This window comes from Schistocerca cancellata, chromosome 1 (assembly GCF_023864275.1).
Source record: "Schistocerca cancellata isolate TAMUIC-IGC-003103 chromosome 1, iqSchCanc2.1, whole genome shotgun sequence".
NCBI lineage: Eukaryota > Metazoa > Arthropoda > Insecta > Orthoptera > Acrididae > Schistocerca > Schistocerca cancellata.
In genome coordinates, this window is record NC_064626.1 from 671245003 (window position 1) to 672159883 (window position 914881).

General features: G+C 41.4%; 3 protein-coding genes across 8 annotated transcripts; 2 read left to right on the plus strand and 1 right to left on the minus strand.

Annotated features, from left to right (window-relative positions):
• Positions 1 to 222: 222 nt before the first annotated feature.
• LOC126183888 (uncharacterized) lies at positions 223 to 86452 on the minus strand. Its single transcript, XM_049926206.1, has 7 exons — positions 86324 to 86452; positions 85438 to 85631; positions 68897 to 69125; positions 46916 to 47114; positions 19712 to 19924; positions 17887 to 18009; positions 223 to 533 (listed from the first exon to the last, which is right to left on the minus strand). Exons 1-7 carry the CDS (start codon positions 86397 to 86399, stop codon positions 377 to 379), a joined length of 1191 nt encoding a protein of 396 aa, XP_049782163.1. The 5' UTR covers positions 86400 to 86452; the 3' UTR covers positions 223 to 376.
• A 165799-nt stretch (positions 86453 to 252251) lies between these two features.
• On the plus strand, positions 252252 to 367777 carry LOC126183893 (uncharacterized). Of its 3 annotated transcripts, none has more exons than XM_049926219.1 (7): positions 252252 to 252370; positions 252452 to 252514; positions 264344 to 264506; positions 311746 to 315006; positions 332760 to 332937; positions 354299 to 354365; positions 367583 to 367777. In XM_049926219.1, the coding sequence occupies exons 1-7, from the start codon at positions 252297 to 252299 to the stop codon at positions 367683 to 367685; spliced, it is 3909 nt and encodes a 1302-aa protein (XP_049782176.1). In that variant the 5' UTR covers positions 252252 to 252296; the 3' UTR covers positions 367686 to 367777. The 3 variants fall into 3 exon arrangements, with proteins under 3 accessions (XP_049782176.1, XP_049782185.1, XP_049782196.1); XM_049926228.1 differs by having other exon boundaries at positions 367586 to 367777; XM_049926239.1 differs by having other exon boundaries at positions 354311 to 354365; positions 367586 to 367777.
• A 9427-nt stretch (positions 367778 to 377204) lies between these two features.
• LOC126183905 (AMP deaminase 2) lies at positions 377205 to 827726 on the plus strand. 4 transcript variants are annotated; one of them, XM_049926251.1, is made up of 15 exons: positions 377205 to 377464; positions 591761 to 591971; positions 650329 to 650467; positions 666429 to 666618; positions 683923 to 684133; positions 696771 to 696900; positions 704724 to 704918; positions 721688 to 721819; positions 740429 to 740592; positions 757476 to 757602; positions 776173 to 776336; positions 791804 to 791924; positions 804179 to 804352; positions 817949 to 818059; positions 825829 to 827726. In XM_049926251.1, exons 1-15 carry the CDS (start codon positions 377353 to 377355, stop codon positions 825991 to 825993), a joined length of 2346 nt encoding a protein of 781 aa, XP_049782208.1. In that variant the 5' UTR covers positions 377205 to 377352; the 3' UTR covers positions 825994 to 827726. The 4 variants fall into 4 exon arrangements, with proteins under 4 accessions (XP_049782208.1, XP_049782215.1, XP_049782222.1 ...); XM_049926258.1 differs by lacking the exon at positions 377205 to 377464 and adding an exon at positions 495510 to 495579; XM_049926265.1 differs by lacking the exon at positions 377205 to 377464 and adding an exon at positions 534882 to 534958.
• Positions 827727 to 914881: the final 87155 nt, after the last annotated feature.

The window sequence follows — 914881 nt, forward strand, 5'->3', positions numbered from 1 at the left end:
TGGGAATAGTTAATTATATCCCAGAACAAATTTTGCACTTTTTCAACCAAATATGGCTGAGAAAAAAAATGTATTGCATTACTTATTGAATGCCCCTCATATACAAAATGAATTTGGGGGCAGGAGGAGTTGTATTATATTTAAAAATATATTGAGAAGTAAAACAATTTTTTTTTGGACATCAAATAAAGGATAAATACAATGTTGAAATCATCAACCAAAGATAATTATCTGAACTTTAATCAGATATTAATTTACAATATATTCATTCAAGAAATTTTTCAGTACAATATGAAAAATATTCAGAGAGAATATAACAACAGAGATGACATTTTACTTTTCTTGCAGCACAAAATAAACATTTGCAATTGGCTTACTACTGCTGACGTCCTCCTCTTCCCGTGCGACGATTTCTGCCAGCACCACCACCACCACCAACAGATGTTAATGGAGGTAATGGTGCCTTCAAAACTACAATATTTTTATTTGACACACTTGGCACTGCTCCCATTGCACGACACAACTGCTGCAATCTGAAGGGAAAAAAATTGTTTTCAAATGTGCATAGAGCTCAAGAAACAAGTCTAACAATATTTTACATGAAACAAGATGCAGTTACTTACTACCTCATAACAGTGACATATGCTACTCTACACCACTGAAAAGATGTACATCCACAGTCTAATTCCCCAATATGAGTAGCCGCATTTTGTCATCTACCTCAATTTCCTTCCAGAATGCTCCTCTGATATCTTTGTAATATTCCAAATAAACTAAGATGCTGAGGTAGCAATAAATACAGGTTCTTTAGTGCACAATTTTTCATGTAATTGTGATGACAAGACCTTGGTAGTTATGACCTACAGTTTGAAGCAATTTCACAAGCATTATATTTTAGTCTACATGCTAATTTATTCTTTAATCACTTCTAAAGGCTTTTTAAGTGATATTCAAACATGGAATTTACTAATCTCATTATAAAGTAAGAAGCCATCTTGATTCTTAACTGGCAGTTCACATTTCCAAACATCATGTTTGTGCCTATAAATGGTGCAAACATCTATATGGTACTTGCAGCCTCCAACATTTATCACCTACCTCTCACTGCAGCTGTGAATATCAATGCAGATTTGACTGATTTATTCAGACACTATCACTACACCACGTGATTATCACAACACAACAACAAGACCCACACTTCTATTAATTCTATTTGCTTTCACATTTCTTCCAGGTTATCAAATTTTATATGAAATAAGCTTACTCTCATAATGCTGTTACAAGAATTACAACAACCAAGTCTCCTTAATACCCTGTCTAGAATTCATTATTAATTGGATTTGTCTGTGTGGTGGCATATTTGGCAACAAAAGATATTTTTCCTTGTGGAGTGTTTATACAATCTTTTCACTCTAAAGGCATTATGTCATCAATCAATTTATACCACATGTTTCCTCAAAAACCTTGGTTCTTCCCATAGTAGGGTGGCTTGCATGCCTCAGTGATACAATATTTTAGATTTTGAGACAACACAGAAAGGGTATCTGAAGTGGCCAAACTAACAATGATCCTTGAAGAGGAGTATCAGTCTTTTCAGTAGGTGCAGAAGTGAAAGAGTCTGGACGATTCACTGACTTGGCCATGTAATATTATCCAACAAGGCCTTCCTACACTGGCAGGGATGCCAAGTTTTGAAAGCAGCTATCAATAATGGGACAAGAGAACTGGGGAGTAGGGTCTGGGGGCCCTTCCCCATAGTTATTTTTAGAAATTGACAGTAAAAGTCTCGAGTTGAAGCCTTGTTGTAACGCTTGACAAGTAAAACCTTATGCCTTTAACCCCTAGTAAGAAATTTAAAAATAAGATCTGAAAGTTAGGTTTTCCAAAATATAAAACACAAATGTTATTTTAAAGTAAAATGTTAGTCGAGTGTGAAGTAAGACCAATTTTCAAAGGACAAAACAGTTAAAAACAATGAATAAATGGTAAGCACAGTGAAAGAAGTTTTCGAAGAAGTAAAAACAGAACTGAAATCACAACTCTTGCATTAATCAAACATACCTTCAGAACTGTTAATTACACAAAGAATTTCTAAGCCATGTTTTAAAAAAAAGTGTAACAGGCAAAACAAACAAAAATATACAGTGACACTTCAAACACAATCACACACTGGCAGGGAAAAAAATTGCAACACAAAGAATAATTAATGTAGAGTAACGAAATCTCAGGAATACATTTGTCTAGGTAACATATTTAAGTGGTTAACATTGCAAGATCGCATGTCAATGTAAGTGTGAGACAAGCCATTGCAAATATGAAACGCTGGTACATTAATAACCAGATTAACCACCAGAGTGTTGAATTGCAAGCATGCAAATGTCCAGGCATAGTGTTGTGCATGTGCCAGACATCAGTTTGTGGGATGGAGTTGCTTAGCCTGTTGCACTTGGTCACTCAGTACAGGGATGGTTAAGGCTGTTTGCAGTTGACGCTGGAGTAGTAGTCCGATGATGTCCAATTTGTACTCAATTGGAGACAGATCTGGTGATCCAGCAGGGCAAGGCAACATGTCAACACGCTGTAGAGCATGTTGCATTACAATAGTGGTATGTGGGGGAGCGCTACCCTATTGGACAACACGCCCTAGATTGCTGTTCATGAATACCAGCACAACAGGTTCAACCATCAGACTGGATACAATTTTGCAGTCAGGGTGCATGGGATAAGCACGAAAGAGCTCCTGCTGTTATATGAAATTGCACCCCAGACCACAACTCCAGGCATAGGTCCAGTGCGTCTAGCATGCAGACAGGCTGGTTGTAGGCCTTCAACTGATCTCCTCCTAGTCAACACACGCCCATCATTGGCACATAACCAGAACTAAATTTCATCATAAAACACAACAAACCTCCATCCTCCCCTCCAATGAGCTCTAGCTTGACACCACTGAAGTCACAAACGGCATTGGTTTGGGGGTTAGAGGAATGCACACTACAGGGCATCTGGCTCTGAGTGTCCTTGAATTATCTAATTTTTAACAGTTTGCTGTGTCACTGTGGTGCCTAGTGCTGCTCAAATTGCTGCTGCACATGCAGTATGATGTGCCAGTGCCATACACCAAACACAATGGCCTTCTCTCTCGGCAATGCCACCTGGCCATCCAGAGTCCAGCCTTCTTGTGACTGTAAATTCTCGTGACCACTGCTGCCAAGTCTTTCTGCAATATCACAGAAGGAACATCCAGCTTCTTGTAGCCCTATTACATGACGTCACTGAAACTCAGTGAGGTGCTGACAATGGCGTCTTGGTTCTTAATGGTATTCTTGACCAACATCAACTCACCATGTCCAACTTCAAAGGTAACTGACACTCATGACCATTACAGTGTGTATTTAAAGAAAAACCTGATTTCGGATCCTCACAGTGGAGTTACTAGCACCATTCTTATGCAACTGCCACGAAATTTTAATAGTCATCATGTTTCAGACATAGAAACACACCTACCACATTTCGTTTATGTTGCATAACTCCTTAACACCTTGGTGCTGCGATTTTTTTTTTTCTGTCGGTGTTTTAACAAAAAAGACAGTCTTATGAGACGGCACTGCAGTTCTTCCAAGGAATGTCCTTTTCTCTTAATTCTGTATTTAAAAAATTAAAAATACCTTCACCTGTGTTCACTGTAGACTCTTTTACAGATAGTATCACTAAGCTTATTTTGCTAATTTCCACAGTGAAATAAGACACAACTGGATAGAGTTTTGTTTCATTCATACTGGTACTATCAGCGTTCAAAGCAAGTGGGATATTTTTGACAACACCTGCAATGTTGTCACTTTGTACTGATGCAGCTAAGCATCGCAGTATTGCATCAATTTTCATTCTGGAGCATTATTTCTTTGATACTGCTGAACATGAACACATTTTACAAAAGAGAGGGCCTGCATGATCAGAACATGCTAGTGGTAGATTATTTTCTATCAGAAATTTGGTAAAAAGTTACTCAGCATTATTTATGTAGTTTCCACTGTTCACAGATCTTACAAATATTTTTATGGAAGACTTACTTTGCTGATATTTTTCATTGTTTATATGAAGCTGGCTATTTATATGACACAGACAGTCACTAGACCCACGTGTGAAATAATAATATCGTGTGATCAAGTACCATTCACTACTTGTATTGTACAATATTGTAGGGGAAAAAATGTTGACTGTAACTGAGAGATGATCAGATCTCCAGAGAGGTTTCTAAATAGCTTTAATACTCTTAAAGAAAAGTGTTGCATGGAGGCAGAACTTAGTCGAATGAGCTGTTGATTATGGTGGGAATTGGGGGGGGGGGGGGTAAAGTGGAAATATGATCTGAATAAAAAAGGGCTCTAGTTTGTGTGTGTGTGTGTGTGTGTGTGTGTGTGTGCACGTACAACCAAGTTTTGCATCACAACAATGGCAGCAAAGCTTTCCTTTACGGGAAGTGTTATTCTGTGATCTCTCCAGGGAGCTGATCATTTCTCACTTTCAGTTAACTAAAAGTTATAATTAAATAAGTAAATGGTTGGAGACAATATGATGTATCTTGAAATGAATTTAAATTTCCAGGTGCAATACATCACTATCAGCTCCCCATACCACCCTTTCATGGTCCTTGGATCTTGCCACATTGGAGATGTTTATGTTCCTCATTAGCATAAGCATAGGTGCAACAATGTTGGAAGGATATCTCTGGAACAGCCAAACTAACATTTGCTTGCTCAAGAGCACAGGACTTTTTCATAGCTTTATTTTGATCTCCAGACAGGGACTAGCCAGGTGTACAAATTAGAAGGAAAAACAAATCTGCCATTTTATAGGGCAGGGTATGGAATGTTAGAGCCCTTAATTGTGTTGGTTATGTTAGAGAAGTGGAAAAGAGAAATGGATAGGTTAAAGTTCAATATAAAGGGAAGGAGAGACTGATACATATGGCAAAATAAATTATTCAGTTCATTCATGAAAATTTAAGTCAAAAGAATGGTAGAAAAACATGGACAGACAAAGGGTTGGGACAGGGGGCGGGAGATTAAACAGGCAGCTACTTGGTAGAATTTTGAATAGACCACTATTTAACCAAGAATAATAAAAGAAAGCTGTACTTGTGGAATAGATAATGGAAGATTTCACATAGATTATATAATGGTAAATACTTTAAGGCGGGAAGGTAACAACTCACTGAATAGTGGACGCACTGAGTTGTTAATAGGCAGATAAACAAGTCTGAACACTTTGCTAGCATTCGGAGGAATCCTTCTTCAGAGCTATAGAGCACACACACAACACACATGTGCATGTGCAGGTGCAATCACCTCCCCCCCCCCCCCCCCATTCCTACACAATACACACACACATACTTGTAGAGTATATTGTCTTGTCCAAGCTGACTACATTCTGCCAGCACTCCAACTTGACTGGTGTTGTGTCAGGAGGAGTGGGTGAGGTGAAAAAGGAGGCAGGAGGAAGTGTTTGGGAAGGGTGGCTGACAGCTGGGAAGAATGGGCACCAGGTGCCAAGGATAGAAATATGGAACCAGTATGCTCATTTTGGTTGCAGGCAGAGGGAGTTGTGTATAGCATATGATGATGCAGTGGAGTGCATTAGAAGGGAGAAGTAGAACAAGAGGAAGACAAAGAGGAAGACAAAGAGGGAGACTATAGAGAAAATGATGTGACTGCAGGATGAATGAAGGGTCATGGGGCAGGGTCTACCAGAGATGGGGCAGGATCTACCAGAGATGGGGGCAGGGTCTACCAGAGATGGGGCAGGGTCTACCAGAGATGGGGCGAGGTCTACCAGAGATGAGACAGGGTCTATCAGAGATGGGGCAGGGTCTACCAGAGATGGGGCAGGGTCGACCAGTGATAGAGGCCAGAAGTATTACAAGGTCGAAGAATGTGTTGCAAGGACAACTCCATGTACATTATTCAGAGAATCTGGTGTTGGCGGGGGAGGAGAAAATGTATGGAGGACCCAGATGGCAAGGGTTGTGAAGGAGCAATTTAGGTTGAGCAAGATGTGGTAAACAGCATTATCTGCTAGTGGGTTTTCAACTCCATTCTCACCCACAGTTTGGTGATGGCAGTGTGCATTTAGCTGGTTGATCGCCATGCCCATGTAACACGTGTTGTTGAAATTACAGCAGAGCTGCTACCAGGCATGCCTTTTCACAGGTGGCTCTGCCTCTAATAGTTTAGAATACACCTGTGGCAGGACTGGAGTAGGATGTGCAAGGTGGATGTATTGGACAGGTAATTCATCTGGGTCTTCTACAGGGGTATGATTCATATGGCAAGTGGTTGGAGTTGGTGTGACATAAAAATAGAACAGGGTACTGCACATAAAAGGTGGGTGATGGAATACCATTTTGGAAGTTGCAGGTAGGATGCTCCTCATTTCCAGGCAAGGTGATAAGAATCTGAAGCCCAGTCACTCCTTGACATTATTGTGTGCTACACATAACTCCCATTGCCTACAGCTGAAATAAGCTTGCCTGTACCACATTCCTGTCCTATGCATCTGCTGTCTCTCTCCCCCAGCCACCTGTCACCCTTTTCAACCCAAACTCCTATTCCCACCTCATTTCTCCCTTCTCCCCTCAACCACTCCTCTCAATAGAACACATAACTGCAGTCAAGCTGCAGTGCCAGCCAGTGCTGGCATGTGTGTGGACCTAAGAGCTCTCAAGAAGGATTCATAAGAATACTAGCGAAGTTCTCAGTTTTATTCATGCAACTATTGATGAGTTAGTGTTTTCACTATTCATGGAGTTTTTACCTTTACAACTCAACAAATTGAAGAAAGGGAGATGGGTCTTCGATAAGGATGCCCCATTGTGGCTGATTACTGTGACCTCACAAAGAGAATCTCTGCTCTTGTGGGCCAAAGTCTTCAGCCTATGACCTGTAATCTACCCTCCTAAATAAAAGACACCAACCATTTTCCTAACCCACTCTCCACTGTTCCTGTTCCTTAACTGCATGGTGACCTGCTAACTACTGCTGATGCCATCTTTCTCTACATTAACATTCCAAATGCCCACAGTCTTGCCATTACTGAACTCTACCTTTCCAATGCCCAATGCCCAACTGATTCCTAACCTCCTGGTCACCATGATCAATTATATCCTCACCCACAATTACTTCTCCTTGAAGTTATCACCTACAAACAAATCCATGGTACAGCAATGGGCACTTGCATGGCACAATCCTATGCAACTTATTCACAGGCTATCTAGAGGCATTCTTCCTAACCACCCATAATCCGATACCCCTCAACTGGTTCAAATTCACTGAAGACACCTTCATGATCTGGACTGAGGGTGAGGGTGAGGACATCCTATCCACATTTCTCAAGAATCTCAACACTTTTTCTCCCATTTGCTTCACATGGTACTCCTCAACCCAACAAGCCACCTTCCTTGGCGTTGACTTCCATCTCAAGGATGGCTACATCAGTACCGCTGCCCACATCAAATCTACTGGCCACCAGCAAAACCTCCAATCTGACAGCTGCCCATCATTCCATACTCAGAAAATGGACTATACTGGCCATGTGTGGATGAGTGGCATGTGTGCGACTTTGTGTGTGTGTGTTTCTTCATCTGATGAAGACTTTGATAGCCAACAATCTACTTTTAAATGTGCCTGTCCATCACTCATCACCACCTCTGTGTGGTTGAGGAGCAATCTATTCAAATGTAATTTATCATGCATTATCCAAGAATTTTTACATGAGCCTTTTCTTTTTGCTTAGTTGTTTCTCTGTTACAGTCACTGTTTCATGCCTCATGCTCCCTTGAAACTCTTAACAGTCTCTATATATTTCAACAATATGAAGATAGATTGCTGCTCACCTTATAGAGGAGAGGTTGAGTTGCAGACAGGCACAACAAAAAGACTGCCACACATTTTAGTTTTTGGCTGAAAGGCCTTCTTTTGGAGTAAAGAACACACATTCACACAAGAACAACTCACACACACATAACCACTGTCTATGGTCATTGTGGCCAAACTGAGTCATAACTGTGCCTGATGGCAACAAAAATCCGGTGCTGGTTGTAAGAAGGTGGCATGGAGTGGAGAGGTGGGGGGGGGGGGGGTGTATTGTGCTGCTTTTGTGAGTGTGCATTGACATGATGGGGGCAGGGTAGTTTGGAGGTTTTTTCAGGGGGGGGGGGGGGGGGAGAGAAATAGAGAAGAAGAAAAGGACCAGTGGGTGTGTTGGTGGAACAGAAGGTGCGGATAGTGCTGGAGTGGGAGAACAGGGAAGGAGTGGAAGACAGGGACTATCCAAGGTTGAGGCCACGGTAAGTTACAGGAACAAACAATGTGCTGCAGTGAGAGTTCCTACCTGCGCCATTGAGAAAAGCTGATGTTGGTAAGAAGGATCCAGGTGGTGCAGGCTGTCAAGCAGTCATTGAAGTGAAGCACATTGTGTTGGGCAGCAACTGGGTGGTCCAGCTGTCTCTTACCACAGTTCGTTGGTGGCCATTCATGCAGACAGCCAGCTTGATGATTGTCATGCCTATGTAGGAAGCAGTACGGTGGTTCCAGCCTAGTGTGTATATCACGTGACTGTATTTACAGGTAGCCTTGCCTCTGATGAGATAGGTGATGCTTGTGATCGGTCTGGAGTGGATGTATGGGAGAGGTCTTGTTGGAAAGATATGAGTCATGTAACAACGGGCTGGTGGCAGAGGTGGAATAAGGATGGACAAGTGTACCTCTAGTTTTGGTGGGTGGCAGAATACCACTGAAGGAGAGGTGGGAAGGATAGCGGGTAGGATATTCTTCATTTCAGGGTATGACGAGAGATAGTCAAAAACCTGGCAGAGAATGTGATTCACTTGCTTGAGTCCTGGATGATGCCGAGTCACAAGGGACTGCTCTTTGTGGCCGAATGGTGGGTATGTGGGAGATGGTAGGTGACTGGACAGAAAAGGTTTGGAGATCTGCATATGTACGAAGTTGGCAGGGTAATTTCAGTCTGTGAAGGCATAGGTGAGACCCTTAGTATATTTGAAGAGCGACTGCTTGTCACTGCAGATGCAATGACCATGAGTGGCTAGGCTGTATGGAAAGGACTTCTGGGTATGCATAACGCATGATAAATTACATTTGAATAGATTGCTCCTCAACCACACAGAGGTGGTGATGAGTGATGGACAGGCACATTTAAAAGTAGATTGTTGGCTATCAAAGTCCTTCATCAGATGAAGAAACACACACACAAAGTCACACACATGCCACTCATCCACACATGGCCAGTATAGTCCATTTTCTCAAATTCTGCTGAACATTGTCTCTAATTCTTAATAATACTCTGCATTTGTTTCCTTTAAGTATCTCCTTAACATTTTCATATTATTTAAAATGAAAATGTATCATACCCATTTTTCTTTTTAATTACAATTATTCAGCAAATAACAATCTGTTGGCCAAAGGGAAGTCTTGGATCCAAAACTGTTAAGATTCCAAATAATATTTATACTTCTCATACAAGAATATCATGTTCAGGGAAACATTGCACTGTAATTCAAATACGGTTGATTCAGAGATGTGCCAGCACTTCATCCTTACTTTTTAGGACTAAACCTCAGAACACATACAGCCAGCACAGTGAAGCACAGAAACAGGTAACTCTCATAATTCCCTCTCATAATTCCCAACTTTCTTCAGTTTGGCAGAAAACTCATTTCAAATAAAACATTTGCCCTTTAACAAGTTTCCTTTACTTTACAGCATTTCCAGGTATAGCTAATCTTTCCCCGTAGTACAGAAGCTTGATGCGGAGTCTACCCTAACCTTCTCTCATCATCCTAAAAAATGTGGTTGGTTCATCCCTCCTTTGGGTCTAGCCTAACCTGATGTAGGTTCCCATCTGTGGAGTAACGTACCCTGTAAACCTTCCTTCTTTCTCTCTTCACAATGTGCATCACATCACACAACTACCAATATGAGTACTGAAGTATCCTAATCCTTTTATTGTTCTTTGACCTTCTTGCCACACTTCCTGCAGCCTCCCTATTAGACTTTTCGAGTTCCTGTTTGCTTCACTGTACACCTTGTTTGTGCATTTCTTTTGGTACACATCATCATCTTAACTTCCCTAAGGCACATTTCCTTCATGTCTCCCCACTTTTGTTGTGACTGGATTCCCTAGCATTTCAGTTTTAGCTTGTCATCTACTTCTTTATCTCCATAGGAAGATCCCAAACTGTGACCCCCCCCCCCCCCCCCCCAAAAAAAAAGTCAACAAATCATCCAATGTGGACTATCCCCTGTACAAAATCTCCTTTCGTATATAAGGTAACCTCCCAAACAAAACCTTTGTGTGATGAATCTCCTCTACCAGATTATCTACATATTTTGATCATGTTACATGCCATTCAATGTTTTTAACTGCCCCAGGAACTGATACAATATTTGGAATCTAAAAGTTCTAATCTTAACTTAGCCAGTATTTTTTCCTTAAATCTTTTCTGAAAATCAACCCAGGATGCAAACTACTCAGAATGGATTGTACTCCATTCTGTTGCATCAACTACCAAATAACTTAGTGCAAAATCTATTGTTTTTGTGTCTTCCCATTTTTGCGTCAAAGATCTTGAAAATACTCTCAGGAAGTGTGTTGGGTGCACATCCCCATCTTGCTTGAACTCAGGTAAACCTTAGACAAATTCATGGCACTTCCTAACTGCAACTCTTCTAATAGATTTAGATTTGGGATTCTATTCCCTTATTCTCCCAATTTTAGTGCCTGTCGAGTTTTAGCAATTTTGTCCTATAATTTTTTAAATTCCACCCTTTGTCTAGTAGTATCATCCCACACAAGTTAATGCTACTTGAATTTTTGGCCTTTTCTTGAAACTTCTGGTCTACTAAAGCCTCTATCTTTTCCTCCAAACTAGTTGTAGATACATTTGACACAAAAGTGTAATTGGTCTCACTATGATGTTCCAACATCTCAATAAGTGTACATGCATCTAAGATTTGTTCATTTACATTTTTACTTAATGTTCTGCAAATTCTCTGACCTCCACATTTCTATGACACTCCTTAACATATTCAACTACTTCCTTCTGCACTAACAAGGAGAGACCATGACATTTGGAATGCGTATATACTGGAAACTTCGTATACTTGTAGTACTCCATGAGGACAACAAAATGTGTAAGCAGTAGCACGTACTTCACAAGCATTATTGAGAAAATCACAAGATAATTTCAGTTGTCAAATATACACCTGTGCGTGGCCATTTCTACCATGAAGCGATGGCAGCCGAGTGGTTAGTGCTCAAGCCCCGTAATCGCGGGATCGAGTCCTGTTCATCAGGTTTTTTTTTTTTATTTCTAACACATTTTCTTCACTATTTATATTACAATTGATATACGAGGTGCATTCAAGTTCTAAGGCCTCCGATTTTTTTTCTAATTAACTACTCACCCGAAATCGATTAAACTGGCGTTACTTCTCGACGTAATCGCCTTGCAGACGTACACATTTTTCACAACGCTGACGCCATGATTCCATGGCAGCGGCGAAGGCTTCTTTAGGAGTCTGTTTTGGCAACTGGAAAATCACTGAGGCAATAGCAGCACAGCTGGTGATTGTGCGGCCAAGGAGAGTGTCTTTCATTGTTAAAAAAAGCCAAAAGTCACTAGGAGCCAGGTCAGGTGAGTAGGGAGCATGAGGAATCACTTCAAAGTTCTCATCACGAAGAAACTGTTGTGTAACGTTAGCTCGATGTGCGGGTGCGTTGTCTTGGTGAAACAGCACACGCGCAGCCCTTCCCGGACGTTTTTGTTGCAGTGCAGGAAGGAACTTGTTCTTCAAAACATTTTCGTAGGATGCACCTGTTACTGTAGTGCCCTTTGGAACGCAATGGGTAAGGATTACGCCCTCACTGTCCCAGAACATGGACACCATCATTTTTTCAGCACTGGCGGTTACCCGAAATTTTTTTGGTGGCGGTGAATCTGTGTGCTTCCATTGAGCCGACTGGCACTTTGTTCCTGGATTGAAAAATGGCATCCACGTCTCATCCATTGTCACAACCGACGAAAAGAAAGTCCCATTCATGCTGTCGTTGCACGTCAACATTGCTTGGCAACATGCCACACGGGCAGCCATGTGGTCGTCCGTCAGCATTTGTGGCACCCACCTGGATGACACTTTTCGCATTTTCAGGTCGTCATGCAGGATTGTGTGCACAGAACCCACAGAAATGCCAACTCTGGAGGCGATCTGTTCAACAGTCATTCGGCGATCCCCCAAAACAATTCTCTCCACTTTCTCGATCATGTCGTCAGACCGGCTTGTGCGAACCCGAGGTTGTTTCGGTTTGTTGTCACACGATGTTCTGCCTTCATTAAACTGTCGCACCCACGAACGCACTTTCGACACATCCATAACTCCATCACTGTCGATGAATTTCAATTGGTTTCACACCACGCAAATTCAGAAAACGAATGATTGCACGCTGTTCAAGTAAGGAAAACGTCGCCATTTTAAGTATTTCAAACAGTTCTCATTCTCGCCGCTGGTGGTAAAATTTCATCTGCCGTACGGTGCTGCCATCTCTGGGACGTGTTGACAATGAACACGGCCTCATTTTAAAACAATGCGCATGTTTCTATCTATTTCCAGTCCGGAGAAAAAAAATCGGAGGCCTTAGAACTTGAATGCACCTCGTAATGGGAAAAATATGTGTAAGATGAACTTTTATTAAATTTACAATGTTATTTGGCAGTCTACAAATTTTTAGTATCACAAATAATGTAATATTCATAACTATCAACTAGTAAACGACGAAACACATAAAGTGATACTGAAAATGTATGCTTGTCTGTATCTTCACAATTGTTTGTATTTAATCGAAAGAGAACGAGAAATTGCTTCTCATAAATATGCTATTAAAATACACTCGATACTGCATGACCAATTATTATCAGCGCCGATATTTAAGGAAATGCTGTGTTATGCGTGGTTTGCTTCCAAATTATTGGCTGAAAGAGAGGTTTTTGAAAATGTAACGAGGTTTTTTTTCTCCACAGAAAACCTCAAAAGACCTTGTGTATGTGTAAACATAGAATTTATTCGATGCAGCTGGTGCAGTTTAACTTTATTTTTCCCACGTTTTAACGAAAAATAGCATCCTGCAACTTGTACTCATAATGTCGAAAGCGATGATTAATTGTACATCGTTCGAAAGCCGTCTGTGCTGGTCAAAACTTGGAGGTAAAAAGTCGGTTCGGGCTCCTTCCAGGTATAAGGAATTTCTCAAATGGCCACGCACAGGTATATATTTGACGACCGAAATTATCTTGCAATTTTCTTAATACGTTTGAGAAGCACATGCTACTGCTTACACATTTTGTTGTCCTCATGGAGTACTACGAATGGACAAAGTTCGCAGTAAATCAGCGTTCTAAACGTCGTGGCCTCCTCTTTTAAGTCGAACTATAATGAAATCTCTCTATATATTTCTTAAGAAATACCCTGCTCCTCCATGACTTTGGTAACCTCTTCTTATGTAGACTAAAACTTTTACATAAAGATTTCCTCACTTAACTCAGTTTTTACATTTTCATTATTTCTTTTCATTTCTTTGATGATACGTTGGAAGTGTTGTGACAGATTTTCATCCCTCTTTCTAGCCTCTTCCTTATCTCTCATCCTAGCCTCTTTGTCTCTTTTTCTAGCCTCTCCCCGAAAGATGCAGAACCACTAGGGAATTTCAGATGCCATTTTCCTCCTAATCATAGGCATACACTAAGTCACCAGTTGAATAACAACTCGAATGCTTTTATGACATCTTTCACAAAATACATTCTTAAACAATACTGTGCTCCACAAAGATATGCTATTCCAAACAAATGCCAGTATGAAAATTGCTCACCCAGAGTGGTGAGAGGAAACCGCGTTGCAGTGTAAATGACCCACGTCCAGGATCTGTTGGTTGAACAGCATGGTGCAGGCAGCAGCATTATACCTAGCTTCTCGCGTCACCATGCAACAGTTCGCTACACCCAAGCTTGGCTTGTGGACAGCATCAACACTGTTGCAGTGTTGTCAGCAACCCATGTCCCTCATAACTGAGCATGCTGTCTTTCCGCACAGCCTTCTAATACTTGCAGCCACCACTCTTCTTCATAATTTTAAACGTCAAAAACACCTTAACTCTCACTTCTGCGAGTGACTTCTTATTTGGTAAGCAAAAACCACTGTTTATGGTTTGCTAGCCTCTTGTTATTTCGTAACTACTATAAGTTGACAATGTCATCTCTCTTCAAACCTTCCCCTTAAAACCATTTAAATTCCTCAAAAATCCCCTCTTCTGCTCTCATTCACATACTGCTCTCTGTCCTGGCCATAACAGTCAACATATGCAGTGTTTATTATTTTCCCTAGTGCTGCTATGGTTCACCATACTTGACACCAAGTGTAATGCTGCCTTCTCTTTAGCTGGCTGAATGTACAATGTGTTAACACAAGATTGATGGTCACCTTTAATACTAGTTATGAGCTGGACCTGCTAGTCAGCTCCAACTTGACTTCTTGGTGTGATCAGTGACTTTTTCTGAAGTGTGAGTGCTTCACTGAAAGAGAGAAGGGTTTCAGCTATCTTTAGCTATGTAAATTATTTTTGACAGTGACTTTATTTTAAATACCATATTTCCTTCAATAAACTTACACAATTACCACATAACAATACCTTTTAATCTGGAATTTCATCCAAAATCAACCAGTCTCTTTCATGTCTTTATTAGTGTTAACATTCTTGGAATAGTCTGCTCGAATATTTTGTGGTGGCCCCTCCAAAGCACCTTTAACTGTGGGCAGCATGGAATAGTGCACTCCATCAGCAAGTTAGACACCTGCTCACCCCTCAGGCTGCACACACATGTACTGCCTTATCTCGCTTGACTCTGTACAAAGAGACTCCTCTTGTCGGTATACTATTTTTACAAAGTTCATCTAAGCTATATTTATTTTTTGTATTTTGTTCATGCAGCTATCTTCCATACTTTGGAGATCGTAACAGTGTTGCATGGCCTTTCCCATGGAAATGATATAAGACACCACAAAGGGAAAAGAGAAGAATATTGTGAAAAGAAATTTAAACTGTCAGTAGGGAGGGCTACACTGACCAACTACCATAATATGGCACATGGAGGAAGACAACACACACAATGGAAACAACTAGTGCCACCGCACACCTAGCGGTGGTCAGCGTCACCTAGGATGATCAGAGTCATGATTTACTGATGGTGAATATTATATACCTATGCATTAGCAAGTAACATTAACTCTGTCCCTCTGTAATTTGACTCAGGAGAGAGCTGGAGTCCAACTGAATTTAAGCAAAAGCTTCCATCTCTGTCACTTGCTAATTTAATCTCAACTGCTTCCTTAGTAGTACTGTCCCAATAGCTGGGAGTGCATGGAAGAAAGTCTGTGTTGTTATTCTCCACACAGTGATAAGTACTAAGACAATTTCCTGCAACAGCAGAGTTGCTTGGCTGTTGTAAGCTAGCTGGCCTGACCATTGTGTGACATGCCACAACTGCATGGGATAAGTGGATACCCACTTCCCACAAAGTGGTCAGAAAGCACACTTCACACAGTGTTTCTGCAGATTGCAGTCAATTCTTTTGCAAATGCTACCTGGTAAGGCAGAATGGCCTTATACAGACATAGACTCATATGATTTTTATCTGCTCCTAAAAATAAAGCAAATTTTACAGAGCTATTGTTCTACAATCACAGGTGAGATTAAAAACCCACCAGAGAGAGCTAAAAGCTGGACTGGAAAAAGTGTTGGCTCAATGGAGACTACTTTGAAGGGGATAACATTGATGTGGACAAATAAACAAAATTCTTTAAAAAAAAAACGCATCGTCTTCTGAAATGGAAATGAGCGTTTGGCATAACTGGCCGGGAGGCCCCTTATGGCGCAAGTCCAGCTGCCTTGGTGCAGGTCTTATTACATTCGACGCCACATTGGGCAACCTGCGCTCCGGATGGGGATGAAATGATGATGAAGTGGAGAAATTCTCCTGAGTGGAGAAAATCCCCGACCCAGCTGAGAATCGAACTCGGGCCCGAAGGATGGCAATCAGTCACGCTGACCACTCAGCTATCGGGGTGGACACATCATCTTCTGAACACATGCCATTGATAGGTAGATGAAAGGCTAACCTATATACACTGAATTTAGAGATTTTGGATAAAGTTCTTGACAATACTGAGTGGAAAACATTCACTGATATCCCGAAGTTATCATGGATGAAATACAGAGAGCATACAGTTATCTACTGCTTGTAAAGGACCCAGTCAACAGTTTTAGGAGTTAAGGAAGACGAAGGTGAGGCAGTAGTTGAGAAGATTGTGTGACAGGATTGTAGCCTGTCCCTCACGTAATCTGATCTATATGTAGAGAAAGCAACACAGAAAACAAAGGCAAAAGTTTGAAAGCATATTAAAGTTCAGGAAGAAGAAGTAAGAACTTATCAATGACATTGCGGCTATATTTGAAATGACACAGGATTTGGAAGATTAGGTTAGCAGATCTTGAGAGGATGCTGTACTACAAACATCAATTAAAGTAAAAACAAGGAAATTAAAAGCAGTAGATGCAGTTTTCTACGTGGGTATAAAATAACTGACAAAATAAATATGGTATAAAATTCAAACTGGTGCTAGCAAGAGAAGTGTTTTCAGAAAGATGAATTTCTTAACACTGAACATACATTTCAGAGGGAGTGTTTTCTGAAAACACCCTGGTGTGAAAAACTGAAAAATGAAAGTACCTATTGCAGAAAAATTGTTGATGGTTGGGCATTCCATTCCTGAATCAGCACAGTTGTCAACTGCTGGATAGTCTTTGGTGCATGTGGACATGCTACAATAAGCCTCACTATACAAGCCATACATGCTCAATGGTATTTATGTCAGGGGAATGGGTATTCCCATTCCATTCACAGAATATTCTCTCTTTCTAAAAGCTCCTCCTACTGCACTGTTCAATGCAGTCATGCACTGTCTTCCATAACAATAAATTTGGGCCAAATCCACCCTTGAAAATATGCCCATTGGGAAGGATGTAACAATAACATACACTGGCAAGTGTACCACATTCAAAGATTTGGAGGCCAGTATGCCTATGCAACATTATGCCATCCAGCACCATAACACCTAAAGCATCAAAATGATCATGTTCGACAATGTTTCTGAGTGCACCACATGTTCCAACCTCTTGTCATGTGGGTATGTCCAGAATCATTACTCAGACTGAATCTGCTCTAATCCAAGAAGAGTACATGACCCCACTCCTCATTGGTCAGATCACTATGCCCCTGGCATCATCGCAAACTGTGCTGCAATTGGACGGGTGTCAACAGAACACAATGGGTCATAGGACAGAGAGACCATCCCCAAACAGTTGTGATTCCATTGTGGAATGTGAGACTACATGACTTGCAGTTCCGTTTAATGTGATTGTAATTGCATCACTGTTTGACGTGGATTCCTTCCTGCCTACTGCACAATCTTTTGTGTTAACTGTGTTCATGTCAAACCATTTTTACTGTATGTGGATTATGTGGATTCACCTTCACCACCACCACCAACTTCCATTCCTGCAAACCAGGCTGGTTGTAGATAAGCCGCCTGTAATTTTTTTTTTCTTTTCAAAATTGTTGCTCCAGTTACAGAAAATCAGACTGCTCTTTTTACCCACTTACCTTTTCATCCACATTTTTCTTTCTGTCAGATGATTATCAGTGTTTGATACATACCTGAAGTGTCACAGTCTACAGATAGAGAAAAGGAAGTCTAGAAATCATACCTAGTTGCTCCAATCTTGATAGATGCAAGCAAAGGTTCAACATTCAACTTGAATTTATTGGCCAATAATCCAAGTACTATGACATGACAAATTGCCTTATCTCTCACATGCAGTGGCCTTGTCCTGAAATGAGCAAAAAAAGGTATTCTAAGCACAAGTGTCTGGAAGCTATAAGAGGAAACTTCAGTGACAACGAATGTTTGAGCCAGTCCTGGAGGAATGCTGAGATAGCCTAATGGCTAAGGCAGCTACTTGCAACAGGCAGGAAATTCCAATTCAAGTCCCAGTCTGGCACTAATTTTCAATTGTCACTGCATATTCCTTTCATGTAGGTTCAGCATACCTGAATGGCAGCATTGGTAACATTTAATACTTTTCATATTATGAATAACATAACCTTGATGAAAATTAATCCTGGTTTCATCCACACTGTCTGTTGTACTTCAGTGCTGCTTGAAGTTGTGTTACATAAAATGTGAATTTCCTTGGTATGTGGATACAAAAATACTCTCAAATTAGCACTCAGTGAAGCCTGACTATTGGTTACAGTATCCAATAATGATGGCTTAAGCATATCTTCAGTGCTACACGTTTTCCAGTATTAAGGTTGGCAAGAGAGTATTTACTCCAGTATTAGGTCATGACCAATTAGTCCTAAAAAGTTGCACCTGGCATGGTCCCTCAAAGTGTTAAATCTTAGAGGCAACTGCTGGCATCAATTTCAAAGATAGGGAAATACAAGTGATTGTACAAAATGAGTAATTTGTGTTCTTTACACAATCATGACTTTTCACAGATAGGAACTTCTCTGCCCCAAGAAAACAATGGCCCATTTTTAGAAGTCAAATTTATAAACACACTGGCAACTTTGCATGGTTATTACTTCTAAGAAATCAAATCCAAATCTAACTAATGAAGTCTCTTCCAGTAGTTATTCTATTTGTATCTCAAGTTTGTCACTTGTCTACTTAAGATATTTGATAGTTTTCAAGTTTTACTGTTATTGGTTTGTAGTGGCAAACACTACAGTCAAGTTTTGAACAGATACAGGCAATGAAAATAAAGAATACCCATATTTAGCCACAGAAAGAAGAAACAGTTGCCATCATCTGATTTAAACAATGGCGTAAAACATTTATGTCTTGATGATTCTGAGTCAGCTGAAACATGTTAGCTTCAGTAACAAACCCATGCAAAAGACTATTGCTGACACATTCATCAAAAGATAATTCAGCAACAGTGTTGATACATTTTAAAAAAATACTTTTTTTTCTGTCTCCGTTCCACATTATTTACAGTACGACTAATTTTTATCACACTTGCCATACTGTAAAAAGATGTGCAACTGAGAAAGAAAAATAAACAATATAAAAAATTTCAAACAAAGTAAAAGAGTTACAAGAATGAAAATTCTTGTTGTGTAATATAGCTAAAAGTCACATAACATGACTGTAACAGACCTACACTATAGCGTTGGTGTTAAGTATTTTACATAAATAAGCAGAAAAGAAAGCCTGGGCTACATGCAAAGATAAAGACTCAGAAGTAATGTCATCCACAAAACTAGAGTCTTGTGTGCTTCATATATTAATTAAAGTAGCCCACAGAACAAAACTTTTTCTCTCTCACCTTTTTTACATGGAAATACGGCAAAGAGATGGATTGAAAAATAGTCACGAACTTAGAGAAACTGAGAGACTAAAAGACAGTGATAAAGAATCTCTATAAAGACCACAAACAGCAAAATATGCTGAATCAAGTTTTAAAAAAACAAAGTTCAGAAAAGAATCAATTCAGAAAAGACATTGCAGAGTGACTAACTAACCTTCCACTGTCAGAAGCAACTGTGAAGTTATTAAGTATCCGGGTAGTGATACTTTCTGACTGAGGGCACACACTTACATTCTTCGCTCTTAGATCCTTGTATGTCAAAGAGACAAAACGTATAAGACATTCTGCATATAGGAGAATCTTTATGCTTTGTACTCGTGTTTCTGCTGGAACCTCTTTGAAGCAACTGTTGAAGAATGGTGAATAACTGTAACAAAATAAAGAACCTTAAGGATTCAATACATTCGAAGAAATTTGGCACTCAAAATAAAATTTTGAAATTGGAAAAGCAAAATGGTTAAATGCATTATCCATATTTTTACCAATTAAAATACAAAATTTTCACAAAATGATGAAATATTCTAACTAGATGGAACTTAATTGAGGAAACAGAATACAAAACTAGTTCTAAGTGAAAGAAATCTGAAAATGAAATATTTACATAATATCACGAACTCTCAGATGTTCAGTTATACCAGACAGAAAATGTAAAGAAAGAAAAATATGCCAGGACACACTGATGCTTAAGGCAAATAAAATGTTAATGGATTCATCTGTGCATCTTAGAACAACTTCCTAATTATACTAGAAAAGCACAAACACATGAATGACCTACAATATTAATTTAGTTAGGTTTTGGCTTACAAGGCCAAGGAGATGAGAGAGGTAAGGTGACAGGAGTGGGGGGAGGGGGTGGGGGGCAGGGGACCCATGGGGACAGGGGAACCAAGAGGGGCAGCAAGGGAACCGAAGGGGAGTGAAACAAGAGGAGGGACTCAAGAATGGAAGGGGAACAAAGGGAGGAGAGCTGCCAAGGAGGGAAAATGGCACCAATGGAAGAAAGTGGTGCCAAGGGGTAATAATGGCACCAAGGGGGGAAAGGATGCAAAGAAAAAAAAGAGGCATCAAAGGAAGAAAGGCGCACGAAAGAAAAGATGATGACCCAAGGGGGGAAAAGGGTACCCAAAGGGGGGAAAAGGTATCACGAGGGGGAAGGTGCACCAACGGGGAAAAAATCATGCCAATGTGGGAGGGGGCCATGGGGAGAAAGGGTGCCAAGGGGGAGAAAGGGAGCCAAGAGGTAGAAAGGGAGCCAAGAGGTAGAAAGGGAGCCAAGAGGTAGGAAGAGAGCAAATGGGGAGAAAGGGAGCCATAGGGGGAGAAAGAGAGCCATAGGGGGGAGGGGAGCCATAGAGGGGAAAGGGAGACATAGGGGGGGGGGAAGGGAGCCACAGGGGGGAAAGGGAGCCACGGGGGGAAAGGGAGCCAAGGGAAAAAGGAAGACAAGGGGGAAGGGGAGCCAAGGGGGGAAGGGGAGACATGGGGGAAAGGGAAACAAGGGAGGAAAGTAGCTAAGGGGGGAAGGGGAGACAAGGGGGGAAGGGAGTTGGGAGTTAAGGGGGGAAGGGACTTAAGGGGGGAACGGAGTTAAGGGGGGAAGGGAAGACTAGGGGAGAAGGGAGCTAAGGGGGGAAGTTAGATAAGGGGGGAATGGAACCAAGGGAGAAGGGAGCCAAGGAGGGAAAGGGAACCAAGGGGCTGAAAGAGGGGAGAAAGGTAACAGAGGGTGGGAAATGGAACAAAGGGGTGGAGAGGCGACCACGAGGGAGAGCAGCAAATTAAGGGGACAAGTGTATAGGGCCAAGGGAGCAATGGCGGTATGAGGAAAGATCTTCCAGGGTGAAAGGATGGTCAGAGGGGAGGTGGGTCAGGAAAAGGGCTGCAGGGGGGGGGGGGGGGAAGCAGGCTATGTGGGGAGGCAGGTCAGGTGGAAAAGAGAGCCAGGAAAAAAGGGGGCCAGGTGGGAAGGGGGCCAGATGGAAGGGGGAGGGCAGCTGGAAACGGGGGCCAGATGGAAGGGGGAGGGCAGCTGGAAAAGGGGGCCAGGCGGAAAGGGGGGCCAGGCGGAAAGGGGGGCCAGGCGGAAAGGGGGGCCAGGCGGAAAGGGGGGCCAGGCGGAAAGGGGGGCCATGTGGAAAGGGGAGTCCAGGAGGCCACAGGGAATGGGTCGGGGGGAAAGGGGGGGTGAGAAAGGTGTCCAGGAGGATAAGTTGAGCCCAGTAGAAAGTGGGGCCACAGGCGACAGGGTAAAAGAGAGGGGGGGGGGGGGAAAAGGGGGCCAAGGGGAAATTGTGGCCAGGTGGTAAATTGCGGCCAGGGAGGAAAGGGGGGCCAGGGGAGGAAGGGGGAGCCATGAGGGAAAATGGGACCGGGGGAAATAAGGGGCCAGGGAGAAAGTGGAGCCAGGCTGCCACAGAGGAAAGGAGAACAAGAGGTAAAGGAGACTGGGGGATAGGAGTCATGGGGGGAAGGGCGCGGTTGAGGGGTGAAACACTCAAGGGGGAAGGGGATGAGTGGGTGAGACTGGGGAAAGGGATGTGGGAGGCAGGGGCATAAGGAACCCGAGGGGGAGGGGGGCCACAAGGGGGGGCAGGGTGTGTCAAATGGCAGAGGGCAGTGAGGGACAGCGAGGGCAGGGGGCTGCAAGGGGGCAACGGGACAGGGGGTAGTAAGAGGCTGGAGGGCAGTGAGGCGACAAGAAGAGTGGCGAGGCGGCTGGGGTGGCGAGGGGCAGGGATGTGACAAGGTGCCACTAGGGGGGGGGGGGGGACAAGGGGCACAGGTGGGACAAGGGAGTATGGAGGGAGAGGAACAGCAGGCAGAGGGGGAAGGGGGCAGAGGGGGACAGGGAGCAGAGGGGGACAGGGAGCAGAGGGGGAAGGGGGCAGAGGGGGACAGGGAGCAGATGGAGGTCAGGAGGCCAGGGGGGACAAGGGGTAGATGGAGACAGGGCAGAGGGGGGTGGGGCAGAGAGAGGGACGGAGATAGAATGTTGGGAGGGAGCAGATGGTTGTGAGAGCAGAGGTTTGGCGAGGGCAGAGGGCTGGTGAGGGCGCAGAAAGCTGGCGAGGGCGCAGATGGCTGGCGAGGGCGCAGATGGCTGGCGAGGGCGCAGAGGGCTGGTGAGGGCGCAGAGGGCTGGCGAGGGCGCAGAGGGCTGGCGAGTGGGCAGAGGGCTGGCGAGGGGGTAGAAGGGTGACAATGTGGGGAAAGTGGCTAGAGGGCAAAAGGTTGACAATTGGCGACGGTGGGAAAGGGAGCGAGGGTGGGAAAGGTGGTGAAGGTGGGAATGGGGGTGGGGGTGGGGGTGGGAAAGGGGGTGAGGGTGGGAAAGGTTGCGAGGGCAGGAACGGGGGTGAGGGCCGGAAAGGGGTGAGGGTGGGAAAGGGGGAGAAGGGTGGGAAGGAGCGAGAGCAGGAAATGGGGCACGAGGTGGGATTGGGCAATGGATGGGAAGATGCAAGCCGTGAAAAGGTGCAAGAGGTGGGAAGGGGCTGAGAGAGTGACAGGCCGAGAGGGGAAGGGCCCAGGGAGGGTGGGATCAAGGAGGAAAGGGTGCTGAAGGGGATGGGGGAAAAGTTGGGTAGGGGGAAATATGGTGTGGGAAAGGAAGGGAATAGGAGGAAAGAGGGAGAGGGCAAGAGAGTGTTACTCAATATGAGATTCTATAGCTTCAAAATATAATTACTGAAGGAAATAAATACTTATTTAAGTTCATTACTGACTTTATAGTTATTCCAAGATTTTTGTACGTGACAGAAGAGGGGTACATATTCTGCAGTTTCTTACACCATGTGAATGTTTAACCCACATGTTTAAAAGACAATTACAGTCTTTTGATTTTACATGCATTATCTATAATACACACTAAATGTAATCTATATGGGCATGTATTACATACTGTTACATTGGATATTTTGCTCTTCTACTACACTCTTAGTGATTAGAATGTAAATTTATGGTTGGTGTAGACTATCATTTCAGTCAGTACACAATCAGAAATAAAGTGCACAAGCAAACAATCACAAACACACAAACTTTCATGTTAGTAAAAATTTCGAATTTCTGATGACACCACTGCCAGACTGTGGGGTATGTACTGCTTGCACACAGATCACAATTGGCTAATAGCAGTACTACCACATTAAGGAAAAACTACAGTCTGATTAGTTATGCACTGAAGTTTTACTTTTGAAACATTTTTCACAACTGATCAATGTGTGACTGTCAAATAAAAAGCATTTTATAAGAAGTTCGGACTTGGTCAATATGTTCCTGTGCTCAGGCACAAGCCTTCTGGTGCAATATTAGAACTACAACCACTTGGCCCATCTCATAGTGTCATAAAGTGCGAAAATCTTCAAATGGTGACTATCAACAGACAAGTCTACAAGGCATTCCTGCATGAGAAATTCCTGTCTTCAATTTCTCATCAACATATGAGGAGCGCTGCAACAAGATCTTTAGGCTGAATCCTTACAAAATATTGTTCCTGCAACAAGATTTTGGGCTGCATCCTTACAAAATATTGTTATCTCCTAAAGAAGGCAAGTGAATCTGCGAAAAGAGTAAGGCTCTCTTTTTCAGAAGCTGCAACAACATATCTGCTGCACAGCAGTTGTGGTTTTCAATATAGTAAATTGTGTGGCATTACAAATAAACAAATCTTTGTTGTTAGACCTAATGTAGTCCTAGTACACACCCAAAGCAAGCCCAGGTTTTTTTCCAATTTTCATGGTCCAAAAATATGATTGTGGCTTAGATTCAAAGGCAAAATTGTAAGCAAATACCGAAAACTGTCGCTAGATGCTGCTGGAAGAAGTCATTTTGCCACAGAAGCCATTGTATTGGTGTTTTGAGTACTGAATGTTATCATGGGGGAAATTCAAATTAAATACCTCTCAGCTATGAATTTAGCAATTTTCAAATATTTGTAGCAATAAAAATAAATCTCTTTACATGTTGTTGTTGTTGTTGTTGTTGTTGTGGTCTTCAGTCCTGAGACTGGTTTGATGCAGCTCTCCAAGCTTCTTCATCTCCCAGTACTTACTGCAACCTACATCCTTCTGAATCTGCTTAGTGTATTCATCTCTTGCTCTTCCTCTACGATTTTTACCCTCCACACTGCCCTCCAATGCTAAACTTGTGATCCCCTGATGCCTCAGAACATGCCCAACCAACTGGTCCCTTCTTCTTGTCAAGTTGTGCCACGAACTCCTCTTTTCCCCAATCCTATTCAATACCTCCTCATTAGTTATGTGATCTACCCATCTAATCTTCAGCATTCTTCTGTAGCACCACATTTCGAAAGCTTCCATTCTCTTCTTGTCTAAACTATTTATCGTCCATGTTTCACTCCATACGTGGCTACACTCCATACGAATACTTTCATAAACGACTTCCTGACACTTAAACCTATACTCGATGTTAACAAATTTCTCTTCTTCAGAAACACTATCCATGCCATTGCCAGTCTACATTTTATATCCTCTCTACTTCGACCATCATCAGTTATTTTGCTCCCCAAATAGCAAAACTCCTTTACTACTTTAAGCATCTCATTTCCTAATCTATACCCTCAGCAACACCCGATTTAATTAGACTACATTCCATTATCCTCATTTTTCTTTTGTCGATGTTTATCTTATATCCTCCTTTCAAGATACTGTCCATTTCTTTCAGCTGCTTTTCCAGGTCCTTTGCTGTCTCTGACAGAATTACAATGCCATCAGCGAACCTCAAAGTTTTTATTTCTTCTCCATGGATTTTAATACCTACTCCGAATTTTTCTTTCGTTTCCTTTACTGCTTGCTCAATATACAGATTGAATAACATCGGAGAGAGGCTACAACCCTGTCTCACTCCCTTCCCAACCACTGCTCCCTTTCATGTCCCTCGACTCTTATAACTGCCATCTGGTTTCTGTACAAATTGTAAATAGCCTTTCGCTCCCTGTATTTTACCTCTGCCACCTTTAGAATTTGAAAGAGAGTATTCCAGTCAATATTGTCAAAAGCTTTCTCTAAGTCTACAAATGCTAGAAACGTAGGTTTGCCTTTCCTTAATCTTTCTTCTAAGATAAGTTGTAAAGTCAGTATTGCCTCACGTGTTCCGACATTTCTACGGGATCCAAACTGATCTTCCCCGAGGTCGACTTCTACCAGATTTTCCATTCGTCTGTAAAGAATACGCGTTAGTATTTTGCAGCCGTTGCTTATTAAACTGATAGTTCAGTAATTTTCATATTTGTCAACACCTGCTTTCTTTGGGATTGGAATTGTTATATTCTTCTTGAAGTCTGAGGGTATTTCGCCTGTCTCATACATCTTGCTCACCAGATGGTAGAGTTTTGTCAGGACTGGCTCTCCCAAGGCCATCAGTAGTTTTAATGGAATGTTGTCTACTCCCGGGGCCTTGTTTCGACTCAGGTGTTTCAGTGCTCCGTCAAACTCTTCACGCAGTATCGTATCTCCCATTTCATCTTCATCTACACCTACATCCTCTTCCATTTCTACAACATTGCCCTCAAATACATCGCCCTTGTATAGACCCTCTATATACTCCTTCCACCTTTCTGCTTTTCCTTCTTTGCTTAGAACTGGGTTTCCATCTGAGCTCTTGATATTCATACAAGTGGCTCTCTTTTCTCCAAAGGTCTCTTTAATTTTCCTGTAGGCAGTATCTATCTTGCCCCTAGCGAGATAAGCCTCTACATCCTTACATTTGTCCTCTAGCCATCCCTGCTTAGCCATTTTTGCACTTCCTGTCGATCTCATTTTTGAGACGATTGTATTTCTTTTTGGCTCCTTCATTTACTGCATTTTTATATTTTCTCCTTTTGTCAGTTAAATTCAATATTTCTTCTGTTACCCAAGGATTTCTACCAGCCCTCGTCTTTTTACCTACTTGATCCTCTGCTGCCTTCACTACTTCATCCCTCAGAGCTACTCATTCTTCTTCTACTGTATTTCTTTCCCCCATTCCTGTCAATTGTTCCCTTATGATCTCCCTGAAACTCTGTACAACCTCTGGTTTAGTCAGTTTATCCAGGTCCCATCTCGTTAAATTCCCACCTTTTTGCAGTTTCTTCAGTTTTAATCTACAGTTCATAATCAATAGATTGTGGTCAGAGTCCACATCTGCCCCTGAAAATGTCTTACAATTTAAATCCTGGTTCCTAAATCTCTGTCTTACCATTATATAATCTATCTGATGCCTACTAGTATCTCCAGGATTCTTCCATGTATACATCCTTCTTTTATGATTCTTGAACCAAGTGTTAGCTATGATTAAGTTATGATCTGTGCAAAATTCTACCAGACGGCTTCCTCTTTCATTTCTTAACCCCAATCCATATTCACCTATTATGTTTCTTTCTCTCCCTTTTCCTACTCTCGAATTCCAGTCACCCATGACTATTAAATTTTCGTTTCCCTTCACTACCTGAATAATTTCTTTTGCCTCATCATACATTTCATCAATTTCTTCATCCTCTGCAGAGCTAGTAGGCATATAAACTTGTACTACTGTAGTAGGCATGGGCTTCGTGTCTAAGATAGACACAATAATGCGTTCACTATGCTGTTTGTAGTAGCTTACCCGCACTCCTATTTTTTTATTCATTATTAAACCTACTCCTGCATTACCCTTATTTGATTTTGTATTTATAACCCTGTATTCACCTGACCAAAAGTCTTGTTGCTCTTGCCACCGAACTTCACTAATTCCCACTATATCTAACTTTAACCTATCCATTTCCCTTTTTAAATTTTCTAACCTACCTGCCCGATTAAGGGATCTGACATTCCACGCTCCGATCCATAGAACGCCAGTTTTCTTTCTCCTGATAACGACGTCCTCTTGAGAAGTCCTCACCCGGAGATCCAATTGGGGGACTATTTTACCTCCGGAATATTTTACCCAAGAGGACCCCATCATCATTTAACCATACAGTAAAGCTCCATGCCCTCGGGAAAAATTACAGCTGTCACCCTCAAAATGAACATTTTTAAGAAACCTGCAGAGGCTGGCATGCATGGTAAGTATTTCTACAGCTCCAACTCTATGTGGAAGTTGTTGGTGCACATCAATGTACATCAAGCCCTTCTCAATGCTGCCAATATTCACAACGTAATAATTATAAGTGTTTCACTGCCATTACATAGTCATGAGTACAAATAAGTTCCACATCTGGACATGAGCATCTTTATTGATTAGCTTTTATGAAATTTTTTTTTTTTTACTTCCATGAGAGATTTCTACCACAGCACATGATCAATACAAATCATATTTACCTATGCTGCACGTAATGTGTGAAACTTTCCCACTGCATGCACCCTACCCCTTCCCCTAACTTCATTTGTGTTTCTTCCACCGACTCCTTAGTCAAAGAGAGCAGTGCCTGCTACAAAGTTTGCAGACAGTACATTCGGATTTCACCCTTTGTTTCTGTCTATTTTAGTACTTTTGTGAAGGGCCAAGTTTTAGTCTACCAAGATGAAGCATGTCCACTGCACTGTGAAGATGAAAAGAGAAGTGATTTCTCTCACTGAAACATAAAATTGTGCTGGAGGTCAGCAATAAGGGATAAACGAGAGTAACATGAGCTAGTGGAGGCAACAAAAGGAACAACTTTTAACTTGTTCCAGCAACAGAAATTTTTTTTTTTTGTTTGAGCAAAACTTGGCCACTGTTATACGTTACAAGTTATGCTGAATAATTTTGTCAGGGAGCCGTGACAGAAGTGCTCACCCGTGAGTGTAGATATTATCCAAGCTAAAGCACATGAAGTTACATTGGAAATTTTCTCTTCATAGACACACTTCAAATGCACACAAACTACCAGAAAACTATGAGGAAAAACTCACTGAATTTCAGCATTTCATAATCAGACAACACACCAAACATAGTTATCTTCTTGGTCACGTTGGTAAAGTGGACCAAACTCCATTGTATATTGGTATGCCAACAAATTATACGATCAAATCAAAAGGGAACAAAGATGCAAGGTACTGTCTGCAAGAGGTGAAAAGCAGCGCATCTCTGTCATATTTGTTTGTGTAGCTATAGGCCGTGAACTGCCACCATTCATTGCTTTTGATGGCAAGAAGTTAGCTACATCAGAGATACTTCCAAAAAGCATTATTTTACTTGCTAATTAAAGTGACTGGTTTGCAGAGGACATAGCATTAGAACGGATTAAACTGGTATGGCAACACTGTCCTGGTATCTTGCTAGGTTTGCCAGACTTGCTTGTACTGGATTTCTATCAAGTCATTATACACTGGCTATAAACAGAAAAGTAGTAGAAGGCAGAATGGGATTGGATGTAATTCCGGGAGGGATTACATAAATTCTAATCCATTATATGTTTGTTTCAACAAACCATTTAAAGACAAGCTTAAAAATATGTATATGCAATGGTTAACAAAATAAGATAGGGTATCAATGCCTACAGGATGTGTTCAGCATGTAACCTTGTCTCAAGTGAGTGGACTTACCAATATTGGAAATGTAAAATGAATGAAACTGTCCATCATGCATTTAAAAAATGCTGTGTTTTAAATGCACTTGATGGCACAGAGGATGACACTCTCTACAGAGAGACTGGAAACAAGGAATCAAGTGATGATGACTTAGAATCACCTGAGTAATGACTAGAAACAGTATGTATACATTATGGTAGTTCAATAAAATTTCTGGTTTGTACTTTCATCTTCATTTACAATTCATTTTCTTTGTGGATATGCAACAGTATTCAGTCAGTTGGTGAGCCTATCATTAATGAGAAGATATGACGTGTGTTTCTTCTGTGCGTGTTAATGTTATAATTATTTACATCTTTTTGTTCTATTATGTGTTGCACATTTGTATTTTTGTTTGCCACATTACTGGGGGTTTTGCTGTAGCACAGGTCTCTTTGGTCTACATTAAGTCTCTGTGAGGTTCTTCTCCCTGTGCCCCCTAGATGGTGAAAAAGACTGGTGTCCTTAGGAGGCCTTATACCAGTATTTCACTGACCATATGGTCATGAAAAATCCCAACTGTCTTCAGGTATGCAGTGCAACAAAACCTGCCTGTGGTGTCACCATTCACAGTTCGTCTGCATTTAGCTCCTAATCATGGCCACCTGTATTCTACATGGCCGTGCCCTAAGTTGCCTGTCAAAAGACACTGACAGACATAGGAGATGCTGCATGACATCTATTTCCCACACTGTTGACAATACTTACAGTTCGCACTTTGTATGGATCACTTGTGCTGGAAATGATCCTGTATAGACAAATTATATTGTTTAGAATGTTAAGAAATTAATCTAATAAGGTACCCTGTCTAACCTTTATCGTGGATGATACAAATCACCTTTACTAGAGACAATACAAATCAGTGACTTTAATACACAGATTGCTCTTCACAAAATTTATATCCTTTAAATCAAGGGTGATACTCTGTAAAGTCAAAATGTAACTTTCTTGGATGAAAATACCATATTTCAATGTAAGGAAAAAATACTTCAGATGACATTCATATGATATGTAAAGATTGATGTAAGGCTCAAACACAAGCTGCGGTACAGTCTGGAAAAGTCTCAGAGGCCCCATCTGCCCAAGTTTTCCTCAGAATATTTAGATAGATATCATGAATTCTCACTGCTGTCAATCTTTGTTTGTGATGTAAAAGTAATTTTAAGTGCCCAACAGGCTAAATTTAATTCCATACGAATTACTGTAGATTAGTCCTACTCCCCACATATCCCAGAGAGGCAGGGTCACTCTATACCTTATCCACAATATGATGAGCCATATTTTTTATTTATTTTTTATTTTAAGTTTGGCTTGGAAAGAGAGAATTCCCCCCTCCCCCTCGAGTCTTTGTCTCTGGGGTGTGTCTTGCTTTCAAGGTTGGCTTAAATTTCGATAAATATGGTAATCACATCTCCTGTCAATGTCAGACGTGAGCTAATGCCAAATTTGCCAAGTACTTTGAAGAAAAGTGTTGTAACCTGTTGTGACTGCAAAGTGCGGTGGGACCAAACGGAGAGCGGCCCATGAACAAACAAACGAACGGAAAGGACAGACACAAAACAACAACGGATGATGGAGAGAGACCTTACGACGACAACACACAAGAAGCAACGGAGTGACAGAGACAACCAAACGAATCCAAGGCGTCCACTTGGTCAAGGCGATGTGTCGAGACTCATGCAACGATTAGACTCGCTGGCTGAGCAAGAGGCAGGCGCTTAAATACTCTATCGGGGACACCGCTATTGGCTGCTGGAACCACGTGTTCCACTGTGGCGCCCTCACACTAAATGCAGGCCAGGACGTGTACACCGCCACAGCTTACGGCGCAATGGTGCAGAGACCTTTAGGGGTCTTCGACGTCGATGACGTCTGGTGGGGATTCAAATTCCGTGGCGTGTGGTACCAGAAAAAGGATGTAAACACTAGCCCCTGTGAGTCGCGAAATACTACATAATATTGTGGTCTATAATAAATGACCTTTTAAGTGCAAATGTGGTTTTAACTATACATAAATTACAGACCACAATTATCATTTACTAATCATTTTTATTGCCTTCAAGTACAGGAATTATTTGCATCACACTGTTTATAATGAAAGGAGCAAATAAATTAACAAATCAATTTCAGGTAGTAAAATAATGAATTTAAAAATAGGAAAAGTAGGCAATATTGGCACTTTTGAACATCTTAAGATCCTAACTTACAATCTAGGAGGACCGCTGTATAAAATTTTCAGGAGCACTACACCTATCACAGCAATGGCTATCATACTGTCAAGGTAACTATTACAATGTCCAGTAACATTAATATGAGCAATGCCTATGTTCAATGTCAACATGTTATAGCCTCTCATAGACAGGAGGTGGCAGCACTAGCAGTGGACTGTATATAAAGCGTGCCCAGGGAACATGCGAAACAGTGCAGTAGGTGTCGTAATGTGGAAACAGAGCGATTTATCTGACATCCAAATGGGCTTGGTCATTGATTTTCAGGTCAAGAGTGGAAGCATTTCCAAAACGACAAAGCTTGTAAACTGTCTGTGTGTCACGATGGTTAAAGTCTACTCTGCACGGCAAAATAGTCTATCCAAAACCTGTGCCGACGTAACTGTGGTGCACCCTGTGCCATAGATGACAGGGGTGAACAATGGCTGCAGAGATGTGTACAGGCAAACACACATGCAACTGTTGAGCAACTGAGTGCCCAGATAAAGCAAGAGTGTCTCCTCAAAGACCGTTCAGTGAATGTTGCTGCTTATGGGCCTCTGCAGCAAGCACATGGTTCATGAACCCACACTGACTGCTGTCACCAGTGAAGAAGGCTGGAATTTGCACATCAGTACCATAGCTGGATGTCCACTGAGTGGCGACAGGTGGCCTTTTCATATGAATTATGTTTTATGCTCAATCAGACAGATGGCCATTGGCATGTACAGCGTGAAACATCTGAAAGCAAATATCTGCAACAATCGTCAGAAGGTTCCAGCCTGGAGGAGGGAGCGTTATGGTTTGGGAAATGGTTTTGTGGCATTCCCTGACTGATCTTGTCATTCTGAAAGATACAATGAATCAACATGTGAGTGGATCTATCCTTGGGAACCATGTCCACCCCTACATGCTGTTTGTGTTTTCTCAGCACCAACAGGATAATGCAACAAATCACACAGCTCACAGTGTACGCGTGTGGTTTGAAGAGCACCGCGGTGAGTTTACTGTACTCCCCTGGCCACCCAAGTCCCTGGATTTAAACCCAATTGTGGGACACCTGAATAGGGCTCCTTGCACCTTGGGTCCTCAATCAAGAAACCCAACACACCCAACTGGCCATGGCACTGGAGTCAGCGTGGCTCCACATCCCTGGCAGGTACAGAACCTCACTGACATTCTTCCAGTATGTCTTGCAGGCTTTTGACATGTGGTCGCTGGACTGTGTAATTATGGATTTCATATAAAAATATAATATGAAAGTTCTTAAGTGGCTTATTGTTCTGCAACTAAATAATCATAGGTATTTCTCTGTAATTACTAAAAACCTATGAATCAGAGGACAATGTGTAGCACAGAGATGGTGAGAGTGTGCAGAAATTTTGAGACTTAAAATCCTGAAATACACGCAAATGTGCTCCCTTGATAACATATATGAAGCAGTAAGCATGTCGATTTATAGCATTCTTTCTGGTTTTGATTCATGTTATATGATGTTATTCTGTGAACTCCTGTTTCACTTACGTATTGAAGGTATTTGTCTCTCTTTAGTTTTAAGCATCCTCTGTATGAGGTATTTGTAGGGCTACAGGCAGTGTTGGGGCACAGAAGCCACTGTTGTGACATCAATGCAAACTTCATCACCAATTGTAGCTCCAAGGACTACACCAGACAGAAGATTCCTTGAACCCTAATGAACAATGCTGACAAAGAGAACACTGGGTCGTGGTGTAAATTATAGCAGTTTCTTGTCTGAAGTCTCTAGATGGACCTCCCTTATGAAAGCATCACAAGAGACATCTTTAAATAACGGTTTGAGAACTGTATGGGAGTACTGCATGATCATCACAGTCACAGTTTAATGTGGTATCACTAACAAATGTGTCTGTCATCCCTGCAACAGGCCAATAAAGAGTTAATCCCATCTCAGCTACTGGAAGGAGAGACTTCATAGTGCAGTCTCTGATACTACTAACCATAACCTGTCACTTTTTTTCCAGATGACCTTCTCTCAACAATAGTAGGCTGATTCAGTACCCAATCTGAATACTGATTTGGAGCAAAAGTCAAGAGATACACTCCGCAGCACAACTGCAGCTTGTTTCCAAGGAGGGCGCTGCCAAAGCAAGCACGACCTATGGGCCAGCCCACTGACGTGAGAGTACCAACAAATACTGTGGCCCTGCACTTGGTCCTCCGATTCCTCACTATTCTATAAAGCCTTCAGTACACACCACTGACAGAGCAATTTATCCTGCCTGTCTTTATGTTTTCAATTTAGATCACTCCCTGGACTGTTTTGCACATGCTTATGATGAGTTTTCTATTTCCAACTACCTGGGTCATGTCGTAAGGTCTCCATGATATTACAGCAAACTGACTTGTTGCCATCTTCAGATGGTTCTGTGACAGAGGCTCAGTTTGGGTCAGCATCCTATTTACACTGGCTGTTACCTCATCCATCACTCTGCTCCCATCACAGTGCTTAGATGGATTTCTTCAGCACCTCAACTTGCTTCACTATACAGTGTCCTCCCATTTCTTTAGGTCCTAATGAAACACAAACCAAATGGCAAACTGTGACACAGTGTGTACAAAAAATCTACACACACAGATCTATATCTACACATCTCCAGTAGTCACCACAACTTCCAGTGTGAAGGTGTTTTATGCACATTTGTTCACAGTGCACAGTGCATCTGTAATCAGGACAGCCTTCCAACTGAGATGAACCACCTGGAGAAAACATTCTGAAGGAATACGTACACCAACAAGCAGAGAAGGTGTGTGTTTAGACACATTCCATATAGGCAACAGCAAGAAGAAAATGAGGAGTGCAAATCACAAGCATGCATCCAGTTTTTCAGCAATACCTCTAGAAAAGTCAGCAGAATGTTGGTGTGACACAATATCAAATGTTTATTTTGCCAACCCCCTATGACCTTGACACTACGAAGTTCAGTAAAGGATTAGGGAAACTGTATGCAAGATAGCAGAGAGGTGCCGTGAACATAGAGGCCACACTGAATTACATCAGACCATGGAAACATCATGTTTGAACACAAAATAAAAACTAGCCATAGTGTAAATTACAAAAAATCCAATAGATCTAGGCAATCTTCCTCCTCCTGGATGGCACAATTAAAGAAGTCACTGAAATTCGCTTCAAATATGGTCTACTTAACAAAGACAAAGTCAGCCGCGGAATCTTGCAATGATCCAAGAAAAAGCAAAGTTTTCCCTTACAGTCAGGTTCGTACCCAGCGGCAATAACATGGAGACTTGGGGCTATAGTTCACTGTCCAACACCGCCACCCTCCACTGTACTGGCTTCAGTCAGGGTGAATTGGGAGGGTAATGGCCAACGGGTATAGGACACCAGGCCCTGCAGAGAAGCAGCAATCGGGAACGACCTGAAGATGTTAACAAGTCCTTTTGCTGAAATACCACGGATAACTTATGATGGGATCAGGCAGACACCGAGAATTTACATGTAAGAAATGTGCTGGGAAAAAGTTCCACTGGCCTCTGCACCATCGCCAGTGCAAGAGATCATAAACTCTACATTGAATAGGACAGAAAAGCCACAATAACAACAAAGTGGCTAACTGTGTGGGAAATGCATAGCAGGTCGTGCAACGTTCAACACAAAGGATCCAAATCTCCATAACACCACATTTCACTAATATGTAAATATATATATGCATCTACAAGGAATAGTCCTAAAATTTTAATTATCTCTTCAAAAAAATGAAGATATGTAGATAACTTTTGTTTGTAGGTACATGTCTGCAGTACTGGTAGACACAGGAATCCTTGTTCTACAGTGCCACAGTGCCACAGCTAGAGGAGCCAAAAGAAATAATGCAGACCATTGATAATGTGGAGTACTGCATAATAATTTTATTTCTGCATTTGAAAGGAAACAATGCTGCAACAATCCTGCTAAGTTGATGAAAGTGCGTAGCAATAACGAGTTGTCATATGATACAGTGGTTAGCACCAAAGATGTTTTCCAGTCTGGACAAATAAGTCTGAATGGCGATGAATGAAATGTCAGACCAACTCTCTTTGAAGGACTAGGAATAGCACAAGATGTGGAGAGCCTGGTGCTTAAAGACCAACATAATGAAAAAAGTGTAAATGAGTCATGGATCAATTTTCTACATTTAGCACAACATTTTGAACAAAATAATTGATGCTGCCCGCTGGGTCCCACAACTGCTCCCAACTATTTGGGAAGCCCATCAAACCAAGGCAACACAGGATATATTGCAGCTGCGTCAGACCAATCCTGATTACTTCTTCAACCATATTATCATCTTGTATAAGTGCTGGCTGTATATGATGCCATGACAAAGCAGCAAAGCAAGAAATGAAAATATACAGATTCATCAACATCAAAAAAAGTAAAGTATCAACCATCATCAGGCTTTTTGGGATTGCCAACAGATTAGGTATGTAGGGAGAAAGCCATAAGAGCAGCATACTACCAAAATCTCCTGATGAGGTCACAAGAGTTTCTCAACATGAAGTGTGATGGGATGCTGACCGAGGAGGTGTTTTCTGCTCCACAACACAGGACACAATCACATATGCTACTTATATGGGCTATCAAATTCGTCCCTCCACCATATTCCCCCGTCACGGCAACCACTGACTTCTCTGTTTCCCTCTGGTGAGAAACCATTGTGTGGCAGGCATTTCCATAGTGACAACCTGCTTTTCAAGGTGGAACATTTGCTGAACAGTCAAAACGAAGACCTCTACAATCAAACCTCTGCCATGTCATCCATTGTTGAGAAAAAGTGACACACAGAAGGGTGAATAGTAGAAAAAGATTAACATCGTCACAGAGCCTCATAGCCACAGCTTGATTACCTCAAGTTGATAATTAAAACCTCATGAGTACTCAGTATACGTATGTATAAAAAGAGAAAAGTTATGATAATTTTGTACACTGGGTATATTCAATGGATAGATTAGAGGCATTGGAGCAGCCCTTGAACTACCTAAATTCATGTCATCTCGTAAAACCTCAAGGAGACCATTTAAACGACATTTAAAACAGGCAACTGTGTTTCAACAAATAGAATACAAACTAGAAAAATGACTTCTCTATAAATGATGCCATTTGTCTAGGTTTGGGAGCTGGGTTTTGTACTTTTGTGTTCACTTCTTCAACAAACACATCTCTAACAAAACAAGAAATAGAGAACCCCTGTAAATTCGAAAGAAGTCCATTCTTAGAGGCAAAGGGGCACAAGCACAACCGCCCAATTTCTACTTCACACTTTATTTGTAATTCCCATACATTGGTTCATTTGTGGAACAAGGGCACCAGACATACTCCAGTCCACTGTTGATTTAGACAATATTAAATGAACATTCCACCTTTTTTACAATGCCAAATCAGCCGTGGGCTGGAACATGACTGACGTCCTTCATTCACAAATGAAGCAGTCTGTGGATATTAGAAAAATGATTTTAAGTTGAAATTGTGACGATTGGACTTGTACCCATTATCTCTAAAGGGCAGAATTACTAACACACCTCAGTAGCAACTACTCACACATATTACATTCAATGACTGAAAATTTCTGTTTACTGTACAAAAAGGAGTACTCATTAAAAGAATGCCTGCATTCTTGTGGCAATTAGATAACAGTTGTTATATTATAAATATAAAGGAGGCCATGTAGATATAGCAGAGCACACAGATTTTAAGCAAGAAATGGGAGATAGGCATCAGCTATTTGATGCAACTGAGTAAGGACTAGGTTTCTTCTTCTTCTTCTTCTTCTCCTCCTCCTCCTCCTCCTCCTCCACAGCAGCAACATTCCAGTTAATTTACCTATATTAAATTTAGATCTAATAGGCACAAATACTGAGTTACAATTCTAATACTGTTCCATATTAATGCAGTTTCTAACAGCAGCTTTGCTTTGTTAATACCTGTCTTGGCTCATTATGCATCTCTGAATGGTCTCCTTGTGTTTTAAACAATATTATGAATGAATAGTGGTAAATATAAAACTCTCACTTGACCCATTCTTGAATACTGTGTTGTAACCCAACAAGCAGTGTACCGAAAAAAATGCCTGCCAGACAGACACACAAATAGAGGCCAAATAGACTGTATCTGTTGTGACAGTGCCACAAGATTTAAAAGTGCCGCTACGTCAGTACGCAAACACGGCGATAGAGGTGCTCTGCAGCTCGGCTGAGCGCGGGAGCGCCACCTAGCTAAGAACGGCGCCGGCCGCATGTCACAGCTCGGCAGTGGAGTGACAGATACGGAGTTGGTAGCATGAAACCCACTATTGTTTCTACGTTTGTATATCCACGCATTTTATTAGTGAATTAAAGGTTATAACACTTTTTGGCGACGAGGTCGGATATTTTTTTTCCAGCATTGGAGTATTGTGCGTTCGTGTCTGGGCAGACATGGAACAGCTTCTGCAAGCGCTCATTGAACAACAAACACAGCTGACGGCTGCTATTCAGGCGTTGTCGACGTCGCTTACTCATCGTCTGTCGTCCTCTTCTCCGCCTCCGTTCCCTCCTTACGACGAGGCCGCTGAAGACTGGGAGGATTATGAGAAGCGTTTGCGGCAACACTTCTTGGCTTTCGGCGTTGTCCACGCTCCGATGTGTAAGTCGTTATTTCTATCTTGGATTTCCCCACGGATCTATCAGCTGCTATCTCAGTTAGCCCCTCTGCGGGAACCTGCCTCTCTGTCCTTCCAAGAAATGTGTGACTTATTGTCTAACTATTACTGAAAAAAACACCCACGTCGTTGCCGCCCGCGTGGAGTTCTACCGGTGTCGTAAACAGCCCCATCAATCTTACTGGGCTTGGGCGGCGGAACTACACGGTCTGAGTCGGAAATGTCAATTTGTCACGGACACTCATCATGAGTCTTATGCTGATTCAATGGTTAGGGATGTTATCCTACGGCTTGCTCCTGATAAAGAAGTTCGGCAACGTGCCCTACAACTGCCAAACCCGTCGTTGTCGGAAGTTCTAAGCATCACTCAATCCTTTGAAGTGTCTCACGCTGCTGGCGCGCAAATAGACGCGTGGTGTGATGTCGCCGCTGTACAGTCAACTTTCGACACGGACCATTTGCCTGTTTCCCAGGAGAACGAAGAAGTGGCGGCGGTTCACTCGCGTAAACAACGTCGCGTTGGTCCGCAACGCTCGCAGCGTAAACAGCAACCACAGAAACAGGTTCGTTCCGCCCTTCCTTCTTGTCCACGTTGTTTCGTACAGCATGACAGGGCCGCGTGTCCAAAACGTTGGGCCACTTGTAATTCATGTAGGAAAAAAGGCCACATTGCTTCTGTGTGTCAGTCCCCTAAAGTTCCTGTCGACGAGGACGAGGCATCGGACATGGATGTTAACTGTGTGCTTCCTCAAACAAATAAGTTGTTTGTTACTGTTCATGTTCTGGATAAAGACATTTGCATGCAAGTGGACACTGGCTCTGCAGTAACTCTCATTAATTCTCGCACGTATTTGGAGTTGGGCTCCCCTCCCTTGTCTCCAGTTACGCGACATCTGAGAACTTATAATAAACAGAAAATTCCTATTGTTGGCCAGTTTGATGCTTGCACTGCCTACAAGTCTGTTGTTCGGCCCCTCACGTTTTATTTGGTGGATCATGCGGGCACTGAAAATCTGTTCGGTTATGATGCTTTCCAGTTGTTTGGGTTCTCCATTGATGATGATGTGCACCTCATATCTGAGGATATTCCGTATCAACAGCTGGATGGATTGTGTTCTGAATTCTCGTCCGTGTTCTCTGCTGGTCTGGGTCGTGCCAAGGATTTTGCAGCCCACATTACTCTTAAACCTACAGCTCGCCCTAAGTTTTTCCGGGCACGCCCTATTCCGATGGCGTTGCGTGCACCTGTCAAGGCTGAGATAGACAGGTTAACAGCTTCAGGGATTCTCCTTCCTGTTACCTCCAGCGAATGGGCATCGCCAATCATGGTGGTTTCTAAACCAAACAGGAGTCTGCGATTGTGTGGCGATTTTAAAGCCACTGTCAACGCTCAGAGCCTCATTGACACTTATCCTCTTCCCCTTCCTGAGGAGTTATTTACCAAGCTCGCTGGGGGCCAGTTCTTTTCCAAGCTTGACTTATCGGAGGCGTACCATCAGTTGCCATTGGATGCGTCTTCCAAGGAATTTCTCGTCATCAACACTCCTTGTGGGTTGTATCAGTACCAGTGGTTACCATTTGGTGTCGCTAGCGCGCCGGCCATTTTTCAGCGGTTTTTGGAACAGCTCACGGCTTCTGTTCCTGGCTAAATCAACTACCTGGATGAAACTGTTGTCACGGGGGCCTCCACTGAGGAGCACCTTTGCAATTTGCGTTCATTATTTCGGGTTCTGCATTCGGCTGGGTTGAAGTGCAATCTGGACAAGTCACAGTTCTTCCAACCCTCCATTGTGTATCTTGGTTTCCACTTGTCCCGTGAAGGTATACGTCCTCTACGTCAGCACGTTGCGGCCATTACCGCTCTCCCCCGGTCATCTACGGTCAAAGAACTTCAGGCGTTTCTAGGCAAGATTGCTTATTATCACAAATTCATTCCATCCGCGGCGGCGGTGGCTCATCCTCTGCATCAGCTGTTACGCAAAAACGTTCCTTTCTATTGGTCCGACGAGTGTGAGCAGGCTTTTGTCCGCCTGAAGGCTCATTTGCAGTCGGCACCTTGTCTTGCCACATTCCGTCCAGGTCAGCACTTGGTTCTGGCGACTGATGCGTCACAGTATGGCCTAGGGGCTGTTCTCGCCCATCGGTATGAGGATGGGTCGGAACGACCCATCGCCTATGCTTCCAAGACCTTCAACGATGTCCAACAGCGTGGCGTCGCTTCCGGATAAGGCAGCTCACCGCCTGCAACGTTGGGCCTTATACTTGTCTCGTTTCCACTATGAGATTCACTATCGCCCCACGGCCCAGCACGCCAACGCTGACGCGTTGTCGCGTTTGCCGATGGGCCCCGACCCGGTTTTCGATCGAGATGAACTACTCTGTTTCCACATTGATGAGGAAGAACGTCGTGCGGTTGCGGGTTTTCCGCTTACAGGTTCGCAGGTCGCGTCAGCTACTGCGCGGGACCCGGTCCTGCGTCAGGTGATCGGTTTTGTTCAACAGGGTTGGCCGGACAGGACCAAGGGACGGGCATCGGATCCTCTTCGCAACTACCATGCCTTGCGCTTTCGTCTGTCTGTTCGTGAGGGTGTTGTTCTTCTGGCCACGGATGGCGCATCTCCACGGGTCGTGGTGCCAGCTTCTCTTCGCAAAGATGTTCTCAAACTATTGCATGAAGGCCATTGGGGGATTTCTCGGACGAAGTCCCTGGCCCGCAGGCATGTTTATTGGCCCGGTATCGATTCGGACATCTCCCACATGGTCGCTGCGTGTGGTCAGTGTGCTCAACATCTGGCTGCGCCCCATACAATGCCCTCTCCGTGGCCTGATCCGGCGCAGCCATGGGAACGGGTGCACGCTGACTTTGCCGGCCCCTTCCTCGGCACTTATTGGCTACTGTTGATTGACGCCTTCTCGAAGTTTCCGTTTGTGGTTCGATGTCCGTCACCCACCACTGTGGCGACGACGCTGGCTTTGTCCAAACTCTTTGCGCTAGAAGGTCTTCCATCCACAATTGTCATGGACAACGGCCCTCAGTTCTCTTCGCAGGCCTTCCGTGATTTTTGTACTGGACAAGGGATTCATCAAGTTACAGCACCGCCCTTCCATCCCCAATCGAATGGGGAGGTCGAGCGCCTTGTCCGCACTTTCAAAAGCCAGATGAAAAAATTCCTTACTGATTTTTCTACCGATGACGCTCTGTTGCAATTTCTGAGTTCTTATCGCTTCACGCCTCTGGGTGATTGCAGCCCTGCTGAACTCTTGCATGGCCGCCAACTGCGCACTCTACTGCACCTGTTTCACCCTGTCAGGCCTAGTACTGTGTCCCCTAGTGCGGGAAAATACTCGGTGGGCGCCGACGTGTGGGCACGAGGGTATGGATCTCGCCCTAAATGGATTCCAGGGGTGGTCAAGGCTCTTCGCGGCCGCCGGCTTTGTGAAATACGTACGGACGACGGCATGGTTGTTCGCCATTACGACCAGATGCGCCCACGAGTGGTGGCCATGCCGGTGCCACCGCCCCTTCTTTCGCATCCACCAGCCCGAGAAGCCAGTCCTGTCGCTGCTGCCGATCTCCCGTGCGTGTCGCTGCAGCCAACATCGCTGCCGCTTCCGAGTACGCCGGAACCGGCCCCAGTCGCGACGCCGCCTTCTCCGGGACCCATCTCGCTGGAGCACACCCTCAGGTCCACGACACCTATGGATGCTGCTCTGGAGTTTTCACCCATCATCTCGTCCAGGAGGCACGTTCCACGCACAAGCTTCCGTCCTGGACATTTTCGACCATATTCTCGTGTTTCTCCGCGAGATCTTCTCAGGGTCTCCCAAGAGGCCATGGATGTCTCCGCACTGTCCGTGTCTCCAAGGAAGTGAGTGTCTTTTTTTTTCAAGGGGGGAAAAGTGTTGTGACAGTGCCACGAGATTTAAAAGTGCCGCTACGTCAGTACGCAAACACGGCGATAGAGGCGCTCCGCAGCTCGGCTGAGTGCGGGAGCGCCACCTAGCTATGAACGGCGCCGGCCGCATGTCACGGCACGTCAGTGGAGTGACAGATACGGAGTTGGCAGCATGAAACCCACTATTGTTTCTACGTTTGTATATCCACGCAATTTATTAGTGAATTAAAGGTTATAACAGTATCATGGTTGGGAGCAGTGCGCAATATATAAACCATATGCCAGCAAAGACTGTCATATGCTGGACAGACTCATCATCGGAAGGGTCTCTATAAGACCATGAGTTAACAGTTCACACATCTGCGAAGTCCTCTGTTATGCACAACAGTAATAATGTGTTGACCTTGCTCTGCTGTTGGAGCCTAATTGAAATAATTTAGACTCCCGGGATTTCTCTCGCGGTGAGTGGCTTTCGTGATTTTTTAAAAAAAAAAAAAAAAAAAAAAAAAAAAAAAAAAAAAAAAAAAGGGGGGGGGGGGGGGAATCCAGGCCCCAGCATAGATATAGCTTGTTTCCTCTTACTACGTATTGACACATTAAAATGGTACCCTCGGTATGGATGCCATTTGTAGCTCCTACTGCACTGTGCACAACGGTTTGCAAAGTACAAATTCAGAATCAAACAATGGAAAATCAAGGATGGAATATAACACTATATGAGAAGGAAAGTTGCTACTCACCTTACAGCGCAGATGCTGAGTCGCAGATAGGCACAACAAAAAGACTCTCACAATTAGATCTTTCGGTCATTATGGCCTTTGTCAACAACAGATACACATAAGCGTGTACATGCACGTGTGCGCACGCGCCCACACACACACACACACACACACACAAACATGACTCACACACATGACTGCTGTCTCAGTCCCACATATTGTTCTTGCATTGCCGCTTGGCTCATAGAATCCCCCCTAATGGCCTTACCATCAAATTATCCATCTCTGGCTGCCAACCCTCCTTCCACAATGATTTCCTCCTGCTCAGATTCTGCCGATCCTTAGCCCTCACCAACATAGTCTTGCAAAACCATATCAACCAAAGCCCATACCTCCTTGCAGTACCTTCTCTTCATCTGCAAAATTCTCCTGCTATGCAATCCCAAATTTCTGGAACCCATAACACACATTGAAACTATTGCCTGCAAGAACTTGAGCAACATGCACAACACCACCTCGAAAAGCTCTCCATCCTGCTCACTTCCTACTCCCGCCTTGGAGTACCACTGTCCACCACCTCTACAACCACCTCAAACCTGCCCCATGTCCCCTCATAGCTGACAAACAATGTCTTGCAGACCTACTACATTTACCCCACCCTCCAAAACTCACTCCCACCATCGCACAGAATCCAGAACCTAAACAGACCCGAAACACAGTCATGAACCTTTCCTCCAGGAGCCTTAGCCCCACAGAAATATCAGTCCTTTCCAAAGGTCTCACTTTCGCCCCACTCCCAAATTCAATCATGCAGGATTTGTTCAAGACCTGCTCTCATCCTCCTGGTCCCTACCGTCGAAACGCTTTTTTGCCACCAACTCTACCAATCAGACTCAACCAAAGACCACTATTAAACTTCTTAACATCAAACCTTGCCTCACCATCATTCCCCAAATCCCTCAACATGCAAACTAACCTTACATTTCTAGAATGAGATTTTCACTCTGCAGCGGACTGTGTGCTGATATGAAACTTCCTGGCAGATGAAAACTGTGTGCTGAACCAAGACTCGAACTCGGGACCTTTGCCTTTCGCGGGCAAGTGCTCTACCAACTGAGCTACCCAAGCACGACTCACGCCCCGTCCTCACAGCTTTACTTCTGCCAGTACCTCGTCTCCTACCTTCCAAACTTAACAGAAGCTCTCCTGCGAACCTTGCAGAACTAGCACTCCTGAAAGAAAGGTCCCGAGTTCAAGTCTCGGTCCGGCACACAGTTTTAATCTGCCAGGAAGTTTCATAACCTTACATTTGCAGAAAGAACTGCAGTCTACCATCTAAAATCTGAACCCGACTCCATAACCCTACCTGCAGACAAAGGTTCCACCACTGTTGTTTCGAACCACAACGATTAACTGGCAGAAGGACTCTGCCAGCTGTCACATATTTCCACCTACTAACTTTGCCACAGTGACTCCATTCCAGTAATCCAGCAGGATCTCCAGTCACTACTCAAATCCATAGGCCCGTCCCAGAATCTCTCCCTGGAGTCCATCTCTCTACTCACCCTTACCACTCTCCACACTCCTACTTTCTACATGATTTGTAAAGTCCATAAACCTAACCACCTTGGACACCCCATTGTGGCTGGTTACTGTGTCCCCACAGAGAGAATCTCTGCTCCTGTAGACCAACACCTTCAACCTGTTACCCGGAACCTGACCTCCTATACAAAAGATACCAACCATTTCCTCAACTGACTCTCCTGTCCCTTTACCACACTGTGCACTGCTCGTCACTATTGATGCCACCTCCCTGTACACTAACATTCCTAATGCCCATGGCCTTACTGCTATTGAACACTACCTTTTCCGAAGTCCGACGGATTCCAAACCAAGAACCTCCTTCCTAGTCATCATGACCAATTATATCCTCACCCAGAATTACTTCTCCTTTGAATGCATTGCCTACAAACAAATCCAAGGTTCGTCCATGGGCACTCACATGGCACCATCATATGCCAACCTATTCATGGGTCATCTAGAGGAATTCTTCCTAAGCCCCAGAATCCTAAATCTCTCACCTGGTGCAGATTCAATGACGACATCTTTGCTAACTGGCTCAAAGGTGAAGACATCCTATCCACATTCCTCCAAAACCTCAACAACTTCTCTCCATTTCGTCCACCTGGTCCTACTCAACCCAACAAGCCACCTTCCTAGATATTAACCTCCACCTCAAAGATGGCTACATCAGTACCTCTGTCCATATCAAACGTACTAACAACCACAAATACCTCCACTTCGACAGATGCCACCCATTCCATGCCAAGATGTCCCTTCCGTACAACCTAGCCACCTGTGATGATCACATCTGCAGTGACAAGCAGTCCCTCATGAAATATACAGAGGGTCTCATTGAAGCCTTCACTGACCATAATTATCCTTCCAAACTTGTACAAAAACAAATATGTTGTGCCTTATCTTTCCAGTCTTCCACCACCTCCGAAAGTCCCACTGTCTGGCCACAGAGGAGCATTCCCCTTGTAACTCAGTACCACCCAGGACTGGAGCAACTGAATTACATTCTCCGCCAGAGTTTTGATTACCTCTTGTCATGCCCTGAAATGAGAAATGTCCTAACCACTATCCTTCCCACCCCTCCCACAGTGGTATTCCACTGTCTACCGAACCTACACAACACACTCGTCCATCCTTACACAACCCCTGCACCCAATCCCTTACCTCATGGCTCATATCCCTGTAATAGACCTAGATGCAAGACCTGTCCTATACATCATCCCACCACCAACTACTCCAGTCCGATCACTAACTCACCTATCCCATCAAATCCAGGGCTACCTGTGAAACCAGTCATGTAGTCTACAAGCTAAGCTGTGACTACTGTGCTGCATTCAATGTATGCATGACACCCAGAAATGTGTCTGTCCGTATGAATTGCCACCAACAAACTATGGGTAAGAAACAAGTGGACCACCCTGTTGCTGAACACGCTGCTAAACAATATATCCTTCATTTCACGACTGCTTCACAGCCTGTGCCTTGTGGATCCTTCCCACCAACACCAGCTTTTCTGAATTGCGCAGATGGGAACTTTCCCTGCAACACATCCTACGTTCCCATAACCCTCCTGGTCTCAGCCTTCGTTAGTGACTGTCCTCACCCATCCAGACCCTTCCCTGTTCCCATTCCAGCACTTCACAGCCATCATTCCACCACCACACCCAGTCTTTTTATTTCTTTCCTTTTCCCAATACTACCCCCTCCCCCCCCCCCCGCCGTCCCCACCTCTCCTCTGCCCTCAGTCTAACCTACAGCACTTCACTGTCCACCACCCCCACCACACTATCCCTCCCCTCCCCACCCAGCCTCCTCCTTACCCCCACCCATTTGCCACTCCCATCATGCACTTGTGCTGCGGCTCACAGTGTGGTTTCAGTTGCCTGAGACTGCAGTCATGTGTGTAAATTCAGAACTGAATTTACATGCTACATCATTACATAGATGATTTTGATACTTCTTTACAGCACCAATGCCTCAACCTTTGTAGGATGAAACATACTTTACAGTTTGTGCCCTCTTACTGGCATCTGCCACCTGCTATTAACTTACACTTTATTCCTGCCTGCTTTTATTTCTCTTACGCAGTTCTCTTCAATGGTCCAACATTCATGTCAAGCTGCATCAAATTTACTTATGTAAATTGTGCACCTCTTGTTTAATTTTCAGCTCTGGTCTCTTTTACTACTATATTTTTCTTCTTCCCTTTCCACTCATTTTCATATTTTCAAATAATCTCTCTTGCTGTTACATATTAATTTTGCTAATCTTTGGAAAGTCATTTCCTGCACTCTCTTCCTCCCTTTTGCTAGATAACCTTTGTTCTAAAAGTTAATCTCATTAATTCTTTAACAATATAATTATCATCAGTTGTCTTTTTATGTTCATTTCTCTCATTTCAAATGCTTGCACTAGGCTCATATCACAATAACTTTACCTTTTCTGTTCCACTTCTGTGTATGTTGGCCAATCAACTGCTGATCTCAAATCTGATTCCTAGTCAATTTTAATAAAGCTTTTTTGCTCTCTAGTCTTATAATTTTTATAACTTTTTCCAGCCTAATCACTCCTTCCTTCCTAACTAAAATAAAAAACATCATTCAACACAACACAGATCATTTGTGTTATGGCCTTTTTAATGAAGCAGCATAGTTTGTAAAAGAGGAAATACTTGACCGAATGTAGCTGTTATGAAAAATAAAAGGGAATACACAATGAATGAAAGAAAGAATGAATGCAAGAAAGAAAAGATAGAATTCATACCTCACAGAAGATGCACCTCCAGAAATAAGTGTCTCAGCTTCCTCCGAAAAACTGTTTAGTTCATCTTCACTGACCAGATCATGGAGATCATAAATTTTATCGGGCGTTGTAGCTGTTCGGTCACAAGGAACCACTTCATCACCAACTGTGGCAGGTGATGAAACATTTCGGGTTTCCTCAGGCAATGGAGAAGCAGTTGCTGAAATTGAACCAAAAACCTGTGCTCTTACAAGAAAATATTAGTGGACTATTAATACAATACGTGGAAGGAGTAAATGTAGCTGCTCACATTATAATTGAGGCAATGAGCGGTTGAAAGGTACTTAAAAACAAGACTGGAAATTACTGAAGTTTGGACAATGACATTTTAAAGAGTAGTACTGATTAACACACACTCACCCCCCCCCCCCCCCCAAACACACACTCCGCTCTGTCATATGGATTGGGCGAGAGGAGCAAGTATGGTAGGGAAGGGGTGTAGAGGGTAGGGGTTGGGAAGAGGAAGGGAGGGGATGGGTGGAGAGGAGAGCAGAGGGGGACAAGGGCAGGACAGGAGGGTAACAAGGGAACTGGATAGAGATGTGGTACAGATAATCCTATCTTACTGCAGATGGGGAATTTTCTTGTGGCAAATGAAAGGGGTGAGGTAGGTTGGGGTGGGTAGCCTCCTGGAAGATTGTAGGATTAAAAGATGTTGTAAAGGCAATTCCCTATTATGTAATTCAGAGAAGCTGTTATTTGGGAGGGGCAGTTCCAGGTGGGACAATTTGTAAAGTAGCCATGAAGTGAAGCTTCTGCTCAGTATACATTCTTCCATTAGATGGTTAGCTCTCTTCTAAACAGAGGGGGGAAAAAAGTAGGTGGACAGAGGGAGCAGGAGCAGATGGACAGAGAAAGGGTAGAGCAGCAGGTGGACAGAGAGGCAGGAAGAGCAGGTGGACAGTAAAAGGTTGGAGGAGCTGATGGACAGACAAGGGAGGAGCAGTTAGACAGATAGGGGGGTAGGGGGGGACAGGAGAAGGACCAGATGGACAGAGAGTAGACACTGGAGAAAGTGATAAACGACAGCTAGCTCTAGATGTAGAAAAATGTAAGTCAATGCAGATGAATTGGAGCATTATGTTCAGATACAGCATTAGCAGTGTCCTGCTTGACACAGCCACATCATTTAAATATCTGGACATAATGTAGCAAAGTGAAGGACTGTGGTACAGAAGGAGAATGGTTGACTTCAGTTTATTGGGAGAATTTTGGGAAAGTGTGGTTCATCTGCAAAGGAGATCACATATAGAATGCTCGTGTGACCTATTCTTTAGTATTGCTCGAGTGTTTGGGATTTGTACTAGGTCTGATTAAGGGACTACATCGAAGCAATTCAGAGGTTGGCTGTAAGGTTTGTTACCAGTAGGTTCGAACAACATGCAAGTGTTAGGGAGATGCTTCAGAAATTCAAATGGGAATCCCTGGAGGGAAGGCAAAGTTCTTTTCTGAGAAGCCTACTGAGGAAATTTAGAGAACTGGTATTTGAAGCTCACTGCAGAACGATTCTGCTGTTGTCACCATACATTTTGCATAAGGACCACAAAGATAAGATATGAGAAATCACGGCTCATATGGAGGCATACAGACAGTTGTTTTTCCCTTGCTCTATCTACAATTGGAACAGGAAAGGAAATGATTAGTTGTGGCACAGGGTACCCTCTCCCACACACTGAACAGCAGCTTACGGAGTATGTACATAGATTTAGATGTACACAGAGAGAGGGGGAGAAGGAGATGAGCAGAGAGAAGGGAAGGAGTATATGGACTAATAGAATTGCAATAAATACATACCCGGGCAATGCCGGGTACTCAACTAGTTGTTTATAAGACATGAGCCCCTTACATTTCATTAACGATTCATCTATGGTGATGTTCTGTTTCACAATATATACTTTTTGAACTTTTTATTAAAATACTTTATCCATCTCATCAGTAATATCACCATTTGCAAAATGTAAAAACCTAGCGATTTCCAAAAATATTTGCAGTGGTATCATTTTCCTGACTATCAGTGTTTTAATGATGCCGTTTGACCCCCCCCCCCCCTTTTTCTATTTGTGCCATTATTAAGCATAGTTCAAAATACACATAATTTTATTACAAATGACAGGAATCCAATCCATGTCTCTTAAATTTTATTTCTTGTATTTTCATTGACCATTGCTTGTTCTGTTACCAATTCATTTCTGTGACAATATTATCTTAAAACCCATTGAACATTATATAAAAAAGTGTCCAATGCCTTTGTAGTTCCACAAAACCATTCTAAAATTGTTGCTTTTATGCCATGACTCTGCATATACCGCCAGAATTTTGGCTTATTATTTTCTTATTTCTAAAGCTGTTGCTCCAATGATTGATATTGTCTTCATCGGTGATTAATGTTCTTGGATGCTTTCATACAGGAAAAATAATACCACAACCATTACTATCATCATTGCAACAAGGAGATACACATAACTGAAGTAAGAGAGGATCAAGAATTGTTGACCAACATGTGTGACTTGTATTGTTGTCGTCTGTCCCAAATGATGTACCACGAGCCAAGCTCATCTTGTTTACATGTCTTCCACATGAAGTATCGCAAGGCAGGCTTGTGTTTATTTATAATTTATGGCCCACCTTCCTTAGCACGAGAGATTGCTCATTGAGTCACTACACATTGAAATGCAATCCAGGGACGACCGTTTAATTAAACAGAGGGCTCTGTTAATAGTCCTCAGCTCTCCGATAAAAGCATTACATGTTCCTGGAAATGAATGGTGTTCCTGAGTAGCAAAAAGTAAAAGCATTATGCTTCCTATCCACCGTTTTAGAGCCATCAGTGTAAAATACGATAGCACCCAGACACTCCAGAAGAACTGAAAGAAACAGATATCAAAAGGTCATGGGAGTGAAAGATTCTGGGTCCTTGAAATAGACTGGTCCTAATTTGTGGCTTGAGCACCAACCCAGGAGGGTGGGGTGTGTGAAAACTTGGGGAGCACTTTTTAAGAAGGATAGGTGAAAGTCCTGGCATGGGGATACGAGGCACATATCAACTGGTAATCTCACCCACGGGAGGGTCTCCGGGAGTCGATGTCTCTAGTATGCAAAAAGAGAAGAATATGTTGAATGATCAGGTAATAGTTGAATGGTGATTGCATAGGTACACAAAACTTGGTACCATCAGAACTGAGAGAGAAGAGCCCTGCTTCAGAAAAGAGGCTGTCTACGAGACAAGTCCTGCAGGCACCAACAGCCAATTGAACATCATAATGATAAACTGGATCTAATAATTTCAAATCTGAAGGTGCTGCCAAGCCATAAATCTGGCAACCACAGTCCAACAGGGACTGAACCAGAGCCTGTAGATACAAAAGAGAGCAGCGTGATCTGCATCCAAGAGGAGTTGGCGAGGAACCAGAGTGTGTTAAACTTTTGCATGCAGTTGGTTTTTAGTTGGCAAAAATGGGGCAGCCAAATCAGCTACTTGTCACAGAGGAGTCCGAAAAAGCAGGACTGTGAAACTATGTGATGTGTAACCAAATAGAGTTCTGGGTCAGTATGGACCTTAGTGCAACGACAAAAACACATTATCTGCTTTTTGCAGGAGTGAATTGGAAACCATAGGAAAGAGTCCAAGCAGAGGCCAATAAGAGGGCACTTTGGTGCTAGAGTTTAGCCAAAGCTACACAGTGGAAGCTCTACAACAGGCAAAAGTTGTCAACATACAGGGCAAGGGTGACCAGTGGCCTGACAGAGATCTACATCTACATCTACATCCATACTCCACAAGCCACCAGACGGTGTGTGGTGGAGGGTACTTTGAGTACCTCAATCGGTTCCCTCTTCTATTTCAGTCTTGTATTGTTCGTGGAAAGAAAGATTGTCAGTAGGCCTCTGTGTGGGCTCAAATCTCTCTGATTTTATCCTCATAGTCTCTTTGTGAGATATATGTAGGAGGGAACAATATACTGCTTGACTCCTCGGTGAAGGTATGTTCTCGAAACTTCAACAAAAGCCCGTACTGAGCTACTGAGCGCCTCTCTTGCAGAGTCTTCCACTGGAGTTTATCTATCATCTCTGTAACGCTTTCGCGATTACTAAATGATCCTATAATGAAGCGTGCTGCTCTCCATTGGATCTTCTCTATCTCTTCTATCAACCCTATCTGGTACGGATCCCACACCGCTGAGCAGTATTCAAGCAGTGGGTGAACAAGTGTACTGTAACCTACTTTCTTTGTTATCAGATTGCATTTCCTTAGGATTCTTCCAATGAATCTCAGTCTGGCATCTGCTTTACTGATGATTAATTTTATATGGTCATTCCATTTTAAATTACTCCTAACGTCTACTCCCAGATATTTATGGAATTAACTGCTTCCAGTTGCTGACCTGCTATATTGTAGCTAAATGATAAAAGGATCTTTCTTTATGTGTATTCACAGCACATTACACTTGTCTACATTGAGATTCAATTGCCATTCCCTGCACCATGAATCAATTCAATGCAAATCCTCCTGCATTTAAGTACAATTTTTCATTGTTACAACCTCTCGATGTACTACAGCATCATCCGCAGAAAGCCTCAGTGAACTTCCAATGTTATCCACAAGGTCATTTATGTATATTGTAAATAGCAATGATCCTACGACACTCCCCTGCGGCACACCTGAAATCACTCTTACTTTGGAAGACTTCTCTCCATTGAGAATGACATGATGCGTTCTGTTATCTGGGAATTCTTCAATTCAATCACACAATTGATCTGATAGTCCATATGCTCTTACTTTGTTCATTAAACGACCGTGGGGAACTGTATCAAACACCTTGCAGAAGTCAAGAAACACGGCATCTACCTGGGAACTCGTGTCTATGGCTTTCTGAGTCTCGTGGATGAATAGCGCGAGCTGGGTTTCACACGATCGTCTTTTTCAAAACCCATGCTAATTCCTACAGAGTAGATTTCTAGTCTCCAGAAAAGTCATTATACTCGAACATAATATGTGTTCCAAAATTCTACAACTGATTGACATTAGAGATATAGGTCTATAGCTCTGCACATCTGTTCGATGTCCCTTCTTGAAAATGGGGATGACCTGGGCCCTTTTCCAACATTGGGTGATATCTTCATCTTGTTATTTCTGTATTAGAAATGTAGCCAGGCATGAAGATGATGTCAACACTGTCGCAAAGTGGTACACAAGATGTTCAGCAAGTACCAATACATTGATACATCGGCCACCCTGAAGGTTGAGATCAGCAGCAGTTGTTGATCTGCAGCAGCCCAAAGACTAAGGAACTTGAACCACACTTGGGAGGAAGAGGCATCTGTTCCCAAGGAGGAGACATAGTGCTCTCAAAATCAGATTGAGAGCCACAGTGTGGAGTCCCTTAAAAATGAGGATGTTGCTTGAGACACTGAAAAGCCCTACGATGATTCTGGAAAGTTGTTGCAGGCCCCCTTGGAATTGGTTGGAGACACAGTGTGCCTGTAGAATGACGAATAATGCTTCTAATGGCACAAGTGATTGTGTCAGAGATTCCTCACACAATCTTGCTGATGCAATTAGTATGTTCTCTACCCATCTAAACTTCAGCATTCTTCTGTAGCACCGTATTTCAAAAGCCTCTATTCTCTTCTTGTCTACACTGTTTGTCATCTACATTTCATTTCCATGCATGACTACACTTCAGACAAATACCTTCAGGAAAGACTTTCTAACTGTTAATCAGTATTCAATGTTAACAAATTTCTCTTCTTCAAAAACACTTTTCTTTTCATTGCCAGACTATGTTTGACATCCTTTCTCCTTCAGCCATCACCAGTTATTTTGATACCCAAATAGCAGAACCTATCTACTACTTTCAGTATCTTGTTTCCTGATCTAACTCCCTCAGCAGTGGCTGATTTAAAGTGATTACATTCCATTACCCTTGCTTTGATTTTGCTTATGTTCGTTTCATGTCCTCCTTTCAAGATGCTGTAGAATCTGTTCAATTGCTCTTCCAAGGCCTTTGCTGTCTCTGACAGGATTAAGATGTCACTGGCAAACTTCAACTGTTTTATTTCTTCTGCTTCTCTCCCTCTCTCCCTCTCTCTCTCTCTCTCTCTCTCTCTCTCTCTCTCTCTCTCTCTCCATGTCTTGCTAGTTATGGACAACACTCCTTCCCATTCTCCAGACCTACAAGACCACCTCCTTGAAGAATTTCAGTTCCTCAAGACCCAATTTCTGCCTCCCAACACCACACTGTTACTCCAGCCTATGTATCAGCATATTATTTCTAACTTTTACAATGCCTATATTAAAGCTCTTCTTGAGCATTGCTTTGAGTTGACCGAAGCTACTTATCTCATTCCTGGAGAGTTTTGGAAAGAACACTTCAACATTGTTGCCTGCATCAAGGTGACCGAAAAAACATGGGAAGGGGTTACCAAGAGAACTCTCAATTCTGCTTGTTTGAAGCATTGGCTGGAGTGCATTGCCGAATGTGATACTGAGGCATTTCAGTCAGTACCTGTGGAGCCTGTAGTCAATGATATTGTGTTTTTGGTCAAAAACATGGGACTAGAAGTGGATAACAATGATATTGATGAGCCTGTGGAAGATCACAGCCAAGAAATGACACCGGAGAGCTTGTGGAGTTGCAGTGTGTTTCACAGCACGAAGTTGTGGAGAAGAGTTCTTCAAAAGAGGAGGAGGAGGAGGAGGAGGAGGAGGAGAAGGCAGTAACAGCAAAGCAGCAATCTTCTGGCGAAAAATGAGAAATGCTGAAAGTATGAGAATCGGTTGCATCGTACACTGAAAATCATCACTCCGATAAAGCAGTCGCTACGTGCACTACAAATTTATTTGACGATAATGCTGTATCGCATTTTCGCCAAGCGTTGTAGCTGCAGCAAAAACAAATTACTATAGATAGCTTCCTAGTCAAAAAGAAATAGCTATGTATCATGAATAATTAATACGTAATACTGTATGTATAATTTTCTTTGAATAAATGGCATGAATAAGATAAAACTTTTAGTATTTTTTCTGCATGGAATGCATCATCGTACTTAACATTAATTTATATGGGATAAACTGTTTTGTTTAATGAGTGTTTTACACTACGAGTAAGATTCTGGAAGGAATTATGCTCACTATGCGATGTTCCACTGTACCATAAATGTAGGTCTGCCTTTCCTTAATCTCTCCCCTAAGAGAAGTTTTAGGACCAGTATTGCCCTGTGCATTCCTACATTTCTTCGGAATCCAAACTGATCTTCTTTGAGGTCAGCTTCTGCCAGTTTTTCCATTCTTCTGTAAGAAATTTGTGTTGGTATTTTGCAACCATGACTTATTAAACTGATAGTTCTGTAATGTTCACACCCGTCAAGCACCTGCTTTCTCAGGAATTATTACACTGGAATTATTACATTCTTTGTGAAGTCTGAGGGTATGTTGTCTGTCTCACACATCTTGCGCACCAAACAGAAGAATTTTGTCATGGCTGCCTCTCCCAAGGCTATCAGTAGTTCTGACAGAATATTATCTACTCTCGTGCCTTGTTCTGACGTACATTTTTGTGGTTTGACAAATATTTTTCTCACTGTATTATATCTCCCATCACATCTTCATCTCCTTTCTCTTCCCTTTCTATAATATTGGCTTCAAGTTCATTTCCTTAGTATAGCCCTTCTGTATATACTCTCAACCTTCTAGATTTCCCCTCCTTGCTTAGTGCTGGTTTTCCATGTGAGCTCTTTATATTGGTTTTCCATATGAGCTCTTTATATTTATGCAGCTGCTTCTCCTTCTTTTTTTTTCGCAATGGTCTCTTTAATTTTCCTATAGGTGGTATATATTTTCCCCGAATTATAACCACATGCTTCCACAGACTTGCATTCCCGCTTAGCCATTTCACAATTTTTGTCAATCTCATTTTTTGACGTTTTTATTCCCTTTCACCTGCTTCATTTCTGTTTTTCTAATTTCATCAATTGAATTCAATATCTCCTGTGATACGCAGGAGTATCTACTAGGCCTTGTCTTTTTACCTGTTCAGTCCTCAGATGCCTTAAATATTTCATCTCTCAAAGCTATCCATTCGTCTTCTACCACATTTCTTCACCTGTTCTAGACATTTGTTGACTAATGCTGGATCTGAAATTCTCAATAACCTCTTCTTCTTTCAACTTTTCCAGTTCCTACCTCCTTAATTTACTACCTTTTTGCACTCTCTTTAGTTTTACTCTACAGTTCATAAACAATAAATTGCAGTCAGAGGCCACACCTGCTGCCGGAAATGTCTTACAATTTAAAATCTGGGTCCAAAATCTCTGTATACCCTTATATAATCAACCTGAAACCCCCTCATGTCTCCAGATCTCTTCCAGACATACAATCTTATTTCATGATTCTTAAACCAACTAGTGTTATCGATTATTAAATTTTGCTTTGTGGCAAAATTCTACCAGGTGGCTTCTTACTTTTCCTACTGTTGAACTCCAGTCCACCATCACTATTAGATTTTCATCTCCCTTAACTATCTGAATAATTTCTCTTATCTCATCATATATTTCTTCAATCTCTCTAACATCTGTGGAGCTAGATGGCATATAAACCTGTAATACTGTGGTGGGTATGGGCTCAGTGTCTTGAGTATGATGATGTTTTCATTATTCTGTTGATAGTATCTTGCCCATATTTCTATTTCGTTATTTATTATTAAACCTACTTCTGCATTACCCCTATTTGATTTTGTATTTATAACCATGTATTCACTTGGCCAAAATTCCTATTCCTCCTGCCACCAAATTTCACTAATTCCCACTATATCTAACTTCAAGCTATCCATTTCCCATTTTAATGATAATATTATGAGAAGGATAGATGGCTACCCACCATATATTGGAGATGTCGAGTCGCAGAGAGGAACAACAAAAAGACTACTAAACATGGAAGCTCTTGAGCAGAAAACCTTCTTTTGAAGTAGAGACCACAACCCCCCCCCCCTTTCCCACTCACACACACACAAAAAGGAGGTGGTCAAAGACGGTGGCCAGGTATGCATGAGTTGTGTTTGCATGAATAAGTGTGTGTGTGTGTGTGTGTGTGTGAATTGTTGTTGTAAATGACTGCGACTCTACATCTCCATTGCATGGCGAGTAGCAATCTACCCTTTTCATAATTTTACATTATTATGGAAAAGTAATATTGTCATTATTCCAGCCTGTTTCATTTAACTTTTTAAATTTTCTAACTTATCTGTGCAATTAAGGGAGCTAACATTTCACACACCAACACACAGAATGCCTGTTTTGTTTCTCCTGACGACAAAATAGCCTGCTAAGTAGTCTCTACCCGGATACCTACTTTACCTTCAGTATATTTTACCCAAGAGGATGCCATCATCATTTAACGATACAGTAGAGCTGCATGCCCTTGGGAGAAATTATGGCTGTAGTTTCCCCTTGCTTTCAGCCATTCGCAGTACCAGCACATCAAAGCCATAGCAGTACCAGCACACAAAAGCCAAATTGGCTAACGTTACAAGGTCACATCAGTAAACCATCCAGACAGTTGCCCCTGTAACCACTGAAAACGCTGCTGCCCTCTTCAGGAACCACATGTTGTCTGACCTCTCGACAATTATCCCCCCTCCCCTTTTCCTCAATAGTGGTTGCACCTATGAAACTGCTATCTTTATCACTGAGGCACACAAACCAACCCACCAAGGGCAAGGTTTGTGGTTCATAAGAAAGGTCACACTACAACTGTATAACTCTCGATTGGCTTCTACTGTGCTTCTCACATCTCAATCGTGTTGTCGGCCACGCATGTGAAGACATTGCCTCTGTTTCTAACAAACTGTTCATCAATGTGTGTATTAATGGGATCCCTTTGCAGTTTCAAGTGGATATGGGCACAGCAGCCTGGTTTCTCAATTCTGATACTTATTGACATCTTCATTCTCTCTCTGTTGTTGGTTACATGATGCCGTCTTGTCTATTACAAAAGCAGATTCCAATACTTGGCTGGTTTACAGAATGAACAGGGTAACAGCTTATAAGGCGATGATTTAGCAAGTGAGATTTCTGGTAGCGGACAGTGTGTTTACAAAAATTTGTTCTGTTTGGACACTTTCTGAGCATTTGGATTTATGGTCCCCAAGTCCATTCATTGAGATTCAGATCTTGTGTCTTATCAAGAGTTGAATGATTTGTGCGATTAATATTTTGTCCTTTTTCGTCAGGACTCAGCAAAGCTAGTGATTATATTGTGAATACCAGACATAAACAGTAATGAAATCCTAAACTCAGATTGGAATGTATACCGTAGAGACAGGCTGAACAGTGAAGGGGGAGGCGTGTTTATAGTGATAAGAAATGCAATAGTATCGAAGGAAATTGACGGAGATCCGAAATGTGAAATGATTTGGGTGAAGGTCACTGTTAAAGCAGGCTCAGACATGGTAATTGGATGTCTCTATAGGCCCCCTGGCTCAACAGCTGTTGTGGCTGAGCACCTGAAGGATAATTTGGAAAATATTTCGAGTAGATTTCCCCACCATGTTATAGTTCTGGGTGGAGATTTTAATTTGCCAGATATAGACTGGGAGACCCAAACGTTCATAATGGGTGGCAGGGACAAAGAATCCTGTGAAATTTTTTTAAGTGCTTTATCTGAAAACTACCTTGAGCAGTTAAACAGAGAACCGACTCGTGGGGATAACATATTAGACCTTCTGGTGACAAACAGACCCGAACTATTTGAAAAAGTTAACGCAGAACAGGGAATCAGTGATCATAAAGCGGTTACGGCATCGATGATTTCAGCCGTAAATAGGAATATTAAAAAGGGTAGGAAGATTTTTCTGTTTAGAAAAAGTGACAAAAAGCAGATTTCAGAGTACCTGTTGGCTCAACACAAAAGTTTTGTCTCAAGTACAGATAGTGTTGAGGATCAGTGGACAAAGTTCAAAACCGTCGTACATTATGCGTTAGATGAGTATGTGCCAAGCAAGATCGTAAGAGATGGAAAAGAGCCACAGTGGTACAACAACCGAGTTAGAAAACTGCTGCGGAAGCAAAGGGAACTTCACAGCAAATATAAACATAGCCAAAGCCTTGCAGACAAACAAAAATTACGCGAAGCGAAATGTAGTATGAGGAGGGCTATGCGAGAGGCGTTCAATGAATTCGAAAGTAAAGTTCTATGTACTGACTTGGCAGAAAATCCTAAGAAATTTTGGTCTTATGTCAAAGAGGTAGGTGGATCAAAACAAAATGTCCAGACACTCTGTGACCAAAATGGTACTGAAACAGAGGATGACAGAATAAAGGCCGAAATACTAGATGTCTTTTTCCAAGGTTGTTTCACAGAGGAAGATTGCACTGTAGTTCCTCCTCTAGATTGTCGCACAGATGACAAAATGGTAGATATCGAAATAGACGACAGAGGGATAGAGAAACAATTAAAATCGCTCAAAAGAGGAAAGGCCTCTGGACCTGATGGGATACCAGTTCAATTTTACACAGAGTACGCGAAGGAACTTGCCCCCCTTCTTGCAGCGGTGTACTGTAGGTCTCTAGAAGAGCGTAGCGTTCCAAAGGATTGGAAAAGGGCACAGGTCATCCCCGTTTTCAAGAAGGGACGTCGAACAGATGTGCAGAACTATAGACCTATATCTCTAATGTCGATCAGTTGCAGAATTTTGGAACACGTATTGTGTTCGAGTATAATGACTTTTCTGGAGACTAGAAATCTACTCTGTAGGAATCAGCATGGGTTTCGAAAAAGACGGTCATGTGAAACCCAGCTCGCGCTATTCGTCCACGAGACTCAGAGGGCCATAGACACGGGTTCACAGGTAGATGCCGTGTTTCTTGACTTCCGCAAGGCGTTCGATACAGTTCCCCACAGTCGTTTAATGAACAAAGTAAGAGCATATGGACTGTCAGACCAATTGTGTGATTGGATTGAGGAGTTCCTAGATAACAGGACGCAGCATGTTATTCTCAATGGAGAGAAGTCTTCCGAAGTAAGAGTGATTTCAGGTGTGCCGCAGGGGAGTGTCATAGGACCGTTGCTATTCACAATATACATAAATGACCTTGTGGATGACATCGGAAGTTCACTGAGGCTTTTTGCAGATGATGCTGTGGTGTACCGAGAGGTTGTAACAATGGAAAATTGTACTGAAATGCAGGAGGATCTGCAGCGAATTGACGCATGGTGCAGGGAATGGCAATTGAATCTCAATGTAGACAAGTGTAATGTGCTGCGAATATACAGAAAGATAGATCCTTTATCATTTAGCTACAAAATAGCAGGTCAGCAACTGGAAGCAGTTAATACCATAAATTATCTGGGAGTACGCATTAGGAGTGATTAAAATGGAATGATCATATAATGTTGATCGTCGGTAAAGCAGATGCCAGACTGAGATTCATTGGAAGAATCCTAAGGAAATGCAATCCGAAAACAAAGGAAGTAGGTTACAGTACGATTGTTCGCCCACTGCTTGAATACTGCTCAGCAGTGTGGGATCCGTACCAGATAAGGTTGATAGAAGAGATAGAGAAGATCCAACGGAGAGCAGCGCGCTTCGTTACAGGATCATTTAGTAATCGCGAAAGCGTTACGGAGATGATAGATAAACTCCAGTGGAAGACTCTGCAGGAGAGACGCTCAGTAGCTCGGTACGGGCTTTTATTGAAGTTTCGAGAACATACCTTCACCGAAGAGTCAAGCAGTATATTGCTCCCTCCTACGTATATCTCGCGAAGAGACCATGAGGATAAAATCAGAGAGATTAGAGCCCACACAGAGGCATACCGACAATCCTTCTTTCCACGAACAATATGAGACTGGAATAGAAGGGAGAACCGATAGAGGTACTGAAGGTACCCTCCGCCACACACCGTCAGGTGGCTTGCGGAGTATGGATGTAGATGTAGATGTAGATGTACCACTCTCAAACCTACAGCACAACCCCATTTTTCCATAGTTGGCCTGTATCGCTCGCACTTTGTTCTCAACTGAAGGAAGAATTACACAGATTGACAGCTTTAAGTGTCATGGAGCCCATCTCATACAATCAATGGGCAACACTGTTAGTCATTATCAAGAGGCCAAAGGAAAAAAAACCCTCTCTGTGGTGGCGGATAATTAACAGTCCATGGTCGATATATGCCCCATCCCTTGCCTGGATGAACTTATAATGAAACTGGCGGGTGAACAATATTTTCCGAAACTAGATCTGTCAAAAGGACATTTTCAGCTGCCACTTGATGAAGACTCACATTAGCTTCTTGTTGTTAATACATCGTATGCCCTCCACAGGTACAACCGACTGATTTTTGCCATGGCTATTTTCCAACACTATTTGGGGCAATTTATCCAATGTAGGCCTTGTTGTATCAATTACCTAATTGACACTGTTGTTATTGGTCCAATCATCGACAATCGTCTTCGCAACCTTCATCTTTCGTTTCAGTTCTTGTGTGATGGGGATCTCAAGTGTAATTTGGAAAAGTCATATGTCTTCCAACCCTCTATATTAAAGATGGGACATGTTATTTCTCATTAGAACATTCAGCAAACTGTCAGTCATATAGCAGCTACTGCAGCCCTTCTGCACCCTATGAATGTGAAGGAGTATCAAGCATTATTAGGCAAAGTCGTGTACTACCACAATTCCTTCTGCAGGCTGCTTCAGTTTCCTATCTTCTAAATCAACTCCTAAGAAATATGCAGCATTTGAGTGGATGCTTGCTTGTCATTATGCACTCAAGGCACTGAAAAATGGCTTGCGTTCCACCCCATGCTTGGACGCCTATCAGCCAAGGCTCCAGCATGTGGTTGCAACAGACGCACCACAGTTTGGTGTGGGGGCAGTGTTGTCTCAACATCAAGCTGATGGTTCAGAACAGCCCACTGTTTACCTATCAATCTTCAAACACAAAAAATCACAAGATCCAGTTTTAAATATTGGGAGGAACAAATGACCTGTTATCTGCCTCGTGCCTGCATGCACCATGCACCAGTCTGCCACAGGCAAGTGGCTGCCCCTCCCTTATTTCATGTAGCAGAATAGATTATGTAAATAAGCATTCTGCATTTATCACCCCACCACTTTCCCTTTAACACTTAATTCCAGCTTTATTGGTATTCACACACACACCATTTTTCTTGGTCTTTTTTTGTTTTCAAGTTTTGGAACATCATTTTTTTTTATCCCCCCCCCCCCCCCCCCCCCAGCAGGTGACATTCAAATGTCAAATCGGCAAAGTGTACAACACGGAAACAACAAATCTTACCTAAACTTGGTAATGCACAGAAACTGTTCCAAATATTGCTTCAAGAAAACAGTGTTATACTTTTTTGCCGTGATGATAAGCGAAACACCAAATCAAATGATGGATAAGATACATTTGAAATAACAGCTTACACAAAAATAAAGCCTTTTAGGAATTCAGGAAACCATATAACACTCTTACTCATCCACTCCAAAGATGTATACTGATTATAAAACATTGAATTCTGAAATTATCAAGTAGGAGAGAAGAAGGAGAGAGCTGTTGGATTAATGTGGTCATCTCAAGGGAAGTAAGTGTCCTGTTCGAAGGTAAATAAATGTTACAAATGGTGATTTTTGCAGTGGTCTGCACTCACACTGCTATTACTTCCTATGTGGTTTGGAGGGGAATCCATTCACTGATGACGTCTGTATGAACCAATGTACTGATCCCTCCAAATGCCCTCCTGCAACCATTATGATTCTGACAGAATGCATGGTAATCATGAAACATTGGGGAATGGTCATCAGTGAAGTGAATTTCTTGGAGGGTGATACAGACTGCAGAATAAGAGGAAATTAGTTCCATCATGTGACAGTAGCATTTATTACATCTGCTCTGGATCATCACGCTGAGGGACAAGAATTAGATCGCATAAGGGGATCAGGTACCTTCAAGGGTCACCTGAGTAGCCTTCTCCCAATTCTCCTTCTTTTCCTCTTTCGCAGCTCTGATCACAGAGATTCTTGCGAGGGCTTATCCGCCGTATGCGTGGGGATCGATGATGAGTGAGCAATCTTAGGACACAGACTATGGCTCTTTCAGCCTCTGGCTGGTGTCGGGCCTCCGATCTGTGGGTTTCTAGGGAGAAGAGTCCCAAGAGGAAGTCCTATCACTGGTAGACTCTGGAGGGAGAAGCTCCTTCTCTATGTGGGAACAGTTTCTGGAGGTGCTCTCACAGCAAACACGAAAGTGGAGGGGGTTGGTAGATCTGGTAGGATGACGTTCAGTACAACTGATGTGCAAAACCAGTTGTTCACAAGGACAGCCTTTGTGGAGTAATTGTCAGCCATTTGGGCATTTTAGGTCTGCCGTCCAGTGGGATGACATATTAGTAAAGCATAAACATCGGAAACTCCTCATGGGCAGTGGAACACAAGGTTTCAATTTACATAACCATAACTTCTTTGAGGAGGATGTTTTCTTTGAAGGCTAATATGAAACTGCCTGTATCTGTTTGGTTATCCTTGCGACATTTTTTTAAGTGCTGGACAAAAGTAAACCTTGCTATTCAGCATTAGCTCGTACCTTCTTGTCTGTTTGCAGTGGAAGATAACTCCTTATATCATATTCAAAATTTTATACAAGGCAATAGTCACTAGTATGTCACCCAGCCATTCACATGCCTGAAGAGCTTGAGACTGTGCAGAAAGGGAGGCTTTAATTAATAGCGATCAATTGCTCATTTTTTATGCGTGTTGAAAAAAAAGAAAAGAAAAAAAGGTTTTTGTCACTGTAAAAGTATCTCCATTTGTTCTAGTACACAGCAGGTACTGAATAATTGTTTTGGTCTCAGTCTCAGTCTCCGGGCTTGTCCCTCTTCCAATGGGGTATCAGGGTACAGAAAGCAGGAGAATTGTAACTGTTGAGACTGAAATACATAAATCTGTCTCTTGAGATGGCTGAATCAGATTGGTCATTGTGTTGGTTCAATCTGATATGTATTACGTACAAAACATCTACTCTAATGGCACCTATTCTGATGAAGGGCTGCAGTAAAGGTCATCTGGCACGACAGCCATTGCCAGGTTTCCTAACACCCCAGTAAGTTGGGCTTCTACTCCTTCACATACTTGGGGAGCTAGCAGCTCAGGCATTGGAAGTGTTATACCAGTCCTGTCAGGGGGCTTTAACGAAATGCTGCATGACCCCAACATATTGGATTGTCAATCACATTAGCTTTTAAGAGCATGTAAGAGTCTATGTAGTTATTGTGCACAGAGAGTCATCAACAGTCCAGGCAGTAGGTGCTACTTACGGTGTTTTTCAACAGTTGGTTCATATTACAGAAAAAATTGGAAAATGAAGGTCAAACCCAGCAGGGGATCAAAATTACTCCAGCCAAAAAGCGCTCCAAGGAAAATGAATGAAGATACTGACAAAAGATAAGAAATAGCCAGGTCAACATCAAAGGCTATCACCACGATAAAGGGAAAAAGAAGATAGTTGGGGATGGAAGGTCGAGCACAAGAAAGGAAGTAGGTGCTGCAATAGCTTCAGACACCATGCTCACAACAGACACACACTCACGAAAGAGTCATGAGGGCCTTGAGGGGAACTAGGAGGGTATTACATAGCACGTATTACTAACAAGAACATTAATAATGAAAATAATCAATTATTGTCAATATAATGTAAATGGATAGGTAAAAAATCTATTTCATCATGTGGCGGCAGGAAAACACACACACAAAGAAGGGTTTAACTTTTACAAGCTTTCGGAGCCAGTGGATCCTTCTTCTGGCAGAAGAGTTGAAAGGGAAGGAAGAGGGATGAAGGATAAGGAATGGGGAGGTTTAGAGAAAAGGGTACAGCTCCGAAAAGTCGCTCAGATCCCCGGTAAGGGGAGACTTACCGGACGGGATGAGAAGCAAAGACTGATTATTGGGCACTGCACCAGACAGGTTTGGGAAATTTGAAAGCTTAAAGGTGGAAGATAGAGTAATATGCAAGACAGAGGTTACCATTAAAACATTGTGCACAAGTTAATAGGAGTGAAAAAGCTAAGTGCACTGTATGAAACAGAGGTGGGAGGGAGGACGGTGAAAAATAGAAAAATGTCCCACCTGTGGAGTTCAGAGAAACTGGTGTCTGGGGGATTGGTTGGTTGATTTGGGGGAGAGGACCAAACAGTGAGGTCATTGGTCCCATCAGATTAGGGAAGGATGGGGGAGGAAGTTGGCCATGCCCTTTCAAAGGAACTATCCCAGCATTTGCATGAAGCAATTTAGGGAAACCATGGAAAACCTAAATCAAGATGGCTGGACACAGGTTTAAACTGTCGTCCTCCCAAATGCGAGTCACATGTGCTAACCACTGCGCCACCTCCCTTGTTGTGTCTGGGGGAAGACTCCAGATGGCATGTGTAGCGAAAAAGGCACCAAGGTCATGACTGTCACATTTTAGAGGCTGCTCTGCAGTAGGGTATTGCGTGTTGCCTGTATACACCCTCTACCTATGCCCATTCATCCTGTCTGATAACTGGGTGGTAGGCATGCCGATGTATAGGACCGAACAGTTTTTACATAACAGCTGATATATGGCATGTGTTGTTTCACAGGCAGCTCTCCCTTTGATAGCATTTGTTTTGCCCATTACATGGGTGAAATAGGTGGTGGTAGGAGGCTGCATAGAGCAAGTCTTGCAGCGGGGATAGTCACGGAGTAGGAGCCATAGGGTAGGGAGATGGGTGCAGAAGGAGCATAGAGTCTGACAAGCATATTAGGGAGATTGGGAGGGTGACGAAAAGCTATTCCAGGTGTGGTGTGCAAAATCTCAGACAGAATGGATCTCATTTCATGGCCTTGTCGAAGTAGCTGGCCAGGATAACACTGTGTGACAAGTGGTGTACTCCGAAGTTGTTTTTTGGAGGGATCAGCAGTGCCAGGTTTGGATGTGAGACCCGGGACATCTGCTTCTGAACTAGGCTGTTGGGACAGTTACAGCCAGTGAAGGCTGAGGTGAGAGTGATGGTGTATTGTTGTAAAGAGTCTGCATCTGAACACACACATTCGCCTCAAATGCAAAGATTGTATGGATGGGAACATTTGACATGGAAAGGATGGCAACTTTCAAAATGTAAGTACTGTTGTTAGTTAGTAGGTTTAGGTTTAATGTGGACGGAAGGGTGTAGCTGGCCTTTGGTAAGGATCAGATCAACTTCAAGAAAATTGGCATGGCATTTGGACAAGGCCAATGTGAAATTTAATTGGGAGAAGGTATTTAGAGATTTGAGGAATTTTTAAAAGGCTACCCTCATTATGAGTCCCTATAGCAAAGATGCCATCAATATATCCAAACCAAACCGGGGGCTGAAGGCTTATGGATCCCAGAAAAGCCCCCTCCAAGCGACCCCTGAAATGGTTGGCATAGTAAGGAGATGTCCTGGTTCCCATGGCTGTACCCCTGATCTGTTTGTATGTCTTCCCCTCAAATGTGAAGCAATTGTTGGTAAGTATAAAGTTGATTAAGGTGAGCAAGGAGGATGTCATAGGTCTGGAATCAGTTGGGTGTTGACTGAGGAAATGTTAAGCAGCAGGTGCGGGGGATGTTGGTATAGAGAGAGATGGCATCAATGGTGACAAGCAAGGTGTGTGGTGGGAATGGCACAGGCACGGATTTCAGGTGATCTAGGAAATGGTTTGTATCTATAATATAGGAAGGAAGTCTTTGTGCTACAGGTTGCAGGTGTTGGTCATCTAAGGTAAGTATACTTTCAGTGGGTGCTTTGAAGCCTTCCTCCCAAAAGTGCACCTATTGTCAGGCTAGTCCCTATGCACAATGCCAGACAGCACTGTTCTCTCCCCCCCCCCCCCCACCATTCCCACCAGCCTGTACCATGCTAACCCTTCCCCACCCCTTACAGATTGCTGCTTCCAGTTCAGCTGCCAGAGAAGTTTAGTAGTAGTTTATCCTGTAGTGAAGTAGAAGTGGATAGTTCCTGTGAATTATTATGGGTGGAGGTTACACTCAACAACCGAGCTAGGTTAATAATTGGCTCCTTTTACCGACCCCCCGACTCAGCAGCATTAGTGGCAGAACAACTGAGAGAAAATTTGGAATACATTTCACATAACTTTTCTCGGCATGTTATGGTCTTAGGTGGAGATTTCAATTTACCAGATATAGACTGGGACACTCAGATGTTTAGGACGGGTGGTAGGGACAGAGCATCGAGTGACATTATACTGAGTGCACTATCCGAAAATTACCTCGAGCAATTAAACAGAGAACCGACTCGTGGAGATAACATCTTGGACCTACTGATAACAAACAGACCCGAACTTTTCGACTCTGTAAGAGCAGAACAGGGAATCAGTGATCATAAGGCCATTGCAGCATCCCTGAATATGGAAGTTAATAGGAATATAAAAAAAGGGAGGAAGGTTTATCTGTTTAGCAAGAGTAATAGAAGGCAGATTTCAGACTACCTAACAGATCAAAACGAAAATTTCTGTTCAGACACTGACAATGTTGAGTGTTTATGGAAAAAGTTCAAGGCAATCGTAAAATGCGTTTTAGACAGGTATGTGCCGAGCAAAACTGTGAGGGACGGGAAAAACCCACCGTGGTACAACAACAAAGTTAGGAAACTACTGCGAAAGCAAAGAGAGCTTCACTCCAAGTTTAAACGCAGCCAAAACCTCTCAGACAAACAGAAGCTAAACGATGTCAAAGTTAGCGTAAGGAGGGCTATGCGTGAAGCGTTCAGTGAATTCGAAAGTAAAATACTAGGTACGGACTTGACAGAAAATCCTAGGAAGTTTTGGTCTTACGTTAAATCAGTAAGTGGCTCGAAACATCATGTCCAGACACTCCGGGATGATGATGGCATTGAAACAGAGGATGACAAGCGTAAAGCTGAAATACTAAACACCTTTTTCCAAAGCTGTTTCACAGAGGAAGACCGCACTGCAGTTCCTTCTCTAAATCCTCGCACCAACGAAAAAATGGCTGACATTGAAATAAGTGTCCAAGGAATAGAAAAGCAACTGGAATCACTCAACAGAGGAAAGTCCACTGGACCTGACGGGATACCAATTCGATTCTACACAGAGTACGCGAAAGAACTTGCCCCCCTTCTAACAGCCGTGTACCGCAAGTCTCTAGAGGAACGGAAGGTTCCAAATGATTGGAAAAGAGCACAGGTAGTCCCAGTCTTCAAGAAGGGTCGTCGAGCAGATGCGCAAAACTATAGACCTATCTCTCTGACGTCGATCTGTTGTAGAATTTTAGAACATGTCTTTTGCTCGAGTATCATGTCGTTTTTGGAAACTCAGAATCTACTATGTAGGAATCAACATGGATTCCGGAAACAGCGATCGTGTGAAACCCAACTCGCTTTATTTGTTCATGAGACCCAGAAAATATTAGATACAGGCTCCCAGGTAGATGCCATTTTCCTTGACTTCCGGAAGGCGTTCGATACAGTTCCGCACTGTCGCCTGATAAACAAAGTAAGAGCCTACGGAATATCAGACCAGCTGTGTGGCTGGATTGAAGAGTTTTTAGCAAACAGAACACAGCATGTTGTTCTCAATGGAGAGACATCTACAGACGTTAAAGTAACCTCTGGCGTGCCACAGGGGAGTGTTATGGGACCATTGCTTTTCACAATATATATAAATGACCTAGTAGATAGTGTCGGAAGTTCCATGCGGCTTTTCGCGGATGATGCTGTAGTATACAGAGAAGTTGCAGCATTAGAAAATTGTAGCGAAATGCAGGAAGATCTGCAGCGGATAGGCACTTGGTGCAGGGAGTGGCAACTGACCCTTAACATAGACAAATGTAATGTATTGCGATTACATAGAAAGAAGGATCCTTTATTGTATGATTATATGATAGCGGAACAAACACTGGTAGCAGTTACTTCTGTAAAATATCTGGGAGTATGCGTGCGGAACGATTTGAAGTGGAATGATCATATAAAATTAATTGTTGGTAAGGCGGGTACCAGGTTGAGATTCATTGGGAGAGTCCTTAGAAAATGTAGTCCATCAACAAAGGAGGTGGCTTACAAAACACTCGTTCGACCTATACTTGAGTATTGCTCATCAGTGTGGGATCCGTACCAGATCGGGTTGACGGAGGAGATAGAGAAGATCCAAAGAAGAGCGGCGCGTTTCGTCACAGGGTTATTTGGTAACCGTGATAGCGTTACGGAGATGTTTAACAAACTCAAGTGGCAGACTCTGCAAGAGAGGCGCTCTGCATCGCGGTGTAGCTTGCTCGCCAGGTTTCGAGAGGATGCGTTTCTGGATGAGGTATCGAATATATTGCTTCCCCCTACTTATACCTCCCGAGGAGATCACGAATGTAAAATTAGAGAGATTAGAGGGCGCACAGAGGCTTTCAGACAGTCGTTCTTCCCGCGAACCATACGCGACTGGAACAGGAAAGGGAGATAATGACAGTGGCACGTAAAGTGCCCTCCGCCACACACCGTTGGGTGGCTTGCGGAGTATAAATGTAGATGTAGATGTAGATGGTGCTTGAGGTGTGCTTGCTTGTGTGGATGAATGTGTGTATATTTCCTTTTCTGAAAAAAGTTATGACTGAAAGCTAATGTGTGCATTTTCGTTGTGCCTATCCATGACTTAATGGGTCATCTTTATGGTAAGAAGCAATTTATCTTTCCCTTATTTTGTTGATATTCCAACTTGGAGTTTCCATTGTTTGATTCGACAATCAAATAATATTAGGCAACTGGTTTTTGAGACCTAAAATACAATAAACTGACTTTATTACATCATTAGTTTTATGTTAGAGGACTAGATCATGACTAGCAGTTAATACGAGAAGTTAGATATATCTATTTAATGGAATCGTATATGAACTGTAACAGGATAAATGTTATAACCTTATGTAAATTCAAAAGTAACAAACCCTTCTTTGCCAATGCTGTTGTGCTGAGTGCTTGTGACAACTGATGCTCCATGTGTTCAACTTCAAGCTGCATAGCCTCTCGCTGCTCCACACTGCGCTTTGCTCTTTTAGAGCCAAAAGTTCTACTTAACTTTGTATAAGCTTGGAGATTCTGCATTTCTTTCGCAGCTGGTTTCTCTGAATGGACTATCGGCGAAAGGTTTACACTCTCCACTTCCACGAGGCGAACCTACAAGTTCAATTTATAGTCAGATATTGAAGCAATGAAAGTATATATAGTGAAACTGCCACAAGTTGAACAATTTAACACAAACAGAATTAGTTAGACACAAAACAAAGTTCAATAAAAGATTTCTTGAAAGTCAGTTAAACAGCATAGGAAGTTCAAACAAATAAATAATATCATAAATTAGTTTATTAACTCATTTATACCATGAAAAGCTCTGACGTGATGATTTTTTATATTCCACTTAAGTTGTAATACCATGGCTAAAAGTGGTCTTCTAGACCTTACACAATGAAATACATGGAAATGTTTCATATACTCTCCAAAAACTTAGAGAAAATAAATAATTACTGTACTCTTATGGCAATACTAGCATTTATCTCTGGAATAAAAAGTGGAATTATTACAGTTATCAAACTTCTTCTCATATACTTTAGCTTCCATAAAACAGATGCATTTATTTCATGAAATTTACTCACAAAATACTCAGTTTATGCAGAAAGTTCACTACAGTTCCAGTTGTCAGATTAAAAGAGGAAGGAGAATGTACGTACTATAAGAAAGTTAGTAACTAAGCAGTCCCTGACAGTTTAAGGTGCATGGTTTCAAATTCTTACACCTGTGCAGTTCAAGTAAATTATATTACTACAAATAGCTGTGGGATTTACACAAGACGGAGACATCAAAGATATTGAATCCATTTCATGTGAGGTACTTCACAAGAACAAAGACTCATTTGACTGTCAGAGATGCTGTCACAAAGTTTCACATCTGAGTACACACCACTGTTGAGTGAGAGAGACATCTTGCAGAACAAGCTGCAAAGGAGAATATAGCGTGATGGGGAAGGAAGAGGACATTTCGTTGTCTTTTCTCTATGGAAAGGTATATAAGACCCGCACACATACACTTTCTAAGATACCCAAGGAATATTTTTACTTACATGCAGCATGCTACTAAATTTAGCTCTTTAAATATATACCTAATACAGAAACGTATTTATGTATGTGTGTGAGAATGTTCCACATGTCCTCCTAAACAGCTGGACCAATGGTACACATATCCCTTACTGTCAGGCAATAATTGCTGTGAGGTAAGAACCATCTACCTACCACAATTCAGGAGATACAACATCATACACAATAAGATGTGTGAAAAACTTCTGCATCATGTGTGACCTCTAAATTTATTACTTCTGTGCAACATATGCCATTAAATGTACTTAAAAAATTGTATCACGGTACAACATACAGTTCATGAGGTATTACGTACACTGAGATACGCAAAAAAATGCCGCATGATGCACAAAATTTTAATAAATTTATTCTTTAATATTAAAGCACCCCTACAGCTGAGTCAATAAATAGAAATCCCTGACACCTAGTGGCACTTTGGACAGCTTTCAACTGTGAAGTGCAAGCTGCTGTAGATGAAAGTTAAGATCGGTTCTCTTTGTGATTAATGTAAAATAGTCATGCCTTGCCAGATGCCCTTGAACTTTATACAGAAACACTTACTACTTCACAGACCGCTTTCCAACTTTATTTAACTACCTCAGTCAGTGTATTTTGCATGTTTTCTTTCCAGACAAGTTTACACTATGAAGTAAAAAGCACGCATCCTTAAGATTTTGCCAAAAAGTCTGTTATTAGAATATATACCGTGTTTACTCGAATCTAAGCCGCACTCGAATCTAAGCCGCACCTGAAAAATGAGACTCGAAATAAAGGAAAAAAAAAATTTCCCGAATCTAAGCCGTACCTGAAATTTGAGACTCGAAATTCAAGGGGGAGAGAAAAGTTTTAGGTCGCACCTCCAAATCGAAACAAAGTTGGTCCATTGTAATATGAGACACAATTTAGGTCGAATGAATGACGATACAGCTACAGTAATTTGGTTCGAGTCATAAGCTTAGCAGTTAAGCTTTACCAGGTAGCTATTGCTATGCGTCAGGCGCTCCGTCCGTATTTATACGGGTACCCTTCCTTTTTCACGTGATTCGTCTGGTTTGAATAGTTTGCTTATTTTGCTTTGATCTGATAAGTGCCGTTTTCTTTGTTATAGGTGTTTACGTCGCTCTAAGCTGAAAATGCATTACTGTACAGTGTCATGCATTGTTTGTCGCATTCTGACAGTGCGTGTTTACGGCCTGTTGCCGCTCGCGGCATGGCTTGCTTTTGTGCGCGCTACCGCCGCTTACAATTAAAAAAAAAGAGAGGAAAAGTCTCATTAGCGAAACAATGGCAAGAGACTGCTATTTGTTGTTACTTACACTGCTGCTTTCTTTGATAATGACCAACAAGAACCAAATAATAGACTGCGTATGATAGAACATGTTCTGAACGAGAGTTAGGCGAAAATTTTTCTCCGTTTGAAAATCTTTGCGCCCGCTTCTTTAGTACATCAAATTCTGCACAGAAATTAGTCATCTTAGATTTAAAAATTTAGTCAGTTGCCGTGCTTCATTTCTGACTGTATCACTATTAGGCATAAGAATAATACGAATATAAACCTGACACAATACGTATATTCTTCCGCGTTTGCTATTGTCTCACTCTAATTTCGTAGTTTATTAGGCAGACAGGATTTAAATGAGATAGCAGCAAACACGAAAGAATACATGCCAAAATGTTTATATTCGTATTATTCTTATGGTGAAGAGAATACTGTATGTGATCCACATTTCATCAGTTTCCTATTAGCAGCCATCTCTTCTCACAGGTAGGAAAAAATTCAGAACGTAGAGTTGGCCATATTGACAAACATCCCAAACAGTCTTGCCAGTCGGATTTTTGTAGTACATTGAAATTCTGCTACATTCAAAGATGAACAATACGGAATTTGTATTTACTTCGTTGGATAATGTATGAAAATACAGTGGTCGAAACTCGGGTTGGAGAAAAAAACTCGTCTTCCACCTTTTTTTTTTAAATTTATTTACTGACGCAGGGGTTTTGGTGCCAGTATTTATCTTTGTGCCTACAAAGCATGTCTGTGTAGCGCTACATATATTCGACGGCAGAAGTTAGTTGTGGCGGCACCTACCAACGTTTTTCAGAACTCCCACTTGCTTTGCACTCGATTCTAAGCCGCAGGAGGTTTTTTGGATTACAAAAACCGGAAAAAAGTGCGGCTTAGATTCGAGTAAATACGGTACAGTATTTCTTTCTTGTATAGGAACTACTGTGCATTACCTACTACATTCTGAATGGCTGTAACTTTAGAATGTACCTGTCTGTATACTGTAACATTAGAATGTACCTGTGTATATACCTTCAATGTGTAGCCCTATAAACCAGCATTCCACTTCCACACTTCAGAATTCTTTGTCAAATATGTTTAGTAACCTCTTATTATTATTATTATTATTTTGCACCAGTTAAATATTTATTTAAGTAGTGTGTCTTATTGAAGACAATAAGTGTGTATCTTTCTTTGATCTTGAACTCTGTGTCATGCCCCATAAAAAAAGTACAACACAATCTATGCTGCTATGGTCAGTTCATATACACAATGGATTCTTAGGTTGAATCAGCAGTCAAAGATAAAATCTTTGAATTGAGCACAGATTTGAGTACCAAACTTCTTGGTTACTAATCTAAAAAGCCAGTGCTATGCACAATTAAACACTAGGCCAGAACTGTCTCTCTGAAGTACAAATTTATGAATGTAAGTATTATTAAAAGTATTACATTCTTCCATGAAAGAGTAATCAACAGTTTAATTACTCTTTCTTGGAAGAATGTACACCTCTGCTTCCAATGTTAGGCAATGCCAGGAAATTTTTACTGACAAACTGGACCATTCACAGAATACATTTTGTGTATATAACTCTAATTTGTCTAAAAATAAAGATGATGAGACTTACCAAACAAAAGCGCTGGCAGGTCGATAGACACACAAACAAACACAAACATACACACAAAATTCTAGCTTTCACAACAAACGGTTGCTTCATCAGGAAAGAGGGAAAAAGAGGGAAAGACGAAAGGATGTGGGTTTTAAGGGAGAGGGTAAGGAGTCATTCTAATCCCGGGAGCGGAAAGACTTGCCTTAGGGGGAAAAAAGGACAGGTATACACTCGCACACACACACACACACACACACACACACACACACATATCCATCCGCAGATACACAGACACAAGCAGACGTACCACAGAGGTACTGAATGCTCATTGTACTCACAGCAGCAATGAAGAGAATAACTTTGTTGGAAATAACATTTCCATATTACAGCTCCTTGTATGTTGTTTAGTTTTCAACACAGCAGACTTTTTGATCAGAAATTGTAATGACTATTGTATACTGATATACAGAATGCGGTTGAAAGTTCTTTTGTTGCTTGGCACATTCATGAGTTTCTGGAAAGCTGACAAAAGTAAATTTTGATCCAAGAGTAAAGAAATGTTTAAGGCTTGGTTATTGTGTTAATGTACACCATGGGGGGGGGGGGGGGGGGGGGGGGGGAACTAGTGTGATCGGGATGTTATGCTGTATTGGTACACAATGTAGAAATGTATGTTGACATCCACAATATAGTGATGTTTACAGCACATCAGATGAGGAATGGATAAGTACAGTACCAAAAAGGGGTAAAAGTAACTGATGACTTGGATAATTTGTGAACTACCTAGAAACAAGAAAGCTACAGGCACTCATCAGGTTTTCAAAGTAAAGCTTGATGATCTGTAGTTATACACCTAGGCTAGCTGTTGATTATGAGACCATCCAAAAAAACATCCATTAACACCAAAACATATACTCCTGTAGTGAGAATAACAACTACGTGAAATCAATTATACGAGTAATGAAAATTTTACTGGAAAAAGTTAAAACATAAAAGGTGTTTATCACCATGGAAATTCTATGTAAGATGCCTCTGGAATTTAATATAGTGTAGGTCAATTTCAAAGCAGGCACTGAGACCTATGGAATTTCAGATTTTGCAGTTTTTATTTCATTCCTTAAGATCATGCATTCATACAAAGCAATGTTGATGTTAGTACACCTTCAAGAGCTAGAACACTTAAGTTTATATTCTATTTGCTACTGAATGTAAATGATATCATCACATGATACGCTAAAGCTAAAATTAAAGAATTCAAATTAGCTTGGGAAAGAAATTTTACACAGAGGGTCTGGGAATCTGAAACTGGTACTGGGAATTATCACAGAAAAATGACAGGATGCAATAATTTTAAATTAAAATTTTTATTTAAAGACTTTTTGAAAATATTATTTGTAAGAGGTGCTGGTCATTCTTGTTTTTAAGAAAGGTTATCTGATGTATGCAGATTTAATTATAGGCCTGTATTGCTGTCATAAATCTGTTGTACAACTGTGTAACTTGTTTTATGCTCAGATATTACATTCTTTTCATAAAATAAATCTCCACTATAGTAGCCACATGAGTTCTGTAAACTGAGATACCCAATTTGCTCTGTTCGTCCATGACATCGAGAGTTCAGTTAAAGTTATGTATGGATCCTCCTTGTATTTTTCAATATGGCATGGATATAAACATTAGCCTTTGCTACTGGTCAACTTGTTACCACAACCAGATGTTCTGTTTTCACATTTGTTGGCTGCACCAACCCACAACCAGACTGTTACCTTCCAATCTAACAAAGACATCGGGCTGCACTGCAGGACACTCTGTCACCACATCCAAGATTTCAGGGCAGTCCAATATGTAACTTTAGCCAAGAGTGCCATATATAACATGCCCCGGATTCCACCTTGTGCATTGACTTCTAGAGCAGATCGATACAGTTCTGAACTGTCAGTTAGTAAACACAATACATGCTTTTGGAATACTGGGCTAACTATCGATGTTATTAGATGCTGTTGTATACAGGATTGCTGCAACACCAGAAAACTATCCCAAAACGCTGGAACACCAAGAGGATTGATGCGTTTTGTAGGCACTAACAGTTGACCCTCAATGTACATAAAAATAATATACTGTGCATAAACAGATGAAAATAAATGTATTGCTCATAAATATCTGTCATTATTTCATTATGTTACTGCCAATACAGCAATGGAAACAGTGACAACTGCAAAATGTGTGGGAGTAACTGCCCAGACTGACAAAGTGGAATGATCACATTAAACTAGTTATGGCAAAGACCAAGCTGAGACTCACTGGAAGAATTGAAAGAAAATTTAACTTAGCCAGTAAAGAAGTTCAATTTATTCTTAAGTACTGCTTAACAATATGAGACCCTAACAAGGTAGGATTAACAGAGTAGAAAAGATCCAAAGAAGAGCAGCATGTCATATCATGGGTTCAGTTAGCAGGTGTGACAGCAACATAGAAATGCTTATCAAACCCATGATGCAGATGCTGTAAGAAGGCACTGTGCTTCATGAAAAGCATAACTTAAAACTGATAATGTATATTCTTGGAAAAGTGAGGCAATACATTACTTCCTCCTTCATATACCTCATAAACTGACCATACAGGAAAATCACATAAGATAGTACCCTTAAGAATGCTTAATACAGTTGATTTTCTGGTGTACCATTTATGAACAGAACAGGAAAAGACAGAAATGACAGTATTTGCAGACATATCATCTGCCACATACTGCAAGGTGGCATGTGGAATATATAAGTAGATGTAGATGTAATATGCAAGGGAATTCAGAGAGGAAGTGCCTTAAAGCAATTTCACAGGATGTTTGACCTATGTTACTCAAACTACACACCAGACAATGGTTTCATTTATAGAATTACAAGAGAGAATGGCGGGCCAGAACTTACCTTCAACATGTGAAATTCTTAGTACTGTCAACTCATACAGATAAAAGTACAGCAAACTACTCTAGATTTTTGAACTATTAGTTCCTTCCTTAGGGAGGAAAGGGGCTAAGTCAGAGAAGATAAAAAACAATGGGCAGTTCTCTGTTGATTCTCACATCAGGTGAGTCCCTCTCATCCTGGAATATGAACGACTTGTCCTTTTTTTAAACATTCCCCAACCTTGCCTTATTTCCTCCATGAGAATGCTTCGATAACTTCTTGCATCATTAAATGTGTCTGTCTGCAGTACTAATGATTTTACCTCTTGAAGGTATGTCGTTGCCGACTTTTCTCATAATTTTACATTTGCTTCCAATAAACTTTCTTTTCTTACAATTATAATTTTGTTTATTTTATCTGTTGTCAGAATGGTCCAAAGGAATCATTGGAAAGTTTAACCCTTTCAGCTCCTCTGGCTACAATTGTGTACATTAGCTTTTACTGAATCTTTATCTGCAACAAAAATATTTTTTTCCGAATGGAAACCTGAGGTACATATTTATGAATGTTCAACCTTTTCATTGTGTGTAATTGCTGCCAATTGTTGGATATCACTAAGAAAATATCACCAAGTCAATGTAGTAGTGCGCAGCAGGTCGTGACCATGAAATACACAAATGTGGTTGGTTCACTATATTCCACTGCATAATTAGTTATTTTAGTCCATAAAGTAAAACCAAGTGTACAAAGTATGTTTTGAAAATGGGTACATATTTTTATATAAATCTTGCATTTAAAATCATTAAAAAATCATGTAAAAGCATTACTACATGAAGAAAAATTTCCTTCCTCCAGAAAAAATAGGTCTGAAAGGGTTAAAAAACTTATTGTGTTGTATAAAAGGATTGTTAGCTGTTGAAATGTATTTAAAAAATGAGAAAGTACTGAGACTGTGTCAGTATATGATTGGGCTAACAGTTCAAACAAAAAAGTCAAAAGTCAGGTTATACATTTACACTGTTTGGTAATCGGGCATTCCAAAATGAAATCAACCAATAAAAATTTAAAAAAAAAATTGAACCCTGCTGATTTAGAATTTTATAATTTTTTTGTCATTTTTATTCTACCTATAACTGAAAATGATCGTACCTCAAAAGGTATTTGAAGTACAGGCCTCAAATGTATACCATTTTATTCATCTTATTATAGGCTTTAAAAATATGTGCTGCTTCACCAAATGATTAAAATGCAAAATTTACCTGAACCGAAACTTTTTAACATTTTGAAAATTTCATAACTGGATTTTTTTTTTAAATGTACACTCCTGGAAATGGAAAAAAGAACACATTGACACCGGTGTGTCAGACCCACCATACTTGCTCCGGACACTGCGAGAGGGCTGTACAAGCAATGATCACACGCACGGCACAGCGGACACACCAGGAACCGCGGTGTTGGCCGTCGAATGGCGCTAGCTGCGCAGCATTTGTGCACCGCCGCCGTCAGTGTCAGCCAGTTTGCCGCGGCATACGGAGCTCCATCGCAGTCTTTAACACTGGTAGCATGCCGCGACAGCGTGGACGTGAACCGTATGTGCAGCTGACGGACTTTGAGTGAGGGCGTATAGTGGGCATGCGGGAGGCCGGGTGGACGTACCGCCGAATTGCTCAACACGTGGGGTGTGAGGTCTCCACGGTACATCGATGTTGTCGCCAGTGGTCGGCGGAAGGTGCACGTGCCCGTCGACCTGGGACCGGACCGCAGCGACGCACGGATGCACGCCAAGACTGTAGGATCCTACGCAGTGCCATAGGGGACCGCACCGCCACTTCCCAGCAAATTAGGGACACTGTTGCTCCTGGGGTATCGGCGAGGACCATTCGCAACCGTCTCCATGAAGCTGGGCTACGGTCCCGCACACCGTTAGGCCGTCTTCCGCTCACGCCCCAACATCGTGCAGGCCGCCTCCAGTGGTGTCGCGACAGGCGTGAATGGAGGGACGAATGGAGACGTGTCGTCTTCAGCGATGAGAGTCGCTTCTGCCTTGGTGCCAATGATGGTCGTATGCGTGTTTGGCGCCGTGCAGGTGAGCGCCACAATCAGGACTGCATACGACCGAGGCACACAGGGCCAACACCCGGCATCATGGTGTGGGGAGCGATCTCCTACACTGGCCGTACACCACTGGTGATCGTCGAGGGGACACTGAATAGTGCACGGTACATCCAAACCGTCATCGAACCCATCGTTCTACCATTCCTAGACCGGCAAGGGAACTTGCTGTTCCAACAGGACAATGCACGTCCGCATGTATCCCGTGCCACCCAACGTGCTCTAGAAGGTGTAAGTCAACTACCCTGGCCAGCAAGATCTCCGGATCTGTCCCCCATTGAGCATGTTTGGGACTGGATGAAGCGTCGTCTCACGCGGTCTGCACGTCCAGCACGAACGCTGGTCCAACTGAGGCGCCAGGTGGAAATGGCATGGCAAGCCGTTCCACAGGACTACATCCAGCATCTCTACGATCGTCTCCATGGGAGAATAGCAGCCTGCATTGCTGCGAAAGGTGGATATACACTGTACTAGTGCCGACATTGTGCATGCTCTGTTGCCTGTGTCTATGTGCCTGTGGTTCTGTCAGTGTGATCATGTGATGTATCTGACCCCAGGAATGTGTCAATAAAGTTTCCCCTTCCTGGGAAAATGAATTCACGGTGTTCTTATTTCAATTTCCAGGATTGTATATTAATGGTATACTGCTTGTGAATGTGTATATTCCTAAGGGAAAATATTTGTATTGCCAGCTGTATCTTAGCGGTACTTCGTTTAAAAACTGGAAACTATTGTTAAAATGAAATTACTGAGTACTAATGAAGCACATTTCACTTTACTATTTTATAATTGCACTACATTATGCCATATAACAGTTAACATAAATAATATAAGGCTTAGTATGAATTTTCCATTTTAAATGACTTTTAATTTAGAGTAGTTTAGCTTGTATTTGTAGAACAACAGTGTGTGTGTGTGTGTGTGTGTGTGTGTGCGAAAGAGGATCAGGTAGCTGTGTGCATGTGTAACTCATTAAGCACATGTGGTCAGGGGATCAGGTGGCAGGAAAGTGTCAGTGTCATGATTTAAAATGCTTAATCATTCAATAAAACGTTGTAAGGCACATGTTGGAATACAAATACCAAGTACAGCCAACAAAGTGGAGTACTGCACTTGTAATATTCCAACAAGTGGAGTTCTACATTTTATTGGGAAATTAAGACTGTTAAATCATGACACTGGCACATTTGTGCCACTTTGTAATCCAAGGATGTTCATAAAGAATGAAATCAATGGCTAAATAAATGCACTAACATAAAAGTCAAAGTGGTTTTCTTAACATCCATATTCATCAGTTGTGGAAGCACAACATGATCAAATATTACCTCCCTTCCATTTGTTTCAGTGGGGTGAAACACGTATGCCATCAGTCAGTTTTTCTATGTGATATACTATGAGGAGTATGCAGTATAAAAGTGGAGCTTTGCTTTAAAAAAAAAAAAAAATCTTATTTTGCAAACTGAATCCTTCAATTTCCATTGGAAGAACATACAGGCTATCAGATGAAGAACTGTGAAAAGCCTCAGATTATATTGTAAAAGAATGTGTTGCTACATCAATAATCTGTCATTATTGCTTGGGAGAACTAGGTTATGTCATTTGAAAGGAAACTGTAATACATAACAGTAGACTCTAATAAGATTGTTAGTGGATCACCAAATATTTATTTTACTCAAATGTTTAATTAATAATACTGATTAACATTAATGAACCATAGACCTTGCCATTGGTAGGGAGACTTGCGTGCCTCAGCGATACAGGTAGCCGTACTGTAGGTGCAACCACAACTGAGTGGTATCTGTTGAGAGGCCAGACAAACGTATAGTTCCTGAAGAGGGGCAACAGCCTTTTCAGTAGTTGCAGGGGCAACAGTCTGGATGATTGACTGATCTGGCCTTGTAACACTAACCAAAACGGTCTTGCTGTGCTGGTACTGCGAACAGCTAAAAGCAAGGGGAAACTACGGCCGTAATTTTTCCCGAGGGCATGCAGCTTTACTGTATGGATAAATGATGATGGCGTCCTCTTGGGTAAAATAGTCCCCCATTTGGATCTCCGAGCAGGGACTACTCAGGAGGACGTCATTATCAGGAGAAAGAAAACTGGCATTCTACGGATCGGAGCGTGGAATGTCAGATCCCTTAATCGGTAAGGTAGGTTAGAAAATTTAAAAAGGGAAATGGATAGGTTAAAGTTAGATATAGTGGGAATTAGTGAAGTTCGGTGGCAGGAGGAACAAGACTTTTGGTCAGGTGAATACAGGGTTATAAATACAAAATCAAATAAGGGTAATGCAGGAGTAGGTTTAATAATGAATAAAAAAAATAGGAGTGCGGGTAAGCTACTACAAACAGCATAGTGAACACATTATTGTGTCTATCTTAAGACACGAAGCCCATGCCTACTACAGTAGTACAAGTTTATATGCCTACTAGCTCTGCAGAGGATGAAGAAATTGATGAAATGTATGATGAGGCAAAAGAAATTATTCAGGTAGTGAAGGGAAACGAAAATTTAATAGTCATGGGTGACTGGAATTCGAGAGTAGGAAAAGGGAGAGAAAGAAACATAGTAGGTGAATATGGATTGGGGTTAAGAAATGAAAGAGGAAGCCGTCTGGTAGAATTTTGCACAGATCATAACTTAATCATAGCTAACACTTGGTTCAAGAATCATAAAAGAAGGATGTATACATGGAAGAATCCTGGAGATACTAGTAGACATCAGATAGATTATATAATGGTAAGACAGAGATTTAGGAACCAGGTTTTAAATTGTAAGACATTTCCAGGGGCAGATGTGGACTCTGACCACAATCCATTGGTTATGAACTGTAGATTAAAACTGAAGAAACTGCAAAAAGGTGGGAATTTAAGGAGATGGGACCTGGATAAACTGACTAAACCAGAGGTTGTACAGTGTTTCAGGGAGATCATAAGAGAACAATTGACAGGACTGGGGGAAAGAAATATAGTGGAAGAAGAATGGGTAGCTCTGAGGGATGAAGTAGTGAAGGCAGCAGAGGATCAAGTAGGTAAAAAGACGAGGGCTGGTAGAAATCCTTGGATAACAGAAGAAATATTGAATTTAATTGACAAAAGGAGAAAATATAAAAATGCAGTAAATGAAGCAGGCAAAAAGGAATACAAATGTCTCAAAAATGATATTGACAGGAAGTGCAAAATGGCTAAGCAGGTATGGCTAGAGGACAAATGTAAGGACGTAGAGGCTTATCTCACTAGGGGTAAGATAGATACTGCCTACAGGAAAATTAAAGAGACCTTTGGAGAAAAGAGAACCACTTGTATGAATATCAAAAGCTCAGATGGAAACCCAGTTCTAAGCAAAGAAGGGGAAGCAAAAAGGTGGAAGGAGTATATAGAGGGTATGTACAAGGGCGATGTACTTGAGGGCAATGTTATAGAAATGGAAGAGGATGTAGATGAAGATGAAATGGGAGATATGATACTCCGTGAAGAGTTTGACAGAGCACTGAAAGACCTGAGTCGAAACAAGGCCCTGGGAGTACACTACATTCCATTAGAACTACTGACAGCCTTGGGAGAGCCAGTCCTAACAAAACTCTACCATCTGGTGAGCAAAATGTATGAGACAGGTGAAATACCCTCAGACTTCAAGAAGAATATAATCACTGCAATCCCAAAGAAAGCAGGTGTTGGCAGATGTGAAAATTACCGAACTCTCAGTTTAATAAGTCACGGCTTCAAAATAGTAACGCGAATTCTTTACAGACGAATGGAAAAACTGGTAGAAGCTGACCTTGGGGAAGATCAGTTTGGATTCTGTAGAAATATGGGAACACTTGAGGCAATACTGACCCTACGACTTATTTTAGAAGCTAGATTAAGAAAAGGCAGACCTACGTTTCTAGCATTTGTAGACTTAGAGAAAGCTTTTGACAATGTTGACTGGAATACTCTCTTTCAAATTCTAAAGGTGGCAAGTGTAAAATACAGGGAGCGAAAAGCTATTTACAATTTGTACAGAAACCAGGTGGCATTATAAGAGTCGAGGGACATGAAAGGGAAGCAGTGGTTGGGAAGGGAGTGAGACAGGGTTGTAGCCTCTCCCCAATGTTGTTCAATCTGTATATTGAGCAAGCAGTAAAAGAAATAAAAGAAAAATTCGGAGTAGGTATTAAAATCCATGGAGAAGAAATAAAAACTTTAAGGTTCGCCGATGACATTGTAATTCTGTCAGAGACAGCAAAGGACTTGGAAGAGCAGTTGAACGGAATGGACAGTGTCTTGAAAGGAGGATATAAGATGAAAATCAACAAAAGGAAAACGAGGATAATGGAATGTAGTCGAATTAAGTCGGGTGATGCTGAGGGAATTAGATTGGGAAATGAGACACTTAAAGTAGTAACGGAGTCTTGCTATTTGGGGAGCAAAATAACTGATGATGGTCAAAGTAGAGAGGATATAAAATGTAGACTGGCTATGGCAAGGAAAGCATTTCTGAAGAAGAGAAATTTGTTAACATAGAGTATAGATTTAAGTGTCAGGAAGTCGTTTCTGAAAGTATTTGTATGGAATGTGGCCATGTATGGAACTGAAATGAGGACGATAAATAGTTTGGACAAGATGAGAATAGAAGCTTTTGAAATGTGGTGTTACAGAAGAATTCTGAAGACTAGATGGGTAGATCACATAACTAATGAGGAAGTATTGAATAGGATTGGGGAGAAGAGATGTTTGTGGCACAATTTGACTAGAAGAAGGGATCGGTTAGTAGGACATGTTCTGAGGCATCAAGGAATCACCAATTTAGTATTGCAGGACAACGTGGAGGGTGAAAATCATGGAGGGAGACCAAGAGATGAATACACTAAGTGGATTCAGAAGGATGTAGGTTGCAGTAGGTACTGGGAGATGAAGAAGCTTGCACCGGATAGAGTAGCATGGAGAGCTGCACCAAACCAGTCTCTGGACTGAAGACCACAACAACAACAAAAATCCAAGATGAAAGTAATCAAGAATTCCAAAGCCAAAGATCCCCCATGGCTTCATCACTCATCAGTCTAAACAGTCAACTGACTCCAATCCTTTTGTCACTGGCAGATGCAATGATGTCAGACAATGGTATAAATTGGCTGACGGTAACACAAAAGAAGTTACAACCTCACAAAGAGAACAAAACATAGGAGTCTGCCATTTGACCTTAATTTAAGAAGCTAATAAATATGAAATGGGTCTTTAAAACAAAGAAAGATTTTAAAGTCCACAATTTATGCTATAAAGAGTATACAGTAAGAAAAGATTGTCCTCAGTTGCATTGGCTGGAATTTGACAAAACATACACACCAGTTGTACGATATAACTCATTACAGTATTTATTTTCTATGGCTGCTAAACATGATCTTGACACTCATCAACTGGAGTTGTCACGGCTTTCTTAGAAAGTGACTTGTATGAATGGATGTATGTAAAGGTTCTAGAAGTAGATTCATTTATGAAGACATTAAAAGATACTGGTGTTGCAGAACTGAAAAAGGCATTATATGGATCAGAGCAAGGTGGTCACTGCAGGAACTTGAAATTAGGCAATAAGTTGTTGAATCTAAACCTTGAAAGGTCAACAGCTGACCATTGGGTCTATTACAAAAATTATTGTCATACATTTCTGTAGTTGCTATTTATGTGGATTTTCAGTAACAATCCCAGGGAGAAAGAGATTTTCAAATGAAAACTAAGAGAAGAACTCAAGCTGAAACATCTTGGTGAAGCTACTAACTATTTATGTATACTAATTAAGTATCAGGAACTACAAAGAAGGTTGTTTATTGAAAGACCAGACAAACTATGTGGAACAATTCTCCTCAACAGAGTCATCTTGGAAGAGCGTAATCTGATATCTACAAAACTGGACAATTGCTAAGCACTCACTCGTGGTACAAGTTTGCAAGTAGAACAAGTGCAAGAAGCTATGAAGAACATAACCTATCATTAAGCACTGCAAGCTTCATGTAGGCTCGGTTAGGTACAAGGCTGGACTAGCTTATTCAATAGGAATTGCCAGTTGTTTTCATAAACATCTAGGCATACCGCAATGGCAGGTAGTCAAAAGGATTTTTTTATATCTAAAAGGTATGAAGGATTTGAAGCTACTGTTTTCTAAAGCACGACAATGTAATAGATTACTGCGATGCAGACTGAGCTGAGATTCCGAACACTAGCCGACATCTGGCTATTTGTTTACATTTCAAGGAGCAATGATATCCTGGTAGATTGAGAAACAGTTCACTGTAGCTTTTTCCACAACTACAGCAGAATATATGGCTCTGACCTCAGCATGTCAGGAGGCTATATGCGACTTCAAAGGCTAAGCCCAAGAAGGATGCTTTCAAGCTTCTCTGTGACAACGAAGAAGCAACTAACTTGTCTAAGACTAATAGCTACAGGAGTCTAATCAAATGTATAGCCACAAAGACAACTATTTATAAGAGAGAAACAAGTCAGCACAAGTTACTGTGAAGCACTTAGCCTACTTTCAGACCAAATGTTGGCAGAAAAGATTACAAAACCACTGGCAAAGCCTCATCATCATCTGCTGCTTCAAGATTTAGGGCTGAAAAAATAGTTTTTTCTGATTTTTGCAGGCATGATTCTAGATGGAGATAAAAGTTACATATTTGATCCCCCTTGCATTTTTCAATATGCCTTGGAAGCAAACATTAGACTTCACTAATGGTCCTTTTGATACCACAATCAGATTATCTGCTTTCACATCCGTTGACTTCACCAACTGACAAGCAAATTGTTACCTCTCAACCTAACCTAGACCTCGGGCTGCTATATGGATCTGTAGCCACTACGTAGCTCCATTATATTAATGGTAGACTCGTTCCTATTCTTAATGTTCAACTTTATTCTGAAGCAATGAGCCAGACATTAACATGGAACATCTAAGACAAAAAAAAACAAAAAGCAAAGAGTAAATGATTATGTGCACACTAGAGTCTTTGCCACTGCCCCTGTACTGTGCACACGCGACTATTCGTCTGCGTGCTCCCAAAGATCACTCTGTCACAACAACCAAGATTTCAAGGGGGGGGGGGGGGGGGATTCCAATACATAACTTCAGCCTTAGTGGGACTGTGAGAACTGAGAATGCCTCACTTGTTACAAGTATCTTATGCATTGCTACGGTTTAACTATGAATGCTCTATTCCATTATTCTGTGTAATATAATGACAAGAATTCATGCTACAGTGTCGTTTTGTTAATGTGTGTACATTCACACAGAGGCTTACCAACAGTTGTTCTCCTCACACACATTCATCGTAAACAAAAAAGTGATGATTGTGCAGAAAGTGCTATCCATCACATTCTGTATACTGATTCACAAAGTACTGCAGTAGCTACTACATTAGAAATTGCTCATTGGCCACAGCTGCTGATCATGATATAACAAAATTAACGTAGATTACCTTATTGGTCTGTTTGTTACGTATAGCTAGGAGAGTGCGGCACAATTTGCTTGAAGCAGAAGCCGGTGATCCGAAATACACTCTGGACTCAGAGGCAACTGCAACAATGCGTTCTCCAGTTTTCTTGTCACGATAAACTCCACATTTCAGCCTCTCCACAGCATCTGGCAAGAGCTCACCATTTTGAAATGTAACTGCAAACAGTGTATATTTGATATTAATTTACAATTACATGTGCAGCAGGAGCTGCATATGAAGTAGGTACTTGGGCCCCAAAATTACACAGCAAAAATTCAGTTACTGTTTACATGACTTTTGCGACTATTAAGATTAAGAAGATGACATTTTATATCGGCCTCTGATATGAAAAACTAGTGCAATACTTAAATGAAAATAGCGAGGAAAATGAAAGCTACTTATTAAAATTATGACGCTATGGTCCTGTGTGTGATAGTGTCCCCATTGGAGCTCTAACAAATGGGTGTTCAATGCAAGTTTTATAGTGCAAAGTCCACTTTTTCTATTTAAAATTTTCACAGTGGTCAATATCATTGTTCGGATCGACACAATATTTATGCCAACACATGGAGTTCGATCTAGCACGTCTACAAAAACGCCCGCACTACAGCGAACGGTACTAAATTGGTTGTTATGAATAAAGTGCAATAACACACGCAAATAAAACTCTATCACAATAAATAACGCTGGGAACTAAAATAATTGGTTGGCTTGATTAGCATCAAACAAACGTAGCATTACAGTAACTACTAACATAAATAATTTGTCTATTAATACAGCTCAACATTTATGAGATGTCAAAGACAGGATTCGGCGATTGCGGAGAAATGTCTAAAGTTCGGTGAAATGTAATACTGCGTCTGATTACCTACGATAGGATGCCGCTTCTTGGAGAAAAACTGTACATCAGTTATCTCGCATGTTTCTCCTTGCTCACCACCCATGTTTACTGTTTGTGTTTATTACGAAGCATGCCCTGGTGTATACAAATACAAAGATGTTCATAAAGATATCCTACATTCAATGCCGCGCAGCCAAACATGTTCGTATAGAGATAACCCATACTCAAAGTTGATAAAACAAAAACCCCATGCCAGTTGCCACTCATACTGATAATAATAATAATAATAATAATAATATTTATTCAACATCGAATAATCAAATACAACCCCTAGAAATAATACAGTTTCAGGACATCATACAGATTATTCTTCTGAATACGTCAGTTTATAAATTACAAACTAAAGATTTATTTGTATTAATACATTTTACATTTTGATGGATTTTACATTTGGTAGTATACAATCACGATATTACAAATATTGTTTTTATCAACATTATATTAGTTGTAGGTTAATTAAAACTATGAGCTTGACATACTTATGAAGCACTTTTCATACGGATATAATACTCGTCTAGGGAATAAAAAGGGTTTTCAATTAGAATTCTTTTTAGCTGACCTTTTAATTTGTTAGTGGGAAGGGCTGTGAGACTTTTTGCTAGGGCATTGGCTAGCTTCAGCCCAGCATGAAGTGCATTTTTTCATATAAAGCTGTTCTGTGGCTATTTACATGGTATCTGAACTTTTGCCTTGTATCATACTGGTGCAGGTCACAGTTGAAATTTGGATTTATTGTTCTCACAAGCAATATAACTTTCAATATGTATACACCTATAATGGTAAGCACACCTAATTTTGGGAACAGATTCCGACATGATTCTCGAGGTTTGGCACCACAAATATTTCTGATAACTGTTTTCTGTAGTATTAATAATGTACTTAGGTTGGCTTGATTTGTTGCACCCCATATTTCTACAGCATAGTTTAAGTTTGATGAGAATAGGGCATGATAAGCAGTTTTTAGTACACACATGTCCGTACAATATTTGCTAATCATATTTATAGCAAACACATTCTTCGACAGCTTACATGCTAAGGAATCAATATGCATGTCCCATTTGAGGCTGTCCTGGATTGTAATTCCCAAGAACTTTGTCCATTTTTCCTTTTTTACAATGTCATTTCCTATGGATAATTTCATGACAAATTCTATTTGTTTCCTTGTGTTAAATTCCATCATTGCAGTCTTTGAAGCACTTACATTTAGATGGCTTTCATTAAAATACTTGACTATTTCATTAGTTACACTGTTGCACTGTACCTCCAGACTCTCATAGTCTTTGTGTTTACACACTGTTGATGTGTCATATGCATACAATATTTTTGTACAGTTAGGAGAACAATACTGTATATTATATACTATAAATCAAGAAAAGAAGGGGTCCCAAGACAGAACCTTGAGGCACTCCATATTTGATATCAGTAATTTTAGATATGTAGGACCCACTATTTGTTTTAAGCAAGACAAATTGTTTTCTATTGCTCATATACGATTTTATTAGCTCATAGCCAGTTCCTCTGATACCCAGGTTCCACAGCTTGTCAAGTAATATGGTGATGTTGACACAATCAAAAGCTTTTTCTAGATCAAGGTACACTCCAGTTACATACTCCTTGTTCTCTATGGCCATTATTATTTTGTCTGTTAATTGTGCTGCTGCTACTGATGTTGACTTGTTTTTCATAAAGCCATTCTGATTTTCAAATATTAAATTGTGTTGACTCAGGAATGTCATTAGTCTAGTATAAATAACTTTCTCAACTACCTTAGAAAATGCAGGTAAGATTGAGATGGGGCGGTAGTTTTCAATTTTAGATTTATCACCTTTCTTGTGAATCAAGGTTACTTGTGCTGTCTTTAGACTATCTGGGAAACAACCTGATGCAATTACATCATTTACTACTGTCGCCATGGCATCAGATATGTTGTCTATGCATCTTTTCAGTGTACTGATAGACAATCCATCATAGCCTGCTCATTTTGTATTTTTTAATGACATTACTATGTTTTTGACTTCATTGTTATTGGTTGGGGCCAAGTATATGGTTTGTTTGATTGGAATGCCCCTATATCTATGCTGAAGATTCTTATTACTTTCCAAACAGCTAAACCTGTGTTAGTAGAGTTTCTTAACATTGTGGCTACATATTTACTTTTAGTTTCTAGCAGAAGATCTTTATAGTAATCCTGATAGTTCTTAAATTCTACCTTTAGTCTATTATTATTGTTATTATTTATCGTTGCATATTGCAAAAGTCTAAGTTTCTCTCTTGCTGTTTTTACTTCTTGATTTATCCAGTTTTTTTTTTGTATCTTTTTGCAGTCATTTACTGTAAAGGTCATTTCTGGACATGAGACATTGAAGCAATAATAAAAATCTGATGAAAACTCACTGAAAGTAATGCTGTTTTTTTTCACCCCATTGTAGGCTTTTTAGCAAACTGTTGAAATCTTTAACATTGTCATCATTGGTCATTCTTTTTGTCACTTATTGTTTCTCTTTTCTATTGACATGAAGATTTTCAGCTTCTATCAATACCTGTACTGCATGGTGGTCAGAAATGGCAAGCTTCAGAACTGATGCACTGCATGTAAAGTGGGACATGTTTGTTATAATGTTGTCAATGCATGATTTTACACTATTGTCCTCTCTAGTGGGATCGTTTATCAGAAATGCTAAGTTAAATTGAGCTAGTATTAGCATTAGTCTTTTGGACACAGAGTCACTGGACAGCAAGTCAATGTTTATATCTCCAGTTAGTATTATGTTAACCCAGCCATTTTTATTGCAGTGTTTACTGTCAATGTCAACAAGCAGGTCATTAAGAACATCAAAGAAACTATCTAGGCTACCAGATGGAGGTCTGTATAGGCCTATAATAATTAAGTTCTCTTTCCCCCACTTATAATTAATTGCTGCTAGTTCTATTACACCCTCAATGCTGAAAGCACTTAAATCTATTACACTATAATTACTACCACTGGCTGCAAAGATAGCTACCCCACCACCACATTTCTCTTTCCTACTGAAGGCAGAGCAAAAGATCATGGAAAGTGGCTTACATACACTAATTAGCTCATCTGTGTACCAGTGTTCGCTTATAACTAAAACATCAGTGTTATCAATTGCTGCAATGGTATCCAACTCTTTGTGCTTATTGCCAAGACTTTGAAAGTTCTGCTGAATTAATTTGAAAGTGAGCTTGGACTGTTGAACGCTTGATGGACGTGTCACCCTACCAGAACCACTTATACATTTATCCCTAAAAAAGAAATATCAGTTGACAGAGTGGGTTTGATATTTTTCACTATCCATTGATTCAAGTTGGTCTGTTTCCATGTACTGGGAGCCTGGGAAGAATCAGCTTTACCTGGTGTTTTCAGCAGCCATTTGTCCAATGTCGTCTGTCTAAATCCATTGCTGCAGTCTTCTTGTGTTGTGGAGCACTCATTCTTCGAATGTGTGTGTTTTGAGTATACGTTGTTCCTAGCATTTACGACGATTTCACAAATAATGGACGCTAAGTGACTTTTTCCGCACCGATTGAGGTGAAGGCCGTGAGTGGTGTAAAGATCTCTACTAAAATTTTGCACGTTAACCATTTGTATATTTGCGTAACGGTTGCAAATTTCTGCATATTGACTGTTTGTATATGCTACTGCCCTGTTTACACACGAGAATTGAGGCAAGTCATACCTGTGTGGAATATTGAGAACAATGACGTTTGAGTCATTTAGATGGTTTAGAGCAGATTTTAGGGCATCAACAGCATGCAAACCATTGTGGTATGCGACGTCATTTCAACCACCACATATTACAATGAAGTCGTCCTTCATTGTCTTTAGATAGATATTGTTTATAGTTGAAAGCACTTGGTTAAGACGAGCGCCAGTTTTAATAAAACCTGAAGCATTCACTTCACTGTTTACGCTTTTTATTTCGTGTGCAAGGCCTCTAAGATGACTGTCACCCATTAAACATACGTTTATTCTTCTTGCTGCATTTGTGGTGTTAGCTAAATTAACTGTCGTCACGAATGTTGAATTTACCTTGCTTCTGTTTACGAGTGACGGTTTTGGCTGGCGAGGTTCCAAGGCTTTTCTTCAGATGGTGCACGATTTGATCTTTTGTAGGTAGGCCTACCGTTTTTTGGAGTACGGCAGGAGAATTTATTACTAAAGACGACGAAATGATTGCACTATGGTTAGCGTTACCGGTACACACAGAAGGTGTTGGAAAACTTGAAATGGCCACGGAATCTTCGGTCACTGTGATAGGCTCATGGGTGTGCTACGCTCGAATTCGGATGATTTTTGGCTAAAATGGGTCTTACACTGTCAATAATGTTGCTCAATATTTCGACAGTGCAACCATAGTCTAACATAAAAGTCGCGACACTCACTGCTGTAAAAGTTGTTATCGTTCGACAGATGGAGCCACACTAGCGCTCCAAGCGGCGTGTAAGGTGAACGTCAGATACGTCATAAGCATAACGTTTGTTTTGCAACCATTTCCTACGTAATTTACGAAACATTTAGGTTATTTTCTTGCCTCCAAGGGTTTGTGTAGTATCAGAAGGCATACATGTTTCTAAAAATGATTCTAAAATAAGTGCAAGTATGGACAAAAACCGCGAATCGAGGGGCAAGCTACAACACATGTGCAGAAACATTTGTGAGGTTGGATAGAACTGCAGCTTACCACGTTGATATCAAAAGTACATAAACACACAGATTCACACGGCAGAAGCACAGACATGTTCCTCTACATGCAAAAGCGATCGACAGCTCATTTATCGTTCTGTAGGCCTACTGTTTGTCAGCCTGTGGATAACACCTGCTATTAGAGTATCTAGTCAAACACTAAAACCCATCAGTCAACTCAAAAAAGACAACAAATATGAACACTTCAGAGATTTTGTTAACACATATAAGAAAATTTATAGGAAGGTGATCAAAAAAGCCAAGACAATGCACAATGGCAGTGTAATTGCTGGGTCAGCAAACAAATCGAAAGCTGTATGGAATGTAGTAAAAAAAGAAATAGGGGTTAGAAATCTAAATGACTTTGTTTTAAAGATGATCAAGGTGTGCTAGTCAGAAATCTTACTTTAGCAAATTACATTAATTACTACTTCATAAATAGTCCAATCAATTTGAGTAAAAATTGTTCTAGGATTAGTAGAACATCAATCCCAGGAGAACAAAGTGTTAATTCAATATTGCTACCTCCCACGAACAAATTGGAAGTCAATCGAATAATAAAAACAATGAAGAATAAAATGTCCTTAGGGATTGACGAGGTACCTTGTTCAGTCATGATGAGATGTGCTAGCGTCATATCAGTCCCACTCTCACACGTCATAAACACATCATTGACAGAAGGAGTCTTTCCACAACGATTAAAAATTTCAATAGTAAAACCATCGCATAAAAAGGGCAACATCCATGAAGTGGGAAACTGTAGACCAATAGCTTTATTATCGGTATTTTCAAAAGTAATAGAGACAGTCATGAAAAACAGAATTACAAATTACCTCGAGAAATTCGATCTATTGTCTGTAAACCAACACGGCTTTCGCAAAAGAATGAGTACAGAGTCACCCATCACTCAATTCATTGAAAATATTGTAATGGGGCTAGATAGGAACAACAGTGCAATAGGAATAAACTTGGACTTATCAAAGGCATTTGATACTGTCCGACATGATATCCTGCTAGACAAATTAGAATATGTCGGTATATGAGGAGTGGCAAAAAAGTGGTTTCAGTCATATCTCCACAATAGGAAACAGGTAGTAGAAATTGCAACAACAAACAGTAAAAACTAAAGTATTGTTTACAGATCGGATATTCAGACTGTGCCGATTGGGGTACCACAGGGGAGTGTTCTAGGACCTCTCCTATTTCTTCTTTACATAAATGATATCAAGATTCCAGTAAATGGTACTCACATAACCCTGTTTTTGGATGACATTAACATTGTAGTAACTGACAAAACCGGGTATGGCCAACATCTGCAACCAGAGTTATAGGATATTTGCAAAATTGGTTTGAAATGAACAAATTAACTACAAATATCTATAAAACTAATTATATCCATTACAGGAACACGAAGTCACACTCTGATCTGGATCTTAGAATACAAAATAAAGAAATTGTGAGAGTTGCCACCACAAAATTCTTAGGTGTACATATAGACGAAAATTTAGACTGGAAATCACACATTCTGTATCTCTCTCTTAAGTTAAGTTCTGCTTGCTTTGCATTACGTGTTATTAGCTTTGTATGTAGCAGGGGATGTAGCAGAACTGTTTACTTTGCTTATATACATTCTGCTAGTACCTATGGTCTCACCTTCTGGGGTCATAGTGAAACCATCTTCACTCTACAAATACGAGCTGTTAGAATAATTACCAAAGTTAAATATTCTACCCCTACCATTCCTGTATATACAAAAAAGTGTAATTAATGTAAAAATAAATATTGACAATTTCCAATTCAATCTACATATTTACAACACAAGAATGTGCAATGACATTCATATTAAAAGATTTAGCAAGGAAGATTTACAAGGAAGTAGATTATATAACAAACTACCAGTAAAGATAAAAGAAATTAAAAAATTGTCTTCATTTAAAGAAGCAGTATTCAAATTTTTAATGACCAACTGCTATTATAGTGTAAACGAATACTTGGAATAGCTTCATACAAAACAATTAGATTTTTGTACTCTGTGCCAATAGTAATTTTTATCTTACTGTTGCTATGATCTAAATAAATAAAATGTACAAAAGTGTTAGAATTATTGTGTGTTATATGTAAATATCAACTGTGTAGTCCATGTAAAAAGACTTTCTCATACATTAATGTAATTAATCAAACTTGTACATGCTATTTTTTCAATGCAGTCTGATGTTGTGTAGTCTACTATACACATTTGTAATGTGTAGAGTATTGTTCACCCTTTATACATACATACATACATACATACATACATACATATATATATATATATATATATATATATATATATATATATATATATATGTGTGTGTGTGTGTGTGTGTGTGTGTGTGTGTGTGTATGAATTTTTTAATGAAATCCATGCAGTGTACATTGTCTTTGGATGAATAAACTACTACTGCTACTACTACTATTGTACTACTACTATTGTACGAACTTCTTATTATTCTAAGTAGGACAAGTAACTGCCAAATAGCAGGAGAAATATGTTGAAAACATTATAATGAGCTTATTACATTACATTTCACGCAAAACCAAATATTTGAATAACTTTAAAACGATCTGTCAGTGAAAAAGGTGCTAACAAAATAATGTCATCACACGAAGGACGCAAGAGAAATTAAGTGACTAACAACAGAAGTGAACGAAATACATACCAAACATTACGCTTTTGTAAGACAAGAATAACTGCACTTAAGCTAACCACTTCATTGTCAAAGCAGGTCTGTGTTGACAATTCACATAAATCTGGCACTGATACATGGAGAGTTGAACTGACTGCTTCTGTGTCATAAGACTGTTTTACAGCTTTAGATGGACTGTCGAATCTTTGTGGTAGTTTCCTCTTCATTGTCAATTGAGGTGGCTTATTTGGGATGTCAAACAGTGTGGGTACTGCATTCCTCACAGGTAGGAGACGAGGTACTGGCAGAAGTAGAGCTGTGAGGACGGGGCGTGAGTCGTGCTTGGGTAGCTCAGTTGGTAAAGCACTTGCCCACAAGAGGCAAAAGTCCCGAGTTCGAGTCTCGGTCCGGCACACAGTTTTAATCTGCCAGGAAATGGGTCTTTTTTCATAAGGTCTTCTCGTCTGCTATTAACTAGCCATCTTCTGCTCCTAAAACGAAAAGTTAATCATCAATACACATGTAGTTTGGGAGTGAATCCGGATGATACAGTATAGTAACATGATGATATATATACCTCTCAGGATCCTTAGGAAACCTAAAAAAAGACATCTGTTGTGTCTTCTTCCTGTTGTTGCTGCATTTATCGCGCTACAAACGCTCCCACTTTTAAAAACTATTGTAGAAATAAACAACCACTATTCGCTTTTACGATCGCACCGAACTCACAGTTTAAGTTACTGGCTACTTGGGGCGCTGCTGGGGCGGTAGGTAATAACTGTTATGTTAGACTGTGGTGCAACAGTATAGACCGTTCATAGATAAGAATGAATGTTGTGCAATATATTGTACAATATATTCATGGGTCTAATGAAATTAGATTTTTATTGCGCTAACTGATTAGACTATATGGTTTGTGGCTAGTATTGTAAACCTTTGTCTGTTCAATCCTTAACAATAAACATGTAGGCATAGGGTATCGGTAGTGAGATAAAGACACATGTACACTCTGTAATACATACGATTTATTCCATCATTTGATACAAGTGTCCACTCACATCAAGGTCAGAGACCAACCAAAAAGTCAGCCATGCTGCTTCTATATGTCTCTGCTACAGAGAAGTTAGTGTTGCTATATGGCAGAGTCGCTACTGATAACCTCCAACCTCCCCCCCCCCTCCCCCCCGCCAACTCTCATGACAGTGTGGAGCTTGTAAAGTGCTGAGTGTAGGATTGGGTAATATCACACAGATGATAGTACTGAGAGCGATCCGATCGACGTTGTGGTCGACCAAACTTGACATTGTTGTGGCACGTGTTGTTGCAGCATTGCTGGTGAAGGGCTCAATGGCCGTGCACTGTTGCCATCCAGTGAGCATGAGTCAGCTTCCAGTAGTATCGACGTTGTGGCAGTGAGATGCAAACTGAAAATGGAGAGGACGCCTTTGATTCTGAGAATCGAAGTGACAGATGATTTGTCGACTTCAGGAGGGCTTCTGACACGGTGAAACTGAGGAGATAGGGCTGTTGGACATTGGTGCATTCAGTATGACACTGCCTTGATCAGATGAGATGGAGTCTGACTGGGTCTCGTGTTCTTCCAAGTCAGTCGTAATGTTCCATGGAGGGTCAGTTTACGAAGATTACACATTTTTCTCTGAGTCACCCTGCAGTATGATCATGAGATACATTAGCTGGTTTGAGCCAATTAATAGAAACAGTGACAGAGTTGTTCTAGTAGAGGATTTTGTAGATGTTATCCCCCTGTCAAACATTGGAATGGGCTAGTATTGGGTGGGGCGTGGGGGGTGGGGGTGGGGATGGGGAGGAGAGGGCGCTGGTCAGAGAGTGTCATCAGATAACATTTCGTACTGGCATGTATCTGTATCCTTATGGATAAAGTTATGGGAGACAGAGTGCAAATGTGGTAGGGGTGTACATGACCATGAGATGTGCTGGCTGTCATTGCCTACTAGTGTAGGCATGTCTGCAGCTGAGACAATTGGTGCGTTTTCGAAATATTCAGCTGGCAGGTGGATGGGTCCACCACACATGAGCTTGGATAATGAGGCATTTAGGTCCTTCTTAAACACCATGTGGATGCATAGCAAAACCCATGGGAGAATGTTCCTCCCCTCTCTGGTGTAGCACATGTGTGTGGCTTTCGGTGTGTGTGATGCCAGCACTCCACTAAACCATTTCTTTTGGAGGTGGTAGGCGATGGTGAGGAAATTCTGTACACCACACATTTCTGCTATAATGTCACTAACAGTCATGATCCCCTGCCATCTTGTAACCCGGTCAATGGGTCAATGATGGAAAATATGTCATCGAACCATGGGGATTCACATTGGGTTCCCTTGTCCCACAAAGTCTGCATGCGGGGCGGGGGGCGTGGCATCCAATCTTGTCATCTTGGCATGGGACACACAACTGGACCAACATTTTAAATTTTTGTATGACCCCAGGTCAGATGAATAGTTGGTGGGAAGTTTGATTGTTGTGCATATACCTACATGTGAAAGGCCATGTAACTAGTCAAACACCAGGCATTGTAAAACATGGGGGACAGAGGTCGTGTACTACGATAGAGGCATCGCAGAGAAGATAATTATTGGTGCCATGCATGCAGTTGTTGACGCAATATATTAAGATTAGAAATCGGGTCCGAGATGAGAATTTCCAGTTGTGGATCATAGAGTTGGGCCTATGACTCACGACAAAGTGAAGGTCGTTGACGATCACTGACACTCTAGACAGGTAGTCAGTGGCAAGGTGATCAGCACTGTTCACATGGCAGATGTTGGTGGCGAAATGAGAAATAAATCGTAAATGCCTGAACCTCAGTGTCGAGCAATTGAAGCAGCAGCAGAAGGTGATTGGTGAATGAGGTTAGTTGTCGTCCTTCTATGTCTTTCTGGAAGAATTTGACAGCCTTGCAGACTGCCAGGACCTCCCGGGTATAGGCTATCACTCCTTCTGAGAAACTGAAAGTTTTCTGAAGGAGGAATGAAGGGGTGGAGGTCTCTGTCAACTTGTTGCTGGGGAACAGCTCTGACGGCAGTGACACTCATGACAGATGTTATAATAAGGAGGTCTGAGGATCCAGTGGTACGAGAGTGACAGCTTCTTGGAAGCACAAATAATCAAAAGTGTGCAGAATGTAGGGTATCCATTGGACAACCTTTTTCCTACATTTTTCTTTGCCAGTGAAGGCTGAAGTTAGTGGAAGCTGAATGTCAGCAGCATGTGATAGTATTTACCACCCCCAAGAACTCACAGAGTTTTTGGTATGTTTGAGGAGGTAGCAGTGAACCGATAAGAGCAGTGCAGTAATTAGTTGACTTGTAACCGTCGTTACTGAATAAGTGTTTGAGGAAAGAAACAGTACATTTTTGTAGTTGACACTTCTCTTCATTAACAATTACTCCTGCCTCATGTGGAACATCGAAAACTCCTCTAATGTGTAGTTCATGTTTGTCTGCGGAATCTGAAAATTCGAGTATGTCATCCAAGAAGGCGTAACATTGATCAATATCATGAATTATACTGTCGATTGTCCGCCTCTCGTGGTCTCGCGGTAGCGTTCTCGCTTCCCGAGCACGGGGTCCCGGGTTCGATTCCCGGCGGGGTCAGGGATTTTTCCTGTCCCGAGATGACTGGGTGTTGTTGTGTCGTCTTCATCATCATCATTCATCCCCATTACGGTCGGAGGAAGGCAACGGCAAACCACCTCCATTAGGACCTTGCCTAGTAAGGCGGTGCGGGTCTCCCGCATCGTTCCCCTACGCTCTGTAAAGAAGCATGGGACTTCATTTCATTTTTTTTTTTTCATACTGTCGATGAGTTTCTGACATGTCTAAGCAGTGTTTTATAAACCATACAGTGTTTGTAAACATTCAAAGTGAAAGACCAGTGTAATTATACAGTCTTTGTGACATCTTCATGGTGCATCGATATCTGTAGGTATGCCACCTCGCAGTCTATTATACTAAAGGCTGTGGCACCTGCCAGGAGCTGCCAGAAGTCTTGGATATTTGGAACTGGGTAAGAGTCTGGAATGGTCTGTACACTTAGGCGCCTGGAATTACCTGCACAGCCAGAAAGTAACATCCATTTTACATATGAGAAAGTTTGTAGATACCCAGGAACTGTCAGACGGGCAGACTATTTGAGCAGCTAACATTTGATTCGTCGTCTCTCTGGTAGCCCTAAGGCAATTAGGAGCCAAGAGGTGCACATTCTGCCATTCAGGTGGTCCAGGAGTGGTTATGATACGGTGAAGTGTATCGTTATTAATAGCAAAGTGGTACAGGCTCGAAGGAGGTGGAACATCACATGAAACCAGTACAGAGGTACCCACTGAACTTAACACTATGCTAACCTCTGTGTGAGCGAGCGGAGGTGCGAATATAGCAAAAAAATGGCTCTGAGCACTATGCGACTTAACTTCTGAGGTCATCAGTCGCCTAGAACTTAGAACTACTTAAACCTAACTAACCTAAGGACATCACACACATCCATGCCCGAGGCAGGATTCGAACCTGCGACCGGAGCGGTCACGCGGTTCCAGACTGAAGCGCCTTTAACCGCACGGCCACACCGGCCGGCGCGAATATAGCAGTGTGAGTGCAGTTGTAGCTTGCAATGACGTCATATGCAGTGACGAGTAGGGCTTCCACCATGGCTACACAGATACACAAGGTGTTATTCTCTTGTTGCAATTGAACAGTGTCAGCCAGGTTGTCCATACTTAATTGATCCAAGTGTCAAAACTGGAACAATAAATCCACGGGTTTGACTGATGTATGAAGTCGTGAAGAAAGTGAGTCCACTGCAAGATCCCTAGGTAATGAAACAAAAGGTGATGTTTCAGCACCTGTAGTGGGCAGAAATCACTGGATAATTAATCTGGTGGAAAAATGCATGCCAGTGCATCAGGAGAGGTTAGGAACCAACTTGTTGCAAGCCATGAGGTGAGCCTCAATGACCGGTTCAGTGACTATGGCGCAAAAGAAAGTCACAATGAAGCTCCAGACTGGGTGCCAAGTCAATAGTGGCAGTAATAGATCCGTGAACTTTGATGGGGAAATTATTAGCAGTTAATAAGACAGTCATCAGTGTGTCAAAAAATGGAGATGCCAGTGCATGAGTGGGCACACTCACTTGTAAACTTGTGTCCACGATATAGACTCCCTGTTGTGAAAACCTTACCATATAACGTGCGTAAGGCAGATAGGTGTGTCACGTTCATGGCAGTGGCACAAAGCATGGAGATCGGGTGGTTCAGTATGTCGCAACAGTCTAGTATGACCTCAAGAGTCCAGAATGTCAGTTGCTTAATTTCGTGGTGGCTTGCAGTTCCAAGCTTGTGTCGAAATATGTATGAAACCAGCAATGACGTGCAGGTGATGAGGCTCTTGTTGTGCTGTCAGTTGGTCTGCTGTGCACATCACTGTCAAGCATGGCAGTCTGCCACTTGGAGGTCTGCCAGGCTGGAGGTTTGCTGTGGATGAAAGCTGGTTGTGCCTCTGTGCCATTGATAGCCATGTGTTGGTTAGCAGGAGCAGAGCTTAGTGATTGCAAACAACTTGTCTGCATGCTAGAAACACTGGGCCTGCACTCTCGTGGTTATCCCATGCATTCTGACAGCACATTTGTACACAAGTCTTGTGATTCGAATCTCTCTCCAATCGAGCACATATGAGACATCATCTGACTACAACTCCAGCATCATACACAACCAACGTTAACTGTCTCTGTGTTGACTGACCAAGTTCAACAGGCATGGAACTCAATCACATAAACTGACATCCGGCTCTGCACAACACAGTGCATGCATGTTTGTATGCTTCCATTCAACATTCCAGTGGTTACACTGATTATTAATGTACCAGCATTTCACATTTGCAATGGCTTATCTCACAATTACATTAACCCATGATATTTCAATGTTAATCACTTAAATATTTTACCTAGACAAAAATATTACTCTTCATTATCTTGTCATGAAATTTTTTTCCCATCAGTGTAAACTCAATTAACTGTAAAACTGGCTGAACCCAAGCCAACACACTATGATAACTTCATACAAGCTATTGAGGAAGCCTCTGTCCAGACTATCCCAATGGGATGCAGGATGGAGTATATACCTGATATAACAGAAGGAAACAAGTTTGCATTCAAAGGTTATTGTGATCCCTATGCTAAGAATCTCCTCGCCAAAGAAACAATTGAGCCTGGAGAGGAATGACTAGCAGCTTTAAGTGAGCAAAGGCATCATACCTGGATAAAGACTGTTGAGGGCATGGACATGACTCACAGTTGTAGGAAAGCATGTGGACTTGTTAGAAAACTATCAAATGACCCCACCATAAGAACTCTGCATTTAAATGTAACACTTAACAAAACAGCCAGGCAGCTTTTATTAAATGGCCCAGCTGACTGAAAAAAAACAGATAGGTCAGCTGAAAGTAAAGAAGGCAAAGAAAATAACATATGTAACGAATGTAGATTTTTCAATGGAAGAACTAAAAGAGGCCATAAACAATTTAAAAACAGGAAAAACTATTGGTGTAAAGTGCAACAAGCCGTTTGGGCCATGTATATTCTCAAATTTATGTACTATCCTTTTTTTTATCTTATTTGAAATGTTTTAAACTCCGATTGTATAGTAGCATATGTCGACTAACACAATTAACTCCTGTGATTAAAAGCCAAATTTCATAAAATTACTGTACTATGAAAAGATATATTTTTGTTTATGCGAATATAGGTTATCATAATTGTTCTATTCTGCTGTTGAGTGAATTTCATTTTGTGTAAATTATTTTTGATTTAATGTTCTATGTTTTCATGTTACAAGAGGAAGGCCTCAAACCCGGCCAACTGATTCGGCTCAAATTTGGCAGGTCGCTTGTTTACAACCTAAAATGAAGGAATCTAAAACATTTTGGGCCGACACCCCCGCGTTTTTGAGAAAATCACCCCTAAGGGTTATGACCAGCAATCGACTCAAAATTGCGGGATCGATAGATAATTGTAAATAGAGCATTTTTCATCATCAGGTATGGGATCCGAAAACGAATACTTTTCCAGAAATCGAGATAAGAAACTTTTACAACTGCCGCTTCTGTACCCACATGGTAAATGCTTTTTGCCGATAGCACCAGTTTTCGTGTGGTTCTCGAGAAATTTTGAAAAATATAGATAATTTAGTGTCTGTTCACCTACAAATTAGTGTTGCCGTGCGTCTGCGGTGTCAACACATTCCTGAGGAGCGCCAAGTCGTGCTTCGGTGGGCGAGCTGTGCGGACGGACGGGCCTTGTTTACGTCCTCGCTGCGGCCGTCCGCATTCTGACAAGTAAGTGGGCGCTCTTGCGGCTTACATGCCAACTATATAATTGAAAACGAATCGAACATGAATATGATGCAACCGCTTCGAAAAGCTACTCTAAAGTTCACGTTCGATGAACGCTTTGCACAACCCAGATCATTCGAAGTAGAACAGTTCTTGCGCGATGTAGTAAAGCTCAGTTTCACTGATATAATTGGGATCCACTTATCGATCGTGAATAGCACAGTTTATGTAAAGATGGTGAATGCTAAATACTGTGATAAGGTTATTGAAGGATGTGGCGTATCTTTCAAATTTAATCGCTGAGATGGAAACGTCGGTGATGTCAAAGTAGATCATGCAGGTTTCGGGATTATAACGGTCCGTGTTTGTGAATTTTCCTTTGAAATAACTACGTAACAGATTAATTGCGTCCTCAAAGCATACGGGAATGTCATTAGTAATGATGCGGAGAAGTGGACCACCTTTCACACGTTTCCAGTTTTAAATGGTGTCAGGCAAATAAAAACAGATCTTCAGCAGCTCATTCCCTCGTATGTTTACGTATGCGGTTATAGAGCTGTTGTGATGTATGATGGACAACCGCGTATTTGCTCCGGCTGTGGACGGACTGGACACGTACGTCCCGAATGTGTACAGAGGAGAGTGACGCAGGTACTGGCGGGGGAAGCAGTACCTCCCATGACGATGACGACCTTACCAGTGACATATGCTGCGGCCACCCGTGGCCACACTGCTACACATCGAGTTTCGCTGTGTAATATCTCTTTATATTCGATGAATTGTTGTTGTTGTTGTGGTCTTCAGTCCTGAGACTGGTTTGTTGCAGCTCTCCATGCTACCCTATCCTGCGCAAACTTCTTCATCTCCCAGTACTTACTGCAACCCACATCCTTCTGAATCTGCTTAGTGTATTCATCTCTTGGTCTCTCTCTACGATTTTTATCCTCCACGCTGCCCTCCAATGCTAAATTGGTGATCCCTTGATGCCTCAGAACATGTCCTACTAACCGATCCCTTCTTCTAGTCAAGTTGTGCCACAAACTTCTCTTCTCCCCAGTCCTATTCAATACTTCCTCATTAGTTATGTGATCTACCCATCTGATCTTCAGCATTCTTCTGTAGCACCACATTTCAAAAGCTTCTATTTTCTTCTTGTCTAAACTATTTATCGTCCATGTTTCACTTCCATACATCGCTACACTCCACACAAATACTTTCAGAAACGACTTCCTGACACTTAAATCTATACTCGATGTTAACAAATTTCTCTTCTTCAGAAACGCTTACCTTGCCATTGCCAGTCTACATTTTATATCCTCTCTACTTCGACCATCATCAGTTATTTTGCTCCCCAGATAGCAAAACTCCTTTACTACTTTAAGTGTCTCATTTCCTAATCTAATTCCCTCAGCATCACTCGACTTAATTCGACTACATTCCATTATCCTCGTTTTGCTTTTGTTGATGTTCATCTTATAACCTCCTTTCAAGACACTATCCATTCCGTTCAACTGCTCTTCCAAGTCCTTTGCTGTCTCTGACAGAATTACAGTGTCATCGGCGAACCTCAAAGTTTTAATTTCTTCCCCGTGGATTTTAATATCTACTCCGAATTTTTCTTTTGTTTCCTTCTCTCTGGTGGTTGTTAGAAAAATAGCTTCCGAGATTGTCTTCGTGCCGATAAGCCTGAGCATTGTTTGAAGGAATGTAATCTGAATATTGAGATTTATGACAAAAGATAACTGATACGAAATTATATATATATATATATATATATATATATATATATATATATATATATATATATATATATCCGCTTGATCTGAGGTTTCCCGACTGATTATACAACGCTCCCAACAATACGATGCATTTTATTTGTACAGATTAGCAGACTGCCGCAATGCACGAGCCTGCAGAGAAGAAGAATCATCGCCTGATTTCATTCTTACAAGTAAAACTTCTGAATCATTTTGAGTGACTGAGTTATGACTGTGTTTCCTATTATGAATGATTGCTCGAACGAATTGAGAACTACATAATTACATAGATAGGAGGAAAAATTACAACTGTGGTGAGCGGTGGTGACAGGAAAGACGATGACCAAAACTTGTCAGTGACCATTAGATCTACTGAAGTAACGACTGTCGTTCACTTGCCTGAAGCGGCGTCCATGACAGAAGCAGGATGTCTTTCCAAAAATGACGGAACTATTGAGCAAGATGTACAGTGAGACGAGAACGAGGATGCTGCACAAGATCCCAGCACGGCTTCCGAGACTGAGGAGTGACATAAATCCGGATCTCTTCCCAAAAAGCATAAAAAACGGAGGATAGCTCCACCTGGCGCTCCTCAAAAGGTGCGTGAAAAGGCACAACAAATCGGTCGCAAAATCAGTGGTATGACATCTGTCAATTTTGACGTAGACCCACAGATCCCGCACACAGCGGGAAAAGACGACTTTCGAAAAGTGAAAACGGAGACGCAACAGGATGGCGAAACGAAACGGTCCACAAGTAAGGAAACGAAGAATAGGACTCCATGTCAACGTGAGCCAGAGTTGTCTCAATGCAATGATACGAGAAACTGGGCAGATGACATTGAAGAATTTCCCGCAGATGAGGAAATGAAGGAAGTATCACACCGACCAGGAGGAAAGATTCCAGTGGAGAAGGACAAGGAAATGAGGGACGAGACATCGTCTCGTCCACTACATGGAAAACCTTAGGCTTCGTCGACAGTGGGTCATAACGACTTGTATACTTAATTAATCACGGTTTCATTACAAGCTTATAGAGTTGGGACGTTGAATTTAAACAAGAGGGTTGGGTTGGGTTGTTTGGGGAAGGAGACCAGACAGGGAGGTCATCGGTCTCATCGGATTAGGGAAGGATGGGGAAGGAAGTCGGCCGTGACCTTTCAGAGAAACCATCCCGGCATTTGCCTGGAGTGATTTAGGGAAATCACGGAAAACCTAAAACAGGATGGCCGGAAGCGGGATTGAACCGTCGCCCTCCCGAATGCGAGTCCAATGTCTAACCACTGCGCCACCTCGCTCGGTAATCTAAACAAGATCCATAGCGAATTAAACTTTAAGAACTTTCAAGATATGCTCTATGCCGCCGATATTGATGTTATTATATTGCAAGAAGTAGCAGATCCTAGACTGGATGCCATCACAGGTTACAATGCAGTCGTAAATCCAGGGAACGACCGTGACCTCTGAACGGCGATACTCACCAAAGAAGGAATCATCAACAAAGTGTTCGAGAAACTGGCAAACGCCAGAGGTCTAGCAGTCACCATTCACAGTACGCGTTTTATAAATATCTATGCACCATCTGGCACCGGGAACAGGAGGCGAAGAACTGGATTTTATAAAGATGATATAGTTCCCCTTTTTGGTAGCAGCTACGAGCATATCATTTTTGGAGGTGACTATAATTGTGTGCTCTCTCCAAAAGACCAGACGCCGCATTTTAATAACAGTGCAGAATCGGAGCCGTAATTAAAGAACTCCGCTTAGTTGATACCTGGGAGCTCAAGAAAGGTGCATTGCCTGGTTTCACTCATATTACGAATCATTTCGCTAGTCGCATCGCCAGGATCTATGCAACAGTCGACCTGGAAACGCACGTCCACCAAACAGAGTCACGGCCCACTATCTTTTCGGATCACGCTGCATACATATCTACCATGAACTTAAAAGGCAAGAAACGTACAGGGGGCGAGGCTTGTGGAAGCTGAACATGGAACACCTAAAAGACTCTGAATACCATGAAATATTCAATAACTTATAAACGCTTGCGACAGCAAATTCATTTCATATACCTCGGTACTGACATGGTGGATGAAATGTGTGAAACCCGCGATAAGAAAATCGCTGATGAATTACTCCCGTGAGAAAAATGTTTGGCAACAACGGACGGTAGAATATTTCTTCCAAGTCCTTGGTGGCCTGTACCAATCTGATGTCTCAGTAATCGCCAGCTACGTGGAAATAAAATGAATTCAGGCTAAAGCTCTCGGACTGAAGCGGAAGCAGCTGGATGGTCATCAAGTAAGAGCAAGACTTCACGATGCTGTAAAAGGAGAACAAACATCTATATATCATGTGATTAATGAGAGGAAGTGGCAACGTAGGAAAATAATAATCGAACAAAAATCTTCTGACGGCAGATTGCTGACGCAGCAAAGTAACATCAAAAACGAAATTCACAAGTACTTCACAGAGTTATTAGGCAGTGCGAAACGGATACCCCGGCGGACAATGACTTCATGACGAGATTAACACGTAGGCTCGACCCGGTAGAAGCAAACAACCTGTCAACTCAAATTACAGAAGAAGTCGCAGACGCTATAATACGAAGCCCGAAACATAAGTCTCCTGGGCCTGACGGCACCCGGCGGAGTTTTATCAAACGTTCAGAAGGCAGTTGATTCCCAAATTAACGTGTATCTGTAACGAACTAATGAATCCCGCCAGTGGTGTCCCACACGACTTCCTAGAAGGAACCATAGTTCTAATCCCAAAACATTCTGCAGGAAACTCGGTAACAAATTTCAGGCCTATCACTCTCCTAAATTCTGACTATAAAATATTTGCCCATATCATAAATGGCTGCTTTTGGCCACTTCGTCAGCCGCGGCCACATCTTCAAAGTCAAGTACCAAACGTTGACTCTACCGACTGAGAACGGTGGATTGAATCTTACAGACGTGTACAACAAAGCACAAGCACTATACGTCTGTAAAACAGATAAACTGTGGAAGCGGTCAGTCAATAGTGTTGCCACATTTCTGTTAAATGAAATAGCACCAGCCAACCAGGACGCCCCAATAGACGTTCACCACGTCCCAAATGAACTTTACCACCTCGAATATTTATTCGTAGAATATAGCAACAATAGGGAACACCCGAGAAAGATGTCACCAAAGTCAAGAAAATATACCAAAACTTAATGAACTTTCAGACCAAGAACATCATAGAATAAAAATACGTCGGTCACTCTAGACATGATATCTGGAGGAACATACACCACCCGCATTTACCAACAAAAGCGCGGTCATTGTGATATTATTTTGTGAATAGGAAATTTCCAGCGAACTCCAGACTACATTCCATTCATCTGGCTGATTCCCCTTTGTGTACCACTTGCGACCTGATTGACACAGATGAACATCAATTTGTGGAAATGCAAATAATATATGGTTGACAATCAGAAAAAAATTAGCTACTATGCAGAGAAAACCTCCGTATTTGATAACGCCAACGTGCCTTTTATACCCGGAAGAAAAACTATAACCCACTTCGAAGAAAAATGCCGTCAACAGGTTGAAGGGACACGCGGTATTTTACCTACTGTCCAGTAAAGAAAGGAGCGAAGGAGATTTTTGGACGTACATCTACGACCAGCATCATAACCTACTACGCAGGAATAATTACTATGATACATACGCCAACTTGCTCAGAAGAACCGTCATGTGAACTCCATTTCCGATTATGTGATTCTGAACATAGAGAAACGAGAGATAATTTGATCAAATAACGAACATCAAGCTCTGGTCTAGACTTGGATTTCTTCTAAAATGTCAAGGAACCTGTAATTAATTTTAGTTTGTTTTATTACTTTTAAATGTCAGTTTAAAATTATGTAATGCTGTAGAATGTTATGAGCAATTAAAAAAAATTAAATAGCGCAACGGCCAAGGTAACTGGCTGGGAATCGGAGAAACCTAGCGGATGTTCTTCTTTTCGTTTGTACCTTTCCATATCTCAATTGATAGGGATAGGAGGGTTAATAAGGTAAGTAAGAAATGATAATAATAAGGTAGGCAAACAAATTTCTCAAACCTCTTGGGATAATAAACACTTAAAATGTTACTCCAGGTCACTTTACAATGGCTCTTCCAGTCGCTGTTACGTGTCTCCACTTTTCTTCGAACAACTAAATGGATGGTACTTGTCATATAAACATTCGAAACAAATATACTCAAAGCACCAAGAACATCTAATGAATGCAAGCTTTCGACAGCTGCACTGTTCCTTCCGAAGCGTCGGCGGATAACAAACTTGGTTTACATTTTAAAATATGTCTTCTGGAATTAATTTTGACGCGTACCACGCATACGATATCATTGCCTGAAAAATCGGTGCTGAAAATTGGTTATGAATTATGCTGTGAATAGTTATTGCATCCGTGCGGTAGTGCAATTCCCGCTGGGTTTCCAGAAGCACACTGCAATTCTGAAGCCTGGAAATGAAGTTTTTAACCTGGTGATAGAAATAAACATCACACGGCTGGCACACAGGTGTGCAGTTTGGCGGTATTACTTTTACTGGCCCTCGCCATCTATAAACATTGTGTCATATATAGCAGTATTAATTTGTCCACTCCAGGAATCCAATATTAGACAAAACTTGTTATCAGAAACGTATGGTTTAAAAACATTCTCAAGAAATTTTCTGTAAATCGCATTCATCAGTTTCCCGGATTTGAAGCATTTAATGTAAACATTTTTCAACGAGTCGGTTAAACGATTGACTTATAACCCCAGGACCAAATGTAACATTCGTTTCTTGTAAACACAGGAAAACCTTAGGCAACACTTTGCCAGAGGCTGTGATGGCATATTGCGCCGTGTACGAATGTGTTAGTTTGTTTTTACTACCAACTGCGACAAGGGTTCGTTTTTTCCCTTATGCGATAACGTGCGTTGAATGTTCACCCGATACTCGCATCCTGTTTTATCGGTGTCGATCACGTAATCGTGATTAAAACCCGTCATAAGTGACGCCATTTGCGTGCAGGAAAGAGCAGCAACTTTCTGTATATCTTCTATATTTTGTACCTCCTTATGAGAAACGTATTTAGTGACGTGCCATTGCGAATTTTATACTACGATTTGAAATTTATTGCCCAAGATAATGATGCAGCAAACGTAAAATCCTTGTTGGCCGTATATTGAAGCGCTGCACCTGCAGCCCACGCCTGAAGTCTTCTCGTTGTTACAATCTCGTTACGACAACGAGATGCTACAAATCGGTCGTATGTCCACTTATTTATCGCCTGGTATTTGTCGTATCGTGTCCCTCCTTTAACGATATCACTTTCCCACAATTTCAAGTCCTTCTTCCTTTTCAGGGCTGTTGTTGCTCCCTTCTCTTGTAAGTTCCAATTTGGATGATTCCTGGCTACCGCTACCGCCTTTACTTTTACTTCAAGGGGTATAGCGCCGTAGTTCAATCGTTTAGTAACAAGTTCGTAATACTCATCGGGAACAGATAAAGCACATATTCCCAGTGACATGGAGATTTCCAAAATGTTATAACCATTTTGCGATTCACTAGTCGGGATATCTTCCACTGAATCACCTTCTGCTTCGTCTTCATGGTATAGTACTTCAGTATCAATATTTCGTTCGTCAGCTCCAAAAATCACTAGACCACAGCCGCTCATTCAATCTGGAACACCGAGAAACATAACTGCCTGTTTCCGATAGTGCACTGATAATGCATCTGTCTTGGATCACTTTTACAAACCAAAACGCAGCGTCGGTAACTTCCCGCTTGCCATCGTCTGTGACAGGCTCCCAACTATATATCACAGCGCTAGTCGAAGGGTGAACTAGCTCTATTATTCAGATTATGCTTCTGAAAGACATGACACAACAAACAATAACTATAGTTCAATTCTTTTATCTTGGCGGTTGGCGCATGCCCGCCCAGACGCGGGAGATTGCTGCGTTGCCAGTTGTACGCGCCAAGAGAAGCAGCGCCATAGTATAGTTCGCAAACTTACTTTTGGAGGGGGGGGGGGGGGGGAGCGCACAGTTTATGAAGTAAAGCCGCCACGACCGCATTAATCCTTTCGCTGCTACAGAGACGTGCTCCCCGCATTCTGCGATGTGCGCGATTTTGTCATCATTGCACTGCTCGCCTGTGCAGACAATTGGTGTTTCGACTGCTTTGACACACTTTATCATTCGATTTCACAAAAACTATTTGGCCTAAAAATTTGATTTTTACACATCTTCTTGACTGATACCTTCCCCCCATAAATGACTTAATTTTGTTTCGGTGTTCACCGCAGTTATTGTGCAGCATTAGATGTAGTAAACCATTACACGAACTTTTGAAGAGTTTGCAGAGGTAAAAGTCCATAGCGTATACTTTCTGTATGGTCGATTTTAGTTGCCACTAGATATTTCAAAAAATTACATTCAAACGAATAAATTTCATGAAGTAAGACACTTCAATATTGTTTTTAAATAAAGAAAATATTAAGCACCAATCTAGGTTTGAACTCAGGACCTTTCACTAAGCAGCCATATACTTTAAACATTATGCTAACGCAGCTCGTCGTTCAATATATCTCCTGGAGTAATTTAAATATCACGCAAAATACCGACAAACACTGTTGGTATGATTATGAATTACTCACGTTTAATCGAAGTACAATAGGAAATAATCAATTACAGCTGTTCTTTATTGCGAAAAAGCGGTTAGTGAGAATGATACAAACACCTTTCCTTGCTCTCGCACTGCAGTCTAGCTCTGGCAACGTCGTTCTCTTTTCATTGGCTGACTGTGTTTTGTGATGTCAGATGCGCAGAACGAACCTAAACTCGGCCGCCGTCATAAATGACGCGCACTTTAGTTACTACGGCATAAACAGATAAGCTAATTACTACAAACTACATACAGTACTCGTCATATGTTACTTACGGAAGAACACTGTATTCATACACAAAACGTATTTCATTCGGCGCATTAACGACAGAAAAATCACTACATGCATCCGCGAGGTTCACGGCAGCCTAATAACGGAAAACAACTCTCTCCGATTGACTTCTATAAGGCTCGTGCTGGGCACCTTCACTCTTCCAGGTTTTCAACTATGATATGACCAAGAGGCAACTGGAACAACATAACTCTCCCCACGTGCATTCTGTCCCGTGCCTCGCTGTAAACAAACGTCACGCGGTTGGCTATCTGTGATCCCTCATGAGGAATTCGCAGCACTCTTACCCAGAGTTTGGGAAATTAGTTTGTCTACCTTATTATTATCATTCCTTATTGATTTACTTACCTTATTAACCCTCCTAACCCTACCAATTGAGCTATGGAAAAATACAAACTAAAAGAATAACATCCACTAGCATGTTGATCCTTCCACTCCTTTTTTTATTACAGAGGCCAACGAGCTCTCTGACCAAACAAGCTGAGCTACCGTGCTGGCTCCTTGGCCGTTGCGCTATCTGCGCTGTCGGCGAAAAGCGTTTACCATGTGGGTACAAAAGCAGCAGTTGTAAAAGTTTCTTTCTTCGATTTCTTGAAAAGTTTGCGTTTGTGGACCCCATACCTGATGATGAAAAATGCTCTATTTACAATTATCTATCGATCCCTACAATTTTGAGTCGATTGCTCGTCATAATCTTTAGGGGTGTTTTTCTCAAAATTGTGGGGGTGTTGACCCAAAATATATCTTCGTTTTAGGTTGTACACAAGCGACCTGCCAAATCTGAGCTGAATTGGTTGGCCGTGTCTGAGGCCTTCCCCTTGTTAGTATGTCTATATCACTACTGATGTACTTTGGTACAATGTTAACGGGGTGGGGGTTTCGTTGTATGTTGTCTGGTGGGAAGGAAGGAAGGAGAGATGTAAAGTTTTTCTGGAGTTGCGTACAAATGGAATGTATTTCGCTGAGTGAACATTGTAATTGACAGCAGCAAGGTATCTAGGATTATTAAAAATGAAAATGACATACAAATCAGTTTATCGTCTATGTTATTTCAAGAAACACATCAACCTAAAGGGTTTCAGTTTCAGAACCTACAAGAAAATCTTGGTTCCAGGCAGAAGAAATTCAAGCAATGGATTGAAGGAAATCTTCAAAAACAAGATGAGAATTTTTTGTTTAAAACTATCACTAGACCCAGCCAACAATACTTTTACTCCATGAATATTTATTCCGATTAATGGTCATCTAATTGTGCATAACAAAGAAGGTCGTTAAACTTATGCCATTGTGACAAGGATACTTGTATGTTTGGATTTTTGACTCTGTGTTTCAGTTGTCCAAAAAGCACATAATTGTGTTTCAAAGTGGAATGATTTTAAATAGAATGTAGTTTTATGTAGTACATGTGGAGACGTGTTGGAATGATTCAACACTATGGTTGAAGCATTATTACTAAAGTTGATGCCACCTAGCCAATACAGGGCAATAGTAAGATAAGTATCAGTTAAAACATTTATTTTTGTATTTTCTCAGTGCAGTGTAGTGTGAACATTTTGACCAGTTTTCTTCTTGTAATGCCAATTTAAGAACAAATTTACAAAAAATAGGTTGTGATCAGAACAATGAGCCCGCCGCGGTGGCCAAGCGGTTCTAGGCGCTTCAGTTCGGAACCGCGCGACTGCTATGGTCGCAGGTTCGATCCTCTTCGGGCCTGGATATGTGTGATGTCTTTAGGTTAGTTAGGTTTAAGTAGTTCTAAGTTCTAGGGGACTGATGACCTCAGATGTTAAGTCCCATAGTGCTCAGAGCCATTTGAACCATTTTTATCAGAACAATGAAATTAATATGCTGAACCTACCATCTTCAACTAATGAATTTAAACAGGACAAAGACGGTACAGACATATTTCAGAATGTATTAGACAATGGTTAACCAAAACAGTTAAATGCAATCTGCACAGACTCAGGATTTTTAGACAGTGTGATGAAGCAAGGTTGGATATTTTTGCTTCCCCTCTTGTTTTGCCATCTGCTTCTGTAAATTAGTTTTTTTCATTTTTGGCTAATTACTATTAACATAAGTGAGTATGATCTGCATTTCCATAACAGAGAAAGGCTGGCCCTCAGTTTTAAAGAATATAACACCATATCTAATTTTGTGCTTTGCTTTATGTATGTAATTGATTTTCTAATTTACTTCTGTTATGCCTAGTTAGTATCTTTTGCTGTAGGGTGAAATCAGTAATTATTTAGTAACTTAATTCTACTGTTGACTTACAAACAAATATAAATACTGTATTAATTATAAACATTTGGGAGAACAACTAATAGCATTCGTAAAGTATCTATTTAGCTCTATTCAGAAACATGTTACCAAAGCCAGCCCTTAATTAATTCCAAAGTAATAAACAATTTTGTCCAAAGTATTGTTTGTGTAATGATATTTGTTAATTTCACCAATTAAACAAATGATTTGGCCTAACTCTTATGGTAGAAGAAACTGCTCAAAAGACAGAAGTTTTTGATGTATTCAGTTAATTTAATGAGTTAAGTTTTAATTGTAAGCCTTGTAAATTAAAATTTGAACAGTGTGTAATTTCAACACCTATTATTGTGAGGATATATAAGTGCCCCAATTTTGGTCCTGAGACAGTCATTCCATGGCCGAGTTTCAGACGAGAAACCTGTGTTGGTTAGAACAACAACAATGCTTAAACTTAACTGTGAAATAAGTGTTAAACAATTAGCTCATGTGTTAAAACAATGACAGCGTCTGCTTCCATATGTACCTTTTTGTTCTTCAAGAAATGTGAACTATGTGGTCTGGCTTTTACTGCTCAGAGATGTTCAACAGTAAACTATCATAGCAGTATGTGCATGTTTGCCTGAAACCTATTAATGAGGCTTATGGAAAGTTAAACAGTAGTGCACTGGCCAAATGACTGTGTATGTTGGGTGATGATGTGAACAGTGAAAGTAAACAACTGTGAAATGCAAGTGTGCATCTGTCAGCTACATAATTTAAAGTAGTCTGTGTTTGACTTCCACACACACACACCCCCCCCCCATTTTTCAGCCAGTATAGCAACGCTGTATATCAACACCAAGGACAACAAATGAAAAAAAATTGGAAGAACCATCACAACAGTAGTGTCGTAGATTCGAGTCCAGACTGTGAGAAACAAGAACATTCGCACGTAAGTGAAACACTGCTGAACGAAAAACCCAAACAGTTAAATTTACAAGATATGTTTACTGAATTAATGTCATCAATGGAAAAAAATAGTGAAAAATGTGAAAAAATAGTGAAAAACTTTAAAAAACTGTCATCAATGGAAAAAAAATAGTGAAAAACTTGAAAAGTCAATAGTCTCAGAATGTAATCTCATTAGAGCAGAGCTTAATGCACAAATTTCTAATGTTAAAAAAGACTTAGTTGGAGCGTGTTTTCAAGTGAGTGCCTTTTCAATCTAACTGTTTCACAAGGCAGCCTACATGTCAGGAGCATGAATACTTTTTCTAACCCCTGATATGTAGGCTGCCCTACATAACAGGGGTGTTGTGTTGGAGTAGCATCAGCCAGCTTTTCTGATGTGTTTTTCAGGGTCTACATGAGTAGATGGGCATAGCCGCAAGAAAGTTGGGATGTATAGAGGAGATGGAAAGAGAGTGGAGGCAGGAGGGGATTAACAGGAAGAGAGGGGCTAGGAGGTATATAAGTAATTGTGTTCAGGATGTGGGTAAGGTGCATAGTGTTCCAGAGCAACTCTCCCAAATGGTTCAAATGGCTCTGAGCACTATGGGACTTAACATCTGAGGTCATCAGTCCCATAGAGCTTAGAACTACTTAAACCTAACTAATCTAAGGATATCACACATGTCCATGCCTGAGGCAGGATTCGAACCTGCAACCGTAGCTGTCATGCGGTTACAGACTGAAGCACCTAGAACCGCTTGGCCACACCGGCTGGCAACTCTCCCAAATGGAACCATTAAGGGAAAGGCTAATTCAATAGCAGCTCCAAGCTATTGACCCCATCAGGAGAGGTTCAAAGAGAAGCGATTGAATGATCAAGGGAGGATCAGGGGGAATGTTGAATGTTTTTCAGAAAGCTATCAAATTCATTATGATTTGCGGTCCAGCAGATTGAGAAATTACCAGTAGATACCAGCCAGCAGATAATTAATATTTTGTGGTTTTCGGTACATTTAGAGGAGCTGTTAAGACCCTTACAAGTGAAAAATCCCATAGTTCCTCAAGTTGTTTACCCTTTAGTGTAAAGGTCACTACTTTGGATTATTAGTGATGGGCTTGATAAAGGGGACTCCTTGATCACATTTTACAAAGCCTTATTAAGCGTCCCTTCTAGCAGGGTGCTCAGTGAGCTGATTAACTGGCAGTGTTATTGTGTGCAAGTTTCTAATGAGTAGTATATTGAAGCTATTAGGGTAGCAATGTTGGCCCTGTGCCTTGGACTGGCAGAAGCAGAGATAGTGGAGAATATTCTAAAAGGCTTGCACCCAGAAGACTGGTTGTGCCTTCTGTTTCTTGAAAGATCAGAAAGTTTTTCTGACCTGAATAATGTGGTAGTTCAAATAGAAAATGTCCATTTCTGTGATGGAAGGCGTCTAGCTAGTCCATGTAAACTTGAGGCTCCAAAAGTAGAGGGTGTTCTGCAACAAGGAAAGGGTAGACCAAGGGCATATTGGTAAATGGTATGTTATAGGTCCCATTCAGAGGGTCATTTAGTATGTGACTGTCCACTGTCATGGGACCAGATGAAAACGATTTGAAGCCAGATGAGGAGAGATAAATTTAAGAACATGAGTGGCCTCTTTAAAATCTGTAGTAAGTTTAAAGCCATGTCTCACCTCCTGCTTGTCTGCTATCCATGTGTTCAAAATGGTTCAAATGGCTCTGAGCACTATGGGACTTAACATCTATGGTCATCAGTCCCCTAGAACTTAGAACTACTTAAACCTAACTAACCTAAGGACATCACACAACACCCAGTCATCACGAGGCAGAGAAAATCCCTGACCCCGCCGGGAATCGAACCTGGGAACCCGGGCGTGGGAAGCGAGAATGCTACCGCATGACCACGAGCTGCGGACAATCCATGTGTCTGACAATTAACCATAAACCGAGCTCTCTTTTATTGGACTCTGATAGTAATGTGTCTCTAATTGATTTTAACTAGCATAATAAGTTTCTGTAATTAGATTTGGTGCAATATTTGGAAGCGCACAAGGTACAGCCAGGTGCGGGCCAGATTGCAGTAATATACGCTGACCAGCGGTTGCAAAATGGAATGGAGGCCATGGGGGCCATCGAACCGTTGAAAAGAGTAAATGCAGCGGTTCGAATGTCGCAAGCTATAGGAAGAAGGGGCCCACTGGTGCATCCATGGTGTGGGGCGTACGTGACTTGGAGCGATGCATTAGTGAAACATAGCCACGAAGCCAAGTGTAAATAGGTGTGGTTTTCTAACGAGATTCATTCAAGTGTGGCAGCTCTCCTGGATGTCAGGGCGTGTCACACTACCGGCGACACACGGCAACAGATGGGGTGACAGTGTCCCAGTCCTATCGGGTCGTTGGTTCGACCCTCTGAGGCCGACACGGGGACTGCAGCCAGCCAGGGTGGGCCACTCTTTGGCTTGCTACCGTGGGCAGTCGTCTCGTCTCCCGACACATGCCGGACACTTACAAGGCGAGGGCCGCAGGTTCGGATGCTGGAACGGGAGTTGTCATTGCTGCCATATTCCCAGCTATGCCAACTGAGGAAGAAGCAGCAGCGTGGCTGGCCCATGGCTCCCGGTGGAGCAGTGCGGAGTCAACGGGGATGGTGGCCACTGAGTCAGCTGCTAGCGCAGCCATGCTGATATAACTGGAACTCTGCAGCTGGCGTACAAGGCTGGATCGACACAGTGCGTTGCACAAACCGCTGGGGCGCTACCTCAACACTGTGGGGCCTGTGACACAGATTGAGGTAAACGAAGCTCTGTAGCGAAAAAAATAAATCATTTGAAAAGCTCGGATGAGTTTTAATATGGCATCTCTTGGCACCAGACTACATTTGGTGTTAGAATAGCGGACGTCGTCTGTCCAGTACGGCGTTTGAGCCCACCGCCTGCAGTACTGTCACAAGATGTGGTGAGTGCTGTCAAAATTGTTCTTTTGAGTGTTGGACGTTTTTCTTTCTTTCTGGTCTTTTGAGTATGGCTTGCCAGAAGCCACATATTATATGTTTTGCGTATGCATATTATTTATTTTGTCCGAATAAGTGTTAGTGTATTTGGGACAGTAAGATTTGTTTTCAGTGGCATTTGATTACTTTGTATTGGTTTATGATGTTACTGAGTATGATGATACGGAGTTGTAGGAAGTCAGACTATTCTTTTACTTAGTCCCGAAACAAAACACTAACTGGGAACGAAAGCAACACAATGGCAGAGTCAAGGACGTGAGTTATGTCGGAACCAGAAGCGGTACGGATTTTAATGGAAAAGATAGCACAATTGACAGTGGACAATATGCAGCTGAGAAATGAATTAACATGTAGAAGTGAGCGGGAAACCGCATCTGATCAGTCGTCATTGCCTAGGTTGCAGGGGATTGATCCAGCCGCCGTGAGTTTGATTATTCCGTTTCCTGGCAAGGCATCTGAGGATATGCGTTCCTTTGTGGAGGACTTTCAGCTGCGATGAATGGTTGGTCTGATGAGCAGTTGTTACATGTAGCCAAGATTAGACTAATGGGTGAAGCGAAAACATATGTGCCGGCCGGTGTGGCCGTGCGGTTCTACGCGCTTCAGTCTGGAACCGCGTGACCGCTACGGTCGCAAGTTCGAATCCTGCCTCAGCATGGATGTGTGTGATGTCCTTAGGTTAGTTAGGTTTAAATAGTTCTAAGTTCTGGGGGACTGATGACCATAGATGTTAAGTCCCATAGTGCTCAGAGCCATTTGAACCATTTTTTTGAAAACATATGTAAGGTGTTCTGGGGCCTTAAGGAAGACAGGGCAGTTTAAGCAGGTAAAGGAAGGGCTTTTCCAAAGGTACAAGAAACAGAATAGCGCTCGGTACTTTAGCGAGAGGTTAAGTACAATGACGAAGAGACAGGGGGAGACGGTGGAGAAATTTGCGGACAGGATAAGGGATATTAATGAGTACACTTACGAGTTGGGTCAGAGCGATGAAGCGAATAGTGTTCTGTTGCGGGAGATCGAGCAAAGGGCACTTGATGTATTTTTGAGAGGGTTACCGGCGCATATGTCACGGAAAGTGTGTGAAGGAACTCCGAAAGATTTGTATGCGGCCATTCAGCTAGCAATTCAGTGTGAGGTAATAGATGTGGTAACAGGAGTAAGCAAGAGGCAAACAGAATTTACAGCGGGTATAAAATGTTATAAGTGTGGTCGTATGGGACATGTGCAGAGGCAATGTACCCAGTCACCGAGGAATAGAGGAAGGGGTGGAAATCAGCAGCACGGAGGATGGAAAAATTGAGATAGGAGAGGTGGACTAGTGTTAAACGACAGAGGAGGCCCAAGACCCACCTAAAGGAGTTCCCGTTTAATTTCAATGCTACGAATACATATGCAGAGGTGGAATGTTCAGTGGTTGGATCCATAGGAACTAAAAAGTTTAAGATTTTGTTGGACACAGGGGCGCAAGTGTCAGTGGCTACTAAGAATATAATGGGACGAAGGAAGTTAGACCCACCACGTTATAGGTTGCGTGGAGTGGGAGATAAGGAGGTCACGCCGTTGGGGTCAGTGACAGTTGACCTTCGCATAAAGAAAGTCCGATTTAATGCATGCATGGAGGTCGTACCATGGGTGAGCGAGGGCTACGACATGATCCGAGGAGTAGATTTCTTGCATCAACATCATGCCAAAATTGACCTTGGACAACGAACTGTGGAACTTGGTGGAATGTTATTTCTGTTAGGTGAAACTGTTGTCAATGAAGAGCTGTCACGAGGGGCATTCAACGTAATGAACAAACCAAATGAACCACGTACATTAGCATTAAGGCTTAATTCGCATGAGTGTGTGTCTAGTGGCACTGGGAAGTCGCTTTGGGTAAGTGTGGAGTCGAAGCTACCTGACGGGTACAGTATGTGTTATTGAACCATTGAAGGATAATGAAGATTTGGGTTCACTGGGGTGTCCTGTGAAACATAGTGTTGTACGCGTACAGGAGAGGAACGAACGATGGGCGAGTATTTCCCGTGAACGTGGATAATTTTAGCGCTGCAGACGTGAATTTGAGGAAAGGAGTTTTAGTAGCAAATTTGGATGTTCCAGATGACGAAGACTGGTGTTCGAGAGGTAGGCGGAGCGATCAAGCACTAACTGCCGATGAAACTGCATTGCGTGACAAAATTAAGCATTTGAAAGGAGAAGAAAGAGAGCAGAAGGAAGAATTATTGTGGGACTTTATGGATTTGTTTTTTCCACAAGGGCCGTTACCAGCAACTCCATTACTTCAGCATAGGATGCCAGCAGGGAATGAAGCACTGGTTTACTGAAAACCATACAGAATACCGAGGTATTTGCAGGCGATTGTGGGGGATTTCATTGATCAGCAGCTTGCAAACGGTATTATAGAGCATAGTAATAGTTCCTGGGGAGCAGGCATTGTCGTTGTGCCTAAAAAATCTGTGGATGGAAGTAAGAAATACAGGTTCTGTTGTGACTACCGATACCTCAATAATAAGACAGTAACGGACGCATACCCCATTCCAAACATATCGGAGACTTTGGATCACTTAGGACAGTGCCAGTACTTTTCTATGATGGATTTGACAAATGGTTAACATCAGTTAGAGGTGGCCACAGAGGATCGTCCAAAAACTGCTTTCTCTACACCTGGAGGCCATTACCAGTACTTTAGAATGCCATTCGGCTCCGGCAACGTTTTAGAGGTTGGTAGGCAGTGTATTGAGGGGTTTGAAACCACGACAGTGTCTTGTCTATTTGTATGACATAATAGTGTTTTCAAGTAGTATGGAGCAACATAGACAGTGGTTAAGGGAAGTCTGTATGAGGTTAAGAGCAGTTCGTTTGGCGTTGAGCATGGATAAGTGTCATTTCACGTTAGAAGAAGTAAAATATTTGGGTCATATTATCAGTAAGGATGGAGTGCGAACAGATCCGAGGTTGGTACAGGCTGTAAGGGATTTTCGGGAACCGAAAACAGTTAAGGAAGTGCAGTCATTCATCGGAATTTGCAATTTCTATCGAAAGTTCGTCAAGGGTTTTGCAGATTTAGCACAGCCGTTGACGCGATTGTTACGGAAGGGTGTGAAATTTGAGTGGACAGAAGAATGTCAGAATGCGTTTGACAAACTGAAAGAAGTGTTAACATCAAGTCCGGGTCTTGTGTTTCCAGATTTTGAAAAGGAGGTTGTACTAGCATGCGATGCATCGAATGAAGCATTAGGGTTTGTTCTCAGTCAGGAAATTGATGGAAAAGAACATCCTGTAGCCTACACTTCTAGGAGTTGAATACAACAGAGAAGAATTACTCAAAAACAGAGAGGGAGATGCTTAGCGTAATCTATGGAATCACATATTTTAAATATTATTTATATGGGAGAAGATTTCGGGTAGTGATAGAACATGCTACGTTGAAGTGGTTGTTGGGGTTGAAGTATCCGTCTACTAGACTCACTCGATGGGCTGTGAGGCTTAGTGAATTCGACTACGAAGTGGTGCACAAGCCTGGGAAGAAGCACGATAATGCGGATGCACTAAATAGGAAGGTGGCAAAAGTAGAAGTCATAGGTTATGACCTAGCAATACGGCAAAAATTACAGGACGCGGACAACGATTATAATTTGTATCGGACAGAGCCACAGTTTAATGTTTACGACGGTCTTCTGTGCAAGGAAATGAAGTTAGGGCCAAGAGTAGTAGTGCCAGCGAAACTGAGAGACGAGGTTTTAAAGAAAGTACATGATCACGTGTTATCCGGTCATGGAGAGTGTAGAGCGACGAATAGGAGAGTGGCGGAGAGGTATGGTGGAGAGGTAGGAAGGGAGATGTGGATCAGTATGTCAATAATTGTATACCATGTGCACAGAGAGCAGATTTGAGTCGGAAACAGATACTGCTACAACGATTACTGGAAGCAACATGTCCATTCTCTTTGCTGGGGATTGATGTCTTAGGACGTTTTAGGAGGACACCATCTGGGAACAGATTCGTTCTGACAATAATAGACCATTTTTCCAGGTATGTGGAGATGGCGGCTATGCCAAATCAACAGCCAGCAATGGTCATGCAAGCGTTAGTAAATAATTGGATTTTAAAGTTTGATGTAGCAGGAACAATAATTACTGACCAAGGGACCAACGTCGGATTTAATGAAGGAACTGTGTAAATTGTTGAACGTAAAGAAGTCGAGGACGAGCGCTTTGCATCCACAGGCCAACGGAAGGACAGAACGGGTACACAGAACAATCGGGAAGATGTTGAGTTTTTATGTGGATTCTCATCACCATCAGTGGGATGAGTATTTGAAGCATATTGTATGCGCATACAATGCAAAAGTCCATACAAATACCGGTTTGTCTCCATATAAGGTAGTGTACGGATGAAAAATGTCGTCACCGTTTGATTCAGTGAAGCTACAGAGAGGAAGGACTGGTGAATCTGTACATCAATTCGCGAGAACAATTCGGGATGTTTGGAAACGAGTGCAAAAGGCGAATACAAAGACTTTGGAAAGACAGGAAGACGCAGTAAAGCGGAAAGGAAGTTTACCGCAGTACAGGGTGGGGCAATGGGTAATGCTGTCCAACCCCTATAAGCAAAAAGGGAAAACGAAGAAGTTCCTCACGAGGTATCAAGGGACATACCAAGTTGTTGAAACCACATCTCCCGTTAATGTTAAGCTTCATCTGCCAACTAGAACGACGATAGTACACGTTGGGCGATTACGGCCATTTAAGGGTTGCCCGGATGTGATTACAGGCGTGTCACAGGAAGGAAAGAGGAAGAAAGAGAGAGTCAAGAGAGGTGCTAAGCCCAGAGAAAACAAGGAAGATAGAGTACAGCATGAAGTACCATATACTTTGCGTTCTAGAAAGTAGTACAGTATTTGTAGTTTTTTTTGTTTTCGTGACATGTATACATTGGGTTTGTGTAGACCAATTAGACATTGTATTTTATATGTGTTTTCGAGTTTTGTGAGCCTGCTACGGGCAGCAGTCTTTTTGAAGAGGGAGGAAAGGGTGATGGTGATCCCTGTCCTCAGATCACAGAAAGGGAAGTGTAGCGTCTGACGAATGGGGCGTGTTGTTGGAGGACAGATCAAACGCAGTTCTGGAGAGATAAATGCGTCAGCGTAAATTTTTCGGCAAAGCCGTAATAAATGTGTGTTGGACGATGTCAGAGTCGAACAATTTCCTGTTTAAAATTTTAGTTATCAACAGTGCTGGATCAGAAAAGTGGTGTTTATTACACCAGTTCATATAATGCAAATTTAAGGATGAAAGTAGTCATACAATCGGTGTTGAGTTTGGATCTTCTCCAATTACGAGAAACTGGTAACAGTGGCAAGTTGTTTTGAGCAAGGAGTGTTTACGGAAGTTAAACGTGTAGAGCTCGAGGGGAGCGGGATTTTAATCAATGACACTAAGTGTAACTTAATAGGACCAACCTTCCATCTGCCAGCGTCAATTTCAGGAGTCACACAATTGAATGTTACGCAACCACAGCTGTACTGGCCAGAAACCACTTTAGAGTTTTTTCCAAGGCAGAATCTGACCTTGTTAAATCAAACTCTCTAGCCAGGTCTGTTGAGATCCGTAAACCAGTTCGTTATAGAGCAAGAGGGTCGCACATCAGCCGAACAGCTTGTTCAACATGTCGCGCAGTATAGGGAAAGTCAACGGAAAATAACGATCATTTTGAGCACCTCTGTGCCAAGTGTCATCGCAGCCTTAAATTTGTTATGTCTTGTTTTCTTTCTGATCACTCAGAGAGCCAATTCCCAGAGGGAAAGAAGGGTAGTCCAAGTCCCAGAGGATTGGATACCGAGGGCGTGAGACGAGTAGGTAAGGGGTTGATCAACCAGTGGTCGTTCATTAAGGAATTTTTACGTTTTGTTTTAAGTCATGGTTTTAAGGGGGCACTAGACCGCATTTAAGTTTTCTAGTAGTAAGTAAGCATGTCGTAAGTGCCAATCCAAACAAGTTTAAGAGTTAGTTAAAGGACGACCCAGGGACCGGTTCTTTCCGAAGAGGGGAATAATGTAGCGGCACCACAGTTTAAGATAGGGAAGTTAGATTTGGTGCAATATTTGGGAGCGCACAAGTTACAGCCAGGTGCAGGCCGGATTGCAGTAAGATGCGCTGACCAGCGGTTGCAAAATGGAATGAGGGCCACAGGGGCCATCAAACCGTTGAAAAGAGTAAACGCAGTGGTTTGCATGTCGCAAGCTATAGGAAGAAGGGGCCCACTGGTGCAACCGTGGTGTGGGGCGTACGTGACTCGGAGCAATGCGTTTACGAAACAGAGCCGTGGAGCCGCTTATAAATAGGTGTGGTTTTCTAACGAGATTCATTCAAGTGTGGCAGCTCTCCTGGACGGCGGGGCGTGTCACAATACCGGTGACACACGGCAACAGATGGGGCGACAGAGTCCCAGTCCACGGCGGGTCGTTGGTTCGACCCTCTGAGACCGACAGGGGGTCAGCAGCCAGCCAGGGTGGACCACTCTTTGGCTCACTACCGCGGGCAGTCGTCTCGTCTCCCGACTCACGCCAGAGACTTACAAGGCGGGGGCCGCAGGTTCGGACGCCTTACGGGATTGGTCATTACTGCCGCATGCCCAACTACGCCAGCTGAGAAAGAAGCAGCAGTGCGGCTGACCTATGGCTCCCGGCGGAGCAGTGCAGAGTCAACGGGGATGGTGGTCGCTGAATCGGCTGCTAGCGCAGCCATCCTGACATAATTGGAATTCTGCTGCTGGTGTACAAGGCCGGCTCGACACAGTGCATTACACAATCCACTCGGGTGCTACCTGAGCAGCGTGTGGCCTGTGATGCGGACTGAGGTCAACGAAGCTCTGTAGTGAAAAAAATAAATCATTTGAAAAGCTCAAATGAGTTTTAATACGGCACCTCTTGGCACCCATCCACTACATTTATTAATATTTGTAAATTACCTCAGCTGACCAAGGCCAATACGTTCTACCATTCTTTCAATAGAGAGAGGTTAGCAGTAATGGGGAAAGTTTGGATCAGTGTAGGATTTCAGTTGTTGGGATGGCCCGCTGAACTCATTTCGGTGAAATGTTTGTCTACCTGTATGCCACTAGGTTACAATTTTCTGCTGAAAATGCAATGTATTTTGGATTATGGTAGTAAATTTTCCGTTTTAAATTTTTGCCAAACAAAAGGTTTGAATTATGCAAATATGATGCACTTGAATGTGTCTAGAGAGGGAGCAGGCAGGTATAATTTTAGAAGAGTTAAATGAAGTAATTGATGTCCTTTTTAATACCCTGGGAATAACCAGTAAGATTGAGCGTAAGATCCAGCTAACAGACCAAATCCTGGAATGGTGATACAGACTTTCACCACCGAAAATGAAAGAGTTGCAGAAGATAGTTGATCAGCAGTTGAAAGATGGAGTGATAAGGCCTCCCATGTCACTGTACATGTCTCCAGTGTTTTTGGTGAAAAAGCCTAGTGGCATGGTAGTTGACTACCTGTAGTTGAATCAGAAGGTTGTGTTAGCATCTGTTCCTTTACTTGACTTACACAACTGTTTCACTTGGTTTTTGGACACCCAGTATTTTACCGCTTTTTGTGTAAGCCAGGCCCACAACCAGGTACCATTGGCCAAGGGATATGGAGCTCTTATGGGCTTTACCACTGACTGGAACCTATTTGATTATAATCTTGTGCCATTTGGCTTAGCCACTGGTGCTGATGTATTGTATAGGCTATTGGTTTCTGTATGGGGAAATCTAAAGTACAAATGTATGTATAATTACTTTGATCATGTAGTGATTTACATTAAAACATTTGAAGAAGATGAAAGTCATGTGTGCCAGATTTTGTGTAAGTTCTGTGAAGCTGGACTAATGGTAAAACGATCTAAGGTTAACATAGCCCTCCACAAAATTTCTTCCCTTAGACACATAGACTCTTCCAGGGGAATAAAAGTAGACCAGAATGAACCGAGAGCATTTATCAGTTTCCACCCCCTAGGGATAAGAAAAAAAATTGCTAATTTTGTGGTAATGATTAATTTTTTCACAGATTTGTGATTGGCCCCTTGAAAAAGCTGTGTCAGAAAGCAGGTCTTCCATGGGCAGCAGGCAGCATTTGATGCTCTGAAGCATGCCTTGGTAAGTTCCCCAGTGTTGGCAGTGACTAATTTTAAGCACAACAGACAGATGCATCCAGTTCCAGGATCTCGATGGCTTTGTTGCATGAGTACAATGGGAAAAGAAGATTGATCACCTATGCTTGAAGGTTGTTAACTGAGGCCAAACTGAAGTACTCCATTTATGAGCTGAAGAGTTTAGAAATTTTGTATGGACTGGAAAAATTTCGGTTTTACTTAGAGCATGAAGAGTTCAGACTTGATACAGATAACCAGCAAAGCTCTTTCGTAGGTCTTGGTGCACTCCGAGAAAACTGGTAGGGTCACCCACTGGGCCATAAGACTCTTGGCTTTTTGATTCCAGGTTTAACATATTAGTGAGGCATACAGTCAAGTCTCAGATGCCCTCAGTTGAATGTTTCAAGAAAAGTCTGACACTCTAGAGAGGATGCGGAGGAACAGGTTTGGGTGTCTGTCGTCCTTGGGCAAATCCCAGCCCTTTTTGGCAATTTGGGCGAGAAAGAAGAGGTAGATCTGAGGACTGCAAATTTTAAACTATGACTGAGGGAAGGTATTGACGTTGAAGGGTACTCTCTTCAGAGGGGTCTTCTATATTACAAGACTTGAAAATAAAAATAAAACCTGTCTCCTAATGAATTGCTGCATCCTGCCCACCTATATAGTGAGAAATGGTCATAACTATACAATAGAGAAATCAGAGCTTGCATGGAAAGCTTTAAGCATTCGTTTTTCCCAGGTGCTATTCAAGATTGGAACAGTAGAGATGTAGCTTAAATTGGTCCAATGAACCGTCTGCCATGTGAATTGCAGAGTAATTATGCAGATGTAGATATGTTCATGAGTCAGTGTATGGTGGCCGCTTTGTTGTCTGTAAGATGATAATTATGTGGTTGAGGCTTTATGAAGACGTTGGTGCAGGGAAGTCAAGACTGTAAGATGATTAAACCAAGATAAAGCACCCACGTCAGAGAACTTCAGAGTAGTTGATGGAATACCTGATGGATAAGATGTTTATAGATTACTTGGGTCTTTTACCCTGCACGAAGCAAGGTAACTGTTATCTTCCTGTAGCGTTTGATGTCTTTTCCAGGTTTGTGCGATTACTCGGTAGTAGGCGTGCAAACACTGAGGTCATACTCAAATTGGGATACTGATGTATCTGAGGTACCGAACATTCTTATGAGTGACAACCCTTTCACCCTTGTGTCTAGAGACTGTGCAAATTACCACAATATTGTAATATCTTTGACCATTGTTTCTGAAGTGAGTAATAGGAAATAGTTGGCTTTAATAATGTAGCATGAAGACAAAGTGGACTAAATCTATTTCCTGGATTAACGTTGCCTTTAATATGGCAGTTCACGAGAGGCCTAGAGCACCTCTGGCTAAATTAATGTTTACCTTCTAGATTAATTCACTGTTGTAAAATCTTTGGTTTCTAAATGATTTGCTTTCACAAAATAACCATCTGGATGTTATTACAAAGAAATGGGAGAATGCTAGGAAAAATATGCAACTAACACACCATAGGAGACCTGACCATCACAATAAGAACACTGAAGATAGTTGATGATTTATTCCTAAAGTATATTTGGGTCCAGAGTAAAAGAAGCCATAAAATTGCAGTTAGGTTGCTTCCAAGGTTTCTGGGGCCTTATGATGGGGTGAAAGCATTTTCCCCAGTAAACTGTGTTATCCAGGACTGCAGAACTAATGTAAGAGGCAAGTAAGTGCCCACCTTAGTCAGTTAAAGGTAGGTTCTGGTAACCAGAATGGAGGACGTATGCTGGTTACTTGGTGTTCCTGAGGCTCCCCCTCCCTCCCCCGCCTCCCCCCTCCATGTTTTAATGAGGGGAGAATTAAGCTGTGGAGTGCTCTGATGATCTTCTGTCAGTGAGTGGCAGGTTGGTTGTGCTGTGGTCCTCACCAGAGTGGAGACCTGTGAGGTCAGGTCAGGTTGAAGATTGGGCACATCTGTGCAGGAAGTGGAGAGAAAGAAGAGAACTGCTGTGTTCAGTGGGACAGAACGGCTGTGTGTGTGGAGTTGGCTCAGTGATGGAGAGTGAGTATAGGGAAGTATTTCTATGACTGCAGAGAGAGAGAGAGAGGGGGGGGGGGGGAGAGAGCAAAGTTTTTTGCAGCCTTAGTGAGGAAGGTGGGTTTCACTGATCATTTGAAAGCAATATTGATTCCAAATCCCTGAGAAAGACACAAAGGTGCATAGAGGGTTTGCTTCAGCAAGTAAGTGGACACATTGACTTTGGGTATGGTGTCTAGGGAGAAGTCATTTCTGTTCCTTGTATGGGGATGTGACCATGTACTGAAGTCCACACTGATTACCATATAAATCCACTATAGATGTGGTGGACACAGTGTGGATTTATTTAATTTGGTGAGCACTTATGTTTTGCTAGTTAGATGTTAAGTAGTGAACTTGGTCTACAAATGGAAAACTGTTGCTCACAACCATCCTGGTTTCCAGTGGTAAATTTCGTATTTGATCATTCCACACCTTATGTTGGCACTGTGTATTGTGTGGCCTAATCTAAAGTTCACACTCATGTTACTTAAAACAGTGTACAAAGTTGATGGTATGTTTTCCTTAGAAATATAATTATCTCTCAAAGTTGCTTTCAGTGAGATAGGACCCAAGAAGTGAACTGGCGCATAGTAGATTTTCTAACAGTTGTAGGGCAGGAACTGGTTGTCATTGGCAAGTTTAGCTACTTGTAAATCATTGTGCTGTTAAGATGTTATCAAATGATGATTATTCATTTCCAATACTGCTCTGGTTTTAATATTTTGTGTTGCCAAAATTGTGATCATAGACAAATCATATGTTTTAATCTACTGTGCCATTAAGGTGACTGTAAGTGACGATAATTAATCTTAAGGCTTCTTGAGATTGTCCGTTAATAGTAAAATTTACTGCTTGTTTTTGAATTAAGATTTTATTCAACTAGGAGGCAGTTTACTTCATCATCTTCTTATTATTATTTCATTTTAACCATCTTAGGACCATGTTAATTCGCTTCAGCTTAGTTTCTTCTGCTCTTCCTTCTTTCCCAATATTCTTTCATTCTCATACTTTGCATCCGTCTTCATTCTTCTGCACAAGATGATTTTGTTATCGGTCTCGTTCTGTCCTTGAAAGCTTTGAAGGCCTGAATTTTTTGTTTAAAAATCACCCTGTTGTATATCTCTGGTTTCTCTATTGTCATTTCTTCCTCTCTCATTGTATCTCTTCCTCTATTTACTTCATGTTTTAGTCATTAAGGAATTATTGTGAGTAGCAGATACCCTTACTGTGTTTTGATGATTTTTACTATTGAGTTGACGGTGTGAGGAGACCATGGTTATGCAGGGGCATGGCTAGTTGGCAAATGACTGTCCAGCTGGGCCTTCACTTGATAATGTAGATTGTGTCTGGGTTGTGTAGCACTGATGTTTAATTACTTCAATTATTTAAATTTTTCATCTTTGGAAGGCTTTTATATGTGACTGTATTATGGCATTTATCTTGTGAAAGCTGATAATAATTTTTTAAGCGTTTCATTCATTTTAAATCACTTTTAATTTGTTTTACTAGGACGTTTAATATTTCTTTTATTAAAAAAGTGTAAAAGATAAATGACTCTTCACTGAATTATTTTTTGAGGGAGCTTCTTAGGAAATATCAAATGGCACTCCATATTTAATTGAAAGTATTACATGTTACTTAATCTCAGGACCTTTCCTATGCCTGAAGCCTAGCTATTCTTACCATCGTAAATAAATAAACTATTTTACTTAAAGAAAGATTTGATTGTTTCAATCATATCAACGAGTCATGTATGGAAAACCAAGAAATCTTGTCCGACTCTTCCTGTTAAGTACTCTATCGAAATCTCAATAGTAAACCTCTCTGTGATGCACAATGCCTCTCTTGTAGCACCTGTGACTGGAATTTGTTGAGCATTCTGTAATGCTCTCGCACCAACCAAAAGACCTTGAATGAAATTCGCTGCTCTTTGTTGGATCTTCTCTATCCCTTTGTGATGTTACAAAATAAAAGTGATGTTGTTATTCAATGGAAAGTTGGAAATTGAGATTTAACTAACTGTTTTATCAATCACAATTGGCGTAAGAATCATGGATTGACCATTGTCATAAAATATTGCATTATGAGATGTGAATAGTTTTTACTTGCAGTTTCGCGTGGCTTGAGGCAGTCACAACTAGCGTGCTATTGATTAAGAAATCGCATTATCATCTTTCTAATTACTTCATGATCGTAGATACGATCATACCCGGTTGTGAAGTTATTGTTACGGCAAAACAATTTTCTAAGGGACCAGAAAGTTCTTAAGGGCGCAAAAACAACTGTAACATCACACAAAAGGGAAATTCAATATTAAAGTTGATGCAAGAAGACGATAAAACAGTTTTCTTTTTATCAATGTAACACGCACATTGGACTGCTGATCTTGGTGTCTGTAATATTAGCAAAATGGATAATTAAAATGAAAATAATACTGAGGAGATAATAGAAATGAGCACTGCTAAATGATTCAGTATTCCCAGAACAAATATTTATTATAACTAAAACATATATCGTGCCTTAAGCTTAATACTACAATGACAGTTGATTTTTATGTCCATATCATGTCCATTGAGAGCTCTTTTATATAGCCATTGTCCTTTTGAGTCACCCATGCGTCGTCACGATAAGTTTTAACAGTTCTTCTTACACTTCACTCAAACTTAGACATAACACGTTTTTATTTATTTAGTAAAAAAAATTAGTTCAGACCGCCACAAATCTGCGTCCGTCTTACTTAAGAAAAAAAACAGTAAAAGTCTTTTTAGCGCTCAAGGCTTCATTTGTTCTCCAGCGAACAAAATAGTGAAGGATCGCATATCCATCAGTATTTTTCTGTTGATATTGCCGCCCAAAGACGACGAATTACATTATTTAGAAAATTCCACCGTCGCCATGCGACGCCTCATTATACATTAATCATTATTTATAAACAAGTATTTGCCTTCTGGCTGAAAGTATTAACTACTCGTATTTGTTGTTTTAATTAAGTCAAAAATAGCGAATATCACACCTTCTATCAGTCCTACCATGTAAGGATCCCAGATTGATAACAATATTTAAGAATCGGTCGAACAAGCACCGTGTAAGCCGCTTCCTTCATGGAGGACTTACATTTCCTTAAGTTTCTTCCTAAGAAGTTAGTTAGTTAGTTAGTTAAGTTACTTATGTGTTCCACTGCTCAATCTCATGATAACCGGAAAAACACCTTAAAATTTTTGTTACCTATCCTATGCTCTTAAATGGCACAAAATACATATATTGTACCTACAGATTTAGTTATTCTTATTCAAAAATTCATCTATGGTTTAGGATGAATTGTCAAGGAGATATGATTTCCATTTATTTTTAAAACTGTTACTGCTATTTGTCAGACATTTTATTTCATCTGATACTTTATTGAAAAGTTTTACTGCAGCATATTTTACCCCTTTCTGAGACAAAGATAGGTTAAGTAGACAATAGTTTAAGTCTTTCTTTCTTCTGGTATTATAATCATGAAAGTCACTGTTGTTTGTAAACTGGTCCATGTTGTTGAGAACTAATTTCTTTACTGAGTAAACACACGGTGAGGCTGTTGTAAGAATTCCTAATCTTTTAAAGAGATGCCTACAAGATATGCGAGTATGAGCCCCACACATTATTCTAACCACTTTCTTTGGAGCAGTGAATACTTTTGGCCTAAGTGTTGAATTACCCCAAAATATTATTCTGTATGACATCAGAGAGTGAAAATATGCCAAGTATGTTAGCTTGCTAATTTCTATATCCTCAAAATTAACAATTATTCTGATTGCACAGTTGCTGAACCTAATCACTTTAGGAGATCCAAAATATGAATTTTCCAATTAAGATTCTCATCTATATGCACACTCAAAAACGTAGTATGCTCTACCCTGGCTACTGATTGATGTGTTATGTTTATTGAAGGTATTATACTTTTTGTAATAGAAAATTGGATGTATTGTGTTTTTTCAAAGTTCAGAGCAAGCCCATTCGCAGAAAACCAAGTAATAACTTTTCCAAAGACCTTATTTGTATCATTTTCTATTGGACTTTCTTTTACTGAATTAATAATTATGCTTGTATCATCAGCAATTAATGTCAGTTCAGCATCTTGTTTCACATAAGAAGGGAGGTCATTCACGTATATCAAGAACAGGAGGGGACCCATGACCGAACCTTGTGGAACACCTAATGTAATTTCACCCCAGTTAGATGAAGTGGCAAACTCCTTTGCATTACTTGAAGCATATAAAGAGAATTTTTGCTTCCTGTTCTGTAGATATGACTTAAACCACTCATATGCTGTCCTATTTATACCATAGAATTGTAATTACTCTAACATAACATCATGGTTCACACAATCAGATGTTTTGGATAAGTCACAGAATATTCCTACTGGCGACAATTTACTATTTAAAGACTCTATTAGGTGGACAGTGAAATTTTATATTGCTGTCTCAGTGGAACAGCATTTCTGAAGTTCAAACTGTGATTTACTAAGTATTCCATTACTGTTGAGATGGCTAACCACTCTTGAGTATCTTACTTTCTCGACAATTTTTGAAAATGCTGTGAGCAAGGATACTGGCTGGTAATTATTGACATCTGTGGTGTCCCCTTTTTTGCAGAGAGGCTAGACAATGGCATATTTTAACCTATCTGGGAAAATAACTTGAGTTAGTGATAGATTAGTGTGACTCGTCTGCAGCTCGTGGTGTAGTGCCTAGCATTGCTGCCTCTGGATCATGGGGTCCCTGATTCCATTTCCGGCCAGGTTTGGGATTTTTCTCTGCCTGGGGACTGGGTGTTTGTGTTGCATTCATCACTTCATCATCATCATCATCATTCATGACAGTGACTAGATTGGACTGAGGTAAAAATTTGGAATTTGTACAGGCGCTGATGGCCGTGCAGTTGAGCACCCCACAAAACCAAACATCAACAGATGTGACTCAGAACATCAGCTGTAACTGCTCCACATTGTTTTAATATTTGTTAGAGATGTCATCTACTCCAGCAGAAAATTTATTTTTCAAAGATTTAATGATTATTCTTATTTCACAAGAGACTGTTGGATGAAAATTGATCTGAGTAGGATTTCTCAAAACTGACTCTTCCATGTATTGCATGGCTTTTTCTTTTGAACTATTCTCACATATTTTTTCGCCTAAACTTAAGAAATGGTTGCTAAATACATTAGATAGTTGTGTACTCTTAGTTAAGATGGTTTAATTCTTTTTAAAAGTAATACTATCTAGCCCAGTGGTTACTTTTCCTGTCTTTTTTCTAACAACATTCCATACTGATTTGATTTTATGTCTGAGTTGTTATTTTCATCTCTAATATACATATTTTTTGATTTTCTAATAACTTTTCTCAGCATGTTACAATAGTTTTTACAGAGTAAATTTACTTCTGGGTCTTTACTAATTCTTGCTGCCACATACAATTTTCTTTTACTTTCTGAAGACACTTTGATATCTGTAGTGATCGAAGGTTTCTTTGAATACCGTTTGGTACTACATTTAGTAATTTTTTTGGGGCAACAGTATTCAAAAAATGATATAAATTTCTCAAGAAATGTGTTGCATTTATCATTGGCACTTGGTTCATTATATACATCTCCCCAATTAATATTAGTTAATCTTTCTCTGAAGTGCTCTATAGATACCGGTTTGACCAGTCTTACACTTTTACTTAATGGTTTCTGAACTGTACACCCTGTTAAGCTTTCTAAGCTAATCAGTTGTGCGTCATGGTCTGATAATCCATTTATCACAGGGAAAGCATGTGCTACTTTAAAATCCTCTTCCTGCACAAATACATTATCTATTAGAGTGCTATTGTCTTGAACTATAAATGTAGGGAAATTGATCACTGATTTTAAGTTATATGTCATTAATAACACTTCTAGCTCACTTTTCCTATAAGAATTGCATATAAAGTTTACATTGAAATCACCAGAGTAGTAACTTACGAGCAACTCCCAATCTCCTAATGGGGACCTGTACCCAATTGCTAATATCAACACTACATTATCTAGCGGTAGTTCACATGCAAAAACCTCAAGTGCTGATCAACACAAAATTTTCTTACTTCTACACTATTGTACTCATACCCTTGTTTTGCATAAATGGCAATTCCTCCTTTAACCATGCTAGATCTGCAAGTGTAACACGCTAAATTATTCCCATTTATACTGACATTTTCCATCCCCACAGTTACAGCTCCATCTGGCATATGATTCCTACTGTTTGTTTTATGTGGTAATTCCACTTAATGTAGTTACTCCTCGATATTTTACGATAGATACCGTTTCCACCAATTTGACATCAATACTGTTGTTGTACAGTAGTGGATTCTTTTCTTATGTATGCGCAATATGTTACATTTATTTACATTCAAGGTCAACAACCAGAGCCTGCATCATTCATCGGTCCTCCGTAGGTCTTTCTGCATTTCATTACTGTCTTCTGCCGTTACTACTTTCTTACAGGCAACTGCATCATCTACAAACAGTATTAAATAGCTTCTGCACTGTCTAGTAGATCATTTATAAACTCTGTAAACAGTAACGGTCCTATCACACTTCCTTGGGGTACTCCGTAAACTACCTTTACATTTGACGATTTTGTTTCGTTTGGAGTGAAGTGTTGAGTTCTATGTGCAAAGAAGTCTTGAATCCAGGCCCAAATCTGGTTGGATACTCGGAAAGCTCACACTTACTTTCTTTTTTTTTTTTTTCCTAAACGGCATCTCGGGAACGTGCTAAATCCTTCCTGAAGCCTGATGTTTAGGAACACGGCATCAATCTGAGCACCACTGTCTACTGATCTTATGTAGGAACAGAGCATTCTGAGTTTCGCAAGATCTGTTTGTGAATGGGAATGACCTACGCTTTTTTCCAGTCGCTAGGTACCCTTCGTTGGCCCAGCAAACTACGCTAAACTACTGCTAAAAAGGGAGCAAGTTCTTTCGCATATCTTTGTAGAATCTTACTAGTATCTCATGAGGTCCTGATGCCTACAATTGCTGAGCGATTGTAGCTGCTTTTCTATTCCGCAGTCGGTTATCTCAAGAACTGTCATTTCAACGTTCATGTGATGATTGATAGGAGGGACCGTGTCACGAATTTCCATAGTGAAACAACTTCAGAAGACCAAATTCACTATTTCAGCCTTCTCTCTTTTATCTTCCGTCTCTGTACCAGTATCGTCACTAAGTGAATGAGTATATTATTTCGAACCGTTTAATGATTTTACATAAACCCAAAACCTTTAGGGTTTTTGGTCAGATTGTTTGACAAAATTTTACTTTCAAATTCATAGAACGCTTGTCTCATTGCTCACCTTATGCTCATTTTCGCTTCATTCATCTTTTGTTTGTCAGCTAGATTATGACTTCTCTTGAATCAGTGATGAAGCTCTCTTTGCTTAAATAGTAGTTTTCTAACATGCCTTTAAAACAACGGTGTGTCTTTCCCATCTCTTAAGACCTAGCTCGGAACATACTTGTCTAATGCATACTGCACAATGCTTTTGAATTTTTTCCATTTGTGCTCCACATCTTCGTGCTCATCACTGAATACTTTATGTTGATTGCTCAGATACTCTGCAGTTTGTGTCCTCTCACTCTTGCTAAGCAAAAATACTTTCCTACTTTTCTTAGCATATCTTGTGATAATCATAGTTGCCATCACAGCCATATTATCGCTGATACCTTCCCCTACATTAACTGATTCGATAAGTTCAGATCTGTTTGTTGCTAGGAAATCTAATATGATACCTTCATGAACAGGTTCTTTATTTATCTGCTCGAAGTAATTTTCGGACAAGACGTTCAGAATACTGTCACACGAATCCCTGTCTCTGGTCCCAATTATCTTGGCGTAGCTTTCCCAATCTATACCTGGCACTGGCAAATTGAAGTCACCCCCTATTATAACAGCAAGATCAGGAAAATCATTGACATTATTTTGTAAGTTCTCTCTGAAAGGCTCTACCACTACAATAAGTGACTCAGGCAGTCTATAAAAGCATCTCTTTACCATTTTTGACCGTCCTCTGAAGCTTAACTTCACCCAATTTAATGCACATTCGGAATCCGAGATAATCTCACTAGATATTGTCGTATTCTATACTGCAATAAATACGCCGCCACCATTGGCGACTAATCTATCCTTGCGATAAATTTTCCCATGTGAACTTAGGATGGTCGTTGCTATTCACTTCTGGTTTCAACCAATTTTCTTTGCCTGATTTTATCTGGGCAATATAATCTTTAACAAGCGATACTGACTAAGCGAGGTGACGTAGTGGTCAGCACACTGGACTCACATTCGGGAGGTCGACAGCTCAATCCTGCATCCGTCGATCCTGATTTGGGTTTTCCGTGATTTACCTAAATTGCCTCAGGCAAACGCCGGGATGGTTAATTTAGAAGGGCATGGTCGACATCCTTCCTCATCCTTCCCTAATCTGATGAGACCGATGTCCTCAATGTTTGGTCTCTTCCACCAGATCAACCCAACTCCAAGCGATATTGATTCTGGGACGTTTCCTTGGATGCTCCTGCAGTTTGATAACGTCATATTAATCTTTTCAATATCTGATTTACGAGGACGACCGTTCTCTGAGAACACTGACGCTGATGTATCTTCGATTTTGGCAGACAATTCGTCTCTGATCATGCAAAAGGAAAATAAAAGAACAATACTCTTAGGCCAACAAAAATATCTTTGATATACTTGCGCTACAGATTAATCTCAGAACAGCTACGTCGGTATCTACACTCCTGGAAATTGAAATAAGAACACCGTGAATTCATTGTCCCAGGAAGGGGAAACTTTATTGACACATTCCTGGGGTCAGATACATCACATGATCACACTGACAGAACCACAGGCACATAGACACAGGCAACAGAGCATGCACAATGTCGGCACTAGTACAGTGTATATCCACCTTTCGCAGCAATGCAGGCTGCTATTCTCCCATGGAGACGATCGTAGAGATGCTGGATGTAGTCCTGTGGAACGGCTTGCCATGCCATTTCCACCTGGCGCCTCAGCTGGACCAGCGTTCGTGCTGGACGTGCAGACCGCGTGAGACGACGCTTCATCCAGTCCCAAACATGCTCAATGGGGGACAGATCCGGAGATCTTGCTGGCCAGGGTAGTTGACTTACACCTTCTAGAGCACGTTGGGTGGCACGGGATACATGCAGACGTGCATTGTCCTGTTGGAACAGCAAGTTCCCTTGCCGGTCTAGGAATGGTAGAACGATGGGTTCGATGACGGTTTGGATGTACCGTGCACTATTCAGTGTCCCCTCGACGATCTCCAGTGGTGTACGGCCAGTGTAGGAGATCGCTCCCCACGCCATGATGCTGGGTGTTGGCCCTGTGTGCCTCGGTCGTATGCAGTCCTGATTGTGGCGCTCACCTGCACGGCGCCAAACACGCATACGACCATCATTGGCACCAAGGCAGAAGCGACTCTCATCGCTGAAGACGACACGTCTCCATTCGTCCCTCCATTCACGCCTGTTGCGACACCACTGGAGGCGGGCTGCACGATGTTGGGGCGTGAGCGGAAGACGGCCTAACGGTGTGCGGGACCGTAGCCCAGCTTCATGGAGACGGTTGCGAATGGTCCTCGCCGATACCCCAGGAGCAATAGTGTCCCTAATTTGCTGGGAAGTGGCGGTGCGGTCCCCTACGGCACTGCGTAGGATCCTACGGTCTTGGCGTGCATCCGTGCGTCGCTGCGGTCCGGTCCCAGGTCGACGGGCACGTGCACCTTCCGCCGACCACTGGCGACAACATCGATGTACTGTGGAGACCTCATGCCCCACGTGTTGAGCAATTCGGCGGTACGTCCACCCGGCCTCCCGCATGCCCACTATACGCCCTCGCTCAAAGTCCGTCAACTGCACATACGGTTCACGTCCACGCTGTCGCGGCATGCTACCAGTGTTAAAGACTGCGGTGGAGCTCCGTATGCCACGGCAAACTGGCTGACACTGACGGCGGCGGTGCACAAATGCTGCGCAGCTAGCGCCATTCGACGGCCAACACCGCGGTTCCTGGTGTGTCCGCTGTGCCGTGCGTGTGATCATTGCTTGTACAGCCCTCTCGCAGTGTCCGGAGCAAGTATGGTGGGTCTGACACACCGGTGTCAATGTGTTCTTTTTTCGATTTCCAGGAGTTTATTTTGCAAACTGTACTGTAACCTGTTTTATAACAGAATATGCAGATCCCAATGGTCAGTAATGCCAAATCACTAACACTGCACGAATACTGCAAGCAGTGCCAATGATTGCATTTCTAATTATTTCTGTATCTCCGTTCCTCTTGGTACGGTGAAGGAGTCCTGTTATTTTGGCAGCCGTAGAGTTTTAGCTGGCCCTGAGGGAGTTCACTTAGGGACACAAAATAATCAGAAAGTTGTTTTCTGCTGTATGGTGTTCTACTTGTAGGTGAATATCAGAGAAGGAAAAGCTGGCATCCCAGCCCAGCAGGAGCGTCGAGGAGGCTGAGCTGCATGCCATAAAACTGCTTTGTGCAAGAAGCATAAGGAATCTTTTCAGTTGAGATAACAATCTGAAAGGCAGGAAGAGACATGAGCCCACGAGTGTGAAAGGAGTATAGGTGTGACCTCCTGGAATGTGTTTTCAGATTTTAGTAACTGGTTTTCTGGTTGGCTCATAGTAATTATTTTGGGAATGGCAGCGAGTCCCATGCGTGTGTACATGTACGCTTTTTGGTTGGCCAGGACCGAAAATCTGCAATGTAATGGAAGAGATTTGATGTATTATTTGTCAGCCACGACAAAATCCGCAAGAATGGAAAACAGTTAAACTTGCAAGGTCTGCCGCAGTTGGCATCCAAGATTCTGATGCTGTCAGAACCAGCTAGATTTCATAAAGTTTGAAAGCACTTGCTTCAGGAACCCCATCCAGAACACACACGGTTTGAGGCAGCTGTAGAACACACTTGCTCCAAGTCGTTGCAGAGAGCTGCAGAGAGAGATGTCTCCTACTTAGTAGAGAGTTCAGAGGCTGAGCTGGACTTAAAATTTTCAGCAACTACTGCAGCTGCTTCTACCTTCGCACAGCTTAATAGTGACAAGCACGCGCCATCGTTGCAACCACCAAAGCGAGGCAAGTGCGAAGTCAGTTAATTTGCGTCAGGGCTTCACTTCACAGATCTACTCTCGCAGCCAGGTAGTCGCACCCATCACGCACTTCAGCGAGAGTACAATCATGTGCCTACAGTTTCACTCTCGCACATCGTGCGGGAAATCTAAAGGCTCCATTCTGTCGGAGCTCTAATTTCTCTTATTGTATTCTAGTGATCATTTCTCCTTATGTAGGTGAGCGCCAACAAAATATTTTCACACACTTAAGAGAAAGTTGGTGAATGAAATTTCATGAGAAGGTCCTGCCACAGAGAGAAACTTCCTTGTTTTAATGATGTCCACTACAAATCCTGTGTCATGTCCGTGGCACTCTCTCCCCTATTTCGCGACAATACAAAAAGTGGTGCCCTTCATTGATCTTTGTCGATGCCCGCCGTCAATCCTACCTGATGCAGATCTCAAACAGCATAGCAGTACTCCAGAAAAGGACGGACAAGCGTAATGTAAACAGTCTCTTTAGTAGACATGTTACATTTTATAAGTGTTCTCCCAAAAAATCGCAGTCTTTTGTTTGCCTTCCCCCTAACATTTTCTACGTGATTTCTCCAATTTAAGTTATTCATAATTGTAATCCCTAAGACTAAGAAAACTGCTCAGATTGTTTCCAAATCGTTTACGTAGATCAGAAACAACAGAGGGCCTGTTACACTTCATTGGAGAACGTGAGATATTACTTCTGCTTTACTCGATGACTTTCCGTCAGTTATTATAAACTGTGACCTTTCTGATAGGGAATCACGAATCCAGACACACAACTGACTCGATACTCCATAGTCTCACTATTTAATTAGAAGTCGCTTGTGAGGAACGGCCTTAAAATCCTTCTGGAAATCTAAAAATATGGTGTCAATTTGACGTTCCGTGTAGATGCCAGTCGTTAATCTTGAGAATAAAGAGCTAGTTGTGTTTCACAACAGCGATATTTTCTGAATCCGTGTTGGCTATTTGTTAATAAATCGTTTTCGTCCAGATGATTCTTGATGCTCGAGCATAGTGATATGGGTCTGTAATTCAGCAGATTACTCCTGCTACCTTTTTTGGGTATTAGTGAGACTTGTACAACTAGCCAATCCTTGAGTACGGATCTTTCTACGAGTGAGCAGTATGGGGTTATTATATCAGCATATTCTGAAAGGAACCTGATTGGTATACAATCTGGGCGAGAAGCCTTGCCTTTATTAAGTGAAGCTGTTTCGCTGCACAAGGATATCTACTTTCATGTTACTCATGTTAGCCGTAGTTATTGATTCAAACTCTGAAATATTCACTTCGTCTTCTTTTGTGAAGAAATTTGGGAAAACCGTGTTTAATAACTCTGCTTTAGTGGCGCTGTCATAAATGACACTACCACTGTTATCGCACAGTGAAGGTATTGATTGCATCTTGCCGCTGGCGTACCTTACGTACCATCAGAATCTCTTTGGGTTGTCTTCCAGATTTCGAGACACAGTTTCGTTGTGGAACGTACTAAAAGCATCACGCATTGATGTTCGCGCTAAATTTCGAGCTTCTGTAAAACCGCCAATCTCGGGGATTTTGCGTTCTTTTAAAATTGGCATGCTTTTACATCTACAACTAGCCAATCATTTTAATTCCGGGACCTGGGGCTGAATTGATGATGTTACCTGGGTGACCGCCGATGCTGTACATAAGAAGGCCTCAGGACGTCAGATATCTAAATTTTCTCGTCTCTCTGACAAACCATCGCTGGAGGCCCCACGCAAGACGGTCATCAATCTCACAGACATTGAGCTGACTGGTGATGCAGTCTCTGTTCTGGAGAAGGGATTTAATTTTGCGCCCACACCTAGGTTCACGCCGGTAGCGGACATCGTCAGTGCAGTTGAACAGGTTGCTGCGCGACTACCACCTGAAGCAGCTGGAAATGTGCGCCGGGAAACCTGCCGTGCTCTGACGAGAACTAAACCGATCAAGTCGAATATTGCCAGCAGGGAGAGGGCAGCCATTCGACACTTGAGACAGAGCCCTGAGATTGTTGTTTTAGCAGCTGACAAAGGCAATGCTACAGTTGTCATTTCCCATAAGGACTACATTGAGAAGATGCAGAGCCTGCTAAGTGACGAATCTTACAGGAAGATCAACGCTGACCCCACAAAGAAGGTGGTGAACAAGACTAGGGCTCTTCTCAAGGACGCGGATTTACCGGAGGGTGTCGCCAAGAAATTGACACCTCAAGGACCTGTACCGCCAAGACATTATGGACTCCCTAAAGTCCACAAAGAAGGGGTGTCGTTACGCCCAATTGTCAGCAACATTAGGGCACCTACATATTTGCTGGCCAAATACCTGGCAGAACTACTAACCCCATACGTGGGTAAATGCCCTCATCACGTTCGCAATTCTATGGATTTGGTAAAACGTCTCGAGAACTTTAAGCTGAAAGACTTAGATATCCTGGTGAGTTTTGACGTTGTCTCGTTATTCACCAGGGTGCCTCTTCGAGAGTCAGTTGAGCTCATTGCACAGAAATTTGACGAGAAGACGACCGACCTTTTCAGGCACGTTCTGACCTCAACGTATTTTCTGTTTAATAGAGGATACTATGAGCAAACAGAAGGAGTCGCAATGGGGAGCCCACTTTCGCCTGTGGTCGCGAATTTCTATATGGAGTATTTCGAAGAGGAAGCTTTGGCGTCATCCAAATGGAAACCTACTTGTTTTCTACGTTATGTTGATTCACGTTCGTGATATGGCCCCATGGAAGGGACAAGCTCCTAGACTTCCTTACACACCTGAACTCCATACTTCCGAACATCAAATTCACTATGGAGACCGAAGCAGAAGGAAGTTTACCATTCCTGGACGTCATGGTCAAAAGAAGAGCGGATGGTACCTTCAGCCATGGGGTGTACTGGAAGAAAAAACGCACACCGACCTGTATTTGCATGCAAATAGCTGCCACCACCCTTCACAGAGGAATGGGGTACTAAAAACACTGGTGCACAGGGCGCGCACCATCTAGGAGTCTGCCCCATGAGCTGGAACACCTCAAAACTGTATTTCGGAAAAACGGGTACTCGGAATGGCAGATCAGACGCGCTCTCCCCCCCACCTCTACAGTACAGCGTGTGGAAATGGACGAAGTCACGGAGGGAGAGATAGCCACCACCTATATACCGTATACTGGCGCACTATCGGGGAAAATAGGACGAATATTGAGGAAATACCGAGTAGGAACTGTCTTTTGCCCACCCAATAAAACACGAGCATTATTGCGAAGTGTCAAAGATGATCTCGGTTTACGGAAGGCCGGCATATACCAGATTCCTTGTGAGTGTGGGAAGACTTACATTGGACAGACAGTGCGCACCATCGAAGATCGTTGCCGAGCACATCAGAGGCACACTCGACTTATGTACCCCAAGTCGGCAGTCGCAGAGCACTGTTTGTCCGAAAATCACGAAATGGACTACCAACATACCAGTGTCTTGGCACAGACATCTAAATACTGGGACAGAGTCGTTAGAGAGGCTATCGAAATTCGTACCCGGGACGGACTCATCAACAGAGATTGCGGCTACAACCTCAGTAAGGCATGGGAACCAGCACTGAGTCTAATTAAAAAGAGGCTCAGCAAAGAAAACGAACGAGCGACCAGGGCGGACGAGGCAGTTACACCGATGCCTCCACAGACGCCGACGCCAGCGTCTCGGCGACCGCTGACGCGCGGCCGCGGGCGCGGACCGCGGAGAGAACGCATCGCAGGGGAAGGGGATTTAGGACGGCCGCCCGCCCCCAGAAGCTCAGTTCGTCAGCGGACCTGACGATGGCGACATGTCTGATCGCCGAAATATTGTGCCCATTGGACACTATGGACCTGCAGTACACCCGTGGACTGTTCGAGCAGTTATTAAGTTATTCCGGTTGTCAAGTATAACCTCTATCTATACTAACTCACAGCAACTCTATATTCTCCATGCTTTTCTGGGACCTTTTTCAAATCACTAACCTTTTCTTCAGTCATTTAACCATATTTGCAACACGGTTTTATATCGTTCTTCTATGTATCCACTCACCTGCACCAAAGCTATAGTTCATATCTGCAAAACCTTGTCCACCTGTTAAACGTTTGAATTCTTGATTCAGTGGGTAAATCATTTATGGACTCTATTGGCAATAAACCAGACTGTTACACTGACCATCAGTTTCCTTTCATACTTTGGGGCATCTCTTCATTGATATGTCCGTGTACGGTGTAGTACCCATATGCTTAGTTGGCACACCCCAATAATTTTCACTAAATAATACATTATCCGTTGCGCATCATTGATTTTTTTAATTTTTTAATTTGCGTGACCTTATGGGGAGCAAAAACTGCCAGTCGACCCTAAATAACGAAAAGTATGAGATCATACAAATGAATGTTAAGAGTTCGTTAAACTTCGGTTACACGATAAATCAGTCAAATATTAAGCCCATGAATTCAACTAAATACCTAGGAATCATAATTAAAAACAACTTAAATTGGAACAAACACATTGAAAATGTTGTGAGGAATGTTAAACAAAGACTTCGTTTTATTGGCTGGACACTTAGAAAATGCGGCAGATCTACAAAAGAGACTGCATATACTACTTACACTACACTTGCACGTCCTCTTGAAGAATACTGCTGCATGATGTGGGAACCTTACCAGATAGTATTGACGGAGTACATCGAGAGAGTTCAAAAAAGGCAGCACGTTTTCTATTAACACGAAATAGGGGAGAGAGTGTCCCTCAAATTATACAGGAATTGGGATGGACATCATTAAAACAAAGGCGTTTTTTGTTGGAGCAGAATCTTCTCAGGAAATTTCAATCACCAATTTTCTCCTCTGAATGCGAAAATATTTTGTTGACCCCGACCTACATAGGGAGAAACGATGATCATAATAAAATAAGGGAAATCAGAGCTCGCACGGAAAGACACAGGTGTTGGTTTTTTTCCCCGCGCGCTGTTCATATTGGAATAATAGAAAATTATTGTGAAGGTGGTTCGATGAACCCTCTGCCTTGCATTTGAATGTGATTTGCAGATTATCCACGTAGATATAGATGTAGATTAGAATAAAAATCCACTTCACTTGCCAATAATTTCTTATTTATTTCGCGACCAGTTTCGAATCCTAAAGCTACATCTTCAGGTGCCACCAAATGACTATGGAAACATAAATGTGTGGCGGTCTGACCAGTCAGTCACTGGGCTTACACCACGTCTAAGAAACACATGAGAGTGTAGAACTAGCAACTGCAGCTCCCGCCCCAACAGCCACTCGTAGTGCTGTAATGGCGGGTGCCAAATTTGGTGGCACCTGAAGGTCTTTAGGCCTCGAAAGTGGTCGTGCAAAAACTAAAAAATTACTGGTAACTTAAGCGGACTTTTATTCCACTAACATTTATGTAAGTTACTGAAACCCTCTAGCTCACCCAAAGACACGACGCCTTAGTGTGCCGCTGCCTCATGGAGCATAGCCAAACAACTCCAAAGTCTATGCACAATGGTTGAGACGACGGCCAAGCAGTTTCAGGCCCTACAGATACCGACTCGCCCAAAAAAAGTTTGCATCCACAAAATCGCTACCAATTCCAAGCTAGCTCTGCTGACCACTGCTAGTATCACAGACGTTGCAGATCCCAAGCAGCAAAGTGCACAATCCGTGTACCCACCCAAACATCAAGGCGATCTGGGTTAGGCTAGATCGATTGCAGCCCCTACAAACACATACACAAGGAGTATTGCTCAACCGTTCACTAACACCAGTACAGTGGCAAATATGTTATCGATAGCAGTACATCACCTGCTCAAAAGACTCAGTCACTAGTACCTCCGGCATTGTGGTGTAGGGTGTATAATAATTATATGTTATTTATAGTTGTTCAGAGCAGAAATATACGTAAAGACTTATTGCAGGTTAAGTGAACATTTTAGAGATTTTGGCACGTCAAGCCTCAATGTTCAGAAACGGCTGCAGTTGAACAAGGAAAGCCGGCATGTGTGTCAACATTGGTCACATTTCTGCCCAGCGCACGAAAGCCGATGACAACGCAGTTTGGGCAGCAGCAGTTAGCCCTTTGACAGATCAACGACCGAGCAGATGGTCAATGCTTCCGAGGAGAACAATGACCAGTGCAGTTCGCACATCAGCGGTCCTTGCTCCAAAAACTGTCAGCATACTGAACTCAGGAGTATGACATCACGCGATGTGGAGGAGGACGACAGGGCAATGCCTGATCACGTCAGCATACAGGTAAAACAATGGAAAGCCGGCACGTGTGTCGATATTGGTCACGTTTCTGCCCAACGTCAGAAGCATAGCTCAATGACCAAAGAGTCAATCGTCGCCGTAGAAACTTCGCAACATTGGCGAAAACACCATATAAATACTTCTTACAAATGGGCATGATGAGGGGTCCTTTGAAGATGTCCTTCGAGGGAGAGAAGGGAGATACAAGAAACGTCACCTGGATAGATGCACCGATGATTAGCCAGTGGACGTCATCCTTTGCTACAACGAATTAGTCTCTACGCTACTCAACAGAAGAAGATGTTGGTACCGCGCCAATAAGTCAACACAGAATATCTCATCTCAGCATGTTACTAGAAAGAAGTTCGTGTGGTACTTATCCAGGTGGCTGGTGAGGACGAAGGCACTGCGCCCTCGCCAAATGGGTCACTTGTGAGCCTAGAGGTTGATGAACTCCGCCAGAAAACGCCGAACTTGAGGGTCGCTGGTTCGTTTCCGGGATGGAGCACTTCGCGCCACGCCGTAGTGAAGTGAAACAAATGCTGTATCGTTTGTGAGATACAGAGACGAGCTAGTGTGCCAGGACTTACCCCAATTCACTGCTAGTAGCGCCAAGTCACCTTAATACGTCTGCGCGTAGAGCACAAGTATTGTGCCATAATTAAGTATAAAATTAAAAGTCAAAATTTCCTTTTCAAACTTTATCAACATATACTTTAATGTAATAACGCGTTAAATGTCAAGTCTTAAAGTACTTAAATCAATAGTCTTCATAAAAACACCGTTTTAAGAAAAAAATAAGTCTTCATAAAATAAGTCTTCATAAGTCTTCATAAAAACACCGTTTTAAGAAAAAAACAAGTGGCGCTAAATAATAAAGCTAGAAAGCCAGAATTTGGTCATAATGTGCCAATGTATTTCAAAAATAAATGGTGCAAGTTTCAACTAGATAGTATAAAATTATACTCAGAATCCACGATTTTAAGAAAAATTGAAGGCGCTAAATATTAGACTTAGAAACGTAAAAATTTGTATCATGCGTCAGTTCAACTTAAAAATAATAACTAAGAGACTACGTTAAGCTACCTCTAATAGTTTCTGAGTATTTTAATGAAAACCAAATTTGTAACTAAAACATACTTAAATTTTAATGCTAGAAAATTTGGGTTACAGCACACGAGAAAACTTATTAAATAATAGAGCTATAACAAATTTTAGGACCGAAATGCTAATAACAACCCATACAAGGTATTTTAAAGTTATAGTTCAGAGGTACGATCTACCATGGGTTCCACTCTACAAATTCTAGAAGGCAAAGTTTTTACTCAAGCGAGCTGAAACTTTTTCTGTGATTTCAACCAACTTACCAGAATGCATGTAAAAATTAAGAAGAATCTAAATTAATCCATAATTTTGTTATTAAAGATTATGTGTCCGATTAAGTGGACGTTCAGGGATTGTTGCCATGTACATAAGGCAGATGACAGCTGGTGTTCCCTTTGCCGTCCGCTGCAGCACTTATATAAATACAGCCCGAGAGGCAAGAGACAGGTTCACTTCACATTCAGCCACTGTTAATATCCGCGTCTGTTAAATGATGGATTGTGCCCTGCCTGGAATGACGTCAGAGACCGACTGTGACAAAACGCATATTTTATGTAATAACTGATAGTGAACTCGCGAGGACTGTACACCATCCTGGATCACTTAGATTTTGCTAAAGTATTTCTTAGTTTACTGTCCGTGATAATTACAAACCCACGTGGCAAGTTGTGACTGTTATTTCCACTTTCGTGCTGGGGAATTTATTTTGAACATTTATTTGAGTATTAGTAGTCAGGGCGAAAGACAATATGGTAGGAATGTACTGTAGAGGTCGCCTCTGAACTGATAATAGTTCTGTTTGGGATAGAAATATTTACTGTCAATTGAACACGGTGACTTTCAAATTGTTGTGTGTGAGATACTTTATTAAATATATGTATGAACTAGAACTCTATGTCTTCTTATAATCATAGTCCTGATCCCGCTAAACAGAAAGAGAATAGAAACATTTCTTTCAGTAAGCTGGACAAGAATGTGGATGTGCAGACTGGAAACTATGGTCAGTATGTTCTCCATCACTTTCTGGCTGACCACAAGAATAGTTGCCTACAAACGCTAAGTACATAAACTAACAACAACACTAAAAATTAGATAAATTATACCCGCCGCCCCACATATTGTACGTACTAGCTGGGAAAGAAAATTGAATAGTGAAAATGATTGATAGAAAACTACGAACTTGGTATGCACTAACAGGATACTGAAGTGAAAGAGGCAGACACCAATGTGAGAACAGTGCTATGATTTACTCGCGAGTGTGTTGAATAAACAGTGGATGTCAGTCACAGTAACCTGGATCGTGATGTAAGGAGGGAAGAAGATGACACTGGGCCACAGCTGCCACCAGCCATCCTCACCGCCACACCTGCTGCTACCTGCATTGCGTCACATCACGTTTGCTGGTACACCGTGCCGGCACCATTTGTTGAGGTCAAACAATTAAGTCAGTAATATTTCAAATATTTGTTCCTTGCTGCTAACAGGCTACTATAAATGGATAACTATGTAAACGTTAAGAAGGAACCAGTCTCTGATAATGAATCCTCAGAATCAGAAACCGAATTTAATGAGCATGGTTCTGTCAAAGCAATAAATATAAACTCGGAGTGTGATTTGTCGAAAGTAGAATCTAATTTGAATTTCAATTATATTGACAGGTTAGAACTTTTTTCTGATGAAGTGTTTGAAATAGAGGTCAAAAAGGAGAAGATTGGATTAATAACCTTATCAAATAATGACACGGAGCTCAATATGTTACAAACTCGGCCAGGTCAGAAAGTGCAAGATACTCCATTAAAATAGGTGGAAATGCCAAGTGGCCATGTAGAGGCTCCAAATTGGATGCAATTACTGTTTGCCAAACTCGAACTGCATCATAAAGAAATAAACAGTAAGACTGAATCTAGTGGTAAAACTGAGTAGTTTAAAGTATAAAATTGATGCTATCCACCATGAGCTACATGTCAAAGTAGGGCAACAGTTAAATAAAATGCATAGTATATTCAAATGAGAAATTGACAAAGTTCGCAAAGATTTCCAAGATGCAGATGAACTTTTGGAAGGGAGGTTATCAGAAAGAATAGGCAGTGAATCCAAACTTTGCTCAAGGCAAATAGAGGAAGTAAATATTAAGGTAGATATCTGTAAGAAAGATATTAACAAAATGAAAGAAAATTGTAAAGAACTCCTTGAAGATGTGGACAAAATACATTCTGACAGGGTGGACGCAGTAGAATTAGAAGTAGAAGTCACTGCCAACCTAGAAAATAGGGTAACCTCTGGTAGTTCTAGTAATACTACTCTACAGCATGTGACTCCTGTTGATGCAGCTTTCATCACATGTGGACAAGTTCTACGTTTCGATCCAGACACACAAATGCATCCGTTAGAGTTCTGGAATGATTTTGAAGATGTTGTGCCTAATGCATGGTTAGAATATGGACGAAGATGAGGCAAAAGCTTACATCTTCAACAATGATGGCAATCTAAAAACAAAAGTTGCGGTACCAGAAGTAGAGGCAGTGTTGCAAAGTTTTAAAGAGGAGGAATTGATGAATGAAGGCGGTATCAGTAGTAATGAGGTCAAGGAACCTAATAGCTGTATTGACTTGCCACAAATGGTAAAAGATGACGGCAATATTATAAGCAGCAATGTTGTGCAGGGACGCAGTTGCTCCAAGTTAGTGGATAGTTCGGCTGATGTGCAGCAAAGAGAAGTAGAGGGAGTCATCAGGTGCTCCGATTTGAAATTAGTGGACAAATTGGAATTGTGAATGTACTTGCAACTGATCAAAACTACTTTAGTAGAAAACAGGTTGAAAGTGATTTATTGGAAGATGTCTGTGAGGAATCTGTTCAGATTAAATTAACTCACCCTATTATAGAAACTGACAGCTCTAAAATATCACAGCATTGTATTCTTGACAGTGGTATTGAAGTAAGTCCTGTGTCCCAAGTAATCTTTGAAGCTATAGAGAATAAACTAGGTGACATGAAAGTATGTGGTTTAAGAGTAGTAGGTGCTCCTGGAAAATTTTCTAGCCCAGTACAGACGTTAATACCAGTTGATATAAATAAAGTAACAATACAACAGGTTCCATATAAGCAAAGAGGCAGCAATAATAAGGCATGGGAACTGCCTAGTATAGTAATGAGGAATAACAGATATCTGCAGATGGATACTGAAGTTGGTAGAAAAGTGCCAGATGCTAGTGCAAAAAGGGAAAAGAAAAAAAAAGACACTATGCAAAAGCTTTTCCTACTAGTTTTAGCATTAATAAGTTAGAATCAGTAAAAACTAACGAAATATCTAAAACCAAGAAGTTTATGCAAGGGCATAAAGGACCATTCAGGATGATAGCAAAGCGATTTGAAAATAACAGTAACTAGTTACTGTAGGGAGTCTGCCGCTCATTGGCGGATACACGGTTTGGCGAACTGTGCAGACCCAACTGGGTGAAACTTTTATTCTCCTCTTCTGTTCTGTCTGTGCTAGTTACTGTAGGGAGTCTGCCATTCTTTGGTGGATACAACATTTGGCGTACCGTGCAGGTATTTCCATTTTGAGTTTCATTCCCTTCTTCTGCTCTATCATAGTAAGTAAGAATCATATATGTCTTCTTGTTGTATATATTCTATAAGGTTATAAGGTCTTCCTAGTATGTCAGAGATTGCAGGCCACTCTCACTTCTGATTCGGTGTTATGCCTCTTCATGTTCTTAGGGAAGATGATCTTTATTATAATTACTTCCTACATCATGATGAAATGGTGGGAAGTAGTTAATGCTCTTGCGTGCATGCTCTGGGGAAGGAATAACAGTAAGCTTTACCTGCGTTCAAAGGAATAGGGTGCGGATTTAAATAACTGCTGTAAAAGAGAACGGCGACTCTGGGCCGAGGGAAGCGCGTTTTTTTGTGCAGAACCTGGGTGGAAACATTTCCGGACAGCCGAGTTTTGCGATGTCATTGTGCTGACACGTTGGATGGCGCCGGTCGGTCGGCATCGACGTCCAGGTAGACTGACTAGCGCCAAGAAGTCGATGCTGTAATGGCCAGCGCATTGTAGACCGGCAATGAAGCAGAGGATGGGCCCTTGTTAGGTAAGAATCCGACGAGACAACTGTGAGCGTTCCGCAAATTTCCGTGGGACAGGTTTCTGGGGCCCAGACGTCCAGACTCTGTTACAAACCATATTTGTGAAAGCACGAGGCTTTTAGTGTTCTTTGGAAACTTCGAAATGGACGCAGCAGGGGAGATAACAAGCTTTTTATGGAGGGCTGTGGTTCCATCTTGGTCATGTTGTTAGCAAAAGACACAGCGTAAACACATGGGAAAGAGGCTGCGAAGCTGAATCTTTTTTCCTTTTCTCCCAATTAACTTTAAAGTCTCTGATTGGTCAAATCGGCGCATGCAGAGCAAGGGGCGCTCTCCAAGCTTTGAATGCCGCGCTCCAGCTCGTGATTGGCTTGTGCAAAAGTGGGGGAAGTCTTAGATGTAAATGGGCTTTTGCTACCGAGCTGAGGAGGAAAGCGGACAGAAAGATAAGATCACTCTTGTACTGGCGCTTCGCTAGTAAAGAAGTGCAGGTCTCTACCTAAACAATGAGACTTGTGTCCTTTCCTAGTGTGCCACTTAGAGCCGGTGCCAGTCACCTTCTGAACCATCAGAGGTACTGGTTCTAGCATCACGCACGCAATGAGTGATGCATGGGTGTACTTATTTGTCTTGAGTTGGCCGTCTAAACATTTGACATATTCCACCATGCATAGTCATGACACGGAGTCAAATTGGTTTGGCAGACCAGCAAACGGGTCCACCTGCACATTGAAACCCACTGGGGTTTCAGAGGCTCATAGGGAAGTACCTTCGTTCTGAATTAACCGAACGCGAGACCACGTACTTGCATTTTTCATTCGTGCGCCATTAATAACAGATTGCAGCCATCCATGACTTCAGTCGCCGAACGCATCGTGGTGTGCCGCCCTGACCAGCAGTAGCGCAAAGTGTTCGCTGCTATGGCATAGGGCTCCAACATGTGCTTCTCAGCACCCTGTTCTTTCGAACCATATTTTCCTTTTTTTGGAATAGTAGAGTATAGATGCTTGATGGTGGCATGGTTTTTGTGCCATAACCCAGATTCACGTGTATGAAGCCAGATTAAGAGATTAGTTTTCTGGCTAGTGTTGTATGTCCATCCCCAGCTGATCACTTTGTCCACCATAGAACCCATGTTAGTGAAAGCGCTTGTCAAATAAAAATGTTTGTGTAACATTCCTTTAGTCCTTTTTGTTGCCTTGTGATGTTAAGGATGAATAAATCTGTTGTCATTTAGATCACAACTTCTCCCTGCGTTCTGGTTAACAGTACCTTGCCATTTTTATTGAAGTCCAGATTCTAAAAGAAAGTAGATAGCTTGCAATTGGCGAACTGCTGCCAGGAGCTATGTCCTTGGCACTTCTGTGATGCTGTCAGTTTGTGTACTTGCCGAGTACGTCCACATTATTATGAAATAAAAAGAAGGATAAATATGGTTCATTAGTACATTGTAGATTAATTCGCTGATTGTGTTGTTTATGTGTTTATTTGTTTTATTTATAGTGCATTTGTGTCAGTGACTTCTGTGTCATTTGTCAACCATTTTCCCTTCGTTGCTAACGGCGTGGTCGTATTATTTTTGTGGTGTTCACTATTGTATTTGCTTTTATTTGGTTGTTTTTGATTCTGAATTTCATGTGCTATTGTCATAGTCTCAGACTACATACGGCTTTGCTAATTTTTTTGAAGTCAGTGTATTGTACTGCGTATATCTTGTGAGTTAGATAATACGTGTTGCACGGATATTTAAAGTTCATTGTTGATAGAGTATTTGAATGGTAACGAGAAGCAGGGCTAGACAAGTAGACTGCGAGCGGGAAAATAAAGCATACGTTATGGAGGAAGAGCGCAATGAAACGGTTGAGGCACAGTTTGAACGTAGGGAGGCGTTGCTGTTCAACAGTGTTAGCAACAAGGAAATCATATGTCTTTTCTTGAGGGGACAGACAGTGTCAGATCGAGTGTGACAAAAGATGTGTGCGTAGCACAACATATCGATGCAGATGTGCTTATTAGAAATCTGGACAGAGAAGACAGGGCAGTGTCAGAATGCAGTAGTATTGGGACAAAGGGATATGAGCCCACTCTGCATTGTTGCCAGATGTATTCAAGATGGCGGCGAAGACGCCATCCAAGATGGCAGCACATAGACTTGGCAACAGTGCATGACATCATCTACGGTGGCGGCCATGACGTCATTCAAGATCGTGGATTTTGGTGGGAAAGGGCCATGCCCCCCCCTGGTGGGAAGTCAAATTCCATCAGGACAATGAAACCCCTACTAACCAAAGAAAATGGCGGGAAGGTAGGTCACTTGGGCTACCTCCACTAACCTAAGTCACCTGACTGCCACCTCCTCCTCCTAGGAAATGGCATGGGGGAGGACTCGACCAGTGCTGGTCATAAGTATTTATTTAAACAATTACATACAGTACAGCCATCCAGTGTGTTCGCCATGAGGTCTGGACTCCAACTGACCTAGTACACAGTTACGCCACCAGAGGGCACTCTCATCCACGATGTGATCCAAGATGGCAGTCATGACATCAGCCAATTACAAGTTCTGTTATCCAAGATGGCAGGAAACTGTGTGTTCGCCACAAGGTCCAAGTGGCATAGTACACAGTAACACCACAAGAGGGCACTGTCGTCTGTTCTGTGGTGTAATCCAAGATGTCGTTCTGGGATGGGGGAAAATGGCAGAACCAATAGGAGCCCTTAACTTCGTCATGTGTTAGATTTCAGCCAGTAGGATGGCAGTATCTGATGACGTCATTGGAGGGGGTATAGGGGAGACTCGGCAGCTCAGGGACCTCCCTCTTGCTCGGTCAGTCAGCAGTAGCAGCAGCAGAAGAGGAAGAAGAAGAAGAAGAAGAAGGACCATGAAGCGTCAACAGCAGTTGCAATCCAACACAGCCCTGCGGAACAGGAGGAAACGGAAAAGTAAGTATCCTATATCACATCTCTCTCTGTGGTTAGCATTATTATTATTATTATTATTCATTGTTTCCTCATCTTTGTCCAGCAGTAGCCATCGACGTGTCCAAGCCAGCAGGTTCGAGTGCTAACATGCCAATCTCTGCCACGTCTGGACCTGTAGCAACCTTGGCTACCATCCTGTAGAGACCTGCAGCGACATCTAGACCTATGGTGGTAACAACCTCCAGCACATCTGAACCTGTAGCAGCCACGTGGGATCCTGTAGCGCACTTAGCCCTCTAGCTGGAGCGGGACAAGGCGCTGCTGTTGTCCGTCCCACTCATCGATTTGTGTGATTAGGACACACGATGTACCCCTGACACATCAAACTGAACCGTTGGCTGCCTAGCATAGACTTTGCATACAATGAATTTGTAAACTCCCTATGTGTGTATAGTGTACATGTTGATGATCTAAAGCAGCACCTTTGTTTGCACATGAACGCTGAACCTAAAGAGAAACAGATTAAATGTGTGTGTGAAAAATCTGATTACTGTGAGGCATCTATTGGCTTGAGTGAGATACATGCTGAATTTATTGCATGTCAAAAAGCTTTATTTGGCAAATACTGTACAGGCGTGAAGAAGAAGATGCATACAGATTGTAATGATATTCCTGAAATGCTACACCCTATGTATGATATTTAAATAAAGAAATAATTTATGTACATATAATCTCAAACTGCGTTTGTGTTTTATTTCATACCTCTCTAATTGTAGTCAAAGTATAACAATTATTCATTTTTTTCAATGCCATACCAGTTATTGAGATAGTGATTGATCAAGCTACTCTTCATGGGTAAAATATATAGCTGTTTTCTCTGTGTAGTCAATATAGCCCAGTCGGTTAAGTGATGGAACTATAGTGGCTACACATACTATTATTATCCTTTCCAATGTATCTTTCTATATATGTCAACTACTTGTCGGCACCCCACGTAATTTGCATCGTGGCAGGGTGGGTGAAACATCCTCATCACAAGGGCTTTGTTGTTGGTGACTGGTACTGTGAAGATGCGAAAGAAGACCTGAAGAAGAACAAGAAGAGCGGAATTCTCCTTCCTGATAATATACGAGCAATTATTCTAGGCCCATCCAATTGTGGAAGACTGATGTCCTCATGACGCTGCCAACACATATAGATGGAGTCAGATTTGAGCATGTTTGTGTATTCACAAAAACACTGTTTCAAACCCAGTATCAGCTATTGCAGGAGATATTGCGCGGTGTAGATGGTGTTACATACACGACATTCAGCGAAAGCGGTGATATCCCTCCATCTGAGAAATCAAAACCAAACACTGTCTTCATATTTGACCATGTTGCTGTGGAAAACCAAGATCAAATACGAAAATATTTCTGTTTCGGTCGTCATATGGATGCTGATGTATTTTATCTATGCCAATCATATTCCAGAAGTGCGAAACAGTTGGTTAGGGATAATGCAAACCTCATTATAGCTTTCAAACAAGACAATCCGAATTTAAAATACATTTACCAGGCACATGTTGGAACTGACATGTCGTTCAATGATTTTGTAAAGATATGTGTTGATTGCTTGAATCTTCCATAGTATGGGTTTCTCATTATTGATAAAACAAGAAAACTCAGTGATTGTAGGTACAGGCGAAACTTTCAAGAGTTTTTACATATACAGCACGGTAAGAGAGCTTAGTATACCTACGCTACACCATGGACAAATTCGCGCTTGTGTCTACCTCTCAACCCGAGAGAATGGGTGTACACAGACAGACATTCGACTGTACATGGATAGGAAAATTCAGACTATTGTGCATAAAGTTGGAGGTATGCGCAGGGAACTAGACACATATTACCAACTCTTCTGAGAATGGTGAATGCGTTAAATGAGTTAGTTAATGAAGTCGGTAACAAAGTAGCCAACTTAACTGAAAAGGTCGAGGCTATCGAGGGGAACATAGATGTAGAGTTCCTTGTTGTTGAGAAGGGGGAGCAGGTACATAGTGAGAGGAAGAAGAAAATGACCGAATATACGAGGGTGAGTCAAATGAAAACCTTAAATTTGTAATAACAAATCGAAATTTCGCGCCATTATCCTGTAAGTTGGTAAGCGTGCTACAAATAGCGTGCAGAATGGCCTGTAGGTGGCAGCACAGTGCAGATGCACACATACCATCGCAGTAACAGTATAAAGATGGCCGCCCCGCTTGCGACTTGCACCAGAGAAGAATAGCGTTCGGTTTTTGCGTAGTGAAGGTGTGAAACCTATTGAAATTCATCGACCAATAAAGGTTCAGTACGGTGATGCATGTTTGTCACAGCAGTAAGTCTACGAATGGAGTAGGAAGTTCGCAAATGGTATGACTTCAGTGGAAGATGGCTTCCTTGCAAGAATCATTACTGGGGACGAAACCTGAGTTCACTTCCACCAACCGGAAACGAAGAGAGCGAGCAAGGAATGGCGCCATTCCTCATCACCAAAACCAAAGAATTTTTGAACAGAACCATCAGCAGGGAAGGTTATGCTGACTCTCTTTTGGGACGGAAAAGGCGTCATTTTGGAGCATTACAGGCCTAGAGGGACCACTGCGCCACCAGTGCATCATACACAGATCTAAAAAATCATCTGCGGCCTGCAATCAAATCAAAGCGACGTGGATTGCTGTCAGCAGGTGTCCTTTTGCAACATGACAATGCAAGGCCCCTCACTGCCTGTAGAACAGTTGCAACAATCACAGACCTGCATTTTGAGTGTCTTCCTCATCCACCATACTTATTAGACCTTGCCCCAAGTGATTTGCATATGGCCCCTCACTGCCTGTAGAATTGTTGCAACAATCACAGACCTGCATTTTGAGTGTCCTCCTCATCCACCATACTTATTAGACCTTGCCCCAAGTGATTTCCATATGTCTGGACCACTCAAAGACGCAGTGGGAGGAAAGAAGTTCCGTTCTGATAAAGAGGTACGCCACGCAGTGCATAAGTGGTTGTGTGAACTGCCAAAAGAATTTTTTCTAAAGGAATTTATGCACTTTGTAAGCGCTGGAGGAATTGCATTGAGCGTGGGGGAGATTATGTTGAAAAGTGATACAGCTTTGTACCACTTCTGCACAACAAATAATATTTTAAAAAATATTTAAGGTTTTCAGTTGACTCACCCTCGTATAAAGTCTCACGCTGCGGAGATGTCTGATTCGTATGCACCAAGATGTCAATGAAACAGAAAGTGATTCAAGCGCGGAAAGCAGTTCGTGAAAAATTATGGTTGCTGAGGTTAGGGCATATGGATCGACAGCAAACAATAAGAGAGACCTTTAAGCCAGTTATTGAATCTCTCTGACAGCTCTCAACAAAAACAAACACATATGATAAAGAGGGTGTTGCCATTGATGAATTCATTATCCGTCACACCCCCGGTCAGAGAGATAGAACATACGGCGTTAGCAGGGGAAGACGGTACGTGTTGGATATGCATCCTATAACTGTAACTGATGACACAATACAGATTGGTGATAGACGGTTTGAGAGAACAGCCGGCTTGATGAATCTTATTTTCCTAAGACCTACCAAAAACCTATAAATTATTCAGTTAATGATAGGGAAACGTACCGTGAAATACTGCACATGACTGGTGTACATAAGATGACGAAAAGCCTGACCAACAAGAAATATAAAACCATTACAAAACCAATATTTGAAGGCGAAAACAACAACCCAGCAGCAGCAGCGGTGATGGTATTGACATGAGAATAAAGCAGTGAACAATCGAATCCCGCAGTATATACATTATGACGAACCCAACGAGCTAATAGATCGACAACGGCTGCTCATGGATCAGCTACTGCATGCAATAAAACTCATTCGAATGAAGTTACTTCAGTAATCTCGGAGCTTAGAGAGAGAAATATCATCGAATAAGTATGGAGACAGTAGTTCGAGAACTGCAAAAACCAGCACGTAAAACATACCCTCGTAGGCATGTTATGGTTAGAGGGTTGGATGACTTATGGCAAGCTGATTTTGTAGATATGAGGGACAATTCACATGAGAATAGTGCATTCAAATATATTTTAATTATTATTGATACATACTTCAAATCTGCCTGGGCATTACCTGCCAAAACAAAAACGGTTAGAAATGTTGCGCATGTTTTTGAGTTTTTGCTACCGATGGAGACGAATCAATGCCAAGACAGCCACCAAACTGATCATGGTGGGGAGTTCTACAATAGGTATTTCAAGACTGTGATGCAACGGTACGGAATACATCACTACTCAACATTCACTCACCTGAAGGCAAGTATCGTGGAGCGTCTGAACAGAACAATAAAAGGTCGAATGTAGATGCGTTTTAACCTTTGCGGCTCATTCAAATCGACAGATATCCTCCCAGAAATAATTGCTCAGTATAATCGAACCAAACATACCACAATAAAAATGAGACCAATCGATGTTCGTGATAATGGACTCATGGATACGGTGTTCAATCGCATTAAAATGCTTGATCCAGGCAGACAGAAATTTAAAGTAGGTGATTTGGTGTGTATCTCAAAACACAAGATGGCATTTGAGAAATCATACCTACAGCACTGGCCAACTGAGATATTTACAATTTAAAAGGTGTGGAGAACCAATCCTAGAAGTTATATATTGAAGGATAGTAAAGGTGAACAAATTGCAGGCTGCTTCTACACCGAGGAGTTACAGAAAAACTCAGAACCGCATGTTTTTCTGGTGGAGAGAGTCATAAGATGTCGCGGAAATAAACCTCTAGTCAAAGGCTTGGTTTTCCTGCTACACAAAGCAGCTGGATTGATGCCGACGATTTGTTATTTAATGGGGGCGCATAGTCCACAACCACCATAGAAGATGGGTGCTCTACAATTATCTACGCTATCAGGACTTTAATACACACCTCTGTGGACATCTATGTATCATGCTTCTCTTGACGTTCACAAAGAAGAAGAAGAAGCATAAGGAGGAGCTTTAAAAATTCCTTCATCAGTTGAGGTTCAGGTGCAATACCGTACACTTTGACGTTAAAAGAACGATTATCTGTATTGCGTGCAAATTACTTCCCACCAATTGATTTGGGCGTTGGTGAATGGAGTATTACATTGATTGGACGGGAGATGTACAACAGCATCCCAAATGTCACTGAGACTAACAACAAACTGCATCTGGATATTAATGGATATTCTGGAAATAGAACCAGGTGCATACAATAACGACGATGTAAACGAAGTTTTAAAACAGTCTGGAAAAGGTATTGAACTACATGCAAACATCAGTACACTTAAATCTGAAATAGGACTGTAAATGCAACGATTGACTTTAACCAGAAAGGTTCAGTAGGGCGCCTGCTGGTTTCACAAAAGGGCAAGTTTTGAAGAAGGTTCATGTAAATTTTACAAGTCAGGTCAGACTGTGTACATACTTCCTGTCAGCACAATACGAGTCGAGTGTAACATTGCAACGAACTCCTATCTCAACGATAGTCATATTCACACTATTTACGGATTCTTTCCGACTGTTGCAGCGCGGTATAAGATTGTTGAGATGGCAGCCAATGCAATAGACCTTCCAGTGGCAGCTCAGACATTGGACTATTTGGAGCTGCGTATTGTGGAGCAGAACAATCAACTTGTTGACTTTCGTGATGAGGAACTCATTGTACGATTACATCTAAGGCAGGATGGGTGTACAGTATAAAACAAGTGCACACAATCCACAGCAAGCCACCTCGTTACCAAACAGCAAAGGGATAACACGTGCGAACTACTAGTTTCTTAAATCAGTTGGCCTGAAACTTTGCAATGACGTCCTCACTCAATATGACCAGTCCAGTAGAGTATGATGAGAGAATTGTAAGTCAGGAATACTTCTCTCATAAACCTTACACTTCAACAACATTTAACAAGAACGATGGAATCAGGATTGTCATCCAGCACCAAGACGCACTCACACTTCCATGCAAGAGTTTCATGTATCTAGGGGGGTCATTCAAGAAACCGACAGCAGCGATACAGTGGGATCCAAGCTTACTCATAACGCTTTAGCAAGAGATATGCTATGAACTCAATGGGTCTGAGATCGACCGTACACGCAGTGTCAGCATAACATCAACCCTTAAAACATACATCTCTGCATCACCCGCAGATTTGCGTAGTTTAGAAAATGCGGGATGGTTCATAGACTATCCAGATGATAGAGCAGTTGCAGAGTACAAGCGATTTACTGCATGGATACCTCTAAAAATGCCTATGGGATACTTTAAGGACAAGAGACAGATTATTATGAACGCTAAACAGGAACTCATTCTGGTGCAGAGTGCAACGGACAATAACTCATATATTCAAGGAACTCAAGAGGAGAATATGATCACAATCAGCAAGATAATATGGAAAATGCCTCATGTTAGTGTATCAGACAAGGAGCGTTTGAAGCTTTTAAAAGTCCTGAATTCAGGTACATTTCTGCCACTGACATTTCACTCATGGGCGGTTTTCAAGTACCCAGTGTTACCGATTGCGAGCAGACAAACATGGGCTATTAAAACCTCCTCCCATCTAGAGACATCCAGATTCATCATACTTGCGTTTCAGATTGATAGAAGAGGTAATATAGCAAATGCTTCTACCGTGTTCGACGACTGCAAGTTAACTAATGCCAAAGTCTACCTCAATTCAGAATTCTACCCATATGACACTTTACATCTGCTGTGAAATCAAAATATATAGAGTCTAGCGTATGACATGTACACAAGGTTTCGTGCTTATTACTATGAAATAGCCGAAGGAGAGGTTGGAACGTGTCTACTCAGTCCACGTAAGTTCAAGGAGCTTTCCCCGATCATTGTAATAGACTGCTTGAAACAGAATGAGATAATTTAGTCTGGACCTATAGATGTGCAAATTGAATTTGAATCATTGACAAATTTCCCAAAACGCACTGCCGCATATGCTCTGGTTGTACATGACTGTGTGATCAGCTACTGTCCACTCACAGGTGTCAGCGTAGAGAGTTCGTATTTAAAGATGTTGAGTTTATAGCTTACACACAAGATGCTGGAATGATAGAGATATTCTCAGCAAACATTGCATCACCAAGGTCTTTCAAGTATGTGAAGTGTGCTAAGACAAGAAAGAGTGCAAAGTGGTTAACACATTTCGACCATGGAATTCACTGGGATGATCCTGGCATACCCTATAAAGATATGGTGACTGAACTTAAATTATTCGATCACTCAGATACCATCATCATCGTGAAGGGGAAGGAGAAGATCTCATGGATGCATCAAATCTTTAAGTTTGCTGCTATTCCAGACCTGGAATTCTATGGGTGTCCTTCTCTCTATCAACACAAGAATATGTATCAAAAAAGTTTTCCTGTACCTGCGTATGAAAATGTAAAATTACTTTTAAGTTGGATGAGAAATAAATGAATTTTTTTCCTAACAGTCCGTCTATTCTTTTTTTTTAGACCTACGTCCTTAGCATGTAAGTTTAACCCTGATACTATCCCTGTTTTCATCTATTCCTACAGTCCACTGGAAGTGGGCGACCTACTTACCTCACCCTTGTGCCCTGTCAACAAGGGACTAGTGCTACCTGTGCTATTAATAGGTAGGCTTCCGCATTCCTATGCGCTTGCCTGTAGTGAATTCTCTGACATTGTGGGTTAAAGGTGCTATGTCTTGTAGATGTGCGCATGCACTGCAGATGTGCCTGCAGAATGTTGACAGATATGTTTTAGCAAAAAAAATTAGGTTTTTAAAAAATAATAGCAACAGTGATGTAGGGTAACGATTTTTTTTCCTTTATTCAATACAATTCAATTCTTGAGATTACAATTTAATTAGTGGTGTACAATATATATATAGTTCTTGAGATACGGTTCAGTTCAGCGCAGAGATACTTTTAACTTATTACTAGAATCAAACACATGTTGGAGATTGCTCGAAGGGAATTTTTTTCCCCTTATAGAGCTATACTTAAAACTAAAGCAGAGGTATAAACTAACCGACACTCTAAATACAATTACTAACGAAATTCCATCCAAACAGACTATATTGAGCTGATATGCACTATGAATTACTGTTCTCCTACTTAACTAGATAGTACTAAATACTTTTTTTTAACTAGACATTTTTCATGAAATACTTAATTAATTGGTTGTTCCAGCTTAATGAGACAAGTTCTATATACTGTATATGTGTTTGAAATATACATTTATCATGAAATAATTTAATAACAACATTTAATTGGATGGTTCCAACTTAACTGATAAGCTCTATATATTTTTCAACTGGGTGGCTCTAGACATTTTCCACCACAGATAGCTGAAATACTTTAACAACAATTAATGGGCTGGCTCTAAAACGTCCAACCCAAACATCTGTACTAAAAAATGATCTGGATGAAATTCAAATTACTATGACTGGAAGGCTAGTGGTAGGTGATGCTTAAACACTACTCTATTTACACACCCACACCCACACACACCCACACCCACACACACACACACACACACACACACACACACACGCAGAGAGAGAGAGAGAGAGAGAGAGAGAGAGAGATGAATCATGAAAGAGAGAGAATAATATTTTTATTTTTTGAATCACATTGTGCTTATATATATATACAGGGTGTTTCAAAAATGACCAGTATATTTGAAACGGCAATAAAAACTAAACGAGCAGCGATAGAAATACACCGTTTGTTGCAATATGCTTGGGACAACAGTACATTTTCAGGCAGACAAACTTTCGAAATTATAGTAGTTACAATTTTCAACAACAGATGGCGCTGCGGTCTGGGAAACTCTATAGTACGATATTTTCCACATATCCACCATGCGTAGCAATAATATGGCGTAGTCTCTGAATGAAATTACCCGAAACCTTTGACACCGTGTCTGGCGGAATGGCTTCACATGCAGATGAGATGTACTGCTTCAGCTGTTCAATAGTTTCTGGATTCTGGCGGTACACCTGGTCTTTCAAGTGTCCCCACAGAAAGAAGTCACAGGGGTTCATGTCTGGCAAATAGGGAGACCAATCCATGCCGCCTCCTGTATGTTTCTGATAGCCCAAAGCAATCACACGATCATCGAAATAGTCATTCAGGAAATTAAAGACGTTGGGCGTGCGATGTGGCCGGGCACCATCTTGCATAAACCACGAGGTGTTCGCAGTGTCGTCTAAGGCAGTTTGTACCGCCACAAATTCACGAAGAATGTCTAGATAGCGTGATGCAGTAATCGTTTCGGATCTGAAAAATGGGCCAATGATTCCTTTGGAAGAAATGGCGGCCCAGACCAGTACTTTTTGAGGATGCAGGGACGATGGGACTGCAACATGGGGCTTTTCGGTTCCCCATATGCGCCAGTTCTGTTTATTGACGAAGCCGTCCAGGTAAAAATAAGCTTCGTCAGTAAAGCAAATGCTGCCCACATGCATATCGCCATCATCAATCCTGTGCACTATATTGTTAGCGATTGTCTCGTGTGCAGCAATGGTAGCGGTGCTGAGGGGTTGCCGCGTTTGAATTTTGTATGGATAGAGGTGTAAACTCTGGCGCATGAGGCGATACGTAGACGTTGGCGTCATTTGGACCGCAGCTGAAAAACGGCGAACGGAAACCCGAGGCCACTGTTGGATCACCTGCTGCACTAGCTGCGCGTTGCCCTCTGTGGTTGCCGTACGCGGTCGCCCTACCTTTCCAGCACGTTCATCCGTCACGTTCCCAGTCCGTTGAAATTTTTCAAACAGATCCTTTATTGTATCGCTTTTCGGTCCTTTGGTTACATTAAACCTCCGTTGAAAACTTCGTCTTGTTGCAACAACACTGTGTTCTAGGCAGTGGAATTCCAACACCAGAAAAATCCTCTGTTCTAACGAATAAACCATGTTGTCTACAGCACACTTGCACGTTGTGAACAGCACACGCTTACAGCAGAAAGACGACGTACAGAATGGCGCACCCACAGACTGCGTTATCTTCTATATCTTTCACATCACTTGCAGCGCCATCTGTTGTTGAAAATTGTAACTACTGTAATTTCGAAAGTTTGTCCGCCTGAAAATGTACTGTTGTCCCAAGCATATTGCAACAAACGGTGTATTTCTATCGCTGCTCGTTTAGTTTTTATTGCCGTTTCAAATATACCGGTCATTTTTGAAACACCCTGTATATATATATATATATATATATATATATATATATATATATATATATATATATATATATAAAAAATCAGAATAATTTTTTCCCAGCACATGGTGGGAAATAATTTTTCTATTTATTTTTTTTCAGTGCATGGTGCTTATATAAAATTTATGTATTGACACACACATTCATACATATTTTTGCACTCACACATACGCACAGACTCACACCATACATCACACACAAACAGTAGTTACACTATGATAAAAGAGCCATACTATTTGATGGAGAAATCCCCATCCCATTCACTCACTCATTCTCTCTCTATCTATCAATCAGAGACCCCCAGCCCTACTTTCGCTTCAAGTAAATAGTGTGAAGATGGGAGGGTTTCCAACCCATCCTCACAAATGACTGTTTTATCATCATGAGAAGACAATTCGACTTTAGATTGCAGTACAGTGTACACCTCCTGACATTGTAATCGAATACTAGTTTCCCGAACAATGTGCGGAGGAGCGCCTTGAACGCTGCGACCATATAGGCACTGCAAGTAGTCTTCCACTGTGAGGGTGCGAGATGCCCCATGTCGAACACCCTTTGCTGACCTCCGGGTGCCCCGTCTATTGTACAATTTGCATACATTGTGGACCTCAATCCCACAAACTCTACAATCAGTAAACCATTCACCTCGTCCTTCATAAGACCAATACCTTCTTGTTCTTAGGAACAATACCATAAGGATTATCGACATCATAAAAAGATGTGTCGAATTCTTTATCATGGCACCTAATTACTTCAAAATGATCACAGTTCTTTATCCAGTAGATAAAGCGGTCTGTATCTATAAAAAGTAATTTAGGAGCTGCTAAATGAGGTCTCGCAAAATCGTAGTGGAAGCAGTACATGCAGAATTTTGGAGATATCCAGTATGCACATCCTCAAAGAAATAGACTTCATAAACTCTACAGCAGTTTTCGACATCTCCACAGCAACAAAATTTTCATTGAAGATGGTGGCACGCTTAAAATTTGGCCTGGCAATACACTTTCTCAGGTTATAACGCCCTTCCCATGCGGTTCTAATCAAAATATCGTGTTCATTTCTTACATTCTGCATAGTATTTCCGAAAATGAATTTGTTCATTAATTTATAAAACTTTTTTCACGATCATTACTTGCACTCACACCCTTTTCGGTATTTAGTTCAATACACACCTTCAACCATGTGGATTGCTTCAAGGAGATAGCCTGGGTGATTCTAACAAGCTTCATCCCTAAGCTGAGGCACTGCTGGAGATAACGATAATGAATAATATACCTCCGCTTATATCCAGCAGTAGCCATCAGTTTAGGGATGGTGCTTCCTCGCGCAATTTGTTGCTCCGGACATAACAGCAAGTCGCTTGTCTTTCCATGCAAATTATTAGTATATGTGATGTCTGCCTCAAGCACATACGCTACATCAGAATCGGCCGCAAGACCCATTATTTTTCCACCTAACCCCTTCAGTTCGTCTTCGGGCACCCATCAAAACCCACCAACCCGCAGTGGTTGTGTCATGTCATGCCCATATAAGTTTTTCACATCTAAGTACGTAATCAAACTCGAATCAAGGCATGCGTTAAACCCAACACCCATCTGTGGGTTATTTGCCTTGGCATGCCTGTGGACGCATCGGCAAAGTCCCCCACAGATCCCGCAGTCAAAAAATAGAAGCAATGCAGCATCAGTCAAAAGTTCAATGCTGCGCCTCATTTTTTTGAGCATAGCGTCCCAGGACAACCCAGGTGCCATGTAATAAAAGGCAGGGTCCAGAGAGTACATGGCCATACATACACACCGGAACTTTTCGAAAACATCTGCAAGCTAACGCACTTCGTGTCCATGTATAGTCTTGCATATTCTCCCAAATTGGATATGTTGAATTCCTGCCAGACATTCACGTCATGCTCATAATCTGCTGTAATTACGGCATCGCCTGTGGGAGTACTGGTAAATGCATATATGTTGGGAAGTCTGGTTGCATTGAGTTTTGCATACTATCAACATACTCGTATGGGAAAACTACTTTCCCAGTCACAAGTTGGAGCTTTTCATCATCAGAAAATGCAGATCGAGTGATATACACCACTGGCCATTAAATTTGCTACGCCACGAAGATGACGTGCTACAGACGCGAAATTTACCCGACAGGAAGAAGATGCTGTGATATGCAAATGATTAGCTTTTCAGAGCATTCATACAAGGTTGGCGCCGGTGGCGAAACCTACAAAGTGCTGATATGAGGAATGTTTCCAGTCAATTTCTCATACACAAACAGCAGTTGACCGGCGTTGCCTGGTGAAACGTCGTTGTGATGCCGCGTTTAAGGAGGAGAAATGTGTACCATCACGTTTCCGACTTTGATAAAGGTCGGATTGTAGTCTATAGCGATTGCGGTTTATCGTATCGCGACATTGCTGCTCGTGTTGGTCGAGATCCAATGACTGTTAGAATATGGAATTGGTGGGTTCAGGAGGGTAATATGGAATGCCGTGCTGGATCCCAACGGCCTCGAATCACTAGCAGTCAAGATGACAGGCATCTTATCTGCATGGCTGTAACGGATCGTGCAGCCACGTCTCGATCCCTGAGTCAACAGATGGGGACGTTTGCAAGACACGAACAGTTCGACGACGTTTGCAGCAGCATGGACTATCAGCTCGGAGACCATGGCTGCGGTTACACTTGACGCTGCATCACAGACAGGAGTGCCTGCGATGGTGTACTCAACGACGAACCAGGGTTCACGAATGGCAAAACGTCATTTTTTCGAATGAATCCAGGTTCTGTTTATAGCATCATGATGGTCGCATCCGTGTTTGGTGGCACTGCGGTGAACGCACATTGGAAGTGTGTATTCGTTATCGCCATACTGGCGTATCACCCGGCGTGATGGTATGGGGTGCCATTGGTTACACGTCTCGGTCACCTCTTGTTCACATTGACGGCACTTTGAACAGTGGACGTTACTTTCAGATGTGTTAAGACCCGTGGCTCTACCCTTCATTCGATCCCTGCAAAACCCTACATTTCAGAAGGATACTTCATGACCGCATTTTGCAGGTCCTGTGCGGGTCTTTCCAGATACAGAAAATGTTCGACTCTTGCCCTGTCCAGTGCATTCTCCAGATCTCTCACCAACTGAAAACGTCTGATCAATGGTGGCCGAGCAACTGGTTCGCCACAATACGCCAGTCACTACTCTTGATGGACTGTGGTATCGTGTTAAAGCTGCATGGGGAGCTGTACCTGTACACGCCATCCAAGCTCTGTTTGACTCAATGCCCAGGCGTATCAAGGCCGTTATTACGGCCAGAGGTGGTTGTTCTGGGTACTGATTTCTCAGGATCTATGCACCCAAATTGCGTGAAAATGTAATCACAAGTCAGTTCTAGTATAATATATTTGTCTAATGAACATCCGTTTATCATCTGCATTTCTTCTTGGTGTAGCAATTTTAATGGCCAGTAGTGTACATATCATTCTGAGGTAGAGTTCCAACAAGTTTCTGAAGTCTGCATTAAGCGTAAAGAGTCAAGAAGTGGAGCGTAATTTTTGGCGTCATTCGTTTTGAGAAAGAGATGTACTTCTCAACACTTTCAGGCAGGACACTGATCTGATCTTTCTTCATATCGAAATTAGCCAAGTGATCAACCAGAAAATGAGCGTCGTACCCACTCAAATTATGGGAAAAGACAGGTACGTGCCATGGTAGCTTCACATTGCATGCATTGTGAGCTGCACCGCCGAACTTTCCTGTAAGATGGCAATGACCTCTACTGCGAGTTTCTGCCTTTCTATCTAACGGCAGCCTTCAAATATGACAATTCACCACATACAATTCATCATCTTCCTTTGATTTGGTCATGGGAATGTTGGTACTGTAGAGCTTATCAACTTCCCATGAAAGTTTTTTCAAGCTCAGTGAGAAGCCAAACCGCAGGATCGTCCCCGACATAAGACTCGTAGTGGTTAAGTTTAGAATCATATCCACATACAACTTGGAACGCTGCCACGTAAGGTACGGGTTTTTTATGAAGGTTGTATGTGAGGGTAAGGGGGTTCCCTTCACAGTGAGTAATGGTAGCCAGCAGACATTCACAGTAGGCGTACCCAACAAACGCACATTATTGCTGGTGGTGAGCATTTTGAAATTTAATGAAGTTATTTTCCTCAGTGGACATAATAACACGTACTGGGTCCTAGGAATCACAATCTAATGGATGTAACGCTAATAACTTGTCTGGTGAAAAGTAATTCAGACACCTGAAACAAATACGCTTTTTACACCATTTGTTACTTAACTGTGAAACGTCCCCTTAGAAAAATTATTGAATTACTGTGCTGATAAATCTCTTACATTATTTGATTTTCAAACAGCTGAGCAAAACTGAACGTACTCAGACATTTCGCTCTTTACCTATTCTGATCAACACTAAACTGACACACAATATTTTTTTAGCACAACGCAATCTGACTTTCAATAATCCTTACAAAAGAATGGTCCTGACTAACATTAACCTATGCCTTTCACAAATCACTTATCTCACAAAAATCTTCGTTACTCGAACTACTGCAATACAGCGAGCGCCACTACTGCCAGCTAAATAAAAGATTCAAACTACTGAAGGCACTAACTACTGATAGGCGAATGAAAGATTTCGATAGAGAACAAACGATGATTTACCTTAATAGTGTTCAAAAGTCATAATATATAGCAGTTCATGACATCCATTCTTACAAATGTACTGTTGCTGATGGACACACGTCCAGATCATCCGCTCTCAAAAATCCGCCATCTCACTTCTTCACATCCACCACTGCTGGCGGCTCACCTCCAATTGCGCAATGCTACGCGCTGTTAACAGCCAACTGCCCAACACTACAATAGCGAATATTACAACAATGCCACCCAGCCACAGACTGCACACAGCACAGCCAGTGATTGGCGTTACCAATATAAAAACCTAAACAGCCTACTTACATAGCCCCCACGCTACCCACAAAAAATTTTACAAATTGTTTTGGGCGGTGGCCAATACAGATTTGAAAAAAAAATTTCATAATTACAATAACAAAGAAATCAAATGCACACATTTATTGATACAATGTTGGTCCAAAGCTAAAATTTTCTCACAGTCCATAAAGACAGTCATGATCATTCAACACAGTATTAATTACAATTTTATGCACAAAGTCTGAGCAGTAAAAGAAAATGCACACAGAAGTAGTGGATTTCCATGCAGTCTTGAAGAAGTAGTGTTGTCCTTCCATCAGAAAGATAATGCTGACTCTTGACATGCAGACAGGTAATGGGCCACAACAGAGCAAACCCACAGCAGAGTCAGTCGAAGTTTTGAAAAATATTGGTAAGTAGGTCATCACATAGCAGACCCACTGTAGTCCTGGTAGAGATTATGGTATTGGTGGGCCACCAGAGGTGCAGACCCACTGTAGACCTTGTAGAAATAATGGTATTGGTGAGTCATCAAAGGTGTAAACCCACTGTAGTCTTTGTAGAGATGGCTAGCAGCCATTCATTGCGACAGTGCAGGTGCACAATCACCATCGAAGAGTCTTGCGGAGAATATAGCAACTCCATAAACCACCACTTGTGCACTCACAAAGTTTTTTTTTAATTGTCCTTAGAACCAGCAATGCTGTTAACCAGTCCCTTGCTGAATTATTAACACATGTGCAAACACTATCAGTCCCTACTTCTCACATATTGTCCATATACTATGACCAACAGAAACGTGTGCAGTGAAATGTAACTTACAAGTTACTTAATTTGATGAACTGGTGACAATTACAATTTTATAACATAAGAATACAATTACAAAGGTACAAAATACATCATCAAAGAACATAATAGTACAGATAACATTTGTAGTAATACAGGCTTTACAAAAGAATAAAAATAGACATATACATCAGTGTTACAGTAATTATGATGTAAGTAAATAAATAAAATAATGAGAATAGTTTTGAAACATTAATTTCACACATGAGAACTGAAACAGAACAGAATTAATAACGTGTAAACATCCTTACAAAGAAAATGACGTACTATTAATGCAAATTATATTTGAGGATAACAGTATTCCTCATCATAGTGAATGTAACTGAGTATTAGAAAAATTCTACAACATAAGTCTTATCAGATAAACACATAAAGACAGTAAGAACACAAATACATAAGGGTACACAAACAAACAGCGGAATGATACAAAAGGACAGGACAGGGTTTGTTTTCAGTGTGACATTTGGTACTGCAGTCCAACCCCAAACTTATCTTACCTCATCATTTATTTCCAAGAAAATCCTACCTAAACCTGTTGTCCCTAAACCCTACTTTTTTGTTCATATCCTCTTTCAAAATCCTTTTTTGGCCACACCATTTTCTTATAGCTTCTCAATGCATTTCTTACAATTCATCAGAACTCTTTCTCTTATATAGCCTACACCATCTTAAGCTAACTTAGATCTACTGAGCTCAGATGCATAAACTAAGGGACGAGGCAATGCAGCAGCACAAAACAATTAACACAAACAGCAATGGCAAAAAATGCAAATTGGCAAAGCAAGCAGCAATATATATATAAATTAGCAAAGCAAATGCAACATTACAACTAATATGAGCCAATGTGCAGCAACAAGAAAAATTCAGTAGCACTATGCCTGACAAACAGCAACAGCAAATGCAATAACTAATATCTAAACATGGCAAAGCTCAAGCAGAAAAAAAGTACACTAAAGACAACAATGCAGATAAGGGAAATGTCTATTCACATCTTAATGTCTATGTAATTACATGGTGCACAACAACTTATTCTACAAAAGAAATTACAAAGTACGTGAAAAGAAAATTGTGTATACAGTTACTGTTATTAGTCCCTTCTTATTGTTCTTTCCTTTCCAAGTGCTCCTTTTTCGAAGAATGTGGATCATAAAATTATTATTTAATAGATCTGTTGAGAGAAAGTTTTCACATTAGCAAATGCATTTAATTTTACTTTATAAAACCAATGCTGTAACACAGCTGGAAACTAGATATAAAATGAATTAAGCAACTATCTAAAGCGAAGCATAGAAATATCATTCAATAGTCATGTGGCATTTCATAAGTTAGTAGAAATTCTCTCAATTCTCGTAGAAAGACACTTGTCATAATCAGGTGTGCAAATGTAAGAATATTTCCCATCAGTTCATAAGCATTTCAGTAAGTAGCACTAAGTACAATATGTTTCCAAGTAATGAGCGTGTCGTATTTGTGATGCTTTCTACAAAGGAATTTCAATAGTGAGGATAATGGCCTCTTTTTTTTCTCCACCTGTGCCTCTGAAAGGCACACACTAATGGCTTTTTTCCAGGCGACTGTCACACAGCTGGGTGCTTACAGTGCATTATGTCAAGGTGACCTACCTTCCTTACCGAAATATTTACAACAGTTTCCGCTACAGTAACAGTTTGATACAAATAAGATTTCACAGGTCGAAATATTTGCGTTACAAATCTGTAGAAACAAAATCTTATAAATATAACAGTGTCAAAAAAATTTTCGCCGGCATTGTGATACATTCACGCATTTACACACATTTTATAAGTCTTAAAGTACGATTCTTGGTTTCCAACATCCTTTTTCACAAGTCAGAGTCCCTAACCACTACTCATTATTCCTTACCTTATTACACATATACATATTCGTCGACACTTCTTCAATATTTCATCATGATAAATACATAGCATAATCAAATTCCTCATATAGCATCAGCTTATTGATCATAAACATACCTCAACAGCGTTATACACATTGTCATCATAATAATAACATCATAAAAACTCTGCCAAATCTCAAAAACGTCGTAGCTTTCTGCAATAATTTCAAAACCTATAGAAAATTCTCTGCTCATTTCAATAGTGTCATCTACCTCAAATGTACTATAAAAATCATGATCCCATACCAAATACATCATTCAAAGCTCTCATAGTATCAAATGGTTCTGAAAAAACATGAACAGCTCACAAAGTATAGACAAAATACAGTTTCATAAGTGTGAAGTTATCCAACTGTGTAATTGTGTAAACATGTGTCACTGATGTAATTAAAAAAAATGTTTGTCTCTCAGTTAAATTATCAGATAGCTGTGTAATTTATGTGTTAGAGAAATATGGTACCGATGTGTAAAGTTGTATAAGCAAATACCATATTAGCTAGGGCTCCTTGTGCTTGCCAGACACATAGTACACAATGTAGGCGTGTACCTCATGAGGATTAATGTAATTATACCCTCAGGTGTTACAGATTACTGCAATCGGATGAAATATATCACCAAAAACTTTCTTTGTATCTTCGTGATTCAAAAATCTTTAAAAATAAATGTTTTAAGTACAAAATTAATCACTCAAATGCGTGTCCTGTAGCGCTAAATGTGCGTCTTGCTGTAAGATAATTCTGTGGAAGTGTCGTAGTTATCGTCCTCTGTAAGCAAAGTTCTGCTGAAGTCAATGTACTCACCTCATCATAAACAAAAGTGAAATGCTTTGCGTATAGATATCGTAGTTATTATGCTTATTGCCATGATGAAGAAAGTACTGTACTGTAACGTATTTTTGTGCTATGGAAAAGGCTGCCTCATTGTAGCTATACCACAAAAGTTACTACTAAAACATGTTTTACTTTCCAGAATAATACATAAAAACTGTGCAGATATAAAACAGATACACCGCAAAAGCAACAATGTAAATTGTGTCACACATTAGTAGCGTCGTTATATAATCGTGTAGCTGTCAAAAAATCCAAATACTAAGTCATGTTTAATCTCACAGAAAGTACTTCAAATAAAGAATATCTTTTCAACTAATCGAAAATGTTGCATTAAAATCTCATTAACAGTACTGTTATACACTCCTGGAAATTGAAATAAGAACACCGTGAATTCATTGTCCCAGGAAGGGAAAACTTTATTGACACATTCCTGGGGTCAGATACATCACATGATCACACTGACAGAACCACAGGCACATAGACACAGGCAACAGAGCATGCACAATGTCGGCACTAGTACAGTGTATATCCACCTTTCGCAGCAATGCAGGCTGCTATTCTCCCATGGAGACGATCGTAGAGATGCTGGATGTAGTCCTGTGGAATGGATTGCCATGCCATTTCCATCTGGCGCCTCAGTTGGACCAGCGTTCGTGCTGGACGTGTAGACCGCGTGAGACGACGCTTCATCCAGTCCCAAACATGCTCAAGTTCCCTTGCCGGTCTAGGAATGGTAGAACGATGGGTTCGATGACGGTTTGGATGTACCGTGCACTATTCAGTGTCCCCTCGACGATCACCAGTGGTGTACGGCCAGTGTAGGAGATCGCTCCCCACACCATGATGCCGGGTGTTGGCCCTGTGTGCCTCGGTCGTATGCAGTCCTGATTGTGGCGCTCACCTGCACGGCGCCAAACACGCATACGACCATCATTGGCACCAAGGCAGAAGCGACTCTCATCGCTGAAGACGACACGTCTCCATTCGTCCCTCCATTCACGCCAGTCGCGACACCACTGGAGGCGGGCTGCACGATGTTGGGGCGTGAGCAGAAGACGGCCTAACGGTGTGCGGGACCGTAGCCCAGCTTCATGGAGACGGTTGCGAATGGTCCTCGCCGATACCCCAGGAGCAACAGTGTCCCTAATTTGCTGGGAAGTAGCGGTGCGGTCCCCTACGGCACTGCGTAGGATCCTACGGTCTTGGCGTGCATCCGTGCGTTGCTGCGGTCCGGTCCCAGGTCGACGGGCACGTGCACCTTCCGCCGACCACTGGCGACAACATCGATGTACTGTGGAGACCTCACGCCCCACGTGTTGAGCGATTCGGCGGTACGTCCACCCGGCCTCCCGCATGCACACTATATGCCCTCGCTCAAAGTCCGTCAACTGCACATACGGTTCACGTCCACGCTGTCGCGGCATGCTACCAGTGTTAAAGACTGCGATGGAGCTCCGTATGCCACGGCAAACTGGCTGACACTGACGGCGGTGGTGCACAAATGCTGCGCAGCTAACGCCATTCGACGGCCAACACCGCGGTTCCTGGTGTGTCCGCTGTGCCGTGCGTGTGATCATTGCTTGTACAGCCCTCTCGCAGTGTCCGGAGCAAGTATGGTGGGTCTGACACACCGGTGTCAATGTCTTCTTTTTTCCATTTCCAGGAGTGTATGTTCTAAGTATGTAAGCCTGATAGTCATTAGGTAATCGTGCAATTAACAAGCAAAAATGTACACACACAATAACACCATGTCCTCTGTTCACTATAACAATGCATTCGTAATTTCTGTTTAAATAAGTTCTCTTGGTTCTTGACTGGATATTTAACTTCAAACATTGTTGCATGTTAACAGATTCTAAGTCTGACAAAGCATACTAGTAATGTAAAGTGAAAAATTTTATAGCAAAGACTAAGTTAAAAAAAACAGATTATCTCTCAATAAACGGTTTTACATGTGAAGTGTGGTGCAAGCCTTTACTCTTCCTAGTACGCAGAGTTTCAACTTCAACGCAATTATCATGCGGTATACATCGGTAAAAAATACAGGAATTTTTCTCAAGGTTAGCGTCTATGTTATTTTTCTCTGAGCCAGCCAGCGCACGCGGCTGCCTGCGGTGCGAGTCATTGTCTGTCTCTTTGTTGGTGCGCATCATTATTAGGATTAGGGACCTAACTTCTACAAATTAACCTTGTCGAGAGGGCCCAACCGTGTTTGAATCTCGCCAGTTCTGATGAAATTCAGGTCTATCGTAATGATTATATCGTCTGTCGTCATGTCGGTAATTATTGTAATTAATTTCTTGTCGGTCACGTGGTGGACAAATTCTCCCTGAGTCGTTACTGTGTGGAGGACCGTTGTGTCTGAAGTTATTCTGTCTCCCTTGATAATAATTGTTTTGGTTTCCATATTGTCTGTTTCTATGGTTGTCTCTGCCACATTCATTACTATGGAAATGCGATCTTTCTCTGTAACTATTAATACTCTGCCAGTGGTTGTCATATGGGTGGTGTCTGTTTTGGTTACGATTTGTGTTGTAAGAATAGCCTTGTCGTGTCCATTTATTATTTCTGTTATCGTGGAATTGTGACGGGTGAGACCTGTAATTGTTGTGTTCTTGTTTTCGCGTCCCGCGATTGTCAGTGTCAATTTCCAATTCTTGTAAGAGTCCCTGAAAAGCTTCAATGTCGTCTTTGCAACGTCCTGCCAAAATAATATGTCGTAAATGTTCAGGCAATTTGATTAAGCAAATGCAGATGAGTTCTGTGGGGCTGTAAGGGTTTGACAGGTACTGATTCTTGTGCAACATCTCTTCAAAATATTTCACAAGACTGGAAAATTCAGATTGTTTGAAATGTTTCATCATTATGATGCTATGTTTTACGAGATGCATTCAAGTTCTAAGCCCTCCGATTTTTTTCTAATTAACTACTCACCCGAAATCGATGAAACTGGCGTTACTTCTCGACGTAATCGCCCTGCAGACGTACACATTTTTCACAACGCTGACGCCATGATTCCATGGCAGCGGCGAAGGCTTCTTTAGGAGTCTGTTTTGACCACTGGAAAATCGCTGAGGCAATAGCAGCACGGCTGGTGAATGTGCGGCCACAGAGAGCGTCTTTCATTGTTGGAAAAAGCCAAAAGTCACTAGGAGCCAGGTCAGGTGAGTAGGGAGCATGAGGAATCACTTCAAAGTTGTTATCACGAAGAAACTGTTGCATAACGTTAGCTCGATGTGCGGGTGCGTTGTCTTGGTGAAACAGCACACGCGCAGCCCTTCCCGGACGTTTTTGTTGCAGTGCAGGAAGGAATTTGTTCTTCAAAACATTTTCGTAGGATGCACCTGTTACCGTAGTGCCCTTTGGAACGCAATGTGTAAGGATTACGCCCTCGCTGTCCCAGAACATGGACACCATCATTTTTTCAGCACTGGCGGTTACCCGAAATTTTATTGGTGGCGGTGAATCTGTGTGCTTCCATTGAGCTGACTGGCGCTTTGTTTCTGGATTGAAAAATGGCATCCACGTCTCATCCATTGTCACAACCGACGAAAAGAAAGTCCCATTCATGTTCTCGTTGCGCGTCAACATTGCCTGGCAACATGCCACACGGGCAGCCATGTGGTCGTCCATCAGCATTCGTGGCACCCACCTGGATGACACTTTTCGCATTTTCAGGTCGTCATACAGGATTGTGTGCACAGAACCCACAGAAATGCCAACTCTGGAGGCGATCTGTTCAACAGTCATTCGGCGATCCCCCAAAACAATTCTCTCCACTTTCTCGATCATGTCGTCAGACCGGCTTGTGCGAGCCCGAGGTTGTTTCGGTTTGTTGTCACACGATGTTCTGCCTTCATTAAACTGTTGCACCCACGAATGCACTTTCGACACATCCATAACTCCATCACCACATGTCTCCTTCAACTGTCGATGAATTTCAATTGGTTTCACACCACGCAAATTCAGAAAACGAATGATTACACGCTGTTCAAGTAAGGAAAATTCCATCTGCCATATGGTGCTGTCATCTCTGGGACGTATTGACAATGAACGTGCCCTCATTTTAAAGGAATGCGCATATTTCTATCTCTTTCCCGTCCGGAGAAAAAAATCGAGGGAGGCATGGTAAAATTCTCCTTCACTGTGGGAATCATGAATGACCGATCGCATTCTTACAGTTGGTTCATTCTCTAAGTAGCCACACATAAATTCTAATCTGTGCTCTAATGACGAGTTGAGAGGAAAACAATGAGAGAATTGATGAAGCCACGCTTGTGGATGAATGTCGTTGCCGGAATTCTTAAATATTTTGAATTTACGTGTAGTAATAAACAGCTTATAGTCAAAATCATCATGTCGGCGATTCGCACATCAGCCATTGTTACTTCTTTTCGGCGGTTCTATTTCAAAATTCGGTGTACCTTGCCAATTTCTTTCATAACTTCCGAAGTGTCCATTATTTTGTGGGTGTTCCGTATTTCTATGTCCCTCTTCCCGTATTGTAGCGCGAGTGTCCTCTGAGATATGTAATTCTTGTAGTACCTGTGTCAACTGATCTTGTACTTCCCGGATTTCTCTTTGGTGTTGCGTATTAATTTGATTCTGATTTTGTTTGAATTTCTTAATTTGTTCGTATTCTTCTCTGTCAGTGAAGGCTACAGGTCTTGTGTCACTCAGATCATCATCCACTTTTGTAGATAAGTTAGTGAACTGATCCGAAAGTTCGGCTGCTTTCTTCAATAGTGAACTTATTTCCTCAGTGTGTTTTTGACGAACCAAGTTTCAGACTGTCAATTTGTGTTGAAATCGTATCTACTGTGTCCTTTAAGTTTCCCTGACTTTTTGCAAGTTGCGTAACCGAATCGGTAGATGCAACTGAGTCAATCTTAGCTTGGAAGGTCTCATGATTTTCATGAACAATAGCTTGCAGTTCTTTTATGGCTGCTTCGTGATTCTGTAACATATTTTCATACCGCGAAAAAATGGGTTGGAAATGCTCACAAATTTGTGTTTTTACATCATTACAGACTTTTTGACATTTCGATTCGATTTTATGTAACTCAGTAGTTAAATCTTCACATGTTTGTTCAAGCGTGGTGTCTAACCTTTGAAGATTTTCCAGAATGAAATTTTCACTCTGCAGCAGAGTGTGCGCTGATATGAAACTTCCTGGCAGATTAAAACTTTGTGCTCGACCGAGACTCGAACTCGGGACCTTTGCCTTTCGCAGGCAAGTGCTCTGCCATCTGAGCTACCGAAGCACGACTCTCGCCCGGTACTCACAGCTTTACTTCTGCCAGTATCTCGTCTCAAACCTTCCAAACTTTACAGAAGCTCTGCCGTGAAACTTGCAGAACTAGCACTCCTGAAAGAAAGGATATTGCGGAGACATGGCTTAGCCACAGCCTGGGGGATGTTTCCAGAATGAAATTTTCACTCTGCAGCGGAGTGTGCGCTGATATGAAACTTTCTGGCAGATTAAAACTGTGTGTCCGACCGAGAATCGAACTCGGGACCTTTGCCTTTCGCGGGCAAGTGCTCTGCACACAGTTTTAATCTGCCAGGAAGTTTCATATCAGCGCACACTCCGCTGCAGAGTGAAAATTTCATTCTGGAAACATCCCCCAGGCTGTGGCTAAGCCATGTCTCAGCAATATCCTTTCCTTCAGGAGTGCTAGTTCTGCAAGTTTCGCGGGAGAGCTTCTGGAAAGTTTGGAAGGTAGGAGACGAGATACTGGCAGAAGTAAAGCTGTGAGTACCGGACGTCAGTCGTGCTTCGGTAGCTCCGATGGCGGAGCACTTGCCTGCGAAAAGCAAAGGTCCCGAGTTCGAATCTCGGTCGGGTACACAGTTTTAATCTGCCAGGAAGTTTCACTTTGAAGATTTTGTTCCATTGTGTCTAACTTTTGAAGATTTTGTTCCATTGTGTCTAACTTTTGAAGATTTTGTTCTATTGGGTTTATCTTTTGAAGATTTTGTTCTATTGAGGCCAACTTTCGAAGATTTTGTTCCATTGAGTCTAACTTTTGAAGCTTTTGCTGTATTTGTCCCATTTGTTGTATTAATTGTAACAACAATGCAGTGGTGTGTGAAAAATGTTCCTCAGTGCTTTTCGGCAGTGAATTTGCACCGGCAACATTCTCATTTTGAGAAGCAGAAAATGTGTCTTGACTTATTTGAGAAAATGGTGAGGACCCAAAACCTGAATCTACAGTATTTGCGAGATTGTGTCCTGTCATTTCGGGTTCCTGAGGCGAACTGTTGCCGACCGATCGATCGATAATGCTTCCCTGTTCACTAATTGTTTCACTGTCAACGCCGTTATTTGCCGCCCGCTCCATTTCCCTATGCACAACTACCAAATTACCACTTTGAATGTCTGTTAATTCATTACACAGTGGTGCTGATAAGCTACGCTCGTCGTCACTATTATTTCTCAGTTTACTTTGGAGCCTAGTGTTAAGTTTTTCACACGCCATTATTGTCACAATATTTCACACGATAACACAGAAAAGCACAATTTGAGGAGCAAAATAAGAAAACACATTAACATAGCACTGAAAATAATATCTAGTTAATTGCAAGCGTAGCTGCGAAATGCTTGGTGCAAATGCATTCCACAACTGTTTTACTGTACGACAATGAAAAAGTACAACTACAAAGGAAATTAACTCTATGATTACACGCTAGCAATAAACAATAGCTACACTAATTACACAAACTACAAGAAAAAAATCAGAAGATTCCAGTGAGGTATCCTCAGCTAAGGGCCGACATATGAAACGTCCACTTAGAAAAATTATTAAATTACTGTGCTGATAAATCTCTTACATTATTTGATTTACAAACAGCTGAGCAAAACTGAACGTACTCAGACATTTCGCTCTTTACCTATTCTGATCAACACTAAACTGACACACAATATATTTTGGCGCAATGCAATCTGACTTTCAATAATCCCTACAAAAGAATGGCCCTGACTAACATTAACCTATACCTTTCACAGATCACTTACCTCACAAAAATCTTCGTTACTCGAACTACTGCAATACAGCGAGCGCCACTACTGCCAGCTAAATAAAAGATTCAGACTTCTGAAGGCACTAACTACTGATAGGCATAGTTAGCAAATGAAAGATTTCGGTAGAGAACAAACGATGATTTACCTTAATAGTGTTCAAAAGTCATAATATATAGCAGTTCATGACATCCATTCTTACAAATGTACTGTTTCTGATGGGCACACGTCCAGATCATCCGCTCTCAAAAATCCGCCATCTCACTTCCCCACATCCACAACTGCTGGCGGCTCACCTCCAACTGCGCAACGCTACGCGCTGTTAACAGCCAACTGCCCAACACTACAATAGCGAATATTACAACAATGCCACCCAGCCACAGACTGCACACAGCGCAGCCAGTGATTATCATACAGTGACGTGGCGTTACCCATATAAAAACCTAAACAGCCTACTTACAACTGGGAAGAAAGGAAGCGGGACATGTCTTTGATCCAAACATAGTGATAATTATCACCTTCAGAGAAGAGCAGCATGTTTACATGCAGCTCAGACTCACTTGCAAATTTTGATAAATGAAGGGGGCTGACGACGATGTGCTTGTCTTGCTCATCTGACTTGCGTTTCTTCTCTAGGCCATAAACGCGAACCAATTGTAGTGGTTAATAAAAAAAGAAAAAAGAGAAGAGAAGAAAAGAAAGAGATTGAAAATGTGGGAAGAAATGATGAATAAAATGGGGGTTTTAAAATCGTTAATGACCGTGAAAAGTGAAAGAATGAAATGCAAATCGGACTTCGAATTACAGATAAGCTATCGGACTTCGTGATTCTGAAAAGCTATTGTTGGAGTGGTCCTTGTGGCGTTTCTGAGCAAAATTCAAACCAAATTCCACTGCAAAAATTATTTGAAAGAGAACAGAGAATAACAAATGTGATTAACAGGGGGAAATGGCGTAGATAAGAGTTCATCCTTTACCATGTTAACATGTCTTCTCTCGTGCGGCGTCCAGGTCTTATTCTCCATAAATCTCCTGCTTTATTTATGCGTGAAAAGTCGTAGCTGCTCCGAAATCTTGCAATAAATTTCATTGTCCAGGAATTACTAACGTATACAAATTAAAACCGTTTTGATATTGAATGCAACGTATTTTACGTTGCTGCTTCCATCCCCCGAATTTCATACAAACCTCCACAATACGTCTGCACATCAATGAGTTTTTTTCGTCTTAATCCGACCAAGACTAGCTAATAAGTTTTTACGTCTGAATTAAGCTTCCGCTCTCAAGAGACAAAAGACGGATAGATAACAAAACAAGTTGACAATATGCAAAGTTTTAACACATATACAAATACATACAAATTTACGAGAATATGCATGTGAAATATTTACACTAAAATATTATACCAAGTCCCATTGGCTTTCTTTTATTGGGGTATACGGTCATTTTGAGTTTCTTTATTCAGGTTTGGGCGTGCCAAGGGATATCACACTTAATATTTAAAGCATGGGCTTTCCTTCATTTATTATTTATTACTTTCTTTTGATTCCATATCTTGGCTGGTGGTTGACCAGGCTTGTAATGCAATCAATATTCCCTTTTCAAAAGACTTAATTTTCGTCACGTATTTTTATTCATATCTGAAAATTTACTGTCACACAACATACTTTTACATTCCATAAACAAATAATACCCAGCTGCAGGAGGTGGTAGGATAATGGAGAAAGAAAGAAAGATAGAATGGAAGAAACTATTCATTACCTACAAACTACCAAATCCAACAGCTACTACATAAAAAGAGAGCATAATACATTATAACGTTTGCATCACCTTCAAAGGGTGTGTGAAACTAGGTGCTTACCATTTACCAAATCATGGGTAAATGTAAGTGTCCTTACGTCAAGTCTGTGTAGTGTAACATCATGACAGATTCTCTGTTTCTGTTCTGACTGTTCATATGACTAAGTGTATTATACCTTAACAAATCCTTGCATGAGTAAATCACATATGTGCTCAGTACTTCCTTGATATCTCCACTCCTTGTGGATACCGTCTACACAAATGGAAAATATATCTCACAGAGATTGTCTCTCCCCAATTCTATTCAATACCTCCTCTTTAGTTATGTGATCTACCCATCTAATCTTCAGCATTCTTCTGTAGCACCACATTTCGAAAGCTTCTATTCTCTTCTTGTCTAAACTATTTATCGTCCACGTTTCTCATACATGGCTACACTCCATACAAATACTTTCAGAAACGACTTCCTGACATTTAAATCTATACTCGATGTTAACAAATTTCTCTTCTTCAGAAACTCTTTCCTTGCCATTGCCAGTCTACATTTTATATCCTCTCTACTTCGACCATCATAAGTTATTTTGCTCCCCAAATAGCAAAACTCCTTTACTACTTTAAGTGTGTCATTCCCTAATCTAATTCCCTCAGCATCACCCGTCATAATTCGACTACATTCCATTATCCTCGTTTTGCTTTTGTTGATGCTCATCTTATATTCTCGTTTCAAGACACTGTCCATTCCGTTCAACTGCTCTTCCAAGTCCTTTACTGTCTCTGACAGAATTACAATGCCATCGGCGAACCTCAAAGTTTTAATTTCTTCTCCATGGATTTTAATACCTACTCCGAATTTTTCTTTTGTTTCCATCATTGCTTGCTCAATATACAGATTGAATAACATCGGGGATAAGTTACAATCCTGTCTCACTCCCTTCCCAACTACTGCTTCCCTTTCATATCCCTTGACTCTTATAACTGCCATCTGCTTTCTGTACAAATTGTAAATAGCCTTTCGATCTCTGTATTTTACCCCTGCCACCTTCAGAATTTGAAAGAGAGTATTCCAGTCAACATTGTCAAAAGCTTTCTCTAAGTCTACAAATGCTACAAATGTATGTTTGCCTTTCCTTAATCTTTCTTCTAAGATAAGTCGTAGGGTCAGTATTGCCTCATGTGTTCCAACATTTCTACGGAATCCAAACTGATCTTCCCCGAAGTCGGCTTCTATCAGTTTTTCCATTGGTCTGTAAAGAATTCGCGTTAGTATTTTGCAGCTGCGATTTATTAAACTGATAGTTTGGTAATTTTCACATCTGTCAACACCTGCTTTCTTTGGGATTGGAATTATTATATTTTTCTTGAAGTCTGACGGTATTTCTCCTGTCTCATACATCTTGCTCACCAGATGGTACAGTTTTGTCAGGACTGGCTCTCCCAAGGCTGTCAGTAGTTCTGATGGTATGTTGGCTACTCCCGGGGCCTTGTTTCGACTCAGGTCTTTCAGTGCTCTGTCAAACTCTTCCCGCAGTATTATATCTCCCATTTCATCTTCATCTACATCCTCTTCCATTTCCATAATATTGTCCTCGAATACATCGCCCTTGTATAGACCCTCTATATACTCCTTCCACCTTTCTGCCTTCCCTTCTTTGCTTAGAACTGGGTTTCCATCTGAGCTCTTGATATTCATGCACGTGGACCTCTTTTCTCCAAAGGTCTCTTTAATTTTCCTGTAGGCAGTATCTATCTTACCCCTAGTGAGATAAGCCTCTACATCCTTACATTTGTCCTCTAGCCATCCCTGCTTAGCCATTTTGCACTTCCTGTCTATCTCATTTCTGAGACGTTTGTATACCTTTTTGCCTGCTTTATTTACTGCATTTTTATATTTTCTCCTTTCATCACTTGAATTCAATATTTCTTCTGTTACACAAGGGTTTCTACTAGCCCTCGTCTTTTTACCTCTTTGATCCTCTGCTGCCTTCACTATTTCATCCCTCAAAGCTACCCATTCTTCTTCTACTGTATTTCTTTCCCCCATTCCTATCAATTGTTCCCTTATGCTCTCCCTGAATCTCTGTACAACCTCTGGTTTAGTCAGTTTATCCAGGTCCCATCTCTTTCAATTCCCACCTTCTTGCAGTTTCTTCAGTTTTAATCTACAGTTCATAACCAATAGATTGTGGTCAGAGTCCACATCTGCCCCTGGAAATGTCTTGCAATTTAAAACCTGGTTCCTAAATCTCTGTCTTACCATTATATAATCTATCTGAAACCTGTCAGTATCTCCAGGCTTCTTCCATGTATACAACCTTCTTTTATGATTCCTGAACCAAGTGTTAGCTATGATTAAGTTATGCTCTGTGCAAAATTCTACCAGGCGGCTTCCTCTTTCATTTCTTAGCCCCAATCCATATTCACCTACTATGTTTCCTTCTCTCTCTTTTCCTACTCTTGAATTCCAGTCACCCAAACTATTAAATTTTCGTCTCCCCTCACTACCTGAATAATTTCTTTTATCTCATCATACATTTCATCAATTTCTTAATCCTCTGCAGAGCTAGTAGGCATATAAACTTGTACTATTGTAGTAGGCATGGGCTTCGTGTCTAAGATAGACACAATAAAGCGTTCACTATGCTGTTTGTAGTAGCTTACCCGCACTCCTATTTTTTTATTCATTATTAAACCTACTCCTGCATTACCCCTATTTGATTTTGTATTTATAACCCTGTATTCACCTGACCAAAAGTCTTGTTCCTCCTGCCACCGAACTTCACTAATTCCCATTATATCTAACTTTAACCCATCCATTTCCCTTTTTATTCTGTCAGAGACAGCAAAGGACTTGGAAGAGCAGTTGAACGGAATGGACAGTGTCTTGAAGGGAGGATATAAGATGAACATCAACAAAAGCAAAACGAGGAAAATGGAATGTAGTCGAATTAAGTCGGGTGATGTTGAGGGTATTAGATTAGGAAATGAGACGACCAGAAGAAGGGATCGGTTGGTAGGACATGTTCTGAGGCATCAAGGGATCACCAATTTAGTATTGGAGGGCTGCGTGGAGGGTAAAAATCGTAGGGGGAGACCAAGAGATGAATACACTAAGCAGATTCAGAAGGATGTAGGCTGCAGTAGGTACTGGGAGATGAAGAAGCTTGCACAGGATAGTGTAGCATGGAGAGCTGCATCAAACCAGTCTCAGGACTGAAGACCACAATAACAACCTGCCCGATTAAGTGATCTGACATTCCACGCTCCGATCCGTAGAACGCATGTTTTCTTTCTCCTGATAACAACTTCCCCCTGAGTAGTCCCCGCCCGGAGATCCGAATGGGGGACTATTTTACCTCCGGAATATTTTACCCAAGAGGACGTCATCATCATTTATCCATACAGTAAAGCTGCATGCCCTCGGGAAAAATTACGGCCGTAGTTTCCCCTTGCTTTCAGCCGTTCGCAGTACCAGAACAGCAAGGCCATTTTGGTTAGTGTTACAAGGCCAGATCAGTCAATCATCCAGACTGTTGCTGCAACTACTGAAAAGGCTGCTGCCACTCTTCAGGAACCACACGTTTGTCTGGCCTCTCAACACATACCCCTCCGTTGTGGTTGCACCTACGGTACGGCTATCTGTATCGTTGAGGCACGCAAGCCTCCCCACCAACGGCAAGGTCCATGGTTCATGGGGGGGGGGGGGGGGGGGAGGTCTCTCTCATAATGTGTATTATGTCTCTCTCATAATGTGTATTATATAATAACGTATCAAATTTCCTCTCACGAGTTCAACCACGAACTTCCTTCTACTTTAGTAAAGGTTAAACATCATATATGTGTGTATATATATCATTTCTTTTTATAAAACATAAATAAAGAACATAGTATTATAATTGACAGTAAAATATCTCTTTCTCAGCGTCCGCTACTCGACGTCGGCTGTACGGGTGGTCACTGCTCCTTTGCATGTACCTTGCATAGCCTGAAAAGTCAAATGTTGTCTTCAACGTAGACGTAATTTTGTCATCTGCTCGCTGAAGTGGAGGTGTTGTACGAGTCGCAAAACGGCCTTAATAACTCTCCTATCTTTTGCTTCCTCAGGGTTTTCTGTTGTGTGTAAGTATAATAACGGCTGACATGGCACTAAATTTCACTTTCGTATACACAAATGTACTCACATGAGGGATGTGTAAAAACTATATTTCAACTTAAGTTCCTTAAAATATCATTCTCCTGTCTGAACACGAACTATAAATGTTGTCTTCCACACAATGGCTTAACAAAACTTAACGAAAGGCTACTAAGTTACACTTCTGAAATAAATTAAAGCTAATTTGTTTCCAAGTTACATTCTTATTACACTTCTTTCAACAGCTGTAATCATCATTATGTTCACTCTGTTTTTCTTGCATTCGTTCATTTTCAAGGGCACTGAAAACAGAATCACATTTAATGTCTTGTACTCACGTGTTCGAACTCATCACAAATGTTTCCTTTCAAACTGAAATTCTTATGTAATCTTAAAGATGTAGACTGTTTACTCACTTCTCTATGTAGCACAATATTACTAAAACATTCTCACTCATTCCTTAGTCACATATTCATCATAATATATACACTCCTGGAAATTGAAATAAGAACACCGTGAATTCATTGTCCCAGGAAGGGGAAACTTTATTGACACATTCCTGGGGTCAGATACATCACATGATCACACTGACAGAACCACAGGCACATTGACACAGGCAACAGAGCATGCACAATGTCGGCACTAGTACAGTGTATATCCACCTTTCGCAGCAATGCAGGCTGCTATTCTCCCATGGAGACGATCGTAGAGATGCTGGATGTAGTCCTGTGGAACGGCTTGCCATGCCATTTCCACCTGGCGCCTCAGTTGGACCAGCGTTCGTGCTGGACGTGCAGACCGCGTGAGACGACGCTTCATCCAGTCCCAAACATGCTCAATGGGGGACAGATCCGGAGATCTTGCTGGCCAGGGTAGTTGACTTACACCTTCTAGAGCACGTTGGGTGGCACGGGATACATGCGGACGTGCATTGTCCTGTTGGAACAGCAAGTTCCCTTGCCGGTCTAGGAATGGTAGAACGATGGGTTCGATGACGGTTTGGATGTACCGTGCACTATTCAGTGTCCCCTCGACGATCACCAGTGGTGTACGGCCAGTGTAGGAGATCGCTCCCCACACCATGATGCCGGGTGTTGGCCCTGTGTGCCTCGGTCGTATGCAGTCCTGATTGTGGCGCTCACCTGCACGGCGCAAAACACGCATACGACCATCATTGGCACCAAGGCAGAAGCGACTCTCATCGCTGAAGACGACACTTCTCCATTCGTCCCTCCATTCACGCCTGTCGCGACACCACTGGAGGCGGGCTTCACGATGTTGGGGCGTGAGCGGAAGACGGCCTAACGGTGTGCGGGACCGTAGCCCAGCTTCATGGAGACGGTTGCGAATGGTCCTCGCCGATACCCCAGGAGCAACAGTGTCCCTAATTTGCTGGGAAGTGGCGGTGCGGTCCCCTACGGCACTGCGTAGGATCCTACGGTCTTGGCGTGCATCCGTGCGTTGCTGCGGTCCGGTCCCAGGTCGACGGGCACGTGCACCTTCCGCCGACCACTGGCGACAACATCGATGTACTGTGGAGACCTCACGCCCCACGTGTTGAGCAATTCGGCGGTACGTCCACCCGGCCTCCCGCATGCCCACTATACGCCCTCGCTCAAAGTCCGTCAACTGCACATACGGTTCACGTCCACGCTGTCGCGACATGCTACCAGTGTTAAAGACTGCGATGGAGCTCCGTATGCCACGGCAAACTGGCTGACACTGACGGCGGCGGTGCACAAATGCTGCGCAGCTAGCGCCATTCGACGGCCAACACCGCGGTTCCTGGTGTGGCCGCTTTGCCGTGCGTGTGATCATTGCTTGTACAGCCCTCTCGCAGTGTCCGAAGCAAGTATGGTGGGTCTGACACACCGGTGTCAATGTGTTCTTTTTTCCATTTCCAGGAGTGTATATCCTTATACATTAAACATTCTCTCATCAAACATTAATATATCACATACGTGGGGCCATCTGGCACTTCCATTCTCATAAAACTAAAATAATATCTTCCTCAAATAATCTCTTGTCTCCATCAACTACTTCACAGTAACTCACCTTCTTATATTAACCTAAATATTAACTCATTCATACTGATCATTCATTCTTACATCCTCATTCATTCTGCTACATACCTATGTCATTACAGATCTCAATAGCTATTATCTCCTGTCATTGAAGTGCCTTGAAATAACTAACTAGTTGTTGATTCACCTTATAATTTACAATTAACAACAAATGTAAGCTGCGTAGATCTCATTCCTATATGAATATCTTTTCTCATTCAGTAAGTGTACTTACCTGGGTTTACATTCCCTTCATAATTATGTGTACAAGTGTAACTGCAGTATATAATTTCCATAAATTAACGTTTGTGTTCTTAGGCTGTGTAACTTAATGTTCGTGTATTCAGTACAAATATTTACGATCTCGTTTTCACAGCGACTTGCTCATGTTCAAATTAGTTTTCATTATATTATGTTGTTTTAGTGCACAAAGGGTTTCAAATGTCTATGGGGATGCAGCCCCCTCGGCTTGTGATATAACGGGTATTCTAGGGAGTAACAACCTGGGTGAGGTATGCTTGCTATTTTGAAAGGACGTGAATATAATAGCTGCCATTTTCTGTTCAGTTGTTTTAATTTTGTAGACTTGGGATTTGAACGTAAAAGAACAAGGACATCAACCTGATAGGTTTGTGTATTTGTAATATGTTTGTCATACTTCTCTTTCCTGATCTTGGCTTTATTGCACAACGTAGTGTATGCCTGTCTTACTTTCTCTTCCAAAGGTATATGTGTTGTGGATACGGTTAGCTTTGGAATGGGCATAGCCCACTTGTTCTGTTCAGGTTTATTTAATAATAATTCCTGTTCTGCTGTCATTTTGTCGTCGTACCTGAGGAAACGAACCGTCTCAGCCGTTGCGCTCTTACACCTCACGACCGAAGCACGAGCGCTTAGCTGTTTTCGGTCGTCTGCTGTGTTTGGCTGGGTTCATTGACCAGCTCCACTATGTTTACATTCCGGCCGGTTGGCGCCCACGCGTCAGCTGATGGCGCGTCGCAATTGTTATTGCTACTTCGTGGCAGGGAGTGCATAACTGTACTGGTGAACGGCGGCGGATTCCGTGGAGGGTTATGATTTGTCATACGTGAATTTTGTGTGTTCCACATATTCTGCCGGTGATTGTTGGGATTCTTGTTGTTTTGGTGGTAATTATGTCTGTTATGTGAAACGTTCCTGTCAAAGTAGCCCGGGTTGTGCCGGTTGTTCTCACGTCTCCTATTGCGGTTGTTTTTGTACTGTCTGTGATTTTCATTTTGCATGTAGTTACCATTTTGATATGGATGATAATTATTGTTGTTATTATTATTCCACGAATTCCTGCGGTTGTTCCTACCGTCATACACGTTTCCATTTGAATATGTTTCGCGCGCAGGTATCGTATTGTGTCGCGGCGCGGACGGATGGTTCCACCAACCACCGTCACTACGGTTCCTTTGGGGTGGGTGCTGATTTTGGTTACTAATATGAGTAAAATTTGAATGGCGTGAATCGCCTCTGTAAACTACGTCCATTTGATCTAAGAAGTTTAAGAAAGTCTTAATGTCATTCTCCGGTACTCCTATTAATCTGTCTCGGTATGGAAAGGGTAAGTGGCTCTTTGATGTGTCAATTATCGCTGGCAAGTCGGCTTGTTTGGACCAGTACAGTGTCTTGTCTAGGTACCTCTCAAAGTATTGTCTTAATGTCTCTTTTTTAGGGTCATAGGTCTCGGGGTTGCACACTTCTCTCCATAGACTCTGTTGCTCATTCTCGGACCAGAATTCGTCCAGCAAGGCTTGTTCGAACTGTTCAAACGTAAGACACCGCCGTTTCATAGCGGCACCCCACTTAGCTGCTCGTCCTCTCATGAGATTGGTGACATATCTGATTTTATCAACTTCTGACCAACTACGTGGAAAAACACCGTCAAATGATCTGATAAACACAATAGGGTGGACTTTGTGCTTGTCCTCACTGGAAAACGTCTGGAAATACCCATGCCTTACAAACGTGTCATCGGCCATGCCGGTTGGCATAACTGTATTGATGTGGTTTGTGTGACTTGCTACTCTAGTTGTTGTTCCGTAATATTGCTCGTTCGGTGGAAAAGAAAGCGGCACCTTGTAATTTTGATTGGAAATGGGTGATTCCACAATAGGTGTTCTGTCTGTGTCATTAGCCGTGGTTTTAGCTGTTCTGTCGTTCCCTGACGATGCGTTTGCACCAATCGCCAAACACGGCACAACATTATCTCGTAATTTTGTCACTTCGTGTTCTATGTGTTTTGTCTCGTCCTTAACATGTGTCTTTGTTTCTGAAAGTATGTCCTGTATAATTGTTTCAAGTTTTTTGTCCAGATAGTCGTCACACAATTTACATTCATGTACAATTCTTTCGGCCATGTTGGTGTCGTTTAGTGACGCGAGGTCCGCTCGGTCTTCTAATTTTTCTATCTTTTCTTTGAGGTGGGTTTGTTCAAGAACTACCATTGTGAGCTGTTGTGTAATATTTCCCACTTCTTCAGTCAGCTTTTCTTGGGTGGAGCTGGCTGAAGTGTGGGCCTGAGTTAACTCTTCCACACGGGTGTTCACATCCTGCTGCACATTAACTATTTGAGTTAACTGATTCTCACATCGGGTTTTCTGTTTCATGTGTGAATCTAACCAAAGTTTCTTCCTGTTTAGTGACTCGGTCGGACAATGTCTCAAATCGCTGGCTGAGTTGTTGAGTGGTGGTATTTAATTCTGTCATCTGTTTTGTCGTTCGTTCCAAGTTTTCGGTCATAGTATGGTTTAATACGTCAATTTTCTGACTAACGTCTCGTTTCATGTCTGCAAATAACTCTAATAGTCGGTCCAGTTTGTCAGTCTCCTGTGTCCGATTTGTGTCACGTTGCTGAATTTGTCTCATATTCGGTTCTGACATTGATGTTAACAATGGCGCTGATGGTATAGTCTCGCGTCCATTCCACATTTCGTCATTTAAAGTCGCTATATGTGTATTATCGCAAATGTTGCGAGTTTGAGGCAAAATCATTGCATTGATCTGTGAACTCGTCCTTGGAGGGAAACGCGGACTTTCTTGTTGGTTGAACGATGAATCTAGTTCACTTAACTCACCTGCCGAAACTATCTCGACATTACCGCGTTCCATTGTAATAGGATGTATAATCGTAAGTCAAAAAGGGAATAATATAAGTCTGATTAATAAAATTCGACTCAAATTCAGGTTGAAATATTTTCTCGTCAATGTAAATGATTGCTCTATTGCAACAATGGTTTGAAAAAGATGCAGCAGGGCGGGCAAAATTCTTCGTAACCAATGACTGGTTGGCGGTCAAATTCACGATCTTCATATGCTGCAACAATACTATAATTACCACAAACTACAACAGAGATAGATAATTTTGGAAAAATCTAGAAGAAAACTACAGGATGTGTGGAAAGGGAAAAATGGATTCTGCAGTTGGCTATTGAATGCTTGAATGAAATATAATTGTGTGACTCACCATTAAATTTTCTGTCCTGCAGCGGCTGGTCAATCACTTCTGCGTAAATCGTATTCGTCAAAATATGGATTTTCTTAACACATCTCCATCGGATAATCACCAAAAGGTCTCAAAATAACAGTTTTGCAGCAATATATGCCATGCAAAGAAAAACAGATTGAATTAGTTTCAAAAATTCTTTACAATATTGTTGTATAGCCATTTGCTTAGGTACAATAAAGTTGGTCTTTCAGTTACCATTTAAACTTCAGGATTTTTGGTTATTTTCTGTAGGGAAAAAATACAAATTAAAGTTTCAAATTTGCTCAAAAACGACACATCCGAAAATTGCGTCCTGTCACGGTCGCCAGTTGTAGTGGTTAATAAAAAAAGAAAAAAGAGAAGATAAGAAAAGAAAGAGATTGAAAATGTGGGAAGAAAAGGGGGTTTTAAAATCGTTAATGACTGTGAAAAGGGAAAGAATGAAATGCAAATCGGACTTCGAATTACAGATAAGCTATCGGACTTCGTGATTCGGAAAAGCTATTGTTGGGGTGGTCCTTGTGGCGTTTCTGAGCCAAAGTCAAACCAATTTCCACTACAAAAACTATTTGAAAGAGAACAGAGAATAACAAATGTGATTAACAGGGGAAAATGGCGTAGATAAGAGTTCATCCTTTACCATGTTAACATGTCTTCTCTCGTGTGGCGTCCAGGTCTTGTTCTCCAAAAACCTCCTACTTCATTTATGGGTGAAAAGTCGTAGCTGCTCCGAAATCTTGCAATAAATTTCATTGTCCAGGAATTACTAACGTATACAAATTAAAACCGTTTTGATATTGAATGCAATATATTTTACGTTGCTGCTTCCATCCTCCGAATTTCATACAAACTTCCACAATACATCTGCACATCAATGAATTTTTTTCGTCTTAATCCGACCAAGACTAGCTAATAAGTTTTTACGTCTGAATTAAGCATCCGCTCTCAAGAGACAAAAGACGGTTAGATAACAAAAAGAGTTACAATTTTAGTACCTTCATTTTCTTATATATTTTCTCTGCCGTCGAGCGCTCATACCGCTGCGACGGTATAATTTATATCTGAGGGAACGAGTGTAGCGCGGCGAAATTCAAAGTCCCGCTACACAACATGCTGGTATTCTGCGCCTCAAATTTATGTATGTCCTGGAACTTGATAGGGAACTCTATACCACTGAAGTTATAATATGTCTTAATGTCACAGACTTTGTAACTGTTCGGACGCTGTGCATGTTTTGTATAATTTATCTGCAATTTCTCTCACAAACTAGGACTGACCACGCAAAACAAGCTTGATCCTTTCTATTTTCGACATTAATGCATGCCCTCTTCTTCTTAATATCCTCAGGGAGATCAATATAACTGGACCCTCCATTTACCAGATCATAGACATATATATGGATGTCAATGTGTGGTGTATGGCTGAGCACTTTAGCGAACCCTCTTACTTCCATCTCAGAAAACTGGGCAATAATAGCACTCAAGACGGATTCATGATACCATTCAGCAGTGGATGTGCTCTGAGAAATAACGCCATTATCACCCTATATAAAGTGCATAGTTGTAGCCTCTGCATCACCAGCATGTTTGGGGGGGGGGGGGGGTGATTCAGCTCGCAGCAGAGTACTGTGCTGCATTTAATGGCATTAAATCTTGGATCGTCTAGGACTTTGAGGAGCTCAGTCTCCAAGACAGGGAGGCACACTTCTAAAAACCCAACAGGGTCGCGATACCTCTCTCTCAGATTCTCAATATTTGTGAATGAGATACACCCCTCAAAAGCCCTAGCAACTGCTGAGTATTCTAGAGGGGGCATTATACCGTTACTCTGATGTCCTCCATTATCAATAGGATGGGGGAGACCACTACCGCTAGCCACAGAATAATCAATATTATAACTACAACTACAAATACAACTAGGAGTCCATCCAGTCGATGACGGAACTGGTGAGGGTGCATCTGCTGTAGGGAGGGGTATGCACCTTGGTACACACATCTTTCGCTGACGGCAGGGGCGAACTGTCCGAGGAGGTGGAGACAGTGATGGGCGGTGGGAAAAACTGGGCTGCAGCGATTTTTCCCGGGGTCTGATGTCCCCATTACCGACCTGGAAGTTGAGAGACAAATGCTCTTCTTCTTCTTCTTCTTCTTCTGCTGGCTGAGTTGCCCATGGGCGCCTGAGGGCTTTTGGCAGTGCGCTGGCGGGTGCTGCAGCCACAACTGCTGCCTCTCATGCGGCCGTGAGCGGCACTATACATGGCACTGCGCATCTCTGCCGAGTGTGGCCAATTGCCCCCCCCCCCCCCCCTCAACCACCGCTCTGGAGACACAATGTACTTTGTGTCTGTATCTTACAAAAAAAATAAGTTTAATGATCTAGATTTTAAAAAAATAATAACAGTTAATGATGGTAATTATTGCTATAATGATAAAGTTCGAAAATATTCACCTTATCCACTCTGGCTCCATGGCTTGAGCAACTCAACAGCACATTCACTGAGATCTTCCACTCTGGTATCTCCTCTGCCTCATCTAAAAGACTCAGATGGTCGCGCCTTTCGGATTCTTCTTCCTTCACAGCGGCTGCCATCTGATTAACCCATTAAGGAATTTCACCCCTGTCTTAGTCTGAGTGCATAACACCATCAGCGACTCCCTCCCTATCCATAGAATCATCTAGAAAGAAAAGAAAATGTCTCACACAACTCAATGTATGCAGTTAGAACACTCCTATATATTACACGAAATTATTTTATCTAACAACTATATTTTACAAATGTACTTACATTCTCGATGTGTTTCAGCCTTATCAACCTCTAGCTGATGGGCCAGCTCTGCCAGCATGCGAGGGATGAATTCTACAAAGACGGAAAAGACTGAAACTTCCTGGCAGATTAAAACTATGTGCCCGACCGAGACTCGAACTCGGGACCTTTGCCTTTCGCGGGCAAGTGCTCTACCATCTGAGCTACCGAAGCACGATTCACGCCCGGTCCTCACAGCTTTACTTCTGCCAGTACCTCGTCTCCTACCATCCAAACTTTACAGAAGCTCTTCTGCGAACCTTGCAGAACTAGCACTCCTGAAAGAAAGGATACTGCGGAGAGATGGCTTAACCACAGCCTGGGGGATGTTTCCAGAATGAGATTTTCACTTCGCAGCGGAGTGTACGCTGATATGAAACTTCCTGGCAGATTAAAACTGTGTGCCCGACCGAGACACGAACTCGGGACCTTTGCCTTTCACGGGCAAGTGCTCCACCATCTGAGCTACCAAAGCACGATTCACGCCCGCTCCTCACAGCTTTACTTCTGCCAGTACCTCGTCTCCTACCTTCCAAACTTTACAGAAGCTCTTCTGCGAACCTTGCAGAACTAGCACTCCTGAAAGAAAGGATACTGCGGAGACATGGCTTAACCACAGCTTGGGGGATGTTTCCAGAACGAGGTTTTCACTCTGCAGCGGAGTGTACGCTGATATGAAACTTCCTGGCAGATTAAAACTGTGTGCCCGACCGAGACTCGAACTCGGGACCTTTGCCTTTCACGGGCAAGTGCTCTACCATCTGAGCTACCAAAACACGATTCACGCCCGCTCCTCACAGCTTTACTTCTGCCAGTACCTCGTCTCCTACCTTCCAAACTTTACAGAAGCTCTTCTGCGAACCTTGCAGAACTAGCACTCCTGAAAGAAAGGATACTGCGGAGACATGGCTTAACCACAGCTTGGGGGATGTTTCCAGAACGAGGTTTTCACTCTGCAGCGGAGTGTACGCTGATATGAAACTTCCTGGCAGATTAAAACTGTGTGCCCGACCGAGACTCGAACTCGGGACCTTTGCCTTTCGCGGGCAAGTACTCTGCCATCTGAGCTACCGAAGCACGACTCACGCCCGGTCCTCACAGCTTTACTTCTACCAGAACCTCGTCTCCTACCTTCCAAACTTTTCAGAAGCTCTTCTGCGAACCTTGCAGAACTAGCACTGCTGCAAGAAAGAATACTGCGGAGAGATGGCTTAACCACAGCCTGGGGGATGTTTCCAGAATGAGATTTTCACTCTGCAGCGGAGTGTACGCTGATATGAAACTTCCTGGCAGATTAAAACTGTGTGCCCGACCGAGACTCGAACTCGGGACCTTTGCCTTTCACGGGCAAGTGCTCTACCATCTGAGCTACCGAAGCACGACTCAACCCCGGTCCTCACAGCTTTACTTCTGCCAGTACCTCGTCTCCTATCTTCCAAACTTTACAGAAGCTCTTCTGCGAACCTTGCAGAACTAGCACTCCTGAAAGAAAGAATACTGCGGAGAGATGGCTTAACCACAGCCTGGGGGATGTTTCCAGAATGAGATTTTCACTCTGCAGCGGAGTGTACGCTGATATGAAACTTCCTGGCAGATTAAAACTGTGTGCCCGACCGAGACTCGAACTCGGGACCTTTGCCTTTCACGGGCAAGTGCTCTACCATCTGAGCTACCGAAGCACGATTCACGCCCGCTCCTCACAGCTTTACTTCTGCCAGTACCTCGTCTCCTATCTTCCAAACTTTACAGAAGCTCTTCTGCGAACCTTGCAGAACTAGCACTCCTGAAAGAAAGGATACTGCGGAGACATGGCTTAACCACAGCTTGGGGGATGTTTCCAGAACGAGATTTTCACTCTGCAGCGGAGTGTGTGCTGATATGAAACTTCCTGGCAGATTAAACTGTGTGCCCGACCGAGACTCGAACTCGGGACCTTTGCCTTTCGCGGGCAAGTGCTCTACATCTGAGGTACCGAAGCACGACTCACGCCCGGTCCTCACAGCTTTACTTCTGCCAGAACCTCGTCTCCTACTTTCCAAACTTTACAGAAGCTCTTCTGCTGTTTAAATAAAGACTGGTGTATGATTTTGAGAGTTGACGATTAGCAAGCATGTTTGCAGAGTCTTTTAGATGGATTATTATTTAGCGGATTTTTGAGTTGTTTGGGTGTCTGGACATAAATGTATTTAATTACTTTATGAGTGGTTTGCATGTCTGTAGGCTGTGCAATGCATTATTTTGGGTGTTTACAATTAGCAAGCATGTGTGCAGCACATTATACATGAGTTATTTAGGAGTAGTTTGCAGGTCTGTATGCTGTGTGGTGTGACCCAAGCATATCAGAGTGTATGTTCTGTATCACTGTGGTAAATATACTACATGCCTAAATAAATTGCTTTGAAATAAATAAAGTACAATCCTTCCTCTCTCCAACAGCCCAGCACAGGTTGAGTCCTCCTCCACGCCATTTCCAAGAAGATGGTGGTCGGGTGACTTAGGTTAGTGGAGGTAGTCCAAGTGCCCTTTCTATCCCACCATTTTCATAGGTTAGTAGAGATACCTCCGTTGACATATCTTCCCACCAAAATTCAAACTTCCCACCAGTTCATAGGATGAGGCAGCAGTCGGATGACTTAGGTTAGTGGAGGTAGCCCAAGTGACCTATCTTCCCGCCATTTTCTTAGGTTACTCGAGGCAACCGTGGTGTGATGCATTATCTTGATGGAATTTGAACTTTGCACCAATCCTTAGGAAGAGGTGGCGATCAGATGACTTAGGTTAGTGGAGGTAGCTGAAGTGCCTTTTCTTTCCCACCATTTTCTTAGGTTAGTATAGATAACCCAATTGACCTATCTTCCCTCCAAAATTCAAACTTCCCACCAATTCCTAGGAAGAAGTGGGGGTCGGGTGACTTAGGTAAGTGGAGGTAGCTTCAAATGGTTCAAATGGCTCTGAGCACTATGGGACTTAACTTCTCAGGTCATCAGTCCCCTAGAACTTAGAACGACTTAAACCTAACTAACCTAAGGACATCACACACATCCATGCCCGAGGCAGGATTCGAACCTGCGACCGTAACATTCACGCGGTTTCAGACTGTAGCGCCTAGAAGCACTTGGCAACCCCGACTGGCTAGCGGATGGAGGTAGCCTAAGTGACCTATCTTCCAGCCATTTTCTTAGGGTAGTAGAGGTTGCAATGTCCTGATGGAATTTGAACTTCCCACCAGGGGGCATGGCACTTTCCTGCCAAAAGCCGCCATCTTGAATGACGGCATGGCCGCCACCATGGATGATGTCATGCACTGTTTCCAAGTCTACATGCTGCCATCTTGTATGAATCATTGCCGCCATCTTGGATACATCTTGCAACAATGCAGAGTGGGCTCATACTCCCCTTGTCCCAATACTTGAAATGATGTGGATACAACACCACAGAAATCATGCATGAGTTTGGTCGATACGATACTGAGGAAAAGGAGGAAGACTTCAATCTGGTGGCATTTTTTAATGGGAAGGGAGAAGAAACTCGATAGACAAATGGGAATGGAGGCTGGAGTTAAAGTAATGGAAGAAATGATTAATGGTCTAAAAGGGATGGAGGAGAAAATTAATGAGATGAGGACTGACATAAAAAATATCAGTGCTGGACCCACAGGTAAAAAAGGCTATTCATCACTGGCTAGCCATGGTGGCTAGGTAAACACGTTTTTCAACAGGAATTTCTCAGGTGTCAAGTATGAAACGGGTGCCACTGCCTCATGCTTTTGGGACCCTTGCACGTGGCTTGGCAGTAGACGGCCATCTCATCGCTTTGTGGGGTCCGCCGGTGCACCCTGACTATTGGCAGTGTGTGTGGTGGCGTACTGTGTGGTCCACAACTATTCGCAGTGTGTGCAGTGGCGTGGCATGCTTTGGGATAAAAAGACTTTTACCAGTGTAATTATGTGTGATAGTTGTTTCATGATGGAATTTCTTACACTATCAGAATGAAAAAAATAAAGCGATCGATTTAATTAGTTCTTACAAGACCTGCATCTTCCCAAACAGCAGAGAATGATGAGCAAGAGAAATCCAACCCCTGCAAAGTTATTTTCGTTATAAATAGATAATATACCCTTGAATTTCCTGTCATGAGATCCTTTCTCTCCACCACAGAGCCACCAATTTCCAAGTAGGGAATGGGGTAGGGAGAGGGGTTAATTAATTGATGATCACTGTAATTAAGTAGTCATTCAAACTGATAAGAGTGAGAGGGGGCTATTCGAATAACTCAGACCTGAAAGTGTATCTGTATCAGCGAGGGTGAGGGAGGGGTGGGGAGTCGGGATCTATTACCTGAAAAATTCTTTAAATAAATAAATAAACTATATTTCATACACTGCCTTGAATACAATGAATTGTTTAAATAAACAATATTCCACACATTGTCTAAATTGTATAAACAATATTCCATACACTGCAATCGTTTCTCGAGAAATTCGTTAACCACATAAATAAACTATAATCCATGCACTGATATAAATAATCAAACAGTATTCGATACATAGTCTAAATTCTTTAAACAATATTCCATACACTGCAGTCGAATGTCCTCCATATCATCAATCAACTGAGTCTTCTTCCGGCCAATTTCCGGGAGAGGGAGGGGAAGGAGGGTTGGGGGGTTTCTCAGAGAGCGGATTTAATTAATTGCTTGATTTAATTAATTAGTCAATCAAATCGATATCAAAAGTGTGCTTGTATCGGCGAGGGGGATGGTGGGAGTGTTGGAGGTTTCCTGAGGGATTTGAGGGGAGCAGGAGGAGAGGATAGGGGTGGGGGAACAATAGGTTAACGACCTGTCAATCAAAAGCAGGGATCCTTATAGCAGAATTTTGGTTAATGACCTATCAGTCAAAGGAGAGCAATAGGTTTGCTCCTGAGTGCATTCCTGCATCTGGTGTAGACAACCGACACTAATAAAATGCTTTATGGTGTTATTGCCCACTACTAACGCTCAGACGCCCACCACTGTCCACACTTGGGGCCACACCTACAACTGCACTGGTGAAACATTACCATCCACACAAGAGCCGCACTTTAGGGGAGGGCGGGGGGGGGGGGAAGTGGAGGGAGGGATGTTCTCTGTAGGATAAACGATCTGTCAAACAAGTTTTATGTATTTCTTTAAAAGTGTTGATTGATTTCTGTCTAATTTTTTGTTTGCTTCGTTTGACGTCTCTAGAGAATCTCTCAATACAAAGTGTTTATTATCACGTGTGGGTATTAATTTCTACCACAGGCTTGAGGTAGTCTTTGATAAACCAGGAATGGCTAACTTGACTATTTTAAAAATCCTTCTAATAAACTGTCGTTATAGATGTACACTGCGCAACATTATTAGAAACCCCGTAATTGTCTGCCACTCCGATGCATAAATTTGACATTTGGCTCAAAGGTGCCTGTAACCTTCTTCTGTAATGGTGCAAAGGCGTGGCGCCCTACGATGTCACCATCTGGATCGGCGACGCTTCGAACAGCAAAGTGTCTACAAAAACCCAACAAACAAAAATTTTAAAAAAAGAAATAAAAAAGACCACAGCTCAGATGTTCATTTGAGCTCTAAGGTGGATTAATGATGTCACATTGGCACCGAATTTCACCGCAATTGTGCTCCACGCCCCCATGGATGTGTCACACGATGCGAAGGCCGTCGCACCCCCTCTTACTCACACTTCAGCCCTTCTTTTGCCGCCTCTGGGATGGAGATCACAACCGCGACACCCAGCGTTGAAATCACGCAGTTTTCTTATGGGTGTCCGAGGGAAATATTTCGGGCACACAGCCGCTCACAACCTACACGGAAAAGCTGCAGGGAGTAGCATAATAGGCGTCAATGAAACCACCACTTCCGTTGGGGCGTTGATTCCCACACATTTCGCCGTTAAAAAGGTAGTTTGATGTGCGATAAGTAACACGACGACATTCTTGACAACGTTTGACACTACTGCGATCCCCTGGGGTTTTAAACCCTTCTCTAAGGACATCGTTGGGCTGAATCCTCATGAGGTGAACTGACCCATTTGGAATGTAGTGCGACCGCCATTTTTGCTCTGGTATAAGGGTAGAACCACTACGGACCATTCAAAACCGTTTGACGAAATTTAAACGTGATCTGAAGGACCAAAGCATTTTTATGCTTTTTCAGTGCTTATGTTTCGCGTTCTGCTCTGGTGATCACGGAGAGCAGTGGGGGAATGCCACATTATCATGTGCGTGAACGAAACGCCAAATAGTCCTTCTAAGATCGCCAATTCGGTAACACCCTCGGTGCCACTCACGCACCTTGGTTGAGTAGTTTAAAAATGCACCTGCCGGAAAATTCGGTTTCATTGTAGTCTCACAACTGCACTAGCGCCTGAAGATAGGCAAACGTTTACCTGAGAGGTGTCGGAGGTGTTACCTTACGTAGGAGCAGCCACGAGGCTGAATCGGTGTCGAACTTTCTGACAGGTATTTTGTATGGAGCCCAACGAAGGCTCGTGAGTGGCACCGAGGGTGCTGCCCAACTGGGGGTCTTGGACAAGCTCTTTGCCATTTTATTCATACGTATGTTATTGTAGCGCTGCCCCGCGATCACACCACTAGAGCGTGCCAAACAGAAGCACTGAAAGAGCTAAAACCCCTTTACTGCTTCGGATCACGTTCAAATTTCGTCGAATGGCTTTGGACGGTCCCTAGTGGTTCACCCTCTATACCAGACCAAAATTGCGGTCATACTATACTCCAAAGGGGCTAGATCACCTCAATGGGTTTTCAGCCCCACGATGTCCTTAGAGAAGGGTTGAAACACCCAGATGGTGGCAGCAGTCTCGAACATTGTCAAGAACGTCGTTTAAATGCTCATTGCACTGGAAACTGTCGTTTTCAATGGCGAGACGTGTGGGAATCAACCGGAAGAGGTGGTTTCATTGACGCCATTTAAACCACCCTCTGAGGCCTTTTCGTGTCACTTGTAAACGGCGGTGTGTCCGAAACCTTTCCCTCGTCCACCCATAAGCAAACAGCGTGATTTCAACATTGGGTATCGCGATTCTGACCTCTATCCTAGAGGTTGCAGAAGAAGGTTGGTTGGTTAATTTGGGGGAGGGGACCAAACAGCAAGGTCATCGGCCCCATCGACTAGGGAAGGATGGGGAAAAAAATCGGGCATTTGCTGATGCGACTAAGGAAAATCACGAAAAACCTAATTCAGGGCGGCCGGACGCGGGTTTGAACCGTCATCCTCCCGAATGTGAATTTTGTGTGCTAACCACTGCGCCACTTCGCTCGGTGGCAAAAAAGGGGATGGAGTGTGGGTAAGAGGGGATGCGACGACCTTCCCATCGTGTGACACATTCACGGTGGCATTGAGCAGAATTGCAGAAAAATTTGGCGTCAATGTGACATCATTATCCCACCTTCAAGCTCAAATGAACTTCTAAGCTGGCTTTTTTTTTCCCACATGTCGACACCTTTCTGCTTGAAGCGTCGCTGAGCCAGAGGGTGACGCTAGGGTGACGTCGCAGGGTGCCGTTTTCCACAATTACAGAGGAAGGTAAGGTTGTAGGTACTTGTGAGCCAAATGTCAAACTTATGCATCAGGGTGGGAGACAATTACGGGCTTCCGAAAAGCTGATCCTTTAATGTCTCTCTGTGTCTGTCGTGCGGCGGCTCGGCGCGTGCCGCCGGGTCTGAGTCTTTTTCTACATCTACATCTACATGGTTACTCTGTGATTCACACTTAAGTGCCTGGCAGAGGGTTCATCGAATCATTTTCATACTACTTCTCTACTATTCCACTCTCGAATGGCGTTGGGAAAAAGGAACACGTAAATCTTTCCGTTCGAGCTCTGATTTCTCTTATTTTATTATGATGATCATTTCTCCCTATGTAGGTGGGTGTCAACAAAATATTTTCGCATTCGGAAGAGAAAGTTGGTGATTGAAATTTCGTAAATAGATCTCGCCGCAAACAACACCGCCTTTGTTTTCAGTGACTGCCAACCAAACTCGCGTATCATATCAGTGACACTCTCACGCCTGTTGCGCGATAACACGAAACGGGCTGCCCTTCTTTGCACTTTTTCGATGTCCTCCGTCAATACTATCTGGTAAGGATCCCACACCGCGCAGCAATATGCCAGCAGAGGACGGGCAAGTGTAATGTAGGCTGTCTCTTTAGTGGGTTTGTCGCATCTTCTAAGTGTTCTACTAACAAAGCGCAGTCTTTGTTTCGCCTTCCCCAAAATATTATCTATGTGGTTTTTCCATTTTTAGTTGCTCGTAATTGTAGTTCCTAGGTATTTAGTCGAATTGACAGCCCTTAGATTTGTGCAATTTATCGTATACCCAAAATTTATCGGATTTCTTTTAGTACCCACGTGGATGACCTCGCACTTTTCTTTGTTTAGTGGCAATTGCCACTTCTCGCACCATACAGAATTTCTCTCTAGATCATTTTGTAATTGGAATTGATCGTCTGATGATTTTACTAGACGGTAAATTACAGCATCATCTGCAAACAATCTAAGGGGGCTGCTCAGATTATCACCTAGATCATTTATGTAAATCAGGAACAGCAGTGGGCCTATGTCACTACCTTGCGGAACGTCAGATATCACATTTTACCGTCTATCACTACGAACTGTGACCATTCAGTTTATTTCATCACATGAAAACTCAAAATTTGTACTAGGTTATCATGGATGATATCCATACTTGCATATGCGTGTGTAGGTGCGCGCTTTCTTGTGTGTACGAAGAAAAGGAAATAAAAATTTCATAAGAGAGAGAGAGGAAGAGCGATGACGTGTAAGGAGCACAGTGTTTCACATAAACATTTTTTAAAAAAATGAAGCATTAAATACAGAGGTGTGTGTGTGTGTGTGTGTGTGTGTGTGTGTGTGTGAGAGAGAGAGAGAGAGAGAGAGAGAGAGAGATAGAGAGAGGGGGGGGAGGGAGGGAGGGAGAGAAAGAAGGAGAAAGAGTGAGAGAGAAAGGGGGGGGGGGAGCGGAAGGTGAACAGCGCCTAATTCAGGTGAAGAAGTTTAAATAATTTTTCAAACTACTGTAGCACTGACAACATCTTTTTTGAATATGCCATTAATTTTTGCTCCTCAGGAGACCGTTACCTATTTTTCGATCCAGTTTTACTGTAATTTTGGCAATGCCGTTTTTTGAATATGGCACCTTTTTACGCAACTGAGGCGACGATTGCATATTTACAAAAAAGTGCTACAAGTCGTTTTGACAATATGATGGATACATGCTGGTTGCCCGTTTCGCCAGAATTTTTCTTGATTTCCCAGCAATGTGACGTCACGGAAAGTGGATTTGGCTTGTGACGTCTTGGGTAAGGATGATGACGTCATTGATCTGAAGAAGAGGGGTGGTTTCCGACGTTGTGCGCACCATCGCCAGGGTTCAAGTTCAGTCACACCGCACCAAAAAACTGGTAGCTATACTACTCATCTTTCCTTTACACAGCACAGTCGATGCACAAGCGTTCGTCAGCTTCCAACACATCATGTCTGTCACTGTGACACTTATCGAAATAAAGTGGAATGAGGTAGCTCTCTTTGTTTCGTGTATTTATTCAATCAGTGTCAAGTATTTTATAAATTAATATTTCGTAAATAATTTTTTTAAGTTTTACTTCACTTGAAAATATTCTACTAAACTGTTTAATATCTCTTTTAATATCCTTCCGTTAATAACTGTAAAGTCTTTAATTCCGGTCACATCTCAGAGGCGACAATCATGATACGATCGGTATGGGAACACCCGAGATGCATTAGCTTCATGCACTGACCGATTAATGGGAATGCAGTCCATACGGAGCCGTTTGATGAGAAGACCGTGTGCAGATGAACATCGTGAAGAAATGAACCAAGGCTATGTGTACAGTGCAGTGCATTCCAACCACTGTCAACGCCGTTAGCATCGGTACGTACAGAAGACGCACAGAAGCAGAATTTAATTTCTTAAATATATTTTGTAAGCACTCTGTAGTAGTCTGCCAGAGAGTAAGTGCAGTTTGTTCCTAGTACAGTTTCTGAACGTGTATCAGATTACGCATATGAAATTATTCAAGAGTAGCTGTTACTGCAGGAGGCGAATTAAATAAGTTGAATGTGACTGAGTCACCAAAGCTACCAGTGATTCTAGGAATTCTGCTGAATGTCAACAAGTGTTGTACCGGCCGATAGTCTTAGTTGCATGTGGCTCAGTACGGTAATAAGTTAAATGACTAAGGGCTTCTTTTGTGCTGTTGTCACCACATTCTTAAATAAAAAGTTGCTAGTGACAAGGACACATATAAGGAAATAGAAGCATGGAGAAACCATATCTTTTTACAACAATTCGGATGAAGCGATTCAATCCCAGTTTCAAACATAGCAGTACAGTCTTAAAATTCCGTACTTGTTGTTAAAACAAGTTCTATTTCATATGAGGGGTTAATTAATTATTGGCTTTAAGTAACTAAGTGAACTATGACAAGCTATTGAATAAAGGATAGTTCCTAGCTTACTTTCGTATGTTTCATGAATTATTTAAGATCCATATTACTTTCTGCGGAGGTTTCTTGTGATGCAAACTCACGTGGACAGATATTTATTATATTCTGGTAACTTACGACAGGACACTGGCATCATTAGTTCCATGGGATCTGTTAGCAGAGTTTCAGTATTTTTGTAGCTGAAGAACGCGCGGAGCACTACTGGCTGTTGCTTCGAACGCTATTGACTGCGGCAGAGACAGTGTCAAGCGAATGCTCTCTTGGTTCAGGAATTTACTCGTGTAATGCTTCACGTAATTTATTAAAACAATATGCAGGAAACAAATGTCACTGCAAACCAATTTTTATTTGCATGTCCCACATTACATTTCGTTTCAATAATCAGAAAAGGAACCATTCTGTTTCGTTCCCACTTTGATAAATAAATAAAAATTCGAGTGACCTTGACTGTTAAGAAGGGAAGCTACAGTCATTCTGAAGTTCACAAGATGTGGAGTATGTGAAAGAGAACATCAAGACGATGACGGAGTCAATTGTTCGAGTGTTTCACGATGTGCCATCAAGGGATCCAGTGAAAACAATCATTCAGTGGCCTAGCAGAAGATAGACCGCATGGCTTTTGCAGAAAATGCATATACTGTGACTATAGCAGTCCCTCCACCTTCTTTCTCTAACACTGCTCGTTGGCCTTGCAAAGCGAATAATGCTAAATGTCTCAATTGCATAGCATTTTCCAATCCTTTTTTCAATTTTCGTCCAGACGTCGTTACCACTGGCAGGTCTACGTCGCGACATCCACATGTGTGTTTCTACTTTCTTGTGCCATTCTTTATGTTTCCATTCATGGAAATGGAAATCGGAAAGTCTGTCTGTGTTTCCGTTGCACGCGCAGTGTACATCATTCACTCGGTTAATCACACACATTTTCCGTGGAAGCACATGCTTTATAACTGCCAGCAGCGTTACATCATAATCAGTTCCGCGTATCACAGGCCATCGCCGCGACGCGAAGGGTGGATATAGGTGTCAACTGAGTGGCGGTGGCAGCCGCCGCCGCCGCTGCGTCAAGGGTTGACGCCGGACCACCGAGTCTGCAGAGGTGGGTAGCCAGCCACCAACTCTGCAGCAAAAACATATCTGACGGAAGGACTATTACCGGCGTGTTAGGATGTGAAATAAATTTTGACCGTGTAGCCGACAGATTCATACTTCCAAAATATGCACTTTAAGACAAAAAAAAAAGTAGATGTGATGTACATATATAGACAAACTAGTGATTACAGTTTCAGAAAAATTAGATGATTTATTCAAGAGAAAGACCTTCACAAATTCAGGAAGTCATGTTGTTCCACCTCTGGCCCCTATGAAAGCAGTTTCGGCTTGGCGCTGTTTGACAGAGACTGTCGCCCGCCCACTGTCTTCCTGTCATTAGGAGTGCCAAATGACGTCCAATTGGCGCTTTAAATCGCCAAAATCGTGAGATGATTTGAGGGCCCTGCCCATAATGCTCTCAAGTTAGGAGAGATCTGGTGTTCTTGTTGGACAAGGCTGGGTTTGGCAAGCACGAAGGCAAGCAGTAGAGACTCTCGTCTTGGAAGGAAGGGCATTATCTTGCTGAAATATAAGTCCAGAATAGCTTGCCACGGAGGGCAACAAAACGGTGCGTAGAGTATCGTCGACGTACCACTGTGCTGTAAGGGTGCACCCCAGACCATCTCTCCTGGTTGCCGTAAGTCGGGAGGCAGTCAGGCTGGTGTCCCACCACTGTGTGGGGCGTCTCCAGACACGTTTTCGTTGGTCAGCAGGACTCAGTTCCAAGAGGGCTCATCACTGAAGACAATTCTGCTCCAGTCAATGAGATTCCAGGCCGAAGCCGTGTCTGGAGACGTTCTGGACAGCAGTGAGACCGACCTCACTGTCGTCCATCATATGGCCTGACAACCAGGGGTGATAGTATGGGTTGCCATTTCTTTTCACTGCAGGACCTTTTTGGCTGCCATCCGCGGCACCCTTGCAGCACGGCAGTACGTCGACGATATTCTACGCCCCGTTTTGTTGCCCTTCTTGGTAAGCCACCCTAGGCTTACATTTCAAAACGATAATCCCGGCGCACACTCGAAGAGAGATCTGCTGCTTTCGTTCGTGCTTGCCCAACCCTACCTTGGCCGGCCGGGGTGGCCGAGCGGTTCTAGGCCCTACAGTCTGGAACCGCGCGATCGCTGCGGTCGAGGTTCGAATCCTGCCTCGGGCATGGATGTGTGTGATGTCCTTAGGTTAGTTAGGTTTAAGGCGTTCTAAGTTCTAGGGGACTGATGACCTCAGAAGTTAAGTCCCATAGTGCTCAGAACCATTTGAACCAACCCTACCTTGTCCTGCAATGTCGCCAGATCTCTCCTATCTTGGGAACGGTTGGAGCATTAGGAGCAGGGCCCCCCAACCATCTCGCGATTTTGAAGATCTAAAACGCCAGTTGGACAGAATCTGTCACGATATCGCTGAGAAGGAGATCCAATTACTCCATCAATCAATGCTAAGCCGAATAACTGCTTGCTTAAGGCTCAGAGGTGGATAAATGCGTTATAGACTTTCCCAATTCGTGAAGCTCTTTCTCTTGAATAAATCATCCAATTTTTCTGAAAATGTGATCAGTTGTTGGTCTGAACACGTACATCACATCTACCGATTTCCGTCCCATTTTGATAATTCCTTTGTGGCACGTAGTTTTTTGTTTTGTTTTTTCTTTTCTTTTCTTTTCTTTGCGTGTAAACGAAATGCTGTACGAAAGAATTGATGAGTGACTGCCTTCTAATGCTGCACTTGGCGTTTGGATTACACTGCAGAATGACATATACATCAAAATTATAGCAGATATGGAATGAGCTACCATAGATTGCGTAACACTTGGCAACAAATCTCTTTGTTTAGATTCTTAGAATCGAGAAAAGGCATCTAAATCAGAGTATTTTCAGAATATGGTGCGGACAACGTGGTACTCCATAACGATTTTCCAGTTAGATACCTCGGAAAACTTTGTTATCACCTTTACAATCGCAAGCACAAAAATGATGACACGAAGAAGAAGATAGGAAGGACATGTCATTTAGGTAAAGATAAGAACAGAAAAAGAGAAGTTCATTGTTTGGAGTCTCATCAGTTTTACGCGCTGGATATTTTTCTCACATCTGTGATGATCATACGAGATTCTCTGCTGGTCGGGAGAAAGCGCCCCACTTGTTTTGTGCACCGTCAGAATGACAAATGGCAGGGGCGCTATCGATTGGAGTTGTACAGGAGCATGTGCCACGAGGAATGCACTCGCTCGATATTCGCGACACGCGACTGCTGGCCCACATTTAGCGGTCTCAAGGCACGTGGACGCCGCTCAGCTCGAGGAAGCAGGAAGTAGCAGTCGCCACACGAGTCCATTTCGTAGATTATTTTCATATCTGCGAGGTAGCAGAAACGAAAAAAAATGCTAAAAAAATTCACTTTCAGATGTGATGAAGGAACGGATACGATATTTGTTTGGGAGTTATTTCATGACAACCCATACGTAAGTACAATATTGTGGAACCGATCTAATTGGCGCAGCAGTAAACGGTAAGACACTGGACTCTAACTTAGAGAGACGGCGATCTTAGCATCCAAATGTAGGTTTTCCATGTTTTCCTCAAATAGCTTCAAGCAAACACCACAATGGTTCCTTTGAAAGTGAACGGTCTGTTTCGCCCCCCATCCTTCCCCAGTGTTTACTTGCTCCCCGTCTCTGATAGTCTCACCGTCGAAATGAAATTAAACCTCAATATTCCTTCCACCCTTTTAGAATAACTTGGGACTTCGTCATAAATCTGAAAATTTGAATTTTGGGATTTTATTATAAGTTTGAAAATTTGAATTTGTTTGTTCCGTCAGCCTGCTACGTTAATGAATTAATGTATGTTATTTTCTTCTCCAAAGCACGTGCGAAGTATATTGCAAAAAGTTGTCGTTGTAGCGTTGCTAATATCCTGCGAGAGACAGCTACATGTTGCTTCAAGCAAGCATACTGGCTACATCTTTCTCCTTCAGCTCACGTGAACATTGCAAGACATACATACTGCCCAATAAATTAGACATTTCAACTCACGAAATCATGTAACAATTACGGCGTCCACCGTAGGAAACATACTTCGGAGAAGATATACAAGCTACCTCATGATATGAATACAACTGTTTGCGAAACTGAGATTTAGAAGTACTTTGCCAGGTCCCAGGTCCCAAACTCATTAATCAGTTCGTAAGGGACATTAGGAAAGAGGTGAACAGAATTCGTAGGCTTCGTCCGGAAATCGGAATACTGTAACAAGATCTGCGCGAGATGTTTGGTGTCTTCTTTCACTCCATTATACACTACGAATAGCTTTCGATAATTATTAGAGTACATTGATGCACAAAATGAAGATCAGTAGCTGTTCCGCACCATACATCCTCCGTTTTCGTCAGCCAAATTTAAGAGATAGATGTTGTTTGATCATTAAGTGTGTTAGCGATTTCAGCTAAGGAGGGACTCTTAAGCTGCTGTCAGACAGTGCGTTGGAATGATCCACCAAATCTCCTTTACGTATCCGATGGATAACTATTCCTTGCGGTGGGAAGTTGGACTTCTAGACAAATGGAGACAGAGTTCTATGAAGACCCTTGCAAACGTCAGCATAAACTCTACGTAGCTTACACAATGAAAGGTCAACCGCATCGTTCTTTCTGTACAAAAGACTTATTTGTAAGCGTAGGACCAACGGGAGAAGAAGCTCAGTGTGACTGTGAAATACGTGCACCCGGATGGGGGAAATTATATGAAGGGCACCCATCTCAGCCATTACTTAGGAGTTCGAAATTGCGTCAGAGCCAAATAACAGACCACAATTGTCATCGTAGGGATGGAGAAGATAAATGAGACCACTGCATTAAGCACACAAAAGCCTGTCCACAGGTCATGCAGTATCAGAAGCTATGTCTCCACTCGCGTCTGTTATTGCAACACATCGTGTGGGAAAAAAGATTCCTGACGAGTCATTTTTCCCGAACACGGGCTGATTCTCTGACAGAAGCTTCTTTCCCTCTAGGAGTGTCATAACTGTTCCTTCTTTTCTGATACCTGACGATAAACACATTTTTTGTTTTGTTTTTAGGAAACCAGTTTCGTCTGTGACCGATCTACTGCCATACAGAGATCAGTGCTGCAGCATAAGAGGCTTAGTAACACAGAAGGTGCATACGCTGTATCATACTGCCTAACGGAATGCATATAGTAAGGTATCCTGATTCCCCCAAGTCTCTAACAGAACAGAATTGCTTCTAAGTGTTATTCTCCAAGGCTCCAGCCGAACAGATGTGTTCCACAAAAGTGTTTTACCGTACATGTTCCTATTTTCCACCGTTTAGTCCCTTTGGTTCGCCCGCTGAAAGTTTTCAGCCAGTGGAGTGTGACATTCGGAACTTTTGGCTTTCACTAAGCCCTCTTGGTGCCACTTTGTGCATCCGTAAAACAGATCTTCACAGAAAAATGTCATGATCGAAATTTTCGTGTCTGGCTGCCTGGTGCTTCTGGCCATGGGAAAACTCCTTCGACGGCCAAGTTCCCACCGGTCTTCTATTTTCCATCCGTTCCCCAGTACGGAAGTTTCCCGTGTCATAGCCGGGAGCTGGGGTTCAGGAGAGGCATACCAAGCCGGCTGCCGACTAATAACATCCAGGAACACCTGCCCGGGAGTTAGCGGTATGGTTTACTTTCTCGGATATTGCTGTTGTGAAACTGAATCGTATATAGTACCTACCCAATGTTTTGAATCAACTCACAAGCTGAATACGATCACCCGCACATCAGATCACTTCAACTGTTAAAGTTCCCGACTATACAGGGTAGTCCATTGATCGTGACCGGGCCAAATATCTCACGAAATAGGCGTCAAACGAAAAAACTACAAAGAACGAAACTTGTCTAGCTTCAAGGAGGAAACCAGATGGCGTTATGGTTGGCCCGCTAGATGGGGCTGCCATAGGTCAAACGGAAATCAAATGCGTTTTTTTAAAATAGGAACCCCCATTTTTATTACATATTCGTGTAGTACGTAAAGAAACATGAATGTTTTAGTTGGACCACTTTTTTCGCTTTGTGATAGATGGCGCTGTAGTAGTCACAAACATATGGCTCACAATTTTAGGCGAGCAGTTGGTAACAGGTAGGTTTTTTAAATTAAAATACAGAACGTAGGTTTGTTTGAACATTTTATTTCGGTTGTTCCAATGTGATACATGTACCTTTGTGAACTTATCATTTCTGAGAACGTATGCTGATACAGAGTGATTACCTGTAAATACCACATTAATGCAATAAATGCTCAAAATGATGTCCGTCAGCCTCAATGCATTTGGCAATACGTGTAACGACATTCCTCTCAACAGCGAGTAGTTCGCATTCCGTAATATTCGCACATGCATTGACAATGCGCTGACGCATGTTGTCAGGCGTTGTCGGTGGATCACGATAGCAAATATCCTTCAACTTTCCCCACAGAAAGAAACCCGGGGACGTCAGATCAGGTGAACGTGCGGGCCATGGGATGTTGCTTCGACGACCAATCCAGCTGTCATGAAATATGCTATTCAATGCCGCTTCAACCGCACGCGATCTATATGCCGGACATCCATTATGTTGGAAGTACATCGCCATTCTGTCATGCAGTGAAACATCTTGTAGTAACGTCGGTAGAACATTACGTAGGAAATCAGCATACATTGCACCATTTAGATTGCCATCGCCGCACGGGATTAGGCGAACGGTCTAAGGCACTGCAGTCATGGACTGTGCGGCTGGTCCCGGCGGAGGTTCGAGTCCTCCCTCGGGCATGGGTGTGTGTGTTCGCCCTTAAGATAATTTAGGTTAAGTAGTGTGTAAGCTTAGGGACTGATGACCTTGGCAGTTAAGTCCCATTAGATTTCACACAAATTTGAATTTGAATAAAATTTAGATTGCCATCGATAAAATGGGGGCCAATTATTCTTCCTCCCATAATGCCGCACCATATACTAACCCGCCAAGGTCACTGATGTTCCACTTGTCGTAGCCATCGTAGGTTTTCCGTTGCCCAATAGTGTTTATTATGTCGGTTTACGTTACCGCTGTTGGTGAATGACGCTTCGTCGCTAAATAGAACGCGTGCAAAAAAAGTCATCGTCCCGTAATTTCTCTTCTGCCCAGTGGCAGAACTGTACACGACGTTCAAAGTCGTCACCATGCAATTCCTGGTGCACAGAAATATGGTACGGGTGCAATCGATGTTGATAAAGAATTCTCAACACCGACGTTTTTGAGATTCCCGATTCTCGTGCTATTTGTCTGCTACTGATGTGCGGATTAGCCGCGACAGCAGCTAAAACACCTACTTGAGCATCATCATTTGTTGCAGGTCGTGGTTGATGTTTCACATGTGGCTGAACACTTCCTGTTTCCTTAAATAACGTAACTATCCGACTAACGGTCCGGACACTTGGATGATGTCGTCCAGGATACCGAGCAGCATACACAGCACACGCCCGTTGGGCATTTTGATCACAATAGCCGTACATCAACACGATATCGACCTTTTCCACAATTGGTAAACGGTCCATTTTAACACGGGTAACGTATCACGAAGCAAATACCGTCCGCACTGGCGGAATGTTACGTGACACCACGTACTTATACGTTTGTGACTATTACAGCGCCATCTATCACAAAGCGAAAAAAGTGGTCAAACTAATACTTACGTACTACACGAATATAAAAATCGGGATTCCTATTTTAAAAAACGCAGTTGATATCCGTTTGACCTAAGGCAGCGCCATCTAGCGGGCCAACCATAGCGCCATCTGCTTTCCTCCTTCAAGCTAGACGAGTTTCGTTCTTTGTAGTTTTTTCGTTTGATGCTTATTTCGTGAGACATTTGGCCCGGTTACTATCAGTGGACCACGCTGTATACACATTTCTTTCGCAGGAGCACAGAATTGCTACAGAATGACGCTACTGACGCGCAAAATATTGGCAACACTTATTTAGCTTAGATCTTTGTGCCTTCTGAGATAAATATGTAGCAATATTGTGTAGATGGTATTCATGATAGCTTTACGTATGGTGGGTTAGACTTCCTCGACAATTTTCATGGTGCCTCACAGTTTCAGAGGCAGAACCCAATCATCGCCGTTCAGTGTCTGTGATTTGGAAAAAACTTAGTCACACAAATACATTGTTGCGTGAGATCTCATTGGATTTCCTTTGAAAACTGCGCCTTTGTGCAGATGTAGATACAGGCAGGGCAGCAAATGAGCTGCTACGATCAGTCGTCAGCAAGATCGTCAGGTATAGATGCCGACGTCACAAGCACAAGATGAAAAGCTGTCCTGGTTATATGAGTATACTGAACAGCTAATTCAACTTCTAAGGAGAGATGATTATCTAATAACCATGGGGGACTGGAACGCAGTAGTAGAGAAGGAATTGAACCGAAAGTTCCCGAAAAATATGGGTTTGGCAGTAGAAATGAGAGAGGAGAAAGGCTAACTGATTTCTGCAATAAATTTCAGCTATTACACGGTACAAAAATCACAAGAGGGGTGAGTCTACCCACAAAACGCCTGGAGACAATGGAAGATTCCGGTAGAATTTCATCAAGGTGAAACAAAGATTCCTAACTCAGATATTGTATTGTAAGGAGCAGATATCGATTCAGATCCTAATTTAGTAGTGATGAAGACTAGACTGCAATTTAAGAGAATCGTTCAGAAGAACCAGCGTGGAAGGAAGTAGGATACTGACGTACTCTTAGGCTCTAAGTACAGCGATAACGTTGAGCTACGACTCAGTCTGGCGAGGCAGCAGACTTCTGTGACTGTCTTAGCAAAAAGACGTCATAGTGAGGGTGGCACAAGAAACCTCAAAAACAGGTGTTCTTTCTTAAGAAGATGTACTCAGTGCGCTGACATTGCAGAGCTTGCCGCCTGGGACTTCTGAAAGAAGTTGCCGCACCATTACTGCACCATCCGGGCTATGAAATTGTTGACACGACGAGAAAGCTTGCTCACAGGTCGCGCCTTGCAGCTCGATATTGTTATGGCTCTTCAGAAACAGTAGTGAACCAGGCTTGCATATATAATGTGTTTCAAAATACTTTTACAAACTTGGCGGACAGGTTCCTTTCACAAAAACAAGAAAAAAGCTTAAACAAACATAAATCCCAAAATCCTTTGCTTTTGCGATAATAGTGAAAGTTTACAATTTAGGTGATTGGAGCTCATCAACACATAAACTCACAACAAATGCTCGAAATGTCCTCCTGTTGCTTCTAAACACGCGTACACTCATCAAATCATGGATTGTCACACCGTTTCAAATACTCCCTAGCGGTTTCGAATGGTTTCACAGGGTCCCATAACGCATCAATGAAGAGTTTCAGCATCTGTGTGGGCTGCTCCATAGACTAGTTATTTAGAGTGCCACCACAGATAATAATCCCGAGTAGTTCTAGGCGCTACAGTTCGGAACCGCGCGACCGCTAAGGTCCGAGGTTCGAATCCTGCCGCGGGTATGGATGTGTGTGATGTCCTTAGGTTAGTTAGGTTTAAGTAGTTCTAAGTTCTAGGCGACTGATGACCTCAGAAGTTAAGTCCCATAGTGCTCAGAGCCATTCTTGAACAGATAATAATCCAAAGGACTGAGGTCGGGGGGGGGGGGGGGTGGAATGGAATGTGCAGGCCATGGAACTGGTCCTTCTCTATCATCTATCTATCTGTTATAGTAGATACCAACCTTCTGCTAGGTCTTGGATGGCGTTCTGAATCGAGTCCATGAGTAAGATGTGATGGGAGAGCATACGGCTCTACCAGACAGTCATTTACAATTGTAGCCCACACATTAATCTTAAACTGATGCTAGCCTGTATTGTAGCATGATGACTGTGATGGCCTATTTGTGCTGGCTGGAGAAATTTGTTATTCCACCTCTTTCAAACGTTGGCTAGTCTGTAAAAAAAAACTAAATAGAGCAAACAACTGTTTATCAATTTGTGCAACAAACTATCGGCAATAGTTCTCCCATGGTGGATGATCGTCTGGTGTAACGCCCCACACACCTTGAAAACGATACAGATACATGATTTGCCGGTGAAATCACCTCACTGCTGAACTTGGAGATTTACCACATCCCAGGGCCACTTGTCTTGCGCGGATACCTGGCTCTTTTTCGATAGCCTACAGAATGTGCTCTTCCCGGTCAAACATATTACAAAATGTGATTTTTCTCGGTCAGTAGTCTGTTGTGCTACAGATACTGTCTCGACGATGCGACTGTGCGTAGCACCAAAGGTTGGAAGACAGTCTTCTTCACTCTGTAAACGCCAACTGATACAGCTGTGCAGCCTCGTGTCCATTGCCACTTGAGTGCCCGCACATAAAAATCTTGTCTGCCTGCTCACAAAATGAATATCCTACAATGTCTGAATGGAGCACTTTCACTTCACTCACTACCTGTAGTACATGTACACAATGGACACGAAGACAGACGAATGACGAATGTAAGCAAATCACCCTGTCATTTGACGTCGTCTGTGATACAACGAGTCAAACGAGTGCACGGATAAGTGTAACTGCTGAACGTCAGCTTTCATTAATAACTCGAAAATGAAGGGTTTTTGGACATGTGTTTATGTGAGCTTTTTTTGGTATAAAGGACCTCTACAGAAAATTTGTAAAAGTATTTATGGAACACCCTGTATACCGCATGATCTAGACTAGCACGATGCAGTCATCACCAGGAGCCAGCTACGACGGGATGTGCGACCAAGTCCACGATTCGAAATCGACTCAGAGTTGCGCTGTCAAACTCTGCCTTCATTTACTGCAGGCCTGCTGTTTGCACTAATTGTAAGTCTGGATGCTGCTGACCTGATATCTTCTGACTGGCAGCCATTTACTGTCTAACTTCCCTCTGCGGTCGGCCCCGATTCCAGAGGACCACAATGAGCTTGGGCCATCTAGCTGTGCTGCCACCATCACCTGTGTGGGCAAACCTTGTCGCTGATCACCGCACGAGAGGGAAAATGCTGTAGCAGTTCGCCAACACCTGAACGGGCAACTGTCACTGCTGTGAGCTGCCACCATCTGCACTTTGTCCATTGCCCGATTCTGCACGCTTTGGCATGCAGCGCCCAGAGCTATGTATCCATGTCTAGCCTGCACAGGTGCCATCGCGGGCTGCCACTCAATACCCCTGAGTCAGCACCTCTGCGACTGTGCTAAGTGCATTTCTTTGCTGGACGCTGCACGCTGCCCAAGACAACAGGCCTTTGCTGAACCAAACACACTGTCACCGGTTCAGCTTTTTCTGTGCTTGGGAGCATTGGTCGCCTTTGGGACCATCGTGTTCTTAATAGTACAGTTTTCATGACAGAACGTCAGACAGCAAACTGAAGTCTACCCACGAGACCACTGTAACCACTGTGGTGAACTAGTCTATCCTGACTATTAGCAGCTCAACTCCACTACTTATTGAAGAGGTCATCCAACTCCGACCTCTCCAGTAATGAAGACGATAGTAAGCAATTCAGTTGAAGAGGAACTGACATCTCTATAAAGAGCGATCACAGAAGTTGAACATACAAATACAGACATAAGCGAGATAATGGTGAAGAAAAACTCCCACTTGTGGGGCGGCGGGTAAAATTATAAATTGTGTTACACGCCGTCTTTCTCACGCAAGCCTGGCAACCATTTTTGAGGTCAGCCAGAAAGCGATGGAGAACATACTGACCATAGTTTCCAGTCTGAAAGAAATGTGTTCTCTGCTCTCTTTCTACTTAGCTGGATCAGGACTATGATTATAAGAAGGTATAGAGTTCCAGTTCATACATATGTTTAGTAAAGTATCTCACACACAACAACTTGAAAGTCACTATGTTCAATTGATAGTAAATCTTTCTATCGTAAACAGCACTATTATCAGTTCAGAGACGACCTCTACTGTATGTTCCTACCAAATAGTCTTTCGCCCTGACTACTATTACTCAAATAAATGTTGGAAATAAATGCTCGCCACAAAAGTGAAAATAATCGTAAACACTTGCCACGCAGATTTGTAATTATCACGGACGACACACTAACAGGTACTTTAGCAAAATCTAAGCAATCCTGGACGGTGTAGAGTTCTCGCGAGTTCACAAACAGTTATTACAGAAAATACTCGTTTTGTTAGTCTCTCTGACGTCATCAGAGGCAGAGCGCAATCCGGTGTTTAACAGATGCGGATATTACAGTGGCTCAGGGCGAAGTGAAACTTCTTCCTGTTTTTTTTTTTTTTTTTTCCTTTATTGAATTTCAATTCCCCCCGAAGGGGGCGGGCTGGCAGCAGCTTAGGACGCCGCTCTGCAGCCTACAGATTTTCTGACAAAGAGCAGGAGAATAAATAATAATAAAAAACAGGCGATAAAATCGGGGACTTAGTGGGTAACAAGGTGAAAAGAAAATGGGGAAATTAAAACAAACAACAGAGGGATGATGAAGCGAATAAAAATACATACGGAGCAGACAGGGGAAACCATAGACAATTAAAAAAACACGGCGACAGTCTGGATTCTGCTTTTTTTTTTTTTTTTTTTTTCGTTCTTCCTGCCTCTCGGGCTATATTTATATGTGCCGCAGCGGACGGCTAAGGGAACACCAGCTGTCATCTGCCTTATGCACACGGCAGCAGTACCTGAACGACCGCTTTCTCGGACACATAATCTTTAATAACGAAGTTATGAAATAATTTAGAATTTTCTTAATTTTTACCTGCATTCAGGTAAGTTGGTTGAAATCACAGAAAAAGTATCAGCTCGCTTGAGTAAAAATTTTGCCTTCTAGAATTTGTAGAGTGGAACTGATGGTAATCGTTACCTATGAACTACAGCCTTAAAAGACCTTGTATTGGTTGTTAATAATATTTTGGTCCTAAAATTTGTTATAGCTCTATTATTTAGTAAGTTTTCTCAAGTGCTGTTACCAAAATTTTCTAGCATTAAAATTACAGGTACTTAATTTACTACAAATGGGTATGTTTTGGTTACAAATTTGGTTTTCATTAAATTACTCGAAAATTATTAGAGGTAGCTTAACGTGGTCTCTTAGTTATTATTTTGTGTTGAACTGAAGTATCATACAAATTTTTACATTTCTAAGTCTATTACTTAGCGCTTTCAGTTTTTCTTAAAAACATGGACTCTGACGATAATTTTTATTCTATCCTGTTGAAACTTGAACCATTAATTTTTTACATGCATTGGCACATTATGACCAAATTCTAGCTTTCTAGCTTTATTATTTAGCGTCACTTTTTTAAAAACTTTTTTTATGAAAACTATTGATTTAATTACTTTAAGACTTGACATTTAAAAAGTTATTACATTAAAGTATATGTTGACAAAGTATGGAAAGGAAATTTTGGCTTTTAATTTTATACATAATTATGGTACAGTATTTGTGCGCTACTCTCAGACGCGTTCACCAAGGTGACGTGGGGCTACTAGTAGTGAATTCGGGTAAGTCGCTGCACACTCGCTCGCCTCTGTATCTCACAAACGATACAGCGCTTGTTTCGCTTCAAACTGATCGACGAAAGGAGGAAAAAATATATTTGGGGGGGGGGGGGGGGGTCAGAAAAAAACAACAGTATTAGCCACTTAGAAATGAAATAGGTACAAAGTATAGGGAAGCCGAGGCGAAATATCTACAGGAAAAATGTGAAGAAATCGAAAAAGAAATGGATGTCGGAGGGTCTGAATCAGTATGTATAGAAGTCAAAGAAAGTTTTCGAGAAATTAAAGCAAAGGTGGCAACATTAAGGGCGCAAGGTGAATTCAATTCCACTAATAAACGCAGAGGAGAGCAGATAGGCGGAAAGAGTACACTGTCGACGTCTAGAATGATGGGGAAGTGTCTTAATTACGGGATAAATAGACAAATAGGAGTCGATATGGAAGAGATAGGGAATTCATTATTAGTGTTGGGTTTAACATGGAGCTGGAAGGCTCGCAAAAATAAGGCAAAAGGGATGGATAATATTCCTTAGGAATTTCTGACATCACTGGGAGGGGGAAGGGGGCGGGGAGGAGCAACCAAACGACTATTCAAGTTGTTATGTACAGGTTGCCACAAAGTCTGGGTACATATGGAATTCTAATAACTATTCTATATTCTGTAAGCCGGCCAGAGTGGCCGAGCGGTTAAAGGCGCTACAGTCTGGAACCGCACGACCGCTACGGTCGCAGAGTCGAATCCTGCCTCGGGCATGGATGTGTGTGATGTCCTTAGGTTAGTTAGGTTTAAGTAGTTCTAAGTTCTAGGGGACTTATGACCACAGCAGTTGAGTCCCATAGTGCTCAGAGCCATTTGAACCATTTATATTCTGCGAATATTAATAAATAAATAAATAATAATGAAATAAATTCTAATAATTAAAATTAATTTTGTTTTTCCAGAGTGAATGATGTCTCTGTTAAAGAAGAACGAGTGTAGTTAATACTCTTAAGTGGACGAAAAGGTTGATCGTATTGTAAAACTGCGGAAGAATTTAAGCTTCGGCACCCTCATCGTCAACCTGTTTGTTTTACTGCCGTCAGGTAATTAATCACCAAGCTTAAAAAAAAAAACAGTCAGTGTATTGGTCAAACCCCTTTCCGGACGACCAGAGACTTCAGACGTAACGAAAGAGACTGTCTTGGCCAAGGTTCATGCTAGCCCAAAAAAATCACTTCGTGAGACACCCATGGAGTTGGGTGTTCCAAGGTCAACCATCCACAAAGTACTGGCAGGAGAGAGGCTTCATCTGTACAAGTTACAGATATTGCATCATGTAAATGAAGATGAACCCGATAGACACATGCAGATGTGTGAATGGTTTGCAGGTAAATCGGATGAAAATATCGATTTTACTAAAAACATTGTGTTGTTCAATGATGAAGCTGTGTTTTGTGTCAGTGGTGTAGTGAACAGACGAAACTTCGATACTGTTCTCAAGGCAATCAAAATTGGATGAGTCCATCTAAACAGCAGGACTGCCAAAAGATGATGGTGTTGCGTGGATCATGGAAAGTTCATCTGCTAGGATCTTTCTTCTTTGATGAACATGTAACGTGTGAGACTTATATGAACACGCTGATAGACAAATTTATGCCTCTAATTGAGCGTTTGGGTGAGGGAATTCCGCCGGCCGATGTGGCCGTGCGGTTAAAGGCGCTTCAGTCTGGAGCCGCGTGACCGCTCCGGTCGCAGGTTCGAATCCTGCCTCGGGCATGGATGTGTGTGATGTCCTTAGGTTAGTTAGGCTTAATTAGTTCTAAGTTCTAGGCGACTGATGACCTCAGAAGTTAAGTCGCATAGTGCTCAGAGCCATTTGGTGAGGGAATTCCAGACTGGTTTCAGCAAATGGAACCCTTGCCCATTTTGCTGCAGCTGTTAGTGATTGGTTGAATGACAATTCTCCTGCCTGGATTTGGAGAAGAGATCATGTGGAGTGACCCCCTCGTTCGCCAGACGTTTCCCCTTTCAGCTGCCCGACACAGAGCACACCAGGGATGCTGCGTACCTGAGACACACAGCTGCCACAAGCCAGTCGGACATCTCCGCGATCTAAGAAAAAATTACAGATTAGCAAAATGTAAACCGCTAGCAGTGAAGTATTGGGTATTTTCAACAGGCGCTTAACCTCCTATTGTAATTACCCATAATTTAAGCTGATTTACACAAATATCCTCTGTCTGAATATGGGATTAAGCAATTACTACAGTGCTATAAACAAACTATGGATATGAGGCAGCATAACCATGCTTTTTTAGTGTATAGAATCATTATGAGATTACCACCTAATTGAGAAGCAAAGCTTAAACAAAATGGCGGTAAATCATAAGAGGTATGGTACTTCAACATTGCTCTCAATCTGTGTGTGTGTGTGTGTGTGTGTGTGTGTGTGTGTGTCAGAGTGCTATCCCATCCAGCGGTCAACAGAGTAAGTTACACCGACGGGCCCCCAGGCACCATTGATGTGTAAGTGTTGTTTACATAGTTCCGCGTAGTCAGCGCGTGCACAACTTTCCCACTAGAGCGCGCCCCGCTCAGCACAACAGCGCAGACGCAGCGCTCGTCCGTCTCCACACTACGAGATGGCGCTGTCTTAAGAGACGGACCAAATTCTGCTTCCGCCGATCCGCGTATTAATATGTAACGCAGCCAATGAGATTGCTGCTAACGTAGAACCTTCTCTCCTCGCGGATCACACTCGCGCAGTGATACATGAACGCGCGATGTATTATAACGAGTAGTGATGGGCTAAACTGCGATTTTCCGATATCAGTGATTTCTGTGAATGCTACTTTTCAGTATCTGTTATTCTTAACTGTGATTTGTCGCAGTTAAGAGTCGCAGTTAAGGAACCTAAGTCGCGTATCCCTCCGCCACTGCTATTTCTGCTACTTCCGCGATTTCTGCGACTTCTGCTACTTCTGCGATTTCTGTGACTTCTGCTACTTCTGCGATTTCTGTGACTCCTGCGATTTCTGCGACGTACCACCGTATGAAAAAGTTACATCTGTCCACACAGAAAATTGCATCTCAACAAACCTGTCATTGGTAAGTATGTTTTACGTTTATTCTTCCGCTGGCTTTAATTTTGTATTAAAGAAACAACTGTGAAAATATTAATAGTGTAATTAATATATAAGTAGCCGCACAGTACCGTAATAGTTCGTGTTTAGAAAATGAATTCTAACATATTGTTATGTTCATAGGTACCTGAACTACATTTCAGTCACTCAGTAAAGTGATAATTCAAAATATCATTGTCAACAGAGCTGAAGAAATTGCCAGTCTTTAGACCGTTTTCGTCAGACGAGAGGTTAGTTTCTAAGCGTTTTGATGGACTTAATTACTTCAGTGAGATCGTTCTTGCGAATTTGATATAGCAAATATTAGCAAATGTGATATAGCAAATATTAGCAATCTACTCTGTCAATTATATTGCTAGTAAAGTGACAGCAAAAATTGTTTAATAATCCTTGTGTTTTTGCAGACACAGTTCTGACTGATTACTGGTTGCTGTACATATTTATCCACATAAAGGCTGTTGAGAGAGACTCGTGAAGATTCAAGACAGCTCTTAGAGGATTTGCAGTTTAAAAGTGAAATAATTATTAAATAAGTGTGTGACTGATTAAAGTGTTTTATTGAAGTTGTTGTGCGATTTTAAAGGAATAATAAATGTTAAATACATTGAGTGAATAATAAAAATCTCATTTTCCACATGTTAAGCCGTCCTATACCCGTAATTTTCCGCCACTTATTTACTGGTAAACACTTGTTGGATACTGAGGTGCCGCCCCCCTCCCCCTCCCCCTTTCTCCACAATCTTGGTGTGACACTGACCTGTAACATATCCCGAAGTCTACACTATGCATTTTGAGGCTGTTGATATGAAAGTTGGGAAGTACAGATCTTCCAGTTAAATCAGGAATAGCTTAAGTGCATTACTTGAAAGTGACACAGGAAAAGCTTACTTATGTAGGTGGTAGTAGTGTCGGTAAAAAGTTCTTGTGTGTGAAGTTGCCATGTAGAACACCAGGTGTAAAACTTTTCTCCCGAGTCTTGAACTGTGTCGGAACAAAAGTGAGGCATTCATATGACTGTTTTCATTTCTCTACACTTATACATATGTCTGAGTTCTGCTGTGTTAACATTGCAAAGTCCTGTAGGCATGTGGAGTATTAACCGAAACTGTCATATTGGAAGCAGAATCAAACACATTTGTTACATTACTTGATATTTTCAGGAGAAAAAGGCAATGTTGCTTCTTATTAATATAATACATTCAGAGTCACAGCAGTATTTGACCAACCATAACTGATGCTGAATGTGCATGTCGTCATATAATATGAAGGGCTTATTTCAATAGTGGTACAAGTCCATTACCTACACTTTTCTGTCTATAATGCTTCTGAAATTAGTGATCCAAACAAACATAAATAAAGGTTCATCTCTAGCAAGAAGCCATATGCTTGAATATTTCTGGTATCTCAACTGCAGATTTTTCAGCACTCATTTAACTTTACGACTCTATATCTCAAAATTAACAAAAATGGACTTGTACCACTATTGAAATAAGCCCTTCATATGCACACACAGCACATCGATCTCGTGAGGCACAAGGCTCTCATAACGAAGTACGTACGTCGGTCAACAGATGACACTAAGAAAAGTATGTTAACTGCGCTTTTTAGTTGCTACTTGCGACTCTTAGTTGCGATTTGTCACAGAAATCGCAGTTTGACTCGGTAGCGAATAGCGTAGTATGAACTTTGCTCAACAGATAGCAGTGCTAACTGCGCTTTTTAGTTGCTACTTGCGACTCTTAGTTGCGACTTGTCACGGAAATCGCAGTTAGACTCCATAGCGTACCGCAGAGATGGGCGTAGTACGAACTTTGACCCACAGATGGCACTGTTAACCGCGCTTTCTAGTTGCTACTTGCGACTCTTAGTTGCGACTTGTCACGGAAATCGCAGTTAGACTCCATAGCGTACCGCAGAGATGAACGTAGTACGAACTTTGGCCAACAGATGCCACTGTTAACCGTGCTTTTTAGTTGCTACTTGCGACTCTTAGTTGCGACTTGTCACGGAAATCGCAGTTAGACTCCATAGCGTACCGCAGAGATGGACGTAGTACGAACTTCGGCCAACAGATGCCACTGTTAACCGCGCTTTTTAGTTGCTACTTGCGACTCTTAGTTGCGACTTGTCACTGAAATCGCAGAAAGCAGTGCTAAATTCGACCAATAGATGGCTCACGTCTTTGAATGTGAAATACTACTTGCGACTGCTAACTGTGACTGAAATCGCAGTTAGATTCTGTAAAGTTGCTACTGTGATATCTGTGACTTCTCAGTCACTGCGATTTCTAACAGATACGCGATTTCCTGCCCACCACTAATAACGAGTGTACAGACCTCCGATTAGTCAGTCTGCATTAGTATGTAGTAAAGTTTCAGTCTGCGCCTAAGAAGATTATCATATTCCTGTACATAGCCATGAAGAGAAATATATAGGCACTTTGTCAAGTATCAGAGATATGTGAGAATAAGATTAACGTACCAAAACCAAAGGAACTTCAGATTGTCAATTGTAAATAGCATCCAGAATCAAGTTAAGTAAGGTTTATGATTTTTATTATTTTAATAAATGTGTGTGAAAATTAATCAAGTTCTGTTTAAAATTGGTCACGTCAATCTGCTACTCTAAGCGTGCAAGTGGCATTTCTATCGTCTGACCTAACGGCAGAAGATAAACACGCCACGATAAGACCACGAGACATATTGCTGACACTCGCCTACTTCGCTAGAGCGACAAGTCAAATAATCTGTTGGTGTGTGTACTGAAGGTCTTACAGTACGTACACCACAGTAAGCTTGTCGCCCCACGCTTCGAGCAATTTTAATTTCTACAGTTCAGTTGCGTGCGCGCTGTCATTTACCATCTGTACGTCCGTCCAGACCTCATGTGTTCAATTGAGAAGATGTATACGTTAGCAGAGCTACCGGAGCAGGATTTGTGTGTATCCTGCGAACCACTACTATTTGAGCTATCAGATCATCAGCAAGCGTCCACAGCCCATCAGAGCTCTGATTTAACACTGACAGAGCTGCTGAATCAGGACATGGATGTGTTCCGCAGCATAGTATTATTGCCTGAAGCATCGCAGACACAGCAGACATCTGCAACGCAAGGGTGCGAAACGGACGAAACTTTAAGGACAAAATTTCTGGAGAAATTTGACTGCAGATGTTTATGGGACACGTCGTGCGAGGAGTATAGCAATATACATGCAAGAAAAGAAGCACTTTTCCATTTTTTTAGCGAAACTATAATGGTTTCGTATGGCACCTAGAATAAAAGTCCGTCAACCTTCTGTATGTCTGGTTTTAGACTGTATTTCCGACAAACTGTTTATCGCCCATGTTTCGCTTCCATACATGGCTACATTCTAGACAAATACCTTCAGAAAAGACTTTCTAACACCTAATTATATATTCCATGTTAACAAATTTTTCTTCTTGAGAAACTCTTCTCTCGCCATTGCCAATCTACATTTCATATCCTCTCTACGTCGGCCATCGTTAGTTATTTTGCTGCCCAAGTAGAACAACTCGTCTACTGCTTTAAGCGTCTCGTTTACTAATCTAATTCCGTCAGCATCACCTGATTTAATTCGAGTACATTCCATTATCCTTACGTTGCTTTTGTTGGTGTTCATCTCATACCATTCTTTTAAGACACTGTCCATTCCGTTCAACTGGTCTTCCAAGTCCTTTGCTGTCCCTGACAGACTTACTGTCATCGGCAAACTTCAAGCTTTTTATTTCTCCTCGCTGAAGTTCAATTCCTGCTCCAAATTTTTCTTCGGTTTCTTTTACTGCTTGCTCAGTGCACAAGTGGAATAACATCGGGGATAGGCTACAACCCTGACTCACTCTCCTCTCAACCACTGCCTCCTTTTCATGACCTTCGACTCTTATAACTGCTGTCTGCTTCTGTGCAAGATGGAAATAGTCTTTCGCTCCCTGTATTTTACCCTTGCGACCTTCAGAACTTCAAAGAGAGTGTTCCAGTTAACATTGTCAAAAGCTTTCTTTAAGTCTGCAAGCTCTTAAAGCGTGGCTTTGCCTTTCCTTAGCCTACATTATGTGATCAAAGGTATCCGGACACCTGGCTGAAAAAGACTTACAAGTTCGAGGCGCCCTCTATTGGTAACGCTGGAATTCAGTGTGGTGTTGGCCCACCCTTAGCCTTGATGACAGCTTCCACTCTCCCAGGTATACGTTCTGTCAGGTGCTGTAAAGTTACCTGCAGAATGGCAGCCCATTCTTCAGGAGTGCTGCACTGAGGAAAGGTATCGATGTCGATCAGTGAGGCCTGGCACGAAGTCGGAGTTCCAAAAAATCCCAAAGGTGTTCTGTAGGATTCAGGTCAGGACTCTGTGCAAGCCAGTCCTTTATAGGGATGTTATTGTCGTGTAACCACTCCGCCACAGCTCGTGAATTATGAACAGGTGCTCGATCGTGTTGAAAGATGCAGTCACCATCCCCGAATTGCTCTTCAACGGTGGGAAGCAAGAAGGTGCTTAAAACATCGATGTAGGCCTGTGCTGTGATAGTGCCACGCAAAACAACACAGGGCGCAAGCCTCCTCCATGAAAAACACGACCACACCATAACACCACCCCCTCCGAATTTTATTGTTGGCACTACACACGCTAGCAGGTGACATTCACCATACCCACACTGCTCCATAGGATCGCCATATTGTGTACCGTGATGCGTCATTCCGCACAACGCTTTTCGACGTTTCAATCGTCCAATGTTTACGCTCCTTACACCAAGCGAGGCTTCGTTTACCGGCTTGATGTGTGGCTTATGAGCAGCCGCTCGTCCATGAAATCCAAGTTTTCTCACCTCCCGCCTAACTGTCATAGTACTTGCAGTGGAACCTGATGCAGTTTGGAATTCCTTTGTGATGGTCTGGATAGATGTCTGCCTATTACACATTACGACCCTCTTCAACTGTCGGCGGTCTCTGTCAGTCAACAGTCGAGGTCGGCCTGTAAGCTTTTGTGCTGTTCGTGTCTCTTCACGTTTCCACTTCACTATCACATCGGAAACAGTGGACCTAGGGATATTTAGAAGTGTGGAAATCTCGCGTACAGACGTATGACACAAGTGACACCCAATCACCTGACCATGTGCGAAGTCCGTGAGTTCCGCGGAGCGCCCCATGGTGTTCTCCCACGATGTCTAATGACTACTGACGTCGCTGATATGGAGTACCTGGCAGTAGGTGGCAGCACAATGCATCTAATATGAAAAACGAATGTTTTTGGGGGTGTCCGGATACTTTTGATTACATAGTGAATCTTCTAATACAAGTCGTAGAGTCAGTATTGCCTGGCGTGTTCCCACATTTCTCCGGAATCCAAACTGATCTTCCCCGAAGTCAGCTTCTACCAGTTTTTCCACTTTTTGTAAAGAATTCCTGTTAGTATTTTTCAACCATAACCTAAGAAATCGGAATTACTACATTATTCTTGAAATATAAGGACATTCACGTGTCTCTTACATCTTGCACAACAGATGGAAAAGTTTTGTCTCTGCTGGCTTGCCCCTGGCTGTCAGTAGTTCTGCCCGCCGCATGTCGTCTACTACCGGGACTCTGTTTCGACTTAGGTCATTCACTGCTCTGTCAAATTCTTCACGCGGTATCATACCACCCATCTCATCTGCATCTACGTCCTCTTCCTATTCTATATATGGTCTTCAAGTTCATCTTCTTTGTACAGACCTTCTATATCCTCCTTCCACTTTTCTGCTTTCTGCTTCTCTTAGGACTGGTTTTCCATCTGAGCTGTTGATATTCATGGAACTGGTTCTCTTTCCTCCAAAGGCCTCTTTAATTTTCCGGTAGGCGGTATCTGTCTTTCACCTAGTGAATCATGCTTCTAAATGATTACATTTGTCTTCTAGCCATTCCTGCTTAGCCAGTTTGCACTTGCTGTCAATCTCATTTTTTAGACGTTTGTATTCCTCTTCATCTGCTTCATTTGCTGCATTTTTATGCTTTCTCCTTTCATAAATTAAATTCAGTATCTCTTGTGTTATTCAAGGGTTTCCACTAAGTCTTGTCTTTTTACCTATTTGATCCTCTGCTGCCTTCATTATTTCATCTCTTAAAGCAACCCATCCATCTTTTACTGTATTTCTTTCCCCTGTTCCAATTAATTTTTGTCTAATGCTCCCTCTGAAATTCTCAGCAACCTCTGGATCTTTCAACTTATCCAGGCCCGTCTCCTTAATTTCCTACCTTTTTACAATTTCTTCAGTTTCAATCTACACTTCATAACGAATAAATCGTGATCAGAATCCACTTATGCCCCTGGAAATGTTTTCCATTTTAAAATCTTGTTCCGAAATCTCTGTCTTACTATTATATAATCAATTTTAGACCTTCTGGTGTCTCCAGGTCTCTTCTTTCATGGTTTTAGAGATGATTAAATTATGATCTGTGCCAAATTCTACCAGGCGGCTTTCTCTTTCATTGCTTTCCCCCAGTACATAAACACTTACTATTTTTTCTTCTCTTCCTTTTCCTACTATCGAATTCCAGTCCACCATCATAACTAAATTTTCGTCTCCCTTAAATATATGAATGATTTCTTTTATCTCATCATACATTTCTTCAATCTCTTCATCATCTGCAGAGCTGGTTGGCATATAAACTTATACTGCTGTGGTTAAGTTTGGGCTTCGTGTCTGTCTTGGCTATGATAATGCGTTCACTATTCTGTTCATAGAAGTTTACCCGCATTCCTAATTTCTTACTGGTGATTAAACCCATCCCTGCATTACCCCTATTCGACTTTGTATTTATAACCCTGTATTCACCCGACCAGAAGTCCTGTTCCTCCTGCCACTGAACTTCACTAATTCCCACTGTATTTAACTTCAACCTAAACATTTCTCCTTTTAAATTTTCTAACTTACTTACCCGATTAATGGATCTAACATTCGACGCTCGGATCCGTAGAACTACAATTTTGTTTCTCCTTATGATGACATCCTCCTGGGTAGTCCCCACCCGGAGATCTGATTGGGGGACTATTTTACCTCCGAAATAGTTTACCCAAGAGACGCCACCATCATTTTAACCATACAGTAGAGCTGCATGTCCTCGGGAAGAATTACGGCTGTAGTTTTCCATTGCTTTCAACCTTTCGCAGTACCAGCACAGCAAGGCCGTTCTGGCTGATGTTACAGTACCAGAACAGTCAATCATGCAGACTGTTTCCCCTGCAACTACCGAGAAGGCTGCTGCCCCTCTTCAAGGACCACACATTTGTGTGGCCTCTCAATAGATTCCCCTACACTGGTTGCACCTGCGGTACGGTTTTTTGTATCGCTTTTGCTGAGGTATGCAAGCACAACGACAGACAGCAAGACATTGTTAAGGGTTGAGGGGGGGGGGGGAGGAAGGAGGAGGCTCATGGAAATAAGTGTTGAAAAAGTCTAGCCACTGTCCGAGATCTCTGCTATGAATAGCCGAGTGAGGAATGTTTTTTACAGTTCTAACTGTTGCTGAATGCTTTATTTCTTATGTGTCTGTTGTATTTATTAGATGATGTGCGGCACCACCATATCTAGTCTATCTTCTTCGAATTTGAAATGAGTATCTTAGACTTACAGGTCATTTTCTAAGCAACCTCCATAAATAAATAAATAACGTTTACATGAACGTCTTTTGTTTTATTTACTTTGCTTTACCATGACGTATTTCCTCAGTCAACTAGAAATCGTGCTGCAGGATTTAGGAATAATTTTAGTTAATAATTGTGGGGATACAACAGCAATGAATATAAGGTCCTAATAACTTCTGCCAGTGGCTAGAATTGTAATATAGCTAACACTCTCTCCTCACAGCTTACAGCCTTACTATATTCTTTTTCGTCAAGAATGTTTTGATGCCATTCAGTCAGCAGCTCCGAAATGCACACTTCATCCATTCTTAGATAATTACAAATATTATCGGCTCTCAGCTGCTTCAGCGACAGAATGTAGGTGAATTTCTTTCTTTGCATTAGCCACTTCTTTGTCCACAGCTTTCTCTCAGCTTTCTGGCTTTGTCACATCTAAAACAGCCAAAAATTCGTTTTTGTTTCTGCGTAAAACCAAGCGGGATCTCGTAGAACATTAACTCAATCACCTTATCGGCCACAATACAGATCTCCTGGTCGGTTGGCCTATAAATTGGTGCGTATGTAGGGCCTTTACAGCCACAACTTCGTATGTCCTGAACTACACTGAAGCGGCAAGGAAGCTGGTATAGCATACGTATTCAAATACAAAGATCTGTTGAAACGTCCCCTTAGAACAATTTATACACGACTATGCTTAACCTGGCACACAATAATTTTAGCGCAACGCAATCTGACTATCAAAAATCCCTGCAAAAGAATGGCCCTGAGTAACATTAAACTATACCTTTCAGAAATCACTTACCTCACAAAAATCTTCGTTACTCGAACTACTGCAATACAGCGAGCGCCACTACTGCCAGCTAAATAAAAGATTCAAACCACAGAAGGCACTAACTACTGATAGGGATAGTTAGCAAATGAAAGATATTAATAGAGAACAAACAATGTATTTACCTTAATTTTCATAATTGACATCCAGTATTACAAATTATCAAAACTCCGCCATCTCTCTCCCCACATCCACCACTGCTGGCGGCTCACCTCCAACTGCCCAACGCTACGCGCTGTTCACATCCAGCTGTAGCAGTTCATGACAACAATGGCAGACAACAATGCAAACTAGCCACATACTGCACACAGCACAGCCAGTGATTTTCATATAGAGCGCTACGTGGCATTACCCATATAAAAATCTAAACAGCCTACTTACATAGCCCCCATGCTCCCCACAAAAAATTTTACAAAATATTTTTGGGCAGTGGCCAATAAAGATTTGATAAAATTTTTCATAATTACAATAACAAAGGTATCAAATGCACACACTTATTGATACAATGTTGGTCAACAGCTAAAATTTTTTCACAGTCAATAAAGACAGTCCTGATCATTCATCATAAGAGTAAACCTGCAGTTTGTTTGCTCAAAGTCTGAGCAGTAGAATACAATGCACACAGAAGTAGTGGATTTCCATGCAGTCTTGAAGAAGTAGTATTGTCCTTCCAACAGTAAGACAGTGCTGACTCTTGACATGCTGACAGGTAATGGGCCACAACAGAGCAAACCCACAGCAGAGTCAGTCGACGTTTCGAAGAATATTGGTAGGTAGGTCATCACAGAGTAGACCCACTGTAGTCCTGGTAGAGATTGTGGTATTGGTGGACCACCAGAGGTGCAGACCCACTGTTGTCCTTGTAGAAATTGTGGACAGGCCCACTGTAGTCCTGGTAGAGAGTATGGTATTGGTGGGCCACCAGAGGTGCAGACCCACAGTAGTCCTTGTAGAGATGGCCAGCAGCCATCTGTTGCGACTGTGCAGGTGCACAATCACCATTGAAGAGTCTTGCGGATAATAGAGCAAGTCCATAACCACCACTTGTGCACTCACAAAGTTTTTGGAATTGTCCTTAGAACCAGCAATGCTGTTATCCAGTCCCTTGCTGAATTATTAACACACGTGCAAACACTAACAGTCCCTACTTCTCACATATTGTCCATATACTATGACCAACAGAAACGTGTGCAGTGAAATGGAACTTACAAGTTACTTGATGAACTGCTGTCAATTAAAATTTTATAACATAAGAATACGATTACAAAGGTACAAAATACATCATTAAAAACATAACAATACAGATAACATTTGTAGTACAGGCTTTACAACAGAATAGAAATAAACATATACATCAGTGTTACAGGAATGATGACATGAGTACAAAAATAAAAGATCAGAATCACTTTTAAAACGTCAACTTCACACATGAGCATTAAAACAAAACAGAATACATAATGTCTAAACATCTTTACAAAGAAAATACCATATTATTAATGCAAAATATATTTGAGGATAACAGTATTCCTCATCATAGTGAATGTAGCTTAATATTAACAGAAGAAAAAATTCTATGAAACTACACAGAGACAGGAAGAAAGCAAATACACAAGGGTACACAAACACATAGTGGGATAACACAAAAGGAAAGGACAGGGTTTGTTTTACTGCAGTATTTTGCATGGAGATCTCCCTTCGTTCATCATTATTCCCAAAAGTCCTATCTAAGCCTGCTTTCTGTATTCTGTTCACCTCCTCTGTCAAAAATAGTTTTTCTCCACTGTACAGTATCCTTTTTTTTTTTTTTTTGGCCAAACCATTTTCTTATAGCTTCTTAATGCATTATGCATTTCGTCCAATTCATCATAGTTAGTTTCTTATATAGTCTACCCCCTCTTAAGCTAACTTAAATCTACTGAGCTCAGATATATATACCAAGGGACGAGGCAATGCAGCATCACATAACACAGTTAATATAAACAGCAATGAAAAAAAATGCAGATTTGCGAAGCAAGCAGCATTAAGAAATTAGCAAAAGTCAAATTCAATAACACTATGCCTGGCAAACAGCAGCAACTTATACCTAAACATGACATAGCGCAAGCAGAAAAAATATTACAGTAAAGACAACAATGCAGAAAAGGGAAATGTCTATTCACATCTTAATAGCTATGTAATTAAAGTGGTCATCTTAATGTCTATGTAATTAAAGTGGTGCACCACAACAACTTATTGTAAAAAAATATTACCATGTACTTGAAAAGAAAATTATGTGTTACTGTTACTAGTTCCTTCTTGTTGTTCTTTCCTTTCCAAGTGCTCCTTTTTTAAAGAATGTGGATCATAAAATAATTATTTAATAGATCTGTTGACAGAAAGAGTTCACATTAGCAAATGCATCTAAGTTTATTTTATAAAACTAATGCTGCAACACAGCTGGAAACCAGATATTAAATGAAATAAGCAACTATGAAAAGCAAAGCATAAAAATATCATTCAATAGTCATGTGACATTTCATAAGTCAGTAGCTCTCAACTCTCGTACAAAGACACTTGTCATAATCAGGTCTGCAGATGTAAAAATATTTCTTGTCATTTTATTAGGCATTTCAGTAAATATCATAAATTACGAGCTCCACAGTATGCTTTCAACAAGGAGATGTCAGTAGCGCGGACAATGGCCTTCCCTTTCTTTTTTTTTTCTACCTGTGCTTCTGACGAGGCACTCACACTAATGGCTTGTTCTCCAGGTGTTTGACACAGCTGTGTCCCGACGACGCACGTGCAGGTGGTCAATTAACTTTCTTACGGAAATATTTACGACAGCAGTTTCCGCTACAGTGACAGTCTCATATAAAAATATTTCACAGGTCAAGAATGTGCGTTGCAAATGTGTAGAAACAAAATCCTATGAACATAACCGTGTTCAAAAAATTTTCGCCGGCATTGTGATACATTCACGCATTTACACACCTTTCATAACTCTTAAAGTACGATTCTTGGTTTCCAACATCCTTTTTCACAAGTTCGCGTCCCTAACCACTATTCATTACTCCTTACCTTATTCGTCGACACTTCTTCAATATTGCATCATAACAGATAAGTAGCATAATCAAATAACTCATATAGCATCAGCCTATTAATCATAAACATACCTCAGCAGCATAATACTCATCGTCATCGTAATAATAACATCATAACACCTCAGTCAAATCTCAAAAAAGTCGTAGCTTCCTCCAATAATTTCAAAACCTAACAAAATTCTCTGCTCATCTCAAAAGTGTCATCTACCTCAAACGTACTTTAAAATCGTGCTCCCTTACCAAATACATCATTCAAAGCTCTCATTGTATCACAATGGTTCCGAAAAAATATGAACAGTTCACACAGTACAGACAAAATACAATTTCGTAAGTGTGAAGTTATCCAACTCTGTAATTGCGTAAACATATGTCACTGACGTAATAAAAAAGTTTGTCTCACTCAGTTAAATGATCAGATAGCTGTGTAATTTATGTGTTAGAGAGATATGGTACCGATGTGTAAAGTTGTATAAGCAAATACCATATTAGCTAGGGCTCCTTGTGCTTGCCAAACACATGGTACACAAAGTAAACGTGTACCCCGCTGAGGTTTATTGTAATTATACCCTCAGGTGTTACAGATTACAGCAATGGAATGAAATGTATCACAAAAAACTTTCTGTGTAATTCAAAACTCTTTAAAAATAAATGTTTTAAGTACAAAATTAATCACTCAAATACTGTAGCGCTAAATATGCGTCTTGCTGTTAGATAATCTCTGGGAAGTGTCGTAGTTATTGTCCTCCGAAAGCTAAGTTCTGCAGAAGTCAATGTACTTACCTCATGATACACAAAAGTGAAATGCTTTGGATATAGATAACTTAGTTATTACGCTTATTGCCGTGATGAGGAAAGTACTGTGCTGTAACGTATTGTTGTCCTACGGAAAAGGCTGTCTCCTTGTAGCAATACCACAAAAGTTACTACTAAAACATGTTTTGCTTTCCATAAGGATTCAGAAAAAACTGTGCAGATATAAAACAGATACACCGCAAAAGCAACATTGTAAATTGTCACTCATTAGTAACGTCGTGATATAATCGTAAAGGTGTCACACAAACCAACCACTGTGTCATCTGGCATTTCACAGAAAGCACCTCAAATCCAGAATCCACTCTCAAGCAAACCAAAATGTTGCATGAAAATTTCATTAGCAGTACCAGATATGTTCTAAGTATGTGAGCCTTATATTCGTTACGTAATCGTGCAACTAACAAGGAGGAATGTATAAATAACAACACTGTGTCGTCTGTTCGCAATAACAATGCATTCGCAATTACTTGTCTAAGTTACCTATGTTCTTGACTGGATGGTTAGTTAGCTTTAAAACATAGTTGCATGTTAACAGTTTCTCAGTGTGACAAATTGTACAAGTGGTGTGAAGTGAAAATTGTAAAGACTAAGTTAAAAAGCAGATTATCTGTCAATAAATGGTTTTACATGAGAAATGTGGTGTAAACCTTTTGCTCTTCTCAGTACGCAGAGTTTCAAATTGAATGCAATTATCATGCGGTATTCGTCCGTAAAGAATACGGGAATTTTGCTCAAGGTTAGCGTCAATGTCATTTTTCTCGGAGCCAGCCGGCGCACGCAGCTGCCTGCGGTGCGAGTCATTGTCTGTTTCTTTGTTGGCGCGCGCCGTTACTGGGATTAGGAGGCCTAACTTCCACAAATTCGCCTTGCCGAGAGGGCCCGGCTCTGTTTAAAACTCGCCAGTTCTGATGCAGTTCAGGTCTGTCGTTACGATCATATCGACTGTCGTCATGTCGGTAGTTTACATAGTTTCTTGTTTGTCGGTCATGTGGTAGAGAATTTCTCCCGGAATCGTAACTGCGTGCTGAACTGTCGCGTCTGAAGTTATTCTGTCTCCCTTGATAATAATTGTTTTGGTTTCCATATTGTCTGTTTCTATGGTAATCTCTGTCATATTCATTACTACGGAAATGCGATCTTTTTCTGTAACTATTACTCTGCCAGTGGTCGTCATACGGGTGGTGTCTCTTTTGGTCACGATTTGCGTTGTAAGAATAGCCTTGTCGTGTCCAGTTATCGTTTCTGTCGTCACGGAATTGTGACGGATGTGACCTGTAGTGATTGTTTTCCTGTTTTCGCATCCCGCGACTGTCTGTGTCAATTTCTAATTCTTGTAACAGTCCCTGAAAAGCTTCAATGTCGTCTTTGCAACGTCCTGCTAAAATAATATGTCGTAAATGTTCAGGCAGTTTGATTAAGCAAATGCGGATGAGTTCTGAGGGGCTGTATGGGTTTGACAGGTACTGATTCTTGTGCAACATGTCTTCAAAATATTTGACAAGACTGGAAAATTCAGATTGTTCAAAGTGTTTCATCATCATGATGCTATGTTTTACGCGATCTTGTGTAGCTTGTGACCAATATGCTGAGAGGAACGCATGGTAAAATTCTCCTTCACTGTGACAATCGTGAATGACAGATCGCATTCTTACAGCTGGTTCATTCTCCAAGTAGCCACACATAAATTCTAATCTGTGTTCTAATGACCAGTTGGGAGGAAAACAATGAGAGAATTGATGGAGCCACGCTTGTGGATGAATGTCATTGGCAGAATTCTTGAATGTTTTGAATTTACGTGTAGTAATGAACAGCTTATAGTCAAAGTCATCGTGTCGGCGAGTAGCATATCGGTCATTGTTACGTCGTGCCGGCGGTTCCATCTCAAAATTCGGTGTACCTTGCCAATTTCTTTCATAATTACCGAAATGCCCTGTGTTATTATTTTGTGGCTTTTCCGTATTTCTAAGTTCCTCTTCCCGTGTTGGAGCGCGAGTGTCCTCTGAAATATGTAATTCTTGTATCACCTGTGTCAACTGATCTTGTACTTCCCGGATTTCTCTTTTGTACTGTGTATTGATTTGATTTTGATTTTGTCTGAATTTTCTAATTTGTTCATACTCTTCTGTGTCAGTGAAGGCTACGGGTCTTGTCATTCAGATCATCATCTACCTTTGTAGATAAGTTAGTGACCTGATCCGAAAGTTCAGCTACTTTCTCCGATAGTGAACACATTTCCTCAGCGTGTTTTTCTGAACCAAGTTTCAGAGTGTCCATTTGTGTTGAAATCGAATCTACTGTGTTCTTTAAGTTTTCCTGAGTTTTTGCCAGTTGCGTAACCGAATCGGTAGATGCAACTGAGTCAATTTTAGCCCACAAGGTCTCATGATTTTCATGAACAATGGTTTGCAGCTCTTTTATGGCTGCTTCGTGATTCTGTAATGCATTTTCATGCCGCGAAAAAATAGGCTGAAAATGCTCACAAATTTGTGTTTTTACGTCATTACAGACCTTTTGACATTTCGATTCAATGTTATGTAACTCAGCAGTTAAATCTTCACGTGTTTGTTCGAGAGTTTGTTCCAATGAGTCTAACTTTTGAAGATTTTGTTCCATCGTGTCTAACTTTTTAAGATTTTGTTCCACTGCGTCTAACTGTTGCTGTGTTTGTCTCTGGTGTTGTTCCATTGTGTCTAACTTCTGAAGCTTTTCTCCCATTTGTTGCATTAATTGTAATAACAATGCACTGGTGTCTGAAACATTTTCCTCAGTGCTTTTCGGCAGTGAATTTGCACCGGCAACATTCACATTTTGACAAGCTGAAAATGTGTCTTGACTTACTTGAGAAAACGGTGAGGACGCAAAACCTGAATCTACAGTATTTGCAAAATTGTGTCCTATCATTTCGGATTCCTGAGGCGAGCTGTTGCCGACCGATCGATCGATAATGCTTCCCTGTTCACTACCTGTTTCACTGCCTACGCCATTGTTTGACGCCCGCTCCATTTCCCTATGCACAGTTACCAAATTACTACTTTGAACATTAGTAAATTCATTACTCGGCGGCGCTGATAAGCTACGCTCGTCGTCACTATTATTTCTCAATTTAGCTTGGAGCCTAGTGTTACGTTTTTCACACGCCATTATTGTCACAATATTTCACACGATAACACAGAAAAGCACAATTTGAATAGCAAAAATAAGAGAACACATTAACATAGCACTGAAAATAATATCTAGTTAATTGCAAGCGTAGCTGCGAAATACACTCCTGGAAATTGAAATAAGAACACTGTGAATTCATTGTCCCAGGAAGGGGAAACTTTATTGACACATTCCTGGGGTCAGATACATCACATGATCACACTGACAGAACCACAGGCACATAGACACAGGCAACAGAGCATGCACAATGTCGGCACTAGTACAGTGTATATCCACCTTTCGCAGCAATGCAGGCTGCTATTCTCCCATGGAGACGATCGTAGAGATGCTGGATGTAGTCCTGTGGAACGGCTTGCCATGCCATTTCCACCTGGCGCCTCAGTTGGACCAGCGTTCGTGCTGGACGTGCAGACCGCGTGAGACGACGCTTCATCCAGTCCCAAACATGCTCAATGGGGGACAGATCCGGAGATCTTGTTGGCCAGGGTAGTTGACTTACACCTTCTAGAGCACGTTGGGTGGCACGGGATACATGCGGACGTGCATTGTCCTGTTGGAACAGCAAGTTCCCTTGCCGGTCTAGGAATGGTAGAACGATGGGTTCGATGACGGTTTGGATGTACCGTGCACTATTCAGTGTCCCCTCGACGATCACCAGTGGTGTACGGCCAGTGTAGGAGATCGCTCCCCACACCATGATGCCGGGTGTTGGCCCTGTGTGGCTCGGTCGTATGCAGTCCTGATTGTGGCGCTCACCTGCACGGCGCCAAACACGCATACGACCATCATTGGCACCAAGGCAGAAGCGACTCTCATCGCTGAAGACGACACGTCTCCATTCGTCCCTCCATTCACGCCTGTCGCGACACCACTGGAGGCGGGCTGCACGATGTTGGGGCGTGAGCGGAAGACGGCCTAACGGTGTGCGGGACCGTAGCCCAGCTTCATGGAGACGGTTGCGAATGGTCCTCGCCGATACCCCAGGAGCAACAGTGTCCCTCATTTGCTGGGAAGTGGCGGTGCGGTCCCCTACGGCACTGCGTAGGATCCTACGGTCTTGGCGTGCATCCGTGCGTCGCTGCGGTCCGGTCCCAGGTCGACGGGCACGTGCACCTTCCGCCGAGCACTGGCGACAACATCGATGTACTGTGGAGACCTCACGCCCCACGTGTTGATCAATTCGGCGGTACGTCCACCCGGCCTCCCGCATGCCCACTATACGCCCTCGCTCAAAGTCCGTCAACTGCACATACGGTTCACGTCCACGCTGTCGCGGCATGCTACCAGTGTTAAAGACTGCGATGGAGCTCCGTATGCCACGGCAAACTGGCTGACACTGACGGCGGCGGTGCACAAATGCTGCGCAGCTAGCGCCATTCGACGGCCAACACCGCGGTTCCTGGTGTGTCCGCTGTGCCGTGCGTGTGATCATTGCTTGTACAGCCCTCTCGCAGTGTCCGGAGCAAGTATGGTGGGTCTGACACACCGGTGTCAATGTGTTCTTTTTTCCATTTCCAGGAGTGTACTTGGTGCAAATCTATATGCATGCCACAACTGTTTTACTGTACAACAATGAAAGACTGCAACTACCAAGGAGATTCTCTCTACAATTACGCGCTAAAGCTACACTAAATACACAAACTACAAGAAAAAATAAGAAGATTCCAGTGAGGTATCCTAGGCTAAGGGTCGACATATGAAACGTCCCCTTAGAACAATTTATACACGACTATGCTTAACCTGGCACACAATAATTTTAGCGCAACGCAATCTGACTATCAAAAATCCCTGCAAAAGAATGGCCCTGAGTAACATTAAACTATACCTTTCAGAAATCACTTACCTCACAAAAATCTTCGTTACTCGAACTACTGCAATACAGCGAGCGCCACTACTGCCAGCTAAATAAAAGATTCAAACCACAGAAGGCACTAACTACTGATAGGGATAGTTAGCAAATGAAAGATATTAATAGAGAACAAACAATGTATTTACCTTAATTTTCATAATTGACATCCAGTATTACAAATTATCAAAACTCCGCCATCTCTCTCCCCACATCCACCACTGCTGGCGGCTCACCTCCAACTGCCCAACGCTACGCGCTGTTCACATCCAGCTGTAGCAGTTCATGACAACAATGGCAGACAACAATGCAAACTAGCCACATACTGCACACAGCACAGCCAGTGATTTTCATATAGAGCGCTACGTGGCATTACCCATATAAAAATCTAAACAGCCTACTTACACTGTAACCAGGCAGAATACGGCGCTGCAGCCGTCAACTCCTATATAAGACAAGTGTCTGGCACAGTTGTTAGATCGGTTACTGTTGCTACAATGGCAGGTTATGAGGATTTAAGTAAGTTTGGACGTGGTGTTATAGTCGGCGCACGAGCGATGGTAATAGCATCTCCGAGGTAGTGATGAAGTGGGGATTTTCCCGTACGACCATTTCACGAGCGTACCGTGAATATGTGGAATCCGGTAAAACATCAAATCTCCGACATCGCCGCAGCCGGAAAAAGATCCTGCAAGAATGAGACCAACGACGACTGAAGAGAATCGTTCAACGTGACAGAAGTGCAACCCTTCCGCAAAGTGCTCCCAGATTTCAATGCCGGGCCGTCAACAAGTGTCAGCGTGCGAACCATTCAACGGAACATCATTGATATGGGCTTACGGAGCGGAAGGTTCACTCGTGTACGCTTGACGACCGCATGACACAAAGCTTTACGCCTCACTTGGACCCGTCAACGCCGACATTCGACTGTTGGTGCCTGGGAACATGTTGCCCTGTCGGACGAATCTCGTTTCAAATTGTATCGAGCGGATGGACGTATACGGGTATGGAGACAACCTCATGAATCTATGGATCCTGCATGTCAGCAGGGGATTGTTCAAGCTGCTGGAGACTTTGTAATGGTGTGGGGCGTGTACAGTTGGAGCGGTTCGGGATCCCTGATACGTCTAGATACGAATCGGACCGGTGACACGTACGTAAGCATCCTGTCTGATCACCTTCATCCATTCTTGTCCATTGTGCATTCCGACTGACTTGAACAATTCCAGCATAACAATGCGACATCCCACATGTCCATAATTGCTGCAGAGGAACACTACTCTGAGTTTAAACACTTCCGCTGACCACCAAATTCTCCGGACATGAACATTATTGAGCATATCTGGGATCCCCTGCAACGTGCTGTTCAGAAGAGAGATATCCACCCCCTCGTACTCTACGGATTTGTGGACAGTACTCTACTTCAAACATTAGTCTAGTCCGTGCCACGTCGTACAACGGCACTTCTCTTTGCTCGCGGGGACTCTACACGATATTAGGCAGGTGTACTAGTTTCTATGGTTCTTCAGTGTGTCACACAGTGACATAATTTTCCAGGTAAATGAAGTGGTATATGTAGATATTGTATGCAAAGTGAGTTACGAATAGAGTTATTAGTAAAAAAGTAATAAATTAAATCGTCGTTGCTGGTGTAGAAGTTTTATTGCAAGCCATTTTAAGCAAAAGCTAGTTGTCAGGCATCTAAATGTTTACGAAGTCACATCTCCTCAACTATGCGTCGTACAATGATATAATTTTTTGCAGATAAATTTTGTGATACATATGGATACTGTCTGCAAACTTCGTTATAGACTCAGTAGTACAGAAATATTAAATTAAAAGTCATGCCTGATGCTGAAGTTTGTATGAACAGCAAAAACGAAGTAAGCCATAAACTTTTTTCCTGTCATCATTTTGTGGGGATGTCAGTGAAAAGAAATGTCATGAAGGTTTGTAATTAAGTGTAATCTTTGTTGGAAATCGCTAAGTGTTTTCAATCTCAAATACAGGGTAGATGAAGTCCGTGTATTTGCGAGTTGTCAGTTACGTTGCCTCACGACAACACACAGTTTCTAACAATAATTCTTGTCTTATTGTGTTAAACTTGTAGGGTACTGCGGCGCTACGGCAAGCATAGTGGCCGTGTTAAGTATTCAATGAGACTCATAATTCTATGTGATATTCTTTGATCTTTTGATTTAGGTTTAGTAATCTATGCTCCATGTATTAGAGAGTACAACGCACTGATACATGCGAGTATTAATGCAATATATGTGGGAATTAACGATCGATTATCAAGAGATGAAACCACATATTTGGTGACCGCAGCCGTCGCATTACGTCAGTACCAACCACGTCGGTTCCGACACATCTTATTGCATCCGAGGCCCCGACTGCGTCACAACACACACCGGCTTGTTCCTTCCGCGCCAGCCGCGTCGCGCTTACTTTCGCGTTGTTAATGACAGACTAGCCAGAACCGGCTGCAGGCAACGGGATCAGCAGGATCACGATCAGACCCACACCGTTCTGGCAACATAACCCGGTGCTAGGGTTGGCGTAGTTGGAAAGCCAATTCGTGTTAGCACAAATATCGTCAGATGTAGCCAAATATAGCTATGTCGTCGAAGCACTAAATTGACGACTTATCTGCAGAAGTGCAAGACATCCTCGCCGCACAGCCGAACATCGGAGCAACATGCGTGTATCATAAACGCTCTAATGACACGCCTATCCCAATCAGAGGCGAAGCGATTGGAAAAACTTTTACGAACGGTCGCACCCCATAGCAGCTTCTATGACGTCTATGGAAGTGACGCCATTAGTGACGACGTCTACGAAACATCTGGTTGTCTCGCGTACCTCCCGAAAGTTTCAGTGGTTTGCGCCGATTACCTGAACACGCTAGCACAGACAGCAGACAAAGTTGTGGAAATGTAACCGTCTGCGAGTGTGTCCGCACTAAGACACGAAGGAATTACAGAAGTTGGCTGCGAGTGGGCATTGATTGAAATCTATGGGAAAAATTGAAAACTTGTGCTAGACTGAGATTCGAACCCGGGTCTCCGGCTTACTAGGCAGATGCACTAACTACTAACCCATCCTGACACAGTGGTCATTGCAACTGCAAGGATTATCCTAGCACGCCTCCCGTCAGACCCAAATTCTCAACTAATCCACGCACAACAAATGTGACCCTTCCCCATGATCCTCATTACTCGCTGCATTTCGGCGATTCCTTGTGTGCATCTGCATTGAAGAGATCGTTGGCCGTCTCTCTTTAATTATATATGTACCTTAATTATATATGCGATTGCAGGATATATATATATATATATATATATATATATGTGTGTGTGTGTGTGTGTGTGTGTGTGTGTGTGGTCTCTGTTCTGTCAGACATGTCCGGAAGAACAGACACAACACATATGTGTGTCAACATTAGTTTCGCAAGACAATGTGCCCTCAGGAAGTCTCTCATAACTGGACTCGCAGTCAGCTGAGCTGACCACCCAAATCGCTGCACTGCAAACGACGCACACTCGGCGACGGCTACGTCGCGTCGTCAATCATTGCGAACCAGTAATCGATCACCTGTTAAGTCGAATACCTGCTGGTATCCTAAGAAATTCGCCGACGGCGCCCGGAAATGTACGCTACCGTGCAAGTGGAAGCATGACACCGAGTCCGTTTGGTAGACACAGGTGCGAAAGTGTCAGTGTAACTGTCAATCCAACTACCACGCCGCAGCTGCAATGATTACTATCTATTTGTCATCAACGACTCCAAGATCAGGACATATGGGCGCGTGACACTATTACTCAATCTCGGATTACGTTACAGATTGGCCGGCCAGAGTGGCCGAGCGCTTCTAGGCGCTTCAATCTGGAACTGTGCTACTGCTACGGTCGCAGGTTCGAATCCTGCCTCGGGCATGGAAGTGTGTGATGTCCTTAGGTTAGTTAGGTTTAAGTAGTTCTAAGTTCTAGGGGACTGATGACCTCCACTGTTAAGTCCAATAGTGCTCAGAGCCATTTGAACCATTTGTTACAGATTGGAACGGCAGTTCACGGTGTCAGCTGTATCACAACCCATTCTTTTTAGGGCCTGGTCTCCTATCTACAACATCAGCGACTGATAGGTTCTCTTACTAACCTGGATAGCCGAAGAAAGGTATGGGGTGTCATTCCGATGACAATGCACGTGATTTCGGGTGATACACTCTATATACTCCTGTTACGGAAGTTCCACCAGGTCACAAAACCAATTGCACAACCTAGCACCAGTGAAGCACACCACAGTAGGTGACATCTTATCCTTACCACAGCAGGAGCACCAACCTACACACATACTTGGCGTCTAACGCCAGGAAAATTAGGAATTCTGTGGCGTGCTGACAAAAGGTATTTGTCAAGCCTCCAGTGTCAGTTGGGCAGCCCCGTTACACGTGATGCCACAGAACAATAAAGGATGGCGCTCATGTGGCGATTACCGCCAACTCAATGTCAGGATCATCACTGATCAGTATCCAGTGCCACACACACAAGAATCTGCTTACACGGTAAGAAAATATTTTTTACTATTGACTTAGCCTGGGCGTTCTAACAAATTCCTCATACACAAGGAAACATACATAAGGTGGTTGTAACAATGCGCTTTGGTCTTACTGAGTTTGTGAGAATGCCTTCCGGACTCAGTAATGCGGCGCCCACATTTCAACGCTTTGTGGACGAAATAAAAAAAGATCTGGATACCTGTTATATCTACACTCCTGGAAATTGAAATAAGAACACCGTGAATTCATTGTCCCAGGAAGGGGAAACTTTATTGACACATTCCTGGGGTCAGATACATCACATGATCACACTGACAGAACCACAGGCACATAGACACAGGCAACAGAGCATGTACAATGTCGGCACTAGTACAGTGTATATCCACCTTTCGCAGCAATGCAGGCTGCTATTCTCCCATGGAGACGATCGTAGAGATGCTGGATGTAGTCCTGTGGAACGGCTTGTCATGCCATTTCCACCTGGCGCCTCAGTTGGACCAGCGTTCGTGCTGGACGTGCAGACCGCGTGAGACGACGCTTCATCCAGTCCCAAACATGCTCAATGGGGGACAGATCCGGAGATCTTGCTGGCCAGGGTAGTTGACTTACACCTTCTAGAGCACGTTGGGTGGCACGGGATACATGCGGACGTGCATTGTCCTGTTGGAACAGCAAGTTCCCTTGCCGGTCTAGGAATGGTAGAACGATGGGTTCGATGACGGTTTGGATGTACCGTGCACTATTCAGTGTCCCCTCGACGATCACCAGTGGTGTACGGCCAGTGTAGGAGATCGCTCCCCACACCATGATGCCGGGTGTTGGCCCTGTGTGCCTCGGTCGTATGCAGTCCTGATTGTGGCGCTCACCTGCACGGCACCAAACACGCATACGACCATCATTGGCACCAAGGCAGAAGCGACTCTCATCGCTGAAGACGACACGTCTCCATTCGTCCCTCCATTCACGCCTGTCGCGACACCACTGGAGGCGGGCTGCACGATGTTGGGGCGTGAGCGGAAGACGGCCTAACAGTGTGCGGGACCGTAGCCCAGCTTCATGGAGACGGTTGCGAATGGTCCTCGCCGATACCCCAGGAGCAACAGTGTCCCTAATTTGCTGGGAAGTGGCGGTGCGGTCCCCTACGGCACTGCGTAGGATCCTACGGTCTTGGCGTGCATCCGTGCGTCGCTGCGGTCCGGTCCCAGGTCGACGGGCACGTGCACCTTCCGCCGACCACTGGCGACAACATCGATGTACTGTGGAGACCTCACGCCCCACGTGTTGAGCAATTCGGCGGTACGTCCACCCGGCCTCCCGCATGCCCACTATACGCCCTCACTCAAAGTCCGTCAACTGCACATACGGTTCACGTCCACGCTGTCGCGGCATGCTACCAGTGTTAAAGACTGCGATGGAGCTCCGTATGCCACGGCAAACTGGCTGACACTGACGGCGGCGGTGCACAAATGCTGCGCAGCTAGCGCCATTCGACGGCCAACACCGCGGTTCCTGGTGTGTCCGCTGTGCCGTGCGTGTGATCATTGCTTGTACAGCCCTCTCGCAGTGTCCGGAGCAAGTATGGTGGGTCTGACACACCAGTGTCAATGTGTTCTTTTTTCCATTTCCAGGAGTGTATATACACGACATTTTAGTGACGTCTGCGTCAAAAGCGGAACATCTACAACATTTAATCAAGGTATTTGATAGTTTGTGTATGCAAGGCCTAGTTATTAACCCTGCAAAGTGTACGTTTGGGGCAACAGAGGTCCAGTTTCTTGAGTACGCAGTCGATGCCCATGACACCTGATCTCCTAAAGACAAGTTGGAAGCAAAAGTCAAGTACTCCCGCCCATTACAATTAGGGAGCTACATCGTTTTCTCGGCATCATTAATTTTCATCATGGCTTCATATGCAGTCATACACTGATAACAGACCCACTGATTGAGCTCCTGAAGGGTGCACCGAAGCCGAATACCAGGGGGCAATGGACAAACGAAACAAATACTGCTTTTCAAGCTGTAAAAACAACAATAGCAGAGGCTACACAATTAGCTCCACTTGCGCTCATGGTAGATGCATGCTCTACCGCTATTCGCGCTGTACTTGAGCAACAAGTTGAGCGTAGTTGGCAGCCAGTCACATTCTTTAGTCTGAAACTGTCACCATCAGAACTACACTAGGCAGCATACAACCGACAACTGCACGCCGCAAGTGCTGCGGTTAGGAAATTCCGACACCCGTTAGTAGGTCGACAGTTTACGATGTACACGGACCATAAATCGCTTTCAAAATGAAACCAGAGAAAGCATCACGAAGACAACGTCGACATTTGGACTGTATCAGTAAGCGTACGACTCACAAAATCTATGAGCGAGAAAAGTTGAATGTTCCAGCAGATGCCCTCTCACGAGCTGAAGCTATGAGCACTGCAATTGATTATGAGGTCATTGCTCAGTCCCAGCAGCACAGTGATGAATTATACACTTGATTGGATAGCGTAGCTTGGTTAAAGTTACAATGCATGACTGTACCAGTAAAAAATGCCATAGTGTACTGTGTCGTGTCTGGAGCAAAAGAACGACCATTCATAGATCACCAGTTTCTGTCACAAGTATTTGCCTCAGCGCACAAACTACATTTCCTGGGGTCGGAGGTACAGAGAAATTAGTCAAACAGAGTTTCATATGGCCAGAAATGAATGCCGACTGTAACACATCTGTCACGCACACAGACACTGTGGGCCCCCTTCCAGTGTCATAAGGCTACAGCTACTACCTTACGATAGTGGATGGATTTTCAAGATGGCCTATGGGAGACATTACAGCCGAGACGGTAGCACAAACGTTTTTCCGCGGATGGTTGGCCCGATTTTGCGTACTGATTCACATTACAACAAATCGAGGACGTCAGTTCGAGGTATTCGAGGTATTCAAAGCATTGGCCGGCTTGTTGAGCGCTAAGCACATTCGCACTATTGTTTATCATCCGGCAGCCGTGAGAATAGTAGAACGCCAACAAGGTGGCCGTTGAGTGTCACGTTAGACAAAATTGGATGAAGAAATTATCCATTGCGCTCATTTGTCTCCATACGTCATTTAAGAGCGACCTAAAGGCTAAAGCAGCTGAATTAGTGTACAGACAAATACTGCGCTTACCAGAGGAATTCATGCGTAATGTGACGGATGATACGGTTAATGCGTCAGTTTGTGACCAAATTGCTATCGCACATCCGACAGCTCCGGCCAGTGCCACATCGAAAACAAAGTGAACGACACCCGTTCTTATTTGAAGACCTCTCAAGCTGCAACCATGTATTCATACTAAACGACACGGTGCACAAGCCACTGCATCGCCTTATTAAGGGCCATATACGGTACTTGGTAGAAAGAACAATAACATTTTTACGATAGATATCAGGGGTGTGCCTACCACCGTATCCATCGACAGACTCAAACCTGCCTTCTACAATGCACAAGATGTAACGGAGACGGCCGGCCCCGCGGCCGCTGAAGATAAATATGCAGTACCTAAAAATACACATGCCCAACATGATGCAAACAAGATACGACAACCAACGGGCGCCGTGATGAAGAAAGTGACACCGATGATGATGATTTATGGAGGAGGGCGCTAAACAAAAAAGTGACACCGAGTACAGTTCCCCTACAACACGGTTGTACCACCGAGTCCAGCAATAAGCTACCTAGTTTCCATAAAAACAGTGACAACGCGTGCAGAACGTCATGTCCGATTCAGATTCAGATACTGCTGAGACTGGGAGGGGAGTCGTGTAGGGTATAACAACGTGACGTAAGCACAGTAGCAGCGTACATACATATTCCCAGGTCAGAATATATGGCGTACGAGAAGGCATTAATACCATTCTAGATATGAGATGCATACAGGTTAAGGGTGTCATGAATGCAGCTATCGCCCGCCGTTGTGACCGAGTGGTTGTAGGCGCTTCAGTCTGGAACCGCGCGACCGCTACAGTCGCAGGTTTGAATCCTGCCTCGGGCATGGGTGTGTGTGATGTCCTTAGGTTAGTTAGGTTTAAGTAGTTCTAAATTCTAGGGGACTGATGACTTCAGGTGTTAAGTCCCATAATGCTTAGAGCCATTTGAACCAATGCAGCTATCTTGTTATAAGGTAGTTTGGTCACGTTGCGTGGCAGTGGGTGAATGTGGTGGGCAAAAATCCGCGAAATACGGAGCAATGAAAACTCTTGTGTAAAACTAAACAGTATATGATTTACGAACTTTATCGTATATGCGAAAATGTTTTTATTATTTCATTAACGATGCTATATAATGGTGTTTGTGTCCTCAATGTGTTTCATCCATACTGTGGTGGGTGGAAGTGGGTGATATACTCGTGTACACAATCCTCACCTTGTTCTATCCATACTGGCATTAACATTACGTTACGTAGTCGTATTTAACTGTGGGAAACATGATGAGGCCAATGCTGGTTTAGTAACAGTGTCTTATAATAGTATGTAAATGAAGCTGGAAAGGCATGAATGTTACTTTATTTAATTAGGAATTTACTGTTCATTGTATATGCATAAGTGTAATTACTTGTTTTCACAATTCCGCGCTTATGTACTATATTTGCAGTGATTGACGAAAACGCGCTAAATTATGAAACCGATTATACTCACGAAGAATAAGCGAAATGTTTATCTAAAATCACTGTAGTGTACCGTTCGATTTTTCATTAGTTAATTACTAGTATTTTCATCTTTGAGTCTGCGTTTTTTCTTTGTGTCTGTTGATTGTCCGTGAAGTGTGATTGACGAAAACGAGCCGAGAGATTACAAACTGATCTTTTTGATATCATACGTCATAAAAATCTGAATGATGAAACCACGCAAGCATCGTATTATGTCGGACGAACCAAACAATAAATGAATTTTTACATGTGCAGTGAAGTTCGTTAAGTGGCAGAGTACGTAGCTTTTCCTGAGAGTATTTATTGCTCCATATTTCGCAGATCTTTACTCGCCACACTCACCCACTACCAGGTACCGCGATTAAATTCGATTACTAACAGCATGAGAGCAGGGCTATCTGCCACCACAACCACGAGTGGGTGGCAGTCGGTGGTCATGGAGAAAAACATTTCAACACGTACAGTCGAAACAAAGCCCCGGGAGTAGACAACATTCCATTGGAACTACTGACGGCCTTGGGAGAGCCAGTCCTGACAAAACTCTACCATCTGGTGAGCAAGATGTATGAAACAGGCGAAATACCCTCAGACTTCAAGAAGAATATAATAATTCCCATCCGAAAGAAAGCAGGTGTTGACTGATGTGAAAATTACCGAACTACCAGTTTAATAAGTCACAGCTGCAAAATACTAACACGAATTATTTACAGACGAATGGAAAAACTGGTAGAAGCCGACCTCGGGGAAGATCAGTTTGGATTCCGTAGAAATGTTGGAACACGTGAGGCAATGCTGACCTTACGACTTATCTTAGAAGAAAGATTAAGGAAAGGTGAACCTACGTTTCTAGCATTTGTAGACTTAGAGAAAGCTTTTGACAATATTGACTGGAATACTCTCTTTCAAATTCTAAAGGTGGCAAGGGTAAAATACAGGGAGCGAAAGGCTATTTACAATTTGTACAGAAACCAGATAGCAGTTATAAGAGTCGAGGGGCATGAGAGGGGAGCAGTGGTTGTCTGTATATTGAGAAAGCAGTAAAGGAAACAAATGAAAAATTTGAATTAGGTATTAAAACCCAGGAAGAAGAAATAAAAACTTTGAGGTTCGCCGATGACATTGTTATTCTGTCAGACACAGCAAAGGACTTGGAAGAGCAGTTGAACGGAATGGACAGTGTCTTGAAAGGAGGATATAAGATGAACATCAACAAAAGCAAAACGAGGATAATGGAATGTAGTCGAATTAAGTCTGGTGATGCTGAGGGAATTAGATTAGAAAATGAGACACTTAAAGTAGTAAAGGAGTTTTGCTATTTGAGGAACAAAATAACTGATGATGTTCGAAATAGAGAGGATATAAAATGTAGACTGGCTATGGAAAGGAAAGCGTTTCTGAAGAAGAGAAATTTGTTAACATCGAGTATAGATTTAAGTGTCAGGAAGCCGTTTCTGAAAGTATTTGTATGGAGTGTAGTCATGTATGGAAGTGAAACATGGACAATAAATAGTTTGGACAAGAAGAGAATAGAAGCTTTCGAAATGTGGTGCTACAGAAGAATGTTGAAGATTAGGTGGGTAGATCACGTAACTAATGAGGAGGTATTGAATAGGATTGGGGAGAAGAGAAGTTTGTGGCACAACTTGACTAGAAGAAGGGATCGGTTGGTAGGACATGTCCTGAGGCATCAAGGGATCACAAATTTAGCATTGGAGGGCAGCGTGGAGGGTAAAAATCGTAGAGGGAGACCAAGAGTTGAATACACTAAGCAGATTCAGAAGGATGTAGGTTGCAGTAGGTACTGGGAGATGAAGGAGCTTGCACAGGATAGATTAGCATGGAGAGCTGCATCAAACCAGTCTCAGGACTGAAGACCACAACAACAACAACAACAACATACACAAGCTCTTTTTAAATAGATATGGAATATAGATATAGATTACACCTCTTACTGGGCACATTATGAAAGCATCTCAGATTTTTAAATTCGCCAACAATTACGTGAAATACTGAAAATCGAATTTTCGTTTCCTCTACACCGCAACCGGTAGCGGGTCCCGGAATAGCGTTTTAGTAATATTGTTACGTAGAAGAAGGTGTAATTAGATGAATGACGAACACTACCTTCACTTAACGAAGGTTTATTCAGCACTTGCACATACAAGAGCGCGGAGCGAGCTGCCTCCAGCCAGAACACATACAGTATATTACAGCTACAGAACATTGCGGTAGAATGATTCTTGACGTTTGTGAATACTTCTAGAATGTACTCGAACAGAATATAGAAATTAAATTAACTCACAACCCTCCATGCAGCAGTTCAGTATCATAGCCACTGCACCACAGTGCTACTCAGCTTCTTCTGCGACAATATAGGCTACATGGGCGAAGATGTACCACAAGCAAACCCAGAATAAGTTGTCAAATACAATAGAAGGCCCAATTTCCTGTATGGCATGAAACTGTACGAATCGAATTCATGGCCACAGATATGAAGTTTCTGAATAGAGTACAAAGGTTGCGGCAGATTGAATCACATCCACAACCATGACAGAAGAATATAATATACAAACTCGAACACTACCAAATATGGTGTAACCATGTCTTTCAAATTCGCAATGAGCCACTAGAAAATCAAGCTATTCAGCTCAAGTTTAACGGGAATTCCAAGGAAGAGGAGTACTGATGGACCGGATCACACACGAAAGCCTATTACATTATACTGATAATGATGTTCACTATTAGCAAGCAATAATAAGAGCTTCTGCTGCCGAGTAACAGTGCATATCAATGTTCAGTTGTGGCGTCTTATGTTTTGAAGACTTAAAACAGAACGTTTTGCCGTTTCTCTGTAGTAATTTCTAATGGTGATTCACGAGAAACTTGAAATGTCGTAATAACCGAGAAACAGACGGAATGTACCCATCGTAGAGTCATCAGTATTGCCGAGTGTGCGTGGCTATTAATCATCCGAAGTGCATTCAATAAGTAATGCAACACCTTTTTTTCTCGGCCAATTTCGGTTGATAAAATGCGGAATTTGTTGTGGGACATAGTGGAATATACTAGCTTCAGCCCCGATAGTTTCTTGAAGTTCCGACAGGTACCTGTGCTATACTTAGTCTTCAAACTGGCGTTTGTAACTGAAGTTCGCTCCCAAGGAGGTTAGACTAGGGGAGATGCCCTTACGCCGAAAAAGTCAAGCCATCGCCGCCATATTGGTGTGTTCATAACATTTGGTTTCGAGTGCGTATTCACACTGCATTGCAGTGATACTTCATGCTGTATTAAAATGCATACTCATAAATGACTGCCAATCAGTCATAAACTGTCACACAGTACTTTAACCGAGAAACTCACTTCCTGGGCTCAGCAACACGGTGAACCTGGCGGCAGTCGATGGCTGTGCTCGGTGTAGGTAGTGCCATCTCCCCCAATTGTAACCTTATTTTTCGTTCTACACAGAAAGCTCTCATTGAGTTTCTTTTGCGGGAAAACAATAGCATCGCAGATATTCATAGGCGCTTGCTGATTGTAAATGAACAAAAGCGTGGTGAGGCGTCTGTCATCATAGTTACAAGGTCGCGCATACCTGTCTGATCTCCCACACGTCGGCCGGCCACACACAACTGACACTCCTGCAATATTGAAAGATACAGACACTTTCATTCGCGTTGATGGATGGGTTACAATCAGACACCTCACTGTACAACTGGTCATCTTTGTTAGTACTACGACACACACCTCCACCGACTGCGGTACTCAAAGATGTGTCCCCGGTGGATTCCTCGCCGCCTAGCAAAAGACCACAAAGAGCAATGAAGGACCATCTGCGCGGAATTGCTTGCGCGTTATGAGGCTGGTCATGACAATTTTTTATCGAATATTGTCACAGGCGATGAAACATGGGTTCATCACTTCGATCCCGAAACGAAACAGCAATCCTCCAATGGCAACGATCTCCTGGAACACTGAAGGGGCTATTCTGTTTGATGTCGTCGTCCCCCCCCCCCCCCCCCTCGTGGTGCAACGATCAACTCTGAAGTGTATTGTTCTATCCTCAGGAAGTTGAAGAAACGCCTTCAGCATGTTCGTCACCACAAAAATGCAAGCAAATTTCTCCTTCTCCATGACAACGCAAGGCCTCAAAGAAATCTGCGCATCCGAAAGGAGCTTGCAAAACTTCATTGAACTTCCTTCATTCACCTTATAGTCCGGTTCTTGCACCTTCCGACTTCCATCTGTTTGGCCCAATGAAGAATGCACTCCGTGGGAAGCAGTACGTACATGATGAGTAGGTTATTGTTGCAGACAGATGTTGGCTTCGATGTCGACCAGTGGAGTGGTATCACCCAGGTATACAGGACCTTCCATTAAAGTGGCGTAAGGCCGTCAATTTGAACCGAGATTATGTTGACAAATAGGATTTTGTAGCCAAAAGAGTAGGGAATAATGCGATTTTTATTAGAATCCTGACTAAAACCAACCTGTTTTCAAAAGAAGAATATGTTGCATTACTTAATGGATATCCTTTGTACTAAGTTGTATTGTGTAGTGGTGCAGAAATTCACGTACTACAGCTAGCAAGACACGCACGGCCAAAAATTAAGAGTACGACACACCCACTATAAAGAAATACGACTTGAATTACTTATTTCGACAAGAGCTCATTAAGCTGTGATTGGTATATGTCGCCTTTTTCCTATACGCTTCTGTGCAGTAAATATACGAAGACACCAATACATATTGTGGTTATCCTCTGAAAAAGGCAAACAACGGGTTTCATCTCATTAAGAGAATTTTGTGACATTTAATTTCATCTGCGAATGAGGATACCGTGGTGCATTCCTAATCGCATCACGAAATAACAAACACAGAAGAAATACCGTATTTTCTGTGTCTTCTCCGCTGGTCGTTTGCTCGATTACGAAGAAGCATATGCGCCGATTTATTTCCCAATAAAAATTATAATCATAAACTCTTGTAAAAACAAGCGATGTGGCGCTATTAAACGTGGGATTTGTATTCGAGAAGAGCAAAAGCTTAAGTTTCAGATTCCCATTCACTAAGTGGGAGCCGTGCGGTTCTAGGCGATTCAGTCTGGAACCGCGTGACTGCTAAGGTCGCAGGTTCGGATCCTGCCTCGGGCATGGATGTGCGTGATGTCCTTAGGTTAGTTAGGTTTAAGTAGTTCTAAGTTCTAGGGGACTGATGACCACAGATGTTAAGTCCCATAGTGCTCAGAGCCATTTGAACCATTTGAACTAAGTGGGAATCAAGATTTCTATCAAGTTTTCATTACTAACAACAGGCGACGGCCAGGCTGATTTCTTCAGTGTGACATTTTATTTCTTCTGTCCATTTCCAAATAACTGGTACCCCACTTCCAAATCAAGAATCAATGGAATTTATCCATTGGCAAAATGTTTCTAAAATGAAGCCCACGTTATTTTGTAATTATTTGCGGAACGAAATATTCCTTTCACATAATCCTAAGACATTGGGTTTTGTACTATGATAACTAAGCTAGCCACAACCCAAAATCCAAAGGAGCTCGCAAAAGAAAACGTTAAAATTTATGCATGAGACATTCTTTATTTGACAGCTTCGCGTATTGTGGCACATTTTACTTCCGCGTCCGATTAGAGTTGCGTTTTCGTAGTCGTAGCAAAAGAAAGGACGTAGGCCTACATACTTATTCTTTTCATAACATCGAATGTACTTTCAGAGGGAAAAGATGTTACCGGTACGATATGCAAAGAAATGGTGCAAATATCAGTTTTAAAAATTTCTGACTGTAATTTTCCATTACTCAGTGTGCTATCTTTGGACTGTTCTTATGTTTGCGTGGCTGACATCAGTTTATTGTCAGCTGTTTTTCTTTTACTGCATGAGAGGAAAGGTACAGTGCATCGATTCCTTACGTGACAGAAGAAAATTGCAAGCAATTGATCAACGTCTTTCCCGCACCGAGTCACGCAATGCCTCCCAAATGACACTTAAAGTGCCTGCTGCTGTTGCACATCTAATTTCGGCGAAAGCTCATTGTGCTATACGATAACACCTCTTCCACGTACAAAACGAAAAGCTACAGAAACTCCTGGCCTTCGTAATCACGCGAACGCAGAAGCTGCAACCCATGCGGGTATTACGTCTGCCGCCGCACTCTACTGCCGCCAAACACGCTATGACTTGATTGCTTTACACGGTTGAATTAATTAATTACAGTCTTTCGTGAATTCCCATGACCACTGTTAATTACATTCTGTAATTCTGAACATTGTTAAGAGTGCAGGGAGTTTTCTGTCCTACGTCAGAGCTGAAACAGTGTCGAATGCTGAGAGCACCGGCGCAGTTGGCAGTCCCTGCCCGTTCATCGCATGTTATTGGTTTTTGTTTTGAAACGCCAGTTTCAAGCGTCAACGCGCGGTTTGTGTACGGTGTAGTTTGTATGTAGTACGTATTTGTTTTGAAATGATGTCCGACGCTGATCACAATTCTGTTTATCATCGCAAAATGGCATTGCTGCAAGAGAAACTGCGGAAAAGGTACTTTCGTGCTGCCAATATCCATACTTAAACATCAATTAATAACACAAACCAATAATATTCGTACATATCAATTTTCAGTGAAGAAGAAAGATTGAAGTTGGAAGAAAAATTCTCAGTTATGATGAAAGAGTGCAAGGAAGAGTGAGTGTCATTATATTGATACCTTAACGATTTAAATATCCAATGCAGTGACGTTATTTTATTCTTATTTTACGGTTTTGTTGTTAGATCTTTTTGACAGTGAGTCGCCTAAGTTATATATTCACGAACTGACATTTATGTAGACTTCTAGACTCACTCGCGCCGCATTGAAAGAAATTTAACAAAGAGTTATGCTTCACAGACAATTAGAACTTGAAACCTGATTTAGAATTTTGATATGCGGTACGTCTTAAATTTGATTTTCATGGAAATATTCTCCCTCTCTGTCTCTCTCTCTCTCTCTCTCTCTCTCTCTCTCTCTCTCTCTCTCTCTCTATCTCTATCTCTAAAAGGAATGTTTTCTGTCGTATTACATTAATTATTCCATCACCATTACTACTGTCACTGCACAGAATTGTACATATTTATTGCATGCATAGTGGTTATTTTCTTTGTGACTTGCTTCCACTAGAGCTAGCATTTTTCCCACTACAAGAATAATTGAGCTTGTCATCTGAAAACTTATTCCTGTAAAACAACCGGCACAGAATTTCTTACATCAGAAACATTTCCCTACTACTAAAACTACGTGATAAAAATGTGCAGCCTCTTTTAAACCTGTAATAAAATGTTACTTGCCCATCAGTTTTATTCAGTCATTTAGTCACTCATCATGTTGTATAGCTCCCATCCTGAAGAACAACCACCATGGATGTGGAGCAAGCCAAGGGAAGGTACACAGTAAAAGAGAGAAGTAGTTGACAGAAACTAATTTTTACACTGGATAAATTCTCATGTATCATTAAACTGGTATATTATATATGTGTATGTGGGCTATAAATGAACATAATAAAATTAACAGTAACTCTGTTTCTTAAAAAAAGAAGCTGCTTACTCATTCATGATATAGATGCTCCTTATCTACTACTTCTGCTTGCTTACTGTTAACTGATTACAGTGATGATTTTCAGAGGTTATAACTTCTGTATTTGCTGTATGAACAGGTGGCTGTTTGCAATGAGCATTGACATTTATCTGCAGGAATGGATAGCTATTTGCAGTGAACATTGTTATTTGTGATGCTGCTAGCAGGAATTTTTATTTACTGATTTTAAATAGTCAGAACATATTTAGAAGTACATAATGCAATAGGTTTTTTTAAATTTTCATCTGAATTTGCTGAGATTTTTAATTTTTGTGTCCAGTGTTGGCAGGGATTTTGTTTAAGATCTGTACGCCAGAATACGTAAACCCAATCAAACCTCCAGACAAGTGGGGAAGGACTTCTTAGAAATTATTTTTGTGTTACTTTAAACCGTAATTCATCTGAAACTTGAGGAATTATTTTTGTGTTTTATTTTGTGTTTCCGTAAATGGTAGTTCATCTGAAACTTGCTTTTATTGTTGAGAACAAATGTCATTAATTAATAAATGTGCTGTTTAGTGAGTAAGAATTCAAAGATATTTGAATAGAACTCTGCAACACGTGCCCTATGTGGTTAGCTGCTTGAAACAATATTCCTATTGTTCACTTTTTCTCAACAGATACTTTTCAGTCACATTGTTTTGTTTCGCAGGAGCATAGAGATTGGACATATACAAAACAAGCAGTGCCCTTCCCTAAACATTAAAACAATTAAAAATACCTCCAGATGAAAAATATGCTGAACTGGGCATTTTAATTAGTTTGTGTTTACTCCATTTCAGTTTGTTTTGTAGTTAGGCACAAAGGAATTTTAACCATAGTGTTTGACCATTACTATCAATTCATGTTACCAGAAGGAAAACTTTTTATTCATTTGAAATTGCAGACTTTATGTTAGGACAATTTTTTGTTGCGTAACATTTACAGGACTGTACAGCTGTCATCTGGTCCATGTCCAGTATGGTGAAGCTTGTAACAACTCAGTAAACATGCCATAACATAATTTCAAAGTTCTTCAATATTGCTGGAAGTCATTTATGTAGGTTAGGTATAGGAATGTAACCCTTATGGCAGACATTGTAGCAATTTAACAAAGCTTCTCCATTGCTGTCTGGTGTTAAATTGTATTTTCATTACATGCTTTAGCATAATCTTGAACATTTGCAATAAGAGAACATAATATTTAGGCCTACTTAAATGTATTTGAATTTGTGTTGCATAATCATTTACTATGAATCTTCTTGCACTCTCCTGTGATATAGCTACAGGGTGTTTCAAAAATGACCGGTATATTTGAAACGGCAATAAAAACTAAACGATCAGCGATAGAAATACACCGTTTGTTGCAATATGCTTGGGACAACAGCACATTTTCAGGCAGACAAATTTTCGAAATTACAGTAGTTACAATTTTCAACAACAGATGGCGCTGCGGTCTGGGAAACTCTATAGTACGATATTTTCCACATATCCACCATGCGTAGCAATAATATGGCGTAGTCTCTGAATGAAATTACCCGAAACCTTTGACAATGTGTCTGGCGGAATGGCTTCACATGCAGATGAGATGTACTGCTTCAGCTGTTCAATTGTTTCTGGATTCTGGCGGTACACCTGGTCTTTCAAGTGTCCCCACAGAAAGAAGTCACAGGGGTCCATGTCTGGCGAATAGGGAGGCCAATCCACACCGCCTCCTGTATGTTTCGGATAGCCCAAAGCAATCACACGATCATCGAAATATTCATTCAGGAAATTAAAGACGTCGGCAGTGCGATGTGGCCGGGCACCATCGTGCATAAACCACGAGGTGTTCGCAGTGTCGTCTAAGGCAGTTTGTACCGCCACAAATTCACGAAGAATGTCCAGATAGCGTGATGCAGTAATCGTTTCGGATCTGAAAAATGGGCCAATGATTCCTTTGGAAGAAATGGCGGCCCAGACCAGTACTTTTTGAGGATGCAGGGACGATGGGACTGCAACATGGGGCTTTTCGGTTCCCCATATGCGCCAGTTCTGTTTATTGACGAAGCCGTCCAGGTAAAAATAAGCTTCGTCAGTAAACCAAATGCTGCCCACATGCATATCGCCGTCATCAATCCTGTGCACTATATCGTTAGCGAATGTCTCTCGTGCAGCAATGGTAGCGGTGCTGAGGGGTTGCCGCGTTTGAATTTTGTATGGATAGAGGTGTAAACTCTGGTGCATGAGACGATACGTGGACGTTGGCGTCATTTGGACCGCAGCTGCAACACGGCGAACGGAAACTTGAGGCCGCTGTTGGATCACCTGCTGCACTAGCTGTGCATTGCCCTCTGTGGTTGCCGTATGCGGTCGCCCTACCTTTCCAGCACGTTCATCCGTCACGTTCCCAGTCCGTTGAAATTTTTCAAACAGATCCTTTATTGTATCGCTTTTTGGTCCTTTGGTTACATTAAACCTCCGTTGAAAACTTCGTCTTGTTGCAACAACACTGTGTTCTAGGCGGTGGAATTCCAACACCAGAAAAATCCTCTGTTCTAAGGAATAAACCATGTTGTCTACAGCACACTTGCACGTTGTGAACAGCACACGCTTACAGTAGAAAGACGACGTACAGAATGGCGCACCCACAGACTGCGTTGTCTTCTATATCTTTCGCATGACTTGCAGCGCCATCTGTTGTTGAAAATTGTAACTACTGTAATTTCGAAAGTTTGTCCGCCTGAAAATGTACTGTTGTCCAAGCATATTGCAACAAACGGTGTATTTCTATCGCTGCTCGTTTAGTTTTTATTGCCGTTTCAAATATACCGATCATTTTTGAAACACCCTGTAAAAGTATTTTGCTTAGTGCTTCTATTTTGGATTTCAGTAACTTTTGGAAGTACAGTTTATTGTTTAGTTCCAAGCAAGGTGGCACAGTGGTTACGCACTGAACCTGCATTTGGAAACAGGGTTGCTCTTCCGTCTGTCAAGCCATCCAGGTTTAGGTTTTACTTGATCTCTGTAAATCAGTTAACCCAAATACCTGGACAGTTTGTACAAAAATGTTATGGCCAATTCTCTTCTCCACAATGTCTGAAATTAGGCTCCATCTTTAATGACATTGTTGTTGCTGGTAAATAAAACTCCACTCTACCTTCACTTTTGTACTGTTTCATGCTAGGGAGAGATCCAGTTCAGAGACTCAGATTTATAAATGAGAATAGGATACAATGTTTTAAGAGTACCATAAGTTAAGAAATGGTATAGAATGAGGTACTTGTAGAAAGAGATGCTAATGTTAAATTCAATTTATTTCATGGTAAATTTGTGTCAATATTTGAAAGTTTCTTTCCTAAAAAGTTATTCAGAAAACTAAGGGAAACAAAGTCTCTTGTGTGAGGAAAAGCGAAGTTTATATAATGGCCAGAATAATTAAAGCTTCAACATTATTTGCATACTAAAAAAAATATTTAATATTTTATTACCCAGTTTCCTCACTGACATCTCTTTCCAAAATATTCGAAAAAGTAAAGTTCTCGACAGTAGTCTCACATTTAAGTACAGACAATTTATTTAGCATATGACAGTTTGGTTTCCAGAAGGGTTTCTCGACTGAGAATGCTTTCCAAGATGTTTGATTGCACAGATAATCTTACACTCTTAGAAAAACTCAAGTTTTATGGGCCTGATGGCTTTACACACAATTAATTTGAATCATACCTAGAAAACAGAATGCAAAAAATTGTGCTGACTAATTCAAGGCTAGAAAGTTTTAGGGACTGGAGAGAAATCACAAGAGGAGTCCACAGGATTCAGTTTGTGTCCATTCCTATTCCTATACAGGGAAGTGCAGATATTTTTGTACGTGGTAGCTTAATATGTTCACACACCAGTGTGCTGGATGTTTTTTCTGTGGGTTGAACAGTCTTCTCACAGACACATCATAACCTTGATGACCTGATGTTTTCTGCACCACTATGTGAGCTAAACCAGTCAGAATTGACTAGAACCGTTTTGTATCCACACAACTACACTTCAACATCTGACCTGCTGCACAGTCGAAAATAAGCATAATGTACTTGGAGGTACTACCCAACCTAAAAACATATGACTTGTAATAGCTGTAATTATTAGTCTGAAAATTAAGTAAATACTAATGTAATGTTGTTCAGTACACCATCCTCAATCAGCGTAGACATGTGTGTGCTTATACCTGTGACACCCTGTGTATGTGATTGGCCTTCTGTTAATGTTCAACAAGCAGAATTGGTATGTTCTGCAGATTATACTAGTATTATAATAAGCTCTATTAGAGATAAAACCACAGAAGAGATTGTTAATGGTTTTTTCAGAGACTTAATTAAGTAGTTTTCTGATTATCCCTAAATGTTTGGAAAGCACACTATACTAAGTTCTGTACAACAAATAGTCTTATTGATGTAGCATATAAACAGGAGTTAGTAAATAGGATGGAATGCTACAATTTTTTGGGTTTACATATTGATAAAAACTTAAACTGGTGCCAAAAAGGGTCCCTTACCTTGCTACTATCAGAAACTCTGTTGCTCATCAAACAGAAAAGGGAAAATGAGGAAGACAAAAAATGTCATTACTGATGTTCTCATCATATTCCAGTGTAACAAAAATAAGTTGAGGATTTTTGAGGGGGGACTGTGTCACAATGTCCTCTGGAAACACATTTCAAAGGTGCTGATGTTCTTGTGCTAAGAAAGTGCAACCTCAGAGGGAGGGAAAATTAATACCACAACTCCCACTCAGTATCATATTATAATAAAAGTAGTAATGCGTGTGCTGAGTTGAGTGACAATATGCTCTCTTTTCTACCCCTACCCTTCCCCCTCATATCCAAAAAATCTCTGGAAAATAGGCTTTCTCTCATTGTACTGTGCTGCTGATCTTAATTCTTTTTGTCAGCACATAATGTGCATTACCACATACACCAGGTGTTGAGCTGTTAAGAGCTTCATCTCTTCAGAAATGTAGACCAGAACCTGAAGTTCAGCACTGACAAGGAACCATTCTCCACTAGTAAATCTTTCTGTGTGCTCTCCCACTTTCACTCACACTGCTCAGTAGAAGTAGTTTTCCGTTTGTACTCCATGACCAATTTTTGATCTTGATACATTTATCATATTCAACAATGCACCCCAGGGGGCTGCAGCTCTTTTGTGGGTAAATGTCTGGTGTGCACAGGTCCCTGACCTATTGCAGCCTTTTTTCTCTTCCAGGCTGCAGTCCCTTCCCCGTATCCACTCCTTCCCATTCTAGCTCTTAACCCTCCTGCTCCACTCTTTGTAAACTAAAATGAACATGTTCATCACACTTCTATGCTCTTCAATGCCTCAGTAACACCAGCTGGGATGCAGACTGCTCTATTCTGGGTTCCACCATTACAGGTTCTGCACCAACAGTGCTTGACTGCTTACACATGAATGAACCTCCTGCTACTGTGGCCCAAGTCTGGGGTTATAATTGCTATCAGCATCTGGCCCCTTGTTTCTGAACTCCAGCTTTCCCCTCTACCACATTTTCTCTCAGCCCTCACATAAATGTCAGTGATGCGTCCCCCATCCACAGCTTTGTCTTGACCTATCACATATACCGAAAGACTCAGCTCATCCTGAGGCCCTCCTCTCGGAGCGTTTCAGGATTCAGAAGTAGCCTGTACTAATGCCTTGATGGTTGCTGGTCATGCTGACTTTGTTTATGTTCATGCAGAATTTAATGAACTCCACTTGTTGCCTAATAGCTGTATAGTTTTCACTGACGAGATTGTAGCCATCTCTCATGCTCTTGAGCACACATCGGTTTCTGCACAGTTGAATCCTCCCTCTTCTTAGTGACTCTTTGAGCAGTTCCCAAGATCTTGACCAGTGTTACCCTCACTATCCCATGGTACTGATTATCCAAGATTCCCTTTTTGTCCTTGAACAAAGTGGACACTTGGTGGTCTTTGTGTGGAAACCAGATCACATTGGCATTCCTGGGAATGAACTCTCTAACAGGCTGGCCAGATTGAGTGCTGCAAGCCACTTCTTGAGATCAGTATTCCAGAATCGGATCACCTATTGGTATTATGCTGTTAAGTTCTAAGGATTTGGAATACACAGTGGCATAGTCCATCTTCACTGAACAAAGTAGGGGCAATAAAGGAGACTACAAATTTGTGGATGTCTTCCTTGCAGTCCTCTCACCAAGACTCTATCTTCCTTTGCTGGCTCTGCATCGGCCATACTTGGGTGACTCATGATCATTTCCTCCATTGTGAGGATCCGTCCCACTGTTGTTGTGGTGCCTGTTTGACAGTGGTCCACATTTTTCTGGACTGTCCTACCCTAGTTGCCCTGCATTGGACTCTCAAACTTTCTGACTTACTATTCCTGGTGTTAGTGGAGGATGCCCCAAGAACTGACCCGGTCTTACAGCATGTTTGTGAAGGGGGTTCTTACCACTCTCTCTAAGGAAAGCCACCTAAGCCTTCTCAGCCCATTGAGGGGTTAGCAGGATGCCATGCCGGTCCTCTGTCCAAAATGGGCAGTGGCTGTCTGTGTTTGACTTGGTGTTCTTACTCTGTTTTCCTATGCTTCTCTCATCCTCTATGTGTGACCAGTCTTTTTTTAGTATTGTTGGATGGGGTGCTGGCTGTTCCCTGGATGGGGCACCTCACTCGCCTTTCTTTCTTTCCCCCGTTTCCTTATTCCTTGTTTGTTTCTCTGGGCGTTGTTGACCTTCGGTAGACCTTGGGGTTTTCTTTCCTTGGGTGTGCAGTTTTGTTGACTTGCCTATTCCAGGTAGAAGGCTTGATGACCTCAGAGTTTGGTCCCTTTAATCATTAAGCCAACCAACCAAATTCAACAATGGATAGTTCCTGAAAGGAAACTATTGAAATGCATGCTAAAATAGGCTAACTTCATGCTGTACAGCAAATGGCTATGTGTAAACATTATGACACATCCAGAACTGGACAGACCACATTATGCTTATTGTCCACCAAATTGTTAATGCATTCATTCCAAAATGTTCAGGCCACCTACCAAGCCTGCAGTCCACTGGTGGAGTGAGAAGTGCTGTTCTTCAGTCATGAGTAATTATGTAGTTCTGGAGAGTCACAAATGTTAAGGAACTGTTGGAGATCTCACTGCCTTTTTGGTAGTGAGATCTCCAACAGTTCCTGAACATTTGTATTCCTGAATTATTAAGGAGAGTAACAAGATATCATAGTATGAGTTCCCGGATTCCATAAACTGTTCCGCAAAGTCTCAATGGTATGGGAGACTGCTACGAGGATTTCTGTGTGGGTTGGAAACACCCAGTAGGTGATGTACTGCAGGATGATGGTCTCATGAACCACAAGAGAGACTGGGAACACAATGGTGGATATTTCTCTAAAGCACTCACCACTGCCCTCTGTGTTCCTGCCTTCTTAACTACACAAACTGTAGTCAAGAAAGGCAGTTGGGGCAGTAGTTTCAGCAGTTAAGAACATTGCAGACATCACTGTTCCATTGAGAACTGGATTCAGATGTGCTGGTCACAAGGGATGGTGAAAACCTGGGACACAGCCTGTATCGAAAACTGACACACATGGACCGATACCTGTACAAACCATCAAACCACCGCCCAAGCCAGAAAAGAGGCATAATTAATACGCTTGTAATGCGATCAAGACGAGTAAGCACCTCAGATTCAAGATGCAACACCTAGAAAGTGTTTTGAGGAGCAATGGGTACTCCACAAGTTATATTAGAAGTGTAACACATCCAAACACCCAGTGAAGTGACAAATCAGAAAAAGAAATGTCGGATACGGTCTTTCTGCCATACATTTCCAGAGTGATAGACAAAATCAGCATAAAGACTATTTTCAAACTGACAAAGAAGCTCAAAGAGTGGCTTAGACCAGCAAAGGGGAAAAGGGACCCACTTGAAATGTTGGGAATGTATCGCATACCAAGCATATGCGGAAAACTTTTTGTTGGAATGACTGGACGATCAATCAACACCGTGATCACAGAACATAAGCAACATTGCAGGTTGGGGCAGATGAAGAAATCGGCTGTGGCAGAGCATGTGCTGTGGGAGTCTGACCACATAGTAAAATTTGCCGACTTGGAAGTTCTGACTGGAGAGAAAAACTATCACAGCCACTTGTCCAGAGAAACTATAGAAATATATGAACTCAAGAACAGCTTCAACAAGAAAGAAGAAAGCCTCAAGGTAAACGAATCTTGGCTTCTCATGCTGCAGCAAACGACCATCGCAAGTAGCAAGAGAACCGCACCGGAAATGACTACAGAGAAGCCCTTGGATGTTGGTGTGCCAGATACATATAGTCTGCAGCTGCAAGCTCGACTCCACTCCACCACCAGCAATGGAGGGTGAAACATAGACAATTTCAGCCACTCGTGCTGCTAAAAGGTCAAAAAAATCAACAGATGAATGTCAGCCAATGAACCTGAGACAGAAGCCAACAGGCAGTTAGTCAACAAGTGGCCACGAAATGCTTAACAAGTTTGGGTTCAGATTAGTTTGTGGCTCTTTTCACAGCACCTGGCTGCAGTAAAGTTCATCACATAATGTGACACCTCACAGTCACCCTGTTCAGCTGAACCAGGAAACAAGGTAATTCCCTGTTTCATGGAATGGTCCCAATTAATTTACATTTTTAAACCTAGGAAGGAACGTACGTACATATCCTAGTAATTACCATAATATTTCCCTGACAAGCTGTGTAGAAAAGATCTTGAAACAAATGGTGAACCATCATCTCATATCTTTTCAATCCAGATAGCTCTGTAATTGCTTCCAGTGTGAGTTCAGGAAGTATCGTTGCAACATTGATAACATGCGTGAACATAGCAACATAACACCTTGCACGTGTATTTTCTTTTTTTCCTTTAGAAGACCTATAATACTTCAAGGCATAATAGCATCAGAAAGCATTTCATCTCATTGCCCAACCAAATATACATACAGTTTTCATTAATATCCCATGTCCTACTAAGCCATTTGGAATCTGCATGAAACAAGGCCTTGCAACACTTGGTGTACACCAGATTCCAGTGCTAGATGTGGGACAATACCATCTGCCATCCTGTATGTTCAAGTGGCTCATAATTAATTTAGAGGCTGTGCAGTAAAAGAGGAACAGTATTTCAGATTTCATTTATAACATATTTATCATTTTACACAGATGTATATAATCACAGGAACAGTGTTGGCTGTTCCTTGCTTGGCCATATTAGTGCCTCTGGAATATGCGTAGTGAACAAATGCAGTCTGCAATGTCAAAGTACATATGTGCACTACAACAGGTGAGACATATTATAGCTACAAAAAGAAAGGAAGATCAATGCTGAAGTCATTGGAGGTGAAATGCAAGCTCAGGTTGCTCAGAGTTGATTAGGAAATCAGATGTGTCAATATTTAAGGAACCTTTTGGACTTTTATCTTGAGAATGATTTAGGGATACTCTAGAAAGCCTAAATCTTTGTTGCCAGATCCGAATTTGAAACCCCTTTTCCTGAGTGAGTGTCTAGTACCTTAACCAGTGTGCCATCTGAATCAGTACTTCAGCTAGAAAACACTTCCTCTGTTAAACTCTCTGCATATACTTAAAAATATTCAGTATGTGTACCCACCAGAAAAACTAACGCAGTCCAACCACGGGATCACCTCTTCTCCCACTTTGTGTAGAGCACCAAGGTGAATGAGAATTGGGTGCAATGAACTGCCAAATGCAATAGCCAAGGATGTATGCACAATACTGACACCGGAAAAACTGAAAACTACCTTTTACAAACAATGACCTCAGTGCTGAAGTGTAGGACCATCTGTGGTGACTGTGTGTGAGAGATAAAAAGCTACAAACAGTGAAACAGACAATTTAGTTGTAGCATAACACCTTCCAGTCACAGAGGTCTCCCAAATAAGACACTAGGCTCCTCAATGTGGATTCATTCAATAATGAAGAGGACCCACCAGGACGTGATGCTAGTATCATATCAACTATCATTGCAACACACTTTGGAGGGGTGTACACGATTTGCTAATAAGAAGGCAAGCCATAATTTGGCAGGTGGCATGCCCCCATTTTTGGGTGATAACACATTGAATGTCAAACACTAGTTTGTCTTACCCTACTTTCTAGATTGCTGAAACGCATTACTTGTTAACCAATTGGTTTTGACAAACCAAACACAACCCATAAGAATGTGTTTTGTGAAGGTGGCACTTCAGTTTGCAAATATGGAGGAAACATCATAGTCCCTCTGCCAAGAATTACTAGCAAATACTTCTTTATTACAGCCAGTTTCAGTTCTCGAATCATCCTCAATTATCTTAAAGTTATCTAAAACAGCTTCCCAGACAATATTAAACCTATGGCATAAAATCCATCTTTAGTTGCTGTTGCCAAGAAATTTGGTACATTTTATTATTAACAGTGTAATGTATTTTACTATTTGATAACGGTGACTGAGGATGGGTTTTATGTATTGGACACCACAGGTTTAACATTTCCTCATAACTTGTTTCAAATGACTTCAAGATGCCTGAGAATGATTGGGGAATTGAAGCCAGTTGCAATAAAGAAGTATCTATTAGCAGTTTCTAGCAGTGGCCATATATATGTCTTTCAGAACTATGTGTTGCTGTTTTTGCACTTTAATTCTTGCATTTTGTAAATTCATTTCTGTTTCTCTTTTCATAAATGTAATATAAGCATATATTAATTTACTGTGGCCACTGACAATGATATCCTGTACCCCTTGTCCCAAATAATAACAACAATAACAAAAAATGGACTTATAATCCATAAGAGTTTTTGTGTGCCCCATTTTTAATTGGATTTTCTTTATTTAACTACATTTTGTTTGTGAGATGTCTAAGAGCTCTAACATTGCTACTTCTGTTTGACAGAGAAGAAGAAAGACTGAGCCACTTAAAGTTGCAGTATGAAAGCTTTCTAGAAGAAGACAGGAAAAGACGAGACAGAAATGACAGGATCATGAGGTCACTAGACAGAATAGAAAATAGAGCTGCAACACTCAATGCAAAATCAAAAAGATTAAAGCTGTTAAGGGTAAATATACACTATTAATTATGAAATCAATTGTAAGTGTGGTGTTGGTATTTGTTGCTATAGAGTAACTCTTGATATATGTTTGTGAAGTTGGGTATAATATCACACATTTGTCTGGAATATATAAACATTATTATTTAAAAGAGGACTGCTATTTATCTTTATAACATTCATATATTTAGTTTATTTATTGGTCCTTCATCTTATGTTGGATGTTGTCCAATGTCTCCCAGAAAGAAAGGTCAATATAGAGATATCAAAACTGGTAAATTGGAACAGAAATGTTTAATGCACGCCCTGGTCCAGTTCGTATGTAAGACAGAACTTAAGTATGTATTGATTGTTTTGCTAGTAGTGCGTGGTTTATACCGTACCCCCTTATGTTCTGTGTTCCAAATGTCTGTGCTCTGAATATCTTGACTTCCCTGAAACTACACAATCAAATTTGCACTTTACTGTTGTTTGCTGCAGCTTTATGAGCATAACTGCACCAGAATTAAATTTCTGGTAACCATTTAATTGTAGAGATGACCATTAAAATTGTTACGTTTTTACTAATGTGAAATATAATGATATTGTGTGTGTTTATGACTTCTGTGATTGCTGAGGTCCTGCTGTTATTGAAGAACACTGCCAGAATTTTCAAACTTATCAAATCCAGGCTTTTTGCATTTTTCCAGATTTTATACTGTATGATGTGGAAATGGTAGGCTTCACAGCGTGCATATTTGATCTAAATAAAAAGTCCAACAGGACATACAGAACAATACATTGTTAACTTCTTCAGTACAGTTCTACAAGGAACATGGTTACGAATTGTTGCATATCTTAATGTTCCATGAATATGTCTGTGCCAAAAATGACAGGCAGAAAACTTTTACACATTTTCCTTAAAGCGTTTTCAGCATCTTTGTATTTCAGATATTTCCTGTAATACAAACTGCCTATTGGCTTCCGTCTCGGGTTCTTCGGCCGACGTTCATCTAATGATTTTTCTTGTTCTGTTCTGTTCTGTTCAGAAAAATCATTAGATGAACGTCGGCCGAAGAACCCGAGACGGAAGCCAATAGGCAGTTTGTCAACAAGTGGCCACGAAAGCCTCAACAATTTTGTTTCCTGTAATAGCTTTACATTATTGGACATTGTAATTTTTTGTGTGTTTACAACAGTGACACCATGCCATACATACAATGAATATGTACAAAGTTTAGTCCATTAGATAATACTGCTACTAATATAATTGTCTTGAGAACATACAGGGAGTACACAGTCAGTAAATAATACTTGATGAAACAGTCCCTTATGCTTATTTATTTTAGTTATAATTCTAACTGCTCTCTTCTGAAGCCCAAATATCCTATCTGTGTAGGCTTCAATCCCATGTTGCAAATGTGAGAAGCTTAATCTGTAGATGATTTATTTTACGAGAGGAGGACTTATTATATTTACTTTGTGTGTCAGTACGTATATGTAGTTACAGTTCCTCTTTTTACAGCTGTAGCTGGTATGTTTTTCCAGTCAAGATGTTCATCCATCAAAGTGCCTAGGAATTTATGTTTATCAGATGTTTCAACTTTGGACATTGATTTAATGCTTACCATTTGTCCACTTAAGACTGATTATAATTTAACAAGACTTCCATCACAACGATCTTATCTATATTTAGTTCCAGTTTATTCAGTTTTGTGATCACACCAAAGGTCTCTTTACTGTTTTGAACTGATGGCTGTTTGGTACAGCTCCAGTTAATTAATTATGTATCATAAGCAAATTCCACTAACTTCAAGTTTCATGGCTGTGTTAGTTCATTAAGAGACACAAGAAACAAAAAAAGGCTCAAAAATACTTCACTGTGGGACTACGCAATTGAGAATATTACACTTTGATGTTAATGTTAAGATCTTCCTTTATTGTAAATTTAGTCCATTGTATCCTATCAAAGAGATAAGAATTCGACAATAAAAATCATAAATTTTTGACAATATTATGTGATTGGAGCTAAAGAAGAAATAGGTTGACTGGTACTGAATGATTTCTGATAGCTATCAGCTGTAGCTAGCAGATGACAAAGAATTCAATGAGTCTAAAAATTCAGTACATAATTGTGGTGTGCGTACTGTAAGACCTTCGGTACACACACCCTCAGATTAGTTGACTTGTCGCTCTAACGAAGTAGGCGAGTGTCAGCAGTATGTCTCGTGGTCTTATCGTGGCGTGTTTATCTTCTCCCGTTAGGTCAGACGATAGAAATGCCACTTGCACGCTTAGAGTAGCAGATTGACGGTGACCAACTTTAAACAGAACTTGATTAATTTTCACACACATTTATTAAAATAATAAAAATCATAAACCTTACTTAACTTGATTCTGGATGCTATTTACAATTGACAATCTGAAGTTCCTTTGGTTTTTGTACGTTAATCTTATTCTCACATATCTCTGATACTTGACAAAGTGTGTATACATTTCTCGTCATGGCTATGTACAGGAATATGATAACCTTATTCGGCGCAGACTGAAACTTGGCTATAGACTAATGCAGACTAATGCAAACTGGTACGGACTAATGCAAACTGACTAATCGGAGGTCTGTACACTCGTTATAATACCTCGAGCATTCAGATATCACTGCGCGAGTGTGATCCGCGAGGAGAAAAGGTTCATTGGCTGCGTTACATATTAATACGCGGATCGGCGGAAGCAGAATTTGGTCCGTCTCTAAGACAGCGCCATCTCTTAGTGCGGAGATGGACGAGTGCTGCATCTGCGCTGTTGTGCTTAGCGGGGCGTGCTCTATTGGGAAAGTTGTGTACGCGCTGACTACGCAGAACTATGTACACAACAATAATAAATGATCCCTAACTCAATTACACATAACATTTCAGTATCACTAACTGTGTGTATTGCTCCTGGTTTTATAGTTGTAGATGCCCTAAAGACAGTGTGTTCTGCTAGTTAATGTTGTCAACAATCAGAAATCAATCAAAACTGACCAAAGTCATTTGATTTCAATCTATTTAACTACTCCAATCAACCACCATACTGATTGCCTAACTGGTGTGCATGAATAGTAGCAACAAATTCAAGCTGTAAAGAAGTAAGGAGTGAGATGGGTGTGATGGTAGGAGAAAAGATGAGAGAAGAAATCAAGTGAAGATGGATTCAAATAAGCATCAGAATGAAGTGGTGAATGCATATAAAAGACAAAAAGTTAAGTTAGGCATATACACCAAAGGAAGGAATGTAAATTTGGTATAGCAGAACCAGAGATATGTGTAATAATAAGCAGTAGAAGATTTGGATGGCTGTGACTAAAGGCCCAGTTTTCATGAATTCTTAGAGTATGATGGCTTGGGTGGCATATATATTCAATCGCAAAACGTATTTCATGCACCACCACTTTTTGGTCGAGCACTGCTCAAAAGTCAATTTTTGAATGACCCTTACAAAGAGTGAAGGTTAATTAACTGTCACAAAATATATTGCCAGTCCACATCACTCTGCTGCAAGGCAGGTCCTGCTGTGCTGAGAAATAGTTCTGGATACTACTTTCATAAAGGCAGCAGTTTGGTCCCCCAGTTAACTACTGATGAACTTTTAAAGAATTTCATAGACAAAAAATAATGCTTCAGCATCTTTGTCTTTGTCTCAGCCATGTAGTTGTAGTGAACTACTTGGCCATTATTGTAATATAGAAAAAATTGTGAACTATGAAATCTATTGCAGTCCCATTTCAGTGCCTTTAATTCTGAGGTCTTGTAAATTGCCACATAAAAACAAACAAATAAAAGATCAGACTCCCCACATTATAATAGAATCTTTTTGTACAGTAATAGCACAATTTACTTTTTTACAACCTTCAAAAATGTTTGTCAATTTTACCATTTGTCATTACAAGTAATGTAGTTTATATGCATTCTAAAAAATTCCTAACAAATATCTTCTCAAATTCCAATATAATTTTGTAAAACTAAAAGCTTAAAATTATTGTTAATTCAGCTTTTCTTCTCCATGTGAGTGACAAGCCAACAGCTAGAAGCTATGTCAGTTGCATTGGAGTGGCAAAGTCATCTCCCATTATGAAGCGGATCTTCCCAGCTACTCTTTCTGCCACTGTAGTCCATGGAGAACCCTGGTCAGGCATCGGGCCATCATCTGATAGCAGCTAGTGAGACATGTCCACATCTGGAACTGTTTCACAAGGAAGGTTGTATGTAGCTAATGGCTGGAAGACTAGCCCTGTACTTCTAACAAGGAGATTTGAGGCATTGCCTCCTTGCTGATAATGAGAAAGGGCTGGCAGACCTTGACACTCCTGCTCATCCATCATCTCTCCCCTGTTGCTATCACAACACAGCTGTTAGTGATAGGAAGTTCCAATATTAGATGCTTGGTGACCCCTTTTAGAGAAATATTGCCATGTGAGGAAAATCATCCAAGTGTGCACTAGTTGTGTAACCTGGGAGGAATTGTCCAGAGGCCATCCTGAGAGCAACTGAGAGTATAGGTTGCAGTTTCCCACAGGGACTCCCCATTTGTTTGCTGGTACAGGCTTGGCAATCCCAGAGTTCCTGAGCTGGAAACTGGCAAGCGTCGCCAGTCTCCTATCACTGTAAGCTCCGGGCATGCTTCAGCGTCCACCTGTGTCACAGGGAATGGGGGATCTTGGTTTGACCATGTAGATTGTAAAGATGGTGAAAAACCTTTATAACCCCCCCCCCCCCCCATCACCTCCTGTAGTGTCAGGGGCTAGAATAGATCACAGCCCTTCCTAGTCTGTCATAAGAATTGACTAAAAAGAGTCTTTCATTGGGTCAAGTTTTTACGTTGATCTTGTGACTGTATTAGGTCTTTTGAAGGTTTTTGCTCCTTTCCCTTTTTTATTTTTAAGCTTTTTCCCCCTCACAGTTTTTGGCTTTTTTACTTCTGGTCCCCATTTTGGGTTTGACCTGCACTTTCCAAATTTTACCAAGGTGTGTGCCATTTGGGGAAGGATGTCTTACTGTTGTGCACTACCTATCTACTGTGTGCTGTTACCTTTCACACCTACCAATCAAGTGGATCTACTTCTGCACCAGAAATTGAGTGCGGTAGCCAGCCTGTCGTGGAGAGGTTGTCATGTACCCTCTAGGTGGTAGTCCCCTGACAATGCCGGGATCACACTACTGATGCCTGAGCTGTGACCTCCCCGTGTCAACCAAGGAGTGGGTACCTGTTCACTTTGGCGTACAGGTACTCCAGGCAAGGCTACTGTGCCAGAAGACCTTTGCCTTGGTGGTGTGACACCCACAGAGAGAGCCTCACATTGGAGTGAATGGCATTGGGGCAGATGACCAGCAATCAAACAGATCAGACTTGATGGTGGCCATTACAACACAGTCGTCTCATCAGTAAGGGAATAGTGATTTTAATGCAGAAGTTTACAATCCTACAGCATTTCCGTAACTGACCGTCCCTCAATGCGAAAGTCAGGCAAAGAGAAATGGAAGTGGACAGTTTGCTTCATTCTTGGTTTGTTTCTGCACTGTTGGTGGCTCTTTCGCTTCAATGAAGCCAATACTTTTCGTTGAAAATATTGAAGATTGGTTTGGTGAGGTCGCGGCAATAGAGAAGATGAGAAATGGATCTTTCCTGATCAAAACATTACACGCCAACAAATCATGGGCACTTCAAACCTGTGTCAAGTTATGTGATATACCAGCCACTATTTCTTCTCATTACAAGCTCAATAAAATTCAAGATGTTACCTTCCATTGGGACATGACACTTCCCATTGATGAAGTGCTGCATACTAATCTGGCGCAGCATGGAGCCCATTTTGTTCACTGCATCCAGAAGGAACCCAAGGATAAAAGAGTGGACACTGGAGCTTTTATCCTAGCCTTTGACAGCAACATTTTGCTTGAGAAGGTGAAGGTCATAGTTTATGGGTGTGATGTTAGGTCTTGCTTTCCTCCTCCAATGAGATGTTCTAGGTGCCAAAAGTTGGGATACATGTCATCCTGCTGTTCTAATGAGGCTATCCATTGGACATGTGGGTAGGTGTCCCACGGTGTATTCAAATTCAGATAGCCAGAAAAGATAAAGTCAAAGCAACAGTGGTGTAAATTTTTGATATTACACGCATGCCCTCTTTGGGAGAGTGGGGATGATACTGGAAGAGGATACAGGATCCCAAAAGGATTTGTGGTATTACAATACCTGCCTGAAGAGGTTTGACTATTACAGAGAGACAAATCTCTTCTAAATATCGGGCTAAAATGAAGGGAATATAATTATGACTTGACAAAACAGACAAGAAGTCCCAAATCATGACATCACAATGGAAAAATAGATCAAATCGATATAGTAAGCAAAATTACATGAAACTAGAATTTGGCATGAGATACGTCAAACCAAACTGAAAATGTTAAAGGCCTATGTTTGCGACAATTGGACCGACCTCAAAAATCCAAACTGCCAGGCACTGGTTAACTCATCAAATATGGGAAAGCTTCCAGATAAGTAAAATTATTCGTGTTCATACTGTAATAAAACATGGCAAAATGATTTTGTAGGCAATGTTCAGTCACTGTCTAATTATTTCAAACCACATTTTAATACTAATGGTTATTTGTCACCCTTGGACAACAGCAAGCAAAATACACGTAAATCATATTAATCAAAAGCTTTCAAAGAGAACAGCAGATTTACTGCAGAGCAATGGGATTGATTATAGCCAAGATAAAGTAATAATAATAAGTAAATCTTTGAAATCCATAGAATCTGTGTCATATATAAACTTCAAATAACTAAGTGCATGCAATGTAAGTTATGTCGATTGTCACTAAAAGTCTCCATAATAATCATGCTGAACATTCAGTCATATATGTACGAAGTATTTCAGATTCACATGATGTTGAATAATCATAAAATCGTAAAGATGTGAAATAATATCAAATGTTATACAAGTGACCAGATTATACCATAGTTCCTGCTGATCAACTAGAGTAGACAAATGCATTTGTATTATCCATTTGGCTATATTTCTCTTCAAAATTCATATTGTTGTCAGTTCCTGTCAGTATAGATTAGATAAGATACTATTTTCAAATCAGTGAAGCACTTCGTATACCAAGAATTGATTTAAACACGTGGCTAGAAACTAAGTGTAAATGGTGTAAATAAGAAATGTAGTACTGAAGTATAAAGGTGTTGAAGCAGATACTACATTAGATGGAGCCCTTGTGCTTTCCAGATATATGGTACACACAGGAAGTGTACCTCCCTGAGGGTTGGTCATATTAAACATCAGCAAATATAATCAAAGTAGAGTATTAGGCAAAGTATTGTATCTCACATCATCAAACACCAATATCATAAATCAAAACAGATAATCAAAGAGCATAAATCCAAAGGTTGGAAGTGTGTATGAATATGTGTGTGAATGTAGTGCTGATGTGTAATGGTGTTCAAGCAGATACTACATTAGCCTGGGCTTTTGTGCTTGCCAGGCACATGGTACACACAGAGATTGTACCCCCTCCTGAGGATTGATCATATTAATTACACATGTAATCTTTTACCCTGTTTGGCTTATCACTGAAAATGCTATTACATTCCCACAGGAATCCCTCCAAGTCACTCTTTTCATCGCTACTTAAATTGTGTGCTGAGTTAACTTTATCCAATACTAATTGAGAAAAATCTTCACTAACCACCTGATTATCAAATTGCTCATTATCTTCATCTAAATAATTTCTGTCTTCAAATACTTATACTCCTCTTAAATTATTGCTACAATTCTCATCGAACGTTATGTATAATTTAGTTTCACCATGATTTTGGATCAATAAAATCTAACTTCATATTTAACCAAACAAACCTACCATTAACTTTCAGTATCCAATCCATCCCTAACAACATGTGTTCATTCAGGTCCGCTATTACCAGACATCCTTGATCAAGTACAACGTCACTGACAGTAAGTGAAATGCTTGCCTACTGATAATTTACTAGGTTTACCAGTGGCTCCTTTTCTTTTAACACCAGAAATTGGAAATTCAGTATACTGTTCAGTGTTCTTTAATCTATCTCTTAAATTACCAACACACCACTTACCGGCTACCAGTGTCCAATATACAAACTCCCTTCCAGTTGCCTGTAGATATTTCAATGTAGGGACTACTGAGTATTTCATGCTTATTACTTCCAGCCTCTTCTGACAATAAATAATTTTCAGTATCCCTACAATTTAAATCAGCATTTACTTGAACCTCATTTCCTAACTTAGGTCGTAAAGTACTTAAAGGTAGCTTACAACTAGAGTGTGTGTGTTTAATACTATCACAGTAATCACCTTTTCCTACAAATTCCTCATTACCTTCCAATACTTTCAGTACCTTGTCACTAATTAGCTTATCTTGATCCTAATTACTGTAACAACTATGTAATATCTTACTGACCTCAAAGGGTATCGATCGATTTTCATGTAATGGTTTTTCCGAGCCCAAATCATCACATCCTACCATTCTATTACTCATATCATTGTCTAGTACTTCCAAATAAACTATACCATCTAATTCATAGTAAAATACATCATCAGCATCAATAGTCTCAAAATATTCATTGGCATCATCATCTGCTCCTACATGAACCTCAACTTCAACTACGTATGCCTCCACAATCACTATCAAAAGTACTGGAACTTGTGTCAGCAAGCACATAAACATAATTCAACTTAGATATATGATCCTTGCTTTCCACCACGTCTTTCTCAGATGATATTGAAAATTCATCATCACAAAATAAGCTAACTGAATTATACTGATCAGCATCATCATAAATGTTAATATTACTAAACACACAACTCTCAGCAAATAAGTTAGTCAAACCATCCATACTAGGATTAAATTTATTTTTTACTTTACTAGTATCTTCACTCATTTCCATCAGCCTGAGATTCCAAAATGCTTTAACATAATCAACTCTGTTTGTTTAGTAATTATTGTGTCTATTGTGGTGTCTCACCTGAATTTTGCCTTCCTCTTGTACCTCTAACCTGATTTCTGTAACTGTTGTTGTTGTTGTTGTTGTTGTTGTTGTTGTTGTTGTGCTGGTGGTGTTGCGATGAGCCCCCCCCCCCCCCCCCCCCAATTCTGAAAATTGTTCTCCCAAGCAAGATTTAATTTATCTATGTATTTCAGGAATTCCTCAATAGTATCATCTGGTCTGTAAACAAGACTCCACTGAACATGGCCAGCTAAATGTAGTTTCAGTGCGTCAGTTTGGATTAATTCATCAAGTGTGCTTAAGTCCTAAGCTACGTTTCACAAAATTCTCACATTCTCATCTCTCCTTTGCGAAATCTGCTTCCATTCAAAAATTCTGATTTTATTCGCACCTGCTTACTTTCTGACCAAAATTTGTTTAAAAATAATTTTTCAAACTCTGCAAATGTCATTTCTGGGTTAACACACAGGTTAGCCCAGGATATAGCTTCTCCATCTAAATACCGTTTAGCAGATTTCACTTTCATATGTTCTGGTATGCCCGATGCAAAGCTGTCCTTCCACTGGTACAAGTAATCGACAGGGTGTAGTTTAAAATCACCCGGAAAAGCTTTCATAATATCATTATTGCAATTTTTTTGAAACATGTTATTACCACTATATGTACTACTAAACATATTCATCTCTTGATTTACAGCTTTAGAGGTGATTGTTTGGAGATTATTTGATACTTCATTCAGTTTGCTGTTTAGTGAAGAAATTTGATCTGAAACAAGTATGGAAGCTATAATTCAGTAACAGCAAATTTTTTCAAACAATCCACTTCAGATTCTACGCTGTCTACCCTCTCTCTCTCTCTCTCTCTCTCTCTCTCTCTCTCTCTCTCTCTCTCATATATCTAAAAACAAAGATGATGTGACTTACCGAACAAAAGTGCTGGCAGGTCGATAGACACACAAACATACACACAAAATTCAAGCTTTTCCAACCAACGGTTGCTTCGTCAGGAAAGAGGGAAAGAGAAGGAAAGACGAAAGGGTGTGGGTTTTAATGGAGAGGGTAAGGAGTCATTCCAATCCCGGGAGCGGAAAGACTTACCTTAAGGAGAAAAAGGACAGGTATACACTCGTGCACACACACACACACACACACACACACACACACACACACACACACACACACACACACACATATCCATCCGCACATAGACACAAGCAGACATTTGTAAAATTTACAACTTGAAATTAACGGAGGTTGAGGCCTGGCGGATAACGAGAAGAGAGGATATACTGAAGGGCAAGTTCCCATCTCCGGAGTTCTGACGGGTTGGTGTTAGTGGGAAGTATCCAGATAACCCGGACGGTGTAACACTGTGCCAAGATGTGCTGGCCGTGCACCAAGGCATGTTTAGCCACAGGGTGATCCTCATTACCAACGAACACAGTCTGCCTGTGTCTATTCATGCGAATGGACAGTTTGTTGCTGGTCATTCCCACATAGAAGGCTTCACAGTGTAGGCAGGTCATTTGGTAAATCACGTGGGTGCTTTCACACGTGGCTCTGCCTTTGATCGTGTACACCTTCCAGGTTACAGGACTGGAGTAGGTGGTGGTGGGAGGGTGCATGGGACAGGTTTTACACCGGGGGCGGTTACAAGGGTAGGAGTCAGAGGGTAGGGAAGGTGGTTTGGGGATTTCATAGGGATGAACTAAGAGGTTACGAAGGTTAGGTGGACGGCGGAAAGACACTCTTGGTGGAGTGGGAAGGATTTCATGAAGGATGGATCTCATTTCGGGGCAGGATTTGAGGAAGTCGTATCCCTGCTGGAGAGCCACATTCAGAGTCTGATCCAGTCCCGGAAAGTATCCTGTCACAAGTGGGGCACTTTTGGGGTTCTTCTGTGGGAGGTTCTGGGTTTGAAGGGATGAGGAAGTGGCTCTGGTTATTTGCTTCTGTACCATGTCGGGAGGGTAGTTGCGAGATGCGAAAGCTGTTTTCAGGTTGTTGGTGTAATGGTTCAGGGATTCCGGACTGGAGCAGATTCGTTTGCCACGAAGACCTAGGCTGTAGGGAAGGGACCGTTTGATGTGGAATGGGTGCAGCTGTCGTAATGGAGGTACTGTTGCTTGTTGGTGGGTTTGATGTGGACGGACGTGTGAAGCTGGCCATTGGACAGATGGAGGTCAACGTCAAGGAAAGTGGCATGGGATTTAGAGTAGGGCCGGGTGAATCTGATGGAACCAAAGGAGTTGAGGTTGGAGAGGAAATTCTGGAGTTCTTCACTGTGAGTCCAGATCATGAAGATGTCATCAATAAATCTGTACCAAACTTTGGGTTTGCGGGCCTGGGTAACCAAGAAGGCTTCTTCTAAGCAACCCATGAATAGGTTGGCGTACGAGGGGGCCATCCTGGTACCCATGGCTGTTCCCTTTAATTGTTGGTAGGTCTGGCCTTCAAAAGTGAAAAAGTTATGGGTCAGGATGAAGCTGGCTAAGGTAATGAGGAAAGAGGTTTTAGGTAGGGTGGCAGGTGATTGGCGTGAAAGGAAGTGCTCCATCGCAGCGAGGCCCTGGATGTGCAGAATATTTGTGTATAAGGAAGTGGCATCAATGGTTACAAGGATGGTTTCCGGGGGTAACAGACTGGGTAAGGATTCTAATAGATTTTCGGATTGTGGAAACCCTAGCAAAGGTGAAATTGTACCATTTGATGAATTCTCATGACTTTGAGTGTTTAGATTTGGCGTCGCTGCATGTAGCTGCCGACCAGATCTTGTTGTGATTCCATCTTGGTCACGTACAGAAAATTATTGCTTCTTTCTACTCATTTTGACTAATTTTGTGCAACTTGATGAGTTGATTTAAAAAAAAAACACTTTCAAAAACGATCTTTCCTATAATATTTTCAAAGTATGTCACATGCAATTATTTTTGCCTGACTTAAGCATGCAATTTCACTTCCTAACAGTTCACTGTTTCACTACTCTGGCACATAAATACTGTTTTGGTACTCATCTGACAATCCATGCTGCTGGCTGCTGGCTATTGGTGTTGGTGTTGGTCCATTGACACTCATGACCACTTTTTCCATACAGGTCTTTGTTTCCATTCACATCCCAATACTGATATGTGGCACAGTGTATTGTAAACAAGTATTTCACCTGAAACTTAATAACTATTAGCATACAATGCAGTTTTATACACATCCCAGCTGCTCCACCATGTTGTAATATAATGTGGCACAAATGTTTTTGTAGATGAAGCCTGGGATGTGTATCTTTGCTTAACACAAGAAAAACAATATACCATGTCATATTATGGATATCCTCCACCAAATAAATAATATGTATCTTGAGTAATCCAGGGTTTTGCTTCTTAATGCTGTGGTAGGTTCATCTTGATGTTACTGCATTGCCACAAGGGATTCATGCAATGGTAGAAATAAGTTTCAATATTTCTTGTTCACACACTGTTCTTGTTTGCACACTATATGTTCGGCGGCGAACTACATGCGTAAAACTGAATTAAGACTGCCTCATGACTGATGTAAGGCTGACATCAGACTGTCTGATGGCGGCGTACAAATTGCCTCTGTTCATATGATTTTAAACAATTAGTGCCATTGTGACATATTAAATTTTTGGATTTACACAATTAAAATTTTTACATACATCTTCCCAAATTACATAGAAATTTACATGAAATAAAAGTGAATAATTTCATACAAAGACAGAAAAGAATCTGTTTCTATTAAAACTATAAATTACATGTTTTATCATTGCAACAATACATTTCGTTAATTTGCACACATTATTTTTCTTACTTAAAGGCTAATCGCCCCTTAATTTTCAGGTAAACAGAGGGATTAGTTTTATTGAGTGAAAGGCCTAGATTCAATTAATTAAATTTTGTATGAGTAAAATTTTACATTCTTATATAGTCGTAATTACAGTTCTGTTAACTAACACCAATTAAAACATGAGTATGCTTAATTCTGACTGAAAAATCATGTCATATTTCTATTAGGGATACAATTAGTTTTTTGACTTAACAAAGCATAAATGTAGCTGTCTCTTGATGACTAGAAATATCGGAACTTTAATCGTTACATACTCCATAATTACAATAGCAGTTTTATTCCTACCATGTGCCTGTAGTGTGTATTATATGCAAATTGTGATGGTACATTAGGTTTCAATCCAACATGTTTCCTTCACTTTACATACTTGTGAGGCCCAATGTAAACAATGTCAAAACAATAGCTTAAATTAGTACAAATTACTAATTTGCTGCACAAAAGATCTTCAGTGTATTCAAATCCAGATACCCAGAAAAGACAAAGTCAAAGCAGCAGTTTAAATTGGTTTAAATTACTGATATTACATATATGCCCTCTTTGGAAGAGTGGGGATGAGGCTGGAACAGGGTACAGAATCCCAAAAGGAGTTGTGGTATTACAGTGCACATGCACATGGACGACGGATCACACAATCAGGTGGACTGCGACCTGGTAGCAAAGTAAACACACCCATATTTTTCATTTTCCACTTTCTGAGACCTGACACCAATGCTCCTTCAGTGGAACTGTAACTGCTACTATTGCCATCTCATGGCTACTTATTCCGTAATTGGCATAGCACTTCAGGAAACACAGTTTATGGCAACAAACCACCCTGCTCTGAAAAACTACCATCCCTATTGTACCAATCACATTAATGTTGAGAGATTGTCTGGTGGAGTCTGTACCTCCATACATTCTGATCGTTTTCTGTGAGCAGATGCTCCTTGCCACTACACTAGCAGTTGTTAGTGTCTGTCAGTTCGGATGACAATATGTAATGTTTATCTACCCACAAATGGACCTTTACATTATCACCAGCTTTTAGAATTAGTAGCACAGCTCCCTGCCCCCTTTCTCTTATTGGGGGACTTTAATGCCTATAATCCTCTGTGGGGTGGCGACACTATGTCTCACAGAGGCTGAGTACTGGAGCACCTCCTTTCAGAATTGGCTAATCAACACTAGAGCTGCAACCCATTTCAGTGTGGCCCACATAACATTTTCACCTATTGATCTCACAGCTTGCAGCCTGATTCAGTGGCATGCCCATAGCGATCTTTGTGACAGCGACTGTTTTCCTATTGTTCTCTCCCTCTCCACTCACAGACATCTAGAACACGTTGGTCGCTTCAGAAAGCTGATTGGCAGGCTTTCTCCTCTGCAGCCACTTTTGCAGCTAGTCGTGTAATAGATATAGACAAACTGGTATAGGATGCTATTGATACTAATATAATAGAGGGAAACATTCCACGTGGGAAAAATATATCTAAAAACAAAGATGATGTCACTTACCAAACGAAAGCGTTGGTATGTTGATAGAGACACAAACACACACACAAAATTCGAGCTTTCGCAACCCATGGTTGCTTCATCAGGAAAGAGAGAAGGAGAGGGAAAGACGAAAGGATGTGGGTTTTAAGGGAGAGGGTAAGAAGTCATTCCAATCCCGGGAGCGGAAACACTTACCTTAGGGGGAAAAAGGGACAGGTATACACTCGCGCGCGCGCCCACACACACACACACACACACACACACACACACACACACACACATAAGCAGACATATGTAAAGGTAAAGAGTTTGGGCAGAGATGTCAGTCGAGGCGGAAGTACAGAGGCAAAGATGTTGTTGAATGACAGGTGAGGTATGAATGGCGGCAACTTGAAATTAGTGGAGGTTGAGGCCTGGTGAGTAATGGGAAGAGAGGATATATTGAAGGGCAAGTTCCCATCTCCGGAGTTCTGATAGGTTGGTGTTAGTGGGAAGTATCCAGATAACCCTGACAGTGTAACACTGTGCCAAGACGTGCTGGCCGTGCACCAAGGCATGTTTAGCCACAGGGTGATCCTCATTACCAACCAACACTGTCTGCCTGTGTCCGTTCATGCAAATGGACAGTTTGTTGCTGGTCATTCCCACATAGAAAGCTTCACAGTGTAGGCAGGTCAGTTGGTAAATCATGTGGGTGCTTTCACACATGGCTCTGCCTTTGATCGTGTACACCTTCCGGTTTACAGGACTGGAGTAGGTGGTGGTGGGAGGGTGCATGGGACAGGTTTTGCACCGGGGGCGGTTACAAGGTTAGGAGCCAGAGGGTAGGGAAGGTGGTTTGGGGATTTTATAGGGATGAACCGTGTTTGTTGGTCTAACCTATAATACTCTTCCACATCCAGTGTGCAGGCTAATTGTGGGGGCGAGAGCCTTCCCCTGTGGCAGGTACCCACCAAGCAGTCACAGATTCCTTTCTTCCCCTCTCACCTTGTCGTACTTTTAGCCCCTCTTCTGCAAGATGCTGCCTGGTTTGTCTCTCTTCTTTTACCTGCTGTGGTACAACTACTGTTATGCCCTTTTAAATTCTCTGACTTGCTTATATAGTTTGAGAAGCTAGTCCCATTGTTTTTGCTTTTTACTTTTTGACATGTTTCTCTCATGATAAGGAGGGACTGATGAACCTGTTGTTTAGTCCCTTAAATGCTTAATAATCACCATCATCATCTCTATAGAAATATCCTACATCTCAGGATGTGTTGCATGTCAATGAGATGCACACCTGTTGAGGTGGAGCAGTTGTTAATGGACAACTTCTGGGGAACCTGCTTCATCCCGGTTGTATAACGCTTATCTAGGCACGGAGAACTCTGTCCAGCTGGACCTTTATTTCCCTCCCTGCTTGTGGGACTGGGATGTAACCCTCGAAATTCTGTTCTCCTCCTCCCAGTGGAAAGGATGGGCACTGCCAGGTACCAACACCCAATCAAACAAGAGGCTCATGTAGTCAATTCTCCTGATTTGTTAGTTAATTCAAAAAGTTTTGGGTTTAATAATGGAATCCTTGCTGGTCATCAAAATGTATTTTTAATGGTGAAAAAGAAAGAGGTCAGCTTCAAGAAAGTTTTGCCTCTCTATATTCAAAAAGGCTTAGCGAACATTGCTGACACTTTAAAATAAGGTAAGCAATTGCATAATGGGACACGACAGAATCATCTAGTTCCCAACAAGTTAAGAAGCTGCAGATAGCTCAGTACCTTGGGGAATATGCCATCGAAACTGAACTGCACAGCACCTTGAATTACTGCAAAGGTGTTGTGCCATGAAGGGACATGGTGGACATTACCAAGGAGGAACTGAAAGCTGAGTGGGCTCCAGATGATATAGTCAACATGCTAAACATCATAAAGAGGGTGGGTGGGGATCTTGTAAAATGCAACTCCTTTATCCTGCCATTTAATAACATGAAACATCCTGTGCACATTAATTCAGGTTTCCTCCGACTAAGCATGTGGCATTATGTCCCCAACCCAATGCTCTATTTCAAATGCCAGCACTTTGGGCATACTACTCTTGGGTGTAAGGGAGAAGCCACTTGCAAATGTGATAAGGCCGCTCATGAAGGAGTCGCTTGTTCATCAAAGGCAAAGCGTCCACCACTGATGGAGTCACGAAGTAAATAGTCCGACATTGTCAATGTCATCCTTCCTGATGTCTCTCTCGATTCTTCTTTAAAGGCGATGAACCTTGATGGCAGACTGGGGCAATCGTCTCACACCAAGACTGAGCTCCACCCATTATGGGCTCTCCTCTCCAGCAGAAAGTCAGGATGAAAGTGCCACCTCCGTGCTAAATTGCTCCCATCCTACAATGGTTCATTAATGGTTCAGGACAAATGTGGAGGAACTCAAACTGCTAGCACAGGACTGCTACTTGTGCTTGTGTGTACAGGAAATGCTTTTTAAAACATCTGATTGTCATGTTCTTGTCCTATGGGGCTATACACTCTATCGCAAGGATGACCTGACTGAGAAAAGGGGCAAGGAGGGGTCGCTTTGTTTGTAAGTAATGCACGCCACTCCTCTGTTCTCCCCCTAGCTACTGAACTGCAAGTGGTTGCAGTTGCAGTTCATGTATGTCAGTAGATCATGGTTTGTTTGCTATTTTACCTCCACGCATTGCGACTGACTCTGAGGCTCCAAAGGATCTTATAGAACAACTCCCCATTTCTCCTTCTGGGAGAGTTCAATGTCCATTATAAATTGTGGGGTTCAACCTCTACTTGCCCTTGGGGTTGGGTTTCGGAGAGCCTCATGATGTCTCACGAGCTGTTTATTCTCAACACAGGCACTCCCACTTGTTTCTTTGTTGGTACTGGGTCACTCTCAGCATGGACCTCTCTTTAATTTGCTCTCCAGCCCTTGTGGACTCTGTTCAGTGGGACGTCACTGATTATCTTTATTCCAGTGTCCATTTACCACTGTGGATCCACCTACTGAATGGATGATACTTGTAGAAAAGCCACCAAAATGGATGGTCAGCAGGACTAATTGGATGCTATTCAGCCAGCTGGCTGTGTTTGAACAATGCAACAGCGTCCAAGAATGCATGAGTCACAGCACATGAGTGATCCATCGTGCTGCTTGCTTATCGATCCCAAAGTCCTCAGGTCATCTTAGGAGGCAACCTGCTCCTTGATGGACCAGTGAGTGCTGCTCAGCGATCTGGGATAGGCATCTGGTGCTAACCAGTATCCGGCATTTCGCTGTTACCATGCAACTGCAGAGAGGGGCAAGTTGGACTTCAGATTCCACAATTCTGAGTCGTACAACTGCCCATACTCCATGAGGGAGCCAGAACTGGCACTGTCCAAGACTCATGATCCTGCATCCAGTCATGACCAAATCTGATACTGCAAGCTTAGCCAGCAGTGTCAGAGGAAATCCTCCTTGAATATTTTAATTTTATGTGGCAAGCAGACAACTTTCACAACTCATGGAGAGAGGTAATTCTGATACCTCTCCTCAAACCAAGAAAGGACCACACTTGTTCCAGTAGTTCTCGGAGCATTGTCTTAATGAGCTATGTAGGATATAGTGTGGAGCAAATTGTTAACCATCATCTAGTCTGGTTGTTAGAGACCAAGCAACTCATTACTTGCTTGTAATGTTTATTCTGGAGATTATGGTCCACTGTCAACAGCCTGACCCTACTAGATGTTGCTGTTCATCAGACTTTCCTATGTAAACAACACTGTCTTGCCATATTATTTGTTATCAGTAAGCCATACACAGTACTTGAAACACAGTATTCTCGTGCAACTCCATCAATAAGGCTTTCGTGGCCACCTCCCCATCTTCATAGAGTCCTTTCTGTCTGAAGAGTTTTTTAGGTCCTGATTTGATGATGCGCTGTTGGATCAATTTGAGCAGGAGAATGGTGTTCCTCAGGGCAGTGTTTTAAGTGTTACTCTCTTTGCCATAGCCGTAAGTAGTATTGCATCTACGGTAAGGAGTCCTCCATAGTGCTTCTTATTTGTGTTTGTCGACTCAATGAGGTCCCTGGGCCACATTGTTGTCTCCAGACTGTTGGGTTATACTACACCTGAAAGCTGGAACCTTGAAGGGAGATGGGAGGACAAGTGGCTGTTAGTGACAGACAATAAGCTCTGTCTTGTAAAGCCCACAATGTAGCTGTAGCATATCTCTCTCCAGCCATGTCAATGGGATGAGGTCCTCCTTACTTGTCTTATGTAGACCATAGCCCCATGACAAGTGGCTTCCTGCTCCAGTGAGAGGACCATCCAATGTGTGGTGCTTGTGGCGTAAAGATCTCTGTACACCACATTTTGTGACTGGAGGGCAGCAGCAAATATGCCAATAGATATTTCCTCTATTTTAAGTAATGTTCAAATGAACGTGCTGAGAGTTTGAAGTTTGTGTGGTGTGTCCAACTTGAATCCAATAATTTTAGTACAATGTTCATAATGTGTTAACAAGATGACTGGCTCACACAATTTTTTTTTTGTAAGTGCTCACCCAGTCACATTTCCCGTGCCTTTCTTTTAGCCCTTATGTTTTTTTTTTAAATCCCGGGTATAGCACCTTTCGCAATTTCTCCATTACCTTAAGGCATGTGAGATAGAGTGATTGTGTAGGTCTATGCAATTGATGTCAGGGTGAGTGGGTGACAGTCATTTTATGTGTTTCCTCCTCACTGTATGACAACAGTTTTAGTCACTTTCTCCATATTCATATATTTTAATATTTGTAAGTTTGCTGATAACCTCAATGTTGAATGTTTGTAAACTCCAAACAAACAAACACACACACACACACACACACACACACACACACACACACACACACACACACACACACACACACGCGTTGCAGTTAGCTGCAAATGGCCACTCATTTCAGTACTGGTGACATCTATCACCTGCATTCTGAGACCATTATTAGTTTTTTTGTGGATGCTGGTGGAAGTGCTGAAGAGAGCTAGCCTCACTCGTAAGCAGTGTATTTGTGGCATTGTGGTCTGGAGCGAGAGGAGGGTGTAAAACAGAGGTTTCGCCAATTCTTTGATGAGATAAGCTGTAGATTCTGCTGTGCTGCGCACAGCCACACAAACGCAACGGTCAGCTATCGCGGCAGAGTTAAGCGGCGCCTGCAACTTAGTACCGGAGCGTTCCGCCAGCCGGCGCTAGAGGCGTTCCCGCCAAACATTCAATCAGCCGTGAACTACGGATGCGCACGAGCCTTTTGCCGGCGTGGATGGTCACACTATGATATCACCATCCGCCAATCAGGGATCGCCAATGGCCGCCAATCATCACTCCAGAATCAGCGGAGGAAGGCTGGAGACGCCATGTTAAATAACTGGAAGAAAGGAAAGCAGGTGTCTTTCGACCCGCTATGGACTGCCGCCTGGAAGAGACTTCGACGCAGCTGGAACGTCCAGGTGCCACATCTTCGCTACGCCGGCCAACAACACCGAACTCTGCGCCCATCTACTTCCTCGGCATCCACCGGAAAGCGTCGAGAGAAAACCCAACAAAGGAACATAAATTCAGTTCAGTTGCTAATATTTCAGTTCAGTAAGGTGGCATAATTCTTTGACTTGTTATAAAATTTTGGTAGGAGAAGAAGCTTTTTGTTTTCAAACGAAGTTTATCTTTTTGTAAAATTAAGCGGTGGCCTTACTCCATCTAATAAAAATTTTTTGTTCCAAAATGTGTGTTAATCTGTGGATATAACAGATTCCTTGACCAATGGTATGCTTTGGAAACAGTTGCCATGGAGAGATCATGTGTTGAAGTGTGCGAGAACATCTGTGCTTTAACTTTGTATTGTGCTGTTGTGTGTTCATTCTTTGGACTTGGGGCTTAATTCAGTGTAGCATTCAATGGAGTATCAGCTGTTCTTAATAGGTTTTATACATGCAAACCTGTGATCTATAGGTGCATGCTATATATTGGAAATGGCCACTCATGTGACAAACTATATGGATGATTTCACAGCTTCTGCTAATGGTGCCCAGCTAACTGACTTGATGAACATCATAAAATTACCTTTATGGAAATTGGACTAAAAATTCTTTATTGTTGTGTCAGCTGTGACAAAATCGAGATTCATCACTTATGATAGAAATGCCTGCCCTCAGAATCCATCAGCAGACTGATTGTGGTACACTTTACACTCCCACTGACAATGTCTTAAAAGACAACAAAACATCACGTCCTTCAGATCACCTCATGACTGTATTATCCTCTTGGACTGTATTCTCCTGTTACTGTCCAGTTCAGATTACTGTTTCAAGGAACATGGATCTCACGCATTGCACAGCATGAGACATTGACTTTAGACATCATACATTGCTTGTCATTCTCGTGTCCTCATTTTGAAGTTCTGCATGAGATACACACCCCTCAATGATAGGAGTCACCAATCTGTGATCTAACAATTACTGTCTGCGTGTCTCCTTTGACACTTCAGGTAGGGTGTAGTGTTGCCATGTATTTTCAATCAGAAACCTGTGATACTGTCACCATTCATCTAGTATGCAGCAAACTGAGTCTTGTTCCAGTCAAAAGGGTTACTCTACTATGCCTAGAACTGTTGGCAGTTGTAAGTAAAAGATTGTTATGTTATTTCTGACAAGCTACAAATCATTGCTTTGGGTTGCATATAATGTGAGCCAAACCACTGGAAAGCCTTTGCCAGAAACTGACTGACCGAAGTCACAGACAGCTTATCTGTGTCTCAATGTTCTACTGTCCTAGTCAAAACAACCCTGCACTTCTACTGATGCTGGACCTGTCCATAGAGGACCTGGTTAATCTTCCTTATAGTGACAAGGAGCTTGGTGACACATGGGTCCTCCTCATGTTTGGTCTTATAAGTCAGTACCATTCTTGACACTCCCAGAGATTCAGAACACACATCACCAGATGCTTGCTGTAAGAACCAAGGAACCTGCTCTTGACTTAACAAAGTACAGCTCTTATTGGAAAATACTACTCATTACAGGACGGATTCTATATTTTATGGCAAATTTGAGATGCAAAAATGTCATCAGCAGTGACGTAACAGAAACCAAACTGCAACATTCTTATTTTATCTGCATCTGTCAGATTCAACAGTAAAAGCTTTCATTGGAATATATTTCACATAAGGAGGCCAAAGTTCAAACCAGTTCAAAAATCAGTCCATTTATCAGGACAATCTTATCAAAATTGCAGGACGTCAGTATTTCACTGAACTTTTAGGCGCATACATCACCCAAAATTGCTTGATGGCAAACACTACTTGTACACATTCCCATAATGCACTCAAACGTTTGACTTCACCACTTAGATGTTCACATCATCATGTCTGTATGGAGAGAGGAAATTATGAACAGTGCGTGCTCATCAAACAGTCGAGGAAGTTCTATAAGAATAACAATCTTTGTTAGCCATTCAGTATTTTCTTGTACAATGGGCTTCGTCAGTAAGCTCAATTACAGTATAAAGATGGTTATATTCTCATAACAATGTATATATAAATCATATGAATGTTAGTGTAGTACAATAGCACACATTTATAATTTTACATATTGTTAATTTTACAATAAAAAAGAAAACATTATGCAAATTTATATTAAGCGGGGAGTATTCATGTTGATGACATTATGTCATTATCATATACATGTTGATAACACTATGTCATTATCCTAATATATTGATACAAATATAGAGCACTCGAAATAGGTCTATTATGCCTATGTTAGATATTGTTTTTCCAAATTTAGGTCCTTCTACAGGCAGAGGTACCTTTCTCTATGTTAAAACAGCAAATCTGCCATATTACAATCTTTATATTCATCAACTGAGTAAAATGCTTTACCTTTGAGCCATTGACCCAATGTTGTCTTAAATTTATTTTTAGATACTGTTTGTACAATTTTAGGGAGCATATTAAACAGTTCAAGGCCTACATATTTATAACTATTATGTATCTTGGACAATCTAGAGTATGGCAGATCAATTGTGTGGTTTTGTCTTGTATTATGGGTGTGGACAGATGACCTAAGGGGATATTGAGCTATGTTTTCTTTTACATGTAATAAGTAATAATAGATGTACAAACAAGGAACTGTCATGATGTTAAGTTTTTTGAAATGTTCCCTGCATGTATCCCTAGGAGATAAAGCCACTATACATTGAAGAGCTTTTTTTTTTTGCCGTCTGAAAGTTGATACTAAGTTGGGAGAATTTCCCCAGAGAAGAATACCATATGAAAGATGGGAGTGGATATAAGAAAAATATGAATGCAGCAATAAGTTTTGGCTGACATTATTCCTAAGCTTATATAGTAGGAACATAACACGTGCAAGTTTAGAACAGACATGTGTGATATGTTTATCCCAGCTAATTTTCTGGTCAATCATCATTCCTAACAGTGTAACAGACTTATTTCCTTTGGTTGATACCTTCAAATTAAAGAATATTTCTTCAGTTTTTGTTTCATTTATGTATAGGGAGTTCGCACTAAACCAATGAACCGATTTTTCAAATATTATATTTTTTTCTCGTACAGATTCAAGGGTCTGTCCTGAATTGATAAAAGTTGTATCGTGCGCATAGAGGACTGTTTTACAGGGTAAATACTGTGGCATATCATTAACATACGCTACAAACAGGAAGGGCCCAAGTATGGAGCCCTGTGGCACACATCTTTTTATTGTTTGTGGGTTTGACAACTGCCCATTTACACTAACAAATTGTACTCTGTTGCTTAATTAGGATTCTAATAATTTCTGGGTGTCCTCTTCCATGCCGTAGTGTCTTAATTTCATGATCAAAGTACTATGAGATACAGCGTCAAATGCTTTACTCAGGTCTAGGAGAGTAGTGTAAGAGATTAAATTATTTTCAAAGCCATCATATATATGTCACTAACAATATTTTCAGCTGCTTTAACTGTGGGTAGTTTAGACCTGAATCCATACTGTGATTACATAACAAGTTATTCCTCTCAAAATAGTGATTCATTTGTTGGTGAACACAGTCTTCGATTATTTTAGATATTATTGGGATTAATGAGATAGGGTGATAGTTACTTGGATTTGATTTATCTCCTTTCTTAAATATGCTATTTTCAAACAGTCGGGGAAAATCCCTTGCTGTAATATACGGTTAATGAGAGTGGTTAGAGGGGACAGAAGGTCACTTGATATCTTCTTTATGACAAAGTTTGACAGACCATAGAAGTCCTCTGCTCTGGAACTACTTAGTTTGCCTATTGCTTTGCTAACATCATGTTCAGTTACTGTTGCCCAACAGAATTTATGAACTATATTCTTATTTGAACCTAAAAGAGTTTTAGCATCAAGCATGGTGTTGGGGAGAGACAAATCTTGTTGTAAACTGAAGTTAACAAAGTGTGAGTTTAAGATATCTGGGGCTATGGGTATAGCTAGTTGAGTTGTTGGTCTATTTATTTCACTTTTCATTACTTCCCAGGCAGCTTTACAGCTATATGTGGTGTGTGACAAAAAAAAAAAAAGTCAAGTACTCAAAAGACATGCTTGGATGTCAATGTAACTTCATACAAGTACAGAACATTGACAGGTAATTAAATAATTCGAATAAGGAATCTATTTGACTGGGAGAACAGTCACCATAATACATAAGTGATGTTCACGTTTGGTGTTGTTATCAGGCCTTGTTGGGTATATAAGGGTCATGAGCAGTGTCAGCTGTTGAATTATCACTGTGAAGGACACAAAGATGCTGTGTAAGCATGTGAGACAGCATTATCAGCAGCTGACAGTTTGAAAGTGGGCCTCATTGTGGATCTCCATGTGCCTGGCTGTCTGGTCGAATTGTGCACTATCCAGATTTGTAGTGGCACAATGTTGGATTGCATGGGAATACGAGAGCAGGCATACTCATTGTCAAGGTTCCAGTCAGCTGCGTCCGACCACGACAAGAGAGGACCACCATATTGTGCAAGAAGCACATAGTAATAGCTTTACATCTGCACCTGCAATCTGGGAACAAGAAATAGACTCCATGAGTATTCTGTGTCATCCTGCACCATTTGTCATAGACTTGCAGCAGCTGAACTAGGGAATTACTGTCCTTTGTACTGGCTGCTGTTAACACAACAACACAAACATCCATCTTTGGAGTGGTGCCGTGACAGAGAAGCATGGACTGCTAGTGAACAGCATTATGAATTGCATTTCTCCCCCACCCCGAATGACCATTGTTGGCAAGTAGCACATTGACTGGGGAGAGGTTCCATTTTCCCAATATTGTGGAGAAATACAACAGTGCACCATGGTGTGAAGAACCGTCATTTACATCAAGTCATGGCTGGTAGTGATTGAGAGAACTTTGATGGAATAATGTTATATCAGAGACATCCTATACATATTACCTTTCATTGATGGTATTGTGGTATCATTTTTCAACAGGACAATGCTCACTCTGTCTATAATTTTTTTGTGATATTGAGGCACTCCTGTGGCCAGCAAGATCCTCGTTAACTGTCCCTGATACAATGTGGACATCGAACCCCTTTTCCAATTAGTATCCAGGGTATCAAGGACCAGTTACAACAGTTGTGGGTCAGCTTGCATCAAGAGAAGATGTAATGGCTTTATAACACCTTTCCAACAGAATTAGTGCATGCATGTAAGCCAGAGCAGTGCAGTGTCATACTGATAAGTGTGCTCATGCTGCTGGTTCTTCATAAACTTGTCGTAATTGAATAGCATCACATACCCTGTCAACTTGTAATGTTTCAGTTCATTCCCACTTTCTCTCCTAGGTGCTTCATTTTTTGTCAGGCAGTGTATATGCCTACCATGTAAGCTTGCGAAAATACAGCTTGCCAACAAATAAAATCCTCATTCACCGCAGATCATTTATGACCATGGAAACCTTTCGTAGTAACAGGGATAGATTTCGCAGGCCCATTATTCACCATGAATGGATACACTGTCAACAAATGGTACATCACTCTTTTCATCGCCCCCAGGGGCTCAGCATTCATTTGCTGGGTACGGGCTTGGCGACCCCGGGGTTCCTGAGCTGGGGACTGGTAAGCGCCACCAGTCCCCTGTCACCGTAAGCTCTGAGCATACTTCAGCGACCACCGTGCGGCGTGGCGGTGGAACGTTGTGTGTCTCAGGGAATGGGGATCTTGGCTTGACCGCCCGGATCGCGAGGATGGAATAAACCTCTATAAAAAAACCCTCAATCTCAAGGTGTGCTGCGCGCTGATGAGATGCATGGCTGTTGAGGTGGAACAGTCGATAGCGGGCAACCTCTGGGGAACCTGCCGCACCTCAGTTGTATACGGCTTACCTAGGCACGCGGGGCTCTGTCTAGGTGGACTTCTAGTTCCCTAGCTGCTCGTGGGACCGAGATGGATCCTTCGAAATCCTCTTTTCTTCCTCCCAGCGGAAAGGGTGGGCCGCTGGAAGGTTCTAACACCCAGTCTCTTAAGAGGGCCCGTGCAGTCAGTCCCCCTGACTCCGGCGCTTCTATGAACAGTCCAGTCTTAGGTAACAGAATGCATTCTGGTAATCCGAATGTGTTTCTCATTGTGAAACGGAAGGAGGGTAGTTTCGAGAAGGTTTCACCCTTCTATATACAAAAGGGATTGGAGGGAATCTGTGGCTCCTTAAAATCGGTGAAGCGCTTACGTAATGGGACCTTGCTAGTGGAAACTTCCACTTCCCAGCAAGCAACTAACCTCCAATCTGCTAAAAGCCTTGGAGAGTATGCCATAGACACTGAACTGCACAGCACCTTGAACTACAGCAAAGGTGTTGTGACATGCCGAGATCTAGTTGACATTCCCAAGGAAGAACTGCAACGTGAGTGGGCTCCAGAAGGTATTGTTGATGTCCAACACATAATGAAGAGGGTTGATGGCACTCTTGTCAAATCCGACTCCTTTATTCTGACCTTCAGTAGCACAAAGCTTCCTGAACATGTTAAAGCTGGCTTCCTTCGCCTTAGTGTGAGGCCTTATTTCCCGACCCCAATGCGCTGTTTCAAATGCCAGTGTTTTGGTCATACCACCTTAGGCTGTAAAGGCGAAGCGACTTGTGGAAACTGTGGTCAGGCTGCTCATGAAGGAGTTGGTTGCTCGTCTCCAGCTAAATGTATTAATTGCTCTGGGAACCACCCTGTTTGGAGTAGGGACTGCCGAATATTTTTAGAGGAACGCAAGGTCCAGGAAATAAAAACAACCAAGCGTATCCCTTATGGTGAGGCCAAGAAGATCTATAAGTCGATGCAACCTCCCACATTTGCTACATCTTTTGCATCCCTGGTTCAGAAGCCTACTCCAAAAGTCGATGCCTCAACGCAGACTGAGGTGGTGAGTGTTGGCACTAACACCTGCAGCTGTCAGTGCACTTGCAACGCAGCCAGTGTTTCAGAGCCAGTAGCCCCTACTTGAACGGCAGACAAAGGTACAGTGGCGAACTTGGGCCAGGCCCTGGCACCTCCAACAGGTGCTGCTGTTCCCAAGCCCAGTGCGCCAATTACCACACCCACATCGGCTCCCCCAAAATCCACCAAACCACAGAAAGCTATTGTACAGCAGCAACAGCGCGTCAAATCCCGTGGTAAACCATCTGACCATGCGGATGTTGTTTTAAGTGAGGCTTCATCTGACTCTTCCCCAGAGTTGATGGAGTACGATGTATGTGTGGGGCAATCATCTCGTCCCACGCCTGCCCCTCCACCTGCTGCGGTCTCCCCGCCCCGTCGGAGAGACAGGATGAAGGTGCTACCCCCAACATAGATGGCTTCCATACTCCAGTGGAACTTGCAAGGGTTCAGGACGCATGTGGAGGAACTTCGTCTACTCTCTCAGGGTAGACCACTGTGTCTCTGTCTCCAGGAGACGTATTTCCATCCATCATACTCCCCTGAGATACGAGGCTACACACTCCACAAAAAGGACGACCTGCGTGGAGAGAGAGCTAGAGGAGGCGTAGGTATTTTCGTCAGGACGGACTACCACTCCTCGCCTCTCTCACTTACGACGACTTTACAGGCCGTCGCTGTGTCCGTGCACGTGCATCATCCATTGACTGTATGTTCACTTTACTTGCCCCCAAATGATGCTCTTGATGAAGCGGCCCTCACTGACCTTCTTACCCAGCTCCCCAGCCATTCATTATTTGTGGTGATTTTAATGCCCACAATGTGCTTTGGGGCTCTGCAATTACCTGCCCCAGGGGTAGAGCAATTGAAAGGCTTCTCCTGTCATCCTGTGCCTACTTGCTTAATGGAGGACAGAGTACTCATTTCTCCACAGCGACTGGGTCGTTCTCTGCCATTGATCTCTCGCTTTGCTCTCCAGCTCTTGCCGCCAGTGCTCACTGGGAAGTGGTCGCTGACTTGCACGGCAGTGATCATTTCCCAATCTGGATTCACCTGCCAGATGACGTGGGCCCCGAAAGGAGACCACCACGATGGGTGCTCAGTGGAGCTGACTGGACACTTTATAGCCAATTGGCCCAATTCGAACACTGTGCGAATGTTGAGGTGTGGGTGGATCACATCACCAAAATGGTCCACCACGCCGCTGCAGCATCCATTCCACAGTCCACAGGCCACCGGAAGAGGCCACCTGTGCCTTGGTGGAGTGCCGAATGCCGCTCTGCAATCAGGACGAGGCGTGCAGCTCTGCGTCGGTTCAAGTGTCGGCCGACTGCTGAGAATCTTGCAGCCTTTCGGGTGGCGAGGGCAAGATGTCGCCGCGTTATTTCTTGAGAGCAAGAAGAGGTCATGGCAACAGTTCCTGAACACCATTAATCGTTCCACCAAAAGTCCCATTGTGTGGGACACCATCAGGAGAATTTCTGGCAGAGGAGGGAGGTGTCCCATAGCTGCTGTAATGAATAATGGCACTCTCCATACGGATCCGCGAGACATTGCCCAGACTATGGCAGCGTATTTCACCACAGTTACTGCAACAACCAGTCAGGATCCAGGTTTCCAGCGCCATAGAGCCGTTGCTGAGAGATGTAGTCTGGACTTCCATTCCACCTCTCATGAAGTTTACAACTACAAATTTTCTATGTGGGAGCTGGATTCTGCGTTGTCTGGAGCTCGTGACACATCCCCTGGCCACGACAGGATCCATTACAGTATGCTATGGCACCTCACATTGCACAACAAAGAAATCCTCCTCGCACTTTTTAATGCCATTTGGGCGTCGGGTCACTTTCCTGACGCGTGGCGTGAGGCAGTTTTAATCCCTTTTTTAAAACCTGGGAAAGACCGCACAAGCCCAAGTAGCTACCGTAGTATTGCCTTCACTAGTTGCATAGGGAAGACCTTGGAGCGGATGGTCAACCGCTGCCTTGTCTGGATGTTAGAATCCCGGCAACTCCTTAGTCGCTTTCAGTGTGGGTTCAGGAGGTTTCGTTCCACCTTCGATAACCTTGCCCTCCTGGAGGCGGCTATACAACAGGCTTTCCTATGCCGTCACCACCTTCTAGGTGTATTTTTCGACATCGAGAAGGCCTACGATACTACTTGGAGGCGTCTCATCCTGGAGCAGCTTCACGAATGGGGTTTTCGTGGTTGTCTTCCTCTTTTTATTCAGTCTTTCCTCTCGCCACGATATTTTAGATACCGGATTGGTGACGTCCTGTCTGATCGCTTTGAGCAGGAGAACGGTGTCCCTCAGGGTAGCGTTTTAAGTGTGACTCTCTTTGCCATTGCTATTAATAGCATTACGTCCATAGTGAAAAGTACTGTCCAGTGTTCTTTGTTTGTGGACGATTTCTCTTTGTTTTGCTCTTCTTCAAGCCTTGCAACGACAACTCGTCAGTTGCAACTTACGATTAGGCGTTTGGATGACTGGGCGCAGAAGAGTGGTTTTAAGTTTTCCACCGAGAAGTCTGTATGTATTCTTTTTAACCGTTCTCGTTCGATTTCAACCTTTCCTGAGTTGAGGATGAGGGACACTATACTTACTTTTAAAGACACGGTGAGATTTCTGGGGCTCATTTTTGACTCGAAGCTCACGTGGTTACCTCATCTGAAAGACCTGAAACGGCGGTCACTTAAGGCTGTAAGTATTTTAAAATGTCTTAGCCACAGTACATGGGGAGCTGACAGGACTTGTCTGCTCCAGTTTTACAGGGCGTTTGTGCGATCTCGGCTCGATTATGGATGCACGGTGTATGGGTCTGCGAGGCCTTCTTACTTAAAGTTGTTGGATGTTGTGCACCATGAAGGGCTTCGGTTGGCCACTGGGGCATTCCGAACTAGCCCCATACCAAGCCTCTGTGCAGAGGCTGGTGAACCGCCACTTCATATGCGGCGACGGCTACTTACAGTGCGCCAGGCGTATAAAACTTTGTCCACACCATACACCCCTGCATACCATACCGTTGCTCAGCCTCCTCTGGCACGATTGTTTCATAACCGGCAACGTGCGACGCAGCCCTATGGGATTCGCGCACAGGATTGCCTCGGTGCGATGTCTATGGCTGGTCTTCATGTTTTACGTCGCGGTTGGAGCAGATCTCCACCTTGGCTCCTCCGGAGACCCAAACTTATTTTAGATTTGACTAATTTTAAGAAAGCTGGCACACCAAATTTTACGTTTCAATCTCTGTTTTTTAACATTTTAGATGTGCATCATGGTTTCACTGTCGTTTATACTGATGGCTCCAAACAGGAGACTTTCCTTGGCTGTTCTGTGGTGTTCCCTGATCGTGTTACCCGGATTCGCCTCCCTGCTGAATATACCGTTTTCGCAGCGGAGCTCCACGCGATCCTGAAGGCACTGGAGCAGATGCATCGTGTTCGGGGCGATCGATTTCTTCTCTGCTGCGATTCTCTTAGTGCCTTACAGTCACTGCAGAACCTGTACCCGACTGAAGAGATGGTCCAGCTGATACATGACCAACTGTACTTGCTCCAACGGCGGGGTAAAGAGGTATCCTTCTGCTGGGTGCCTGGTCATGTCGGCATATGGGGCAATGAACAAGCTGATCGGGCTGCCAAGGAGGCCTGCAGAGAGCAGGATGTGGTCCAGTGTCCTATCCCCTTGCAGTCAGTCATCGCTGCACTCCACAGGAAGTGCATGGAGTTGTGGGAGGACGAATGGCTGGCGGTGACGGCCAATAAACTGCGGTCGGTAAAGTCGACCACTCGGCCGTGGCGTTCCTCCTGTCGGCTGCTCAGGCGGGAAGAGGTGGCGCTCACACGTCTTCGGATCGGGCACTGTCCTCTGACACATAGCTATTTATTACGGCGGGAGGATCCTCCGTTTTGTGATGCTTGTGGTGTGCACATCGCTGTCCGGCACATTTTGACAGACTGCATTTTATACCGTGATGCAAGGGCAGAAGCACAAGTTGATGGGGATCTGCCCTATGTTTTAGCTAACGATGAGACGTGTGTGTCTAGGGTTTTTAAGTTTTGTGATGTGTCTGGACTCTGGCCTAAACTTTTAGGCTGGAGGTGTTAGTGTATTGCAGAGTGGCTGACTCCTCCCTTTTTTCCTTGCGGTCAGCTAGCCACTTCCATCTGCTACATTGTTTTAGCACCCTCTACCTTTTCCTTCCTGTGTTGTCCATGTTTTACTGTTGACGCCCTGCTTCATCCCACGCTTCGGTGTGGGTGAGCACATGTTTTTCAATGATTGTTCCCCGTGTTTTCTGTTCCGTTATATGTAAATGTTCTGAGTTTTTTTCTTGACACCCGTCACACTATGATACTGAACGGACGCTGAAGACCTTGCTGTCGTGCGCCCACACAACCCTTCTACTACTACTATACTACTACTCTTTTCATTTGCATTATTACCTGCATGTCCACCTAGATTGTGCTTGGGTACAACAACAAACAAATTTCTATAGGCATTTGAGCAGTTCATGGAAGGAGGGTGCAGATACAGAATACATACACAGACAATTCTCCCATGTTTCATGCAGCCAACAAACACACGGCCGAACTGTGGACCAGACTCCTTGCCATTCACACATACAGATCCCTCGCCCAGAACAATATTAGATGGAAGATTGTCATTCTGAGGCCAGCACGTAGTGGAAGATGGTCTACTGATCAGTAGACCTAGGAGGAGGAACCATGGCCAAAATGTTGGTTTTTCCAGTATCTCTCTCTCTCTCTCTCTCTCTCTCTCTCTCTCTCTCTCTCTCTCTCTCGTGACACAATACTCAAAAAACTTCTACGTCAACTGACTCTGCACACTGAAGCATATGAAGTTAGATCTGTTATATGATAAATTAGATCTGTTACATGATAATCAGTTGGACATTATGAAGGGTAAAGGCACCAGTGAGGCAATTCTGGCACTGCACTCAATAATGGAAGCAAGACTTAAGAAAAGTCAAGACACATTCATAGAATTTGTTGATCTAGAAAACGTTTTTGATGCTTTAAAATGGTGTTAGGTCTTCAAAAATCAGAGAATGGAAGACTAATAACAAAGTGCTCAGATTAAAAAGGGTGGTGAACATGAAGAAGAATTATAGAGCTTGTTGAGTGGAATGAACACCATAATAACTGCACAATACTGAATAAGGGTAAACTGAAGAAAGATGAACGTAATGAGGAGTAGCAGAAATGAGATTAGAAAAATACTTAACATCAAAATTGGTGTCCAAGAAGTAGATGAAATGAAGGAATTCTGTTACCTTGGAAGCAAAATAATTTATGACAGATGAAGCAAGGACAACATAAAAAGCAGAGTAGCACATGCAGAGAGAGCATTTCTGCCCAAAAATTTTACTGATAAATCAGCCTTAATTTGAGGTAGAAATGTTTGAAAGTGTACATTTGGAGCACAGCATTGTATTTGAAAAGAATCAGGGACTTTGGGAAAATCAAAAAGAAGAGATTCGGAGCATTTGAGATTTGGTGCTATAGAAAGATGTTGAAAATTAGGTTGACTGATAAGGTAACAAATGAGATGATTCCCTGTGTGATTGATGTGTTCCAGTGACATGAAGAAGGGACAGCCTGATGGGACATGTGTAACACATCAGGAAGTAACTTTCATGGTACCAGAGGGAGCTTTAGAGGGTGAAACTATAGGGGAAGGCAAAGGTTGGAATGCATCCAACAAGTGATTGAGGGTGTTGTGTGCAAGTGCTACTCTGAGATGAAGAGGTTGGCGTAAGATAGGAAGTTGTGGTGAGCCATATCAAACCAGTCAGACGACTTATAACAAATTCAATATAAGTTGACTGGCATTTAAAACATAGTTTTTTGAATAAAAATAATGGCATTTTTATTTTGAATTACTGATCACCTAAAATGTAAATATTGATAAAAGTTAAAAATTTGTAAAATAAGGCAAAATGTGTTGTTGTTAAATGAAAATAATATCTACATCAATAATACTGTTTTTTAATATCATGTTTGTAGCTATTCATAATCTCTATTAAAAAGTTATTTTAATTTCTGTGTTAAATTTCATATTTTTGTACCAAATTTTAATATCTTATGGATACTATCAAACAGTGTGATTTCAGACAATTTTGAAGTTAATTTAACCATAACTTGCATAGGTGATGCTGGATTGCATTGTTTGCTACAGAGGTGGTGGGGTATTTGTATAACGAATAAAAGATCTTAAAAACAGAAAGTCTATGTGTACCTATATTTGTCTGAGACTGATAAATAAAGTGTTTTTTAAATATCTGTACAAAGTTAGAAAGTAAATGTTGGACTTTTGTTAAATCCTACATTCTTCCTATTCAATTTTAGTAACTTTTAACACATTTTAAGGTTGTCCTTCATTACATATAAGTGATAAGGATTGAGGTAAAGAATTCTATGTATTAAAGTTCACTTCTTATTTTGTAACAAATTAAACTACAAATTTTTAAAGTTCTGAATCAAAATATCAAAAATAGAAAGAAAACAAAGAAATTCTACTAAAAGATCAAATCTACCAAAAGATCAAAATCAGTTTTCCTATGGCACATTCTTCTTCTGGTAAACTGTTAGAAAATTTCTTCTGTTTTCAGCAAAATTTATCAAGGTAGGAGGCTGCTAGAAGTCCATGCCTCAGCATTGTTTTGCCAGCACTCCTTATCATCAGGCTGTTTCCATAAGACATGATGTAGATCAAATGGGATTAGGCCTGTGGCGTGAAATCCACACTTCATGTTTTCAATAGAGTTTGCCGAAATGCTTGTCAGTGTCTACTTCTGAAGGGATTGAAAAACATCCTTGGAAATGGTACATAATTTTACCGTATTTACTCGAATCTAAGCCGCACTTTTTTTCCGGTTTTTGTAATCCAAAAAACTGCCTGCGGCTTAGAATCGAGTGCAAAGCAAGCGGAAGTTCTTAAAAATGTCGGTGGGTGCCGCCACAACTTAGTTCTGCCGTCGAATATATGTAGCGCTACACAGGCATGCTTTGTAGGCACAAAGATAAATACTGGCGCCAAAACCTCTGCGTCAGTAAATAAATTTTTTTTAAAAAAGGTGGAAGACAAGCTTTTTTCCTCCGCGCCGAGTTACGACCACTGCATTTTCATACATTATCCAATGAAGTAAATACAAATTCCATATTGTTCATTTTCGAATGTAGCAGCATTTCAATGTACTACAAAAACCCGTCTGGCAAGAATGTTTAGGATGTTTGTCAATATGGCCAACTCTACGTTCTGAATTTTTTCCTACCTGTGAGAAGAGATGGTTGCTAAAAGGAACTTTTATAAATTGTGAATCACATGCAGTATTCTCGTCACCATAAGAATAATACGAATATAAACATTTTGCCATGTATTTTTTCGTGTTTGCTGCTATCTCATTTAAATCCTGTCTGCGTAATAAACCACAAAACTAGAGTGAGACAACAGCAAACGCGGAAGAATATACATATCATGTCATGTTTATATTTGTATTATTCTTATGCTAAACAGTGATACAGTCAGAAATGAAGCGAGGCAATTGACTAGATTTTTAAATCTAAGATGACTCTAATTTCTGTGCAGAATGTAATGTACTAAAGAGGCACCTGCAAAGATTTTCAACCGGAGAAAAATTTTCGCTAAACTCTCGTTCAGAACATAATCTATCATACGCAGTCTATTATTTGGTTCTTGTTGATCAATATCAAAGAAAGCAGCAGTGTAAGTAACAACAAGTAGCAGTCTGTTGCCATTGTTTCGCTAATGAGACGATTCCTCTCTCTCTTTTTTTTTTTAATTTTTATTTGTAAGCGGCGGTATCGCGCACAAAAGCAAGCCATGCTGCGATCGGCGACAGGCCGTAAACACGCAGTATCAGAGTACGACAAACAAAGCATGACACAGTACAGTAATGCATATTCAGCGTAGAGTGACGTGAACACCTATAACAAAGAAAACTGCGCTTATCAGATCAAATAAAAATAAGCAATCAATTCAGACCAGACGAAGCACGTGAAAAAGGTAGGGTACCCGTATAAATACGGATGGAGCGCCTGACGCATAGCAATGGCTACCTGGTAAAGCTTAACTGCTAAGCTTACGACTCGAAGCAAACTACTGTAGCTGTATCGTCATTCATTCGACCTAAATTGTCTCATATTACAGTGGACCAACTTTGTTTCGATTTGGAGATGCGGCCTAAAACTTTTCTCTCCCCTTTAATTTCGAGTCTCAAATTTCAGGTGCGGCTTAGATTCGGGAAATTTTATTCCCTTGATTTCGAGTCTCATTTTTCAGGTGCGGCTTAGATTCGAGTGCGGCTTAGACTCGAGTAAATATGGTAGACCTATTTCTATGCCATCAGTGTTTGCAAAAGTTATCGAAAAGGCTGTGTATGTAAGGTTAATTGATCATTTTATATCACACGATTTGCTATCAAGTGTACAGTTCAGCTTTAGAAGTCGTTTGACAGCTGAAAATGCTATATTCTCTTTTTTCTGTGAGGTACTGGATGGACTAAACAAAAAGTTTCGAACACTTGGCGTATTTTTTGGTTTAACAAAGGCATTTGACTGTGTTGATATCACAATATTGCTCCAGAAGTTGGACCATTACGGAATTAGGGGAGTAGCTCACAATTGGTTCACCTCTTACTTTAGCAACAGGCAGCAAAAGGTCATTATTCACAATGTTGATCATGGCTGTGATGTGGGATCTGAGTGGGGTACTGTCAAGTGGGGGGTGCCCCAGGGATCAGTGTTGGGGCCGCTCCTGTTACTTATTTATATAAATGATATGCCCTCTAGTATTATGGGTAACTCTAAAATATTTCTGTTTGCTGATGACACTAGCTTGGTAGTAAAGGATGTTGTGTGCAACATTGACTTGGTTTCAAGTAGTGCAGTACATGACCTCAGTTCATGGCTTGTAGAAAATAAACTAACGTTAAATCACAGTAAGACTCAGTTTTTACAGTTTCTAACACACAATTCAACAAAACCTGACGTTTTAATCTCACAGAACGGGCATATGATTAGTGAAACTGAACAGTTCAAATTCCTGGGTGTTCAGATAGATAGTAAGCTGTCGTGGAAAGCCCACATTCAGGATCTTGTTCAAAGACTTAATACTGCCATTTTCACTATTCGAACGGTGTCGAAAGCGAATGTTACTTCGACACGTAAATTAGTCTACTTTGCTTCTTTTCATTCACTTATGTTGTATGGTATTATGTTTTGGGGTAACTCTTCCCATTCTAGAAGGATATTTTTGGCTCAGAAACGAGCGGTTCGGGCAATAAGTGGTGTGAGTTCACGAACCTCTTGTCGACCTCTGTTCACGAGTCTGGGTATTTTGACATTGACCTCTCAATATGTATATTCCTTATTGTCGTTTCTTGTTACCAATATTAGTTTATTTCCAACAATAAGCAGCTTTCACTCAGTTAATACTCGGCAGAAATCAAACCTCCATTTGGATCGGACTTCCTTAACTCTTGTGCAAAAAGGTGTGAAGTATACTGCTGCATCCATTTTCAGTACGCTGCCACTCGAATTCAAAAAATCTTAGCAGTAATCCACGCGCTTTTAAACCGAAACTGAAGAGTTTCCTCATGGGTCACTCCTTCTATTCTGTCGGAGTTCCTTGAAAAATTATGATTCTCATTGTATTGCTGATAGCGTTTGCTTAAACTTATGGACTGATTTTCTTTCAGGTTCATGAACATTTATTTTTATCTGTTATTACTTTTATGTTGTAAGTTCATGTACTGACACGTTCCATGACCTTGGAGATTTGCTCCTAATTTGGTCCCACGGAACTTGACATGTAAATAAAATAAATAAATGATCTGATTTTATTTTATTTTGTTTCGTATTCCATAGGTCCAACTGTGTTGGGCTCACAAGGACGTGGAACGAGTCAGTTTTTTACAAATACAATATGATAATCTTATAGAATACACAGGCATTTGAGTACATAGTTATATAAAAATTTATACAGTAAATTCTTAGAGCAGCAATATAGGAAAAAGCCTATACATATTTTCTTAGAATCATTAAAGCACCACAGAATAATAGATATAGAGCACAAATGGATTCAGAGCGCAAGTTAAATAACATTCTTAGTGGTATTATGTAAGTTTGTATTATATAATATTAAAATTTTATAATTTATTTATTTAAAAATTCATCTAGACTGTAAAAAGCTTTTTTCCAGCAGAAATATTTTTAGTGCTTTCTTAAACTTAATCTTGTTATGAATCTCTGTCTTTATTTCAGGAGGAAGAGCATTGAAGAGTTTTGTTCCAGTATAGTGGACACCCTTTTGCGCCCAGCTCAAATTTCTATGCTCGCTGTGTATGTCATTCTGCCTCTGTGTGTTATGCTCATGATAAATACTGTTTGGTTGAAATGGGTCAGGGATTTTCTCTGCCTCATGATGACTGGGTGTTGTGTGTCTTTCATCATCATCGTCATCATCATCATCATCATTTACTCGCAAGTCGCCGAAGTGTCATCAACTAAAAAGGACTTGCAATACGGTGACCGAACTTCCCCGCATGGGGCCTCACGGCCAACAATGCCATACGATCATTTCATTTCATCTGTATACTTTTATAGACAAAACACTTGAGAGAAAAAATGTATTGGCATGTAGTTGTGTATATTTTTAGTTTCCAAAAGTTATTTCTACATGAGTCCCTTGAGTGCAATCACTTTTAACTCTTAAAGCTCGCATCTGAGCAATGAACGCTTTCCTTGCTAATGGCTGGTTGCCCCAAAAAAATTATGCCGTATTCAATGAATGGGTGAAGATGCCACTTTTGCAATGTTAGGTTCAACACATGTAGTGACAACCCTTAAAGCATACGTAGCAGAGCTAAGCCTCTTACAGAGATCTATAACATGCGAAGACCAGTACATTTTCTTGTCAATGTGCACTCCAAGAACTTTTGTTGTTCCCATTCTTTCTATTGGCTGCTTACCACATGTCACACTTATCTCTCTCTCTTTTTCTGTTTTTGTGCAGGACTGAATGAAGCTGGTCTTACTGGAATTTAATGAGAGACCATTCACCTCGAACCAATTAACCACATCTGAGCATGTGATTAATGCATTCCTCAAGATTACTATCTGTTCGACTACTCATAAAAATTATGGTATCATCAGCCAATAAATGTAAATTTACATGGCAGGCTTGTACATGATGGGAGATCATTTATAAAAATCAAGAATAATAGTGGCCCAAGAATTGAGTCCTGAGGCACTCAACATGTAATGGAACTCCATTCAGAATGTGAGGAAACATCACATACTCCATCTGTGCTATTCAAGACAACTTTTTGTTTTCTGTTGTGGAGATACGACTGTAGCCAATTGCCTGCAACACCACTTATTCCTACTAATTTTGCTTTTTGCAAGAGAATGTGGTGATCAACGCAGTCAAACACTTTAGACAAATGTTAGCATATTCTCATTAAGGGTTTCTAGGACTTCATTTGCAAGTGCATAGATTGCGTCTTCTGTTGAACGGCCCTTTTGAAAGTCAAGTTGGCTCTTGCTGAGAACTTCATTCTTCATGAGGTGATTAGTAATTCTTACATCTTTTAGGTTTTCTAGAATTTTAGAGAAAGCTGTCAGCAAAGAGAGAGATCAATAGTTAATTCAGTTTTAATCGCCCTTTTTGTACAGGGGTTTCACAATGGCATACTTAAGTCTACTGGGAGCAACACCTTTCTGAAGGGACGCATTGAAAATATGACAGACAATGTCCCTTATCCACACACAAGAATGTTTCAGTAAATTACTAGAAATATTATCGACCCCTGCAGAGTTCTTATTTTTTAGAGACATGAGGATTTTTTGAATTTCATCTACAGTGACAGTATTAAGGTGCATTTCTGGAATTGTGTTTGAATATACAGCTTAACGAAGAGTTACAGTTTCATCATCATTGGGCTTGCAACCAATCTGTCAGTTACTGACAAGATGTGTTTATTAAAAATACTTGTTCCATTCAGTTAATATGACTCACCACACTGCTTTCATTGGTCTGAAGAAGACATCCAGCGGCTGTAGGAGGTGGGTGCCGTTAGGGGGAAGGAGAATGAATGAAATATTGTTCCGATCACTCTCTTTGGTAATGTGTAAAGACAAGTGACTGAATAAGGTGTCCCCAGTCACGATTGTTGACCTATTTTGCTTCTGCAAATAGGGGAAAGCAGTTGTAAAGAACCAGTCTTCAAGTATCGGTAGATCAAACCATCTACCCTTATTCCTAATAAAATGGATTCCTTGTGGGCTGCTTTCCTTGCCACATGTCCCACAAATACTGAGATCTATAAAGGACACCAGGGAGAAGCAGTTTACCATTGGCTCTTGCTGCCATAACTAGTAAAGCACTAGATTCCGATGAATCCATCACTTGTTCAGCATGTTTACTAGCTCATTTTGTGAATATCTGCTGCTTTCCTGCATCATCTGACATTTTAGTTTCATCATAGTTGATTATATTGCTAGGCAGGAGATTTTCCAGCATTGCCTTTACATTGGAGAAATACATTTTAACTGTTGCTTTGTTCACTCCCGCACAAGCTCTTTTAATATTTTCACATAGGTGAATGTGCCTTGAGGAAAAAATGTGTCCATTCTTCTGCTGGTAAATTGTTAGAAAATTTCTTCTCTTTTTGGCCAGATTTACCAAGGTAGCCTTTCACCAAATATCTAATATCCAATTTAGTAAAAGGAAATCCCCAATGTGCAACCCTCAAGGTACCCTGCTTCAACATATCTTCTCCTTCATTTAGTATTGGTTGCCCCCCCTCCCATTTTATGTGCATATCCTGCACTTTATTTTGTAGGGTTGATCTAGATATACCATACGGATCACACACTTTTCTGTATTATAATTTGCCATGAAGAACAGCTTTATCCAAAAGTATTGGGTCATAATTATGCCAGACTTTAGCATCTTTCTTGCTTTTATTCATTGTTGGCATTATCCGAAATCACCCCACGCAGTACTCAGTTTTGTAAAAACCATAATTATTTTGTAACTGTACACAAAAAAAATGACAAACTCATACAGCTATTGTCTCAATGCCATAAGGTACTGATCTCATTGGCACATTGACAACTGCATTTATAATACTTCTCTGCCACTCACAATAATAGAAAGTTCTCACTTGATGATACTGCCTGAACTTTCACAATGAGACTGTTCATTAGATATTTTCCTAGGTAAACATTGGACCCAAAATAAAAGTTACAGAATGCAAGAAATAAAATTTTGTGCCTAAAATAATTGGCAGGAGGAGAAGAAAATTAGCAGCAGTTCATTGCTATGCGACAGGGAAGAGAAAATAAACAACCAGGATGTATACGACCCGGGACAACCGGGAGATCCGGGAATTTTTCATCCGGGAAAAACCCGGGATATTTTTAGAATTCCGGGAAATTGTCGTTGTTTTAGTTTTTAGTTAAATTTTTGTAATTTTGACTGGTAAGAATCGATACTCTAACAAAGAATATTACTGTATCCCGCTACTGCAGAATAATACTTCAACAATAAAACATAAACGAGAGAAAAAAACGAAAATAACTTAAATTGCAAAGGAAATGCGCCATATACAACAACGACAAACGTTGCTCATGCAAGCATCTGCCAATTGAAAATGTGTCAAAGGCTTAAGGAGTACTATGCAGTGCTTCATAACAACAAATTGCCTCCAATGAGCGTGAAGTCGCAACTTTTTACATTCGATTTGTTTTAGCAGTTACGCACGGACTCATGCGCATGCGCAGTTGAGTCACGTTTGAGTAGTAGATTCTCTCGCTTCTGGCAACAGGAATGTGGCTGTTGGCTGTGCAAGCAGTCGCAGCAAGCAGCTATAGATGCTACCGGGAAAAGGGGGCGACAAATTCATATTCTTGAGGAAAAAAACTTGTTTCACAAAGCACCTAGCATCCAGCGCAAGTTTGCCTATTGATTATTCATATGATTTTTAAACGCTTCCCTGTTGGTTTTTGAACATTTTTGAACACATTTTGATTTCTGAAAGAATCATAAGTTGACTTTTGAAAGCATGCATAATGTACGTGATGTCTCTGTCAAGAGAATCCTCGTCGCATCTAGAAATAAACTTTCCGAAGACAAAAAAGGGGACGGGGCAATACGAACTGAGGGAGTAAAGCCGAACGTATGAATGCAAATTGCTGTCTGATTATGTGGTTGATTAGGTTTGCGAAAGATCAGCATCCATAGATTCAGACTACCAAAATGGAAATAAGCGACTGACAGGAATAACAGGTGAAAAAGATTACGTATTATCTTCTCAGTGTATCCAAGAAAATGAAATTTTGACAGAAAGTTTTTGGCCAGATCGCTACGATAGTAAGGACCAGTAGTACAGTCCCCAGCTAGCAGTCGCTAAGTTCTGTTCTGAAAGTAACTTGTTGTACGAACATGTGACAACGCCTAACTGGAGAATAATCGTGGGATAACTAAACCTGTGATTCTGGCAGGGTTAGTGAAGTTAATCGGTGAACAAATTTTGACAGTGGCAGAAATAGCTACAGAATTGGTGATGACAAGATTGTTTGTTAGAACGAGGAAGGAGAAGAAACGGGGACATCACACAAATTATGGAAAAATTTATATAAAAATTTCGTAATACTACTGTTCGATCTCATACTTGAGAACCTGGTGCGTATGAATGAAATGTGAAACTATTCCCTATCATAAAGCTTTTTGCTTGTAGTAGGCCTAATAGGCATTTGATATTGGTAATTATTGAATTATTGTCTGTCGTTTTATGAAAATGACCATTTGTGCAAAAACAGTCTCGTTTATTTGGTGTGTTACAAAATTGCTGCCGTATTAGAAAGGCCTATTTTGTTGTATCTACCAGACAGTGACAAAATAGACAGCTCGAGAAACCACACCGGTCTTGGGTATTATTTGTATTAACAGATTTTTCAGTATCAGATAACGACATTTCGATTTTTCATGTAGCAAAACGTTTGACGAACTTTGATGATGTAATAGATTCTTTCGCAGAAAGGAAAGCACGCCATGTAAAGTTGTAGCAAGATTAGAGAGAAAAAAAATGCTAGGAGCTAAGGTTTGAAGAAATGTGTAATTTCTTGCTTATCTCTTGTCAGTACTGGTTTTATATATCCTATATTTAATTTTATGTCACACAAAACAGCAAGTTATTAACTAATAGGCAATAAAGAGTTCAGGTTTTCTGAAGACTTCTTGCTCTCTCGATTACAGATAATCCCATCCGCACCGGCCGTGGTGGCCGAGCGGTTCTAGGCGCTTCAGTCCGGAACCGCGCGACTGCTATGGTCGCAGGTTCGAATCCTGCCTCGGGCATGGATGTGTGTGATGTCCTTAGGTTAGTTAGGTTTAACTAGTTCTAAGTTGTAGGGGACTAATGACCTCAGCAGTTGAGTCCCATAGTGCTCAGAGCCATTTCGAATCCTGCCTCGGGCGTGGATGTGTGTGAAGCCCTTAGGTTAGTTAGGTTTAAGTAGTTCTAGGGGACTGATGACCTCAGATGTTAAGTCCCATAGTGCTTAGAGCCATTTGAACCGATTGAATCCCATCTGCTATTAATTGCGAGATTTTTTTTAAAGAGGGGTAGGCTGTCAAGCCGGCCAACTGGGAGCAGGAGAGGCACCACAGGACATTTCAGTGTCCACTCTCCTGAATATAGTTTGGACGTGGGGTAGAAAAATGCTTTAGGAAGAGGCGTGGCACTGCACTTTGGCATACTTAAGCCTAAATAAATGTCTTACATTTCCTCGAATGTGTATGTTTTATGTTTCAGACTTTTCAGAAATATGTGCGCTACGAGGTAAACATATTTTGAAAATTCGATTTTTTTAGTATTGACCCGGTTCGCAAATGTCATAGATCCGGGGCTGATGCGCAGAGCAGTCTGAGTTATAGTGGGTAGTCTCCACGTGAGCCGTGTTTACATTTTGTGATTTTACTGTTTCTCCTTCTTTTACTCTCACGTCAAATGAAAACAAAACGGATATCTGTGGCCACGAGCTATGAATTAAAACACATAAACATATTTACGGAAGGCTGAAATATGTCATTAGTTTCAGATTTTATTTTATTTCCGCCTTTCTGACAGTCAAGCATTAAATCGCCTTGCGGAACAATGAAGTTATTTTTGTCTGTTTGGCTAAAGAAATTTGACTTTTGTTAACCTTTTCGGCAGAGGCAGTCAATGTATTTGAAACGAAACGTTTAAATCCACAGTACTAGCTAGTTTCAACTGTTCGCTGTATTTCAAGTGCACGTTTTCATTTTCTAGCACATACGGCATTATGCTATAATAAAGAACCAAACATGATATAATACAGTACTGGTGCTCCAAGAAAATTTACATCCCGAAAACCACACTGAAAAGCTTAATATCAGGTAGAGTTCTACTTCATTGGGTATCTGGACATACGAATGTGCCCTTTAAGTATGCACTTTAAATGTGCACATTTTAATATGGTTCACAAAATTCCGATGCTCTTGCAGCTTCCTCTGATGTCTTGTTTCTTTTATGACATAATGTATGATCTTTCAATGTTTTACACGTACGTAAATACGGGCTTCCTACGTCATTGTAGCTGCGGAAGCGCGCGGTGTCGCCTGTGATCTGCGCGCTCTGGCAACTGCTGAAACGAACCTATTTCTAACAGGTCGCGCGAAAATATTGCAAATAGTGGTTTGAAAAGCGTTACTTTCAAAGTAAATATCCTTTTACGTAAGTTGAGTTATGTGCAAGAATGTACCATGAATTTATTAAATCACAGAGCGTTTGACTCTCGATTAAAAATCAATTCTTTGATGACAAGCCATTTAGAAGACTTTCGAACCCTGAAGATCAGACATTTATGTTATTATTAAAAATTTTACTGGCACATTTGTGTGATATATCTTAAGGTGTAACACGCGTAAAAAAGATCAACAGTATATGCGAAAGCCTAGCTTCTCTTGCAGCTTGAGAACAATATTATAAGTGAAAACTTTGCTTTTCTTGTAGTAACACTATGTATATTAATTGAAACTATTAACTTTCCCTGTTTGTGTGTTCATGCTACTTAACAGTGATGTTGCTCTTGGCTGACTATATCATGTGTCCTACGCTCCGAATATCCGCTGTCATCGGCTGGCGAGATCACGTGACATGAGCTACGAACGGCTTACAAAAGCGCATCGAAATCACGATTTCAATGATTTGGAAAGTAACATGCGGTGTTTGGTGGAATTCCAATGTATGCTTTCGTAATACGAAAATACGCAGCGTACAAGTTTCTGCACATCAAAGATATTTCCAAAACATGTCTTTTTACCTGAGTTTTGTTTTCTAAAGTGCTGGGAAATTGTACGCCCGTGTATAAAACCATAACCATTCAAAGGATTGGTAAGGGAAAATATACTGTCATCCGGGAGAAAGTGTATTTTTAACCGGGAAATCCGGGTAAAATCCGGGATTTTTTTTTTCCTTGTCCACGTATACACCCTGACAACACTATCCAAAATCTCCCGTGTCCAAAATCACTCCGTTTGACAGTGCTCGTATTTTCATGCAATTAGTAACTAAAAACAAAAGATGTTATTTTTATTAGAAAATTATTATTCAGTATTTGTTATACAACATTTGAATTTAACAATAAAAATAAAAAAATCCTAATTTGCATTTACCAAGACTTGAACCTGTGATCTTGGGAATTTATACTTCATCAAATTACCTTCCATTGGGAAAGTACTCAGAAATCTTTATACATTTTTGTTTTGTTTTAGCTGCCTCATAGTACTTTAGGAAACTGGTGCCCAACTACTAACCTTTAACTCCAGTAGGTGTGATTGGCTAAAATCAAAGAGGGCCGATCCATAAGATCTTGTTGAATTAATAATCTGATGTTTCTGCCAACCACCACATTCAGACAAGTTAGTCACACAAAGATAGCCTAAACTCAATAGCATGAAAATACCTCAAGTGTAAGGTAGCAATAGGCGATGACTTGAACCTGCTCAGTATCAACTGGGAAAAATACACATACATCATTGGTAGTAAAGAGAAACATTCTGGTAAAATAAAAAATTTAGTTCAGATCTGGTGAATGCAGAATAATTGTGTTCAAAGTTGAAAGATGCTATAAACATAGGTGTGTAGAAATAAATTCCAAGTAAAGTAATAAGAGACGGCAAAGACCTGGCTTGGTTTACTATATAGTCCAGAGAATGTTTCAAAACAGTGACTACTAAAGTCTTGCTACAAAAAAGACTTAATAGTAAATCTTGCATCTGTAAGAAGGTCCAAGCATAAAACCTATAATAATTTTCACTGTCAGATTCTCATGAGAGATGTATCAGAAAAACCGAACAATTCCTAATAAAGTTAATGAAAGCATCCAAACCTTCCATTTAATCTATCATGGATCCACCTGTTGTTGAAACTGATGGCAACAGACAGGAAGCAAATATATTACATTACTCACTTAAAAATGTATTCATGCCTGAGACTATTAAATTACCAAAGTTTGACCATCACATGCACTCACAAATATTAGTTCCCCAGGTACTGAAAAACAATTAAGATGGCTTAAGGCGAACAGGGTAACAGGCCCTGAAGGAATTCCATTTATATTTTACATTGAATATGGTGTGGAAACAGCTCCTCTCCTAGCTCATTTTTGTCAAAAATGTCTGTGCAGTAAATAATCCTGTATGACTGTATAAGAGCGCAAGTCACATCTGTTCACAAAAATGTGAAAAGACTGGATGCACAAAATTACAGACCAATGTTGCTGACTTTGAACTAGAGCTCAGACATTATGGTATTCCTGGAGGAAAACTAGCTTATCTCAAAGTCTCATCTTGGATTCAGGAGAAGCAATTTGCCTGAAAAACAGCTTGCTTTAATCATACTGCTTGTTCATCAATACCTTAACATCACTTTGCAAACAGTAGATGTAGGTGAAAAGGTGGATTCTGTCTTCCTAGATTTGCAAAAGGTGTTCATTTTTATCTCTTTCAGTGTTTGAATGGATAATGAAAGAAAATGTATTCCCTGCCATGCACTGTTAAGTGCCTTTCAGTGTATATTGGTGCAAGCTCTACTGCATACCGTGTGGTGTAGTGGTTAGCATCACTGTCTGGTGGGCTAGGGGTCACCAGTTCAAACCTTGGACACCAGCAATTATTTGTTATTTCATACTTGTCATTTCAGGAAGGTTCATGAAGTACCTTATGTTTGTATATCTGGAATATTCAGTGATTGAACCAGGATGTTGGATGCTGTGATGTTGTGCTGAATTGCATCGGGCTCATGCAATGCTGCAGTATTAGGGTAGCTTCTGCCTTGGACTGGCGCCATGTTGGTAGACCCATGCTGGCTGTTGTGCTGACTTCAGCACAGGATGCTGATGTCATTATCCATGGCTATGGATTGCTGATCTCCTCATGATGCAGCAAGTGTAAGAACAACACTAGAACAATCACACACAAAATTTTACTATACTGTAACCAGAGAATCAAGTGTGAATCACATGATCGCCACCAATCCTATTGATAAAGTATTCTAAGCTAGTTGGAGTGGAATACTTATGTCATCGAAGAGGGGCTCTGCTCTATGATGACATTCATAATGATCAAATCAGCTCTGCTCCTCTTGAGTTGTCAGTGTTTTTTGGTTCCACTACATTAGCTTAACAAATTTGCTACAGTGTCTTTACTGCTTAGTTGCTAGGTATACTTGCATCCTACCTAGTGTTTCTTACGTAATGTTACAAAAGTAAAGAATGCAGTTCAGTCTTATCTTCTAACCATTTTCTGCTGAACTAGCTCGCAGTTGCACACAAGTGTTTTGATGTGCTGACTCCCTGATTGAGTAACGGTGTTGGAATGTTTACACTTTCTGGCTGGTAGCTGTTGACACTTGCACATGATTGAGTAATGCTGGCTGTTCGGGCTTAGAAAATTTTACTCTCCCTTTTTGTCAATAATTTTTTGCGTAACATTTCCCTCCACTTTGTACCAGTGTTTATAGGTGTGGGATTAGAACGAAATATACATGGTAATCCCCATGGTTGCACTACTAGCAAGTGCAGTAAGAGTCGGTAAACAGAAAATATTGAAGTTACTTGTAATAAAAAATTATCAATGGGTATCTACACCTAGATTAGGAGATAAACTTGTAAAATACAAAGCATTCTATTTGTGGACATATGAAAAAGACCAAGTATACACACGTAGTTTGTTCAAACCTCATTAGTGGCGATAGTAACAGTTGCTATTATCATTATATTGCTTAACATTTTGTGTGTTGTGTGTTTATTAGCTTGACTTCATCTGTGATTGTTATTTTACTCACTAAATATACAAATTGCAAAATTATGTTTTTGTCAAGACAGTTTGTGTCATTTATTTTGATTAATTTTGTAATGTTCTGCATTTTTGTTGTTGATGTTTTAGGAACATTATGAAGCTTACCTGAAGCGTGTATATCCAACATGGAAGAATAAGAGTCCAGGTATCGCATCTGCTAGAAGTAATCACACAGGGCATAGCCCAGTTTGTTTTGATCAGCACATTGAATCATCATATGCTGAAAGCTTTACAACTCCATTCACAGCCAATCGTAGAAATTCTGTTTCCTTCTCAGATAATCTAACATCATCTCCAAGATTAATGGATATTTCATACTCACCAAGAAACTTTGACGATACTATGAGCCCTAATGGTTTTCCTAGATATCAGCAACGCACTCTAGATAGAGAGGTCACTGGAGGTAAATCAAAGTTTCCAACAAATGCGTATGACAAAGTTGCAATAAAAAAAGGATTGGAATATGATCATGGTCCTGACAATTATATCAGAGGAATGAAAACAGAGTTTAACAATACAGGCACATTACATGACAGCCCAAATATCATAAATGGATACTTGGGATTTACAGGGCAGTCAACTGTTTCGAACTCAGACATTTACTTCAGTTCTGACACTCAGAAGTTCCCTTCCACATTTGAGAACAGAATGCAAAATTTGAATGATAGCAAGACAGAAATTCATGGTCCACGGGACAGACTTCAGTTCTTACATGAAAATAACATTATGGGCAATATGGAAAGATCTGCAAGTGTAATGAATTCTGTGAAGGGGGATTTAAGTCCTGTGTACAAAAAAGAAAGTAAGGATCTGGCTGCTGGTATGTCAGCAGACATAGAATGGGAGCAGAATACCAGTCGTGATCTTCTCAATATGTCCCTGACAGATGATGGAAAGGTTTCAAATGGTCCACGGAAAGCAGAACAACTAATGAAACATCAGCAAAATTTACATGTACTTAAAATGCAGATGGAGGATGTAAAAACCCCAGTGACAGAAGATAGTTATGCTGAGAACCATGATGACAGCAAAGATTTTCTTGAGGAGAATATTCAAACACATGTTAAAGGAGATTTGTCTTCAGATTATAACAAACAGGAAGAAATTGGAACTGTTTCTCCACATAAGACTTATGTCCAAGAAAGCCACAGTGAAAAAGATGAACTGGATGGTATAAACTCTGCAGATAATTCTACTGATGATATTTCTATTGAAATTGGTAGAAAAATCGAAAGAGCTCTGTCTTCTGAAAGAGAAACAGTAAAACCATCAGGTTCTCCAGAAAGACAGAGAAATCTTGACATAATAATGGAAGAAACCAACAATACTGAAGAGACTCATTCACAAACTAAGTCAATGCCAGAAAAAACTAATGACTTTTCTGTGAATGACACTGAATTGTTAAGTGGCGCCATACTGACAGAAGATGACGAGCTGCAGTATAGTTTGAGTAATGACACTGGACATAAAGAGACCAATGAGCAGCAGATAATTTTAGAAGAGAAAGCTGTGCACAGGACTGCTTTGCCTGTACAAGGTGAACAAATAACATCTGACATCAAGTCCCAAAGTAGAGACTTTTCAAGGGGAGACAACCACACAAATTTTGAAGGAAATGGCAGTGAAGCAAATCAGGGAACTTATGAGAGTAATATCCAAAATGTAAATGATAATGTGATGTATCTTCAGCAGCCACAGAATGTTTATGAAACTGCTCCAGCTTATACCGAGGACACCAGGCAAACTGTGTATGGTGATTATAATAATGGGATGGTAAATGCTCAGGATGGTGAACAATATTTGCAAGAGGCTCCTAATCCAGAAGTTCTTGCTGAAACATATGATGTGCCAGCTGCAAACTTTGACAGTGGGCTTCAACCAATACAAACTGGAGGTGGCGACATGAATGTATCTGGAGTTATATTTGACAGTACCCAGGATCAAAATTATATTTATGATACTGTACAGAACGTACAAGACAATTATAATCCTGGTGGAGGATTAAGTGAAAATTTTTATGTGGAGACCTATGAGTCATCAGATCCTAATTTTGGACAGCAGTTGCAGCCAAACGATGTTGTTCCTGATCAGAACTGGGAACCACATAATGAGATGGCATTTCAAGGTGACAGTGGTCAAGATGAAGTTCAGTCTACTTATCAGAACTTTGAAATACAACAAGATGTGGACACCCAGAACTTGCAGCCTGGAGAATTCATATATACTCAGGAAGTCCCTGGCAATGACCCTCAGTTCTACACAAACAATTTAGAGCAACAGGGAGCATATAATCAGCAACCGGGTGAGGACCAGTATTTCTATGGTGATGGTGTGCAGACTGGCAGTGTTCAAGAAGATGTAAGTGGCAACCAGCTTGATTACGTAACCAATGATGCTGTATTAGAACAACAAATGTACCAACAACCTGATGAAGGGGATGGAGGTTGTAGTCCACAGCCTGATGATGAGCCTAACTGTGTAATGGACAGGGCTGATGATGGGGTTGCAATTTCTTCCAGTCAGGTATTTGACAAAAGCCAACTTCCTGATATTCATGTACAGCAAAAGTCAGGACAGTACACTGAAAATTTGCATGCAGTGGCAAGTGAATCATGTGAGAGATCTAGCAATAATTCTGAAATGCAGAGAGAAATGTTAGAAGAACAAAATGCTTGCAATAGTGAATCTGTTCCCAATACTGTGCGAGACTCAACAAATTTATCTGACAACCTGGAGACAGAAAACACAAGAGTCAAGGGAGAATTTTGTCAAGATCCTAGTGATATCAAAACAGTACTGGCTCCTAGTGAAACTACTGACAATAAAAGTGATGGTGGGATAGGCATTGAACAGTCTCCTAGTACAACAAAGATTGCAGCAAAAAAGGCAAGTAATGATGTGCAGGGTGATGGGAGTCGCATTGACTTACTTAACACTATATCAGAAGAAGTGAAAGATGAAACAGCTAATACAAATGGCAGCAATTCATTGAAAGATGCTCCAAGAAACGATCAGCACAAAGATATCATAAGTGGACATCAAGAGGTTGTAGAAAGCAATATTATTACTAAATCAGATGAGAAAGTGTCAAACAGTGGGAACAAGAGAGAGGAGATGAACACTTATTCAAACAAAGAGCCATCTGATTTAGAATCCGCAAAGTCAGTAATATCAGGGGATGAGGAATTTACCGAGTCATTTGATGGAGGGAAATATCATGAACCAACAGTGGGTTATGAACGTGGTATCCCTGGCTACAATAATGCTGCTGACAGTAGCACAACTGAAGACTCATCAGAACGCTGGACAACAATGCCGAAGAAGACAAGGCAACAAATGACTCTCAAGGTATTGCTAATGACACATGCCTATGAATGAGCTCTAATAATGTGTAGATATTATAAAGCCATTATTGATGCAATTTTAAATGGTTTGCTATATTTTTTATACATAAAAAAGATTTTAAAAAAATGTGGCAGAAAGTAGCAACATATCAGAGTGTCGAGTTGAAATTCTAAATTTTTTAATGTTTACAAATGAATGGTGATAAATTAATGTACTGTGTTTTATTTTGTTACTGTTTGCCTCGAAAACTTGAAATGAGTGAAAACAATGGTCTGCATATTTGATTTTTTTTTTTTAAACTGTGTATTGTTGTTGTTGTGGTCTTCAGTCCTGAGACTGGTTTGATGCAGCTCTCCATGCTACTCTATCCTGTGCAAGCTTCTTCATCTCCCAGTACCTACTGCAACCTACATCCTTCTGAATCTGCTTGGTGTATTCATCTCTTGGCCTCCCTCTACGATTTTTACCCTCCATGCTGCCCTCCAATACTAAATTGGTGATCCCTTGATGCCTCAGAACATGTCCTACCAACTGATCCCTTCTTCTGGTCAAGTTGTGTTACAAACTTCTCTTCTCCCCAATCCTATTCAACACCTCCTCATTAGTTATGTGATCTACCCATCTGATCTTCAGCATTCTTCTATAGCACCACATTTCGAAAGCTTCTTTTCTCTTCTTGTCTAAACTATTTATCGTCCATGTTTCACTTCCATACATGACTACACTCCATACAAATACTTTCAGAAATGACTTACTGACACTTAATTCTATACTCAATGTTAACAAATTTCTCTTCTTCAGAAACGCTTTCCTTGCCATAGCCAGTCTACATTTTACATCCTCTCTACTGCGACCATCATCAGTTATTTTGCTCCCCAAATAGCAAAACTCCTTTACTACTTTAAGTGTCTCATTTCCTAATCTAATTCCCTCAGCATCACCCGACTTAATTCGACTACATTCCATTATCCTCATTTTGCTTTTGTTGATGTTCATCTTATATCCTCCTTTCAAGACACTGTCCATTCCGTTCAACTGCTCTTCCAAGTCCTTTGCTGTCTCTGACAGAATTACAATGTCATCGGCGAACCTCAAAGTTTTTTTTTCTTCTCCATGGATTTTAGTACCTACTCCGAAATTTTCTTTTGTTTCCTTCACTTCTCGCTCAATATACAGATTGAATAACATCGGGGATAGGCTACAACCCTGTCTCACTCCCTTCCCAATTGCTGCTTCCCTTTCATGTCCCTCAACTCTTATAACTGCCATTTGGTTTCTATACAAATTGTAAATAGCCTTTCGCTCCCTATATTTTACCCCTGCCACCTTCAGAATTTGAAAGAGAGTATTCCAGTCAACATTGTCAAAAGCTTTCTCTAAGTCTACAAATGCTAGAAACGTAGGTTTGCCTTTCCTTAATCTTTCTTCTAAGATAAGTCATAAAGTCAGTATTGCCTCATGTGTTCCAACATTTCTACGGAATCCAAATTGATCTTACCTGAGGTCGGCTTCTACTAGTTTTCCCATTCGTCTGTAAAGAATTCACATTAGTATTTTGCAGCTGTGACTTATTAAACTGATAGTTTGGTAATTTTCACATCTGTCAACACCTGCTTTCTTTGGGATTGGAATTATTATATTCTTCTTGAAGTCTGAGGGTATTTCACCTGTCTCATACATCTCTACTCATGGTAGAGTTTTGTCAGGACTGGCTCTCCGAATGCCGTCAGTAGTTCTAATGGGATGTTGTCTACTCCCGGGGCCTTATTTCGACTCGGGTCTTTCAGTGCTCTGTCAAACTCTTCATGAAATATCATATCTCCCATTTCATCTTCATCTACATCGTCTTTCATTTCCATAATATTGTCCTCAAGTGCATCGCCCTTGTATAGACCCTCTATATACTCCTTCCACCTTTCTGCTTTCCCTTCTTTGCTTAGAACAGGGTTTCCATCTGAGCTCTTGAGATTCATACAAGTGGTTCTCTTTTCTCCAAAGGTCTCTTTAATTTGCCTGTAGGCAGTATCTATCTTACCCCTAGTGAGATAAGCCTCTACATCCTTACATTTATCCTCTAGCCATCCCTCCTTAGCCATTTTGCACTTCCTGTCAATCTCTTTTTTGAGATGTTTGTATTCCTTTTTGCCTGCTTCATTTACTGCATTTTTATATTTTCTCCTTTCATCAATTAAATTCAATATATCTTCTGTTACCCAAGGATTTCTACTAGCCCTAGTCTTTTTACCTACTTGATCCTCTGCTGCCTTCACTACTTCATTTCTCAAAGCTACCCATTCTTCTTCTACTGTATTTCTTTCCCCCATTCCTGCCATTTGTTCCCTTACGCTCTCCCTGAAACTCTGTAAAACCTCTGGTTTAGTCAGTTTATCCAGGTCCCTTCTCCATAAAATTCCCACCTTTTTGCAGTTTCTTCAGTTTTAATCTACAGGTCATAACCAATAGATTGTGGTCAGAGTCCACATCTGCCCCTGGAAATGTCTTACAATTTGAAACCTGGTTCCTAAATCTCTGTCTTACCATTATATAATCTATCTGAAATGTGTCAGTATCTCCAGGCTTCTTCCATGTATACAACCTTCTTTTATGATTCTTGAACCAAGTGTTAGCTATGATTAAGTTGTGCTCTGTGCATAATTCTACCAGGCGACTTCCTCTTTCATTTCTTACCCCCAATCCATATTCACCTACTACGTTTCCTTCTCTCCCTTTTCCTACTACCGAATTCCAGTCACCCATGACTATTAAATTTTCGTTTCCCTTCACTATCTGAATAATTTCTTTTATTTCATCATACATTTCTTCAATTTCTTCGTCATCTGCAGAGCTAGTTGGCATATAAACTTGTACTACTGTAGTGGGCATGGGCTTCTTGTCTATCTTGGCCACAATAATGCGTTCACTATGCTGTTGGTAGTAGCTTACCCGCACTCCTATTTTTTTTATTCATTATTAAACCCACTCCTGCATTACCCCTATTTGATTTTGTATTTATAACCCCGTATTCACGTGACCAAAAATCTTGTTCCTCCTGCCACCGAACTTCACTAATTCCCACTATATCTATCTTGCCATTGGAGGGGAGGCTTGCGTGCCTCAGCGATACAGAAGAATTGTATAAACTTACGGGAAGGAAGTAGCAACATTCATTTTCGGTGGAATTATTTGGTTTTTATCAGAAATAACTTGTTCATTATGGGAAATTCAGTTTGCGAAATCTGCAGCTCTTCCAGCAATGTATGAACATCTGTGAAAATGCAACACACATAAGGAATTGTTTAAATGAATTCAGACTTACAAGATATATTAAACAGGGTAACACCAGCCAGTGATTAAATTTTCAGAGAGATAGCATGCAGTTAGACCTAACTGCACTCTCTTCTGAACGAAAGGAAAGACCAATTTTACACAGTCCGTAAAGAAACATAAATTTATATGTAAATGTGAAAGCAAGTGACAATATGTCTTGTTACAAATAGCATAATATAAGTGTGCAAGTGATTTTAAATGATGAATACTGATGGTCATTCTGGAAATGGGTTTATCATACTACTAGATTGTACTCATAGTAAACACGCTACTGTAATAATAAGGCATGTTAAAATTAGTGGATGAAAGAGGGCCACACAAAGTGACGAATGGCCCTTGAAATGTGACCACTATGTGGGATGACTGCTATCCTGTTCACGTGATTGTAATGGATTTGTTGGAGTGCTGAGACAGGTCTGAGTTGAATCAGACGTAGCCTATAGTGCACTAAACTGATCTGCATGCTGCTGTGTAGGCTTCCATTATCCAAAATCACAAATGTTTCAGACTGCAATGGGCATGCGAATGCTATCTCTGGCATGCTTTATGACAAAATGTACAGTTTTCAATCTTGTCTCACGTAACCTGCTCTGCACTCCTGAGAAAGAACAATATTATACCAAGTATAGCCTATGAAGTACCATAAAACTAAATTTAAATGTGGAAGCATATGGCTGTATGCCTGGTTGCAAATAGCAAAGTATCAGCATGTAAGTGACTTGAAACAACAAAATCTGGTGGTCATTCTGGAAAAGGGTTTACCAAACTATGACATTTGATAGGCATGCTGCTGTAATAATGAGGCATGTTAAAACCTTCGTCAAGAGACCACAAATGCTCCAGACTGCAATGGACATGTGAACAATGTCGCTGGCATGCTGAGTGACAAAAATGTACAGTTTTCAGACTAGTAACACTTTAACCTGCAGGCCACTCTAAGCCATAAGTTTAAGATACTATTTTGTAGCCAGATTCTGGAAGACTGCATTTTTTCAGTAACATAGCTGACAAACATTTAATATAATAGTTTAAAGCACCATTTGACACAAAATTAAATCTCAGCTCTTACCTACTGAAGGCAGCCTGAATGACAAACACTGTGTCATGTATGTTGGGGGTTGCAAAATAGTCCCCCTTTCTCACATGCTGTGTTTAGGAGTACAGTGCATGGTAACATGTGCATAAGAATGTACAGAACTTCTCAAATAATGGCAGGTAGCACAGCTCCCCTGGCTTTTACTTTCAACTGACAGTTCACTGGTAGGCAACTTGCACTTCTGCTCTGAAGCTCAGTCAAGCCCATATTTTATTTATGGGAGGAAGGGTGTATCAGAACAATAAAACTCGCAAGAATGTTGGTAGGCACACAGAATCATTGCACTCATTTTCTAGGACATTTGAAAGTTAATAGTACTTATTGCTTATAATAAAAATAGTACAAAATTATCTACTAAATATATGCCATAAATGAGGTCATCAAAACTTTCATGTGAAATTCATTGCTTTTTCCAAGGTTCTGATATTTTTATAACAAGCACTTTTAGGTGTTAGTTTGTTTACATATTATTTGCAATGAATACTTTGTGCCTAAGTGAAGAGTTACCTCAAAAAAGTCTCCTGTAGGACACCAGTAAATAAAAATACACAAAATTTTTAAACTTACTGATTTTCATGCACAAAATTACCTTTAGTGTTGAGGCACAAAATGTGTAAACTTAGTGATTTTTGTGAATCCATATTATTAATTTTCTAGTTTCAACTCTTATTGTCCATTTTGGATATTGTTGACAAGTTAAATTGTCTGCTTCTCTAGTCTCCAGCGTGCTATTGAAGAATTTATGCCTGACCTCTGCATGTTCCTTGAGCACTATTGATAAGTTAACTTGGACATCCCTGCCTTTCCCCAAGCACTAATAACGGGTATAGTCGCACCAGCATTCAGGTCCCTGCATGCTGTTGATCAGTTTAAGTGTGCAGCAGATTTTTTGCCCCAAGTCTCAGTAGCTTTCAATGGTTCTGGCTGCTGAGCTGTGTGCAGCTATTTTGTATGTTGGCATCTCTTTTTGCTGCATTCTACTTTACTTTATGTCTTACTGTTTATGAGGACTGGCATCATAATATTTTTGTTATCAGTTATTCTCTTGAGGAAGAGATCATGGAGATACCGTGAGGACTAATTATTCATTGTCAATGAATGTGAAACTTGCCCAGAGATTCTGAAAGTAACAGTCTTAAGTCATCTATGTCAGCAGGTGTAACATTACAATCTTACACTTCAACAAGAGATATAATCGATAGTTCATCCAAATCTGAAGAATCTGAAAGTGATAGTGAAACACTTAGAAGCAAGCACAGTTTAGTAACAAATTTGATTGGAAATAATATGATTGTCTTCACTTAATCACACATTTGATGATTCCTTTTTGGGGCTCAACTGTCGGCCTCATGTTAGGTTTGATGAAGATACTGTGCTGATAGATATATTGACTGGAAGTTTGAAGTGCTGTGATGTCTATTTCATTTCAGAAGTATACATAAGTAAAAATACAGCATGCACTGTATCAGATAGACAAAAATGATCTTTTATTTATGATATTAAACATTTCATATATCAACATAAAATATTTTTAAGTTTCTCTTGATGGGACATCCTGAGATGATGAGAAAATGATCATACACCTTGATTTCCATTGCCCTGAAGATTTTATTGGAAAAGTGCACACAATATCTGCTGTTTTCATGCATTTCCGTAAACTTTTTAGGAGCATGCACATCTTTTCCATTGTTGCTGTCTATGAACAAAATGTTGTTTCAGAAAATACACAGGGTAAGCTGAACATTTTGGATTATGTACACCTCATTTCAAAAGTTACATTAAATTTATGGAATATTACTAACTGAGTGACAGATAACTTTTTCCATTCTAAATGGACAAGAAATAATAAGAAGTTTAAGAAACACATTGCCAACACTTTTAACTGAATGAGAACTTTTCCATTAATGTACTAGATACATAGTGTGCTGTTATAGATAGGCAACCTGTCAGCCTCAGTGATGAAGCACTAAATTAATCTAGTGAAAAATCATTCATGAAACTACCAAATAAATCTCATGATATAATAAAAGTGAAGTTCAAAAGGTTTTAATGGGGTGACAACAAATCCCAATACTCAAAAACACTGTTACAGATGATCAATATATGTTGTTCACCATAACACAGCAATAGAATACTTTTGACTACAAAAATATCGTAAAGGAAAATGGTATCATTGATGATATTCATCCCTCGCACTCAACAAAACAGTACAATCTAAACATGAACAGAAAGTAACTGACAGTGTATGATCCAAAACTATCTGCTTAACTAAAATAAAATTTGTTTCTTAAAAGACATCATAGTCGCCGTTGACTGTATAAAATATTTATTGTTACTATTACAATTTTCAAGTAACACTGCAAAGTTACATTCTGTGAGAATATAAAACTATCTGACATGAGTACATGTTATATTCTGACAGAATGTAACTTTGCAGTGTTACTAGAAAATGGCTGTAAGGCCGAAATTGCAATAGTAACAATAAATATTTTATACAGTTAACGGCGACTATGATGTCTTTTAAGAAATACTATATGACTGTGAATCCCAACCATGAGAAGTTAATTAAAATTTGTTTATTTCTGTACTTAGTATATTGATGAATGCATGCAGTACAGTAGGTATTATCAACATGAGATGTTAACGAACACTGAATTACTGTTGTGTTCAGAAATCGACACACTATTGGAGTGGGTTACCAAAATCAGATCAGGAACTATTGAAGTATCTTTATATCTCTGAGTATTTCATTTGTTCATAGACAACACACAAAATCAGGAACTAATTTTTACACCTACAGTAAAGGTCCTCTCGGCAGTGACAAATTTTAGAGTGACTGAAGGAGACTTCGCAGAAAGCAATTCAGAAATATTCAGCACAGGGTGAGACAGACTGCTCAGGCAGGCCCACCATACATAAAAGCTGGACACAGGCTGTTTAGGGCAGGTAAATGCATTAGGCAATAACTGGACCATAAGATCTTGGATTTCCAGTTACATCAAGTGATTAAAAGTACGTAGGCTTTCAGCCAAGCACTCATTAGCCATTACCAAGTGGTACAACTACCAGTGGGCTGCTGGTATGCCCGTTAGTATAAAAGCTGTTGGTTGTGATGTCACTGGTGCTCACAGCATTGCCGTGTATGGGCAGACATTGACTAGGCGTTTGATGTCCCTGCTTCAGCCGAGTAATCACTGGATCCCTCACCATGCTCGCTGAGCTGCAGGCCACCATCTCTATTAAGGATGTTTTCAGTGATTTTTATTTCAATGGCTTCCATAATTACACAGTCTGAAAAATCCTTAGTATCAACCACAACAGAGGGTTAGTCAAATTTGATAAGATGACATCAAAAGTGACCACCCCCCACCACCACCACCACCCACCAAACTGGGTTAAATCGACTGAGCTTTTACTATGATATTCACAGTGTCCCACCTGTGGAGCAAGGAGAGTGCCCAAGTACTTCAGCAGCTTGTATGCTGGTGAACCAGTGGTGGGTATGATGGGAAGAATGACATCCCAGTCTTGTGGATCTTCGGTAAATAATGAGAAGTGGTTTAGGTTTCTTGACAAAACTGCCTTCCACTGATGAGTGCTTGAGAAACTCAAATGCTTTTCTACTATCCTCAATGTTGGGTCACTTGGAAGCTTCCAGTAAGTATATTTGTCCAGTAGCAAACAGGTCTTCATATTGTAGTCTGTGTATTCCATAAGCACAGCTGCATTGCCCCTGCTAGCAGAAAGGACCACAATCCTTTCATTATCAAGTACTGCACACAGGCCATTGTGCTCAGCCCTGGTCATACTGGGTGCTGGTAGCTTTGCTTTAGTGAGAATACAGCTCATTTCACACTGTGTTTATCTGCTGCCTCACCTGGTAGCTTGTGAACTGCCTCTTGTGCACCACATATTATTTTACAGACAGGGCTGTCCCACAGCAAAGGTCTGAAGTTAAGTCCTTTCTTAAGTGCCAACATTGCGTCCATGCCTATATCTCGCACCCTCAATATCAGTGATCCAACACTGTATTGTCATTGTGAAAGATGACTGAACCTTTTTCCTTCTCTGTAATTCATTTCTGTGATGAAATTTGTTGGGAAACTGTAGCTGCGAGAAAGCATTGTTCTTCCTTGATGTCCTTGTCCACTGGAAACAAAATGGGTGCCTTCATCGCAGCAGCTATAGAAAATATACTTGCACCGATATGTACTCGCATGTGTCTGGCACACAAGTGTACTGTGTTACAAACGTTGGTGCATTGTGATGCAAGAATGATATCAGATACTGATAACTTGCCCTATGAGCTGAGCCACCAATGCAAAGTCTTCAGAAACAATAGCTACAATGTTTGTGAAATGAAATGATTTCGGGCAAGAATCACCATAAAATAATCAATGAGAAGCAGGAAAAGCAACTTGCTTTCTTACCCTACTGTGGCTCTATATCAGGCGAGATAAGCCACCTGCTGAAAAGACATAAGATCAAATCAATCTTCAGGCCTCTGACAATTATTGAAACCAGTTAGAGATGCAGCAAGTCTCAGAACTCCTGGGATCTACAGGATATCTTGCGAGTGTGGCCAGTCTTACATCGGACAAATGGTATGCACTGTTGAGCAACACAAGAATGAACATGAGGGATTTGATCACGTATGCTATCCCAAGAAATCTGCTTTAACTGAGCATGCTTTAGAGTATGGTCACCACACAAAATTTGACAAAACCTCTGTTGTGGCTTGCACTAACAGCTTCTGGGACTGTGTAATTAAAGAAGCCATTGAAATAAAATTCACCTGTAAACCCATAATAAAGATTGGCCTGCAGCTCACCACAGTGTGGGTTCCAGCATTCATGTGTTTGGATCTGGCACATTGAATACTGAGGCAACACATGCCCATATTTGGAGTTGATGTGAGCACTAGCGACGCCAGAGCCGGCAGCTAGTGTACATAAAGGCAAACTGACATTCTACTGCCAGTGATACCACTTGATAATGGCCAAGGAGTGCTTGGCTGAAAGCTCGTTTAATTTTAATCACTTGGAAACCCAAAAACTTTCTATTCAGTATCACCTGCTGCAAGACTCCACATTCTTACATTAGGCAATAACGATGCAGCGCTCAGCTCGTCATATAGCAAGAATGTCTGCAGCAAACAAAGAGTTAATAAATACCCCCAAAAGCTTAGAATCTTGTTCTTTGTGTACTATTTCCTAATGCAGTACTACATTAATGTCTACAAATACAGTTTTACTCAAACTCTCTATATGTTATGTGGCAGAGGGTACCCCATCGCCCACCCCCTCCCTCTCCCTCTCCCTGTCCATTTCCTACTTCAGGACTGTCGGTACTAATCAGTATGCACTGAAAAATATAAGTTTGAAGAAGTAATACAGGGTGCCCAGATTAATCATGTAATAATTTAAGATGTAATAGATTGAGAAGTAATTGAGATATTTATTGATGGTATTTTTCTATAAGTATTGTAACTCAAAACGTTTTTTACACACCTAATTCACCTCAATATGTGCACCATGAGTGATGCGACAGACATCTAATCTGTATTCCATTTATCTTCAAGTGTTTTGAAATATTGTAACTCTAACATTTGCAGCAGCACAAATGTAATGGCACAGGTCCAATAGATCACAAACTGGTGTCTGGTACACTTGATTCTTGTTGAACACCCACAGAAAAAAATCAAGTGGCTTAATTTATGGGGTTCTAGGTAGCCAAGCAATTGATGGACTACCTCTCCCAATCTAGTGATTGGATGAAGTGACTTTAGCTCCATAAGAGAAAGCAAAAAGAACACCTTCTGCTGTGGAGTCCCCATGGCTGGTGACTTACGTTTAGATGTATAAAGGAGTACACACATGGTCAAACAGCATTTTCCGCAAGCAAACACAGAAAACATTTTGATTTACCACATGTGTGGAACCAAACTATCACAAGAAATCTCAGGTACATCTCAAGTTATTACGTTTTATGTTATTACATGTTTAACCTGGACGCTCTATATGTTTCTTGACTCGTATTGGAATATGAGCGATCGGAATTTTGAGAGTGAGGCTCTCTCTGGTGCACATTGCCTTTCTGGTAGCATCTTTTACTGGGGTTTGTTGACACTTTCAAACTGCCTAACCTGTGACAAAATGTGCAGCTCTTCTTTAAATGTTTTCTATTTCTTCTATTAAGCCAACTTAATAAGGGTGCCTTCTTCTTAGGTCTTCAAGCATCAGATTGGTTAGCAGCTGCTTCCATGCATTTCTGTCTTCACCCTTCCTCTTCAGAATAATATAGGTGGTGCATCTAGTATCCTCCATAATCGGGTTGATGTATTTTAGTCTCAGTTCGCCTCTTGCGCTCTTTGCTTCTACTGTCCCTTCAGTCATACTTTTAATAATGATACCATAATGTCTCAGCAGATGGCCAGCCCTGTGTTCCATCTGTGTTGGAGCACTTCTTCATTTGATATTGTGTCTACCCAAGAACCCTTGACCATTCTGTGGTAACACTATGTTTCAAAGGCTGTTATTTCTGTTTTTCTGCTTCTCCGAGTGTCCATGTTTTATTTCCATACAGCAGCACACTCGAACAAACAAATGTCTTTATGAGGTCTTTGCTGTTATGTTTGCCTATGCAGCTGGATGTGACAAGGTTTCTTCTCATGTTAAACACAGCTTCTGCATGGTAGATTTACCTTACAATATCTTTCCTTGATTTCCATCAGATGTAATAATGGATTTGACCATCTCCAACCTCTCATTGTTAAGTGAGCATTGGGCAATGGTGTTTTGTCCGATCACCACTAAGTTTCTCATTTTACCTTTATTAATTTTCATGTTACTTGTATAAGAAGAGCTGAGGATGGTTTCCATTTTGTCCAGAATCACTTCTAATTGTTCCGCATCTTCACTTAACACTGCGATATCATCAGGAAATCTGAAAATGTCTATTTTGTTAGCATGAATTTTAATTCCTCTCATAGCTCCTAGTTTCTCCATAACTTCATCTTTTGCCCTCTGAATATATCCATTGAACAAGACAGTAAAAATGAGCAGCCCTGTCTTACACTCTGTGTAATTGTAGCTCCTTCTTTATGTTCTCCACATCTTATCACAGCTGCTTCTTCTCTATACAGTCTCTGTCGTACTCTTCTGTCCATATACTTTATGCAACTCACTCTCAGCATTTCAAAACTGGGGAGCTTCCATCTCATACAAACAAGGATGCTATGTGATTGAATAAAACACGAATTTTGTGGGTGAATTTAAATTCCTTAGGATTATTCTGATAAATAACTGTGTGGTAGCCAACTGTACTATGGCTAGAATTATGCATTCATTCTACCTTAAGTTGCTCCAAACATATACTCCTAGGTTCTTTATGGTTGTGACTCATTTCTGTTACTGATCATCAATCATGCCACACATTAGATTACGTTTATTGGTGTTGTGGATCCTTACACCAAATTCAATTCATCTTCAAGTCTTCCAGCATTTTGTAATAATTTTCTAGTCGTATGACATTCCTGTTTACAGCCAAGCAAACAGCCACAAAGAACATAAATTTTTCTCTGCCATTCATTTACATAAACTGTGAAAAGTAACAATCCTACCACCCCGTTCCTTGAGGTGTCTTTTATGCTACTATTGGTTATGATGTCACTCCATCAATAATAATATGTAGGGTTCTATTCATAAGAAAGCTTTCCATCCAGGTATATGCCTGTTTCAGTATTCCATAAATATGAATTTTGTTTATAATGGTGCTTAATTGTACCCTAGGCTTTCTGAATATTGTGGAACATGTAATCAATTTTCTCTGCTAGTCAAGGGGTAGCCTAATTAAATTTTTAATGACACTTTTTGTTTCCCACTGGGACCCTCACAGTGTAAAAATTACAAGTGTTACAGTGCCTACCCCCCCCCCCCCCTCCCCCATGAACCATGGACCTTGCCGTTGGTGGGGAGGCTTGAATGCCTCAGCGATACAGTTGGCCGTACCGTAGTTGCAACCACAACGGAGGGGTATCTGTTGAGAGGCCAGACAAACATGTGGTTCCTGAAGAGGGGCAGCAGCCTTTTCAGTAGTTGTAGGGGCAACATGATTGACTGATTTGGCATTGTTACACTTACCAAAACAGCCTTGCTGTGCTGGTACTGCGAACGGCTGAAAGCAAGGGGAAACTACAGCCGTGATTTTTCCCAAGGGCATGCAGCTTTACTGTATGGTTAAATAATGATGGCGTCCTCTTGGGTAAAATATTCCGGAGGTAAAATAGTCCCTCATTCGGATCTCCGGGCGGGGACTACTCAAGAGGACGTCATTATCAGGAGAAAGAAAACTGGTGTTCTACGGATCGGAGTGTGGAATGTCAGATCCCTTAACCAGGCAGGTAGGTTAGAAAATTTAAAAAGGGAAATGGATAGGTTAAAGTTAGATATAGTGGGAATTAGTGAAGTTCGGTGGCAGGAGGAACAAGAATTTTGGTTTGAATACAGGGTTGTAAATACAAAATCAAATAGGGTAATGCAGGAGTGGGTTTAATAATGAATAAAAAAATAGGAGTGCGGGTAAGCTACTACAAACAGCATAGTGAACACATTATTGTGGCCAAGATAGACACGAAGGCCATGCCTACTACAGTAGTACAAGTTTATATGCCAACTAGCTCTGCAGATGACGAAGAAATTGAAGAAATGTATGATGAAATAAAAGAAATTATTCAGATAGTGAAGGGAGACGAAAATTTAATAGTCATGGGTGACTGGAATTCGAGTGTAGGAAAAGGGAGAGAAGGAAACGTAGTAGGTGAATATGGATTGGGGCTAAGAAATGAAAGAGGAAGCCGCCTGGTAGAATTTTGCACAGAGCACAACTTAATCATAGCTAACACTTGGTTTACGAATCATGATAGAAGGTTGTATACATGGAAGAACCCTGGAGATACTAAAAGGTATCAGATAGATTATATAATGGTAAGACAGAGATTTAGGAACCAGGTTTTAAATTGTAAGACATTTCCAGGGGCAGATGTGGACTCTGACCACAATCTATTGGTTATGAACTGTAGATTAAAACTGAAGAAACTGCAAGAAGGTGGGAATTTAAGGAGATGGAACCTGGATAAACTGACTAAACCAGAGTTTAAGGGAGAGCATAAGGGAACAATTGTCAGGAATGGGGGAAAGAAATACAGTAGAAGAAGAATGGGTAGCTTTGAGGGATGAAGTAGTGAAGGCAGCAGAGGATCAAGTAGGTAAAATGACGAGGGCTAGTAGAAATCCTTGGGTAACAGAAGATATATTGAATTTAAGTGATGAAAGGAGAAAATATAAAAATGCAGTAAATGAAGCAGACAAAAAGGAATACAAACATCTCAAAAATGAGATCGACAGGAAGTGCAAAATGGTTAAGCAGGGATGGCTAGAGGACAAATGTAAGGATGTAGAGTATTATCTCACTAGGGGTAAGATAGATACTGCCTACAGGAAAATTAAAGAGACCTTTGGAGAAAAGAGAACCACTTGTATGAATATCAAGAGCTCAGATGGAAACCCAGTTCTAAGCAAAGAAGGGAAAGCAGAAAGGTGGAAGGAGTATATAGAGGATCTATACAAGGGCGATGTGCTTGAGGACAATATTATGGAAATGGAAGAGAATGTAGATGAAGATGAAGATGAAATGGGAGATATGATATTGCATGAAGAGTTTGACAGAGCACTGAAAGACCTGAGTCGAAATAAGGACCCGGGAGCCGACCTCAGGGAAGATCAATTTGGATTCCGTAGAAATGTTGGAACACGTGAGGCAATACTGACTTTACGACTGATCTTAGAAGAAAGATTAAGGAAAGGCAAACCTACGTTTCTAGCATTTGTAGACTTAGAGAAAGCTTTTGACAATGTTGACTGGAATACTCTCTTTCAAATTCTGAAGGTGGCAGGGGTAAAATATAGGGAGCGAAAGGCTATTTACAATTTGTATAGAAACCAAATGGCAGGGACGTGAAAGGGAAGCAGCAATTGGGAAGGGAGTGAGACAGGGTTGTAGCTTATCCCCGATGTTATTCAATCTGTATATTAAGCAAGCAGTAAAGGAAACAAAAGAAAAATTTGGAGTAGGTATTAAAATCCATGGAGAAGAAATAAAAACTTTGAGGTTCGCCGATGACATTGTAATTCTGTCAGAGACGGCAAAGGACTTGGAAAAGCAGTTGAACAGAATGGACAGTGTCTTGAAAGGAGGATATAAAATGAACATCAACAAAAGCAAAACGAGGATAATGGAATGTAGTCGAATTAAGTCGGGTGATGCTGAGGGAATTAGATTAGGAAATGAGACACTTAAAGTAGTGAAGGAGTTTTGCTATTTGGGGAGCAAAATAACTGATGATGGTCGAAGTAGAGAGGACATAAAATGTAGACTGGCTATGGCAAGGAAAGCGTTTCTGAAGAAGAGAAATTTGTTAACATTGAGTATAGATTTAAGTGTCAGGAAGTCATTTCTGAAAATATTTTGTATGGAGTGTAGTCATGTATGGAAGTGAAACATGCACGATAAATAGTTTGGACAAGAAGAGAATAGAAGCTTTTGAAATGTGGTGCTACAGAAGAATGCTGTAGATTAGGTGGTAGATCACATAACTAATGAGGTGGTATTGAATAGAATTGGGGAGAAGAGGAGTTTGTGGCACAACTTGACAAGAAGAGGGGACTGGTTGGTATGACATGTTCTGAGGCATCCAGGGGTCATAAATTTAGCATTGGCGGGCAGCATGGAGGGTAAAAATCGTAGAGGGAGACCAAGAGATGAATACACTAAGCAGATTCAGAAGGATGTAGGTTGCAGTAAGTACTGGGAGATGAAGAAGCTTGCACAGGATAGAGTAGCATGGAGAGCTGCATCAAACCAGTCTCAGGACTGAAGCCCACAACAACTACAACATTGTCTAATATTAACACACAAGTAAACACTTCTTAGTGATAATTTATGCATTTTCTCCTGGTATCTGTAATTTTTTAATGTTTTAAAAATTGTGCTCATTTGTCGTGAATGCAACAGCTTTCTGTTATCCATATAGGAGCCAAATGAATACATAACTTACTTACAACCAATTATAGAAATGTGGAATAAGTCAGTGGATATATTCATAAAATTAAAAGCCATAAAAATTGATTTTTGTGGTAGAGTAATGACTAATTAGCTTTAATAATAGTTTTGCATACACCATTATATTCAATGTCACAGCTATAAGTAGAGATATTGGGAAAATAAAGAATCTGATACAAGGATGTTCATAATGTTGTATTTTGTAAAACATGGAATTAATGTTATTGAATAGCTTAGAAGTATTTGATGGTAGGTCTCAAGCAGAGAGGTAGATTGGTAATATAAACACAAAGGACGTAGAGGACATAAATTGTATGTCAAGTAATATGTTGAGCATATCACGTACGTAATTGAGCTCAAATATTTTCCCAACAGGTCAGGTGTAGAAGGAAAGACAGATAGCAATCATCATCCCATTTTAGTCAGTCTGCATGACATGAGAAAGAGTAAAGTGTCTCCTTTAGTTCCATTCAATAACATTTAATTGCAATCTGTCATGAAAAAAATATTTCACTCTTCAGCAGTCTGTACTCTAACATGAACTTCTGTGATATATTAAAACTTCACCTTCCGATCAAAAGGATCTGGACACACAATAGCATTGAGGGAGGGAAGTTTGTCCACCCTGTGCCTCAACACTTTGCTGACAACACTTTCAGTAAGGTGTCTGAATGTACATGGAGGAATGGTAACCGATTCTTGCTCAGTAACTAAACAATAGAAGATAGTGATGTTGGATGCTGGGGTCTGGTAAAACATCTACATTATAAGTCGTTCTGAAGGTTTTCTATGGGGATCAGGTTGGGACTTGGGGCAGGCCTATCCATTTCAAGAATGTTATGCTCCACAAATCATTGTTTCACATGCTGCTCTATGACAGAGTGTACTGTCATGGTGATACAATCAATCATCATCTCCGAGCTTTCCCTATACTGTACACTGTAATCAGTGCTGTAAAATGTATTCATATTCTTCCACATATAGTGTTTTCTCAACTCCAGTAACCAAGAAAACCACTGCCATACCAAATGTAACACCTCCACTGTACTTCACTGTTGGTGCTATGTATGATGACAGGTAACGTTCACCAGGTGTTTCCCAAACCCAAACCCTTCCATCAGATCCATGGGCTATAGCATTATTCACCACCCCCAGTGACTGATTTCCTGTCATCCACTGTCCAGTTGTCACTTTTTCACCACCTGAAGCATCACTTAGCATTGACTATAAAATGTCTAGTTTCTGATTAACTATTCAACCATTGTACCTCATTCTTTTTAACCCCCTGTGCACATTCATTGTGCTAGCTGAACTTGTTGCAGCACTTTGGAACTCAGGAATTATTCCTTCTGCTGATTTGATGCAATTTTTTACCAGCCTCTACAATGCTCGATCGACTCTCGCAATCAGCACATGATGTGTGCCTTGTCTTGGGTTAGCCATGATTGCTACTACGCATGCCCATTTCACAATCACATCATCAGCAGTCAGTTTGGAAATCTTTAGAATGGTTGAAATGTCCCTTATGAATTTGTTATTTATGTGATCTAATGATTAGTTGACATCTGAAATCACTGAGCTGTCCTGACTGCCCTAATTTTCTGTTACTGCTTTCTACTGACAACACAATACTCCTCACTTCCTTCTGTACTGGCAGGTCTGCCTCTCGTGACACCTAGCGATCAATCCGTGTCACATAGGAATGCCTGGACATTTTTTATCAGATAGTGTACGTGGCTGATATAGATGAGCCTTTAGAATTGTATGTGAATTTAATTTTATTTAAACAATATTATGAAAAGAATAGTTGTTACTCACCATATAGCAGAGATACTGAATCCCAGATAGGCACAACAAAAAGCTTTTGTCCAACAAGATGTTCATCGGAGATGTGCGGTCAGGGTGTGTGTGTGTGTGTGTGTGTGTGTGTGTGTGTGTGTGTGTGTGTGTGTGTGTGTATGTATGTGTATATTTTCTATCTCTGACAAAGGCCATCTTGGCCAAAAGCTCATTTTCTGACAGTATTTTAGTTGTGCCTATCTGTGACGCAGCATCTCCACTATATGGTCAGTAGCAACTATCCTTTTCATAATACTGTACATTCCATCCTGGATTTTCCATTGTTTAATTTTATTTAAAGGTTTATTTCTGGAATAAATTAGTTTACAGTCAGTGACTTCAGGAATTTACACTTTAATTTTCATTTAAATTTCAGGTACAAAATAAGAAGGCAGAAACTACATTGCCACCCGACGAGGATAGTTCTGATGAGTCAGAACAAATACAACCTGTGTTACATGCACCAAGAGTGACTTCTCACGCTGACACCTCAGATGAGTCAGAGCAGCTAGATAACAGGATGGCAACTGAAACTCAGAATAGGACACTTCGGGGTATGGATCTTCATTTAAGCTTAAGTAGTCATGCAGACACTTGAGTGCTTGTTTATTTATATTCCTGAAATCAGTTGATTCGACCCATGAAATATCACTAATTCTGGAATGATTACATTCACATAATTAATAAAAAAGTTTATGCCAACCATTACAGTAACCAAGTTAATACTCTGAATGTTAATCTGTAGACTCTGTGTAATCTATATGTAATCAGCCGTAAAAAATGATTTTCTGCTCTAGCTTAGTTGGTAGCCACACCTTTCAAACATTTGTGTGACATGTTATGAAATTCTGTATTTCCATATTAATAGAGAACATTACCTGCTACAGATATGGTTAGTCACGGTCTCCAATTCTGACAGTGACTCTTTAGGTACCAGTATGTTATTTCAGGGCACAAGTAACAATAAACTGTTGACTGAAACTTTACTTTGTCACGCAGTCCTTAAAACTATGATGATAAGAACAGATATTGTGGTTATATTTTATGAATCAAAGAGAATATCTTTACCTTCCTGCATAGTAAAGTTCTGAATTTAATTATTGTCTTTATATTCTACATGTACATCTATACTCTCCCAACTACTGTGAAGTGTATGGCTGAGGGTACATCCCATTGTACTAGTTATTAAGGTTTCATATTGTTCCAATAATATAGTCTAGTCTTCTTTTCCTACCCACTCAGTTGTTGTACCATGTCTGTTATATCTTCTCAGAAAGCTAGCTCCAGATTTGAAACTTCAGGTGTATATTATCTTGGTTGAATGGTATTTTTGCTGCTACAGTCATTATTTCATTTTCCCAATATTACAAATTAGTAAGTGTATATTCATTATCACTGTTTTGTATAATATAATGTAGATATGAGGGGCGTCATTCTTCCAATCCATGTTTCTTGAAGCAATAGGGTGGTGAACAAAACCACACTCAGTGAGAGAGAGTTATGGATATAAATTTACAGGGAACTTGATTTATTTGTATTATTGTATATTTAACTTACAATATGCAAATATTGCCATTTTCGTTGGCGATGGGTGATAACCACTCAAAGTGCTGCTATCATTTTGTGATCTACCCCTCCCTCATTTATTGTCACTACTGTCTACGATTTAGAAGTCTTTTCATAAGATTTGAGAGGAGTAACATTTACAACAAATGTTGATGGTGTTGAGACAGGAACCAGCCACAAATTTATTTTAGGTTCCTTTATTCAAAAAGTACCGTTACCGGTTTCGAATCATTACAATTCATTGTCAAACGGCTTTCATGCTTTCATTAGAACATGTGGTGCATTATTTATTGATTAGTTGTCCTAAAATATAAATAATACCTAATTATAGGCACGCCACACAGATGGTTGCATTACAGATTTGCATCGGGATGTGACTTATGTGAAATGTCTGTTTGGAGTATTTGTTTTTATAGTTTTCGTCCAACAGATGATGTTCGTAGTTTCTGCCACATTATTATCATTGCATGCATAAATTTGTATAATTGAGCACTTTAGATTTGTCACTGAATACATTTCCACGACATTTTTATTGTTGCACATGTAAATTTGTGTCGCTGAGCACTTTAGATTTATCAAAGAATACATTTCTAACATGCACAACATGTTTTGATAGATACAAAGTGTTTACAAAGATATCAGTGTTAAAGAAACTATGATATATTGTAACATTATAAAGATGTCCCATGTTTGGAAAAGGATCATATATTCACTTATGCAACTGAAACGCCTTTTACACAAGTACAGAGAGACAGTGATTTTGTGAATATTAGAGTGAATACTGTTACATTAATTATATAGATGTTCCATGTCAAAGTTTTTTGGGTAAGTCAGTACATTATTTATTTACATTTAGCATCCTGTCAATTGTAGTAACATATAAATTTGCTACTTGATCTGCAGATAGGTTTAGGAATATTATTTGCTCTGGAGGGTGGAAAATAATTTTTGGAAATTTTTCAGGAAAGGGGTGTTAGCTAACTGAGTTTGTACATTAAGGATATAGTCTGGAGCACTTTTTTTATTTTATTTCTATTTCTTCTAATATATTCATAGTGGCTCCTTTTTCTGCTAGATGTAAAATTTTTGAAGTTGTTCTCAATGTTTCTCACTGAATGGTTTTCTTCAGCAATATGGGCTGCAACTGCAGATTTGTTAAAGTTGCTAAGCCTTGAAGCATCAATGTGTTCTGTGTATTTAACTTCAAAACTTCTGCCTGTCTGTCCAATGTAGAATTTTGGGCATGTATCACATTTGAGCTTGTATATTCCTGATTTACTGTAGGGACTCTCGGAGGTATTTACATCATGGATTACTTTTTGTTGTAATTTATTATTTGTGGGAAAGCTGATTGTGGTATTTTTCTTTTTAAATAAGTTTGCTATTTGGTATGATAGTGGGCCAATGTATGGGAGAGAAGCATATTTAGGTTTGGCTTCTGTGGCGCACTGATTTGGTTTGGAGCGCATGTTGTTTGGATTACTGTTAAGTGGATCTGTGGTTTTTGTTTGCTTTTTGTTGTGAAGTTTATCTGTTATTATGGGTTTATATCCATCATCACGAGCAACTGCTTTAATTATTTTGGTTTCATTTTGTTGGTCTGTGTCACTTATTGGTACTTTTTTAAAGTGCTCAGTGTTACAAATTTACATATGCAACAATAAGAATGTGTTGGAAATGTATTCAGTGACAAATCTAAAGTGCTCAATTATACAAATTTATGTGTGCAATGATAAGAATGTGGCAGAAACTATGAACATCATCTGTTGGATGAAAACTATAAAAACAAATACTCCAAACTGACATTTCACGTAAGTCATATCCCAATGCAAATCTGTAACACAACCCATCTGTGTGGCATGTTTATAATTATGTATTATTTATATTTTAGGACAACTGATCAATAAAAAACTCACCACATGTTCTAATGAAACCATGAAAGCCATCTGACGATGAATTGTAATGATTCGAAACCGGTAACAGTACCTTTTCAGTAAAGGGACTTAAAATAAATTTGTGGCTAGTTGCTGTCTCAACACCATCAACATTTGTCTTCAAATAACATCCACGGTCTCCACCCATGTCATCATATGCCAAATTTGCATTTACAATAAACTTTTTACTTACCTTTTCTCGTGTAGTTGGCTCCATTTCTTCATGCCTAGGATAATAACAATATACCAAATGGTTTACAATTTTTCTTGACATATGAATTTGTGTATTTTTTTACAGTGGTTTTGACCAACTAGGATCACGTTAACAACTTCAGTTCCTCTTCTTCCTTTGTTGTTGTTTCCTATTTTTCCAGTATTCCCTCATTTTCTCCCCATGAAGTCTCTTCCTTTCTTCTGTCCATGTTGTTCACGATTTTTTATTTCTTCTGCTTTGAAAGCCTTCCAAATTTAGTATTTTGTTTTTAAAATGGTTTCTTTCTGCTACTTCTGATTCTTTGATGTTGTTTCTTTCAAGATCTTTTCTTACTTCTGTAATCCATGGTATTGTCGATTTCTTCTGCCAGAAATATAGGAGTATTTGTTTTGTTAGTCTATTTCCATCCATTCAGTAGAGATGTCCAAAAAAGGTTAATCTTCGTTTGGCCATTACTTCAGATATTTTCTCTATATTTTTGTAGATCTCCTCATTACTTCTTATTTTCCAACCATCTGCAGTTTTCATTGCACCCATTATTTTTCTAATAATCCTTCTTTCCAGTACCTCTAGTTTGTCCATCTTATAGTTCATCGTTAGGCATTCAGATCCATATAAACATTCTGGTCATACCACTGTGGTGTAGTGTTTTAGTTTTGTTTTTCTAGATATTCTTGTTGTAAATATTTCTGGCCAAACCATATGCTCTTTCCATTTTGTTAATTCTTACATCTATTGCAGGTTTTTCCAGTCAATTCTGTTGTATAGTTTCTCCAAGATGTTTACATTTATTTACTCGCTCTATTTTTACCTATTTGTGTTTCTATGTATTTTGGTGCATTTTTTATATCTGTCATGAATTTTGTTTTTTTCAGCTGAAATTTTGAGACCAGTTCTGTTTGCTAATTTTTCCAGAATGTTTATTTGAGTAACTGCTTCTGTCAGGTTTTCTGAAAGTGTAGTTTATTATTATGTTATAAATGAATCCAGAAACAAACATAATAAACAATACTAGAATGTATAATTAATAATGAAATCTAAATCTTAAATATTTAGCACCCTTAAGATTTTCATTATTAATTATGCATTCTAGTATTGTTTATTATGTTTATTTCTGGATTCATTTATAACATAATAATAATAATAAAGTACACAAATTCACATGTCAAGGAAAAAAGTTTCTAAAAAATAAAAAAATAAAATAAATTTAACTGTGCATTCAAACCTAGTACATGTCGATTGTAACAACAAAAATAAAGTAATTCTTTTTCATAGATTTTAGCTTGAATTACAACATATTGTGTATAAAATTAAATGAAATTTTTCAGAAAAACAACTGAGGTAATATTGATCTGTCCAAAATTCAGAAAACATTCCTGGTGTCGACTACTTCTTCTGAGGAAAAGTATGCTAGAAGAGGATGTCCCTTTACAATGTCCCCCTCACACAATTTGAAACAATGTGTTTACAATATTTTGGTTCCTATTATAAGATTTACCAAATGGTGTACAAAATTATGCCAAAAGATAGAATACAGATGTATAGAACTATCTGATACATAACATTTTACAGAAAACATAAGAAAAAAATCTACTATACAAGCCATAATCTGTACATATATAAGGACATGACAGTCATATTTCCAGATCTGTGGAACATCCTGTCGCAATACAAATGATAAAAAGTCAAAATTATAACATTACAGCACTAAATTTTAGAAATAAGTGCAGAGACAATGTAAATTACTAGGATTACAAATTGCAAGTTTACATCTATAAAGTCACACCTCCAACATCTTCAAAAGAGAAGGAAAAAACATTCAGAGCCTAAGGGTATGATGAGTGAGCCGACTCGAAAAACTCATGACGACAGGTACAGACCAGAAGAATATATTCAGTCATGAGGAGGAATATAACACAAAATCAATCAACCACTTAAACCAGAGTATGTAAGGATATGTTGACTGATGAAAGGAGAAAATAATGAAAAAATATTAGGGACTAAGCTTACGATGTGGGGACCGACCCATGAATCCAAGCCACACCAGCAAAAAATGTTTCAACACAACAAAATAAATAAAGTTCATAATCATATATCAATAAGTTCAATCATATGTAAAGAATAGTTATAGGAAGCATCTTGCCTCAATCAACAGTTGCACACTCTCCTTGAGTACACACACATAGTCGCAATGACCAGGGGTACCCAAAACAGAGTTAAGCGTGAGTTTGCCCACAACTCAGGTTCAAATGACATACAATAATGCAGTACTCAGGATAAATACACATAATCAGACTCATAAATAGGTTTGAATGATGACATAATTGAGCAGCTTGAGGACCAAAATCAGTGTGTGAAATCAGAAATATATACAGCTTGTTATACTGTCTGTGCTCGTAAATGTCTTCTACACTATTTGCTAATGGTACATACAAACTGTCCTATGTACATAGAATCCTAGATGATTCATTTACAATTGATAAGAAAATTCATTGAAATGTATGACTATTAACCTAACAGCGCCTAATTTTATCAGATTCTGATAATTATTTACAACATGATTCATAGAATGAACTCTTTAACTTTTTAAGTTTTCACATTTCTGTGTTGAAAGTAACAAATCATCAGTCATAGAACATCAATCTCCCACAGCATTATTTAAAGTTACATAATATATTGGGAAGTTAATACCCCTACTCGAAAAAATATACATTTATGTAAAATGACACTGTCTATGGCAGTGACTGCCTTTCTAAACAAATAGTTCCATGAATTCTTCATATAGGATAATTTCTTGGCTAGAATTTACAAATTTCAGTCACAACACTGATGTAGTTGACAGATGCTTGAGTATATTACCCAGCACCTGTGATTTCTTGTAAGTCGACTGGACCAGCAAGGGTGCAGCCACACAGGAGTGTGGGAGTGGATCCACCTAAATCTTTCAGTTTCCTCCCTAGATTTCTCATCACACACTCCAGTGGATAGGTTACTTTCTGTCTAGTTTTCACATCAAATTCCGAAACATTGTTTTGTGTACTGAGTGTGCTGTTCAATACCTCCCTCACATCACACGGCGTATGCTCTACCCATTTGTATTGAAAAAGCACATATACATGGTTTACGTCAGAATGGATTAAAAAGTGTTCACATATGAAACATTAATAAACAGTGCTAAATGCAGTGAAAAAATGAACTAGTGAGGTGATATACACAGATATACTGTTCCTAATTTGTAAAGAACATATGTATAAAATGAGCCTTCACTCAATTTACTAGAACACCCAGACTTTATCCAAAAGAGTTCTTGACAAATTTCTTTATTCTCTGCAGAGTACGTAGGAATATTAACAATATATAACCATAATAGTATTCGAAGCTAAGAAAATTTATTACTAGATATTTAATGGCATTGTCCCATTTCAACATTGTAAAAGGATCTACTCATTTAGTCTCATAACATATATGCATCAAATTATAGAGCACAAATCTATCACAAAATTATAATTATAGAGTTGTATGAACCTGTAAATATAGTGTGGCATAGATTTAAACTCAGTCAATTGATAAGACAGAACTTTATAAATCACATCATCTTACATACTACATTCCTGACAAACAAAACAGCATTATATAGTCATATGAATCTGCAAAAATAGTGTATATTTTCTTCAAGACTACGGATCATTATGCATCCGTGTTCAAGGGTCTCATCTTCCTACAGAAGGAACACAAAACACATTATTGTCAAAATTACACTTCCTGCGTAGATCCTCTTTCACCTCATTCCACCAATCTGAATACAAATTCTGACTAACAATAGCTAACTTATTCCAGAACACATATTTATCTATGTTATCATCCATTTGGCCCCAAAAAACCTCAAAAAGTTTTTGCCTCTATCTCTCGGCTCACAGATAACTCACCTTTACTGTTTGGATCATTACTCTGCATGACATTAATGAAAAACTGTTTTTACTGGACTGGTATTCCATGACTGTCACTTACATTATCACATACGTCCTAACCTTACCTGTATTGTCAACATCATTTACAAATAACTCTGAATCTACATTATTCTGAAACTCCACAAATACCTGATACCCATCATCGTCATATTCTACCAAAATTACTTCATCATCATCACTGACAATACAAGTCTCATCTCGATCAAAGTTACTTACCTCACTTACATTAATTTGCAACAAGCCACCAGTCTCATACTTACCAACCTCAGTGAATGACGTGTCAACCGAATGAATCCAAGAGTTGCAGTATTGTGGTGCTTGTCTGGGGACTTGTATTTTCTTGCAAGAAGTAAACTCTCTTCATCAGCATTCCCCTTCTGTCTTCTGTTCTTCTCTATAATCCTCCATAGTTTTCTAGGGTTTCACGTACCATGCAGCATTAATTCTTCCCCCTGGGGCAGAAATTCAATGAAGCCAATCCCTTTACCATTCCATAAGACAAAGTCGATGATTATTTAAAGCTGAAACAAGAATTCCAAATTTTTTATTGATGGTGAGGAGGGTTGTTGTATGGTATATGAGCTGTATATGAGCTGTTTTGGCATGTAGCTCACACGCAGTTTTTGAAAACTGAGTGTTTCAGTAATGACTTCACGCAACATTGTGTTCATCTTATCCAAAGTCATTTCATGGTCACAACTAATCATTTATTTGAAGTTGTACACCGTCTTATCAGTCACAATTGAGGGATTCCCATTCCATTGTTCATCAGTTCTGGCAACTTTAAACTAACAAGAAGTCTTGTACACATTAGTTATGGTTCATCACAATATCCTCATAAACTGTTTTGATTTCATCAAAAATCTGGAACAGAACATTTCCTTTTGTAAAGAGAAACCATATTGTGCTCCTTACCTTGCAGGTGATTTGGAATTCAGATATTCATTTCAAAATGCCGTTAAAACAAGAGTTTTCAGCCAACTTTGACAAACTATTGTGAATTCTACTGCCAACACCTTGTTCTGGAACACAGTGCTGCAAACATTGTTAGGAAAGAACACTTTTGAACATCAGAGGCTCAGTACTCTTACTTTTGGACATGCATCACATTTTCTGTCCTTAACATATTCTCGCAGAAGGGAATAAAGTGAAAATGGACATGGCAAGGACAATATGGAACTGAAAATTAAAGTGACTACATTTTATCAAATAGTCTTACAGGATGTGACACTCCTAAACCACAATTGATCATAGACTTGTAAGATGTGAGAGTTTATGCAAGAATAGATAGTGCATAATTGTATGTGATACCCCAAGTTCATTGTCGTGGAAAATGTAGGTTATACAAATATAGACAAAGCAATTATAACAGAAGTACTTACGCAAACAACAGAAAAAAAGATTCAGATAGAACAATGGAAAAATATTATTTAAACTAAGAGTAATAGGAACATAATAGTTTGACTTTCGTAAAAAAACACAGATAGCCAATAATAAAGTGAATGACATTCCAGAAGTAATGGCAGGTGTGAGGTATGTGAAGTTATTCAGAGTCTGAAGAAAAGGAAGGCACCAAGAGCTTGTGATATTTCAGTAGACATGATTAGAGATCAAGGTGGTGTAATCCAGAAACTACTAGCAAAATTATTTAAAGAATAGTTGTGAAAGAAGATGGCTCCCCAAAACTAGAAAAATTCTATCATTACTCACCTTCACAAGGAAAGATACAGAGAAGAAAAGCTGTAGACATGTCAGCAGCCTATCTATAATGTACAATATGTTTACACTTGAATGAGACAAACCAGCGAGCTGGCTTTAGTAGTGAATAGAACACAATGGGCCATTTGGAAGTAATGAAGGAAATTATACGACTGAGCAGTGAGGAAGAACTATCATTTTATCTGGTGGTATTTATAGATTAGGAAAAATCTTTTGGTTTAGTACCCAGCTGTTCTAGTAGCTCTTGAGAAACAAGACAATGTTTCATTGTATATTAGTACACTGAATAGTATAGACATCAGTTGGTAGCAGACTCATTTTAGTGAAACACTCAACATTGAAAAAGGAATCGGGCAGGGAAATTCCACATCACTGAAAGTATTCTCAGCAGTCATAGAGGAAGTTTTGAGATCTTTAGTCTGTGAAAACAGAAAATGAACACAGGCTAATGGAACATATTTGTGAATCACTTTTTTTGTGAAAGAAATTGAACTGTTCATGTCCAGTGCAGTTAAACTTTATCAGTGAGTGGAAGAACTTAATAAAGGATGTTTGAAAGTGGTTTAAAAGTATCTTGCAATAAAACTACAATAATTCATAAGCAACATATCCAAAAGATAAAAGTACAAATTAACAATAAAGTTGTGGAACCAGTTGATGGTTTTTGTGTATATTGTGTTGTTGTGGTCTTCAGTCCTGAGACTGGTTTGATGCAGCTCTCCATGCTACTCTACCCTGTGCAAGCTTCTTCATCTCCCAGTACCTACTGCAACCTACATCCTTCTGAATTTGCTTAGTGTATTCATCTCTTAGTCTCCCCCTACGATTTTTACCCTCCATGCTGCCCTCCAATACTAAACTGGTGATCCCTTGATGCCTCAGAACATGTCCTACCAACTGATCCCTTCTTCTGGTCAAGCTGTGCCACAAACTTCTCTTCTCCCCAATCCTATTCAATACTTCCTCATTAGTTATGTGATCTACCCATCTAATCTTCAGCATTCTTCTGTAGCACCACATTTCGAAAGCTTCTATTCTCTTCTTGTGCAAACTATTTACCGTCCATGTTTCACTTCCATACATGGCTACACTCCATACAAATACTTCCAGAAATGACTTCCTGACACTTAAATCTATACTCGATGTTAACAAATTTCTCTTCTTCAGAAACGCTTTCCTTGCCATTGCCAGTCTACATTTTATATCCTCTCTACTTCGACCATCATCAGTTATTTTGCTCCTCAGATAGCAGAACTTCTTTACTACTTTAAATGTCTCATTCCCTAATCTAATACCCTCAACATCACCCGACTGAATTCGACTACATTCCATTATCCTCATTTTGTTTTTGTTAATGTTCATCTTATATCCTCCCTTCAAGACACCATCCATTCCGTTCAACTGCTCTTCCAAGTCCTTTGCTGTCTCTGACAGAATTACAATGTCATCGGCGAACCTCAAAGTTTTTATTTCTTCTCCATGGATTTTAATACCTACTCCGAATTTTTCTTTTGTTTCCTTTACTGCTTGCTCAATATACAGATTGAATAACATCAGGTAGAGGCTACAACCCTGTCTCACTCCCTTCCCAACCACTGCTTCCCTTTCATGTTCCTCGACTCATATAACTGCCATCTGTTTTCTGTACAAATTGTAAATAGCCTTTCGCTCCCTGTATTTTACCCCTGCCACCTTTAGAATTTGAAAGAGAGTATTCCAGTCAACATTGTCAAAAGCTTTCTCTAAGTCTACAAATGCTAGAAACGTAGGTTTGCCTTTCCTTAATCTTTCTTCTAAGATACGTCGTAAGGTCAGTATTGCCTCACGTGTTCCAGTATTTCTACGGAATCCAAACTGATCTTCCCCAAGGTCGGCTTCTGCTAGTTTTTCCATTCGTCTGTAAAGAATTTGTGTTAGTATTTTGCAGCTGTGGCTTGGTAGTTTGGTAATTTTCACATCTGTCAACACCTGCTTTCTTTGGGATTGGAATTATTATATTCTTCTTGAAGTCTGAGGGTATTTCGCCTGTTTATTTATTTTTATTTATTTATTTATTTATTGTTCCGTGGGACCACATTAAGGAGAAGTCTCCATGGTCATGGAACGAGTCAATACATGAAATTATAACACGATTGTAGAAACAGGTAAAATGAAATATAAGAAACATATTCAGGCGACACGTCATTAGTTTAAATAAAGAAAATCAAGAATGTAACACTGGAATTTGCTTAATTTTTTAGCTCTTCCAGGAGCTCCTCGACAGAATAGAAGGAGTGAGCCATGAGGAAACTCTTCAGTTTAGACTTAAAAGCGTTTGGGCTACTGCTAAGATTTTTGAGTTCTTGTGGTAGCTTATTGAAAATGGATGCAGCAGAATACTTCACTCCTTTCTGCACAAGAGTCAAGGAAGTGCATTCCACATGCAGATTTGATTTCTGCCTAGTATTAACTGCTAACTCTTGGGAATAAGCTAATATTGCTAACAGCAAACGACATTAAAGAAAATATATACTGTGAGGGCAATGTCAGAATTCCCAGACTATTGAATAGGGGTCGACAAGAGGTTCTAGAACTTACACCACACATAGCTCGAACAGCCCGTTTTTGAGCCAAAAATACCCTTTTTGAATCAGAAGAATTACCCCAAAAAATAATACCATATGACATAAGCGTATGAAAATATGCGAAGTAGACTACTTTTCGTGTTGAACTGTCACTTATTTCAGATACTGTTCTAATGGTAAATAAAGCGGCATTTAGTTTCTGAACAAGATCCTGAACATGGGCTTTCCACAACAGCTTACTATCTATCCGAACGCCTAGGAACTTGAACTGTTCCGTCTCGCTTATAACATGCCCATTCTGTCTGATTAAAATATCAGTTCTCGTTGAATTGTGAGTTAGAAACTGTAAAAACTGAGTCTTACTGTGATTTAGCATCAAATTATTTTCCACAAGCCACGAATTTATTTCATGAACTACATTATTTGATAATGTTTCAATATTACACACAAGATCCTTCACTACCAAGCTGGTGTCATCAGCAAACAGAAATATTTTTGAATCACCTGTAATACTAGAAGGCATATCATTTATATAAATAAGAAACAGCAGTGGCCCCAGCACCGATCCTTGGGGAACGCCCCATTTAACAGTGCCCCATTGGGACTGAACATCATTACCACTCTCAATATTGCGGAGAATTACCTTCTGCTTTCTGTTCTTAAAGTAACAGGTGAACCAATTGTAAGCTACTCCCCTTACTCCATAATGTTCCAACTTCTGCAGTAATATTTTGTGGTCAACACAGTTGAAAGCCTTCGTTAAATCAAAGAAAATACCTAACGTCCGCAACCTTTTATTTAATCCGTCCAAAACCTCACAGAGAAAAGAGACTATAGCATTTTCAGTTGTTAAGCCATTTCTAAAACCAAACTGTACTTTTGACAGCAAATTATGTGAATGTAAATGCTGCAGTAACCTTGTATATACAACCCTCTCGACAACTTTAGCAAACACTGATGGCATAGAAATAGGTCTATAATTATCAACATTATCCCTGTCTCCCTTTTTATAAAGTGGCTTCACTACCGAGTACTTTAATCGGTCAGGAAACCGACCACTCCTAAAGGAAAAGTTACAGATATGGCTAAGTACTGGGCTAACATACATGGAACAATACTTCAGTATTCTGCTAGATACCCCGTCATATCCATGAGAGTTCTTGGTCTTTAGTGATTTAATTATTAACTCAATCTCCCTCTTGTCAGTATCATGGAGGAGCATTTCAGGTAACAGTCTCGGAACACTTTTTTCTACGAGCGCTATATGATTCCCTGTTGGGACTAGGTTTCTATTTAGTTCACCTGCAATATTCAGAAAGTGATTATTAAATACTGTACATATATGCGACTTATCAGTAACACGGACATTCCCACTACGCACTGATTCTATATCCTCGACCTGTCTCTGCAGACCAGCCACTTCCTTTACGACTGACCATATGGTTTTAATTTTATCCTGAGACTTAGCTATTCTATCTGTATACCACATACTTTTTGCCTTCCTAATAACTTTTTTAAGCACCTTACAATACTGTTTGTAATGGGCTACTGCATTTAGATTGTGACTGTTTCTAACTTTTTGATATAATTGCCACTTTGTTCTACAAGATATTCTTATACCTTTAGTCAGCCACCCAGGCTGGCTGTTTGTGCTAGCACCCTGTTTTGAACGTTCTTACAGAAAGCAACTTTCAAAGAGCACGAGAAAAGTCTTGAGGAAAGCATTATATTTATCGTCTACTGTATCAGCACTATAAACATCTTGCCACTCTTGTTCCTTGATAAGGTTTACAAAAGTCTCTGCAGCAACTGGATCAGCTTTCCTAAAACGTTGGTAACTATATTTAACCTGCGTTGCAGCACAAAAATCTTTTAGACTTAAAATTTGTGCATCATGATCTGAAAGGCCATTCACCATTCTGCTAACAGAATGCCCTTCTAGTAATGACGAATGAACAAAAATATTGTCTATGGTTGTTCTACTGTTCCCTTGCACTCTCATTGGAAAGAATACGGTTTGCATAAGATTATATGAATTAAGGAGGTCTATCAGCATCCTTTTCCTTGCACAATCACTTATACAATTTATATTGAAGTCACCACATATAACTAACTTTTTGTATTTCCTATAAAGTAAACCAAGAACCTCCTCTAGCTTTAGCAAAAACGTTGTGAAATCAGAGTCTGGGGATCTATAAATAACAACAGTAAGAAGTTTAGCTCCAGTAAATTTAACCACACCTGCACAACATTCAAACACCTTTTCAGTGCAGTACTTTGAAACATCAATTGACTCAAATGGGATACCGTTTTTCACATACATGGCTACTCCCCCACACCGCAAAGAGCTCCTAGAAAAGCTGCCAGCCAACCTGTATCCTGGTAAAGGAAGCCTCTGAATTATCTCCTTATTTAAGAAGTGTTCAGATATACCAATAATTTCAGAGTCAACATCTATAAGTAATTCACTAACTTTATCTCTAATGCCTTGTAAGTTTTGATGAAATATACTAATTCCCTCATTAATCGGATACCTAAGCTTTGTCGAAAGTGGTTTCTTTGTTAGAGAGACTTCCCTTAAGCAGGAATACCTGTCAGCTGACTTCAATCTAAAAAAGGTACAGCTCTAACACCCACAACTACCGGAATTTTCCCATGAGTGATCCCACCACCCCCACCTATGCTGTCACCTATAAGCTTTGCCAACCTCCCCTTTCCATACCTGTTGAGGTGCAGGCCATGTCGAGTGAAACCCGACACCACTGAAATGTGACTCATGCCTTCTGTCATTAGTGCACCCCCAAGTCTCATGTTATTACGCCTGACGGCTGTATTAAGATGAGGCCGATCGTGACGCTGAAACAGTTCCATGAAATGCACATTCGTGTTGCCAGTCGGAGTGGCTATTTTTTCCAGGTCACCATCTATGTCGTACTCCCCATCCCTATCAATACTATTACCAGCCCCACCCACAATCACTACCTGATCCTCTTTTGTAAAATCCCCACATAACCCCCCTATGTTAAAAGTCACCTGAGCCAATCCTGCATTAGGCTTCACAATGCTGGTGACCTGGTACTCACTCCCCAAAACTTCCTGCAACTGCTGGCCTACACCTCTACCATGAGAACTACCTAACAGCAGAACCTCCTTCTTTCTCTTAGACTTTGCAACTGCCCTAGTCGCCGTAACTGCTGAGATCTGCTGCATACTTCCTACATTTACAGCTACTAGAGATTCCTCTCCACTAGACTCTGACAGTTGATCAAATCTATTACAAACAGCAATAGTAAAACTATCTGCAAATCTCCTTCTCCTAGCAGATCTCTTGCCAACAGCCAGCTCCCATTCCCCAACCCCCTTCTCCCTCCTCATCCTATCTAGCTCCTCCTGTGCGTTTTTCAACTGCACCTGAAGGGCACAGATCTTACGCTCCTGCTCCTCTATCAACTTACTCTTGCTACATAACCTGCAGTTCCAGGAGAGGATCTCAACAGAATGCCCACTGGCTTCCCCACTGCATTCCCCCCAGTGAAAATACTTCGAACAAGTCTCACACCGCAATCCACTGCTCACGAACGTACGGCAAAGCCCACACTTCTCACTCATGGTAAAATTTTACAGTTATTGAAACAAGAAAACAACTTTATCTAAGTTCCGCTACTACAATAAGAAGATGTTAAAAACTGATTACAATAATCACAAACTTGCTCCACAAGGAAAGTAACTACTATTATTGACAATATTAATCAACAACAAATGAGAATATAACAAATACTAACACAGAAAGAAAATCAAACGTCTAATGACAGTAACGAAACTGAAAGCAGTTCGCAAAAATTTCATACATCTTGCTCACCAGATGGTAGAGTTTTGTCAGGACTGGCTCTCCCAAGGCTGTCAGTAGTTCCAATGGAATGTTGTTTACTCCGGGGGCCTTGTTTCGACTCAGGTCTTCCAGTGCTCTGTCAAACTCTTCACACAGTATAGTATCTCCCATTTCATCTTCATCTACACCCTCTTCCATTTCCATAATATTGTCCTCAAGTGCATCGCCCTTGTATAGACCCTCTATATACTCCTTCCACCTTTCTGCTTTCCCTTCTTTGCTTAGAACTGGGTTTCCATCTGAGCTCTTGATGTTCATACAAGTAGTTCTCTTTTCTCCAAAGGTCTCTTTAATTTTCCTGTAGGCAGTATCTATCTTACCCCTAGTGAGATAATACTCTACATCCTTACATTTGTCCTCTAGCCATCCCTGCTTAGCCATTTTGCACTGCCTGTCGATCTCATTTTGAGACGTTTGTATTCCTTTTTGCCTGCTTCATTTACTGCATTTTTATATTTTCTCCTTTCATCACTTAAATTCAATATATGTTCTGTTAACCAAGGATTTCTACTAGCCCTCGTCTTTTTACCTACTTGATCCTCTGCTGCCTTCACTACTTCATCCCTCAAAGCTACCCATTCTTCTTCTACTGTATTTCTTTCCCCCATTCCTGTCAATTGTTCCCTTATGCTGTCCCTGAAACTCAGTACAACCTCTGGTTCTTTCAGTTTATCCAGGTCCCATCTCCTTAAATTCCCACCTTTTTGCAGTTTCTTCAGTTTTAATCTACAGGTCATAACCAATAGATTGTGGTCAGAGTCCACATCTGCCCCTGGAAATGTCTTACAATTTAAAACCTGGTTCCTAAATCTCTGTCTTACCATTATATAATCTATCTGATACCTTTTAGTATCTCCAGGGTTCTTCCATGTATACAACCTTCTATCATGATTCGTAAACCAAGTGTTAGCTATGATTAAGTTGTGCTCTGTGCAAAATTCTACCAGGCGGCTTCCTCTTTCATTTCTTAGCCCCAATCCATATTCACCTACTACGTTTCCTTCTCTCCCTTTTCCTACACTCGAATTCCAGTCACCCATGACTATTAAATTTTCGTCTCCCTTCACTATCTGAATAATTTCTTTTATTTCATCATACATTTCTTCAATTTCTTCACCATCTGCAGAGCTAGTTGGCATATAAACTTGTACTACTGTAGCAGGTGTGGGCTTCGTATCTATCTTGGTCACAATAATGCGTTCACTATGCTGTTTGTAGTAGCTTACCCGCATTCCTATTTTCCTATTCATTATTAAACCTACTCCTGCATTACCCCTATTTGACTTTGTGTTTATAACCCTGTAGTCACCTGACCAGAAGTCTTGTTCCTCCTGCCACCGAACTTCACTAATTCCCACTATATCTAACTTTAACCTATCCATTTCCCTTTTTAAATTTTCTAACCTACCTGCCCGATTAAGGGATCTGACATTCCACGCTCCGATCCGTAGAACGCCAGTTTTCTTTCTCCTGATAACGACATCCTCTTGAGTAGTCCCCGCCCGGAGATCCGAATGGGGGACTGTTTTACCTCAGGAATATTTTACCCAAGAGGACGCCATCATCATTTAATCATACAGTAAAGCTGCATGCCCTCGGGAAAAATCACGGCCGTAGTTTCTCCTTGCTTTCAGCCGTTTGCAGTACCAGCACAGCAAGGCCGTTTTGGTTATCGTTACAAGGCCAGATCAGTCAATCATCCAGACTCTTGCCCTTGCAATTACTGAAAAGGCTGCTGCCCCTCTTCAGGAACCACATGTTTGTCTGGCCTCTCAACAGATACCCCTCCGTTGTGGTTGTACCTACGGTACGGCTATCTGTATCGCTGAGGCACGCAAGCCTCCCCACCAACGGCAAGGTCCCTGGTTCGTGGGGGGGCAGCTGGATATCACAACTAAATGAAAAGCAAAATAAATTCGTAGAGTGTATAAAAAGTGGCTGGGAGGCTTATGGAAAACTAAATAAAGTTTTCCAAATTAAGTCCAAATGTATCAGAAACAGGAAGTCTAGAAGAGACTTTTATCCAGTAGTGTATGTTAAATGCTTGCAGCTTGGCACGAGAAACAAGGGTGGGACAAGGACAGATCCTGGAAGAATCTTATACATTTCAAAATACTGTGAACTGCATGGCATTGTACCACTTATTACAACTTCTTCCCATTCCATTCCCATATTGGGCATGGGAAGAAGCATTGCAGTTGATACCTATGGAGTTGTAGAATATTCACAGATTCCTCACTTAATGCAGGTTCTTGAAACTGTAGAAGCAGGCTTTTGAAGAACAGTTGGTGTCTCTTTTGAAGCATCAGCCAGTTCAGGTTTTTCATTATCTCTATTATAAACCTCTGACCATTTAAACTGCCCTTCTTTGTATACATTCAATATGCTCTGGTAGTCCTATTTGTACTGATGTCACACTCACATGATCAGTGTTGTAGGGTAAGTGACATGAGCATTTTGTAACCAGTTTACTTTGTAAATTGATTTGAATTTTCCCAGTATCTTACCAATGAGTCAAAGTCTGCTACTTGCTTTAGCTATAACAGAATCTATCTGATCATTCCATTTCATATCTGCAAACTGTTACACTCAGGTATTTAAATGAGTTGCCTGATCTCTGTTGTGATTCATTGGTATAGTTTTCTTAGGATACTTTGCTTTTTTTTTATTTTGTGAAGTGCTGAATTTTACATTCATTAACTTTTAAAGGAATTTGTCAGTCTTTGCACCACTTTGTAACTGTATCAAGTTTGTTGAGCATTTGTGCAGTTTTTTCAGACAGTACTTCATTATAGATGAGTTTATCAGTTGTGAAAGGCTGATGTTACAACTAATATTGTCTGCCAAGTCATCACTGTACAATATGAACAGCAAGGGTCCCAACATACTTCCTTGAGGTACACCGGAAGTTACTTCTGTGTCTGTCGAGAATTTTCCATCCAAGATAAAATGCTGCATCCTCCTTACCAACAGATCCTCATTCCAGATAGAAATATTTTTTGGTACCCCATGTGATTACACTTTCGAGAATAAGCATAGGTGCTGGTTCAAATGCTTTTTCGAAGTCAGGAAATACGGCATCTACTGGAGACCTTGATCAAAGGCTTTCATTATGTCATGTGAGTAAAGCACAAGTTGTTTTTACATGATGTGTTTTTGAAAACCATGCTGATGTCTTTTGCCAGAAAGTAATTTGTAATGATTCAGATTATGAATGACACAGTTTCAGCTTTTCCAAACACATCAATTAGGATTAATAATATTAAATATTTTGTAAGCTCTGGAATACGTATCAGCTGGTAACACTATAGTTTTTAAGGATTCCACTAAACATTTGAGGATAAGAATATTGGTTCATTAGTGAATGTACCTTTTAAAAATTGAAATTCTCTTATGGCAGCAAGATGTGTAACAGTTTTGACATCCAGTACTTTCTCAGTGATGTTATAGAATATTTTCATAAGAGAAATAGGACAGTATTATGTAACTTGTGTTTATCTCCTTTCTTCTAAAGCAGTTTTGTAATTGAAAGATTCATTTTGTCTGGGAAGAAACCTTGACTGTCACAACCATTGAATACAGCTAAAATGTTACTTAATTGATCTGGGCAGAACTTGCAAAGCTCACTGAAATTATTATATCCCGCTGAGAATCGCCTACTATTAAAGAAACAGTGATTTTCTGTACTTCAATTCCAGTTCTGGGGAGATGCTCATACCTGTTTAAAATTGGTTGTTGTAGATTTTTGCAGTTATATCTTTATTTCTTTGTGTGTTACATATCACATTTAAAACTATGTATGATTCTATTGAGAGCAGAAAGAGATGTAGAAAGACAGAGGGAGGGGGAGGAGGAAGAGAGAAAGGTAAAGATGAAGAGGCATAAAGGGAGGGGGGAGAGAAGGGAGATGGGTTGAAAAAACGGGTGGAGGGGGAGAGACTCACATCTGCATAGTTCAGAGAAATTTGTGCTGGAGGTGAGTATCCAAATGTCCCACATACAGAAGCAGCTGTTAAGTCATTTTTGTTGTGGTGTATAACACGTTCAGCAATTGGGTGGTCAAGTTTGCAGTTTGCCACAGTTTTGCAGTGGCTATTTATGCGAGTAGACAGTTGATTATTTGTCATGCTCACACAGAATGGCTATACAGTAATTGCAGCATAGCTGGTATACAAAATAGCTGCTTTCACATGTGGCCTTGCCCTTTATTGGTCAGGAAATGACTGTGACAGGACTGTGGTAAGATATGGTAGGTTGGTGTATGTGACAGGTGTTGCACTTGGACTTGACCACAAGAGAATGATCTGTGGGGAGCAGGATAGGGATTAGGGTTAGAATAAGTATAGACAAGGATATTCTGTAGGTTGGGTGGGCGGTTGAACTGTACCTGGGGGGGGGGGGGGGGGGGGGCTGTGAGTAGGATATCCCTCATCACAGGATACAGTGAGAGGTAGTTGAAGCCCTGGTGGAGGATGTGGTTAACCTCTTAAAGACCAGGGTAATGCTAGGCGATCAGAAGTGTGCTAGTCAGTGGCTGTTAGTAATACAGCACACATTCAACCTAAAATCAAATCTTTCCCGCACTTTAGTTAACATGTACAAAGTAATGGAAGTAATACCTTGTAGTGAAATTACAGATTCACTCTTAGCAAACTGAAGAACACAAAACACTCAGGAGTCACCATTTTGTGTGTGTGGCACTGCAAGCGGGAAGATGACAGGCAGTACTTGCACCGCACTGATCTAATTTTGACCTTGAACCAACAGTCGACAACACTTACAGTTGCTACCATGAATAATTTATGTGTAGGGCATCATTTTATGGAACCTTTTATAAACTTTTAAATTTCTCAATTACCATCATGTTCTGCAGTCTTTTTGCCTATATTTTATTTAGACAGGGTTGCCTAAATTTTTTGATGTGATATGCCAGTCCACTTTTGTTTGCAAGATATCTTTATCCTAATGGTAATTCCTGTTTTTTTTTGTATTATTTGTATTTATTCTTATATTTTTTTGTAAAACCACCTTCTTTATTGTTGTAATTTCATTGTAACAAATTTTCTTTGAATTGACACATTTTTTACTGTAGATGTGACCCCAGTCTACACCTCAGAGACATGGTTTGAAGGCCTTAATCATTTCCTTTGTTTACCAATCTAACCTTTTTTCTTGATGGGGGGTCAGTTCAATTCTGATAAATAGTAACATCAAGTCTCTGACATTACTTGAATTTGGGAAAATTGGCTTCGGAAACAAGATTGTAGGTGTATACATAATTTTCCAAGTATGTGTTGCCAATAGGGTGTGTGAGAAAATTTTCTGTTTAGTCTCAAAGCACTAAACTACCGCTTTTACGTCCATTAAACTTGGTCAATAGAAAAGAGTCCAGTTGCTTCAGTAAAAGACAAAGGAAATTCACTGAAGGTACCCTATATATGCTACAGTTAACGATTGTAGTTATTTACAAGCATTTCAGTGTTACATGTTTCAGAATGTTGGTCCAAACAGAAATTCTGTACATCAATTGGTTACACATTTAGTACTTAACAGAGAGAGCAGCACTTCATTTTTCTCTCTATTCCCTGAAGTATGTAACCTTCATTTTATAATCATTTATTAGAAATTTTTCTAGACTTGAGAAGACTAGAAGTTTACTTAGCTTACGACACAAGTCTCTAAAATTCTAGTGTAAAATCACCTCTTTTTATTTTCAGAAATAGTTACACTACTTTGTCTTTACATAACTACTGTAACTGAGTTGACGAAAGTATCTTTAATTTGTGATTTCACTTTTTTTACAATATTTATTTAGCATTTAAAAATATCATAAAACAACAGAAAACAAACACATTTGAAAAACAATTATGTATATTTAATGTAGCCCCTATATTGGACGTTTAATTTAATTTGAAATGGCTTAGTTGATATACTCAGTTTTATTCTTCTTACTTATTTTTCACCTTAGCTAGTGCATGTATTTGTGACAGTTACTTTACTCTAAATAAAATTAACACTTTCTTGTCTTCACAATTATAGTTTCAGAACTACATTTTTTCAGGTAACCAAAAAGAACCATTAAATACTGGAGAAAATACTTCTATGCAAGGAGAAGTTAAACTGGGCAGGTAAAGTAAACAAAACTTTCCTACAGTTTTGAGTATTTTGTGTTTGGAGTTCATAAAGCTGTGTTCATTAATTGTTGATAAATGTGGTATACTTACATTGATTTTTTTCTCATTTGTGTCACTTGTTACATTACCATCTACGAATCCAACTTCTGTTGATGGAGTATCATTTGCCATAGTGCTGTACATAATGTTTTCACAAGGTATAAAGTCTCATTAAAATTCAGAAAAAGTGTTATAAAAGTGCTTCTCATCATTCTCATGTTTTGTGCTGTGGCTCACTGACAAAACAAACCCCAAAGGTGAGAATTTAAGAGGAAAGCATTCTTATATTACTATTAGTCATGAGTCCCATGCAATTGGCATCTTTATCAAGCAGAGGAAATGAGACAGAAACTATACCAGAAAGATCCAAGGCAGCATGCACAATAGCCAAACCCTAAGCCATTTTTGTGACAGCAGTGTGTCTTAGATTTGATGACTTTGAGACATTATAGCTAACATCAGAATATAAGATGAGGCTGTGGAGCTATTTGTCAACTATGTTCCAAATTGTTGAAACATAATTGTTCAAATTTAGATATTATGAAGAGAGAGCAAGATTTCAGATACATTCAGGAGAAAGAAATGGCAACAGTTGGATCTCCTACTTTTCCATTGGGTGAAAAGTAAATTTTGTATGTTATTTAATCGTTAACTACTACCGATGCTGGCAGGAACACAGTTACTATGGGAGGGTCTCTCAGGCCGCCTTTTTTTAAAGTTGATAGTTAGCTCTCTGCTCACTCACAGATTATCATCAGGAAGATAATATTACAGATTTGCAACACAACTAGTTGGAAAAGCACACTTCGTTTATGAGAAATTTTATGGAATATCAGCTTTCAGTTTACTGCTCATCATTTCAATGTAGAGTGACTATTACACTCCATAACTCAATGAAGGGAGAAACTTTCCCACATTTTACTTTTAAAAGAAAAAATATAAACTAATTATGTAATCTTGTGAGGCCCTGCATCATATTTCAACCTGCATGCATTTGAGGCACTTGTTTTTCATTTTTTGGACTGTTCATTTGGTGTCATCCCATTTCACCCCTTAGGAGTGGAATTTCAGACAATCCCTTCATAAATAATGCCTACAGTAAGAGATCTACACACTCTCCAGACTTCACGTTTCTATCCTTAGAAGTTAGGGCTGGACAATGATGAATCTGTGAATTTGTGTGACCCTGTTTCACCCCCACAGGGGTTGAACTTCCAGAAACAGTGAAACATGATTTTTCCCCTAACGTAGAAGCCAGATTTAAATTTTCATAAATTTAGTTTTAAAAATGCTTTCATAATAAAATATTTTCATAAAAATCTCATCCCCTATTTCATTCCTGTAGGGGTTCAGTTTCCAAAAGCACAGAAACCAGTATTTTTATTATTTGTAACCTAGACGTCAAATACCAATGTTCATAGATGTAAATGCAAAGCTACTTTAGTAGTTCTTAAGCTACTTTAGTAGTTCTTTAATAATTATTTTTGAAAATAGCCTTCACCCGCTACTTCACCCCCATAGAGATAAATTTCCAAAAACTGACTGAGAAACCAAATATTACTTTTCATAGGTCTAGCTTCAAAATTGCCTTAACAGCAACATTTTTCAAAAATGCTCTTCATTCTGTGTTTCATCCCCTTAGTGTTGGAATTTCGAAAAATTGCTTCTTAAACAGTGCTTATATAGTTAAGATCCCTACCTTCTCCAAATTTCAAGTTTCTATCCTTCGTGATTTGGGCTAGGCGGTGATCAGTCAGTCAGGGTCAGTCAGTCGGTCAGTACATTGCCTTCTATATATAGAGATGTTAATCTGAGGTTTTTCTGACTCATGATCATTGTTCACTGCATGGTGCATAGAAGAGATCCGCATTGCAGCTTTGGACTTCCTGGGTACAAAGGAAAACAGTGTCATGTCTTCTGTAAAACCATTAACAGTTGCCTTCACATCTCATTTTTTATTAGGTAGAAACTGCTGTCGTATCTTGTTTTTATTTCTTTTCAGCATACCAGTGTATGTGAGGCCTTTTGTCAAAGGTTCATTGACTAGCTCTACTGATGAGTACCAGTTGTCACCTGTAATACTTCACCCTGTGTTTTCAATAGGTTTCACCACTCGGAGAACAGCCTGTGTGGGAACACTGTGACCTTTCTCATAGTACGAAAGGATATCACCATCACTTCCTTTTCTGGAATAAATGTACATATTATACAAGTGATTTATATGAATATCAGTGAGGCACTGAGTTTTCAAGCCATATTTTTCCAGTTTATTTGGCATATACATTCTAAACTCACACTTTCCACAGGTAGGTACAAGCATTTCCTCTACACACACTGTTGCACCTACAGTGTAGTAAAGTTAATGTTTTCAATTAACTGCCAAAGATCTGTGAAATTGTTGTTGACTTTCTGGTTTCTTCCTCTCCTCCCGATCATCTGGGTTATCAAATTGCAATGCAGATAATGAATACAGAAATCTTTCTATAGTAACAGGTATCTGAAAACACCTCTGCCTTTCCTGTTGTTTGCAAATAAGCTATAAACCAATTCATTCCCAAATTTCAAAACTGCTGAAAGCTTAGATAAGTTCAGATTTGTCCATGGAATGATTTCATCTAAAATGTCTTGGGTAAAAGACAGGTTCAATACCCCTAAAGGAACAGTGTTTGCTCTGAGACTTTTTGTTCTTACATTAGCTGGTGGCTGCTGTTTTCTCCAGTGAAAACATTTGTTCTGACCAAAGTAGTAAGCCTCTCCATTGTCATCAGCTCTCACATCTTCATCATTGTCAGTTTTGTACTCTGAATTAGTGTTGTGATCATTAAATATCTCAAAGTCAGGGTCATTATCACTGTCACCAAATTCTTAATTTGAGGGTAATTTGTCTTATGTAAAACATGTCACATGGAAGGTCCAGCTTCCTCCACTATGGAGAAATGGTAGCATTCAACAGAACAATGACATGCAAACACTATCGTACATACTGTGAGACCTCTAAAGACCCATAAATAAGGAACAAAGAGCAACAACAGTGCAAGAGTTCTGGCATGTGTAGCTTGCCTCCAGTATGAAGATAGACAGAAGAGTCCATTTCACATTGCAGGGTTGTGTGAAATATCATGAGACGAAAAACTGTAGCAGTCTGAGAGACAATCCATAGTAATTAAGGGTTAAGTGAAGATTTTATGGGAAATAACTAAAGTGAATCTGAATAACTCATAAGTTGTGCTGCCAGGAACAATTTCACAATAGATGTATTTCTCATTGCTGTTCTGTAAGCTTTAGGCTCATAGTGCAGGGATATTTATAATTCTCTGTTTAAGACCAGTCTTTCATACTAGCACAGTATGACATGAGTCCATATCTGCTCTTCAGTATGTTCTGTCAGAAAAGGAAAATTCAAGTCAGAAAACTATGAAACTATGAGGAGAGAGAAAAGCTATCTACTACTTACCTTCAGAAGGCAACATTCTAAGTGCTGCCAGTATGCAGGCAAAAGTGCAAAAAACTTATTCTGATTTTGGGAACAGTTATTTCCTACCTCTGGGAGAAAAGTAACACCAAAGGAATATTTAAAATTATTTACAGAATGCTTGCAAAGGGGGACAATTCCTCAAAACTGCAATGCTGTCATTACTCTCATTAACAGAAAAGCGGACATACAAGATAATGAGCTACAGACTTGTAAGTCACTATCCATAACATATAAAATATTCACTGAAATTATCACTGCAACACAGAAAAAAATTACATTTTAATGAGATAAAGAAAAAAGCTGATTTTAGAATTGGATACAAAAGTAGTGTAAAGCTTAGCTTAAGAATTTCATGAAATCATTTACATTGCATATGATTATATCTGATAACATCCTTCTTTCACTTCTTTTTCATGCAGTTACTTTGTAAAAGATACATAAGATAGTGTAGTCGCAATTTCGTTTAATGTGGAACACCATACTGTGATCAGAGCATCTCTTGTTTCGTTCATACTGCTGTAGTGATTGTTTGTATGTTCATACAAATTTATTGTTACTCTATTGTTGACAGGAATGTTTTTGGAATTATTTTATATGGATTGGCAAAGTGTAAACATGTGATACTCAGTAGAACAAGAAATCGAGGTAAAATACGCTGCAGGAAAAAAGGATTAGTACACCTAGAATGACAACTTTGATTTTGATCTGATGATGGAATATGCCACTTGAGGGATAGTAGATGTACTGATAATGGTTTCAATGTCATCCACCAACAGATAGTGTAGCAGCTAGAGTGCCATCTGTGACTATCCCCTACTAGGGAATACTCACAGCCAGAAGGCTCTGTGTAGTGCAGACCTGTGAAGCAAGCAGCAACTATGCTGTAGAGGTGCACTCCGCTCCCTACAGCCAACTGAGCATGTTTGAAAGGAGTCAAGTTGTGGTCTCCCTATTGTCGGGATGATCCTTTCGGAGAATTGCTAGAGAAGTTGGACCTGCAGCATCAGTTTAACAAAGATGCTGGTAACAGTGGTCATGTGAACATTCTCACACCAGTAGATGAGATTCTGGACATTCACTCAGCACAGATGCCTGCCAGGATCATCATATCATAAGGACAGCAGTGGCAGATCGTACGGCTACCACAGTGCAGTTAAGAGGGCTTGTGAGCCCAGATGTGTCAACACAAACCATTGTGAACTGGTTATTAGCAGTGGAGCTGTGGGTACACACACCACATACCCGTCTTCCATACATGCCACAACATCAATGTGCATGGCTCAACTGTGCCATCAGAGGATCACTTGGAAGATGGAATGGCATGTCATGGTCTTCTGTGTGAAAGCAGATTCTGCCTGCCGGCAAGTGATGACTGCTTGTACGTACAACATAGATATGTAAGCACTGTCTCATTGGGTGCATTTGTCCAAGACACACTGGTCCCATCCTAGGCATTATGGTCTGGGGTGCAATAAGCTACAACTCTAATTCACGTTTGATGATTCTGGGAGGGAGGGGGAAAGAGGGAGGGTAACCAGCTCTCGGTACTTGCAGAAAGTTGTTAGAGCCACTCTTTTGCCATTCATGCAGTGGCAAAGTGGTGTGTTTTTCCAACAGGATAATGCTCACCCACGCACTGCCTGTGAAACCCAACATGTTCTACATGATGTGCAGCAACTTCCCAGGCCAGCATGATTCTCGAACTTGTCTCTAATTGAGCATGTGTGGGATATGGCGGGGCAAGAAGTGACTCATGCGACTCATCAGCCAACAACGTGTACAAAACTATGGGAACAGGTAGAACGGGCATCGCATATTGTATCCCAGAACAGTATTCACCATCTGTATGGTCAACTGAATGCCAGAGTCAGTGCCTGCACTGTCATCCATGGAGGCTGCACCACATACTAATGTGGGTGTTTCAGCATGGGTTGATACCTGATACCTCAGAACCACTTGTGCTGTTATGTGTAAATGTAATTATTTCATGTACTCCATATCCACTGTTGCAACCATGAATCTTGAGTGAATCAGAAGCCTCTAAAAGGACGTACTTCTTTTTTTGGCAATATATGACATTTAAATCATGTGATATTTGAAAGTGATGTAGTTGGAATTGAAGCAGCTGTGTAATGTACTGTATAGATGAATATCTTAACAGCGACTGTTAGAAAAGCTTAAGTAAAAATGTCTGTTAGATTTCAGTTTTGATGGCACTTGATCACAGCAGTCAAGATTAGGTATTTGTGTATGATAAATTTATTAAAAGTGCATAACTATGTTTCATTGTGGTAGAATGTAACAATATTGTGAAAAGAAAAGTTGCTACTCAACTTATAGTGGAGATACTGATTGGCAGATAGGCACAACGAAAAAACTGTCGCAATATCAGCTTTCAGCCAACAAGGCCTTTATTGAAAATAGATGATACACACTCACATACAAACACTTAACTCTCACACACGACTGCAGCCTCTTGCAGCTGAAGCCATACTGCGAGCAACGGCAACAGTGCATGATGAGAAGGGCAACTTGGGTGGATGCTGGGGCAGGGAGGGGGAAGGATAGCAGGGTAAGGGTGGGGGACAGTGAAGTGCTGCTGGGGATTATGCAAGGACAAGGTGGAGAGAGGGTAGGCAGCTAGGTGCAGTCGGGAGGTTAGATGGAGGACAGGGGAGGGGGTAGGAGAGTTAGCAGAAAAGGAGAGAAGTAAAAAGACTGGGTGCATTGATAGAATGAGGGCTGTGTGGTGCTGGAATGGGAACAGGGAAGGGGCAGGGTGGGTGAGAAAAATGACTAACAAAAGTTGGTTCCAGCTTAGCTTTTAGATTACGTGACTGGTTTCACAGGCAGCCCTACCTTTGATGGAATAGGCGATGTTTGTGAACAGGCTGGAGTAGGTGGTGGTGCAAGAAGGCATGAGACAGGTATTTCGTCTAGGTCTATTACAGGGATATGAGCCACGAGGTAAGGCAGGGAGCAGGGATTGCATTGTGATGGACGAGTATATGATGTAGGTTTAGTGGATGGCAGAAGACCAGTGTGGGAGGGGTGGGAAGGATAGCGGGCAGGACATTTCTCATTTCTGTGCATGACGAGAGGTAGTCTTTTCGACTCCGTGAATGTAGAAGAGGGTATCAGTGATCATAAGTCAGTGGTTGCATCAATGACTACAAGTGTAATAAGAAATGCCAAGAAATGAAGGAAAATATATTTGCTTAACAAGAGTGATAGGGCACAAATCGCAGAATATCTGAGTGACCACCATCAAACATTCATTTCTGAGGAAGAGGATGTGGAACAAAAATGGAAAAAATTCAGAAACATCGTCCAGTATGCCTTAGATAAGTTCGTACCGACTAAGGTCCAAAGCGAGGGGAAAGATCCACCGTGGTATAACAATCATGTACGAAAGGTACTACGGAAACAAAGAAAGCTTCATCATAGGTTTAAGAGTAGTCGAATCATAGCTGATAAGGAAAAGCTGAACGAAGCGAAAAAGAGCGTAAAGAGAGCAATGAGAGAAGCATTCAACGAATTCGAACATAAAACATTGGCAAACAACCTAACAAGAACCCTAAAAAGTTTTGGTCATATGTAAAATCGGTAAGCGGATCTAAATCCCCTATTCAGTCACTCGTTGACCACGATGGCACCGAAACAGAGGACGACCGAAGAAAGGCAGAAATACTGAATTCAGTGTTCCGAAACTGTTTCACTGCGGAAAATCGTAACACGGTCCCTGACTTCAGCCGTCGCACGGACGCCAAAATGGAAAATATTGAAATAAACGATATCGGAATTGAAAAACAACTGCTATCACTTAGTAGCGGAAAAGCATCCGGACCAGACGAGATACCCTTAAGATTCTACAGTGATTATGCTAAAGAACTTGCCCCCTTTCTATCAGCAATTTATCGTAGATCGCTGGAAGAACGTAAAGTACCTAGCGACTGGAAGAAAGCGCAGGTCGTTCCCATTTTCAAGAAGGGTCATAAATCAGATGCGAATAATTATAGGCCTATTTCGCTTACGTCAATCTGTTGTAGAATAATGGAACATGTTTTGTGTTCTCGTATTATGACGTTCTTAGATAATACAAATCTCCTTCATCATAACCAACATGGATTCCGCAAACAGAGATCATGTGAAACTCAGCTCGCCCTATTTGCCCAAGAAATTCACAGTGCCGTAGACACTGGCGAGCAGATTGATGCCGTATTCCTGGACTTCAGGAAGGCATTTGATACGGTTCCGCACTTACGTTTAGTGAAAAAAATACGAGCTTACGGAATATCGGACCAGGTTTGTGATTGGATTCAGGATTTCCTACAAGAAAGAACACAACATGTCATTCTTAACGGTTCAAAATCTGCAGATGTAGAGGTAATTTCGGGAGTACCGCAAGGAAGCGTGATAGGACCTTTATTGTTTACAATATACATAAATGACTTAGTTGACAACATCGGTAGCTCCGTGAGGCTATTTGCAGATGACACGGTTGTCTACAAGAAAGTAGCAACATCAGAAGACTCGTACGTACTCCAGGAAGACCTGCAGAGGATTAATGCATGGTGCGACAGCTGGCAGCTTTCCCTAAACGTAGATAAATGTAATATAATGCGCATACATAGGGGCAGAAATCCATTCCAGTACGATTATACCATAGGTGGTAAATCATTGGAAGCGGTAACGACCGTAAAATACTTAGGAGTTACTATCCGGAGCGATCTGAAGTGGAATGATCACATAAAACAAATAGTGGGAAAAGCAGGCGCCAGGTTGAGATTCATAGGAAGAATTCTAAGAAAATGTGACTCATCGACGAAAGAAGTAGCTTACAAAACGCTTGTTAGTCCGATTCTTGAGTATTGCTCATCAGTATGGGACCCTTACCAGGTTGGATTAATAGAAGAGATAGACATGATCCAGCGAAAAGCAGCGTGATTCGTCATGGGGACATTTAGTCAGCGCGAGAGCGTTACGGAGATGCTGAACAAGCTCCAGTGGCGGACACTTCAAGAAAGGCGTTACGCAATACGGAGAGGTTTATTATCGAAATTACGAGAGAGCACATTCCGGGAAGAGATGGGCAACATATTACTACCGCCCACGTATATCTCGCGTAATGATCACAACGAAAAGATCCGAGAAATTAGAGCAAATACGGAGACTTACAAGGAGTCGTTCTTCCCACGCACAATTCGTGAATGGAACAGGGAAGGGGGGATCAGATAGTGGTACAATAAGTACCCTCCGTATAGATGTAGATGTAGATGTAGATGTAGATGTAGTTGAAACCCTGGCGGAGAATGAGATTCAGTTGCTCCAGTCCTGGGTGGTACTGAGTTCTGAAGACAATGCTCCTCTGTGGCTGAATGGTGAGACTTTGAGAGGCTGTGGGAAACTGGAAAGATATGGCATGGGAGATTTGTTTTTGTACGAGGTTGGGAGGGTAGTTAAGGTTTTTGAAGGCCATAGTGAGACCCTCGGTGTATTTCGAGAGAGACCGCTGGTCACTGAAGATGTGATGACCATGGATGGCCAAGCTGTATAGAAGGGACTCCTTGGTATGGAATGGGTGGCATCTGTCGAAGTGGATGTATTGCATGTCCTTAGTAGGTTTGCTATGGACAGAGGTACTGATGTAGCCATCTTTGAAGTGGAGGTCAACATCTAGGAAGGTGGTTTGTTGGGTTGAGTAGGACCAGGTGAAGCAAATGGGGGAGAAGCTGTTGAGGATCTGGACAAAAGTTGATAGGGTGTCCTCACCCTCAATCCAAATCTCAAAGATGTCATCAATAAATCTGAATCAGGTGAGGGGTTTAGGATTCTGGGTGTTTAGGAAGGATTCCTCTAGATGACCCATGAATAGGTTGGCCTAGGATGGTGCCATGCGAGTGCTCATGACTGTACCCCAGTTTTGTTGGAATGTAATGCCTTCAAAGGAGACGTAATTGTGGGTGAGGATATAGTTGGTCTTGGCAACTAGGAAGGGGGTTGTTGGTTTGGAATCCGTCAAGCGTTGGGAAATGTAGTGTTCAGTAGCAGTAAGGACATGGGCATTAGGGATGTTAGTGTAAAGGGAGGTAGCATCAATAGTGACGAGCAGGGCATCGTGTGGTAAAGGGACAGGAACTGTGGAGAGTCAGTCGGTGGGGGAAATGGTTGGTATCTTGTCTATAAGAGGGTAGGTTTTTTATCTATCTACATCCATATTCCGCAAGCCACCTGACGGTGTGTGGTGGAGGGTTCCGGGTAATAGGCTGAAGGTGTTGGTCTACGAGAGCAGAGATTCTCTCAGTGGGGGCACAGTAATTGGCCACAATGGTGCGCCCTGGTTGGTTGGGGTAATGGACTTTACGAAGCATGTAAAAGGTAGTAGTGCAGGGAGTTATAGAGGTGAGCAGAGAGATGGACTCCAGGGAGAGGTTCTGGGGTGGGCCTAAGGATTTGAGTAGTGACTGGAGATCCTGCTGGATTTCTGGAATGAGGTCACTGTGGCAAGGTTTGTAGGTGGATGTATCTGTCTGCTGGTTGAGTCCTTCTGCCAGGAATCCTTGCAGATCAAATCAACATTGGTGGAGCCTTTGTCTGCAAGTAGAATCATAAGGTCAGGATAAGTTTTTAGATGGTGGACTGTGGTTCTTTCTGCGAATGTAAGTTTAGTTTACATGTTGAGGGATTTGGGGACTGATGGTGAGGCAAGGTTTGAGGTTAAGAAATTCTGGAAAGTTTAACAGGGTGATTTGGAGCAGTGCAGGTGGATCACAATTGGATGGAGGATGAACTGAGTCAGGCAGGGTTCAACATTGGTCTTTGGTTGAGTCTGATTGGTAGGTTGGTGGCAAAAAGTTTTCCACTGTAGGGAGCGGGAGAAGGAGAGAAGGTCTTTAACAAGTCCTGCATGATTGAATTTTGGAGTGGGGCAAAAGGTCCTTTTGAAAGGACTGGTATTTCTGTGGGACTAAGGCTTCTGGAGGAAAGGTTCATAATTGTGATTTGGGTCTGTTTAGGTTGTGGATTCTATGAGGTGGTGGGAGGGAGTTTTGGAGGAGTAGCAGGTCTGCGAGACAAGGTTTGTCAGCTATGAGGGGACATAGGGAAGGTTTGGAGGTCATTGTAGAGGTGGTGGACAGTAGCACTCCAAAGTGGGAGTAGTAAGTGAGCAGGGTGAAGGGTTTGTTGAGATCGTTGTGCATGTTGCTCTAGTTCCTGGAGGGCAAGAGTTTCAGTGTGTGTTATGGGTTCCAGGAATTTTGGATTGCATAGCAGGAAAATTTTATGGATGGAGAGAAGGTATTGCAAGAAGGTTTGGGCTTGGTTGATATGGTTTTGCTGGATCATGCTGGCGAGGGCTAAGAAATGGCAGAATCTGAACAGATGGAGATCATTATGGAAAAAGGGATGGCAGCCAGAGATGGATAATTTGATGGTATGGCCATTTGGGGGAATTCCATGAGCCAAGCAACAAAGTAGGAACAGTAAGTGGTACTGTGTTCTGGCTAGGGATAAGGAAACTTTTCTTTATTGGCACAGATTAAAGGAGCAAGGCTCCAAGGTGGTGGGAAAAATGCAAAAAAATATATAAATAACATAGGATTACATCCAAATAAATTCTCAAAAATACACCCAAATATGTGAGAAGGAAGAAACAGACAAAAATGGGGGAAACAAGATGAAATGTGAAGGAGTCAATGATAGCAAAAGGCGAACACTCACTAAAATTGGCGTGAATTCACAGTAAGATCAAAGATAAGATACAAACAATAATAATAATAAAAATAATAATAATAGTAAAATATTTGACTGTGCGTAGCAGATCGGAGGGTGGATAAGCATGAAGAAGGGGGGCGGCAGATTTGACTGGATGAGGTGAAATTAGTGGGAGCGGACTAGGATAGAATGGAGGAAGAGTGGGGGGCAGAGAGGGGTTTGTAGGATGAGAGACAAGATCATGTGGCACCAAAAAGTTGCAGGAAATAACATGTGAAGATACAGGAGAGTGACGCAGGGAGAGTGATTAATTTGAAGGTATAGAATTAATTATATTGGTGGGAGTAATGTGGGACATGAAATGCTGCACCAACAATCAGCATGGTCTTTTGGTCTTTTAGCTGTGTGGTTTGTAATGCGACAAGAGAAACATAGGAAAGAAGAGAAAAAAGGGCAGAAATTGCTCGTAGTAATGCATTAGAAAATAGTAACAAAGGAAAACACCAGTGGGTTAGGATTGAAGAAAAGCTGTCAGGCAAAAATCAAATAACGGAAAATCCTGGATCGAATGTAACAATATTATGAAAATAAAGCTGTTACCTACACAATATACTTGTCCATCCTTACACAATCTCTTCTCTCAACCCCTTACCTCATGGTTAATATGCCTGTAATAGACCCAGATGCAAGACCTGTCCCACACATCCTTCCAGCACCACCATCTACTCCTGTCTGGTCACAAACATCGCCTATCCCATCAAAGGCAGGGCTACTTGTGAAACCAGTCACATAATCTGCAAGCTAAGATGGAACAACTGTGCTGCTTTCTATGTGGGCACGAGTACCAACAAGTTGTATGTCTGCATGAAGCGCCTTCGACAAACTGTGGCAAAGAAGCAAGTGGATGACATGTTGCTGAGCACACTGTCCAGTACGACATCCTTCCTTTCAATGACTGCTTCATAGCCAGTGCCATATGGTTGCTTCCCACCAACACCAGCTTTTCTGGATTGTGCAGGTGGGAATTCCCCCTGAAATATATTCTACGTTCCCATAACCTTCTTGGCCTCAACTTATGTTAATTATTTTTCTCATCTATCCAACCCCTTCCCTGTTCCCATTCCAGCACTACACTGCCCTCATTCCACCAACGCACCCAGTCTTTTCACTTCTCTCCTTTTCGGGTACCCCCACCATCCAGCCCCACCTCTGCACTGCCCTCCGCCAAACCTCCTGTCAGCACCTAGCTTTTCTACACTCTCTCACCTCGTCCTTGCATGCTCCCCAGCAGCACTTCACTGTCCCCCACTCCTACCCTGCTATCCTTCCCCCTCCCTGCCCCAGCCTCCTCCTTACTCCCACCCAGTTGCCACACCCATCATGCCCTGCTGCTGTTGCTCACCCTTGTTGGCCGAAAGCTTTCATTGTGACAGTCTTTTTGTTGTGCCTATGTGCAACTCAGCATCTCTGCTATACTGTTTCGTTCTGATACAGCATTAATTTTGTACATATTAGCAGGTCCTGTTTACTGTAATTAATTTACCTGTTTTGACAATCTTCTGACAGATGATCAAGGCAGTGAGTATTATATTCTGTTGTTTTATGTTTTTTATGTTATGCTTTCTGATGTATTCTACACCCACAAGAATTATTTCATTTTTGGGTCTATGGAATGAAAACTGAATATAATCTAATCTAAGGAATCACCACAGCATTCACTAATAGAGCTCTAGAAAACCTGTATCAGATGGCTGAGCACAGCTCTCAGTGCTTCACCCCTTGCCAGTATGAGACTGATATTTGTAGTTTGATTCTACATTGTTGATATATACACATAATGATATTTCTATTTAGGTAGAGTATATCAAAACCATCTGTGGCCAGTGTGTTAATTTCATGTAGTACTATACTGATAAATAAAGTAATTATTTTTACTTTGATATTTTAAATTTGTGTGTGAATGCAGTTTTTTTCTGTACAACAGGTTACCTGCCAGATCATCATCGAAGCTCCCTGTGATCTCAACTGTGTTGGACTCTGATAATGAATCATTACACCTTGGCAGTGAATCAAGCATGACCTAAAAATATTGTGTCAATAACACACAGTCTGCAGAAACCAAAATACTTTAGTTGGTTTTAGTGACTAGGTCAATTGTATTACAGGGAGAGAGAGACTGGGGTAGATGGGGGGAAGGGGGGAGGGAGTAATAAGCACATTTGCATTTGTAACTCCCAACATACTAGGATGATTCAGTACAATTCTTGCAAAATAAAATAACTGTGCACTGACAGCTGATTTGTTTTAGAAACACAATGATATCTTTCTTTTATGTAATTCATAAAAATAGTGCACAATGATGTCACCAGTTGCCATGAGCAAAACCTTTTATTGTGTGTTTTCTTTCTGTGACACTTCTCTATTCTTTTCTCATTTTATTTATTTATTTATTTATTTATTTTGTCAGTCTTAACAAAGAGAAGTATTTGGAGAAATGTTGGGGTAATTGTTGTTGTCATTTTAGCAAATTAAGGAAATTTGGGGTGCCCATAAAAGTGTACCAATAATAAATTTTAATATAATCAGCTGTAAGCATTGTAGAGTGTTCACTAATAAGTCACAATTAAAGAGTAACTCAGACAGTTATAGATAAGCACATGTGCAAGTACTGCTTTGTTGTTTTCCCATGTACATTACCACATACGCAAACTTCCTGAGCATAAAGCATTTTGTGTTCTGCAGTTTGCTAAGAGTGAGTATGTAATTTTAGTTCAAAGTGCATTTCATTTAAAGTTAAATTGTGGTCTCTCATATGTCAAAAACATCCACCGATGTTGTAGTCAATTAAAATGGCAGGATGGGCATGTAAAAGGAAAAGTGATGAGACCACTTCTCATGTAAGTAGGAAGGTAAATAGCAACAGTGTTCATATCTGGGGGTCAGAACATCCTCATTAACCTGTAAAAAATCAAAGAGACTCCCCGAAACTAAACATTTTCTGCACTTTGTCCTGACGTCACGTCAATTAATAAATTTCTCTTCTTCAGAAACGCTTTCCTTGCCATTGCCAGCCTACATTTTATATTCTCTCTACTTCAACCATCATCAGTTATTTTGCTGCCCAAATAGCAAAACTCAACTACTACTTTAAGTGTCTCATTTCCTAATCCAATTTCCTCAGCATCACCTGATTTAATTCGACTACATTCAAATATCCTCGTTTGGCTGTTGTTGTTGATCATCTTGTATTCTCCTTTCAAGACACAGTCCATTCCATTCTACTGCTCTTCCAAGTCCTTTGCTCTTCCAAGTCCTATGCTTCTCTGATAGAATTACAATGTCGTTGGCAAATCTCAAGGTTTTTATTTCTTCTCCCTGGATTTTAATTCCTACTCTAAATTTTTCTTTTGTTTCCTTTACTTCTTGCTCAATATACAGATTGAATAACATCGGGGATAGGCTACAACTACTACTGAAAGGGCTACTGCCCATCTTCAGGAACCACACCTTTGTCTGGCCTCTCAACAGATACTTCTCCATTGTGGTTGCACCTACATCCATACAATATTTATTGTCAACGGATGGATAAATAAAATATGGTACAGCTATCTGTGTCACTGAGGTATGCAAGGCTCTCCACCAATGGCAAGGTCCATGATTCCTGGGGGGGATTCTCATATACCTCTTATGTGCCATCCTGTATTTTACTCCACCAGAGGCCCATACATTAATAGTAACAGTATTTGTGAATGGGTCTCTTCAGTAAGATATTGTTTCCAAAATTAACCCATACGAAACAAACTGCCTTTCTCGACATCAGTAGATGTTCAGATCCAGTTTTAAATGATTGTTCCTATTCCTTTTTGCTGCAGATATGTAGTTCCTTAACATTGATGTGAGTGATGTAAAACAAGAATCAGAAGAGGAAATCAAAGAAATTATTGATACATATAAATTAATACTGAGATGAGTAATAAGCTTCAGCTACAAATCCAGCTCTTTACAAAACTGGAACTTTTGTTCTTATAACATTTAGCATTAAAAATTCAAAGTTCATTTGCAATAATTTGAACTTTTATCCACATTAATTATAACTACTTCCAAGAACCAAAATATGTAATGAAATAATTATTAAGGAGTTCAACGAAATATTTATGAATAGGAAGACACCAAAGCACTACTTACTTGTTGTTTTGTATTTATTACAAATTTTGAATTCTATCCGTAGTATGTACAAACTTCCTGATTCTCTTGCCCCACTGCCCTTCTTTACCCCCTTTTTAAAACCAACAACTTTTGTGAAATTAAAAGTGATGAAGGTGCAGTTGCTTCTTTCATTTGGTAGTGTGTAATTGCTGTAATTAGTTTTTGTAATGAATAATTTCATTGTTATCGATGTTGAAAGTAATTGTGCTACTAATGACTATGCTGTTAGAATGACCCTAAATCAGACTAATTTTGCAAGTCTGTGGACAAATAAAAATTCTGACAATAACTTATGTTTCAAAATATGCAGCAGAACCTCACATTTAAAGAATACAGTAAATTATTTAGATATAGTGGCTGTTTTTCTGTGTACATTACATGTAAAACAGCTTGTAAATAGTTCCTCCCCACCCAATAGAATGCTGGCATGGCCCACTTTTGTAACTAGTCATTATGTTCTCTTTTATTTTTCAAAGAAGATGACTTGTATTGAATGATAGAGAACAAAGCATTTTTCCCACATTCATCTGTGAATGTACTACAAAATCCAACAAAACTCAGTATGTCTGTGAAAACACATGTAATGTAAAGTGTTTTTTCAAGTTTAATGACTATTAAGATAATTATATGTTTGTTGACTGAATGAAGAAGAGTATTAGAAATCTGTTGTAAATGATAAGTTTATGTAGTTATGCTTAACTTAATTTTATCCACAAAATATTCACTGTATTTTTATAGAGTTAGAGTATTTTCGAAATAAATATTAGCAAAATTATTTAAGTGAAATATTATTTATTTTATGTTCTAAAAGCTGATTATTTTTATAAATGTCTTACTGTAACCTTTAAGTGGCATCTTAATAAACTTTCATTTGAAAGTTAACTATTTGAAATTTATGCTCAGTTTGGTTTTTGTGCTATATCCTTTTAAGAAAACCTTTCATGTATCATATGTGAATCACAGAAATGTGAGTCAGTGGTGCTGTCTGGTTAACACAAATAATAGGTCTTTGTCTTATTTAGTTTGTCTTAAGCTAATTTTACTGTGTTGGAATGCTAGATTGAGCCTAGATTTATGAGATACATCTAGGCTATAACTCAGTAATGCCTACTGTGACTTCTTTTGCACTGCACATACTACATTATATCGATCATCCATTCAGTGTGTTTCATTTAGTGTAACAGAATGGGAAAAACAACACTGCATAGTAAGTACAGACTCTGATAAAGTAGATATTCAAGATAAACCACTGCATTGTGATCAGATCCACATGTATCTTACAGCATCAAAAGAAATCAGATACATATTAATGGACATTAATATGGAGTGTATTCACTCTTTGCCTTCATGACAGCTTGAATTTTGCTGAGAATACTTTACTGAGGTGTCTGAATTTCTGTGGAGGATTGGCAGCTCATTCTTTCATAAGAGCTGAAACCAGGGAATGTACCGACATTGGACATTAAGCCTGGAGTGAAGTCTACATTCTAACTTATCCAAAAGCTGTTCCATTGAGTTCAGGTCTCAACTCAGGGCCATCCACTCCATTTCAAGAATGTTATTGCCAGCTATTGTCTGACAGATGCTGCTTTATGACAGGGTCCATTGCCATTGTCATGTCTGAACTGTTCCTCTACTGTACACAGTACTCAACGCTGTAAAATGTGTTCATATCTTTCTGTATTTAGTGTTTTGTTAAGTGTAACAACAAGGGGACCACATCCTAACCACGAAAAACACGCCCCCCCTCCCCTCCCACTATAACATTACGTCCTCTGTACTTCACTGTTTGCACTACACAATGGCAGTTAGCATTTTCCGAGCATTTGCTACACCCAAACCCTTCCATCAGATCGCCACAGGGTATAATGTGATTCATCACTTGTTTCTAGATCCACTTGTAATGATTTTCCATTGATGATTATAATTGATTTATATACTTTTCTTGTCTGCGGAGTAGCACTGGTCCCAAAATATACATTTATGCTGCAAGGATTTCTACTGATAAATTATGAACAGCCAGTTTGGGTGGAACTCACAATTTATTCACGTTTATCAACTTTTCCTCTTACAAACACTTCAGAATACACATTTGCTGCCAATACTGTTCGCCATAAATTAACTATATAAAATCGTGCTTGCTACCTAGTTGTTTAAAACTTAGCTTAGCTTGATCATAGTCAGAGAATAATAATTATTGATATGCTTGAAGATCAGAGTCTACTTGCAGTGAATGTTACTGTTTGTCATGCTTCTGACAATGATTTCCTAATCAAGGTAGATCATCAGTAAAACTTGTTGATTATTTTTTTGTATTGCTGCTAACAAGGGTTTTCAGATCTAGATAGATCATTTGTAGCAATGATTGACAATATATATTTTTAATTTTGTTCTGTATTCTCAACAAATATCAGTTATTTTCCTGATGTTTTTTGATAACAAGCTAAAGAGATTTTCTCCAGGACACAGAAAGTCAGTCAGACCCCAAGACAAGGAAGCAAAATCAAAAAATAATTTAATTTTTATCTATATTTTTAGTGTAAGTCCTAATTAGTTTAAAATGGAAAAGAAAAGTATAAGCTTCAATTCACCATCAACAGTGAGGTCATTAGAGACAGAACACATTGGGGAAGGAAATCAGCCATGTTCTTTTGCAATGAGTCTTCTGGGTGATTCAGGGAAACCACAGAAGATTCAAATTTGAATTGCCATATGGGTTATTGTTGGTCCTCTTGAATACGAATCCAATGTTTCATCACTGCACCATTTCATCCAGTCATTCAAAACTGTTTTTGTTTTTTTACTATCACAGATAACATTAAAAGGTAAGTTTGCTGGAATACGGATGCAAGAATGACAAGATCTTTGAAAAGCCCTCTCCAAATACACAGTTGTCTGCTTTAACAGTTTCCTTGTGTTTTCTGTCAATTCATTAACTTCTTTTTTTTTACATAAGCTAATCGAAAGACAAATGGCTCCGTTTATCAGATTTTGGACTTCGATATCACTCAGTGCATCTTGAGACAAGAGTACTAATTAATTTTGTGTACTTTCATTCCCAATTTTCTTGTGCAACTAACTTCTGGGGTATTGTAGATAAGAAAAATACTTATACATCACAAATTTTAGAAAAATGGGAGGAAGATAGGGATTTAACCCCCTGTTAACAATGAGGACATTAGAGAACACATTCGGTAAGAAGTGAGCAAAAGAATATTGTATGAAGGAGAAAACTGCCCATTTAGTATAGACCTCTTCAAAGACCTTAGGATTCTCTCACTCACATTCCAGTATAGTGGCATCTTACAGGAGTTTGCGGCTAATAATAAAATCAGTTTCAGGCAAACTGCAATTTACACAACTAAAATACATGTCAAAAAATGATTTTCTATAGGCTTAACGACCTTGGGTAGGATTCAAAGTGGGGTTCTAAATCTCGTGCACTAGTCTTTTAGTAAGCACCAGTACAGAAGAGGGGAAAAAATGGGAGGGAGGCCTCTGGGGACTCAAAAGGAGATTCAAAAATGTGCCTGTATGCAAAAAATTCACACTATGTAAACAATTATTCTCACATACATAGCTAGGTTGGAGTAGTTAATCTGGGACACCCAAGGACAAGGCAGATCTTGGGATACAAATGAAAGAAAAGCAAAAGAATTAAAATGGAAAGGAAGAGTGAAAAATGTAACATCAAATATATCTCAGTTTATGTTAAAAATGTCCATAACTAGTTGGTGGCATATAGCTGTGTTCTTGAAAAAGTACTTTGAATGTGAGTGAAATGGATTGTGGTCAATTGAACTGAGTTAATAGCTCACCGAAAATTGACAGCTATATGGTGAACTTTAGCAATGCTCCAGCTTCGTGTTTTTATCTCTACTCACTGTATATAACATCAACAAAACTTCTGTAAATATATTTTTCACTGTGTGTATAATATTTCTAGATTCACTATCATTTGTTGAGAATACAAATACACTTGGTCACATTGTTTTGCTATTCCTGCTACTGATGTATTCTCTATTCATGTGGAGCAGTTCTGTAACTATTTGGGGGGAGGTGCCTGGAACAGAATCATTACACCATTGTAGAATTGCTAACAAGCCACAAGCCTAGGCATTATGTTGAGTAACAAAAGGAATAAGAAAGTGTTCCCATGGGGAACAGTTTACGAATTATTCATTTTTGCTTTCGGGGGGAAGGGGGGGGGGGGGGGGGGTCAGGAATTACCAACCACTAATGCACAGTTCACAATCTAACAATGAAAAATTAAAACTAATACGTGAGGAAATGGAGACATTATGAAAATATTCATGAGGAGAATAGGTATGATAGTCTTAAATGATTGGAATGCCATTATAGAATATAGAAGGAAGATAGAATTATTGGAGAAGGTGGACTGAAAAAAAGTCAAAAGAAAGGCATCGGGTTTTCTACAACTAATTTCAGCTTGTGCCAAACGTCATTGCCAAAAATCATGAGAAGACAGAACAAATTTCAAATGGATTTCATCACACTTCAAAACCAAATACTAAATTTTATTTGTTTGTTTAGTGTTCCATAGCTCCAGGTAGTTAGTGAATTGCAAGGATATGGAATGTGTCAAATTGTACAGAGGTCAAATATAGCTCACATATATGAAGATATATTATACACAGGAGATAATGTAAATAAGGAATCAACTAAAGAACATGTATGCAATTACAGTAAAAATGCTTCTCACTGTGGAAGGACGAATAATATACATACAGTAAGCAAAGATATGCTAAGTATTAATCAATAAATACATGAATATGAAAACCAAATTTTCACAGGTGTATGATAGTGCCCAAAATAATGTGTGTGTGGTAAAAGTTCAAACTTAATGTGTACTTAAGACAGCAAAAAAGGTGAAAAATATGATACAGACATTGTAGTTTACACTGTTTTCAAGCAGTGCATCACAGTCATTTTAAATATAGAATTCCTGACATAAAATTAATTAAAACTAGTTCTGAAACAATTGTAAGTTTGACAGTGATTAGAAATTCATCAACTATATAAAAAAGATTTCTCTATGAGGTATTCTTTGAGAGTTAGTTTGAATTTGGGAAACTGTTTATGAAAACATTTAGTATATGGTGCGAGTACATTATACAGCTTAATGCTAGAGTAATAAAGTCTCTTATGAACCAGATTAAGAGTTTTTTAATTCAATCGACAGACTGTTTTAGGTTCTTGTGTTGTTGTCTTACTTGCTGTTGGCTTTCAAGAGAGAGAATTTATTACAGACGAAACTCAGCAAGGAAAAAATATACTGTGAGATGGTTATGAAAGTACTCCCAATCTTTTAATTTAGGTACCTGCAAGATGCCAGTGATGGAGGCTACTCATTATTCTCCTGAGAAGTTGCCTCTCCCAAAATCTATTGTATGACATTAAAGACTGAAAGTAGCCAAAATACGAAGCCTTCATGATATTTGCCTAAGGCACTGAAGCAATAACCTTCAGTTGACAGTTTCTGAGCTAAGTCAAAAAGATGAAGCAAGTGACCAGTTACATTTGTTGCTTTTACAAACATCCAGGAATTTTGTAGCCTCAACTTTCTGTTTATTTCTTTGTGATGTATGGAACCTCATATAATGAGTGGGTTTTATATGTACTGAGTGAACGACCATTTTGAGAAAACCAGTTTAAAATTTCAGTGAAAAATTTTACTTCCAGTTTGTTCAAGATCGTTATTTGACAGTTAATCAATGAGAATTGTAGTATCCGAACAAAATGGCAGAGCATTGATGAAAAAAGAAGTAGCAATGGACCTAAAACAGAGCCTTGTGGCCCACTATAAATTACACTGGCCCACTCAGATGAGTCAGGTTTTCCAGATGAGCCATTCAGCATTACAGTCTGCTTTGATTTCTTTAGATATGACTTAAGCCATGAACTGACAGTACCACCTAAACCATAATGTTATGTCTTTTTCAAAACAGTTTAATAGTTTACACAATCAAAGGCATTCAATACATCGCAAAAGAAACCTACTGAAGAACTTTTTTAGTTAATGGCTTCCAAAATTTGACTGTTCAGTAGTAAGAGGTGTACTTATCACCTCAACGTATTGTCAGTCTACCAAAATTTATTTACATTCATCATATTCTTTAGATCCTGTCAAGGAGACCCTTCAGAGATATGGAATGAGTCAATGTATACAGCATGATACATAAGTGCATAATCTATCCATTCAAAAACAGTGTCATTACTCTACACTGGTCAAGTGACTAATCAATATTTTGCCTGTAGGTATCGGCAACAGTATTAAGGATATCTATAGGGTTTTACTGCGAACAGCTTTCTGTAGAAGAGATGTTGCTTCATCCACAGATTCCATAAAGCCTTCCTTCTCAATTGGTGTCAAAAAATACTTTTTCAAGATTTCTGCAACCATTTCAGTTTTCTTTACAATATTTCTAACTTCTTTATTTCTATGTATGTCACATTACCTGGGTTTTTTTCCTGCCAAATTTCCTCTTTATCACATTCCACGTGGTTTTAGTTTTGTTTCTGAATCCTCAATTTCAGATTTTATGTATGTAGTCTTATATTCATTTATTACATTCTCCAGGGTGCTACAGTGAAGTTTGTATGAGTGATGTTCTTTGCGTCATTACAATTTTTCAAAGAACTATCTTTGGTCTGCAGAGTGTGTTTATTCCTTCAATGGGTCTTTTTTTTCAGTACCTGCTGAGCATACTGCTGAAAATAAGAACAACAACAAAGGAGAATGAAAGCGATGTCGTAGTATGAAATTCGAAGGAATAAAGAGAGATAAGAGTGGGTTTTTTAATTATTTTTCGATAGGCACACGGCAACTACAGTTTGCACCAAGTCTCGGTGTAATTTCTGTAACTTCTTTATCAGCAATCTGTGCCATATCATGGAAATAGTAGCAGCCGTGCAGGGCTCTGAATTTTTTCTTTGTGTTACGTGGATAAGAAAATTTCGTAGCCACGCAACGCGCTCGTAAACATTACACAGTTTTTTAGGTACTCTGAAATTCTTCTGCATATTGTACTGAAAAGTAATATGTCGCTACTCAACTACTTGTTTTCTGCGCTGGGGTGACATGTGACTAGGCTTCGTCAACTCCATTTTCCAATCACGTCTTTGATCCAATACATTTTTCATTAACAACGAACCTGGCAGGCAATTAATATTCCTTCGCTGTAGGTCAGCTTCTGCACCGAAAATGTGCGAAATTAGTCGAAGGCTGGGTATTCTGCCGGTGGTGGGGATCGTGCCAGAAGGAGAGTGGAGTATTTTGGTTACTTGGGTGGATGACATTTTCCGGAATCCCAGGAATCGGAAGCAGCAGGGCGCCTCCAGCGTCGTGGAGCCAGTACGGGTCGAAGCGCGGAGCAGTTCAAACGCCCAGTCGATTCAGCTCGCCACGACGAGCAAATCGCAGGCGCGAGCGCACATTGCTCGCGGCGGATAGGCGGTGGGTGTGTCGCTACGCCGGTTGTGCTGTCAGCTGTGGCTGCTCCGCTGACAAAGACGCTTTAAAAAATGGAGGACGCGGGAGTGACTTGTGGCGAGGGTCCCCGCGACTATCAGCTGCCGTTTGACGTTGACGGCGACGGCGACAGCTGTGCGAGCCAGCCCCTCGGCGATAGAAACGGTGAGTTTTCCAGTCATGCCGCCTCCTAACCTAAGCCTGTCGGAAGCGTATCGATCAATGCAGCTCCGTGAAGTCTAAACGCACTCTTGTTGACAATTTTGTGACAGCACTACGCGGGAGAAAACATGTGCACTTTGCTGTGGGTGTAAATTACTGATAATACAACGTACTAACGGACGTTAATTATTTCAGTATACGTGTTAGTTTCTGCCATCACTTCTGTACCTACTCCCTGACAACTTTTCGTGCCTATCATTGTCAATATTGAAAATATTACACGAATAATTTTAAAATATTTTAGGTTAAAGTCGTGTTATGTACGTTCATTCGAAAACTGTAAAAAAAATCTCCGTCTTTATACGAATGAACAGGTGTAGTCCTTTTATTAATGAACATATGAATAAAACTCGTGGTTTCCGTAAAATGATTATAGTATTAACACGTTAGCGGAAAAGAACTTAGCTCAACTTAATATTACAGTACCACATATAGAATAAAACAAGCAACAAGAGCCTTCTGTATTCGTATCACTAACAGGAATGCCATTAATTTTCAAACTAACAGTACTTTTTTATGTAATATGTGTATTGTTTAAATTGCCATAAAACTCATATGATTACAAGACTGGCAGAGTGGAACTACTGATGGCTTAGCAGTAATTTACCGGCGGCTATTTACAAGCTGTTTGTGAAAGTTAGACATTATGCATGCACATGCAATGAAAAGAAGCTTGCGGATAATAGAGTTTTTGACAATACAAAAATGTGCGCAGGATTCTATTCAAGTCGCAAGTTCGCAAGTTTTTTTTTCCATTGATACTGTAGGCAAACTGTCGACGTTAACACATCCCTGACTGTACGCTTGCGTTGACAGGTTTCCGCTGTCTGTGTTGTTGACACGTGCTATCCGGTATGGGTTACTTGTTTATTCAGAAACGGTCCTCAGTTTTTCGTTGCCAAGAACACGACAGTGTTATCTCACGTGGCCTCATGCCTAAATTCTGTAAGCTACTGTACGTCAGTTTTATCACACGACAAAATATCAAAAATATTTCATAATGTGCACTGTAAGCAAGGAATGGTTACATCCATCCTGAAGTTCTCACGTCGTTTATAATTGCAAATTCGTCTCGATTGTCTGCTGTGGACCTGTTAAGCACATTGACACAGAATGTCACACTATATCTCACCTATGATATTGCTTCAAATGAATAACAAAACATATGGCAAATCTTCATTGGGCAGACAGCATCCTAACTTTAATACCTTAGGCGTACATAGGCCTTCATGACTCTGAAACCGCACGAAAGCTCTGATGGCGTAGATGGAGGCGACAATTTAGTTCTGAACTACGCTTCTTTTGTACAGTTCATCAAAGATGCCATCTAGTTATATCCAAGGATAATATTGGCCACCCACACGGGTATGACATTGCCGGAGCACACAGGTACCGTAATCTGCATTCGCGTGTAATACTAAAGAAACAAAAAATTCAGTTACTGGCCGTCCCAGAAGTGCTCCAAGTTTGCCGAGCCCGTATTAGCCGTAATGTGGATATGAACGAAAGCCTATATTTAGGAGTGGAGAATGTAATGACTTGATTTGTATTCTAAGCGTGTGGAACCTATGAAGATGAAGTTAATGGGCGTAAACTGTAGCACGGTGTAAGTTTTTATTCATTTACGTGTTTACTTATTTAATTATAGTTATTCACCTATAATTTAAACGCTGGCTATGTTCATTCAAACTCAAGATTGTTACTCTCAACTGTCTTTTATTTTCTTATCATCGACCTCTAATGACACAAAAACACTATAAAATCGAACAAAATTCTGCTTCCTATCACGATAACTTCATCTGCTATTAATGAAGACGACACCTACTGTCTGATAACAATATACCACTACTATTGTCCTACTACATGCTTTCCTTGGGTCTGCCAGTAGTTGGCACTGTAACTAATTGAAATAGATTGTGAACAGTAACGAAACAAGAGTATTTTTTGTCTGCCACATTCCACAATGCACTCAGTAGCTTGCCTGCCAGTTCCGTGGGCGCTGCGATGGAATTTGCCTACTGCGTTGTCTGCCGGCTCCCTGGTATATAGCAACGTTTCGAAGGATAATCGTTGTTGCCGGCGAGGAGCGCAGTCACGTCCGCCCCGTTCTTGGGTGGCGAAACACTGTCTACAACTGCTCTTCCACCCTACTGGTTACAATCGCCGTACATGCAGCCAGTTGCTGTACGCATGCCACAACTGTTGACCTCAGCTGTCTTCCTTGCGTTGCTTCTCGATCTTCCGTCGCGACCACCCTTAGTACAGCGGACGACGGTCGAGTGATAAGTGACGCGCTCATGATGATCTTTCTTTAGCCAATACATTGCCGTTCTTTCCGTATCTGGAGATCTAGTGGACATGTTCCAGTTATTAACTGCAACGCCTCAACTTACCCAGCACCAAAAGCTCCCGTCAATCAAAGAAGTATTCCTCGTTGGACCCTGTGAAGTTCTCACGCCGGTGTTACAAACAAGAGGTCTATTCGCCCAAGCACTCCCACAATATATTGTAGATACCCCATGATCGCTGTTATGTGTTATGATTCTTTCTTATTGTTTCCATTGGTAATTTGTAATCGAATCTGGCTAGACATAATAAAATTATTCATTATGTTCCTACCTCTCTTTCTCGTTTCTTTATAATATATGCACTATAATTCTGTCACTCGTCCAAAAAGACACCAAGGTATGCGGTGATGGACTTCCTCTTTAAGGCGCATGATCGATCCCCTTGAAAAGTTTCCTTTTAATAAGATGTACGTGGTCTTTTTCACCGCAACAGACAATTTAACCCCTAGGGATCACTGATGGAATTCTTGACGTATTTCTACACTCTTACTCCAGGTTACTTCTGGCGCTTTCCGTCACAAGGATCATCGTGTCCTCGGCATTAGCCACTGCTATTAGGACCGCTTCGGTGTCTTGCAGCCTTCCGAATACCGGATCGAGTACCAAATCCCGCAACACACAGCTGCTTATGGATCCCTGTGGGCAGCCTTTAGAAATTTCTTTTTTAAGGGTCTCTCCTGAGTACGGTGCAATTGCTTGTCTGTTTTGGCAATAGTTCTTAAAAAATTGTATAACGCTTGTGGGCAGTAAGTCATTCAGGCAGTTAAAAAGTACTGATAGCCGTTAAGTGATCAAATGGCCCGGCTACAACACATTCACGGAAAGCGTTTTTTGCAACCCTTGTGTCCTCATTTACAGAGTCTTCTATTGATTTCCCACTTCTGAACCCATATTGTTTGGAGTTCTTCCAGGAAGTCTTTTCTCCTCTAGGCTACCACACAGCGGCTTCTCCAGCACTTTGCCTAGGCAAATTGATTTGTAGGTTTTTGGAGCCAGGGGGTAATTGCTTCATCCTTTTTTGACATAATTACGTTTGCTTTCTTCCAAATATCCGGATTCTTCTCCACAATAAACGTGCTGTATAGAGTTGGCACAAATATAAACTAATTAAGTATGAAGGATATGTAGAACTTCAGCAGGGATGCCCTCAGGATCTGGTGATTTACTGCTTTTCTGGTTTAGCACGTATGTCCTCACCTCCTCTTTTGAAAATCGAAAAGCTATTCCGTCTCCACCTTATGCTTATCTACTTTTGTTCCGCAGTTCTAGGGGTTCATCAAATCCGTCCTCCTCAATGCCTTCTGGAAAGTGTGTGTCCATCAGTAACAGTGCATATTGCTGGCAGTTTTCTATCATGCTGCCATCTGCTCGTTGAGAATTGATAACATTGTCAGAGATATAATATCTCACACAGGCGATTTTATACGGCGTACCCAATGGGTCAAGATGTAGATTCTGTGCCACGAATCGGCTCCAGCTCTCCGCGCTTGCCTGTCGCAGGCGGTATTTAAATTGTTGCTTAACGTTCCTGTATCTGCCCAATCTGCGACGTTTTTCTTCCGCAGTGTGGCCTTTCTGGTAGAATCTTCTTGCCCTTCCGAGTCCCGTTCTAGCTTCCGAAATCCCTCGTTCCGTGGTACTTGTGCACTCCAGCCCGTTGATCTTATGTCTGGTATTGGACCTTTAGGGCCTCTTGTGTTACAATGACCAGTCCGTGAGGTCCGGAAAGCGGAAAATTCTCCTCAGATGGTTCCATTCTGCTTTCCTTACGTTGTATCGCGTCTTTAAAGTGTTTAATGCTTTACCTCTTCAGTTCATTTCTACAGCAGACAACAGTGAAGATTATAACAGTGTGGTCACTCGTGATGAGATCTCTTTCAAGTTTCCAGGTTCTGGTCATCTTGACTGCAGGTTCGTTAATTACTGGGACGTCTGTATTCCACTTCCACAAGCAATTACATTACGGCTTCCTTGTAGTACTACGCCTCTTTCATCCTGCACTGAACTAAACCATAAAAGTGACTACGCCTTTTCGTACGTGGTCTAGATTAGTGGCTTCCTTTGGTCAAGGTGACTGAAGTCTTTAAATTGCTCAATGTACCTATCTGTGGTATCGATGAACCGTAAATCCATTAAGACAAAAATCAAACCGCCCGTGTCTATCAAAATCGCCACACACGTCAGGAGTTCATTACAGCAGTCTGTTTTTTTTAGCTGAGGTGTTTTTATTAAAAATGACAGTGGCTCTCATCCGTTTTTGACCGTGTGCGACGAGCTGATCTGAGACTAGCATTCCAGGGATATTTTCACCTTCATTGTACGGGCCTTGTAAACACAGATTGTCGAACTTTATGTCCTCAGTTATTTTGCGAATTTCATGCATGACGTCATGATTTCTGATAAAATTTAGCCGGGCAGTTTTTAAACACCTTGTGTCCATGCAAGGGTAATATATTACGTGAAAGTTGTAATCACCGCCGTTGCCGAAGGTCGAATGGTGTTCTATGATGCGATGTAACCAACTGCTTGTACAGCTCCTCAGTATCATAAGTTATATTTCTTCTGTGAAAAACTATAAGTAGTAAGTGCTCCAAAAGCTGAGGGTACGCAGCTAGGTCTTTCAACCCCAGTTGAATATAAGTCACGGTATAAGGTGGAGGAAACGTTATAGATTTTCCTTTTGGTGTTTGGTTCTTGTATACATTCTCGGCACTGTTAGCTGATTCGATGCCGCCTCTAGTCTGGCAAAGCTGATCGCGTCTTTAAATCCTTCGTAGATTTGTTGTCGGTTTATATTTTGTCCGTGGTATGTTTTCCTCCTGTTACTTAGTAGGTTGACATCCGTTCTTTTAGTGCACCTTTTCCCTCAGTTAAAGTTGTACAGTGCTTTCTATCTTTTCTCGATGTTCATGCTAGTAATTCTTTATTGTGCTGACACACTGGACATCTTTTCTGTTGAACATGGTATTTCGTTTTAGGGTAGCTCTCACAGTAGAAGTAGCGCAATGCAGGAACTTCCAGAGCGCTTGGAGCAAAATCGTTTACATACGCTACACTGGTATTAATGCTCAAGACTACCTCAAGCGATCAAGATTACTCTCGAACGTCTATGTGAAATATACTGTTAGGGCGGACAAAAGTGCATTAACGTGGGCAAATATTGAGGATAAGGCATGAAGTATTACTAAAGAAGCATTTTCCTCTTACACTGAGGTGGAATTAAACCTTAATGGAGAAGTTAAGAAATGATGACATAAAACAAAAATGGAAGTAGACTCAACATTGGTACAGTGGATAGAAAGGAACTAGAATAATAGATCATAAGAGATGCACATATGGTGACAGAATACCTCAAAAATATAACAGATAGACATCTAAGGAGGACTGGAATTCCAGGATTTTTCAGGACCTGCAAGAATGATAGCTGACAAAAGATACTTGGATAGGTAATGAGGGATTGAGATAAGGCTGTGGTGGACAGCATAGGATGCGGGACAAATCTTCCACTCCGCCTGGTGTTGGAACTGAAGACAGCAGACAGGATGCAGAAATATTAAATACTGTATTTAAAAATTTACAGGTGAGGATATTAACGAACAAGTGTTTGGCCTCCACCCAGGCCCACAAATGATATTCACTGAGGCAACAAAAGTTGTGGGATACCTCCTAATATCGTATCGGACCCCCTTTTTTTCGAGCGTAGTGCAGCAGCTCGATGTGACAGATTCAACAAGTCGTTAGAAGTGCCCCCGCAGAAATATTGAGCCATGCTGTCTCCATAGCCGTCCATAATTGCGAAAGTGTTGCCGGTAAAGGATTTCGTACATGAACTGACCCCGCTATATGTCCCATAAATGCTCGATGGGATTCATATCCGGCAATCGGGGTGGCCAAATCATTCGCTCGAGTTGTCCAGAATGTTATTCAAACCAGTCGCGAACAATTGCAGCCTGGTGACATGACATCATTGCTTAGAAAACGTGGAGTACATTAATAGCTGCAAATGGTCTCCGAACACAACCATATCCAGCGAATGATCGGTTCAGTTGGGCCAGAGGACCTAGCCCATTCCATTTAAACACAGCCCACACCATTATTGAGCCACCACCGGCTTGCACAGTGCCTTGTTGATGACTTGGGTCTATGGCTTCGTGGTGTCTGCGTAACAACTCACTCATCTGACCAGGCCACAGGGTCCAACTGATATGGTCACGAGCCCAGAAGACTGCACACGATGTCGTGCTGTAAGCCAAAGGCACTCGCGTTAGTCGGGTTCTGTCATAGCCTATTAAGGCTACATTTCGCCGCACTGTCCTAACGGATACGTTCCCACATTCTGCGGTTGTGTCATGCAGTGTTGCTTGTCTGTTAGCACCGACAACTCTACTCAAACACCGCTGCTCTCGGTCTTTAAGTGAAGGCCGTTGGCCACTGCGTTGTCCATGGTAGGAGGTAATGCCTGAAATTTGGAACCGATATGGTAAACTCATTCAAACTCGTGATAGCTGAGTGACTGGAATTGTAGCATGAGTGTGTTCAGAACAAGTAGAGACGTAATATTTGAATTTAAAATAGAATAAATGAACTGTGTCGTACAAAAGAGTTCACATATTAAAACTCATTATTATTTGAATATTCTGGAAGGGAATGAATTATAGAAAAGTGTAGGCTCACCTGGTCAAAACTTTAGTTATCGGCGCACATACCTTGGGAGTGAGTTCGCCCTCTAAAACTGGCTTCTTATAAATCTCCGATGCCTGTTTTCCCAATTAAACAACTACAGCAAGTAGTAATCAACCATAAATCAATAAATAGTACTGGGGTTGGGTGGAGGGGAGTATAGCCTTCTTAAAGCAAACAGTGCTTTTGGCCCCGACGGAATTCTGCTTCGATTTTACATTAAATACGCTGCAGTGTAATTTCTTCTTTAACTCATACTGAGGATAAACTGTTGAGTGGCAAGTAGTACTGCGTGGCAGGAAGGGAGCGCAGGTCCCTGCTGTTTACAAAATCGATAAAACATCGGTCGCATAGAATTGCAGGCCAATGTTGCTGAACTGTTGGAGGAACCGAGAGCTTATTCAAACGTCAGACATTATGAAGTTCTCAGAGGAAAACAAGCTTATCTTAAAGAAATCAGAAAGATTTTGTGAAAGACCGCTCGTGTGGAACACGTCTTGCAAACAATAGATACAGGTGACCAGGCAGTTGGTTCCCCCAGATTTCCGGAAGACGTTCGACACTACTACACCGACTCCTAAGATACCATTGTAGAAGTTCTTCGCTGTTATGTGACTGGCTTGAGGATTATTTGAGGAATAGACAGCAGTACGCTATACTGAATGGCGAATGTTCTACAGGAATAGTGGTGAACATAATGAGCACGTCAGATCGTGTAGGTAATTATTTAGAGGCAGTACTAAGAAGCGATATAATAAACACTTATCTTAACTGAGTGGAGATGTTCTTATGTGGGTTGTCTGCAACCACTATCTGCAGTTCTGGGAGTTTACATAACCTGACAAATAAAACCAGGCCTCATCTGACATGAAGTAAAGCAAGGAATCCAAGTAACTGTTACCAATTGATGGCTAGTTACAATAATGGACTGTTTTTTCCCGATCCTCAAATTTCAACTCTTTCAATATACACGATAGGCTTTTAATTTCACATTTTTAGTACGATGTAGGAGACACAACGAACTGCTGCGATAACATTACTGACTTGCGGGGACTTCTCGTCATGTTAATGCGAATTCTGGCCTCGCTGTCGGCCGCCTATTCCTCTGCACATTGTGAACAGATCCTAGAGCCCTCCATTTCTTGTACACATCTTGAATAGCGCTGGTCGTGGGGAGTTTCTACCAGGACAATTGGCTTGAAGCATTTTCCTTACAAGCCTTGATGAAGACCGTCTTTATGTAACATTCCACAATATCAGTTCGCTTTTTAATGCAAACTGCCTCATCTCTGAAACAATAACACGAGCTTCTCACAACAACTGACGCACGAACACACAGATGCTTTCCGATTATATGCAGTGCAGACATTTTTCGAAACAGTGTTGCCACTGAAGCGCCAACGAAACTGGTATAGACATGCGTATTCAAAGAGCTACGTAATCAGGCAGAATACGGTGCTGCGGTCGGCAACGCCTATATAAGACAACAAGTGTTTGATGCAGTTGTTAAATCTTGATAACCTGTCATTGTAGCAGCAGTAACCGATCTGAGTGAGTTTGAACGTGGTGTTATAGTTGGCACACAAAGCGATGGGACACAGCATCTCCGAGGTAGCGATGAAGTGGGGATTTTCCCATACGACCATTTCACGAGTGTACCGTCAATATCATGAATCCGGCAAAACATCAAATCTCCGACATCGCTGCGGCCGTAAAATGATCATGCAAGAACGGGACCGAAGACGACTGAAGGGAACCGGGCAACGTGACAGAAGTGCAACCCTTCCGCAAATTGCTGCATATAACAATGCCGGGCCATCAACAAGTGTCAGCGCGCGAACCATTCAACGAACAATCATCGATATGGGCTTTCGGAGAAGAAGGCCCTCTCGTGTACCCTTGAATACTGCACGACACAAAGCTTTACGCCTTGCCTGGGCCCGTCAACACCGACATGGGATTGTTGATGACCGGAAACATGTTACCTGGTCAGACGAGTCTCGTTTCAAATTGTATCGAGCGGATGGACATGTACGGGTATGGAGACAGCCTCATGAATCCATGGACCCTGCATATCATCAAGGGACTGTTCAAGGTGGTGGAGGCTCTGTAATGGTGTGGGGGTCTGCAGTTGGAGTAATATGGGACCCCTATTACGTCTAGATACGACTGAGAGATGACACGTACTTAAGCATCCTGTCTGATCACTTGCATCCTTTCTTGTCTACTGTGCATTCCGACGGACTTGGGCAGTTCCAGCAGGATAATGCGACATCCCAAACGTCCAGAATTGCGACAGAGTGGCTCCAGAAACACTCTTCTGAATTTAAACACTTTCGCTGCCCACCAAACTCCCTAGACATAAACATTAATGAGCATATCCGGGATGCCTTGCAATGTGCTGTTCAGAAGAGATCTCCGCCCACTCGTACTCTTACGGATTTATGGACAGCCCTGCAGGATTCATGGTATCAGTTCCCTCCAGCAGTACAGTACCTCAGACATTATTCAAGTTTATACCACGTCGTGTATGCGGAACTTCTGCGTGTTCGCGGGGACGCTATGCGATGTTAAGCAGGTGTACCAGTTTCTTTGGCTCTTCATTGTATTATTTTGTAGGAGATATGATCATCATTGTGACACACAGTCTCAAAATAAAGGCTTTTCAGTTAAGGTTCGCGAGCTTCCAAAGTCTTACCGAACGTGAAAAAACAAAGTAGTCCGTCCGTTTGCGTCGTAGATAGCCATGTTACTTTGTTTCGTAGTGGACGATAGCCGTATGGCTGTCATAGCTTATGATGATCACTGACGACACCGGTCTGGCTTCTTATTTCCTTGTCACGCCATTAAGTGTGCAGAAGCATGAGCGTGCACACGTTTTTAGTACATACTTGGGTAAACAAACCGTTCAGTGTGTTCGGAAAAGTTATAAGGAAAGAAAAAGATTTCGTGGATCCTGCAGCTGCTGAATATCATTAGAAGAAGAAGTTCCTATCCCTTTCCTATCCCGAAGAAATGAAACATCTGGGGGTAACATAGTGTAAAGTGGGGGCAAAAGGTTGAGTATAAGTGGTGTTACCGTAGTGCTAATATTTTGTCAAGTTGAAGTGCACATTCGTTCCTTTGGGCAGACACTCGACCCCACGTGGGCAGCTGCTCTGTGGAGGTCACTGTCTGCTGTGCCGAAAATAATCGGCCTCGTCACGTCCTCGTATCGCACTTTCAGAGGCAGAAATCCCCGTGAGTAGCGCCAAAACGTACCGCACGTTCTTTGTGAAGCGTCGCCTGCCCGTTTTCTAGAAATAGTCTGCGCTCGGCCGTCCAACAGCATCCCGCGTCTGTGGTTGCCAGTTGGCTCTACTAGTGTTCATTCACACCAGAACGCGTATTTCATCAACCATCGATGTCAGTAGGTTCAACTGTCGCCATTGCCTGAACGTTAAACGGTGCCCAGAATAAGATTAAGCGATACGGTATTAGTAACAACCGCAGGTTTTGGGCACACTCACGAATCTTTTCATGTAAAAATAAGAAAAAACAGTACATTCTCAATTATGTTCTACCATAAAACAAAAAAGGTTGGAAAGCAGTCTCTAGATCGAGCCCGAGGGACGGTCGCTTGTAGCAGCACTTAAGAGTGATAGAAGCGCTGCCGTCGAATACTTCGCTGTCAAAAATAAAATTTATACCCCAATACACTTTGGAAAAAATATTAATGAACGGTAACGCCCGCGAAAAGTCGAACATTAACTCTCTCCATCATATACCTTTGTTCGTCGGATCACTTTCACTGGCCATAGTATTGGAAATTGCTTTTGAAACTTCCCAGATCATCTTTTAGAATGAGCAAAGCGTATTATTTTCCCGAACCTGGTTATGGCCTAATGCTCACAACGATAAAAGAAATAAAATTCAGTTTCTACAGATTGTGTAAATCTTCCATTCCACGTAGCATCCTCAAATGAAGCGACTAACTAGTGTTGGCTCTGAGCACTATGGGACTTAACTTCTGAGGTCATCAGTCCCCTAGAACTTAGAACTGCTTAAACCTAACTAACGACATCGCACACATCGATGCCCGAGGCAGGATTCGAACCTGCAATCGTAGCAGTCGCGCAGTTCCAGACTGTAGCGCCTAGAACCTTTCGGCCACTCAGGCCGGCCGAGGAACTAGGGAAAAACAATTCTGGTACAATGTGTATAGTCTGCAATCGTGGCGTGTGGAGTGAAGCTGTGAATGTAGGTACCGTTCAGGAACGATGTTGTGGGAACAATGGCGCAGCGTTTGGCATAGACCGGTCGGAGAACAGTTGCAGCGTTGTGGTTTTTGACTGAGCATTCATGAAGCAGGATTGTTCCCCATCACTTTCGGTGTCTGAAGAGTCCGTGTCACAACGCGACGCAACCGTCAAAAGGGCGATACCGGGTTGTACATGCTACTAGGGACGTGTCTAATTCAACTGAAATAAGTATAGCTTCTCATTACAGACGTTTGTCGGAGGAGATCTAATTTATACGTAGTGACATAAGCAAAATTTTCTGACGTTGAAACTCCTATTATTTATCGATAATAAAAGTTTTCGCCCTGTTCTCATTGGCGAACGTAAGCGATAAAAGTGAGTGTTGATGTTTATGGGACTTATTATTGAATGTTTAGGTGGCGGTCTACTGCAAGACTCATGACCATCTGCACTCCTTTATTTGACGCAGTCTGTGATCTTCACAGAGGAGCAGGTGTGGTAACTGCGATTTAATCGAACCACTTGTCGTCCTGAAAGCATCAGCCTTCAACTGACATCACTGACGAAAGAACGTCTAGTTTGAACTAAGTCGTAAGAAACGCCTCAAAAGGCTTCTAGTACACTACTGCCATTAAAATTGCTACACCAAGAAGAAATGCAGATGATAAACGGGTATTCATTGGACAAATATATTATACTAAAACTGACATGTGATTAAATTTTCACGCAATTTGGATGCATAGATCCTGAGAAATCAGTACCCAGAACAACCACCTCTGGCGGTAATAACGGCCTTGATACGCCTGGGCATTGAGTCAAACAGAACTTGGATGGCGTGTACAGGTACAGCTCTCCATACAGCTTCAACGCGATATCACAGTTCATCAAGAGTAGTAACTGGGGTGTTGTGACGAGCCAGTTGCTCGGCCACCACTGACCCGACGTTCTCAATTGGTGAGAGATCTGGAGAATGTGCTGGCCAGGACAGCAGTCGAACATTTTCTGTATCCATAAAGGCCCGTACAGGACCTGCAACATGCGGTCGTGCATTATCCTGCTGAAATGTAGGGTTTCGCAGGGATCGAATGAAGGGCAGAGCCACGGGTCGTAACACATCTGAAATGTAACGTCCACTGTTCAAAGTGCCGTCAATGCAAACAAGAGGTGACCCAGACGTGTAACCAATAGCACCCCATACCATCACGCCGGGTGATACGCCAGTATGGCGATGACGAATACGCGCTTCCAACGTGCGTTCACCGCAATGTAGCCAAACAGGGATGCGACCATCATGATGCTGTAAACAGAACCTGTATACATCCGAAACAATGACTTTTTGCCATTCGTACACCCAGGTTCCTCGTTGAGTTCACCATCGCAGGCGCTCCTGTCTGTGATGCAGCGTCAAGGGTAACCGCAGCCATGGTCTCCGAGCTGATAGTCCGTGCTGCTGCAAAAGTCTTCGAACTGTTCGTGCAGATGGATGTAGTCTTGCAAACGTCCCCATCTGTTGACTCAGGGATCGAGACGTGGCTGCACGATCCGTTACAGCCATGCGGATAAGATACCTGTCATCTCGACTGCTAGTGATACGAGGCCGTTGGGATCCAGCACGGCGTTCCGTATTACCCTCCTGAACCCACCGATTTTATATTTTGCTGACAGTCATTGGATATTTGACCAACGCGAGCAGCAATGTCGCGATACGATAAACCGCAATCGCGATGGGCTACAATCCGACCTTTATCAAAGTCGTAAACGTGATGGTACGCATTTCTCCTCCTTACACGAGGCATCACAACAACGTTTCACCAGGCAACGGTGGGCAACTGCTGTTTGTGCATGAGAAATCGGTTGGAAACTTTCCTCATGTCAGCACGTTGTAGGTGTCGCCACCGGCGCCAACCTTGTGTGACTGCCCTGAAAAGCTTATCATTTGCATATCACAGCATCTTCTTCCTGTCGGTTAAATTTCACGTCTGTAGCACGTCATCTTCGTGGTGTAGCAATTTTTATGGCCAGTAGTGTACTTATAACAGCTTCTGTGCAGGTAATAATCTCACGGATAATTAACGTCTAAAAATAAATCAGTCCCCTTCTCCACACCCTCTATAAGTAAAATTAATCCTCTGTTTATGTGAGGAATAAATGACACCGAGGAAATATGAATATAACACTCGTATTGTACAAAACCTCAACAACAAAATCAAAACACAATTAAATAAAATGATTACAAGCAAAGAACACAAAACCTCTCAAACAACACATTTGCAGTACACACACAAACACAAAAAATCAAGTCATGTAATGACCAACATAAAGAAGTGGCACACTTTAACACACAAATACAAATGAAAGCACACAATAGCAAGTATACTGGTGAAACAAGGTTTAAACATTGCTAACAGAACAGAACAGTCGCACTCACAAACACCAACAGACAAGCCAGTCGCATACCAAGGAGCTGCTCTATACCAGTTAGAAAGTCAAGAAAGGAAATATTGTATCTGGGAATAACTTAGACGCAAAGGACACATAAGAAGATGGAAATATCTTTCATATACACACATCAAAAAAGTTTTGCATCACCCCAGTTCCCAGAACTCTTGAAGATAGATATTTTATCACAGACAGTCCGTTTGATTGTTCAGAGATGTCACTAAACCCACCCAAAGACGTAGACAACCATGCATGAGCAGCATCTATTAGACGGTGGGGGTCCGACATCTGATCAGTTCCAGCCATTCCACAAGGAAGGAGGTACATGGCTCGTGTTGTCTGTAGTTAAACCATGCCTAGACAGTCAATACCGCGGTTTGATCGCGAGCGCATGTTACTTTGTGCCAGAAATGGCTCTGAACAAGGGAAGTGTCCAGGCGCCTCGGAGTGGACCAAAGCGATATTGTGTGACACGGAGGAGATACAGAGAGACAGGAACTGTCGATAACATGCCTCGCTCAGGCCGCCCAACGGCTACTACTGCAGCGGATGACCGCTACCTACGGATTATGGCTCGGATGAACCCTGACAGCAACGCCACCTTGTTGAATAATGTTTTTCGTGCAGCAACAGGATGTCGTGTTAAGACTCAAACTGTGCTCAATAGGCTGCATGATGCACAATTTCACTTCATGGCGAGGTCCAGCTTTGCAAACCACGGTACCATGAAGAGTTGTCCAGATGGGCCCAACATCATGCCGAATAGATCGCACAGGATTGGCATCACGTTCTCTTCACCGATGAGTGTCGCATATGCCTTCAACCAGACAACCATCGGAGACGTGTTTGGAGGCAACCCGGTCAGGCTGAACGCCTATAGACACCCTGTCCAGCGAGTGCAGCAGGGCGGAGGTTCCCTGCTGTTTTGGGTGGCATTATGTGGGGCCGACGTACGCCGCTGGTGGTCATGGAAGGCGCTGTAACGGCTGTACGGTACGTGAATGCCATCCTCCGACTGGTAGTGCAACCATATCGGCAGCATATTGGCGACGCATTCGTCTTCATGGGCAACAGTTCGCGTCCCCATCGTGCACATCTTGTGGATGACTTCCTTCAAGATAACATCACTCCATTAGAGTGGCCATTATGTTCTTCAGACATGAACCCTATCGAACATGCCTGGGATAGATTGAAAAGGGCTGTTTATGGACGACGCGACCCACCAACCACTTTGAGGGATACGCCGAATCACCGTTGAGGAGTGGGACAATCTGGACCAACAGTGCTTGATGAACTTGTGAATAGCATGCCACGACGAATACAGGAATGCATCAACGCAAGAGGACGTGCTACTGGGTATTAGAGGTATCAGTGTGTACAGCAGTCTGGTCCACCACCTCTGAAGGTTTCGCTGTATGGTGGTACAACTTGCAATGTATGGTTTTCATGAGCAATAAAAAGGGTGGAAATGATGTTTATGTTGATCTCTATGCAATTTTCTGTACGGGTTCCGGAACCGAGGTGATGCAAAACATTTTCTGATGTATGTACAAAGAGCTCTTGCAGTGAAGACAAAGCGTAATAACTGACCAAATCAATATAAGCAACCACTCGCTGATCATGTTACCCACTAAAAAAAAAAAAAAAAATAGATGTAGAAGATGACCAGACTAAATGGCAATCACACACAGAATAACTTACTCACACGCACATAGCAAACAAGCAAATATCAAGCTACATATAGAATCACAATCGGGACTCCGGTAGTGCGGATACATTACACAGGTACCACCTACGTCATCAGTTCAGTCTATCATCTCACTGTCGAAGTCCAGAGATAACGTTGAAGACCTTAAATACGATGGCTGGACAATATAAACGCAGATTTAAGGTAAAGAAGCTTAAATTCTCAGGAAGCATTAGACCGTAAGAAATGGCAGCATTGACCCAAAAAGCAAAGGCCGCTTCAACGGGAAGGCGCTAATAATAACAATAATAATAATAATAATAATAAACAGACACCATAACAGAAACAAAAGACCAATGACAAACACACAGCGTCAGTTGGCAACATACACAGTGAGAATCAGAAATGTACATATAACACGCAGAAAACCTGTCTTGTGGAATATCCAGACCACCACCTAAATACGACTCCAGGACAACACACATGGAATGGATTAATAACTTAAAAAATAGCAAGTAACACCAAATGGTAATCTAATTTCACGAAACTTGTGCTGAAAACATTGTTTCTCTCCTAAAATACAAGATAAAAATGCAATGTATGTCTGTAACTAGTAAATATCGCAGTTACCAAATACATAAAACAAACATTTATTCCAAGCACCGGAGATCTTTCACAAATAAAAGAAGCGAAACGCATATGGTACAAAACAAATTGCCTTTCATGTAGTTGCAAAACTCGTTCGTATCAATGAAGATCGTGCAACTAAGGTATGACGGAAGACGTATAAAATGATGCACATATTTTTTTCTTTTCTTTTGCATGGAATGAATCTTCGGCAAAGTCATTGTATGTGGCGCTCTGAAGTTCTAATATATTCTATGATTACAATCTTCGTTGCTTTATTTTCCAGTCAGATAAAGATGAGTGGTGTACGTGGAATTCGTCCATTGATGACCATAGATATGTACCAGAGATGTACAAATTCTCCGTCGAAGTGCCTGCCCGCCCCTATCTCCTCCTCAGCCATTAAAGCAGCTCATCCTACCGCAACGGAGACACAAAAGTGCATGTGTACTGACGCTCAGTGGTTAAAGCAGGCCAACATGTGTGTTTCCGCAAGCTTGCCATGCTTCACGGAACGCGTTCAGCCTGCTGCGCCTTTCAACGGGTTGCGCTGCCAATCCGTCATGACTACATAATAGCCAGGTACGAGGTCTGTTCAAAAAATTCCGTAACTTTGCCCACAAAAATTTTCTACGCTTAGCTTTTACTTCTTGTGCATCATTTCCTTCGAATTACTCTCCTCCATAATTGATACACCGCTCTCAACGCAGTTTCAACTTCCGGAACCAGGCATGGGACACCTCTTGCCGGATCGCGCGAAGCGCTATCTACGACTTTTCTTGTATCTCGTCTATTGTGGCAAATCTGCGTCCTTTCAGTGGGTTTTCAGCTTTAAAAATAAAGATAGATCCGCAGGGGCCCAGTCTGGAGAGTAAGGAGGATGAGGCCGCGTAGTGATTTCGTTTTTTTGTGCAATAGTCACACACCAGTAGGAATGAATATGGTTCAAATGGCTCTGAGCACTATGGGACTTAACTGCCGTGGTCATCAGTTCCCTAGAACTTAGAACTACTTAAACCTAACTAACCTAAGGACATCACACACATCCATGCCCGAGGCAGGATTCGAACCTGCGACCGTAGCGGTCACGCGGTTCCAGACTGTAGCGCCTTTAACCGCTTGGCCACCACGGCCGGCCACGGGAATGAATATGTGCGTGCGTTACCGTGATACAAGAGCCATGAATTGTCCCAGCACATTTCAGGTTGTTTCCTTCTCACATTTTCACGTAGGTGTCGCAACACGTCCAAATAGTACCATCGATTAACAATTTGTTTCTGTGGCGCGAATTCATGACGAACTAATCCTTCAGAGTCAAAGGAAACTATTAGCATAGCTTTGTCATTTGACCTGACCTGACGAGCTTTTTTTGCTCGTGGAGAACATTTCCCAACCGACCGAGAAGATCGAACCTTGGTCACTGCATCAGAACCACAGACAAACGTCTCACCACCAGTTACGATTCTCTTACGGGACATCTCGTTCTCATTTGCGCGATCCAAAAGCTCTTCACAGATTGCGAGACGGCCTTTATGGTCTTGACTCATGAGCTGTGGGACGAAGTTCGCGGCAACACTGTGCGTTCCAAGAAGCTGTGACGGGATTTCATTAAATGATCCAACTGAAATGTTACGTTCTTCTGCAATCTCTCGGACACTCTGTCTTCGATTGGCACGCACAATTTCGTTGATGCTATTGAAATGATCGTTGTCAGTAGACGTCGAACGGCGTCCTGAAGGAAGGTCAGCTTTACCTTCAGTCCGGCCATTTTTGAACCTTGTAAACAGTTCGTAACAGCGAGTATGGCTTAAGTACTCCTCATTGTAGGTTTCCTACATCATTTGGTCTGTCTGTAAAGGTTTTCCTGAGTTTCACGCAAAATTTAATGCAGACGCGTTGCTCCTGTAACTCTGCCATCTTTAAATTCGCAAACTGTGCGACACAACGTTCTGCTCAGTGCAGCATTGAACAATAACAACAGAGATACAACAATCAAATTTCCGACAGTTACACATTAAACACAGGCGTGTGCGAGTATGTCAACAGTACTTCGCTCCAACACACATTGGCGCGAAATTACGAATGATCCTGAACTTTTTGAACTGACCTCGTAAGTGTATGCGTAGTTAGTTTCACTGCACCCCAGCAATCTTAACGGTGGCAGCAGCAGCAAACCAAACTTAAAGGAAACTGAGAAGAAATTAAGAACTGGGGAGTATATACCAGTTATGAAACAGCCCAAGTTTAGCCTGGAAAAAATTTCCTTGTGTTTCTGAGGCAGCCTCAGATAAATCGCTAGGTGTCTCGCAATACATATTGCACAAAACACTCATTCGGGACCCTCGAGTATGTTATGACTTGTTCGTAAATTTGACCAGCAGTTTTCCTCTGTCTATAACTCTTTAAAATGAGATCAAAGACTTAGTAGCAGACAAATGTGTGGAAGTGAGTGCTACGGTCTTGAGGCCATTTAGCAGCATATACAATTTCTAAATTTATGGCGAACATTTATTGAAATGGGAAAATATATTGCTCATTGAATATTAAAAACTGCATTCTGGTGCTATACAAAGTAGTGTGAAGAAAACTTAATATGAAAGAAAAGCTTCTTTTTCAGATTTTTTAGATTAACATAATATGAGAAACGAACTTCTTTTGCTAAAATGCATTTGAGGAATTTAGAATGAACTATTTTGGCCACAGCCGGCCGGAGTGGCCGAGTGGTTCTAGGCGCTTCAGTCTGGAACCGCGCGACCGCTACGGTCGCAGGTTCGAATCCTGCCTCGGGCATGGATGTGTGTGATGTCCTTAGGTTGGTTAAGTTTAATTAGTTCTAAGTTCTAGGGGACTGATGACCACAGATGTTAAGTCCCATAGAGCTCAGAGCCATTTGACCATTTATTTTGGCCACTTAGGATGAATTCAGCGAACCCGAGACACACATCCGGGAAAAGTAAAGAAAACTGAATATGTATGTATACTGGGCCTCTTCTTGAGAGCCCTACTCATAATACTACAGTGAAAGCGTAAAGAATAAACTATTACGTAGCGTAGTACCGTGGGAAGACGGGGAGACAGGCAAGGCTCTCGTAGCCTGCGTGGGTTGGCCGTAGCTTGGCTTGGATGGAAGTACAGCAGTCTGCCTGTTCCACTGATAAGATGCGGCATCATGCCTGCGTGGCTAACAGGCAAGCACGTTAGTTAGTCAGTCAGTTAAATGTTCCATAGATCATTGGAACTTTTATTTATGGAAACGATTTGGAATGAGTCAGTTAAGACAGGTTAAAATCAGAATGTTATGACCACCGCCCACCGCGAGGCCGGTTGCCGCCGTGACGCGGCAAGGAGAGTATATTAAGCGAAGCAGAGCATACTGGGGAGTCATTCTAGGGACGACACGGGCCACAGAATAGGAAATCTGACAAAGAGCAGATAGTTATGGCCTGGCACATGGGAACGAGCCTCTCGGAAAGACGAAACGGATCGGCTGTTCGCGTGCCAACGTCGTGAACATCAATGGAAAGTGGTCGAAGAACAGTGAAACCACTAATCGGCTAAAAGGTTGTAATGGTCGCCTGGTCGTAGATATTGCTAATTGCTATAATCGCACTATTTCACTCCCATTTACGGAGCTTGTTAGCACTTGATGTTAGGTTGGCGCCATTACAATGCATTGTAGTAATCACTGCTGCTTGCTGGATCGCTGCTGTGTCTCGATGTTGATGCTGGCTCTAAATCTGGTTGTCTAGGGTTAAAACATGAGGTCCCGTGTTTTTTATGTGCTTTCGATGATAAAAAATGAACGAAACCAACAAATATGTAAACTTCAAATATTTATTTCTCTGGTGGCCATCTTAATTCCACTGCCCACCAAAGACTATGACACAACACAACTTCCTTTACATGTTCTTTGCATTGTTTATCCACCTCAAACAATAACACACTAACACACTGTACCAAAGTGACATTCCGACTGCCTCTCGACCCTTCTTGCTGCTCGTATTTATAACATTGTCAAAGAACTACTAAAAAGAGATATAGTTTACAAGTCACATGTACATCTGTTATCATAATTTGTGCAGAAAAGTTATTAATTTGCATCGAGTGACATAATTTAACATGTTATTAAAATGACAGACAGATTTGTTGACTTGACAGAATAATTCTTTGTTACAAAAAGTCCGTTTTTTAGAAGTTTGTCAATTGACTTCTCTAATTTGCATAAATAAGTAATTAACATGAATTATTAAGAAATACATTGGTTTTCGTCTAAAACAGGATTGATTTCGTGAATACTAAGTGAAACCGCTCCTAGTGAACAAATAGGTTTCACTGGGTGATTTTTATTTAAGGAGATCCAAAATACCTAAGTTGTACACTATTTTTCGTACTTCATATTAATTATTTAAGATGAACTCAGTGTTTTTACATGATGACATTTGCTGTATCAGTGATCAAGTGATATTAACTTTTGTGTGGGTTAGTTATTCAGTATGATTTAATTGGTTGACTGTTTATGGAGACATGTTACGCAATCATTGTTAACATACACAATAACTTTTCTATAATCATAAATACTCGTTAAACTGGTTGAATTTGGAGGGTATCACATACTTCGGTACAGTAAAGCCTTTAATATGTTCCGTTACAAGGTGTTGGACATCGTGGAACATTCTCAGAAGCTAACTCGCTCTGCAAAGGATGTAGGCGGCGATCTCTAACGTACCACTGAGTACAATCTCCATACAATCCGGGCACATGGGAAGAGTGTTTCAGAGTATACAGTTCAGCTCACATTGTTGGGGCTCTGCAGCAGACGACCTCTCCGTGTTCAGGTGTTGGCGCGACGACATTGCCAATTAAGATTGCAATGAGTACAGGATCGTAGACCGTGGATCAATGGAAACGTATCGCCCGATGGAATGAATCGCGCCTCTTTTACACTAGGTCGATGGTAGTGTGTTCGTTTCGCCGGCCTGAGTGGCCAAGCGGTTCTAGGCGCTTCAGTCTGGAACTGCGCGACCGCTACGGTCGCAGGTTCGAATCCTACCTCTGGCATGGATGTGTGTGATGTCCTTAGCTTAGTTAGGTTTAATTAGTTCTAAGTTCTAGGCGACTGATGACCTCAGAAGTTAAGTCCCATAGTGCTCAGAGCCATTTTTGAGCCAAATTGCTTAGACTTTCATTTCTGAAACTGGGAATGATCGAAGACAATTAATTTGTGCACACGTTATACAGTTTAAAGATTGTAATAATCATTTAGTTTCACATAGAAGAAGTCACTCTGTCGTGACTGTAAGAGTAAAAAATTACAACTATTAAAAAGTCCATTGTGTGGATAGGAGATTCCTTCAGGATGATGGACAAGCCGTTTCTCTCTCCGTTGGAAAGCATTATGTAGGCCTCGTACTCACTCGTGAAGTTCCTCGAAACCTGTTTTTCGGCAACCTCCTGCCGGTAACAGAGGAGCGGCAGCTCCTCTTACGTAGTGCTAGCGCTGCTGCCAGCCGCCAGATCCTTCCCAGAAACGACAGTCTCTTTGTTTTTTTTTTTTTTGTAGAGTGCACATGTACGGTGGAAACCAGTTCTGCGACGGCTTTGTCCCTCTGCGTATGGGTTGTGCACCAGCGACTCCACCCCACCCTTCCCCAGCACAAAGCACACGCGCCCATATGGTGCGTCAAACCAGTCTTGTGTGATGGAACGTGCGTGCGCCGTGCGTTACTGAACAGCTGTTTGCAGGTACAGGCTATCAGTCACGAAAGAGAAACATAGTCACACTGTACGTTCAATTTCGCAGACTGTACACACACCATATGTTAGCAGCCGTTCTTATACAATTGCTGATTCTATTATGTTCATTTTCTTCATAAGAATTACTGCTAATCATCTTCTGCAATTGAATGTCTGTGTCTCAAAACTAGATTCATGCTACAGTGAGATCATGGCTATCAAATTCGCATTATCTGAACCTGTTGAAAGACACTTGGGACGCTATCAGGTGCCACTTCTGCGCCAACAAACCAGCGACCCGTAATTTTCGGGAATAGCGTGGACTGTGCGTAGTCTTCTGAGGCTACATACCTCAGCAAACCTACCAAGCACTTGTCGAATCCATGCCACGCAGAATTGCTGCTATATCACGTTCCAGAGGTGGACCAACACGTTATTGAGGAGGTGGTCTTAACGTCCTGGCCTCTCAGTGCGTTACAGACTGTTGAGGCTTGCCTAATCATTGTGCCACACTGGTGAATTTCAGTAGTATATTCTCATGTTGCAGACGACATGCTGTAAGAGGAAATACTATATTAACAATGTTTTACGACATTACTGCCAGACAAAATAAGTGAAACACTCAGACGGGGAGGAGAAAACGAAATAAGAGGGTATGTGATGTTATTTTGGTGATAACAAAATCGAGTCAAATATACAAAGAACTTAGTAGTATGAACCTACTTACAGTACTACGTTGTATTCTATCTGGCCTGGATGTTTGCACCGATTTGGTTGGCAATGGGCCGCAAAGCCGTTTTGTCCCCTTTATAGAGGCAAGCTGGCGCAGAACTGTTGAAACTAGTCTTTGGTGTCCAGTCTATTGGCACTTGGGACTGTGTTTACATCCGACCTGGTCACAAGCATGTTCCACCAGGTCTGGAGCTCTCGCTGGCCAAGGGAGTACCTCTGCATCACAGACAGTTGATACACACACGTGCCATGTGTGGTAGAGCGTTGTCCTGCTGAAAAATGGTGCCACGATATTTGAAACAGCAGGGAGCACGGGAGTGTGCAATGGAACGTTTCTTCTTTATTTCTCAAATTTTCTCTTTATTTCTTTGCTCTTTTCTCAAATTCCATCAACAGTTCCCCAGGTCCGGCGTCTATTTGAAACGGCCGACTTCCCTTAAGTGAGCCAGGGGCCAAACGTTAGGACCTGTACTGGCAGGACCAGCGTGGCATCTGCGGTAACGACTGCCGGGAGAGCAAGGATTGTGGAAAGCAGAATTCTACTGCTCTGCAACAGAAATCTGAATAAGCAACCAGTCTCATTCTTAGCGACAACACCGCTGTCCGACGACATTTAAAGCCAGACAAAAAATAACATTTCCTTGAGCTTTACCATAAAAAAATCAGAAACCATTAATGAGGTTCTGACCTCTATAAACATCAAACAAAGAACAGGCACAGTCGATAAGAATCTAGCATTCGCCTCGAATTCTGGATACAGTTAGCATCTTGCAATGTTTCCATACAGTACCAAAGTTACCAAACATTAGTAGACCGAGTAGCTGCCGCTCTAATTACTCCCAAACTACTTCAACTAGAGCGCTCGCATTTAGTTAACTTTAACCGGCTTAGCGTCACTTGTAACTGTGTAACAGGGTCCTAACGACAAACTGTTACTACGCAGATCGGCACTAGCCATAGCTTAAACTAGATCTTCAGTTAGAGAGGACCTAACCCCTATATAACTAAACGGACTCCAGACAGACTAATAGTAAAACCCGCACTACAGTGGTAGCCATCGTAATAAGCAACGCCTTAGTCTAATTAATCACTACAGGATGAGAACAACACTTTGTCTATGACTTAGCAGCCTAAGACATTAAGACCGCCACTGAAAAAGTGGACCACTGCGGCAACCAACACACGCTCCGTTATGCCTAACGTATTACACGGACTCAGCGAATCCGGGCACATCCGTAAAATAAGTTACACAGGTAAATACAGAATATGTTCACGCAACGACCCACCAAGGAACTCGTTTCTTAAAACCACTCGAAATGCATAAGGGCAGTCCTGAGCCACACGCTCATCGCCGGACAAGTAGTACAGAAATCATAATGGGAACACTCAAGACAAAAACGGAGGAAGACAAGGCGGCGACAAAAGTAAGAGAGCCGAGGTTAGTCCAACAACAAAAAAACATCTTAACAGATTAATAAAATACTTTCAGTCAAATTTAATGTTCTGTAACATGGCTCTCGCTAACCACAAGCCGTCGAACAATCCAACAAACTAACCATCCGACGCACAGTGGGGCCTCCAGTCCGAATTCAGTCAGTCCAGATTGGGCACAGAAAAACACTCGAGACTTTTGTGTCGTCCTCTCGTATGACATGGTAATCGTACTTGCTGGTCAATAAACACTAATCGTATCGTACCACTGTGATAAGGAATCAATCAGACTTCGAAAGAATGTAAGAGCTCTCAACACAATAGCTAACACCAGACGCCAGATAGACCAGCTAGAAGCCACTGAACTTTCACATAGTCGGATTGGCAGAACACTCGACACATGTGTGCTTAATCACGGATCACACGTCGCAGAAGAACCACTCACAATAGAACTGTAACCGACGCCCAGCGGAACGACTCACAATGGAGCTATAAACGACTACCGAACACGTGATCCATGACAGACCAGTAACACATTCCCCAACCAAACTTACTACAAACCCACACTGATAATAGCTTGTTTGTGTCTGCCACAGGAAACAAACTCTAACCCGGTGTAATAGAACATGATCGATGCTGTCCAGTACTTTCGCATATCAAATAAGTTACCAAGTAACATGACAGCGGGAGAAACAATCCAGGCGCGAACTGCATACCATCAACTCGGTGCAGGTTTCGTTGCCGATGACCAACTCGCTACACCAAAGGTGCAATCACTATTATAGGAACCGAACACAAGATGTCTGTCGGATTGCACAAACCAGATGCCAATGTCGCACTGACAGTACCAAGCGTCGGGAACAAACTTTCGACGTCCGAATCCCAGACATTTCACACAATGTCAGACGTTAATATCCCATTATGAATGGCACGTTACGCTGGAAACCCTGCAAAGCGATCAAACTGATGTCACTTGTCGTGGTGTCTAAACCCACCGGCAACACACACGCTCGCCGGTGCAAGACATCAGGCCGACAAATGTCAATGACTATCGGTACTCGTAGCCCGCACACAAGACAAACACAACTCGTATTCCCAATTGCAAACCACGCTCCGTTCGCTAAACCACTCAGAGCCAGTGCTTTGAAACCGCGTGATTTATCGTCGTTAGAAGCACAGTGACACATTACACTGACTGCAAAACCACAGAGACGTCAGCCTGCCGATCCCTACAAAACAAACCGGTCATTTGACCATCTTCTTCTGTGCGGATGCACAAACAGTGCTCGAACTCTTACGGGAATCTGCAAAAATCCGAGAGTAATGAGTATAATGGGCAGGAGCACTATGAATATAGTGCGGGACAATAAGTTGGGAATGTGGGTCTCACGGGCGGCGTGCCAAAGATATGTCCCTGCAGTCGCATTATCCTCTGTGTCCTCGGTGGCGCAGATGGATAGAGCGTCTGCCATGTAAGCAGGAGATCCCGGGTTAGAGTCCCGGTCGGGGCACACTTTTCAACTGTTCCCGTTGACTATATCAACGTCTGTATGCAGCTAGGAGTATTCACTTCATTGTAATTTTATTCTAACGAGGTGGATGGTCACCGATGGTATCTGTCCTTTCGGACATGTCCGCTCACTGGCCATTTGACCATCGGACGTGACCGAAAGAAAAGATACCATCTTTATATATATACAAAGTTATTAACATCCGATCGTTTCTTCTGGGTGCTTCACTTTCTTTGTCATGTTGTGTGTAAGAGATAGAAAAGGTATATTGAAATATAACAGCACAACATCGTTTAAAATGAATCAGATTTCGTTACGTAGAAATCAGTATTTCATGAGCTTTCAACAACAAACCTATTGATAACAGAGAAATTCTAGCCGAAGCAAGTTTGAGAATGACATTATTCACATCGAGGGCTACCCACGAATCTTATCGTTTTCCTGCAGGCACGGACCAATGAGAAGAAAAGATGAAGTGTACAATATTTCACAGTCATGCCTCTGGCTTTCAAACTGGCGGTTTAACGCATATGAAAAAGTTGGACACAAGTTGAGAATCCTACGAGAGTTGTTAGCAGAAATGTGACGTTATTTTTGCGAACCCCTATTTAGCAAATAACAGGACCGTTATTTTAAGATACTTCGGGAAAAATGTACAGCATTATATTTCTCCTAACTACCAGAGCTGGAAGGGAGTTCATAGCGTATACGGAGACAGTCGTTTGACATTATTCTAGAGTGAAGCAGTAATGGACCAGTTGACAGTGGTGCCAAGCAGCGTCACCCTACACCATGTGGTGGCGTTCCGGGTGTACTGTGATCTTTCCCTTAACAGATGTGTGGTCAGAAAAAAGATGGATTGGTAGATTGCATTGTGCCTCATAATACTAATTGATCTGAGGTGGGAAAATCACAAAAGCTGCAGAGGGAGTAAAAATGATTTTGCTTGGTCGCTAAATAAGATATGATTTGAACAAACTCCGATGAAACCAGGCGCAGAGATTGCTGTAGGAGAGCGACAAGTTTCGAGAAGGTTGACTAGGTTAAAATGCAGTACAATGCGATGAAATATGTCACAGTGCATAGCAATCGGACTTCATATAACAAACAATTTAGACTGCGGGTTCTAAGAGAACGTGCGCCGGTATGCGTATGATAGCGCGGTGTGGCACGTAAACATCACATCTCGGAACTTGACGATTTCCAAGGAATGAAGCTGCTGAAACATATAACAAACATGTACAGACAATTAATGATACTTAAGTATGTCTGCAATAAATAGTAAGTCAATTTAACTCAATATCAAAGTTATTACTCATAATTAACTTAGACATAAATTTGGCGTTCTAACAAGAATCAGAGAGAAGAAAGATAGGTAAGAAAATTGGATTCTAAGGAACTTCGTTTGTTTCATATAAAATAAGAACGAAATTAATCCATCGACTCTAATATAGCGAGGCCAATGATCTCAGAATGGTACTTAATTAAACCATAGCAGTTAATTTATTACAGTACTTGGGGCAGTATGCTGGATTGGATGGTGAAGCCGTACACGTGGGTACCAGCGGGTTTCTTCCTTCTCTAAACGCAGTACGTATACAACAATGTACTTGCAGGGAATATTTTGACAACCCACTCTTCCGGGAGCTCAGTACGTGTAAATCAGGAGTCTACAAAAGTTATTCGATACTTTCACATTTTTTGCTAAGCATTCTTGGTGCGTCGGCAGCTTTCATCGCTTTTTTCCGTGACAATTCCGTTTCGCAACACTTGAACCATATTACGCGGTACTGAATTTACTGAGATGTTAATTTAGTTGCACTGTCAAAACAAATTGCAATTATATGTTAATACTGGAATAAAATATTTCGCATTTTACTAAAGAAATAAATATTTTAGCTTTGTGATTGCGGTTTATGTAACATCGCGTGATACCCTTACAGAATTGCGCAACTAAGCAATGTTACGGAAACATAACCATCCAGCAGTGAAAAATGAAACTCTTCGAAACGAGTTTAACGATTTCTAATATTGTTCAGAGTGAATGCAACAGACATAATGGAAAATCCTATTTGCTGAGAAAGTGGCACAGTAGCCGTGTTAGAAAGATTTTACGAAAGCAAGGAGAGGTTCATCACAGATAGAGAGAAATCAAAACCTTAGCTAAAAGATACAAAATAGGCGCAAAGAAAGGAATGCGAGAAATGCCTACTGATCTGCTGCAAACTTTTAAGGAAACGAATTAAAATCATATATTTTAACGTTCAGAGATCGCACTGGTATCGAACCGAAGGATGACAGAGAATGTTGAAAAACTGAGTTCGATGGTCTTGTTTTACTGCAGAACTCCCTTATATTGTTTCCCATTTCAATGATCACATGAACGCCAAAATGTCAGCCATAGAGACAAATGGTAGCAAAATCGAAACTAATTTAAATTTCTTAATCGTGGGAGGGCATTTGCACCTAATGAGATAACTGTAAGATTTAGAACAGACCATGCAAAGGAATTCCCCCCCTTACACAGTTACTGACTTTTATCGGATGCCGCTGAAGCAATAAAAAATTCCCAGCGACTGGAAAAAGGAGCAGGCCATTCTCGGGTTCAGTAAGGGTTGTTGGATAGATGCTCATATTATGACTGTTTCGATTGCGTCATTTTGTTATAGAATTACGGAATACGCTTGATGCTCCTGTATTATTCTGTAGAACGAAAATCTGAGATATAAGCATTAACATGGATCCTGCAAAGAGAACTTGTTAAACTCAACTCAATACATTTTTCGGCGAGATTCAGAGGACAGTAGGTAACACCACACAGGTCAGTACTGTGTTCCTTCTTATCCCAAAGGCAGTCGATACAGTTTCGCACTTTCGCTTGATGAACCAAACACGACCTTACATGACTTCGGACTAGATTTAATCTCCTACATAAACAATTCTAGACGTCGTTCTTATCGCGGCGAAATATACAGCGTAAAAAAAAGAGCGTAGCTGAAGTAAGTTCATAGCGGGGTTAGTGTTCTTAATAGCTCAAGGAAGTGTTACTGCGCCGTTAGCTGTCATGAGACCTGCTGAGAAGTGACAATATAGGAACTGTCACTTGACACTAGATGTAAATAAATAGCCGCGCTTCGGTCTGGAAGCGCGTGACCACTACGGTCGCAGGTTCGAATACTGCCTCGGGCATGGATGTGTGTGATGTCCTTAGGTTAGTTAGGTTTAAGTAGTTCTAGGTGACTGATGACCTCAGATGTTAAGTCCCACAGTACTCAGAGCCATTTGAACCATTTTTGTAAATAAATGTAACGCACTGAAAATGGGTAGGGAGGAAACTGTTTTATCGTTAGTTTACATTATTGAACATTAATCACTGCAAACACTACAATAGTAGAATACGTATGAGTAACCATATGGGGGCGATCTTACCCGAAAGATCATGTAAAATTAATTGTACCAAAACTAGATCTCGTGCTAAAATTAATTGAAAGATGACTAAGGAAATCGACCACAAATGAAGTAGTTTACAAAATACTTCATTCAACCGATTCTGGAGTATTGCTTGTCATTCTGAGACCATTAGCATGTAGGATTAATAGGAGAGATAACGAATATCCAAACACAAGCGACTCGATACGTCACGCGTTCACATAGTTAAGCGTGAGAGCTTTGCTCAGGTAGCCATCGAAATACATCTCCTCCTAATCTACATCTATACTTCGCAGACCACCATTCGGTGCGTAGCAGAGGGCTTTTCTGACATAACTGCAGCTTCTTCCTTTTCAATACAACTATGGTCACAACGTTTCTGGACAGATGGCTTTGATCAGTTTATTGATTTAACACAACACTAAAACTTTTTAGGTTTTTCTGGCAGATCAGCAAGTAAAATTTTACGTTCGAAGTCATCGAAAGCTTCACGTATGGCGCTCCTTACGCTAATTTTGGCTGCTTACAGTTTTTGTCTTTGAGGCTTTGATTACATTTAAATCTGAAGTGAAGCTCTTTGCTTTCGGAGCAGCTTTCCAACAAAGCTATAGAACCCATCCGCGAAAAACTACTGTGGCAGATACAGCAACAGGTCGTATGCATCGCGGAGATATTTACTGCTACTCCGGAAGGGTTCGTTCCATGAAGAGCTAGGGGCCATGTAGAAAATTCCTGATGGCATTAGGACCCACCTGAAGGTAAGGAAGAGTCTGTCTGCTGAAATATCGCGGAGAACTTACATCATCTGGCGGACACGCGAGTCTTCTACTAGAAACATTAACTTGTCTCATGTGCGTTACACGAAACGACAGAAATCAGAAATAATGCTGAGGCTTACTAACAGGCATTTCTCCAACACACAATTTACGAGTAAAACAAGAAAAATAGCCGCTGGTATTAATGGTAGTACAACCCTCTGCCGTAAAGTAGTTTGCGAAGTATAGCTGTATACAATGGAAGCCAGAAAAAACAATTTTGAGACTAAAACTTCTTGATGGATTAAAACCATAATCATGATATGGAGTCGATCTTGGGTCGGATTTTAAGCTAAAATGATTTTTCGTTATAGCACACACTCGGCTGCAGTGGAAGAGATTGATTTTAACCAAGCACATTAATTTCTCTCCGACTTTCTTTTTGAAATTTGATCAGAATATCAACGTTCCTTACAAGTTTAAAGTATTGCAACAGTGTAGGTGCTTCTACACCAACTTTAGTAGTACTCACAGTTTTCTCTATATTTGAACATATGTCGACTATTCGGCCAGCTAATGCAAAATAGTCAAAATAGACTTTATTTAGCTGCAGTCAGGTTTTCCCTGCTGATGGTGTCACAGTGGTGATAAAGCCTGTGAAAGACTACACAATGTAAAATCTTTCCAGGGTAAAATAAGTCTCCTTAGCACCGGTAAAAGAAAAAAAAAGAAAAAAAAACTTTGTCCACCGTTGATATAATACCACACATATGTTGCGAGAGGGCAGTGAAGCTATATTCAGTTCAGATAAGAGGAGACAGTCGCCAACATAATGGGCGGATTTCTTGTGGTAGTTCTCTTTGTGCTTCATCCTCTGGGGAGAAATTGAGTGGCCGGAGTAGCGGCGACCTCAAAAGAAAGGACCGCCGCCATCTGACGTCACGGCCTCTATAAGCTGTATTGATTCGGGCACCGCCTTCAGCGTCGACAAAGGGTGTATCCTTATCAGATATTTTTCGCCTAACCCTGAGAAGACGCGCCAGGGAACCAGTGCAGTCCTGTTGCGGGATCTGTAGCCGGCGTGGAAGATGATAAAGCTGTGAATTAGTGTTGTCGAGATGCGCTCTGGTTTATGATTTGGGACTCTCGTAGCTACGTTTTCCCTATATTTCCTCATGTCTCCTCAGCTGAATGACGGTACTGTTCCTATATAGAGGACGCGTCGAAGTTCATCCCCATTCTTGCTTAGCTAATTCACTGTATATGGTGACTCCGACAATGTGCGTCATTCCTTCCCAAATGACAAAGGAACAAATTTGGTACTCGCCTTTTATTTCCACGAAACAGGGTTGTGACATGCATTCGACCGCCGTTTAGTGTCTCCCTAAGCTAATCCATACAATTTAAATAGTTGTTTCCTTAACAACATTATCACGGTTGACTTCGCACATCCTTGACAAAACTCAAATATTTCGCGTTTTATAGCGACATCGAGGTAAAAGAGAGAGAAAAAAAATATTTAATTACTCCTTTGTGGAACAAAACTCTTTTTGAGTACGATCAAGTGAAACAGGACAGAACAAGACTGGCAGGCCATGATTGTGTAATAAATAGCATACGTTATAGTGCTAACATGATGTAGGCCTTCTCCGACGCAATCATGCCATCGACTCTTCTGGAAATACTTTTCGGTCAAATCAAGCTAGGCGTGTGCAGTTAACTTTAGTTCCTCCTACAAGGCTGACGGTTGTAGAGAACTTAATTTTCTTTTGAGCAATAAAATCACGAAATGATAACAAATGGCTCTGAGCACTATGGGACTCAACATCTTAGGTCATAAGTCCGAAATGACAACAGCACGTTGATAAACTTGTTTTTCCTGGATCAAGCCAGGAGGATGTGTGTCGTATAGTCGCTTGTGTTCCTCTTCACCATCTGGAGATTATGCTGATGACACACGGAACGTCGCTTACGTTACACCCGTGCAAGTGTCCTCCGCCACGCGGCCGTTATAACATGCGAGCGGGTGCGCTACAGGTCGTTTCCTGACTAGTCTCAATGTGCTGGCATTGTCCTGCGAACCTTTATATTTTAATGTGGGAAACTACGCTTTCAATAACGTTGAAGTAAAACTTAAGATTATATTGTGAATAAAATCATTTTGCGAACTAGGTCGCGTCATTATGAAACACTAAAACTGCTATACAGTCGACGTTTCGACCTTGTTTGCAGCGGTCCTCTTCGGGGCGACTAACCTGCAGGACTGCTGCAAACACGGTCAAAATGTTGGTTGTATCGAATAGTAGTTTTAACACCAAAAATTACTTTGTTCAATTCGACTGTGTGCATGGAATCATATGAATTTCTCTCAAGATTACAATTCCCCCCCCCCCATCCCCCCTCTCCCCAGACATTGCATCGTACTAGGTACGGAAGCCACGGTAGCGGCGTTCTTCTTGATACCTACTTTGACTATATTCTAGTTATTACGGAACATAAAAAACAAATTTAACGTGGCTGATGCATATTCTCTCCTACATTAGAACTGGATTATGCAGTTATGTTGCGCACGATCTTGTTTCCTTCCATACCTGTCTTGACGAAAAGCACGAACTACGTCATTGCCTTCACATTGCATGTGTTCCATATTAATCGTGACTATCTGCTAAAGTGAAATACAAAGTGTAGTTACTGTAATATGTTAACTGTCGCCGTGACCTAGCATTCTGAAAAAAGTCCAGAACTGCTAAGACATTTTACATTCTGTTATCGCTTTTCTTTTTATGGAGCCTACTTTTATCAGCGAGGTCATTAAAGACTTGTCAGTAGTTTAGTTTTCACGAGAACAGGGAAACAAGAGGACAGTGCCAACCTCGCCTGCGTGGATCCGTGTTAAGCGACGATAAATTTACACAACTGCGCAAAAAATTGCGAATGAATCTTCGGGAAAGAAACTCACATCACTTAATACCATTGGTGATATGCTGTAGTCTGGAATGAGAATTACTCACTTAAGACTTACTACTACGAATGCTAGAAAGAGAGTGAGTGAATCTGGTTCCGTCGAATAAGCGTATCTGGACAGATACAAATGACACGCATTGTCAAAGATACCGAAATTTAGTACGTGAGCGAATCATCAAATAAGCTCTAGCATTTTTAACTGGATAAAGCTGTTGAGAGTATTATGCGGTTCATTGGATGTGTACTAAAACGACCAAAGCAGCAGTGAAACATGGGATACAGTGGATTCACATTCACATAACTGTAACATCATCAGAGACATCCTTTGTTGTGACTGCTAGTCTATCTTTCCAGTCTGTTAATATATGTTCACAGTTCAATACCCTAAGATTTCTTATGAGGAAAAACTTTATTCTCACTAAGAATTTTGCTGATGTTCTGCAAGGGCAGAATTATGCCTTTAAGCTGACACCACCACCACCACCACCACCACCACCACCTAGATTCAAACTGTACCTGACATCAGCTTCTCAGCATATCCCGTGTTACTGAAGGGACGCAAACTCTGGATTTTTGATGATCACGGTTTGTGAGATCGCCTATATTTTTTAAAGAGACGCCACTGGGAATTTCACATTGTCTCATATTTCTCGCTGAGTTTATGGTTCCAAGAGTGAAAAATGTTTGGGGGACGCTAATGATTTGGGCAGCCGTATCACGGTAACCGACGGGTCCCATGGTTAAGCTGCAAGGGCTCATACTGTCTACGACTATGCGACCATTTTGGCTGATCAGGCTCACCCCATGGTAAAATGTTCGTTGTTTAACGACGATGCCGCGTTCCAAGACGAACGGCGACACTGTTCACACAGCACGCAGCACCCAGAACTGGTTTCGTGATCACGAGGATGAACTGTCGCATCTAACCTGGCCGCCACAGTCACCAGATCTCAGTGTTATTAAGTCCATGTGATCGATTTTGGAGAGAAGGATACATGATGGCTATCAACCCCCCCCCCCCCCCCCCCCACCCCAAAAAAATATCTCGTTACCTGAAGTTCCCACTATTCTACCATGGGACTAGGCCTCTACCGAAGTGGGATGAAATTACAGGTGGTGGATAAATACATGAAAAACTAAACTCCGCCCCATGAAGGTCCAATTGTACAGACCGGCCACCGTGTCATCCTCAGCGCACAGGCGTCACTGGATGCAGATAAGGAGGGGCATGTGGTGAGCACATCACTCTTTCGGCCATATGCCAGTTTTCGAGACCGGAGCCGCTACTTCTCAGTCAGGTAGCTCCTCGGTTTTCCTCACAAGCGCTGAGTACAACCCGCTTGCCAACAGCGCTCGGCAGATCGGATGATCACCCAAGTGCTAGCCCAGCCTGACAGCGCTAAACTTCGGTGGTCTGACGGGAACCGGTATTACCACTGCGGCAAGACATGGAAACACCAAAAACCTATTACAATGCCTAATATGGTGTAGGAAACCTGATGGAATGCAAAAGAGCTTCCAGTCGCCTCGGAACGGATAACAATAGCCTCCGCATGATTTTCAACGGAATATTATACCAAATTCCAGAAAAATAGTGGGAACTTCAGGTAACGAGATATTTTTTTTTTTTTTGGGGGGGGGGGGGGGTTGATAGCCATCATGTATCCTTCTCTCCAAAATCGATCACATGGACTTAATAACACTGAGATCTGGTGACTGTGGCGGCCAGGTTAGATGCGACAGTTCATCCTCGTGTTCACGAAACCAGTCCTGGGTGCTGCGTGCTGCGTGCTGTGTGAACAGTGTCGCCGTTCGTCTTGGAACGCGGCATCGCCGTTAAACAACAAACATTTTACCATGGGGTGAGCCTGATTAGCCAAAATGGTCGCATAGTCGTAGACAGTATGAGCCCTTGCAGCTTAACCATGGGACCCGTCGGTTACCGTGATACGGCTGCCCAAATCATTAGCGTCCCCCAAACATTTTTCACTCTTGGAACCATAAACTCAGCGAGAAGTATGAGACAATGTGAAATAAGACTCAAACAACGACCTGACTCTTTCACTGCCGTATTTTATGACACTGGCACCACATTTTCCTGTTACGCGCATGTGCATAACTGCCGAATGCTTTTGGAATTACTGTTTGCCCTGCTATTCCCGCTTATGGAGTTGCCTTCCTAGTTTTCGGTGCTGACGGAGTTCCCAAGTGCGACTTTCAGTTGTGCAGTAACTCTCGCAGTTGGCAACCCCTTGTTTCTCGCCAAAATCCTCTTCAATGACAGTCTGTCACGATCACTCAGCACACATTTTCGTCCGCGGTGTGACTTACTGGATGGTGATTTTCTGTTTTCATAGTATACGGTATAAACCATCGCCACCTTATGCGGCTTGTAACAAGAGCCACATCGGTTACCTCGGTTACGGAAGTACGCACCGTACGAGCACCAAGACTTCACCCAGTTTCGAATTCACTTAGCTCCGACGTAATGCACTCACGGCGACACAGAACACTGTTTTGGACAAGGCTGGCATTTTCAACGCGTTGAGGATATTGTAGAGTTGTCATGTGGTGTTAAATCCAATAGCACAACCTACATGATTGGCTAGCATCTGCATTTATAATTTTAACCAGCATGGTCGGGAGGTAAGTGATCTTTTGTGGTAGATGATCGATTACAAAAACATTCAAGATCGCAGAATATCTCATTTATTAAAATGACCGGTTGCGTGACGTTTAAACGGCCATCTTCAGAGTATGAGTACTGTGAGGATATGAAAGTGCTTATTAATTAGGGAAGTCAATGCTGCATTCATGTTCAAGCGTGCATATCTCGCGGTGTTCCCATATTTTTGTGCAGCCACTGTATGTTCCTCAGAGCTGTCACACACACTACCTTTGTTTCAGAACTTCAAGATATATACAGGGTGTTACAAAACGGTACGGCCAAACTTTCAGGAAACATTCCTCACATACAAAGAAAGAAAATATGTTATGTGGACATGTGTCCGGAAATGCTTACTTTCCATGTTAGAGCTCATTTTATTACTTCTCTTCAAATCATATTAATCATGGAATGGAAACACACAGCAACAGAACGTACCAGCGTGACATCAAACACTTTGTTACAGGAAATGTTCAAAATGTCCTCCGTTAGCGAAGATACATGCAACCACCCTCCGTCGCATGGAATCCCTGATGCGCTGATGCAGCCCTGGAGAATGGCGTATTGTATCACAGCCGTCCACAATACGAGCACGAAGAGTCTCTACATTTGGTACCGGGGTTGCGTAGACAAGAGCTTTCAAATGTCCCCATAAATGAAAGTCAAGAGGGTTGAGGTCAGGAGAGCGTGGAGGCCATGGAATTGGTCCGCCTCTACCAATCCATCGGTCACCGAATCTGTTGTTGAGAAGCGTACGAACACTTCGACTGAAATGTGCAGGAGCTCCATCGTGCATGAACCACATGTTGTGTCGTTCTTGTAAAGGCACCGAAGTCAACATTACCTTCCTTCAATTGGGCCATCTGGCGGTGAATCGAGGAAGTACAGTAAATACTGATGAAACTAAAATGAGCTCTAACATGGAAATCAAGCGTTTCCGGACACATGTCCACATAACATCTTTTCTTTATTTGTGTGTGAGGAATGTTTCCTGAAAGTTTGGCCGTACCTTTTTGTAACACCCTGTATATACAGGTCTCTTACATTTCCAGACTAACTAACATTTCTTACAGTACTTAGCAGTACACTGATCTGGCTGTTTTCCTTTTTTTCCATTTTTACAAAAGGCGCTTTTGAAGATCACAGTAGCAAAAACCGCCCCCTTCCCTCTGTGTTCTACAGATTTGAATTTTTAGATCCAGAGAAGTTCTCGCAAATTGTTTAGTTTGAGCTTTCAGCCAATCTGCAATAATGCTATAGGTTCTTTGGCCTTTGCATGTGTGATGGGCTTGCCCATTGGTCTTTTCTCCTGTTCTGCTTAATGTTATCGTCTCCCAAGTTCTGCTTCCGGGCATAGCCTCTCTTTACTACGCTCTCTCTACTAACACTGTTTTTGTTTCCACTGCCTTCAACAAGACCCCCTGGATATTCAGAAGCGCTTGCTACAGTATTCTGCAAGATATGAGACAAAGGAAACATTCCTGCTCCCAAGCTGAGCAGATGCATCGTGTTCGAAAGTCTACCGATCACCTGCCACTCATCTCCTTACCAAGAAATTAGGTACCTGCAGCGGAAAGCCAACACACAGGATGTCCTTTATTAGAAATGCAGACATAAACCGTAACCGGCACCCCGTAAAGAAACACGGAAGTTACAGGTACACTGTTCTTACTGTCGCACTGTATGGCTGCTCTAACAGCACACCGCGTGATTAGCGGCTACCACAGACGAGCTCCGCACAGACTGGCATTGGCGAGACCTCACGCCGTGGCCGCTGACTGCGCCAATCTTTGTGGAAAGGCGCCTTGTCGCTCTCATTAGCACCCTCTCCTCGGGTCACTGACACACCTGAAAGAGACTCGCGGTCGATGGGGTTCGGGCGACGCACTGGCAATGGCTAACGGGAATTCCTGACACGTCGTGTGTCTGAATGTGAAACGTTAAAGGGAAACATATTAATAAAACAACATCAAAACGGATCATCTTTTCATTACCAGATGCTTTCGCGTAATGCCTAAATGATTTTCTTCGCTCTTCTTCATTGCTGCGGTTCTGACTTATGGATACTGAAGGGAGAGCGTAATTTATATGGATACTGAAGGGAGAGCGTAATTTAGAGTACTGTAAATCTTCATTGTGACTGCATTCTCTGCTTCTGTTCTGTCAGCATCACTAACGAAGATCACAATTCAGTTTTAAAGTTGCAGTGAAGAGACTGAAAATTAACGTCCGAGAATAAGCGACGTTTTATGACTCGTTTAGCTTCTGGTTTTTATTTGCTGACAAGTCACTGGTTTTGCGCGCTGATTAAATGAGTAACGGGTGTAGCCTTTAGCAATGTAGATAACTCTTTCTCTGTCCCTCCTGTAACACTTCATACTTATACTACACTGTCTATTAACATTAACGTGACCACTGTCTGTGCAGCAACCACTCACAGACGGCAGGTGGCAGGACTGTCCAAACGGCATCTTCATATCTATTCCGGTTGGGAAATACGACGGGTGCTATGACATAGCTGTCTCACTATATATATATATATATATATATATATATATATATATATATTCCTGCCACCTGCCGTCTGTGAGTTGGGTGAGACAACTATGTCACAACACCCCTTGTATCTCCCCAACCGGAATAGATACAAAGATGCCGTTTGGACAGTGAATTGCAAGGACAGGGGCTACTTGAATAAATCACATTTCATGTTTTAGAGAACACTGTGTTAAAGGTTTGAAATAAATAGAGCAAGGATACCAGTTCTAAGATTGGTGGAAGAGTGTTCCTTTCACTGAAATTGAGTTACACGAAAACTATTACGTTGAATGGTCTGGCTACGTTTTGCTAAATCTGGAATAAAGACAAATCCAAAATCTGGAGCAAAGACGGAAAAAGCTATGCGTTACATTATATCCCGAGAAAGATGGCAGTAACGGCAAAATGCTGAAGGCGGAAGAGGATTTTATCGGCGATTCAAAAGCTTCTGTAATCCAGCAAGGCACTAATGCAAGATCAAGGTGGGCAGTGGAGCGACTGGAAAAAGTAGGAACTGGAAGAATTTAAAATCAGGTGCTACAGATGGACCGTAACAATAATATGGTCGGCTGAAGAAGTAAACGGAGACAAATAGAGACGTCTGTGGTAAACCCTTACCAAGAACGGCAGTACATTGGTACGGCGAGTTCTAACTGTAATAGATACGAGAAGTTTGATACTGTAAAGAGCAGGACACTAAGAAATACCAAAGGCACTGTGAGAAGTGCAACAGACTGCCAACCTTTGAGGCTTGCTGTATCCTAAAGTGACGATCGAGTTTTGTTAGTCTCTCCTCGGACATGGGTTGTGGCTATTAAATGTGTCGTTGCTTTATGTGTAATCTCGCTAGTTCGCTGAAACAATATCAGAAACAATCATATACGTGCTGTAAATGTGGAACGACTGATTCTTACAGTACAAAAAGTGGTACTGACTAATGGGGGTGAAAGAAGATTTCAAAAGGGGAAGAAAGTTAACATATATTCGGGTAGACAGAATCTCATGTACTTGGATCTATGCATATGTGGTATCATAGGCTCAAATGGATATGGAATCTGGTTGGCAGCATAGAGGTGGATCCTTGTCTATCAGTAAATGCAGATAACTAATCCTATTAGCTTACATGAAACAGGAGCGTACCTTAGATAAATAACACACTGTAATCAACTTACATATCAAATCATATTTAAACTGAAGCCCGTTGAAGCTGCTTATGTAAAGACGGAGCGCAAATCAAATGTGTGCAATCGTTGCAATGAACGAAAAGTGTCTGATGGGCTATTATTTTACTCGAGCAACAACTGGAAGTGGTACTGTCACCTTAGATCTTTGACCGACGACAGCAGCAGTTTTCGTTTAATAATGCGAATCCAGAAAGAGAGAAAATAAATTTCGATGTTTATTCACACATGTGTACAGAAAGCGTTCTGTCTCCGCCAGGACTTCTGTGACATTACAGGGACTGGTACAGGGCCTTTCATTTAAGAATTCGAAAGTTTAGCGACTTAATGCCTCTGGATTTAATGCCTCAAATCGATCTATTATTTCGTTACTTCACATAAATAACAAGTGTGATCCTTTTCGCTGCAACTGTAGTACTGCATTTCTACCACCGGGACTGAGCAAGATAGTGAATGCCTAAGCCACGGATGATGGTTGTTCTGCCACCTAGGGAGTGCTCAGTAGGCGTTCCAGATAATCACGGCCCTCAGCGCAGCAGACGCGCGAAACAGAGGTGGACTCTGCTTGCGGACCATGTTGAGCGTGGGCGCCGCGCCAGAATAATTTGCTGCACTGCACCACTGCTTCTGCCTGCGTGCCAGATAGCGTACGCCGCGCCCCGCTGCATACACGACCGCTGTGCGCCTTTAGTTCGAGCAGCCCACGTCGAAACTAAAAAAGGCGCAGGTTCTAAAAGGGCAAGACATTGTCATGGAAACTGCTTGCTTATGAACCGGCAGTTTCCCAGTTTATATGCAGATGGGCTACACAGTTGAACAGTCAAATGACCCAAATGCAATAATATTTTGACTGTGCGTATTTCAATACGCTCCCAGGTAAGAGGTTTCAGGACCTATCTCCATAACGTGTTTTTCCGAACTGCGTATTTTTGGAGGTGTCTGTTTCCAAAAAATAACAACGTGGCTTTTATGTGCTTGCATCTCAATCTAAATTTGTGCTGTGCTCTCACGCTGGCTGACCAAAATTACGAAAAATCGTACAGTTCTTTGGATTTGCCCCCTTCTCTCTTTCTCTCTCTAGCCGGAACCACAATCTCGTCCAAATCCGAAAGCATACAGGACAAAACGCTAACGGCATGGAGCACATCTACTTCGTAGAAACAGCGACCTTCTGTCTCAGAAGTTCTCATTGGAGCCGATTACAGCATCCTAGATGAAGAGCTTGTCTGCAGTTCTACGTATGGCGGCTCTGAAGGATCTATTGGAGGAGTTACAAATGGTTCAAATGGCTCTGAGCACTATGGGACTTAACTGCTGAAGTCATCAGTCCCCTAGAACTTAGAACTACTTAAACTTAACTAACCTAAGGACACCACGCATCCATGCCCGAGGCCGGATTCGAACCTGCAACCGTAGCGGTCGCGCGATTCCAGACTGTAACGCTTAGAACAGCTCGGCCACTCCAGCCGGCGAGGAGTTACAGTTTATATCTTTACTGACATCTACATTTATACCCCACAAGCCACCCAACGGTGTGTGGCGGAGGGCACTTTACGTGCCACTGTCATTACCTCCCTTTCCTGTTCCAGTCGCGTATGGTTCGCGGGAAGAACGACTGGCGGAAAGCCTCCGTGCGCGCTCGAATCTATCTGATTTTACATTCGTGATCTCCTCGGGAGGTATAAGTAGGGGGAAGCAATATATTCAATACCTCATCCAGAAACGCACCCTCTCGAAACCTGGACACCGCGATGCAGAGCGCCTCTCTTGCAGAGTCTGCCACTTGAATTTGCTAAACATCTCCGTAACGCTATCACGCTTACCAAATAACCCTGTGACGAAACGCGCCGCTCTTCTTTGGATCTTCTCTATCTCCTCCGTCAACCCGACCTGGTACGGATCCCACCCTGATGAGCAATACTAAAGTATAGGTCGAACGAGTGTTTTATAAGCCACCTCCTTTGTTGATGGACTTCATTTTCTAAGGACTTACCAACAATTAATTTTATATGATCATTCCACTTCAAATCGTTCCGCACGCATACTCCCAGATATTTTACAGAAGTAACTGCTGCCAGTGTTTGTTCCGCTATCATATAATCATACACTAAAGGCACATGAAGTTATAAATGTTTGACCTGTTGTGAATGTTCTACCTTTCATTAAATGCGGCAACGTCATGTCACAGCTGAACTGATATTTCAAACGTTGTGACATCATGTAAATTGCAAGAAATTTTATTCGTGTTACACAGTAGTGACAGGTATCTGACTGTTAGAAATAGCGTAATTTTCTCTGCCAAACAATTACTGTTAACTTTCGGAATAATTAACCTAGTCCTGATGTACTTTGCTGTTGACGATATTGAAATACTACTACTAAGTTTCTGTACAAACACACATCGTTCCTGGCTGAATTACACCTGCCAGTAGTTTCACTGGTTGTAACATGTCAAGTATCTGTGTGTTCACGATCGTACTCCAGGAAACAAACAGCCAAATATTTGTGACATGGAAGAATGTTCCTACCTAACCACACACTCCGAAATCGTCACACATTTAGAAACAAACAGCCAAATATTTATTTTATCTTTTGTTTTCTAATTACGCGGAAATTTAAATAACATCAAATACAAGCAATTGCGAATACATTTCATGCATTTCATAACGGCTATAGTAGCCACAGTACCTGTCCCGTCGGACATGCATGCATGTCTAAAGGAGCAGTGCATCGATCTTCTTAACAGCACAGGCACTGCAATATCGTATTTATCGTTCTTTCGGGACACTGTTTATTCGGTTCCACAGCTCTTCCAAGTTCTTTGCTGCCTCTGAACGAATTGAAATGTCATCGGCAACTTCAACGTTTTCGCTTCTTTTCGCCGAACTTTAATTCGTTCTCCAAATTTTTCTTTCGTTTCCTTTGCTGCATGCTCAATGCACAGATTCAGAAATACAGGAGATAGGATACAACACTGTCTCACTCCCGTTTCAACTACTGCTTACCTTTCATGCCCCTCGACTCTTATATCGGCCGTCTGGTTTTTGAACAAGTTGTAAATAGCAATTTTGCTCGCTGTATTTTAACCCTGTTTCCTTCAGAATCACTGTGTGTACTCCAATCAACAATACCATGTTATAATGTGTCTGTGTAATTAAGGAAGAAGTGAAACGGGTACCGAAACATACCGCTTCTCTCATAACAAATCAAAGAATCCTCGAGCTTGAGATCTCCAGAGTCATGTTTGAGAGTTCACGTCTCGCATAAATCATTCGAGTGGGTGTTAGTATCCTGGTCACTGAACAGCGGAGTGGACATCATAGCAAACTGTGTATCGGACATAGCTCAATCTGCGATGCTGGAGAATGAGGTAGGAAGTCGACTTTGCCCTTGTAGAAGGGACCGTCCCAGGTTTAGGAAAATACAGAACAGGATCACCGGACGGGATATTCCCACCATGCACCATGCATGGCTTGAGGAGTATCTATGTACATGTAGTTGTGAAACTGAAACTTGGTCCATCTTCTTAACCACAGCGCCACCTCTTTTGGTTGCGTATCATGACGGTAGCCATAATTTACGTAACTAGTCCATCACCACTTCATCTACGTTGATAATTACAGGAACACCTGTTTACTCTACGCGTTGATGACTAATTGTTTAGTTGTTTCACCTAAGACGTTTCAAATGTAACTGAAATACAATCGCTCACAAATGCTTTGCCTACGACATCTGTCTCTACTTTCGCCATTATTTTTGCGAATTTTCCCCGCTTTCTTGATTGCTTTCTCACTAGGCTTGACGGAAATTTGAGGGGGAGGGGCAGGGGAAGGGGACAGCACGATGCGAGAAAGCAGTATCTTAGAGCTATCTTTTTTAATAAGTGTTTCTTAATTCTCCATTTAAATTTTGTCGCTTGACGCTTTCGCTTAAAAGCTTCTCTCTCTCTCTCTCTCTCTCTCTCTCTCTCTCTCTCTCTCTCTCTCTCTCTGTCTGTCTGTCTCTCTGTGATCCTAGCCTGTTCTTTTATGGGCTACAAAGAGAACTAAAAAGCGGTTGCTGTTACATAAGCTTAACAGCCATATTAAAGAGTTATGAGTAATTATATATTCACGGTAAGAGCTTTTTTTATCGGTTTCGTAACATTTATATTCATGCCTACAAAAGTAACACCTGTAGTTAACCGTTATAGTGAAACAATTTCAAAACTATTTGGTTCGGTGCTACCAAAGTTCATTACTGTTGCTGCCATCTGCAGGCAAAATATTGATTAGTCAGTTGACTAGTGTAGAGTACTGACACTATGGAAGGAATGAATATGCTTTTATATTTCTTTCTAAACTCACAACTCAAGATTATGTTGGTGTTAGGTATCTATATTCGTAAATATAGAAGGTGTGGTCGAATAATAATTCACTCCACTAACGTAAGCAGTTGTATGTATAGGTTAGCTGAAAACTCGCTACTTTCTGTTGTAATTTAGAATAGGAGATAATAAATTTAGCGGGCCTACGTGTAATGCTTAACTGAAAGATGCAGATGGATCCGTTTTTGGTAGGAGTGATGTTCAGACCCTGGCCCAGCCATCCAGATTAAGGTTTTCCGTGGTTTCCGTAAAACAAACGATGCGAATAACGTGATGATTCCTTTAAAAAGGATCGACCGATTTCCTTCTCACCTCTGTTCATTACGAACTGAAACTGGCCGTCGATAGTAAACTTTAATCTGCCTTATTTTTGAAAGATGGAGTTTTTTAATGACTGTGTTAAAGGCCTGATGATGGAAGGCCGTCAGTGAAGGGTGGAATTTAATCATTTAATAAATCTAAATTGCAATGTGGCGGGAATGCGGCACGTTAAAAATGGCACACAGTATCGCGTGCAGTACAGTTCGGTTTATGAATAATCTAACATAGTGCCCAAGATTTTTAAATGTTGCTGTTGTTTTTGCCTAGTTATCGAAATTTTTTGCTATCCTAACTTAGGTTTCTAGCTCTTGTCATGCCGTCAGAGACCACTATGCGGTTAACACTACACCCGTAAACGGAGGGAAGCCATTATGATACTGAGATCGTGTTCTACACACTCAGGCTTCAATGCCCGTCCGGCCGACCTGATTTAAGTTTTCGGTTGTTTCTGTAAACCATTTTGGACGAATGCTGGAATGGTTCCTTCAAAAATACCTCAGCCTGTTTTTACCCGTCCTTGTTCAACTGTGAATGATGTCCTCTGTACCAATAAGGTATCCAATATTTCTTCCATTCTGGTCGGAATTCAATAGAGTACACACGAATAGGAAACACTTGCGTGAAATGCTTTTCTACGGTTATCTCTCAACGAAATTGTGTGTATCTCTAGTGGCGAGGGTTGTCACATTATTACGACACTCCCACATTTACTGTTCACAGCACGTAGGCGGTGAAGCAATCCATAAAGCGTGATGTATTTACAAAGAGTGCGTCTAAGTTCTCCGTACGTACGTTTTGCAGTTAGTTAATCGTGAGTGTGCATTTGGCGGTGCTGGGAAATTGCAGAAAACTTCCTATAGCTTAAGCTAAGGGTGATCTTTGGCGACAAAGGTGCCTTAGAATAACAGATGGCTTGCTACGCAAGTATGTGCTTCACTTAAAGACACTTGAAATTTTGGCGTATTACATCCATAGAAAACGGTAGAGTCACCGAATGTATACAGACTAAGGGGATCGGGCTGTGTGCTAAATTTGATAAAATATTATTGGAAATAATAATCGTCGACCGGTGGGTAAGCTGCCTTCTGCAGTGAGTTCCCTTTGCTGCCTCATCAGAAACGTACAGTAGGGCGCAAGCGAAAAACAGAGCACGGCGAGCATTTTTTTTTTTTCTTTGTGTAATTCTCTTCCTGTTTGATGTGTCGCATGACCTCGTTTTCATTTGAAGCTTCAGAGTTGTATTCATAATGGCCGCCATATTGGTAACAAGCTTCACAGGTGTACACCCCCCCCCCCCTCCTCCTCCCGACCCATCACCTCGTACTACTTGAATTTAAATTTCTGCTCACTCACCCGTTGTTAGAAGGGTGGTTCAACACCTATCGGACCACAGCATGCATCTACAATAGTAACAGTCTTTCTTAATTTTTAATTAACGGGCAGGGTCAAGCAAATTTCAGGCCAATAAATATCTAAAGGTGCTCGCATTGTTAGAGTGAAACGGGTAATGCTCCAGCTACATCTACATGATTAATCTGCAATTCAGAATTATGCGAGTGACAGAGGGTTCATCGAACTACTCATAAGCTACTTCTCTGGCTTTTCAGTCTCGAACAGAGCGCGGGAAAGACGAACATCTTCTCATGTGGTGTCTGATTCCTCTTATTTTATTAAGATGACCATTTCTCCCTATGTAGGTGGGCGCCAACAAAATATTTTCTCGCTCTGGGGAGAACGTTATTGATTGAAATTTCGTGAGAAGATTCCGCCGCAACGAAAAACACCTTGATTTTAATGACTGCCAACCCATTTCCTGTGTCATATCTGTGGCACACACTCCCGTATTTCGCGATAATACAAAACGAGCTGCCCTTCTCTGAACTTTTTCGATGTCCTCCGTCAATCCTATCTGACGCGGATCCCACACCGCACAACAATACTCCAGAAGAGAGCGGACAAGCGTAGTGTAAACAGTCTCTTTAGTAGACCTGTTATATGTTAGAAATATTGTACCAGTAAATCGCAGTCTGATTTACCTTCCTGACAACATTATCTATGCGATCGTTTCAATTTAAGTTATTCGTAATTGTAATCGCTCTCTACTTAGTTGATTCTACAGCTTCTGATTTGTGTGATTTAACGTGTAACTGAAATTTAGCGAATGCCTTGTAGCACTCGTGTGGATGACTTCACACTTTTCATGATTTAGTGTCAATTGCCGCTTTTTGCACTATATAGATATCTTGCCTAAATCATTTTGCAATTCGTTTCGATCATGTTATGACTTCATATAACAGTAAATGACAGCATTGTCTGCAAACAATCTGAGGACTGCTCAGATGGTCTCCAAAATCGTTTATGTAAGTCAGGAAGAGCAGAAGGTGAATGCCAGGTATTACTTCTATTTTACCTGATGACTTTCCCGCAGTTATTACGAACTGTGACTTTTCTAACAGGAAAGTACTAATCCAGTCACACCACTGAGACGATACTACAGAGGCACGTAATTTGATTAGAAGTCGTATGTGCGGTTCGGTTTCAAAAGCCTTCCGGAAATCTAAAACTTTGGAATCAATTTGACGTCCCCCGTCAGTAGCACTCATTACTTCGTGAGAATAAAGAGCTAGTTGTGCTTCATAAGAACGATATTTTCTGAATCCGTGTAGGCTGTTGTCAATAAATGGTTTTCTTCGAGATAATTCATAATGTTCGAGCTCAGAATACGTTCCAAAATCCTGATGCAAATCGACGTTAGTGATATGGATATCTAATTCAGGGAAATACTCCTATTTCATTTCTTTGGTATTAGTATGAGGTGTGCAACTTTCCAATCTTCGGGTACGGATGTTTCGAACGAGCGGTCATTTGTATATGATCGCTAAATACGGAACTATTGCATCAGCATACTCTGAGAGGAACCTGACTGGTATACAGTCTGGACAGGAGGCCTATGGCGGTTTGCCTGTACTTTAGTTGCTAAGGGTCGCTGTGTTCCCTGCAGGTGACGGCTGCATTCGGTAAGTAATCATTGCTATCACCACGTACGCTCCGTGGCACGCTCGCAAATATTGTCGTAGATCAACAATATCGGCTTACCGTGCTCATCGATTAACTTTTTATAATTCCACACATATGCGGGAACATTTTGTGAACTTGTCTGTACGGTTTTTCTTAATAACTGTGGGGATGATGATGATTGTGGTGGTGGTGGTGGTGGTGGTGGTGGTGGTGGTGGTGGTGGTGGTGGTGGTGGTGATATGATGATAAAGATAGCGATTGTTGTGATTATTACTATTATTGTTATAATAATAATAATATTACTACCACCACCACCACCACCACCACCACCAGTACTTGAGAATGTGCTGTGTTCAGTTCAGTGAGTGTTAGCTCAAAAAAGGAATTTTAACACTTACTTATGGAAACACTGACAGCCATGATTTACGCCATTGTGTTTGCTTAGCCTGACACAAGTTGAAAGATGTTAATGTTTTAAGTTCTCAAAGAGTTATTCATTGTAGCGGCTGTACTAGTTATTGTCTCTGAATTTCTTCCACTTGCAGAAATGCGCCCGTAACATATTGCATGTTTGTACGGCAATATGTCCAAGCGATTTAGTACTAAAACTGTTGACATTTGCGCAACTTGGATAGAACTGTCTGTCACACAGAGACGACACCGCGTACAAACTTCTAACAGCAGCACTTTCCTGAGCCTGAATTTCAGATAGTCAAAATGTATCACTTGTTCGAACTGGACTTCTGAAGACATGTTCACCACAACGCATATACTTTTACTGATATTTATTTGTACACTGTACTGAATGTCGGTATGTCATTATTAATGGGGAGATGACTCTCGTCGCGTGCCAGGCATAGGATAGTCCGCATCAGTCCCCTGAGTTGCGCTAAATGTCAATCGCCCCCAAGGAACTCGGGTAGTCTTGGCTGCCGAATCTAGGGTTCCCAAGCTGGAGGTTGGTGAGTGCCGAAGTTGAGGCCACGCTTCCTCCACCACTATGGAAGCTGTTCCAGTGCAGTGTTGCACGTATTAGGAACGGGGATCTTGGCGTAATCGACGTGGTCAGAAGAATGGTATAAACCTATATTAAAAAATTCAACCTACAGGAGAGCTACGCGACGTTGGAGTCGACAGCTATTGAGCCGAAGTAATCCGTAACAGGCACCACATGCTGTGGTGTCCAGTTGTATTAGAAGTATTCCTAAGCAGCCAAGACTCTTTGTGGACGGCTATTTCCCCAGCCTTTTGTAATATGAAGGTGGATAATATCTCTCTCACAGTACAGTGGGTCGGATGGACCACTGGTTGGAACTACTAACTGATCGCGTAAGAGTGCTTGAAAGGTTAGTCCTCTGGGGCAATCATGTCTAACGTTAGAGTAGTAAATAGTGGCAGATACATTTGTATCAAAATCGTTTTTAAATGAAAATGCAAGGAAGGTGTTTAACGCGGTTTCATATTTCTATAGCCTAAAAGTATAAGAATCCGTAACAACCAAGAAGCAGTGAAACGATTTCAAATTGGGTCTTCACTTAGAGAGATAACTGTTAAAGAACGTGAACACACCCTAGGATGGAAAACTTTGGGAGAATACCCAGTAGTGGTAAAAACATAGTTCCCTTATTCATGAAGCAGTTTGTTCCCTTGCAGCACCACAACGAATGTTGATACGTAAGCATTGTAGAAGGAATGGTCTGACGAAACATGATGGCTGTAAGAAATATTACGAAGTGAATCAAAGGTAAACTTGGAGGAGGAGGAGGAAGAAGAAGAAGAAGAAGAAGAAGCAGGAGGAGGAGGAGGAGGAGGAGGAGGAGGAGGGAAAAAAAACCTCGCTTTTGAATGATGACTCCCAAACTTCGAAGTAAATTAGAGGAGGTTCAGTTTGAAAGTACAGCTACATGTATCAAACTCATTGAGATGTATTACGTTTGAACGCTGTCGCGTGGTACGGCCAGATAACGCATGGGGGAGTGCAGAAAAGTGACCCTTAGGCAGGAGGCACTTGCTCGCTCCCAGAATTCATCTCAGGCGATCTCTAGACGTACAGCTAAAGCTTCCCATTATTTCATGAGGAAACAGTGCAACAGATAAAGTTCACCAAGTGACTGCCTTAGACCAGGTTTTTCCAAACTGTGTTCCGCTAGGAACAACTATTAACAACATGGCGTTTTTCGACATTTTGACGATACTAATTATTTTTTAAAAAAGATTACTGTAATTTCTGTGTTATTATTATTTAAAATTGAAGTAATCACTGCAAAACAAGTTTTCTCATTTAAAAATTTTTTATTAACCTTCAAAATAAACAAGATGCTACATCAAAGTACCAAGATTCTCAAAATGTTCCATCATAGGAAAAATTTTGGAGCCTCTGCCTTAAACTGAGGCGAAGAAGATACACAAAAGACTGAAGACAGCCACACTCACTTCCGGACTTGCAATTTCGGTCGCCAAAGTATGCCCAATCAGACGAAGACCAGCAGCATTAACACTAGCACTCCATAAAATGAGCTTGTCAGGTAAGCACCAGTTCTGCTCCAATAGTAACTGACCAGTGGCACGAAGTGCTACAACTAACACACCAAGAATAACATAAATCCATTACGCAGTATTCCAAAAGACCATTACAGCCAGTGTCAATACAGAAAGAAAACAATAAGTGATTGCAAAGATGAAACGTGAATGCAAGCAATGCCTTAAGAAATCTGCTGCAGATAGATGGTGCCAAATAGTCCTGTCTCTTTACAGCTAGCTGCCACGCAGCTTTACATACTGCAGCGGAATGTAAATAGATGCAGAAGACGAGAATAGGAACTAAATTACTTGGCTCCACGAAAGTTTCGACGCATACTACAGAGAATATTACGATGTTACGGACCGCGAGGTCATGGCTCAAGAAGATGCTTTAGCGAGTGTTCCTGCAGTAAGAAATTAGTACAAGAGTAAAAATCCATCAGAAGAATGTTGCCACCTCTGCCATAATAACGCGATAAAATTGGTAACATTTATCCATGCCCAAGTACTGGGCTGTCTAAGACATAAGATAATTTAAACGTCAAAGAATCTGATGGAAAAATATTTTCACTCTTTCACGACGGAAGATTTCCCCCGAATGCTACCGTACAGCACTGATACGATGACACAAGAAAAGGTCAGTGTCAGAACGACCACAGAGTCCATATGATCCATCCGTCAAGCATCCGCGTGCTGGCAGTGAACAAATGCGCTCTTATCGTTCGTCGTTCCGATTACGTGCTCGACTGTCACACCGACGGCCTGTACATGCTATGACAACATCCCTGTCACGTGACATGCCTGTAAAATCCATTTTATATGGCAATACAAACACTTCCTCTGTAGGACAGCATCTATAAGTAAATTGCGGATGAATTTGTATCGTGGATAGTAAAGCCCGTTTCATACGAGCGACTTTTTGGTCAAAATCGACTACTCTAAATGCGTGCGCCTTTCGTGTCTGTGCGTAAATCTGCAAACAACCACTAGATGAGTGTGTCTGTGGCGTCAGTGATATAAATTGTTACGAGTGTGGAGTTCTGAATTTTCAAGTGCTGCACACTGCGCATGCCCAGGAATGAGGGGCTTATGTCGGCGTCTGCTAACATCAGAAGTTAACCTATTTTATCCGAGCTCACACCGAGCGAGGTGGCGCAGTGGTTAGCACACTGGACTCGCATTCGGGAGGACGACGGTTCAATCCCGTCTCCAGCCATCCTGATTTAGGTTTTCCGTGATTTCCCTAAATCGCTTCAGGCAAATGCCGGGATGGTTCCTTTGAAAGGGCACGGCCGATTTCCTTCCCCATCCTTCCCTAACCCGAGCTTGTGCTCCGTCTCTAATGACCTCGTTGTCGACGGGACGTTAAACAACACTCACCTCACCTTCGAGCTCACTCCTATTCTAGAGATCTATTTTGTGCCTTATGTCATGTTTGCGTGACACACTGGAAAGTTACACAAAGTCCTGGGTTTTCTTCCTGCTAGTATTTTTCTACAAGAGAGATGAAACATCTGAAGGCGAAAAGATATTTACGTTTTACAGAGAAAAAGGCTACACTTCTCGTAAATAAGAACGTAAATAGATAAACGTGTTTTAATGAAAATTATTTAAACAGTGTAAAAGTCAATAATTTGATGGGAAAGATAACTTTCGACTTTGACACTTAGCAAGAAAGAAGAAACAAAACATAAAGTAAAAAGTCGCTATCCTATTATTTCAGCTCTCAGAAGTGTAAAGAATTCACCACACAACCTTGACAAGTACTTACACTATGAATTCTGTGTTGATCATTAATAAACTCTATTACCATTGCTTCTTTCTACATTTTGTTGCTGTATTTCTATTTCTTCATGAAAGATGGTCTCTCATAACTTCACTTTCACCGTTCAGATGCCAAATTGCACAGCAGACAGCTTTCACAACACGAAATTTTGACGCTGACGTGTAAACGAAAATGACCGCTCGAAGCAAACGAGGCTCAGTACCAATTGAGACAGTCGATTGTGTATAAGGAGCTTTACGGGGTTGTGATACTTCCTTAAAGTCCAGTTGATTACTTTCGCTTTTGACACTGTCTCCCCTTGAATGACGACGTGCTGGGTTGTGCTTTCTAGGACGTCTTTGAGACTCTCGGCGGTTCAAAAATGGTTCAAATGGCTCTGAGCACTATGGGACTTAACTTCTGAGGTCATGAGTCCCCTAGAACTTAGAACTACTTAAACCTAACTAACCTAAGGACATCACACACATCCATGCCCGAGGCAGGATTCGAACCTGCGACCGTAGCGGTCACGCGGTTCCAAACTGACGCGCTTAGAACCGTACGGCCACACCGGCCGGCTCTCGGCGGTTCAGTTATACCTAATTTGTTTACTTGACGACAGTAAGGGGACGTTCATTAATTGCTCGAGGCTTTTTTTTCTAGTGAGATTTGTTGGAATACCTCCCCTCCCTCCAACTTACGTGATGTTTACCATATCATTTTTAAATAATGAATTTTATTTGATATTTTCATGTTTTTGCTTCATACCACTAAAAATACTTAAAACATATATTTTTTGTTCTACATGTTTTTCTGTGAGATTAGATGTGAAAATAACTTCATTTAAGGTGCGCTATAACAAGTTCAATTAAATTGTCTTGAAAGCTGCCGAATGGGTCTCTAAGTATCTTAGTTTTTGCGTATAATGTTGACAAATAAGTAGATGGAAAATAGGCTGCGACACCACATTCTCCAATTCTTCACTCATATCCATGGCTTGTGGGGTATAAATGTAGATGTCAGTAAAGATGTAACTCCTCGCCGGCTGGAGTGGCCGAGCGGTTCTAGGCGCTACAGTCTGGAACCACGCGACCGCTACGGTCGCAGGTTCGAATCCTGCCTCGGGCGTAGATGTGTGTGATGTCCTTAGGTTAGTTAGGTTTAAGTAGTTCTAAGTCTAGGAGACTGATGATCTCAGATGTTAAGTCCCATAGTGCTCAGAGCCATTTGAACCATATCTATGCGCAGTCTAGTGCTTCGTCTAATGCGATGACTGGACACAAGACGTCCTTGACTTTTGGCAGTACAGGAAGACAGTAATCGCACGTATCTACTTCCTCCTCGTGTAGCTGCTCCAACCCATCGTCCACGGCCCACAAGCAGCTTCTCAGTCTGACGGGTGACCACAGGCGTTGGTATAACCCCGACCACAGGTACTCGCGGGGTTGTATGTAGCGCCGACCTGTGTTCCTGCAGCTTCGCACACGAAGCAACGCAGATGCCGCCAAGTCTTGCTGCATCTGCTAAGGATATTTTCATCATTCTTCAAACGAGACGATCAGTAGTAATCGTACAGCATTTGGGGACAGCCCGTATGTTTGGCATACACCGCGAGAGATTGCCGAAGCAGGAACAGTGTTAGAGTTCCCCAAACTCCGGAACACTCGGTTCTCCGCTCACTCGAAGGATCGGACAAGATGGAAGCATGAAACGTCCGCGAACCACAATATGCGGTGCACTCCTCAGTGACCGGCAGCAGTCGCTATTTTCACGACAAATCAGCTCCAAATACAAATTAAAACTTGAGTACGAATTCCAGGTTTATGGAAGCGCATTTAACAGCCGTTTTAGAAAAAGTATTATATATAATATTTGCAGCAAGTACTTGGTTTCTCCGACATGGTCTGCATGCCATTGTTCATTGGATAAAAAGGCTCTGCGAAAATAGTGTTAACCATTTTGACTGATACCTAAAAATCTACCCTTTTATTGCCAAATTATACACCTTAAATGTCACTGAACCACTACTTACTTTGCAGATGAAAGACAACATTGTTTGTACATTCCTTTAACAGTATGATTGTGAGCTTTTCAGTCTCTTCATTTATATAATCACTAAGAGAATTCTCGTCGGTGAACTTCAGACCACCTTCCTTTCACAAACGATTAACTTCTTGCTGGCACGTTTGTTTCGACTTGCCAGCATGCCTCTTAATACACACGTTTCAAAAGTTCCGACATAAATTCATGTTGAACACATTGTAACGCTGGCGTTATGTGCGTTGCAGAATATGCGACTGACTCGCTGATTAACATGCAGTATTTCGACCGCCGCAGCAGGGAACTCCCCGAGTGAAATTTGACACTTGTGCAGCACTTGCTTCAGTTTCAAATCGGGGAATCCCAGGCATACACGCCTTTGAAGCGTTCAGTTCAGAGAGGCCATAAAGAATGGTGGACACTTTAATAATGTCCTTGCTCGGTAGTAATTGTGTTATCCCTTATAAGAATCTATATTATCTGAATTAAAAAGTTAATGTGAAATTTTTATTGCCCCTTTGCTCCCTGAGGAGGCGGATGTATGTAAAACTGATGAAAAATGTTTAAGTTTTTTGCCACCAGGTAGTTCTGTAGCTTGTTAGAAATACTGTCTCCAATTTTAAGAGTTTAATTCGCACTACAAATGATGTAAAAGCCATCTTGTTTCAACCAATACGCAGTGCCATGCCTTATTTTCTACATGCGACTGTCCTTGGTTGCGGTACTTTATTATTTCCTGCAACCAGAGAAGACATATGTGCAGTGTAGAAGGCTGTGAGCCCATTTACGACACGATTAATAACAATTATTAAGGAAATGCACTCATGGTGGAACACGAAACCCGAACGAAAGCTTTAATAACCTCAGTTAGAAGAGACGAAACACGACATTTCGCTTATCTATTGTTAAAATTTCCCTGTATGATATTTGGTGTTCAATTATGTTAACAACGGAAGAATCAGGACCGTTGCCAGACGAGGATTTGATGCACTTTGCTTCATTGAAATCCTACTGAAGAATATTGGTGAAGTGCATATTACCAGTTCTGAAATGTCAGTAAAGGATATTGCCAAGAGGGTGCACAAGAAAGGTCAGACTAGGAAAAAAAAGCTACACGAAGAACAAAACGATCAATTGTATGGTTATGCTAACATTAAGGTACTTGTTCCTGGCATTAATCCTAATAAAATCTTTTTTCTCCATTTCCCGCAGCTCTCATTTTTCAAGGTATAAGGGACATTTTCTGCTGAACCATCGTAGATAAAAAGGTGAAATTTCCTACAGACTTCGTACAAACTGTAAGACAACTTCCTATAGTACAAAATTTTCCACAGTGCATTACTGCCAGATTTATTTAAATTTATGAGGAAGAAAAATATTATGAATCGTACACACAAATTTAACAACTTGTTGCGAGAGTTCAAGACTGATTAAGAAACGGGTTATACAGATTTGTTTATGTAATTATTTTTTGAAAGTGATAAGTAACCTTTGAGAAAATGTTCCTCACGCGGTAGTACGCGTTCTAAAAGAATCTATCAACATCCTGATAGAATGTCCATTTTGATTTGCAGCTCCTTGTATTGGCCGTGTTTGCAGTTAAAATTGTTGGATGTGAGGTCCGCCAGTAATGCAAAACACCGTTTTTCTCAGTACCCAAACATGTTTCGGCAACACTGTGCCATCATCAGTGGGTTTTCGTTTTTATTTATTCTTTATATTTGGTATGCATGAATTTTCTGGATCACTTGTGAGTTAATTACTACATATAGCTTCTCATGTTTTCGTGTGGCAAGTACTTCCATTCTCCGCATAATGCTGAGGTGTTGTGATGCACGCGTGACTATAACAAGTATTTCTCACAAATAACATAGTAAAACACTTTTCACTTCACCAGAATACAGTGTGATTTGTGGTGAAGTGAAAAGTGTTTTACTACGTTATTTGTGAGAAATACTTGTTATAGTTACGCGTGCATCACAACACCTCAGCATTATGCGGAGAGTGAAGTACTTGCCACACGAAAACATGACAAGCTATCTGTAGTAATTAACATACAAGTGATCCAGAAAATTCATGCACCCCAAATGTAAAGAATAAATAAACACTAAAACCCACTGATGATGGCACACTGGTGCCGAAACATGTTTGGGTACTGAGAAAAACGGTGTTTTGCATAACTGGCGGACCTCACATCCAACAATCCTGATAGAATATTTGACAAAAATGGAAAAAGCCTAGATTATAGCCAATAACATAATGACAACATGTGCTAAATTTGGTTCAATTATCTCTCAAACAGTAATAAGTTAATTAGCTTGTATGCATCTGTGTATCTATCGTTGCACCTTTAAATGAGATTTTACCAGACCCGTTCCCGCCCCCGCCTCCTCTCCCTCCTCTCCCCCCCTCTCACCCACTCCTCTCCTCTCCCCCCCCCCCGCCCCACTCTCTCATTCTTAGCTCGCGTAATTAACGGACGTCCCCTAAGGAATGTATTGGAGACTTTGAGTACACCATTGGCACTGTCCTTACGCTGTGTGTATTTTGCGGAAGTCGTGGCTTCGCTGCAGCAGCCGCCAAAGCGCCACGTGGCCGGCGCGCTGACTCACTGCCGGCCACGCCGCTGCCTGCTGGACGAGGCGCCCGCGGCCGGCTAAGAATAGCCGCGGCTGAGCGCCTGCGACCTACTCACGGCAGTAGAAGCCGTGGCCGCCTGCGGTCAGTGACGGCGAAGGCGCTGGCGTCCGTCGTAGAAAGTGGGCTCCACCGAGGAAGACGTTCACTCCACATCAAAGGGCACTTGAAGTACGGTTCGGTGGCTCAGATACAGTTTCCAAGTCTCGGGTTCGATCCCCGGTTGGTCCTACGATTTTTATGTTACTTTTCACCTCATTTAGATATCCAAGTTAAACTGTACGTCCCGTTTAAGTGGTTGGGTAATTCAGTTCAAAGATCGGAGGAACGGCATACTACCACTAAAAGGGCCACGCCTAGTAAAACACTGTACTGTGCAAATCAGCATTCGGGTTGACCACAGATTTACCTCAAGAACAGTTTCAGCCGCATTTCATATAACTTGTTGACGTCATTGGTCTAAACAGAGCACAGATTGTGGAGAAGCTGAATTCAAATCGTGCCCAGTCTTCCACCCTCAGTCGCTAATAATCAACCTTGCTGTTGCGCCACTGCGCCTTGAGCGCAATATATAATTTGGACTCACCTAATATTCCATAAATGGTTCAAAGCACCTGTCATTTACATCTGTACTTGACAAGCCACGGCATGTCGTGTGGCTTGCCTATTTATTTCGCTGTTGGTGTTGATTAGCATCCCTGTAAGAATGACTCTCTAATTTCATCTTCATTATTATAATGCGGTGTTTGGGAAGGAAGTAATGGAATAGTATGTTTCTTGACCCGTCTTGGAATGTATGATCTTAAAATTTGAGAGGAATCCATTACCTGTTCCAGGACGTATTGCTGTATCTCTCAGCGTGGAATATACATTGTGAGATCAAAAGTATGCGGATACCCCCCAAAAACATACGGTTGTCATATTAGGTGCCTTGTGCAGCCACCTGCTGCCAGGTACTCCATATCAGCGACCTCAGTAGTCATTAGACATCGTGAAACAGCAGAGTGGGGCGCTCCGCGGAATTCACGGGCTTCGAACGTGCTCAGGTGATTGAGTGTCACTTGTGTCATCCGTCTGTACGCGAGATTTCCACACTCCTAAACATCCCTAGATCCACGTTTTCCTATGTGATAGTGAAGTGGAAACGTGAAGGGACACGTATAGCACAAAAGTGTACAGGCCAACCTCGACTGATGACTAACAGAGACCGCCGGCAGTTGAAGAGGGTCTAGTGTGTAATAGGCAGACATCTATCCATAACATCACACAGAAATTCGAGACTGCGTCAGGACCCACTGCAAGTACTTTGACAGTTTGGCGGGAGGTGAGAAAACTTGGATTTCATGGTCGAGCGGCTGCTCATAAGCCACACATCACGCCAGTAAACGCCAAAAGACTCCACGCTTGGCGTAAGGAGCGTGAACTTTGGAGGATTGAACAGTGGAAAAACGTTGTGTGGAAAAACGAATCACGGTACACAATGTGGCGATCCGATGGCAGGGTGTGGGTATGGCGAATGCCTGCTGAACGTCATCTGCCAGCGTGTGTAGTACCAACAGCAAAATTCGGAGGCGGTGGTGTTATGGTGTGGTCGTCTTTTTCGTGGAGGGAGCTTGCACCCCTTCTTGTTTTGCGTGGCACTATCACAGCACAGGCCTACGTTGATGTTTTCAGCACCTTCTTGCTTCCCGCTGTTGAAGAGGGATGGCGATCGCATCTTTCAACACGATGGAGCACCTGTTCATAATGCACGGCCTGTGGCGGAGTGGTTTCACGACAATAACATCCCTGTAATGGACTGGCTTGCACAGAGTCCTGACTTGAATACTATAGAACACGTTTGCCAAGTTCTGGAACGCCGACTTCGTGCCAGGCCTCACCGACTGACATAGACACCTCTCCTCAGTGCAGCACTCCGTGAAGAATGGACAGCCGTTCCCCAAAAAACCTTCCAGCACCTGATTGAACCTATGCCTGCGAGAGTGGAAGCTGTCATTAAGGCTAAGGGTGGACCAACAACATATTGAATTCCAGTATTACCGATGGAGGGCGCGACGAACTTGTAAGTCGTTTTCAGCCAGGTGTCCGAATAGTTTTGATCATATAGTGTACATCTAGTACCATTATAATTTCACCCCTTTCCTGTTTCGTTTGATTGTGGTGCATGGGAAGAAAGATATTCGCTAAACCTCTGTGTGAGCTCTAATTTATCTGGGTTTTCTCGTCGCAGTCCATCTCTCTCTCTCTCTCTCTCTCTCCTTCTCCCTCTCCCTCCCTCCCCTCCCTCTCCTCTGTTAATTCCCTACTCGGCAAGGGTTCCAGACCGACGAGAAGTATCCAAAAATCTGTCAACAAGGTATATTGTAAGACAGAATTTTTTGAGTGAATTATTATATTTCCTTACTATCTCCCCAGTAAAATAAATCTTACTACATCTGCACTTCATAAATTTTGTTTTATGTGGTCATTTCACTGTAGGTCGCTCCCGATTCTTATTCCTCTAGAAGAGCGTATCGTTCCAAAGGATATGAAAAGGGCACAGGCCATCCTCGTTTTCAAGAAGGGACGTCGAACAGATGTGCAGAACTATAGACCTATATCTCTAACGTCGATCAGTTTTAGAATTTTGGAACACGTATTATGTTAGAGTATAATGACTTTCCTGGAGACTAGAAATCTACTCTGTAGGGATCAGCATGGGTTTCGAAAAAGACGATCGTGTGAAACCCAGATCGCGCTATTCGTCCACGAGGCTCAGAGGGCCATAGACACGGGTTCACAGGTAGATGCCGTGTTTCTTGACTTCCGCAAGGCGTTCGATACAGTTCCCCACAGTCGTTTAATGAACAAAGTAAGAGCATATGGACTATCAGACCAATTGTGTGATTAGATTGAGGAGTTCCTAGATAACAGGACGCAGCATGTCATTCTCAATGGAGAGAAGTCTTCCGAAGTAAGAGTGATTTCAGGTATGCCGCAGGGGAGTGTCATAGGACCGTTTCTATTCACAATATACATAAATGACCTTGTGGATAACATCGGAAGTTCACTGAGGCTTTTTGCGGATGATTCTCTAGTATATCGAGAGGTTGTAACAATGGAAAATTGTACTGAAATGCAGGAGGATCTGCAACGAATTGATGCATGGTGCAGGGAATGGCAATTGAATCTCAGTGTACACAAGCTGCGAATACATAGAAAGAAAGATCCTTTATCATTTAGCTACAATGTAGCAGGTCAGCTACTGGAAGCAGTTAATTCCATAAATTATCTGGGAGTAGGCATTAGGAGTGATTTAAAATGGAATGACCATATAAAATTAATCGTCAGTAAAGCAGATGCCAGACTGGGATTCATTGGAAGAATCCTAAGGAAATGCAATCCGAAAACTAAGGAAGTAGGTTACAGTACACTTGTTCACCTACTGCTTGAATATTGCTCAGCAGTGTGGGATCCGTACCAGATAGGGTTGATACAAGACATAGAGAAGATCCAACGGAGAGCAGCGCACTTCGTTACAGGATTATTTAGTAATCGCGAAAGCGTTACGGAGATGATAGATAAACTCCAGTGGAAGACTTTGCGGGAGAGACGCTCAGTAGCTCGGTACTGGCTTTTGTGGAAGTTTCGATAACATACCTTCACCAAGGAGTCAAGCAGTATATTGTTCCCTCCTACGTATATCTCGCGAAGAGACCATGAGGATAAAATCAGAGAGATTAGAGCCCACACAGAGGCATACCGACAATCTTTATTTCCACGAACAATACGAGACTGGAATAGAAGGGAAAAGCAATAGAGGTAGTAAAAGTACCCTCCGCCACACACCGTCAGGTGGCTTGCGGAGTATGGATGTAGATGTACATGTACATGTACACGGAGGTCACTATTACAAGTGATTCGTAGCCAGTAGTGGAATTGAACACTAACTGACCTCTTCGCTGCTCCTTTCCTATGTTGTCACCCCCTAACCTCAATTATTCTAGAGTATGCAAATAGTACAAACATAAGAAGTTTCGGGGACTTTACGTAAATCTTAAATACCGAATAACAAATCTTTGTTGGTGATAGGATTTGAACTGGCGACGCTAGCGGCTACGCGACACTGCGTACAGCGCGTCTCGCGGCAGTGTGCTACATTTGTTTACGGCCAGCATCAGCTGCCAGCCTCTGAACCACTAGCCGATCCTCCGCAGGTCTCGCTACATTTTGCTAGGGTCCTCTGGCGTCGCACAGATAACAGCATCGTCCGCGAATAGCCTCAATAACGCGACCTCTCACTATATACATTTGTCATCCGCGAACTGTATCGTCTACTTACGTCGTGTGCCACGTGTGTAATGAGCGGTAACGACCTTGTCAGAAGTATCTGCTGTACGTCCGACGCCACTTCAGCTTCTTATGCTCTGTCCTCAGTAATAACTACGTTACATAGCGCTGTAGACAACGGCGCTTAGGTTAATGCCGTGTTCCACGACTTCAGGGAGACATTTGGCACCGTCCTACACTGCCACTGACTGAAAAAAAATAGTTACCGAGTATCGGACCAGATTTGCGATTGGATTCAAGACCTCTTTGCAGATAGAACTCAACACACCACCCTTGACGGAACAAAATCGACAGATGTAAATATGATTTCCGAGTACTCCAAGTGAGAGTGATGGGACCGTCAGTGTTTACTATGCATATGAATGATCTACTAGAAAGCGTCGGAAGCTTTTTAGAACTGTTTGCAGGCGATGCTGTTGTCTACAGCAAAGTAGCAACGCCAGAAGACAGTGTCAATTTGCTAAATGACCTGTGAGGATTGATGAATGGTTGACCGTGAACGTAAATAAATGTAAAATATTGCGCACCGATATGGAAAGAAGTTCAGTACTGCACAACTATACTGTTAACGACAAATTGCTGGAAACTATCTACCGTAAAATATCTAGAAGTAACTATCCAGAGCGACCTTAAGTGGAGTAACCATCTAAAACAAAACAGTAGGAAAAGCAGATGTCAGACTAAGATTCGTTGGAAGACTCGTAAGAAAATGTAACCCATCCACGAAGGAATGGTTTACAAGGCGCTTGTTCGACCGATTGTTGAGTATTTTTCATCAGTCTGGGTCTCTTACCAGGAAGAACCGACAGAAGACACAGAGAAGATCCGACGAAGAGCGGCGCGTTTCGTCGTGGGGTCGTCTAATCGGCGTGAGAGTTAGAGGCATGCACAACAAACTTAAGTGGCAGACAGACGTTGTATATCACGGCGGGTTTACTACTGAAATTTTGAGAGAATACTTTCCAGAAACAGTCGGAGAACATATTCATATTATCTCCTCCCACCTACATCTTGCGGAATGATCTCGTCAAGAAAATTCTAAAAAATAGAGCTAAAACAGAGGCTTACCGACAACCATCAACCATTCTTTCCTTGTGCAAGGGGAGATCGTTTTGTGGTATCAGAGTACCCTCCGCATGGTTTGTGGAATGTGATGTGGATGTTCTGGTTCCTGTTTTGTTACTAGATTTGAATAGTTTGTGTGTGTTTGTGTGTGTGTGTGTGTGTGTGTGTGTGTGTGTGTGTGTGTGTACGTACGAAGAAACAATGGTAATCTATAGAGATTATGTGAGTCAAGAAACATCAATTTGCGCCTCCATGTACGGAACAAGAAGAAGAAAAAAGAGTAAGCGACGTCTCACACCACTTTAATTTTTGCAATAGAATTCTCGAGTCTCCAAAAAAGACGCACAATTTCACTAAAAATTACTGTGAGTGACTGTTGGCTAAGGGTTCCTGCAAGGAAACCGCCCTCCATGTTTTTCTGACCGTAGATCAAAGACGAGACACTCTAGGATGAGGCGACAGTATGTCGATGATTTTCTATTGCTGGGGCATATCGTAGAAACTAAGTGTGTTCAGTTCCTGTGAGCTCAAAAATGAACATCCTCGGTAGAGGGGGGAAAAGGTGATAGAAATGTTTGGTATAGCGGCCACGATCAAATACTTTGGTAGCATTTTCGTAAAAGTGATATTTTTGAGGAAGATCTCGTCTCTACAGTTAAATCCAGCTGAGCAGAGCTTAGTAACGTCTGTGAGAAGTTCGATCGAGAATGGTATATGACGTCTACTAAGGGACTGTGAAGCTAAAACATAAATAACGACCTCAGCCAGCTGAGAGGAGATTGTTGCACTATTGTATTGGAGTTAATCTGAGCGATAGGTGAAGGTATAAAGATTAGCAGGGGGGGGGGGGGGGGGAGTCGAATGTTGCCAACATCAAAAGTAAAAAAAATGGTTCAAATTGCTCTGAGCACTATGGGACTTAAAATCTGTGGTCATCAGTCCCCTAGGACTTAGAACTACTTAAACCTAACTAACCTAAGGACATCACACACATCCATGCCCGAAGCAGGATTCGAACCTGCGACCGAAAAAAATGAAGCGCCTAGAACCGCACGGCCACATCGGCCGGCTATCAAAAATAAGGCTCGGCTGTCTGCAGAGGAGCAGCGACGGTAACCTGCTAAAAAGAACGGGCCAGTTATCCGTCGCCGGTCTAAGCCCTCTGGGAAGGCCAGAATTGATTCGGCAGTGGGAGTCGCAGGCCTCGCAGCTGCATGAGAGGTGCCTTGTCGCCGAACTCACTGAGGGATCCGGCGCTGAACGCTGGCGGAAGTAAAATATAGAGAGACTACACTGTTATGTGGGTATCGCTCAAAACCGAACATGCTACGATATGAAAGTTTGTAAGTAGAACGATGTGATTTTTCTGAAAGCATACGGTATGTCTCGCCATGAGAAGAAAAATCATGGGATGTCCGGTAATCTGTACAGTGAAGCACTCCAGAAAAGTTACTGTGAACGTGAAGTTCAACATTTTACATTTCCGGAGCCGAAAATACACTTACGGGAAAAATTCGCAACACCAAATGATAATTAATGTGGGGTAATGAAATTTCGGAAGTACGTTTGTCTAGATAACATATCTAAGCGATTAACATCGCAAGATCACAGATTATTGTGCACTCGAGATAAGCCACTGCAAATGTGAAATGCTGGTACATTAATAACTGGTGTAACCGCTAGTATATTGAGTGCAAGCACAAGTGCCGGATATCAGTTTGTGGTGTGTTCTGAGCCTGTGGCATTTGGTCGGTCAATACAGAGAAGGATAATGCTGGTTGTGGATGATGCTGGAGTTGTCGTTTGATGAAGTCCCATATGCGCTCTATTGGAGAGGGATCTGGTGATCGAGTGGCCCAAGATAACATGTCGACACTCTGAGTGTGCCAGGTTAGAACAGGAGTATGTGAGCGACCGTTCTCCTGTTGGAAAACACCCCTTGGAAAGCTGTTTATGAATGGCAGCACAAAAAATCGAATCATCAGACTGACGTACAGTCTTGCAGTCAGGGTGCGTGGGATAACCACGAGAGTGCTCCTGCTGTCATACGAAATCGCACGTCAGACCATAATTCCAGGTGCAGGTCTAGTGTGTCTATCACCCTGAACCGACTTCCATCAGAAAACGCAACAGACCGCCACCCGGCCCTCCAACTAGCTCTCGCTTGACACCACTGAAGTCGCAAATGGCGGTGGTTTGGGGTCAGTGAATGCACGCTAAAGGGCGTCTGGCTCGGAGCTATCTAAGAAGTAACAGATTTTTAACAGTTTGTTGTTTCGGTATGGTGCCAACTGCTGCTCGTATTGCTGCTGCAGATACAGTACGATGTATCAGGGCCATACGCCGAACACGATGGTCTCTCCTATCGGTAGTGCCACGTGGTCGTCCGTAACCTGCTCTTTTTTGCGACCGTACATTCCCGCGACCACCATGAACATCCAGCTTCTCGTAGCCGTATTACCCGACCTCGTCCGAACTCAGTGAGATGTTGATAATGGCGTCTTTGTCGTCTTAAAGGCATTCTTGACGAACATCAACTCGCTACGTCCTTTCTCAAAGGTAACTAATGCTCACAACCGTCACAACGTGTATTTAAAGCAAATCTTATTTGCATCCTCATAGTGACACTATTAGCTCCACTCTCATGCGCCTGGCGCGAAATCTGAATAGACACAATCTTTCAGATGTAGAACATTCCTAACAACTTTCGTTTATCTCGCACAACTCCTCCTTGGCGTTGCGTTTTTTTTCCCTCAGAGGATATGGAGAAAGCTTTCTTGTTTGCGATGTTATGCAGGACCTCGAGTGCTCCTATCTACACGTGCGAGTTATCTACACTTTCATTGGTGCTGAACACACGATTGTTTATTACAAATCAAATGACACAATTTCAGAGACTTTACTGGTCTCGTACAGATATGATTTAAGGTATATAGACTGAAGCGGCGAGTGAAAATTTATACCAAGGCCGGGAATCGAACCTGGGTCTCCTGCTTAGTAGTTAGGTGCACTACCCACTAACAATGAGCCACCGTGGCACAGCGGTTTGCACGTCTGCACGCATTACCCTCCTCGATCCAATTTCTCACTGTCGCCCCAGTCTACTTTAAATTCCCCCTTACGCACTGGCAGCATTACCGAGGCTCTCCATGTTCTGGAATAGCCCCTCAGCATCGAATGTAAATTGGGGATCCAGCGTGAAACCCAAGTGCAGGTACTTATACTTTTCAGTCTGGACCCTCATTTGCATTCGATGCTGAGGTGCTATTCCAGAACATGGAGAGCCTTGGCAATTCTGTTCGTGTGTAAGCAGGAATTTAAAGTAGACTGGGATAGCAGTGAGAATTTGGATCGAGGAGTAAGGCGTGACAGGGTAATCCGTGCAGTTGTGCGAACCGCTGTGCCAACGTGGCTCATTGTTAGTGGGTAGTGCACCTAACTACTAAGCAGAAGACCCAGGTTCGATTCCCGGCTTGGTACAAGTTTTCACTCGTAGCTTCAGTTTATGTACATAAGATCGTTTATTAATGTCCACTCTATTTTGCTGTGTGGAATTCCGTTCTGGGATAATCCTGAGTTTCAGATGTAGTTTCTCCCCAAAAAGCGCTAAAGCAAATTGGCTGTAGATGGTTAAGTGAAACGTAATGTGAAGTTTTAGTTTTCAGGCAGTAGTCGTAGAATATTACCCAATATTTCTGGATAGTTGAGAGGTGTTACTCCTCTCTCCGTATGTTCTTAAGCTGTGGGAATTTTCGGAATTTTCTCCGTTGTGTACATGCAACACTCTTTGTTTCTTGTACAATCCGCGTCATCTATTCTAATGCTAGTCCACTACTACAACCACACGTCAATGAGGCTCTTTTCAGTGCAAAATTAAATATTTCTATATCTGTCTCTTCTTTCGGTAACGGTTAAGAGCACACCTCTTTTCCATGTTTTGTATCCAGTGCTCGACATTTCATAGCAGCCGTCTGCCATATAGTGCTGGATAAAGGCCCCTAACTATTCCCACGCACTAATGCTTTCAACTGTACGCTTCCACGTTGTTTGCGCACGCTTTCCGCTGTCACCTACACACCTTTCATTAGCTCGTCGTCTCGGTCTGTTCTTATCTTCTGGAAAGAACTGCAGAGAACTTACTCTGCCCAGCTAATACCAATTCACCGGGCTACATGTTGTGCCCTGTTAGATGTCATTTTCGTTGCAGTCATTATTATGTTTCCGAATTCCTTGCCTGATCCAGTCGTTTCTTTTCACTAACTCTCGTAATAATTCCCAACATGCAACTCTTCGTTTCGTGCCGAGAAACGTTTACCTTCTTAATTGTTTTCGCATTACAATCCCTGTTTTACTATCATAAAAACCTGTAATGCAGAACGACTGTAGGTTTTTAATTTGTAGACGTCTATCGTTCGGTTTTGAAAAAAACGTCTTTCATTCAAAACCAGTTTTACTCTTCCAGAATGAGATTTTCACTCTGCATCGGAGTGTGCGCTGATATGAAACTTCCTGGCAGATTAAAACTGTGTGCCAGACCGAAACTCGAACTCGGGATCTTTGCCTTTCGCGGGCAAGTGCTCTACCATCTCAGCTACCCAAGTACGACTCACGCCCCGTCCTCACAGCTTTACTTCTGTCAGTACCTCGTCTCCTACCTTCCAAACTCCACAGAAGCTCTCCTGCGAACCTTACAGAACGAGCACTCCTGGATGGTAGAGTACTTGCCCGCAAGAGGCAAAGGTTCAGAGTTCGAGTCTCGGTCCGGCACACAGTTTTAATGTGCCAGGAAGTTTCATATCAGCACACACTCCGCTGCAGAGTGCAAATCTCATTCTGGAAACATCCCCCAGGCTGTGGCTAAGCCCTGTGTCCGCCATATCCTGCTTCCAGGAGTACTAGTTCTGCAATGTTCGCAGGAGAGCTTCTGTGGAGTTTGGAAGGTAGGAGACGAGGTACTAGCAGAAGTAAAGCTGTGAGGACGCTGCGTGAGTCGTGCTTGGGTAGCTCAGATGGTAGAGCACTTGCTCGCGAAAGGCAAGTGTCCCGAGTTCGAGTCTCGGTCCGGCGCACAGTTTTAATCTGCCAGGAAATTTCAGTTTTACTCTTACTTACTTTACTGTCCATATAGTGGTGGTCTGTATCTGACACAAAAAAAAAATTCATCTGGTTCTATGATTTGTTTGCTCATTTATACGATTTCCTTTTTAATATGATGCAAAATTGTACCTCTTATTGTAACAGACTTTAGGATTTCTTTCGAAAGTATTTTATTAATTTTTTCGTATTGTTGGCAACAGCTTGTATAAATATGAAGTGACGTTTTTTTCCTATACTTGGCTGTAACATAATAAAAGTCTATATATCTCCCACAGTTAGGTCTTTTCCGTCTGTCAATTTTAAGTGATCAGTACATAGAGATAACTCAGAAAGATGCATGAAAGTCAAAATACATCGCATCTGTACAGAAAGATATCAACTGGCCGCACACGCACTGAAACTGATTTAGCAGTAATGCAGTTTCGTACCCAATAACTAATACTAACGGGCATTTGAACGACGACCCGTAAGCATGGGTTAACGAGATTGAATACTGAATTGCAATGCATACTGCTAAATTAGTTTGAGAACGTGTGCGGTCAGCTAACATTTTTGTACAGATACGATGTAATTTGAACTTTACATACATTCTTCTGAGTGGTCTTTACGTCTGTACGTATCGATCACTTTAAAATGGCCATAGTGGGAGAAATGAGATGATTGTGGGTGATGTATACACTTAATCAAATGGTATTGTAGCGAATCCATACATACTATGAAAATGTATGTGCACTGAGTTCACAAAAGTCATGGGATAGCGGTATGCAAATTTTTTTTCTTCAGATGGAGGTGGTGTCGCGTACACAATGTATAAAAGGGCAGTACACTGATGTCATTTGTACTCAGGTGATTTATGTGAAAAGCTTTCCGACATGGTTATTGCCGCACGGGAATTAAGACTTTGAACGCGGAATGGTAGTTGAAGAACATTCCATTTCGGAAATCGTTAGGGAATTCAGTATTCTGAGATCCACAGTGTCAAGAGCGTGCCGAGAATACCAAATTTCAGGCATTACATCTCGCATTGGCCGACGGCCCTCACGTAACGACCGAGAGCAGCGGCGTTTGCGTAGAGTTGTCAGTTTTAACAGACAAGCAACACTGTGTGAAATAACAGCAGAAGTCAATGTGCGTCATACGACGTACGTATCCATTAGGACAATGCGGCGAAATTTGGCGTTAATGAGCTATGGCAGCAGACGACTGACGCGAGTGCCTTTGGTAACAGCACATCGCCTGCAGCGCCTCTCCTGGGGTCATGACCGTATGACCCCTGGAGTTGACGTTAGGGTTAGAGTTTGGCACAGACCTCATGAAACTAGCGCGCGCGCGATGTGTGTGTGTGTGTGTGTGTGTGTGTGTGTGTGTGTGTGTGTGTGTGTGTGTGTGTCGCGCACATCTCCACCTAAACCAGTGGAGTAATTTTAACCAAACTTGGTAAATATATCCCTTATTGTTAGGTAATAATTGCTGTAGACCTAAACACCACCTATTTATCATAGTTCAGGGAGATATGACGTCATACACAATGAGCTGCGTGGGAAACTACCGCATCATGCATGACGTTTAAATTTATTACTTCTTTGCTACTAATTCTATTCGCAACATAGTTCCCAGATGGTATCTACATATAGCGTTGAATGCAACTACACCAATATAGCATTGTACGACACAGTTCAAGAGACATAACGCTATAAACACTGAGGCGCGTATGAAGATGCTGTATCAAGCATGAAGTTTTAGTACGTTTATTCTTTACTACTGAGACACTCAGCTTAAGAAAATCTCTGATTCCTGGCAGCGCTTTTGACAGCTTTCAGTCGCGAAGCGCGAAAAGCTTTGGACGAAAACAGTTGTCGTCTGGAGAGCTATGAAGGGGCGTTGCCATAGAAACGTTTACAAAATCGTGTTGTAGACACGCTAAGTTGCTGCGCTCAGTTTACAGAAACTGTCAGATCTTAGTACGAGTGTTTCACGAATACATGAAAATGAATTTTTTTGATATTTCACAACAAATGCAGTTCTATTTTCGTTTCAATTCTAATAACAAATGGCAAAAGGAATACCCAGGCATTGCCGGGTTTATCAGGCACTAAAGCATAAACGGCGTCGCTTAATAGCTTCTGATCGTTTTTTTTTAGTTTATCTACACTGGAATCAAACAGCACGATATCACCAGTAAAACGGAGATGGTTTGGATATGTTCCTTTATATGCAACAGGTATTCGTTTTCGCGACTTAAGAGAATCAAAACTCCGTCCAGGACACTGAGAATACTTAAGGTGAAGTGGACTCTGCTTCCCTCACCCCCTCATTCAATTCTGCAGTTATTATTGCGATAGAAGCTACAATATTCACCACATCATCTTCGGTATTATAACAGAAATTGAATGAATGTCTTGCTTTTAGGCTATACGTGATTTGGCTGAACCTATAAATAGATTTCTCAAAATCTATGCGGCTCAAAGGGATAATTCATGCTCATTGCTTAGTTATTGCAATCAGGACTTAAATAGTCCAAGGTGCTATGTCCTTGTCAACTCGTTGTTTTCGTGATTGAAATCTATTTTTTGATGTTTGGTCAGTGACGGGCTGGGTCAATGTCTTGTTACAAGGGAGATGACATTGATAGATGTGTGTATACGGTTTTTTTCTTAATTTTTTATTGACTGACCCTTTTCTTCTGAAACGAAAGAATTACATCAGTGTTCCAGGTTTGGGAAAATCTGTTGCCGCGCGGGATTAGCCGAGCGGCCTCAGGCGCTACAGTCATGGACTGTGTGTGTGTGTGTGTGTGTGTGTGTGTGTGTGTGTGTGTGTGTGTGTGTTTGTCCTTAGGATAATTTAGATTATGTAGTGTGTAAGCTTAGGGACTGATGACCTTAGCAGTTAAGTCCCATAAGATTTCACACACATTTGAACATTTTTATGAAAATCTGTTAATAGGTATGATGTATAAGGCCATGTCGGCCTGGTGTATATAACCATGGATGTTTGACACAGGAAAGACATGGATATGTTTGTTTCAGTAGAAACGGCTGAAATTGAAGACAAAGTAATGCAAAAGGAACTTTCATAGTTACTTACAGAATGTTATAGGAAGAGATGTCGCAAAACTGGAACAATGCTGTGATTGTGCTGCTTCTGTAATGTCATTATTTCCATTAGTAACAGACTGTGTATAAAATTCACTTCTTGAACTTCATAAACATTCAACATTTTGCCGCTTTCTCTCGTTTTAAATTGACACTTGAGTCTACCCAACATCACATTCTATTTTGTTTTCTTCATAGTCATATTGAATTCGATTATTTCTAATAAATGAAAAGCACCAGTTTGATTTTGTTCTACAATTGTAGAACAAAAGGAAACTGGTGCTTTTCATTTATTATAATGTTGTTCTACCAAGAACTGACGGAAGATTCTGTTAACTCGATTATTCCTCTTATCAGATTTAATTGTACCCTCAAAGATATTTCCAAATAATTCAGTGTATTTCATTATGTGGTTCGTTGGTTCGAAAGTCACAGGTTCTCTTCAATACATTTCTCAAAAGAATTAGGTGATCATGACTTTGGATGTTTGCCATACTCCACTTACAATAATCGAGAACTGGGCATGTAACCAAAATATACCAACATCTTTTAAGAATTAAGTACTCAACAAAACATCATTATATCCTCGATCGTTTACATAAAAAAATTGGAACGTCGGACAGGTGTCGAAAACAAAGTGGAAACAATCATTCCTCCGTCATCCTCAGTGCTTTTCAATAGATTTTGAGAGCTTCAGTAACATGTATGCTCTCCGTGAGCGTTTACCACTGCCTAACATCCACGCTGCATAATACTTATGACTCAGTGGAACTCACTCTGTGGTATCCGCTCCTATTCTTGAATGAGAGTTCATAATAGTGACTGGAGAGTCTGTGGTGGAACAGGACGACCACGGATACATCTGTCAAGCATGTCCCACATTTATGCCATGGGATTAGGTCGGGACACACCGCCTGTCATTCCATTACTTCAGTGACTAGTCTTCGCAAGACATCCCTGCTGACGCCTGCCACATAGGCCCTGGCATCGTAAGGAATTCAGCGCCACCACCGTACGCAGCAGCCACCACATGATCCAGTGGGATCTGTTCGGTGTACTGTCTGGTGTTACGGAGTCCATGCAAAACAAGACTAGTGTGTCTGCCAACAATGAAGCCTCGCCACGTCATCTCAGAGCCTTGGAAGTCCGTCGAGTTCCTGGACAACATTTGGCAGGTACCGCTTACCAGGGCTCTTCGCAGACGAACACCACCATCACCTTCCGGTGGCAGATATCTGAACTCGTCTGTGCATAACACCTTTCGCCAATGACGAAGTTGCCAGTTGACGTGGGAACGGCAGAACTGAAGGCAAATTGCCAGATGGTGTTGCGCCAAACAGGGTACTCGAACAGGACGTTTGGATCGTGCGGTCCTTTCTCGTAACCTGTTCATTGGTCTGGTCGGACACAGCGGCTCCAGTGGCTCTTCTGAGATCATCTTGCAGTTCGCTGGCGGTATTCGTACCACTACGACGCCGCAACGCAGAGACGGCCAGATGTCTGTCTTCATATGGGGTTGTAATGCATCGGTGATATTTTTCAACTCGCCTTGTATACTGACCTGTCTCACTGTAACGTGTCCATTACATGTAGAAGACACGTGGAGAGGCATTGGCGCCTGCAGCAATACCAAGAAGCCCATCGTTTTTGAATCAGACCAACCGCCCTTGCAAACTGCACTCCGTTAAGATGCCGCATTCCGTGTGTTTGGTTGAACACAACGTCCACAAATGACAACTGCCATCTGTGTACCTCACTAGAAAACACTGGGACAACGGCACTAACTTAACGTGGCAGTAGGGCTTCCAGCTACCCTACCTACAGTACAGTAACCTCCTAGGGCCGCAAACGTTTTCTGAGACTCATAGTGTCGAACCTCGTCAGAAACGAGCTTAAAGCGGTCTCAGATCTAGTCTCTGTTGTTCTATGTCTCAGATCATGGGAGGAAGTTGGTCACTCGAAGTGTCAACAACATCCTAGATCCAGTATTATTTAGCAGTCAACCAATCGGACATTGTGCGACTTAAATCACAGTTTTCGAGAGTGTGTGTACTCAGCCATTCAAGAATATCAGTGAAATCCTAGAGGCGATCCCAGCAGAAGGGTCGAAACGTCGAGCAGTGAAGAAGTTTGAAGAGAAATGTGACGTAGCCCAACGACTCAGTAGAAATCATCATTTCATCCTATCTGTTCATAGGGAGTGTTACCTTGTGGGTATTAACAGCCACACCGTGTGAACCACTGGATTGGATACTGATTTTAAAAAAACTGGGGTAATGGATCTCAGACTGTTGCCGATTGATGGGAGAATGCCAGCAAGTGGGAATAAAATCGTTTTCTTTCATAATTTTGAAATTGATATGTTAGTGGGGAATAAAGAAACATACGTAACTGGAGCGTTACAATTCATTGGCTCGTTTAATCCTCCCTACAGTGTAATTACATTTATATCTCATGAAAGGTGACACACATTGAAGCAGTTAGTGGATCGTATGGTGTTTATTAATCTTATCATAACTAATAAGACCGCGGTGCATGACCTGATATTGCGAGACCTCTAGTAGCAATTGTGAAATCTTTACGCTGCGAGCAGCTACAATTTTTTGTAGATGGTGATATACAACACGGTTTTCGAATGTAGACGTAGATTTCACTCAAGAAAAGCAGAGCACCAGTGGAATTTTATGCAGTCAGTCTGCTAGTGGTAATATTCATGTTCAAATTTAGTATTTGACGTTCAAATTGATTTCTTCCGAACCCGCTAAGGGCATCGGCTGTCGCCGAGCTTGCGCGAAACACTGTTTAGACGGTTTACGCCTTGCGCGGCAGCGATACAGACTCCGCGAGCGGCGGTCGTGTTTGTCCCGCCGCAGCGCGTGTCAGCAGCCGTGTTATCGCCCTGAGAGCTGGCAGCCGCAGCTGATGTGGCGCGGCCTTGGCGGCGAGCCCTTTTAGCGTCTTCTTACTCAGGCACGTTTTCGCCACTTACAGTTGCTTCTGGATTTGCGGCTCGTGTATGATATAGGAAGTTCGCTCACTTCAAGTATCTATGTCGAAAAATGTCTACTATAGGATATGGAGACGAAAATGACAACAGTAGTAGTTTAAAGTGATCCAGTCAGTGGAAAAACAAACGTGGGATAACACGACTGAATATTGGAGGCAGGGTAAACATTAAGTAAGAATATAGAAAGCTGTACTTCGGCATTAAATCCAGTCGTAGGGGAAGATGTTCCATGAATGGCCAAAACATTCAGGTAATTACAGACCATGCTGTAATGTTTGTTTACTGACTGGTTGTCATGATTCTCTAGAGATTTGAAACAGTATATTGTAATTTCAAAGCTTAAAGTACGCATCGCCAAAGGATCGAAAGTTAAATACAATAAAAAACAAATCATTGCAGTGAAAACAGTTTTTAATTGTTAGATCGATTCTAGACAAAGTAAAAGCTGACATTTCGAGCTCCCTCCGCCGTCTTGGTAAATTCATGACCAGTCGCCAGGCTTGAGTGGCCGAGCGGTTCTAGGCGCTACAGTCTGGAACCGCGCTGCCGCTACGGTCGCAGGTTCGAATCCTGCCTCGGGCATGGATGTGTGCGATGTCCTTAGATTAGTTAGGTTTAAGCAGTTCTAAGTTCTAAGGGACCGATGATCTCAGCAGTTAAGTCCCATAGTGCTCAGAGCCATTTTGAACCATGACCAGTCAATGAGATATCGGTTTTCCACGATTTTTCAGAGTACTTCGTGCGAATGGAAGCCCGCCGAAGATTTCCTATCCCATCTTTGTTCCACTAGAGTCTCTACCCAGCCTCTAACAATCTCGATGTCGAAGTGCTGTTTAATCCTCATCTTTGTTTCCTGCCGCCGACTTGGAATAGCGTCGCTGTTCCGTAAAAATCGAGATGGTACGATTAAGTTTCTCCTCGAACAGATGAAAGTTTCAAATTTGTCGCTATGGAGTGTTCTTCAGAGATGTGTGCATTGCGAACATGTTACGAGACAAGTAATATGTACTCAATAAGAGATAGTAAATCCAATGTGAGGATGTAATATCCAAAGGCGTGCTGGCTGTATAACAGAAATTGGCAAAATCCAAATTTTAAAATTGTTCCTGTTCGATTTCACTGTTGAATAACGTAATTTTTGCGTAAAGGAAAATACTCAGTCTTGTAGATTTTGGAGCACTGATTTTCGGAACTGACAATCTTTGTTTCCTAACTCCAGTTTTCGTGCTATATGACGCTTATTATTAAGTCTGTGTCTGTTTTTCAGATCTCGTTTTGTTGTTGTATGAGGAACGCCACTAAAATCACACGTCAGTGCTGTGTTTCACGCAATTTATTATACACATTGTAATGTGAGACGACGGCCTTGACCGCATCCTCAGTTACATCGATCGTTGAACACGTGCTCCACGTGATATTACGTCAGTGTTTGCTTTCTAGCTATGGCCCGCATATGGGGGTCTAACCCCAACAATTTTGGTTACGTATGTTGAGATGCAATTTTTGGACAAAGGAAGCGAACATTGTCAGAAGCAGAGAAAGAAGCTTATTTCTTGTATTTCGGGGACAATGTAGGTGATCAGTCAAAAGCATGGGCTCCTCGTCTTTGGTGTACGACATGTTCATAAACTCTAAATGAATGGACCCTACTGTACCCTAATATACTAAGTGTGATTCCACCGGTGCCTCATGCAGTGGGTCTTCCAATTCCAGATCCTCCAGTAGCCACAACAATAAGCCTTTGTAGTGACAGTGTCATTCTTCCACGCCTAATGATCCCACCTTTACACCATCATCATATAATAAAATGCGCAAATCTCGCAAAGTGAACTCAGTGATATTGTTAGAGACTTGGAACTTACAAAACACAAAGACAAACCATTAGTTTCTACCGGAAGATACAGCTCGAATATGTACTTTAAGCCAGAATCAAAAGCCACTCGAAAGGTATTTCAACACAACAAACAAACGCTATGACATACTGCACGGATGTCGTAGGTGTGATGCAAGAACTCCGTATCTTATACAAACAGACTTTTCGGAAGATGGTTCGACAACTAGTTTGAAATCCGTGCTATTACATAATGGTGACGTGCTTCCTTCCATCCCAGTGGGATATGCAGCCCCAGCAAAGGAAAGTTACATAGCGATGAGAGAGATTTTACGCAGCACAGACTATAACATGCATCAATGGCTCATATCTGTTGATTTAAAAGTGATCAGTACGCTTATGGGCATACAAAGTGGGTAGACTAAGTTCTGTTGCTACGTTTGTGAGAGGGATAGTCGTGCTAAGGACTTACATTACAAAACAGAAGGACTGGCCGCGACGAAAATCTTTATTGCCTGGCAAAAAAAAAAAAAAAAAAAATGTCTCATGGGAGCTGCTTGTAAATCTCAGTGAAGTCCTGTTACCACCACTACATGTGACGCTAGGGTTGAAGAAGTCATTTCCAAAAGCAGTGAATTAGAGCATTTAAGTACTTGCGTGGAAAATTCCCTGGACTGATTGCTAAGAGAAGATCAAGCAGTGAACGCTTATTGGTCCACAAATTCGTAAGTTATTTGGAGACCAGCAATTAGAGTGTATTCTCAGTCCTGATGAGCTAAACGAGTGGCAATGCTTTTAGAAAATTGCTTCATTGTTCTTGGGCAATAGAAAGGCTGAAAATTATATTGATCTTGTGAATGACCTTGTATGTGCCTATGAGAAACTGAAATGTAACATGTCACTTAAATGCTCTTCATCCACTCATCTATCGACGTTTTACCCGAAATTTATGGGCCGTTTAGAGATGAACGTGGTGAGAGGTTTCACTGACAAAACTCTGTAATGGAACATTGATACCAAGGAAGCCTCACAAGGGGAGGCCACGAGGTTTGGAACGCGGGTTTAATAGAGTCTTCACGAGTAGCAGTTTCTCGTTCACTTTCGATTAAATACGAACAATTTTGAAGACACGGACAAGCTTACATTTTCAGTATCACTTTATGCGTTTGGCCGTTTAATAGTCGGTAGTTATGAATATTATATTATTTGTGATAATAAAAATTTGTAGACTGCCAAGTAACATTGTAAATTTAACAAAAGTTCATCCGATTACATGTATTTTTCCCATTACATCAACTGTAATATAAATAGTAAAGAAAATGACTGTGTTAGAAATAAAAAAAAAAAAAAAACTGGCGAGTGGGACTCGATCCAGCGACGCAGCGATTACGGGGCTTTAACGCTACCCACTCCGCTGCCAGCGCTTCATGGTAAAAATGGCCACGCACAGGTGTATATATTTGACCACCGAAATTATCTTGCGATTTTATCAATAACGCTTGAGAAGTACGCGCTACTGCTTACACATTTTGTTGTCCTAATGGAGTACTACGAATGTACGAAGTTTGCAGTAAATCTGCGTCGCCGGCCGCGGTGGTCTAGCGGTTCTGGCGCTGCGGTCCGGAACCGCGGGACTGCCGCGGTCGCAGGTTCGAATCCTGCCTCGGGCATGGGTGTGTGTGGTGTCCTTAGGTTAGTTAGGCTCTGAGCACTATGGGACTCAACTGCTGTGGTCATAAGTCCCCTAGAACTTAGAACTACTTAAACCTAACTAACCTAAGGACAGCACACAACACCCAGCCATCACGAGGCAGAGAAAATCCCTGACCCCGCCGGGAATCGAACCCGGGAACCCGGGCGTGGGAAGCGAGAACGCTACCGCACGACCACGAGATGCGGGCAGGTTAGTTAGGTATAAGTAGTTCTAAGTTCTAGGGGACTTATGACCTAAGATGTTGAGTCCCATAGTGCTCAGAGCCATTTGAACCATTTGAACCAAATCCGCGTTCCAAACGCGTTCAGAGTTGGCAGATTTCTGCTGTACGTTGCAGATTGACTCGCATCTTCCCCATAAGCAGATGACGAAGAGAAAACGCAGGTTGTAAACAAAGCAACTTTTAATAGTGTCTTTATTGAACAGAATTGATTGGAGCTTTTCATGTACTTAGACTAAAGCAGTTTGATGTATTATTCCACATTGTGAATAGATTAGACTTAACGATTTTACGTTGCTCATATAGTTCAGTGCCACAGCCTACCAAACGTAAAAGAAGTACTAGAACCTATCTGACAAAAATGATGTAATAAATGCATTCAGCGCCCCCTTAAATTGTATTAAAAAAAACTAGAGAGATTCTAGAAAAACGGACTCCATATTTGTGATCACTGAATCGCATTAACCACAAAACCACTGTCAAATTTTTGGTAAGTAAACGTGTGTTGGGCAGCGCTACGCTTGTTAGACTGTGGCCCATTATGATACGAGAACATGTGAAGAACATAAAAGTTTCAAAAATTTTAAAACCTGAGCTAATCTAGATTTCTAATCGTCATTTTCAACTTCAAGACACTTAAATCCAATAAATCAACTATTCTGGCCTTTGTTAAAAACAAAAAGTTAAAATTTGCTATCTAGTGATTTTCACCGTGGTTCCATAATAAATATTTCCGCAGCAGCTTGACAGTGTATTCAGTTCTTTAGCACTGTAGTCGACTCATGAGAAAGATGCGTGCGAGACCTCCGTCTGCCCCTTATCACTTCGATAGCGCTATTCATTCGCTCATTGGTGCTGATTTATGAAATCGTTCAGTGCATTAACTTAATCCACTAAGTCAGAGTTTTAGTAATTTATGAGAGCTGATAAGCGACTGGAGAGGCTTCTGCGCTTACTCTTTCATTTTTGTTGCTGTTTGATACGCTGTGGAGAGCGATGTCAGTAAAGATTTACTGAGCTTACGCAAATGCCAAGGGAGTACCCAGCCGTTGCCTGGCGCAGTAGAGCCTATAGCAGCCGTCACGTGAATTGAAGTGATTCAGGGAAGCCTGGCAGTAACCCAGTAATCAAGACGAGCCACGTGTAACGCGGTCAGTGAAAAATTATTCATATCCGAGAGAACAGGCCACCACGAATCTTGTCTGGGATCCATTTCATAAAGTTCTCGGATATTTTGCCTGCAGAAGAGTCGTATTGCATAGCTGATTGGTAAACTTGAGAAGTTATTCAGTCATCGAATTAAAAAGATTTTATTACTTTTCAGTTTGTGCCACATGCTCTTACTTCGTGAGACGTTGCGCATTGGGCTAGAATTTAACTCATGACAGTAATGTATCGTCTGATGTTAAATAACTAAAGGTTGCTTACGGCGGAGAAAACCCGGGAGAAGATGGGAGGGTAACCCTCACTCAACAAGTAATCGAACGGACTCTTCTCTCTCCCTCCCCCCAGCTAGGTCTAGCATTATGACATTAGCAAACACGGCTATGTAGACTGTTACCGGCGTATGGCAGACGATTTGCTTGGAAGACAAGAAGAGAGGAGGAGCCTCAAAGCATTAACATAAAGCACGATGTCAACAGGACATACTTTGCAACATTTGCAGAAAGATAGCTATAAAGTCAGAAGTATTAGTAATTCATATGTTAATTATAAGACATAGAGCACAAGAGACCATGACAACAAATATCAGGAGTAAGTGAAGTATAAATACATCCCTCACCCATTTACAAACGAAAAGGCAGGTATTACGATATGATCACATAAACAGGTTATCTGTTGAATGACTATCACACGAATAGCTTAACACTGTGATTCTGGACTCGAAGAAGAAAAGAAGACATGCGAAGGAAAGAATTGACACTGAGAATAAAGACTTGTTTATAAAACCATGTCTCACAAATTGTTGGCATGCAACTCATAACATGATCTGTCATTTTATTTGATTGGTTTGATTTCTGGATTTAGGGCTAGCTTAGAGACTAGCATATTTAATAATGTGTACAGTGATGTGTCATGACATATTTTCTTTGGACAAATGTCATATCGCTTCATTTCCCATGTGCAATTTTAGTTACATGTGTTTCTGAAGAAGACAGGTCTACACCCGTCAAAACTGGGGTCAAAGGTAAAATAAACCACTTTTTTCTTTTTTTAAATTGATTGGCTGCTTTGGATTGATTTACTGCTGGATAAATGTCTCTGTCAGTCTTCTCTGCATAGAAATACCTCACTCCTTTGTGTTACACATGTATAACCTGCTTGTTTCCTTTTGTGTTATTCGTCTTCCAAGAGATAAGCGTCTAGCTTCTTATTAATAACAATTAAATACAGAATTTTACTGCTCACATTCCGTCACTTTTTGTGGCTGTAGGTCATCACTACTCCCTTTATTTCATAACAAACAGTAAATCTTCTTTCTCACCCTCTTATTCGCCTTCATGTCCGTTCTTCATCATGTTCAGGACGTATCTCATACTGCTGCTCTTTGGATAACTTTGCTTGTTTAATTTGTATCTCACTGTCGCAGGTTGGAATTGGTTGCAAAATCAGGTTTTAAACTACCACACTGGAAATTTATCTCTGAGCACGAAATTCAGTTATCCAAAGCAGTTGCGAGGTGTTTTATTTCCCTTTTCCATTTCAGTCAGTGCAACTGGTTTGATAGTTAATTCCTTCTTGTCGCGCACCATATCATGAATAGATTCATTGAAAGACGGAACAGTTTCCACTCAACTGGAATAAGCGTTTTATTTTACACTTCTAATTCGTTTGGACCGTATATCATTAACATGTGCCTCTATAACATAGCAGCAGCTGCTGCTGTTTTGTTAAAGATCCAGTGGACAACGAGAGAATCGAAGCTGATCAGTAGTGAAAAATAAAACGTTTACGCGTATAGAACTGTCTCTAGTGGAAATTGATTTCCCTTTCTTTCGTTCTCTTCCTTTCAGCTTTATAGTTACACGTAAATTTGGTCGTCTTGCTGTTAATTCTGAATCCGGCTTTCATACTTCCTCTATTAACCCATTATTGAAGTTCTTACGTAGGCTAAGCGATCTAGCAATGTCAAAATTCGCTGATTCGTTCTCTACCTTGATAACTTGTCACTGATTAAACAGAATATCTTCTAAGAAACACTGCCCCCCCCCCACACACACACACATACACACACACACACACACACACACACACACACACACACACACACACACACACACACACACGCACGCACAAAGGCAAACAGGCGGAGAGAGAGAGAGAGAGAGAGAGAGACATATGGAGACGTGTTGCACAAACCTATTTTCAGTTCTTCCTTTTCCATTCTTTATGTAATGGAAGGTTAATATATTGATTCACGTAAATTTAAGTGGTGCTGGCATATATATTGCCGAGAAGTGGATTGCTTCTTGGAACTTGGTAAATCCCAGTCAGCATGATAGCTCGTTTTCTTGATTATTTATGTAACTTCGTTTACTGCTTGCATGTGGTCCATCGTGGAATATCAAATTTCAAACCCAGCTGATTCTATGATGTGGTTCGTTATCGTGTTTTTCAGTTTAGTAAAAATTCTGATAAACTTTAAGTACGCCAGCTCCAAATGACTAATGGCTTCATAATTATTTAATTTTTTTAAATTTGTCAGATTGTTTTACAAACTTCCTTGTGCTATATTTTAAACACGCGTTCGTTATCGTACATTATACCTATATTTCCATTTTAGTGGTGTAACTGTTCAGTGTTTCAGCAGGGTGTCCCACCTAAGAGTCTTCAGGCTCATTTTATCTGGTGCTTTGGTGGGTACTTGCACTTTCGTTTTTGTATTGTGGAGATGGACAGAGAGAAATATGGGAGCAGGATGACATGGATAGACAGAAACGGCGAGCAGAAGAAGATGGACAGAGAGAAAGAGGAGAGGAGGAGAAGGTGGACAGAGAGAGAGAGAGAGAGAGAGACGGTAGAGGAGGAGAAGGTGGGCAGAGAGAAAGGGAGACAAAGATATGGATAGGGAGAGTAAAGAGGTGGAGGTGGAAAGATAGGAGGGGAGGGAGAGATGTGTGCAATATATGTGACATGCGACTGGACCGATTTCATCTAAATTTGACACACATACTACTTGATATCTGGGAATCAGCACTATGGGAGTGAAACCTCCTAGATGTCATAGGAGCGGAGACACGGTTGAAAGGAGTTTCCCAACCGCTGACAACGAGGCCCTGCACAACAGGTATGTTGTGGAGGTAGCATCAGCATGCGTCGCAGGGGCAGATGAGCATGACTGAGCAGACAGGAGGGATAGGAGGAGATGGATAGCGAGAGGAGGAGGAGGAGGAGGAGGAGGAGGAGGAGGAGGAGGAGGAGGATGACAAAATGGACAGAGGAAGAGGGAGGGAGGGGGAGGGAGAGAGAGAGAGAGAGAGAGAGAGAGAGAGAGAGAGAGAGAGAGAGATTGTGGGGAGGAGGAGGGGGAGATATTTACAATATCTGTGTTGACTGCATATGCAGGCGGGGCAAAGGCTCGGGTATGTGAATATACATTGGCGTGCAAAGCTTAAGAATGAAAGTAACTTTTGCGTGATGTGTCACTGCCAAGCAACGTAGCTCGATGAAACATTGACCATATATAGAAACAATGCTACAGTATAGTGCAGAAGGTAACTGAAAGAAATATGCAATGAGATGAACAGATATGAGACTTTTATTCAAAGACAATAATTACACTGTGATTACGAAGGCTTTCCTGGCGTACTAACTGATAATATTCTTCTCGGTTGTGCAGCCTGATCATAACGTCATCTTGATACAATATTTCAGCGGTCCAACTGGCCGCCATCTTCAGGTGAGAGTGCTGGTACACGATCTCGCCGGAACTGACTTCTCAGCGCAAGCGGTGGCCCCTATATAGGCGTTATGATCCGGCTGCACACCCGAGAAGAATATTATCAACTATTACACTGAAGTCACTGCAGTTTATGATGGTGCCCTGGACATTACAATAGTGGATCATGATTATTAATAGGGTGTGTGACCACCACGGACGGCATTGCATGCTCTGCAATGTACTCCCATGATTGACTGATAAGGAGTTCTTGTGGTAGGACGTTTAGGACGTTTCGTTCCTCCACCAGAACTGTCGACCGCTGCTGGGTGCTCGTTGGTGCAAGTGAAACTGCTGTAATACATCTCCCCACAGCAAATCATACGTGTTTAATGGGATTCGAGTCGCAGGAACAGGCAGATCATTCCATTCGCAGAATATCCTCTCGTTTCAAGAGCTACTCCACATGCACTGTTCTATATGGTCGCGCACTGCCATCCACAAAAAATGAAGTCAGGCCGAAAGTACCCCTGAAAAGAGGCACCCGGGAAAGGAATATAGTGTCACTACGACATTGAGTGTACAGTGTTCAAAGATTTGGAGGTCAGTACACCCATGGAAGATTATGACTCCCCACACCATGACACTGGACCACCAAAACTGAATGTATAACAATGCTGGACATATCGTAATGTGACGAGAGGTGAGAGTAAACAATGTAACTAGCAACACAGTGCTGATCCAGCTGAGTCATTAAGTGATGTGTGCTGTGCGTCTCACCTGCCTGCAGGATGATAAGAAGTGTTTGATGTTATTTAACGTTGATGCCCGATACCAAATTAGTTCGTATCGGCGAGCTCTAGTACCACAGTAGCGCCTCCTGTTGCCTGAGAATAAATATTTCTTTATTATAACACTCGCATGTCCGTCAGTGAATACTTGGCACTGGCAATGATACTTTGCCACACTTGGCGGTGCTGATACAGCTGCCACTGGAGGCGGCGGAGGTCGCGCGCTGGTCGATAGCGGGGCGGCGCCGGCGTTTGCGCCTTCCTGGCACCGCTCCAGGCGCTTCCACGATCGGCCGCGCCGCTACCACACCCCTGCCTACAGTACTTGTTAAAGATGGCGTGTGGCGTGGGCAGCGGGAAAATGCGAGACGATCGTAATAGATGAAGCGTAATTCACCTCACCTCTCCTTGGAGCAGTATACTCGATACCTTTGTCGCCACAGTCCAGAAGCGACGACTGTGCTGTTTTTAAAGGGGCTGTGATCTTTGACAATCAGGGATTTTCCAGCCAAACATCAGGCGGGCTAGTGGTGGGGCAGAGGTCCCAATTGGGAACGATTAGGAGGAGACTTTCAGTTGCAGCATTTGTCTTACAACCGAGGGAAAATCTCACTCACACCTTTGTCAGCACCAGTGAGAAGCTAAGGGCATTGTGTCGCACTCTGCATTGTTGTCGGATTTCGGATAATACCATTGACGAGTCATTCACTAATGCCATATTTCTCCCCCACTACTCCGCCCCAGATCTCTGATAACACAGTGGACCTGTCCCATTTGCTCTGAGTATAAAATGGAGGGAAATTAAAAAATCCAAGATGGAAATTGTTCTATTGATGGGCAGTTCAAAAAAATTCAAGATGGCGAACCCCTAGGACAGCCTCCAAGACATCAGAATCCAAGCTGGTGATGAGAGACGGTGTTCCTAGCCCAGTTGTCCAGAAATATAAAATCCAAGATGGCGGACCTGAATATATGACGGCAGCCTGCATGGTTGTCAGCTTTCCTGGGTTTTCCCCAGCCCTATGACTTCACAATCAAAGACGACGGACCTGAGGTTACAGGCGCAGCCTGACAGATCTCCGAAGACGACAGAATCCGACATGACGTTCCAAGAAGGTGGTCCTGAGCATACTAGTGCAGTTAGCATGGTTGCCACATTTCCTCGTTTTCACGATCCCTCTGCTGTCAGAATGCAAGATGGCGGGTCTGGGGGAATACGGGTAGGGGCTATGTAATTACCAAGTCTGAGTGCTGAGAACTCATTCGCCATAAGTTTAAAATGACCGAAAATTTTTTTTAAAAAACGCAGGGTTTCCCAAAGCCAAACGGTTTTAAATCCAAAATGGTGTCACGTTAAACATTTATGGTTTTATGGGCACTTAAATCATACATGTAAGCAACATGCCTCGACTGTCTGGTGTGAAGTGTCGACTTAGTGATCTTCCGCACCACTGCAGAGAATACCTACCTTAAGTTAAAATTTAAAACTCCTAGATATCAGTTCCGATTTCTGTCAGTATTATGTTATTTTCGATGGCCCTGCGATCACCCCACGACTCCTCTGTATCATAATCTGTGTCCTAATTTGAAATAGCAGGGAAATTTGAAAATGCAAGAAACACACTTGTGGTTTAGCCTACACTGCAAAAGATTATAAATTCAGAATTATCCAGAGTTTAATATAGCCATTGTTTCACACTTAAATCCAGCTTTACAACGTTACTTCAACTGTCCTGGTAAATAATTCGAAAATTCAAGCACACTTGTCTTCTGGGAGAATGTTCAAGTACCATGTTTTCTAAATTTCCCATTTAGTTATTAAACAACCCACCTTTATTCTTAGCCAAGCCTCAGTTTCGCTAAAAATTCCTTGACATTGTAAACTTACAACTTGTGTTCAACACATTTTGGAACGAAACACGTTTATACTAGTTTTCGACATGTTACAGAAGTAATGGTCTGTAACATAGTTGTAGTCCGCATTTCGAGACGTAGAACTATCAGCAGTTATATTAGCAAGATTTCAACGCTTCCTAGCAGCCAAGACCTGGCCTCTGAGGTATGGAGAGCCACCGATGGGATAGCAATGACTAGCCCTGTCCGATGTGCGTCACAACAACTCATTCCAATTCAAGCCTCAAGCACTGTCGGTGGCGCTGCGATTTGGCGGCAGGCGGTCTTAACGTGCGCATACCAAGATGTTATTATTTGTACTTGCACGAATGTATATACCTGCTGTACATGCTTTTTCCCTTAATACATCTAGAAGTCTATATTAGCTACGACCCTGGTATAATTTGGAAAGGGGTGCAGTGATACAATGCTTTTTACAGCGAAAGTTCTATTAAAAAAGCGGAAAATGACGGAAGTGCGACTTTCAATACAAACGTTTCTAGATCTCCTACCATGTAAATACAAACATCAAAAAAAGTTTTGCATCACCCCGGCTTCCAGACCTCCTGAAGATAGACATTGACTATGGATATTGCATCACAGACGAAGTCCCTTTGACTGTTCGGAGACGTCACTAAACCCGCCCAAAGAAGTAAACAACCATGCTTGAGCAGCGCCTATTAGAGGGAGGCGGTCTGGCAGCCGATCACTTAGTCATTCCACCAGGCAGGAGGTACACGGCTCGTGTTGTCTGTAGTTCAAACGTGCCTAGACTGTCAATACCGCGATTCGATCGCGTCCGCATTGTTACTTTCTGCCAGGAAGGGCTCTCAACAGGGGAAGTGTCCAGGCGTCTCGGAGTGAACCAAAGAGATGTTGTTCGGACATGGAGGAGATACATAGATACAGGAAGTGTCGATGAACTCCCGACGTCCATGGCGAGGTCCGTCTTTGCAACCACGACACCATACAGCGCGGTACACATGGGCCCAACAACATGCGGAATGGACCGCTCAGGATTTGCATCACGTTCTCGTTACCGATGAGTGTCGCTTATGCCTTCAACCAGACAATCGTCGGAGACGTGTTTGGAGGCAACCCGCTCAGGCTGAACGCCAGCGAGTGCAGCAATGTGGATGTTCCCTGCTGTTTTGGGGTGGTCGCGCCCGCATCGTGCACACCTTGTGAATGACTTCCTTCAGGATAACGACAAGAGTGGCCAGCATGTTCTCCAGACATGAACCCTATCGAACAAGCCTAGGGTTGACTGAAAAGGGCTGTTGATGGACGAAGTGCCCCACCAACCACTCTGAGGGAACTACGCCGAATCGCCGTTGAGGAGTGGGACAATCTGGACCAACAGTGCCTTGATGAACTTGTGGATAGTATGCCACGACGAATACAGGCATGCATCAGTGCAAGAGGACGTGCTACTGGGTATTAGAGGTATCGGTGTGTACAGCAATATGGACCACCATCTCTGAAGGTTTCGCTGTATGATGGTACAACATGCAGTGTGTGGTTTTCATGAGCAATAAAAAGGGTGGAAATGATGTTTATGTTGATCTCTATTCCGATTTTCTATACAGGTTCCGGAAATCTCGGAACCGAGGTGATGCAAAACTTTTTTTAATGTGTGTATAACGTGATGACTTTCTAACTAGGCACTAGGACGAAAGGAAGATATAGAAGCAATCCAGAAGCATGCACTCATTTTTTTCGCAAAACATTGTTGAGAAAGGTAATAGAACTGATAATGGCTTATGCAGAAGCACATAGCCCTTTTCACTTTGCTTTATCAACGAATATTGTGCCGAAATCAATTAATTCTGTATCTAAATCAGCGAATTTTGCGTTGAACATACTTCCCTGCCGTTGAGCCTGTACATCGAAGAACCAAATACAGCTATCCACTCGGTTTCACACCATGTGATTGCTATCTGACAGCAAATACATCACAACGCATCTTCATATATAAGTGCGATTCAGGCATCGGATGTTACCACAGATACCTAAATCATTTCTGACGAATACGGCTGTTGTTCCTTCAACAGTGGCACTTCTGCGGGAAGTCTTTTGCTAACCAACGTTTCGTACGGTCTTGATAGCGGATGGTTGTAATTAAATTAGAGCCACTCTCAGAGGTCCATTGTGGACTGTAATTATCGTCTGGCAGCGAATCTTGGTAGATATACTAATGCGTTAATGTAGAACCGATTTACGCTGAAAAAAATTAGTTCCGAATTCGGCCACTGTGGATGCAAGAGAGACGTATAGGCCGGCCGGAGTGCCCGATAGGTTCTAGGCGCTACAGTCTGGAACCGCGCGACCGCTACGGCCGCAGGTTCGAATCCTGCCTCGGGCATGGATGTGTGTGATACTCTTAGCTTAGTTAGGTTTAAGTAGTTCTAAGTTCTAGGTGACTGATGACCTCAGAAGTTAAGTCCCATAGTGCTCAGAGCCATTTGAACCATTTTTTATTACGTATAGAAATGTTTCCATATGTAATAGATTGTGAACGGGACGTTGGCAGAAAAGATCAAACAATTGAGAAAGTCATAATATTGATTTGATTATTGCCCGCTGCTTACACAATTTGTACAGTATGAGCGTCCGTAAAACGACATGAGCAACAGTTGGTCGCAGCTTTCTGGTGAAATCTGAGCAGCGTGTTCCTGCATACTGGCCTTCAGATCGGATAGAGACCAAACGTGTCCTTGTTTTAGATATCTCCAGAGGCAAAAAATCACATGGATTCAGATCAGGTGATAGCGCAGACCGTGCCTCTTTAAAACCTTTGGAGATAACGCGTTCGTAGAAGGATAAGTTATGCAGATCTTTCACTGGACGAGCGATATGAGGTGCTGGCCTGTCTTGGACGAAAACAGTTGTTTCCACACAGTTGCGCTTTTCCAGAGCAGAAATCAGAAGCTGTACAAGGAGGTCTCGATATCGTGCAGACGTCACCTGCCGGCCCTCTGGGTGTATCCTCTTCAAAGAAGAACGGACCGAGAATAAAGGTGCTTGTGAATCTGCACCACACTGTCACATACGGCGAATGCAGTGTCTCTTCGTGCGCAACATACGCTTTAACAGTATCTCAAATTTGGCAGTTCTGTGTATTCACTGTACCCTATAGCGTAAAATGTGCGTCTTCACTCCGCAGAATATTGCCCGACATGTCGTCAACTTCGATCTGTGCTAGAAACCGAAGAGCAAATTCAGAACACTGCTGCAGGTGACGACTTTTCAGTTGCTGCACTGTCCGGGTCTTGTACAGTTACCAGTGTAAAATAGACCGCAAAACTTTCCGTACTGTTGATCATGGGATAGGCTGTTCTAGTACTAGCACTACCGGGGGCACGTGCTGCATGGTCAGTTGCGGCAACAGCAACCGGGCCTCTCCTCAGATCTTTCTGTCGGCGGTACAATATCAGTGTAGCACTGTAATTGCTACAGTTCACATAAAACAATTTCACTAACAGCGCACTCTGTCTTCTCGATAGCCATACTGTTCACTCACGTTATGGCTCGTCAAATGACAGTGTGGATTCATACCGCCATACATAGTGTACAGCGCCAGATTTCCACCTCGTGGCCACAATTGGAACTAATTTGTTTTCCAGCGTAAATCGGTTTCGCATTAACGCATTAGAATAACTACCGAGTTTCTTTGCCATACAGCCCACACTGGACATCCTTGAGCAGCGGCACTTCAATTATAACCACCCAGTACCTAGGGCAAGCCATTATGACCGACACTACACTCCACTTGACGGCTTAGAACTGTTGGTAGACCGTGCATGCTGCAGTGGATTCTTTCTGGTTTCTGGAGGTATCTGGCATCATATGATTACGTAATTCACGTAAATTGTGAGTGTGGCGTCCTAGATGCGTTAAGATCATGCGAATTTGGTTGGCTAAGAAATGAACGTGAGTATTCGTCAAAACATTGTAGCATGATTTGAGCATTATGCCACAGACTGTTCTCCTGACAAATGACATCAAGCATGAATGGTTGTGAACATTTCAAATAGACTGTGTTCACCTATTTCGTTGCTAATGTGCCTTTCAGACCTCCAACTGTCACAGGTTTGTCATCTAAGATCATTGTTGGTGCAATGCACCCGTTCGGAAATATCACAGATGATGTGCAGTGAGTCTGAAACATTTCCAATAGCCTCTCGAGGCCAGATTAATTTCTGCTATGAATCTAACAGTTGTGTTGATGCCGAACACGACAAAAGTACATCGGCCAACTCTGAGAGAATAAGCAATGAGAAATCCTAATTAACAATGTACTCTCGGACACAACTCTTTTACAGTAGGGAGCAGTTTACAGGGGTTTGGGGCACTATATTGGTATTGACCTGCCTTGTCAGTTTTGCGTCCTTGCAGGCCCGCCGCTCTTCATCAGTCTGTCAGACTTAGCTGACTTTACCTCCAGTGCAGTTATCAGCACGCTGCGCTCCAGAAATTTGACTGCTGCCTAATGAAGTTTTCAAAGGAATCCCAGTTGGAGAACTACGAATGAAGGGAAACTAATTATGGCAGAAGTGAACTATATTGTGGAGGCCCAGTGCTCTCAAAATAGCTGATTGTACATGCGCAATTACATCAAAAGAAAATCGAAGATGGCACGTATCAGAATTCGCAGACCCCGCAAATATTGTTACTTAAACATTAAGAAGCTATTAATTATTCGATAATTTCTGTACTGTCGACATTATCGGTAGTCTGCCTTAAATATTGATAGTCATATCGTTTATAATATGATTACCCTATAATGGGTGTGCAAAACTTGTCCAAATCTAATTACTTCCATGGAATGCCGGTTGCAGAGGGAATGTAGTGCCAGGGAGGGTATGTGAGAGAGGGAATTTTCTTGTTCGTCCTTAGTGGTGTCAACTCACAGGCGTGCATGTCTCGTAGCGATCAGCTCCTATGGTAAAAAAATTACACACACAAATAAAATGGCTTCATGAATCTGCATTATACAGACCATCATATTCAAATATGTAAGCTACTTGTTTGTAGCAAGGAACGTAAATGTAAATAAGGCATTGCTGTAAGACACAGTTAAAAAAAAACGCCGTCCGAACAGGCTGTGAAGGTCCAGTACTGACTGTGCGCCGCGTCATCCTCAGTTCTTAGGCATCACAGGGTGCGGATACAGAGAGGCATGTGGTCAGCACACTGCTCTTCCAGCCGTTGTCAGTTTTCGTGACTGGTGTCTCTACTACTCCATCAAGTAGCTTCAAAAGGGCTGAGTGCACCCCGCTTGCCAACAGCACTTAACAGGCTGGACGGTGACCCATCCAAGTGCTAACCAAGCCCGACAGCACTTAACTTCGGTGATCTGACAGGAAGCGGTGTTACCACTGCGGCAAGGCCGTTGACTGTTCTTTTTGACTCCCGGAGGAGTTCGCAAAAGTTGCCGAAGTGGACAGTATTTCACGTCCACTAGACGTTCGTGGTTTATTGCCTAATTATGCATTTTTAAACAAGATGGTTCTCAATTAAGCACACCCACTACTATCCTCTTTTGCTTCTGAGTCCTCATTGTACCTACAAGTGTTTTCAGTTGTAGATGTTAGTTTATAAGGTGATTCGAAAACACAAAATATCAACACGATTCTAACGCCCTTATGTCACATCCCCTTTTGTAGAAGTACAGATCTCGTGCGAATGTTGGTTGCCTGCGTTGAGTTCAAATGGCGGAGCTTGTTCCCTCACGGACACATCAGTTCCCGCAAAACTGAATATGGTAAAAGCGCATGATTCCACTACCTACCTAGTGACAAGTTTTCTTAATTGTATAGCGGCTGGACATAATCATTAAAATACACATCTCAGTTTACGTGCTGTCTGCTTTCACAGTATTGCAACGCACATTCAAAAGTAATTTAGAGAGAATGTGAATGTTTCGATGGATATAAGACAAAACTAACCTCTTCTTGCCAGGAGTTGATGGTGAATGCCCGGGAATGTTTTTGCTAAAACTTCTAATACTGTAGACAGTTCTTAAGTTCCCTTGACTCTTTCACAGTGACAAACTGCACAGGGTTCAGAAAACAGCAAATAAAGAAGAACTGAAACATATACAAGTAGTATCCACTCATTGGTAATGCTCATAGTACAGGATCAAAATGATTTTGGAAGTACGAAGTGAGCTTGTGATTATTATGAATGAAAGTTCAAAAGCAACACCTTCCCTTAAGCAGCGAATTTCATAGCTGTGCAGGAGATGATAGGTATTCTTGAACCTTTTGAAGTAACAACAGTAATCTCCGGGTAGTCGTGTATCATTGCTTCCTTAATTATACCAGTTATACGAGGTATTTCTGTGAAGTTACTGAACTTGGAAAGCGCATTAAGGGGACATGCTCGTGAAAATGACCAAAAATTTGAAAAAAAATTCTTGGTCTATAGAAAATAGCATTTCATGCTGATTTCAATAATGTATAGTTTATGGGCATTATCATTTTCCGTTCGTTCTAAAACAGAGGTTAAACGTAATGATGCACAGGGGCCATGCCTATCTGTCAGTTTGAAGTGCACGAGAATACATGAGGCATTATTTTGTTCTTCGGTTTTTTCCGTTAGTTATGGATCGTTAACAAAGGTGTATTCTAGAAGGCACTGACTCCCGGAACCAAAGTACAGGCATGTCTAGAAGGCTGTGGTTCTAATGTAAACAAAGATCTTAGAATATATGATTTTGGAATTGTAGTTATTGTGTGTTGTTTTGTGTGTGTGTGTGTGTGTGTGTGTGTGTGTGTGTGTGTGTGTGTGTGTGTGTGTGCTACAAATGCCGAGAGTAAAGAAGTTTAGTCCCAAACGAAAGTTTCGCGGCAACCAGTTCCAAACACAACTGAATAATACACATCAGGTGCTTCAAAAGTCGCTCTCGGAAACTGTGTCTAGACAGTGCTTCTAGACGTAAACTTTCGCTTCCTGAATGTAATAAGAACAAGTCTAGTAGTATTGTGAGCAGCAATAATGACGGAAATGTTATTGTGAACCTAAATATGCTGTCAAGACTTTTGAAGAGTGCTGTGAAATGCAAGTACTGCAATTGTGAAGATAGTATTGACGTTTCCCATGACATTTCAGCAATGATGGACTTTCAAGTCGGTTAGTGATTGCCTGTAACTCGAGTAAGATGCGCAATGATACTACGACATCGCCAGTAACAGATAGTCGACATTACAGTGTAAATATTCAGCTTGCTTACACAATGCGGTGTATTGGAAGGGGAAGGAGAGCTGCCCAGACTTTTTGTGCAGTGATGGATTTGCCTCCACCTCCACTGAGGTTTGATAGATACAATAAATTAATACATAATGCTTTATGTGGTGTAAGTGAACATTCAATGAAAAGAACAGCAGAAGAAGCAGTAGCCTTGTCTGAGAATTCAGACATTGTAGCAGCATTTGATTTATTGAAACTGGTAAGCTACTAGACTGTGAATGTCTAACAAAGCACTGCCAGGGTTTTTCAAGTAAATTTATTGGCACCCATGTTTGTGTAAAGAACTCTGATTGCCCAAGTGGAAACATGGAAACGAAAGGAGTTCTAAATATTTCTAGAAGATCAGAGGTCAGTTGTGGTGTGAGGTACGTAGGCTACCTGGGGGATGGATACTGTAAAGGACACACTATTGTTGTTAATGACAGACCATATGGGGACACTCTGATAGAAAAGCTTGAATGTGTTGGGCATGTATAAAATGGGAGCTCGACTGAGAAAATTATGTAAAGACTTCAATAGAAAAAAAACTGTCAGACGGAAAACACATAGGTGGTCTAGGTAGTCTTACAAAAAGTGAAACTGATTCTTTGGCTCAATATTATTGACTAGCAATGAGGAGAAATGTAGGAGATTTGGAAAACATGAGACGAGCTATTAGGGCAACATGGTTTTACAGTGTCTCAACAGATGAAACCTCACAGCGTGGCTTGTGTACAAAAGGGGAAGATTCGTGGTGCAAGTACTGGTTGAGCAAAGTTACAGGCATACAGTATACCCACAAGCATTCCTTACCACTTACTGTAATGGAGGCAATTAAGCATATATATATATATATATATATATATATATATATATGACTCGGGCAAATAAAAATCTACTTAGGAAATGTGTGCATGGTCTCTCTCAGAATGCAAATGAAAGCTTCAACAGCTGTATATGGGAGAGAATACCCAAAGCTGTATATGCTGGACTGACAGTGCTGAAGATTGGTGTAATGGATGTAATAATAACATTCAATGATGGTGCAATTTCAAGGATCAATATTATGAAGAAATTGAACATCCAGACGGGAAGGAACATGGTTTCAGCTCTAACTGCTATTGATAAGCGGCGGGTAACCGAAGCAGACACAGTTGCAGAAGCTGCTACCAAGGAATCAAGGATAAAGTAAAGAATGAAGAGAAAGGGTACGGAGGATAAGGAAACAGGAGGACAACTGGAGTATGCAGCTGGAATGTTCTAAACGAGCATAGTGGTAAGTTAATAATCTGTATATCTTCTTTTGTGATTTACCAAAAACTTGAATTTTCATCATTCAGGTACACTTTTCTCCTAAATGGCCGAAGTTAAGTTCACAAAAATGGGTACAGATATTTAGAATGACCTCCTATACCTCTCTTGCCTACTATTTCCTAAAAAAAATTATAACATCGTGACAGTGTCGGTGATATTTGAGCTACGTTTTTAAATATTTTTGTTGTAGTAAAATAAATTACTTGTCTTTTTCGCAGATCAGCATCAGGGAAGAAAATTGGAGGCATAAAACACTTACGTGAATGCTGTCTGTACTCTGACTCTCTTCCCAATCTGTGCAGTCAGTGGTTCAAATAAAATGGAATCACAGTGAAATAATGTTCCGTTTTTTATACTATTATAAATATTGTTGTCATACCAAAATATAATAAATGTATCAATGATTTTTGGTGAAATGCTTTGACTAATGACCATAATTGTGTGTAAGAATTTTGAGCTACCTCTCATTTATAGATCAGATACACTATAAGAGTGAAGATAACGCTAAAAATGCAGCCCGTTCCAAAGCGTGTCCCCTTAAGTAATGAACCACGAAGAATGCTGGATTCCTTGGTTATATCAGACAGTGAAAACTTGAAACCATTTAATACAAGGACTGTTAATATGCTTGCGGCATTCTTACATCCTAGGTTTAAAAAACTTTGTTTCCGGACTTTTCAAGGGGCAGACAGCATTGCACGATTATGAAACTTCCTGGCAGTTATCCACTCGCGGACAAGTACTTTTGCCTTTCGCGGGTAAGTGCTCTACTGACTGAGCTACCCAAGCACCACTCACAACCGTTCTCACAACTTTACTTCCATCAGTACCTTGTCTCCCTACCTTCCAAACTTCGCAGAAGTTCTACTACGAACTAGCACTCTTGGAAGAAAGGATATTGCAGAGGCATGGCTTAGCCACAGCCCGGAGCTGTGAGGATGAGTTGAGTCGTGCTTGGGCAGCCGGTAGAGCACTTGCCCGTTTTAAGCTGCCAGGAAGTTTCATATCAGTGCACACTCTGCTACAGAGTGAAAATTTCATGATTACATAATTACTACTGAAAGAGTATGCTGCTATCAACGCATCGATACCAAGAATAATACCTGATTGTGAAGAATCCGTGAATAGTCGTAGTACATCTGCTGACACGTCTACCCACAGAACACCAAAATTTCAAAAGTGTAAGGCCCATGTCACGATACGGAAACAGACACCCATAGTAGCGCTCTTAGTGGCCTGGCAGTGATCTCCGATTTCGGGAAAATATTAGGGGATAACCTGTATTCTAGCTTTGCGAAATACGAGTGATAGATGATGATATTTTTCATTTATACTTTATGGATGGGTTTGATAATTTGGTGGTAAAGTGTACTTATTTGTAAAACCCAATATTGCAGTTTCGACCATGTGGCTTTTATCAAGTGGAAATTGTTCCTGATTACGACCTTCCTGTGTGTATTGCACTCCTTTAACTGAATTGTAAATATGTTTCTCACATTCTGCTTAATTTTTGCTGTCATCCGTAATATTGGTTGGAGTAAATGATTCCACATTTGTTTTTGTTTCATATGAAACAGAAGCTGGTTTCGTTGCATCGTATTCGGCTGACTCATTTTTATTTGTTATTGTTTACGAATCTGCATGTGCACTGGTCGATTGAAATGCATTTTAAGTATATAGCTCGTATTCTACGTTATTTTTGTTGCTATCCGTTTTTCGTACTCTCTCATTTAATGGAGGCCACCGAAATTTTCATTGACTTCTGCTAAAATGTACTGTTAGTAATACTTTTTAATTAACTGAAAACAACTAATGTTGCATTTTGAGTAATTGCAAGGAATAATGTCCTAGTCACCAAGACTACAAAGCATACTCGTCTACATCTACATCAATACTCTGCAAGTACCTGTGAAATGCATAGCATTCAGTAGCGAGGAGCAATACCATTCAAAGCAGAATTACATGCTCATTCCATGACAAGATATAATAAAGTTGAATACCAATACTGTCAAAACCTACTAACATGGACTTCTCCTTTAAATGCGAGAAAGTACGGAAAACAGATGCAAACAGAAACGGCGTAAGATAAAAGCAATGCACTTAACACGCATTTAAATTGCACAGATTCGTTAAATAATAACGAATATGCAAAAGTGCACACAACAGAATGGACGAAACCAGCTTCTGTTTTATAAGAAACAAACTGAAATATGGAATCATTTACCCCACCCAACATTAGGGACGCGAGCACAACGCAATCAGAATACTAACAACATATTTACTACGCAGTTCAAAGCGTGCAATACACAAGAGAAGTCGTAACTTCTGGCGCCTGGCAGCGAACCAAGGTTGTGACCTGACGTACCTATGCTTCGTACCTCTTGCTTCTACCAGTTTGAAATCGGATGATCTACTTTTTTTGCCCAATCAGCGACAGCGCAACGTCGACGTTGCTCACCGGTCAGTGATGCTGCAACTGACCTACATTATTAATTGGAAGAGCTTGTAATAGACCAGCATGCTTGTGTATTAGAATTTTTGGCAAAATCTAATAGTAATTTGCATGTAATGGACAATAAATGTTTGTGCTGTCCAGCGACATCAGTTCCTGCAGGGGTGATTTTCTTCAAGCCAGGAGAAATAATTATCGAAAACCGCATCAGAGTAAAGAACAAGACTATAAATACCTTTTTACAAAACAAAATTTATATATCTTATAATGAAACTTATTATTTTATACAACAAAAATTATTGTAAAGTTATTTTATAAAACCGGTGACTTACTCGACATTTACAGCCTTCTTATAACGATATCACTCGCCAGCAATACACAGTCTATAATAAACGTAGCCTCCCTCGCTTTGACATGCGAGACAGTGTTAATTCAACTCTACGTCTGCAATACTGAAGTCAGCTTTGACTATAGGTGAAATTCACTCAGAAAACCCCAGCATTTAATCACTGAACCATAAAATGCCTCCACTTAGTTGCCAAATGGCATGAACTAAAATATTTGTGAACCTCATGGAAGAGACTTTTCAGGACAGTAGAGAAAAGAACAGAAGAGATACTTCTTCCGACAGTTGTAGCGCAGATACAGTAGGTTTCCGTGATACAATCCAGTTTTGTTTACGTAATCTAACGTCGCCAGTTCACTTTCTTTGACCAAAGCTTTCTCCATCTTTTACAACCTAACACAAACGTGCCTCGTATAGCCCTGTACACTTCGCCTAAAAACTACTAATCCCAACACAGACCCACTTCATTTTTAAAACAACTACTTAGGTTATACAGATCAGAAAAATATGGCGGAAACTTATTTCCGTGTTGTTAATCGCTCAATGAAAATGATATATCATCTTTGACGTATTTCGCCTTGAAGTTAAAGATTGACAACAAAAATGAGTAACTTGTGAGATACGTTGTCTTGATGGTAGTTTTGTGTTATTTTAAGATTTAACATTTGTGTTACGTGGTGGCCACCAAACTCGTCTACAATGAAAAGTCTGTTTCTCATAAACGAGATTTTAGATATAAAAACGGTTATATGACCTTTTGGAACAGTAATCTTTGCTGTTTTGTTAATCTGACAATCTTGGCACTGGAACCCACATGTGCAACTTTGTGCAAGGCTTGGGACTGCCTTGGCAGCAGCACGTTATGTGTAGGACGGAGAAGCTTCAGTAAACGGGTGGCGTGTTCTCCCCTACTACCAAGAGCCATTCCTCTCCTCTCACGATCTCCCGAGCTCTTTGGATGAGACGTGATTACCACCAGAAGTCGGCTGAACGTCTGCCAGCTGCATCGTTATTTTCGTACGCATCGCAATTGATGTAGAAGAATGGCTGAGCTTGTCTGGTATTTATATCCGAACGTGTGCGTTACCTGGCGAGGAGGTTGCTGTTTAGCGTAATACAAATAAGCGTCAGGCGGTGAACATTAGTTCACAGGTGAAGCGATTTACTACTCCGGTACGAATGTACACTGAACACAGATTACTGTTAAACGATCATTCCCATCATTGACAGAGAACCATAAATTCCATAAGTGATTTTTCTGTTTATTCTTTTCAGCATCCCTACCACTACGAAAAAATATACTCGTGAGAACAGTTCTAACGGAGTACGATATACAACTGTTTCCAAAAATTTCTATGTATCTTTTACCCAAAATTTAAGCTTTGTCGAATTAGATACAGTCAGAATCACTAGATTTATGAGAACTAAATTCCGAGAAGAGTGCACATCGTGAATACTGAGGTAATACACAAGTTTATCTTAAGACATTTTCCTTGTAGGCACACACAGCCGAGAGGACAAATCTGCTGTCGGCTGTGTATCGTTGATTAGCTTGTCTGATGTACATAAGTTTCTACCATTGAAAGAGCTAACATAGTTTTTTTTTTTTTACTTTCGCCACGCACACGCACAGCGAGAGGTGTGAAATAAACATCTGAATCGCTTGATGGGAGAAATAACACTGCTTCTTTGTCGTTGCGCGCAGTCAGAATTAGAGTGACTGTCAGCTAGAAAATAAACATTGGTTTCAATAACTGAGCTACTACTGTATTATTATGTTCGATGTATTACTTTTAATGCAGTCGTGCGAAGTTAGCTATATTAATTCAATGGTTATAGTTTTAATTCTCCGGGAGGTAAAAGGGCAACGAAATTTAGAAAAATGTGTGTAAAGTTTTTTAATAGTATATACGTTTTATGAATGCGAGTATTAATTTTTATTCGGCGAATTCCCCGTTACGTTACACAGTGTGACATTTAACTCACTGTTCACGCCAGACTGCTAGGCAAGGTATCGGTCTGATATGAAGCACTTCCCTTGCCGACGATTCGTATGTGGAAATGGTTTTGTGCTGCTACTGTCCGCTTGCTTCGCCGAATAGTAATGTGCTTGCCTACCATACAGCAGGCACGGGTTCGATTCCCGGCCGGGTTGATATTCTCCGCTACAGAACTTCCCCGGTTGGGGCCTCCCGGCCAACAATGCCACACGATCATTTCGTTTCATTGTGTTTTTAAAACAGACTTACCTCTGGAACAAAATATAACGTATTTTCGCATATTTTTTCGTGCAACTAACAGCTATACAGCTCTTAACGATTACATTAAAAATTTCTTGATTGAAAACACTACAGTAAAGAAAATTTAACATTTACTCCATTAAGTCACTTGGAGTCGGTACCCAGCCGTACTCCCTATCTGATCTGTGACAGAATGCTCTGAGATCACTAATGCTACTAGAAAATACTAACGCAGGGAAAGGTGACTGTTCCGCTGTATTCTTTCGAACGGCAGGCTGACCAGAAAGTTGAATTCTGCTTTACTTCGCTCATTCATTATTTTGTCGTGAGAAACCATATAGTGAGATATAGTGCAATTCAGTTCTTTAGATATTGTGTTATCCACATCATATTGCACGAGAAATTTTTAAAATTAAATGTCCTCTACACTGTTCCTACGCCTGTTCAATAAAGTTCACACTTTTTACTCTGATATTGCACTAATGTTATTCCTGAAGCCAGTGTTTATCTCTGATTGTGTAACTGCACAAGTACGCAAAGAAGAAACAGGTATTACACCGAAATATATTAAGAGGAACTAATATTAACCTCACTTCAAAGAGAGATTCTCTGCCCCTGACAAAAGACGTAAATGTCTGTTGTTTGCTGTTCCAATTGTGTTAAAGGACAACAGTCAGAAGCAATAACATGAAAAGAATTATGCAGAAATGATTAGTAAGAGAACATTATAAGGTTGATAACAAGACATCATGAAAACACCCCTTTAAGGGCACCGAAAGTAATCCACCCACACTGATGTTATCACTTGTTACTGACAGCACTGGATAATGACAGCACTGGATGATAATTGAAAAAGGACAGATGAACAAATACATTTGCACCTGTAATTTAGGTAGATAAACAACCGCTCAAACAGTGGATGGTCAAATAGATTTTATTATCCCACAGATTCGTGCATTTAAAATCCGAACAAGAAATCAGCATTTTTTATTATTAATAATCAAAATATGTGGCGATGGAAGATTTCTGCTTAACTTTGCAGATAGCAGGAATCCACAGACGCGCAGAAGCTCCATGCTCCTTGACCAAAGATGGTTCCTGTAATATCTTTGCCACGATGAACATCACCGCAGAAATTCTACTCTTTTGTTTGTTTATTTTGTGTTTTTTAGAATGTTAGTGTCATCGTCAGAGCATAAAGAGGAGCCGACATGTAAGTTTCGATTGCATACAAACGGTTTCTTATCTTCTTTGTAGCTGGCCCGGTGTTGGCTAACAATTTGTTTCTTCACTGTAGCAAATTTTTAGTGCTTATGTCTGCTCTTTACGTTACACATTCACAAGTACTGATTCTGCGATGACAGTACAAGGCAGGAAAAATTACCAAAAAGGAATGTAATAACTTGTCACAAAACTCGTCTTAACCGCAAGTACTTATTTTATTACTTTTAATTCGCGCGCGTTTCGCCATTACGTCATTTTCAAAGGACGAAAATCCTACTGATATCGAGTACTGCGACCAACATAATAGTATTACTTATATGTATACTTAGGTCGAAACACGCAAGGATGAAAGAAATTAAGTAAATAGTTGTGGTCAATATGAGAGTTTTATTATAAATGCAGAATACGACCTCCACGTCTCACCTCATAAAGCTTTTATGCAATATGTTTCTGGAATCTACTTAGTCAATAACTTTTCTTTGTTCTGACCTTAACATTAAGCGACTGTTTCCTTTTCCTTGAGTAATATTTATATCAGCTGAGTTCGGAACGACGAGATTACAGACGGGCAAAATGTGTTCTGAGCATCTCTGCATGTCCTCACAAACGACGGTGATAATTGTCATGGCATTCTTTTATACTTCCTTTATTACACGCTTGTATAGATAGTACATTCATAAACCAGTTGCTGAGACACACTAAACTGACGTGACAGTATTTAGTACAGAGTGTAAACTGGATGTAGTCAGACGATAAGCTGAAAACGACTCTACACCAAAATCGCAGATCAGTAATCAGATATAAAATAAGTAGCCTAGAAACGCCTTCAGAGTTGTTCGTTTAGCTGTACTCGCTGGATCGACACTGTGTAACCGAAGGATCGCGGCTTAAAGGACTAAGACACTCCTGTCGGCATGCGTAAGAAAATTATATATATATATATATATAATCTCTCTCTCGTGTACATGACAAGCATGTGTCTTTTACTTTTTGTTCCGCTATTTTAAACATCGATGACATCCATCACATGACGCGTAAGGCATTTAAGCGTTGTTAGTGAAGTCATCTAAAGTTTTTAAACGCGAATAGTTTCTAGAAAACTATCTCAAAACATATTTATTAAAAGATGTATTTGGTTGAGCTTCTAGCTGTAGGTATTAATTTTGTGAGAAGATGCTATCTCCACCAAATGCTGCCAAGTGAATAAATATATTTGAGAATCTGCTCATGTTGACATTAATATTTAAAGACAGATGCTCCTTCGCAGCCAAGGTTTTAACACACACAGGTTCGGTGGCGCTTGACTTGCAGATAGCCTATTCGTATCCTTCTAGCGAAAGAAATTATCATCAGTAGAATTTGGACGGTAAGGGTGGTTCCTGGCCGCCAGGCTGTGACCACTGGTTTGGGACATAATTGGTGACACTGGTGCAGTCTCCTACAGAATGATGCCATGAACTATGTTAGTGACGGTCCATCTTCGGTTGTCTCCTTCGTTCTGTTCGTTAGAAGTAGGCTGTGCGCCACACTCTCCCATACACACACACCTCGCAAGAAGGCAACGGCGGAACACAAGAAACAATTTTCCTAGAATGTCATTACCAGATTCCTGTTCTGCTCCCCACGAGGACTGCTTCAGTATGAGGATGCCTTTGAACTTTTTCTCTGTTTAACGGCGACGTTCAAAGTTTTAAGATGTTAAGTGAAAACTCAAGAATAATTTAGTTCCTTTGAAAAAAATCAGTGTAATGAATTTGTAATACGTTTTATCGCAGTGAGTGGGAAGTCATCCGGTTTAAAAGAATATAGAGAATTTGAGCGTTGTTACATTATGTTAACAAAAGTTTTTAAATACACTTCTACATCATATGTCCGATGTGGTTTCATATAGCAGAACAAACTAAAAGTAAAGACGTCATCAACTCGAAGGTTGATTTAAACACAGCAGCGCTTCACTCGGCATGGCCCTATTGGAGGTTGAATGCTATTGTATTCCTCCTATCTTCGAGCTGAATTATCCAGACAATTATGGTAGGACCTGTTGTTTGACGGGGAGTTCCGAACTACGGTGCAATTCGTGGGTTTTTTACAAAAACAAATCATTGCCAGAGCTGAAAAAAATGGTGATAGGAGAGAAATTCTAGGATCGACAGTGAGTCGACCCCTGAACCTGTGGATTTGATTTGGGTACTTACCCACTGAGTCATATGTCCCACAGAACAGTGATACTCTGCACTTTTTGGGTGCATATTAAGACATGAGCAGCAGGTTTCGGCAAGCATGGTGTATCATGATTAGCAGCGAAGACTGACACAAGTGACTGTATACAATAATAGAAGCAAAAACGTTCTGGTAAATATTGATCCGTAGAAAAACAGTTTGCGAGGAAATTGTCAAATTAGCTACGTGCCGACACTGTATTGAATTCAGTGTGAAACATGGTCGTATTTAGTACAAATTTAAACGTTTGGGTTAAGCCCCGATCTGTTTCAGCTCAAATTTGACGATGGAAACATGTATGAAACAACAAATGGTTAATTTAGAAACAAGACACAAAAAATAACAGGAGTAAAGCTATGTAAAGTAATAACCGTACGTATACACAGCTACTGAAGTCATTTACAAATGACTAGAAAGTAAGACCCAGGTAGCTGAAATAACATTTCTTAGGGCTGTGAAAGCATGTTCTTGAGTAGCCAGATTAAGAAAGAGCGGTATTAGGAAGGAATGAACCATATTTAAAATACGAAGCAATTTTGAAGACAACAAAAGGACACTTGAGTGAACAATTCGACGAAATGAATTGCGACAGAGAGTACCTTCCAAAGTCGGAAATTAGAATCTGGTAAGGCGAAGAAGTTCGTGAAGGTCTAGGAATAGATGACCACCATGTCAGGCAGAGATCTAACACTTAAAGTGCAGAAGTAGAAGAAGAACAAGAAAAATTTCGCTCATGGGCTACCGTAATGAGAAATACTACTGCAGCTCGTTACATGTTACAATATACTAAACACTTGTACCTGTTACAGGCGCCGTTCTTGCAGTGAATTCAATACATCACCCGTACCTGCAGATAGTTAGCTTGACAAGACTCTTCAGTTTGTCACTCCAGTTCTTCAACCATATCTACAGGAGTGCTGTTCAATTCACTTTCCAGGTGGACCTAAACAGAAAACTCTAGAAAATTGACGTCAGGTAAGTTTGGAGGCGAAGATACGGGTCCTCCTCGAACTTTGCGTCTTGGACGATGCTAACTCGTTAAATGTCGTCTTGCATCAGCAGCAAAATACGCCGGTGCCCAGTCATGCTGTTATCGTATTCTCCAACCATGGGCCATGAGTGAAATTTTATCTGATTTAGCTGATTTAGATGGGGGTCGTTTGCGTAGCATTGTTTACGAGAAAGCTTTTTGGCCGCTATTATCTATATTATCACCCCTGTAATTTTTCTTTATCCATTATGAAACAGTTTGTATGCTTTGACTGAAGTACCGAAAGTATTTTCGTCTCGAAAGTGTATTTTGCCACATGGGTATTTTATGAATGACTGTACGACGATTACAACACATCATGCAACACTACCAGTTTAGGAATAGGTCCTCTGAAACCCTTTTTCCTAATAATCTGAATGCTGTTTTAAGTAAGTAGGTGCTTTCTGCGAAAATACAGATGTGGTATTTTGAGACTTGTTGTCAGCTGCAACCAATTGAAGTGATTCGCCAAACAGATCTCAGCAATTCGGACGCCGTAAAGAAATTGCGATAGCTTGTGTACTCAACGTAAAAGTTGATTTCGTGTCGTTAGACTTGCTTCTCCCCTGTATCACAGGATGTCAGCTTTGCTCAGAGCCATTGTTTTATGACCACCATACTTGCCAAAGCACTCTGAAAGGATTTCCAAGAATAGAACGGAACCAAGGAAAGTGTTTCGTAACGTGGCGTTGGGACGCCAGAGACCTCGCGATAAACAACTGTTTAAGCAATTCTATTTAATACTTAGTGTTGCTTGGTGCTTGCAGAATTGTCTCACTACAAACTCGTAGAAGTTTTGATCAATCGCTCATCTTTTCTGTGCAAAACATGAATCTCACCTATGGCAATGTCTCTTTTTAATGGAAAACAACGTTTCATCGTAAGTCTAGTTTCACATGAAACTGTACGTCCCTAGATAATTGAGTAGTTGTACCGAACCAGACTGGAGAAGGGCAAGGACACACTGCTGCTATATACCTAGGCCCATTAAAGCGTTGAGGTATTGACACTGTATATCAGGTTGATAATACCTTCAGTGATTTTTTCTCTAGATTAGTGCAGAAGGTATGAAATATGGTATTTTCGTAAAGAAAATCAGTTATGAATCTGACTGAGGAGTGTGCTGCATAATTAAAGTACCAAGACACAAGGAGATTAACACATTAGCTACCAGTGGGCACTCATTATATCATAGGAAAAGTTGAAAATTTGCGCCAGACAGGGATTCGAACCCGGGTCTCCTGCTTATCACTACTTCAACCAGATACAGTGACCACCACAACCACACGAACTATCCTCGAATGCTACCCGTCAGATCCAAATTCTCAACTTACACGACATCCTACCGCTGCTTATTTCTCTTATTGGCTAAATGGTTCAAATTGCTCTGAGCACTATGGGACTCAACTGCTGTGGTCATAATCCCCTAGAACTTAGAACTACTTAAACCTAACTAACCTAAGGACATCACACACATCCATGCCCGAGGCAGGATTCGAACCTGCGACCGTAGCGGTCGTGCGGTTCCAGACTGTAGCGCCTTTAACCTCTCGGCCACTCCGGCCGGCTTTCTCTTATTACTCGTGGCGTCTGCACTGAAGGAATCATTGCCCTTCATTGCCTTCATTATATAAATAAGGTGCATTTTCTTTTGGACATGTCCGAAGGAACAGACACCACATATAAACTATCGGAAAAAAAACTAGTACGCCTGGAAAGACGAGGTTGATTTTGATCCGATGACGGCATATGCCACATGGGGGACAGCAGCTGTAGTGATAATGGTTTCATCGTATTCCGTCAACAGATATCATAGTGACAATGCTACCAGAGCCACACGCATCTACCTGTTAGTAGGGAATAATCACAGCCAGAAGGCTCACTGTGGTGCAAACGTATTAAGCAAGCACGCAACCATGTTGCTTCCTACAGCCAACTGAGCGAATTTGAAAGGGGTCAGATTGGGGTCTTCCCAGTTGCAAGATGGTACTTTCGGAGAATTGCCTCACAAGTTCGACGTGCTGCATCAGTTGTGCAACGATACTGGTATCAATAGTCATGCGAACTTGCTCACACCCGTAGACGAGGTTCAGGACGTCCACGCAGCACACACGTCCACCAGGATACTCGTAACGTAATGGAAGCATTGGCTGATTGGCTCAAATGGCTCTGAGCACTATGGGACTTAACTTCTGAGGTCATCAGTCCCCTAGAACTTAGAACTACTTAAACCTAACTAACCTAAGGACATCACACACATCCATGCCCGAGGCAGGATTCGAACCTGCGACCGTAGCGGTCGCGCGGTTCCAGACTGTAGCGCCTAGAACCGCTCGGCCACACCGGCCGGCCCATTGGCAGATTGCTATTACTGCATAAATAAGAGGGGTTGTGAACACCAACGTGTCGATACGAACTGCTGCGAACTGGTTATTAGCAGTGGGACTATGGGCGAGCACACCTCTATGCCATCTGCCACTTTCGCCACAGCATCGACGTACACGGCTCAACTGGTGCCGTTACAGGCTAATTTGGAAAATGGAATGGCGCGTCGTTGTCTTCAGCGATGGAAGCAAATTCTGTCTGCACCCAAGTGATAAGCGTTTTCGCATACAACCTAGACCCGCTGAACATTGTCCAGCGGAGTGCATTCATACAAGACACACTGGCCCCATCCAAGGCGTTATGGTCTGGTTTGCGATAATGGATAACTCTCGTTCACCTTTGGTATCCCATGACAGCATTCACCATCTGTACGATCGACTGGCCTACAGAGTCAGCGCCTCCATTGCCGCCCGTGGACGCTACCCCACGTGTTAATATGGTTGTTTCAGCGTGAGTCGCACCTGGTACCTCAGAACCACTTCTACTATTGATCTGCAAGTGTAATCGTTTAATGTACTCCATATGCACTGTTGTAACAAAGAATTTCGAGTGAATTCGAAACCTCTAAAAGGGTGTCCTAATTTCTTTCCCACGGTATATATACACTGAAGTGCCAAAGAAACTTCTATAGGCATGAGTAGTCAAATGCATACCTATGTAAACAAGCAGAATACGGCGCTGCGGTCGGCAACAGCTATATGAGACAAGTGTCTGGTGCAGTTGTTAGATCGGTTACTGCTGCTACAATAGCAGGTTATCAAGATTTAAGTGAGCTTGAACTTGGTGTTAAAGTGGCGCACGAGCCATGGGACACAGCATCTCAGAGGTAACGATGAAGTGAGGATTTTCCCGTACGACGATTTCACGACTGTACCTTGAATATCAGGAATTCGGTAAAACATCAAATATCCTACATTGGTGTGGCCGGAAAAATATCTTGCAAGAACGGGACCAATAACGACTGAAGAGAATCGTTAAAAGTGACAGAAGTGCAACACTCCCGCAAATTGCTGCAGATTTCAATGCTGGGCCATCAACAAGTGTCAGCATGCGAACCATTCAACGAAACCTCATCGATATGAGCTTTCGGAGCTTAAGGCCCACTCGTGTACCCTTGATAACTGCACGACACAAAACTTAACGCCTCGCCCAGGCCCGTCAACATCGATATAGGACTGTTGATGACTGGAAATATGTTGCCTGGTCGGGCGAGTCTAGTTTCAAATTTTATCGAGGGGATGGACTTGTACGGGTATGAAGACAACTGCATGAATCCATGGACCCTGCATGTCAGCAGGGGACTGTTCAAGCTGGTGGAGGCTCTGTAATGGTGTGGGGCGTGTACAGTTGGAGTGAATGGGACCCCTGATACATCCAGATACGACTCTGACAGATGACACGTACGTAAGCATCCTGTCGGATCACCCGCATCCATTTATATCCATTGTGCATTCCGACGGACTTGGGAAATTCCAGCAGGACAATGCGACACCCCACACCTCCAGAATTGCGACAGAGTGGCTCTAGGAACACACTTCTGAGGGGTTTAAACACTTCCGCTTGCCACCAAACTCCCCAGCTATGAACATTATTGGGCATATCTGGGATTCCTTGAAACGTGCTGTTCAGAAGAGATCTCCACCCCGTCGTACTCTTATGGATTTATGGACAGCCCTGCAGGACTCGTAGTGTCACTTCCCTCCAGCACTACAGACATTAGTCGAGTCCATGCCACTTCATGTTGCGGCACTTCTGTGTGCCCGCGGGGGGCGTACACGATATTAGGCAGGTGTAAGAGTTTCTTTGGCTCTTCATTATACATGTTATAGTGGGAGAGGAAGTTTCAGAGAAAGTATATCATCGCTGGTGATAGGGCACCTTCACTGGCCCATTTAATGAAAGTGGATTACTGATTCCAGTTCTGTCAAAAGATACATATTGATTAGAGGTAATCACTAGTGAATGTATACCTTCACTGCCAAGAGGTAAGGGATTTGAACCATAGCTGTAATAACAAAACAGTCGTACTTCGAAAGTTGCATTTATCACCTGTACTTTCAAAACATAGTCATATTATGTAAAATTCAATTATTGCAGCAGGGACATGCACGATGGCAGTTGCATTTGAAGAATCCCTGGCCGCTTCCCATCGACTGAGACGTTGCAACTGTCCTTAGAGTAACAGTTTTCTCTGCCGGAGCTTCCTCCTCGGAGATTATTCTTAAGGGGAAGTACTAAATGGTTCAAATGGCTCTGAGCACTATGGGACTTAACATCTTAGGTCATCAGTCCCCTAGAACTTAGAACTACTTGAACCTAACTAACCTAAGGACATCACACACAGCCATGCCCGAGGTAGGATTCGAACCTGCGACCGTAGCAGACCCGCGGTTCCGGACGGCAGTGCCTAGAACCGCACGGCCACCGCGGCCGGCAGGGGAAGTACTGAACTGGAACCTGAAACAAAATGTTGTAGTTGTAGCTGCAGTGGCATATCGTATCGTCACTTCCATAATTATTAAAAAAAAAAAACAAAAAAAATTTATTACTGTGCGTTGACTCGTCTAAATCAGTCAGGCAGTAGTCATTATTGTCAGGAATACTTTCTTTCTCTCTGTTCTCTACCTCTGTTCCTGTTGGTATGTTATCCTCTTGATATGGAGATTTACTGTGATTATCATCTTGCAATATTTCAGTCCCTGTCTCACTGCTAACAATCACTTGATTAATTATAGTTTCTACGTCATCCTCAGAGTGAGCGTTCATTAGTGCTTCAGCAAGTAAACTTGTTGAAGACAAAGCATGTTTAGGAGGGCAGCCAAACATCGCTTCATACGAAGATCTTTTAATTCCAAAATGTACAGCGCTATTCCTCACTAACTGCACAAATCTTAATGCATGCCTCCACTCCGGTGTGTTGCGCTCCCGCATCCATGTAGTTAGCATATTTTCTGTGCCTTGATTTGCTCGCTCTACACGGCCTTGGCTCTGACTGTGTCTAGGTTTACCGTGGACAACCTTAAAATTGGGCCATAGTTCAGTTAAGCTGCTCATTATTTTGCTAATGAACTCTCTACCATTGTCAGACTGCAACACTGAGGGAGCTCCTAACAACGCAAAAATGTTATCGCATACCTCTTCAGCTGTTTTGGACTTTAGTGGCCTGAGAACAACGAACTTAGTGAGGTGGTCCTGATAAACCATTTGTAATCTCCATCTGGTTGCCACTGGTAGTCGATAAGATCAACTTGACATCTAGAATTTAGCTCCTTGAACAGCATTGGCTTCACTTCTATTCCTTTTTTCTCACCTTTTTGCTTTTATAAATAAGGCTCTCACAAACTAAGATAAATTTGGACATCTCTGCATGTTATAACAGAAGTTTGACTTCAAGCATATCATCATTCGGTCGCGTCCACCGTGGCCAGTCATCACATCATGCAGAATATCATACAGTTCTTCATCGTAAACGTAGACTTTAATCTTACTTTCTTCAGTTACAGGTTGTATTAATTTGGTTACACCATTCACTTTCAGCATTTCATATCTCTTCAAAACTTGTAGTCTTTGCCGTTCCTCTTTCGTCCAGATTTTAGTGATTTTAGCCTTGCTGATAAGTGACACGTACTTTCCTCTGTCCATGAAGACAGAATTATAACTGAGATCTCCGCGTTCCACTCTAAGATGTTCGTAGAATTTCACTGATTCAACCATAGCTGCACCGATGTGAACCGTAACTGCGCTACTGTCAATCACAACTGCACTGCTATATAACAACAATAACGAACTGATGACAATTACATTCATGCTGATGCGTGGTAGCATTGTTGGACGCACCTTTGATAACGTGGGAACCATGGACCTTGCCGTTGGTGGGGAGGCTTGCGTGCCTCAGCGATACAGATAGCCGTACCGTAGGTGCAACCACAACGGAGAGGTATCTGTTGAGAGGCCAGACAAACGTGTGGTTCCTGAAGAGGGGCAGCAGCCTTTTCAGTAGTTGCAGGGGCAACAGTCTGGATGATTGACTGATCTGGCCTTGTAACAATAATCAAAACGGCCTTGCTGTGCTGGTACTGCGAACGGCTGAAAGCAAGGGGAAACTACGGCCGTAATTTTTCCCGAGGGCATGCAGCTCTACTGTATGATTAAATGATGATGGCGTCCACTTGGGTAAAATATTCCTGAGGTAAAATAGTCCCCCATTCGGATCTCCGACCTGGGACTACTCAAGAGGATGTCGTTATCAGGAGAAAGAAAACTGGCGTTCTACGGATCGGAGCGTGGAATGTCAGATCCCTTAATCGGGCAGGTAGGTTAGAAAATTTAAAAAGGGAAATGGATAGGTTAAAGTTAGATATAGTGGGAATTAGTGAAGTTCGGTGGCAGGAGGAACAAGACTTCTGGTCAGGTGACTACAGGGTTATAAACACAAAGTCAAATAGGGGTAATGCAGGAGTAGGTTTAATAATGAATAGGAAAATAGGAATGCGGGTAAGCTACTACAAACAGCATAGTGAACGCATTATTGTGGCCAAGATAGATACGAAGCCCACACCTACTACAGTAGTACAAGTTTATATGCCAACTAGCTCTGCAGATGACGAAGAAATTGAAGAAATGTATGATGAAATAAAAGAAATTATTCAGATAGTGAATGGAGACGAAAATTTAATAGTCATGGGTGACTGGAATTCGAGTGTAGGAAAAGGGAGAGAATGAAACGTAGTAGGTGAATATTAATTGGGGCTAAGAAATGAAAGAGGAAGCCGTTTGAATTATGCACAGAGCACAACTTAATCATAGCTAACACTTGGTTTAAGAATCATGATAGAAGGTTGTATACATGGAAGAACCCTGGAGATACTAAAAGGTATGAGATAGATTATATAATGGTAAGACAGAGATTTAGGAACCAGGTTTTAAATTGTAAGACATTTCCAGGGGCAGATGTGGACTCTGACAAACAGTCTATTGGTTATGACCTGTAGATTAAAACTGAAGAAACTGCAAAAAGGTGGGAATTTAAGGTGATGGGACCTGGATAAACTGAAAGAACCATAGGTTGTAGAGAGTTTCAGGGAGAGCATAAGGGAACAATTGACAGGAATGGGGGAATGAAATACAGTAGAAGAAGAATGGGTAGCTTTGAGGGATGAAGTAGTGAAGGCAGCAGAGGATCAAGTAGGTAAAAAGACGAGGGCTAGTAGAAATCCTTGGGTAACAGAAGAAATATTGAATTTAATTGATGAAAGGAGAAAATATAAAAATGCAGTAAATGAAGCAGGCAAAAAGGAATACAAACGTCTCAAAAATGAGATCGACAGGAAGTGCAGAATGGCTAAGCAGGGATGGCTAGAGGACAAATGTAAGGATGTAGAGGCTTATCTCACTAGGGGTAAGATAGATACTGCCTACAGGAAAATTAAAGAGACCTTTTGAGAAAAGAGAACCTCTTGTATGAATACTAAGAGCTCAGATGGAAACCCAGTTCTAAGCAAAGAAGGGAAAGCAGAAAGGTGGAAGGAGTATATAGAGGGTCTATACAAGGGCGATGTACTTGAGGACAATATTATGGAAATGGAAGAGGATGCAGATGAAGATGAAATGGGAGATACGATACTGCGTGAAGAGTTTGACAGAGCACTGAAAGACCTGAGTCGAAACAAGGCCCCCGGAGTAGACAACATTCCAGTAGAACTACTGACGGCCTTGGGAGAGCCAGTCCTGACAAAACTCTACCATCTGGTGAGCAAGATGTATGAAACAGGCGAAATACCCTCAGACTTCAAGAAGAATATAATAATTCCAATCCCAAAGAAAGCAGGTGTTGACAGATGTGAAAATTACCGAACAATCAGTTTAATAAGCCGCAGCTGCAAACTACTAACACGAATTCTTTACAGACGAATGGAAAAACTAGTAGAAGCCGACCTCGGGGAAGATCAGTTTGGATTCCGTAGAAATACTGGAACACGTGAGGCAATACTGACCTTACGACTTATCTTAGAAGAAAGATTAAGGAAAGGCAAACCTACGTTTCTAGCATTTGTAGACTTAGAGAAAGCTTTTGACAATGTTGACTAGAATACTCTCTTTCAAATTCTAAAGGTGGCAGGGGTAAAATACAGGGAGCGAAAGGCTATTTACAATTTGTACAGAAACCAGATGGCAGTTATGAGAGTCGAGGGGCATGAGAGGGAAGCAGCGGTTGGGAAGGGAGTGAGACAGGGTTGCAGCCTCTCCCCAATGTTATTCAATCTGTATATTGAGCAAGCAGTAAAGGAAACAAAAGAAAAATTTGGAGTAGGTATTAAAATCCATGGAGAAGAAATAAAAACTTTGAGGTTCGCCGATGACATTGTAATTCTGTCAGAGACAGGAAAGGACTTGGAAGAGCAGTTGAACGGAATGGATGGTGTCTTGAAGGGAGGATATAAGATGAACATCAACAAAAGCAAAACGAGGATAATGGAATGTAGTCGAATTAAGTCAGGTGATACTGAAGGAATTAGATTAGGAAATGAGACACTTAAAGTAGTAAAGGAGTTTTGCTATTTGGGGAGCAAAATAACTGATGATGGTCGAAGTAGAGAGGATATAAAATGTAGACTGGCAATGGTAAGGAAAGCGTTTCTGAAGAAGAGAAATTTGTTAACATCGAGTATAGATTTAAGTGTCAGGAAGTCATTTCTGAAAGTATTTGTATGGAGTGTAGCCATGTATGGAAGTGAAACATTGATGGTAAATAGTTTGGACAAGAAGAGAATAGAAGCTTCTGAAATGTGGTGCTACAGAAGAATGCTGAAGATTAGATGGCTAGATCACATAACTAATGAGGAAGTATTGAATAGGATTGGGGAGAAGAGAAGTTTGTGGCACAACTTGACCAGAAGAAGGGATCGGTTGGTAGGACATGTTCTGAGGCATCAAGGGATCACCAATTTAGTATTGGAAGGCAGCGTGGAGGGTAAAAATCGTAGGGGGAGACCAAGAGATGAATACACTAAGCAGATTCAGAAGGATGTAGGTTGCAGTAGGTACTGGGAGATGAAGAAGCTTGCACAGGATAGAATAGCATGGAGAGCTGCATCAAACCAGTCTCAGGACTGAAGACAACAACAAACAGCGAGGGTACACCTTCACTGGTGGATAATATGTTACCGAACACTTTCCCTAGCCGAGTGCACTTCCACTATATAAAGTTACAGTTTCAAACCGCTGTGGAAAGAGAACTAGTGCTGAGGATGACGTAAAATTTGAACAACATACCATTGACGTAGAAGGAAACCTCATGAAACAAAAAAAGCAAAAAAAAAAAGAAAATTTGACCAATAGACGGGGATATAAACGTCGGAATACGCACATTGACTGACGCGCGTCACACTGCAGTTCCTCAGTTTGCGTCCGAGACGCCCAACCTATCTCGGTGAAGGATCGCGCGCTGCTAATAAAGCTCTTTTAAAAGATTGGTGACTGTGCGCTAAGTAACCCTGCAGTAGTTCTGGACACGAAAGAGTATGAAAAACGGCATTGGTTCGATGTCTGCTAAGGGCGTGGAGAAAATGATTACAAAATTCAAAAAGACAGGTTCTTTTGAAGTGCAGTGTGACAGATGGAGGAAGGCAGTTAATGCGACGACTGTCGAAGATGGGGTTACAGCATTGCAGGAGGGCCGAGCGTTGGTGTGCAAACATGCAGTGCATTGCCCGAATGTTGGACATGCATGAGTGTATGTGCATAAAACGTGATTAAACATCCTGCGTTTCTATCCATACAAAATCACCCATGTTCAGTAATTGCTTCCTGCTGACCTAACAGCAAGACAAACGTTCGTTATGAAATTTCTTGCTCGCATGGCCATGGTACGTTTTGTGTACAGACAAAGCCCATTTCCAAGTATATGTCAATACGCAGAATTGCAGAAGATGGGCAACGGAAAATCTGCACGCTCATCAACTAATACTTCTTGATTCTGCAAAGGTGACTGTGAGGTGCCGGTTGACGGCATCGTTTCTCACACTGCCTTATTTTTTCGAGGAGATGAGTGCGCCGGGTCCCGTTACGTGTACCATCGCGTGTAATCGATAGGAGTCTTTTTGCGCACCAACTTCATTCCAACCCTTCAACAGCGTGGATGGGATCATTTTTATATAAGGCGACGTGCTTTCGCACACTGCACAGACAGTGAAGTGGCTGCTTTAGAGGCATTTCGAAAAAGTTAGAATTATCAGTCATTTCCCTATACGTGGCCCTCCAGGTTACCTGATCTTCATTCGTGTGACTTCTTGCTGTGGCTTACTGAAAGATGTGTTCAGTGCTGCTGTTACGAACGTAGCTGAATTTAAGGCAAGCATTGCGCCATGCACTCTGAACGTGACCTTGAGATACTCCGATCTGTTGTGGAACATGCTGTTAATCGATTTCAACATGTGGCACAAAACGGTGGGCAGCGTATTGAGCATGTCTTGCGCCAGTCGTACGACAATTAGAAATCGATGTCAGTTAGCTCTTTATGCGGTTTTTGATTCCAGGTCAATTGAAAACCGATGTCATTTTTCCTTTTATACTGTTATTAGTCTCGGGACAATTAAAAACCTATTTTTCCTATCCGAAGAATTGGCTTACATAACTAACAGTCTGTTGACTGCCGAACTTGGGCAGTCATGCACATTGAACAGTACGGGTGGTGTAATACGCAACTGGCAGTCATGCACATTGAACAGTACGGGTGGTGTAATACGCAACTCAGACCAATAGCCGCCGTATTGCGATATCTGTGATTTGTACCCGATCCTACTTACGTTAAGACGCTTACAGCGCCTTCCATTAGCGAAATTTTCGTTAATTTTATTTTTCCGTAACGTAACGGAAGTCACGCAGACTGATGTAATTCAACTGACGTGAACAATATATTTTCGTTGTTAATTAAGATTTTTAACGTAGTACCAAAATTATTCTTGCTGTCTTTTCTTGTCATTTCTTTAAAGTTCCCCAGCTCAGTGTGGTATTTATATTCCTCGAAGCCACGTAATCCTCCTTGGCGGATAACGTACCTTACAAAATTACCGTTAGCCATTAAATATTACTTTTTTGCAAATAAATTACATCCAAAGCGTTAATTTCTGTCGTTGCTTCTAAGAAAACTGAGTGATCGCTTACCTGAGTCAATCTATCACTATACCTTTTGAAAGGAAAAAGATTAGTTATGGTATCAGATAATCGACATATGGTACACCCTTTCGTACCATTCATTCTCATTCTATTTAGTCTGCGATACTTCCTACAATATTATTTACCATAATACGCCGTACCACGTGCACCTTACAGCGGTTTTTTTAACACTTTGTTGCTAGCGTTCTCCTTAGTCGTTGGCGGGATTATTAGCCTCTGATCTGTTACTCTTGTTTTTCCTTTTCAGTAGATCACGGACGGAGATCTTTGAGTAGATAATGCACTTTGTTAGTTTTACCTTCTTTGTTATGTCCAGACCGGATCTCTCTTTTACGTGTATTTCTGAGCTCCTGCTTCCAGTTTGTTGCAGCTATATTGACTAGCTATTTACAAAAATTATTAATGTGCGTGATTTATTTTGGACTGTAACGTTCGCTACCTCTTCAGTTTTTCCAAAACCATGAAAATCATTTAATGAAAGTTCCTTTATTTTACCGCCCGAAGCATTGTAGTAATGTTGGATTCCACTCTTCAGCTTGAAAATGACACTATCACTCCTCATTGTAGCGCCTAAGTCAGCTTTGGCAGCCAGTCTTGCAGAAACGTTCGTACTCCCATCCAATCAATTCACTGTTCAGTTTTTAGTAAATGGTTCAATAATTGTAACATGCAGCTGCATGTAGAGTTAGTAAATTTGTGGGAGCTCCTTAGACTTTAGGTGTCTCTTGTGAATTGTCCATTGGCGATTACTGGACCTCTATTCCCTATGATCATAACCTAATCTTTCGCCATTGCCCTCCCCCTCGCCCCTTTTCCATTACGTAAAAAAAGGTATCTGCAGCTAATTATATTAAACGCCATATCGACTATATCAAACGCCATACGAAAATCGATTAACACGTAAGGACCCTTTAACGTCGGTCGCTGTTTTAATTTTAATCACGTATGTACCGATAGTTCTGAGAATACTTCAACCAGGAAGACCTGTATGGCCACAACCAGTCACCTCGCACATTGTCGTCGCGAAACGGATTTTGAAAACTCACCCAGCAAAGTTTAACATGTTGAACGTTTCTCTGGTGTCGGCCGATGTAGCCGAGCGATTCTAGACGCTTCAGCCCGGAACGACGCTGCTGCTACGATCGCAGGTTCGAATCCTGCCTCGGGCATGGATGTGTGTGATGTCCTTAGGTTAGTCAGGTTTAAGTAGTTCTAAGTCTAGGGGACTGATGACCTCAGATGTTAAGTCCCATAGTGCTTAGGGCCATTTGAACCATTTGTTTCTCTGGTGGTATACAAATACCGACTATAAAACTGTACTGATATTGCATCTCGCCTGGATACGTCTTACCGAGCGGACGATTTTATAAATTCAGCAGGTCTTCAGTAGAAAATGTCATTCGTAACTGTCTTTCGTGGACCTCTATGACCAACCACCAGTACCTTCTACATGAATTCGGATATGTTGTGGTACCAATGAGGCTGTCCGGTCTAGAGCAGGTAGCGAATGAAATCTTCCCTGTCCGTATTAGAATAAGCACAAAAGGCACATTTGAAAAGGGAGTCGGAATTAAATGGAACGTCAGCATAGCTACACATTACCATACTCGTTACTTGCCAATGCCTGCACCCCTTCCCTAAGCGTTGCGAGCCGAGGCTAAAGTGTAACTAGAATGTTACATTTTCGGTATTAAAAACTGAAAATGAAAAATTTTAACGTGTTGTTGATACCAAATAGATAATCACCTATATTTAAAAGCGCCGGAAGAGCAACCAGGTTTTAATTTCGCAGAGAGGGATAACCGTAAACATATTTTTGTGCTGTGAACTGCAAGAAAGCTGCAACGATGTTGATGGTTTTACTCGGAAAGATACTGCTGTGTTCTTTTATTCAGTTTATGCATTTTCTGAGTGGTTTTACGTTCTACAGGCATGAAGCGAGATGTAGACAGAACAGTCTCTAACAAATGGAAGATAAAATAGATCTGACAAAAAAAATCGGTACGCATGTTAGTAAGACAATAAATACAAAACACGAGATTAAAACACATTTCATGAAATGCAGTTTTAGTGCATTAAGAGCCCACATTACTTACGTCGCAGTGACAGTAAAACAACAGTCTTGCAGTCAACAGGTAGAAAGTCAATACGTGGAGTTGTGCACCTGGTACAACGATTGTGCCTCCTAATCTCGAGAGCTCGTATTTCTTGAGATGTCCTGCTTCGCGTCTTCAGACATCATCACGACTTCTACTGAGGCTTGTGTAGCCATGCTATCGGGAATCAGAACCTGAAGCCGACCTCACCTCTGAATCTGCCTTGGCTTGAAATGAATGTAAATTTAATTAACTATTAAGCTTAAGTCCGAAGAATTGTTTTCGGCAACCTCGACCCATTCTCTTCCTTCCGCAAAGTGAAGTGGTCGGTATATTGGATACCACCCCCCCCCCTCCCCCCTCTGGCTGTTCATATATTCGGTTTCCATGTTTCACAAAATAATTTTAGGCCATTTCCGGGTTGTTCCCTTCAAATAGACCACGGCCAATTTGCTTCCTCATTCTTGTTCAGTCAGAGGTCGCGCGCAGTTTCACTTTAGTCGTCTGTGAAACATTAAACACTACTGTCCACTTCCGTTGATCCCATTTTAAGCTCGTGTGCGTCTGCCTTTTCTTAACCGTATGATTCCTCGCTTTGGTTTCCTTTCCATGGTCAACGGAAGACTATGACTGCGATTAATCTGAGAGTTCCTTCCGTTACTACGGGCTGCGGTGAAGATCGTTCTTTGCCTTCCTGCTGCCTGTGAAGTGACCTATCAAAATACACTACTGGCCATTAAAATTGCTATACCATGAAGAAATGCAGATGATAAACGGGTATTCATTGGACAAATATATTATACTAGAACTGACGTGTGATCACATTTACACGCAATTTGGGTTCATAGTTCCTGAGAAATCAGTACCCAGAACAACCACTTCTGGCCGTAATAATGGTCTTGATACGCCTGGGCATTGAGTCAGACAGATCTTGGATGGCGTGTACAGGTACAGCTGACCATGCAGCTTCAACACGATACCACAGTTCATCAAGAGTAGTGACTGGCGTATTGTACGAGCCAGTTGCTCGGCCACCATTGACCAGACGTTTTCAGTTGGTGAGAGATCTGGAGAATGTGCTGGCCAGGGCAACAGTCTAACATTTTCTGTATCCAGAAAGGCCCGTACAGGACCTGCAACATGCGGTCGTGCATTATCCTGCTGAAATGTAGGGTTTCGAAGGTATCAAATGAAGGGTAGAGCCACGGTTCGTAACACATCTGAAATGTAACGTCCACTGTTCAAAGTGCCGTCAATGCGAAAAAGAGGTGACAGAGACGTGTAACCAATGGCACCCCATACCATCACGCCGGGTTACGCCATTATGGCGATGACGAATACACGCTTCCAATGTGCGTTCACCGCGATATCGCCAAACACGGTTGCGACCATCATGATGCTGTAAAAAGAATCTGGATTCATCCGAAAAACTGACGTTTTGCCATTCGTGTACCCAGGTTCGTCGTTGAGTACACCATCGTAGGCGCTCCTGTCTGTGATGCAGCGTCAAGGGTAACCGCAGCCATGGTCTCAGAGCTGATAGTCCATGCTGCTGTTCGTGCAGATGGTTGTTGTCTTGTAAACGTCCCCCCCCCCTCCCCCCCATCTGTTGACTCAGGGATCGAGACGTGGCTGCACGATCCATTACAGCCATGCGGATAAGATGCCTGTCATCTCGACTGCTAGTGATACGAGGCCGTTGGGATCCATTACAGCGTTCCACATTACCCTCCTGAACCCCACCGATTCCATATTCTGCTAACAGTCATTGGATCTTGACCAACGCGAGCAGCAATGTCGCGATACGATAAACCGCAATTGCGATAGGCTACAATCCGACCTTTATGAAAGTCGGAAACGTGATGGTACGCATTTCTCCTCCTTACACGAGGCATCACAACAACGTTTCACCAACAACGTTTCACCAGGCAACGCCGGTCAACTGCTGTTTGTGTATGAGAAATAGGTTCTAAACTTTTCTCATGTCAGCACGTTGTAGGTGTCGCCACCGGCGCCAAGCTTGTGTGAATGCTCTGAAAAGCTAATCATTTGCATATCACAGCGCCTTCTTCCTGTCGGTTAAATTTCGCGTCTGTAGCATGTCATCTTCGTGGTGTAGCAATTTTAATGGCCAGTAATGTATTTACTGAAGAAGCTACAGATATTCAAACCACTGTGGCACTTGGCTCTTTACATTACATAAATGAAACGCATTGTCAGTAGTGAAAATCTTATAAATACGTAAAGAAAGTCCTATGTTTAATTTGTTTACTCACTGCTCTATGCAGTGAAGCATCGTACTCCTCTTCGTTCGTGTGCTTTTACGATCACTTGTTAACTTCATGGGTCTGGGAGGTGGGCGGCGGGGAGTGTAGATGGGTGGGGAGGACGGGTGGTACAGGTAACCTTGTTAGTTTTCGGTAGATAATACTCTGTTCTGCACATTGTGTCTAGAAATAGAAATTATTGATTTCTCTTCTACTGCGAGGGCAGAGTGGGGCGTGTGCGACCGTAGGATGTTTTGCGTGCGTGGCAGTGACGGTGGCTTCGTGACTCGCCGGGCGTCCACGTCGAAAGTGAGAGGTGCGACTACGAAGTTTGGCCGGCGTACCTCGGAAGTCCGCAGCGGGCGTTCGGCCAGCGGCCATTGTCAGCTAAGAATAGTCAGCCACACGTAGCCGATGAGCGCCGCTTGCGCCGCCGGCGCGGCCAGTGGGAGTGCAGCCTCCGCCCAGACATGTGTTCGCGCGGCGTTCTCAGCATGGCCGACTTCACGGACGACGCCGACAACGGAGGTGAGTCCAGCGCCCTGGAGCGCTCCAGCGGCCGGCCGGCGCCCCAGGCGGGGGTCGATCCGCTGTCAGCCTCCAGTCTGGTTCCGTTGGCTATCTGGACCAATAAACAATCACGGCCCCTGCAGCAGCGAAATGTCAACGCAAGGAAACACACACACACACACACACACACACACACTCACACACACACACACACACACACACACACACGATTATTAGTTTTTGAAACTTCATCCGACGACGGCTCGAACCTCCTTGTCCACTCCCCTACAACCTCTTCGTTGGAACTTGTTTCCTTCCTCGTACTTCTGCCTTCATCGTATGTTTATCACTGAAATGATTTATTTGATAACCAGTTTGTATTGGCTTTTAACCTACATTCTCGAGGACTACATATAGATATACTTCATTTTTACCAGCACTTACGCATTTTTACGCCCTGCCCTGGGTGAAACCGAGCGAGATGTCGCAGTGGTTAGCACACTGGACTCGCATTCGGGAGGACGACGGTTCAATCCCGCGTCCGGCCATCCTGATTTAGGTTTTCTGTGATTTCCCTAAATCGCTCCAGGCAAATGCCGGGATGGTTCCTTTGAAAGGGCACGGCCGCCTTCCTTTCCCATCCTTCCCTAATCCGATGAGACCAGTGACCTCGCTGTTTGGTCTCTTCCCCCCAAACAACCAAAAACCAACCCTGGGTGAAACAAGACATTTATTAATTTAACGAGAATGCGATTCAAATAAAATTAAGAACAAAAAAAGTTATCATTATCGATTTCCGATGGTTACGTTCTTTTCAGCCAGTGAATGTTGCCCTTTTTCAGTAGTGAAAAAGCTGTGCCTCATGAATTGTTTAAGTATCGCATCAGTTGAACACCTAAAAACCACAGTTGCTAGACTACTGGCCATTAAAATTGCTACACCACGAAGATGACGTGCTACAGACGCGAAATTTAACCGACAGGAAGAAGATGCTGTGATATGCAAATGATCAGCTTTTCAGAGCATTCACACAAGGTTGGCGCCAGTGGCGACACCTACAACTTGCTGACATGAGGAAAGTTTCCAACCGATTTCTCATACACAAACAGCAGTTGACCAGCGTTGCCTGGTGAAACGTTGTGATGCCTCGTGTAAGGAGGAGAATGCGTACCATCACGTTTCCGACTTTGATAAAGGTCGGATTGTAGCCTATCGCGATTGCGATTTATCGTATCGCAACACTGCTGCTCGCGTTGGTCGAGATCCAATGACTATTAGCAGAATATGGAATCGGTGGGTTCAAGAGGGTGATACGGAACGCCGTGCTGGATCCCAACGACCTCGTATCACTAGCAATCGAGATGATAGGCATCTTATCCGCATGGCTGTAACGGATCGTGCAACCACGTCTTGATACCCGATTGAACAAATGGGGACGTTTGCAAGACAACCACCATCTGCACGAACAGTTCGACGACGTTTGCAGCAGCATGGACTATCAGCTCGGAGAACATGGTTGCGGTTACTCTTGACGCTGCATCACAGACAGGAGCGCCTACGATGGTGTACTCAACGACGAACCTGGGTACACGAATGGCAAAACGTCAGTTTTTCGGATGAATCCAGGTTCTTTTTACAGCATCATGATGGTCGCAACCGTGTTTGGCGACATCGCGGTGAACGCACATTGGAAGGGTGTATTCGTCATCGCCATACCGGCGTATCACCCGGCGTGATGGTATGGGGTGCCATTAGTTACACGTCTCTGTCACCTCTTTTTCGCATTGACGGCACTTTGAACAGTGGACGTTACATTTCAGATGTGTTACGCCCCATGGCTCTACCCTTCATTCGATCCTGCGAAACCCTACATTTCAGCAGGATAATGCACGACCGCATGTTGCAGGTCCTGTACGGGCCTTTTGGATACAGAAAATGTTAGACTGCTGCCCTGGCCAGCACATTCTCCAGATATCTCACCAATTGAAAACGTCTGGTCAATGGTGGCCGAGCAACTGGCTCGTCACAATACGCCAGTCACTACTCTTGATGAACTGTGGTATCGTGTTGAAGCTTCATGGGCAGCTGTACCTGTACACGCCATCCAAGCTCTGTTTGACTCAATGCCCAGACGTATCAAGACCGTTATTACGGCCAGAGGTTGTTGTTCTGTGTACTGATTTCTCAGGATTTATGCACCCAAATAGCGTGAAAATAGAATCACATGTCAGTTCTAGTATAATTTATTTGTCCAATGAATACCCGTTTATCATCTGCATTTCTTCTTGGTGTATCAATTTTAATGGCCAGTAGTGTAGATTTCTGTTGAGTGCCCGAGTACGGTGAGACTACAGTTTATCAACAATCGATACTAGTAACACTTCGGAGCATTCTGTTATCGGAGAGTTATTCCAGTGAATAATTTTGAATATGATCTATCATGGAGATTGAAGGACACACAAAAAGCCGGAAAGTATGTGACATCTTTGGCCGATCTCCTGATAACGAGGAAAGCAGTCTGTAGCATCCAAATACGCTCGAATGTCTCGCGAACATACACGTATTTTTTAAACTCCCTTTTTAACATGCGTGTATAGACCGTCAAAGTAAGTTTGAAAGTTATGTTATACTAACTTCATTAGAATTATCTTAGGTGCTTTTTAGAGGTTACTCGAAAGCCGAAACATTCTCTTATCCTGTTACTTAAAATCCGTCTTGATTGCAAATTTTTTATTCATATGACCGGTTTCGGTTTATTCAGAACCATCTTCAGATCTGTAAAAATAATGATACTAATTTACTATTTCATGGAAGCAAATCTTTTTCATCCTATCTAATCAACATCAAATGTACAAGAACGTACCTGATATTTCAGTTACAGGAGTAACCCGTCCAAATGCAGCAACTTTCACATGCTACGTCACATAAAATTGGTTGGCAGAGTGTACGTCATTTATATTAATTATAACACTATTACCGACAGGTGACGTTTGGTACATTTGTTACATTCCATTTGCACATACTGTATTCAGTAGATCTTTTTTATGTTAAAAATACTTAATTAAAATATGTAGATGTCAAGGTTAAAATCTGTACTTGTCAGAATTAAAAAACAGTAAAATTATCATTTTTATACGATCTAAAAAGCATAGGGTGAATTATATATCTATGGTGCTGGTGTGAACTTGTTTTCCTCTACGGTCTGCTTCCGTGGTTCCCGCCATTTCGGTGTTGTGCCGTGGTCCGCTCAGTCGTCTGATGTCCATCGCCGCGGGCAAGAGGGCTGCACAGGAGGGTCCCGTCAACGACGCCAGGCGCTGCACGCGTCTTCCGGCTTCTCCACCGCGCACCATCTCTCATTCCTCGGCCTGGATCTCCACACGCAACAGTTGTCATCTTAGTAGGTCGTCATAAATGCTAAAATAGGCGTTATGATTGAATTCGCTTTGCTCGTTGAGGATTAAATCCGGATCTTTATTTTTGTGGGTGTATATTTCAATTTCTTCCAAAATGTTAAGAAACCGTCCCTTATGAGCTCTATGCAGGATGTCTACATTGTGTTCAATGTTCGTGACTGAGTGCTTTGTCGCAGCCATATGCGCCCCAAAAGCTGTTTTGTTTTGAGAGTAGGTGTGCTCCCTGAATCTGGTTTCAAAGTTACTACCAGTCTGCCCTATATATTGTTTACAGCAGTCATTACATTTGATCTTATATACACATGAATCCTGAAATTTATTCCTACTATTACATATTCTATGCCGGAGCTTCAATTTTAACGTGTTATTTGTTCGGAACCCTATTTTAACGTCGGGTTTACGAAAGCATCTTTCAATTTTGTCTGTAATTCTTCCATTGTAAGTGAGAGCTACATACTTTTTTCTTGTTGTTCCTCTTAACAGCTACTTGACTTCCTTCTATTTGTTCCATTTGCCTCTTCTTTATCTTCCTATAAATATTCATCACCTGCTTACACGTATATCCGTTCGCTACGGCCACTTGTTTTAAAATACTTAACTGCTTTTCTACTTCCTGTTGGCTTAGTGGCAATCTTAGTAGCCTGTATACCATCGAAGTAAAATATGCCCATTTGTATCGCGGTGGGTGACAAGAGCGCTCATTTATAACTAGATCTGTACACGTAGGTTTTCTGAATATGCTAAATTCATGCTTCCCATCTTTCTTTACTAGTGTTAAATCTAAGTAATCTATACGGTTGTTTTCTTCAAATTCCATGGTGAATCTAATTTTCGGGTGTTGAGAGCTCATTTTTTTGCTAAGTTTTCGATATTATTTTTATCTCCTTTGTATAATAAAATGGAGTCGTCAACATATCTCCTGTGATATACAATTTTCTCAGCGATATTAGGATTTTCATCAAAGAATTTGTTTTCTAAGTGATTTACAAAAATGTCAGCCAGCGTCACAGCTAAACTGTTCCCCATTGCCAGCCCGTCTTTCTGTTGATAAATTTTACCATTGAAAGTAAAGTAATTGAACGGAAGACTTGTTCCAACATTTCCACTAGTTCAATCACTTCCCCCAGTGCCAATTTACCATGAGTGAGGAGATTGTTCTTAATTATCTCAATCGTTTCTTTTACGGGAATGTTTGTGTACAGATTGGTGATATCCAATGAAGCTAGTGACTCATTCTGTGGTATAAGTACGTCTTTAATTTGCTCGGCAAATTCGTAGCTGTTGCTAATGTTGAAAGTCCGACAATATGTATATGCCGCCTTCAATCTGTTATTTAGCTCTTTATTTAATTTATAACTTGGGCTGCTGGTGTTATTAACGATTGGGTGAATCGATTTTTCAACTTTATGGAGCCTTCTTTGTGGCCGTAATTCGGGGATTCGCGGATTCATTACTTTCAGTTTAAACTTTTCCTCCTCTGTGAATAGAAACACACTGTTATCTATTTGTTTTCTTATTTCTGTTTGAAATTTCTTGGTTGGATCTTTCTTGACTTCTACTATTCCGTTTTCCATAAAGAACTTTTCAGTTTTCTCTATTGAACTAGTGGAAATGTTGGAACAAGTCTTCCGTTCAATTACTTTACTTTCAGTGGTAAAATTTATCAACAGAAAGACGGGCTGGCAATGGGGAACAGTTTAGCTGTGACGCTGGCTGACATTTTTGTAAATCACTTAGAAAACAAATTCTTTGATGAAAATCCTAATATCGCTGAGAAAATTGAATATTACAGGAGATATGTTGACGATTCCATTTTATTATACAAAGGAGATAAAAATATCGAAAACTTAGCAAAAAAAAAAAAGTGCTCTCAACACCCGAAAATTAGATTCACCATGGAATTTGAAGAAAACAACCGTATAGATTACTTAGATTTAACACTAGTAAAGAAAGATGGGAAGCATGAATTTAGCATATTCAGAAAACCTACGTGTACAGATCTAGTTATCAATGAGCTCTCTTGTCACCCACCGCGATACAAATGGGCATATTTTACTTCGATGGTATACAGGCTGTGCAGCCCTCTTGCCCGCGGCGATGGACATCAGACGACTGAGCGGACCGCGGCACAACACCGAAATGGCGGGAACCACGGAAGCAGACCGTAGAGGAAAACAACTTCACACCAGCACCATAGATATATAAATCGCCCTATGCTTTTTAGATCGTATAAAAATGATAATTTTACTGTTTTTTAATTCTGACAAGTACAGATTTTAACCTTGACATCTACATATTTTAATTAAGTATTTTTAACATAAAAAAGATCTACTGAATACAGTATGTGCAAATGGAATGTACCAGACGTCACCTGTCGGTAATAGTGTTATAATTAATATAAATGACGTACACTCTGCCAACCAATTTTATGTGACGTAGCATGTGAAAGTTGCTGCATTTGGACGGGTTACTCCTGTAACTGAAATATCAGGTACGTTCTTGTACATTTGATGTTGATTAGATAGGATGAAAAAGATTTGCTTCCGTGAAATAGTAAATTAGTATCATTATTTTTACAGATCTGAAGATGGTTCTGAATAAACCGAAACCGGTCATATGAATAAAAAATTTGCAATTAAGACGGATTTTAAGTAACATTATAAAATCACTGATTGCTGTTATCCCATAAGACATTATGTCTGTTAAACCGAAACCGGTCATATGAATAAAAAATTTGCAATTAAGACGGATTTTAAGTAACATTATAAAATCACTGATTGCTGTTATCCCATAAGACATTATGTCTGTTTTTGCAAAATTCTCTTATCCAATACAAAAGCAAACATCTTCCTTTCCGCGCAGTGCAGCCTGCTTTGTGTAGCGGAACATGACAGAAACTCACTTTTCCGTTTCGCGGAACACCAGCAGCAGTAACGCCACGGTACTACTGACCGGTGCCAAGGTCGCAGCCACGGGGCAACAACCGAAAGTTGAGTCAGCTGCTAGTCGTTGGCCTAGCAGAGCCCAAACGACGAACGAATTTTATTTCCTCCGTCGCGTGTATGAGTTGTGCGTGATGTCTTAAAAAGTTGTGGTAGCTGGTGCCGGCAAGAGCGCGATGTTATTTTTAGACTGCCATACACACTCTCGTACGAATTATTTCCGACTGCGCAGCCAGATTGTACTTCTGTACACTGCGGGAATGGCTGTGGAGTGGTTCTAAGAATATGAAAATAACGAAAGAAGATTGCTTGCTACTAATACCTTCACCTTCTTGTGACAATTGACTCCTAATGGGATGAGCATTGCTTGTTGTGAAAATAAAACAGTCATCATTTTCATCATCATCCACCAGTTCAGAACATCTCACGGTTGCGCACCAGTATCTAAGTGTCGTCTTGCCCTCTTATGTTGTAATTGTTTTCTCATTCCTCATCATCTCTGTCATAACTTTCACCACAAATGACAAAGAGAGACATTGCAAACGAAACAGCTCTACAGTGTTTAGAATTATGCAACACGTTTTATGCTCAAAAACTGATTTTTTTTTGTTTGGACAACGAAAATCTCGTCTACAAAAATCATCATGGAGTCGGCAGATAACTTATGTAACTCAGCTCACTCCGTTCATCCATGAGATCCACAGACTGTAGGTAGGGACAATCACGCAGATACTTCACTTCAGGAAGGCATTTGACACCGTCCAGCACTGCCGTTTAGTGAAAAAAGTTCGAGATTATCGATTATGAGACCAGACTGCAACTGGACTCAAGTCTTCCTTGCAGATAGAATTCAACACGTAGCGCTTAACGGAACAAAATCGACAGACGTAAATGTAATTTTCTGAGTACCCCAAGGAAGTGTGATAGGACCGTCACTGTTTATAATGTATATAAATGATCTAGTAGAAAACACCGAAGCTCTTTAAGACTGTTGGTAAGTGATTCAGTTGTCTATAAGAAAGCAGCAACGCCAGAAGACAGAATCAATTTCCCGAATGACCTGCAGAGGATTGATGAATGGTGGAGACTCTGGCAGTTGACCCTGAACATAAATAAATGTAACGTACAGCGCATACATAGAAGAGATCCACTTCTGTACAACCACACTACTGATGACAAATTGCTGGAAACAATATCTACCGTTAAATGATTACGAGTAACTATCCAGAGCGACCTTAAGTGGGATAACCATATAAAACACATAGTACTAAAAGCCGATCCCAGACTGATATTCACTGAAAGAATCTGAAGGAAATGTAACTCCTCCACCAAACAAGCATTGTACAAGGCGTGTGTTAGTCAGATTCTTGATTGTTGTTCATCAATCTGGGACGCTCACCAGGCAGCGCTGATAGAAGAGAGAGAGAAGATCCAACGAAGAGCGGCACGTTTCGTCATGGGTTCGTTTAGTCGGCGCGAGAGCGTTGCGGAGATGGTCAACAAACTCCAGTGGCAGGCATTACAAGAGAGGCGTTCTGCAGCACGAAGACGTTTACCACTGAAGTTTCGAGAGAGCGCTTTCTGGGAAGAGTCGGACAACATACGAGAGGTATTTTTTTTCCCTTTCCTTGACTTCTTCGGTGTTTCCAAATCGGTGTCCTTTCATGCCCCTTTGCATGCGTGGAAATAAGAAAAATCGCACGGAGCCAGGTCAGGCGAGTAAGGTGCGTGAGACAGCGGAACCATATCATTTTTAGTCAAAAACTGTCTAACAGACATGGCTGTGTGTGCAGGTCCGCTGTCGTGGTGGAAGAGTCAGTCTCCTGTGTGCCATAAATTGTTTGAACCGAGCTCCAAGATAACCCACTAATATCTGACAGTTAATCAGTTGGCTGTCAACGGTCTGTGAGCCCAAACTGTTGAATTTTTTCAATATTTTCGTCGATTCGGACAGTTGATGGACGTCCAGAACGAGATTTGTCATCAATCCACATGTCGCCATTTTTAAATCGGGCAAAAACTCGTACACTATAGTTTCTTCCCATCTTGGTAAACCGTTTTCAACATTATATCAGTTTCAGCAGCATTTTTACCGAGTAGAAAACAAAATTTCACAGCTGCACGTTGTTCACTTAAACTCGCCTCATAAAAAACGAAACAAGAACAAAACAGCGGTAGCAAAAACAATCACAGCAGACGAAGAAAACAAGCCAGCTCGACAACACAGGCGGCACTGAACTGGCAATGAGTTGCGCTACAAACGCATATTGGCAGAAGTGCGTACTACACAAGCTCCACACACGGCAATAGCCCCACGTATTACCCCCTCCTACATACATCTTACGGAATGATCACGACGAGAAAATAGAGCGTGTTATCCGCGACTGGAACAGGAAAGTGGGAGGGGGATGGGGGGAGATCAGTAGTGATCCCGGAAGTACCCTCCACCACACACCGTCAGGTAGCTTGTGGAACATGACGTTCATGTAGATGAAGTGTAAACTCCCCCGTAGAGTGGAAGTTTTTATTTATTAATTAATTAGAGCCAGTTCGGTAGCTTAAACAAATACTTCGTCAATCCTGTGATGATGATCCCGGGGTTAGATTCGTTGACCTGCACTGTTGGATATAGAACAATGAGCTGCTCCTGAATAGTATGTGTTTGCACCGTGATCAGGAAGCAGCTATGCGGGTTGTAGAGTAAATCAGGCGTACACATGAGCATTTTTGGATTAAGAAAAGCACTCTGAAGGGTCGCCAAACAGTTACGCGTAGTATGCAACAGGGCAAGAGTGGACGATCTGTACGTGAGACGGTGGGTCATCTTGAAAGGTCAAAGGAAAATACACCTAGTATCAGTAAACTGCAGAAGCGTCCTGGATAAAATCCCTTATTTAGCATCTCTTCTTAATGGTAGTAACACTCACATGGTACTTGTTTGAAAGCTGTGCGACACCAGCAGTAAATAGCAGCGAAATCTTAAATTTCGATTGGACTACATATCGGAAAGATACACTGGAATGCATCTGTGGCAATGTAATTTCTGTTGCTGTAAATTCACCAACTTCTAATCATACAAATAACGAATGCGAATGTGGGATAGCCTGTATGTGGTTAAATGTCAGAGGTGGATACCCACATTAAATGAAGGAATGATAGAAACACTTCCGAGAAAACTTGAAAAAATGGTGCATAAACTCACCGATTAGTGGGAGATCTGTATATGCCGAATATTGATAGTAAGACATACTCGTTTAGAACTAGAGTTAATACATTTGTTTCACTGTATTAAACCTTTCTCCGAAAGTAAAAATATACGTCGTAAACCAAAAGGTAAAGGAAGTTGGGAAGATATTACTGTGTATCGAGTGAAGCAAGAAAATGATTAGAAACTATTTAAGCAGACAAGAGCAAACATTCAGCTTGGGACTGAGAGTATGGGGAATGTATGCTACAAATACGGAAGTATCTTAGGTTCAAATGGCTCTGCGCACTATGGAACGTAACATCGAACCTAACCAACCTAAGGACATCACACACATCCATGCCCGAGACAGGATTCGAACCTGCGGCTGTAGCGGTCGCGCGGTTCTGGACTGAAGCTCCTAGAACCGCTCGGCCACTGCTGCTGGCGGAAGTATCTTAGGCCACATGTTGGATGAGACTGTGCCGTGGAAGATAGCGACATTAAGAAATTACTACGAAAACAGATAAGTCTCTTCACAGATTCAAACGAAGCCGAATCCTTGTTTATAAACTGAAAGTGAACAGAAAAAAAGTGCGCAAGGACACCTATGCGAGGAACGTTCAATGATTGTAATTTAATATCTTAACTGCGAGTTTACAAAACAAGAAATCTCCAAAAATCTCCTATGAAGTATTTATCCTATCGATTTTAAGTATTTGGCTAGTTGATAACGATGAGTTAATAGTGGAACTGTAAACTCTGTTTCGAAAAATTATCCACCGAAATCGATCACAAGACAGTAGCCACTTTGGACATTCCTATGCATGCGAAAATGATAACGTAGAGTCTGTGAGCCAGGAATTGGAAAAACAAAGGAAATTGCTTGATGGGGTAACCACTAGATTCTGTAGCGAATACGTGAAAGTACTTGGTCCTATTTTGGCAATAGACTGTTGTAGGCCACTTGAACAACGGGAAAATCCAAATCATTCAAATAAGGTACGAGACTTTACGGGAGGGTCGCAGGTCAGATGCGGAGAACTAGACACTGTTACCATATTCACGATGAAAAGGGTTTAAGTCCTTGTCCAGACATCTAGATTTTGATATTTCTAATCAGAATTTTACTTACAAAACGTTTATTTTTCGAAAAGTAGTGACGTTTCAAACTTCACTTATATTTTTTACTGCCTTTGTCTACCCATTAGTGAAGAAACAATGTTCAGTTGTGCTAATGAAATATGTTCATATTTAAGACACTGAGTGGTGTACTCACCTGAAGGCTAAATAAATTAAGAAAAAAATAACTTAATACGAATTCTTTAAAAAAGACATGGCCAGTATCCTTTCCAAATACCAGTCTCTAACCACCGCGTCGTCGATGGGATGGCACACCTTAATCTTCCGTCGAACCTCACTCACTTCTTACTAGCACCAATTTGGAAACCACCAGGGGACTCGCCACTCTTTGGCGAATTCGTGCTCGGCTACCACGGGGCCCCAGCCTTTGCAGCATTTTTTTCCCTTCTGTGCTCCATGGCTATCCTCATGCTATTATTTTTCCCCTCCCTTGGGGAACTTGTCTGGGGTGTTACTGGGAATGTTCTGCATTGTCTGTCGCTGACATAACAACAGTCTCACCATTGTTTTTCGCTCCCTTTTCCTTTCTTTGTTTCCCTTCTCTCTTTCCTCCGCTTCGGCGTTTGAGGTTCCTCTTTTTCTCCTTCCACCCTGTGCGCTCCTGAAGGCCGGGCCCACACGTCTGACGCGTAACGGGTGACTGGGTAACACATAATTCCCAGCCCTGGGTCGTCAGGTAGGCTTCGCACGTACACCCTGGTACAGGCCAGGCCCAGGGAGGGGTGACGGCCTGAGCTGCAAGCTTCTCAAATTGCCTATTGGCCCCCTGTCAGGTGTTCGGGAGGTGTAACCTGAGGTGTCAACAGTCACCTAAGGCGGGTGCGGCCCCTTGTGAAGGGGGGCCCCCCAGTTGGAAGGAGCACGCCATCGGAGACACTGGCAATCATGGGGGATTTTCTCGCTATGAGTCAGTCATCTTCCCAATCAGCGTCTAGGAAACTTAAACGTAATGAGGCTAAGGATTCAAAGACACTTCCCGCTGCACCACAGTTCCTCATGGTCTCTCGTACTGAAGACAGTCAATCCTTCGCCACGGTAAATCCGTTTATTATTCAGAAAGGTGTTGATGCAATTGTCGGCCCTGTGAAATACTGCTTTCGTTTACGGAATGGCACTTTGCTTTTGGAGACTGCTTCTGATTCTCAAACACAGTAACTGCTTGCCGCCTTGCTTCTCTATGGCTACCCTGTTCATGTCGAGGCCCATAGCACTTTGAATTCTTCCTGTGGCGTCATTCACGCTAGGCTTCTCGACTATCTAACCTAGGCCGAACTCCAGTCTCACCTCCCTAAACAGGGTGTCATTGCCGTCCATTGTGTAATGAAAAAGATAGATTCCTCCTTAGTGGCCACCCGCACTCTTTTTCTCACCTTTGATACACTGGTGCTTCCATCCAAGATCAAAGCAGGCCATGAAATTATCACACTCCAGGCTTACATTCCGAATTCCATGCGCTGCTACCAGTGTCATCGTTTCAAGCACACTAAAACGTCTTGTCGACACACAGCCAAATGTGTAACCTGTGATAGCGATGCACATGAGGGCGATTGTCCGCCTCCTTCTCCACACTTTATCAACTGCAATGGCGACCACCCCGCCTCCTATCGGGATTGTCCCATGGATCCTGATGAGTGGGCTGTCCAAGAAATCTGGGTAAAGGAAAAAGTGCCTTACCCAGTCGCTCGCAAGTTATTGGCTAGTCGCAAACCGTACGTTCTCGCGTCTGGCACTTACAGTTCTGTTCTTGTTACCCCTCGCTCCATGAAGGACATTGCCACACAGACATGCGACCTCCAGTTGAGCTCTTGAGGTTGTGAAATCGTCCAGTCTCAAGGTAGCATCGCCATCCCCCCATCCAGGTGTGCAACAAGCCACCAAACTGTCGCCTCAAGGGGGCGAAGCCACCAGCTACACAACCGGTTGGCCAGAAAGGACAGAGGGAGTACTCCCATGAAGACTTCCTCCTTCCCTCCAGCCAAACAACACCCGAGTCTTCCTCTAACCAGAAAGACTCGAAATAGTCCTTCGCTGACTCGAAGACCCTCTTCAGTGGTGTCGCAACGTGATACGTTAGCCCAGCCGGCCTCCGTGTTGCTGGTGCGTACCACCAACCGTTTTTCAGCGTTGGACTCCACAGACAGACCGCACAAGCAAGCCGATGCCCATGGAACAGGATCATCCTGCTTCCGTGCCCTGTACTAGCGACTCTTCACGGGCTGTCACTAGGCTACCGCCGAGGAGACACCCTACGGCTCTTCCTCATCATGACTCTCCTCCAATGGAACGTTCGCGGCCTTCAGTCCCACAGAGAGGATTTTCAGTTGCTTTTAGCATCACAGCGTCCCCTTGTACTCTGCCTTCAGGAAGCGAAGTTGCTCCCCACGACTGCTTTGAGCTTTCACATTTTTTTACAGGTTCGTTTTGACTTTCCCCCTGAGTTCGGCATTCCATCTCATAGGGGCATCATGCTGCTCATACAGCATGACATTCATAGTCAACCCATCTCCCTGACTGCCGATCTTCATGCTGTTGCATTTTGCCTTTTCCTTCCCCACCTGACTTTTTCCCTCTGTACCATTTATGTCCCTCTGTCATTCGATGTCACCAGGGCAGAATTCCTTCAGATTTCTGGGCAGCTACCTCTCCAATTTTTGCAACTCACGGGCTTTAATACACATAATCCCCTTTGGGGTTCTCCCAGGACCTGTCAGAGACGTGCCCTCTTGGCTGACCTTCTTAACCAACTTAACCTCTTCTGCCTTAACACCGGAGCACCCACTTTCCTTTCCGACTCCTCGCACACCTATTCCCCTTTGGATCTATCCTTCTACACTGCCCAGCTTGCCCATCATCTTGAGTGATCCGTTCTTTCTGACATCTACTCGAGCGACCATTTCCCATATGCTATCCGTTTGCTGACTGCTACCCCGCCTGAGTGCACACCCAAATGGCAGCTTACTAAAGCTGACTGCCAGCTTTACTCCTCCCTGGCGACCTCCGAATTGTGATGACCAGGTGGAATATCTCACAGACGTTATCCTTATGCTGCGGAACGTTCCATTCCTCGCACTTCCTCTTTACCATGCCATGTCCCAGTCCCTTGGTGGACTGAGGTATGCCGCAATGCAATTCGTGCACGGAGATGTGCTCTTCGCGTTTTTAACCGTGATCCTACGATGGCAAACTGCATTCATTATAAACAGACGCGTGCAGTATGTCTTGGCGTACTTAGGAATAGCAAAAGAGCTAGCTGGATTTCATTCACTAGTTCTTTTAACAGTTCCACCGCTTGCTCTGTCTTGTGGACCAACCTCCGAAGACTCTCTAGGACCAAGATCCATTCCCCAATTTCCGGCCTAACAGTAGCAGACGTTGTTATCGTGGACCCTATTGCTGTCACAAACACCTTGTGCCGCCATTTTGCGGAAGTTTCGAGCTCTTCCCACTATCACCCCGCCTTCCCCATAGGAAACAAGCGGTGGAGGCTCGGGCGATATCCTTGTCTTCTCAGAATCGTGAGTGCTACAGTGCCACCTTTACTATGAGGGAGGTAGATCATGCTCTCACTTCATCCCGATCCTCTGCCCCAGGGCCAGACACTGTCACATCTCTTGCGGGCAAGCACTTTCTGCTTAACACGTACAACCGCATCTTGTCAGAGTGCACATTTCCCGAACGTTGATGTGAAGCCACCGTCTTGCCCATACCTAAGGCCGGTAAGAACAAAAACCTTCCTGCTAGCTACCGTCCCGTGTCTCTCACCAACTGCATTTGCAAGGTGATGGAATGTATGATTCCTGCCCGGCTAGTATGGTGGCTCGAGTCTCGCAGTTTACTGACGAATGCACATTGTGGATTTCAAGGGCGGTGTTCTGCAGTTGACCATTTCGTTACATTGTCCACTCATGTCATGAATGGTTTTCTGCGGAGACCCAGACAGTGGCCGTGTTTATCGATTTGGAGAAGGCTTACAACAGTTGCTGGCGTGTCCGCCGCTCGTGGTCTCGCGGTAGCGTTCTCGCTTCCCGTGCACGGGGTCCCGGGTTCGATTCCCGGCGGGGTCAGGGATTTTCACCTGCCTCGAGATGACTGGGTGTTTGTGTTGTCCTCATCATTTCATCATCATCCAAGAAAGTGGCGAAATTGGACTGAGCAAAAGATTGGGTAATTGTACGGGCGCTGATAACCACGCAGTTGAGCGCCCCACAAACCAAACATCATCATCATCATCAGTTGCTGGCGATCTGGTATCCTCCGTACTCTTTACACGTGGGGCTTCCGTGGCCACCTGCCCTGTTTCCTTCAGGAATTTTTAAAAGACTGAGTTTTCAAGTCGCGTATGTGTTCTGCCTTGTCGGACATCTTTGTCCAGGAAAACGTTGTGCCTCAGGGTTCCGTCCTGAGCGTCGTCCTCTTTGCTATCGCCCTTAACCCTGTAATGGCCTGTCTCCTGCCGGGCATTTCCAGCTCCCTTTCTGATGACGATTTTGCCATCTATTGCAGTTCTCCACGAACCTGTCTCACTGAGCGGCGTCTTCAGCGATGTCTTGATCGTCTTTACTCCTGGAGCATCGACAATGGCTTTCGCTTTTCCACTAACAAAACCGTCTGTACGAATTTCTGGCTACGCAATTGGTTCCTCCCTCCATCTTTACATCTTGGACCTGTTGCCCTTCCGTTCGATGAAACTACGAAATTCCTGGGGCTCATGCTCGATAGGCAACTGCCTTGGTCCTCCCATGTGTCTTATCTGGCAGCCTGCTGCATGCTGTTCCTCAATGTCCTATGTGTCATCAGTGGTACCTCCTGGGGTACCAACCGAACCACCCTCCTCCGTTTGTACCGGTCCCTTGTCCATTCAAAACTCGACTTTGGGTGCTTTGTTTATGCATCTCCATGTCCATCCCTCTTACGCCATCTCAACACTATCCACCATAGTGGTATCCGTTTGGCCAAAGATGCCTTTTACACTATCCCAGTTGAGAGTCTGTATGCTGAAGCTGTTGAACTACCATTGTCTTACCGCCGTGACTTCCTCCTCAGCAGGTATGCATGCCATTTGTCTGCTATGGGTGGTCACCCATCCTATGCCACCTTCGATGATTCCTTTGAGTGCCAGTATGGGGTTCGTCCCTCTTCTGTTACCTCCTGGAGTCTGCTTTCGCCACTTGCTGTGGTGGCTTAACTTCACACTACCTGCAACTTTCCCGGTGGGTGTGCACCCTTCACCACCTTGGCTTCGTGAAGCGGCCCATGTTAACCTTGGCCTTCATTCGCTTCCTAAGGACACTACTCCAGCCTCGGTCTCTCCTCCAGTTTCATGACCTTCGCATGGAACTTCGCGATAGTGCCTTCGTATACACTTATGGCTCTCGGACTGATTGTGGGGTCAGGTGTGCCTTCGTCATTGGCACCTGTGTCTTTCGATATCGGCTTCCACCGCACTGCTCAGTATTTACAGCCGAGCTCTTCGCCCTGTATCAGGCCACGGAGTACATCCGGCGGCTCAGACTTTTCAATTGTGTCCTCTGCTGAGACTCACTCAGCGCCCTTCAAAGTCTGTGTGCTGTATACCGCCTATCCCTTAGTGCACCGGGTCCAGGAAAACTGTCACTTGCTCACTCTTGGTGAGGTTTCCTGGTCATGTCGGTCTGCCAGGAAATTGGGCTGATGACGCTGCTGCCAAGGCTGCAATTCTTGTACTTCGGCCCCTTTGTTCCTATATTCCCCCCGATGATCTTTGTGTTGCTGCCTGTTAGGAGGTGGTGTCTCTTTGGCATCGCCAATGGGCCTCCCTGTACGGGAATAAGCTCCAGCGTATTAAACCTCTGCCAGCGCCTTAGAAGACAACCTTTCGGCCCTCCTGCCAGGAGGTGGTCATTTTAGCCAGGCTGCGTATTGGGCACTGCCTTTTTAGCCACCGTCGTTTGCTAAGTGATGCTATTCCACCACTTTGTACACACTGCATTCAAGTTTTAACTGTCCGCCTCTATCTGACGGAATGCCCATTTTTTAACCGTTTACATTCCCGCTTGGGTTTGCCGCCTGAGTTATCGGCCGTTTTAGCAAATGACGCGCGGGCTGTCGACCACGTTTTACTTTTTATCCGCCAAAGCAATATGGCGAAGGCCATTTAATTTTTAGTTTTGGATCTCCGTTTGTGTATGGTGCCTCTTTTAGCCCTTTCTGCGCGTGCCTGTTTTTAGTTGTCTTCTCTTATGTCAATTGGGACTGACGTATAGTCGTTTTTTAACTATGTCTTCGTGTTATATAGTTTTGACTTGGGCGCGTATGGCCCCAGTTGTTTTTTGCGCCCTAAAGCAAACCAAAACCAAAAAACCAATTTGGAAACAAAACGAACAGATTTCATCCTAGCATATTATGATTGAGACCATACAGTTACTCTATACGATTCAAAGCGGTTTACGCAATCACCGATCGTATGAATCTCAGCGCATACTGATAGTTTGTGAGATCATAAAGGCTGTAGACGAATCATAGCGACACGTTTGGACTTCAGGAAAGCCTTCCACATAGTTCTGCATGTCAGCTACTAAATGAAATACATTTTGATAAAATACCGGAACAGATACACGTTTGTGGTAAAGGCTTCATTCCAGACAATGAGACACCATCGGAAAGAAAAAGTATAGAGTGCTGAAATGGTGGTCAGCTGCAATACGATTAACTCGGCGAAGGGATGCTGCTTTCTGTTTTCGACTACACATGCTCTGATGTGAAGTCATTCCTTCTGGCTCCATGAGTGCTACATACTCGCACCACCAGGTCAGTATTCTTCTTTGAAGCTGCTTGTAACGTATTTGTAGAGTATCAAGAAATTTAGAAGAGCAGTTGTCGCAATGGTACCGTGGGTGAGTGGTCAAGCACATTGACTGGCAACTTGTCGGCTCGGTTCGATTCCTGCTGCTACCAAAATTTGTTTTATTTTCACAATATTAATAGATTAATTATAAAATTCAAATGTATTTAAATAGTTTAATTTATATTCGTAAAATTAATATATTCAGTTTGGTTAAGATTGCTACCTTTGTAGGTCAAAAGGTTACAGGCAACTTCATTGTAGGTCATTGATAAAATTGTGCACGAGCTGCCACCGAGTAAGAACGATGTGTATATTGAAACTTCCTGGCAGATTAAAATTGTGTGCCGGACCGAGACTCGAACTCGGGACGTTTGCCTCTCGCGGGCAAGTGCTCTACCATCTGAGCTACCCAAGCACGACTCACGCCCCGTCCTCACAACTTTACTTCTGCCAGGCAAAGGTCCCGAGTTCGGGTCTCGGTCCGGCACACAGTTTTAATCTGCCAGGAAGTTTCGTATAAGCGCACACTCCACTGCAGAGTGAAAATCTCATTCTGGAATGTGCATATTAAACCACGCACCAATCCTCGTGCAGCTTAAGACTATTTGAAACCCAGATTTTCGACGGTTTGTTGGTTTGGTGATCCACTCGTGCGTAATGTTGATCATTTGGAATGTTCCACCTCCTGTAGGAAATACTTATCCTCCTCCGAACGTTGAAGAATGTGTTCAGCAAATTGCTTGCATTTCAGTCTAGCATTTTTCCGTGCCTGCAGTGACTGAAACGTCTTCATTACTGAACACCTGTTCGTTGTATATTTATACTTTTTCTAGGACGGCGAGAATGAAGTGTCATATCCACACTACATGTCGCTATGAAGCTGACCACTTTCGTTTTGATAGCCGAAATAGAGATCCGTATGTCTGTCTCTCTCTCTCTCTCTCACACACACACACACACACACACACACACACACACACACACACACACACACACACAGAGAGAGAGAGAGAGAGAGAGAGAGAGAGAGAGAGAGAGAGAGAGAGAGAGAGTGTTCGGCTTTCTGTGTAATGGAAGTAAATTTATTGCATTGTAAAGTTGTTTCAGGAGACCCTGAATGTTCTTAACACAAGCGACTCTCCTGGGAGTATACAAAATGTTGTAAAGAACACTCCTTCAGTAGCTAATCGCCAGCCGAAGCCGCAGAAATTCGGAACGCATTTTAAGGAACTGAGATGTTTTGGAGTTAGACACTTGAAGTCCAAGACAGCGTCGTAGGTCGGTAGTCGGGCGTCACTAGCTCCGCTGCTAGCGGTCAGAAGCGGGTTCCGAACGGTTAGGCGGGCGCTGCGGACCATTGAGCGAGGTGGTGGGTCGTGACGTGGCCTTCAGGGGGCGCGACGCGGCGTCGGCGTCGGCGTCACTAAAGCCACGGCCGTGGGCGCATCGATCCAGCAGGGCGGTCCACCGCATCAGTCACAGTAACTCAAGCTTCTGCGTGTCTAAAACAGGTCTTGGTGACAAAATTACGGTTGTTAAGATGTATGTGCATATGTTCATAGCGAATCATCCTTAAGCGGAAAGGCAAATTACACAAGCAATCGTAATGTAAACCACAACCTTCCGTCCTTTCCCATGGTGTAGCCTCTGAGTGTTTGTGTAGGTGATTTCAAAAGTAGACGGGAGAAAAGCGGTCTGAGAGCCGCATCTAGTCATCCTGAATGTGTTTACCTTCATATTTCGTAAATCTGTTAAGGAGTAGCACCACTGTAACGGCTTTTAAAAAGCATTCTCTTGACAATTATTTTTTTTTTTTTTGCTCATGGAAAGGTGATAGTGAAATAATCCTTGGAGTCATTACTGAGCATATATTGGAGTATATTAAAAAAATTTTTGGCTGAAAATATTACAGAATGACGACACTGCAGCAGTTCTCCCGAGGCATGTTGGATTTGAGGCGATCTGCGGTGCTCACAATAACTGGTACCAACTGGAATCTGGAAAAAAGAAAAGCCAATGGACAGTGATTTGTTTATAATTATTGTTTAAATGAACTGACCTAAAATTTCCTGCGTGTGTCACTTTGGAATATTATTTCAAAGTTATGGTTAAATTTTCAAATAAAAAGATTGAAAATTGAGTTACGCTGCTTGCCGTTTCGAAAAATCGTATTCCGAAAAAAAAAAACGCGTTTGTAGTTTTTAAATGTATTTTACGCATGAACAAATGAAAATTTCTACGTTTTAGAAAACTCTTACCATTAGTCTGTAACCTCAGGATTGGCACCCCGTACTATTGCCCTTGCGATCGAAATCTTATCCACTAGTTTATCATAGAATTGTTAAAATATCAGTCGTGGCAATATCATGAACGAACAAAACTTCACAATTCCATTTAGCCCCACTTCAAGCAGGCGCTTTGACAGGACGATTCGGAGATTGGTTTCATATGCATTCTGTTATAATTTTACTGCTTGAATAAGTCTCGAGGACTTCGTTCTTGGAACGTGACGTCTACATTGCACGTTTTACATTTCACGTCATGAGAAACAACGGAGAAAAAGAAAAGAAAATTTATAATCCTATACTTCAGTCTGTAATGCACATCAAAATCCTGGTCACTCTCCCTCAATTCCTTGGTAGAGGAACTGCTCCTTCACAGCTGTCTCACACCTGTTCCTTGGTCTCTTTGATGACATACAGTCCGGCCGCTGTACTCGAGCGGTTCTAGGCGCTTCAGTCTGGCGCCGCGCGGCTGCTACGGTCGCAAGATCGAATCCTGCCTCGGGCATGGATGTGTGTGATGTCCTTAGGTTAGTTAGGTTTAAGTAGTTCTAAGTTCTAGGGGACTGATGACCACAGATGTTAAGTCCCATAGTGCTCAGAACCATTTGAACCATTTGATGACATTCTGCTTCTACGCCGCGTTGGATACGATGTTTTCATACCTTTCCTGAGCGAGTACACTTAATTACTGCTGATTCTTACTTGAAAGTCAAAATTGCATGCTATAAGAAATAAACTTTCAAAAGTCAGTACTGCACCAAAAATAAAGATTCGAAGGTAAAGAATTGTCTGTTTCGTACACGTACTGACGCTTTCTGACTCCAAGCTAACGTATTATTGTTTTGAAGTGCTGCTAACTACATCCAGAAAGTACATGGAGAATCGAGTTGGCGCAGGTAGTCCGTTACGGGTCATCCGAGGTGCTAAGGGAGCAGTTCGGAATTCCACAGACCATTTTGTTTCCACAGAACTATTTATCTCATATTTTAGAAGGCTCAAATGGTTCAAATGGCTGTAAGCACTATGGGACTTAACATCTGAGGTTGTCAGTCCCCTAGACTTAGAACTACTTAAACCTAACTAACCTAAGAACATCACACACCTCCATGCCCGAGGCAGGATTCGAACCTGCGACCGTATCAGGCGCGCGGTTCCGAACTGAAGCGCCTAGAACCGCTTGGCCACAGCGACCGGCTTTAGAAGGTTCGATGCATCTTTTAACCCAACAAAAAATGATTTTTTAAAAGTCTACTGTGGGGTTACTCCTTAAGCGAATGGTGTAAGATTATTCTTGTACGAAAAATACTTCACACATTCGTTCACCATTCTCTGCCCAGGCTGACAGTTCCTTCCTAGTGAACATGATGCCGAGGTGCCGGTAAGCACAGAGCTTAATGACGCAGTGCTTGCGACGCTGTTCCTTATTCGATAGGAGGAAGCTTCAAGGCACCGTCTGGCAGTTTTGTCGAAGTTTCCGAATAAAACTTCCTGCGTATCCAGTCATGGCCTACGTTATTCTTGTTCAACTGTGACAGGGTTTCTTTCTAATGAACTCTGCACCAACGTGACGTTGAACTCTTATCTCATTGCCTTCCTTCGCTCGCATCGACTCGCCGTGATACTCTGTGCTTTCTTTCTTAATTTCTATACTGTTTTCTTTTATCCTTCCTTTCCTTCTTCACAAATAATTTCTCTCAGCAACGCGCGTAGCTCATTGTGTCCTTAGTTTTCTCGACGTCCATTCCAATTCAACAACTGCGTCCGGAAGCAAAAATTAGATAAGAGTTATTTGTGTTGCATCTACACTATATTCGAAGGAATAAATTAGAGAAAAATTACAAGAACACTAGTAGCTGGGCGAAACCCGACACCCCGAAGTTTAATATTCTGGTACCACAGAAACACTCCACTATACAATATCAGCATTCTGTATGCATATTTGATAATAGGAAGTCACTTTTTTTCGTCGAGAATGAGAGAACACAGTTGCTTCGAAAGTTAACGATATGGCATTTACCAGGCGAGCTGCGGTGGAGAACTCGACGGATTGAAGGGCGGTGGAATACGGAAAGGGGCAGGGGGAGATGGGGATTGACCACGTCGTGCTATTCGCTATTCTTCGTAGGTGTAGCAACAATTTCTTGTAAAAATACTTCACTCATCTAGAAGTTTCGAGTAAGACCAGGAACGCGCATTGATATACGATATTTGTCGTGCACTGAAAGACATGGGTCCACGGCGACATCTTCGTTATGGGATGCGGTTCTGCAACAACGGGAGGGATGATTTCACAGAGTACTGTTTTCTGACCGTATCTGGAAGGTAGTATGCATGTTAGGAACCAAATAGGCATGTACCCGTGCCTTGTAGAAAAGAGCGTTTGCTCTGTGAATGCTACGCTGCCATCGACTCAGGATTGCAGGTATGAGAAGGAGCCTTATCTCCGTGAACGACTCCCCGTTTAGTCTGCGAAGAAGTAACTAATGTATTTTGATTTGGTGACAAGCTCCAAGTCTTTCCACGTGAACTGTGCCCTTGCAGGTCTCTAAGAGATATCTTCGATGCCTGTGTGTGTGTGTTCAAGCTAGCAAGTAAAGTGACGATTACATCCTACTAGATAATGCTTGACCTAATGGGCCTCATTTCATGAATGAACACCTTGGTGAGCAAATAATTAACAGCTCGAATTAACCATTCGGTCTCCTGGCCAGCATTCGTGTAGGTCATGTTTGGGATGCTTTCAGAGGGCTGATTTTTGTCCTGCGGGCTGAAGAAATCTGACAATCAGTTTTTCATAACCTAAGCAGCTGACTTGACCTTTATTAACAGCGCACACACACACACACACACACACACACACACACACACACACACACTGCATTAATTAAATGTGGGTTAATGAGACTCCGTTGCTTCTGCAATAAGAAACTGACACTTTTTGAGCGTTTCAAACACGTTCAGCATTCAAGCATAAATTGTTGCTGTCGAATAGTGTTTTCGTGTTTCATCGAATGGGACTGTACCAACTGAGATAACCACGCACAACCCACGACCCGACCCGGGCCTAATGTTAAAATCTCCGATTAAGCGCAACGGATATTTAATTAAAAATTGTCAGTGTTTTGGCCCTGGATGTGCATCTGACTGCGTGCGTAGATAATTTCTTCCCTACACGAAATCTAAAACTCAGGTTCCCCTGAGACACTACCAGTTTCAAAGAACAAATACTTCTTCAAGGTCTCGTAACTAATTTCAAATGAATTAAACGTTGCACTGATTAATAATCATCCTTCAGACCAAGAACCATATTGCACTTCTATCACAGAACTAACCTCAAAGTACGAGGGTGAGTCAAATGAAAATCTTAAATATTTTTTAAAATATTATTTATTGTGCAGAAGTGGTACAAAGCTGTATCACTTTTCAATATAATCTCACCCACGCTCAATACATGTCCTCCAGCGCTTACAAAGTGCATAAATACCTTTAGAAAAAAATTCTTTTGGTAGTCCGCGCAACCACTCAATGCACCGCGTGGCGTACCTCTTCATCAGAATGGAACGTCTTTCCTCCCACTGCGTCTTTGAGTGGTCCAAACATACGGAAATCACTTGGGGCAAGGTCTGGTGAGTATGGTGGATGAGGAAGTCACTCAGAATGCAGGTCTGTGATTGTTGCAACTGTTGTACGGGCAGTGTGGGGCCTTGCATTGTCATGTTGCAGAAGGACACCTGCTGACAGCAATCTACATCGCTTTGATTTGATTGCAGGCCGCAGATTATTTTTTAGGAGATCTGTGTATGATGCACTGGTGACAGTGGTCCCTCTAGGCATGTAATTCTCCAAAATGACGTCACAAAAGAGTGTCACCATAACCTTCCCTGCTGATGGTTCTGTTCGAAACTTCTTTGGTTTTGGTGATGAGGAATGGCGCCATTCCTTGCTCGCTCTCTTCATTTGTGGTTGGTGGAAGTGAACCCAGGTTTCGTCCCCAGTAACGATTCTTGCAAGGAAGCCATCAACTTCTCGTTCAAAGCGCCGAATAAGTTCATCACAAGCATCAACACGTCGTTCTCTCATTTCAGGAGTCAGCTGCCGTGGCACCCATCTTGCAGACACTTTGTGAAACAGGAGCACATCATGGACAATGTGGTGTGTCACTCGGCGGTTTTCCTTCACTTTGGCTTCAACTGCTGCAATGTTCTGTGGAGTCACAACTCGTTGTGCCTGACCTGGTCGAGGAGCATCTTCCATTTGCGAACTTCCTACTCCATTCGTAGACTTACTGCTGTGACAAACATGCATCACCGTACGGAACCTTCATTCGCCGATGAATTTCAATAGGTTTCACACCTTCACTACGCAAAAACCGAATAACAGAACGCTGTTCTTCCCTGGTGCAAGTCGCAAGTGGGGCGGCCATCTTTATAGTGATACTGCGACTGTATGTGTGCATCTGCACTATGCTGCCACCTACAGGGCATTCTGCACGCTGTTTGTAGACCGTTTACCAACTTACAGGATAACGGCGCGAAATTTCGATTTGTTATTACAAATTTAAGGTTTTCATTTGACTCACCCTCGTACTAAGCAGAACAAAGAACTGCTGGGACACGTTTTAAATGTGCTTTTTCATAATGCTCATAATGAGTTTTGTCTTCTCGCAGTTTATTCTTTGAAATATTCAATACTGTATTAAAATTAAATTCAGTAATAATCTGGTCAGGCACAGCGTAAAGGCGTTACTCAAGTCAGCAACTATACAAAACAACGACTGATGAATTCCTACAGTGTTGTAACTTTTTCAGTAGCAACAATGGAACCTGACGCTCCTTGGCAGCCAGAGCATTGTCGCCCTGCTGTTACGGCACTCGCTAACATAGCTTGCTACTCCTTTCCCGGGCGCTTCACACTACTGCGTGGCGGCGTAACCATTTTTTTCTAGAACATTTTTGGAACAAATTAGTGCATTGACTATGGTTGCTGAACAATGTTTCTCGCTGCATTTTGCTAGCTTTGTTACTTATTTAAGAGAGTAAAACAAGCGTATGAATTGTCGACATAGGAGGACCGTTACGCAACTTCCCTCGGTTTTCAGATTCCAGAACCTCTCCTGCTTACCTTCCTTTACTAGGATCTGATCATCTCAGATAATTAACCATAAGAGAAGTACAGCGTAATTGGTGTCACTGTATACACCGTGTCAGAATCAGGCAATGAGTCACGTGAGCGGCGCGCCTGACCGCCGGCATGTAAGCAGCTGTAGTACGTGCTTCTGCCCTCGTAGTGCCGGTCACCAGCGGCGCCTCGGCACGCGAGGGCGCGTCACGTGACTTACTTGCCGTGATTGCCCTTTGCAGATAGCACCGTGGCCACATCGCAGAGAACGCTTCTTATTTCGCTCTGCCATGCTAGGGAATATCTGATGCTTCACGTTTATTGACGGCATTAAAGTGAGAAAGAAAGAAAAACAGTCGATTAAGAAAGAACAGACGATTAATATCGCGTCTGTGCTGCGGTAATTGAGGCGTTGAGAACACAAGGGGACCTTTCATAATTTTTGCCGTATATTAGTTATTACTGTAGTTGTTGTTTTCACACGATTCCGCATACGTTGGTTCTAAAATGGGACTTGTTCAGTAATTTTTCCCTGTCTAAACCACTATTAAAATTTCGTTTCGTGCAAAAAGAGGACTTGTCACAGAGACAAGTCCCCGTATTGCGTGAGAGAACTTTAGGCGTGATAGCAGCACTGTAGCGCGATGAGGTAAACAAAGTATTTCAGTACACTGTTCAGTCAAAATGCGTCTCTCTTTCACTTCATAGCAGTGGACTGGTGAAATATGAATTTCCTCTGGTTAAGACTGGGATAGTCCCTCATTTTCATAATGTGCCGAGAGCATACATGGACGTCATTCCTCCGAAACCGACAAACTGTAGTGTGTTTCACGTATGATTGATGCCAACCCTAAGCAGTTTCGTCGGTATTTTGATAACACTAAAGAAATGTCGGATAGATAAGGTGACTGGCCGATCAGAAGACAATAAATCTGGAAGTGAACTTTGGGACAGTGATAAAGAGTGACAAGTTCATGGATATGTGTCTGTAAATATAAACTGGGTTCTTTAATAAATAAAAAAGTGGAATCAACTCTCCCGTGTTACAAGCCAAGGCACTAAAAAGGAAATTGTCTTCCATTGTATTGTCTATTTTGATATGTATTGTTTAATTTTGAATGTTATACAAGTAATAGGAATGTGTATTAACATGCTGAAATGATTGGAAAGAACATTTTGCACCAAAATATACTATTTTGTTAGTTACACGATACTTGTGATAAAGTGAGTGGTGTTTAAATCAAAAAGGGATATATCAATCTTTTTTACTATTTCGATTTATTCTGCGTTACACATTCTGGTATAAGATTGCATTCTTCCTGAGGAGCATGTGGGAGTAACTGTAAGGTTCGGAAATAATGCTACTCCTTATTATACAATTTTTGCGATATATCTCAAAATTACTGTCGAGTGACATGTTCATCATTTGATCTCAAAACCTCAATTACTCAACGGAGTCTCTCACTAGACAAACATTGGGTATTCGCATAAAGTGACTTAGACACATCAAAAGCAAACAAAATTAGGGTGCTGGACGGGGATCTCGACTGCCTCCCACTGAATGAGTTTCTCGCATATTACACTATGTGATCGAAAGTATCCAGACATCACCAAAACATACGTTTTTCGTATTAGGTATTCCATATCAGCGACATCAGTAGCCATTAGACATCGTGAGAGAGCAGAATGGGGCGCTCCGTGGAAATCACGGACTTCGAACGTGGTCAGGTGATTGGGTGTCACTTGTGTCATACCTCTGTACGCGAGATTTCCACGCTCCTAAACATCCCTAGACCCACTTTTTTCCGATGTGATAGTGAAGTGGAAACGTGAAGGGACACGCACAGCACAAAAGCCTATAGGCCGACCTCGTATGTTGACTTACAGAGTCCGGGAGGCGAGAAAACTTGTATTTCATGGTCGAGCGGCTGCTCATAAGCCACATATCACGCCGGTAAATGCCAAACGACACGTCGCGTGGTGTAAGGCGCGTAAACATTGGACGATTGAACAGTGGAAAAAAGTTGTGTAGAGGGACTAATCACGGTACACAATGTGGCGATCCGATGCCAGAGTGTGGGTATGGCGAGTGCCCGGTGAACGTCATCTGCCAGAGTGTGTAGTACAAACAGTAAAATTCGAAGGAGATGGTGTTATGGTGTGGTAGTGTTTTTCATGGAGGGGGCTTGCACCCCCTTGTTGTTTTGCGTGGCAATATCACAGCACAGGCCTACATTGATGTTTTAAGCATCTTTTTGCTTTCCACTATTGAAGAGCAATTTGGGGATGGCGATTGCATCTTTCAACACGATGGAGCACCTATCCATAATGCACGGCCTGTGGTGGACTTCGTGCCAAGCCTCACCGATCGACATCGATACATTTCCTCAGTGTATCATTCCTGAAGAATAGGGTGCCATTCTCCAAGAAACCTGATTGAACGTATGTCTGCGAGAGTGGAAGGTCTCATCAAGGCTAAGGGTGGGCCAACACCATATTGAATTCCAGCATTACCGATGGAGGGCGCCACGAACTTGTAAGTCATTTTCAGCCAGGTGTTCGGATACTTCTGACGTCCACGTACACGAATGGGTTATGTGTCGCCTTATAATTCTTCCGATGTTAAAATGCACTGCCAGAAATGTTAGGAGTCCACCATGCACTCGGAAAGACGAATGTACATTACAGTTTGATAAAATAGAAACATCGATATAGAATGTGTGGCATGAATAAAAATGCTAAGAGCAGGTGTATGTATGACCGCGTACGGGCAAAAAGTCATTACGAGTACAGAGATGACGAACACTTAGGCCAAGCAGCTCCCATTCTTGTGTGACGTCGTAGTTCAGTCACGCCATGCTCGGGCCAGGGAAATGGAAACGCAGGAAACATGTGTCAGTTGACTTCCTCTATATCAAATATACTAATACCACCATGAGGGACCGTTCGAACAGGGCAGAATGACCGGATTCCGGAAAAAATGGATTTATATAAAGACAGTTTGGCTCTTACCGAGCGCACTGCTTCGAAAGTTAAGCATTTGTGGCACTAGTAGATACAAAGATGCATACGCAACGACAAGCTGGTACTGGATTAAACAAAGTGACTACGTCACGGTACGTGCCTTGTCGCCAAGATTGTAAGGATCTATAGAACCCCGTGCAGTGATTATTTTACGCTAGAGCATTGTAGCAGCACACTGCGTGTAGAGGACTGCATTTGCGGCGGCTCTCCTTATCCAGAAGCCACAACCATCCATGACGTATACATTCTCATTGGCGTGCTGAGTGGCAAAGTGTAGTTATACCACACGAGTCCCACTTTAACTTGTCGGGCAGTGATGACAGCATATTTACTAGTCGCTATTGTACTGACCACAAAATGACGGCTTGCATTGTTGAGTGAGGCATCATTGGATAGAATATGAAGTAGTGATGACTCCTGTATGTTGAGGGGCTCTGAATAACTTTTGTATCAGGTGGGTTTGGATTCTGTTACTTATTAAAGTAAATCCATATAGTACCATTTAGTAGCACAGTGTCGCGCCACGTGTGTGCTTTCTGAATGGCAGGACGGGTATCATTACTGCCTTGCCTCGTGCGTTCTGCTACCATGTATCTCATCAAACATGTCAGTTGTGCTTCGTCGGTAACCTCTTTCTTACGATCTGGCTATCACTGACGATGTTCCATGTGCTAACACACCCATTTTTAATAAGCAACCACAAGCATTCAATCAAAAATCTCAGCAGTAATACACGCGCTTTCAAATCGAAACTGAGGAGTTTCCTCATGGATCACTCCTTCTATTCTGTCGAGGAGTTCCTTGAAAAATAAAGCTGATTCTTGTTGTATTGTTGAGTGCGTTTACTTAAACTTATGACATGACTATTTTGGGTTCATAAACATTTCATTTTTATTTGTTATTACTTTTACATTGTAATTTCATGTACTGACACGTTCCATGACCATGGAGATTTGCTCCTCAATTTGGTCATACGGAACTTGACGTGTAAATAAATAAATAAATAAAGTTAGGGTCTGATGGTGGTACGGTTTACACGATGTTGAATTTCCAAAATTAAATGAGGGTTACAGTTCTGTAACCTTAATCATATGCATATTTAACGAATCAGTGGTGTAAAATGTGTTCCAGTAGTATATATCATCGTTGGTGTTGCATTTTTTTTTTTTTTTTACAAAAGCTAGTTTTTGCTACGCAAACACTAATTTGCAGCAAGTTTTAGCGTGGCGTGTAATTCACATCGCTCCAGGCCACACTTCGTCCTCCCTTCCTTTATCGCTGCAGCTCGTACGCACCGCGGCACTGCCAAAGACAAGAATAGAAATTTAATTTCTACCGCTGTCTGAAAGAGACAAAACTGATTATTTGAGTTCCGCAGCTCTCAACTATGATGAGAATACATTGAACTTGAATAAAACTACAAACAGCTGTTTGTGGTTTTATTTAAGTTCTATTTACTATAAATTTCCACGGCTGTGGCTGGCCATGTTATAAAATTTTGTCTATTGTGAGTGTTGTTAGAATATAAATCTTCTATTCTGTAAATTATTCAGTAGTGGGCAAGTAGTATTACGAACATTGTCATAGTTGTTTCGGTTTGACGCTTCTCCTTCAATCATCAGTGGAATGGAAGCCCAGTAAGATGAATATTTTTGTCCAGCGCGCACAGTTGATCCAGTCAGAAGTAACGCAGTTCAGATCTCTGTCTCATCATTGTATTTTATGTTTTCTGATACTTCCCTAATTGAGGTGAGTAAAATTGTGGCATGATTCCGTTGAAAAGGACATGACCGATTTTGATCTCCATTCTTGCTCTAACCTAGCTTGTTCTCCATCTCTGATGTCCTCGTCATCGTGGCACCTGGAACTGTAATCATTCTTATCTACTTACGTCTTGAAAGAAATATATGAAATTATCCGTAACTGCCTGAGGCGTGAAACATCGTAGCGAGTATATTTTCATTGTTTTGAGATTTGCAAGGATAAAAGTCAAAGACATTTCTTTCTCGTTAAGAAAAATGTCACAAGACTGACAATGGCTGACCAGTTTCATGCAAAGAGTGAGCGGTAACTTCTGCTGCCAGTGTCTGTTTCTGTAACTGTGTGAGGGGCTCATGGCAAAAAACGCATTTATTTACGCAGTAATTCTTAAATTATTTTTGTCTTCATGGCTGAGACCACGTGCTTTCTCCATGTCCACAACCTCACCATCCCTCCGTAGATTACTCTTTGCCACTTTCCAGCTGATATGTTGTAAAGCTTCTTCGAGAAAACGTGTTCATGTCCATCCTCTGTACAGCATTGTAGAAGTTGAGAAATTAGTTTACCTGGGATTCTTTCAGCTTATGGTATCTAACTTATGGTTTACCTCACACATTGTATATTAATATTCACTCTCTCTCTCTCTGAAGGAATATTTTACTGTACTCTTTGTTGGACCTAGCGTTTTTGTTTGCGCACACTTTTCACCATAACATAATTCTTGTTGTTGTGGCCTTCAATGCTAACATATTTTATCCTGCTCTATACAAAAAAAGTCTCTCTTGATGCATTTACCTGATTCTGTGAGCCTCTGTTATCTGCCTAACTATGAGCCATCTGCTCTAGTAAAGGCTAAACTGCCTCTGCAGTGGTGACTCATTGTTCCATTGTTTTGCTCATTATAAAGTCTGTGTCTATACCAATAGGAAAAAATACAATAGGAAAATGCAACAGGAAAAATACCATAGGGAAGGACTTAACACTAATATCACCATCACACACTCAACTACAAACACTCCTAGCCTTTATACTTGCGAGATAACCATGCGCACTCTCTGGTATAATGACCAGGCCTTCTACATTTAAAACAGATCACTGCTAAAGACTGGGCGAAGGGAGCAGCAAATTACACTGCCCCAGCAAATTACACTGCCCACACCTAACCCGGTACAAACCACCATTATTGTCCCTAGTCACATCTTTCAATCAACCTTCCAATTTAGGCAATTAGACATTGTCAATACAAATGCTTGGAAGAAAGTTAAAACATTATGTTTTCACTCAACATGTCGCGAGGATAATGATGAATACTGTCCTACAATGTCACTCACTGTCACTGGCTTTCTTCGAATACCAATTATAGTGCAATGAAGGGTGCAAACATGATTAATGCCAGGATGCTCATCTCAGGATGACTTGTGCAGGTCAGTGGATTGCATATTACCAGCTCCCTGGTGGTTATGGGATCGGAAGAGCTCAATTAGCAATACATTCTTTATTCAGTGAGACACTGGTACAGAGGTTGATGGTAGCTATTTGGTGGCATTTGAAGACCCCAGAGAGCAACTGCTCACTCAGCATAACATATGACAGTGTGCTTGGACATGATGGCATGGAAATACTGAGTGGGAGAGCTGCCACACAATGAAATATCATTGGCTGGTAGCCTTGCAGACACGAGACTGACATCAGCATTGGACAGGCAGCAAGACATGCACAGGACAGCCAGCCATTCCAGCCATTGGTCGGGAGCATGGTATGGTTCTACACAGCCGAAACATGTTTGATGCAACTCTCCAAGCTATTCTATTCTGCTCAAACCTCTTCATCTCTGCATAACTACTGCAATCTAAATCCACTTGAACATGTTTACTACAGTCAAGCCACGGTCGCGCTCTACAATTTTTATGCGCCAAATTCCTTCCATTACCAAACTGATGTGTCCCTGACGCCTCAGGATGTCTTCTATCAAACGATTCATTATTTTAGTTAATTTGTCCATAAATCTCCCCTATTTGGTAGCCTTTTTTTAGCTATCAGATCTACATTACTGATACTCATCATGTAAGTGGGCTGCTTCTGTTTTGGTAGCGCTGTGTAGCGCTTTGCATTGTATCTCTGACTGCGCTTTCTTTGTAAGAGACACTGTGGCTGTTTGGGCTCGTTGCTGGAAGTTAATCGCCAGTAGTGTTGGGCAGTTGGAAATTAGTCGCCAGCAGTGATGGAACTACTGCTGGGCAGTTGGGGGTGAACAGCCAGCAGTGATGGATGTCAGATGTGTGAAGTTAGCATTGATGGAGGGCAGAGGTCTGAAGTGTTAGCGTAGGCTAACGATCTGGAAGTATCCGACTTGGAGATTGAAAATTATTCATGATTATATACCTTTGTACTGGATGTCAATGACGATTTATATTCGTGTTTGAACTGGATGTCACATTATTAAGGTAAAAAAAATACATTATTTGGTTTGCAACAAAATTTTCCCTTTGCTAACCATATGCCTGTTAGTAGCTTTAGTAGTTAGAATCTTTTATTTAGCTGTATTGCAGCAGTTCGCGTAATGAAGATTTTTTTTTTTTTTTGAGCAGTCAGATTGCGTTGCGCTAGGATATTGTGGGTCTGTCATTCAGCAATTTAATTACAGATACACTCATTTAAATAAAGTTGTTTCGAGCATTCTTCTGTAGCAAAACATTTCAAAAGCTTCTATCCTGTTCTTCTATGTACCGCTAATCGTTGATGTTTCACTTCTTTGCAAGGCTATACTCGAGACTTGCTATCAGAAAAGACTCCACAACACTTAAAATTTATATTCTCCGTTAACAAATTTCTCCTGCAGAAATGCTTTTCTTGCTATTACCAGTGTAAATTTTATATCCTCTCTGTCTCTGGCTCCATCCGTTAATTTGCTCACCAAAAATCAAAATCCATAGCATACTGGAGTCACATTCGGGAGGACGACGGTACAAATGTCCATCCGGTCATCCAGACTTAGGTTGTTCGTGATTTGCCTAAATCGCTCGAGGCAAACACCGGGATGTTTCGTTTGAAAAGGACACGGGCGATTTCCTTCCTCATTCATCTACAATCTGGCCTTCGCTCAGTTTTTAATGACCTCGACATCGATGGTACGTAAACTCTAACCTTCCTTCCTTTTTTCCCATTACATTGGTTTCACTTTTGTTAATGTTGACATTATAGCCTATTTTCAAGATACTATCCATTCCCATCATGTTATCTTCCAAGTCGTTTACCGTCTCTGAGATTTTCTGATGACATTGCAATTTTGTCAAATATTTTATTTCTTCACCATGAACTTTAATTAGCTTTCGAGTTTCTCATTGTAATCCTTTAGCTCTTGCTCAACGTACAGATTGAGAGACCTCTAAATGGTAAAGTTTTACCAAACTTTTACGTTTTGACTATCTTTTTCTGACATTATATGGACGGTTTTGCAATATTCTCACTTTTTATTTTTAGATCTTTGTTACTACCAAGGATATGAATGATTTTTACTTGCTCCATAATCGAGCCACGTTCAGCCCTCTAAACGGTATGACGTATGTAGTCTTTTGGAATTTCAACAAGGCATAATTCATTCACATAGATATTTGATTGCTGTAGCGCTTTCAGTTCCTGGCCTGTTAAGGTACAATAAGCATTCAGTAAAATCCTTGAAAACTTCTCTTTTGAAAATCCATTTACTCTATCTCTGGACTTCAGACAATTTAGAATTTTCAGTTAAATGAATTTTAAAAAGGTGTGATATATGAAATTTTGATAATTGTATTAACACCAGTGTTGGTGCTCCCTGTATACAGTACAATATACGAATCTCTACACCCACTTCTATGGCTTCATTTGAAGTGCGTACTTTTCTTTGGTTTCGTAACGGCAGAGATTTTATGATTGACATCACTTTCGTGACATTTATTTGGACGCGCAGCTTCTGTATTCAGTTACCTGTTCTAATGAATGTATGCTGCCTCCCTGTCACACGGATAAAGCAAACAAACATTGAAGTGAACCCTCTGTTCGAGAATACTGCCCACTATCGTTCCACAGGCAGACTGTATCTTTATTACTCATGCTAACAACCCGAAAAATTTCTTGCAAAGAAACTGTTTACTTGCCTAAATCGTGAAAACACCCAACACTGGGGAAGAGAGAGAGTCTCTTTGCCTCGAATGTCGTTACACTATACGTTATAGGCACTAGATGAAAGACGTGCTCCCTTCCTGTTGCCAAGGCGACAGCCAGCTGAGATAACAATCCATCACACGTAACAGGAATTTCTGGAAAAATGTTCCGAGAATTAATTGTTCCTCACAAGCATATGTGAAGAGAACCGCATGTTAACTAAAAAATCAACGTGACATTCCACCGAGCGAGGTGGCGCAGTTGTTAGCACACTGGACTCGCATTCGGGAGGACGACGGTTTAATCCCGCGTCCGGCCATCCTGATTTAGGTTTTCCGTGATTTCCCTAAATCGATCCAGGCAAATGCCGGGATGGTACCTTTGAAAGGGCACGGCCGACATCCTTCCCTAATCCGATGAGACCGATGACCTCGCTGTTTGGTCTCTTCCCCCAAACAACAACAACAACAACAACAACAACAACGTGACATTCCAAGATGTTTTCTCCCTTCGCTTTACTTTACGCCGTTAGAGATCAGTGCGGCGGGTTGCGGGTGTACCTGGGGTATCAGATAAATAGGGGTACCATACAGAGTCCAGTAAATATATCCGAAGTGCCACATTCTCGTGTTAACAAGATTATTGACAACATTAGTCACTATGGGTGTCATACATTTCGTGAGCCTGCCTCCATTGATATAAACCTGAGTCCGTTGATATAAGCCTGAAGTATTTGGCAACAGTATTAACTAGTACGTCTTAAGCGGTTAAGTGTATTGCACTGTCCGTATTGTGTTGTACGTACAGTAAACAGTGTTGTAAAACTACATTACCAACTCTTAGAAATGTTCTGTTTTCTTATCTACATCATTGCTGCCTCTGGAATGTCGTTTTAATACAATTTATTGCTCTCTTTTTGTAAATGGCATAGTGTAAGATCTGGATTAGACAACGAATACTGCATAAAATTTCTGTGCGTCTAACACATACGGGTTTCTTTTAACATGCAGTAAACAGCACCCGTCCGATAGCATTCTATTCCGTTTGTTCTGAATACCTTGAAACAGTTTTTGCAGCTTCTCATCGCACTGTGTGTTCTCACCGTAAAAATTCGAAGGGAAGTGGTACTTTTCTTTATATTCTTCTTTTGAATGAAATTTTATTTCCCTTTATTTTACTTCACATGTGAAAGGTCGTTTATTCGACTCGGCGATATTTAGCTCATGTTTAGCTGTAATATTCGTCTATAAATTCGAAGCAAGTTCTGCTAAAGTAGAAAAAAAATCACGCTCTCAGCCATGTTTGCTTTCCGGATTACATGTGCTTTTGTGATCAGCTCGTATAGTTCTGTAACATTATTTAATATAAATTTAACACAATACCGACTGTGCAATACACTGACCAGCGTAAGATGTAATATTGTATCAAATACTTTTCATGTTCATGTCGATGGAATTTAGGAATGCGCTGTTAATGGGAAGCTGGGTATAATTTAATATTTGGAAACACCCACTGCTATGATCATCTCAGTTACAAATAATGAGAGCATCCTTCAAACACCGGCACTTTAAGAGTAATATGAAAAAATTAGCGTGAGACAAAAACTAAGTTACGGCTCTTAAAAGCCATGGGCCTGAATCATGGAAAACAGTAATGCGCGCCCCTGAAAAACAGTGTGTTAAAATTCTCAATAAGTAAACCTTTGTTTTCCCAAACAGAAACGGTATAGAGCAGAAATTAAGTTTTATTGTCGTAACATGACTATTTACGACGCATCACAGTAAGACTGGCAAACAGATTTTTCGTACATTTTACGAGACAGTCGCTATATTAGACAACGAAATTCGTCCATTAGCAAACCTCAGTGAACACAGGGTCTCTGTTGCTCAAGTAGGGCAGATGTTAGAATATAACACGCAGGAAACTGAACCGACTAATGAAGTTAACGTTAACAATAAGAATGACAGCCGAAAAGATGAAACTGCCGAACCTGTTCATCGCAAAAATGAAATACGAGGGAATATTGCAAGTCTTAAGTACTATTAACCGTCGGTATATAGAAGAGGAGCTTGTGGCACAACTTGACTAGAAGAAGGGATCGGTTGGTAGGACATGTTCTGAGACATCGAGGGATCCCCAATTTAGTATTGGAGGGCAGCGTGGAGAGTAAAAATCGCAGAGGGAGACCAAGAGATTAATACACTAAGCGGATTCAGAAGGATGTAGGCTGCAGTAGGTACTGGGAGATGAAGAAGCCTTCACAGGATAGAGTAGTATGGAGAGCTGCATCAAACCAGTCTCAGGACTGAAGACAACAACAACAACACATAACCAGGTGGGCCAGGAAAGAGGAAGCGAATAAAAGAAAACAGAGGCGCATCATGGAAGTCGATATGTGAATTAATGTACTAGGTAAAGCAGGGCGACAAGCAACGTCCAGTGGCTTGAAGGAATCCATTCACTTTGCTCGTGCTGACATTTCTTTGTACGTGGCGGAAATAGCTACCACCAGCATGAAATGTATTATTTGTAAGTATAACTATTTTACACCTGTGATTTTTTACATAGTCACAGATCGATTTATCTCTTAACATGTAAAAAATAAGGTTCGCAACAGCAGATAGTATCCAGAAAGTGACTATTGTTAACCAACCGACTCTGCGCATATGAAGGGCGGTGCACGTAATAGTGCGAATAGATTTCAACTGCTCGCAGTATTAGAAAACAATAGATGTTGCCTGGCTTCTAGTTTTTCTTCTCCGTCTTGGGTTTCACCACTCTGTGGCTCCATTAGCTAATGTCTTAAACGTGAATGCATTCTTACTGAAGAGAGACTGGCAAGTTTAATGGAATGATTAACTGATGTAATTTCTTCTGTGTTCGTGGTCATGTAGTGGGAGAAAATAGCTTAGACTCCAACGTGAAAACATTTACAAATCTCCTATGCTTCGACTGAAACGTAACTGTCACTCAATGAAATATTGATATCACGCAGTTTCGAAGCTCCTAGCAACACAAAAACAATGGTGGACTAATGACAATACTAAGATTTAACTTCAATATGTGTCGAATTTAGTGTGCAGATGCAGCGCATCAGATTCGTGACTTTAAGGTAAATTATGCAGGTTGGTAGGATCATATTTCGTAAATCAGAGTTTTTGTTTTTCGTTCTAGGGAGCTATCTGTAGGACTAAGTTCGTTGTCTGTGAATAAAGCACGTGTCTAAAGTTATGGAGCATTAGCCACAAATGTCTGGTGAAATATAAGATGTTTTGTTTATTATGTCAGCACGGTAAATTTGATCATGACTAATTTCAACGTAGAATTGCGTAGATACCCCCCCCCCCTCCCTCGCACACGCACACGTGCGCGCGCACGGTACGCGCGCCTCTTCTGGTTAGTTTAATGCAGCTGCTCGGCCGTATACACTAAAGTCCTTAGCGAAGGATTGGATCAGTGAAACCTTACGCTCCAAGCAGAGCGCCGGTCACGCCAGATACATTTCTAGGGCAGCACGATGCAGCCTTCTAATTTGGGAACGTGAATTTTCTCGTTCGGACATGAGTGAATACCGTAAGACGACTGAAACGCAAAAAGTTCTAAATTGTTTCACCGGGAGAACTAACTATCCCAGTTTGCCAAACAATTTTCTTTCCATGTACTTAAGACTAGTCGAACCACTAAAGGGAACACAGTGATCGCCTTGCAAATTTTCTTATTGTGTCAGTTTTCCAGCCTCAAGTCACTATCATAACCGGTTTCTACTTCTTAGACACTTATAAACTTATCATTACATAATCTGAATACTTTATATAGTAACTTTTCATAGAAAATGTCGACATCGCTTTCTTCACGTTTTGTGTTTACCACGGGGCAGATTGTGACCGAAAGAGTAAACAGTCGTAATTGACCTTTTAGATAGGTTTGAAATTATTGTCTGTGTGTTAGGACCCGGAAAGACTGTTCGTCTTGGTTAGAAAAGCCATTTATTGGGTTTCAATGCGTAATATTATTCGTTCCACATGTGCGTATAAGCGCGCCATTGTGCACGAGTGTGTGTGTGTGTGTGTGTGTGTGTGTGAGAGAGAGAGAGAGAGAGAGAGAGAGAGAGAGAGAGAGAGAGAGAGAGAGAGAGGGGGGGGGGGGCAGCGTGGGGAGGGGGGAGCGAGAGTTAAGCTTTTTCGAAACTAACAATGTCCAGAGTGTAGCGAATAAAGTTTTGAAGTCTTTATGGATTGATCAGGGTTGGAGCATCACGAGAAGAAACAAAGTATGAAACGGACTTAATTAAGCGGCACATTACGGTTTGTTAGCGAAAAGACTGGAAGTCACTTCCGAGTTTGTGATGTTACCCGCTACTCATTGACGGGCCCATCCTTGAAGTAAAAGCGCGCTTCTGGAGTTGCAGCTCGATATCATCTGTGAATCATGATATGCATATTCCGACCCGCAGACAGATGCTTCACTGCGGAGAACAGGTCTCCAGATGACGAGAAAGATTACACAGGCGATAAGAAACGTTATGATTTCACAAGAGGATTATTTAGCCCAAATGGAGCAATAGTCATTTACTGGTAGCAAACATGAGAGAATGTCTGATTACTGATGTTGAAATTCATTAAGTTCAAGCACATGTAACAATGAAATATTCCGCTAAGAAACAGGGAAGGAAACGTCCTGCGTTGAAATCTAAGCTATTATGAGTGGGAGAAAGGGAAGCTGGAAAGAAGAGTCTCCGGAAGTGCGTCAACTATAGACGGAGGATAGCAGGAAAATGCGTTATCTTGAGTCGCATAGTCTGCATGAGGTATCTGAACATTATCACCGGTAAGCGAATCTACATTTCCCAGGTATTGCTCGTATGTTCGCCCACAAGATGCAAAGATCTGCATTTGAGTTTTGCTCGAGTGCACAATTGTAAACTGTCAGGGAAAAATAAGTTTCATCACACTCTCTTATTGCAGAGAATAAGTTCCAGTGTTGAAAGATAATTCCATTTTGCTCCAGGAAAAGCATAAAATCCACATTTATCGTGGATTACGCTGTTTTCGATGCAACAATGATGATGAATACTTTAGTGCAAAATCTGTTAAGCCCAATATCCCAGTGAGATGGGACTCAATCAAGAGGACTTAAGAATTGTCGAAGCAGAAGAAGTACTTGTTTTTCTTAAAAAGGGCAATACTGTCACAACAGAAAGCACCTCTGTGTTTGTGCGTGATTGGATAGTGTGGAAGCGTAACCACCAACCGAGGGCGAGAGAGCATATATTTATAGCTCATGAAGAGCAATTAATCCGTCACCCCTGCATCAGGGTCCTGCCACCGTACTAATGAGGCAGAACAGCGTGCGGAGTCAGTGGCCAGGCGGCGAGGCGCGATAAGCTCGCGACGTGGTTGCCACGTGACCACGACTGGGGCGCCCATTGGCTCCAGCGCGGGCGCGGGGGAGGGGAGGATTCGCGCTGGGTCTTGACAGAGGTGCGGCGCGCCAGGCGCTCAGTCTGGTCTGATGCTCCGCCAGCATGGACACGGATTTCCGGTACCTGGCGCAGTGGCGTGGTGAGTGTGGCGGCGTGACCGCCGTAACGTGCGGGTGCGTTCACTTACGATCGCGTACACGTGATATGTTCTAAAACGCGACTTCGGCGCTTCGTGGCAATGACGGGAACAAAGCACAACTACATGTATCCCAAGCGAATTGCTGTACAGTGGTTTGTGTATAACACTAATAACATACCAGTGTTGCGTATTTACAGATAAAGGCATTGTCTTCTTTTTCCTTCAGTTGTGTATTATTGAGGTTGCTGTACGATGTCTGTAACCCCCCGCCGGGTATTTGGACCGTTACTTAGCTTTTAGCTGTGATGTTACATCTGGGTGGATGTCAAACAGCCCACTCGACCCTTTGTGATAAAAAGAGAATCAATAAACGATAAAGTGTGAGTGTACTTTCAATCTGGCTCGTGCTCATGCCCTATTGCATCGTCTAGTTTATACTGAAACCCGTGCTTCGCGATTTCGCTGATATGGAGCACTTCTGCTTTCGCTGAAAATATTACAAATACTGCGCTCAAGGCGCCAGGGCGGATGATGAACAGTAGAGGTTACTGCGAGGAACGCGTCGATATGAGACAGACGTTATCCCTGAGTCAATGCGTCAGTTGTTATCTAGTACTTGCCCCCGTCTGACGAATGCCGCTTATCAGAATGATGGCAGCTTGGTTTATCGAGAAGCTTACTATTTACGTCATGTCTCGTGTTTGTGTCTTACTTAAAAGTAACAGAGACATTAATTGCTTGGACGCATATTGTAGCAAGGGCACTGATTAATTTTTTCACTCCGTAATGGCTTGGTGTATGTGAACTCTGTCTCAAGCACTATGTTAATTACTGTTAAATGAAGGAATACACGCAACACCACCTATAGTGAAAATACTCGACTAAACCCTAGTTACATATCAAAGGTTTGTTAGATATGCAAAATTAAAGTTTGTAAACAAAGCCGATAATTGAGAGCACTTGTATTTAAATTTTAGTGGAAGAGTCACAAGATGTGTAAAAGTCTGCCTTACAGGTGTCATCGCTATGAGTAGCGAGGCAGGTAACCATATGTCTGTTCTGTAACTGAACAATGAACAGTAGTGTTGTACGCCTAACTTATAAGCGAGTTCCAGGATCCTAGATAACATCTTCTAAACGTTTTCAGAAGTAGGCATCCCGGTTTACTTATCCAGTTTTTCGACTATATTGCTTTTCGAAGTAAATTCGCCTTCCTTTCGTGACTCTATAGCATGCGTGGAGTTAATAGATAGTTTCCTTTGATTTCTGAAACTAGTCTCATTACTATCGACTGCTGCTTAAATTTCTATTCCCAAATTCAGAAAGAGGCTGTGTTAAATTTCAATCTGCCTATCTTGCTGCAGTCGATGCTTACGGTTTCAACTAGATTTCGTCACATTCTGCGCAGCTGAACAATGATAGGCGGCATGAGATCATAACAGTAGCGGGCTGGGAAGTTGCAGCGCCCTCGCGAAGTAGCATGGGAGCACTCCCTGCTGGCGATTGAAGAAGGGGTCGGTGTCCAAGCACGTGCGCTGCTTGGCCGTGGCCCACCGTGTTCCCAACCGCAGACTAAGCAGGCAATTAAAAGCACAGCCGGTAAATCGCAGGCTCGTTGCGCAACCGATCACGTGACTCCCAAAAGCCGGCCCACGTAGGCGGCGGCCACAGCAGCTGTAGGGGAGTCCACATTGTTTACCTCTGCGTTCATTGATACCTGGAGCTGCGGTGCGCGCTTCTTTATCTGTCAGACTTCTCAGTTCAGAGCACACCTATGAAAACTGGCTGTTTCTAGATAGGCTCAGCATTGAGCAAACAATTTTTGTTTCGTTTTACCCAGACATGTTTGCTAAAGTTACAGCGTCATCAGTAGTAGTTTCTGTTTTCTTTCTGTTAAATAACAGGAAAATTGCTCTTTACTATCTCTGTATATAGACTTTCAGTTTTAAGAAAAGTATTAACAAATTTGAAATTGGACAGTTTTTTATATACTTTGTCAACGCATGCTGTTCCTTTTGTAGCCTTCTGTATTTTGCGTTACGTCTGTTTTGCTTTCGAAGTTTTACATCTACAACCATATAGAACGCACATACGAGGGTGGTGAGATAAGTCTGGTTAAAAAGCAAGACAAAATGTTTTTTTCCGGTAACAATCCACCATACTTCTCTACATAGTCCCCTTTGAGGTATCTACACTTGGTCCAGCAACCCTCCAGCTTTTTCATGCCATCGGAAAAATACGTTCTATCAGAATCTTCAAACTACTCGTTGACTGCAGTCATCACTTCCGCACGTAACGAAAATTTATTCCCAGCAGGGTCAAGTGAAGGAGCCAAGTCTGGTGGATAAGGTCGATGATGACCCAATTCATTCACAAATTCATTCATGCATGCACTTTTGCCATTGTTCTCGCTGGTGTATGGGATAGTGCATGGCCCTGGTGAAAGAGCCCTTCTTGCGTGCTAACCTTTGTGTTTTTTCAGCCAACACAAGTTCCAGTCAATCAGACAGTGAAGGACATTAGGGTCCTGTTATGTTTCTACCCTTTTCCAAGTAATCTAGGAGGATTATTCCTTGGGAACCCCCCACAAAAAAAGAAAAAAGATTGCCACCACCATACCAGATGACATAATTGTCTTTGCGTTCTTCGTTGCACATTCAGGAGGCTTTGTCCATTGTTTTCACTGCCATTTCGACTCTGGTTTGTAACGATGGATTCAGGTTTCATCAACAGTAACAAATCGATGCAACAATCTTGCGTATTGCGATTAAACATCGCCAGACATTGTGTTGAAATGTTGTGCCGGATGCGCTTTTGGTCGAATCGAGCAGTAGTGGCAGTCACCTCTCACACAGTTTCTTCATAGAAAATTCTGTGCACAGGCTATTATGCACTCTCTCCGGTGGTAGTCCTCCAGCCTCAGCGATGTTAGGAATTTTTATTCGGTGGTCTTGCATTACAATATCTTGGATTTTGCGAGTGGTTTCCTTTGTGGTAGCCTCAGTTGCACGTCCCGAGCGCGCTTCGTCTTCGGTGCTTGTCCGCCCACGTTTAAATTCATCAGTCCAAAAGTAAATGTTCTTCAGCGATGGTGCAGAATACCCGTGAAGTATATCCAGTTCTTTTTTCATTTGCTTGACAGTCAGCCCCCCTTCAAATGAAAATGTTTAGTACCAGCTCGAAACTTAGTTTCCTCTATTTTCAGTCGCAATTGACACTGATAATTTCAGACGACAGTTAATAATCAACTGTATGCTGTACATTGTTAAAATTCTTTATACGAACGTTGGAATAACCAGGCTTAGTAACCATGAAGGCGCAACAAACTGTTCCATTCTTTCATTGAAATTACCTAGACTTATCAAATTACCCTCGTGCGTGTGTAATATCTCAGCATTGCGTTGCAAAGCGACGTGAAATCCAACGGACATGCAAGGATTGTAGCAGGAAAGGCAAATGGTCGACTTCGATTCACTGGGAGAATTTCAGGGAAGTGTGATTCATCTGTGAAGGAGACGGCAAATAGGACGTTCGCGTCCCATTGTTGAGTACTGCTAGTGTGTGTGGAATTCGCATCAGGTCGGAATGGAGGAAGACATCTAAGCACTTCAGAGGCACGCTGCTAGATTGGTTGCCGGTGGGTTCTAACAACAAGCTAGTATTACGTAGATGGGATTCCCTGGAGGAGAGGCGAAGTTATTTTCGAGGAACACTATTGAGAAGTTTCAGAGAACCAGAATCTTAAGCTGATTGGATGGCGAGTCTACTGTCGCCAGCGCACATTTCGCGTAAGGATCACGAAGATAAGATTAAAGAGATTAGGGGTCGTACGTAGGCGCATAGATAGTCGGTCTTCCCTCCCTCTATTTGCGACTGCAACGGGAAAGGAAATCAGTAGCAGGGGTACAGGATACCCTCCGCCACGCACCGTGCTGTGATTTGCGGAGTATGAATGTAGATATACATATTTCGAGGAGATCTTAGAATCCGATCGTGCGATTAGCATGATGTAGAGCAGCTATACGAACTCGACGTCAGGTAAAGAGATGGCTTTGACATCGTGAGGGTCTTACGTTACGATTGTTAAAGCCCGCTACTGCCCATTTGCTGTCGGAAGCGCAGGGCAGTGACACGGCGCTAACGGCGCACGTAAGGTAAAGGTACTCTTGATGATGTTAGGACAGCAACCAGCCACAAATTTACTTTCAGTTCCTTTATTCAAAGGCTACCGTTACCGATTTCGAATCGCTGTGATTCATCCTCAGTAGAATCACAAAGATTCGAAACCGGTAACGGTAGTCTTTGAATAAAGGAACTGAAAGTAAATTTGTGGCTGGTTGCTGTCCTAACACCATCAACATTTGTCTTCAAACAACAGCCACGGTCTCCATCATATCATCATATGACAAAATTGCATAAAGGTAATCTTCCGTGCTCAGGCCTCAGACGAGGCAATCGCGCGCGACACTGGCCGGACCGTTTGTGTTATCCTCTGCCAGTGCCGTCATTGGACCCAGGACGGAGGGGCGTGTGGTCTGGCGAAGCCGGCTCCCGACTGCACAGAAATATATATTTCTTCAGAGTTTTTGATAGATATGCTGTGTTTAGCGAGTTCTCTGTGGGAAATTTGGAAAGTTCTGCAGAATTTCGCGATGAAAACAAGAGTGCTCGGTAAAATTTTAATCTTGTAAAACAATATTTGCAAATTTGCGAAAAAAATGACGATCAAAATTACGAATAGATCTAAAAAGAGTTCTACAGAAGCCCTGATGACTTTTTTTGAAGATAATAGTTTGAGATATTTGCAATAATGAAGGGACTCACTTTCATTACATAAAATAACAAATTCGCTTCAGAGTTCTGAGTACAGTTCCGGATAGCACCCAGATGGTTCCACTGAAAATTCCAACGACATTGTCGTGTTCAGACAGTATTTTGACATAATTGCGATAATGTGGAATCCACATTCACTACATAAAAAAAAATCGTATAACAGTTCTGATCACAGTTCTGGATACCACCCCAAGAGTTATATCGAGAGTGGGCAGTTAAACCCTTACTCGAACTCTAACAACGTTGTTCTCAGGTAGCAGGACGGTCCGATTCCCAGCTGGTTAACCATCTGCGCAGGATTACATAGTGTTTCGTTGTCGCTAGGCATTTAAACTAAAATAGTGGCAGAGGAAAATTGTGCAGCGTTTTATTGATCATGGTGAAGATGACTTCATTTGCAGTGTGAAGCGTTACAGAATCTGAAGCACTATGGAGATGCTTTGGCGAGAATTCTAGGTGCTCTTTTAGTTTACGTACTGAAAACAGCGAAAACAAAGACGATCATGACCACACACCATCTCCAGAATATTTATTAAACAGAAGAATATCATGGAACTCTGTTAAAAGAACAGGCGAAGATTTGGATGCATGTCTTTAAAGCTTATTCGTAAGGCAGCTGATAATAATGAGGTAACAAAGAACATGATGGCTATGAAGGATGTAGGAGTGTACCTTTTCAGATCTGAATTTTTTTAGAGGAGAGAAAATTTTTCTTTGTACTGTAATGCTCTTAGATGGTTGTTTAATTACTCGTATTTATAGATGCAACATTTATACAAAAATATGTAACTGTTTTCAAAATACACTTTGTACGCTTGGCTTCTTGTTATGGACTAGAGTAACCAGTTTTCAAATATTCACTGTTGTAATAAATAAACTGATCATTCAATAATTACTATGCAAAATAATAATATTAATCAGCTACACAGTGAAATATAACCTCCGTGTATTCTGGCGGTCACAAGCTGCTACGCACTGCTGCATTGAGTTGCTGATATTTTTATAATGAAGCCCAACAGTTGGCAGCTCTTATAATTTATAAAAAGATTGAACATTTACAAATGCGTACATGAAGTTTCCACCGGGGAAAAATATATCTGTTGCAACTAAGAGACAGTACTATTTAATGTATAGACTTGTAGCTCGTGAGTATGAAAGGGATACGCAACAATACTACCCACGCTTGTTTGAACAGTTTCGTAATACTAGTTCAGTCGGTGCTCTTGTGCTGATATCGGACTAGTGCAGCTGCTCGTATAACACTGGTAAAAAGGTAGAATCTATCAGCTTTGAAACGTCGTCTCGGCTTGAAAGAATTTAAAGTGATCGATGGCACTGGCGTTCTTTTCACTCCGTCTCATTCTACCTTCCAAAAACTGTCGGATGCCATGGCTGATACCGAATCAAAGATGTCGTCGAAACATGTTCGCACAACAGTTGAAAAAGATCGTCATTGTCCCCTTACCTTCGTTACAAACATCTTCATTTTGGAATGTTTCAGTGAAGAAAAAGACGTCGACGGCAAACAAGTGTCCTGGAGCGCTTTTCGTTCGTTGTTCAACAAGGACATAACAAGACAATTTGGCCATTTGCTGTCAGCAGAAAAATGGGCTACCGTAAAACCATCAAACAGGAAACTAGGAAACCCTTAAACATTGGAAATAGTGAAATGGACCGATTTGCTGGATGATAATTCTAGTGCGATTTTGTATATTTTATGTACTGAAAATCAGTCCCTAATTGCTACAGTTATCTCGTAAACTATTACCTCCACAAAAAAGGCATTAGGCTTTTCAGTAGAACTCTTGGGAAGCTGTTCAGAACTGTGATCACAACTTTTTGCACAATTTTTGCAGAACTGTGCAAATTTTGTATAGATCATTCGGGAACTATAGCTTATATATCAAAAACACCGAAAAGATGCACATTTCTCGAAAGTTGGGAGCCAACTTTGCCAGTAGTGAAAATGGGTCTCTCATTATTGCATTTATCTCATAAACTATCATCTGCGCAAAAATGTCATTAACGTTTTCTATAAAACTCTTGGGAGCTATTCAGAATGGTGATGGTAATTTTTTTACAAACTGGAAAATAATTTTTTTGCAAGATTAAAGGTTTCCGAAGTGTTATTTTTTTCGTGAAATTCAAATTACATTCAGAGAACAATAGAACTATAGCATATCCATAAATAACTCTGAAAAAATGTATGTTTCTCGAGAGTCGGTCGCCAACTCCACATGATAGGGGCAGGTTGTCAGCACACCGGTCTCTGGGCCGTAGTCGGGTTTCTTGACCTTGGAAGAGCCATTAATCGGTCGAGTAGCCGCCTAGTTGGCCTCACGAGGCTGAATGCACCCCGTAAAGTTCCTCGAAGTATCGGGTATCGAAACCGAGTCTCCCACATGGCAGTTAGCCGTGCTGACCACTTAGCTATGGGCGAAATGGGAGTAGAGAAGAGGAACTGGCGCTGATGTGATGATCAGAAATAGTACAACAGAGTCGTCTCAAACCCCTGCGCTGTGTCATGAAGTGAGGGTAAGTGGGACTGTCACTGGCGACAGGTTATTGTAACTAGCGGACCTCTTTAAAATAAGAGAACGGTATGTAGGCAACCGTTTTACTCAGTCATGTCTCTTTACTATAAACTCAGGTACAACACTGCACTCTACAGTAAAAGGTCACATACACGAGATAGCTACACAGAAGTCACACTAGCCAGTCTACTCTAAATGAAGAATACGCAACACTGATCATCGTGAGAAGCTAAAGCTTACACCTGATTGATACTGAATGAAGATGAGCTCTCGACTGCATGTATTTTGGCTGGGAGGGGATTAGCGGGGTGGTTACCAAACTTAGTTATTGAAGAACGCAGAAAAAGTTAGTTTATGTGGTAGTTGTTGCTTTTCTTGTTTTGAATTGTAGAGAGGCAGGATTTTCCATTTGTGTAGACTCTGACGAATCATGGAGTACATTCATGTAAATTCGTCCCGGAGCGGAAAATAGTTCATTCCGCAACATCTAAAGCGTAATGGACACTTGATGTGTCAACAATCATAATATTTTTTAATTCTTTTATTATTTTTAATACTGTCGGGGAAAGTTACCGCAGCATTCCATAGCACAACGTAACATCTTAATTACTGAGTCGCCTCAGATACGGTTGACAGCATGGCTTGTCAATAGATGACAAATGCAGATTGGCGTTTTGGTTCATCCCTACCGTCCAAAGTATTTATTGCACAAACATGACAACCCTTTCAAGTTCGTAAAAGTTTCTGCTAGTAGAAAAAAAAATATGCGTGAGAGACCAGAGCAAAACAAGGAAGTTGTGGGTAAATGAGGGTACGGGCGATTGTAAATTGTTGAACGTGGAGCATTCCAGAGGAAAGTAGATAGCTTACAGAGTAATATAAATGTCGAAACGACAATAATAAGAACATAAACAAGCGGGATGGTAGTTTAGTTATTGTTGGCGGATGAAGTCAGTATGGAAATTAGTCGTGCTCTGCTCTGACAGGTTGCGATCTGCAACGACATACACACATTAAAAAAAAATTTTGCATCACCTCGGTTCCGAGAGTTCCGGAACCTGTGCAGAAAATTGGAATAGAGATCAACATAAACATAATTTCTGCCCGTTTTATTGCTCATGAAAACCATACATAGCATGTTGTACGACCATATAGTGAGACTTTCAGAGGTGGTGGTCCAGATTGCTGTACACACCGGTACCTCTAATACCCAGTAGCACGTCCTCTTGCATTGATGCATGCCTGTATTCGTCGTGGCATACTATCCACAAGTTCATCAAGGCACTGTTGGTCCAGATTGTCCCACACTCCAACGGCGATTCGGCGTAGATCCCTCAGAGTGGTTGGTAGGCCACGTCATCCACAAACAGCCCTTTCCAATCTTTCCCATGCATGTTCGATAGGGTTCTTGTCTGGAGAACATGCTGATCACTGTAGTCGAGTAAGGTCGTTATCCTGAAGGAAGTCATTCACAAGATATGGACGATGGCGGCGCGAATTGTCGTCCATGAAGGCGAATGCCTCGCCAATATGGTGCCGATATGGTTGCACTATCAGTCGTAGGATGGCATTCACGTATCGTTCAGCTGTTACGGCGCCCTCCATGACCACCTGCGACGTACGTCGGCCCCACATAATGCAGGGAACCACCACCCGGCCGCACTCGTTGGACAGTGTGTCTATAGGCGTACAGCTTGACCAGGTTGCCTCCAAACACGTCTCCAACGACTGTCTGGTCGAAGGCATATGCGACACTCATCGGTGAAGGGAACGTGATGCCAATCCTGAGTGGTCCATTCGGCATGTTGTTGGCCCCATTTTTCGCCGAACAGACCCTAATCAACCTGCTCCATACACATTTATGATGTGTAGTTTATATTTTACATGAGTTATTAATTCGTGTGGCCTGCCATTGGGCATGTGTAGTTGAGACTGCACAGCAGGTCCGAGACTATTGCATTCTAGACTAGGGTCGAATAGAGAAGTTATACTTCGTTTAGTAAGATAGGAATGATTTCAGGCATTTCATGTCAATCGAGCTGGAAAAAATAGCTGCAAGGCGCCATAAAGCACGTTATCTGTATTGTCTGACACTAACGATATGCGCTAAATTTGGGAAAAAGCAAGATAAAACAGATGAATATGAAAAACAATCCTTTTATGCTCGAACACAGTATCAGTGGATTGCTGCTTGACCCAGTCACTTGGATTAAACGTCTAGGTGTAAAATTGCAAAGCGACATGAAATGGAACGAGCGCCGAAGTTCAGTTGTAGGGAGGGCGAATGGTCGACTTCGGTCTATTTGTAGAATTCAACGAAAGTGTAGCTCGTCTATAAAGGAGACCGCGCTCAGAACACTCGTGTGACCCATTCTTGAATACTGTTGGTTTATTAGGGGTCCCCACCAGCTCGAATTATAGAAAGGCATCCAAGAAATTCAGAGGCGTGCTGCTAGATTTTTTACGGGTAAGTTCCATTAACACACGTGTATTACGCAAATATTTCGTGAAATCAAATGGGAATCCGTGGGAGGAGGTATTGCTGCGAAACACGAGTGAGAAAGTTTATAGAACTGAGATTGTGCATCAGATCTCGGTATAGGATGGCAGATCCCGTGCAATACATGTCTGCTGCATGAAGATGTTGAAATTTTTAATCTCTCTCCCCCTCTCCTTCTCCTATTTTTTTTATTTAAAAAAAGGAAGACCGTTACGCTGTGTTAAAGTGTGCCAGGACACTAGAGTATAAACTACATTAAAATTGCCTGCTGCTGTACTATTTGTCTCGTACACTACCTGGAGCTGTGAGACCGTTACTAAGACGTAAGAACAAAAAACGCTGTCATCAGACTGAAGGTTGGTGTGAAGACCACAATGCTCTTCTGGGCAACGTCCTATTGGAGGTGGTAGAACCTTGCCTTCCAGCGATCATCGAACAGCATTACTCAGTCAGTTATTGGGGACCTACAGTGTAACCTGGACTCTGAACCACCCAGCGCCTTGGCATTTTTCACAGTAACAAGTCATTGTCGGACATAAAAAAGGTGATAAGTTGCAAAAAAGTCTTTGGACCTACTGGTGATTGCACCGTTGACCTTCAGACTAGCAGCCTGACAGCTATTGAGCAACATAAATACCGTACGGAGAATGAGCATCAGCAACTACGAGAACGGTGGTGAAGTATTGACAGTAAGAGATTGTCATTTCCACACCAAAGATGCGCTTATTTGTCGGCACTAAAAAAATTAGGTAAGTGCAATTAAGGGGAGGTTTACTATCTTTGGCACGAAAAGAGCATGTTCTTTTAGAATTTTTTCTGGGGATGTGTTAGATATCAATGTAAAATTTGGTCAAAATGTTTATTGAAATTTCCTCTTCAGACTGGAATTTTTTCGACCGGAAATATCGAAGAGAGCTGGCGGAAGTGCCGTCGGAACGAAACAAAATTTCGATGTTGACCTCCACGCGCGGTATGTCACAGGTCAGCCGGCTCGACTGAAATCAAAATTCAGTTGACGTTAGCGAAGTATATAAGATTCTTTAGGAGTTGTACCTCGCTTAAGTTATTTGGACCATAGGAAACAAAATGGCGGCCATTTGAAAAAATAGGGTATCTTTATCGATTTTTCGACTTCGTTGGCCAAGTAAAAATGTTTTTAATTGATGGATCGAAATAAAAGTGGTACAACTCCTAGACAAGTTAGTTATCATCGTCGGAAACAGAGAATCATGCCAATCAGTTCAGTAGATTTGAAATTACCGTACCGCGCGATAAAAAAAGTCATTACGAGAAAAACACGTTTGAAATTTTGACTACATATAAATGCTATATTATGCAACATACGTTCAATCTGCTATTCCGGGTCCAGAAACTAGTCCTTCCTCTTCCTCATAGAGGGCGTTCTGCTCGAACTGCGCTGCTCCAGAGCCGCTCGTACGGCCGGTTACAAGCGGTTTTCAACCGCTTGAATTCGGTGGTCGTCCGAATGCTTGACGAACTGCGTCGAATAGAGCCCCAGGGTGACGTCCATCGTTGTCATGGTCTTCAGAATTGCTGAATACCCTTCGTTGCAGTTGCTCACTTCCAAAAGTCGCAATCTCCACAGTCTTCGCACCAGAATTCAAATGCTTGGGGTATAACTTCCAAACACAATCGTTCAAACTTTCATTTGAATTTTGTGTGTTTCCTCCCAAGCATCGGTACAATAACTAGTCCTCCGAAAGAAGAAAAACTGGTGCGTGAAAAAGGCCGATTCCAGGCAGATGCATTTTTTTTGTTCAACCGCGAATAACAAACATTTCCGTTCCGTATTCGGAAAAACCGTTTCGGAGGTGGATTGTAAACACTTTTATGGATCCAAAAATGCAATTTAAGAAAAATCGATTTTTTTGAACCAAAAGATAGTAAGCTTCCCCTTAAGGGGGCGATATCCAGCAAGTGAATGTCATCACTGAAGTACGATTCTGTAAACTTTGAAGAATAATCTAACTGCTTTCTTTCCTTCTTTTGTGAGCTCAAAAAGTTTCCCGATCAAGAATACTATCAAATGTGGGAATAGGTGGAAGTGAGATGGTGTGAAATTTTGTGAATATAGTGAAACTTGTTTTCGTACTTCCTTTAGTTCAGCGTTCTTCAACGCGCCGTTCACCTTACACCAATTCAATCCCTCCGTCTTTCAATTTCCCAAACACATTTGTGGGCAGACGAATTGTCCCGAAAAAAACATTTTTTTGCAGTGCAAGCGTGTTCTCGTGTATTTTTCATGGAGTTAATACAAATGACCTGTTTTGTATATATCCCTTATTTTTTTATCCTTTTGAAGTAAATTAATGAAAAGATGTATTTTGCTTCCCACAAAACACTGGTCATAATGTTTCCGACAGATAATATAGACCACCTCTTTTTTTCTGCTCCTCCAATGTCTCCTCGTTCCTTTACCTAGTGTTTTTTCGTTATTTTGATGTTGTGGGAATTGGTGAACAGGTATTTCATCCACTCGAAGGTCTAGTTATCATGCGACAGGTGGCAACATGGAAATATCATTTATAGCAACGCCACCACAGTGGCAGGCTGAAAACTGCTTACTCTGTTCTCCTGTACTGGTGTCCCAAGCAGCTGAATGAAAATTCAAATTAGACGAAGTTCCTTGTTAGCATCTGTCGAAGATTGGCTGCATTGTTTGTAATTGTATGTCGTTCTAGGAAATTCTTAACCGTCCTGTATACTTAAGGGAAGCGACCTGGGAATTTATATGGTCGAAAAATGACGTCGTGCAGTTAATTGTTCGTAATAAAATATTTTATTAGATGCTCAAGGCCTATACACCAATTGAGAAAAATGATAGGTAATATTTTTATATTAATGAGTTATCTTAAAGAGGTAAATGTTCTTATACACATTTGCATACATACGTTCTAATGCTAATCAGAAAAAAATGTTATCTGCTAACAGTGAGAAAAGTGGTATTGTTAAAGTTGTGGAATACAGATAACTTATAGCGTTCATGCGCACGTAGTTTAGTTAACTAGAGTCTGCCCGATAGTCGATGGAGCTGTATGTCAGCGTAATCCGTGGAACACTGCCGTGGCGTCCGCGAACAGCGGTCAGCGCTGCGTCGGAGAGTCGCGCGGTTCTCTCTGGCTAACGCGGGCTCATCAAGCCGTTTTTACACACTGTCTCCCTCCTAGACTCTTAAAAACCCACTCCACACGAGCGAAAGGCGAATTCACAACGTTTTTTCAGCAGGTATTCGAATGTATGCAGAAATAAACTTGGATGGAGTTTTAGAAATCTTGTCTTCGTTTCTGCTGCTGGACACACACACACACACACACACACACACACACAGGTTCCTGGTAGTTAATCCAAGCACGTGTGTCCAGTCTCTGCCAATCGCTGGACTTCGTTGCCTATGCCTGCTGCGGCAGGACTCACCGCGTTCGCTAAAAGATAGCCAGGAATCCGCCGAAACAAAGTATATATCTGGAGAATGCAGCTCGGGAGACCTACAAGCTACGCCGCTTACACGGGGTCGTCATTTTGCCGTCCATTGTGCCTTCATGCTTTTCCTCACCCCCACCTTCTCACTTACGTTATTATAACGCAGCTTCCCAACTGAAATTAGAAAAGAACGGTGCAACGTTTTAAGTTCAACAGTTAAATGCCATTCCCTCGTATTCTACCACATGCTTCAATCGGCCGCGCGGGATTAGCCAAGCGGTCTGAGGCGTTGCAGTCATGGACTGTGCGGCTGGTCCCGGCGAAGGTTCGAGTCCTCCCTCGGGCATGGGTGTGTGTGTTTGTTCTTAGGATAATTTAGATTAAGTAGTGTGTAAGCTTAGGGACTAATGACCTTAGCCGTTAAGTCCCATAAGATTTCATACTCATTTGAACATTTGCTTCAATCAGTTCAGCCACAGGTGCTCGATTACAGCTTGCACTTAAGAATTTGAAAAGTATGATAAAGAGCGTTTGTTGGAGGAGATACTCGGTCTCCGAAGCTATGCATACTTGAAACATTCTTTGCTTTTGTTGTCAAGAATAAAGAAGTTGCGATCCACTATGGGCGGCTAAGCGATCGACAGCAGATACTTCTTAATAACGTCTGGTGGCCACTTCTTCACGACTATGCGAGCTACCGTAAAATTACTCGATTAATATAGCTGTTTAGGGTATGAATTCTGATGTCTTCGTTTCGCACACAGTGCTCCTACAGTTGTGCTTATAAAGTTGTCTCGCTAACTCAGCTTAAACTTTTAATCATGTTCCGTCTCCCTTCGGAACTTACCTTCGTAAACTGGGCTCTTCGTTGCTTTCCAGACGATAAATCCTAATCTTCGCTTTTGTTTTCGCATCCTCGAATTGGCCCCCCTGCGGGTTCGGGGGTTAGAATAGGCCTGCGGTATTCCTGCCTGTCGTAAGAGGCGACTAAAAGGAGTCTCACATGTTTTGGCCTTATGTGATGGTCCCCTCTCGGGTTTGACCTCCATCTTTCTAAATTATTCCGAAGAGCGAGCCACTTGGGGAAGGGCGCCTTACATGGTGCACTGTATCCGTCGTGCAATTAGACCTTTAGCCGGCTTTCACGTCGTTGCAATGGTGTCCCGCTCGTTTTCGATCTTTAGGGCGGGGATACGTCCCTGGGTGCGATTACCACGCTGCCCTCTGCAGTGTTTCTTTTAACTGCGACGACGACCTTGGACAGTTTTGCACCTAAGATCCAGCACGGTAGCCAGTCCGTTGTGGTGGGGCCGCCATGTACCCTCTTGGTTGTAGCCCCCTGACAACACAGGGATCGCTCTACTGATGCCTGCGCCGTTAACTCCCCACGTATGCCAAGGAGTAGATGCCTATCCTCCTGGGGTATCAGGACTCCCGGCAACGGCCATCCTGCCAGGTGGCCTTTGCTGTGGCTGGGTGGCGCCCGTGGGGAGGGCCCTTGGTCGGAGTAGGTGGCATCAGGGCGGATGACCCGCAATGAAGCGTGGTACATAATCTCTCGCTGGCGGCCAGCCGCCAGCAGTCTCTAAGCGTTCTCGGGCTCAATTTAATGCTCAGAAGTACGATCCGAAAACGTTCCCCTCCCTGGCCACGCCGTGGGAAGAGCGTAAGTCCCAGGATGGAGGTAACAGTTATTCGCCCCGATTCTTAGTTTGCACGAGAGCTGATGGGGAGTCTTTTCTCTCCACAAAGCCTCAGTTCTTCGTCGAGCATTTAGAGGACAAGTTTGGGGAGGTGGAGGGCTTGTCTAAAATGCGCTCTGGCTCAGTACTGATACAAACGGCATCCTCCGCCCAGTCACGCAGGTTACTTGCTTGTGACAAGTTGGGGGATGTTAACGTTACTATTACTCCACATAAGAGTTTAAATATGGTCCAGGGTGTTATTTTCCATAGGGACCTCCTTTTGCAGTCTGATGACGAGCTGCGCGCCAACTTAGAACGTAGAGGTGTTCATTTCGTCCGGCGCGTTCATCGGGGTCCGAGGGACAATCAGGTTGCTACCGGTGCCTTCATCTTGGCCTTCGAGGGTGATACGTTACCGGAAAAGGTCAAGGTGATGGTCTACCGATGTGACGTCAAGCCCTATATCCCTCCCCCGATGCGGTGCTTCAAGTGCTGGAAGTTCGGCCATATGTCTTCCCGCTGCACTTCCAGCCTCACATGTCGAGATTGCGGACGCCCATCTCATCCCGATACTCCATGTGCCCCGCCTCCCATCTGCGTCAACTGCGGGGAGCACCATTCACCTTGCTCGCCAGACTGCAGAATATTCCAGAAAGAGCGCAAAATCATGGAATATAAGACCCTGGACCGACTGACTTATACTGAGGCCAAACGGAAATACGACCGATTACATCCAGTGCGAATGACAACTTCCTACGCCGCTGCTACAACACCTGTGCTAGCCCCATCAGTTTCGCGCCTTCCGGCCGGATCGACGAGTGGTACAACTCCTCCTGCCCCCTTGCCAGTGGGGGGCTCTACCCACCGGGTTGCTCCTGTGCCACCTACCTCAGGAGCAACACCATCCCCCCCATCGGGGACGTCGGTCCCCGCTTCTAAGCCGGAGAAGTGTCCAACTTCTTCGGCTTCTCACGCTCGCAAGGGGTCCCTTGGGTCCCTCCCTTCCCAGGTTTCCACCGGCGGGAAGGCTGACGATCGACAGTGGCGTAAGTGCCCACAATCTGCGGGTCGAAGGGCTTCCCGATCCTCCTCAGTCCCGGAGACTGAATCGGTGAAGCCCTCCCAGCCAGTTAAACCCAAGGAGCAGCGTGAGAAATCAAAGAAGAGCAGCTCTAAGCCCAAGGAACGCGCGGTGGTAGCCACCCCATCGCTACCTTCTAGCTTTGCGTCTGAGGACGAGGTGGAGATTCTGGCGTCCGCTGAGGACCTCGATCTCGCCGGTCCCTCAGACGCCGTGAATAGCAATAGCACTAGCACGGGTGCTCAATCGGAGGCAGCAGGTGACCCAGCGGCGTAATCTGCCGTCCCAGTCCCGGCACGCCTTTCTCAGCCATGGACAAAACCATCCTCCAGTGGAACTGCAGCAGTTTCTTCCACCATGTAGCTGAGCTCCGCCAACTTATCAGCCTTCACCCTTTCCTCTGCATTGCTCTGCAGGAAACTTGGTTTCCAGCAATGCGCACCCCCGCCCTCCGTGGCTATCGGGGTTATTATAAGAACCGAGCAGCTTATGAAAGGGTGTCTGGTGGCGTCTGCATCTATGTCCTTAACTCTCTTCACAGCGAGTCTGTCCCTCTACAAACAGCTTTAGAGGCTGTCGCTGTTAGGGTGTGGACGCCGCAGGCTCTTACCGTCTGCAGTCTTTACCTTCCACCGGAGGGTGATGTCGCGCAGCATGTCCTGGCTGCGCTGATAGCCCAATTGCCGCCACCTTTCTTATTACTGGGCGATTTTAACGCCCATAACCCTCTGTGGGGTGGGTCAGTGGCAACAGGTCGAGGCGCCACCGTTGAGCATTTATTGTCGCAGCTCGATCTCTCGATTTTGAATGATGGTGCCTCCACACACTTCAGTGTGGCGCATGGCACCTACTCCGCCATTGACCTTTCAATCTGTAGCCCTAGCCTCTTACCATCTGTCCACTGGAGTGTGCATGACGACCTGTGTGGTAGTGACCACTTTCCGATTTTTCTGTCACTACCACAGCGGCACTCTTCTGGGCGCCCTAGCAGATGGGCTATGAATAAGGCTGACTGGGACTTGTTCTCCTCCACTGCCGCTATTGAGCCTCTCTCAACTGATGCCATTGATGCGGTGGTTACATCGGTCACCGCCGGCATCGTCACTGCCGCCGAGTCTGCCATTCCCCGTTCTTCTGGGTCCCCTCGGCGGAGGGCTGTGCCTTGGTGGTCGCCTGAGATCGCTGAAGCGATTAAAGATCGCCGGCGGGCGCTCCAGCGTCACAAGCGACATCCCTCCATGGACCACCTAATCGCCTTCAAACAGCTGCGTGCGCGGGCCCGCCTCCTTATCCGCCAAGGCAAGAAGGAGTGCTGGGAGCGGTATGTGTCCACCATTGGACTCCATGTCACTCCATCGCAGGTCTGGGCCAAGATTCGACGGGTCTTCGGCTATCGGACCCCTGCCAGCGTCCCTGCGCTCTCACTGAATGGAGCAGTTTGTACTGACTCCGACGTCATTGCAAACCGCTTAGCAGAGCATTTTGCTATGAGTTCCGCTTCTGCGAATTACCCCCAGGCCTTCCGCTCCATTAAAGAGCGGATGGAACGTCGGAGCCTTTCTTTTCGCACCAACGCTTCTGAACCCTACAACGCTCCATTCAGTGAGTGGGAATTTCAGAGTGCCCTTGCCGCTTGCCCTGATACCGCTCCCGGGCCAGATCGCATCCACTGTCAGATGCTGAAACACCTTTCAGTGGACTGCAAGCGACGCCTCCTCGACCTTTACAACCGTCTCTGGGTCGAGGGTGAGTTTCCGTCGCAATGGCGGGAAAGTATTGTCATCCCCATTTTGAAACCTGGAAAGAACCCTCTGGAGGTGGACAGCTACCGTCCCATTAGTCTCACCAACGTTCTTTGCAAGTTGCTTGAACGGATGGTGAGCTGGCGCTTAAATTGGGTGCTGGAGTCTCGGGGCCTTCTGGCTCCGTCTCAGGGTGGGTTCCGTAAAGGCCGCTCCGCCACCGACAATCTGGTGAGCCTTGAGTCGGCCATCCGTACAGCCTTTGCCCGCCGTCAGCACCTGGTCGCTGTCTTTTTCGACATGCGGAAGGCGTACGATACGACATGGCGTCATCACATCCTTTCTACGCTTCATGGATGGGGTCTTCGGGGCCCTCTGCCGATCTTTATCAGAAATTTTCTGTCGTATCGTACCTTCCGCGTGCAAGTAGCGGCCTCGTATAGTTCCTCCCTCGTCCAGGAGAACGGGGTACCCCAGGGCTCTGTCCTCAGTGTCTGCCTGTTTTTAATTGCAATAAACGGTCTCGCTGCGGCAGTAGGAAATTCTGTCTCCGCTTCCCTGTATGCTGACGACTTCTGTCTTTACTATAGTTCTATTAGCATTGCAGCAGCTGAACGTCAGCTACAGGGCGCAATCCGCAAGGCGCAGTCTTGGGCTGTAGCGCGTGGTTTTCAGTTTTCGGCTGCCAAGACCCGCGTTATGCATTTCTGCCGCCGCCGAACGGTCCATCCTGAGCCGCGGCTTTATCTTGCCGACGAACTTCTTGCTGTGGTGGAGACCCACAGGTTTTTGGGTGTCCTTTTTGATGCCCGGTTGACTTGGCTGCCTCATATCCGGCAGCTTAAACAAGAGTGTTGGCGGCATCTCAACGCCCTGCGTTGTTTGAGCCACACCCGCTGGGGCGCCGACCGATCTACCCTGTTGCGGCTCTACCAGGCGTTAATCCAGTCTCGCCTGGATTATGGGTGCCTAGCTTATGGCTCAGCATCCCCATCTGCGTTGCGGGTGCTGGACCCAATTCTCCACAGCGGGATATGCCTTGCCACTGGTGCTTTCCGCACCAGCCCTGTGGACAGCGTCCTAGTGGAGGCAGGTGTACCTCCACTGCGGTTCCGACGCCAACGTTTGCTGGCCGCTTATGCTGCCCATGTTTTTAGCTTGCCCGGGCATCCAAATTATCGTGTCCTGTTCCCGCAGTCAGTCGTCCATCTGCCAGACCGTCGGCCCCGGTCGGGTTGTCCGATCGCCGTACGCATCAAGGAGCTTCTCTGCGGGCTTGGGTTTTTCCCAGTTCCACCTCCTTTCCGGGCGCCTCTGCGTACACTCCCATGGTGTGTTCCTCGCCCTTGCCTTCGGCTCGACTTGGCACAGGGCTCGAAGGACTCGGTCCCTCCAGAGGCCTTCCGCCGCCGCTTTTATTCCATCCTGGCCACGTATCAGGGCTCTGGAATTGTTTACACCGACGGTTCGATGGTTGCTGGTCGTGTCGGGTATGCGCTAACTCTAGGGGACCATTCCGAACAACGGTCCTTGGCGGCTGGCTGCAGCGTTTACACTGCTGAGCTAGTCGCCATCTTTCGTGCCCTAGAGTATATCCGCTCCTGCTCAGGTGAGTCCTTCGTTATCTGTAGCGATTCCCTGAGCGGTTTACGAGCTCTCGACCAGTGTTTTCCTCGTTCTCGTCTGGTGATGGCTATCCATGAGTCCCTGCATACTCTTGCGCGTTGCGGCCGCTCTGTGGTCTTTGTGTGGACCCCCGGTCATGTCGGTATCCCGGGCAATGAACATGTTGACCGCCTGGCGAAAGAGGCCACGAGTAAACAGTCTCTGGACGTTGGCCTCCCAGAGACTGATTTGCGGGCAGTCCTCCGCCGAAAAGTTTTTGCGCTTTGGGACGCTGAATGGCGCAATCGGATCATGCCCAATAAACTCCGTGCCATCAAGGAGACGACGACTGTGTGGCGGTCATCCCTGCGAGCCAACCGCAGGGACTCTGTCGTCCTTTGTCGGCTCCGCATTGGCCACTCCCACCTGACACACAGTTATTTACTGCGCCGGGAGAACCCTCCTGCATGTCGCTGCGGGGCGGCTTTGACAGTGGCCCACATTTTGTTGGCCTGCCCCCTTTTAGCTGTGGTCAGGCAGACATTTGCGCTGCCTGATACGCTCCCTGCCCTCTTATGTGATGACCCTGGTATGGCTGACTTAGTTTTCCGTATTATTCGGGCAGGGGTTTTTTATTATTTACTCTGAGTGTTTGTTCTGTTCTTTTGTGTTGATTCTGGCCATTGGCCTACGATTTTACGCTGAGTTTTTAATGTGTTCTCGGTGGTTGGCTTTTCCTTTTTATCTCTATGGTCGGCCAACCACTGTCACACTCTGTGTTATTTTAATTTGTTTCGTCTGATCTCTGTAGGAGTATTTCTTGTCCTGTGTCGTCTGACGTCTTTCCTGTTGTACGTTTTTTATTCTCTTTGGGTGGTTTCCCTTTTTTTGGAAAAAGGGACCGATGACCGTCGCAGTCTGGTCCCTTTAATCCCCCCCAAACCAACCAACCAACCATCCTCGAATTGGTATTGTGGTCAAGCCATCCAGCTCGCTGTTGCTTTACTCTCAGGAGTGCTGTGGGTTGGCCCGAGAGCTTCGGTGATCTGCGGAAAGGAAGTACAGAGAAATTGTCAGATTAGAGCTTTGATGGCTCCGTGGGATGTCGTTGGGCTACTCAACTGAAAAAACAGTGCCCTAACTGAAGGATCGCTACTCAGTTAGGCTTGATACGCGAGGGGGACACCCGATCCGGCATGCTGCGTTATAATCAGGAGTTGTTTGAAAGTCATTCGTCCCAGAAAATAGTGGCATTTCCGGAGCAAAGGTTGTTTACTCCTGCTATTGACGTAGCGCCCATTTCTGAGGGAGCCGCCTCCAATCTTAATACTAGAAGATATTTTGGCAAAGGTATTCAACGGGCAAGGAGACACGTTGTGTCCTAGTTACCAATCTCCTTAGTTAAATCTTACTTCGCCGTACATCGCGGACAATGAGAATGTGACACTTTTGGTGACTGTCTTTCACATGCGGACCTTGGTTCCATTTCAGGAGGAATAAGTGTGTACCAATCAGATTTGACTTTCTCCCTTATTGTTATTACCAGAGTCAGAGATGAACTCTTATCTCAGCATGTCCTCATGTGCCATGAACTGCAATGAAAAAGATCCATAACGATTTCGAACTAATGACTATACTCTGTTCATCATAATAGTAAACCTGATGTAAACAAATACAAACGTGATGATTGCTCAGAAGCCGTAGCACACGTAACACTAGTGTTCTTACGCTTTTGGAAGTAGGTCCTACTTATGTGTTAGATATACACTCCTGGAAATGGAAAAAAGAACACATTGACACCGGTGTGTCAGACCCACCATACTTGCTCCGGACACTGCGAGAGGGCTGTACAAGCAATGATCATACGCACGGCACAGCGGACACACCAGGAACCGCGGTGTTGGCCGTCGAATGGCGCTAGCTGCGCAGCATTTGTGCACCGCCGCCGTCAGTGTCAGCCAGTTTGCCGTGGCATATGGAGCTCCATCGCAGTCTTTAACACTGGTAGCATGCCGCGACAGCGTGGACGTGAACCGTATGTGCAGTTGACGGACCTTGAGCGAGGGCGTATAGTGGGCATGCGGGAGGCCGGGTGGACGTACCGCCGAATTGCTCAACACGTGGAGCGTGAGGTCTCCACAGTACATCGATGTTGTCGCCAGTGGTCGGCGGAAGGTGCACGTGCCCGTCGACCTGGGACCGGACCGCAGCGACGCACGGATGCACGCCAAGACCGTAGGATCCTACGCAGTGCCGTAGGGGACCGCACCGCCACTTCCCAGCAAATTAGGGACACTGTTGCTCCTGGGGTATCGGCGAGGACCATTCGCAACCGTTTCCATGAAGCTGGGCTACGGTCCCGCACACCGTTAGACCTTCTTCCGCTCACGCCCCAACATCGTGCAGCCCGCCTCCAGTGGTGTCGCGACAGGCGTGAATGGAGGGACGAATGGAGACGTGTCGTCTTCAGCGATGAGAGTCGCTTCTGCCTTGGTGCCAATGATGGTCGTATGCGTGTTTGGCGCCGTGCAGGTGAGCGCCACAATCAGGACTGCATACGACCGAGGCACACAGGGCCAACACCCGGCATCATGGTGTGGGGAGCGATCTCCTACACTGGCCGTACACCACTGGTGATCGTTGAGGGGACACTGAATAGTGCACGGTACATCGAAACCGTCATCGAACCCATCGTTCTACCATTCCTAGACCGGCAAGGGAACTTGCTGTTCCAACAGGACAATGCACGTCCGCATGTATCCCGTGCCACCCAACGTGCTCTAGAAGGTGTAAGTCAACTACCCTGGCCAGCAAGATCTCCGGATCTGTCCCCCATTGAGCATGTTTGGGACTGGATGAAGCGTCGTCTCACGCGGTCTGCACGTCCAGCACGAACGCTGGTCCAACTGAGGCGCCAGGTGGAAATGGCATGGCAAGCCGTTCCACAGGACTACATCCAGCATCTCTACGATCGTCTCCATGGGAGAATAGCAGCCTGCATTGCTGCGAAAGGTGGATATACACTGTACTAGTGCCGACATTGTGCATGTTCTGTTGCCTGTGTCTATGTGCCTGTGGTTCTGTCAGTGTGATCATGTGATGTATCTGACCCCAGGAATGTGTCAATAAAGTTTCCCCTTCCTGGGACAATGAATTCACGGTGTTCTTATTTCAATTTCCAGGAGTGTATTATTAGTAAGTTATGTTAAAAAACTTTCAGATATTCCAATTATTAGCAGCCATCAACGTTTTTCTTAGTCACGCTTTAGCTGTAGTTTATATTTCAAAACTCGTCTCCGTACTGGTGTGCTCGGATTGTTGCGCTGTCAATACCTAGCATAAAAGTGACTGAGGCTGCTTCCTGTTCGGTAGTGAAACACGCAAGTGGAACACGGTTAAAAAAGTGCCATAAATAGGTTATTCTTAACGTTTCTCATAAATTTACAGGAAAACGCCGGTTTTCCGAGGGACTGTATTTGATACAGTTCATACACAAACCTACATTGAATGTATAGCAATAGCGATAGCATTGTAGCTTGATTACCTGAATGCAATTCTTGGATCGCAGGTTCAAGCCTCGCTTCAGTAATTTTCTTTTTTCGTTCAATTTGAAATCCCTATATCTGTTAATTGTAAAATTCATCATTTTTTATGAATAATGCACGTCTTCTTGTTTCTAATTACATATTTCGCGCCAAATTCCCGTTTTCATTTTAAATATAAATTCTTGATTACCGATATTTTATGAAATATTGTTAATAAAGGTTGCTTAAATTAAGAAATCATAACTATTTAATTTTAGGGCAAAAATGGAAAACCAAACACTCTTCACTTGGACTATGTTCATTGGTGCTAAGTGTCGTAGAAACATGAAAAAACAATCATTTTCACACTATCGAGCACATCATAGAAATGCTGCATTTTTACATTTTCCACTGTACCATTACAATATGAACCCAATAGAACTGATTTGGAGCCATGTTAAGGGATTTGTCGCGAGAAGTAACAAGACTTTTTAAGCTGCCAGACGTACATGTCACTGCCGAACGCTGGTGGGATATAGAACGGCACGTCAAAAAAATGCGGCGCCAGGGTGGCTTCGTAGATTCTGTTATTGATAGACTCGTTATCAGCGTAGCAGATGACAGTGCCTGAACTGAAATGTATTTCTCGGATTCAGATAAGGAAGGAGCTAAGAGATTACCAGACGACTGACGTAATTAATACCTTCAGTGGGTTCAGTATTCAACAGTATGGTGAAATCCCTGCAGTACGCTTTTGCATCACACGTAGCTCACTCAGAAAAAGTACACTGTGCTTAACTTAGGAATTTTCATAACTTTTGTTTGTAATTAGAATACTATGTTAGGTGAGAACGAGAACATTTTATGCTTTCCGTCTGGCCACCTGAGAAGCGTGCGGTAGTGCTGAAGTTTTGCCGAATATTATTTCATTATCTTTAAAAATTATGACACTCGAAGCTATATTGTTTCTCTGCTCGTCTCTTTTTACGTCTGAACTGTAGCTGCTCACATCACTGCAGGTTAGTTGGACCAGCTGACTGGCCAGTGGTGTCCTCGTTTAATGCGCCGGTAACGCTGTTGTCCAGCATTATCGCTCAGTCTATGTTCGTGTAACACAGCATGTAACGTATCCGTATGATCGTACTTGACTGTGCTCGAGACAGGTGGTCTTCCGCTCCAAATGTGAAACGATATCCAATGAGATTCAAACAAACGCGGAAAATGGGTAGCGTCATGTTTACGTCGGGTTTATTCTTACGATGAACAGAGTATAGCCCAATGTTGGTGATACGATGAAAGCACTCAGCTTCTGCTCCTCGCGATACCAGCGGAGTTCTGGGATCCTCATCGAGTATTCCCGTGGCAGCGCACATAGGATCGTGGAGGGCCCCCGCGTGCCGATGCAACAGCAGCTGGCTGGGCGCGGCTTCCGGGCCGCACACGTCTTTGGCAGCTCGGCCTTGGCGCCGTCCCTGATACCCCGTGCCATTGCCAGCCGGTTGACTGCGGGAGTACTGCCGTTGCACAACTCCGCCGCTCGGATAACTCTGCGATTACGATAACAGCCTGCGTTAGCGACTCCTTGCACGCTTCGGCGGGCTTCCCTAAATCCTGAGGACACCAGAAAAAATGTGTAACAAAATAAATTATCAGTCAGAGCTGGGTTCCAACAAGTCTACCCCTCTCAAGATCTGGCAGTCAAGAAACGTTCCGACCTCACATAAGTTGACGTAAAGAAGTCACGTCAAATTTAATATATCACAAATTCGGTCTACTATTTTTTACTCAGGCGGCATTTTTAAAAATAGTATCTGATTCAGATGAAATAATGGAGGAAGTTAATGCATGCCTTGATTTTCGCTAGCCGTAGGTATCTAGAATCCATTTCATTGGGATACTGGAATACTCTTTCAAATTCTGAAGGTGGCAGGGGTAAAATATAGGGAGCGAAAGGCTATTTACAATTTGTATAGAAATCAAGTGGCAGTTATAAGAGTTGAGAGGCATGAAAGGGAAGCAGTGGTTGGGAAGGGAGTGAGACAGGGTTGTAGCCTCTCCCCGATGTTATTCAATCTGTATATTGAGCAAGCAGTGAAGGAAACAAAAAAATTCAGAGTAGGTATTAAAATCCATGGAGAAGAAATAAAAACTTTGAGGTTCGCCGATGACATTGTAATTCTGTCAGAGACAGCAAAGGACCTGGAAGAGCAGTTGAACGGAATGGATAGTGTCTTGGAGGGAGGATATAAGATGAACATCAACAAAAGCAAAACGAGGATAATGGAATGTAGTCGAATTAAGTCGGGTGATACTGAAGGAATTAGATTAGGATATGAGACACTTAAAGTAGTAAAGGAGTTTTGCTATTTGGGGAGCAAAATAACTGATGATGGTCGAAGTAGAGAGGATATAAAATGTAGACTGGCAATGGCAAGGAAAGCGTTTCTGAAGAAGAGAAATTTGTTAACATCGAGTATAGATTTAAGTGTCAGGAAGTCGTTTCTGAAAGTATTTGTATGGAGTGTAGCCATGTACGGAATTGAAACATGGACGATAAATAGTTTAGACAAGAAGAAAATAGAAGCTTTCGAAATGTGGTGCTACAGAAGAATGCTGAAGATTAGATGGGTAGATCACATAACTAATGAGGAGGTGTTGAATAGGATTGGGGAGAAGAGAAGTTTGTGGCAGAACTTGACTAGAAGAAGGGATCGGTTGGTAGGACATGTTCTGAGGCATCAAGGGATCACCAATTTAGCATTGGAGGGCAGCGTGGAGGGTAAAAATCGTAGAGGGAGACCAAGAGATGAATACACCAAGCAGATTCAGAAGGATGTAGGTTGCAGTAGGTACTGGGAGATGAAGAAGCTTGCACAGGATAGAGTAGCATGGAGAGTTGCATCAAACCAATCTCACGACTGAAGACCACCACCACCACCACCACCACAACAACAACAACAACAGTGTCGTGAGTAGTTTATTAAAGATGTATCCAGAAACGAACGAATGCAGACGGCCTAAACGTTATTGCACTTAGCCACCTGAGAATGGTTAGGCTTTCAAGTGAAGTTACAAGTATATAGAGAACTTCCCGTAAATGTAATGTAGCAAAGTCAACAAGGAACTCCCACCAGGTTTGTTGCAGCTGTTGACTGCTTAGCATTAGGATATGTCACAGTGAGAGACGAAAAATTTGATGTTAATATTCATATCAAGGATTGGCTGTGGGCAGCGAGTCACTGCTTTGGATAAATTTCTCCTGTGCTTCGCTAATCATTCAGTGGAAAGATTATACAGTTAATATTTTCTTTCTTCGGATGGTGGAAATGTTTCTGTAGAGGTTTTTGTTTTTTTACAGATGAGGCGAGAATGGAGGGGTTGGGTCAGCTACACCAGGGGCTAAATGAAGTATTACAACTTGTTGGGCAATCACTGGAATGTCTCCAATGATAAACTATGCATCGAACAATAGATGTTATGAAACACCGCAAAAAACGTCGTTCCAGTGATACTTCATTGTGAGTAATGCGTGTATGTTTAAGTTGAGACTGACGGAACCGGTGCAAGGTTCCAAGAGATGTAGGATTCCTGACGATTTTCCATCGCGCAATAGCTTATGTAGGTCCTGAGTAAATTCTAAAGGGTAAAATATGGACTACGCCTGCTTTGAAGGCCGGTAGAACATGTTTTCAAAGTAGAACTGGTTAACTACTTCTGTTTAAATGTTATACGTAACGGGCACTGAAAAGAGAGGTAACGCTCCAATCTGTAAATCATAATGCCCAGCGAGTTAAGTCGCAAAGCTTTTCCAGAATAACTGTCGAAACTGTAGTCAAAACTTCTCGTACATACCCTAGTAGGAGTTCGCAAATAGCACAATGTCCTTTGCCTGGTGATAATAATCAGAGGTCTTGGTTTGATGGAATGTGATCCACAAAACAAGCAAGTTCAATTATTTTATATTTGCTTGAGTCCATGAAGTGAAGTGTCATTATTTCAGAAACGACACGGTCGTGCTTTCGGGATGCATGACATTGTTAAGTAATAACTTACTATGACGTCCGTTAATATGTATACATTACCATTAAGACGACATCGTACTCTGGTCAACCATATTTATAAATTCCACGTTGTGGGCATAAGAAAACAGGAGTCACTGTCATTCCGTATATCAAATCCTGTCTAATTTTTGCAAATACTCCATTTTATTTATCACCGTGAGTGTATCTAGTATACGAGTACATTAGACAACTCTAATATTTAATGTAATTGTGTGTCTGTCTGCCACCAATTTCGAGTTATTACTGTTAAGTAAAACTTCAAACATTATTTTTAAATTTAGTTCCAAACTAACGTGAGCCCAGGGTGTTGGTGATATCTTTTAGCAAATGTGATATTTTTTTCTTTTTTGTAGATGACTTAACATTTCATGAAATTCTGATTTAGTGAAGTCAAACATTCCCGCGACAGTTTGTCAAGACTCTTGGGGATTATCATCGTCAGCTGTGCCTCAGCTTCTCTGTTAGGTGTTACTTCGTTACGATTTGAAAGGAGCCTTGCGCACGTCCTGGTGAGCACCAAATGTTGTCAAATCGGACGTTATTTGTGGCGAAGCAGCAACGTCAGTGTCCTATCACGGAGGGAAGAGGCTATAAAAGTTTCGGCAGGAAGGCGAGGGAAGCGAGTTAAAGGGGATGCGCGGACGGGAATGGAGGCGTGCGCGCCATCACCTGCACTGCCAATACGGCCTGCGTGCCCTCCTTCATTTGGATGTGTGCCCCGGAAAATCTTTGGCGCTGGCTGCACTATATAGTGTCTACGCCGTCCTCGAATAATGCACTTGGCGCTTGTATAGGCCGTTTAATATCATTTGTGACATGGTTAACGTGACGGCTATATCAACGGAAGGAGCCATCCGTGGCCCAGTATTACGGCTTAGTACAGAAGATCTCATTGCTCTTAAGTCACGGGCTAACGACTATTTCTCCGCGGAACGACCAAGTACTCTTTTAATAGTACTGTGTACTCCAAGAAAAGGAAGAGATTCAGAATTACTAGGTCACTGACGTATGCTTTCAGTTTCCACGATTAATATGAAAATCGTAGTTACGGTTCAGTCTCACTAATGTGATCACCGCCAATGACGTCAGCGCGCAACAGCCAATCACAGACGGCAGGTGCAACAACTGGCAGCGGACGGTATATAAAGCCTGTCGCAGGGATGCGGCAAACATTGCAGTTGTCGCATGCGGTAACGGAGCGGTTTAACTGACGTCCAAAAGGGCACGATCATTGAATTTCGGGCAAAGGGTGGGAGCATTTCCGAAACGGCTAAGTTCGTAAACTGTTCACATGCAGGCCGGCCGGTGTGGCCGAGCGGTTCTAGGCGCTTCAGTCTGGAGCCGCGCGATCGCTACGGTCGCAGGTTCGAATCCTGCCTCGGGCATGGATGCGTGTGATTTCCTTAGGTTAGTTAGGTTTAAGTAGTTCTAAGTTCTAGGGGACTGATGACCTCAGACGTTAAGTCCCATAGTGCTCAGAGCCATTTGAACCATTTGTTCACGTGCAGCCGTGCTTACAGTATACCGTGGATGGCAAAGTGGCACGATCTAAAACCAGCGCTGAGCTAACTGAGGTGCACCACGGGCCGTAGATGACAGATTAACTGTTGAGCAATTGACAGCTCAGATTAACCAAGGAGCTACCAACAGGGTCTCCTCAACGAGCGTTCAGCGGACGTTGCTACGTATGAACCCCCACAGCTGGCGCCTGGTTCATGCACCAATGATGATTGCTGTTTATCGGCTGAATTTCGACGCCATTCCCTCAACTGCACGTCCATTGGGTGGCGATAGGTGGCATTTTCAAGTGATAACTATATATTTAGTTAAATCTACTTATAAGGTTCTTGGATACAGTCGTTTGGTAGGATGTGTAGCTAGTATGATGGGACGTTAAACACTGATCTCTTCCTCCTCCTTCCGTCAACAACGAGGTCGTTAGAGACAGAGCAGAAGCTCGGATTAGGGAAGCATGGGAAAGGAAATCGGCCGTGCCCTGTCAAAGGAACCACCCAGGCATTTGCCTGAAGCGATTTAGGGAAATCACGGAAAATCTAAATCAGCATAGCCGAACGCGGGTTTGAACAGCCGTCGTCCTAAAACGCGAGTACAGTGCGGTCACCACTGCGCCACCTCGCTCGTTAATTATGACGGGACTAAATTCATTGAGACGAACGACATATGATTAAACTGTATAATATTATTAACGCACCTAGATTAATCTCAGTAAATGTCGACGTGTATGACCTTTTTTTTTTCGCGTTCTTCTGTAATGAAATAACTCGGGCAATGTATGAGAACTACAGTAACTTTAATCAGATTCACAACCAGTAATAATAGAAACAGCTATCCAGTCATTGTGACTTCTGCTGCTCTAACCGCAGCAATATTCCGGGACAACAAGTATTCCAAATAAAATGCCGTTGCTGGGTCGTAACTAATAGTATCTGGCAATGTGACAATAAGCATACAGGAAAGGGAGGAAGAAAAACCTTAATGATCTAAATGCCTTATGGTCTGTGACAGTGCAGAGGTTGAGTGAAATATGGGGGTTTTGACAGTAGGGTAGCAGCCTCATTAAAAGTGGAGGTATGTATATCAGGAATACCAAAAAGTTTTGATTTCATAACCCGAAAAGACATCTCTGTATTGACATCCTATTGCCCTAGAAAAATTAACTGTAACTTATTTGTTGCCATCACAGGAACAACGTGTGTGGTCAAGTCACTGCCTTAATAACAATGGATCTGTTAAAAGATTGCGATGTCGATTCTATTGAAAGTCTTCGTAGCACTGTATCACCCGGAATTATGCGTCTTTTACAATGCTATTCAAACACGAAATTAAAACACGAATTAGGAAGTTTGCAAATGGCTTTTAGTTTCTTGGAACTAAGCCGAGATGGGGTACAGAAGGTATGAAGGGAGGTATGATCTGTATTCAGGGATACGACAGAGCAACAATCATTCGAAGCAAGAAAGTCTAGATCTATGAGCACTTTATCTTCGATACTATGAAACAAATCTATCGTACTGCAGGCTCTTTGCGTTCCATGTTTTGGGAGGCTTTTGTCATCGTCCTTCTAACTGGTTTTGATGCGGCGCGCTAAGAACTCCTCTCCTGCGCTAACCTCTTCATCTCAGAGTAGCATTCGCAACTTACGTCCTCACTTATTTGTTGTATGTATTCAAATCTTTGTCTCCCCCTACCGTTTTTACCCTCTACAACCCCCCAAGTAGCAAGGAAGTTATTCTTTGATGTCTTTCTGTCATGCTGTCCCTTCTTCTTGTCAGTGTTTTCCATATGTTCCTTTCTTCGTCGATTGTGCGGAGGTAGTGTGGACCAAAACAACAAAAAATTGCCTAATAAACACGGGGCCCAAAACGCATGCCTTAAGGGTAATTGACAGTTTTTCAGTGGAAGAAATGTGCTTCACAGTAGCGACGATGAAAAAGTGTTCATAGTTCTTAAGGTATGGACATTAGATCCCGTGTTACTGGACTCTGGTTCTCGTTTTGGTCTGTGCTACCTACCACCACCCATAATATAGAAAGGAAAGAGCTTGCAGCAGACAATATTTGTTTCACAATATGGAGGCTATAGTGCTCATTGCTCTTAAGGTATACATTTTCGAATACTTTTTTCCAAAAGTTTTGCTTCGAATGATCGTTCTCGTCATCTCTCTGAATGTAGACCGTTATTCCTGCATTTGAACAGTATTGTATTTGTTGTTACTCTTAGAATTTACTCTCTGCAAAAAAAAAAAAAAAAAAAAAAAAAAAAAAAAAAAAAAAAAAAAAAAAATTTGTGCTTCGTTAACGCTCAGTAGCTCAGAGCTCAACGAAAGTATGTATTTAGTTTCTTACAAAAAATTTATTTTGAAGAGTCAAGTGTAAATGCTTTACAGTGCACAAAATTTACGAAATTATTTCATTCCTGGTACTGCAATGAGATTATAAATTAGTTATTGAATAAAATGTAGTAAAAAAAATTACCACCAAACTGAATGTCAGAGGTTCGATCCTAGGTTTTTTCTCTCTCACTGATCGACTTTTTTCTATTCTGACAACAATATGTTCTGGTAAAAATGCCTAATTACGCGTCAATATGTAAGTCCCCCCAATAAGAATATCAAAGAACACGGAAAGGCAAGGACATGCCACCTCCAATACGAGTTTGAGAGCGAAGGATTACTATGTTCAAAACAATCTTCGGGTTGAGGGCAACTTTACTCTATCGTATCCTCGTGTTTTTAATTAGCAACCTACTATGTCGATAAAATCGATTAGTATCCCATCTGCATCGTTTAGTTTTCTTAGTGCTTACTCTCCCACAAAATTCTGCTTGCATTATTCTTCTACTAGACTTCTATAACCTCTCATGGTTATGGTACTGACTTCCGCGTTGGCAAAAGGTTTTATCAGTATGCAGTACCCGTCATATACTTCATTACTTTCACACTTCGAAGCTGGCATAGTATACATGGCAACATTGGAACATCCATGAGAATAGTCTTTATTTACATGTTTCTCAAAGCACTGTCACACAGCTCTTTGGTTGCACATTACCTAATTCGTTTCTCTCACAGATCGTGCAACTCTTCCACAAAATTTCCGATTTGATTAAAATTCCATTTATTTGTATAACTGTTTTCACTAGGTCGTGTGTTGCTGTTCTCAAATATTGAAGCAACGAAATTTTTGACACCACAGCTGTTGCTTATTTACTAGACTAGTTTCGGGCTTTGCCCACTCTCAACAGCCACGCTTTTGTATTTAGGATTGGTTAATGTGGACAGTTCTATTTGTCACCAAACTTAAATATGTCTTATATCTTCAATGCCTGGCATAATGTGATCCACGTGACAACGATATTTTGTGCAAAATGGAAATTAGTTCTTACTGGATTACACTGAGTGACACACAATTTTCATTGTAATGACATAAAGAGAACTGTCCACCCGCCAGGTTCGCCGAGAGCGCTAATGCGCTGCTTCCTGGACTCATGTTGGCGCGTCAGCCCCAGGTGGAATCCGGCCGGCGGATTACCGACGAGGACCGGTGTGCTGGCCAGCCTGGATGTGGTTTTTAGGCGGTTTTCCACATCCCACTACGTGAATACCGGGCTGGTCCCCACGTCCCGCCCCAGTTACACGACTCGCACTATTTCATGATTTACACTAGATACAGACAGCTGGGGTACTCCTGATTCCATTCCAAGAGGGTACAGGGTGGCGGCAGGAAGGGCATCTGGCCACCCCTTGAAATTAACATTGCCAAATCCGATTGTAACCACGCCGACCCTGCGAAAACTGTGGGACAAAGGCGTAAACGATAGATAGATAGATAGATAGATAGATAGATAACTGTTCACACCAGTCATATCCCAAATACAAACATGTGGCTTGTGAAAATGGGCAAAGTCCGAAACTAGTCAGCTTATTTAGCAGAGGCTGTGTTGTTAAAATATCTTTCCTTTAAAAGCCTTTATCTGTATCACAGTGTACCCCAGGATTAGGTTCATTGTCAGTCTCGCCATGTCATTCATTCATTTATTTTGCCAGATTATGGTCATTACCTTATCATTTTGGTCATATATTCCATGTTCTTATATTAAAGCTATTGCTTAAATAAGTATTTTAGCCCTTGTCTGTGGTCCCATTTGCATGATTTTGCTTCAGAAGGAACAGTTTGTAATTTACGAGCCATATCATTCGAAGTGAAATAATAATGTGGTAGTCTTTTATTCTCCTGCGCTAAGAGAATAATGCAAACTCACTTGACGTTTCACAGAAATAAATGCGTTAGCTCTGAGGTGAGGTACTAATTAATCAGTCGCAGGTGCCCTTCCACGTGGCAGGCGGTCTTGCGAAAGTTGAAGCATCGCGCTCGGCTACGCAAGAGCCAGCGACACGGAAACTGTGGCACCGCGCAGATGGCAAGTGAATCCGTTTTTAGCTCTTGTTTGTTTGCTTCTCCATTCCCGACCGATTTCTTTGAAGGCAACTTCAGAGAACCTCGTTTACGCGCACACGGTTAATCTGACTCCCTCGCAGATAGCGTTTCGTGAATCAGCGAGATGACGCTGGCTTATAATTGCAACTGAATGTGTGAATCACGCCCTCTACTTGCTTCCCGTTACCTGCCACCCGCAGTCTCCCGTTGGCGGAGGTGACGGTCTAGCTTCGCAGGTGTGTTCCTCGAACCATCCACGCCGAGGGGGAGTAGCCGTATTCATTGGAGCTTGCAGCTGTGTCCTGTCTGATTGTGGGAAAGAGGATTAGTCTTCTGTGCGCTCCGATCCCGTGACTCTGCATTTAATGCAACCCCCCCCCCCCCCCCTCTCGTCTGGTGTAGATACAGCATAAACGACCAGAGTAGGGGGGCTGCATACACTTCAGAGAACCAAGTCGTTACATCCAGGCTAGAGGTAGCCTACAATAAGTCTTCTGCGTATACAGTAAATATAAAACGTGAAATATAAATTCTTTGTAGCTTCAAAGTAGTCTAATGGTTATTAGATGAAAGATAGTGTAGGCACAAAAGTGTGAAAAAGTAGATGTAGAAAAAGAGAAGGCAAAAATAGACTTAGCGACAGTATACTGCTTTTTATTCTCAATTTGGATTACCATAAGATATTCACCCTCTGAAACTGAATATTGCTTCACATTAGACAGTTTAATTTGTATTGTAATTATTCCACCTGTTGCAGAAAAAGTACTGGGTGATTAAAAGAAAGAACAGATTTCAGTTTATTACATACAAACTATAAAAGATACAAACACGTTACGCATGTCACTGGACAGAGGAAGGTTCAAAGTTTTATGTTCGCACAGACACTATACCATACACTCAACGTGAGAACTATGCGTTGCTCGAGAAACATCGAAAGGATAGTCTCTTTCATTCCACACGCGAATCTACAAATCCATGTTCGTTGATTCGGCAGCTTCAACAATCCGATTTCTCAGCTCTTGAAGAGTAACTGCCATAGGTGTGACGAAGACTCTGTGTTTTATGTACTTCCACAGAAAAAAATCGCGAGGTTTGAGGTCTAGTGACTGAGAAGACCACGAACAGTGAACAAGATCTTGTTGTCCACCTCTTACAATCCAACGTTGTGGGATGGTGTTGTTAAGGTACGCAACTAGATTCCAAGCATTTTTTTTATGACGGTCGTAAATCTGCTTGTGCAGAGGCGGCTTCTTGCGGAATCGACGTGGTCACGTTGCAGCTGAACAATGAACTGACTTCGCGGAAATTCCAACACACAAATGATTCCACCTGTGTAGTCGCCATGTTGCTACAAACAAATAACAGCACAGCTGTGTTTAAGCGTTGAACCTCCTCTATACAGTGCCATGCGCAATGTGTTTGTATCTTTTATTGCTTGTCTGTAATAAACAACTGAAATCTGTTCTTTCTTTTTGAATCTTACTGTTTATAAATGCCTAAAAATTCAATAAAATGTGACGTACATCAATATTGATCAAAGAAGTTCGTCTGAATCTCAAAAAGGGCGGTAATCTGAAATTTTGAAGTAAATAGATATGCCAAATTACACACAGGAGGAGGAAAAAACGAATGTTTGAGCAAAAATACGGTATGAACTAAAGTCGTTCAGGACGAAGCATTGTGGAACAAAAGTTTTACTTGAAGCGTATAATGGCATCTGACGTGTGAGAACTAAAACCTCATGTGTGAGACAACGCTATGTGGATTCATGACCATCTTTTTCCGTACAAGTTCCGCAGGACATACCTCCTGAGTGCATGGCAGGTTGCCTAATGGCTAACCTGGCTGAGCGTCCTGGCTTCTTTCAGTTCCTTCACGGAAACGTCACAAAACATCAAATGTTATAGTAGATTGCTATTAAGCGTGCAAGTGCTGCAGGACGCGAAAAACTTCACTGCTTTTACAGTTTATTCTTAATTCCGATACCTTTTGGTTCATAATCGGTGGCTTATAGAGTGGAAAATTCCTCCGAGGATAATAAACGACTTAATTCAGTTTACAGAATCATTTAGTTCACCGTCGAATAGAATATCACTTTCAACTTTCAGATCCGATTGCAAAGCCTACAGCAATCTCCACGCTCTAATAAACCAGGGCAACAAGAATGTCAAGGTAAAAGTAGATAACGTCTGGGGAAGCACTAAGAAATAAGACCTCACAAATTCCCCAAAGAAAGTTGAAAATTCGAGGGGGTGACTCCACCGCTCGAGTTGCTAAAAGGAAGACCAAATGACAGATTTTATCAGAGAGGTAACTTCTCACTAACGAACGAATGAACGAAGAGAGATTAGAGTTTAACGTCCCGTCTACAACGTTGTCGTTAGAGACCGAGCACAAGCTCGGACTGTGCAAAGGGCACGGCCGATTTCCTTCCCCACCCTTGACAAAGGAACTATCCTGGCATTTACGTCGAATGAAACCATGGGAAACCTAAATCTGGGTGATGTATTCGGACTTGAACAGTCTTCCTCCCGAATGCGATTCCAGTGTGCTAAACAGTGCGCCATCTCGCTCGTTAACAGAAAATGAGAAAAGACTAATCACTTATTGTAAACAATTCAACCTAAAACTCGTTTATTGAGTCTACAGCCAACCCAGAGACAAGGAAAGCCGGTGTTTACCCTAAACCTGTACTAGATAAACATATATGACATGGCTTATACTGTACTTGTGCTGCAGTTCGCGGAATTTAGTTGTCGTGAACAATTCTTGGAATGCTGATGCCCCACAGTGTTTTTGTTTCCGTCAGTACTTATATTTGTAGTCAAATTTTCAGGCAGCCGGCTACGGTGACGTATAAAACGATACGTGCAGCTCAAGATAGGAAGCGTCAGGGAAACAAACGTTTTTGCATTGGTGACGCCGATGTTCTTTGTGCGTCACTTGGGCTTATGTTGATAACTCACCAGTCCGACACGTCGTTGGAGGAGACAAATGAAATTCCTAAAATGTTCTAGTATCCTTTTACACCAGTTAATAAGAGGACCATATAGGTGGTGCATAAATAGAGGTGCACAAGGCAGTTTGGAGTTAACAAACTCTACACGAAATGACGTACCGGTACAACGAAATTTACGGTGATTACTGCGCATCCACGTGTGCGACGGTGTCGTAGTAACCTAATAGTGCAGGCATATACACTGAGCTGACAAGTCATTGAATGTCTCCTAACATCTTGTCTGACCTCCGTTTGTCCGGAGTAGTGAAGCAATTCGACGTGGCACGGATTCAAAAAGTCGTTGGAAGTGTCCTGCAGAAATATTGAGCCATGCTGCCTCTGTATCCGTCTATAAATGCGCAAGTGTTGGTGGTGGAACATATTGTCACGAAATAACCTCTCGATTATGACCCAGAAATGTTCGGTGGCATTAATTTCGGGCGATGTGCGTAGGGAGATCATTCGCTCGAATTGTCCAAAATACTCTTCAAAACCAATCGGGAACAATTATGGCCTGGTGACATGTTTGGGAGCATGAAATCTATGACTGGCTGCAGATGGTCTCCAAGTAGCAGAAATAACCATTTCAAGTCAGTGATAGGTTCAGCTGGACCAGAGAACCCAGTACATTGCATGTAAACACAGCCCATACCATTATGGAGCCAACAGTATCTTGCACATTGCCTCGTTGACAACTTAGGTCCATAGCTTCGTTGGTCTGCGCCACACTCGAAACATACCATCAGCTCTTACCAACAGAAATCCGGTCTCATCTGACCAGGTCACGGTTTTCCAATCGTCTGCGTCCGGCCATCCAGATTTAGGTTTTCTGTGATTTCCCTAATTCGCTTCAGGCAAATGCCGGGATGGTACCTTGAAAAGGCACGGCCGATTCCCTTCCACATCCATCCCTAATCCGCGCTTGTGCTTCGGCTCTAATGAGCTCACTGTCGACGGGACGTTAAACATTAATCTCCTCCTCCTCCAATCGTCTATGGTCCAACCGATATGGTTAAAGAGTCCACGAGAGGCGCTGCAAGCGATGTCGTGTTGTTAGCAAAGGCTGTTGCTGCCGCAGCTCATTAATGCCACATTTCGCTGCACTGTCATAATGGATACTTTCGTCGTACTTTCCACCTTGATTTCTGGTGTTATTTCACGCAGTGTTGCTTGTCTGTTAGCACTGACAACTCTACTCAAACGCCACTACTCTGGGCCGTTAAGTGAAGGCCATCGGTCACTGCGTTGTCCATGGTGAAGGACAATTTCTGAAATTTTGTATTCTCGGCACACTCTTGACACTGTGGATCTCGCAAATAAATATAATCCTATGCCTTTAGCTCCAACTACACACTTTCAAAGTGTGTTAATTACCGTGTAATCACGTCGAAAACCTTTTCACGTGAATAATCTGAGTAGAAGTGACAGTTCTGCCAATATGCTGGCCTTTTGCACCTTGGGTACGTGATACTACCGCCATCCGTGTATGTGCATATCGCTATCCCACGACATTAGTCACCTAAGTGTATAATGGGCTTGGTTGACCTCCAAAGGCAGAGCCGTGAGGCAGGCATCATTGTTGTGTGTGTACCGCCTATTACGGTTTAAGGCGTTATAACGCTATACTAGTTTCTGATGCGAAAAATGTTTGGTCTTACTTATGTTTTATTACTTAAGGGTTATTGAAAGAACCCTTTAGAAAACAAATAAACTTTCTTCACATTATAGACTAACTGAAGAAGCAATTCCAAAATATTCTTTAACCAGTTCTATTGATTGTTAAAATTTTTAGATAAAGGAACAAGTAATTAAATCTCTCTCTCTTTCTCTTGTCTCTCTTCTCTCTTCTCTCTTCTCTCTCTCTTTCTCTCTCTCTCTCTCTCTCTCTCTCTCTCTCTCTCTCACACACACACACACACACACACACACACACACACACACACAAAGAGAGAGAGAGAGAGAGAGAGAGAGAGAGAGAGAGAGAGCGGTGACAAAACCATTCAGTCCTGATTTAAGGTTCCTTCGGCTGCCCAGTATCACTTTGAACAAGTTCACGCTCTATTTCCTTATTCATTCTTCCTCAACAGAGGTTGTGCACTATCTCAAATAACTTAAGTTCTCGAAAACATCCGACTCCTTCCGCCCTTCTGTTGAATGTCGTGCGTGCCTCACAGTAAGGGCGTATACGAACTCCTCCGTTCTCTCAGGAGACGGTGACGTGCGTGGGAAGCGGCTTCTTTTGAGAGCGGATAAGGTCTGCTTGCAGCCCGCGGCGTGTCCACGCACGCTATCTGGCAGTGGCGCCGGCCCGCTGTGTTCTCGCGCCGGCCAGCGGCGACTCTGCAATGCGGCGCGACTGGGCGGCTCGCCAGCCTGCTTGCACGCTTCTACCACTGTGGTTTCCGTCTAACAAGAAGCTGACAAGGCAGGAAAAAAAAACCCGTTCCGTTCCGGCGCACGGTTCTAATGTACAATGTAGTTTCATAGCATTGACTGACAAGTCCGCACAGTGTGACTCTTCCTCAACAGCCAGAGCCTCAGCTGTGAAGCTGCATGCAGAAATGTCTGCATAAGATGCTACAAATTTAGCAAAGAGGCTATGTAAGAGGTGCCATCACTCGAGAAAGAAAATTTTTTGTGTACTACGAAAGTGCTCGATCTTCTCTCCTTTATTGTTGCACCTATTGGGTAGCTATGACAGATACCAAACTAGTCACCTCTGGTTTACATCATATTTGTCAGTAGTAATTAAATCAATGGTAAGGGCCAGGCTTCTTAATTTCATTTATTAGCCGGCCGCAGTGGCCAAGCGGTTTAAGGCGCTTCAGTCTGGAACCGCGCTGCTGCTACGGTCACAGGTTCGAATCCTGCCCCGGGCATGGATGTGTGTGGCGTCGTTAGGTTAGTTAGGTTTAAGTAGTTCTAAGTTCTAGGGGACTGATGACCTCAGATGCTAAGTCCCATAGTGCCCAGAGCCATTCGAACCATTAGTCATTTATTAGGCGAAGTCCAATGCGAGATCAGTGACTTTATTTGAACATAATTGTGCCAAATACTGTGTTGTTGTGCATGTTAGATCATTATTTATAGTTGGCGAATAATTTTTCAGTATTAGGGCTCCACTTAGATTGAGACCATGGCTGTTATTTCATTTCGCTAGTTCTCCGCACCACTCTCTCGAGTACTCATATACAAATATTTTTCATGCATTTTGTTCACTTTCCTGAAACAATACGTTTAAGTTCACAACAGGGACAAATATTTCGCCAGTACTGAACTTTATTTCTAGCAATTTCTTAGTCAGTTTCTGTTATCATCATTGATTGCTTCTTTGCAACTTTGCGATAAATTCGCCGTTCGTGTATTAAATAATAGCCAATTTTGACTGTTTCTGTGGTTACTTTTCTGTTATGCACTAAAATGAGAAAAAGAACATCTTCTACCGCGGACGAGATGCTTTTTTGTCTCGTTGCCTCAGTCATTTAATGATTAATGAAACTGAGATATTTTTGTTGCTTATTTTCCTCTAACAGGATGGGCAAAGTAAGATCAGAGGTCGAGGTGGATGCAATGGCATATCTTCTCTAACAGGATCGTGACGAACAAAGCACTATAGTGTAGACTGTAGAGGAACCTTGGGATTGCGTCATCTTTCAAGCAGCGATGACATGCGTGAGAACTGAAGTGGAAAGCAGGTGAAGAACGTAAGCAAGCGATTTCGATGTTTCTTTGATATATTATTTCTCCCTGTTTGATAAATGACGATTAAGTATTCTGTTAGAAAATGTATCTCGATTTAATTTTTATACTGAGAAAAACCTGAAAAATCTGCTCATTCGTTGCCTGTCTCATCTGTCGTCTGCGGTCGATAGCGGCCTTCCTTCCGTATCATCGTCGTCACTGTCTGCGGCGTTCGTCGAAAAGTCAGTACGTTTCACTATTGTTGGAAGTGACACTACATTTGGTCCACATACGCCCAGAATTTCACCGTGATTCTCTGTGCAATTTAGATGTTTTGCCCTCAAGAATCGTACTGTCCCCCGTACTTCAACGATGGAGTGCGCTTCCAGTTGCCATGCCATTTTAGTCGCACACTGTGATACACTTGTTATTCTTATCGCAGCACAACTGTGTGTAAGAGAAACCAGGAACATGTACCCTCTTCTGACAATCAGCCGCTGTTGTTGCGCAATTGCCTTAGCGGGGGACGACATGTGTCACTTACTTTCTGAAGTTCCTACGTATAAACCTTCATCTGTGTTAAAGTAGTTCGTCATTTTGTTTATTCAAAAGTTTTTATACCCATTATCATCTGAGAACTAAAATCACACAGGGTTTCGAACCGATGTTTCTACATTTCCTTTACTCGGTGTTCTAATTTTTTTTACTAGGTTTATTGCACTGGAAGATAACAATTGTGTTAAAATTCAGGCATATGTAGAAGCAGCGTTTCCTGGTAGTCTCATCGGGACCGACAGAAATAGCTTCACCTTATCGTGTTTGATTTGTTCAACGTCTGTGATAAGCGGGCTTTGCTTGTAACAATAGAGCAGTCATTTTGTGTCGTCACTTGATACTAGCCTGCATCACGCACACCGTGCCAGCTATGCATTATCTTCAGTCGTTGCATACTCACATACTTACCTCGTGTGTGTTTTCTCGCTTCGAGGCACTCTATTGCCTTCCTACTAAGCAGTTGTCTGAAAGGTTTCTGCAAAAACAGTCCATACAGATTGTTTCACAAACAGAACTACCTGAATTAAAGTGGATAAACTAGACCATTAGAAAGACATTCTATGTCGTTTAGATATGGAACGTGTATTGTAATGAATTATTTCTGTGTTAAAAGTGTAGAGGAGCTTAAAGATGACTCAAACTTCTTGCTGGATGTTCTCTCAGATCCGAAACTTCGTCTCATGCAGGGACAGAGACGTTGGCTTGTGACTCGATTTGAATCTACAGTTCTGGCGACCTGTTTCAAAATTTATGCGGGCCAGAAAGCGAGCTTGCATTGCTGAAGTGAAACAGCATGCTGGTTTTCCGCTTAGCTTCAGTTACTCTCAGAAAATTTAATCGCGCTAACTAACTACCTTTTTATACTTCATACACCAACCGCTAGCAGAGGTTGCTTTTACTGTATTATTAGCTGTTTACACGGCAAAGGATGCAGCGCTTGACATTACGTCATTTTTTAAGCAAAGTGTGTCCAACTGACGTGATAGTAATACCATATTTAATTCAGCTGTTCATGAATTCTACGAAATTAAGCAACCCAGGATCTTCGCACGAAACAACCGCCTTCGGGTAATATCGGTATTTTTCTCTCCATAATTCGTTCTTGCCTTACGACCGAATGTTGCTTTACTTGTTATTGTTAACCATCGATTTTATCACGAACTACATTTTCATGGATAGTAATTAGCGAAAGAGTTCAGGTTGGTGAGAAACGTCAGGTCAGTTCTGCAGGTGTTGGGGCGAGAACAAATTCGCTTGTTACATGGGGAATCATTGAGGTGACATTATGTGCCATTTTTTATTAGAAACACTTTAAGTAAAGCCTATTCAAAACTTTTTGAAAAAAAGCATGGTAGCCGATATTTGAGTTTACACATTATTTACCGCATGTTGAAGAGGATTACATTGCTGAGACTGCTGATGACGGCTTTATTCCAAGATGTGTACAAAGAAGAATTGTCAAGATTCAAACATATGAAAGGAACTATCTTTGAAGCGAAGAAAGTCTCGTAAACCTGAGCTCTACAGCGCATGCCTTAAGAGCTACGATCACCTGTTCGTCTTCGCTGCTGTGAAACACATATCTTCTACTGAACAAGTACCTCATAGGTCTTAAGGTATGCATTTTAGAGTCCACGTTTTCCAAATAATTTTACCTGTTTTGGTCAATATCACCTTATTCCCAAAAATTTAAAGCAAATAGCTTTCAGTAGAAGAGATTCGTTTCACAGTTGGAAGTTGAAATGGTCCTCATGGCTCTTAAGATATGCATTTGAAGGCATTCGTTTGCTTCGAATGTCGGTTGCTGTCAAATCTCTGAATACTGTACACTCCTCCTGGGACATTCTGAAGAACATGATTTTAATTACCATTTTTACTAGTTTGGAAAGATCAATGTAAATACTCTTCTAGAAAAAAATTAAGACTTGAAAAACCTCGTGTGGATTGTTCAGAGGTATAAGACGGAAGTGAAGCAGGTATCTCATGTCGTTAATTGTATTCTGGTCGGTGTAACGGCTCGCGAGATTCTTGTCACGGAACACCAAGAAGTGGAGTAGCCACAGATTCGAAGAGCTTAAGAACTCTGACAGGAAGTTTTTGTTTAACATCATGCAGCAACATCAGAAATCAGTGGAAATGAGTCATGCAAGGTGATGTCAATACTTTTGCCGTTGGCTGTAACTCTCGCGTCTGATTTCCAGCAGAGAAAGCTTTGTTCTTGGTCTAATGCATTAAATATGATTGTGTACTTTGTCCTCGACGAAACCAATGAGGAATAGGTGACAGTGACAGTACAGATGACTGCAGGGTGAATTTCGTACAATGTAGTATTTATCTGCAGGACGTTAGGACGTATATAGGCGGTGCATTTTGCCTTCCTAGGTGCAGCAGCGTGGAAAGACCATGCCATTAAACAGTCGAAGATTGACAGTTATTTCGTTTGTCGCGAATAGTCTATATCCATCTCTCTCTCTCTCTCTCTCTCTCTCTCTCTCTCTCTCTCTCTCTCTCTTTTCGACCACTGGAGTAAAGTTTGGCTCTGTTGATCGCTCAATATTACGGAATAAAAACGTCATCTTTGCGTTAAGGGAAGTACATAAGGTGATGTGGATATAAAATGTCAATTTTTATTTTTATGGAAAATTGTTATTTGAGGTTTTCTCTTTACTTTGATATATGCTTCGTTGATTTTGGAGGATTTTAAGTATATTTAATTTCTTTCGAAATAATTTGCTGCACAAGTAATTTCTACAGATTCAATGAGCAATTTCTCAGTTACGACAAGATAATGGGTAACGGTTTACTCTTAGAAGGCGATGGTTTATGTTGATTTATAGTAAACATCCTGCTGCAGAGGTTGGCTACATTGGTTGTTGTGATATCACTTCCTGTTTGTGGTATAATACACGGTATCATCCACCTTTCGTAAGGCGCACTGCACTTTTTGTTTGTATATTTGGACTTATTGCTCATTGAGCTGTTTTTCTCTCTTTTAATATGACTCTACCATAAGGAATGAAGATTAGATGGGTTGATCACATTACTAATGAGGAGGTATTGAATAGAATTGGGGAGAAGAGGAGCTTGTGGCACAACTTGACTAGAAGAATGGATCGGTTGGTAGGACATGTTCTGAGACATCGAGGGATCACCGGGTTAGTATTGGAGGGCAACGTGGAGGGTAAAAATCGTAGAGGGAGACAAAGAGATGAATACACTAAGCAGATTCAGAAGGATGTAGGCTGCAGTTGGTACTGGGAGATGAAGAAGCTTGCACAGGATAGAGTAGCATGGAGAGCTGCATCAAACCAGACTCAGGACTGAAGACCACAACAACAACACCATAAGGAATATTCAAGAAGAGAAGAAGTAAGGGAAATAAAGTCTACAGGTACTGTCCTGTTAGAAGTTTACATCCAGAGAATGAGGTTAGGGCAAGCAACACTGAACAAAGTTCTTCACCGCCAAGTGCTTCCAAGAAGCAGCTTGTAAACATTAATAGTGTGTACACTGAAACCACTGCCATTGATAGCAGTTTAATATTAGGTTTCAGTGTACTAAGAACAATGATTACTCAAACTGCATGCTGCAATTTGTGTGGAGGAGAGAGAGTAATATCTGGAAATGTCTTCAAAACAAACGGTTTAGTTCTTAGTTTGGAAGTCTTGTTAGAGTTGTGTGAGTAAGAAAGAATTTTGGACATCCGAAAAATGTAAAAACAATAACCTTTTTGAGACAAACGTCAGATGTTTCTGTTGGGCCGTGTTGCATTGATAAAGGCCAAAAGGGCTGGGAATACTTTGGATGCTCATATGAACTGTCATGCCCCCCCCCCCCCCCCCCTCTACAAATGTTTCATAATAGACTGATGCTTAAGGGTAAACAGTAAGAGTAATTGTAGAAGAAACAATGAAATGATCGATGGGCATTGTTGGCCGCCGTCTGCAAGTCTTATTTCAGTCGACGCAACATTGGGCGACTTGCGTGCAGGTGATGATGAGGACAAAACCACACCCAGTCCACCAGCGGAGAAAATCTCCAACCCAGCCGGGAACCAAACCCGGGCCCGCTGCATGTGAGGCAAGCACGCTACCATGCAGCTAAGCAAGCGGACATTGCAAAAGAATCAATGAAATCTATAACAGTGGAAGCAACTGAAGAAAATGATGGTAACAACGACATTTACGTAGCATTTGACGGATCGAGGCAGGAAAGGTGCCATCACTCCAAAAATTTTTGTGCAGCTGCCCTAAGTATTGGTACTGGGGAGGTGCTTGATGTTGAAGTATTGACAAAATATTGTCATAGATGCACAAAAGTGGGTACCAATACTGAAAAGAAAAAAAAATTGCGTGAACTCAGCTGTCAGAAAACATATGAGGGATCCAGTGGAAGAATGGAAAGTGCCTCAGCTGTGAAGATCTTTCGCCGCTCTCAAGAACAACGTGCTAAATTCATTGGTGATAGTGATTCCAGTTTTTTCAACTCAATAAGCGACAACAGGCCCTATGATGACCTAACACGGCAAAAGCTAGGATGTGTCCTGTCATGTGCAGGGACGAGTGGGTACCCTACAGGGTGAAATCAGGCGGAACTTCTAACAAAAAAGCTTGAAGATGGCAAGACTATTAGAGGACGTTTGACTTACAAAACGAACAATCAGCTAAGTGAATACTAGGCCAAGCTGTTAGAAGGGATACAAACAACCTGGAAGGAATGAGAAAAGCAGTATGGGCAACGTTTTTGCAAACGACGTCAAGTGATGAGAAGCTACTACACTACCTTCAATTGACTGGTGTAAATACCACATAGCTGAGGCAGCAGAAACCGAATATACCCTTATAAACACAGTTCCTGAATCTGTTGGAGCAGTAATAAAGCCACTGTATAGAGAACTAGCACATCCAGATCTTCTGAAGCAATGCTTCACTGGAGAAACTCAAAATGCAAAAGTAAATGAGCCTTTCAATGTTTTATGGACCAAGGTGCGCAAAAACCTATTTGTGGGCTTGAAAACTCTGAAGATTTTGATCACTGATGCTGTGATGTAAATGCAGACTTAAGCAATTCGGAATTAAATCTGGCCGTAATACAGAAGCACTCCTACAAGAACTGGATAGAGAGCGAGTCTCCGAGGCAGAAATTGTGGTCATAAATAAAAGACAAATAACAAGATCCCACAGACAGACAGACACACACACACACACACACACACACACACACACACACACACACACACACACACACACACACAGAGAGAGAGAGAGAGAGAGAGAGAGAGAGAGAGAGAGAGAGAGACTGCATCTGGTTGTTAATAAAGAAGATAAAGATTACAAAGATGTAGTGTTTCAGACTGGCTCTTCATTCTGTAGTGACTTTCCCTTCACTTCAACTTTCAAGTGAGATTTCTGACAAATTACTTTTTTTGGAAGTATTTCACACTATCTCAGAAACTACTTAAGATAAAGCAATGAAATTTTTATTTCTCATTGATAGCGGTGTTTATCTGGACCTACAATGGTAGAGATGACACAGTTTGATCATAAAAATATTTTTTAAAAAATTGACATAATTTTAAGATCTTCATTTTAATCGTTCATATCTTGACACCTACCCAAGTTAGGTATTTGATATTATATGAGTGAGTGTATAAGATGTGGATCTCCATCCTAGCTAAGTTTGATTGTTACCTTGGATGGTTCCTGATACAACGGAGTATAAATACGTTAAATTTAACATTATCAGCATATGATATTGATACCCCCCTCTAAGACATCTATCAGTGTGCTGCTAAAAGATAGTAAGCGTGATGGTGTACTGGTTCTCGACGAAGACAATCTTGCAGCAGAAGCAACTACTACTACTACTACTACTACTACTACTACTATTTTTTTTTCGAACTTCCAGCATTTTCAAATCATCGTAACATAGTCGAAAAGGGCATTTCCGAATGTGTCAAAAATGTGCAATGAACAGTTACAGTACGTACATACAGTTACCTGTATGCATTGTAACTGCCATTTTCGAGTATGTTACGACGATTTGAAAGTGGGTCTCGGCCCGAACCCAATCATCGAGTGAATAAAAAGTAAAAAATTCACAGCTTTGAACTGGTTTTTCGTTCTACTGGTATATATTTTTCCCTGAGGGCAACACTCAATGTCGGAATGACTATCTGATAGTTACTCAGTGGAAGGTGGAGATCTTCCGTAAAGAATGGAAAACTCGAGTGTAGCGTCCAGTTGATACCGCACTATTTAATGACTGACGGGTGTTCGAAGCTGTGGTTACCAGTTTTGTTTTGTAAAGTACGGATCACTATTCACCGCCGGAGAAGAATCTGTTCCACAGCCGCACGCTTCTTGCACAGAGATTATCATGCAGTTCCAGATCACATTTTGTGTATCTTTTAAGGAGTATTCTGAAGTATTTTGGGAAGGGAGATAATCATATACTTCACGGACTTCTTGCCGCTAAGTGGACTTTGTTTTGAAGTTAAGCGTTTACCTGAGACAGGAAGGATTATTGGGCATATAAGAAATGCAGCCTGAAGGCTATACAGAGATGCAAAGATGTGTGAAGTGCTATAGATTACTAAGCGCTGGACGGGGTAATCCGTAAAGTTGTGGCGGGAATAGAGAAGTATAAATGTGCGTCAGACTGGCCAACAAGTTGTTATACCATGTCTGTGATTGTAAAACGAAACAACGAAATTACGTAGCTGATTTCTCGCAATTCATACGAAATATGCTAGATTACCGCAACAACTTGTTCAGCTCCGATCAAGTCCCACAAGTGAGATATTCAGTACTGTGCAGTAATGCCAAACGATTTATATAATGTACAAAAGACGGTTCACAATTCTGTTGTACGAACTACAGTAAAGTTGATAAAAGTTATGGCTCCCCTTAACGTCAGTGGGGTAACCTGTTCAGAACCAGTGCCAGATACTTCACGAAGTCTTCTCGCCCTTCCGACATGACTTCCGAAAAGGCCACGGCCGATTTCCTTTCCCGCCCCGAGCTTTACTTTGTCTAACGACGTCGTTGTCGACGAAACTTTTTGTTTTGTGTCTTTCTCCCGCATTGGCGCATGGTTGACATGGTTATAAACTGACGTGGCATGGTTAATTGAAGGGATGACCAGATGCCCTTCCTGTCGCCATCTCGTTCCCCTCCCCCCACCCCCAGGGATGGAATGTTTGTATCCCAAGTGTCTGCGTATAGTGTTATTCGTGTGAAAGTGAGCGAAAGTTTTCTAGATGTTTACGAATCGTTTAACGGAGGTGGGACGTAGGTACCAGCACGAGAATGTGGGAAACAGCCTAAAAACGACATCCAGGCTGTCCGGCGCACCGACCCCCGTCGGTAATCCGCCGGACGGACTCCATCCGCGGCTGACGCACCTCCCCATCTGTAAGCGGCGCTTTAACACTCAACTCTATCCAGGCGGGTCGTCGTTATGAAACGTGAAATATGTATCTTCCTTCCTTTTTCCATCGTGGCGCCGCTCTCGAGAATTCAGAGATGAAAGTTAGGAAGAGGACGAACAGGTATAGACTTGTGTATTTCACGGTAAGCTCCCTGACAAAAAAAAAAAAAAAATTGTGAAACACACAGAAGGGATGAGGAAACAAAATGAACCTTTGAGTTGCGAAGGTATGTGATGTTCTTTTGGTAATTACAAAATCGACTCAAATTAATAAAGAATTTGGCAGTATGAGCCCGCAAATCATTATGACGTTGAATCGCCTCTGGCCTGGTTGTAAGCGATTTTTGTGGTATGAAGAGCATCATAGCATCATAAAGACGTTGTATCCTCGCCTGAGGCAGGCTGGCCCACAGTTACTGGTGCTTTGTATTCTAGATACTAGCCATGGGACGGAGTTGATGCCAGAGCGGAGCCCACATATTTTCTGTCGGGGGCAGGTCTGGTTATATTGCTAGCCACGGAAGTACGTCAGTATCGCGCAGACAGTTAATAGGGACCCGAGATATGAGTGGACGAGCTCTGTCCTATTGAAAAGCGGCACCACGATCCAATGAGGTAACAAATGAAGACACAGGATGTCTGAGGCGTAGCGTTGTGCCATCTGAGTTCCGTCAGTCGCTACCAGCCGTGACCTGAAGTCATACCAGATGGCTGCATCACACCTTGGAACCAGCAACAACAATTAAAAGTTGGCACCTCTCCGTAGGTCGCCTCCATACTCGTCGCGATGGTCATCCGGGGCAGAACAGAAACGCGTTTCATCCGCATACAGTGCGACGCCATTCATCAGTAGTCCACGCTTGCCCACGGTGCCGCTTAGAACGCAGACGTTTGTGTTAACGGCAGTCTATGCACGGTCTATGCTCTGCTCCTAGTCTCGCACCAGTCGGCGGAATGTTGCAGGGAGTCCATGGCAGGTGCAAATATATGAAGGGGTTGCGGTGTGCTTGGCGCACAATACGGCGACCCTCCGGTGTGCTGCTCAGATGTGGTCGACCGGAACCTCGACGAGTATCCGTTCTCTCATGTTCCCATGCAGTCTAATATCGGGCTACTGAAACATGGCAATGCCCCACGTGTCTGAATTTTGCACAGTTGTACCAGATGACCAAATGCAAAGGTACAAGGATGCCTTATTCAAACTGTCAGGTGCTGATAACATGTACGCGTGAGAGACAGAGTTATGTCCGTGTCCTTCATAGTGTTCACTCAACATCTGACGCTGTTTATGTTCCTTATGTACCCTACAAGGCTTAGTAACAATACTAAACACGAACAACATTAATGCACTCTGATGGTCGTTGTGTCTGTCACAGAGAACTAAGACATTAATTATCTACATACCCCCGAAAGAGGTGTACGTGTACGAAGTTACGTCGACGTCGCACCAAGTCTTCTGGGTGTTCGCATTTTAGTCAGACGGTCGCACTGTGAACACTATCACCTGAGCATGCAATTGACAACAACTTCAGCTGCGCACTGGCCGTCTCTAGTAAAACAGACTTGTTTGATGTTCCATGGACGTATATTTTTTCTTACAGCTACCAAATGAAGATACCCATGTCGTTGCCGTTCTCCGACATAGGTATTCTCGTATGTTATAGTTTCACTATGGACAGAACTGCAGCTCAAATGGAAGATGACAGAGCTGGGAAAAGGTCACAGCCTTCTTGAAAGAATGAACTGCACGGCTTTCGTCATCACATGATCATGATTTAAGTAAACATAAATCAGAACTAGTATGTCCAAAAAAATATTCGAAAGATAAAAACTTCTTGTTCGTTGTTACAGCCGGTCACATCATGTTCTCTCTCGTGTGTATTATGAAAATTTCCCAAAGCCTATTAAAAAAAAGTATTTCTGTATTGTTTTGAATTAGTCGTTTATCCGAAGTAAGAAATCTAGGAATCAGATTATCTCATTTTATAGTGATAGATAATCTTCATAGCGTGTGTCGAGCTCAACAGCCTCTTCTTACGAACACAACAATATACACTTTGCCGCTGTAAGGCTTATTACAGAAGAAACTCAGTCCGAACAGGCCTTGAAGTCCCAACGGTACCGACCGACCGCCGTGTCGTCTACAGCCCGGAGGCGTCACTGGATACGGATATGGAAGTCCATGTGGTCAGAGCATCACTTTCCCGGGCGTTGTCAGTTTTCATGACCGGAGCCGCTACTTCTCAGTCAAGTAGCTCCTCAATTGGCCTTACAAGGGATGAGTGCACCCCACTTGCCAACAGCGTTCGGCAGACCTGGACTGTGACCGTAGTGCTACCCAAGGCCTAAGCACTTAACTTCAGGATGTCAAATGAAACACTTTTCAGCCGTCTATTTTCCAAACTTATTTTATTTGGCTACCAGTTTTGACGATTTACTACGCCATCTTCAGGCCCCTGACCGACGTGTAGGAAGATTCCTGGTCAAAACAGGCTATATCGATCACTCTAACAATAGAGTCTCGCAACCATCTCTGTAAAGATGGACATACAGAGCGGTGAACTTCCGTGATCTGATGTGAACTTGTGATGCTACTGCAGTAAGCCCTTTGGGCTTCGTACGGAAGAGTTATTGCTAAAGCCGACACATTGGCGCTATCTAATGTGTGGAATAAGTACAGCAGGGTCTCTGATGATTCAACAGCCAAACAGTGGGACTTGCTGGCTAGGTAAGAGCGCTAATGCACATTCCCGATTTAGCTATGTTGGACGAGAGTGCGTGCTAAACAAGACGGTAACTATAGTCTGATTAAAATTACTTAACAGTTGAGACATGACGCGTTGGAGCTAGTTTCGTCCAATCAAAACGCTCGACGTCAGGCCCGAACCGTTCGCCGTTGCCATACTGCCACAACAACTGGTCATTTCACTTCGAATGACTTGTTCGGCATTCTTTCTTGGTGCGTTTGGGTCTCGAAACATGGATCTGACAATTTTACTTCGTATTTCATCCTGCGTGATAGCCCCCCCCTCTTATATATATATATATATATATATATATATATATATATATATATATATATATATATATATATATATATATATAACGATGCTGGTGAAATACATGCGTTTCATGCACAGCACTAACTAAACCCTGCTGGGTACTTCCGCACAAGACGCGGTTCAGCGTCACATATTCGGTTATCATAATCACAGAGATCGGCTTACGTTAGATAAGCTTCGCACGACATTGCGTAAAACCGAGTTTTTGAACGCTACAAGTCATCGTTGCGGCTGGGTGGTCTCAGTCGAAAACCTAACTTGGCTCAGTGTTGTAATTTAACGCGGAATGGTTAGCGTACTATCCTACCATTTTGAAGGTTGTCGGTTCGAAGGACGTCAAATGACGTGAAATCTTTATTTCTGAATCTAATGTAAAGAGATTATCATTTTATTCAATTAATTGGTTTAAATGTATTTTTTTAAATTATAGACTGCAGAGATCAGTCGTCCTTTTTAAATTTTTTAAAAATTTTATTGTGCAGATCTAGATTTCGGCTAGAAGCAAGCCATTCTCAGTGCACTATTATTTTCGCTCAATGCGTGTAATGCCTGTTGGTCGGGCTTCATCCACAGTTCATTGAATACTATTGTATAATTTACAAGTCAATTTAACAGTCGCTGAGTGCAACAGCTTTCTGAATGGAAGATAACCTGATGTAATTTTTTTATTAATAATACTGCATCACATTAATTTCATCATCGTATTTACTTTTTTATTTGCTCTTATTTTTCGTCTGGATATTACCTGTGTCATCTATAATCTGCAACCAAGTGCCAATCAGGACTGCGTATCGGTTGGTACCGCGGCAGTTCCTGTAGTCAGTGTGAGGATAGTTTCAGATAGTCAATGATAGCAAGAAATTACATTTTGCTTTTAGCGCTGAAACCGAGCTACTTATGTTTTCAGTTTGCCCGGAGAGGTTAGCTTTGACAGCCTTGAACAATGCGTTTGTGATTTTAGTTCTGCCGCAGATTGCTGACAAACGCTTTCTCGGATACATTGCACATCACGAGATTGTGATTAGCTTAGGACATGAGTTTAAATTCAGGGCTACGAAACGCATCGTCTGCCGGAGTTCAGTCTTTGGTCACTTAAAATCAGTTGTCGACATAGCATCTCGTATTTCCGACATACCTCGCGGCGGCCGCTTCCAACACTGCTCCGCGTTATAAATTAACAGCGTTTGTTAAGTGACTTCCCGTGTTTCCTAACAAGTAATTTTAAACGGACTGTTTTAACAAAACTTACTTTTTTAGCTTGCGGTATATATTGGAATTTTTGTGGCGTGCCGTGCCTGTAACAGTTAAGTAAATATCAGCCTAGTGTAGCATTCACCCCCTAATGACGACGATATTGACGGACGTTAATCTGTGACCTAAGGGTGCGCATGTCGCTTTTGGAAAAAGTATTAAGACAAAAATCCTGCTGCAGTTTTTCTGTGAACTAAACGGTGTGTTGTACTCTTTGTGATCAGTTCTCGAATATAATGAGAGGAGAAGAAGAACAAAAAAAAGTGTCTTCAACGGTATATGTACTGATACTCTCTACTGTAGCTGCTTGGATCACCCTTAACAGAGAGTAAGCGTCCGGCCCTTTTAGTTCTAAGTGCAATAACCAGATAGTATGAGCTAACGCCAGTCTGTGCGCCTAGCGAATGCACCAGCGGAGTAACTGATTTGAGAGTGAGGGCACAATCTCTATAACGTGAAGACTAAATGTTGTCTGATACTGTCGGTTATTTTGGTAACTACGCCAGACCAGTATCGTATTAATAGTCAAATAGTCATGTTACTGTTCAACATAATCTTAGCCTATTCGTAAGCACTAAAGAGCACATACATAGCGGATTAGTACGAACAGCTGACCTTAACAGGCCTGAATAGTTATCTATTGTTAGTCGGTCAACTTTGACAATCATCTTTTTGTTTCAATGCGGTGGTTACGAACTTTTTTTTTTACAGTGTAACTGTTCATATTTTTCGTCTGCCTCCGTAGCTGAGTGATCAGTGTGGCTGACTGTCATGCGGAGGATTCGGGTTAGATTCCCGGTTTAGATTAGATTAGATTTACTTTCATTCCAATTGATCCGTAGTGAGGAGGTCCTCCAGGATGTGGAACATATCAGAAAAACAACAATACATGACAAATATTTACAACTAAAACAAATAAGCTAATGTACCATTCCACAGGTCCCAAGTGGAATGATAGTCATTTTTTAATGAACACTAAGAGTCATTTTACAAATACTAATGCACTGAATTTAAAATAAAAGTTTTTTATTTATTTATAAGGTAATAAACATGTAATACAACTACTGAAATACTTATTTACAATGAACACATTACTGCACTGAAATGGTGCAAAAGTTAGATTATACTTACACACAACCACACACACACACACACACACACACACACACACACACACACACAGGCACACAAATTTTCAGTGAACACATTACTGCACTGAAATTGTGCAGAAGTTATGTTGTACTTATATACAAATCAGTTGGTTTTACTAAGAAATTCATCAATGGAATAGAAGGAGTTGGCCACCAATAAATCCTTTAGGCTTCTCTTAAACTGAATTTCATTGGCTGTTAAGCTTTTTATGGCTGCTGGCAAGTTATTGAAAATGTGTGTTCCTGAATAATGCACACCTTTTTGTACGAGACTAAGTGACTTTAAATCCTTGTGAAGATTATTCTTATTTCTAGTATTGATTCCATGAATTGAGCTGTTGGTTTGAAAAAGTGATATATTTTTAATGACAAATTTCATTAAGGAATAAATATATTGGGAAGCTGTAGTTAGTATCCCTAGTTCCCTAAACAGGCTTCTGCAGGATGTTCTTGAGTTCACACCACATATAATTCTTACTGCACGTTTTTGTGCCCGGAAAACTTTAGCTTGGCTTGATGAATTACCCCAAAAAATAATCCCATATGACATTATGGAATGAAAGTAAGCATAGTATGCCAGCTTTTTCATTTTTATATCCCCTATGTCTGACAAAATTCGCATTGCAAACAGAGATTTGTTAAGACGCTTCAGCAGTTCTGTGGTGTGCTCCTCCCAGTTGAATTTATTATCAAGCTGTAATCCCAAGAATTTAACACTGTCCACTTCTATCTTCTTGTCATCGTATGTTAGACATATACTCTTGGGACACCCCTTACAAGTTCTGAACTGCATGTAGTGTGTTTTTTCAAAGTTTAGTGACAAAGAATTGGCTAGGAACCAGTGATTAATGTCCACAAATATTTTATTGGCTGATCTTTCTAAGACTACACTTGATTTGCTATTTATTGCAATGTTTGTATCATCGGCAAACAAAACAAACTTGGCATCTGGTAATGTTACTGATGAAAGGTCATTGATATACACAAGGACTGCCAAGGATTTTTGCTTGATGGGAGGATTGGAGCAGGGTACACTGAGCTTCGTGATTCCAGTTGAGGAGCTGCCTGATCGAGTAGTAGTGGGTCCAGGTCACTAAAACTAACAACGACCGGGAGAGCGGTTTGCCGACCCCACGGCCTTTCGTACTGCATCCAGTGACGTCAATGACAGAGGATGATGCAGTGGTCGGTCGGTACCACCGGGCCCGTCAGGGTCTGTGGCCACAGTTTACGTTTTTACGTTCATATTTTACTTGTGAGCCTTCCAGTAACCCTCTTACCACAATTCTTCCTCGTTGGAGCTTAGCTTTAACGTCCGTGGAGGGACACACCTAGTCCGTTCAAGTATCGGACTTGTTTCCTAGTAGTAATCCGTGAAACGCTCAGATTAAATATAGACAATCAAACTGCTACAGCCACGGCAACTGTTGTGATAGATGTGTGGTATTTGTAGGCATTATAAGCGAATTACATATGAAATAACTAACCTCTGTGGCTGGGATAGCCATGTTCTTTGTTTACTTTTGTATTCTTACTCTAGTGCCGAAACACTTTCAACAGTATCACATTACTTCATGTTTTAGTCTTCAGTCCGACGACTGGTTTAATGCAGCTCTCTTTGCTTGTCCATCATGTTGCAAATCTCTTCATTTCTGCTTGACTGCTGCGCTGCAACCTACATCCATTCGAACCTGCTACTGTAGTCAAGCCGTGGCCTCCCTGTACAATTTTTACCCTCAGACTCTTTTGCATTCCCAAATTTACGATTCCATAATATCTCAGGGTGTGTCGTATCAACCGTGTCCTTCTTTGTGGTGCGACAAGTGATAAATTTCTTTCTTCTCCAATTCGATTGAGTACCTCCTTATCAGTAATGAAACCGACCTCTCGTAATCATCAGCATTTTCAGGTAGCGCCACATTTCAAAAACTTATATTCTCTTCTTGTCGGAGAACTATTCACTTCCGCAAAAAGGTACACTCCACGTAAGTACCTTCAGGATAGAACACTTAAATTTATATTCAGTGTTAACGGATTTCTGTTTTTCAGTGTTAACAGATTTCTGCTCTTGAGAAATGGTTCTCTTGCTGTTACCAGGCTACATCTTCATCTGTACATCGGTCACTACTACTTATTTTGCTGCCCTACTTTCAGTATCTCGTTTCCTAAACTAATTACCTCAGTATCGCCTACTTTGACTTAATTGCACTGCCCTTGTTTCATTATTATGGCCTCCGAAAGAAAAAAGAAAGGCATTCTTCGATCGGCTTAATCGTTCGGGAGGAAGATACGTCTGTTTCCAGTGAGGTAAGCCTATCACAATATGCTAGAATAGAATAACGTAATAATGTTTATCGAGACGTTTACCTACTGCTCGACATGTCACTGCCGTCGGTGTGTGGTGTTGAGTACAGCGTGTATCTTTCAGCTACCTTAAACTGTCCCAGAGGGGCGGGCCGGAGTGGCCGAGCGGTTCTAGGCGCTACAGTCTGGAACCGCGCGACCGCCACGGTCACAGGTTCGAATCCTGCTTCGGGCATGGAAGTGTGTGATGTCCCTAGGTTAGTTAGGTTTAAGTAGTTCTAAGTTCTAGGGGACTGATGACCACAGCAGTTAAGTCCCATAGTGCTCAGAGCCATTTGAACCATTTCGTCCCAGACGCGAAACCGTTTATGGATAACGTCACAACGTGGAATTTCACGTTGCACAACATTCCGTATCTGAAAGACTGAAATACACAAGTTACACTTCTTTTTCTTGGACGGGTTCGTAGGCGTTGAGATGAAAATGATGAAACCCATCAGAATGAGATTTTCACTCTGCAGCGGAGTGTGCGCTGATATGAAACTTCCTGGCAGATTAAAACTGTGTGCCCGACCGAGACTCGAACTCGGGACCTTTGCCTTTCGCGGGCATGTGCTATACCATCTGAGTTACCGAAGCACGGCTCACGCCCGGTACCCACAGCTTTACTTCTGCCAGTATCTCGTCTCCTACCTTCCAAACTTTACAGAAGCTCTCCTGCGAAACTTGCAGAACAGAGTTCGAGTCTCGGTCGGGCACACAGTTTTAATCTGCCAGGAAGTTTCATATCAGCGCACACTCCGCTGCAGAGTGAAAATCTCATTCTGGAAACATCCCCCAAGCTGTGGCTAAGCCATGTCTCCGCAATATCCTTTCTTTCAGGAGTGCTAGTTCTGCAAGTTTCGCAGGAGAGCTTCTGTAAAGTTTGGAAGGTAGGAGACGAGATACTGGCAGAAGTAAAGCTGTGGGTACCGGGCGTGAGTCGTGCTTCGGTAGCTCAGATGGTAGAGCACTTGCCCGCGAAAGGCAAAGGTCCCGAGTTCGAGTCTCGGTCGGGCACACAGTTTTAATCTGCCAGGAAGCTTCGATGAAACCCATATGTGGTGGGTTTTATGTGATAACTTACATCCTATGAATATATGCTGTTTCAGAGCACCAGGACATTATTTGTCGAAAACGCGTCGTTAATGGCACAGGTTGTTATAACTGTCAATGACGTATCAGCTGTTAAAGCCTTCACGACGCATCACGACACACTCACGCGTAAAAGTTCATGCAGTGGAGTAGATAGAGGCACGGGGTTAAGATGTCAGAGTTCGCTGGTACGCGTTCTGTTATCTCCGAACTGTTTTATTGGCCTCGGCGGTTTCTGAAAGGTTACTGAGGTGGCGCGGCGCGCGTTGTTGCAGGTAGCGAGAGTCCGACGACGTACGCGGGTCCGCCGCAGTTCTCGCGGCCGGCGCTCGTGCTGGACATCCCGGCCCCGGCGGACGGCACCGCGCCCAACACCGCCTCCAGCATGGAGCTGCCCAACGAGATCTCGGCGCCCTACGAGGTGCCGCAGTTTCCCATCGAGCAGCTCGAGAAGAAGCTGGCCATGCAGCGCCAGATCACCAGCAGGTGAGTCGCCATGACGAAAGTCGAATATACTTCAATTCCGCAAGTGCCGTAAAATCGATTTTCTCGCATAACTTACGCTACCGAGGACTCAATTTGAGAGCTGCTGTTGCAGACAGCACTACTAAACCACAGGAAACTGATACAATAAATGACTGAACCGTCCAGTGAAAATTTAAAGGAAAGAGCCTGACTCCTGCGAAACTCATAGTCTTTCGAATATAAACTTTGGGGGAACACGCGTGCGTTGTCCCTAAAGTTATGGAAGATCTTGACAATGTCAAGAAGATCGACGAATAGTTTCCCCCAAAGAAAACTCTGAACAACACATAATGACCGTCAAATGAAACCCTCTCCCTCAGAAACACTAACGTTACGTTCAGCCACAAAAAGTGACATGTGGCGAAGAATACGTATTACATGACAAACATCGCAGTTCATAAATAGAAATAAACTCTTTGTTATGGTGGCAGCTAAAACATTCATTTTGAGCCACGGTTCGTTGTGAGGCACCGAACACCATCTTTACTATATGTAAACCAGCTTACAAATGTATTCTGATTTTTAAAAATGAATCTGTTTATTATAAAGTTTACAATTTTTATAAAGTTCGCCATTTGTGCAGACAAACGTAGTGTTAAACTTCCTGGCAGATTAAAACTGTGTGCCGGACCGAGACTTGAACTCGGGACCTTCGCCTTTCGCGGGCAAGTGCTTTACCAATTCGCCCGCGAAAGACAAAGGTCCCGAGTTCGAGTCTCGGTCAGGCACACAGTTTGCCAGGAAGTTTCATATCAGCGCACACTCGCTGCAGAGTGAAAATCTGATTCTGGAAACGTAATGTTGATGATTTTATGCATATCTTCCACTTGTCTAATAAAGATGAGTTTCTATATATGAAATATTTTTAGAATTTGTTTCTATGCTTAGATACAAATAGTTTCTTATGATGTTTAATGCTGCAGGGCACAACGATAATGGTTCGCGGTAGTTAGCCAGTATGATTCAATTAACACGGTTTCGATACAGGCATGGTCAAATACATATTTCTCTAAATGAAGGTGTTTTGTTAATAGGCGGAACAGGTGGTGGTGGTGGTGGTGGTGGTGGTGGTGGTGGTGGTGGTGGTGACGACGATGCAATCAAAAATAGTCATGCAGTCAAGCAGAGCCATATTGTAGGTCTCCGGCAGACACGTCTTCCTTTTTCAAACCTTCATGAGTGTTCAAATGACCCCGCTGCAGTGTACGACAATTCAGCGAGCAAACTCTCTTGCTGACAAGCCTTCTTATCGCAAAGCGATAATGCCAGTGTACACAAGCGGCATTACCCCAATGACAGGGCGCTGTTCTGAACTCCACCGAGATTGCGGAGGCACTAGGCATCTATTACAAACGTGGCCTGCCTATTTTGTCTTGAACCGAAGTGCAGGTTAAGTTCCGTAGTCTGTTGTATTGTGTGCCTGAAGATGAAAACGTCGTTTAGTGCATTGACTGTTGTCACTGAAAGTGAAAGTGTGATGTGAAATAAGTGCAAAAGACTTAAATCATCAGGCTGATACTGTCGTTGCAGCAGTTATTACCGATAGAATGTAATTCTCGATGTTCGGAGGCGCATTTGTTAAGAGTATTCTTTGCAAAAATGCGATATCCTTGTTCTAGTAACGACCCGACAACCAGTTTTAACATGTCACATTTCTTTAGTACAGCACACACACCGCCGAGAGCGAAAAAATTCTGTCCAAGTTTGTAATGATTTGTATCTGTAGCGACTGGTAATTGGACGACGAATCCCGAACACTGGGCGTGTAGTGGAAGCGTTTGGAGATGTTCAAATGTCTGTATTCTTCAGTGTCAGCTTTTACTGGTTTATCGACTCTTGAAGTTCTTCGTTGAATTCGTGCTATTGTGCTACCAATGTGGCACTGCTAACGGATCGACTCACTGCTTTAAGTTGTCGCTTGTTTGCCTCGACACTCCGCAGGCTTAAGTCGAGCTCTCGACTGTGTCCTTCCTCCGCAGCTGCGCACGATTTACTCGTTTTGTAGCTCACCGGTCCCACGCGCAGTTCGGACTTCTCACATATGTTCATCGTTGTACATATGCTCTAAATAGTACAGTGATGTTACCTCGAATTCTTTGTGTTGTATCAGATATAAACGGTACTTTTGGAGCACATTTACACTGACTTCTGTGGTTTTAAACGTAGTTAGGTGTGTCAAATTTTAAGACAAACAAATTTATAGTTCCCGTCCTGGTCAGTTGTTTTAGATTTGCCAAAATGTCCCTGAATTACTTTAGGTGGCAAAGACCGCTATTTAATGCATTCTTCAACTATTGCTCAGCCACTGGTATTTTAGACGTTCACAGAACTTGGAATGTCTTATAACTTGAAGGACAACTGCCTTTGCGGGCGTATTAACTTCTCCAGCTCAAACAGAAAGTTACGAATTACGGAATGTACGATAAAATAAGGGCTCCTGCCCCATATCGAAATTTTCATATGGTTATGTAGACTGCAATGTATCTGCGAGCACTGCAAACCTCATTCTGAAAAAAACGTTATTAGGGAGCCTCTTTTTCCCCATTATCTGTTCGATAAAGCAGTCAACAACCCGAAGGAGTCTCTTTTCTGAAGGTGTTGGGCATTTTTCTTACTTCGACATTTGAAGTGACATTACGAACCAGGTACAGGGGGACCTTCAGTCTAACCTGGATATCGAACCATGGTGCAGTTCGGAATTTTTCGCATTAAAAAACATTACCAAGTGTGAAAGAATCGATGACAGATAAAAAGGTTAGAAATGACGGGGAATCGAACCCCAGGCCTTTGGATGTTAGATACGACTGACCGCCGAACGGAGTGCGATATTCTACGACGGTCTGCCTTACCCCAGCAACGCAGTGCGTAGGAGGAGCAAATAGGAATACTGTAGATAGTGTATGTCGTCATTTAAAGCTTTCAAAGACTTTTACGGACGAAATTTTGTCAGTTGTCGATGATCGTTAGATTATTCGAAGCATTCGTTTCTCTTGGCTTTTTTTTTCCGAGATGAGCTACATGTTCCCCATTTTGATACTGCATGTAAATATAGTGACCGTCATAATTACTGTGTGAATAGCTTCTATTCTGAAGTTCCTAAATCTACAAGCATCTATCACTCTACAGAACATGAGATTTTCTCTACCTCTACGTAAACAGGAAGGTGGACCACTTAAGTATTCTGAAATGAAACTTTCGTTAAACATGGACTGCTTCACAGCCTTGTAGTGGTGGTACATTACTTGTATCACACTCATATTTGGGCAAAAAACGCGCCATGTGTGAAGTAGGACGCTGTCATTTTGACGATTCTTCTTCAGCTTTTTTGTTAATTTTTGCTGTTATGATAGGCGGCACATTGGTTATCGTACGCCGAAGGCTGAAGGCGGTCATAAGTCCCACAACTACGTGTGGTATGCTGTTCTCTTATCTGCCAATGTTAGGACATAAATCACGCGCTTATCAAGGAAGAACAGTGTGCATCCGCTTGGCTTCAGAAAACATCAATTCTTGCACATGTACGAGTATTCATCTTTGTGTTTTATGAAAAATGCTCGTATTGTTATATCTAACTATATTCTGCTTATAACAATTTGGTTTTCACCGCAAACAAAAATTCTTGGTTGCCGGTTCTTTATAGAACATTGTTAATCAAGATTGTGTAACTAAAAAAAACTACAAATTAAATTTTTCCTATCTTTTTGCATTTTAAATTTCACGTGGATGCTCATAGAATAAGCAACTTTGTTTAAAAATGTGAATAATCCACCTAGGACCGAATGCAGCTACAGCCACGTAAGACCGAATCCCTGTATCCCCCCCCCCTCCCAAACACATAGAGCGAGCAAGCACGCTACCACATAGCCACAGTACTTGTCGGAAAAATACAACTCTATTTTAGCATATTAAAAGCGATTTTCTCGAGAACTTTTGAGAGTTGAATCGAACTGCTTTAAGAGGGGCAATTTGAGTTTTGAGCTTCATGTACAATAAATATAAAAAATTACAAAAATGCGATTGTTGTGTGGTCCCCTTGTTAGAGAAAAACCGGCAGTGTTGTCACATGTGGAGGCACAATTCTATTGTACGTCGGCTAAGTTTGATTCAAAATTAATAAACTTTCTGGGTTCATCTCACGTATAGGGTACGGCATACGAAGCCTTGAGCCTGTTTAAGTACATCGAAACGCGCTCTCATCTTCCTACTGTACGCTTTTGTGAAGACAAGGCAAGAGCCACAGTAAAATTTAACCGCTGTCAATTCCCTCGCTTAACTTTGATCGAGGTCGGTGCATCAGAATTTTGCGTTAACAGAGTTATATGCCGACTTTGCCGTAGTTAATGTTTAATCGAGGATGGTGCACTCGGCAGTCTTACGTCAGATCTGAGCAAGGAGCTAAAAATGAATATGGAAGAACTGCTAGGACTTCTTCCGAGTAAAGATTGCTCTTACTACCACCTCTCCAAGAAACGCATGCCAGCAGTTTACTGTGCAGCTTGTAACAAGCCTGTAAGCGGCGAACATAAAACTAAGGTGTGTGTTGATTGCCCCTAAGACTGACCCGTCTAATGTCATCTTTATATATACAAACTGTGATTGGTATTACTAAGTAATTTTTTCCCTAAATGACAATTTGCACACAATATGTTCCTCGTTTTCATATCACAATATAAACATATGTAGGATTGCTTGAAAACCGCATTTGTACAGTAGACATTCATGTATTTACAGGCTACAAGCTAGTAATAAGCTTTTAACTATAATACGTCATGATCCCTTGAAAGACCCACATGTACATGTTACGTGTCGTTAGTATTTAGCATAGGTAAAGAGGCGGTAGTGTTGCAGGGGCAACAGAGGTAGGGACCTAGAAAACACTATTGATGTCGTGAGTGAGGAGTCAAAGGCGAAACAGCGGTGCCATATAAATTCGTGTAATGTCATCGTTGCTCGGCGGCATAATCGGCATCTTTATCTGAGGCACAGTGTGCCCTATCTCAAGGACTTGTTGCGGGATGAACTCGGAAGCAAATGGATATTTCCGGTAAGAGATTCGCAAGGCGTTGCACGTAAAATTAAGGACACTGGAACACGGTTAGGAAGACGAGGATGATACTATAAAGTCAATTGCATTTTTGTCTTACCGTAGGGCCGGCCGAAGTGGCCGTGCGGTTAAAGGCGCTGCAGTCTGGAACCGCAGGACCGCTACGGTCGCAGGTTCGAATCCTGCCTCGGGCATGGATGTTTGTGATGTCCTTAGGTTAGTTAGGTTTAACTAGTTCTAAGTTCTAGGGGACTAATGACCTCAGCAGTTGAGTCCCATAGTGCTCAGAGCCATTTTTTTCTTACCGTAGGTGCTCTTTCCTCGAAGATGCTCCGGATTTTCCACCCTCCTATGAAGACAGTTGCCTCAGTCGTTTATGTGAAGAACGACTTGTTGTTTAGAAAGCTGCGTATGTAGCGGATTCGTTGTGAGAGTTGATAAAACAAGATGAATTCTTCATGAGAGATGCATCGGACATTAACAGTACACCCGCTTACTGCAACTTTTCATGCTTTGTCATCATTTTTCTGTGCCTTCACAGGAGGAGGACATCGTAAGAAAATGTATTGTTCGCAGGCGGACGAAGACACAGAATTACAGTGTCCGTAGTTTATAAAATTCACGTGCAGCTTTGGAGGCGGCTGCAGAAGCGGTGCTCAATGTATTGACCCGTATTTGACAAGAAACAGCCCTCAGACGTTAGTTAGAGCTGTCAGTTACATGGACCAGTGGTTCTTTTTATTTACGCGTAACACCACAAACGTGTGTTGTCGTTTCTGTAGCCTTCCAAAATGAGGAAGCGCTTTTGAAATAATCTATTTCGCACCTGGCTGGAAAACGGTCAGTCAGTTTCTGTTATTGAAATGTTTAAAATCTTGCCATCTACGGAAAAGAGCCGCACCGTTATTCGTGCTGAAATTAGTGGGAGTGTTAACACAAACTGCGTAGCTGCGTCTGTTTACGCACTTCCAGCAGAGCTATTCTGGGCGTGCGGTGACGGCGCTTATTACACGAGCTGGCCAGTGTCGGGTGGGCGCGCCTGCCGCTGCGGTCCCAGCCGCATTCCACGTGCTGTTGTTTGTTTACCACCGCAACGCAGTCGCCGCTGTAACGAGGACAGCTCGCTGAATAAACAGGCGGTCCAGTGCGCAGGCGCGGCCGTGCTCAGCGGACAACGTGCGCGTCGTGGGCTCTGTGAACGCCTTCTCTGTTCTCGGCGGCGATAGCGGCGGTTACGCGCCATTCCGGCTTTCTAATTGTATATTGTAGGAGGACTAGGTCGTAAGCGAGTGTTTGAACTCGTGACACTTGCTGACGATCAGATCACATGCTAGAGGTCAAACACGGTACTTTGAATTAATTCATGTAAAGATGACGATACATTCAGCTACTCTACAGTTAGGACTGGCAACTTCTTTTCGCGCTGCAAGTCGCCTGAATAAATTTTGGCTTACTGGGAATCTCGGTGTAGACGGTGCGCAACGAATATGAAATGGAGTGCTACTATGTTACTCCCCTATGGGATAAGTATTTTCTTCACAAATATTAGCAAAACTAAGTCATCCTGTACAGAGCGCTAAGCAGTGTACCGCCCTGTCGATTAACTACGTAAAATACTGTTGGTTCTACCAAGGCGAAATGAGGAAATTAGTTTGATCGATATGTATGATGTAAGTTTAATATTTTACCTTGTTTCCTCTAGTTGGGACAAGTGTTGAGTGAATTAGGTTAACCACGGTGAAATATTATTAAGGTCATTGAACATACCATGTAGATTGGTGTTATTTTTGTACCACCAATATATTTAAACTATAGTCATGACATCTAACACTGTAAGCTGTTGTTTGATTTATTTATTAACCAGCAACCTACAAAGGTTCGCAGGAATAGCACTAAGTACACCACCGACTATAGATTTTAACCAAAAACCTTCCTCATAATTGTCTCTAATAACGAAAACCATATCAAAATCCCTACAACAGTTTTTGAAGTTAGTCCGCACATACAGACGAAAAAATGCGGTGGGCAGAGCTTTAAATTATAATACACAGGGTGAGTCAGATGCTCCTACTTATGAGTTTTATGTAAGCTAGAACGCCCTCAAGATTTTCATTCATTCGTTCGGAGATCACTTTTGCACAGTTTCTTGAATAATACGCAAACTACGGCCTCTAGCGAGAACGTATCCTAGTACAAAATTTAACTACATTAAATTTCCTATAAAAAGGTCCTGCTCATTTGTTCTGTAGGACCAATAATTCGCGCAAAGCGAGGGAGAGAGTATGAAAATCTAGCTCGTGGTTTTTGATGGCATTGTGGCTTGCATAAAGCCATAAGTAGGGGCAGCCGAATCGCCCTGAGACCGGTTTCGGTCAAAAAACGTTATACGGTATCTGTTGCATAAGATCATGCATACAATAAAATTTCTGGTGAAAAGAATGTTTGAAAATTGTAGTAAAGACACAAGCAGTACTTCCATATTTTTGTTAACACATAAATACGTGAAAAAAGTCTAAAATACTATATTTATAATTAATGTTTAGTCATGAAGAGGTAGATGCATGGAGTGTGTATCACAGACAACTATCCGAGTGGCACACAAAATGCACCTGCTTCTGCATTACCAAACATTATTTCGTAGCTGAAAGTTGGTGACCCATCACAGGATACTCTTAACAATGTGTCTCCACTTTTCTGAGTCTCCTGCATGTACGACCATCTCGGCGATCATCCCTGCAATCTATTCTCTTCTAATTTGCTTTGAGTGATATCATCCTGTCGTCCAACTATATGACCAAGTAACTGCAGGATTTGCTGGAAACAAATACTGGACAATTTCTTCTCCACCCTGAGTTCTTGAATTGATCTGCTGGTTCGTTTGCCCACCCATGATATTCTCAGCAACATGCTATACGATCACGTCTCAAGAGCATCGATTCCTTTACTATTCCCTTCAGTTATTGTCCACGTTTCAGTCCCGTAAAGGAAAACTGGAAACACCAGAGATTTCAACACTCTGTTAGGGCTAGATCTTTCCAAATCACTGTCACCTTCGATGCAGCATCCCTACCCTATGTTTTAAGTAAATATTACATTTTTGGCATAAATATGTAACTTCCGTTGTTAACTATTGCTTGTTTTTTAATTACAACATCCTGTTTAATGGCGTTTGTCCGAAACTGGTTGCACATTAAAAAATAAATAGAGCATTTCTACAGTTTATCAAACCTATAGAAAGCAATCACATAAATCGCTTAAGCTGATTTTCTGTTTAATGTGTCGTACAACAAGAGAGGTGAAGACTCGTTGAATCACATGCCATGCAGGAGGCTGAGTATGGACACCCCGACCATACCAATTATAGCATTGTGTAGTTTTCCAGATAGTGTGTGCACTAGAATGTGCCGTTGTGTGACTGTGACATGTGAAACAACGTTGTGAATGAAATCTTGTATTACAGACTGCTTTTAAAAAAGTTCGCGTTTTAAAATTTTTTCTGATAGGGTTTTCAGAGCTCGTTTTCCGGAACAACTAAAAAATTATACTGAGTTGACAAAAGTCATGGGATACCGCTTAATGTCGAATTGGACCTCCTTTTGCCCGGCGTACTGCATCAACTGTATGGACTAGCACAATGGACTCGCAGACTCGCATACGGGAGGACGACGGTTCAATCTCACGTCCGGCCATCCTGATATAGGTTTTCCGTGATTTCCCTAAATCGCTCCAGGCAAATGCCGGGTCGGTTCTTTTGAAAGGGCATGGCCGTCTTCCTTCCCTAATCCGATGAGACCCATGACCTCGCTGTCTGGTCTCCTCCCCCAAAACAACCCAACAAACTGTATGGTATCAACAAGTCGTTCGAAGTCCCCTGTAGAAAGATTGAGCTACGCTGCCTCTATAGCCATCCACAATTGCAAAAGACCCCCTGCGGGTCGGGGGGCTAGAATGGCTCCGTGGTATTCCTGCTTGACATAAGAGGCGACTAAAAGGAGTCTCACATGTTTCGGCCTTTATGTGATGGACCCTGTAGGGTTTGACCTCCATTTTTCAAAATTTTCCCGAAGAGCGAGCCAGATGGGGAAGGGCACCTTACATGGTGCATCATGTCCATCATGCACTGAGACCTATCACATCCATCGTCGACGTGGATCTGCATTTCTGCTCATTCTTCAACTGTTGGGCAAGGTCACCCTCCTGGGTGCGTATTTTTCCATCAACTGTGCAGTATCGTTTTCTACGCTGACGATGATAATGGACTTGTTTGCTCCGTTACACCTGATGTCCAGCACGGTAGCTAGTCTGTTGTGGTGGGGCCCACATGTACTCTGTTAGTTGTAGCTCCCTGACCACACAGCGATCGCTCTGCTGGTGCCTGCGCCATTAACTCCCCACGTATGCCAAGGAGTAGATGGCCGTCACCCTGGGGCATCAGGACTCCCTGCAGTGGCTATCCTGCCAGGTGGTCTTTGCTGCGGCTTGGTGGCGCCCGAGGAGAGGACCCTGGCCAGAGTGGGTGGCATCAGGGCAGATGACTCGCTGGTGGTCAAACACCAGCAGTCTCTAAGCGTTCACGAGCTCAATTCAATGCACAGAGGTACAACCCCAAATCGTTCCCCTCCCTGGCTACACCATGGGAGGAACATCAAGCTAACAATGGCAGCGGCTCTTATTCACTCTGGTACCTTGTATATTCGAGAGCTGATGGGGAATCTTACATGACGACTAAGCCTCAGTTTTTTGTTGAGCATTTAGAGGACGGGTTTGGGGAGGTGGAGGCCTTGTCCAAAATGAGATCTAGGTCAGTCTTGATCAAAACAGCATCCTCTGCCCAGTCATGGGCGTTACTCGCTTGTAACAAGCTGGGGGATGTTTCTGTAACCATCATGCCCCATAAGAGCTTAAATATGGTCCAGGGTATCATATTTCACAGGGACATTCTTTTGCATTCTGCCGATGAGCTGCGCGCTAATTTAAAGTGACGAGGTGTACATTTCGTTCAGCGTGTCCACCGGGATCTGGGGGATAGTCAGGTTGCCACCGGTGCCTTCATCTTGGCCTTCGAGGGTGATACATTACCCGAGAAGGTTAAGATGATCGTCTACTATTGTGATGTAAAGCCCCATATCCCTTCCCCAATGCGGTGCTTTAAATGCTGGAAGTTCGGCCGTATGTCTTCCCGCTGTACTTCCAGTGTCGGATGTAGAGATTGCGGATGCACACATCCCATCTGTGTCAATTGCGGAGAGCACCATTCGCCTTGCTCGCCTGACTGCAGAATTCTCCAGAAAGAAAGGAAAATCATGGAGTACAAGAACCTGGACCAACTGACCTACACTAAGGCTAAGAGGAAATTTGAACGCCTACATCCTGTATATATGACATCATCTTACGCCGCCCCTACAACAGTGCTAGCCCCATCAGCTCGGCCAACCCCAGTCACTTCTCAGAGCCGGAAGACTACACCTGCCCCCTTGGTGGTTGGGGCACTTCCCTCCCTGTTGCTCCTTCACCACCTACTTCAGGAGCAACACTACCCCAACTGTCGGGGATATCAGTCCCCACTTCTGAGCCGGAGAAGCGTAAGTCGTCTTCGGTTCTTCTCGCTAAGAAGGGGTCCATTGGGTCACTCCCTGCCCAGGTTTCTGCTAGTGGGAAAAAGATAACACCCACCAGTGGCTGAAGAGCCCAAAAGCAGCTGGTCGTAGGGCTTCACGCTCTTCCTCAGCCCCGGAGACTGAATCAGTGAAGTCCTCCGAGCCAGGGAAACCCAAGAAACAGCGAGAGAAATCCAAAAAGAAGGTCCCCAAAACCAAGTGAATTGCGGTGGCACCCACACCACCGCCAACTACAAGCTCTGCATCTGTGGATCAGGTGGAGATTTTGGCGTCCATTGAGGACCTAGATCTTGCCGGACCCTCAGACACAATGGATATAGACTATTCAGGCAAAAAGTCGGTGGCAGCAGGTGACTCTGAGGGATAAACTGCGTCATTGAATGTTCCATGCCTTCAGTCTCACGATGTCATCCACCAGTATAATTGCGGCGGTTTTTTCCACCGCCTGGCTGAACTACGGCAACGGTTAAGCTTTACACCTGCTTTCTGCATTGCCCTCTAGGAAATCTTGTTCCTGGCAATGCGGACCCCTGCCCTCCGTGGCTATAAGGGATGCTACAGGAACCGTTGCGACTATAATCGGGTGTCAGGCGGAGTTTGTGTTTGTGTCCTAAACTCAGTCTGTAGTGAACCTGTGCCCCTTCAAACTCCCCTTGAAGCTGTTGCTGTCAGAATGAGGACGATACAGGAAATAACTGTCTGCAATGTACATCTTCATCCAGATGTTGCAGTATCCCTGAATGTATTAACTGCACTGATTGCTCAACTCCCTAAACCTCTCCTACTTCTGGGAGATCTTAATGCCTATAACCCGTTGTAAGGTGGCACCGTGCTTACTGGCCGAGGCAGAGATGTCGAAACTTTACTGTCTCAGTTCGACCTCCGCCTCTTAAATACTGGGCCCGCCACACATTTCACTGTGGCTCATGGTAGTTACTCGGCCATTGATTTATCAATCTGCAGCCCAGGACTTCTCTCACCTACTCCACTGGAGAGCACATGACGATCTGTGCGGTAGTGACCACTTCCCCATCCTCCTGTCACTGCACCGGCGTCAGGCCCAAGGACGCCTGCCCAGATGGGCTTTAAACAAGGCGGACTGGGAAACTTTCACTTCTGTTGTCACTGTTGAGTGTCCCCCACACGGGAACATCGATGTGACGGTTGAGCAGGTGACTACAACAATTGTTTCTGTGACAGAAAACACGATCTCTCGCTCTTTAGGGTGCCCTCGGCGAAAGGCAATCCCTTGGTGGTCGCCTGAAGTCTCTGAAGCAATTAAGGAGCGTCGGAGAGCTCTACAGCGACATAAGCAGCATCCTTCCCTGGAGCACCTCATAGCCTTTAAACGGCTCCGTGCCCGCATTCGCCAACTTATCAAACGACGGAAGCAGATGTGTTGGAAGAGAGAAGTCTCGACACTGGGTGCCATACGTCAGCTTCCCAAGTCTGGATAAAAATCGAATGCATTTTCGGGTACCAGACCTTTACAGGTGTTGCCGGTGTTAACATAAATGGCGTGTTATCTACCGACGCAAACGGGATTGCCAAGCACTTTGGTCGAGCCTCTGCGTCGGAGAATTATCCCCCAGCTATTCGCACTCTCAAACGGCGGCTGGAAGGGAAAGTCCTCGCGTTCACTACACGCCACAGTGAATCCTATATCACCCCATTTACAGAGTGGGAGCTCCTCAGTGCCCTTGCACTTTGCTCCGACACAACTCCTGGGCCATATCGGATCCACGGTCAGATGATTAAACATCTCCCGTCTGACTACAAGCGACATCTCCTCGTCATCTTCAACCGGGTCTGGTGCAATGGCGTCTTCCGTCGCAATGGCGGAAGAGCACCATCATTCCGGTGCTCAAACTCGGAAAAACCCGCTTGATGTGGATAGCTATCGGCCCATCACCCTCACCAAAGTTCTTTGTAAGCTGCTGGCACGTATGGTTTGTCGGCGGTTGGGTTGGGTCCTGGAGTCTTATGGTTACTGGTTCCATGTCAGGGCGGCTTCCGCCAAGGTCGCTCTATCACTGATAGTCTTGTGTCCCTCGAGTCTGCCATCCGAGCAGCCTTTTCCAGACGCCAACACCCGGTTGCCGTCTTTTTTGATTTACGAAAAGCGTATGACACCACCTGGCGACATGGCCTTGCCACGTTATAGGCGTGGCGTCTCAGAGGCCCGCTCCAGATTTTTATCCAAAATTTCCTGTCGCTTCGTACTTTCCATGTCCAAGTTGGTGCCTCCCATAGATCCCCCCCCCCCCCCTCCCCCACCCCATATCCAGGAGAATGGGGTCTCTCAGGGCTCTGTAAAGAGTTTCTATTTTTAGTGGTCATTAATGGTGTAGCAGCAGCTGTAGGGCCGTTCGTCTCACCTTCGCTGTATGCAGACAACTTCTGCATTTCCTACTGCTCCACCAGTCCTGGTGTTGCTGAACTGCGCCTACAGGGCGCCATCCACAAGGTGTAGTCATGGGCTCTAGCCCACGGTTTCCAGTTTTACAGCCGTGAAGTCGTGTGTCATGCATTTCTGTAGGCGTCACACCATTCATCCGGAACCACAACTTTGCCGGCCGCGGTGGTCTTGCGGTTCTAGGCGCGCAGTCCGGAACCGCGCGACTGCTATGGTCGCAGGTTCGAATCCTGCCTCGGGCATGGATGTGTGTGATGTCCTTAGGTTAGTTAGGTTTAAGTAGTTCTAAGTTCTAGGGGACTGATGACCACAGCTGTTAAGTCCCATAGTGCTCAGAGCCATTTGAACCATTTGAACCACAACTTTATCTTAATGACGATCCACTCACTGTAGTGGAGACATATCGATTCTTAGGACTGGTTTTTGACGCCCAATTGACTTGGCTTCCTCACCTTCGTCAGCTTAAGCGGAAGTGCTTGCAGCACTTCAATGCCCTCCCCTGTCTGAGCAACACCAGCTGAGGTGCAGATCGCTCCACGCTGCTGCAGCTCTACAGAGCCCTTGATCAATCCCGCCTTGACTATGGGAGTCTGGTTTATGGTTCAGCGGCGTCCTCAGCGTTGTGTTTACTCGACCCAGTGCAGCACTGTGGCGTTCGCCTAGCGACAGGAGCTTTTAGGACTAGTCTGCACACTAGTGTCATTGTGGAGGCCGGAGTCCCTCCATTGCAGGTTAGGCGTGCAGAACTGCTGGCCAGTTACGTTGCACACGTTCGTAGTTCTCCTGTGCGTCCGAATCACCGTCTCCTTTTCTCACTCACGGCGGTTCATCTCTCACATCGGCGGCCCAGGTCAGGACTTCGAATTGCAGTTCATGTCAGATCCCTTCTTTTCGGACTTGAGTCCGTGTCTTACCACCTATACTTGAGGTCCATTCACGTACACCTCCATGGTGTACACCTAGGCCGTGGCTTTGCCTGGACCTTTCACATGGCCCTAAGGACTCCGGTAACCCCGTGGCTCTCCGCTGGCACTTCTTCTCGATTCTTGACATGTACAGAGGCCACGAAGTGGTTTACACCGATGGCTTGATGGTTGATACGCCGGCTTCGCGTATGTCCATGGTGTTTTTAGGTAATACTATACTTGATTCTTGCACTTAGTAATTACCAGCGCGTAGAAAAAATTACAAACAAAATGTTTAACTTATCTTTCTCCCGTTTTCTGCTCGTTACCTAAGACTGTGTTAAGTGATTATTGAAACATATTTCTTCCCTTTTTTCGTCATCAGACATCGTGTCAGATCTTCACGACACAAATTCTACAGACAGAGAAGACAAATGTCAGCTCCAGAAGAGGGGCACAATATCATACAGACCAAAAGTTAAACATAGACTCACAGAATTCCTGCGCAACCCCTATATTTATAATCTCGCATTTCCCGCGAGGATTTTCTCGAAACAGAAACTTGTCGTTTCAATAATATTATAATTAAAACATTAATTTCGACAAAAATGTGCATTTTTAGAAACGTGACAGTTATGGTTACAAAAATATAGATTTGGTTATTCAAATTTTTGCATCAGAATGTGAAAGTTTTTTATCCCTACTAGTTTTACAAACAATTCATTGCAAAACAAAATTACCCTTTCCGAAGTGGAGAAAAAGTGGTGTCAACTGAGGGATGTCAGGCTAATGCAAATAACTTTCACCTGTGTAGAAATTTTAGGCAGTGCATACATTGCAGTTACAGTAATTTTGTCATATTTCTTCAAATAAAATGTTTTTAATAGAACTAACTATGCTAATCCAGTGACGGGACTCGTAACTTGATGCTGAGTAATGAAATTTAATGGGACACATCTTTAATAAAATTTCGACAGAATCTGAAACGTACTGATTGCACGTTACGTATTTAATAAGACAATATAAAAGAAATATAAAATGTAGTTTGGTTCATTATTTCCCCTTTTGTTTTTGATTACTTCCTTTATTTTAAAATAAGTGTGATGTATTGTTTTTTCTACACATTAAACATACACGATATTCTTGACTATAGCTTGAAAATGAATGCTTTTATAAGTTGCATAACATGCTGAATTAAAAAATTACATCCACGAGTATGCGTAATTCAGATAGAAGTTGGTATCTGTTCTATAATCATTGGCTAGGCTACTACTGTAATGCAAGAGTTTTTCTACGTACGCTCTCCTCCCCCCCCCCCTCCCCTCCCACAAATGCTCTTCCATTTAATGCATTATCAAGAGTTAAAAATACTCCTGTGATAACGTTATCTTGATTACCTTGCGAGTGCAATTTCCATGATGCGGAAAAAGTGATTAACGAGTATGTGGAAACGCAGAGTCAGTAGTGCAAAATAAATGCGAACTTACACGGCAGACTTGAAGTCGTGCAACGCCGTTAGTGTTACACATTTCAGGAGCTTAACGAGATGTCGCTGTGCTTGAGAAAGTTGTTGGCACAGCGAGGTAGGGTTCAAATTCCTTGGCTGTTTCTTTTTGTGCTTTCCGTACCTGCAGCACGCATATGTTGGAATAGTACAGCTGCATTAAAAGTGGTGTAGGTGCTTTTGAATCACAGATTCCAGAACACAGCTGTGTTGGTACACGCTCGACTGTTTCAACCCGTAAATCCAAAATACGCCCTGCACGAACGAATGATTAGATATCGTTTCTGTGACTCAGTGGTGAAGGGTAGCACTTTTCTTCGTTGTAGTTCAAAGGAAAAAGAGTAGTGATATTTCTATAAATATAAGAAAAATAAGTATAACATTTTACAATTCGTAAAATTATCTTCAGAGACTGAGTACAAAATAATAAGGTACAAACAGCCTTGGGGTGTAGAGCAGCCTAGGTACTTTAATAATTCTTCGTTCTCCTTCCAGGCTATATATTAGAACTATTAGACCTAGTGCGCAAAGTAAACATGATTTGTTCTTGTTTCCCCCGAGTTTTTAGGAATTTTCTAGGTTTTACAGAGTAAGGTTATCTAAAAATTTCAGATTTAATTTTAAAATTTATGCATTATTTTGATGGACAGCTGCTATATTAGCTGGCAGTTGCGATAAAATCATGTTAACTGTTGTATGAAATCAATGTGCTTGTGTCGTGCAGTTTACGTTTGGAAAAAGTGATTGATATCTCCTCGTGTTACTCCATCACATTCACATTAAAGGATTATAGCGAACGTGCATTCAGCGAAAATGGCTGGGGGAATGATTTATGATCAAATCTCGTGCGAATTATGGAACTAATAAACATTTTATTCGCTTTAGTTGTGTGGAACCGGAGCTTCGAGGGAATGTTTAGCTTCATTTCTCCATAATATTACCCTTTGCTGTGTATCGATGAAACCGTCTTCTCGTTGACACCTTGTGCTTCTGTGTAGTGCAGACTTCAGGTCTGATGACGGTAATAAGATGTTTTTAAAAGCATCTGTTGGAGTGGCGGTCTTCGCTAAGTCATAGACTTTTTAATGTCAACATTATTATTATTATTATTATTATTATTATTATTATTATTATTATTATTATTATTATTATGTAGTATTCTGCCTAGTGACAGGTCAATGTCTTCGTACGCAGAATTTATGATTCCGCTGTTCCCTGTCTTCATCTTCTTTCTTCAGTCTGTTGTATTTCCTTCCATCTTTCATGTCGTCCAGATGTTGAATTATTCTTCTTCCTCGTCCTGCGTTTCCTCTGAGTTTCCTTTCGATGACGTCATGTATGAGTCACTCGTGTCCAAGTACATGTCCAATCCAGTTGGCCTTTCTTTGAAGAATTGTACGCAGAAGACTTCTCTTCTCTCCTACTTTTCGCAGTACATCGTCATTTTTTATGCGATCTGTCCACTTGATCTTTTCCATTCTCCTCCAGCACCACATTTCAAAGCTCTCTAAGTATTTTTTCTCCTTCTTTCTCATGGCCCATGTCTGTGCTCCATACACTGCAATGCTCCAAATGTAGCACTTTATCAGTTTTTTCCTCAATGCCAAACTCAACTTGCTGGTCAGCAGAGTCCTCTTCATGTTGAAAGCAGCTTTGGCCATGGCGATTCTTGCTCGGATTTCGTTGGTGCAGTGGGCATCCTATGTGATAAAACTTCCCAGGTACTTGAACTGATTCACATTTTCCAGTTCCCGATTGTCAACAGTTATCTTAAAGTGTTTCTCACGTTTTGATATGCGCATCACTTTTGATTTTTCGATGTTGATTTCCATTGGCCCTATTTTCTTCCCGTTTCCACCGAATTGTTCATCACGTGTTGTAGCTGTCTCTGATTTTTGGCGAGCACTACCAGGTCGTCTGCATACTTGATGGTGTTGATGAGACGTCCTCCTACTTTAAAGTTTCCGCATCCTTTCCGTGTCCCTTTATACGCACAAATTTTCAAGCGCGCTTCTACACAGATTGACACACACACGGGGTGATGATCTGCGATTGAAAAGTCGATCGTTCGTTCTTTCAGGTCTTGAATAATACTGTCATCGTTCTAGCGATATGTTCTAGAATTTGCCCAGGACGAGTATACCAATACGTGTTGAAACATCCACCCTTCGTTACGTAATATCGGCGTGCCGTGAGTGTACGACGGAGGCGGCAAGGATGAGTGCGCTTCGAGCCGGCCGTGACGTCCCGGTACGAGAAGGGAGTCCACCCGTTGCGTCAGCGCCGAGCGGGCGCCGAGCGGAGGCCCTTCCTCGTGCGAACACGACGCGGAAGAAAGCGCAGCCTTGTGTCTGCAGAGGCCGCCCCAGTGCGATATATTTTCTCGCCGTCTGCCAGGCGGAAGCGTGCCGCGGGTCGCAATATCGTCTACATATACATACATACATCAATTTGTTTATTAATTAATTACATATTCTGTAGATCATTTGAACGATTCTTTTATCGAAATGATGTACTCGTATAACGAATCAATTTACAGGGTATGTACGAGGTTTGTCCGGAAAATACGTATAAAAGTTGAATAATAACTTTATTTTACAATTATTCGGGTCTTACAATATGGTCTCCTTCAAAGTACTCGCCCTGAGACGCGATACACTTCTGCCAACGCCGTTTCCACTGTTGATAACATTGCTGAAAGTCTTCAGTTGTGATGTTGTTCAGTTGCCGTGTCGTTTCCGCCTTGATGGCTTCCACATCTCCCAAGTGCCGTCCCCGAAGCACCATTTTGCATTTCGGGAACATGAAGTCACACGGGGCTAAATCGGGTGAATAAGGTGGGTGGTCTGTCACGGTGATTGAGCTTCCGGCCAAAAACTCGCGCACAACGAGCGACGTGTGAGCGGGCGCATTGTCGTGATGAAGGATCCACCTGCCCCCTTTTGCCAATTCCGGTCGAACTCGGGCCACACGAGCTCTGAGACGTGTCACAACTTCAGCGTAAAAATTTCCGTTCGCTCTCTGGCCGGGAGGGAAATATTCCTTATGAACAATGCCCCTAGAATCAAAGAAAACAATCAACATTGTCTTCGCATTGGACCTTGATTTTCGCGATTTTTTTGTTCTCGGTTCTCCTGCTAGTTTCCATTCCTTGCTTTGAGATTTGAGCTCCACATCGAATTTGTAAAACCAGGACTCGTCTCCAGTGATGACTCGGTTGAGAAAGTCCCCTCGTTCCTCTGCTTCCAACCAATCCTCACAGCACTCAATCCTCTGCTTTCTGTTCTGGCGTCAAGAGCTTCGGTACGATTTTCGCACACAATTTCTTCATTTGAAGTTTTTGTGTCAGGATTTCGTGAACGATTGTTCTGGGGATTGACAGCTCGTCAGCAATCATACTGACTGTCTATCTACAATCTTTAAGAACAGAAGCCCGAATTCGTTCAACATTTGCATCGGAACTCGATGTCGACGGGCGTCCTGGGCGTGGGTCATCGTTCACTTCTTCTCGGCCATCCCAGAACCTTTTTAACCACTTGTTCACTGTTGGTTCCTTCAGAGAATTGTCTCCGTAAACCTGTTTCAAACACTCAAAAATCTCACGGCCATTCTTGCCTAGCTTTGCAAGAAACTTGATGTTGACGCGCTGTTCCTCAATCGGAGAGAGCTCCATGCCGACGGCAGGTGAAAAAGGATAACTGTCAACAAGCTGCCGCACACTCCCACCTTCACACAGAGTGCTCTGACTCGAACTGAGCGTTGATGGGATTGATTACAGCAGTAGTCCCACCTGGCGGCGACTGCAACTTGTAACATAGACATTATTCAACTTTTATACGTATTTCCCGGACAAACCTCGTATACATGATTAGTGTTAACGTTAATGAACTCATTATTATTTTAGTCCTACTCATGCAACCACACTTAAAAACGAAGTTTTCTTTCTTACTGCCTACCAATTTTTAAGTAGAAATTCGTCAGTGGAATAGAAAGAATTGTTCAGGAGAAATGATTTTAAGATGGATTTAAATCTTGCTTTGGTACCTGTCTGACATTTTATGTTATTGGACAAATGATCAAAGATTTTTGTTGCCTCATTTTCATCTCATTTTTGAGCCACTGACTGCTTTAATAATGGGTAACAAAGGTAATACATCTAGTGTTGTAGGTTCAGACATCAGTGTTCTCAAGTTGTAATGGATTATTTATGGCGAATTTCATTAGCGACTATATGTATTGTGATGGCGCAGTTGTGATGCCTAGCCCAAAAGTATCCGCACATCCATAGTGCAGAAATGACCACTAGACCTCACAAGAGGCGGATCCGCCATTATGAAAGGAGGCGGCGAGTACTGCGTCGTCAGAAGAGAAACAGTAACAGCTGACTGGGTCGGTCAGCAGAGCTCAGTGAGTTCGGATGCAGACTTCTCACTGGATTCCACCAAAGCGACAAATGCATCAGGGACATTTGAAGCCTTCTAAAGCTGCCAAAGTCGACTGTTAGTGAAGGAACAATCACAGTTGAATCAGGACCAGGCAGACCTCGTATACTGACAGACAGGAATCGTCAAGCATTGCCAAGGGTGTTTGTAAAAATCAAATGGAAATCACCAGCAACAATCCCCCGTGTGGTCCAAATTGCTACTAGCAGTCCGTGTAGCACAATGACTTCGCGCAGGGAGTTAAAAAGAATTGGGTACGGTGATCGAGCAGCTTCTCATAAGCTACACATTTCTGTAGTCAGCGGCAATCGATGTTTGAGGTGGTGTTAAGATCGACGCCACTGGACAGTGAATGACTCGAAAGGGTGATTTAGAATGATGAATCACTCTCTATCTTGTGGCAATTCGATGGTAAGATTTAGGTTCCGCGAATGTCCGGAGAACGTTACCTACCGTCGTGTGTAGCGCCAGTAGTGAAGTATGGAGGAGGTGGTATTACAGTATGACGGTGTTTTTCTTGGTTAGGGTGTGTTTCCATTATTGCGTTTAAGAAAACGTTGAATGTGGAAGGATATGGACACATCGTACAGTATTGTGTACTGAGTACAAAGAAGGAGACGCTGACAGTGCATCCCGTCAGAAAGCAGCACTCTGAGACTATGATTTGTGGACTATAACAATCCTGAAATGGACTGTCCTTCCCAGAGTTCCGACCACAACCCAGTGGTACGCCTCTGGGATGCGCTAGAACGTCCACTTCTCTCCAGTCCCCTGCGTCCACTATTATATCCTCCGTGGTCTCGGTTCTTGAGGAAGAAAGGCTGCTGCATTTCTTCCTCAGGCAGTCAGACTCCTCATTGAAAGTGGCTCCAACAGAGTTTAAGCCGTTATAGAGGCGAAGGGTGAACGTACCCCATAATAAGGTCAATCAGTACGTGTCCTAATACTTTTGTTCAGGCAGTGTACTCCGAAAGCCACCGTACGATGTATGGCGGAGGGTGTGTTGTATCATTGCCAGTCATTTTCTTTCCTATTCCAACTGCGAATGCGGCGAGGGAAAAAAGACTGTCTGTATACTTCCGTATGAGCCCTGAATTCTCTTGCTTATTCCTCCAGGTCTTAAACGAGATATACGTTGATGACAACGGTATCTTTCTGCATTCTGTCGCAAATGCCGGTTCTCTAAACTTTCTCAATGGTGTTTCGCAAAAAAAAAAAAAAAGAAAATCTTTCTTCTAGGAATTCCCATTTTAGTTCATGATTTGCATCGACGCATTATTTTAATCCGACACGGTGGGCATCCCAAACACTAGAGTAGTACTCAGGAATGGGTCGTGCCAGTATTCTTCGCGCGGTATCCTTTACAGATGAGCTACACTTTCCTAAAATTACACCACTAAACTGAAGTCGATTATTCGCCTTCCCTATTACCGAACTTGAGTTTTCGAATTACATGTCGCTTTTCGAATTAACGTTTTGATATTTTATCTGCGTGACCCTGTCAAACAGCACACCACTAATACTGGATTCAAACATTAGAGGACTGTTTTTCATACTCATCTGCGTTTACTTACATTTTCCCGCATTCAGAGGAAGCTGCCATTAATACTCCATCATTACTGTTATGATACTCTCTCTGATTCGTCCGTGGCCAGCGTACCTTCAAGTAATGAAAGTGGTTGGCCCACATTTTGCCTTAGACTCCATCTAGCTGATATAGTTTGTCTGAGGAATGCCACGTCGTTGTACCAAGATAGCTGCAATCCGAACAGGCTGCAGTGTGCAGTGTTTGCCACTTGCCATGTAGATAGCGTTCCGGGACAGCTCCTTATGTTAACTACAGGTTATGCCTCATACGTAGCCTTCTCCCTACCAATGCTTGGTCTACCGAGTTTTCGTTGGAAAACTATTTTGTATCATTGCGTGCCATCCCTTATTGATGCTCTGTTTGTTTCAGTCAGCGGTGGATATGAACACAAAGTAAAGAATATAATGGTAAGCTACTACTGTGACATCGCAGAGTGAAGTGGCGCAGTGGTGAAGACGCCACCAAGGTTGATGGGACGTTGATTTTAACACCTTTGCCGCTCACCCTTTCAAAAGTTTTATTTGGTTGCCTTAATCCAGTTCGAGCGAATGTTCTTGTGGTTCATCAATAGGTACGCTTGTATTCTCAGCTCTTCTCATTGTTCATGTGAAATGGTTAACGAGCTCTAATGACGTTAACAGCGTAGGACTTGGAATGTAATAACTGCTGTTGTCCCTGTGTCTGCCCCGCTTCCTCTATGCCAGCTAATTTACGCGGTCATTCACCACCGAGTCATGCATCGCTGCAGTGGTGTTATTAAATTGTCATTCTAGCGATAAATTTCCGAGAATCTGCTGTATTCATTCCCTTGGAGGTGCTAGTCTCTCAGCAACGAGGGCAAGCGCCAGCGGGGTTGAACAGGAAAGAAGACACAGCCGTGACAAGTAGGTCTGGAGTCGTTCTGTCATTTGGCCTGTCATGTATTCTCAAGTGACTAAATTGGTAGGACACTTCTCGTTGAATTCAGTGGTCCGTGCTGAAGTCCCGTTTCGGCACTTGGCAGATATGGTCACTTGTTCTTTTTCTCAGTATGAATAAGCACTATTTAAAAGGCATGTGTCGATTTTAACGGCCTTCTTTATGAAGTTTGTTGATGAACTCTCATTACATTGCTTTCTGAAAAACATTTGTAGACCAAGTCGGAAATGTAAGAAAATAAGCCATTTTATACAGGGCAAACATTTCCTGACTGGAAATGGAGAAAAAAAAGGGCCTATGAACATGTATCCAGAAATGTATGGTGTGCGTGCTACGACAACAAATCGTCCCAGAGGGCAGTACAGAGCAACATCGCATCCACGTCACAACGAATGTTCAAAGTGGCCTCCATGAGGTTTCAAGTGATAGCGATGGTAGTGTTTGTCATTCAGGATACACTTAATCCTACTTCGGCTTACACCGTGTTGGCTTCTGTTTGAAAGGAACCATGATCACACAAACGCCCAAAAATGGCTCGAAATGTTGTGTGATGTGGTTGGTGTCTGAGAGGGTACTTGTTTTTGTATAGCCGTACTGCCTCTCGACCGATTCCATCTGCCTGGCCGTCACAAACACCATCTCGGCTTGTTCCTGCCATGGATACCGGCCCATTCTGCTGCTTACAGTACCCTGCGTCAAGCGCACAGCCTGTAATATACAAAGAACTCACGGGACGTGTTCAGAGGAACTGTCATTCGTCAGCGCCATCTACGGTGGCAACGATGCATTTCCGACACATGTTCGTGGGACCTTTTTTCCTGTATTTCCAGTCAGGAATCCGTCCCCGCAGTTTGTCGGTTGTATTAATGTTCACCCTGTATAGCTTTATATGTCCGTTTTGGTCTTTTGTCCGGTAGTGTCACAGTCAAACAGTTAAGACGTATTGTGCAGACTGTATGAAAAGAAGACTTTCAAGGAAAATGTTATTTTTCTCTATGGTATTAGAAATCTGGCACTTAAAACTACAGACTTCGGAAGACCACGGGGACTATGTGTCTGAAACAAAATCCTACTAAGCAAGGTTGTTTGAATGAAATTAGGATTCGTTCAGGGTTACGATGGAAAATTTTATTTTATAGACACATAGTATTTCCAGCCACGATCAGACCACAACTCGGTTGTTTCTGTGTTTGTTAACTCTCTCTCTCTCTCTCTCTCTCTCTCTCTCTCTCTCTCTCTCTACTTGTTTAACGGATAAAACTACTGTCTCCTCCATGAGTGAAAGTTAAATTAGAGACACTATTATGAAGTTACGGAACGCAACTGGCAATGGTGGACAATCGATGCATGCACGACAGCGACACAACGGCGCCATTAACACGTGACGGAAACTCAGCGCTTGGCCTGATACATGTGACGACAATCTTGAATTTGTTTAATGAGCGAAACAAATAGTCTGAATTCGAGCAGAAATTAAAGGCTGAACGCGACGAGACTGAGTTCATGTTGCGTGCCTTTACGACTGCTGTATTGCTCGGAAGATACACATTTACCCAGAAAATGTAGTGGTTGCATCTATATCTACATGTATACCTCTACTCTGATAATCATTACAAAGTGTGTGATACAGGATTGTAAGTTATTCTTACCGTTCGGTTTACGAGTGGAGCATGCGAACCGTAATACTCAAGATCTCTATGAACGGACTGAAGGATGTTCATAGATCTTCACCATGAAATCGGTTCTTCGAATTTTCCGTGTATGCTTTAGAAACGTATTAGACACATTCCTTAGTGTGTCTGCCTGTGGAGGTTTTTCAGCATTTTTACCACTCTCGCGCGATTCTAAGAATCCAATGACTAGTCGCGATGTTCCTTTTAATTTTCTGAGCGTTCCGTGTTAGTCGTAAGCGGTAATTGTCCCATTCAGCAGAACGGTATGCCAGTAAAAAGCGAAAAGACAGTTTTGTATTCCACTAACTCCTCCGTTACATTTGTTCATGTTCGTAGGTTCAAAAAGCGATTTATATGTCTGGATGCCTGTCTAATCCACTTGTAAAACTACATACTTGCTGTAAACGAAAGTCTTGTGCACTTGTTGACTCTGTAGATCGCTTCTCCTTGTTCGGAACTTTGATTGTTCTGGCATTCTGGTTTCTTGCACATTTGCGACGGAAATTGAGAAAAAAATCTAGCATTCGCCTAAACGTCTGTGCAGCATAACCCAAGGTAACTGCTTGCCGAACTGATATAATTTGCATCAAGCCCTACTATTTCTGAAAGCATGATCTTTAGAGTATGTCAGCATAATTACAGGTCATTACTAATCTTTTGTTTGTAGTTTCTGATATCAAGTACAAGAACATCAACACGATTCCTCTATTACATCGAGCGAGTTGGAGGTGTGATTACCACAGTGCTCTCGCATTCGAGAGGAGTCGAGCTCATATCCCCATCCGGCCGTCAGCATTTGTTTTTCGAGGTTTCCTTAAATCAGTTAAGTCTAGAAGTTCCTTTGAAAACGTTACAGCCGGTTTCCTTCCCCACTCTCTCTGTACTTCAACTTGTGCTTCGTCGTTGACACTACATTAAATACAAAGTAACTTTGTTTTCCTGCTTTACTAAACAGTGCGACACGTGGTGCGGGGAAAACCTCTTGCAATGTTTCCAGACTTCATTTTCCCTAAATTCTTCTAGCTGTAAGTCACTGACATAAAATAATAATATAACTTACTCTAACTTACACTTTGTCGAACAACGCGTATTCCAGACTGCCTACCATGCTCTCATGATGATTGTTTTTTAAAACTGCCCCATCATATGACGCCTTTATGCGTAATAGCCATGTTTCGTGAATTAAGTGCTTAAGTTGCTTAAGTGTAAGATAAGGCTAATACAACTACAGAGTATCACTGCAGAAGAGACTCGTGAAGATGCCAATGATGCGATTGCGTAGGAGCAGAGACCTTGGAGCGCCATAGATACACCTGTGGTCGTCCTTGGTGACCGGTTGCTACTTTATTCGGACTTTCGCGTCCAGTGCCAGAAAATCGCTGTCAGGATATCGCTTTATCTTCTGTTTGGAGGAAAGAAAGCAATTTATCTATGCTCAAGTAAAATGAGACGACGATATCAGTTTTCAATAATTCATGTCGTTCAGAAGGATTACAGGATTACTAATGGAATAGGTAATCTTCATTTCCATTAGGAATACACTTAATCCCTTTGCAGTATAGGAATACTAACTAGGACAGCCCGAGTCCAGAATGACTTCGGTCGTGCCGGATGTGTTGTTGCAACTTGCGGCGCAAGCTAATTAGGACGGGTAAGACAAGACTAGCAAGTGACTGCTGGTGTGAGTGGCATTCATCCAGAGTCCTGTAACGTGAGAACAGTTGCCAAAATAGTCGCCACAGTGCCAAATGAGTCCATTTTATAGTGTACTGGGAGTGCTCTACGGAATCCTTTGTTCGACCCTCAGCAGAAAAAACAAAACACAGCATACACATTCTGCGATATAAGCTTCAGGTTTTTAAGTGAGCTTCTGGATTATGACTTGATACAAATAATCGCGCAAGGTAGACAATGGGCTGGCATTCGGAGAGACGTAGGCTGAAGTCACCGCTAGGCCATCCAGATCCAGAACAAGATTCTTCTAAATCGTTTAAGGGAAATGCAGGAATGGTTACTTTTCAAAAGGACGTGGCCGATATCCCTTCCCAGTCTGAGTTTGTTGTCTGTCCCAAATGACCTCATCGACGACGGGACGTTAAAGACTAATGGTCCTAACTCTATTGCTGAAGAACAATAGTACCTTACTTGAAAATTTATTCCATACGTCACTCTGTTGCGAACTTTACATGAGACTTGATTTATTACTTTCAACCATATTACGTGGAATATGTGGAAAATTCGAAACATGGTTGCACGTATATAATATGCAACTGCTTCAGGCATCATTCTCTCCTCCTCAAGTAGCGACGGAATTCTGCTCAAGACATTCACGGTTTTTTGCTTCGCGATGTATCCTTCGTATCATAAATGGTGAGCGCTATTGCACTAATCTTCAGCGACTTCGTAGGGCTGTGAAGAAACAACGCGATGACTAGCTGTCATGTATAGATCACATACCGGCAGGCCAGACACAAATCTTGTTAACATGATGAGCGTCGGTGGGCGACATTTTGAAAATAAAAGGAAAGCTTCACGGTCGTATGGAGACAGCCATTCGATTTATCTCTCTCTCTCTCTCTCTCTCTCTCTCTCTCACACACACACACACACACACACACACCGGCATGAATATAGTGCAAACCTTTAAAAGTTTCTGAGATTCAGGGGAAACAAGGAATCTTGCTTTGCGTGTGTCTACATATTCATTTAGAATCTGCAAACCGCTGTGAAGTGCGTGCAGAGGATTCGTCCCGTTATACCGTGTGCTGGGGACTAGTTCTTTTTTTACGTATGGACTTGCAGCACGAGAGAAAACAGCTATTTAAATGCCTTTCAGGACGCTTACAATAACCTTTCTTTCATGGTGGGGTTGTAGCACATTATAGTTTAATCTAAATTCCACATCTAATACAGGTTCTTGAAATTTTTTAAACAGGTGTTCGTCTGCCAGTTCAGGGTTGTGGTGATTCCCGTGAGTCAGATAAACCTGTTACCATTCGTGCTGCCCTTTGTTGTATACGTTCAACATTTTTGGATAGGTCAGGCAGTTGTATTTTGTAACAACTTCCTTTAGAGACTGACTATTTTCCCAATATTCTACCAATGAACCGAAGTTCGCCACATGCTTTGCCTATGACTGAGCTTATGTCATGAAACAATTTTTACTTGTATGCATGCATTGATTCCAGTTCCAGTTCATTGCTACTGTAGCTATAGGATGTTATGTTTTACGCTTTGTAAAGTGTACGAATTTGCACTCCTAAATATTTAAAGCAAACGTTTTGCGACTTTGTAATCATGTCAATATCTCATTGAATATTTGTGTGGCGTTTCTCAGATAGTACAGCACTTCATTATACATTAAGTAGTGAAGTGTAGTCCGTTCGAGCCCACTCCCCATAACTGCTAGATTCCACCCCGCCCCTTATGATATTATGGAGCGTTGCCAGATTTTCTTGCTCCCCTCCCATCCCATCCATCTGACATATGACAGTTGCCCTGTGTATAAAAAATAGCGGGAAATTCAAAATATCCCAATTGTACTACAGAGCTTCCTCCCCTCCCCCCCTTACTCTTATGACGTCACTGCGAAAGTAGGGCTGTTTCTGTAAGTACAGATTGGCAGAAGTTAAAAAAATCCAAGACGGTGCATTGTCCTGTTGGTGTGAAATGAAAAGAAATTCAGTGGGGTCGCACTGTGCCAGTTCTGGCACAAAGGGCATTATCTCATCTTAGTCAAAAGACGTTCGTTCCCTTGCAGGTCCAAGCCAGCATGCTATTCATAAACACATAAAGTTTTCCTCCAGCCAAACTGATACCTGTAGCACATTTCAACTCGGGAATTCGCTTCGAAGGATTGTTGTTCATTGTCCTAGCAAAAGCCAAACTGATACCTGTAGCACATTTCAACTCGGGAATGCGCTTCGAAGGATTGTTGTTCATTGTCCTAGCAAAAGATACGTTTCCTGTCTAAACCTGCTGGCTATTTTCAAGAACCCACTGAGGATATATAAACATAACTATGTGATCAAAAGTATCCGGACACCCCCAAAACATGCGTTTTTCATATTAGGTGCATTGTACTGCCACCTACTGCCAAGTACTCCATATCAGCCGACCTTAGTAGTCATTAGACATCGTGAGAGGCCAGCCGTTGTGGCCGAGCGGTTCTAGGCGCTTCAGTCTGGAGCCGCGCGTCCGCTACGGTCGCAGGTTCGAATCCTGCCTCGGGCATGGATGTGTGTGATGTTCTTAGATTAGTTAGGTTTAAGTAGTTCTAAGTTCTAGGGGACTGATGAACGTCAGATGTTAGGTCCCATAGTGCTCACAGCCATTTGAACCATCGTGAGAGAGCAGTATGGGGCGCTCCGCGTAACTTACGGACTTGGAACGTGGTCAGGTGATTGGGTGTCACTTGTGTCATACCTCTGTACGCGAGATTTCCACGCTCCTAAACATCCCTAGGTCCACTGTTTTCGATGTGATAGTGAAGTGGAAACGTGAAGGGACACGTACAGCACAAAAGCGCACAGGCCGACCTCGTCTGTTGACTGACAGAGACCGCTGACAGTTTGAGACTCGTAGTGGGTAATAGGCAGACATCTATCCAGACCATCACGCAGAATTCTAAACTGCATCAGAATCCACTGCAAGTACTATGACAGTTAGGCGGGAGGTGAGAAAACTCGGATTTCATCCGATGCCAGGGTGTGGGTATGGCGAATGCATGGTGAACGTCATCTGCCAGCGTGTGTACTGCCAACAGTAAAATTCAGAAGTGGTGGTGTTATGGTGTGGTCGTGTTGTTCATGGAGGGGGTTTGCACCTCTTGTTGTTTTGCATGGCCCTATCATAGCACAGGTCTACATTGATGTTTTAAGCACCTTCTTGCTTCCCACTGTCGAAGAGCAATGCGGGATGGCGATTGCATCTTTCAACACAATGGAGCACCTGCTCATAATGCACGGCCTGTGGCGGAGTGGTTCACGACAATAACATCCCTATAACGGACTGGCCTGCACAGAGCCCTGACCTGAATCTTGAACCACCGACTGACATCGTACCTCTCCTCAGTGCGGCACTCGGTGAAGAACGGGCTGCCATTCTCCAAGAAACCTTCTAGCACCTGAATGAACGTTTGCCTGGGAGAATGGAAGCTGTCATAAAGGCTAACAAGGGGAGTGCCAGGGTTGGGAAATGAAGTTCGAGTGACGGCCCGTGATTGCAGCATTACCCCATAGAGTTACAATGCCCCAGCCATACGGCCAGATGGCCATCCATTCACGAGAAAACGCTCCGAAACTTCCAGACTTACAGTATATAATACCCATGCGTCCGCTCACTGAAGCGAATGGCGCGGTGGCCGATGCAATATTGGTAACAATTCGTGCTTCGTATTTTCAAAGCATCTCTTTGCTTTTCCTTAAAAAAAATTACAATTACGTTCAAATTGAAAACGTTTGTTCTTTCATCATTTTCAACCTTTCCAACCAAATTATTTCCTTCAAATATTCGTTTGTGTTGTATATTTAAAACTGTGTGCATGGGAGAATAATATTCATATTGTGAGGACTATGAATAATGATATGTTTATTCTCTGGATTCCGAAATTACACAAGAGCCAGAATGATATTTGTCATAAAAACACTCGAAACAAAAGATGTTTGAACAATTTGCGCTTCGAATAAATGAAGATTTTTTACACGAGCAGCGAGTGTTGAGGATATCTGTCGAAAAGCAGACCTCGTTAACATTTCTAAAGATGTGTCTTTCTGCGGTTAGTTTCGACGGGGACCATGCGTATTGGATCATATTGTGAAAAACAGGAGATGATAACTAATGGTGAACGATCGAGTGAATTTTAATACAATCTTCTCGTGAATTAATCTCTCGTTCCTGTTCAATTAACGTGGCGCAATTTTGCAGGCATTTAATGAAATTTTTCACCTGTCTGTAAAAATAAACATCACAGGGCTGCACTAGTGGCGTACACTTCGGTGGAATAACTTTGAGGGTACAGGTGGGACGTTGTGCATCGTCCTGGAGAAAGTCGTCATACATTTGGGGTTGTGTTTGCCCTCCCCAGGAGTCGACGATGAGGAGAAACCTTTTGTTCCCAACATAGGACTTCAAAGATGTTTTAAGAAACTCGTACGTGTTTGTAGTCAGCTTTCCAGATTTTGATGTCATAATGACGTTCTTGTATGTTTTGTTCATCGATCGTCTTCTGGACTCGGGGCCCAAATGCACCTGTTGTCTCCTGCAGGCATACGAAAACACTCGGCAGGACAAGTTCAGGAAAAGTAATAGCATATCGTGCTGTATATGAATGCGTAACTTTCGTCATGTCCACTCTCTTCACAAGTACGGTCTTGCTTCCTTTGTGGGTGAGAGTCCGGTTGAAAGTAGACTGGTACTGACATCCTAGAAACAAATGAAACAGCACGATATTTAATGACCGAAACGATTGTACAATTACATGATTATATAAGAGAATTATTCAAATGGGTATTCGTTGTTTGAAATACCATTTATAGAATGTGATTTCATTTTGTGTCACATACCTATTTGATCCTTGTTGATAATATAGTCCTCGTCAAAAGTTGGTATTAAATCTCGAGTTTGTAGCCGGAAAGTTCTGGAACAGCCAAGGTTTCTTCTAATGTCACTGTTTCCTTTTGTGATACGAATTTTGTTACTTCCCGTTGACGAATTCTGTGCTGTTGTTTGAATCTCGCCACCCATCGACTAGTAGCTTTAAATTCAAAGTTTTCATATTGTGCAGCCGCTGCTAAAGCCCATTGTTGCAGATTTCGAGTGGTAACTTGCTGGTAATTGTGCCTAGCTTCGACAAAACGATCGTAAGTCCACGAATCTATTGCTCTGTATTTGTCAAATACATATACATCCATGTAATTTCATCTTCCTATCGTGATAAATATTCCTTTTTTTTTTAACGATGACATCCTTTACATTTCAGCGCCTGCAGACTCCACCGAGGATGTGCTTTCGCAATGTTGACGCATTGTATTTTGTATTCTAGCGGAATATACGTATGCTCTTTAGATTTTTTTCCCTGGGGGTTCATACTCGTCCGAAGAATCGTCTATTGTAACCACTTCGAATTCTACATCTTCACCACCTTCATTCTCGTGAAGTAACTCTTCATCAACCACGATAGTGTTTTCACTCAAGATATCTGTCACAGTGTTGTACAACTGCTGTGCCATTTGTGGAATTGACGGCGAACCTTCTGACGCTAGTAAATCGTTTTCAACCAGCAGTACACTGAAATGGGTAACTGCATCTTTAATCATTAACTGAGATTTCTCCCTGTGTAGAGAATCGTCGGTAATATCTTCTACAAGTCCCTCAGAATTCGCTATGTGTTCACTTCGAAGCATTGCGACCACAAAACGTTAGCAACAGGAAAAACTTTCACATACGTGTACTAGTTCCAAGCGCGCAAAAGCAACTGCTAGGTTCTTCTTCCCTGTTTGTAGTGCAGGGAGCGCGGGTGCGCGGCTATCCCTTCGCTCTCCCAAGTTTGTCAAATGCCCCTTTGTGGGGACCCTCGTTTATAGCGGTCTCATGACATAGAAGTCGATCGTGTACCTGAACTAGTCGGATAGAAGCCGTGCGCACCTATTCGACGGATGTTATGTATAATATACATGATAGAAATGAAATATTGTCAGTATACAATACAAACGAGTATTTGAAGGAAATACAATACTGGCCATTAAAATTGCTACACCAAGAAGAAATGCAGATGAGAAAACGGTATTCATTGGACAAATATATTATACTAGAACTGACATGTGGTTACATTTTCACGTAATTCGGGAGCATAGATCCTGAGAAATCTGTACCCAGAACAACCACCACTGGCCGTAATAACGGCCTTGATACCCGAGGGCATTGAGTCAAACAGAGCTTGGATGGCATGAACAGGTACAGCTGCCCATGCAGCTTCAACAGGATACCACAGTTCATCAAGAGTAGTGACTGGCGTATTGTGACGAGCCAGTTGCTCGACCACCATTGACCAGACGTTTTCAATTGGTGAGAGATCTGAAGAATGTGCTGGCCGGGGCAGCAGTCGAACATTTTCTGTATCCAAAAAGGCCAATACAGGACATGCAACATGCGGTCTGCATTATCCTGCTGAAATGTAGGGTTTCGCAGGGATCGAATGAAGGGTAGAGCCACGGGTCGTAACACATCTGAAATGAAATGTAACGTCCACTGTTCAAAGTGCCGTCAATGCGAACAAGAGGTGACGGAGACGTGTAACCAATGGCACCCCACACCATCACGCCGGGTGATACGCCAGTATGGCGATGACGAATACACGATTCCAATGTGCGTTCATCGCGATGTCGCCAAACAGGGATGCGACGATCATGATGCTGTAAACAGAACCTGGATTCATCCGATAAAATGAGGTTTTTCCATTCGTGCACCCAGGTTCATTGTTGAGTACACCATCGCAGGCGCCCCTGTCTGGGATGCAGCGTCAAGGGTAACCGCAGCCATGGTCTCTGAGCTGATAGTCCATGTTGCTGCAAACGTCGTCGAACTGTTCGTGCAGATGGTTGTTGTCTTGCAAACATCCTCATCTGTTGACTCAGGGATCGAGACGTGGCTTCACGATCCGTTACAGCCATGCGAATAAGATGCCTGTCATCTCGACTGCTAGTGATACGAGGCCGTTGGGATCCAGCATGGCGTTCCATATTACCCTCCTGAACCCACCGATTGCATATTCTGCTAACAGTCTTTGGATCTCGACCAACGCGAGCAGCAGTGTTGCGATACGATAAACCGCAATCGCGATAGGCTACAATCCGACCTTTATCAAAGTCGGAAACGTGATGGTACGCATTTCTCCTCCTTACACGAGGCATCACAACAACGTTTCACCAGGCAACGCCGGTCAACTGCTGTTTGTGTATGAGAAATCTGTTGGAAACTTTCCTCATGTCAGCACGTTGTAGGTGTCGCCACCGGCGCCAACCTTGTGAGAATGCTCTGAAAAGCTAATCATTTGCATATCGCGGCATCTTCTTCGTGTCGGGTAAATTTCGCGTCTGTAGCACGTCATCTTCATGGTGTAGCAATTTTAGTGGCCAGTAGTGTAATTTGGTTGGAAAAGTTGAAAATGTTGAAAGAACAAAAGTTTTCAATTTGAACGTCATTGTATTTTTTTCAATAAGGAAAAGCAAATAGATTCTTTGAAAATACGAAGCACGGATTGTTACTAATATTGCATCGGCCACCGCGCCATTCGGTTCAGTGAGCGGGCACATGTGCCTAGCTTCGACAAAACGATCGTTAAGTCCACGAATCTATCGCTGTGTATTTGTCGCTGTGAATGGCTGGCCATCTGGCCGTATGGCTGGAGCATTGTAACACTATGGGGTAGTGCTGCAAACACGCGGCGTCCCATTCCGAACTTCATTTGCCAACCCTGGCACTTCCCTTGTAAGGGTGGGCCAACACCATATCGAATTCCAGCATTACCGACGGAGGGTGCCAAGAACTTGCAAGTCATTTTCAGCCAGGTGTCCGGATACTTTTGATCATATAGTGTATTTTTCACTCTACGGGTAGTAAGCGCCCTGAACTTGCTTGCTATTTACAGTTGATCTACTTTCAGTAAGATGAAAAATTACCCAGTAAATATATTTTCCCCGTACAGTTAGAAAGCTGTAGGTCTGTTTACAGCAGTCATGGTGTCAGATTTCCTGGCTCATTGATATAGCCTGCACGGTTGCAAGTCACTTGTGCTAAGTGTAGATTCCATTTCTAAGTTCAAACGCAGAAAATTCAATAATCATTGTTTTTCTGTGAAGTTATAGTTCACTTGCCCTAAGCTCAAGCCCCATTGTGCTGTTTCAACAGTTGTCCCCGAATTCTCCGATATTGCAGTTTAAAACAATTGTCACCCTAAGTTTGTATCTTACTTAAACTAACTTCAAAACTGTGCAACACACACAATTCACACTGCTGCCATCGCTGGGCTGGGCCGGGCCATCCACATGAAGTCCGATGCCGTGTCGGAGTGCCGCTGCCTGTGTCGCGTCTGCATGTACTCAACTCACTTGCGCTACTGAAGGTGACAGCTAAGCTCACAGATACACTGTCGATTCGGATCCCTAATGCAAAGTGGAGGACAGCAATTCCTATTTCGGATTCCCACCGCTAATATGCTGATGGTGAAAGCTCTACAGCAAAAGCCATGTGACCCGAGTTAAAATGCCGAGGAAATTTGAAAATTCAAGGGGGACACTTACACTTCAACTCATATGACAGAAAAACCTCGACAAGTACTGGTTGAACCTGTGCTCTGAAGGTTCCGAACAATCTTACTTCTGTGTATAGATTATAATAATAATTTCGTGTCGCTAAATGACTTCGAACAAGTATTTTTATTGAACACCACTTTGGCGAGATGTATGTCCCTAACCTACCTCATTTAGCCAACCTGGAAAATGGAACCTATAGTTTAACGTGGAATCTGAACCATGTGTTCTTGGCGATGAACACTAATGAATCTGTGGTGTGACCGAGACTCGACCCAGCGACCAGAGTTTCCAGGCACATGCTTTGCTGCTAGATCACCAGGCCTGTCAGGTATATATACTTCGTCTATAGATTTTGATGAGTGAGTTTACGAGTGCCAAAATGTGTGACATATATGGCTGTATCTTTCGACTGTTTCAACTTAAAACAGTGATTCCGAACCTGGGGATAATAACCCCCCTGAGGAGTAAAATGAGCTTTTCTGAGGGGGGAAAAAAAAGAGAAGTGTTAGTTTGGATTTTGGTCACGAAACCAAATTATTTTCAAATACTCATTACTGTTATCACTATTTTGTAAGGCTGTAATATTGATTACATAAGTTACTAGTAATTACATTTTTAAAAACTAGTATTAATGTGTGACAAAAGTTGGAGGTCCTAAATACCAAAATAAAGACAGAAGCAAAATAGTTTTATATCTTTTTATAAGATTTTACTTCAGTGTTTGATTTATAACCGAGATATCACTCCACATGTATGACACACATCATCTCACTCCATCTCTCTGAACATATACTACTCCTTCTCCCTGTCTCGATCTCCTCCCCCTCCTCGATCTCCTCCTCCCTGTCCCCCTCTCCCTGCTTCGATCTCCTCCCCCCTCTCACTGCCTCAATCTCCTCCCCCCTCTCCCTGCTTCGATCTGCTCCCCCCTCTCCCTGCTTCGATCTGCTCCCCCCTCTCCCTGCTTCGATCTGCTCCCCCCTCTCCCTGCTTCGATCTGCTCCCCCCTCTCCCTGCTTCGATCTGCTCCCCCCTCTGCCCCTGCCTCGATCTCCTCCCCCCTCTGCCCCTGCCTCGATCTCCTCCCCCCTCTGCCCCTGCCTCGATCTCCTCCCCCCTCTGCCCCTGCCTCGATCTCCTCCCCCCTCTGCCCCTGCCTCGATCTCCTCCCCCCTCTGCCCCTGCCTCGATCTCCTCCCCCCTCTCCCCCTGCCTCGATTTCCTCCCCCCTCTCCCCCTGCCTCGATTTCCTCCCCCCCCTCTCCCTGTCTCGATATCCTCCCCCCCCCCTCTCCCTGTCTCGATATCCTCCTCCTCCCCCCTCTCTCCCACCATAAACAACGCTGCACAAACTCTGCACCCTAATACAACTCCATGATGACTGTTGGAATAACTCATTTCGACATTTCACCTAGAGGGAACGTTGGAAACTAACATTCAGTGCTGTATCATACATACATTTCTGTAAGCTATTTACTCTTTCCACAGTTAAAGGTTACTTTCGTATAATCGTATAAATAATTTATGAACACCCCTGTAACCCATGTCCATACGAATTTTCATGAGAGTATAACGTAAAAGGTTGAAGTAAATTGATCCAGTATTTTTCGAGACTTTCGGTGACGACGTTAAATGACCACTTGTCTTCATATACTTTGACAGATTTTCTGTAAATGAACTGAAACGAAGACAGTGAACTTGCTACGACTAGAAGCTTTCCTCGAAAGTCAATGACGGGAGGGGGGGGGGGGTTGTGTGGACTGGGTCGTAAACAGGCTTCTTAATCCGTATTTCGGTTCACCATGCCTTATCTTCTACCTGACTTGAAGTCAATGGCCCGTCAAGTCAAGTAACTAAAGTGATGCTTTCTAAAGACACATTCAGCTAAGGACATCAAAGAAAACAAAGTGTGTACATAAGGTAATCAGCGGATTTATCATGCAGAAGTAATACTTGTGCGCACTTGATAACTTTTTGTGGAATTTTATCTAAAATCCATGCAGCATGCACAGTTAGATAAAAAAAAAGAGGAGTGGCGAAAGAGTAAAAATGAACGGTTCTCAAAAAAGAACGATCACGAGTGAATAAATTCCTAAAGATGAGAATTTTCCCATCTCAAACACTCACTCACACACACACACACACACACACACACACACACACATCACATCACATCACATCACATTAGTTCTCCCTCAGCAGAAACGCCACAGAAAATTTTCACCAAACATTCAGAATGAGTGACACACTGAACAGAAACAAAACAATGAAAAAGTAAGCGGCCATACTAATGTAGCGCCTCTGAGTTTGGCAGCAGAGCGTTTCCCCAGATCCCGTTTTTGTCTAATAATCCTGCGAAAACGGGCGAGAATGAAGTATTAGAAGACGTGGGAAACAGTTTATACAGCGACAGTGCGAAAGAAAGTACGCCAAAGATACACAACCTGACGAAAAATGTAAGTACACTGAAGTACTACGCAACCATTACCGGTTCTTACGAAAAAGTATTTTCAAAAATAAACTCATTTCTTTGCGACTGCTTTGCAGATGACGTGGTGTTAAAACGATAAACAGGCATAAAAACAAGCGAGCTGTAGAAATTCGTTTTCACTAGTAATGTAGCTTCAGGTGAACAGCCGGAACAAGTTAAACAAAATACGCATGTTACAGCTTTTAGGCCTAAAATATAAAAAAGTGATACTTTACAGAAATAAATTGAGACCCAAGAAAGATGATACATAGGTGTCGAAACGTGTGGTAAATAGGAAAAGTAATACATTGTGTTTTGCATAAGGCTAAGTTTAAAAACCAAAAGAAAAATCAACATTATGAACTTCTCCTTGTCTGTTGCTGTACTTTGGCCTTCAGTGTGGTAACGAGTTGGTTCCTTGCTTCGCCGCCCATCTCATCAAATTGCGCGGCATGAAGGGACGCGCAGTGACGCTGAATTTTCACTTCATTCTATCAAGCATCTTATAACACACTAGGCACTGAGGCACCATATCTACTGTACAAAATAAGAATTGTGCTTCTCAACAAAAGGGAAAATGGCAACGGGCTACGTATGATACCAACAGACCTCTTTTGGCAAGGCTATTTACCAGTACTACAGTGCTTCTTATATCCTCTTTGATTTGTCCGCCGTTTTGTTTTGCTTCCATTGTAGCAGACTCCTTCACTTCGTTTACTACGTGGTTCCCAATTCTGATGTGAAGTTTAACTAATTTCATTTCTGCTATTCATTACTAATGTCTTTCTTCGGTTTACTCTCAGTTCATATTTTGTGTTGAGAAAACTTTTCATTCCATTCAACAATTTATGTGAGGATGAGAGCGTTCTCAGTCAGACTTATAACTGATATCTTTTCACTCCGGATTTTATTTCTACTTCTGAAGATTACTTCTGATTCAGTCATTGCTTTTTCTATATTGCCACGAGCTGTGCTGCGTGCAGTTTGGGCTTAGTCAGCATCGCTGCCTGTCGTTCTGCAGACCATCGGTTCAAATCCAATCACCAAGCAATTATTTGTTATTTAGTATTTATCAATTCTGGAAGGTTCCCGAAATTTCTATTTGTATATTCTGGAATATTCGATGTTTGTGAGTTAACCAACATACTAATTTGCCAATGTATTATGACAAAGTTAATTGAAAAATATCGCCAGATAACTATGCAAGCAAAGCACTTAGTGTTACAGCACATTCGATGTTTGTATAAAAAACGGCTGTACGTTGATTTTAGTAATAAACACGCTTTTAGTGCTGTGTGTTTTTATTTCATTGACAAATTTAGTTTCCGATTTGAACTTAAGTGTAGTTAACAATATGACACCGTTTGGTAGAGACGCTGGGTGCTCCAAAACATCTTCACCACTGTGGCAGTTAAACAATGTTAAAAGTTATCTCCTAAGGACAGGTACCGGAATACAAGCAATACGTAACTCCCACGATCCCTAATTGCACGGCACCAATGGATTCCAAGGCAGCAGTAAGTCACCTGCTCATCAGACATTCAGCAATGTTCTCCGAAACTGCTTGTCAGGATCCAACAAGATGACAAAAGAGGTTTGACCGAATCGCCAAAAGCTACAGGTGGGATGACACGATGTGTTTGGCAAGTGGGTACTTTTACTTGGACGGTACATCCCAGAAGTGGTCTGAGGACGACGAAAAGCTACATAGCTGGAATCAATTCCAAACCCGATTCAAAAAATGTATGGTGACAATCCAGCAAGTCCGTTTAGCCACAGAAAAATTGTAGGACTGGATCAACATCATGGGACACGGGACAGTGCTGCATCCAGAATGTTTTGTCTCTGTGCCACATGTGAATCCAGAGGAGCTGATGAAAAGGGTCCACCATCTGCAACTTCGTTGGCAGAACGGACTGCGGACCTTTGGTGCAGAGCCGGGTGGAGGGTCTGAATCAGAGGCTCAGACGGTTTTGCGACCGTGTTGGCTGCAGATTCCTTGACTTGAGCCATAGGGTGGTGGGGTTTCGGGTTCCGCTGAATAGGTCAGGAGTTCACTACACTCAGCTGGCGGCTACACGGGTAGTGGAGGCTGTGTGGCGTGGACTGGGCGGTTTTTTAGGTTAGAAGGCCTCAGGAAACTACGGGGTGGGCTGCAATCTCAAAGGGTGCATGGCAAATACAGGACGTTCTTGGATGAAGGAACAGTCGGAATTGTAGTTGTAAATTGTTGTAGTTGTGCTGGGAAAGTCCCTGAGCTTCAAGCGCTAATAGAAAGCACAGAAGCTGAAATCGTTATAGGTACAGAAAGCTGGCTAAAGCCTGAAATAAGTTCTGCAGAAAATTTTACGAAGTCTCAGACGGTGTTCAGGAAAGATAGATTAGGCAGAATTGGTGGTGGAGTGTTTGTGTCTGTCAGTAGTGGTTTATCTTGTAGTGAATTCGAAGTAGATACTCCGTGCGAATTGGTATGGATGGAGGTTATACTTAACAGCCGAACTAAGTTAATAATTGGCTCCTTCTACCGACCCCCAGACTCCGATGATATAGTTGCTGAACTATTCAGAGAAAATTTGAGTCTCGTAACAAATAAATACCCCACTCATACGGTTATAGTTGGTGGGTACTTCAACCTTCCCTCGATATATTGGCAAAAATACTTGTTCAAAACCGGTGGTAGGCAGAAAACATCTTCCGAGATTGTCCTAAATGCTTTCTCCAAAAATTATTTCGAGCAGTTAGTCCACGAACCCACGCCAATTGTAAATGGTTGCGAAAACACACTTGACCTCTTAGCCACAAACAATCCAGAGCTAATAGAGAGCATCATGACTGATACAGGGATTAGTGATCACAAGGTCGTTGTAGCTAGGCTCAGTACCGTTTCTTCCAAATCCACCAGAAACAAACGCAAAATAATTTTATTTAAAATAGCGGATAAAGTGTCACTAGAAGCCTTCCTAAGAGACAATCTCCATTCCTTCCGAACTGACTATGCAAATGTAGACGAGATGTGGCTCAAATTAAAGATACAGTAGCAACAGCAATTGAGAGATTCATACCTCATAAATTGGTAAGAGATGGAACTGATCCCCCATGGTACACAAAACAGGTCCGAACGCTGTTGCAGAGGCAACGGAAAAAGCATGCGAAGTTCAGAAGAACGCGAAATCCCGAAGATTGGCTAAAATTTACAGACGCGCGAAATTTGGCACGGACTTCAGTGCGAGATGCCTTTAATAGGTTCCACAACGAAACATTGTCTCGAAATTTGGTAGAAAATCCGAAGAAATTCTGGTCGTTTGTAAAGTACACAAGCGGAAAGACGCAGTCAATACCTTCGCAGCGCAGTGCCGATGGTACTGTTACCGACGACTGTGCCGCTAAAGCGGAATTATTGAACGCAGTTTTCCGAAATTCCTTCACCAGGGAAGGCGAATGGAATATTCCAGAATTTGAACCACGAACAGCTGCTAGAATGAGTTGCTTAGAAGTAGATACCTTAGGGGTTGCGAAGCGACTCAAATCGCTTGATACGGGCAAGTCTTCAGGTCCAGATTGTATACCGATTAGGTTCCTTTCAGATTACGCTGATACAATAGCTCCCTACTTAGCAATTGTATACAACCGCTCGCTCACCGATAGATCTGTACCTACAGATTGGAAAATTGCGCAGGTCGCACCAGTGTTTAAGAAGGGTAATAGGAGCAATCCATCGAACTACAGACCTATATCATTGACGTTGGTTTGCAGTAGGGTTTTGGAGCATATACTGTATTCAAACATTATGAATCACCTCGAAGGGAACGATCTATTGATACGTAATCAGCATGGTTTCAGAAAACATCGTTCTTGTGCAACGCAGCTAGCTCTTTATTCGCCCGAAGTAATGGCCGCTATCGACAGGGGATCTCAAGTTGATTCCGTATTTCTGGATTTCTGGAAAGCTTTCGACACCGTTCCTCACAAGCGACTTCTAATCAAGCTGCGGGCCTATGGGGTATCGTCTCAGTTGTGCGACTGGATTCGTGATTTCCTGTCAGGAAGGTCGCAGTTCGTAGTAATAGACGGCAAATCATCGAGTAAAACTGAAGTGATATCAGGTGTTCCCCGGGGAAACTTCCTGGGACCTCTGTTGTTCCTGATCTATATAAATGACCTGGGTGACAATCTGAGCAGTTCTCGTAGGTTGTTCGCAGATGATGCTGTAATTTACCGTCTAGTAAGGTCATCCGAAGACCAGTATCAGTTGCAAAGCGATTTAGAAAAGATTGCTGTATGGTATGGTGTGGCAGGTGGCAGTTGACGCTAAATAACGAAAAGTGTGAGGTGATCCACATGAGTTCCAAAATAAATCCGTTGGAATTCGATTACTCGATAAATAGTACGATTCTCAAGGCTGTCAATTCAACTAAGTACCTGGGTGTTAAAATTACGAACAACTTCAGTTGGAAAGACCACATAGATAATATTGTGGGGAAGGCGAGCCAAAGGTTGTGTTTCATTGGCAGGACACTTAGAAGGTGCAACAAGTCCACTAAAGAGACAGCTTATACTACACTCGTTCGTCCTCTGTTAGAATATTGCTGCGCGGTGTGGGATCCTTACCAGGTGGGATTGACGGAGGACATCGAAAGAGGGCAACTCGTTTTGTATTATCACGTAATAGGGGAGAGAGTGTGGCAGATATGATACGCGAGTTGGGATGGAAGTCATTAAAGCAAAGACGTTTTTCGTCGCGGCTAGATCTATTTACGAAATTTCAATCACCAACTTTCTCTTCCGAATGCGAAAATATTTTGTTGAGCCCAACCTACATAGGTAGGAATGATCATCAAAATAAAATAAGAGAAATCAGAGCTCGAACAGAAAGGTTTAGGTGTTCGTTTTTCCCGCGCGCTGTTCGGGAGTGGAATGGTAGAGAGATAGTATGATTGTGGTTCGAGGAACCGTCTGCCAAGCACTTAAATGTGAATTGCAGAGTAATCATGTAGATGTAGGGTGGCAGAAAACTTGTACCAAGATCTTCTGTTAAAGGATGTCCAAACAACTGAAGAGTTTATTGAGTGGTGCCAGTACATCAGGGAAATACAACAGAAGAGAGTTCGACGAAATAGGTGTGATCAACTGCCAAATGTGGTTGCTGTGTCAGTGGAACACCTCCACGACCTCATCTCTCTTATATACCAGGTTATAAGAGATACGGCAGCCAGAACTGTCGGACCGAGTAAAGAAGAAATAGTAGCCACGATTGTTGACTTAGTTTGTCAGAAGGTAATGGAGAATGTTGAAGGAGAGGCATATCGGTCTGTGGCACAAATCTTCGTCAGAAGTCGACCTGCGAGGAAGCATGGACTCGGCCAACATGGACCTCTGCTGCAGCCATCAAACGACAAGCCAGCATCCAACCAACTCTTCTACTACGTATACCGCCCCGTAGAACAACTGTCATTTGAAGGACAACACATCGATGTATTTTCACTGTGAACAAGTACGCTACTGTAGAGAAAGGAGGCGAGTTTTCTTTAAGTATTAAGCTGCCAAATATCAACCATCACAACAGTTTTATTCACACCAGTCAGCTGCAGTCAGTCGACCTGCGCGACGTAGCCCGTCGTCAGACCACGGGCAAGGTCTCATCCCAACACGTTGCAGCGTCCCTCATCGTCGCCATACAGAGATACCAGCGATAAGCCTCGCCGCCAGTTTAGGTAAACAGAGAGAATTAAACTAAACTCCACTCGAAGAGAGGTGTCCGTATATGGAGGTGAGCACGCCATAGATGAAAATCCTCCATGCATGGCAGTTTCCAAGATGTCAGGATATCTCATAGACTTTTTCATCGACAGCCAAACTGTCCGTTTGCTAGTCGACACGGGGACTTCTTTTTGTGTAGTTGAGAATGCTTGTCACCAGCTAAGGAAAATGGTACTCTGTGATTCGAAAACAATTTTCCTGGAAATTGCAAATAGGAAATAACCCTTTCACTTGAACTAATTATTTTTTGAGGTTGTAATCTACACCTAAAATTTCCAATAAAGATTTGGCCTATTTGAGGTTTAGAATAAACCTGCGATTTCAGTCCATAGATTCCGAACTATAACCCGATTATGATATTATCTGTTTCTTATGCTCCATAGTCAGCCGGTGTGGCCGTGCGGTTCTAAGCGCTTCAGTTTGGAACCGCGTGACCGCTACGTCGCAGGTTCGAATCCTGCCTCGGGCATGGATGTGTGTCATGTCCTTAGGTTAGTTAGGTTTAAGTAGTTCTAAGTTCTAGGGGACTTATGACCTTAGAAGTTAAGTCTCATAGTGCTCAGAGCCATTTCTTACGCTCCATATTTTGTTTGCGATAATGTCGGTCAATTTGGCCAAAGAAAACAGACTGCTTTGAATTTGACCGATTGTTGTCCAAGGCTAGCGACAAGATCGGCTACAGTGTGCCCGCGCACGTATTGGCATACTGATTTGAAAAGATCGGCTGTCTGCGGCCGATGTCGGCCGTCGGCCGAACCCACCGATATCGGAGCTACTGTGACCGCAACCTTAGGCTGTGATCACAGTGGCATCGACATTGGTCTTCAGATATCGTCGTCGTAGGTCGCCCGATAACTTCGGCCGACAGTGTGGTCATGATACCTCCTATCTTCTTCGTCAGTTTTTAGCAGGGTCAAGGAGGTTAGCTTATGTTAGAATCTATTCTGTGTGTGAAGTAGGTTAGATTTTTAACCTCTTAGGGTTGGGTGGATACCACAACGCCTCTGTGCTTGGATACGAGTGCTGCATAGCGCCTTCTGCTAAGGAAGAGACGCTGAATGCATGTGAAGGAGATTTCCTGTAACGTAAAGAACATCGCGAGTACTTTACGCTCTGTCCTCTGTTATCGGAATAACCAGACAATTTTTACGAATGTATGAGATGACGGGAGAAACATTCTGTATACACTCAGTCCTCAGTTATCGGAATAACCGGACAAGTTTTACGAATGTATGAGATGACGGGAGAAACATTCTGTAACATACTCGGGATAATTCGTAGTGGCCTTTGAATAGGGATGTGGAAATGGAGATGGATTAATAATTGCTTGAATAATTGGAAAAATTATTTGCATTATGTATTACTGCTTCCGGTAGTGTGCGGTACCAAATAATCACTGCGACCATTGAAACTGTCCATCTGTCTATAAGTTCTTAAACACACGAAGCACATTTTTAGTCTAAGTAAATCATGTTCAGTAAGTGCCTATCAAGTCTGAGTCTTTGAGTCATTACCTCCACATTAATCCCATTGTGTTTAGTCTTGAGTGTGACAATTTCGATGTAGGAACGCTTCTCCAGATATGGCGGTAATTATTCTTGTCTGCACAGAACCTCTTCATGCAGGATCTCGGCGGCTAGTGAAATGATGAACCGATAGGAGTTGAAGTTATAACTGTGCGAATAAATATTCCTTTTCTAATAATTTTTATAACACTTTTAATGAACGGTTAAAATACACAGTTTTAACAATGCTGGTACATTGGATCCAAGCATACGTCCGTACTCTACCACTTCCCGAAACAAAAAGGATAAAGATACATGAATTAATAAACTGAAGAGCGTATTTCTTACTTTGTTTCATATAGATATTTAATATTATCCTTGCCACAAAACAACCCGTTAATTTACTTTTGACGTTTGTAGCTCATTCAGTTTACATATAGCTTTTATATATATACACCGGGTGATCAAAAAGTCGGTATGAATTTGAAAACTTAATAAACCACGGAATAATGTAGAATGTAGACAGAGAGGTAAAAATTGACACACATGCTTGGAATGACATGGGGTTTTATTAGAACAAAAAAAAAAAACACAACGAAGTTCACAAAATGTCCTACAGATGGTGCTGGACAGCAAAACGTCAGTGACTGCGCATGACAATCGTATAAAAGGAGATGTAATGAGAGAGGGAATCAGATGCACCAGCAGTCGCAGCATGTTGACGTTACCTGAAAAGGCGCTTTTAGTGAAGCTGTATTATCAGAATGGGGAATGTGCTAGTTCAGTGTTACGATCCTATCGCCATAGGAAGGGGATTTGAACGGGTAAAGGTCCGTTCACAAATGCCGCTGTGGCGAGAATGATTTCGAAGTTCGAAGCCACGGGTTGTTTAGACGATAGCCCCGTGGTGGCCGACCGAGCACAAGGCGTAATGCTGCTGGGACAGTTCAGGAAGAAATGGCGACTGTAGCGGGTACGTCTATGCAGGGGGAAGTCAGCGCTCGTGCAGTCGCACGTCGCACCGGCATTCGATACACTACTGTTTGGTTGGCACTGAGGCGTACCCTCCGATGCAATCCGTACAAAATCCATCGGCATCATGAACTGTTACCTGGCGATTTAGTGGAGCGGAGGGCATTTGCTGTGTGGGCGTTTCAAAAGATGGCGGAAGATGATTGGTTGAGTAACGTGTTGTGGACCGACGAAACTCATTTCACGCTCCGAGGGTCTGTCAACGCCCACAACTGCAGAATTTGGGCTACCGAAAATCCTAGAATTGTCGTGGAAACTCCATTGCAAGACGAGAAAGTCACTGTATGGGTTGGATTTACCACATCTAGCGTTATCGGGCCTTTTTTCTTCGAGGAAATGCGTGATTCTGGTTTTGTAACTGCTACCGTGACGAATGATAGGTACGCCGATATGTTAAGAATCGCATCATTCCCAGCCTGGCTGATAAACACCTGCTGGAACGTACGATGTTTACGCAGGATGGCGCTCCACCCCGTATTGCTAGACGCCTGAAAGACCTCTTGCGCGCGTCGTTTGGTGGTGATCGTGTGCCCAGCCGCCACTTTCGCCATGCTTGGCCTCCCAGGTCCCCAGACCTCAGTCCGTGCGATTATTGGCTTTGGGGTTACCTGAAGTCGCAAATGTATCGTGATCGACCGACATCTCTAGGGATGATGAAAGACAACATCCGACGTGAATGCCTCACCATAACTCCGGACATGCTTTACAGTGTTGTTCACAACATTATTCCTCGACTACAGCTATTGTTGATGAATGATGGTGGACATATTCAGCATTTCCTGTAAAGAACATCATCTTTGCTCTGTCTTACTTTGTTATGCTAATTATTACTATTCTGATCAGATGAAGCGCCATCTGTCGGGCATTTTTTGAACTTTTGTATTTTTTTGGTTCTAATAAAACCCCATGTCATTCCAAGCATGTTTGTCAATTTGTACCTCACTATCGACATTATTTTGTGATTTAGTCAGTTTTCAAATTTATACTGACTTTTTGATCAAGAAAGAAAAAGAATGATTCAATACACCTTGAAAACAAAGTATAAACACTCTTTTTCGCTGCATTTGTTTTAAAGTTGTGCAGACATACCTCAACTAATGTTCAATGACAGTCATTCAGCACACGAGTGAAAGGCAAGCATAAAGTGTAGCATAAGATACTGTGAAAGATTTTGCCTATTCGAGGATTCGAATAAACCTGCGGTTTCAGTCCACATATTCTGAAGCAATCTCGATTATGATATTTTCATCCTCAGGATGCCACAAACTCGCTCTTTCTTCGACTAAACTTGTCAATTTCCATATTTAGTGTGCGAGAACGTCGGTCGATTTGACGGAAGAAAAACTGATTCTAATTTCACCAACTGTAGTCCGAAGTCTGTACGTTCGAGCTATAAGATCGGTTACGTGTGACTGCGCACGTGTTGGCGCACTGATTTGAAAAGATTGGCCGTCTCCAGCAGATGTCGGCTGTGGCGGAATCCACCGATATCGGAGCTATCGTGACTGTAGCCTAAGGGCCAGTTGTACAGTCCCAGGTAGCAGCCGCAGCAGCAATTCTGTTCTCTAAACAGCGCGGAAAACGCGTTGTACAAACCCGGGATTTCGAAATCTGTGAACCTGGCAGGGTTAGTGAAGTTAACCGGAGAATGAATTTTGTCAATGGCAGGAATAGTTGCAGAATTAGTTGTTTGTTAGGACGAGGAAGGAGAAGAAACGGTGACATCACACAAATTATATAGAAGAATATGACGATTCCAAATAAAAATTTCGTACTACTACTACTTTTCGATCTCATGCTTAAGAAACTGGAGCATATAAATGAAATGTGAAACTATTTCCTAACATTGAACTTTTTACTTGCAGCAGGCCTAATAGGCATTTGACATTGGCAGTTCGTGAGCTATATCCTGTCCTTTTAATTATGTAAATGGGGTCGTGTAAAGCTGTAGCAAGTTGAGACAAAAAAAATGCTGGGACTTATGGACTGAAGAAATGTGTCCTGTCTGGCTTGTCTCTTGTCTTTACTGGTTTATGTTTTCCATATTTAATGTTATAAAGAGGGGTAAGATGTCAAATCAGATGACTGGGAACAGGAGAGGCGTCACAGGATGTTTTAATTTCCGCTGTCTTGAATACAGGTTTGATGGCTTCATTACAAAATATGCAAGTTTGAATTCCGCAGAGCGAAATACAGTGACGTGCAATGAAAGAAGGCGTGGCACACTTAAGACCAAATAACATGTCTCACATTTCCTCGAACATATATGTGCAGTATATCAAATTCTTCAGAAAGATGTGCGCTATATTTTTGAAAAATAGATATTTGACAGTTTTTGCCCCGGCTCGGAAATATCGTAGATCCGGGACTGCGTGATATCGATATGTGACGACGATCAGTGTCTTGTTGAAGAGAGTCCAAGTTTATGACGCGTGATTCTCTCCTCTTTACCGGGTATGAGCAATTCGGATGAACCGGGCTCTTCCCCTTCTGCACAGCATTTACTCTTACAAATTTTCGCTACAGTATTTTTGTGTGTCTTCAAAGCGTCTTCAGTTCTTTGACTGCCTTCGTTAGAGGCAACAGAGCTGCACCATTCTCTCTCTCTCTCTCTCTCTCTCTCTCTCTCGAAATATTCCCGCACTGAGCACACAAACTCGCTTGTCTGACCATGCAAGACATGGGCAGATCACTGAACTTTCCGTTTAACAACTGCAGCCGACCGCTGTGGAAGACCTAGACTTTAAATTGGTACTTTCAACCTCTATTGTGGCTTCACTTGCTTGAAGCACAGTGATACACATGTTTATTGCAGCTAATACTTTGTACCACATTGAAACATGAAGACATACTGTAATGACTTTAAATAATTCTGTATGATCTTTAGCCTAAGCAGTCAAATTAAAGTCAAAAGCAAATTGAGTCGCCCTTCGTAATTCTGGTAATTGCTTAGCAAGTGTTTGCACGACATCTGTCCATGCAGTCCATCTCGTTTCTGATAGCCCGTGAAAGGATAATCCAATATTTTCTTTTAAAACTTTCCATCCTTAGGGACTAGAATGATACTTTATACTTTCGTTAAAATCTGGTATCAATGGTTGGAAATTAAAAATACGTTCATAAATATTACAACATTTGCACGTGTGCAATAATAATGTTTTTTGCTCTACAGTGCCTGACATATTGTTTGTGCCTTACATGCAGAACCAAATAATTCTGCATTAATTTAACAACTAGTTGTACATATATATGTGAGATTTTAGGGACTGTCCTGCAGGTTCATTGAGGGCCTCTGGCACTCAGGCCTTTTATTCAAAATCATAGATGCAGATGTTAAAACTTGCAGTTGATTGTTATTTAGTAAAGCACCTGAGCCAGTGGTCTGTGTACTGTGGTACATTGCTTGGAACGACTACTGGAGGGAGAGGCTGAATTTTTTCTGGGATAAGATACAGGAAAGATCTATCCTTGTCCTCAAAGAGATGCTACCGTTGTATCCAGTCCTATCATTATATAATGAGTATACTAAGACAGAACCTCACATTGACACTACCAGTTATGGGATAGGTGCTTTTCTAGTACAAATTCAGGATGGTGCTGAAAGGTGATAGCTTATGATTCCAGAGTACTTTCAAAGTCCAGGAGGAACTACTCTACAACCAATGAAGAGTGGCTTGCAGTTGCTTGGGCCATCAACAAGTTCTGGCCATATTTATTTGACAGACTATTCACCACTGTGGTGGACCACCATTCTCTATGCCCACTATCTACCCTGGAGGATCCTTGGAGTCAACTGGTGATATGGGAAATGAGGCTTAAAAAGTATGATGTCACAGTGGTATACAGATGTAAACACAAGGATGCTGATTGCCTTTCAAGGTAATCTTTAACTGAATGCAGCAGTGTGGATAAAATCTGTCATTGCTGCATTGAGTATGACATGGGTGCTGAACAGAGGGAAAATTCATCATTGCTGAAAACCTTAGAAGCCTTAAGGGGGACGAACTGACTGAAGGAGAAATTCAATTACTAAATGGACTATTGTATAAGAAGACCTATGACCTGATTAGGTGGAAATGGTTCCTCGTCATCCCACGTATTTGCAACCAGTGACTCTGAAGTATTTCCATTACATGGCAACATCCAGTCTTTGGTAATTTGTGAAGACTCTCATAAAATTGGGCACTGGCACCACTCGCCCAGCCTCTACTGCCCTTAACAGTTAAGATGCTATGTGAGGTGCTGTAAGGAAAGTCAGTTACGAAAGCACAATCCACAGTTACCTATGTGGCATGTGGTACCAATTCCAACCGCAGCAGTGCCATCCCACCAAATTGGATTTACTATGTTGGGTGATTCTCTAAGTCAACGTATGGGAATAAGTGAATAATAGTCTGTACTGTCAACCCATTGACCATGCCGTCATTAAAGCTTTGCCGATTGCTGAAGCTCCAAAAATTTGCAAGGTTCCTTTTAGGAGACATAATTTTGAAGTATGGAGCACACTGTGTGATAATCTCTAGTCTTGGAAAAGTTTTCCAGTTGAGACTAGCATCAGAGATAATTTCACAATGCGACATCACCCACAGGGAGACAATTGCATTCTATACACAGATGAATGGTCTTGCATGCTCTGGATGTATCTTGATATGATACATGTAACACAGTGAAGCAAGACATGACAGATTTGAAGCTATTCTTTCTGCTCCATGGTTGTGAAGCTGAATAGACAATGGTTATAGTTTTTCTGTTTCCACTGGACAATATTGAGGATGACTACATGAAACACCTCATTACCAGCACCAAAGAAGCTAGGCAGCTGGTTTGTCTACAGACTCTGGATACCCATGAGGAGGACAAAGAGTGCTAAAATGCCACCACCAGCCAATGAGGTGTACTGCCCAGGAGATCTGGTATGGAGTTTTATGCCTGCGAGGGCAGTATTGTATTCTTTGTTGATTGCTGGACGGCACATGTGACATAAAGGATTATGATCTATTGACCTTTTATCAAGGAGACTAAAGTGCATAGATATTGTCCATGTCCTCCATATGGTGCCTACTATAGTCCTGAAGTGCAGATTAATAATGATTGCTTCTCATTCACAGAAACTAAAGACCCACTCAATAGTCACTCACAAAGCTCTGATGGGAGGGACAACCTCCAGTGTTAATCATAGTGCAGGGATGTTACAACATGACAAGAATGTTAGTATCTGTCAGCACCACCATATACAGTAGAAGACGAGGGGGCTGTAGTGGCTCCAGTAATGGCTTCTGAAATAATGAGTTGCTTCTTCTGCACTATAGGGTGCAATGGCATGAGCTGTGCTGCACTCAGTGTGGCATAGCAGTTAGTGTCACTGGCTGTTGTGCTGTAGCTTGTCAATTCAAACCCGATCACCAAAAATATTTGTTATTTAGTGTTTATCATTTCTGGAAAGTTCTCAAAATTCCTGATGTCAGTAATGTTTGAATGCTCTGGAATATTCCAGGAGTTGAGTTCTGTTCTGTCTGTACATTGGAGTTTACAATAAAACGTCCTTCCAGTGCTACGTGCTGCATTTCATTGAGGACCCTACTTTTGTATTTGGACGTAATTGTGGTTATGGAGTAACAATATACAGTTTGAACAGGGTAATGTATTTGAGAATAGCTGAGCACATCTACATGTATAAGATTCTTAATCACAATTTGGATTCCAGGAGGGCCCTTTCACTGAACATGCCATCTACTATTTCACTGACCATGTGTTAAAATATCTAAACAACAATATTTCATCTGCTAGAAGTCTTTGTGATCAATCTAAAACATTTGACTGAGTAAATCACAAAATTATTTTGGAGAAGCTTGAAGTTCCAGGCTTTTGAGGATGGATGAAGCAAAGGGTTTCACGAGGTAACTCGTGCAGATCTCGGAATGAATCTTCTGAGTGTGAACAAATTACTGAGTGTTCCACAGTGTTCAATTGTGGGACATTTACAGTTCTTGCTGTGTACAAATGACCTTCCATTTTACAGCAATAAAGCAGAAATAGTTCTTTTAGATGTTAATACAAGTATTATAATCAATCCCAACAGAGAAGTGACAACAGAAGAAGTAATAAATCAAATATTTGAAGTATTATTGATTGGTTCTTGGTAAATGGTCTGTCATGTAGGAAAAAAAAAACAAAAAACAAAAAAAAAAAACAGTTCACTCAGTTCTGTACAATGCAAGATCTATCGTTGTCAGTAACACTACTAATAACACTAAGAACAACAATAGGAATAGTGCTCGAGGGAAAAGAATGTGTTAAAATGATTGTTCAAAATTTCTGTATTTGTGTGTATTGGTCGAAACTTGAGTTGAAAATAATGTTGTTATAGATCTGCACAAACACTTCGGTAATAAAGCATTACTCTGTTTACTGCCATTAATTTATATTGTATTGAATAATTTTCTGGGGCACTTCCACAAATACACACACAATATTGCACAGATATTTAATGTCCATCCTCAGACTTCATGTAGCCAAATGTTTAAAAAGTTATGCATACTAACACCACCTTCAGTACATTTAATCCCTTACACAGTTTATCATGAAGAATCAGTTGCATCTTAAAAATAATAGTAGCATTCGTAAATATAGCACTAGGAAGAAAATAGCCTCCACTTTCCACAATTTAACCATCTTGCACAGAATGGCGCAAAGTGTGCAACCATAAAAGTATTTGACCACATTGCTTCTGAAATGAAAGTGTTGACAGATAAAAGTTTTAAAATCAAATTATTGTTATTTCTATTGGCAATTCTTTCTACCATACATTAATTTCTGGATAGATAATATGCATATTAGTGGATTACATTCATCAAATTTTATTGCAAATTAAGATTTTAGAAATTCACATTATCCAAATACACAGCACATTGCCTTGTTTTCACAGTGATAATGTCACTTACTTGTAAGCTTAATGACATTACCACATCATGGTTAGTTGTCACAAATTTGGTTCATGGAACATTAAAAAAACTACCCTATACAATAGAGGGGGTTGAGACTGCATCCTCACCTTAATTCCTGTCTAATCTGAACACTTTGTCCTTCTATTCTGGTTGTTTCTTCTTGTTTCCTGCTTGTGGTGTCAGCACGTATATCTGTTGGTATAGGCTGCAGTAAATTGTAATGAGAAAAATTCTTTCTTTTAACTGTTTACAGTAACTCACTCTCTACCTTGCCTTCCTGTTCATAACAAATTGTATTTGTGTTATGCCATCTTCTTTCCATTTCACTTCATCAATCCACAACATATCTAGTTTGAGCCATTTTTTTTACTATATAGTATTGGCAGTCCCCCCACACAGAAATCAGAATGAGGGGTATAATCTAATTTTTTTTCCAATGTAGAGATGATCAGGACAGTTTTTGCCAATTCCAGGCTTTATTTTCTGTGGAAGACATTATATGTCTTTAATGTTGTGGTTTCAGTTGCCTTCTGCATCCACATACTGCTGATTCTTCTATCTTTAGGAGCAACTTGGCACACTGATGGATGCTGCCCTCTCTTTCTGCTCATTTGCACTTTTTTGCAAGGCCTTTGACAGAATGAGGGTCGCTGTGTATACTGGAAGTCTTTCACAATGCCACCATTGGTGACAATTTATATTACAATTATATATATATATATATATATATATATATATATATATATATATATATATATATACCTAAAAACAAAGATGATGTGACTTACCAAATGAAAGTGCTGGCAGGTCGACAGACACACAAACGAACACAAACATACACACAAAATTCAAGCTTTCGCAACAAACTGTTGCCTCATCAGGAAAGAGGGAAGGAGAGGGAAAGACGAAAGGATGTGGGTTTTAAGGGAGAGGGTAAGGAGTCATTCCAGTCCCGGGAGCGGAAAGACTTACCTTAGGGGGGAAAAAAGGACGGGTATACACTCGCGCGCACACACACACACACACACACACACACACACACACACACACACATATATCCATCCACACATATACAGACACAAGCAGACATATTTAAAGACCATATATATATATATATATATATATATATATATATATATATATATATATATTTAAAAAGAAAGATGATGAGACTTACCCAACAAAAGCGCTGGCAGGTCGATACACACACAAATAAACACAAACATACACACAAAACTCTGGCTTTCGCAACCAATGGTTGCCTCGTCAGGAAAGAGGGAAGGAGAAGGAAAGACAAAAGGATTGGGTTTTAAGGGAGAGGGTAAGGAGTCATTCCAATCCCGGGAGCGGAAAGACTTACCTTAGGGGGAAAAAAGGACAGGTTTACACTCGCACACACACACATATCCATCCACACATACACAGACACAAGCAGACATTTGTAAATGTCTGCTTGTGTCTGTGTATGTGTGGATGGATATGTGTGTGTGTGCGAGTGTAAACCTGTCCTTTTTTCCCCCTAAGGTAAGTCTTTCCGCTCCCGGGATTGGAATGACTCCTTACCCTCTCCCTTAAAACCCAATCCTTTTGTCTTTCCTTCTCCTTCCCTCTTTCCTGACGAGGCAACCATTGGTTGCGAAAGCTAGAGTTTTGTGTGTATGTTTGTGTTTATTTGTGTGTGTATCGACCTGCCAGCGCTTTTGTTGGGTAAGTCTCATCATCTTTCTTTTTAAATATATTTTCCCACGTGGAATGTTTCCCTCTATTATATTCATATATATATATATATATATATATATATATATAGTGGCTGGAATTGAACCTGGAACCCAGGACTTTTTAATTGGTTGTCAAAGACACTACCCTTATACATCTGTGACTGACTGTGATTATAGAGTGCCAATTCACATAGATCTCCCCCTCCCCACAAACACACATACTCCCTCTCCAATGGTAGAAAGGGGTAGTAACAGATATTATTTGGATCTGGTGGAATTAAAATTAGTAACACAATCTATTTTTCTGTGTGTATGCTTTACAAGAATCACAGTTCATGAAGCAACACCCTCCCATCTTTACACAATACCACATGTTGAGTAGAAAGGCACAAATGTAGAAACTGTTTCGTGCTGTGTGTGTACAATGGTCCAACACTCATGAGATAGATAAGAGATATTGTTGAACACCATTCTCAAAGTAATTGCTACTAGAGTCTGATTAACTACCATGTTAACAGTCTATGATGCATGTCATCCACCTACGTTTATAGCACCAGGAACCAACAGACTAATACACCCATTACCACTAACCTTTCTCATTTTGAGCAATTTTAACACTCAAAACTTTTTGTGGAGCAACTAAATGGTTAGAAAAACTTATTACTGTATAAGACATTTGTCTGTTGAATAATGGGGTACCAATGAACTTCATTTCTGCATGCTGTACTTTCTCTTCTATTGATCATTCCTATGCAGCTCCAGCCAAATACCAATGATACAGTGCTATGTTCATGGCAGTCTGTGTGATGCTACTATTGTCCCATCATGGCTTTGATCCCATGACTCAAACTTAGTGGAAGATTGCCATTCTGGTCATTATTAATTTAAAGTGACAATGTGTGCCCAGTCCAAGCCTGAAATGAAACTTTAAGCCATGCTGAAAGGACAAACAAAGTGCGTAAACCACACTGTCTCATTCACAGTGCATACTGTTGAACTACACTGATAATTCAGGTGTACTTTTACCTCCTTTGCAGAGCTGCCTGTACTTCATGATTTCTTGTAGTCCATAGAATACTGTGAAAGAGTTTTCTGATAGTAAAAAAAGGAAAAGTAACACAAACATGGCATGTCATGAGAGGGTGCAATTCTTTTTTGAGCAGTTTATTTCCTTCTAAATTTGCCTAAAATATCCTTGCATGCACTTGCAAAATACAGCTTTATCTTATTTTCACCTTTGCTCAACAAATCAAGGATATGTTCTTCACCCATTTCTACCCTAATTTTCAGTTCTGGAAATATCTCTTCCAAATTTTTGCTTCAGTGATACTTCGGGACTTCTCTTGCACGTAAATGAATCTATTTGATTACTTGTCTCTCTCTCACTTTCAGAAAGTTTTTGACAGAATTCAATTTGATATGTAGTGAGGTTATGTAATGTTTTTTTTTTTTTAAAGACAGTCACACAGTTCATAAGATCATGTGTCAACTTTTATGGAATGGTTAATAATATAACCTATACTGATATTCATGGCTGAGTTAACCAACTTACTAATTTGCCAATGTATTATGAAAAACATCTCCAGACAACTATGCAAGCAAAGCACTTAGTGTCGCAGCACATTGCAACACGGTTCACTGAAACTTGGGCTGACATCCGTGAGTGAGGAAAACATCTCAGCTTACCTCTTGTCTTGAGATCACCAACTCAGTTTTTGTTTGTAGAATTACCTATAAAGATTAAATAGAATACTGCAGCAGACCAACTTTTGTCATGTTGGCTATAGTGAGTTTCTGATGGAAGGACCTTAGAACAGTAACTTTCCTCGGTCACTATGTCAGCTGAAACTATAAGTGCATTGTCGTCACTTCTAGTTGAGTTAATTCACCAGTGACCAATTGCAACAGGATTAATGATTTCAACAATAAATGAATTTCGACCGAAGGCATGAATGAAAACATTTTTTTAATAATAGTGATTGTAGATTGTGATCTGCTCTTGACCTTTTGTACACAGCTTTGAGAAGATACCAGTAATGCATAAACATATGCAGCAAAATGATTCTTTGTACTATATAGTGTTTTGCACTCTCTTGGAGAGAACATTGGTACTTGAAATAGCTTGGATCGGTTTGTATAGATTAGATTAAACTAGATTAGATTTACTTTCATTCCAATTAATCCATAGTGAGGAGGTCCTCCAGGATGTAGAACATGTCAGAAAAACAATAATACATGACAAATATTTACAACTAAAATAAATAAGCTAATGTACCTTCCACAGATCCCAGTTGGAATGATATATTTTAACACTATATGAAAGGATAATTTTACAGCACTCGTTTATTAAGTTCACATTAATGCACTGAATTTAGAATTTAAAAAAAATGTTTTTTTTTTTATTTATAAGGTAATAAACATATATTATAACTACTACAATACTTATTTAAAATGAACACATTACTGCACTGAAGTGATGCAGAAGTTAGATTGTACTTCACACACACACACACACACACACACACACACACACACACACACACACACACACACACACACAAACAAAAACAGTTAGTTCTACTGAAAAATTCATCAATAGAGTAGAAAGAGTTGGCCACCAATAAATCCTTTAGGCTTCTCTTAAACTGAATTTCATTGGTTGTTAAGCTGGCAAGTTATTGAAAATGTGTGTTCCTGAGTACAAGAGTAAGTGACTTTAAATCCTTGTGAAGATTATTCTTATTTCTAGTACTGAGTCCATGAACTGAGCTGTTGGTTTGAAAAAGTGATATATTTTTAATGACAAATTTCATTAATATATTGGGAAGCAGTAGTTAGTATCCCTAGTTCCCTAAACAGGCTCCTGCACGATGTTCTTGAGTTCACACCACATATAACTCTTACTTCACGTTTTTGTGCCCAGAAAACTTTAGCTTGGCTTGATGAATTACCCCAAAAAATAATCCCATATGACATTATGGAATGAAAGTAAGCATAGTAAGCCAGCTTTTTCATTTTTATATCCTCTATGTCTGACAGAATTTGCACTGCAAATAGAGATTTGTTTAGATGCTTCAGCAGTTCTGTGGTGTGCTCCTACCAGTTGAATTTATTATCAAGCTGTAATCCTAAAAATTTAATGCTGTCCACTTCTGTCTGCTTGTCATCATACGTTAGGCATATACTCGTGGGGCACCCCCTTACAAGTTCTGAATTGCATGTAGTGTGTTTTTTCAAAGTTTAGTGACAAAGAATTGACTAGGAACCAGTGATTAATGCCCACAAATATTTTACTAGCCCATCTTTCTAAGACTTCTCTTGATTTGCTATTTATTGCAATGTTTGTATCATCAGCAAACAAAACAAACTTGGCATCTGGTAAAGTTACTGATGAAAGGTCATTGATATACATAAGAAAAAGTAAGGGCCCTAAAAAAGATGGAACCTTGTGCGACACCACATGTAATTAGTTTCCAGTTGGATGATGTCTGTTAGCTTAATACATGTCTCTTTCCTAATAACACCATTTGTTTCCTGCCAGAGATATAAGATTTGAACCATTTTGCAGCATTTCCTGTTACACCATAATATTCTAAATTACTTAAAAAGATATTGTGATTTATACAATGAAATGCCTTTGCCAGATCACAAAATATACCAATCACCTGCAATTTTTTGTCTAATGAATTAAGTACATTTTCACTGTAAGTGTAGATAGCCTTCTCAAAATCAGAACCCTCTAGAAATCCAAACTGCGACTTCGACAGTATGTTACAATATTTGTGATAAGATGGTTATAAAGCTGATTGTACATTACCTTTTCTAAAATTTTTGAGATTTCTGGCAAAAGTGAAATTGGATGGAAATTTGGTGCCATTTCTTTATCTACCTTCTTAAACAGTGGCTTAACTTCAACGTATTTCAACCACTCAGGAAATAATTCACTGATAAATGATGGTTTACACAGATAGCTTAATATGTTACTTAACTCATACTCACATTCTTTAATTAACTTTGTTGATATTTCATCATACCCACTAGATGTTTTTGATTTTAAAGATTTTATGATGAACATTACTTCTGCTGGGCTAGTGAGAGTAAATTCATATTATAAAAGTTACTTGAAATGTCTGGTCTGAGGTATCCCATTTCAGATTCTAGATTTACTGCTGATGACATTGATGAGGGCATTGAAAGATTTTAGGCCTATATCATAAAATTGTTTCTGTGTTTAGAAGTGAGTTTAGTGTGAAGGTTTTTCACATTTTTGACTAGAATCAACATTAATCATCCTCAGTTGTAATGCTTTAACTGTATTAAATTGCAGAATTGTCTTTGTTGGAAAAATTATACATAATTTTGATCTGATGAAAACACTTCTGTAAAACTTTTGGTCATGTAGCAGCAGTTTTAATTAATTGTTGGTTCATATTCAGGCCATGTTATTTTCTAACTACATTATCTTGTTATTTAGCTTTGCTCGTGACTTTGAGGAGAGACGCAGCCATTATGAGCCATCTCATTGCGATGGTCTGGATAATGATCTCCCCGATGAAACTGACTTTGTGCCACATTTCCAGAGAGTCTCTGTCAGTGGTGAGGATACAAGTGGTGTGAGTCTCATTATCCATTTTTAAACTTTTTCATTCATAGAGATAGTTGTATTTGTCTTAAAAGTCCAAGCACTCAAGACTTTTATAAAAATTTATTATCAACTGCTACCACTTCTTTTGTATGATTTTTAAACTAAGAATGTTTTGTAGACAAGGGCATTATACAAAAAATGAGTTTATTTTGCCACATTTTGTTTCATTTATTATTTGAAGCTCAGTCAAGTATAAAAAAACATAGCAAAACTTCTGTATGTGAAGAATTTTAGGAAGTAAATTTTTTTTAATAATTAGAATGAAGAGTTTCTTGTGATTTTTTACTATTTGCCCATACTTCATTATCCTATTTTGTCTGTAGCTTTTTATGCTCTTTGTTTTGCATTCTACATGGCTTACACTGGGCCTGAAGCCTCATATGTGGAGGAAGCCATACAGTCGTGCATTACCTTTCTTGACTGTCTAGTTGCGTACTCAAGTAATTCCACTATTCTGGTCATGATGTGAAATCTCTCTAGTTGTAATTAAGATGTTAAAGCTGTGTGCATGTGTTTATACATACATTTGCCCTGTTTATTGTGTTGAGGGGCTGCCAATTAACTCTACTTATGCAGGTTAAATATGTGGTGCTCTAACAATTTTCAAGTAGGGGACAATTACATATTGTTTAAAGTAGTAGTCATACATGTCAATATTATTGTGTGTGTGTAATCTGAGATGTTAAAATTAGTGTTACTTGTGGTTCAGTTGCTACAATGTGCTACATACAAGAGTTTGTATGACATGTTAAGAATTTGTAATATTCATATGTGTGTGTGTGTGTGGGGGGGGGGGGGGGGGGGGGTCATGCATTATTGCTTTACAAGTTACAAAGTAGTCCACATTTTACACACACACACACACACACACACACACACACACACACACAGAGTTACATTAGAAGAGGTATAGTTCCTATTACTTACATGTTTTGCTGTACATAAATCATTATGCATGGGCAGGGAACTGCAAAATTGCTTAAGAATTTGTTCCTTAACTGAAACCAGTCATGCCTATCAGATGTAAAGGTTCATGTGTAGCAACCCTTACAGAGAAAGAAATGAAGGTGTCATTGTGAATATATCACAAGATGGTCACAAAGAATGATCACTCTGACAGTGTTTTCTTATGTTATGCCAAAGACAAACATCTTAAATTAATGATGTAAGTTACTTAAGTTTAAAAGGTGCATAATTAAATTAGCTTCTATGTGTCATGTAACTATTCTGTGAATCAGGCAGATGTGTTGTGAGAATGAAGTGGTGTGTTATCTTCTTAGACAAAATGAGTGTAGTACAAACCTGCTCCATTTTTGAATTAGAAGTTTTTTTTATCAGATAGAGACAAATGAAGATTTGTAACGACTATAGCCTATTCAGCAACAGTGTGTTTACATTTCATGTCATAATATTTTGGGGTAATGTTTTGCCTTGACTTACGGTTGGTTCTTAGTCATGTTTTCATCGAACACTAATGAACGTTATTTATAAATAACACATCAGATTTTGTTAACTCATTTTTGTCTTGTGGAAGAAATGTGATAAATTGTAATGACACAAACTGTATATAGTAAGTTTCACATGTGGGACACAGGTAGCTGTAGATGTATTGCTCAAATTACTCAGTCATTGGTAGAATATATTTGAAGATTGATTTTGTGTAAGTCAGACTCACTTATCACTTAAATCAGGTGTACTTTAATGTTCAATCTGAATGATATCAACAGAAATTTGTATAGTGAATGCCTCACCACTCTGCGGGGAGGGGGGGGAAGATCAGGGCAATTTAAGACCATAGTATAGCATAAAATAGTGTTCAGTCGGTTGCAATTAAGACAGCATTTCTTGGACATAAGTTTTATGTATAATAAATGAACCCACAACCTAAAACATTTTTTCAGGTGTAATACCTTTCAAAAAGATCCACTTTGACCTTTGATTGTGAACTGTTATGTCTGTGTAGATATCTTTTCTAAGGACCTTGTCTTAAAACCATATCAACTTTGTCATATTGATCTCATTGAAGACTAATCATGCCTTTTGAAAACTTATTGGGAGACAGTGATCCTCTATTTCTTCTCTTATTTCTTACTTCTTTCTCATGATAAAGCTATTGTTGCATCTACAAGAACATCTGTCTTCATAATGTAGGAGCACATATATTCTGTAAAAATATTTGAAGGACTTCAGTTGTGCTCGTGTTGATAGCAACAAAAGTAAATCATCAAAATAATAGATGTGCCTGTGTGTGCCTGTGTGTGTGTGTGTGTGTGTGTGTGTGTGTGTGTGGTGGGGGGGGGGGGTTAAATGTCACGCAGATCAAATTCTTTCACATTTTGTCAATATTGATTTTCTTGGGTGCAGAGTACTGTGTGCTTTGGCTGCAAATGGGTACAAGACAGATTTTTGGTGTAATTCTGCTGTCAGCTCATAGGTTGCATAACAGTATCATGCTATTAGCTTGTAGACCTCAATGTCATGCATAGTGGAGAGCAACATGGTTCCCAAAATTCTATTTAATTAACTTTACATTATGCTTTTTTTTAAAAAAAAAAAAAACATTCCTCAAGTGCTACTGGCTCTAATTGTATTTAGCCATAGCATATTTTAACAGTGAATAGTTTTGTTGACTATCAGTTATGTTGTGTTACTGTTGCTGCTGTGATTTTAGTTGTGGGCAAGATTATCAACAGCTCAACCATATATTTCTCACTCTGCTACAAAGTAGAGTATCCAGGTCTTGAAACTACTGAACAATATCTGTCTCAAGAATTTGTCAGGTACTTTGCTACCAGAGCCATGCAGTGTCTCCAGTATCAGGTTATCAAAACTAAGCTTCATGTAAATCTCAATTCTTAATACACTACTGGACATTAGAATTGCTACACCAAGAAGAAATGCAGATGATAAACGGGTATTCATTGGACAAATATATTATACTAGAACTGAAATGTGATAACATTTTCACGCAATTTGGGTGCATAGATCCTAAGAAATCAGTACCCAGAATAACCACCTCTGGCCGTAATAACGGCCTTGATACACCTGGGCATTGAGTCAGACAGAGCTTGGATGGCATGTACAGGTACAGCTGCCAATGAAGCTTCAACACGATACCACAGTTCATCAAGAGTAGTGACTGGTGTATTGTGACGAGCCATTTGCTTGGCCACCATTGACCAGACCTTTTCAATTGGTGAGAGATCTGGAGAATGTGCTGGCCAGGGCAGCAGTCGAACATTTTGTGTATCCAGAAAGGACTGTACAGGACCTGCAACATGCGGTCTTGCATTATCCTGCTGAAATGTAGGGTTTCGCAGGTATCAAATGAAGGGTAGAGCCATGGGTCGTAACATATCTGAAATGTAACGTCCACTGTTCAAAGTGCCATCAATGCGAAAAAGAGGTGACTGAGACGTGTAACCAATGGCACCCCATACCATCACGCCAGGTGATACACCAGTATGGCGATCGCCGGGTGATACGCCAGTATGGTGATGACGAATACATGCTTCCAATGTGCGTTCACTGCGATGTCGCCAAACCAGGATGCGACCATCATGATGCTGTAAACAGAACCCGGATTCATCCGAAAAATGACGTTTTGCCATTCGAGCACCCAGGTTCATTGTTGAGTACACCATCGCAGGCGCCCCTGTCTGGGATGCAGCATCAAGGATAACCGCAGCCGTGGTCTCAGAGCTGATAGTCCATGCTGCTGCACCCGTCATCGAATTTTTCATGCAGATGCTTGTTGTCTTGCAGACGTCCCCATCTGTTAACTCAGGGATCGAGACGTGACTGCACGATCCATTACAGCCATGCGGATAAGATGCCTGTCATTTCGGCTGCTAGTGATACGACCCATTGGGATCCAGCATGGCATTCCATATTACCCTCCTGAACCCACCGATTCCACATTCTGCTAACAGTCTTCAGATCTTGACCAACACGAGCAGCAGTGTTGCGATACGATAAACCGCAATCGTTATAGACTACAATCCGACCTTTATCAAAGTCTGAAACGTGATGGTACGCATTTCTCCTCCTTACACGAGGCATCACAACAACGTTTCACCAGGCAATGCCGATCAACTGCTGTTTGGGTATGAGAAATTGTTTGGAAACATTCCTCATGTCAGCACGTTGTAGGTGTCGCCACCAGTGCCAACCTTGTGTGAATGCTCTGAACAGCTAATCATTTGCATATCACAGCATCTTCTTCCTGTTGGTTTTATTTTTGTGTCTGTAGCACGTTGTCTTCATGGTGTAGCAATTTTAATGGCCAGTAATGTACTTTCATCTCCTTGTCTCCACCAATTGTGGTTTTGTATGCTTACTGCAATATATTCTTGAAGTTCTTTTCCTTCTTCCAAACCTGTGCAGTCAAACTTCACTCCTTCAAATTTAGGTCCATGAGAGTAGTTGGCCCGTAACTGTGTACTTTCTTTAAAAAAATACGTTCTTACTTTTCTGTGTGTGTTCCATTCTGCTGTCAATTTTTTTACTGATGTGGATAGTAACATATTTTCTCAAAATTATGTTTATCTTGTGCTTGACTTTTTAGGAAATAATTACATTAAACACAATATTGAAAACTACATTTACAAGGAAGGAAGATTAGGATCTAATGTCTCTTTGACATTGAGGTTATTGGAGATGGTACACTGATGAGCCATAATATTATGACCACTGTCCACAATGAGATCAAGTACCACCTGGTTGTGTCGCAGGCAGCTGATATGCTTGGAAAAGTATGTAAGCAGAACAGTGATAAATGGGGAATCACTCTAGTGATGGTATGGGTTGGAAATGGATAAATCTACTGATGCAAGTAGCTTCGACAAAGAGTTGATTATTATGGACCAGTGACTGGGAATAAGCATCTTGGAAATGATAAAATTGGTTAGCTGTTTGCATGCAGCTGTCATGAGCATCTATGGAAAGTTGTAGGATGGTAAAAACATGAGAAGATGACAGTGTTGGACATCCACACCTTATCCCAGGACATGCTCATAGGTGAGTCCACTCTGTAAAAGGAGGATAGTCAGCAGAGCACTTTGCTGGAATCTGGTGGCACAAGTGTGTTGGAGCACACTCTTCAGCGTAAGTTGTTGAAAATAGGGCACCACAGGAGATGCCCCCACAGTGTTTCCACATTGATCCAACAATATCATCAATTACAACCGCAGATGGGACACTGGATGAATGGAATTATGTTGCCTGGTTGGATGAATTGCGTTTCTTCTTAAACAGGGTTGATGGTTGTGTTCAAACATGCCATCATCAAGGCAGACAGTGGCTCAAAACATGCACTGTACTGCATGAACATTATTGCAGACCATGTGCATCACTTTGTGCTCAAGGTCTTCTCTGACAGCTATGGCATCTTTGAGCCATATAACTGACCATGTCACAAGGGCAGAATCGTTTACAGTTGTTTGATGAACATGATAGTGAATTACACTGTTATCATAGCCATCAAATTTTCCCCATCTGAACCAGATGGAACATATCTAGGATGCTATCAGGTGCCAGCTCCAGGCCCACAAACCATGTTCTTTAATTTGTTAGGATTGCATGACATGTGGATAGACATCTGGCGCTATATATCACTGGAAACCTAACAAAGGCTTGTCAAATCCATATCATGCAGAATTGCTGTTGCTTTGTGTTCCAAAAGAGAGACCAATGGACTTAATCAGGTGGTCTTAATATTTTTGCTCATGAGCATACGTACTCTAAAAGTGTATTGGAATGTATTTTGCACACCCCTATTATTTGTCATAATTCCTGTACAATTTGTAAATAGTTGTTCGTAAGTCCATGCATGAACTAGAAGTTTTCTAATTTCATCATTTCATTACATCTCTTTTAGAAGAACTAGTGTTTTCCTATTAACAGTGAACTTTACCATGGTGTGAAACACATCTTCCCTTGTAATCAGTTATTGGTAAAATGAGGGTTATGTAAGCTAACTGTTATGTAGATGAGATAATTTTGATGTAGGATTCTTCTAGTGATTCTTCTTGCCATCTCTCTTTCCCACAAACAGTTTTACGTGATTGTTCCATTCTGAAATGTTCATGGTGCAAAAACATAGGTAGCTAACAGTTGTGATAGTTTCCACACATTCATACACAATAAGCTACTGTTGTTGATTCTTCAAGTAAAGTGGAGTCTCATCATGACCACGTACATTTCACCACAATTTTCTTGAATTGCCACTTCTCTGTATACAGAATTCTGTGTACATGATTATCACCCACAAACAGTCTCGTAGAGCTTCCTACACTATCTAATAAATTGTTGTTATACATTATGAACAGTAATGTTCTTATAAAACTACTAAAGGGTATGTTTGATGCTACTTTTTTTCCCCCCCACTATGAACTAGATTTGGGAGTGTTCTGTCTAATAACAAAGCTTGTCTGACATTCGCTCACTAGGTGAGAGAGAGGAGATAGTCATAGGCTACTGAAAGGTTTTTGCTCATCTCTGTGAGGTGGGACGCTCGGGCCTCATTGACTGCCTGAGTGGTTGGAGGGGAACCCCTTGCCTGCTCTGGACCAGGGGGTGGCCCACAATGGTCCTTACTTGGTGGTCTGCCTTGGCCCCTACCCTTCTCACCTTTTTAGTCTCCTCATTATTTTATATTTGCCATTTTTAATGCTTTGACATTCCTAAAATTTTATCTTCCTTTCAGTGCTGTTTGTTTTCTTGGGACAACAGGGGGTGAGGTAGTGGTGATCAATGCAGATAGTGTATCACCCACTGCATGCCCTGGGGTCCTCCTGCTGCATTATGCTCGCGGTCGCATTCTCGCTTCCCGAGCACAGGGTCCTGGTTTGCTTCCCGACGGGGTCAGGGATTTTCACCTCCCTCGGGATGACTGGGTGTTTGTGTTGTCCTCATCATTTCATCATCATTCATGCAAAAGGCAAGATTGGACTGAGAAAAGGTTGGGAATTTGTACGGGCACTGATAACCACGCAGTTGAGTGCCCCACAACCCAAACAACATCATCATCATCCTGCTGCATTCTGGGCAGACTGTCTCACCCCCCACCCCCTCCCCCAATTCCCTCTCATTCCTTTCCTATTTCTACATGCTTTGATCTTATTGTATCTTGGTTAGAATCAGGGTTTCCAGGATTTGCCTTTAGTATCCTTCCACTGGGGATTATTCATGGTTCAATACATATAGGATGAAGGGACTGATTACCTCTCAGTTTGGTCCCTTTAACTGCAAAAAACCAACCAACCAAGTAACATGGTCAGTTGCAGTTCATGTTACTGTGCACATGAAATGGGTATGCCACATTCAAATTGAGAATAATTCCAAAGTTAGAGAGAAATGTGGATATTGGAAATAAATATGTGCTGTAGGGAGAATTATAAAGAAAAGAAGGAAATATTGAACATACTGATACTGCCCAATTGCTTTGGCCCATGATGTCATCGCCGGCCACAGTGGCCATGCGGTTCTAGGTGCTACAGTCTGGAACCGAGCGAACGCTACGATCGCAGGTTCGAATCCTGCCTCGGGCATGAATGTGTGTGATGTCCTTAGGTTAGTTAGGTTTAATTAGTTCTAAGTTCTAGGCGACTGATGACCTCAGAAGTTAAGTCACATAGTGCTCAGAGCCATTTGAACCATTTGAACCATGATGTCATCAAAGTGGCTGATGGAAGACACACAGAGAAATCCTTTAAATGTAAAATTAGTCTGATAACAATAATAATAATGATTCATGTGAAATCACATACATTTGCTTCATTAACTTACAAATAAGCTGTCACCTAACTTGTCTTAGTGCTTGGTCTACACTAAAAATCAGTCACTCACCACAATACCCATTCCAAAAAATAATATAAAAGCAAAGTAAATATTGTCAGTATTCTGATCAACATTCATTTATCCACAATTGATGTTGCATGCCCCATCTCACAAGTCATGCCCCATCACTACATCACAAGTCAAAGCCGATGTCTGGTATCAGTAGAAGAAAGTAGAGGTTACATATCTGCTTGTTTGTTGAGTTGATGTTTCAGGAATTAGTCCTGTTGGACCTATCCTTCTGCACTGCCCAGCTTGCCCATCGTCTTGAGTGGTCCATTCTTTCTGATGCCTACTCAAGTGACCATTTCCCATTTGCTATCTGTTTGCTGACTCCTACTCCACCTGTTGCACACCCAAATGGCAGCTTACTAAAGCTGACTGGCAGCTTTACTCCTCCCTAGCAACCTTCAAAGAACAAGATTTCCCCAGTTGTGATGACCAGGTAGAATATCTCACAGACGTTATCCTTACTGCTGCGGAATGTTCCATTCCTCGCACTTCCTCTTTACCATGCCATGTGCCAGTCCCTTGGTGGACTGAGGCATGCCGCAATGTAATTAATTCGCACATGGAGACATGCTCTCCATGTTTTTAACCGCCATTCTACTATGGCAAACTGCATTCATCATAAAGAGATGCATCCAAAGTGTCATCACGTTCTTTGTGATAGCTAAAAAGCTAACTGGATTTCATTCACTAGTTCTTTTAACAGTTCCACACTTTCCTCTGTAATGTGGGCCAACTTCCAACCGCTCTCTAGGACCAAGATAAGTTTGCCAATTTCTGGCCTGACAGTAGCAGACGATGTTGTCATTGACCCTATTGCTATCTCCAACACCTTGTGACACCATTTTGTGGAAGATTCACACTCTTCGCACTATCACCCTGCCTTCCCCCGTTGGAAACCAGCAGAGGAGGCTCAGGCGATTCCCTTCTCTTCTCGAATCGTGGGTGCTACAATGCCACCTTTACTATGAGGGAGCTAGATCATGCTCTCACTTAATTCCGATCCTCCAGCCCAGGGCCAGACACTGTCCACATTCACATGTTGCAGCACCTTTCTCTTGGAGGCAAGCACTTTCTTCTTAACATGTACAACTGCGTGTGGGCAGAGGGCACATTTCCCGGACTTTGGCTTGAAGCCACCATCATACCCATACCTAAGCTTGGTAAGTACAAAAACCTTTCTTCTAGCTACCACCCCATCTCTCTCACCAGCTGCTTTTGCAAGGTGATGGAATGTATGATTCATGACTGGCTGCTATGGTGGCTTGAGTCTCACAATTTACTAATGACAGCACAGTGTGAATTTAAAGTGCAGTGCTCTGCAGTTGACCATCTCGTTACTTTGTCCCCCCCATGTCATGAATGGTTTTCTGCGGAAATCCCAGACTGTGGCTGTGTTTTTCAATTTGGAGAAGGCCTAGAACACCTGCTGGAGAACTGGTATCCTCCATACTCTTTACAAGTGGGGCATGTGTGGATTCTGCCTTGTTGGACACCTTTGTCCAGGAAAATGGTGTGCCTCAGGGTTCTGTCCTGAGTGTCGTCCTCTTTGCTATCAACATTAACCCTATAATGGCCTGTCTCCTGCCAGGCATCTCCAGCTCCCTTTTTGTTGACAATTTTGGTGTCTATTGCAGTTCTCCATGGACCTGTCCCACTGAGCGGGGTCTTTGGTGATGACTTGATTGTCTTTTCTCCTGGAGCATCGACAATGGCTTCAGTTTTTCCACTGACAAAACCTTCTGTATGAATTTCTGGCAGTGCAAATGGTTTCTCCCTCCCTCTTTACATCTTAGGCCTGTTGCCCTTTTGTTCATTGAAACTACGAAATTCCTGGGGTTCATGCTCAATAGGTAACTCCCTTGGTCCTCCCATGTGTCTTACCTGGCAGGCCACTGTACGTGGTTCCTCAGTGTCCTATGTGTCATCAATGGTACTTCTTGGGGTGCCGATTGAACGACCCTCTGTTTGTATCGGTCCCGTGTCAGTTCTTTGTAGGGTGCTTTGTTTATGCCTCTGCACATCCATCCCTCTTAAGCCATCTCGACACTATCCACCATTGTGGTATCCATTTGGCCACAGGTGCCTTTTACACTATCCTGGTTGAGAGTCTGTATGCTGAAGCTGCTGAATTACCACTGTCCTACCACCGTGACTTCCTCCTCAGCAGATATGCATGCCATTTGTCTGCCATGGGTGGCCACCCATCCTATGCCTCCTTCAATGATTCCTTTGATTGCCAGTATGGGGCACATCCCTCTTCTCTGTTACCTTCTGAAGTCCATTTTTGGCACTTGCTACAGCGGCTCAACTTCACACTACCTGCAACTTTCCTGGTGGGTGTGAGCCCTTCACCACCTTGGCTATGTGAAGCAGCCCATGTTCACCTTGGCCTTCATTCACTTCCTAAGGACACTACTTCAGCCTAACTCTATCGCCTTAAGTTTCACGACCTTTGCATGGAACCTCGCGATAGTACCTTTGTGGACACTGATGGGTCTCAGACTGACTGTGGGATCGGGTGTGCCTTTGTCAATGGTGCCCGTGTCTTTCTGTATCAGCTCCTAGCACAATGCTCAGTATGTAAAGCTGAACTCTTCATCCTGTATCACAGAGTACGTCAAGTCATGCAGACTTTTCAATTGTGTCCTCTGCTCATACCTGCTCAGCACCCTTCAAAGTCTATGTGTGCTGTACACTGCCCATTCCTTAGTGCAACAGGGCCAGGAAAACTGTCACTTGCTTACTCTTGGTGGAGTCTCTCTGGGTTTCTGGTCATGTTGGTCTGCTAGGAAATGAGGCTGCTGACGCTGCTGCCAAGGCTGCAGTTCTTGTACCTCAGCCCGCTAGTTCCTATATTCCCTCAGATGATCTCTGTGTTGCTGCCTGCCCTTTGGCATCGCCAGTGGTCCTCCCTTCACAGGAATAAGCTCTGGCGTATTAAGTCTCTCCCAGCAGCTTGGACAGCGTCCTCTTGGCCCTCCTGCCGGGAGGAGGTCATTTTAACCAGGCAGCATATCGAGCACTGCCTTTTTAGCCTTTGTCATTTGATAAGTGGTGCTACCCCACCACTTTGTACACATCGTGCCCAAGTTTTAAGTGTCCATGACTTCCTGATGAAATGCCCATTTTTTAACCATTCACATTCCCACTCGGTTTTGCCATCTGTGTTATCAGCCGTTTTAGCAAAAGACATGTGGGCTGTCGACAGTGTTTTATTTTTTTATCCACCAAAGCAATATGGCAAGGGCCATTTAATTTTTAGTTTTGGACCTCCATTTGTAAATGGTGTCTCTTTTAGCCCTTTTTCCACGTCCCTGTTTTTAGCTGTCTTCTCTTATGTCAATTGGGACTGATGCATAGTCATGTTTTAACTCCTCTCTGTCTTCTTGTTTTGACTTGGGCACATATGTCCCCAGTTGTTTTTTGTGCCCTAAATTGAAACAAAACCAAAACCAAATCAATTTTCTGGAGGTCATTCTGCAAATTGTTACTATTTTCTGGTTTGTTACAGACAACTGCTTCATCTGCAAACAGCGTTAGAGAGCATCAGACACTTTCTACTAGATCATTTATATATATTTTAAAAACTAGTGGTACTATCATACATCCTTGGGGTACTCTGTAAATTACATTTACATCTGTTGATTCTATTCCATTAAGAGTGACATGTTGAGTTCTATCTACAAGGAAGTGTTGAATCAAGTTGCAAAACAGTTCTGATACTCAATAAGCTCATTTTTCTCAATAAACAGCATTGCTGGACGGTTTCAAATGCTTTCCTGAAGTCAAGGGACATGGCATCAACCTGAGTGCCATTGTCTATGGTGCTGTGGATATCGTGGAGGAACAGAGCAAGCTGAATTTTGCGAGATCTCTGTTTGCGGAATCCATGTTGATTTTTATAGAGGAGATTTTCCTTCTCCAAAACATCATAATTCTTGAGCTTCAAACATGTTCCATAATTCTACAACAGATTGACATCCACAATATAGGTCTATAATTGTGTGCATCTGTCCTACGCCCCTTCTTAAAAACAGGAATAACCTGTACTTTCTCCCAGTCACGAGGTACCCATCATTGACAAGTGCTCTATGATAAATTACTGCTAGAAGGTGAGCAAGTCCTGCACATATTCTTTGTAGAATCTTACAAATATCTCATCTGGTCCTGATTCCTTTCCACTACTAACCAATTGTAGTCGATTTTCTATTCCAGAATCGGTTATCTCAATATCTCCATCAGGCCCTTGAGCTTTTTTCAATTCGAATCATTTCAGCTGTTTTTCAACACAACTGACACTAACACTGGTTTGAGGATTAAATTGGGGCAATACTCCTGGGTTTTCTCTTTTAAAGGAACATTTGAAGACAGAGTTAAGCATTTCAGCTTTTGCTTTCTGACCCTCAATTTCATTCGTGTCGTATTTACTAGGGACTGGGCAGTTACTTTGGTGCCACTGATAGCCTTTAGATATGACCAGAATTTCTTTAGGTTTTGTGGAAGATCATTTGACAACATTCTGCTATGATAGTTATTGAAGGCTGTATGCATTGCCAAATGCATTTCTTTCAGCATCTCTCTGTCTTTAGTCCTATGCTCTCTTTTACACATGTTAGGCAGTAGTCTCTTCTGTTTCTTTGGAACTTTCTGAGTGACTCTATACCGTGGAGTGGCCCTCCCATTATGAACTATTCTACTGGGTATATATCTATCCAGTGCATGGTCAATTATTCTCTTAAACTTGAGCCATAGTTCCTTACATGTGCCTGCCCTGTGCTGAAAGTTTCAAGTTTCACATTGAGATATAGGTTTTTTTTATCTAGTTTACTGAATGTATATATCTTTCTGCTTGTTTACTTTCCCTTTGTACTTTGGTAATCATTGTTGCCAAAACCATGTCTTGATCACCGATGCCAATTTTGATGTGAACATCCTCAAAGAGGTCAGTTCTTTTTGTTGCCGTTAGATCCAGTATATTTTCCAAATGAGTGGGCTTCCTATCTGTTCTAGGTAGTTTTCAGAGAAGGCATTTAGTTATGTTTCATGCCCACCACTAACAAAACTGAAATTTTCCCAAATGATTGATGAATGATTAAAGTCTCCACTGATGATTGCAGTATGTTTGCGGAACTTACGTACAAGTGACCTGAGGTTTTCTCTAAAGTTTTTGGTTTCATCAGGGGGTAAGTCTGGTGGGTGATAGGATGATCCAGTTATCATTTTATGGCAACCACTGGTACTGAGTGTTGCCCAAACAATCTCACATGGAGCTTCAGTTTCTATCTTGGTGGATTTGAGTTTCTTGTCAACTGTGACAAATACACCACCATTAGCCTATCTTTTTGATATAGACTTAAGTTTTCCACAAAAATTTCACTATCAATTTTGGATTTCAACCAGCTTTCCATAGCTAGCATTATGTGAGCTTCATTGCTTTTCAGGAGCACCTTGTACTTTGGCACTTTGTTGTGAATGCTTCAGCAGATAACCACTAGGATTTTAATACTCTCGCATGTGAGGCATTTCTTTCAACCTTACGCTGATACTTCTGGGTTTTCTACAGCTAGCGCTATCTAGATGGATGAAGAGTTGCCTAATCTAGAAAACCCTTGGATGCGTCCCTCACACGGTCAGGTACATGGGTAGTAGTCTCTGATGTGTAGTGCATCTGACCCATTTAGGTGCATCCTACAGTTCTTAACCCAATGGTGTAAATCCAGGAAGTCACAGACTAGCTTGTCACAGCATTTTAGAAGTCTCTGGTTCAGTCCTTCCACTTGACTCAGAACCAAGGGACCACAATCAGTTCTGGAGACAATGCTGCAAATTGTGAGCTTCTTTGAAATTCTGTGTGCAAGGCTGATCTTCTCAACCTTCTCTGCCAGTTGCTGGAATCGCCCAAGTACGACCTGGGAGCCCAGACAACAAGTGTCGTTTGTTCCAACATGAGCCACAATCTGCACTTGCTTGCACCCTGTTCCCTCAATGGCTGATGGAGTAAACTGTTCCCCATGTTGAACAAGACCCTCGGGCATACACACTTTGTGCACCTGGTGCCCTTTCCTGGCCTTTCTACGATTTCCCATCTGTTCTCCAGAACAGATGAAGTGAGACCCACTGGCTCAGTTTCAGTGAAAGACAGCACCTTGAACTTGTTGGTTAGGGGATTGGTATAACACCCAGTGCCCTCCCTGGTCCCTGTTCCCACTGTACCGGATGCCTAGATCCACTATTAAAATGTCACTCTCAGTCAAGTGGGCAAATAATGAGAGACCATGTACTTTCTACAGAGGAGACAGCATCCACAGTAGCAGATAGTACCTGGGGGTAATCAAAACCACAGATACATGACTCTCAGAAGCTCTTCCAAAAAAAGCCACTTCACAGCAGCTGCCAATCATCTGACAGTAGCAAGGGTGACTTCCAGCTGCTTACAAATGTCAACCAACCTATCTCACGTGCAAGAACAGCATTCATAGTTGGGCTTCATTTTGGCTGGTGCAATGGATTACAGGAAGAAATAACTTTAAACTAAGCCTGCTGATTATCTTTTATATGTGTTGAACTGAAAAATTACTGATTCCCAATAAGAATTTAAGCAAATACACAAATCAAGATTTCTACTAAGGCAACAGAAAAACTTGAGGTAAAACTACAAATTTCCTAAAATGTTTTGATGTTAGTTATAGTTATTCACAAACTGTAGGTAAAATATTCTCTTTAAGGGAAAACTAGATGCAAAGAAATTTTTTAGGTATAATACCTGCTACAGTAACTAAATAACAAATGCCGATTTACCACAGATTGTCTTATACAAAGGACAATCGTAACTTGGAAAAGTCTCAAAACTGCACGTATATCGCATTGATATACTGTGAAATTTGTGGTTATCTATTCTTTAGCAGTAATTGTGGATCACAAATGCCGATACTATTTCTCATGTAATTATACAATGAAATTAGAGAACAGTTGTTTTAATAGAGGTTAGGCCTGCTGTTTTCAAAGATTTTACAAGTGCACAGTTAAGTTGAAACCTACAATGAACGATAACATTAGGAGTTTATCGCGGCACTTGCGAATATTGAAAATTCCACAATATATCACAATACAAATTGTTATTGATACAATCAATGAAAGATTATGTGGAAGTGATCCAAACAGTAAAATACATAAATCTAGAGTTACAATCAGCACACTAATCTTGAACACACTCCCTCGCACAAAGGAAAATTCCAAAATCGGCTTTTACATATAAATAAACATGTGAATTGCATGAATTTTTTACTTAACTGTTTCTGGGCCAACTTCTACGCTGGCGTGCTGAAGTAGAAAAACATTGCAGCACGAGTTTATCTCAGTCAAAATCTAGAAAAATGTGGCGCACCAACAAAGCACGTCCTCTGCTTGTTGCAGCTAACAATGCTGTCCGACCTGGACTTTCCATTCTTAGAAAAATAATTTAACACATTCTACCTAAAGTGTAACCATGATTTTGTTAGAAGCCCAAATAAAACGAACATTGGACCGAGACTAAGTTACATACTTTCATTTTCAGTTTTGCCCTGTCATTCTTAAATATTAATCGTAGCAAAATGAGGACTTGTCACACTGAAACTTCAGCAAAATGAAGGTAGAAAGAAGTAGGAAAGTGTAATGTGTATAAGCAAAAACTAAGAGAATGCTGTATTTTGAAACAGTCAATTCTTTCAGCCAGCAGAAGAAAGATAAGTATTTGAGGAAATGGGATAAGGAAGTTATATATCACACAAATTCAAGTACGTTAGGTCTGGAAAAGAGGGAAGTCAGTTAATTGTTGACTGTCCAATCAAAATTTTTTTTAAAATTTATTTTATTGTATTTTAGTTTTTTTAGCTTGAGCAATGGTAAATGAAATCACTGTGATACTACATAATTGTAAGAATCCTTCATACCAAATGACATTTAAATTGTATGGGTAATGTTTATTTTAAACGTACAAGCAATATTAAATGCTCATCATTTTGTGTAAAGTGTGTGTATAATCTGTTACAAGAGTCTCTCATTTTTAGTCTAACTGAAATTTTGGTAAAATTATCCAGGTTCCACCAGAGGATCTACAGCAAGCAAGCAGACTGCTGGTTCAGGCCCTCCATATACGTGAGCAGTACATGGCAATCTCTCAACAGAGTTTTCCATCTATTACAGCACGTTTCCTGCGTTCTGTGTCATCTGGATGTCCACACCTTTTGACCAATGACATTAAACACGAGGATCGCAAAACCATTGAAGGTAACTGCAGAGTTATCCAGTGACTTGGAACAGCCCAATATTTAGAACAAATTTGTGTAATTTTCATGGATATCCCATCACTTAATTTTGTAAATTATTTCCATAAAATTCCTATCCTGTCCATATTTTGTTCCTGTTTGCTTTCCTTATCCTTTCCTAGAAGGCAACGACAATGATTATGGGGACGATGACGTGGACCCTGACATATTAGTCTGGAAAGAAGCCAATCTTGGCCATCGGAGACTTACATTTGAGATGGACTTCTGTGTTGTGTCATTATTGAACCAAAGTGAGACTGAAAATTTGCAGGCTCAGAAAGAAAGTTTGACACGTGCAACCAGTGACTGTGAAATTGATGCTATACTCTGCACTGGTGGTGAAAAACGTAAGCAGTAGTGGCTTTTAATCAATTTTTACTGATATATGGTAGTGATAAAATTTCAAAGAGTTACTGCATTGTAACATTTACAATATTTGTGGCAGTACCTACTTACCAGCAGGTGTAATAAGCATTTAGACACTAATAATTCCTTCTGTTTAGCATCCCACATGATCTAACAGAATAACATGCCAAGACTGATACATTTTCTTCTATCCATTCCACTGATTTATCCTTATGAAGGAATTTTAGAAAATTCTGAAAGTTGGAGATTCAGCAATGTTTTGAAGCTTATATGCAACCTGATCCAATTTGTCCTGTTTCAGCAAGTGGAAAGATTGTGATTCTATTCTGCCACAAATATTATCAATATTTGTATTTAGTTTCACTTTGACTAGGTTTCACACTTTCATTTGAGTGTTGTATTGCTGTTGTGGCAGGTTACGGCACACAAGTTTTTTTTAAAACATCACTTACAAGGGAACCTCCCCATCGCACCCCCCTCAGATTTAATTCTAAGTTGGCACATTGGATAGACCTTGAAAAACTGAACACAGATCAATCGAGAAAACAGGAAGAAGTTGTGTGGAACTATGAAAAAATAAGGAAAATATACAAACTTAGTAGTCCATGCGCAACATAAGCAAAATCAAGGACAAAGTGAGCTCAGGAGCACCGTGGTCCTGTGGTTAGCGTGAGCAGTTGCAGTACGAGAAGTCCTTGGTTCAAGTCTTCCCTCGAGTGGAAATTTTAATTTTTTGTTTTCAGTTTATGTCACAAACTCTTAAGTTTTCATCACTTTTTGGGAGTGATTACCACATCCACAAGAAAACCTAAATCGGGAAAGGTAGAAGAATCTTTTTACCCATTCGCCAAGTGTACAAGTTAGGTGGGTCCACAACATATTCCTGTCATGTGACGCACATGCCGTGACCAGTGTCGTATAGAATATATAATTCGTGTTTTCCTGTGGAGGAATCGGTTGACCTATGACCTTGCGATCAAATGTTTTCGGTCCCCATTGAAGAGGCACGTCCTTTCGTCGACTAATCGCACGGTTTTGCGGTGCGGTCGCAAAACACAGACACTAATCTTATTACAGTGAACAGAGACGTCAATGAACGAACGGACAGATCATAACTTTACGAAAATAAAGGAAGTAAACTTATCACTCGAGGGAAGACTTTAACCAAGGACCTCTCGTTGCGCAGCTGCTCACGCTAACCACTAGACCACGGCGCACCTGTGCTTACATTATCCTTGATGTTGCCTATCTTGCGCATGGACTACTCAGTTTGTATATTTTGCTTATTTTTTCATAGTTCCACTCAACTTCTTCCTGTTTACTCGATTGATCTGTGTTCAGTTTTTCAAGGCCTATCCACTGTGCCAACATATAACTAAATCTGAGGGGGGTGCGATGGGAAGGTTCCCTTGTTAGTATCTTCCTGACCAGGAATCGTGAGAGATTCCCTTGACCCTTTGTTTATTTCCTGTATTATTCCTTTCCATTACTCTTTTCTGTTCTGAAGACATTCTAGAAACATTTTATCATTTTTGTTTTGTTGTGCTACATGGGTAGAGACATTTTGAGTATGAAAGAGAGGAGGATACTTGTTCTTTTGAAGGAGTGGTACCTGTGAGTAATCTGTGGAAGAAGTGTTGTGAATTACTTACTGTATGTTGATGGCATTTTCAGATTCTAGATCAATGGGAAATTAAACAAAAATTTCCTTTATAGGTTGAACTTTACATACACTATGTGATCAAAAGTATCCAGACACCCCCAAAAAACAAACATTTTTCATATTAGTTGCATTGTGCTGCCACCTACTGCCAGGTACTCCATATCAGTGACATCAGTAATCATTAGGCATTGTGAGAGAGCAGAATGGGGTGCTCCGCGGAACTCACAGATTTTGAACATGGCCAGGTGATTGGTCACTTGTGTCACACGTCTGTGTGTGAAATTTTCACACTCCTAAACATCCCTAGGTCCACTGTTTCTGATGTGATAGTGAAGTGGAAACGTGAAGGGACATGTACAGCACAAAAGCGTACAGGCAGACCTCATCTGTTGACTGACAGAGACCACTGACAGTTGAAGAGGATTGTAATGTGTAAAAGGCAGACATATATCCAGACCATCACAGAGGAATTCCAAATTGCATCAGGATCCACTGCAAGTACTGTAGACAGTTAGGTGGGAGGTGAGAAAACTTGAATTTCATGGTCGAGCAGCTGCTCATAAGCCACACATCACATTCATAAATGCCAAATGACGTCTCTCTTGGTGTAAGGAGCATAAACATTGGACGATTGAACAGTGGAAAAAAGTTTTGTGGAATGATGAATCATGGCACACAATGTGGCGATCCAATGCCAGGGTGTAGGTATGGCGAATGCCCAGTGAACGTCATTTTCCAGCCTGTGTAGTGCCAACAGGAAAATTAGGAGCGGTGGTGTTGTGGTGTGGTCATGTTTTTCAGGGAGAGGGCTTGCACCCCTTGTTGTTTTGCATGGCACTATCATAGCACAGGCCTACATTGATGCTTTAAGCACCTTCTTGCTTCCCAATGCCGAAGAACAATTCGGTGATGGCGATTGCATCTTTCAACACAATGGAGCACCTGTTCATAATGCACGGCCTGCAGTGGAGTGGTTACATGACAATAACATCCCTGTAATGGACTGGCCTGTACAGAGTCCTGACCTGAATCCTATAGACACCATTTGGATGTTTTGGAACGCCAACTTCGTGCCAGGCCTTACCAATCAACATTGATCCCTTTCCTCAGTGCAGCACTCGGTGAAGAATGGCCTGCCATTCCCCAAGAAACTTTCCAGCACCTGACTGAATGTATGCCTGGGAGAGTGGAAGGTGTCATCAAGACTGAGGGTGGACCAGCACCATATTGAATTCCAGCATTACCTATGGAGGGCACCACAAACTTGTCACCTTCAGCCAGGTGTCTGGACACTTTTGATCACGTTGTGTATGATCTTAATATTACATTTATTATTGCTTATCTTTTTTTTTTTACATTTTTGTATACATTACAGAGCAACAAAGAGATATCGAATTATGATAAATACGGATTATGCTCTCCATAAATCACCTCTACACTTTATACACCAGGGGATCATTTTTTTAAAAATAATTTTGCAACAAGTGCTCCACCCATCTCAGCATCAAGTCCACACACTGACTGTGTCTGACTCCTACAAATTAATGTTTTTCATAACATCCAGTCTATTTTGTCATATCTGCATCGAAACCCCACCAACAAAGAACGCCATGGCTTACCTTAATACCAGCTGACTTGGTCTTAGTCAGTGGAATACTGTGAGGATAGCATCTTATTTCAAGGCATTGTTCACATTTCAAAGTTAAAGCTGGGGACCAGTTAGTGAAAGGGTAAATAAAGATAGTCAGTTGGAATGATTGTACAAGAGAGTGAGATGTAACAATGCTGAAACTGAAATGATGGGACGGTATGCCTAGTTTCATTTTAATGTTCTTTTTCTCTTTTTCTTCTACTTTCACGACCGCTCCTTTGAATACTCTCTCTACCACATCTTGGCTCACTATCTCATATTTGTCCTTTACTACTTCTTTGCTTGTCAGGCTGGTATTACTTCTTTGTTCACACTGCTATCACCACACATGCTCTTCCTCTCTCTACTCCCATTTGCTCCCCCCCCCCCCCCCCCCTTCTCCATTCTCCTCCTCCAACTACCTCTGTCTGTCTTTAAGATGTAGTAACAGGATGAACCTTTACCTTATATTTATTTCTCTCTTTGTGAAGTAAAAATCAACTGTTTTGTCTCCTTTGCGTAATGCACATGATATGCTGAGTTTACGGATGAATAAAAAGCTAGGACACATAAGGACACACATTGTCATTTCATCAACAAATCAAATCATAACCCAAGATTAATAATAATAATAATAATAATAATAATAATAATAATAATAATGAAAGTTTTTGGACTGTTGTTGATACAGAACTTTGCTGTGGTGTTTCTTTTATACACTACTGACCATTAAAATTGCTACACCAAGAAGAAATGCAGATGATAAATGGGTATTCATTGGACAAATATATTATACTAGAATTGACACGTGATTACATTTTCACGCAATTTGGGTGCATAGAGTGTGAGAAATCAGTACCCAGAACAACCACCTCTGGCCGTAATAACGGTCTTGATACGCCTGGGCATTGATTCAAACAGAGCTTGGATAGCGTGTACAGGTACAGCTGCCCATGCAGCTTCAACACGATACCACAGTTCATCAAGAGTAGTGACTGGCGTATTGTGACAAGCCAGTTGCTCGGCCACCATTGACCAGACGTTTTCAATTGGTGAGATATCTGGAGAATGTGCTGGCCAGGGCAGCAGTCGAACATTTAGTGTATCCAGAAAGGAATGTACAGAACCTGCAACATGCGGTCATGCATTATCCTGCTGAAATGTAGGGTTTCGCAGGGATCGAATGAAGGGTAGAGCTACGGCTCGTAGCACATCTGAAATGTAACATCCACTGTTCAAAGTACCATCAATGCACACAAGAGGTGACCGAGACGTGTAACCAATTGCACCCCATACCATCACGCTGGGTGATACGCCAGTATGGCGATGACGAATACACGCTTCCAATGTGCGTTCACTGCGATGTCGCCAAACACAGATGCAACCATCATGATGCTGTAAACAGAACTTGGATTCATCTTGTAACGGAACATATTAAAGGCTTTACTGTACCGAAGTATGCGATACCCTCCAAATTCAACCAGTTTAACGAGTATTTATGATTATAGCAAAGGTATTGTGTATGTTAACAATGATTGCATAACATGTCTCCATAAACAGTCAACCCATTAAATTATACTGAGTAACTGACCCACACAAAAGTTAATATCACTTGATCACTGATACAGCAAGTGTCATCATGTAAAAACATTAAGTTCATCTTAAATAATTAATATGAAGTACGAAAAATAGTGGCCAACTTAGGTATTTTGGATCTCCTTAAATAAAAATCACCCAGTAAAACCTATTTGATCACTAGGAGCGTTTTCACTCAGTATTCACGAAATCAATCCTATTTTAGACAAAAACCAATGTAATTCTTAATAATTCATGTTATTTACTTATTTATGCAAATTAGAGAAATCAATTGACTAACTTCTAAAAAACGGCCTTTTTGTAACAAAGAATTATTCTGTCAAGTCAACAAATCTGTCTGTCATTTTAATAACATGTTAAATTATGTCACTCAATGCAAATTAATAACTTTTCTGCACAAATTATGATAACAGATCTACATGTGACTTATAAACTATATCTCTTTTTAGTATTTCTTTGACAATGTTATAAATACAAGCAGCAAGAATGGTCGGGAGGCAGTCGGAATGTCACTTTGGTAAAGTGTGTTTGTGTGTTATTGTTTGAGGTGGATAAACAGTGCAAAGAACATGTAACGGAAGTACTACTTGGTGTTGAGTTATGGTCTTTGGTGGACAGTGGAATTAAGATGGCCACCAGAATAATAAATATTTGAAGTTTACATATTTGTTGGTTTCGCTCATTCTTTATCATCAAAAGCACATAAAAAACACGGGACCTCATGTTTTTAACCCTAGACAACCAGATGTAGAGCCAGCATCAGCATCGAGAGACAGCAGCGATCCAGCAAGTAGCAGCGATTACTACAAAACAATGCATTTTAATGGCGCCAACCTAACATCAAGTGCTAACAAGCTCTGTAAATGGGAGTGAAATAGTGCGATTATAGCAATGAGCAATATCTATGACCAGGCGACCATTACAATCTGAAAAAATGATGTTTTACCATTCGTGCACCCAGGTTCGTTGTTGAGTACACCATCACAGGCGCTCCTGTCTGTGATGCAGCATCAATGGTAACCGCAGCCATGGTCTCCGAGCTGATAGTCCATGCTGCTGCAAACATCGTCGAACTGTTCATGCAGATGGTTGTTGTCTTGCAGACGTCCCCATCTGTTGACTCAGGGATCGAGATGTGGCTGCATGATCCATTACAGCCATGCGGATAAGATGCCTGTCGTCTCGACTGCTAGTGATAAGAGGCCATTGGGAACCTGCATGGTATTCCGTACTACACTCCTGAACCCACCGATTCCATATTCTACTAACAGTCATTGGATCTCGACCAATGTGAGCAGCAATGTCACGATACAATAAACCGCAATCGTGATAGGCTACAATCCGACCTTTATCAAAGTTGGAAACGTGATGGTACACATTTCTCCTCCTTACATGAGGCATCACAACAACTTTTCACCAGGCAACGCCGATAAACTACTGTTTGTGTTTGAGAAATTGTTTGGAAACATTCCTCATGTCAGCACGTTGTAGGTGTTGCCACTGGTGCCAACCTTGTGTGCATGCTCTGAAAAGCTAATCATTTGCATATCACAGCATCTTCTTCCTGTCGGTTAAATTTTTGTGTCTGTAGCATGTCGTCATCATGGTGTAGCAATTTTAATGGCCAGTAGTGTATCATAGTTAGAGGCCAGTAGGAAGGTGGTCTTTAGGAACGGGAGTGGCTTTGAATTAAACATCATTTGGTAAACAAGAATACAGCGAAGAAAGTCCTTTATGCAGTGAGTACTAAATTTTCAGTTCAGGTACATAAGTAGTTGAGCTAGAGGCAGCACATTTATGTAGAAATAGTGATGGAAAGGTATTTATTATGTTTATCGTCAATTTACATTTTGCAGAAAATACATCGCACTACTTTGTACCATGACTACATTAACCGATAAGTGCTTATTTCTCTTTAAAGCAGAAAAGGGACAAAAATGGGGAAAACTACAAGTACCAAGGAAAGGTGCAGTTATAGTGTGTCACATTGTAGAGGTTTCTTTATTTTTTCAGTGGGGAACTGAGCTCCTCACACAGTGTCATTGTTTCATAGTTCTTTAGTACTTGCTTTTAAAAAGTAAAGTGTAATGACCAAATATTTTCTGGGCAATAATTTTATGAATTATGCATATGTGTATTGCTTAATAACAAAATAAACAAAACAGCATTTTAAGTAAATTGTGCATACAGTGTCAAGGATAAATTGGTGATATTATAGTGCTGACATTTTCAGATTGCAAATATGCAATTAATTGACACATAAAGACCAAATCCAAACTTTTCCTTGCAGCAGTATGCACATTTGCTGCTTCTGCAATTTTCCTGGCACTATTGACTCATCTCTTATTAGAATAATATCTTTTTATTTTCTTCTCTCTTCCCATTTTCACTTAATTTTCATTATTACCATAATTACAGCTTCCTCTCCAGTTTCTTTCCTATTCAACTGCTTTATTTTCTGATGCCACCATGTTCCTTTGCCTGACCAAAATACAGTGTGTAAATCATGAGATTTGTTGGCATTTGTCAGTTTGTGGCGAGAAGTGATATTATGACGAAATAATAACTTTCAACACCACTTTATTGTAATAATATGCTTTATTCCCATCATGATCACAAAACATAACAACAAAGAACAAAACTAGAGATCGAGTGAGTTCAAAGATCATCATAGAGAGAGATCATACAGAGTGATGTATTGAACAGCCACAGAGCTCCACCCCCCCCCCCCCCCCCATCTGCCCCCCTCCCTCCTTGGATTGCGGAGTACAGTGTAGGAGCAGCAGGAGAAGGAAATTGTATTGGAGAAGCAAGCAGCGGAGACACAACATAATCTTTCATCAACGTCGATTGAAATAGGGGACGACGAACATGGGTGAGTGGGATCTGAATAGGAGGGGAAGCGAAGGACTGTGGATGGATGCATAGAATGACAATTGACAGTATGCCATCCTCATCAATAAAAGCTCAAAGGGAGCCGCTGACAAAATCTATTGGTAAGTGAATAGCTCGGACGAACGCGAGGTTAACTTCCTTAGATTTACATACCTGAGAAGGTGTACAAAACACAAACAAATAGTCATTATGATGCTGCATTGAGATGTCATCCACTGGGAATGCTGAGACATCAATAGTAAATGTGGTCATAGTTGAGCACGGTGGTGGGGGTGAGAAGAAGGGTACGGGAAGTTCGTCACATGCATCACTGTCACTGAGGGAGCCACAATTACTAACACAGGCTTCACTAGATGTAAAAGAGGGTGGGAGGGAAGTGCCAGCTGAACGCTCACTGAAACCAGTTCACTTGTTGTGATGACAGTTGGAGGAAGCTCTGAGGCTTTTTTTTTTTTAGACATGTTCAGTGAGGATACATGCTCCGATTTATTTAACTCCATGTAGAGAGACCGTTTGTGGTATGCCATTTAGCACGATGGTCATAGTGTTTGTAGCATAGTCGAGAACCTAGTGAGGTTCTGAATAGGGTAGAGTAAGAGCTGTTTGAACGGTGTCATCTCACAGCATAATAGTCACAGTCTGCAAGTTCCTTGTGCAAAAAGACTGGTGGGCAAGTAAAGGATTTCTGTCAGGGAGGTCTTTAAATTGTATTTGTATGCCTTGCAAATGCCTAGCAGTACCCACGGAAGTGCATCCGGCCAAGACTTAGTGGTACATTAATGCTGCCTTTAGGATGCGGTGCCAGCACTCCACTAACCAATTACTTTAGGGGTGATAGGCTGTTGTATGGAAACGCTTCACATCACATAGGACAGGACACACAGTTGTTTGAAGAATAGAGATTCGAATTGCCTGCCCTGATCTGTGGTGATGGATGCAGGGCAGCCAAGACAGGAGAGCCAGCACGTAATGAACACTCGAGCCACGGTATCCGCCGATATATCTTTCAAAGGAACTGCCTCTACCCACCGTGTCACAGGGTCAATGACTGACAAAATGTGATGGTTGCTGTTAGAAGGGTGTACGGGGCTGACAAGGTCCATACAAACGTGTTTGAAGCGTCCCAGAGGGGGATGCGCATGTCAACCAACTTTGGCATGTTGGAAAGATACACAGGCTTGTGCCCACTCACAGCAGTCTTCCTTGATGTGTGGCTAAACAAAACATTCAGTTACTAGGTGTACCGTTGCTCTGATGCTCGGATGAGCTAGACTGTGCAGTGAAGAGAAAATGGCTTGTCAGAGGGGACGAGGCAGGAGTGATCGTGATACCAGGGAAAGGATGTGGTTGAATATGGAGAGAGGTGGAGTTTTTAGTGGCTAGTGACTGTACCTCCAGATCAGCAGCTTGTAGTCACATGAGTTCCATGGGATCAAACATGCTCATAATAGTATTGATGCGTGGCATGTAATCTGCTACAATGTTATCCGTGCCTCTGATAAAATGTACGTACGTTGTATATTGGCTGATGAAATCCATATGCCTGAAGTGACATGGAGGGAGGTCACTAGCCAGTTTACACAGCGCGTCAATCGGGGGACAGCGATCTGTGTAAACCGTGATGTCACGTGCCTCAATAACCTCTCGGAAATAGCATATGGCTTCATAAATGGCCAGTAGCTCTCTGTCAAATGCTGACCATTTATGTTGAGAGGCAGATAGTTTTTTTGAAAAGAAACATAGTGGTTGAGAGACTTTGTGAATGATTGGTGCAGCATGGTGCCGATCGCGGTGTCAATAACATCTGTAGTGATTGAGATAGTGCATCGGCACTGTATGGGCTAGTGTGACTGCCTTAGCTAGGGCCATTTTTAGGTCACTGAAGGTGTGAGTCATGTCCTGAGTCCACATAACCTTGTGATTGCTGGAGGTATGTTTTCCTTGCAAGGCATCAGTTAGAGGATACTGCAGGGAGGTGGCATGAGAGGGATGTGGCGCCTGAACAAGTTGATCATGCCCAAGAAGCAATGTAGGTCACAAAAAGTGACAGATGGTGGTAAGCTTGCAATGTGAGTGAGAAGTTCAGACGTGGAGCGTATGTCTTCAGAGTTCACTTTGTGGCCCAGGAACGTATCTTGTGGCTGGTGCAACTGGGATTTTCTTCGCTTATCTCCATGCTGTTATCTGAGATAACACAAAATATTTGAGAAAGATGTTGCTCATGTTAATTATTAAAGGCAGGAAAAAATACATGTCATCAAGGTAGGCATAACAAATTGGAAACTGGCAAAATAATGAGTCTACAAAACATTGTCACTTCTGAGCTTAATTTTTAAGCCCATAAGACATATAGCAATAGAACAAGCCAAAGGGGGTTATAATGGCTGTCTAAGAAATTTAGTCTTTGTACATTGGAATCTTATGACATGCCTTAAGACAGTCAGACCGAGCACCTTGTAATTGCAATGCAAAATCTTGAATGAGGGGGTTAGTGTAGTTGTCTAAAATGGTGCAGGCATTGAGTCTATGCTAGTCTCTGCAAAGTCTGAAGGTTGAGCCCTTTTTGGGGAACATCAATAGATGATGACCTATTACTGTCAGAAGGATGTAAAATTCCTAGTTGTAAAGGTTCCTGAATGCATTCTTTTGCGGCAAAGTTTCGTAGCCGATAGATGGCATGCTTTTGTGCAGGCAGGGGGGTCTTCTGTAGTATGTAGCCTATGACATGTACTGTTCATAATAACTTTAATGGAGAACAGAAGGCACCCGGAGCAGAGAACGATGTCACACGCAGCTCTGTGAAACTGAGAACTGACCTATAGAATAGGAGGCGAAGATGGTGAAAATTCTCTGCCATCAAGTACTGTGTCGGCAGCTGCAAGTGTGGTGTCTGGGCCACCTGTTGTATGCAGTGTCAGTGCAGCAAGAGGGGCACAGTCTGCATTGGCAGTGGGCGAGATGGTGCAAGGATGTGCGAGCTCGACATGAGCATGCGGGACAGCATCGATCATAGTGGCTGCATAGCTCGTTGGTTTGACAGCTGTAGAGTGAGCGTAGTCTGCCAATGTGGAGGAGGCATATTGCTCACCATGGGAACAAGAAGAAAAATCTTCAAATTTTAAACTATTACAGTTAAGGAAAATGATTAAATGAAGAAGATAACCAATTTTCCAAAAATACTTGTAATTTTTCTTGCTGAGAATTGGTTCTGATTTATAATTCTGATCACATACAAGAACCCACATACACACAAACTGAAGATCTGAAGAGCTGCACATTGTGGCAAGTAAGGTCAGATAACATAAGCATTCATTATTTTTATTTTCTAATCCATATAACAAGAGAATAGCAAAAATAGTGTGTACCAATGAAAATATCACAGTAAAGCTTAAAGGGATGTCCTTTGGAGGAACGGAGAATTAGTAACAAAAATTATGAAACAGTTGATATTAACTATATGATTAATGGCTTCTAGGCTAAGAAGCAGGAAATTAATATTATGAAATGAAATCTTAATTGTCAAGCATTGCTCCATGAATATTGTGCTTTATTTGCACTCGAATTTTGTGTGCCATTGCTCACAACCATTTTGGGAGTGAATGTTACCACTTTTAACTCTGATGTTCCACATTGCTTATGAATGATTTAATGAAGTTACTTTAAATTACATCATGTGCAAATACAGTACCTGATAATGTACTAGTGATGTATTGTGGAGGCCTGCAACCAGTTTTACAAGAACATTTTTTCTATGCCAATTTTCGATGGCAAATATATTTCTGTGAAGTCTAGGGAAGTAGGTAAAAGGCAGTGGTAGAGCAAAGCTTTGCATTGATTCTTGAGGTGCAAATAAAGAGTAAAGCTGACATATGCTGCATGCAAAAAGCTAAGAAATTGGTTCTGAGCCTGTTGTAACAAATAATTTTAATCTGTCAAAATGTACAGTGTAGAGTTAGCCTATAAATTAAAACACAATAAACGAAGTGAAGTGGACATAACTTGTCTCATTCTCACTAGTGTTAGTCAAATTATTAAAACCCTTTTATGTGTAAGCTATTTCTAAAATAAATGGAATGTTTTGTTTAATGTAGCCCTAAACTCTGTGCACACAATAATACGTGAATTGAGTAGTCTTCATGCTTCAGTTTTGAAAGCTCTTTGGGTATTATTGACAGAAGCATTGTAGGTCTTGTGATAGAAAAATTTTAATTTTCTTACTGCAGATAAATATTTGTAAAGTTAATTATTAGAAAATGATTTGAATACAGCATTAACATACAACTGAACTAGATCAAAGAAGTTAATGTAAAAGCTATTTTTTCCAGTTTGGTTGTATATACTTTCATCCATAAGTTAAGAGATCTAAGACATCCATATGCAATGAGATATTGCAATAATCTATGCACTAACAGGCTTCTTGGCAACATTGTGACAAGTGTTTCTTTGATAATGATAAAGCTCACACTGTAAATCTGGCCTTGGGTCACTGGTGACATTTACTTGCATGGTATCCCATGCTGGCGGCATACAGAACATAAATAAGGAATGTAATACCATTATATGGCGCTATAGGATGCATCATGGCTCCCTAGACTGTGGAGGAGACCTTCCAACAAAGAATGTGACAATATCTCCAAGTGCCATTAGTAGGTCAGAGGGCAAAGATGTTAAGGATGTAATCCTTTATACAAGAGCATCCATGCTTGCTTAATTGGATTGAAGTGTGGCGAGCAAATTGGTTACTGTAAGACATACAATGTCCTCGTATTTCAATTACTCTAGCCAGCTGGTCAGCTCTGTTTGATCAGCCATTATCATCCATCAAAGGGAACTCAAGTCTGTATGCAGTGCAAAGAAGTCACTCATACCATTTAAGGATGTAATCAGTATAGATTTTAGCTTTCAGAGAATCCCAAGGAACACATGAAGTACTTTACATGCTTCTGAGATGATATCATCCCAAATGAGTGCCACCATATTGGTCTCATTCCACAATATTTATGAGATTGCAACAGGTCCCCAGGATACAACAAACTAACAAACAGCAAAAATTGCCCTCCGGGCTAAATCACTATTAATCTGTGAACATAGACAGTAACCTGCTGCTGTTGAGTCCACTCAAAATATGCTAGACACTACGCTTGCCAAGACTTGTAGTGCCTTTGTTGAAAGTAAGGGCATCTGGTAACTTGAATGGCACACAGGAGCAACCAATTGAAGCTAATAATACATGTGCTGATAGGATATGTATGTGTTTGGTAGACTGCTGTTTGATCTCTAGCTGGAGCTGGTGCTACACCAGCTGGAAGATAGTAACCACTTCAACTCTTAAATGATGCTGTGGGGGACATTAAGGTTACAGGGTACTTATGAATGGTGGAAAAATCGAATTTTTTATGGCTTTATTAAATTATATAGTCTTTCCTGATTACATTGATACATACATTATAGGGTTTCAAATGAAAAATGACCTATATATACCAAATTTTAAAGTTACGGTCATGTTTGCCACCACACCCCATTTATGTCTGTTACAGAAACCAGTATTATTTCGAAAAAGAACTGTGAACTTTCTTTTTCCAGTCATTATACATATGATACATTGTATATATTGGTAACAGTGCGGGTTTCTTGTGTCTGTAAATGATTATCTGTGCTAGTATTTACTTTTCTTTCACTGAAGCAGTTTTTCCACGTGTTACTGTATGTTTGTTGCCCAAGTGCTCCATATATTTGTGGAACTACATATTCTTTAGTGTGTAATAAATACGAACTATGCCATGCATCAAGAAATTCAATAAAATGAAATTCCATGGTAACCAGTTCACAAACAAAGCAAGCCACACTGTTGAACGTAACCTATGTATCAGTTCTTCAGTGAAGAAACTTCCACATAGCACGCCTCCTGGTGATTCATATTTATGTGTTAATGGTGACACAGTTTGTAGTGGATTTGTTGTTGTTGATGTGGGTATCTTATCTTCTTTGATAAAGGAAGTGGCGAAATGTAAACAATGTGATGGTGTAGGCCGTCTGGAAATAACTGAACAACAAATTAGTAGGAAGGGCTTAGCGTCAAAATTGGTTGTTCTGTGTAGATCCTGCAATAAACCTACCTCGAAAATGACTTCGAACATGTATTTTCGTATGATGTGAATTTGAAGTTAGTGTATGCAATGCGTGCAATAGGAAAAAGTAAAAGCGCTGCTCGAACATTTTGTAGTTAGATGGATCTGCCTCCTCCTCCTCCCCCCAGTAGGTTCAGTAAGTACATAAAAATACTTTTAGGTGCCTTGACAGTTGTGTCTAAAGCATCTATGAAATGTGCAGTAGAAGAAACTGTAAATATTAGTGGAATGAGGGACATTGCTGTTGCACTTAATGGGACATGGCAACGTCGAGGACATCTTTCCTTGAATGGTGTTGTAAGTGCTACTTCCCTGGAGAATGGAAAAGTTGTTGATGTTGAGTGCTTATCTAAGTACTGCCACACCTGCCATGGTAACATTGAAGGACGTATTGAACATCAGTGTTCTAAGAATTATGATGGTTACAGTGGAGTTAAGGAGTGTGATGGAGCTCTAAAAATATTTCAGAGGTTAGTGCCCATTTATAATGTGAGATATGTGAAGTACCTAGGCGATGGGGACCCTAATGCTTTCAATAAAATTAATGAATCCAGTGTTTACAGTGATACCTAGGTAACAAAACTGGAGTGTTGTGGACATGTGCAAAAGAGGATGGGTGCTAGATTGAGGAAGCTATGAAGAGAAATGAAAGGAAAGTTGCTATCTGATGGAAAATCTCTGTCTGGCCTCCTTCAGAGTTATTATGCACTGGCCATTAGATGAACTGCACCTCTGAATGATGTTACAATAATGAGTGAAGCTGTGTCGGCCACCTACTTTCATAAGTTGTCCACAGATGACCACCCTTTCACGGACTTCGCCCTAAAGGAGCAGATTCTTGGTGTGGTTATCAAAAAGCAAAAGAAAGTGGTCAAATATACCAACATAAGCATTCTCTTCCTGGGCCTCTTATGAATGAAATAAAACCAATTTTTAGAGACCTGAGTGACCCTGTTTCACTTAGTAAATGTCTTCATGGGGGCACTCAGGATACAAATGAAAGTTTCAATCATTGCATATGGGAAAGAGTACCCAAGAATGTTTTTGTTGGACTAAATATATTAAAAGTTGGTGTACTAGATGCAGTGATATGTTTCAATGAGGCAGTGATAGGAAGGTTGGAAGTCCTGAGAAATTTAAGCATAAAAAGTCTCTTTAATATGGAAGGTCAATTGCTTGTGTGTGACAGGCAACAAGTGCATGAAGCTGAAAGATTTGCTCTTCAAATTACCAAAGAAGCAAGAAGTGCTAAAAGGAATGCCAAGAGGAAGTTTGAAGATGAAGAAATGCTGCAGGATGAAGATTATGCTTCAGGAATGTTCTGAGGCACAGTTTAAGTGGACTCATATCTTCATTCGCAATTTTCCTCATGTTGTATTTTTCAGAATTCAGGTACAAATAAATTCCTAAAGCTTATAAAGCACTGCTCTGATTTTTTTCTGTAACTTGCAGTAGTCCATACTTATGTAATAGACCTAAGCTTTATTGCAGAATCAACTAAATTATAGAAAAAATAACATTTTTATTAGGAAAAAAAATTATAAAAATTAAAATGTAAGATGTGATATTTTTTATCCTTGTAATATACATAATAGGTGGAATTAAACAGGTCTAGTACCTCAGCCATCATGTCATACATATCTGCTAATAATCTAGTCTCCTTCAAATGTATAACATTAGATTAAATGGTACCTCAATTTGAGGAAGCATTTTGGGGGAAAAAAAAAATCATCAATCTGTGTAATTTTTTTAATAACCCTGAGCATGTTCAAAAATATTCAAAATACTCAATTTGTTTCGAAAGTGTGCTACATTACCTGATATCAACAAAAAATCTGTAAAACATATACATTATAGACAGTGCTTGAAAGAAATAGGTGTTGATTTTTACATAATATTGATCTGGAGAAGTACCCTGTATCCTTAAACTCCCAGCCCACCTGGCTATGATTTTGGCTGTCCTCTTATCTGACACACCATCCAAATGTGTTTGCCGTGCTAAAACACAACTCCCAGCCAGAATGATTATAAGACCTCTTCTCACTGTCACTGTCACACTAATCAGTCTTGTACAGTGACTATTTGATATTAATGTTGTACCACCAACTTCATAGCCATGTAGACCATTTAACTCATAGACATTGGCATGGATTAAAACCTGTTCACAACTTTTCAAAGATATTTGTTATATTTAGGCCAATATAGTGGTACCTCAAATTTTATATTTTTTTGTTTCAATTTTCTCACCAGTTGTTTCAATTTTCTGCCAGTTGCTCAAGAGATCCTTGGCTTTTATGTAAGTAACTCAATACTTTTGAAGGGTGAAGCCTTTTAATATTTTGTTTTTTGTTCACTGACTAGATATCAGTAAGAATTCTTCAATTCCATTGTTGCAACAGATAATGTCAATTAAATCAAAGTTTTCACCATACCTCAGATGAAATCACATGAAGAGAGAGATTAAATCAATAGTAGAGTAATTTCTAAAATAGAAATCTACATTGCCCTCTATCTGTTTGCTGACTCAGACAGTAAATGGCTGATTTATCAATTTGTGTGCATTACACATAATGACATTTGTGAAAGGAATTTCCATATTTGGAACAGAGTATGGTGTTGCTTTGCATGTAAAAGAATAAACTTAATAAACATTTAAAAAAGCAGAGCTAATGGAAGCTACAGTGCTTATTAGAGGCTCAGTCGATGAATGGGCTGGAAATAGATGCTTTACATACTCTTAATTGACCTGTAACTGTTCCATCTGTAACTGTAAGTTGTCCTCCGTCATTGGTTTTACACAAGCAGTTTGGATGATGGTAAATATCACATTCCTTTCTTTATATTTGTAATATTGTTGTTTGCTTCACCTCTATATGAAATTTCTTATACCTTGTCCTTAAATAATTGTTAGTAGTTTGTTGACTAGTGAGTAAATGTTAGTTTTTTAACTTACAGAGCTTAGTTTAATAGAATTTTTTGTTAAAATAGACCATCCAGTCCATGCACCTGCAAGCAAAGGAGATCCTTGGAAATGCAACTTTCCTCCATCAAAGGGGTACTTCTTCCGACCAGTGGACGGTGTGTTTCAAGTCTTTCGTGATCCAGAGTGTACAGATCCATTACCATATCCATACAAAACACTGGCTCAGTTTGTTGCTGACATGAATCGCCTTTGTGCAATGATTGCGGATGGACCACTGTAAGTTACTTATCGGGTATCACATTTGTACAGTAAACTATTTACATGCATAAAAAGTATTCTTAATATATTGCCAATAGTAATAACCCCCATTATATCTGTCAGGTCAGTAGATAACTGTTCATTTTATTTATTGGTTGCTGTGTCCACAAATGACTGTGCCATAGCAGTTAAGCGGATGTTACTTAGCTGTCAGTGTGTGCAGTAGCTTCTGAGGCATAGGTGTGTAAAAACAGCAACTAATAAATAAGTGTTTCAGTACTCAGTTGACAGATTAAATGGGGAATATTGATATTGAAATGGAAAAGAAAATCTGAGAGATTAGGTCTTAGCTTGTAAATCATCAGAGCCTTCTCACAGTAGGATTATCCATTAGTGCTTGGAAAGTATACAGGGTGTTACAAAAAGGTACGGCCAAACATTCAGGAAACATTCCTCGCACACAAATAAAGAAAAGATGCTATGTGGACATGTGTCCAGAAATGCTTAATTTCCATGTTAGAGCTCATTTTAGTTTCGTCAGTATGTACTGTACTTCCTCGATTCACTGCCAGTTGGACCAATTCCATGGGCTCCATGCTCTCCTGACCTCAACCCTCTTGACTTTCATTTATGGGGGCATTTGAAAGCTCTTGTCTATGCAACCCCAGTACCAAATGTAGAGACTCTTTGTGCTTGTATTGTGGAAGGCTGTGATACAATATGCCATTCTCCAGGGCTGCATCAGCGCATCAGGGATTCCATGCGACGGAGGGTGGATGCATGTATCCTCGCTAACGGAGGACATTTTGAACATTTCCTGTAACAAAGTGTTTGAAGTCACGTTGGTACGTTCTGTTGCTGTGTGTTTCCATTCCATGATTAATGGGATTTGAAGAGAAGTAATAAAATGAGCTCTAACATGGAAAGTAAGCATTTTCGAACACATGTCCACATAACATGTTTTCTTTCTTTGTGTGTGAGGAATGTTTCCTGAAACTTTGGCCGTACCTTTTTGTAACACCCTGTATAAAGGTCACTATTTTATTATGCTACCACTGTGTGTATACAATTATATATAATATTTATACACATGACGTACTAAAAATATAAGATGTGTTGGTTAAGATCATTTAGCTTGATGTAATCTAGAAGACAGAAGGAAGGAAGGAAGGAAAGAAGGAAAGAAAGATGATTGTGTCCAACAATAAGGCTATTTTAGATGGAGTACAAGTTTGGTTTGTGAAGCAAAGGAAAATAAGTAAACAGTGTCTTTCTCAAAGGAACCATCCTTGCATTTGTATGGAACAATTTAGAGAAACCACAGAAGACCTAAATCTGCAGTTGTAAATCTAATGCCTTAACCAATGCACTACCTTACTTGGGGAACACACAGAGAAATTTGGAAATGGATTGGTGAGATAGGAAAAGGATTCTGAGCTACATGGGAGTACTTAGTTAGTTAGTTGTAAGCATGTTTCAGAACCTTAACAGTGATCTGTAGTGGCCTACCAGATAAGGCCTTCTAAGTGAGTGTAAGATAGACAAGTGAAGGTGTGGTGGTGGAGTCCTAGGAGCACTGGGGTGCTAATGAGACATCATTCAGTTAACAGATATTTATTTCTGAGAGTTCTATACTCACTCTGTCAGCAGCTGTGCTGAACCCACAGTGCATGAATGCACAGGGTTGCGCATCAGTGCCTGGCAAGGAAGTAGAAGTTTAAGGCTTCGGTGTCATCAGCGGTTAGTCGTGCAACCATGTCATAAGAGGGTCTGGTGGCCAGCATGTCACTACAGTGAAACATAGCTGTGGGTGTCTGTAGGAGTGTCAGTGCTCTTGTTGAGTGATGTTGTGCTTAGGCTCAAACCCAAAAATGTGGATGCTACTATTGTCAGTTGTCGAGATGGTGTGTAGGTGAAAGACATGGCAGTGACATGAAGGATAGCCCGAGAGGCGGTCCTACCATGCAGCCAGTACTGCCCAGGAGTGCCAGCACAGGTGCCCTGCTCCCAAGTTGAACAGCTTGCAGATTGGCAGATCAGTTCTTTGTACACAGAAGATTGACCCAGCCCTCATCTTCAGTCAGTCACCATTGCGGCAGGCAGGAAAGCAGCTTGCAGAGTTGAAGTTCCCTCTACAACCAGATGGCTAAGGACTCACAGCAGTGGACTGCAAGGCACCAATGGACGTAGAGCCTTTGTTGTATTTGTCAGGACATCATGCAACTAGTATAGTTGACCTTCATTGGTATCGGGGATGTAGATGGAATGGCCTAACTCTGAGAGTGAGTGGAAGGAAGGCAAGGGCTTTATAGCAGTTGATGATGTGATTTCCCCTTACAGGTGGCAGAATGTGCTCCTATTTTCTGATCCTATTGGTCTAATGTTTAACTTCAAAGCATTCATTTATGCTATGCTCGGAGCCTGAAAGGCATTCTTGCCATCCTTGGTGAAGTTACTACATATATCCCCATTACAGAAGAGCGTTGTCTGCTCTGTACTGTTGTCTTAGTGCTGAATTGTATGTTTCCAATGCTCTCCCTCACACACTGAGGCAATAAGCTCCCTGTTTATACTTTAGTTCTCCTAAGTGTTGTCATTGGATATGCCGTTGTTGTGTACCTGGCAGAGGTGTCCCACTTAACATCATCCAAGGTGGCCAAGCTGGTTTTAACAAAATTTTATTCCTACACTTAATTCTAACCTGCTATGCAACAGATCATTCATTATGATGTCTATCATATTTTCTTTAATGTCATTATTTTTTCAATGAAAATACTGGCTAGCTGAAGACCAAATCAAATGATTGGCTTTTTCATCACTTTTTACTGGATTTTTTATTTTATTTTTTTTAATCATAAACAGAAAAGTCTTATTATGATACCCCTCCTCCCTCTCTCCCTCTCTCTCCCTCTCTCTCCCTCTCTCCCCCTCTCTCCCCCTCTCTCCCCCTCTCTCCCCCCTCTCCCCCCTCTCCCCCCTCTCCCTCCCTCTCCCCCTCTCTCCCCCCTCTCCCCCTCTCTCCCCCCCTCTCCCCCCCTCTCCCACTACACACACACACACACACACACACACACACACACACACACACACACACACATATATGTACACATGCACGAACTAGAAGTTTTAATTTTCTTATCTGTCTCACAATCTTATTCATTCTGCCCTATCTGATCTGTCAGTTGTGCAATGCTTGCCTTTTTTTTGGAATGCACATTCTGTTTACATGATTGTAATAGAATTGAAGAAATTCTGTGTTTGTCACATTTGTTGTGTAAATTGATTCCTGTTCATATCTGAAATATGGAAAGTCTAAAACATCTTTCAAGATGGAAAAAGAAATAAAAGCTACTGGAAACAAGAATAACAGTAAAAAATCCAGTAAACTGTCAAGAAAATAATAGTTCTCATCCAAGACATAAATAGCTGGTATGGAACGAGTTGCACTACTTATTGTAGATTTAATATTGGTCGCATCATGCTGACAATTTAAAATAGTCCATAATGCTGGAAAATGGACACAAAGGTTAGGTTTTTAAGGCCAGATCTGTATATTGAGAGTTATTAGATCTTGCCTAACATACCACCACAAGGCTTCATCCAATTCTACTGCACTTTTTCCTGCAGGAATGCCTTTCCCATTGACTGATGATGATGAATTAACTTGACATGCTCTGCCACTCTCTGGGTGCTGAGGATGTGTTTAAATGTGGCCCCTGGGTTTTCCTTAATCATCTCCCTTAACATCTTTGTGCCTCCTTTTCCACTGAACCTCTCACTGCTGTGGATAACTGACAGCCATATCTTGGCGAATCAAAAAGTTTTTAGTATTTGTCATACAGTATGTGCGCCCCTTTACATGCTATCATTTTAAAAAAAGAAATAAATAAAAAGAAAGAAAAGTCAGTTAAATATTTCTTAGTGACCGGAATGCTCTATCTCAGAACAGCTAACAACATTAGATGGCAGTCAGTACAGCAACAGCAAAGCCATGCTCAATACAGAATGCAAAGAGGGCGTCTGTAGCAGTCAGAGGGTTAATATGCCAATGCAGCAGATTTTAATTTTTGAAAGAATTCCTTTTAATAGATCCTCAACAGGAGGTGGTGTTTGAGTTAGGAGATGCTCATTACTATACACTTACACTTCTTTTTCTTGATTCAGTCTCTGTGAAAACTGGAGCTGCTGATATACATTGGTGGTGCCAATGGTTTCTATTGTTTTAAGTAAGGTGATTTGGAAGTAATTTGTCATGAAGAAATTGCCTCTTTGAACACTTTAACTGGGGCAAAAGTTCACTTTCTGACAGTCATTTTGTTGTGCCTATCTGTGATGCAGCATCTCCACTATATGATGAGAAGCAACTATCCTTTTCATAATATTGTAACATTCCATCTTCAATTTTCCACTGTTAGAGTTTATGGAAAGATAGCAAGTATCTTCGTATGAGTTAATAAGCAGTCTCTTAACTAGATGAACTATGTTACTTAACAACTCTGGTATCTTTCATTTCTTGTTGGTATGTCTTCTCTCATTTCAGATAACTTTTTCTTGTGGTGCACTGTTTGCATGTTATCATTTGCCAGATCACAACAGATCCCCTTTTTCACTTAAGCCTCTTCCTTTCCTCACCACTTCCCTCTTTAATGAGTAATAAAACTGCAATTTATACCAGTATAATTATGATTGTGTGGATAGCAAGCCGCAAGTATTAAAAAAAAACCAACTGTGAATTAACAAAATTTCTGCAAAGGCAACATCTTGTCAGAGGCTTGCATTATCCACTCCAGTACTCTATGTATGTATTTTAACACTGTCTGAATCCATGTTAGAGATTATCTGATCTCTGAGGACAGTAGGGTACTCATCTCTCTTATACCTAAGAGTTCATAAAGACAATAGACATTTCGTATGGGTAACTAATCTTACCTGAAAAAGTCACAGTTAAGTGCAGTTTGAAAAACATTTTTTGACTTTCATTGCATGTTTAATTGTTTAGCAGTAATAGAAACTGGAATTAAGTTTTATTAGCTCATGATGTGTATAATGCTTGTACTGAACACCATTGCCATTCATGTGTCTTCAGAGCTTCATTTATTCTCTGGTACATAAAAATGGAATTTCTGAAAACTCATTTATCCACATACAAAAAATAGGTGACCAGAACTTGGAAGTACTTCCATTCATATATTTCTTTTTTATTTTTTTAAAATCCCTTAAGCATATTTAATATTAACACTGTATTGAATACATATGATGTTGAGGAATTTGAGATGTTTAAAAATAATGAGTGCATAATTAATTCTTGCTTTACAACTCGTGCTCACAGAGGGATAGAAACTTTTAGGCTTAAAATTTGTGCTGCTTTTTTTCTACAGTTGCAATCATTTGTGCTCTCATTTGGAGGTGTACAAACATGAGTATTGTAACTTTTATTACACTGCTACAATCTGTATTCCTTATATATGTTTTTTAAGCTTAAAATACTACACATGTTAGCAAACACATGTACTGAAGTAAACAGCCACCCTTCTCTCACTTGCAGCAAGTATTTTTAAATATTTGCTAGTGTTCCATCATCTTTAAAAACATAGTTTTCGTTTTGTACCTTGGAAGGCCTGACTTTGTAATAGTGACAGGTTTTATGGTCTGGAACATTACTATTTCATATAATAACCAGTACCACTTCAGAAATTCTTGGTATCTTCTGATACAATGTGCCAGCTGATCTTCTGTCAAACAATATAACACACATAAAGAACAAAGCTTTCACCTTGTAATGTGGTATTACAGGTTGGAGTGAACCAAATTTGGAACCATGCAAGTTGGCACAGTGGTAAGACATTGGAATCATATTCAGGAAGACCACATTTCAAATCTCCCATCTGGACAGAAAGTGTCATGTTTTCTGTGGTTTTCTCAACTCCTTAAAGTGAAGTGCAGAATACTTTCTATGAAAGGGTACAGTGCACATCCTTCCTTATCCTTACCCAGTGTGAGCAATTGCTTCTTCTCTAATGAGCTCATCATTGATGGGACATTAAACCGGGATCTTCATTCAAATTTGCAGACAAGTTAAGGGTTCATTTTGTTGACGTAGCACACATTAGTCTTTTTCTACCATTTTCTTGCTACTCTGAGATTCCATTGAACATATTTTTCAAGATCGTCACCAGAACCGGCAGTGTCATCAAGGCTTTGGTTAATTTTCTTAAATTTTCTGATCCATCATGATGTGGAAGTGGAATAGAGCAAGCCCCCGTAATCATTGGAGGCACTGTTTTTAAACATAATACACTGTCAGTTCATAAGAAAAATTATGTCATAAAACTATTCACCACTCATATGGCATCTCCTGATACTGACAGGTAGCTGTAACAGAACTGGTGGGATACACTCTACCTCTTCTAACTGTAGTGTCTCGTAAACAGAAAGGTGTAAGTATACACAGAGCAGGTTGTGCCTTATCCACTTGAAATGTCACATCACAAAAGTTTTTATTAATGTTTATTCTGTCTAAGGATAGATAGGATGATGCTACTTCTTGGGCAAAGGTACGTATTTAAAATATTAAATACCTCAAGTATTCATAGTGGGAATAGAATGTAAAAAAAATGGAAGAAGAATATGTTTGGAGAATGCTGAAAGATATCATAGAGGGAAGAAGACTCACTGCTACAGGGAGATGGTTCAGGAAAGGTGCTACAGGAATTCACTTGTTTGATTTTTATCTGAACTTCCTGCATTGTTATTCTTACTCAGCATGTCAGCAATGTGTCATCATTTGTATCCACATACTGTTATATTGTTTAAAGTCTCTTCTTTGACTTAAATCCTGTAACTGCTTCTGTTTCTGTAATAGGGTAAGATCTAATTTACTTGTCATAACCCTTTCTTCCTTTTCCTTCTTTTTATTCTGTCTTGCCAGTGTACTCTGTCTACACTATCTGATCAAAAGTGTCCTGTTGCCTATTAGTGGACATTAATATGGAGATTTGTATCCATTGCCTTTATGATGGCTTAAACACTGTTGAGGATACTTCCAGTGGGATGTCTGAATGTTTCTGGAGGAATGGCAGCCTGTTCTTCCTCAAGAGCCGAAATGAGGGAAGCCGCTGCATTTGGACACTGGGGTCTGTAGAGAAAGCGACTTTCTTACTCATTCCAATGGTGTTTTATTGGGGTATAGGGCAGGACTCTGGGCAGGCTAGTCCATTTCAGCAATTTTATTGTCCACAAATGATTGCCTCCCAGACATTGCTTTATAATAGGGTACTTTTGTATCTGCACAGTAAGTGGCAGCACCGCAGAACTGTCACTGTTGGCACAAATGTAACTATACCAGCTGACAGTGAGTTGACAGTAAAACTGGGGAACTGAACCCCAGATGAAAGTATGGAACTTGTCTTAAGAGTCAGTCTAAGGGGGAGCAGAGAGTCTGAACACCTCATAGAAACAGGCTTGGACATAAACACAAAATGCAACCAGTATGAACAGCTGAACTCTAGCATGTGGAAACAGAGCACTGTGCTAGGCAAAGACCAGGTCTGAGGCAGTTGAAATCAGTGTGCCCCTGGCCTATTGTGCCAACAGGTAAACAGCTGGGTCAAATGTATTGCTCACACAATACCTTGCACATGCCTCCTGAGATAGCTTGTTACACTACCCTCCCACGAGACCCATTCCTCCTCATCTGCTCCCATATTGGTATCTGCTGGTAGGGATATTAAATCCCTCCTTTCTGAAAATGCCACATATGGACACAACTGGCTGAGTTAATGCTGCAATCTCCATTCTAAACTGGAGAGGGCACGAGACTCCCAAGCAGCAAAACTGTCCGTGAAGTAGGCAGTGCCGATGCAGCTGACACCTCTGGAGTTGCAGAAGATTGTGGAGGCAGGTGTAATGGTGGTTCCACTTGCATCAGAGGAGGCAAGGACTCATCCATGGGTGAGTTGTCAAAGAAAGGCCCTGCTTCCATGTTTGTGGGCTCCACAGTAGGAGTTGTGGGAGCGAATGCTGCCAGTTACCTGTTCTGCAGACAATAGGAAGATGGCGGAGGGTGCAGTGGACAGGGCAGCAGGTGTTCATGCTGCTGCAGTTGGGGGGGGGGGGGGGGCTCTTCCTAGGAAACTGCTGAAACTGACGCCATCATCCTGCTGGTGTGGAGATGGCAGCATGATGGGTGCGACAGAATGCCGACCCAACTGATCGGACTGATAGGTTAGCTGCTTCTGACTGACATCCATCACAAATAAATGCCAACATTTGTAGGCCACCACTAGACCTGGCAGCTGCCTCTGTGGCCAACTGAAAGACTGGGCCCAAATGGAAATCTTGTAACGAAAAGGCAGTGTGTCATTATGGTCCGGGCCATGCAACTGAGGGTGAGCCAAATCCACGCAGGCCATGCAGCTGGCACCTGTGCAAATGTTCTGCCAGACTACACCTGTTGACAAGTGTTACCAAGTGTGTGATAAGAAAACTAGACCACAAATTGCTGCTGGACAAGGCAGACTTTGACTTCTTCATTTGGGTCATGAACGTTGACATGAAGTGTTCAACTTGAGTTAGAAGTTGGGTGAAATGGGGTGGTTGACTTCTTCATTTGGGTCATGAACGTTGACATGAAGTGTTCAACTTGAGTTAGAAGTTGGGTGAAATGGGGTGGTAGTCAGATGCTGCCAATACAAGACTGTTATTGGATATGAGAGTCCTTTGGCAGTCCTTTACAGCAAAAATGATCGATGATGCATGAATATTAGCTGTCAGTGTCACGGAAGACAGTTCAGCAGTATATCAGAAACTGGACAACACATCCACTACCAACTACTACATTTTCCCAAAAAATGACCCAAAAAGTCAATGTGCACCCTGTCCCAATGTTTCTCTGGGACTGGATGAGGGGAAAATTAATTTGGTGGCACAGCCTGCTTCTGTGCACATGCTGCGCAAACCTGCACAGGGTTTTCAGTATCGCACTTGATCACTGGCTAGTAGACATGATGCTGCATTGAAGCAAGCAAGAAAATGCCTTGTACCACATTAAGATGGTCACGTAGGAGAAAAACATATCCCACACTGACTCCACTCTTGAAGTAGTGGGCTTGGTTCACCCTATCTGGACTGCCAAAAACAGACCTCCTGTGCCATCAACAGAAAACTGAATATTATCTGCTGCTAGGGATCATCAAATGCAAAACTGAGAGCCTCCTGTTGGTCGAACTGTGAATTGGTCCCACTGGTAACCACAGTAGTGAATCTGCATTATTAGGTTTGCCACAGGTTCTGGAAATCAGGGAATATCATGGAATTCCAAATGTGTCAGAAAAATCAGGAAATATCAGGGAAGTTTTGGGGGGGACATGTTTTTGTCTCAGTAGATGAAATGGTTTATTTACTAAGATTTCATGCATCATCACTGGCTGGGTGCAGCTCAGCATGTGTGCCCCTTCCCTACTACCTCATTACTAATGCTTCTCCCTTTCGTACCAGTCACTTCAGCTGGCAGTCAGTGCTGCCGCCACTTGTCGCTGCTAGCATAGCAGCTGCAGATGAGAGGCAGGGAGGCATGAGGATTAGTTTGTTTGGATCTGATTCTCAAAGCCTGTAGATGCACTGGCCAGAGACGGCAGTCATGTGAGCGTGAGTCATGTCTGAGTGATTGTATGAATGTGTGTGTGCTGTCATTTTCTGACAAACGCTATGGCCGAAAATTTAGTTCTGAGTGTGTGATTGTCTTTTTGTGGGCCTCTCTGCAGCTCAGCAATCATCTTTATGGTGACTTGCTACCTATCCTTGTTGTTATTGATTCTCAGAGTATTTGCACAAGTTATCTGTTGCATGGATTGATCACTGCAGTTCCGTTTCATCAACATGCTGTCTTTGACTCCTTCAATAAACTTTTGAGTCATCAATGGGCAAACACTAAACAGAAAGAAAACTAGCTTTTGGGATGAACCCCGTTCCTGAGGTAAAGTACAAACCCAAATCCCGCCCCCTTATATGGAGCTGGCTGGCTGGCTGCACAATGCCAGGATTGCAGTCCAGCACTTGGGCTGGAGTGAGATGAGGCTTGCAGGTGTTAGGGTGGGTGGAGAAGGGTGAGAGGCAGGAGGCATGCGTTCAGTCACCCACCCACCCAACCTACCCAGCAGCCTAGTCCATCCCTATGCCACTCCCACTCCCAACCTCATGTTGCAGGAATGTGATCCCTGTGGAAGATCCAGGTGCCAGACCTGCCATATCCACCCAACCAGCACTTACTACTCCTGTCCCATCACGAGCATATCCAATCCATTCAGAAGCAGGGCCACCTGTAAAAATAGTCATGTCATATAGCAATCTACTGCAATCACTGCACAGTTTCTCATGTCAGGATGACAACTGACCAGCTGTCCTTCAGAATGAATGGTCACCACCAAACTATAGCCGAGAATAAAGTTGACCACCCAGTGGCACAACCTACAGCTGAGCACAACATGTTTGATTTCAATGGCTGCATCACAGCTCGGGCCATCTGGATTCTATCCTCCACTACTACTCTCTGAACTACACAAATAGGAGTTACCCTTGCAACACATCATTCACGCCAATAACACTCCTGGCCTCAATCTGTTCTAACCCAATGTCCCCACTCCCTCCACCCAGAAGTTTCCTCTTCCAATTAACACCTGCACATCACTTCTATTGTGGGCACTCCCCAAGCTCCTACACCCATGCATTATGAGACTAGCCCATGAACCTGCTACCCCTCTCCTCCGCCCTCCTAGCCGACAAACTGGACACCTCCCTTCAAGCTGCTAGCTATTTACCCTCCTGCTTCTCTCCCTCTCCCTCTCCCCCCTCTCCCCCCCCTCTCCCCACCCACTCCACCCATGGCAGCACCCACTCCATCCCAGTCCACCTTCCATACTCCAGTCCTGGCATTATGTATTCAGCCAGCACCATGTAGAGGCACAGATGTGCACATGCATGAATTGTGTGTGTGTGTGTGTGTGTGTGTGTGTGTGTGTGTGTGTGTGTGTGTGGCGGGGGGGGGGGGGGGGGGCAGTGCTCTGTTTGCTATTACTACCATTTTCAGGTATTCCTCATTCCATATCATAAGACAATGGGCTAGTTATTCATCCTCTTGTTAATTCCCTCCTGGGCACTCCCCTACCAGATATCTTCCAAAGGGAGGACTAGTTTAACCTCTGAAATTTTTTGCGATGGAAATATTCTGGAGATTGTTTTAGAAGATTGTTGTCTTAATGGTAAACTTGGTTTGTTTTTAGTGAAATGGTTTCCATTGCCTTTCTCATACCATTGACCATTCCTGATTATTCCACTTTCCGGAGTGGACAAGGGGATGAGCTGAACATTCATGCCTCTGCCCCCCATTTAACAGGACTGTTGGCAGAATGAGTGTGGCTGTTATACTGGATGTCTTCAACCATCATAGCTGATAATTTTGATTCAGAATCTAAGCAATGGCCGGGATCAAATCTGAAACCCAGTATCTTCTGTGGTGGTGGTGGTGGTGGTGGTTGACATCTAGCATCTTCTTGTTAGAATTTTTCACCATTTTTGTGATACTTTTCCATGGCTCAGACAAACCTGTAACCACTCATTCAGCCCTACTTAGTTTCCATTTAGTACCATTGATGTATAAGCCTACTACAGTGATAGCATTGTGATTGGGGAACATACATGCTAGTGAGATGAGGTTTCTTTAAAGTTTTTGATAACAGCTATGGGTGGTCTGGAGGTTGATAGAAGGACCCAATTATAAGTTTATGTTCAAATCCTCTCATATACAGCTTAATTTTTTAGCTTATTGCATTTAAATTTCTTGTATACTGCGACAAATACATCATCTCCATTTCCTCTTAGCCTATCCTTTCAATATTCAATTAGATTTATTCAAAAAATCACATTGCTGCCTATTTTGGATGTTAGCCAGCTTTCTGTATATATTGTACGTGAGCTGCACTGCCTCTTAAGAGTTGTTGAAACTCTGGCACTTGGTCTTGATTGCTTCAGAAGTTGATCGCTAGAATTTTAATAGTCTCATTCGGGGGTGGTGGTGGTGGTGGTGGGGGGGGGGGGGGGGGGGGAGCGAGATTGCCTATTGTAAAAAAGAAAAGATCTTGTGTGTACTCCACTTGCAGTTAACTATGCAGGTAGCCACCTCTGATGTATTATTTGCTCCAGACCCATTTTTAAGGATATCGTACAGTTCTTCACCCTGTGGCACAAATTCAAAATGACATGTTAAACAATTTCCCGTTTTTTGATGCACACTGACCTAATGCATGCTGTGGGCCCATCTGAAATGCCGCTTATAAATCAAAAAGTTGCAGCCTAGCTTGTCACAGAATCTTTGATGTCTCCCCCCTCAAACCTGATCCAGGAGGCCACAGTCAGTTCTGGAGACAATGCTGCAGATTGTGAGGACTGAAATTCTGTGAGGAAGGCTTGTTCTCTGCTTCCTTACCCTCTCCCGAATTAAAAGATCAAAAATATTATGCATGTGTAAAAACTTGTTTTCAGTAGCTTTTGTGATGGAATCATGTTATAGTACTGCTGTACCATTTATAATTATTGATTTAGGGGTAGAAACTTAATGATAAATATGAGTGTTTTGAAATACTGTGTATTTTGAATTTTATAGGAAGTCCTTCTGTTATCGAAGACTCAGCTATCTGTCATCAAAATTCCAGTTACATGTCCTTCTCAATGAATTACGTGAGCTTGCTTCACAAAAGGCTGTCCCACATAGAGACTTTTACAACATTAGAAAGGTACGTCATACATTTGGCAAAGAATTTAATTCAGGTACTTCATTGAGTATTGTAACTATTAACCAATTTGAAGATAAGGTCATGGTACTGCAAATCAGTAAAATATATTTCACTCGACATGTCATAACTAGTGAAATAATCTACTTATTAAAAGGTATTAAGAATATGATGTCAAAGGAGTCATTCCAATCCCGGGAGCGGAAAGACTTACCTTAGGGGGAGAAAAGGACGGGTATACACTCACGCACGCACACGCACATATCCATCCAAACATATCCCTCTCCTTCCCTCTTTCCTGACGAGGCAACCGTTGGTTGTGAAAGCTAGAATTTTGTGTGTATGTCTGTGTTTGTTTGTGTGTCTATCGACGTGCCAGCGCTTTCGTTTGGTAAGTCAAATCATCTTTGTTTATATATATATATATATACACACACTTAAAAACAAAGATGATGTGACTTACCAAATGAAAGTGCTGGCAGGTCGACAGACACCCAAACGAACACAAACATACACACTAAATTCAAGCTTTCGCAACAAACTGTTGCCTCATCAGGAAAGAGGGAAGGAGAGGGAAAGACGAAAGGATGTGGGTTTTAAGGGAGAGGGTAAGGAGTCATTCCAGTCCCGGGAGCGGAAAGACTTACCTTAGGGGGAAAAAAGGACGGGTATACACTCACGCACACACACACACATATCCATCCACACATATACAGACACAAGCAGACATATTTAAAGACCATGGTCTTTAAATATGTCTGCTTGTGTCTGTATATGTGTGGATGGATATGTGTGTGTGTGTGTGTGTGTGTGTGTGTGTGTGTGTGCGCGAGTGTATACCCGTCCTTTTTTCCCCCTAAGGTAAGTCTTTCCGCTCCCGGGACTGGAATGACTCCTTACCCTCTCCCTTAAAACCCACATCCTTTCGTCTTTCCCTCTCCTTCCCTCTTTCCTGATGAGGCAACAGTTTGTTGCGAAAGCTTGAATTTAGTGTGTATGTTTGTGTTCGTTTGTGTGTCTGTCGACCTGCCAGCACTTTCATTTGGTAAGTCACATCATCTTTGTTTTTAAGTATATTTTTCCTTCGTGGAATGTTTCCTTCTATTATAACCATATATATATATATATATATATATATATATATATATATATATATATATATATATATATATATATATATATATCAAAAAACAAAGATGATGAGACTTACCAAACAAAAGCGCTGGCAGGTCGATAGACCCACAAACATACACACAAAATTCTAGCTTTCGCAACCAACGGCTGCTTCGTCAGGAAAGAGGGAAGGAGAGGGATATGTGTGGATGGATATGTGCGTGTGTGTGCGCGAGTGTATACCCGTCCTTTTTTTCCCCCTAAGGTAAAACTTGAATTTTGTGTGTATGTTTGTGTTTGTTTGTGTGTCTATCGACCTGCCAGCGCTTTTGTTTGGTAAGTCTCATCATATATATATAAAATAGAGGGAAAACACAAAATTCAAGCTTTCACAACAAACAGTTGCTTCATCGGGAAAGAGGGAAGGAGAGGGAAAGACGAAAGGATGTGGGTTTTAAGGGAGAGGGTAAGGAGTCATTCCAATCCCGGGAGCAGAAAGACTTACCTTAGGGGGAAAAAGTACAGGTATACTCGCTCGCACACACACACACGTCCATCCGCACACACACAGACACAAGCAGACATTTGTAAAGGCAAAGAGTTTGGGCAGAGATGTCAGTCGAGGCTGAAGTACAGAGGCAAAGATGTTGTTGAAAGACAGGTGAGGTATGAGCGGCGGCAAATTGAAATTAGAAATTAGCGAAGATTGAGGCCTGGCGGATAGCGAGAAGAGCTCTGACAGGTTGGTGTTAGTGGGAAAAATCCAGATAACCCGGACGGTGTAACACTGTGCCAAGATGTGCTGGCCGTGCACCAAGGCATGTTTAGCCACAGGGTGATCCTCATTACCAACAAACACTATCTGTCTGTGTCCATTCATATGAATGGACAGTTTGTTGCTGGTCATTCCCACATAGAAGGCTATCCGCCAGGGCTCAATCTCCGCTAATTTCTAATTTCAGTTTGCCGCCGCTCATACCTCACCTGTCTTTCAACAACATTTTGCCTCTGTACTTCAGCCTCGATTGACATCTCTGCCCAAACTCTTTGCCTTTACAAATGTCTGCTTGTGTCTGTCTGTGCGGATGGATATGTGTGTGTGTGCGAGTGTATACCTGTCCTCTTTTCCCCCTAAGGTAAGTCTTTCTGCTCCCGGGATTGGAATGACTCCTTACCCTCTCCCTTAAAACCCACATCCTTTCGTCTTTCCCTCTCCTTCCCTCTTTCCTGATGAAGCAACTGTTTGTTGCGAAAGCTTGAATTTTGTGTGTATGTTTGTGTTTGTTTGTGTGTCTATCAACCTGCCAGCGCTTTTGTTTGGTAAGTCTCATCATCTTTGTTTTATATATATATATATATATGATATGGTTATAATAGAGGGAAACATTCCACGTAGGAAAAATATATCTAAAAACAAAGATGATGTGACTTACCAAATGAAAGTGCTGGCAGGTCGACAGACACACAAACGAACACAAACATACACACGAAATTCAAGCTTCCGCAACAAACTGTTGCCTCATCAGGAAAGAGGGAAGGAGAGGGAAAGACGAAAGGATGTGGGTTTTAAGGGAGAGGGTAAGGAGTCATTCCAGTCCCGGGAGTGGAAAGACTTACCTTAGGGGGAAAAAAAGGACGGGTATACATTCGCGCACACACACACATATCCATCCACACATATACAGACACAAGCAGACATATTTCAAGACAAAGAGTTTGGGCAGAGATGTCAGTCGAGGCAGAAGTGCAGAGGCAAAGATGTTGTTGAATGACAGGTGAGGTATGAGTGGCGGCAACTTGAAATTAGCGGACATTGAGGCCTGGTGGATAACGGGAAGAGAGGATATATTGAAGAGCAAGTTCCCATCTCCGGAGTTCGGATAGGTTGGTGTTAGTGGGAAGTATCCAGATAACTCGGATGGTGTAACACTGCGCCAAGATGTGCTGGCCGTGCACCAAGGCATGTTTAGCCACAGGGTGATCCTCATTACCAACAAACACTGTCTGCCTGTGTCCATTCATGTGAATGGACAGTTTGTTGCTGGTCATTCCCACATAGAATGCATCACAGTGTAGGCAGGTCAGTTGGTAGATCACGTGGCTCTGCCTTTGATCGTGTACACCTTCCGGGTTACAGGACTGGAGTAGGTGGTAGTGGGAGGGTGCATGGGACCGGTTTTACACCGGGGGCGGTTACAAGGGTAGGAGCCAGAGGGTAGGGAAGGTGGTTTGGGGATTTCATAGGGATGAACTAAGAGGTTACGAAGGTTAGGTGGACGGCGGAAAGATACTCTTGGTGGAGTGGGGGGGAATTCATGAAGGATGGATCTCATTTCAGGGCAGGATTTGAGGAAGTCGTATCCCTGCTGGAGAGCCACATTCAGAATCTGATCCAGTCCCGGAAAGTATCCTGTCACAAGTGGGGCACTTTTGTGGCTCTTCTGTGGGAGGTTCTGGGTTTGAGAGGATGAGGAAGTGGCTCTGGTTATTTGCTTCTGTACCAGGTCGGGAGGGTAGTTGCGGGATGCGAAAGCTGTTGTCAGGTTGTTGGTGTACTGCTTCAAGGATTCCGGACTGGAGCAGATTCGTTTGCCACGAAGACCTAGGCTGTAGGGAAGGGACCGTTTGATGTGGAATGGGTGGCAGCTGTTGTAATGGAGGTACTGTTGCTTGTTGGTGGGTTTGATGTGGACGGACGTGTGAAGCTGGCCATTGGACAGGTGGAGGTCAACATCAAGGAAAGTGGCATGGGATCTGGAGTAGGACCACAACTTCTTCACTTTTGAAGGTCAGTCCTACCAACAATTAAAGGGAACAGCCATGGGTACCAGGATGGCCCCTTCGTACGCCAATCTATTCATGGATCGCTTAGAGGAAGCCTTCTTGGTTACCCAGGCCTGCCAACCCAAAGTTTGGTACAGATTTATTAATGACATCTTCATGATCTGGACTCACAGTGAAGAAGAACTCCAGAATTTCCTCTCCAACCTCAACTCCTTTGGTTCCATCAGATTCACCTGGTCCTACTCCAGATCCCATGTCACTTTCCTTGATGTTGACCTCCACCTGTCCAATGGCCAGCTTCACACGTCCATCCACATCAAACCCACCAACAAGCAACAGTACCTCCATTACGACAGCTGCCACCCATTCCACATCAAACGATCCCTTCCCTACAGCCTAGGTCTTCGTGGCAAACGAATCTGCTCCAGTCCGGAATCCTTGAAGCAGTACACCAACAACCTGACAACAGCTTTCGCATCCCGCAACTACCCTCCCGACCTGGTACAGAAGCAAATAACCAGAGCCACTTCCTCATCCTCTCAAACCCAGAACCTCCCACAGAAGAGCCACAAAAGTGCCCCACTTGTGACAGGATACTTTCCAGGACTGGATCAGATTCTGAATGTGGCTCTCCAGCAGGGATACGACTTCCTCAAATCCTGCCCTGAAATGAGATCCATCCTTCATGAAATCCTCCCCACTCCACCAAGAGTGTCTTTCCGCCGTCCACCTAACCTTCGTAACCTCTTAGTTCATCCCTATGAAATCCCCAAACCACCTTCCCTACCCTCTGGCTCCTACCCTTGTAACCGCCCCCGGTGTAAAACCTGTCCCATGCACCCTCCCACTACCACCTACTCCAGTCCTGTAACCCGGAAGGTGTACACGATCAAAGGCAGAGCCACGTGTGAAAGCACCCACGTGATCTACCAACTGACCTGCCTACACTGTGATGCATTCTATGTGGTAATGACCAGCAACAAACTGTCCATTCGCATGAATGGACACAGGCAGATAGTGTCTGTTGGTAATGAGGATCAACCTGTGGCTAAACATGCCTTGGTGCACGGCCAGCACATTTTGGCGCAGTGTTACATCGTCTGGGTTATCTGGATACTTCCCACTAACACCAACCTATCCGAACTCCGGAGATGGGAACTTGCTCTTCAATATATCCTCTCTTCCCATTATCCACCAGGCCTCAAACTCCGCTAATTTCAAGTTGCCGCCACTCATACCTCACCTGTCATTCAACAACATCTTTGCCTCTGCACTTCTGCCTCGACTGACATCTCTGCCCAAACTCTTTGTCTTGAAATACACTCCTGGAAATTGAAATAAGAACACCGTGAATTCATTGTCCCAGGAAGGGGAAACTTTATTGACACATTCCTGGGGTCAGATACATCACATGATCACACTGACAGAACCACAGGCACATAGACACAGGCAACAGAGCATGCACAATGTCGGCACTAGTACAGTGTATATCCACCTTTCGCAGCAATGCAGGCTGCTATTCTCCCATGGAGACGATCGTAGAGATGCTGGATGTAGTCCTGTGGAACGGCTTGCCATGCCATTTCCACCTGGCGCCTCAGTTGGACCAGCGTTCGTGCTGGACGTGCAGACCGCGTGAGACGACGCTTCATCCAGTCCCAAACATGCTCAATGGGGGACAGATCCGGAGATCTTGCTGGCCAGGGTAGTTGACTTACACCTTCTAGAGCACGTTGGGTGGCACGGGATACATGCGGACGTGCATTGTCCTGTTGGAACAGCAAGTTCCCTTGCCGGTCTAGGAATGGTAGAACGATGGGTTCGATGACGGTTTGGATGTACCGTGCACTATTCAGTGTCCCCTCGACGATCACCAGTGGTGTACGGCCAGTGTAGGAGATCGCTCCCCACACCATGATTCCGGGTGTTGGCCCTGTGTGCCTCGGTCGTATGCAGTCCTGATTGTGGCGCTCACCTGCACGGCGCCAAACACGCATACGACCATCATTGGCACCAAGGCAGAAGCGACTCTCATCGCTGAAGACGACACATCTCCATTCGTCCCTCCATTCACGCCTGTCGCGACACCACTGGAGGCGGGCTGCACGATGTTGGGGCGTGAGCGGAAGACGGCCTAACGGTGCGCGGGACCGTGTAGCCCAGCTTCATGGAGACGGTTGCGAATGGTCCTCGCCGATACCCCAGGAGCAACAGTGTTCCTAATTTGCTGGGAAGTGGCGGTGCGGTCCCCTACGGCACTGCGTAGGATCCTACGGTCTTGGCGTGCATCCGTGCGTCGCTGCGGTCCGGTCCCAGGTCGACGGGCACGTGCACCTTCCGCCGACCACTGGCGACAACATCGATGTACTGTGGAGACCTCACGCCCCACGTGTTGAGCAATTCGGCGGTACGTCCACCCGGCCTCCCGCATGGCCACTATACGCCCTCGCTCAAAGTCCGTCAACTGCACATACGGTTCACGTCCACGCTGTCGCGGCATGCTACCAGTGTTAAAGACGGCGATGGAGCTCCGTATGCCACGGCAAACTGGCTGACACTGACGGCGGCGGTGCACAAATGCTGCGCAGCTAGCGCCATTCGACGGCCAACACCGCGGTTCCTGGTGTGTCCGCTGTGCCGTGCGTGTGATCATTGCTTGTACAGCCCTCTCGCAGTGTCCGGAGCAAGTATGGTGGGTCTGACACACTGGTGTCAATGTGTTCTTTTTTCCATTTCCAGGAGTGTATGTCTGCTTGTGTCTGTATATATGGATATGTGTGTGAGTGCGCGTGTGTATACCCGTCCTTTTTTCCCCCTAAGGTAAGTCTTTCCGCTCCCGGGACTGGAATGACTCCTTACCCTCTCCCTTAAAACCCACATCCTTTCGTCTTTCCCTCTCCTTCCCTCTTTCCTGATGAGGCAACAGTTTGTTGCGAAAACTTGAATTTTGTGTGTATGTTTGTGTTCGTTTGTGTGTCTATCGACCTGCCAGCGGTTTTGTTTGGTAAGTCTCATCATCTTTCTTTTTAGATTATTTGAATATTATGATACTGGGCCACAACATTGTAACTACTAAACAACTAAATTGCCAATGTTTCAACCAACTTGCTGTGGTCCTTTTCAGGGTGTTTCACTACTGTTTGTGGTTCACTGCTGAATATGTTCATTTTATATACGTTGGCCTACACTGAATTATCTGTTCAAATTTTTTGAAACATTTTATCTAGTTTCACTGCACACTGAGATAGTTGACACACTGGGGAGAGTGGTAGCAACAGTAGAATTTAAACAAACAGTTTTCATAGTACTGATCTGTCATTGTTCTTCTTGTTGTTGAAAGTTGTATGCTCTTAATCCATGTCCATGCTATATTCTGAAATGAAACTTCATATACAGGTTTGGGGGTGCTTGGCTTCATTTTCTTAAATGCTATGAACACTGGTTGAATTTCTGTTGTTGAATAAATATATTTTAAGTTATTTTACTTCCCAGTACAATTAAGTTCAACCTCCATGCTGATACAAAACATAGATTCCTCGTACTCCGTACTCATACTGAACAACAACAAAGATTTACCTGTAACTGCATGTTGCAAAGAAAATACTAGCGTATATCAATCCATTCATGCAAAATCATCTTTGGAATATACATTACAAAAACAAAGTACAAATAATTGTTTATCATTGCCTGCCATTTAAGAAGTCCGTAATAACCATAGTAATTATGTAAAGTGTTTATGCGTTGACATCCATACATTTTTGTATAGCTATTCGGTTGTGGGTTTCTAGGTTTTGAGTCTTTAATTTGGGAATCAAGTTATTTCGTATTAGTCAAGATCACTTGGTGCATTTTATCTACCATAACCAGTTTTATTACAGCGTGTGCACATTCAACATTATTTCTTATTATTTGTTATGATGTTTTTCCAGGTGGACACGCACATTCATGCTGCCTCTTGCATGAATCAGAAACACCTGCTCCGTTTTATTAAGAAAACATTGAAAAACCATGCGGATGAGGTGGTTGTATGTTCAAAGGGTGAAAAGATGACACTTCGCCAGGTGTTCCAGTCAATGAGTCTTACTTCATATGATCTCACTGTAGACATGCTAGATGTACATGCTGTAAGTATTATTTGCATGCTATACATAAAAGTTAATGAACACTTTCACTGAAAAGTTGATATTACATACAAAAACAAAATAATAATGTAATTCTAAAGGTAACTTTACCATCTGTAGCAAATGGTGGTATAGTTGATCATTACATGTATTTAAGAACGTAAGAGGATTGGTTGAGATTGGCAGAATTTTTTTCCTGTATGCCCAGTAGCAAAAATAATACATCAACAACTTGCCATACAACATAAACTAATAAAACAACATGTTCCCACATACAAGTATGCACCACAAAATGTATTGCAGAATGATGAATACAAATTATACTGGAACAGAACCATTATAACAGATAAAACACCACCACATAACAAACCTGACATCATACTCACCAATAAAAAGAAGAAATCAACACAACTAATCAAAATATCCATACCCAATACAACAAAAATACAGAAGAAAACAGGAGAAAAAATTGAAAAATACATCCAACTGGCTGAGGAAGTCAAGGACATGTGGCATCAGGATAAAGTTGACATTATACCAATTATACTATCAATTTCAGGAGTCATACCACACAATATCCACCAGTACATCAATGCAATACAGCTACATCCAAACGTGTATATATACAGCTACAAAAATCTATAATTATTGATACATGTTCAATTACCTGAAAGTTGACCGAGCGAGGTGGCGCAGTGGTTAGACACTGGACTCACATTCGGGAGGACGACGGTTCAATCCCGCGTCCGGCTATTCTGATTTAGGTTTTCCGTGATTTCCCTAAATCACTCCAGGCAAATGCCGGGATGGTTCCTCTGAAAGGGCATGGCCGACTTCCTTCCCCATCCTTCCATAATCCGATGAGACCAATGACCTCGCTGTCTGGTCTCCTTCCCCAAAACCAACCAACCAACCAACCCGAAAGTTCCTAAATGCAATGTAACATATACCATACAGTTAAAAGGAAGTCACGCTTGATCAAGGTCCGCGTCACTTTCCATTTTTAACCAGACATAACGTCTGTGACAGGAAAGAATAATAATAATAATAATAATAATAATAATAATAATAATAATGAAATAAAATAAAAATAATAAAACCTGTGGAGGCCCGGGAAAAGAATAGGCCTCCGGTATGTTCTGCCAGTCATAAAAGGTGATGAAAAGAACAAACCACTAATAGGGCTAACCCCCCTTTTAGTGTGATTAGTTGGTTCAGGACAGAACTAATGAAGCCTTGGACAAGCGCTGTCATGGTCGGGGATGGCACTTGAACCCTATGTCCGTCCACAATGGTAATGACACTGCTAGCCACACGGAAAGTGATTTAAATCCAAATAGAGGTGTTTTGCAGGATATGCTTCCTGCAACCACTCTAGAAGGAAAACAAAGACAGAGGATGAGATGGTCAGATGAAGTTAACCGACACCTCATGTTCTGTTATTACCAAACAACAAACTTAGGAACCAACACAACTGGATACAGATCACAAGTATACACAACATTTATTACCAGATACCCAGAATTAAAATTTTTAACAGAATAACGACTAGCTGATCAGATCCGTGTAATAATAAAAAATAACAGGATACCCCAGTCAGAATTAGAAAACATCAAACAACAAGTACAACAAATACTGGAATAAAATAATGTGCAATCAGAAGAAGAAAATACAGTAATGGACTCAAACATCCCAGAGCAAACAAATGAAGAACACACATCAATTAAACAATCAGAGGAAAACGAAGTCTTAAGACAGCCACCAGAACAAGCACAAATAGAACACGAAGTGACACACATGTTAGATATAGAAGAAAAATTTCAGCTGACATATATAGAATACAAAGACACAAATACAGACATTAGACCATTCTTGCATAGACCACCAAATAACCCACAAGTCAAACAACAATAACAGCTATCAGCACAATCATACACAAGAAAATAAATGAAAATACAACTATGGGAGAGACACAACTACTGGTTTATATAGGAGCACTCACTACACTAAATATACACACTAGGCAGGGATCAGAACCAACCAACACACAGAAGAAACCCACAAAACCAGCATGGCAACACAGGCTACAGATCAGAATAGAAAAACTGAGAAAAGACATTGGACAGCTAACACAATTTATAAGAAATGAAATATCAGACAAAATACGAAAAAGGTTAGGTAAAATCTCACAACAGGAAGCGATACAGCAGTTAGATGAAAAGAAGCAGAAATTACAAGCATTGGCCAAACGACTTAGGAGATACAAAAAAAGTGAAAATAGAAGGAAACAAAACCAAACATTCAACACAAACCAAAAGAAGTTTTACCAGACAATAGATAACATGCACATTAAAATATACAATCCACCAAACATAAGACATGGAACACTTCTGGAGCAACATATGGTCAAACCCGGTACAACAGAACAGACATGCACGGTGGATACAAGCAGAAACACACACATACAAGTTGATACCATAAATGCCGGAAGTGATAATTTTGCAACATGAAGTTAACCAAGCAATTAATTCTACGCACAATTGGAAAGCCCCTGGAAAAGATGAAATAGCAAATTTCTGGCTAAAGAAGTTCACTTCAACACATTCACATCTAACTAAATTATTTAACAGTTACATTGCAGATCCATACACAGTCCCTGATACATTTGCACATGGAATAACCTATCTGAAACCTAAAGATCAAGCAAAGACAGCAAACCCAGCAAAATATCGCCCCATAACATGCCTGCCAACAATATACAAAATATTAACTTCAGTCATTACACAGAAATTAATGACACATCCAACACAGAACAACATTATAAATTAAGAACAAAAAGGCTGCTGCAAAGGGGCACAAGGATGTAAAGAGCAACTGATAATAGATGCAGAGATGACATATCAAGCTAAAACTAAACAAAGGTCGCTACACTACGCATACAGTGATTACCAAAACGCTTTTGATAGTGTACCCCACTCATAGTTACTACAAATATTGGAAATATACAAAGTAGATCCGAAATTGATACAGTTCCTAAATGTAGTAATGAAAAATTGGAAAACTACACTTAATATCAAAACAAATTCAAATAATATCACATCACAGCCAATTCAAATAAAGCGTGGAATATACCAAAGAGACTCGTTAAGTCCCTTCTGGTTCTGCCTTGCTCTGAACCCACTATCCAACATGCTAAATAATACAAATTATGGATATAATATTACTGGAATATACCAACGCAAAATCGCACATTTGCTATGTATGGATGATCTAAAACTACTGGCAGCAACAAATCAACAACTCAACCAATTACTAAAGATAACAGAAGTATTCAGCAATGATATAAATATGGCTTTTGGAACAGACAAATGTAAGAAAAATAGCATTGTCAAGGGAAAACACACTAAACAAGAAGATTACATATTGGATAACCACAGCGACTGCATAGAAGTGATGGAAAAAACAGATACCTATAAATATCTAGGATACAGACAAAAAATACGAATAGATAATAGAAACATTAAAGAAGAACTAAAAGAAAAATATAGACAAAGACTAACAAAAATGCTGAAAACAGAATTGACAGCAAGAAAGAAGACAATGGTTGTAAATACTTATGCTATACCAATATTGACCTACTCGTTTGGAGTAGTGAAATGGAGTAACACAGACCTAGAAGCACTCAATACACTTACACAATCACAATGCCACAAATATAGAATACATCACATACATTGAGCAACAGAAAGATTCACATTAAGCAGAAAGGGAGGAGGAAGGGGAGTTATCGACATAAAAAACCTAAATTATGGACAGGTAGACAATGTAAGAAAATTCTTTATAGAACAAGCAGAAACTAGCAAAATACACAAAGCAATCACTCATATAAATACATCGGCTACACCATTGAAATTTCATGACCACTTCTATAACCCTTTAGACCACATAACATCAACAGATACGAAGAAAGTAAATTGGAAAAAGAAAACACTACATGGCAAGCACCCGTATCATCTAACACAGCCACACATCGACCAAGACGCATCCAACACACGGCTAAGAAAAGGCAATATATACAGTGAGATGGAACAATTCATGATTGCAATACAGGATCACAAACAATAAGCACCAGATATTACAGCAAGCATATTATTAAAGATCCCAATACCACAATAGATAAATGCAGACTTTGCAAACAACAAATAGAAACAGTAGATCACATCACAAGCAGATGTACAATACTAGCAAATACAGAATACACCAGAAGACATGACAATGTAGCAAAAATAATAAATCAACAACTTGCCACACAACATAAACTAATAAAACAACATGTTCCCGCTTACAAGTATGCACCACAAAATGTACTGGAGAATGATGAATACAAATTATACTGGAACAGAACCATTATAATAGATAAAACACCACCACATAACAAACCTGACATCATACTGACCAATAAAAAGAAGAAATTAGCACAACTAATCGAAATATCCATACCCAATACAACAAATATACAGAAGAAAACAGGAGAAAAAATTGAAAAATATATCCAACTGGCTGAGGAAGTCAAGGACATGTGGCATCAGGATAAAGTTGACACTATACCAATTATACTATCAACTACAGGAGTCATACCACATAATATCCACCAGTACATCAATGCAATGCAGCTACATCCAAAGAAAGATGATGAGACTTACCAAACAAAAGCACTGGCAGGTCAATAGACACACAAACATACACACAAAATTGAATACAAAGTGAAACTACTGGCAAAAACAGAAGGAGGAAATAAGACGACAGAAAAGATTACGAAATGTAACAGTGACAATAACAAACGTAATTGTTGGGTTCAAATTAATGATATGAGTATAATAGAGGGAAACATTCCACGTGGGAAAAAATATATCTAAAAAGAAAGGTGATGAGACTTACCAAACAAAAGCGCTGGCAGGTCGATAGACACACAAACATATTCATATCATTAATTTCAACCCAACAATTACATTTGTTATTGTCACTGTTACATTTCGTAATCTTTTCTGTCATCTTATTTCCTCCTCCTGTTTTTGCCAGTAGTTTCACTTTGTATTCAATTTTGTGTGTATGTTTGTGTTTGTTTGTGTGTCTATCGACCTGCCAGCGCTTTTGTTTGGTAAGTCTCATCATCTTTCTTTTTAGATATATTTTTCCCACGTGGAATGTTTCCCTCTATTATATTTACATCCAAACTAATATATACAACTACAGAAATCCGTAATTATTGATAAATGTTCAATCACCCAAAAGTTCCTAAATGCAATGTAACATATACCATACAGTTCAAAGGAAGTCGCACTTGATCAAGGTCCGCGTCACTTTCCATTTTTAACCAGACATAACGTCTGAGAAAGGAAAGAAATAATAATAATAAAACCTTGGTTGACAGAATCTGAAAAGGACCTTAAAGAACTGGGAATAACTAATCTCCAGAACAGACAGTCTCTGAAAAGAAGAAGAAGGAGGAGAAGAAGAAGAACTCGGAACACTGTCATCAAGAGCAAGTGTTCATCAGAGATAAGGATATTGTCAGTGGCACCCCAGGCAAGTGTGATAGAGCCTCTGTTATTCTCTACACACATGAAAGACTTAGTGAACAAGGTGAACAACAGTATGCAGCCATTTGCTGAAGATGAAGATGCTTTGGTGTACAGGAAAATGTTGGGGTTGAGGGTTGACTTTGGGGAACAGACCAAACAGCGAGGTCATCGGTGTCATCGGATTAGGGAAGGATGGGGAAGGAAGTCGGCCGTGCCCTGTCAAAGGCACCATCCCAGCATACGCCTGAAGTGATTTAGGGAAATCACGGAAAACCTAAATCAGGATGGGCGGACGTGGGATTGAACCATCATCCTCCCAAATGCGGGTCAAGTGTGCTAACCACTGCGCCACCTTGCTTGGTAGGGAAAATGGTGGCATTACGTGATAGCAGAAGGATACAAGATGACTTACTGGAAAAAAAAATTATTTGGTGTAATGAATGGCATCTAGTTCTAGATGTAGAAAAATTTAAGTTAATACAGACAAGTGGGAAAAACAAACCCATAATGTCTGAATACAGCTTTAGTAGTGTGTTGCTTGATGCAATCATGTTGGTTAACTATCTAGGCGTAATATTGAAAAGCAGTACGAGATGGAAGGAGTAAGGACAGTAGTAGGGAATGTGCATGGTTGACTTCAGTTTATTGGGAGAATTTTAGGAAAGTGTTGCTGATCTATAAATGAGACCGCATATACAATATAACCTCATTTGTGCAAACTTGCTTAAAGTGAACTCATGGTTAACATGAAAAAAAATATTGGCTCCAGCAGGAATACATTAGTTCTTATGGGAATTTTTATTAGTTAAGATAATTATGAATTTTTTTTTTCATTCCCTAGCATAATTAAACTTCTTTGTAACACGGACATTTGATGTTAAAGTATTTTTAAGCGTTACATTATTTTCTGAAATGAATGCAAAAAAATAGCTACAAAGCTAACTACATATTGTTGACTCATTTCTAACGTATTGTAGGTCAGCAGCCATGATTATCACCACAACAGTCAGCATGTATGGTACATTTAAATGAATTCAGTAATGTGAGTTAGAGTACTGAATAAAAATCTACAAATTGCAGCATGTGAAACATGGCAAAGAGGAAACACAGCTCTAAATGTACAGGTAAAACTTAAGATTCTAGATGAAGTGGAATGTGGAAAAAAAATTGCTGAGCAGTTTGGAATTTCCAAATCTACTTTATCTATGATAATTAAGAATTGGGGAAAAATCATCAATGCTGCTGCATCAGGTTCTGGAAGTAATTCTAGATGACTAAGTATGAAAGCTAAGTATGAAGACGTCAAGACATTTCTGCTAGAATGGTTCAGTCATATCTAGCATACCTTCAAGTGGCCCTATAATTCAGTCAAAAGCAAATGAGATTTCCAAAAATATAGACACCAAAGACTTCAGATGTTTGGATGGTTGGCTGCTGTACCTGTCCCAAAAGAGACACTCAATTTCATCTATACAAATTTGCGGTGAAGCAAATAAAGTTTATGAAGAAAGCGTGAACAGCTGGTTGCATGAATTTGACCAAGTAAGGGAAAAGTATGCCTCCTATGATGTGTTCATTATGGATGAAATTATACTTTTCTACAAACTACTTCTGAATTGCACTCTGGGGATAGGTGGTGATAATTGTCGTGGTGGAGCATGCAGCAAACAATGTGTAACTGTTGCTCTTGCAGGTAATGCAGACAGCAGTGAGAAATTTCATCCTTGGGTTATCAGTAAGTTCAAGAAACTGCATTGTTTTAAAAACATGAATATGGACACTTTACCTTGCATCTACTCTCATGACAAGAAAGCTTGGATCAATGGCACATCATTTCTCAAGTGGCTTCTTCCTTTCAGCAGTTGAATGGTTGCTCAAAACGGACACGTTCTTCTTACATTGGGCCATAATGTACAAGACCTGAACCTAACATAAAGGTTCAGTTTTTTCCACCAAATGGAACAAGCCACTTTCAGCCCTTGGACCAAGACGACATTTATGTTGTGAAGAGAGCTTATCGCAAGTGACTTATAAGAGCTGCAATTCGTGCTGCTGAAAACAGTATTGCAACACCAAATTGGAATGTGCTTGATGCAATAAAAGCTATAACAGCAGCCTGGAACTCTGTGTCACCACATCATATTCAGAAGTGCCTTAACAGAGCCTGGACATGTATCAACAGTGAAAATGCCCACGAGATGGACAGTGCAATTTCACCTGATGAAAAGACATTTCTGCAAGATGTTGCGAATTCTGGGGCTAATTTTGAGTAAATCATTAGTGCAGACAGCGTGTTCCCATATGTGCTTCTGTGGAATCTGATGTGCCAAAAGCTGTGACAGGTGCAAGAAGGGTCATCAGAAGAGCTATGTGGAGGAGGAGAATAAGGGTACCATTCCACCTACCCATCAGGAGATGTTTACAGCATGTATTGTTTAGAATGTTTGCTTCAACATCTAACATCACTGCTGGGTTTATGGATGCTATAGTTACAGTTAGTTGTGAAGTTAAGATATTTTCATTCCCATGAACGTCAGCAAACCATGCTTGAATTGTTTCCAAGAAAATAATGTAATTTGTGAGTACTTGTACTTTTGCAGTCACTTTATGGTGTTAAAAGTCTGTGGTAATGTAAAGTAACTGGTACAGTGTATTACATCATTGTATGTATTAAAATTGGCGTTTTTTTATTTAACACACATTTTTTTAACATGAACTCTTGATTTTTTGGTCCCTCCAGATTGATATTAACAAGGTTATTCTATAAAACACTAGAGTGACCCATTCTTGAGTACTGTTAGAGTATTTGGGATCCCCACCAGGTTGGATAAAAGGAAGAATCAAAGCAATTCAGAGCCCTGCTGCCAGATTTGTTACCAGTAGGTTTCATCAAGATCAATTATTATCGAGATGCTTTGTGAACCTGAATGGGCATCCTTGAAGGAAAGACGAATTTGTCTTTGCTAAACACTGTTGCAAAAATTTATAGAATTGGTTGTAGAATGATTATACTGCTGCCATCAAATGCTTCATGTAAGGACTATGAAGACAAGATAAAAGAAATTAGAGCTTGTGTGGAAGCATAAAGGCAGTTGTTTCTCACCCTCTCTATTTGCGAGTGGAACAGGGAGGAAATGACTAGTAGAAGTACAAGGTACCCCCACTATGCACCAAATGGTTGCCTGTAGCGTATGTATGGAGATATACATTAATACCTCAATGTAAATCAAAGAGGCTAAGAAACCAAATGTTGGATTGACTGCCATAGAGAGAGATGAAGCTTTTGCAGATGAAATGTAATTACTTTTGATCAAATTTGCAAATGAAACTTTGGGGGCTTTACCAATTATTGAAGAATTTAAAACTGAATTTCAGTTTGGTGTTTGTTACATATATAATTTGACACATATAACTATTATCACAGAACAAAAAAATCCTTAAACAAATAGGAAATTAGATTTAAAGTGCCTGGAATCACCAAGTCCCAGATTTTAGAACATAAAATATTCGAGAGGCTATACAACCAATTCAGCTGGCTGCTCTTCTCTGAATCATTTTACGGATTACACTTTAACCAAGGCCATGATAAAAAATATTGTTGAATAAATGACATTCTGTTTATGGAGATGGTGATTGACTTATTGTAAGGTATTACTTTTTATTTTTGACTCAATCACATTTTTTATGATACAGTCATAACTGGTTTCATATGCTGTGGGCATCAATGCATGAACACTTGTTCGTCAGATGCCACCCATAGCTTCCGAGGATAGTATTTGAGAACTGAAACAGGTTCTACATCTACATCTACATTTATACTCCGCAAGCCACTTAATGGTGTGTGGCGGAGGGCACTTTACGTGCCACTGTCATTACCTCCCTTTCCTGTTAGAGTCGCGTATGGTTCACGGGAAGAACGACTGCCGGAAAGCCTCCATGTGCACTTGAATCTCTCTAATTTTACATTCATGATCTCCTTGGGAGGTATAAGTAGGCGGAAACAATATATTTGATACCTCATCCAGAAACGCACCCTCTCGAAACCTGGACAGCAAGCTACACCGTGATGCAGAGCACCTCTCTTGCAGAGTCTGCCACTTGAGTTTGCTATTTGCTAAACATCTCTTAACGCTATCCGGCTTACCAAATAACCCTGCGATTAAACGCGCCACTCTTCTTTGGATCTTCTCTATCTCCTCTGTCAATCTGACCTGGTACGGATCCCACACTGATGAGCAATACTCAAGTATAGGTTGAACGAGTGTTTTGTAAGCCACCTCCTTTGTTGATGGACTACATTTTCTAAGGACTCTCCCAATGAATCTCAACCTGGCACCCGCCTTACCAACAATTAATTTTATATGATCATTCCACTTCAAATTGTTCCGTACGCATACTCACAGATATTTTACAGAAGTAACTGCTGCCAGTGTTTGCTCTGCTATCATATAATCATACAATAAAGGATCCTTCTTTCTATGTATTTGCAATACATTACATTTGTCTATGTTAAGGGTCAGTTGCCACTCCCTGCACCAAGTGCCTATGGGCTGCAGATCTTCCTGCATTTCGCTGCAGTTTTCTAATGCTGCAACTGCTCTGTGTACTACAGCATCATCCGCGAAAAGCCGCTTGGAACTTCCGACACTACCTACTAGGTCATTTATATATATTGTGAAAAGCAGTGGTCCCATAACACTCCCCTGTGGCACGCCAGAGGTTACTTTAACGTCTGTAGACATCTCTCCTTTGAGAACAACATGCTGTGTTCTGTTTGCTAAAAACTCTTCAATCCAGCCACACAGCTGGTCTGATATTCCATAGGCTCTTACTTTATCAGGCAACAGTGCAGAACTGTATCGAATGCCTTCCAGAAGTCAAGGAAAATGGCATCTACCTGGGAGCCTGTATCTAATATTTTCTAGGTCTCATGAACAAATAATGTGAGTTGGGTCTCACACGATCGCTGTTTCCGGAATCCATGTTGATTCCTACAGAGTAGATTCTGGGTTTCCAGAAATGACATGATTGTGTCATAAAAAGTGATAGAATAAAAATTGAAAATAACAACTTATTCTCTTCTTTATTTATTTTTTCCTCTCTTGTGCACTTTATCTAAAAATCTTGTTTGATTCTACACTATATAAAAGTTTGATTCGAATGCATGAAAACAAATTTCCATTTTGTATCACTTACCGGATGTGCTTTTCTCATAAATTTGTTGCTTCTCAGTTATATTCAGATTCATTGTTGGTATGGGATTCTCGATACGGACCATAATATATGTAATAAACAGTTCCCAAGTTTTCTATATACACATATAAACGCCCCTCCCCCAGTATGGAGTACGGCTTATGAGCCCTGAGGAGGCGGGGGGGCATGTGGGTGTCAGCGTCGGTGTGAGTGGTTCGAGGCAGCAGACGCACAACTGGAAGCTCCATCTCTGTCGGGTCGGTGTGCGAAGGTGCGGAGGGCGGCCACCCATCCAACTGTTAGTCTGAAATCAGTGTGGGCGAATGATGCGTCAGCCAACTCGGGAGCAGCGGTATGTGAGAGGAGGCGGCGTGTGAGCATGCCTTCCCTGAGTGCATACTGAGCCATCCGAAGAAATGAAAGCTCGAACACATAATGGGTCACACTCTTGTGGGAGGGACAAGCTGTGCACTATCTTGACTTTGAGTTCCTCAGTGAGGGTTGGGTATGTGCTGTCGGTGAGCAGTACAAGCACATGATTATCTAACACCATAATTGACATGTCATCAACGTGGTCAGGTGGTACGTTGCAGCACAAAATGAAGGACGTGGCATCTGCATCTCTAGTACCTGAAATGTCTTCAAAACCTGTGAATGGGGATGATGATGACATGCCTGAGGAACCCGTGAACTGCAGTGGTGACTTGTTGCACGGAGAAAACCTAACTGTAGGTTAAACAGACTCATTAGCGTGTTTGTCAAAAGAACATGTTCTCAGGCAGTCCGACTGGGATGGCAGAGGGGTGTCGGAGTCTACAAAGGCAGGCTTGAGCCTGTGTAGAGAAACTGTTTGTGGATGATCTTATATCATAATGTTGAATGTCATCTTGTCTCTCCAGAGTACTTCGAAGAGGCCGAGGTAAGGGGGGTTGTAAGGGTTGTCTGACAGAGTCGTCCCTGAGCATGACATGTGAGCAAGTTCTGAGTGCGGTTGGCATGTAAGTGTCAGGTGGGGAATGGCCGACAGGTGGGTTAGCCGGGTGTTTCTAAGGTGTGCATGCATCCTTCCGATAAAGTCTGGGAAGGAGGGGGACTCCTCGGGATCTTGGGTGAGAATTAGTTCCCCAGATAAAACAGAGTTTTCCTCAGGTGGGTTGCAGAAGGCTCCACCGGTGGTTTGTGATCAGGAAGAATGAAGAAAGGATAGCCCTCAATGTCAGTGGCAGAAATGTTTGACAGCCTCATACACCGCCAGAAGCTCTCTATCTAAAGTGGAGTATTTCTTCTGTACTGTAGACAGTTTTTTGGAGAAGACATGAAGTAGTGAAACCATGTCACCTTTGCTCTGTTTTAATACGACCCCAACTGTGATGTTGCTGGCGTCCGTACTGATGAACAAATTGGCAGATGGATCTGGGTGGGCGAGTACGACTGCGTGAGCTAAAGCTGTTTTAAGAGCCCTGAAAGCCTCTAGCATGGGTTCAGTCCAACGAACTGGTTTAACATCCAAAGTTTGTTAGCTGGAGAGTGAGTCTGTCAGCAGGGCCTGCATGGCGGCAGCAGAAGGTTGATGACAGTGGTAGTAATTTATAGTACCTAGGAAACATCAGAGTTCTTTGTACGTAGCTGGGGGTGGGGGGTGATAGACTGCACATGGGATTTGGGAGGCTGTATTCTGTCTGCGGAGACAGTGTAACCCAGAAATGTCACAGAAGACTGATGCAATTGGAATTTTTCTTTGTTGATCTCGACACCATTGGATGCCAAAGTCTGGAGGACCTGAGATAAATGATCTTCGTGGTCTTCAGTCAATTTGCTGAAAATGAGTATGTCATCCAGGTATGCGAAGCAGAACTCAAATTGTTGTAAGATTGAGTCAAGGAAACGTTGCCACATTTGTGCCGCATTCTGTAAACCTAATGGCATGAAGTTGTACTGGAACAAACCGAACGGCGTGATGAGCACAGTCTTTAGAATATCTTCCAGTGCTACGGGAATCTGGTGATAAGCATGTTTGCAATCAATCACACTGAAGATTGTGGTGCCTGATAACATATGAGTGAAATCGTGTATGTTTGGCATGGGGTAATTGTCCATGACAGTGCAAGCATTTAAACGTCTGACGTGGAGTTTTGGGATGAGTGGGGTGCAATGAGGTGTAGCCGTTAGTGCGAGTGGGAAAAGGCAGCATGAAAGTCACATGCCTATTACACAAGCGCGGCATGCACTTGTTTGTAGTGGTCGGCTGCACGTGCAGCACAGAGCGGAGTGGGGCGCACAGGAGCCTTCTGTTGTTAACTTTGCTTTGGGCAACAGGCACAGGCAAGTGAGGTGCTGGCATTGCGCAAGGGATGGCTGCCTGTGTAGTGGGCATGGTCATGCTGCATGAGCGACTGTTATTAGAGACACGGTTTGAAACACGAGGCACTGCACGTAGTGGGCACTTGGACGGTGCAGAGGTTACTGAATGCGAATCATCACATGCAATGAATGTTTTTGAATTAACCTGATGAATGTTTGAACTGATGCTTGGCGATGAATTTCGATCCGGTGGAAGAATTGCAGATTGCAGTCTCAACAGCGAGGTGCTGGCTGCAGCGAGCTCATTGTAAGTATGAGCAATGCATTGTTTCAGCTCATTGTTCTCCCGGCAGAGGTGCACTGCTGAGTCGTATTCTGGAAGTACTTTAGTGACACAGGTCATAATCTTGCCCGCGAGGGCGGAACACTCGCAGACTTAATCCCATGCTGCGGCAGAAACGTAACGAGGAGAATGGGTGCCACAGCACAGTATCTAAGTGTTAGATGGGTGATATAACACTGAACACTGGACTATGTTCGGGGAGAGCCTGTAATGGGACAAAAAATCCATACCAAGAATTGGTTCATCAATGTCAGCAATGTAGAAGGTCCACGGGAAACACAGAGAAGGGGATAGGTGCACCATCACTTTCACAGAACCGACAGTTTGTAATGTTGATGCGTTGACAGCTTGTAGGAGAGATTTCCTTGGTAAAAAGTTGGTAGGAGCCAACAATCAAGGTATGACACACGTCAGCACCAGTGTCAATTAGGTAGACAAACTGCAATGAAATGTCTGTCACGTATAAACGATCGCTCAGCCGAGGGGACGAGTGGACGGAGTGCAATGTTAGGGGACACCTGTGAAGTTCCCTGCAGGACTCTGCCAGGACTCTGCGTCACTTAGTTCCTGCAGTTGGCATTTGGGTGTTGCCGCATGGTAACCTGCACTTCTTGGCCACGGCCCCAAAACACTTGTGGTACCAACAGAATGGATGAGCTGGAAGTGGCGGTGGCATTGACTGTGATAGCGGGGGAGGCTTGTCCTCATTGATCTGTTCTGGGATGTAAACCAGGATGTATGGAGTGTGGGTGATTCTTGAGTGCTCAGAAAGAGGAGAGAGCGAATGAGTACTGCTTGGCGGCGTAGAAGGCTTGAAATTGGAACAGGCCCTGCCCCTGCCTACAGACGGCCGGTAAACAGGAGGTGTAGTGTACCACAGCGATGGTGGATGAGCTGGGTATTTCTGTGTAGGAGCGCATACAGCTGATCTGCGATGCATAGGCAAGAACCAATAGACTCAAAAGAGTGCAGCAGTAGGTGTATCTGTAGGTCGGTAGGTTACTTGGCAGACCATACCGCCCACAGGCTGACATCTGGCATTGTGTGTTCACTCATAAGTAAACCGAGACGGCGCCAAAGTTATGACGGAGTGCGGTCCCCCAGATGATCCTCGTACAGAATCTTGACTATCAATTCCTGTGGCGAGCAGACAAGATGGTCCAATATCGTTTACGTGGTAAACTCGTACTTCGGTGGTGAAAGTAGAAGATCACAAATTAAATCCGAATGGTCGTGAAGGTGTGTGACCAAACATAGGAACTTGAAATTGTCATCAGTCACTTGATGCAGCTCAAAGAGGTGCTCCACCAGTGTGACCCATGAAACTGGATTGTCCTCGTATAGGGGAGATAGCTTGGGTAGGCGGCCTGGAGGTGGAGACGAAGGGCTTTGGCATGACTTGGAAGGCCTGCGGTGCCATTGCACAAGAGTTCATGCTGGGATCCGGCACCACTGGAGCGGAAATGTTACTAGCACACACATTCGGAACAACGGCTGGTTGCAATGTCTCTGAAGATGCCCGAAAACATGACGTGGCAGGCATGGTTGGTACCGTGGAAGCAAATGGGTGAGGGCGCGTAATGAGGGCCTGTAAACTGGACAAAAAATTGCAGGAATAGCACTGACATTGTCCAACTCGGAAATGACGCTGGAGGTCGGCACAGCAGACGTAGATGGTACTGCGGAAGGAGCAAGTAAGTGGTTGTATGGTCAGAATCAAGGCCCCCTGTGGGTGAGGTGGGTGGGGGGGAGGGGGGGGGGCTATGGGGGTGATGGCCTGGAGCTTAAAGTGGCAACAATGAGAGTTTTCCGCGCACACTAGCCATGTACCCTTCGTGGTAGGACCATAAAACACTGGTGAAACCTGTTGGCAGTCGCACTGTTGTAGTACAATGTTGCTGGGTGAAGAGGCTGTGTTGAGTGTGCTCCCTTGTGGTTGCGGAACTGAGCCGCTGATCCGGTGGTTTGTTCTGGCGAACTGGTTGCATAAAAATGTCTGTTACTGATTTGTGAGGAAGGCGAGGCTGGCGCAGCTTGGTAATTGTTGACTGCATGTATGTTTTGCACAGATGGTGGCAGTGCATACAGCACTTCTGTAACCGACATCGTGGCACGTAGAAGATCAAAGCACGTGTGTGAATTTCGGTCCCTTTGAAATTTGTAAGAGCGAATGATCGTCACACTATTTAGTAGATTGTCAACTTCAGTTTTCACTTGTTGTTGTGCATAATCTGGTGAAACAAAACCTGAGTCTATTGTCTGAGGTAACTGCATAACACTCAGTCATTGTGGAGTTGCTAAAGTAGAGGTTATCCTCGTCGAAGATCGTAGATCATTGTCTGTTAGCTGTGAAATAACTGACAGCGGAGGGTTGTGTTGGCCTGGTTGTAAGAGCTGGGCCTCCAAATCTTCGTAAAGAATGTTCAGTGATGTAGCCATGGCGTCGTATGTGAAATCTGTTGATTCTATTCGACCGGCACGGAAGTTGTGGAAGACATAGAACTTTTTGTCTGGGGTCACCAATATGGGATTGTGGATACGGACCGTAATATATGCAATAAACAGTTCCCAAGTTTTCTATATACAGATATATTTTACCATAAAGACGGATACAAATGAACATTGCATGAAGTACAAAGGCAGACTGAATTAAAAATGGCAGCTCGTTAGAGCAGTTAATGTTCCAAAGATTGTAATTTGTGTGGTCAATGTGATCTATCAGTGCCACATTGGTAAATAAAGATTAATTTCATCAGGGTGTCTCCACTGTCTTGTAATGTTCAGCTGGAGACTGCCATACTTCTCACAGTAGTTTAAAATTGAACTAAACACTGGTAAAGGAGAAATGCAATAAGGGAGGAAAATGTGATAAGAAGCTAAGAAATAAATGCTAATTACTGAAACTTCATTTTTTTATTTATTTTTTTTTTTTATTGACAATGTTGAAGTTTTGAAGTTTGTGTCTATGGAATTTGGAATGAACCACGTAGCTTTTATCTACGGAGTATCTAATAGCAACAGTGAGCAACTTTGTGAACTAAAGTCAAAAAATATACATCAGAATGACACACACTACACGTATATAACATCTGTAGCTCTTGCTTCTCCATTTAGTAATCATGTTTAATGCATTTGAGCTGAAGAACTACAGTGTAGAAAGAGTTAAACTTTATAGTCTATTTAAAAGTTGTTGTAATTTTACTTTTGGGACTATGACTACATGAAAATGTTATTTGAATAGTCAGATATTTATGCTGTTGGGCTGTGGAGTGTTTTTAAAGTTAATTGTCCTTTAGCAATCTTATAAACAGATTAACAGAAAATTTCTGCAACTTTTGTCTTATCTGTTCCAGGATCGTAACACCTTCCACAGATTTGATAAGTTCAATGCAAAATATAATCCCATTGGTGAGAGTAGGCTGCGAGAAGTTTTCCTCAAGACAGACAATTATCTTAATGGAAAGTACTTCGCTCGCATCATCAAGGTATAATAGAGTTTTGTGTTTGCTAAGGTTAATTGCTGTATTGAGAGTTTATTTGCTGTTACTGCTTCATTTGCTACCACTGCTTTTGATGCAGAAGCATGCAGTTTGAATGTAATTACTTCTTAAGCAGATTACCTTCATCAGATTTATAGGGTTGTAACAAAATAAAATAATCTAAGAAAATTCTTTATATTACATAACTGCATATTTCTTTACAGGAAACTTAAAGCAGTAAAATAGTTTAGAAGATCTGTAGCACCAGTAAAAGGGCCATAAATCTCTCTGATTAATGGGTTGAGCTGATCTTATATGTCAAAACAAGAAATAGGGATCATGGAGAAAAAGGGGGTACAGGAATCTGCAAAGAAAGTAGTGGAGGGTCAAACGTTTTACTTAAATATACAGTATGTAATTTCTTTTATCACAAATGTTGCATATATAACAATGAAAATAACCAATTTTTGACAGTATAATATAATTGGATAGATAACAAAATCTACTCACCAAACAGTGCCAGTAGAATGCACATATAAAAAAAAGTTTTACGTAAACAAGCCTTCAGAGGTGGTGGTTCATCCTTCTGGCAGAAGGATTTAAGGGGAAGGAAGAGGGGTGAAGTAAAAGGAGTGGAGAGGTTTAGGAAAAGGGATAGAGTTTAAAATAGTCACACAGAACGGCTGGTCAGTGGAGAATAAAAACAAAAAACAGATGGTATGTTAGGTACTGCAGTTGGGCCTGCACAGGATGTATCTTTTACAGACCATTCAACTGCCCACTATTGGTGTGAGATGAGAGTTTAGAGCACACTGATGTGTCATAGTGTTAATGATTGTTTGCACATCCCATCCGGTTTGTGTGCAAACTTAAAAGGTCATCAAATTAAAAGCTTAAGAACCTGAAGGTTAATGTTTTGAAATGGAATGTTATCTTGTGCAAAAACTTAAAGCAGTTTTTCCCCAAAATGGTGTTAGTTTGTTATTTTCTTTTGACTCTATTTAAGCTTTCAGCAAATGATTGTTTCTGTTGAGAAGTGGCGCCATTTTCACACCTCTGATTTAAAGTGTTGCTCAGCATTATTTTTCTTTTCCCTTCCAATTCGACAGTTATAAAATGTGCAGAGTATTGAATCGACCTTTAGTAGGTATTCATAGCTATACAACACGTACTTCACAATGATACAGATATAACCGATAAGTTACTTACAAGAACTCTATTCATGTGTTGGGGGAAGACTTTTGACAAGGTTGAAATGCATTAAAAGGCTTTGCTTTTCAGTCACACTATAGTCCAGCCACTATAAAGTGGCAGTCATCCACAAGCATGAACTACAGTTATGCCCTCCAGAGGGAAAGGAGTAATGTGATGGAAAAAGCCTTCTTACAGGGCAACAGCCTACCCATGTTTCAGTTTTTTCTGAAAACAAAACTTGATAGATGGTCATAGGAAATGGCGATCCATTTTGGTGAGAAATGGTGGTAACTGAACTCTGTTTCAGACTGAGAAAAGAAAATAATGAGCAAATCACAATGTAAAGCAGTCAGTAATGAATACCACACAAGTGCTTGCTGACATTCACTCTGTTTTGAATGAAGCAATTCAAGCCTGCCCTCAACCAGTGTTTGACACAACCACAGTTCAACATACCTGACACCTAAAACTGTCATATTAAAATGTACCAACTTCTGAACCTCATCTAGTAGACAAACATAAACATTCCTTTATTCTAAGATGGTAGGTACCATAGTTGGGCGTACACAGGATGTATCTTATACAGATCATTCAACTTCCCACAATTGGTGAGAGACCAGAGCTTAGAGTGCACTAGTATTCACTGTGATAATGATCTTATGCACATTATCTTCAGAAAGTGGACTTCATTAGGTGATCTGCAATACCAGTAACTGAAAACTGAGTACCTTTCCAATATTTATAAACAGAAAATAAAGCTATTTTAAACTATTTTTTGTGTCTGGATACAATCCACTGTGAAATAGCATTTATCAGGTAACTTCGCTTTTTCACATTTTGGGGCAAAATTGGAATCTAAATTCACACTTATCACAAATTGGGAATTTTTCAGGTCCATAGTGATTAGTAGTTTGTTACAGAAATTATGATGATGATGAGGATGATAATAATAATAATAATAATAATAATAGAAGAGAAATTTCAGCTGACATATATAGAATACAAAGACACAAATACAGACATTAGACCATTCTTGCATAGACCGCCAAATAACCCACAAGTCGAAACAACAATAAAAACTATCAACACAATCATACACAACAAAATAAATGAAAACACAACTATGGAAGAGTTACAACTACTGGTTTATATAGGAGCACTCACTACACTAAATATACACACTAGGCAGAGATCAGAACAAACCAACACACAGAAGAAACGCACAAAACCAGCATGGCAACACAGGTTACAGATCAGAATAGAAAAACTGAGAAAAGATATCGGACAGCTAACACAATTTATAAGAAATGAAATATCAGACAAAAAACGAAAAAGGTTAGGTAAAATCTCACAACAAGAAGCAATAGAGCAATTAGATGAAAAAAAAAGCAGAAATTGCAAGCATTGGCCAAACGACTTAGAAGATACAAAAAAAGTGAAAATAGAAGGAAACAAAACCAAACATTCAACACAAACCAAAAGAGATTTTACCAAACAATGGATAACACACACATTAAAATAGACAATCCACCAAATATAACATACATGGAACACTTCTGGAGCAGCATATGGTCAAACCCGGTACAACATAACAGGCATGCACGGTGGATACAAGCAGAAACAGACACATACAAGATGATACCACAAATGCCTGAAGTGATAATTTTGCAACATGAAGTCACCCGAGCAATTAATTCTACACACAATTGGAAAGCCCCTGGAAATGATAAAATAGCAAATTACTGGCTAAAGAAGTTCACCTCAACACATTCACATCTAACTAAATTATTTAACAGTTACATTGCAGACCCATACACATTCCCTGATACACTTGCACATGGAATAACCTATCTGAAACCTAAAGATCAAGCAGACACAGCAAACCCAGCTAAATATCGCCCCATAACATGCCTACCAACAATATACAAAATATTAACTTCAGTCATCACACAGAAATTAATGACACATACAACACAGAACAAAATTATAAATGAAGAACAAAAAGGCTGCTGCAAAGGAGCACGAGGATGTAAAGAGCAACTGATAATAGATACAGAGGTGACATATCAAGCAAAAACTAAACAAAGGTCCCTACACTATGCATACATTGATTACCAAAAAGCCTTTGATAGTGTACCCCACTCATGGTTACTACAGATATTGGAAATATACAAAGTAGATCCTAAATTGATACAGTTTCTAAACACAGTAATGAAAAACTGGAAAACCACACTTAATATCCAAACAAATTCAGATAACATCACATCACAGCCAATACAGATTAAGCGTGGAATATACCAAGGAGACTCATTAAGTCCTTTCTGGTTCTGTCTTGCTCTGAACCCACTATCCAACATGCTAAATAATACAAATTATGGATACAATATTACTGGAACATACCCACACAAAATCACACATTTGCTATACATGGATGATCTAAAACTACTGGCAGCAACAAATCAACAACTCAACCAATTACTAAAGATAACAGAAGTATTCAGCAATGATATAAATATGGCTTTTGGAACAGACAAATGTAAGAAAAATAGCATAGTCAAGGGCAAACACACTAAACAAGAAGATTACATATTGGATAACCACAGCGACTGCATAGAAGCGATGGGAAAAACAGATGCCTATAAATACCTAGGATACAGACAAAAAATAGGAATAGATAATACAAATATTAAAGAAGAACTAAAAGAAAAATATAGACAAAGACTAACAAAAATACTGAAAACAGAATTGACAGCAAGAAACAAGACAAAAGCTATAAATACTTATGCTATACCAGTATTGACCTACTCATTTGGAGTAGTGAAATGGAGTGACACAGACCTAGAAGCACTCAATACACTTACACGATCACAATGCCACAAATATAGAATACATCACATACATTCAGCAACAGAAAGATTCACATTAAGCAGAAAGGAAGGTGGAAGGGGATTTATAGATATAAAAAACCTACATTATGGACAGGTAGACAATTTAAGAAAATTCTTTCTAGAACGAGCAGAAACTAGCAAAATACACAAAGCAATCACTCATATAAATACATCAGCTACACCATTGCAATTTCATAACCACTTCTACAACCCTTTAGATCACATAACATCAACAGATACAAAGAAAGTAAATTGGAAAAAGAAAACACTACACGGCAAGCACCCGTATCATCTAACACAGCCACACATAGATTTAGACGCATCCAACACATGGCTAAGAAACGGCAATATATACAGTGAGACGGAAGGATTCATGATCGCAATACAGGATCAAACAATAAACACCAGATATTACAGCAAGCATATTATTAAAGATCCCAATACCACAACAGATAAATGCAGACTTTGCAAACAACAAATAGAAACAGTAGATCACATCACAAGCGGATGTACAATACTAGCAAATACAGAATACCCCAGAAGACATGACAATGTAGCAAAAATAATACATCAACAACTTGCCATAAAACATAAACTAATAAAACAACACGTTCCCACATACAAGTACACACCACAAAATGTACTGGAGAATGATGAATACAAATTATACTGGAACAGAACCATTATAACAGATAAAACAACACCACATAACAAGCCTGACATCATACTCACCAATAAAAAGAAGAAATTAACACAACTAATTGAAATATCCATACCCAACACAACAAATATACAGAAGAAAACAGGAGAAAAAATTGAAAAATACATCCAACTGGCTGAGGAAGTCAAGGACATGTGGCATCAGGATAAAGTCGACATTATCCCAATTATACTATCAACTACAGGAGTCATACCTCACAATATCCACCAGTACATCAATGCAATACAGCTACATCCAAACATATATATACAGCTACAAAAATCTATAATTATTGATACATGTTCAATGAACCGAAAGTTCCTAAATGCAATATAACATATACCATACAGTTACAAGGAAGTCGCGCTTGACCGAGGTCCGCGTCACGTTCCATTTTTAACCAGACTTAACAGTCTGAGAAAGTAAAGAAAATAATAATAATAATAATAATAAAGTGGCTTTTGAAAAACCATAAACTTCTAGATTTTCTGTCTTTATATTTTTGAAATCTACATAAATAAAATCATAATCATGCATTTGTTCAAAATCGTGTCTCTCCAAAGATTCTTCACCAATTCCTTTAAAATTTTAAAACAACATTGCATTTGAATATTCACATGTCTTTATACACTCTTGGAAATGGGAAAAAGCACACATTGACACCGGTGTGTCAGACCCACCATACTTGCTCCGGACACTGCGAGAGGGCTGTACAAGCAATGATCACACGCACGGCACAGCGGACACACCAGGAACCGCGGTGTTGGCCGTCGAATGGCGCTAGCTGCGCAGCATTTGTGCACCGCCGCCGTCAGTGTCAGCCAGTTTGCCATGGCATACGGAGCTCCATCGCAGTCTTTAACACTGGCAGCATGCCGCGACAGCGTGGACGTGAACCGTATGTGCAGTTGACGGACTTTGAGCGAGGGCGTATAGTGGGCATGCGGGAGGCCGGGTGGACGTACCGCCGAATTGCTCAACACGTGGGGCGTGAGGTCTCCACAGTACATCGATGTTGTCGCCAGTGGTCGGCGGAAGGTGCACGTGCCCGTCGACCTGGGACCGGACCGCAGCGACGCACGGATGCACGCCAAGACCGTAGGATCCTACGCAGTGCCGTAGGGGACCGCACCGCCACATCCCAGCAAATTAGGGACACTGTTGCTCCTGGGGTATCGGCGAGGACCATTCGCAACCGTCTCCATGAAGCTGGGCTACGGTCCCGCACACCGTTAGGCCGTCTTCCGCTCACGCCCCAACATCGTGCAGCCCGCCTCCAGTGGTGTCGCTACAGGCGTGAATGGAGGGACGAATGGAGACGTGTCGTCTTCAGCGATGAGAGTCGCTTCTGCCTTGGTGCCAATGATGGTCGTATGCGTGTTTGGCGCCGTGCAGGTGAGCACCACAATCAGGACTGCATACGACCGAGGCACACAGGGCCAACACCCGGCATCATGGTGTGGGGAGCGATCTCCTACACTGGCCGTACACCACTGGTGATCGTCGAGGGGACACTGAGTAGTGCACGGTACATCCAAACCGTCATCGAACCCATCGTTCTACCATTCCTAGACTGCCAAGGGAACTTGCTGTTCCAACAGGACAATGCACGTCCGCATGTATCCCGTGCCACCCAACGTGCTCTAGAAGGTGTAAGTCAACTACCCTGGCCAGCAAGATTTCTGGATCTGTCCCCCATTGAGCATGTTTGGGACTGGATGAAGTGTCCTCTCACTCGGTCTGCACGTCCAGCACGAACGCTGGTCCAACTGAGGCGCCTTGTGGATATGGCATGGCAAGCCGTTCCACAGGACTACATCCAGCATCTCTACGATCATCTCCATGGGAGAATAGCAGCCTGCATTGCTGCGAAAGGTGGATATACACTGTACTAGTGCCGACATTGTGCATGCTCTGTTGCCTGTGTCTATGTGCCTGTGGTTCTGTCAGTGTGATCATGTGATGTATCTGACCCCAGGAATGTGTCAATAACGTTTCCCCTTCCTGGGACAATGAATTCATGGTGTTCTTATTTCAATTTCCAGGAGTGTATATATTTACTGGAGCACCACATTGACCATATGACATTCCCGTAACTATATAAGAGCATGCACATATTAGATTTCAATGTTGTCAAAATTTCAAGGCATAGGTGAAGAACTTCTGCAGATTATGATTTTGAACAAATGAACAATTACATCTACATAAATAAAAATATGGAGTTTGTTTGTTCAAAATCCTAATGCACTAAAAGTTCTTCACTGATTACTTCAAAAATTTGATGTAACATTGAATGTGAATATATATGACAATATTATGAAAAGTATAGTTGCTATTTATTATATAGTAGAGATGCTGAGTTGCAGGTAGGTGCAACAAAAAGATTGCCAAACAGTGTATGGCAAGGCAGCTAGACTGTGGTCACATGCGTGCGTGCGCGTGTGTGTGTGCGTGCACGCGTGTGTGCGCGCACTGGTGAAGGACAGTTTAGCTGAAAGATTTCTTTGATAGTCTTTTTGTTGTATGTATCTGCAACTCAGCATCTCCGCTATATGGTGAGTAACAACTACCCGTTTCATACTGTCATTATTCCATCCTGGATTTTCCATTGTTAGATATGAAAACATTCAGATGGACATAGGCTATATATTTTTAACACATGTAATATATATGTAGTACATAAAGGTGAAACATCATTACCAAAAATTTCTAACAGTGCTTGACAGATTCACCTCAAATTTTTACATATTACTGTAATAAATGCGTGGACACACAAGCTCTGCATTTTTTTAAATATACACTGATAAACCAAAACAGTATGACCACTACCCACCACAATGTACGATGCTGCCTGGTGGCATTGTGAGCACGTGACGTGGTAACAAAAGTACAGATGGGATATCACCTTAGCAAAGATATGGACTGCAATATGGGAAATCCATTGAGATAAGTAACTTTGACAAAGAGCAGATTATTATTATGCAAAGTCTGTGAATGAGTATCTCAGAAATGATGAAGATGGTCAAATGTTGACATGCTACTGTTGTGAGCATCAAGGGGTAGAAGGCCAGTGACACTATGATTAGTTGTTAAATGGTTAGACGTACACAGCTCTCCACACAATATGGATTGGAGTTTGAAGGCTTGCCTGCTCTGTCTGTGTCATCTTTGGTGAAATAAAACGGTACTGGATCATGTACAAGTGTTTCAGAAAACCGTGTCCATTGTACACTGTTGAACACGGAGCTCCGCAACAGACTACCTCTACCTGTTCACATGGACACAGGCTGCTAGAATTTGTATTATGCTATGGGAGACATTCTCGTGCACTTGCATGGGATCTGTGATAGTAATACGAGGTGCATTCAAGTTCTAAGGCCTCAGATTTTTTTTCTCCGGACTGGAAAGAGATAGAAACATGCGCATTGTTTTAAAATGAGGCCGCGTTCATTGTCAATACGTCCCAGAGATGGCAGCACCTTACGGCAGATGGAATTTTACCGCCATCGGCAAGAATGAGAACTGTTTTAAATACTTAAAATGGCGACGTTTTCCTTACTTGAACAGACTGCAATCATTCGTTTTCTGAATTTGCGTGGTGTGAAACTAATTGAAATTCATCGACAGTTGAAGGAGACATGTGGTGATGGAGTTATGGATGTGTCAAAAGTGCGTTCGTGGGTGCGACAGTTTAATGAAGGCAGAACATCATGTGACAACAAATCGAAACAACCTCGGGCTCGCACAAGCCGGTCTGATGACATGATCGAGAAAGTGGAGAGAATTGTTTTGGGGGATCGCCGAATGACTGTTGAACAGATCGCCTCCAGAGTTGGCATTTCTGTGGGTTCTGTGCACACAATCCTGCATGACGACCTGAAAATGCGAAAAGTGTCATCCAGGTGGGTGCCACAAATGCTGACGGACGACCACATGGCTGCCCGTGTGGCATGTTGCCAAGCAGTGTTGACGCGCAATGACAGCATGAATGGGACTTTCTTTTCATCGGTTGTGACAATGGATGAGACGTGGATGCCATTTTTCAATCCAGAAACAAAACACCAGTCAGCTTAATGGAAGCACACAGATTCACCGCCACCAAAAAAATTTTGGGTAACTGCCAGTGCTGAAAAAATGATGGTGTCCGTTTTCTGGGACAGCGAGGGCGTAGTTCTTAACCATTGCGTTCCAAAGGGCACTACGGTAACAGGTGCATCCTACAAAAATGTTTTGAAGAACAAGTTCCTTCCTGCACTGCAACAAAAACGTCCGGGAAGGGCTGCGCGTGTGCTGTTTCACCAAGACAACGCACCCGCACATCGAGCTAACATTACGCAACAGTTTCTTCGTGACAACAACTTTGAAGTGATTCCTCATGCTCCCTACTCACCTGACCTGGCTCTTAGTGACTTTTGGATTTTTCCAACAATGAAAGACACTCTCCGTGGCCGCACATTCACCAGCCATGCTGCTATTGCCTCAGCGATTTTCCAGTGGTCAAAACAGACTCCTAAAGAAGCCTTCGACGCTGCCATGGAATCATGGCGTCAGCGTTGTGAAAAATGTGTACGTCTGCAGGGCGATTACGTCTAGAAGTAACGCCAGTTTCATCGATTTCGGATGAGTAGTTAATTAGAAAAAAATCGGAGGCCTTAGAACTTGAATGCACCTCGTAGATGACGAGCTGACAGCTGCAAACCACTTGAATCCCTTCATGCTAAATGTCTTCTGCAACAGCAATGTCCTCTTTCAGCAGTGTAATTTCTGTTGTCTCAGTTTGAGGAGCATGATAGTAAACTCATGTTGATGTATTGGGGACCAAATATGACTGATGTAAATTCTTGGAACCTATCTGGGTCACTGTGGGGTGCTATCACTGTGCATGCAAATCAGTGACCCGTTACCTATGCGAATTACATGACACGGGCATAGAAATCTAATGCTACATACCTCCACACATCTGCCAACAAACTTTCAGATTCCTGATAGGCAGAATCAGTGATGTATTTTGTTTCAAAGATGGACAAACAAGCTATTAAGCAGGTGATCATGTTGTTTTGAGTCATCAGTGTATATAAATATATATACAATAGTGGCACATTCTTGGCAAACAGGAAAGTTGTAGTTAAGGTATATGATTAGAATATTGCTAGAAAATCTGAATTTGCAATAACAATAAACAAGAATTGTTGTTTTTTTTTCTTAATTGTTGGCTCAAATTAAGAGAGAGTAGGAGATGGGCAGAGTGGTGGGAGGCAGTGGATATGGAGGGTGGAAAGGACGAGAGAGGGGGGGATGGAGAAGATGGGCAGAGAAAGGGTGGAGGAGGTGACAGACAGATTTGAGGGGGGGGGGGGCGGAGGCAGAAGGAAATGCAGGGAGAGTGGGAGGATAAGGTGGGGGGGGGGGGGGGGGAGAGATAGAGATAGAGATAGGGGAGAAGGCGATTAGGATTTACATACAATTCCCTTACATTGTTAGAAACATGCTTTCTCTTTTCTTTGTTTTCTGAGCCACAGTAATGTGTGGCTGAGTGCAGATAGTTAAATATAAATAAGGTAATACTTTATTATTTGTTTACTCATAGATAAGAAGCGAATACACTGCTGTTCAAAACTTTTGGACAAAGGTAACTTTTGCATGATGTATCACTGCCAAGTAACGTAACTCTATGAAACTTGGATTATATATGGAAATAATTGCTACAGCACAGTGTAGAAGGTATATTAAAGAAATACACAATGAGTCGAATAGAAATGACACTTCTATTCAAAGATAATAATGACACTGAAGTCACCATATTTCACGATAGTCCCCTGGACATTACAAAAGGCGGGACATGGTTCTTAATAGGATATGTGATCACCGTGATGGCAGTGAATGCTCTGCAGTGTGCTCTCATGCTGACCATGTAGTTAGTAAGACCTCTTCTGGTAGGGCATTCCATTCCTCCAACAGCATGGTTGACAGCTACTTGCTGGTCGTTAATGCATGTGAATGTGCTGCAATATGTCTTCCCAAAACTGAATGGCTTCTAAAACCAAGAGCTTCTCCACCTGTGCAGTTCACACATTGTCATCCATAAAAATGAAGTCGGGGCCAAATACCCCCTTTAAAAGATGCATACGGGTTAGGACTACAGTGTCACAATAATGATGGCTGGTCAGTGTACTGTGTTTGAAGATTTTGGGGTTAGTATGGCCATGCAATGTCATGCCTCCCCACACCATAACAAATGAATCACCAAAATGGTCATTTTTCACACTGCTTGACGTGTCTGTGTATTGTAAGAGGAACCTTGTCAAACATGATCGTTTTGCCAGTCCAGGCGTTATGGTGTGGGGAGGCATAATGTTCCATGAGCGTATAGATCTTCAAATCATTGAACACGATATGCTCACCAGTCAGAATTAGTGTGACACTGTACTGCTTCAACATGTGCATCTTGTCAGGGTTGCATTTGGCCCTGATGTCGTTTTACAGGTGGCAAGGTGCAGCTAAGTTTTTCTCATCAGTGTATTTTTATGATCTTGGAGAAATGTCTGTGTGTCAAGTGGGCTGGTCGTCTACGTGTACGAGGTACTCTGAGCATTTGTATGTATCAGGTATGCCAATTGTTTGTGAATTGAGAAGTACGGACCATAACAAAAATTGACCACCGATCAGTTCCATTGCATGGGAAGCTTCTATTTGCTAGTATTTGAAAGCAGGAAAAACAAACAAAACAGAGGACATTGTGAACTGTGATAATACGATTGGCAGAAATATGAAAGTCTGAAAAAGTATATCATTTTAAGCAAAAGAATTGTACACAAAAAAAGATGGTGGTATAAATCAAACAACAACACACTCTTTACTGAGAGAATACTGATAAAAATTATAAAATTAAAAAGAAACTAAAGAAATTTAAAAAAACATGATAGCAAATACACTATTGTTTTGTGATATTATTTAAAAATAAGTTACACATCACAATGAAGAGCTTTAAAGTACTGCAATGAAATTCTGTAAAGACTGAAAGGGATGCGCCCCAAGGAAACCTTTTTAGTTTAGATTTAAACATCACTCAAATACTTTGAGCTTGCTGGAAGCCTGTTGAAAATGATACCTGCAAAATGCTGCACACTTTTCAGTACAATAGTTCATGAAATGTTAGCAGTGTGCAGAATAATGCAGTCCCTAAGCAATGAGTCCATGTTAGATTCACATTCTGTGTTGGAGTAAATATGTAGAGATTGATAACTGTCCCAAACTGAAGACTTGCTTTGTTGTTGCCCCACAGTTTCTGTCATTTTGACTGTGGCAAACTGATGCTGCAGTGTCTGTCTTTGGCTCACCATTGTAAAAGGTGTAACAAATTCAGTGAAATAAAAAAAACAGTGTAGTCACTTGTTTATGTACATATATAACACAACTGCCAAATTTTCCTTTGTGAGAGAGGTCGTGCATGCCATATGGTTCTGATTCGAAATTCGTCTTATCATTCATGTCATTTGCATAATCTTTTATGAATTAGGTCAGTGCTCATGTGTGTCAAGATATATTCGTGTATTTCTGAATGGTAAAAAAAAACATACTATGTCATAATTGTAAACATAATTTGCACTTTTTAGAAATTTTTGGCAATGATATCCTCATTGAAAAACAATCATTCCCTAATTTCATTGTATATATATGTGAAAAAGGATACACTTTTGAGAATGTTCTGACACTTGTAAATTTTTGTGATTTTTGTTAAGTTATGAGTTTTCTGTATAAACTTATGTCATAGTAAATCAGCATTTGTGATTGACAATTATGATAAATAACTCAGACAATGTGTCACATTGGTTTCCTCTTTCAGCAGCAGTGTGTATTTTTGTGTATTTTCTGCATTTATCATAATTTAATCCTATTGTCAAATTTATTATTGAACATAACCTAAAAAACATTTCAGAAAAGCAGATAAATTTATACCAAAATTGTAATTATAGATATATTGTTTTGGGTGTAAATCAATTTAGTTCTAAAAGGCTGTTTTTAATATGCGTAGGTTATCAGAACCATCAAAGGAGAATCAGCCAGCTTAGTTTAAAGTAATTTGTTTCTGTTCTGTAAAATATTGTATCAGCCACAATACTGCACAACTGTGTATGCTGTTCTGAGGCATGGGATGAGTTAGTTGCTGTTCATAAGCAGCTAGAGATTGCTCTGACTACTATCAAGTGATTGGAAACAATTACAGGTGGCTATGCTGGGGTGGCTACGAGGAGTCCTGTACCAGAAATACCAACTGTACTTAAAGTACTATCTTCTCCTGTGGACACTTGTCCTTTTACAGGAAGTATAGAATCTGTCACTACTTGTGAGTGACATGTCAATGGTAGATCTAGGTGCCCTGTCCAGGGGAGACAGGGACAAGGGAGAACTGATAATGTTACAGCCAACACCAAACAAGTTAGAGATGCTGCCTTCCACTAAAACTGAAATTGAGCCAGTGATATTTGGTTAAACTGTTAGGAAATATGCTGAGTCCTGTGATAAGATAAAGCAAATGTAAAAGGATAGGGGTCTAATAATTGTCAACAGTTGATATGTGTGGCAAATAATGGTACCCCTTAGTGAAACAGTAGCAAGGAATGAGAAAGAATACTGTTTACACTCTGGGGGTGTCATTCAACATGCTGAAGAGGCTGTTCTGGTAGCCATTAAGAAAACAGCGTGCAATCAGCTGCAAATTGTGGCATATACTGTGGCAAATGGTGCCTGACATCTAGGCTCTGAGGTCATTCTTGGGTCATTGCAGCAACTGGCAGAGAAGATTGAGAGTATCAGCCTTGCTCATGGAGTTTCAAAGCAGTTCATAATTTGCAGCAATGTTCCCACACCTAATTGTAACCCCCTGGATCTGACTCGAATGAACTCGGTAATTCTCCATCCAGTCCAGATAACATCAGCTGTAGGAGACCCAGAACTATTAGTGTAAAATCCAAAAGTATGCCACCCACAAGAAGAGTATTAAAAACCTAGTAGTTAACTGCCAAATCATTTGCAAAAAAGGCCATATTTTGAATTGCTCCTCAAAAACAGTGAGTTTTTTGGGGAAAATTTAAGTTTATATTGAAAGGATAGGCTAATGGGTAAAGGAGGTGGTGTATTTGTCACAATAGACAAGAAACTAAAATCCACTGAGATAGAAATTGAAGCTGAAGGTGATTGTTTGGGCAAGACTCAGTATCAGGAGTGGGCACAAAATTTACCATTGGATCCTTTTGTCACCCACTAGACTCATCTCCTGATGTAACTGAACATTTACATACTAATGAACTGAGGTTTCCTCATTAGTCTCCCAATCAGATTGTAATCATTGGGGAGACTTTCATCATCAAAATCAATTGGAATAATTACAGTTTTGTTACTGGTGGTTGTAATGAGATATCCTGTGAAAACATCACTAATACTTTCTCTTTTAAACTACCTGTAACAGATAGTCTGAAATGCCACTTGTGATGGAAATTTATTGGATCTAATGGCAACCACCAGACTGGACTTCTTTGAGAATGAGTGTGTCTGCATTGAAACTGGTATTATTGACCATGAAGGTGATCTAAATGATTAATGGAAAATCTCATATAAAGATGTGAAACAATTACTAACAAAGAGATAGAGGGGCTGGCCAGTACTTACCTCAGCTCAGTACAGCCGATAGATACACAAAACAGAACAGAAAATTTACATTTCTAACTTTCGGAACTTTGTTCCTTCATCAGGGAGGAGAGAGGGGAAAAAAGGGAAGAAGGGAAAGTGGATTCAGTTACTCACAATGCAGTTTATGAAGCAACAGGGAAAGGTAAACAGGGAGGGTAGCAAGGATGTAGGCATGGTTGTCAGAGGGAAGCCAAAGATATTCTACTGTTAAGTACTGTGCCAGCTTCAAATCAAAGAGGATGTGTGCAGAAGTAAAGAGGTATATAGTATAAAGATAGTATATAGTATACAGATAGTATATAGCATAAAGATAGTATAGTATAAAGATGGCTAACAGCCATTCACACATCTTTTCATCCTACATAGTTGTGTTTATCTTTATACTATATACCTCTTTACTTCTGCATGCATCCTCTTTGGTTTGAAGCTGGCACAGTACTTAACAGTAGAATATCTTTGGCTTCCCTCTGACAACCATGCCTCCATCCTTGCTACCCTCCCTCTTTACCTTTCCTTGTTGCTCATAACCTGGGTTGTGAGTAACTGAATCCACTTTCCCTTCTTCCCTTTTTTCCCCTCTCTCCTCCCTGATGAAGGAACAAAGTTCCGAAAGCTAGGAATGTAAATTTTCTGTTCTGTTTTGTGTATCTATTGGCTGTACTGAGCTGAGATAAGTACTGGCCAGCCCCTCTATCTCTTTGTTATTATTGACCATGAGGCAGTTGTAGCAATAATTACTAATTCAATACAAAAGGCCAATTAAAACAAGTAAAAACATTTATATTTTCAGTGAAATACATAAAGAAGCAGTAGTGTCATATCTTCATGAGGAAACTGAAACTTTTAGCTCAAAGCTCAAGACAAGAGCATGTATAGTGGGGGTGCTGAACCCATTGATCATGACTGACTGGCCAATTGCAAGACTGTCTGGCCAATTTCAACAGCTTTGAGTCAGTCTTTCAAAACCTTCATTAGAAATCTGTGTAAATGAGATGTTTTTGTAAAACACCAGTTGCTGACAATGAATGTTTCACACGGTATTTGTAGGCAGATGTGACATCATCGTCTTTACTTGTTTCCAGCTGCGTTTCACCACCTTTAACACTCTTGTCAAGCAACAGTCTATCCTCCTGCATGGTGAGGTTACTACTCGTGAACTGCAACATGGTATGTTGTGAGCAGGAGTTGCAGCAAGCGAGGAGAATGATCAGGGTGTGCTGTGGGAGAAGGTGCAATTAAAGTATCCTTCCTACCTTCCCCACTGGCATTTGGAAAATTAATTATTTGGTTGAATCTCATTCATTTTGTTATTTAACTTATGCCATTGCAATTTTGATGTTGTCAATGTTTCAGGCCCTGGTGGCTAATGTGCATTGTCATTGTTTTAAAGCACTGACTGTGAAAAAAATGTTATATTGCTTCCATGCACAAGGTGGCAAAAAATATTAATTAAGATTCTGTAGGAAACTAACACAAGGGTTTGAGTTTGTATGTACGTAATAGTGAAATGACCCAATGTAATAAGCTATCAGCCATTTTGCTTCCAATCAATGTGTGCACAATTCTGATACAAAGACCTGAAATATTAAAACTCATAAACCACATTAGCATATTTTAGAGGATTCTACAAATTAGTGCAGGCAGATTATAAGAAAGTTAATGTACTATTCAATATTACCCAGAGCAATTATCCATATCTCTCTTCACTAAAGAAACACAAGAGATAGTAAAGTGAACTTCAGAACAGGAAGACCTCACTTGCCTGCTTTTGTTTTAAAAAGTGAATAACATTTAGATGTAATCTTTGCAGGTTTTCACTATACACAGTCTGTAAAATTATATTTATGTTTTATGATGTAGTTCTCATACAGCACAATCATTTCATCACCACATAGATCATAAATGAAATTTAGTACATTTTTGTATTAACAAGATTTGTTTCAACAGTATGTGATGTAAGGGAGAATCAGCTCCTCCTCCAGTAGGCCACACAAACCTCTGTTTTGCCACGAAACAACAATGGTCGCAGTGGAGGTAATGATCAGTTATCGAACCTGAGACTGTTGTTTGTATTCTCAAATAACTGCCTCATTTCTCATTTCTGAAACAATCCTGATCAAAATAGCACAATAATACACATCACAGAAACAGCACAACTCAGTGACAATGCAGCCAACACCAGCAAGTAGTGTGCCATACAGATGGCAATAGACATCTCCAAATCATTATGATGTATAAGTTCCCTGATCGCTGCCGAGTGTTACCAATCAGAATTAGGAGTCTGCGTGCCAAGTTACCCAGTAACATGTTTGTGAAAAATGAGTGCAGCTAAACCCAGGAAAACATATCATTTCCATGGTGGTAGGAACAGTTTTTTCTTAAAACACAAAAGGGTGGGTGTATAAGTCTGACATCATTAGATGAACATCGGCCGAAGAACCCGAGACAGAAGCCAATAGGCAGTTTGTCAATAATACTTTTGCCATACCCAAAAAGTGAAATATTGAATGCCATTTTAGAACAACTCACAGAGACATCGAATCGGAACTAGCTGTTGGTAGGGAGTTAGGAGGAAGAAACTTTCTAGTCTTAAAAGTAAAGTATAATCACAGCAGTGGTTTCCTTTGTAAAACCTCTACAAAAAAGCCTTTCATCAAATATTGCATCATTTTGTATATCAGAAGTACTGATGAAATGTGCAAGACCATTTGACAATAGCACAGTTGTTAAGGAGCACTTTCTTGCACCTAGTTAGTCCTTGTTTTCCACATTAAAAAAGAAACAATGGAAAATCCAGGATGTAGTTTAACAGTACCAGGGAAGGAAAGCTGCTACTCACCATATAGCGGAGATGCTGAGTCACAATACACACAACAAAAAGATTCACACAATTGAAGCTTTCAGCTTTTGTCAGCTGCGCGTGCACGTGCACACGCTTCTTAACAACTGTGCGCCTGCAGTCTCGGAGAGCTGAAACCACACTGCGAACAGCAGCACCAGTGCATGATGGGAGTGGCGACTGGGTGGGGGTAAGGAAGAGGCTGGGTTGGGGAGGGGGAGGGTTAGTATGGTGGGAGTAGCGGACAGTGAAGTGTTGCAGAGTATACGGAGGGCAGGAGAGAAGGTACGGAGGGTAAGTAGCGGAAAGGAGAGAAATAAAACAAAATTAAAAGACTGGGTGTGGTTGTAGCTTGATACCAGTGCCTACCAATTTTAATTGTATATTACAGCACTGAGGACGGTCACTAAGTGACCGAAAATCGATTTTGCTGACAATAAAACAACAAAATATGGCCAATGCTGATTTTCCTTCCAATTTTGATTTAACTTGTTAAGTATTGACAGAAAGTGGCTGTTAAATATCTATCTGTCTCAATTGAACCACCAATTCTTTAGTTCTCCCATAAAAGATATATAATATGTTGACCACACCCACCTTCTGCTGTGATACTTCATTCACAATTGATCATATAATTTCATTTTGTCTCTAAGACCTACCTTCACTCTTGGTGTACTGTATTGTTTTAGCTTGGACATTTTGAGCAATTTGTAGGACTGTCTATAGTAAAATATTTTAACTATCATATGACTATTCTTCATACCTTGACACAGTTCTTGAGTCCTGTGTGACACTGAATGCTATTACAGTAGTTATCCAATATGGGTACTTATTGGTACTACTTTCATATGGAATTTTCTAATGGAAAAGAACTAACAAAGAATGTGTGGATTATTATTATTATTATTATTATTATTGTTATTTGAAACTCATGCAATTGTTCAAATACTCGTTTTGTTCAGCATTTTGAAATGGCAGTGGATTTGAGTTAAATATGATGTACATGTCGTCTTCTTTGTTTTCCGGCCCCTCTTATTTTTTCACAATTGAACATATACAATTTGTATAGTTTAATTGCCATCTCATACAGCTGTAATAATTACTGTTGCAGATGACAGAAATTATCTTGTAAAACTTGTAAATATAATGTATTGATTATAGTTGTTAATATTTTCGCTTTATTTTGATGGTCATCAATAATTATACTACTAATTTTCTTTATTTATTAAATGAAGAGTGTACATTATTTAGCACATTAATACCATAAAAGATCCCTGCAGAGAACCATAAGAATGAAACTGTTTCAGGAAGTGGCATCAGATCTTGAAGAGAGTAAATATCAGAATGCAGAACTTCGTTTGTCCATATATGGAAAAAGTGCTGATGAATGGGACAAGTTGGCAATATGGGCAATAAACGGAAATGTGTACTCAGATAATATTCGCTGGCTGATACAGATACCTCGCTTATTGTAAGTATATAATACACTGACTTTGACAGGAAACACATGAAAATAAAATATTTTTTGTAATCGGTGTGTATTTGTTGAACTTCTAAATAAGTGTGATATTGTATCTACACTAAAAATTCAATTCCACCATTGAGGTAGAATTTCACAAACTGAAGGTGGTGCATAACAAAAGTGTTCTTGAAGGGACAGAGGACCATTTCTCCAGTTTTAACATTCTGTTACTGCCTGAAGACATTGATAGAATTATAAAGCAGAGGGGGAAAAGAACAACTGTCATTTCAATCATTAATTTTTTAAATTAAACTATACTGTTGTAATCATAAGTACAGTTTAAGCACTGAGTATTAAAACAGCACAATGGGAGGAGACAAGGAAATGAAAGGCCTTTTTTGACAGAAATGCTCAATACATTCTATCTTGATGTTTCTAGGTCATTAAGAGAGAGAATAGTACAATTAGTGTTCCCCTCATTCTGTACTATGAGACTAAATGTAAATTCCATCTAAGGAATCAGCAGTAGTATGTAGTTAGTAAGGGGGAGAGCAGGAATACATCGTCTATCCTTCTGTGTACTGTTTTCTTTACAGCCTTCCTTTGCTGCACACACCCCTCCCCTTTCCAGTTCCTCCTCCCCACACCTTCTTGTGCCCATCACCCCTACTCTTAAATTCTTATCTCTTCTCCTGCACACTGTACTCGCATTCGGGAGGACGACGGTTCAATCCTGTCTCCGGCCATCCTGATTTAGGTTTTCCGTGATTTCCCTAAATTGCTTCAGGCAAATGCCGGGATGGATCCTTTGAAAGGGCATGGCTGATTTCCTTCCCCATCCTTCCCTAACCCGAGCTTGCGCTCCGTCTCTAATGACCTCGTTGTCGACGGGAGGTTAAACACTAAATCTCCTCCTCCTCCTCCTCCTCCTCCTCCTCCTCTCTTCTCCTGCTTCCCCCTGTGGTATATGCTCTAATTGAACAAGCTGGCGCAGTGGTTAAAACAGAGGACTTGCATTCTGAAGTGGAGTTCAAATCCCTGACAAGTCACTCCTATGGTTTGCGGGGCATAATACATTATCACAATTTCCATTAAGTATAATACATGAGGAGGAAGATTGTCAATAACCCATATGTACACCTTACTTACTCTAATTGCAGTATCATTGTCATTGCTTAAGATCTCTATATAAGAGAGAGTAATGTTTCTAGAATTATATTGCAACATTGGTCCTTAAAAGTTTGAGGGCAACTCCCTCCCTATTCCAAAATTTCTTTTCTGTAGCCTCTGCCATTGAACTTTGTTGAATTGTTCTGCATGTCTGCATCTATGATAATTTTCAAATACTTGAAACAGTAGTACTTCATAAATATGGAATCTGCTACTAATAATACACAAACAATGTGAAAACTACAATGTTAAGAACTGTACCATAAGAACACCTTGTCTAATTCTGTCACAAACATGATATTATTGTTAGGATGAGCACCTACTGTCTGGAAGATGGCAAAAGTGACCGCCATCAAAAATCTCCAGACAAAAGCTTTGAGAGTATGAACTGTAAAGGCCAATTTGCCTATTGAGTTTGTTGGTCACACTTCAGTAATGTCTCCTGTGTGGATATCTTCAGTTACATATGGACCTTCACACCCTACAACAACACCAATTCAGTTTTTAATTTGAATTTTTCACTCATTCATTCATTTCCATATGGTTTTGTGTAATTTGCGTAATGAAGAACGACTTTTGGGGATGTGGGACGAGTCAAATTATAAACTGATACATTGAACATGGAGCCAATCAAAAGTAGGCTTTCCATTGAGGCAACAGTCCTTTGTGCCAGCTTGGTATGGTAAGAAGACATCCAACACATGATGAAACGTTAGACACACCCACAGTTGTGTAAGGAGGCACTAATTTCAAAATGATCATTTTTAAAACACTTTGTTACTCATAGTAGCAAAAACCTTGTGAGAAGAAGACTGTGATTCATAGAGTGCATTATTTGATACCATGTGGACGTCACCATGTAATGATATTGCCATCATCCGATACTGAGAATTCATCTGATGTTCCAATAAGTAATCAAAGTACATAGTTTCATCCTTGAGGCAACCAGCTGAACATTGTGAATTTTATAAGTGCGCCTTCTGCCAAAGGGAGAGAATGAAAATGTGAACATGAGTAACAGTCAAATATTTCTGTGGAATTTTTGTCACAGAATAAATATTTGAACAAGTCAGTAAGGAAAAATATATGTATGCTAAACAAACACAATGGTTTCCAAATGTTTGATTCAATGTGTGCCAACCAACAAGAATGAAAGAAAGCAGTTGTTTGGATTGATTTTGTGGATGGGATTGGTGAAACTACAATTCATGCACTTATCAGTCCCAGGATCCATTGTTTCTTCAAACATTCTCATGAAAAGTAACGTGTAGAGACCATTTCAAAATTCTGTTGAGAATGCTAGTTTTAACAGACAATACGCTAATTGATGCTTTAGATCATCTCTCAAAAGTTCAAGGAATTGAGTTCGAGGAACTGAACAAAAATTAAAAAAATATTATGATCCTGTCAAAATACTATGCATCGATGAGTTCTAATACCATTTTGAGGACAAATTATAGCTAGTCAATATTTGAAACAAAAGAGACACAGGAACAGCATCAAAAATGTTTAAATTGTACATAGTTCTCAAATTTGCACTGTTTAAGTACTAGGTAAAGAAGATACCATATTAAGAAATGTTATGATGAATTTATGTAGTGATAATTGGTATACCAATGTAGCTTTGGCAAGCAAACTAATAACAAAGATTATGCATTTGATTGGCACCCTTCAACTAAATCACAAAGAAATTTCCAAAGAGATTGTAAGGACGAAATTGAAATGCAGGGAAGTGATTGCAAAAGAGAATAATAATAGAATTACGGTCCTAAAATGGAAAGACAAAAGAGATGTTATGGTTCTCTCGACCAAACATTTGAGTGAAATGGAAAACACTACAATCAAAAGAGGGATTTATTGGAAACCAGAAATTGTTACTGAATATAGTTAGGGAAAAACTGCTATCGACCTTTCTGATCAGATGACTGCATATAGCAGACCACTAAAAAAACATACAGCATTCAACCTTTTTTTGAATGCATTCCAAGATGTGATGGGATGGAAAATGTCAAGCACAGTATTTCAGAAACTCGGCAGATGCACTCAAACTTGAAGGATTTCTAGCCAGTGTTCATACAAGAAGTACCAGTTGAAACATAACATATTGTTCTGAATCTTGAAAGACAAACATTCAGGTGCAATGTAGTAAGAAAATTAACTGAACAGGTGAATACCTTTTGTAATCAGTGCACATGTAAACTCCACCTTCATACTGAATGTATTCAATAAGCTTAATTACATTTGTTTTTTAACCAAGATACTGCCATTCCTGTGCACTGATGTCCAAATAAAAAGTACACTGTCAGACCCATGGGACTGATGGCACCCTATTGAGGAGTGCTCTGTCAGATGCAGGCTGCTTCTGTGAAGTACACTAACTACCAGTTAAGACTGCGGCTGTTACTGTTGTGGTCTTCAGTTAAAAGAATTGTTTGACACAGCTCCACACTAACTGTGTAAGTCCTTCATCTCTGCATTATTCTTCAAAAGCTTATATTTTCTTATAATCCACATCTCACTTTTGTACAAGGCTACACTGCGTACAGATACCTTCAGAAAATGTTAATGAACACCACCACAGCTGTATTGCAGGTGGCCCCTTTGTGATAAGACTGGTGATGAACTTGGTCACCTGATGCTGTTCATTTAGATTGAAACATGTTGTTGCATAATAAGCATACCGTAATATGCAGCTGTGATGGTTTTTGTTAACATTTACATTATTCAAATCTGGAGAACAAAATGATAAAATTTATTACCTTCTGAAAATACTACATGGCACAAATTCATATTCAGTGTTGGCAACCTGACTGCATAAAACATTCTACTGCTACAGAAACAAGAATAATAATTCAATTATCTGTACACGACAGTTCTGAACCTGAACACGAATCTAAATCTCGGCATGGACATGACAGTGACTTGAGTAATCCAAGAATGATGGGACTGGACATACAGCCACCTATCAAACTGAATTCAGTGTTTACTGCAAAAAAATTGTCCAGATCCAGATTGGAACTTGGAATGTGGGCTCAATAAATCAAACAGGCCAACTTGCACAAGTATTCTGTGAATTCAGTCAGTGTAGACTAGGCATAATGGACCTTTGTGAAGTTTGTTTGACAGGTAGTGATCAAATAGCCAATGATGGCATAACAATAAACATTTGCATGGTGTTAGACTAGTACTTAGTCAACAAGTGATTAAGGTTCTCATTGAAAGGGAAGTAGTTAATGATCAAATCATCACTGCATACTTTCATTATACTCACCCTAGAAGAACTATTGTGCAAATCTGTGCACTGATTGAAGATTCAAATGATGAAGACAAGCCTGTTTTTTTATTTATTTTTTATTTATTTATTTATTTTTGAGAAGCTGCACAATGTTTGTAATGAAACGCCTGTCATATCTTGTACTTCTTATGGGTGATATGAATGCATCACTTAGCAATGAACATAATGGCTTTAACATGTTGTTTACCCTTTCCAACAGCACAATGCATGAATGGCAATGATGAACACTTGAAATTATTCTGTAGCTCTTGTGGGCTCGGTATAAGCGATAGCTTGTTTATACATACAATGATACATAAGACAACCTGGTGTTCTTCTGATGAAACACTAAATGAAATTAAGTATGTTCATATCAACAGCTAACAGAAGTCATCTGTATGAGATACATGAACCTGTCAAGCTGTGTATGTTGGGTTGGACCATTTCGTGGCCGTGAAAGTGATGTTCAAATCACAGCAACACTGACAACCTGAATGACTGTTTGATATGGGAAAGCTAAAAGATGAGGTAGGAGAAAATTCTTTCATAATCAGCCTCAAAAATCAATTGCAAGCACTTCAAGCTCTATCTGATGAAATGCAATGGTTTAAATTCAAGGAATCTGTGAGAATATATGCTGAAGAGACAATTGGATGTCGGAGACGAACAGGGAAAGAGCATGGATTCGGAAAGATCATAAAGCAACAGTGTGAACAGGCTAAAGATAAAGAACAACTTCAGATAGCTAGGCATAAATATTCCAAATCAGACCATTCATCAAAAGCAGTTGTAGAGTTGATGAAAAAGAGTGACTTGAACCTAAAGCAACAGAGGTGCAAAATGCTGGCTCTGAAAATAACATGGGCATATTATACCACTTTGTTCAAAAACTTAATGTAATTAATAGTTTCCCAGATGGCCCCATAAAGGACAAAACTGGCACAATTCTGATCACTAAAGATGAACAAGCTGCTCGATGGGTTGAGTACTTCAAAGAAAGGTTATACCAGCCCTATCCACTTAATACTTAAAACTTTGAAAATGAGCCAAAATGTAAGGGCTAATGGCAAAAACCAGGTGATATTGTACCAGTAGAGGTTTGTACAGCAAGAAAACCACTTAAACCAATAAAGAAGCTGGTTTGGATGAAATGTCAGCCAAAATTCTGAAAAACCGTGCAATGTATGTTGGCAAACAAGACACTTTCCAGAAGACTGGAAGCATGGCATGGTATGGCATGGCATCATTGTTAAACTACTAAAGAAGGAAATCTAACTAAATGTGCAAACGGAGAGGTACCACACTTCTCTCGGTGCCATGCAAAGTCTTCTATCTTGTCCTTTTAAAAAGGAAACAAGACGCAGCAGGTTGTCAACTGTGAGAACAACAGGCTGGCTTTCTAAGTGGGAGATCATGCTTTGAACAAATATTTATTCTGTGAAACGTAATAGAACCATGTGTAGAATACAACTGTCCACTCCACCTAAACTTTGTTGCTTTCAAAAAAGCATTTGACTGTACACACCAAGAATAATTATGGCATATTGTCAGCCTATGTGGAATTGCTGATCATCATATTACTGAGTTCAGAAACCTGTATCTACATTTGTGTTACTATTTAAGAACAGAAGATGGAAACACCCCTTTCTTTAGTATTATGAAACACATCAAACAATGGTGCATTTTGTCACCATCCCTTTTTGTATTAGTCATAGATTTCATAATGAGAGAAACTGTGCTCCTAATTGAACATATGTTTGAATGAGCAAACTAGGCTTATGGATCTGGATTTTGTTGATAATACTGTTGTTCTGGCAGAAACCCCTCAAAGTTTACAGTCAGTGGCTACCAAACTGGATGGAATAGCCAGTTATGTAGAACCAAAAATAAATAAGAGTGAAACAAATACATTGTGCATAAGAATGGAAATGTTTCTCAAATTATAGTGCAGCAGAATGTACTACTAGGTGTTGACCGATTTCCATGTCTTGGCAGCCTTATCTGTAATAATTGGGACATAGATGCAGGCATCACCATCAGAACTGGAAAATCTACATTGTTCCAATGAATGCAACCCATATGGCAATTAGACTCTGAAAGTATGGCCACAAAACTTTGGCTGTACTCCTCTATCATCTTATAGATGGCCATGTACACATGTGAGACTAGAAAATGTCAGAAAAATTTGCTCACAAGCTAAATGTTTTTCACCAGTGATGCTTAAGGTGAATTGAAAAGATCATCTATCATGAACCGGTTCCCATGAGATCACCGAAGTTAAGCGCTGTTGGGCGTGGTTGGCACTTGGATGGGTGACCATCCAGGCCGCCATGCGCTGTTGCCATTTTTCGGGGTGCACTCAGCCTCGTGATGCCAATTGAGGAGCTACTCGACCAAATAGTAGCGGCTTCTGTCAAGAATACCATCATAACAACCAGGAGATCGGTGTGCTGACCGCACGCCCCTCCTATCCGCATCCTCCACTGAGGATGGTCCCAGTAGGCCACTCGTGGCCTGAAGACGGAGTGCTATTCCAATCAACATTGTCAAAAATTTTCTCTAAATTTACAAACACTACAAACATAGTTTGCCTTTTTTCAGTCTTCTTTTAGGACAAGTCACAGGGTCAGTTAAACAGTGACAAAGTAATTGTGATGAATTATGAGTCTGAGTAAGATACTGCTGCTAGTCCACTGAACTGATACAGTAAAGTCTTGGTAGTTAAGTTGAATGGGACCGGAACCATTTTGAACTATTCAAATTTATGTGGAAAAAAAGAAATAGAATGATGTTGATAAGAATACAGACTTAAAAATATGAACTTTAATAAAATGAAGTGTTTAGGCACTTACTTTGACAGAATCAATTTTTTACTTTAGTCTGATAACTGTTTACTTTGTAAAATAATTGGAGAGTGTCCTTGTTGTGTGGAGGTGCTATTTTTTTGGTGCAGCAACATCATGCTGCCATGTGAAGAGCAGCATGTTGGTTGGTATCCCATCTGGCTGTCATTCCACATAGCACACAGTGGCCTTGAGCAGCCTATCCATCAATGTGACTCATCATTGTACAGTCTCAGCCTTGTCATCCTATCACTCTCACACTGTGTTGGGGTGTTAACCATATCTATCACAGAGGAGTCATTAATTTATAACTGTTTGTCTGAATTCAACCATTCAGTTATTTCCACATTTTATGCCTCTTCACAGCCTGGCAACCTTCTGATTAATGCACACAACAAGTGACCATCTTCATTGTCAAAATCTTTAGTTGTTGTGTTAGGTGTACTTTCCTGTAGAATTTTCTCCATGACTTAGAAACTGAGTCTTACTCTCTCACTCTGAGTCACTGATCCAGTACACAATGCCCTTCAGTTTCACATTCTTTAAAGCTCCTACATTGCTTTCATTGTCTTCCAAATACAAAACCCGTTGTAACAATCAAAAATGACGTTTTCTCTTCAGCCATTTTAGAATATGCTGATCTACTGGCTGAATCAAATTGGTAGTGTTTGGGGTGAGAAATGAGGCTGAACCCCATTGCACTGCAGTTCATCTATACTTGGATGTGAGGAACACTTATCAAAATAGCTTTCTTTTATAAATGTTTCGCACTCCAATACAACTGAGTTCAAAAACCAATTCTTAAAGATTTCCTGACTCATCCAGGTATGTAGATATCTGGAAGAGCTGACATAGTACATTCTTGAACACTCCTGGCTTGACAGACTTTCCAGTCACAACCAGTTTTAGTGTGTTGTTTCTAGTTACATTTGAAGCTCTGATAACTGTGAGCTGTTGTTTACTTTCTTGTGCTGAGGAGTTCCCTTTTTTGCCCCCCTCATAAGAAGAAAGTGTTTTTGCTGGAAACTTTCTGAAATTGAAACCAGCTTTGTCAAGTTGTAAATTTGTTCATTAGATACATTTTTTTAGGTACGATTCTTTTAAACTTCACAATAAATTCCAAAATAGCCTCAGAGTCATCACATAGTTTTTCTCTGCATACATCTAGTTGAGACACTCCATACCTCTTCTCCCACTTGTCGAGCCAGTCCACACTAGCAGCAAAACTGTCTCCTCTCTCGTGTAGCTGTTTCTAAAAAAAACCAAGGCTTTATACTATAAAATTGAGCCAGACATTGGAGACCCCTTCTGTCTTTAGTGTGTAAACCACAGGAACAATACCTCACTTGTTTTTTTTTTAACCTAGACTTCTTTATAATTTTTCAGTTAAGAGATTCTTCAGAGCATTTCCGTGAAGAAAACTGTTCCAATTTAAATCTGTCTCTTCATCAGTCATCAAAAGTAACCTCCGCGTCACCGAATTTGAGAGCATTTCGTAATTGTTTGTCCTTTGTCATGTCATTCCAATCCTTCTGACTTTCCAAGGCACAAATTTCCATTTCTTTGTTGCAGCAATCATTTTTAGAAGGTGTACAAACAAAAACAGTCAATAAAGAAAACAAAACGCAGAACTGTACTGTACCGACAATGACAAATGTAAAACACCACTTTCAACAATAGGATTGATTGCTTTTATAAACATTTAAAAACAGAGAGAAGCATATGCATTGTGTTATTGACAAAGAGACAATTGAGGAGATTGAGTGATTCATCTGGTGTTTTGCTGTGAGCGAGTGGAGAAAATGGATCAGGGATTGATATGCTATACAACAGTTTTTATATTTATTTATTACTCTTTTATTTTTATTTTTATTTTATTTTTTTCCTTTTAGGAGGCTCTGATTTATGTGAAACTCGAAATATCAAGACTCTATTGTAATTGATGATGGTTACTTTATCACTGTTTCTATTAGCAGAAAAGCAGCTACTTCCTAAATAACCACTGGTCTTCCTCTTACGCTACCCGGCTGCTTTATGTAACTTACACAGAAGATTATCAACTATCAATATACATGTCAAGTTGAAAATTTGCTTAATGTGAATGTTAGTGTTAGTTTGGATTTGCATCCCAAAGTCCAATATTCTTATAGATTATAGGATGATTGGTTAATAAGGTATGTTTTTCTTTTTTTAATTTTTCGAGTTTAGAGTTTCCAGGGTCCTTCCTGATAGCTGCTGGCAACATGTCAAAGACTTTTGCACCAGAATAGAAAACACCATTCTGAACCATAGATAGAGATTCAAATATGGAAGTAACTTTTACTTGTAGTGGTGTGGTTAATAATTTCAAAGCTCATTCTTGGGTCACTTTTGTTATTAGTCACAAATAGCATTTGAAAATAAATGTGTTAGCATATGAGTGAGAGTAAGACAAAGTTTTGACCTATGTGACATTCTCTCAGAAGATTATGCCACAAGTGACAGTATTGAGTGCAAGTATGCAAAGCATGTAAGCAATCCCACATGTAGGTCAACATAATTAAACATCTGTAATTGCAAAGCAGGCAGAAGTGAGGTTTTTGGTTAACTTGTCCATCTGCTGGTACAATCTCAGTTTATTATTCGACTGGACACGTAGGGAAAATACACACAGAACCTCAACCAATTTCTGTTTATGATCTCCCCTTTCAGTATTTGAAAGTAATTTTTCTTTCTTTTGGATTGTGTGTACTTTATGGGTTTTCATAAGATTGAGTGCTATGCTATTTGCTGTGACCTAGTTGTGAGCATGTCCCATACTACTTCTGGCTGTGTCTGGTATAGATGTGTTTGGGCCTTTCATCAGAACACTTGTGGCAACTTTTCTGTAGTTGACATACCGTATGACTCCATGCAAGGGAAATGTGTTTAATGACATGCCGTTTTAGTTTACCAATTAAAATTATGATATATACCATCAAAACATTTATAGAACACAGGAAGGAGGAAGATGCTTCTATAGTTAGAGGTCACTTGCTTATCTCCACTTTCAGACATTAGTGTTATTACTTTATATTTCTGTCTATAAAGAAATATGCTTTCATTCATTGACTAAATATAAAGGAACTAGAGAGATGTGCTGCTGAGTAGCACAAAATTTCCATTATTTGCTTAGAAGAACTACTCCTTATTAGTGACCAAATGAATTTGTGGCCTGATCAGCAGTTAAGTTGGAAAAATTGATGGCTTCTGATGATGAAGTATGCAATGCTTGTTCAAGTAAACCTAATGAATCTGCTTTTGGTGGTCTATTCCTAGCCTCCCCCCCCCCTTCCCCCCCCCCCCCCCCCCCCCGCCCCCACCTTTCTTTTAGTTACTGTAAAGCAGGGTGGAATTAGTCCTGCTGGGTAACATAGTCCCACTTGAGGTAACACCCAATAGATATTGCAATAAGCTATTATCTTAATGCCTATTGGTTAAAAAGGGGCTATGTTACAGAGGTCTAAAGTATAGCTGAGAAAAAAAAAATCACAGCTCAAATGCTGGTGGGTGGTTGCTCAGCAACAGCAACAGGGCAACTCAAATATCCAAGGGCCCCAAAGATCTTTTGTGAGCAGTTATTTGGCATGCATGTCACCCAATATGATTCATGTCCCAATAATAGTGCAGTTCCATCTTCAGCATCAATTACATAAGTGGTATGTGCAATGTGCCCAAGATGCAACACAGTAGCCAGTATGATATGAGGTACATTGTAACCAGTATGCTTTTTTGATTGTATAAAAGGTATCAAATAGATTATATAATGGTAAGACAGAGATTTAGGAACCAGGTTTTAAATTGTAAGACATTTCCAGGGGGAGATGTGGACTCTGACCACAATCTGTTGGTTATGAACTGTAGATTAAAACTGAAGAAACTACAAAAAGGTGGGAATTTAAGGAGATGGGGCCTGGATAAACTGAAAGAACCAGACGTTGCAGAGTTTCAGGGAGAGCATAAGGGAACAATTGACAGGAATGGGGGAAAGAAATACAGTAGAAGAAGAAGAAGAAGAAGAAGAAGAAGAAGAATGGGTAGCTTTGAGGGATGAAGTAGTGAAGGCAGCAGAGGATCAAGTAGGTAAAAAGACGAGGGCTAATAGAAATCCTTGGGTAACAGAAGAAATATTGAATTTAATTGATAAAAGGAGAAAATATAAAAATGCAGTAAATGAAGCAGGCAAAAAGGAATTCAAACGTCTCAAAAATGAGATTGACAGGAAGTGCAAAATGGCTAAGCAGGGATGGCTAGAGGACAAATGTAAGGATGTAGAGGCATATGTCACTAGGGGTAAGATAGATACTGCCTACAGGAAAATTAAAGAGACCTTTGGAGAAAAGAGAACCACTTGTATGAACATCAAGAGCTCAGATGGAAACCCAGTTCTAAGCAAAGAAGGGAAAGCAGAAAGGTGGAAGGAGTATATAGAGGGTCTATACAAGAGCGACGTACTTGAGGACAATATTATGGAAATGGAAGAGGATGTAGATGAAGATGAAATGGGAGACACGATATTGCGTGAAGAGTTTGACAGAGCACTGAAAGACCTGAGTCGAAACAAGGCCCCCACAGTAGACAACATTCCATTAGAACTACTGACAGCCTTGGGAGAGCCAGTCCTGACAAAATCTACTGTCTGGTGAGCAAGATGTATGAGACAGGCGAAATACCCTCGCACTTCAAGAAGATTATAATAATCCCAATCCCAAAGAAAGCAGGTGTTGACAGATGTGAAAATTACCGAACTATCAGTTTAATAAGTCACAGCTGCAAAATACTAACGCGAGTTCTTTACAGATGAACGGAAAAACTGATAGAAGCCGACCTCGGGGAAGATCAGTTTGGATTCCGTAGAAATGTTGGAACACGTGAGGCGATACTGACCCTACAACTTATCTTAGAAAAAAGATTAAGGGAAGGCAAACCTACATTTCTAGCATTTGTAGACTTAGAGAAAGCTTTTGACAATGTTGATTGGAATACTCTCTTTCAAATTCTGAAGGTGGCAGGGGTAAAATACAGAGAGCGAAAGGCTATTTACCACTTGTACAGAAACCAGATGGCAGTTATAAGAGTCGAGGGACATGAAAGGGAAGCAGTGGTTGGGAAGGGAGTGAGACAGGGTTGTAGCCTCTCCCCGATGTTATTCAATCTGTATATTGAGCAAGCAATAAAGGAAACAAAAGAAAAGTTTGGAGTAGGTATTAAAATCCATGGAGAAGAAATAAAAACTTTGAGGTTCGCCGATGACATTGTAATTCTGTCAGAGACAGCAAAGGGCTTGGAGGAGCAGTTGAACGGAAGGGACAGTGTCTTCAAAGGAGGCAATAAGATGAACATCAACAAAAGCAAAACGAGGATAATGGAATGTAGTCAAATTAAGTTGGGTGATGCTGAGGGAATTAGATTAGGAAATGAGACACTTAAAGTAGTAAAGGAGTTTTGCTATTTGGGGAGCAAAATAACTGATGATGGTCGAAGTAGAGAGGATATAAAATGTAGACTGGCAATGGCAAGGAAAGCGTTTCTGAAGAAGGAAAAATTTGTTAACATCAAGTATAGATTTAAATGTCAGGAAGTCGTTTCTGAAAGTATTTGAATGGAGTGTAACCATGTGTGGAAGTGAAACATGGACAATAAATAGTTTAGACAAGAAGAGAATAGAAGCTTTCGGAATGTGGTGCTACAGAAGAGTGCTGAAGATTAGATGGGTAGATCACATAACTAATGAGGAGGTATTGAATAGAATTAGGGAGAAGAGGAGCTTGTGGCACAACTTGACTAGAAGAAGGGATCAGTTGGAAGGACATGTTCCGAGTCATCGAGGGATCACCAATTTGGTATTGGAGGGCAGCATGGAGGGTAAAAATCGTAGAGGGAGACCAAGAGATGAATACACTAAGCAGATCCAGAAGGATGTAGGTTGCAGTAAGTACTGGGAGATGAAGCAGCTAACACAGGATACAGTAGCATGGAGAGCTGCATCAAACCAGTCTCGGGACTGAAGAAGACGACGACGACGACAACAACAACAACAACAACAACAACAACAAAAACAACAACAATGATATGAGGCTTCGTCAGCTACTCCATAGTGGCAGCCTCTAAGCAAGAAGGATTTTTACTGTTAGTGCCAGCACTGTCAATTCCCAATATATGATTGAGTATGCATGTCTGTCATTACCTGGATATTAGGGAGATAGGGACCATGGATAACAGTTTTGCATGCCAGGCAACTGCTGCTGTATTAATGGGCTAGCCCCAAGTGGTGAGCACCTGGTAATGGTGAATAGGTCCATGGCAGATCATTTAGCATAAAATGAGTTGAACTTTTTCATGTGTGTAGCCAGGAGGCCTCATCAGTCCACCAGAATGCCAGAGCAATTTCAACACAGAAAAGTGCAGCCCTAAGATATTTCCCTCCCTGACCACACCATTGAAAGAAAGCCAACTTGAAATACATGTCCCACAATATTTGATTTGTACCAAACTCAAGAAATACTTCCCTGTTTGCGTAAGTGCTGTTTTTCAGAGAACAGATTGCAGACAGATTTGTAGAAGTGCCAGTTGCCAAAATGAGAATTGGCTCCTTCATAATTAAAATAGTATTCCTCGACCAGTTGTGGCAATTAGTTTTCCTGTGACCTGCTTGGTGATATTCATATCCAAATAACCCCTTAAGAGACCCCACTTGGTGCAGGATATCATGTTCGATCATAATTTAATAATGCAGATGGATGAAGAACTACGTATAATGGTGTGCAGTCCAATCTGTATGCTGTACACAGCTAGGCTTTAAATAACCTCTACCCACACTATATTAATTTTTGTTATTTTTATCCAGCTTATTTCAAGAGGTATCCATTGTAACATTCTTTCTCTGGCAAGTACAATGAGGCCCCATAACAGGATAACTTGAAACCTGCACTGGGAACATTAGCCCCCCAGACTCTGCCAGAATAAAACAATTCCTGGCTTACAACAAACATTAGAAGTTTACCCCATCCTGCTTTGACTTTCCTTCACTTCTACTACTATCCTGTGGCCCTAAGGGCCAACAGCTAAAAGAGGCATGTGCTACAGACTGCAGAGTAACTCATTCATCCACTGGGACAGTCTGCTACCCTAATTCCACTCAGAATACATCAGATAAAGGAAAAAAGGAAATCGATGACAAGAAAAATTATAAAATAAAGGTAGATCTGTCTGCTTTGACCACACCAGATCTAACAACCCCACCACAACAAAGGTAAAAATTTAATAATGATTGTGGTGTTGCTCATGCTGCTAAATACTGCATTTTTGGGCAACAACAAAGTTATTATGTGGCAGGTGTCATTAGATCACAGTTAATAAAGTAATTTCATGTAATAATGAATAAACTAGGCACTCATCTTTTTGTGTTTCCCGTGCTGGTCTCATTGTAAAATCATGTCTCAATCGTCGAAAATCCAGGTGGTGATGATTCCAAGCTCGGATGCAAAGAGGCCTAGGTTTTATTCTGCTATATTCAAAAGTTTTGTAGATGCGCTTCACAAACCATTCTTGAAGATTACACTTTTGCAGGACAATTGTGATGTAAAAAGTAATCAGCACTCTGAATTTAAGTTACACTTCCTTTTTATTGCTTTTGTTGCAATATCATATAACACACAAAACAGCCGGCCGCAGTGGTCTAGCGGTTCAGGTGCTCAGTCCGGAAACGCGCGACTACTACGGTCGCAGGTTCGAATCCTGCCTCGGGCATGGATGTGTGTGGTGTCCTTAGGTTAGTTAGGTTTAAGTAGTTCTAAGTTCTAGGGGACTGATGACCACAGATGTTAAGTCCCATAGTGCTCAGAGCCATTTGAACCAACCACACTAAACATCACTTCACAATACAAAACATACTTGAAAACATCTTCCTCACTGTTAAAGCTCACATTTTATAAGCTGACTACAATATGCGTCTTTCCAACATGACATCCAAGACTTGACTTTTTCAAGGTCCGACTCTCTAACAACTAACTAATAATCGCCTAGGTGCCCAAAAATCAAGAGTTACAAGTACATTAAAGATCACAGTGACAAAAGAAAGAATACACATAAGAATAGTATCATTGTAATACAAACATATCGATGTATTAAAGTACCTCTATATTAATGAAATCAAATCTGAGTGTTGTCTCAGAAATATAACGCAGTAGAATATTGGTGGTATCGAGAGGTTCAGGTGAGCTTCCGTAACGGTTACGTAATTCAAGTACCATTACACAGACTCCCTCTTTCCACTGATTCAGGAATTATGTAAATGAAGCTCACTCTCCTTAACGTGGGGCCAAGCGAATAGTGAACCATCAACCATCTAGGACCACATTCACACCACCACAGATTACAGAATATATCCAGTGGAATTGTGATGGCTACATTCACCACCTCGTTACACTGAAACTACTATCCCTTTGTCCAGCAATTTGCATTGCAATACAGGAAACTCATTTTTGTGTAACTTCTACTCTTACGTCCCTCAAATATCGAGCCTATCTTGTAAACTAAACTGACTCTGAAAAACTATCAAGTGGAATGTGTTCTTGATGTGTGAGCTGTTTTTATGGACAACTATTGCTTATTCGAAACAAGTTTCGGGCTTGAAGCCAATTGTCATTTACTATACCCTGTGATATTTCGACTGGGCACCTGCCAGTCGTCATCAAGTGAATCACTGAAGACTGACAGAGACTTCTCTTGTCCTGCTGTTTTATGTGTATTCAGTGCATGCATTAAGGATGTGGTGGCATATTGACCACACTAACTCGCAAGTAGCACCATCACCAGTGGAACTCCTGAACTGAGCTGTTCTCAGGATAGCTGCTCCCAGTGGCCATCAGTGTACTCTTGTGATCTTGGTGTGGAGAAAGTATTGGTAATAACAGGTTTCCACACATTATTCAGATTGTACTTGCTATCATGGCACATCTGATTTTTTGTCATGTTTATTTGCATAAGCTCTTTATTAATGGAGCTTAAAAGAGACGTTATTGGAGCCACAACTGTCGTCTTATCATACTCCATTGACTGTCTTGTGGAGTACAATATTTAACAGTAACAGACTTGGTTGCTTGCAAATGTCGAGTATAGAGATGATGATTGGGGCAGTGTTCTTTCAGTGCTTGAGGTCTAGCCCATGTAAGCATATCACACATTGATAAAGTATTTTGTAAATTCTAATTGTCCACAAAAATGAACTGTACTTTACTGAGCCCAGGTGGTCTGCAATCTTAGATGGTGGGTACAAAACTACTTAAACCTGAAGTTTTAGGAGGATTCTGGTTATCTCCAAAAAAAATTGGCAGCAAAGGGAAGACAAGCAAGTGACTTTGCTGGAAAGCTCTCTTCTTTATCCACCCTCAAGGTTTTGACTTTTATTGATAGCGCCCTGTGAACCTGTCAAAATAAAATTTTTGTGTTATGATTACAAACAGAAATTGAATGAAGAATATTTCAAATCAACATTCACGTAACCTTTTTTCAGTTTTTTCCCCTGTTAATATATATTTCACGTGTATACTTACTATATTAATTTGTTTTATTTCTTCTTTTTTCAGTGATATATTCAAATCAAACAAACTGATGGACAACTTTCAAGAAATACTGAACAATATTTTTTTGCCACTTTTTGAAGCAACAAATGATCCAAACTCACATCCAGAACTGCATAGGTTCCTACAGTATGTGAGTGTTCATTAACATAATTTTATTCACAGTGTATAATAGTGCATATTAGCCAACAATAAGAATGCAGTAAAATACATTTCTCAGATTCTCTTCTTCATACATTTATAAGAATGATATAATAATACCGAAGTTCCAAATGATTTTCTTGTAGTTAGCTTATTAAGCAATTTGTGTTTAAAATATTTGGCAAATAATGTAACTGAAGATATAAAGGAAGTCAGCCATTGAAGTTTTTAAATCTAAATGTTTTCTTCTTAAAGTTACAGGTTCAGTGACATTTTTATAAAAAGACAGCTGATGTGGAAAAATTTAATTTTGACTTTTTTATCGTTGTGTTATAAAATGCAGTCCACTTTGTTTTTTGCATTCTTTTCCATTCATCAGAGCTAATTTACACACAAACATTGCTTTTCTTAACACTTTTATCAGTGAAACAAAAAAATTGTAAAATGTGTTGATAAGATCAAATGGCAGTGGCTGCGCAACTTCAGAAGTGCGTATGCTTATGATCTGTTGACAGAGAGGAGGCATAATTGTGATTTATTCGTGAGCCATAGTAGAGGAACTTCAGTCAGCTGTAATACTTGCTCTCTCCACATGAAAATAAAAACACCACCTGAAAATCAGTCCTAAATTTTTTTATTTTATTTCGTTATAGACCAACCAAGGACCACATCAACATAACTATTTGTATCTCTCATCCATCATCACCCACCAAAACTTCCATTTTCTCAGAATGAGCTCTTTTCCTCTCACATGATGATTTGACACCAGTTGATTTTCTGAAAACATTTGAATTTCTTGACAAATAGTCTGAATTTGTCTCTGTTGAGTAAGATCTCTTGTTCAGTCTGCTTTTCTCCTAATTCCTTTTTTTGGCTTGCCTCCCCATCATTTTCTTTGTTTGTTTTCCCCAATAATTTTATGTGTTCACTTCTTCTAAAATGGATAGATTTTACAATTACTGTGTGTTTTTGCTGCTATACCATCTGTTCCAAGCTTTTTTGTGTTAAGTGCTTCTTCACATTTATTATTCCACCATCTGTGCTTTCTTTGCTTGTTCTGTGTAGCTATTTCAAATCCAGTACGTTTAGTAGGTTATTTTCATATGTTAAAAGTATGGTTTGGTTATTCTGATTGATTATAACATATAAATAGCATTTACAGTCAATATTCTCACAAAATGTTTGTTATTTTTATGTAATTAAAGCTTAAAAATCATTCAGAATGAAGATCTGGTGTCGTGATTGAAAACACCCTGTTATTGGCTGATGCTCTGGTGATATCACAGGGTAGGAGTAAGACAAATCTATATATTTGTTAATGAACATTAGCCAGAGTAACGAGGTTTTTACATACTTCTTCTGCAAACAGTTTAACTGTTTAGTGATGGAAAATGCAGTTATAACTTTTAAATAACAATAGAAAGGAATTTTGTGAACACTGATAGCGAAAGCCTTGTGAAAGTTGATTGGCTTGTGCTTCACCCATTTAGAGCGGCAGATTTCTTGCATGTTTTTAATAAATTATTTCCCCCTACAGTCTGTCATAAAAAGATGACAAGTAAACTGAAATGGATAACTGCTGGTGTAAAAGTGTCAAGTGCCAGAAAAAGACAGTTCCATAATGCATTGAAAAGTTATAAACTGTGTAAAAAGGTATAAAACTTTTTTTAGAAGGGTGATAAAGGCAGCAAATAAATGGCACACAAAAAATTCATTCTGAAACATACAAATAAATCAAAGGTGATACAGTCAGTTGTAAAATCTAAAGTTGGTGTCATAGTTGGCAGTCTACAGATTTCCAAAATCAATTCTTCAGAAATATTGGAATATTTAAATGTGTTTTCTGTTATTGTATCAAAATGAGGCATTGATTTAAGTAGATCATGATCACAGGCAAAGTTCTAACTACATTTGAATGAATTACAGCTAAATATGTAGAAAAAGTAGTAGTCTCCCATAAAAATAAAAATTTGACTGGATGGGGTGAAATATACACTGCTGTTGTGGTATTCAGTCTGAAAACTGGTTTGATGCTATCTATCCTGTACAAGCCTCTTCATCTCTGAATATCTACTGCAACTTACATTCATCTGAATCTGTTTACTGTATTCATGTCTCCATCGCCCTCTAAGATTTTTACCCACCCACGTGTCCCCCCAATACTAAATTGGTGATCCCTTTATGCTTCATAATGTGTCCTATCACCTGATCCCTTCTTTTCGTCAAGTAGTGCCACAAATTTCTTGTCTTCCCAATTCCATTCAGTACCTCCTCATTAGTTATGTGATCTACCCATCTAATCTTCAATATTCTTCTGCAGCACCACATTCCTAAAGCTTCTATTCTCTTTTTGTCTAAACTGTTTATCGTTCGTGTTTCACTTCCATACATGGTTCAACTCCATACAAAAATTTTCAGGAAGTACTTCCATTACACTTAAATCTACACTCGATGTTAACAAATTTGTCTTCTTCTGAAACTCCTTTCTTGCCATTGCCCATCAAGCATTTATATCCTCTCTGCTTCTACCATCATCAGTTATTTTCTGTCCAAATACCAAAATTCATCTACCACTTTAAGTGTCTCATTTCCTAATCTAATTCCCTCAGTGTGACCTGATTTAATGTGACTACATTCCATTAGCCTCACTTTGCTGTTTTTGGTGTTCATCTTATTGTCCTCCTCTCAAGACACTGTCCATTGTGTCCAAATGCTCTTCCTAGTTCTTTGCTGTCTCTGACAGAATTGCAATGTCATCAGTAAATCTCGGGGTTTTTATTTCTTCTCCCTGAACTTTACTTCCTATACCAAATTTTTCTTCGGTTTCCTTTAAAGATTTATTAACATTGGGGATAGGCTACAGCCCTATCTCTGTTCCTTCTCAACCACCACATCCCTTTTATCCCCCTTGACTCTTGTAACTGCTGTTTGGTCTGTACAAGTTTTATATAGCCTTTCGCTCCTGTATTTTACCTGTGCTACCTTCAGGATTTCAAGAGACGACACCAGTCAGCATCATCAAAAGCTTTCTTTAAGTCTAAAAATTCTATATTGTAGGTTTGCCTTTCCTTAACCTATCTTCTAAGAGAAGTTGTAGGGTCAGTACTGCCTTGTGTGTTCCTAACAGTCTCCAGAATCAAAACTGTTCTTCCATAACTTGGCTTTTACCAATTTCTCCATTCTTCTGTAAAGAATTTGTGTCACTACTTTGCATCCATGACTTATTAAACTAGTAGTTGGATAATATTCACATTTGTCAGCACCTGCTTCCTTTGGAGTTGGGATGACTATAATGGTCTTGATGTCATAGGGTATTTTGCCTGTCCTGTACATATTGCACAGCAGATGGAAAATTCTTGTCATGTCTGGCTATCCCAAGGATATAAGTAGTTCTGAAGGAGTGTCATCTACTCGTGGAGCCTTATTTTGAATTATGTCTTTCAGTGCTCTGTCAAATTCTCGTAGTGTCGTATCTCCCATTTCATATTCACATACATCCTCTTGCATTTCTATAATTGTGCCTTTAAGGCCATTTCCCTTGTATAGACACTCTATGTACTCCTTCCACCTTTCCCTTCTTTGCTCAGGATTAGTTTTCCATCTGGGCTCTTGATATTCATACAGCTGCTTCTCTTTTCTCCAAAGGCCTCTTTAATTTTCCTGTAGGTGGTATCTTTCCTCTAGTGATATATGCTTCTAAATCTTCACATTTGTCCTCTAACCATTCCTGCACTTAATGTCATCTCATTTTTAGACATTTGAGTTCTCATTTGTCTCCTTAATTGGCTGCATTTTTATATTTTCTCCTTTCATCAGTTAAGTTCAATATCTCTTGTGTTATCTAAGAATTTTTGCTCGTCCTTGGCTTGATTCTTTGCACCCTTCACGGTTTCATACCCCACAGAATAGTTAAAACAATTCCTGGTATAATATCATGAGCCCTATCTGAAATAATTGGCCAGTCACTTGAAGAAGGATGCTTCCCAGATGTTCTAAAGTCTGCAGTAGTGAAGCCATTGTTCAAGCAAGGCTCAAAGGAAGATAAAGGAAACTACTGACCAATAAATCTTCTGCACTATTTTCAAAAATATTAAAAATAGTTGTTGCAATCCAGATCCAAAATTTCATGGTAAAATCGAATATCATCATATTAAATGAGTTCTGCTTCCAGAAAGGGAAGAGCACAATATATACCATCAAAATTTGTTGAAAAAATTTGCTTATCTGTGGATAAATACCAAAAACTTTAAGGAATTTTCTGTGAAATTTTCTGCTTTTGACTGACTGTATCAATCACTGTCAACTGTTGTGTGAATTAGAAAAATACAGAAGAAACAGTAGTGCTTTGAAATGGTTCAAATCATATTTAATGGGTCAAAAGCAAAGGGTAGTTGTAATGTGAGGTGGTAGAAATTGTTCCCCAGAATGGCAAAAATTATTTCACAGGTAGTCCCAGAAGGTTCCATATTAGACACAATCTTGTTTTTATTTTATGTAATTGATTTACCTGTAAATATAACATGCCATGCAGTTTTATTTGCACGCAAGACATCTGTACCCATTAAATGTGAGATCACAGAACAAATTCCCCAAAGAGTCATTGACACCCTATGTAGTTTGGTTCTAGGGTGATGCAAATGAATTAAAATGAAACAAGGAAAAATCCCAACTTACACATGTTAAAACTAGACAGTCAAAATAAGGTGACTTCCAAATTACCCAAAAAAATCACGTGCTTATGGAAGCAGATTCTGTCAAATTCCTGAAGGTATTTCTAGGGGAAAAAAATTATCCTGATCCTCTCATATAAGCTAGTTGGCAACTAAGCTAAACAGTCTTGCATTCACAATGAAATTATTGTGTAATGCAAGTGATTTGGACAATGGGAAAGGTGTTACCACAGTTATTTTGAATTAGTTGTAACATATGGACTAATCTTTTGGGGGAATGCAAATAGAGTAAATAGAATATTTTTACTTCAAAAAGCTATTATTAATAATATGTGTAATATAAAGCCTAGAGAGTCATGCTGACATTTGTTCATGGATCTAAAATTTTTAAATATTCTGTGTATTTACATTTATGACCTGAACTGTTTCTCTTTTTCGGTACCAATCCAGAATTATTTATAGAAAACCATTTTAAACATATAACAATCAATTATTGATAAAACTATCCAGTTAAACATTTTAAACATATGTATGACACAAGAAACAAATAATTTCATGTTGCCATCTCATGCACACCTCAATACATGACTATGAAAATGTATAATAAATGAAAAATGGATAACTGAAGGTAAAATTACACACAAATCCTAGTGCAAAAATGTTATTAGTCACTCAAATTGTTAATGATTTTTAAAACTGAGATTGATTCTTCTTCTTCCTCCTGCTCCTCCTCCTCCTCCTCCTCCTCCTCCTCCTCCATCTCTTATGTGGGACAGAGAGGAAGAAAGGTAGTCAAGGTTCATGTGATGCATATAGTGTGGGAAAATATCAGTAGATGTTCCTCAAATGATAAATGTAATGCTAGTTATTTAGTTTTTATCCTTCTGAAAATATTTGCAGTGATGTTACATTGATTGTTATATTGTTATGTCTGAATAATTCATGCTTACTTATTTATCCTTTTCCTTACATGGTCCTTCTGATCACTGAGAAAAGTTTATTGTGTTTCATTAAATAAATAGGACAATTGAAAAAGCATTGTACAGTATGTGTCTCAAAAGTCTAGTGATGGTTATCCTGAAACATTTAAAACAAAATAGAATAGCAAAATACTTTTAATTACTTTCAAAGAAAGCTTGATTTTCTGCACTGAACTTTTGGCAATGTTTATAAATCTGTTGGCAACTTTTCATTGAAGGTTTCCTTAGGAACCTTTTGAAATCTTGATCTGTTATGTCTTTAGATGTCCAATATATCCATAATATTGGAGCCATTAGATTTTCCTAAAGGAATGACACCAAAGTCTGCAAGTAAAATAGACTGTACACTCACAGGAAGGGAAAGGAGGAGGAGGAGGAGGAGGAGGAGGAGGAAGAAGAAGAAGAAACACCATTAAGGAATTATCCAAATGGGATGGAAATCAGTAGGTCGGATATACAGATGGGATGACAGCTAGCATTACCGGTTTAGCAGCAAATCCAAGTGACAATTAATAGGAAGATGTCCTCTAGCTTCCTTGTGTTTCAAAAAGCATGAAAGAATTCTCTCTCAAAGTACAGGTTTAAAATATCTGATCACTTTGTAGGATTCCACCAATTTTATCTAAGTCAGTCCTTAAATATGTTTTAACTTGCCAACCCTTTCCTTAACTATGGTGATTCAGTTCTCTTTGTTGTTATCAAGTTTTGTCATATAGCTAACAGTCCACAATGTTTTCTTTATGATTGTGAAAGTTGATGACCCACATCTCTCCAGATCACTTTCAGTGATAGGAAACTCATCTATTTACTCTTTTTCTCACCACTTTGATTACAAAATAATGTTATCTGACTTTATTACTTCGAATGTCCACAGTTCATAGTGCACATGCCAATCCTTCAGGGCAGTGAATATATTACACTCCATGCACAACAGAATTGTTACTCATTATTGCATCTGTAAAGCCTGGTAATGATTTATTAAAAGCTAAAATAGCCAAAAGGTGTAAAACTTCCTGAATATTAGAAATATACAGTAAAGCGCAACTTTTGTGACAACAGTAGTAAGTGTTACAACACACCAGAAACTCTTGTGACAACAGTGGTAAGAGGTATAACAGATTGCAAAACCACATTGCAAAATCAAACTGCCTCTGTAAAATTGTGCAAAGGAGTTACAAATTGTTTCATTCTCATGTATGCTGTGCATTAGATGATAAACAGGAGTGGAAACTTGTGTACTGTGTGCAACGATGTCTGTCAGTATTCTGTCATCTAAATGGGTACATTCTTAGCTAAGTGCCATGAAATATCCCTGCCATCTGTTGTACTTCGCAGATACACTCTAAGACAAAAAAGGCATCACGAAGGAATTATCTGAATGGGACAGAAATCAGTAGGTATGATGTACATGTAAAGACAAACAAATGATTACATTTTCAGAAGAATTGAAATTGATTCATAAATTTAAGTCAGTAATGTGTTGGGCCACTTATGACTCTTATGTGCAATGTGCGAGCAGCTATTTGGCTTAGCACTGATTGATAAAGTTGTTGAATATCCTCCTGAGGGTATCATGCCAAATTCTGTCCAATTGACATGTTAGATCAGAAAAATCCTGAGACGGTTGGAGGACCCTGCCCGTAATGCTCCAGAAGTTCTGAGTGAGGGAGAGATCAGTCACCCATCCAGCCCAACATGGGATCTGGCAAACATGCCAACGTGGGATTTGGCAAGCATGAAGTCAAGCAGTAGAAAGTCTTGCTGTGTGTGGGTGGGCATTATCTTGCTGAAATGTAAGTCCAGGGTAGCTTGTTATGAAAGGCAACAAAATAGGGTGTAGAATATTGCTGGCGTTCAACTTAGATGTAAGGGTGCCACAGGTGACAATCAAAGGCATCCTGTTGTGAAAAGAAATGCCACCACAGACCATCACTTCTGGTTAGATAACATTATTTTGTGACAGAAATGATCAGTGTGATGAAAAAATAGAGTAAAGAAATACCTTCTTCATCACTGAAAGTGATCTGTAGGGATGTAGTTCATTAACATTCACCATCATAGGGGAAACATTGTGGACTGTTAATAAATTGAAGAAAACTTTTGATAACTTCATATAGACTTAAGTTACCATAGTTAAGAATAGGGGTGGTAAGCTAAACCATATTTAAAGACTGACTTCATAAAATTGGTGGATTCCTACAAAGGGATCTGATATTTTGATCCTGTACTTTTAGAGAAAATTCTTTCATGCTTTTTGAGACACAAGGAATCTGGAGGACATTTTCTCATTGATTGTCTCTTGGATTTGCTACTAAACAGGTGATGCTAGCTGTCATCCACTCTGATAATGACATGTAGATCAGATCATTTTGGTCACACTGCATCGAAATCCCCAGTAGTTTAATGTGTGTGGCCTTAGTACAATTCTTGTATTTGTTTACTTAGTCAGCATCAGGAGGTGCAACAAATCCTGGCACTGTCATTGTGCTTTTTAATCGATGAATTAAATTTGGCACATAATCAACAGTTTCCTTTCAAACTCATGGCATTTGAACTAGTTGTACACACATTTTCAGTTCATGGCTTCTGTTTGTACCCTTGTGTTAACATTGGATACAGCACATTTTTCACTATTTAGAACTAAACTCCATTAATTTGTGTTTTAGCCCATTGTATTGTGACTAGTTTTATCACACTCTCAACATTTGGCTGGCCACAGAAGGCAAAGCTCCTTTAGCTTAGTGTGTATGCAATTGTGTAATGCTTTCAAACATCAATGTTGATATGCCTACAAATGTGCCTGCACACATTTTGTGTGTGTCATCATTAAGATCAGCTCTTTGAATGCACCTTCTACAGCCATGTATAGAGCATGGGAAGAGTGACTGCTTAAATGGCTCAGTGGGCACTGGAGTTACTCTGATCTCATCTTTGCAATCTCTGTGGAGGTGATATGCAAGGGTTCATAGTAAATTCCTATATTCGTCACTCAATGGTTCTTGTAACTTTTTAGGTGGACTTTTGTGTGTAAAGTGGGTGTCTATCTTCAGTAATCTGCCTCTCACATTTTTAAGTGTGTACGTGAAGCTCCTCCACCAGTCAAACAAACCATCAGCCATGTGCCCTGCCCTTCTTTGTATTCACTCAGTACTCCCTGTTAATCCTATTTGGTTCAGTCCCCATACACTTCAACAATATTCTAAAGGAGTTGCACAATTTTTAAGCAAGTACTATTGTGGACTGACTTCATTTACCCAGTATCATGCCAGTGAGTTGAAGTCTTCCATTGCCTTTACCTATAATGTCCCCACAAATCAATACACCAAGAATTTGTATGACTTGATTGATTCCAGTTGTGACTCATTGATACGGTAATTGTAGGCTACTAAGTTCTAATCTGTCTGGCAGCTTTTTTCAGAATGTGCTTTGTTATTGTAACTGCATCATCTGAAAAAATCCTGTGTTTACTATCAGTATTGTTTGCCATATCATTAATGCAGAAAAATTCAGCGAAGGTACTGAGACACTACCATGGGCACACATAAGTTACTTCTATGTTTGTTGATGACTCTACATCTAAGATAACATTATGCATCCTGCCTATCATGCAATCCTTAATCCAGTCACAAATTCCATTTGGTGACCCATATAATCATACTTTTATTAATAAGAATTGGTGTGGTGCTTAATCAAATGCTTCTGAAGTATCAGGAAACATTTCGCGGGTTCAAATCCTGCCTTGGGTATGGGTGTGTATGATGTCCTTAGGTTAGTTAGGTTTAAGTAGTTCTAAGTTCTAGGGGACTTATGACCACAGCAGTTGAGTCCCATAGTGCTCAGAGTCATTTTATCAGGAAACATCTCTATCTCCTTTTCATTAGCTTTTACTCGAACCAGTTTAAGGTGACACTGGCCTTTAGCACTGATGAACTGCAAGTTCCCTGTCCAATCATAGGTACTCATATTTTTAACTGTCTCATTTTACTTCCATATAATGTGTGTCCATTAATGTCTAATAAAATTTTATTTCACTAATTTAAGCTTAACATCTGCTTTACATCTTGGATATTGATCTTTTAGCTGAGAAACATAATCAATGTTACTCGAGGCACTAAAGAAACTGCTCTCAGTTGACTCTTATCAGCTCAGTTTACATAGCAGTGAAAATCTCTGATGACATAAAATTGAAACAAAATTTTTGGTCCTGTAGCTATTTAGGCAGTGGCCAAGTGACCAGGGAGTTTGTACTAGTGTTATCACTGAGTTGTTTTTATCATAGGTCAAATTACAGGAAAGCTAAACAGACAGTTACTTATCATTGCAGGCACTGTCTTGTGCAGGTGGACTCAAAATGTTTTTTTCATTGAAACTCACATTAAAGTAAAATGAGTCACATTATAAACATATAAAGTTAGAATGCTGGGTACAACAAAATGTCACCTCACACTATGTAGGACTATACCACGCCATAAAATGTTGCAATATGCTGGTTGGTATAAGGGGATATTAGCGAAGGTATTTTGGCAAGCTTCATTAGTGATAATAAGTGAAATAATTTCTGTTGGTAATAATAATAATAATAATAATAATAATAATAATAATAATAGGAATTCCTGGGTGGAACAATATGTAAAATAAGGGTGGAGCAATAAGGGGAAAGCAACCACACGCCTATAGCTTTTTATAGCAATAGTACACATGCACGCACGTGCGGGCGGGCACGTGGGCGCGTGTGCGCTCTCTCTCTCTCTCTCTCTCTCACTCACTCACTCACTCACACACACACACACACACACACACACACACACACACACAATACTGTACAGACACCCAAACGCACACTCCCGTGGCCCCAAGACTTGGTCTAATGCTAGCGTGAATGCTGTTTTCTGTTATGTATTCATGTGCTCTATACACCAATCCACTGTAAGTGAGGGATAGTCTTTCTGTTGATAAATTAGTATTAATGCACAGCAAACATCCTTACTTCCATACTAGTATTATAAGAGCAAAACTAACACTGTCAGTGAGACTTCCACAACTAAATCGCTGAACTAATATTGATGAAATTTGGTTTGGAGATAGCTTGAACATCAAGGAAGAACAAAAGATACTTTAGAAAGGGTGTGGTACAAGATATTTGTTGATTTGTAGAATATAACACCAAATGTGGAACAATAATTACTCTTCGAAAAAGATGTTTCCTCTTTTACCTTTGAACGTTGTCATATTTGTAAAAAAGCTTTTATTTTTTTATATGTTCTTCATAATACAATTCAACATAATTAATACAATGTTTATACAATGCTCAACATGTTTAATCCATATTTACATACTAATATGTCACAACCCTGGTGCATTTTAGCTTCTAAGTATCACATGTGTCTTATCGCTTCTGAGGCTCTTGAGACTCACGATGACAGCTTCATTTAAATGCTGCATGACAAACAGAGAGACATCATGCTTGTACATGTACAGTGTGGAGGAGTTTAGTCAGGCTGTGTTTGATTATGATATGTGAGCGCAACCATGGGTAACAGGCAGAAACGTGAGGGCAGTTCACGTTATTACATGTAGAAATATTATACAATTTGCACTGCACCAGACTACAAATTATTTATTTTCTTATTTTGTTATTTTGATGTTATTTAATAATTTTAAAAGGCCACATTTTCCTTTAGTGCCATCACCATCACTCATAATAACAAAACTACTGACATGCCTTGTGGTCAGCACTACTGACCCTCGATCACAGGGTCCTGGGTTCAATTCCTTGTTGTGTCAGATTTTTTTTTTCTACTTATGACTGTTGACCTCATCATGATTTTTATCATCATTGATGTGCAAGTCGCTGAAGTAGTGTCAGATAAAAAATATCTTACACCAGACAGCCTAACAACTTGAAGAGGGCTTTCCAGCTACTAAAGGGCCCATAATCACATTTCATCTCACTGATATGCTAGCACAGCCATGGATGACAGCTAAAGTACAATGATTATACAGTCCTCAATGTGTTTAATCCATATTCCCTACAAATATTATTAAATGTGAAAGTACTCTGTTGGTTACGTTTTCATGACTAAATCACTGAACTGATTACAATGAAAGTTTGTGTGGACCTAGCTTGAACCCTGAGGAAAAACATAGGCTGCTCTAGAAAGTTATTAAAAAAGCAAAGAAATCAACCTGTAAGAGAGTGAAGTAAGGAATGGAAAATATTTCCTCTACATCACTGAACATAAAGTGTGTTTAAGCATCATAATGTACCCGATGTATAAGATATTGTTTGCAGTGTGGCAATGGGTTGGGAGGGAGGTGGAGGAGGGAAGGGATGGTTCCGCACGTCATGAGCTATGCTTAATTGAGCAGGCAGAAATTTGATGGCAGCTGATGTTTCTGCACAAACAATAGCTTATTTGCTCACTATCATTCATCATAAAATGAAAAACTACTGACGTGCAAGCACAGCTGCTATTAACAGCTAGTACTAAGTAAAACTTTCCTTCCACTAGGAGGAACTAAACTATGGTGTAATAAAATAGAATTATATAAAATTTATTAACACAGTTTTATGTCAATGTGATATTATTTCAAGTGCTGTAAAAATAGTAACAAACATGTGAATAAAATCCTAAACAGTAGTATTAGTTTTAGTTCAAAACTGGTAATGGTCAATGTTCCTACAAAAAAATTTGCTGACCCACATGAGACTCTTCACAGTGTGAAGACTTGCATGTGCTGCATGTAGTTTGTGGAGGAATTGTGTCTACTCATGTTAATAAATGAGATTTGTTCAAATAATTCTGGAACTTGGTCCACAAAATTTTTCTATGCTTATTTATTGTGTACAGCCTCCTTTGAAATGCTCTCCTCCCCAATTGATACACCGCTCCCAATGTCATTTCCACTTCGAGAAGCAGTCTTGGTGAGCCTCTTGCGGGATTGTGCAAAGCGCCATCTGCAAATTTTCTTTTATCTCGTCTGTCATTGCAAATCTTCTTCCTTTCAAAGGGGTTTTCAACTTTGAAGGGAAAAAAAAAAGTTTACAGTGACCAGGACTGGAGAGTATTAAGGATGAGGCAGCAGAGTGATTTAATTTTTTCTGCAATAGTCACACATCGACAGGGAAGAATGTGTGGGTGTGCTATTGTTATGCACAAACCATGAATTGTCTCGCCACATTTCAGGCCCTTTCATTCTCACAGGATTTCATGACATGATCCAACTGAAATGTCTCTTGGACAGTCAGTCATCAATTGGCATGCACAATTTCATTGATGTTCCTGACATGAGCATCGTCTGTAGACATCAAAGGGTGTCCTCAGTGAGGGTCATCTTTAACTTCCATCCATTCGTATACTGAGTATGGCATCACCATATGCTTCCAGCATCATTTGGTGTCTGTGCAAAAGTTTTCTTGAGTTCCACACAAAATTTAATGCAGCTGCATTGCTTCCGTAACTCTGCCATCTCAAAATACGCAAACTGTGCAACACAATATTCTACTCAGTTCAGCACTGAATGATAAGACACGCAACAATAAAACTACTGGCAGCTACACATTAAATACAGGCGTGTGCAGGAATGTCAATGCTCCCGGGATTGGAATGACTCATACCCTCTCCCTTAAAACCCACATCCTTTCGTCTTTCCCCTCCTTCCCTCTTTCCTGATGAAGCAATCGTTCGTTGCGAAAGCTTGAATTTTGTGTGTATGTTTGTGTGTCTATCGACCTGCCAGCGTATATATATACACACAAACATACACACAAAATTCAAGCTTTTGCAACAAACGGTTGCTTCGTCAGGAAAGAGGGAAGGAGAGGGAAAGACGAAAGGATGTGGGTTTTAAGGGAGAGGGTAAGGAGTCATTCCAATCCCGGGAGTGGAAAGACTTACCTTAGGGAGGAAAAAGGGACAGGTATACACTCGCGCACACACACACACACACACACACACACACACACACACACACACACACACACACACACACACACACACACACACATCCATCCGCATATACACAGACACAAGCAGACATTTGTAAAGGCAAAGAGTTTGGGCAGAGATGTCAGTCGAGGCGGAAGTACAGAGGCAAAGATGATGTTGAAAGACATGTGAGGTATGAGCGGCGGCAAATAGAAATTAGCAGAGATTGAGGCCTGGTGGACGGCGAGAAGAGAGGATATGCTGAAGGGCAAGTTCCCACCTCCGGAGTTCTGACAGGTTGGTGTTAGTGGGAAGTATCCAGATAACCCGGACAGCGTAACACTGTGCCAAGATGTGCTGGCCGTGCACCAAGGCATGTTTAGCCACAGGGTGATCCTCATTACCAACAAACACTGTCTGCCTGTGTCCATTCATGCGAATGGACAGTTTGTTGGTGGTCATTCCCAAATAGAAGGCTTCACAGTGTAGGCAGGTCAGTTGGTAAATCACGTAGGTGCTTTCACACGTGGCTCTGCCTTTGATCGTGTACACCTTCCGGGTTACAGGACTGGAGTAGGTGGTGGTGGGAGGGTGCATGGGACAGGTTTTACACCGGGGGCGGTTACAAGGGTAGGAGCCAGAGGGTAGGGAAGGTGGTTTGGGGATTTCATAGGGATGAACTAAGAGGTTACGAAGGTTAGGTGGATGGCGGAAAGACACTCTAGGTGGAGTGGGGAGGATTTCATGAAGGATGGATCTCATTTCAGGGCAGGATTTGAGGAAGTCGTATCCCTGCTGGAGAGCCACATTCAGAATCTGATCCAGTCCCAGAAAGTATCCTGTCACAAGTGGGGCACTTTTGGGGTTCTTCTGTGGAAGGTTCCGGGTTTGAGGAGATGAGGAAGTGGCTCTGGTTATTTGCTTCTGTACCAGGTCGGGAGGGTAGTTGCGGGATGCGAAAGCTGTTGTCAGGTTGTTGGTGTAATGGTTCAAGGATTCCGGACTGGAGCAGATTCGTTTGCCACGAAGACCTAGGCTGTAGGGAAGGGACCGTTTGAGGTGGAATGGGTGGCAGCTGTCATAATGGAGCTTGTTGGTGGGTTTGATGTGGACGGACGTGTGAAGCTGGCCATTGGACAGGTGGAGGTCAACGTCAAGGAAAGTGGCATGGGATTTAGAGTAGGACCAGGTGAATCTGATGGAACCAAAGGAGTTGAGGTTGGAGAGGAAATTCTGGAGTTCTTCTTCACTGTGAGTCCAGATCATGAAAATGTCATCAGTAAATCTGTACCAAACTTTGGGTTGGCAGGCCTGGGTAACCAAGAAGGCTTCCTCTAAGCGACCCATAAATAGGTTGGCGTAAGAGGGGGCCATCCTGGTACCCATGGCTGTTCCCTTTAATTGTTGGTATGTCTGGCCTTCGAAAGTGAAGAAGTTGTGGGTCAGGATGAAGCTGGCTAAGGTAATGAGGAAAGAGATTTTAGGTAGGGTGGCAGGTGATCGGCGTGAAAGGAAGTGCTCCATCGCAGCGAGGCCCTGGACATGCGGAATATTTGTGCATAAGGAAGTGGCATCAATGGTTACAAGGATGGTTTCCGGGGGTAACAGACTGTGTAGGGATTCCAAGCGTTCGAGAAAGTGGTTGGTGTCTTTGATGAAGGATGGGAGACTGCATGTGATGGGTTGAAGGTGTTGATCTACGTAGAGATGCGTTCTGTGGGGGCTTGGTAACCAGCTACAATGGGACGGCCAGGATGATTGGGTTTGTGAATTTTAGGAAGAAGGTAGGGGTGCGGGGTGTACGTGGGCTCAGGAGGTTGATGGAGCCAGGTGGGAGGTTGATGGAGTCAGGTGAAAGGTTTTGTAGGGGGCCTAAGGTTCTGAGGATTCGTTGAAGCTCCGCCTGGACATCAGGAATGGGATTACCTTGACAAACTTTGTATGTGGTGTTGTCTGAAAGCTGACGCAGTCCCTCAGCCACATACTCCCGACGATCAAGTATCACTGTCGTGGAACCCTTGTCCGCCGGAAGAATGACGATGGAACGGTCAGCCTTCAGATCACGGACAGCTTGGGCTTCAGCAGTGGTGATGTTGGGAGTAGGATTAAGGTTTTTTATGAAGGATTGAGAGGCAAGGCTGGAAGTCAGAAATTCCTGGAAGGTTTGGAGGGGGTGGTTTTGAGGAAGAGGAGGTGGGTCCCGCTGTGACGGAGGACGGAACTGTTCCAGGCAGGGTTCAATTTGGATAGGGTCTTGGGGAGTTGGATCATTAGGAGTAGGATTAGGATCATTTTTCTTCGTGGCAAAGTGATATTTCCAGCAGAGAGTACGGGTGTAGGACAGTAAATCTTTGACGAGGGCTGTTTGATTGAATCTGGGAGTGGGGCTGAAGGTGAGGCCTTTGGATAGGACAGAGGTTTCGGATTGGGAGAGAGGTTTGGAGGAGAGATTAACTACTGAATTAGGGTGCTGTGGTTCCAGATTGTGTTGATTGGAATTTTGAGGTTTTGGAGGGAGTGCAGCTGGAAGTGGGAGATTGAGTAGATGGGAGAGACTGGGTTTGTGTGCAATGAGAGGAGGTTGAGGTTTGCTGGAAAGGTTGTGAAGGGTGAGTGAGTTGCCTTTCCGGAGGTGGGAAACCAGGAGATTGGATAGTTTTTTAAGGTGGAGGGTGGCATGCTGTTCTAATTTGCGGCTGGCCTGTAGGAGGATGCTCTGAACAGCCGGTGTGGATGTGGGAGAGGAAAGATTGAGGACTTTTATTAAGGATAGGAGTTGATGGATGTGTTGATTGGCTGAGTGGATGTGTAGGTGAAGGATTAGGTGGGTGAGGGCAATGGATTGTTCAGTTTGGAACTGGTATAGGGACTGATAGAAAGAAGGGTTGCAGCCAGAGATGGGAACTTTAAGTGTGAGGCCTTTGGGGGTTATGCCAAATGTCAGACAAGCCTGAGAAAATAAAATATGGGAATGTAATCTGGCTAGGGCGAAGGCATGTTTGCGGAGGGAATGTAAATAAAACTTAATGGGGTCGTTGTGGAGGTGTTGTGAGGGTGACATGGTATTAGAAGGTGAGGCTGAAATGAAAATGAGGCCAATGGCCAGCTTCACACGTCCGTCCACATCAAACCCACCAACAAGCAACAGTACCTCCATTATGACAGCTGCCACCCATTCCACATCAAACGGTCCCTTCCCTACAGCCTAGGTCTTCGTGGCAAACGAATCTGCTCCAGTCCGGAATCCCTGAACCATTACACCAACAACCTGAAAACAGCTTTCGCATCCCGGAACTACCCTCCCGACCTGGTACAGAAGCAAATAACCAGAGCCACTTCCTCATCCCCTCAAACCCAGAACCCCCCACAGAAGAACCACAAAAGTGCCCCACTTGTGACAGGACACTTTCCGGGACTGGATCAGACTCTGAATGTGGCTCTCCAGCAGGGATACGACTTCCTCAAATCCTGCCCTGAAATGAGATCCATCCTTCATGAAATCCTCCCCACTCCACCAAGAGTGTCTTTCCGCAGTCCACCTAACCTTTGTAACCTCTTAGTTCATCCCTATGAAATCCCCAAACCACCTTCCCTACCCTCTGGCTCCTACCCTTGTAACCGCCCCCGGTGTAAAACCTGTTCCATGCACCCTCCCACCACCACCTACTCCAGTCCTGTAACCCGGAAGGTGTACACGATCAAAGGCAGAGCCACGTGTGATAGCACCTACGTGATTTACCAACTGACCTGCCTACACTGTGAAGCTTTCTATGTGGGAATGACCAGGAACAAACTGTCCATTCGCATGAATGGACACAGGCAGACAGTGTTTGTTGGTAATGAGGATCACCCTGTGGCTAAACATGCCTTGGTGCACGGCCAGCACATCTTGGCACAGTGTTACACCGTCCGGGTTATCTGGATACTTCCCACTAACACCAACCTATCCGAACTCCGGGGATGGGACCCTGCCCTTCAGTATATACTCTCTTCTTGTTATCCGCCAGGCCTCACCCTCCACTAATTTCAAGTTGCCGCCACTCATACCTCACCTATCTTTCAACAACATCTTTGCCTCTTTACTTCTGCCTTGACTGACATCTCTGCCCAAACTCTTTGCCTTTACAAATGTCTGCTTGTGTCTTTGTATGTGTGGATGGATATGTGAGTGTGTGTGCGAGTGTATACCTGTCCTTTTTTCCCCCTAAGGTAAGTCTTTCCACTCCCGGGATTGGAATGACTCCTTACCCTCTCTCTTAAAACCCACATCCTTTCGTCTTTCCCTCTCCTCCCCTCTTTCCTGATGAAGCAGCCGTTGGTTGCAAAAGCTAGAATTTTGTGTGTATGTTTGTGTTCGTTTGTGTGTCCATCAACCTGCCAGCGCTTTGTTTTTTGATATATTTTTCCCACGTGGAATGTTTCCCTCTATTATATGCATATATATATATATATATATATATATATATATATATATATATATATATATACACTCTTGATTATTTGGAGTAATGTGGAGGAGAAGTTGCTTAAGTAACTGAAAACACAAATAGTAAGTTATTTTCAAACTTCTGTATGGTGCAATGTCTACTGAACAGGTAGTAGCAGCAGTGTCAGCAGTCAAAATCTGGATGTGGCTTGGTACTGTTATTGTCCACTGCTGTTCTCTCTCTCTCTCTCTCTCTCTCTCTCTCTCTCTCTCTCTCTCTCTCTCTCTTCCCCCCCCCCTCTCTCCCCCTCCCTCCCTCTCCCCTCCCTCCCTTCCCCCCCCTCTCTCCCCCCCCTCTCCCCCTCCCCTCCCCCCCCTGCTGCCCGCCCTCCACACACACATAATAAGCAAACTGTATTATCCACAAACAAATAATCAGGAGTTCACTAGGTTTGTAATAAGTGACAAACACACTGGTAATCACTTATCAAAATAGAGGCTGTGGTTTGTAGAAAATTTCAAAATTGATGATCTAAAATAATGTTATCATAATTGCAGGTTATTGGGTTTGACTCAGTGGATGATGAAAGTAAACCAGAAAATCCATTATTTGACAAAGATGTTCCTGTGCCTCATTTGTGGAATGACGTTGAAAACCCACCATATGCATATTATCAGTATTATATGTATGCAAACCTGACTGTTCTAAATCACTTTCGAAGGTAAGCAATACAGAAATTTGTGTATCTCCTTGAGAAATAATATATTCTTGAACCAGATCTTATTTCTTTTTTGAGCAGTAGTAAAAAAAATTGCTTGTAAAACTGCCAAAGTAACTGCACTTTTTAATTCTTTACATAAATCTTTCTCTCTGCTTTTCATTATGTTTCTGAAAATGGATATCCTGATGTTAACATCATCTTCTGAGAGTAGCATTTAACCTAATATCCTCAATTATTGCTTGGATGTATTCCAAGCTCTGATCTTGTGTACAGTATTTTTACCCTCTACGCTCTTTCTAGTGCCATGGAAGTTATTCCTTGATATTTTAACACCTGTGCTATTACGATTTCCCTTCTTCTAGTCACTATTTTCCACATATTCCTTTCCTCCCTGATTCTGCAGAGGACTAAATCATTTTTTATCTTGTCAGTCCACCTAATTTTCAACATAATTTTATAGTATCGTGTCTCAAATTTTTTGATTCTGTTCTTTCCCAAATTTACAATCTAAAAAAATTTGTTCCTTAAATTAAGGCCTGTGTGTGATATTAGTAGCCTAGTTTGCTTGTTACATTCTCTTTGCTTTGTTCATTCTGCATTGTTTTGCTCCATGCTTTTCCCTTTGTCATCTTTGTAGATGATAATTATTTTAAAATTTATCCCTAATCTCATTTTTTTTGCCATATTTTGGTATATTCTTAGACCATATTCTGTGCTTATTGCACTGTTAATTTCATTCATTGTGACTTATAATTCTTCATCACTTTCATTTGGGATAACAATGTAATTGCAAATCTTACCATGAATTTTAATTTCACACCTAAACCTTACTTTCATATCCATCAGCTTCTTCAATGTATAGATTAAACAGTAGGTGAGAAAGCTTGCACCCCTGTCGTCCAAAAGTTTTACTCAGACTGCTTCTTTCTTGGTATTCCGTTATTGGTTTGTATACATATTGTAAACTATTAGTTGTTTCCATGTCGGGGTGTTGCTACTGGTTCTGCAACTGATGTTAAATTAATTTTAGCCACTCCAGTTGCTTTTGTATGGACTTTATTAAGTTCACATGACCAGTTTTGGCCTTTATATTAGGCCATTATCAAGTGCATGTTATGCTGTAGAGAAGCAAAATTCCTTCTCTATTGAATAACATGCACTTGATAATGGCCTAAACTGATTGTGTGAACTTAGTAAAGTGCTAAAAGATAACTGCAGTGGCCTTTCATTAATATTGTATGTTACCCCTCTTGTCCTACAAATAAAACTTATTTTGCTGAGAATTTTGAATATCTTGCACCATTCCACATTATCGATTCCTTTTTTTCTAGGCTGAGATACTTATGAATGTTTTTGGCTTTTTCTTAAGTTTTGTCTCCATTATCAAGCTGTACTGTCCTGACCAATTTAAGTACTTTATTTACTTATTTTGTTCACCAATCCTGGTAATGTCATATATTTCTACTCTGGGGCATAAAATGTCTGTGGGATTAACAACATGCAAAAAATTAGAAAATTACAATGTCCTTTATCTTCCTTTTATTGATTTTCTCTTTTAACACGATACTAAGTATGCATGTTATCATTGGTTAAATATTTTAACCTGATGGCCACCAAAATAGATCACCAAACTGCAATGGTGTCACTTTATGTAATGGTGGAACAAGGCATTATTCTACATCTGCATCTACATCTACATCTACATGACTACTCTGCAATTCACATTTAAGTGCTTGGTAGAGGGTTCGCCGAACCACAATCATACTATCTCTCTCTACCATTCCACTCCCGAACAGCGCGCGGGAAAAACTAACACCTAAACCTTTCTGTTCAAGCGCTGATTTCTCTTATTTTATTTTGATGATCATTCCTACCTATGTAGGTTGGGCTCAACAAAATATTTTCGCATTCAGAAGAGAAAGTTGGTGACTGAAATTTCGTAAATAGATCTCGCCGCGATGAAAAACGTCTTTGCTGTAATGACTTCCATCCCAATTCGCGTATCATATCTGCCACACTCTCTCCCCTACTACGTGTTAATACAAAACGAGCTGCCCTTTTTTGCACCCTTTCGATGTCCTTCATCAATCCCACCTGGTAAGGATCCCACACCGCACAGCAATATTCTAACAGAGGACGAACGAGTGTAGTGTAAGCTGTCTCTTTAGTGGACTTGTTGCATTTTCTAAGCGTCCTGCCAATGAAACGCAACCTTTGGCTCGCCTTCCCCACAATATTATCTATGTGGTCTTTCCAACTGAAGTTGTTCGTAATTTTAACACCCAGGTACTTAGTTGAATTGACAGCCTATTTATCGAGTAATCTAATTCCAATGGATTTCTTTTGGAACTCGTGTGGATCACCTCACACTTTTCGTTATTTAGCGTCAACTGCCTCCTGCCACACCATACAGCAATCTATTCTAAATCGCTTTGCAACTGATACTGGTCTCCGGATGACCTTACTAGATGGTAAATTACAGCATCATCTGCGAACAACCTAAGAGAACTGCTCAGATTGTCACCCAGGTCATTTATATAGATCAGGAACAGCAGATGTCCCAGGACGCTTCCCTGGGGAACACCTGATATCACTTCAGTTTTACTCGAATCCAGTCGCACAACTGAGATGATACCCCATAGGCCCGCAGCTTGATTAGAAGCGCTTGTGAGGAACGGTGTCAAAAGCTTTCCGGAAATCCAGAAATACGGAATCAACTTGAGATCCCCTGTCGATAGCGGCCATTACTTCGTGCGAATAAAGAGCTAGCTGCGTTGCACAAGAACGATGTTTTCTGAAACCATGCTGATTACGTATCAATAGATCGTTCCCTTCGAGGTGATTCATAATGTTTGAATACAGTATATGCTCCAAAACCCTACTGCAAACCAACGTCAATGATATAGGTCTGTAGTTCGATGGATTACTCCTACTACCCTTCTTAAACACTGGTGCGACCTGCGCAATTTTCCAATCTGTAGGTACAGATCTATTGGTGAGCGAGCGGTTGTATATGAGTGCTAAGTAGAGAGCTATTGTATCAGCGTAATCTGAAAGGAACCTAATCGGTATATGGACCTAAAGACTTGCCCGTATCAAGTGATTTGAGTTGCTTTGCAACCCCTAAAATATCTACTTCTAAGAAACTCATGCTAGCAGCTGTTCGTATTTCAAATTCTGGAATATTCCATTCATCTTCCCTGGTGAAGGAATTTCGGAAAACTGTGTTCAATAACTCCGCTTTAGCGGCACAGTCGTCGGTAACACTACCGTCGGCACTGCGCAGCGAAGGTATTGACTGCGTCTTGCCGCTTGTGTACTTTACATACGACCAGAATTCCTTCGGATTTTCTACCAAATTTTGAGAGAATGTTTCGTTGTGGAACCTATTAAAGGCATCTTGCATTGAAGTCCGTGCCAAATTTCGCGCATCTGTAAATTTTAACCAATCTTCGGGATTTCGCGTTCTTCTGAACTTCGCATGCTTTTTCCGTTGCCTCTGCAACAGAGTTCGGACCTGTTTTGTGTACCACGGGGGATCAGTTTTATCTCTTACCAATTTATGAGGTATGAATCTCTCAATTGCTATTGCTACTATATCTTCAAATTTGAGCCACATCTCGTCTACATTTGCATAGTCAGTTCGGAAGGAATGGAGATTGTCTCTTAGGAAGGCTTCTAGTGACACTTTATCTGCTTTTTTAAATAAAATTATTTTGCGTGTGTTTCTGGTGGATTTGGAAGAAATGGTATTGAGCCTAGCTACAACAACCTTGTGATCACTATGTTACATAAGAAGATGGTTCAGAACTTACCTACCTCTCTTGCATCATCTTCATCTCCAAAAATAGGAAAATAGATAAATGTCCGGAGAGTAATAAATATCTTCGTAGTGGTATCGATCTCGACAATGTAGGTAGAAATTTCTCTGATAGGCATTTGTACCCACATTTACCAGATCCTTTTCTATATTTTGTAAATAAAATTCAAGATAATAAACCCATAACCAGTGAAGCTGTAACGTCTACGCTCGGGCGTACGTTAACTCTTTAAAGCCTGTACTATGATAAGTTGACGGGCTTCACCTTATAAGAAAGGATTTTAGTAAATAAGTTGACCGCGTGTACCTGAATGGAGGCAAAATCAGACCTACACTCACTCAGTAACAACAATGATATGTCAAGCAAGTCTAAAGTGCAACTACATGTTAGGACGGACAAGAAACATACACAACAGATGCTACCAATTGTTAATAATACGGTCGCCAGCCTAGTTAGGCATAAACTGAGTTTCTTCCCTGTACAAGAGGAAGTACGTTCAAGCATAACAACACGTAGTAATACTACATTATATGGTAAATTTTAGAACCAGAAAAATCTACTGAACTAATAATTTCACTTTCTGTACTAATATGGACACACTTTATACACAACAATACACTGTAATGTTTACTACAACCTGCGTTTTGTCTTTTGATCCGACTGAAATCGGGCATAGGTTACCCTAGAAATAGCACTTTTGAAACACACCTACAAAGTCAATTTTAAGAAGGGTAAAACACTGATAAATTTAGGTTTTATATTGACTTTAACTTTGCTGGTCAAAGCAGTTCAGTACACTTCAGGATTCAAATGAATAGAAAAAAAAGAAAGGAGAAGGGGGGGGGGGGACCCTGAAACTGTTATGATCACTGTAGTGAAAGTTTGATCATTGAGAGCCTTAAGCATTCTAGATTTCCAATATATGATTTACCACTCTTTTTGTCTTATTTCCTGCTCATTTAACTACTGTTATTTTTGTCTCAATTTAAATAAACTTCATTACTAAACCAATTTCAATATTATCTTCCAACTTGGTCAGACCTATATTATTCGTCCAGTATTTCATTAACAACGAAGTTCTTTAAACATCATTCTAACATAGATAGGTCTGCAGGTAATGATTATTAACATAAACTTTAAATCTTCATCTTAGGATACTCGGATTGCACAACATGTGGAAAGGACCCTGTCTAGGTTAGTTGTGAGGATAATTAATTGATAGGACAGTTCTGGTAAAATTTAAGTTATTATTGAACAGTATGTAGCAAAAGTGACACTGGTCCACACAAATACAGTACTGAAAGTTTCAACCTGTTCGTATCGAAGAGGTGGTCGGCAGGCGGCGAGATGGCGAGGCACAAAGCACGCGTGCAATTACAGCAACGGCTCATGAAATATCGGCACTTTACTTCTTCATGGCGTCGCAATGCTTTTCCATTTAGTGCCTATGGAATATTGCCATGCTGTATAGGCGTCGGAAATAGCGCATCCGAGGCTCAACGAAACCACTTTTTCCAGGAGAGCCTCCTCGATCCAGCATGTGTTTCTCAGATCGACGCCCAACTCCAACTACTACTGATGAGCCCGTTATGCCGTACCGTGCCCGTGTGCATTTTCCCGCGCTCGCCTACCTCCACCTTTTCCTGCTCCCCTACAGACAGGGTATTCACCAAAGGTTTTACATTCCACATATTCTAATACATTGCCTACGTATGGACCAGGTGTACAAATACAACTTTCACATCTTACAATAGTTTGAACATTAGGTACACTTCCCTTCAATTACAACATTACTTGAAATTAGACATAAATATTAAAATTTACATCGAAAATTGTTTATAGGTTTTTCAACATAATGTCATGAAACAAAAAAGAAATGAAACCAGAATATTGATTATACTAATTTATCGAAATTCAGAAGAAAAAAATTTATTACATTTATACAGTAGGATAACGTTAGGGTTGTTACAAAGCCAGAACTCTCTAAATTATTACTTTTTAAAAACTCTTAAGGTTGTCATGTTGGAGTGACTTGGACTTCCAGTCTCTCAAAACAAGAACACAAGTAAATATTCATACAGGTAACAAGGAAGTTATACAGTTAAAATGTTCATATTTCACAAGCATGGTTGATAATTATCTAAATAAACATGTGCTCTTTTGAGAGTCTTTCCATGTAGTTCATGGTACAAGACATTTCATTCACAAGTAGTTAGTTTCATTAATTGATTCATTAAGTAATCACTTTAAGTATCATTCAGATTTGGCATTTACTTATGAGTTTCAGATGAGAGGTGGTACATGAAATAATGAGCAAAAGGTACTAACACATAAATACATACACACTGATATTACAAACAGTAGAACACAGTGCATACTCAGGTTTACATCAATATATATTTTCAAGCACACAGATTGTGAGATTCTATATCAGTTTTAATGTATGTATTAAACTGTTATTTCAATAGTATTTTTGTGTTGTACAGTATTCTTTTTCATTGATGCCAGGAATATGGACATGTGTTTGTGGGATGGATTGTTGGATCTTCACCCTTGTATTCACCTGATAGTTGCCAGAAAACTGTCCCCAAAATTTGGCAACAGAACATAAAATGTAATGAGCTTTAGTGGCTACATTTGAGTTACGTAACTTGCTGATTGTTGAAGAGACATTGAAATGTGTAACTCATTTTTAATGTAGCATGTCTACTTTAAATACCATCTGGGTTCAGCTTTACACATCGACAGTCACTTAATGTTTTTGAAATGCAGATATAACTTTTAAGATATGTTTACTGTATCACAACACAGATAACATTCACATCAGTTTGGTGCTTACAAAACTGATTCAAGACTGCGTTGCTAACTCAATACTGATGTGAACTGAACTGCCCCTATGACTGCTGTCATGTGTGCTTTTGTATCATCCAACATTTATAAGATCACTTTATGTATTATTTAAATTGAACATAATTAAACTTACAATTGAAATTTATATGCTTTCATAAAGATAGTTACATATTTTGTTTTTGGTTTTTATAATGAAATTTTGTAAAATACACATTGATAACAATATTTTATTAGTTTTTCTAATTACTTTACAATTACAGCATTATTTTTGGTCATAACATGCATCTGGTGTCTTTAGAGTGGGCTCTGTTGTTATTACTATTACTGTTTTGCATATTAACTCTACAAAGGATGATTTCAGTCTGTGTTTACATTTAGTTTAACATTTTTTTGGTTTGTAGTACGATCTTTCTATAAATTGATCAAAATTTAATACTATTGGTGTAACTTCATAATAAGTCAACCAGTTTCCATAGATACAGTAAGTTAGCAATGCCACAATTGAAACTTCTGCATGTATAAAACTGCATGTAAACATGCCATGATTGTATCACAATCACAGATATATGTGGAATTGCACTCTGTATTTTATTCTGTTCTGCTACATTACAAGCGGCATCTGCCTTGCTTGCTCTCATTTAGCTGCAGTACAGTTTATGTAATATACGGAAAAGACGTCTTGACAACAACATTGTGATTTGATGTATTGCCAACAGTAGTGTGTGTCAGCATATTTAGGACGTGGTTCAGTATGTTTTAGTTGGAACAAATTGTACAAAAATGTTACTTCATTTCAATACCAATAATGTCGTAGTTCATTATTTTTTTATGTAAATTGCCATATGTTTTCCATAAAGAAACATTTAAGGCATCAGATGTCCCTGAGTAAAGTAATAAAAACAGAAACAGATAATTAATCTGAAGACATTATTTATACTGTTACACTAAGTAGGAGGGGAACATTTCTACATAGACATATCTTTGGTGGTTTGTTTTTAAGTCTTTCATTAATGAACTTGAGTAGTTTGATTCCTGTCAGAACCATAGAAATTTCAATACGCCTTACATATTGACTCAACTGGCGTTGTACATCCAGTGTTCCCTTAGTGGATACTTTCTTGCAGTCATTCCTCTGTTGGTATGACAGTGATTTGGCGAGTGTAATGGGAATTTCAGGAATTTTGTTAACATCCCAGGGAATTTTTTTCCCCTAGCATTGAAATTTAATTTTATTATGCTTTACAAATCAGAAATTTCAAAATACTTAGTATCTCAATGCTTTTTAATTATTTCAATATTGTCTCATACATATTATTAATGTTAAAACAAACTGTGGCTAAACTGCAGCTAAGTGGAAAGAATTGTCGTAATTGTGAGATGCTCAAAGTGCCCCCTCCCTTCCCTCCCCAGTTTGCCATTAATTTCTCAGGAGCTTCTTATGACATAATATTCTGTAAATACACTTTGTAACATGTTCACCAATAAATGATGTTGTCAAAACACAGATATAACTTTTAAGGTATGTTTATCTGTATCACAACACAGGTAAAACTGATGTTGGTTTAGTACTCTGCATTTTGTACTGTCCTATTCAGCAACGTTATTTATGGTATGTGACACTCAGAACTCAAATATCAATCATCAAAAGCAACTCTTCAAAATTCTGCAGAAAATTGACTTTGAAGTTTTCGAAGGAATTTTAATTCACTTAAAAATAAAGTGGTTTTCACACCAGTTCATATGGCTCAAGTGGTAGAACTGGAGAATCCTAACTTGGTAACTTTGATAGATGTGCTCATCACATTATGAACTGCATAGAAATGGAAATATTTACAGACAACATTGTATAGGGGTACCATAGCTTTTAGTTTACTTCTTTGGTTACTGCATGTCTCTTTGCCCAAGGGACAGTCTGATGGCAGCTTAAATGGTTGATGAGGCACAGTTCCCAGATTACACTCACAACAGTTGATGATTCGAGGCCCTCTTTTGAAAATGTCACTGTATCTAGTAAGAACACAGAGCAGATTTGCTCTTTGTTGGCCACTAATCTGCCCTGAATCATTAACTTTGTTCTCAATGGCTGTTGTTAAATTACTCCATTGCAGGCATCTGAGGCTTCTGAATCTGGGAGTGGTCCCCACTGTGTGTACTTTTATCTGCATACAGAATTGGCCAAAGCCTTCAGCTGAAGTTAATAACTATACCTTCACACTAAGGCCTCCAAGGTATAAAAGAAAAGTCTGTTATAGTTTCAGTTTCTGCAATGGAACCAATGCTTAGTGTACAATTTGCAACCAGGTTGTCGACTATTAGGAAGGTGGGTCACACATCCTGTTCATCAAGTTTTACCACCAGATAGGTTTCTAAGTTTACAGCTTTACTTCGTGTGTGTATGTTACCTAGAATTCTGCATGCAATAGTAGGTAGAGTTAGCATCTTTATGCTCAGTAATTTGTCTGAAAAGAATAGAAGAAACTATTTTTATTTCTGCTTCAAAATTAACAACTGCTGTCATGTGTCATGTCAGTTTCTTCAGTTTTGTATAGCTACTGCCAATCACTTATCGTTTTGCTCTAACTGCGGACAGTCTTCAGCAATGGCTTGCAAATCATCATGCCTGGCAACAAATTCAGTATATAGTAATAAGTGCTTCACATCTGTGGCCCTCACCTCACTTTTGATCACTGCAGTGAGGCCACTTTGTACGAACGAAATTAGTTCTCCTGATGCTCATGATCTGTAGGTTGGTTTGACCCATGAGCCCCTGATAGTTGTCTCTAGAGTTACTGCCAGGGTGTAATCCCCAGTGTGCTTATTTTTCCACCTTCTGTTGTTTTGTTTCCTTAAGTTGTGTTTGTTTTCATTATTGTTATTTAGATACTCATTGCGTGTATTTTGTGACATCAGTGACGACTGTCGATTTTGTGAATTATCATGGGAATATTGCTCACACTCACAAACCATCATGTGATGTGTGGACATTGCCTTCAGAACTTCATCTATGTTCTTCAAGGAGGTCAATCATCTTGACAGTGGGTAAAAACACATCCACATCATGGTCAGACGAGTAATTAGCTTTTCCCTGATATGAAGCACAAGCATTCCGTTAAGTATTGTTAACAGGTCAGTGGGTGCCATTTATTGGTTCCAGTGCTTAGTTTTATTCAAATATTTTTCATGGTAATTGTGCCTTCCTTCACATTGTCTGCAGCAGTGTTGAACACTTTTTTCTTTAGTTTTTCCAATGAGCCTTTGACTTGTACTTGGCTAGGAATGCCTTTTTGAAGTTGTCATATGTTGAACAATTTTCTGACACTTCATTGCTGAGTCACCCTGTATATACCCTGACACAAATTTAATCTTCCAGATTTCATTCCAGCCATTTGGAATGACACCTCTAAAAGCTTTTTATAAATACATGATGGACTTCATGTCATCCTGATGTAAAGACAGCGAACTGCCTCCACTGAAGCATGTTTTCTTCTACAAAGTATGTAGGAAAATATGGTATTATCCTGACATTGGATTGAACTTGAGCATTCACAACATTGTGTGGTTTGTTAATGACATCATTTTTATTTTGATTGTCACTATTATAGTTACCTCCAATGCTGAACATGGTATCTTCTTCAAAAATAGATGCACCAGCTTCCAGTAGTTTCATGTTTTTTTATATGTGGATCTCTTTGTCCATGTTTTCTTTGTGATCATCAAGGCTAATGTTTACTTTGGCAATTCATTTTGCCATGATTTCAGAATGCATGCTTGCATGTTGTGCAAGTGTTTATGTAGTGTCATTCCGACTTTGCTGTGGATCTGTTCTTTTTGATTGTGACACCATCTTGAGATCTGCACATTTTATGCTTGTTCAGAATGGCTTTTTTTCACTGATGGTAGAAACAATTTCCTTATTTTTCTCTTCTGTAAGACTGGACATTTCTTAATTATTGTGGAAACTTGACAGACAAGTTTACTGCTTATGAGGCTGCTTAAAGGGGATGTGTGTGCTACAAAGATGGATACACGTGAAGAACATGTCACGTGCATCACCGATGCTTTTGCCTGCATTGAAGCCCACAGAGATGAAGTTCAACGTGCAACACAACACACCCTCCAATGCACTGAGATGGGAGGGGGATTTCTTGAAGACCTCTTTTAGAATAGATCAGTCATCTGTCCCACCATTATTCTGTGCACCACAGTGCCAACACAGCATTTCACTAAGTGATATTTACACTTTCCTTCATAGTCATTCATGGTTGTGTGTAGTCTTAAACCCGCTCCAGTTCTTTAATAATCGAAAAGTGTCCAAATTTCCATAGAACTTTATTGGTTTATTTTCACATGTAGAATCATGTCATAAATTATGTGACAGTCCTGAATCTCTCTGTATATATAACTGAAAAAAAAACAAAAAACAACCTAATGCTGGCTCTCAGAATGCTAGTTCCTTTCTTCAGAAAGGAAAGAGAGCTTGCTTGGGCACTCATACCATAGTACTGATCAAATCCTTGTAAGAAGATATCCTGATGCAGGTGAAGAGTTTAGTTCCTTCATAGTACCTAATACAGCCACTTGCTATTAATTTATCTGTGACATTAAATATGACGCATAAGTAAGGAGTATTCTCTTACAGTAATAAACACTGTACAAACAGAAGACTGAAACATGACTTCTTTTAAGATTATATGGCCAGTACTTACTGCCAGTCTGGCAACATCTAAGCACTGTTGTTCATCAAATCCTAGATGTCTACCAAAAGATACAGTAGGGTTTGTAGATGTGTTTTTTATTGGCCTTCCTTGTTTGTAGTTCACCCAGTGGTTCAGAAATCTGTATATTTGACCACTTCGCAAACAGTATTGCAGTTTGCTGATTTCAGCTTTTTCACAAACTATTCACAGTAAACTTCACTTGCAGATCATTGTATTGAATGTTATGGTAACAGACCTGCGACAAAATGGTTTGTGGTGTGGAAAGTTTGAAAGATTATCTACCATAAGATGTCAGAGAGACTACTCACCAAATAACAGAAACATTGAGTTGTCGACAGGCAAAAGGCACACACAAAAGATAGTAAAAACTTTACTAGCTTTTAGAAGAAATCCTTTGACAAACTATAGTGTGCGTGCACACGCGCATGCACGCACACACACGCACGCACGCGCGCGCACACACACGAACGCGCACAAACACGAACGCGCGCGCGCGCGCGCACACACACACACACACACACACACACACGAACGCGCGCACACACACGAACGCGCGCGCACACACACGAACGCGCGCACACACACGAACGCGCGCACACACACGAACGCGCGCACACACACGAACGCGCGCACACACACGAACGCGCGCACACACACGAACGCGCGCACACACACGAACGCGCGCGCGCGCGCGCACACGAACGCGCGCGCGCGCGCGCACACGAACGCGCGCGCGCGCGCGCACACGAACGCGCGCGCGCGCGCGCACACGAACGCGCGCGCGCGCACACACACGAACGCGCGCGCGCGCACACACACGAACGCGCGCGCGCGCACACACACGAACGCGCGCGCGCGCACCCACACACGAACGCGCGCGCGCACACACACGAACGCGCGCGCGCACACACACGAACGCGCGCGCGCGCGCGCCCACACACACGAACGCGCGCGCACACGCGCCCACACACACGAACGCGCGCGCGCACACACGAACGCGCGCGCACACACGAACGCGCGCGCACACGAACGCGCGCGCGCACACACGAACGCGCGCGCGCACACACGAACGCGCGCGCGCACACACGAACGCGCGCGCGCACACACGAACGCGCGCGCGCACACACGAACGCGCGCGCGCACACACGAACGCGCGCGCGCACACACGAACGCGCGCGCGCACACACGAACGCGCGCGCGCACACACGAACGCGCGCGCACACACACGAACGCGCGCGCACACACACACACACACACACACACACACACACACACACACACACACACACACACACAGAGAGAGAGAGAGAGATATTTTCATTCTCTTTTGTGCATTTCTGATGATTCAGTATTTCTGCTATTCAGTGAATGGTCTCCTTTACTCCTAAATTATTTATGTTCTGCCAGAACTTTTATTACTGTGAAGACAACAGCAATAAATGGGATTGTGTAATGCTGGCAGCATTAACCTCTCTGTGGTTTTCTGTCTTTTCAGTTATCAGTTTCATGCAACTAGTTTTGACAGTTTTTTTCAGCATGGGACCAGATATTTTACTACACATCAAAAGTTTGCTGTATGTGTTAACAGAACAATTTTCCTTACCACACTGTCATTGATGGTCACATACACTTTATAAGGCATCAACAATTTTCATCAATTTCTCAACCATTCTCATGAACAATTAAGTCATTGAAATATTGTTATAAATATGTAAGTCCAGTCATACTGCAACTTATTCAGACATCTCTCCAAGAATGAACAGTTCCTGATAGATTAAAACTGGCAGTAGTTATACCTCTGTTTAAAAAGGCAGTAAAAGTAATGTCACAAACTACATTCCAAGCTCCCTTTTAACTATCTTTTCAAACATTCTTGAAAACCTTGTGCACAGATTGATTGATAATCATCTCAACTGCCACAGTATCCTCAACGATAGTCATTTTGGGTTCTGTGCTGGTTTTTGTACTGGACAAGCAATATTCTCTTTTAACAACCAATTTCTGGAAGCCATTAACAAAAAATGTCTACATTAGATATTTTTTGTGATCTCTTGAATGCTTTCAATTGTGTAAGCCATCAAATTCTTCAAAAAATGCAGAATATTGTGGTTTAGGTAGTAGTACTATTGCTTCATGGCTTCAGTCAGACATAAAGGACCGAAAGCAGACTAATGCTGAATGGCTCAGTCAGAGAACCTGCCTCATCTGAGTGGGGGATCTTAAAATGCGCTATGCCACAGAGCTCTGTTTTAGGTCTGCTGCTCTTTCTTATTTTCATTAACTCCCTTTTTGTTCTGATACAAAGAGTAAATTTACCCTTTTTGCAGCTGATGCTACAATTCTCAATGATGAATTGAATTGTCCAGCAACAATCTTCAACTAACGATGAACAAAGTTTTCTCTCAAATTTTAAAATGGTTTTCTTCTAATGTTCTCTCACTGTATGCAGATAAAACCCATTACAAGAGGTTCCATGCACAATGAAGAAATCAACATAAAGTGTAGAGACCAACCAAAACAGAAAGTTGGGCTACAAAATTTCTTGTTGCATTTATAGACAGTAAATGTAATTGGCAACACACATTCTTTGTTTTCTTAAAAGACTCAGCTGAGCACTATTTGCACTATGAATTATTGCTTCTGTGGCTGAAGAATATACAATTAAGGCTTGCTGTTTTCGCTATTTTCATGGCTACTTTCATCTTTCAGTGATTAATAACATATGTTGTTACATTCCGGGGCTTTCATCTTTCATTCATTAATACCGTATGCTATTAATTCTGGGAGAATCAACCTCTTGAAAAAAGAGAGAGAGAGAGAGAGAGAGAGAGAGAGAGAGAGAGAGAGAGAGAGAGATACCAGAATGATGATTGGTGTTCATAATAGACACAGACACACTTGTTTCAAAAGATTGTTATCCCTACTACCTCCTCACAGTATATTTTTTCCTTGTTGACCCTTGTCACAAATATCTTTTCTCTGTACAAAGACAACAACAAATCTCACGACTACAACACAAGAACCAAAAATAGTTCAAACATTGAATTGAGGAGTCTAAATCTGGTTAAAAAAATGTGTTTATTACTTCAGCACTAAGCTGTTTAATGCACTACAACTGTATATGAAATGCCTTAATAAGCATGAGCCAAAATTCAAATTCTAAAAGAGTGCCTAATGTAGAAATCATTTTATATTGTCAATGAATTTTTGGCAGTAAATGAATACCACTACTAAAACTACAATTGTTTTACAAATACTTATTTTGAGCACTATCATAAACATAAAAAAATCTGATTTTTTGTATTCATGTATTTATTTATTTAATTTAATTTATTTACTTATTGTAATACTTGGCTTAACTGTGCTTCCTGTATGTATTACTGACCCTTCCTCTGTGTAACACAACTTAATGTTAATTGGGTATATGTTATTAATGTGATATTTTATTGAAATTATATCTTTTATGGTATTTATGTAATCTGAGCCATGTACAATTTGACACAGTCCATATCTTTGAGATTTACTTGCTACCTGAACCTACAGAACATGAAATAAGTAAATAAATTTTGTGATTTGAACTTTGAAACTCACACACTGTAATTATACTCATTGCAATATTTGTGCAAATGTCACAAAAATTATCGTGAATATCTGCTGCTGTTCAAGAAACAAATAGTTCCCTGAGTGTCACTTCCAGCAGCTGTTTAAATTCGTTTCGTTTTCTCTTGGAGAACATGACAACTTTGTCTTTAACAATTGTATGGCAAAAACCACATTTGAAGTGCTTAAATGGCAGATAACTATTACGTAAAATTTCTGGTGGTGGTGTCTATAACATGAGATGGGTGGACAAGATAAAATAATCTTAAGGAAATTATACAGTCTGCAAATGTGTTGGCTAGTATCACCCATGTAACCCTGAATAATAAACTGTGTGAGTTCCAAACTACGCAGAGTGCACCACTGTACGAAAAACTTATACGTATTTTGCTTTGTGTTTAAAAATGACCTGCTCGTTGTATTTTTTGTCATATTTTATTGTCATTGCACATCCATCATCTTTGACTCTTTGTTAAAGGGAACAAGATCTAAATACTTTTGTCCTGAGACCTCATTGTGGTGAAGCTGGTCCTATTCAGCATCTGGTATGTGGTTTCATGATGGCTGAAAACATTTCACATGGACTATTGCTCCGAAAGGTTAGTGTTTACAGTTCAAAATGACATGTTTACTATGTAACTGTTGCTTGTAAAATATTACATTTTATAATTGTTGATAATGAAAAGAAACGTTGGCTTACTGGCTGCTGAATCAGTAATACGTGTAAAAGGCGTGGCAGATAAAAAATTTGAAACTATAGCTGAAACTTGCAGAAGTATTCTTTCATCAGCATAAAAAAAAGCAAAATGTTGATATTATATGTTCAGTTCCTGTTATTGCTGGTGGTGAGCGGATACTCTCTGTCTGTCGTAAATATTGAACAATGGAAACTCTGGGTAGAAATGCAAGGAACAGAATGGATAATCTGCTTTCAGCAGGCAGCATTCCTAAATATTTCTGATAAAAATACTTAAAAGTAGAACATACTGTTGCTAGCATTTGGTATGTGTATGCTCCTTTCTTAGGAGGGAAAGAGGGATTGGTTGCAAAAAGTTTGAAAGGGACCTGACCTGACTCACCTGTTATGAGAACAAGGGAAACAACAGGACAGACATAGGGTTGGAGTGATAAAGAGTTCTTTTCAACCCTATCCCACCAATCAAAATTTCCTCCTGAGGCAGGAACATACAAGTTATAAATACTAGGTATAATATTTGCTACTTTTAAGTGTTTCTGTTGGCAATACTAGGAAATTGTCCTCCTGAAATAAGGTACTAAACAGTTATTCTGTCTCCTTGTAGATTAACAGTTTTCTCAGTTGGATTTTGCTGTTGATACTGTAAACATTGTAGTAATTTATAACTTCGATTTAGCTTTATTATTGACAGTCTTTAATGTATAACTGGTGTGGAACTGTAAAATATAGTGGGGCTGCAGTTTTTCTGCATTTATCAACATATTTTGCAGATATTGAATTATTCAAAGCTAATGATTTGGATGCAGAAAAACCATCAACTTCTAATGCTTGTCTTCCTTCGATAAATAATTGATTTGTGAAGAAGATATGAGAGTTTAATATAGCACAGGTTAAAAGGTATTGGTCAGTTTTCTTAATCACTTTCTGTGATGAAATGAAGTAGATTTTTAATTATGATTTTTTTCTTAGTTTGTTTATGTGGAGCATTATCATGCATTAAAACTTGCATAATTAGTGTTCAGTGAGTTTGTGAACTCCATATGCTACAACATTAATTTAATTCATTGGATCAAAATATGATCATCACATTCTGAGCTGTTGTGAAAGTCTCCATTTCAAACATGAGAACGGGAAAAGCCATGAATGTCATTAAATCTCTGAAACCTTTGTAAATTTTGCAAGAATATAAAATAATAATTACAGACGAACTTATTTGCTATCCTTGTTGTTGTTGTTGTGGTCTTCAGTCCTGAGACTGGTTTGATGCAGCTCTCCATGATACTCTATCCTGTGCAAGCTTCATCATCTCCCAGTACCTACTGCAACCTACATCCTTCTGAATCTGCTTAGTGTATTGATCTCTTGGTCTCCCTCTACGATTTTTACCCTCCGCACTGCCCTCCAATGCTAAATTTGTGATCCCTCGATGCCTCAGAACATGTCCTACCAACCGATCCCTTCTTCTAGTCAAGTTGTGCCACAAACTTCTCTTCTCCCCAATCCTATTCAACACCTCCTCATTAGTTACGTGATCTACCCACCTTATCTTCAGCATTCTTCTGTAGCACCACATTTCGAAAGCTTCTATTCTCTTCTTGTCCAAACTATTTATTGTCCATGTCTCACTTCCATACATGGCTACACTCCATACAAATACTTTGAGAAACGACTTCCTGACACCTAAAGCTATATTCGATGTTAACAAATTTCTCTTCTTGAGAAACGCTTTCCTTGCCATTGCCAGTCTACATTTTATATCCTCTCTACTTCGACCATCATCGGTTATTTTACTCCCTAATTAGCAAAACTCCTTTACTACTTTAAGTGTCTCATTTCCTAATCTAATTCCCTCAGCATCACCCGACTTAATTCGATTACATTCCATTATACTCGTTTTGCTTTTGTTGATGTTCATCTTATATCCTCCTTTCAAGACACTGTCCATTCCGTTCAACTGCTCTTCCAAGTCCTTTGCTGTCTCTGACAGAATTACAATGTCATCGGCGAACCTCAAAGTTTTTACTTCTTCTCCATGAATTTTAATACCTACTCCGAATTTTTCTTTTGTTTCCTTTACTGCTTGCTCGATATACAGATTGAATAACATCGGGGAGAGGCTACAACCCTGTCTCACTCCTTTCCCAACCACTGCTTCCCTTTCATGCCCCTCGACTCTTATAACTGCCATCTGGTTTCTGTACAAATTGTAAATAGCCTTTCGCTCCCTGTATTTTACCCCTGCCACCTTTAGAATTTGAAAGAGAGTATTCCAGTCAACATTGTCAAAAGCTTTCTCTAAGTCTACAAATGCTAGAAACGTAGGTTTGCCTTTCCTTAATCTTTCTTCTAAGATAAGTCGTAAGGTCAGTATTGCCTCACGTGTTCCAACATTTCTACGGAATCCAAACTGATCTTCCCCGAGGTCGGCTTCTACCAGTTTTTCCATTCGTCTGTAAAGAATTCGCGTTAGTATTTTGCAGCAGTGACTTATTAAACTGATAGTTCGGTAACTTTCACATCTGTCAACACCTGCTTTCTTCGGGATTGGAATTATTATATTCTTCTTAAAGTCTGAGGGTATTTCGCCTGTCTCATACATCGTGCTCACCAGATGGTAGAGTTTTGTCAGGACTGGCTCTCCCGAGGCCATCAGTAGTTCTAATGGAATGTTGTCTACTCCCGGGGCCTTGTTTCGACTCAGGTCTTTCAGTGCTCTGTCAAACTCTTCACGCAGTATCTTATCTCCCATTTCATCTTCATCTACATCCTCTTCCATTTCCATAATATTGTCCTCAAGTACATCGCCCTTGTATAGACACTCTATATACTCCTTCCACCTTTCTGCTTTCCCTTCTTTGCTTAGAACTGGGTTGCCATCTGAGCTCTTGATATTCATACAAGTGGTTCTCTTCTCTCCAAAGGTCTCTTTAATTTTCCTGTAGGCAGTATCTATCTTACCCCTAGTGAGACAAGCCTCTACATCCTTACATTTGTCCTCTAGCCATCCCTGCTTAGCCATTTTGCACTTCCTGTCGATTTCATTTTTGAGACGTTTGTATTCCTTTTTGCCTGCTTCATTTACTGCATTTTTATATTTTCTCCTTTCATCAATTAAATTCAATATTTCTTCTGTTACCCAAGGATTTCTATTAGCCCGCGTCTTTTTACCTACTTGATCGTCTGCTGCCTTCACCACTTCATCCCTCAGAGCTACCCATTCTTCTTCTACTGTATTTCTTTCCCCCATTCCTGTCAATTGTTCCCTAATGCTCTCCCTGAAACTCTCTACAACCTCTGGTTCTTTGAGTTTATCCAGGTCCCATCTCCTTAAATTCCCACCTTTTTGCAGTTTCTTCAGTTTTAATCTGCAGTTCATAACCAATAGATTGTGGTCAGAATCTACATCTGCCCCAGGAAATGTCTTACAATTTAAAACCTGGTTCCTAAATCTCTGTCTTACCATTATATAATCTATCTGAAACCTGTCTGTATCTCCAGGCTTCTTCCATGTATACAGCCTCCTTTCATGATTCTTGAACCAAGTGTTAGCTATGATTAAGTTATGCTCTGTGCAAAATTCTACAAGGCGACTTCCTCTTTCATTCCTTCCCCCCAATCCATATTCACCTACTATGTTTCCTTCTCTCCCTTTTCCTACTGACGAATTCCAGTCACCCATGACTATTAAATTTTCGTCTCCCTTCACTACCTGAATAATTTCTTTTATCTCGTCATACATTTCATCTATTTCTTCATCATCTGCAGAGCTAGTTGGCATATAAACTTTTACTACTGTAGTAGGCATGGGCTTTGTGTCTATCTTGGCCACAATAATGCGTTCACTATGCTGTTTGTAGTAGCTAACCCGCACTCCTATTTTTTTATTCATTATTAAACCTACTCCTGCATTTCCCCTATTTGATTTTGTATTTATAACCCTGTAATCACCTGACCAAAAGTCTTGTTCCTCCTGCCACCGAACTTCACTAATTCCCACTATATCTAACTTTAACCTATCCATCTCCCTTTTTAAATTTTCTAACCTACCTGCCCGATTAAGTGATCTGACATTCCACGCTCCGATCCGTAGAACGCCAGTTTTCTTTCTCCTGATAACGATGTCCTCTTGAGTAGTCCCCGCCCGGAGATCCGAATGGGGGACTATTTTACCTCCGGAATATTTTACCCAAGAGGACGCCATCATCATTTAATCATACAGTAGAGCTGCATGTCCTCGGGAAAAATTACGGCTGTCTTCAATCCACATTAAACCCTCAGTTATGTAAACAATTTGGAGAGTGTCAAGCTTGATTTAGAAGGAACAGATCCTGTCCACAGAAAAATTTAAATCTTAAACAAATAATTATGTATACTGAAATATCAAATAAAAATGTAGTGCTAATATTTGTTGATTTTCAAAAGGCTTAAGATTAGACAGATAGAAACTCTCTCCTCAAAACCTTGAAGGAATTTGCAATAGATAGGAAAAATTTGGAAATAACTAAAGAAAGTCTTACCAACAGAGTATCTGAAGGTAAAAACAACTTCTAGTCCCTTCCAAACTGTATCAGGGATCAGACAAGCAGATTCAATTGTGTGATGGAAAAAGTTATAAGAGAATGGATAATAGAAGAACAAAAACAAGAAATTAATAACCAAGGAAAGCTTGGTAGACTGAAAGAAGCAATAAATTGTTTGGTCTTTGCAGGCAATCTTGTGATAATAGATGGAACTTCACGGGATACAAAGAAAAGACTAGAACTTCTGAAGGAGGCAATTGAAAAGGCTGTAACCTCCCCACAAAAATTTCAAAGGACAATTATTTAATATAAATGGAGCCAAGTGTAACCTCCCCGGAGAATTTTGAAAGACAATATTTAAATGTTAACGAGAATAGAACCTATTGTAACCTACCAGTAAATAAAATAATTTATTGACAATGACAATTAAATGAGAACTAGCAATCTGACCCATGTTTAACCTCCCACAAAAGAGAAAGTCAATTCAATAAAAAATGAAATCTCAGTGACAATGAAAACGCAAATAGACCGAAATGTCGATCTTTAGGCCCTGACTAAACTCAAATTCTTATCTCAGTAAAACTGCAACTGCTCTTATTTTTCGCCATAGTTTGGAGGAAATGCATCGCAAATATATATATATATATATATATATATATATATATATATATATATATATATATATATATATACCTAAAAACAAAGATGATGTGACTTACCAAATGAAAGTGCTGGCAGGTCGACAGACACACAAACGAACACAAACATACACACAAAAATCAAGCTTTCGCAACAAACTGTTGCCTCATCAGGAAAGAGGGAAGGAGAGGGAAAGACTGTGCTATTTCCTCAGATTTGACTACTTCTAGGAGTTTGTTTTTAGGTATATTTTTCCCTCGTGGAATGTTTCCTTCTATTTTTTATGTATATATATATATATATATATATATATATATATATATATATATATATATATATATATATATATAAAAAGAAAGATGATGAGACTTACCAAACAAAAGCGCTGGCAGGTCGATAGACACACAAACGAACACAAACATACACACAAAACCTAGCTTTCGCAACCAACGGTTGCCTCGTCAGGAAAGAGGGAAGGGGAAGGAAAGACAAAAGGATATGGGTTTTAAGGGAGAGGGTAAGGAGTCATTCCAATCCCGGGAGCGGAAAGACTTACCTTAGGGGGAAAAAAGGACAGGTATACACTCGCACACACACACATATCCATCCATACATACAAGACACAAGCAGACATTTGTAAAGGCAAAGAGTTTGAGCAGAGATGTCAGTCGGGACGGAAGTATAGAGGCAAAGATGATGTTGAAAGACAGGTGAGGTATGAGCGGCGGCAGATTGAAATTAGGAATTAGCGGAGATTGAGGCCTGGCGGATAGCGAGAAGAGAGGATATGCTGAAGGGCAAGTTCCCATCTCCGGAGTTCTGACAGGTTGGTGTTAGTGGGAAGTATCCAGATAACCCGGACGGTGTAACACTGTGCCAAGATGTGCTGGCCGTGCACCAAGGCATGTTTAGCCACAGGGTGATCCTCATTACCAACAAACACTGTCTGCCTGTGTCCATTCATGCGAATGGACAGTTTGTTGCTGGTCATTCCCACATAGAACGCTTCACAGTGTAGGCAGGTCAGTTGGTAAATCACGTGGGTGCTTTCACACGTGGCTCTGCCTTTGATCGTGTACACCTTCCGGGTTACAGGACTGGAATAGGTGGTGGTGGGAGGGTGCATGGGACAGGTTTTACACCGGGGACGGTTACAGGGGTAGGAGCCAGAGGGTAGGGAAGGTGGTTTGGGGATTTCATAGGGATGAACTAAGAGGTTACGAAGGTTGGGTGGACGGCGGAAAGACACTCTTGGTGGAGTGGGGAGGATTTCATGAAGGATGGATCTCATTTCAGGGCAGGATTTGAGGAAGTCGTATCCCTGCTGGAGAGCCACATTCAGAATCTGATCCAGTCCCGGAAAGTATCCTGTCACAAGTGGGGCACTTTTGGGGTTCTTCTGTGGAGGGTTCCGGGTTTGAGGAGATGAGGAAGTGGCTCTGGTTATTTGCTTCTGTACAAGGTCAGGAGGGTAGTTACGGGATGCAAAAGCTGTTTTCAGGTTGTTGGTGTAATGGTTCAAGGATTCCGGACTGGAGCAGATTCGTTTGCCACGAAGACCTAGGCTGTAGGGAAGGGACCGTTTGATGTGGAATGGGTGGCAGCTGTCGTAATGGAGGTACTGTTGCTTGTTGGTGGGTTTGATGTGGACGGACGTGTGAAGCTGGCCATTGGACAGGTGGAGGTCAACGTCAAGGAAAGTGGCATGGGATTTAGAGTAGGACCAGGTGAATCCGATGGAACCAAAGGAGTTGAGGTTGGAGAGGAAATTCTGGAGTTCTTCTTCACTGTGAGACCAGATCATGAAAATGTCATCAATAAATCTGTACCAAACTTTGGGTTGGCAGGCCTGGGTAACCAAGAAGGCTTCCTCTAAGCGACCCATGAATAGGTTGGCGTACGAGGGGGCCATCCTGGTACCCATGGCTGTTCCCTTTAATTGTTGGTATGTCTGGCCTTCAAAAGTGAAGAAGTTGTGGGTCAGGATGAAGCTGGCTAAGGTAATGAGGAAAGAGGTTTTAGGTAGGGCGGCAGGTGATCGGCGTGAAAGGAAGTGCTCCATCGCAGCGAGGCCCTGGACATGTGGAATATTTGTGTATAAGGAAGTGGCATCAATGGTTACAAGGATGGTTTCCGGGGGTAACAGACTGGGTAGGGATTCCAGGCATTCGAGAAAGTGGTTGGTGTCTTTGATGAAGGATGGGAGACTGCATGTAATGGGTTGAAGGTGTTGATCTACGTAGGCAGAGATGCGTTCTGTGGGGGCTTGGTAACCAGCTACAATGGGACGGCCGGGATGATTGGGTTTGTGAATTTTGGGAAGAAGGTAGAAGGTAGGGGTGCGGGGTGTTGGTGGAGTCAGGAGGTTGATGGAGTCAGGTGAAAGGTTTTGTAGGGGGCCTAAGGTTCTAAGGATTCCTTGAAGCTCCGCCTGGACATCAGGAATGGGATTACCATGGCAAACTTTGTAAGTGGTGTTGTCTGAAAGCTGACGCAGTCCCTCAGCCACATACTCCCGACGATCAAGTACCACAGTCGTGGAACCCTTGTCCGCCGGAAGAATGACAATGGATTGGTCAGCCTTCAGATCACGCATAGCTTGGGCTTCAGCAGTGGTGATGTTGGGAGTAGGATTGAGGTTTTTTAAGAAGGATTGAGAGGCAAGGCTGGAAGTCAGAAATTCCTGGAAGGTTTGGAGAGGGTGATTTTGAGGAAGAGGAGATGGGTCCCGCTGTGACGGAGGACGGAACTGTTCCAGGCATGGTTCAATTTGGATAGTATCTTGGGGAGTTGGATCATTAGGAGTAGGATTAGGATCATTTTTCTTCGTGGCAAAGTGATATTTCCAGCAGAGAGTACGGGTGTAGGACAGTAAATCTTTGACAAGGGCTGTTTGATTAAATCTGGGAGTGGGGCTGAAGGTGAGGCCTTTGGATAGGACAGAGGTTTCGGATTGGGAGAGAGGTTTGGAGGAGAGGTTAACTACTGAATTGGGGTGTTGTGGTTCCAGAGTGTGCTGATTGGAATTTTGAGGTTTTGGAGGGAGTGGAGCTGGAAGTGGGAGATTGAGTAGATGGGAGAGACTGGGTTTGTGTGCAATGAGAGGAGGTTGAGGTTTGCTGGAAAGGTTGTGAAGGGTGAGTGAGTTGCCTTTCTGGAGGTGGGAAACCAGGAGATTGGATAGTTTTTTAAGGTGGAGGGTGGCATGCTTTTCTAATTTGCGGTTGGCCTGTAGGAGGATGCTCTGAACAACCGGTGTGGATGTGGGAGAGGAAAGATTGAGTCCTTTTATTAGGGACAGGAGTTGATGGGTGTGTTGATTGGCTGAGTGGATGTGTAGGTGAAGGATTAGGTGGGTGAGGGCAATGGATTGTTCGGTTTGGAACTGGTATAGGGACTGATGGAAAGAAGGGTTGCAGCCAGAGATGGGAACTTTAAGTGTGAGGCCTTTGGGGGTGATGCCAAATGTCAGACAAGCCTGAGAAAATAAAATATGGGAGTGTAATCTGGCTAGGGCGAAGGCATGTTTGCGGAGGGAATGTAAATAAAACTTAATGGGGTCGTTGTGGAGGTGTTGTGAGGGTGACATGGTACTAGAAGGTGGAAAGTGGAACACGAGGCTGAAATGAAAATGAAAATAAATATAAAAATATATGGGGAGAGATAAAGGTAAAACTAGAAAGCAAATGGAGATCTGATGTGAAAAAAGGCGAAAAAGGGTTGGTTAGAGCTGGGCTATGTTGATCCTGTGGTGAACTTGTGTAGGTAGAAATGTATATATATATATATTTTTTTTTTTTTTTTAATTTAAGGGAAACTTTTCTTTAAGGAAATGCAAGGGAAATGTTATTTCAAAAAGGATTGTTTGTTAAAATGGTTGGTTTGAAAACAGAATTATTATTGGGGCGATTCTTGAACAAATTAATTACACTTAAGATCCATTACAATACATTATTAGCTGAGCGCAAAGCTGCTTCATTACCTTTTTTAAAAAATATACCTTGTCCTGAATCTTGACCAGAATGCCATGTCGACGCACGCCGACTCGTCACACAACAGCTAACTCGCAACTGCAACTACCGACTCCCTACATGCAACCGCTAACTCGCAACAACTGAACTATCTCGCGCGCTATTACTCTCTCGCAACTGAGCTGACTACATGCTCTCTGGTCAGAGATTCTGTGGCTCGCTATCGCTGCCTATGAAACGTATGTGTTTCAAGGCACATCCACAAACATTCTTTGAAAGTGCAGAATAGATCACCAATGAATGGAATTCACCAATAATTTTAGAAACCAAGTCTGGTAACATCAAGAAAACAGATAACTTTAAATATCTGGGTGAAAATATAAGTATAAAAAGTGAAAAAGAAGCAATTAAAATCAGAACTGAAAAAATGGAGAGAGTATATATGAAGGTGAAAAAATATTTTTCTAAAGGTGACAAATTAAGACAATGTAACACAGCTGTAAACCCAAAAGCCCACTGTGGATTGGAAACATTACTTTCATTTAGATGTAAAATGGCATTGAAAGATTTGGAAAAGATAGAAAGAAGAATTTTGAGAAAAACTTTAGGTCCAATCAAGAACAAAGAAGGCAATTGGGTTTTGAGACAATGTAAGGAAATGTACTCATTGGCCCTTTAATAACAGATAATACCAGGAAAAGTTGTTACACATAATGTAAACGTAGAGAGACTGAAAGTAGGCAGATTAACAAAGAAGATCCAAATACTAAATAGGAAAAATACAAAGAAAATGGGTTGGGAGGGAAAACAAAAAAACACTTAGAAGAAATACAGCTTGAACAGGAGACCTTACTGTACAGAGGCAATATAGACTAGAAATAAAAAAATTCAAACGTTTTCAGGAAGGTAAAACAAACAGAGTAAAAACAGGAGTCAAATGGTCTGGTGAGAGGAAAAGAGCTCTTTCTGAGAATATGAAAGAGTTTTGGAGAAGGATGAAGAAAAAGAGAAATGTATGGTTAACCTAATGTGGCCCTTTGTCGGCCTGAAATGAAGTAAAATTGTTACTCCTCACTGTGCTATTTCCTCAGATTTGACTACTTCTAGGAGTCAACAACAATGATGTGGCAAAACATAAGAAAGGCATTTGGGCTTTTACAAATATACACTTGTTTAGAGGGAGTACTTTTAAAACTGTAATATGTGTTGTTTCATTAAGTGCAGTTGCTCAAGAAATGTGTGAATTTCAACCATGATTCTCTTTTGAAACCAAAAAGATGAATGCCTAGAGAATGAGTTGAATAACATTCAATCCAATATTTTTCTAAGGACATCAGAATCATTTCGCAGTCTCTTTATAGGTAAAAACCTGTTGAGCAAATTGTATTAATTTATGCTACAAGAATTGATAGTAAAAATTTAAAAGCTCACCATTACTTTACTGCTTTTTGCATTGACTTCATCTGTTGTTAGCAATTTTCAGCAATACTACTAGAGATTAAAATGTTTCATTCATAGGAAGTACACTATCATTTACAATGTATGTCTGTTCATCAGTAAGAAGTGTGTTTATTCCAGCAAATTATTACATCAGGATTTTTTTCTGCTCATAGTTGCAAGATAATTCTTATAAATTTACCAACTAGATTCTTGAGGATCCATGTATGACAATATTTCTGCCCTTATAAAACATACTGCATGTAATAGTTGGTGAATTGCAATGTTGTGGTGATATCAATCAAGTTAGAGCATTATGATGGAAACAAAAGTTTACTGGTTATTGTGTTTTGTGTAGTAAACCGGGGCCCCAGAAATGATGCAAGGGCTGTAGCCGTCAGTGGTTCACAACCCAACAACAGGCCACAGCAGCCCACCGATTTCTCTACCACCCCACACCGAACCCAGGGTTATTGTGTGGTTCAGCCCCCAGTGGACCCCCCACCGGGAATGTCTCATGCCAGATGAGTGAAACCCCAAATGTTTGCATGGTAGAGCAATGATGGTGTACATGTACATGGAGACAGTGTTCACGCAGTATTCCCTGACATAGTGTAACTGAGGCAGAATAAGGGAAACCAGCCTGAATTTGCCGAGGTAGGTGGAAAACCAACTTAAAAACCATCCACAGGCTGACTGGCACACCAGACCTTGACACTAATCCACTGGGTGGATTCGTGTCAGAGACTGGCATGCCTTTCTGCTTGGGAAGCACCGTGTTAAGACTGCGTGGCTAGCCGGGTGGGCTTTACTAGCTATGGTCACATCTGGTTACAGTCCTGAGCAGCTGCATTGCAATGAATCTGACTGCCTGAATCTGACTGATCCTCCTATGTTGCTGCCTTGTATCTGTTGTAGAGATATCTATGTTATTTGCAACTGGAAGCACCTCAAACCATACATAGATAAAATCAAAGAAGCATTTGAGCTGAATGAACGTGCCTCTGCCCAAACTCTCTGCTATCTAGTAAGTGATATCATACATGTATCAGCGGATTTTCAGTGAGGTACTCAATTTATAAGTTACTATGGGTGGAGTCAATATTTATGTTGCTTTTGTAATGTGTTGTTTGTGATGACACCAACAAACATTGAATACAGTTATCATGGCAAAAGCTGAGAATTCGGTGATAATTTTTTTTTTTTTTTTTTTTTTTTTTCTGTTAGTAACATGGGAAAGGTGCCTTGTAACTTTTAATGAGTACTGGCCAGCCTCTCCTCTCTCTCTCTCTCTCTCTCTCTCTCTCTCTCTCTCTCTCTCTCTCTCTCTCTTTGGGATTTCAACATGTCATAAAGAGAAATGTGTAATATTCAATACCCTCACCATAAATAGTGAACCATGATCAGTAATCATTATAGTGACTCAACAAGTTATCATATGTTGAGGCATCCTGACAATAAATGCTCCAAAAGTCTTTATTGGTGTAGTGATTTCACTAATAATAACTGGCTTAATCTGTAAGTGAGTCAAACCTGCCTCACTACTTTGTGATGTACTTCGTAATTATTGATTTTTTTTTTTTTAACAGGTTCCAGTGCTCCAGTATTTGTACTACTTAGCACAAATTGGAATAGCCATGTCACCTCTGAGCAACAATTCACTTTTTCTCAACTACCATCGAAATCCGTTGCCTGAATACTTGGCACGTGGATTATGTGTAAGCCTATCCACTGATGACCCCCTGCAGTTTCATTTCACCAAGGTAAGATAAAGGAATAAGATTGTGATTGGGAATCAGTATTTCTTTTAATGATCAAGTTAAAACCTACTGCAGCTACTTATTCACCTATCACTCTTCCCCTCCCTCTCCCTCTAACCCTCCCTCTTCCCCTTTCCCCAGCTCACACCTTCCCCCTCCATACCTTCCTCTCAGTACCCCACCCTCACCCCCACTCAGTGCCTTCCCTCCACCGCCTCTTTCTCTCCATCTGGCGCGCACGCGCAGGTGTGTGTGTGTGTGGGGGGGGGGGGGGGGTGCGCATGCTTGCACGTGCGTGTGAAGTAGTTGTATCTATTGACCCTTGTCTCTTTGATATAGTTAATGGGACCAACTGATGCTTCCCGACTGCTTGATATGTCCAGGTTTTTCCATTATTTCCACAGCACTGAGCTGAAAAGTGAACTGTATATGGTTTCTAAGCAGTGAATAAGAAAAAGCTCTCTCCTTTCATTTGATGCCAATAAAAACGTAAAATTGGATTTCATAGACATATGTTGTTTCATTGGTCCTCCTGGTGCAGTATGTGTGTGGGTGTTCCAGGCACTGTGAAAATATAACCCATTTTTGTCCCCTCTTTAAACTTACTGTGACAGTTATTCTTCTACACTTTTTTTTTTCTTCTCCATAACCCTACTTGTTGTGGATTTGTCTGTAGGAGGAGTATCTGATGTCCGAGATCGGTATTGATGTCTGGATGATGTTTTAATCTGAAAAACCAGTCTCGGCCTGATTTCAATGTCTCATATTGATTTGAGGAACTCTTAGTTGGTTACTAGCACAATTGTACACCCTCGCCCCCTCCCCTGCCATGGGGCTCACCAATCTTTGGCGAGTTCATGCTTGGCTACCAAGGAGCCCCAGCCTTTGTATCATCTTTCCTGTTCTGTGCTGCATGTCTGTCCTCTTGCTATTCTTTCTTCCCTCCCTTGGGGAACACATCTGGGATGTTTTTGGGAATATGTTCTGCATTTTTAGTAGCCTTACATCAGAACAGTCCCTCCAATTTCTTCATTCTTTTTTCCTTTCTTCATTCTACTTTTCCTGTCTTCCCTCCACTTCAGCATTTGAGGTTCCCCTATTCCTCTTGCTCCCTGTGCACTCCTAAAGGCCAGCTCATGCACCTGATGCATTAGAGGTGACTGGGTAATGTGTAATTCCCAGCCCCGGGTCAACAGGTAGGGTTTGCACATACCCCCAGGCTCAGGGAGGGGTGATTGCCTGAGCTGCTACCTTCCTAAATTGATGATTGGTCCCTGTGTAAGGTGTTCATGAGGTATGACCTGAGGTGTGAACAGTTACTTAAGACAGGTGCGCCCCCTTCTGAGGGGGGGGGGGGGGGGGGGGGGAGGGCAGTTGGACAGAGCATGCCATCGGAGACACTGGCAATCATGGGGGGGTTTCTCGCAATGAGCCAAGCATCTTCTTCACAATCTACACACATTAAATGTAAACGGAATGAGACTAATGATTCAAAGACCCTCCCAGCTGCATCATAGTTCCTCATGGTTTCACATACTGAAGACGGTCAATCCTTTGTTATGGTAAATCCATTTCTCTTTCAGAAAGGTGTTCATGCAATTGCCAGCCCTGTGAAATCCTGCTCTCATTTATGCATTGGCACTTTGCTTTTGGAGATTACTTCTGATTGGCACTTACTGAAGACGGTCAATCCTTTGTTGTGATAAATCCATTTATGTTTCAGAAAGGTGTTCATGCAATTGCCAGCCCCGTAAAATCCTGCTCTCATTTATGCATTGGCGCTTTGCTTTTGGAGATTACTTCTGATTCTCAAGCTTGCAGCTTCACTCCTCCAATGCTATCCTGTACTTAACATGGTGTTCTTTACACCAGGCTGCTTGATTGTCTGACAGAGGCAAAAATTCATATTTTCCTCTGATCAGGGTGTCATTCCAGTCCATCGGGCGTTAAAAAAGATCGATGCATCCTTAGTGCCGACACACACTCTTTTTCGCATGTTGGATCATCAAAGATCAAAGCAGGCTATAAAATTATCTGACCATACATTCTGAACCTGATGTGCTGCTACTGTGACATTGTTACATCCACACTCAAATGTTCTGTTGACACTCTGCCAAATGTGTAACCGGTGGTAGGGATGCTCACAAGGACAATTGTCTGCCTCCTTCTTCTCGCTGTATCAATTTGCAATGCTAACCATGCAGCATCCTGCAGAGATTGTCCCATATATCTTGATGAGTGGGCCCTCCAGGAGATCTGGGTGAAGGAAAAAGTTCCTTACACTGTCACTCACAACTTTCTGGCCAGTCGGAAACCCTTTGTTTTACCATCTGGCACCTACAGTACCGTTCTTGCTACATCTCGCTCCACAAAGGACATGTCCATGCAGACATGCAACCTCAAATTAAGCATCACAGTTGTAAAATTGCCCAGTGTCACAGTAGCATTCCCATCTCCTCCTCCTCTGGCAGTGCAACAAACCACCAAACTTTCACCTCATGGGGCAAAGTCACCTGCTACCCGACTGGCAGGCTGGAAAGGGCAGAAGGAATACTCTCACAAAGACTTTCTATATCCTTCCAGCCAACAAACATCTGAATCACCATCTGCCAACTACAAAGACTCCAAGAAATCAAACAAAGATAAATGGTCTTCTCCTTTGCTAATTCGGAGATCCTCTTCAACGGTGTTGCCACATGGTACCCTCATCCGGCTGACTGTTTTTCTGCCTTGGACTCCACAGACCAACAGAGGGAGAATGCTGAGCCTCTTTAGATCTTGTGGAGCAGTATCTTCCAGCGTCTGTGCCCTATAGCAGATAGTCATCGGAGACTGGCACTTAGGAGCTGCCGAAGTGATGCCCCTTCATTTTTCCTTCCTCTGCTTTCCTCCTCATGACTCTCCTCCAATGAAACATTTGCTGAGTTAGATCCCACCAGGCAGAATTACAGCTGCTCTTGGAATTGCAGCATCTCTGCTTCCAAGAAACAAAATTGCATCTTTATGACTGCTTTGACCTCTCACACTTCTTTCTGCTCCACTTTGACCTTCCTCCTGAGGACGGCATTCCATATAATGGGGAAATTGTGCTGCTCATCTGGTATGACATTTGTAGTCAAACCATCTTCCTGACTACCCACCTTCAGACTGTTACAGTCCACATTTTCCTTCCTCACTTCACCTTTTCCCTTCGTATCATTTACACCTCCCTTTTGCTGCTCGGTGACTTTAATGTGCACCATCCCCTTTGGGGCTCTCCCAGAAGCTGTCAGAGGTGTGCCCTCTTGGCTACCTGAGGTTAACTTAACCTCATTTGTCTTAACACAGATCATGTTCCTTTCAGACTCCATGTACACCTGTTCCCATTCAGACCTCTCCTTCTGCACTGCCCAGCTTGCCTGAAATCTAGAGTGGTCCATTCTCTCTGACACGTACTTCAGTGAACGTATTCCGTGTACTATCCGTCTGCTGACTCCTACCCCACTTCCATGCACAACCAAATGGCAGCTTTCTAAAGCCAACTGGAGGCTTTACTCCCAACCTTCAAGGAACAAGATTTCCCCAGTTATGATGACCAGGTGGAATATCGCACAAATGTTATCACTACCACTGCAGAATGTTCCATCCCTTGCACTTCCTCTTTACAATGCTATGTTCCAGCCCCTTTGTGGACTGAGGCATGGTGTGATACAATTCATACATGGAATCATCCTACGATGGAAAACTGTATTCTTCATAAACAGTTGTGTGCACAGTGTCATTGCATTCTTCGGGATAGCAGAAAAGCTAGCTGGATTTCATTTACTAGTTATTTTTACTGTTCCACTTCCACCAATGTCCATTCCCAAATTTTCGGCCTGACCATAGCAGATTATGTCATAGTGTAGCGTATTGCTATCTCCAACACCTTGGGCCACTATTTTGCAGAGATTTTGAGCCCCACCCACTATCGCCCTACCTTCCTCCATTGGAAATGAGTGGAGGTGGCTCAGGTAATACCCTGGTCTTCTCAGAATCATGAGTGCTTCAATGCAACTTTTACTATGAGGAAGCTAGACCATGCTCTCACTTCCTCCCAGTCCTCCTCCCAGGGCTGAACAGTGTTGACATTAAGATGAGCCACTGTTGAACCAATACCTAATCCGGTAAGGATAATAACCTTCCTTTTAGCTACCACCCCATTTCTCTCACCATATGTATTTGCAAGGTGATGGAACATATGACTCATGGTATGGAGGCTTGATTCTCACAATTTACTAACCACTGCTCAATGTGGATTTTGAGCATACCATTCTGCAGCTGGTCATCTCATCACGTTGTTAACCCTTGTTATGAATGGTGTTTTGTGGAAATACAAGACTGTGACCACGTTTTTTGATTTGGAGGAAGCCTACGTCACATTCTGGAGAACTGGTATCCCCTGTACTATCTACACACGGGACTATAGAGGTCGCCTGCCCTGTTTCCTTTGGGAATTTTTAAAATGCAGAGTTTTCAAGGTATGTCTGGGTATTGCCTTATCAGACATCTTTATTCAGGAAAATGCTGTGCCTCGGAGTTCTGTCCTGTGCATCATCCTCTTCGCTATCATCATAAACCTTATAATGTCCTGTCTCCTGCCGGGCATATCTGGCTCCCTTTTTGTCAATGATTTTGCAATCAATTGCAGTTCTCCACAGACTTTCTATTTGAGCTGCATCTTCAGCATTGTCTTCATCATCTTTACTCGTGGAGCATCGACAATGGCTTTCGCTCTTCCACTGACAAAACCATTTGTATGAATTTCTGATGGCACATTGGGTATCTTCCACCATCTTTACATCTTGCACCTGTTGCTCTTCTGTTCATTGAAACTACAAAATTCCTTGGGCTCATGCTTAGTAGGAAACTTCCTTGGTCCTCCCTCATGTCTTACCTAGCCACCCACAATGCCCAGTCCCTCAGTGTCCTATGTGTCCTCAATGGTACTTCCTGGGGAGGAGATCAGGTCACCCTCCTCCATTTGTACTGATCTCTTGTCCATTCAAAACTAGACTCTGGGTGTTTCATTTATGCATCTGCACATCTTTCCATCTTATGTTGCCTCAATTCAATCCACCATCATGGCATGGGTTTGGCCATTGGTGCCTTTTACACTAGCCCGATTGGAAGTCTGTGCAGAGGCTGCCAAACTATTACTGTCATACCAACATGATATGCTCCTCAACAGATACCCATGCCATTTGTCCGCTGTGCCTGGCCACACATACTATGCCTCCTTCTTCAATGACTCCTTTGACTGCTAGTACAGGGTGCATCCTTCTTCTCTGTTACCTCCTGCAGCTCACTTTCAGCTACTGCTCCGGCAGCTTAACTTCACACTATCTGCCATTTTCCTAATGGATGTGAACCCTTCACCATCTTGGCATTGTGCGGTGGACCACATTCACCTTGGACTGCATTCGCTTCCTATGGACACTACTCCAGACTCACTCTATTGCCGTAAGTTTCTTGACATTCACGCGGAACTTTGCAATAGTACCTTTGTGTACATTGATGTCTCTCAGACTGACCATGGTGTCGGAAGTGGCTTCATCATTGGCATCAACGATTTTGAGGTGCATTCAAGTTCTAAGGCCTCCGATTTTTTTTTCTAATTAACTACTCACCTGAAATCGATGAAACTGGTGTTACTTCTCGACGTAATCGCCCTGCAGACATACACATTTTTCACAACACTGACACCATGATTCCATGGCAGCGGCGAAGGCTTCTTTAGGAGTCTGTTTTGACTAGTGGAAAATCGCTGAGGCAATAGCAGCACGGCTGGTGAATGTGCGGCCACAGAGAGTGTCTTTCATTATTGGAAAAAACCAAAAGTCACAAGGAACCAGGTCAGGTGAGTAGGGAGCATGAGGAATCACTTCAAAGTTGTTATCACGAAGAAACTGTTGTGTAACCTTAGCTCGATGTGCGGGTGCGTTGTCTTGGTGAAACATCACATGCGCAGCCCTTCCCGGATGTTTTTGTTGCAGTGCAGGAAGGAATTTGTTCTTCAAAACATTTTCGTAGGATGCACCTGTTACCGTAGTGCCCTTTGGAACGCAATGGGTAAGGATTACGCCTTCGCTGTCCCAGAACATGGACACCATCATTTTTTCAGCACTGGCGGTTACCTGAAATTTTTTTGGTGGCGGTGAATCTGTGTGCTTCCATTGAGCTGACTGGCACTTTGTTTCTGGATTGAAAAATGGCATCCACGTCTCATCCATTGTCACAACCGACGAAAAGGAAGTCCCATTCATGCTGATTGCACACTGTTCAACTAAGGAAAACGTTGCCATTTTAAGTATTTAAAATAGTTCTCATTCTCGCCGCTGATGGTAAAATTCCATCTGCCGTACGGTGCTGCCATCTCTGGGACATATTGACAATGAACGTGGCCTCATTTTAAAACAATGCGCATGTTTCTATCTCTTTCCAGTCGGGAGAAAAAAAATCGGAGGCCTTAGAACTTGAATGCACCTCATACACTGTCCATCCCTTGGTGCAACAGATTCAGGAAAGCTTTCACTTGCTACTCTTGATGGATCCACTGTGATGTTTATGTGGATCCCTGGTCATGTTGGTCTGATGGGAAATGAGGGCGCTGACACTGCTGCCAAGGCTGCAGACCTCCAACCTCGGCCCCCTATCTCTTCCATTTCCTCCGATGATCTCTGTGTTGCTGTCTGCCAGCAAATGGTGTCACTTTGGCATCACCACTGGTCTTGCATTCATGGGAACAAGCCCCAGGGAATTAAACCTCTCCCAGCAGTGTGACCAACCTCTTATCAGCCCTCTCGCTTCGAGGAGATCATTTTAGCTAGGTTGTGTATTGGGCACTGTCTTTTTAGCCATCACCATTTGTTAAGTGGTTATCACCTACCACTTTGTGCTTGTTGTCCTCAACCTGTGACAGTTCACCATTTCCTGATGGAATGCCCTTTTTTTTATTTAACCACTTATGTTCTCATTTATCTTTGCCATCTGAGTTGTTGATTGTTTTAGCCAAGGACACACTGGCTGTTGATGGAATTTTAATTTTTATTCACTGTAGCAATAGAGAAAGGACATTTAATCTTTAGCTCAGGACCTGCATTGTCTCTATGACATATTTTATGGATCTTTTTTCAAGTCCCTGTTTTTAGCTGTCTTTTCCTTCCGTTGATTGTGCTTAATGTGTAGTCGCTGTTAACTGCTTTTCTGTCTTTGTGTTCTACAGTTCTGACATGGGCTCATATGGCATTAGTTGTTTTTACACTCTAAAACAAAATGAACAACAAACAAAAGTACAATTGTACAAATATCTACGCATATGTACTTCATACTATTGCCACTTACATTATAAGTAACTATATGTGTAAACTCTAGCTTTTGTCCTATACTTCTGTAGTATGATTACTCAAGCTTGTTTTTTTACTTATCTATCTATCTATATATCTATATAATAGAGGGAAACATTCCATGTGGGAAAAATATATCTAAAAACAAAGATGATGTGACTTACCAAACGAAAGCGCTGGCACGTCGATAGACACACAAACATACACACAAAATTCTAGCTTTCGCAACCAACGTTTGCTTCATCAGGAAAGAGGGAAGGAGAGGGAAAGATGAAAGGATGTGGGTTTTAAGGGAGAGGGTAAGGAGTCATTCCAATCCCGGGAGTGGCCTTCCCTCTTTCCTGACGAAGCAACCGTTGGTTGCAAAAACTAGAATTTTGTGTGTATGTTTGTGTTTGTTTATGTGTCTATTGACGTGCCAGCGCTTTCGTTTGGTAAGTCACATCATCTTTGTTTTTAGATATATCTATCTATCTATTTATTTATTACATGTTGAGGTGATTCATGTTGTGAATATACTGCAGGAGACCTGTGTTTGAAAGTTCATTAGTTCATTGTGGTTACATTCTATGGTACGCTGCTCTGCAGAACTTAAGGAAAAGATAGATAAAGTAACACAACATATTAACAACTCAATGGAAATGAAGTAAGTGTGGTAGCATGTTACTCAAGATCTCTTAGTCAGGCATAGAAAGCTGGATGTCACTTGGCGTGAAGTCAGTGTGACTATAGTGCCAAATGGGGCCGCCCCTGCAACACACAACAGTTAAAAAAAAAGGGTGTGGGAGTGTCGATCAATGAGCAGTTACAGCACACCGTAATGGTATTCTTCATTAAAGTGTTGCCCAGAGACAATATCTGGATGACTATGCACAGGGAAGAATCACTGGGAAATTGGAAGGAGGATGAAGTACACTCCTGGAAATGGAAAAAAGAACACATTGACACCGGTGTGTCAGACCCACCATACTTGCTCCGGACACTGCGAGAGGGCTGTACAAGCAATGATCACACGCACGGCACAGCGGACACACCAGGAACCGCGGTGTTGACCGTCGAATGGCGCTAGCTGCGCAGCATTTGTGCACCGCCGCCGTCAGTGTCAGCCAGTTTGCCGTGGCATACGGAGCTCCATCGCAGTCTTTAACACTGGTAGCATGCCGCGACAGCATGGACGTGAACCGTATGTGCAGTTGACGGACTTTGAGCGAGGGCGTATAGTGGGCATGCGGGAGGCCGGGACATACCGCCGAATTGCTCAACACGTGGGGCGTGAGGTCTCCACAGTACATCGATGTTGTCACCAGTGGTCGGCGGAAGGTGCATGTGCCCGTCGACCTGGGACCGGACCGCAGCGACGCACGGATGCACGCCAAGACCGTAGGATCCTACGTAGTGCCGTAGGGGACCGCACCGCCACTTCCCAGCAAATTAGGGACACTGTTGCTCCTGGGGTATCGCTGAGGACCATTCGCAACTGTCTCCATGAAGCTGGGCTACGGTCCCGCACACCGTTAGGCCGTCTTCCGCTCACGCCCCAACATCGTGCAGCCCGCCTCCAGTGGTGTCGCGACAGGCGTGAATGGAGGGACGAATGGAGACGTGTCATCTTCAGCGATGAGAGTCGCTTCTGCCTTGGTGCCAATGATGGTCGTATGCGTGTTTGGCGCCGTGCAGGTGAGCGCCACAATCAGGACTGCATACGACTGAGGCACACAGGGCCAACACCCGGAATCATGGTGTGGGGAGCGATCTCCTACACTGGCCGTACACCACTGGTGATCGTCAAGGGGACACTGAATAGTGCACGGTACATCCAAACCGTCATCGAACCCATCGTTCTACCATTCCTAGACCGGCAAGGGAACTTGCTGTTCCAACAGGACAATGCACGTCCGCATGTATCCCGTGCCACCCAACGTGCTCTAGAAGGTGTAAGTCAACTACCCTGGCCAGCAAGATCTCCGGATCTGTCCCCCATTGAGCATGTTTGGGACTGGATGAAGCGTCGTCTCACGCGGTCTGCACGTCCAGCACGAACGCTGGTCCAACTGAGGCGCCAGGTGGAAATGGCATGGCAAGCCATTCCACAGGACTACATCCAGCATCTCTACGATCGTCTCCATGGGAGAATAGCAGCCTGCATTGCTGCGAAAGGTGGATATACACTGTACTAGTGCCGACATTGTGCATGCTCTGTTGCCTGTGTCTATGTGCCTGTGGTTCTGTCAGTGTGATCATGTGATGTATCTGACCCCAGGAATGTGTGAATAAAGTTTCCCCTTCCTGGGACAATGAATTCACGGTGTTCTTATTTCAATTTCCAGGAGTGTATGATGAATGTGCCCTGGACTTTGGTATTGCTCACAGCGTTATTTTATGTGCTTGAGGAGCATTTTGAACTACAGGAACTGCTGCCTTAAGAAGAGAAGGTGGTAGACTATGGTGAACTACAGCAGCAGATGACTGCTAAATTGTGCAACATCTGAGAAGGGACCCACATCAAACAACATGTGACTTCCAACCACATTTAACAGGACCGCAAGGCACACAGTCTCACACTCCACAGTGGCATAGCAACTGCATGGAGGTGGTCTCTCTTCCCTACAACCAGTTTGTTGTGTCCCTTTAACACCTACACATAGGTGGCATTGTTTGTGATGTTGCTAACAGTACATGGACTGGACCACTGAGGAATCAAATTGTATGCTCTTCTCGGGTTAGAACAGATTCGGTCTGAGTAGTGATTTTGAATGTACCCTCATATGGCAAGAGATAGGAATACATAATGCTGCCAGAAACAGTGTCAAACGTGATTGTTTTGTGGTCCAGGTGTTATGGGTGTGGCAAAGCATAATGTTGCATGTATGTACTGACCTCCAAATCTTCGAACACAGTATGTTCAACAAGTGAACATTATTGTTACACTGTACTTCTTCCCAATGTGTATCTTTTCAGGGATGCATTTAGCCCTCATTCCAATTTTTTTAGACGACAGCCTGTGACCACATGAAGCAGCACTGGTGGATGAACTCTTGGACTGAGACAATGTTCCCTCAACATAAATCACATCAAGCACATGTGTATCTGAGTGTTACAGGTACATGGATAGAATGCTTTATGGTTCAGGAACTCTTCTACAGTGTAGAAAGGCCCTTGTGGTAGAAGCCAAAGTAAGTTTTTTGTTTTTTTAAACAAGAGCTCATCACCCACTAGATAATTAATTTTTGAAGGGAGGGCATTAAAAATCTTAGACATTGAAATGGAAATGGACATGGACCCCCCTTTTGTACCATACTGAATAGTTTCTGTTAATCCTCTCTTTGTAGCTTCACATACATTTAAATGAATAGATATTTTTGAAAGAAAATATTTACTTACATTTGTAAATACAGGACTCTGTTTGTTTTGAAGTGATATATTATGATGTTGTTACATTCAAAGTCATTGATGTGGCTTAAAAAGCCGAGCATTAAAAGAAATGACGTAGGGCTGATCTGGGAAACTACTGTAGAGATTTTTATTTGTTTTTGACTGATAGATGGACTGATTAATGAGGAAGATTCGTGTATATATCTTACCAGTGGAAAAACGCTCCAGGCAAATATGATCCTGTTTGAAAGACTTTGTATGAAAAGTGGGGTACCAGCTGCCTCATCTCACCTTCCTCAGCACCTTTGAAAATTTTCCAAAAATTTTGGTTTGCAAACATATTCACACTCTTTTTTAACATGCAACTCACCTCTGAAATCAAAAGGTCCCCTGAGTGTAACCTGCTCACAACCAGTAGTTCATCACTGTAAGTCACTCATAATGCCCATCCACTTCCACTTGCCCATTCTCACATACTCATTCAGCCCAACTCATTGTCATTATCTCTTAGTGTCTCTCTTTTTTTTAACTGTTACTGTTTCCTGTCTCACAGCTACAGTCTCCACCATTCTGTTCTGCTACTACTGTCTACCTGTGTTCCCCCCCCCCCCCCTGCTACTCGTACCACCTCATTCACTCCTTCGCATTGCTGCTATCTCATCTCACTGTCACTGTCTCTCTCTTCCTCATTGTCAGTATCACAGACTCTGTCTCTCATTATCACTGGCTCTCATCCACTTCCACTTTCTCCTTGTCTTTATTTCTCTTCCATTGGCAGTATCTCCTACTCTCCTTTCTATGACTGTTTTGTCACTGTGAACTATCTTCCACTGCCTTTGTCCTCTTTCTCTCACACTGCCACTGTCTCCTTCTCTATCAGCATAAAATGTGTGAATATGTTCACATATTAGACTTTTGGGAAAATTTTTTAAAGGTGCTGAGGAAAGAATGAGACAGGTGGTAACCCGATTTTTCAGAGTCTTTTAAACTTGAGTATATTCACCTTTTTTGTGCTGTGATGGGGTCATTATCCTGCTGGTTCCCTTCTTTCCCCCACCACATTAGGGCAGGTCAATCATACAAAAAGAACTTTATGGGCCAGTAAAATTTTGATTGTTTATTTGTGTGAAACTAAAGTAATGCAAAATAAATTTTACACCTCAGACCAGATTTTACATACACAAAATTTTGTGTGCACTTCAGTATTACAGCAGCATGGGGTTCCCAGAACCCTTCTGATGATGATTACGGAGACACTTAACAGCACATTTTACTGTGCTATGTCACTTTATAAACTATGCTTTTGCCTCATATATTTTACATGCATGTTTCATATGTACAAGCAGGGTAATTTTGACCTCTGTATCTTGGAAAGGGATTAAGAAAGCAATAAATTTTTCAAGGCTGTTCAAAATCAGCATCTTAGAAATATATTGTACAAATTTCAGTCTTTTCTGTGCATAATGTTCTTAGAATCAGAGGCTCAGTTTTTGTACAAAAAATTATTAGAAATACTTTTTCTTTTGGGGTTTTGTAAAGAACTGCCTGTTAACTAGTGATGCCACCATAAGCTCCTTAAGGCCCACCATAGACCAAATGCAAAAAGAAGCAACTGATTTGCTCCATTTGGCTAAGCAGGAGGAAGTGTGTAATAGCCATACTTCGTCCCTGTAATGTAGTTTATTGACACTAAGATGATCCTTCCGTTGAGTATGATGATCCCTAGCCCAAGGGCTATCCAAAACACTGAGCTCTACCAGTCAGCAGCTCATGACTTTAGTGCTACAGTACACTGTCAAGTGCTGTGTGCAGCATAAATCATTTTATTTTTATGAAATGTTAATCATAATTCTAAACAGTGTGTGGTAAACAACATTACTGCTACACCAGACAAGTTGTCTGGATGCAGATATTCAGTGCTGCCTGTGCAAATCACAGGCGGGCCACTAGTCCATGATAAAATAGATTATGTATAGCTTTCAGGAACTCTTAAAAACCTCACGCAGAAGAAGTTACATTCGGGTTCAATTGTGAGCTCCCAGAATGTATTATGTACTGTTTTGTCCGAAGTTGGAGTAGCATGAAGTTCAGAAACACACTCCCCATCAACTAAGGTTCAAATTAAGTTCTCAAGCCTTACGTAGTTGATTAACTTCCCTGAAAGTTTTTACTTGATGGATTCCATTTGACTTTATCAGAGTGAGTTGGTAGAGTGGTTGAGGCCCTAAGTTCTTATTCAGCAAGAGCAGCCATCCAGATCTACATTTTGTGTGATACATCTCATTTATGCTTAGGAAAATTTGTTGGTGGAATGCCCTTCAGATTTAGATTTTACATGCTGTCTGTAAATCACTTCCCAAAAACACAAAGTAAGTCCTCCCTTTCCTTATTTGATCTTGTTTTTCAACGAAAATACTGCTCTCTCTCTCTCTCTCTCTCTCTCTCTCTCTCTCTCTCTCTCTCTCTCTCCCCTCCTCTTCCTCTCTCTCTCTCTCTCTCTCTCTCTCTCTCCCCCCTCCTCTCTCTCTCTCTCTCTCTCTCTCTCTCTCTCTCTCTCTCTCTCTCTCCCCCCCCCCCTCCTCTCTCTCTTCCTCTCTCTCTCTCTCTCTCTCTCTCTCTCTCTCTCTCTCTCTCTCCCCCCCCTCCTCTCTCTCTCTCTCTCTCTCTCTCTCTCTCTCTCTCTCTCTCTCTCTCTCCCCCCCCCTCCTCTTTCTCTCTCTCTCTCTCTCTCTCTCTCTCTCTCTCTCTCTCTCTCTCACTATCACACTTCTTGCTCACCCCACACCTTCCCCCCGCCCTCCTCACCCTGCCCCTCTCCACCTCTATTCCATTGTATGCTCAAATTATTTTTACCTGCTTTCAGGAACCATTGATGGAAGAGTACAGCATAGCAGCACAAGTGTGGAAGTTAAGCTCATGTGACATGTGTGAGCTTGCAAGGAACTCTGTACTGATGAGTGGCTTCCCACACAAGGTAAAACATAAAAATCGTCCTACGACAAATTACTGCAGAAAGAATCCAGCTGATTTTAGTATCTTGAATCTCTAAGAGATGTCTTGGATTTTGGATGTCTTGGATAATTTGACTTCTGTGGCAGACTTAACAAGAATGTATTAGAATGACTGTTAAGAATAGTGGCTGGAAGAGCGAAGTGAAGTTTGTGGTACTTTTGTGCACTTGGAGCATTATGATAATTTTTAGGTAGATTTGGTAAACAAGTAATATTCCTTGAGAGGATCCATCCATATTTGAGGTTAATATACACTGTCTGGCAGAAAAGTGAAGCTTGACATTTCTTGCTTAGGACAACAGGCAGTGTACCAGAAATGGCAGTGTATCAGGCAGTCTTAAGTGTGGCTACTTACAGCTCTTAGAAATTCCATAATAAATCAGTTAAATAATAAAGAAAATCTGAATACGTCAGCAATCTCGGATAAGTGAGGCACATGCAATGAAACTATAATATTAAAAAAAATTAATACTTTACAGTAACTAAATATTTTCAAAATGAACTTTAGAATTAACAGATTTTAAAAGCTTCATGTGATTTCAATAAACAATATCTCAGATGATAGCATTCCACTATAGCTATCATCCCTGAAAGCCACTCACATGTTTCTGATTTATTTACGGATTTATTACATATCTGTATCTTTTCCGTTATGCAAATGACTGTCAGAACAACATATTCTCCACAATAATACAACAACTGCATGCATCGTGAATACCTCACATGTTGTCATTCTTGTATAGTTATTTAAGGGATTTGCTACTATTTTGCCAATAGCATTACTTAAACATTGATTACAATTGATGTTAGAAACCACAGTAATTTAAAAGTGGTCAATTGCATTGAAAAGAGAACCAAAAGATGCTTCTGTCAAGAAGACATAAATAATTGTTCCAACAATATTTAGCAATAGTTTGTTGGGATTTAACATGAGTGCACTGGTGCAAAAATACTAGCTTATTTATGTATGAGCAAACTATGATTTACATTTGATGTAAATGGTCTCAGTGTGATTGAATGCTTAAAAATTTCTTTATTTAAATATTGTTGTAATAGATTAGTTTAGTGTGGAAAGTGGCCAAGTTGAGTCCAAATCATCTCTGTAGAACATAAGAATGATACGTTTTGGTGGGAGAATAGACAGAGTATGAGTTACTACTGCTTGGGTCGGGTGTGGGGTCACATATTGGTGTGGTTTCTGTTGATTATCTCTGTAGGTGGGATTATACTAGGCATGGCCTACACCTCAACAGGATAGGGAATGATAAACTGGCTGGGCTAATAAGAGAAATTTAAGGGGGAAGGCAATGCCACGAGTGGTAAAATGCCAGTGGTTACAGGTGCTGGAGTAGCACCTTCTTTAGCATATGTGGGACAGAAAGAAATAAAGTTCTAAGAGATGTCGAGATTGAAATGAACCTTCAGTTTGAAAAAGAACCTAAACAGCATAATTCTGGCACATCGGATCAGCAAACACAGCTGTTGGTTAAAAATTTTCACCAATCAGCAGAAATTTTATTTCCACCCAGTTTTATCTCAGACAATGTGAAATGTCAACTATCTTTAATGCATCAAAATATATGAGGGCTAAGAAGTAAAATTAATGAATTACTCATCTACATTGGTCTATTAGAGTCATCCGATCCAGTTCACATAGTCTGCCTCTCTGAACATCATGTGATGACTGGTATAGGTGTGTGAATTGTTGTAGGATGTAGGTTAGCTTCTCAATTTTGTAGTGCAGTAATGGAGCATGGAGAAGTTGCCACATTCATCAGGAATTGCCATAAATTTAATAACATACACATTCATAAATTTTACCTACAGCGGCATATGGGTGTCATTCTTCCCACAATCCATACATGAATGGAATGGAAACAAGCCCTAACCCAGTACAATAATATGTACCCTCTGCAATGCACTTAACAGTGGTTTGCTGAGTGAAAGTGTAGATGGAGATGCCAATGGCAACATTCAGATGTGGTATGGATGGGCGTGGAGTCAACTGCCCAGACTTTCGAACTATTACTAGTTATTCAAGTAGCTCTTCAGTTGGCACCCTGAGGCTGAAAGCACCCTGAACCAGGCCTCTCATCAAGGAAAAATTCCTGGTAGTGCTGGGAACTAAAGACAGATCCTCTGCATATCAGTCAGGCATAACCAACCACTTAGTCATGGAGGCAGCAAATTTTACACTCCTAATACCTGTAACTCACCTACAAATTTAATCATATATTCTCCATACTGTACTGTATGTGCCCAATAAAACACAATTTTAAAATGGGCTATCCTTACTGGTGTTCCAATTTTAGTGGCTAGCAGTCTACTTTCAATTCATAACTGCAAACAGTTAATTTTCATCTGAAAAACTAGGCTGTGCCCCTGACAGTGCGAGGTCCCTAGCATGTGCTACATTGATAAACTACCTCTAACAGGTGGTATGAAGACACTGATACTAAAGCATTTCATATAATAATTTATTGTTTACAAAAACAAAGTCTCAGTAAGATTACTTTAACTGCAAGAGGATAATCTCTGTAGTTTATCATTCACAGAACTTCATTAATGTTGTGAAAAATAGTATTATTTATTAAATCAAACAATGGAAAATCCAGGATGAAATGTAACAATACCAGAGAAGGAAAGTTGCTACTCACCATATAGCGGAGCTGCTGAGTTGCGATAGGCACAACAAAAAGATTGTTAATGGCCGAAAGCTATATTTGTGTGAATCTTTTTGTTGTGCCTATCGCGACTCAGCATCTCCGCTATATGGTGAGTAGCAACTTTCCTTCTCTAGTATTATTTGTTAAACACTCTGTAATTTTAAGGTGGCTCTAGAGCATCTTAAATATTTCTGAGGATACCTATGTAAGTGAAGTAGACAAATGTCATCCAGTTGTGGATCTGAACTGAAGCCTTGTAGTGGGTGCGTGGAGTTGGTTTGAGTGAATTTATTGTGTAGGATAGGTTGGTAATAGTGAGTTTTAATGTTGTGCATTGTTATAAGGCAAATGTGTTGAATTTATTTCAAAATGTATTCATTTTATTTTTGCAACAACTGTTTTAAATCTGTAGAACACGCTTGATGCACAGTATTGCCTACAACCTATTTTCATTGATTGATTACAGTTACCCCACAGAGTTATTTGACACTCTTTCTTCTTGACACATGGTACTCAATCACCGCCACCTAAAGAGAAGGCCACAGCGTGCTCTTGTGACGTCACGCAAAGCGGGCCAGGGTTGGCTTGTTGCTGCGCTGAAAGAATCGAGACGCACGGCCTGCAAATCTTTGTCCAACAGTTTTACAGAATCTGTTCCACAAAGAATAATTGATTTCTGAAATACTTTTAGCTTTATATGGCAGCTTCATGGGGAAGTGCCAATCCTTTCAATAATGGTCATAACTATTGTGGTATTTCACATATGAGTATCAAATTTGAGAATGTTGCCATCAAAATAGGGGTCACTATGAATTTGTTTTTGATGCATATTATACATTCTATTGCCGTGTATGAAATATGGATGAGTTTTGAAATTTTCGTAAAACTTTGGATCAGTATCTGCTTCCAATCTTGAAAAAATTGAGCATCTGCAGCAAGTTCACTTCTGATCGCAATGCGCGGGAATGAAATATTCATAATGCCTCTCACATCTCGTAAACTGCCAGAGATAACTAAACGAGATTTTGGCAAATGATACCACGCAAAGAGGAGAGTTCTTTTCCGTATGGTTAAAATACGTAACTTTATCTATCGCGATATAGCAGAAGCTATAGTTTATAATTCTTTTTTACCGGTAATGTAATTGCTTAAGACTTATCAATAGCCAGTGAAAATGTAAGAGTGCAGGATGTAAATAATATTGTGATATACATGGTAAAACAGGGTACATTTGTGAAAAATGCACTGTGATAAACTACATTCTTTCTGGACCAGACGACTATTATTTACACTCACTTGAAAAATTCTGCACTAATACTGTGTATAATATTAAATTCCTCTGCCTTCAGTATCCACAAATTTATATTTCATTTTCAGAATCAAAATAAAGCCACTTGAAAATGAATACTATTTACAGCAAACTTTTGCTTACAATTTTAGTCAAATGTATCCAAAATTCAAGATATTCCACTAGAAAAAAATTATAATTGTACTAGGTATATAGTTTTTACATACCTTCGTGTACTCAGTGGGTTGGAAATTGTCCCGATGAATCACTGAAAGCCATTTCCGACACATATCCGCATCTTTCAGAAAGGAAAACATTACTTTCGGTCCAGTTCCGTAATTCCCATGACACCTTGGCACAAAAAATTTGTAAACCATGTTCACAGTAGCTTCACTACATGTAAACACTGTAATCGCTAGTTTTAAGCACGAATGTAGCACTCGATCCAACAAACGTGTAGATAAACAAACACTTCGAAACACAACATGGTGGCCCGCTCGGAGTGACGTCACGACCTGTTATGAATTTCGCGTCGTGGCCTTGTCTCTAGGTGATGGTGACACAATCCCCACACAGCAATTGTCATTTACTAAAGTTGTTATCAAAATTTACCCTCTGCTGTTATTTGATTCAGGGAAAAGTACCTTCCAAACATGTGCAAACGTTGGTGAAAAGTTATTAAATTGTTGTCATCTTACTAGAATACCCACCTCCATAGTTGATGGTGCTAACACACACATGTGTGACGCCCTTAGACTCCGAGATAAGACTGTTCAAATCCTGGTGATGGAAAATTTTCATTGCCAGTATTTGGCTGGCAGGATAGGAGAGGTGAAGTTCATGATCATCAGTCTTTGCACCAATGTCCTGGATTTAATTGCATCAATGTCTTAGGAAGTGAGGAAATGAGACAGTATTTATGGTGATTTGTCCAACAGATGGTGACATTAGATTTCATCCTTTCGTTTCCCTTCATCCATAACAACAGGTACACACCACACCACACTTCATGACTGGTCTGAGGAAGGTAATGACAGACCACCTTCACTAGGAACTTGTTTCGAACAGTGATGCAGCAAGCCTGCATTTACTTCCCTGTGCTCATTCTCTGAATATGGAAATGTTTTTGTCACATTTTACCCTCCACTGTCATTTGATTAAGGTGAAGAGTATATAAATTATTGTTATCCTGCTAGAATGCCTGCCCCCTCCTATTAGCAAGTTTGCTTATATTACTGTTTGCAGAATGGCATCAGTGTGTGTGTGCGCTTTACACCCTTAAAATACATAATTCTGCTGCTCTGGAAAGGTTGAAGAATCTCTTCGCAGTAGCAATTAAATTGTTTATCTGTAATACTTCCTTATTTCTCATCATTTGAAAATTGAGCTTTATTGATAAGTTACACACAGATATACAGTTTCAATTTTCCAACATAAGATTGTTGTGTTGGCTGTGGATATAGACCAATTTGTATACAGGGTGTTACAAAAAGGTATGGCCAAACTTTCAGGAAACATTCCTCACACACAAATAAAGAAAAGATGTCATGTGGACATGTGTCCGGAAATGCTTAATTTCCATGTTAGAGCTCATTTTAGTTTCATCAGTATGTACTGTACTTCCTCAATTCACTGCCAGTTGGCCCAATTGAAGGAAGGTAATGTTGGCTTTGGTGCTTGTGTTGACATGCGACTCATTGCTCTACAGTACTAGCATCGAGCACATCAGTACGTAGCATCAACAGGTTAGTGTTCATCACGAACGTGGTTTTGCAGTCAGTGCAATGTTTACAAATGCGGAGTTGGCAGATGCCCATTTGATGTATGGATTAGCACGAGGCAATAACCGTGGTGCGGTACGTTTGTATCGAGACCGATTTCCAGAACGAAGGTGTCCTGACAGGAAGACGTTCGAAGCAATTGATCGGCGTCTTAGGGAGTACGGAACATTCCAGCCTTTGACTCGTGACTGGGGAAGACCTAGAATGATGAGGAGATCTGCAATGGACGAGGCAATTCTTCGTGCAGTTGACGATAACCCTAATGTCAGCGTCAGAGAAGTTGCTGCTGTACAAGGTAACGTTGACCACGTCACTGTATGGAGAGAGCTACGGGAGAACCAGTTGTTTCCATACCATGTACAGCGTGTGCAGGCACTATCAGCAGCTGATTGGCCTCCACGGGTACACTTCTGCGAATGGTTCATCCAACAATGTGTCAATCCTCAGTTAGTGCAAATGTTCTCTTTATGGATGAGGCTTCATTCCAACGTGATCAAATAGTAAATTTTCACAATCAACATGTGTGGGCTGACGAGAATCCGCAGGCAATTGTGCAATCACGTCATCAACACAGATTTTCTGTGAGCGTTTGGGCAGGCATTGTTGGTGATGTCTTGATTGGGCCCCATGTTCTTCCACCTGCGCTCAATGGAGCACGTTATCATGATTTCATACGGGATACTCTACCTGTGCTGCTAGAACATGTATGACACAACATGTGGTTCATGCACGATGGAGCTCCTACACATTTCAGTCGAAGTGTTCGTACGCTTCTCAACTACAGATTCGGTGACCAATGGATTGGTAGAGGCGGACCAATTCCATTGCCCCCACGCTCTCCTGACCTCAACCCTCTTGACTTTCATTTATGGGGGCATTTGAAAGCTCTTGTCTACGTAACCCCGGTACCAAATGTAGAGACTCTTCGTGCTCGTATTGTGGACGGCTGTGATACAATACGCCATTCTCCAGGGCTGCATCAGTGCATCAGGGATTCCATGCGACGGAGGGTGGATGCATGTATCCTCGCTAATGGAGGACATTTTGAACATCGCTAATGGAGGACATTTTGAACATTTCCTGTAACAAAGTGTTTGAAGTCATGCTGGTACGTTCTGTTGCTGTATGTTTCCATTCCATGATTAATGTGATTTGAAGAGAAGTAATAAAATGAGCTCTAACATGGAAAGTAAGCATTTCCGGACACATGTCCACATAACATATTTTCTTTCTTTGTGTGTGAGGAATGTTTCCTGAATGTTTGGCCGTACCTTTTTGTAACACCCTATACAGTAAAGAATCATGTGAATGGTAACAGAAGTTTATGAAGACAAACAGGATCAGCATTTGTGCTGAAGAATGATAGTTTGTGCAATGGCTGATTGGTTTTGTGCCCTATATTAAATATTTATGAGCATATTAGAAATATTTGTTTAACATTTGCACTAAATTAGGACAACTTTCTTTGCAGCTGTTACATTTAGTACCAAACAAGATTGGCAGAATGCATTTTGGCAGCATACTGCAATCTTCAGGAACCTATATGAATCTGTTACATTACACTAAATATATCAAGGTCAAGCTTCTCATGTCAGAGACATTATTGAGGATGTAATGCCATAAACTGATGACAGAAATGTAATGTCATGGATAGCAAAAAAAAAAAAAAAAAAAAAAAAAAAAAAATCATGCACAAAATATGTTGCTTGGATATTCCTGGTTGAGTGCAAAATACTCCTGTAGATACCTGAGAATAGTATCATGCTACGAGAATGTGTTATTACAATATTATTTGATATCCAATGTCCCATGGAAAAATATGCTGATTAATAACATTTTTTATGTGCGAACACTGACTTCAACAACTTTCACATGTTACAGGGGAAGAAAATAAATGTGAAGAATTACTATTTAGAAATGCAAGTGCAGTCCTGTATTTTCTTTCTGGATGAAATAAGTAAATAGAAGTATGATTTAATGATATGTTCTTGTTCCAGATGAAACAATACTGGTTGGGGCCCAATTATACCAAAGAAGGTGTAGCTGGAAATGACATAACAAGGACCAATGTACCAGACATAAGAGTAGCATTTCGCTATGAGACACTGGTTGATGAACTTTCAAACATTTTCAGAGTTGCTGAAAAAGAAAACTCTTTATAGACATGGACACCATCATATATAAGGCAGGATGCCTGTCAAGAAGTGCTGATCTTTAATTTCAAATTTTTTCACCAGAAAATCTGTTTGTCATTTTATCATCATCTTGCTGGAAACTGTAACTGGCACTTTTAATGACTATAAGTAATATTTTAAGATAGCATTAATGCTTTAAATTATCTTTGTTAAATACAGCCCTCCTCCAAAAATTTTGAAATAATTGTTGTCATTTGACAGTTCTTTCTTTTGGAAATGCTAAACAATGTACCAATTTCTGTTAATACTGCTCCCTTAGTAAAGTATACAATTCACTTACTTCTTCCTGGATGCTTACAGTAACTGGTATATGAAGCCAGTGTGTTTACCTTGATAACATAATAAGAGCTAAATTGGAATGATGATGCAATTATTGAATGGTTACAGTGAAAAATCTCTGATAAGAACTGTAAAAATATTGACCTGTGCCTTGAAACACACTTGCCACATACATGAATGTTTCAGATCACAAAAACTAATTCTTACACTCTCTTCTAATAAATAAATATGAAAGATTTTTCTATTTCATCAAATAAATAAGACTTTATGTATTTAACTTTTAATACTGTTGTTTTTTTACAACTGTACTAATTTTGCACTGTGACTTATTGTATATTGTGTACAGGCCCTTTGTCACAAATGCAATATTACCTTATTGTTGTTTTTTTTTTTTTAAGAATTATTTATTAAGGAATTTCCGGCCACCTTTATTTCTCTGATTTATTGTGTAACGAGAAAAAATGCTGCACACAACAATGTGAAATGTCTGTAGTTGTAAATTGCAGTTGATAATAGTCACAAACCCTCATTTAGACAGGGGGCACAAATTCCCCACACTTTTTTCAATATTGCATGGGAGTTTAAAGGTGTCTGGAATAAATTTTGAAACCCTCAGATATATTTTTAGATACATATATGTTCAGAAATAATAGTGGAATTCTTCGTATTTGAGACGTACTCGCTGCAGAATGTTTTGAATAAGCTATAGAATCTATTTTGTAGCTGATATTCTGATAAAATCTGTGGATTTCAAAGTTTTTTACTTTTCTGTTATGTAGTTTATGTACAATTTTTAAAGCAGGCATTCCATAATTGAAAAATGTTAGGTATTGAAATGTTTTCTGAGTGTACAATCATTTATCGTAAATGTGTATCAATGGCTTTATGTAACATCATTCTTTTTTACAAAATATGTATTTTGTTCTTTATTTACTATGTGCCAGTTCCTGTTGTGAGAGACTTGTGAGAAACTTGAAATATATAGTGGATACTTTTTATGAAAATGTGACTTCATATGGCTGTGGTGGTATTATTTTGATAATGGGAAAACTCCACCCACCCACAGTAAAGTGTGTGTGTGTGTGTGTGTGTGTGTGTGTGTGTGTGTGTGTGTGTGTGAGACAGAGAGAGAGAGAGAGAGAGAGAGAGAGAGAGAGACCATGGGCATGTGTTTAGAGTCTGTTTTACATACTGAGATTTATAGTGTGAAGTGCAGGGAGAAGCAGAACCAAAGTCTGAGCATAACAATAACCCTTTTTGTATATTGTTTAGATGTTTAGTAAAATATCAGGTTGTCAAATGAATCTAATATGCTCTTTCTGCGTGACATTTATTACTGTCTTGAATTTAGATATTTTTGTGTATAGATAAGAGAAGCATTTACGATGTACTTACTACATTAAATGTGATTGTGTAATGTATGTTGTTTACTCATTCAGTATTGGTTTGCATGATTTCAGTATTCAGAGTCTACTTTACTTTAAATATCCTTTGCGGCATTTAAAAATGATTAAGATCAACAAATTTTGTAGAAAAGATAGTGCTAAAAGCACCGATACAAAATTGCCCACTACAGTGTGGACTTCAATTTAATGGTTTGTTACTTGGTATTACTTTTTTCATAGGCAGTGCACACCTCCAGAGACAGAAATGCAAACTATAGAAGTAAGTACATGAATGACATTCTGTCTTTTTACAGTTTGGAAATAATTACAAATAATTAAATGCTGTTTAATATTTACTGGTAATACTTCCTTTATCTGGCTCAAATTTTTTATACATAATTGGGGTATTAAGAATTTGTAATGATCATGTTAAGACAGAAAATCACAAGATTTATTTAATTTTCAGTGACTCAGTAAAGTTTGATTTCTATAAAATACTCCCCATATACTTGTCAAGACAAATTAGAATAAAAACCAAGCTTTCAATAGTAATCTCCATTTGTTTTGTCAAAACAAATGCCCAAAATCTAATTCATATCTATAAAGTTATTTCTCTTCTTTAGTATTGGAGCATCAATGGGTTTCACTTAACTCTGGGGAAAAAAAAGACAGCAGAGATCCAGGTATTGACAACATTCCTGCTGAACTTATTATATTTGGAGGAAACAAAATGAAAAATGAGATGTTTAACCTTGTGTACAATGTACATGAGCAGATAAAGCTGCCCACAAACTATTATTATTATTATTATTATTATTATTATGTTTGATTAGTCCCTGTTGGATCACACAAAGCTTCTTGATTCTTTTTCCTTTTTTCCACACTGCTCTCATTTTCTCTGCATGGGCTTTCTTCCTTTCCTCTGCCCATTTTATTCTTGCTTTCTTCGGAGCTTCATTCTCTGATTTAACTTCCCATCTGTCAACTTTCTGCTTAAATACTTTTCTGTCCAAAGTATCTGAATAATTTATCTGAGCTTTTTGTAGGTCCTTTTAGACCTCTTGTATCCAGCGTATAGTTTTAAGGCCTTCTATGTATTTAAGGATTCTGTGCTTAAGTCTTGTTTTGGGAAGCCTAGAGACATGCCCATAAAATTTTAATTGCCTTTTTTAAATGTCTGCTGCAAGATTGGCCAATTTCTCAGTTGTTTGATGAGATTGTAGTCTATAGCCCTCTTCTGTTTTCTTTGACCTTAGTATCTTTCTGATGATTTTACGCTCTTCCTTTAATAAATTTATGTGGACTGTCAGGGTTTCACTGGAATATAGGACTTCAGGTTTTAATTTTGTATTATAGTGCCTAGTTTTAGAGTTTTTGGACAAGCATTTTTTATTGTACACCTTGTAGGTTCTTCCATAGGCTCGCTTTAGTTTTTGGATGCAGCTGTTTTGTGCTATTGCCTTTTTGCCCCAGAGGTTCAAGGACTTCACCTTAGTATTTAAAATATGGGACTCTATTGATGTGACTGTATTTTTAAACAAGTTTTGGGTGTAAGTTTTTGTGGTGATGAACTCAGACTTTAGGAAAGAAATTTGCAAACCAGCTTTCTCTGCACATTCTTTAAGGGTTTCAACTTGTTCGATTGCTATTATCTCATCATCTGCTAGTAAGGCTAAGTCATCAGCAAAAGCTAAACATGAAATTCTTATGTCATTATTATTATTATTATTGTAATTATGTTGTTGTGGTCTTCAGTCCAGAGACTGGTTTGATGCAGCTCTCCATACTACTCTATCTTGTGCAAGCTTCTTCATCTCCCAGTACCGACTGCAACCTACATCTTTCTGAATCTGCATAGTGTATTCATCTCTTGGTCTCCCTCTGATTTTTACCCTCAATGCTGCCCTCCAAAACTAAATTGGTGATGCTTTTATGCCTCAGAACATGTCCTACCAACCGATCCTGACTTCTAGTCAAGTTGTGTCACAAATTACTCTTCTCCACAATTCTATTCAGTACCACCTCATTAGTTATGTGATCTACCCATCTAATATCCAGTGTTATTCTGTAGCACCACATTTTGAAAGCTTCCATTCTCTTCTTGTCTAAACTATTTATCATCCAAGTTTCACTTCCATACAAGTCTACACTACATACAAACACTTTCAGAAATGACTTCCTTACACTTAAATCTATACTTAATGTTAACAAATTTCTCTTCTTCTGAAATTGTGATTATAACAGTCACAAAAAGTCATTATGGCAGCCAGAGAGGGAACAGAGTGTAACCAACTGCAAATTGTGTCATGTTTGCCTGTTGTCTGGACTCTGAGGTCATAACTGCATCATTCCAGTTAGTTGCATAAAAGGTTGACAGTACCAGTCTTGCTCAAGGAGTTTCAGTGTAGCTCATAATCTGCAGCATTGTACCCAAACCAAATCATGGCCTCTTGTTCTTCTTTAAGTGGAAGACTTCAACCGGAGACTACAAAGGCTCAGGGATTTGTGCCATAGAGTCCCGTAAATGGATCACCTCTTCACTATCCAGGTAGCTGACTGTAAGTGAAATGCACGCAAGGTTTTTGTACATATACACCTATATATACTGTATGAGGAGGGGAGCGGGAGGGGGGGGGTAAGATTAGAGTAAGATCCAATTTAAAGCCTCCCACAGATATATTAAAGTATAAGTGTTTAACTGCTGAGGCATTTGCAACAAAATGCCTGTCTGAAGTGTGAAGCGTGCACAATACTAGATACAGAAAGCTGGTTAAAACCTGAAGTTGATAGCTGTGAGATTTTTAGAGGAAATTTAAGCATATATTGAAAGGATAGGTTAATGGAAAATTGAGGAGGTATTTGTCACAGTACCTGAGAAACTCAAATCTAACAAGATAGGAATTGAAGCCTGAAGCCAAATTGTTTGGGCAATACTTGGTATCAGGGATGAGCATAAAATTATAATTGGATCTTGCTATTGGCCACCAGGCTCATCTCCAGATGTTATTGAAAACTTCAGAGAAAACCTGAGTTCATTAGTATGTAAGTTCCCCAATCATACTGTAATCACTGGAGGAGACTTCAGTCAACCAACAAGCAATTGGGATCATTACAGTTTTGGTAGTGGTAGATGTGACAAGACAGCCTGCATTTCACTACTGCACGCCTTCTCCAAAAACTACCTGGAATAGATAGTTCACAACCCCACTCATGATGGAAACATATCAGATCTCCACAATGAATTTTCACTGCACAGCAGAGTGTGTGCTGATATAAAACTTTCTGGCATATTAAAACTGTGTGTCAGACCAGAACTCGAACCTGGAACCTATGTCATTTGTGGCCCAGAGCTCTCCAATTTGAGCTACCCAAGCACAATTCATGACCTTTATTCACGGCTTTACTTTCACCAGTACCTCATCTCCTATCTTCCAAACCTTCAAGTTTCATATCGGTCCATACTCAGCTGCAGAGTGAAAGTTCATTCTGGACACAATACCACAGGCTGTGGCTAACACTACGGTTACTATGGATGCAAGTGCTGGCGATGAATACATCCAAAATTTCGGAAAAACGAAGACTGGCATTAACCTTAAGATAAGAAAAAGTTCAACAATGTATTCAATTCTTTAATTCAATGGAAATTCGAAATATTAATAACATTAACTTTTATTATTTTTTAATTATTCGGAATATAAATGAAAATACAAACAAGTGAAATAAAATATGCAGCAAATTTGAACAAATGGCACTTGCATTTTCAGTTTATATCATTAGGCATTGCACTTGAAAATAATGAAGCAAGGTCTTCTTGCAAAGGAGTACTCAGTGGAGTTTCCACTTGTGAAGACTAGATATCACTTGTCGATGAACCACACCGTGTTACACTTGGTATTGGATGATGGATTAGCTGTTGTAGTTCATGTTGATTCTGAAACCCTCCCCCAAAAGATCCTCTTTGGAAAACACTTTGTGGATTTTAGTCCTCACAAACATTTTTCTTTCTTCTGGTACTTTCCTCAGATCAGTAAACTCATCAGAAAATGATAGTTCAGATCTTCGTTTCGAGAAACTGAATTCCTTTCCTTGAATATTTGTATTTTTTGTTCTACAAGCTTCACCATTTTTTTTAACCACAGTGGCATTATTCATCTTGCAATTTTGTTCTGAGGAGCAACGAAGTTTTGTGGTGGTGTAGTTTCATTGATTCTGTTCTGAGGTGATTGAATGGTATGTATTTGTGATTCTGATTCATTTTCAGGGGCTTCAGTAGAAAAAATAGTAGTTGAATTCTGGGTGTCTGCATCAAATGTTGTCTCACTTGGGACATTACCCTGCAATTGCCTTTTTTGAAACTGGTCCTTCAAAAACTCCATGCTTTTAATGTGGGCCCACTTACTCTTTCCTCCTTCGTCTCCATTCCATTTTTTAGGATTCTTGCCCAGTTCCTTGCAAAATATGTCCCTGTTTAACCTCACCACTTAATTTTTGGCTGTTTTGCCTGAAATTAGTGAAACAAAAACAATTGCTCAATGTTTTTAATTGTAACCTAGTGTTACATTAGTGTTTTGAATTATTGTTTTAATGGTGATGTCGATTTATTGTATAATAGTTGTTTCTTAATACAGATTTCTACCGGCTGGGATGTCATTTTGAGCACTAAGCTTCTCCTGCAGAATTTCAGTGTGCTATTAAAACATAATTTTTGAAGTATACCAAGCTGTATGGGGGTGCTTCTACAATGTACATATGTCTTTGCCTACTACAGAGGAATGGAAATCCACCGTGAGCGACTTCTACAACAAATGGAATTTCCCCAACTGCATTGGTTGCATAGACAGGAGACATTAGTATGAAATGCACCAAACAAACAGGGTTTAATAGAGGGAAACATTCCACGTGGGAAAAATATATCTAAAAACAAAGATGATGAGACTTACCAAACAAAAGCGCTGGCAGGTCGATAGACACACAAACATACACACAAAATTCAAGCTTTCGCTTTTGTTGTGAAAGCTTGAATTTTGTGTGTCTATCGACCTGCCAGCGCTTTTGTTTGGTAAGTCTCATCATCTTTGTTTTTAGATAAACAAACAGGGTTGATATATTTCAACCATAAGGGCTATTTTTTAGTTGTATTGCAGGGAGTATCTGATGCAAATTACAAGTTAATTGCTATTGAAGTTGGGGCTTATGGTAAGCAAAGGGATTGGGAGACTTTTCAGATTCGAATGTTTATCAATGATTTGAAGCAAACACTTTAAACATACTAGAAAATGAAAATAGTCTGTTGGCAGACATGTTAGCATCCCTTGTTCTGCAGGGTGATGATGCCTATCCTCTAAAAATGTGAGACCATATTCAAAACAAAGACCTGCTATTGAAGAATGAATTTTCAATTATAGATCTTGACAACGCCTTTAGTGTGCCTGTGTTACTCTGGTAGCCAAGTGGAGGTGTTTGAAAACAGAACTGCAAATCGATTCAGATAAGGTAGACATCAGAATTAAATGTTTTCAGAATGAGATTTTCACTCTGCAGCGGAGTCTTTGCTGATCTGAAACTTCCTGGCAGTTTAAAATTGTGTGCCGGACCGAGACTCGAGTGTGAATGAGGCTAGAGAAAGCGTGAAAATTATTTTGTTAGTCGAGCAGGTGAAATCCCGTTTCAGTACAAGCCACTATAGTAATCTATAGCTCTAAAAGTCATTTTCTTGATGGATAAAAAGTAAAAATTAATTATAAGTGCTTATGTACCTAATTAATGTAAACCCCACATCAAAATAAAAAATTGTATTTACTGCTAGTGTTGAATTCTGGAGCAGCTTTCTCCCACTTTTGTCAAGAAATATCTCTGTTGAATATGAGAGACAAACATTATCACAACAAACACCTGTTATAGGACACAAGACTGATCAGTTCATCATAATCCATGGTGAAATAAACAAATCACTAAAAATCCAACACACGAAAACACCCAAAACAGACACAGGCCCACAAAAAAATCAAAATTGTTAGAAAGCTCAACTGGTTCTGACGATGTCACGCATATTCTGACATGTTTATTGCTCACAGGAATGTGTGTTTTCAAACAAATTTGTCAGAGCACATTTTTTTGTCAGAACTTGCATCCATAGTAACAACAGTGTAAGCCTTGTCTCTGCAGTATCCTTTCTTCCAGGAGGGCTACTCCCGCAGGTTATGCAGAAGTCCTCCATGCCAACCATTGTGAATTCCAAGAACATCAATCATGTTAAATCCAACTCTCACTTTTCTCACATGACATCCTGAAAGCCATGGATCAATACATTCCGGTAGAAGTAGTGCTTTTTGAGTTCTGAAAGGCATTTGACTTAGCACCACACACACAGTTTTGTGAAGTTTGAAAGGTAGGAGATGAGGTACTGGGGGGAAGTAAAGCTGTGGCAACAGGTTATGAGTCATGACTGGGTAGCTCAAATGGTAGAGGACTTGCCTTTGAAAGGCAAAGTTCTCAGGTTCGAGTCCTGGTCCAGCACATGGTTTCAATCCGCCAGAAAGTTTTGTATTAGATCTGATGGGAACAAAGAGATCCACCTCACTGTGGATGTCTACATAAAAACTGGTATCAGTTACCATGATGCAACAATGATTAACAAAGTATAATGGGCAACTAAAAGAGTGAAGAGATTTATATGTTTAGTAAACTAGATGAGGCAATAGTGCCATTTTTCAATAAGGAACTTGAAACTTTTAGCTAAGCACAGAATTATTTAGAGGAACTTTTACTCCAGTCTGAAAAAACAGCTGATCATGCACTGGACAGATGTGTAAACAATAAAACATTTTGTGACAGGAAAGACCTCACTATGGATACATTCACTGTAAAGAAACCCTTAAAAAACAGAGATTACTGCAAAATAGCTGTAAAACAGAGCACAGGGTGATAGATGGAGATATGTTGAATGAAATGCATTTGGCTGTCACTGGAGCAATGCATGAATCCATCGATGACTACTGTAGAGGAATATTGTTGAGATAGATTTCACAAAACCCAATGAAAGTCTGTTTGTATGTAAAGACTGTTAGTGGCACCAAAGTTAGTGCCCAGACAATAATGGATGAGACAGGAACTGAAAATGAGGGCAGTAAAACAAAAGAAATATTGCAAAAGTTATTCATTGATTGCGAATTCTCTGACATTGATGTATTAGGTATACAACATAAACTACCTATTAATGACGCAAGAAAATTTGTGCCAGATTGAGACTTGAAAATAGATTTCCTGCTTGTTACATGTGGTCAGCTTAACCACTTCTGTTCGTGCACACTTCCCAGACAGATCCAAACCTCCATACATCGGCCATACTGTCTACCACCCCTAATGCTTGCAACATTGCTCAGATTCCCACAATAGGGAGAATAAGGCAACGAGGAGTATTGTCATTTTACTTGTCTAGGCTTCTAATATTTATTTTATGATGTCTGTCCCTTCAGACACACATACATGGCTGAAAGGCCTGACATTGTAAAATAAAAAAGGGGAAATGCTTAACTATATTTTCAAATTTTCCTTTACAAACAAAATCCCAGGTTATTGGTCCACTTTAACTGGCCCACCAATGCAAAGATGAGTGGTATAGATATTGATGTCAATGGCATTGTGAAACAGAACCGCGCGACTGCTACGGTCGCAGGTTCGAATCCTGCCTCGGGCATGGATGTGTGTGATGTCCTTAGGTTAGTTAGGTTTAAGTAGTTCCAAGTTCTAGGCGACTGATGACCACAGACGTTAAGTCCCATAGTGCTCAGAGCCATTTGAACCATTGTGAAACAGCTGAAATCATTGAAATTGAGCAAAGCTTCAGGGCCTGAGTGAATCTCTATCCAATTTAATAGTGAAGTTGTGTCTGAGTTAGCCTTACTTTAAAACAGAATCTATGGAAGATCCCTGCAACAAAAAAACTGTGCCTGGTGGTTGGAAGAAAGCATAGATCATATTCGTGTAACAAGATGACCAGCAGAAGTGATCCACAGAAATGTGCAATATCCTTGACATCGATTTGTTGTAGAATCTTGGAATATGTTCTAAGTCTAAATATAAAGAAGTATTACTAACAGAATGACCTCCTCCATGCTAACTATCATGAATTCTGAGAACATCAATCATGTGAAATCCAACTTGCACTTTTCTCACATGGCATGTTGAAAGCCATGGATCAAGACATTCTGAGAGGAGCAATGGTTTTTGACTTCATAAAAGCATTTGCCTTTGTGTGGTACAAAGTTATTATCGAAAGTATGACCATATGGGGTATCAAGCAAGATTTGAGACTGGATTGAGGATTTCTTCGTGGGGAGGACACACCATGTTACTTTTGATGAAGAGTCATTGACAAATGCAGAAGTAACTTCAGGTGTGCCCCAGGGAAGTATGCTGGCATCCTTGCTAGTCTTGTTTTATGTTTATGACCTTGCCAAAAATGTTAATAATAACTGCAAACTCTTTGTAGGGGATGCAGTTGTCTGTAATGGAGTACTGTCTGAAAAAGCTGCACAAATATATAGTCAGACCATGATAAGATTTCAGAGTGGTGCAAAATGTTCAGAAATGTAGAATTGTGGAATTCACACACACACACACACACACACACACACACACACACACACACACACACACACACACAAACAAACAAACTTGGTATCCTATGACTGCAATATCAGTAAGTCACAGTTGTAATCAGTCAATTCAAAAACACTTGGGTGTAACAATTTGTAGGGATATGAAATGGAACAATCACATAGGCTCGATCATTGATAAAGCAGGTAGCAGGCTGTGATTCATTAGTGGGTTACTTGGGAAATGCAGTCAGTCAATGAAGGAGACTATATACAAAACAATCATGTGACCCATCATAGAATATTGCTTAGGTGTGTGGGATCCGTACCCAGGTATAACTAATGGAAGATACTGAACAGATAAAAAAAGGCAGCATGAATGGTCACATTTTTGTTCAACCCATGGCAAAGAATGATGAAGTTGCAGAAAGAACTGAAGTGGCAGATGCTTGAAGATACATACATACTATACTGTGATAAGCTACTCAGACAATTTTATGGACTAACTTTCAGTAATGAATCTAGGAATAAATTACAATCTCGCATGTATCACTCCAATAGGTATTGCAAAGACAAGATTAGTCTAATTACAGTGGGCACACTCCACACGTGAATGGAATAGAAAAAAGTCCTAATAAATGGTACAATGGGACACACCCTCTGCCATGCACTTCAGTGGTTGATAGAGTATATACATAAAAGCAGATGACAAATGCCACCATAAAATGTGGAAACTGCAGTACTCTTGAGCCTAGTAGTTCAGCATCTAAAATAATAAACATAACTGCCCTAACATTGAGTAGAAAGTTGAAGCTACACTCCCAAAAGATTTCCAGAAAAAATGGGGGAACAAGAGAACAATATTAGCTGTAAAATTAGTTGTTGAGAAATGTCTGGGAAGACATATTAACACCATACATAGCGTTCATATACATAGAAAAGGCCTTTAATAATGTTAAATGTGAAAAAATGATTGGCCTGAAGAAAATCAGGAATAAACTATAAAGATCTAATAATAATAATGATAATAATAATAATAATAATATGGAACCTTTACAAAAATCATACAGCTGCCATTGATGGAGGGACAAACCGAGAAGTAGTGCAGGTATGAAAATGTGTTGGACAAGACTGTGCAGTATCATTCATTATCTTTAACATGTGTACAGAAGAGGTGCTTGGAAGTTAGAAGACTTACAGTCAAGTATAGTGGTACCTGGCCAAATAATGGATATGTTAAGATGTGCCAATGATATAGCTGTCCTAGCTGAAAGTGCAGAATATCTTGAAATAATGAGTATAATTTGAAAATATTTAAATCCGAAACAAAAGTGATGCTATGTTATAAAAAAGGGAAAACCAAAGCCTATGTTTGGAGTGTGGCATGTTATAGCAGTGAAACCTAGACTTTGGGGACTGAAGAAGAGAAGAAACTAATTTCTTTTAAGATGGGGCATCACAGATGCATGCTAAAAATAAAATTGACTTAAATGGTTACAAACGAGGAGGTCCTTTAAAGAATTGGGGAGAGGAGGAGGAGCATGTAGAAATCAGTTATCAAAAAAAGGAGTGCAACTCAATGGCTGTCTAAGACACAAGGCCTCCCAAACACAATATTAGATGGGTATTTTAATGGAAATGGAAAGAGAGCTAGAGGAAGATCACAACTAAAGTATGAAAGATGCAGAATGAAAGACCTGTGGAGAAATAAAGGAAAAATCAGAAAGATGTGAAGATTGGCTGCCAAACAATCCTCATATTCATCACTACAGAAAAAGATCTCAGTAGCAAGAGCCTCCTTACATGTGCCACTAACATTATAGCAACTAGTGTGCTTAAAATTATTATTGTGCATTCTGACCACTGTGGTTTATGATGGCAGAATCCCTGTACACTTATGTGCAGGATACAATTTTTGTTTCATCAAACATGATTATACGTTTCTTTGCGGGGCTGAACTCGGAAACAATTGGGTTATCCAAATCATAATTTTTAGTTAGTTATTGTTTGGAAAGTGTATAGATTAACTGACCAATGTTTTTTGATGAGGCTGTGAATTCCAGGGCCCCCTGAGGTCAGAGAGCCTTAAATCGCAGAGCATATATCTTATCTTTATGAGTGCTAGAAAATAGATCATGTGTTCAACACCTTGCTTATTTTCTTACATGTAGTCTCACAGAAAGGAAGGAGTGCAGTAAGTGGAAAGTCTTTGTATTATTGAGCATCTTCGCGCAACTATTTCTTGGAGAACACTAACCTGTTGTCTCAATCTCCATAGCTTTTCTTTCAGAACAAGTGCCTTACTTGAGTTGACAAGTATCTCAATTACACACACTACACAAATGTTAACATACAGGATGTAAAAAACTAGGTATATAAACTTTCAATTTTTTTTATAGGATATAGAAAGAAACACTTTTTCATGTGAGAAAAATGTCACAGATATGCAGTCTCCCTGCTTGGAGGTCCATGAAGGTTTTGATGCTAGTGATGTTTAGAGATGGTGTTCAAACCCCCTTGTGGTGAATATTGTTTTAGAGATGTCGCTGAAAATATCATCCATTTGCAGTAATGCACAACTGCATGTTAATAATTGTCTAAAACCTCAAAAGAAACACTTGTTTCACTAATAATGGCTGCACATTCAGCCAAATGGGTGACCAACTCTCCTGGAGTGTCTGTAGGTGTCTTGTACACCAACTGCTAGATTTTCCTCCCAGAAACAGAAATCTATAGGTGGTCAGCAACATCTCCAAAATGGTATTTATCACATGACAGTCAGAGCACCATCTCTGAACATCACTAGCATCGAAACCTTAATGAATTCCTTGAGGGGAAATGACACACCTGTAAAAGTTTTGTCACAAAAAAGTTTCTTTTTATCTCCTCAAACACACTAAATATTTTTATATGTAGGGCTTTTACCCCCTATACATTACGTGACTAGTTTATCTTGGGTGATGAAATGCAGGAGCTTTTGACTTTTATATCAGCTAGTGAGTTGAGTTCTAAGCCAGGCATGTAGCATGCTCTTTTACCAATGATTTTTATGAAGCAGCGTGGAAATTTACTGTCATTACTCAAACTAATCACCAGAATAACAAATTCAATTCACATCAAACTTTTTCTCAGTCAATAGATTTTGTGTTTCCATTGAAGTTAATGCATGAACTCTGTAGTAAAAAGATCTGGACTATGGAGAAATGCTTCCACTGGATATGGGATGTGTAGAAGTTCAGAACAACAAATCAAACAGATGATGGATTTGTACTGTGGCACACTGGACAAACTTCATCATGCAGTATCTCATCACTGAGAAAAAGTGTCAAATATCAGTTAGAGGAGTAAAAAAGCAGCTGTGGTCAAGGAACATGAATGTTGACTCACTGCAGCTGCTTTCGTTCTCTCACAAAAAGTGAGCTGCTCACGACACATCTCCAAATATGACATGGGTCTGTTCCAGTGAGAGAACCACCAGTTTATAGTATACAGATGTCAGCATGCTATAGCTAGATAGAATATACTGATGATGGAGGAAACCTCTTATTTTGGATGGAATCTTACTCCTTTGATGGTTTTTACTTTCAGCTCCATGACATGGCTCTCAGGTAGGTTTATCACACACATCAAGAAACAGCATCTCTCAGTGTTATTGATCTGGGTTGTCCAATGTCATAATAAAAACATTACAATTCACTGAAGTGTGCACATTTCAGGAGTACACAAAAGAGAACAAAATATTGAGCATTGGCTACAATTCTTTAATTTGTTTTCCATTTATAACTATAACAAGCAAAAAGTAAAACACCTTGGGGCACACATCACCTGAAAAGAAGCTGTTCAGATAGTATCCTCAACTTTGTTAGGAATAAATGGATAGCAACAGTGTTCTGGTGAAGATCCTAGATAACTGGATGTAGATGTTATATGCTCAAATGTCAACAGTCATTTGCTGCACTGAGACAGCAGTACCTAATTAGAAGCAAAATATGACTTTTGCAATTAAAATATGAGACAAATTTACTATATACGAAGCTGTATGACACTTGAATGAGGGCTAAAAAGAAATAAAACTGGGGGTGATTACTTCTCTCATGCTCTTGAGAAATCAGAGAAATCAGTCACAATACAACACAAATATTTATGAGCAATGCAAATAGGCAAATTGCCTGAGCTTTATCAGGAAAGTAAATACATCACCATAAAATGTTCCATAAAAGATGTCTTGCAAATTACATGTTCTGTTTTACACACACAGAGATATGTTTGTGTTCGTTTGTGTGTCTGTCGACCTGCCAGCACTTTCATTTGGTAAGTCACATCATCTTTGTTTTTAAGTATATTTTTCCTTTGTGGAATGTTTCCTTCTATTATAACCATATCATTAATTTGAACCCAACAATTGCGTTTGTTATTGTCGCCTTTGCATTTCGAAATCTTTCCTGTCGTCTTATTTCTCTTTTTTCTCTTTATTTTCTCTTTCTGTTTTTACCAGTAGTTTCACTTTGTATTCACCTTCCCCTTTTACCGTAATCTACTATACAATTTTATCCCGCCTATATATGCTCAACTATACGTAACCCACTTCCCAACCATAACCAAAAAATTTTATTTTCCGCTTTCAGCACTACCGCTGCTATAAAATCCACCGTTTCTAGTTCAATAACAGCTGCTTTCACGTATTTAACAACCATTCTGGCTAGTTCTAATAACTTTAACTTTATTTCCACTTCCGTTTTTCGCACATCACTGATCATTTTAGCCGCTCCCCACAGGTTTTAACGTCATTATTTCTACAATTGTTAGCCCCATTTTCGTAATCTTTCACCACAACACCACACCTTTAATACGTTTTTTCGAAATTTTCTCGAAATTTTCTCGAAATTTTCCCGAATTTCTCCGTCCTTTGACGTGATTTAGCGGCAACACAACCACCTAACCTTTTTCCAACATCGCTGTCTACCAACCCAAGTTCACCACAGGATCAACTTAACCAACACTTTTTCGCCTTTTTTCATACCAGATCTCCAATTGCTTTCTAGTTCACCTTTATCTCTCCCCATATATTTCTATCTTTCTTTTTCATTTCAACCTCATGTTAAACTTTCCACCTTCTAATACCATGTCACCCTCACAACACCCCCACAACGACCCCATTAAGTTTTATTTACATTCCCTCCGCAAACATGCCTTCACCCTAGCCAGATTACGCTCACATATTTTATTTTCTCAGGCTTGTCTGACATTTGGCATTACCCCCAAAGGCCTCACACTCAAAGTTCCCATCTCTGGCTGCAACCCTTCTTTCCATCAGTCCCTATACCAGTTCCAAACTGAACAATCCATTGCCCTCACCCACCTAATCCTTCACCTACACATCAACTCAGCCAATGAACACACCCGTCAACTCCTATCCTTAATAAAAGTCCTCAATCTTTCCTCTCCCACATCCACACCGGCTATTCAGAGCATCCTCCTACAGGCCAACCGCCAATTAGAACAGCATGCCCCCCTTCACCTCAAAAAACTATCCAATCTCCTGGTTTCCCACCTCCGGAAAGGCAACTCACTCACCCTTCACAACCTTTCCAGCAAACCTCAACCTCCTCTCATTGCACACAAACCCAGTCTCTCCCATCTACTCAATCTCCCACTTCCAGCTCCACTCCCTCCAAAACCTCAAAATTCCTATCAACACGATCTGGCACCACAACACCCTAATTCAGTAGTTAACCTTTCCTCCAAACCTCTCTCCCAATCCGAAACCTCTGTCCTATCCAAAGGCCTCACTTTCAGCCCCACTCCCAGATTCAACCAAACAGCCCTCGTCAAAGATTTACTGTCATACACTCGTACTCTCTGCTGGAAGTATCACTTTGCCACGAAGAAAAATGATCCTAATCCTAACCCTAATGATCCAACTCCCCAAGACACTACCCAAATTGAACCCTGCCTGGAACAGTTCCGTCCTCCGTCACAGCGGGACCCACCTCCTCTTCCTCAAAATCACCCTCTCCAAACCTTCCAGGAATTTCTGACTTCCAGCCTTGCCTCTCAATCCTTCTGAAAAAACCTTAATCCTACTCCCAACATCACCACTGCTGAAGCCCAGGCTATCCGTGATCTGAAGGCTGACCGGTCCATCATCATTCTTCCGGCGGACAAGGGTTCCACGACCGTGGTACTTGATCGTCGGGAGTATGTGGCTGAGGGACTGCGTCAGCTTTCAGACACCACCACATACAAAGTTTGCCAAGGTAATCCCATTCCTGATGTCCAGGCAGAGCTTCAAGGAATCCTCAGAACTTCAGGCCCCCTACAAAACCTTTCACCTGACTCCATCAGCCTCCCACCTGACTCCATCAACCTCCTTACCCCACCGATACCCCGCACCCCTACCTTCTACCTTCTTCCCAAAATTCACAAACCCAATCATCCCGGCCGCCCCATTGTAGCTGGTTACCAAGCCCCCACAGAACGTATCTCTGCCTACGTAGATCAACACCTTCAACCCATTACATGCAGTCTCCCATCCTTCATCAAAGACACCAACCACTTTCTCGAACGCCTGGAATCCTTACCCAATCCGTTACCCCCAGAAACCATCCTTGTAACCATTGATGTCACTTCCTTATACACAAATATCCCGCACGTCCAGGGCCTCGCTGCGATGGAGCACTTCCTTTCACGCCGATCACCTGCCACCCTACCTAAAACCTCTTTCCTCATTACCTTGGCCAGCTTCATCCTGACCCACAACTTCTTCACTTTTGAAAACCAGACATACCAACAATTAAAGGGAACAGCCATGGGTACCAGGATGGCCCCCTCGTACGCCAACCTATTCATGGGTCGCTTAGAGGAAGCCTTCTTGGTTACCCAGGCCTGCCAACCCAAAGTTTGGTACAGATTTATTGATGACATTTTCATGATCTGGACTCACAGTGAAGAAGAACTCCAGAATTTCCTCTCCAACCTCAACTCCTTTGGTTCCATCAGATTCACCTGGTCCTACTCCAAATCCCATGCCACTTTCCTTGATGTTGACCTCCACCTGTCCAATGGCCAGCTTCACACGTCCGTCCACATCAAACCCACCAACAAGCAACAGTACCTCCATTACGACAGCTGCCACCCATTCCACATCAAACGGTCCCTTCCCTACAGCCTAGGTCTTCGTGGCAAACGAATCTGCTCCAGTCCGGAATCCCTGAAGCATTACACCAACAACCTGACAACAGCTTTCGCATCCCGCAACTACCCTCCCGACCTGGTACAGAAGCAAATAACCAGAGCCACTTCCTCATCCTCTCAAACCCAGAACCTCCCACAGAAGAACCACAAAAGTGCCCCACTTGTGACAGGATACTTTCCGGGACTGGATCAGATTCTGAATGTGGCTCTCCAGCAGGGATACGACTTCCTCAAATCCTGCCCTGAAATGAGATCCATCCTTCATGAAATCCTCCCCACTCCACCAAGAGTGTCTTTCCGCCGTCCACCTAACCTTCGTAACCTCTTAGTTCATCCCTATGAAATCCCCAAACCACCTTCCCTACCCTCTGGCTCCTACCCTTGTAACCGCCCCCGGTGTAAAACCTGTCCCATGCACCCTCCCACCACCACCTACTCCAGTCCTGTAACCCGGAAGGTGTACACAATCAAAGGCAGAGCCACGTGTGAAAGCACCCACGTGATCTACCAACTGACCTGCCTACACTGTGATGCATTCTATGTGGGAATGACCAGCAACAAACTGTCCATTCGCATGAATGGACACAGGCAGACAGTGTTTGTTGGTAATGAGGATCACCCTGTGGCTAAACATGCCTTGGTGCACGACCAGCACATCTTGGCGCAATGTTACACCGTCCGGGTTATCTGGATACTTCCTACTAACACCAACCTATCCGAACTCCGGAGATGGGAACTTGCTCTTCAATATATCCTCTCTTCCCGTTATCCACCAGGCCTCAATCTCCGCTAATTTCAAGTTGCCGCCACTCATACCTCACCTGTCATTCAACAACGTCTTTGCCTCTGCACTTCTGCCTCGACTGACATCTCTGCCCAAACTCTTTGTCTTTAAATATGTCTGTGTGTGTCTGTATATGTGTGGATGGATATGTGTGTGTGTGCGAGTGTATACCCGTCCTTTTTTTCCCCCTAAGGTAAGTCTTTCCGCTCCCGGGACTGGAATGACTCCTTACCCTCTCCCTTAAAACCCACATCCTTTCGTCTTTCCCTCTCCTTCCCTCTTTCCTGATGAGGCAACAGTTTGTTGCAAAAGATTGATTTTTGTGTGTATGTTTGTGTTCGTTTGTGTGTCTGTCGATCTGCCAGCACTTACATTTGGTAAGTCACATCATCTTTGTTTTTAAGTATATTTTTCCTTCGTGGAATGTTTCCTTCTATTATAACCATATATATATATATATATATATATATTATGATGATGATGATGAGACTTACCAAACAAAAGCGCTGGCAGGTCAATAGACACACAAACATACACACAAAATTCTAGCTTTCGCAACCACCGGTTGCCTCGTCAGGAAAGAAGGAAGGAGAGGGAAAGACAAAAGGATTTGGGTTTTAAGGGAGAGGGTAAGGAGTCATTCCAATCCCGGGAGCGGAAAGACTTACCTTAGGGGGAAAAAAGGACAGGTATACACTTGCACACACACACATATATATCCATCCGCATATACACAGACACAAGCAGACATTTGTAAAGGCAAAGAGTTTGGGCAGAGATGTCAGTCGGGGCGGAAGTACAGAGGCAAAGATGATGTTGAAAGACAGGTGAGGTATGAGCGGCGGCAGATTGAAATTAGAAATTAGCGGAGATTGAGGCCTGGCGGATAGCGAGAAGAGAGGATATGCTGAAGGGCAAGTTACCATCTCCGGAGTTCTGACAGGTTGGTGTTAGTGGGAAATATCCAGATAACCCGGACGGTGTAACACTGTGCCAAGATGTGCTGGCCGTGCACCAAGGCATGTTTAGCCACAGGGTGATCCTCATTACCAACAAACACTGTCTGCCTGTGTCCATTCATGCGAATGGACAGTTTGTTGCTGGTCATTCCCACATAGAACGCTTCACAGTGTAGGCAGGTCAGTTGGTAAATCACGTGGGTGCTTTCACACGTGGCTCTGCCTTTGATCGTGTACACCTTCCGGGTTACAGGACTGGAATAGGTGGTGGTGGGAGGGTGCATGGGACAGGTTTTACACCGGGGGCGGTTACAGGGGTAGGAGCCAGAGGGTAGGGAAGGTGGTTTGGGGATTTCATAGGGATGAACTAAGAGGTTACGAAGGTTAGGTGGACGGTGGAAAGACACTCTTGGTGGAGTGGGGAGGATTTCATGAAGGATGGATCTCATTTCAGGGCAGGATTTGAGGAAGTCGTATCCCTGCTGGAGAGCCACATTCAGAATCTGATCCAGTCCCGGAAAGTATCCTGTCACAAGTGGGGCACTTTTGGGGTTCTTCTGTGGAAGGTTCCGGGTTTGAGGAGATGAGGAAGTGGCTCTGGTTATTTGCTTCTGTACCAGGTTGGGAGGGTAGTTACAGGATGCAAAAGCTGTTTTCAGGTTGTTGGTGTAATGGTTCAAGGATTCCGGACTGGAGCAAATTCGTTTGCCACGAAGACCTAGGCTGTAGGGAAGGGACCGTTTGATGTGGAATGGGTGGCAGCTGTCATAATGGAGGTACTGTTGCTTGTTGGTGGGTTTGATGTGGACGGACGTGTGAAGCTGGCCATTGGACAGGTGGAGGTCAACGTCAAGGAATGTGGTATGGGATTTAGAGTAGGACCAGGTGAATCTGATGGAACCAAAGGAGTTGAGGTTGGAGAGGAAATTCTGGAGTTCTTCTTCACTGTGAGTCCAGATCATGAAAATGTCATCAATAAATCTGTACCAAACTTTGGGTTGGCAGGCCTGGGTAACCTAGAAGGCTTCCTCTAAGTGACCCATGAATAGGTTGGCGTACGAGGGGGCCATCCTGGTACCCAAGGCTGTTCCCTTTAATTGTTGGTATGTCTGGCCTTCAAAAGTGAAGAAGTTGTGGGTCAGGATGAAGCTGGCTAAGGTAATGAGGAAAGAGGTTTTAGGTAGGGCGGCAGGTGATCGGCATGAAAGGAAGTGCTCCATCGCAGCAAGGCCCTGGACATGCGGAATATTTGTGTATAAGGAAGTTGCGTCAATGGTTACAAGGATGGTTTCCGGGGGTAACAGACTCGGTAGGGATTCCAGGCGTTCGAGAAAGTGGTTGGTGTCTTTGATGAAGGATGGGAGACTGCATGTAATGGGTTGAAGGTGTTGATCTACGTAGGCAGAGATGCGTTCTGTGGGGGCTTGGTAACCAGCTACAATGGGACGGCCGGGATGATTGGGTTTGTGAATTTTGGGAAGAAGGTAGAAGGTAGGGGTGCGGGGTGTTGGTGGGGTCAGGAGGTTGATGGAGTCAGGTGAAAGGTTTTGTAGGGGGCCTAAGGTTCTGAGGATTCCTTGAAGCTCCGCCTGGACATCAGGAATGGGATTACCTTGGCAAACTTTGTAAGTAGTGTTGTCTGAAAGCTGACGCAGTCCCTCAGCCACATACTCCCGATGATCAAGTACCACAGTTGTGGAACCCTTGTCCGCCGGAAGAATGACGATGGATCGGTCAGCCTTCAGATCACGGATAGACTGGGCTTCAGCAGTGGTGATGTTGGGAGTAGGATTAAGGTTTTTTCAGAAGGATTGAGAGACAAGGCTGGTAGTCAGAAATTTCTGGAAGGTTAGGAGAGGGTGATTTTGAGGAAGAAGAGGTGGGTCCCGCTGTGACGGAGGACAGAACTGTTCCAGGGATGGTTCAATTTGGATAGTGTCTTGGGGAGTTGGATCATTAGGAGTAGGATTAGGATCATTTTTCTTCGTGGCAAAGTGATATTTCCAGCAGAGAGTACGGGTGTAGGACAGTAAATCTTTGACGAGGGCTGTTTGGTTAAATCTGGGCGTGGGGCTAAAGGTGAGGCCTTTGGATAGGACAGAGGTTTCGGATTGGGAGAGAGGTTTGGAGGAAAGGTTAACTACTGAACATCACCACTGCTGAAGCCCAGGCTATCCGTGATCTGAAGGCTGACCGATCCATCGTCATTCTTCCGGCGGACAAGGGTTCCACAACTGTGGTACTTGATCGTCGGGAGTATGTGGCTGAGGGACTGCGTCAGCTTTCAGACAACACTACTTACAAAGTTTGCCAAGGTAATCCCATTCCTGATGTCCAGGCGGAGCTTCAAGGAATCCTCAGAACCTTAGGCCCCCTACAAAACCTTTCACCTGACTCCATCAACCTCCTGACCCCACCAACACCCCGCACCCCTACCTTCTACCTTCTTCCCAAAATTCACAAACCCAATCATCCCGGCCGTCCCATTGTAGCTGGTTACCAAGCCCCCACAGAACGCATCTCTGCCTACGTAGATCAACACCTTCAACCCATTACATGCAGTCTCCCATCCTTCATCAAAGACACCAACCACTTTCTCGAACGCCTGGAATCCCTACCCAGTCTGTTACCCTCGGAAACCATCCTTGTAACCATTGACGCCACTTCCTTATACACAAATATTCCACATGTCCAGGGCCTCGCTGCGATGGAGCACTTCCTTTCACGCCAATCACCTGCCGCCCTACCTAAAAACTCTTTCCTCATCACCTTAGCCAGCTTCATCCTGACCCACAACTTCTTCACTTTTGAAGGCCAGACATACCAACAATTAAAGGGAACAACCATGGGTACCAGGATGGCCCCCTCGTACGCCAACCTATTCATGGGTCGCTTAGAGGAAGCCTTCTTGGCTACCCAGGCCTGCCAACCCAAAGTTTGGTACAGATTTATTGATGACATTTTCATGATCTGGACTCACAGTGAAGAAGAACTCCACAATTTCCTCTCCAACCTCAACTCCTTTGGTTCCATCAGATTCACCTGGTCCTACTCTAAATCCCATGCCACTTTCCTTGACGTTGACCTCCACCTGTCCAATGGCCAGCTTCACACGTCCGTCCACATCAAACCCACCAACAAGCAACAGTACCTCCATTATGACAGCTGCCACCCATTCCACATCAAACGGTCCCTTCCCTACAGCCTAGGTCTTCGTGGCAAACGAATTTGCTCCAGTCCGGAATCCTTGAACCATTACACCAACAACCTGAAAACAGCTTTTGCATCCCGTAACTACCCTCCCGACCTGGTACAGAAGCAAATAACCAGAGCCACTTCCTCATCTCCTCAAACCCGGAACCTTCCACAGAAGAACCCCAAAAGTGCCCCACTTGTGACAGGATACTTTCCGGGACTGGATCAGATTCTGAATGTGGCTCTCCAGCAGGGATACGACTTCCTCAAATCCTGCCCTGAAATGAGATCCATCCTTCATGAAATCCTCCCCACTCCACCAAGAGTGTCTTTCCGCCGTCCACCTAACCTTCGTAACCTCTTAGTTCATCCCTATGAAATCCCCAAACCACCTTCCTTACCCTCTGGCTCCTACCCCTGTAACCGCCCCCGGTGTAAAACCTGTCCCATGCACCCTCCCACCACCACCTATTCCAGTCCTGTAACCCGGAAGGTGAACACGATCAAAGGCAGAGCCACGTGTGAAAGCACCCACGTGATTTACCAACTGACCTGCCTACACTGTGAAGCGTTCTATGTGGGAATGACCAGCAACAAACTGTCCATTCGCATGAATGGACACAGGCAGACAGTGTTTGTTGGTAATGAGGATCACCCTGTGGCTAAACATGCCTTGGTGCACGGCCAGCACATCTTGGCACAGTGTTACACCGTCCGGGTTATCTGGATACTTCCCACTAACACCAACCTGTCAGAACTCCGGAGATGGTAACTTGCCCTTCAGCATATCCTCTCTTTTCGCTATCCGCCAGGCCTCAATCTCCGCTAATTTCTAGTTTCAATCTGCCGCCGCTCATACCTCACCTGTCTTTCAACATCATCTTTGCCTCTGTACTTCCGCCCCGACTGACATCTCTGCCCAAACTCTTTGCCTTTACAAATGTCTGCTTGTGTCTGTGTATATGCGGATGGATATATATGTGTGTGTGTGCAAGTGTATACCTGTCCTTTTTTCCTCCCTAAGGTAAGTCTTTCCGCTCCCGGGATTGGAATGACTCCTTACCCTCTCCCTTAAAACCCAAATCCTTTTGTCTTTCCCTCTCCTTCCTTCTTTCCTGACGAGGCAACCATTGGTTGCGAAAGCTAGAATTTTGTGTGTATGTTTGTGTGTCTATCGACCTGCCAGCGCTTTTGTTTGGTAAGTCTCATCATCTTTCTTTTTAGATATATTTTTCCCACGTGGAATGTTTCCCTCTATTATTTATATATATATATATATATATATATATATATCTCTAAAAACAAAGATGATGTGACTTACCACTTTGTAAGTCACATCATCTTTGTTTTTAGATATATTTTTCCTTCGTGGAATGTTTCCTTCTATTATAACTATATATATATATATATATATATATATATATATATATATATATATATATATATATATATATATATAGGTCTTTAAATATGTCTGCTTGTGTCTGTATATTGTGGATGGATGTGTGTGTGTGTGTGTGTGTGTGTGTGTGTGTGTGTGTGTGTGTGTGTGTACCCGTCCTTTTTTCCCCCTAAGGTAAGTCTTTCCGCTCCTGGGACTGGAATGACTCTACCCTCTCCCTTAAAACCCACATCCTTTTGTCTTTCCCTCTCCTTCCCTCTTTCCTGATGAGGCAACAGTTTGTTGCGAAAGCTTGAATTTTGTGTGTATGTTTGTGTTTGTTTGTGTGTCTGTCGACCTGCCAGCACTTTCATTTGGTAAGTCACATCATCTTTGTTTTTAGGTATATTTTTCCTACGTGGAATGTTTCCTTCTATTATAACTCTCTCTCTCTCTCTCTCTCTCTCTATATATATATATATATATATATATATATATATATATATATAAACAAAGATGATGTGACTTACCAAATGAAAGTGCTGGCAGGTCGACAGACGCACAAACGAACACAAACATACACACAAAATTCAAGCTTTCGCAACAAACTGTTGCCTCATCAGGAAAGAGGGAAAGACGAAAGGATGTGGGTTTTAAGGGAGAGGGTAAGGAGTCATTCCAGTCCCGGGAGCGGAAAGACTTACCTTAGGGGGAAAAAAGGACAGGTATACACTTGCACAGACACACATATCCATCCACACATATACAGACACAAGCAGACATATATAATTATAACAATATTTATAGACTTTTTCAAAAATACTGAAACTATAAATATTGATAATTCAATCAATTATCAAGAAATAACAATATCTTTAGAAAAATTATATAACAGACAAACATTCATTATTACAATAATAATTTATTTATTTTTAGCACTATTAGCAGTTGTTAAAATCACTAATATTAACCAGGGGCCTATTCGTAAAATAAGATAATTTACTAATGAATAAACCCTTACGATTAAGACATACTTTAATTAAAATTATTAATAACTCTTTACTTGATTTACCTGCACCAACAAATATTTCATTTTGATGAAATTTTGGGTCCCTGCTAGGGTTATGTTTGGTAATTCAAATCGTAACTGGACTATTTTTAGCTATACATTATACATCAAATATTGAAATAGCATTTAGTAGTGTAGTACACATCTGCCGAGATGTAAATAATGGTTGAATTATTCGAACTTTAGATGCAAATGGAGCTTCTATATTTTTTATTTGTATTTATTTACATGTAGGACGAGGAAATACTATGGATCTTATATATACATGCACACCTGAATAATTGGTACAGTAATTCTATTCTTAGTTATAGCAACTGCATTTCTAGGATACGTTTTACCTTGAGGTCAAATATCATTTTGAGGTGCGACAGTAATGACTAATTTATTATCAGCAATTCCATATTTAGGAACAGATTTAGTTCAATGAGTGTGAGGAGGATTTGCTGTTGATAACGCAACATTAAATCGATTTTTCACATTCCATTTTGTATTACCATTTATTATTGCTGCTATAGCAGCAATTCATTTATTTTTTCTTCACCAAACAGGGTCTAATAACCCATTAGGTCTAAATGGAGATATCGAAAAAATTCCATTTCATCCATACTTTACTTTCAAGGATTCTATTACATTTGTATTAATAACATCATTATTAATTATATTATGCTTAATTAATCCTTAGGAGATCCAGATAATTTTGTACCTGCTATACCACTAGTAACACCAGTTCATATTCAACCAGAATGATATTTCTTATTTGCATATGCAATTCTGCGATCAATTCCTGATAAGTTAGGAGGTGTTATTGCATTATTCTTATCAATTAGAATCTTAATAATTTTACCATTTTATAATAAAACACCATTCCAAGGTATCCAATACCATCCTATTAATCAGATCTTATTCTGAATTATAGTAGTTGTTGTATGTTTATTAACATGAATTGGTAAACGACCTGTTGAAGAACCTTATATTACAACAGGACAAATCTTAACAATTATCTACTTTACATACTTCTTAATTAATGTCCATGTTGCAAACGCATGAGATAAGCTAATTAAGGAATAATAAGTTAATTAGCTTAGGAAAAGCATATGTTTTGAAAACATAAAACTAGAAGTTTAACTCTCCTATTAACTTTTCTTAAAAAATTTCACTAAATAAACGAGATAAATAAAATCTTTAAACCAACAAAGAAAATAAAAAAATTCAAAGATAAAGGTAAAAAACTTTTTCAAGCTAAGTATATTAACTTATCATAACGGAAACGTGGTAATGTACCCCGAACTCAAATAAAGCCAAAGGATATAATAGCAAGCTTAATAAAAAATATAAAAGAATAAAAATCACTACCTAAAAAAAATTAAAGCTAATAATATTCTTATAAAAACAATTCTAGTATACTCAGCTAAAAAAATTAAAGTAAATCCTCCCGCACCATATTCAATATTAAAACCTGAAACTAAGTAAGATTCACCTTCGGTAAAGTCAAAAGGAGTACGGTTAGTTTCAGCTAAACAAGAAGCAAAACAAGCTAAAGCTAAAGAAAAAGAAATAATAATAAATCAACAACAAAGCTGATAATTTATAAAATCAAACATGTTAAAACTACCAATCAAAATAATTAAAGATAATAAAATTAAAGCCAAACTAACTTCATATGAAATTGTTTGAGCAACAGATCGAAGAGAACCTAATAAAGAATAATTTGAATTAGAAGACCAACCAGCAATTATAACGGTATAAACGCCTAATCTAGTGCAACATAAAAAAAACAAAAATCCATAAGAAAAAGAACATATATAAGTTAAGTAAGGGAAAATTACTCAAACAGCCAAAGAAATTATTAAATTAAAAACAGGAGAAAAATAATAAAGTAAATAATTAGATATAATAGGAATTGACTGCTCCTTACAAATTAACTTAATAGCATCACTAAATGGTTGTGGAATTCCTACAAATCCTACTTTATTTGGGCCCTTTCAAATCTGAATATAACCTAAAACCTTACGCTCTAATAAAGTTAAAAAAGCAACACTAATTAAAACACAAATAACTCATCATCATCATCATCATCATCATCATCATCATCATCATCATTTAAGACTGATTATGCCTTTGAGCATTCAGTCTGGAGCATAGCCCCCCTTATACAATTCCTCCATGATCCCCTATTCAGTGCTAACATTGGTGCCTCTTCTGATGTTAAACCTATTACTTCAAAATCATTCTTAACCGAATCCAGGTACCTTCTCCTCGGTCTGCCCCGACTCCTCCTACCCTCTACTGCTGAATCCATGAGTCTCTTGGGTAACCTTACTTCTCCCACGCGTGTAACATGACCCCACCGACTAAGCCTGTTTGCCCTGACTGCTACATCTATAGAGTTCATTCCCAGTTTTTCTTTGATTTTCTCATTGTGGACACCCTCCTGCCATTGTTCCCATCTACTAGTACCTGCAATCATCCTAGCTACTTTCATATCCGTAACCTCAACCTTGTTGATAAGGTAACCTGAATCCACCCAGCTTTCGCTCCCATACAACAAAGTTGGTCGAAAGATTGAACGGTGCACAGATAACTTAGTCTTGGTACTGACTTCCTTCTTGCAGAAGAGAGTAGATTGTAGCTGAGCGCTCACTGCATTAGCTTTGCTACACCTTCCTTCCAGTTCTTTCACTATGTTGCCATCCTGTGAGAATATGCATCCTAAGTACTTGAAACTGTCCACCTGTTCTAACTTTGTTCCTCCTATTTGGCACTCAATCCGTTTACATTTCTGATCTAGCTCTGAAATATTACTTTGCAAACTTTCAATCGAATCTGCCATCACAACTAAGTCATCCGCATATGCAAGACTGCTTATTTTGTGTTCACATATCTTAATCTCACCCAGCCAGTCTATTGTTTTCAACATATGATCCATAAATAATATGAACAACAGTGGAGACAGGTTGCAGCCTTGTCTTACCCCTGAAACTACTCTGAACCATGAACTCAACTTACCGTCAACTCTAACTGCTGCCTGACTATCCATGTAAAGAACTTTAATTGCTTGCAAAAGTTTGCCTCCTATTCCATAATCTTGTAGAACAGACAATAACTTCCTCCTAGGAACCTGGTCATATGCCTTTTCTAGATCTATAAAGCATAGATACAATTCCCTGTTCCACTGGTTCATGGTGTGGGTTCCTGTAGTCATGTCCTAGTTCATGAACCACGGGCAACGTATGAGTGGCCAAGTAAGTGGTCCTGACAGTCGGGATGCCAGTTACTTTGCAATAAGGCTGGGCATCTCGGACATATTCTGAGTCATGGTCACCTTTGTGCTCATACGGCAAAGACTACCAAATCCACCGGTTAGTCCCTCAGCCGTTAGGGGTAAAACCCAGTGGGACTCAGGGCAAGTAAGGCTAGCAACCTGCTTCCCTGGTACTTTAAATATGATGCTGGCAACAATCAGAGCAAAATGCCTCAGACACAAATAACTAATAAAAGAAAATTCAAAATAAACATAAATAAATCATAAAGTATCAATACTATTTGTAGAAAAAATCTACATAAATGAATTCTATATTCAACACATTAATCTGTCAAAATAGTAAATTAATTAATATTAATCAATATAATAAAAAATATTTCAACCATATGGTCCTTTCATACTAATATGGATTAATAATCTTAGGATAGAAACCGACCTGGCTCACGCCGGTCTGAACTCAGATCATGTAAAAATTTAAAGGTCGAACAGACCTAATCACTGGGCTCCTGCACCCAAAAATTTTCTTAATCCAACATCGAGGTCGCAATCTGCTTTGTCGATATGAGCTCTCAAAAACAATTACGCTGTTATCCCTAAGGTAACTTAATCTTATGATAATAAATTATGGATCAAAACAACAAACATAAATAAATGATATAATAATGAAGAGTTTATTTATTCTTCATGTCACCCCAACAAAACATCATCATTAAATATAGAAAGAGAAACAAAAAACTATATAAAAGTAAAATGTTAAGATCTATAGGGATTTCTCATCCTAAAGAAGAATTTAAGCCTTTTGAGTCAAAAGTTAAATTCAAAAATTTATTAAGAGACAGTTGATTTCTCGTCAAGCCATTCATTCCAGCCACTAATTAAGAGACTAATGATTATGCTACCTTAGCACGGTCAAAATACCGCGGCTCTTTAAAAATCCGCTCAGTGAGCAGGCCAGACCTCAAAGTATTTTCAAGAGGATATGTTTTTGATAAACAGGTGGAAATCAATTTTGCCCAGTTCCTTATAATAAGTCTACAAGGAAAAAAATTTATACACACAAATATACTAATTCTATCATTATTACAAACATTTTAAAATTAAATTAATAATCTTATTAAAAAACCTAAAATATTTATAAAATCAAAATAAAAAATAATGAACTAAAACGTAATCTTAAAGATAGCTGGTTTAAAGCTTACTATTATATTTTTACAAAACAAATTATAGGCTATTAACTTCAAAGCTTATCCCTTAAAGAATAAATAAGTTAATATTTATACTTAAAAAATTAAATAAAAACAATTAACATCAAATAATTGAATTTTTTCTTAAGAAACTAGATATCTTGGGAAACGATTAACATCTCATTTCTATAAATAATTTAATAATAATTATGATACATTAACTATAAATTATTTATAAATCAACCCAAATCGAGACAAGTAAAATAAATACTAAAATTTTGATAAACCCTGATACAAAAGGTACAATCAATAAAATCTACTTAAAAATTTAAAATAATATTTCATAAAACACTTAAATTACCAATAAACTATAATTTTAAAAATAAATTCTATAAAATATACTAAGACAAAATTCAACAAAATTATTTATATTAAATAATTAAATAAACAAAAAATAAATATAATAAAATAAATAATCAAGATATCCTGCTTTGCACAGAAAAATTTTCAGTGTAAGTGAAACACTTTACTAATAAGGTATATCTTGAGCCTCTTCCTAGATACACTTTCCAGTACACTTATCTCCTCTAAATTGAAGCTACTTTAAAATAATAAAATAGAATAATCAATAATGAGAGCGACGGGCGATGTGTACACACCTCAGAGCCAATATCAGTTAAATTAAATAAATTAAATTACTATCAAATCCACCTTCATTAACAGTATTTCACCATCAAATCTGTTATAAACAAAAATCTATTGTAACCCTCATCCTCTTAACTATAAGCTGCACCTTGACCTGAAATATTTTATAATTATAAATCTTGAGAATTATAACTCTAAAAAGATTCTCTGATAACGGAGATATACAAACATATAAATTAAGTAGAGTAAATCGTGTATTATCAATCACGGGGTAGGTTCCTCTGAATGGAATGAGATACCGCCAAATTCTTTGGGTTTAAAGACCTTAACTAATAGTACCCTGGTAAATATAATTAACATTTAAAATAATAGGGTATCTAATCCTAGTTTATTATTTAAATTTCACAGATTCATAAAAAGAGCTACAAATAAATTTTAACATTTCACCTTACAAATTTATATTTTAACCCTAATAATATAAATAACTGTTTTAACCAATAATATTCACTTGTATCAATCATATAACCGCGGCTGCTGGCACGAATTATGCCGATACTAAATCAATTGCTAATTCCAAAATCACTTGATAATTAAATCAAATTACTGCAGAAAGAACATTTAGTTTAACAAAACTTACATATAATACAAAGAAAAAGTGAATAAACAAGCAAGAATAAAACTTTTAAGAACAAAAAAAAAGAAATTTGAAAATTTATAAAATTAAGAAAAAATAAAAGATTCAAATATTTAAAGAAAAAAAAAGAAACGCACCCACGTATGACCACAACTACTTCTCTATTGTATATAAATAAAGATTAATATGGAACATGTATACCGATAAATCCACATTAATTTACATATTATTATATGTATTATAATATAATAACCTATTTTAAGCTAAAAACATAAGTAGCTATAATCCTTGATAAATAAATGTATTAAAATAATCACTTAATAATAATAAAATGAACTTATAAGTATTTAAATTTAATTAAATGTAATATATTAATATAAATTATTTATTGTGTGAGATATATATATATATATATATATATATATATATATATATACTTAAAAACAAAGATGATGTGACTTACCAAATGAAAGTGCTGGCAGGTCGACAGACACACAAACGAACACAAACATACACACAAAATTCAAGCTTTCACAACAAACTGTTGCCTCATCAGGAAAGAGGGAAGGAGAGGGAAAGACGAAAGGATGTGGGTTTTAAGGGAGAGGGTAAGGAGTCATTCCAGTCCCGGGAGCGGAAAGACTTACCTTAGGGGGAAAAAGGACGGGTATACACTCGCGCGCGCGCACACACACACACACACACATATCCATCCACACATATACAGACACACACAGACATATTTAAAGACAAAGAGTTTGGGCAGAGATGTCAGTCGAGGCAGAAGTGCAGAGGCAAAGACGTTGTTGAATGACAGGTGAGGTATGAGTGGCGGCAACTTGAAATTAGCGGAGATTGAGGCCTGGTGGATAACGGGAAGAGAGGATATATTGAAGAGCAAGTTCCCATCTCCGGAGTTCGGATAGGTTGGTGTTAGTAGGAAGTATCCAGATAACCCGGACGGTGTAACACTGCGCCAAGATGTGCTGGTCGTGCACCAAGGCATGTTTAGCCACAGGGTGATCCTCATTACCAACAAACACTGTCTGCCTGTGTCCATTCATGCGAATGGACAGTTTGTTGCTGGTCATTCCCACATAGAATGCATCACAGTGTAGGCAGGTCAGTTGGTAGATCACGTGGGTGCTTTCACACGTGGCTCTGCCTTTGATTGTGTACACCTTCCGGGTTACAGGACTGGAGTAGGTGGTGGTGGGAGGGTGCATGGGACAGGTTTTACACCGGGGGTGGTTACAAGGGTAGGAGCCAGAGGGTAGGGAAGGTGGTTTGGGGATTTCATAGGGATGAACTAAGAGGTTAAGGAGTCATTCCAGTCCCGGGAGCAGAAAGACTTACCTTAGGGGGAAAAAAGGACAGGTATATACTCGCGCGCACACACACATATCCATCTGCATATACACAGACACAAGCAGACAAATGTATATATATATATTAACCGAATCGAGATAAATTAATTTGGAATAACCAAAATAATACATAACCAAATTTCAAAAAAAAATTTTTAATTTATATATTAAATAAATGAAGTGCCTGATTAAAGGGTTACCTTGATAGGGTAAATCAAGTAAATAAAAACTACCTTCATTAAAAAATTACATAAGACAGAATTAAACTACCTCCTTTAGTATCAAAAACTAACGTGCATCATACACCTTAATGTAAAAAGGTAAGCTAAACAAGCTAATGGGTTCATACCCCATTTATAGAGGTATCAATTCTCTCCTTTTTAATGACCAACAACTCTACAAAACTTCTCTTTCTATCAACATTGATGATAGGAACGATCCTGTCCATTTCATCAAATTCCTGATTTGGAGTTTGAATAGGGCTTGAGATCAACTTACTTTCATTTATTCTGCTCCTAACAAGAAATAAAAATATGATAATAAATGAGTCATCAATTAAATATTTTATTGTCCAAGCAATATCATCGACAATACTATTATTTTCAATTTTGTTGATTCAAATAAAGTATCCAATAGGATGAGAAACGGAATTTATTCCATCAATAATAATCAGATCTAGATTATTATTAAAGATTATTATTATCCCTCTCCTTCCCTCTTTCCTGATGAAGCAACCGTTGGATGCGAAAGCAGAATTTTGTGTGTATGTTTGTGTTTGTGTTTGTTTGTGTGTCTATCGACGTGCCAGCGCTTTCGTTTGGTAAGTCACATCATCTTTGTTTTTAGATATATTTTTCCCACGTGGAATGTTTCCCTCTATTATATATGTGCGCAGTGCTTTCTGAACATTATATCTGCAAAGCATGATCTCTTTTGGACAATATAATAATAGAAGTACACAGATTTTTGAATAAATGTATATTATGACCAACCAGATTCACCATGGGGCAGGAGCACCTGTGAGCTTTTGTCAGCTTGCCTGCAGACAGGTGCAGATTGGATAGGTGGTCCTCTTGCTTTGCATTTATGCATTTTTTCTGCACATGCACAAACCATTTTACACACTTACCTACTGGCAGTCTACTGAGGCATCCATTCAAGAATGCTCCAGCCTGACTGCCCAATGGCCCATGAATAAACTGTAAACTGTAGGGCCAACTGTGCCCACATGCACCTGGTTCCCCACTAGCGGCTAAAACATGAAGACACGGGACATTTGGCCAATACTTACCTAATGAATGAAATTCCAAGTACTACTGATAACACCTTTTTTTAAAGACAACTTTTTTTCTGTTTTAACATGTTGAAATTTTGGTTCATTAAGGTATGTGAGGTTGTTGTTACCAAGTAGCCAGACATAGTTAGGGGAGGTAGTATTCAAGAGTGATAAGAGGGCTCTGGGGATATTGGAGTAAAATGAAAGAAAAATAAGTGGAGGTTGGGTTTTAATATCCTGTTGGTGAATTAACTCAAGATGTAGCACAATCTCAGATTGGTAAGAATAGAGAATATAATCAGTCGGGCCCTTTCAATGGAATCATTTTGACCTTCACATTATACAATTTACGGAAATCACACAAACCTAAATGAGGAAAGTCAGATGTGGATTTGAACCGCTAATCTCCCAAATACAAGTCCAACGTTTTACTGCTGCACCAATTCTCTGTGGTGTAGAGTGAGATGGAGTCTATGAGTGATAAAATGTTAGGTGAAAAAGGGACTGGACCTTTGGAGAGCAAGTGATTTGTGCCCTTGGTGCAGAAGGGTAAACAGAGGGTAATGATTGATGTTGATTCACAGGGAGAGAGGGGAAGGGAGAGAGGGGGAGAGAGAGAGAGAGAGAGAGAGAGAGAGAGAGAGAGAGAGAGACTTTTTAGTGGGATCATAGTAATAAGCAATAATGGGATGTTGGGACGAAAACAGAAAGTGAGTGTTCAGGGAGTGGTGAGAGTGAAGAAGTGATGTAGTGAAGGAATATGAGTTAGTGTCAGAGGTTAGCAATCTTTGGAATCTTATTAATGGATTAGCATAGCACTCGCAGCTTCGTTCATGTAAGAGTGTATGGTCTGCGCAGATCTTTTTGTTTCTCTTTAACCAAATTTGTATGTTATTACACCCATTGTTCATGTGTAAATACACACACTACAAAAAAGTTGGTGACTCTTTACATGGCCATTAGTCTTTGCAAAGAGAGAGAGAGAGAGAGAGAGAGAGAGAGAGAGAGAGAGAGAAAGAGAGAGAAATTGGATAAGTGGTTCTGTCGTTATTAGCACCAGGCTTATACCCAGTACTGAATTCTCTCATCCCCAATCGATATTCTTGTACATGAAATAATGTTTAAACATGTTATATTTAGTTTGCATAGTAATTACAATAAAAATAATTTTATAACCATACATTACACCTATGAAAAATTAATGTATTAAGAACCATTTCTTTTTCTACGTGCACAAAAAGTGATTCTGCTTTCATAATGAATTGAACTTTTCACCCTGTTGGTTGTTGAATTTATGAAAATGCTAAAACACATACTTTTTTTATTTCTGACTGGAGAAACCAAATACCAGTTTTCATAGTTCTAGCTTCAAAATTGAGTTAATAGCAACATTTTTTCAAAAACTTTTCATCCCCTATTTACCCCTTTAATGGTGGAATTTCTAAAAATCCATTTAGTGGTTTGGGCTGGGCAACAATGAGCGAATCAATCAGTCAGGACATTTCCTTTTATACACAGATTGTGGAAAGGTTTACAATTGAATGGAGATTCAGAGTAAGGGAAGTTTTAGTGTTGGCTGTGGACAGATACTTTTCCTTATAGTGCATAACAAAAAAGTATTTATACTATACTAATTGATGAGGGATGTTTGAGAAGAAAAGCAGACTGAATTTAGGAATGATGCTTCTTATGACAACAGCCTCAAATAATCCATTGTTATTTTTTGTTCCACATAAGATGGAGAAAAAACTAGAGCTTTAACTGTCTTACCCTATTTTATGGACTATAAGATGCTGTGGGCTATAGGATGCACCTTAATTTTTAAGCAGTTTTTTTCTTTAAATTGTGCTTTTGCCATTTTTTTATTAGATTGCAAAGCCAGACTAAAAAAAATTCTAACTTTATAAAACCAAACTGACCTTTAAAATCCCTGGAAATCATCATCTGAATTTTCCTCTTCTTCTTCTTCTTCTTCTTCTTCTGCTGCTTCTGCTTCCTCTTCATCATCATCATCATCATCATCATTACCCTCTTCATATACAAGTTGGTCTTATATATGCCATGGAGGGTGTTACTCGTGCTGCACTTCTTGAAAGCCTAAACATTAATGTCTCTTCTTACTCTAGACCACAACTGTTGTATCCACTGACGCACTTGTTTGATTGTAGACCATTTTAAGACTCCCTTTGGCATGAATTCATGTTTCATCCATCATCCATTTGTTCCATTACTCATGCACATAAACTTTAAATGGTTTATTTATTGTGACATCAAGAGGTTGCAATTGTGAAGTAAGTCCTTCTGGAATAATAAGAAGCTCTATATTTCCCTGTCTATCTCTCTTTCACAGAATTTTTCAAGTGCATACTAAACTGATCTAGCACAAGAAGAGAACTGTTCTTCAATAAATCACCTTCCTTCTCTTCCACATTCTGTTAATCCATAATTTCATACCAGCCTTGCCCATCCAACCCTTGTCAGTACATGAACACCACCACCTGGTTGTATTTCAGAAGGTATAGGCAATGATTCACACTTGAAAATCATCATTGGATTATGTTTTGTACCATCAGCACAACATGAAAGGATAACAGTGGTGCATCTTTCATCTCCACTTATTTCATAGTTACCGTTTTTAGCACCTTCCATGGCAACAGTTCTGTTACTCAGCACATCAAATATCAGAGTAGTTGCCTCCATATTCTCTTTTTGGCTTTGGTCCACACGTTTTCTGTCAATGGTGAATAATAAAGCAATGGAAAGATAATATTCTCTCTTCATACTCTTGTGGCATTTTCTGAGAGATTTTGGTTTTGGTTGACATGCCAAGTCCATGGCGCTTCATAGACCTATAGCACCAACTAACTCCACCCTTAAAGTTTTTTTTTAAGGTTCATTGCAGCGCTAACTCATGAGCGTATATCACATTTGTGCATCACAAAGTGTAGCTGTGTCCTAAATAATTGGAAGTCTCTGTCAGTGCTCCGTGCCTCTTGCCACTATGCAGGCCTTCTATCAAGTAGTTGTATAATCCCAATCTTTCTGCCCAATCCATCAGCATTGCTATGTTGCTTGCCAGGTTTGTGCACTACCTCTTAATCAGATTCACTCAGTTTCAATGCCCAATGAGTTAATCGAGCCAAAGGAACCTTCAGTCCTAATTATCACTTTAACAGGCCATGGTCAATTATAATGTTGAACTTCCTATTGTACAACCAGCAATGGAAATAGGCAATGCCATATATGACACTAAACATTTTTTTCTCAGTGGTTGAGTAACTCTGTCTGGCTTTATTCAGTTGCCTTGATGCATATGCTGCTGTGTGTTCCTTGCCATTTATATTCTAACTCTGAATATATTCAATCACCTGCTTACTTGTGGGCAAGTTGTTAATGCCTCTTTCAGTTTCTAAAATGTGGTTTGGCAGTCAGTTGTCCCCTGGCATTTCACACCTTTTTTAACAAATGAGTTAACAGTTTAGGGATTTCAGCAACACTTTGGCAACTTTTTATAAGAATAATGTAGGCCTAAAAATGATCAAAGTTCAATTTCTGTGGCAGCAAGATATGATGGACAGCATGCATGAATCTTGAATAAGTCCTTATGCCACCACATTACCTAGACAGTTTACCTCTGTGAATGCAAAATGACACTTTTCAGTACTAATGTTATACATGCTAACTTAACATTATACATGCTAAACCTAACTCTTAAACAGTTCTTCCAGTCACTGTGCATACTCCTTTAGGTCTTTGGAAGACAGAAATATTGCCCAAAAAGACCATGTACTGACATGGTTCTAAACCCCTTAGCACTCCATCCAATAACCTCTGGAATGTGGCTGACACATTCTTAAGCACAAACAGTATCTGTTCACACTGATGGTGTCCCCATGAATGGTCTTTGGCCAGTCTTCTGGAACTGCATCTAATTGGTGATAGCCACTGTTTAAACCCATCATGGAGACGTGGGGTGGCCATGACAAAGCACATAACCTCACTTGTCGCAGTGGAATTCCTGGCCAGAAACAACATACCAATGGTCTCCCACTTTCCCTGCTCATCAGACATAGCCCTGTGTGACTTCTACCTTTTCCGAAAGAGAAAAATCACATGGAAAGGGTGATATTTTGACTTGCTTGAAAACATCCAAGTGGAATCGCAATTGGTTCTGAACACCCTTCACCCTGTGTACTTCCAATAGCGCTTCCAAAAATGAGAACAATGCTGGGATCATTGCATATATGCCCAAGATAACTACTTTTAAGGTGACAGAGGACATTAGGATGTAAGTACAGTTTTCTGATTTTTGCGATGAAATTCTTGTGTTATGTGTTCTTATCATAGTATTCGCTGATATTGAGTTTGAACTGAGTGCCTCCCTGAGGGAATACATGTATTTCATTCTCACATACGGCGCTAGACCATTTTCAAGTAAAAAACCTTTTTGTATATAAAAATATAAAATTATTATATATCAAAATATAAATAAGTTTTTTCACTTGAAAATGACCCAGTGCTGAAATCTATATTGTATAACAATAAAATAAAAGTTATTATAGTCAAATGGCAGCAGCATCATTCAAAAAATTTACTATGACTGTGACTCCAGCCAAAGTAAAAATTATCTTCCATGTATAGTTGTGCATTTTATGGTGCATAGTACTCTCCATAAATCCCTCTAAAATGGGTCAAGTCTGCAGGTCTCATTTCTCAAACTGTGTCCTCCAATTTCTATGCACCTCATTCCTGCCCATTAGGGCATACACAAGAACAACACGAAATGGCTACGAAAAATATAAAGCCCACTCATCAAACCCATACTGTTGAAACTGCAAAATAGAGCTAGCAACAATGTCACAGTGGGTACATTCTCTCAATGAATGGCAGCAGCAGATGTTGCAGAAGACTCTTCTGACACCAGATTGCTGGGGCCAGTAGATGATCCCTGCAATGATGGAGGCAAAAAGTGTATGAAGGTCAGGATGGAGCTCCCTTACCTCCCACTGGAAATGGGTTGAGAATAATGGTGATAACTGGAATAGAGTAGCAGACCTCTACTAAGACACCCCTGAATGAATTAGACTTTCATTCATGTTAGGTACAGATGTGTGGTTGCCACTAGATTGGAGGCAATTGGCTCCAGGACAACATAGTGAGCCACAGAAGCTCAGCAAGCCACCATCAGTAGAATTGCCTAGGCACTCAGTGTCACCCAGTGATGTCAGCAGGCTGGCAGTAGCTGACAGGGACAGCTTGCCATGTTTAATGATGTAGCCACGTTCTGGCTGCTTGCCTGCCGTGGGCGGTGGAATGCAGCAGAGGGAAAGATGCTACTCAAACATTAGCACTCAGCATGACTGACATCAAAGGCATATGGCCACCCTGGATAGCGATCAGTGACAAGGTGGTCAGGATGACAGGAATGCAGCTTGAGGGTAGCCCAGCAGCTACATTCATCCTAGCAGGGCAGTCTATGCTTTTCACAAGGTAGTAATCCTGTAAGTATCTTGGCCAAGTGAATATGCCAGGTAGTCCGCATAGAATCTTCTGCTAAGGTGGATGCCTATAGCTTCTGGAGCCTATGTCCAGAATAGGTGACTGGCTGCACCACCACTTGCTGTGAACAGTGTTCCTCTCAGAGTTAGCGGCCGGTGCTGGCATAATTTAAACACATAGATACTGCCTGAAAACATCTGAGCACACTGAGAGAGAGCATCTGATTCAAGAACTATTTATGCAAATGTGGCTGGCTAGTGTTTACCTCTTGCCAGCGCTTTAGCCTGGTACTCAAAACAAGTTTGCAGATTCACTCACCACTGTAAAGCAATAGTGACTTCTCTTGATCTGCTGCTGTTGTCTGGTCAGCTTTTCTAAACACCCTGTCATAGCTGAAAGAGGTCCCAACTTTGCTGTTCAGAAGTGGTGGCGTGTGTACTTTGCAGCATCGGTGTACTCAATAAGTACTCTTGCACTCTGAATATATCGTCTTAATTCACAGTGTGATAATGATGGCACCTTGCTCCACGTGACATCGTTTTGCTGCATTGGTGTTGGGCAGTTCAATCCTTCAGACTAGGTCATGCTGTAACAGTACTCAAACTGATGAGTCGAAACTTTTATGACCACTTATTTAATAGTGTACTGGTCCACCTTTGGAACGAAACACATCATCGATTCTGTATGGAGTGGATCTGACAAGTCATAGGTAGGTTTTTGGAATGTGGCATCAGATGATGCCTATGTGCAGGTCATGATATTGCTGTATAGCATGGACCATGGAGCTGGCTCCTGATAGTATCTCAGATGTATTCCATCGAATTCAAATCTGATGAATCTGGTGGGCAAGACATCAATGTTACTTCACTACCGCACTTCTCAAACACCTGTATCATGATTCTGGCATTATGACTTGGTCAGTTATCTTGTTGGATAATACCATTGCTGTAAGGACATCAAGCATGAAGGAATGGAAGTGGTCCAAATAATGTTCACGAAGTCCACAGCTTTGATGATGTCTTCAAGTATTGCCACAGGTCCCAAGGCAGCCCAGTTGAATGGGCTCCATAGGATTATACTGTCCACACCAGCTTGCATCCATGGTGTGGTGCATGTTTTGAGCAGCCATTTGCCTGGATGCTGGGGTATCCAGACATAACCATCAATTTGGTATAAGAATAAATATGATTCATCCAACCAAGCAACATGTTTCCACTGATCCACAATCCAATCACGATGATGCCATGCCTTCTGCGGCCATAACTGATGATGTAGTTGGGTCAAAACGGAAACACTTAGGAGTCATCTGCTAAGGAGCTCCATTGATGATGTAGTTGGGTCAATAGGGAAACACTTAGCAGTCATCTGCTCCGGAGCCCTAAGTTCAACTGTGTTCTGAGCAGAGCACTCTGAAACACTTGTGCTTGTGCGAGCATTGTATCTTGTCATAAGATCTGCCACAGGTCACTGGAATGTATACCGCAGAGACAGGCTGAACAGTGAAGGGGGAGGCGTGTTTATAGCGATAAGAAGTGCAATAGTATCAAAGGAAATTGACGGAGATCCGAAATGTGAAATGATTTGGGTGAAGGTCACGGTTAAAGCAGGCTCAGACATGGTAATTGGATGTCTCTATAGGCCCCCTGGCTCAGCAGCTGTTGTGGCTGAGCACCTGAAGGATAATTTGGAAAATATTTCGAGTAGATTTCCCCACCATGTTATAGTTCTGGGTGGAGATTTTAATTTGCCGGATATAGACTGGGAGACTCAGACGTTCATAACGGGTGGCAGGGACAAAGAATCCAGTGAAATTTTTTTAAGTGCTTTATCTAAAAACTACCTTGAGCAGTTAAACAGAGAACCAACTCGTGGCGATAACATATTAGACCTTCTGGTGACAAACAGACCCGAAATATTTGAAATAGTTAATGCAGAACAGGGAATCAGCGATCATAAAGCGGTTACGGCATCGATGATTTCAGCCGTAAATAGGAATATTAAAAAGGGTAGGAAGATTTTTCTGTTTAGAAAAAGTGACAAAAAGCAGATTTCAGAGTACCTGTTGGCTCAACACAAAAGTTTTGTCTCAAGTACAGATAGTGTTGAGGATCAGTGGACAAAGTTCAAAACCGTCGTACATTATGCGTTAGATGAGTATGTGCCAAGCAAGATCGTAAGAGATGGAAAAGAGCCACCGTGGTACAACAACCGAGTTAGAAAACTGCTGCGGAAGCAAAGGGAACTTCACAGCAAACATAAACATAGCCAAAGCCTTGCAGACAAACAAAAATTACGCGAAGCGAAATGTAGTGTGAGGAGGGCTATGCGAGAGGCGTTCAATGAATTCGAAAGTAAAGTTCTATGTACTGAGTTGGCAGAAAATCCTAAGAAATTTTGGTCTTATGTCAAAGCGGTAGGTGGATCAAAACAAAATGTCCAGACACTCTGTGACCAAAATGGTACTGAAACAGAGGATGACAGACTAAAGGCCGAAATACTAAATGTCTTTTTCCAAAGTTGTTTCACAGAGGAAGATTGCACTGTAGTTCCTTCTCTAGAATGTCGCACAAATGACAAAATGGTAGATACCGAAATAGACGACAGAGGGATAGAGAAACAATTAAAATCACTCAAAAGAGGAAAGGCCTCTGAACCTGATGGGATACCAGTTCAATTTTACACAGAGTACGCAAAGGAACTTGCCCCCCTCCTTGCAGCGGTGTACCGTAGGTCTCTAGAAGAGCGTAGCATCCCAAAGGATTGGAAAAGGGCACAGGTCATCCCCGTTTTCAAGAAGGGACGTTGAACAGATGTGCAGAACTATAGATCTATATCTCTAACGTCGATCAGTTGTAGAATTTTGGAACACGTATTATGTTCGAGTATAATGACTTTTCTGGAGACTAGAAATCTACTCTGTAGGAATCAGCATGGGTTTCGAAAAAGACAGTCATGTGAAACCCAGCTCGCGCTATTCGTCCACGAGACTCAGAGGGCCATAGACAGGGGTTCACAGGTAGATGCCGTGTTTCTTGACTTCCGCAAGGCGTTCGATACAGTTCCCCACAGTCGTTTAATGAACAAAGTAAGAGCATATGGACTATCAGACCAATTGTGTGATTGGATTGAGGAGTTACTAGATAACAGGACGCAGCATGTTATTCTCAATGGAGAGAAGTCTTCCGAAGTAAGAGTGATTTCAGGTGTGCCGCAGGGGAGTGTCATAGGACTGTTGCTATTCACAATATACATAAATGACCTGGTGGATGACATCGGAAGTTCACTGAGGCTTTTTGCAGATGATGCTGTGGTGTATTGAGAGGTTGTAACAATGGAAAATTGTACTGAAATGCAGGAGGATCTGCAGCGAATTGACGCATGGTTCAGGGAATGGCAATTGAATCTCAATGTAGACAAGTGTAATGTGCTGCAAATACACAGAAAGATAGATCCTTTATCATTTAGCTACAAAATAGCAGGTCAGCAACTGGAAGCAGTTAATACCATAAATTATCTGGGAGTACGCATTAGAGAGTGATTTAAAATGGAATGATCATATAATGTTGATCGTCGGTAAAGCAGATGCCAGACTGAGATTCATTGGAAGAATCCTAAGGAAATGCAATCCGAAAACAAAGGAAGTAGGGTACAGTACACTTGTTCGCCCACTGCTTGAATACTGCTCAGCAGTGTGGGATCCGTACCAGATAGGGTTGATACAAGACATAGAGAAGATCCAACAGAGAGCAGCGCGCTTCGTTACAGGATCATTTAGTAATCGCGAAAGCATTACAGAGATGATAGATAAACTCCAGTGGAAGACTCTGCAGGAGAGACGCTCAGTAGCTCGGTACGGGCTTTTGTCAAAGTTTCGAGAACATACCTTCACCGAAGAGTCAAGCAGTATATTGCACCCTCCTACGTATATCTCGCGAAGAGACCATGAGGATAAAATCAGAGAGATTAGAGCCCACACAGAGGCATACCGACAATCCTTCTTTCCACGAACAATACGAGACTGGAATAGAAGGGAGAACCGATAGAGGTACTCAAGATACCCTCCGCCACACACCGTCAGGTGGCTTGCGGAGTATGGATGTAGATGTAGATGTAGATGCTTTTAAGAGTGGGCAAGCCTCAACATTCCCTGTTGCACAGACGTCCAACACCTAGTTGCTTGCTCCGGGTTTCACCACCCTTCAACCACTTTCCATAGATTATCAAGACAGCAGCACACAAACTGCTAACAAGTTTTGCCTTTTCCAGGATGCTTTTTTGCAGGCTGCCTGGAATGTAGGGAAGAGAGCACTGGGGTGTGGAGGGGTGGCAGTGTGGTGTGGAAAGTTGTTCATTCAGAACAGCGTATCACACTTCTTCCTCTCAAGCCAAAGAAAGATGCACATGTAAAAAACATTGTTTATGTAGTATTTAAGTAAAGATCTTCCACGGTGCATACTCTGGTTTGATGTATGTGCAGACTGGGTGAGAGAAGCAAGAGTACAGAATATTGTCAAGGCACGATAGCGATCAAGCATCTCCATCTTTGTTGGCGGGTTTGCTTACACTTTGGCATCACGACTTGGTGGTGTCTTGGAAAGCACTGAGCTAGAGATGCTTCCAATAACAACAATGCCCGAGTTGAAGAAAGCTTAACACAAGAGCCATTCTGTTCTGAGATTCTGAATGGAAATGATTATATGTAATGATTTGTGTGAGTTAAACGTGAAAAAGCACCTGTCCACCCAAAGTTGTAATTGTTCTTATACATTGGATACAAAATACTGAAGAGTTATTAGAAGACATTTATTTATGTCATTTAGTAGCTTGCATAGTTCGGAGCTCTCTAACAGTCCTTGATCCCATGCAGAAGATAAAGTCACATGACAAGATTTTGTGACACTGCATAGCAGATTCACTACATCAAGAACCTTGAGAAACATGACAGAAAAAAAGGCTATAATTAAGGTAAAAGTAATCATGAATAGCATCATGGTGACAGATTATTTGGAAGGTAACACTTCATTTTGATTTGGTTCAGCTACAAGAACTGGCTATTATACTCCAGCAACTGTCAAAGTGTAAGCACTGTTGCTTACTGCTTTGACAGTTGCCACAACTTCCACATCAAATGTTCACTCCCCTACAGTGTATGCATTTGTGACAAACATATCTGCTCAACAACTGAAAAACTGAACACCTACACATCCAATTCTCCCAATTCCTTGTTGCAGCTACTCCACAGTTGTCATCCACAAATTATTCTTTCCACCCCCTTCTCCCCCCCCCCCCACACACACACACACATTTGACAAAAGCAGATCCCTTTTCACAAACCATGGAAGCACGTCCCTTTATCACTCAGCAACATCCTAGACTTGAGTACCTCAATACATTCATCAACCTTCTAATGTCAAACCCTGAAATGTGATACTCTATCCCCAAATCCTCCCCACATCACCCAGTCACCTTCCACTGCTTTCCCAACCTCTGCAAAATCTTTGTCAAACAATATTGTCATGTAGAAAAAGGTGTAATTAGATTAATAACAAACACTAACTTCGCTTAAAGAAGGTTTATTCAGCACTTGCACATACAAGAGTGCGGAGCGAACTGCCTCCAGCCAGAACACATACAGTATATATACAGCTACAGAACATTCCAGTACAATGATTCTTGACATTTGTGGATACTTCTAGAATGTAGTCGAACCGAAAATGAAAATCAAAATGGTACAGTCCAGGTGAGTTTTGAACTCACGACCCTCCATGCAACAGTTTAGTATCATAACCACTACAACACAGTGCTACTCAGCTTCTTCTGTGACATTGCTACCTCCTTACGAGAACAGCGTCTTGGTGTTACATCCTCCTAGTCCAGGAACACGTCATCGGTCCTGCATACTCTGACTCCTGATGACTGATTCTCACCCTGGTGGTGATCTTCTTGGAAATTCTTTTGCCACTACACTCTTCATCACCTTTCTGCTTGTTGCCTGTCGCTGGAGCTTCAAATTTACACTGGGTTGCGTGATCCTTGTAGGGCTTCATTCAAAGGACATGGACCGTATCTCTGATCTTTTGTTGTCTTGTGTCAGGGTCGAAATCTTCAACTTCATAAGCAACATCAGACAACTGTCTTACAACCATGTAAGGTCCAAAGTAGCGCGTGAGGAGCTTCTCAGAGAGACCAACCTTCTGAACAGGAGTGAAGACCCAGACAAGGTCACCAGGCTGGTAGACAACAGGGCGGTGACTCGCATTATACCTTCGGTGATCGTTTTCTTGAGCCTGCAGCATGTGGAGTTGAGCTAACTGTTGAGCTTCCTCAGCTCTACTTAACACCTGACCAATGTAGTCATCGTCCACGTCATCAGGATGTAACGGAAACACAGTGTCCATCATCATAGTCGCCTCACGCCCATGCACCAGGAAAAATGGTGTAAATCCTGTGGTGTCTTGTTTGACGGTGTTGTAGGCAAATGTCACAAAAGATAGTACCTCATCCCAGTTGCTCTGCTCAACATTGATAGCATGTCAGCCAGGGTCTTATTAAGGTGTTCATTAAGCCTTTTAGTTTGCAGATGGTAGGCAGTTGTCATGTGATGAGTAATGTTGCACCGACGGTTTATCTCTGTCACAAGATTCGATTGAAAAACTTTCTCTCGATCTGTAATTAAAGACCTTGTGGTACCGTGTTTTAATACAATGTCTTCCACAATGAACTTGGCTACCTCAGATGTTGCGGCTGTTTTCACGGCTTTTGTAATGGTATAGCGTGTCAGATAATCAGTGCAAACAATAATCCATCTACTGCCACTAATAGCCATTGGAAATCATCTGAGGAGGTCAATCCCAACACATTGGAAAGGCGTTTCGGCTGGTGGAATTGGTATGAGTCAGCCAGGTGGTTTCTGAGGAACTGCCTTTCTCCTTTGGCACTCTCGACAGTGCGACACATAGTGACGGATACTCCTAAATAAACCTGGCCAGAAAAATCTCTTGCAGATTCTATCATATATCTTAATAAACCCTAAATGTCTGGCCTCAGGTGTGACATGGAATTTCTGTAGAACATCTAAGCGCATGTGTTTAGGAATCACTGGTAGCCACCTCTTTCCAAACGAAGTTCCATTACTGACACACGGTATGCTCTCTGGCTTATTGGTTGATGGTCTCCAGTGCTAATCCAGTGCTTCACCATCGATTTGCCTAATTTGATCTTCACCTGTGGATTGAAGCATTCAGAAAACTCTTGAAGAATGTCAAGTAGCTTCTTCTGTTGTTCCTTAGTGAGATCTGGTGATAGTCATACTAGAAGATCTTGTCTCATAATGGTAGTGCTAATTTCGCCCACAGACTCGGCATTGGAGGTTTCTATGACACTCAGCTTTTCTTCAACTAATGGTTCAGCATTTGCTACACATATGCATCTTGGAAGGATCTGCAGTTCTTGGCGACAGTTAACTATCCACAATTCACCAAATCCATTCTTAAACGAGACAACAGAGGCTGGGATGACCAAGTTATTCTTCAGTGGTATGCTTCTCTTACATTCCACAAGATCCATGGGTTGATGCATGGCATGACACGTGACAGTTACTTTTCTAGCGCTGACTGCAGGAGTGATCACTTCATCCAGCACTCATAGTCTCCACCCACACACTCAAATGTCCATCTTCCTGTCCACAGTATCTCATTTCGTCTAGCATAATCTTCATGTGACCGCAATCTATAATTGCCTGAGAAGCTTTCAAAAAGTCCCATCTGGGAATGACTTCATGGCTACACTCTTGTAAGATGATGAATTCTAAGGGCTGTGTATGGCCACATAAACCCACACGAATGGTACATCTTCCTGTAGGTTTTACATATTTCCCATTAGCCACCTTCAGCAGAGATGTTTTCTGCAACTAGCAATGGTACTTCTCCGAAGTGACTGAATATGATGCTCCACAGTCCACAAGAACTTGGGCTGGTCGGCCATCCATGAGGATATCAACGTAGTTTCCTATCATTTTTGTAGTGATCGATGGCAGAGGATTTTTCTCTTTAGTGGCCTCACCTCCAAGGCAGGTCGCACACTTTACTTTCACAGGTTGCGGCAGCTCGGTGATCGGCTGGAGCTTCTAAACGGCATTAGAGGCCTTGATCGGCGTGTTGGGGAACGTCCTCTCCAGTGGCTAGCTTGTGGTGATGGTGATCTACGTCGTCCTGCACCCACATCCTCTTGTTCATCTTCGTCGTCCCGGAGTTGGCGTCAGCTAAGATTGGTCTGCTGTCTTCTGGTGCGGGCGTTACCAAATATCCATCACCTTTCTCAACAATAGCGCACCACATGTCTCAGTTGTCCACACTGGAAACATATTGGTTGGTTATCCTGGGTCCTCCAGATGTCAGTCTTCCTTGGTGCCCAAACAGGTTCCTCTTGCGGCATTGTAGTAACGTATCTCCACCTGGGCCTTGACTTTTTCATGGTTTTAAAGGGAAATGAAGGATGAGAGATTGGGTTCAATGTCTGTTCCACATCCTCCCTTATGACCTTGGTTTTTGCTCACGGAGTGATCCAAGTGCCTTCTGAACTTCCTCTGTCACTATCTCATGAAGAACACTTGTGAAATCAGCTGCTTCCTCCATCACAGACATTGATACGACATTTGGAAGCTGTTCAAACTTCTTGCATGTAATTCTTTTTTGATGAATTGTCTCGATATATTGGCACCATTTTATGAAGTCATCTGCTGTCAAAACCTCCTTCAGGAGTAGGGCTTGATACATGTCCTCAAGATCACCCTTCATGAGATATGCAACCTTATCTTCCTCCTTCATTCTAGGATCCATTATTTTACACAGCTCCAAGACGTCTTGAATGTAAGGATGCTGTAGTTTCTCCTGGATGCTGTGCCCTGCACTTTATCTTCATCCTTGCACTTCTATCGTCGTGTGTCGCTGAAATACTTGTGCAGTTATGTCTGGAATACTTCCCAGCTTGTGAACTTCTCCTCGTTCTCATACCATTGCTTGGCAGTGTCCTCCAAGTAGAAAAATACGTTAGCCAAACACGCGGAGTCATCCCATTTCTTAAATTTGGCTATAAGCTCATATACCTTCAGCCACTTGTTGGGATCTTGGCCATTGTCACCAAAGAACCCTGAAGGATGTCTCATGTGGTGGCACACAGTTGCTGTCATCATAACGTCCTCTACTTCTTCTTCTGACTCTGGTAGATTGCGATCTGTTAAATATGGCTCAAACTCGGGTTTCTTGCTACGTAAACAGCAGCTCTGTCATGGCCTGATGGGATCCACTGTGTCGTCGATAATGTGCGCTCAGCTTCTTCCTAAACTATTACCCCTACCCCAAGATATTGTCTTGATCTGATCCTCTGCCTTCAGTAGTCCATCTCTCAAAGCTGCAAATAGAGGATGCAAAAGGCAAGATACAGGAATCTAAAAATTAAGTTATTGGGACAGCAAAATGGGAAGTAACTAGAAGAGAAATGAAAATTTGTAGATGTCACATACAGGAAATGAAAGAGAACTTTGAAGAAAAGTGTCAGTACAAATATTAAGAGCTCAGATGGAAGGCCAATACTAAACAAAGAGAAGACTGAAAGGTGGAATGAATACATAGAAGGGCTAGGCAAAGGAAACAAACTGGAAAACATTATGGTAAAGATGAAGTGGGCAAATATGGATGAAGAATCCAACAGAACACCAGAAGACCTAAGCCAAAACAAAGCACCTGGAGTGGATGACACTCCTTTAGAGTTATTGAGATCTTTGGAAAACATTGCATGACAAAACTATTCCATTTGGTATGCAAGATATCAACACAGGCAAAATAACCTCAGACATCAAGAAGAATGTAAGGACTCCAATTTCAAAGAAGGCAGGTGCTGACTTGTGTGAATATTACTGATCATTAGTTTAATAAGTCATGGTTTCAAAATACTAACATGAGTTATTTACAAATGAATGGGAAAACTGCTAGAAACCAAACTTGGTAAAGGTCAGCTCCTGTTCTGGAGAAATATAGGAACATTTGAGGCAGTACTATCCTATAACTTATCTTCAGAGATTGTCAGAAGAAAGACAAATCTACATTTATAGTACTTTCAGATTTAGAGAAAGCTTTTGACAATTTTGACTTGAATACACTCTTTGAAATTCTGAAGATAGCAGGGATAAAATACAGCGAGTAAAAGATTTGACATATTTTCATTGTGTTCTTTCCTTACCATGTCAAGATTCTTTGTCTGTCTCTGCAAACAGCGAATCTAAAATTCTCAGTAATGGAACTGCTTTGGAATATGAAGTTGTAAGGGTATTAATTAAAAGCACAGACGTACATTGTTACTTATGGGCAGTTTATGCCCACAACAGTTAACATCTTGAGGATAGGAGATTCTGTTCACTAATACAGTCTTGAAATATGTACACCACAAAAATATTCACTGCTCTTTCACAAGTAAATGCTTGGCTTTCATTTCAGTACTTAATTTTGCTTGCACACCATTGTATTAATGTTGATAAAATTCTTGACAATTCTGATAGTATGCCTGCACAGTATGCTTTACATAGGTTTTCACCATTACTACTACTGTAATCAGTGCTCTCATGAATTAACAGCCCGTCTCCTCACTCCTGGCTTATGTCTGGAAATTTGTAGTCCATCCCTTTGGCGGTAATGTGTCACTTCACTCTTCTTAGTCACTTTCAAGAGAATGCCACATTAATTAATGATATGAAAGGGAGAAATTATAAAGGTAACTAGCCTGGATTTCTAGGACCACTTATTCGCGTACCCAGAGAATGAATCCTCATGTTTTACATAAACAAAAGGCATTACTTTTGGATGTTGTTGTTGTGGTCTTCAGTCTGAAAACTGTTTTGAAGCAGCTCTCTATGCTGCTCTATTCTATGCATGCCTCTTCATCTCTGAGCAACTACTCTATCCTGTGCAAGCTTCTTCATCTCCCAATACCTACTGCAACCTACATCCTTCTGAATCTGCTTACTGTATTCATATCTTGGTCTCCCTCTACGACTTTTTTCCGCCATGCTCCTTTGATGTATCAAAACATGTCCTACCAACCAGTCCCTTCTTCTAATCAGGTTGTCCACAAATTTCATTTCTGCCCAGTTCCATTCAATACCTCCTCATTAATTACCTGGCCTACCCATCTAATCTTCAGCATTCTTCCATAGCATCACATTTCAAAAGCTCCCATTCTCTTCTTGTCAAAACTGTTTATTGTCCATGTTTCATTTCCATCGATGGCTCAACTCCATACAAACATTTCCAGAAAAGACTTCCTGACACTTAAATCTACACTCGTTAACAAATTTCTCTTCTTCAGAAATGCCTTTCTTGCCATTGCCAGTCTACATTCTATATCCTCTCTGTTTCAACCATCATCAGTTATTTTGCTGCCCAAATAGCAAAACCCATCTACTACTTTAGCATCTCATTTCCTAATCTAATTCCCTCAGTATCACCTGATTTAATTAGACTACATTCCATTATCCTCATTTTGCTTTTGTTGATATTCACATTATATCCTCCTTTCAATATGCTGTCCATTCTGTTCAGCTTCTCTTCCAAGTCCTTTACTGTTTCTGACAGAATTACAATGTCACTGACTAAACTCAAGAGCTTTTATTTCTACTCCAAATTTCTCTTTTGTTTCCTTTATTGCTTGCTCAACATACAAATTGAATAACATCAAGAATAGGCTACAACCCTGTCTCACTCCCTTCTCAACCACTGCTTCCCTTTTGTGCCCCTTGACTCTTCTAACTGCCATGTGATTTCTGTACAAGTTGTAAATAGCCTTTCTCTCCCCGTATTTTACCCTGCCACATTTAGTTTTTGAAAGAGAGTATTCCAGTCAACATTGTCAAGAGCTTTCTCTAAGTCTACGAATGCTATAAACATAGGTTCGCCTTTCCTTAACCTATCTTCTATGAGAATTTGTAGGTTCAGCACTGTCTCGCATCTTCCTACCTTTCTCCAGAATGCAGACTGATCTTCCCAGAGGACAGCTTCAACCAGTTTTTCCATTCTTCTGTAAAGAATTCAGCTTAGTATTTTGTAACTGTAGCTTGGAATTCCATTATCATATATCTTGCTCACCAGATGGAAGAGTTTTGTCACAGCTCCATGGTGGTCAGTAGTTCTAACGGAATGTTGTTTCCTCCCAGGGCCTTGTTTCAAATTAGGTCTTTCAGTGCTCTAACAAATTCTTCACCCAGTATCGTATTTCCCATATCATCTTCATCTAATTCCTCTTCCATTTCCATAATATTGCTCTCAAGGACGTCCCTTGTATAAACCCTCTATATACTCCTTCCGCCTTTCTGCTTTCCCTTTTTTGCTTAGGACTGGTTTTCCATCTCAGCTCTTAATATTCATACAGGTGTTTCTCGTTTCTCCAAAAGTCTCCTTAATTTTCCTGCAAATGGCATTTATCTTTCCCCTAGTGATATATGCTTCTAAATCCTTGCATTTGTCCCCTAGCCATTCCTGCTTAACCATTTTGCACTTCCTGTTACTCTCACCTTTTAGACATTTGTATTCCCTTTTGCCTACTTCATTTACTGCATTTTTATATATTCTCCTTTCATCAATTAAATTCAGTATATCTTGTGTTGCCCAAGGATTTGTACTAGCCCTAGTCTTTTTACCTTCTTTATCCTTTGCTTCCTTCATTATTTCATCTTTCAAAGCAACCCATTCCTCTTTTACTGTATTCCTCTCCACTGTTCTTATCAATTATTCTCTAATGATCCCTCTGAAACTGAATATCAGCAATATAAGGAAAAGATATATTTCTACCCACCACACACACACACACACACACACACACACACACACACACACACACACACACACACACACACAGAGAGAGAGAGAGAGAGAGAGAGAGAGAGAGAGAGAGAGAGAGAGAGAGAGAGAGAGAGATATATATATACCTGTCTTGAGTATAGCTTTCTGGGGCATTGAATTGTGGATGACAAATGGTTCAGACAAGCAGAGAATAGCAGCTTTTGAAATGAAGTGTAACAAGCAAATGTTGATTATATGGGTAGATATGTAACTAATGATAAGGTACTGAATTCAACTGGCAAGAAAAGAAATTCAAGGGAGAATGTGACTAAATGATGGGAGTGGGTAAAAGAACAAATCAAGAGGCATCGATTTGATAATGGAGGGAAGTGTGGCAATAAAAATTTTATAATGAGATCAAGGCTTGAGCACAGGAAGAAGGTTCAAATGGATGTATATTGTAGTAGTTATGCAGAGATGGGACAGACACGAATGGGATACACTAGTGTGAACATTTGCATCAAAGCAGTCTTTAGATTGAAGACCAAACAACAACGTCCTACAATTAAGAGATTAGTAGTTAGTAATCAACACATGGAGATATGTTTAAATGGAATCCAGCTGACCATTTAAATCAATAAGTGGTGATTTTTGTAAAAAGCAACATAAAATTAGTGAGCACCACAATCCAGTGTAGTAGACAGAACCACAGGCACATAGACACAGGCAACAGAGCATGCACAATGTCGGCACTAGTACAGTGTATATCCACCTTTCGCAGCAATGCAGGCTGCTATTCTCCCATGGAGACGATCGTAGAGATGCTGGATGTAGTCCTGTGGAACGGCTTGCCATGCCATTTCTACCTGGCGCCTCAGTTGGACCAGCGTTCGTGCTGGACGTGCAGACCGCGTGAGACGACGCTTCATCCAGTCCCAAACATGCTCAATGGGGGACAGATCCGGAGATCTTGCTGGCCAGGGTAGTTGACTTACACCTTCTAGAGCACGTTGGGTGGCACGGGATACATGCGGACGTGCATTGTCCTGTTGGAACAGCAAGTTCCCTTGCCGGTCTAGGAATGGTAGAACGATGGGTTCGATGACGGTTTGGATGTACCGTGCACTATTCAGTGTCCCCTCGACGATCACCAGTGGTGTACGGCCAGTGTAAGAGATCGCTCCCCACACCATGATGCCGGGTGTTGGCCCTGTGTGCCTCGGTCGTATGCAGTCCTGATTGTGGCGCTCACCTGCACGGCGCCAAACACGCATACGACCATCATTGGCACCAAGGCAGAAGCGACTCTCATCGCTGAAGATGACACGTCTCCATTCGTCCCTCCGTTCACGCCTGTCGCGACACCACTGGAGGCGGGCTGCACGATGTTGGGGCGTGAGCGGAAGACGGCCTAACGGTGTGCGGGACCGTAGCCCAGCTTCATGGAGACGCTTGCGAATGGTCCTCGCTGATACCCCAGGAGCAACAGTGTCCCTAATTTGCTGGGAAGTGGCGGTGCGGTCCCCTACGGCACTGCGTAGGATCCTACGGTCTTGGCGTGCATCCGTGCGTCGCTGCGGTCCGGTCCCAGGTCGACGGGCACGTGCACCTTCCGCCGACCACTGGCGACAACATCGATGTACTGTGGAGACCTCACGCCCCACGTGTTGAGCAATTTGGCGGTACGTCCACGCGGCCTCCCGCATGCCCACTATACGCCCTCGCTCAAAGTCCGTCAACTGCACATACGGTTTACGTCCACGCTGTCGCGGCATGCTACCAGTGTTAAAGACTGGCTGACACTGACGGCGGCGGTGCACAAAAGCTGCGCAGCTAGCGCCATTCGACGGCCAACACCGCGGTTCCTGGTGTGTCCGCTGTGCCGTGCGTGTGATCATTGCTTGTACAGCCCTCTCGCAGTGTCCGGAGCAAGTATGGCGGGTCTGACACACCGGTGTCAATGTGTTCTTTTTTCCATTTCCAGGAGTGTAAAATGACAAATGGCATCACAAGGATGCATGATAATGAAAGAAGAGCAAAGTAAAAGTTGAATGACTAAAGAGAACAAAACAAAAGATTCAGTATTATCATTCCTTCCTATCTCTTTCTCATCCCATTTCCTTTCCATTCCTAACTAATGATAGGAGCTCTTGCTTTAGAAGTAGGTTGACACATATTTTCATTTGAACGATTTATTCACTTGATTTATTATAACTTATTATACATTTTCTTGTCTTGGTGCAAATTGAAACATAAGTGATATTTCTCTTTTGTATGCACTCAAACAAACAATGTTTGTTTCTGTTCTGTATTTCCCAAGTAATTACATTTATATTCCATTCTGTTTTTGTGGGATGATGAAAGGCTCTATATTATGTATTCCTTATTTCGCTGTTACATGTTACCCTGTACATAAATAAATAAATGTTAATGCCTTCTTAAGTAAACTGAAGTATTAGTATGTTGTAAGCAAATCTTGTAAATGAATGCAGTGGGTGCTATACTACCCGAAGTTTAAGCTTTTGGGTGTCATTTTTGGTTCTAAGAGGTTTTTAATTTTTCTTGAACTTTCAAAATTGTCTCTGGATAATTCTAAAACAAGTTAGTGTTAGGGTGTAAGTATTCTGCTCACCTTAGCCAGGGTAGTGTACCCTTTGTCCTACTGTTGGTTCCCTTTGATCTGGCACAGCTAGAGCAGATGATATGCATTGTTAGAGAGTCAACAGTGTGGAGCCTGTGAAGTCTGAGACCAGAGTATAAATGTCAGGCACATGGTCACATTAAAGTGGCTATAACACATGAGCAGTTTACACAGAATGTGTCTTATTTTTTGTTTATCATTTCATATAACAAGAATAACTGTCATTTCAAAGCCTGTGTGTAAAAGATACAAATTATAGTGACTGATATTTGATGATAAATTACAAAAGCATCTTGAAAGTCAAACTTATCATTCAGTATATTCCCCATCATTAATAGTACACACTCATTAGACTGTAGCTCTTGTATTATTTAAGGGCACATCGCCATCATTAGAAACTGTTGCGGGTTAGCAAAATTCTTTTTATTACTCTAGGATAACCCGTAAGACAAAATGACATTTGAGTGACAGAGCGAACAAACAACAGAATAAATAATATAGCTGGAAAACTAAAGAATAAACATAGATCATAGGCTGTGTCAGAGATGTTGTTGCATGGAATCTTTCACTTGTGCATAGCACTAAATCTTGCATATATACACTGTACACTAGCTTGCGTACACTTCAAAACTATTATGACCAATAGATGTGAACTCTGCTACTAATTAAAGTCTGGGTGTCAAAAGGTTAATTACATTGTGATAATTTATCAGAAGAGAGCTTATGAGGCCTATAGTATTCAACACCAAACTTGTGCATGCTCATGGGCCAATGCCTTCTTCATTGAAGAGGTGGGTTTTTTCCCTCCCCCAGTTTTACCTTCTGTCCAGGATTTCATGTATTAGTTTTACAGCAAATTAGTTGTGTTAACACGTAGACTGACATGAGGCAACTGATGGACACAGCAGAGCCACAGACCCAATGCAGTGTGCCCATTGACAAAAAAAAAAAAAAAAAAAAAATTTGGAAATCAGATAAAATATAGTTATTCCACTCCATCCATATTTCTACATGTACCTTATAGACAGAAATTTTGGGGAAAATAGACAAGGACATCTGCACATACTCTGAGACATTGTAATTTGGCAGACTGGGCTAGCACATACTGACATGAGCAATAGCAGGATTAGTGACTTTTTTTTCACACCCCTTGAGTTGTTGAACTGCTTTGTTTCTTCATATTTCCACTTTGTTGAGGACTTCCTCTTTTGTGTTGTGAAATCATAATTTTCGACCTTTAACTTACTTTTTATGCAAATCTGTTTTTTCTAATAACATTCTGGTATTATCGTCTCATCAATAGCTCTGGGATTGGTCCTTAACATTTATTCATTTAAAAAGTTTTATAGAGCCATAGAGTATAAAATAAATACAGAAACTGAAATTATGTTTAAAACAAATCCACAGAGTAATAAATTTGTAATTAAAACCCTAAGTAAGATTATTGTTAAAAATGCTATATAATCTATTTTCATATAAAAGTTCATTTAGTCTAAACAGTACTTATGGCATAAAGTTTCTTTTTAACTTGCAATATTATGTGTGTGAAACTTTTATAAAAACTTAAATCTTCATTTGTAATTTATTAATACAATATTCACAATGACAAAGTGCAATACATATGAATGTTTTGCATTTTGATGTGAAATGGCAGTGACTGCAGGAAGGCAGTCAGTTTGGAGTCTTTTTGTGAGGTATTTAGAATTAAATTAAATTAGTCTTTCACAGCATGTAAACACAATAACTTTTATTAGATTTGATCAAAATACTGAAAGTGGATTTTAAATTGTTGCTCACAACATTTCAGTAGAGTGCTACTTTTATGTTCCAACATGAATTACATATCCAATTATAAAATTCACAATTGCAGTGAAACAACCACCAAGTCACACATACAACAATGAAGAAGTCTAACATAAGTAGCATTCAGCTACAGATATAATGTTTTGTAATAGCAGTTGGAAAACCAACTAGAAACTGAAACAGAAATTTTAATACTTTCTTCTCAATTAAGAAAAACTATAAACTACTAACTGCACCACATATCTCCTCTGTTGTGACTGACTTCATTTTCATTGCGCTTTTTTTTTTTTTTTTTTTTTTTTTATTCACGGATTTTCTGGTTAAAAATACACTTTCTCCGGATGAAAACACCCGTTTTGTGTGTTAAGTGACAATATATTTTTCCTCGGGACTGCAACACCTATCAATTCTTTGAATGGTTATTGTTTTATACACGGGCGCAGAATTTCCCGTTACTTTAGAAAACGAAACTCAGAGAAAAATGCACGTTTTGGAAATTTCTTTGATGTGCAGCAACATGTACACTACGTATTTTCGTATTGCGTACATTGGAATTCCATCAAACGCCGCGTGTTACTTTCCGAATCATTGAAATCGTGGTTGTGATGCGCTTTTGTAACCCAGTCATAGCTCATGTCACATTATCTCGCCAGCCGATGACAGCGGATATTCAGAGCATAGGACACGTGATGTAATCAGCCGATTGACTGCCAGAAAGGTGGAAATAAAATCAGAAACTAAAAACGTATGTTGGCCTTCCGTAATTATGTGAATGTATTTCAATTCACTTGATAGCCTCCGGCCACAGATATCCGTTTTGTTTTCATTTGACACGAGAGTAAACGAAGTGTACACAGGCAAAATCACCAACTGTAAACACGGGTCACGTGGAGACTACTCACTTCCACTATAACTCAAAACTGCTCGGCACTGCAGCCCCGGATCTACGGTTTGCTAAATGGGTCAATACTAAAAAAAAATATCGAATTTTCAAAAGTATGTTCATCTTGTAGCGCACATCTTTCTGAAAAGTCTGAAACATAAAACATATGAGTTCGAGGAAATGTAAGACATGTTATTTGGTCTTAAGTGTACCAAAGTGCAGTGCCAAGCCTCTTAATACAGCATTCTTCTATCGCACGTCACTGTATTTCGCTCTGTGGAATTGGACAACACAACTTGCAGTTAATACCGGAGGGGATTATTTGTAATCGGGAGAACAAGAACCCTTCTGAAAATTTGCACTCTTTATTGCCTATTAGCTAATAACTTGCTGTTTTGTGTGACATTATAGGATACACAAAACCAATAAAGGCAAGGCACAAGCAAGAAAGTACACATTTCTTCAATCCTTAACTCCCAGCATTATTTTCTCTCTAATCTTCCTACAGCTTTATATGGCGCACTTTCCTTTCTGCGAAAGAATCTATTACCTCATCAAAGTTCTTCAAATGTTTTGTTACATGAAAATCAAAATGTCGGTAGCTAATACTAAAAAAGCTGTTAGTACAAATAATACTCAAGACTGGTGTGGATTCTCGATCTGATTACGTCTATTTTGTCACTGTCTGCTAGATAAAACAAAATATGCCTTTCTAATATTGCAGCAATTTTGTAACACACGCCAAATAAACGAGATTGTTAAGGCACAAATGGTTATTTTTATAACATGACAGAATATAATTCACTCAGTACCAATATCAAATGCCTATTAGGCCTACTACAAGCAAAAAGCTTTATGTTAGGAAATAGTTTCACATTTCATTCGTATGCACCAGTTTCTCAAGCATGAGATCGAAAAGTAGTATAACAAAATTTTTGTATAAATTCGGAATCGTGTTATTCTTCCATAATTTGTGTGACGTCCCCGTTTCTTCTCCTTCCTCGTTCTAACAAATAATCTTGCCATCACCAAATCTGTAACTATTCCTGCCATTGTCAAAATTTGTTCGCCGATTAACTTCACTAACCCTGCCAGAATCAGAGGTTTAGTTATCTCGCGATTATTCTCCGGTTAGGCATTGTTACATGTTCGTACAACACGTTTTCCGCGTTACTTCCAGAATAAAACTTACGAAGCTGCTAGCCGGGGACTGTACAACTGGTCCTTACTAGTGTAGCGATCTGGCCAAACACTTTCTGTCAAAATTTCATTTTCTTGGATACACCCAGAAGATAAACATAATCTTTCCCACCTGTTATTGTTGTTAGTCGTTTATTTCCATTCTGGTACAGGTAGTCTGAATCTATGGATTTCGCTAGTAATTATAACAACGCTGATCATTCGCAAACCCAATCAACCACATAATCAGACAGCAATTGACATTCATCCGTTCGGCTTTACTTCGCTCAGCTCGTATAGCTCCGTCCCATTTTGTATGCGGAAAGTTTATTTCTAGATGCGACGAGGATTCTCCTGACAGACATCACATACACTATGCACACATTCAAAATACAACTTATGATTCATTCAGAGATCAACTTAAAATGTGTTCAAGAATGTTCAAAAACCAACAGGGATGCGTATCAAAATCATATGAATAATCGATAGACTAACGTGCACTGGATGCTAGGCGCTTTCTGAAATAACTTTTTTTTTCTTCTCAAGAGTATGAATCTAGCGCCCCCCTTTCCCAGTAACATCTAGCTGCTTGCTGCGACTGCTTGCACAGCCAATAGCCACATTCCTCTAGCCAGAAGCGGGAGAATCTACTACTCAAACGCGACTCAACTGCGCATGCGCATGAGCCCGCTCGTAACTGCTCAAATGAACCTAATGTAAACAGTTGTGCCTTTAAACAAAGTTCGGTTTTGCAGCTGGTCGTCGTTCAATACTTCGCACGATATTTCAACTGTGCACCTGCCAGTTATCTTCAGGTGAGCTATCGCAGACTGGCGAAAACGTCCTCCGTTCCGCGATATATAGCGTACTGTAACTGTTCTGCGCATGCGTCGAAAACTAAAGATGAACCGCACTGCCAGCCGGCAGCACCCTCACTGGTGGAATAGAGGAACTGCGTTGCTGCTTGCCGCGGCCGTCGACGCACTCAGTCGTCTTCGATTAGAGCAAGTCGTGGAGATGTTGGGATTCTATGCACTGTCCAGCTGGTAGCCGCTGTCACGGTTTAACAGATTTTCCGCCAGTCGTATTTCTATGGATTCTTTAATAATGGAGTCCCAGAAAGACGTTGCTGTGGACAAAATCATTGTTTTCTCATACTCCATTGAATGTCCAGTAGAAATACGATGTTCAGCAATAGCGGACTTGCTTGGCTGCAAAATGGGGGTGTAACATTGATGTTCAGTGCAGTGTTCATTCGGGGTGCGTGTTGTTTGACCTATGTACGCCATACCACATTGGCATGGTATCTTGTAAATTCCTGCCTTTCGTAGTAAGATTTTCCTTAACTGATCCCACAAGGTCCGCAATCTTCGATGGTGGGTGAAAAGCCACTTTTACCTGAAGTTTTTGTTGGATTCTTGCTATTTTAAACGAAGTGTAGCCAACGAAAGGAAGAAAAGCTAAAGATTGTTCCGGCATGTTCTCCTCTTTATTCAATTCCTGCTTCTTAGTTTTAACTGTTAGCACCCTGTTAATCTGCCATATGGAGTACCCATTTTCTCTGAATACTGTCTTTAGATGGGCGAATTCTTGAGGTAAGCTATCTAGATCTGAGACAGTATGAGCTCTATGAACAAGTGTTTTAAGCAAACTCATGGTTTGCGATGGGTGATGGCAACTCGATGCTTGAAGGTACAAATCAGTATGAGTGGGTTTCTGGTAAACTGAATGCCCTAGAGAACCATAATTCTTCCTTCGAATCAGGACATTGAAGAAAGGCAAACAACCATCTTTCTGTATTTCCATGGTGAACCAGATGTTGCTATGAATGGAGTTGAGGTGATGTAGAAACTCCATTAATTTATCGTCTCCATTAGGCCATACTATGAAAGTGTCATCCACATACCTCCAAAAAACTGTTGGTTTCAGGGCAGCTGATTCAAGCGCCCTCTCCTCAAAATCCTCCATAAAAAGGTTGGCCACCAAAGGAGACAGAGGGCTACCCATGGCGACACCGTCAGTCTGTTCAAAATATTCTTGATTAAACATAAAATAAGTTGAGGAAAGAGCATGCCTGAACAAAGCAGTGATATCAACAGGGAACATGTTACCAATCAGTGTCAAAGAATCTGCAAGAGGAACTTTTGTAAAAAGTGAGACCACATCAAAACTTACTAGGTCTACACTGGCAAGACGAAGAGCCCGCGGTCAGATAAAATCAGCTGAGTTTCGTATGTGATGTGAGCACTTGCCCACAAAAGGTCTCAGTAAGGAAGCGAGATGTTTAGCTAAATCATATGTAGGAGCTCCAGTGTTGCTCACTATTGGACGCAGAGGAAGACCCTCTTTATGAATCTTTAGAAGGCCATACAGTCTAGGAGGTACACAACCATGTGGTCTTAAGCTTTTGATGGTCTCTTGCGGTAAGGAGGAGGAATTTAATAGTGCTGAAGTTTTCCGTTGCACACGTCCTGTAGGATCGTAATCAATCCTCCTATAGGTAGAGTCACTTAGCAGACCATACATCTTATATTTATACACACCACAAGGTAACAAAACAGTTACATCATCTTTGTCAGCTTTCAATACCACTACGTCAGGGTCCTCTCTCAGATTTCGTAATGCAGCCCTTTCTGCAGAGGTTAAATTACTGCGTTGAGTAGGAGCCTTCAGCAGAGCACGGCAAGCTTCCCTTCTTATTTTGTCTGCAGCATCCAAAGGAAGATGTCGTACAGCTTCTTCAACACCAGATTGGAAGACTTTACTAATAAACTATCCTTATTGACAAAACACCAGCATGGTTTTAGAAAGCAAAGGACAACTACCACAGCTATTTATGAGTATCTCAACAAAACCTTAAAAACACTGGATAATAAGGAAATCACTACTGGTATCTTTTTAGATTTATCCAAAGCCTTTGATGTAATTGACCATACCATACTCCTTAAGAAGTTAGCAAATAAAGGTATAAGAGGAATTGCAAACAAATTGTTAGAATCTTACCTGTCAAACAGATTTCAAAAAGTTGAAATTAATTTTGAAAAAAAGAATACAACCACCGATCGATCTGCTGTCCACTCCTCTGACACAATGCCCATTAGATATGGTGTGCCACAAGGCTCAATCCTGGGACCCCTACTGTTTCTGCTATACATTGATCATATAAGCACGAAGCTCACTACAGGACATACCACACTATTTGCCGATGACACAAGTATACTAATAACAGGTACTGATACAGAGGACCACAACCAAAAAACTAAACCGCTTATGTCGTCACTCAGCAAATGGTTCAACGAGAACAAACTGATTATAAACATACAGAAAACAACGTACATCAACTTCAGACTCTCATCCCAAAAACAAGAAATGCCTGATGTGATTCTAAATAACCAAGAACTTACGTGTGTGGACTCTGTCAAGTTTCTTGGGATATGGCTTGAAGGAAATCTTAAGTGGGAGACACACACAAATTATATCTCAAAAAAGCTCTCAACTGTGTGTTACATTTTAAGGATACTCAAAAAATCAGTCACAAAATCTGTTCTCAAACATGTATATTATGCTTATTTCCATTCTACATTACAGTATGGAATCATATTTTTGGGGAACTCACCTGGAGGTAGATATATTTTCAAAATGCAAAAAAAAAAAAAAAAAAAAAAAAAAAAATACACATAATATTTAATCTAAGACATAACGAATCATGCAGACAACATTTCAAAAAAAATGGCATTATGACACTGCCCTCTGCTTACATTTATAATATCGTCTCATTTGTCAAGTCATACCTGTTAAACAATGACTGCACACTAAAATTCAATGGAGATATTCATAACTATGCAACAAGGCAGCAATCTGACCTACATATGATTCAGTCCAGAACCACCTGCTACCAAAAAAGTGTTTTAAATGTTGGGATACAAATGTATAATAATTTACCCAATGAAATCAAAGCAACAAAGAACCCAAGAGCCTTCACACGTAAGTTAAAAAAATATCTCTTGGACCATTGCTTTTATGCAGTTGATCATTTTTTTGAAAGGGGTTAAAAATGTAAACAATATGATAAGTGTTCAATTAGGTCTGAAAATTATATACTGTGCATGTCTATAAAATATACTGGATTATTATATACTGTGCATGTCTATGAAATACACTGGACTACTTTACTATTATATTTGTATTGGCTGTTTGTATTTTACCATACAACATTTGTATTTACTGTTTTGTTAAATATAGCTAACTTCCTCATTGCAAAATAATGTAAAATCAATTTATTAAATATTACTTGCAAATATGTTCCCTTGACCTGTCCAATATCATATGTACAACCTTACAATTCTATGATTTGTATTAACTGTTTTGTTTAAGATAGATAATTTCCTTGCTACAAAATAATGTAAAAATCTATTTGTGGTTCATGGTGTGGGTTCCTGTAGTCATGTCCTAGTTCATGAACCACGGGCAACGTATGAGTGGCCAAGTAAGTGGTCCCGACAGTCGGGATACCAGTTACTTTGGAATAAGGCTGGGCATCTCGGACATATTCTGTGTCGTGGTCACCTTTGTGCTCATACGGCAAAGACTACCAAATCCACCGGTTAGTCCCTCAGCCGTTAGGGGTAAAACCCAATGGGAATCGGGGCAAGTAAGGCTAGCAACCTGCTTCCCTGGTACTTTAAATATGATGCTGGCAACAATCAGAGCAAAATGCCTCGGACCTTTGGAGGTGACTGAGTCCCACCTCTAACTGACAAACCAGGGACTCCTAAGATACGACTTGGCAAACAAATGGTAATGAGATGGGGAGCTATTAATATCAATGGGGGCTACTCTGGGAAGAAGGTAGAGCTGGCAGAGGCTGCAAGTAAGATGGGGCTGGACGTTTTAGCTGTTAGTGACATTTGGGTAAGGGGTGAGAAAGAAGAGGCAGTGGGAGAATACAAGGTCTACCTGTCAGAAGTCAAAGCAGGAATAGCACAATGGGGTGTAGGGCTTTACATCAGGAAAGAAATGGAACCCAGCGTAGTTGCAATAAGGTATGTAAACGAACGACTGATGTGGATAGATTTGACTAGCAAGAAAATTAGGATTGTGTCAGTATATTCGCATTGTGAAGGGACAGATCAAGATAAGATGGAAAGTTTTTATGAGGCACTCAGTGATGTAATTGTTAGAGTAAAGGACAAGGACAGTGTTCTGCTCATGGGTGATTTTAACGCCAGGATTGGAAATCGAACAGAAGGGTATGAAAAGGTTATGGGTAAATTTGGGGAGGATATGGAGGCCAACAGGAATGGGAAACAACTCTTGGATTTCTGTGCCAGTATGGGCTTAGTAATCACAAACTCCTTTTTTAAACATAAGAACATTCACCGGTATACTTGGGAAGGCAGGGGAACCAGATCTGTCATTGACTATATAATAACAGATCAAGAATTCAGGAAGGCTGTGAGGGACACACGTATATTCAGGGGATTCTTTCATGACACTGATCATTATTTAATCTGCAGTGAAATTGGGATTGTGAGGCCGAAAGTGCAGGAGGTCAGGTCCATATGTAGGAGGATAAGAGTGGAGAAACTTCAGGATAAGGAAATCAGGCACAAGTACACAACAGCGATCTCAGAAAGGTACCAGTTAGTTGAATGTAGTCAATTACAGTCATTGGAAAAGGAATGGACAAGGTACAGGGACACAGTACTAGAAGTGGTTAAAGAATGTCTTGGAACAGTAGTGTGTAAAAGTAGGATGCAGCAAACAGCTTGGTGGAATGATACAGTCAAGGCAGCATGTAAAAGGAAAAAGAAGGCGTATCAAAAATGGCTACATACCAGAACCCAGGTAGGCAGAGAAAGTTATGTTGAAGAAAGAAACAAAGCCAAACATATAATTACAGCATCCAAGCAGAAATCGTGGGAAGACTTTGGAAACAGGTTGGAGACTATGGGTCAAGCTGCTGGAAAACCATTCTGGAGTGTAATTAGCAGTCTTCGAAAGGGAGGTAAGAAGGAAATGACAAGTATTTTGGACAGGTCAGGAAAACTGCTGGTGAATCCTGTGGATGCCTTGGGCAGATGGAGGGAATATTTTGAAGAGTTGCTCAATGTAGGTGAAAATGCGATCAGTAATGTTTCAGATTTCGAGGTAGAATGGGATAGGAATGATGATGGAAATAGGATCACATTTGAGGAAGTGGAAAAAATGGTCAATAGATTGCAGTGCAATAAAGCGGCTGGGGTGGATGAAATTAAGTCGGAACTCATCAAATACAGTGGAATGTCAGGTCTTAAATGGCTACACAGGATAATTGAAATGGTCTGGGAGTCGGGACAGGTTCCATCAGACTGGACAAAAGCAGTAATCACACCAATCTTTAAACATGGGAACAGAAAAGATTGTAACAACTACAGAGGTATCTCTTTAATCAGCGTTGTGGGTAAAATCTTCTCAGGTATTGTTGAAAGGAAAGTGCGAGTATTAGTTGAGGACCAATTGGATGAAAATCAGTGTGGGTTTAGGCCTCTTAAAGGTTGTCAGGACCAGATCTTTAGCTTACGGCAAATAATGGAGAAGTGTTATGAGTGGAATAGGGAATTGTATCTATGTTTTATAGATCTAGAAAAGGCATATGACCAGGTTCCTAGGAGGAAGTTATTGTCTGTCCTACAAGATTATGGAATAGGAGGCAAACTTTTGCAAGCAATTAAAGGTCTTTACATGGATAGTCAGGCAGCAATTAGAGTTGACGGTAAATTGAGTTCATGGTTCAGAGTAGTTTCAGGGGTAAGACAAGGCTGCAACCTATCTCCACTGTTGTTCATATTATTTATGGATCATATGTTGAAAACAATAGACTGGCTGGGTGAGATTAAGATATGTGAACACAAAATAAGCAGTCTTGCATATGCGGATGACTTAGTTGCGATGGCAGATTCGATTGAAAGTTTGCAAAGTAATATTTCAGAGCTAGATCAAAAATGTAAGGACTATGGTATGAAGATTAGCATCTCCAAAACGAAAGTAATGTCAGTGGGAAAGAAATATAAACGGATTGAGTGCCAAATAGGAGGAACAAAGTTAGAACAGGTGGACGGTTTCAAGTACTTAGGATGCATATTCTCACAGGATGGCAACATAGTGAAAGAACTGGAAGTGAGGTGTAGCAAAGCTAATGCAGTGAGCGCTCAGCTACGATCTACTCTCTTCTGCAAGAAGGAAGTCAGTACCAAGACTAAGTTATCTGTGCACCGTTCAATCTTTCGACCAACTTTGTTGTATGGGAGCGAAAGCGGGTGGATTAAGGTTACCTTATCAACAAGGTTGAGGTTACGGATATGAAAGTAGCTAGGATGATTGCAGGTAGTAGTAGATGGGAACAATGGCAGGAGGGTGTCCACAATGAGGAAATCAAAGAAAAACTGGGAATGAACTCTATAGATGTAGCAGTAAGGGCAAAACAGGCTTAGATGGTGGGGTCATGTTACACGCATGGGAGAAGCAAGGTTACCCAAGAGACTCATGGATTCAGCAGTAGAGGGTAGGAGGAGTCGGGGCAGACCGAGAAGAAGGTACCTGTATTCGGTTAAGAATGATTTTGAAGTACTAGGTTTAACATCAGAAGAGCCACCAATGTTAGCACTGAATATGGCATCATGGAGGAGCTGTATAAGGGGGGCTATGCTCCAGACTGAACGCTGAAAGGCATAATCAGTCTTAAATGATGATGATGATGATCAATTTGTAAAAATTACTTGTACATAGCTCTATTGACCTATCCAATATTATATGTACAGCTGTACAATACTATGATTGCCTGGATCAATTTAAAAAAAAAAAACACTCAAAAAACTTATTAATGGCGGTGCTACAGGTGTAGGTGCAAAATTGAGTCCCTTGCTTAATACAGACAGCGTCGCCTCGTCCAAATTCTTCTCCGTGAGATTGACAACGGAACGTAGTACCATTATCCCTTCTGGCGACGGCTTCTGTGGCGACAGGCGGTCAAATTTTGATATCTGCCGACAATTAGCATCCTTGTGGATCCACTCGAACTTGGCCGAAGTCACTCCATCAACCCAGTCCTGTGATACAGGAGAAAGATACCTTGCAACCTTCAGATGCAACTGATAAAGTTCTGCTGAAATAGCATCTAACCTTCATCTTTTATAGCAAATCCTCTCTTTGACAATAGCATGACTAGCCTTCTCAGTAATCTTCCGTGCAGCAGTGGTCTTAATGAAATGAGTTACTCTAGCAAATTTTGGTATAATGCCGTGGTCCCGACATCTCAATAAAAAGGTTAAAGAACTTAAAAGCTTTGCTCTTTTACCACGTAGCTTCTCGAAACTTTGGATATGTGAGGCCATCTACTCCCCGTAAAGGCGTTTGATGTGAATTTTAATATTCCACCAGTGAGGGCGCTGCTGGCGGGCAGTGTGGTTCACCTATCAAGTTTTCGACGCATGTGCAGAATAGTTACAGTACGCTATATATTACGGAATGGAGGATGTTTTAGCCAGTCTGCGATGGCTCACCTGAAGGTGACTGGCAGGTGCCCGTTGAAATATCGTGCAAAGTATTGAACGATGACTGGGTGCAAGCCCGAAAATTGTTTGAACAGTCAATTCGCTGGGAAAATTTTAAAATTCACATCAGTTGTGACTTCACCCTCATCGGAGGCAATTTGTTGTTATGAAGCAATCCATAGTCTTTCTAAATCCTTTGACACATTTTGCTGTTGGCAGACGTTTGCATGAGCACTGTGTGTCGTTGTATATGGCGCATTTCCTTTGCCAGTTAAGTTATTTTAGTTTTTTTCTCTCGTTTATGTTTTATTGTTGAATTATTATTCTGCAGTAGCGGGATACAGTAATATCCTTTGTTAGGCTATCAGTTCTTACCAGTCAAAATTAAAAAAATTTAACGGAAAACTAAAACAATGAAAAATCCCCGGAATTCTAAAAACAATCCTGGGTTTTTCCCGGATGAAAAAATTCCCGGGTCGTATACACCCTGATATAAGTTCTTTTGTAATTTTTTGTAGCAAGCTGACATTCTGTCTTTGCAATGTGTGTGTGCTGTTTCCCCCCCCCCCCCCTCAAATGTTGTAAGCCTTAACCCTAGAATGGTCGGGGTCTGTGGGACCCAATAAATAAATCACTTGTAACAAATGACAAACAGTATGTTTAGATCAAATGTCAAATTTTTATTTTGATTAGGTACTACAAAATGCTATAGTGACATTAGTTCAGCTTTCCGTATCATACAACAATTACTGTAAAAAAACCTGTAACAAACATCTTTTTAGTACTAAATGTCAGTAAACTGAAAATACAAGTAAATTTGACTGAAATAAGAATATAAATGAGAGTAAGTTGTATAAATAAGAAGCAAAAAATGATGAACTTTCGTTGTATAAATGGAAATCATGAATTTGAAGAATAGTTCATGAAATATCATCCTCTAAAGTAATCACTTTTCAGAACAGCCGCTGCAAACCATTTCTGCATGCGCCAAGCATAACCACGATTTGCAAACTTTGCAAAAGTATTTAGTTTTGCTGTCCTTGAATTTGTAGCATCTTCCCCTTTTCCCTGGTTTTGAATCTTCGACTATTCTTTGGTCTTCGGTACTGGAGAGGTTAGAGGCAAGCCTACGAATATCGCGCGGGAGGTTTGGTTGGGTTGCGCGCATTGTCAAATACTGTGTTATGAGAGACTTTCCTAGTGTTCTGAGGTATTCTCGTCTAACTGATACATTTTTGTTGGGTTTGAACACAATTTAGCCATTGAGAACTGCAATGTTCAACAACTGAGAAAAGAGACGGAGGCCACTGTCTTGTCCCTCTAGCAACAGTATATTCACGACACATAGCATCAACGACGTTTACGCCACCCTTGGTTTTGTTGTAGTACGTTATTATACTTGGTTTTTTGTTTCCACCGCTGTCACTGTCAATTTCATCATCATGGTACGTTTACGACAAAAGGAGTATAGATTTGTTCCGTTTTGGTACTTATGGAAGTAATGTGACATCTTCCTGATATCCAAACATACTTGAGTACTCTTCTTTAGACTTTTTGGGTAAAAAGTCAAACGGAATTTCACGCTTATTTTTTTAACATACCAACAACAGTAATATTCTTTTCTTGTAACGGTTTTTTGACGATTGGGTAGGAAGTAAACCAATTTTCTATCATCAGATTTCTTCCAGACCCTTTTACTGGGTCTACAAGTAGGAAAACAAAATCATCTGTGTTATTACTGACTTTGTACGGTCCTTGGGGTTGTGCACCTGCATAAACTTCGAAATGTTTTACGTAGTACGTTTTAGAACAAGCCAGGATGAAGACCTTGATTCCATACTTGGCAGGTTTATTTGGGATATACAATCTGAACCTGCACCTGCCTCTGTATGGAACGAGCATTTCGTCCAAAGTAACGTTTTCTGACGGAGCAAAATATGCTTTGCAGTTGGAGACAAACATATCAAGAATGGTTCTTATGGCAGCAAGATTATCTTGTGCTTTTCTTTCTTCCCTTGTATGGATGTTGTCGAACGTGATATAATGAGTAAAAAATCTGAACCTCTTCTGTGACATACTTGCACAAAAGATTTCTATTCCTGTCCCATCTGTATTCCAAAAGTCTTCAATATTCATTTTACCGCCATGCAATGTTCCAGCTAAGTAAAGTAGGCCAAAATATGCCTTCAGTTCATCAAAACTGGTAGGCCTAGACACGTTCAGGTCACTTGCATAATTGTTTCAAACTGAATCAATATAGATATTGGTTGATTCAAGAACTGTATCAATCAATGCATTGCTAAAAAATAACTGCCATAATTCTAGCAGTGAATGTACACTCAACAGCAAAAAAAGTGGGTCACACCTGAATTCCAACATGTAGGCTGCACCTGAATGTATGCAACCAACATAGCATATCTGTGTTGCACATCGTTGCAGCCCTCCACAGTACAGTCTTTGTATGATACACAATGGGTACCACTAGAGACTACTAGAGAACACTGGTCTTTATGACAGTTTGTCCAGATGTAAAGTAACACCACAATAGTACAGAGGAGATCAGACAGTCCTTAACAGGCGCAGCTCGTGGTTTCTATACTGGGGAAGGCTGCATGATTTATCGATCGGAGCCAACATAGACCTCAGGTTACGCTACAGATTAGTCTGACATAAACAACTAAGAATTCAGGGGGAGGGGGGTGGGTAGATCACTCTCTACCTATAATTTTACATACTGTATCTTCTATAATCAGGTATCAAATATCATTAGAAGCTAACTTCGAGTTAAAATCTTTGGTTAGTGTTTTAATATGTCATCATTAAATTTTCTGACACTTTGCAGCAAATCATATCGGAGAGATCTTTAATGCGATGAATGTTAACTTTGCGGCTGCTTAATATTTTTGGTGTTTTCAGTTCTAATCTTAAGGCGTTTATTGTGGTTTACCAACAAAACTCGAAGTTTACGAGTTCGCATGATGATACTGTGATGTTTTGGTGACGTCACAGGTCTTGTGCTGTGAATGGGTGACATGAGCAATCCGTGCAACTGCCATATTAATTCACATGTTTGAGAAGCGAACAGTTCGTATTTATTGTGTATAATGAAAATATGCATTTACGTGAAATAGCGCACTAAAGATCTCTCCAAAATACGTCATTTTTAGTACGGTTTGTTGTGCTAAAGTACTCAAAATGTGACACTGTAACGCAACACACTGTACACTGTGATTCGTTTTGGAAAATGTCATCACGTTTATGACTGGCTAAACATGACACTACCCTTTTTTACTCACTTTACTTAATAGGCTAAGTAGGACTTAACATAAAGAAATTACCTCTTATCAATTATGAATGCACTTTTGCTTACCTCAATTCATTTGTTTATAGACAAAGTCAGCTCGTCTCCCCTTCTGCGCAGCAAAATGGTCTATGACCATTTCATTGAAATTTGGCCAGTTCAGTAATTCTTTTTCTAGGGAACACATTGCAAGCGCACAAAGTCTGTCCTCATTCATAGTGTTGCGCATGAATGTTTTCACTCGCTTTAACGTAGAGAAGCAGCGTTCTGCCTCTCCAGTCCTCATAGGGAATGTTACTATTATTTGCATTAGTTTTACACTTTCAGGAAAAGCTTTAGCCAGATTGTTATCGTAAAGGAAGTTCAAGAAGGTCGAAGCACCTGACGCCCTCATAAAATCTTTTCGGCTGTACAACACGTTCAGCTCATGACGTAGATCTGAAGACTGTAACTTGAACAATTTAATAGCTATTTTAAGCTCTTTTTCCGGAAAAATAGTTTGATGTTTTGCAAACAACGATGTATCAAACAGCTGTGTAATCGATAAGTGATCATTGAAACTGAATCGTTCTCTGATCTGAGTTGTGATGAGGTCACAAACGTTTCGTGCACACACTATTCTTGATTCTGTGAAACGTCCCCGTTTTGCAGTTGGTTCTACCTGTTCCCAGTGATCGTCAGTTTCAAGTGAGGCCCTAATTTGCTGGACAGAATCTGCAAAGTGCGATACATATTCAACAGTTTTCACTGCATTAATATTGCTCTGCTGCAGTTGGCTAAAGAGAGTGTCACAATGAAGAATGACTGTATTAAAAAAAATTTAACCAGAAGAGGAAATCTTCGTCTTGCAGGAAACCCTTCAGTCCCGTGGCCTTGTTTATTGTCTTGTAATCACTGGCATCATCATTAATAATTCTTTCTAGGCACTCAACAATTTCCTTTTGGTATTTGTACACAGTGGTTACGCTCCGTGATTTAAAATTTCATCTGATGGACTGAGGACAGGTAGGAACACCCTTCTTCACTACTTCCTCAAGAATGCTGTACGGCTAGAAGACCGGGGAAAAAAGGTGGAAATTCCTTCCAAGTTGCTAAAGAAGATCCGCACTTGTTTATTGCCCGTCACACAACCTTCAACAATTAAATTTAACTGATGGGCGTAACAATGAATAAAGTGAGCATTCCTGTACATTTCTCTAATTCTAGTTTGAACTCCACTTTTATGGCCACTCATAACAGGAGCACTGTCGTAACACTGAGCTATCAGTTTATCAGGTTTTTCATGTACATTCATTTTCTCTAGCTCACAGAGAACAGCTGCAGTTACATCGTCTGCACTGTGACTTTTTGGGCGTACAAATCTTTCATTTACTTGTCCCAGTAGCTCATAGCGAATTATTAGGACCAATTGTGACAAATTTGCTCAGTCAGTAGTTTCATCAACTTCTTTTGCGAGAAAGTTTGCCTTCGACAGATCACTCCTGATGAGCTTGAGGCATACCTCATAAACTGATTCCAGGAGTTCATTTTGAATTGTCTTAGATAGGCCTAAGAAAACACGGTTTTCTGATTTCTCAATGTGCTGCTTCACGAAGCAGCCCAGTTCTGCCATAAGACTGACTAATCCTCGAAAAATTCCTGGGTTTTTGGAATCTTCTGTATCGTCGTGGCCCCTTAAGGTAAGCTCGAATTTGCCGCAAAATTTAATACAGTCAATCAGTTTACCCAGAATATACCGTTTGCTTGATACATTTTCATTATATATCTTTATATTACGGCGGTAAGCACTGTCTACTTGGCACATAATGTCCACTTTCCCTAGCATTGAAAACTCAATGAAACCATATAAATGTTTTTCGCTGGAATTATGTTTTTTCATCTTTGTGTGAAAATTCTTTAAGTCAGTGATACCAGTTTCAGTCCAGGGACTATCAGTACTATTTGTAAGATGACAGGTGAAACAGAAAAATGCATTTTTCACTTCATAACCACACAACCACTCAGCTGGATCATACATTGCTCCATTAAAACTGCGTTTGTATCCTTGCATAGATTTGCACTGTTTCTGTTCTTGATTGATCGTTAGATCGGGGCTGGGTGCACCAAGTTCTTTCACTTTCATCCTATGGCCGTGTTCCAAGTTTTTACCTATTAAATTGCACACTGAATTCATATTGAGCTGGTTTCACACTCGCGGTATGTCGCAGATATTCACAAGCAAGTAAAACTCACTAAAATCTTACAAAATACACTCCAAAAAAGAAACTTGCTAATATCACAAGGTATCAACAAAAGCAGTCAGCATCAGCAAGCAAGGAAAGTAAAGTAACGGGACAAATTTCGCGCGCTTTGTCCTCTAATCACTTATGATAGTCTCGCTAGATGGCAGTACTGTTATGTTACTGTACTCCAGTGCAGTCTAATGGGATATTTGCAAACTTATTCTAAATGTGGATAAAACAGCCAATGGCAGAAACAAAACAACTATGTAAAACATTATCAAAACAATAATATTAAATGTCGATTAATGACGCATCGAAGCGTAGTAGAGATGTGCAGAGACAGAGATTGGATAGCGAAGTTTCGGCCACACTACATTCCTTTATTACATAGATAGTGGAACGTGAAAAATGTGTGGTGGTTGGTATGAAACCCTTAGGCTGCAAGCTCTGAGCCTTCGGGTCGCCCATAAAGAGCAGTACTATGTAGAAGCCACGCCCGCAAACCGCAACTACATGCAGCTTACGGAAGTTCCAAGGCGCAGCCTAAACGCTACTAACCGTTTGGAAAACATCTATCGATACAAACAGTTCCAAAAACGTTGATCGTCATTATTTTAATCGGAATTGGAAATATGGGAAATTCGTCCTGATAATTTAAATTACGTAATACGTTCTTGCGAAATTTACTTTAACATTTATTTTGGGGCGGCTCCGCCTCAGAGCCTTTAATTACAAGCCGCGCCTGGTCCTTAACGTTTGTAAACTAAACTTAATTACAATAAGTGACATTTCAAACGTTATGGGACAACTAATTTTGTCACATAAATCGTTCAGTAATCCTTAGGCACAATTAAATATTTGAGACAGTACATGGATTTATAAAGTTGTGTGGCAATCAGAAACAAGTTCTTTGCTGTCTAAAAGGTTTACCCAACACATGCTGAAAGACATTCAACGTTCACCGGGGAGTGGTTTCGCATCAACTTTATGTAATACTAAGCAATTGCTGGCCGTGGCGGCCCAGCGGTTCTAGGCACTTCAGTCTGGCTCCGCGCGACCGCTACGGTCGCAGGTTCGAATCCTGCCTCGGGCATGGACGTGTGTGATGTCCTTAGGTTAGTTAGGTTTAAGTAGTTCTAAGTTCTAGGGGACTGATGACCTCAGATGTTAAGTCCCATAGAGCTCAGAGCCATTTGAACTAAGCAGTTAAAAGAAAACGTGATTAATGGTGGCAAGCACTCTACGGATATCCTAACATTAACAGCGAATCACAAGTAATATCATTGTTCACATTACTCATCAACAGTTACTTGTACACAAATTTGTACTTTAAATGACATGACCAACGTCTTCGTTCTGGATCCGGATGCAAACACAGAGCGTAAAGCCATTATTAACCAAGCAAAGTTTTGTGCCTTATCGAGACTCGATCACTAGACAGAAAGAGACGTCAAATATTGATGTTTCCACCAGTATCAGTTATCAATTCTCAACTTGAACGTAAATGATGATACTGTTTGTACAAAACCAGAAACCCTACCATGACAATTACCTTCTTGGTAATTAACTTCGAAGATGTTGTATATTGTTGCAGTGTCAAGGAACAAAGGATGCACATGTTTAAAATTGAAATGCCGTCATGTAATGCTGGTGACAAGGATGCGAACCCAGCACCTAATCCGATTGTTGAATAAGTAAATAAAATCAGAATGTAGATACCACAATTTGTCACCAGTAGTGAGGTTGGAACCTTAAATGAAGACTGAAGTTGTATAGCCTGACCGGGATTCGAACCCGGCGCCTACCGCCGTCGTTGTCTAACCAGGAACAGACGAGAAATGTCCAATGTTGGTCCACCATTAGCGAGATGTGCGCATGTTTAACTAGAAATAAGGTGACGAAAATGTCTATGCTGGCAGAGTCGAACGCCGCACACATGGTTATGAAGACACGTTAATAATCACATTCTTATTCAGTAGTAGCTGGGAGTAGCATGTTTAGTTGCAAACCTTAAGGCCTTTCTCATCCCTAGTAACGATATCATGGTGTTAATTCACAACTGGATTGACTGCCGTAAAGAGCAATGTTTTCTAGTAGTCGTGTATCATTGAGATGTAAATGAAGTGCCACAGCAGAAAGTAACTTCCTTCGTACAGCATGTATTGTTTCAGAGACACTGAGTACATGTTATAAGTGCACAAAACGTGTATTATATACTACGTATATACAATTATTTGGAGAAGCTGCCGCCAAACCTGTTTACTTTTACATTCCGCTTAGTTGTCGTGGTTGAATACACGTTTTCTTAAGGCTACATCTAATACAGAACGCTTACAAGAAAGAATAGTTTCCTGCGTCATTTTGTGGTAACTATGTTTAAAATTAATGTATTTTTGAATGTATTGTTCGTCAAATATTTGAATGAATCGTCAACTGTAGGTGTGCCTGCACATGTTATAGCATAATAGCTGTAGCTACGATAGTTTACACTACAGACTTGGGTGGGTTAGGTGTAACTTTTGATCCTTCAAGGGGTGATCGTGGCCTTGTGGCCCGTGTCTGTACTAGCCGCGGCTCGCGAGCTACGGGCCAGCCAGGCCGGCCGAGGCAAGACGGAAGTCAGTGAGCTGGCGGTGGCGTTGGTGGGCCAACAGCCCGGGACGAGCCAGCACGGCTGCGCCGCATGCCTCTGCCGCTCCGTTTAATGTAAATATGTTTACCTCCTTTCCTGGCATCAGTATAAGAGCGGCAAGCAGAAATACACATCAGGCTGTCTGCCGTAATGGCTCACTGGGAGAGGTCTATTCGAGGTAGAGTTGTCGCTCTCATTGAAGAAGGAGGATGTTCCATCAGAGAAGCTGGCAGACGGTATGGCGTACCACATACCACTGCAATGAGATGATGGAGGATCTGCCTTAAAAGAGACACCACCAACAGGGCTCCTGGCTCAGGCAGGAAGAGAGTGAGCTCACAACAGGAAGACAGGGGCCTAGTGTCTAGGAGCAGAGAAAATACCTTTCTGAACGCGAAGCAGTTGCGGCGGGAGACCAACTTCTCCAGCACCAGTGACATGGTTCGCTGAAGGCTGAGGGCCACTGGACTGCATGCATGACTATTCGCCGTGAAACAAGAGCTCAGCGAAGACAACGTTTTATACCGGCTAGCATTTGCGGAGCTCCATCTGAGGGCGTCGTGGGAGAACGTCATTTTCACTGATGAGAAGGTGTTTTCCACCAGTAAAGATGGTCAACGAATCGTTTACAGGCCACAAGGGACTCGCCATCGACGCGAATATGTAACCACGACGAGAAGAAGTGGCTGGCTATCTGTTACCTGCTGGGGTTGGATTTCTGCGAGAGGGGCAGGAATTCTTCACAGGATAGAAGGAACTCTTGACAGTGTGCGGTATGCTCACATATTGGAAAATGTGATGCTTCCGTCAGTGCGAATGCTGTATGCAGAAGGGGACGTCACATTGCAGGAGGACCATTCTCCCAAAAAAATGGTTCAAATGGCTCTGAGCACTATGGGACTTAACTTCTGAGGTCATCAGTCCCCTAGAACTTAGAACTACTTAAACCTAACTAACCTAAGGACACCACACACATCCATGCCCGAGTCATTCTCCCATTCACAAGTCTGCATTTGTTCAGTAGCGGCTCTCCACGATTGGCGTCAACGCCAGGGTCTGGCCGCCACAGGCAGCTGATACGAACTCCATGGAAAACGTGTGGCCTGAGGTCGCCAGTACATTAACAGAGAACTGACCACGAAACCAACCAAATACTGCGGACGCTCTTTGGGACCGCATTCTGGAAGCCTGGGAGGAAGTTGCTTCTTCAGGCTGTCACGTCCGACGGCTTATACATTCTATGCCAAGATGCATGACAGAAGTACAAAATAATGAAGGATTCTGGATAAAATATTGGAGTCCTTAAAATGTTTTGTAATGTCTTCTTTTTCGTCGTTTTTCCTCATTGGGAGCTAGTGGAAGATCGCGTGGCAACAGCAAAGATACAATATTGGTTAGTTTTCCTTTGAGTTGCCTTTTTAATTCAAGTGGGTTTCTTTTGAATATACAGTTTGTTAAATATTCTATTTTGATTTCATTTACACCCTGTCTAGATACTTACAAACTAATTAGCGTAGATGGACTCTGTCACAGTAGTTTTTTTGTTATTTCAAATACATCTCTCTCTTCCCCTCCATCTGTGAATACTCCCTCAGTTCTCCACACAATATGCAAACGATTTCATATTATGTTTACTCGTTGTTAATATCTCATCTATTCTCTCTCACACACTCTCTCTCTGACACTATCGCCCCAAGTGCCCTTCTATTCCATTGCCCCAAAACTTTATAAACAAATTTAGCGGTTTCCATTGACGCTACATTTTCTCTTTTAATTGCTGCTGTCTTTACTCTCTTATCATTCCTCTCAGCACCTATGAAACCGTATTCTTTGATCTCCCCTTCCCTATAACCCATTCTTCATTCTGAAAACAGTCCTTCCTTATCTCTCGGTCCTAAGATAAAACAAACTGTGGCACACATCTAAGTAAGCAATACTTTGCATGCATTTCACGCTTATATTTTGCACTTCTGCACTTCTATCCATTCCCAGATCCCGCCCTCCTTCCTGTTACCCGTCCCTTGACCTCTGTGTCTACATCTAAATGAATACTCTGCAATTCATAATTATGTGCTTGGCAGGGGGTTCTGTGGTCTGGTGGATTAATCTTGTATTGATGTGTAAAACGTGTAGGTTCACATCTGACGTCAGGCGTAGATTTTTAACACACAGAAGTAACTCCACTTCACCCCTAGTAACGCCGAGTGCAGAACGCCAGTAAGCTCCGTAGTTCAATATCCGCAGTAAAGATAACATCCCTTCGCTGCCGACTGGGGCAGAGCGGCATTCGTTTGAGCTGTGACAGATGGAGAAACCCAGGAAGGCAGAGACTCTGCCACCAGCAAGCTGTTGTAAACTAGAAAACATATTTCATTTAATGAACCAATGGCCATGTAAGTTCACAAGGCTCTTACTTTATTTGAAATTGAGACGTTGAAAACTGTGGTGCTGGACTGGGATTCGATTGCACTGTGTTCCCCAAGATTGCAAACTCTTCTAGGCCTCCTCGAAAGGCACCTGTCTGTTTTCGAATCCTGATCAGAACAAAATATTCATTATTTCATTTCCAGCCCTAGCATGTGCACTCTGAACTACTAGTGAAAAATAGTTGCATTTTCAACGTCTCGTCTGTTGTCAGCTGTAATGTGTTCATTTCAACTCACAGCCAGATGGTGAGCTTTTTATCACAACCTTACAAGATCAAACGTTTCCTTACATCTTTTCAAGTTCAAACATCTCTCTCCATCCTACTGGCGAAAACGGATTTGGGTTTGACGTTGTGATCACCAACAACGATATGTTGTGGATTCAACTTCTAGCCAGCAGAGTATTTTGCATCACATCATTGAAAGTACAACCATGCCACTCCTAGCTATTATTGGAAAAGAATTTGATAGTTAAAGTGTCTACATGGCCACATGTGCAGGGTTTGAATTCCATTCAGCACAGAACTTTTCGTCGCCTGATGTCTAGCTAAACATGCGCACATCTCGCTACTGGTGAACCAACAATAGCTATTTATCGTCTGTTCCTGACTAGAAAACAATGGCGCTAGATGCTGGGTTCGAATCCCTGTCAGGCAAAAACAATTCTATCGTCATTTAAGGTTCCAACATCTCGCCATGTATGAAAACATTTGATATTTAACTTCTGATTTTACGTCCTTCATTAACAACCCAATTAGGTGCTGGGTTCGCATCCATGTCACAAGCTTTACATGATGGCATTTCAATTTTAAACATGAGCATACCTTGTTCCATGTGAATGACACTAATTAAATGTCGTTGGGGGTAGTTCCCAGGAAGGTAACTTATGAAAGGATTCCCAGTTCATTACAAACATTTTCGTCATTTATTTTCAGGATCTGAATTGATACCTGATACTTGTGCAAACATCTATACTTCACGTCTCTTTATGCCTAGTGATCGGGTCTCAATAAGGCACAAACAAAGCTTAGCTTAGTTAGCAATGGCTATAGATGCTGGGTTTGAATCCAGGTCCAGAACGACGATGTTGCTCATGTCATTTAAAGTTCAACTTTGTGTACACCTAGCTGTTGATGTGTTACGAGAACAATGATATTACTGGTGATTCGCTGTTAATGTTGAGATTTCCATAGAGTGCTTGTTGCCGTTAATCGCGATTTTTTACTGGTTCATCCAATATCCAGTTTCCAGAGCCACTCGTCGTTGAGCAACGTTCAGCACGTGGATGGAAAACCTTTTCAAGAGCGAAAAACTTTTTTCCAGTTGCCGTACAACTTTGTAATGCCATATATTATCTCAAGTATTTAAATTATGACTAAGGATTACTGTACGAGATATGTAAAATAATCCGTTTTCTCAGAACTTTTGGAAAGTCACTTGTAATTAAGGTTAGTTTATGAGTGTTATGGGGTGTCTCATCACTAAGAACGTGTTTTCTAATACGTTTTGCTTGATGATATTAGTTGACACTTTGAGTGCCATAAAGACCTTTGGTCTCTAGTAGTCTCTTCCGCTTCCCATTGTGTGTAGTCAAACAACTGTACCCCACGGAGTTTTGGTGTTTAGAGGACCTGCAACACAGCTACATTATGTTGGTTGTATTCGGCAGTGACCCACTTTTTTTGCTGTCAAGTGTACATCCATCGCAGCTCAAATACTTCCAGGCAAATGCATTGTAATTATGTTGTGACGTCTTGTTCGAACGCTTTGTGGGAAACACGTTTATTGCCATTTAATTGCTTCATTCCTTCCTTTGTAATAGCGTATAGGTGATGTACCTGAGCCAGTTAGAGGAGCTGTACTCAAATCAGCAATAGCAGGTGCATTGGTGTTGGCAGATGACTCAACATATTCCTCTTCATCACCACTTATTTCACTATTGCTGTCATAATAACTGTTTATTTCGAAGTCTGGATCCGCATCAGAATCTTCTGCTTCAGTCTGATCATCAATCAAAACTCTGCAAATTTCACTGTAAGAAGGATTTTCTCTTGCCATGTTATACTGCAGACTACTGAAAATGATAATTCGGTGTTAGGACATCACATAGTACACAAAATAACTAGTTACTCAATGATACACCAAAATAAAAATGGGGTTGCACTGCCAGAAATTAGTTACATAAACGGTCGGGCTGGGTCTGACAGACCCATGCACTTTTTGAAAGACTGCCAAACAATGACTAAACAAAGAAAAACCTTATTCACAACAATAATGCTTTCTCTCCGATGTTTCAGGAAGGTAGCAGGGCGCTCGAGTCAAATCAGCAACTATAAAAATATAAATTCAGTGAAACAAAACCCAGCGGGTCTCACAGACCCAGCCCGACCATTCTAGGGTCAAAAACCTATTAATGCAATAAATAATGACTATTTATTTTTAATCATTCAATGATCACCTCACAATGATAAAGGATTTGTCAAGATAATACAACACAAATCAATAAGACAAAAAACACCACCATTGCGTACATAACATGCTTTCTGAGGATAGGACAGGTAGCCATTAGAACAGGACAAGTGGTTGGCCGTGGCACTGATTAAGACAGCATCCCCACAAATGACAGATAAACTAAAAAAAAAAAAATGATCATATATACAATCTATACTTTATTGAGTAGAATTGAGGATGCAGGTAGAAAGGTATTTAGCAAACAATGTATCTGAATAAGATGGGAAGAGCCATTTATTCCAGCTTTTACAGAATGTGATTTTCTGCTTATTCATTTCGAAGTTTCACATCTTGCACAAGATCCAGAAATCTTCAAGTAATACTCCTTGGATTTCTTTTTCTCTTTTCTATCTCTGTCACCCTTACATTGTGAAACAGTCAGGCAGTTGCCTTTTATATTTCCTGATACGGACAGTGAGTTTGTGGTAACCTTTGTTGGTTCTCAGAGAATGTTGAAAAACGTATTGTACCAGATTTCCTGTACATTGATGTAAACAAGAAATACAAATTAATGCATAGTACTGCAAGGTATCTACAGCAAGTAGGATGTTAGAAGCAACAACGACACAGGTTAAACTACCTACCCAAGATTGCATTTACAGGTCTTGTTCATCCACAGTATATATTTCATCAGGAAGCCACATGTGAGTGATTGTATTACAAACACAACAGCCAAAGTGGACTGTACTAAACATAATGAAGCTTGGGCCTGCTGGCAGGTACATGGTGTCTTGTGTGAGGCTCAACTGTGTCTGTTCGTGACCTTACGGTAGTCATACGTTTAATACTTCCTCTAAGAGACATCATATAATTGTAGAAATTAATCTTAGAATAGAACTTTGTCAGTAAAGAATTGGTATGAAACACCAGCACCTTAAAGATGCCACTTTACCTCCAAATGGTAATGAACATCTCTTTGAAACACACCAAGATTGAATTACTCCATCTGCTACCATTTGACTTCTCAAAATTACCATTTTTTTTCTTCTTATCTGTCAGTTCCACAGGTACATGTAAGGCATATACTATGTGTACATAAATTGCTCAATTACTATTCATGAGGCATTTTATATAATCATCTTAGTCCCATTATAATTTATATTCTCCTGATTCTAATGGTATATTTAGTTTTTCTTGAAACCTTGTTCATTAAGAGAAATTGATAACTGAAGTTTTCCATTAGAAGGTAATCATCAAAATGACATAAGCTAGTAACAGTTTATTCACAAAAGTCTAACTCAGTGGATAGTATTAATTTCACACTTTTCAGTAACTAGTTTGCTTTCTCCAGGAAGTCATTGACTAAATAAATATCCACATTTAAAATTTTGTTGTAACCAAAAACACTTTCATTATTTGCACACAAACTTATTTATTTCCCAGGTTTGACACTAGACTTCTGTTAGGTTCCCTAAATAATGCATTTCCCTTTATCCAAATGAGCTATTAGTTAATAATTTGATTAACCTGTAGAGGTTATCAACCTGAGAAATTTACATGAAAGTCTGTAAATCACCATGTAGGTGTATAGTGTATCGGTCATATGGTACTATGAAATTTAATACCTTTATAAATATCTAATAAACAGTTAAAGTACTATGTGAGCCACTAGAATGGCATTCCTACTAGTTTGACTTTTACATTATTGTAAATTATAATACAGTTACCGATTTCATAAAATACTCACACACCCCTCTTTATATATCCCCTGAATACAATGAATCCTCAGCCAGAAGGTAGAAATCAGTCAGTCAACATCTATCATCTATATGCCAGTGTCAGATCTTATGTGTAATGAGTCTGTACTTACCTACCAACTGATCAACTTCTTAATGTCAGTGTCTATGAGCAGAATTGGCTGGCTCTGAGCACTATGGGACTCAACATCTTAGGTCATAAGTCCCCTAGAACTTAGAACTACTTAAACCTAACTAACCTAAGGACATCACACACACCCATGCCCGAGGCAGGATTCGAACCTGCGACCGTAGCAGTCCCGCGGTTCCGGACAGCAGCGCCAGAACCGCTAGACCACCGCGGCCGGCCGAGCAGAATTCATTCAAGCAACATTTCCATGTCATTTCTCTTGTTAACAACATGCAATTTCTTTATCATAGTAAGTCTGTGCCAGGAAACAGCATGATAACATCTAATTGTAAAAAGGCTGCACTCAGTTTGGAACCTGCCAACATTTCTCTGTCGCTCATCTCTTAAATCTGGAATTAGTTATTAATACTCCAACATCGGTGTTTAATAATCTTCCACTGTGTTGTGTATTTTTTGGTGAACCTTTGTTTGTGAAGATGGTTGTGTGTCTATCCATTAGCTCACAAACATCTTTGAGTAAATATATGTATATATTTTTTATTTGTGAACTCAGCTGAACAGTCAATCAGTGCTGTGTGAAAGTATAGTGAAGAGAGATGCTACTAATGAACTTGTTAAAAGCCTATCGATGTATTAGTCTGCCACTGTTTGATTCCCATGTATGACACTGACTTGGTTGACTAGTATAATTATCAATACATGTTACTAACTAAATTCTCGTCAACAAACTGCTGACATCTACATCTACATCTACATCCATACTCCGCAAGCCACCTGACGCTGTGTGGCGGAGGGTACCTTGAGTACCTCTATCCGTTCTCCCTTCTATTCCAGTCTCGTATTGTTCGTGGAAAGAAGGATTGTCGGTATGCCTCTGTGTGGGCTCTAATCTCTCTGATTTTATCCTCATGGTCTCTTCGCGAGATATACATAGGAGGGAGCAATATACTGCTTGACTCTTCGGTGAAGGTATGTTCTCGAAACTTTGACAAAAGCCCGTACCGAGCTACTGAGCGTCTCTCCTGCAGAGTCTTCCACTGGAGTTTATCTATCATCTCCGTAACGCTTTCGCGATTACTGAATGATCCTGTAACGAAGCGCGCTGCTCTCCGTTGGATCTTCTCTATATCTTCTATCAACCCTATCTGGTACGGATCCCACACTGCTGAGCAGTATTCAAGCAGTGGGCGAACAAGCGTACTGTAACCTACTTCCTTTGTTTTCGGATTGCATTTCCTTAGGATTCTTCCAATGAATCTCAGTCTGGCATCTGCTTTACCGACGCTCAACATTATATGATCATTCCATTTTCAATCACTCCTAATGCGTACTCCCAGATAATTTATGGTATTAACTGCTTCCAGTTGCTGACCTGCTATTTTGTAGCTAAATGATAAAGGATCTATCTTTCTGTGTATTTGCAGCACATTACACTTGTCTACATTGAGATTCAATTGCCATTCCCTGCACCATGCGTCAATTCGTTGCAGATCCTCCTGCATTTCAGTACAATTTTCCATTGTTACAACCTCTCAATACACCACAGCATCATCTGCAAAAAGCCTCAGTGAACTTCCGATGTCATCCACCAGGTCATTTATGTATATTGTGAATAGCAACGGTCCTATGACACTCCCCTGCGGCACACCTGAAATCACACTTACTTCGGAGGACTTCTCTCCATTGAGAATGACATGCTGCGTCCTGTTATCTAGGAACTCCTCAATCCAATCACACAATTGGTCTGATAGTCCATATGCTCTTACTTTGTTCATTAAACGACTGTGGGGAACTGTATCGAACGCCTTGCGGAAGTCAAGAAACACGCACCTACCTGTGAACCCGTGTCTATGGCCCTCTGAGTCTCGTGGACGAATAGCGCGAGCTGGGTTTCACATGACCGTCTTTTTCGAAACCCATGCTGATTCCTACAGAGTAGATTTCTAGTCTCCAGAAAAGTCATTATACTCGAACACAATACGTGTTCCAAAATTCTACAACTGATCGACGTTAGAGATATAGGTCTATAGTTCTGTACATCTGTTCGACGTCCCTTCTTGAAAACGGGGATGACCTGTGCCCTTTTCCAATCATTTGGAACGCTACGCTCTTCTAGAGACCTACGGTACACCGCTGCAAGAAGGGGGGCAAGTTCCTTCGCGTACTCTGTGTAAAATTGAACTGGTATCCCATCAGGTCCAGAGGCCTTTCCTCTTTTGAGCGATTTTAATTGTTTCTCTATCCCTCTGTCGTCTATTTCGATATCTACCATTTTGTCATCTGTGCGACAATCTAGAGAAGGAACTACAGTGCAATCTTCCTCTGTGAAACAATTTTGGAAAAAGACATTTAGTATTTCGGCCTTTAGTCCGTCATCCTCTGTTTCAGTACCATCTCGGTCACAGAGTGTCTGGACATTTTGTTTTGATCCACCTACCGCTTTGACATAAGACCAAAATTTCTTAGGATTTTCTGCCAAGTCAGTACATAGAACTTTACTTTCAAATTCATTGAACGCCTCTCGCATAGCCCTCCTCACACTACATTTTGCTTCGCGTAATTTTTGTTTGTCTGCAAGGCTTTGGCTATGTTTATGATTGCTGTAAAGTTCCCTTTGCTTCCGCAGCAGTTTTCTAACTCGGTTGTTGTACCACGGTGGCTCTTTTCCATCTCTTACGATCTTGCTTGGCACATACTCATCTAACGCATTATGTACGACGGTTTTGAACTTTGTCCACTGATCCTCAACACTATCTGTACTAGAGACAAAACTTTTGTGTTGAACCGTCAGGGACTCTGAAATCTGCTTTTTGTCACTTTTTCTAAACAGAAAAATCTTCCTACCCTTTTTAATATTCCTATTTACGGCAGAAATCATCGATGCCGTAACCGCTTTATGATCGCTGATTCCCTGTTCTGCATTAACTTTTTCAAATAGTTCGGGTCTGTTTGTCACCAGAAGGTCTAATATGTTATCGCCACGCGTCGGTTCTCTGTTTAACTGCTCAAGGTAGTTTTCAGATAAAGCACTTAAAAAAATTTCACTGGATTCTTTGTCCCTGCCACCCGTTATGAACGTCTGAGTCTCCCAGTCTATATCCGGCAAATTAAAATCTCCACCCAGAACTATAACATGGTGGGGAAATCTACTCGAAATATTTTCCAAATTATCCTTCAGGTGCTCAGCCACAACAGCTGCTGAGCCAGGGGGCCTATAGAAACATCCAATTACCATGTCTGAGCCTGCTTTAACCATGACCTTCACCCAAATCATTTCACATTTCGGATCTCCGTCAATTTCCTTCGATACTATTGCACTTCTTATCGCTATAAACACGCCTCCTCCTCCACTGTCCAGCCTGTCTCTGCAGTATACATTCCAATCTGAGTTTAGGATTTCATTACTGTTTACGTCTGGTTTCAGCCAACTTTCTGTCCCTAGTACTATATGGGAGTTGTGACCGTTTATTAATGAGAGCAGACAAACGGAATAAACATGCAAACTAGTGAATCTCTAATCAATAGTGTTGCATCCATTATTGCTCGATTTAGTTAAATCTCAAAGTTTTCAGTAAGAGACAGGGTTTCAGGTGATATTGAGTAACATCATCTGTAACCAGATCAGTAACATTCCATCCTCTGAGGAAAATGCAACAGTAACAAATTGTTTGCACAAAAATATATCCTTAATGTCAATAATTTCCACACTGTGAGGTAGTGTATTATAGGTTACAATATGGCATTTTAACAAATAGTTTATTCCTGTTAGTTGCTTAGGGTTCATTATTCTTTCGTACTATAATGTTATTTTGGCATTATTGCCATTTTATAGCACAGCCTGCAATCAATACACATAGTATAGATGTCATCTGTTAGACGGTAGTATACACAGAACATATACAAAGGTATACTTAAGTTGTTCATAATGTATGCACGTACTGTATCTGTGTCTGGTCCACATTTTCTTGCAGTCTTACCTTATGAACTCTTAAGTATTTTTCATAAGATTTGGCAGGGTTAATTTGACCAACTGCTAAATCTTATGAAAAATACATAAACGTTCATAATATAAAACAGCAAGAAATAGTGACAAGACAGATGCAGTATGAACAGACACCAGAAACAACTTAATGTAAGTATACCTTCATATATGTTCAATGTAAACTATGACCTAAGTCATGACCTCTATACTATGTATAATGATTTCAGGTTGTACTAAAAAATGGCAATAATGCCAAAATAAGCTTATACTACAAAAAAATAATAAACTATAAGCAGACAACAGGAATTAGCTGTTCATTAAGAAAATATCATTTATGGCTTCCACGACACTTTAAAATGTAGCACTGAGCACATCCTTAATTGGTTACAAATAGTAAGAGCCATTGGTTCAAAAATTAGAGGTGTTACATAGCCACCATGCACCACAAGCAAGGTAAAAGCTACATTAACTTCATATATGCTTGAGTATATGACTTCTGCCTGGGACTGACTTTTTCTCCAATTTGTTTTTCAGTATCAGTTGTTGCTGATATATATATATATATATATATATCTCCACAAGCCAAATCTTGCTGTGGCACCAAAAGTGCGAAAGCATCGTATGATTTCCATCATAAATAATATTTAAAATAAAATAAGGATTTGATTTCTTTTCATTGAGTTTCTTTTGGCAACAGTTTACACAGTAAGAGAATGATTCTCTAAACAAGATCCAATGCTTCCAAAGATTTTCCAAACAATATTTTTTTGAGGTCTGATGGTAAAAGTAGGTTCAAAACCAGATATCCCTAAAAAGCACCAGTGATTATCAGTTTTGTAGGGAAGCTAACACATGATTCTCATTTGAGTCTAAAGCAAAATAGTCTCTCCCCATTATGTTAAAAAATGTTACTGACTTGGAGGAAATTAATCTTGGGAAAAAATAATGACTACTTAAAGTTGGGTCGCAACTCTTTATGTGGACTGCATTCATACAACCTCCTCACAGACATAATTTTTAATGCTTGTTATTTTTCAGTGTGCTACATATGAAATGGTACTTTAAGCTTTCAACAAGGGGTTGATTGTTATTGGCATATTCTCAGACTTGTCCAAGGTTTTTGACACTTGACCACAAAGTACTACTAAACAAGCTAGAAGTACTAGGTGTAAGAGGAATAGCAAAAGAGTGGTTCTAGTCTTATCTGGAAATCAGAGTGCAAAAGGCATGATAGGTTACATGTCTGTAGATAAATTCTGAGTAACTCTTGTCAGACAATAAACATATAAGCAACAGATGTTCCTCAAATTAGTATATTGGGTCCAATTCTGTTCTTAATGTGTATCCATGACCTCTGAAACACAGCAACACTTGGATAAAAAGTTCTCTTTACTGATGAAGCAAGGCCACAGTCACTGATGAGATACCAGACCACATATTAGAGAAAGCAAATTGCATTTACAGCTGGGCAATTTTAATAGATTAACATTGAACACAAAGAAAACAAATGGTAAACACTTCAGCATAAACAGGGAAGACAACTACATTGCATTAAGCATAGATGATAAATCTACAGACTGTGCAACAAACACAAAGCTGTAAAGGATGAATATTGATTGTCAATCCTTACTGCAAGTGAGTACATCTACCAATATGTTGTGCATACTGGGGAGAACATTACTAAGTACTTCACTAATACTTTTACACATAATCATGAAAGAAGAGCCAGTTTGGCGTTACATTTGCACCCCGTTCTCCCCCCAAAAAATTGTATGAGAAGCTACACATGGAGACAAAAAGATTACTAAAAGATATCTGTTTAAAGGGGCAGCTAAAACGTTCATAAGTAATGTATACTGAACAATTAGAGATTACTTAGAGGTCTCACAACATAGTGGTTAATACAAAAATGGGAAACCAACACCCTATCACATTACAATACACGACCACGATTTAAGCTTTTATAAGAAAATCGTATCAAGAGCTATTACGCATGATAGTAATGTCTTATTCTCCTGAGTTTGATGTCTCATTCATCATGGAGAGTTGCTGACTCAGTTTTTCAGGTAGCTTGAAAAAGGGGGGGGGGGGGGGACACAGGCATGCATGGAGCATAGTTACACATATATGGGCCTGAAGTCAGTTTTCTGAACAGACTGGAGTTAGTACAAGGGGCACAGCAACATGTTCATGGTCCATGGGTCGCCAACAGGCATCTTTAGTGTGTGCAGGATTGAACTGCAAAACTGTTTTATATTAAAAGTTACCTGGAGAAAACTGTGTGCAAATCAAAGAACAATAGGCAACATGGACCATATAGGTGATGCAGTGCAACCGGTAAGACACTCATCCCATATTTGGGAGGATGGAGTTTGCTTTGTCTGGCCACCCTCATTTAAGTTATCTGTGCTTTTCATAAATCACTTCAGGCAACTGCCAGGATGTTCCTTCATCAAGGCTATGGCTAACCAAGTATCTGATTCTAATAAAAACATACTTTTATGTTCTGTATGTCCATAAAGTTTCAACTATTTGTTTTCACTGTATTATGATGACAAATCTTATATCATTGTGACAGGATCCCTGAATAAATTAGTAAATACACAAATAAATATATTTACAATGGCTGATTCTATTTACCAATATCATATTTTGTATCTTGACAATGAGCCAAGCAGCTGCCTGTTTCAGTAAAAAGACATCAAGCATCTTGCAACCTGTTGTGTCATAATTAGACCAGACAGCAAAACAATCCGTTACAACAAAAAAGGAGTCACCACAAAAATATTTTCAGGTTTTCAAGAACATTCTGATAATAGAAGTTTTAAAATTAACATATTTTATCTTAGGGTCCACGTAGACATCAAAGTAAAACGTAAAAAGTAGTTATACTTCTGTTATAGAAATTTACTACCAATAGTAATCATGTGAAAATAATGATTTTTTAATATTACTAATGTTAAACCTTTTCTACAATATAATTAAGTGTTTTACATCTACAAAATGTAGATCAGGTTAATGTAGACAGATCTGGTATATCCAAGGCAGGGAATTGGATTCATACTTGTATAACTGTTTATCAAATTGTGTAACACAAATCACATGATGTGTCTCCTTGAACCTCACATACCAAAGACTAGTCAAGGGTTATCATAAAGATATGATGTATCAGCTGAACCTTAAACGACACAGCGGAAAAGTAAACTGTTTGTTAATGTGATTCTCATTTTTGGTACCAACAAACTGGCACTTAGCAACCAACAAGAGTGTATTTATTTTTTTATTCTTTTTACTTACAAATGCAACATTTATAACCACATATAAAGCACAAAGCAAATGTTTAACAAGGTTTTACTTCACTTTTTCTCTTTTTTTGTACT

Excerpts from the sequence above, each read along its gene's own strand:
- LOC126183888 (XM_049926206.1), bottom strand. The coding sequence starts at position 86,399 with ATGGGTGGTGAGCAAGGAGAAACATGCGAGATAACTGATGTACAGTTT. Across the intron at positions 85,632-86,323 it reads GAAGCGGCATCCTATCGTAG|TTACATTTCAAAATGGTGAG; the intron begins GTAATCAGACGC and ends CACTGTTTGCAG. Across the intron at positions 19,925-46,915 it reads GGAGGTGCATCTTCTGTGAG|TTATTCACCATTCTTCAACA; the intron begins GTATGAATTCTA and ends ATTTTGTTACAG.
- LOC126183893 (XM_049926219.1), top strand. The coding sequence starts at position 252,297 with ATGATGTCCGACGCTGATCACAATTCTGTTTATCATCGCAAAATGGCA. Across the intron at positions 332,938-354,298 it reads TCAGAATAGGACACTTCGGG|GTAACCAAAAAGAACCATTA; the intron begins GTATGGATCTTC and ends ACATTTTTTCAG. Across the intron at positions 354,366-367,582 it reads GGAGAAGTTAAACTGGGCAG|CAGGTTACCTGCCAGATCAT; the intron begins GTAAAGTAAACA and ends TTTTCTGTACAA.
- LOC126183905 (XM_049926251.1), top strand. The coding sequence starts at position 377,353 with ATGGAGGACGCGGGAGTGACTTGTGGCGAGGGTCCCCGCGACTATCAG. Across the intron at positions 776,337-791,803 it reads GTTCTAAATCACTTTCGAAG|GGAACAAGATCTAAATACTT; the intron begins GTAAGCAATACA and ends TCTTTGTTAAAG. Across the intron at positions 804,353-817,948 it reads TGCAGTTTCATTTCACCAAG|GAACCATTGATGGAAGAGTA; the intron begins GTAAGATAAAGG and ends ACCTGCTTTCAG.